We start from the raw sequence: 1,153,433 nt of genomic DNA on the forward strand, positions 1-1,153,433 counted from the left end.
TATCCTTGAAAGTCAGTCTTGATGACGAGCACAACCGAGGAAAAATGACTGTGCTGATGGTGCAAGTGATTCAGAATTAGGAGAAAATACATTTGTTTACAAGAAAAGCGAATGCAAAACGTGTTGCGAAATGTCCAATGTGCTGCTTTTTAATTTTGCAAAATTGTAATTTGTAATACTTATCCAGGTTTCCAGCATACAAATTTTTATTGACTTTGCCCGTAACTCAGGTAACATGTGAAATAAATTTTTCAAAATTGAAATAAACTGAAATACATTAAAAATAGGCTAACGAGTACCATGGCTCAGGAACATTTGAAAACATTTTGTTGATGTCTATTGAAAAAGATTTATTTAAAAAAAAATTTCGAATGCAAAAGTGATAGATACAGTAGCATCGAAAACTAGTACACTAAAACATCTGCTAATTTTGTAATATAGTATACGTTCTCCTTGAACTTCATATAATATTTTGAACAATTCAGAATAATATACTGATGAAAGAATATCAGGTTTTAATTGTCAATTGTTAATACTATTGATTTACTGTAGAAAGAAAACTGTGCAATTGATTTGTGACATTGAGATGCTGGTGGCCCTTGTGGGAGAAAACGCCCGCGCCCCTCTAACAATGCCTATCCGTCTCTGGTCCAAAGTCTGGATAAAGTGTGATGGAAATCGGCAAATATTCAAATATTGCATATGCAAGATTCTTGTTGGTCTTGGTCTGGCGAAAATCTTGCAGGTATGGTCTTGGTGTTGCTCGAATCTTGCAGGCATGGTCTTAGTCTTAGTCTTGGTCTTGCATCGGTACTTTTCTCACCACCAATCTGTTTGGCTGATACATATATACATATCATATTTTGGCTGATATATATATACATATATACCGTTCTCTCAAGTGGTACGTTTTGTCGCCTGACATTATTTGATGGCTGATTGGAAGACTCTTCGCAAGTAGCCCTCCAGACAAGTGGTACGTTTTGTCGCTTGTCATTATTTAGAGTGTTTTTAGAAAACCCTTCACTAGCAGCCCTCAGGGCAAGTGGTACGTTTTGTCGGTGGTACGTTTTGTCGCTAGTACGTTTTGTCGCGTATTCGACATAGACACCGAGTGGCAAGTTGTGCAAAAAGCAGGAGTTAATAGAAGAAAGCGTTTGGTTTGGTTTCTGATAACACGAAGGCACGTGAGCCTGTCAAAACTAGATCAACATTGGTGCAAGGAAAAAAGGTGAGTGATAAGCTAAAAGTAAACTAAAAAGCACAAACTAAAGCAGTTTTTGTTACAAGACTCGATCCGACCGTTACATGTGAAGAATTATCGAATTTTGTTAAAGACAGTGCTGATATAGACGTACAAAAATGTGTAAAATTAAAAACAAAATACAACAGCTACTCTTCCTTTTATGTTTCCGTCTTGTCAAATAATTTTGATGATATTTTGAATGCTAATGTATGGCCGGAAGGAGTACTTTTTACTGAATTCTATGGAAGACTCAGAGATGATATTGTGTGTGTAAATACTGTTTAAACTAAATAGAAACATAATGAGCAATCAATTAGATAAGTCAATTATATTGTTTTATCAAAATGTAAATGGTTTAAATAGTAAAGAATCAGACTTTATTGACGAAGTTAATTGCACTGATTATGACTTAATATGCATATCTGAGAGTTGGTTTAAACATGACAAAGTTCATTTTGAACAGCTTACTGAGCAATATAACGTTATACGTAAAGACAGAAACCTTCAACTGACAAATAAAAGTACAGGTGGAGGTTGTATTATGTTTGTAAATAAAAGATTAATGTATGACGTAGTACAGGTACCGTTTCCGAACCTAGATGTGATTATTATAAAGTTATATATACCCAATAATCCCCCAATATTAATAGGTTTGCATTATCTTCCACCTAATTTGCCACCCAAAGAATTTGTAAATTATTGTGATTGGCTGAATAAGTTATTAATTGAAAAAAGTTTGAAAATGTTGCTTCTTGGAGATTTCAATTCTGCAGGTATTGATTGGCATAATGGAATCGTAAAAACAAAGCATTCTTATTTAAAAACAAAAGCTGAGAAGATGTTAGAGTTAGCGTCTATATTTAGCTTAAAGCAGTATAATCAACCATACGACTCTCAGTTGCCGTATAATATATTGGATCTTGTTCTAACTGATATTACTGAATGCTCAATATGGTTTGATGTGAGTCCATTAGTCAAGGTAGATAGGTTTCACCCACCTTTTGTATTCGAATGGCAGGTTGACGAAAAGTTAAATTTCTTAAATGCAGATACAGCTCAAGCTCAAGGTGAGTTATATGACTATGTAAGAGCTGACTTTTATCAATTATACGAGGACATTAAAAATGAGATGAAAGTAGATAGGTTTTCAGGAAATGTAAATAACAGTACGGTATTATTGCAAGATTGGAAAATATATTGAAAGCAAATGTACCGAGAAAGCATATTATACAAAAGAAGAAATACAAAGCTCCTTGGATTACTAAAGAGTTAAAAGCATTAATTAATAAAAAAACAAAATATTTTGTAAAATTTAAGAAAACTGGTAATTAGGTCATTTATGAAAAATTTTCGGTTTTAAGAAAAAATGTCAAAATAATGTACAATAAACTTAAAAAATGTTATTTTGAGCAATTGGAGAATAGTATTTGTACCAACAAAGTGTATTTTTGGAATAACTTTAAAAAGTCTCAAGACAAAAGTGTACCAAATAGAATTTTGTTTAATGGTACCACCATTACAGGGACAAAGCAAATTGCTGAAGTTTTTAAAGATGTATTTTACAATAACTTTAATTTAAAAGTTAATACCCTAGATTGTGCTGTAGTTAGTAATCTAAACAGCAATAATATAACGATTCCAGTAATATGTGAAAATGATGTTACTGAAGTAATAGGCAAACTTCGGCCATTAGCATCTTCAGGACCTGGGAGCTTTCCAAATTATATCCTTAAAGCATGTTCGAAAGAAATAGCCCCAGTCTTGTCAAAAATATACAATACCTCATTAAGAACAGGGTCATTCCCATCTAAATGGAAACATGTACATGTGGTACCGGTTTACAAGAATAATGACAAGTTAAATCCGAACAACTACAGGCCGATAACCTTATTGAACATATTTTCTAAAATTTTTGAAACCATCATTCACAAACACTTGTTTTTTAATGTAAAAAATATATTGCAAAAATCACAGCATGGCTTTTATAAAGGGAAATCAGTTGTAACCAATCTCTGTGAAATAACGGATTTTATCTACTATGCAATGAAAAGTAGATCACAAACTGATGTCATATACATTGACATGAGTAAAGCTTTTGATTCAGTTGACCATAGATTGCTGTTAAAAAAAAACTGTCAAATACAGGTGTAACACCCTTGTACCTAAAATTTTTTGAAAGCTATTTGACTGGTAGAACATACCAAATTAAAATTGGAAATGTCATGTCAGATTCAGCCAGTATTAGTAACGGTGTTCCTCAAGGTTCTCCTCTGGGCCCATTACTTTTCTCTATTTTTATTAATGACTTACCAACAGTTTTAAATCATTCAAAGGTTTTACTTCATGCTGATGACATTAAGCTTTTTAGTGTAGTAAATAATATTGAGGACAACGATAGGCTACAAGATGACTTAAATAGAATCATTATGTGGTGCAAGGATAACGGTATGAGTATAAATTGTCTGAAAACTAAGTGCATGACCTACAGTAACAAATCGCAATACTATGTAAGTCAATACGAAATACAAGGTACTGTAATACAGAAAGTTGACACAATAAAGTATTTAGGTGTAACATTTGACAGGTCACTAAGCTTTGGTGATCATATACAAAATGTATGTAATGAAGCAAGAAAAATAATTGATTACCTGTTTAATCAATGGCCTGCTTTCTGTCAATCAAATACATATGTACTCTTATATAAATTACTGGTAAGGTCGAAACTAGAATATGCATCAGTGACTTGGAATAGCCTAACAAAAACTCTCGTAAACAAACTCGAGATGGTGCAAAAGTGTTTTATTAGAATACTTTGTTTTAAGTTAGGACTTGATTATTATTCTAGCACGTATGAACATTGGATAACGTATTTTAATTTGGAACGACTGGCTGACAGGAGAAAATTGATTGAATCTGTATTTGTAGGAAAGTTACTTGACAACCAATATACCTCAGACTATATTTTTAAAAATGTTGATTTTAAAGTTCCAACATATGGTACAAGGGCAAAAATTTTATTGCAACCGCATAGTAGAAAACATATTTTAATCTGTAGGATTTTAGAAAGCTATAATGAATGCATATCTTAAAATATGACTTTATTTTAGAATTTTAAATATAACTTAGTAGTTTTTATTTTTATTTTATTTTATTTTTTACTTTTAATTTTTGACACTTCTTTGTTTTAATAATTGACGTACACTACACTGTCAATGTTTTTATTATTAATAATTTATGATATAGATGTAATCATAATTTTATCACTAGTACTATATATTCATTGCTAAAATAATGTCGAATAAGACAAAGTGCTGTATTTTTGCTGTATTTTAGCTGTTCTCAGCACGTAAAATAAAGTTTATTATTATTATTATTATTATTATTATTATTATTATTATTATTATAGTATATTATATTATTATCTACTAGTAGTTGTAGTAGTAGCAGTAGTAGTAGTAGTAATAGGAATTGTAGCATTAGTTGTAGTAGTAGTAATTGTAGCATTAATAGTAGTAGTAGTAGTAGTAGTAGTAGTAGTAGTAGTGATAGTAGTAGTAGTCTGTAAAGGGTAGTAGTCTGTAGTAGTATGTTTTATTTTTATTTTTAATCCTTTTATCCTTTAATTTTTAAATGTCTATAATGTGCAGTGGCATATTTAGGTTGTGGCTTCCGGGCTTAAGCCCCCCCCCCCCGAAATCTTACTTAGTATAGTAAAGTAAATGAAATATCTTGCAGAATTTTCACATTTCCAGGCAAAGCCCCCCCGAAAGTTAGCAAAGCCCCTCCCGAAACAAAATCGTAAATACGACATTATTAATGTGTCATCAATAAATTGATCACATCGGACCCTAGACAAGATTAGATTCTGTCGTTCCAATATAATTTCAAAACTAAAGGAGTTATCACTAAAGAACATTGTGTGAACAGAGTGCACATTTCAATACATATGTATGGTACCACCTTAATTTCGTGGCATGGATGGGGCCACGGTGGCTCAGTGGTAGAACGTTCACCTCTGGTGCTTGGGGTCCTGGGTTGAAAACCTGCTCCCGCCAAATGAACTTTGTGGTGGACAAACACCGTATGCGTGGGTTTTCTCGGGGATCTCCCGTTTCCTCCCACTTTCTTAATTCCACCATTTCATTCATCTCTCTCATAATCACCGTCTCCTTTAGCCTAACCGGCAAAATCGTGGGACCTAAAACTCAAAAATTTCATTTCATTTTCGTGGCATGGAGTCCTCTTGAGTACGTTGATCGAACTTTCGTTCGGGATAGACATGACAAAGGTTATAGGCGTAACCTGTAATTTGGGCATTATAGTGGAGCATTTGTACAAGAAGTGATACCTTTGTGTGAGTGTGTGTGTGTGTTATTCGTTTCATTATTGTTTTCTCTTCTCACATGCAACGTATGGATGTGTGAATTATAACACGTTTAGTGGCACGTGACATGGGATTGCAACATTGAGATGGCATTGCTCGTTCGTTCATTCACATGTTAAAGCGACGTTCATCTGAGCAATTTGTTTATAAGTGGCAAGTCGTTAACGGTGACGGATCTGTTGGTAACGATTCTCGGTCTAACAGCAAAATGTCTTTCTTTTTCACCCCAAACAGTTAATTAACTTTCGCCGATTATGGCGCCATATAATGCATCGACGGAAAAGTGTTGATGAAACCTTACATAGTTTTGGGCGTAGAATCCAAATCTGCAATCAAAAATTGGGGTTTCCATTTGAAATTTCAAAGTTGACCCCACCCCAGCCCCCAGGGGGTGGGTCTAGAGGGTCGAGTTTGGTTTCATCAGATAGTTTTTTTTTTTAATATTACTAAACACGTGTTTTTTGGTTTTTCGATTCGAAGTTAAGTTCTCGATTTATTCCACCGTGTCCAGACTTTTGATTCACTCTGTATATATATATATATATATATATATATATGTGTGTGTGTGTGTGTGTGTGTGTGTGTGTGTGTGTTAAACATCTATTATTATTTATGTCTTCTACGACAGAGACACAAATCCTCCCAACAAGGGTTGAATGAACTTGAGTTTGGTGACCTGCGTTCTACATAAGCAGACTGCTCCACTCAAACTACTAGAGCTCCTCTGTGGCTAAGCGGTTAGCGTATGCGCCTTTGGCGTGGGAGACCCGGGTTCGATTCCCGGCGGGTGCTCATGTGGTTCGGATTCCACGTTAATCAGTAGGTCCACATCTGATATAGCCTCGCTGCTGAAAGGGACGCTAAACTAAAATCAACTCAACTCAACTCAAACTACTAGTAATGGTGTAACAAATATCGAATTGAAAACACTGATGTTGCTTTAGCAGTTTGCTCATAAAAATCTCTGGCTCTAGCATGAGCAAATTGATTCAGTAGCTTTTCTCAGACGAGCACAATTCTAAAGGAGCATGGTATAGACGATTCCCCAATGCACTATCTCGGCTTCAAGAAGCTGGATTACAGGACCACGAAATCCGTTCCGGATCAAACATGGATGACAAATGCAATATTTAATAAGAACAACATTTCATAATGCACAGTTAAATAACATGTATAAATATTTATTATTAACTGTAATTAAATCAACATGTTACGTAAAAATGAAAGTTTTATTTATGTGACCTAAGAAAGTAATTTGCAAACACACTACCAAACTATTTATAAACTCGAATCAACTCCTGTATACGTATATAGAATGAAACAAACAACTTGTGACTTAACCAGATCCATGAAACGAACTTTGTATCATAATTTGTTTTACTTATTCTGTATTGTACTTTATACTGAAAGCAAATCTTGCATTTTTAATTGACAAGTTAGCACTTCTTTCAGAAGAAATATTAATTTTTGGTTATATATTTCACATTCATCTAGTGCTTTGCTCTCAACTTATATTTCATTAAGTTTCACTGCTAGTTTCAGAAAAGTCCTACGATACTAGTAGTGAAACTTACTAAAATGTTGATGGAGCGCAAAGAATTAGATAAGTGCAAAATAGATTTTAAAAAGATTATATTGCTGAAGATAAGGATACAATGATTTTTTTAAAACTCATACCTGATATATATATATATATATATATATATATATATATATATATATATATATATATATATATATATATATATATCCGGTATATACAGTGGCGGATCTAGGATATGATCAAGGGAGGGGCTAAACCATAGTTTGCCGTTTTATCCAGTGTAAAGCAGGATTGAAGCCCATTTTATCCAGTGTAAACCTGAGCGTCAAGGGGAGGCTATAGCCCCTATAGCCCCTCCCTTGGATATCCCACTTGATGTCGTCTCTGCGATTCCCAATTCTCATTTAAAGATAGTAGGTATGTGAATAACGGTCTCGGAGAAACCGCCGTTCTATAATTAAGACCATAAAGAACTTTATTAAATCCTAATTCTACAATTATCACTTCTTTTAGCAGCAAATATCTTTCGGACATTTATTTGATGTTTATTTAATGAAAGAATAGTCTCCCACGAGATTAGAGTCAAACAAAAACTATATTTTCAAATTCAATACGAAACGAGAGACTGACATTTCTCCTTTCGGTTCGGAGACGAGACGAAAAGTTTCCCCAGTCTCTATACAATTCTATATCGCACCCAAATATTAGATCTCGAGAGAGTATTTATCAACGTTTAAAGATACACAATTCATTACACAATACACTTCAATAATAAATATGGTTTAAATGTTGTTATATCACAGCCTTCATTGACCTCCCGTAACCAGGAAGGATTCTGAAAAGTTCTAGATGAAATTAAGAAGAAAATCAGGACATAAATTTTGTACATACATTCACAAAATGAGACTAGAAAAATCGAGACGAGATGAGAAAAGCTTTCTAGAATGGAGACGAGAAAGAATTCTTACAGTCAGAACATGAAATGAAAATTTGACAAAATTTACGAGATTAGACAAGAAAATCTTATTTCATATCTCGTCTCATGTGCAATAGCATATAAGAACTGCGGTAATATTATGCGTGGGGAATACCGAGCAGAAGCTTACTTCAGAAATAGAAAACATTTGTCTCATGAGAAGACGATTTTAGAAAAATTGATTTCTGATCTATTTTTTCGCTTAATAAACTTAAATTAGGTGAAAACTTGTGAGTCTTTATTGTATAATATTGCTAGTCTATAGGGTTAAAATTTACAGGTGCCGGTACGCTGGATCTCAGGTTTATGATGGTTAAAAAGTTGCATACCTTTCAGGGTATTACTATTATTAACAATTATAATGTCCAGCACCATATCACTGCAGTCTTGATAACTAAAAACTTTTACGTATAAACATGATTTAAAAATGTCTTATTCTTTCATCTTAATTTTATAATACATTAAACGTAATGATAATCAATATTTCTTTGTGATTTATTTCTTGCTTTTTCTCTTTCTATACACGGGAGAAAGTAAGCTGCTATTGCATGTTTTCGAAGTTTCACAAATACTGAATTTCATTAACAACACACGTACAGTACATTGTTCACATAATGTTCTTCAGCGTACTAGTCATGCTACCGAAATGTTCTACAAACCTCTACTGAATTAATGGGTAAACTTTGCGAAAAAGATCTAAAGGATATTTTCACTTAATTCTCTTCTTAATAATGAATAAAAACAATTAATTGGATACATTAAAATAGGATCTGAACAAAGGCTTCTCTGGGAGAAAGTACAGAGATGGAGTCCCAACAGATTTTTTTGTACTGACTTTCAGTTTAGTCGAACTTCAATGACAGAAAAATTTGTTGTTATTATTGCGTTGTGGGAGGTCAGTCTTTTCAGAAAAAAAGTCTGGTTGGTTCAGAGCCTTTACGGTTTATAATACCGTACAAAAAAGGAATGAAGAAAAAGAGATTCACAAGGACGTGGCAGCGAGCGAGAGACATATAGAGCCCAAATATTTCTAGTCTCTGAATGCAATTAACTAACTTCAAGAAGGAATAAATATTCACAACTCTTTCTCTAGAGAGATAAAAAGGAAAAGGAAAACAATAAAAACTTTGATTTTCAATAAAACTATATATTTACTATTTGGTATTTTTGAAGCTTCTCGTCAACTCCGTTTTTAAGACAGGAGAAACAAATATTCCGTTACCATTTAAAAGGTGCCGGTGGGCCGTACCGCTGCGTACCACCAGAAATAAAACACTATATACTCTATATACTGTATGTATATAAACTATATGTTCGTTTCCTGTAAAACCTTCAATATCTTTTGATAAACCAGGTTAAGGAGCAATGGAAGGGGAAATACCGAGTAGTCCTTGTGTGGTAACTAACGGCGGTATTCATCACGATGTCTTGCTATTTACCAAGGACGGTAGAAGATTTTAACGAATATAAATTTTAAAGTATGAAAAGAAATTCAAGAATTGAGATGAAAAGGGATCAAGTGCCACTCTATGAAAATTTAGTATATAGTGAGAAAGCAAATTCACAAAACAAGTCAGTTCATGAATTATCACAAATTCTAATACAAATAATTAAAACAGATACTATCAGAATACAACTTCGGAAATACTGACAACCCTACCCGCTTGTCTAGTAGCTATCGCGTGTGACTGGTTCACATGATCCCGCGTTTGATTCCCGATGGAAAAGCACAAAGAATTAATTTCACAATTATTCATTTTCATGAAGTACCTATCTCCTTTAGCATAGAAGGTATAATCGTGGGACGGTAAACAAAACAAAAACATACTAATAACTAGTTCAATGAAGACGAATTTCCAGTCAAAGGTCAAAAAAGAAAAAGTATGTCGTCAGCAAGGAGGTAGGATTTCACAATTGCAACTGAGCACAAAAGAGCAAGATATTCAAACAATAGAAAAAGATAGAGAAGACCAAAGGAGTCTAAGATTCTGAATATAAAAGATTCTGATTCGGAAGATATAGATGAAGATCTTTCATATGACGATAATAAAATGGATAATACTAACTGGAAATTTATGAATTTTTTGTAACGATTTTGAAAGAGACAGAGAGTCGTCGTATTTTAGTTCTAAGTAGCTTTTAATGTATTAATAGTTTTGTGCTTTGAAACAATGTGCACTCATGTCCAAAATGATTGTCGCATATCAATAACTGTCCTCATGCAAGAATATAATTTGATAATGGTTTTGCTTGGTACTTTTAATTCTTATACTATGTGTATAATAGGGAAATGTATATTTGTGATAAATTTCATGGGAAAAGAATTATAAATACGAAAATTAGAGTGAGTAAAACAAAATGTTGCTAAATGGACAAGAAAGTTTTATTTTCGTTTTTATTGTCCTTATTTATTGCTCTTTTGACATGAAATTTGCCACATGCATGTCTTTGCCGATTATACGCAACATTATAAGAAATACAGGACGAATTCGTTATCAAATTATATTCCTACAACAACATATTTATAGATATGCCACAATAATTTTGGACATGAGTGTACATTAGATATTGATATATTACACTAGTTAACAAAGGTTTTGTTACATAAAAGGAAATACCTGTTCTTAAAGGAACTTTTTGTGCTGAATTCGAATATGCACTCGGTTTTTCTCCATCACGTACGATTTTCCCGTAACAGAGGGTTTTTCGGGAAAATCCCTCAAAAATTTCCCTTTTCGTTTATTTTACACCCCAAGATCTTGTCCCCTTGCATATACTAACATAGAAATTATACCTAAGTATACTTTGATTTCTATTTAACAAACCCTCCAAGTTTCGTAATAATCGCTTTATTCTTTCTAGAGAAATAAATATGTTTGTATGTATACTGTGTGTACTGTTTATTGCACCTTATAGTAATGCTTTCAGATCTCTTAAGTTGAGGTAAAACGTTTTGCTTTATTACCACAAACACATATATAAAATATAATACAATATAATTTACAAGTGTGACAATTTACAATAAACAATAATACAAATGTACCAAAAGGTCATGAAAAGACAATCAAAACTATCACAATATATGAAACTTCCATTGGGTTACAAAAACGTACACTACTTCCTTCTTTTGTAAGAAATGTTGCATTCTCTAACAAGACCCCAACAATAGTCCCCCATCATTGAAGGATCCCATCGTCCCTGGTACCTTTTCTCCAATGCCATTATATCTTGGTGGAATCTTTCCTCCTGTTCGTCGCTGAGACTCCCACCTAGGTTAGCAGGAAAGAAGCTGAGGTGGGAGTGCAAAAAGTGGATTTTTAAAGACATCCTACAACCCAACTCTTTGTATTTCTGTATCATGTCCTGTACGATTTCTGTGTAACTCTCAGCTTTGTTATTGCCCAGAAAGTTGCGCACAACACACTTAAATGCTGTCCAGGCAGCTAGCTCAGCACTGTTTAACTTGCTGTCAAAGCTATCATCAAGCATTAATTTCCTAATTTGGGGACCAATAAACACTCTCGCTGAAATCTTAGCATCACTCAGGTTAGGGAACTTATGTCGCAAATACTTGAAACCTTCACCAGATGTGTCCATGGCTTTGACAAAGTTTTTCATAAGTCCTAACTTGATATGAAGTGGCGGTAGTAATATCTTATTAGGATCTACCAAAGGAGCGTATTTGACGTTGCATTCTCCAGGTACGTAATTCACTCTAGGTTCCCATTCCTTCACTTCATAATGTTTGTCATCAGCTCGGCTATCCCATAAACATAAAAAAAACATTGGTACTTCGTGTAACCGCACTGCAGTCCTAATAAAATACCAACTACCTTGAGATCACAACATATTTGCCAACAATGGTCCTTGTAATTTATAAGATTTAGCAAAGTTGACATGGTGTCATAGGATTCCTTAATCTTCACTGAGTGCGCAAGTGGTATAGAAGGTTTTTTATTTCCATTATGTAAAAGGACAGCTTTAAGGCTGACCTTTGACGCGTCGATAAATAACCTCCATTCTTCTGGAACGTAAGGAATTCCTAGCTCCGCCATCAACCCATTTATATCCGTACATACGCACACATTATCTTGCATTGAGAAATAGCTTGAAAATTGAACATGCCTTTTCCTGTACACTGATATGTTCGTTTCTGCATCCAATAAGTTCCACTGCTGGAGCCTTGATCCCAGAAGTTCCGCCTCTTGTTTTGTCAGGTGCAAATCACGGACTAGGTCATTAAGTTCACATTACCGGATGAAATGTGGCTCGCGAACACAGTCAGGGATGAACGTTGGATCCTTGGATGTACATGTTGATGTCGATGGTTCATCAAGGTCATGATCATCATCAGAGTCTTTTTGGCCATATCTCTTCCCAGTTGGTAGGGGGCTCGGGAAGTGGAAGTTCATCCCCGTGCGGAATAGGTCTAATTGCGGATTTAACGTTGGGATAACTTATTGTGTATTTGCTTTTTTTAGAATGTCCCTTAACTACTGTGAGACAAAAATAACAATCATCCAGATGGTTGGTGGGTTCTCTCCACACCATTGGTACAGCAAATTTCATGAACCTCCGTTTCCCTTTGGCCCATGCAAGTAAAGTGACGTAGCACGACGCACAAATTATGTTGGGTGCCCAAGTTTTGTCCTGATCTCCCACACGACATCCGAAATATATATAATATGCTAGTTTCACCGATGGCGTAATGGATCTACACTGTCCTTTAACTACAAACTGGCCACACACATAAAAAAACTATTTGGTGAGTTAACACACGAACGCCGTCCTCTTGACGCCATTGTACTGATCACAAACTAAACTTCTGGTCTTAGTTGGGTATAATGCCGTTAAGATCAAACATGAAAGCACTCTTAGCAGCAAAGACAACTTTGAAAGTGAAGTAGTGTTAAACCACACGTCAATATAAAAATGTACAAAACTCCCTCACCAGGTGTCAAGAACACAAGAAAGAAAGAAATGCTCGGGGGGAGGGGGGAAACGATACCGTAGTGGAAAATTCAGACTGCATTAGTTCATTGTTGTCAACAATGAGTCTCTATTCCATTCTTTCTTTCTTTTGCATTCTGTTACATTTGATAACAAATATTGATAACCATTTCATGAACAAAACGAAAAACCTTGGAGAATTGTATATATATGTATGAAGATATACATATACTGTACGTTTAAAAAAATATACGTTGGAAGTACATTCTATTTTTATACACGTAAATATTCATTTTTATGTCTGTGTTTGTAGTAATAAAGCAAATCGTTTTTACCCCAACTCAGGAGATCTGAAAGCATTACTATCAGGTGCAATAAACAGTGCACACAGTATACATACAAATATATTTATTTCTCTAGAAAGAACAAAGCGATTTTTACGAAACTTTTAGGTTTTATTAAATATAAATCAAGGTATACTTAGGTATAATTTCTATGTTACTATATGTAAGGGGACAGGAGCTAGGGGAATAAAATATCTGAAAAAGGGAAATTTTTGAGGGAATTTCCCGAAAATCCCTCTGTTACGGGAAAACTGTACGTGATGGAGAAAAACCGAGTGCATATTCGAATTCAGCGCAAAAAGTTCCTTTAAGATCAGGTGATTTTTCTCATGTAACAAACAAAAAGTTTAAATTTGTTAACTAGTGTTACCAACTGGTGTTCGCAATATTAGCCGCACATGCGGGTTATTGCACACAACACAATACCTTTTCCATTATTGTTTTTGTCCTAACGTAATTAGGAATTTCTCACTGATCATACAAACAAGTGAGATCTTAAAATATGTTACCGAATTTTGAACTTCACAAACTTTGTGTTATTCTTAGCTGCACGTCATTCACTCACATTCGTCAATTTTGTTCTCTACCAACTTGGGTAACATTACTAATCTCAAGCAATTTATATATAGAATGAAACACATACTCGAAAGTAATACAGTAACATAGGTACTGTTTTTAGTTCAATGTTATCGCCGTCTCGTATCTGCATTTAGACCTTCATATAAGGTACAGCCCGAATAAAACAAGACGGTTCCGGTATTCAAGATTTAAAATAAGAAAACCAGGACGCCACTGAAAATGCAGTCAAATCGCAGAATGATACAATAAAACCCGCACCCTGATCTATTTCCTTTATAGAATATAGGTAAACTTAGTTGGAATTTCACAGTGCGGCTACAACAAAACCAATTAAAAACTGGATTCCGTTTCTACCACCTATTATTCTTCATACAGTCTTTGCATGAGCTCGCCTACTAACAGAAAACGCAGATGTGAAATATCAGATTATTAGGATGGAACATCTGCTTAGTGCACACTAATGTTAAAATAAAACAAACTATAGATACTATTCAAAACTTATGCGACACTTTATTAGAGATATTCCCAATTTAAAACAGCATCACCGTGGTCATTAAACAAAACAGACAAAAAGGACATGCATATACGGTAACATCACAGCCACCTTTAAAACATATTACAGCCATAGCCACCAAATTCAAGCAATTCAAAACATTTGATCAAATATACTACATTCATTACTGATTTTGATTAGTTATGAATGTAGTATATTTGATTAGATAACATTTCCATGAATTATATTAATGTTTACATTTATCATTAATGATTCTGTGAATTTCATTATCATGTAATTTGAGATGTTAACGGACATACTAAGATCAAGATAGAAGATTATTCGGAAAACCTAAAACTTATTACTTAGACAGACATTGTACGTATATTGATGCGTTATCAACAAATTTTACAAGTAAAAGTTAGCTTGACTATTAAATGTTATCTATAACCAACTATAATCAGTGCAGGGGAAGATGTAACTGAAATTACCTTTTAAACTTATTAAAGTTTCAAAAATTATCTTCATTCATTACAACATAATATCATACTGTGCAGTAACTTCTATTATTCATTCAACTATTACGTAGTCAGAATTATATTTTATATTTGATTAAATAAACTGCGCAAAAGTTTATAAGGGTTTAATTTAAAGTAATTCGATCTTATTTCTCTTGACATCAAAATAGTTAATATTTTTTAAAAAAGAAACTTTTAAAATATTTTAAAGTCTAGAATGTATTAGCTTTACATCTTTTCATAATAAACTTTGTGAATATTATAGGAAAAGAAAATTACATGTCAAGTATATATAGCTACTTCAAGAGTTGTCAAATTACACAGCTGTGAATGGCTTTAATTTATATATAATAATTACAAATGCGTCTGTGATGGATTTAATCATAACAGCTTATCAGCAGAACCGAAGAGTTTCTGACAACAGAAAATTTTATTTTTTTCGACCTTCAAAGAGTTGGTTACGATAACAAGCAATAACGAACAACAAGCAATCAATCATAATTACATAAACAACTAGATCAAGTACAACATAAAAGACTGAGTCATATAAAAGAATTTTTATTTAATTTATATAACAAGCTAATAGCTCTGGCTTTTTATCTTCTGAACAATTGAACCTTTTCAAGTTCTTGAAATTTTGTGTTTCTGTAGGCTGATCCTTAAAATCTTTCAGCAGTGTACAATTTCTCAGTACTTTCCGAACAATGTACGAGCCAAGATAAGAAAGGAGATATATATGTGATTGTTTTTTTTTTTGTTTGTTTTTTACAGCACGATTCAGAGGATATTTTATAATTATGAAATCTAGTTCAATCAACCTATCTTATTGATTGTTAGTACGCTCCTGTTGGTGAATTTGTGTACCTAACTGAAAATGTCTGTCCTTTATATCCAACCCTTGTACCTCTGGAGATCAGTTATAATTTCTCTTAAAATTATATATAGCTGAATAGGATAAAAATAACTCAGCTGAATAATTATTTGTGGCATCGCGCACTGCAAATCTTGGATTAATTTTAGATTTCTGCATCATTTTGTATGATCTTGTCCACTTCCCAGACTCAAAACCCTATTTAATTATGTGTGGCGAGTTTCAATTAACCCATTAGCCGGAGGTGAATGTTGATAGGTGGTGTGATACTTGTTATTCAAACGATCTTATTCAAACGATGTTACTTCACTTCATGGACGTAAACTGTAGCCCGTTGGCTGTAATAATTATTAAAGGGTGTGGGAAATTATGCAGATAACGTTCGTGTAGCACTTCAATTATTTCACTGATATTAACTTTTCACAGTGTACAAAATTACACAAATAGTATAAACGTCGATGATGGATAGGACGTAATAATAAACTTTGAGCTCTGGAAGCTTTTCCAACAAATCCATACATCATCTCTCATGTAGGTAATTTACAATAAGATGACACTCATCGACGGCAATAGCGCGGTTTTGAGATTTAGTACGCGCGCATTAAATACAGTACAATTCCTAATTAGCGTTACAAAATCTTGTTTCATTCCTTTCCAAGAGAGTCATTCTATTTCAATTCAATCAATGATGAAAAATTCATGATCTCAGATTTTGATATTTTTTTGTATATTGAAAGACATGTTTGAGAATAGTTATTTCCCAAAATAAAACTTTTCCAGCCCTTATAGTTAATTAGTGATTAATTACGCAAGTAGCTTCAAGGTCACGATTCAAACAGCTGTTTTTGCATTTTATTGTTTATTTCAATAACCATAAGAGCTATGAAGCTAAAAATTTTCATCCTCATGTAATTTTGCCTATATATTTCAAATCTGCAATCAAAACTAATGAATATTGTATAGGTGTAGTTATAGCAGCATTTAGGCCTCAAGTTCAGGCCCCGGAATGAAAATGTGGTGAAAGTTGTACATGTCTGAAATTTTAGCACAAGGTGAAGAAATACCTTTATTTTGTGTGAACCAAATTTGGTTTTGGGTATTTGAACCTAAGCGCCAAAATAAAACTTCTAATATGTAGTAAAATTTTCAGTAGTAATGAATCTGCATGGGATTAATACATTCTTCAAATGGCTATTTCAGGTTAATGATCCATGGAAATGACCATTTGAAATATGACAGTGTAGCTGTACATGAATTCTTAGCAGTATTTTTGGCAAACTTAAAAACGGAGCTACCATTCCTCAAACATGTCATATATTTCAGTGATGGCTCTGGGGTTCAATATAAAAATTATAAAAATTTCAAGAACATTCGTATGCACAAATCAGATTTTGGTCTTATATGTGAGTGGCATTTCTTTGCCACTTCACATGTTAAAAATGTTTGCAATGGCATAAGTGGAACGACAAAGCGAATCAGTTACTCGTGCGAGTTTACAGAGTACAACTGTGAACTAAATATTAAATGCCCAGCAATTTCATAAAGGGGCTATGAACAATATCACATCCATTAGATATTTTTTGTATCAAATGAAGATGTTCAGCAGCATCGCACGACTCAAGAAAATAGGTTCATCCCTGTGAAAACAATATCTGGAACAAGAAATAATTATGCTTTCATGCCTGATAGTGAAATAAGTTTAAAAATTGGACTAATTTCCTCTACATTAATGGAAAAGATACATAGATTTCCTCTACATCATACATGGCGTTGATACAAAAGCACAAACAGAAGACACCAGAAGTAAAAATCTTGGATCCAGGAAAATTTATAGTTTGTGTCTATCACTGCAAATGGTGGATTGGGATGGTCCTGGAATATTCTGAGGGATATCAGGACTACAACACAAAGTTCTTACACCCTGCAGGGCCCGATTCTACTTTTCACGGGTCTCGAACCGACGATATCGTATGGATGCCAGCTGGTCACATTCTTATTGATGCAATAGATCACATTTCTATCACGGCTAGTGGAAGATCACATAGTGTGTCACATTAGACTGTTAATAAATTAACGATTTATTCAAGAATTTCAGTAAACATTGATACATTGCACAATACTTATTTTAGTAGATAAGGCAACTATTATTTTTTGCTATAATTGCAGACAGGGACACCCAAAGAAAATTTTCTAGGGGGAACCATTCCATGGTTGCTACATTGCGCCTATTGACTTATGGCTATTGAAATAAACAATAAAATGCAAAAACAGCTGTGACCTTAAAGCTAATTGCGTAATTAATTACTAGTTACCTACGAAGGCTGGAAAAGTTTTATTTTGGGAAATAACTATTCTCAAATATGTCTTTCAATGTACAAAAAATTATCAAAATCTGAAACCATGAAATTTTAAAATGCTTATACTTTGGTCGATTTGAGATAGAATGGCCCAATAGAAAAGCGAAGAACAATACTTGAGGCATTTCTTCAAACCGAAATGGGTTGGTTATGTATTCTTTTGGTTAGGTTTGCAGTTAAAGATTTGGAATAACATTTACCAACTGTTTTACAATGATATTTTTACATACAATACTTTTTGTCTACTATTTGAATGCGTTCATCTGATTTCACCGATTTCAATGCCCTATTCAAATTTACAATAATCATCCGTCTTTTGTTTTCTGCCACAATATCAGTTTCATTTCAACCAATTTTTGTGAAAAATAAAATAAAAGCTACACTCTTCGGAGGGATTATTCGACTTTTCGCAATCTACTTCTCCTAACTTCGGTTGCGAGGCTAATTTTGTTGTCATGGAGAAATATTTATAGCCGTATTCAATTCACTGGAAATTGGTACGACACTATTTGAATTCTCTTCTCGGATTGAGTTAGTTGTGTGTTTCGGACAGTACTGACATCTACATCCTTCTCTACCACTGGAATAATTCAAATTTACATAATTTCTCCTGCGCAAATTCCTCCAGTTTAAATTTCGGGAATTTTCTGATTGTCTACCAGTTCTATTTATGTTAGGATTGTTACTGTATTACTATTACTTCCATCTTGTGGAGTTTGCACTGCAATATAGGAAGTCAGTTTATTCTTCCGTTGATTGAACACTGTCCTGATATTAGGGTGACATTTGAATGAAGTGTTGGCTTCACTCCTCATATCTGGATGTTAGTGACCGAGTCGTATCAACAACTCATTTACCGTATGGCAAGGCGATGACCGCAATATTCGAGATTCATCGACGGGTAAACAGATCAGAACAATATCCGTAACTTCCTCTTCGCTATAGTCAGCAATCATCGTGACCAGATTCGACGTGAAATCTGCCAACGACAAATGACGCTACTTGTCATATTGTTCCTGTAACAGTTGATGTTTTTGCGCCTTCTCCATTCTGAATGACAGATATTGTTGATGGAACAAATGTAGAAAATCTTAGTAGATACATATCAACGAAGCTCCATTTCTTACCCTCGAGACATTGTGTTAACAGCAACGACTTCTCGTTTCCCGTTAATTTAAAGAGAGCAGAATACTGTTCGAGATTATCAAGAAATGTCCGAGCAGCACCAGTAGATATTTGACCTTCATATTTAGCCAATTCTCGTAGAATTCAATTTACACTTGCAGTTTTCCCTAATGCCAACAATACCATTTTCTTTTGCTTGACATTTAAGACATACCCAATTCATTTCTTGCCTGTGTTCACAACATTCCGAGGTTCGCGATCACTTCATTCATTAGCTCATATCTGCATCCATACAGTACTTGAGCACTTTGGGAATCTATATTCCCAGCAACAACTTTTTAATTATTTGGTCATTTTATTTAACTAGGTACCCTAAATAAATTCTTCTCGGCCGTTGTCACTCGTTGTTACTTCTGTATCTCTAATTAGGGCTTCCTTATTCACGCTCAACTACAACGAGGATGCGAACTAGCGACTATTGTGCCATCTAGCGACATCTCTGGCTACTTCCCTAAATTCAAACCTTCACATAAGGTATGGTCCGAATACAAAAAGATGATTAAGGTATTCAAGATTTAGAATAAAAAATCCAGGATGCTGCTGGAAACGCAATCAGATGCCCTCCGAAGTAACGAACAGTTCTCGCAGAATATGATGAAACTGTCACTCTGATATACTTTATGGACTATATAATATATTAGTTGGAATTGAATAGTGCGGCTACAATAAAACCAATCTGAAACTGGATTCCGCTTCCATCTCCCATTACTCTTTATGTTTTTGCATGAGCCTTACATACTAACAAAATCCACTGTCCTGAAGGATCAGATTAATGGGATGGAACATCTACTCAATGTACACTAATTTTAAAATAAAACAGGCACTATTCAAATCTTGTGCAACACTTTATTAGAGATCTTTCCAGTTTAAAACAGCATCACCGTGATTATTAACCAAAATGGAAATCATGCAATATAAAAAGGATAGGACAATACGAAAACATCTTTAAAGCATATTACAGCTTTAGAACATGTTATAGCCATAGCCACCAACATCACCTAATTCAACAGAAAACATTGGGTCAAATATACCACACTCATTACTGATTTCAATTAGGTAACATTTCCACGAATAATGGTAATGTTTACATTCATTATTTTAAAAAATATATTTATTTCATAATCATTTGATAAGACATTGTACGTATATTGATGCTTGTTGTCAACAAATTTTACAAATAAAAGTTAGTTTGACTCTCAAATGTTACATATAATAAACTATAACCAGTGCAGGAAATAAATTGACTGAAATTCCCCTTTAAACTTATTACAGTTTCGATTGATTATCTTCATTCATTAAACTTCTGCAGTTTTTCACTAACCTCTGCTGTTGTACACTAGCTTCTGTTATTTTATTTAACTTTAACGAAATCAGAATTATATTTGATGTATGATTAAATAAACTACGCAAAAGTTTACAATAGTACTAATTTAAAATAATTCGATCTAATTTCTCTGAACATTATCAAAATAGTTAATATTACTTGAAAAACACAGAAAATTTTACAATATTTTAGTTTTGAGTGTATGAACTTTACATCTTGACATAAGTATCTTTCGTAAACATGACAAGAAAACAAAATTACATGTAAAGTATGTAACTGTTACAAGAGTTGTCAAGTTGCACAGCTGTAAATAGCTTTTATTTATTTATAATGACAAATGTGTTTGTGGTTGCTTGCTTAATTAATTTAGCACACACAATACTAATTTGTCCTCTATAACTTGATCAATACTCCACAGCGAGGTAAAATAGAGGGAAAGAAACAATTAGAGGAGCTCTGTGGAGGGCGAAAGTATGTAATATATAGTAAGGAGGAGAAATGGAATCCTGATATGAATTAGTTTAGACTTGTTTACATGCTCAACAGTCGATTTTTACGTGTGTTTAGTAGAATTGATTTAGGATATTAAACAATACGTGACTGAATATTATTATGATTTGAAAAGACCCTAATAATATGTAATGTTTACTTGTAGAGGAGCGTTTAATGTAAATGATACATGATATTCAAGAGAAGTGATAAAATAAGCCGCGAGTTAAGAGATTTACAAAGATGTGTGATTCATGATTTATAGTGGTAAAGTGTAATGATTATTATGCTTTAATATCTGCTATTAACCGTATTAAACTAGGAATGGAATATTGCAAGCGATAAACATTTTAACACTGCAATAGGCTACACTAAGGGCTGGATTAACCTATCTGGAGGCCCGGGGCTAGAAAAAATATGTGGCCCCTGCTGACTTCACCTAATACATTTCCGTGAAAGTACAGTAGGAAAGTTAAGGGAATATGTTTAATGTTTTTAATATTTTATTTCATGATGATGATTGTATCTTCATTATTCTTTCTAGATAGCCAGTTGAGATTTTTATTAGAGTGGAGGCCTCTGTCCACTTGAAGGCCCGGGGCTATACCCCCTTAATCCGGCCCTGGCTACACCTTCTACTTTATTTGTGTGTATCTTTGCAGGATTATAGCGATAGAGTTATTAAACATCATTTTTATCATTTCCTTTCCTCCATTTCATTATTGTACATTTACTTTATTTTATTACTTGCACAAACAAATCCTCTTCGTTTCACAGAACTAAAGAAATATCTTAAACGATCAGTTTAAAATTTTAAAAGCAACACTTTAAAAGTGTTTCTTCAAGTTTTCCTCATTTAAATATATCAATATAAATACGCTATTAACATTTTATGTTTTAAAAATTATAGATTAAAGAACTTACATGATAATTAACAAAAACAACCGTCTATGAAAATAATAAATTAGGAAGTCACAAAACCGCCCCAAAGTATTTTTCATTTTAAGAACCAAAAAAAATATATTGAAATAATACAAACATTTCTTGAATTTTTTAAGTTTTTTAAAAATATGTCGATCTACACTCTATTTCATTTGGTTAATAAAAATAAAGCTTTCCATTATTATTATTGTAACAATAATTTTAATCTCCCTCTTCAACGAAGGGACTTAATTCAGTGTCTGCACTGTATTTATCAACATATAGAAAGAACGAACCAGGTCTACTTCTGGCCACTGAGTGTCCGGAATCATCGTCAGAATCTTCCTGGCAGATGAAACCGAATATCACACCAGAATTATCAAACTTGTTTTTAACACCAAATAACTCTTTAATTATATCTTCACACTGTCTTCGAGAAGGAAAAGTTACTGACTGCCCTGCACTTGAGAGTAGTCCTTGAAATGATTCTGGCTCATCTTCTTTTTCAACTTCTTCTATGCCTAAAGAACGTTCAATACTAGATATATCTACCGTCAAGTCTTCATATTTTGTTATGTTGATTGACGAAGATGAATCTTGAGGTGAAATTCCTGACTCACAAAGTTCTTTTGATACGTTTGAACATTTATTTCTCATTGTATTTCCTAGAGATGATCCTGAAGAACACTCTGAATCGGCTCCTAATATAATCTCTGTGGAGGAGTTTTCAGGTAACATAGATGCTAATGCTCTGCAACTATGATGTTCTTCTGTAGAATTAGTTTTCCTTTGTAAAACTGTAGCGGAAATATAATCACCAATAGGTGTTTCAGAAGATTTTGTATGAAATGGAGTATTGGGTTCTTGATAGTGAATTGGGGTATCTGTGGTTTCGAATGTTTTTGTGTCTGAAACTGGAATGGTAACGCTATTCAGCCAAGTTTGATTAACTGCATAATCTGTTTCACTAGTTTCGTAGGAATAATCGGGAAACAATGTTGATGATATAAGAGTGTCCAGATTTGAAAGTGTATCCTCGTAATCAGAGTTTATGTTATGAATATCAAATTTATTTGGCAGAAATATGAATTCTTTTGACTCCTGGGAGAAACTTTCCTCGTGTAAGCTTTTATGAGATGGACCATCACCAACAACTACAAAAAAGTGAATATTATCTCTTTCAATGGCCGGATAACGACGTTGATCCTTAACTGGAGAAGAAGGTGTGGTCAATGAGATTTCTTCATCAATTGCTAGTAGAGATCCATATGCTTCTTTTGTATTTCGAAAAGGATAAGAATACACATCCAAACCTTTTGATGTTAATGACTTATCAGGGGTAAAATAGAAGTCATCGCTTTCAACTCTTGGTTTTGACTGACTCGTTTCTATCGGATTTTGCAGTGTTATCGGTTGAACTAAATGTTGTTTCAATTTCTCAAATTCTAGCTGAGTTATTGGTTTTTCAGTGGATAAAGAGTGATTCAAAGAAAGTTTAGTTGAAGAATTATAAACATATGTTTCTGTACTATTTGTTACATGTTGTAATTCACTTTGTCTGTTTACTTCTGTTGCATTAGAATCGTTTAATTTTTCTTGCAATACTTTATTATATGCCAACTCAAATGTTGTAGGCATTAAGGAAGATTCGGTAACGTGCTCTGTGGAAGATTTTGTAACTGGTTCAATTGTAAATGTATCTATTGTTTGCATAGTGGCAGTATTATGATTCCGTTTTCCATCAGTAGAGTACTGAGTTAAATCTACAGTGGAAAATTTTGATGAGATATATTCCTTGATGTTGAGTTTAGTTGAAGTTTGAAGATATGGCACTTCAGTTGGAAATATTTCGTAGTCAAGAAGGGCTTTTCCAGGTTTTATGGTTACAGGATAAGACAGTGACTCAGGAACAAATTTTGTAGATAACTTATGCCTGTTTTGTGATACAATCGAGACTGGCGAAGCAGTACCTATTGAGGCTAAGAACTTTGAGTTTTCTTCATTTTCACATCTTGTTCTATTACTTTCTGTACACCTATTTTCCGTGTCTACTTCTGAACTAACCTCTAAAGAAAATGAAAGTTCTCTGTCTCCATACGTGTGTGGTAATTGAGTTCGTGGCGAATTAGTACGTGAGATCTTCACATTTTCTTGGTTTTCACATCCTGTTCTATTATTTTCTGTACATCTATTTTCCGTGTCTACTTCTAAACTATCCTCTAAAGAAAATGAAAGTTCTCTGTTTCCATATGTGTGTGGCGAGGTAGTATGTGAGATCTTCACATTTTCTTGGTTTTCACATCCTGTTCTATTACTTTCTGTACATCTATTTTCCGTGTCTACTTCTAAACTATCCTCTAAAGAAATTGAAAATTCTCTGTCTCCATGTGTGTGTGGCGAATGAGTACGTGGCGAAGTAATACCTGAGATCACATTTTCTTGGTTTTCACATCTTGTTCCATTACTTTCTGTACATATATTTTCCGCGTCTGTTTCTGAACTATGTTTTAAGGATATTGCAAATTTTCTATCTGCATATGTATCGTTAATATCAAAATGAAATATACCATGCTTGGGTTTAAAGACATTTTGATTTGTTGGTGAATGAGTGTTATCTACTGATTGAGAAAAGGATGCAATACTTTGTGCTCTGTGTAGAATTTCAGTGGTGCTACGTCTGTATTCTTTTTCAGAACTTTCCTCTATACTGTCACTTTCTTCGCTTTTCATTCCAGATCTGAGTTTAAACATTACATTAGTTTTTCTTGGTTTCCCTACAATTCCCATAATATTTTCAGTGTTGTGAGAGTTATCTACTGATTGAGAAAAGTCTGCTATACCTTTTGCTCTGTGTAGAATTTCCGTGGAGCTACGTCTGTATTCTTTTTCAGAACTGTCTTCTATACTGTCACTTTCTTCGCTTTGCATTCCAGATCTGAGTTTAAACATTACATTAGTTTTTCTTGGTTTCCCTACAATCCCCATAACATTTTCAGTGGTGGAAGCGTTTGGTTGCAAATGGTCACTCAAATGCTTCTCTTTGACCATATTAAGCATGTCTTCTGTTTCACTGAAACTAAATGACTTCAATGTGCTTTCCGTATCATAACTTCTTGCATCATATCCATTTTCACTTACTACTCTAGGTCTATAAGATTCCGTTGTGTGTGTGGCACGTTTATCATAGTATGTTGTGCTTTTCTGATCCATCACTTCATCCTTTCTTAGTGTAGTACTTACCGTGGGACCAGTGTTTCTGTCTTGAAGACCCACAAATACATAATCATTATAAAATATTAGTAATGATTCTGTAGTAGAACTTGTGGTTTGCAACTTCGTAACTGGTTTTGTTGCGTGACTATTTAATTCTGTGCGTAAAAAATTACCTTCAGGTACTACTTTTTCATGAGTTGTGTTTTCTTCTGCATCTTCTGGTTTGGTGGATATATATTCTACTTGAGTTGAACTCATAGTGTATGGTGTATCTTTAGGATTAAAATTAATTTTCTTTGTTGTCCTTAAGACACTATCATTCGAAATATTCTTCTTCATGTTTTCAAGTTTCATTATTACACCTTTGTCCTGAATAGGAAATAACACATAGTCCTCGTAGAATGAGAATGTATCTAAAGCTGGAGTCTCTGTTACTATGTTACTTTTACTCCTAATTTCTGGATCATTCGAATAAATTGTTGTAATTCCGAAGTCTGTTTGTTCGGTACCTTCGTTCACATTCCTTGTTATTCTCGGAGTTATAGAATGATTTTTTCTCTCTTTACTACTATTTGTAGTTTCACTTCTCTTTACTGTGGCTGTTATATTTCCATCCTCGAAATATTCAAAATTATCGTTACTGAAACTAGTTGTTCTTGTTTGTTCTTCCATCTTTACTGTTACGCTATCCGCTTGTTTCGCCTTGTTAACTTCTAACATACATTTCTTCATATTAGCAGTTTCCTTATCCTCTGTTTGTGAATTGGAGAGGATACCCGTGTTTTGATCAAAAGCTTCAATTATATAACTAGTGTCTTCTATATTCGTATCATCACTTGACTTCTCAGAAGATGGATTGATCTCTTCTGAAATTCTAATATTCCGCATTAGCGTCTTTTCCAATGGTTCAGTCTTGTTTTCTAATTCTTCTGGTTCTGACTGAAATGCGGTATATGCCTTTACTTCTCCAGGATTTTCGTGTAAATTTCCAGTGTCACCCAACACATTAGGAGAAGTCTGTTTTGAATTAATGTCAAATGATGTCGAACAGTTCTGTGTTTTGTTTGATTTCTCATTGGGACTCGTTGCCTTACTTTCCGTTACACCTAATTGATAAGGTTCTTGTTCACAAATAACTTCGTGATTTTCTGGTTTTTCTCTTGATGGATATGAACAGTCACCAGAGCCAATACTTCTAACATTTGGGTCTATCTGTGTTTTGTTACAGGATCTTGGTTCAAAATTTTGTGGTTTAGAGCCTAGAATGTTTTCTTGTACAACTGAGTTGGAATTATTTTGTTTCAACTTCTGAATTTCAGTCTTTAATTCCAGTGTAATATTACCTTTTCCTACTTTGGATAAAGGCTGTGTTCTAAGAATAGACAGCATTTGTGCCATGAAGTCCCCCATGGATTGAATAGTTTCTTTTATGGAATTCCACGTTCCCAAAACTGTAGCCTTGTTGCTTACATGAACTTGTCCACTTATATTTGCCCCATCTTCTGGTTGCTGGCAGTTAGTGTCTTTCTGCTCAAACCCATGATAGTTAGCAGTTAAGTTGGAATTCATATGCACTAGATCAGGTCCATTAATACTTCGTCCATTAGTAACCTGAAAAGACGGAAAGAAAATATGTTTTAGCATTACAAACAAAAATCGTAACATAAGCAAAAACTGAAACAAATAAATTCTACGATGTTATTAGCGTTTGTCGGGACTTTTTCCAAGGAGGATATTCGAGGCGTGTTCGGAAAGTAAGTATCATTTTGAAAAGAAAATTACTAAAAAAGGTTTGTTCCAGCCAAATGTATTTTTACATAAAAGAGCTCACCTTAGTCTATTTTCGACATAGTTTTCACCAATGTTCAAACACTTCTCAGAACGAGTGACCAACTTCTCCAAACCTCCCTCAACAACACACTCCGCCAGTGTCCGGCAAGTCATCCACTATGACAAATGTATGAACGTTGGTGGAAACTATGTCGAAAAAATAGTTTAAGGTGTTCTCTTTCATATAAGAAATAAATTTGACTTGAACAAACCTGTTTTAGTATTTTTAAACGGTACTTACTTTCCGAACATGCCTCGTATATATTAACTAGTAAATCTAATTGAACGGAACAAAAGTATACGGGTGGGTGTAAATTATCATGCGTTATTTTTGAGAAAAATGATTTTTGTAAAGCTAAACTTTGATACAATAAAATAACCACGTCAATTATTAAGATGAAGCTGATACTGAAGTGTACTCTCATTAAACTTTTGATAGATTGAATTGGAATTTAGCGTCCTTTTTACAACCGAGGCTATATGAGAGATTGACATGTGCGTTAATCATATAGCCACGAAGAAGCTCATCAAAGCTTCTTTTCATTATGACACAAGCACTATGATAGTATAGTGTGTTTAATTAGATAATTTAATATAACCCCCAAAAAATTAGGGTTAACCTTTAAACTATAGATTGTTTAACTAAAATATACTATCCAAACTAGGGGTGGTCAATTCAGGAAATTTTAATTTCTGGAGTCCAGAAAGTAAAATCGGAAAATTTCCGGAAATTTAGAAAATTCCGGATTTCGGAAAAAAATCCGGGATTTAGAAAGTTCCGGAAGAAAAATTCCGGATTTCGGAAAAATTGCGAAATTTTTCCGAAATCCCGATTTTTCCGAAATTCAGAAAGTGAAATTTCCGATTCCGGCAAATACATTTTTCAGAATCCGAATCCTGGAAAATTTTGGCCATCCCTAATTCAAACATAAGATATGCATGAAGCAATAGATCACATCGAGCTAAACAAAATGACGTTTGAGGGTAAATTCTTATGCGTAATTTTCGAGAAAATCCATTTTTATGCACTAAAAGGTATGTGATTCGTTGCCACTAACGATTGACAGTTCTTTATTCTGCTTGGAATAAATTATTTATCTATTTAAGGTTAAAAAAAATACGTATCAGATTGCATCTTTGTTGTTTGTCTTCACCTAATGGCAATGTGCAGGAAGAAGCGATAAAATCGACTAAAATTTACAATCCATTTGTTAAAGCGGGTATGCAACACGCAACTTTAATGTTAGACGTGATTTTTTTTTTAAATTAAGAAACAAGAAACTAAAAATGAATAGTATCAAAACACAACTTTCAAAAAACTAATTTTCTACAAATTTATACAATGTTTGGAGAAGAAAAGTTTGAAATGATTGAGAATGGTCATAATGTTAATGAGGCAATGGATTATTTTCATCCTAAAGTAAATCACATTTTTGATAGTGCCGGTTTGACAATGAAATAATTACGATAATTAAAACAAATACATCAAAAGAGAATTAAATATTCAGAATAATGTTTATACAATTCGGAAAACAATCTAAGAAAGTAATAAGCGAAAATACATAAACAGGCCTGCAACCAGAGGGGGCTAGGGGGCCCGGCCCCAGCGAAAGTTTTCGTGACCTCTCCAGTCCTCAACATAAAATGCTGTTATTAATACAAAATTACATATTTGTAAGATAATTTTTAATGATTTGCCCCCCCCCCCCGACATATTCATGGTCCTCCAAACCTCAGTGGCTGGTTCCGGGCCTCTATATAAATAATACAGATCAAGGGTTGAAGTCAAATATAAAATGTTTTTGGAATTTGTTAACTATTAAAAACGTAAATACTAATATTAATAATAATAGAATAAATGACATATGGAGAAAATGTATTAGATATAAATAATTCAATTGCGCATGGCTTTCCTGAGTTCTTTAAATCAGTTTATGAAAATTCAGATTGTTGTAAATTAATAAAGGAAGGGCTGCAAATATGGAAAAATGAGGGTAATATGGAAACGTAACGTATGTTGACCGGAGAGAGCTTTACCCTAGCGGCGATTGCCGTAAAGAATCACCGTCGTTCCCATTGGTCATGGCACTACGTTATGAAGCAGTTGGCCAGTGTAGTTAATGGTAGTGCGTCGATTGTTGTACACGCATTTACGTGAAGTTTTTGGAGATAAGTGTGTAGTATTATTGAGTCTAACGTATCATAGATGTAGTGTAATACATATCAGAGTATTGTGAAAGGAAGTTATTGGTGGATTTCATTCAATCACAAGCAAACGTGTTTTTAACTTAACTCGTACAATCCAGTTTGGCTACATGCGGGTAATTTGGAAACATGTAGGTCAGAAAAATGTGTAAACGTTTCCACATTTCCCTCACCCTAATGTCCATTACGTTGTTTTATTATTAGTAAATAATTTATTGAAGATAACACTCCTTTGAATCATACAAGTACAAGGTGGCCCAAAAGTAGATATACACCCCTGCATTGGTCTAGTTTATGGGTTTATTTGCTTTGGCTGTTCCGAGCTTAAGATATAAGCAAAAAGACATTAAAAACAAATTACCTGATGGATAACAATAAGAAATAAAATGAGTTGATCTGTATGGTACTGTATACCTACTTTTGGGCCACCCTGTATATATTAGCCATAACAGCACAAGATGTGTTAGGCATGTGCCATTTTAGGTGTCCCAGCTACTTTTTAGGTACCCGACACTTGGCACATATGATATTAATGTGCTAAGGATGTACTTCAGCTACCTACAGTTTTAGGTACTTGTTACACCTAATTGATATTTGCAAGTATGTACCACAAATATAGCATTTATATACCTGGCTCAATTTCGCACTCTAACAGTAATTTGTTTTTATGTCGTCACTTGGGACATATATCTGTCATGTTCATAGGTACGTCCTTCAGTACATACTGTTTGAGATATTTTAACAGCACAAGATGTGCTAGGCATGCGCCATTTAGGTGTTCTAAATTCATCTCCTGGATTTGTTGCTTCCTTTTCTAAGCAATTGTGTACTAGAAGCTCAATGGTAGAGCGTTCACTTCTGGAGCATCGGGTCCCGGGTTCAAACTCTGCTCCCGCCAAGTTAGCTTTGTGGTGGACAAACACCATGTGCGTGGGTTTACTCGGGGTTCTCCCGTTTCCTCCCACTTTCTTCATTCCACCATTTCATCCATTACTCATCATCACCGTCTCCTTTAGCCTAACCGGCATAACCGTGGGACGTAAAACTCAAAGATTTCATTTTCCATTTACTAAATCGCTTTTTAAAAAAACTTCTCGTTATCTGTTACCGTTTTCGTTCTATAGCGATAAACGTTGAAACCGGAGGTGACTAATTTGAACTTCCGCTTGAATAAAGAGTTAACGCATGATACAAAAAAACATATCTCGATATATCTTACTGTTTTATTGATACCTGTCGGAAGACGGATGGACGAACAAAGCCTTTCTATAGGGGTCTAAGACTTCTGATAATTATGCATAGCATAGTTTGGAAGTCTAAAACTGAATGTAAGCTAGAACATATTTTTGTCTACTACCGTAGTCAAAATATTCACTGTAACCTTTAAATATTCACTGTAAACTAAAGGAGTATTCTATCATATATTAAACTGAATATTAATGTTTACATCAAGTGATTTATTTACTGTCTGACAGCTTCTGAATCGTCATTACATTGTACGTAGATTTCGTATATTTATTTGTAAAGTTTTCCAATTATCTTTTGTTTAACTGAGAATGTATGGCATTTCAGAGTCCTTCAGAAATAACTATACATAGCAGTTCTTCCGCATGTTTTCCTGTAGTCAGCATAAAGTGAGCAGGTAGACAAAGCTGCAGTAGATAAGAAACATATACCATGACTAATTCCTGGAGTTTAGATAAGTCAGCAATCATGATGAGTGAGCGAATGAAGAAACAGTGTTATCAATTTAACAATAACTACTCAATATGAAAAAAATAAAATTTAAAAGAAAAAAGTATAGAGATGTGTATAAAGTAACCTTCATTTCTTGATAGCCAAAATAGACATCTTGAAGCTTCGTCTCCTTTTTTGATATTCTACGTGGTCTCTTTGTTCCTTAATTCTAACCCTGCTGGTGGAATTAGACTTGCTGCCGGTGAGCCCCTAAATTTTTGAATAATTCTAATTTCTCCTTCCGCAATGAATTACAGTAAAACCTGCCTTCAACGGACCATTTATTAAACGGAAAACTGTCTTAAAGGGAAATATTTCATAGTCCCATGGATTTTGGAGTAAAAGACATGTAAAAGTCCCTTCATTAAGCGGAAACTGTGTTATGCGGACAACGGAAAGCAAAATAAACCTTTAACGGAAAATTCTGAGTTTCAGACTACATCGTTTAGAAAATTTTTAAACATCCTGTGAGAGGGTAAACATATACTATCTGCGATAAATACTTCGTTCTTTTGTTAAATTTTTATGGGCAGTGTTGACCTTCGTCAATCACTACTCATATTCAGCTCCCACAATTTTTCGCTAGTCCTACGTAGCATGTCAGCTGTCAGTCTTCTTTGTAGGCGTACTTCTGTTTCGCTTGTGTACAGGGACGGCGTTAAGGGTGGGCGAGGGTGGGCGACCGCCCACCCGATGGATGACCTCGCCCACCCATCCGCCCACCCCAACAGAAGTAGAATAATGAAGATGACCAGTGCCGGATTTAGGTTTGATGGGGCCTTAAGCTATTGAAAATAATGGGACTCTTTGCATTTCTAGCTTTCTTTTTCAGCGACAAAATTTCGCCCTTTTTTGTTTGAATATATGCTATATGGTAATTTATTGACCTAATACATATCTAAATACGTTTTCGTATATACATTTCGTTAACTTAACTTACTGTTTTGAAGACATTACAGAAAAACTGTAAAATTTGTAAAATTAGCGATAGTTTAATTTGGTCCCAATAAAGCCCTTTGCCCATCTTCTCTGTTTTCTTTTTGCACCAGCTATGATCAACGCTCCACGCCATGCTTCTACAATATGTGGAGCCGCATCATTTCTCATTTCAAGTTGTTTCTATTCAGTTGGGTAAAGTTTGAAATGTTTCTAGGGATCCGATGTAAGTAAATACAGTCTGAATATCATCCAGGGTTAGTAATTACTGCCTGAAGCTCAACTAAACGTGTGAGCTTTTTCCAGGTCAGGTTACTAGAGTAACTCAAAATGGAATGCAAGCAACCCTCGAAGATTACACAAGGTATAATAAACTTAGACACAAATTCGCTGGAAGCAGAGGCGAATCTAGAAGGTTAAAACTGGAGGAGGGGCAACTAAAACCCAGATTATGATAGATATATAGTGAGTTTACTATAAACTTTCAAAATATGTAAGTAATGGCTTCAATTATTTTTGTCATTCAAAAAACTGGGGGCTTGGACCTCTCCGGCCCCTGGTTAAATACGTCTCTGGCTGAAAATCATAAAAATATCGTTGAAGAAACTAACTGTTGCAATAAAATTATTATGAGACCTATAAATGTAGGCAGCATTTTTTTACTGCGACGTGAAAAGATGTTGGTATTATTCTTCGCCTTGCTATGCAGTAACTAGTGCCGATAATCTAATGCAATCAGCCTGCTGCATACTAATTTACACAAGGTAGATTCGGGCAGTTCTGAACGTAACAATACATAAAATACTGTTAATATATACAAACGAACGACTCATATGCCTAGAACGAAAGGATGAAATCACTATGATTCGTGCTCCTTTTCTTTCCTTTAGTCAGGGGCTGATCCATTCTGAATGTTTGGGGGGGGGGGCAATCGTTCGAAGTCAATAGGTTTTATTTTACGTTTATAATACAAAGATGAAAATTCTTAGGATAGGTTTTATTTTTAAAATAAAAAATATTCAATTCCGGGGGCGATTGCCCCCTGGACCCGCCCCTGCCTTTAGTGATCCATTATTGCACTCTATAGATCACTATATGAGCTCTTCCGTGACTAAGCGGTTAGCGTACGCACCTTTGGCGTGGGAGGCCCAGGTTTGATTTCCGGCGGGAGCTCATGTGGTTTGGATTCCACGTTAATCAGTAGATCCCGTCTCATATAGCCTCGCTGCTGAAAGGGATGTTAAACTTAAAATCAACTCAACTCTATAGATCACTATGAAAATTAGTGCCAAGTTCTGAAAGTTATGAAAATATTTCTGCACACTACTTTTCATACTTACGTATAGCAAAATATCTATAATTTCGCGATAAAAGATTATTGCCGCTTAGGGCTGTAATTCCTTTATATTTTACTATTATTTCGCAAGCTTGTCGTTTCATGCTTTCTTCTTATGCATCCACTGTTACCAGACTCAATTTCTTGTCGAATTCCAAATAGTACGTGAAAGGGTAGCACTAGAGTTCTATCCCCATACAAGATACTGTATCACTTATGCTGTGAAGTCTTATCAAAGTAGCTAAGTGTTACGGCTGTAAAACAGGGTTCTCATTACAAATGGGGCTCTGAAACAAGATCCCCATTACAAGCGGAGCTGGAAACGAGGGTTCTATATTATAAGCGGGGCTGGGCAACATAAATCCCATTGCAGGTGGGTTGGAAAACAGGGCCCTATTACTTGCTTCATGAGAGCTTAATAGATAACACTACAGAACAACGTTATTGTCAGGGGCGGGTCCAGGACGGACTTCTGGGGTGGGGGCGGTAGGTCGTAATACTGCTACTTAGATCTACTTTGAAGAGCTCTCGAATGGGTTCTATTTATATATAAAATAAGAAAGTTTCCTCTTCTGGGGGGGGGGCGATTGCCCCCTGGATCCTTCCCTGGTATTTGTATGTGCATTTTATCTTATTTGCTTTTTCTTATAATTTGGAAATGACATTACATCCATTTTTTGTTTAAATTTTTTGGGGCCCCCAAGAGAGCGGGGCCCTAAGTTATAGCTTGTTTAGCTTATACGTAAATCCTGAAGGTGACATCCTGTACTTCAAAAGCAATAGGTATTACTTTCGATTGTAATGTAATAGGTTCTAGGACTCTGTTTAACTCTGCAATGAACAATGATTTTGAGACAGATACTTGTAATATAATATGACTAAAGTCGTGATTAATGAATTAAAGTTTAGCAACACACAATCATGCTATTGAAACGCCAGTGTTTGTATGTGCTGCACTGAAAAAATAGGAAGTGCTTTTTAAAAAGCGGACTAAATAATGGACAGGACTGGCCAGTATTGTCTATTGTCTCATTTCAGAAAGAGAGGGAGGAGAGTAGTGCTTTGTGTCGGTGCTATAGCTTCTTATAAAAGGTTTACAACTTGCAATTGTTTACAGCAATGTACCGCATGTCTTACCCGTGTTGCATTATACAGATTTGTAAAAACCCTTATTATATAGCATTTTTGAGTTGATTTCTGTTGCGTTCAGAAGTCTCTGCGGTCGGTGCTTGTTCAGCTAATAGCCTATGTCGAAAATCTTATCAGCGATCTCTTCTCAGGTTCAGTGTCTTCCTCGTGTTCAAAGAAGCGCGATTTTCAATCCGTTGACGTTAGTGATAATCCTTCTTCAATAGAGAGAAAAAAAAATTACAAATACATATGACAGGATTCGCAATTTGAAATGTTCGATTTCGAAGAAAGTGAAAATGAACTAGATGCTGGAAAGAGCGAAGACGACAGCATTGCTTCTGAAGATACTGATTTATATCTTTTGTCTCTTGCTTTTTTGTAATAAATCCTTCAAAGATAAAAATGTTTGCAGTAGCCTATTTTATCCTTGTTTTACTTTACCTACTTATTGAGTATCTTATGTTATTAACGAAAAGTAGAGTATTATCTGATAGTCTGTGTTGTTTGAACCTTCTTTTATTTCTATGCATTCACGTGCATTCTTGGAGGGAGAGGAGGTAAAGCTGTCTTGAACTTCATAGAGGTAGTGTGTCTGCCACGCGGAATTCGGTAGGTCGAGCATATAGCAACGAACTTCCGCAGCCCATCCTACTACCTGCATTTCTTTAGTCCCACCAACCGAATGCCGGAATTGTACCTTCTATAAGGCCAAGACAACTGTTTTCCACATCCTTGTTCCTCCCCTATTTCGGTCTGAGCCTTAGCTAACTAAAGAGTACAAAAATTGAAATTTAATCATTGTCAAAAAATGTCTACATTGCCCAGTTCTCATTTTCATTGTCCGCCCACCCCATCAAGCGTTCCTGGCGCCGTCCCTGCTTGTGTAGCAACTAGCGACAGCCAACAAAAATGAGAAGAAAACTGACAAAACAAAGTTCTGGAAAAAAGGAATTGAGGTAAAGCAGAAGTTATATATCTCCATCACGTGTCGTGAAACCAAGGAGGAAAGAGTTCAGAGGACTTTCAAAATTCCAGAGAAAGCTTTTCTGTGTCCTGAAGTATACCGCAGCCAAGTAGTAGCAATGTATGCAAAAAATCCTGCTTGACTATTGGGAAAAATAAAGGAAAGTGTGCACAACATATTTTGTGTTTATTTTAAGTTTTTTTTGGGTATTATTTCGTAGAAGGAAAAAGTACTGTAATTGAACAAGTTGCGTACATCAATATATTTTCTCACTATGTCCGTTATAAGCATATATATTTTTTTTAACGGAAAGGTCTATCTCCATTAAGCGGAAACCTGTCTTTAACGGAAATTTTTGCGAGTCCATCTCGATTCCGCTGAAGATAGGTTTCACTGTACTAACTCCTTCCTTCTTTGGAAGCTATCTTCTGCAGAGCCGCAACAATCGGCAGTGCAACGCACCTGGGACCGTCGGACGAAGGAGCCTCTGCACCCATCTTCTGATGTTTATATTACATATAATTGAATACTTAGATAATGCTGTTATCTATCATTTTAAGTTGGTGAGTTAATTACATACTATAAAATTTTTGGGTCAGTAGCAAAGTTGTTTTGATCTCCCCCTCCCTGTTGTTTAAATGCAAGTAATGCTATGAAAGTAAAAATCATTTAAATACTCAATACTTAAAACAGTTCACATTCTACAGTATGCAATATCTTACTGACAGACTCTTTAGTCTGGGACCCTTGAATTCAAAATAGCAAAAAGGTCAGTGTAACACTGAGTCGATGGCGAAACTAACCAGCAGATATTATTATGATAACTGTCAAACTATGATCTGTCTTCGTTGAAATCGAAACGGCCTCTAAAAGAAAAGGCCAGTCATTGCTGCAGCAATGAACTCCGAGGAGAAAGGGCTCCGCACAACCAACCGGAGTACCATATAAATCAATTTAAGGGAACCTATTGTTATGGCTTCTAGAAATGGAATCAAGCCTCAATTGTTATATCTTTTCATAGTAACTTTATGCCTGGAGGCCACATACTCTTCTGCACCGGGGCCCCGAAGAGATTTTTTACGGCACTGATTTGCAAAATTAATAATAGAACATCCATTCTAATTAAATATTTAGGTAGTAGAGGAAAGGGGGACAAGAGTACGCAAATTTCAATTAAACTTATATATTTTAGTAAAAATTAGTTACAACGGAAAACTTTTACATAGAACACAAAACTTGAACCCTCCTTTACGAAATGTGAACTCAACTTTTATATACCTCTGTCCTTGGAGGAACTATAATTCGTAAAATGAAATCATTCAAATTCGTACTCTTTCCCCTATATGTGAAGCAAGAGTACGAAATCAAAGGGGCAAGAGTACGCACCCAACGGAGCATTAACAATTATCACAGATGAAGGTGCCTACTCCTTCATATGATATGCATTGTTCATGCCACCATTCATGGCATCTTGCGCACTTGATCCAGTCTTCTATTGGTGGATCACTGTAGATGATATTGCATAATTGACATTCGTACACTACTTCCTCACTGACCTGTGGAGTTACCTTCGGTTGTAGCTTTCTTGGTACAAGTTGATGTTTGCCTTTGCTCTTTGGAGGGCGCCGTTTCAGAAGTAAGTTTTGCTTGAAAGGAGGATGTCAGAATCTCTGATTGACCTCGAGAAGATCAAGATTTTTGGTTGTGGGCTTGGTGGCAGTCGGAGGAGGACTGACAACCACCAAAGAAGGGCATGATGTGGACGGGCCACATGGGCCCCTGCTTACCTCCAGTGAAGATCCAGTTTTACTGGTTGGAGGTTTGGTAACAGATGGAGGACGACTAGCAACTGGCAAAGGAGTGTTTGATCTAGATGCGCCGCGTGTGCTCCTTTCTACTTCCAGTGAATCATCCGATGAACGATTTTGGGCTATATTCAGGTCTGCTGCTTGATTTGTTGCTCCAGGAATGCTTTTATGTTCAAAGCTGGCTTCTGTATTTAAGTCTACCACATCCACAGTAGAAGGAAGAAAATCTTCTTCAGTAAACACATCTGGATTCAGTGGGACAACTCCAGATTCTTGAAGGCTGGATACCGATGGTTGCAGCTTTGTAGCAAGCCTCAGTAAACAAACTCGCAACTTGGAATTGGGCGGGATGGATGATTGATTCCTCATCCATTTATCACATACTGTTGAATACCAGGATTTCAGCGGGTCAAAATAGGAGCGATCTGATGGTTTCAAATTATGGCTGGTATGAGGTGGTAAACTCAACATAACTATCCCATTTTGCCTGCAGAAATCAATCGCCTTGATCGAAAAGTGAGAGGTCTGATTGTCAACAAGTAACAATACCTTTTTCGAGGCCGAATTTGATCGCACATGTTGGTGTAAATAATATAACAATTCTACGAAAATTTGAGAGTTGATGAATCAGGATCAGATATCATTCCACAGAACGCGGCTGCGATCCATCGAGTAATTCTTGTTTCATTCGTTTTCTGGGAAATATTTGGGGAATAAAGGAACCAGATGCACTCACCAGGAAACAGCTGATATGTTAACTCCAAAATCACTAGATACAGTTTTATTCACAACTAATTTTTAGTCGACTTTTGGAACTTTATGAGGAACCGTATCTATGCCAGTTTCGTACATGTTCTAGATATCCCGTGGAGGAAAGCCGTTTCTCTTACAAGATCTTTTAGACAATTAAAAAAGCGTTCAACTTGTGACTTGCTAAAACCACGAGCTCTTCCCAGACCAGTCTTTGAGGGCTGACGCAAAGCAATAGTTATATGTCTGTCCAATCTCTTCCAGCCATTCGATTCACATGGCTGAAGGATATGGGGCAACTAGTTACGTTCAGGAAAAAATGTATGCCATTCTTCTTAGATCTTTTAAAGTTAAGCCATAGAAGAATTGTGATATATTCCACTAATTCGATCTTCATTTCTTCGGTAAATAGGCCTACTGGCTTTATTGTGCCTAAAGATGTTGCAGATTCTCATTTAAAAAAGGAAAGAAAAATCCTTAATTCTCCTCATATCAGTAATGGGAATTCATAGGATACAAAAAAAAATATTTAGACCTTTATAAAAACATATTTCCAAATTCAGCATATTCACTCAGTTACAGAATGCTTGTCACGTACGAGGGTAACTTGAAAACTTCTCGACCTATCCTTGATGAAGCTACATATTGTCAAATGTTAGGTTAGGTTAGGTTCATATATCTTAATACGATCCCATATCAATCATTGGACTAATACCGCCTTATGCAGAGTCATTTTGACGTATGATCAGCGTCATACTAAAGGCCTGACTACTACAGGAAACATATGGTAGTCGAACTTTTTAGTATGGCATTAATCACCGTCAGAACGACTCTGCATAAGGCCTATTGAAAATTATTACTTAAGACTACTGACATTTAAGATAAAAGAGGACAAAGTGTAGCATTTCTGAATCCTGAATAAAGTAAACAAGCGTAACGTTATGCAATAACTGCAGATTTAACTAACTCACACGTTTATCTGTTTCGAAAACTCAAACACCACCTTAGATACCGTTATGTAAGGAGTGGAATTTAGAAAAACAATTTATCCCCGTACATAAGAAAATATCAGGATTCTTCAGAATTTTTAACGTTAGAGGCTACATATGGGAACCAGTATTCGTAAAGTTTGCCGTCACTCTCTATTACAATGGAATCTACATTCTTTTTTGATTGTTAGATCTAAATCAAATTTGATTCTTTTTCATAGAACAGAAGGGGCAAGACTACGCACGCGTACCCTTGTCCCGTAGGTATCTGCGTACCCTTGCCCCCTCACTACACAATTGACTTTCCCGTGATGTTGTACAGCCAACTGTTGGAAGAAAGGCAATTTACTCCATCCTGTCAAACAATGGATATGTTAGAAACTAACGACTTATAGTACTTTGAAATCGTTATAAAATTGTGTAAGTTATTCATTAACGACTTATGTCCCAATATTATATCAAACTATTAGAAAAACATTAATTACCTAGATAGCTTGTAGTTTGCCGCAGCACAGTCAAACTTGTTTAGGTTCTAGACGTCATTAACATCAAACTCCACGTGACGCATTATTGCCATACGCGAATATATTCACCTGATTTTAGGGAATCGTATCCTTGCCCCCACATACTCTTGCCCCCCTCTACTCTATCTAAATCAGCTTTGAATGATTAATTTTCCTGGTCTTACAGCTAGCGCACGTGTCTTTATGTATGAGATCCTGGGATCTGAGATCAATTCCTAATGGAAAATCATCGAACAGATCACAGTCATTCAGATTCCACTTTACATTGTAATTCTCATCTTATACAGCCTTGCTGCTGACAAAGGATGTCAATATAAATCTATCAATCGCACAAACTTTAAAATAGAACTAGTTCAAAAGGGTTACGAAGGTATACATCCTCCAAAGGTATACATCCAAAGAAACCCATCACATTAAAAAAAAAAAAAAAAAGTTTACGCGTACAATTCTATAAAATGTTAAACTTTTCGCATAATAAACACTCACTCGCTTAAAAACATACACAGACAAAATTAAAATATTCAGCGGGTAATGCAACACTTCTTCTTTTAAGCAATTTTCCCAGTTAGCTAGGGTCGACTCTTCGGATCAATGTCCTCTATCTGTCTTGTGTCATATCCGCTGTGACACCACACTGCACCATATCGTTCTTCCCACTTCTTCTTTGGCCGACCTTGGGCTCGTTTCACACTCACTTCTCTAGCATGTACTCGGTGAGCTACGTATTCCAAAGGTCTTTTTCTTACTTACCTAAACCCTCTCAGTCTACTTTCTTGCAGTTTTTCTACTACTGGTCTCACCTTTACTATTCTCCAAGTCACTTCAGTCTTAATTTTGTTCTTCCGCGTCACTCCACACATCCATCGCAACATCTTCATCTCTGCAACATGCAACTTCTGTTCCCCTCTCTTCTTTCTCGTCCAACATTCCGCTCTGTACAATAAGGCAGAGCTCACTACTGTTTCGTAAACTTTTCCTTTAAGACATATTGGTACTCTACGGTCACACAACACTCCTGCCGCTTCTCATCCATTCGTTCAACCGCAGCTAATTCTGGTATTTACATCTTCTATTCCTGCATTTCCCTGCAGAATTGATCCCAAGTACTTGAATTTCTTCGTCCTTACCTACTCTTTCTCGTCAGATTGTATTCTTGTATTCTCTATTACCTCTTTCCTGAAAGGACAATGTAAATATTCTGTCTTACAAGTTCAACTAACTCTGAGCCCTTTGCTCTCCAATGCTCCTCTCCAGGCATTTAATTTCTCTTGCAGAGCTGCCTTGGTCTCACTCACTAACACGATGTCATCCGCAAATAGCATATTCCAAGATACTCTTGAATATCCTTTGTAAGTTCGTCCATCACAATTGCAAAAAGGGATGGGCTAAGACTAGATCCCTGATGAAATCCCACTTGAACTGCGAACTCTTTTCTTATTCTGCACATGCTCTTCACTCCTGTTCTACATCCATTATACATATCTTGAATTACACAGATGTATGGGTTCGGAACACACTTCTTCTTCAGTGTGCATCAAATAAAATTCCGTGGCACTGTATCATACTCTTTCTCTACGTCGATGAAAACCATAGGTCCTTCGGGTATTCTCTTTACTTTTCCATTAGTATCCTAAATGCAAATATTGCAACCGTTGTCGATTGCCCAGGCATGAAACCAAATTGGTTCTCTGTAATTTCGGTCTCTTCTCTTAATCTTGCTTCTATCACTCTTTCCCAGAGCTTCATTGCATGGCTCGTAAGTTTTATTCCTTGTAGTTGCCACATTCTAGCACATCTTTGTTTCTAAAAAGTGACACAATGTTGTTGCTTCTCCGTTCGTTTGTCATATTTCCCGTTTCTAATATCGTATTAAAAAGTCGAGTAAACCACTACACTCCTTCTTTACAGAAACTATTTCATGCTTCAATAGGGAGATTATCGGGTAATGGAGCTTTAGCACTTTTCAACTTTTTCATGGCATTTTCTACGTCTCCCATGGTCAGAGCAGTGTTCGTACGTTTCTTTAAGAAAATTTCCCTCAACTGACTCAAAATTTTCCCTTTTCTTATCAATTTTTCCCTAATTTGTTGAGTGTCCAGTTCCTATGACAGAATTATGTAGTAAAATTAATTTAGCTATATTAAAGGAAGTGTAAGCCACATTTGTTTTATTCATTTGCTTTTTGCTTCTATTTTTCGTTTGCTTTTCATTCACTTTTGTTTCACAAAAATATACACCCAAATACACCAGCCAGCAAAATGAAATGAAATGAAATATTTCAGTTTAACGTTCCACGATTATGCCTTTAGGCTAAGGGAGACGATGATTAAGGCAAGTGAATGATGGGAGAATGAGAAAGCGGAAGGAAATGAGAGTACCTCGAGAAAATCCACGGATACGATTTTGTTTACCACAAGCTTACTTGGCTGGGAATCTAATCAGGGACCCCACACACCAGAGGTAAGCGCTCTACCACTGAGCCACCGTGACCCCTATCCAACCAACAATGGTTGCAAATTATGCTACTTTCAGGACAAAAAAGCTATTGCTATTGTATTGGTTTATTTCTGAAGAACAGAGAAAAATTTAAGCATTGATATTAGTCAATTAGTCGGCAAGAGAATTTCCCTGGATTTTTCACGTTTTATTCCCATTTTGCTAAATTTGTCTATGAAATTTCCCTCAAGCTACGAACACCGGGTCAGAGGCCGAACTAGTATCTGATTCGTGGATAGATTTTCGCACGTTTCTCTTGAGTTTTCTTCATTGAGAAGTTTCTGGAAATATTCCTTCCATCTCTTCTTTATTTTCTTCTCACTTGTCAGAACCTCGTTTCTTGAAATATCAGCATAGCACATTGTAAACTGACGCAGGGGCGGTTCCAGGGGGGCGATCGGGGCGATCGCCCCCTCCCCAGAAGGGGAAAGTTTCTTGTTTTATATATGCAAATAAAATCCATCCCAGAGTTTGAAACCCTTAAAAGTAGCATTATGACAACCCACCGCCCCCCCCATAAGTCGGTCCTGGATCCGCCCCTGAACTGACGATATGTTGTTGCAAGTTGAAACTAGTTCGTTCAATCTAGGATACAGGAAAACAGACCTGTGTTAACATTCGCTCTATAGGACCCATACACGGTCCACGGTTTGTGCAGACAGTTTGACCGTGTATGCTGCTGTATGAACTGTTTGCGCAAATGTTTGTGCAAACATTTTCCACATCGAACTCGTCCGAAAATTGTTTACACAAACATATTGTTTGCGCAATCACATGGACCGTGTATGGGCATGTTTGTGCAAACACGAGATTTATTTCCGAGTAGGAGGCCTAGTATACAAACGCTTATTTCTTGTGTTGTGGCGTCAATGGATAGGATTCAAGAATTCTGGAGAGAGAATTTATTGAACTTTATCGAAATTTACCTGAACTGTGGAAGGTAAAGAGTGAAGATTATGTAAACAGGAATCTGAAAATTGCGGCCTTACGTTTCTATAATAATTTATCCAAGTGTCTGGAGTGCAATGGCTGTTTCAAATTTAAGTCCTCGTACGTATTTCCGCACACAAAATAACGCAAACTGGCGAACAACCACTGATCGGGAGATATCGCATCTTTCATATTTGTATCCTGTTTTCTTTTTCTTTTTTTTTTTTTTTTAATGAGGCGTAACCATTTCCAATATTTCACCAAATATAGTTGAATCCATTCGTAAATAAGTCCGTAGTTGAACTTATCTCAAGCTCGGCTATTAAATTTTGATGGCTAAACTAGACCGTTTCTTGAATCACCGCTTCATCTACCCCCTCTTCTTCCTTTTTGGTTTCGCGGGTCTTTCCCCTTCCAAAGCACAAGCAATTACTATCGCTAAACAAGCTGCTTCAGTGGATATGTTTATGCGATCAAACTCAAAATTGAGCTGAAATTTGTGCAAATAGTTGAATCGTGTATGGTCGAGTGTTTGCGCAAACACAGTGTTTGCACGAACCGTGGATCGTCTATGGGCCCTGAACACTCTCGATCTTGGTCGGTCATTGTGTGTGGTTTACGAGTTTTTTGTAGAAGATAACCGGGTGGTTTAAACTGGCAAGCAATTTTTCCAGGGGCGTCATTTAGGGGGGGGATTTGCCCCCCCCCCCCCGAGTTTGAGATTTATATAGATTTTATCAATAGAGTAGTAGTAAATGAGTGAAAAACGCGAAATTTTACTTATATCGAGGGGTTTTGCCCCCCCAAGCAAAATCTGAAATGACGCTCCTGATTTTTTCTATTTAATTCTTTCTAAGAGAGAAAGTTAAAATATGTTACTTAAACCATAGCTATATTATAATATAGTATTAGCATTTAATAAAAAAAAAAATGTCCAAGGGTGAGACACTATCAACCGAAGTAGACCATAATGCTTTTGAGTTAGTTTCATTTGAAAGTCCAGTTGAACAAACTGGCTCGCTTCAGAGTAAATCCTTACGTGCAGTTAACAAGAAAATATAAAAACTAATGTTTATGGCGCTAAAAGATAAGACTTCGTAGCCAACAAACAAGTGAGTTTCAGTAGCCAACAAACGAGTTTCATTTCACAATGTAAAACTGCGGTAGATTTCATAGGCGCCGATCACGTGGGTACTCCGGGGATCAAGCACCCATTGGAGGTATTTAATGAGTGCTGAACCCATTGAATGTTTGAGTTCGAATTAACTTCGAAATTACACTTTCATGCGGTGAATAATAGAAACAAACTATAGTACATGTGTTAATAGATTAATTTTAGATAGGATGCATATGAATAATCATTTATCAATATCTATTTTAGAATCTTTAGGTCTACGGCATATCGAGGATCGAGCGATATAACACTATAATAATAATAATAATAATAATAATAATAATAATAATAATAATAATAATAATAATAATAATAATAATAATAATAATAATAATAATAATTTTCCCGGTGGGAGCTCATGTGGTTCGGATTCCACGTTAATCAGTAGGTCCACGTCTCATATAGCCTCGCTGCTGAACGGGACGTAAAACTCAAAGTCAACTCAACTCAATAATAATAATAATAATAATTATAATAATAATCTGTGAGTGCAATTTTGGATAATTATTTCTTTAAAGTACTTGATGTTTGATGTTGTTTAATTTATATTTTTAAGAATGTAAAATGCTTTACGTAAATTTGCAAGACAATTGAATCATTTTCCATCTTCACCCAAATTATCTTCAAATGTTCTATAAAGGTTTAACTGTAATTATTAGTATTTTAATAATTTCTGTCTCCTTGTTTTGACCAATATTGCTTAACAAATTTGAAATTCACAAACAGAATGTTAATGTTTAGGAACTTTGTTCAATATAAAATTTAGGAAATAGTGTTAAAACTAAATTAAAATTTTTGCCTTCGCAATTTAAAAATAATTTCATGCTTCATTTTATTTCAGTAAGTCTTGCTAATCTTTGTCGCATCTCAGGAAGAATTTGGGAACCATTGGTCAATTGGATATACTAAAAGAAAAACGAAAAAAGGAAGAGAAAGAAAAAATGACATTAGTGTCGAATCCTGAGCACCCATTGAGAAACTTTAAAATCGGTGCCTATGGTAGACTTCTAAACTATGCAAATTCAATACTCAAACTGGAGGTAGTACATCAATAACTACTGGTTGTAATAGAGAATAGATATTAATTCCTATATTTTTCATAAAATAGATCCATATTGCCTTCTAACTCTTGTTCTATTGGTCATTTTCCACTTGCACCAGATGATTTGTTTTGTAAACCAGAGACACAAGGCTTTCTCGTGGCTATATTGCTAGGATATGCGTTTTCTGTATGGGCTAATATCTGAAAGAATGTAAGATCTAACTTAGTTGCAAATACTTTGAACGCTCTCTAGTGGCTTTCAGATTGCTACATTGGTGCATCTCCAAAGTTCGTGATCAAGACTCTGGACTAGCTGCGAATATGAATACTGATGAGAAAAATTAAAATATTTTAGTTTAAGTCCCATAATTATTCCTTTTGGGTTAAGGAGGACGGCTGATTAAGGCAAGAGTATAATGATGGAAGAATAGGTAAAATGAGAATGTGGAAGGAAACGGGAGTATCTCGAGAAAACCCACAAACACGATGTTGTCCACCACATACTTGGCCGGGGATCGAACCAGGGACCCCACGCCCGAGAGATAAGCGCTCTACCATTAAGCGACCGTACCTCATGCTAATGGAAAGTGATATGTGTGTATTAGCTGTGCCACAATTCAGTCGAGCGATTTTGCGAAGGGTGCCAGGAAAGAATGCCAATATACATTTCTTTTTTTAAATAATAAAGACTTCTTACTTTATTGTAGAGGATATAGTATTAAACTAGTTATACCGCAAGTGATCTCTGAAATGAAAAGTAACTCTCAAACTTAAAAAAGGATAGCAACCCTTATGTCTAACTAGCATTTATCATGTAGATTCTAATACACGTTCAATCTAATTTCCAGTCAAATATACACCAAATTCCGAGAATAGCTAATGTCTTTTGTCAAGGGCGCCGATTTCTCTGTAACTTTATGGGGGGGGGGCATTCAGATGTGGGTTTGCATATTCATTAAAATATACATAGCTATAACAATAAAAAATACATATTCATACAAATACATGGGGTCCCCTCGGACCCCAGGATCATCGCCCTTGTCTTTCGTTGACCGAAGGCTTGTCAGTAAAAGTTGCTATACTAACACCTTTGTATACGCGACAAAGCACGTGAGGTGTAGTTTCTGAAGATTAGATTCCAATGTGGTCCAGTGGAACATAGACTATGGCTACCCCAGTGGTGCCCCCCCCTTATGTGTATGACGCACCCCCCCCCAATTGTCTATCCGTAGGTGTTCTTCCATGAAAAAATCTTCTTTTCGAATAATTTACCCCCCCTCATCAAACATATTTATATAGATTTTAACCCCCCCAAATATTTCAATGACGCAGTTTGCGTCATAGCCCCCCTTGTGGGCACCCCTGGCTACCCAAGGTCCGTCAACCCTCCTGTTCCTTCCCTCTTCTGTAAAAACGCGGAACAGTAGGGTCGACGGACCTTGATGGCTACCACCCGTGCTTCTGGTGCACGTCATTTTAAATTCAATTTTCAGCGGAGACACTGAATTTTCGATCTTGACCTAATTTCATGAGTTAATTGGAAACTACTTAAATTTAGAAGTAGTGAGCGCGTAGAATTCCAGATATTTTTTTTTTTTTTTATTTTAGAGAAAAAGATTTTACGATTTTCAGGTGGGGGAGGGAGATATGTAATATCGAGAAATTACAGTAACAAACTAGCATATGTCTCATATAGTAACGTAAAATATTTTAATTGAAAACTAGTGCAGTTTCATTAAATATAATTGCAACCAAAGGCGTGTAGTGAGGAAAGTTACACTGGTAAACATTACAGTTTTATCGAATGAAACTAAGGAAATAAAGGCTATCTAATGTATTAACTGTTTATACAACAATTAATACATTACGAAAGTGTTCTTTTAGTTTCAAGCGATATATTTTGTTTTTATCGCTTCCTTTGATTGCTCCACACATACAAAAATATATTAAAATTCCTAGTGGAAGCTCCTATGGTTCGGATTCCATGCTAAGTTGTAGTTTGTCGTCTTATATAGCATGAGTGCTAAATAGGATGCTAAACTAAAATCCAATTAACTAAATATCATTACTCGCATTTTTGTTGCCTTTTAATTATTTTATTATTGTATTGTATTTGCACTTCTCAATAATAGGCCTACCACATCCTTTTTTTTAACTACGTTAAAAAATCCTTGCAGGACATATCGAAACACAGCCATTTGGAATCCTGCTTTTGTTCTATTAATTTACAGTAGCTTCTGTTCCTGACATTAGTCTATCACAATCGATTGAAAGTGCTATATGATCGAGATGATGTTGACAGACGAAGACCAAGATGTTTAAATCGAATTATTCTTAAACATAAGCTTGGAGTGCCGGAAATGAACACGTAATTTGTTGCATTTTGTCTCTAAATACTAAATTCCAATGTTGGGTTACGTTGTTAACAGTGTATGAGAAATCAGTTCCCCTATTTTTTTTAATTATTGCACGTACCTATAAAAGAATACGCTTTAGGGGGGAAATAAGAATGTATATAACATAAAATGTGTCAGAAGAACAAAGCTTATGGGTAAAACATAAAATCTAACATCCGTATGACATGTCTAGAAAGCCAGAAGTAAGATCAGTGCGAGTTACTGTGTTGACAACACACCATCAAACTAACAGTTAATTGTCAAACCATAGCAAAGATTTAAGATTATTTTCTTTAGATTTCTAGAATATTTCCAGCAACTTTATGAGCACATTTTAAACTGCATAGCTGCTGAAATGACTTTTTCAAACGAAATAAAGTATAAGGTAGGTGCAGTTAAATACGCCATGTTAAGGATGTTGTATTTTTTATGGCCTTAATTTTCATGTGACACAAAGAACAAGACATAGTAGCCTTTTCCGCGTGTAGAAAAAAAGTGGCAATGATGCGACTCACTTCTATTTTGTACCCAACGTAAAAGACAAGAGTGTTACAAAGTGGCGTATTTAACAACACGTGCAGATAATTATGCCAAGTCTAGGATACTAATAGAAACCTGTAATAAATATTGCAACTGCTTACATCGTCTGTATTATACGAACTCAAATATTACTACACACCATGGCTGAAGCAAAAAATAGAATAACCAAAGTGCAAGATGAAAGATAAAATGTAAAAACGATAATCTCCAAAGTTGAAATGTAATTTCAAGCTGAAAAGTTTTAGTCCATAAGAAGATAAATAAACAGTGTTACTGTACTGTGACTTAAAAAGAAAGAAAGAAAAACATACATCGATATTACATGGAACATGTGGTACAAATGAAAACATTTTTGTCTCCTCCAGTCACTCTTGCACAAGCCCTGGCGTATTTCGCTGGACCATGCTTGGTATTGATTTAGTAGCCATGGAATTAGGGATGGGCACGAGTCGAGCTAAAACTCGACTCGACTCGAATTCTACTCGAGTTCTGAGCCGAGTCACTGTTTAGAAGTCGAGTTTCGAGTCGAGTCGAGTTTGATAAATGGTTCGCTCGTTCAGTGACACTTCTCGTCTCGTCTCTGTCTCTCGATAACAAGACGACAATAGATTTTTATAACGAGGCGGCCTCAAATGTCGTGAGCACCAATATAAATATGTACTTTATTTCTTACCATCAAAGCTGAGGCCTGCACTGTCCAATTTTTGGGCCCAAAGATAAGTCCAATCCACGTAGTGATGTCAACCGGCTCGATTCAACTCAGCTCGGTTCGGCTCGGTGGGGTGAGTAATAAGCTCGGTTCGGTTCACCTCGGGTGAGCCATCGGTTCAAGCCAGCTCCGTTGGGTAAGATGTTGGCTCGGCTCACTTACCGGTTCAGCTCGATAGTGAATGAGCTGTGAGCCTAGCCGCTAGAGCCGTTGACAACCCTAAATCCGGACCGAGCAGTTTTGAACATGTTTGGCCAGCACCCTTAACTTAGAACTTTTAACAATTTTTGCTCGAGCCCGAATACTTTCTCCTCTGGAACTCGAACCCAGAATGTCGTGACCGATGTCCTGAAGACTTCTCGATGACCGAGATTGACAACTTGTTTCTAGTATTCAGATACAAACCTGTTATCTTTCATGGTTATACACGGTGTTGTTATAATAATAATAATAATAATAAAAGTTGCAGTAGTAATATCACTGATAATTATATTGACTGTGTACTAGGTAGGATATTTGAAGACAGTACTTGCAACTATACACAGGGTTTACCTCGAATTGTCTCGATTTGACTCGACTCGAAACTCGACCCGAATTGGAGTCGAGTTCGAGAAAATTTTTCCAGCCGAGTTCTCGAGCCAAGCTCAAAAATGTCTGTATTGAGTCGACTCAAAGAAAACTCGCTCGAACTCGCTCGTGCTCATACCTACAAGGAATTACAAATACTGAAATTACACTTAGAAAACAAAGTGTTCCTAGACGGACACGAAATAAGGGGTACATTGCTGTAAACAATCGGCTATGTTCTGAGTTAGCACGGTACTAATAACGGATTCTTACCTCTATTGAAGTAATAACACCCTTCCACGAAACCTTCTCGAACAACACTGCACGGCGTGGCGGTCTAAGCGCTGTTTACCGGAGTATTCGTCATATCGGATTTGTCCAAGACCGTGGTACATATTGGAGGCATATTTTAGCGGATTTCGTCGGAAACGTACCAGAACTGAATACTTGGCGTATTTAGCTGCACTGGTGTATATACCTGCAGTTACCTTATATGTTATATCACTATACTTCCTTTGTGTATGCTGTGTGTGTGTAAGACCTACATGTGCAAATAGAAGTGTATAGAAAAAAACAACAACTTTTTATTCAAACTATCTCCCTAGCAGCACAGACAGTAGACCCAACAGTAGGGAAACGAAAGGATAGCCAACTGCCAACATTGGCTCAGCGTTTCCATTGGCTCCTTTACCGAGTATTTGCCAACCAATTCAACTGATAATGTAGCCTATACGAAAGAAATAAAATTGCGATTGAGACTAGGGGGGGGGAAATGTTGGATAAATGGCATCAAATTGTTGGTTAGCGAAAGTACACTTAAAATTACGCTTGTTGGACATGGTTTTCAACTTCATATTTGCAATTTTCAAACGTACCGACCATTTGCCAACATAGAGCCTACCATATGTTTGTGCTAGCGCTCATGTAATAAAAAAAATAGTCAACAATAATTTCTTCTACTTACTTGATCTGCGCTCATTACAAGAGCTATAATAGTCCAGAGACAAATATCCATTCCGTCCATAGGAGATGCTGCAAAGTGAATCTACATAGATACTAAGGAAAGTGTGTACACCTATTTTCAATATTCAAGGATTCAACTAAAAATCATGGAACAAAAGACTGTATATCCATACAACGTTATCATCAATAAACATAAACTTTTCTTCTTGTATCATGCAAACCGACACTTCTTATGAAAACTCAACGGAGATACGATGCACAAACATGGCTACAACTTTGGCCTTGCATTGTCTAAAACTTAACAACATAAGGTACTATTTAGTTCCAGAGCGTGACCTAAGACAAATGATCTCTCTCAAAATTTTGAAGGCTATATGACTCATTTTTGTTTTGGACAAATGATATTGTAATCTGAGGCAATATTCTTAGTAAAAAGAAGTTTATTTATTTTTACTGTACATTTCTTCAGACTTCTACGTTATCTCCAATTTAAAATGTTTACATATTATTTTTATTATTATTATTATTTATTATTATTATTAATAATAATAATTCAATAATAGATAATTGACTATACTATTCCTTAATCCTCTAATTCATGAGTCTGAAAGTTCAGATGTACTAACAAAATTCCATATTTACTTTTTTAAATTTTTCACTTCTTTTTTTTTCCTCTCAGTACCTCAAACGGCATGGTCGAGCGATCTAGGCTGGCGATTGCAAGAATTGTCTGACTTGAGTTCGAATCCCGATCACACAGTGGTGTTCGTAACAGGAATTCGAGGTTTAAACCCTCCTTGTACAAGACATGGGAAAACAAACATTTCTCAATATATATATATATATATATATATATATATATATATATATATATATATACAAGGGCGGATCCAGGATTGTCTGAGGGGGTGCACCAATAACTACCAAAATAACCAAACACTGTAATTCTTCAAAGTGACATTGGACAATATTCTTTTCCCCTGACAACACTGATGCATAGAACGGAGGAGAGTATTTTAAAGAAGGTCGTAAGTGATATGCACGAAAAAAGTTTTTCTCTCCTCCTGGCTTCTGTTTTCTTCCCTACTTGACAAATGCTATATTGTTTTGCTTGGTGAATCCTTTTCCTTCAATCTTTTGGAAACCCTTTTCCTTAATCTTTTGCAAAGCTCTGTTTTCTTTTAAGCTCCAAACGGAAACATGATGGCAGAATGTTTCGGAAAATGTTGATGTTTTCACTGCTAGCTTCTCATTTTAGATAGCATATATTTACAAAGAAGAGGGGTTTCCCCCGCACCCCCCTAAATCCGGCCCGGCCCTATATATATAATGAGAAATGTATGTTTCCCAATTTTAACAAGCAGTTCAAGTATTCTATCTCATACCTTTTCAAGACAGGCGTTGTATAGATATAGATATAGATAGATAAGTAAATAGATATATAGGTATATCGTAATCGAGTGATGCAAACCTCAAGAATATTATTATTTTTAAAAAACATTACATATTTCGTCAAAAGTAGTTCGTTAGATTCGTAAAATACCATGAGTGACTGGGCTCCCGTATTTTTATTAATATTATCACTAACGTCTTGTTAACCATGAACCTCATTCCGTACCAGTCTTTTCAAAAATTGCGCAGCATAGCGCAAAAAAAAAAAAATTAAAAATTCGATAATAACTGCTATGCCTATCATGGCAAACTAAAATGCTGACCATATCTGCTATGCGCAGATTTGATGTTACGTTGATGCAAATCGTTACGGGATAAGGACCCTATCTGACAACGATACGTTCATGTCTACAGGGTGCGCATTACAGGGGAGAGGAAGATTTTTTCCCTTTCAAACACATTTTGATTCTCCCGAAATACACATCCGCGAAACCAAGATGTTATAAAATAGGATGCTTTTTTTTTTTTTTTTTTTTTGTATGAATAGAACAAAAGGTTAAATTCACTGCTCAATTTTTCTGGTATCATATCACATAAGATTAACCAGTCTGCAATTCTTGCCATTAAACTTCAATTAATGCATAAATTAAAACATACCGGTATTTAATTCTGAAACTAGGTAGCCAATTGCTCCCTGCTACCCGTGTTGTGCATAGTCCCCGAAACAAAATCCTAAATACGCTATTTAAGTAACTTCAGCACCAAAGTAAAATTATAAACTTTTAAATACGATGAGGCTTGAACTGTACTTGATTGAAAAAGATGTTTTTGTGCAATTTGTACGAAAGCACTTTGAGAATGGATTTAAGAAATTGTCCAAATATATAAAATATTTCCTTGCTCCGATGACATTATTTAGCTAGATAAAAGATCTTTAGTATGATAAAGGATTTGGTTAAGTTGAACTAACCACGTAATATGCAATTAAATATTTCATCCCCCTCCAAATGAAAATCCTGCGTACGCCAGTGCCAGGAACTAACATACAATTTGTTATGAAGGATCGTGTTCTCAGCAAGAGAATAAAAAAATGCGAAGAAAGCGGAATTAAAACTCAGCTTATACTACATCAGCAAGTGTAAGTGCACGCTATGCAGCAACAACTCATAATGTAACACGGTGTTTCCTTTCCTTTGTGAGTTCCGGGTGCTTACTCCCCGGTTTTCACACAAGTTCAACGGCATGTCTAATGGAGCGAAGACAGTGTGTGGCGCCCTCTTTGTGGGAACCATGATTATTTTACAGGTAATGTGATATCTCTTTTTCTATTATTGGTATTATTATTGAATATCTCTCATGCCACTGTAGGTTCTTCTTTTGTCTTAGTCACCTTGAAATTATGGCTGACCGAACACCGGAGCTAGAGGTCTGCAAGGAATGGAATATTCAGTCCCACCTGGATCGAACCCTCACAATGGTCCCAAAATTTGGTTAATTTACTGCAATTAGTATAATGTTTAGAATTCTCACTCAGTATTTGTCTATATCTCAACTAATTTATGAGGAAGTCTGAGAAAGTACCCTCCCAACCCAAAAGTGAACTTGTTATTTAGTCTTCAAATTATACGGAGTTACGGAAATCATAAATAGGCCTATGTGAAAGTTAAGGAGAGAACTCCTTATGTTTGAAACTTTGAAAACGTAGCTATTGATAACTGAAAGAAGTGCTTTCATTTATAAAAACCAAGAGACTCTCCTTTTTACAATTTAGCCCTAGAAATTGATTTAGCGGCTTGGGTCTTTCATACACGAAGTCCCAAGTTCGATTCCGGTTGGGAGAATATGGAACGTACTTCAGTTTCAGATCCCACTTTAAACCTGAGGGACCTTATGCAGAGTCCTTTTGAAGTATGATTAGCGTCATACTAAAGGTCTGACTACTGCAGGAAATATGTTAGTTGAATTCTTTAGTATGACACTAATCACGCTTCAGAACGACTCTGTATAAAGCGCTAGGTGACTCATCCTATACCAGTTTGCGTCAACACAATGCAAAATGTGCGTTTTAGTTCGAGATACTCGGTATAGCACTTACAGTTAGCTTGTTTGAGCGACAAAATTTAGCAATGACTAATAGTGAATGAGGCCTTAGGTCTCATTCAATGTAGGTTCGCTTTTACAATGAGGGTAAATACAAATTAAGGAATTAATATTATTCTTTTCATTTTTAGACTCCACCATTTCTGTTAATCTTGCAAAGCTTATCTTCCTCCCTATCCCAACTTTACTCTTGGAACCTAAGCAACATAAAATTAAGTTTTAAAAAATGAACATTGGTCACTAATTTCCACAATATTATGCAAATCAATTGTTTTTTTAAAAAAAACAGATGATCTTAATTGATATTTCTTTATATGAGTAGGAACAACTACTTATCAATTTAACGAGTTAAAACTAGGGGGTAAAAGTGACGGGGAACGCGGGGGAACGCCGTCTCCGCACTTGCAGAAAATATCCGTGGCGTCCCCCCACTTTCTGAAAAAATACAATGGGCAAACGTATAGTGACGTCATGCGTCCCCCTACCTTTTCAGGACCCTGGTTAAAACACGCCAAGAATCTGGATTGGCAACAAGTTGCCGGCGACCGCGGCGCCGGTCTGTTGGTGATGATCTATTAGGGCAAACTTCATACTACCTGAGGAATAGTAGAACGGTAATGTGCAGTGAACTAAGCAGACAGTGATTGTTTAAAATGGATTACCTCTCTTATTTCCAAAGAAGACAAATTGTTGGCACTCAGTAATGTGGTGCTAATGTGACGAAAATGGCAACTATGTTGAGTGTATCGGGAGGGACAGTGTCAAAGATGATCACGGCGAAAGAGGAACGGTGGCATGAAGAAACCCTCGGTCATTCACTAACGTCATGTGACTGCGGTCCAAGTGACGAAAAAACTCAAAACACCACTTCTCATAACTTGTATCTATAATCACAGTTCACCGCGAATTAAACGACATGGACATACAGGGTCAGGTTGCATAGGGGAAACCGCTGACAAAGACCACAACGCTTTAACACATGCTAATAGGCTAATACCACGAACACACTATATGAATGACTGGAAATGTGTGATATGGTCGGTTAAGCCACCGTTCGTATTTCAAACTACGTGGCGTGTTTGTGTGTGGTGAACTCCGAAAAACCGTTTTCCAGGTTTTCAGTGACTTCTGAAAAGACGCTCACTGTCCGTGATTACGTCGCCATTTTAGAGGATCATGTGTATCTTACGGTTGAGATATACTTTCCCGCCAATGACGCCATATTCCAAGATGATAATGCGACCATTCACACAGCTATAGCTGTTGGAGCGTGATTTAATGAACAACGGGATGAAAATTGCCCGTCCAATCTCCGAGTTTCAACATCTGTGATCCCCTTTAAAGACACGAATTTGGTGCATATTCCCGTCTTCAATCTCTCGCACGGAATTGAGTGATGCACTACACGCTTAATGATTATATATTCCGCTTACTACCATTCATGCGTTACTACCAAAATATGCGTTGTAACTTGAGATCATCGATATAATACTTTGCTCCAGCTTTTGCGTAGTGGACCGCAAATTTTGCAAAAATAAACGGAATGACTCCGTATGACTTCAAAGCGACAAATGGTCTTACGAGATATTAACCTGGTAAGTTGCACTTTTTAAAGTGTTTCCACTAATTTGACAAGTATCTGTATTTAAAAAACTCACTTCATATTAAGAAGACTATCAACTACAATGGGAAGCCTTTTTTTTTTTTAGTATTAATAACAATGCGCATTTTTATTACTTTAGAATAGGTTTCTCTGTTTCACATAGACTACATATAACACTTTATTTTTTATTTTATAAATGAAATAAAGTAGGGGAGAGGGGGGTACATTTGAACAGGGGGTACCTTTGAACATTTAAGATAACAGGCTGGAAATAATAGCATATCTGGTGGTTTGAAAATTTTTAGTTTGGCAAAACTGCGTTGCGTGACGGTCAACTGTTATCTGCCATTTTAGTGTAACTGTTGATGAACAGCAGTACTTTGTTACATTTCTGGGGTGGAAAGTTGGAATTTTTGTGAAGTTTTGTAAGATTTTTGACAGAAGCCTGTGTTTTGATATTATCTGTCATTCATTGCAGAAGCAAGTACATTAATTTAGTTGTCTAATGTTGCCCTTTGTACTTCACAATAGTTTGTACTATTTGGGTATTACCAAATTCTGCTTGGTCATGCCGGTTGGGGCAGTTTTGAACAAAAATTAGGGGGCACATTTGAACACTGTTCTACCTCTACTTTTCTGAAACTTATAAGTACCAGCAATGCTTGTGTTCTCAGACAAGGAAGACAAATGTTCAGTGCCAACTGCTGATATTGTGTGTAGACTTTCTAATCCTTGTCTGTAGTTTTCGATTACTTTTAAACTCTCACCCGCTTCACTCGGGAGTTGAGTATGACCTTGAAGTTGAATTGGATTAAAACTGTCACTATTCATCTTAGTGACCCCAAAAACTATGATTTCAACTAAATTCAGATGTGTTCCCGAAGGGGAGGCAAATTATTTAGAGCACAGAGGCGCACAATACACAAATACGGGCCTGCATATAAGTTTCAGCTATTGTTACTATTATTATTATTTCCTTACCATACGCGATTGGTTAATTCTTGTGCCTTAAACCGTTAATGCTGCTTTGTTACATTAGCCTTGTTGTTCGTAAACGAATTCATCCTGAAAATAACGATTATTGTAGTAAAATAATGGTTTGTTCAAAACTGCCCCACGTATGTTCAAATCTACCCCATGCTTGTTTCAATCTACCCCCCAAGGGGGTACATTTGAACGACACCCCCCGCGCCCTTGCATAGAATGACAAGATCAAACAAAGTACTCTATTTTATGGCAAATATAATGTATATTATATTTAGCTTTTACTACAGTTCTATAAGAAAACTTACTGTGTGTTTGGAAGCAAAAACGAATATTCGAAAACAGATGTTCAAATGTACCCCCCTCTCCCCTATTAATAATTTGGGCATTTAGAACTTCGTGGTTTTTTTTTTTTTTTCAACCAATGATGAAACAGAGAGGCACTTTAAAATTTTATTGTTTCTTTTCATATTTACCTAAAGAGACATAATTTTAGAATTTGATATATCACATACTCATATATTAGGGGATTGTGTAGACTGTAATTCTACCACACCTATATCACCGCGGCGCCCGGTGAAATTACATGGATTGTATTTAAGGCTAGGTCTAGCGATAGTCGAAATCTTGAGCAGTCTTGTGCAGTATAAATCTACGTTGATGCCAAACAGTAGCGTCTTCTCTGGGTGTGCAAGTCGTGTGTTAACGCCCAACGAAAAATGAAGAAAAGAGAATTTTAATTTAATTAAACGGATCGTCAGAACTTGGGATTTTTTATTTTCAACGAGACAGAATCATCTGTTGAAGTGCAAAAGAACAGAGAAGTGCTGTGCGGTCTCCGTCATGTTTTGAGGAGGCAACTCTGGGAGTACGTCGTTGGCAACGCTATGGCTGAATTTTCACTGCTTTAGAAGACTTCTATTGTGCACGCGCTTCGTGTTTCTCACCTCGTGCTTGTGTGATCCAAGGCGTTGGTTAGGAAATCAACGTCTTGAGTTTTCTGCTTCTCTCAAGCGTTGCCATGTCTGTAGATTTATTTGTGGATGTACCGATATTTTATAGCAATACGAAAAACACTTTTGGGGGAGAGGGGGTATGATCTACGCACTTTTTTTTATTGCTAAACATATCATTCAATTCAAAAGTTAATGGCGCAATCGAGTTCTTCCTAAAATACGTGTAAAGAGTACAGTGTAAAGAAATATCATTTTTTCTCGATTCAAGTTGTGTTGGAAGTGTCAGTTGATAAAAAATAAATAAATAAATAAATAAATAAACTGGACGTTAAGCTACAGAACGGTTTTCCATTCTGCCTTTTTATTTCCCTAATTTTCATTTACTTTGTCGTTAGTGGGTCACCCTCAAGACTTACGGTTTCGGGCCTCTATTACTGTTTCTAAAGCAGTAATCCAGAGGTTGCTACACAAAGAAAGACGACTTGGGCTGAAATTCACGTAATTGTAAGTAAATAATTGCTTGTTTTTTATTTTCAGTTTCATATTTTGAGGGTATATTTACTTATACTATAATTATTATAATTAAATGTATTCCTTACGTAATAGCATCCTCCTTGATTGCTCTTTATAATTTACAGACTAAATTGTTAGAAATAAATTTCTATTTATATGTTGGCGTAAATAGGACATTATGCAGCGACGATCATAGTTCCTTACTTTCGAAAATTGCGAGAACTTCCAGGTACAGACTATATTCAAGAAATCGATGGGTGGGCAAAGTATAGTCACTATTAAATACTCGTATGCTGAATGTGAATGCCACTAAAATAGTTATGCGTAAATTGAGGTAAATTTATCACAATATTTTTTATCGGTAAAACAATGTGGGTGAGCCCATCTTTGCTCCTGGGAAGAGGGGTTCCCCTTCTAGTATCGCCTATGGTTGTAAGGGTTAATATATTTTTCCTTTCTTGCCAACGCCCTAATATCCACGTCAGGAGACGCTACTGATGCCAAATAGTTTCGGATTTGGTCGCAAAAATAAATTTGGAAGATGACTGCAAACAGCAGAAAGAATATACCTTGGCTGCAGGAATTCCATAAAATAAATATAATAGGTGTAAAAAAAAAAATATGTACTTCAATATGTTTACGGAATGGTATTTTCCTCAATTCAATTAGGACATCAATGATTTCATAGTGGTTCACTGCCCCCCCTCCCCCAAATCTTCATAACTGAACATACATTTGTACACTTTCTCAATAAAACTATACTTTTTTCAACAAGGAAATGATTGGTAAAGTATAAAGATTTGATCTTACACTTCATCTGTTCGATATTTTTTTCTGAAAATATAGGTGAAGGTATTTTTCAGTAACGACTTTCTCAGGTGCGCCTGTTCAATACTACATAGATGTAATGGCTTGTAGTACTGTGCACCTCCCAATAAAAATTTCTGTGTGCGAGCCTGCACAGCGATGATTTTAGGTGTTGGCCTGGAAAAATCTAAACAAAAGACGGCCCTACCACATTTCCTTGAGGCATGAAACGTTTGAATTAGAACTTACCATACAAATGAATCGGTCGTGACAAGAATGTAGTCATACAATCTACTTGGGCTCTGGTCATGATCTCATCTCATTGAGAGGGGGGAAAGGATGTCTAGCCGCAGCTACTTGGCCCAGCGTGAGTTATAGTGTAAGCGTAGTGTACTGACTCTAGGATAATCGATAGCTGTGGCGTGTGGTGCTGTTGCCGATTGAGGAAAAGATCATGAATAGTAACACCCTTCGACATTGTCAAATAAAAGGTAATATTAGCATGCGTTTAATATATAGTCTATGCATCGGGGCTTAAAAAACGAGTTCTAAGGACAAACCATGTAACAATTTGGCATCCAATATTTTTTTGAATATTTACCCATCACTGATCACAAAACTGCCGGATGCCAGAAAAAAATACCTCACGAGAGGGGAGAGGGAGAGGAGAAAGCCGAAATTTTAGCCCTTTCTATTAAGGGAGACCGGGGCTGGTTGTCACAACAGCAATTATTCAGTTCATAGATGGCGCATAAATTTGTGTCTCCTTTCGGTGACGTGTTATTCTTACTTAGTTCTAGCAGGAAGACCCAGAAGTATTTGTGTGAGGAGAAAAAAAAAGTGTTTAGGAATGTTCAAGTAATTTTTGTGGTTTAGTTAATAGATATATATATAGTTAATAGATTATATGAAAGTATTATATAGGCTACTCGAATGACATTAAGTAAAACAGATAATAATTGTAATAATTATCTTAGAACTATTAATGTTCATGCTCTTCATTAAGAAACTTATTGACAGAATAAAAACATCATTTAATAGAATTTTTCTTACTGCAGCCTTGAACTTATTAATATCTTTGATTAGTTTAGCACTTTGAGGTAGATTACGGTTACAATTTAATGGATGAGCAGAAGAAAGTTTTCCAACAAGTTTCCAGTCTACATTCGAGACATTATAAACTACATTCTTTGGGTTGTTCCAGTCATTCATTTCTTACGGAATTATTTTCTAGAGTAATACCAGCCATGCCAAAAAAAAAAAAAAAGTTTACAACGAAAAAAAAAAAGATTCTAAAAATAATGTTATCAGTTCTCTTTCACACACCCAGCTAAATATATTACCATTACCGTGTATCTATTCTTGAAACAATATCATATATACCTATTCCGACTTATATCAATACAATACGAGGACTATCAATCATATTCATATACAAAGCTTTCGGTTAACAAAAACTCAAAATTCGATACATCACATAGGAATAAAACTATATAATAAACTTCCAAATTCTGTTAAGGAAATATCAAGGTCACAGTTTAAAAAATAGGTGAAAGTATTGTTACATAATCATCTGTTCTATAACATAGACAATTACCTTCAAACAGACATTTCTGTGCAAGTCAAAAATTACAAATTAATTGGTATCGAGCAAGATATTATAAACGGTGATTAATATTTAAAAATTATTCAAGCTCTTATTATAGTATAATTGCTATTATATTAGTTCTCTTTTGAGTATATAGTACTACGTAAAGTGTGTGTGTTTTAATTGAATTTTCTGGTGAAGCCATGAACTGATAAATCCTAAGGCGGAAAAATAAATAAATAAATAAAAAGTAAGTAAATAAACATGTATGTTTTCTTTAGCTCGATCCCAGCTCGCGCCAAGTGAACTTTGCGGTGGACAAACACCATATAAATGGGTTTTTTCGGGGTTCTCCCGTTTCCTCCCACTTTCTTCATTCCACCATTTCCTTCATTTCTCATCATCACCATCTTCTTTAGCCTAGTCAGCATAATCGTGGACGTAAAACTTAAATACTTCATTTCATTTCATTTTCTTTAGTCTTTGTATTATGACTAGCTATTTAGCCTTTGTATTGCACATTTTTGCACATTTCTTGATTTTCTTTTACGTACATTACACAGTCTACATATGTAAAGCAATGTCTAGTATGTAGAGTTAGTACACCTAATTTCAAAGCTCCTGAACACTTCCTCAATGCACCTACTAAACCCTGAAAACCAAACAAGCATTATTCAACTAGCTCTATTCGTCCTCAATATGAACAATTTGAGTTCAGAGAAAACACTATCAACAAATGCACAGCCATGAGAACACGCGTAGCCAGTTCCTATTCCAACCTTTATGGGGGACTAGAACAACTTCTTGGCTCTGCATCTCTAAAACTTTTCCTATCTACTGTAAAATTCATAGCTGACTGCTTTATAATCTGAGTCAATGGACAGCCTATATTGGAATAATTCCACCATGTGTAAAGAGTGATTCCTAAATTAAACTATTAACCACACGCTATACTCATTGTAGTTGTGAATATTAAACTTCAAAACGAACGCCTCGAAACTGATGTCCACACCAAAAAATGACAATATTTACACTTCAAAATCTTCCTTACGATGTAGGCTGACCAGATATCTCGGATATACCGGAACATCTTCGCTAATTGTTTCAGTGTCCGATGAACATTTTTCGGAGAGTTTCCTGGTATCTATATGGGTAGCGTAAGCGTCTTCGACGCGGGAGATCCAGGTTCGATTACCGGCGGAAGCTCATGTAGTTCAGATCCCACGTTAAGGTATAGGTCCTCGTCTCATATCGCCTCGTTGTAGAAACGGACGCTAAACCCCAATCTAAATATCAAAGAACACTTTTCGGGACATCCAAATGTTCCACTTTTTAAAAATGATCATATTGCTTTAAAAAAAAAAAAAAAAAAAAAGTATTTTTACGTGCCAACTTGGTTTTAGTTTGAAGCTGCCCACTAAAACTAGACGGATGTCTCTGCTTCCTGTTCCTCAAAATGTTCTAAGTTATTTGATTGAAATTCTACTTTCTCTTAGTACAGAAATGGCCAGCCATTGTGAATGATTTTTTCTCCTACCCAACTTACGGCTAATTTTTATTTATTTTTTATTTATTATTTTATTTATTTATTTATTTTTTGACCAACTTGGACTGTACAACAGAACTAAAAGCCAACTGTAAGTAGAATATTTATTGATCAAAGTTTCCAGTTTAATTGAAAATCTGATAAGCAAGAAAACAAATGTCTTCATCACCGCTGATATTGAAGAATAAGAAATTTTCATCACAAGAACTGTTTTGAAGCTTTTTGAAGACGGACGTGTTTTTCCCAGCAGACAGAGGTTTCCTGATGTTACCGTAAAATGTTTCAAAAAAATCATCGAAAAAAGTTCTTTTTATTTAAATAGTGCCCCCTCAAAAAATATATATAACAGGTTCTACTTACAATATGTTTTCTTACATGTGGGAATCTTTTACATTTAAACACACGGACTCAGGCCGCAACCCATCCGAAATGTGTTAAAGACCGCTCATTCTCTCTTTGATAATTATGTTATTACATTTAAAAAAAAATGGTGTTGTCATGGAATGCTATCCAAGCATCTATTTACCTATTTTCTGATTATAAATCTATAATAGGTGTAAATGAAAATGTGTTTCCGGAAATGTCCCGTTTATTAGATGAGGTGTCCCGGTTTTTCAATTTGAGGACCTGGTCGGGCTGTATATACGACGCTTCTCATCTTAATCCTATACGCATCTATTCCACTACACTCCAAGAAAATTAACTCAAGACCCTAAGGTCAACAATTATCTATCAAGGATATTCCCCAACCTTATATTATATAGAATTGACTACACACTGGTCGTCTCCCATTTGGTCTTGGATGGAATCACGTAGAGCCTGTTTATTCTATCTGTGCACTCGGAAACTATGCGAACTATATTTCGGCCCCACTCCCGCCGCCCTCTGGCGGACGAAACCCTCCCTTTGCTTAGGGAAAAGAAGTGAATGACCTCACCTGTGTTGCCAATTTGTCATTCAGTCGTTTGCTCTTGACGAGTGAAGATCGTTGGTTACTTAGAATGGCTAACAAGACAGTACAGAGCGAAGTCCATGAAATAATTCATTGTGGCAACGCTTCCGCATCCAACAATTGAAAGATCTCGTCCGCAACAACTTGTCCCTCCTTTTTCGAGGGGGGTACGGAAAATCACATATCGATAGTAGCGCCAGCAAGGGTACAATTGAACTAGAAAGGCTCTAGTTTACTCAGATGCAACAGTACTACAAGTCGTAGCACATATAGTAGTTATTTTTCGAACGCTGAATAGAAAGCAAACACCGCTTCTCGCTTTTACCATTCCTGTTCTATGGAGATTACTATTAAAATAGGAAGTGGTTAATTTCTAAGACTTGAGGTTTCAATTGAAGGTCAAAAGAGATGAAAGGTAAACTTGAGACGTTTCAGAGCTACTGGATTGGAGGAAACTGCTTTCATCTTTTTTTTTTTTTTTTTTTTTTAACTGTTTTTGATCTACGTAGATCAATATTTATTGAAAACAGAAATTACAGTTGATTTGAACCATTTTCGGTTTTAGTAGAGAGTTAATAATAGACGTTAAATATGTTCTTACGAAGTAGAAAACCGGATCTCACTACATATTACCGTTTTCGATTTATAGTGATCAATGATTACACTGGAAATGGTTTATTTAAACCACTTCCGGTTTGAGTAAATTGTTTTAATAATAGTCAATGCCTAACTCTTGACACTATATTTTGACCAAATTTGGTGATAACCCAAGAAGTGGTTCTTTAGGTTTTTTTTTTTTTTCACACACGGGGACACATGCATGAGTTTTGGTAAACCAAACTAGTTATTAAAAAAAAAAGGAAAACTTGGTTTTGCCACCCTTGCATACAATTAATTCACTCTAACCAGACATCATACTGTGTGATTTCTGTGATGTATAATATAAAACGAAAAGAAACCTATCCATCCAGACAACAAAACAAATAGGCAAATAAGGCACATTTAGACTTTGTTTGGTTCTGTATTTGTCAGTCTCAGAGGTGAAAGCCGTTCGAAGGAGAATCCGTCAGCTTCAAGCAACAAACGATGTAGAAAATGAATCGGAAACATATGTTCGATATTGAGGTTTCAAAGATCATTATCTTTGCTCTATGAAATATTTTGTGGAACGTGAGTCACAGGAGGTTCCACCCAAAAAGCAAATTCAGCCTAGTTGCCGTCGTAAAGTTGCAGGAACTCAGTAGGGAAGTGGGGGTAGGGGTGGGAAGGAAGACTGCTCAAGGCGTAAATGATTATGAAAATGGAGGTGATAGCCACGAGTTTCGCTCCTGAAATTGCCACAATGCATTCTTCCCCAAAATGTCAAAATGTCGCCCGTAGGTATGAAAGTGGTCTTTTGATTCTTTCCCTGCAGTAGTGATTACCTCATTAGGGAAGTAATTACTACAATTAATCTAAGTCATTAAGTTTAAAATTGAGATACCCATCTGCTTTGTATTGCTCTTGGCATTCGTATACAAAATTGCAAGTTTCTAAATGCAGTATTTTGTAAGATATTTATGAATTAAATTTTACATGTTACCTTATGGAGATTCTGAAGCATCTGATGATGGGTAGACATCCTCTTAAAAAGTAGTTTTCCTCACATTTAATGAGCATATGAGTGTAGACATGTCATTATTTTGTAATCAATAACTTCGGGGCCTCCCTACAGCAGAGCATTACCAAAATAAATTTTATGCGCCCTTTCACAAGCTTGACGTGCGTCTTAATTTTGCGGAATTAAATCGTAAAATATGTCAAAAATGCAAGACTTGGTTTTCTATCTTCAACTTATAAAATCTGCACAACTCAGCTTAAAAAATATTATTTAAAGAAGGAAATTACAACTGTCAGCTATTAAATTATGTAGCAAAAACATAGTTGCAAATGACTAGTATTCCAAGTAGCGAGAACTTACTTATGAGCGTCAGGAATTTAACCCAGTATGCAGTGGCGTACCTATAAGTTTGGGGCCCTCCCGCAGGTGGGGCCATTTCTTTACGTCCCATTTCAGATTTTGGGGGCCCTGGTGGCTGCGGGGTCTGCGTGGCCTTTATTTACGTCCCTGCCAGTATGCAGCCGGAAGAATGACGCCCGAGCTACTTATTTGGATAACGACAGCATATAGTTGTATTTACTCATAGGGGAGACCGGGGATGATTGAAACACTTTTTACATTTATTCACATAACTTTTACAATATTTATCTGAAATTCACAAAAATGCACCAAATGAAAGCTTGAAATCTCATCTAGTATTACGTAGAGTTTTATTCTTTTATCGGTTTACATTACGGAGTAACACACAATTTTAGTCCGGTCTGCGAGTGTTGCAAGCAACCCCGTGCATGGGGCAGGTTAAAACACATCGTGGGGTTGATTGAAACAAAGGGAATATATTATTCCACTTTGTACTTTATACTTTATAAAATGTGATTGTCTATCATATAATGTAAATTCTACACGTTTTCACAAAGTGTGAAGCAGATCAAAACATTTTTCACAGCCATACAGAAAATGTGTTTATGATAATGATAAAACATAGCACTGCAATACAACATATAATTAAATTACTTGTTATGCAATTACGCAAAAACTGCATCTCTAATCATTGTCGGAATTGCAGGGTATACGAAAGAAACTGCTCCATCAGTGCACATTTCGAGAGCTCAAAGGTGGCATGATATACATTTGACCTATTTTTCCCTAAGTTTGCTGTTAGAATATGTATCACAACAAAAAAGTCAAAAATATTCAACTTCTGAACTGGAACTGGGCAGAGTGAAAGATAAGAGTATAGTAACTCCTGCTTTGCAAAAATCAATTACTGGAATTAAAAATGAGATTGAAGGTTGTCCAACAAAACAAGAACAGGGTGTTCAATGGAACATCTTGTGTGCTCACCCAAAAATCTGTTTTTCAACCAACCCCTTGCTGTCCGTCATGATAAGGATGCAAATACTTTCACACACAATCCAGTAAATAAGAATGTAAGCAATGCAAATTGTACACGATACTTCAAATCACCTGCTGGAAGCTATTTACATTTCCATAAATTTGTTGTTCTAAAGTAATAAGAGAAAAACAAAATGTCTTAAAAGTTACTCACCACCTTCGAAAACAGATTTTTCAAGATAAACTGTGAACGATGACTGCGATCTCCATGAAACTCTAATACAATGAGGACAGTTGATTAATGCTGCCGCGCGAGGAAGATAGAGTTGCTAGGCCCCTTCCTTCATAATTTTTCACTACTGTTTCAACCAAGACGGTGTTTCAAATAGCCCCAGTCTCCCCTAATTAACATAATGTACAAGAAACATATTAATTTATTAGCTGACTACCAGGCCGAAAAAAGCGAGCGTACGCATTTTTCCTTACGTGAACTCAAAAAGAAAGTGCCGTTAGACAGGTTAATAGCGTGAATTTACGAACTTGGCGTTTGAATAATATATACTGCAATATGTTACAGCATTCCATTACTTAGTTTTCTTTTCTTTTATACTTTTTACTTGCCACATTATTTTTTAGTGACATAGCGATTCTTAATCCCATTAGAATAACGTTAGCCTCTTTATTTTAATAATAGTGAGCACCAATCCTGTTCAAAATGGCCAGTTCTGGCCTTCATGTAAGCCCGAAGTCTCTGAGGCCAGTCATAGATCATAGCACGCACGGTCTCTAGAGGAAATTCCGCCACTGCCTTCACAAGAGAACGTTTGAGACTCGCAAGGTTTAAATGCTTCTTCCTACGGACCACAACCTGTAGTCCAATGGGCTAAGGTCGGGGATGCTGGAGGACGAATCATTCGGAGCAATAAAACTAGACACATTTCTCTCAAGTCACCCTTATGTGGTGTTGGCATTATGGGCCAATGTAGGTCCTGCTGGTAGCTTCATGACTCAATGTTGCACAGGTGCGGGTCAAAGGTTTCACAAGTGTCTCTAACACTGTCGCTTAATACACTTTCGCAAATGTTTTCTCACCATGTTCACAGAAATGGAGACCATCGTGGGACACTTCCCACCAAACCATCACTCAGGCAGGATGACGACACTGAGGATCCGTGGCGTGCTATCACAGGCTTTCTGGAATGATGAGGCACAAAGATGGTCGTTTTGGCAATATTGTCTCTTCAAACGTGAAGATTTTGTTGTACGAGAAAAGAATCATTCTGTGGCCACCATTTGTGTAACGCTGAAGGAGTCATTTAGCTTTTTGCTCTCGCCGGGCCTTCAGCTGCGGAATAGGGAAGTGACCGCTACTTCACCGATAGGCTCTGAGTCCTAGGTCATTTCTGAGCACACGTGACATCATTTTCGACACATTCAGCTCGCAAACCATCACTGTTTCCTCACAGGATTTCGTCGAATCCGCGTCACCACAGCTTTCACAAGGTTGTGGCTTCTCGCGCTACGAGGTTTACTTTTCCTGGGTCGGTCCTCAATCACCTCATTTTCACTGTATTGGTTTATGGTCCGATGCACGAACATCCTGCTGATCTTCAACATTCTCATAATTTTCAAACTGTCTAATGGTGATTTGCCAACTATTTACAATGCAATTAGTGCCACACGGTTCTCGTATACACCCCATTTCATTCAACTCGCAGTGCAATTTACCTTTCCGCTACTGTAGCCAAACACACAAGTTGTTGTTTCCTTAAACATTGCCAGCTTACCTAGACAACCAGTGTTCCCACCCCTAAGCCGATATATATAACTATTATTATAATACAGGGGCTTGCGTTAAGAGTTTACTAACTTTTGTATTTCCTAAACTCGTGACTAGGTAGCAACACATAATGAAGAATCGTTACTGTATTGAAATTTGTAAAACAATTATGTTATATTATTACTGAACAACGAACTTTCTTAAGAACTCATGCCATTTTTTTTAAAAGTAAAGCTTGCTGTTTCTCAATAAAACGTGTTTATCTTTCATTATAATTGAATATATATGTATTATAATTGTAAATATATTAGTTGTAAACGTTTTTTTTCTTTATTTATTTTTAGGTTTTAAGGTCATGTGAAGCCCGGGATAAATGGAAAGAATATAGATCGGAAGAAAGCATGGAGAATCCCTCAGTAGTATCACCAGGTGGAATGTACGGATCACTAATCAAGAAAACTCTCGTGAGCTTTATAATGAATATGGTGAAATCTTTATCTAGTGGAGATCTTTTCAGTTCTTGTGACGGAATGGAGGATCATTATGAAGAACAACAAGACGACGAGGACAGTGCGTGGGAAAGATTTGAAAACGAAAACAATTTGAAATTTCAGTAATTTATTTGTACTTGTAATATAGAAATAAAATGTCTTTTTTAAGAAATAAAATTATATCATTCTACCCCCGATCTTCATATCAATAATACTTTTAAAGCATATGTTTAAGATAACATCAATATAGGCTCTAATAGATATATTCTCTTTAACACATGCTTCTGTTCTACCCCGTCTGACATACTGCAGATAATCACCTAACACACAACTAACAACAGCCAGAAGTTGTATATGCATCTACAATGTTATCACCTCACACATCTTACGTGTAGCAAACTACAGATGTTTTAGATACGTATAGGTTTTAGAATACAATTTTAATAACACATTAATATCAAGCAAATTATTTAAATAATTTACACACAATCACGTGGGTTATAATTTCTCCGATTTTTCCCAAATTTCATCATCTTTTTCAAGTTCCTCGATTTAGCAGTAGTAGTAGTAACAGCAGTAGAAATAGAAACAATAATAGTAGCAGCAGCAGCAATAGAAGTAATAATAGTAGCTGTAGCTGTTGTTGCTCATTTTGCATTCTTTAATACATTTACATGATATGGGACATGTCAAAATTCATATAGGTTATACATGAATAAATATATAAAAGTTCTACAGCATTCCTGAATTTATACTACCTTTTACATTAATACTTGTTCGCACGATTATTTTCTTTCCTTTATTAAAACTAATTAGAAACGTTTTTCTTCCCAATATTTCTTACATATTTTTGTCTTAAACTGGTCCTCTCCTTTAGTTTTTAAGATTGTTAGACAGTATGTAGTGTAATAGTTTACCAGGAGACATTACTCTATCTGACAAATAGTTGTTCGGGAGTGGCTAAGTGAAAATTATTCTTAAATTTTGTCATGATTGTGATTAGTTGGCTCTTTATTCATCTCAATGTGAATTGTAAACAATGATTTCGTCAATACAAAAATATTGCACAGGAACATTTTCAAGATTACTATAAATTAGTAATGAAATATTAAAACAAAAATAAACTTTTAGCTGCTTAATAAATTACTATTGACTTTTAGTAGAGGTAAATTTTAATTTCTTCAATTAAACTTTACGTGAAATATTTATTTTGCTATCAATAAGCATTGGAAAGTTCGTTACTGATTTCTCTATGTCTATATGTGTGTCTGTTAATTGCGAATTTTTCAATTTTGAGCCCTCTATTCGATAGAGCATTAAAATCTATCTGTGAAAGTGATGGAATTTTTCGCGTCCCTCTTACCGTTCCCGAGATTTGTTCAAAATAGTTTCGATTTTGGAAGATTTAAGAAGCTATATCTCGGAAACCGTAAGTCGTAGAGAGATGATATTTTGCGAATTTTCCCATTTTTAGCCCTCCATTTTGAGCATGTGTCTTTGTAAAAAAACGTCGTAGAACGTTTTAACAGGTTTCCTCCTACTTATAAACTAAACACTGTCTCATCACTCCCGACTACACAGTTCCAGAAGTCTTGTAGCTTGTTGAGGTGCGTCCTTGCAAACTCTAAGCAAGCATGTATATGTGCATTTGTTAGTTTGACCTGCAAAGCAGAACAAATAATATGAGTACAGTTACATGCCTCTGCACTGCATTCCAGATCTAAAGTTATTTTCAGGTTTGTTGCAGTAGTGTACGGGTTTGCTGTGTTAGCTTCAATAATCAAAACATTTTCGTCTTCCGTTATCACTTGCGGTCTACTCAGTTTTGCTTTAGTTCGTAATCCCTGTTCCTTTTATGATTCGAATCGTTCAATTCAATATCTTACTGTTTTAATATTCAGGTTCATGGCTCAAGCAACTTACTTTTGGGGCATTCCAACTTCCCATATGCGATTATTCTTCCTCTAGTTATAAGAGACAAGTAGCCTACCATCTTTGGTTTGTTTTTTATAAAAGCAATTTGCCGTAGACAACAAACAGTTCTTTTTAAGTTCGTTCTGGCAATGCTCTTGGAGTATTCTCAACTGGTTACTTATAAATTTTAAATGTAATGTTATTTATGAAAATCATAATATTTTTCTTCAATAAAAATAAAATCTGATCAAAGCAATCATATTATATAGATAATATGTCTGACGAAGGAAGTGATATATTTCCGAAACTGTAATACAGAATAATAATGTGTTTGTTTTGATTAGACTTTATTTTTATTTGATCTATACCTAGTTCCAAAACAAAAACGAGGAGCGTTCAGATTATTTTTCTCTGAAATAACGATGCACACAATAAATTTCATTTTCATGTTATGTTTTATGATGAATCTATGCGGAGAGAGAGAAAGAGTATTTTCAATTATACATAACTTAAAAGTTTTTGGATAGAAGTTTTGCTGACCTTATTAAGTATAAATTGCTATTATTAAATACTCCTTACCCTTCTTCTGATAAGCTCTCCAATTTGTACAGAATGTGTTACACTTCTTTCAGAAACAGAGATAATGCATCTTTTTCTAATTTAGAAGAAATTGTCAAATTGAAATGACAAGAGAATGCATAATGTGGGTATTGCGTAATAGTAATTGTGATAGTAAATACAAAATTATATAAATCAATTGGCTAATCTATATTAGTCTCATAAATACGAAGCGCGACTAGATGAAATGTTAACATCTACGCTTTAAAATCTGGAAATCCCGGATTCGGATCCGCGGACACATCCTGACTAAAGTTTATCCCACGTGAAGATTTACTAAAAACATTAAAGATCCTATCTTAACCATATACAGATGGTTATCAAAAAATGCAAAAACACCTATAATTTGAAACACTCAAACATTGTGAGAGTTTGTAACATTGAGTATGCGTGTGCAGTGCTTAGCCGTTATTCTTGGTGTCTTAGTTGATCTATCGTCTGTAGTACTTCAGGAGGGGGAGTAGAATGGAAAGTTTTTTTTTTTTTTTTTTTTTTTTTTTAAGTGGGTAGACGTGGTGAAGCAAAATGGGAGACCTTTATGAGTTTCAAAGAGCCCAAATTGTGGATGCACGACTAGTTCGCACGAAAATACCTAAGGTGGCCAGTGTGTTGGGTAAGTTGTGAAGAACAGTGTTAAAGGTGACGACGCATGGCACAACAACATCGGCGAAGAGTAATAATGGTGATAAGAGAAATTCAATGACTGCGATCGACGAAAGTCAAAGAAGACTGTCACCAAGAATCGAAGAGTGAATGCGCCAAAAGCGACTGTGAAACTCAAACAGCATCTTGATCAGTTTACTGCAACAAGCACATGAACGGCATACAATTTAAACATCAACGGTGGATTATAATTCCCAAACCGCTGATTCTCATTAACAACGTTTCAGGACGAATAAAATAGTGCCAAGAACATGCAAAGTACAGCGATGATTGGAAACGCGTAATATGATCCGATGAGCCCTCTTCCATCTTATTTTTTGACAACAAACCATGGCCGACAAGCAAAGAAATTTATGGTCCGAATTGTCTTCTTCGTACCGTAAAAGATGGTGACGGCTATGTGATGCAGTGACCGCAATTTCCTGTTATTCCGTTAATCCTGTAAATACACTCACAGGACACAGTACTCCCAGTGACTATGTGAACATTTTAGCCTACAATATTTATACAGGGTGTTATAAAAATGTGTCATAATATTTTGAGAACAGATTCCTCACATCAAAATAAGAAAAAAAATGTTCAAAAGTTGATAGTTTCTGAGTTATAGGGTGCCGAAAACGTGAAAACATGAACTTTAAAGGTCTATAATTCCACTACTATAGGACTGATCGTAGTCGGGTCAAGACATCACTGAGGAACTAGTGGAACTAATATGAGAACTATGCAAATATCCATCGTTCAGAACCTCCGGTATTTGAACAATCATTTTTAGAGAGGCTGTTTGGGAGTACTTGATCACTCTCCACTTACATCTCTAAAAAAATGATATGCAAGTACTGGAGCATTCTTAAACATGGATATTTGGATAGTTCTCATACCAGTTCCTCAGTAATATCTTGATCCAACTACGACACGTCTTATAGTACTGGAGCTATGACCTTTTAAAGTTCGCTTGTTTCACGTTTTTGGCACCCTATAATTCCGAAACTATCCACTTTTGAGGACAGGTCCATATGAACTTTTTTCTTATTTTGATATGAGAAATCTGTCCCCATAATATTGTGACACATTTTTATAACTTCCTGTATAATTCAGATATGCTTTTATTGCAATACAATACATACAGTTTTTAAAGTGATATGCAATACAATACATAAGTTTTTATAAGTGTACCTTATGTAAGGGTACATCGAAAGTTAATAAGGTCTTTGGACAAATATTTTACTTTATTACAGTTACAATTTAAATCATAGTATCAAGCCATGATTAACTTACGCTTTATGATGACGAACAGCACTTCTTTGAGGAACAATTGGAGGTGATATCTTCATCATAAGTTGATATAATATTTTGATGTTATTTTCTGTGTCAAACATTTGATCAAGAAAAGCCATTGCGTGGCATTTACGAAGTCCCTACACAATGATACAAGCACGATTTTCTTGAGTCCCATATGTGAAGCTATTTTTAAAGTAAATATTTAAAAAAAAAAAAAAAAGTTTTAGTTTATTTATAAATTGTTCCAAAATATATCCAGTTCTGAAACCGTCATTTGGCTAAACTGTAGATTTAGTATATACAGTAAAACCTGCCTTCAACGGACCCTTTATTAAACGGAAAACTGTCTTAAACGGAAATATTTCACGGTCCCATGAATTTTGGAGTACAAAACGTGTAAAAGTCCCTTCATTAAGCGGAAACTGTATTATGCGGACAACGGAAAGAAAGAAAAAAAAAACTTGAACTTAAAATTCTGAGTTCCGGACTACAGCGTTTAGAAAATGTTTAGACATTCTGTGAGGGGGTAAATATGTATACATTATATGTCTGCGATAAATTCTTCGTTCTTTTGTTAAATCTTTTTGGGCATTGTTGACCTTCCCCAACCACTACTCATATTCATCCCCACAATTTTTCTTTAATCCCCCTCACCTTAATCAAGAATCATACGGAAAGGAGAAGACGAGGTGAAAGAAGAGGAATACGGTACCGAGTTCGAAGAAAAGTGTAGAAAAGAGACGTATCAAGATGCTCTCAGACGTTTAAAGGAACTACAACAGTTTGCCTTACGAAAAAATGACTCTGATTTACTTAGTGCAATTTCTCAGGCTAAAATGTGTGCGAAAGTAGAGCAGCCAAGCAGCAATGTATACAGAAAACTCTGTTTGACTATTGGAAAAAATAAAGAAAGCATGTGCAAAGCATATTTTGTATTAAGTTTAAACATTTTTGTGTATTAATTCGTAGAAGAAAGAAATGCTGTAATTGAAAAAGGTACGTAGAACATTTTCTCAGTATGTCCATTATAAGCATCTATTTAAAAAAAAAAAAAAAAGGAAACGTCTACCTCCATTAAGCGGAAACCTGACTTAAACGGAAATTTTGGCCAGTCCCGCTCAATTCCGCTAAAGACAGGTTTCACTGTATATAAAAAAGTATTTGAGTCAGATATAAAGACAATCCGAGCTGGAACCGATTTCCAATCTAACGCAGTCTTTCCTTTCTGCTAGTAAGAATTCAAGCGTTACACTCAAATATTTTATAGGTGCAAAATATTGGTAGCATATGGTTATATAGAAAGATAAATACATATTTATCTGTAATTTTATACAAGTTATTTGGCTATGAATTTTCCTCCCAAGCACACCAGACAAAAAATCATTCCCTACTCTAGAACTAATATTGTTCCATTTTTATCATTATAGATGGCGTCTGACTAGTAGCACCTGACTGAATGGCTCAAAACCGCTAACGCATAAGCACTGCAATTACCTGAAGTGAATATTAGTCCAGTAAAGATAGCCCATTTTTCTGCCAAGAAAGGAACAAATTAGTAACAAGCTGAAAATTGGTATGGAAGTAGGGGGATGTGTCAGGAATAACATACTAAAAGTCCCCTAAAATCCGTCTGTAGCTTTTCCCGCAATTTTGAAAAATGTCCGCCCTCTTTAGACGACGTAAAGGAATTTATGGAAATCGTCACCCTTTATGTTTATTCCTCTAGCCACCGCTCTAATTATCACAAAGCCATGAATCATATATGGTTGGAAAGCTTGAAAGACAGAAAATCTAAGTAAATAACATATATGCCCATCGTGCTAAATTTCTAGAAGAAGAGGAAGAAGAAAACAGCTTTTTTATTTAAAAAAGATATATTTTCAGAAATCATGAGAAGTTTGCAACACTGACAGTTATTACACACCAACGAAACACCACCAACAGATGTCCTTGATATTTATCTCAATCATAGCCAACAATGAAACAAGTCGGTGCAATACAAGCCGACAAAAAAATATAACTTATATTAATTTCTGACCTCTTTGTACAAAAGTGCATAAGGTGACATACACTTTCACGGTTCTAGTCACCTTCTTTTATCACATAGGACGATTTGTGGAAGAAGCGCAAAACTCAAAATTTCGGGACAAAACGTGATTTTCGCAATAAATTCTTTAAAACTTGCAACACTGACAATTATCGCATGTTAACAAAACTCAGTTACCGTTTTCACTATCATCATTATTAATTTACTCTTAAAATGGCCAACGTTTTTCCCAATGGACTAAGCTTTTATGATACATAGTTTTACATCACTTAAATATAGCACAAAAATCATTTATTGACAGCATTAGAAAGTAGCAGAAATTGGTAGTCTCCTATTCATAGGAAAATCGTAATTCACACACTTAAAATCACTCTCAACTACAATAGTCATTTGAATGTAATTTTTTTTTAAAATGTCTTGTTTATAACTAGAATGCAATTTTCCTCCCAGTATTCTTCAAATCAACTTAATATTTACATTACACGTTAGTATGCACTTTAATAACATTCGAACTTATTTTATTAGAAATCGATGAGGTTATCATTACCTCGTTCATCTCTATGGTCTTCATCATTGGGTTTTGCATTCATGCATCAAATTCCTCGACATTGACATAAATTAGAGCACACAATTCCTGCTTTTCGACAAACGTACATGCTTTCACAGCCCTTTTTACAGTTACAGGATATTACACGAAGCGGGTTCCTTGGCCATTCTTGCTGGTACGAGAATACCTCCTAATGTTGTCCATTCATATTCAGTCATTCGCAAATCATTTCCACGGTACAATTGAACCTGATGATATGGTGTTTCGCAGCATCACTGGTGGGTGGCAATTTTGCCAATTGTATTTCGTTCTGAATGGGGAGCGACTTACTGCAAGGATGTATGAATGATACTGGAATTCATCCAGTAAGGTTACTATTGCTGGAGAATCGTAGTTTGTTAGTAGAACTATTGTACCAGCTTCATAGTTTGTACACTAGCAATACCATGGTTCAAGTGATCGGCATAAATCTTCCCGTTTTTGAAGTAATCAGAATGGCTTTTTCTTTCCCTGTCGATACAAAACACATGATGTGTTGCATCTAGTTAAAGCATGGTAGCTGAGCAAACCAGTTAGTATATATGCCTGTGTATCTTACAACTTCTTAGTACTAAATTCCTTACTCACGTCTTGTAGACGTCCAAGCTTTCGAAATGTGATGTCGTACTGATTATTACCTTGTTCAAGCAAAATGATTAAAATGTCAACATCCTCGCGTCAACATCATTTCAACATTATCGCGACGTGCTTAAAGGATTTAAACACTTGGATACAGCAGTTTTAGCTATAAGTGCGTCAGCATCACTTCTTGCTTGCTGGATTTGAATTCCAGCTTGTGTCAAATGAACTATCAACTCACGGGCGAAATAATCCTTATTTTTGAAATTACCTAAGAATTTATCTTTTTTTGTTAATAATGTGGTTTCATTTGTGAATAGCACCAAAGCTGATTGAACCTTTGACTCACGTTGCTCCCACTCAGCGGCTTTTGTACAGTTTTCAGTGCAATATCCATAAAAAAATAATTGTTGCTTTCGTTCCTGAGTTTTGAGTACATAGGACACATACGAGTTGTGCACGTCAAGGTATGTTCCATATTGTGGCCAAACAACATGATGTAGAAGCCAGCCTCCATCTATAACGTACACAGTGTTTTCAAATTGAGTTTTAAAATTTGTCCGATATTCAAACATGTCGTACAAAGCGGACTTTTTCGTTTTTCTCATGGACATTTCTGTGAAGAGAGAAAGTGAATAGGATGCAAGCTCGTAAGCAAAACACTGCTGGAGTTCTTTTTCGGACTTCTACTCATATGATTCAGTTGAAGTATGGTGTTTACAGCCAGTGGCTCATCACGGATACGCATCTTTTTTTGTTTCACATTTCCAAAAATCCGTCCAAACATTCCTTCAATACTAGCCAATCCGATTTCCTTAGATTTATCAGTTGACCATTTCATTACCTACCATGCCAGTGTTTAGGGACGCGAGCTCCGGATATGAAGGGAATGGAGAATGCTGGCAAAACCAACGCAAGAATTTCTTTAGATGTAATATATCACGCGATTGACTGCTTTGGTACAGGTCCACATGCCGACCAATGTGAAGTTCATGCCTATCTTTGGTTCATAATTTTTCAAGACATTCTCGTAAGTGGCACGCTGCTGGCATACTTGGCACACACTTAGATATTATCTTTTCAGTCATGCCTCTCCTATGGGTCAGTCCACCACTGCTCTTAATTACTCTCGCTAAAACCTGCTCAATCGTCATATCAGACCATGTGCCACTCCAAAATATATCTTTTCTACGAATAGTGAAGTAAACGTCTCCTGTAAATAGCTGGAACTCATGAAGATCCATTTCATCCTCCAACCGCGACATTTCTTGTAAGTACAGATGTGCGTACTTGGCATACAAAAGATGCTCAGCTGCATAGAAGTATGGTAACATTTCTCACATGCAGTGAAGATGAAGATTCAACTCCCCAGTTCTTTCGAACTAAAAGACGCATAATTTCTACAAGCTGAAAGTACAGAGCGAATAACTTAGAGATACGGCTTGTTTCTGCAGCTGCGTCAATGAATAACTTCAGGTCATTTGCAATCTTGATTAACTATGTTTGAATGTTGAACCACTACATCAGTATCGATACATTCTTCAGTCATCAGAGGAATACAAACATCTCGCAATTGACGCTCAAACTCCTCAGTGGCGTCTGATTCATTAAATAAACAGTATATATTGCAATTGCAAACTGTGTTTTAAAAAATTAGCTCGCAAAGCACGAGCAATAAGAATGGCATGGCTTTATCTGTGGCATGGAGTTACTAGCATACACACAAGGCCAAAGTTCTTCAATGCCACTACCTTTCATTATATATGCAACTGTTTCCATAAATGACATTATAGTGTGGAAAACCCCCAAGTCTAACAATCACTGACGGTAATTCACCAGAACTTCTACATGCTGCTACAATGTCACATGCTTTAGAGTACAAAGGTTGATCCAACGTAACTAAGCACGCTTTTTTGCTTCTTTTCTGCACATTCTTTGCTGGCAAACATAAGCGCCGAGTATACAGCATCCATGCTTATTGGCTGAAGATTGATGAAAGGTTGAATTACTACTTAATATGTTTGGCACTTATGGTTGTTGCTTGTCACCAGCTGCATAAATCCATTCCAATTCGGGCAAGTTGGTGTCTTCAACCACTTAAGAATCATCCATGCTACGTCGTACAGAAGGTGGATTTTAGTTTGGATATTCAGAACACGAAGGTATCTTATATCTTCAATAATTAAATCAGAAGGACCATTACCTTTGCGTGAGTACGTTAAAAGTGGTATATTCCATTCATTCTTTGACAGTGTACGTTTTTTTGAGCCCAGGTATTGCTCAATGATATGCGAGCGACTGAATATGAATGGACAACATTAGGAGGTATTTTCGTACCAGCAAGAATGACCAAGGAACCCGCTCCGTGTAATATCCTGTAACTGTAAAAAGGGCTGTGAAAGCATGTACGGTTGTCGGAAAGCAGGAATTGTGTGCTCTAATTTATGTCAGTGTCGAGGAATTTGATGCATGAATGCAAAACCAAATGATGAAGACCATAGAGATGAACGAGATAATGATAATCTCATCGATTTCTAATAAAATAAGTTCGAATGTTCTTAAAGAGCATACTAACGTATAATGTAAATATTAAGTTGATTTGAAGAATACTAGGAGGAAAAATGCATTCTAGTTATAAACAAGACATTTTTAGAAAAATACATTCAAATGACTATTGTAGTTGAGAGTTATTTTTAGTGTGTGAATTACGATTTTCCTATGAATAGGAGACTACCAATTTCTGCTACTTTCTAATGCTGTCAATAAATGATTTTTGTGCTATATTTAAGTGATGTAAAACTATGTATCATAAAAGCTACTCCATTGGGAAAAACATTGGCCATTTTAAAAGTAAATTAATAATGATGATAGTGAAAACGGTAACTGAGTTTTGTTAACATGCGATAATTGTCAGTGTTGCAAGTTTTAAAGAATTTATTGCGAAAATCACGTTTTGTCCCGAAATTTTGAGTTTTGCGCTTCTTCCACAAATTGGGTTTGATTAGTATAAGTGTTACCTCGTTCGAATTTATGTTTCTTAAGATTTCCAATGATATATAACTCTTGGTCCTATGTGATAAAAGAAGGTAACTAGAACCGTGAAAGTGTGTCACCTTATGCACTTTTGTACAAAGAGGTCAGAAAGTAACATAAGTTATATTTTTTTCTCGGCTTGTATTGCACCGATTTGTGTCATTGTTGGCTATGATTGAGATAAATATCAAGGACATCTGTTGGTGGTGTTTCGTTGGTGTGTAATAACTGTCAGTGTTGCAAACTTCTCATGATTTCTGAAAATATATCTTTTTTAAATAAAAAAAAAGCTGTTTTCTTCTTCCTCTTCTTCTAGAAATTTAGCACGATGGGCATATATGTTATTTACTTAGATTTTCTGTCTATCAAGCTTTCCAACCATATATGATACATGGCTTTGTGATAATTAGAACGGTGGCTAGAGGAATAAACATAAAGGGTGACGATTTCCATAAATTCCTTGTCGTCATCTAAAGATGGCGGACATTTTTCAAAATTGCGGGAAAAGCTACAGTGGGATTTTAGGGGACTTTTAGTGTGTTATTTCTGACACATCCCGCTACTTCCATACCAATTTTCAGCTTGTTACTAATTTGTTCCTTTCTCAATCCTATCTTTACTGGACTATATGTCAGTCACCTGAATCGAAAGAATTTCTCAAAATTGAGTTGAGTTGATTTTAGTTTAGCGTCCCTTTCAGCAGCGAGGCTATATGAGACGTGGACCTACTGATTAACATGGAATCCGAACCATATGAGCTCCCGCCGGGAATCGAACCCGGATCTCGCAATTTCTCAAAATTGAAATAGTAACATATGTTTTTGGTTTAATTAATGACAAGCGCTTTATATTACGCACTAGTTACGACGAGGAAGATATTCAGAGATTTAATATGACGTTGGTTGGTTAATCAATAATGTATCTTTTCATATCTTTATGAATGTACTTTCGCAGATTAGTGTGATAAGATACTAATTACTTCAAGGGTTTAATGTATTCAGTAAGGTAAATCATGTTAAACAATAACACAGTAAATTCCATTTCAACATCTTTTATTATTTGTTCTTTCATATATCTACACTCTAATATGAGAAACACATCCATGAACACACTAAAGGTAGCGTTATTGATTTATATAGCAACGTTATATCACATTAATCTTTTTCTTGTACCTGATGTACAGCAGTTTTCATCAGTTAAATTAATACAATATATTACTATTACAAGACGAGTCAAAGCAAAGATATGACAGAATGGCAAAAAGAAGCTATTGTGTGGTCGTGCCAATGGGCACATAGTAAATATTGTTGCCCAATTTAGTGGTATCAAGGCAGATAGTCCAACGTTCTACAAGGAATGATCTAACTAGTCGAGAACGCGAAACGGTGTCAGAACTCTGATCGCTAAAATATCCTAACTTAAATAAACAGCAGACTAGTTTCATGTCTGATCAACGAAATCGTTTTCATTCTCGACAAGAATTTCTACAGTAGAACAGTGGAGGAATCCCAACAAATTTACGAAAAAATATTATCAAGGAAACTAAATGCAGTGAAGATTTGAAGCACTATATAAACGATCCCTTCTCACTACAACATGTAAAGCTACACAGAACGCAGTCTTTAATAGGCTCAGAACGCAGACACTGAACCGTACTCGACTCGAAATACGTAGTATAGTTTAATGAGTCTTGTTTCTGTCTGCAACTAGGCCCTAAGGTTTAGAGGTAAGGGAGAGGTTTAGCAAGTTTTCAGCCCCAGTCCTCTATTAGGAATGAAGAATAGCTTTGAAAAGATTATTACATGACTGACATTTCTGTTTAAATTGTTGATGTGATTTGAAAACACAAAATTGTTGATATGATTTGGAAACAACACGAACACATATGACGTAAGCTTATTTTATTAGTTGATTCTCACTTTCCTTTAATTTATGACTTTTTATTGTAATTATATTGAAAAATCTTGCAATTTCAACTTTCTCAGGAGTCATATCTAAGTCTTTCTAGAATCACATAATTCAGTTATATTTCTTCTTTCTGTATGTCTCTCTCTTTAAAACTTTGATATAAGCTTTTGAATTACATAATTTTATTTACTGGTGAATCTTCTTTGAATACTTAAAAACCTGAGAACATGACTATATATTCTATGCATAAACAGAACATGGATTGGGTTACGCACGATATGAAACGAGATAATTTTCGTGAGGGGATTCGAGAATAGAACTCTTCCAACAGAAAGAGACTCTTTCGAGACGAGACAGCTTCAATTAGTGGCTCGTGTACATCCCTAAATATGGCTTAACTTGTAAAATATCTTTATTATTATTATTATTATTATTATTATTATTATTATTATTATTATTATTTGCTTTTACTCAGTAGGGGTCATGTAACATTGTTAAATCCAGTAATCTAGATACATGGTTCCGGCTTGTCTGTAACCCAACAATGTAAGACGTCGAGTGCACCGTAAGTTCAATAACGTATTTCACCCCCAGTATGGGAATGTAGTTTACCATGGAGGAAGGTTCTATAATAGTATAAGGATGTTTTCAAGCCATGACTTGGGTCTATTCATACAGGTAAATGTAACCATGAGCCAGCATGCTTATTTGGACATGTTCAATGTTCAGGTGTTGTTATTATTCCAATATCTTCATGATAAAATGCAGTGGACACTTCCATCTTCTAACAAGGAACCGCAGATATCTATCAGAGCCCGATGTTCACGAAACTTTGTATATAGAGAGAGTGGCTCGGGAAACTCGCACAGCCAAAATTGTAGTTGCAGTGTCCAAGAGGTTGGGACACTAGGGCTCGAGAAAGGTCAAGAGTGGAACGTCAGTACATTAAGGACATGGTGAGAATATGCACGTTTTTCTTTAAAACTGGTCATTGTAACGACACGAAATGAGCATACGAGATGGATACGAGATGGTAGAAGTGATAAAAAATATCCGCCATCTTGAAAGAGGCCATGTTGAAGCTGGTGCGATTGGTGTAAATGAGAAGAGGGTCATACGATGCATCAATTTGAACGTAAATAGACTCAAACACCTGTTGATGAAGTCTGTTGTGGGATTGCATTATTGCTGTGCTTCTGGTAGACTGGTTTAGGTACAAGATGAGCAAAATGTATCTCATGATACTCGAGTAGATGGTGAGTATGGAGCGCTATCAGTGGGATCTGTGTAACTAGAAAAACATAGCAAAATATAGTTGTAACACTACTTGATTTGTGTTAGAAACAACATATAATTGGTGTGTATGGTCTTTTCGTGTAGAACAATTCTATTCTGATATCTATTTGAATTAATGGAAATATAATAAATAGCAGGGAGTAATCTACACCCCCAACACCCCTTAACACCCCTCCAAATTTCTTTACACACACCCCTGGATGGAAAAGGAATACTCCCCCAAATCCAATTGTATCAACCAGTATCATATAGGTTATTTATTACATCAAGTTAAAAAAGGTTTAGCGTTTAGGAAAGAAGGCAATATTCTTATTTATTTATTTCACTTCAAAATACGAAGCGACCTCGTTCTCATGTACGACTTCGAGAATCACATGAACTCATTGTTTCGGGCGGTGTTTCGATCGAAACAATTGACAAAACAGACCCGCTCATACCTACTCTCCTGGGCTCCGTGGTCGTTTCCGAGAAAAGAGATTGATGGACAGATGCAGATGACTGAAATTGGCAACGTCTTGAGCGGTCGTTCACCTACCTCCTCCTCAATAAGGAAAAGTGTGACAATATAGTTATAAGCCTATACCAGATTCAGTTGATAAGTGCTACTCTGCAACAGCTCGCAACCAGAGGGGAGCTAGGGAGGGCCTGGACCTCCCTTAATTTTTCACGTCTCCTTCAGACCTCAATACAAAATGCACAATTTAGATATTTGTAAGAGCATTTTTAATGACTTGGCCCCTCCTAACATATTCTTGTCCCCCCAAAGCTCTGTGGCTGGTTTCGCTGCTCTGCAAGTGGTGTATCAACGGACGGACGTTAGAAGGGTGTAGTCAAAACGTTTTTAGAAATGAAAAGATCGATCGAAGTAAGAATTATATATATTTTAGACTGAGTCTAGTGTTATGCAGGAAAGCATTTGGCGCTAGCTTAATTTTTTGTAAAGTATATTTTTTATTCATGTAAATTCATTGAGTGGAACAGGACTCATTGCGCGTCACTTTTTTAACTAAAATTTACTTTTTTTTTTTTTAAGTTGGTCACTAAAAGTTACTTTTTTCAAATTTGTCACTAAAAGTTACATTTTTGAGAGGTAAAGTGACTTTTTGGTGTGATTTATGTTTTGCATTGGCAGTTTTCTAAGAAAAATATAAAAACAAATGGAAAAAGGCAGAAACTTGTTACTCATTACTCTTCTGAAAGCTTCAGTACTTGTTGCCACATGTGAAACAGTCAGCTTTATTCTCACTTCAGCTTTTATTCTTTCTAAAGCACAGTGGATGGTTGGTGGATGCTTAAGCTCTCAAGGTGGGGTTGAGAACCCTTCTGTATCTATTCTTTCTTCTATTATAACAGTCGTTTAGTTTTCTCTCGTAATAGTTAACGTTGTATGTGTGTGTTTGTGCATGAGTGGTTCATCATGTTCGTCTTGTGTTATGCTCCTTGTATGTTCTTCTTAAGAGTAGGTGGTGAATTTGAATATTTCACGTTTTTGAGAACTCTTAATGCGAAGTTACGAGGGTCATTCGGAAAGTAAAGAATGTTTTGCGCTAGCGTGTGCGCGTGTTCCCCCACCCCCGCTGCCGCTGGGTTATTGACCTTGGCATGCTTTAGCCTCAGTCTGGCACCAGCTGCGATCCGCTACGGTCCGTTATTGCTTCGCTGTGCGACTGTAAAATGTGCGATACAATTACTGATCCCGCCAAGTGTGAGGTTCGTAGTGTGATAAGATTTTTGAATGCAAGAAAAGTGCGTCCGATAGAAATTTATAGACAAATCACTGAGGTGTATGGAAATGTAATGAATGAAGCATCAGTTCGTAAGTGGTGCATTATGTTTAATGACGGACGGACGAATGTGCACGATGAGGAACGCTCGGGCCGGCCTTCTGTTGTGACTGACGAACTCAAAGGAAGAATTGAGCGGAAAATTCAAGAGGATAGGCGATTCACTATTGATGGGCTGCACGAATTCTTTCCTGAAATTTCAAGAACTTAAGGAAGCTGTTAGTGATTGGTTCAACAGTTTGGCGGCAACTGTGTATGCCGAAGGCATAGAAAAACTTGTACCACGGTATGACAAGTGTTTACATTTACACGGTGACTATGTCGAAAAGTAACTTAAGTATCACATAGTATGTAACACAAATTTCGCCTTTGTATATCAGTTATTAAAGTGTTTATACAAAAACGTTCTTTACTTTCCGAATGACCCTCGTAAATATAATGTCTGGGATGAAGAAATTCGGAAATAGGCCAGAACTGGTTCCACTTACTCAGAAGCTTTTTACCTCTCCTAAGTCTGCTTACCGTAACTACAAAGCTTATTTTGAAAACCTAAGAAAGGAGGAATCTCAAAAAGAAGAAGTAAAGAAGAAAATGAAATGAAATCATTGAGTTTTACGTCGAACGGTTATGCCGGTTAGGCTAAAGGAGACGGTGATGATGAGTAATGAATGAAATGGTGGGATGAAGAAAGTGAGAGGAAACGGGAGAACCCCGAGAAAACCCACGCACACGGTGTTTGTCCACCACAAAGTTCACTTGGCGGGGGCTGGGATCGAACCCGCAACCCCAAGCACCAGAGGTGAACGCTCTACCACTGAGCCACCGCGGCCCATAAGAAGTAAAGAAGAAACAAAGCAACAAAGAGAAAGGCGATGGAGAAATTGATAAAGGTAAAAAGGGGCATAATGAGATTTTGGTCATTTTTTCGTGTGCTTTTGGCCATTTTTTGGTCACTTTCAAATATTTACAAGAGACCAGACCACTATAAGCCCAGGTATTATTAAAATTAGGGTATATTAAAGAAGGCAAAACAGAAAGATACAAAATATTTGTAAATTGAAAAACTGGAAAAGAACTAAATCGATGAATAATTTTCTTATGAAAGATATTCAGAGCCAATAACGTAGCCAGTAAGGGGCAGAAACGGAGATTAAGAGATCAAATAATATTACAACAATTAACGTTAACAACAGGTTTAGAATATTAAAATAATGAAATTGGAACTATGTACAGCATAAATTACTAAACGAATGTGATTTCAGCATGAAACGAGGGATTTTTCCCAAGTAATATTTTGCCCCACTCCACTAAAACTTGCTGGGGGTGAATAAATTGAAATAATAGCAGAATTTTGCAAAATAATTACAATAATTCGTATGTAATCAATTCATGTGTAATTACTGGGTAAAATAGTGGAGGTTAATTCCTAATACAGTGAAGCCTCTCTTAGCGAGCATCTCTCAATAGTGGACATCTTTATAAGAGGACAAACTTTCTTATTCTTCCATTCCATAAATATGTGTGTTGTGGTGTTATGAGAGAGAACTCTTCCATTTAGGGACACCTCTCATTTACCGACAAATAATCGTGTTCCACCGATGTCCGTTTTGAGAGGTTTCACTGTATTACTGCTCAAATGTGCGAACTTACTTTACTGAACCTAGCTGATATTATTATTATTATTATTATTATTATTATTATTATTATTAGTAGTAGTAGTAGTAGTAGTAGTAGTAGTAGTAGTAGTAGTAGTAGTAGTAGTAGTAGTAGTAGTAGTAGTAGTAGTAGTAGTAGTAGTAGTAGTAGTAGTAGTAGTAGTAGTAGTAGTAGTAGTAGTAGTAGTAGTAGTAGTAGTAGTGGTGGTGGTGGTGGTGGTGGTGGTGGTGGTGGTGGTGGTGGTGGTGGTGCAATAGTTGCGTAACAAAATATACTGTTTTCTTGTTTGAGTTTGTTTAAAAATTATATCACTATTCTGAGAGCACACCCCCTTTTATTTTCAACACACCCCCAAGTAAAAATTTCTGGCGTACTTACTGATAAATAGTTACTAGTATATACCAACCATGGCATTATTATGCACATCGAACACGTCTTATCAGCCCACCCATGCCAATTACATGTTGTCTCTTACACAAATCACGTAGGGCTAAAATTCTATTTTGCTCTACCTGCTCCAGTGTCATGAGATACATTTTGCTCATCTTGTACCTAAACCAGTCTACCAGAAGCACAGCGATAATGCAATCCCACTACAGACTTCATCAACAGGTGTTTGAGTCTATTTAAGTTCAAATTGATGCATCGTATGACCCTCTTCTCATTTACACCAATCGCACCAGCTTCAACATGGCCTCTTTCAAGATGGCGGATATTTTTTATCACTTTTAACAGATCATATCTACCATCTCGTATCCATCTCGTATGCTCATTTCGTGTCGTTACAATGACCAGTTTTAAAGAAAAACGTGCATATTCTCACCATGTCCTTAATGTACTGACGTTCCACTCTTGACCTTTCTCGAGCCCTAGTGTCCCAACCTCTTGGACACTGCAACTACAATTTTGGCTGTGCGAGTTTCCCGAGTCACTCTCTATATGTACAAAGTTTCATGAGCATCGGGCTCTGATAGATATCTGCGGTTCCTTGTAAGATGATAACCGCTGTGTACGCATTGCTCAAAGTATTTGTATATAGTCTAAGAAATACCTGGACCCTGTTGCACCTCGTCTGGCCTGAAAAATCCCAAGATTTGAATCCAGCTGAAAATCTATATTTGGAGCAGTGTGTGAAACGTAGAAATGGATATCTTCGTACTTTGTTGAAATTACGTGATCTAATAAGCGAGTGGATTCTCATCGATATAGCATACCTACAATAAATCGTAGAGTCACTTCCAAACAGAATCTGGGCGGTTGTCTAGACTTGAGACGGTGTTCTACCAAGTATTAGATAACATCTATCGAGAGTAACTAATTTTTTTTATCTGCTGTGCTTAAATTTCCATGCATACGTACTGTATATCTTAAACTTCTTCACAATCGTTGTTTGTTTTTGAATTGTTAACTATTTCCCGAAAAACTTTAACTTTATTCGTCACTCCCTGAATTGTATCAAATTTTATATCTGTGAATTGTGAATCATAAAACATCCGTATACTAATTTCATAGTTTTATATTCGCCAGAACTTCTACATAAATAAATTTTGTCTCTTCATGGCTAACAACTCAAAAGAAAGAGACTGTTTATATATCCATGTATCTATATCCATTTATATCCGGGAAATTCTTCTCCCTAGAATTTCCAAAATTAGTGCCACGAACTAGATATACGTATTTTGCGTAGAAAAAAAAAGTTTGTATTTTAATTTTTAAACTTCTTGAAAGTGATGTTTGTTTCCTCTGTACTGAAAAATATCTATATATCAAGCTTTTTGCTTATATTGTAGCTTTCTTGAGCCTACAGTGATTAACCTGGAGGAAAAATCGTGTGTTTTGTTCCACAATAAATTGCATGGATTTTAATTGCTTGTAATTAAAAACTACAAAATTCACATTAAATAAAACGGCCTTAACAAAATAATTTGTAATATGATATGTATCTTATAGGAAACAGCACACTCCTTAAATTTAGGAAAGTTAGGCATACAACACGAAACTAAGTTAGTTATGTTTCACCTATATATCCAACACATTAGGCTCAACAGTCTAATGAGGAAGATATGGTTTTGGTTAGTGCAATTTTGGAAATAGCTAAAAGGAACAGGATTAGGAATTTTGTGGCTCCAAAAGACAACAATGCACAGATTTAGAACAATTCGTACTTTAAAATATAATAAAGACCATTTGAAGATGTTTATTTCAATGTAAATGTTTATTTCAACTTAAATGTTTATTTCAACTTCTCCAGATAAGTATTCTTGAAAATTCAGTTTAACCTATGCTCCTTGAAAATGAAGTTTGTGAGCTTTCTTAAACGTAACTTATATTAACTTACAGTTATAAGTTACAGTAAAATAACTGTAAACTTTAACTTCTGTTGTACTTCGATACAACTGTTAATTACAATAGTAAATGTAACTTACAGCTGTTTCGAAAAAATTCGTAGATGAAAAAATACCAATGGTCTAGTAGCTAGCGCGTGCATTTTCGGGGTACATACTGGGGTCCCGGATTCGATTCCCGTAGAAGAGCCTTGAAATGTGATCAAATTACGGTGATTTGGACTCCACGATAAATTGTACGTCCACGTCTTATATAGTCTCAGTGATCGAAAGGAACGCTATCTTTAACCTATCAACCATTTAAGAAGAAAGTGTTTAATAGCATATACAATCTAACGTGAGATTATATTAAAATTTATTGGTAAATAGTATATACTACACAAAATGACATAAAACTTGTCAAAATAGAAACACACGAGACCAATACAAAAATATAGAGATCAAGATTTCTAGAAATTTCCATGTTGAAGATACAATCATGCTGAACCTCTAATGATAATGAGTTAATTTACTATTCACAATATACAGTGGCGTATCGAAGGGGGTTGTAAACCCTCCGATTGAGTTTTTCATATTATTAAAATGAAAAGAATTTCAATTTAAATCTTGGAAATGAAACAGTCTCTGTATGTAAAGAAGATTCAAACCATACGTATGACGATATCGCTTTCAATTGTTTAGAAGACGTGGCTGACTACCGTATATATTTATCCAGGAATGATAAGGAGACGAAGGGATTATTTATTGAAAGTAAAAATAATATAACGTCGTTTCTACCGATTTGAGTGCTTATCTATCATGCAAACCTAACCGAAGCTTAAATAAAATGTATAAACGATTGCTTGAAGCATCATCCCATAATTGCATTGGATGGGAGACCCGGATGAGATACCTGATAGTAATACATACATGCATCTTCAGGGTTTTCCAGAGGAAGATATTGTGTCGCACATTGCATCCTAAGTGGTGGGGGACGAGGTGTTAAATATACAAATACTTTATTATTTTTAAGTAAACAAGGAAAACTACAATTAGACTTACTCATTCCAGTGAAATGGCCAAATAATCGACAGACGGAACACCGGGATCTTGTGTCGGCAATTTGAATACGAAGGGGGGTGAAGGGACGTATATCAGCATATTCTATGAACAGACTACTTTTTGAATAACATCGTTCTTGAAAGTTTTTCGCCATTTATCACTCATGGTTTTATCTAACCACAACACTAAATAAAGTACATTATGAGCTCTTTCGCTAAATACTTTATTAAGCAGCGAGGGAAAGATATAAGAAAAATTAAAGAACAAAGAGAAAGGCGAAAAGCGTCAAGATAAGCGTCATGTTGGAATGAAGATTACATGTTCATTTTTCTTCTATCCAATGAAGCATATTAGCGTAGGTGTTCATAAAGTAGATTTTTAAACATTGTGACTATTTTCACCATTTTCTGGTAAGTAATTATTGTACAGCGTGGTCCGGAAGTGTGCGTAACCTCCCCCCTTTAGTTTCAACAGTGTAATGTTAGTTATGGTAGAATGTCTGTACACAGTTACCTTGAAGTCTTAAGAGTCAAAAACATCGGTATGACCACCATCCATGTCGTAATCTCGGGTGAAAAACAATTATCTAAATCAGACGTTTCCTGGCCGCTGGATTGGAAGAGGTTGTGCATCTTCACCAGCTCCCTTTACCTGGCCTCAAAGAAGTCCCGATCTGACGACACCAGACAATGCTCTCTGGGCTTTCATAAAGCAACAAGTAAGAAACACTCGATATCATACAACACAGGAATTACGAGCAGTTGTGGAACACGCCTTCACCCTCGTGACTCCGAAGTATCTCCGCAAAACATCTGCGAGAACTTAGCGCAGAATTCAGCTGTGTTACGACATGGATGGTGGTCATACCGATGTTTATGACTCTTAAGACTTCAAGGTAACTGTGTACAGACATTCTACCATAACTAACATTATACTGTTGAAACTAAAGGGGGGTACGCCCACTTCCGGACCGGCCTGTACATGTACATTACGTTTAAGAATTTAATTAACAAACTCGTGAAGATGATTCAATATATCAAACAAAAGAAAAATGTTCTAATAAACATGGATCGAAAAAACGCGTCTTTTCAGTTATAAACCGTCGAGAATGCAGAACGTCACGTTTTAAAACGTCCTGACTTCAAACTTATGGGACCTGTCGCAGGCGGCTTAAGGGATTACATAGGAACCAATATGCGCTCTATTTAAACATCCACTTTTTTTTTTCTTTCTTTTTTTTAATCATCCTCGTGTACCGACGAACCCACTTGTAAAAAGGAAGTTGGTGTATGAGGATATAGTATTAATTATGAATTTAGCATTCCTTTCGCTGGTTACCGGAGGATTAGTGAGAGCCAAGTCTCTTTTTAATTCTTTCAACCGCTTGCGATAAGTCCAATAGTTTCATATAACTCTGAAAGGAGACGTTTCATGACCAATGTTTATTATAACTTCTTTCATTCATTTGACATTAGGAATCACCTCCCAGAATTTCGTCACTGAATTTCTGAACAAACTGTATATATGTGTGTTCAGGTGGTATAATTTTCTATTGAAAATAAAAAAAAATAAAAAAAAAACTTTCCTTAAAGTAGTTAAATTTATCCAAATTAATTCATCATAAGAGAGCTTAAATACAAATTTAGCGTCGGTAAACCACTTCTGATATTTTCATTCTTACAGCATACATTGCAAACCATCGCCATCATAAGTATTTTACAATCACTGGGAGGAAACTGAGAAGTTTCCATACATTATTATCCTCGGCCAAGCTCTTCGTTTTGACGTAACAATTATCTGGTTCAGTACTTGCGTCAATTCTAGCCTCTTCCCACTTTTCCCTTCCATCGTACCTCCTATGACGTCCGTCATTATACAGTTCCCTCTCAGCTAATTCCCAACCAATTTCTTTTTTATTTTAATTGTAAACATTCTGAGCTCAAACTATTACATAGATACAAACCTGTTGTTCAGACTTTAAATTTCATTTAGAAAAACTGCCAAGTACTTTAGATGTGTAAAAAGTTAAATTTTGATTTTGTATAATACGCACTTATGTATTACAAAAGAAATAATTTACATATTCTTCTTATTTTTATATATGTGAGACTGAAATTATTTCGTCGTCTTTAATAAGTTTTTGGTGTATTTTTCTACCATACATCTAAAAGTCAAAATCAAGCCACCTATCTACATTTCAGTTATTGGGTTATTCTTTCATATATAGAAACATTTTTTTCACACAGCAAAAATATCCAAGCACTAAATTAAACCAACACTGGATTAATTAATTGTGCTTACGCTAATCATTCAACCCTATTAAATAAATAAATGTATTATTCTTGTTATAAACTGAGTGTATTCCAAGTTATGTAACCATATTGGTTCAGAGTTACCAAACAGTACGTAGCTTAGAATATAGAAATAGCAAATTCTTAAAAATAAATACACTGCTGAACAAGACTGCACTTATTTAATATAAAAACACATTTACACGTGACGTTTCGATCTTCTAGCTCATCCTCATCAGATCCTCATCAGACGTACACTGAGTGATACAAAAAACTACTCAAATATATATACACAATTCATCTCCCTATCTGCTCTCTCATTGGCTCGTTCAAACAGCCAATCAGAAGCGTGGAAATCTATCTGAACTGACCAATGGGAAAACATATCATTTTACCAGGAAGAAACAACAAGGAGCAAGCAGGCATTGAATACATTAATTCACATACATTTTCCTGTATTTATCAATAATATTTCTCCATTCTTTATTAATGCTGATACCTTTGGTCCAGTTCATTAAGTTTACATCCCCTTCCTTTTCTATCCACCAGGCCTCTTTCCACTTTCTCGGCCACAACCTTTTTTCCCGTTCCAGCACAATAACTTCTTCCCAGTTCACATCATGTCCTTTTTCTTTTACATGTTTAAAGATTGCGTCAATTTCTCTGCCATATTTCACATTAATTTTATGTTGTTTAATTCTTTCTTTCAATAATTTCCCCGTCTCCCCAATATATTTCATATCACAATCCTTACAATTTATACAATAAATGACACCTTTCTGATCTCTTTTTTCTTTAATCCTCCCTTTGCTTTTGACTATGTCCAACAACGTTCTGCTACCTTTTCTATACATCTTGACCTCTTGCTTTCTTAACATCTTTTTTAAAATCTCGGTATCTTCTCCTAGCCCTACAATGCCTTTCCATACCCCCTCTTTGTCCTCCCCACTTTTACCTTTTCCAGAGACCACAGATGCTTTAACGATATCCCTTTTACTATAACCATTCTCATACAGCTGTTCTTTAAAGATTTCCACATTCTCTTCTACATTTTTGTTACAAATTTTGGTAATTCTTTCTAACATATTTCTTATGAAATTAACTTATGTGCTTCTATCTACATTACTTTTCTTATTACAATAAATACCAGCATTACATTCTTATTGATACCATTGAGTCTTAATGCTCTTCCCTTCCTTACTCATTAAAATGTCAAGATAACATAATACACCTCCCTGCTCTGTCTCTAGTTCTAATTCTATTCCCTTCTCCTTATCTTCAATACTACCAACGAACTCTATCAACTCTTCTTTCGATCCTTCCCATATTCCAAAACAATCATCAACGTATCTACATAAAAATTGAATCTTTTCTTTCCCCTTTTCTACTACATCCTTCTCCCACACATTCATAATGATATCAGACAATACCGGAATTATCTTGGATCCTATACTTAAACCATCCTTAATCTTATATATGTCATTCTTAACTTTACAAAAACCAAACTCCCATATTAAGTTGAGGGCTTTCCTAACTTTCTCCCATTTCCAGCCTTTAACACATTCTTCCCCCATAACTCTCTTAATCGTATCAAGTATAGCACTTCTCTTTAGACTAGGGAACATGGCTTTAACATCTAAACTAAACAAAATACAATCATTATTAATTATAGCATTAGTGGTGTAGTTTATTACTTCTCTATAGTCTTTAACTGCCAAAGTCTTTTGTCTCTCTCTTACCCACTCTAACACTGGTTTCAATTCACTTTCTAGCGGTTCCAAATAATTATCCCTACAGTCCATAACTGGCCTAAGCTTTATTTCCTTTTTGTGTATTTTTGGAAAACCCTTTAACACCGGCACTCTTCCATCTTTATTCATCCATTTCTTAAGTCCCTTTCTTTTACATTCTTCTTTTAGTTCTTCTTTCTTCTTGTCAACTAATTCATATTGTCCATCCACCAAATCCTTCACCTTGTCCTCATACCACTCTTTATTCATTACCACTGTCTCCCCTCCTTTGTCAGCTCTCTCTAACACTATGTCCTTCCTTTTCCTAAAGCTATCATATCCTCTTCTTTCTTCTTTTGTCGAATTCGAAGATCTTCTGTGAATTTCTTTCTTTACCAAAACCATTGCCTTCCTTCTTAACCTATCTCTATCCTCTTCTTCTTTAACTTCGTTCAACGCTTCTTCTATAGATTAGACTATGTCATCGACCCTGCTTGTTCCGTCTTTCACTTTAAATTTAAAACCCAATGAAAGAAAAGACTTCTCTTCTTCTGACACTTGGACTTCATGAAAGATTTGATTTTTATGTAGATACGTTGATGATTGTTTTGGGATATGGGAAGGATCGAAAGAAGAGTTGATAGAGTTCGTTGGTAGTATTGAAGATAAGGAGAAGGGAATAGAATTGGAACTAGAGACAAAGCAGGGAGGTGTATTATGTTATCTTGACATTTTAATGAGTAAGGAAGGGAAGAGTATTAAGACTCAATGGTATCAAAAAGAATGTAATGCTGGTATTTATTGTAATAAGAAAAGTAATGTAGATAGAAGCACATAAGTTAATTTCATAAGAAATATGTTAGAAAGAATTACCAAAATTTGTAACAAAAATGTAGAAGAGAATGTGGAAATCTTTAAAGAACAGCTGTATGAGAATGGTTATAGTAAAAGGGATATCGTTAAAGCATCTGTGGTCTCTGGAAAAGGTAAAAGTGGGGAGGACAAAGAGGGGGTATGGAAAGGCATTGTAGGGCTAGGAGAAGATACCGAGATTTTAAAAAAGATGTTAAGAAAGCAAGAGGTCAAGGTGTATAGAAAAGGTAGCAGAACGTTGTTGGACATGGTCAAAAGCAAAGGGAGGATTAAAGAAAAAAAGAGATCAGAAAGTTGTCATTTATTGTATAAATTGTAAGGATTGTGATATGAAATATATTGGGGAGACGGGGAAATTATTGAAAGAAAGAATTAAACAACATAAAAGTGATGTGAAATATGACAGAGAAACTAACGCAATCTTTAAACATGTAAAAGAAAAAGGACATGATGTGAACTGGGAAGAAGTTATTGTGCTGGAACGGGAAAAAAGGTTGTGGCCGAGAAAGTGGAAAGAGGCCTGGTGGATAGAAAAGGAAGGGGATGTAAACTTAATGAACTGGACCAAAGGTATCAGCATTAATAAAGAATGGAGAAATATTATTGATAAATACAGGAAAATGTATGTGAATTAATGTATTCAATGCCTGCTTGCTCCTTGTTGTTTCCTTCTGATAGAATGTTATGTTTTCCCATTGGTCAGTTCAGATAGATTTCCACGCTTCTGATTGGCTGTTTGAACGGGCCAATGAGAGAACAGATAGGGAGATGAATTGTGTATATATACTTGAGTAGTTTTTTGTATCACTCAGTGTACGTCTGATGAGGATCTTGGCTAGAAGATCGAAACGTCACGTATAAATGTGTTTTTATATTAAATAAGTGCAGTCTTGTTCAGCAGTGTGTTTATTTTTCTGATTTTATTCGCAAGATGTATGACTATGATTGTGTATCAGCAAATTATTCATACTCACAGAAAACATACCAGTATCCTTTTATCAATGTCAAAGCAATATGAACCATGGACCTATTATTTAAGGTGGAATCTGACTCACTATAATACATTCAAAAACGCTCTCCCACTGGGCATCGTACCGAGACCACATGCACCAAACGTACGAACGTTAGAGCTCTTAACAAATTTAGAATTAAATTTTCTTTGGCGTATTCTCAGAACAAAGAAAAAAATTGTATTCAAGATATATTAAGACCAAAACTACATGAAAAATCCACTAAAAAAAGAAGAATATAAAGCTAATTGTACGGGGAATTGGTTCCTAACCAAATTGTAAGTGAAATTTGCCTTTACAAAATAAAGGAAAACGTTACTTTCTAAATCGATAAATAAAGAATGAAGAAGAAAATTTTTTAAATGTCTTACTTTGATTTTGTTTAATAATCATTTCATAGACCCTATTACATGTACATTTGAACAAAATGGTATAGAATTCGTCAATGTTTAAAACAGATTTAATAATTAGAAAAGACAATGCTTCTTCTGAACAACTTGTAAGAGGCATAAAATCATTTTTACACTCTACACAATAATTATATAATGAACTTTATCACTCACTATTTCAATTACTATACAGTATATATATGTACACTTCTCCAAGATATAATTGCGTGTCCGAAATTTTCTAAGCCCCTTAAAATTGTAGATTTGGCAACAATGTGATCGCAGTTATAGAAGGGGAAGTCATAAAAAAAAAAAAGAGTTGGGAAGCCTTCCCAACACACCTTCTTGTTTGCTGTTCGAAATACTTAGATCCTTTTCCATTACTTAATGTAATGTTAGTTTCAGACCAAAATAGTACCTTGACAAATACAGAAAACTTTGTTTAGTTAAAACATCCAAGCTTTTGAAAAAAAAAAAAAAAAAAAAAAAAAAAAAAAAAAAAAAAAAAAAAGAGTTCCATCTGTATCAATACTAAAAGACAGTTCAACAGCGTGTTTCGACAGTCGTACGTGTTTCTTTCTTTCTTTCTATTGGAATTCAAATTTTTTGAACCTGGTTTGAATCCCACTGAGTGCTTTTGTTATTTCTTTTTTTTTTTTTTTCAATAAAACGTTTCTGCTGTTCTTGCTTTACATTTTCTAATTTTATGATTCATTTCCTTCTTTCTTTCTTTAGGAGAAGTAATTCTTTTGATTTGCTAAGTGATTACAATTTGTATCCGAGAATTTTCCAAACACCAAGGAAATGAATAATCTGAGCATTTTTTTCTATTTTTTCTTTCATTTCTTTGAAGAGTACATGGATACTACTAAATTGTTACTAAAATGAGCGTTTATTCTTTCCAGATTAATTTCTATTCAGAGTGAAATAATAAAGAAGTCAACAAATATGAATTGCTGTAGGGTTTATTTAAAAAGAAGAAAGAGAATAGGACGAGAACCAGAACCATGCTAGATGGGGGCGAGCAGGGCGGTCGCCCCGGGCGTTGATAGCAAGAGGGCGCTGAATGAGCAAGAAAAAAGAAAAAGTGTTGGATATGAGTAAACGACGCGTCGCCCCGAAAAATGTTTTGGCGCCCTATTAAATATTGTTATCGGTTTGCAAATAAATAGATTTGTAAAAATTGTCTTGCTCGCTCCGCTCACAATCCAAACATTTCAATATCAGTTACAACAAGTTTTTACTCTTATTTAAAGAAAATTGTTATATATGATTTGTTAATGACAATATGATATACAAAGTGCCGAGTTATGACTTATAGTGTACGCATGAGCGTTTTCAACATCAGAAACGATTAAAGTAAGAAATATGGGCTAGGCGTTTTGATGCTGGAGTTTGCTTTGTTAATCACTCTTTTCTACTCTACTTTTGCTTTTCTACGCAATCGGATTAATCATGACGGTGAGAATGAAAGTGTGAAATGGGACAAGTGAAGAAACACACGAAAGCAGCTGTTTGCACTGGAATATTAAAAATGAAAGTTAACAAGGGGAATAATAACATTTTCAAAATTCAAGTAATTGTAGAATAGGAGCTTAAGGGGTCAGAACTTAACCCAACAAATTTTGTCTTTTTCAAAGACTGACCACTATCAGTGTTATGTTTTTATTCCATTGACATATGAAAGGCTTCCAATTTGAATGAATTTATTGGGATCATTTCTCCATCAACTACTTGTACCTCCAGGATATTTTTTGTGCGTACGTATGTGTTAGCGTAGTTTTAATATGTTAATTAATAACAAGTAACCTTAAATTCACAACTTTCATTCCTTAAGAAATTAAGTAATTTCTATAATTCCAAACATATATAGCAGCCAAAATATATTTTGGATTTAAATCCAAACATTAAACATATCCTTCACCTCTATCGATCAATATTGAGAAATTCGCAAAGAAGACTCCTTCTGAATTTCCGTCACATTTCACAAAATATTTTTACCATAAAAAAATTGAAATTAAAATGCTATTTGTGTGGTCACAGAGAGAATAAAATTTCAAAAGTATATAATTATTACTTAAAATTAATGTCGTCACTCATTTCAAACATTTTAAAAACATATAGTTTCTAATGTATTGAAATTTCATTTTTTATGGATATTATGCAATGTTGTAAATAGATGTAAATTTCCATAACTGTTCTCCAAGTGGATTTGTTTACAACGAAAGGTAGTTCTGTCAATTTTAACAAAATAAATCCAAAATAAGCCTCTTGAAAACAGCTCTTATTTGTAAAAGAATACATAATGAACACTTTTGACTGTTGCAATGATCTGTCCAAGCAGCTTGATAAAAATTCAGAATAGCGTAATAAAAGCTGCTTCTCTTGTATGTTATATATATATAAAAAAAAAAAAAAAAAAAAAAAAAAAGCTTGGTAAGGAGGCGCCGAATTCTACTTCATCTCAGGCGCCGAAATCTCTAGCTACGGCTCTGACGAGAAGTTCCTTTCTTTTAAGGTTAGGTCCTTTTGGGCCAAATAAACAATACAATGTGATTATAAAAGCAGTAATAGTGGTAATGGAAATAAATAATCGACTTTTAGAAATCCATTATACGTGTAAAATTAAAGACTTTCAAGTTTCATTAGTACTATTAACTGAAAACTTAGTTGATTGTTCAGTTCATTTTTGCTTTCCCTTTTAATGAACAAATTGATTCCGCTGCGTGTTGTGAAACAACAGTAGATTTTGATACTATGAGTTTTAATATTAACCGTAAGTGGTAGAGCTATAGCCTCCGATTGGAACAGAGGGATAAAGTCGGCGATGGAACCTATTCTTCACACGCTAAATTCATAGAATTTTCTCTGTCTATTACAGTTTTTGATCTAAGAGGATCAGAATCAAAACTGGAAGGTATATAGATTTCTAGTTTCCAATTTTTCTATAAAGATGAGGACGGAAATAGAAAATATTTATACGATATCCACTTTGATTTAGTTTGAATTTATCTCAGACATTGTATAAGCTAGCGAATATTATTTAACATATCCCAAGTACTACATTGTAATGTTATGGAGTGGATCTTATTATTATCATTATTATTACTGTCTGTGCTAAATATTTAGCGAAATATCACTGTAATTGATATGTATTGTTCAAGCCAGCACAAAAATATTCATGATGGATACAGAATTCCCATTGATATCACTGACCCTACAATTTACTTTTGCCCCAAGCCCCATACATCGACAGAATATCCCTGTAAATAGGCATGTCCAAGGAACAGTGGGCAAAAAACCGAGCAGTTATTGAGTACTTCTATACGAAGAATATGACCCCAAAAATCCATTTTGATGTGTCAATAGTTGAGGAACCGTGCAACTTCTAATACTAGTGTGAGAAATTGAGATGCGGATTTTCAAAAGTATCAGACGTTCATTGATAATGAACTTTGTTACGGTGCACCCTTCAGCGATATTGACTCAGAAAACATTGATGTCATCCACAAAATGGTGTTGAAGAATCGAAGGCATTTGGTATATTATCAAAATTATTGGCATTCCGTATAAGAGGTTACCCTCTGGAGAAGTGCTGGACACAAAAATCTGCGGCAGAGCATGAGAAAAACATTGGCCAGACCTGTTCCCAAATCTGAATGCTGAACAATATAGGCAGCGAGTTCATTGTTCTTTCCAGATATACTTCTTTCCCTTTTCCCTCAGTTGTTGAAACATCGCCCTTGGTTGGAGCTAAGATATATCGAATAGTTTCAATATGTGGTCCCAATTCATTTTGATTTCTTCCCGAACAAACTTTTCTACAAGGAAACTCACTTGTAATTAAGTGCTCACTTGTAAACACATATTTATCTTTATAGAGAGATTATAATACATAATTCAGGATGCAATTGGTGAAATTCGTAATTTAGGATACACTTAATCCATCACTTTGAACCTGAGAGAAAACGGATTTGAAAGCAATAGAAAACACGCCTTATATCTACTCTAAAAATACTCATATGAGATTGTTTGGTGTAAAGTGACGCCCAGTATTTTATGGAACTCGGAAAGCATTTTCATGACAGACTCTGTAGCAAATGGTGGTAACTGGAGTATACTATTGAGATCTACTCAGGACTTACAAAAAAAAATAAAATAAAATAAAATAAAATAAAAAAAAATAAATAAATAAATAAATAAATAAATAAATCTGTATTTACATCCAAGTTTACGAAAATCATATGGATCGATGTAAGAAGTGATTTCCTCTAAAAACGAATCATATTGGGATATACCCGTATAGAAATGGTTTCACGCCTGTACGACTTCTTGTTTTTGGATAGATTAGGAAGTTGTCAATTACCTCCGCGTACACCTAATAATACACATATTATAAAATTGTACAGTAAGAGTAACTGAAAAGTTACAAATAATAATAATAATAATAATAATAATAATAATAATAATAATAATAATAATAATAATAATAATAATAATAATAATAATAATAATAGGATCGAGTGGGATTCGAACCTGCTTCAAAAGTCGTGAATCCCTACCAAAAAGAAACACGTAAACACACACATGGCTATCGAAACCAGTACAGAGCTATCCTACAGTTGTACGCATAGATAATAAACTTCTTAACAACTATGCTTGTTTTTCCTATTGAATTTTGTGGTCGAAAAGCGTGTGTGTTTTACCTACAACCAAGTTTTCTGTAATTGCCAAGGTACTATTTTGTTCTAGAAGTATCATTACATTAAGGCACAAACAAACAAAAAATAAATAAATAAATAAATAAATAAATAAATAGAAATGGAGTATTTCAAACACTGAATTGTGAGCTGTGTTCAGCAGTCTCGTTATTTTTCCTATCACTTCCCCTTTTACTATTTCGAATGCGTTGTTGCAAAACCTAGAATTTCAAGGGACTTAGAAAAATTCAGGCATAGAATTATATATTGGACAAGTGTACATTCTGAAAGTATTTGAGAACAAGATCCTGAGACGAATATTCGGACCCAAGGGGAACAGGAATGGGAAATGGCGGAAACTTCATAACGAGAAACTAAATAATTTATATCGGTTACCAAACATTATTAGGGTCATTAAGGCTAGGAGACTCAGGCAGGCATGTCATGTAGTTAGAATGGAAGAAAGTAGTAACGCTTTCAAAGTTTTAACTGGAAGTCCAATCGGAAAACGACCACTAGGAAGACACAGGCGTAAAAGGGAGGTCAATATTAAGATGTATCTCGTAAGGAATACAAAGTAGAAATTGGATCCAGTTGGCTAAGAACAGAAGTCAATGGAGAGCTTTTATGAACGCGGTATTGAACCTCCGGCTTCTAGGCCATAGAGTTAGTTAATTATATACGCACAGTATGTTTGTAGTTACTAGCTAAAAAATACAAAAAGTAATTTAATCTAATCATTTTTCAAAATTACACACAGCAGCTTAGAAAATAGTCTACTGTATAAAGCATTTTATTTTATAGTAGTTTGCGAACTAAGTTGACAAAGAAACTCTTTTTAGCATTGTATGGTCAAGTAGTTTATTATTTAATATTACACCTACTGTATATAGGTAAGTGACTATTCATATGCAGATTTTCGATTATACATAATAGATCAATTATATTCTCCAGGCGTAGAATAGTTGTAAGTATCGCCATCTCTTTTAAGATTATCCAATTGAACCCATGTAGTTTTACGTACTCTGGAAAATAAAAATAAAAACGAAGACTACAAACAAAACAGAACGATAAGATCTGGGAAGCGGAAGCTTTCAGACGGAAAGCGTATCTCTGATATTCTACTAACCGAAAATCTTCACTCACAACAAAGGAAATAGTGCTGACACGCATTTCCATGTATTATCATATACAACATTTTAAACCTAGGATAAGCACTTGTTTTTATCTAATTCTGTTCTAGAGTGTCTGGGCATACATCAGTGCCGTCTCCTGACTTGAAATTTAGGGCGTTGATAAGGAAAGAAAAATGTCAATCTTCACAACCACTAAACAAAAATTTCCTCAGTTCAGACTGTAAATCAATAAAAATAAATCAAAGAGGATGTTACGACGTAAGCAATACATTTTATTAAAATAATTATGTAGTGAAATATAACTCTTCAAAATTTCAAACGAAAAATCAACAATGGAATGTGTTTATTTACACTTACTTGAATTCGAACTACAGTCGTCTTTCTGTACAAACCTCTGGGTTACTGCTTCACAAAATTTGGATTTATCTCCCTCAAAATTTGGAGAAAAGTTCTTTCTTGATGTAAATAAGGCTTAAACTAGTCATTCTGAGTCGAGTTTGAGTAATGTGACATAATCTATGGATTCTCTACAACGACGAGAATGACCTCTTGGCGTACGACGTTATAGAGGGTAATGCTTCAGTCAGCGTGGTTCATTTCGACGGTACTTTGCAACTACCTCGTATTAAAGAAAAAAAAACTTTTATAGGAGAAAAAAAAACGTTTGAAAAAGTTGGAGATTAATTAAGTCAGCGACTTATCTGATGGAAAATCAATTTGTTAATCGTAATTGACTTCTCCATCAAAAAAGTCCCTGACTAACTAATTTCCAACTTTTTAAAACTTTTTCTTCTTCTGTAAAGTTGTGTTTTGGTTTTAAGATACAAGGTAGCTGCAAGGTACCGTCGATTTGTATATTTCCGTGAATCCACTCACCAGATTTATATCCATCAAGTAATTAATAATCTGAATTGGCGTTTCATCTGATCCTTCATTTGAAACGGACCTCATGTACACTTCATTTCGAAATTTTAATAAAGCAAAGAGACTTGCAGTTTTTTATTTTTTTTTTCTTTTCTTAAACAAATCATGAGGGATGTTTCCTTTTTTGCTGAAGTACTTAAGTTTGGATAAGTTTAGGAAACCCAAATATTGCAATTTTGCAAATGATGCCAGCCTGATTGTTATCTGAGTACTAATATTGAAAATGATTTCGAAGTACAGTTTCCAACAATGGTCTTTCTCTGATTTATCATTTAATTTTCTCTCTCTCTCTCTTTTTTTAAATCTAAATCACCTCTTTGTTCCCAACAACTCAATCAATAGAGAACCGTAATATTTCAATACCTCCTTCCATTTTGCAGATGGTTTTGAAAAATTCAGTACATTTATTACTGCAATACAAAATATCAACTTTTCTAGATTGAAGTATATTGAATAATACATCTGAGAAGACTAGTAAGTTTGTCAAAACTTTTATTAAAATATATTTTTCGAGTCTCCTCAGAAAGTTAGCAAGTTCTCAATTTGTCACTGCAGTCAGTCTCCAATTTCACTAACATATTTTTCTTTCTTTTTTACTTTTCTTTCTTTTCTTTTTTTTTTTTTTTTTTTAAATCTTGTTTTCACTACCTGCATGGATAAATTTCGAGGTAAAATTCCATCGAGTAAAACGTAATTGGCGGTAGCTTTGGTGACATGAACGCAGACAGCTCACGTATCCTCTTTGGAGAATTTAATAATAAAAAAACTGAGATTTAAGACTACAAAAAAGTGTTTTAAGCTCCTTGTTGTATTCTACGGACAGTTGTAAGAGTAAATCTATTACACGAACATAGCATTGCGTAGAGTTTAATGATCCTTTTCCAGTACTTTATTTTGAAGTCTATCGAAATGGTCGCTTATCACCAAAGACCCGTCGTATCTCTGAGCAAACTAGCTTGTCCCAACATTTGTATGTATTTATTACTTCACTAATATGGTTAAGAAAAGCTGCTGCAGTTTTATTGGCACTCATGTCATGAAATCCAAGAAATTGTTTCACGATTTTTCCCGTCGCCGAAAAATAACGTAAAACAGTCGAATTTGAGGTTTGTTGCCAAATAGCAGACTGCATTAAAAGCAACTCATTTCAGGTTTTGCTAAGGGAGGGGGAGAGGGGGGAAAGATTGTCCGTCGACATAAGAATTTCACAATTTTTATTAATAATTAATTTATTAAAAAAAAAAAAAAATAAATGAGTTACTCAAGCTCAGAAGGAAAAGTGTCCTCTGCCCTCCCTAAATGACGCTCCACGCTCCTGGGCACTAACCAACCTCTTTAATCTTCTTTACTTTTTCATTCAACTCAATTTTACCAATCATTGAGGATCCAGAAGAACGTCGATTCTTGTTCGAGTTGTAATAAATGTATTAAAATTAAAAAAAAAATAAAAATAAAATAAAATAAATAAATTTAGAAAATTGAAAGACGCATTTCAGTATCTCCATGCTTCTACACTGCAGTATTAAGATGGTTCAAATCCTCGTATCCTTCATGATTCCAAACGTTTTATTTATTTCCAGTTGAAAATAACAAACATATCCAACAGTAAAATTCTTTCACTACGCTGCACCCGTAAAACCGAAATGTCGTATAGCTCCATTGGAAAATGTCTTTCAAAACCAGCTTCACTTTTTCCATTCCCTTATATGACATTGTGAGATTAATATTTGCTTTCTCTCAGTATATGAAGTAAGGAAAGGAACTTTTTAATAGATTTTGAATTATACCTTTTATAAAAATCGAAAGCGCCACTACAATTGTAAATACAAAAGATGGAAGGGAGCCACAGAACATGTCAAGTCATTGAGATTGAAAACAATGGCTTGGGTCGCATAAGCACGAGGTGAAAAATATGAAGCGCATGTGCAGTGTGTCTTGTAACGTAGTGAGAATGGAACCAAAGCATTGCCAACGATGTGTTTCTCTATCTACCTCATTGTAAGATTAACTGCCACGTCGCAGCGCTTCACTCGAAAGGGGGGGGGGGGGAAATCTAGTTCTGACAATCCATTCAATTAAAAGTACTTTATTTTTCTTTGGGTGCTGACACACGACTTGCATATCCAGCGAAGACGCCACTGTTATATATGTTGTATACATAAAAGTAAAATGTATAATAAGGTATATTATTGAATTTACAGTAATCTAAATGCAATAGTTGTATATATATATATATATATATATATATATATATATATATATATATATATATATATATTTATATATATATATTTATATATATATATATTTATATATATATATTTATATATATATATTTATATATATATATATTTATATATATATTTCAAATTGACATGTCCAATCTTATTGAATGACGGTGAGCGGATGTAATAAATGAATGAATATTTTTCTCCTCTTCAATCATTCGTTTTTCTTCTTCATTTATTATTTCATTCTTCCTTTACCGTGTCTTTCCTTATCTTATCCTTCTACTTGTTTAAGGATTTCCTACAGGTCGTTAATTCTATTTGTATTCCTGTTTCTTTCTTTGGGATTCTATCATCTTCTATCCGTTTTAGTGTACGAACCACCTCAATCTCATTATTTCAATTCTTTCTTTTATATGATTTTGTCCTTTCTTGTTTTCCTCCTTATACTCCGCAAAATTTTTATTCTTCTCGCTTTTATACTGTTTTACTTCCTCTTTATCATTACTGATGTATAAGACACATGGTATGTCTTATACATTACCTTCTTAACTTCCCTCGGTAAATCTTTATTTTAGATGAGAAATTTAATTTGCTGGTAGAATGATGCCTTTTTTTTCTATTCTGTTCGTTCGTTCCCTATATAGTCTTCTGTCTGTTATTTCTGCTCCTAGGTACTCGTAGTTGTCCATTTCTTTTCTTGTTTTTTACATATTTATTTTTCCTTACTATTTGTGGTACCTATTTTCTTGTTAAACTCTAAAGATTTATTTCCTAAGTTTTAACTCGTATTTCCGTGTACTTGTTTCCTATGATCCAATTGTGTTATATTTTATTTTTATTCTCCCCAAATTGTATAATGTCTTACCCGCTGGTAATTGCTAACGTGTAAGCATTCCGTGCACGTGGTCGCTGGTTCGATTCCCGGTAGAAGCATTAAAATTCGAACGCATTACAATGGTTCCCTCGGTTCTGAAAACGGACTTTAAACTTTACCAAGCAAACTAGCATACAACAGATCATACGAACTCTGTAAATCATCATATCTGTTAATCCTTTCACTTGTCAACTCACTTCCCCTTTTTCCTTTCTCTATTGAACTCAATACTATTGTGGATCTTACATTCCGTCTTTTCACTTTCAAAGGATTTTATTCCTTCAGTATATTCCTGTCTTTTAATTTGTGTATTTCCCTTCTAGTGCTACTTTCCTGACTTCTTTTCATTATTTTGTTCTTGACACCTCACCAAAGAGGCTTTTCAATACCTATGACTAGTATTGTTATGTCTTTGTCAAATTTTCATTCTTTTATATTATTTGTCTCATTGTAGATTGATATTATCTCTATAGTGAACTTTCTTTTCCTGAATCCATGCTGTTCTTCATTCAATTATTATTCCAATTTTCCATTTATTCTGCTCAGTATTCTTACGAATAATTTTCTTGGCAAGCTTGTTAGTACTAATTTCTGTAGTTATTATATTTTCTACGGTTTCTCCTTCTTTATCCAGTTTATTTGTGCTTCCCTATCTTTCCACACTTGTTTGCACAATTTTTTCATTCATTGTATTTGTTGACGGTCTTACAGCTTCTATGTTCATTTTATTAGGTCCAGCTGATTGACATATTTTCATTTCCTTTATTGGACTTTCTATTTCTTCTTTTATCGTTTATCTTTGCGTGCTTTTTGTTGCGCGTAGTTCCAACAACTACTTACTTCGGGCACAAATACCATTTTAAAATAGTTGCCACCTTTTCATACAGATTCGGTGTTGAAAAGGGACGTTAATCAATCAACCAATCCCATTTTATCTTGTCATTTGTTTCATTGTGTTCCTCTCCAATTCTGCCATAGACCTCCTTCGTGGGTAAGCGGTTAGGGGGAGTTCATGTGGTTCGGATTCCACGTTAATCAGTAGGTCCACGTCTCATATAGCCTCTCTGCTGAAAGGGACGCTAAACTCAATGGCAACCAATTCTGTCATTACCAATTCCAACTTCGGATGTGAAAACACAAAGATAGGAGTAAAATATGAATTCCCCCATAAAATGATTTCAGAGGAATCATCAATCTATTCTACATCAAGAAATGGGCAGACAAGAGTACCTCCATCATGCTAGGATGCCGTAGGCCAACCACTTGCACGGATGAATTTAAACAAATTGAAGAAACAATCATAAAGAAGAACCCGGGCTGATCACAAGATATTGGCTTTTGGACCGAAATAGACTCGCATTCTGGAGTGTCAGGACACTAAGAAAGAAAAAAATCCACCAACTTCTGAAAATCATGGAAAATTACAATGTGCATATAAGAAATAAGTGCAATTTGTTGCTGTAGATTTCGTGAAACGCAAATCTAATGATTTACCCTGACGCATTCAGAGAGACTACAAACATCAAGGTTTCTTTTCTTCTTCTTGAATACACAAAGAATAAACTTTCACAATAATATCCTGAATCAGACCATTTTAAAACTAAGATAAGAAATATAACGATTGTACAATGTTATGCATAAAAGAGTCAAATGTAAAAGATAAACAATAATTTTATCCAGTATTAGCACAAGTGATTGTTCTTTGTATGGGAAGAACAACATTTATAGAAAATATTTGAAAAAAATATATACAAGCTTTATCTGGTTTCAAGAAACTTTATGCAAGTTCGATTTTATTGGAATTACCGAAAATCTCATAAAATTGTTCTTAAACAATTTTTTCATAATGCCAAAACCCGAGTCAAATCGTTTTCACGCAAATAAATATTTTTTTTTTCCAAGTTGAGATAAAAATTAAATCTTTCGATTATTCTATTCTATAATTCTATAAATTTCGGTTGCAATAGAGGGAATAAGGACACAGAGAGACGGACGCTTTTTGTAAACCAAAAACTGTTTCTCGCTATTGCTTACGATTATAACGATATGGATGAGTTACGTAATTTTGTCACTTTCATTGTCAACAAAAGTGCAATGTTCCAGAAGACACTTTTTTGGTTCCAAACAATACATCTGCCAGGTTAAAAAAAAAAAAAGAAAAAAAAGCATAGGCAGACTTATGTTTATTTTCGTCTAACTACGTTTCCTTTCCTTTCCATTTTTTTTAAATATTTTATTTCCATGCTCTTTATAGCTCCTTCTTTCGGAAATTTAGTTAAAAACCTCAATTCTCCCTTTCCTTATAATATTTACAGGTCAACGCGAATTGCAACCACTGTAAGTTCTACATGTAGTACTTATCTTTTGAACCTACCGGAAACAAATGATGCCACAAAGTGCCGGCGGAAATACGTCATACTTCACCCATCCATAGGAACCAATATTGAAACCAAAGTTCTACTCATGTTTACTACTTCCGGTTTTAGTAACAGAATAAGAACTGAGATGAAACTTATTCTTGGGTTGCTGAGTCAAAAAAAAAAAAAAAAATCTTGCCATCTTTTACCATTTCCGGTCTATGAAAATCAGAATTAAAACTGGAAGCGGTAGCAAAATTCTACCACTTCCAGCTGCGGTAGAGAAATGAACTCGTAGATGGCATAATTAATTATTGAGCATATGTAACATATTGCAGCAATAATAATAGTCTACTGACTCACTTGTAATGCTCCTTCAATACGTATTGTTTAGCCTATATTTCAATTGAACTATCGAAGGGCAAAGGGCTTAAATTATTTTCCTACGTAGATCTTTGTACAATTGTTACAACTAACAATGGTACATAGCACAGAATTTTTAATTATTATGAGTCTTTATATAAGGAATTCACGATTTTTTTTAAATTGCCAATTAAGAGTTTATTTTTAACCTTTTAATTCTTGAGTAAACTCAATAATTTTTATGCTTTTTTAAAAGTCAATGCGATCATTGTTGCAGAAATCTTCATTATGTCCATCAACCGATAAGCGCTTCATCAAATAGTATCCCAGTTTTTTGAATATTTCCCTTTTCTGTGTTTCACGAAGGGTTCTTTATTCACATATAATACGCTTCCAATACGTTCATTGCTATACTAGAGGAGGCCCGATGTAAAATTTCTACATTTCGTATTTAATTTCTAGTGATTTGAACATATTTAGACAACTTTAATACAGTTTCTTCGGGAACAGGTCAAAACTCGCACAGCCCCACACTCAAGAAATGTCCGCCCACACAAACGGTCATAACCCCCACACAAACGGACAAATCTCCAAAATGCACGAACGGTCGTAACTCCCACAGCCAAAACCCCCACACTAGTAATCAGTCATAACCTCCACTGAAATGATCCTGGTTGCATGTCTTGCCCTTGTACTTTTTAATAACATTTTTATTCCACTTAAACTGTTGTTGCAACTATTCTTCTTGCACTGTTTTCTAATTACAGAAACACTAAAGTGGGCGTCATAAAGAGCCGCAACAAAGACGTACAATCACGATCATTTCAGAGTGTGGGGGATTTGTCCGATTGTGTGGGGTTTTTGTCCATTTGTGTGGCAGTTGTGACAATTTCTGCATGTGGGAGTTTTGACCATTTGTGTGGGAGTGTTGTCCATTTATGTGGGGATTATGACCGTTGCTATGTGTGGCTGTTTTGTCCATTTGTGTGGGAGTTATGACCGATTGTGTGGGCGTTTTGACATTTCTTGAGTGTGGGAGTTTTGGCTGTGGGGGTTTTGACCGTTTGTGCTTTTGGGAAATTTGTCCATTTCTGTGGGAGTTATGACCGATTGTGTGTGCGTTTTGACATTTCTTGAGTGTGGGGGTTTTGACCTAGACCCGTTTCTTCATCCTCACATGATTCTCTAATATATTCCTTCAATCTGGTGTCAATATTTCTTTAAATCATTCCTATGTATATAGCAAAAATGAAATGAAATCTTTCAATTTTACGTCCCATGGTTATGCCGGTTAGGCTAAAAAAGACGGTGATGACGGAAATGAATAAAATGGTGGAATGAAAAAAGTGGGACGAAACGGCAGAACCCCGAGAAAACCCGCAAGCACGATGTTTGTCCACCACAAAGTCTACACGGCGCGAGCTGGGATCAAACCAGGGACCCCACGCACCGGAGGTGAACGCTCTACCACTGAGCCACCCCTTATGTATATAGCATCACACGAGCAAACGGATTTCCAGGTAGGAACACTCGGTCGGAAAGGTGTAACAGCTTTGTCAGACCAGCCATCTTGAGTGAGGTTTTCCTGGGGTATCCTCATTCACACCAAGCAAATGCTGGGATAGTACTAAACATAATGGTCCCAGGCCACTTCTTTGTTTCTCATTAATTTCTTTCTTCCCAGTTCCCCGGTTAGTGTAATCGACGAGGGACGTCATACCTCATACGTAAGAGGCTAACATGGCAGATGCTGAAAGCGCAGAAATCTAATTCCTAATCCTACAAACAGCCTGGTAAATACTATTTAACGTACGTATGTTCATGAAATAGCTTTGTAATGGTTTACTTATCTTTCCATATTAGTGAAAGGCTTAAAATTGAGGTTGTGTAATTTTAATATTTTTCTTAATTTGTAAGAAATGCTTGGAAATAACGGAAAGAAGAGTCACGGAGAGAGGAGGTAATTCCCATTTTCTTTATTTACTTCACTTTTCCACCAACTAAACTGTTATAAGCTTTATGACGCCAAGTTTTCATTATGGAAGGACTGCACCCATTTTAGTAATTCTACTAAAATCTTCCTCCAAATTTTTCTTCTTTGCTATCTCTTACGGTTTCAGTTCTATAAAGATCAATATTGCAGCTGAGAGTTGTCACTTCCAATTGCAATATGAATTTAAATAGGGGATGAAACCTATCAATGTGGTACTATATTCATAACAGTAATAGATAAGTTATTCTCGTTATATTCATCACTTCTGGTTTGAATAAAGGAATAAATGTATAGTTGAAACTTACTCATGGAATGCTACATCTATAGAACCTATCCATACGTACTCAATCTATATCAAAACATTGATTCTCGATATCTGTTACCGTTCTTTTTGCTATGACGATCAATGTTAAAACAGGAAATAGTAGATTGAGAATAGAGGGATCCACTTTCGTTTTGAATAGAGGGATACATAGATCAAGGTGACACTTATTCTTGAGACATTAAATCTATATCAAAAAATCGTTTCCCGCTATTTCTTGCAATTTTCACTCTATGGAGATCAAATTGAAACCGTAAGTGGTAGTAGATGTCTACCACTTTCTGTTGTAATAGAGAAATAACGTCATAGATGGTACTTACTCTTGCAATACTCAATCCATATCAAGAACTGGTTCACGCTATATATTATCGTTTTCTTCAAAATGGCGATGAGTGTTAAAACCGGAAATAGTAGATTTTCACCCCTTCTGGTTTGTATAGAGGGATAAAGATAAGAAACAAAACTTATCCTTGGAACGCTGAACCCACATCAAAAAGTAATCTCTCGCTATATTTTACCATTCTTTATTATTATTATTATTATTATTATTATTATTATTATTATTATTATTATTATTATTATTATTATTATTACGAGTTCAATCCTGAAACCAGAATTTGTAGTAAATTTCTACCACTTCCGGCATGAAAAGTGAGTTAAGGGATAAAATAGAATCTATTCTTGGGACGTCGAATCGATTGCAAAACATTTCTTCTCGATATCTACCTGTCGACAGGCAGATGACACAGACCAAGACGACACTTATTCTTGAGACGTTGAATCTGTATTAAAATGCCGTTTTCCAATATCAAGAACTGGTTCTCGCTATATATTGTTCTTTCATTATGGCAATCAGTGTTAAAACCGGAAATCGCAGATTTTCACAACTTCTGGTTTTCATAGAGGTATAAAGTTAAGAGATGAAACTTATCCTTGGGACGCTAAATCCATGTTAAAAAGGTTTTTTTTTCGCTTTTTTTATTTTTTTTTTAAATACCATTTCAAGTTTAATGCTGAAACCAAAATTTGTAATATTTTCCATAAGTAGAAGCTTTGCTTTGTTATAATTAAATATAAACTAATTATTTGCTGAGCAAAACTATATATTTCCATTAAAATTCAACACGTGTTACAGTTTCGCCAACTAACTCTTTGGCTTCATCAAGCACTATGTGATACAGGATAACTGTACAATCGCATATGTACACAGGTATATACGATTGTACAATTATCCTGTATCACATAGTGTCTGATGAAGCCAAAGAGTTAGTTGGCGAAACTGTAACACGTGTTGAATTTTAAAGAAAATATATAGTTTTGCTCAGCAAATAATTAGTTTATACAGAATTTGTAGTAAATTTCTATCACTTTCGGTTTGAAAAGAGGGTTTAGGGATGAAATAAAATATATTCTTGGGACGCTGAATCGATTGCAAAAAACATTTCCCGATATCTCTTACAGTTTTTGTTCTGACACCTGTCAACAGACAGATGAATAGACATGACCATTCTATAGGAGTTCCCATGTTCATGCTTAGACTAGTTCGGAAGTCTAAACTAACATCTACTTTAACTTTTAAAATTCTGTACCTTTATGCGGTAGTATTACATCAACAAAAATGAGTGTTTTTTTTGTCTATTTTACTGCAAGTTGCATAGCTTTGAATAATCATGTATTATCAGAGGTTCTGCTCTATGACAGGTTTATAATCCTAACATAGCTAAGCGAGAGCGGGTCACTGAGCCAGTAGAGCAGCGTTTCCCAACCGGTGTGCCGCGGCACACTGGGGTGCGGCGAAGAAATCGAAGCAAAATTACTAATTCTATAGCATTCAAATTGCAACACAGGGAAAAATGTATATTTGTATTTCACATTACTATGAACCTCTACTATGAATCTACAATTTTAAGTTTCATACTGTTACTTTTCTGTACATTTTTAATGTTGAAAAAAGTAGTTGTTATCATTCTTATGACCAGTGTTGCTTCTTTATTGTTCTTTATTGTTGACCATTGTTGCAGACTATTTCGTAACTTGAAATTTTAAAATATCAGTCAATCCTTTCGACAAAGCAAACGTGTATACAAATTACATACATTTGTGTTTTGAAAGAACAAGTGATTTGTTTATTCGTTCGTTATTTAGTGATCTACCTTCTTAGTGAAAGGTTGGATACAGCTTTCGAAAAAGAAAGTGTATTTTCTAAAAATGTGAGTCCTATAATTCATTGAAATTGTCTTCTGGTTTTAAATTAGAACGAAAAATAAGCATAATGATTTACCATTCGGGGAAACCAGTGATCAAGCTTTCTTCTTTGTGAGAAGATCAGTGATCATAGAAAAAAATATCCGGTATTTTATATTTAAAATAATAATAATAATAATAATAATAATAATAATAATAATAATAATAATAATAATAATAATAATAATAATAATAATAATAATATCTATATGGGTGTGCCGGGAGAATTTAAGTTACACCTGAACTGTGCTAGGTAGGATGACCAGTTCTTTCCCATGTTTCTTTTAGAAATGGAAAACTGAAAATTTTGAGTATTTGAGTGATGATTATTTCATATTTAAGATTAAGAATATGAAATGAGTAACAGTCACTTGCACATCAATTAGTATTCCCCGATAAAAAGATGTTACGAGAGAAACAGAGGCTGTTTTTAATAGAACACTTTTTATGGCATAATAAGCGATCATTTTTCTAAAGCTTAATTATATAAAAAGTTATAAACTACATAAATGAAGGTCTGAATAAGCATAAAATAATAGATGTTCAGTGCTCCAAGCACTTCAAGAGTTGAGGCACTGTGCACGGGCATAAGTGATCATTAATTTCAAGACTGAAAGTGTAAGATTGGACTGGGAAAAGACTAGCTAGTGTAGTAGTTAGGGGATCTGCTAAGTAAATACGAAAACCGGATTCGATTCTCAAACCAATTGCACTTTCCTTTCTTTGAATGTCGCTACTATACTCAACTCGATTATAAGAATAAATTCACAGTAAGAGATTTGTTTTGCTTTTTAAAGAAAGAAAATATATACTTTCGTTAATTTAAACTTAGATCTTCAATTTGGAAAATCAGCTGTCAGTTCAATTTGTAATTTATTTATTTATTTATTTTATTTAATATTCAGTTAGCCTCTGTGGCTAAAATCTCGTATATTTTCTGATTACATTGTAGTCTGGTCTACACAAAGATGTCCACGTGTTATTATACTAACATAACGTGGTAAGTAGTTCGTACAGAAAAAAGCATTGACTTTTCAATGAAAGTAATCCTAGAATCTCTGGTCTATTCTCGATTTAACAGTTTATTAAAAAAAAAAAAGCAAAAAAAAAAAAAACACACACACACAAAGGCGGAATTAGTAATACTGATGTGCAAATGGGTTGGTAAATAAATTTTAAGGAGCGCAATGTTGAAATAAAGGGAAAAAAGAAACTAGTACATTTCTCCTTCAGTTATGCGCACAACTAATAACTTCATACACACTCCTATATAGCTCTTCTTAAAATAAGATTCCAGTGTAAATATATCAACAGAATGTTTATTTGAATATTTCTATTAACTTTATGAGTGTAGGCATTATATATGCAAAAGAGTTTCTTCTTTCTCTTCGCATTTTTCCACTTATATGGTATCGATGTTTCTGATAACATTTCCTCATAAAGCACTGTTTCGAAATTCTTTCTCTGTTAGACCTTTCTCCTTGAAGTAATTCTTAACCATGGGTTGATTAAGTCATCAATACCGTATGGAATAGGTTTTCCAGCTAGTACTTACAGTAACATGCGACAAAAATAAAATGTAAAATTTGATATGAAGAATAACGGTGTTGTGTTTGGATCGAACAGGTAGTAAGTGCTGTTTAAAAGTAAAAGTAAAAGTAAAAAAAAAAAAAAAAAATCAAGGATGATGATTTCCTCGATGATAAATAATATGCCTTCTCCCCTTAGTTTTTTCTACATGTTTCTTCAAGAAGAAAGCAATGTCTTCTTTTAAAGTGGCACATTTCTTCTCGAAAAACCAATATCTTCTCCTACACTGAACGGCTTTTATGTGCAAATTCGTGACCTCTTAATTTTTTCACCCGGTTTGTGAAAGATGTTTCTCTATATGGCAGTCTTTATACAAATTTTTGTTGCTAACTATTGTAAATATTTCAACTACTTTTTCTCGATCCTCCCTAAGTTTAATTTACCCACAGCACTAGAAATTTAGTTGCTTTGACAATTAGACTTTTATTCTTATATTGTAAATAGGTTAGTTACGTTTGAATTTCGAGAATGATGGAAGTCGAACGAAGGGTGCAATTTAAAAAATAAAAGTCAGTGAAATGGACTAAGTCAATCTATATTTCAAACTAGCAAATGTTTCCCGTGTATTACTACGGGAAATATTATGTGTTGTTCCTTCTGCATCTTTCATATAGAATTCGTCTGAACTCCATGTCTCACAAATTCTGAAGCCTCGTATCTTAGTGAACCATTCCACCCCTTTTATTTTCCACTCTAGATCAAACATCTAAAAACACTGAAACATGCATTCAATTATATTAAATGCACTGCAATAAGTCTAAACACCGAATTTCATGTCTCAAGCCTTAAGAGATTCCGAGATATGCACATCTTACTGTAACAATTGCAACTCCTGTCCTCTTCCTACCAACCTCTTTTCCTTTCTATAACAAATGTCAAAAAACGCTGAAACATGCGCTTAATTATTTTCAATAAAAAGTATAAATGTCAAATTTTATGTCCTGAACCTTAAGAGATTCCGAGATACTGTCATCTTGTTTAATAATTGCAAATTTCATTCCCTCCCTTCCATGTCGAATTTCCAAAAATTCTTACTTAATAATATCCTGTATCACGAACTACCTTCTAAATTTCAAGTTTCTAACCTATTCAGTTTGACCTAGGCGTTGATCAGCCAATAAGAATGTCTTCTTTTATATATAGACATAAACATCGATAAACCATAAGGAGGTTTTCAATTGATCAATGTTTATCTTCGTGAGAACTTTATAATAAATTAACTTATAATTTAACGATGTAAGTTAAATTGTTGTTACAAAATTATGTTCTACAGCAGTAATTTCTAACTGGGTGCTCAATGACTCACAGTTTGCTGCTCATATTCTCAGTAAACCACACAGAAAGAGAAAGAAGAAGACCGCAAACCTACCGTTGATAAAAAAGACCGTGAAGGCAGGTATATTAGTGCTTAGTTGAAGGTTTTGCAAAGGTCAAGTAGCATAAAAAGTAGTTAAGTCTTCTGCCCACGAAATGGTGTTAGTGCCCCGAATTTCAGGGTATAAGTCATGGCGAGTCAGACCTAACGTCCTTTGAGAATTGACAATTTAAGCTAGTATATACGCCAAAGGTATTGGTATTCTTATAATCAGATGTAAGATATTGCGCCGTGAATATGAGTGAACTTTCCGCAAAACTGCGCTACATTTTACAATTTTATTTCAATAAAGGTGCAAATGCTGTGCTGGTCCGTGAAGAAATTTGTGCTGTTTATGGTCAAGATACGTTAGCAAAGCAACTCAACTTAAATACAGCGAAAACAACTATAATGAATTTCAATAAAGGAAAACTAAATTCTCTAAATATACATCAAATACGCATAGACGGGGAACTCATGCAGGTACCTAACGCTTGTAGATTTTTAGGGTTAAAAATAGACTCTAAGTTAACATGGGATGAACATGAGAATGATTTGTTGAGGAAACTAAGCTCAAGAATCTATCTTATACGTAAACTTAGTAAGATTCTAACTACGGAGACATTGAAAACAACTTATTTCGGCTTGATCCAGTCAATTCTATCGTATGGAATCCTTTTCTGGGGTAATACCTGTCATACGACAAAAGTATTTACAATGCAGAAGAAAGTGTTACGAATAATGTTATCAGTTCCGTTTAACACACCAAGTAGACCACTGTTTCAAAAACTTAAAATATTACCATTGCTGTGTGTATACATTCTCGAAACATCATCATTCATACATATGAATAAAAGAAACTTCCAACTCAATTCGGATCTACACCAATACAACACAAGAACAACCAACCATATTCATATACAAAATTTCCGTCTAACAAAAACTCAAAATTCGCTACACCACATAGGAATAAAACTTTATAATAAATTGCCAGACTGTATCAAACAAATGCCACTTGCAGTTTAAAAGACACCTCAAGTTGTTGTCATTTAAACATCTTTTCTATGGCTTAGATGAATATCTTCAGTTAAGATTTATTTGAATTTTGAAATATATAAAACAAGGTACAATGTATATTTTTCAAAATACACTTTTAGTTTAGTTTTATTGTTACGTATATATTTTGTATTATTATTATATATATTATTTTCTATTATTATATATTATTTCTCTAATATTTGTATTATTAATTGTAAGAATGTATCTCTTGACGAAGCCATGAACGCAGAGTTCTTACGGCTGAAAATGAAATAAATAAATAAATAAATAAATAAATAAATAAATAAACGCAAAAGCAACACTCACAAGGTGATTCGGTCGCTTTTATTTGGAGATTTCGATGTCCAAGGTGCTCCTTGCAATGGGCGACCAAAAACAGCAAAAATGGATGATATTCTGGCAAAAGTCGAGCAAGACTGGATGTAAGTAGCCATGACATTGCCAATGACCTAAACATCCATCACCAAATACTGCTAAACCACTTGGAGAAAGCTAACCACAAAAAGAAATTTGTCACTTGGATGCCTCATAATCTGACTCAGAAACATTTATTCACTCCAATTTCTATCTGCAAATTTTCTACTGAAACGAACTCGAGTTATTTCTGAAGCAGTTGATCATGAGCGATGAAAAGCGGATAACCTACGAGAATAATGTGCGAGAAGGTCGTGGTTGAAGCGAGGTTAAAGCCGATACTGACAACCAGGAAGGTTATGCTGTGCATTTGATGGGATTAGAAGGGTATTGTGCATCACGAGCTGGTATTGCCGGGCAAAACGATAGATTTAAACTTGTACTATCAACGATTTAGCATCTAGCAATTGAAAAGAAGCTGCTGAAACTGCTCAACAGAAAGGGTGTCATGTATCATGATAACGCCAGACCGCATACATCTTTAATGACCCGTCAGATATTGCAAGAACTTGAGTATGATATTTAATACATTCACCGTATAGCTGGACATGCCACCGTCAGACTATTATTTATTTCGGTCTCTGCAGAACTCCCTGGATGGTGTTAAGTTAGTTTCAAAAGAGAGTGTTAAACCATAATAACAATAAATGTATTCTTAGCTTTGGCTTCCAAAGACTCAATATTTTTCAGGTAACTTGGCACACTACTAGTCGATTCATATCAACACATGCTTTACGTCATTCCACCTTTTTAATTCTCTTTGCTTCTTTTAGCAACCTGTTCTCTCTGCGCTGGCTCTGATAGCAAAAGGACGCTCCTACGTCACACATCAGTCAGTCGGAGGAAATGACTGTTTTGAAACAGAACAAACAGTCTTTAATCAGATCTATGTTTCTTTAAAAAGAAATAAGTATGTAATACAAGGCTAAAGAATATTTGTTGTATAGTATATTGTATATGTAACAAAAAAATTCAAATATACATTTTTCTAAAAATAATAAGAATAAAATAAAGAAATAAATTAAAAAATATATTCAAAATGCCTATGATTTTCTTTCAAAAACCTAGTAAAAACAAGAAGAAAAGACAAAGAAAATCTACCTTTGATATGAAATTATTTTAGGAATAAGTTTCACCTTATACATTGTATTTCATCGGGTAACGAAAACTACTAGAGAGACGAAAGAAAGAAAGGAGGAGGACTTGGAAGTGAAATGCTATGAAGATTGAAACTGAATAGTATTCATCTGAATTTTAACATTGATGGAAACAAGCACACCAGAGATGGCAATTTTGTAATTAGGGCTTACACGGGCTCGTGTGAACTCAAACTTACTTTGTTGAATTAGGCTATCTCTAGCTCGATCTCGCGCTCATTGAACTCGCACTCGCTAAAGGCTCACGGTCGCTATTCTTGATGGAGCTTACATTCATTCCTGGTTGTGCTCATGATTCATATTAGAGCTTGGGCTTTGGCTCGCTATCAATTTATAGGACTCACGCTCACTAACCTCAATTAGGCTTACGATTACTTAGGCGAGATAGCCCTTTTGGATTCAGGCTCCAGCTCGCTATTAACTTATGCAGATCACGATGTCGGACGTAATGAAAGACGGTTAAAGATATGATTTTTCAATGTATTTTGTTTCAAGACAAGATTTTTCAATGTATTTTGTTTGAAGACAAGATTTTTCAATGTATTTTGATTGAACACAATTTTTCAATGTATTTTTCAATGTATCTTGTTTATATGAAAGACAATTATATAACAAATGAAAGTAGTGTCGAATAATGGATTTTTCATTCTTTTGTTGCTGTCGTCTTTTTAGAATCACATCCAAGAACTATGAGTAGAAAATACGAAGGTGAATATGTTTCCTATATACAGGCTGCGGGAAATAACACCACTAAACTTTGGGAGATGACTCCTTGTATGAAACAAAAGAAAAAAGTTCTAATTAACATAGGTCGAGAAACGTCTCCTTTGAGAATTATAAACCATCGGAAAAACGAAAATTTACTTTTTAACGCAGTTTAGCTTGAAAACTATGGGGCCTATTGCAAGCAGATCAAGGAATTACACAAGAAGTAATATGCGCTCTATGTTTCTACGTTTTAGGATCTTCCGGTAACAGCGCAACAAATTGTACAGTGGAAGTTAGGGTACGGCGATGCACTTCTAAGCAGTAATCGAGCATTCGTTTCGCCGGTACCGAAGGATTTTAAAACATAGGTAATTCGATAGGATGCATACTAGTTCCTGTGTAATTCGTTGACCTGTTTGCGATAGGCCCCATAGGGTTCATGCTAGAGCTTTATATATATATATAAAAGGATTTTTCGCTGCTTCTTTATTTTTTTTTTTTTTTATTTATTTATAATGTTTACAGGTGGTTTTTCGACTTGCGTCAATCAGAACTTTTTCTTTTATTTAATATAAGAAGTCAACTCCCGGACTTTGGTGGTATTATTTTCACGCACCCTGTATATATAAGAAAATTATCCTTGGCTCTGACTTGCTACAAAGCTATAAGCATTAAGCAAAATTATTGAAAGAAACCTTCAATGAAGTGCCATCCAAATAAAGTTGAGTTTCTCTTTTGAATACGTATTTAAGATCTAACTGGTTTCATACTAACTTTGCTATCTTAAGTAACTTAAACTAGAAATACAAATCACTGAATAAAGCAACGTTTATTTAAAAATAATAAATGTGTAACAGATTGGCCAACTAACTGAACATATTGGCTTCATTAGACACTTACATTTTACTTTTACTTTACTTTTACATTTCACATGATTTTCCTCAAATCATTCAAGTTAAATTTTTACAATACATATTACTAAAACCATTTAGTAAGCTATTGGTTGCTAAAGAGATTTTTCTGTCTCTCTAAACTGGAGTCCCCTCCCACCAAAATTAAGTTCATACTGGTTTAAGTTCAGCTAAACAGAAAGATTTTTTATCTGATGAAAGAATGAAAAAAAAAGAACTACAGACTTCTTGTCGTGAACACTTTGCCAAAAATGATTTATTAGAACAAGAAAAAAGAATGTACACAAATTATGGGAAATTGTTCCGTCATAAGTAATTTACATTAAAACTAACATTGAATTACTTAACACACCATCAACCCATAAATACGATACCAGGCGTAAGAATAAAATTCCCAGCAGACAGCATCGCACAAAGTTATACGAAAGGAAGCCAACTTTTATGGATACCATATCATAGAGGGTGTTTCAAACAACACCGACAACGTTTGGGAGGTGATTCCTGACACGAAGATAAGACAAAAAGTATAGACCAACCTGTGTGCATAAATGCTTCCTTTCGGAGTTATAGGCTTCAAAATATGAAAAAATGAACTTCAAGGGCCCACAGCTCCAAAACTATGGGACCTATCTTAGGCGGGTCAAGACTTCACTTAGGAACTAGTACGTACCCTATCCAAATATCTAAGTTTCAGAATCCTGTGGTACTTCCGCAACAATTTTTATAGCGGTAGTTGCTGAGTACTTCAAATTAAATGCCAGTCGCCGAACTTCCTCTATAAAAAAAAAAAAAAAAAAAAAAAGTTGCAAAAGTACTGCGGGATTCTGAAATTGGATATTTGGATAGGATACATACTAGTTCCTAAGTGAAGTCTTGACCCGACTAAGGTAGGTCCCATAGTTTTGGAGCTAAGGGCCCTTAAAGCTCTTTTTTTTTTTCATATTTTCGGCAGCCATCCAAATAACTCCGAAACGAAGCATTTCTGCACCCAGATTGGTCTACACTTTTTGTCTTATTTTGGTGTTAGGAATCACCTCTCAAACCTTGTCGGTGTTGTTTTGAAACACCCTGTATAATAAACTTCCTTAGTATATTCGAATGACTGAACAAAGAGAAGAATTCAAGAATTACTGAAAACCTATCTATTACAGCACTGCTTTTATTCTGTAAATGTATACCTAGGTGTGTAAATGAATTTGATTACTGATAGTATTAAAAGTGTCTATTTTTTTTTCTTTCTTTCACCGTAGATGTAGCCTAGTATTTTAATGTAATCAGTATGTATATCTTACAACTATGTATGCTTATGTATCTTTATGCCTTGACGAGTCTATTCATACGCAAGAATTCGTGCAAATGTATGATTACAAAGACGAAATAAAATGCAATGAAATGAAATTTAAGTGATTGATTGATTGGTTTTATGCAACACCGAGGTTATGAACGTAGGAATCTACTATTACAAATTATTAACGTGCGCTCCGAACGACGTCATGTGTAGATCATCAGACCCTCATGCTCTGTAAGGTTAACTTGTGTAGAGTTGGCTGTTTTCCACAACAGGGCCTCACATCCAAGCCAGCTGCATTATGGGACCACACAATAGGTTCCGGCATTATAGTCACTAAGAAGTTCCATGTGTACACTACGTGAACGAGTTTGGTTATATGGTGATTTTTTTCAAGTAATACTAAAACCCGAACTTAGACTTCTATCACTTCCGGATTTAATAGCGGGATGAATAATTTTTTGGGACGCTTAATTAATTATAGATAAAGGATTCTCGCTACATATTACTGTTTTGCCTATAGCAATCAACGTTAAAACTAGAAGTGGTTGATTTCCATCACTTCCGGTTTGAATAGAGGGATAAGAAACAAGATAATACCTATTCTCAGAACGGTAAATCGATATATATATATATATATATATATATATATATATATATATATTTTGTCTATCGGACGGAAGGACACACAGACAAAAAGGCTAAATATGTTAAGAAGTTTTGGTTTGTGAACCAAACCCTTTACACATATATACGGAAACCTCTTTTTTCGTGATATAACGCAGAAACATATTTTTATTCGAAGTTTCTTAGTGAACGATAAGTATCTTGGATAATGTTGCAGATTAAATTTTCAGTTGCTTGTTCCGTAACCCTCTACAGACTCTTAGCTAGAATGCAATGAGTATTTATTGGTAAATATAGAGTATTTACCACGCATCTCAAGTCATGTGATTTACTTATACGGTTTCAGTGTTTTCCTAATCAGGAAGAATCGGGCAACATTAATGTTTGGGGACTTTTGGAAAACATTTTTTTTTTCTTATTGGAAACTTGTGGTTTTATTTCCTCATAGGAAAGTTCACAACCTCGGCGTTACTGGTTACTGGCAAATCATATTTTTTCTAAGGAGTTTAGCTAATATGTGGTAAGAGATAATGATATCCTAGAAGTTTGTTAAATTTCATCAGAAGAAATAGAGTTTCTAACGAGGAGTAGTGTCACAGTGTAACAGCGTAGTTTGCCTAAAAATAATTTATTTTCACTTGAGCGTTCTATTCTTCTGAGATATTAGTATTTTGCATTCTAGTCGTCCTAACCCTCTAAACTCAACACTACTGCGGGTAGTCTATCCAGCAAGGATAGTATCCATAATTAAAGTTTGTTAATTTTTCACCAGAAAGAATACATTGTTTTTAACGAAGACCAGCGAACACAATGTAACAACGTGAAGGAGCTAGGTTGAAAAGCATTTAGTTTCATTTTGGCGTTGCATTCCACGGAGAGATTAGTATTTTGCATTCTAAGCATTATACTAATCCGCTAATCTCAGCAGTACTGTGGGTAGTCTGTCAAACAAGAATGATATCGATAACTAATCCCATAAGAATACATGGGGGACCGATTTTTTGATTGGCCCTATCATTGATCATTTTCATCGACGATCTCAATTTCTAACTTTCGACTCTCTACATCCTGGTCAAAATTGATGGTGATCGATCGAGTGGTTCTTAATTTTTTTAATCTCCTGGACGAAGCGAAGGATACACAGAGTAAATATGTAAAGGACTTTTGGTAAACCAGACTCCTTAAAAATTCCTGAGGATTAACGCTGCACAATTTTATTAGGGTTGCCAGGTTGAACTGATGGCAACTCTGAAGACCAGTGGCGTTTGTGTAATTGGGAACATAAATTTGAAACTCAAATTTTTTGCATGTTTACTGGTATATTGCTATGTTATCTCTAACATTTATAACCACAATTCCTAATACTATCATTACTACTAACCAAACGTATAGGTGTACATAACTAAATGAAAACGAATTAATGACTATAGACGCCTACCTCACTATTCACATTATTTCGGAGCTTCTCACTGCTTCAAGAAGCCAATTTTTTCAGTATCGTTATGTAGAAATGTTCACACCATTTTTAAGTTCATCTGTACACAAATTGCGGCCACTGCAAATTTTCCTGTTTCTATTATCTGACTGTAAAACTTTCATGACACTAAACACCCGTTCGACATGTACATATTACTGACTGATGTAGCAAGAATATATTGCATTATTTTAAACAGATTTTTTGCACCTGCTTCCTTGAAAAACTTACTCCATAATTTACAATTATTATCAATAATTTTATTATTTCTATCACAGATATTGATGTTACAGATTTCAAAATAGAAAACCCATTGTACAGTCCATTCCAACTGAAACTTTAGTCTCATCCTACTTTTCTCACATCATTAAATATTGTTGCTGAGCGATAATACACACGCAACAATGAAAACAAATTAAATTAAGAAGTTGGCCTTTTGTTGCAATACAACTATGATTCTTATAAATAACTAATAACTCGTAAGTAAAACATAATACAGGATCTACACAAAAGGTATCCAGAGTTTCATGCACTCATCATACATCTCACATGAGAAACAATGGATTATGATACTAATGTAATGAAATGATATTTGCTTTTTTTTTTTTTTTATTATTATCTAGTAGATTTTGATAGTGCATGCTTGGTGGCTCTGCATGTGTTCAACCGAAATTCTATCTTTTGTCATGTTCGTGCGAACATATCTGGTGGGATCGAAGCGAGCGTGTTTGTTATCTGCTGTTCAAGGGATTAAAATCTTATGGTTTTGGAGCATACAACAGATTTTACATGTTCGCAAAGGAAAAAAATCCAAAGGGGGCAGGTCAGGACCACGAGGAGGCCAAGCAATTGGTCGTCCTCTGGTGATCTATCTGCCAAGATACGCCCGGCCTTCAAGATGACTTTCCTTTCAAGACCCTCCCTTTTTTTTCAAAATGTTTCACCACTTACAAATACTTTTATCTGTTGGTAGGGATCCCCTATAATCGCGACAAAAGCTACATTGTATAGTGATCACTAATTTCGCTTCAATTAACCAAATAATGTATTGTGGTTTCTTGATTGAATTTGCACTGCCCGGTCGACATCGTGACGCCAAATACCTTATCTTTTCAGGGGAGTTTCTTCACAACTTGCAGAAAGAAAAATGCATTACCACACAAGACAAAAGACAAGAGTTTAGAATCTCGTACTTCTTATATAAAGATCCTGTATTAAAAGCCATAGATAGCATTGATAGTTTGTTATAAGTAATTTAACATTTAAGCCCGTAGATTCGGTTTCCTTGCCAGTAGAATGTATTTCGAACCCGGACACTCCAGGCAGCGCCCGGAAATTTGTCGATCCCAAATTCAATTAGAATACTTCCAGAGGGAAGAGGAATCTGAAAATACGTTCAGTTTAGCGATTTAGAACTTACTGAAGCTGTAGAAGTAATTCACCTATAGATTACACATTCTATAGCATCTATCAGTAAATATTTAATGGTAAATTTTGGACAGTTACCTAAAGACTAGTAGCATACTTGCTATCCGATTACAAAAATAAATAATAAAAAATCCAAGAGTGACGTGCATCTTCTCCGTCGTTGTACTACCTAGTTAAACTCTGCAGGTTATTACAGAGCACAAGCATTTTTTTTCCTACATCAACATCAAGGAAACTTGTGTCTGATAAGAAAACAGTAGCTTTAATTTCAAAAGCTCTTTACTCACACCCATACGAAACACATTTTGGTATCAGATCTACCAAGAAACCCTTTAAAAGAATAAAGAATCTACGCGTACGTCTATGTTTGCTGGAAATCCATGTAAAAACCGGGCATAGAACATCTGAAATGAGGGGCAGGTGTTTAAATTATTAAAGAACATGGCTGTGCATTTTTACACTAGAATCTAAATTGTCAAATCACTGCTTTAACTATAAGGTCACTCTGAGCGAATTAAGACGTTACAAAGAGAGAAAAAATCATTGTATACATGTTTTCAATTACACGAGTTAAGAAATACAAAAATTGAGAATAAAGGAATAAATAACAGGTTTGATTTTAGACTTACTTCCTAAAATGGAGGCGAATACTGATTCTAATACGTTTTCTGATGAAGTATCTAATTAAATAGCATGGGGTTAATGTGATTTTATGTGTATTTGCTAATTATGCTATTTAATACACATAATTAAATAACAGGTACTCATCTTGCATCCAAAAAATGATTAATTCTTCTTTATATGATTTTAGTCTTCTCTGAGGCCTTTCTTACAAGTAAGGGACCATATGGTTGTCGCGCAAATCAGATGCAGACACACGCCATCTGATTGAGCATGAAAAGATATGGAGAACACAGAAATTTAAGGTGCTAAGGGCCATAGGGAGCGGAGCGAGGAAAGAGGAAACATTGAATGTCGGCAAAATTCAAGAAAGTCAGGAATGACGGGAAAAGTTAATTTCGTGCAAACAGGGAAAGAAAGTCAACCAAAAGAAAAAAACTAAACATAACAAGGGCATCAAGGACGAAGAAAGATCATAATCAGGGCTGCCATCCGGACCGCAGTGTTGCCAGCGCTGCATAACATTGATATGGAAGATATAGCACAGTATAGCAATTCATGCACAAGGAAAAATATTAGTAACACAAAAGACAATTGAAAAGACTCTGTACACGTGCGTAAAAAGGTTTAACGTAGACGTGAGTGAATATTACACCGGCGTGAATACAAATGGAGGAAAATAGAGAACAGTACGCACCATTTGTAGTTTAATTGCAGTTGACGTGAAGATCACGAATGAATGCGTGGTCAACACACAAACATTTCTCGCAGTGAGCACAGCGGATGAAAGCAAGCTGGTCACACGCGTCTCTGCAGCATTCCTCTGTGAGTCCTTTTTCAAAGCAATATGCGGAAGGTATTTCAAACTGTCCAGGATGTTCATTGGAGTAACCACATTTGAAAAACGCAAAGCGTATCATCTTTTGGAATCGCCTAGAGGAAAACTGGTAATGAACAAATGACTGAAGGCGGAGAAATCCTTCACCACCAACCATGCAAACCACCATGGGTTCATCCAGCCCAGGGACCTTCAGATCAAAACCTGCCTTCGGGCAGAACACCGATCATCATCATCATAATGAAACAATGCTCCCAAACACTTGCACCCCCTTCACTTTCATGTCTATATTTGTCCTCCCTCATGTTCATTATTCACTCACGACTATCGTTAAACCTTTTTACGCACGTGTACAGTGTCTTTTCAATTGTCTTTTGTGTTACTAATATTTTTCCTTGTGCATGAATTGCTATACTGTGCTATACCTTCCATATCAATGTTATGCAGCGCTGGCAACACTGCGGTCCAGATGGCAACCCTGATTATGATCTTTCTTCGTCCTTGATGCCCTTGTTATGTTTAGTTTCGTTCTTTTTGGTTGACTTTCTTTTTTCCCTGTTTGCAAGAAATTAACTTTTCCCGTCATTCCTGACTTTCTTGAATTTTGCCGACATTCAATGTTTCCTCTTTCCTCGCTCCGCTCCCTATGGCCCTTAGCACCTTAAATTTCTGTGTTCTCCATATCTTTTAATGCTCAATCAGATGGTGTATGTCTGCATCTGATTTGCGCGACAACCATATGGTCCCTTACTTGTTAGTACCTCTACTACTCTTTCTTTTTGCTTGTTATTAAGGAATCAGACAGCGCCAAAATCAGATAATGAAAAATCAATTACTTTTTTAAAATATATATTAGACGAGTACCCATTAATTAATTAATTAAAGATATACATCCTGTAGCGTCCATTAGCAAATATACACAAAATCATCAATTTGTTCGCCTAGTAATGTTTCTTTCAATTGTTCCTCTAATATTTGCATGGGACACTCAGCCAGATGGTACAGATAGTTAGTTATAAGTAATTTAATATTGAAGCCCGTAGACTTATTTCCTTGCCCTGTAAAATGGATTTCGAACTCGGGCACTCTAGGCAGCGACCGGAGATCCGGCAACTCTAAATTCTACTAGAATACTTCCAAAGGGAAGAGAAATCTGAAAATAGCTTCAGTTTAGCAATTTTATGGAATTATTGAAGAAAGGACAGGGCTATACAGTGGCTTAAGTATTTTTTCACAACACGATGTTCGCATTATCTTTTTGAGTCTCAACTGTGGCAAAAGTGAATAAAGTAATTACATAAGAACACTTTAACCTTATCGTATTTAATTTGATACTGGTCAGATGACACATTACCAGTTTAGCAGTTAATAGAAACCATTGACAAATTGTCGACGAAGATCGAAACTGCTAGAAAGAACTATAGCAACAATTAACAATTATCGACAATACAATTAGCGCTAAAGAAAATAGATTTGTTAACTGACCATTAAGGAAACAATATTATTTTCTATTTAAAAAAAATCATCGTTACCATATTATCAACTCAAAGAAGAAAGAGGAATAATCTACGGAAACAAGAAGGATCATTGGTATTTCTCTCACTACGAATCTTCAACCAAGACGCAAAAATCAACCTTTAACGACGACAATTCTAGGCCATAGGCCATAAAAGGATCGATAATTGGAAAAATCCCCAGGCATAGTATTAAAGGAAGGTTAAATAAAGGATAAGGACTCTATCTCCTTTAATTTAAATGTTAAATCCAATTATAAAGTACTTTTATTCTTTTATAATTACGCAGTTTCCTGGGTATTTATTTTCCTCTGTGTAGCTATATACGTATACATATTCACTTTCTTTTTCCTTTTTCTAGTATTTTCTAGTCAGTTTGTTTTTCTTTATATTTATTTATTTATTGCCCAACTTGACGCTGATAACTACACTAATTAACACATGGGTTATGGAACCCGGAGGTTCAATGCCACGTTCACAAAAGCTCTCTATTGACTTTTGTTCTTAGCCAAATGGATCCAATTTTTACTTTGTATTCCTATTTTTGCGAGATCCATCTTAATATTCTCCTCCCATCTGTGGGCGCTTTCCGATTGGATTTCCAGTTAAAACTTTCAAAGCGTTTCTACTTTCTTCTATTTTGACTACATGACCTGCCCACCTGAGCCTCCTGGATTTGATGATTCTAACAATGTAAATTATGTAGTTATGTAGTTCCTCGTTATGAAGTTTCTGCCATTCTCCATTCCCGTTCCTCTTGAGTCTGAATATTCATCTTAGCATCCTGTACTCAAATAGTTTAACTCTATGTTCTTCCCTCAAAGTAAGGGACCATATTTCGCAACCATACAAAACAACAGGCATAACTACACTACACTATTACTGACAATTTTTATAAGCAGTTTCAGAATCAAATAACCTTGTGTTGTACTGGAAATTTCAGTAAATAAATACATAATCATATTAGGAAAATGATACACAAAAATAATTTGGATATCGGTTACCCACATAGAAAGACTGCTCTATTGAAGACGGTGGATTTTGAAACGAAAATTTAAATAAGGGAGGTTATACTATGTTATGACTAGAAAACCCTTCAACTGTGAGAAAAATTTCTTTTGTTCTAAATATTTCCCGGACAACCCAAGCACTGAAACGTAGGAGCTACTTATGACGCCCTCATAATGATGAAACGGATTCATAGCTACACCACTGGTCAAACGATGCTACATGGACAAAGCTGGAGTCTTATACCACCGTCTTTCCTAGATATAATGGTTAATACGATTTTCCTGCGTGCTGCTTACATGTGGTTATGTAGAAGATTGAAGAGAACAAACTAGACAGAGTGAAAGAGCAGCGAGGATGTGCTAAAAGATGTAGGTAAAAACCGAAGTGTATTGTACTTGATAGGGAAGAGAAAAGCTAATATGATCGGCTCTCTAATAAGACACAACCGCTTCATATATATTATGAAAGGACGTGTAGAGGTAGACCAAGACTTCCATACATCAAGAACGTGTGGATTGATGTCCTCTGCACATCGGCTACTGTGACGCCTACAGCGATAAGAGCTTTCATGTAGAGATGGTAATGATCTCTACTTCACATATTAACTTACACTTTACGCTAAAATAGTTAAAACTACCACTTTAAAACAATTTGCGACTTATAAACCATTATTTCCACAGTTGACTTATAAACCGTTATTTCCACAGAAATAGCAAATTGTTGTAACGTAATTCTTAAAAATAAAAACTCGGCTATTAGCTACTTCCTTGTTTTACATAAATTTACATTTGATAATAATGTTTGTTCTCGTCACTTACATTTTGGAAGAGTTGCACCTAAAGCAATCTGCTCTACAAACTTAATCTCATATCATTATCATCATTATCATCATAGGTATTCTGCCCTTATTGGCAGGTCATTTGCCGCAGCTGAGAAGCTTCCATGCTTCACGGTCCACGGGTAACCTCTTCGTCTTCACGAATAATCTTTCTGTTTTATATCGTCCATTAATTATAGCCCCCTTCGCCCCTCCTCTCTTTCCTGCCACCATTCTCTCTAGCACGTCGCTCATGATAAAATTTCTTTTTACGCAATGTTCCAATCAGTTTCTCTTTCTCTATCAATAATATCTAAACGTGTTCTTTTCTCCCTCATAATTTTTAACATCCTCTCATTCGTTTTCGCTCAACCCACGTAATTCTCTTAGAGGACCAGAAAAGCGTATTTCCAGAATGTGATTTTGAGATAACTTATATAAAAATTTCCTGAATTACGTTCTTTTCTTCATCCAAAATCTTAATAAAACGAAACTGGCCAAAGCTCTAAACATGTATTAATAACTCGTATGTAATAGTTGCAGCAATGTAAAATGGTCTTTATTAAACAAGTAGATAATGCTTAGTGCGCTTTAATGCTTTGGTCAGTGTTGCTACGTTAATACTGTCCAATAGTCCCACATCGAAAACATTCTTTGAATTCTTGTTCCAGATTAGCTTTAGTTAAATATTTATCAGGCAAAATATATTAGTGTACTTGTTTGTCAGTGCAACGTTATTGAAAAATAAGCAAAGTGGACCAAACTTAAATACGTCGTTTATTTCCCTTTTTACTTGATATTTTGTTTTCGTTTACTTCTGAAAGCACTGTTCGGAGACGATTTTTGCAAGAAAAAATCTTGGATGTCTTCTTGCATTCATTTTCCTAGTTTTATTCTCCTTCATATCAATATCAATACGTGAGAATTCAGTTCGTAGTCCTGAAAATTTGCTACCAATAATCACATAGTAAGTGCGTAAAAGATAAAATCACAGACGTACTAACCAAAGTGGAGTTACACTTTTCCGATCCTGAAGATTTTCCTACTAATGAGTTAGCGTATACACTTTCTAACAAATGAGAAAAGAAAAAATAAACTTGTGACAATAATAAAAATATAACGATTTATAAAACACACTACAAATTAGGGTTCTTATTATACATTGGAAGTTAGCCTTCTACTCAAATATACTCTATGCAATCGTATATTTTACGCTTGTATGACAGCAAATCAAACTCACAAAAGGAAAATGGATAAACTCAATCTAATATTGCAACTCTAGAGACTAAGCACTGAGCAAAAGACAGTATTTCATTGAAGTGAATAATATGTCTAGCGCAACTCTCGAACTACTGCTACTTTACTATAATAATACTGATTTTTAAAAATCTACACAGTTGTAAATGCCAGTTGTCGTTCTTACAGGAAATAAGATTATAATCTTCAAAATATATTTAATCCTAAATTATTGCTTAAAAAGTTGACCTAAAATATTCACAAATAAAACAGGAGGATTGACTACTGAGAATAGAGTTTTAAAATCTATTCTAAAATGAAATGAAATGAAATTTTTGAGTTTTACGTCCCACGGTTATACCGGTTAGGCTAAAGGAGACGGAAAATCTATTCTAGCTACATAGACCAGAGTACTAATAAATGTAACAAAAAGCTTACCAGTTGATTCTTTCTTCAGAAACTACTACATATTTGATTCTCAACATGTATTGTATTTTGTCTTCTAGGTGAAAACTGGTCACTCAAAAAAAAAAAAAAAAAAAAAAGTGTTCGAAAAGAGGGGAAGTCGCCCTTCTCCTCCCTGCCCTGGATCCAGCTCAACTATTAAAAATATATATATTATTTTCCTTTAGCTGGATCGAACATAAATCCAGACTGCTCAATACATAACAAAAGGGTAAGGAGTATGAATTACTTTTACTGCGTTATCATAATTTCTTTTATCCGGTATATGCAACAACGATTTATCAGATAGCAATTAATTTCGCACCATTATAGAGCTACTTGAGTTCGCAAATATCAGAATCTTGAAAAGTACACTCTAAGAAAACTTGATATATTTTATTGAGAATATCATGACTGGTAAATAAAAATTATCGACACAGAAGTAATATTTAATCATAAAATGGAACGGTAACTCATATTCAAGATACCATAGGTCTTGTATCCCGAATTGATTTACAATAGTATCATAAATCTACCAAGCCGTGACTGATGGCGTAGTCCTGTAATCCAGCTCTTGGAGGCGAGAATGTGTGGTGGGGAACGACCTATACAGGATGCAAAAAAAAAGTAGGTATACAGTCCCGTACTGATCAACTAATTGCTTTTTATGGGCTATCATTTCTTATTGTTATTCATCAGGTAGACTTAGTTTCTTTATTATTTGTTCGTAATGTGTTTTTATTTCAGAAGAGCCGAAGCAAATAAACACATAAACTAGAATGTTATACTTGACCAATGCACGGGTGTATACCTACTTTTGGGCCACCCTGTATTGTGAGGGTTGATGTCACGTAGGCCTAATGCTCTACGCATCCGCAAACAACGCTGGCACGTAAAACACGCACTGAATCTATATGAAATAACAGGAACAGTTAATATACAATACATACAGCTAATATATATTATGCGCTTTTTTCTTACTTAGTATCGAACGCTCTAGTAAGCAAAGTATTTATTATTATTATTACAGACTTAATTACGGTTCATTTTAGATCAAATCTCACGTTAAAATTTCGTAAATTTATTTCAACATGTACAGGTTGTGTTTGCAATAACCTTAAAACTGACATTCTATTTCCATATCAGGGGTACCGTATGATTGACAGCACATGAAATACATTTATTAGAAATTCTGCTTTAAAAAAAGAATATTTTTATGAGCCTTTAATTGAAAATTTGATACCGAATTTGATCCGCTTCTTTACTCCTCTCTCTAACAAAAGTGTTTCACCATTTTGGTACTATAGCATACTCTGAAAACGACTGCCTTCATTAATAAGGAAGAATAGCCTATACGACGCATATGATAGACAAAACAACAACGAATTTCAATGTATCGGAATCTAATACTTTTACAAATACATTGTACTGATATACTATATCCGTACATACACCTCTTTATACCACAAGCAATTCAACCAATAAGGCACAGATTTCATAATCACATGATTCCACGAGAAATTTTTACATTTGGAGTTAAATATTACAGGCTATTAGTGTACTTCTCTAGAGAAGAAACCTATTTTGTTTCTTAAAAACAGGGCGGCGGAACTATCTCACAACTGCTCTCTCCTATTTCTCCGAAGCTGAGTGTACGTAATGGTAAGGAATGCATCAATATGATTGGCATTTATGTAGCATGATTGCATAATAAGGTATAAGCAAATATGCTGTGTAGATAGGTGTCGCAATAGAATCAAAAGATTCAAGATTCAAAAGGTTCATCCTTTGTCTGTGTTCAATGCTAGATCTATTTGTGATCTATTGCACCTTATTAGATTGAAGGAGGAATCATTTACTGCTACGCTAGTGAATTACATACATATAAAATATATGTAGATTATAATTATAAATTCACTGACAGTAAAGATTAATGTATACTCTATAAATCCACGGCGATTTATAACGCGTGTAGAATTCTTGATTGAATAATAATAATAATAATAATAAAGCTATTGATTCAAAATGTTCTATGCAGATCGAATAGGTATTAAACACAGTAAGGAGGAAAAAAATCCGTGACAAAAAATATAACAAAATTTTTATATTCTGTTTTATTAAAACAAAAAACGCGGATTTTCGCTGTTTATTTGTTTATTTTTTCCACGAAATGAAATTGCAACATTAACGCGAACAAAGGGCTCGCTTCTTGGACGACCACATGACTCTAGTAGTGGTAATGTTTTATGCACTTCACGTGCACACATGGTAAGCGTAGCAGATGAGTGGGAGTGGTGAATAAATAAAATGAAAGTAATGTTGAGCAATTAATGTTTCTAAACGAAAAGAAGAGGACTTATAGCATTTGCAACATCCTGACAATGATTTTTTTCAGAAATATGTAGTTGCGAAAAGGATCTGATGAGGATAGCTGACAACGAGAGAGTGGGCCCGTGGTGAATACGTGAGTCAGGAGGTTTGTCATAGCTTTTTGTTAAAAGTCTTCCGATATATTCAATGCAGGTGTTTTAATAGGTTTTTTTTATATAGGTTTATCATTTCGTATTATTAAATGGAAAACTAAAGTCAGTGCCAGCTGATATTTGTGATCGTTTTAATAGGTTTGTTTTCGTGATAATATTCGAGAATAATAGAAATGCAAAAAACAAGAAAGTATATGTGTACCTACTGTAATTATTAGTTGCATAGTTTCCTATGTCTGCAGGGACGGATAAAAAATAACCTTGCACATTATATGTAATATATTGCCGGGGGAAAGTTAGGATAATTTACAGACAAGATACTTGTTATCTGCCATAGCTATACAATACTATATGAAATCACAAAAGATCCGTCCTGAGATAGGATCGATCGTATAATAGGAAAATACTTGTACATTGCATTTTTTTTAAAAATATTTAATAGTGCAAGTAATTATTTTTCAGTATAAGAAAATCTAGTATCGGTTCACTATAATCCATATTATTGTTATTTATGGTAATATTACTGCTGATGAGTTCCTCTTACAAAATTCCGTTCTTTTACCTTTCATGTTCTTTCATATAAGAATAAAACATGGGATGAGTAATTCAGCAAACGAATGACTACAGTATAAATGACCATCACAAACAGCAACTAATGTTCTTGTTCTGTATGAACTGCGTCAGTCCCAGTCAAAAGTACTATTAAATTGTATAAGCTTTGTCTGGTAAGTACCTTTTACCTTTGCAGATGCAAAAGAAGTGCCGAGGATTGTCTCCTTCGGGATTAAGGTCAACAGAAGAAATGTCACTGATTCCTTCACTCTGGTGACTGGCTCCTTGTTCAATCCCAGGCTATGGGTATATGTGGTGGACAACATTGTAGTCTTGGGTTTTTTGAAGTTTTTCCGTTTCATCCCGCATTCTCATTCCATCAATTATTTCGTGATCATTTACTTTCATTAATCGAGTTTTCCCGCATGACTACGTAGATAGTATACGCACTTTTTGCGTTCGAGAGCTGGGTTCGATTCCTAATCCCACGTTAGTTACCCCTCATATAGCCTGCTAAACGGGCACCAAATTCAAATCAGTCAAATCCAAAACTTCATTAATTATCTGTTTACTTTGGCCTGAAGAGCATAGTAGTGATATGTTAAATTGAAAATTTATTTAAAAAGAAAATTAAGGTACGAAATGCTTATTACGCTCAATAGATTTTTCAAATTATCTGTTAAGGGATCCCTCTGGTTCGGATTCCACGTTAAGCTGTAGGTCCACCTCTCATATAACCTTGATGCTGAAAAAAACACTGACTTGAATTCAGCGTCCTTTCCAGGATCGAGGCTATGTGAGACGTGGACCTGAACTCCCGTAAATTGAATCCAGGTCTCCCACGCAAACGGCACGTTCGTTAAGCTCTTATCCACGAGAGAGCTCAACGCTAAACTAATCAAACCAAGCAATCTCTTATGTTGAGTATTGTTAAACTGCACGTGTTAAAGCTCTATATAGCTATAAAACTCTTGTTTTAACTGCTGTGTTAATAACAAAACCAGTTTTCATCCAATGCACATTAGTGTCAGATGACGCATTTTTTTTTTTTTTTATTAGTAGCTACATTGCAAAATGTCTATTCCAATTATTTATATGAAATTGAAGCTTTTCTAAATGACTATGGAATACGGAATTGAAGAATGCCCTTTTTCGCATTATTTGTACTGATCGTGAAGGTGTGTGAAATACTGACAAGTATGACACACACATTTCAGCTCTATGATACAGCATAGGCCAAGTTTTGAAACAAAGGCCGTAGAGTTTGATTTGACCTGTTAATAGTTCTTATTTTATTGTACACTGAATTGCATTCAGTGTGAATACACACGCAAAGCCTAAAAATCCGCGAAAATAGAAAATTTCGGAATCGTTCCCTTCAAATTGGTTATCTCCACTAGGAGAATAGCAATATTGAACCCATACTAGGGGATGATTAATTAGAGTGAATTTTGACAGGTCAATTAAATCGGTTAGAAACCAAAAGTGTTCTTAAACCAAGAAAAACATAGCGCCGTGTACACATCCTAACTAACTTTACTGTTTGAATACAAAAATTCAAAAAGTAAAAGAAGAAAAACTCGAATATTATCAGTATTAACGGAAATTTCGCACGTAACTTCTTTCGATTGCTCTTTTCGGGTTTATCGACATACGGTAATTGAGATCTGACGAGTTCGAATTTCTCTAATCCTGAAACAGTCATCAACTTTCACTTTGCTTTTGTTGTTTTTTTCTTACTTGTTTTTGGAAATTTTCTCTGTATTAGCATGCTCTTAATAGTAGCTATGAAGCCCAGTTAAGACATCAGAATGTGCTCTTATTAATCCAACATAAATATTAGGTGCATTCATTAGTTCGGTTGAATTGAAATTTAGCGTTCCTCTCGGCACTGACGTTATATGAGATAGTCTTCAGTTTAAGGTGGAATTCGGACCACCATAATCCGTTCAAATTTCGAGGCTCCGGGAATCGAATCCCGGACTACGTACACCAGAGGCGCATGTCCTAGCCACTAGACCAAGACTTAACTTCTTATCCAGTTTCATTGAGTAATTACCATGACTGTATGAGTTCTGATTTTTCGTGATACATGTTCATGATATAGTAGGTTAATAACTAAGTAAGAGGTAGACTGATTGGATACGAATATGTCTAAAGACCTAAACACCAATCGTGGTGAAAATCTGATATGACTGAATATTTCAGTTTTATTAAGATGTGCTTTCAGAAACTCAATATCTTAGAATTAGACTTTTGAGTTGTAAGTTAGGGCAGTATTGGTGTGCCCAAAATGCTCCTAAAATCATCATATAGTTACGAAATACAGATATAATAATAACATTAAATCATTTTTTATTATTACTTTTAGAGTGAGGTAAATGATCAAATTAGAAAAAAATAAAATATGATTCTAAGGAAATGGTTTATTTTAGATATAATGACTTGTTTCAAAGAAATTTATGTAATAGATGGAATTTTTATCAGGCTGAAAACAAACCATTTCTGCTTTATATACTTGTAGCGACCAGGAATAGTGTATATACTGACGAACGTTTATTGCTGTGGCGATGAACTGTGGGTTTTCACTTAGTAGTCGACGGGAAGGTTCTAGAATGCTGGTCTGTACATATAGGTGAAGATGGCTTAGTAGACAGGTTGGTTTCTTTCTTTATCAAAGCTCAATGCTCAATCGACACAGTAATGCCGCGCGAGCGATAGCGGGTTAGTAGCCAAGTTGATTACTTTCGTTATTACAATTCAATGGATGTGAACCAGTGTTCTAGAAGCCTGCCGTAGTCGGCAGGCGTAAGTTCTACGTATATTGCAAACTTACTTTTTATCATCTGAGTAGAGCCTATATTTGCTTACTATTAAGTAGATTTGTTCTACTTTCTTTTAAGTTACAGCTTTTTTTCTTTACAAAAGAAAAAGAAATATTTCCGTCTTTGAGACAGTGACAAGGTAGGCCAACGGAAAACGAATTTTTCTATATTATATGTTTTGTTCATATTTTCTATTGTAGCATTACAACAAAAGAAAGTAAACTGCATCTATTGATTCATTCTTCAGATATAGAACGCATAAAAGATCTGTCGTAAGTAGAGCTATGAGGTTTTTCTTACAGTGCTCGATCGTAAAGACGTTTCCCATAATGACAATTGGAAAGTTGCTTTGCTTTCTTCTTCAGATTGTGAAAGTGCTTGAAATATAAATTTTGTATAATATACTTTTTTAGAGTATGTACTAAGAAGTATATTTATTTTTGTTACGTAGTTTCTGAATTAGTCTTTCATTTGAGCACGTAGAATGAAAATCATTACTGAGTACTCTACTGCCAATGCTTGTTGTGGACCATTTACCTATCGTAGGTACTATGTGGAGCCAGTAATAGTGGTTTGTGAACCGTTCAAAGTTTACATACTATTGACTGTTGTTACTTTCACATTCATGTTCTGCTGTTTCATATTTGTGACATTAAGTATCTTAGCTCGGTGCTTTTACAAATATCTAAAGACAATTGGAGGTTTAGTTTTAATCGAACTTAAAAATAGGATAACAGAACAAAGCTATCACAACAAAATGCACCAATATGAAGTAATGAATCTATGCAAGAGAAACACTCTGATGATTCATAAAGGAGCTGCAAAAAAGGGATGAGCGAATTCTGTCTGTACAGGATCAAATTAAGCAACCACAAAATGAGTGAACATCCTAAACCTAACCAAACTATACAATTTAGGAATGACACATCAACAAATCTGAGTTTGAACAGCAGGAATCAAGTACGCTACGTACGCAATAGATGTAAAAGCTGCTTCAAACCAAGGCACGAAATAATACAAATGTGTTCAGCCATCGAAAAGCAATGCCACCGTTTGATGTTAAATAACCTACACTTGTTCCACTATAGTATCAGTGGACAAGTTGCATTTTCAGTTTAAGGAATTACCGTGGACCTATAGTACAATAAATGGTTAGTTTCCTGAATGCTCAGGAAAAGGTCACTGTTACTTCGAACAAGGTTCTTATGATGCAGACAGGTAACGCCTCTAGTATTACAGAGAGTCTGTTATTAACGGCAGATTTTGATTTGTCATCCATGAATGAAGAAACAACTTAGTTACAGAGCAGAACTAGGGATGGTGGAGGCTTACTAAACTGTTATTAATTACTTTACTCTGGTTTCCAGTGACTAAATTAACCAAAGAAACAACGAAACCAAAAGAAAAGTTCAGGTTCACTTAAACCGAAGAATAATTCAAGATCCGAGTGTGGCAAGAATCATGATAAAGGAGCAAACGTTCTTGCAAGAAACGAGAGCGATGAAGCAGTTGAAATAATGGAAGGCGACGTGAAAGGCAACACAGAAGATGACAGCATGAAGAGATCTATTTGGAGGAGATTATGAAAAAAAAAAAAAAAAAAAAAAAGTAACAGGAGGAATGAAACACAATCAAAGAGGACTCTCATAGTTCCTATTGTTTAGTAGATGAACCACATAAAGAGAGAACAAGCTAGCAAAATCAAAAGCAAAAATGGTCAAACATTAAAAAAAAAAAAAAAAAAAAAAAGTGAACAAAGAATGCGACAAAGGGATAACAGGAGTGCTAATGTAGTGGCAGCAGTAAAAGCTCCGAGGCAATAAGGTGCGCTCTTTGGAAAAACGGAACAAATTCGAAAGTACATAGTGTAACATCAAAGAAAAATTACAGATGTAATTTCTTTATCAAGAGGTCTACGAGGAATACATATTCCTCGGAGAGAATTGATGTTGGGTATTGTAATAAGCTTGTAGTCCTGGCTACAAGTAGACGGAAAATACAAATATTAATAGATGTCGTCTCAGTTTTGACCTCCAAAGGCCGTTTAAATGCGCGCTGCACCAATTAAGGAGTCAGTCCTGGCAGTTACAGAAATAAAGAAAGCTTTCTGTTGTGGATCACCATTTTACACAAGAAATCATTCTTTTCTCTCAACAAAACTGTTTAGGTTCCAATTTAGTGAAAATTAACGGCAATTGATGCATTCGGTTACGCGGCTATTGTCGAATTCGGAGAGACATCTAGCATATGTCAGTAGAAATTATGTGACGTATCCTGTTAAAATGAAATCCCCACGGATATGCCGTGTAGGCTAAAGGATATGATAATGATTGGAATCAATGAAATAGTGGAATGAGGTAAGTGGGAGGGAACGGAAGAACTCATGCACGCGGTGTTTGTCAACCAATTGGCGCAAGCCGGAATAGAACCAGGATTCTCACACACCATAGGTGAACGCTCTACCACTGAGCCACCACGGCTTCAACGTACCTTTTTAAGTGATATGCATATCAGTCGCGATCGATTCGTAATTGTAAGGATATAAAGCTCTGAATTTGGGTCCATCTTTTTTATGCATGCTGTATAGTCTTGCTTAAAAAAAAAAAAAAAAAATTAATTTCAGAGTGTAATCACATTTATCTTAATGTTACAAGGACTTAATGGAATCTTCAATGGTCGTTCATATTGGTACATTGCTTGGAGGAACAAATCTATAGAAAGTGTATAGCTGAAAGAATAAGTTCATATAACTATTGCTTTCTTCTTCTTCATGGCGTATTGGTCAAGACGACACGTACGGTATCCATGAAAGGGAAGTCGCTAGAGAGAAACAAAACTAGAAAGAGGTCGTTGAGCGTTGCAAAATGTAAAAGTCTTTAACGACTGACATGTTTGATAATTATTTATGTTACAGATAAATGTAGTTGCTTAATATCTAATTTTTCTAGTCATGATCTCAATTAAGAAAAAAGTAAAAAGGAAAAAAAATACACACAAGCGCACAGATTCTATTAATCTCTTCTTTAGACATGAATTTTATCGTGCTAGGGCTAAAGCGTGTAAGTAAAAAATTGTACTGTTTTTCTATCTAGTGGAATATTTAACAACATTTTTTAAACTGGAAATATTCATTCCCAACTTCATTGTTTGCTTGTTATTGTTGTTATGGCACGGTGGCTAAGTAGTAGAGCCCTTACCTCTGGTGCGTGGCGTACCTGATTCGATACCCGGCCAAATAAGTGTGTGGTCTACTACATCGTGTCCGTGGGTTTTCTCGGGTACTCCAGTTTCCTCCCACATTCTCATTCTACGAATTCTTCTGTCATTCACTTGTCTTAATCATCTCTCCCGTAGGCTAAAGGATGTAAGTGGAACGTTTTCATTTTCAGATATCTTCATTCTAGATGGTAACTATGGTTGCTAAAAATTCACTAAATTGAATCGTGGAGTTTCTGTACTATAGTTAGTTTCATTTCGTGCCCTCAGAAAACAAAGTTAGATAAAGATAATGAAAAAGTGAAGAGATCAAATTTACTGAATGTTATGACCAGAAATAGTATCAACTGTAGAGCAATTGGATAAGAATGCGATTGTATGAACTGGGATAAAAGGGGCGCGTATTCATGACTTCTTTCAAATGCATCATGTCTTTCAACGGTAGTATAGTTTTAAAGGGATAAAGGCTTTATTTCTGGTCTTATCTTCTGAAATGAAACCCTACGCATAGTACTATACTTACGTACGTGTTTTGTATCCTTAACAGTGTGACTGTATTAAGAAAATAGATAATTTCGTTTCATTTCATTTCTTGTTATTATCATGCTTCATCTGAAAAGTTCTTCGTTGTTTGTGTGTTCAACTCAGTTTTTGTTCCTTTCTTCCTTATACCCGACTTCTAAGGTTTTGTGTACGATTTATTATTTTCCTTTAGTACGCATTTTTCTATATAGTACAATATTACAGTAACTTTTTTGTTCCTTTGTTTGCTAGGTTAGTGTGTTCTACTTTTTAATCTCGAACTTGAGAAGACAACCTTAATTACAATTATTAATAGGAACTTTTGATTAGTGCTTTTGTCTTTTGATAAAACAAAGAAAACTAACTACAAGAAGTTTGTCCATAATGATGGAAGTTATTTCCTTTCCACCCGCGTCCTAACTCTTGTAGAGCGATAGTTACGTAGATAGCCTAGTTATTTTTATCAGCCGTCTTCTCTGTATGTAAGCTATCTGCGCATGATCGCATGATGTACTGACAAAATCTTGGATAATGACAAGCTTAAGCGATGCCTGTATTACAACTTTCCGATTTAATACTAAAATTGTTATTCATTTGGTAATTTTTATTTCCTCTCTTTTCTCTTTGATGCGAAATCCCTTTTCTTTGCTTTCAAAAATGTTGGGCAGTTGCGACAACCTTTCTTATAAATATCATTTCCTTAGACTGACTGATATGGATTGTTTGAAAATATAGTTTCCAATGAATATTTCATAAACGACGAAGCTTTTCTATTATTATTCTGTGTTCAGTTCCATGAAGAAAACGACCTTTAACTGAAAAAGCAAAGAAGGTTGGTAGCAATATGCTTAACTTTGTACTCTTGGTCCTCTTCTTTTGCGTTTATATTGATGTTTTAAGTCGCGCGGGAGTCATGTTCGCAGCCGTTTCTTACCTCTTGCAGACTGGAATTCCTAGTTAACATTCCTCATTAACAGTTTTTGGCTGCCCTGTAAAGAAAATGAGCCAAAATTATTCCCGGATCAAAGTAGTTTCACAACACTTATTACAGTGTTACTACTCGGAATGGAAGTGCTAAAAACGTAACAAAGTTTTCTGTGAAACTAGTTCCATCCGGGACTTATTTGGGCTCATTTTCTTTACAGGACACAAAAACAGTTCAGTGTTACGGGAGTTTGGTGTAAACCAAGGACCGACAATCGTTATTCATGTTGGAAATCATCAATTGAGAGCCAAGCAGCCTTCTAACTTGGGAGTTCATCAACGTCGTCCATTCGCATGGATGTCATCCATTGTCAGCTTTTGAGTAATGTCAAGATTGAGTTCGGTAATCTCTTATTGTTACTTTCTACAAGGAAGTTCTTGTAGGCGTAAGAACTTTGTAATCAGCAGTTTTAGCAACCTCTAGTATCTTTACTCCTTGCTTCGTCACAGTCTCACACACGATGCTTTTAAGTTTGCTTTTGATTAGATCAGGTGCTTTCTCAATGAAATTGAACTTATTGGCCCCTCAGAATCATGCTACTTCGAGACATTGTCCGCTACGTTCATTTACTTGTTTGCCATCGCCACGATGAGAAAATATTGGCTTTCGAAAGTAAGTACTTTGACAGCAAACATTAGCAGCTCAGTTGGAAGCTTAGCTGTTTTGGGTTGAATCAACTACACGAAGAAATGCGGACTTTGTCAGTGTCATTTTGGGTGATTGACCACTTCCATTAGGAATGAAAACCTAGGAATTCTAGCCTACAAGAGGTAAGAAACTGTTGCGAACAAGACTCTCAACGAGTTGAACATAAACTAGAAAAAAGGACCAAGGATGGAAAGGTAAGTACATTGTTATATATTAAGATGAACTGTATAGCATCTATCATTAATTATACGATTAGTAGCGTTTTACCAGTTGTTGTGTCGCGTAAACAAATATCGTTCGAGGGAAATTCAGGCAGATTAGTCTTCTTAAAATAAAAAGTTTTCTTTGGTGTGCAGCCACTCATTATAGAAGGATACAATCTGTCACATATTATTGTGGGTATGGCTAAATTGAGAGTTACTGTGTGTAATGATAACCAGCATTTCATAACTACTCTTGCTGATTTTGATGTTCTTTGAAAAACAAGGCTAAGTTGAATTTAAAAAAAACAAACAAAAAAAAAAAAAACTTTCGATGACGAAGGCGATATGATTGGTTGCCGAAACCATTCTAGGAAAATAACAGTCTTATTAGGTTTTTCAGGGCACATAATAGGTGAACATTAGTTAATCTTAACAAAATGTGCTAGATTGTATCTTTATTGAAGTAAAATATTTTAATCGATCCTTTGTACATTTTTAAATACTGGTACCTCCAATATTGTTATTTCTAGTCTGTCAGTGGTTTTCCGTTCGTGTTGATGGCAGAAATGTTTCGTAAATTAAGTGATGTGATTTTTTTTTTTTATTACAGAATACACTTTATTTCCATAATGGCTTCTTTCCCTGTATCCTTGTTCCTATTCTCGTAGTTTTTGTCTTCACTAAAGATACTATAGAATTACCGAAAACTGTTACCTATTCTATTTTCATTCCTCCTGCTATTTTTTCTTTCTTTTTCTTTTTTTAAACGTATATATTATGTTCTTTACATGCTCCTTTCAAGTCTCCTAGCATCATGGTAATTTTCAGTTCAGAGCATATAAAAAGAGCTGGAGACAATACATACCAATCCTTCTACCGCTCTGTTGACTCTTTTTCACATTATTTCCTGAATAGATATTGACTAATCTTGTGATGTGCAAAACCCTTCTTTTTTAATTACATTCATTTTTTCCTATTATTTGTTGTTTATTCAAACTTCTACAAGTTCAATAAGTAAATAAATAAAAAATAAACGAACAGTCATAATGTAATATGATGTGATTGTCTAGAGCAGTGTTCCTCATACTGCATCTGAGTATGACAGTGGACTTCGCAGTATGTCCTGGTTCTTAGATTGAAGTTCAGTCCAAGAAAAAACAGAAAAAGTAAAATTTAAGGTTATTCATTACGTCCAAATAGTTTGTGTCTAAAACGGTAGATGGCGCCACCGTCACCAATGTTAACATATGCAACTAATAAAATTAAAACAATCAAAAATAAAATGAACAATTCAAAAATTAGGCAAAAACGGATATAATCTGGTTAATGGACGTTACAAAATCTAGGGAATGGTACGTGTCGATTTCCCTTATTGTTATTAGTTTCATTGTTAGAGGCCACCATTGTTAAGTAAACAATCAACTTTATCTGCCGTACTTTTTACCAGAAACTGACCAAACTTTACACACCCATTTAAGATTGAAATATCTAGGGAATGGTACGTGTCGATTTCACATATTGTTGTTAGTTTCATTGTTGAAGACCACCATTGTTAAATAAACAATCAACTTTATGTGCCACACTTTCTAAAATAAACTGACCAAACTTGGCTCACCCATCCGATTAGCACAGATACATCTAGCGAATGGTACCTGTCGAATGTTCGACAGGTTTCATTGTTCGAGGAAACCATTGTTAAACAAACAATTGCTGGATTTTTCCATTGTTAAATAAACAATTAACTTTATCTGCCATACTTTATACTACAAACTAACCAAACTTGGCATACTCATTTACAATTGAGACATCTATGGAACCGTACGTGTCTATTTCACTTATTGTTGTTAGTTTCATTGTTAGAGGACATCATTGTTAAATAAAGAATCAACTTTATCTGCCACACTTTCTACCAGAAACCGACAAAACCTTGCACACTCATTTAAGATTGAAATATCTAGGGAAAGATATGTGTCGGTTTCTCATATTGTTGTTAGTTTCATTGTTCAAGACCATCATTGTTAAATACTCAAGCGTTGGATTTCTACATTGTTAAATAAACGATCATCTTCATCTGCCATACTTTCTAACACAAACTGACCAAACTTGGCGCACCCATCGGATTACCACAGAGATATATACTGAATGGTACCAATCAATTACTCATATTGTTGTTAGCTTCATTCTTCGAGGCCACCATTGTTAAACAATCGTTGAATTTCTCCATTATTAAATAAACAATCAACTTTATCTGCCATACTTTCTACCACAAACTGACCAAACTTGCACAATCATTTACGATTGAGATGTCGATGGAACGGTACGTGCCGATTTCACTTATTGTTGTTAGTTTCATTCTTAGAGGCCACCATTTTTAAAAAACAATCAACTTTATCTGCCACACTTTCTACCAGAAACTGACCAAACTTTGCACACGCATTTAAGATTGAAGTATCTAGGGAATGGTACGTGTCGATTTCACATATTGTTGTTCTTTCATTGTTAGATGCCACCATTGTTAAATAAACAATCAAGTTTTTCTGCCACACTTTCTACCACAAACTAACAAAAATTTGCAGAATCATTTAAGATTAAGATATCTATGGAATGGTATGGGTCGATTTCACATATTGTTGTTTGTTTCTCTGTTAAAGGCCACCATTGTTAAGCAAACAATCAACATTAATGGCCATACGTTCTACCAGAAACTGACCAAACTTTGCACACCCATTTAAAGTTGAAATATCTACGGAATGCTATGTGTCGATTTCACATATTGTTGTTAGTTTCATTGTTGTAAGACACTATTGTTAAATACATAATCGTTGGATTTCTTCATTATTAAACAACAATCAACTTTATCTGCCATATTTTCTACCACAAACTAACCAAACTTGCACAATCATTTACGATTGAGATGTCGATGGAACGGTACGTGCCGATTTCACTTATTGTTGTTACTTTCATTCTTAGAGGCCACCATTTTTAAAAAACAATCAACTTTGTCTGCCACACGTTCTACCAGAAACTATCCAAACTTTGCACACGCATTTAAGATTGAAATATTTAGGGAATGGTACGTGTCAATTTCACATATTGTTCTTTCATTGTTAGATGCCACCATTGTTAAATAAACAATCAAGTTTTTCTGCCACACTTTCTTCCACAAACTAACCAAACTTGCACAATCATTTACGATTGAGATATCTATGGAATGGTATGGGTCGATTTCACATATTGTTGTTAGTTTCATTGTTAGAGGACACAATTTTAAGTAAAGAATCAACTTTTTCTGCCGTACTTTCTACCACAAACTGACCAAACTTTATACATCCATTTAAGATTGAGATATCTAAAGAATAGTACGTGTCGATTCCACATATTCTTGTTAGTTTCATTACTGAAGGCCTACATTGTTAAGTAAACAGTCAACTTTATCTAACACACTTTCTAACACAAACTGATAAAACTTGGCACACCCATCGGATTACCACAGAGATATCTACTGAATGGTACCAATCGATTTCACATGTTGTTAGTTTCACTGTTCGAGGCCACCATTTTAAAACAATCGTTGGATTTCTCCATTATTAAATAAACTATCAACTTTATCTGCCATACTTTATACTACAAACTAACCAAACGTGGCATACTTATTTTCGATTGAGATATCTATGGAATGGTACGTGTCGATTTCATTTATTGTTGTTAGTTTTATTGTTAGAGACCGCCATTTTTAAATAAACAATCAACTATATCTGCCATACTTTCTACCAGAAACTGACCAAATTTTGCATACCCCTTGAAAGTTGAAATATCTACGGAATGCTATGTGTCGATTTCACATGTTGTTAGGTTCATGATTGATGGCCACCATTTTTAAATACAGAATCGTTGGATTTCTCCAGTGTTAAGTATACAGTCAACTTTTGTCTGCCATATTTTCTACCAGAAACTAACCAAACGTGGCACACTCATTTACGATTGAGATATCAATGGAATGGTTCGTGCCGATTTCACATATTGTTGTTAGTTTCATTGTTGAAGGCCACCGTTGTTAAGTAAACAATCAACTTTATCTTTCGTACTTTCTACGAGAAAATGAAGAAACTTTGCACACCCATTTAAGATTGCAGTATCTAGGGAATGGTACGTGTGGATTCCACATATTGTTGTTAGTTTCATTGTTGAAGGCCACTATTCTTAAATAAACAATCAACTTTATCTGCCATACTTTCTAAAAAAACTGACCAAATTTGGCACACCCATCGGATTTGCACAGAGATATCTACTAGTCGATTTCACATATTGTTTTTAGTTTCATTGTTCGAAGCCACCAATATTAAATAAACAATCGTTGGATTTCCCCATGGTTAAATAAACAATCAACTTTATCTGCCACACTTTCAACCACAAACTAACCAAACTTGGCACACTCATTTAGGATTGAGATATCTCTGGAATGGTACGTGTCGATTTCATTTATTGTTGTTAGTTTCATTGTTAGAGACCAGGTTTGTTAAATGAACAATCAACTATATGTGCCATACTTTCTACCAGAAATTGGCCAAATCTTGCACACACATTTAAGATTGAAATATCTAGGGAAACATATGTGTCGATTTCTCATATTGTTGTTAGTTTCATTGTAAAGATCACCATTGTTAAATAAACATTCGTTGGATTTCTCCATTGTTAAATAAACGATCAACTTTATCTGCCATACTTCTACCACAAACTAAGCAAACTTTGCACACTCATGAACGATTGAGATATCTATGGAATGGTATGTGTCGATTTCACATATTGTTGTTCTTTCATTGTTGAAGGCCACCATTGTTAAATAAACAATCGTTGAATTTGTAAATTGTTACCTAAACAATCAACTTTATCTTACACTCTTTCTACCACAACTAACCAAATTTGGCGCACTCATTTACAATTGAGACATCTATGGAACAGTACGTGTCGATTTCACTTATTGTTGTTAATTTCATTGTTAGAGGCCACCATTATTAAATAAAGAATCAACTTTATATGCCATACTTTCTAGCAGAAACTGACCAAACCTTACACACTCATTTAAGATTGAAATATCTAGGGAAAGATATGTGTCGATTTCTCATATTGTTGTTAGCTTCATTGTTGAAGACCACCATTGTTAAATACACAATCCTTGGATTTCTACATTGTGAAATAAACGATCAACTTTATCTGCCATACTTTCTACCACAGACTAACCAAACTTTGCACACCCATTTAAGATTGAAATATGTAGGAAATAGTACGTGTTGATTTCACATATTGTTCTTAGTTTCATTGTTGGAGGCCACCATTGTTAAAGAATCAACTTTATTTGCTATATTTTGTACCAGAAACTGACCAAACTTGGCACACCAATCGGATTACCACTGAGATATCTAGGGAATGGTACTTGTCGATTTCACATATTATTGTTAGTTTTATCGTTTAAGGCCACAATTGTTCAATAAATAATTGTTGGATTTCTCCATTGTTAAATAAACAATCAACTTTATCTGCCATACTTTTTACCACAGATTAACCAAACTTAGCACACTCCTTTACGATTTACATATCTATGAAATGGTACTTGTCGATTTCACTTGTTGTTGTTAGTTGCATTGTTAGAGGCCACCATTGTTAAATAAACAATAAACTTTATCTGTCATACTTTCTACCAGAAACTGACCAAACTTTGCGTACCTATGTAAGATTGAAATATCTATCCTATGGTTCATGTCGATTTCACATATTGTTTTAATTACGTTGTTGGAGACTACCATTGTTAAATAAACGATTCACTTTATTTTCCATACTTTTTACCACAAGCTGACCAAACTTGTCATATTTACAATTCAGATATCTAGAGTGGTACATGTCGATTTCTCATATTGTTGTTAGTTTCATTGTTGGAGGCCTCCATTTTTAAATAAACAGTAAACTATTTTCCATACTTGCTACCAGAAACTAAGCAAACTTTGCTTACCTATTTACGATTGAAATATCTATGGAATGATACATGTCGATTATCAAGGGCTAACAAGCTCTAGCCAAATTGTGTGTAATACATCAGTATGCGTTGGGATCAAACGATAATTATTCGTGATCAAACGAGCTGGACAAATTCCGATTGAATTTGTTTTCATGGTGGCTGTGGTGGAGGGGCTAACAGGTCATCGGTAAATGTTATTGTTCGGAAAATGGAATAGTAAATAAATATATATATATATATATATATATATATATATATATATATATATATATTCATTCAGAACTTTGTTGCGCCAGAACTTGTTTATAGCCAGTGTGAACTAGTGTGCCTCCAGATTTTTTTTTGTCTCAGGTGGAGCGGGATGGCCCCCTACAGCGTTCCTAGAATTACACTCTAAAAGCCCACAGTGTTCCTAGAATTGCACTCTAAAAGCCCCTCCCATACAACTGACCTGTGCTTCCCAGCAGACACCTCACATTTGAACTCTGTTGAGATTCTATGTAAGTTTGTCGGCTGTACGTACAAATTCAGAGAATAAACATGTATTAGGGAATGAGAAGTTCTCGAAATAAATTTGCAAGCTGAATATTTTTTCGCGACATAAGTGAAGAGTAATTATATACCCTTGAAGAGTACCCTGAAGACTAGAAAGCTCTAAGCAAAATAATCATTGAATAAATAGCAATGTAATCACAGTAATGTGTATATATGGCATGTTGTATTTCTACCAGATTGTCAGAGCACTAATTATCTCATTTTTTGATGTGAGCGATCTCGCTATCGAATTTCCAGAAGAACATTAAAAAAAAGTTGTATTTAGGTCTATTCCATTTTAAACAAACGAAATACGTTGCGTAAAGAATTTTCCATGTTAAAATATTTGATGGGTAGAATAGTTTGTGTGGGATTTGATTGTTATTGCATGTATCTATTGCATGCTGAATGGGTAGCTGGGAAAGGAGCCAGGATATTCATTCTGACGGTTGCAAGCCCATGAAAATACAGAGCAACAGTTACTCCAAGGGAGTAGATAATAGATAAAAATTCTTAAACCAACCGTGGGGGAGAGAGCCGAAAATTTGGGCCAGAATCACCTGTATACAGCTCTCATTGTTGAGACACTAAAATTTTTCAATTACTCGTATACGGAAGATAAACATTACGAAACTATTTTTATTTATTTATTTATTTACTTATTCCTCTGGGAGTAGTCTATCTCAGAAAATTACGATTAGCATAATTCTATGTTTCAGGAGTGCGCTTCGAACCCACCCCCCAGAGGCGGTTTTTTGGGCGGGCGAACTATACCTTGTCCGCAGGTCCACACATTAATTAAAGTATATGTAACACACATGTACGTGTGTGTATATATATATATATATATATATATATATATATATATATATATATATATATATATATATGTGTGTGTGTATGTATATGTATGCTAAATGTAAAATATTTTTGAACCAATGTTTCCAATCCAAATAATAGAGCCCCACGGCTCCAACTCGCCAAGGGCTCCATAAGAACAAATTCCGCCTGTCACCTTCTACACATCAGTGGCTATGCCCATAGTATATTCTATGATAACAATTGACTGAATGTGCTTTTCAAGTTTCACTTTCTTGGAAAGAGAATGCGTAAGACTCTCTTAGTGTTCCAACGAGACGGGACTCGACTCTTTGAAGCGAGACACGATACAATACGAAACTTTTTGTGAAATGTCTCGTCTCGTGTCTCGAAAAATACAAACACAGTTTCTGAATTTGCTTAAAAATTTATTAACCCGGAATAAATTATTTGCCTTCGAAATGTATACCATCTTTTATTATTTCAAATGATCCAAATGATTCAATGTTTCAAATCCTACAAAGAACAGGGAATACCTAAAGAATTTTTTAAAAATGATTCTTACAAACAGCTTTCACTTCCATTTTTCAATCGATTCAAGTTTAATTATTTTGTGATAGTGCTCTAGATTCAAATACAAATGTAAAGCGTTCATTGAGATCAGTGTTTCAGAAGATTTTATTCCGGGGGCTGGTGGAGATATCTACGTATAAAAATCCTGTTATAGAAGTACAAGTAGAAGTGGCAATTTTATCAGTAACTAACTATTGTTTCATCGTCTTTCTCGTTCCGAACCAAGACAGAAACGTGTCAGCCTTTCTCGATACTGAGTTTTGAAAAGATGCTGATTTGACAACAAAATTTATCTTTTTTATTGTTTTATGATGTTATTCGAAGCTAAACCATTTTTTAAATGGGAAAGTTACATAGGCCTCCTTATTTGTTGAAGTGGCGCCAGGGGTTCTGAATAAAGGATATCAGAATAAATGGGGAAATCTTGCCTTTCGACTGTACTGACGGTATTGACAAATGTTCCTATCGAAGTAATTACTGGTTCAGTCGAATCTAAGCAGCCGTTGCTGGAAGATTGCAGTCGTGTTGTGTGTTGTGCTACCAAACAAAACTTGGTTAAAAGTTGTAATTTTAACCACTTGGTATAACAGTTCTTTTTGTGGGCCTCAGCCTTTCTGGTGTTGCCACGAGACGAGACAGAACCATTCGATATGAGACGAGACGACACAGCCAGAAATATCGTCTTGTCTCGTGGCAACACTAGACTCTCTAGATATGTCAGTAAAAGGAATAACAACGTTCCTCACGGAGCACGTGTTAGCTCTCAGCCTCTTTCTTTCACTGATGTTTGTTTACATAGTAGATGAATATATAGAGAGTAACAAAAGGATGAGATATGCAGATTCTCCTGAAACCACATTAAAATTGTAGCAGTATTTGGAGCTTGTTATAAATGGATGTACCGGGGAACTAAAATAATTCTTGGAATTGATCATACAGTATTGATATATATAAAAAAAAAACATGGAAACAAGTAAAGACAAAGAACTGAAATCGTGAATTTGTTTTCAAAATACAGAAATCTCAAAAGAATATCTGTTTAGCCGACTTTAATTGTAAACGAATTTTGAATAAATTTGCATTCCCTGAATTCTTATACATAAAAAATAGATTTTTTTTTTTTTTTTTTAGCGTACGAATGAGAGGCTTTAGGAAATTAGGCCAAGATAATTAAAATGATACTGTCCTTTACAAAATTTAAGGGGAAGACCATGATCGAAAAAGCATCAGTCAAACTATAAAGGTCAATGGTAGCTTTTGTCATTTCTTAGACCACTATATGCACCTTATTGCGAAAAATTTATTCGTATTATAAAACCGCTATCGTTCAATAAATGTCAAATTTAATAGATCTTAAAGATGAAATTGTCATTACCTCTGTCGCATAATATATTCTAGCTTTGGGACCTATGTCATTATATGACTTTCACGATAAGTGACAAGAAGAATATAAATCCCAAGTTCAAAACGTAAGAAAGAAACCGGCTGTTCGCCCTTCAAATTATGAAAAATGTACCAAAATGGTTGAAATTATGATTTTGTATTTCTTTACGAGAGAGAAGAATAAAAATAAAAATTGAAGCAATTGTGTATGTATAAGGCCACTATCTTCTTCAAGTTACTAAACTAACTTCAAGTGTTTCAACCATTTTTGACACATATCTCGAAAACTTTTAGTGATATTAGAGGCAAGAATACGTGGTTGATAATGAACTTTTTAATTATGTCACAATACTTTTGAACTTTACCTTATGAGAAATGGCATATTCCAAAAATAATTCAGTACCACCCTAACCTGAATTTTACCAGAAGATTAGCGAAAGTGATACGGTGTGCGTCGTCCAGAGTTTAATTCCCGGTGTGGCACTCAAACATTGCTGTGTTGACCAAACATCGAGAGAAAAGTTGGGAAACTAAAAGATAGCGGACTTCAATCTAGAAAGCCGGCTACGTTGGGTGTAGTTGTGCTGACCACTAACATAAGCCCGCTGCAGACTCAGATCACAAGGGACTGTTGCGCCAGGAGTTTATATATATGTATATATTGGTGTTATTATTTTACATTACCTCTCAGTAGCGTAAGTAAGGACGAATGGGCCTCCCCGCAAAAATGTTAAACGGACCCCCTCTATCCACATCCATGAGTCACGTAAAATTTACAGAGAACAGTTTTGACTTTCTATGTTCTATCAGTGAGTCACAACTTGCTCATATGCAAAAAAAAATGCACATTATTATTATTATTATTATTATTATTATTATTATTATTATTATTATTATTATTATTATTATATTGTGCTATAGTTTTCGTCTATTCTGCTGTACCAACCTCGAGAGTCTACGACATCCGACATTTTTAATGAGATGTAGTCGCCCCACTTTTTGTTGTTTGGTTCGATGCTGGTTTCACTGTCCTTTTCCCATCTTTGAAATACATAAGCACTGCAGATCGCGAAAACTCGACAAGTCGCGCTGTTTCCGAAATGAAGCTCCCAGCCATTTAGTCACCCTGATATATCGTCGTCCTTCCCCATTCAAGGCACAAGCACCACACTGACTAATCGAGTGTGATTCTTGTCGTGTTTGGCGCGCGGTTGTGATATGCCTTGTAGCTCTTATCTCAGCCCGATGATTTCGTTCAAAAAGTAGCGAGTGGTCATAATGTTTTCGCTGGTCAGTATGTTTTGTTGGCATTTAATTTACTAAATAATCGCTCAGGTGTTACCGTCTTCATAGGTAAAAATGATATATAGTTGAAACATCACATAATTTTTAACATCCTAACATTATAAAGTTTAACTTCGAAACTGAAATGGGCCTCTTTCTGTTCTGGGCCTCTCAATGTTGCGGGCCCTGCAGGCCCTTTAGTTGCGCCACAGCATTCTCTCTACTCAGAAGGATAGGGACAAATAGAAAAATCAAAATTCATTCTGTCCATTTTTCAAGCATCATACACTTCATGAAAAAAAAAAAAATCATATAATACTGATATGTAAGAAAATATTGGTATTGTTTGTTTTCTGTATACAAAGAACCATTTAGGTTTTTTATCTCATATACTGGTAATAATCGAAAAAAAAAAAGAAAAGAGCTTCATGTGATAAACGGACGAAAGAAAATTTGTCAACGCGATGCGAATGACGCTCTTTGCAACCTAATTCACGTTTTTCGTACAAAAACTCTATTCCTACCTGCAAAAAGAAAAGATTTCTGTTACCCGTCAATGGTTGAGATTTTGCCCTGCGGCTGAACAACACGGCTTGCTGACTGACTGCAGGTGCACGAAGGAAAAAAAAAAACTGTTGGATTCCTCTCCCCGCCCACTTCAATTGTGGATATCCTGGACACATTTAAACTGAGCGGTACGATCTTTCAGTTCTTCCCAGTAGAGGTACCAGCAGTGATTGCTAAATGAAAAAGTGAGCATCTGGTGGCGAAAAGGCGAAGTGCTTGGACAAGGGGGTGGGCACAGTAACCTTAAGTAAATTGTATGACGCACTCAGAATCAGAAGTCGTTAATTCAAGTTTTGGAAGAAATATTGTTAAGTGCACGATAAATATCCTGGGATACAGATCTACACCAGTTAAACGAATCAGACGAGGTTAAGTCGTTTAGGTGACTTGGGAACGGAGTGTGAGTTTCGGAAGAGAAGTTGTTAGGTCCATATTTGGGGGCAGATGTTGTTAAGTCAAATTCGTCCCGTGTCTACTCTACGATCGGCGCTTCTGCTTTTCAGAGGGCTTGATGCATAGTGAAAAGATGGCTGACGCCGAGAAAGATTCGAGTGACGATGTCACAAGTCAATGTTTATTTGAAGGTAATGGCTCTGAATATACCGCTTCTTGTGACTTCATATATGTAAGGGAGTTAGGAGTAACAAGTAGCAGCGACAGCACCTTCTGCATCAGCTACAAATGTAGATCCAGGGGAACAAACTTATGGAAACTATTCCGACACCACGGCCTGCCTGGACTGCATCTGTGTTTTGGCTGCATCTTGCTGGCTGATATATGGTTGACCAGGTCCGTTTTCAGCGTATTTATTTACTTACCAATTCCAGGACATTCTTTCATGCCCATTGACAGAAATTTTTGGCGTTTTGAAAAGGAGAAGCGATCAAACGATCAAGTCCTCGTTCCTTCCACATGGGTTAAACTGATCAGACAAACTCTACGCAAAAATCCTATTGAGGTTGTATATGTCAAACAATTACTTACTGATAATGAGGAACATGATGGTACTCTAGTTTTTGACGTCTTTGATTTCAAAGCGACCCTTAGTGGCATTCTTATGCAAAGTGTTCCTGACTTGACAGATTCGTGGTGTATGTTTGAAAAGAGGGTGTGTACCAGAAGTTCGTCACACAATATCTTCAACTCTTTTTCGCCCACAGTCGTTTTTGAAACACGGGGTGTAATTGCAAGCCTTGCTAAATCCATATGACGGTGGTCCACAAACCTCAGATCAGTTGCAGCTGGTTAAGAAAGAGAAATGTGATTATGTACACCTGCTGCTGGAACATGTATTTCTGCCAGAAGGGACTACATTTTACAACACAATGGTGTCTAGTAGTGATGTGTATGATGATGTAAAGTGAATGTAGAAGTGGGTTGTTAGAAATAAAGTTCGTAGCTATGTTTCGTATTCCTTATCTATTCTTTATTGAGGCATCTATGTTAACAATGATGGTCAGAAGTTGTTAACTACACTGACTTACCAACTTTTCACTCGTTTTATAAGAAAAGTTGTTAAGTCAAGGTTTCAAATTTTATTGAAAAACGTTCTGCTTACCTTATACGCATCTGGTATTGTAACACAACGTCACACCTATCAAAACGAACCAGCATACGAAATGTCAGTTCATTGTATTAATATCTTGGTATTTCAACACATTTCTATAAACTTTAAAGCGCGCTCCTGTAAAATCTAGCAATAATGACTTAGCAAGTTCTGATTCTGAGTGCGTCATATCATATGCTATAACTGAGACTGTAACCCGTATAACACACATGATAAGATCTAAAACTTTCAGGAACTTGATAAGGTGGTTAGGCAACCAACATGCCCCTTGCGATGTCTAATGTTGTAAAACTTACACTTCTTGGCCACCAATGTAATGATAGTTCTAAAACCAATAAAGATAGCCAACCCCGTACTGAACATGCGTCTCATTAATAGTAAATTTCGTGAAGGTTCTTTTTAAGTGTAGAATCCACTATAGGAAAACGTAAAAAATAATAAGTCAGAAAAGCGAAAATTTCCGTTCCCCCTCGAAAGAAGCGTTTCTTTGTATACGGGAAAACCTCCTTTTGAGAGCAACTGCTCTTTTGTGTCTCAAACACGTATAGATTGTACAAGTGTAAAATCCCATATATGGATTTATTTTATAAAATATTGTTGTTTTTCAATTACTAAAAAAGAAATTAGTATGAATTTTCTTATATTAATACCAATATAAAGAATGTGTCTCTCTTAATTAATTGTAAGAATTTATATCTTGACAAAGCCATAAACGCAGAGCTCTTACGGCGGAAAATGAAATAAATAAATAAAGGGAATTATAATATATATATATATATATATATATATATATATATATATATATATATATATATATATATATATAACAATTATTATACAGGGTGTTAATGAACTATACCGACAAACTGTACATCGAAATAAGAGAAAAAGTTCATATGGACTTACGGCGAAAAGTGCATAGTTTCAGAGCTAGGGCGTCCAAAATCGCAAAAAAGCTATATTTTAACAGGCTCTATTTCGAATTCCAGAAGCTGTCGATGGTGATCCTTACCAGCATAAAGGAACCCACGCATACACAATCCAAAAGTGCATATTTAATCGATTTTCAATAAGTGTACAGGGTGTAATTCTTAGGTATGCCTTCAATAGAGTTTTCAGATATACCCTGATTTCAAGGAGGGTCCAAAGTAGGCAGGAGTTAAGCCTTGAGAACAATAAACATCCAGTGCTTTGGAGGGAAGTCGGAAGTGTTAGAAACCGGCAGTTCTGTTTTTTTTTGTTCGGAATAACGTGTGATGCGATGTATTTCGTCACGATATATTTCACGTTTTCTTCACTTCTGAGCGTGAAAGAAAACAGCGCAGCATTTGTTTTCCCGAGTATGAGAGATTGTGCTGCTGACGATCCTTAACACTTCCGGCAGCGCGCCAAAGGATTCCGTGTTCACTATCAACGCTTATCGGCTGCCTACTTTGGACCAATCATAAAATCAGAGCATATCTCAAAATTCGGTTGATGGCATGTCTAGGTATTTCACCCTGTATGTAATAATCTGTACACCCACTGAAAATTAATGAAATATACATTTTTGGATTGCGTATGCATGACTTCCTTTACGCTGAGAAGGACTACTATCCACAGTTTCTAGAATTCGAAATAGGACCTCTTGAAATTTGGCTTTTTCGAGATTTTGGACAGCCCTAGCTCTGAAACTATGCATTTTCCCCCACAAATCCATATGAACTTTTTCTCTTATTTTGATGTAAGGAACCACCTTTTGCAGTTTGTCGGTATAGTTCATCAACACCCTATATATATATATACATACGGGTATGTGTGTTTTTTTAATTGCCTTTGAAGGCGATAAACTTAGGGTAGTCCGTAGAATTTGTTAAGATTCGATTGATTTGATTTACAGTTTAGAGTTTCTTTCAGCAGTGAGGCTATATGAGACGTGGACCTACAGCTTAACGTGGTATCCAAACCACATATGCTCCCGCCGGCAATCGAACCAGGGTCTCCCACGCCGAAGACACGTACGCAAGTCAATAGTCATAAGGGAGCTTATCTTCCTAGTGTCATACGCAGAATTTTGTCACGGGAAGGAGAGGTTCATGGTCCCAAGCTTACATCATTTCAGGTGCTTGCATGCATATCATAATGTATATATATATGTATATTGACATAATATCTTGCTCAGAGGGGATTAAATCCAGAAATACACTGCTTGTGTACGTTACTGCATCTGCCATTTGCATTTGTCGTCCATTTTGTTAAGCCTATAATAAAAACCTCTGAACTGCATTGCATGATACAAATAAATCCATGTCATTTTATCGTATTTAGATAATGGTTGATAAACAGATGCATGAGAGCGTGCCTGTTCTATTCATATTTTATCGTAGTTATTTCTTTGAACGGGTTTCAATTTCTTATCGGTCAAGCGTCTTTATTATCTGTGAGGAAACTATTGTTCCTACTAAAATCATTGGCTGCTTCTGTTTCCAAAGTTGTTTACTTTTCTACCGGAAGTTCAAGTCATATTACTCACCTTTATTATGGATCACATTCACCAGTGAGGTATGAAATTTAACGCTCCATTCTGGAAGGAATGAATCATTGTTGACCAAGCAAACAGCAGGACTTCCTAGGGGGAAAAATTAACGGTAGAGTTCTGTCAGTCGTATATATATTTTAGTATTACCTTGTGTTTCACATACCTTGTGTCTAAGGCACAGCTTTCGCAGAAAGAAAAATGAACAGTTTTGTGAAAGAACTTCGAACGAGTATTTAGCTACTATTGGCTCAAATTTTTTCTGTAGTTTTATGTGTATAATATTCATATTTATGTGATTTTCTTTTTCGTTGTGCAGTATAAGCTGGCATTTTAAATATATGTTTTATTTACTTATTTATTTATTGCTATTTTATTTTGCTACAACTGCTGTTCCTTAATGATTACATAGATCCGTGTTCAAAATATCCATGGCCCGCCCATCTGTCTTTGAAAAGTCCAAGCTGTAATACGCAGCGACAGTAAATCAAAAGAAAAGTGACTGTAATAAATATTTCATCGAAACTTCAGCAAATTTGACCCAGACATAGGACAAGAAAATGAGATGATTAAGTCTTTGTTAAAATGTATCCACTGTTCAGTGTATTACAATATTATAAACTGTATGTCTTGTTTCGCTCATGAGGGTGTTTAGTTTAAGCCAAAATACTAAATTGTCCCCTATACGAATATGAGAATACGACTTGTTTAAAGGAGGAAGTGAGTAGCTAAATATTTGAACAAGGCTGTACGTAGTAAACCAAGTGAAAATGTCTGTGTTTACGAGGTGCGTATCAGAAATACGTCCCGTTTTCCCATAATTCCCATAGTTTTCAGTTGTCGAGTTAGATATATCCGTCTGTTTTGAAAATAATTCCCATCCACTTCTACACACCATTGCAATATTTATATCTCACTATCAAAAGCGTCTTAGAAGGCTGGCTGTGAAGTATGTTTTAGACACTGAAAAATGTCTCTTCACAGAGCGCTTTGGAACAGAAATGAATCCTTCAGTTTTGATTAGATTTGGATAGTTCTTGGGAACAGAACGGATTAGGAATCATTTCGATGTTCTTATTATGTAAATGACTTTCTTGTTATCCAGAAGACTATCATCTCCTCTTCACCCAGCTGTCGAGGCACCTAACGTGAACCAACCTTGAAAACTACATGTGGTCTGTCAGAACTCTTTCCACGATGCAATGAGAGAATCTTGTAAAGTTACACATATCCTCAACGGTTAGCCTTGTGTCCTCCATGACCAGGGCGTCAACAGGAGCAATGTTTTGTGAGATGCTTGCTGTCTGTCCGAAACCTTCAGTTGACCTCTGCCCCCATCCACTTCCGCACAGTGGAGTCAGCAAAGACAGTGTCTTCACTAAGGTCCTTCAAATGGCAATAAATATCGATACAGTTTTCATATCGAAACAAAATCTTTATTGGTCACCTCTATGGTGAATCCGTTATTTGAGGTCAGTCTCAAGAAGAGTTTCTTTCATGGATGAATATATTAAAGCGAACACAATTAGAGGGCTGAAATTTTGCCCAGTTATACCTTAAAGTTTGAAGTTCAATCTTCTCCAATTTCACTAAAATGCTCTCACGCTTTTTTTACATATATCAAAGTGACACGTACTTTTGGTACGCATCTCGCGATAAATTTAAAGATACTAGGTAGAATAAACAAGACAACATTAGTACTCTGGACAAATATAGAAGTTTGTAGTTTGTAATAAATGTCAGTTCCATTTACAGGGGTTAAAATTCTGTTTTATACCTTATGAATACCCTCAAACATTAATATGTGTAGAGCAAATGTTACCATATAATTTTAGTAACAAATTAGGTAACTGGCTAAGTGCCGAAACATATATTTATTAGTAACACGAATAAATGTGGCTGAAAAGTTAAATAATAAGAATTCTCTGACATTTTGTGCTGGCATTTCTTACTATTTACAAAGTATGTTGCACCCAAGTCAGAAAGTACCTTTGAAATGTGGCCTGTAACCACTCTTTTGAACATAAGCTTGTTATTCAGTTTAATCTACGAAGCTTCATGTAGTTATATACTCTGATTTCATAATTTAAATTATTTCCACGAAATCTGAATATCTTTATTCAGTAAAGATTAACGACAGAAATTGACACTTAACAAATTAGACAATTAAACAGTGACTGTGTCTTATTAAAATTGTATAAGGTTTCGACAAATAATTGTGTCCTCCTCATAGGTCGGAGTTAGTTACTGAAATAGCTTCTCACCTTACAAAATATATGTCATCGTGTAATAATGTTCAAATTCAGGACAGTTGAAAGATGAAATCAATCACATTTAAAAAGAACTACTGTTATTCAAAATTCGTGATGTGTAATGAGGATATACATACAGTAGTAGCTATGTATTTTCATATTTAAAAACAGAGTGCCGATAGTTTTTACATAAAAAATAACAGAATTGTAACTTATTGGAAAGCAATTTTATGGTGTATTGTGAGACTACGAGAGGAACAATAATCGATTTCGATAAATTTACAGATAACGTAACAAACAGTCAGGAACATGAATTATTTAATAATTCTTTTAAATGTTTAATATGCTGCTAAAGAGAGATTTGATTTGATTTTGAGTTTAGCGTCCCTTTCAGCAGCAAGGCTATAGGTTATAACCCTATATATGTAGGGGTGGTCCTTATTTTTCGACTTCCGAGGTTTGTAATCTCACTCCCTAAGATGGTTTCATATCAGACTAAAGTAATTCATGAGACAAATTCACTCAATTGAATAATATTAAATGATACTTCAATTGACCTCAAGTTTTCAGTACATTTACAATATATACAATATACGGTTCAGAGCTGCTAGAGGCAGTGACACCATATCGTGGATAGGGGAAAGAAAGAGCGGGTATATAGTACAATCATGGAGTCTATCTTGGATTCAAGTCTAAAATTTTTAACAGGAAAGAGTCATGTGACTTGTTTTGGAGTTTTTTTTTTTTTTTTTTTTTCATAAACACACGTTTGACGTTTCCAGCTCATCTCTAATCATTTTACAGATATTACCTTCATAATATTTGTTTATTAACTTGCAATTGTCTTTCCGAACTAAGTACATTTGCCACATATTGTATATTATAAATGCATTCAAAACATGAGGTCACTTAGGGCACTGTTTAATATTATTCAATTGAACTTTTTTTTTATCGTGGGCTACTTCGATCTAATTGGAACCATTTTAAGAGACGAGACTTTAAAAACAAAAGAAAGAAAGAAAGAAACTCTGAAGTTGAAATTTAAGGACCACATTAATATAAGTCGCAGCATACTTCAAGAACTTTAAGGAAGTCCTCGTTTTCCATAAGTGATTGATATAATCCTGTAGCTGTTGTGAACCTGCAAGTACACAAGATAAGTTATATATTTTGTAATAACAGAAAAGTTTTCGTTAAGTCACTCTGACCTACAGACGAAACTACAGAACAGTTTTAAGTAGACACTCTTAATATGGATTAATCGTATTGTATTCATGACGAGATTTATTTAACTTACTAAGCCTTCCCTTGATTATGCTACATGTAATTCCAAAATATGTAGTAGTATAAAAGAGAGATTTTAATACAGTGAGATTTTACTATATTTACCTCACTTTTACTCTCAGTTTAAACAATCGCTTACCGCAATGCGTTATACTCATTTGACAATTTTTCCTGTCGTTATATATATTAATTTTAGACAATAGTGATGTTCTTAGTATAGAGTGAATATAGAATTTACATATTAATTCCATCTGAGCAGTAAATCTGCAAAAGTAGTTTTTTTTTCTTTCTTAAAATACGAAATCGTACAATACTATCATATAAACTCACTTCCTTTCCAAATTTGTTCATGTTACTGTTGATGTAAGCTTTTGTTTGTCAATATATTTTTAAAAAATCGAAAATTTTGATACAAATTCTATTGTTTGCTTAATGCGTAAGGTTTTTCCGTGTTACTCTATTCTAGACTATTCCGTCAATTCTTCTCTACTCACTTTTATGTATCTTCTTTATTCAAAATCGCATAATTACGAAACATTGACTTCTTAATTGTTTTCATATAATGAGAACAGTAATGTGAACTCATTCTTATGGAAACCGTTTGTAAAAGAGAATACACATAATAAATGAATAGACTAAAGTGATTATGCCGACTCGAAGTTGTGGATATTTTAAGACTAGCTGCTTTCGAAATCTTTTAATTCAATAAAATTATTGGCTTGGTGGCCCCGCACATTAGGTAAATGAATTAAAACTTTTCTTTGGGAGAACACTCAGATTTTCTCTGAGCCACCCACCTATTTATTAAAATTGAATTTTGAAAATTGAGGAGCTTGTTTCCAAAAGATAATATTTCCTTTTTAGAAAATTTTTCAGGAAAAAGGAATGAATAAGGTGCTGCTTTTTCTTGTACAGAAATTCAACTCGAGAGAAAGTTTTTATTATTATTATTATTATTATGATTATGATTATTATGATTATTATTATTATTATTATTATTATTATTATTATTATTATTATTATTATTATTTGTTTCTTTATTTTATTCACATTTGAAATATGAAAGTAGAAATTTAAAAATTTATGGATATATATTCTGGGTTGATTAGTGTGTCTTGCACATTAAGATACAAAACAAGAAGGATATAGTACGCTTTTGAATGAAAATCGAAGAAAATAAGGTCTTATTTAATTTTATTATTTCCTTGTTAAACAAACTACTGAAGCTTAAAGATTTAATACAATTAAGTGTAAACTCAAAGGGTCGTCAGTTGTATTTTTCTGCTTGTACAGCGTGAATTTCATACGTGAATAGGACCCCTAGTCCTTGCATATAAAGATGTGTGCTAAAATTCTAACGTTTGGCTTTCTCAGAATGTACACAGCTTCTTTTAACAAGGCTTATTCTGACGTTTTGTTGTATATATTTGGTTGATCTCTAGCACTGGTTAGTTCCCAACACTTCCTGTGAAGTTCGCCTACTTCATCTTCTCCAAGTATTCTTGCTTTACAAGATGATTTTTTTACTATACTGTCTTTCTGGCTTCCCACAATGTCCTTTTAGCAATGATTTTCCTCCAAAGTTTAGGATTTGCATATCTTTCGTGAATGTTCTGATAATGTTTCGGTGCAAAGGTCCCATTTTTTACTTCTGATCCATCATATATTCATAGTGAAAAATGTACAAGTTCATAAGACGAATTTCCAACAGTATTAACTTGTAAATTAGAATGTTTGATGCAAACTAGTGAGTTAAGCGTACTTAAACACTTGTCACTTCCACAGTTGGCGTCTATAATGAACGTAATAAATACATTTCTGTAGCGTATATGGTGATGCCGAATGCATACATGAACATTTTAAATATGATTTACAATTAAATAATTATGCTTTAAGGTGATTTTTCTTCAAACAAGCAACAAGCTCTCTGGGGAGGTAATATCTTGGACAAAAGATTGCAGATATACTAAAATATAAAGGTATATATGCATTATGAAACGAAATATAGATTTGGTATTATTTGAGGGCAATTACATTTGTGGATTTGGAACAAATTTGTATTTAATACTGTTTTCTTATAGGTTTCGGCACATTTTGACACAAAATTAACATCAAAATTAAATATAGGCCTAATTACTATCAAATTATCTAAAACCAACAAAATTCTCAATATCCGAGGAAAAAATAGTGAATATGAAACCTTTGGGAAACAAGTCTGTTAATTTTCATAGTGTCTTGAAGTAATGATCTCAGATGTCAAAAAGATTTATATTTGTTTGCTTTGATTCCGTCTCCAAATTAGAATAGAATACTTCACAAATAAAGGTAGGTGACTTTTTTTATATACAGAACTGAACATTTTTGAGAAATTATTAATTCGTGGTCATTTGAAAGGAAAATGTGACCTAGAAAGCAATGGAAGAATATTTAAGCATTTTCCTGTTCCTTTTAGTTTCACTGCTGAAGGTTTTCATTTATAGTGAAAAAAATAATTAATGACCTTGGCCGTATTTGCCTTTTTCCTTCCTTCTCAAAATGTGTAATTAGGATGATGGATCAAAACTACGTTTTTGACCCACTGGCAAGCTTCTTGTTAGGATGCTGGATTAGTAGTTCGCTTACTTTCTCTAGCTGCCTCGTATGAATACAGAATTGTTCCTTCAGTAAAACTGAAGGACGTCTCCTCATTTCATAGACTTCTATTGCTATATGCCGGCTCGTTGATGAAGTTACGTCGGTAAAAATGTAAATTGTATTCGGTAAAAAAATGTATTGCCATAGATGCTACAAATTAAGAGAAGGAAGCTTCAAAAATCTGTACATAAGAATTAATACGCTAGGTAAGCTTTATTTATTTTTACCGTAGCTTGTAGTGATAAATTTAAACGTTTACCTATGTGACTTCCCTCACGAGCCGCCACTACCATAAGGGTAATGCATTACTGAGCTAGGCCCCTCTTATCACGAATGTTCAAAATAAAGCATTAGAATTTGTTTGTTTTTTTTTTTAATATAAGCATTAAATTTATTATATTATAAGCACTCTTTTCGTTTTTTTAAATTTCCTTGTAAACTTCGAAGGATCTACAACGATAACGCAGGAACGAGAAGGTTCTGTTTGTTCTCTGACGTCATCGTACTACTGATGACACTAGCGCCCCGCGCTATGTTGCATGGGAACAAAGGATGTAACCTCTCTTCATGAAAAATGTGTTGTGCGTATGTTTCATGAATCATGAATCGTACGGTATTTCTATCGTAAATTTTACGTATGTATATAATTACTTATAATTCACTTTACAAATGGCAGTGTAGCATTTCATAGAAGTTCTTACGGTTTTCACTCGTTTTTCCTGTGTGTGTGTTATGAACCAATTACGTATTGACGTGCTAGCACTAGTCAAGATTATGATACGCCCTCACCTGTGTTGCAGATTTATTTAATGTTAATTTTAATTCGTTTACTGTGAGTGACGTCACATTAGAGAGCATGTGCAGTTGTCATCTTTTCGAGTACTGGTATTTTAGCTAAGATCCATTTTGCTGTTTCCGCTGGTAGGCCTACATAATTTTCAGTGTTTCTCTTAACAAACAGACAGGATATTTATCTTCGTCGGTATTTTGTAATGGGGATATAATATGTAAACTGAGGGTCAAGAGTTGCATCCTTGTCAAAATTAATTGGCACTTCATTTTGATATAGGCCTACCAGTGACGACTCAACTTTATTCTTTCGGGGAAGTTAGTGGAGGGGCAGGAAAGTTCTGGGGGCAGTTATTTTTTTTAGTATACCGGAAAGGATAGTTTTATATTGAGCTATATCAATATGCACCATATCCGGGGGGGAGGGGGAGATCTTGCACTAGAGGGAGCGCTGGTCCCCTCGGCATCAAAAGAGGCCTACTCTATGAAGACTATTATTCTAGTTTAAAAAGATTGTTAGCTTTTTTTCTTCTAAAAAGTATGCCTTTAGATTTTTGTCAATAGTAAGTGCACATTAATATACTGAGTATGTTAAAATGTTATTCAAATATTTAAAAATATAGACTTTGTCCTGCTGGTCTAGTGGCTAGCGCGTATGCCTTAGGCGCACGAGATTCCGGGTTCGATTCCTGGTGAGAGGGCCTTGAACACATTACGGTGGTTCGGATTCTACAGTCTGCAAGTCCACATCTCATATAACCTCGGTGCTGAAAAGGGATGATAGACTTCAAAGAACAACTAAAACATCTAGATTAGTGGGGTTAAGAAAGACCATTGACTATAGACAGACTGCTATTATGATCCTTAATTATTACTAAGGAATTACTATTATATAATAATTGCTTAATTGTTACTCTAGTAATTATATAAGATGTTGAATACCAGTTATCCTTGCGAAAATCATCGGTACGGTGATCTCGAGGCAATAAATTAAATCATATGCAAGCTTTTGTTCTCTAATATAAAGAGTCTTCCCATGTCACACAGTGTATAAAACATTAACGTGAAAGCGTTATCGAGTACTGAAAGGAAATAAAATATTTCAGTTTAATGTTCTACGATTATGTCCTTTAGGCTAAGGGAGGCTATGATTAATGCAAGTAATTGATAGTGGAAGAATTGGTGGAATGAGAAAGTGGGAGGAAACGGGAACACCCGAGAAAACACACGATGTCAAACATAAACTTACTTCGGCAGGGATCAAACCAGGGACCCCATACAAGCTTTGGGCACCAGAGATAAGAGCTGTACCGCCAAGCCACCGTACCCCCTATTAGTTTCTGGTATATTACCATGACTTTTTTTCTGTTCTTAATAATTTATTGGTTCAAAAATAAATTGGCATTTATTCCGAAGTTGGGCGTCCGCTTTCACCACGTTTTTTCGCTGTTATCTCCTTTGCACACTTTCTGCAATTTGTTATTAGGTTCATTAAACCATGCTCTTCACAAACTTTTAAAAGATTTTGCTCATTATTAACGTATTGCTTCAGAAATGTTAAAACTGTTAGTTCATTGCCCTTGTACATTCGCCATGTTGATAACATAAATGCTCGTTTCTTTTCCACAATGCAACTGTTCGGTTACCTTGCGTCAAGTAGTTCCCTCCGCTCGCCACATAGTCCCATGTTTATAGCCGCTTACATATAACAAATAAACAGATTTTTCGAGACTCTTATATATTATGAAGCACACAAACGATCAAATTATCCATACCTTTCCTGTAAATTTTAAAAATTTTGCCCAAAAATTAGTAAAGTGGCCCAACACGGTTATAGAGAACAAATGCCGAAATTGTACCTTTGGGTGAGGCAGAGTAATATTGTGATACGGCTGTCTGTAATTATACGTAGACGTTTAGTTGCGGGTTACAAATTTTGATAGTCTTTGAGTAAAAAAAAGATAAGAAAAACTAGTATGATTTTCGTGTAACCTAATGGTAAAAGGTATGTGGCGAAATAAACGTTACATATTAAAGCTATGTAAATGATCAATATTTGAATAATCAACACCTATGCCAGAAATTACAAAGTAGATATAGCCTATTTAGAGTTCATGCAATTTACTGGCCAAAAACATATAAACAGCTATCGTTCCATATTCTAATCCAAGATTCAAATCCCAGATTTTTTCCTTCAAGTTTATATATATATATATATATACAGGATATTGGGAAAACCACAAGCGAAGCTCAGTTTTCTTCATTGATTTTCCTCCTTAACCTCTAAAGGTTGCTTTGAAGTACTATTTCGTGTTCATTTACAATATGATATAGTTTTGAACTACTGTGCTACCTCATTTATGCACTGATTTGTTCTGAATTCTATCTAGTCTTCGTACCGATTAGTGTGATAAATAAACCTTGGTTTGCAGCGTCCCGGTCGTTCTTCACTCGTTGGGTTTACAGAAACTTGTGCAATAACACCGAGACAAGATAATTCTAAGAGGATCACGGAATTTTCAGCAATAAGTAAGTGATTAGACATGTTAAAGTAAAAGCCATGTATTGCAACAGGCTAAATGGTACAAATCTTGAACTAAAATATCCTCATTCCTAAATTAGCTATAGATGTCTGTTGTAATCGTGCTTTTATTGTCTTCATTATGTATTGGTTATAATAGCATTACGTTCCCGTTTCGTTTAATTGTACACCATTAAATGTATAACAAACATAATTGTATACCCTCATTTTAGCTTTGGAACGTCTTGTACACAATAAAAGACAAATTCTAATATTTACTAAGTAATAAATATGCTTTGATCAGAATTTGTCTTTTATTGTAAACGTAATTGATATCTAGGGTTACATCAGTTACACCAATTTCATTCACAATTTCTAAGCTCTGTCTCCAGATTTTCCTCTTTTGATTTCATAGAAATAAATATTAAACAGGTACCAAATTACAGTTAGCCAGCTTAATAAATATCTTCTTCATATCTGTTCTATGTGTTTAAAAGATAGCTGGTGAGATTTTATTCTTTCAATTTAATAGAAACGTTTATTTGTCTCTGCTTTAATAGATGGGAGGTCGGGCACACTTTGGTTTTGTCTTGTTTGAATGTGTTCAACCCGAAGGTAGGTTCTAGCCCGCTTAGTCTAATGTAGCTAGATGGAGCAGTTAAGTCAATACAGTAGATGTAAAGTTTTTTTCGTGTAGATCCAGAAGGTAAATGGAAAGCAAATCCTCTTGACTCCACAATCCAGAAAGCTAACAGTACGGGACTGACAAGTCGCATTTTCATAACGTTTTGGTAGCCCTCCTTTTTTGTGTGTGTCGATTCAGGCGCCATCTGTGAAGACATTGTTTTCAATTCTGGGTCAAATCACTGTCACTTTTTCAGGAGAATCCAAATGTGCAATAAGAAATAGAGGATACCATTAAAAATTTTAAAAGTTACCTCCGTACCCCGAAGCAGGTCGGGATAGGAGTTGCATTTATTGGATAGCTTTCTCAAATTAACACATGCTTTTATGTATTTATTTATTTTATTTTATTTTATTTTATTTTATTTTGCTGATCTGTATATTTCGCGAGATATTGGACCGTTCCGGGACTTTTTCCGCACCTTGCATATAAGGACACTGTTCTACTTATACGTGTTTTATTTCTCTTCAGTCAGTTTAATACTTGCAATATTACGTTTGCTAAACTACTCTATATGTAACCTAAGGTAAAAAGTTTCATTTTATACTTGTGTATGCTGAATAAAATTAAAAACTAAATCATTAAAATACAACGTAGTTTTACGTAATAGTGTTAAATCTGTATCTTCATCTAGGGACACCTTAATGTCGCTTGTCTTTCAAGTAGTATAATACATAGAGTTTATTTTTATCTATGAAGTTACGTTGTAACTGATCTTAAATTGTTTTTCATCTTTGAAATATTTTGGTATAGTTCCGAAACGCTTTTGGTCATTCTGTAATATGTAGTCTGCCAACTGTGTTGGTAGTAGTTGATAAAATAATAGTTCTGTCTCTTTATATGGTAAATGAATCCACTCTATAGAAAAATATACATTCGTGGAATTGTGTAAGAAAGGACAAAATTGAAAACATTTCTGAGAATAACTAAATATTAAAAAAAAATAAAGGAGTGTTTGTTTTCATTTATTTATTTAAATATTTCATCCATTTTACCCACCACATAAACTAAGAAATTAACTATCGTCCGCATACCTAAAATTCCTACACTGGTAAACAAATCACATAACAAGCATATCAGCCTCTTTTTTTCTGAATCGTACAATTTTACATTTCGGCTCTGTTGTACGTTTGAATAACAAAAATTAAAGTCCGAGATGTGTGTCATGATATTGCCTATAAACTCGGAGATAAATTTCGTGCTTTTTACATCTATGTTGGCAAATTTCGTGGGCTGCTATCAAAAGTGGTGTCATGAGACTGCTGTCAAAAAAAGGTTCTCACTTGATATCAGAGAGAAATATAGTAATGTAAGACTTAAATTTAAGCATACCATTAGAAACTTAGTAATTCGTATATATCAGACATATAAAGACGATTGCTGTCGTTTGCATCCTTGCACACTTATGTTTAATGTTGCTTTTAAAATTCTTTTCCTTCCATCTGTATATAGATAATCTGCTCTGTATGCTTCCAGTTAAATTTAAAAGAAAAGAAAAAAAGAAATTAGTTCTTCGCAACCCTAGCTACAGATAAGTGTTTGTATTTTAAATTTCTGCTTCTTTCCTTAGTTAAGTTCCATGAAAGACTGAATCCAGCTTGTTTCCTTGATCACATTCACAAAGTGTGCCTTCTCTAAAGAAAAACTTTTTTTTTGTTTTCACATATGTCTGTAGGTCAAATGCATTGTTTCATTTAATTAGCAGTGTAGCAGAACAAAAGTACGAGAGATTGCTAGTTGTTCGTTACCAGTTTCATTGATACAATAATTAGCTCAACGAATAATAAAATGAACAGAATCTTGGAAAAAAAAATATATTAATTCTAATTAATGTAATAACCTAATGCTTCTTAATATCCAGATTGCAAACGGATGGTTGGTTGTATTCGCTCAATATTAATACTATACTCACCATCCGACTATTCGAAATCTTAAATATTGTTTCAAGTTTAGGCAAAACTCATCGTCTGTTATTGAGGAAAATACGTTGGAGGGTAAGAATGTAAGTGTAATAACACGTATGTCTAGTTATCGTGCTGTAGTACATTTCAGCAAACTTGTACACTTAGACCTAGATGTGTTTTTTTTTACCTGTAATTACACCTACAATTTTCCTTATATGTATCACATGAATTCTTCATGAACATTAATCATTGTATTGTATGTTTTCTTGTTATTAGATGATTATAAAGCTTAACGTTTGCATCTCAAATCAATACTATTTAACAACTAAGAAAACTGATAACTGAAATTAGTGAACTGGTATTATATTGCTCTCAGTCCTTAATTTCTCATTAATTACACCATGTGCTCTGATGCTGATTGGACTCATAATATTGCCATTGTACTTCGAGATTTTGTCTAAGTAATTCTTATACCGAGACAGACAAAAGTGTTGATACACACTTCACATTGTAAGTAGCCAGGTTGAAGCTGCCAAAACACAACATGTTAAGGTGAGCGAGTTCGATCGTTTGAGATTACATTGTTTTAACCGGCCCTGTTTGTTTGTTTCAGATGGAGTGGAGCACAAAAATAAATAAGTATTGTGTGTCTGGAGAAGGCAGGTGAAACCACAAGTGAAGTATTCAGTCTCCTGCAGCCTTCGGATTTATTCTACCGAACCATAGAGAAACATCAGCAGGGCTACACTGGCGTGAATTGTCCACACACTATATGAACTTCACAAGTCGTTAGAAATGTGCGCGCCTGACTGCAATGAAATCCGGTGCGTAAGCAAATTTTCGTGGCGAAAGAAACGAGACTGCATCCATAGAGCATGCTCAGGATACTGTGTAAGAATCTAAGGATTTGGGTCTATAAACGCCACAAAGGAAAGCAATCTCTGCAGCTACAGCGAAATAGTCATAAAGTACAAGAGTCCTTGAGCTATAAGACAAAATGTATGCAATGTCGTCCAAGGAAAACTGCTACGATCGCTCTCCGAGTTGAGCGCAACGTCCTGCCACGTTGAGGTGTAGTGAACAATCTCATATCATGGGGCCACATGCTTCTACTTCCGAGAAACTGGTAGAAAAACGCGTGCTGTGGACTATCAGTCTCATATTGTGACATTTGTAGTTGAATAAGATTAAGCTTCGGTCCATAAAACAATCAGGCATGGTTCTAATAACATGTTCCCGGCGGACGAATGACCGGTTACCGGACCTGACCTCACTTTGTTGATGATCAGTGATGCGTTTACAGGTCTGCCTGTAACGGACGTTTTGAATAACGTTTACCTGCTGCGTGTACACTGGAGTCTCAGCTAATAAATCTCTATACATAGAACATACCTATGTTTGTATTTGCATATGCATACCCCTCATTGACATGTGTATCAAAACTTTTGTCTAGACTAGGTATATTTTATTTCATATAAACAATCTGCTTTTTCAGGGAAGAATATTTAAGAGTTATATATATAAAATAGCTTAAAATGAAGAAGAAAATTAAGTATAAGAAATGATTTAAATGTCGAAGTGGCGAAATTGTCTTGCTAAGCTATTTTCGTATTCTGTATTACAATTTCCCTTGTTTAAGTAATTTGAAAAAATACCTCTATATTCCTTCTTAGTGAAGCGTACAAAATAAAAGTATTGTGAATGAACTTGCGGAGTACAGTTTCAGCATGCAATAGAACTATATATATTGTATGTAAAAGGTGTTGTCAAAACTATTTAATGCTAATTTCATCAGTGATCCTTAAATTCACCGTTAAGTAATAGATGAATCTTGATTAATGATTAAAAAAAAAAAAAAAAAAAAAAAACATAAGTAACACCTGTACTAAGAATGTTTTGTAGCAGCCACTTGAGGACCTAATTGTTTACTGATTTCTCTGGAGAAAAGCGTCACATTTTTGTATTAAAATATTTTTTTTTTAATCTTTAATCTGTAGAATGTATAAATTAGTCACTCTCTCCCTTCATAACATAATGCTATATACATGCTCTCATTTGAAAATAAGATCGTTGTTCAGTGCTACTAGTAAGTTCTGTTTGTTTTTCAGTGTTGCCAAGTCAAATGGAAGCGTTGTTGAAAATATGCAGTTTTCTGAATAGCTAGTGTAAGGGCTATATACGAGGATCATTCAGAAAGTAATGCCTCCAAGCTCACTACTTGGCCAATAGTACTGCAAACGTTCTGCACTGTTTCTTATTGATGCACTGATGTTTAAGCTATAGAATATCACTAGTTTCACCTTCCTATCTCTTCTCGTTCCAGAGTAATGGAGCAATCCATGGCATCTAGTGGTGACGTCCGGCTGAAACAGCAGGCTGTCAGTGAATTTCTGATTGCGGAAGATTGTGCGCCCAGGAACATTCCTCGCCAGCGACGAGTTGTGGATACACTATTACGACCCAGAAATGAAGCATCAGTCGATGGAATACCACCACACATCTTCTCCGCCAAAAAATTCAAAGTTGTCCCATCTGCTGGCAAAGTGTTGTTGACATTCTGCTTCGTCCTGCCTATAGTTCGGATCTTGCGCCCTGGAACTTATGGGTTTTCACCAAACTTCTAAGGATCACCTTAACGCTACAGTTGTGACGCTTAGGTGGAAGCAGCAGTTCGGCAGTGGTGTCGCCAACAGCCACCACATTCTTCGCCGATGGCATGGAAAACCCTGTTTCGCTTTGGCGCAAGTGTGTTGCCCTTAATAAGGACTGTTGAAAAATGATGCCACCATTTGTAGCTGACATTGCAAGCTTTCCACTAATACCTGTCAAACACAAATAAAGGTACCACCTTGGAAGTATTACTTTCTGAATCACCCTCGTATATTTGTAATAAAGTCTGTAGTTTACTGTTAATAAAGTTGCTTAGAAAAAAGTCACACTCCTTCCCTAAATTCCCTTTTTTTGAAGTGTATAATAATAATAAGTAAAATAAAATATTTATCTGAGTAAATCTTTTTATTGGTTTACTTGAATTTTAACGTGAAACAAGATTTTTTGGTGGGGGAAATACTATATCAAGATATTTTTTTTAAAAAAAGGAATGTAACTAGGTGGAATCTCGTTTTTTGTCAAATTTTCGCTCCTCGGAAAAGGTAACATCTAAGAGTTGCCAAAAATTTGAGTGAAACAAGTAAAAAGAAGCTTTACTCAGGTATTTTTTTAAAATTTTATTTATTATTGTACATTAATATACAAGTACGTAAATAATAAAATGTTAATTGTTCAACTCTGAACTTCTGTGTTAGGATTAGTATTTATAGAGGTTTAAACAAACAGAAACAAGCATTGTCCTCCTTATAATCTTTATATATATTACTTTAGTCCAATGTTACACGGAGTCATTATTAAACAGGGCCATATTTCATAATGCTCTTTTGAACGACGCAAGTTTTTTTTTTATTATATATATATATATATATATATATATATATATATATATATATATATATATATATATTAGGAAGTGTCAATAGGTTTACTAATTCAAATCTGTATAAAGAATCAAGTGAAAGGCGTGAATAGCACGTATGTATGTATAGATGGGAAATACTGTCGAATCGAGCATTGACTTTTAATATGGCGATATCAACTATACATGCATTGAATAATGAGTCCATGGTGACTCAATGGTTTGGCGTTCATCTCTTGTGTAGATGCATGGCTGGATCCCAGCCCATGAGAGTTTGTGGTTGACAACTTTGTGACCATGGGCTTTCTCGTTTTCTCGTACGCTCTCATCTCAAATTCCTTTCATAATCATTCTTTTTCATTAATAATCGGTCTCCATTAACCAATAGTCCATAAGTGGGGAATGTAAAACTGAAAGATTTCACTTCTCATTTGCTTTAAAAAAATGAGTAGACGAATTTTTAGTACTAATATTTTTTAAAACTTTTTATTATCGTATTTTTTTGCGATGAAGAAATTTTATTAAAGTCATTGTGAGTGGACCTCGAACAACGCGGGCGTTCCTTAATAACCAATTAACAGCATTATACAAGATATTATATACGAGTTGTCTCACACGTGTTTAATTTTATCAACTTCAGCATGGGAATTTCGATCAACAGAGTACGTTTTATATCTTCCGAAAGTCTTCTGTGCATTTATTTCACGGCCAATAATTTATACATTGATGAAAAATTTGCTCACTCGGATTTAGTAAAGGCAAATGTGTGCATTAATTTGATTTTAAGAGTTTGCACATTGCTATGCATAGCTGATATTCAAGTAAGGGAGTTGTATATACTTTTTTAAAAAAGGTGGCATTTTGTAAGTCGAAAACCTTGAAAAACCTATTATAAATATTACGAAAAATTATCATTATTTTTCCGGTTTATCTTTATTTCTAAAAAGTCTCAGTTTCAAACTAAGCCTTCTACAAATATAGAAAAGGCTTTTACAGGACACAAACTTTGATCTTGTTGCCTTAAATTCCCACGCTAGAATGTATGAATTTAGAAGTGCGATAATACGTATATAGTTACTACAAATATTAATATAATTGCTTCTCTCCGTGGAAGAGCAAGAACAGCTTGACACCTATTCAGTCTCATGGTACTATGGTTCCACATACAAATTATCAAAATAATAGAAACAGCTGGGTTGAAAACAAGTTAGATGACTAGATCGCCAACGGTCAGGCAGTGATCAGCAGAAAATTCTCAGTGGTAGCTCCCCTCGAGCGTTAAAACGAACTTCACTCAGAACTGTAATGCAAGCAAGGAGGAATATAAGCAGCACTTCCCACTACCTGTTAGCTATAGTTCATGTTATTGATCAGATTGCATGCTTGAAATCGCTGATATGGACCATAACGCTTTAGCACAACACCAAATAGTACTGCAAAACATGAAGCATGTATGTTTGGATCAGCCAGCGTTCCTTGTATTCCAAATCATGGGCCGTATTTGTGTGTAGTAGACGCACAAAGAAGCATATGATCCGCAATGTCTGCCCAATTGTGAAACATAGGGGCGATTCTGTAATGCTGTGGGCCGCAGTATCCTGGTTTTCAGTGGGCTCTGTGCTTTTGCTTACCGGTCTCTTTACTGTCCGTGATTATGTAGCCATTTTAGGGGACCGTTTATATCCTATAGTCCAAATGTTGTTTCCAGGCAATAGCTCGAGATTCCAAAATGATAGTGGAACCATTCACACGGCTGGACCTGTTGCAGCGTGGTTTCAGGAGCATCAAGATGAAGTTGAACAACTTTCCTCGCCCGCCCAATCCCTGGCTCTGGACATCTGTGATCCATTTTGGAAAAACGAATCTGCTGCAGATTTCAGATTTCCTCTGTCATGGAATTGAATAATTCACTGCACGCAAAAAGGTGTAATGTTCCACTTGTTACTATTCATGACTTTTATGACGATATTCTACGTCGCATCAGAGCTGTTGTGAGGGCTAAAGATGGCCCAACGCTATACTAATTTGGTAACTTGTATTATTTTAATGCCCATTTGTACATTGAACAAAATGACGCGCAATTAGATGTGATGAACGTAAGAGAGGTGCCCGATTAAAACAGTCAGAAAAAATGGATTATTATACTATAAGAAAATCTTACTATTTTAGTGATAAAACAATATGTTACATCTGTATATTTATCCTGTGAAAAATTTTCCTAAAGAAAATCAAAACCAAGAACTATGTGATAGCCAAAATTAAATGCAGAGAACGTCTTCATGCGAAAACTGAGTATCAACACTGTCCAGCAAGTACTCATATACCGGTTACCAATAAATGGGACACACAATTTTTTTAGTGATATAACTGAAAAAATGAACATCACAAAATATAAAAGCAGAAAGTGTCGTGCTTACATTGTCAAATATGTCTTCACAGTTAGAAACAAGTGTGTTTGAATCATATTTTATTATACGAAAAAAAAGTCGTGCTAAAAAAAAGAGAGAATATATATATAAGGATTTCTTTTTATAAGCATATTTTATTAACAGTTACCTTTAATTACAAATATAGTAAATCATTTCAAATCCACTTCTCTACCCCCCCCCCCCCTTCTGCATCATCCGTTACCGTTTACTTTAGGTAGTTGTTTCAAGTTACTGTGCAGTGCTTCTTGATTTCGTCTCACAACATTATATGATGACGTTTCCTAAATATCTTCTTGTTCCTTGATGCCCAGTTAATGGTTGTTTTCTGCCCATCAATCATTATTTTTTCTTACAGTATATCTGGCTTAATGCCATTTCATGTCTTTCAACAGTAATATTTATCTGTTATCTGTCCAATCCATGGGATTCATTTCCTACCCTTACGGGCAATTCCCAATATATATCTCTCTCCATGTTTCGTTGTGTAGTGTGCAGACGGCAAATGTAAAAGTTTGTTAATGACCACGTTTTTAATCTGTCAAAACAGGCAAAATACCTTAATTGAAAATTTTACGCTTTAGACAAATTGTCATTTCACTTTTCAATGTAAAGCTGCTCCTTACGAATGCATTCCCGTCTAGTTTATAATGTCTGTTAATGTCGCCATTCATGAAAATTTTCTTTCCCATATAGACATAGCTGTTCTCTAAATCCATATATTTTCTTCTTCGATTCTTCATCCTTGCAAAATTGTTTCGTCTTTTCCGTATTCATTTTCAACCCGACTTCCTTGCTCCTCAAATTAAGCTCTCCTATCGTCTCATTCAGATCTATGTTATTGGCGAAGAAAATGGTGTCATTAGCGAAACTATTGTTCCGGTTGAGAGAACGAAATATTTATACACTTAAGTACGTTTGTAAAATTATATATATATTAAATACAGTATCACTGACGTGTACCCCTTCTTTATTCTTTTAGTCTTTGTACAGCCAAAAAGGATATATGCATTTGTTTATTTGCTTATTTAAGCTACTTCGACACTATTTGATTTAAGAACGTTAGTAACCGTCGAGGTTTTCACCGAATCGAAGGCTTTTTCGTAGTCAATAAACGCAGGACATAAGGTTAAATTCATATTCCCTCATATTCATAGATCTATTCCCTCACTACTTGAATATGAACTACTGTGCTGTAATCACTCCTGAATCAAGTCTCTTCTCTTGGTTGAATGAAATGTGGATGTTTTTCTAATCGGAGAGTCAATCTTGTATAAACAATTTGTAAATTGCAGAAGCTTTATAGGTCTATAATGCATAGTCTTCGTTGTTCCTTATGCAACAATATGATACTTCTCTACTTCTGGGGAACTCGACTACTTGGTAGACATTAAAAATAAAGTTGCGCTAGACTTTTTTTTCCCACTTTTTCGCCAGTTTCCTGTAGTATAACTCCATATCCGTGTTGCGTACCTTTTCTTGCAGCACTATTTCTGTATCTGTCTTCTTTTAATCCTCGATTTTTCCCTCCGGTTCTTCGCATAATATAATTTGCTGGAAATTACTATATTTCTTCAAAGTTTCTAGTGGTTGTGCCATTCTCTTTTTCTCAGCGTTACAATCTGCTTTTGTCCATTGCTTAGATTTAGCTTTGCGTTCTTAAGATCTGTTGTTTTCAGTTTGTTTTCTTACGAGGTTGTTGTAGAACTTCATTATATCTTCTAATGTACGTTTATATTGTCTTATAGTGATCCACATATTCTATTTTAGATGTCACATTGTCATTATTAATCTTCGTTTTTTTCGTCAGATGTTGTGTTTCTTCAGAGGTTCTCTTCATATTCTTTTGTATCGTAATATTTCTGATCTTCGCAGTTGTACTTTTTGGATTCTTTTTGTGATCTCCCTATTTGCGTCTGAAATGAATATATCCTCTTCTGAGTATGACAAAGCAGTTTTTCGGTTCCAGTTGAAATAGGTTACGCTTCTGTTAAAGAATCTTCCTTTATATGTTCCTGTTGCTTTTCAAGCTTTTTTCGCAGACTGATCTTGAGATGCGGTTTATTTATTACCATTCAGTGGTCACTTCCTGTGTTGAACCTGTTTAGAACATTGTAGTTTTCAATCACATATCTTCTGTTGGTCCTTCCACTTATATGTCCCCACGTTCAATTTCTGGAGGATTTTTCTTCACGGAAGAGTTTATAACGTACATTTCGGCTTCGGCGAATTCTACTAAGCATTTCCCTTTTCGTCCTATCCGAACGTTAAATTTCCTATTAATTTTTTCTGTGTCCCGTTTTGGCGAATATATATTTCGTGGAATTATTCTGCTTTCTCTTTTGAATGATTTGTTGTGGTAGGATACAGTTGAATCAGTCTCCAAGACGTTGCTCTTCAAATTTTTGTTAAGAAATCCAGCACTGGTCTTGCTATATTCTGATCATCTGTAATAGAATCAGTGTCCACTCTTTAATTCGATTAGTTCTCCTTTTCTTCTTACTTGACTTAATTCGGTTGTCTCTCAGTTAATCTTTTGTAATTTTTCCAACTCATGGGATTTTGCTTCTGATGAGGCTGAGTGAGATCTCATATGTAGCAGTGGTCAGTTTTGGATATCAAACTACTCCATGACTCTGGTATTCTTAGTATGACTTCATAGGATTCCGAACAGTGTCTTGCCGAGGCACGGTTCGAATTGAGAAGAGCCTTGGCGTATTGTGTCATCTAATGATTGGTGAAAGAAGTTCGAGGTATTTGGCCAAAATTACCGAGCTGATCAAGCTTGTCCACTCTCCTGTCATTAACGAAACCTGGGAGTTTTAGCGTGCAAAGAAACTTTCGTGTCTCCGAGGTACGTACGGGAAGAGCATTAAGTGGCAAGTCCACACACCGTCGACTGATTCTTAGTGTGCAGGTTTCCGTCCAGGTAGATACCAGACAATTTGCAAACCATTATCATTAGTTGTTCAGGACCCAGATCTCGTGTCTTCACTTCTCTTTCCACTTGACTGATTCGACAACACTGAAAAACAGTTTAAGATAGGGTGTCTGAAGTACTGTTTTGAATGTAGCTAAGTTATGTGTACCTAGATATATTACAGATTGAGAGTTAAAAAATATAATTTTAATGTAAGAAGTGAAGTCTTTGTCATTTTGTGCACAAATGAGTACCAAATAATGTTTTTAGGTCAGTCACTTGAGGCAAAATATTTTGATCACTTTATTAGTGATCAAATATATTTTGCCTCAAGTGATTGACCTAAAACGTGATTTTTGACACTCACTTGTGCACAAGCTGACAGAGACATCTCTTCTTACATTAAAATTGTATTTTTTAACTCTAAATCTGTAATATATATCTTAGATCAGATGAAATAATTTTAGGAATAAAAAACTAACTTCCAGGATATGTAACAAGATACGTGTTTCTCGAAGAATCTCACATTTTCCTCTCAGGAGAAGATCATAGCGCAGTGAATCAAGTTATTCGGAATTAAAAGAATTCGAGCTCTATTGCAGGAATCTTAACACAGGAGAGTATCACTCTGTTAATGAAAATTAATAATGTTTGTTTAATTAAGAAGAAACATGTCTTCAATTCTTTTGATAAAACTATTATCAAAGGTCCCGCATGTTAGTACACGTATTAATATTCTGTGCGGGAAAAAAAGTGCATTTACATGAAGCGATTTAAGAAGAAAAAGTTACACGCTTTTAAGCGCTCGATTTTCAAAAGAAATATGATGACCTGCTGCAAGTGGGTCATCAACAAAATATAGTCTAAACAATATAATACATCCTATTATTTTTGTTAATGATGTTTTAAGCTGTATTTAACTGGTGCATAAACACATGACACGTCATTATGTAATAATTGGTGAAGCAGGCAATATTATTTAGTTCTCAGTTTGTCTGCTCTGCTGTGATTAGTATGGCTCAATAGAGTGGATACATCTTACGTAAAATAATGTAAATCGTAGTATGTATTAACTGATCGTTATGTGTACTTGCTAGGGGAAGGATTTTTTTAATATTAAGTGGAAAGAGAATTTTCTTCTCCGCACGCATCTTTTTTTTTTTTTTTTCTGTTCTTAGTACATGAATTGTAAAATACTAAAATTAATATTACAGAAGTGATAACCAATTCTTATGCTTGTGTTTAATAGCTCGATGTTCCTCACTTACTCCTTGTAGGCTAATAAAGTAGATGAGTTTTTGATAAAGTATTATCTGCAAATTAAGGAAAATGGAAAAATTTCATAAAACCTATGTACATATGTTAATGCATCATTAATTTCCTCCAATGGATTCACTCTCACTGGCAAGTAGATTAAAACTAGGTGAACGGAAATAATCTCCGTTGAGCAAAACCTGCGTGTCAATTGGCGGACGTCGTTTCGCACTAGTCACCGAGATAAAGTGATCTGACTTCCTTGTGCATCAGACACTTTCATTTCACACATTCTTGTTTAGTACGTGGCACTAACCATCCATATTGTGAAGATTATATCGTTCCATTGAGTATTCGACACACTCTTGTAGAATGTTCCGAATACCCAGAGAACGTTTGATACTGCCCAAAATCAGGTTTGAGAGATAATGCGGTTTTTGCTGATAATATTCTCACCATCATTCGTATGATCGGAATAAACTTAGCTAACATACTCTGAGGTTTTTCATTGTGGACTTTTCCTGTCATGGTTTACTATTTTTTGCTATTAGTTTTCAAAATCATTGTCATGTTACATATTATATATTTTGTTCTTTATTCTTTTAGCTTTTTGTGAACCCTGTTTTTTAATAATTTGCTTTGTGTTCGCTGGTATTTTTATTAAACTTCTAGTTTAACTACATTTTTTAAAAAGAAGTTTTATGGAATTTTAATATGCAGCATTTGTCAGCCGTTGGCCATATCGTAACGGGGACAAATAGCTTATTCATAAGATAAATGACCCGGTTTCAATTCGAGCCTTTTCAATTCCATGTTCGTTTTGCTAGCATTTTATTGAGTATTTTTATATTGTGCGATTATATTTACATATTTTTGTAACCTATGTTTTCTTTTCAGAAATCGTACTTTGCACCATGAGTCGGACACAGACTACGCAGTCTATTGAAACGAGAGCTGAATTGAATAATGACAGGTTCAGAAATGACCTTGTCATTAAAGAAGAGCCTCCTGATCATATTGAAGATACACACCCAAACACTTTGCTGGACTATGAAGGTAATAGTGAAGTTAATTGTGACACAGGTCGATATTCTGAAGAAACTCATTCTTCAGTTGGAAACCCCAGGCGTGCTGCGGAAAGGATGGACAGATATGCCGCAGAATCCGGTGGTGCGCTTGACAAAGACATTGTTTCTATAAAGATTGAGGATGAAAATCGACCGACATTTGACCCTGGAAACGGAGTATCTGACTTCATACCTTATGATGCTGTTGGAGAAAGTCATTCCGCAGAACAAGATCCATTACAAGGTGCAGGTGACAATTTCGGAAGTGAGCAACAGTTCTCAAGCGGTAGTGCTCAACATAACTTGGCGGAAGTAGCAGTAACTGCAACACAAGAAAGGTAAGTTATCTTATGTGTGTAAACAGTTCATATTTGCGATGTGCATATCAGAACCTAAATAGTTTAACCCTTTGCTAACCATACTTTAGAATATGAGTAGCGTTCGTTCATTGATGTATAAAATTATGCCATTTTGGTATGTAGTCAGAAACTCCTCCACATTATATGATTTTGTTTTCATACAAATTAGAAAGACGTAGATTTACAGCTTAAAGTGAGATCAGAACCGCGTGCGATACCACTGGGAATGAAACATATAAAACATATAGCCACGAGGAGCTTCCAGAATGCATACTGAGTAACGAAGTATTTTTCTGTAAGCTTGATTACCCGGATGTTGTTCCAAAATTCATAACTAAATAGCAATAGATATATTATTTCAGTACCCATACAAAGTTAGTGAGGGAAATAGGAAAACTTTCTGTTTCTATTATAAATTATGCAGTACTGATGCCTGATGTATGTATTGATACAGAGATGGTTATCAAAATAATAGAAACAACTAGGACAACCTCTCGGGTTAATATGGCGTTGGACCATCTTCCGCCCTCAGGACAGCTCTGATGCGAAGTGGTCTTAGAAATCGTGAGTGGTAGCAAGCAAGTGGAATATTACACCATTCCGTATACAGTGGATCATTCAGTTCCATGAGGGAAGTGGAGGCGGAAATCTGGGCCAGATTCGTGTCCAGAACGGACGACATGTTTACTTATGTTCAGGTCTGGGGATCGGGTGAACCAGGGAATTATTCAGCTTCATCTCGATGGTCCTCAAAGCACGCTGTAACAGCTCTAGCTGTGTAAATAGGTGCATTACGTATTATCCTGGAATATGACGTCATTTCCCTGAAACCACATAATCACGTAAAATGGCGACATAATCACGGACAGTGACATGACCGGTAAGCGTCAACACAGAACGCTCTGAAAATCAGAATATTTCTGCTCACAGCATCACAGAGCCGCCACCATGTTCCACGGTTAAGCGGAGACACTGTGGAAAATACGCTTCTGTGGATGTCTGTAATACATACAAGTGATTTGAAATAAGGTGAATGATGATTTATCCGACATATCGCACGTTTCCAATCATCAGTAGTTCATGTATACGCACCTTTCCATTGGTGTCATGCTAAAGCGTTATGGTAACCTACCAGCGGTTTCGCCTGTGCAACTGACCTCATGAGTCCATGTCATGTAACCCGCTGCGAACTGTGATTGTCGACATAGGACTTCAGTCCTTCCGTCACTTGCATCGTGCCTTCATGATAATTATGAGTGACAATCTGACTAATACTCGGCTATCACTTAGGGTTTCTTTCACATTTCCTTTCCGCTGCTATCAGGAACACTTTGGTTTTGCCGTGAGTTTTGTAAGCCATCACCTTGGACACTCCCTCGTGACACACCCAACACACTTGGCACTTCGTCACATTCGCACCACATAAGCGAGCGTCTAGTGTCAATTACAGAAGAGTCGCCGATTTTACACTATCATTATTTTTTTTAGTTAATTCACTCTGTCGTGCTACTGCTTCTCACGTAGTACGGAGTTTGCTCTAACCGTTGCCATCCTAGACATCTGACGTGTTTTTGATTTCAGTTGTTTCTATTACTTCGACAACTATCTATAGGTTACCGGTGAAACACTTTTGACCGTGCTCACTTTTTAAGGTGAACCAACTTTCAGATGTATACTTCATTCTGTATGCTTGACATTTGAAAATAAAAGTATAAAATAGTTTCTCTTATTTTTGTAGTTCCCATCATATAAAAATATACTAATGCGAATCATGTAATGTGTATTTAAAGCAGATGATTTTATTTGAGTTTTAATAATTAAATTTAATGCGTTTTTGCCCCTACACACATACACTCTTTCTTTCGTACACTTTCATTATGTATTTTTCAATAAAGGTGTGTCTCTTTCTCAAAGGCCGTATTAGTAGATCACCAACCAATCCTATGGATTAAGTCTTGCGATATACATACGGCTAATTAGTAATACCATTCTCAGTTTCCATATCATAGTAATAACGTAATAATACCACAAATGATTCCTAAATTTTTGTGAATAGTTATTTCGTATTTTTATATGATTTTTATTTTTCATGCAAACGATCCGCATTCGATTTCTGATGGGAACTTATGTATTTGAATCCGTATTAAGCTGTAGGTTCACGTGTCACATAGCCTCAGTGTTGAATGGTACGCTAAACTCAAAATCAGCGTACCAGTCAGTATGCATTTTGGTTTCAAAGGAAGAAATAGGGACTATATTGAACAGAAACCTTTCTAATTTGTATGAAACAGCCATATAGCGAATGCTTTGAATTCTTTTGTAATACATCGGTTCTAAAACTAATTTATTCATCTGTTCTACCGTTTGTGAGAATGAACAACTATATTTCGTACCTTTTTTAATTATTTAGGCTCTGATTGAGTAATTTGAAGATTTTGTAGCATGCTGTAACTTTAAGAATTGATGTCTATGTTCAGTGAATATAAATAAATTAGTTAAGAACCATTACAGAATACTTAACTTATAATTGAAGGATCAAGGGTAAAATTTACTAAAGTATTATAAATCGCTATCTCTGTTTTGAGAGCGATAAATGAAAATATCTATAATTAAATGTTGTCAGGAAAATTAGTACACTTCTCTGATAGAAACTTAATCCATGATACTCATCACTCTCAAAACTCATAACGTTCTTTGATACTCGAGCACTTGGTAGTTTTCCATTAATTAAAGAAAACATAACAGTTAAATATAGTAGTGGTGTGCGGTTTGATAGCAGTGAGGGAAAACAGTGAAAGTGCAAAAGTATACGACATTTTTTTCAAAGCCGAAAGTTGTTGAACCAACTTTCAACGTGAATTCCATTTTCTTTTTCCCTCAACCTGAATTCGTAAAATTTGTGTTTCGGAACTAAACAATTCGTCTTTGAGTGGTGATGTCAGTTCCCCAATGGGTGCGAATATTGAAGAATCCTTTTCACATTTGTCTCCAAATTAGAGTATTATTACTTTGAATGGTGGATATCATTTTCTGTACGATATACTGTACTAGACTCCCAATCTGTAGTAGTATTCGAGCTATTTTGCACCATCTTGCTTAGCGCCGGTGTATAATCGTAAAACGTTAAACTCAAAGAGGAAAGCTATTACGAAATCGATTTATTTCCTTAACTCCGAAACGAAATCATTTTATACCCATATCTATATATTTTCGTTCTTCGTTTAAAACTCTTTTCACTTTGAAAATATAATCCAATAACATCCATTCAACAAGAATCATTCAATAACATCCTTTGGTGGACCTTTTATCTTTATATCCCTTGTAACTTTTAAACTAACTGACAAAAACTCTGAAATTTTATACCGTGCAGGTACCGGCAGAGAGACATTGTTTGGTATACCGCGTGATACTAGAAGGTTAACAGTGTTGCCAACTCAAAATATAAAGTTGTATTTTTTCATATGCCATTACGACAGGTTATTACATGTTTCAAATCTACATATACAATGAAAACTTTCTCTACAACATTTGTTACTCAGTGTTTCAAACTGAAGGACGTTAAGGACATCGAACATCATCATCGAAAAACAACAAAATTTTGGAGAGTTCTACAACATTGATAACACGAGTGAGACTGGCAGAGTAATGCACATCCAAAGTACCGTAATGTCGAATTCTACTGTCATCATATAATGCATTTCTAGCAATTAGAAACAAAGGTACAAGATTTTTTTTCAAAGGACCTTATTTTGAAAAAGTGTTCAGATAAATATCACGTCCAGTTATGCGCATAGTTTTCAATAGACCTAAAGATTATAAGGCCATTTACAGCAATTTGATATCTCAAACCATTTGGGAGATATAAAGATGATAAAAATTGATATACTTCTTAAATTGGCGTATTTGTGAGGAGTTTTTAAAATATTTTTTAATTTACTTTGCCTCTATAACATTACTTTCTGCTAGGTGTAATTACAAGCTTCCGGAATTACATAATTTTAAGCAGTGTTGCTACAAACTTTTAAATGATCTTTGTCATATCTCCAGGACGGTTTGAGTTATGAAATTGCTATAAAGAACATTGTGATCTTCACATCTTTGAATACCACCTACAAAATTGGATTAGGTACTTATCTAAGCAGTTTTTCAAAATAAGAGCTTTTGAAAAAAAAAAAAAACAGTTTTTTAATTCCTTGTAATTTGTTCATTTTTATTCTACACCAGTCATATCATGATTACAGTATTAGGCACTAAAGTACTTTGGAAGTGCATTGCCTAACTGTCCGACACGCATTATTACTGTTGTAGAGATCAAAATTTGGATGTTCGTTGTGCTATAGCATCCTTTGTTTGCAACACTGAAAGATAAATGTAACATAATAAGTTTTCTTGAAAGACACAGGTATAATACTCTGATGTAGTGCCATTAAAAAAATAAAATCATTATCTTAGGCTGTCAACATTGTTTACCTTGTGGTAGAATAGTGTGCGCCTGTGAATGCCCCCTCGCTGATATATGCATGTTACAAAATTCCATCGTTTTATCTCCATTAGTTTAAAAGCTACAAAGGCGCATCACGATAAATGATCTATTCAGTATATGAAAAATTCAAGTAATAAATGGATTTTCCCACTACCTAAATTTTACTGTAGGTGGAATTTCAGTAAATTTCAAAGAGTGAATAAACTGTATGACTGAGCTGAGAATTGGAATCGGGTTTTTGGCGTCCATGTTCTGGTCTGTAAAGGACTAGGTACTAGCAAAATAAGATATTAGATCAACATTTACATACGAAATCGGAAAATTTACTTATCCTCTCTGCATTTTATTCCACTATCCAAAAAAGATCCGAAAACGAGAACAATGTGGGGTGATGGTTGAAAAATTTGAGAATATAGATCGAGTGAAGGATTTAGGAAAGATCATAAGGGTAGATGGAGGTTGTGATATCAGATTTTAAGTTGAGAAAACTAACAATTTTCGTGATGTATTATACAGCATGTTTTAATACTAATGTTGGTTTCTTTACACTAGAATATGACTTAATAAAGAATAATATTGAGGTAACATAATGGTTCCTTCAAACATAATGGCAATTTACAAGTTAAATGTGCAGTAGTTTCTGGCGCAATACATCGACGTTAATGTCTGAGAGACGTCTATTTTAAGCTATTAGCTACCAAAACGTAGCACATAAACCTTGATCTGTATTGCCAAATTCTAAATCGTTTGGAGCAGACTATGAATAATAAAGGTTTCTTCAACCATGTTATGATGCGAAGTAGTTCTAGCTTTGTAGGGTGCATTACGTATTATCCTGGAATATGACGTCATTTCCCAAAAACCATATAATCACGTAAAGTGGCGAGCTGGCGACAATCACGAACAGTGACGAGACCGGTAAGCGTCAGCACAAGACGCACTGAAAAATCAGAATATTGCTGCTCACAGCATCACAGAGCCGCCACCATGTTCCATGGTTGGGCGGAGACACAGTGGGAAATACGCTTCTTTGGACGTCTGCCATACATACAAGTGGTTTGAAATAAGGTGAATGATGACTCTTCCGACATATCGCACGTTTCCAGTCATCAGTAGTTCATGTATACTCACAGTTCCATTGGCATCGTGCTGAAGCGTTATGGTACCGTATCAACGGTTTCGCCTGTGCAACCCGATCCTATATATCAATGTCATGTTGTAGCCAATGGAACTGTGAGTATACATAACTAATAAGCTATGGGAGTTAGTAAATTCTTCTGCGTGTTATTGCGCACAATATTTGCACTGTTCTCCTCCATGTGCGCTGCCTTCTTCTGTCTGTCCATGTTGAATTTATGCAAGTGAATTAACCCTATTTGTTTTTTTCGAAGCAAAACGTCCATGTGCATCAAATTCTACGTTTCTTGTCCAATAGATCAAAATTAAAACGTTATTATAGTAAAACTTCTTCACGAAATTGGGATGAAATTTCTGAAATGCGATATCAGGGGAAAAAAAGAGTATTCCAATTTTAGTTACAACAATGCAAATCCCTTGTCACTCTATCCTTTGATAAATTCTCATTTGATGAATGCTGTCTTATCTCACTTATGAATACATTTTTTTTTTTTAATTAAAATTTCAATTTGTTTTCATTTAGTTAGAAGTTTTGCTGAATTTAATTCCTTCAACTTCAAGAATTTCAGTTTCGTTACCCTTTCAATCTATCTTTTGAGAAACCACCTCCTTCTTCTTAGGACAACCATTTCTTTATTTTGTGTAAAAAGTTTGTATGCTGAATTTTATATCTTATGTTCAGCAGCTCCTGGATATTCTTTAAAAGATACAACTCTTTCACTTCTAAAATTCCCTCTTATCCCTGCCTATCTTGTAAAAGAATTCAAAGTTGAGGTTTTTACGTACGAAGTTTCGGTATTGATGAATTAGTCACTTTAGCGAGTTTATTCGTATGACACGTTTTTCGCTTAATACGAGTGAAGCTATATTCTTGAAAGAAAATCAAGAAAAAAGGTAAAGCTTGCAATGATACATATAACCAATGTAACTAGTGAATCCATTTTTTGTGGAAAGTCTCTGCTGTGTCGTGGTAGGGATATATAGCCTCGCCGCTAATTTTCCCTTTAAATCGGAAGCGGTCAACGAATCAATCGCTGCTATGTTTACCTAGAGTGAAGGAAGCAATTGGGGCCTTGATAGTGGAGACATGAGTAGTTTTCTGCATTACCGGTCATGGCTGCCAGAACAGAGGAATAGTAGGTGTATGTGTCAGTTTATATCTCGTTTTGTTTTTAAGTGATATTGAATAAGATTGAACAGTGATTGTGAGAGACGAACCTTGTCATTTGAACGGAAAATGGGAACACCTAAAATAATCACCATACAAAGCAAAGTATTTCTTTCCGATACTAGAGGAAACTAAATTCTGTAGAGAAAAAAAGAAAACTAGGGCTCAGATTATCATTACCTCAAACAAAGGGAAGAACAACATATACTGTTACAAAAATTGGTATATTGCGAATATGCAGGATTGAGCAAAAGGATTGTAACCAAGCAAGCAGTGGTCGCAAGAAGACCATATTATTTGATTATTATGAGCTCTGTCCCTTACGTTCCATATATTTTAGTTATAGCTGTGCCTTGTATATGTAGAAACTTACTGTAGATGTATTATTATTAAATAATAATAATAATAATATAATAATTAAAGAAGCAGCAGTTTATTTTCCCGGATATTAATCCACTACTTGTAAATTTGAACTTATCAAGCAGTTCTAGTATTATAAGAAATAGGTACGTATAATTTTTAAAACATTTACTGAAAGATATTGTAAATTAAAATTTGAGTTAGTAATAGTTTCAGATTATTATATCTCATTAACCATAATTAGTACTGTCATCTTTCTAGTCTCATAATGAAAGGCTTGATGAAGATATATTTTACCATTAGTTTTACGTAATAGGTGGTTTGTTTTTGTCATCAAAGAAATTTTCTTTAAAATTTTAAAAATTAGTGTTACTTTTCTCAAAAACTACGCATGAGAATTTACACTCAAGAATATTATTTTCAGCTCAGTGAGATATAGCGATTGATATAGGTCTAATCTATGTACTTTCTTAAGTAATACAATTCTAGAATTCATATTGGAAGCAACTGAGGCTAACTCTTAATTGTGTCTTACAAGGCTGTGCTGTAAAATGGTCTTACCTTTTTCTCTATACTTTTTTATTTACATTGTTAATCCAAGTAAACATTGCTATGAACAAACGTAAAGTTTTCTTTTTCCACAGTTCACTCTTAAGATATAATAAATATTGTTATAATATTTAGTGCAGAGTGTAGCAAATCGTAAAGGTTTACTACTAACCTTGGCCAATTCCTGATACTGAGTTATGCAAATTAAACAAAACTGACCTTGATTAGTGGCTGTATGTAACACTTAATTTAACGATGTAATTAGCGGGCACCTTGAGGTTCATGGTCTCAGGTGGTTATGGGGTAAACACAGTTGCCATTAGCTTTATATAAAATTAAATAAAGAAATAATTACCATGGAAAATTAGCTACAGTGTCTGATATAGTCGTAGGCAGTTTTGGAGTTCATCGTCCCTTTCAGAGAAGACATGGGCATTGAACATTAAATCCAAACTACTTCAGCTCCTACCGGTAAATTATATATGGTCGTGCAAAGCACATTTCACATATTTCTCTTTTCTTTCTTGAGTCATCAATTAAACTCTTAGTACAGTTTGACTTAGTTTTGAGCATAGATTCGTAGAAGGCCTTTCATATTCGACAGTTTACACATCTTGTATGTTCTAGAAGTTGCTTAAATTCAAGTATTGTACTCGAATTTTTGTTAATCAGGATCTCGTCATGTTTTTATTGTATCGACTCTCCTGTGTGCTGAGTCAGGGATGGTCCCATGCCTGATTACTTGTCTTAGTCTTGAGATAAATCTAAGGAAATTCAAGTTCTCTTGACTAACCCTATGGCAAAGAAATCTTTTATATACTCCCAACATTTGGGGATCTTTAGGAAGTGACTTTCAACATCAAATGTCCATGAATTACCGACAAAACTGGGCCAGCCGAAATGCTTAGTTCATGAGCAGTCTTATATACTTTTACGTGACGATCTCTGATCAGATCTTCGTCTTAACTCAAATTCTTCAGGATTTTTCGTCAGATTCTATGTGGAAAATATTGCGAACGATGCTTCAAAACCTTCACTTTAAGTATGTTGTTGTGAGTGTTAAAAGGAAGAGTGAATTATTCAAAATCTTCACATCTAACTTTGAAAACTGAGTTTTATGTTTAAAACATCGTCTTGGTAAAATTTTATCACAGAAAATTGTCTGAAAAATGAATTTAAAAGTAGGGATAGAAGCCAGGATTACTGTGCGGTTTTCTCATCACTGCCTCCTTTTGAAATGCAGATACAGATCTTCGTAAAGCTATTCATTGGGGAAAATGTTTGAACAGCTACTTAATGTTCCATCCCTTTGACAGAAGTAATATAGGACAGCGTGTGAACGAACATGTATTTCTGGTTCTAGTCGGAAGAATAGTTTCCTGTAGAGAGATGTAAAGTTTTTCTTATTGGCCGTGACCGACGCTTGTGACGGTATTTGAGTCATAAATAGTTTTATTCATATAATAAAAACAAAGCGATTTTCTACCACTCATTTTTTTTTTTTTTTTTTTTTTTTTTTTTTTTTTTTAATAAGTTTGTCCAATGAAAAGATCCTGTGTGCTATGTTGTGAAATCGAAGAGGATTTGTATCAATTTAAACCCCGTATAAGGTGATAATTAGAAGCTATTTATATTGTGATCTAGATAAGCAGTTTTGTTATCTTGATGAAAACAAACCTATCAGGTTATAACTTCTTTCTTCCACATGGGTAATGTACTTCACTCTTGATTAAAAAAAGAAAAAAACTGCATAGAAGTTTTGCTGCAATCCTGATTCTAATCTGACTTGATCTGTAGTGAACTTTAGTTTTTTTCCTAAATCTTTGAGAACGCTATTTTGCCGATGGTGTATCAGTTGGAAGTGCTATATTCCAGCATATGAGAAACGCAACAAGATTATTTTCTTACATGATCCAAGTGATTTATGTTGGCAAACACGAAGACGTTATCGAGAAATAAGCAAAGGTAAGTTTGCTTTACCTAAGCTTGTTTCTTTGAAGCAAGAAAAATGAATACACGTAGATTTGGTGTGCACTTTGTATTTGAATATGTACTATTCCCTGCAAACTAATTTAAATTTTATCCTCATAACTAAATTTGAAAGTTTGCCCTAGTTCTTGTTATAACAATGAAGTGTGGTATTTCCAGCTCACAGCTCCAGCGCATAGATGTACATTCAGTTAGGATCACTAGTAGCAAAGGCACGTGCGTTAACTATGTAGCTATAAAAGGCACCAAATTTTTATTGTCATTTCGTAAACATGTTCTTCTACGTATACATTTCTGTACTCCATTATTTGGACTTAAACAAATCGGGTGTAGCAACCATTTTTCTTTCCTCACGGTCGCAGTATATATCGAGAAATCGTAGAGCTAATTTTTTGCTCACAATTACGCATGCATAAAGCTGATTATCCTTCAGAGTAGATTCTTAGTTTCTGACATCTTTGTACCTAGTTAATATTGGTGTTGCTGTTGTTGACAGGTTCATATTGTTATTTTAAGCGTATTGTGTTGATGAATGTTCCCGCTTGTTTGGATGCAACTCGACCAAAGTGATCAATAAGTTTTATTATAGGCCATAACCTGGATCTTTTTTTTATTTAGGCAATGTAGAGAAACATGTTTAAATTTAAGTCCTTAGGCATCTATGCAGGTAGATTTAAAATTAAATTAGTCTTTTCTGTCTTCAGTTCCATACCCAAATTCGTAAATATTTAGTAGATGTGAGTGGACAGCTTTGTTTAAACAATACAAAGAGGAATAAAGATCTTATATTTTGCTGGCTATTTGCTATATGTATGATGAATCCGTACCACACTGTCTCGAATACTAGCCACTGTTGTCCAACAACGAGATAATCGCAGAGCACAAATGTTGCAGTGTTAACTGACTTTCCACAGTTTCGTGTTGCAATCTATTATTTGATATACTGTATTATTACGTCCTTGGAACTTTTAAACTAATAGTTACAAAACGCTGAGATTTTGTACCATCCGAATATCGAGAGGAGGGACATTGTTTGATCTACTCTACAATACTACCAGACTAACAGTGTTTTCCAACCCAGTATTTTTTTAAAATAGCATTACATCAGATTGTTGTATATTTTAAATCTTTATGTAAAATGAAAATTTACAATTTCACACTTATTAGACAGTGTTACAAACTGAGGACGCTACAGCATCACAAACATCGAAAAAAAAAAAAAAAAAAAAAAAAACACGGAGGATTCTTCAACAGTAAATATGAAATTAACGCCGGCAAGGTAACACACGCCCAAAGTATCTTAATGTCAAATATTACGATCATCATAACGACATATTTCGAGTGAGTAGAAGCAATGTTACAAAGAATTGAAAATGTGGCCTTTTTGAAAGGGCTTCATTTCGAGAAAGTGTTTTGGTTAAGTATCACAACCAATTATGTAGATGGTTTTCAATGCCATTATTTACAGCAATTTGATATTGCTTAAAGGGCGTATTTCTGGAAACTTCTTAAAACACTTTTTGGTTTACTTTGCTTCTATAATGTTACAATACTTCTTAGCAGGGTTGGGTGGTTGTTTAAACCACAGCTTTTTTTGTTTGTTTGTTTTTTTTTTTTTTTTTTTTTTTTCAAAACAACTGGTTTAAACCAAAAAACGAAAAATGTTCGTAAAAGTGTAATTGTTCTTAAAATCTTGATGAACACACATTTGTGGGTTATCACGTTTCACTCCCGTATATTATTCTTATTATATTCAGACCTAAATTCCCCATTCATTACTCAAAGAGATTATACTGCATAAGTAACTTTTTTTTATCAGTTTATGAATGTTTCTTCCGTGATTTTTTTTTTATAGTTTGTTATTATTGTTATGCAATGGCAATTAGAGGAAAATTCTAAATATTGTATCGTTTTAATAATGTTTACTATTGTTAAAATACATCGAAATTCCGTACTTTAGAAGGGGGGTTATACAAACCCCACGAGAGTCATTTAGTGGAATCAGAAGTACCTTTGGTATCTATTTATGTATAAATGGGTCAGAGTCAAAGTGGACTCAAGTAATTCATATCTTTATTCACTTTATATATATATATATATATATATATATATATATATATATATATATATATATTGATATGCAAATTAAGTCCTTGTATTTCTTTAATTTGGACTAATAAAAATCATAGTGAACTAACTTGGACTAAATTAGTTCTTCTATACTAAGCAGTATACTTCGAAATTGTCCATAAGTAATTTTTTATAATGGTTTCACTTGTGCATTGTTTATCTTTTTGTCCTTCTGAAATGACTCGTGACAATTATATCAACAAGTATGTAAAGATCAGTACAACGTATTTTTATCAGGAGTCCTTCGTGAGTGAGTCGCCAGACGTATCGCATTTGTGGCCAATTAATCCCGGTTTCGAGTTCAAATAGAATACAGTTTCTCTAGGATGTAAGCCGAGAAGCGGTTTGGATTCCGCTTTAAGCTTATGTGACCCCTTCCAGCATAACCCGGTTGTTGCATAGTAACACCAAGGCGAAAGAAACTTATTTCTGCCCATATGTGATATAAATACATAAAGCAAATTATTTAAACCAAAAAACCGGGTTTAAACAAAACAAAAAAAAAAAAAAAACGATGTTTGTTTTTTTCATTAAAAACCATAGTGTTTTGCCAACCCTGCTTCTTAGTAGGTGTAATTACAAGTTCTCGGAATTACATAGTTCTAAGCAGTGTTTCAAACTTTACCAGTATTTATCATAGCTCAAGAATGGTTTGAGGTATCAAGTTGCTGTAAACGGCTTTATGATCTTTACATCAATTGAAAGTCTTTTATGCAATTGAATGAGATACTTATCTAAACAGTTTTTCGAAATAGTTTCTTTTTTTAATGCCAATTTTTCAATCTTTTGTATCTTTGTTCCTATTCATTCTAAATCAATCATATCATGATCATTATGTTAGACACTAAAGTACTTTAGATATACATTGCCATGTTCATCTCACTTGCGTTATTACTGCTTTAGAGACCACCAAAATGTACATGTTTGTGACACTGTAGCGTCCTTAGTTTGCCATACTGCATAGCAAATCTAAGATTGTAAGTTTTCATTCAACATGTTATTTGAAACATGCAATAACCTGATACAGTGCCATTTGAAAAAGCATAACTTTGTTATATTGACAACACTATTAGTCTGTTGATATCACAGAGTATGTCAAAGTACGAAAGGAGGGTGTAAAAGAAGCCAGTGCAACGTAGTTACGAGGGCGATTGTCATGCCAAGATAACCAGACCCTACATTTCTCACAGATCCAATACGATAGACTATATTAAGAACTAAGAAAATGCGAATAAATCAGGGAATTTCGAAAGATGTGTACAGATGAAAATTTTTACTCTTAAAATGTGGACTTGTCTCACATAAATGCTGATGTAGGGTAGGGTTAGCGACCAACTTGTCTCACGAGTTTTTCTTTCAACTTGATAGCTATCATATGACTTTGATATCAGTTGTGCCTAAGCTGACTTTAACCTTTATTTTTCATACTGTTTCGTCCCTTCCTTGTTTGAAGATGCTTTAGTGACGACATAGTATCATTGTATCCATTTCGATTATGTTTTTAGTTAATTAACGTGAAATGTATTATAGACAAAATATATTAAATCCTCAGGGATTCGTAGAATAATATAAAAAGTCTTTTCATGAATATGCGATAAGCGTGGCTCAAAATATGCACACAACATTAAAAAAAAAAAAAAAAAAAAAAAAAATGAACAGTACATGTGCCATTAGCCTTGCATTGAAAATATTGATTTTATCTATTTTGAAAAAATAATAAGCAGCAAATCCAGAAAAAAATTAGAATCTGATGCTGTAAGCAAAACAGCCCAAGTTGAGACTTTTGGCAAATAGTATATGTCTAGGCATGTGAGTAAAACATAGAAAATTGCATCGTGTACACTTTGTCTACCACGAGCGGGATTTGTAAGTCATCGCTTTAATTACTCTCATTATTTTCAGATTTCTAATATGCTTTTCACTGTACGAATATCATATCACGTAATAACTATATATCACATGCTGTCTGTTAGAACTGAAATCTGATCTCTATTGATTATTTCACTCTAATGAATATAATGAAAGAAACATGCATCTGAATGCTATGCATTCTAGCTTTGAAAATATGTATAACTTCATAAAAGTCAAATCTGATCAAGGCAAACCTTATTATAAATTTGTGTTACAGTCTCAGCAATATATTCCTGCCTTCGTCAGTCACATCAACATTAGGGAAGTATGTCTGTATGACATGAAATAAACTGGGAACGTGTAAGAGGGGAAAAAAGAAAGTGGGAAGAAGCGCAGTGTATAAGAAAGGAAGAGAGATTAATGAATTGGACTAGTGGACTAAGTATACATGATTTGTAAAACAAAGGTATTAGGTCAGATAGGAAAGAAATAAGACAAATGACACAGCATGCAGTGTAGTATGTATAAGGTATCTGTACATAATTAAAACTTGAGATGTAAGAAAGTAAAAGTTTCGATGTAATTAAAAGTGGAGATCTATACCTAATTAAAAATTCAGAACTGCAAAAATGAAAGTAGGAATCTTATTGATTAGAAGTGAAGTTAAAAGTTTAAATTGCTGAAGTTATAACATAGATTATTATTAGTATGTGTTTGCTTTTGTCAATTTTATTTTCACTTAACGTGAATGTAAAGGCTCGTCTATCGCCAACAGATGTCAGCACATATTCCGTATCTTCCCAGTGTTATTTTGTAAGGAGCGACAATATTTACAATAATTGTACTTTTTGATTATTTGGTTTTATTCATTGTACAAAGCACTTAATTTTAATCGGAAATGCTTCCAATAATAAAACACTCTCTACGTTGAAAAATACAAAATATCACAAAAGCGCACGGATTCTCTAAATGTTGACTCAAGTTGTTGTTGAACGAAATTTGCATATTCATTTCTTAGAGTTGATTCAATGAGATATGTGCTGCCATCTGTTGGTGAATATAGTGCTCCTTTAAACTCGCTTTAAGTAATATGCTTCTCGTATTTTTTAAAGCTGAACATGTTTTGAACCGACTATGCAATACGTTTAAAGTAGTTGTGACCCACAATTTATTGTACAAATTTTGAACTACGTGCATGTAGAAGCTTGTCCTATCTAAATGTTCAGCGTTAATGCTTTTGGTGTAAGAGACTTACAATTCGATTTATGCTGAGGGTATATGCGGTTTGTATTCCATATTTAACTCCAAACAAGTCCTAAAGAAAGTATTAGGTTAGGCTGCAGTTAAGATATATATAAAGAGATAGAAATAAAGCACGTTTTAAGTTAATTTTATAAAATGGCTCTCAAAATTAATGTGAAGATTATAACCGGTTTTAACGGCGTTCAGTACCTCATCGTCCTTACTATTTAGTCCAGTGATTTATATGGGAATTATTTTTCTTCCTCTTGTGGAATTAACTAATTGCTTTCTTCGAAATGAATTTGTATTATATGCAAGGCTTACACTGACCTGAAAGTCAGGGAAATTAGAATGGCTGAGGGAAAGGTTTCAAAATATACCGAGAGTCTGGGGAATCTTTTATATTTCACAGAAGAGTCAGGCTTTTAGCTACCCTTAGAAGATATGGAGGGCACTTTAAAGAATGAAAACAGATTCAAACAGAAGAAAATAAGGAAGAGGCTGAAAAGAAAAATACTTTTAGAAATAAAGAAGCTTGACGTGTGCCAAAAGGTGCTAAAACCTAAAGCTTTGAAAGAACTAGAATAAATTCAATAAAAAAATTCAAATACTACAGAAGATTAGGTTTATTGGTTGTAGATAATCAAAGACATGAGCCAAAGTATGTTTACTTGTTTATGAATTATTCAGAATACCAAGATATTAAAGATGTCATTAGTTTATAATTATTGTTAGTACTAGTGTGTTACTGTATTCCAAATACTTGAAGTTTGATTTGTGGTAAGCACAAGGAGTGGTCAGATCAATCCCGAGATTTTTGGTTGAAAAAAACATTACGAATTTTTACTCATTAACTCTCTGCTACAGTTGCATATTTATCCCTACATTTGACTAGTGCTTGGAAGGCGTCGCAGAGTGGTCGGAATGACGAGAAAATGCGACGAAACTATTTGCGGGCGTATTCAAAGCACGTTTCTGTCGATATGGTAATTTTTGAAGACACATTAAGCTATTTTCGATTCTTCTGCTGTAATGTAAATAATAATTTACCGTTTAAGGTCAGTGATGCGGGTTGCCTATGTAGGTGGCGAGAAAAAGTCGACATTTTCAAAATCAGGTTTACAAATACCATCTTGGGTCATTATAAAAAATAATTTAGAACTTGTGATAATGTTATTCTTATTAAAATTACAGAGTAAAGATCTCACTATAAACAAAATAAACATGTTTTTGGAAAGTAACGAAAAATTACATATAAACATGTAATTTAACCAAAAATCAATCCGTGTAAGAAATGTTTACAGAAACAAAACTATCTCGCAACATGCATATTTGAAAGCAAAACAGTGGAGTTTGTCCAATCAAATACAATAAAAGTCACAAAATTCGTTTGTGAAATTAATCACTTTCAAAAGCCTTTGGTGTCCGTACATTGGCGATGGATATTTAAAAGTTGTAACATTTCGTTCGGCATATTATGATTTGGGACATACTGGGTCTGAACGATGACAAAAAATGTGTAGCAAGTCTAGGTTTACATCTTTCCTAGAGTTTTTCTGGCACCATTTCTCATTATACCTGCGGAAGTCTGTTTCGAGACTTCTGAGCTTCCTCACTTAGCATCTCTATTGGAAGAGGAGCTATGGGTATAGTAAATCCTCCAGCGATTTACAATGTGCGCGAAGACTTGTCTAGGTGGCAAGATGATACGACACAACGGGACTAGCAGTCAGTCTCAGTGAGCATTGAGCGCGCATCCAGACCCACTCGCTTCGTTTGCCAAGTAGAGGTAGTAGCAGCTAATGCTAATAAAAATCATTAATTGAGAAACCACAGAAAATATTAAAATGAAAATGAAACGTTGGACTTGCTAGGAAAATTTTAAAAGTCTACAAATATATATAGCAAAGCATTGATTTTGAATATAGTGTTGTAAAAATGGCCCCATGTGCATACCAAATGCATTAGAGGCCTGCTATTGGCCTTAAGTTTTACTATTATTCTGATCAACAATAGCAATATTTAGCATTTCATAACTATCAACATACTTAAGAGTAACAGATCTGTCATACTACCACACACGAAAAGCATTTTTACAAGAACAGGCAATTATCCATTTTCGACATGTGTTTTCTCATGAACGAATGATGCCAGGATGAAAAACAGATCTGTTCTATGTAGAGTGGACATTCCCGTACTAAAAGACTACAGACGTTCGTTCCAGAGTTCATTTTTGGAGTTTTGTCCAGCTTCTTTGCTATTTCGACCACTGTGCGTCGAGATTCCAAGGTACCCTCGCCATTTTTACGAAAGATTTGTCCGTATCTTTGAATTGAACCATGCTCTCATTCACTAAAAACCTCATCACCATGCACTGTTCTATGTACACATTCACACTGTTGTCTGTCACGCCATCTTGAATAACGGTCTCTGGACTGGCGCGTGAAGTGAGTGTGTCCTGCCAATAACGACACAGTTGATATTTCCTACTGCATGCATCCTGGGATTAGATTTTTAAACCTGTAATAAAGAGAAAAGAACTCAGATTTACAGTAAGAAAGTAAGCTTATACTATATTCCAAAAGCAAAGAGGAGAGCGTTGGACGGCTGTGAGAATAGTAGAGGCCGATTGATTTTTAGACTTCCAAACTATGCTATGCATAAATGCCGGAAGTCTACTGAACGGTTATGTCCGTCCATTTGTCGACATATCAGAGAAAAGACGGTTTTATTTTTTTTCATTCGATTCTACCTGTAATAAAGTAAGTTCCATCTTAAAAGTAAGTTCCATCTCCTCCGTTAACCCTCTATTCAAACCAGAAATTGTAGAAATCATTTCCTGTTTCAGCATGTATCTCCATAGAATAAAAACGAACAAGCTGTTTTTGTGCTGTCGATTCAGCGTCTCAAGAGAACAGATCACTCACAACAGTCTACCAAACGTAGAAGTGATTGAAATTTACGAGTACTTCCGGTTTCAATACCGATTTTCGTAGAGCAAAAACTGTAAATATCGAGAAGCTGTTTTTGCTGTCGATTTAGTCTCAAGAATAGGTTCCATCTCCGCTAACTCTCCATTCAAACCAAAGTGGTACAAATCAACCATTTCCGGTTTCAGTGTTTATAGTTATTGAACAAAAACGGGTTCAGATAGCGAAAGTAGTTTTGCAATCGATTCAGCATCTCCAGACAACATAATCACTCACAACATTGTGCGAAAACCGGAAGTAATTGATATTTACTGTTATAGCCGGTTTCAATATTTATTAAGATAGATCGATTTTTGAAAATAAAGATTTAGCGTCCGAAGATGAGTTTTGACTGAGATTTTTATTTATTTGTTTAAACCGTAAGTGGTAAAAATCTACGATTCCCTGCTACGACGCATAATAAATAAAAAAAATGAAAATAAGTAGTTACAAGCAGTTTAAATATATGTATTCAATACCACAGGAATATGTTTTCCCTCTGATAGACATCAATTAGCATTTATAGGTTTAGTATGTACCTCCATAGATTAAAAACAGTAGGCGATAACAATAATAGCTTTCTGAAATTTTAGTACTGAATTCGCATAGATTGAAAGTCTGCCATAGATCCACACTCATTTGTTTGTTTTTCTAAACTTAATCATAAATCATATTGTTTGCGGGTCAGAGAAAATTTACTTCATGAAATTTCAGGAAAATCAAAATCGAATTTCAGTGTGAACCCGAACTTGTACTTATAAATTTGTATTACTTAAATTTCATCAAACACCATGCTCGTGGGTTTTCTCTGGATTCTCCCGTTTCCTCCCACTTTCTTCATTCCACCATTTCATTCATTTCTCGTAATCACCGTCTCCTTTAGCCTAACCGGCATAACCGTGGGACGTAAAACTCAAAGATTTCATTTCATTTTAAATTTCATCATTATATATTAAAATAAAATAATAACGATATTTAATTTACATGATATGGAACATTTCAATTGATTTCAAGAAGAAATCAAATCGTTAAAATTCCGTTATTTTCAAAGAAAACAGGAAAGTAGTTCTTCATGTAAATAAATCGGCTAAAAAACTAAGATGCAGCACAGGTATTCAACACCGTTAGAGCCTCCGCAGACTACGCGACTTCGTGTGTCTAAGACGCGCGACAATTTTTTTTTTTTTTTTTTTCTGCCGCATGCTTGTCGCGGGGTATTGAATTCCCATTTGTTACAATGGATGTGTCGCGGGACCTTCCCACACTACGCGACAAGCGTAACACTGTCGCAGGCTTGTCTCGGGAACCTTCACATACTACGCTACTTCGTGTATCGAAGTCGCGCGACAGCGCGAATTTATCTTTTCAGCAACCAAATATTCATTCTGAAAGATGAGCTCAATAGAAGCTTTTGATAGACATGCTTTCATTGCAGAAATTCAATCACAACCTAGTATACGGAACTCCAGCAGTGATTTCTATAACAACAGAATTGAAAAGGCGAAAGCATGGGGAAAAGTGTGATGTACATTCCATAGTAGATTCATGGATATGCCATCGAAAGAGAAGAATCGTATCGGTAGCACACTGGATGTTGCCATTTTGTTCTTTCTTGGTACCGAAGTTTCCAAAATTCGGTATCAAGCCAATGTTTGGTGGGAATTGCGACATAAAACTACAGTGTTTATCGCTTCACTTTACTATTTCAAATTGACTGTAAAAAATAGCACAAATAACTAGATACTCCCAAATATATTTTACACATTCACAAACTGCGATCCCCCAGGCCAAAATGTAATTTTATAATATTTCGTTATTTTTTATATGTTCTGTGTATTTAATATGTATACTGTACGGAAACATGAAAAATAATGTTTTGTAAGCACTTACGCTGCCTCGTGGCACTCCATAATGAAATTTATAAGGAGAGGCCGCGAGGCATGAATGTAATATCTCATGTAGTCAGTAGCGGATTTAGCAATATACTGACTAGGCTCCGGATTTAGTCCTCGGTTCAAGGGGGACCACCAACTCCAGGCTACTGCATTGTTCCTTTGTTCTGGCTTAAAAAAAAAAAAAAAAAAATGTCACATTCCCGCGACACGTGAAGTAAGATCTAGCGTCTGTCGCGTAGCGGGTGTGTCGAATATCAGCGACTCGACAACACAGTCTTTCGCGCGTCTTCGACACACGAAGTTGCGTAGCCTGCGAAGGGCCTTAATGCGATTGTATCTTCTAAGGATGTGCTTAATACTGTTCCTTTAGGCCCTATTAGTAACCCGTTGGTGACTTATAGCAGTAACAAATTCTGGAGAGATGTAATGGGCTCAAGCATACCAAAATTAACATTTAAAAAAAAAAGTTTTTGCTCAGTTTTCATTACAACTACTCTTAAATCAGTACTATTTTTCTTTCAACAATATTATCGTATGTTAATTATTTGGATCGAAATCCGGACGCTGATTTTTTTGACGGGGGGTGCGCCAATAACTACCAGCACATGTGAATTAAATTTGAATTTTTTTTAATGCCTTTAGGCGTCTCTGGCGTGAATGAGGAATTGCTCTAGAAATCCTAAGTGTCTGCTCTCGGTAAATTCTTTTCTTTCAACCTTCAGCAAATTGACAAACTATTGCTTTTGTAGAACTCCGTTTACTTTTAAGGCCCAAACGAAAACATGATAGCAGAAAGTGTTGCTATTTTCACTGCTAACTTCTCACTATAGATAGTGTGTACTTACAAAGAAGGAGGGGTGTACGTGCACCGATGCCTCCTCTCCCTAAGTCCGGCCTTGTTGACATACTAGGGCCATTGCAAAAGTAATGGCAAGTATTTTTCTCGAAAATGGTATCGAATAAAAACATTTTGAAATATGCAAATGGAAGGTTAGTTCATATGTAAACATTACATGTAGGAAGATGAATGAACACACATACTCACATACTACCAGAAAGATATAGCACGAGAAAATTTTTTTGTCGCTTCAAACGTGTTTTACTGTCAGTTGCAACAATACACAATAATACCTTACAAACTACGCTCATTCCATGGCATCAAGAGTCTCTCTAAGAATCTACAAGATGGTAGGTCATCATGACTCAGTAACATTATGTGGCGCTAGATGGTAGTCCTTTTCAGGAGAAAGAAGCGTCAAGAGAGATCACAGTGTGAGTTGAGCGGTCATTCAGGATGGATGTTACCCAACTGGAGCAACGCTCTTACGTGAAGATTGCAGTTCTTCGTGGAAGGAATATGCGCGACAATGCTACGAGGAGCTTGTGGAAGCGTTAGAAAATGCTGCTCGACCGTTCAGAACTGTTGCTCGGTGATTAGATGCACTCGGGCGTGACAGAGCTGCAACGGCCAACATGTACCGATCCGGGCGGCCAGCTAGTATGCGTACGAACTGTGCTCGTACCCTGATCACCCAATGCATGGAGAACGACAGAAGATGGATGCTGCAGGAATTACATCGCCATACTGGTATTGAGAAGATAACAATCTACAGAATTTTACGCGACGAGCTACACATGCTGCAAAGTGGGTGCTGAAAAGTGGACACATTACGAAACTTGTGGTGTGCATCTAGTGCGTTACGAGGAGGGAGACTATGCTTGCGAGAATCGGCGCCGTAGATGAATTTTGGGCTACGGCCTATGAACCAGAACTGAAACACCAGTCCGCAGAATAACGTCGTCCAGATTCACCACGCAGGCAGAAATTTCATCGCAGTTCCTCTTCTGTCAAGTTACTGGTCATTATAGTCTATGACATCAGAGGAGAGATTATGTGCCATTTTGTCTCACATGGACAAACTGTTAATGCACTGTACTACTGTCGCACTTGCCTGCAGCGGTACCTACGACGGGCTGTTCGGGAGAGACGTCGTGAACGTCTACACGATGCATTAATTCTTCATGACAACGCGATAGCCCATGTGGCAGCTTGTGTGCGGAATTGGCTCGCGCGATGGCGATGAGAAGTACTTGAAGCATCTACCATATTCGCCACTTATCACTTTGCGATTATGACTTCATACCGAAACTGGAAGAGCTATGCATGCTTTCGAACGCGTGAAGACATTGCTACAGCAGTGACACGTGAGATCCGAAGATTCGCTCATGGTGAGACCACAGGTTCTTTGGCAGTGTGTGATGGATTCTTTGGGAGACTACTTCGAGGGACTCTTAAGATGTCACAGATACGTGTTCCTGCCCTGTATTATTGTGTACTGTTGCAATTGACGTTTGGAACTTTTTTTTTTTTTTTTGGTCTTTTTTCTCGTGCTACATCTTTATGGTGGTGTGTGTGTTCATCCATCTCTCTACATGTAATATTTACATATGAACTAACCTTCCATTTGCATATTCCAGAAATTTTTTATTCATTACCATTTTCGAGAAAAAATAGTTGCCATGACTTGCAATCACCTATACGTAGCTCAGAAAATAATCATATCTAGTATGGGGGCTAATATCTATACTTATAACTACCTTAATCATTAAGTTCAGATTAGTACAGATAAGTGACCTAGTTGGAATTGATTTAATTTTATTAAATAAAACTCGAGACCTTAGATTTTATTAATTATTCAAAAACTGGTGCTGTGGCCCTTTGGCTATCATTTTGACAAATGTCTAAACACACCTAAAATGAATTAGAGATTTTTGATGGAAGAAAAGATTGGCAATTTTGAGTCAAACATAAGCAGTGTGTTATTTGGTTACGAGCTAGCTCTGTACTCACTAAAATTCCTTCGGCTAAGATGATGGAGTAGATCTTGCCTCTTCTATGGACACACGTACACTCTCTCGAATTCTCTCAAATAATTTACCTACCGTCTCTTCCTAGTATTTGTAGGCGTCATTTTTACTCTTCCGCTTTCCTTAACAGTGCAAGAATTTAATAATGATTGCTCGGAGTAGAAAGTATTTACGATTTAAATCAACACATTGCTACATAACAGGTTTTGTTTCTTATAGAAGGAATGTTCTGTTTGCACATAATTTTAAGTTGCTACATGACTTCCTTAATTAATCTAGAGATATGTAAATGACCTACCAGCACCAGTCTGGAAGTTGAATTTTATTTCCATTTAAAGTATGGATAATTTTCAAAGTAGTGAGATAATAGTTAATTAAATATCTTTTCCCTTTCACCAATTGATTTCTGTCATATTACAATATTGAAGAAAATTACGTGGCATTAAATCCATTATTCGATATAAAGAAAGCAAAACCTTATATTTTGTTATGTATTCCAAGATATATGTGTCTCGGAAATTAATAATAGTATGATAGGTAATCTCATATCCATGAATATTTTAGATTTATTGGCTCTTGAATGTTTTCGTGAATGATTGTCACTTGAAATAGAAGAATAGACGTATATATATTCATGTATGTATTTATTTTCAATTAGTAGTTACAGCGTGCTATATCTTGCTTTATTGCACTTGCAATTTCAGATTGCCAATCCGTGAAGGCAATTCGTCCTCCGTGGATCAATCATGTACTTTGGTGACTGAACGAAGCTGTAGAGAGATGCAGACACATGATAATACAACTAGTTCAGGTGTTAATGAAGGTAATGTCAAAACTTCAGTTACGGAGTTCAAGTGTCCCATCTGTGAAAGAATTTGTGCCAGTAAGAGTTCTCTGCAAAAGCATGTGAAAACTCATAATGCTAAGGGACTAAAATGTCTTGAATGTGAGACAACTTTCCGATCCATATTTCAATTGTCTAGTCATGTGATTTTGCATACGGGCATTAAACCCTTCATTTGTAGTGTGTGTTCTAAACTATTTCGTATGGAGAAGTTTTTAAAGAAGCATTTTCGACAGAACCATCCAAATTACCCATGCATGTGGAAGTATCATTTAATTGAACCTCCATGTGCATCTTCGAGACCTTCTATGTGTCCTCTTTGTGGAAGTGCATTTAAAAGTGATGTGATTTTGACTATGCATAAAGAATTCAGCCATGGAAACTTACGGCAAATAATCGGAGCAAAATATCACGCTGAAATGCTGAAAAAACTTCTCGAAAATTCTGGTATGAGTAAGTGTGTGCTGGACGAGTGGCCAGAACTGGACGAACTACCGGACGACGTTGCCAGTATAACCCTGCGTGAGAGACATTCAAAGAAGGCTCAGAGCAGTGAATCTGTGGTAATAGGTAAAGATTCTGTTCCAGAAACAGAAGCGGTGCCATCAAGTGGAGTCCAAGGAAAGAGTGTTGAACTTCTATCATTAGTCGATAATAGTTCTCCGCTCCAATTGTATCAGCCGTATGAACCATCTAAAAATAATGATAGACATTCAGAAAGTATTAGTAACACAAAAGATGGTACCATTAATATAATGGGCAGTGAAAGCATAATTAACAGTGTAGACAATATGAAAACTTTGCAGGGTCCGTGTAAGAAAGACATGCATAATGTTTGTAATAGTTCTCCACTCCAATTCTACCAGCAGTCTGAGTTACCTAAAGACAATGATAAACATTCAGCAGAAAGTATTAGTGACATAAAAGATGATACCATTAATGCAGTGGACAATGAAAGCACAATTAAGAGCATAGACAATAAGAAGACTTTGCAGGACCCGTTTAAGAAAGACATACACATTGTTGATAATAGTTCTCCGCTCCAATTCTATCAGCCATATGAATTATCTAAAGATGATAGACATTCAGAAAGTATTAGTAATATAAAATATGATACGAGTAATATACTGGACAATGAAAGCACAATTAACAGTGTAGACAATAGAAAAACTTTGCAGGATCCGTGTAAGAAAGACATACACGTTGAGGTGATAGTGGCTAAAGGTGAAACTGAAAAGAACGTTCCTGCAGTTACAGGACATGATACAATGTTGCGTAGCACAGAGTCTCAGAATATCCATAATTTAACTGAAGAAATACAGAAGACTGAAAAGATCAAGGAACGAGAACATAATATAAATGTTAATAATAAAAATGTAGCATTCCCGGACAGTATGTCTATTATACCTGTGATCGACCTGGAGGATTCACCTCATGTAGTTCCTAGTTCGCATATCCCAGCATCCAATTTAGAGTTTGTTGGGCAAACCAACACTTTCGAAGGTTATGAGTCTCAGTACAAGAAGATGCCTGATTCGGATAGGGTAAATGAATCAGTAAAATCCCTCGATCAAAACACAACACAATTCAAGCGATCCATTGAAACTGTTAATATAGAAGACAAATGTCCTACTATTAATCCTAAGCCCATTTACTCAATAGATAATTTACCTCCTCTTCGTAGGATTGTGAAAGAACCTCCTCAGTATTTACCAAATAACACATTCCAAAACAGGCAGCAAACACTACATATGTTGACGGACAGATTACCACAAACCTCTTTAAACGCAATATCTGCAGATACTCAAAGAAACCAAAATGTAGTTACAAATTACATGCAAAATAAAAAATTAGAAAAGACACGGGAAAATACAATTAGTACAGGTTTAAATAAAGCACAGGCTTCAGTGAGTAGTCGAGTACCGCCAATTAATCCTCCACCACTGATAATTAAACAGTCTAATTATGTGCCGAGAACCGAACTAATGGCTGCTGGGAAACGTGTCATGAGTCCAGAAGGAAACCTACCGCTTCCTGTAGAGCGTGTAAAACAGACAGGAAGAATTCCGGTGATTCACACTGACACTAACGTGGTCAGTCCTAATTTCTCTAGTAAAAATATCAGGTCTGGGTCTGTACCCTTTCACGAGCCAGTGTTTAATCAGCAAGGATTTGCAAGTAGTCGAGTTCCTGTACAGTTACCAAAGAGCTCAGGAAAACAACATAATTTAAAAGTGAAAAATGTACCTGCGATAAAGCAAAATAAAAATCCAAAGCACTCCATATCTACTTCAAATTATAGTGTAAATTCGTCAGTTGTTGAAAATGTAAACATAAATCTCAGTGATTCTAATGCAGAAATTACGGTCATAGAAGATTCTATTGATAACACAGCTAGGGCAAAAGGATTATCTGAGCAAACAGCCAGAAAGAATAAACCTGGTCAGTCATTTCTTTCACGAATTCAGACCCTTATTAACAATTACGATATATCCCAATCGAAGAACTTAGAAAAGCGTTCCAAGATCGTGTCAGAAACATCAAATCGCCAACCTGTACTAATAGCACAACCGCCTGTGGATCTATCCAGTGTAAAGAGTGTGGTCGCAACACATATAAAAGATCCCCAACTTCGAACTGTAAATAAGTTATTACTAGATAAAAATACTTTGGAAATAATTCCGATCACGAATGCAGTTCCGAATGTTGGAAGTAATTCTAATTCTAGTTCTTTGTTAAAAGTAAAAAATTCTTGCATTGGGCAGAATTTATGTCCGGAAAAGAACATGAGTGGTAGAAACGAAAGTCTTAAGAACTCTGTGAACAGAGGTTTAATTGCTAGTAATACCATTATTAACTCTAGTACTTGTAGTACTTCATTAGAAAATGGGATGTGTAAAATTAATGACAAATTTGAAAGCAGAAATAGATCCGCTAACCAGTTACAAAACAAGGAGAGCCACGATAATGGAGGTTTAATAGGATGTACAACATGCTACCCTATTTCTACGGGAGCAGAAAGAAATCATGATACGTTACAGAAGAAATCGTCAAGCTTAAATTCGACATTAAGAATGATACTTACACAGGAGCCAAGTCGAAACATAGGATTCTTACCGAATCTTTCACAGGAATTAAACGAGAAAAATCAGCTTAAAGTAGGAAATGAGTCAAATATTCATTCGAAACAAACTGTTAGACAACCTGCTGATCAAGTAGTTCAGACTGTTGGTGATGCATGTAAGAGAAGCACAAATAGTAATGAAATAAATGCTGCTTGTAGTGGGTTTGTTCTAAGTAAAAATTCTGCTACATCTGCAGATCCGATTTCTAAGAAGTTTCAGGTTTTTTATCCAGAGCGAAAATTAAGTAACAAAGAGGTTGTTATTGTTGCAGAACGTGATTCAAGCGGGAGAATCAACAAAATGGTATTGAAACAAATACCAAATACAAGTAATCCAAAGAATGTCCAAGAAACAAATGTGGCGAATTCGCAAGAATTAACGATAGGAAGTGTGTTTAGTTTAACTGATGATACTAATGAGATTGTTACTGAATTGAAGAAAAATAAAAGTTTCGGCAACTTATACTCCGAAGATTCTGAAGTGGAAATAAGTAAGCAAGTAGAAATGCCAGCTCTATCGAAAGTAGTTAATTCAAATGTTGAAGCGCAATCTAATAGAACATCGAGTGAAGAGTCTCAAATTAAACCAAATCCCAAATCTCCTAAATCGATTGAAAAAACGTCCAGCCAGAAGACGACCTCAGAAGTGTATCCTGAAGCTCAGTCTGATAGAAAATCGAGTGAAGACGCTCAGCTTAATCCAACTCCTAAATTAATTGAAAAAGAATCCAGCCTGAAGACTACATCAGGAGTATATCCGGAGCCGTTACGTGATGAGGTATCTTTGGAAAACGCACAAAAATCTGCATCTGTAAAGAACGTTCAAGTAATAACAAATGAATTGGACAAAACTCAAACAGTAGAGGAATCGAAAGAACGATTTTCTATACTTGACAAGAAAAGCTATGAGAAAATGCTTGCTAAATGTAATTTAAAAACGGCTCGTAAAAATATAGATACGAAAATAGTTCATGATATCTGCAACGATTCTGAAACAAGATCAATTGAATTGAAAAGATTTGGCAAGGTATATTCAAATATCTGTCAAAGTAAAAAAAGTGAAGCAATAAACCGTCCAAGTAAGCCGAAGAAATATGGTACCAGCTATGGAAAATACTTAGTGAATAAGCAAGTGATAAAGGGTTCGGATGTGTATGTAGATGATGAGGATGATGCTTTTGTTCTAGTGTGGAGTGACTCTGATAAAGTTGCTACTGTGTATCCGAAAGTATTACCTGATAAAAATGATGCAAAATCAGTAAGTAATGCTGTTAACATTAAAAAGAAGTCACTTGTGGCATCTAATAGTAATGAAAATTCTGCGTCAAGTGTTAAAAGTGTAAACACTGAACAACTCTCTCTCATGAAAAGTGTGACAGTTACATCAAATAAATCTCAAGTAAAAGAATTGAGGACATTCAGAAAGCAAAAATCAAGTGCTGTTGCTGTTTGTCCTTCAAACGAACCTGTTCAAAATGTTGCAAAAGGACATGAAACGGAGAACCAGTTAACTGAAACCAGCAAACCAACAATTGATAGTTCTACCATTGAATCAGAGAATAAGTACCCAACTCAGAATACGCCCAAAACCCAAAACTTAACAGTATCGAAAATTCATAATAAAAGCGAACGATTTGCTAGTACAATTCAAACAGCATGGGAAACTTACAGTAAGAGCGAAAGATCTGTTAGCACAGCTCCTCAAATTCAGCCTCAGCGATCGTCAATGGTTTTAAGGAAAGTCCATAGAGTTGAATCTGTTGACACGTTGCCTCGAATGCAGTTACGAAAAATTAAAAAGCGAAAACCATGTGATTGTGCTATTGGATCGGATGATCATACACATTATCACTTTGACGAGGACGATTTTCTAGATGAAAGCACTGAACATTTTGAAACTCAAGTTCCACATAAGACAAATGAAGATATAGGGAGTGCCGCAAGCCAGCCCATTACGAAGAAATTCAAGTTAAATATTGCTGAATCAACTGAGCCAAATATTGCTGAATCAAGTAAACCACTAAAGAAGGTTGAAGTTGATACAGAAATACCAACACAGGGATTTGAGGAAAAAGTGAGAGAAACAGATGCCCATTCTGATAATGCTGAAGTACCCAAGTTGCTAACAGAAAATTGTAGACAGAGTGCTAGAATTAGACAGCAGTCCCAGAAAAATCTGTTCAGTAATTTTAGTAACGATTTCGTTTACAACATACATGGAAACGAGTATTTCGTGCTGAATTCTTCAGCAAATCAGTCTGATAAAAACAACAGACGAAAGGCACATGTGTGTAAGTTATGCGGGAAGGTGTTTACCCAATTGAAACGCCTCCAATATCATGTGAGGGAACATGTGAAGACGATAGAAGTGCCGTTGAAAAAGGAAAGGGGACAGTGGGCCAAACAACCTTTTAAATGCACTGTATGTGGTGCAGTTCTCTCGTCATTGTGGAATTTACAAAGACATTCCAAGTTGCACAATAGAGGCCGTGATAATACTGAAAATAAAGAGGGCAATACTGAAATACAGAAGTTGAACAAATCACCGTGGGTACGGCGACCTTTTAAGTGTAAAGTATGTAATAAAGTTCTTCCATCATTACCAGCTCTGGCAAGTCACTCAAGATTACAGCATGGCAGGAAAGCCAAACGCTTCAGAAGTCTTCCCAGTGCCAACCAGAATATAGAAGAATCAGTACATTCTAAGAAAATATGCTTGAGAGAAGAAACTACTGCATTGAACAAATCGTCTCCTAGAAAGGAAACTGGAAAAATAGAAGATCGTAAGAAGGTATCCCCTGAATCACACAAAGCGAAAGAAGCCAAGGTTAAAGGATGGTGGGGTCATCAACCCTGCATATGCAAAATTTGTAATCTTGTTCTTCCGTCATTCCCTGCCCTAGGAAGACATGCGAAAGAACATAGTAAAAGAAAATCCGCTGGTGGTCGTGATCAAAAGAACAATGCATCTGTAAAAGGTGCAGAAGGAAAGGAAGCCAGTCCATATAAGAGAAAGGCGTGGGACAAAACATTATGGGTGCAGCAACCGTTTAAATGTAAAAAATGCAATGTCGTCCTTCCATCACTACCAGCTTTAGGAAGGCATTCAAAGAAACATAGGACTGGACAGATAATGAAAGCTAACAGTACTAAAACAAAGCAAATTCCTGGGTACCAGAAGATACCATGGGACAGATCGTTATGGACTAAGCGATCCTTTAAATGTAAAGTATGTGGTCTTGTTGTTCCTTCATTACCAGCACTTGCCACGCATTCAAAGCAACACCGTAAGAACCACTCGAAATCCGGCGCTAGTAACGTGAAAGAGACAAGATTAAACAAAGCAAAAGATAAGAATAAAATTACCCGTGAAAATCATCCTCCGGAAGTGATCAGACCTAAAGGTTGGTGGGTGAAACAGCCTTTCAAATGTAGAACCTGTGGTCTTGTTCTTCCAACGTTGTCGGCTCTGGGTTCACATTGTAAACTTAAGCATACTATGCCCAAGACAAATTCTAAAAAAGAAGAGGTAGAGCAAAGTGCGGACGTTATGCCACAACTATCATCTGGTAGTGAAACTAAAAACTCATGCTATAAGTGTGAAGTATGTGGCCAAAGTTTCGAGTCCTCTGTATCATTGGAAGTACACTTTGAAACCCACAAGGAAGAGAAGTGTATTTTGTGTGAATTCTGTGGTCAGACGTTTAATTCGGATTTAAGTCTTGATGACCACTTAAACGATCTTCATTTCGATCTACTACAGAAACATAAAGAGGATTCAGCAAGTGAAGACTTGGTTCCGGTTTATACTTGTTGCATGTCGAACATGATAATAGTACAGATACAATATCCTAATCCATGTACTGATATATGGGCTAGGAAAAAAATATATTACCTACGGAAAGCAGTACGGAGGGGAACTGGAATCTCTGCCTCCACTAAAAAGAACTTTGTGTGTTCCGTTTGTAGAAAATCGTATTTCACGAAATTATCTCTTAATATTCACGAACGAACTCATACGAAGACGACTATAGTTGTTAATGGTTTGTGTGGTGAACAATTTGATAATGAAAAAAGTATGATTCGTCATTTAAAGTTTCATGCTGATGTGGAAACCAATATGTGCAGAATATGTGGACAGATCTGTTCTACAAACGACGAACTGTTGTCTCATCAATGTTCCAAACACGATGCTGGAACGAGAAGTGAGTTCTCTTTCAACAATTCCTTCTCACTTCACTCCTATAAACTGTATGAAGAATCTCGTTTATTGCTCGAAAATTACCAGGAGTGTTTAAAATTAAATAGCAACAAGACGGAGTTGTATAGTTGTGCATTATGTAACGTTTCGTTTGTAAGTAATGCTGAACTTACAGAACATAGCGCGATTCATGCAAACAAAACTGTGTATACATGCAATCTATGCGAAAAATTATTCAGTGACAGATATTCGTTATTATATCACTCATATAATCACATTTCAGGTGAAACTCAGACTTTTTCATGTGTTATGTGTCATATGCCGTTTGATACACAACATGGTTTGAAAATACATGTGAAAAGTCATATTGACAGTAAGATGTATTCTTGCAATATTTGTAATGATTTATTTTGGAGTACTGAGGCTCTTAAAAATCATCAGAAGCTTGGTTTATGCTATAATAATAATGTCCAGTATGAGTATGCTGAGACAAAAGGTAGTACAGTTGAGTGTGTTTCCGACACAGGAAGGTCAAACGACACTGATTGTGGTGTGTGTAACAAACAGTTTGCTCATAATGATGAATTGTTCAGCCATTTGAAATCACATGTCATGTAGTTGTGACCGCTGGAACCGAATAAAATAACTTGTTATTGTAAGTTTCTGTTGATGAAAACAGTAGTGGTATTCTGTGCAGCCACATTTCAAGAAGCATTTTTTTTTTAACTTGTATTTGTAAATATGTTATATAAGTATGTTGTAACAGTCGATGAAGTATTGTAAATTACTCTTTATACCTGATTATTGTTACTAGTTGTAGTTTCAGTCTGAAGTAATGATAACGGATGCTTAATTTCTATGTTCCTGTGTCTTTTCCCGATTTATGTGTGTAAAATAAGTTTCCGAACAGTCTTGAGACTGTTAAGACTGAAAATTAAGAATTTATTTTTGTATTTTGAAAATTTTCTTACAATTCTGTAATGCTAGCGTGTAGTTCACTGAAGAAAAATAATTGATATCAAAATAAAGTCATTTTACGGTTAAGCAGATTCTTTTTTATTTTATTTACATATAATTGTTAGTAAAAATATATATACTGACCTGTAATTCAGGATTCCTATAGACATAATTGTCAAGCAATGAGAGAGAGAAAGAGATCACCAGAGAGACTTCAGGAAATAGGTTGCAAGCCACGGAAATAGGATAAATTTTCCACAATAGAGGAAAGTCCTAGAAACTCTTTTAAGAAGGTAGCAAGTGATCCGTATACGCAATGCAAATGACTTTCTTGCAAGATTGTAACTATTGAATGTCAGCCCATTCTGCAGAGATATTACACATTAAGGTTAATGGCCTCATACCCATTTGATGATTCAGGAAAGTTGTTGTTATGAGTGAAAACAAACCTATTAAAGATCAAAAAATTCAGTATCACTTACAATGTTGTGATCAAACCAGAAAATCTCATTGCTAGCGAAACATTATATTTGCAGCTACACGTTTAGTGAAATAAATTGGAACAGACCAATGAAAAACAATAACTGAAATTTGTATGTGTACATGTATCAAAATTTCAACAAAGTAGCCTTTTAAAATTCAAAATAGAGGTTCCAATCTGATTCAGTATGTACTCCATGTAGAACAAGAGAGACTAGATGAATTTTGCATCATGGTGATGGACGCATGCATGCATATATATATATATATATATATATATATATATATATATATATATATATAATATAAAACATTTCTTTCTGCAGTTCGGGCACTGCAGGAGTTCAACAAGTGTTTCAAGGTTGTGACCAAGTAAGATTTGACTATATGCTTGTAGCAGGTTACTTGGTGGCAAAAATACAAATTTCTGAAGCCTAATGAAGATTGAGTGTATCATTCTAACATGAAAATGCAACTGTTAAAGGACGTTTTTCAAGTAATAAATCACTACTGCTAGAAAATATGCACGAATGTCATCATGATTGGATAGGAAGAAACGATATATTGAATATGCATATGTCGGTGGTTTGTGTGAAATTTAAGAAACATTACCAAGAATTCCTGCAACAGCAGAAAAAAAAATATAAACGCGACAGGTAATAACTGAGAAGAGAAAGTAGAACGTAAAACTGAAAGACTAGTAGCAAATATGTTTGAAAGAGGAAATGCGAAAAGCAGCTTGCTATTAACTTGAAAGTAAATGAGATCAAGAAAGTGACGAGTCATTACCTTAAATACCAGAGAAGATTTTGAAAACGGTACTAATTATTATTTAATTTTATTAGACTTAGAATTGAACCGAAAGCGCTAAAGCTTAAAAGTATTACAAGATTATTTTATAAAATAATTAAATTAATTTCCACTTTTAGCTGAAATACTTTTGTTATTTCTACATTTTGGGAAGACATTTATTATATGTTGAAATGCTTCTTATCTAACTAATTTAGAGAAAGAGCGTTGCCATTATACACGTCCACGCGAGAGTATGTATTAAAATAAGGAAAAAGTACATTAAAAGTACTTAAAGGAAGAAGGACGATTATTATCCCAGAAGAATTTCCAATAGAAAAATTTCCAAAATTTCAATGGCAAAACATTGAAACCTGTAGGAAACCTATAACTACTTGTAGTGCTAGTAAGGACATAGTGGAGCTGATTCTGTACGTAGTTTCTTATCTGATTTTTAGATTTTTTTCTTTGGTTACAATTGATTTGAAAATTTGCTTTCAAATATAGAAATGTCGATGAAACTTCGAGTTTACCTTGTACCTAGAATTTTTGTTATTTACTAATACTGCTTCAGTGTTCTGACATTATTTTCGGTGACCTCTAAAAGTGGCTAAACTGTACCCATTGTTAAGGTTCCTCTGTACCTGTGTAACCCTTCTAAGAGAAATAGATAACATCACTCCTCGAAACTATAGTAAAATTTTTGCTTTTTGGAAAAACATGTGCTCTACAGTTAATAATGTATATAACTAGTCAGATTTTTATCCTTCCTGTAAATAAGATGTAACGAAATTCCAAGTAACTCATGATTACTTTCCACTACATAAATGAAATAGGCTAGAAAAATCTTGTAACATTTTCTAAGAAGCCTATTTCGTTTATGTAGTGGAAAGTAATCAACAGTTGGAATTCCATTACAACTTTATTCACAAGCAGGATAATGATCTAAGTCTAGTGATATATGTACACTCATGTCCAAAATTATTGTCGCATGTCTATAAATATGTTGTAGAAATATAATTTGATAACGAATTTGCCCGGTATTTCTTATAATGTTGGTACGTGTACAGTCAGCAAAGACATGTATGTGGCAAATTTCATGTCAACAGAGCAGTAAATAAGAACAATAAAACTTAATTGTCAATTTAGCAACATTTTGTTTCACTCATTCTAATTTTTGTATTTATAATTATTTTCCTATGAAATTTACCACAAATATGCATTTCCCGATTATACAGATAGTATCAGTATTAAAAGTACACTGCAAAATATTATCAAATTATATTCTTACAAGAAGGCAATTATAGATATGCGACAATCTTTTGGACATGAGTGTACATTATGAACTGCACAACACAAGTTTTTCCAAAAAGCATTTTGAGGAGTGAGGTTAACTCGATGTACTATTTTCTCAGGAGAGCTCTAAAGGGAGGAACCTTATCAATTCGTCTAGTTTAGCAATTTTTGGACGTCCCCGAAGAAAGTGTCAGAGAACTCTGAAACCGTATGAAGAAATCACAAAAATTCGAGGTACAAGGCAAAAATATTCTTATTGGAATTATGTATTCTATAGCGTCTATCAGTAAATATGTTAACATATGTACCGGGAAACTGCTGCACAGGATCATTCTATTCAAATTATTAGGAATACTAGCTGAACCTGCGCTCTCTACACAGCGCATCATTAACATGTGAGCAGAATGATCTTGTCATTTCTCACAACATCTGTATATGTCCCTTTAGAGACAAGTAAAGTCTTGATAAAAATCTCCAAGGTATCATCAACTTTTTTCTATTAATTTTTTTCAATATCTCTCACCGTTTGCAAGATTTGACCCTACTTCCGGTTGGAGTTTCTAATTCATGTATGATCATTGTTTTCTTTCTTCTTACATGCAATATGAATAAGCAAATAGATTACACACATAATTAATTATAATGTCAGTGATATATGGTGTTCATTGCGCAAAACACTCCAAACAATAAAGATTCATTTTAGATAGGAGAAATTGTTATCCTTCGTTTTTCATTATCATTTGGCCATGAAACAAACGCAGAGAGATATACTAACCCCGTATACAAATGTGCGGTGTTGGAATGTATAACTCGTAGGATATAATGCTTTGCTTTCTAAAATTTCAGTACTTGCAGTGTATCCCTAAAAAAGTAATAAAGAAATAGTGGCCATTAAAAAAAAAATATATTGAATTAGAACTGAACAATCTACACAAAATTTGCAATCGATCAGTGAAATCGGCATTTTTTGTAGAGCTTGTGGTTCCCGAGATATTGTCAAAAGAATTGCCCACAAACGTATAAACATAGCATTTTAATATATAGATTTTAATTTTCGTTTTTAATTGTACGTCCCATTTCAATACTAAGCGGAAATGCACTTACTCTTCAACGTAGAGTGCGAACCCCATACATTTCCATCGGGAGACCCCCGGGTGTTTCTAATGGAAATAATTTCTAAGGCCTGTGACAGACATCTTGGCATTTCAGCTAAACGAATAAAACGCAAGCTCTGGTGTGACGTTGCCAAATGGTAAAGGGGTGTGGCTATGGATAAGCAGACAAACTACAGCGCGATCAGATGACAGGGGTTAGACGTGGATGTGTGCAAAATAAACGTGGCAATACCGATGGCGTCTCATTTGCTAGCAGCATTTAAAGGGAACTTGGAGCGCCGCCTTCAAATGCCAAGATGTTTGTCACGCCGTTTAGTTTAAGTGTTGTTGAAACGCTGCGGTACCTGTGGCTTGTTTCTTCTTTCTGTCATGTGAAGGAGTATTTTGAGTGTAAGATACGTGAGTATGCTAATTCTGTTGTAAATAAAGAGCACGTTACACTAGGCGTAATGAACTCAACAACATATTACTAGGAAAAGAAATAGAAAGGTGTCTTATTAATGCCTCGAGTGTCAAATGATCACACTACTAAAGTAGAATTGTTAAATGCTGCTTCAAAATCCTATGTGACCGATCAATACACTGAATATCAGGTATCATTTATTTCTGTGAATTCCAGTGACTTCTAAAATACTAGGTACCATAATCATATTTTTTTCCCGTTAATTCAGGTTCCGCCAAGTTTTTATTTTTCGGTATCAAATGTGAACAGAAGTTCTATTGATGCTTGTATATATGTATATATCAAATACCAAGGTATCGAAGGGCTGAAGCCGAACAGTCGGCGATTTGCAGTTGCAGAATATATGATTAGCATATATAAGTTGATGCTGTTGGTTTTCATGACAGAAGTAGTACCATCTGGGATACCCTATTAGTTACCCATCACTGGACAGGCTATACTGGAAAGATGCCGCATTGGACAGGTGGACTTTGCAAGATCCTATAGTGTATTTAGTGCCTAGAAGTATGTCTTATTATTAAGTAAAATCATGTTTGCAATAGCTAAAGTAATCTTTTGCATAAGTACAATGTCTGCAAGAAGTTTGAGGGTCTTCGCTACATTTCCCATTACTTTTTTTTTTTTTAAGACAATAACGAATATCGAACCTGTAGAAAGTAAGATAGGTTAAAAAAAAAAGTTTGTTATAATTGACGGGTGTAAATTTTTCCATTACATGAAAATTCTTGTCTTCATTTATTCATTTTGAAAATAATGGGCTAAATTTCCATGTTCATGTTGTTTCTTGTAGACGGGTGGTGCGAAGCATAGTGAGCACTTAAAGATATACATTTCCAGAAATAAACATCTGTATTGTGTCTTTGTACTTGCAATTGAAGAGTCATGGGGGAAAGGGGTGATGCTCATTTTTACTAATTTTCAGGAAACTATTTTTAAAGTTCAAAACATTTTCTTTCCTAAACTAATCGTGGAAAATGCTTCAAAGTTGGTTTACAAGTTCGTTATTATGTTGGAAGTGAATATTATATTATCTTGCAAAATCTTATGCTCAACGTTATTATTGTAAAGAAAATAGTTGAGTTGGTTTTAAGTTTAACGTCCCGTTCAGCAGCGAGGCTATATGAGACGTGGACCTATTGATTAACGTGGAATCCGAACCACATGAGCTCTCGCCGGGAATCGAACCCGGGTCTCCCACGCAATAGGCACGTATGCTAACCGCTTAGTTGTAAAGAAAAGAATACAAAAAATCCGGCATGAGGATGGTTTGTACTGCGGAAAAAGGGTCTATTGCAGGCAAAACGATGGAAAAAAGAGAGAATTGTTTTTCAAATTACCGTATTTACTCGCCTAATTTTCGCACTTTTTTTAAGAGAAAAAAGTTGTTTTGAAACAAGGTTGCGTAAATTATGCGGGGAAAAAATTAGCCACATCAGTGAACATCATCTAATTTTTTCCCCAGTCAAAATAACACGAAAATACCTGTACACATTTCCTTTGTAGCAAGAATTGATAACAAACAACTAATTCTAAATTTGTAGGAAAATAACATTAAAAAATTGATTAAGAAGTCGTGTGGTTTCTTACCTTATAAATCACTACTGTCAAATCCTCGCGTGCGCAAATTACGCGAGGAAAATAAAATATACAGAAAATGCCCTTCAAAATTGTGCTGCGAAAATTATGCGAGGGCGAAAATTACGCGCGTATGTACGGTATAAACAATATTATTAAAAATAAATTGTTTTCCTCCTTTGTCGTTTTTATTCTCTTTTACTCCGCTAATTCTTTGGTAGTTCCATATAGAAGGTTTGAGCATCTGGGCTGCATAAAACCTTCAAAGCTTGCATATCTGGCCATTTTTCTTCCGAGACAGGCTACTTCCCTTTAAAATAAAGGAAAAAATCTTGTAGATCACACCAATAATTATCATGTTGATCATATCATCCTATTCAAACTGTTCTCAACCGATTTCTAGTATTTTACTGTAGAACGAAAATTTTGGAAATGTACTTTTATCCTCAAATAAGTATCAAGTATGGAAGAGTGAAGCAAAGAGAACAAGTGGGGTACAAAGTTCCATTGACTTTGTTGACCTGATAGTCAACGTCGTATAGACGACTATCTAACATTGCTTACGGAAAGGTGCAGTTGCTTAAGCAAGTTGGACGACATTAGAATGTTAAAAATCAGGTTCTGGGGCAAGAGTGAAAAATTTTAACTCATTTAGTATATAATAATTCATTGTATATACCTATATTGACGCATGTCCGTGACAGAACAAGATGGCATGAAAATCTAATTGTCCAAAAATGGAATCCCCCCTTTTTTCCACTGTAAGTGATGACGATACCCCCTCCTTTCATTTTACAAGGATTTTTTTAAACGGCTATAGCAGACTACCGTAAACCTTTTCTCCCTTTTGATATATTGAATGAAACTACTCAGGATGCTCTACGAGATGGCATGAAAATCTAAATTTTGCCCAAAAGTGGTTATCTCCCCCCTTTTTTTTCCCTGGACTCTTCAATTATATTCGTAATATCGTAACTACATATGAAAGAGCTATCTTTCCTTCTGCAAGAAAGAAATGTTAACGTCGTTCTCAACTGTAACGTCAGTATACAATATGTTCATTATTATGGTCAAATCTATTTTGGGGGGAGGGGGTAATAACTTAAAAAACAACTACTTCAATTCGTATTTAAAAAGACAAGAACATCTTAATCTTAACATCCTTGTATTAAATTACAACGGGCATTGTTTCAAGACTTATCTCGCCCTTTTCTCAGTGTGTCTTATTTTGCTGCGCTGCTAAGCGTACATGATGAAGTGATTTTGACCTTTTGAAGATCCTTTTATGTGTATAAAATAATTTTAAAAATGGAAATCTATACCATTTAATTTCACACTTTTAAGATAGGGCAAAAATGCTCAAATATTTTCCTTGAAAATCGATACTAAGTAAATTCCAGGGTTCCTACAAACTAGAAAGTCAGGGAAAATTCGATTTTTTTTTTTTTTTTTGAATTATTTTGCTTCGATAAATGGAGGTCAAATTTGGACGCATTACGTAACTAGTCCTAACGAAAAATATATAGAAGAATTGTCAGACTAGTTCTAAAAGGAATTTTCCCTTTGCCACTGAGAAAATTGTTACAAATTTCCATGGATGGTCCAAACAATTTAAACTTCCTTTCTCTTCCCCAGGACTATGTATCGGATACCGGTATGTCAAGGGGAGACGATAAATTTCGGTACATGCTGCTTGCGTGTGATCTATGATGCGATGAAACCTGGTGTTCAATCGGTGAACCAGAATATTTGTATCCTACTACGTTAATTACACTACCCGTTCAATGACACCAGCTCGTCAGAAAATTTAGCTGAGATTACAGGATGCACAGAATTTCCTGTAAAATTCTGTGGCGTGTGCTGGTTGAAGAATACCACTTGTTTTCCAAATGCATTGGGAAATCTGCCAGCATGAAACTTGTAGAAACCGTGAAGAAGACAGGAAGCGATCCACTTATCAAGTGGAAACTGCCTTCCTGCAAGCTATTTAGCCAGCCCTTCCAGCGTAAGTTTCAGACTTCAAGCGCAATGGTCCATTTGTCTCCAATGCTTTTACTTTACAAGGGAAACTTTTACGAGATCTCATGCTTCGATGTGTGAAATCAGAAGTGCTGAAGTGTACAGATACAGGGCTATTAAGTGTTGATGTGACAAAAGCAGAAAATCTTAATGTGAGTAATATCTAATGTGTTGCCAAACTTTTTTTTTTTTTTTTCAAATGGAAACAGAGGCCAGGGAACAACTGAAACTGGAATATTTACATGGCTGCGGCTGCATGTTAATTTCCCTGATTGCCAAACGTCAATAGCTAAATTTTTAAAGTACAAGTCATTTAAATATATGTCTTCCGTTAGATCCTCAGGTAATTCAGGATTCTTCTCATGTTAATCAAAAAAGATTATTTCGTCCAATAAACGAACTTCATATGTTTAACATAGTAGATGTGTTTGCTAAAAACAACTAGGCAAGAATACATCTCATTTTCCAGCCCAGGTGAATTAGGAATTTGTGCTGCTTACAGCAAGTTTCGTACTGACACTGAAGAATACAAACATTTGTGGAAGGTGGGAGGGCTTTCCATCAATAAATCACTCCTAATGGAAAATGTGCAAGAAAAGACTATTGTAGCACAAAGACATATTCATAAGTATATACAGGAGGCAGGAGGTAATGAACACGTGGAAATCATCAGAAGAATGATGCTTTACGTGAAAAGCTTCAGGAGACGCTACGAAAAGTACTTCCATTAGCAGAAGGAAGAAAAGTGTGCACAAGAAAAAGAAAGCCGAGAAGAGAATGTTGGATGTACAGCTGAGAAACTTCCAGCAACAGGAGCTAGCCATTGATACCAAACTCAACGAGACCAAAAAGAAAAGGGCTCCTTTGAATTAAATTTTAGTAACTCGCTGGGAGGAAGGTTAGTGTTTGATCACGATTTTGCGTAAATCTAGTTTTTAAATGAGTGGGATGAGATCAGATAATGTTTATTTAAAATAAAAATTAAAAAAAATGTTTAACGTTCAAGTAACTTCAAAGAAAGTGCAACATTCCTATGGAACTCAATGTAATGACAGATACCAAAGAGGCTTCCCCAGTCATATGCATGTACACCTTGTCTCAAAAAGGTTGAGCGCATTCTTTATTGGTGTTTTGAGGCAAAAATTTTCAAAGTCCAGCTTCGGGTATCTTCGGGAAAAAGTAAGCCAGGTTCGAACCTCCAAGCCAGCCTTTGCAAAAGGGAAAAAGTTTGCAGATGTGTTTTTCTTCTTTTAAATATAATAAGACTTGTTGCCAAGTGTTTAAAAAAGCAACATTGATTGAAATACTAAATGATACAATATTTCGAAACGTTTTTATTAATGTGAGCACATGCTTGTTTGTCATTTAGCTCTCTATACGTAATGGAACATTTAAATACGTTAAAGAATCTTTCCATATGTAAAAGAATGCTCAAAATTAAGAAATAGAACATAATTATCGCCTGAGTACTAAAATAAAAGTCAAAGTAGAACAGAAACTGCGTTTGTAATGGATATGAATGTCATAATCATCTTGAGATCCGTTATACGTTGCTAGAAGCTTAGTTCTAGAAGTCCTTGTGTTAGCTCATTGGTAAGCTGTCGGATTTCAAATCATATGGTTGAGAGTTCGATTCTCGTCTGGGCCAATATTTTTTTTTAAAATTATATTTTCCGCAATGCATGAAAAATTATATAAAATAATTACATTAAAATACATAAGTTGTTTATATATAACATAATAATTGCAGAACATAGTAATTATTATGTTTAAAATATAACATCTGAGATAATTTTCACAGTAGGTCGGTATTATATATGAGGATGTAAATACAAGTTAAGAAACTCGTTCAATAGCAATAAATAAATCATGTAGTGTATTTATTTGCAGCTATTTGTCATATAGAGAGTAATTCTCAACATTCATAATACAGAATGTCATTTATGTTCTTGAAAAGTTATTCGATGCATAAACAGAGGGTATAAACAGAGAATCCAAAGTCGGAACGCTCGCAAAAAAATTCATGAACCCCAATGGTCACGTGAGCAGACTGAAATTGTGCTTATGAAGCATGCCACAGCAGAAAGTTTTTACATAGATTTTCAATTCAATTCCTGATATATGCTTTTGCAATGTGGAAGTGGTGATGCCTTGAGTCGCCCTCTCTCGCTCGCTCGCTCGCTCACTCTCTATTTATACAGAATATAAAAGTGGATTTATGTGTGTGTTTCAACATAATTCTAATATATCTAGAGCAATTTTAACTATATTTCTTACAGTCTGGAAAAAGAGTACTGTCGGGATACATATCAAAAATGCTAGAAACGGGTCGATATTAGTATCGAATCCATAGTTTCGTGGTCGCTTAGGTGAATAGCTCTACTTTCAATTCAAGTCCAATTAAGCTCCCATTAGCACCCAGGGTGGTTACGTAGCGACATAAAGATATCGAAATCAACCGATATTAGAATCGAATCGTAAGTTTTCAGCGCCGCTAACAGTGTAGCATTTCCCATTAGTCCACATTAGTCCCATTGCCTAGAGGGCAACATATTTGCAGAGTGCAAATTTTAAAACTTGAATAATATTTTAATTTTTTCCGTATGAAAAAGTTAAAAATCATGGGCAAATATACTATTTCACGAACAATCCTCTTTTACTATTCTAATATGTTTAATAATTGCGTAAGAAATGTAATAGTAATTCAGAACATGTTTCACAGTTGTTATTTTTTGTTACATAGTTGTAGCTATAGCATGTAGTGAGTGGAATTTAACTGTAATAAATTCAGTAATTAACCATATTCGAATTAAGTTTTATTTTTAAGTTCGGAATGAAGGGGCGGAGAAATATGTAGTTATTGGCGGCACCGAGCTTTTCTACATTTTACTTTCAAGATCTCCATTTTTCTTTTGTCATTTGTTCCTAATAAAAAAAGTTCAGTCACTTTTGGATTGTCATAGGATAGTAGGAGTTGGATTTTGGGATGCAGCCTGTGAGATTCTAGAGGAGCTAACTGCTTGAAAAAATATTTTTGAATCATCTGTAACATATGAAATAAGGATATGTATCATAAAAAATTGAAAGTAACTATGTCTGCGTAATCATCACGGTCAAATTGCAAAGTCAAATGAATTGACGTTTGGTATATAATCAGGCTCCAATCCCAACTGGGAAGTTATCATACGCGTGTCACTTTCATTATAATACATATCCTTAGGGGGAGTAGAAGTCCGAATTTTTGCGAAAAATTTAGTATCTCACAAGCCGTTCAACTGAGAGCTGAAATTCAGCATACAACTCTTTATTAAAAATAAAGAGAATATGCCCTGGCATTTTTTAAAATTGTCTTTTATGAGCGGGGGGACGGGGGTGCCTTTTCTATATAGTGGAAATTAATAGTGGGTTGATTAGTAAAAATAATCGAAAACGATTGATATTAGTTGAGAAAAAAAATTGAGTAATGCAAACTAAAGTTCTTTTTGAATTTTATACCCACTGCTTTCTATTTATAATTGCTGAAGCTGGTGTTTAATATATGGAGCGTTCCGAGCATAAGGCAATCAAGCCATAAAGTTAGAGAAAATGGCCATAAAATTTGTATTCTAAACGTAATTACATGGGCATTTTCAATTTTTTTTTTTTTTTTTTTTTTTTACGTTGGTCTACTTTTCCTTGATTCGAAACTTTTAAATTTCACCCTATTTTCTACTGAATGTGTCTGTAAGGCAACAAAGAAATAATTACATATGATAAATTTAAATTCATTTTAATTCAGAAAATGAGAAACACTTTGCCATTATATATCGTAAAGGTCAGACCCACCAGTATTGTAACAAAGAGGTGCTTGAGCCAATGACGGTAGAAATTCAAACTCCGATAAGTGATAATTTCACAGTCTTGTTTTATTACAAGTGTAATCTCTTTAGTCAATGGAGAGGAGGACGTGGGTCATCGGTCAGAGTTGATGTCGATGGGTTTTGGTGGGTCGGAGTTGGTCGCAATGGTTCAGAGTGGTTCATAGTTGGTGGTGGGTCAGAGTGGATCACGATGGTTGATGGGTCAGAGTGGGCCAATGGGTCATTTGGGTGGTGGGTGATAGTGGGTCATGGTGGGTCGTGGATCAAATTTTCATTGACCCACACCATCTCTGGTTAAAATTGTACTAAAGATAAGAGGCACCGAAGATGCATGTCGGCTATTATGCTCAAATTTTGCGCATGGATAGTACTCCACCAGAAAGCAATAAATCTGAAACGGTTCACGGTATCACCTCCTAGAACTCGAGATGTAGGGGTTTGTCTGATTGGCTAAATTAAGACGTCAATGATTTATCCTTCAACAACCAAGCTTTTTATGATCGTTTCCGTGGGGAAGTCAGAAGAACACGTGCCTAGTAATCGTAATATTGATAGTTCGCGTCCACCCCGGCGTATTTGTTTTGTGTTTTTTTGATTCACCTAAATATAAACAAATCACACATACAGGCATTTTAACATATTTTGGGAGAGTAATTTTTGTGGTTCGTTGGCGTTTCATCGCGTCTCTGCCGCTGGTAGTAAAGTTTTCAAAATTGAACTTGGGCCATCACGGATCGTCCCTGCGGGGCCACCAATTTCTGGCGAGAGGTTAATAGTTGACCATCTGTAGTCCACCGACGCTTACAGCTTAGGGTAATGAATGATGTCCTTGCCTTGTAGACTTCATGACTACCGACGTCGGCAGTCAACTAGCTTTTAGTATTCCTTTATTAACCATCTATCGTTCATGTTTGTACACGGTGTTGTCATAATAATAATAATAATAATAATAATAATAATAATAATAATAATAATAATAATAATAATAATAATAATAATAATAATAATAATAATAGTTTATTATTATTATTATTATTATTATTATTATTATTATTATTATTATTATTATTATTATTATTATTATTATTATTATTATTATTATTATTTGTAGTAACAGTAGTATAATTGATGATAGAATAATTATTGTCTATGTATTGTCTAGGTAGGACTACACACAGGATTTGGGTCGTTTTGGTTCGACTTGACTCTAATCCGAGTCGAGTTGGAAGATATTTTTCGCGCCGAGTCCAAGAGTAGACCTCAAAGATGTCTGTTTCGAGTCGAGTCGAGTTTCAAAGAAAAGTCGTTCGTGCCCATCCCTACTAATGAGAGCTTAATCGGAGTTAAGCGAAATTGAAAGTCTCACTATTTATCTAAGCGACCCCGAAAACTATGAATCTAATATCGATCATTTTCTAGCAATCTTTTATATGTATCCCCCTCCCATTCACCATAGGTAACCCGACAGCACTCTTTTTGAAACTATAAGAAATGTGGTTAAAATTACTCTACGCCAGTGGTTCTCAATCTAATTCCTATCACGATCCCCTTTTATCACACGCTCTTGCCAGCGACCCTTTTATAATTTGTTTTATAATAAGCTTGTGTGGGATTTTTAACATACCTATTTCTATAATAGTAGAATCCATTTTTTTGTTTATAGTGAACAGTGCCATGGAAAATCATTGCCCGGGGCGAGAGTATAGTACGATGTCACCGTATATATGAGTGACGTCGACAGACTAGCTACGAAGCGCCACCATGGTTGGCACGAAGCTCAATAACATTTTCAAAATAAACCCTACCTTTCCTTAATTTTGAGCACATTTTATTACGTTTTCCTTCTATTTTACACATGTGCACATGCACTTTCCTAACATGAGTAACACACCTCCTCCGAAATATGTGGCCCCTTTTTTAGGCGTCCGGCACTGACAGTGGATACAGTAACTGTAATATCTATATTCCCAACGACGAAGGTGCTGGTTCAAGATGGATGTTAAACTCCTTCATTGAAGAGGCCATTAACGTATCCGATCTAAGCCCACAACTTCTTGACCAAATAATAGAATGATCATGCGACAAGTCTTTGCAACTGGTTTTCTGTAACGAAGACTTGGACAAGTTCTGCCTGATGAGGAGAGAAGAATATCCTGGTCTGGTGATTGCTGCTTTAAAAGTAATAATTCCATTTGCTATATCGTACTTGTGCGAAAGTGTGTTTTTTTTTATGGTAAACATTAAAACAAAGATAAGAAATCGCTTATCAGTAGAAAATGGCTTGATAATGTTCGTCATGAAGATTGAACCGGGCATTGCTGCACTAGTGAAATTACACCATGCTTAGGTATCTCATTAGGTTTTAATTTTAATTGTATTTCAATGTGCAGGTTTTGTTTCATGTGTATTTTTCTAGTATTTCTATATACAGTTCTCATTAGTTTTATATCATACCTCTTTGATTTAAATTCATTTTTAAACAACTCTACTAACTAACTAACTCTATGGCCTATGGAACCCGGAGGTTCAATGCCGCGTTCACAAAAGCTCTACACTGACTTCTATCCTTAGCCAATTGGATCCAGTTTCTAATTTGTATTCTTATCTCAGCGAGATCCATCTTAATATTCTACTCCCATCTGCGCCTAGGTCTTCCTAATGGTCGTTTTCCGTTTGGTCTTCCTGTCAAGACTTTGAAAGCGTTTCTACTTTCTTCCATTCTAGCTACATGACCTGCCCACCTAAGCCTCCTAGACTTGACGACCCTAACAATGTTGGGTAACCGTATAAATTATGTAGTTCCTCGTTATGAAGTTTCCGCCATTCCCCATTCCCGTTCCTCTTGGGTCCGAATATTCGTCTAAGGATCTTGTTCTCAAATACTTTCAGTCTATGTTCTTCCCTCAGAGTAAGTGACCATGTTTCGCAACCATACAGAACAACAGGCATGATTATCGTTTTGTATATTTTAAGCTTCAAATTTCTCGACAGAATTCGCGACGACAAGAGACTTTGAACCGAATAGTAACACGAATTCTACACCCTTTGAAAATGTTCAGTAGACTTATTTTTTATTGTTCTTTACAGTGTGTATAAAAAATAAAAGTATGCCTATCAGAACAAAATTAAAAATAATATTTAAAAATAATTTCTGGTATTAGATTCTAACTATATTTATCTCTTCCGCCTATCTTCGCGATCCCCTAGGGGCCGCGACTCCCAGGTTGAGAAACCCTGCTCTAGGCACACATGAGTTATGATGGAACATACATACATACACTTTTATATGTATAAATGCAGATAAGAGAGAGTTGAGAGAGAGCGATTAAGGAATTACCGCTCTCAATCTCTTCACTTTACTTTTGCGATTCGTGAAAATCTTACGTGACAGTTTGGGGCTAGCTAGTTTTTTTGTCTTGAACCACGATCCGATTTTCGATATGCTCGACCTAAATGCTGTAATGCGAATATTGAGAAGTTATCTGCGATGAAAGTAGCTGCAAATAAATACATTACATAACTTATTTATTGCTATTACAGGATTTTTTAAATTTGTATTCAATATTCACACATAACACACCGACGTTCTGTGAATACCTCAGATGTTATATTTTAAAGATAAGAATTACTTATGTCGTGAAATGATATGAATATATATATTCAACTCATATATACAACGGATGGTATGAAAATATATATACAACTGATGAATTGTAATGTAACTATTTTACATAATTTTCATGCATTGAGGAAAGTAGAATATCATAAAAGAATCTCACCTGAACGGGTATCGAACTCACGATTTAAACACTCGGTGGTGTACCACTGAGCTAACATGACCGCTTTTCGGAATCTGCTTCTGAAATATAACTGAGCTCATACGTAAATGCTCTTTTCCGTATGGAAATCACAATGACGAAACGAGAGTGTGAATACATAGTCTCGAAATATTGTATCATTAAGTATTTCAATCAATGTTACTTTTTTCTACTCTTAATACCATTTCAACATGTCTTATTATATTTAACAGAAGGAAAAACATATCTGTACATCTTTTCCCGATTACTAAGGTTGGCTTTGGAGGTTCGAACCAGCAGCTTTAGTTTACTGTTTTCCGAAGATACCCGAAGTTGGACTTCGAAAGTGTTCGTCTCAAAACAGCTATCATCATATCGCTCAATCTGTTTGGTATATGGTATATGTTTTTATACGTGTAAAGTCAGTATAACAATTCATTCTTTAAACAGCTTTTCGTATGTATTAATATTTCTTTATAAAAACTGTTTTTAATGTTATTATTACGGCGCACCATTTTCAGATTTCTTTCGCGAGTCGTTGATCAAGTCGTTCGCCACCAGCGTTGCCAAACTCACAGCTCGGAATTATTCCAAAACCTGATCGAACTTATGCTAGATTCGGTCAAATTATGCTAGATCCTCATAATTACTAATTCAGGAGTTTTAAAGAAAGGAAGTTGAGATACGATAACGTAACTTAAAATACACAGAGAGCAAGAATGCATGGATAGAACTCAATACTTCACGCACCAAAATTTTAACTCAACTAAATTACTGCAGTCGTTGTCAGACTCAATGGCGTATATATCGTATAAATGAATGCAAAGTTTTTGTTTACATATTTTGAAAGAAAATTACTTCGCAGCATAAGCGGAGTTGGGAATCGTCTGCTGGGGGGGGGGGGGCAGATTTTTGGTCGGTCTCGGAGCTGTCATTTCAGGAATAAATATGATCATGAAGTCAGAAATAAAGATGGTGAAGTTGCCAAAAAGTTGGGGGGAGAATGGCCCCCATAGCTCCGCCCATGCCTCGGAGTTAAAGGATTAGAAAACCCTGGGTGGAGCCACAAAAAAAAGCCCAAAGCCGTTCCGAACTTACTTCGGAAAATAAGACTGCCTGTATGGTTTACCGAGTGTATGAATCAATGGAAGAGGATACATTTCTGCCGTTCTTTTTCTTCCCACGACCAACTTCTTTCTCATCTCCAGGTTTTACGGCTTTTTGATAACTTGCTGAAATTGTGCTAGATTTGGGCAGGATGCTAAAAGCAAGATGCTAGATGCTAGAGACATGCAAATTATGCTAGATCTAGCATCATTATGCTAGATCTGGCAACGCTGTTCCCCACAATAGGCGTGTCGTGCAAGTAACCAATCACACGCCAGGTACTAGCTTTTACCTATTGCTTCCTTCTCACAGCTCAGAACATTGGTAACTATGGATAGACGTACAGCAGTAATTACTTTATGGGAGTTGGAAGGTTATTCTGCAACTGCAGCTAGCAGGCGAGTAGGTGTCCCGGCCTCTACAGGAAGGCGATGGATTCGGAAATATGGTGCTACAGGTCAGACTGGTAATTTACGATCTCCTGGTCGTCCGCATGTGTCAACCGAAGCCCAAGATGCGAGATTAGTAAACGAAGCCCGGTTAGACCCACTAAGGACGTCTGGACAGCTAAGGGAAGCTTCTCTCTTTCCTGGTAATAAGCATACAGCTCTGCGAAGGCTTCGTCATGCTGGGTTACGTGGCCGTGTTGCTGCCGTGAAGGAAAAACTCTCAGACGACCACAAAATTTACCGTCTCGCGTTTGCACAGGCGAATGTGGGTCTCAATTGGGAAAACGTAGTTTTCTCAGATGAATCCATATTCACAACATCAAAGGAGGGACGCCGTTTTGTGTATCGTCCGAGAGGTACCCGATATGACCATGGATATGTGGCTGCTTGCAATCGCAGTGGCCATGTATCTATTTTATGTTGGGGTTGGATTTCCAGTCGCGGAGCAGGACAGCTTCATAGAATTGAAGGACATCTGGACAATGCTCAGTACTTAGACATTATCAGTAATATCATGGTGCCATCTGTACGAGTATTTCAGCCTGATGGTGTAATTCAGTTCCAGCAATACCAGTCGCCAATACATACTTCCCGTGTGGTTCATGAATGGTTCGCAGGGCACCCTGAGATTGATTTAATCGACTGGCCGCCTCGTGGAGCAGACCTCAATCTCATGGAAAATATGTGGGCAGAAGTGAAGCGTACTCTAAGGGAACGTTGGCCTGAGGCAGATCCACCAAGAACTCAGGATGACCTGTGGCATCTTGTTTCCGAAGCATGGCTGGAGGTAGGGGAAGGAGATAGATTTGTCACCCATGTAATAGATTCCATGCCCAGAAGAATGGAGCGTGTAATAAATTCAGAAGGGTCTTGGACACAATATTAATGTCCCCGCCTTAACTCCCGAAAAAAGCCCTTTTCAGGGCTACCTAAACGCCTCTGAAAATATTTCTAGAAGTAAACCACTTCTTGTATCCGATTTCTGTGCAATCCTACTAACAAAAGAATGATAATTAGCTGTAGGCTTTGAACTCAAGACCTCTTCAGTGGCAAGTCCGTACTCTACCAGTGAACTAACATGAACACGCAAACCCAACCTGAAGAAACACGACTTTCAATTTCTGGTATTCGATGACAACGATGCTCATATACTTTGCAAATGTTGTATTCAACTTGGGATATTCCGCAACACACACACACACATAAACAAAGCGAAAGAGAGAGAGAGAGAGAGAGAGATGAATACACAAAAGCATATTCAACGTATTCGAATGAGACTCTAAGTAACGACATTCCGTTCTAAAGAGAATTTGTGTTTCTTCCCGTGACGTTAAGGGGATCGGGAAAAGTTATGTGTCTTGAAGCAGGATACGACTTTGGATACTCTGTTTATACACTTTCTATATCCGTAGGAATATACTGTATTTCACGAATATAAATAACATACTGTAATGAGAATATTGAGAAGTTAAATCTGTATGACAAATAGCTGCAAATAAATACACTACATAACTTATTTATTGCTATTAAACGATTTTCCTAACTTGTATTTAACATTCTCATATATAATACCGACCTACTGTGAAAATTATCTCAGATGTTATATTTTAAACATAATACTTACTATGTTCTGCAATTATTATGTTATATATAAACAACTTATGTATTTTAATGTAATTATTTTATATAATTTTTCATGCATTGCGGAAAATATAATTTTAAAAAAAAATATTGGCCCAGACGAGAATCGAACTCTCAACCATATGATTTGAAATCCGACAGCTTACCAATGAGCTAACACAAGGACTTCTAGAACTAAGCTTCTAGCAACGTATAACGGATCTCAAGATGATTATGACATTCATATCCATTACAAACGCAGTTTCTGTTCTACTTTGACTTTTATTTTAGTACTCAGGCGATAATTATGTTCTATTTCTTAATTTTGAGCATTCTTTTACATATGGAAAGATTCTTTAACGTATTTAAATGTTCCATTACGTATAGAGAGCTAAATGACAAACAAGCATGTGCTCACATTAATAAAAACGTTTCGAAATATTGTATCATTTAGTATTTCAATCAATGTTGCTTTTTTAAACACTTGGTAACAAGTCTTATTATATTTAAAAGAAGAAAAACACATCTGCAAACTTTTACCCTTTTGCAAAGGCTGGCTTGGAGGTTCGAACCTGGCTTACTTTTTCCCGAACATACCCGAAGCTGGACTTTGAAAATTTTTGCCTCAAAACACCAATAAAGAATGCGCTCAACCTTTTTGAGACAAGGTGTACATTTCCGAACTTAAACTACCTATGTACTGTTCTGAGGTCAAATCCCAACCACTTAACAACTCAATTTCGCTTGAAGTGGCACTTACCATTTTCTTCCCTAAGCGGCTCAATTATAGTTTATTTATTTTTATATCAAATATACTGTTAATTTCCATTTCTATATGAAAATTTGTCATATTTGGCCTATTTTGTATAGAGATATGTAATTTTGTTTTTAAACTGTTGTTAAATCGTTTCTTTAAAAAAATAGTGACAATATATATGAAAATAGAAACAAAGTCAGTATAAAAAACTTGGTAAATAAAAATGGTCAGATTGGTGAGGAAAGGTAGATAATTGGTGAGGAAAGGTGTAGGAGATGTAAAGGCTGCTTTGACAAGAACTTTATATGGTCATGGAATTCTTATGGTCTTTTTTTTTTTTTTTTTTTTTTTTTTTTTAACATCAGAACTTTGTAGAAAAGTATTTCACAAATGTTTGATGTACTGGAAAATATTCTCCAGTTATACTGGTAAATGTCTAAATTGTAGCGAGTCCAGTCTTACACAGGATTAAGTATGGTGCTAGACATTTGTGTTAGAAATTAGGTGAAAAAAGGACTCGTCGATCCATATTACATATATCCAATTATATATATCAGCGGTCCATTTTGCTTATTCTTGACACCATTTTCTTCACGCAGAAACGTTGTTGGCGATGATCAGCAGTTTGGAAATTGCAATCAAACCATTTATGTTCATGTTATGGAACTCTCAGTGGACTGTAATAATCGTAATAGGATGTTTCAGGTGCTAATTGAATTCTGCAGTCACTTTTGCCGCATTCCTTAATGACAATTGTCTTCAGTGCTCGGCGAGCCTGTTACTGATGCTTCTCATCCATTCATTATTACTCTTTGCCGATACTGTCTTTGCCATGAGTTCTGTAGATCGTTCTCACTTGGGACACTGTTCCTCGTGATACTTAGTACATTGGCTATCTTAGATGAACTTACGCCAAATAACCACACATCTATAATTTGATATCTTTGAAACTGAGACAATTTTGTATCAGCACCGTCTACCTGCTGCAACATAGCCTACATTGTACTACTTATGTACTATAGATTATCACTTCACACATCTTGTGCGAAGTGATAAGGAATAGAAAGATCAGTTTAGAGATTAAATTCATTTGATGATATTGTGTTTCATTTTTTACACATTTCAACTGGGGTCCAGAAATAATGCAATTGGAAATCGATGTATCATTTGGTCGGTCATAGTCCTTCGAGCATGTTCAATTTAGTGTCTTTCTAGTAACATTAGTTTCGATGACAAATCTGGTATTAGTTCTAGCGTTAGATGTAAAGTCTTTGAAATATTTAGGATAGCAGTACTCGAGTCCGTTCTCTTTCTCTCTCTCTTTCTTTCTCGCAGATTTAAAAACTCTAGTCTGCATATTCGCAGTCTGTCTTGTTCACAATCTTACATATAGGGTGCTTCAAAAAGGACTTTACAACTTTGTAAATTCGTATAAAATTATTTAAACTAATTACAGAGCTAGTTTTGGTATCATTAGTAGAGTAAATGAGACAGAACTTTGTCAACAAAATCAATCTGGCTTGTGTTAAGAAAACGTTTGCATCTCAAATCGCACACAGCAACAATCTATGTCGCAGTGTAAAATGTTAAGCCTGACATGCTGCGGATTTGATAGGAAATAGACTTCCAGGTAGATGTCTGCAAAATAACCAAAGGAAATCGCATCAAACCTAACTAAAATTTAAGGTAAAAATATGATCTATTTTGTTACAAAATTACGCGAAAATCAGTACTACAAGTAATCTGAACAAATTTAAATAAATCTACAAAATTGTAAATTGCTTTATGAAGCACCTTGTACAAAATAATGTATGTTTGTCTGCTATACAAATCAACATCGTTGAACTATTGCTTAAAATGTATTCTTCTAAGGGGGAGAGGGAGAAGTTGAAGGGAAGAATATTGAACTAGTTCCGTAAAATCATGCTCATCTTTGAAAAATACTTTTAAAGTCACTGTTGTAATTATAAACTACATGCATTCTCAACTTACCACTTACTTGAAATTCCTCACTTCCTTCTACAGCGATTTGTACTAGTGCGGGTTAAGAAAGAAGCTCTTGGAGAATTCGAGGTTTTATATTAAAAGCACTAAGAAAATACATATCGGTATGTAGCTATTGCCTGATGGGAATTTCAGAAGAGTATCAACGTAAAAAAGCTTGTGATCTTACCTGTAAGTTTGTAATTACAACATTTCTTTACAAGTGTTTTTAAGCAGTGAGCACAATTCTACATACATATGTTGTTACAAAAGAAATGCTAGTGCAAAGTATTTGCAGTTGCAGATCGTTCGTGAGAAGAACTGTTCGAGTATAAAGAACTTATATTAACAAGAGTTTTAAAACAATCATTTTCCAACTGGACATACGAAACAAAAAAAGGGTAAAATGAAATGCTGAGAAGTTCCCAAAGCTACTGACTGAAACAATGATTCCTGAAATAGTTCACTGCAATTAAAGTGCATTTGGACACAGTAAGCTTCTTTTTCAAATTAGGTTTCTTATATTTGATAGATCACAAAAATATAGAAAGTACTTATTCAGGAGATGAAACACTATTCCTTTTCTTCTTTTTTTTCATACTTTTGTATTGTAAAACAGTCGTTTCGATCTCTGTTATTATTTTTCTTTCTCCACAAACATTTCTTCAAAGAACATTTTGAAAATTTATGCTAACTTAACGCCATGTTTCTACAAGCAATATATATGTTACCGTTGAAAGACATCAAAGAACAATAGATGCAGTCTTCTACTTAGTGTTGTACAGTAAATAAATAAATAAATAAATAAATAAATAAATAAACGTATACTAGCAGAATAACTACCAATTCAATCAAACTAGTAACGAATGATAGACTTTTTAGTGCCTTAAAAAATTGTTTTTTTAAGATTTCCCCGAAAACTACGTTCAGTGGTAGAGCGCTAACCTCTAGTGCGTAGGTTCCCAGGTTCGATCCCAGCCCCCCCCCTCCTTCTCCGACAAATGGACAAACATCGTATTCATGGGTTTTCTCGGGATTCTCTCGTTTCCGCCGACTTCCATCATTTCACTATTATAGTCTATCGTATCATTATCGTTGCTCTTAACTTTGGTATATGAACATGGAACGTTAAAAAAAAAAAAAAAAAAAACCCTTAAGCATGTCTAAGAGTTAGTGATAATTTTGGGCTCAGTAACCATATTGTGCACTGTCATCCTGCCATCTTGGTAGTGTCAGAATTGAGAGCTTGATTAGTATATATTTCAGTATCAGTTTCATCTTAATACGTGGCATGGTTATCGTACAGCAGCGTTTTGTAGGTTTACAGAAATTGTAGAGCTTCGTAATTTAGAGCAAACTTGAGAGTTTTTAGAAGTCTTTCAGACAGTAACCAGTTTTCTTTAAACGCATTTCCTTCTCTGTTTGTGCAGTAGCGTGAGCCTTACGATAATCATTTAATTCACAAAAATATTTTTCCAACATATAAAAATAATAATAAACTTCCTCTTTATGAGGTTAGGGGAGAGAGAAATATTCTTTAGCTGTTAATAATCAGAATTTCAAACAACTTGATATTTTCGCAGTAACCTCTATGAATTCGTAATTTAAAAAAAAAAAAAAAAAAAAAAAAAAAAAAAAAAAACTGGCGAGTAAGGAATAATGCAAAGTCTCACCTGAGAACGAAACTGATTTGTTACTTATATGATGAAATCAAAACCACATAAAGTAATATCGAACGAGGGGAGCTACGATAATTTATAGTACACATTCAAGATTCTAAAGCTGGCATTCCATAGGTGCTGTGGAATACTACTTCTAATATACAGTATACTGACCGATCATTGAAGTATGATCATCAATTTCAATAGTAGATTTGATTTTGTCGCCACGTGAGTTTCTAGATGATTCAGCCCACAACCCAGTAATATATACCTACGAGCCTAGGTAGTCAATTAAAAATTAGAATTCGCGCGAAATGGGTAAACGTTAATATTTATCAGTATTTAGATCACGTCGTGGTGGTGCTTCGTCGTGCAAACGCTACACTGGTGTGGCATTCAAGAGCAGCCTAATGCAATTGTATCAAAACTTACAGATTATTATCAGTTTATTGGAAACACCTGCAAGAAGTGCAACTTAACGTATTAATGTAACTTCTGACTACCTTTTGCTCTCAGAATATCTCTGGTGCGACATGGAGTGGAGTCATGGAGGTCGTGAATGGTAGGAAATAGAATATTACATCATTCCGCTTGCAGGGCATCTCTCAGTTCCGTGAGAGAGGATGGAGAAGGAAATCGGTAGCGGATTCGTATCTCCTAAATCGACCACGGATGTTCAATTATGTTCAAGTCCGGAGAGTGATCAGGCCAGGGGAGGTGATCAATTTCATCCCGATGTTTCTCAACTGCAACAACTCCTGTTGTCTGAATAAGCTCATTTCATCCCGAAATATGGTGTCACTGTCTAGAACAATATCTGAACCATATGCACATAGTCTCCGAAAATGGCGATATAATTACCGACAGTGACGGGACCGGCTAGCAACAACACCGGCCCCAATGAAATATATATATATATATTTCCAACCCCAGCATTATAGAGCTGCCAACACACACAAACTTGCTCCGTAATTTGAAATAAGATGAATAATGACTTATTCAGTCGTATCATATGCATCTAGTCATAGCGGTTCGCAGCACCATTCTCATCGTGCTAAAGCGGTATGTTCCCTTATCAGCGATTTTGCCCGGGTAACTCGATCCGTATGTCCATTGATCCATGTCATGTAATTCGTGGCGAAGTGTGATTGTCAACACATACTGAGGGAAGTGCTGCTTGAATCCCTCCGCCACATGCACCGCAGTCGCAATACAGTTCTGGGTAACAATCCGCTTTTAATTATCAGTAGGAACTAATGATTTTCTTCCAACCACTGTTCCTCTTCGCCGATGTTTTGCTGTAAGTTTTGCAGTCCGTTATCAGCTTGAACACTGTCCCGTGCAACACCCAACACGCTTGTCACTTTCGTCTCGCCTCCATCACATAACGACATAACAGAACACCAACAATTTGCCCTCTTTGGAAATCAGAGAAATGCCCATTTTACACAATCACCGTCTCAGTTCACTGCACACTACTGTTCTAACGTTTCCTACGTAGTACAGAGTTTGCCCTAACACGCATCACCAAGAGTCTGTGAGAAATAAAGACTGAATTCTGCTTTGTGTTGTGTTGTGTTGTGCGTGTGTGTTTGTATTTGTTTGTTCATTTGTTTTTGTTTTATGAGCTTTGTTGGAATTTATGATGTCCGTTTTGATGTCCGGTGGGAAACGGGCCTCAGCAACACAGCATAGAGATGGACTAAGATTACGCGTTGAATGTCACAAACGCAGCATGCGTCCAGCAAATAAGCTGGAGTACCCAGACGGTCAAGAGGCAGTGGAATGTTGAACAACGTCGTATGAAAGTGCGCCGGAGAGAATACACAGTTAAGATTGATTTTTTTCTTTTTTTCGAATTCGAACTTGACGTTCTGCACACCTAGCCGCAGAAAATACTTATTAACATTTCATTTGAGCCAGAAATGAATGAGCGTACCATTCTCCGTTGATTTATCAAATGTCGACACATCATTGCAAAATGAGTCACATGTTAGCATTTCGTTCGTGCCATTGCAGACAAGCTAAGCACACGCCACATCATTGTCGTTCGGCGGGTCTGTGAAATATGTAAGGGGCAAAATTTTACTCATAAATTCCACATGAGTTAACACCGACCAATAAGAATCGTCGTCGGGAGATATGCATCGAATTGTTATCGGTACTTCAAATTAAAACTGGATCTGGTATGTCAATTCGTAAACGGTCAGGACAATGATTGGATGGTAATTAACTTCCAGGATGGTTTCTCAAACCACCTCAATCCATGGAAGATGGTCTATAATGGGATTGATCTTTTTCAGGCGAAGTGAAATCATAACTGCTGATCGTTATAGTGCTGAACTAAATGGAATGCACCACAAATTTGTCTGCAAGCATCCAGCAGTGGTCAACAAGCATGTCGCTAAAGGACGGTGCAAACTCTCCATGAGTTACAGTAATAAATTATTTCTTACCACCGTATTCTGCTGGCGTATCTCCCTCCAACTACCACCCCTTCCGGCATCTCGATTACTTCTTCGAAGAGAAGAGCTTTCCTGATGATTGAGCAGTGCAACATGCAGCTGAGGATTTCTTAATATTGCAGCTTCAGACTTCTTTCGTCACGAAACCCAATCATTGACTGAGCGATGACATAAATGTGTTCTTGCAGACGATGATTATTTTGATTAACCATGTATTGTACTTTCCCGTTCGTTGGCCTTAGGATGATCACACACATTTCACTCTCTTTTATTTTATTCTTATCAACATAATAAAAATATTAATATAATTACAAAAATATCTCCGAAATATTAATAGGAATTCTGAAACGAGAAACACTGTTCCACCGATTATAATTAGGCTACCTTTAAAATCCTCTTTTAAAATGTGTGAAATAATAGTTCTTTTGAAAGACACACTATTAAATTTTGGAAATAGTTGTACTTTAAAAAAATGAACATTCTTTCGTACAGAAGGCCAAGATCCCAATATCTGGGTATAATTCAGTAAACAAGTGTATTCCACGTTCTTTTGAGATCTTTTTCTAGAAGTTTGTGTACAAGGATGTCCAAAACAACTCGAAAATCCATCTCTAGTGTTGAAACATGGGCTGTCTGTCGTCCCCATACATCTTGGACTGTGAAATTGGCTTCAAAAGGACGAAGAATATCTTCTTCTGTCCTCCTTCAATTTGTACATTTTTTCGAATAGAATCAGTGCAAGACCTATACTATTTTGTACGAATTAAACAAGAATTATGTGCCGTTTCACACCCAGTGACTAACCCACGTACCTTCTGTGCATGAGATCCAGTGATCGATTCTAGGTGGAAATGTTTCTCTGGGACACAAATCAGAGTAGTGGTTTGGATTTCACTTTAAGCTATAGGTCTTTCCTTATATCTAGATTGATAGATTATAGTGTTTAATAGGAACGTTAGTAGCGAGGCTGTTTGTCTCAGCCGCGTTTTCTCATTAGTACCTGGTAAAGTAAGGGCACATCAGTTTTACAAATATAGACATAGGTTGTACTTAGTTTAGTTTAGGATGCTTGAAATATACTGATCTTATGTATTCACTTACTATAGTCTAGCCCAAAAATTATACCATGATTCAACTATCCTGTCCACCTGAACGTATTTATTCACTTCAAAATAATATAAATTCTATCTCTTCTCTCAGATCAATTCGATAATTAATGTCAGCCATAATACAGTACATTCACATATATTCAAATTGTCTACGAAGGATTCAGCGAATCAAGATTACACTAGTCAACAAGATTTTGGCACAGAAATGAAAATATCTGATTCTATTAGAACTTTTCACGTAGAATTCGAATCTGCAATCGGTTTTTCTCCATCACCCTCAGTTTCCCTGTGACAGGGATTCTCGGGAAATCCCCCCCCCCCCTTTTTTTTTTTTTTTTTTTTTTTTTTTTTACAATTTCTGTACCTGTAGCTCGGGTACCCTTAGGTATATAAACACACAAATTGTATTCTGGAGAAATAAACGTATTTATATAAAAATGTGCTGTGTACTGTTTATTTTACCATATTCATTAGTGCAGATAAAATCACATATAACTTTCACGAAAATTACAATATAAGGACGGTTTATACCTCATTGGAGTTCCAATAAAACATATTTTCAATGATGTGTACACCATGTCGCCATTTTTGTATGAGGGAATTTCTAGAGGGATTCTATTGGAAGTTCCCTCCAAAAGGTAGTTTATAAGATCTTTTTGTCTCAACTTGCTATTTGTATATAGTGATACAGAAACAAGAACTGCACTAAAACATAGTTTTATGTCTACTTAATAAATAATGTTAATTTCATGTGAATCGCATTATCTGTCTAGAGATATAAACTATTGTGCCTATTTATAGGTAATAAAGAATATACTATGCAAGACTTTTCCCAAACACAAAAACCTAACGTTGACGTATTATTGTTGGCACATAGATGGATACTCAAATACAAGCACAAATACACGCATGCTTTCTGTGAAAAATAAGTCACTTTTTAATATTTTGATCTGGCAACAATGCGTAAAAAAATTGATGACTTACGTAGCCTGATGACTGTTAGTAGAATTAAGTGACGGTCCAAGCTGGACGTGTTTTAGATGTGGCCGCGTGTAAGTTGAAGTGTTTGTGCATTGTGGAGTTCGAATAGATTGTGTTGTGTGGTGATGCACTGAGTTAGGTTACGTTTGTGCTGCTTTATGATTGATGGTGTGTAGATTGGTGTTGTGGAGTTCGAATAGATTGTGTTGTGTGGTGATGCACTGAGTTAGATTACGTTTGTGCTGCTTCATGATTGATGGTGTGTAGATTGGTGTGTGTGTGTGTATGTGATACCTTACAGGATACAAGATGCCGAGGAAGTGTGTAAATCACCCGGACAATTTCTGTTATGTATGTGGGGAGCTGACATTTAAATCGCAACGTCGATGTTTTACCCTACTTGTGAGGAAGTGTTATCAGTTATATTTTGGTTGCTGTGTAGGAGACCAAGATAAGAATTGGGCTTCTCACTACATTTGTTGTACTTGCGTGAAACGTTTGACTGAGTGGGCAAATGGTGAACGAAACATGAACTTCGCAGTACTGATGATACGGAGGAAACCAAAAGATCATTCTTCAGACTGCTACTTTTGTGTGACACAGATAAAAGAAATAACCAGTAAATCTAAGCACACAGTACAGTACCCTAATTTGCCATCAGCAATTAGGCCAGTTCCACACAGTGCAGAATTACCTGTACCAGTACCTCCTGCTCATCTTACGGTAAATGAGGATTACGTACTTGAGGCAACTACTGAAGTTCCAAATGAAGAAGATGATCCTACTTATGTAGGAAGCACATCTACATTGGATCCCCATCTGATAACTCAGGGTGAACTAAATGACCTCGTACGGGATTTAAAACTCTTCAAGATACAGGCAGAACTTCTTGCTTCTAGACTTAAAACCTGGAATCTGCTCTATCGTGATACTAAAGTGTGTATTTTTCGAAACCGTCATACAGAGTTTCAAAACTACTATTCTCAAGACATGATTTAGTGTATTGTAATAATGTCTGTGCTGTGATGGATACACTCGGACATGCACATATAAGTACATAGTGAAGATTGTTTATTGACTCTTCCAAAACTAGTTTGAAGGCTGTCCTTTTGCACAATGGCAATAAATTTCCTTCAGTGCCTTTGTCTTATGCAACTAATATGAAGGAAACCTATGAAAACATCAAAATAGTGTTAGAAAGACTTCAGTATGAAAAATACAAGTGGACCGTTTGCTGTGATTTAAAAGTTATTTTTTGTTAATGGGTTTGCAGCTTGGTTATACGAAATATTGTTGTTTCCTCTGCGAATGGGACAGCAGGAACAAAACGAAACATTACATCAAGAAGGAATGGCCAAAGCGTGTATTAACTCCTGGACAGAAGAATGTTGCTTATTTCTCACTGGGAGCCCTGATAAGATAATTCTACCTCCTCTTCACATAAAGTTGGGGCTCTTCAAAAACTTTGTTAAGGCAGTGGACAAAAGTAATGCAGGATTGTGTTACCTCAAGGAAAAATTTCCTCGGGTTAGTGACGCTAAAATCAAGGAAGGGATTTTTATAGGCCTCCAAATAAGATGTTTGATTCGTGACCAAAAATATGAGGATCTCTTAACTCCGGTTGAGAAAACAGTTTGGTGTTCATTTAAATGTTTAACAGAGAATTTTTTAGGAAACCAGAAAGCCCCAAATTACCGTGAAATTGTGAGTGATTCCCTGTAATCATTCAAAGAAATGGGTTGCAACATGTTCCTTAAAGTTCACTTTCTAGACTCCCACCTGGATTTCTTTCCTGAAAACTTTGGTGCTGTTAGTGATGAACATGGGTAACGTTTTCATCAGGACATTTCCTTCATGGAGAAGAGAGACCAGAGACAGTGGAGTTCACAAATGCTAGCTGATTACTGTTGGACACTCAAAAAAGATGTTCCAGAAGCCAAATACAGAAGAAAGTCGACAACTAAAACATTTTAGTTAAGGTAAGTAAGTGTTCATTTATTAAGAATATACCACTAACTACTTTTGTATTATTTATTAAGTAGACATAAAATTATGTTTCAGTGCAGTTCCTGTTTCTATATCACTATATACAAATAGCAAGTTAAGACAAAAAAAACCTTATAAACTACTTTTTGGAGGGAATTTCCAACAAAATCCCTCTAGAGATTACCTCATACAAAAGATGATGACATGGTGTATACATCATTGAAAATATGTTTTATTTCAAATCCAATGAGGTATAAACTGTGCTTATATTGTAATTTTCGTGGAAGTTATATGTGATTTAGCTGCACTAATGAATATGGTAAAATGAGCAGTACACATAGCATATTTTTATCTAAATATGTTTATTTCTCTAGAAAGAATAATGCGATTCTTATGAAACTTAGAGGGCTTACTAAGTATAAATCAAGCTAACATACAATATAATTTGTGTGTTTATATACCTAAGGGTACCCGAGATACAGGTATGAAAATGAAAAAAAAATGAAATTTGAGGAGAAATTTCCTGAAAATCCCTGTCACGTTAAAACTGAGGGTGAAGAAGAAAAACTGATTGCAGATTCGAATTCTACGTGAAAAGTTCTATTAGAATCAGGTATTTTCTTGCGTGTGCCAGAGAAAAAGTATTTTTTGTCGACTAGTGTTTTTATCGCAATTAACGCTCTCGTACACATTCACTAATGATACAAATATAACCACAAATCCTAAGCAACATACACTAAGTATCCTTTTAAGTACATCTATCTTTTTAACATCGGTTTTCACAGTATATTTCCTGATAACAGCCAATCTCACGTATATGTCTAATATACAGTATAAAGTACTTTCCACCTCCACATACTAGGACTCACATAGCTACAATGTTAAAAAGAGATATTGAACTCAGTTACCCTTTTACTGCAAACTCCTCTTAATACTCTGAACTATATACAAAATAGTCCAAAAATTCGCCTGAGCTTCGGATAAAGTTACCTCTTGTATATTAGATTATCCCACTTTGGGCAGAACTCGTTCATACGACAAAAGACTTATATATCAGTCATGAAAATTAGAAAACCATCTTTACCGTTTAAGCAACTAATTAAGCTTTCTTAAATCATACTTACAGGTAAGGGTAAAATTTAATAGCTGGTTGTTATTATTATTATTATTATTATTATTATTATTATTATTATTATTATTATTATTATTATTATTATTATATTTAAACACGGCTGACATCTTAAGAAACCATACTTTAATTTTTAAATGCATAATGTAGATAGTGTATTGTATTCTTCTTTCTTCTACTTTCAGAGTACCTTTCTTGGAGGGCAGTGTGCGATTGATTGAAACGCCAATTACCACCACGCATAAGAAAGTAATGAGAGTACAGAAAGTGAAAAAACCTCAGTCATCTTCTCAAAGTCATAACAAAACGGGGATCATTAATTTGAGTGATTTGATGCACTGTCGTGAGTGCAACAAGTACTTTATGAATCGAGCAAATTATTTAAAGCATATATCTACTCATACTGGAACAAAAATATTCAAATGTTGTGAGTGTGCGAAATTATGCACAACTCGTCATCATTTACTAGATCACTTGTTGTTGCATATAGGAGAAAAACCCCACTTTTGTGCAGTATGTGGACAATCTTTCTCGGTGGAAAGATACCTACGAAAACACTTCCGATTGAAGCATAAGGAGCAGCCTTTCTTGGAAAATTACCGACTGTTAGAAACTTCATGCGGGGAACCACGCGAAAGATTCTGTTGTAGTGTCTGTGGAAGTACTTTTAAGCTACAAATGACTTTAAGTTTACATGAAGATTTCTGTCATGGACAATTTTTTCAAAACAAAGATTGTGAAAATTATCGTTCCAAACTAGAGATGTTGATGCAAAAGTGTGGAATAGGTAGGCAAAATTCCGTTATAATGTCTGATTTTAAAAGAAATCATAATACGGTGACGGTGTGTGCAAAACCCGCTGATTCGACAGAGACAACACAAAGTGCATCGTCAGAAGACAGTAAAACAACTGATGAATGTAAGGTGCTTGATGACAAATCAAATCCTAACAAAAGCTCGAAAAAGTACAGTATTCTAGATCCACTTAAAAAGGCTAAACAAAGTCAGCCTATTGTGGAAGTAAGTAAAACTATACCAAGGACTAGTACACCAGTGTGGAAAGATGTGCCTAAAAATGTAGAACCGGTATTCACGGAGTGTTCAGAAAAAATGCGTTATTTTCAAATGCTAAATCTAGCAAGTAAAGAAGTGCTTTTGCTAGAAGGTCAGCATTTAAAGGCTAAAGATTTACGAAAGTTTAAGAAACAGAAACCGTGCTTTTGTGAACATGGTGACAGTGGTGGACATTCCCATTGTCTTGGCTCCGGATACAGAGCCAGCACTCTTGGGAAAGGGATTATCGTGAAAAACAGAGAGACTAGTAATTTGGATGCAAGTAAAAAGCGAAAACCGGAATTCCAGTCTGGTCCGTCAGAAGTTAAAAGGATGAAGAAGAAAACCTGCACCTGCAAAACTAGTCTTAAAGAAAATCAACTTTGTTCTACGGAACTATCTGAAGTTAAAGTTGAGACTACTGAATCAGATGTTAAGGAAGAGACGCATTTAGAAACATGTGAATTACATCCAAATTATTGTAAAAAGACTAACCCAAAGAAAGTAAAAAGAGAATTTGTCTGCAAAATATGCGGAGCGAAGTTTTCTATTCAGCAATATTTAGCTCAGCATTGTAAAGTACATCAGCAAAAAGTTGTTAGTAGTACGCAAATTTCACCTAAAAAAGAATTAAATAATTTAGATGTTGCCCCTCCTAAACAAGAATCACCAGTAAGTAAAAAGGAGGTAAGTCCAGATGGTCAAAATAGCAGAATTTATAAGTGCAATTTCTGTAAAGAGGTGTGCTTTACGAAAGCTGACTATGCTTCTCATATGAAACAGTGTCTTCGTGATTGCTTTCGAACTGACTTATCTGTGCCTATTTCCCCCAAGATGAAAGATTCTTCAAAACTATTTAATTGCAAAGTTTGTGGATTGAGATTTTCTCTTCAACAACATTTAGCAAGTCATTCGAAACTGCATCAAATCAGAAAACCTTTATTCTGTAAAATATGTAGCAAATTATTCACACAAAAAAGTAGTTTAGATAAGCATATGCAGAGCCACAATAAATATTTTAAGTGTGATGCATGTAGTGATATATTTGGTACAAAGACACAGTATGATTTTCATAGGAATCAATGTAATCTTCGTAAGGAAACAGATACGTCAGGTATTGAAGGTTCTAAAGAATATGTGTGTAAAGTATGTAATATTAGATTACCCACTGCTCAACATCTTGCATCACATTGCAAAATGCATCTTCGGACTAAAATCATGATTTGTGAATTATGTGGAAAAGACTTTCAGTGGAAAGCTGAACTTAACATACACGTTAAGCTCTTTCATTCTGATTGTAAAACAGAGTTACTTAAATGTAAAACGAAAGTAGTTAAAGAGATACATCACTTGCCTTCGATATCTGAAGCTAAACAGGAAACGTCCTCAGATATTCCCTGTCAAAGTGCAGAAGTATCTACTTCAACAAGTGAAACCTATGGAGAAGAAGTATGTAATAGAAGTGTAGCAACGCAATCGAATGTAACAAATGAAAAATCAAAAGAAAATGAAATAATTCCAGAATCTACAATGAATGAATCTATTGTAAGTGAACCAGGTACATCTGGACAAGAAAGACCAAGAAGTGATCATATTCTAGAGTCGATACCGAAAGAAAGTTATCAGGAAGTACAGACTGAAGTTGCTGAAAACAAATCCCCAGTCAAATGCATTGATGAAGATTCCATGGCATGTAGAAGTAGTGAAGAAACACAAAACGTTGAAAACACTCAAGATTCCATCTCAGATACAAGTGTTGAAAAATTAGGAGTAGAGGTGTTACCAGCAGATGAAGGTATTTACGAATGCACACCTACGACGCTTGAAGATGTAGGTGAAGATGAAAACCTGGAAAAATCTTACCACAGTGAACCTAATACCAAACAAGTCAATTCAAATTTTATTGAGCAAGAGGAACCTCGAGCTTCTCACCAAGAAAGCAATGAAACCAAAGATATATCCTCTAATAAACCAAAATCTAATGAAAGTTTGTTTAAATTGGATGAAGTAACACTGAACGGAGATTTCTGTTTAAATGTGTCTTTAGAATCTGACGAAGCAATTGTTCTAAAACATATATCAGAAACATACCAGGAATATGTAGAAAGCAATATGAATCCCAATTTCAAGTTTGGCACCCATTTGTGTTTCTCATGCAATAGATATTTTCCTTCCTATGAAAAACTCAAGAATCATGAATTTTCTGAAAACAAAATCGAATCTTATCTTTGTGATATGTGTGGAGAAGAATTCCAACATCCTTTGATATTTGTTTTTCATTTATATCAGCATTCGAAATTGGAACTTTCTGAAGTAGATGAGTTTTTCAAAAACTTACTTGAGACCCATGCAAATGCCACTATTGAGAATAAATATGTCTGTTTTATGTCCAATATGACGTTGCTTCAGAAGAAATACCCACAAACACTAAATGTTTGGACAAAACAAAAATTGTATCATCTTCGCGAGTTTATGCTTGGATGCTCAATGCCAAAGAAATCAATGGAAATTAACACGAAACCCAAAAGCAAAAATGTCTATTCATGTTCGGTATGTGGAAAATCATTTTTCACAAAGTTTTCATTGTGCATGCATTCACGATTGCATAAGAGAACTATGATCTGTATTCAAGGTATTTGCGGTAAAAAGTTTACGAGCGAGAAACAAATCATCAATCACTTACTTAAACACAATGAAAAGGAATCAAAATTGTGTAAAGTCTGTGGAAAATTTTGTGCCACAGAAAACGATATGTTAGTTCACGTTATGTCAAAGCATAATATTAAAAAGACTCCATATAATAGAACAACTTCGGCCAAACTACACTGTTACAAACTGTATGAGGAAGCGTGTGCTTTAAGAAGAAATTATACAGAGTGTTTATCGTATTATAATAAACCAGATTACTGTTGCGAAATGTGTGGTTTGCGCTGCTTCAACCAAGGAGAACTTATAGAACATAGTGTGTGTCATGTAAACTCAAAAATAATTACCTGTGATGTGTGTGGACTGATATTCAGTGACCATTACCATTTTCTAAAGCATTCTATGAATCATCGTGCTACAGATCCTCAGGTGTATGTGTGTGCTGTATGCAAAACATCATATGATGACCCAGAAGATCTTAAACTACATGCTGGAAGCCATATAGATGATAGGGTGTTTTCGTGTGTTAAATGTGGCGAATTATTTTGGGGACAGAACTCTTTAAGAATCCACAAGTGTTCTACTGAAGAAGTCTCTGCATATCAAAATGAAAAGTGTGCGAATAAAGCTAAAACCACTAATAATTATTTGACCAAACATCATGGTTTTGTTACTGGAAGTGACCAGAAGAAATTTAGTTGTGAAATATGCAGCCAAAATTTTGAGGTTGAAAAACAGCTGTTAGAACACTCACTATTTCATTTAGTGTAAGTCTCATTGATTGCTTTAAAAAAAGAAGAAGAAAATGATACAAATTCTTTGTATTCAAAAGTAATAAAATTATATCATATAAATTTTGAACACAGAATAAGAAAATAATCTTTCCTTCTAAAAAAATTGTTTAACTGTTTGTCGAGTTATTTGGAAAGTACGGTAAAGAAAAAGAAAAGTTTCCTTCGTTAGGTTTATGATAACATTAAATCACACAAACAAGGTAGCAATAGCAGAAATTAATACGAACTTAAAAAGCCATGGTATGTCTCAGTCTTCACCTTTTACTGTAGAAAGATCTACCAAATATTAAGATATCTTAAGCTTTTAATTGTTCCATAAAAAATCTATGACATTTGTGTAATCTGTTTCCAGTATAGATGCAAAACGTAAATAAATGATTATGTTAAGAGTAATAGAAAGAAACTGTTTAATCAAACGATACAAAGTATATGTATCCGCTACGTGTATTTTTGGAGATAGATTAGTATTATTACATGATGACTTAAATAAACTTCAGCAAAAATTACAGTTGACTATTGCCATTGCAAACTATTTGTTTGTACTAGTATTGTAAAGCAAAGCACTCATATCAAAAATTATAGGCAAAATATGAAAATGAAAAAAAAGAAAAAAACAAGGTCCTTCTATAAAAACTGCTTTCGATGCCTGTAGTTCGTTATTAGGTAATTTATTGAATGAGACAGTCATGATTTTAAGTGATCCTTATTTGAGTAATGTGTGCATACTTGTTTTCATAAATGTCATTTTCATTCAAATCTTTTCAAGTCTATAATTGGAAAGAAATTGGATTTATTCTTGAATATGTTTTGCTACTCGTATTCTCGAAGCGTGAAAATCTAAGTGAGATATCACAATGAATATACAATGTAAAAATAAATAAAGAAAATAAATAGTATATGCTAAAATTAATTGTGGAGTATTATGGTTTATAGTAATGCTTTGATAATAATAGCTAAGAGTTTCACTGCACATCTGTATTGTTGGATAAAAATAAAGTTTCCTAGCATGTAATTTTCTGTGATAAAATACTGAGTTTCTTTTAAGATGATCAATTTATCAGCACAAGTGTCTCTTGTAGTGTTGCAATTCGTGATAATGATACCTACGTATCTGTCAAGGCTCAATTTATTTGTAACATGCGTGTTGTATAAGCATTTAAATGTTTTCAGAATATGTTAGTTAGCTCAGTTATTATGTATAATTCTTAAAGTAAAGATGGTGGATTTGTTCTTTCTTAGAATGTATTAAGAGCAACTAGAATTTATATACTTCCAGTGCCTCAGAAAACATTCCGTTTGCTCTTAATTATTTTTGTGTGTTCTAATGTATGTGCTTATTTTGCATAAAGTTAAACATAATTACTTCTAAGTTGTACTTTCATGTCCATCGTAATTAGTACTTAAAAAGAGTATGTTCTATTTTTCTATTACAGTAATGAATTAGTATCTGTAAGTTACATATTTTGTGCCATAGCACTTTTTTTTTTTTCTCATTAAATTTTTCGTTAATTTTTATAGTTACTGAGGAATCTATACTCCTTTTCATTTAATGAGTGAATTGTATATATATATTTTTCTGTTACAAACATAGGGACCAGAAGTCAAACATGTTGCGCCACTTTTGGCACAGTCGGCATTTCAAGTATGTTATTGCTTTTAGTCCCGCAACAGTTAACTGGAATGTTGTTTTATTTTCCTGCTGTTCATTTTGTTACATGTATTTTTTCTACCTGCTATAGAGTATTGATTGTTTTAGTACTTTTATTGCTGTTGCGAATATTAAAATACATATACGGAATTAAGAATATTGTTGTGTTTTAAAAGTGCCTTACAATTTTTGATCCACCCGCGGGTACAACTTGGCGGCTTCTTTACAAATAGACAAATACGATCTTTCTCTCACGTTTGCGACTTTGTGTGCTTACGGTAGTACAAAATATTCACTGTAAGATCAGGAATACCGAAGTTACCAACAAGTGATCACAATGCCGTCATCTCTTCAGTTTTAAACATTATCGCATTATACAAAAGTGAGTTATGTTTCACAGTGTGAAAGAATGGTAGACTTCTAAACTATGCGAATTCAATACTCAGACTTAAAGATAGAACCTGTTGCTCCTGAATCCATATCTAAAAGCCACTACTCGCTATCGCTTGCTATTTTTGCTCTATGGAGATTAATATTTGAAATCGAAATTTCTAATTGGTTTCTATCACTTCCGAGTGCTATGGAGAAATAAAATCAGAGATGAAATATATTCCTGGGGTACCGAATCCATATCAAAAATTGCTTGTCACTATATATTTCTCTTTCATCCATTATGCAATCAGTGTTGAACCGAAAATCGAAAATTTTCACCATTTCCGGTTTGAACAGATAGATAAAAGTTGAGGCAAAATTAATTCTTGAGACGCGGAATCTGTACAAAAAAAAAAAAAAAAAAAAAAAAAATCGATATCTTACTGTTTTTGGTCTATGAAAACAAGTTTTGAAACCGGAAATACGAGTAAATTTCAACACTTCCGATTTTGGTAGAGAGCTGCAGATAGTCATATGTTGCCTTGAGACGCTGTATTGTTTGCAACAAGCCGCTTCTCGCTATCTGTTACCGTTTTTATTCTGTGACGAAAATGTTTAAAACCGGAAATGATTAATTTCTACCACTTCCAGTTTGAATAGAGGATTAACAAAGGGAATAGAGCTTACTGTTAGGATGATGAATCGACTACAAAAAACTGCTTCTTGATATCTTTCACCGTTTTCACTCTGTGGAAATCAATATTGAAACCGGAAGTAATAGAAAATTTGAACTACTTCCGGTTTCAGTAGTGTGTTGCGGGTAGTCGTGATATGTTGCCTTGAGACCTAAATTGTTCAAAAAAAAGTTTTCCGCTATCACCGTTTTCGTTCTACTGCGAAAAACGTTGCAACCGGAAATCGCTAATTTGAACCACTTGCGATTTATCAGACGAGATAGAACCTATTCTTGGAACGCCGAATCGATTGCAAAATAACACTTTCTTATATCTCTTACCGTTTTTGCTCTGATACCTATCGACAGTAGAAATGCGCACGAGACAAGATTTGTGGCTGTCTCGTCTCGTCTCGAAAATGTGGTGTAAAAGTGATGTCTCGACTCGAAAAATGTATATTTTTCTACTGGAAGAGCCGTGTCTCGACTCGAATTTTGTCAGGAAAATCCGGTCTCGACTTGTCTCGTGCGCATCCCTAAACAGATGGACATAGCCGTTCTGTACGATTTCCGACACTTATGCGTAGCATAGTTTGGAAGTCGAATAGATTAGATGATTGACGAAGAAAAAGTTGATTCCTTTTTGGCGACATGATTCAAGTAAAGTTTGTCGGACTATCAGCCAGGTGGAATTATTGATTTCCGACATTTCGAGTGCAGATATTACTTACAGGATTATTATGAAGAGACCACGTGGTAATGGTGTGTAGATTTTTGTCCCTAAGAGGGAAGGTTTCTTAAAAAAGAGAAGTATTACTTTATCCAATATTTTCTTTGTTTTGAGTGATTTTGCGTAGTGTGCGAAGCAGATGATCATTTTATACTGTGCACGGAAAGGGATGCAAAATTCTCAGCTGTTTTCATGGTATGTCTTGTGCCCAGCATGTGTTTTAATTTTGCGTTTTTGAGTAATTTTTCTAAGTGTGAGTGAGTCAACTACCTTGAGGAGAGTGGGATTTTGATTTATTTATTTTAGTAGAGGTTCGAAGATTAATCCTGGTTATTTGTTATAGATAAAACCTTAGCAAAAGCTTAAAAATTTGTTATGTTGGATATTTTGTCAACTGCCTTTAGGAGAAATGGGATTTTTTTTATTATTTATTTATTTTAATATGGGTTCGAAGGTTAACCCTGGTTATTTGTTGTCTGGATAAAACATTAACAAAAGCTTAAAAATGCGTTATGTGGATTTTTTGTGTGTATGTTTTAATTTGTTAGTGATGTTTGGTATGTGTTCTTCTTTGTGAGGTTATTTTTATGTTTTGTATCGGTTTTGTTGGCTTCTGTGTTCTTTGTTCTTTTTTGTTTGTTTGATAATAGAAATTCTTCTGTAGACATGATATAACGCTATGATAATCTGTAGTTTTCAATTATTCTGGGGTGTAGTGATGTTTAAGGAAGGACGAGAGTTGTATTTTATGTGCGTACTTTGTATTTAGTCCTTTGATCTTCCCCTTTATTGGTGGTACACCAGCAGCGAATACGATCCTTAACCAGTGCCTCAATGTTCTAATTTCTCATAAATTGACGCATATAGAGAAGTGTAGATCTTACTATTGTTTTATATGTGTGTATTTTATTTTTGATGGTGAGGATTGTATTTGACTTAATTCATTGATTTTTTAGATGAATATCTTTGCCCTTTTTGATAGTTAGAGTATGTTGTTTGTTACGCTTCGTCCCTCGTAAGCCAGTCAAGTCCCACCAGCCCTCAGAAGTAAACGTCACATTTGGGTGAATCGAGTTGCTGCTCGAGACATATGTGACAGACTAGTACTAAGTGTGCTTAATATGTCAGGGAAGTTTTAGGTGCAAAGCTCAAATGGTTTAGGAGATACAGTCACTAGAAGGTCACATGGAGATACATGTTATAGTCGTAATACGTAGTCCAAAAGATAAGAGAAGTCTTATACCTATTATTTCTTCTAAACTAGATTATGTTTATGTTTCCAGCATATTTAAGTGATGAAACAAAAGAGAAAGTTGTTTGTTTTGTAAATCCGAGGTGGTTTCCTTATTGCATAGAAAAGTTATCAGTTACTACAATCAAAATACAGTTCAGAAAAGAGTGCATGCCTCGCACAAATACTCTGCTCATAGTGAGCACACCTGACAAACGCAACAAAGTCGCACTTGAAACATTTGTCGTCCACAATTCCGTCAAAGCAGTAATCGTAAGCAACGATCCAACTTTTAGGCTTCTCATTCAAGTATCCAGCTCTATGGAAAGCGAATCGAATAATGTTGCGAGAACGAGGAGCACTCAACTGGTAAATTGTGAACAACTCAAGTTGTATGAACCTGTCATGATTCCAAATATTCACTTTATTTCCTGTTATTGCTGTATCAGTGATGAAACGAACAAACGCTTTGTATGGGCGGAAGAAGTAAATATCCAGAGGCTGAATCATGCCGCTACATCCACCAGATCAACCGTTTGATCAATGCAAAGCCTTCTGGCACACACTGTGACGAAAGACTGTCGTCTTTTTTGCAGACCGTGAATCAAGTAATAGGAAGACTTTCTTCCTATCACGTGGAATGCTTTTCCACATGACGTTCAAATAGAAAGTATTAAGATCCTGCTTGTTCATGTTTGATGTTTTACCAGCAAATGAGATTAAAATTATATTAGCCGGGTTGGCTGGCTTTACTGCAGGGAACTTACCGTTTGTTCAACTACCAGAACATACATGGGACGCAGAATTTCTCCTTCCATGGACACAACCGGCATTGTCATGTAGGATGTGCATCATGTTCCACTTACATATCCCACTGTTGTTCTGATCTTCACTGATCCTTTCTCCCTCAACGTCCGGTACCAATGCAATTCCTTCTCGAAGTGACTTTGATCCGCATTGAAGACATTGGCAGCTAGAATGTGTTCAGTGATAATATCACGTACTGAAATAGACTATAACATGTACCTCCATGTGACCTAGGGCTGTATCTCCTAAAACCTTTGAGCTTTGCACCTAAAACTTCCCTGACATATTTAGCACACTTAGTAGTACTCTATCACATATGTCTCGGGCAGCAACTCGATTCACCTAAACGTGACATTTACTTGTCAGTGAGTTCATCTTCGTGACGCTTGACTCCGAATTGGTCTGTAGGACGGCAGAGTAGAATTGCGTAACAATGGCGTCTTTAATTGAGGGCCGCCATCGGAGATATTCCGAAAATCTTCCAGAATGTAAACATAGAGCATGGGCACCAATTTTTCTCTAGCCCGTTGAATATATGAATTTCGTTGTGCACTTTGGTGCAAATAACGTTACAGGAAGAAGCCGGTTCGTTCCAAAGATCAGGGCTAAAGTAAGTAATATTTGGCTTGCAATTTCAGGTGGCATGATAGTGTAGGGGTAACGTAATGGCCTTATGAATAATACAGCTATCTAACATGGGTTCAAGTCCTGTTCCCGCCAGAGTTAATTTTTTTTACAAAGTGATTGTGACGAATCGACTTATCATACTGGACAAGCAATACGCAAGAATTTGGAAGCAAACACCTGTATCATGATAGAAACGATTTACGAATATTGGTTGAGAAAGGGCAAGGGAATTACCAGGACATTCCAAATACATCATTGATCTGCAGTATACACTTTTCGTGTTATCGTTCTCAGAAAGAAACACTACACCATTTGTTAAACAAAGTTTAGCTACAGCAATCGGTGGTGTAGTGGTAGCGTGCTAGACTTCCAAATGGAAAATCTTGGTTCGATTTCCCATCAGGTAGTATAATTTTTTCGCATAAAGTAATGGCTGCAAACAGAGATTTATCTTCTGATGGAGAACTTACAAAGCATCACTGGCGATAATTCGAGTCTCAGTGTGTGTGCTCTACATCATACACTACAATGATAAGTATATTTCATATTTATATTCGCCTCCCCCTCTCTCTCTTGACATTTTCCTATCTTGTCTTTGCATCTTTCACTTCTCTCCCTCTCTCTCTTTCACACACACACACACACACTTCATGTTCCCAAGTTAAAACGGAGCAAGAGCGCGAATACCTGGTCTGGGGAATCTAATTAACTGGGAACTTCGGCGTCGCGTTTTTCGTGCTCTAGGGATAACATCCCCAGTCCTGATCATCCCTGACAGAAACACTGTTTAAACGCAAGGGAATAAGTAAAATATCTTTTTTATCCTCTGGGTTACCGAGTCTGGGTCGAATTACCGGGTCACTACGGATCCGAATTCTCGATCCAGTGGTGATCTATAACCTAACCAACATCATCCGACTGACACGATGATCCGTTTGAGCTCTTAGCGTGTTCATTCTATCTGTGCAAATTACGTTATATCCGGAAGAGATTAAATCAATGCTGGATGTTCGGAACGGATACATCTTTGGAAAAGACTAGAAAATGGTAACCTCTTTGGTTATTTGAAAACAAAATTTTATTTATACTAGTTCGACGAAAATTTGTTTCCAACCTATAATTCAATGTGTTTACAGTGTGCACGTTGAAATTTGAAACGTGCTACATCTATGAGGAACATAAACTTTTTCTTTCGAACATTTGTAACTTTTCATTATGATACAGTTTGGACTTTTAATATAGAATATTTCTGATAGAAATTTAGCAATAAAATAGCATTCTTAAATTTTCTTATTCCTTCTTTCTTTTCTTTTCGTTACGTTTTTTGTTTAGTTTTCATTAGTAGTCTGAAATGGAGGATATGACCAACGCTATCTACTGGGTATATTAGAATGTATTTTGGATCTATACGTCCAATGAACGCTACCGAATTTGCAATTGAACCACGCGGAAACAAAGCATGTGTGTTAAACTTTTGTCAATATCCTAGATGTGTCTCGGAGATATACAGTTCTACTGGAAATTGAGTTGTTATCCATTATGAAAGTGACATAATGAATGTTTAAAGCATCCTCTATATATTCGAATAGTTCTGAAAAAATATCTATAATAAAAACAAACATTATTTCTATATTACTGTTGGATTTCTGGAAACGGAACTTTATAATGTTAGATTCTTTTCTTACTACGTTTGAATTCCACAGTTTTATCTGTTCTCCCTTTTCTTTTTCTTCTTTTCCTCTCTTCTCTCTCTTTCTGGCTCATTTCTGAATCTGTGTAATAGACATCCATTGGTTTCAACTTTTCATTGTGTGTGTTTCAGTTTCTCCCTACATCAACTTATGAATCTTGTTTCGTCTCGGTTTTGTTATTTTATCGAAACCAATACATGTGTAGTTTGAAATTAGAATTGCGCTCATGTTTTTAGCTAATTTTAGTATGGAGGAGAGAGAGGGGGTCTCTTTACCTGACACGATTATGAGATAAGGTGTATATTGAGTGGCCTAACTGCACGGCGTTAGCTGTCGCAATTTTTTTGATGTGGAGTGTACTACAAATGAATACCCATATTATAAATACACAAACGATGTTTAAAACAAAGTATATATGGTTACCTTACATGAACTAGTTTGGTTAAAAATAAGAAAAAATAATGGCTGATTGTCTCACGGAGTATCATTCATAGTACACAGTGAAACATACATAAGACTGTAACATATCTAAACTTTTTGATACAAATTTTACATTTTTAAATACATTTTGTATTAACCCCTTGCACTGAAGCCTAGTTCGTCATGGCCTCCCGGTGCCAAATCGCACAATGACGGGCTACACTCGTCATAAAATTTAAACTATTGTAACATCACGTATAATTACTATAATGATGTTTTGAAAGTTATACCTAGGTATAATGAGAAACCATCTATAATATACTTTTATAACTTATACTTCAATTATTAGAATTCAGAAAATAAACCGTAGTGGAAGGGGTTAATAACCTAGATAATAATAGGAAAACGAACCAATGCGCATAATATAAGATAATCACTTAAGAAATAAATTCCTTACAAACTAACAAAGGTCAATGAATCCAAACGATATGGGAAATTGGATGTGACGTGCCAGTCTTTTTGTCTTCATTGGAAGATATTTGGGCAGTATTGTTAAATGTCTGGTGATGGAATTACAGCTGTGTCTGGTACCTCAGGCCTCACGAAACCGCTGGTTTTAACACTTTTCCTAAGGAATGACACTTCATATTCTTTTGTGTTGTTTCCTTCAGTTAAGCACAAACGTAGAATTTCAGCAACATAAAATACACTTTTAGGAAAATTAACAAGAATAAATTCACCAACAGAAGGCTCATTTTCTACGTTATCGAGATCATCGCAATAATCAGTGTCCGATTCAATACCATCATCACTTGAAGAACTGTTATCCCATTCAGAAGCACTTATTTGAAATAACTGTTTTTTCGATTTTCCATACTGTTTCCATTATTTTTGATTTTTCTGATGTTCATCGATGCGAGCTTTTTGCGGTGTGTATATTAGAACAAAACTTCTGTCCTTTTGGCCAGTTTCAGTTTCATTCTTTCGATCATTAACATTAGGATACCTACAAAAATCAGGTGGGGAAACAAAATTTTCAGGCTTTTCTCCTTGACATAGAGTTGAAGTACTAGGCGAACTGATACACGTGTTCTCATCGTTACTATTTTCTAATTCTGGCGTCGATGACCTTAAATTCTGTAGTCAGTGATATACGGATACCATCAGCACACACATTATCAATAGAGATGTTGGTTGCAAATCTGTACTTGCTTGGAGACGGTACAAAATCTGATTCACTTTTTAAAAAAGTTTATGAAATGGATAAATTCCTGTATTTGCGAATCCGGCCATAATGATTTTTTGGAGTGAGTGCTTCTCCTACACACTGCTACCTGGTAAATTGTCATGGGAATGCCCGAATTATGAATCATCCAAGAGTCCACCGCAGAATTATAATACGTCTTGAACGGACCATACACAGCCACGTCCATTGGTTGTAATGTGTGACTACTGTGAGGAAGTAAGGTAAGTATGGTGACACCTGAATTTCTGGCAAGATCCAAAACTTCTAGAGAAACATGATCTCTGATTATCATAGATCAGCAATGTTTGTGTATCTTTTGAACTGTGAGGATGTGTAATGAAGTGGTCAAGTACTTTCGGGAATATTTCCATTGACATCCAGCCAGGAGTAGCCAGCCTCGAAGTACCCGGGGGTGCATCATTTAACATGTGTTTTGAAATGTCTACGCGGGAAAATCATGACTGGGGGAAGAAATGCCCCACTTGCTGAGACGATTGCGAGTACTGTTACCAGTTCACCTCTTTCTGCACTAGTACATTTATTCAGTTGTTTCTCACCTCTTTGTGCAATTATTTTTCGAAACTTCTGGACGGTTGATACACCTGTTTCAACTAGATTAAATATTCTTGACGCATTTCCTAAATCAGGATGGCGCTTATAAATTGTTTACAGATTTTGAAAGAACTCATTGACCTTCTTCTCTGTAAACGATGTAACCCTTGAAAACATACAGGATTCCGGTTGTCGAATACTTAGCAAAGGATTTCTATGAAAGAAATCTCTCATCCATTCCAAGTTAGCATGCTTTGAATTCTTCCACGAGTCTGGAACTGCTATATCATTTCTTACTGCCATTTCGAAAGCCAATTCCCGCAAACCACGGGCAGTAACTACGTAACACATTTTACTACATTGTATGACATATGCTGCGAGAGTCTTCTGTTATTCATTAGAAATTATTGAAATGTTTTGTAGGTAGAGTTAATAATAGACGAGGAATCTAGCCCTTCACCTATTTATTATAAAAATACAAAATAGTCTTTCTGTTTACAAAGGTCTTATAACAGAATCTCTTTTATGACCAAGGTTGAAGGATATATAATTTCATAGGGAACCCCTTCGCTCATAGCAGCCTCGTGAGGTATGGTTGTGTTGAGGAATCCGCTTCTGAGCAGCCTCCAGGGATGTTAGGATAGGTAGAGCCCCTTAGTCCAAAGCGACTTCGAGAGCTGTAGTGGGTTGGCAATCAGTGGTCAACTGATGCCTCCTTCCTCTGTGGTTCCTCTTGTATGGGCCCTCTTCGGGTGACTCGTCTTCTTTCGTATCTTCCTGTTCTGTGTATCGTCTGCTTGTGTGTAAACGTTAGCATGTGTAGTTCATAAACATGTGCTCATGTTGTGATGTGGAGATCCTTACAACATTCTTCATATTTCGTAATTGGATTCCATCCTGGCGTTTGGATTCAGTTTTTTATTCTTCACATATCGAAATAAGATTTGATACAGAAGGTTCTTCTATTTATCAGCTTCTCGGACATAGTAGTTATCAAATCATATGGTGGATTATCAAATCAATTGCTTCTTTCATGTCTTCTTTGGCTGTTTTACCTATCTTTCTAGGGATCCCACGTGGCCTCACCATGATAAATCTGCAAATATAAGAACAAGAAATAACAATAAGTAAAAGTTAAGCTTTTTTAAAATTTCAAACATGTTTACACAGCTTTAAGGTCAAGTGTGTTCTATTAAATAATTATTTTGATTTATATATCTCAATTGTTAAATACCTAAATAAAACCGTTCCATAATATGTTTACTTTATCACAATCTGAATCATTAATTTCGGGCGAACGCCCGAATTTGTGGTTACAACCATTTGTAAATTTCATGGTCTACAGTGAACGTTTAATTTAGCACTTTTTCATGGATACTTTACCGAGATTACATAGATTCAACCTACATATTCACTGAAAGTGAAAAGCTGCGTATTACGTCATTGCTGAATTCAAAATCTTGCTTTCACAAAATATTTAATTTTCAGATAAAAACAATTGTAGCAACGATAAATGTATAGCATAAACTAGCCAACGTTATTATAACAAGTAAAAATTGTCTGCAAGCGAAAAAGTGGTAGCGTTTCACTGTGTACCATTAATTCTGTCTCAGTGTGCACCACAGGATATGGAATCGAAAAATTGCTATCACCTCCTTTGCATTTTAATAGAACCCAATGATTACATCATATTTATCACATAACTTAATGACAAATATACAGACTTCAAAATACTTATTGTTAACAATAAATTAATAAACATTATGCACTGCAAAAAATTGTAAAAATAGTAACTACGAGCAGGCCGCCAACAAATCAGCACAATGGCTCCAACGTTCCTGAAATACTATGAATGTCATCTAGCGAGAAAAAAAATGAAATAGTTCCAATGTTTCACTGTGTACTACCCTCCCATATATATTTTTTCTTCACTTACTCTATAACATTTCATTTGTGTATGTAATTGGCGATTAATTCATTTCGAAAATTCGTTTTAGCGAATTGATTATAATCACGTAAATAGGAGTTGCTATTTGCTGCTGATATGGAACATTGACCGGAGTTAAAGTAAGTACATGCAAGTATTTATGACTGGTTATAGCCTGCATTTATTCCTGCATAAGACAATTATGCATTAGCTATTAAGAATTAATGTTATCTGAAGCGTTCATTAGAATTAATATGCATTAACATTCATGTTATGGCAGTGAATAATATAGACATACTCGTTTTCCAACATAATTTCAAGGAGTAAGAAATAAGTATTTCGACCATAGTATAGATTAGTTTAAATTACAGTGCGACAAATGCTCGCCAGCTTGTCATAGGGGATGAACCTCTGAATTGGTTTATCATGGTGTATATCGGTCACGAAAGTCATGAAAAAGTCACAAAATCAGAAAACGGTCATGAAAGTCAAGAAAAAGTCACGAAATTTAACTTTTGGGTCACGACATTTTTTTCTGTACAAATTCAAGTATAAACTGGAAAATTTTGTTCTATAAAACGTCGAAATTTATCACCAAAAATGTCTATGGTCTGCTTTAGACGCAAGCAAATCGCATGCATGAAAATTCGGCCCAATTCGCACCCAAATCGCTCTTGAGAATGTTACTAAATTTTATGGTTTGGGAAAGAAAAAGTCACGAAATTTCATTTTGTAATTTTAGTAGAACCTTGTTTATTCAAAATTCTCTTGTTCTAAGATTAAAAAAAAAAAAAAAAAAAAAAAAACTTATCAATTATGATTTTGAGGTTTGTTTTACCAAATTACACGTATTTACATAGATAATATCACTTAAATGTAAACTCGTTGTTCATCGATTCATAGGGCCTTTTTTTAAAAAAAATGTATTTCAGACCAAATGTCCAACGTAATCGTATACCTGCATATGCTGTGTAATAGTATAGGTTAATTATGGTACATACATAACATTACTGAACATGCATAAAGATGTAAAACAAGTATTATTTTAGTTTGTAGAACAATAAACAATTACAAAGACTGAAATGCTAATTATAGCGGAGCATTTCATGTTTTAGAGCGATTGTTCTATCTAGATTTATGCCGAGGTATTTTGCCATTTGAGTTTGGAAGATGTATGCATTTTCCAGCATTATCAATTTATCCAGGCTTTTGATTGTTCCTTTCCTTGTTGGGTAAAAGAATAGGATTTGAGTTTTCAGGGTCGATGTCGAACCTCTATTTGTTGGACCATTGTTTGAAATTGTTTATTTCCTTTCTCAAATTTGGTGAGAATGTACGCCGTTCTCCAGGTTGTTGAGCAGTATGTAGTGATCCCCATAGAGCACGTTGCATGTGGTGTTTTTTGTGAGATGGTTATTATTTACATATAGTATATGCAATAATGGCGCAATTCTTGACTCCTGGGGACCTCTTTCTCCAGTTTTCCTTTGTGCCACACTGAATCCAAGAGACATTTTAGGTTCATAGAAAGTGCCCTCCTTTCTGTTTTGCAAGTATGGCTTATTTCATGTCATTTATTAGTCTGACTAGTTGGTCTAGTGTACTGAGCCCTGGGTGGAAGCCTGTTTGGTTTTCTGTGATTTGTTAACTCTGAAGTATTCTATTACTTCGTTCACTATTACAATTACGAAAGTATTCGTTTACTATTACTTTCTCCATTTATTTAGAGAAAGTGTTTGTCAGTGAAATTGGCCTTTAGTTTTTGATTTGTTTCTGTCTTTCTTTGGTTTGGGATTGTCTGTTAGGGACATGGCTATGAAGGGAGGCCTGTGATATGCTAAGGAAAATGTTGGTTTCTGATTGGCTATTGTTGTGGTCCTGAGAAGGTCTTTGTCGAACACGTATTTTTGAGAAGGGCCGATTAAATGAGACTAAGTTCAAATTCATTGTTTCTATAGAGATTTTTTTTCCCACGTAAGATGGTTATGTCTTCGCTTATTATTCTGTCTCAAAAATTGCTGCGCCTGGCTACTATGGTAGTATCTGTAAAATTGACACTATGTTCACCTTCTATGCTATGTTCTGTTAATCCTGAATCCTGATTCTTCCGGTTGTTGAAGTCTTGCTGTAGCTGTTGTGTTCTTTGCATTGCTATTCTGTAGTACATCCACTTAGTCCTGTGTATAATTTATCACATTCACATGGAATATGACACACTCCTGGAATGTGCAGGTACAGTTGTCCTTCACTGATGTAAGTAACGATCTAAAGCTTTCTGGAGGTTTGTGAATAACTTTATCCCGTGCCTAAAGGATCCTGCTGAGTTTTCCAGAAATGTAACCAATGAAAGGTAATACAGTAGTGGAGAGATGGTTCTTCCCATTCTTTACTTTTTGATATCTTTATATTGGGAAATAATGGTATCTTTTTAGGGCCCTATTGATGTTTGTAAGATTGTAGTCAAGTTCTTGTATCGTCAAGTGGCTGTAACTCAATTCTTCTTGTAAGTATTCTTGGTCACTCACAGAATTTGCTCTGTGATGTCAGGGTGTTGATCACAGTGAAACATTATGGCTTATGACGACAGTTATTGGCAGTGAGTTACCATGGATGATTCACTTCTACTTTGTCATAATAATCACGAAAATTGTCAACTTCGTTTTTCGTAAAAGCATATAACTACGTAAATAGTGAATACGGGGAAGACCAATACCAATTGGAGATTATGGGCGGAATTCAGAGAGAATTCGTTAATCGAAGTTTAGTCACAGACTAGTTAGTGAGCATACTATAATAACTCTTTACTAAGGAAGGTGCACTTTTTGATATTCAGAGTCTACTTTGAGTACAACTAAAATGATGATTTGGGTATAATTAACTTATATATCCCCAATGCATCAGTGAGTAAAATAAATGTGGCAACTACGGAAAAGTAGATGAGCACATGCGTAGTCTGTATAAATGAAATGCATGAAATACGAAATACGAAATGTTGTGTCGCACGCTAAACCGTGGGTAAAAGATTAGTCTCTGCTTTAGATTAATTAATCACATGTGATTAACTTCGTCCAATACTACGTCTTAATCAGAGACTCTGAATACAATTTTGATAACCATCCGTTAGTCCAACCCGTAGTATGGTGTTAATCAGACGTCAAAATGAGTCTGCATAAGACCCCATGTGTCTATTAATAAGTCTCAGAAAATCTTCGCCAAAGCCATCTTGTAGTAAGTGACCACGAAATAAAAAAAAAAAAAAAAAATTACTTGTACCCAAAGGCTCGTCAACAAGCGCACCGTTTATTCAACATAGACAGACGCTTCATCTGAACTAGCAGTTCAAGATTGCTTTGTCTCATAGACATTTTATATTAATATATGACATCTTGGAATTCGTCGTAATATTTAGAAAAGGCTTTGATAAGTTTAGAAAATTATTGAATAGATGAATTAACAGCATCTGGTGTTTACCAAGAGAATTATTATTATGTCGAATTCTACATTGGTGTGACTACAAAAAATGTACCAGTGAGGATTATGGAACACTCCAGAGACGTAAGAGAGAATGATTCAACAGCATCAAGCCTGTGCAAACATCTCCATGCTTCTAGACGTAAAATTAAGGAAGTAATAGTTATTTATTAAACCTCTTCGTTCATAGAGAGGAATGTATACTGTAAAGTTTACTGTCTTTTAGGGTAGAGCTAAAAGATGATACATGGGAGTTTGGACTTCCCCATCACCTTTCATTGTAAAAGTTTCCTCTTGAATACAAAATATTACAAATAAGTACAAGTACCTCTATTTGGAGATTTGTTGGTGAAGTTAAAGGAGCCCAACGACCACTCGTTCTTAGTGTGTTGGATAGGTGCTTCTCAATGATCGTGCATCTTAGAATTCTCAATGATTGAGCGTGTTAGAGAATTTTGTAGTTAAGTGTCTCTCAATAACCGAGCATCGTAGAGAGGGGGTTAAGGTGCTTTCAATGACCAGGCGTTTGAGAGAGTTGGTGGTTTGATCAACCGGGCGAAATTAATGTCTTCTATGGTGTCCAGTCTCCTTTTGTGCAGATTTTTTTTTTTTTTTTTGTGCTGACTGCTTGAATCTGCATCACTTGCCATGTAAAATTTCATTAATTATTATTTCATTATAGTTATAAATTAATGGAGTCAGTAATATTTCTACATTATTACTATATTTCAAAAAAAAAAAAAAAAAAAAAAAAATTGGCAAAGGTGAAGACTGGCTCGAGTTCGACCTTTCAAGTACGTCGAATTCATGTGCATTTATTACTATGATTTTATTTTTTAAATAGTTCTCTCTCTCTCTCTCTCTCTCTCTCTCTTAGTTTTTCATTATGTTGTCTCACTTACTTTTCTCCTACCTTTGTTTATGTTTTTCTGTACTCTTTTCTTCTCTGTTTTAAAGCAGGAGAGAGAAAAACAAAATTTTTACTTTTCTCTTCACTGTAAGGGAGAAAGCTCTTTCTCTCTTAAAAAAAAGTTTTCTTGCGTCCTTTCTCATTTTACTTTCTTCGTCCCTTTTTCTCTTCCTTCGCTTTCTTCCTTCTCTCCGTCTCTACTACTCTCCTCCCTATTTTTCGTCATCTCAAGAAAGAAGAGTCAGCAGAAGAGAAAATTGGAAGAAATGCTAAGTGAAGGAAGAAGAAGAAGAGAATAGAAAAGAGGAGGTAGAAGGGAGAAAAGAAATAAAAATACGACGCATTTCGGGTCAAATCTAATATCAATCTCCTTCCATGTTGACTCTGGAATTATTACTTGAAGAATTAATATTTTTCTGATCAGAGTATGAACTTCTTTATTAAAATTGAATTAATTCGTAACAGTTTCTATAACGTAACATTATCTTCCTCAGACGTTAATTGCCATATTTCATATGCCAATTAACATCTGAAGAAGATAACGTTACGTTATGGAAACTGTTACGAATTAATTCGATTTTAAGAGAGAAGTACATACTCTGGTCAGAAAAATATTAATTATTTAAGTAATATTAATGTTTATGCGTCAATAAATTTCTATAAAGCATTTTTTTTTTTCATTTTCTGCTTAAAGGCAGGCAAGTAATCCAGGCATGTCATCAGTGCCCACAAGGAAGGGATCATGATGCAAAGTTAGTTATTGAATTTTTTAGATAGAGGTAGGCAAAAAATGCGACATGTAAAATAAAAATGTTTTTTTTTTAAACGTGTATATTCTATACAACGACATAATTTTTAATTAAAGCTATACCTTAAGAAGAAGAGGATACGGGAGATCATTGAGCAAATTTAAAATTAGACGTTGTGTTTGTGGAAAGACTTAATTTAGGAATGTCCCTCGAATATAAAACTACCACTATTTCTCAGAAAGTTACAAAGTCTTTTCATACACGTTCTGGGACAGACGTAAATAGCAAAACTAACACTTTTATTTTAAGGACGTTTATTGCATAAAGTGAGAGAGGGAAAATAAAAACAGAAGGTACCAAGAATTCTCTTTTACATTCTAGATTTTGTTTCTTAAAAATCTGCCAAACAGATATATAGTTGTTTGTGATCATGAATATAAACAAACAACTTTGTTGTCGTAAATCCACAATTATTCTCCTACTTTCTCCACCTGACTTTTGGTGCAATCTCCAATGTTCTCTGTGGGTGTTTCTGGTGAATTCTTCCTGGTTCCAGTTTTCTGTGGCTGGAGATGCAGCTGTTTTTGAACCTGGAGCAGCTCAATCTCTCGCTCTACCAGCTGCTTGCGAACAATAGTTGTTTCTGCTTGCGCCGTTTCCAAAGAAGCTCTCAGCAGCTTCTCTGTCGAACTTTTAGCTTTCATGATGCGAGACAAGTATTCGTTTGTTCGTTGAGAGCAGTCAAGGTCTAACTCATATTTCTCGATCATCTTCTCGCATTTTTGCCAAAAACAGTGACGTTGATACCACAGCCATACCACCAAAAGAAACAAAACAATTATGATTTCATCTTTGATTGTAAGATGTATCCAGAAAGACGTAATAAAGTCCCTGATATCGTTGAGGGAAATCTCTGTGAAATAAATATCATTAATTTATATATTATTTATTTATCATGCTTGGTGCACAAAATTGACTAGTTAATCAGAATCATCAGCGCTAGCTGCTTTTATTGTATAAGAGAGGATCAAATGAAACCCGTTCGACAGCCCTGGTAGAAACAGTTGATGACATACGATTGTATTGTTGTAGTGGTGTGTAGTGGCATGTATACTTGTGGTGTTAGTGTAATAATCAATCTGAAACGTTTTCTGTCTTTGTAGGAATAAGGTTTGAACCATGGCATTCACCATCCCAAATCCGTCCAAGTCTGATGAGCGAGAGTCATCGATTGGGCACGAATGTTTCGCACAAATGGTACAACAAGCTATCTTCTCCATCCCGGCCGGGTGCATGTTGTTCCACAGATCACAACTGTACTGTAATGGATGAGTGTGTTCAGAACAATAGACGTGCGAGTATTCGAGCGAGTCACCGAACTGAATAACAGCACAAACAATAGTTAAGAGCCTGAGGTGCTTATAGATGCTTACAGAGAGATAAAAACGAGAGTGTATGTGCGTATCTCCCCAATATTTGATATCACACAGAGGGGATTGATTTCCTTTTGAGGATTGTGGCATGACTCATTATGCTACCACTTTGAACCGAGTTCCAAATACACCAGTATGGAGTTGAAGCACCTGTCGTGACAACACTGCAAAAAGTTCAAGTCTCAGGTGTCAGCTAGCAAACTCAAAGTATCAATATTTTTGACTGTAGAGGACCATGAGTTAATCAGGAGAGTTAATCACGCTACTGTATTACATTTACTGTCTTCAGGGGGCCATCAAATGCAAACATCTGGGATGTTAACACCAGGAATTATCGTGTTACACAAAAACGCCTGCCTAATCTTGCTGGATAGTTGTAGGATTTGTTCCGATGGTTCGAATGGGAGATGCTGTGACATCCACTGTATAGCCTGAACCTGTCACTTTGTGATATTTATGTCTTGTGTACTGAAGAAGACACTAAAGGGTCGTCGTTTCCACAATGATGCTTCGATTCAGAATGTAGTCAATGAATGGTTCGCCCAACAACCGACTGGTTTCTACCTAGGCGAAATTCATCGGCTAGTGGGACAAGTGCCTGGATGCCTGCGGGGACTTTTGAATTGCAAATACCACGACATAGTCATCATGTATGCATGTTTCTCCTGTACACCTACTGATAATGGATATATGGGCTCCGAATGAGTTTCATTTGGTCTCTCCTTAAAATAAAATACGAAGGCTTTTCGGAACTGTTATTTCTGCTTTTGCAAAAGAAAGAAAAAGAACTAAAATTTCGTAACAAAAGAAATAGCAACTAAATATACATTTTGTTAAACAGAATTCGAAAATACTAAAAGAAATTTTCTGATTTCTACAAAAATTTCAAATGTTAATATTTATACCTATTTAAAATTTCAACTTAATTTCTGGTCGTCACGTACATGTCTAAAAGTTGAATTTTTTCTTCCCGTTTTACTAGCGTTTGTTCTACGTAGTAGGTACTCGACTGGGATACTGGACTGTTTGTAATTTCCATGTCTACCCCACTCTCACTGATACCCTCGAAGATAACTGTGGATATTACAACCACCATGATGCAAGGGAGGACACACATTAACATGTTACCTTTCCGCCCTTTTTCACGTTGAAACGTAATGTCTAACAAGAGGCACTTTAAGTTTGTGGCTTATTTGTATTTTTTTAGTGCGACTGATATAATTATGCTGTTATTACATTTATAAATCATTACTTATTAGTTTCTATATATTTTCATTTATATTGATTTTGAGGGAAAAGTCATGTGACAAATTCATGACTCTTATGATAGAAAACTCAAGTACTGATGAAGAACATACATCATACAACCAACTATTAGGCCTGTAATAAAAGACATTTCTACGTAATGTTTAGATTCACTGCAGCCACTTTTGTATTTTAGTTTAAGCTACAAACCACACCCGATTTTTGTTACTGAATAATTAAGATCTTAGGATAAAGTTCTAAAGAAGATGGATTATCTTATTTAAATCTGATGTTCTGAACACCTCTCCACTTTTTCTTCATCGTTTCTGCTACTTTATTAATCTTGAGGCTGCGGTAGCTCAGTGTTCACTTCTACTCTGTGGGGCTGAGGTTCGATCCCAGCTTGCGCTAAGTGAGCTTTGTGGTAGACAAACACCATATACATGGATATTTTCGGGTTTTTCTGTTTCTTCCCGCTTTTTTAGTGACATTAATTCTCATCGTATCCTTTACCCTACACGACGTAAGCCTGAGACGTAAAACTAAAATACTTTATTTCATTTCATTGTTAAATCCTCCTTCTCTTTCTCTCTGACGCACAATGTTTACCCTTTCCCTCGTTGAACTTGTAACTGGAAACAAGTAACAGTTGGAATTTGGCAACAGTTTCTTGGTGTGTAGTGTTTCTTATTTTTTTATTTTTATTTATTTATTTATTTATTTATTTATTTTAGGAAAATAACTGCAGAAAGTACACATTCCACCCAGGGCTGGATTAACCCATCTGGAGACCCGGGGCTAGAAGAAAATATATTGCCCTGCTGACTTTACCTAATGCATTTCTGTTTAAAAAAAAAATAGGAAAGTTAAGGGAATGTGTTTAATATTTTTCGTCATATTTTATTTCATGGTGATGTTGTATCTTCGTGGTTCTTTTTAGATAGCCAGTTGAGATTTTGAACAGAGTGGAGGCTCTTGTCCACCTGGAGGCCCAGGGCTAACCCCCCCCCAAGCCCTTTCCTTAATCCGGCCCTAATTCCACCGCTGTGCTTTCTGCAGCGATGAAGAAAGATGAAGGCTTAAAATACCCCACACAAATTTCGATACAAGGGGAAATATTGCTTTAAATTCTCCATTAAGTTTGTTTCTAACACTATTCCAAAAGTGTTATGTGCTATTACTATGTGGAATGTTACTGTTTCGTAAAAATCGTCATTTACTGTTGACGTTGAAATTGTTCAGATGTCATTATATTTAGAAACAGGAGGAATAATGGATTAAAATTACTGCATTTTTGTAATATCTAATAGCTCAACGTCTCTCATCATAATGTCTTCAAAATTAAAAGGGTTTTCCTGACAAACTCTATTTAAAGTCGACATACATTATTTTGAAAATGTTGAATATCTCGAGTCGCGAGGCTTATTGACAGTAGAGAAATCTTCTACAATACACCAATATACGTATGTTCTAAAAGCAAGCAATATCTGTACGTAACACAAAAATCTGAGAATCTTCAATCTACATCTATTTAAATTGAGCAATATAAGCAACACAAAATCAACAAATTATATGGGCCTATCTACGAGAATCAAATGGAATCAAGGTCCACGAGTTTTCTTTTGTACTTGCTGGTATTTATATTTGAGTAAATTTTAAGAATAAAAAAAAGCAGAAAAGCTACTTGTTTTGGCATTTCTTTTACATTGGACCTTATGCAGGGACGTTCTGACGCGTGATTAGTGCCATACTAAAGAGTTCGACTAACATGTTTCCTGCAGTAGTCAGGCCTTTAGTATGTTGCTAATCATGCGTCAAAACGACTCTGTATAAGGTCCATTCAGCCTGTGCATTCAGCTTATCGGAACCAAAAGATTTGATCCAGAAAGGAACGAATCCTTGTTTGGGGGAATCAAATTGGAAAACTAAAGAACTCGGAGTCATCCAACATTGCGAAACTAAGGCTAGTTTTAGACGGAAGTATTTATTGTAGCATTTCTCGTAGCAGATGTGCTGCCAAAAATGTCATATAATATTCTATGGCATCAAAAGTATATGGTGCTTTTAAACGGTAGCATTTTGATAAGCATCTGTCGTGACGTAGCAAACAAATCACTGGAGAAGAGCGCAATTATGGCTCCGAAATTAAGCGTGAGGTTACTAAAGCTATAGTAATTGTAACAACAGTTCTCGCCGGTCATATTAAAAAACGAAAATCACAAAGAAGTATGTGGGCAAAGAGTATCCTTACTCCAACTCATTTTTCTTTACTACAATTCAATTTCCCACACAAAACAAAGAGCACGGATATTTGGCACAAAATCTTTCGCTTCTTTTTAATACACCACGGCGCTGCAATCGGACCAGAAATGCTGGGGAAAATGCTACGAAATAGAGCAGGTTCTATCGACAAGAAATGCCATAGGATATGCCATGGCATGGGAAATGCTATAGCATTTGCTACTTTACACGGTAGGATATCGATGATACGATTTTTGCTACGATAAATGCTTCCGTCTAAAACTAACCTAAAGGATTTGATCCGAAGAAACGAATCCATGTTTAGAATGGGTTGAAATGAATGGATTCCGTGAAAAGAACCAAACTACCCATCACTTCTCAACTGTTCAGTTAATGCTCTTATTTACTAGAATTACGTAGAAGGGGATTACCATTGCTGTAATAACTTAATAACTCCGTAAAGTGGCATCATCACATTGCATAATGATTGTATAACAAAAAAATCAAATGTTTTACTTTGGAGCTAGCGTAAATATCAAAGATTTTATAGTTTTCTAAATCCATTAGTAGATCAGTAAGTTAAAAAATCACTATGATTGGCAACATAGGACCTATGTATCAGTAATATTAGTGTGGACGTCATAAACTGGTAATTCATTCAAGGTGTATTCATAAACTACATTTGTTGCTTGAGAAGACCCACGCACATGGTGATTGTCCACTACAAAGCTCACTTGGCGCAAGCTGGGATCGAACCAAGACCCCATGCACCAGAGGTGAACGCTCTACCACTGATTCACCGCGGCCTCCTTTTCGAAAAAGGTTTATCACTTCATATCCTTTCATCCAAACAAGATCCACTACTGCTTATCTTAGACGGGAACTACCGCGTAATTCGAGCAACGTTATTGACTTGGGAAGGAACAATGAAGTTTCAATTGTATGCCTCGTTCCACACTCAACAGGTAAATTGTGCTTTTTACTGGATAATGCATTTTATGTTCCCTTCAACACATTCTATGCTCAATCTATCCAGAATTGGGTGAATGAACAATTTTGCGATCCGCCATGATTAGTGACGGCCCGTCCTAGATTGCTAATCAGGCATACTACGTGCAGCCACCGTGGATACTGTAGTAAATGGGTTTTGGAAGATCGGAATAATGCCCTTCAAGCCCAGTGTCTTTACAGAGACAAGCTTCATTGCACACACACACTGACCAAGCCTTGAACTGAAGAAGGACCTAAACCACTGATGAGCCTAGATCTAGCACAATTAGTTAGACAATTTCAGCAACTATTGTCAGTCCACATCATACCAGAGCAATTTCCGTGGTGAAAGCATCGACATCTGTTTGCCGAGGATCTGCTATTTTGGTTACCAACTCCCCAATAAACATAAACTTGAAGCAGCCATTGCTAAAAAGAACATCATCTTATATGCAAAGAACATATACTGCAATCGAAGCCTTCATACAGTAAAAAGAAGAAAGACATAAGAAGCAAAGGAAAACCTGTAGAAACTTCAAGTGAAAGTAGCTCCAGCAATAAAATTGACTATGTATCCACAGATAATGACGATACTGACAGTGTCCCATGTCTGGCAAACTATACTCGTCAGATGAACATGGTGATAAATGGATGCGCTGACCAGTTGTTTCCTATGGTTCCATGAACTTTGCTATTTCTCAACCAGTTCAAAAAATATGTTTGTGACTTTTGCTTTGATGTTTCAATTGTTCAGTAGGTCGTAAGTAGTATTGTATTTGCGTATTACTTATATGCTTTTCGTATATTTTAATATTGCTTTTCCCTTAAAAAGTCGCACTATTTCGAAACGCATTGATAAAAGTTGGATTACAAATGGAATTAGAAAATCCAGTACCAATTTGATAAGATTTAATAAGATTCTTAAATCTGGTAACTTTAAATCTGATGATTTAAAGAAATATATACAACTGTATAGGAAAACCTATAAGAAGGTCATAAGGGCAGCAAAATTAATGCGAAACAATAGCTTGATTTTAAATGCCCGAAATAAGACTAAAACAATGTGGCAAATAATCAGTAAAACTCTTGGCACAAACAGGCCTAAGAGTGTAGAATATCTTAAACTAACTGGTAAAATTATAAACAATCCACAGCAAATTGCAGATATATTTAACGATCATTTTGTGAATTCAGCTGATCAAACGAATAATACTGATCACTCAAAAATAATACAGAAACTCATAAATCAAGGAGAAATAAACACAAAGTCTATGTTCTTATATCCAGTTTCTGTAGATGAGATAATAGGAATAATTAAATCCTTATCAAACACCAGTTCTTCAGGTATGGATGAAGTCCCTTCCATTGTAATTAAAAAATGTGCGAAACATATCACACATCAACTTTGTTGCCTTACAAATTTCTCGTTAGAAAACGATATATTTCCCACACTAGTTAAAAATGCTAAGGTTCTTCCAACTTTTATAAAGGGTGATGAAAATGTCATGACAAATTATCGACCTATTTCAGTGTTATCGATATTTTAAAAAATATTTGAGTCAGTAATGGCAAAACGTCTTAGCAATTTTTTAATAAATCATAATATTATCTCGACTTTTCAACACGTATTTCAGAAGAATAAAGGTACGGATACCGCTTTATTTGGTTTTCTTACAGATGTCCTGAAATCACTCGATAATAAGAATTATGTTATAGGTTTGTTCATCGATCTGTCAAAGGCATTTGACAAAATTGATCACAATATTATGCTAAATAAATTGTCTCAATATGTCATACGTGGCGTAGCAAACCAGTGGTTTTCATCCTACCTAACAAATAGATGCCAAACTGTTCAAATAACAAAAGTTGAATCGATCCTGCACTTTCTTCTTGAAAGAAACAAAAATTACCAGAGGTGTCCCTCAGGGCTCTATTTTAGGCCCTACTCTATTCATAATTACATAAATGATCTGATAAAAACTTTACACCCCACAAAATGCATGTTATATGCTGATGATATAAATATAGTTATTACTGAACAAGACCCAAATTTAGTGTTGGTAAAGACAAAAAAGGTTATAAGCAAAATAGTTACTTGGTAGAATGCAAATAACCTTCTCCTAAATACAGATAAAACAGTCGCAATAAACTTTCGTTTTCCAGGAAATAATCCATCCTTCCCTTCGCTAAACATTAATGGAAATCAAATTGAGTATTCTAATGTATCAAAATTACTTGGTGTTTACATCGATGATGATTTGTCTTGGCAAACCCATGTTAAAACATTAAATAAAAAATTGACTACTTTATGTTTTGCGTTCTTTAGGTTACGTGATACAGTTTCACGAAATAGCTTATTATCGATATACTATGCAAAAGTTCAATCACTCCTCAGTTTTGGAATTATTTTTGGGGGGTCATCCGAATGCAGTCAAGAAACATTTCGGATACAAAAGAAAATACTACGAATAATATTCAGACTAAATAAAAGCACATCATGTAAACAAATATTTAGATCACAAAAAATTTAACCCTTCCAAGCCTATACAAATCTATACACTTCGTGAAACAAAACAAACAGATGTTTGTACAAACAAGAGATATTCATGCATACAACACGCGGCAGTTAAACGACATTTACGTAGTACAACAAAATTACTCCAAGTACCAAAAAATGTTTATTTAAATTGTACGAGACTTTATAATATGTTACCATCACATTATAAAGAGGTAAATTTTAATACTCAAAACAAAATTCGTACTCTGTTACTTTCTAAAGCATATTATTCAGTTCAGAAATTTGCAAATGATAACGATGTATGAATATGATGTAATGATGTAACAAATTTAACATGTGATGTTTGTTACAATTTTGTACTTCAAATGGTGTAATAAGCTGTAATTACAATTTGCATTTATATACCGTACTTGACAACTGTAGAACTTATAGGAGATACTCTCCATATTGTGTCAAAACAGGGAAAATAAATAAATAAATAAATAAATATTACAAATATTAGATGATTGCAGCTGAAATTATATCACCGTTCATTTTAGTGAATATTGTGACATTGACGGCATCGAAAGACAAATCTAATTAATTTGTAATTAATGTATTTAATTACAAATCTAAATAGTTAGTAACCTTTTCATCCCCTTCGAGCCCGTTTAGCATGTTCCTGGCAGAAAATGAATAGATAAATATTTCAAGAAATAAAAATTGTGACTCAACGACTTCAAAAATGTTGAGAAGCGAGATGTTTCATAAACTGTTTTAAATGATTTTTTTAAAAGTTTCACTCTACGAAATAAAGGACGACCCGCTCGGGAGAGTAATACTCCCGCAAGTACGTTTTTCCGTGCGCTACTCTAGCCAGCTGTTTTACACGCTATCCTAGCCAGTTGTTTTAAGTTGGTCACAAAATTTATATCATGAAGTACAAGGGGAACAAAACGAGCCCTATATCATGGAGTACAAGGGCATAAGTACTACAACTACTTATCTGCACAAAAGTAAATAAATCACTTTTTTAAGTATTATTTTCATATTATTTTAATTTAATAAGTGTTATAAAAACGTAAAAAAAGGTTTAAGAAAAACTTTCCTCGGGCCGGTTTTGAACTCACGCCAAAAGAGTATTTCATTACTAGCATATAGCACTAGCCCACTCGGCCACGAAGGCCGACAGCAGTAAGTGTTTGATTTCTGCTATTTTAAGGTAACGTGGTAAGAAGTAGATAACGCCAACCAATCAGAACTGTGTTTCTCGTTTCTACTTCCGGGAGTATTACTCTCCCAAGCTAGTCCTAATAAAAGTCGTTCATTATTTCTATTTTCAAGATTAAAAAAAAAGGCAGAGGGGAAAAATGTTATTCCTGTCAGGGATGAAAAACTTTCTTGTCAAGCGGGATATTTTTTATGAGGGAGAAATCCTTAGCATCCCTCCGTCAATTAACGCACTGCATAAACCTTAAATTACATTTAAATTACCGTATTTACTACGTATAAGACACATCCCCATTCTCTGCATTCATTTTTGATTGAAAATATTTTCGCTGAATATTATAAATGTATAGTGATGTTTTAACCCTTTAGGGAAAAAATGAAATGAAATCTTCAAGTTTTACGTTCCACGGTTTTCCCGACTAGGCTAAAGGAGACGATAATGATGAGAAATGAAGGAAATGGTGGAATGAAGAAAGGAGAAAAAACGAGAGACCCCGAGAAAACCTACGCACATGGTGTTTGTCCACCACAAAGTTCACTTGGCTCGAGCTGGGATCGAACCAAGGGTTCTATGCACCAGAGGTGAACACTGTACACTGAGCCATCGCGCACCCCCCCTCCTCTTTAGGGAAGGGTATCAGTCTTCAGAGAGGAAAACAAAATGGACGCCCTCTGAGCCATCCAAGCCTATGATTGAACATTGAATGACTTCTTCTGTCCGTCCAGATGTGTTTATATGCCACACCCTCCTGAACGGATCGATCGGCTGAGTTTATATGTACACCTTGTCTCAAAAAGGTTGAGCGCATTCTTTATTGGTGTTTTGAGGCAAAAATTTTCTAAGTCCAGCTTCGGGTATCTTCGGGAAAAAGTAAGCCAGGTTCGAACCTCCAAGCCAGCCTTTGCAATCGGGAAAAAGTTTGCAGATGTGTTTTTCTTCTTTTAAATATAATAAGACTTGTTACCAAGTGTTTAAAAAAGCAACATTGATTGAAATACTTAATGATACAATATTTCGAAACCTTTTTTTTCAATCTCAGCACATGCTTGTTTGTCATTTAGCTCTCCATACGTAATGGAACATTTAAATACGTTAACGAATCTTTCCATATGTAAAAGAATGCTCAAAGTTAAGAAATAGAACATAATTATCGCCTGAGTACTAAAATAAAAGTCAAAGTAGAACAGAAACAGCGTTTGTAATGGATATGAATGTCATAATTATCTTGAGATCCGTTATACATCGCTAGAAGGTTGTGTTAGCTCATTGGTAAGCTGTCGGGTTTCAAATCATAAGGTTGAGGGTTCGAATCCCGTCTAGGCTAATCCTTTTTTTAAAATTATATTTTCCGCAATGCATGAAAAATTATATAAAATAATTACATTAGAATACATAAGTTGTGTATATATAACATAATCATTGCACAACATAGTAATTATTATGTTTAAAATATAACATCTGAGATAATTTTCACAGTAGGTCGGTATTATATATGAGGATGTAAATACAAGTTAGGAAAATCATTTAATAGCAATAAATAAGTTATGTAGTGTATTTATTTGCATCTATTTGTCATACAGATGTATGACAAATATTCTCATGAATGATATCAATATTCTCATTACAGCATGTCATTTACATTCGTGAAATACAATATATTCCTACGGATATAGAAAGTGTATAAACAGAGTATCCAAAGTCGTATCCTGCTTCAAGACACATAACTTTTCCCGATCCCCTTAACGTCACGGGAAGAAACACAAATTCTCTTTAGAACGGAATGTCGTTACTTAGAGTCTCATTCGAATACGTTGAATATGCTTTTGTATATTCATCTCTCTCTCTCTCTCTCTCTTTCGCTTTGTTTATGTGTGTGTGTGTGTGTGTGTTGCGGAATATCCCAAGTTGAATACAACATTTGCCAAGTATATCAGCATCATATGGGTGATATCAATAAAACGGAGAAGTTACTCATTACGCCCAATTTTAAAGTAGTTACTCGCATTGGTATCAATAAAAAGAGAACTGAGCACTAGTCGCCTCGGCTGACCTCGGAGAAGCCCCGCCCTTTTGAAGTAACCACACCTCTATTCTCGAGCCGAGTAACTACTCCGCGTTTGATATCAATAAAAATCAAAGACTCCTCTGTGATGCTAGTAACTTCTCCAAATTTGTGGAGCAAGCTAAATAGGTGACTCCGTGCGAAATATGGCAGAGTGTATGATTGTTTTACTACGTAGAAAAACTTATAAACTGCATAGAAATGTTGGAAATGGAGATTACAAAAAGCATTATAAGTTTATGAAAGAAAATGTAGTGATTAGCACAACTTTTAAAGGAGAATCAACCGAAATTCGGGGTGATGGACTACGTAATGATGAAAAGATGCGGGTTTTCTTCAAGGGCGCCGATCCTGAGGGGGCCCGGGCTCCCCAAAACTCATGTGGGCTCCCTATTGTATTTATGAATATACAATATTTGACATAATTAGAGTGCAATTTGTCTTAAAATCCTGATATATATACCTTCTGCATCTGAATGCCCTCCCCCCCAAATTTACAGAGAAATCGGTGCCCTGGGTTTTCTTGCGTTACGTGAGTGATCTGGGATTCCAGGTCGGAATGTCAGGGGATTCTGGTATGGCTCAAAGTACTGTCTATGACTACCTGAAAATGGATTGTTTCCGGAAGTGTGCGTAATATACAAACAGGAAAGGCAGAGTGGCAAGAACAATATACATTTCCGGGTGCTATCGGAGCACTTGACTATACACAAGTGGCATTAAAGAAACCTAGTATTTTGAAGAGTAATACGTTAATAGGAAGAGCTATTTCGTGGCTAAGCGGTTAGCGTACATGCCTTTGGCATAGGAGACCCGCGTTCGATTCCCGGCAGGAGCTCATGTGGTTTGGATTCCACGTTAATCAGTGGGTTCTGTCTCATATAGGCACGCTACTGAAAAGGACGTTAAACTAATAATCAACTCAACTCAACGTTGATAGAAAGGGTGTATAAGGGTGTATACATGAGAATGTATTTAGTTTATGTCAAGGCGAAAGGGGACACGTATGGTGTGGAAAACGCAATCAGATGGACGTGATTTATGACGTGGGTGGCTGGACTTTTTAAAAAAGAAAACAAAGGAGCCAAGTGTCTGATTTCGTTCTTAAAGCCAAACAATCTACAAAGACCTTGGATAACACGTGATATGCGCTTGTCGTGTTAATCTTGATATTGCTGGATTCCAATCAACATCCATCAGCTCAAATAGGTTCATTCCCATGGTTTTAGTATTACTTTCTTCTTTCCCGTTTTTTTTTTTTAAATTGTTTTCTTCTTTTTTATTTTTCTTTTATTCTCGCTCGAATATTAAAGATTCTCTTTTGAATTTGTGTCTCAGTCGTAGATGTATTTGATATTTCGGTGCATTTCACTGTAATTACATTCAAAGCTTCGGCTTTCCTTCGTTTACTTTCTGGTAGCTGTGACTTTGAAAGTACCACTGGAAACTCTTTTACAATATCCACAAATGCACTTTGATTGAAGCTATCGTTGCTACTTGCCCCTTCCATGGCTTTTAAGATACTACGCCATATATTAAAAACAACGAAATGACTGCGCGATGAATGGGAGAAATGAGTAATCACTTCTTTTATTGATACGACTCAGTGCTACGTGCAGAGGAAGCGCGAGTAAACGTTCATAAATCTGGAGCAGACTAGACCTGAGTAGTGGCTTGTTTTATTGATACGAAATTGAGGGAGGAGATTACTCCAGCTGTAGTTACTCCGATTCTCGAGCAGGACTTCTCAGGAGTAGTTACTTATTTTTATTGATATCACCCATTGTCATCGAATACCAGAAATTGAAAATCGTGTTTCTTCAGATTGGGTTTGCGTGTTCATGTTAGCTCACTGGTAGAGTACGGACTTGCCAATAAAGAGGTCTTGAGTTCAAAGCCTACAGCTAATTATCATTCTTTTGTTGGTAGGATTGCACAGAAATCGGATACAAGGAGTGGTTTACTTCTAGAAATATTTTCAGAAGCGTTTAAGTAGCCCTGAAAAGGGCTGTTTTCGGGAGTTAAGGCGGGGACATTAATATTGTGTCCAAGACCCTTCTGAATTTATTACACGCTCCATTCTTCTGGGCATGGAATCTATTACATGGGTGACAAATCTATCTCCTTCCCCTACCTCCAGCCATGCTTCGGAAACAAGATGCCACAGGTCATCCTGAGTTCTTGGTGGATCTGCCTCAGGCCAACTTTCCCTTAGAGTACGCTTCACTTCTGCCCACATATTTTGCATGAGATTGAGGTCTGCTCCACGAGCGGCCAGTCGATTAAATCAATCTCAGGGTGCCCTGCGAACCATTCCTGAATCACACGGGAAGTATGTATTGGCGACTGGTATTGCTGGAACTGAATTACACCATCAGGCTGAAATACTCGTACAGATAGCACCATGATATTACTGATAATGTCTAAGTACTGAGCATTGTCCAGATGTCCTTCAATTCTATGAAGCTGTCCTGCTCCGCGACTAGAAATCCAACCCCAACATAAAATAGATACATGGCCACTGCGATTGCAAGCAGCCACATATCCATGGTCATATCGGGTGCCTCTCGGACGATACACAAAACGGCGTCCCTCCTTTGATGTTGTGAATATGGACTCATCTGAGAAAACTACGTTTTCCCAATTGAGACCCACATTCGCCTGTGCAAACGCGAGACGGTAAATTTTGTGGTCGCCTGAGAGTTTTTCCTACACGGCAGCAACACGGCCACGTAACCCAGCATGAAGAAGCCTTCGCAGAGCTGTATGCTTACTACCAGGAAAGAGAGAAACTTCCCTTAGCTGTCTAGACGTCCTTAGTGGGTCTAACCGGGCTTCGTTTACTAATCTCGCATCTTGGGCTTCGGTTGACACATGCGGACGACCAGGAGATCGTAAATTATCAGTCTGACCTGTAGCACCATATTTCCGAATCCATCGCCTTCCTGTAGAGGCCGGGACACCTACTCGCTTGCTAGCTGCAGTTGCAGAATAACCTTCCAACTCCATAAAGTAATTACTGCTGTACGTCTATCCATAGTTACCAATGTTCTGAGCTGTGAGAAGGAAGCAATAGGTAAAAGCTAGTACCTGACGTGTGATTGGTTACTTGCACGACACGCCTATTGTGGGGAATAGCGTTGCCAGATCTAGCATAATGATGCTAGATCTAGCATAATTTGCATGTCTCTAGCATCTAGCATTTTGCTTTTAGCATCCTGCCCAAATCTAGCACAATTTCAGCAAGTTTATCGAAAAGCCGTAAAACCTGGAGATGAGAAAGAAGTTGGTCGTGGGAAGAAAAAGAACGGCAGAAATGTATCCTCTTCCATTGATTCATACAGTCGGTAAACCATACAGGCAGTCTTATTTTTCGAAGTAAGTTCGAAACGTCTTTGGGCTTTTTTGTGGCTCCACCCAGGGTTTTCTAATCCTTTAACTCCGACGCGTGGGCGGAGCTATGGGGGCCATTCTCCCCCCAACTTTTTGACAACTTCATCTTTATTTCTGACTTCATGATCATATTTATTCCTGAAATGACAGCTCCGAGACCGACCAAAAATCTGCCCCCCCCCCCAGCAGACGATTCCCAACTCCGCTTATGCTGCGAAGTAATTTTCTTTCAAAATATGTAAACAAAAACTTTGCATTCATTTATACGACATATACGCCATTGAATCTGGCAACGACTGCATTAATTTAGTTGAGTTAAAATTTTGGTGCGTGAAGTATTGAGTTCTATCCATGCATTCTTGCTCTCTGTGTATTTTAAGTTACGTTATCGTATCTCAACTTCGTTTTTTCAAACTCCTGAATTAGTAATTATGAGGATCTAGCATAATTTGACCGAATCTAGCATAAGTTCGATCAGGTTTTGGAATAATTCCGAGCTGTGAGTCTGGCAACGCTGGTGGGGAACGACTTGGTCAACGACTCGCGAAAGAAATCTGAAAATGGTGCGCCGTAATAATAATATTAAAAACAGTTTTTATAAAGAAATATTAATACATACGAAAAGCTGTTTAAAGAATGAATTGTTATACTGACTTTACACGTATAAAAACATATACCATATACCAAACAGATTGAGCAATATGATGATAGCTGTTTTGAGACAAACACTTTCGAAGTCCAACTTCGGGTATCTTCGGAAAACAGTAAACTAAAGCTGCTGGTTCGAACCTCCAAAGCCAACCTTAGTAATCGGGAAACGATGTACAGATATGTTTTTCCTTCTGTTAAATATAATAAAACATGTTGAAATGGTATTAAGTGTAGAAAAAAGTAACATTGAAATACTTAATGATACAATATTTCGAGACTATGTATTCACACTCTCGTTTCGTCATTGTGATTTCCATACGGAAAAGAGCATTTACGTATGAGCTCAGTTATATTTCAGAAGCAGCTTCCGAAAAGCGGTCCTGTTAGCTCAGTGGTACACCACCGAGCGCTAAAATCGTGAGTTCGATACCCGTTCAGGTGAAATTCTTTTATGATATTCTACTTTCCTCAATGCATGAAAATTATGTAAAATAGTTACATTACAATTCGTCAGTTGTATATATCAGTTGAATATATATATTCATATCATCAGTTGTATATATCAGTTGAATATATATATTCATATCATTTCACGACATAAGTAATTCTTATCTTTAAAATATAACATCTGAGGTATTGACAGAACGTCGGTGTGTTATGTGTGAATATTGAATACAAATTTAAAAAATCGTGTAATAGCAATAAATAAGTTATGTAATGTATTTATTTGCAGCTACTTTCATCGCAGATAACTTCTCAATATTCGCATTACAGCATTTAGGTAGAGCATATCGAAAATCGGATCGTGGTCCAAGACAAAAAACTAGCTAGCCCCAAACTGTCACGCAAGAAATTCGCGAATCGCAAAAGTAAAGCGGCAATTCCTTAATCGCTCTCTCTCATATCTCTCTTATCTGCATTTATACACATAAAAGTGTATGTATGTATGTTCCAACATAACTCATGTATGCCTAGAGCAGGGTATCTCAACCTGGGAGTCGCGGCCCCTAGGGAATCGCGAAGATAGGCGGAAGAGATAAATGTAGTTAGAATCTAATACCAGAAATTATTTTTAAATATTATTTTTAAATATTATTTTTAATTTTGTTCTGATAAGCATACTTTTATTTTTTATACACACTGTAAAGAACAATAAAAAATAAGTCTACTGAACATTTTCAAAGGGTGTAGAATTCGTGTTACTATTCGGTTCAAAGTCTCTTGTCGTCGCGAATTCTGTCGAGAAATTTGAAGCTTAAAATATACAAAACGATAATCATGCCTGTTGTTCTGTATGGTTGCGAAACATGGTCGCTTACTCTGAGGGAAGAACATAGACTGAAAGTATTTGAGAACAAGATCCTTAGACGAATATTCGGACCCAAGAGGAACGGGAATGGGGAATGGCGGAAACTTCATAACGAGGAACTACATAATTTATACGGTTTACCCAACATTGTCAAGTCTAGAAGGCTTAGGTGGGCAGGTCATGTAGCTAGAATGGAAGAAAGTAGAAACGCTTTCAAAATCTTGACTGGAAGACCAATCGGAAAACGACCATTAGGAAGACCTAGGCGCAGATGGGAGGACAATATTAAGATGGATCTCGCTGAGATAAGAATACAAAGTAGAAACTGGATCCAATTGGCTAAGGATAGAAGTCAGTGCAGAGCTTTTGTGAACGCGGCATTGAACCTCCGGGTTCCATAGGCCATAGAGTTAGTTAGTTAGTAGAGTTGTTTAAAAATGAATTTAAATCAAAGAGGTATGATATAAAACTAATGAGAACTGTATATAGAAATACTAGAAAAATACACATGCAACAAAACCTGCACATTGAAATACAATTAAAATTAAAACCTAATGAGATACCTAAGCATGGTGTAATTTCACTAGTGCAGCAATGTCCGGTTCAATCTTCATGACGAACATTATCAAACCATTTTCAACTGATAAGCGATTTCTTATCTTTGTTTTAATGTTTACCATAAAAAAACACACTTTCACACAAGTGCGATATAGCAAATGGAATTATTACTTTTAAAGCAGCAATCCCCAGACCAGGATATTCTTCTCTCCTCATCAGGCAGAACTTGTCCAAGTCTTCGTTACAAAAAAGTCCAAGTCCTCGTTACAGTTGCAAAGACTTGTCGCATGATCATTCTATTATTTGGTCAAGAAGTTGTGGGCTTAGATCGGATACGTTAATGGCCTCTTCAATGAAGGAGTTTAACATCCATCTTGAACCAGCACCTTCGACATTGGGAATATAGATATTACAGTTACTGTATCCACTGTCAGTGCCGGGCGCCGAAAAAAGGGGCCACACATTTCGGAGGAAGTGTGTTACTCATGTTAGGAAAGTACATGTGCACATGTGTAAAATAGAAGGAAAAACGTAATAAAATGTGCTCAAAATTAAGGAAAGGTAGGGTTTATTTTGAAAATGTTATTGAGCTTCGTGCCAACCATGGTGGCGCTTCGTAGCTAGTCTGTCGACGTCACTCATATATACGGTGACATCGTACTATACTCTCGCCCCGGGCACTGATTTTCCATGGCACTGTTCACTATAAACAAAAAAATGGATTCTACCATTATAGAAATAGGTAAAACAAATTATAAAAGGGTCGCTGGCAAGAGCGTGTGATAAAAGGGGATCGTGATAGGAATTAGATTGAGAACCACTGGTCTAGAGTAATTTTAACCACATTTCTTATAGTTTCAAAAAGATTGCTGTCGGGTTACCTATGGTGAATGGGAGGGGGATACATATAAAAGATTGCTAGAAAATGATCGATATTAGATTCATAGTTTTCGGGGTCGCTTAGATAAATAGTGAGACTTTCAATTTCGCTTAACTCCGATTAAGCTCTCATTAGTAGGGATGGGCACGAACGACTTTCCTTTGAAACTCGACTCGACTCGAAACAGACATCTTTGAGGTCTACTCTTGGACTCGGCGCGAAAAATATCTTCCAACTCGACTCGGATTAGAGTCAAGTCGAACCAAAACGAGCCAAATCCTGTGTGTAGTCCTACCTAGACAATACATAGACAATAATTATTCTATCATCAATTATACTACTATTACTACAAATAATAATAATAATAATAATAATAATAATAATAATAATAATAATAATAATAATAATAATAATTATTATTATTATTATTATTATTATTATTATTATTATTATTATTATTATTATTATTATTATTATTATTATTATTATTATTAGACAACACCGTGTACAAACATGAACAATAGATGGTTAGTAAAGGAATACTAAAAGCTAGTTGACTGCCGACGTCGGTAGTCATGAACTCTACAAGGCAAAGACATCGTTCATTACTCTAAGCTGTAAGCGTCGGTGGACTACAGATGGTCAACTATTGACCTCTCGCCAGAAATTGGTGGCCCCGCAGCGACGATCCGTGGTGGCCCAAGTTCCATTTTGAAAACTTTACCACCAGCAGCAGAGACGCGATGAAACGCCAACGAACCACAAAATTACTCTCCCGAAATATGTCAAAATGCCTATATGTGTGTTTTGTTTATATTTAGCTGAATCAAAAAAACACAAAACAAATACCCGGGGTGGACGCAAACTATCAATATTACGATTACTAGGCACGTGTTCTCCTGACTTCCCCACGGAAACGATCATAAAAAGCTTGGTTGTTGAAGGATAAATCATTGACGTCTTAATTTAGCCAATCAGACAAACCCCTACATCTCGAGTTCTAGAAGGTGATACCGTGAACCGTTTCAGATTTATTGCTTCCTGGTGGAGTACTATCCATGAGCAAAATTTGAGCATAATAGCCGACATACATCTTCGGTCCCTCTTATCTTTAGTACAATTTTAACCAGAGATGGTGTGGGTCAATGAAAATTTGATCCACGACCCACCATGACCCACTATCACCCACCACCCAAATGCCCCATTGGCCCACTCTGACCCATCAACCATCGTGATCCACTCTGACCCACCACCAACTATGAACCACTCTGAACCATTGCGACCAACTCCGAACCACCAAAACCCATCGACATCAACTCTGACCGATGGCCCACGTCCTCTTCTCCATTGACTAAAGAGGTTACACTTGTAATAAAACAAGACTGTGAAATTATCACTTATCGGAGTTTCAATTTCTACCGTCAATGGCTCAAGCACCTCTCTGTTACAATACTGGTGGGTCTGACCTTTACGATATATAATGGCAAAGTGTTTCTCATCTTCCAAATTAAAATGAATTTAAATTTATCATATATATATATTTCTTTGTTGCCTTACAGACACATTTCAGTAGAAAATAGGGTGAAATTTGAAAGTTTCAAATCAAGGAAAAGTAGACCAACGTAAAAAAAAAAAAAGAGAGAGAGAGAGAGAGAGAAACTAATTTTCTATATAATTAAGCATGCCGTACTAATTGAAAATGCCAATGTAATTAAGTTTAGAATACAAATTTTATGGCCATTTTTCTCTAACTTTATGGCACCAGCTTCAGCAATTATAAATAGAAAGCAGTGGGTATAAAATTCAAAAAGAACTTTAGTTTGCATTACTCAATTTGTTTCTCAACTAATATCAATCGTTTTCGATTATTTTTACAAATCAACCCACTACCAATTTCCAATATATAGAAAATGCACCCCCGTCCCCCCGCTCATAAAAGATAATTTTAAAAAATGCCAGGACATATTTTCTTTATTTTTAATAAAGAGTTATATGTTGAATTTCAGCTCTCAGTTGAACGGCTTGTAAGATACTAAATTTTTCGCAAAAATTCGGACTTCTACTCCCCCTAAGGATATGTATTATAATGAAAGTGACACGCGTATGGTAACTTCCCAGTTGGGAATGGAGCCTGATTATATACCAAACGTCAATTCATTTGACTTTGCAATTTGACCGTGATGATTACGCAGACATAGTTACTTTCAATTTTTTATGATACATATCCTTATTTCATATGTTACAGATGATTCAAAAATATTTTTTCAAGCAGTTAGCTCCTCTAGAATCTCACAGGCTGCATCCCAAAATCCAACTCCTACTATCCTATGACAATCCAAAAGTGACTGAACTTTTTTTTATTAGAAACAAATGACAAAAGAAAAATGGAGATCTTGAAAGTAAAATGTAGAAAAGCTCGGTGCCCCCAATAACTACATATTTCTCCACCCCTTCATCCCGAACTTAAAAATAAAACTTAATTCGAATATGGTTAATTAGTGAATTTATTACAGTTAAATTCCACTCACTACATGCTACAGCTACAACTATGTAACAAAAAATAACAACTGTGAAACATGTTCTGAATTACTATTAGATTTCTTATGCTATTATTAAACATATTAAAATAGTAAAAGAGGATTGTTCGTGAAATAGTATATTTGCTCTTGATTTATAACTTTTTCATACGGAAAAATTAAAATATTATTCAAGTTTTAAACTTTGCACTCTGCAAATATGTTGCCCTCTAGGCAATGGGACTAATGTGAAATGTGGACTAATGTGGACTAATGGGAAATGCTGCACTGTTAGCGGCGCTGAAAACTTACGATTCGATTCTAATATCGAATGATTTCGATATCTTTATGTCGCTACGTAACCACCCTGGGTGCTAATGGAAGCTTAATTGGACTTGAATTGAAAGTAGAACTATTCACCTAAGCGACCACGAAACTATAGATTCGATACTAATATCGACCCGTTTCTAGCATTTTTGATATGTATCCCGAAAGTACTCTTTTTCCAGACTGTAAGAAATATAGTTAAAATTGCTCTAGATATATCAGAATTATGTTGAAATACACACATAAATCCACTTTTATATTCTGTATAAATAGAGAGTGAGCGAGCGAGCGAGCGAGAGAGGGCGACTCAAGGCATAACCACCTCCACATTGCAAAAGCATATATCAGGAATTGAATTGAAAATCTATGTAAAGACTTTCTGCTGTGGCATGCTTCATAAGGACAATTCCAGTCTGCTCACGTGACCTTTGGGGTTCATGAATTTTTTTGCGAGCGTTCCGACTTTGGATTCTCTGTTTATACCTTCTGTTTATGCATCCAATAACTTTTCAAAAACATAAATGACATTCTGTATTATGAATGTTGAGAATTACCCTCTATATGACAAATAGCTGCAAATAAATACACTACATGATTTATTTATTGCTATTGAACGAGTTTCTTAACTTGTATTTACATCCTCATATATAATACCGACCTACTGTGAAAATTATCTCAGATGTTATATTTTAAACATAATAATTACTATGTTGTGCAATGATTATGTTATATATACACAACTTATGTATTCTAATGTAATTATTTTATATAATTTTTCATGCATTGCGGAAAATATAATTTTAAAAAAAGGATTAGCCTAGACGGGATTCGAACCCTCAACCATATGATTTGAAACCCGACAGCTTACCAATGAGCTAACACAACCTTCTAGCGATGTATAACGGATCTCAAGATAATTATGACATTCATATCCATTACAAACGCCGTTTCTGTTCTACTTTGACTTTTATTTTAGTACTCAGGTGATAATTATGTTCTATTTCTTAACTTTGAGCATTCTTTTGCATATGGAAAGATTCGTTAACGTATTTAAATGTTCCATTACGTATGGAGAGCTAAATGACAAACAAGCATGTGCTGAGATTGAAAAAAAAGGTTTCGAAATATTGTATCATTAAGTATTTCAATCAATGTTGCTTTTTTTTAACACTTGGTAACAAGTCTTATTATATTTAAAAGAAGAAAAACACATCTGCAAACTTTTTCCCGATTGCAAAGGCTGGCTTGGAGGTTCGAACCTGGCTTACTTTTTCCCGAAGATACCCGAAGCTGGACTTAGAAAATTATTGCCTCAAAACACCAGTAAAGAATGCGCTCAACCTTTTTGAGACAAGGTGTACCTATGTCACGCTCCTCTAAAGGGTTAATAAGGAATCAATGTTATTTGAAATTGTCTATTGGTATTTACCGAGTCACTAAACTATACGTAACTGAAATGAGCACAGACTAGAGAAAACTTATAAAACTGAAAAAGCCAAAGGAGACACATGTCATTTTTTTTTCAGAGATAAAGAAGCGTCATACACTTGGTGATTCTATATAGCTTAAATTTAGGGTAAAAACATTTTCGTTTTCTATAAATGTATTCATGCACATAAAGTCGTAATAACTGAAACTCATCATAAACAACAGATACTTACTGTCGAGACTGTTAATGAAAGACGCCATTGGCAAACAACGGTAGCTAGTCAGGAAATGAATATTTATCTAGTGTTTTTTACATCGTTAATTTCATATTTGAGAGCATTTTGCAAATATGCATTATTACTCAACAAAGCTACGCGAATTACATGGTAACATTTTCCACTGTCTTCTCAAGCTTTGTTGTATTAGTTGTTTAGTATATGTATTTATAGTTCCTATTTTTTTTAATATTCTGTTATTATGAATTTAGTCTGAGTTGATAGATTAACATAGAAGAGAAGCGCTGTGGCTCAGTGGTAGAAAGTTCACCTTTCGTAGAGTCCCTGATTCGATTCCTGTTATATTAATTTCGGGTGGGCAACATAGTAATGCCTATGTTTATTTCTTATTTTCGGGTGCTCTATTTTTATGAACATTCAATCATTAAATATTCGTTTGAATTTATGATTTTTTAAAAAAAAACTACAGTGTATAACTGGAGAGTTGAATTGAATCTTTCATTCTACAAATTTACGTGGATGGGGACAGAGTGCGTATCCTATTCCGAAGGATAGCTTGTTCAAACCCAAGCCGCAATATCATTAAAAAAACAGATTCGAGTACAGATATTGTCTCAAGAAAAGTAAGAATTATTCAAAAGTCCTAGAATTCCAATTCTAGTAGTGAACAGAATCCCGAAAAAGATATTGAATAGTGTTAACACCCGCTGCGAGATCATATGTACTTGTAACTTTATGATCTTGGATATTTACTTTAATTAATTCATCAATTTTTCTGTAATCGATTAACTTAAATTCATCATTTTCCCTGGTAGTATTTCTAGTTCCCTCCAGATATTGTATGCAGGCGATTAAATGAATCAAGTCTAAAATTACTTACGGTATATGTAAGAAATAAATAATAAATTAACATCATATATGTTGTTAATTAGTAGTGTTGTGTTGTTTAACCAACTTACATGAAACTTAATGTATTTTAAACGCAAGAAGAACAAGAATTATGTCAACCCTCTCATCTCAAAACCTGCTTTTATTTTCTTTGTTTGGAGAGGTGAAATTCCTTTTATTCTTACTATTTTTAGTAAATTATATATCAACTTTGATGTATCTAACAATACAAAATACGCTACTTCTTGCACTTTCTATATATTTAACTATTCTGTGTAAACATTTTCAATCTTTCATCTCTTAAAGCTCCTACAATTTTGAAACAGACAGCAGTTGCCCCTCCCCCGATTTTCGAAAGATGTTCAGTATTTGGAATTAATGTCAAATGGATGTTCGGGGGGAAATGGCCCCGAACTCTGGGCCTCATGCAGAGTCGTTCTGACGCATGATTAGTGCAATACTAAAGAGTTCGACTAACATGTTTCCTGCAGTAGTCAGACTTTAGTATGGTGTTAATCATACTTCAAAAACGACTCCGCTTAAGACGGACTAATTTGTTCTCATATACTAATATAATATTTAATATATGCATATTCAACACTATAATACTATAGTTTACTACTGTAGTTAAATAACGATACGTGCGTAAATAATAAATGTATTATGTTGTGTGCAGCGATGCAACTAGGCTAGTTCTCGCCCGGGGCAAGAATTCGCCTTAGCGCCCCTCTTCCTGACCGACCAAACCAACACTCCCCAATTACACTTGATATTGTCATCACACAGTAATTCTCCTATTTCATTTTTCTTCAAGTGGTAAAGCTTGATATCAAAATTGCAGTACATAATATAATATTTAGAATAAAATGAAAACACCAAATTAATTAGTATTTGATTGACAAGTAATCTGAGAGTCGCATGCTTGACATATTCTTATAGTCTTATCATAATACCTGCAAATCACAATGTTTTTGGAATTATATCGGGATGTGTATATGTGTAGAATGAATCAACAGTCTGTTGCTTTAGAATAGAATAGTTAATTATGACAAACAGTCAAGTTGTTGTCTCGAGTACTCTGACATTTTGCAAATCTTAAATCGACGTAAGTAAATAAAAAACACAAAAAGCTGGAACTAAAATTTAACTTTGCGGGCTCTTTTTGGCTCCAAAGGTTTTAACAATATCCTCAAAGATAGCTTTAAAGCTAACTTATGCCATCTGGATATGAACCTAAGGTTGGTGAGTCATTGTTGTCCTGTTAAGTTTCGGAGATACTTTTTATGATTTTTAGTTCGCTAAAACTGCTTTTCTTGTCTTATAGTAAAAATATTTGCCCGGTTTTGCGTCACAATACGGCGCCCGGGGCACGCCCCCTTAGTTACGTCGCTGAATGTGTGTATCAAAATGTGTAATGAGAGATGAGAGGCCGTAAACCAATCAGATTCTAACGCCTGCAGACGAAATCCTCACCTAGCTGAATATTAGTGTACAATATAAAATAAAAATATTTTGTTATATTTTTTCTGCTTTTATTCCAATATCCGATTAATTGTTAGAATAATTATTAGTTATCCAAATAATTGTTTGGATAGTTATTCTTTATTCGAATTATTGTTAGAATATTATTACTTGTTGGAATAACTATTAATTATCCAATTAATTATTAGTTACCACAATAACTGTTCGAATACTTATTCGTTATTCGAATAATTTTTCGAATATTATTCGTTATTCGAATTACTGTTCGAATTATTTTATTAGTTCTCCAAATAATTATTAGAATAGTTATTCGTTATTCGAATTACTGTTTGAATTATTTTATTAGTTATCCGAATAATTGTTCGAATAATTATTCGTTATTCGAATAATTTTTCAAATTTTATTCGTTATTCGAATTATTGTTTGAATTATTATTAGTTATCCGAATCATTGTTCTTCAAATAATTATTAGTGATCCGAATAATTGTTCTACTTGAATAATGAATTAAGCACGTGTGAATCCTACTTTAAGCAATATTTTTCACTTTCATACAGCTTGTGATAAAAAGAGATGTTCAGATCCGATTAATCAGTCAACAATCATAACTGGAATCATTGAATTTGATAATAATTCACTCCAGTCAATTATTTTCTTACATATTTAATGATTTGAAAACTCATGTCTTCACTTTCAAGTACTAAACAGAAAAGCTATCTTTCCCATCAAGCATCTTTTAAATTCTAAAATATTTTATTCTGGATAACTAAGGAAGATCAGCTCTTCTAAATATGTTTTTCTCCGAAACACTTGTTTTATGCTAGCTTCAGCTATACGATATTGTTCTCACAAATAAAAGGCAGATTTTTATTATTATTTTTTCCCTTTCTCACAGCAGTTAAATAGAGAGGCCAATCACCTGTGCAATTAATCAACAGGTCTACCGCGAATGTGTCTGTTTTTGTGGTAGACAGTTGGTTCAACAACCCTTATCAATTATTGAGATGTTAATTAAAAAAAAAAAAAAAATAGGTAACAGACTCCGAACCAAAGTATGTGCGTATTGTTTGATTTTCCATGTCAGGAAGTTCGTGAACAATTCTTCAGGTGGTGGGTTTAGATAAACAAAACCATGCATGCTGAAGAGTGACAATTAAAAATTGATTCTCTTTCTAGCTTTCATTTTACTGGAGACTATATAAGCTTAAGGCAGACTTTAAGTTATCACCAGTTTTACCAACGAAAACCCTGAAGCGAGCCAAGGAATAAGAAGGAATGTCTTCTATTAGAAATATAATTTTTGTCATCTGCAGTTTGATGCAGGTACGTAATGGACTTTTGCTTATTTGTTAAGTGTCTATGAAATCTCGTTCCATTATTATTGGGGGACTTAAACAGTGTTTCTTCCAGACATACCTTTGGGGGCACTGCACTCTCCCTCAGAGCTCTGAGAGTGCGACCCGAGGAGACAAAAATACGTCTATAATATAATAATAAATGGAATAGTACCGCGTGAAAATAATCTCTCTCTCTCCGGAACATTCTTTTTCTTAAAGAAACACTGGACTTAAAGTATCCGAAGTGCGTCAAAATAAATAGGGTAATTATAGGAAAAGGTGCAAATGCTACTTCTAATGCTTTGATAGACCGTGAAAATCCCAGCGTTCACGGTGGCTCAGTGGTAGAACTCTGACCTCTGGTGCTAGGAATTCATGGTTCAACCTCAGGGCATGTGAGTTTGTGGTGTCTCGTTTCCTCCCACCTTTTTATTCCACCAATTATTTTATAACCATTCACTTCTATTAATCATCCATCTTCTATTAATCTTTCACCCGCAGGACATAAATGAGCTCCCTCGTGAGTTTATGGATAGCGTACTCAAAAGACACGGGTTCGATTCCCGTACATTAAGCTGTAGGCCCACGTCTCATATACTCTCGTTGTTGAAAGAGACGCTAAACTTAAACGAAGATTTCATTTGATTTTCTTATAGGTTTAATGCAGTGGATTTCATTTTTTTTTTTTTTAAGGAGAAAATTTCAGTACATGAGGATTAAGTTAAAATAGTACCGGTACTGCAAAAATACTGGCAACCACGTCGAGCACGACCTGGGAAATGTCTCGGGGAAAATTTCATAACACCGGGGCATAATTTCAACCGGACCACCCTCTGAAATCAACACTGGTTAAATGTACGCAATCATTGGGTTTACTCCGCCCTCAGAACGTAAATTAGGTACCGTGTACTGGAAGTGAGTGGCCAAAAGTTTCCAGTTTTGGTATCTATCGCATGGATCACGGAGGTTCAGTGGTAGGGCGCTCACCTCTGGTACGTAGAGTCCCTGGTTCGATCCCAGCTCCACCAAGTCCTTTGTGGTGAACAAACATCGTGTGCATAGGTTCTCTCGGCATTCTCCTGTTTCTTCCCACTTTCTTCATTTTTCATCATTCTTATGCATCTCATTATCATCTTTCTCCCTTACCCTGGGTGTGTAATCATGGGATGTTAAACTTTAAATAAGGTATTGCTTTCTTTCATCAAGGCAAGTAAATTGATGTATGGGGTAGGTTGAGGCTTAGTGGTAGAGGATCGGCGGTTCATCCCTGGGCCATGCGAGTTTATGTGCAGTGTTTTTTTTAAATAGGTTTTCCCGTTTCCTACTACATTCTCATTCTACTAATTTTGTCTTAATCATTTATATGCATTAATCATCTGTCTCCTTTGCTATTGAGTCGGGTAATGTGTAAAGTATTGAACTATTGTGTCTTCAAAAAGTAGGGGAATGTTCCATTCATTGTTCTTTCTAACAGGCAAATATGCTTACGGGCAGGGCCGAAACCAGCCACAGAGCTTTCGGGGGAGGAGGGCATGAATATGTTTGGGAGAGTCAAGTGATCAAACATTCTCTTACAAATACGTATCTAAATTGTGTTTTTTGTATTAATAATAGCATTTTGTATTGATTTCTGGAAGGGCCACGAAAAATTTAGGGGGGCAAGGCTCCCCTAGCCCCTCTGGTTGCGGGCCTGCTTCCGGGGATAGCCAACGACCCTTCAGAGCTAAGTTAAATTGTTATTACATGCCAGTTGTGTGGGGAACGACCTTTAGCACGGTGTCCCAGTGCAGTTTTCCGACATTTTGATATTTCCACCCGGACATAATTTGCTGGATGAAAACCTAGCTTCACCGCTTGGTTGGAAAATACGCCTAGAATTCTGCTGGAGTCTTATGTTCAACATCGATATTACGATATTTTATCAAAAACGACTGTTTCTATGGAAAAAGTACATAAAATGTTTCAAACATATTTTTCCAAAAATGAAGAATTATTAGATTTCTCACTATTATTATTATTATTATTATTATTATTATTATTATTATTATTATTATTATTATTATGTATTTTTCCTATTGACAGGTCCTGTGACTGTTTTTTTTTTTCCTGTTCTTTGTTTCTTTCTTTTTAAATTTTAGGTTTGGGCCTGCAAATGTTTCTTCCACGTTTCTCGATTTTCAGTCTCCCCTTTTAGCTCCAATATTTTCTTCTGTTTTTCAAATAATCGATCAGTTATGTTTTTCTTCTTCCTATTCTTTGCATTCCTTCCTTGTAAAGCCGTATGAAGAAGATAATTTCTTCGCAAGATGTGTCCAAACCAGTCAGCCTTCCTATGAAGAATGCTAGCTAGAAGCGTCCTCTTCTTTCTTATCCGTTTCAAAACATCCTCTTTTGTTACTCTCTCTCTCTGTCCATTCTATGTTCTCCATCTTCCTCCAACATCACATTTCGAAGATCTCTAAATATTTCTTTAACTTCCGTAGTGTCCAAGTCTCTGAACCATACAGTTCAATACTACATATGCAACACTTTACCAATTTCTTCGTTAGTCCAATTTTAAGCCTTCTAGTTAAGATTGACCTTTTCCTGACTATCGCAAATTTCGACCTGATTTCTTTGGTACAGTAAACATCTCTCGTGAAAATACTTCGCACATAGTTGAAACTATCGGCCTCCTCAAGTTTTCTTTCTTTCTACTCTGGTCCGTTTTCACTTCGTGTAACTATTTTTTTCAGGGTACTTCTATTACAAACAAAGTTTACGGGACAACAACGATATAGGAAAAAGTTGAAGTTCCGGAAAAGTTTCATCACTATCTAATACCCCTAACATTGCCCTTTGGAAGAGGGAGTACAGATGAAAACCAAAGAGAACACTGGGAATTAATTTGCTCGTTTTTTTCATAGACACGCGGGGAAAAAAAGTTTCATAAATGTTTTAAAAATGTTTATGATGATGATGATGATGATGATGATGATTATTATTATTATTATTATTATTATTATTATTATTATTATTATTATTATTATTATTATTATTAATATTATTAAGCGCGAATATGAAATGAAACAGTGATGAATGAAAAATTGATAATTAGGCCTAATATGTGGCATCTCAATTTTTATAAATGTCCATATCTGGTTGAGTGGCTAATGCACATGGTTTCTGTGACCGATCTACGTTGTGGATACTTGTCTGGAGAGAAAACTCAAGTAATGTTTTGGATCTCACTCTACACAGTAAGTTCTGTCTCGTGCAGCGATAGTGATGGAAAGAGACGTTAAACTCTTATCAGCAAACTGATTCACACTGAAAAAAAAAAAAATCGTTGTGTTATTTCAACGACACGCCTATGTGTTAACATGATTGTGTTAAAATATAACACAAACCTGTGGTTAGAACAATTCACTTTCATTTGGAGTTGTGTATCAAATGCCGGTAGTTGAAATGACACACTGCATGTGTGGTAAATTAACATAAATGTAGAATCTTGTGTGTTGTTTTCTGTGTAATTGCCAAATATGTTGGGTATCTAATTATAAAGGCTTATGAATTGAAGCTATAAACACAGTAGAAAGAAATACTTAAACAAATCCAGGTATATGCAAAATTTCAACATGCAAACCGCGCGATGTGTTTTTAATTGTTTTAAATAATGTTTCTGAAAAAATAGGCCTATGTCAACAGCGAGAAACAACATCGTATTAATGTGTCTGTGTTCTATATGTGTCATCGTATTAATGTGTAGGTGGAGGTGGCTGAAACTGCACAGTTGCCAACTATATGTATTACGATTACCGCACACTGCTCATTCCTCTATAACAGATGAAACTCCAGAAATATCGGCTTTGTAACCTAAGTTTCCGATCCTCCCTCGTATTGGCCTACAAAAAGATTTAGGGTAACATTGTTTCGGCTCGGCAGCATTTATGGGGATGCGCACGAGACGAGACATATATTGAATCTAGTATCGTCTCGAAAATAAGATTAAATGTTTTGAGGAGTTCGAGGCGAGAATTTTTTCTCCTCGAAACAACAACTCAGTTTTATAAATTACTTCGAAAGAAGTATACACGAATCATCTGTTCCATCGCTGTTAGGGAACGACCTATACTGTGAGAGTTGATCTTGCGTTATGGTCTGTGGATCCGCCAACTGCACTAGACTCAATCTACGGTCGTGGTTCGGAGCCCAAGTTAATAGTAGGTCCTCTTCTTTATTGTTGTTACATAAAGATGTAAAACGAAAGCTCACAATACTTCGGAGTGCACTTTGAACAATGGATCTCGTCATGGTGATATTGAAAAAAGACGTTAACAACTTGGGTTGACGAACCAATCCATTTTTTTTTAGATCCCGGCTTAAGCATATAGTTTTACTCCAAGTATGTGTGTGTGTGTGTGTATGAGGTACTTTAGTCCTCAGTAACTATCGGGCTGATATAAACTAAATTTGATGGGCAAGTAACCTATCGTATAACGACTTTTATTCCCAACCTTTTTTGACTGATAAACATTATTGTACACCTATGACATCACGACATCTTGTTTGAGTTCTAATAAACACTGTAAATCATATAAGGCAGTAACATACGTAGAGTTTCATCAAAGAGATTTAAGCTCTCAATCTGATATCTTTTCAGGACACCCATATATATTAAAATTGCATTATATATATAAAGGTAACCAAGAAAGTTCTGTTGCTTTATGGGGAGTCTGTGTTCAGTTGGCCCTCACACCGTGGGATGAATGTGAATGGAGATAAGGCGAAGGTCAGCTGTTAGTGTGAGTATATCCAACATACTATTTGATTGTGGCAGTTCAGTTACACCATGAACTTGGCTAAGGACAGAGTGAACATGGGACCTCCACAGAGTGTCATAAGGGCGTGTATGCTGTACGAGTTCAAACTGAGGTCAAACGCCGCTACTCGCTGCAGCGATGCGGAAGATATGCCAGGCCTTTGGTGAGGGTGTCGTGACTAGGCGGACAGTACAGCGGTGGTTTAACAAGTTTAAGGACGGCGACGAAACACTCGAAGATGCACCATGAGCCGGAAGACCAACACATGTAGAAAATAAAGATCTTCAGGCAGCAATTGAGGCGAACAATGGTCAGACATGTGAGGAACTGGGATTACAATTCATTGTGAGTGGAGAAACCATTAGGCAGCACCTTCATCAACTTGGGAAGCACTACAAGTTGGGTCGATGGGTCCCACATTATTTGACTCCAGGCCAGAAGCAGACACATGTGTTTCTTTGTTGTCTCGTCTGAGGAAGGAGTCATTTCTGGACAGGGTGTTGACATGTGATGAGAAGTGGGTCCTGTACGAAGTTCCACAGCGCCGTCATCATTGGTTAGCATTCCATGAACCGGTTCCAAAACAGCAGAAACCAGCACTGCACCAGAAGAAAGTTCTTCTGTGTGTTTCGTGGACGGATCACGCCATCGTGCATCGGGAACTGCTACCAGTTTTCAAAGCATCCATGCAACTGTGCACTGTCAGCAGTTAAGCAGTGTTCAAGGAAACTCAAAACTCTGGAGCCAGTATTTCTGAATCGCAATGGGTCCGGTACTAAGGAACCGCCTCCCAAAGTTTTTCGGTGGAGTTACCTACCACTTTCTCTCTCTCTCTCTCTCTCTCTCTCTCTCTATATATATATATATATATATATATATATATATATATATATATATAGAGAGAGAGAGAGAGAGAGAGAGACTATTTTACCATAACATCTTGCTCAAGGTAGTAATCCCCCAAAACAACCTTGCGTACGCCACTGATAATATAGTAAGACTATACGTTTCTATAAAGTAGTGACTTGTAATACTTTTTATTGTTGCTGTCGTTGGAAATGTCAACTGGTACAGTCTGTCTCAAAATTGATTGTAACTAATTTCGTCATTATATTCTGGTTTCGTAATACATCCTAGGTGATTGCGCGATACAGCGGTTAGGAAAAATTAGGATACACTGGTCAAAGCAATGAAGAGTGCTATATTTGATGGCCGAGAATGTGGGAACCGGTTCTTCTGGTACATGTTACTTAATTTCACAGTAACCACATGCCGGATCTGAACGAAATTTGGTGGGAAAGTAGCCCATTGTTTAAGCACTGTAAGGAATAAAATTCGCTATATTTGGTGACCGAGTTCGGTCAGGGATAGCCTCGGCTTGTATGTGGCTTCATTTCTACGTAACTACTGGACAGATCTGAAAGAAATTTGGTGAGCAAGTAGCCCAGTAACAGAGGCTGCGTTGCACAGCATTGCACGCCTGGAGGTTCTGAATTCGGTTCACCGACTGTGTTCCGATTGTTCAAACAAGTTTGACCTCTATGAAACAAAAATAAAATGAAGTCAAATTTGACGTCGTATGATTATAGTAAGGGAGATGGATGATTAATTGAAGTAAATGACTATGGAAAAATTGGTGGAATGGGGATATGGGAGAACTCCGAGAAAAAAACATGCACATGATAGCATCCACCACAAACTCACTTGATCTGCGATACAACTCAGAAATCCCGTGTGCCAAAGATAAGTGTTCTATCATTGAACTGCCATGAATTTTTAAAGTTCATGTATTTGATATGAAGGACACACGCGACATCTTTAAATTTCTCTCTCTCTTCACTTCTAAACTAGACATTTTCAGACTTTTATTCTGAAGCTTTTTTTTTTTTTTTTAAAAAAAAGTCTGATACTTGGTTTCTTTGTTAAATTCATAGCAGGGCGCAAAATTTCAGTCAGACGTAGTTGTCAATCTAAAAATGATGGTCACCAATATCTCTCACCCCACACACATCAACTTATGAGAGGTCCCCCCACCCCACACACGGCCTTTGATTTGACAAAGAAAGAGATTACATCAGGGCATAAAATATCAAAACCAATTAATTAGATTTAGGATAATCAATTTTGAATTGGACAATTCAAATACATGTTAAAAATACCTTACCTTTTCCAACCATTTTGAGGACGTTGTGACGATTTCACATTCCGTTTATTTTCTCTTCTCAGTGACAATTATTTTCGTGCAAAACAGAAACTGCGCAGCCCTCTGAGTTTAGGCAGAAACCATTTCGATTGAACACTGGTCACCAGCTCTAAATTTCTAGTCGCCATTGGCGACCTGGCGACCGGAAATGTTGCGCCCAGTTCATAGTTTTAGTATATCTACACGTTAAATTGCACAAAATTATTTCCATTCAATATTATATATGCGTCTGTTCAGCAGCATTGTTTCCTTCTCATTGGCACTGGCAACTTCATGGACTTGGAAAACTTAAGAAAAATACTATCAAATAAACTTTAGAAACTATATGCAATATTTTAAAAGTTTGAAAATCGAAATAGAGTTCTGTAAGTCATTAGAATTAATCCTTAAGGGATGATTTCAGCTTTGACTCTGTAAAAGTAGTTATATCAATATCTTCTTGGGCTTCGCAAAATGGCTTGATTTAAGCAGAATGAATCGCCACTTTGTACAAATGAATCTGAAACCAATTCGAGAAGTTTGGAAGTTATGAGGTTTCGATTTTTGTTCGGATTTCCAGTTCTCATACCAAGTTCAATTCCCAATAAAAGATGCTAATACTTATCAGTGGCAATACACCTATCGTTTTAATTTTCCTTTCTTCCTTTGTGTGACGTGTTTCATTCCATGGAAGTTAGCAATCTTGTTTTGGGTTGACTAGCTGTTGCTGCAGCTTTTAACATTTGTACATTTTCTAAACCCTTCAATAGATGATGATAAACTTCATCCAACAATGCATCAATGATACGTTCCATCTTCTTCCAGATCGTCTTAGGAGCGTCATTTAGAAGAAGAAGCAGCTCATGGTCTAGTAATGCCCCTGATTTGACACAAGAGTGGACTATTTATTTTGAAACGCTCTTGCGATTTTTAAACCAATACATTTTTAAAAAGTTTGAAATTTCGTACAATGCAAATATTGACAGGGGACCTTGTTTGACATGCTCTGCAATACCATCAATTAACGGTATTTAGGGATACAAGATTTGTGGCTGTCTCGTCTCGAAAATATGATGTAAAAGTGATGTCTCGACTCGAAAAATGTATATCTTTCTATTGGAAGAGCCGTGTCTCGACTCGAATTTTGTCAGGAAAATCCTGTCTCGATTCGTCTCGTGCGCATCCCTAACTGTGTTGCCAATCCAATATACATTTACATATTTCAAATAGCACTATTTCAGATATTTCAAATCCACATATTAAACGAAAACTTACAAGACCATATAGTTCAGTGCAATCAGAGTAGAAAAGGGCAAAACCTGGACATTCACAGAAACAAGCCGAAACCTTTTCTAAAATGATCATGATACTCTATACCAGCGTTTCCCAACCGGTGTGCCGTCTGCCGTGAATGGGCCGCTGGTGTGCCGCGATGAAATCGAAACAAAATTATTAATTCTATAGTATCAAATTACAAAACGTAGGGGAAAATGTATAGAATTGCACATTACTATGAACCTCTACTAGAAATTTACAATTTTAAGTTTCATACCGTGTTACTTTTCTGTACATTTCTAATGTTGAAAAAAGTATTTGATATTGTTATGACCATTATTGCTTCTTTATTGTTGCAGACTACTTCGTAACTTGAAAATTTAAAATATCATTCAACTCTTTCGACAAATTACCTACATTTGTGTTTTAAAAGTAAAAGAGATTTGTTTGTTCGTTCGTTATTTAGTGATCTTCCTTCTTAGTAAAAGGTTGGATACAGTTTTCGAAAAAGAAAGCGTATTTTTAAAAACCTGACTCTAAATTTCATTGCAATTGTTTTCCGTTTTTAAATTAGAATGAAAAATAAGCATAGTGATTTACCACGGGGAAAACCCAGTAATCGAGCTTTCTTCTCTGTGCGAAGGAGATCAGTAATCAGAAAAAAATACTGCTATTTTTTATATTTACATATATTTTTCTAATAATATCTATAAGTGTGCCGCGAGAATCCAAGTTACACTCGTAGTGTGGCGCAAGTTAAAAAGGTTGGGAAACGCTGCTCTATACAGTAACTCAGAGAAAGTCCAAAAAAAATCCCGGTCGGGTTTGGTCACTATGGCCGCCATATTCGATAGGCTATTTCCAATACCAAAAGTTTTCGAGGAGAAGACCTAGCATTCATTTTAACTGACTATAATACAGGTTGAAAACACCGCAAAGGTAAGAAGCATACCTCGATGAAAAGATATTTAATTAGTTGTTCTTATTGTGTAAAAATTTTGGAAATTTACATTTTTCCGAAAGGGGAAAAAGGAAAATTCTACAAAATTTCCCCGAACAGAAGTGAAAAATTGAGTTTTGAGATTTTTATTACAACATTGCAGGGAGAAGAAACAAGAAAACAATCCAAAACCTTTTCTAAAATGATCATGATAGTCTATTCAGTAACTCAGAGAAAGTCCAAAAAATCCCGCGTCGGGTTTGGTCATTATGGCCGGCATATTGGGTAGGCTATTTCCAATGCCAAAGTTTTCGTGAAAACCATAGCATACACTTTAACTGACTATAATACATCTTGTAAACATAGTAGAGACATAAACCATACCTCGTTAAAAAGATAATTAATTAGTAGTTCTTATTCTGTGAAAGTTGAAGAAATTAACATTTTCCCAAAAGGAAAATTCTACAAAATTTCTCAGAACAAAAGTGAAAAATTGAGTTTTTGGATTTTTATTACAACATTGTACGGAGAAGAAACATGAAACATGTACAAATTTGTTTGCTACACCTTTGTTAGTAACACATTAAAAATACATAATATCTCCTAAAAGCTGAGATTTTGAAGATTCATATAATGCATTAAATTATTTCTTGATCCATATTGTGAGATATTCACCTCTGCATCCACAAGTTTTAAGTGAAGTTATCAGTGGGTAGGTCTTTGCAGAGACTTCAATAACCTCTACAAACTTAAATATTAGCTGGTTTGGCGAAATGAAGAACAGGAAACCCGATAATTTCATGGAAATTTTAATATGTACGTATATAGTCCTTGCATGTAGGAATAGTCGGAAGAAATTAACATGTATCCGCAAGCAATGGTTAACCCTTAAAGGATCCTGGCTTTTTGGGCTATTTTTTAGACTTTCAGTCAAGCAGCTACTGTATCGTCACTATTTATCCTAGGATCATGGTTCATACCTCATTCTCTTCAGAATAGAGCTGGCTTTCAAATGGTACCACTTGCATGCTCATACCATATACCAGAAGCGGGAAAAAATGTCAAAGTGAAAATTTCGGAGGGAAATTTTTTTTCTCGAACTTTGGCCCCCCCCCTGGACCCCCCTGTGTGATCGTAGTCATCTAAAAAAAATCTGATAAATAGTACTTGGTATACTGAATGTGTGTGCCAAATTTCAAGTTTCTATCTTGAATAGTAAGGGCGGGAGAATTTTTATCAAAAATTCCCACAATGCCCCAAATTACCACAAAACACTATGATCTCAGGGAAAAAAATTCCTGAGACATCCCTAATTACCCTAGGACTATAATCCGCCAATCATTCTCTTCAGAATAGAACTGTCTTTCAGGCGGTACCATTCACATGTCTCCATCATGTATCTAAGGCGGGAAATTCCTGAAAAAGGGATTTTTGGGGGCAAAATTTCCCTTTTTTCAACTTTTGTCCCTCTGGACTCCCCCTGTTTTTACGCAGAAATCGAAAAAAAACTTCTGGTAAATATTAATAGGTGGACTGAATGTTTGTGCAAAATTTCAATCTTCTACGTGAAAAAATAGGCCCGCCAGAAAAATTTCCCTACCATGCCCCACTTTTACCCTATACAGAAGTATATTTGGATAAAAATTCACTGAGACGGCCCTAATTACCCTAGAATAATAATTCTACCGTCGTTCTCTTCAGAATGGAACTGCCTTTCAGACGGTATGACTCACGTGGTCCTATCATGTATGCAAGGCGGGAAAATGACGAAAAACGGGATTTTGGAGGTAAAAAAATTCCTTTTTTACCCCTTTGCCCCTCTGATCCCCCCCTGTTTTAGCACTGACATCGGAACAAAAAATCTGGTAAATACTACTCGGTGGACTGAATGTTTGTGCAAAATTTCAATCTTCTACGTGGAAAAATAAGCCCGCCAAAAAATATTGAACATAGGGTTAGAAAATGAGAAAAGAAATTTTTGATTTATGACGTCATCACCTCCTATGTCTGGACGCAGGACGGTCTGAAACCATACGTAATGTCTTCTACAAGGCCTCTGGACTTGGAAAACAAAAGAAACCAGGACGAAAAAGCTCAAATAGAAGAGAAATAACGCAATGTACCATGAAAAACGCGTATGGTACAAATTGTACCATAGGATCCCCAAAGGGTTAATTCTTCTTTAGTCAGAAAGTCAATCCAATTCCGAGGTTGAGAATTTTTCTAGTGGTTGTAATATTGATTAAATTTTTAAATAGCGCATACTTATTCATCCACTTAGTCATCATCATCCTATGGAAGGCAATGGCAAACCACCATGGGTTTACTTTGCCCTAGGAACCTTCGGGTCAAAGACCTGCATTCAAGCAGAACACTACATCATCATTATCATCAATTCAGCTAATAATCCTGTAAAACTAGAGTATATTTTACTAAAACAAGAACTCCTGAAGTTTGTAAAACAAAGCTACTTCATAGTTAGACAAAGTGAAAAGTTTTGGTGCGGAATTTAGAGTGACCTGACTGAACAGACTTTGATGAGAGCTATGAAAAGTAATGGCAGCCTCACGTGGGGACGAGGAATTTTGCTTCAACTATTACTACATGAGTTCATTCCATGCATGCATATCCAAGAATAGTGGACGCTGTGGAGAAATCCACTGCTGTTCCCCCGCCTCCTCAAAACAACATGTTGACTTGCGAGAGTTTCGTCAAACTCGTGACGCCGAGGATATGTCTGTTTCATCAACCGGCTCCGAGAACATAAACCATTCGAGAGATCATCCCAACTTACATCAATATCTACTGATTTGCTAGCAGATGAAAATGTAAATTGTGATAAAGCATTAGAAGTTAGACTTGTTGTGATGAAGAAGATTGAGAAATTCAGTGAAATTTATCTGAAACGCAAGTCAAGGTGAAGTCCTTGGGCAGCTTAACAAGATCAGTAACTATGCGTAATGAAGCAATGTGTGTAAACCCAAACAAGCTTCTGTACTCAATGGTATGCACAGTTAGCTCTGAAGAACAGTTGTCTGAGATCTTCAAATATGAACTATCTGCTTATCCTCTCTCCTTATTTTATGAAGGAGGTCTAATGAAAAAAGGTACAAAATCATCGACAATATCCATTTTGTCCTGGATACACGAAGACCCAGAAAATAACAAGTGGTGCTGCAGAACAGTTTATCCTACATAGTTGATGGTGGGCATCTTTTGCATCGTGTTGTATTGCAGTGTCCACGTCGTTCAAAGAAATGTGTCAGCAATATGCTACATGCGTTGTTACACATTAAGGAAAAAGTCTTGTCGTTTTTGATGGAAATAACGAAGGTATAATGAGGAGCATCTGCGACGTGCAGGAAAGACTTGCCACGTAGACATAGAAGATAATATTACTGTTATTAAAGGACAGACTGAATTTCTCCTATATCACAGCAACAAAATGAGATTCAACCATCTTTGAAGTAAGCATCTCCACAAATCAGGATACAAGGTACTCCAGGCCAAGGTAGATGTTGATATGCTGATTGCAACCATGGCTACTATAGAGGCCAAGAAAGGCCTTAGTTATTTTGATTGGTGAAGATAAAGATTTATTAGTTCTTCTAGTTGCCCTTGCTCCACCAGACACATCTTTAAAAATGATGATGCCAGTCCAGTGAAGATTTGCCCAGACAGGATTCACCATATTGGAACTATTCAAGATGATATAGGTAATGTGAAGGACTTCCTTCTAATTGTACACGGCTTCACAGGATGCGATTCAGTTTCGTCAATTGATCGAAAAGGCAAAATCTATGCTTACAAAAAGTTAAGAGTAATAAGGTACCTAGAGAGAAACTAAGTATTTTCAATAATTCTCGAGTGTCAGCTTAAACTGTGACTTAAGCTGGTGAACCTTTCTTTCAGTCACTGTATGAGTCAAAGGATATCGGGAACTTGGACTTTTATGTCACCAACTATATGATAAGACAATTGGGAAACAGCCTACACATTTGCAGTTTAACTTAGCTGTACTTCCTCCTACAACAGGACCCGCTCGTGATCATTCACTCCGAGTCTTTTGTCAAGTGCAGCAATGGCGTGGTGTTAACATGGACACTTTACGCTAGGGTTTGAAGATAGTCAATGTCAAGATATGGACTTACTACATGTTCCTTACACCGACGACTGTGAATGAAGTTCTGAGTGCTGCAGAGGTACGTTAAAATGCTTAATCATGTATATGTATACTCATGTCCAAAATTATTGTCGCATATCCATAACTGTCTTCTTGTAAGAATATAATTTGATAATGTTTTTACAGGGTACTTTTAATATTGATACTATGTGTATAATCGGGAAATGTATATTTGTGGTAAATTTCATAGGAAAAAAATTATAAATGCGAAAACTATGAGTAAAATAAAATGTTGCTAAATGGACAAGAAAAAAATATTTTCGTTTTATTGTTCTTATTTACTGCTCTTTTGACATGAAATTTGCCACATACATGTCTTTGTCGATTATACGCATACTAACATTTTATGAAGTACCGGGCGAATTCGTTATCAAATTATATTCCTAGAACAACATATTTATAGATATGCGACAATAATTTTGGACATGAATGTACTTCGTATGGCATGGATGTACCAACTGAAACATAGAAGATGAAGTGGAAATGGATGGAGATTTGCTAGTTCCCGAAAAGGATATCGAAGAAGAGACATTCCAAGATGCCAAATATCCTCATCTGGAATAAATTTAAGTAAACGTAAATTACTTTCAAATCAAAGTTTGAAACCTTTACATAATAAAAAATTACTTTTTATGCCTTTTCCTACCTCAAACATCACGAATTTTTATACGTTACTAAACATGATTTTTTTCAACAATTTTGTACACACGTCAAATTCTACCGACTAATTTGCTAAGAATAAAGATTTTTTTCAAAAACCCCTCAAATTATTGTATTCTTCCCTTTTTCCCTTTCCCAAAACAGTCAACATCGGTTTTTGTAAAATATATTGCAGCTTTCTCAAATGCCTATCCATTGATAACTTCAGTCAAAACTTGTGGATGCACAGGTGAAAATTTTACAATATTTGGACAAGAGGGGAATTTAACGTGAATCTAAATTTAAAATCCCAGCTTTAGAAGGCAATTCTGTTGTGTATTTTTAATTTTTTACTGAGAAAGATTTAGCCAACAATTTGCACATATTTTATGTTTCTTCTCCCTACAATATTGTATTATAATAAGGATCAAAAAACAAAAATTTTCACTTCTGTTTTGAGAAAGTTTGTAGAATTTCCCTTTTCCCTCTAGGGAAAGTGAAAATTTCCTCAATTTTCATCTAATAAGAACAAGTTAAATATCTTTTCAATGAGGTATAGTTTATATCTCTGCTGTGTTTACAACCTCTATTATAGTCAATGAGTGAATGCTAGGTCTCCTCGAAAACTTTTGGCATTGGAAATTGGCCATCCAATATGCCGGCCATAGTGATCAAACCCGATGCGGGATTTTTTTTTGACTTTTTCTGAGTTTCTGAATAGAGTATCATGATCACTTTAGAAAAGGTCTCGGGTTGTTTTTATGTTTCTTCTCCCTGCAATGTTGTAATAAAAATCCAAAAACTCATTTTTTCACTTCTGTTCGGAGTAATTTTGTAGAATTTCCCTTTTTTGTTCCCTTTCGGGAAAATGTAAATTTCCAAAATTTTTACACAATAAGAACAACTAATTAAATATCTTTTCAATGAGGTATGATTATCATTGTACTGTATAGAGTATCATGATCATTTTAGAAAAGCTTTCGGCTTTTTTTTGATATCCGGGTTCAGACCTAATTGCACTGTACTAATACTTACTATCCAGTGTTCGAAACTAAGGACGTTCAATGTCACACACATCCAAATTCTGAAGGCCTCTATAACAGTAATAACAAGTGAGACGGACGAGGCAAAGCATTTCCAAAGTACATCAGCGTCGTATAACTTACTGTGGTCATTACATGGCGTATTTTGAAAAACTGCTTACATAAATATCAGAACCATCACGTGGATGTTTTTCACAAGCAGTAAAAATCATAATTTCTGTAGAATTATTTGATATGAATAATCTCAAACAGTCCCGGAGATATGAAAAACATGGGTAGAGATTGCCCTACTGCTTAAAATGAAATAGTTTGTGAGAAACGCTAAATATTATTGTTGCTTTGTTTCGCTTCTATAACATTATAACAACGGTTTTGTTATGCAGTTTTCAAATGCAGAAAAATACAGAAGCTTACAAAAATTGATGTCGAAGTAGCACCTCTGTCTTTTAAGGTTAGTTATACTAACTTTTAAATTAAATCTCAAAGTTCTGCAATTTTAAAGTTAGTAAAGGTACACAAAAAGCAATTTGAGATTTATATATACACCAATAAATCAGTAATACATACAAAGCTTGAATGACTTTTTTCTTTTCAATTTAGATATTTTCCGTCCAAGTATTAATCTTCTTTTTACCTTAACTTACTTTTAAGAATTCCGTTTCGTATTGAAACAATTAACATCATCCCATTTTTCTTTCAGTTTCATGATACATTTTCAGTATTCCCATTTATCAGAGGCAGATATACCAATATTGACATATCACCAATTAGACACAAATACTGGAAAGTCACCACTGTTCCTTTCCCTCGCCTGTCCGAAATTTGAGTAAGAATTGGGATGAAATATTTATTATTGCTATTGAGGCTCTACCTAAAACTATATGACTATCACGGAGAGGAGAGAATTAAACAGGAGAGGAGGAAAAATTACGCATATAGCGTGATCTGTCGTCGAATTCACAGCAACATGATTTACAACTGTGCGCCTTCGTACTGAAATACACTTAACAAAATAAATAATTTAGTTAAAAACTTACTTTGATAAACGTTTCAGGAAACAGCTGCTTTTGAACTGCAAGATAATTTGAAATTAATACATGAAAATTATATACTACTATATTTATTTATTTATTTTACAGATTCACAGCAGTATTCAAGCAGAAGCTGGTTTGAGAAACTACGATATTTCAAATGCCAAAAACCGTAGAATGATCGAAAAATCAATATCTGCACCATCAAATGATCGCAACAACAATATATTAGAAGATCTTCCTCAAGGTATTGTTCTGCCAACTTACAATCCCAATATTGTAACATTACCATTCCAGTTCAACAGACCGTGGAGACCATGGTTTACAAATACTGGAAATAAACGAGCCACTGAAACCAATAATCCAACTTCAACAGAAAATCAATTTATAGGAGCAGCTCAGAATATAGCCCATCATTTTGCTCAGGCTATTGAGCAATTTCCTCAGCTAATTCCACCGCTCCCATCATTCCAGGGCCAAAGAAATCCTATTGGAGACTTCTTTCAAGCTATGAACAGAGTTCCAGCTACTTTCTTGCAATTCTTCACTCCTACACCACGATCTACAAATTCTCACTAAAATTAGTTTTCATTGTATGGGAACGATTACGTAGTTCAGTATGGTAGTTGTAATAGACAACGTACATTATGCATTAATGAATCTTTTTTTTAATGTTTTAATATATATATTTTTATTATTGTGATAATAAAAAGGTATTGTGATAAAAGGGATATTTCATTTCTGTTTTTGCTATATTTCTATTTATTTTATAAACCTAACAAAGTAAGTAAGTTATTACAAAATAAATAGAAATATTATTTAAAAAGTAGTAAACAAGAAACATAGACAGCATGATAAGACATCAATTACCGTTGAGTTCATTTTTCTAGTCGCTGCCTTTACCTAGATTTTTGAGTAATTCAAATTCTGGTTACACTGTAATTTCTATGGATGGCAACACTGAAAATTCTTCCGATTCGTATTTTCGGGTGTAGAATAACATTATCTATTATTGTGGTAAGTTACATTTTATTACCTCTTTCTACTTACGAAAAACGGGCAAAAGAAAAAAATATTAGTTCTTCAGAAATATTTAGTAGTCTGCAGCTTTAAATTACCTGAATTCATTAAAATGATTTATGTGCTATAGACGTAGTTGGGCTTATCGCAAACACCAACAAAGGATACGCAGCTCCGTACCGCTGAAAAACGTCATTACAAGTGGTTCTCGATACACGTATATTCCCAATGGGAAATAAACTCAGGTCCCCGCACGAAAAGCAAGAAAAAGCACTCAAGTTTAAAATGGCATACTATTAGATACAAAGATTGTTTCGTTGGTTCGGAATTTAACGCCCCTATCAGTGCCGAGTCCATATGAGACGAGGATCTACAGCTTAACGTGGGATCCGAACCTCACTAGCTTCCGCTGTGAATCGAACCCGGGTCTCCCGTGTTGAAGACGAGTGGGTATTAGATTTAAAGATCAATAAAATAGCCTGTATCAACAGAATAACTAAAAATCTGAATCTGAACTGATGGGAACTCGAACGTCTATGTCCCGCTCCTATCGTTGCTTTATCAATTAAGTTGTTAGTGATGTGATTAGTTTTTCTGTTCTCTACTTCTAAAATTTCAAGTAAATGGAAGCTGTGCGAGTAATAGCAACCCATTCTCCAAGCGAGAAAGGAATGAGCAATGAAAACCCCTAAAACAGATGACTAACAAATCAAGATGTCCGAAACATCTCCCAGATACCCTCAAAATGATTACTATATCACTACTCATATAACTTCCATTTACTCTGCTTAACTTCAAGTGTTGTTCCATCATTTTTCTGCGCTTACTGCAGAGTGGCCATTGAAGACAACTATGATATTTAAGTTTCTTGGAATCATATAATATAAACTCCCGATTCATGTACGAGTACATTATTTTGTTCCAAATAGTCAAGGCTAAATATATTTGTATATACGAGCTTTAGGGAGACCATATGAGTATTATTAGGGGCAGGAGTTTTTCGCAAGTTGCGAAATCGCGAAAGTTTTCCGACAAAGGTGAGAGTTGATTTTTCAACGAACTACATCAGATCGAGTAAGGAAATAGGTAATTTTGAAGTCGCGACACAATGCGATAACTTAACATTTTGAGCGAAATATGCCACAAAAGGCGACAAATTGCAAAATTATTAAAACGTCAACTTCAGTTGTTAAAATACGAAAATAAAAAGTACAATTTTTCAAGCAACGTTTTCCTTTTGCAATTGGCAACGATGATTACTACTAACTTTCGTTTCAAGTTCATAGCTGGTAGTTGTGGAGCATTCAGCGTCGTTTCGAAACAGCAGAATTCTCATTCAGTGCTTTTGTCGAATACGTACGCTGAAAGAGTTTATAATTTAAAAAATGGCGAATAAAAAGGAGACGGTACAAGATCGCGCAAATAAATTTGCCAGTGAAGGCTTGTACGTAAGTGATATCCAAATGTTAATGTGTAAATTTTGTAATTCACGCATTGAGAAAATGAAATGAAATTTTTAAGTTTTACGTTCCACTGTTATGCCGGCTAGGATAAAGGAGACTGTGATGATGAGAAATGAAGAAAGTGGAAGGAAACGGAAAAACCCCGAGGAAACGCACACACACGGTGTTTGTTCATCACAAAGTTCACTTGGCACGAACTGGGATCGAACCAGGAACCCCATGCACCAGAGGTGAACGTTCTACCACTGAAACATCGGGGCTCCTAATTCACGCGTTGAATGAAGAAAGAAAGATACACGAATGGAGAAAAGCATATAAAGTCGGCAGCACATAAACGTAACAGAGACAAAGTTGAATATGGACCAAACAGTACGAAGTGACAAAATTACATTGGAAGGTTTTGCAAATGCGCAAAAGAAGGCAAAGTGAAAAAGATTACTTAGCGACAAAATGAGAAAGTTTATATCTCAAAATGCGACAAAATACGAAATTTTTATTTTCAAATGCGAAATGTTTAGTTTCAAATTGCGAAAAACTCCTGTCCCTAAGTATTGTGTAACTTACTTTTTGATTCTTTTACTTAATAGAACTTCTTCAAAATACATTGGTTCATTTAACAACAACGATTTATACTATTTTCGTCAATTGTATTTATTTTTCGTCCAGAACAGCAGCTTTTCTCCTTGTTTCAGCTATCTTTTCTTTTTCCATCTGTAATCTAAAAACAACTTATGCTTTTGAAAGATATCATGTGTCTTGCAAGGCAGTGCTTTTGTTTACAACTACCACGTCAAGCAAATTGAAACATTCTTCTGTGTTTACGAAATTATTCTTCATTTTTTTTTTTTATGTATTCCGGGCGGGAGCTCATGTGGTTCGGATTCCACGTTAATCAGTAGGCCCCGTCTCATATAGCCTCGCTGCTGAAAGGAACGTTAAACTCAACTCATTTTCTTATGCAGTTCACCTTGTGCCATTTGACTTTCATATCTTTTTTCAAATTTGCTGGTTTCTATAAAACGTGTCCCCATAGCTACATGAGATGATAAGTGATGGCTCTGAATGGCAAATTTTACAGCAGGACTATAGTAGTCGCACGGAGTTGTGAAGCTTAACCTTGATCTACTGATTTTAGCACCCAATAGAACGCGATAGTGTGTGCCAGTCGTCAACCTCATTTATGAAATTTTGCCAGCCTCGTTTCTCGCGCTATATGGAAATCATCTCCTGGAGGTACAGTATTGTCGGGTTGCCGCTAAGTTTCGTTTTGTTTATTTTTATTATTGTCGATGTTTCATATTTTTGCTATTATTATTATTATTATTACCGTTTAATTCGAATAATTGTTAGTGTTTGTATGATAGTTCTTTAAGTGCTGTTTCTCTGTCGCTCGTTCGCCATGTCTTTTAAGTTTGACAACATTGTTGGTGCACTTCTGTTGCTCATGTTTTTTCAAGTGTGCGTTCGAAGGCAAATCTACGAGCTGTGCCGAGTTCTTCCGATGCATCACACATGAGGCAAAGTAGTTCTATGATTGGTGTAGAGCCCAGGCTCCACGATTCCTTGCGGTCACTATGAGCCAACGCAAATGCTCTTTCTTTTCGGTTAATTTATGGGAAGACCAGAAGAACGTAAGGTAAATAAGTAATAAAAAGCATGCTTTACGAAATACACTTTTCTTTATGTACTGTAACAAACTTCTATTAAGTGTAAAAATACATAAGGCTTTTACAAATTTTCACCATACATTTAAAGAACAGATTAGAGCTCGAAGTGCGAAAACTTATTATCATGATACATGAAAAATAGGAAAGCAACGTTTCCTTCAGGTTCTCCCCACAGAAAACACTCGGAGAGATAATCTTTAAAAGATATTTTGTCATATATGTTTTTAATTTCAGTAAACAATGAAATATAACAAAATATATTTGTATCTTTCTACATGGAACATCATTAGGATATTCATGGTACTCTTTTGTGAACTGAGTATTCGAAAGTATATATATATATTCTGATTATATGTTTTTTATAAATTTGTTAACCAGACCACAAGAAATAACCTACATAGAACAGGAGCCCAAAATATATATATATATACTAACTCTCTTAGTTATTATTTAAAATATGTATGAAAATACATATTTTCATTGTAGTTATTCTTCACAAAATATAACAAATATTATTTTCAATAAAGAGATTTAAAAATACTGTTCTAAGTACAGACACCAAATAGTAAAACTGGTTTGAATATAAAATAATTTTCACATTACACACACTCAGAATAATTTTAATTTACCTTGAGTGCACAAAACATTAAAAAAAAGTAATAACAATGGATTTTTTTATTAAACAGAATATCAAATATATAATTATTTATCAATATCCAACCTCTACATCAGTTACAATTTCATTTGAATTTGTACATATTGTTCTAAAAACGATTACACTACTTACAGGGTTTAATTTTAAACATGGTCAGCTTTATGCTCAACTCTTCAAAATAAAATTTTAAATCGGATTACGATCAACAGTGTTTATTTAATGCATATCAACAGTATGTCTAATTGCGAAGTTTCTAAGTTATTTTGAAAATAGTACATGATGCTTTCTTCAAAGTTCTTTCATACTACCAGCACAATACAAATTAAGATATAAATACATCGAATTTGTATTTAATGAATTTCTTATACAAAATAATACCATCTCACTCATTATGTTTTAAATATTTTTTTTTATTTTATCTTCCGTTCTTTACAATAAAATGCCGATTTATAAACATAAGTCAAATTGAAAATTGTTGTTACAGAAGTAACAAATTTCAACACAGCAGACATTTGCAAATTTTTAAAAATCGAAAAGATTTTGTAATATTTTAGAAGTTTATTTGACAAAATTATTTCTGTTTGGTATTTAGACATTTTTGTTATGTCATTTTTCTCTTTTGTTGAAAATAAACTTCAGGAAAGTATGAAAGTTCTACCAGTTAAGTTTTAAAAAAACGTATCACAGCTATCAACACAAGGTGCATTAACAATGCTGATAATACGCAAACATCCTATTTATTGAAAAACTTAACATAACACAAATTTGTATATGCTTGAGGTTAAAAAGACATTAGTTAATTAATACGCTTCCTGTGCATGGTAATGTTGAAATTTTGTCGTCTAAGATAGAAAGATACAATGAAATCTTGTCTTCGTTATATGAACTGAGGACACAATAAGAGTAATAGAGTTTACATCATTACACTTCCGTACGTGAGTAAATGTAATTTCTTCAATTGTCAATTTTGATCACAAAAACATCATACGATGAACCTATTTTAAAGGCTTTGAGGAGAGAAATAGGCAATGGAATTTAAAACTGTACTATAAAAGTTGTTGGAATCCAAATGAGTATTGACGAAATTGGCAATTAGATATGCTTGATAATCGATCTTTGTTTTGTCCTTCTAAAACATCAAGGTTATGAAGGATAGATCATTCTATTTACGTGAGCTTAGAAGCACACCGCAATGAAACTCAAAGGTCTCCGCATAACTGTGATAGTTGTCTAAACAAAGATTCGTTGAGATGATGGTTCTGAACTATGACTTTCTCTGTTTCAGGACGGCGCAATTGGCTTAATAGGTGCAAGAAATGACAGTGATTGATGAATGGATCATTTCTTTTTACATCCTTTGTCAACTGTGAATATATATATATATATATGACGAGATGTGCAGTTTAAAGTAGGATCTGAACCACCGCTGAGAATCGAATCTTAAACCTCTTGCACCAAAAGCAGGGGCGCTACTCTTTGATTAGCGAGAGGCTACCACGCGTTGTCCCAGGTTCGATTTCCAGTAAGAACATTTGCTTCGGATACAAAACCAAGTAGTGGTTCGGACCCCCACTTTAAACAACAGGTCCTATCTCATTTAACCTCACTGATATAAGGACAAGGATATAACCTAATCAACCAATTAATTTTTAAGGAGTGGTAAAAATGAACCACTTCCGGTTTTATCATAGATCACTATAGAACAAAAACAATAATAGATAGCGGGAAGCCTTTTTTTTTTTAATCGATTAAGCGTTCCAAGAATATATTCCATCTCCACTTTAATCTCTCTAATAAAACCGGAGAAGTGTGAATCTACCACATCCGGCTTCAATATTAATTGAGAAAATATCACCCTATTAGTAAAATACTCAGCTGGCACACTAAAGTTTTTGAGTGGGGAATGGAGGGTGATGGGAAATGCATTTTTGAGAAGAAACTTGAGGCGGCATGCAATTGAAGTTTGTATTGCCACCCCCGGTCTCCTCGCAAAGTACAACATAGGTTTTCCCATTAAGAGTGATAGACAAGGAGAAAAGCGCAGAATTGTTGACGGGGTACTTCCATTGTTGAGCCGTTAAAAAAAATAACGTTTTGTACATTGAAAAACCAAACTCCTTCACGTGGTATACACTACGATACTGCTATTTGTTTTATATGTTATGATCGTGCAACAACCGACTCTCCATTCCTCTTCCCAAAATTTTTAAAGCTATTTCATTCTATCTTCGTGATTAAAGCCGACATTTTTAGCTGAAATATTAAAAACAAATGACATTTATTCACATACAGAGGATATATTGAGGTACGACGGACTTATAGTTCCTGTTAAGCTGATCGCCTCTATCTGGAAAAATGTAAATAAAGGTAGGTGTTATTATTATTCCTTAAGTCGGATAAAAGTATGGAACTGAAAATGGTTACAGACAGACTGCTTGTGTAAGATTCTTAAGAAAGACCATCCATTATTTTCTTTAAAAGATCAAACACTAAAAATCAAAATATCTGAAAGATGCATTTCACATTACAATACTTATCATTTTACGAAGCTTTCCGCTATTGTTTCTTACTAATGCTGCAAATCAATTGCCATTACCATTCTGAAAACCTGAATTATTTACTGAATATGTCCGACAGACGCAGAAATAAAATAATATCTGTTACAGACAGTACTGGTATCAGGTAAAATCATACTGATAATTGCTGTCAAATCATCTCAACGAATTGAATGCTCTTATCATTATTCTAAATCCGAATTACTATTAGATTTTAGTATTTGCAACAAAGCTACATGGAGTTAGTTGCCGGAAATTCCACCAATTTCATTAATATCTATACTAGTTCTACAACAATTAGAGTGCAGTAGCAATTATCAGCTTATACATGATTCATCGAGCGTAAGTAAAAATAAAACGTAAACCCCAATCTGCTTATCCTTCGAATTTCCTACATACTTCTGCGAAGAACGTTAAATTTCAGGCTTACGGGCTTACTTTTTTACGTTGCTACACTGCGTTACCAACAATACAAGTATGCTAATTCATTAATTATTGGATTCATATAACAGTTAAGATGTGTTGCTTTCACAGTGTGACATAACAGTCATATTCCTTCTTTGACACATGAAACAATTAATTACACTGGGGCATCAATATTTTACCGCCTGAAGCACCTTTTCTTCACTTTTCTTTCTAGTTTAGGACTCTGGAAAAAAAAATGCAGTAAAATTAATACATTTAAAGTTCTGTGTTGAAATTAAATTTTTTACACTACATTGGAAACGTGCAATCATTATTCGAATTTATGTACTTGTTACATTATATTTTCACATGCTCAGAGGCAAACACTTATAAACTACACTAAATTTGCAACATTTATATTATTGAAATCAATGTAAATAAGAATTTCCATAAATTTTATTTATTTATGAATAAAGAGTTTCATTGATTCTATTAACTGGTAGGGAAAACTATTTATCAGATAGTGTTACGTATTTACAGTGAATGATCTGCAATGGTTTCTTCTAATTTGATTAGATCACGTTGGTTCACACAGATACGAGAATCTGTCTTTATTTTTATTTATTTATTTTTTTAATACTTGTATTAAAACAATCTTACGATACAGGGTGTTCCAAAATGATCTTTCTAAATCTGATCGCGTTTAAATCCGAAAAGGAGATTGATAGAAAGGTGCGGTTTGCGGCATAACATTCACATACACCTGACGTTATACTAGCCGTTTAACAGAGTTCAATGTTTGTGCTATCTGTAGCACGCAGAATATCTAAGCGATATTCCAGTTCTGCCTACATCCGGTCTAGCATGTTCTCCATAACCTGTTAAAGTGATGCGCCGATGCGAGTAGGCAGTTCTTGCAGGTCCTCCACTGGGGTCTTGTAGAGCACATCCTTCACAAAGCCTCCAAGAAAAAAAAAGTGGGGTGATGTCCGAAGTCCTTGGGGGTCAGGCAATGCGTTCTCCTTGACCAATCCAACAACCTGGAAATGTGCCGTCCAAAGCCTTCCTAACGATCGCGACCAAGTGAGGAGGAGCACCGTCCTGCTGCAGCAAGATTAGGTTCCAGGTGTTCGACCTGTGGAAATGCAAACTTTTCCAACATCTCCAGATAAACAGTCGCGGTGACTGACGTCTCTGCAAAGGAAAAAGATCTCCACACAAGGTCATGAAGCAGACCACACTACACGTTTAACTTTGGGACGGTCGCGCACCATTTCTCGGGTTACGTGGGAGTTTTCCGAGCCCCATATCCGCACATTGTGTCAGTTTACCATTCCGAACACATAAAAGCACACTTCGTTCGAGAATATCACCTTTTCAGGAAGTCTGGGTTCTCGTCGATGCGATTCAGAATCTCAATCGTAAATGCTTTGTGCTTTAGCCTGTCATGAGGTTGAAGCTTTTGCAGCAGCTGCAAGTTGTAGGCATGCCGCTTCAGTCGCATATGTAGCACCCTGTGCACCATGGTAGGTGGTAGCTGTAACTGTCAAGACGCTTGACGACTGATTTGGCTGGGCTCCGGACAAATGTCTCTTGTACCCGTTCCATATCTGTCTCACTCGTGCTCGGACGTCCAGAATTCGTCTTCCTCTTCCGGTTTTCTTGAACCTCGTATACCACTGCCGGATGGTCGGACGTGATTGGGTGTGTGTCTATAATACGTCCGGAAGTTCCATTGGACATGGGTGGCAGATTTGGTCTCTATCCACCATTCCATACACTGTGCCATCTTTTAGGGGTGGCCATTTTCGTCAATGCCTCACCTGCAACGACCCCCCCTCCAAAAAAAAAAAAAAAGTTAGATGTGTTGGTAAAGATCAAAACTTTACGTGTATGTTAACATTATGCCGCATCCTTTTTCTGACTTATACGCAATCAAAGTTGGAGAGGTCCTTTTGGAACACCTGGCAACACATCCACAAGTGAAATTTCACTTTATTCATAGCTTCCTGTATCCTGAAAATTTATGCAACAGGATATTCATTGAAAATTCTAAATTAGTGTACTCTTTTGGAAATACAAACCTGTGAAGGAGAATCGTATGCTTTGTCTTCCGGTAAGTCCTTTCCATTACTAAATGGTTCATTATCTGAAAAGCAATTGAAAAATACATGACATTTTAGCATTATGTAACTCATTTTCTAATACACTTAACTGTTATCACAGCTCCCATAATACGTAGTAAATGAATGTGAATGAAATGACTGATTGTATAATCAAGTGAGACCAAAAGTATGTACCGATGAAACATATACTATTCGTTTTGCAAAGTCCATTAGATGCGACCAAGGTTTGAACCGTAAACCTATACACAGAAGTGGCAATTTATTTTTATGTAGTTCTGTTATACGATATTTTGCAAACCTGATGTTACCATTACAAAAATCTAATCCTAAAACATATATCAAGCGATCTGTTCCTCTTCGAAAAATGTGAAAGCGATTCCAAAATTGTGTAGGATGTTGAGCGTGCATCCATAACATATGCTGCATTCATGTCGGAGACTTCTACTCTCAGGGACGTGCGGGGACCAACTAGTTACCCAAGCAGGGTGTTTTATTTTTCATTATTTATATTTGATAATACTTATATTATTTACTACCAAAAAATACATTAGTACCAATACTTTAACAAAACATTAACAAAGACTTCTGTTTTACTTTCCTGGGAGTTCAACATCGGAAATTGTTTCTTCCATTTCTTGACAACGGTTTCTAAGAGATTTCACGTATATTGTGTTTCCGTTATCTTTCTTTAAGCAATATCTAATGAAGAATTCTGTAGGACATTGAACAAAACATCAGTGATAAAAATATTGTGAAAAGCTGCAAGAAGAAATCAAAACTCAAAGTTCTCTAAATTCGATAAATTGTCTTAAATAATGGAAAGAGTATCCTGTTGCTTTTCTAACAAATCGTAACGAATAATTTCATCTTGTTGGGCAAACATTCGGTAATTGTCGACCTAGAAATTGAAGAAATTTTGCGTGCGTTACTTATTTGGAGAAAAATGTTGCAAATCCACTAAGAAAAAAAAAGATACAGCATCAAGCATACTTGGAGCACTTTGGAATAGTGCTAAATGGGTCAATCCATCTGAAGTGATCCAAAGATGGGAATGGTTGCTCGACCATCTCCGAAAATTATAGAAATTGGAGTGTGATGAACCTTGTGTATGAGAAGGTCAATAACATCATTCACGTTGTCGTACGTACAAGTGTTCCTTAATGGCGGCCATCTTTGTTGTCGGTGGAGTGCTTTTTTTTTTTTTTCATTTGCAAGCGTTTACAAAAACTACAGTTGCTTAGGACGTACGTATCAGACGAACTCCAAACAAAAAAGAATTTTTAGAGGAGAGACTGAGGTACACGGAGAACTTTACTTTTGCTTCTAAATAAATATGCAGGGTTGCAAACCAATGCATGAAATCACCTGAAAAAGTACAGAAAATTACACTTTTAAAGGGTCTGTAATTTGGAATGACATAAAGTGTGTGTGTGTGTGGGGGGGGGTTCATAAGTTTTGTGCTGAATACTATTTTATGTAAATAGTCTGCAGAAATATCCACAGCTATGATACTACTGGCACCATAGATTTATGGGGGTCTGAAAGTTGAATTTTGTGATTTTGATGCCATGTTTGGGGCGTAATATCTCAGGAGGGCAAAGTTCTAAAAATTGCTGCTTAGGCCACAAAGTAATTATGTATGTGAATAAACTATTGCAAAAAATTCATGACTGATATTACATGGAGAAAAAAGTGAGAACATGGTAAAAACGCGAAGAAAGCACGCGTGTGACGATGGTCGCAGCCCGGAAAAATTTAAATGTTTTGATATGTTTCATGCTAGATCTCAAAAGCTACGCATGGTTCAGCAATTAGGCCCATTTTTGTTTGTGTTCAGTTGTGCAAATGTTGCGAGTGGCGTTTATTCCATCTTTCTAGCTCCATGTTCATTGCCACGTTTATATGGCAGGAGGTTAGCTCCCCCTTGCACCCACGACACCCATCGTCGAATTCTACCGCGGTGTTAATGCACTTAATGTATCAGCAAAGTATCATTTAAATCCAATCCCAGTTACGAAAGTTAACGTGTTCACAAGGTAGCGTTACACCTATCTATCCTATCCTGCTGAAAATGGTGTATTTGTGAAAAATATTTAAAATGATTGTTGTTTCCCTTCTCTTCTATAGCATTACAGCAATAGCTTTTAGTAGCTGTAATTACATCAAGTTCTCGCAATTACCCGATTTAATCAGTGTTGCAAACTTCAGCAATGTTCAATGTTCATCATATCTCCGGAACGGTTTGAGATATCGAAGTGCTGTAAACGGTAAAATAATTCACACAACAATTACAACCACACAAAGCAAGTAGATATGATACTTATCTCAGCATTTTTTCGAAATAAATGCTTTCAAAAAAATATTAGAATTTTCAAGCCCTGGTAACTTTGTTCCTATTCATTCGAAAAAAGTCATACCATCACCATGGAAACCAACACTAAGTGCTTTCTATGTGCATCTCCGTTGTGCTGTACTTGCGTTAGAGGTTTCCGATGCTTGTGATACTATAACATCCTTAGTTTGCAAAAGTGAATAATAAAAGTAGTATTTTAAGTTTACGTTCGACACGTTGATTTGAAATATGTAATAATCTGACCTAGTGCCATTTGAAAAAAATATAACTTTATATTGGAAATGAAATGAAATGAAATCTTTGAGTTTTACGTCCCACGGTTATGTGGGTTAGGCTACAGGAGACGGTGATTATGAGAAATGAATGAAATGGTGGAATGAAGAAAGTGGTAGGAAACGGGAGAACCCCGAGAAATCCCACGAGCACGGTGTTTGTCCACCACAAAGTCCACACGGCGCGGGCTGGGATCGAACCAGGGACCCCAAGCGCCGGAGGTGAACACTCTACCACTGAGCCATCGCGCCCCCCTTAACTTTATATTGGATTGGCAACGCTGTTCGTTGAGTCTTTCTGTTTAATACATACAAAGATGTTCTTCTCCTTATAGTTGCTTCGTGCAAAGTTTCGCTTTCCTCTCTCTTTTGGTTTGTCTGTTATAGCCCACTCTGTAGACGTGGTAATGATCATGGAGCTAGAAAGATGGCACAAACTCCACTCGCAAGCTTTTACACAACTGAACACAAACAAAAGCGGGCCTAATTGCTGCACCATGCATAGTTTTTGAGATCTAGCATGAAACATATCAAAACCTTTAAATTTTTCCGAGCTACGACCATCGTCACGCAGGTGCTTTTATCGCGTTTTTACCATGTTCTCACTTTTTTCTCCATGTAATATCACTCATGATTTTTTTGAAATAGTTTATTCACATACAGAATTGCTTTGTAGCCTAAGCAGCAATTTTGAGCACTTTGCCCTCCTGAGACATTACGACCCAAACATGGCACCAAATCACAAACTCCAACTTTCAGACCCCCATAAATCTACGGTGCCAGTAGTATTATAGCTGTGGATATTTTTGCAGACCCTTTACATAAAATAGTATTCAGCACAAAACTTATGAACTCCCCCCCCCCTCCACTTTATGCCATTTCAAATTACAGCCCCTTTAAAAGTGTAATTTTCTGTACTTTTTCAAGTGATTTCATGTATTGGTTTGCAACCCTGCATATTTATTTAGAAGCAAGAGTATATGTTCTCCATGTATTTCAGTCTCTCCTCTAAACATTCGTTTTTGTTTGGAGTTCGTCTGATACGTACGTCCTGAGCAAATGTAGTTTTCGTAAACGCCTGCAAATGCAAAAAATGGCACTCCATCGACAACAAAGATGACCGCCATTCAGGAACACTTGTACATATGACAACATGAATGATGTTATTGATCATTCTCACACACAAGGTTCATCACACTCATAGTTTTATAATTTTCGGAGATTGTTGAGCAACCACCTCTGGACCCTTCATATGGATTGACCCAAATGTAAACAATGCGCATAGCAGTGAACCTGTAGAAAGCTTGTAGAAAAGACGTCTTAATATTAGCTTGTATATCGTGTAGTGAAGCGGTTATCGCTGCACTCCCATCGTTGCTCTGAGCAACGAATTTTATACATATTATCTCTCTCTATATATATATACACATCGCAATGTGAAGTACTCAATTTGCCTTATAATAAGATTAGAAAGTGCTCTCGCTGATTTGTCCTCATTTACATCTTGGAAGCACTCAAATCTTTCTACCACCATACGGTCAACCATAGCGATATACAAGCGACAATTGTGGACTTACTCACGACGTCAGTTGTATAATAATAATAATAATAATAATAATAATAATAATAATAATAATAATAATAATAATAATAATAATAATAATAATATTATTATTATTATTTTTCTAATTGTTGTTCACTTCCCTTCAAGTGGATAGGTAACACATCCAAATAAATAATTTTGAATTCGATTTTATACACCTTTGAATACCGTGGAACTCATACTGGGCAGTGTAGTCTAAAAGCTCTACACTAAATAATTACCGCTGCTGCTGGATATTTTCGTCTCATCGTTCCCTCTAAACGGAAGTTTCAGTTTCGCAAGTACACAAACGCATGTCTTTCCAAAATGTCTCCATTCGACTTTATTTTTTCATTATGTTGAATAATGCTTTGTCACGTTAAGTCACTTAGTTCACTTTCAATACGCATAACGCATAGTTTCAAAAGTCGTGAAAGCGAGAGAAGCATCAATATGTGCAATAGTAACATGATCCAGTATTGCGTTAGTTGAATTATTTAGCTTGCTATATCCTGTAATTATCCAAGTGGAGTTTCTGTCACTGTTATACCTAATACTTCCAGTAAGCCAATTATGTCTTTCGTAATTGGTATTTTGAAAACGATCATTCTTTTATTTCTGGATTAAATTGGTCTTCCGTTAGAAATAATTTTCTTCTTTTCTTCGATTATTCTTCAGGAAAACAATATTTCAAACAAATCAGTTATGGTTATCGTCACTAGACAGAGACAAAATATGAAATTTCATATTTAAACCAAGCCTTATAGGACAATAGGAACAAGGATCTTAATGTTTTATGTTACGTTGAATTGGAATAGCGTATTTAAAATTGTCATATTTCTTAATATTTTGGCAAAATGACCATATTCAGTAAAAATCTTCATATTTATTCATATTCTGTAAGTATCGTATACCTAAACTGATCTCTAACGTTGAATCCAATGGCCTTACATCATCTTCAAGGATAAGCACATTTTTCTCTCCCCATTTGTTTGTTTGTTTATTGAAGTTTAGCGGCCCTTTTCAGCACAGGTTATATACGATGTGGACCTATAATTTAAGGTAGAACTGAACCACCGCAACACATTTAATGCTCTCCTGCTGGGAATCGAATCGTAACTTTCTGTACCGAAGATTCGCGCTCTAACTCTAGATCAGCGGAGAGGGGTCCTCTTCCCCAAGCTGAAGGAGATATCTCACTCGTAAAGTAAAATTGACAGCGATGGACCAAAATCCACCATTCAGTTATATCTACTGGTGGAGGGAACTCCTTTATCGAGTGAGAGATCAGCATTTTCAGTGTTGACGCCGGAACGCTTTAAAGCAATATTTACATCCCTTTTGGTGTCACCAGGCGTCCTGACACTGCAAAGTAGCGAATCCCACGATATGGCCAGAACGTATCAGACCCCAAACAATGACCTGGGAACCTCTTTGAAACCAACCAGGAGTTACAATCCCAACCCTGCTTATTTGAGACTAGGACTGATCAGGTATCCTACTGTTTGCATTACTTGTTCAGGCTCCTTTTATTCGTGTGCCACAGAGATACTGTACACGTATAATTTCGCTTTTACCGCAGCAATAACAAGTGCTTCTGAATTACCTTAATTACTGTGAAACTCGGCGATGTGGATTCTTGGAAGACCCACTAGACTGCTTCCTATCGATATTTTTGTGCGATCTTCTACGTGCTCGTCTAATAAAGTCCTCTTTAGTTTGAGATTTTCGACAAGATTAAAATGCTGAACATACTCGAAGGACGTCTGCCTCGAAACTTCTACAGGAATTCGTTTTGGCACGTCAATTATGTTTTTCAAGATGTATGAACAATAAACATTATCTGCTTCAGAGTAAACCGAAACATTTTTCATCCATAAATATATGCTATTCTATGTGTACGCACACATATACTAACGCTAATGAACAACAATTGTAGTGTGTACACAGTGACAGAAATAAAATAATCTGGACTTCTACTCCGTGTGACAATAATTAGGTATTACATATAGAAATATTTCATTTCTCACACATTGAACGTATTCCTATTCAAATTTCGTTGAAATATCTTCCTTCTGTTAACATTATATATATAAAGAATAATTTGTTTGAACTTTTCCGCTGAAATTCGAAATTATTACTTCGGTAGTAAATTCTGTTTTGCATATAACCTAAAGAAAAAATAATTTTGCACTAACTGCGCAATAATTTAACATCTTTATTAACTACATTAACTAAATCTTATAAACTTTTTCTTTTTTAAATAATGGTGTCAGTTACAATAGTATTACACTCATTTAGATGCTATGGCCTGCTTATGGAAAGAAAATTAAGACTTACCTAAAGAAACTGCAATTTGTTTGCTTACAGTTTCGTACTCATCAGTTGATGAGAGTGGATCGTCAAAATCAAATAAAAGCATTTCACTCGCTTGCGCCGAGCAAGAAATCGCATTATCAACAGAATTCTGTTCGCACCTTCTATATTCAGCAGTAATAATACAACTGTCACTCGACACGCTTCCTTTTTGGGATTTATCATCATCCTCATCACTGCTCAATATTCGTTTGGCACTCTTCACATAATCATTTTCATAAAGATTAGTTTTCCTTTGTGACAATGACCTTGAAAATGTTTCGTTTGTTTTTTGACGAACATCTCTCTTGTCTTCAAGATCACTTACTGCACACACAGTTGGGGTATTTGCTAATTTGATGTGTGATGTTCTGTTTACACTATCACTCACATTATCACTCCTATCACAAACAGGAGAAGAACTATGAACAGACTCGGTCACTTCATTCGGATAAACAAAACGTTTCTGATCTTTTTTCAACCAAGCTTTTATACTTGAATTTTCATATTTGTTCATCGAAAGTTTAGATGCTGTGCTTCTTGACACAGTATTGACTACTGGAGAAATGGACTTCAAAGGAGAACTTGACCCTTGATTCGAATTATAGGAAGGTATACTTGAATATTCAACATCATCTTGTGTTGAATTTGTTGAATGGGGCTCCAAATCATCTTTATTTTCTTTCTGGTTCGTAACTGAGGTATTCACACAGGCTGCTTCACTGAAAATACGAAAATGTTTAAAAATGATCTCATAGATGCTATAATAAAATTTTGATTATTCTCTTTCTAATGTAGATACATGTAACTAGAGACAGTGGCATCAACTACAACAAGTATTGGTCAGTAAAACAACTATTTTCGGAGCTTTTACATTTTTCGATCAAGTGTCCCTCTGGGACCGCTCGCGCCAAAGGCAAGAGTGTTAGCGACTACAATACACGGCTCTTCTTCTTCTACAACAAATAATAATAATAATAATAATAATAATAATAATAATAATAATAATAATAATAATAATAATAATAATAATAATAATAATAATAATAATAATAGAGCACATAAAAAAGTAATCTTGAGATATTCTTGGTGATATGTCCTTTTGTAAAACCGCAGCAACAGTCGTTATCCCTTATTCATTTCATTTGCCGGTAACTTGGAAACAAACAAAAATTATTAGTGCAGTATGCCAAAGCTAAAGGAAACAACGATAAGAAGTAAATGATGAGGAAGCAATTAGATAAAATTAAATAAAATCTTTCAGTTTAATGCCCCACGATTATCCTCTTTAGGCTAAGGGAGACGATGATTAAGGCAAGTGAATGATGATGGAAGAATTGGTGGAATTATAATATGGGAGGAAACGGAGTATCCCGAAAAAAAAAAAACTCAAGTACACGATGTTATCCACCACAAAACTTATTTGGCCGGGGATCAAACCAGAGACTCCATTTTACCAACTGCTTCTAATATAAAATGTACTATTAACTGCACTGTTTCACTTTTCCCTGACACCTTCCTCAGCACAAACAACAACTCACAGCCCATTTCGCTTGTTACTATGATGATGGAAGTTAATGTAAATTTCTTGCACTGGAATCCTCTTCTTTTGAAAGTATAATTGTGGCGAGAAACTTATGTAGAAGACTTTTATGAAGATTTAAATTTAATTTTGTGTTAGTTTATGGTGTGTATAGTTTGCTTACTTCTAAGTAGCACTTTGTAAAGAAACTGTTATGATCTTTTAAACGTATGTTAAACTTAAATATACGTTAAACTTTAGTTACACATTTCTTTAACTTGTGGTAGTACAGGGTTCCCACAGAAAAGTGAAGATCCTTTTCCCTGACTTTCCCTGACATTCCCTGACTCAAATTCTTGTTTTCCCTGACTTGAATTCTTCAATATCAATGGGAAGATATGTGGTAAGTCCTATCATACAATTTTTTTAACGCCCTCCTCCATCCCCATAGCCGTCCATCACACTCCTTTAATTACCATTTATGTATTTATTATATTAAACAATTTAGACAAAATTTAATATTTAAGTATATAACAATATTATATATGTATGAAACAATACCACATACCTTGACATTGGAAATTAGTTATTTTTTGGCTTGACAAAACAACAAAATATACAGTCAAGAAAATCCTAACAGTGACACGTCTGAGATATGTATTACACACATTTTAAACAGAACAATGTTTTGCTTTCAGTTCTTGAATTTGTTGTACGAGAGCGTCCTGTTCTTGTTTATAACATAATTCCAATTGTTTCTTCTTTGCTTCTAATTTCTTCACTTCAGCACATACTTTTCTTTTTTCAGCTTTGACTTTACTTTCCTCTGCACTCTGGATTCGTTTCTGCTGAAGGTATTTATCATAGCGTCTCCGAGCTAAACGAACTGAAAGAAGCATTCTTCGATCAGTGGGAACAGATTCTGCACCTCCACAGTACATAACTGCGTCATGCACCCGCCTCTGTGCAACTAGAGAGTTTTCTATTTGGTTTTCTACAATAAGTGTCTTATTGACTGAGAACCCGCCCTCCACTGAAGCATTGCCGTGGGATAAAATTAAACATATTTTCACAATATGCCACAAATCAGCATACTCTTGTTTCTTGGACAATACCTTTTCAAAGAAGTCATCTCACCTAGTGCTGCACATTTTCTCTTCATATTCTCTGAAGTCAACTGCAAGGTATCCTTGGATTTCATTACAGAAAGACAAACTGACTCTTTGCTTTCTCAGCTATAGAATCAGATATCCTGTTATGCTCATGTAGTTTGTAGAATGCATTTCATCCTAGTCTGAGCACGTTCTGGATAGTTCTTCTGTAGACTGGGATACAAAGCTGACAGAGCACGTACCAGTTTGTACTTCAGAGGGCTCCTTTCCACAATCTTCTTGATTGTACACAGCAAAAAGTTTCGACACTCAAGCCTGAAAGATAGTTTATCTTTATCTGATGCATTAAGCTCTTTCAGTAGTTTCTCTATCTTAAAACCAATGTCTACCTTTCTTACTTCCAACAAGTTTTCATTGGATGTCAAATCTAATGCAAGAAGCTTCACTGCACTGTCAGCAAGTTTCATACTGCTTTGTTTGACACAACGAGTCATTAGATTCCTTAAAAGATTTAGAAGTTCTGAGTACAGGAAACAAACAAATGGCTCAGGACTCTGGAATTTTCTTAAAGGTGGTTCACACTCTGCTGAGACAGTCTTGAACAAACATAATTTACACTTCATGAAAGCATCACTTGTACCTTCCACAACAATTTTAAATGGTTTACTCTTGATCTCTTTATTTGTTCGTAAGTAAAGCACGTTCCACACACGCTACGTTCTCTACCCATCTTATTGCACAGTGTTTTAAAGGAAACATCTTGCTACCAGTGGAAGCAGTGTAATCTGCACGACAAGCTGGAGAATCACAAAACACACAGTATATGTCACGAAGAAAACTGTGCAAGTCCCATCCAGCAGACTGAATACCACATTTGATTGAACCATTGATAACATGTAAACCACACACACACACCAGTTTTTTTTTTTTTTTTTTTTTTTTTTTTTTTTATCTATCTATCTATCTGGGAAATCTTCATTCAGTTTTTCTTTCAAGTTCTTCAGGAAGAAATGATTAACATTGGGCCCATCCATTATTGACACCTGCAGCAAGTTGTTTGGCGGAAGAGGACACAGTCCGCTGAGAAAAGATTGCAGTAGATCTGATCATGTTGCATGTTCTAAAAACGCACTATTGTAATACTGATTTGCCACTATTTGTACACACACACACACATACATACATAGACTACCTTATTCCCTCAGTATGAAATAGCAACACTGTACTATCACTATTATCACTGGGAATAATGTATCATTGCCTTTCTCTTTACATGTCCACATTTACATACAGTACTCCGTCCTTGCACATTTACGTTCCCTGACTTTCCATGATATTTTACACGAAATGCATAATTTCCATGACTTTCCCTGACATGTTTCCATTTCCCTGACTTTCCATGACTTTCCCTGATTTTCCAGAATGTGGGAACCCTGTAGTATGTTCAAAACATATAAATGTTTACACTATACAGTAAATATTTAGCCAACTTATTAAAATAATAATTACAACTGTGACTTGAAAACATCAGTAAGTTTAAAAAATCAATGTAATAAAATTTATAATATAAATCATGTGTTGTTTTGCTGGACAAACTCAATAGTGGTCTTCATTTCATTATAATCTATATATATAAAAGAGAACGTACAAAATTTTGTCCGCTCATCACGCTAATACGGCTGAACCAATTTCTTTCATTTTTGGGGGGTTATTAGGATTTGGACCCTAGATGGTTTTTATCATATCACTTTAATTTTTAATTACCAGTGTCTTGAGATAATTGACCATTCAGGTGTCCATAACGTACAAATCCTTTGTTATTAGTTCATCATAGGTAAAAATAAACGTATTTATATGCAACCCGCATGACCGTGTCACTCGGCGGGTTAACATAAATGACAGGCGATATACAGCGGAAAATAGCTTGAATCTTCTGTTTAAAATTTTTTAATTGATTTGCTTATTTTTACAGACACTTTTACAATATGCCAGCACCGGGATGACCGCAGCGAAGCGGGGCGGGTTAACATAAATGACAGGCGATATAATGTTAAGATTTACTGCAATCTTCTATGGTTTTTATCATATCACTTGAAAGCGAAAAAGTAAAAATTATCTAAGTAACAAAGTTTATTGCGTTCCGGGGTGACCGCAGCGAAGCGGGGTGAACGCTGCTAGTATATACATACATATCAGAAATCTGAGTCGTTTTTCTGTACGAATTTGCACTGAGGTAATATGTTCACAGTTCACAGTTTTTAACATCTTGCAATATGCTAATATGTTGCGGTGGAACACATTAACACTCGTTTGCGTTAGAGTTTTTAAGACTTGAAAACAAAGTACACAATTTTAATTTGATTAGTTGCCTAGAAGCAGTGTAGAAAAAAAAAAAAGTCACAATCTGCTGAGGAATAATCACGAAAGGATTTTATATACCAGTTACCAGTGATGGGAAAAGAAGTAGTAAGATTGATCAACTACGATTACATTACATTAATTATATAACTACCCAAATAAATAAATAAAAAATGTAATTATGCATCTGACTTGTGTATTGTATCACGTTCACTTTCCCTGGATTGAGGTGTGTCCAAATGCATTGCAAGTTTAACCAGTCAGAAGTCTGTTTGGGCTCCCACAGAAGTGCGTCTGGCAACCCACAAAACATTCGCACACTCCACTATCATGTGGGAACGCTGAACTCAAAAGGTAAATTTTGAATAATTCTGCGCAACGACCGAAAAAAGAATTTGGAAAGGTTGTTATGTCTACTTTTGGGTTCCTATCAAACGTTATCTGTACCATTTCACTTTCTGTCGACCTTTTCTTTGTAATCATTACAAATCCTTGTTTACTGAATCTACCCTTGTACCACTTCTGTTCAAACGTCTCTAGATTTCCCAAAATTACTTGGTTTTCTCTGTATTTGTTTGAATTTTTTTTTAAAAAAAGGGATTTTGATTGTTATTAATTTAATTGGTATTTTAAGAAAATATAAAAAAATAAAAAAATAATGTGTTCAATTATGTTAATTTCTTTGGTTATTATACTGCATGTTCACCTCTCTTGGCATTACATTAAATGTATTAAATCTGACATTTTTTTTTAACCATAAAAATCAAAGCAATCATCACCACAAATGTTTACTTAAAATTTTACAAATCAACTTTGCCACTACATTGTCACCTATACTTATTTTCATTACGAATTATTATGCATTAACAACAAGCTTTCAGCATATATTTGCAATGCTGGGAATTAGACATCCTGCTCTTTAAATTTAGTGTGCTGCACATATCTTTTAAACAAATTATATTTTCTCATTACGAATTTATTAGTCATCAAGCAGGAATATTCAACTGCTCCACAAACATCCACTACATGTCAGCACACATCAACATCATATTCTAACACTAACTTAACCTACACAGAAGTACATACATAAACAAAACAAAAAAATCGCATTATATATCAACACATATTAGCTGGTGAGGACGTCTCGAAAAAAGTGAACGGGCATATTTACTCTGTCCTAGCTTCTATTACTTTCTCTAATTTAGCTTTTAAAATTCTTTTTAAGGTAAACAGCAAAACTTTGATAATAATAATAATAATAATAATAATAATAATAATAATAATAATAATAATAATAACAACAACAACAACAAAAAGAATGAATATCAGAGATGGGATGCGAGCCCCGTACCATCAGTGAACTCGTGCAAATGTACACACAACTATATATCTTTCCATTTCTTTCGATAATGTATAAAAACAATAAAAATGAAAGAAAATGAACTATACGTTCAGAACACGTTACTACCGAATTTTCATTTTAATGTACAGTATGTATGATTACGGTACTACATGGTTAATTTGGTACGTATTTTTTTTTTTTTTTTTTTTTTTTTTTTTAAAGTTATGCAAACCTAAAGTGTGGTATAGGAATTTTCTATATGGATTTATTTACCCTCTACATCGCATATTGAGACGAAAGATACTACTAAATTCGTACATGATACGTAGTTTTGGAAAGAGGAGCTGTTTGTTTACATGCGCATGCCTGGAAAAGCAGCTCTATAGGGAACAAAGAAATTACTCATACATATTGCAAATTGATGCCATCGCTAACATTTTCACTACTTACTCGTAAACTGTCACCCAAATTGTAATATGGAAGGAAATCACTTTTGATCACTAACCTGACTTGTGCATCTTCAAAACATTCAACATACTTACAGTACTATCTCCAGATTATAGAGGGGGATTTCGAGACTAATCACACCAAAAGAAAGGTCTGGCTTCAATTCTTCCCGCTTGACATCGAACCTGGACAATAGGACGACAGGGCCTCACAGAGTTTCAGCAAGCGTACATAAAGTCAAGGTATCGACTTCCACCATATTTCTGATGTGATTACTTATTTTGCCAATTTGCTGGTCCGCAAATATTCTCGGCTCTCAAAAATTGCGCTGTTGGGATCCAGCGACAGCACCAAACAGAATTTTAATACTCCATGTTGTACATAGTATTGAGGCACACTATTCCAATTTTGTCCCTTTTTCGTTCCGTCACTCGGCTTTTTATGCTTTTTTTTTTATAACTAATTTCAACGTTCACCACTTTGGCTCCTTTTCTAAACTAGTCTTTCCACTTAAATAATCCAAAAACTTTCATATTTTGCCGAAAAAGATTCATAACGATAAAACTATGTCATCTACTATGGATGCTGCTTCACAAGACATCTTGCTCACAAAAAAGATTACGGGGATTGGCTGATAAATCTCGACAGCAATAAGATGAGCAAATCATGATTTAAGATGAAAAGTACCGACCAATTAACTTTTGACACCTGATAACTCTTCTTTTACGTCAGATGATGCATGAAGAAGAAAGCAATGTTCGATCTAAAGGAATGTTTGAAAACTAATGTTAAAGATGGCCGAAAATATAGAATTTAGAAATTACTAAAATTTACGAAGAAAATTATAAAATTCTTATAGATGACATCTAACTGCAAAAATTCGATAGGAAAATGTTCTGAAGACATTAAAAATACGGAAATACGATTTTTTTTCACGAGAAAATCATAAAACACAGGAAAACATACAAAAATGACACAAAATTAATATACTACAATTCACAATCTAATCTAACCTAACCAAGATACACCTATTTTTTTTTCTTACACTAAATACGACCAAATCAAAAATTTCACCAGAAAATACACTTCTACCTACAGTCCTAATTTCTATGGTGATCCAAATTTTACCGCAACATGATACCTGACATGTCGGGAGGTATCAATTACATACTAGACAAAGGCATCCACCATTCTCAGGAGATGCTTTGCTTGTGTAATGGTCCGTAAAGGGAATCCTTGGTCATGTCTTCTTTACAGAAAGTAAAATAATGGATATGGACTGTTAGTACGTCAAAGTGCGAAATAATAATAATAATAATAATAATAATAAAAAGCAGCAGCATGGGCAAACGGAATACCACGTCCTTGTCTTGCATCGTAACAACTGTTTTCATTTGTTGCAAAGAATCCGCTTCACGCTACGTTACCTTGGGTATAAAACCTTTCGACACAAATAAAGCCATTTCCTGTTGGGTAGGCAGTTTGAGTACAACAGAGATATGTACTACGCAGTGTATAAATTCTTGACATCAGCATCACAATTCCATCTGTGAAGTGTTCAAATATTGACATAATGCCGGAAGCATTGTTTGAATACAGAAAGAACCTCCTGACTATTGTAGATGAAGAGCTTATTTATTAACATTATATATGCGTTAACATGTATTTTCAATGCATCAATCCAATAAATACAAAAATAAATAAATAAATAAAAATAATAATAATAATAATAACGCAAACATATGCAGGATATGTATATAGGTGAAAAAGAAATCCCAAAGCGGGAATGTAAAACAAATTACTTCTGTTAAAACAGGAAATAGTAAGAACATCTATTTCTTAGTACAAGAGGAATACAACACTGAAAAGGTACACTGACGAAAGATATTATACTTAAGCAGGGTACTTCTTTAATGCTGTGCGATAATATTTTCACATTTTCTGATAACTATTTTTATATATAAGTAAGCATATTTATTCCAGCGACACGTAACAATATATATGTAAATATACTATATATACTACTAAAACTTCTAACCTTTTAAGCGAAACTTCTGCAATAGACAATCGTTCCTTCATGAAGCACTGTAAGCTACCAATCATACAATCCCAGCTTCTATAGTGATTCACCTAATAACAGAAAGAAAGAAATATTTCACTCATTTCTCCACTTCATGCCATAGCTGAACCTTTATATATTAATTACCTGACAAAGATATACATATTTTGCTATTTTTAAAATTTATCACATAAACAATACTGTATTAACGAACACAATAAAAATAAGAACACTTGTACAACCATGTTCAAAATTTTGCACTTTCCTAATGTATTATAGGAATCCTAACTAGAGGTCTACACTCGGGTCTACAAAGCATATATAACTTCGGGCCTGGGCCATAAATTTTTAAATATACAACTATATTTCTCGGGCCTTTTCGGGCCTAACTTTGTAAATATACTGTACAACAATATATATTGCACCGTTCTTTCTGGAGAACTTTTAAAGCACAACTCCAAAATTAAACCTCTAATTGCTGTCAATAAAAATACAATTTTGCGTTAATTATTAAGTTTCTGTAATTCGGGCTTATTTTGGGCTCATTTGATTATCACGCGAGTTCGGGCCGGGCTCGGCCCTAAATGCTAAAACATATTTCGGACTCGGGTCGGGCTTCACATTATAAATTCACGGGCCAAAAATTCCGGCCCGTGCAGACCTCTAATCCTAACCTAATGGAAGGAAACGTGATTTAAGAAATCAATATTTTGGCATGAGAAACGATAAAACTTTACTTAGGTATAAAATGTTTATATACAAGGGTGATTCAGAAAGTAATGCCTGTAAGAACACTACTTGGCCAATAGTACTGCGAACATTTTGAACTATTTATCATTAATGCACGGATGTTTAAGCTATAAAATGACACTTGTTTCACCTTACTATCTCTTTTCGTTCCAGAGTAATGGAGCAATTTATGGTATCCAGTGGTGATACAGCGGACTGTCATTGAATTTCTGATTGCGGGAGTTTGTGCACCCAGGAACATTTATCGCCGGTGACGAGTCGTGGATAAACGAAGTATCAGACGATGAAGTAACGCCACACCTCCTCTCACAAAAAACTTGTCCCATCTGCTGGCAAAGTGTTGTTGACATTCTGCCTCATCCTGCCCATAGTTGGGATCTTGCGCCCTGTGACTTTTGGCTCTTCCCCAAACTTAAAAATCACTTTAAGGGCGAAAGCTACGATTATGACACGAAGATGGAAGCAGCAGTTCGGCAATCGCCAGCAGCCACCATAATTCTTCGCTGACGACATGAAAAACCATGCTTCGCGTTAGCGCAAGTGTGCTGCCCGTAATGGGGACTATGTTGAAAAATAAAATTATTTGTTTATTGCAAGTTTTTCACTGATGCCTACTATACCGGTGCTATCTGTCAAACACAAATAAAGGTATCACTTTGGAGGCATTACTTTTTGAAGCACTCTCGTATATGGACATATGAGTCCCGTATGAAAATGGTAAAAGACGAACATGTTTTCAATTCTGCTTACTAATCAAATTAGAATTTTCTACTGTGTTTTTTTTTTTCAAACTTGAGTTTCGCTCTTTAAAAAGAGAGAGAGAGAGAAAAAGAACATGTCCACTTATTATGTTTAATATTCACATGCAACATTATCTATATAAAATTGTACCCGGAGCTGGATTAACCCACCTGGAGGCGAGGGGCTAGAAAAAATATGTGGCCCTGCTGACTTCACTTCATATATTTCTGTGAAAATACAGCCGGAAAGTTAAGGGAATATGTTTCATATTTTTGGTCATATTTTATTTTATGATGATGACTGTGCCTTCATGATTCTTTTTAGATAGCCTGTTCAGATTTTAATCAGAGTAGAGGTCCCTAAGCTCCCTCCTAATCCGGCCCAGATTGTACCTGATGTGACAACAGAATAAACGAAATTACTTAAAGGAAGTAAGGAATTGTATGTGTAGTGTGTGGTTGGGGAGGGGTCACAGGAGAGACAATTAATGCTGAAGTAAATTTAAAAAGTAGGTCTAAATATTCCCGTAAATTGCAATGGAAACGTTAGATCAATAAGGTTAACTAATAATCTGTGTAAGACGTATTGTAACTGTCCGGATCTATGTGCTTCTTTTCAAACTATATTTCACTAAATTCCTCTATTTTATTTCTAAGAATTTACACAAATATATAGTGGTGTCCCGAAATAAGAGAGAACGCAAGCAGAATAGCATTTATGATGCACAAAGAAATGAAAAATAACTTGACAGGCTAGAAACAACAACAACAATATATATACATATATATATATTACAGAAAAATACTGAATTAAAACTAATAGTAGCGTATGGATCAAACGAGGATGACACAAGAGAAATTGATTAACTTTTTGACTTGTAACAAAGAATTATACATTACCAAAACATGAAGTATTCATTCTTGGGGATTTAAATGGAAAAATGGGGAATAAGAACGAGGAATTAAAGCACGTAATAAGTAAGAAACTTTGTAAGATAACTGCACAAGAATCTTGAATTCTGCTTAGTAAATAACATGGTAGTGGCAAATACAAAACCGGAGGACCTAATCAAGGAACAAAATCTGTAGAGGAAAGTCGCAATGACAAGGACAACAGATATTACAATATTTATTTAACAAGAATGTTACTAATAATCCAAAAAATGGAACAAAAGATTGCGATCTTGGCCAATAATTAGTTTTTAGATCAGAGCTCACTAAATTTTTGAACGGCCCTTAAATCGAGTTTTCGTATTTTCTACGGAATAAGCACATCATACTGAATAGTTTGGGATTGGCTACGGATTGGATGTACTTCTCCAGATATAAGGCGTATAGGACATTTTTGACTGAAATATATTGCATCTTGGTTCAGGTGTCACAAAATTTTTGAACGGCTCCTAAATGGATTTTCGTATTTTCTACGGAATAAGAATATAAGGCGTAGAAGAAAATTTTTGATTGAAATATATTGGATCTTTTGATCCAAAAATAGTAATTTACAAATTTTAATCTAGTTCCGAAATGAGAGAAATCTAATTGTGAAAGAAATAAATGGAATGCCTACTTATTTGATCACGTCTGCAATTATTTTCCTGTACAGTTTAAACCGCTTATTCTGTGGCTTTGTTCACCAGGTTAAATCACTCACACGAAGATCGAATCACTTAACAAACAGTTTCTGTACTTTCAGTTGAAGGTTACATACTCAGTAATTCCTTAAATCATTAATAATAATTTAATTTTTACTTAGATGTTTAAAGTTGAATAAATAAGTTACATAATAAAAATAGGAAGCAGTACTAAAAGAAATGAAATGAAATCTTTGAGTTTTACGTCTCACTTTTACGCCGGCTAGGCTAAAGGGGACGGTGATGATGAGAAATGAATGAAATGGTGGAATGAAGAAATTAGGAGGAAACGGGAGAACTCCGAGAAAACCCCCACACACGGTGTTTGTGCACCACCAAGTTCACTTGGCACGAGCTGGGATCGAACCAATGACCTCATGCACCAGACCCTCTACCACTGAGCCAGCGCGCCCCAGTACTACAAGAGAGACACACATTGTTAGTGTATAGAGAAGAATCGTTAATCCGCAGCTGTTCCATTAAAAATTCGACGGAAAAAACAGCTACATATACAATCGGTTTATCAAGAAGTATTTTGAATTTTAGAACTCTTGCACTAAAAATCAACAATGTCTTTATAAGGTGATTTATCTTCATGTAAGTGACTTAACTAGGGATACAAGTGAGTTCCACTTATCTCTTTAACAAGAGATATTACAGAGTTAAAAGAGATTCAGAAATAGGGAGTGATCGTCAGTTAGTAGTTTAGAAAAATGTGACTAGACAGACAAGGATAAGAAAACAACAGACCCCCCCCCCCCGAAAAATAGAGCAAATAAATTAAATGAAACCAAAACTGAGAGAAGAATCAACCAAATGATTAAAGAAAATAGAAGAAGATCTAATGTCATACTATGTGTAGACGGGTTATGCAAGGAATTCAAAAATACAGGGTGTTTGAGAAAGAACTCCCTAGTTTTAAGTATAAATTTTATTGGGAAATGAATGAAAACTTTCATCAATGAGTACATATCATGAAAGAGTATTCCTTCAAGTTTTGTTTAATGTTGGTAGACTTAAACGTGGGATCCATTTGTGGTCCTGCACATGTCGAGACGATATTCCACTTCTCGCCCAGGCCCGTGCTGGCCCACTGGGACATGTCCCGGTGTGCCCTCCGAAACATCACAGTATAAGTAAAGGTACAAGTTTTTAGTAATAAATTCTTACAGTTTTATTGGTAAAGAACCCGTGAAAGGTGCAGTGCGTCCTTTTCATTAGGCGCCCTTGCGAGTCCACATCAAAGATCAACGATTTTATTTACTCTTCTGTATACCACAGTCCTGTACAATAAATACATACAGTTACTATTTTTAAAGAACCCGTGAAAGGTGCAGTACGCCTTTTACGTAAGGTGCCCTACGAAACATCACATTATAGATAAGTGGTTTTAGTTATCCTGTGTACCAGCTTTATATAATAAATTCAAATAGTGATTGCTAATAAAGAAGCTGTGAAGAATACAAGGCGCCCTTTACAATTCATACTATGGGGAGAGAACAGGTAAAGAGTATATTCACTTACAAAAATATTATAAAGTTGTGTAGCTATAAAATGAATAGTAGATACATGAAGATACATCAAGAACAGTTCGGATAGTCAAACGTACGAGCATTCATGAAATACTACACTGACACTAGTCTCTAATTTACGATTTTTACGTCATCAAAGCTTTCAGTCTTAATATGCATTCATATATACGAGGATATTGATTGTTCCTGTGTGTTTTAAATCAGTGTTAGGATAATCAGTACCTATTGTATTTCTAAAATATAGCCATATTAATTTCCGTAAAATGTGGTCTTCCTGTCACCACGGCACGGCGCGTCCTCAGGTTGTGGGTCGAGAAGAAGTCCTCGGGGATATAGACGTTAGCTGAGAATATACTGAATAAGCAGTCGCGGAAAGACAAGGGGTGATCCTCCAGCTTGGGGATTTGGTGTGGGGCTAACAACTCATCCTGTAAAAAAAAAAAAAAAAAAAAAAAGGCCTGTTCAGATATATTCGCAGAATCCTCGGATCAGAACTGATTACTTGGCACGAACTCAGCAAAGTAAAATCGACGTGAGAATTGGAACATGGAAGATAATAAGTCTCTATCGGGCAGGCGCGTTAAAATGTGTAACGAATGAGTTTAGAAATAGAAAATGGACCTTGTGGGATATCAGGAAGTTAGATGAGAAGGAAATGGAGGAGTCAAGTTGGGAAATTTTACGTTCTTTTACGGGAAACGAATTAAAAATTACCAACTAGGATCAGGGCTTTTTTTCCCAAACGAATACGTAATATTAGCAATTACATGGGTTGAATTTGTTAATGATAGATTTTCTTTTACTTCTCTTAAGGGTCGGTGGTGTAATATGATTGTTTTAAATGTACATGCCCCAACCGAAAATAAGGATGACAATAAAATAAAGTTTTTTCGAAAGAATAGAATGGGTGTTTGATCATCTGCAATACCATATGAAAATTCTGTTAGGCGGTTTCAATGCGAGTGTAGGACGAGAGGGTATTTTCAAACCGATTATAGGGAATAAATGTCTGCATAAGGAAGGTTGTGACTATGGCGTTAGACTCGTGAACATTGCAACATCCAGAAACCTTATTGTGATGCTTACAAAATTCCCACATCGCGACGTTCATAAATATACTTGGACCTCACCAGACGGAAAAACACATAATCAAATCAATCACGTTTTAGTAGATAGAAGAAAAAAGTCTATCAGAATTGATGTTCGGTCGTTCAGAGGAGTTGATTATGATAATAAGAGAGAGACTATCGTTGAATAAAGGAAACATTCAATATCTGAAAACGAAGCGGTTTAATTTAAAGAAATTAGAGGAGAGTCAGGTAAGAGAGGAATACCAAGTTTCGAATAGATTCTCGGTTTTACAAGGTTCGGAGCGCACTAGTGTTCAGGATACTGGGTTGAAATTAGAGAAAACATTAAGATTTCAGCAAAAGAAATATTGGGACACGCAGAAATACGTAGGAACAAAGCATGGTTTAACCAGGAATGCACTAAAGTAGCAGAGAAGAGAAAACAGAAGAAACAGAGTTGGCTTCAAAATCCGAACGAAATAACTACATAAAATTTCACTGTCATCTGGCGGAAAAATTCCAAAACTTTTAGAAAAAAGAAACGCGATTTTTGAAAGCTAAAATTAATTAACTTGAAGATTCCGGAAATATATAAATGCATCAGCGGACTTAAGAAAGGCTATCAATTTCGTGCTTATACGAGCTCGTACTCATATATTAAAAAAAGCTAAAGAAACAATTCTCACTGATCAGGATAGCATCTTAAATAGATGGAAAGATTTCTTTGACGATTTTCTTAACACATAGCCAAAAATTAATGTGCGTGGAGAAAGTGAAATACATACAGCATATCCGTATATTCCAGAACCTAACCAGACAGAAATAGAAATCGCTATTAAAAATTAAAGAAACACATATCTCCGGGTGTAGACGAAATTCTGGTTGACTTAATTTTAGCTGGGGGGGGGGGGGATTGTGGAGCAAGATACACAAACTCATTCTCCTTATCTGGAACAAGGAGGAATTACCACAAGAGTGAAAAGAATCAATTATTGTTCCAGTTGAAAAGAAAAGCAACAAGACTGATTATTGTTGAGGCATTTCTCTTCTGTCAATATGCAATAAATTTTCTTAAACATTCTATTAGCAAGATTGACTCCATACGCAGATGAAATTATTGGAGATTATCAGAGCGGACGTAGTTAAAATCGATCAACTATCGACCAGATATTTACTATTCAACTAATACTTGAAAACAAATGGGAATACAGTATTCTGGCACATCAATTATTGACTTTAGACTAGGGTAGGAGGGAAACATTGTACAACATGCTTACAGAATTTGCAATACCGAAAAAGGTAGATTAATTAAGATATGTTTAAATGAATCCCAAAGTAAGGTTCTAGAAGAGAAATTTTTGTTCACGAGGTTTCATGTTGAGAATGGCCTGAAAGAAGGAGATGTGTTGCCGCCAATATTATTTAACTTTGTTCTGGAGAACACTATAAGGAAAATCAAAGACAGGAATCAGGTCCTAGAGCTGAATTGTATTTACCAGGTTATGACGTATGCTTATGATGTAAATTTAATAGGGGATTATAGAACAATAGAAAGGAATGCAGAAATCTTACTTAACGCTTGCAGAGATATGGGCTTAAAAGTAAAGGCAGAGAAGACTTAATAAATTGAAGTTTGTCGGGATCTAATACTGCATTTTATGGATGCGTTAAAATACCAAATAATATTTTCTTTCGACAAAGTGGATACTTTCAAATATCTAGAATTATTATTAACAGACCAAAACCATAATCACAAAAAAATTGATGTCAACTGAAAGCAGGGATTTCGTGTTATTATTCAGCTAAAAATCTTTTGTTGTCGCTAATTCTGTTGAGGAATTTGTTGAGGAAATATAAAACGATAATCATGCCTGTTGTGCTGTATGGTTGCGAAACATTGTCACTGTCTCTGAGTTAAAATCGCAGACTGATAGTATTTGAAAACAAGATTCTTAAACCAATATTCGAACTCCAAGAAGAACGGGAATGGGGAATGGCGGAAACACCATAACGGTGAACTATAATTTTATACCGTTTATAAAAACATTGTTAGGGTCATCAAGTCTAGGAGGCTCAAATGGGCAGGTTATGTAGCCAGAATGGAAGAAATTAGAAACGCTTTCAAAGTTCGAACTGGAAATCCAAATAGGAAAACGAAAATTACTAAGACCGAGGCGCAGATGGGAGGACAATATTAAAATGGTTCTCGCAGAGATTGAAATATAAAGTAGGAACTGGGTCCAGTAGGCTAAGGACGGAAATCAATGGAGAATTTTGTAAATGCGGCACTGACCTCCAGTGTCCATAGGCCATAGAGCTATATGAAGTTGTTAATACATTTAGCTTCTTTTTATTTGACAGAAATGTTACTACAGGAACTAAAAAGTTTTTCTCTAGTAAAGAGAATTTCGATTCAAGGTTTCCACAAATTAGATATTTACGTTAATACTAAAACAAATTTGATGGTGATTTTGATATAGAAAGGCATCTATACTTTCTTTCAAAGTATATATATATATATATATATATATATATATATATATATTCAAAGTATATATTCCCGTTTGTACTGGCGCCCTTTTAGTAGACTTGTCCACCGTCCTCATTAGTGTCCCAGCACGGCCCTGTTCTCGCCACGTATTCACCAACATTTCAGGTGTAACTGTCCCAACCGCCGCGACGATTCTTTCCTATAAATGATGGATGTCTCTGATCTTTTCACTGTACACAAGATTTTTTATGTGGACCCAAAAGAAAAAGTCCAGTGGGGTTAAGTCTGGGCTTCGTGGTGGCCAAGGTATTGGGCCAGCCCTGCCTATCTACCTTCCTGGAAAGCGAGTGTCAAGAGCCGCACGCACATGTTTACTGTAATGAGGTGGGGCGCCATCTAGTTGGAAAAACACAAGCCCCTTTTCCGCCTCAATATCGTCCATCATCAATTCTGTGTAGGAAGTCAGCAGCAAACTCATACCTTTCGATTTTATCAGTAGGTTTAATTTCATGTAACAGTTGCAATTTGTAGGCGCGCAACTTAAGTATTTTACGCACAACATCATACTCAGTACCTTTAGGCACTCCTAATTGTAGACTACGTCTGGCCAATGACTTCTTCGGGCTCCGAACACAAGAAACACGGATCTGTTCAACATCTTCAGAAGTTCTCGGTCTACCTGGTGATTTTGCTTTTAAAACACTACTGGTTTCCTTGAAAGACTAACCAATGACGGATAGTTTTTGCTGTAGGTGGTTCACCACCATACTGACGCCTAAAATTACGTTGCACTGTTATAACTGACTCAGTTTTCACAAGCCAAATAACACACTGCGCTTTCTGTTGCGGAGTACACATTGTTGCTGAGTTGCTCTGCACTGCACGCCTGCCTGCACTGAACAGAGGAAAAAAACAGCACTGGTGCGGTCTCAAGGTCAAGCAGACCTGCCAACTGCAGGGGAGCCAAAACTTGGAGAGTTGATGAATCAAACACCACAAACTAGAATAGCGTATGTCACTTTGTATAGATTCTAGGACACATTAAAACTAGGGAGTTCTTTTTCAAACACACTGTATATTACTAAAAACGCACAAGAATGTGCGAAATATCGAAAATTGCCAATATGAAAAAAAAAAAAAAAAACACGATGGTAAACACAAGAACTGATATTAGGAAAGAAATATTTAACAACAAATGAACTGGAATCAATTGAAAAGTCTAGACAACGAAGGGTCATAAATAAGAGAAAGTTTTAAAGGTCAGAAATAAATTCTGGAAAAAATGGAGAAAGTATGAAGAAAATAGCAAACAAAATCAGAAATTATTTTATAAAGTCTTTGAGACTACCAGGGGAGGCAAGCCATCCCATTAAAATTTACAAAAGGAAAAAGATGGAATATTGACAATGAAACCAACTGAAATCATGAAAGAATGGAAGTAATACTTCGAAGATTCCCTTAACGAAGAATCTCAACAGAAAAGTAGTGCAAAAGAAAGAAGAAAATAAATAAATATCTAGAAATGGAACAAGATATAATGACACAGATTAAATAGAAATGAAAGAATTAATAAAGGCATTGAAGAAAATAAAACTACGACATAGTGTAATAACATCCGAAATGATAGATTCATAAGCAATGCTGAAGGAGAATCCTTAATGAAGCTCTTGAATAAAATATGGACTCCATCCCAAAAGAATGGAAAATGTAAGTAATATAAAATGTAAGTAATAACACTAATTTTAGAGAAAAATGAGACAATTGAGAATGTGAAAATCGAGCGGCACATCATCACTACGTGTTCCACGAAAGATATATATTTCAGAATTTTAGAAACTAGGCTTGTGAAAACTGTAGATACGTAACAGGAAGAAAATCAAGCAGGTTTTAGACCAAAGAAAAATGGAAACTGTACAAGAGCATACCTTTACTCTTAAACAAATTATCAATAAAGCCACTGAACATAATAAGACATTACATTTATGTTTTTTGAATCTGCAGAAGGCTTATGATAATTATGGGAAATTTTAGAGAAAAGAAGTGTATATACGAATCTTAAGAAAGCCATGCAAAGTTGGTATTAATCGAGTCGTAACAACTGGCAATTGCACGTTATAAAACTTGAAATCGAAGCTGCAGTAAAACAAATAGGCACACTATCCTCTTATCTGCTCGTAAGAGTGATAAACCAAAGCAGTTTCATCAAGGAATTTGGAATAAGAAAGTGGTCAAATTAACTGTTATTGTATATCCGCTATTATATTAATAGATAGCACACAGACACGTTTATAACACAGCTTAAGTAAGGAGCTATAAAAGAATATGGTAGTATGTATGTATATGACAAAAGAGTACGAAAGACAAAGTAAAAATTAAGTTAGACAATTAAATCTTGGAACAGGTGAAACAATTACAGGAGAGTCATTCCACGTCAAGTCACCTAGAGCACTGTGCTTTAATGTCTCAGATTCTCTTCAGAAATTTTTCATACATATATACCAATGAAATTATGCTATATTAATTTTTTACAATTTTTTGGATGAGAAATGAGCCGGGGAGAACTTTTTGAAAAATGTGAACTTGGCACCAATTTCACTTTCCGGCACTCACCATTATGGAACTAAAATTACCATAAATTCCTTATTTTTGAAGTTATTGGGCTCATTCAGGTGTCAAATGAAAGCTTAATTTTTGCTCTTTCAGCAGATTCTAAGAAATCTTGCAAACGGTTCCACTGTCAAACATTAATGGGCATACAAAGCAAATTTTAGGGTTTTCTACAAATTGTGCCATTGCTCAAAAGTTACAACTATGAAACTTTTGAAACTTGTTTAATAAAATCATCTTAGCACGTACATGATATGGTTAAAAAATAACAAGGATGCTTTTGGTAATTTTGTAATAATAATAATAATAATAATCAGTGGCGTATTTACGATTTTGTTTCGGGAGGGGCTTTGCTAACTTTCGGGGGGGCTTTGCCTGGAAATGTGAAAATTCTGCAAGATATTTCATTTACTTTACTATACTAAGTAAGATTTCGGGGGGGCTTAAGCCCGGAAGCCACCCCCCTAAATACGACACTGATAATAATAATAATAATAATAATAATAATAATAATAATAATAATAATAATAATAATAATAATTATTATTATTATTATTATTATTATTATTATTATTATTTTACTTATACGGAAATATACAGTTTTAAGTTTTGTTACCAATTGTGTCATTGCTCGTGAATTACAACTATGAAACTTTTGAAACTCTTTGTATAGAATTATCTTAGCACATAAATGATACTGTTAAAATTAAAAATGGTGCTTTCGGTATTTTTGTAATTATTATTTTTGTACGTCAGAGTGTAATTCATGAATCGCTCTGGGCCTTCTATATTCTACTGGCCAGAAAATGAAGACTTTTGTTGGGTACCTTTCGAAAATATCATCTGGGAAGTTCCTGTTCCATCTCTTACAAGCCAATCAGCCCTGACTTACGCAACTGAAAGCAAAATTAAAAGAAGACATCATATCGTCAATGAAAAGAATGAGCTGAGATATTTAGGACACAACACTTTGTACATAAATCTATGTAATTCTGAGAAGTATTACTGGTATGTATGTTTATTGTTGTCATCTATGTATATTAGTCTATTATTTCTTATTTCTGTTGATAGGGTTTGTTATAAACACTCAACCTCTTACAGTGCTAGGCCTATATTTTCCATTCTTAAAACCGCAAAATTATTACAAAAAAGGTATCCCTTTTAGTTATTTAATCATACCTAGTAAATGCAAACTAACCCTATAAAAAGTTACAAAAGTTTGATAGTTGTAAGCGATGGTACAATTAAAAAAAAAGTTGAAAGTCATAGTTAAAGTAGAAAAATATAATATTATGGTAACACCAAAACTACACATTATACCAGTTTTATTTTTAAGCATACCTAATATTTACTAAGATGATTATTTAAAAAACAGTTTTAAAGTGTGACAGTAGTCACTTCAGAGTAGGGATGGCCAAAAATGTCCGGAAGCGGAAATTTCACTTTCCGGAATCTTTCCGAATTACTAATTTTTTTTTTCGAAATAAGAATTTTTCCGAATTCCGAAACTTTTCCGATTTTACTTTCCGGAATCCGGAAAGTAAAATTCCGGAATTGGCCATCACTACTTCAGAGGAAAGGTATAATCTGTTAACAACGGTAAAATTGTATATTTCTGTACATTTAAAACACAAACAACAATAATAATAATAATTGCAAAAATACTAAAAGCACCCTTTTTAGTTTTTAATCACATCATGTATGTGATAAAATGATCCTACAGAAAGAAGCTTTAAAAGTGTCACAGTTGTAACTTATGAGCAATGGCACAATTTGTAACAAAACTTAAAACTGTATATTTCCGTTCATTAAAAAAGTATGTGCTAAGATGACTCTATTAAAATAGTTTTAAACTTTCATAGTTGTAACTTACGAGCAATGACATAATTTGTAACAAAACTTAAAACTGTATATTTCCTTACTTAAAAAATTATAATTACAAAAATACAAAAAACACCCTCTTTATTTTTAACCATACCATGAACGTATTAAGATGAATGTACAAAAAAAGTTTCAAAAGTTTCATAGTTGTAACTTTTGAGCAATGGCACAATTTGTAAAAAAACCTAAAATTTGCTTTGTATGTCCATTAATGTTTGACAGTGGAACCGTTTGCAAGATTTCTTAGAATCTGCTGAAAGAGCAAAAATTAAGCTTTCATTTGACACCTGGATGAGCCCAATAACTTCAAAAATAAGGAATTTATGGTAATTTTAGTTCCATAATGGTGAGTGCCGGAAAGTGAAATTGGTGCCAAATTCACATTTTTCAAAAAATTCTCCCCGGCCCATTTCTCATCCAAAAAATCGTAAAAAATTAATTTAGCATAATTTCATTGGTATATATGTATGAAAAAAATTTGAAGAGAATCTGAGACATTGAAGCACGGTCATGTTTTAAAATTAGGTGATTTGACATGGAATGACCCAGGAAAACTTAAGCTTAAATTAAAGATAAAACGCCAAAAACAAAAAGGCTGTATAAAATGATAAACCAAAGATTTATCGGGAAAAAGAAAACAGCTACGAAGGCAAAATTAACTGTATATAATTCAATTTAGATACGAACCTATTCATGTTTGGATAACGCTGTTAGTTATTATATAGCTATCGTATATGCAAGCTGATACATTTCTTACAGACTGTGCCGACTCATTTAAGTGAAACCAGTTCCACAATATTTAGTCTATTCGAAAACTGAGAACCACTTATTTCATAGTTTGTACTTGAAAAAAGTGACAGCTTTATACAAGAACATCATAGTACCTCGGTATTAGAACTTCGATTATCCAAGTCACGGATTTTTCATGATTTGCAAGCCAATGAACTGTCGAGGAATTGGACTGTAGGAATATGGACACATTCGATTCATTTAGTGGAATAAATGAAGCTCTACAAAAATAAGTGTAAATTTGTACTTCTTTTAACTCTTTTGCTGAACTAAAGAAACAACAGAACTTATCGTTTTATGCTACCAAATCATTTATTTTCCGTTTTATTTCATCAACTACATATTTCTTATTGTTTTGTATTTAAAAAAAAAAAGTAAAAACAGGCTTAATATTGAAACTTTTTGCTTTATCATACAAATTGTATTGGAGGGAGAATTTAAAATTTGAAAGATAATTTACTTCGTTTATTGAAGTAATAGTTCAAATTTCAATGCCCTCCCACATGGAATCGAACCCGGGACCATATGCACCAATACTGTTCATTAGTACATATGCCGTATACTTGCTACTTGGTTATTTGAAAGATTTTGTAATTTAAAACATCTTCGCAACTGATTAGACATCAAAACAAGACTAACTTTCTTATCAATTATGATTAGATTACCGAAAATAATACATATTCTAATACTTACAGAATTTCGAACCCATTTAGACAGTGACTCCGTATACTGTGGCCTGTGGCAAAAACGACCGTCTACAAGCAGTATGGCACCCCAATCGTTTTTATGACGAATACATCGACCAAGTGCTTGGTTAAGCGCTCTGGAGAAGAAATAAAAAAAAAAAAAATTAAAAACTATACTGGGTATTACAATAATACGATCGTGTATGATCTTAACAGTCAAAGTTACATAATTAAGTTTACTTTATTTCATAAGAAAAATTTAGTTACAGTATTTTGATATATTTGTTAGACGTAGTTACACTGTCGCGATGTAATTAAGGAAGGGTTTGAGGTTCGAGTTTAGTAAATATAGAATTATCAATCTTAAATCAATAAAGATTATATATGTATGTTTATATTAAAATATATTCGTATGGTTGATAACAAAACAAAACTGCAAAAATGCGTGGTCAAAATCGACAATATAAATTGCCAAATTCTCAAACTACCAGTTTTGACAAGAAGCAGTATGAAATAATATATGTAAATATACTTACACACTAAATATGTATAAGGTCGAATGGTTCGTCGACGGAATGTAGGGAGGAGAGATTTCCAGTCGTGTATTATTGTCAGCCATTTTGAACGTTATACTGTATTATTATAAACATGTATAGTCCGATGAAATTTTCTAGTGAAGGAATTCTTAATTTTGGAACAACTACTGACTATTTACTTTTATAAAACATGGAGTACAATGCAAAAAGATATGGGACTCAGGAAAATATTTGCTAAAGCGGTTTTTCTCGATATATCGTAGTAGAAAGGTAACCAAGAAAGTTCTGCCACTTTTTGTGGAGGTCTGAGTTCCATTGGCCCTCACATTGTGAGTTGAATGTGAATGGAGATAAGGCAAAGATCAATTGTTGGTGTGGGCATATCCAACATACTACCTGGTTGTGCCAGTTTAGTTACACCGTGAACTTCGTAAGGGCAGAATGAACATGGGACTTCTACAGAGCGTCATAAGAACGTGTATGCTGTACGAGTTCAAACTGGGGTCATACGCCACTGCAGCGGGGCGGAAGATATGCCAGGTCTTTGGTGAGGGTGTCGTGACTACGCAGACAATGCAGCGGTGGTTTAATAAGTTTAGGGACGGTGACGAAACACTCGAAGACGCAACACGTACTGGAAGACCAACACATGAACAAAATGAAGATCTTCCGGCAGTAATTGAGACGAACAGTGGCCAGACATATGAGGAACTGGGACTACAATTCAGTGTTAGTGGAGAAACCATTCGGCAGCACCTCCACCAACTTGGGAAGCACTACAAGTTGGGTTTGATGGGTCTTACATGATTTGACTCCGGGCCAGAAGACAATGAGAGCAGATACCTATGTTTCTTTGCTGTTTCGTCTGAGGAAGGAGCCACTTCTGGACAGGATGTTGACATGTGATAAGAAGTGGGTCCTGTACGAAGTTGCACAGCGCCGTCATCATTGGTTAGCATCCCATGAACCGGTTCCAAAATATCCAAAACCAGCACTGCACCAGAAGAAGGTCCACCTGAGTGTTTGGTGGACTGCTAGCGGCATCGTGTATCGTGAGCTGCTACCAGCTGGTCACAGCATCGATGCAACTGTGTACTGTCAGCAGTTGAGCCGTGTTCAAGAAAAACTCAGAACTCTGGAGCCAGCACTTCTGAATCGCAAAGGAGTCCTCCTCTTACAGAACAACGCTAAGCCCCACGTAGCTAGGATGACCCGGGACATCATTCTACGCCTTGGATGGGAAACACTATTGCATCTGCCATATTCCCCGGACATTGCACCGTCAGATTATCACCTGTTCCATTTCTTGGACAATCACCTTGGAAGACGCCAGTTCAAATCCCTGGTAGAGGTGCAAAATGCACTTCATACCTTCTTCGTTTCACGGTCCACCAAGTTCTACCGCGATGGAATCCATGGCTTTCTAGAATGTTGATAGAAGGTCGTCGATGCTAATGAGAACTATTTTCGATCTCCCAGGTACGTCTTAGGCGACATATTGATGTTCGAAAGTGTTGGATGAAAAGCGACAGAACTTTCTTGGTTACCTTTATACTAAATGTCTTATAATATAGAGAAAGTATTCAAGAGATGAGTTTAAAAGTCACTCCAAATACAGTTCATTCTACTTCTTTTTTCAAATTAAATATGAAACTAAAAACACATTTTTGAGAATGTATCTACCGTTTTAGAACTTAAAAAGTAGTATCCAAGTGGTGAATATTTACTTCTGTAACTAAGAAATACTGTAACATATCCGAAAAATATTGTAACATATCCCAAACTTTAAATATTCTACTACTAAATGCATGTTTTTGCTTGGTAGGAAATACAATACATGGAATATACATAAAATATACAGAGCAGAATGGGAGGGAATCAACTCTCTATTAAAAATTAAGCTGCATGTGCTCTTTCACGCTTATGATGGTTTCGAGCTGTCGTCCTGAAGTACGCCTTTGCTTCATTAGCGTATGGTGTTGGGTGCTAGCTTTACGATTTCGTCACGAAATTGAACAGGTACACGCTCAGTATTTGTGGATAAATTAATTAAGCACAATTGCAGAAACAGTCAATGAGAGTAAACCCCGAAGCAGGAAGGAATACCTTTAGCTAATCAGGAAGCTGTAAATATGCACTTCTATACAATAACCATATAAAGCACTCTTTCACTATCTTTATTGCGATGTTCATGCCTTTGAAATTACATATGTTTCTTCAACTGTAATGGATTTATACGGTCCGTTACAACGGGTGGAGATAGTGGCAACAGAAATGAAATGAAATCTTTGAGTTTTACGTCTCACGGTTATGCCGGTTAGGCTAAAGGAGACGGTGATGATGAGTAATGAATAAAATGGTGGAATGAAGAATGGAAGGAAACGGGAGGACCCCGAGAAAACCCACGCACACGGTTTGTCCACCACAAAGTTTACTTGGCCGGGACTGGGATCGAACCCAGAACCCCAAGCACCAGAGGTGAGATAGTGGCAACAGACTACAGGCACTTCATTGTTGCGTTTACAAGACTTGGCTAATTCATCCTTCATTTCATCAAGAGTTGGTTTTGTGCAATAAGCAAACCCAAACACGACTTCATCTGTTGACAGGATATTGCTGAGATCAGGCCAATCTTCATACCAAGCAAGTATTATCTCCCATACTCAAACCAATGATTACAGTTTTCTGTCGATAGTCCCTGGCAGTAATGTATGTTCCACGGACGAAAATTCTTTTCCCCTCAGAACAGTTCGGATTATGTGTCAGGTTAAACCACTTTCGCGAGATGCCTGTCTGTGATTTCCAAGGACTTCGCGTGAACATTTTTCAAACCAAACCACTTGTACGTTTCCCAAAGGACGCCGCGTCTTCCAATATCTACTACAGAATCTCTGCTCATTAGCTTCAAAACGTAATTCCTTATGGTTTTCGCATCTACCGAGGCAGAGTTCCCATACCTTGTATCGGGATTCCAGCTAAGTCCATTCACGCAAGGTTATCATTGGATCACGCTTCGCTACTGATACCAATGACATTAATGAGATATCATTTAATAAACTCTACCATTAAGATTTTTTTTTTTAAATTTCGTTAGAATTTATTACTGGTTTAAGGAGTTCCAAACAATTTTCAATAGGGAGTTAATTCCCACCTACCCTGTATACCATCTGACATCTGATTCGGGAACCTGTTGACACCATTCGCATTTATTGTTTATCAAGATTCCATGCACCTAGTTTTGTCTCTATAGCAACAATGAGACAATATGAGACACGGACCTACTTGTTAAGATGGAATCACCAAGCATTGAACGTATTATAATGTTTTGAGTTCCATCTTAAACTTAAGTTTATATCTTCTATAGCCTCGGCGCTGAAAAGAATGCTAAATTTGAACAAATAAATGGTAATAATAAAGACGATTTCACTCACCTGTAAGCTTGAATTTGATACCACTGAGATCCTGGCAGCAATCCTCTTGACACGTTAGCTGAATTATACTCCCGTTTGAGATTTACTTGCAAATCTTTCACATTTGGGAATGGAATTCCTACCTACAATAAGTCATAAAACGATTTTCATAAATCAACTGGCAGGCATAAGCAAATAAAAATGATAGATGCTTACATGGTTGTTTAGAACATGCACATATTTGAACACGAGTAACTTGGAAAGTGGATAGTGTTTGAACCTTTAGTATGGGAAAGCTGGGTTACCCTTTAAGCTAGCATCTAACACAAGAATATTACTTCCAGGTAAAGTCCTACAATTAACACCATATTGTTACTTTGATCTAAATGCATTAATGTATTATTAAAGATATTATTCATATTTCTCTTCGAATGTCGCTGTTATTGGTCTATTTATTAATACATGCCTCTTACTGCTTTTGTGGATTTCAGTTACAACAAATATATTTGTCTACGGGCGAGACTTCTTCCTGTTGAAAAAAAAAAAAAAAAAAAAAATCCTTTTATTTTCAAACTGATAGATGCAAATTTTGAGAGGGAATTTTGGTTTAATATGATATGCCTATCAGATTTCCGAACAAACTTTACGAAGAGCAGAAGAGAAGTGGTCGGAATTATGGAGGCAAATCTCATTTTTTCGTTTAAAAACAAATGACTCTTTTCTCTTTTCTTGTTTCCACGTCCCATCTCTTCCTCCCCACCAACGGCTTCTTAAACAGGCATAGTACACACCTTCTATGAATCTTCTATCTATTCTACTTCTTGTTTTGTGTCTAGACCAATTAGAGAATGAGCTACTGAATATTCTATAAAAGTAACTCTATGGAAACTGCAATTCTTTTAAAAAATTGCATCAGTGATACAGTTTTCACCTATTGTGCGTGGGGGTTCCTAATTTGACTGCAACTCGTGTCTAGTGAGCTGTGTAGTGGACTAACACGATGTGCGTAGGTTTTCTCGTAGTTCTTCCGTTTCTTCTCACTTTCTTCATTCCACAGCTTCATTCATTATCATCATCACAGTCCTCTTAGCCTCGGTGCGTAATCATGAGACGTAAAAATGGGATTTCGAAAGGTTGCTCAGTATCTAGGTCCTTACTTTGCGGAACGAGTTTGGTTTCATAAATATCATTTTCCTTAAATAGTATATTCGTATTCATGGGCATCGCAGAAGGGGGCAAGTACCTCGCCTAAGTTCTCGCATTCAATTCTAAGTACATTTATATTAGACTTATTTATAAAGACTTATCAGAATCAATTGACAGACCTTTACTAATTTTATTATTATTATTATTATTTTTTCTAAAATATTCAACTCTTCAACGCTACTTATGTTTTAGGTATGTGTAATGAAGGGGAGGTATGAATACTTTAACTGTAAAGAGGTTCAATGCTTTTTTAAATAAATATAACAAAGACATCAACCCTGTTTTCTTTATCGATTAATATTATTATTATTTAGTATTCTGTCACTTGAGGGGATGCAGTGATTCAGTGGTAGAGCGTTCACCTCTGGTGTGTGGGGTCTCTGGTTCCATCTCAGATCGCGCATCCGTGGACAAACACAGCATCCGTGCGTTTTCTCGGAGTTCTTCAATTTCGTTCACTTTGTCATTCCATCATTTCATTAATTCTCATCAGCAACTTCAGCCTACAAGACATAACCATGGGACCTATATCTGAAAGTTTTCATATTCATTAGGTCACTCAAAAGCAGTCTTGGTAAAGATAATTTAGGCTTTAAGTACACTTGTTGAAATTATTATTTATGAAAACAAGAATGAGCTGTAGAATAGAAGCGAAGGTTCAAATGCATGTAGCGGGTGGAAAGAAGAGGAAGCAGTCAGAGGTTAAAGTAAAGCAAGTAGGGTGACAGGAGTTTAGATAGTAGACAGCGTTGTCAGGTATTTCTTTTCCCTTCTCAAGTTCATCAATTGTTAAAACTATGCAGGTTTCTAACGTTATTTCCTCAAGTCCTTGGTCCCTTTTTCCAGTGTTTTCTTTTCTTAAATTCTAGGCGGACATTCCCTTCGCTATTTGTTGTTCAGTGAGAAACACCTGAAAATGATACAAAGGTAACACACGAACGGACGCTTTGGAATTTTCTCTAGTTTTTTCTCTTCTCTGCACTTTGACAAGGAAGCATTCATGGTTCGAAAGAGCTCGTTTTCCTTGTGCTTTCATTCACGTAACGTAATTTGTGCACAGAGAAATTTTTAAATTACATAAAGTCTTTTTCTTCTGTGCTTTAATTCCTGAAGGCTTTCAACGCTCATGGGTTTTCTTTAGTCAACGTGAAAATAGAAGAGAACATTCTTTTTTTGAAAAATATCTATTTAGATTATTAAGTATATTCGATTACTTATCTTACAAAGTTCCCTCAATAAGAAACCGCTCTTCCCCACATTTACATTCGACAGAAGACATATTTATGAGTGTTCAAAGCTTTTGGTGAACTGAAGCAAACAACAGAAGTAGGAAACAAAAAAGAAACTATTTTTTTGATTAACATACAGTTATTGAACTAGTATAAATGGATATTCATAAAAAAAAAAAAAAAAAAAAAAAAAAAAAAAAAAAAATGTCAAAGAAAATTCCCCGGTAAATAACCTAAAATCCCTAATCTTAAAATCTGTTTCTCATTAGCAGAACAACAATAAATGATAGTGAAGGAATAGATAAAAAAAAGAAAAGGAAAACTCTTCAGCAAAATCATAGATCCCTACAGAACTACAATCAGCTGGGACCAAGCATGCAAGTTTTTACAACTGAAGTGACCTATTGTGTCCTACTTAGCAACAGAAGAACAGAGCAAACAGGGTTACTCGTAAAGCTTGCTTCACAAGAAGGTCTGTAATAAAATTATTTAAAAAATTAGAAGTTATACTCGTAATCGAGTGAAAACACAATCTTCTTTAGAGATATTATCAAGTTATTTGTAAAATGCTTTTTGAAAAATGTTTTGTCTTAGACGAAAGTGCATCCTTCCTCGCAGCTGGATATCCAAGTAACATTTAATATTGATTTACGAAACTTCTCTGATTAAAGAAGAAAAAAAAAAAAAAAAGTGGTTACATGCTAGAATTATCTTTTTAATACTCGTTATCATCATCAAAAATCACAAATCATTTTGGTAACTTAAAGACAACAAAGTGTGTGCATTTCCTGTTCTAAACTTCCTTAGTTGGAACTTTGGTTCCCTTCTACAATTGTAATATCAAAAGTATGATTTATCAACTCCAAAGTTTCGCTGGTAAGCGTCAAACACTGAAGACGAAAAAGAAGGAAAAGCTGAAAGATACCTGAAAAATAAATTCACGAATTGCATCCGTCAAATTCATAAAGAAAATTCCAAGTTATAAAATCATACATTTAAAATAATAACGACCCATTAACTACGACTTCCTAGCAAATAGTTAAGTATGTACAGTATAGTTCTATCATTTCTTCTAGTTTCACTGTGCGGATATAGATGATGAGATGAGATTGTATCTAATCCACCCATTTCGACGGATTCTTTCTAATCCGTCTATCCATTTGTTCCAATGAAAGAAGATTGAAGAACCTTACATCTACTCTTATGTAACTTGACTGTAACTTATACTTCTGTGAATTTGACAAAACTATCACATGCATTTAATTGTTACTTATACTTTCTCTTTTTGTATTTATTACGGTGGATGCTTCACTACGAAACTTTGGAGTTTGAATATGAAACATTTCACAAAATATTCAGGTAAGTAACAGTAAGTGCCAGACAAGTAACAGTTATGACTGCTCGAATTCTCTCTTGAACACTTATAATATCTGAGATGCTTTCTGTCAGAGCTAAAACCTCTCAATAGCTGTTTTACTGATAAGTCTTAGGCGCTTGATGGAGAAAGGAAGTATGTTCATTTACTATATATGTTTCTATCTGTATTACATTAATAACACTGAATTAAACGTGGTCTACGAAAACATTTTTTTAACTTACCGTAATGACAGCTCTAGCATTGTCATCGGCAAAATCCACTCCTTCACTAACTTTGCCCCGACAAACTGCGAGCAACAAAGCTCCTGTTTGACCAGAGTTTAGGTCTCCACTTGCAGCATCATTATTGTGCTGATAGAATTCTCGCAACACTTGCTCAAAATCATAGGAAGTCTTCGGCTCACATATTACTATCTTGATTTTCCGTAGTTCCTGCCATAATCCTACACATAACCACCTATCAAAGAAAAAGGATGAAAAATCTGCATTTATGCTTTAGGTAAAAACGCTACTTATACTGTATTCTTTAGTATTTTTAGTATACGTATTATTAGTAAAGTGAAATCTGTCTATGCTGGCCACCATCGATTCTATTGGAAAGTGGCCGACTTTCACAAAATAAATGTATTATGAAGCGAAAATTATATAGATCATAATAAGCACTTCTAATGCAGTTACTGATTGTTATCTATGTATTAGTTTCTATTTTATTAATAGTATATAGGAATAATTAATTATTTCTGCAATACAAACACATAGTATGTACCGTATTGGCCCGAATATAAGCCACATATTTTATATTCTCAGGATGCGTCTTACATTCGTGATCTTACACAAAGTATGACATTTCGTCATATCGCATACTATGATAAATAAGCTGATTTCCCATTTGGAAATATTGATAATGCAACAATAGCATTGTAGAAACCAGGGCTGGCTGGTTTAAACCAGCTGATTTTTCCGAAAACCAAGAAACTAAAAATGTTCGTAAAAGTGTAAGTGTTCGTAAAATCTTGATGAACATACATTTATGGGTTATCACGTTTCACTCCCGTATATTATTCGTATTATATTCAGACTTACATTTTCCCATTCATTACTCAGAGAGATTATACTACAAAAGCAACTCTTGTTTTTCTTATGCTTACCGTATGAATGTTTCTTTTGTGATTTTCTTATAGTTTGTTGCTATTGTTATGTAATTGCAATCAAAGAAAATTCTAAATATTGTTCCGTTTTAATAATGTTTACTATTGATAAAATACATCGAAATACCGTACGTTTTTGGACGGGGGTCATGCAAACCCCACGAGGGGCACTTATTGAAATCAGAAGTATCTTTGGTATCTATTTATGTATAAATGGATCAAAGCCAAAGTAGACTCAAATAATTCGTATCTTTATTCACTTTTCTTACTGATATGCAAATTAAGTCGCTGTATTTCTTTAACTTGCACTAATAAAAATCGTAGTGAACTAACTTGGACTAAATTAGTCCTTCTGTACTCTGCAATATTTCGAAATTGTCCATGTGTAATTCTGTAAAATGGTTTCACTTGTGCAATTGTTTATCTTTATGTCCTTCTGAAATGACTGTTGACAATTATATTAACAACTATGTAAAGATCAGTACAACGTATTTTTATCAAGAGTCCTTCGTGAGTGAGTCGGCAGACATATCACATTTGTATCCAATTAGTCCCGGTTTCGAGTTCAAATGGAGGACAATTTCTCTCGGGTGTAAGCCGAGAAGCGGTTTGGATTCCGCTTTAAGCTTATGTGATTTCTTCTAGCATAACCCAGTTGTTACATAATAACACCAAGGCGAAACAAACTTATTCTGTTCATATGTGATATAAACAAATAGAGTAAATTATTAAAAAAAAAAAGAGGGGGGGTTAATAAAAAAACTCTGGTAGAAACTGGTTGGATTGTAGATATCGTAATGTTATCCAACAACAACAGCATTATCAAGATTGTCGGCATTCTTGATAATGTCTTTGATTTTACTATTAAGATTGTGTTCGTTGTTCTCTAAAATTATATACATACTTGACCACTTAAAGTGACCCTTCCTTTTAATTTCCAAACTAATTGACAGAAATAGCTGAAATTTTGTACCAAGCAAATATCAGAAGGGGGTAAAAAGTTTGACATACTTGTCGATACCCCAAGATTAACAGTGTTGCCATCCCAATATAAAGTTTTTTATTTCAAATAGCACTACGTCGGGTTATTACATATTTCAAATGTATACATAAAACGACACATTAAAATACTACACTGTTATTTGCGTCACAATTAACACACTGGCCATCTTAGGTAAAGTTGACCTAAGTAACCACGCATTAAAAAAAATGGTCCCTTTGGTTTCTGATTTTGCATCACCCCTGTCTGCCTGTTTCAACACACTCTTCCGTTCTACCCTGCTTAACGTATTACAGACGATCACCTAACATACTGGTAACAACAGCCAAGAGCTGAACACACATACACAATATTACCATCTCATATATCTTATCGTGTTGCAAACTGTGTTTCCATTATTTTAATATCCATCTGTATGTTATGTAATCTTGTATAATACGAATAATGTATATCAATATAATTCAGATACCAATACATTTCCGCTACTTTGAGGTATGTTGAGGTGAAATAATTGCTTGCATTATGTGCACAATAATATGAGTATTCTTTAGAAATGTACCTGTCTTTCAAGGTTTCCAGCATTTTATAAGACGGAAGAAAACAAAGAACACCTCGGGGAACTATATGACATATGTTCAGAAGTACACGACCCAATTCATCTTGGAAGGTAAATGACTCTGCATTCTTGAATTCCGCATTCAAATTGATGTTGTTAGGACCACAAGCCAAGGTACCAACCCAGACCTATAAGAAGACAAATTATAATATTATCGTTAGAAGAGTTAAATTATATTAACATAGCATTATCGGTGTCAACAAGAAGATAAATGCGGGGTCAAGTTCTATACTTGTATTATAATGACAACTCAATATCTAAAATGAAAAATTAAATTTTAATTATAACATTCATTGTGCTTTGGAAACTAAGGATATACAAAATTAAAATTCACGAATGAATGGTAATTTCAGCCTATATTTCATTAGCCGAACTATGTACAATCATCATGTTAGTGTCATAATGGAGATCTTATGGGTATATTTTAATATAATTTTGATCTCAGTAAGTAGCATGGTTTTTGTACAGCACGAATTTTTAGGCTTACAAAGAAATTGGTTTATCTCCATTTTCTAGGAAACTTAAACACTTATGCGTATCATTTTCTGAAACTTAATATCAATCTATAATAAGTTATCTGTATTTAGTTATCGACTGCTCTCGGAAAACAATAATTTCACGACATATCGATTAGTTAAAATTATTTACATCAACTCTATAATTAGATTTTCTGTTTCTTTTCACAATAATTGTATTACTAATTATTTCGAGTATATTTAGTAGTACTCAATGAAATTTACCTGATTTTTCGTAATTACGTGGTTAGCCTCTAATTGTATAGGGAAGGACACTCCAAGTTCTGACTGAAAGGATGTAATTGGAGCAAGAGTACCAGACGTCAGAACAATGGTGCGTGCTTCATCACGTAATGCAGAGAACACAACGGCTGGGTTAAGGCACCAGAAATGGAGTGCAAATGTAAGCCTAACGTGAATTTTATAATCCTTATTCAACCAAGTATCACCGTCAACCTGAAATAAAACGAAAATTAACTAAAATGTTTTTCTTAAGCTATTTCTATTTGGGAAGGGAAAGAAGAAATTACAATAGAGCTTTAGAACTAATATGCAATACACTGTTATCCAGTAAAATATACGCAAGTCTAGTTTAAACCTGATCAGACTTTTTTATGGGACTAACAAACAATTTTGTAAGAACTTAAATATATACTTCACACACTATAATTCCACTTAAAAGAACAAAATAGAATTCAAAATTTTTAAGAGAATTATAGATTACGCTCGTTTTACACAAAATCGAACTTGTACTACTGTATCAGTTCCAAAACTCCACGTCAAAATAGGTACACTTCATTTGCGTTTTAGTAGAATTCTATTTCTTTCTTTGATATAGTTATTTATATTGTATAAAATAACACGAATAGTTATAGATGTATAGAATAACAAGTACGGTATTCGAAGTAACGTATACAAATGCCTTAGAAACACACACACACAAACGAAAATACAGTCACGAATTACGTAACTACACTCAAGAACAAACCACAAAACAATTTCAAACAGCTCACAAAATATAAATAGTGGAATGAATAAAGTGGGAGGAAACGGGAGAACCCCGAGAAAACCCACGCACATGGTGTTTGTCCACCACAAAGTTCACTTGGCGGGAGCGGGGTTTGAACCCGGGACCCCATGCACCAGAGGTGAACGCTCTACCACTGAGCCACCGTATATATATTAAAGATATTTAAGTTAGAGCTTTGAGACTTGTTTTATTCGGTTCAGAAGGCTTTGAAGATTTCAAAACGACTACATTCAAAACATCCAAAATTTTCGTCATAAGATCGGTTTGTTCGGGCAGGGTCACATATAGTATTGTTTTTTAGGCCACTGGCACTCAATCAAATATGTATAATGTTCCATTATACTACTTATTACTGTTGAGCTTGTATTTACATGTCTTTCTCTTCATTTTAGGTGATTGAAACGGATCTAAGGATGACATCTAAGAAAACTAATTTTAATGAAAGGTGACTTGATGCAAAACAGTATCCCCAGTTTGTTGGATGGATGAGAAGACGACCTGACGAGTACCATGGTTATTGTACGGTGTGTAAGAAGTATTTCAGCCTTGGTAATATGGGACGCCAAGCAGTACTGTCACATGCGAGGGGAAAAATTCATGCAAGTTTGACCAAAAATGTACACTCTTACTCATCTTTGAAGATTTTTTTTTTATTATCACAATATTGCGAGCGATGATTATATTCAATGAGAAAAAGCGGAAAGGCTATTACTCACCGCGAAAAATTTTGCGGTGAGTAATAGCCTTTCCGCTTTTTCTCAACTTTTTTATTACTTCTGATGAATCTGGTGTAAAAGGAACACAACATGAAGATCCCAATCTGGAAGAAAAATCAGATTTATCACAAAGTATAAAATGCCGTAGTAGAGTAGATGTAAAAGAGCATTCACTGTCCAAAAGTGCTTCATCTAGCCAATCAGAAGTGCAGTTACTAGAGACATTTTGTACTAAAGATAGTGTTACAACAGCCGAGATTTTGTGGGCACTGAAGGTTGTTGATAGCAAGCTGTCATTACACTCGTGTGCAGATTTAGAACAAACATTTCGTTTAATGTTTCTAGACAGTGCAGTTGCTTCCAAATTCCAGATGACCTCTACAAAATGTTCTTATGTCATAAATCACGGACTTGCACCGTATTTTGATAATGCACCTAAGGACAGGTTAAATGAATGTGATAATTTCGTTTTGTTTGTTTTGATGGATCGTTGAATAAAATTGTGCAACAGGGTCAAATGGACCTCTGTGTGAGGTTTTTTGATGTCAATACTAATAGAGTGTGTTAGCAAGATTTTAAGTTTTTTTTTTTTCTTTCTTTCTTCTGAAATTCTTCTGGATTGCTTTCCTGAAGGAATACGTCCACTGCCATTAAGGAACAACCTACAGGTTTCAATGGATGGACCAAATGTGAACCTAAGTTTCTTAAATAAATTTGAAGAAAAAATGAAGGGTGGGGAGATGGATGAAATCCTGAGGGGAAACAATTAGTGAACATTGGCGTTTGTGGACTTCTTGTTATTAATGGAGCAATAAAAAATGGACTGGAAGTGGTTCAGTGGAATCTTCATAGTTTTTTGCGTGATACCTTCTAAATTTTTAATGACTCACCTGCTCGTCGTGCAAAGTTCATTGCATTAACAGGGAAAAGTGTATTTCCTATCAAGCATTGTACTACTAGATGGCTGGAGAATGTAACTTCTGTTGACAGGGCCTTACTGCTTTTTGATGAGGTGAAAAAAGTTTATGGATAGTGAAAAATCTACACATACCAGACCATTTCATAAGATTTTGGAACAAACGAAAGATGTGTTTCTAAAACCCAAACTTTCGTTTTTCAAAAGGTTATCAGCTGATTGTAAACCATTTTTGAAGAAATATCAGACGCCAGAGCCGTTGTCACCCTACTTATTTTCTGACTTTAGTAAGAAATCTAATAGAGCGAGTTGTTAAGCCAACAAAAATGCAAGTAACCGTAAATAAGTTGGTTGCTATTGACCTGGATAATGTTTACAATTTACGTCCCTTAAAGGATATTGATATTAGGTTTCAGACAAAGAAACTTCTTCCAGGAGTAAATTCATCTGAAGTGTATGTCAAAAAATTCCAACAAGAATGCCAAAAAATTGTAACACAAATGATTAAGAAGATTCTTGAGAGGAGCCCTCTAAAATATAAAGCTGTTCAGGCATTGTCATCATTGGACCCTTGTGTTATCGCCAAGCAGGCTGAACAGGGAAAACTAAGATTCGGAATGTTGCTGTAAGTTCTATATGAAAAAATCGTATTACTGACGGTGTTGCAGAGAAGGCAAAGGTTCAGTATGCTTTGCTTTGTGATGAAGCTGCTTCAAACTTGCAAGGAAACTTTAGTGGATTTTTGGATAATGCTACTTCTAAGAGGCTAGACGATTTCTATTTATCCCTTTTGTTTGACAGAAAGGCATATGGAGATTTATGGAAAATTGTAAAGCGGTGCCTAATATTTTCCCACTCTAATGCAAGTGTAGAAAGTGGCTTCTCTGTTAACAAAGCACTACTGGCTGAAAATCTTCATGAGAAAAGCCTCATTGCACAGAGAAGAGTGTATGACTCTATTTTGGGAAAATACAGAAGGTGTCAATAATACAGCAATGATCTTATATGTGAGGGGAGCGAAGAATATCTTGAAGATGCCAGGAGAACTCGTACAGAAGAGGACAAAAAAAGAGTTGAAAAGAAGAAACTGACAGAAGAAATAAAAAAAATAACAGGAGAGAAGGAAAATACTGAAGCTTGAAGAAATGCTGGAAGAAGAAGCAATAGCAAAAATTGAAATTTCTGAATAGAAGAAGAAAACTTGATGTGACTCAAAATGGACATTGAAGTGTTTTGCTCATATGAGCCATAAAAATATGATACGTATTTCATTGTTACACTTGTACATTTTATAAGTATTCAAGGAACAGTATAAACTGAAGCTTATTATTAGTCATTACACTAAAATGTTTAGTGATATTACACCATCAAGATATTTTGAGCAGTTATTTCGTATTGTAGTGATAAATGAAGATTTGTATTTGCTTCTACATCTACCTTTTCAGCTTTGTTTATTGTAAATTTAATGTGGGTTTTAGAAAATACTGTACAAGGGAAATTGATTTGAAAATTTCTGCGTGAATCCTGTATATATATATTTGTGTGTGTGCATTGAGAAGAGTGGCTTCTGATTATCTGCTCCCTTCCGATTAAAATATTGCTTTTCTTTCCAATTAAAATATCCCTAATTAGGAAAATTAATACTACAGATATATTATTTTAAAAAGAAGCTTAGAGTACGGGGAGGGAAATTTCCATAGTTTCCTTTTTTGTCAAACTTATTTCTGAATCAATGATAAATATATGGGACTTACCTGTTCCGGCTTACGTTTTACAGCTTTCTTCATCAATGCTATTTTATAATCATCTCTGTACATTCCGTTATTTTTTGTCATAAATTCCAGGACGACCTGTAAACCCTCCAGAACGAATCGTGTTTTTGACGTCACAGATTCTACTTCTCTTTCTCTATCTTTCTGTTGTTCAGACATGACAGCTGCTATGCATTTCTACAATAGCACAAGTTAGAAAAATAGTTATGAAATACAAACATACACTACTTATCAAAAAATAATTGGAAGCCTATCCTGATCATGTTCTTGGGATATCTCTGTAACTTCAGTAACCCGCGGACTTACTACCTCCTATGATCACAAAGTCCCTCTATGAATTTCCAATAATGGACATTTCCACTATTTATTATTATTATTATTATTATTATTATTATTATTATTATTATTATTATTATTATTATTATTATTATTACTAAGATACTTTAAAGTTAGATGATTACGAAAACTCTTCATTTCGCTCATGCGCTGATTCTAACTAGTCAAAATTTGCGACAGAATTTCAGTTTGTTATTCGTGCGTTTAAACTAATGGCTGCTATGTTTGTTCGTTATCTGTCGGTTTAGGAGAAACTGACAACCCCCCGCTCAGTAAGAACATGGTTTAGGGAAAGTTATGACGTATGTTTTTCAAGTGCATACGATGTTGCCAATAAAACAAAGAATAAAAAAGTAATAGAATTTAAGGCTTCTTTAAAAAGTAAACTATTTATCTATATATTTATTACCAATTCATGATTATACAACAAAGTATTACTGAAATGTTACTCAGTAATAGTCCAGTCAAACTACATCAAAAACAGGCCAAACCTAGACAATAAAAAGATGGGACCTTCTGGAATTTGTTTGTGATCTCTTCCTCATTAGCCTCCAGAATATTCAAAAAAAAATCCAGTTGCGGGTTTTCCGCCATTTTGAATAAATAGTCTGCCATCTTGGATTTCTCACATGCACTTAGTTTATGTCACATAACTTTTAAACTAATTAACGTAGAAGGACCATTCTCTCTTTATTATACTTCTAATATTATAGGCAATGTAACATGTTATTATCACTTTTCTCCGAGCAACCATTTTTGCATAACTTTAGGATAAAGTGAATAATTGGGATCTGTATTAGGGGATATAATTTTTTCATTGCCTCATACAACTTAACAGAGTAGATTATGAAAAAAGTGCTCGAATAAAAGTAGTTGGAAATTTTATAAGCTTTAAAACGATGTATATATTGTCACTATAAACAATGTCAGAGATGCTCAATGAAGCTTCAAACGTCATCGAACTGCGCACAATTTCTTTTGAAACATATGAATGAATCATTTAACATGAAGAAAAAGTGATTTGGTAGACTATTTAGTGATTTGAAACGACTTTTCATTGCAATTTCCGGTTAAGTATCAACATGTTTGGAAGTCAGGCTAATTTAATAAATAGTTCGTAAACAGTGGCGTCGGCAGGAGGGTGAGCAAGAACTCTGAAAGTAGACTTTCCGACTATCTTTCTGTATGTAAGCCTAAATGTCCATTGAAATTAGTTTTGAGATAAACATTTCAAAAAGATGAAATCTACTGAAATATGTTTTACTAATGTTGTTATCCTGCAAAAAAATCTAGTTGCGGGTTTTCTACCTTTTTGAATAAATAGCCCTAGCCCAGGGCAATTACGAAAAAAAAAAAATCGATCAATCTTAAAGATTTTTTTTTTTAAAAAAAGATTAAACCTGTTAGAATATGTTATATGTATTGATATTATACTAAACGAGTCCCAAAACTCTAGTTGTTGGTTTTCCATATTTTTTTGCTACCAATTATATGAGCAATATGTACGGTTTATCACAAAATGTTATTGTAAATAAATTATTGTATTTGATGGTTATGATGGTCGACCTAGCGTAAAGGATATAAAACAGTGGACATGAAGAAAGATATCATGAATACGCGTAATCGTGGAGGATAACATACACGTTGTTCGTTTATCTCAACAGGAATTTCTTTCTAACACAAAGAACAAATCCGAATTGATATCACTTCCGACGAAATATCTTGAGAAATCTGGTTGTACCGTACGTCAATTACCTGGAGCTGCACAGACATTAGTTGTATTTATCGCAACGAATCTTGCAAAATCTGGCACGTCAGTAACAGTGAGAGAAGATTTACTTATTTGTACTAATGGTAGCACTCGCAACGACTGAGACTTACATGTTTATTCCTGACTCGAAGCCACCAGATAGGATATACATTAGTACCAATCTTCAGAGAGCATAGGGCGATATGGTGAACTACATTTTATTTCTGCATGCCTTCACTGGTTGTGATACAACTTCTGCTCCACACAGTAAAGGGAAGAAAGTTGCGTACTGGGAAAAAATGAGAAACTGCGTCAAGATATGGATGTTTTCAACAACCCAAGATCATCTGCTGATGATGTGGCAGCTGCTGGAGAAAAAAAATGTTCTTGGCGTTTTATAGATGTGCAGAGAAAGAAAATCTGGATTGTACAAGATTCTGCATGTACAGAAAGATTGTATCCAAACAACGCATTAGTGACACTTTCAATTTATCTCCAACAACAGCTGCTGCAAATCACCATATTTTCCATGTGTTCTATCAAGTTCGGCAGTGGAAAAATCTGAACTGCCAGGCGAACTGCAGAAACAATCGTGGGTGAAAAAGAAGAGAGCTAGATTGTACATCATTTTGTGGGCAGAGTAGAAGACACGGATGCCACTTTAATTGAAGATGCAGACGAAGGAAGTGATGATGAAGCTGTCACCAAACCCAACTTCTTTGAGAAGGAAGTTAACGAAAACTGTGGACATTCAACTGCAAAACGCCATCGAGAAAAGTAAGTCTCAAAGTACACTGGTATATTTAGAACTTTTGTCTAAGTTCATTTATCGTCGCAAGGGTTTTTACTTTGCCATATACACTGATCACCAGTTGAATTAGAGACAGCAGAAAAGATGGAGAAACCGCCCTGCAGATGCTCCACCAGTACATGTGAATGAAATGTATCGCGAGGGTACTGCTGCCGTGTACTTCCTCTCTCAGTAACCGTATAAGTGCAGTGTGTGATTGACAAGACGAAGGACCTGAGTGCACTTGACCGTGGTCAAATCGTAGGGGTCATACGACTGGGTGGCTCGATTTTGGAAGTGGCTGCGGCACTCGGATATTCAAAGGTAACTGTGTCAAGGGTGTATCGTGAGTACCTGGCTTTCGGTAAAACCGCACCCACACGAGCAAACTGCCGCGATCATTGCCGTATCGACGACAGGGGTAGACGCTAAGTGGCCCGCATCGCAACGCTGATAGATGGGCCACAGTGCTTGAAATTGCGAAGAGGTTCAAAGCAAGACAACAACGCCGTGCCAGCAGCCACACAATTAACAACCACCTGCTCGCCACGGGGTACAGAAGCCATCGACCCACGCGAGTATCCCTTCTAACAGCACAACACAAGAAACAACGTCTAGCATGGGCAAAGAAACACTGCCTCTGGACCGTGGAAATGTGGAAAAAGGTTTCCTGGACAGTTTCACATTGGAACATACCGACGAACCGGCAAGGGTGCGTCGCCAACCGCAAGAGGAAATGGAACCATCGTGACAGCAGGGAACTGTGCAGGTCGATGGTGGTGGTATTCTCATCTGAGGCATGTTTACGTGGAGTGAAATGTTTCCCCTAACACGTGTAACACATTCCTTCACAGGTAAACGCTACCGCGATATTCTGAAAGACCATGTCATGTCATTTGCTCGGCTGCCAGATCCGGGTGGTGATTTCATCTTGCAGAAGGACAATGCGCCGGCCCACCGCTCTAGGATTGCAGCAAACTGGTATGATGAGCACTCCTCTGATCTAGCAACACGGTCATCGGACCTCAATCCGATCTAACACATCTGGGACGCCATGGAACGATGCCTCTGGCTGTGGACCCTCTTCCAACTAACCTGCAAGCTCTGTGGGAGACTTTGCAGCAGATATGGATTGATTCCACAACACTTCGGTGCCTCGTGGAGTCCATGCCGCGGCGGATAGCCTCCGTTATCAAAGCGAAAGGGGGTGTTACACGCTATTAGATAGGTGTCTATAATTCAACTAGTGATCAGTGTATATTGTCTTCCTTTTTATAAGTACAATACTTTTTAGTTTAGCAGTTTAATAGATGTGCAGTAGAATCTAAACACAATTATTAAAGCTAGAGCATATAGTGAAGTAGTGAAAATCATGAAACAGGATATGATGGTATTTGCTGTAAATCAGGGTGGAAAAAAAATCATGATTTTTTTCAAAAAAATAATTTTTGTTGATTTTTTTTTATTTAAATCGATTTTTTTTATTTAAATCAAATCTTTTTCTTCGTATAATACAAGTCGCGAACTGAAGAAAAAACATTAGGGATTAGTATTAAATGTTAATTATGTCATTTAAAAAACATTAGGAATTAGTATTAAATGTTAATTATGTCATTTAAGTGAAAGTATTGGATTTTAATTTTGAATTAATTCCCAATCGTTAACCTATTTCAATCCCAAACAATGTTTCTTAAGCATTAAGGAAAAAGTACAGCAATGTATATCAACATGACACTTTTCTTTTCACGAAAGTTACTGATATTTGGCAGGGGCATATTTTTAAACAATTGGAACTAGCTAGCGGCACGAAATACATATAAAGTACATAAATTTCGCCTAAAATTAACCAACTCACTCTATGACCTATGGAACCCGGAGGTTCAATGCCATGTTCACAAAAGCTCTCCACTAACTTCTATCCTTAGTCAACTGGATCCAGTTTTTACTTTGTAGTCCTATTTTTGCGAGATGCAACTTAATATTGTCCTCACATCTGCGCCTAGGCCTTCCTAATGGTCGTTTTCCGATTGGAGTTCCAGTTAAAACTTTGAAAGCGTTCCTACTTTCTTCCATTCTCGCTACATGTCCTGCCCACCTGAGCTTCCAAGATTTGATGACCCTAACAATATTTGGTGAATGGTATAAATTATGCAGTTCCTCATCATGAAGTTTTCGCCATTCCTCATTTCCGTTCCTTTTGGTTCCGAACATTCGTTTCAGGATTTTATTCTCAATTACTTTCAGTCTGCGTTCTTCCCTCAGCACAAGCGACCATGTTTCACAACCATACAGCATAACTGGCATAATTATCGTTTTATATATTTTAAAGCTTCAAATTCCTCGACATAATTTGCGACGATAAGAGATTTTGAACTGAATAATAACACGAATTCCCTGCAGGAATTCCAAAATAAAAAAAATAAGGATGATCAGTTCCAGAAGAAGAAACACTTGTGATTGTTAAAAATATACTTTATGTGACGTGAAAAACAGTTCAAATGCGAGTTGTCCATGCATTTAAGACATCTATACATAGCAGGCATGTTTTTATACTTTTCTGTTGGCTATTTTATTTCCTCTGACAATTTTTCCTGCACAGGCGCGGCAAATTTTCTGCGATCACATCGCAGACCGCGGCATGTTCTGCAATGGGGTCAAGTATCCACTTTATCAAAAGTATTATTCGATATTTTAACGCATCCAAAATTTGTCGTATTACGATCCCGAGGAACGTCTATGTATTTAGTACATAAATTTCACCCAAAATTTTAAAATCTATTTTTTTTTTTTTGTTTCGGAGAGGGGATCGGACCCCTCTAAATACGCCCCTATTATCTGGAAACAAACAAATAGACGTGGACACAAAAGAGTTTTCATCTTAAATATCCATGGCGATTTCCCCGTTGGAATAGAAATTTTAAAACCCTGTGTTACAAAGAGAAGAAAGCAGGGTTCACCCGTAACCCGTTCAAACGGGATTTTCCCTGATTTCAATAGATTTCATCTTTTTTTTTGAAACATTTATCTCAAAACTAATTTCAATGGACATTTAGGCTTACATGTAGAATGATAGTACGAAAGTCTACTTTCAGAGTTCTTGCGCACCCTCCTGCCGACGCCACTGTTTACGAACTATTTATTAAACTAGCCTGACTTCCAAACCTGTTGATACTTACCGGAAATTGCAATGAAAAGTAGTCTCAAATCACTAAATAGTCTCTCTTTTTCTTCATGTTAAATGATTCATTCATATGTTTCAAAAGAAATTGTGCGCAGTTCGATGACGTTTGAAGCTTCAGTGACAATATATACATCGTTTTAAAGCTTATAAAATTTCCAACAACTTTTATTCGAGCACTTTTTTCATTATCTACTCTGTTAAGTTGTATGAGGCAATGAAAAAATTATATCCCCTAATACAGATCCCAATTTTTCACTTTATCCTAAAGTTATGCAAAAATGGTTGCTCGGAGAAAAGTGATAATAACATGTTACATTGCCTATAATATTAGAAGTATAATAAAGAAAGAATGATCCTTCTACGTTAATTAGTTTAAAAGTTATGTGACATAAACTAAGTGCATGTGAGAAATCCAAGATGGCAGACTATTTATTCAAAATGGCGGAAAACCCGCAACTGGATTTTTTTAGGGGGATTTTCTGGAAGCTAATGAGGAAGAGATCATGAACAAATTCCAGAAGGTCCCATCTTTTTATTCTAAATGTCTATCTCAACCCTTATTTTGACTGCACTATAATGTCGATGTACTGAATTCACAAAATTACTTACTAGTGTTACTTTCCTTAGCAGTACATCACGATCACCATGAACATACGTAATCATTCAAGTTTTGCAGTTCTTTTAAAAGCCGTAACGTATGGTACACATATAAGCACACGAAGGCAGATGTCATAGTCAGGGTGTCTACTAAAATTCCAAAATGAAATTTCGTGACTTTTTCGTGACCTTTTCTTTACCAAATCATAAAATATCCTAATATTTTCAAGAGCGAATTTGGGTGCGAATTAGGCCGAATTTTCATCCATGCAATAGAAACGTACTTTGCTTGCGATTTGGTAGCGTCTAAAGACGACCATAGACATTTTTGGTGATGAACTTTGACTTTTTATAGAACAAAATTTTCCAACCTGTACTTACATTTGAACAGTTAAAAAAAAATCGTGACCCAAAAGCTAAATTTCCTGACTTTTTCGTGACTTTCATGACCATTTTCTGATTTCGTGACTTTTTCGTGACATTCGTGACCGATAGACACCTTGCATAGTAATTTCATTTAGTACCTTTACGTAAACGGCAATTTGTTTCTGCAGTCTGAGTAAACGCACTAACTAATGTTCTCATGTTTGAGTCACCAACTCCTTACCAAAAAATCTAATTTGAAGGGTAAGGGGGAAAAAACAAAGAATGTCCATGTGCGTGCTTTTTCGGGTGCTTTGACCTATCTGTTGGTGACCCTTGGTACTATTTGACTGTATATGCCATGCATGCGTAAATGTTGAAATATCCATGTAAAAAGGGGCAAAAAATTTGACTAATCCTACTCTTTTTACGCTGTTTTCAATATTAAAACGCCGTTTTCTCGAAAATGAAATTTTGTGACATTCCTTCTTTTTTTCCCTTCTCATTCATTTATAAAGAAAATATCCTCGATATAAAACCACAGTGATTTCATAATAGAGTACTAATTTTTGGTGTGCAAGTTTGTCGTGGAACACATTCAAGGGGGAGCCCGAGGAACTTTATCCAGAAGAAAACATTTCCCCAAGTAAAAATTATCTGAATTCCCTACTGAATAGGATGCCCAAAATTAAGACGATAATTATGTTCATAGGCTTTCTTAGAATTCTCCAGTACTAATTATCGAATATCTTTACACATTTAACACTACTTATTTCATCATATTTTCTTTCGCGCTTACTGTCGTCTTCTTTAGTCAATAGAACATACTCGTAAATTGTTTATATTAGTTCATGAAGTGTAAGTAATTGATGTAGCTGAAAGAGTTCCGAACGTAATAGTCCATGTTAAAATTTACAAATCGACTGAAGTACTTACAACACATGAGTTAACATTTAAATCAACAAATGAATCTAGATTGAAAATGAACATAAAATTAGAAAATTTGAGAAAAAAACAAAGAAAGTATTCAATGAAGGTAAATGCTAAAATGAAAAAAAAAAAATGATTGAAGAGAATAGAAAGCTGTAGCAATGACAGAAGTTAAAAGGGTAGAAATAAAATATGTGATAGAGTTGAATTTGAATAGCTAGACAGTATTGTTAGTCACGACTAATGCAAATGGAAAATAAAGCAAAAATATGTATGGGAAAATAAATATTTACGAAGAAAAGCGTATTTGTTGAAGACTAAATACACAACTAAGAGAACGAACTCGGAGAAACTTGGACATTACGAAAAAGCTAATATTTAAATAAATAAATAAAACAGTTACGGACTTGCGAAATGAGTATATGGATTAAAATTGAGATAATTAGTTGAATCGAATGGCAAATCAATGAGTCGAATCAAATATTACGACTAGTAAGAGAGCAAGAACCAGATTCTTAAAAATAGAAACTGGTCAGGACATTGAAAAAAAAAGTACCTGATAGAAGATACGATGGAAGGACAACAGAAAGAACGCCAATTGATGAACGCTATGACCATAGATAACTCCCAAGCTAACATGAAATGTTTAACTGAGGGCTAGTTTGGTTTATTGAAGCTTCATAATTTGCAAAATACAGGTGTGACAAAATACAGGTACATATGCAGGAACTTATTTCGGGAGGGCTGCAGAGTGTCTGTAGAGCTTCTTGAATGGTATTAAGATAGTTTCAAAAAGACACCTGTGAAAATTATTATTATTATTATTATTATTATTATTATTATTATTATTATTATTATTATTATTATTATTTTAAATCAGAAGTTGCAGATCTACAGCGATGGAATTATGATGTTGCTGGAAAAATGGCAGAGTGTCATCGAACAAAATGGTGCATATGTTGATTCATGTTATTTTCAAATCAAAATAAATATATTCTCAATTTTGACTTCCAAAGGTTCAATAATTTCAGTCAACCTGATATTTCGGCTTTTCTTTAATGGGTATTCTTGCTTGTTTTCATGAGTACAAATACTACGGGAGTTAGAAAAGTTTCCGGCTTAGCACAGTAAATGAATCATAGTATGTTATGTTACTATATTTTACTGGATATTTTGCAAAAATTCGTAAATGTATTTCAAATACTCTTCTGTTGTTGTAGGTTTGAAGTGACTATGGCGGAGCACAGTGTGACTTTTAACAAATATGAGAAGAGAGTAGTCATCAAATACTTCTTCTCAAAGAATATGGGAGCAAAGGAAATTTTTGATGAATTGAAACAATGGCCAATGGCTCTCCTTCATATAATACAGTGAAATCGTTGGTAGCAGAGTTCAGAAGGGGAGAAGAACACCGAAGATGAGAACTGGTGTGGAAGACCGAAAAGAGTAATAACAGTGGAAACTGTGGATCGTACGCACATGATCCTTACAAACAGGCGAACTGGTCTATCATGTATTACAGAGACCTTAGGGATCAGTGTGGAGCGTATGCATTAATCATGCAAGAACAACTTGGTACGGAAAAATTGTCGGCAAAGTGGGTAGAGAAACTCCTTACAGCTCCTTGCCACAAACAAGCCATCGTAATGCACAAACTGTGAGCTGAAGTTTGATATCATTGACCATCCCCCTATTGTCCAGATCTGGCCCACTCAGACTATTACATTTTCCCAAAACTTAAGACGCACCTGAAAGGAATTTAGAAACACTAATGAAGTCATAGCTGCAGCAGAGGCATGGTTTGCAGCACAAGACAAAACGTTTCATTATCATGGGTAGAATTGATGCAAGAACGTTGTATTAAGTGTGTCAACCTACAAGACAACTACGTTGAATAAAATGCTATGACTGTGTACCTGTGTATCATGTTCCTTCGAGGCCAGAAACTTATCTAACCCACCTTGTATTTCTTAAACGTTCTAAAAGGAATTCTGAATCCAAACTTTAGCTGTAAAACGGTGAAAATTCTTCAGGGTTGCTAGTACCTGGATTGAACAAATATTAAGATATACAGGTTAATTGCATTGCATCACTACATTTCTAACTCATTTTCTCTCATTTATTTCTGAATGGAAATATAACAAATAATATAGAAAATAACTTACACATAAGTTTGGGATATTAAGGCCACTAAGTTCGAAATTCGCTATCAGATCTGTACCTGATAAAATGTAGCTTTGTACATCGGAATTACTTCTATAGTTTCTAACTTGTTCCTTGTATCGATCAATCCAGTCTGATAACAATGACAGCAAGCGAGCCTGAAAATAAATAAAAATATGTAAATCACACTTCATTTCATACTAAACTGATAAATAGTGAAAAATGTGTCAGGATGCCTAATAATTTAATCCACTGTCCACTTGTAAATTTAAACAACACAAAATACTACAGGCAGGTCCTATCAACTCAAGTATGGGGTTATCTTGATAGTCTCAGATGTCACTGAATTAGCATATGGGTAAAAGCAAACAATTCAGGACATTGAAGGGCAAAAACCATAATGCTTCCACCATGACATGCTATACATCAATAGAAAGAGAATGAAGTGTAGTTACATGGTTTGCAGAGTTTGTTATGAAATTGTTGTTTATTGTAAAGTAATCAGCTTCTTTGTAACAGAAAGTGTATTAATGTGCTGTTGTGAAATGAAAGGGAAGTGAATAGTTTAGTTATTGTTTTACTGAGCATCTTTGCAATACTTTCACCATTCTTCATAGAAATGTTGTCTATGGAACGTTACCTTCCAGGCCAAAACAGAAATTTTCAGCTCTATGTGTTTAGGAATCGCTAGTAGCAGTGAAATCGAGAAGACCCGTGGTGTTATGTTACGTACGTCACGGAAAAGGGGGTTAAGTTTATCCTGTACAATGAAAAGCGCGTGGACAACTTTCATTCGTTAAATTATTCAAATAGATCATACCATCTAACAGTAGGAATTTACCGCAAACGTTTGTGACATCTGGTTAGCCAATAAAGTACGTGACCAACGAACTGAATGCGTGACGTACGTAACATAACGTTATTTCTTACGTACGTCACGGCAAATAATGTCTAGTCATGCCTGATACTAGCCTTCTTTAGCAGTGGAAACAATATATATTAATTGTTGGTACAAACAATATTGTTAGTACAAATGACAGCACTTCATCGACTGCTGCGTGTTCATTAGAGACAGGATTGTCTTAGCGTTGATTTCAGTTACGGTGTGTGTTGAAACTGCACCATTGTCATTTCTTTTCTGCAACTTCCATATATAAATATGGCGCCAGTTAGCCCCAGAAGTCCACAACGGAAAACGCTAGAGAAGTTAAGTGAAGAAGAAAAAGCAGTTAATCGTGAGAAAGGAAAGCATAGAATGCAGCACTACCGAAAGACAATGTCAGCATCGAAGGCAAAAAGTGCGTCGACAGACAAAAATACGGATGCAGAAGTCCGCAACGAAAGGAACCGAGAAGAATATGTCCTATCTGGATCTATTATGGGCTATCAGAATGCTGCATCCTTAACATAGCCCTAGAAGATAACTCAGAGTGGTTAAAAAATAGTGAAGCAGTTTGGCGTAGCACAAAGGAAAACACAACAATATAAAAGCATCGTACTAAGAAGCAACACAAAAGCAACCGTAATTAATTTCTACAAGAGTGACAATATATTCCGAATGCTCCCTCGGAAAAGGATACCGTTTTCATGTACAGCAATGATGGGAAAAAAGAAAGATGCAAAAGAGACTCATGATGTTTTACATCAGCGAGACACATAAGCTCTTCATTACCGAATTTGCAAAAGTATACCTATGAGTTAAACTAGTTTCACTGTGAGAAACTGTGAGAACATTCAAAAAATGATTGGCGCCAAAGTGAAATGGAACGAGCTACCAATGACAAAGAACGTGCTTGTTGAGGGAAGTGTATGCGATACAGAGACTGAGATATGTATAAAAGCTACTAAATGAAATTGTACCAACAGAGTTAAACTTTCACGAAAGCTATCATGGAAGATGGGCATATGATGGAGTTGGGGCAAAGATGAAAAGAGAAGTTTGGTTCCGTGTTCTTCAAGGTAAAATAATAATGAAAAACGCTAGTGATTTCCATTCCGTCGCTCTCAAAAATATCCAGCAAATTGAATACCTTTTTATATTGCATCAAGACACAGCCAACTACGACTTTCCCTTTGTTATACACTTCATGGACGTGAACTTACAGCAACTAAAAACAATCAAGTCCGCAAGATACGTTGTTCCTGCTAAAAGGTTTGTTGCTGTGATATATGAAACACAAGTCCCGATCTTGAAAAACTCGTACCAATTGCACATTGCAATTTATAGCACCAGTTGAAGTGATACATATTCAGATCGAGATGAACCTGAGAAAAATATTTCGCAAAGTGTCAGAGACAAATTGCTTCCCTCCCAAAATGTTGGCATCAAAATCGGAAGTTATGTTGCAGTGGTGTATGTAGTCGGACCGAGACATAAAATATGTGGGACACGTAACTGCTGTCGAAAGTGATGGAATGCACCGAGTAAAATACATGCGTGAAAGTGATCAGGAAAAAGACGCATTCTTTTGTCATCCACGTGTAGATGACTTTGATTCTGTGGAACGAAATCGCATCCAGAAAGTTCTTCCAAAACCCCGTGAGAAACGAGATCGCTACACCTTTGCCCACGAGTACCTGAAGGACTTGAACATTACTAATTAAAATGCACACTGTACATTTGTATGCACATTTTTATATTTTTCACACTATGTTGAATTTTGCGATGTCTGCTACTTCCAAACGACTGTGCGTTATCATCAACATATATCAGTAACTTATATTTGTTCTATGGCTTTCCAATCGATCTCTCTTCGAGACTTTCAATTTTGAGTCTCCACTCCAAAATTGTTTCTTCTAGTCAAAGTGCACGTTGTTACGTACGTCACGAAATATGTGCGTACGTCACACGCTAGTTATGATTTTTTTTGCTAAGATACCGATGCATAGAAAACTCCGGTTACAATATAGAAATAGCATACTAGTAGTTACCTATACACGCAATTTTCTTCGAGCATACACATGCAACAGCAGAGCAGAATTTATCGTTTTCTTTTCGATGTCTGACTTCAATGTCCATTTCATTGTGCGTACGTCACGACGTTTTGCACATTTATGTAATTTGTTTTTGGTAATTGATTGATGTGTATTTTATACTACCTTAAAGCTGCATTTCCTATCTGTCCAATAAAACAAGAAGTAAAGCGATATCTTCATTATGAAGGCCGCTACACTCAAAGGAAGTCAGAAAATGAAGTCAACATGTTACGTACGTCACGTTGCTTTCACCCATATCTTAAAATTCAGGACGAGGATAGATTAAAAAATAAAATAAAATAAATAAATAAGTAAATAAAGCGATACAAACTGTCAAAGATGGTGGTCTGAGCCCCATTTTTCATGTGCGATTTTTGGGGAAGTATTAAAATACTCTATCTCCAGAACGGCTAAAGATATTTTGTCGCTTTTAGAAATTATTATCTTTAAAATAAAATAAAAAGCGATAAAATATCTTTAACCGTTCTGGAGATAGAGTATTTTAATACTTCGCCAAAAATCGCACATGAAAAATGGGACACAATGCACCATGTTATTATTTTTTTTTAAAAAAAACTATGCTATGTCGGAAATCTTACAGAGCGGCTACGTCCGTCTGTCTGTCTGTCGACAGGTAGCAAAAATGGTGAGAGATATCAAGAAGCGGTTTTCTGCAATCAGTTTATCGTTCCAAGAATAGGTTCCATCTCCTTCGTAACCTGTTAATCAAACCTGAAGTGGCGTGGGATCCCTGGCTCGATTTCCGCCCAAGTAAGTTTGTGGTGACAACATCGTGACCGTAGATTTGCTCGGAGTACTCCGTTTCCTCCCACATGCTTATTCCACCAATTCCTTCATCATTTGTCTCTCTTAGCCTAAAGGGCATAATCGTGGAACGTTAAACTGAAAGATTTTATCTCATTTCCATTTTAAACCTGAAGTAGTTGAAATTAGCAATTTCCGGCTTCAATGTTTTTCACCATGGAACATAAATGTTAATAAACAGCGACAAGCGGTTTTGTGCAATCGATCCAGCATCTCAAGGAAATATACTGTCGCCATCTGCAATACTCTGCCAAAACCGGAAGAAGTTGAAATTCGTTACTAGTTCCGGTTTCAATACTGATTTCCATAGAGCAAAAACAAAATATAGCGAGAAGCTGTCTTTTTTTTTTTTTTTTTTGCAATCGTTTCAGCGTCCCAAGAATATATTTCATACCCCACACTAACCCTCTATTCAAACCGGAAGTGGTAGAAATCAATCATTTCCGGTTTTAATGTTTATTGCCATAAAAGAAGACCAGCGACAAGCTTTTTTTGCGCAATCGATTCACGGTCTTAAGAGAACATATCATCACTATCTGCAACATTCTACCGAAACCGTAAATGGTTAAAATTTATTAGTACTTCCGGTTTCAATACTGATTTCTATCTAGCGAAACGATATATGGTATCAACAAATCATTTCATGGAATCGATTCAGTGTCCCAAGAAAATGTCCCATCTCCTCGGCCGACTTCATTCAAATCAGAAGTAGCAGAAATCAACCATTTCCAGTTTTAACGTTCATCGCTTTAGAAGAGAAACGGTAATAGATACCGACAAGTGTTTTTTGCAATCGGTTCAGTGTCTCACGAGAACATACCATCAAAGCCTGCAACATTATCGAAATCAGAAGTCTTGGAATTTACTAATTCTTTCAGTGTTTCAATTCTTATTTCCACACAGCAAAACGGCAAGGAATATCAGAAAATGGTTTCTAATATCGATTCAGCGCCCCAAGAATGAGTTTTGTGTCGATTTTTATCTATCTGTTGAAAGCGGAAATAGTGAAAATTTATGTTTATTCGATTACAACACTGATCACGTAATGGATAAAACGGAAACAGTTAACGACTAGCAGACTGTGATATGGATTCTGTACCAAGAATATGTTCCATATCTGGTTTTATTCTTTTTATTGCAACCAGAAAAACAGATATCAATTACCACTTCCGGTTTTAATGGTAATCCCCGTAGAGCAAAAACAGAGGAAATAGAGAGTAATGGCTTTTTGATATGGATTCAGCGTTCGCGGAACAGAATCTCTCTCTGATTTTATTATTCTATTGCAACCAGGAGTTATAGATAAATTACTTCAGGTTTGAGTCTTGAATTCACATAGTGTGGAAGTCCACCGTAGTTTAACACTGTGAAACGAATCTCATTTGTTTGTCTCAGAAACATTAATTCCAAACATTCTGAGAATTATACAGGAGTATCTTGTAAGGGTATCTCTAAAGATATCTTGGAAGGGGAACACGCTAATTTGGTTCTGGAATATTTTATAACAGTTTTGTAAAAAAATCCACACTCGGACCAATGTGCTCAATGTAATGGGATAAAAGCTATAAATTAAACAAAGTAGGAACTGCTGAAATGTTTTTATTCTTCTGGATTTTATTTAGATAGAACCTTCCATATCATTAAAAGTCTCATGGAATAATGTGGAACCATCCAGATTATTCCAGGATGCAACAGAGCCTTCTAGAACACTCTGGAACCATCGAGATTATTCCAGAACGTAAGACAACCTTCTAAAACATTTTGAAACCATCCAGATAATTCCAGAATGTTACAGTATCATCTAGAACAATCTAGAACCATTCAGCTTATTCCTGAATGTAACAAAACCTTCTAGAGCATTTTGGAATCCTCCAGATGATTCAATGCGCTTGGTAGCATATAAAAGGAAGGATACATGAATTCGCTGTTCAATTATCAACAGGCAAACAAAGAAAGGAGTTCACCAAATTTATGATCCAACAGTACCTTTTGTGAAGATCTTGCTGATTGATTGAGTTCTATGGTATTTTGTGGAAAAGAGTTTAAAATGTCTTCTAACTGGAGGCACAGAAGAGTGAAATTTGTTGACTATTTGCATATTTATGAAAGTGTGATATATAAAATTATCTAAAAACATACTTTCCTCAGGTTGGAAATAAGAATGCTTACTCAAGAATCTGTTTCAAAGTCAAGATGTTTCCAGTGATGACTTTTCGGGTTCTAATTGCTTTCACAGAATATCAACAATGACACTAAATGAACAAGAAGACTTCCATGGTGTGGATGATGAAGATTTTGTATCTGCAGAAAAGGAATTACATTCCCTGAATCAGTGAACTACAGAGGTTGGTGTCTGTCCTGTTAAGAAATCATAGTCAGTGAAGTCAAGTCGTAAACTGTATGCATCAAGCAAGCACAGCGAAATTACTGCAGCTGTGGGTGAGTACACCAAATCGAAACTGACCGAAATTTTGAGAGTAGAAATTCCACTTTCAGAAAAAAAAAAAAAAATAACCAAAAGAAGATTATGCAATGTTGGGAATTTATATCAAACATCAATTCAGCTCTGTATCGTTTGAATCCTTCAATGAAAATATACAAGTTCTAACAATTATCCCGTGTCCCTTTCGAAGGCAGAGATTTTGCACATTTCATCTGCAACAAAGTACATGTGGACAAACAAGAAATGTGAGGTGTGCAAAAGGAGTATTTGGAAACTCAGATCCCTATTATAGCCATCCTGTGAATGAAGCACATGTATGAATTGCAGTCATTTTATCTGGAAGGTAAGTGGGACTGTTCTCGCCAGAGTACAAATAAAGAAGACACTATAACAGCTGCAGGAGAAAAAATAGTGGCAGTGAAAAGATGCATGACCCGCAGTATTAAAGAAACTTTCGTCTACATGGCCCGCAGTATTAAAGAAACTTTCGTCATACATAAGAAGGAACATTCAGTATTTTACATTGGAAGATCAAAATTCTATGCACTACGACCTAAGTGGGTGGTTCCACGCTCATCTACAGATTGTATCGTGTCAATTTTAAACTCTGCGTGGTTATTTTGACGAATTTACTTGAAGGCGTGACATATAACACTTTGGTTGGATATGTGAAGTAGTTTGTAGTCTGTGATGCACAACGAAAAACCTGCTTGTTTTAAGAATGTGGTGACTGCTTTGGAAAGGAAGGATTCCACCTTACAGACATTTGTCTGAAAAACATAGCAGATGATTTTTCTGAGGTTACAAATGCAATATGGGAGGAAATAAACTCAAGACAATTGTTACCCATTCATATCTTCAGTAACGAACTTGGGAAATTCACAGTGAACGCAATAACAGACCGACATCTGAAGAAACTAGAACAACACATTGCAGAAATGAAGGGACGTGTAGAGGCTGAACAACTAGTATGTTTAGTGTTTCAGTGTGATCTTGCTGAGCACTGGTCTGTGATTCTGCCATAAGAAGTATCACTGAGTAGTAACCAAGCTTTAATTTATACAGGAGTTACATATTTTCAAAACAAGACCATAAGTATTGGAGTCATAAGTGATGATAGAGACTCGCCGCATGCATTCTTGGCAATACTCAAAATTCTTTAACAGTTGCAATCACAGGCAGAAATGATCATTATTTCTGATGATGTCCCTAACCACTTCAAAAATCATTACCAACTATTTGAATTGACGAAGTCGCTTGTATCAATGGAATGGGTATACAGTGCTGCTTATCATGAGAAGGGACCTTGCGATGATACAGGGAGCCTGCTGAGAAGGACGTTACAAAACATAATCTTTCCAGCCGAAGTACAGCCACAATCCAGAATGCCGAGGATTTTATAATAGTGGTGAAGTCATATACACACCACAGCCCTTAGCGGAAGTTGAAGAATTCCGCCACCAGAAAACATAAGAATGGTCCAACTAAACTACTCCTGTGAAAAGAAATAGAAATAACATATTTGGATTCTCAGTGATGTGTGAAAATATATCGCACGAAATTTAACCCTTTTACTGCGAAATTTGACTTTAGCTGAATTGACAGTTTTAACCTTTGGCTGCGAAATTTGACATTAGCCCACAAAGTCTATTTTTTTTATATCTCGATGCGATATTCGACTTCAGTCACTCATTGTACACAGAACATTTGATAGCGATAATACGTTGCATTGTGCAGTAAAATACGAATGATTACGAAAGCCTTGCTTCATTCTGTTGAGGAGTGTCAGGGACTTGACGCTAAAAAATAAGAGCAGAAAGTTTGTCAATTTGAAATATTCACAACTTTATTATTATTATTATTATTATTATTATTATATATCATTTATTGGGCAACAAAAAGGACTGAAATTCGAAATCTTATGTCATTTATACAATTTATATATTTCAACTATAGAGTTTTAGCTAACATGACCAGAATTTGTGCTTTTAAAAACGGGACCTACATGAATCGCAGAGGTAGGGTAAACCTCTAATTTTCAAATGCATTTTGAGCGCCAGCAGTGGTTTCAAGGTACAAAATACGAGGGCTATCCAGAAAGTAGATTACGTTTTGGAATAAAAAATCAACAAAGTATAGGAAACAAATTTTATTATATACAGATGAAAGCCACACACAAATACTACTTTTCGACATAGTCACCATTCAAATTAAGGCATTTATCGTAGCGATGTACGAGCTTGGAAATTCCTTCGTCGAAAAATTCGGCCGCCTGCGACTTCAACCACTTCGTTACCTCTTCTTGCAGCTGTTCGTCGTCATCAAAACGCTGCATAGCCAGCCACTTCTTCATTGCTGGGAATAGGTGGAAGTCGCTCGGTGCCAGGTCGGGACTGTACGGCGGATGAGGAAACAACTCCCACTGAAAAGATTCAAGAACTTCACGCGTGACATTTGCCGTGTGGGGCCGGGCGTTGTCGTGAATCAACAAGATCTTAGAGCTCAACATTCCTTTGCGCTTGTTTTGAATTGCTCTTCTGAGGTTTTGCAGAGTTTGGCAATACCTTTGAGCTTTTATTGTAGTGCCTCTTTCCAGGAAGTCCACCAAAATCACACCTTTTCTGTCCCAAAAAACAGTCGCCATCATCTTCCTTGCCGACACTGTTTGCATGCATTTCTTGGGTTTTTGGGGAGAACCTGTGTGCCCCCACTGCATTGATTGCAATTTCGTTTCACAGTTCACGTGTTTCACCCATGTTTCGTCACCAGTAACGATGCGATCGAGTAAAGAGTCACCATCCTTATTGTAGGCGTCCAAAAAGTGCAACGCTGCAACCATTCGCTGATTTTTGTGGTCCTCTGTCAAGATTTTTGGAATCCATCTTGCACAAAACTTGTGGTAACCAAGCTTTTCGCTGATGATTTCGTGCAACAAACTTCGCGAAATTTGTGGAAAACTCAAAGAAAGTTCCGTTATTGTGAACTTTCGATTTTCACGGACTTTAACATCGACTTTTTCGACAAGTTCGGCAGTCACTTTGCTGGGTCTCCCACTTCGATCTTCGTCGTGAACATTGGTTCGGCCATTTTTAAATCTTATGACCCACTGTCGCACTCCACCTTCAGTGATAATGTTGTCCCCATACACTTCACACAGCTGCCGATAGATTTCTATCGGTTTACAGTTTTTTGCTGTCAGAAACCTTATTACTGCACGCACCTCGCAGCTCGCGGGATTTTCAATTAACGCAGACATTTCAAACCGTCACAGTATCTTAACGGAGCACAGCACGAACCTCTCACTAGCACGGCTAGATGCCGACTGAGCTGCGCAACGCTCTGACCCCAAGATGGCCGCGCTAGCCCCGCCCCTAGCGGACACAGACGAAAACGTAATCTACTTTCTGGATAGCCCTCGTACACAAGTAACTCATTCAAAAGTTCCATGGACTCTTGAGAATTCAAAAGTTCCATGGACTCTTGAGAATTCAAAAGTTCCAGACATGACCTAAAAATTCTTAGTGGATGTTGGTACCAAAAATAACTCTATACACTATCATTTTAACAAAATAGTGTAGAATTTACTCCGGAATTTTACAATTTGAATAACAACTACCAGACACTTCGTTCATTTTTACTTAAAACTGAGACATTTATGCGCACCGTATGAAAATCAGAAAAACAGGACAATAGTTGAAAAGAACGGGACTGTTCCGGCTAAAAAGGACAGCTGGTTACCTTTGCACTTTGTGCATTTTCATTTTTTGCTATATAACTCGCTTTTTTCAGGAATAATCCGAAAATTTAATTCCGCAGCGAAAGGATTATTTCATTTGTCCAACCAAGATCTCAGAAACGGAAGGAGAATATTCAAATTCACAACCTATAAAGAAGGATGTTTGTGACCTATGTGTATGACTGTGACTGGTGGCTTGCACAGGTTATAGAGACCAGTTGTGAGTTAGATTAAATCGTCGTGAATTTCATGCTATCACATGGACCGGCTGCTAGATGTAAATTTTCACCTGCAAGACAGCAACACCACCATCAATATTCACTTCCAATTCGTGATGTTTTAAAGATTGTGGGTACCCTAGTTTCTATTGGTTCAACAAGAAGATATCACTCAATATCAAAGGACAAAACTGATGCAACTGAACACATTTTTAGTTCATTGAATTGGTAATTTCAGTTCTAAGCAAACTGCACACAAATGGTATGTTTTGGAATCCGTAATATGTTTTAGAACTTACACATGTATTTTGAAAGCGTCAATATGTTTGAAAGCTGTGTCTGTTAGTAAGCTTCAATATGTTTGAAAGTTGTGTCAATTATTTATCTTAATGCAGAATTAAAATGTCGTATCAAATAAGACTAAATTTTGATTTTCGCGAGATTAATATGAGATTGTGGTAACAGAAACTGGTTTAATGTATGGCAAAATTTTCAGTTGTTTATAAATCTTGATCAACTCAAAAGTGGAAGCTATCCTTTTCAGGGAATGTAGTATTGTATGGTACTGATAAACAGAGATAAATAGAGAGCGAGAAAGATAGAAAAGGCATTGTTTAACATATATATATCTGTATGTATTTTTAAAAAATTAAGAAGGTTACAACACGTGAACTTGGAAGATATTTCCAAACGGAGGATGTAATTTTAGTAAGTAAATTATCATTTTAGAAATGAAACGAAACGCAACAAAATATCTTGAACTGTTCTAGAGACAAAGCACTTTAATATTTTGGCGAAATTCGTACGTGAGAAATGGTACCCGAGACTACCTTTGAATGACTGTATTTTTTTTTTATTTTAATATTTATTTTTTAGAAAACAAAAAAATGCGGTTTCTTACTTTGTTCTGCATTGTAACAACTGTTAAATTCAGCAACATCTGAGACTACCAAGGTAAGATTTTATTTTTTTTTTTAATTTGTCTCAATTGACCTTTGTTTACAAATCTTCGTACTACTCCAAAATACAGTAGCTAGAAATTCACAATTTCGCTGCAAATAAATATGTACACGAGTTTTCACTTTATTATTATTATTATTATTATTATTATTATTATTATTATTATATTATTATTATTATTATTATTATTATTATTATTATTATTATTATTATTATTATTATTATTATTATTATTATTATTATTATTTGCTAGAGCGAACAAATAAAAGTAGAAGCTTATGTGAACAATGCTATATTAATTGTGAATTCTGAGTTCGTAATGTGTAATTTGAATGTTCCTACATAGATTATATAACAATCAACTGTTACGATATATTGCTTTGATAAAGTTTAGTAAAAAATTAATCTAATTTCATAACAATAATTTTATGTATCGCCCTTCTTTGACCAGTGTGAATAAGAAAAAATAATAATAATAATCTCTAAGAAAATTCTCCGAACGGAAGACTTACACTAACCAAATATGCTTTAGCTACTATTAAGTAAAACTTTTAAATATCTCTCGAATCCCTTAAGAACTATATTAATTTAACTTTTTCTGGCAAAAAGAAAAAAATCCAATCTTTTACTGTATGTTTTAATTGTCTGAATGTAGAGTAGTACATATTTAAATTATTTCTTCATGAAGCTTTACCAATGTACAGCGCGGTCCGGAAGTGGGCATACCCCTAATTGGTGTTTTCTGACGGTTTAGGTTTTACCCACATTTGTTTGGTAACATTCCTTGGCATTGTCTGGTAGAAAATGGTATCAAAGATACTGTTGTGATGCAGCAAGATAGAGCACCAGCCCATTACGCGATTCACGTGCACAATTACCTGAATCAGACGTTTCCTGGCCGCTTGATTGGAAGAGGATGTGCATCTTCACCATCTCCCTTTGCTTTGCCTTCAAGAAGTCCCGATCTGACGACACCCGACCATGCGCTCTGGGGTTTCATAAAGCAACAGTAAGAAACACTCGTTATCGCACAACGCAGGAATTACGAGCAACTGTAGAATACACCTTCACCCTTGCGACTCCGGAGTATCTCCGCAAAACATCTGCGAGAACTTGGCGCAGAATTCAGCTGTGTTACGACATGGATGGTGATCATACCGATATTTATGACTCTTAAGACTTCAAGGTAACTGTGTACAGACATTCTACAATAATTAACACTATACTGTTGAAACTAAAGGGGGGTACGCCCACTTCCGGACCAACCTGTACAGAACAAATGGTAAAAAAGAAGTACAGATTTTCATCACGAATTATTTCGGGCCTTTAAGGAACCGTTAATTTAATAAAAAATGAGTAATGAAACAATTTCTTGTACTACATAATTAGGTACATAATATGCACTTCAATAAATATAAAAAATGCACGAAATTTCTTACTTTGCGTCATTCATTTACACAGTTACATTTTAAACGTTGCACAGCATAATAATACAAGATTTTCAGGGCACAGAAATAATCAAGAATTTCCGCATTCTTAATATTAAGTACAAGAGGTTTACTAAACTACGTTAGCGGCACTGTTGTACCATACTTCTAAAGACTAACAAAAAATATATACTTACAATGTCAATGGACAGCTACTTTAAGGTTAAAAGAAAAACGGAAAGTTACTGCAGTTACCAAGTAACTCGGGATAAAGATATAAGATCTGAATTTCACATACGAATTAACTAAAGAAATATTAAAAATTTACGTTTTCTTTAGAACAAAATAAAACTCACGTATCTTTAAAAAGTACTAACTTTTATCCTAGGTATGAATATATTCAAGAGAGTTATAAATCTCTTTATTCTTTTGAACCTTATGTATTAAAATATTTTCCAAACATGTAAGCAGAAACGTTTTAAGAAAAGCGTACATTTTTTGAACACGATCACCCATGATCAACAGAATATATGTATTTGTATGGATTCAGTTTATGACCATAATAGTAAATTACTAATACTGTTTTAGTAATGCAACACTTTCATAAAACTTGTGAGGTCACGAGGGAAAGGTCTGTACCCTCCTTGCTCCAATAACTATGAAGCAAAAAAAAATCAATTAACCTTAATTAAGTTTATTCTAGTACACCAGTTAGAAAAAAAAAAGTTACAAATATGTCAATTAAAAAGGAATCAATAACTTCATAAACAATAGGGATTGTATAAATCGTTTTTAGCCTGCTACTAACAGGAATGCTGTTATGTTCTGTTTAGTGAGGTAGCTAATGAAGAACCTGTAAAAGTGGCACGGAAGGACAGTGCGATATTGTTAATTGATATTGTGCCCCTTTCCTCCTAATAAAAAGTTCCGATTTTTATGTATAAAATTGTACATGAATATACATACCAATACGTCACACTCCCGGATTTAGAAGTTAACTCGGAAGCCCATCGCATTGCAAACCTGCACGATTTTACATCTTTATTTTTTCACCCATTCATTGCCTGTTTATTTTTCTACTTAGTCTACAAAATGACCGTATTTATTATGTCCAATACTATTTTAATTATGATAATTCTACTACCAGTAACACACAAATACTTAATTCATTTCACTATACAAACTTCGCCCTCGTGTTTCTCCATACCATTTCGCTATGAACTTGGACCTCCACACCATGTGCTACCATTTTCTCACAGTCTTCCTTAGCTTCCTTGATATCATCTTGGGTAATTGTCAAACTCGCAGCTTCCCGACACACATCCTCAATATTATGAGCTTCATCAAGAATTACAATTTGTCCTTGAAGATCTAATCTAAACTGCACATATAAACAGAATTACATACATAATGTTAAAATTAGACTCATATATTAGAAAATGCCTAACTATAACAAGAATTATACTAAGATAATCAGGAACTACTTCACTAGGATTTTCTGTTCTGTCACTTAGTTCATGAGGTGTCTTGCCCTGAATATCTGTGTAGTTATTTCTGTACTAACCATGCTTATTAATAATTGTACTATTAGGTTATTGAAATATCACATTTCTCTAATAAAGTAAAACAGTAATTAGGAAGTAAATTTTGTATTGCTGGACTGTGACATATATATCATCACACGAAACTAAAGAATGGATCTCAGCATTTTAGAAAAGGGAAGACAAAATTCTTACCATGTATATGCACAATAATGTCTATTTTTCTATACAGAAGATGTCAACAAAAACTGCTGAAACTCTTCAAAATGGCACTTCCCTTTTTGTGTCTTGATTTCACATCTACTACGATATATATACAAAATTCTTAATATATATAAGAAGAATTAATAACAGGCTAAGGGAGATAGCGATGATGGTAATGAACGAAAATGGTGGAGTGAAGAGAGTGTGAGAAACCCAGAAAACTCATGCACAGGATCCACCACGAAGTTTACTTGAAGCGATCGAACCAGGGACCCTACATACTAGATGTGAGCACTCCATCACTGAAATATCTTAGACTTCTCCTTCTTCTTCTATTATTATTATTATTATTATTATTATTATTATTATTATTATTATTATTATTAATGACATGTGCATTTTGAATATCCATTTCATACAACTATTAGGCGCACGCCACTTCTTCCATTACTAACTTTACCATTTTATCATAGATACATCAACAACTCCTGACCTTATTAATTCTATTGTTTTATCTCTCTCTCTCTCTCTCTCTCTCTATATATATATATATATATATATATATATATATATATATATATATATATTAAAAGAAAGACAGGAACTTCGTCAACTCTACTAACTGGCTACTCAAAAGAGTACCTTATTAAGTGGTAGGTGCAGAAGACTCGGGTTCATTAACGAGAGAGAGTGTATGCGATTCGAAATCATATTAAACTGTAGGTAACAGTCGCATATAACCTTACTGCTCAAAAGAGATTAAATTCTAAATAAATAAAAAATAATAATAATAAAAATAAAGAAATATTAACTGGTAACATTTTTCGCTGTCAGGGATATTTTTCAATAATTCTTAATCTAGATGTATTTTAATCTTTAAACCGTTACTCTAATTTACGATGGAGGAGAAAAACCTTATCAATACTCACTCTTATTTATTTATATTTTGAAGAATTGAATACACATTTAAAACAATCTTATCTCATTATATCCTGTTTATGTAAGTAAGATAATTTCCATTAGAGTTTGATCTTGTAGATAGCATGAGGTTGTTACGAAGGTTTTGTGTGTGTGGGGGTGGGGTGGGGGTGGGGGTGGAGAGTAACAAATGAGGATTTTAAAGCTGCAATGTAAAACTTATTGTAATCCAGATGAGTGCTGTTTTATGAAACTGACAGCTAGTTTGTTAGTGTTACTTATTATTGTAATTTTCAAGTCCATGTTGAAAAATAGGTAGGCTGGGCAAACGTCCAAAGGTGTATGCGGCAGAAGAGTGCCTCGACGTAGTTAAGAACTCGTGCCAAACCAGCTTTTAAAGTCTCAAAAGCGACGATTTGAGTTTGAGTTCAGGATCCCTTTCAGCAACGAGGTTATATAAGACGTGAACCAACAGCTTAACATGGGATTAGAATCACATGACCTCCAGCTGGAAATCAAACCTGGGTCTCCCACACCCAAGGTGGGTACGCTAATTGCTTGGTCAGGAGAGCTCTAGCCTCGAAAAGGAGAAAAAGACATAAAAATGAATAATAATATGAAATTATCTTTAGAAATCTAATTACGCCAAATACGAGGCTCTGAATATTAAATCCAACTTATGCAGTATCAGAATTCAATTAACTAAAGAGACATATCGTTTTCACAATAGGCAAACGAGCCTCCAGGGGATGGTAAATAAATGATCACGTAATCACTACATTATTAAATAATGTAATTATTCTTACAAAGGCATTCCATATTTAAACCAAACCGATCTTTCTTTGCCGTTTAAATGCATACCGCTCAAGAACTTGATTTTTTTTTTCTTGGAACATCATCATCTTCAATAGAAATCCCTATGTAGTGGTCCAATGATGAATCTACGAGCTGATTTCTAAATGGTGTCGTTATTAGATTCATTGTGCTGCAAGACCATTCAACGATAGTCATTGACAAAGGTTAATCTTTTGACACATATGCTTTCCGGTCAGTCATAACTAGAGCTGCATTCAGAATATATTTTAATGTTGACACACTGCCACTAACAATTTTTACCAAGAATTCGAAGGATTTTGCATCTGCTTATAAATATCTTCCTCTATATCATAAAAACTGACACAAAATTCTGACATCTCATTTTTTATCAGCTGAATAGATCCTTTTTTTTTTATTACACCGATCATAATAAATTTAATAATTTTCTGGGTGGTAAACCTCGAAGTTTGGTGGATAATACTCCCCTGGTCAAACCACTGAAAGAAATATGGGTAAGAAAATGAAACAAGTAAGCGTTGGCAGTATACATGTAATCACGGATCTCCGAGTAGTATACCTGTCACCACTGTCTTTTATCAACGTCAGGTTACATGTGAATTCTTTCTCCTCTGCGCAGTTTACCGAAAAGGGAAGTAAGAAACTAGACTATGACGTTACAGAGAATCTAGTTGGACATGAAATGAAGTAAAATGTCTAGTTTTAAGTTCCATGCGTATGATCTGTAGGCTAAAAGGGAGGAAGATCAATGAAAGTGAATGGTTATGAAAAAAATTAGTCGAATGTGAATGTGAAAGGAAACAAGATAACTTCGAGAAAACCTACGGACATGATATTGCCTACCACAAATTCACATGGAGTGGGATTGAATCAGGGATCTCTCGCACCAGAGGTGAGCGCTCTACCGCTGAGTCAACGGGATCCCAGCAATCAGACGGAAATAACTGATATAAGAAATATAGTGAAGTAACTTTGTCATCTTTTTTCAATACCAGCGCGTTTAACGAAAACATAAGAACATTAATTCCAAGTCTACGTAACTTTTTTAAACGTTACACTTACAAATTATTTACATTTATAGATTAAATGTTTTACAATCACGATATAATTATCTAAAATTGCTACTCTGTCGCCTAACTGAGAGCATTAAGACGAGTAAGGATGACAATTTCCTTGGACAGAGCCTACCTAAAATATTAACCAAACACAGCTTCTTATAGTACGATGACACTTCCCTGTGATTATCCAGAGAAAGCTTGCAGTGTAATGCAATTTGGCTTCAAAAGATTACTTTTTCCTCTCAAAATTAAAATTTCATATAAGATCTAAAGATGATTAAGAAGAAACAAGGAGCGGGATATGACTCTTCTCGGAACACGAGAGTTTAATAGAATTATGATCATGAAAAGAACGGGGCGAGGAGACTGAATAGTGAAACATATGTGACTGGTCTGACGAATTACTGGGTAATGTAGTGATTCAAGATGAGAACGGTAAATTAAGATCCCAGTTATGATTTTTTGGTTCAATAAGTTATTTTACTCTTTGAACTTCATCTAACATACGCCTACGGAAATATGTTGCATTAAAAAAATATCAGTTCCTTTCTTATTTCTTGTCTAAACACTATACTTATTTGAGTAAGTGAATTGTGCGCTGCTCTCATCCATTCAAAATAAGTACACTGCTCACAGTTGCTGGGAAAGCAACAAATATTGACAAATAGCTTTTATTCTCACGGATTCATATCTTTGTATTATTATAAATATACCAATAGAGGACAAAGTAAGCCTTTAGGTCCATTTCAGAAGCAAGCAAGTAAGCTGTGTGAAATTGCTATCAGGCAAAGATTGCGACACTAAATGAGGTGGTATTTAAAAGAGACAAATACAGTAGAGATCGTTGGCCGTGCATTCTGTCATGTGTTTGCTGGAAAGATTTGAAAATTGGTCGTTTAACGTGCCACGGTTATGCTCTTTAGACTAGTGTGTGTTCTCCCACTGGAATCGAACCTGTGACCGTGTACTCCAAAAGTACATACGCTAGCCACTAGATTTGCAGGGAGGGGGCTAATAGTTTACTGGAGGATGGCAGGAAGGGCTCATCTGAGTGATTATGATAGTAAGAGAGCTATTGATCAGCTTGAAACAGATCAAAATGTTATCAGAAGCTGCATGTGTGATACACGTATCAAAGAATACGATTTCCCAACTTCAGAATGCCATTGCCACAAGAGAAACAGCTGTGCGATATGGAAGGTGCAGAATAGTTCAACACGATCGTTACATAGCACAGGTGAAGAAAGAAAGAAAAAAAATCGATCTGTCACTCTGGCCAAAATTGCTCACTCATTTACCGGTCTTTCTGGTGTCTTGGTTTTCCCCATAACCATTTCGTCACGACTGATTAAGTGCTGGATTACAGTCCGGAGGCCACTGAAGTGTGTTTCATTATTTCCCGCGCATCGTTGTGCCAGATTATAGTGGTGTAGGGTAGAAAGTGACCAGAACCAAGGAAGATGGCCCATGTGATGTTTTCAGATGAATTACGGTTCTATGGACAAGTGATGTTGGACATTGCATGGTACAGCAAGAACAAGGAGCATGATATTACCCACAGCATATCCATGAATTTGACAGATATGGGGATCGTGGCGTTATAGTATAAGCAAACTTAATAAAAAATGGAAGAACATCACTGCACATTTTCGACGCAGGATCCTTTACTAGAGGTAGGTACTCAGCTCTACCGAGATCCTGAAAGGATAAGTTTCTCTTTTCTGCGGTACACTGGATCCCGATTTTGTTTATATGGTTGACAACACGTGCCCACACAGAACTGACCAAGTTTCAGAAACACTGGAGAGTAAGGACATCAACTATGGGTTGAAAAACATACTCTTCAGATCTAAATCCTATCGAACGTATTTAGGATTCTCTCGGAAATACAAAGCAATCTACCATCCCGAACTCCCTAGACTCTCAAAGCTACCCTTAAGGAAGAACGGCACAACATACCCTACACTCTCATGAATACTGTCATCGACAGCATGCCAAAAAGATGTGCAGGATGGTATGCTGTCTGAGTGGTCATTGGCCTTAGCGATTTGATCAGAACTTCTTGCACTTCATGTCTCTCTCCATGTTGCTCTGCATCGCCTTTTAGGTTTACCACGTTCCGTTTCCTTGTATGACCATGAATCCTAGCCTCCTTTGACAATGCAGCTGGACTATCTATACTCGTATATTAGTCACTTGATGTATCTGGATCATGTTCCCAAAAGTTATAAGTCAATGTGTGTTTGTTCTCTAGATATTGTTTTAAGCAGTATAGTTATCTGATTTGTTAAAAAAAAAAAACACGTAAGTGCGTTCAACGAAAATCAGAAACCGAAAAATTAACATTTATACGTGATAAAATAGATAATTTCTAACGTAATGATGTCCATATGCAATACTATTTTGATGTCCATATGCAATCAATTCAATATAAAATTTCCATAAAGTTTTCACATAAAACTGAACAAGTAAATTCATAAGCGTTTAAGTATATGTTCTTAGCTATCTTAAGTATTTTGTAAAAGAAATTTTATTGAGAACATTGTAACTCTTATAAGTGTGATACAGAAATACGTAATACTTTATGCTTCTTAAACTAAAATGTTACAAGATCATGAAGTTATCATGCATTTAGTATGGTTTAGGATGCACAGAACAAAGACCTACCTAACGATGTTAGTCAATATACAACATCTTATAGCAGGATAATTCTTCTTTTTATACAACTGCCCAAAGAAAGACTGGAGTGAACTGCACACACGATTTGAATCCTAAGATTACTTTTCATTCTCACTGAAATTATCGCTGAAAGTGCAAACTTTTCCAGCACTTCAGACATTCAGGCAATGCCACGATCCCGAAAAAAGCACACTTACGAAGATATATTTTAGAACTTGTATCACTTGCATGAACGACGTCAAATGCACATTGTAATATCTGGAGAATATTTTGAATTGTGGTGAAGTAGCTTTCCCGGAGCAGTAACATATATTTTTTTCATTTTTTTTTTTTTTTTTATTTTAGCAATATTTACAAAATTTTACTTACCAGGCTTCTTTAAGACAGAGTTTAGTATTGTCTTTCTTTTTCAGGTAGAACACAAGAACGGGCGATTACTAAACGAAATCCATCCTTTTTTGTTATGAAAATACGGAGAGTACTTGTTCCCTTTCAAATAAAAAAGACTAAAGAAAGAACGACAATAAGAAAGGAACGAATATTCCTTTAGAAAGGAACTTTTCAGCAGTGTTTATATCTCTTGCATTAAGAAGATTATCTAAACCAGTCATTACCAGGGAAATACAATGTGATGTCACAGTTTTGCTGTTCCCCTTCCCGATAAACCACACAGAGAGGGGAAGTATCTAACATGTAATCTGACGTTTATAAAAGACAATGGTGACAGGCAAAAAAAAAAAAAAAAAAAAAAAAAAAAAATCGGACATCGACAGCTTACTTAATGATTTCGCAGGGATACTACACATGGATCCATGACTACGTGTACACTGCCAACACTTGCGTATTCTATTTTCCTTTGCTCATTGTATTTCTGCTTTTCCGAGATTATAAAAGCATGTTTCTATACCATACATCAGTCATTTGCAAATGATTGATCTAAATCAATCAATGATTGAGAGAAAATAATTAAAAATAATTAACATACCACCAATACTTACACTTTCTCTTATAAGAGGATCAACCAAGTAATTATAAGGACAGAATACAATGTCAGCATCTGACACAAGTTGCCTCGTTACGAAGTAAGGACAGGAACGAACTCGTTTGCCAACTTTCACTAGGTCTTCAATATCCCACGGAGGATATAAACCTTCCGCTTTCAAGCAATCATGGTTTTCCAATCGATGTACATTTGTGTAATATCTACATCCAATTCCCTAATGAAAAGAAATTGCAATTAATAATATTAATAACGTAAATAAATTTCACTAAATATACCGCTATACCAACCTTTGAATCGTGCCTCTACATGGCATAATGATTAGTTTTCTTCTCTTTCATGCAAGAGACCCGGAATCCATCTCGAGTGGAAACACATTATTCAGACCCACATTAAACTATACTTCGTTCACATCGTTTTAAACAGGAATTTACACTAAAGCAATTTTATTTGTACTATTACATCCATACTAACAAATTAAAAAAAAAAAAACTGTTATATTATTCTATACAGACAGAAGTGATATTTAGGATATCACTGCCCAAGGATTCTAATAAAAATCAGAATAGAGCAATGTACCATCGCAGTAGGTTGTTGTAATACTATCTGTAATGATTGTCGAAAGACAAATATAAAATCAACGATTGCCTGACATTCAATAAAACGATGTACGATTGTCTCTGGAATTTTACATAGCTTGCAGTATGGGTCGGGCTGAACATTAATGTGATAAAGTCTCTCTTGTAGAAGGAGAATATCATGTATTAGAATATACCACACAGTTTGGACTGGTAAAACCAGGGCATGCAAGTTGCGCCAGATATGTCTCCAATTTTAGTTAGGAGATGACAGATTGTCTGTGAAATATGATGTTTCTCCTCTTCTTGGAAACATCGATGCAGAGCCTAATCTGGAAAGTTCTCGGGTGCATATAGGCCATGAGTATATTCAGAGTTCGCACGTATTTTGTATAAGCCGTAAACCTGGTGGATTATTGACGTTAAAGGTCACATTCCATTGCCGATACCACTGTGCCCTCAGGGAGTCCTGTAGATACTAGTGTTTATAACCAATATGTAGAAAGAAAGTACAACATTTGGTCTGTATATTTATTAGATTTAAACCACCTTCAGATCGGGCGAGATATAATGTTTCTCTTGCGATACGAAGTAGAACCCAGACCATATAAACCATCCGAAGAGGGACTGTACTTTTGACAATGATAAGAGATAAGAGATAAATATGGTAAGAGATAAATATGAGCTGCATACCAGAGCTTCGCCGACATGTACTAAATACGCGGTATAAGATCTTAATCACGTCCTTTCATTGTCGCATCACATTGTAAACTGTGCCATATAGCATCATAACGAGCAGTATCATATTTAGTAAAACAATGCTCAACACTTTGAGTTGATCCACTGTGGCTATAGGATGTTTTATCTAACATTCAAGTAAAGGTGGCCAATCGCCAAAAACAATCATTTTTAGTTTGGTATAAATTTACCTGCATGCCACTAACCCGGCAATATTGGTCCAAAATTTGCAGCAGGGTAGTGGATTGCAGATGTCACATAAAAACTCACTGACACACCATTTGCGTAAGCTTGAACGTTAAGTTGGTGAAATAAAGACGTACTATCGTGATTAACAATCAGACGATATAAAAGAGGATCCAGATTTGATGTAAAGAGGAGCGCTGATAGCGAACATCCCTGTCTCAACCCTCGACGATGCGATAAAAGAGGAAAGGCAAAGCCTTTAACATAAATCGTTGCCGTCGCCGTAGAGTAAAGAGAGTGCATAAGATCAAGAAATCCTGGCGGAAAACTATAACATTTCATAGTCTGCAATAAATACGCATGGCCGACAGTGTCAAAAGCACATTGAAAGTTCAAGGATAATACTACAGCTTTCTGTTGAGATACTTGAAAGTAGTTTATACGATCACGCAAAGTCAAAAGCATTGAACACACTTTTTGTCGTGTGAAAGACATCTTGATGAGGGCTAAAGATAAGAGAGGGCAAATTATTAATTCTGGAGGCCATGATTAAAGAAAAAGTTTAAGATCATTATTAGAAAGTGTGAGGAGTTACGCTGTAAAATAATATTTTTATCTTTAGGCTATAGCATTTTGAAAGTAATAAAAGTTACGTTACACTTATTATATAATGCCAAGTATTGCTGTAAAATCTTACATTTAGACTATTTTGTGGATACTAAAAAGTTATGTTGTACAATTTTAAAATTATCTTTTTTTTTTTTTTTTTTTTTTTTTTTTTTTTTTTTTTTTTTTTTTTTTTGCAATATTTAGTAAAAAAGAAAATACGTTGTAAATTTCAACAAGTGCTTTACAAAAAAATCGGTGGAATCAACTTCAGCCTTTTTTCTTAATGAAATGATGACTTAGCTTAGAGTACAACGAGTTTTTAGTTTCCCGATCTTTGCAATTTACAAAACCAATTATTGAACCATACTGATAGATGAGAGCAATTATTGTCTTAGAAATTAATTCTAAACTGTCAGATAACACAGATAAAAGAATGTCTGCACTAACCTGAAGTGGATCTAAAACTTCACGACAAAACTCTGTTTTCGTCTTTCCTGGTGGTATATGAGCTATACATGTTCGTTCTCTGCTACCCAGGACACACATGCTATGAACAAAATCTTTTATTAATAACATGAACAACATAAATATTTGTTATTAATAACATAAACAACAGAAATATTTGAACTTCCAATTTATATAGTATCATGTAGAAAATATAAACAAAGTAATATCAAAACGTTTCATTAACTGTGCTATTATATTCATGTGCGAAAAAGTATAAGACTCTGCTTCAGAAAAAGTTATTCACGATCTTGGCGGTTGAGATTTGAGTGCATGTTTTATCTGACAGAAGACGCTATTGACTGAAGATAAATTTAGTATATCTGGCTAAATGTTTCACTTAAGAGTAGAGATACAACATTGACATTGCAGGACTTCGGCTCCAAATACACTTTCTCCAACGGTTTTTCTTGTTCTCTAAGTTTTATTAACTCTTCAGAATGGATGTACATCTGATTCTTTCCCATTTTCATAATAAAACAGCCAAGTTTGGAATAACTGTATAACAAATATGTATATCACAAATCGCTTCAAAACGAATATGTATATTACAAATCGCTTCAAAATTATCTATATCATATTATTGGCTGAGTTTTTAATTGTCAAAACATATTTCATAAAACAGAACAATCATCATCACCATCAGCAAATTATATGATTATTTATAAACTAATACCCACAACACATCCCTCTTTAAGCTAAAATATGAGTGACTAATGATTGACAGATCTGCAGTTTGCACGCAAAATTATGTGTTTCAGCATCTTTGTGTTTCATCATTGCAAGTATTTACCTGATTAGAAGTGGTGAGTCAGTGCAAAATGGAATGCGTCGAGTAAAGAACCACTATTAATACTTGCTTAGAAAAGAAATAACTCCAACCGAAACTCAAAATAATATGTCTGAAACTTTAGGAGAATCCGCTATATCTTACACCGTAAAAATAGGGTGCCGAAAATTTTAATATTGGAGTACTTGCTGTAAAGATTAACATAGCGATAGCACTCCCAAAACTATCATAGCAGAAGTAAACTTCAATAAAGTGCATGACATAGTGATAAGAGATCGACGAATGACCATTATGATTTAGCACAGAAAACATGCTTATCAAATTTAGAAGAAAAATAAATAAATAAATAAATGCAAGATGGGTACTCCGAATGTTCATCCTCTCACAAAAACCCAGTGTGTTGTAATTTATAAGGCAATGGAAACAAACAGAAACTTCCCAGTAGATGTGTAACGACAGATCAACTACGGTGATTACAGACCTATGTTTCTCAATATATGAATGGAGAAATTTCACACTATTCTGCTGGGTTGGGCTCTTTGTGGCTTTTTGAAATGGTAAATTTCGCATTTTGGCGCATATTAAAATAATTCACATTTGACATTTGCGTATTGCTTAGTAATATAATTGTAAAGATTGTTTTACAACTAAACAGCCAATGCAAACCTCGTTCAACCATACCATTACGCAACTACACTGTTGCTCCTCACCCAAAACCAAACCGAATCTAAACCTCAGTTTGGTATTGTTACTGCACCTTAACTTTATTCATGATATCATATTAAGTTCCCTTTAACTCTAACTTCACTCTTCCTGAAATTCACGCATGTTTAGTTATCCGTCCCTCATTCTCATTAGCCGTAAACATCAATATGTATCACTGCACTTCAGCCTCACTCAAATTCAATGTAATTCTATAACGCGTTGAGCTTCGTGAGATTTGAACTTTAATTTTCTTCATTACTCTCTTCTTAACCATCAGATTATGTATGTACTTTATGCACGACTGACCTCGGGTTCAATCCACGAAGATATTGTTAATATCAAATAAACCTCAGCAGAGTCTGGATCTCAACTTATGCATTCCGTTTCGTCTCATATAGCGTCTTCTCTGAAAGGAATCAATCATTAAAAACAATTACTGTTTGACAACATTACAACCTCATTGCCAACACTTATCGTTTCCCTGATTCTGTACCTCAACACTCAGCTTTTCAACTTTATTCACCCTTAATATCAAACCATATAAAATCCTGTACCTTAACCTCACTGGTTCAACTTTATTTATCTCTAATTCTAATTCAACACTAACTCTAATTCACACTTATTTTGTTTGTGATGAGTTTGGTAGCTGCAAGCTGTGTTTTATGAGACTACCCATCTCCATTCGATTGCAATGTTCATGAAAATAAATTAGTATCAAGTTTAATTAACGTTAGTCCATACATTAATGATAACAGGAATCAAAAATATTATATACAGGGTGGTAGGTAACTCCACCGACAAACTTTGGGAGGTGATTCCTTATATGAAATGAAAGAAAAAAGTTCTAATAAACATGGGACGAAAAACTTCTTCTTTCAGAGTTATGAGCCGCCGAAAATTCGAAAGTTCACGTTTCGAAACTCTCTGCCTTAGAAATTACAGGACCGATGCCAAGCGGTTTAAGGAATTACAAAGGAACTAGTATGCGCTCTATCTAAATATCCATGTTCTACCTGGTCCGGCGAAACGAACTGTAAAAAGGAAGTTGAGGTATAGGGATACTCCTTTAAGTACTAATGGCGCGTTCGATTCGCCGATAACGGAGGATGTTAAAACATGGATATTTAGATAGATCGCATACTAGTTCCTGTGTAATTCCTTAAACCGCTTGGGATAAGTCCTATAGTTTCTAAGGCAGGGCGTTTCGAAACGTGATTTTTCGAATTTTCGGCGGTTCATAACTCTGAAAAGAGACGTTTTTCGACTTATGTTTATCAGAACTTTTTTCTTTCATTTCATATAAGGAATCGCCTCCCAAAGTTTGTCGGTGGAGTTACCTACCAGCCTGTATGTATATATATCTATATATATATATGTATACTATGTGATCAAAAGTATCCGGACACCTGGCTGAAAATGACTTACAAGTTCGTGGCGCCCTCCATCGGTACTGCTGGAATTCAATATGGTGTTGGCCCACCCTTAGCCTTGATGACAGCTTCCACTCTCGCAAGCATACTTTCAATCAGGTGCTGGAAGGTTTCTTGGGGAACGGCAGCCTATTCTTCACGGAGTGCTAAACTGAGGAGAGGTATCGATGTAGGTCGGTGAGGTCTGGCGCGAAGTCGGAGTTCCAAAACATCCCAAAGTGTTCTATAGGATTCAAGTCAGGACTCTGTGCAGGCCAGTCCATTACAGGAATGTTATGGTCGAGTAACCACTCCGCCACAGGCCGTGCAGTATGAACAGGTGCTCGATCGTGTTGAAAGATGCAATCGCCATCCCCGAATTGCTCTTCAACTGTAGAAAACAAGAAGGTGCTTAAAACATCAATGTAGGCCTGCGCTGTGAGGGTGCCACGCAAAACAACAAGGGGTGCAAACCCCCTCCAGGAAAAATACGACCATACCATAACACCACCACCTCCGAATTTTACTGTTGGCACTACACACGCTGACAGATGACGTTCACCGGGCATTCGTCATACCCACACCCTGCCATCGGATAGCCACATTGTGTACTGTGATTCGTCACTCCACACAATGTTTTTCCACTGTTCAATCGTCCAATGTTTACGCTCCTTACACCAAGTAAGACGTTTTTGGCATTTACCTGCGTGATGTGTGGCTTATGAGCAGCCGCTCGACCATGAAATCCAAGTTTTCTCACCTCATGCCTAACTGTCATAGTACTTTGATCCTGATGCAGTTTGGAATTCCTGATGGCATGGATAGATAGATGTATGCCTATTACACTTTACGACCCTCTTCAACTGTCGGCGGTCAGTCAGTCAACAGACAGGTCAGCCTGCACGCTTTTGTGCTGTACGTGTCCCTTCACATTTCCACTTCACTATCACATCAGACACAGTGGACCTAGGGATATTTAGGTGTGTGGAAATCTCGCGTACATACTTCTGACACACGTGACACCCAATCACCTAACCAGTTTCAAAGTTCGTGAGTTCCGCGGAGCGCCCCATTCTGCTTTCTCACGATGTCTAATGACTACTGAGGTCGCTGATAATGAGTACCTGACAGTAGGTGGCAGCACAATGCACCTAATATGAAAACGTATGTTTTTTTTGGGGGGGGGTGTCCGGATATTTTTGATCATATAGAGTATATATATATATATATATATATATATATATATATATATTAGAAGTCCAATAGGTCAACAACAGAGTTTCTTTAAAAAATATCAACCACTGCTTCTCCCTACTCTACCTAGGCGATTTGCATGAAAATAGGCAATGTAGTGCAAACATTCTAATTTTTTCTCATGTACAGTCGGAAACAATATTGAGTATAGGTTGGAGGTATAAGAAATGATAACTTTAACCTATACTTAATATTGTTTCGGACTGTACTATTAGAACTATCACCATCAATAGGATGTTTTAATTTTTTACATGTCCCAGAGATAGAACTGCTAAGCAATAACCTAATAAATTATGAATGCGGGAATTTTTCAGAAAATTCAAAAAATATCTCATCATTATTTCTCTTTTGTATGTTATGTCCAAGCGTAACACACATTAAAAAACAGTCCACTTAGCCACAGTTTAAATGAGATACAAATCATATTTCTACTTTAACGGATGGGCTGCCTTCGTAAAATATTACGAGTTTGCGATTTTGTCAGAAGAAGAAATTCCTACAAAAAGTTGAAATGTTAAATACATTAATCTATCAAACCAATAGCGGTTAAGTTGCGAAAATTTACATGAGCACTTATTTCAACATGCTGGTTACAATCAGTATGGAAGTTTCAATTGGGCCAGAGATGCACTGGCCCAATTCACTGCAACGCACTGGTTTCCTGTTGGGAAATAGTTCATTATAGAAAAACGCAATAAAAACTTATCCGGAATCATTTTACTCTTACTCACTCACTCACAACTCTCGCAAGATTGCCTTCTAGTCTAAGAATGGGTCTTTGTGATCTATGTTTTTCAACTATTGAAGACAAAAACCGAATATGCACCTATGCCCGGAAGATTGGGAAAAAAAAAATGAATAACTGAAAGTGATTTCATGTGCATACCATCTTTCGTTTCACTCTGTCAGGCATATTACTATTTAAAAATTAATTAATTAAAATGAAAATAATAAAATTAAAGAATGCATTTCTTCTTATCATTAAAATCCATGAGTAGCGGATGAACTGTACCTATATTCCAATTTTGTCAGCTATGAAACAAAAAATTCCACAAACCATCAAAAGAATGATTAACTATTATCCTACTCTGAGAAGGAAATTTAAAGGATCAAGGAAATATTGATTTTCAACTAACTTCAGATTCATATAAGATTTTAGCATTACGTTAGCAATCTCGTTTAAATAAATCCTAAATCTACTGAACCAAAACTAACGGAAGTCGCAGTTGAGGACTCGTAGAAACTACAACATTAAAAGTTATCTTTAGTTTATTCAATTTTAAACTAAAATGACGAAAAAAAAAATTATCTTGTGTTGGCCCTTAAGTTTTCATATTTTTCTCTGTATTTTAAGTCTAATTACGTACCAGCCTTCCTTTTTCATTTCTTGGAACGAGAAAGAGATAACATCCCATATTTTGCTTCAAAAAACTAAAAGAAAGATGTTTCCCTAAAAAATGTTGACATGAATACAGCTCTAAAATGCAAGGGAATTCCATCCCTTGACATGCCAAGAATTTCACAATCTTTCACAATATTTCTTTATCCTCATTCCTTCTAAGAATTCGTCTTGGTGTCTCAAGAATTTGCCTAACGTCTTAAAGATATAAAACAAAATCGAATTCCAACCTCAAGGCAACCTCTTGTACAAAGGAAAATAGTTTTCCACCTTATTGTTTTTGGATACCGTTAGTGGCATCCATTTTGCTAGGTAGACTCAATTAGATGACACATTTTCATCTTGCTAAACTGAGACGCTTACTACAATTAACAACAAAGAATTTTATAAAATTCTCTTATTACTAGTATCAGCAAATAAGGACTAACTTTTATGTTCGTATAATTTATTTACTTACATTCAATATATAAATACTTTATTATTATATGTTTCATAAAAATTAAGAATGAAAAAAATGAAGTACACATGATTGTCTGTATGTATGTTAGAGAAAAGGGAAAGAAAGAAAAAGAAAAAATGTTCCAATGCTGAAATCACAGTAAAAGGATATTAGATAGCATGTTTTTAAAAGATGAACGCGTAAGAAAGCCAAGTTAACAAAGCAATATTATTCATAAAGATAAATTCTTTAGTATTTTCATATGCGTTCCTTAAAACGATAATGATGATTTGGCAATGAGTAGCTTTATATATTGAAAGCTTATGAATAAAATAATTAATTTAAAAAAAAAAACTTAACATGAAGTTCTCCTTTTTTTATCTACTTATAACCAACCCTTAACTCGAATTTCTCGATGAAGTAAACCGTGCTTCACGAATATGATTTTCTTTTTTCTTTTCTTTTTTTTTTGAATGAAAGGAACAAAAAGAACGAATACTTTATTTCGTGAACATTCTTATATTTTTCATTCGTAAATTAGGTAGAGTGTCACCTTTCTGAGACTGAGTTTCTTTTCCTGAAAATTCTCAGGAGTCAACGCAGTTTTTGTAATCTTATGGTGAAACCATTGTTTAACGAAATCAAATGGTGGTGTAATTTTTTGTTGCAGATAGATTTCCAAAAATATATATGCATGTATATATGTATGTGTGTGTGTGTATAAAAAACTTCTTTGTTTCACTGTCCATGAGCGCCTATGGCCAGCCACATGACTTTTAGCTGGATTAAGTGCAATCAACACATCAGTTCCCATTATCAATATTTCTGGCTTTCTAAAACGGACTTCAGGAGGCATGGTGGTTCAGTGGTAGAGCGCTTATCTCTGGTGCGTAGGGCCCTTGGTTCGATCCCTGGCCAAGCAAGTTTATGGTGGACATCATGTCCGTGGGTTTTCTCGGGATACTCCCGTTTCCTTCCACATTCTCATTTCACCAGTTATTCCATCATCATTCACTTGCATAATCAGTTGTCTCCATTAGCCTAAAGGGCATAATCCTGGGACATTACACTGAAAGATTTCATTTCATTTCATTTTTCTCTAAAACGGACTTCCATAATTCCAGTTCAACAGGGTGTCTACTAAAATTCTAACCTGAAATTTCGTGACTTTTTTTTTTTTATTACCAAACCATAAAATTTCGAAAAATACTTCAGAGTGACTTTGGATACAGAATAGGCCGAATTTTCATGCATGTGATAGAAGAATGCTTTGCCTACGATTTGGTAGCGTCTAAAGCCGACCGCATACATTTTTGGTGGTGAATTTTGATGTTTTACAGAGCAAAATTTTCCAGTTTTTACTTATATTTGTACAGATAAAAAAAAAAATCGTGACCCAAAAGCTAAATTTCTTGACTGTCATGACAATTTTCTAATTTTGTGACTCTTTCGGGATTTTCGTGACCGATAGACACTCTGTTCCAGCATCTCTCCAGTTTCTCATTATTCTGCGTCAACAGTGAAACTTATACCCTTAATATTTCTGCTAGGTTTTACATAATAAAGTGTTGTTCGGTCCGATTCGGTTTTCCTTTAGGGAATACTTAAACAAGAAGGAAAACAAACCTGATGCTATTAAGCCGGAATTGAAAGCAGCATATAAATACTGTATATCAGCTCAACTCGTATTTGTATTAAGTTGGTAAATACTGAATGTTTGATTTCCCGTGTGCTCATGTTTTACATTCTAAAATGCCACAACTATTTGAATTTCAAAAAACACAAAAGTCGAACACGGTAGATGGCTTAAACTAATCGATTTCATACAGAGAACAAAACAGATATTCTACTACATGTATTTAATAATACAAGAAAGAAAAAAAGGGGCCGCCGTGGCTCAATGTTAGAGCGTTCACCTCAGATGCGTGGAGTCTCTTGTTCGATCCCATGTCGAGCCAAGTAGGCTTTGTAGTGGCCAAATACCATGTGCGCGGTTTTTTCGATGTTCTCCCGTTTCATCCCACTTTCTTAAGCCCATCGTTTCGTTCATTATCATTACCACCTTCTCCCTTTGCTTCGGAGCGTAATAGCGGGGCATTGAACTAAATAACTTTAAAAAAGTCACGTAAGAGACAAACAATACTTTCAGACAATTATATTGTATCTGTCTTCAAACGTGAGTTTCTTGGACTCTCCACAAGACTTAGAAGGACTATGGAAACCTCTTATAGTTGGTAATCATGGAAGATAGCAATGAATCTTTCATGTTGCCAAATACAAGTATGAACGATAGTGTTATGAAGAGTTTTCTCTCTCTCTCTCTCTCTCTCTCTCTCTCTCTCTATATATATATATATATATATATATGTGTGTGTGTGTAATAACTCAATATGATATGAACAAAATTAATACTATCATCACTGAGGACAGTGCGACAGAAACCTTTATAATATTCTACTATCTTACACAATATAAATAAATAAATACGTATCACGTAAACTCACTTTGTATCTTTGTAGACAGTCTTTTTCATCTCGCTGATCGCTTGACTGATCTGTTTGTGCGTTCTTCCACAGTAATAGATTTTTGGAAGCCTGTCAAACAAAGAAAATTTAAAAACTAAGTAGACGAAATAAGTCCAGAAAACTTACACACACTTATCCTTCGGTTTATGGACCTCCACTTAGCAGATACCAGAAGCAACATAAATAATCTGGAGCAGCCGATTCAGTTAGGTCTTTACCTTCAAACGATGTAAAACTACGCTCAGAAATTCTATAATTCTACTTACAGATTTCTGTAATTTCTAAATATTATTTACATTTCCAAACTTTCGACTCCCTCCTGCAGTCTTGATCACAGAGTCTTGCGAGGAAGAAGAAAAATAAAAGCATCAAGGAATAAAATGGCGTTCCAACACCACTCTTTCCTTGTTAAGTCCGTTCTATTTTATTGCTTGCTGCTTTATTTTCATTTTCCTGTTTTTATCCTCCGTGATCAAGACTCCAGGGGAGAGTCGAAAACTCGAAAGTACAAATAATATTCAGGAATTACAAAAAAAAATCTGTAAATAGAATGATAGAAACGTTAAATTCACTGTTTTAAAGTGTATATATATATATCTTTACAGTGTGCGTTTTACTCTTATCAAATTGGATAATGTGCTTGATTAAAAGTACAATACTTACTATTCCTTTTGCTTCTGTGATGTAAATATGGATACTAGTCATTGCAGGCTTAGTATCGGAACTTACGGATAATTGGTAACATTGGACTGCTGTGCCCTTTTCTATCCGCTTAAACGAGGGATGAGTGTATACAATAATTATAAATCAATTATCCTTTTCTTCTTTTTCTTAAATCAGATCATTCGTAACTCCATACCGAATAGACGAAGCTGATCGGTAAGTATTCTTGCTTTGCAATTGGAAGATTCCGGGTTCTCCAAGGTTTTCCTCAACTTTCACCATGCAAATTCTGAGACAGCATATTTAAATATAAATCCTGGTTGATTTTCTTCTACAATTTCTTCTCGTGTTTCACTGTTAATCGATATGCAAAATATATTCAGAGCTATACAGAGAACTGAGTTAGTAGACTGCAGATAAAAAACATCTCAATATATCAAAATAAAGAATCTAAGAACATAATGTATAATCGTTGTTGAATCACTGACTACATTTTTTATTGTTTTAAATTTTAGGAAAAGAACCAGATTGGGCACATACGTTCAAGAAACTGAAAACACAACTGTCAAAATAAAATTTCAAATCATGAAAAGGTAGTATTTAGGGTAATTATTAGATTTTACCAAAGAACTTTAAGTCATTGTGACACTAATATCATCATCATTAAGAGACATGATTCTATTGCTCTCTCTTGGTGTTGTGTCTGAGTATGAATAAGCATCCTCCTGTATAGATATACATGGAATAACATCTTCAATAGATCACCTCAATATACAGGGTGTGTCAAAAGCCTTTAGGACCCTTTCAGTTTGAAAACTGAGAGCAAGATGTGAAATCTGTTAATGAGTGACGGTAGTAGAGGAGGGCCGCAACTAAGAATACATGGCAATCATGGCCGTTGTATTGAAACCCGCCATTTTCAATGCAAGTTCGAGAATTCACATGGGAAGGGGGCATGTAGCGTATCATATAACGTAATCGTGAATTCAGGAATCCAAAGGTGTTTAATTATTTCTTTCATATTCTGTATGATTTGCATGTTATGGATACTGAAAGTTTAAAAACCACCTACCAATGGTACGCTACAACACATGTTCTATGTGATGGCGATCCTCCAAATGCACAACCGTAGTTGTGTATCTAATTCGACTGTATATCCGGGAGGATATTCGGTGAAATGTGGGCACACTCGTGCTGAATGCTTTCCTGCAGGTGCCTTATATCGCGGGTTTCTCAATATACACGGTCTGCTTCACGTGGCTCTACAGATAGAAATTAAGATACTGTAGTGACTCACCTCTGACGCGTTGAGTCCCTGGTTCGATCCCAGCTCCCACCAAGTAGGCTTTGTGATGCACAAAGAGCGTGTGCATGGCTTTTCTAGGGATTCTCCCGTTTCCTCTTATTTTCGCTATTATACCATTATCATTCATCTCATCACCGTCTCCCTTAGTCTCGTGCATAATCATGGTACACTAAAATAAAAAAAAAAAAAAAATCAAGTAGCGTGAGATCAGGTGATTTGAGGGCCAGTTCACAGGTTCCAAGGTTAGGATTTTCCCAGCCCAAAAATATCGTAATTTTGGGAGAGGGTAAACCCAAAAATACCCACGACTGAAATGATAACCTTAATGTACCTTAATTACAATCGTGTTTCTTAATATGTGCTAGCTTCAAAATTAGTTTAAAATATATATTTATCAAGAATGATCTCCAGAGCAAAATACCATTAAAAAAAAAAAAAGTTTGGGAATCATGCACAACGAACTTTGTTCGCGCTCGATCAAATTCGCTATAACATTATTCAGTTGTAATTTGGAACAAAAAGCAACGCGATTACATTCCCTTTGTTTCTGTAGTAGATACTGGCATACTATTACAAACAAATAAAGTATTTCTCTCTATTTGTAGGTTAATTACAAACCGAAAACGCCTGACTTCGGAAAGTAAATTACCAAAGACTTACCTCTATTTTCTCAGCATTTAAAAAAAAATATCGTACGAATGGTTTTGAAGAAAAATCGGGGATATTTGGAGTTTTGAACGATCTGGGAAGGGGAAATGGTGTCAATCCGGGATTGTCCCGGCTAAATCGGGACAAGTGGAAGCCCCATTCATGTATTACACCACACAATTAGCTTTCCTGAACTATGTTCTTTACTCGGATTAATCCAGTTCGGTTTATTGTCACATCAGTACTGATAATTATGCCAACAGAAATAAGCCTCGTCGCTAACAACGTGTTCTTCGTAGCCTACGTGGTTCCTACTTGTCGACGAGAGTCATCTTTATTTAGTTTATGCTGCAGTAGTCGCTGATGTTCTCGCCTTAGGTGCGACTGGTCCGGTTCAAATCCCAGGGAATGTAAAACCTATTTTCAGGCCAGACATCCTGAGTAATGTTTTCCCTGGGTTTTCCTCATCCACACCAGGTAAACACCAGGATGGTACCTGATATATAAAGGTCCCAGGTTGTGTCTTTCTTTCCCCACTTCCCACAATAGTGTATTCGCAAGGTGACATGATTCCTCATACATGACGGGCTAAAACGACCATTGATGGCGCAAGCCGAGAAATATAATCCTAATTCATAGTTTGAGTTGCATGTGCAGTTTATAAGGATGCCAGCGATTGGTATGCAATATCCGGACAAGAAAGGACTGTCTGATACTATTTTCCAGTGAGAAACGACGAATAGTGTGTTTCGAACTTTTCACAAACGATGCTAGATGCGTCGTTTTCGTCTTCGCATTGGTGAGTCTTTGGTCGTCCACTACATGCTCCATCTTCCACAATGCTAGTTTCTCGAAATTTAGCGACTATGTACGCGGTCATGTACTGCGATACTGGACGTCCGTCTGTTGTAGTCCTCTCCAATGTTTCTAGAACTACGTTCCCCGGATATTAGGACGATTTCAATATTATGCTCCTTTGTCAAAGGCATCCTAAATCACCTGCAACAATAAGAGATTATGTCAGTAACAATGAAGCTTTTCAAACTTTCAGTACTCATAATGTGCAAACCATACAAGATATGAAAGAAACAGTTATACCTTTGGATTCATGAGCTCACGTCGTTGTAATTTAATATACGGTACGACATGTACCCTTTCCCATTTGAAATTTCAAACTTGCATTCAAGATGCCGGCCACAGTCACCTATAAGTTGCGCTTCCCCTATACTATTGTCTCTCATTAACAGATTTCATATTTCCTATCAGGTTTAAAATGAAGATGTTCAAAGACTTTCGACTCACTCTGTTTTGAAATTGTCAAGTAACTCTCAGTACAAACACTCTTGAAGTCCCAACCTGTATTACTGCTTGCTTGGTTGTTTTTCAGCACTGAGGCTACGCAAGATGTGAAATTACAGCTTAACATGAAGTCTAAACCACACGAGTGTCCCCCGGGAATCGGACCTGGGTATCCCATGTCAAAGACGCGTATGTTAATCATATGACCACGATAGAAACTTGTCTTATTGTATACATTAGGATGAATATATCTGTATTCACTAGTATAATGAAGATATTTTAGGAATAATCTGAACGTTTGAAGAAGTTACGGGGAATATAATCCAATTGAATACCTAGTACATGTAATGACTAAGAAATTCAAAAAAAGAAATTTTGATAACATGAATTTCTTTTAAATGACATACTTATTATATGTTCTGTATATTGTCAATGCTCAAAGGAAGGGAAAAAATGTGACTGGTACACAATACTGTATATCAAAAAGGCAGACAATAAGGAAAACATTTCAGCATTCAGAGTAGATCAGAAAATGGGAGAATAATATCACGAAAATTGCCATTCTGTGGGAAAAACACTGTTGTGACAATTATTATTTTCCTCATTGTAACTGAAAAAAATCTTGAGGAACGCATAACGTACTTTCTTTCAGAAGTAGGATGACGCGTTTCACTGGGCTCTTCTTTATTTCAATCACTGCTTCAAAATAATTTGAAAATGCACAAGTGGAATGAGGAAATGTTGGAAAAGGAAAGAGCTATATTGGTTGTACGTTATAGAAGGAGGCGGAAGTGGTCCGACATTTGAAAACAAATTTATTCTGAGGAATGTGATAATGGTGAAAATAAAACCAGAGAGAAAACGGTAGTCATCCTACATGATACCGAAAAGTATAGTGGATAATACAATACATGAAAACTTGTCAATTTTAGGAAAATAACCCGCATGAAACGACAGAGAACTTATACACTGAAGATATGCATTTGAATGTAAATGCATTGTTTGACATACAAAACCTAAGAGAACGTTGTAAGAGACTGTTAGAAATAGCTTCTATGGATTGTATACAATACAAATTAAATTTAACGAGATACATTAACAAGTAAATTATATTCGATTTTACATTGAAATAGTTCCTTACTTTGGTTTATTTCGTTTATTAGTATTTGAGCACTGGCACGCACCATCCTCAGTGACATTCTTCATAGGAGATATGGGCACTCGATCTTCACACTGCTCACTCATTTTCGGCTGTAAAAATCAAAATGTTATATATAAACATTGCTGAATACAATAAGAAAGAAAAAAAAATTCTAAAATTGAATGTCATAAAACTTAACTTTATGAACTACGGTGTGTTGCTTTTATTTACATAAAGCACACACAAAAGAATGATGAAACTGTATTATGTAACATCTTACCGTACATGGCACACCATACACCATCAGCAGGCGAAGATGTAAAAGTCTGTCATAAGTTAAATACAATCTTTCAATCTATGCACCTTAGGTCAAAGAAATATATTACAAGGTAGTCGAATTCATTCCAGACTCGGTGTAGTACATACATTATAATAGCCGAATGCGTTATCTGAATACGAATTCCTGGATAGATGTCGGCAATCGTGGTACGTTGACTCCATATTTAACGCATCCCACGAAAAATAAATTCCTTTGTGTGTAATCTGTCGAATATGATGGCCAAGGGAGAAATAGTTGTCCCCATTTACAGCAATTCCAATGGACGGGATTGAGAACCACTTGTACATTCTTGGGAAAATAGAGATAGAATACAATCGTCATAATCGATACTCAACAGAAGTAACAATCAGCTTTCTAACATAAACAGAAATAAGTCGTCAGTCTCAGTTGTTTCAGTGAAGAAAAATGGATCATACATTCTCTCGTGAGAAATACACGGAAAAATGTTGAATTTTGGAGAATCACACTAGTGGTCTATTTGTGCATGTGGTTGCTTGGTTTCATAGATACGGACATGTGTCTGTTTACCTTACCATTAATCTAGAATATGATTTCATCGGAGAAGCTAAGTTTTTCTATGCCAACAACAGTCCTTCATTTTCAGTTGCACTGCCTTGCAAAAGTCACGACTTCATCATTTGTCTGCTGGTGCAAGAGCTCGCATCAATCATATCTTGCACGTAAAGGCGCCACGCGAGGGAAGTTATATCGGTAACAATTAAAGTTTTTTTTTTCGCCTGAAACTAACAGGAAAAAACTTTCTTAGAGTACTAATTGTTGTATACAATAATTGATACGTTAGATAGCCTTTATTCCCTCAGTTTCAAGTGGTAAAACTTAACTTTTACTAGCGTGATTTTCCTCACGAGCTGCCTTGGTTTGTACAGATTAAATACCTTTCACACCATTATGTTTGGCATCCAAATTCTGTTTCTTCTAGCCACTGATCTGCATGGACTTCTTTGAAACGTCTCACAAACTCTTTCACAACACATAAGCTCGACTACAATTTTTGGCTTTATGCAAGCACTCAGTTTCCATAAACTGTCGGTAAAACCGAGTTACGCTACTCTTATGTGGTATGTCTTTTTTAAGCCATGCATGAAATACATATTGCAATGTAACCACAGATTTGGACACACAAAAGAACACATAAAAACCTTCTCTTGCTATGATACCATCTTGGAAACTGGTCCTGTGAACTGATGATAGCACATGAGAAACCTGGACAGTCACCGCTGATGACAATGTGAGTTGTGCCAGTGTAAGATAAGAAATATATTTATTGCAAATGTTTTTATCAACTGATGTCTTGAAATACATTCAAATACATCTTAAAATAATAATAAATATAATTACGGTTAATTGTGAAACACAGGTATCGAAAGTCTCTTTTCTACCATGGTGTAAGCATCAGGTTCTTTAAATTCATTAGAAAAAAAAAAACACTAAAACAAAACTTTTTTTTTTATTTACCTACAACTGAAATCACAAAAATGATTAACATAAAGAAACTGACAAGTAAATTAATTATCTTTGAGCAATTTAATGGCTTTTTACAATCAGCTAAACCTTTTCTATTTCAAGTCAAGGGAGGACCCAGAACTTTCTTCAGCAGGTGGGAGGGGAGGGGGCGCAGATTCTGAAAACACCGTGTGCGTGGGTTTTCTCGAGATTCTCCCGTTCCCTCCCACTTTCACCATTCCACCATTATTATCCACCGTATTATTACTGTCTCCCTTAACCTCGAGACATAATCGTGAAACATCTATTGCAATTAAGAAATATATATTTCTCACATCGCACATACATTGATTTAATACTGTCGAAAACATAAAATGCCTTTCTTTGCTTTCAAAATCGCTTTTTACGGACGACTTGATTTCGCTCTAATCTTCAAATCTTCGGCCTTGTAACTCGTTTTTTTTTAGATTGCAAAAAAGAAAATAGTCGCTCGGGTTCAGGTCTGCGCTGTAGGCTGGGTGGTCTCTCTGTAAAACCTGTACCTTTTAAAGCCTGAATAGAAACTTCTGCTGTGTAAATGCTGAGTTATCCACATCGCTACTGTAAGACTGCTTCTTAAATCTAAACCAATACATCTGTGTAATAATAACCATTCATTGTAGTCCTCTTTGCAGATAATCGATCAACAAAATATCTTGGTTGTTCCAATAATAATTATTATTATTATATTTAAAAAATAAATAAAATGTCGCCATAAGCTTCGAAGTTGACTATTAAACCTTGAATTTCTTCGCCGGTCTTTCTTTTTAATCCATTGCATAGACTCCTGTTTTGACTCCGCAACATATGGATGAATCTAAATCTCATCTACAATTACGATTCGGGCGTAAATTTTGTCGAGATTGTCTCCGGATAATTAAAAAAAAAAAAAAAAAAGAAGAAAAAAAAATTGACCATGGTATACGAAGGCCAGACAGAATTTCTTAGATTTGATGACATGTTTTCAAAAATTTCTTTATTTTTGCGATTTTCTTCATTGCGAATTTCTTTATTTATTCTTTAGCAATTTTCCTTTCTTCACGAGGCCTTTTATCACGGCGCAGTGCTCAAAATTGCGAAAATTTTCGGATTCCCTGACATGGCGATGTTTGTCTTTCACCAAATAGCGTAATAAAATTATTATTGAAGTAAGGTGATACTTATACTACTAAAAGAATGCCACAATTATGCTTCATTAATGATTACAAGAGTCATTTCTATAAAGGTAACCAAGAAAGTTTTGCCGCTTTTTGTGGAGGTCTTTGTTCAATTGGCCATCACATCATCAGTCGAATGCGAATGAAGATAACGCGAAGGTCAGTTGTTGGTGTGGGTATATCCAACATACTACTTGGTTATGGCAGTTCAGTTACACCATGAACTTCCGCAAGGACAGAATGAAACATGGAACCTCTACTGAGCGTCATAAGGATGTGTATGCTGTACGAGTTCAAATTTGGGTCAAACACCGCTAGAGAGGGGCGGAAGATATGCCAGGCCTTTGGTGAGGGTGTCGTGACTACGCAGACAGTGCAGTGGTAATTTAACAAGTTTAAGGATGGTGAAGAAACACTCGAAGACGCACCACGTGTCGGAAGACCAACACATACAAAATGATGATCTTCAGGCAGCAATTAAGTTGACTTGATTTCAAGTTTAACGTCCCTTTCAGTAGCAAAGCTATATGAGACGGACTTACTCATTAACGTGGAATCCGTATACATTAACTCCAGCCGGGAATCGAATCCGGGTCTCCCACGCCAAAGGCGGGCGCATACGCTAACCGCTTAGCTACGAATGAGCTCCAGGCAGCAATTGAGGCGAATAGTGGCCAGACATGTGAAGAACTGGGACTACAATTCAGTGTGAGTGGAGAAACCATTCGGCAGCATTTCCATCAACTTGGGAAGCACTACAAGTTGGATCGATGGATCCCACATGATTTGATTCTGGGCCAGAAGGCAACGCGAATAGACACGAGTGTTTCTTTGCTGCCTCGTCTAAGGAAGGAGCCATTTCTGGACAGGGTGTTGACATGTAATGAAAAGTGGGTTCTGTACGAAGCTCCACGGCGCCGTCACCATTGGCTAGCATCCCATGAACCAGTTCCAAAACGGCGGAAACCAGAACTTTACCAGAAGAAGGTCCTCCTGTGTTTGGTGGAGTGCTCGCGGCATCGTGTATCGGGAACTGCTACCAGCTGGTCAGAGCAACAATGTAACTGTGTACTGACAGCAGTTGAGCCGTGTTCAAGAACTCAAAACTCTAGAACCAGCACTTCTGAATTGCAAAGGAATCCTCCTGTTACAGGACAAAGCTAAGTCCCACGTGGTTAGGATAACCCGGGACACCATTCTACACCTTGGGTGGGAAACATTATTGCATCCGCCATACTCCCCTGACATTGCAGCGTTCGATTATCACCTGTTCCATTCCTTGGACAATCGCCTTAGAGGACGCCAGTTCAAATCCCTAGTAGAGGTACAAAATGAACTTGAAATCCTCTTCGCTTCACGGCCCACCAAGTTCTACCGCGATGGAATCCATGGCCTTCCAGATCGTTGGCAGAAGGTCTCGATGCTGATGAGGACTATTTTTGATCTTCCAGGTACCTCTTAGGTGACAAGGTGGTAGGTGAAAAAGCGACAGATCTTTTGGTTACCTTTATAAATATCTCAGGCAGCAAACTTATCAGCCATCCTTCATGTTTATATATAATTTAACATATGTGTATGTGTTGCGAGAGTTTTTCTTTATGCTGTTAAGTGTAACTTGGGATAATATCAACGTTTAAGTTCCGGTATTCCAAAAATTTCATATTTTTACATAAGAATAAATCAATTTGTCCTTTTTATATGTTATCGTTTATCAAGACATGTGTAGTTTGGTTATACTCTGAAAGAAAAAAAATGAATACTACGTAGTATATGGATTGTAGCTTTTCAACGTTCCAAAACTGAAGTTAACAAACAGAGTGTAATGTTTTTATGTGAGTATCTTTAATGTAACACTCTGCTAAAAAATTGATCAATCTGCTCTCTGCTCTATTATACACAAATACTATTATGCACAACACAATTCTGCTATTGCTGGCAACGTGGAAGAAGACAGACCTGTAATCTCATTATTAATTGTGCCCCTCAGATTAGCACCAACTGCTGCAGAAAACAATTTTTTGTGAATGAAGCAAATTATAATGTAAGAGTAAGGAACTAACCCTTGCAAAGTACCAGTTTAGTGAAGGAAATTCTTGGAAACAGAAATGTCGCCAAGAATTTTGAAAGGAGATTACTGAAAATTTTTCATAATTTACTGTATTATAACCTCCGTTCTACAGCTTGTATAAAATTTATACAAATACTATACAAGTCTGAGGAGGTTTATGTTCTTTTGGTGGTGGGGTGATGGAGTGAATCATCACAGAAAAAAAGTCTCGGATCATTTCTATAATTTTTTGCACAAGTTAGACATTCGAACTCTCTTCTTGAAGAAAAAAATCGGAGGCGTGCGAAATATTATCCGCTGTAACTTGGAGATATTAACTTGTTTGCAATAAAAATTGATTTATTGGTCCAATGAAATGACAGAAAAAAATACTGTTGCCGGCATATCTCGTTGAAGTATACAAAAGAAAAGCCATTTTTTCCCTTAGAAGAGGACGTATCCTCGCTTCTTTCTGAATCCGCCACTGTTTTACATTGTCATCAAGTATACCAACATGTCCACAATTTCAAGTGAATAGGACAATAGTGTGTGAGTGAAAATTTTTATTTAAAAAATTAATACGAAATCGACACATACGGATCTTTATCTCAATGCAAGCAACTGTCATCACAAGTCACAACGTCAGTGCTAAAACCTTGGCCCACAGGGCAGTTTCTGTAAGTGACCAAAAAAGTTTACAAGAAGAACTCAATCATCTTCTTTTGACGCTATAAGAGAATGGCTACAGTCTTACAGATATCAAGATGGCAATAGGAAGGGTCGTTACTTCCCAACACAAAGTGATTAAAAAAAAAGTCAAGCATGAGAATTATTTCTCTACTAGCGTATTGCCTCTTATCGGTCACACCTCTAGCAAACTCAGCAGAATACTTGCTAGACATGGTATAATAGTTATTCCCAAACCTCCAGCCAACATCAGATCGTTACTCAAGCCAGTGAAAGACAACCTTTTCCTGCACACTCCTGGAGTATATCGTATACCATGTGAATGTGGCTGATCATACATAGGGCAAACTGGACGTACCATACAACAACGATTCAAAGAATACAATAGCTATATAAGACATCAGCAACCTGAAAAGTCAGGAGTAGCTGAACATAACTTAGAGCTGGGACACAGAATCGATTTTACAAATACCAATGTAGTAGCCAAGTTCAGTAATTTTTAAGACAGAATAATAAAGCCATAGCCATCTCACGTGAAAGGAATAGACTTAATATAAAGAATGGATTTCAACTACGTCCTATTTGGTCGGTCCTTTTCAGGAACAAAAAACAGGCGTTTAACAAAATCCTCTCTCATAGCCACAACAACTGCCAATTAGGAGCCAGTATTTTCCTCAGCCAATCACAGGTTCCCATTTATAGCTCCGTTCCTAAATAGTCACCATATATATATGCCCACATATCTCCGGTCTCTTCATCAGAATCTTTGAAGATGAATGCAATGTCTGCATTCGAAACGTTGAATGTCAATATCTTCACCTGGCTGATAGCCCGAGAAAACTTACTAAAATCACGTCGCCAGGAAAAATTCAATTCTCTCTTTTTATTACAAAATTTTGTCTACGATCAAACCAGATTATTAAAAACCTTTTCAATAAATATATTACAAAAATAATCGCACTACATCACTAAATTTTTGGGAAAATTTTTCTCAGATAGATATATGGTACTTATGTAGTTGTTTAAAAAGAAATTCGACACAGGATCCATCATGGTATGAAGTTTCAAAATGGTGCATTTCAAGTTAGTCGCAAAAGTTAGCATGCATCTTATCAGGTTTTCCTCTCAATCAACAACTGGGAACATGGTGGGTCAGTAGTAGAGCGTTCATCTCTGGTGCGAGGGGTTTCTGGTAAGATTTCAGGTTATCTCAGTTTTATAGTTAACAATGTCGTTGGTTTTTTCGTGGTTCTCGTTTCCTCCCACTAATTGTTTAACAATCATTCACTTCTATTAATTATTCGTCTCCTTGGCCTGAAGGGGAATAACCGTGGAAGGTTCAGTTAGAAATTTCATTTCCTTTAATTTCTTTCAACCATTATAAACAAATAACGAAATTATCCGATACAGTGCAGATGAATTTTGTTTTACGTTCAAAGTGAACACTTTTCCCTTTCCTCTCGACATTTCACTATAAAGAATCTGTACGTTTGATTGATTATTGAAGCTAAACATCCCTTTCCAGCACTGAGGCTAAATGAAATGTCGACCTACAGTATAAGGCAGAGTCGGAATCGTCATAATGTGTTCAAATATTCCCCCGCCGGGAATCGAACCCGACACCTCGTAGACCAAAGACGCATGCACTAGCCACTAGATCAGCAGGGAGGGAAGAAATCTGTGCGAATACCATTCTATGATACTCATACTGCAATTGCTTCACAGCATTCACAACTCTCTTAACTTTATCGAACCGCAGCGGACTCACAACTTGACAAGGAATCCTTCCCAACTGTAAAATTAAGTTTAGAATCTGAAATATAGATTTAGTAGCCCTTTTAAAGACAAACTTTCATCTAAGTTGTAGCCTTTAATAGCATAAACAACAAAATTATGGTGCAATAAAGATTTGATATTCGTAAAACCAGACAACACCAAAATTTGTCAATAAACTCTCTTTAAATTCACGTAAGCAATCTTTCAGAAATTTTAGTAATACAATGCATACTACATAATCAATCCATAAACATGATCACAAATGTGAGGTACTGCATGTTGCCAACTCGCTGGAAACTTATTTAGCCTCAAAGAGCACTCACTACTTCAAGTTACAGTATTACTCATATTATAAAAGCAATCTGGGAATCAGGTGAATAACTGTATAGGTAGACTATATAAAATTACTATTATTATTATTATTATTATTATTATTATTATTATTATTATTATTATTATTATTATTATTATTATTATTATTATTATTATTTCTATCAAAGAAATAAGTATTATTTACTCTAAGCTGGTTTCTGCACGCGCATCATAATAAATTTGAAGGGGCTTCCTTTGATTTGTTAGCTAGTGCATCGCTGTTTGTTGTTTAATACCTTGTTGTGAATTACAGAACCCCTCATTTTATTAGAGGAGGAGGTGCAAATATCGGCTATGGTGTAAATACTGTCAATCCTTATTAAAGCTGTGTTAGGTGCTGCACTCTTGTGAGAATGCGACAAGTTATTGGTACAAGGCCACTCAGGTAGAGGATCCAGTTGTGAGTGAAACAGCCTCGTGTAGAACAGATAGTGCGTTTTTGTTGTTTCTTGAGGGGACGAAAACTTTCGCAGGTATGTTTGTTTCATATTTTTACTTGGAAATGAGTGTATGGGGCGTCCTTTTCTGAGTGTGTCTGTTGAGTTCAAATATTAGAATTGTTGGTATTGTGTATGTTAGGTGCAGATAACACCAACAATGGTATATGGAGTATAAAATTCACATGTGGCGTGGTGGTGTAAATATGGGCTACCGTGCCTGGTGCAAATATTGGCTACCAGCCCATTTTTGCACCATGTTGATCCAAGCTTCTAATTAGTCTTTACGACTTATTTTACAGCATGCCAAGGAGCAAGCAGCGATATGTGCCACAGAATAAACGGAAACAATGGAATAAAGAAGACATGGCGAAAGCAATTGCTGCTGTCAGAGAAAAGAAAATGGGGACACTAAAAGCTGCACAAGTGTTTAACGTTCCTCCGACAACTTTACAATCTCTTAGCAAGGACACATCTCTCTCTCCTGAAGTAGCAGCGTCGAAACCACTCGGAAGACGGACTGTCTTAGGGGCGCAGCTTGAGAAGATGTTGGTGGAATATTTACTCTTTATGGAGTCTCATTTCTTTGGTTTCACGGTGACAGATTTGAGACGTCTTGCATATCAATTAGCAGTATTAAATGGTTTGCCTCATCCTTTCACATCAGAAGAAGCCGGTAGAGCATGGGCAGATTTATTTCTAAATCGACATAAAGAAGTTCTGTCTGTTCGCAAACCCACCGGGACCTCTTACGCGAGGGCTGTGGGATTTACTAAAGACAATGTAGAAAAATTCTTTGATATTTTGGAAGCAGCATATGCGGAACATCACTACGCGCCTGACCGTGTCTTCAACGTAGACGAGACAGCCTTACTGTCGTGCAGAGCAAGATACCAAGTGTCATTGCGAGGAAAGGAAAGAAACAGATAGGAACGCTAACATCAGCCGAAAGAGGAGCAACTATGACGGTGGTAGTTTGTATGAACGCTCAAGGAGAGTTTATCCCACCTATGTTCATATTTCCCAGGAAAAACATGACGGACCAACTTATGAAATGTAAACCAATCGGTTCTATTGGTAGAGCTCATCCGTCAGGGTGGATTCAATCACACCTCTTTGTAGAATGGCTACAGCACTTCATTGAGAAGACTCATCCGACAAAAGAATCACCAGTGTTGCTGATACTGGATGGCCATTACACTCATGTTAGAAGTCTGGCCGTTATTGACCTAGCGCGGGAAAACCACATCCAAATCATATCATTGCCTCCCCATTGTACTCACAAGTTACAACCGTTGGACAAAACTTTCATGGGTCCTCTCAAGCATCATTACAGTAATGAGACCAGATCTGCCCTTCTTCATTCCAATGGTCCTCTTAGTCCTTATGACATCATGGAGCCTTTCGGAAGAGCCTATTTGAAAGTGCAGAGAGCAGACATAGCAATAAATGGTTTTCGTGTTACAGGAATCATGCCGTTTGACAGGAGCATCTTCACTGACGACGATTTTGTTGTTGTGGAAACTGATGCAGGGACAACAAGCAGCGTGCCATCTACAGAAAGTCAATCCTCTTCACCAAGCAGTACTTCAGATTTACAGTCTCAAGCAGGTCCATCACAGCTTGTCAGTCCATTTCATATTGCACCTCCTCCCACCATCAAGAAGAAGACAAGCCAAAGAGGTCGCAAGAGTAGCGTGCCTCACTCATAACTGGATCCCCCTATAGGCAGTCCCTGTATGAACCCACAACATCAACTACAAAACACGCAAAGAAAAGCAAGGAAACAGAAATGATAGGCTCTGCAACGAAGCAATCAACTCCTGCTAGAAGATTGAACTATGGGGAATCATCCACAAAGTCTGAAGCAACTTTCTTCGACGACAGTGATAGTGACGTGAAGTTAGATCTACCTGTTGGCGTGCAGAAACCTACAGATGAAGATGTGTCATGCATTTTCTGTCGCAGCAACTTTTCAGCGGATACACACGGGGAACTCTGGGTTCAGTGCATAAAGTGTCACATGTGGGCACATAATGAATGCGCAGGTGCTGAATACGACGAGTATGTGTGTGACTATTGTCACTAAGTGTATAGACTTATACTTGGTAATATTGTGATATTCTGTACCACATTTTTTTCATATTAGTATCTTTTTGTACTGGTAGCCCATATTTGCACCACCATTTCTTGAAACGTGATTTCGTAGAGTGTCAGAAAAATATAAATGTACAATACTAGTGATTTGTTATTTTCAGTTTTCTTTATATCATGTGTAGGAAATGTCTCATAGTCTTTATTGCAGTAATTAAATTTGCTCGACTTCCATGTATCTACGAATTATTTGCAATCAAAAAGTGGTAGCCCATATTTGCACCTTTTCCTCTAGTACCGAAGGCAGTGGCGTTCCTAGAATTTTATTTCGGGGGGACTATGCACAACATGTGAATAAGCACTTACATTTTTCCCTTTGGGTACCGACAAATTTTAATGAAGTTCTGCATATAACAAATTTATTTGGGAGGGGGGCTTGAGCCCGATAGACACCGCCCTAAATACGCCACTGACCGACGATGTGAAGGGTAGGTTTTACTAACTCGTTAACTATCTCTATGACCTATGGAACCCGAAGGTTCAATGTCAACATTTACAAAAGCTCTCTATCGACTTCTGTATTTAGCCAACTGGATCCAGTTTCTGCGAGATCCATCTTAATATTTTCCTCTCATCTGCGCCGAGGTCTTCCTAATGGTTTTTCCCCTATTGAGTTTCAAGTTAAAATTTTGAAAGCGTTATTACTTTCTTGCATTCTGACTATATAACCTGTTCATCTGAGCCTCCTAAACTTAATGACTCTAACAATAACGGTATAAATTATGTAGTTCGTCGTTATGTTTCGGAACTCTACATCGTAAAATGCAAAATACAAATAACAACAATATACTTGTGGAAACTGGAAATGTAGAAAACCTACCTTATTAATTCTTGATTTCAACCTATTTTTTTCGGGACTTTGGAAGTCATCCATATCATCCATCTCCACTGGTATAAAACCACCGGCTGAAAAGTAGAACATAGTCTAAGTTTTATATTGACGTAATAACATATTTAACTGATTCTATATTGTTAGCATGTCTTCATTCTGTGTTTTTGTTGTCTCATCCAATTTCCTCTAGGTTCACAAGTATAAGAAAAATATGAATATAAAGTTACTTAGATAATAATAATAATAATAATAATAATAATAATAAAAGTAAGTAGTAGTATATATTACATTAATGAGATACACTATACAATTGTTCAAAAGAACGTGCTTAAAAACAGGAATAAATTAAGTTTCTTTCATACGAGGTGTGGCTAAAAAAAACAACAGGATTAGCAACCCCGTCAGCAGTATACGTGGAGCAGTGGGGAGGGGGAGAGTGAACGGGCGCAGAGCAATCTTGAACCTTCGAGAAGAGAATGATATACTTGAGTTACCGCTTTCAGTCGGATTTAATCTGTGAGCAGTGATTGAAGACAGGTGTGCAATCGTGTTGCCGGAAGAATTGCAAATGTGAAAATAAGCAGCGCATTAACATGAATTCCTTGTGAAATTAAAGAAATCACCTAAAGTTCATTCAACGAACCTTCTGATCCTGATGTAAACATTGCAGAATTGTATTACTCCGCCAGTCATCGGATGATTGGCTATCGGTCAGCGCTTCTTTCGAGAAGCACGTGCTTGTACCCTGTCGATGTTTTACTTATTCCCCGCATGTGACCATATTGTTAACTGTGATTCGCGCTAAAGTTGGGTCAAAACCACTTTTAATGCATGTGTATTCTCTTTTATTGCATTAATTCAATTTAGTTCTTAGACAAAGTGTTGTTTCTGTTGTCTAATTCTAAGGAATTATGGTAATGAGCCTTATAAGCAAGGACTATTTTCTTCTGCCGCATGGGTGTTCTAAGGCTCTCTAACCAATAAAATCAAACAATCACCACGTGTATTTGTTTACATGAGGTACTGAACGTTCCTTGAATAAACTTTAGTGAGTGTGTGAAACTGTTGCAGGATATGTTTGGCGTTAATACGATATCACGTACGCGAGTGTTTGGGTGGCAAAAATGCTTCAGCGAGGAACGCGAGAACATCAATGATGATGAAAGAGCGGGTCGTCATGTCACAGTAATGATAGAGGAAAATGTGGCAAGTGATTGACGTTGTCCGGAAAGACCGCAAGCTCAGCATTCGAATGATTGCAGACATGGTGGGCATCGATAAAGAATCTGTTCGTGGAGTTCTGCACAACCATTTGATCACGAGCAAAGTTTGCGCTAAAATAGTACATTGCTGGTGACAAAGAGTGGGACTGCCTTCCAGAGACTAAATCCTGAAAGTTGAATCTAGATCGTTACGTCTTCCAGATCTCCTTTCAAGGAAAATCTATTTTCTCTCCATTCTGTTACAAAGCAATATGCATATTCTCTGATAGAAACAGACCATCTGGACATTGCCTCCATGTAATATTCTGGTGGCATCTAGAAAACAATCATGAAATGCGACAAAAAAGATGATGATAAAAGTAAAAGCTGACATACTACATGATACGAGATTAAAGCGTGTGGAGAATACACCGTCAACATAATAGTAACAGAAACAAACGGAATTAATTATGCGCTCTTGGTATAGAGAATAACGTAATGTTTTCGCGCTAATGTTTATTTTTAACGTGGATTCGAATCCTGGCTAGGCAAGTTTTCTTTTTTTAAATAAAAAATCTGACAGAAAAAAAGACGACAAAGAGCATTTATGTTTGAAAGAAAGGAATTTATAAATATAAAGCTACGTAATACAGTACATTCAAACATATGTATTAAACAAAATTATAACTCCTCCTCTTGTAGTTAAAGTTTATCCCAGCATAGGAGATCCATATTTGATTCCCGGTGTGAGCTCATGTTGTTCGGATTTCACATTAAACAATATGTCCAAATCTTATATAAACTCGGTGTTCAAAGAGACGCTAAACCCCAATATAGCACAGTCTAACGTTTACTCTTGAACAGAAAGCAATGTGGAAAGATGTTTATCCTAGAAACTAAATTTTTAGTAATCCGCATTAGCAGGGGCTTCATTTCTGGAGGACAGGCAGGCAATTACCTCCCCTCTGTTTGAGACGTATATACATTTTAATCAATATCATAATAAACGCTAATACAGGGTTCCTACTGACCTGGAGAAATCTATTTTCCTGACTTTTCCCTGACCTTTGACAGGAAATTCCCTCACTTCCACGACAGGTGTCGGATGACGTTGACATATAAATAAGGAATAAATAACGGTGAATATTTATATATGAGAACATTTATTTTATAAATAAATAGTAATCAATTGCTCATACGTACATTCCACTTACCTCCCATAAAAATCTGAGCAACGTCCCATATTGTGATCATTTATGGTTGGCTAAGGTGAAATTGTGTACAATGAATGTTAGAAAAACTATATTTTATAAATTTCCCTGACTTTCCCTGATTTCCAGTTTTTCCTCCCTGAGTTTCCCTAACCTGCACCATTCTCCTTGAGTTTTCCCTGGCAAGTAGGAACCCTGTAATATGCTAATGAAATCGTGAAACTATGTATATCGGATAGTATGGTCACTCTCCCCAGCTGAAATCTGAAATTACTACTGCGAGCAATAAAACTATATATTGTTAGGGTATTTATTAAGGAGTGTGATTTACCAAACTCCATTATATATCGTCCGTTCGGGGATACAAAATATTTTCCAGAACTACGAGTATTTATGGATAACCAAATTTGGTCACAATGTGAAGGGCTGAAGTCAGAAATTAGGTTTGAAATGAAATGAAATCTTTGAGTTTTACGTCCCACGGTTATGCCGGTTAGGCTAAAGGAGACGGTGATGATGAGAAATGAATGAAATGGTAGAATGAAGAAAGCGGCAGGAAACGGGAGAAAACCCACGAGTACAGTGTCTGTCCACCACAAAGTCCACACGGCGTGAGCTGGGATCGAACCAGGAACCCCAAGCACCGGAGGTGAACGCTCTACTACTGAGCCACCGCGCCCCCCAGAAATTAGTTTGTTGATGGAGGTGATTCGCCCACTGGAAGTGGCAGAAATCAAGCAACTCCGGTTTTTATGTTGATTACAATAGAAAAAAAAAACTGTAACAGAATACAGTTTATATCTATCCCTAACTTTTTACAAAAATCGGAAGTGATCGATATCCACAACTTCGATCCAATATCGATCTACATAAAGTAAAGACGAGAAAGATAGAGATAATTTTTATTGGGAAAGGATGTAGCGTTGTAAGAATAGGTATAATCTACTATCTTAACTCTCTATTGAAACCAGAAGTGGTAGAAATCAAACACTTCCGGTTTTAGTGTTGATCTACATAAAGTAAAAACCGTAGTAGATAGTAAGAATTAGGATTAGGATTTAGATTTATGGGCTTTCGGCATCTAAGGCCATTTAACCCGTCACGTATGAGGGATGACGTCCCTCGGCGAGCACACTACCCGAGGAAAGGAAAGGAAGAAAGGATTGGGGAAGGTACGAAGTGGCCTGGGACCTATAAGTTACGTACTATCCCGGCATTTGCCTGGGAATGAGGAAAACCCAGGAAAACCTCATTCAAGATGGTTGACCTGAAAAACTTTTAACATTTTTTCGACCGAGTGCTCGCACCAGGAATCGAACCAGGGACCGCTCGCACCAAAGGCGTAGTAGATAGTAAAAAGCGGTCTTTTGCAATCAATTAGGAGTCTCAAGAATATATTCCATCTTTACTGTAATCTTGCTAATAAAATCGAAAGTAGTACAAATAAACCACTTCCGGTTTTAACGTTAATCGCCATAGAGTAAAATCGGTAATATATAGTAAGATGCTGTTTTCTGCAATCAATTAAGCGTCTCAAATATATCCTATTTCTACTTTAATTCCCCTACTAAAAATATATTACCACATCCAGTTTCAATATTGAGAAAATATCACGGCATATAAACGGAACTCCTTTACGTGGTATACACGTGACACTGTTACTTGTTCTTGAATGAAAACATTTGAACTTTCATACATAAGTACGTTCTCCAATCAAGCTAAAAGAATGTAGCTGTAGAAATTCGTATGAATTTAGAACAGAAAAAATATCGAATGATATCTTGCACCAAAAGTGCGAGCGGTCCCGGGTTCGATTCCCGGTGGGGTCACTCGGTCGAAAAAGTGTAAAACGCTTTTTCAGGCCAGCCACCCTGAATGAGGTTTTCCTGGGTTTTCCTCATTCACACCAGGCAAATGCCGGGGTGGTACCTAACTTATAGGTCCCAGGCCGCTTCCTTCCTTCCCCAATCCTTTTTTCCTTCCCTTTCCCCGGATTGTGTGCTCGCCGAGGGACGTCATCCCTCAAAAACGTGAAGGGCTAAATGGCCTTAGATGTCGAAATCGCAGAAATCTAAATCTCATCCATCCCATCTTGCACCAAAAATACGGAATTCACCGTAAGTCCAATAAACTGACATTATTACAACGTGACATTAATGACAACGTGACATTATGACATTAATAATAATCTTTTCTTCTGGCTAAAACAAAATTTTTGGGCAAGCCCTTTCTCTGAGTGTTGTATTACATCTTATTTGACTGAATTGATGTTACATTGAAAGAGATGTTATTTCAATAAATGACACTAGTATTCTGGTGAAGAGCAAAAGCCACACTTTCTCATTTCCCTAACGGAAACATGCTCATTAGTTTGAATTTCACAATAATCAATTTATTGCTTCATTTATCGAATGAATCTGATATTTTTCAGAATGTGAACAAGTCAGAAAACTTTACCTTCGTAGCCTTGAGAGCCGCGGTGCAAGCTGCTTGGATCCCCTCTGTCGTCTCAAAATGCTTGCCTTTCATCGGGCGTTTCAGGCGAGGAAACAAAAAGAAGTCCGGGGGCCACATCTGGGCTGTAGGGCGGTTGCGGAAGCGTTGGGCTGCCGGCCTTGATCAGGTAGCTGTTCACAAGAAAGGCGGTGTGAGCCGGGGCGTTGTCGTGGTGCAGCTTCCAGTCGGCTCCGATGTCTGGTCGGACCTGATTGACCCTTCGTTTGAGTCTCTTGAGCACTTCCACGTAAAACTTGGCGTTGACGGTTTGTCCAGGAGGAACAAATTCATGGTGGACGATGCCTTTGATGTCAAAAAAGACAATGAGCATCGTTTTCACTTTGGATTTGCTCATTCTTCCCTTTTTTGGGCGAGGAGACGCCGGCGTGTGCCACTCAGAAGATTGCCTCTTTGTCTCGGGATCATACTCAAAGATCCATGATTCGTCACCTGTGATTACGTTATTCAAAAATTGGGGGTCACTTTCACACATGTTCAAATTTTCTTGGCACAATTCCACTCGCCGCAATTTCCGGTCGTCAGTGAGCACTTTTGGGACAATCTTCGCGCATACCTTGCGCATGTTCAAATGCTCCGTCACAATTTCATGAACCACAGTTTCTGGTAAATTTAACATCTGGGCAATTAAACGAATACTTAGTCGACGGTCTGAGTTCAAAACTTCGCGCACACGAGTCACATTGTCGGTGTTTGTCGAAGTCGAAGGTCTTCCAGCACGGTCTTCATCGGCGACCTCTTCCCGGCCCTCCGAAAAGGCCTTGTGCCACCGAAACACACCACTTGCTTCTGCATCATCTGGGTAAGCCTGCTCGATCATATCAAACGTCTCTGTCGCAGATTTACCGAGTTTAACACAGAATTTAATCGCGTACCTCTGCTCTAACGAACGCTGCATTTTCGGCTTGCACCACTCACAGAAACACGTTGCGCGAAAAAGCCTGTTCTGACTCTCCGAGTGCTCGGAGACAACTGACCAGCCGCTCGTTCGTTAGCGAGGAACGCCCTCTACCGGATCCAGTCGGTGCGCACACGCTCCGAAGTACAGTCATAGCGGAATAAAATTAGTCCTATTACTTCCCGGACAAACCCTGTACATTCGGTAGGTCCATTATATACGTATTCGATCGTGCTTTATTGTGCTGAATTGATTGGAAGGAGTCACTATTGAAAGGAGTTCTATTCTAGCAAGAGACTCAGCAGGCCTATTAGGATAACAACAATTGGAAATGTTGATGATATAACAATTGTAGCAATGTCATCAACTAGTACAGAAATAAAAAGAAAAGGTTATTATTTTAAAACATCTCAGAGATTGCCGCAAAGATAAACTAGTTCTATCAGGAAACAAAATACAACTTAAGTTCTAAAACTATACAACAAAAAATAGTAAGTATCCAGTGGAAACACTTCAGTTCCTGGTATTGGAAGAACCACTTCCCTTTCAAATACTAAGAAACAGTATAAAACTCTGGCAAAAGACAATGAGAAAAGAAATATATATAAGAAATACTACGTAAATTACCAAACATATAGACCCTATAAATAACTAGAATACATAATCAAAATCAAATATTAGGAAGAATAGGCGAACGTGCAGAAAGTGAAAAAAATTTAAGACGACATACTAACAATAGAAGCACGAAAACACATAAAAGAACTAACCAAGGGAAGTCCGGAACACTTCTCCGAACACAGCCCATTCAAGCAGCATCTCACAAGAATGCGAATAACACAAGATGATACATGCGAATCGGCCAAATACAGAACATGCTATACGGAAATACGAAGGTCATTTAACTCGAAGTGGCAACATAGTTGTGAAATGGAATGTAGTGAATCACTCACCTCAAGAAGCTTACAGTCCTTCGATGTAGTCTCCGCCAGTCTGTTGAACCCTTCGCCAGATGTCTGGTAACCGTTGAATATCTGTCAAAGCCCCACGTTGTGAGAGGGTGTTGACAGTACGCCCTAAGGTATGAACAATGCTGGGAATGTCTCTGAAACGTTTGCCCCTGAGAGATTCCTTCATTTTTGGGAAAAGATCAAAATCGCAGGGGCTCATATCCGGGAAGTAAGGCGGGTGCTCCAGTACCTCCCAACTCCACCGTCGTAACAGAGTCTATACTGGATGTGCTGTACGGCATCTGGCATTGTCGTGTAGGAGAATTGGTCCAGACTCCAGGAGGTATGGACGTTTGCGCCGCAATGCTTATCCAGGGTGTCTACTAAAATTCCAAAATGAAATTTCGTGACTTTTTCGTGACCTTTTCTTTACCAAATCATAAGATTTCCTAACATTTTCAAGAGCGAATTTGAGTGCGAATTAGGCCGAATTTTTATTCATGTTACAAAACGTACTTTTCTTGAGATTTGATAGCGTCTAAAGCAGGTCATAGACATTTTTGATGGTGAATTTTGACGTTTTATATGGTGAATTTTGACGTTTTATATTTAAATAGGACAAAATTTTCCAATCTGTACTTACATTTGCACAGTTAAAAAAAAAAAAATCGTGACCCAAAAGCTAAATTTCGTGACTTTTTCGTGACTTTCATGACCGTTTTCTGATTTCGTGACTTTCGTGACCGATAGACACCCTGTTGTCGCAAATGGTGACTGAGGTTTGAAGCATAGTATGCAGCATTGACGGTAACGCCCGGTGGAACTCGATGTGACAGGATAATGCTTTTGTGGTCATATGACATTATCATCATCACCTTCACGTTTGCAGGCTCTTGCCTAAGCTTTTTTGGTCGTGGAGATTCTGGGTGGCGCCATTCACTCGACTGACGTTCCAATTCAGGCTCGTAGAATCTTCCCCACATTTCGTCACTTGCAATAATGCGGTGCAAGAAGTCATCACCTTCTTCATTGTAACGTTGAAGGTGTAGGCGCGCACATTCGCACCTATGCTACTTTTGAACCTCGGTCAGAGCATGTGGTATCCATCTGGCTGCAATTTTCTGCATGACAAGATCTTGTGTTAGCATGCGGAACACTGATCCGGAAGAAATGTTCAGCTACTGAGCCAATTCACTACAAGTCCAGCGCCGATCACTGTCAAGCAGTGTCCGTAGTTTTGCAAGATGAATTTCGCCCGTAACCGTTCGCATATGCCCTCCACCGTGCATTTTGTTTCTTGACTGTCTTCCCGCCTGAAATGCTGCAACCCATCTCGCCACTGCCCGATACGGTAGAGCAGCTTCACCACAGGCTTCTACTAATCCTCTGTGAATCGTCCTAGCATTTTTCCCTCGTGCCACGCTGTTCTGCACGCGTGAACATTGCGTTAGGGCGGTATTTTACACAACAATCAGTTTAACAATGTCTACTCGTCACACACACCGTAATATGGGACCGCAGCAGCGTTGAACTGTCTCGTACACATCTACGGAACACATCACGTTGGTCATTTGCAGGGGTGTAGCCAGGGGGGGGGGCATCGGGGCCTGGCCCCCCCAAATGACCATCATAGTAAAATTACCTCGCTTCATTCATTTAAAAGTAACAAAGTTTATTGACAATTAATAATTTATGGTAAAATAGTATGGAGAAATATTGTTTTTCCATACCGATCGAAAAATAGTATAGTATCTCTTCCTTATACCGATCGAAAAATAGGATTTTTTTTTTTTTTTTTTTTTTTTGTGACAGCAGATTACACTATTTACTGCGATTTATATTTGACAGTTTGAAGACAAACATTTTAACAATGTACTACAAATACAGCCATAAAACAAAGGTACTAAAGTGATTTGTAAGTACAGTATATTTTTATATGCTTTTATTCAATTTTGATTTCATTCGCTCTCTCTTTTATTTCTACTCAGTGTAAGAAAATAATTATGTTTTTTTACTCTCGAATAATAAATAAATATTTTTGTCAGGAAACCGTAAAGACATTAAGTGAAATTTCAAAGAAAATCAATCTTGTGTAGATAGGTTCTATATACAAGGTCTTAAATTTAAATATAAAGGTAACCAAGAAAAATTTTGTTGCTTTTTCACCCACCACCTTCGAACATTGATATGTCACCTAACCTGGAAGATCAAAAATAGTCCCCATCAGCATCGACGACCTTCTGAAAACGTTCTGGAAGGCCATGGAATCCATCGCGGTAGAACTTGGTGGGCCGTGAAACGAAGAAAGTATCAGGTGCATTTTGAACTTTTACTAGGGATTTGAACTGACGTCCTCTAAGGTGATTGTCCAAAGAATGGAACAGGTGATGATCGGACGGTGCAATACCCGGGGAATATAGTGGTTGCAATGTTGTTTCCCATCCAAGGCGAAAAATGGTGTCCTGAGTCATCCTAGCCACGTGGGACTTAGCATTGTCCCGTAAACGAGGACCCATTTGCAATTCAGAAGTGATGGCTCCAGAGTTTTGAGGTTTTGTTGAGCACAGCTCAACTGCTGACACTTCACAGTTGCACTGATACTCTGACCAGCTGGTAGCAGTTCCCGATGCACGATGCACCAAACACACAGAAGGACCTTCTTCTGGTACAATGCTGGTTTTGGCTGTTTTGAAATCGGTTCATGGGATGCTAACCAATGATGACGGCACGGTGGAGCTTCGTATAGGACACACTTTTTACCACATGTCAACGCCCTGTCCGGAAATGGCTCCGAAACAGTAAATAAACACAGGCGACTGCCGCGTTGCCTTCTGGCCTGGAGTCAAAATATGAGAGACCCATCGACCCAACTTGTAGTGCTTCACAAGTTGATGGATGTGCTGCCGAATGGTTTCTCCACACACTGAATTGTAGTCCCAGTTCCTCTTTGTACATGTGTTGGTCTTCTGGCACGTGGTGTTTCCGGGTGTTTCGTCATCGTCCTTAAACTTGTTAAAAAATCGCTGCAATGTCCGCGTCGTCACGACACCCTCACCAAAGGTCTGACATATCTTCTGTCCCGCTACAGCGGCGTTTGACCTCCATTTGAACTCGTTCAGCATACACGCTCTTATGTCGCTCTGTGGATGTCCCATGTTCCATCTGTCTTACGCAAGTTCGCAGTGTGTCTGAATTGCCACAACCAGGTAGTATGTTGGATATACCCACACCAACAACTGACGTTCGCCTTATCTCCACTCGCATTCAACTCAAGGTGTGAGGTCCAATTGAACACAGACCTCCACGAAAAGGACAGAACTTTCTTGGTTACCTTTATAGTTATGCACAAAAGTATAGTGTTTGGTCCCGGGCAGTAGTTCTTGATTAAGCATAATAAAAACTATCTTGAATATAATTTATGGATAATAATAATAATAATAATAATAATAATAATAATACTAATAATAAGCTAAAATAGTGTTTTTAGTTTTCCAGAAGGAAACCAAAATTTTCCTTTCTTTCACGCCTAAAATACGACGCCCCCCCTACACAAACCTGCTGGCTACACCCCTGGTCATTTGTCTCCTGCTCACACGACACTCCAATTGTAGCAGTGTTGCCAATTCGAGTTAAATGACCCTCGTACAACAACCAAATAACAAACAACAATATAAAAAAATAAAGACATAGGCTGAAACGTGGGAACATCCATAACATAATTACGGACAAAATTAAATTCCATGACTTTCAAAATTACCAAAACATGTTATACAAAATGTATTCGATAAATGGAATGAAGGAACAGACTGAATAGAAGACAAAGAAAAGACTAAAGTACCGGGAGCATAATAATAATAATAATAATAATAATAATAATAATAATAATAATAATAATAATAATAATAATAATAATAATAATAACTCAACACGAAATGGAAACCATATATGTAACTCAAATGTAAAACAAAAAATATATCTGTATATGTATTTTCGTTTATAGGTAGAGTACCTTTTTATGAATTTTTGTAAATATACTACGGTAGTCCCAGAAGTATCCAACTACTTGGTTGCTGAAAACTACTATGGTCGAAAATACCGACCTTATAAAGTTTAACTTTGAAGTTTGAAAACGCTACGTTGTTTAGTATTTGTTTGGCAGCCATCAATAATGAACGCTCTGAGTAAATTTGTAAACAAGGAAAAATGAGTAAATTTGTAAACAAGGAAAAAAAAAAGATCCTCATTATGTCATACAGTACTTTCATTTGGAAAGTCTCAGTCCAGCCAATATCAAAGCAGAGCTAGATTCTATTTTGAGGGAGTATGCTCCTTCGTTTACAATAGTAGCTACATATTGGGTGGTAGAGTTTAAACGAGTCATACAAGCTGAAAAGACGAACACCGCAGCGGAAGAGGGAATGAAGTGACCGCGCCAAATATGAAGAAATTCCACAAATTGGTATTGGATGACCGTCGACTGAAAGAGCGTGAGCTAGCAGATATGATAAGCATTTAAAAAAATGCTGTACGTCGCATATTTAAAATGTGGATATGAGAAAGCTGAGGCGAGACGGGCCATGTTTACTCGTGAGGATGTTTCGATCGAGTGTTTTGCGATGTTTCGCAGCAATAAATCCAAGGTTGTGCATCGATTCATAACCATGGATGAAACATAGGTCCATCACTTCACCCTGAAACGAAGAAACAAGTCAAAACAATGAACTGGAAGGGGAGAATCAGATCCAAAGAAGGTGACGACAGTTCCATCTACTGGCAAAATCATGGCATTATCATTATTATTATGCCTATTATTTCCTTTTGGGTGTGCGTGGGTTGTTTCATTGATATCTTCAAACTGGAAAACCAATCAACGGCGAGTATTATGCAAGCTTATTGCAGGGTTTGAGTGATGAAATTACGAAAAAATGACCACATTTGGCGAAAAAGAAACTGTTGTATCATGAAGACAATGCACGAGTTCACACATCAGTTATCGCGATGACCAAAATCAATGAGTTACAAGTTCAAATTGTTTCCTCATGCACTCTCTTCTCCAGAGTTAGCTCCATCGGTTTAATCTCTTTCCAACTATGAAATAATCCTCTGTGTTTAAAATAAATAAATAAATAAATAAAAAAAAGTGGAGTCGGTTGATGGCTATTTTGAGGAGCTCGAAGATTCACACTATAAACAGGGCATCGAAGCTATTAAAAATATCTGGGAAAACTATATCGAGCTAAAAGAATACTATGTTGAAAATTTAATATAGTTTCTCCCAAACTTTTTGTGTTTTCTTTGTTTGGTCGGGTAGTTTTGGGACTAACCTCGTGCATATATACTGTAATATATGTATTTAAAAAAAGGTTAACTTGCCTTACAAAGAGGCCGAAAGGTCACAAAAGCTGAGAAAAAGGCATTGATGACCTTTTCACAATCGAAACAAACTGCTGAACTTATTTATATTTCAATCAAATTTCACTGTTCTAGTGCTTACCACTTCTGCGTACTACGAAAATGAAATTTAAACATGAATTTTCCCAAAGTCTATATAATTATATATTACATAAAAAATTAAAATATAAATAAGACTACGATAAAAGGGTAAAACATATCACACCAATAGAAAAAAAAAGTTTCAGGTTATTGTCATTTCTCATCATAAAGAAAACCGATACTGGTATTGAAGGATAACCAAACTGGAACACAACCCATTCTAATCATAAAATAGTTGTCAGATTTTTTGTTTCTTGTTCACATTACTTGTATTAGTATTCATATTAATAAACATCATCAGCGCGTCTGTATCCAAACATCATCAGCGCGTCTGTATCCAACAGAACTCTCCATTTTCCTTTAAATTATACATTCTAAAATTATATGGAACTGACAAGCCAAGTGAATAATTATGCATTCAATCTGGTGTGTATATTTGTCCATTAAATGCCTTAGTTACTGAATAGATCAGCTTTCGATATTTATAAGGAACTACTTTTAAATGTCAAAACATTTCCATTCGATACGATACGAAAGACATGAAATACGAATATGTATTATTATTGATTTAAAAAAAAAAAAAAAGGACTTCTACCCTTTGCCGCAATGTCAACATTCAATGTGGTCGAAAATACGAATATTTTATTCGAAAAGCAAAACAAAATTGTTATCGTCTTCCTGTTCAAATATAAAACCTCATTTTTGTTGTAGAGGGACCAATCATAAAGCTACGACATAATGAATCATTTTGATGAGACGAAAGCTTTTGCATTTCTATTGTAGCTTGAAAAATAGGAACCTCAGGGCACTAGTGGTTTTAATTCCTCTTATATTTGCGTAAGTTCAAAGGAAAACCAAGAAATTAAAACCGCTATCATAACAAAATTCTTCGGAGTAGTTCTTCCGACTGAACAGACTCTGCTGCCTCAACTTTCATCATTAGAGTTACAAAGAAAACCATAAAAAAAAAAAAAAAACTTTTTCGTTAAACCACTATTCATATTCAACCTGCTTAGGTCGCAAAGTCACGTATGCATAAATCAGTACTTTTAAAGCCTATTTACCAACAAAGCGCACTGTCAAGAAGACATCCAACAAGATGAAATTTTATGTACTATAATAACGACAAAAAAAGTTTAGACGGATCCTTCTTTTTTCCTCTCTCTTAATATGTAAAACCTTTGCTTCCTGCGGCCAAGCAGTGCATGCACTCTGGTGGAGGAGTTTCTTCTGAAAATGAGTATTTAAATGACGCTCGTCAAAGTTCCAGTACGCAGTAAGAAAATTCTCAGGGCAAATAAGGCTCCACTTTGATCTCTAACTGACAAAGAATTCTACGTAAACCTCATTATCTCGCCGCACAACTCGGGTAAATGATATTTTCGTCTCAAAGGCAAATTCTTGATGACTATCAAAGAAATTTTCAAGAGTCGAGGGGGTTTGGGGGGAAACAGGGACTGAAAAAGGAAGCAAGAAAACGACTAGTTCATTTTTCCTTTGCTTCTTTCTCTCTTCTATTTTATTTTATTTTTAAAAGAGAAAACTAAATAACCGAATCCTAGTAAAACAGATGAGAAAAAGAAGAAGAGAGAGAGAAGCTACACGATCAAGACAATTTTCTTTCCGTTTTCAAACTTGAACGATATTCCACACACACACACACACACACACACACACAAATAAAAACTTTTCCCTTGTTTTTTATTATTTTTTTATTTCTTCCTCTGTCTCTCTCTCTCTATCTGCGTTATAGTTTCTCGTTTTGTGACAAGTGAGCAGTATAGCCTAACAGAAAACTCATTTTGCCGCCATTTTCTTTGTCTTTCATTGCAGATATTTTCCTTTTCTGCTATTGGTTACGTCCTTGTGGGTCCAGAAAATGACACACACACACACACACACATTACCATATATATATACGCATAGTAGGTATATATACGAGACAGAGAGAGTAAGAACTTGCCCCATTCCACTACTGTCTAGTGTTTCTAATGTAATTTAGAGATGAACGATCCAAAATGCATGCAAGTTCAAAGCTACTCTCTGTATAGTATCACCGAGAAAGAGAGAGGGAGCACTTTGCAATAGAGCCTCATCAAAGCTTGGGAACAAGCCGCTACATTAATCCCTATGTCCAGAATACCGATTCTCCCCTTTTCGTCTCTTTTCGCAGCCCCACCCTCCATTTTGCAGTTTTTCTTCCCTCAGTTGTTTTTTTTTTTTTTTTTTTTTTTTTTTTTTTTTTTTTTTTTTTTTTTACTTTTCGTGCCACACAGAGCATGGGGAGGGGAAAACCCCTTTTAACTTACATCCGGGGCTTCATTGAAATTCTCCTCTTCAGCAAAATCCTCGGGGCGAGTACCACATCAAACAATCCAGGGTGATGTCTTCTTGGAGCTCAATATCCTGCTTTAACCAAACAAAAGTCCCCACTGAGAGGACAACCCGACCACAATGTGCTGTAACGCTGGCCGCTGACTAACAAACCACGCAGGTAAACACACACACAGGCTTAACCACAACTCGTCATAACCAACATTACTGCCAAAACGGGTGCATATGTGATCGAAAAATCTTTATGTAACATAGCTAACGAATTAATCCCTCCCCAAGAAAAAAAAATACAATAAACGTCGACTGACTCGTAACAGAACCAAAATTATGTTTATAAAATGGAGCTTTGAAGTAATAATGTTTTCATTTGCCGTAGTTCCAAACAGACAACAAATACATACACAAACAACACACATTCATATCCTAGCTTGTATAATGTCTCCTTCTGATAAGTATGAAAGATGGTGTATTTCAGAGGACATACATTAGAGAGGGTTTGGGGAATCTGTTTTTTTTTTTTTTTTTTTTTTTTTTTTTTTTTTTTTTTTTTTTTAAAGTTGAGAAGAATTCAAAATTGCCAAATCAAGTACAATGGGTAATTTGATATTAAAAAACTAATAATAATTTCGAAAATTCTCGACAAACCTGCTCATCATCTTTAACAGACAACTTCCAATGAAACTCTCACAATAACTTGGGTTTCTGATTCAGTCAGAAATAAATTCTAGCACAAAGTTATAACTTCTTGTGTATTCTGTGGACCAATTTCCACTATAGTCAATTTGAAATCTGTCACTGATTGTAGAAATTAATATACAAAATAATCGCCGGAATGGCATCGAATGAATCTAGAATATCGAATGTGTTTGAATTTTATCATAGGCACCAGCAAATATTTTTTTTTTCTAAATGTAATAGGTGAAACAAACGTTTTAACAAGTTAGTAATAATGTACTACTTCAATTTTATTTGGTAATTATACCATGGATAAATTAATGTAAATATTCTCATACGCCAGCAATCTGCAGCAAAATCATCATCAGTTACATACATTTCCATTTATTAATAATTTCGGAACGGAAAAGCCAGTTCATGAAAATTCTAGTAACTTACAGATTTAAAAAGAAAAATCCTCGCCCTCGTAATACTTGTGAATGTGTGACAAATTGTAACGAGCAGTCACGTGTACGTTACGTGAAGGAGTTTGGTTTGTACGGCATGATATTTTCTCTATTATTGAATCCAGAATTGGTAATAGACTGCTATCACTTCCGGTTTTAGTAGAGAAATTAGTGATGAAATATATATAGATTATTGGGACACCTAATTAATTAACCACTTCTCGCTATCTATTACCGTTTTTACTCTATAGCGATCAACGTTAAAATCGGAAGTGGTGATTTCTGCCACTTCCGGTTTAAATAGAAGGTTAAGAGAGAACATGATATTTATTCTTGGAAGACTAAAACACGATTCTCTCTATTAATACCGTTTTTGCTCTATGTAGAGCAACATTAAAACCGGAAATTGTAGTGGGTTTCCGGTTTTAGTATGGAGTTAAGGATGGAGATGAAATGTATTCCTGAGATACTTAATCGATTGCAGGAAACCCCTTTTCGCTATCTATTACAGATATTGTTATACAGTTAAAACGTTAAAACCGTTAGATAACCTGAAAACTTCCACTATTTTACCAATCGATTTTATAACACTAAATTATTTACTGATTGTCATGGAACTCTTATGTAATCAAGATTATGGTGTTTCAATTATACCTTTGATATTTCAGGACCTACACGGACCTTGGACTTATATCTGCGCTTCATAATATTCTAATTCACCTCATAAGAGGGTTCAAGAAGATGGTTGTTATCTATTTATTGAAAGAAGAGTTTTCAAGATGATGATCTTCAGCTACTGAAGGGACGACATCGGGAGACAAACTTCTAGTGGTGCTTTATTTTTGTGCAAGATCCCACATTACATGTACTCAATCCAGTTCAACCTTTTGTTTATACTTTTTGTTCTTGCTAATCCTGGTAAATCCATTGAGATGTATCTTTGTGATGAATATGTATGCTAGGATATGTATAAATAGTATAATTGCTCGGAAGATACTAAAGATGATTAAAGAACATCAAAAATCTTAAGAAAAATAGCAATGGCTCCCACTAGCTCATTAAGGATGCTCAAAAAATCATTTGTTTGACTGGTCGGAAGTCTCTTGGCCATATCAACTGAATACGGGTGATTTATTAATAAATAAATAACACATTGTCTTTCAGTATCTCTCTTTCCAAAGGAAGTATGTTCGAAACGGACCATGATAAACTAAAAGTTACAAATGAAAACCTTACACATTTGTAAATGTAAATTTTTAACAAACAAAAACAAAGAAACGTATTTACGTAATAAAAATGTAATAGAAACATAAAGATAACATAAAACGTCCACAGGCAAACGGATATTTTGCTTCCACATATTTTAAGCACAGATATTTCTATTATACGTATATATTAAAAGCGAAAAAATAACTATAACCTAAGTTTAAGCAATGATCTAAACAAAATATAAGCCAACTTTTCCCACCTTTGGTATGGAAGGACTGGGTTCGCTCTCTGGTTGGAGCTAATGTGGTTTAGATACCACGATGTAGACTCATTGTTCATCCAGCCATGGTGTTGAAAAACTGTTTAGTCTTCGAACAAACAAACGTAAGTTTTTTTTCTTCACTTTCATATCAATTTGCTGCTAGCAATAATAACCGTATTATTATTATTATTATTATTATTATTATTATTATTATTATTATTATTATTATTATTATTATTATTATTATTATTATTATTATTATTATTATGTGTCCTGCAGACATGTCCGAACAGCTGCTTGTGTGGCATCTCGGAGTGCGGCCTCTATATTAAGATGAGTACTGCATGATTGTTGAACACTATGTACAACATGTTCTGGATGTACACTAGGCTCCATGTTGGGATCACCACAATCATCTTCACAGTTTTCGTATACCAACTTTGGACTATATTTGTGAATTACTACCGGGTGTTGTTAAATGCGTTTCCACCGATTTAATATCTAACCTTCTGTTTCTCGCTAAAATCTTAAGTTATCTAAGCTTCAATCTTTGTAATATAAATTTACTATATATGAAATTCGAGAATATACCTTCACTGGTGCTGGGAATTCTGGTGGGTGTTGATGGGCTTTCTCTCTCAGCAAACCTCTTTTCCGGAGTAGCATCTTGAACAATATGATTTTGTGGTAAATCTGAGGAGAAAAAAAAAAAAAAGAAAAATTAATAATATATAATTTCATAGTATAAATTTAAAATACAGTAACAACCCTGACATAAGTAAACAGATACCTGAAAAATGATTCTGTGACCATTACTGGTACCAACGCACAGAAGGAAATATTCCTGATGCTGGAGTTGGTACTTGCTGGGGCTGTTTTAGCAGAACGTAAATCTTCAACACAATGTGAAGTATCAAGTACATCATTGCTGGATACTATTCATCACAAAGTATCTCAATCAGTTGCTGCTTGTTTGCGTGTCTGATCGGGTCACGGAAGAGTTTGGACTCCATTTTGTTTCTTCAAGCGAGTAGTCAACTTTGTCCGTATGGAAAACCTTTATCTATGAATTGTGTGGTGTCCAGCGACAGCATGTCTGATTCAATGAAGGATAGTATCCCTTCTACAATATTTTGCAGCATTAGTATGCCCATCGCAAAAAACAGGTCACCACGACCACCTTTCGAAATTGAATCATTACTCATACGCCGCTAAAATTCAAAGCACAATGATTTAATTGTAGTAAGCCATAATCTATCGACTGCCTCCACACTCACGTCGACCGATGCCCAAAAATTGATCAAATCTGCCTTCATCATAAAATGTAATATTCTCTCAAAACATATGTAACTGGTGTTGCATTGGATGCACACGTTGGTGATTTTACCTCCGCGTCATTTGTATTTTGTAAGCAGAGCGTTCTTTACAGCGTATCATCAGAACATTCTCACGATATAGAAATATGATGGTCTGTTTATGGTGCTCTTCACATCTGAACTTTTCACGCATGGCATTGATTCCGCTAGACCCACCTTGAGTTTACGTATGCATTTCTTTCCTTTTCGTGAACTGTACTGTAATCCTGCCATCAGATGCTAACGGTACACGCAACACAGCACTGACGGTATACTGACTTCTACCACATTCCCAATTTCCAAGTACGCGACCTCAGGTAAATTCCTTCAGTTTTCTACAGCCCAAGGTACGTCTGCGCGTCACTTGTGTTGCATGTGCATACAATCACCTATGTATGTCATACTCATCGGCTATTAGCATTTACTCGTTGTTTTCACTTAAGGGTGTCTATTTACTTATATTAAGATAATGTATATAAGAATCTATACATCCTATTAAGCATATACACATATTATTCTTTAACATTTTAGTTACACTTTTTTACTTTACTAAATTCAGTGTACAGGTAACAAAGGCTATTTTCGATAGATGTACGGTATCGGTTTTAATGTTTAAACCATTAGTATGCATCTAACGCAACTGACTAATATCGTTTGATTTATGGTTGATTTTACACCTTAAAATATAAATTTGTTTCTCAATGATGATGGATGCCACGCTCCTGAATAACTATAAATTCATTCTGTACCTTCCGTTAATCTATGTAGTTTGCTGCAATTACACTACCTTTATCATTATTACACGCACCGTTTCATGTCATTCACCTTTGAAATGCAATCAATGTTAATTAATTAAGAGTTATTTTCGTGACTTCTAGACAGATATGGTTAACAATAGTTTCACTGGATTCCGCGTTTTCAAATTAGTATAGAAAGTACAATTAGAAATTTATAATGGGATGGGAACTTCTACCATTAGTACCGGTATGTGCAGTGAGCATGAGGATAAACTATATAAAATATGGGTTAAAGACAACAGCAATGATATTAGCAAGGGTGATATTATTCAGTATTCTGAATTTGGGAGCTCCTGGGACTAATAATTATTTTTAAAGTTTGGAGCTGGTTTCTTGATCTTCAGCTTCCTCTTTTAAGTTCTAATATTTTCCTCTATTTTTAAAAAACATCGATCAGTTGTTTTCTACCTCTTCCTACTCCTTGCTTTCCTTCCATCTTTCCTTCTATAGCAGCATAAAGAAGACAATTTCTTCGCAAAATGTGTCTAATCTATTTGCACTTCCTATCAAGGATCATTTCTCTCCTATCCATTTTAAAATATCTTCGTTTTTATTATCTCTGTTCATTTTATCTCCTTCTTCTTCCTCCTCCTCCACTCTTTAAATATTTCTTCTCTAACTCCCGCAATGTCCAAGTTTCTGAACTATACAGTCCAATACTCCGAACATAGGACCTGAAAGAATGCTGCATTGTATACCAAATTCTTATATTGGTAATATGGTTACAAGGGCCTTAGTGTTGTGTTTACTGACTGACTATTCCGTACCACATATCATTGCCTTTTAAAATAGAAAAGTACTCACTTTTGTTCACACAAGCTTCACATCAGCCTAAATTGTGTGATATCAAAAATGTAATCATCTGTTGCTTTCATTTACTTTTTTTCAAACTTCACAAATGTCTTTATTTAGTTTATATTATTATTATTGTAGTTGCAACCCATTGGATTACTGACAGCCCTCTAAGAAGTTGCTTGGTAATGACACCAATCGACCTGATTTAACCTTACACAAGAAGTCATACCTCGTGGTGCTCAGTCCAGTTTCGTTTACGTCTTTGAACCATATCACAGTATTGTAAAACCGCGAATATTGTGAAAGAACCATTAGAAATAATCAGAGGTGTTTAAGAGTGTGTAGGAGAAAAAATGGCAAAAATTTGCAGGAAGGGTCAGCGAAAATCCAATGACGATAAGTTAAGTAAGACATTGGCAATACTTAAGAGAAAAGAAACTGCTCCAGGTATTAGCTTAAGAAAACATTGTCTTATTGCGAATGTGATAGAAGATAAGAGAGTGAGGGGAAACAAAGAGATTAAGGAAGGACTGCAAACACTTAGCATTGTTAAGAATGGAAAGTTAAACACACGGATTGAGCAGGTCTGAGTATACAGAATACAGAATCGTCTACAGAAACAACCGAAACACAAAGTATTTCTGACTTGTATGGAACGAACTAAAAGTGTGAATATCTTCTTTTTCTTTTCAATTACGGTGGTTAATACACAGGATACCAGAATCTGTGCAATTCGTTAGTCGAAATGTACTTGTTTTTCTGATTCTGATCTGATCTGATGAAAAACCCAGCAACTTGATTCTCAATAAACGAAGGCTTTTAATCCTAATTCTGCTTTCTTGACAAGTTCTCATCAGCCTCACAAATTTGAGAGTTTGCTAAATTTGACGTTACTAATATGTTCCTTAATTCTGGTGGAGATATTTACCTTTTAGTCATTCGAATGTATAACCCTTGACACTGAGCTGAGTTTAATCTTTGATCGTCATTTAAAACTTATCTATAACCTAAAGTATTGTTTACTCAGAGCTCTTGATTTTTTTACACTGAAATTGGGATATCGATCATGTTCCTTTATATTTATATCGTAGTCTAATTGGATTCAAGTTAATATAGTAGTGCTGCTTCTTCGTTTTATCACTCGTCTCTGTTGAAACAACTGGACACTACATCATCTGGAAATCCTGTTATCTACCGATGCATATTGCACTAGTTTTATTGTTAACCTGTACATATTACAGAAACCAGCTAACCAGACTTGACCTACCGTTAGTTACGCCATTCATGTACCCTCTGACCAATCCTGCAGTTATTTTCCTTCGTAGTGGCCGCTATTACGAACGAAATGATTCACTTCTCGAGCTACCTACTATAACAGTCTGTCAACTACCTAAGTAGTTTGCCTGGCTTCATCTTTATTTGGAGCATGTTTGTGCTATTGTCCTGGCAGCTAATTCCACCACGACTCAATATTTGGTTGTTTTCCCACGCCGAACAGTTCACAACGCTCAGAATATCAAGTTTTTTTTTTTTTTTTTTTTTTTTATCATTACCTTGATTTTAATGTGTTCTATAAAGAGGGTTCCAAAAATAAAAGTTCTATTGGGTGTATTTTCGTAACTAACGAGGACAGTTTCGAATTCAGTCTGCATCACTTGTGCATAGTGTCTACTGCTGTATTAACAGCAGTAAAGCTTGCTCACCTTAATCATGCACTGGTATTTGAGCCGAGGCTCTTTTGCACACTGACTCGTGGTGTGTTTTAACCCTGCAGAATGTCTTTAACAATCACGCCTTGGTTACATACATTTTGGTGAGATGTCATCGTGTATCAACAAGGCTGTGTGGTTATTGTGTGCTGAATGTTCGATTATGTCTGCTTTCAGGAATTGACTGTGCTCATACTACAGCCGAACAAGATGCTTTGGCAGGTTTTTGCTTTGGAGTATTCGTTACCAAGCTCGTGCTGATATTGCATCTAAGAGAAACGTTCACACTGGTAAGGAGATTGGAACTTGGTAAACATAGTGGTCTTGATGAGCCTGCATATTAGACACTTATTTCTCCTATTCCTATTTACTCTGAAGAATAAGTCTTCTATATTCCCAGTAGTCTATAATCCATTCAAGTATTCACCGCCACACGCTCGTAGAATATCCCAAACTTCCAATGAAGTTTTGAGAACTTTTTTTACTTTCCAATGAATTGGTTCGTGTTTTGGGGGATAACGCTACTCGAAGTTCTCAACTGCTCGATTTGTCATGTTGTTCTAATGCTTTCACTTCTTGAAGTTTATTTAGTTTTATTTATTTATTTATTAGTTTAGTCAATGCTGTTTCATTCTATCTAAATTGTATTTAGTTTTATCTTTTCCTAATTAATTTCGGACTAAACTTTAGATCCCTGAGTTTATTTTGATTTTAGCCTTATTTTGTCTCTTACTTTCATCTCAGCTTTATAAAACAAACAAACGTACGCTTACGTTTTAATTCTACCGTAACATTTTACATTGGGTAGGCCTATGTCTCTAAATATTACGTACTCTGGCGTCATCGTAACGGTGAAATATAGCCTCATCGCTTGCGTCTCCATGAAACTTCCACGGATCGATGATGAGTTAAAAAAAAAAAAAAAGTTTTGTAAGATCCTGTTTAATATTCCTTGGAAGTTATAGAGCTGAAAGAAAAACTCTTTTCAAGCTGTTCGTGTTAGAAGTAGAGATGCAATGGTTCGAAGAAAGAAGAAGAAGAAGAAAAGACGTCCTGTATTTACAGCGGAGAACTATGGTAACTTATTGTACTTCATTAAGTATCATAATGAATTCGAAAGCAAATATAATTGCGGGAAGTTTACTTGGACAAATTCTTAATAACAAATAAAATAAGGCTGTTGTAAGAAACACTGGAATGTTATTAAGATATCCATCTGATATACCGCTTCGAGAAGCATTTTTATTACATGTAAATATAGGACTACTAAATAATTATTTACAGTATAATATTTCTTATTATATTAATAAACACAAACGTTCAAATTTCTGACTAAACTCCTTATGCTTATACACATCTTGTTGATTCATTACGCCTGCATTTCATCCGACTTTTTCTCTTCTAACATTAACGTTTCAAACATAATTACACTTTCATTTTTCTCTTCTCGTACATTTAGCTACTGGTCTTGCCACGTGCATTTTCCATGGAAGGAAAGAGGAAATTTTATACGTTAAGTTTTTTTTTTTTTTTAAATAACTAACTAAAAAAAAAAAGAAAATTACGTTTAATACTATGAAGCCTTCAACGACGATTTTCTCCCACTCTTTTTTTTAAAAGAAAAAAAAGTTAGAGATGCGAATCCTAAGCCTGCATGGACATTAATTGTTCCAATTACGACCATACACACGCAACTTTGAGTTTTAAAATTATGGCCTGTCGAGTCGAGACATGCTAGCTGGAAAAGCAAGGCTTTTTACCATGCAAAAACCACTCAACATAAATCAACGCAAAGTGGCTTTCTCTTTGAAAGCTTCCCAGTAGCACACACACACACACATATATACATACATAGTATCGTATAGAAAAACGGTACCCTCTTGGTTAAAAGTAACAGAACAGCAATTACCAGGATGGTTCAGCTCGCGAATCTGTTCACTCTACAATTTCATCTCCTACGAACAATCCGTAAATCTGTTCCATCTTTTTCAATGACTCTTGTGTCTACCTTCAGCAGCTTTTAGTATTTTTTAAAAGGTATTTTAAAAATCAGGGTATTGAATTCATCTACTGGTTTGCAACAAATTGCATTCATGTTCCATAAGCTAAGCAACATTTTTTCGAAAAATACGGCGCGTTTAATATATAAAATACTGAAATATACACGTATGTATATACTTTACTATTTGGTATAAAGATCATTCGTATATACAAGCAAAATATACAGTTCTATTTTGCAGGTCAATTTTTTCTTCTTTTTAAATTTTACATTTAAAGGCCGTATATTTAGGAGAGAAGCAAAGAAAAAAAGAAAAAATAAGGTAGAATTAAACCGATTTTGATTACAATTAATACAAGAAAACATATTTTTACTAAAATGTATTTATTAGTATATTGAACTTAGTTCCACATAGCTTCATTGCAATTTTAAAACAAAACATAAAACAGGATGAATATAAAGATGATTCTATTCTTTTAAGAAAAACTATTTTTATACATTTCTTAAATATTTTCATACTTATAAAATAACTTAAATTTAGAAAAAATAATACTCTTAACTCTGCAAAAGAATTTTAAGGAAGAGAATAGGTCAATCTCATCAACTGAACTTTTTCCTTTTTGAAAGGACAGTCACTGGTGCTTTTAATTCTGACTGTAATCCAGTTGCTTTATCCTTTTCTGAACATTCTGGCTCCTGACTCCTATAAACTGTAGAACTCAGAGTACTTTATATTATTTGACGTATACATGAATTACCGTTTACACAGTTCTTGTATATGTTCTTGTAATTTCTCTCTTCTTCTTTTTTCTGATAGTTTCGGCCATTTTCGAAGAAAATAAAAGGCTACATATCCATTCAGATGTATAAGTACGAACATGACATTATCACCAGATTAGTAACAGTGGTTTCTTGTTTGAAGCTATTTTCTCTGTAGCTGTAACTCCAAATATGAGCAACAGTATACGATACAAGCATCTGCTAATCTATAATGGCTGAGAAGGTCTCATCCGAAGAAGCTAACCCAAGTGAGGTCTCACACTGGGATGCTACCAAATATAGTAAATTCTCACTACTTTTATATATATACAGTATAACCTCGTTAACACGAACTCGCTTAAGCAGAACACTCGGTTAGGACGAACGAAATTTCGGTCCCGGCATCGCTGTACGTTATCTTATAGGAAGTTTTATCGGTTAACACGAATTTCGGTTAGCACGAATTACGAACTAATTTTTAGTCCCTTGAGTCAGTAAAGGTTTTGATTTAACACGAACTTTGAATCCTTTTTTTTTTTTTTCAGATCATTTTTCTTATTTCAGATTTCACTCCAGATCAGTTTTGTCCTACAGTATTTATACAGACGAAAATTGCCTTGTAAATAAGAGAAAAACCAGAAACAGGTATCTTTCCTCTCTTATGAGGTGTTGATTCTGTCCTCCGTCAAGAGGTTAACATGCAGGTGCTCGGCAGACGAGCTGCCGACAGCTCGAGACAAAACATCTCTCCCTTGTAACTCCAAATTGGTGACAGCAGTCATAAATACCTTTCCGTTACTATAGCACGGCCAACAAGAGATGGTCTCTGACGTTTCTTACCACATGCGGTGGGACATTGCAGCCCCTACTTTGATACCAGTGTTACCAACCACGATCACTCTGTCTTATACCATTAATTAAATTGCCACTACAGTTACACCGAAAAAAAACCTTGACACGCGAGTAGTGGCAATGCCACTGCGAGCTGTCAGAGACGTTCTCTTACTGGACGCACTATAGCGGTACTCACCCTGCTAGCGGAGTTATCAATTTTATAACTTGACCTGGATTTTCTGCGTGGAAACTTTTTCTTAATCTTCGAAGATAGGATAATAAACTTACTGTAGTGTTTTCACTTTTCAGAGGATGGTACCGAGACCGAAACTAGTCTCGATCTCGATCTTAACTCGAATTTGAGACCGAGGAGTGCTTTTCGAAATCAAGACGAGACCGAAACTCTGTCTCGTCTCGATACAATTCTGTGGATGGTATCAAGACAGAGAATAGTCTTGGTCTCGTCTCGAATTTTGAACCGAGACGAGACCGAGACTACTCAGTCTCGTCTCGATACCATCTCTAGTGTTTTCTATGACATACATAATATACTGTAGTGGTATGCATAGTCTGTATACTGTAGTGCGTATGTATGGAGAAAATGTATTCGAATAATAAAATTTGGGTCCCCGGTTAACACGAATTCTTTTAACACGAACTCCTGATTTTTCAGTCCCTTGGAATTCGTGTTAATGAGGGTTTACTGTAGTTATTTTCTAAACATTCAGTGTTATAAATAGAAATATATATTTACATTCTATCCTCTTAGGTTCCTCCTGCATACGCCGCTGAGAACGAGTATGTATGCAACAGAATGGGAAACATACGCATACCGCATTTTCTATCCTTACTTCCCTGATTGAGAAGTTTCTAGGTCAATGGACTGGCCATGGTATTCCAACATTACTTCTCCCGTTACAAGGGCCACGAAGAAGTCTTGATTCTATTCTCACCACATCGGATGTGGAAAATTATCAATAGATAAGCATCCGCGCGTTGATTCGCCAAAAACGAAATAGCGTATAATGTTGGAAGTGGCAAAGGTTTGTATGAGGAACTTGATGATAGAGTCGACAGCCAATTTTTGATTCCCCACTTTCATAGATTTTCTTGAAAGCTTCGAAAGCAAGGCAACTCTTTAAGCACATGGGACACGAAATTCAAAACCTGTGATTCAGAAGTCAGATCCATGACACACAAGACCCGTTCTGATGTAGACAGACACGTGATTCGGAGGCGACGAAACATGGTCATATACATGAAGAGTATGTATGAGTCTGTTAATGTAATTCTAAGAAACAAGATTATCTTCTCTGTCTCTCTTTTTACTGAACCTATAATCTTCTTTAGTATTTTGTTTATGCATGTCAAAACATTGCACCGAAACATAATTGCAAGATCTATTAGAGTATAAGCGCGCGAGAAACACATACAAGAAAGCCCGTCTTTCTTACGAGCGATGGTCAAAGGTTTAATCGAGCAAGCTTGTACAAATTGTGTAGAGTATATAAGAGATGTCACTCAGACCAGTGTTTTGTAAAGTATTTTTTGTATAGTCTCTGACCAGTGTATAGTGTAAAAGAATAGTGTATAGTCTGTATTATTTTTCAGTACGGGAAGACGAATAAACACGAGATTACGTTTGAAATACTTAAGAAATGTCACACCGGGAATCAAACAACTGTACATTCAACCTCGAGTAGTGAGCACATTTATCCACTATAAAATTCTGCACTAATGATGCACAGCTAATATTTTAGCTGCTGCTGGGCGCCAGGTGTCGGGGTTACCGGGTCTGAGAAGCGAGATTCAAACCCGGGTGACCACGATAAAAGTTGTGATACAAGTGATCCAGTGATCTAAGCCATCACTGCAATATAGTACCGGTAGTGTAATCTAAAGAAAACGTGCATTTTCAAGTTTTTTTTTTCTGAAAATAAATTACGTAAAACACATTCATTTTTACTGGCAACTTCGTATACTGTACTGGAACTATTACTGTGTAAACCAGGGGTGCCCACAAGGGGGGGTTATGACGCAAAGTGCGTCATTGAAATATTGGGGGGGTGAAAATCTATATAAATATGTTTGATGCGGGGGTAAAATTAATCGAAAAGAAGATTTTTTTCATGGAAGAACACCTACGGATAGACAATTGGGGGGGGGGGTGCGTCATGGACATAAGGGGGGGTGGGCACCACTGGTGTAAACTGTGTATACTGTGTAAAACACTACACATTTTCGCAAGTCTTCAAGGAAGTCAGTCTACCCACAATACGAATATTATCTAAACAACATACAAAACAAAAGGAACAGCCTGATATACATTTTCTATACATATTATATAAAAGTCTAACATAAGGTGGAGGCAAATGTGGAGAATATGAGTCATTTCAGAGTCTAAAAACATTGAAAGTAACATTTTCAATCAAAATTTATTCTATTTTTTAAGAGAGTTATAGTTTGGTATCTGTTGAAAAACAATTACAATCCAAAATAATTAATTTTCAATTATATATTTGCAATGTAAAATATAAAATATTTATTTTGTTCAATTATATTACTGGATCTTGAAGAACTATTGTGTTAACATAGTACATATAAGATTAAGTTTAATCACTATTATCTGTGTAAAAAAAAAAAAAAAAAAAAAATCACGTCTGTGCCAAGTCAAACAAATTAATGTCTAACATAAAATTAGTTATATGATTCATAAAATTACCAAAACATAAAGAAAATATAAGCATGGCATAAAAGTTGATTACAAATTCAGCATGATCTATTAATTAAAACAATAATACAAATACTGAGAAACAATACAGTGTATGAAAAATGTATTTATTTTTTTCATGACGCGTATTTTAATAACAATAGTGGGAAATTATATAGGTAACCGCTATTTTTTTTTAGATACAAATTGTTGACACACATATGGCATTTCGAACTTGTAATTTTAACTAATCATTATAATGTTTCGAATGTGTTATTTTAAAGACCAACTGCCGGGAGTTATTGATCTTTGCGGAACACTCACAGTGCAATTTGCTGTTTTCACTCTGCCACGAGTTCAAACACGGTGCTGAGAAATTTTACGTCTATGGATCGCCTCGGGCTGTATACACTTTACAGGAAGGATTATACACCACGTGCTTTTAATACACACATACAGAAATAGTTACAAAATGTGTTAAACAAAATGAAATCTTATTCCGAGATATGATAATCCATGACGAATAATTATTTTTCACTCGCTAGCATCTCAGCTGAATTTATTTCATTCATTTGCACAGTATATAATTAACAATATGTTCTGAGTACAACACAAATTCAGGAAATATATTTACTGTTATTATTACGTAACTACGAGACATTAAAAACGTTTGCAATAAAGTTGAGCTGAATGTTCCACAGTATAAGTAAATATTTTAAACAAACAAACAAAAAAAGAAAAAAGAAAGAAAAAGAGAGAATAAAAGTAATTAGAAGAGTAAGACATAACGCGGAACTTCACTTGATGTAACCTACCACACGTCACCGAATTTAGTGCGGCAAATTAAATCGCGACGTCTAAAGTAGGTTTTCTCAATGTGTCGAGAAATTTTAGAATCTAAAAATTAATTTGTCATCCAGACGGCCTATACGCCTGGACTTTATATTTTATGCTTAGCATGATGTCCTTTAATAACAAATTAAAATCAATTTTGAGACAGACTGTGCCAGACAACAGTAGCATCAATGCTCAATACTACTTGCCAATGCTTAGATAATACTATATGGGAACTTACAATCTTTTACTATTATAATTTATATGATCATCATATTTTAAATAGCCTTACAGTATTATAACTTATATTATATATATATTGTGTCGCGATACCGTGAGCGTTCTATAAAGTGTGTTCCCAGTCAAAACATGCGCTTGGGCATAGGGTTGCCCACAACACAAAATTTTCGTGACGAGACACCATTAATAGAGAAAGACACACTTTCTTATTTACAAATTATATTTCTGGGCGTATGGCAATTACGGCCATTTTACCCCGTCATGTATGAGGGATGCCGTTCCTCGGCGATCACACTATGCGGGAACTGGAGAAGGAAGGAAGTGACCAGGGATCCGTTATGTTAGGTACTATCTAGTCATTTGCCTAGTGAGAGTGAAGAAAACCAAGGAAAAATATCCCTCAGGATGGCTGGAAATGCTTTTATACCTTTCCGACCGAGTGTCTTCACTGGAAATCGAACACGGAACAGCTTGGGTACCAAAGGAGAGTGCGTTAGTTATGCGGGGCCACTACGCTTAGGAGACGAGACGTTACTTTCATGGCACTTTTTCAAGACAAGATATCACAAATTGTTGTATTGCAGGCAGCCCTACCACTACAATGGGAAGTTACACTCAGAATACAGTATTAGAAAGCACGTGGAAAAGGATACCGGGAAAGGCTGAGAAAGAGAGACAGAAGTCAACTACGAACTACGTTTGGATCTCAAAGTAAATAGTAGTAGTACTTAAAGAATTTAATTAATTTAGCACAAACTAACACTCGGGACAAAACAAAAACAAAAAATAGATTGATGAACTTGAGTTAATGTACACTCATGTCCAAAATAATTGTCGCATGTCTATAAATATATTGTTGTAGGAATATAATTTGATAACGAATTCGCCGGGTATTTCTTATAATGTTGATATCTGTATAATCGGCAAAGACATGTATGTGGCAAATTTCATGTCAAAAGAGCAGTAAAGAACAATAAAACGAAAATAAAACTTTCTTTAGTGATGAGCGCAAGAGTCTTGCACAAGTACCGGCTCAGTGGCAGAGCGTTCACCTGTGGCGCATGGTGTCCCTAGTTAGATCCCAGCTTGCGCCAGGTGAACTAGATATTTCATTTCATTTCAAAAACTAAACAGAAATGAAGTGTTCAACATCGGTAATTCCGTACACCATAGGTGCCGACTATATGGGTATGGCTTTGGCTGTTGCCTCCAAGGCTCAAGCATTCGTTGGAAATTTTTAAGGTGCGCTCATAAAATTAATATCGAAATAATATTATCATGGCATTTGAAAGAAACTTAGTGCATGTGACCGCAAGCTTAATTTCATGGCCCGATGCTTATACGTTGAATAATGGTCTATCAATATAACTTTTAGCCTTCTTAGGTATACGGCACATCGAGGATTGAGGATATAACATTATACAACAAGAAATAATCCATATTCACAAATGAGAGTGATTTTGTACAGTTATTTTACATACTGTTTGATGCCGTTATTTTGTATTTCTAATATAGGTCAAAAGTATTTATAAAAATTGAGTTTACATAAAAGACATAGACAGTTGAATAGTTTTCAGTTTTCACTCAAGTTGTTCTAAAATATTAAGAGGTTTGATTATAATCATTATTATTTTAATTTTTTCTCTCTCTCTTTTTGGCCAATATTGCTAAACATATCATCATCATCCTCATCATCATAGCTATTCCGCCATTATTGGCAGGTCATTTGCTACAATTGAGAAGCTTCGATGTACGGTGGTCCTCAGCTAGTCTCGTCGTCTTGACGCAGCAATTTTCTGTTTTAATATCTTCCTTCAACTGCAGTCTCTTTCGTCCTCTCTATCTCTTTCCTTCCACCATACCCTCTAGCACGTCCCTCATAATGGAGTTCCTCCTCAGTCAATGTCCCAATCAGTTCCTCTTCCTTATCTTAATTACATCTAAAATTTTTCTTTTCTACCCTGCTGCTACTATTTCTTATACCTTATTCGTTTTCTGTTCAACCCAGCTAATTCTCTCCTTTTTTCTCCATGTCCACGTTCCGAAAGCCTTCAATTTTCTTTTCGATTGTTTTTACATAATGTCCATGTTTCTGCCCCATAGAATACATATTGGAATCAGTAAAACAAAATCTCAATATTTAATTGGAAGTTTGTTCACTACAGTGATTAGCTAATCGTGGTTGAAAAGAAAAGAAGTCGGACGGACGCCTTTATATTGTAACAATAATTTTGCAATCCATGGTATTTCAGTAATCTGTGCGGTCTTGATTTTCTTTCATGTGTCTCAGAGTAGCCTCCCCACTTTGGGAACCAGTGGAGTATTGGCTCTATTAAATAATATAAAAAAGATTACGAAACGTTGTGATTTATCTTATAAGTAGTGAAGCGTGGGCACCCACTGAAAAAAATAATAATAAAGGTCATCGCATATGTTGTATACTATCATCATACTTACACGAAGGTAAACTATATTACATTTAGAAACATACATTGAATTTCCGTTACTGTTGTAGAATTTATTAATCCTTAGACATACAGTATATCCAGAGAAAATTTACCTATGAAAAGCATAAGATTTCTTAAAATCAAGACTTGCGAGCAAGACCAAGACCAAGACCAAGACCACCCGGGTCTTAGTCTTGGTCTTGCATTTGCTCATCACTAACTTTCTTGTCCATTTCGCATCATTTTGTTTTACTCATTCTAATTTTCGTATTTATAATTCTTTTCCTATGTAATTTACCACAAATATACATATCCCGATTATACACTAGTATCAGTATTAAAAGTACCCTGCAAAATCATCAAATTATATTCTTACAAGAAGACAGTTAGGCCTATAGATATGCGACAATCATTTTGGACATGAGTGTACGTACAGCTATGTTACTCAATGGAAAACCCGGCACAATATTTCCCCGTGAGGTAAAGTTAAGATTAAAAAGTAAATAAATTGTTTTCGTGCAATCATCTATATTTCTCATAGGAGAAGCTTGACTTTATGGACCTGAAGATTAATGTATTCTATCAGCACTAAGATTTAGAAAAGTCTTGGTTTGTAGTTTACGTACAACATGACATTCTCATTTGAATTACTTTCCCACAAAACTACCCGAAATAATTGTACTTATTTGTATGATTTATAGAACTTGTTCTATTTAACGTTTCACTGTTTATTTATTTATTTATTTATTTTTATTTTATTATTATTATTTTTTTTTGCCTTATGCGACAAACAATCATCTCAAATACGTGACAGGAATTTGTCTCGTCTCGTCTCGAATATCATAAAACCCATTTCGTCTCTAATAACCAATCTCGTTTTCGAGACGATACAACAAGAAATTTGAAAGATGTCACATCCTGTGTGTAGCCTGTGGTCGAAGTGAGACGGTATGCAATACCTACCGACTCTGGTTTTTCATTGATAAAGGCATACCGCGTCTGGTTTTTTAGTGATCAACACATACCGTCACTGGAGAGTATATGCTAAATACCTGTAATAAATCCACTTTTAGACACAGTATTTGACAAGTGGCTTTGCACTTAAAAAGATTTTATTTCTTATGTTGAAAGAATTTCTAAGTTGACAGCACCGACATTTTTGTTATCTTTTACCTACCTTTTGTTTTTAAAATGAGGTATCTTCAAAGTAGTTCATCTAGTTTATATTTTGATGTGCAATATTGAATTGTTTCTTTGCTTATGTGTGCATGTATTCTTGCCTTAATGCATATGTAGACCTATGTCATGTTTTAAGCATGGACGGATGTAGGGGTTTTCTGCTGTGGGGGACAATCTTCCGGGGCGTTTGGAATACCCCTCAGTCGAGTGGGGTCCGGGACTTTTCCCCACAGAAAACTGTTAATATAAAAACTCAGTTTTTGAACATTTTTTGTATAATTCTCTATAATACAACATACGGGGATTTTCTTTTTCAGAAAGTTGTTGGCAGGGATCAAAGTTTCTCCATGCCCCTTCCCCTCTCCCTAACTAAAGATAAGCTCTTCAATGGTTTTGTCTTTATGTAAATAGAAATGCAATCTTTTAGGCAACATACCCTTATTGTATTTTAACCTTTAGATAGCCGGTATGTCGAGTCAAAATCGTAATAAAACATACCGCCTCTGCTTTTTTCCCACTTAGAACACTGTGTGTATCCCTACTGAACGGGAAGTTAAAACCAACATATTTAGAACAATGATCAGAAATATTTAGAACAATGATTCTCATTTTGCATAAAATGAGACTAAGCACCTAATGCAGGGTTACAGTCTACTTAACAAACTTCGTCACGTAATTCTTTTATAGGAAATAATAAACGTGAATACGTATATACAAAATTTCATTTATAAGCACCATGTCTTCAACTGTAAGTAGTCATAGATTTGTCTATGCATGATTACTTTTACCCTTAACTAAAGGAATGAACTTCTTATCCAGTTCGATCCACTGAAGCTAATTCAGTAACTTTGCCTGTTTTCTTCAATTTTATGTTATCACTAACTTAATTTGTTAAAGTTTATCGCTGAATACTTGTACAGCATGAAACTTACCTTTATCACTGCAATCCGGAAGTAAACCGATCCAAGGGCGAAAGCGATCCAAAATGTGTTAATGATGCACCCCGAAAACACTGATGGTTTTACATTATTATATTCTAAATGTACTAATACGCTATAGTGCAAAAGTGTATTATTATTATTATTATTAACTGCTCGTTAATATTTTGACAAAGTTTGAAAACGGGCTATAAAATTAAACCGAGTATTGAAAATATTAAACTATTACGATAACCAATAGTTATTTTCCATTCGACCTTTCACAGTAAAAATCGATATGAAAATGAATAATTCACAACAGAGTTGAACCAATTAACATTGATTTTCTTAACGTGACTCTCTTAGCCAAGATGTTAATATCATAACAACAATAATAGTTTTATTATTTGTGCATATTAAACACACTTTAAACTATCATTAACAGTGTAACGTTCAACTTCCCTTGTGAGATTAGAAGCTTGTCCAGTATGCAATGAACAAAGCAAAGAATGTAGCTGGACACCATTTATGGCACATACAAGGCGTAAACAAAGTTTGCTGAGGCATGCAAAAGGCATCCCTGACCTGCAGCAAGATGCCATCACTTTACATTCCACACCAGTTTTTTCTTTTCACAGAAGACATACCAATCTTGCTAACCCAAACCACTGAGAAACCTCATTGTACTAAATCGTGCAATATGCAAAACAGTAGCGAGGAAAAAATTAAATAAATAAGTAAATAAAATAGTTTTGCTAACTAAAGAGTTTTTTTTTTTCCTTTAAATGTGTGATTCAACGTTCCCACAGAAAACTTAGCTTTTGTATGCTACTATGTATTAATTCTTGAAGGTGATGACTGAAAATTATCACTTATAAAATGTTGCTATCTAAGATGACTAATGATTTCAAGAAGTACGTTATTGAACTGGACCAAAAGTAGCATTATAATAAGTGAGATGCATTTCTTAATATGAAAAAAAGAAACTTCGAAGGAAGTAGTAGATTTCTAAAATTTTCGGTTTTAATAGACGGATAATGGTGGAAATGGAACGCTGATTTCATTTCGAAAAATTGTTTCTAGCTTTGTATTTAAAGTCATGTAGAAATAAAGAGGACGCTGAGTCCATGCGGAAACAACTACTCGCTGTTGTTTTCCCTGTACAGATATCAGTCTTGAAACCGAAAATCGTAATGGCTTCCAGTAAGAATAGAAGGGTAGAGTTGGGGATAAAATCTATTCTTGGAACGCCGATTTCATGCTAGAAAATTATTTCTCGCTATCTCTTATCCTTTCTGCTATACGAAAATCAATATTGATACTAGAAAAGGCAGTAGACTTCTACCACTTCTGATTTCGATAGAGAGACTAGGATGAATCAAATCTATTCTTGAAATAATGAATATATATCAAAACAAGTGGGTTGCGTTTCACTATGACAGACTTCCAAACTATGCGAATTTAATACTGAAAGTGGAAGTTGCTGTAAATTTCTACCACTTTTGATTGAAGTAAAGATTATGGGCCTTATGCTGACGCATGATTAGTGACATACTAAAGAGTTCAACTAACATATGTTTCCTGCAGTAGTCACGCCTTTAGTATGATGCTAATCTTACGTCAAAACGATTCTGCATAAGGTGGTATATCTTTACTTGAGATGACGAATCGATCCAAAAAGAAGAAAAAAATAGCTTGTCTGTATTACCAGTTTTGTTTTATGGCGATCAAGGTTGAAACCGGAAATGGATAATTTGTAGAACCTCCGGTCTGGATAGAAGGTTAACGGATGAGATGGAATATCTTCTTGGCATACGGAATCGCTTCTCGATGTCTGTTACCGTTTTTGATTCGATATCTGTCGACAGAGCGATATGATCGTCCTATACAACTTCCGATACTTATGCATAGTAGGCTGGGAGAGCTCCATCATGGCTATATGGTTAGAGTGCGCAACTTGAATTTGATTTCTGGTAGGAGCTCAAGTGGTTCGAATTTCACGTTAAGCTGTAGGTCCGCGTTTCATATAGCCTCGGTGCTGAAAGGGACACTAAACTCAATCCAACCCATCAACAAGCTAGTTTGAAGTCTAAAACAGCATATCGGTGTATTACCGTTTCTGGTCTTCTCTGGTTATCAATTTTGAAATCGAAAATAGTTGATTTCTACCACTTCCGGATTGAGTAAAGGATTAAGAAAGGGGGTGAAACCTAGTATTCTTGGAATACCGAACCACATCAGAAAAAATCAGCATATCTCTTACAATTTTGGCTATGATACCTGTCGTCAGACAGATCGACAGACATGGCCATTCTGCAAGACTTTCCATACTGATGCATAGCATAGTTTGAAATGCAAACCAATACGTTAATCCTCGTATATATTTGTTTTCGTGTATATACGAGTATATACTTGGCATCACCAAATATTCTTCCACTAATATGTAAGATTTTTTTAAAAGCAGCCTTTGTACTTTTTCTGATTCATCGGAACCAATCAGAAATAATCACTACAGAAAATTGGCACAGGGATTGTTTTTGTAAACATTCTTAATGAGCCAGACTCTTTTGCATTTGCAATATCTTGAAAAAGGAAATTATTAAATGTCAATTGTAAATTACATTAACAAAATGAAATATTTAGTTTAACATCCTAGGATTAACTTCTAAACGAGATCAACAAGAAATGCAAGTGAATGATAATGAAAGAATTGATGTAGTTGTCCACCATCAGATCTTGCCTGTGATCGAACCTAAGACCCTCTGCATCAGATGTAAGCGTTTTATCACTCCAATATTTCATTATAGGTTAATTGTTAGATATTAAAAATTTTAAAATCAGCAGAGTTCGATCATTTGATACTCTTACGAAGAGGGCAGTACTAAAGAACTAACCATCATGTCACTACTAAAAAGTCCCCAAGCTTAGATAAATTTTAACTGATCTTCTTATACTAATTTCAGGAAGCTAAATCCATTGAAAAAAACATTTTTATACTCGTACATGTCCATGGGGTCAGGAGTAAAATGACTTCAAATTTGGGATCTTTAAAATATCGCTTATGCCAATAGTAAAAGTGTATACGTTTGGATACATTTCTAATTGCACTTTTTGTACTACTTGGAGACGCTGAATCCAATCAAACTATTTTAAAATCCATCCATGAGTTCCCTAAAAAAGTGATCTCAAATTTGGTATATAAATATACAGAGTGTTAATGAACTATACCGCTAAACTGTAAGAGGTGATTCCTTACATCAAAATAAGAGAAAAAGTTCATATGGACCTGAGGGAAAAGTGCATAGTTTCAAAGCTAGGGTTGTCCGAAGTCGCGAAAAGCCAAATTTCAGTAGGCCCTATTTCGAATTCCAGAAACTGTGGATAGTAGACCTTCTCAGCGTAAAGGAAGTCACGTATACGCAATCCAAAAATGCATATTTCATGAATTTTCAGTGGGTGTACAGAGTACTACATACAGGGTGAAATTCCCAGACATGCCATCAACCGAATTTTGAGATATGCTCTGATTTTATGATTGGTTCAAAGTAGGCAAACGATAAACCTTGATAGCAGTGAACTCAGAATCCTTTGGCGTGATGTCGAACGTGTTAAAGATCGTCAGCAGCACGGTTTCTAGTACTCGGGAAAATGTGTGCTGCAATGTTTTATAAGTGAAGAAAACGTGAAATATACAATGACGAAATACATCGCATCACACATTATTCCGAGCACACACACATACACACACAAAAAAATGTAGCTGCCGGTTCCTAACACTTCCGACTTCCCTCCGAAGCATTGGATATCCATTGTTGTCAAGGCTTACCTTCTGCCTACTTTGGACCCTCCTTGAAATCAGGGTACATCTGAAAATTCTATTGAGAGCATATCTGAGAATTATACCCTGTTTGGAATACCCTGTATATCTATTAAAAATTGATGAAATATGCTTTTTTGAATTGTGTATGCGTGGCTTCCTTTACGCTGATAAGGACCACCATCCACAGTTTCTGGAATTCGAAATAGGGCCTGTTGAAATTTGGCTTTTTCGCGATTTTGGACAGCCCTAGCTCTGAAACTATGCACTTTTCGCCATAGGTCTATATTAACTCTTTCTCTTATTTTGACGTGAGGAATCACCTCTTACAGTTTGTCGGTATAGTTCATTAACACCCTGTATATAAATATTTCAAGTTTGAGATTACGATATCTTTTTAGGGTCTTATGGATGGATATGTTTTAAAATAGTTTTGGATTCAGGATACTCAAATTAGTATAAAAAGGCAATTAGAAATGTATCAATGTGTGAGCACTTTTTTACTAGTGGTATGATCATTAGTTATTTGACATTTATCATAAAGCTCCTATCTCCCACGTAGTAATACAAATGCAAACACACGAAACGAAAAGCACGCCATTTAATTAATATGCATGACTGTTCCAATCTGTCTAATATAGTGTTAATATCGGTGATGAATCGCGTACAGGAAGTGCTACTAATACAGTATTTTAAGTGTTACAGACCGTGTTGCTTTATTCAATATCCTATTCACAATCACAACAGCGTGTGAAAGTACTATCAATAATCTATTACGGGCACCAATTAGCAAAGTAAATTGTTTTCACAAACATAAAACTGTGCACAGAGCATTTCCCCCTGCGGCCAGTCCAATTGTAACAGCAAATTACAAAAGGAAAAAGCGTAATCGATACTACGCTGGCTTTCAATTCAATACAATCCTATGAAGAGTGACATACTCAATGGAAAGCAAATATGAAAAACAAGTGATATTTCGAATTATCAGAAGAAGTGTTTCCTCAAACTACACTTGCTTGAGGATCTATTTTATCCAGCAAAACAATTTTCATCATCCTGTGTACTCTGCCACCACTCGCAAATCACTTACTGCAAATTAACGAAATTCCATGCATCAGCTACCCGTTATTCTCCCCATCACAATTTTAGAAATTATCCTTTAATACTGCCCATTAATTGCAATGTTTCTATTCTTCTTCCATATTCTTCTACTATACCTTCACTATACTATCACCTTGCTAAATTATACTCTAACCATATAAGGAAACTACTGAATAGTCCTAAATGTGAAAACTATTTAAAATCGCCATAATATTTTCATGTGTTGAGCTACAAATGACTTCACCGGTATATGATTTGAGTGACTGGGCTTTTGTGTCTCATATCCTTATGTAACAACGAGGTTATGAACAACGTGACCTACTTTATTAAAGTAGGCTCTGAACCACGACAGGGCTTCACCCAGTGTAGTTGGCGGATGCACAAATCATCTTGCAAGATAAAATAAACTTCCGTAGTATAGGGCGTCCTCCCACCCTCAAGTACGCATTATCTCGATTCCAAGAAAGCAGAATAAGAAAACCACAACAGCGGTTCCAGTGTATATGATTTTAGAAAAGACCTTGCTAAAATTGAATATTTTAATGAATCGACAAAATACTAAATTAATATTTTAAAGAATTAACAGAAAATTAATACAAATAAATTTTAAAAACATTGAAAAACAATGATGTGAAATTTACTATCCATCAACACTTTTACTAATCTCACTTAATCTTTCACTTGATTTAAATTTCTTTTTATTTTGCTATTTAGAGAAATTTCTTTTAATTCTTAGATAAGTTGCTGGCACAATATTGCGTCGATGATTTCTGTATCTAATATACAAGTGCACTGAGGCTGTAGACTATATAAAACAGTGCACCTACTCGTATATCTTAACGCAGGATCCAGACATGAGCTTCCACGGAGAATCGAAAACTAGTTTCCCCATGCCAAAGCCGCACACGACAACCATATAGCCACGAAAGAGCTTGTATAAAACGCGGATACAAGCTATCGAAAAATAAGTACTTTTTTATGTACGCACGTGTTTCAAAACACCTGAATAGCACGAAGAAATTTTACTAGGATTGAGGAACAGGTAACCGAGAGTTGTTTCATCAGCTGAGATTTAATTTTCATAACACAAGTTCTTGCCAGTACACTCACTCATTATGCGGTCATTTAATCAAGGGGTTTGTGAGCGTAACGACACGGAAGTGGGACACGAACTTGAGAAAATGAACAATCAAACAAAAAGGAACAATTAGACAACGAAATCAAAATTTATGACGTATGTTATAGATTTCCAAGAAGTTATATGAAAAACCATTTTCCATTGAATACCATCTGCGTGATAAAAGATAGTTATTCAATACGAATCACTCTTTTAAGTTAAGATATTGAAAAGTTATTTACATATAAAACTAACAAAGCACGAAATTACGGGATACGTTCAACCACAACCGTATATCTGTAAACAGGTAGGTTTCGAGATATTACTTGTATTTTACAGAACATCACACAAACACCATAATCAGGATTGGAACTTTTGTGATGGTGTCCTATTCTCTTTCGATGACAGCTCCTCAAGGCATAATTGAAATCAATCACAATCTTTTACCTTGCAAAGTGATTTTCATTTTTCCTTAATCAATGTAGCTTATTGTATTCTACTTTTGTCGTAAGTGACTAAGTACTAATGTCTTTGCATCCCGCCCTTACAGTACGGAAGGAGAATGACATCACTTTAGTCATCTTTCAAGGTTTTGATAATCCCAGTCTTTGTTAACGAAGTAACCGTGGAAAGTGGATGTACCCGAATGTAAAGCACGAAGATTGATTGAGGCTATCGCATATAAAGTGTTAACATGAGTCAAAATCGAGTATCAGTGAAGGTGCCAACAATAATCAATTCGTGAACATGGAAACAAGTCACAAAGTCAATATGCCCAGAACGACTTTTCGAATTGAATAAACTGCTGTTGCAGAATGTAGTCATGCAACACTGTCTTCATCTCTTCATTCACGAACTTGAACGCACGGTCAAGTTGCTATAATGTATTTATAGTTGAGCAGGCAGTTATTTGAGGTATATATCTGACTGGAGAGTCCGATTTACAAATACCCTCTCCTCTTACAGTTGACATTAAATTGGTGTCGTATTTGCAGCTATTATCCTCAGAATTAGATTATTCACCTTCTGTTAGCTCAAGTCTGGAGACGGAATTGCTCAAGTTGTCAACAATATTTTTGCATGTAGAACCTCTGGGGACGTTTCAACATTTTGGAGTTCCTGAATTAAATTCGTTCCTAAAGAAACGTTAGTTAGAATAAATGTCTTCAAGACTTCGGACTAGAGACAAAGCAACACATGATATTCCGAGGCATCTCCTTGTCACCGAGATCAATGACAATTTTCGGCAAAGTCTTGGCTTGGGATGGGTGAATAGTCATACTGGAACAAACAGTAATCGGTATCTGTCGTCAAGAGTGTTTTACCACTTTCGTTCCATGTTTTAGATATTGGAAGGATCACTATGGAGTTATTAGGGAGCCGAAGTCGTGTAGTTTGGGAGGTTAACCTGGGCCAGTTGGCATTACTCTTCTTACTTAAGGGGGCGCGGTGGCTCAGTGGTAGAGCGTTCACCTCCGGTGCTTGGGGTCCCTGGTTCGATCCCAGCTCGTGCAGTGTGGACTTTGTGGTGGACAAACACCGTGCTCATAGGTTTTCTCGGAGTTCTCCCGTTTTCTCCATTTTTTTCCATTACACCATTTCACTCATCTCTCATCATCACCGTTTCCTTTAGCCTAAGCGGCATAGCGGTGGGACGTAAAATTCAAAGATTTCATTTCATTTCCTTCTTACTTAAATTTGGGCTGAAAGGTCATCGGTCATGGAAAGAAGGTCTCATTTGCCCTATTCCTAAATCCGGAAACAGGAATGAGATAGAGAACTTCAGACCCGTAGCCATCCTATCTCCCTTTGGCAAAGTTCTTGAAACCATATTATACAACAGAATTTTAAACCATGTAAAGCCTGTCATATCTGAACATCAACACGGATTTTTAAGGAATAAATCCACAACAACCAATCTAGCAATAGTAACGGAATACATAGCAAGAGAATTAGACAAATGCGGTCAAGTGGGCGTCATTTATACGGATTTCAGTAAGGCTTTCGACAGAGTTGACCATGACATGCTACTACAGAAATTGGTATCTTTCAATTTTTCTAAACGAGCAATAGAGTACTTCGCTTCCTACTTGTGCAATCGAAAGCAAGCTGTCTCTTGTAAGGGATATATAAGGATAAATCAAAAAGTAAGGTGAAATTGCCTGTCAAACCCATAGTATTGTGTGTAGCTAATTAATTCTTTTCCATGTTACAGGTAATCTGGTAATAGAAGTGTGACGGCTTGTACAACATTCTATGTTCACCCGTCTGGTGCTGAGAGCAACTCAAAGATGGCGCAACGACTGGAACATTACACCAAGGAGGAAGTGCGCGGTGTCATTCGTTTTTTTCTGGGCTAAGGGAACAAAACCATGTGATATTCATCGAGAATTGGTGCAGGTCTACGGAGATAGTGTTATGTCGCTGAAACAAGTGTACGTGTGGTGTAACGCATTTGCAAGTGGTAGGAGTACTGTCACAGATGATGGCAGAAGTGGCAGACCATCAACTTCCATCACCGACACGAATGTGGCTGTCATCGATGCCATGATTCGTGAAGACAGAAGAGTGCGGTTGCAGGACATTGCCAATGAATTGAATATCTCTTATGGTTCCGTAAGCGGTATCGTCCATGACGAACTGGGCTTCACAAAAGTGTGTGCACGCTGGGTACCCAAGCTTCTGAGTAACGAACACAAAAACCAGCGAATGGCCATTTCCCTGAGCCACGTCACATGTTATACCGACGAAGGAAATTCATTCCTTCATCGCATCATAACGGGCGATGAAACTCCGATACCTCTATGGACACCTGAATCCAAACGTCAGAGCATGACATGGAAACATCCATCGTCACCACAGGCCAAGAAATGCAAGACAATAGCATCTGCCCAGAAAACAATGGCTACTGTCTTTTGGGACCGTCTCGGTGTTATTCATGTTGAATTTCTGAAAAGGGTACGACCATTAATGCAGACACCTACTGCCAAACCCTGGACGGGCTGAAAGCAGCCATACGGCAGAAACGGCGGGGGGCACTCCGAGAGGGCGTGTTGTTACTGCATGATAACGCACGTCCACATACAGCCGAACGGACCCGTACACACCTCCGCGGGTTCAAGTGGGAAATTCTCGATCACCCTCCGTATAGCCCTGATTTAGCCCCGTCGGATTACCATTTGTTCGGCCCCCTGAAGCAACATCTCCGTGGACAGCGTTTCCAGATACTGACAGAGGCACAACAGGCTACACGTACCTGGTTAGGAAATCTGGAACCACATTTCTTTGAACAGGGCATGGATGATTTGGTGCCATGTTGAATAAATGTTTAGACAACTACGGTCCCTTCTTCGAATAATAGTGTGATACCATACTTCAAACATAGTAAAGCTTCATCGACGTATCTCTGTACGCTTTTCTGTAAATCAACAATTCACCTTACTTTTTGATTCACCCTTGTATTACCACGAAATGTATCATATTATCAGGTGTTCCTCAAGGATCCCATTTAGGTCCGCTATCATTTCTTCTTTTCAACCTATATTAAAAACTCTCACTTTCTGTTGTTTGCCGATGATCTCAAATTATATTCTAAAATAAGCATAATGGATGACTGCACACAACTCGAGCAGGATTTACAGGATGTTGGGCAATGGTGAGATGAAAACAAACTTTCATTGAATATTTCTAAATGCAAGTCTTTATCGTTCTCAAGGAAAGAAAATCTCATCAATTATCCGTATATAATTAATGGCATATCTCTGTGTAAACCAAATTCAGTTAAAGATTTAGGAGTAATTTTTGATTCAAAATTGACCTCCTCTCATAACATCGATGCAATCTCTAACGCTGCATTCGGAAACCCCGGTTTTATCTATAGAATGGATAAAGAGTTTAGAAAAGAGTCAACATTCATTAAACTTTATAATTTGTACGTAAGGTCCCGATTAGAATATGCTTGCGTTATTTGGACACCGAATGTAAATAAATGCTTACAAGCAATAGAAAACATACAATTTAAATTTCTAAAAATGCTTACGTACAAGAAAACAGCTTTCTATCCCAAACAGATTCCCTACGTAGACTTAGTAAGGAGTTTGAATTTCCTAACGTTGACGAATTGACGAAAGATGTTTGATTTACTATTTTTATATAAAGCATTAAATAATAAAATTGACTGTCCAGAGCTACTCACGAAAGTATATCTGAGCGTTCCAACAGGCAGAACAAGACCAGGGAATACTGGTAGCCCTATATTTTTCTGCGAAAGGGCACGAACAAATATTCTCAGTATATCTCCGCTGTGGAGAATGTGTTACTCCTACAATGAATTAAGTCATAAAACTAATGTTTTAGATATATTCAGTATGTCAGAATATGTATTTAGAAACAGGATTATTACCGAGTACCTGACACTTGAAGTGAATTGATTAATTGTACAGATAAATGTATATATATGTATCTGTATGTATTATACGACACTATAACTAGGCATTAAGCCTGTTGTGTTGTTTTTCTAAATAAATAAATAAACAATTCGACTTTTCGCCAACAACATTGATTTATAATCCACAGTTCGTGGAACAATAGTTCTTACTACTAATAGACGAATGTAAGATTTGAATCCGAGATTTCAGCAATTTTGATATCATAATGATAAATGCTAACTTTTACTTGTTCTACCAAGTACACAAAACACAAATTTATACCAATTACGGACAGTAATGAGAATGAGATATCTACACAGAGTTCACTAAAATCACACGACACGTTCCGTTTTATCACTCGTGTAGTTTCACACTCTGTCACTATTATGACAATTGTGCGAACCGATTGATCGTACTGGGATTTCGAATGTTTTCACGAAAAGTATAAGGAAAAATTAAGTGAAATGAATTCTTTGAGTTTTATGTCCCATGGTTATGCCGGCTAGGTTAAAGGAGACGGTGATGATGAGAAATGATTGAAATGGTGGAATGAAGAAAGTGGGAGGAAACGGAAGAACCCCGAGGAAACCTACGTACATGGTGTTTGTCCACGACAAAGTTCACTTGGCGCGAGCTGGGATCGAACCAGGGACCCCCAGCAACAGAGGTGAACGCTCTACCACTGAGCCACCGCGGCCCAAAGTATGACAAGGAGTTGACAGGTATTTCTAGTTCACCGAAATCTGCGGGGTGCATGCATTAACCTCACCACCTGAACATTCCTTTTAACCTCTGCTTCATGTCTTTTCTACCCCAAATATATCCTTTGTTTCCGCCAAAGAACCAGAAAGAAAACAAAGTCAGGTGACAGTCAAATCATAGTAAAATCTGAGAGGTTTACAGAGAGTACATTGCAGTATAACATTTACTTGCGTTGGACAGAAGCATTTTTCGAACGCTACTTATTATAAAGAAATTAATTCCAATTTATTACGGCAACATACAGCTAGCGGCGTAGTAAATTCTTACGATGACCTTGGCGAGAAATGATCACGGATCGCTGGACAATTAAAGTTTGTAACGCCTCCGATTTTTTCAAATAGATAATAATAATAATAATAATAATAATAATAATAATAATAATAATAATAATAATAATAATAATAATAATAATAATAATAATAAATTGTCCAAATCAATTAATCTCAACGATGTTATTAGTGCTAAATAAATGAAAGATTTGTTTGCTTTCATTATTGCAATGTTAAAGTAACTGCCTGTCGCCTATGTTAGTGGTCCAATATCACAAGAACAGACCCTAGATGATAAATTTGTTTCAAACCACCACTATGTAATGTTTTACGTTAACAAATCCGAATTCATAATTGTTTGTATTTACATTGAATCGATGAGTCTTTATAAAATCAGTGTCAAATTGTATTTAGGTTCTTTGGCTTTGTGAGGCCTCTAAAAGCGTGAGGTCTGGGTTACCACCAACGCTTGCGACGCCACTGACACAACAAATGCATCATAACTATTAAATAAGGGTCTAAAAATAAGAATAATAAATTCTTTTTATTATTTTCAAATGGTCATGCCATGTTGTTTAATATTAGAAAAAAGCACAAGTTTTTATTTAAGGAAGATAAGATACCGTGTACAAATAATATGTATTATCTACTATTGATACTGTCTCTTCTTCTACATTACTTTCAGGTTTTGTCTCTAGTACGTTTAGTTTCCTTATGCTTTAAGCCGTTGGCAACTGCATAATAATCACCGTCTGCTACCATATAAACAAGTGAGACTAGCGACCTCACGAAAAGGGAGCCAGCGCTTGGTCGCACTGTACTCATAACGGAGTTGGCCTGTGGTCTCGAATTATTGACATTCCTTATTTGTATCTGAATTAGGGATGGCCAAATTCAGAATTTTTACTTTGCAGAATCCCTAAAGTAAAATAAAAAATACCAGAATTCAGAAAAATCCTAATTTCGGAAAATTACCGAAATTCGGAATAATCCTGATTTCGGAATTTCCGGAATTCGGAAAATTCCGGTTTTTCTGAATTCCAAATTTTCCCGAATTCAGGAAAGTGAAATTTCCGATTCCGGAAAATGAATTTTCCCGAATCCGGACTCTGGAAAATCTTGGCCATCCCTAATGTGAATGAAATATAAAGGTAAAAAAATCTTTCCTTACTTAGCCATATTCTTACGATTAATAATAATAATAATAATAATAATAATAATAATAATAATAATAATAATAATAATAATAATAATAATAATAATAATAATAATAATGTTGTTTTGCAACTCTGCACTTTAGTTGACACCGAAAGTAATGAAATTACTTCTAATTCATTGTCGAAGGTTCTTGAATACGCGTAAGTGATCAATCTACTTTTTTCAGAGGAAGATCCTGGCTACACACCTATGGATGATAATGTGTTAAAATAAGTTTAACAATTGTAATCATGCCTCTTTGCTGAAACTTCTTTCAGTGCTTCTGTAGGCCTGTAGATATTTTCAAAGTTTTTATTCTTTCAAAAAGCACAACTAAAAATCATTGTCTGAGAAGAAAACAGTTCGCATTTACACAAATTACAATCTAAATTGTTGGTTGCCATGGTATCATCTCCATTTAAGTCTCATAAGGTGGTTGTTGTTATTTAAATTGATATACGATTGTTGCCATAGTTACCATGAACAAGCGTAAGTAAGAACGTGGGAGAAACAAAATCATATTTATACATATATAAAAAGGAGACAGAGAAAGATTGGTATGTTTAAGAACTTCAGATTTTGAAGACAGAAAAGTTACGTAACAAAATAATTATTTTACTGATGGGATATACTATTAATCCACAGAAGGTTGTAGTATTGTTTCTATAAACAATAAAAATACATGCTTAATTATAATAATTATCGTCATTGCCATTATCGTAAAATAGTTTGACGCGCACGATAAGATTCAATTAAATTTTTTTTTAATATCATCAATGAATTAGAGCAATCGTAGTGTAATCAGTAAGGGATCTACCCGCCAACTAGGCGGCTCGGGTTTGATCCCGGTGGGGGAGAAACATTTTGTCGTTCTACCCTCTGACGTTCACCAAGGCTGTTTAAAATGGTATCTGAGACCACCTGGGAAAGTAAGGGGGCTAGAACGTGGTGCTGACTACATCACATCCATGAGTGTCCCCCCAAAATGATTTCATTAGTTTAACGTCCCAAGATTATGGCCTCAGCTAAAGAAGATAGATGATTAATAAAAGGGAGTGAAAGTGTGTGCAATTTTTGTGCTCTCCCACCGGGAATCGAACCCAAGGCCATGAACACCAAACGCACATGTGGTTTTCAGTTCTAGACCATTACTTCTCAACTCTCTCTGTCTGATGACACTTTACTGGACGTCCAGAACATATCCAGTTGCTTGATATTTTTATTATAAAAATAATAATAATCTATTATAATAATGAAACTAATTAGTTTTTATAATGACTGTATAGCACTGAGTATTATTGCTACCGTTGGAGGTGTTGACTGGTACAGCCTGTCTCGACTTTAAATGATTATTATTAAATCCTTCACGATTTTTAAATTCAAAAATTCTGCGACACATCAGTGTCGCGAAACATCGGTTGAGAACCACTGCACTAGACTAGCGGTGTGGCATGAGTGCCCAAGTCAAATAAGTTTGGAACCTTTACATCCACACAAACACACAGCGCTTAGGCCTCCATGGAGTGTCCAGAAAACTAGACGAAATTTATTATTATTAATTTTCTATCAATAGTAAAATCCTTCATTTCTATTTTGTTTTCCTTCCGCCATACCCTAAGAATAATAGTCTAACTGTTTTTCGATCTACATCCTAACAAATTCCTCCTCCTGATTTTTGTTTTAAACGGTATATCTCTTCCCCACTTTTTCCAATATTTCTGCATTACATTTTTCTGGTTAGTTTAATCTCGTCCCTTTTTCCACAAATTTACTCGAAAGTTTAGCCATTTTTCATCGTTAAACGTAGTATCTATGTTTCTGAGCCGTTCAGTAGACTACTCCATACCAAGCATTTGGCAAATCTAAATGAAATTTCACGATCAACGTTTATGCTCTTTAACTAAAAGAAAAGAATGATAAGTGTTGACCACGAGACGAGAAGTATCTTTTTAAATTCTCGACGAAACGAGAAAAAAGAGAATTCTTGTTTAGTTTTTAAGACAAGAATTAAAACAAGACGAGAAATTTCACGTGACTCGAAGACAATATTAAAATGAAATTATATCTTCCAAGTTTTATGTCCCACGGTTATGCCCTATAGGCTAAAGGAGAAGGTGATAATGGGAAATTAGTGAAATGGTGGAGTAAAGAAAGTGGAAGGAACCTCGAGGAAACCCACGCACACGGTGTTTGTCCACCACAAAGTTCATTTGGCGCGAGCTGGGATCAAACAGGGACTCCAAGCACCAGGGGTCAACGCTCTACCTGAACCACCGCGGCCCCATAGGAATATTAGTTCACCCAAATCTTAGATTTCAAACATTGTTTCAGTGATACATGTTTCATAGTATATCTATCTATTAAAATGCTACAACAGCAATTAAAAGCGCCTGAGCTCCAACCTATAACTTTAGCTTTCAAATCTTTCATTTATGGTTATGTGTGATTTCACGTTTAACAGAGACAAACATTTTAAGTATTTGTACTTTAAATAGTCTAAATTAGTTAACTATATCTTTTTCATAAAGTTTATGATATAAAATTATTCTTCAAAGCCATTGTATTTTAATAATCCTTCTCTAAAATCAATGCATGTGAATTGTGCTTCCATCTTCCGAGTTCTTTTAAACTATATTTTGAGGACGTTTATATGTTTGTGGTCAATCGTTTTGACAATGAGTTCTCGGAAACTACAGCCTCTAGAAATATGACGTTTTCACTGATCGATTGGAAATTTTGCGTAGTTTGTCAAGTTCTAATTGAATATTTTTTCAAAAAAACATGGTCATTATTTCTGTATTACATTTTTTTAGGGTACACTGGAAGCGCTGAAATAAAAAAAACTAAAGCATCATATCCTATGCGCTATACATTCCAACACCACATTGTTGTACATTGGGATTGTATATGTCTCAGGCGTTTGTTTCATAGCCAAATAATAATGTAAAAGGAAAGATAACCATTTCTCCAGTCTAAGAAAAATCTTTTATTTTTTGAGTGTTTTGCCCAATGAACACCATATATAACTGACATTATTATTAATTGTATATGTAATGTATTTGCTTATTACATACTGTATGCAAGAAGAAAGAAAACACTGGTCATACATGAATTAGAAACTTCAATCGGAAGTAGGCTCAAATCTTGCAAACGGTGCGAGATATTGAGAAAAATTAATCAAAAAAAATCTCCCCTTTATGATACCTCTTGCCGATTTTTTTTTTTTTTTTTATCAGGATGTCTTTCACTTGTGTCTGTAAAGGTACATGTACATATGTTGTGAGGAATGAGAAGGAGATTTCTGCTCATATGCGAATGATGCGCTGTGTAGAGAGCGCAGGTTCAGCTAGTCTTTATATTAAAATGTTAGGTTTATATGTTTGTAGTCAAGAAAAGTTTGTGTGTTCGTAGCCAATCCTTTCAACAACGAGTTCTCGGGAACTATAGGCTCTAGAAAGATGCCGTGTTTACTGATCAATTGCAAATTTTATGTAGATTGTTCAGTTCTGATTGATTTTTTTTTAAACATGGGCGTTATTTGTTACATTTTTAGGGATATACTGGAAGTGTCGATTTTTTAAAAGCATCTTATCCTGTGAGTTATACACTCCAGTACCACATTTGTACACATGGGTTGCATATCTCTCAGGCGTCAGCATCATGGTCAACTAATAATGAAAAACGAAGGATAACCATTTCTCATACATGAATTAGAAACTCCAACCGGAAGTACACTCAAATCTTCCAAATGTTGCGATATTGAAAAAAAATAATCGAAAAAATCTCCTCTTTATGGTACCTCTTGCCGATTTTTACCAAGACGTCTTTCATTTGTGTCTGTAAAGGGACATGTACAGATGTTGTAGGGAATTCATTCTCATATATGCAGGTTCAGTTAATAAATTAAGAAAATGAGTATACGAACACAATAAAGAGCATTTATCAACGTTCATAGATGTACACAGTCATTACACAATATAGACTACTATAATAAATATAGTTTTAATTTTGTTATACCATACCCTACGGATGAATTATTTATAACTTCTAGATAAAATTAAGAAAAAAATAGGGCACAAATTTTGTACATAAATTTACAAAACGGAATGTTAAAAGGTTTTTCAAGAATTGAGACGAGACTTAAAAGAATTATTAGAGAGACGAGAGTGAAAAGAATTGTTAGGAGACGAGACAAGACTTCTAAAAAACTGACGAGACGAGAAAACCTTACTTTTTCGTCTCGTGGATGGATGATTAATGAAAGTGAATGACCATGAAAGAACTGGTGGAATGATACTCTGAGGAAGGGGGAGGGAATCCCAAGAAAACCCACGGACATGATATTGTGCACGGTAATGTTCTACGGCTTACGATCAAGCCAGGGACTCCCTGCTCAGATATTGGCCTACTACCACTGAGCCAACTGCCCCTAACATTACGAAATTAAATATTCATGTGTGATTAGTACAGAGTCACACAAGTACATTTATATTTGGCATCTGCACTAGATATGAAGAACTGCATAGTGTATTAAACTTACTTAAAAAAAAAATAGATGTGGTAAAAATATTCCAAGTCTGGATTCCACCAAATCCGTTCCTAATAGAAGAAGACACAGGTAACTTATTAGTTATATTTGAGCATCTATACATTTATTTAAGCCGAATTTAATTGATGTCAGATTAAGAAGCGTATTTTCTTCTTAATAAATCTATCAAATCCCCGAGGTACAGATGGTGTGTTTACAACTGATACATACAAAAGTCATGGGAGAAGCATATAAAACGCCAAGCAGGACATAATACAATTCTTAAAATACGTGAAGGACATTTTCATAGAAACAAAAATAATAACAATATATTACAATAATTATTTTCTTTACTGTATGTTCATTTCTTATTTCAAAACAACTTCAATGTCTATTTATTAAAAAAATAATAAACCACGTTGTAACTAAAATTTAAGATAATTTCGAGCACGGTACTTCAATAAGAGCACTGATATGATAAAATACCCGCGGCATACTAACTCATCATTGCACTTTTTCTTCTAATTCTCATTCGTCCATGATCACTGCTGAGTGACACTATTTTCATGTGGCTCCCAGTATTTTCTTCTATAGTTTACGTGGAATTCAAATTATTAAAAGATTATATATCAAAGGGAATGAATGCGCTATGTATCAATTCTTCCCAAATCTTACTGCACAAATTTGGTAAACATCTAATAACCTGGGACTGTGGTGGCTCTGTGGTAACCTCTGGTGCGTGAAGTCCCTGATTCGATCCTATAGCTCGTGTCAAGTGAGCTAATAACTCCATATGTGTTTTTCTTTCTTGTTCTCACGTTTCCACCTAATTCTTCATTTCACCATTTCATTGTGGAGTACATAAAAATATAGGTTACATGTATAAATCCTGTAGTTTTTGGACTTAACGTATAGCAAACATATAACTGAAAAATACATTTTATATGTACTTTCCGTTCAAGTGTTCCAAATAAACATACTTTCCGTACGAACGAAAGAACTATGAATAGGTATAGGCGGTAAGAATCTCACATACAGATGGACGTATGTAACACATAGCTGATGTATGTAGCATACATGCATAAGACTATTAATCATACATCCTGCAACGGCATGAGTAACATCTAAGTGGGAAAAGTATATGTAGCCTATGGATAACGTATGCCCCGTAGTGATTTCCGTAGTAAACGTAAGAATTCCGTATATTTGTAGAATATACTGCTGTAAGAATAACGGATTTTTCTCAGTGCATCATCACCGTCTTCCTTAGCCTCGGTGCATAATCGTGGGATGGGCGACGTGAATATTCGTTTCAATAATATTCAAAAAATTACCCGATCATTCGAACAAATTGTTATAATAAGTATTCGGATATTGAATTTGTTCGAATCTAAATAATAATCTTATCTATCAGTGTTTGAAAATGTCATTATTTGAACTTGAAAAGCACTATTAAGTGCTGTAAGCACTCTATGCTTCTTCGTAGTAAAGTCTAACTACAGTTTCCTTTCCTTTACACCAGACTTGATCAAACTGAAAGTTCTTGTGTTCTATAATATGCATGTATCAGAAAATATAGTAATTCCTTTGTAAGTAGGGGATGAAATTGAATAAGTGGTCATGGCTGCTATCCTCAATATATGCAACAAAAATTCCAAACAAATTGAAGGCACATATACACACACCACCCATATCTGATTGTATTATTATTTCCTGCATGATCTTTCTTTCTTTGTTTCGTAGTGTCAAAAGTTGAATTATAATTGAATTTAAAAATAATAAATGTGAAAGAAAAGGGGACTGACTATATTGATCTGTTCTGCTTTGATTTACCTCCATCTCAAACAAAACTATACCTAATTCTCCTGCTCCCTTCATGAAATCACAGTCTTGCAAGTATTTAATCAATTAACTGCTATCAGATTCCGCCCCCCACGAGGAGATGAAATTGCGAGCTGAGCTATATAATTCACGAATTCCCTCGCACAGAAACCGTGATGCGTTGTTCACAACTGCTACGTCAACTATGGCAAATGGGTCTGAGCACACAGTCAATAGGAGAGAGTAGGAGGAATGGAATGAGAGATGCATGATAGGCATCCGGCAGGGTCGGATTGTTTACGGAGCGACGAGCTGATGAGGTAATTACGATGACGCGCTACATGGGACAATGTTATCCTCTTTCCCCATACGAGAAAGGGTCTCACGGGTCTCTCAAGTGGCCTCAATAGAACAAAGCTTTGCCGATCCGCCATTTTATTTTGCATCCCCCAGGCAGGAGACAATAGATGCTGTCCGGCTAATGATGAGTCAGCCGATTATTGCCCGGATATTTCACACTCCCCACACGAACCCAACACATTTCTGCTTTCCACTGTTGCCTAGCAACCGTCTGCTCTTTCATTGGATGCTCCCCGCTTTCCGCTCAGCTGCGTTCATGTCAGGCATTGGTCGGTATTCACGCCGTTCCCGCCCCTTTTTGTGTATTTCATCTCCTCGGGGTCAATAGGGACAAGATGGCCGCAGCCTCAGGCATTGACCTCATCTTGATAAACATATAGCATCCGCAATAACACAAGACACTGCCACATTTGCCGACCAACAACCGCTCGCAACAAATACTACCGAGACAGACAGATCTTTTGTTGTTAGACCAACCGTTTCTTCCGCCTAAGGATACACACAACCTGACAATAAAAAAGTCGCTGCTATTTTCTGTCAACTCCAAATTTCCATTACGTAACTTTATGAAATTCTCCTAAAATACCTTCGAAAGTTGAAATATGTAGCATTTATTTGTCATTAAAATACATTTAAAGATACTCAACACTCCATACGTAAAGAAGCACACATATTACACATTCACACTTATCATCTTCTTTAATGTACCAGTAAAGAAAATACAGCAAGCATTGAATATAAAAGTAAATAAATCTTGATTACTTAACCCTAAGAATGTAACAAATACAGAAACGAATATATAGTTTCAATAAGTTTAATTCACCCTAGAACAATTACATTAATATAATCTCTGATATATACATACATTAATATATATATATATATATTAATCTGAAAGAAGGATCAAGTGAAATATCTAAGCTGATACCTCATCACCCCACAGAAAATGACCAATATCCAATTTACGAAAAATAATAAGTTTGATGGTATCAGCAAGTAGGGAGCCAATTAGCCTATTGGTTTTAGTGTTCCTCAAGTTCAGAAACTTGCGAAAGAAAATTAGGATAAAATTATAATGGAACTTGAATGTGATTCTGTATAATCAATATTTCTGCTCATTTTTCATTTTTGTTACGCACATTTTAATGTGTAGCATATTTTACATAATCTGTTACATTCATATTATAACTTCTTTACGAAGACAGATCTAGAGGCAAATCACATTAATGCGACGCAAGTAATTATCTGCTGACGTAATAAATAAATAAATAAATAAATAAATAAATAAATAAAGTAAAAAATAAACACATTTTCAAACTAGTCTGACTTTAACTCAAATAAATATGACATTCTCCACCACGCAAAGAAGGTGTAGATAAGTGAACGGTTCTTCCCTTGTACTTGGCTTCTAATGCTGCGGCCACCCACTTGACCCGGGTTCTTCCAGTGTTTCTCCCAATCTCACAAATGAAGGGTGAAATAATACTATATAGCATCTGGATGACTTCTTTCCATGTTAAATTAATTATTATCCAATATAACTTGATGCAACATTTGTATCTGGAACTTATACAAAATAAATACCCTCATGCACAAGGCTTCAATAAAATATCACAATACGATTGACATGTGAGAATAGTTTTAATACATAGGAAAACATTTTAAAAGTAATGTTTTCTACAGTCAACAGTTTCCTTGATTGGATTAATGCACTAGAGTTTAGCTCCCTTTATAACCTACAGCAACAAACATACGTGAGACAGTGCATATGGCTTAAAATGGAATCTGGAACACAACTCGGGTTTAGAAAAATATACTCCAATCGAAAATCGAACTCAGGTCTATCTGCATTCTCAGATTTGAGTTTAACATCACTTTCCAGTCCAAAATTATATGAGACGTCAACCCACAGTTTAGTCTAATGTAGTGTACGGACATGAAGTACCATACACAACCTTAATAAAACCTGACGAACAGATATAAGAACATTTTATACATAATGTTAGTAAAATTCTCTAAGAAAATGTGAAATGGGAATTTATTTATTTGAGGTTTGCAAATTTTGATACATGATACAATTTCATTTCATTTATTTATTTATTTATTCTATTTCAAGCCTGCCTGAAATTCGTTAAAAAAACTGAACTTTCAAGAACAATGCGTTACCGGTATTTATCAAAACATTTTGCATAATAGTTAAACAAATAAAGAAAATATAACCGTAAAAGTAATCTGTGGATTTTATCATATTTTTCTTTCTTACGTTATTATTAGGTATGATTTAAGGTTCAATGCAACTATTTCGGAGATACAGCAAACTACTTATAGTGAATCTAAACTAAGAAGTATGGTAAGGACGGGGCAGATGGACGGTGGGGGCAGACGGACAGGAGTTAAGAAATATAGTAATAGGAAATATGCTAACCTGGCAACAGTGAGTTGAGTCGTGTGTGGTGTTTGGTTATAGTTCGTGCTTCACATCGCAGTAGTAGAATTCACTGAATATCGTATGTGTACAACACTATTGCGAAGAAATCGGCAACAATTGCACAGAAGTAAGTGTCCCAAAACGTGATTTCTAAAAACTCAACTTCAAAAATTAAATATTTGACAAGGAAGGAAAATTGCTAAACATTCGCGGGAAGAGCAGCAGACAATAGATGGATAGTCACACGCATCACTAGAGTAAATGAATGTTGTGTGCCATCTATTGAGTAGGGTCACAAATATTTGAAACCAATGTGTGTGCGGGGCAGACGGACACGCAATTAGCGGGGCAAACGGACAGTGACATAAATGGTTAGTATGAAGTAGAAAAACAATATTTCTGTGTATGTATATTACTTAAGAAGTTTGTTATTAGTACTACCATTTCTTCCAAAGATGGTACGTTATCGATCTCGCACAATACACAGATGCAAATAGGAAAATGAGTCCATAGCCGCTGCTGTTAGAGCCGTACATGAAGACAAGATGCCTCTATCAACTGTATCGACAACTTTCAATGTCCCTCGTAATACACTACGACGACGCGTTATGTCATCGCACAGAATCCGAAAGTTTGGAAATCATACAACATTCTCAGCATAGAGAAAATGAATTAGAAAGCATCTACTTGCCTTGGATGAAATGGGATTTGAGTTAACTCTACGCGAATTACAAAGTTGTCGTACAACTTTGCTGTTGAGGACAAATACAAACACATATTCAATAATAATGCAAAAATGGCTGGTAAAGATTGGGAGCATGGTTTCGTACAACGTCACAAAGCACTTAGTGCGCGTGTAGCGCAATCATTGTCCTATGCTGCAGCTAGAAGTTTAACTCGTTCAAACGATATCTCGAGGGAGAAGATTGGGTAATGTGTATAGGTTGTTTTTTCTGGTTCCATGTATAATGTGATCCAAATGGTCGTGATGCACACTTTGTACGCATTCATTGTAACAGTGTTAGTAGTTTATAAACTGTAACTGTAACTGTCCGTTTGCCCCACCCCATGGGGCATATGGACATCTTGCACCCTTGTATACTAATTGTTCAATATATCATTGACTAATTGACAAACTGATTTCTTTGTTATACTTTTACTTTGTACAAAGCTTACTGGTTTGTAAGAAATATCTTGAGTTCTCTTCGATCATTCGTATTCATACAAGCAACAGAAAATTGCTTAGCATGTCCGTTTGCCCCGTCTTTACCATACAGTAAACTTCCGACTATTCAGCCTAATGTGGCGCACGGACAGATTGGATAGGCGTAAGTTCTATAATTTTCATTTCTTGCCTCATCTATACTCTTAAAAGAAATACTATTTATACTAACACCTGATCTCACTCATACTTTGTGACCTCTCAGGCCTGTACTTTATATAAATATTATGTACTGTGCTGTATGTTTAGGAACTTATCACAGGAGAAACACGTTCAGGAATAAAAGTAATATTATACACATTTTAAGATAAATTTAAAATGATGATCTCTAACTTAATTACAGGGAACATAAAATGATGTACACTGTACAAGCATACAACAAAACATTAAAGTAGAAGTAGACCTAATTCTTTAAAAAACGATTTGACTTTATTTACTTATCTGACCTGAATTGATAAACAATTACACAAATATGAAATAATAGACCTAAGAAAAAAAGTAAAGAGTTAGTTTTTAGTGCTTGAAAGGATCTTGACAGGTGACTACTTCTCCTAGTCAAAGTCATGTTTTAATGTAGGTATTAAAAGTCGAGTCAATTAGGGCTTATTGAAAATAAATTCCTCGCTTTATTACGTTTTTTTTTTCTTGAACTAGGACGGATAATTACGAGTCGGATTTTCTTGAGTTTACTGTATAGGCCTACTTAATAATAAAAGTGAAATATTTCAGTTTAACGTTCCACGATTATGCCTTTTAGACTAAGGGAGATGGATGATTAAGGTAAGTAAATGATGATGGATGAATTGATGGAATGAAAATGTGGGAGGAAACGGGAATACCCAAGAAAAGCCATGGACACGAAGTTGTAAATTACAAACTTCCTTGGTCAGGGATCGAACCAGAAACTCCGCGCACCAGAGGTAAGTGCTCTACTACTGTCACCATGTCCATATAATTAATAATAATAATAATAATAATAAAAAACTAGATAATTTTTAAAGTATACATTTAACAACATCGGCTTTATAATTTTAATTTCGGAAATGTCACTATAGGGCTATATTCGTGCTTTATTTTTTAGATCTTTTAAAAACAAACATCATAGTATTACATAAAATAAAAGTAGCCAAAAGCTTATAAATTTAGGACAAAGTGATAAATTAGTTCATAGCATTTCTTTATGGTTTGTAAACAAGACTCTACAAGCACATTAAAATGCTTTCTTCACTCACACGAGTACAATTTAAAGAAACACCATTACATACAAGAATTAGATTGTAAAATAACTATCATCATAGGCAGGGTCGAACCCACGAGAAAATCCACCGAATCCGGACCCCTCATCCCCCCCCCAAAAAAAAAAAACTTCGTAACTTTACTAACAAGAATACAACATGAAAGTAGTCACATGTTAACCAAAAAGAGTTTTATTAAAAACTAATAATAATTTGTGTAGAAAGTAGGTTGCCTTACTTTTTTACAACGGAATAATTTCGTTAATAAAAATTAAATAATAATCACATACAAATAACAATATAAAAAAAACAACTAAGTGAAGATTTTACTATTTGTCTTGATTGGCATTCGTGTGTCTGTCCTTTTGTTCCGCGATAACTCACGTAAAATTTATCCGATTTTGTTGAAACTTGGTATGTGTCTTCCTTTCATTTGCAGAAACAACCTGCTGCCTGGAGTTGCAATTTATCAAAAATAAGAGGGTAAAAGGTGGTGCAATCCACCTCATGCTCTAAGTTTAAATATGTGCATGGAAACAATTTACAAATATAAACCACGTAAAACATAACCGATCATGACAAATGACATGTATATTTTCCTTATGGCATTGTGAATGTCCTCACGGCTTGAGCATAAAATCTGCCAAGAATGAAAGGGTGAATCTCAACCTCCTCAAGTTTAAAAAATGTGATCCATGATAACTTTCGGTTAAAAAAAAAATCGACTTTGGCGTAATGTGCCATACATTTTCTTTGAGGCTTCCTAATTATTCCTTATACAGGAAGATGCAACAGTAAAGAAAAAAAGTATTGGATTTAACCTTCTTTTCTTCTCCCACCTGACTTCTTTTCGAATTCCACGATAAATTTTCTAAAATTCATTCCATTTAATACAATACATTTTATTTGACTCTTTCTCCGTAAACCTCGGTGACTAGGATTAAAATCAGTCAAGAATGAGCGGGGGGTTGAATTCAGCCCCCTCATCCGGCATGGATTATCTTCGCACTAATTTAAAAAAAAAATGTTTCTCGATAATTTTCGTTATAACTGTTCCATTTTGGTGTAATATGTACATTTTCCTTAAGGTTTCACAATCATTCACTGTACACGGAGCTGAAATCTGTAAAGAGTATGTACTGTTACTACTCTCTCCCTGATTTCTTTTAATAGTTACACGATAACATACAAAACACATTCGGTTTTATACAATATTGTGTACATTTTCTTTGACTCTTTCCCGTAATTCTGTGTGTTAGGGATTAAAATGTCAAGAGTGAGAGGTAAATTTACCCTTTAATGTGGCATTACTACCCAACCCCACAGGATAAAATATATGATCCATTATATCTTTCCCAAAAATATTTTCATGGAATATAATTATATTTTTGATGCTTCACAATTATTCCCTTCACTTGGATTTAAAATGAATGGAGAACGACACAGTCAATATTTCTCTCCCCAAAAATTACAAAATATATGTCCAATGATAACTTTCGTAAATATTATTCGATTTTAAGACAATATGATGCATGTATTTCCGAGATTTTGGCATAATTCCCACTCTTGTAGTTGAAACTAAATATCAGGACTCAATGGAAGTCCCTACTCCGAAAAATCTTTATTTTACGTCTCACGTTTACGCCGTGTAAGCTATAGATAGTCATGGTAAGAAATGAATGAAATGATAAGGTGAAGAATTGGAAGGAAACGGGAAAACCCAGAGAAAACCCAAGCACACAGTGTTTGTCCACCGCAAAGCCCACTTGGCGCGAGCTAGGATCGAACAGGGACCCCACTCACCACATGTAAACGGTCTACCACTGAGTCACCGCCCCCCTCCCGAAGATTTAAAAAAATCAAAATTCTATAATACTTTTCGGAAAAAAAATACAATTTAGTCGAATATAGTGTATTATTTTTTGATGATTTGCAATCTTTTGAGCCAATAATGAGGAAGCGAGTACTCTCCAATTTTATGTATTTTTCTGAACATTTATTAAACATACTCAGTTTATATATATATATATATATATATATATATATATATATATATATATATATATATATATATATATATATATATATAACAATTTGTTGTGTTTTGTTCGAAGATTAGAGATTTAATGCTACAGTTTAGTGAGAGGAAGGATCACTTGCTTCAGCAATGCAAACCATTACTAGTTTTTTTTTTTTTAATGAAACATACGTACATAACTATAAAATGTATAAAAAACATAAGAAACGATATAAAACTTTTGTAGTCGTTTATCAATAGTACGAGAAGTAATAATTTTTCAAGTTAAATGAGAACGAACTGATATAGCTGAAGAATTTGCAACAGAATGTAAATCAGTATTTATAAAAACACAAAAATCAAAGGTAATTGAACCGTACTGGAACAAAACTAAAAGCAACTCATGCTTTGCTTATATACATACGTACATACATATATATATATATATACAGCGTGATTCAAAATGATGTGAACGATACGTTCTGTAAGTGATAATACTCTATCAACAATGAAATCTCTATGGAAATACTTTCAATATTATCCTCAAGTTTTGTTTGGAACGAGCGTAGTAGTTTAAAATTTATCCGCTAGATGGCAGAGTGCTTAGTTCCAAGATGGCTGCCTGTGGTGCATAGAGAGCATTTTGCGTTTTACAGTTTCACGTTTATCTGTCTGTTGTTAGTGTTCAATGCGAGTTTCGCACATAATTTCATAAAGATCCAAAATCAAAGAACTCCATACTAAGTGATATGACATATTCAACAGAACGAGATGCATTTGTAAAGAAAAATCGCCCGGTAGGCCGTCCACTTCTGAGGCAGATGTCGAAAGGGTTCGAACCAGTTTTCAACGCAGCCCACAAAAGTCAACAAGGAGAGTTAACAAAGAGCTTCAAATGCCTCAAACAACTGTTTGGCGTGTAGTGCGTAAACATTTAAAGATGTATCCGTATCGAGTGCAGTTGTTACAACACTTAACACCTAATGATCACACGTGTCACAAGACTTTTTGTGAGTTATTTCAAGAGTTGTGCAGTGTTGATGATGATTTTGTTGGGCAAACTTTGTTTCAGTGATGAGGATACGTTCCATGTGACAGGAAGAGTGAATAAACAAAATGTTCACATTTGGGGAACTGAGAAGCCTCACCAAAATCTGTGAACTTGTGCGTGATTCACCGAAGACGAATGTGTTTTGTGCAATTTCATCTTCAAAAGTTTATAGTCCGTACTTCTTTCACGAAGGAACTATGACTGGACAAACATTTCTACAAATACTTACTACGTGGCTTATGCCACAGCTCGAACATGACAGTGCAAACTTCATCTATCAATTGGATGGAGCTCCATGTCACTTGCATCACAATGTCAGAAATTTCCTCAACAACAGACTGCCACACCGGGCGGTTAAGTAAAAATGATCATCAGCTTCTACGTTGGCCACCAAGATCACCGGACTTAACTCCTGCGATTTTTTCTGTGGAGACATCTATAAGACATTGTCTACAAACCCCCTCTATCCCAAGATATGAATGAACTGAAAGAGCGCATAACTGCTGCAGTACAAACTGTTGATGCAAACATATTGAAACGGGTCTGGGCGGAATTGGAATGCCGAATAGATGTATGCAGGGTAACAAACGGGGTCCATATAGAACATTTGTGATGCATTTAACTGTAAGATTTGAAGCTATTTGGATGATTAATAAAAAAAGTTATAAGGAGCTGTAGTCGTTCACATCATTTTGAATCACGCTGCATATATATATATATAAACATGAAAGTGACTACGTTTGTGACTTAATAACTCTTGAATCACAGGACAGATCTCGATCAAATTTTCAAAATAGATGATTCGGGCTTGGAATGGTTTTTATCATTTCACTTTGATGGTGCAATTTACGGGAGGAAAAGATATTTAAAAATGATCGAAATTGACTGATATTAGTGTGGAAGTGAGATGAACAGTGACACTTCTGATGTCATTTAAATCCAAATTCAGCCCCCATTAGTACTCCTAAGAGGGGGATGGGTACATGTAAAAATAAATGAAAATGGCCTATATTGATGTCGAATTCGAAAGTTTTTGGAGTCCCTAAGTTCATTGGTGTCAGTTTTGGTATCCTTTATATCCAAAATGAAACGTATTCTCCAGTGCGAAGAACGGGCATTGTTCAATATATTACAAAGTGTAAGAGAAAAATCCGCAATTTTACCCTTCTCCCACCCCAATCACTTCTCATCTTCATGTCGATGGGGATTGAACCTAGATTTAAACGACAATAGGAATGTCACTATTTATTTCAGCGTTCCTCAGAACTATGGATTGGACACTAATATATGTTATATTGAATTATTTTTACATATCACAACTTCTCTCCTTATCTCATTGCCACAAATTGTCAGTATATCGTAAGATACTTGGGAGACATAAGTTTAATTATTATTTTAATTGGTTAGTGATTACTGCGTGATCAGGTTAACATAAACGAACATTCGCTTTTATAGCCTATATATTTTTCTTTCTATTGAAGACGAAGAACATATACAATTTGATAGTCAAGAATCAAACTTCTTTATATTTAGAAGCTAACACATTTGTTGGTCATATATAATGCAGCCAGAATACGTATTAAAATGCATACTATGCATAAAAGAATTTTCTCTTATGTTGACAGTGATGTAGCTATGACTTACCACAATTTTACAAACAAAATATCTTCAGTTACAATAATTACAATTTTTTAAAGATTTTTATATAATACAGTAAATTAAAAAAAATACAAATACACATTTATCTGAGTATTTGAACATACAATCTAATATAAGAATTCTAACTATTGAGTACTTTATATCTATAGATGTAGCCTATGCAAAACTTTTTGTTAATAAACAGTTTAAACCAAACCATTAAATATAGAGGGTGGACATTTTTTTTTTTTGTAACTTCTAAACTAATATATACAAAAAGGCTGAAATTTCGTATCATACAAATATCGGTAGGGGGACATTATCTGACATACTTTATATCATACGATTAAAAGTGTTGTCAACCCAACATAAAGTTGTATTTTCTCAAATAGCACTACGACAGATTATTACATATTTCAAATCTACATGTAAAATGAAGACATACAATACCACATTTGAAAAACAGTCTTGCAAACTAAGGGTGCTGCAGTATCACAGACATCCATATTTTGGCCTCTACAGCAGTAGTAACGCAAATCAGAAACTAAGCAAAGCACATCCAAAGTACTTTAATGTCTAATAGTGTGTTCATGATATGACGTATTACGAATGAATACGAATAAACGAAGTTACAAGGGATTGAAAATCTGAGAATTTTCGAAAGTCTTTATTTCGAAAATCTGTTTAGATAAGCACCTCATCCAATTGCATAGATGGTTTTAAATAAATTTGAAGATCACAATGCCATTTACAGCAATTTGATATACCAAACCGTTCTGGAGATATAATAAAAAATGCTGTTGAAGTTTGCAGTACTACTTAAAATTATGTAATTCCGACCACCTATTGTAATATACTACCGAACAGAAGTAAATCGAAATGTATTTTAAGTTCCCACAAATTCTTCATTTTAAACAATATATCAAAATTTATCATTTTTTATATCTCCCGAATGGTTTGAGAGATTTCACATTGCTCTAAATGACATTATGATCTTTATGTTTATTGGAAACCATGTACGTAGTTCTATGTGATACTTATCTAAACTCTTTTTCGAAATAAAGTTCTTTGAAAAAAGTCAAATTTTCAATTCCTTGTAACTTTGTTGCTACCTATTTTAAATACCTATGTTACACGATGACCATATTGTTCGACGTTAAGATACTTTGGATGTGCATTACTCCGTCTGTCTCACTAGCGTTATTACTGTCGTAGAGTCCTTCATTTTTTTATAATACGGTAACATCCTTAGTTTGGGGCCGCGGTGGCTCAGTGGTAGAGCGTTCACCTCTGGTGCTAGGGGTCCCGGGTTCGAACCCAGCCCCCGCCAAGTGAACTTTGTGGTGGACAAACACCGTGTGCGTGGGTTTTCTCGGGGTTCTCCCGTTTCCTCCCACTTTCTTCATTCCACCATTTCATTCATTACTCATCATCACCGTCTCCTTTACTGTGGGACGTAAAACTGTGGGACGTAAAACTTAAAGATTTCATTTCATTTCATTTTCATCCTTAGTTTGCAACATTGAATAACAAGTGTGATATTGTATATTTTCGTTTTAATATGCAATAACCTGACGAAGCGCCATTTGAAAAAAATAAAATTTAATGGTTAAGTTACGCGCGGCAACTTGTGATTCGAATCAATCACAAGTTGCCGCGCGCTGGGTCGCTGACTCCTCTCAAGCTCCACAAGCTCAAATGCGGAATTCAGCCTCCGTCATCCAGTTTTAAGGGCTGGATGCCGGAGAGCTGATTCCTGATTGGCTGTGGGCGTGAAAGGAATCGAGCGCCAGCTCGCGACAACCCGTCTGCTTTATTATTTTCAGAGTACACATGTTTGATTTGATACAAGAAATTATTGAACAAAATATGAGCGATTGGGTACAAAAAAAGGAACTCGACAAACTTGTCGAGAAAGACAGTACATAACAGCTATGTTGTCAGTGTATACCAAAGGTATATGCTCTGCATGGAGAACAATGGCGATGGCTGCTGCGATGAACTCCATCACGAAGATCGGGTACGGGTGTGGAACTTCCACTGCGAAGACGGGTTGTCCTTGGTCATCTGTGATGGCAATGGAGGTCGGTGTAGCATCAGCAAACAATTGGATGTGAGGCGTCTTGTCTTCCCATATGCGGCGAGGACGTGAGGTAGCGGCGGTGACTGCTTGCTTCACAAACTGCGTTGGTCCATGCTGGAGAATGGCGTGGGCGACTGGAAACGAGAGGGATGTAACGGGGGTGACCCATGTTACATACCCGGCGAGAACCTGGCGAGCATGCCGGGACACTGCGATGAGAGACCACGGCACTGTTTTCACAATCCTGAGGTATCTGGGGTCTACACTGAGAGAGTTGTTGACAAGATCCACTTGGATTCCCAGGAATGGAAGTTGCTTGACTGGGTGAAGAATAGATTTCTTGACGTTGATGCACCATGGTAAGGATTGGATAATGTCCACGGCGTGCCGGAGGTGATCAGGAGCACCAATGAGAAGCACATCATCGTAATATAAAAGGAACTTTACCGTAGGAGGTAAATGCTGCGTCAATTCACGATATGTAAAGATTTGCATGAACAATGGGCTGAGAGACCAGCCCATTGGCAAACGCACAAAACGATAAAACTGCCCTTGAAGACGCACTCCGAAGTATTGTCGTGTGGCTGGGTGAAGCGTAATGTGATAGAAACCTTGACTCAAGTCCAGTTTCATCAGGAAGTCCTGTGGCGAGGCAAGCGCAGCGATGTCGGAGACAGTGGGTAGCGTGACATGGCTGGACTGCCGATAAAGTTTCGTCCATGAAGAGCAGTCATATATCACACGAACATCATCTGATCCCTTGGGCACACAGAAAAGAGGAAAAGAATTTTTCACTAGAGATCGAGGCACACATTCGAGAATTTTTGCACTAACGAGAGCACTCACTACCGCCGAATAGGCGGGATCAGTACGACGCAACTCACACACTGCACCTTTAGGGGGAGTATGATTCACTTGGGGAACACAGCAATAGCTTCCCGGAGTGGGAAACACTGGAGCACTAGGTATAACACGACGTGTTAAGTAGGAGGCCATATTTGTTTCGGGTTGTTGATCATCTGAGGTTTGCGAGGAAGTTTCCGAACGATCATCGTCAGGCTTGCGTAGCAGCACTGTTAACTTCGTGATACCACAGAGTATGCCAAACAATGTCCCCTGCCAATATTTGCATGGTACAAAATTTCAGCGTCGGAGGGAGTTTATGTGGTTCGGATTCCACATTAATCAGTAGGTCCCGTCTCATATAGCGTCGCTGCTGAAAGGACGTTAAACTCAAAATTAACAACTCAAAATTTCAGCGTTTTTTGTTCATTGCTTTAAAATTACAAGACCTATCAAGTAATAGTGTTGCCCACGAGACTAGATAAGGCAACGTTAAATCTTGTCTCATGAGTAGAGACCGGATGTTAGGCAAAATGCCTATTCTTTAATATTAAAGATATGGTCAAAAATAACGTTTTAAAGTTTATATGGGGGGCTATAGTTTCGATTTAAGCCAATTTTATTTTGCCTATTTCGACCTTTAGTGCCTAATATTGTCTATTCTATGCGTTTTCTTCAAAATAAGCCTTCATTGGGAAAATATATAATTTACGTAACATAATACACACATATTTACTTATATATGTGTTTGTAAACACAAGCTCGTGGTACGTTACAATATATATATATACAGGATGAACTTCAGAGATGTTCACATACTTCGGGAGGTGATCCGTGACATGAAAAGAAGATAAAAGTCCTCTTGAATTTCACGAATCATCATCTAAAGTATGTGCGCACCTTTATGTCCCTTTCCAATTGTCAATATTTGATTTCGATTCCAATTTAGCACCCCTGTCACTCGAACACGACGCAGAATTCGACAACATGCAACAGCACTTTTTGTCTTCTTTTCATGTCACGAATCACCTCTCAAAGTACGTGCACATCTTTCAGATTCACCCAGTATGTGCAATGCATAACATGCCTCGTTTTTGTATATACAGTAAAAGAAGATATTATTTAACAAACAAGTATGTTTCTATATTCTTTGAGCATTATCTATGACTTGAATCTATCTTTTAATGATATTGAGTATTTATCTTCATTATTTCGAGTTACATTTTAGGGCCTATTTTACTGCCTATTTTTTAAATTTTAAGTGCTTATTTGCCTGCCTATTTTCGAGGTTTTTAGTGCCTAAACATCCGGTCTCTACTCATGAGTAACGCTTTGACGTCACGAAGCTCTAACTTCCATTATTATTAAATTATTATTATTATTATTATTATTATTATTATTATTATTATTATTATTATTATTATTATTATTATTATTATTATTATGAATTAAGCAATATTTTAAATTTAAACCAGAAAAACAAATCACAGTAATCCGGGAAGAGTATTAGATTTGTTGCTGACAAATATAGATAACAGTTTTATGCATTTTGACATTCCACCACTGACTAAAGTCGATCGCTTCCGTTCTCCATTTATGTTTGAGTGGAAAATTAGACAGTGGAAAATATGGTCCCGTTCCTCAGTACGACACATATAATTCCAAACAAGCAAATTTCCTATATATTTACAAAGGCATTAGGGAAATTAACGCAATAAATTATTGCAGTAACAGTGTCAATGAAGCTATTGAACATTTATATAATTTAATTTATTCTATATTAAACGAACATGTACCTAAGAAGTCAATTGGTTGTAAACAAAAATATAAGGATCCATGAATGACACGAGAATTGAAAGCACTAATAAATAAATAAAGAAAAAACTGAATATTTTGTTACAGCCAAAAGAACAAATGATGATGTATAGTATCAGACATAATCAGATCTAAGGAATATTGTAAAAAAGAAATACACTGAAGTAAGGAAATCTTATTCTTCAAGCTTAGAAAATAGTATTTATAAGAACAGCTCATATTTTTGGAACACTTTCAAAAAGTCTGACTATAAACAAGTACCAAAGTAAATAAATTATAATGGTATGCTAATCCAAGACATTGTCGAAATTGCTGAAGCATTTAAGAGTGTATTTTATGAAGCTTTTAACTTAGACTTAGGTCAAGAGGTATTTTCTGAGAATATCGTTGATAATAGTGCCCTAATCGGAATTCCTACCGTTACCGAATTAGATGTAATGGAAGCAAATAGAATAAACTCATTAAACCGAACACTAATCCAGATCCAGATTATATTCCTTATTATGTAATAAGAGCTTGTGCAACTGAACTTTCAACTAGTTTGGCAAATACATTTAACGTTTCATTACGTACAGGTATAAGTATTATATCTTTCAATGCGGAAGGAAGTATATGTTGTTCCGATATATAAATCAGGTGATACAGAGAATGCTAGCAACTGCAGGCCAATAACTCTTGTCAATGCATTCTCGAAGATATTTGAACTAAATGTACATAAACACACATATTTTAATGTAAGAAATGTCTTAAATGAGTCTCAACATGATTTTCATAACGGAAGTCAATTGTAACAAATCTAATTAATTTTACAGACTTTACCTATCACGCACTGAAAAATAAATTGCAAGTCGACGAAATATACATAGATATTTCAAAAGCTTTTGATTCTGTCAGTCATACGTATCTCATTAGCAAGTTATCAAATATTGGTTTATCACCTTTATACATCCGCTGGTTTGAAAGCTATCTATCAAACATAACAAAGTTAGAATTGGACCTGTGCATTCAAGTGCAGGCTATGTAATAAATAGAAAAAACGGAATACCGCAAGGGCGCCGTTGGGTCCCCTCTTATTTTCTTTATTTTTAAATGATCTTGCATAAAAAAAATCAAATAATCTAAAATTCTGCTATATGTTGACGATAAGAAGTTGTTCAGATTAGTCAACAATGAGTTGGATAATTATTTACTGCAACAAGACTGAAATGCAGAAAACACGTAGTGTGGAAACTATTTTCTAAAAAATAATTATAAGAAAACAAAATTTACGACATACACCAATAAAACTCAATATTATGTCAGTAAATATGAGGTCAATGGTGTACAAATAGAGAAAGTAAGCATTATTAAAGACCCAGGTTTCACATTTGACGGCCAGTTAAAATTTTCTTACTACATAAATTGTATTGTACAATCCGCGGCAAAAAACCTGCAACATGAGCATATAAGTTTATTGTGAAATGACGAAGTCTTTTGCTCCAAAATAAGTGTGAACGAGAGGAGGCCGGGGTTTATCCTGGCATGATTCTTCCCACTTAGACGTTATGTTCATTCGCTGTGCTGTTAGGCGTAGTTTCACAATAAACTTACATCCTCATGTTGCAGGTTTTTTGCCGCGGATTGTACAAGGTGTAAGAAGGATAATTTTTAAACAGTGGCCTGTATTTCAAAAAGATAAAACATATGTATTTCTACACAAATTACTTGTAATACCAAGGTAATTTAGAACAGCATTTCTAAAACTTTGACAAACAAGATAGAATCTGTGCAAAAATGTTTTATTTGACTGCTATGTTTTAAGATGAAATTGAATTACTATTCACATAGCTATGAATATTGGAATGATTATTGGGGTTTGAAAAGTCTTATGAATAGAAGAAAAAATTTCGACAGAGTATGCATGCAAAAAAATACTAGATAATGTTTATATCAGTGAATATTGTTTACAAAACAGGTTTAAAGTACCCAACCATAGAATAAGAAATAGCACGATTTTAGTTCCTTTGAATTGGAAATGTGAAATTTTAAAAAGACCGACAGACTTTTTAAGCTCATTTTAGACTTACTGTCTTAAGCAAGTGAAAATGTTATGCGATCTGACTGATAGTTTTTAACCAATGACGTTCAGAAACATTAAGCCAAACTGTAATTTTAAGATTACTGTGGTTAGCTTGTGTTTAGATAGATGGAGAACTTGATAATTTTTACAGCGTTGACAAGAAATTATTTCTGCTTAACTGACTTTTATCTACATTGTGTTTTATATTAGTACTCTTCTTTACATTGTTTTATTAGTATTATTATTCCATCGCAATGTAATGCTCTGATACCACGTGCTGTATTTTTGCCAAAAGCGTTCGCAGCACTAAGATTATTATTATTATTATTATTATTATTATTATTATTATTTTCATTGTAATAGTAAGTCTATTTAGTCTATGCCAGACTAGGTATGCACATAGGCACGAGAACTGGCTGACACATGAGTTAAATATTATTGCTCAGAACATTTTACATGGATATGGACAATTATTATTCCAGCGTTCAAATTGCACATAGTAAAATATCCATTGCTTGAATTCGCCCTTATTATCCGAACACTATATCACGGTTTCTCAACCTGTGGTACGCGTACCACTGATGATAAACGAGCGGATGCTGGGTGATAAGTTTGACAATAGTGGTATATTAGTAGATAAGGTTGAGAGCCCAAGTCCTATATTACAACTTAAGAAGAAAAGAAAGAAAAAGAAAGTGTAAAAAAAAAAACGAAAAGGTATTTTCACATTTCGGAAGGATACTTCAGGCTTAATTTTTTATCCAAGAAAACACATTAAATGTTGCTTAAAACGATACTTCTTGTAAGTCTCTTTAACATGATTCGCAACAGATATTTCATTTCTTGTGAAAGCTTGTAAGTGCTAAAAATGCTATAATGATGAAAAACATAGGCACAGTTTTTAAGAGACAGTTTCAAGTTCCTCATGATACTAAGTCAATACACAAAAATGTCCTCCCACCGGGAATCAAACGTAAGGCATTCGAACCAAAGATGCACGCTAAGCATTTGGTTGCATGTGAGCATCAGCAACTTACTCATATTGTACAAATTTATCAAATCTCAATATTGTCGTGGAAGATTACCTAGTTGTAAGAAAAGTTTACTGAATAATGAATTAATGATAAACCCACGTACGAGGACTTTATGAAGTGGCTTATTCTCAACAATCCTTTCTTATGGACTGCATTAACTGCATTCCGTTTTTAATAGCACCTGACAAATCAGCTTTCAGGATGACAATAATAGCTTAAAACACAGAATTTTAAACACCGGTTCACATGTGTACATAATAGTTCCACATAGAAACACTGAAAAGCAAACCACGTTTCAAGTTGTTAAAACCGGTGTTTACACGAAACTTTTACGCATAAAAGGAATTCCTTCCTTCTTTCTTTTTTCTTTCTTTTCTTCTTTTTTTTAAGCAAACAATAGAGATAACAACTAGTTTACCTGGAAAACAGAAAATTGTTTTAGTTTTGGTTGAGTAAAAATGTTTTAAACAAACTAAAGCCCACTTTCTTTTATTTCCACTAGAACTGAAATGTTCAGAAGGTATACAACTGGCCAGTACTCAATGTCAACAAGATAAATTATCTTCGCAATACCTATATACATACAGATACAACCTTAGAAGAGCTGAATACGGAATAGACAAAAGAAAAGGACAGTAGGTTCTTCAATTTGTTTAGAAACCTTCATACGGAAGCTAACTGTTTAAGCTATAACTCAACACGAAACAAATGGATTTTTTTAATGGACTGACAAGAAAATAACAAAGAAAGAATATTTTGTAAATTTACAACTAAACATTCGCTACCCTCCATAGGAGACTAAGTCGTTTGTTAATAGTTGCTTTACTTGCTTAATGAACCATTTTTTTTTTAATGTTGTTAAAATATATTTGGAAAAAAAGTTAATATCTAAGGCTCTTCGTTAAAACTCGCCTATCTAGCTAGAACTACAAAATGTTATCAACACTCAGACTACCCCAGATTCTATTTATTATTGAGTTCTCTTGACTGTAACCTCTAAACTTTGAATAGACTACGGTAATCAAAATTTCCTCAAATCACAGATGATGTTTCCTGAATCCTTGGGAACTATATCAACAAAAACTAATTATACATTTGCGTCTTCGATTTCAAGGCACATTGATAGTTCAGAAAAAAATAAAAAAAGTTTTCTCGAGAATTTTAATAGAAAAATACCGCTTTCCTCTGTTAATGCTTACTAACTGAAACCAGAGCTGTTTCTACGCATTTTTAAAATTGGCAAAATAGTCTATTTCAGTTCGGAATATTTCAAGTTATACTTACTTACCTTACGGTATTAACATTAATTCATTTAGTACTAAGGCTTTTCGCTAAGCTTATCACAATTTGAATGAAAAACTCAAACAATGAAGATCATCAACAATATAAAAAGTAAGCTAGGCAGTATCTACAAAATGATATTAAATAAACTAATAACTATTTTTAAAATTTTTCTTATAGAACAGAAATTTGGATACGCAGCTTAAGACGCTATAATTGTTGGATACTCGAATTTATACAATAATTACACAAAACGTCTTAAAAACAATTTATTATTGTTTCATGTACTAGCATTCATTTTCTATATCTACCTAGTTCTATAATCTACAATTCTATTACACACACATTATATATATCTCTATGAAAGGTTGATTTGAATAAGGATTTATTTAGCATTTTCTTTAAAGTGCGTTATGTTGCACAAATGACTATGGTTCGAGAACACGATGAGACGAAAAGTAAACGAATACACCTCTTCTGTTAAATTTCAATTTACTACCTGAGTTCATATTCAAATCAACTCTTCATACATCATATGATTATAATAATACGTATATAAATCTATAAAATTTTGTTTGACGAATCTATGTCCTGTGTAGAAGTGTGTTGTATTAACTTGAAAATAAAGTCAATGTTTTGTTTGTTTTCTTTTGTTAGTTTGCCTCAGCATTTCAATATAAATTTTAATCAGCTTCCCCAAATCCTTTTCTGTCTGCTTTTTGTTAATACTACAGTTGTTGCGCCCAAATCTTAGGCAAACTATAGACTATATGTACTTAATTAAAATATCTTAACTGTTTACAATTGCTCTTTTTTTTCTTTTTTTTAATTCGCCCACCAAACCAACATGCGGACACACAAATATTAATACTTAGAAAAAAATAACATCTAAAGATGGTTACGGCGTATTTACTATTTTGAAATAAAAATGATTGATTTGAAACAATATAGTTCTTAAGTAAGAATTAAATCGGCAAGCTGTCTACATGCTAGCGACATTCTAGTGGAGTCAAATAGTGCAGGAAGCCTTATTAGCGTGACTGGTTATTATTAGGAATTATCGTGATGCACAGACTGAGACATTTCCCTTCCATAATTAGGATTTCCAATGTAAAATAGTACATTGTGAGTATATTTCTATATATAGACCACAAAGCGCATCAAATGAAGATGCGACATCTGATACGATACGACTCCTCTCATACAATCTAGAGTACACAATGACATTACCGCTATCTTGTTGTTTCATGAACCACACAAATGCATTAGTCAATCGAATCAAACACTTTTACTGTGTAAAACAGTATAGAAAACCATCAATCTATCAACACGCGTCATTTCAGACCTTTTCAATAATTATTAGAATATTATTAATGTAATTTCGTGTGATGCTTTTCGGTGTAAAATTACTTTACACTAACAACTAAGTAAAACTTCCTAGTATGAAATCCTAAGGCCTCATTATTGGTGCCAAAAATATTGTTTGTATCTAGACCAGTGGTAGTGGTTCCTAACCTTGTTTACCTGGTGCCCCCTTTCGTGAACTCTGCATACTTTATGCTATCCTACTTGGAGGTCACTGGTCTGACCTTTTTCTGCAATTTCACACTGAGAGAAATGCATACTCCAGTCGGCATGTAAATGCTGTTTTTACCAGGTTACGCGCGTCACCTCATTAAGTAATGTTGTTTCATCCGTAGTACTGTCTACACCACCGTCCAGCGAAAATTTTGTATTGTAGGACCACCATTTCAAATCTAGAATTAACGCCATACCCATTCCGACGGTGGTAACTTACGTATATAATGTTGTTACCACTTTCCTACGATTGTTCCCTCCTGCTTCTTTCTAAATCTGTGACTCCCTACCTTACGAGAGTAATAGTTTTTAACACGAAACCAATCATGTGAATAAAATTATCCAATCATAGCGAGTCTAGTTCGACGCCGAACTCCAGATTTGGCATGGTGTTCCCACTTGCTGTACTTTTATACATGAAATTACATTACTTAAGGAGCGCACCCGCGTAAATACGATGTATCCAAACGGAAATCCTAGTCCTTTTTTTCTCAGTGCATTACAGCATTGTATGCTCAAATCTTTAATAATAATAATAATAATAATAATAATAATAATAATAATAATAATAATAATAATAATAATAATAATAATAATAATAATAATAATAATAAAGATTCTCATGAATTTATTTCCAACAAAAATTCTGCATACCATTGTAGTGCATTAGACCCTATTATTATTATTATTATTATTATTTTTTACTAGCTTCGTTCTTAATGGAATCATACGATACTTAATTTAACAACTCTTTGTTACAATATTCGTAATATTTATAATTCGAATGTAATTTATTTCTGTTAAAGCTTGTGCCTCCTTGCTTTGAGGGAGGGGCTCACTCCTAAAGTTGAGAACGAGTGATCTAGAACCTACCTACTAAATTAATAGAATCACAAAAAAAAAAAAAAAAAATCGAAACGCATTTATTATATAACCAGAAAACTGATACTACTTGGAACATCATCTGGAATGCTTTTAATACAGTTGTTACGACATACTGACACTTCTTTGTAGTGCGCGCTTTAAACTGACTCATCAAGTTTAAGAAGGGAATAAGTCTTGGTCTTCATTTCCTTCTTAAAACTGACGATTCAATTGCAAGAAGCTACCATCAATGTGTAACTCCATTCCCTTTTAATAATTGTGATTCTGATTATTAATATTGAAGAAATATGCACATATCTTGCAATTTATAATCACTTACTATTAAAAATTCCTATAGATTACAGCTGGAAACTTGTTCATTTTTGAAATAAAAGTATTAGTAAGGCCCAGACCAAAAGTAAACTTTGTTTACATGTGACAATTGATAATTCATATATATTATGCTCCGCTTCCAAAGTTCGTTTCAACTTTTCTCTCTGTTTTATTTTTTTTCTACACACAGAAACAAAAACAGTGGAGGGAGAAAAAAAGCCTGTTTCATTATACTCCAACGAATTCTATGATGAGATCCTATATACGAAAGACAACTGCGGAATACAAGCAAAGCAAAATGAAAAGCAAACAATACTATATCTAAAAACAGAATAAAGCAGAACTCCCATCCCAAATTTCCTCCCTGCTCTCTTTTCCTCACACACGACCGCATACACGTACATAACACACATATATGCATACATACATACAATCTCTCTCTCTATGATATGCATCACGGCATATGGTAACGGCGCTGGATGGGCGAATCGTGTGGGACTCGCGGATGCAAATAAAGTGAGTTGGATTGATGCCTTGTCTTTTGCTTGTCATACAAATACGACCTAGCTAATTACATCAAGCAAGGATCGTACAGTACCGCTAATGGCACTGCAGGGTCGTATCCAATCGAGTTAAACTAAATCAGTCGCGCATAATGCTCACTCGTACTGCACGTTAATTAGTTCTCTGATGACGTGCGCTGTTGCCAGGTCTCTCTGTGGGCACTGGTGGAGGACATCTACAAAGGGACTAAACGCCACAGCCAATCAATTCCTGTCAAACTTTCACTAAAGGGAGCCTCGTTGTCAGCAGGTTGACTTGGATCAAAAGAATGAGAGAACGAGATGGGGGGAGAAAAATACAGAAATCTCTTCTCTCGGGTTCCATTATGGGGAAGTGGCTGATTTGTCTCTAATGAATTGCTGACAGAGCAACATTTTTAAAAATTAACGAAGGAAGAATAGAGGAAGGGGTACTAAAAATGCTTTTTTTTATCACAAGAATAAAAAACAAGCACGCTCTGAACTTCATTATAAAAAGATACACCCAACCAATGACTTTTAGGAGAGGAGAAATACGATTGGTTCACTTGGTTTTCTATACGTTTTTTCAAATAATTCCTCGCTCTATTTTCTATAAAAGAACCTTTCAAGCAAAACAAGGTAATTATTTATAAACAAAAATTAGTCAATAACTACAATTAAGAATCCATACTAACATACAGGGTGGTTCCCACAGTATTTCGCAAACTTTGTACTGTACTGACAGTTTAGAGACAGTCATATAAAATATTTCAACATGAGCCAGTGGCGTACGCAAAGCTAGGATTTCCAGGTTTAAATTTCCTTCATTCGACAAGATATTATGAAAAAATTAACATACACCATATTAAGATCTGCACACAAATCCTGAAGCGATATGAACTTGAAAGCTTGAACACCTCTCCCCGATTAAATTCTGCGTATCTTACTAACCTGAGCTATTTATGAAATCAATATTGCATGTTTGATAGCTGTAGCTTCGTCTTATCAAGTTTTAATAGAGCAAAGCACAGATTTTTAAACTGCAGAAACAGTTTTCTCAACCTAAGAACACATGAAAAAGTCGTAGCGGGTATGGGTTAACAATTGCAGGAGTGAGATTCTTGCTTTGCCACTGCGAAATCCCGAGATAGAACTCGGTAACACCAGCCATCCTGACTTAGGCTTTTCGTGCTTTTTTCATCCGGGGTAAATGTCGGAGCGGTATATTTAACTTCTGCTGACTTTCACATTGTTGTTGTTGTTAATTGTTACTGATTCAGGCATAAACTGGCTTCGCAAAAATACTACTTGAATGATTTATAAATAAAATATTTTAAATAGAGCACTCTTGTCTCATAAGTGTCTTGTTGAATAGGTTTTAATAGGCAGTGAAATAGTGTACTTGCAGACTTTTACTGTGACGTTCACTGCTTTCTGACTTGCAATTTACTAAATATGCATCTGTTCCGACAATGCAGTGCAGATTTCGTAACAAATCCCAAGTAAATACACATACAGACAAAACTATTCGTTGGCTGATTTTCAGTTTTAACTTTCTTTTTAGAAAAGAGGCTATTTTGAGATGTGGATTTTGCATTACGTTGGATCTGAACCTCCTGAGCTGATCTCGAATCTTGGTCTTCCGCGCCAATGACGCATAGGCTAACCATATAGTCACGAGGGTGCTCAAAGCTATTTGGGTATGCAAAATAAAAGGGTCGTGCATACAGTCGTAAATATTAAGCTGACAAAACCGATATGTGTATGGCAAGATCTGCAATCAGGAGTGCACATATCGAGCACCTAAGGTACTGTAGATCAAAACTTGAAGAAATTCTCTTGTATATTCTACTCTGTCTTCTATTGTTATTGTGCCATCGGGGTGTGAAGTACGATAAAAAATTATAGTGTCCTACATTTCACAAGTATCCATATATTTAAATAACCCTACAATATGACATGAATAATTTCTTTCAAAAATTTACAGATACATATGTTTACTGGAGGGGTGAGTATCGTTCCCATGATTTTCTCCAAAAATTGTCTCTAACGAATTTCTTCATATTTCATAAATACTTCTTACATATATTCTTTTCTTTTTCTCTTCAGATTTCCTCTTCTGCTTGCATTTAATTTCCACAAAGGAATTTAGTTTTTTCCGTATTCTCGTTTTCAGCCGATTTCGGTTCCAACCAGTTCCTTTCCAAAATTTGTTTTTTGGTTTCTCCTTTGGCATACGGATAACATTATGTTCCCATCGAGATTCCTTCTGCCTCTTTCTGTCAGATCATAGTTGAATATGCTGACCTTTTCACTTACGGCTGTATTTCCACAATTTATCACGTTTCTTTGAATGCGGTAGCATTCTCCACGATTTTGACCCTAATTCTGTCGATTCAGTAATGTGTGACGAGTGGGAAAGGAACAACCCCGTGAAAAACCACGGACGCGGACTGTGGACTACAAACTCACATGGGCTCGAATTAAACCAAGAACTCGTGCCAGAGGTGAGCGCCCTACCACTGAACCACTGTACTCCCTCTCAAAATTATTTCGAAACAGTTTAGAAAGCTGGTTTAGTTATAGAGCGAGATTTCTTCGGATAAATTTTCTCGAAAGCGTAAAAAAAAAAAAATACTGTTCTCATCTCATAAATAAATATTTCAGTTGTAACTCGACAGTATCCCATAAAATGAAAACAAGGAACATAAAGATGGTAGTTCGTACCCTTTATTAGACTTGAGTTTCTCTAGTTGAAAAGTAATTAACTTAGCCCAAGTAAAAACCAATGCAACATGCTCTTAAATTATGTCACAAATAAATGAGTTGTTTTGTACTCATTTTCGTGTATCAAACGAAGAACCTTAAAATCCAAGAGCGAACGTAACCAATCAGTGGTATAATAAATAAATAAATAAATAAGAAAGTTCAAACCCATGGTTAGTTTTTTTTTTTTTTAAATGCTTCATATTGGAACCATACACAGAAAGTCTTCTACAAATATTTCTGACAAAATGTTGATTATCTTCAAAGGACAATGTTGAAAAAAGGTCCCAACACGATTCATTCAGTTAAGTAGAACGCACACGCGCAGCAAGTTTTAGATAAATCTTGCAAGGGGCTACTCTTCTCGATTTCATTATTAAAAGAATCATTAAGCGCTGACGTGTACCTCATCTCGCACGCTCTTTCGTTAAGATATTATTAATTACTGCTATTCTCTCCCCTTTCATGAGTGCTCTTTTCACTAATAACCACTCCCTATGCGCAATTTTATAAGAATTCGATCCTAGTTTCTGACTAATTATATTCTACCTCTTCATATGTGAATTTCTCTCTCTCTCTCTCAGATATATATATAAATACGCACGCATGCAAAGTGATTTTAGAAAACATATCTAAATATTTAAAAGGGTTGGGCATTTAGAAAATGCAAGCTGTTGAGTGCATAGATAACTTAAAATGATTCAACAACAGTCTGTTATAAACGAACAAATATATATATATATAGCTCCACAATTCTGCATGGAGATAGATGACTTCATGATTGAGCGGCGTGTGGTCAGTTTTCCATCGGAAGTATCACATGAACAGTTTTTCTAGGGTGGCGTTCTCTGCTACCTTTAGCTTACGTATAAAATAGGGCGTAGACCATATAATTTTAAATTTCCACACTATCCTATGCAAAAATACGGTAAGTTCTGTAGAATGATTGTCCGTCCGTCTGTTGACAGTTTACAAAGGTGAAAGAAATATGTCAGGCTAGAAATGCTTACAAATCAGCACTAGCCGAGAAGAAACAAATTAATAAACTATGAAATCATACCTATGTAAATATACCGGTACATCGATAAGAGAAATATATTAAGTTCTACACCTATTGATTGTTTGGAAGAAGGATAATAAAAGAGCACGAGGAATAATCTTGCAAGTATTTATGTAATATAAGTTACATTTGTAGATTCTCAAGTCCATTTTTAATAATGTATAGTTACATATTAAGTACATGAAAAAATATACATATACATTTTAAACACTCATAGAAAAATTTATTTTCCTACCTACAAGGTGAAAGTTCTAGGAAAAGTAAGGCTTTAGTTCAATTTGAAAAATAAGTGTACTTTCTGATCAAACTGAATGTTCCAAATAGAGGTTAAAGTTTAAAATAGTGACTCTCAGCATTGATACATATCTGAATACGAGTCACGATTCCTTCTGTACTTCGCACCAAAGTGTCCAATGGGATTTGTCAACACCGATTGTAAAACCTATGTATCAAAACATTATATTGCTCTCTTGCAGTATTAACAAATAAAGTATTATCCATATGGACTATTTATTCATTCTTTGAGATCTGCGAATACATTTAGAGAGTACAACAGTATTCACGCTTGGTGTAGCTAAGGAAGAATCTTTTTCTTCAAGTCTGATTAAGGGAATAGAACCCAAAGCATTTGAGTTATTAAGTATCTAACAAACTGCTAAGAAAACACTTGTGTATTTGTCTATAATTACAGTCTACATGTTAATTACCACGTTAAACTCTCAATTCTCAATTGCATTTATTATATAAATTAATCATGCATGAGCTCCAATTACAGTGTTAATTACATATCTAAATAATCGCTTAATTATTGTCTGAACATATTCTCTAGTTCCAGCTTTGGTTGTCGCACAATTTTTTCAACAATTGAACGACAAATATACTTCAATTCTATCTAAGCAATTTTCGAAGTATATTTAAGTTACAACAAAATGATAGAACTTCAGGCAGGGCATTATTTAACATACGCATTGACTTTTATTAATATTTTTTTCTAACACTGAACTTCTCCAAACAGTACTTTTGTTGTTTAAAATTTGGGAATTTACGTATAAACTCTTTCCAATAAAGAATAAATTGTATTTCAATCCATTAATTTTCCATTTTGAGTAATTTAGCTACAGTTACTTGGAAAAACGAAGAAAAGTAATGACTTATTCATGAGGAACAAAATGTCGGTCTTCTTGGCGGTACTGAGGTCCTAGGAAAAAAGCGGGAAGCACTTTCGATTTGATCCTCGAGCTACCGATAGCAGGGAAAGATTTTTCTTCTTTATAATGACATGGGTCGGATAATTTTAAGCATAATGACTCATTATCAATTTTTGGAAGTTTATCCCTAGAGGTAAAAGAAGGATTACAACATATCAATGTAAAACATGACCAAAATAAATTGCTTTGGTGTTAATACTCTCTGTGTTATTCACATTCAAACTTGTGACAGTATTTATAACTAGGTAATGTGTAAGTTTATTGCAAATCATGAAAGTAACAGATCCTTACTTATATTTTTTTCGAAGTAAAGCCTTTCAAAAACATTCAGTTCTTCAAGTTCTAGTAAGTTCGTTCCTATTCATTCGAAACAAGTGATACAATGACCATGGTATCAAACGTTAAAGAACTTTCAATGTGCATTATCCTATCCATCTCCGTTGTGTTGTATGTGCGATAGAAACTTCCAAACTTTGGATGTTTGTGATATTATAATATCCTCAGTTTGCACTACTGAATAATAAATGTGGTATTTTAAGTTTTTGTTTGATATATTGATTTGAAAAATGTAATAACCTGGTGTAGTGTAGAGATGCGCACGAGACGAGTCGAGACAGGATTTTCGTGACAAAATTCGAGTCGAGACACGGCTATTCCAATAGTAAAATATACATTTTTCGAGTCGAGACATCACTTTTACAGCACATTTTCGAGACGAGACAGCCACAAATCTTGTTTCGTGCGCATCCCTAGTGTAGTGCCATTTAAAAAACCACTTTATGTTAGATTGGCAACACTGTTCATCCGGCGATGTTACAAATACCTAAGACGTTGTCCCCCTCCCGTAGTTTCTTCGTGAAAATTTCGCTTCTCTGTCGTTTACGATTTTTAAGATATTTACTACTATCATTATAAATAAACCACCCAGTATACAGTGGTGGGTGAACCATTTATTTTGAAATCACCTTGTAATTTTAAACTGATAAAAAATTGGATGAAATTTAGACTATAGTTAGGGGACGTCCTTGATATACTTCGCAATATCACCAAATTAAACTATTGTCAATCCAACATGGTTATATTTTTAAATGGCACAACGCTTTATTATATATTGAAAATCTATATACGAGGCGCATCCAGAAAGTAAGTTTCCAACGCGTCTCATAGCTAGGAAATGGTATGTTGCGCGAAGCTACTACGTGTACATGAGAGAGTAAGGTCCTAGCATAGCATATGCACTAGCGGAACTTCCCTAATGCTCTCAGTAGCGTCGTAGCAGTGGTTGAAGATGGACGTTCCTATTCCAGCTCCCGCCGCGTGTGAAATGCGAGCAGTGATAAAGTTTTTGAACGCACAGGGCATAGCACCAATCGAAATCCATCGTTAGCTGTGCCAGGTCCATGGGTCTAACGGCATGAGCAAGCAGTTCCTGCAGATTTTCCTCTCCTTATTGCACACCACTTAGTGCTCTCAAACGGGTCGGGTTGTCGGGTCAGGTTATCGGGTCGGGTCGGGTTCAGTTCACTTTGGTCAACTGAGTTTAGGTTGAGCTTAAACTCGGCTGGAGTCGAAAGCTGCTGTTTTTCACTAGCTGCCTAATTAAAAATAGCAATTTTCAATTGATTTTTTAGAAACCATAAATCTATTTTGAACACTTGCAGCTAGTGTTTTTATGGCAAATGCTTATTTTTGTACTTATATGTACTTTAATTTTTAAATATGGAAAATTGGTTTTACCAATCGGCTGTAATATTAATATCTACGCCAATATGGAGTCTGGATTTAGAACAAAACTAGAAGTTGTTTAAGCAACGCCAAAAGAGATATTGGATATGGACGACCAAGCTCAAGCAGGGCCGCGGTGGCTCAGTGGTAGAGAATTCATCTCTGGTGCTGGTGTCCATGGTTCGATCCCAGCTTGCGCTAAGTGGGCTTTGTGGTGGAAAAACGCCGTGTAGTGTTTTTTAGGGGTTCTCCTGTTTTTTCCCACTTTCTTCATTCCACCATTTAATTCATTTCTCATGGTCACCATCTCCCTTAGCCTCGGTGCAGAATCAAGGGACCTTAAACTGAATATTTCATTTTATTTCACCAAGCCCAAGAACATCGATACAAGAACAAGATAAAGATTGGATATGCACGACGAAGTGGGTAGTAATCTTGCTCTTGGCATTGTTTTGGTAATCACTAAATAGCGATGAGCATATTTTCTTGCTTTCCATGTAGTATGAAAGACTATAATCAAAATCACACTTGGTCTTCATTTGTACCGATGAGGCTAGTATTCTTGGCTCTTGTATAGCATGAAGACCACCAAGACTACGAAATGCAGGACTAAGACTTGACTGTGCAAGACAAAGAATAAGACGCAGTATTGATGACCAAGACCCAGGGTGCGAATTGTTTGGATTTTATTTATTGGGCTGAAAGTGATGAAATAAAATTAGTACTTTACAATTAATTATCATACTGTATTTTTAAATTTTAAACTACAAAATTCATATTATGTATCTTCTTACTTACAACTTTATATACTGTAAAATACGTTTTAATTACCGAGAAAGAAAAATCAAAGTGGCGCGGGTAACGGAACCATAAGAACCTATTTGGAATGAAAGTTGAAGGTTTGGAAAAAATCACAGGTGTTCTCCCGTTTCCTCAACCCTTATCATTGTAGTAAAACGATTTCCTTTTGTCTCCGCCAAGAGACTCTTGCTACTGCCTTCCGAGCAGGTGAGAACACTGACCTTGAAGAAAAATTTCGTCACATAGAACTAAAGCAAGAAAACAAATAATAAATTTCTCCCACATCGGACATTGGTATCAGTTATAAAATGAAATAACAAAACCTCAAAAGTGCCAAATATTCCCTAAGATGCATATACAAATCCCCCGCTTGATCTAGCTAGTGGTTAACGTGTAAGACTTCGGTACACGTGGTAAGGATTTAATTCCCAATGGGAGTGCATTTTGGCGTTCAGCCAGTGCCGTGACCGTAGTGCTCTCAAACGTGTCTTCAACCCGACCCGAACCGTTGAGAGCACTAACACCACTGTCACGGAGTGCCTGTTGATCAAGAAGTTTTGTGTTGAAGCAACTGACCCTAGAGCACAAAGCAAGGTGCACAGGGTCAGCATTGATATTTTTGCAACGATACAGCTGACGATGGATTTCAATCAGTGCTATGCCCTGTGCATTCAAAAACTTTATCACTGCTCGCACTTCACATGCGGCAGGAGCTGGAATAGGAACGCCAATCTTCAATCACTGCCACGACGCTGAGAGAATTAGGGAAGTTCTGCTGGCGCATGCGCCATGTTAGGACCTTACTCTCTCACACACGCAGTCGCTTCGCGCAACATAGCTATGGGACGCGTGGGAAACTTACTTTCTGGATGCGCCTCGTAAAAAGATGAAAACTTGCACATTTAAGTCTAGTATTGAGTTTTTCAAACTAGGGACGCTACAGTTAGAGGTCTGCATAGGCTCAGGCCTACAAAGCTTATATAATTTCGGGCTCGGGCCGTAAATTTTTAAATAAACAACCATATTTCTCGGGCCTTTTTGGGCCTCACCTTGTAAATATACTATACAACGATATATTTTGCACTGTTCTTTCTGGAGAGCTTCTAAAGCACAACTGCAAAATTAAACCTCTAATTGCTGTCAATAAAAACACAATTTTGCGTTAATTATTAATTTCTGTAATTCGGGCTTATTTAATTATCACGTGAGCTCGGGCCTAAATACTAAAACATATTTCGGACTCAGATCGGGCCTCACATTGTAAATTTACGGGCCGGGCCGGGCTAAAAACTTTGGCCCGTACAGATCTCTAGCTACACTATCATAAACTTCTACAAATACCCAATTTTTGGAGGTCTCTACAACTGTAACAACGAAAGTGAGATGGACGTGCCAGCGTACATCGGAAGTACTTTAGTTCGAATATTATTAACATAACATGATATATTTCCAACGTTTTCTTCAGAAATTTTATTTCGAATGCGTTAGTAAGTACCACGTCTAATGATAGTTTCAATAAATCTAAAGAGTATAATGTCGTTTACAGCAATTTGATACGAAAAACCATATACAAAGCATGGGAAGAGATTACTATACTGCTTAAAATGATATAGGAAATTATTTTTTTAAGAAGTGTTGCTTTCGTCTGCTGCTTATAACATTACAGCAATACTTTTTGATGGTTGTAATTACAAACTCCAGCAATTACGTAATTTTAAGCAGGGTTGCAAATTTTATACAAACGTTCATCGTACTTCCGGAATAAGTTGATATATCAAATTGTTCTAAACGGCACCACGACCTCTGAACTCACTGGAAATCACCTCTATGATTGGATGTGTTATTTATGTACTCACTTTTTCGAAACAGAACCTTTAAAAAAAAAAAGTAAAAAAATTTCAATTCATTGTGACTTTGTTTCTATTTGTAAGAAATATGTCATTTCTTGTTCATATGTGACACTAAGTTACTTCCAATAGACTACGAACTGATACGTCCATCTCACATGCGTTATTACGATTGTAGAGGTCTAAAAAAATGGGATTTTTTACAGATTTTGTGATTATAGTGTCCTTAGTTTGTAACACTGAATAATAAATGTGGTATTGTTAAGTTTCCGCTTGACATGCCGATTTGAAATCTAAAATAAAATAAAAAGTTTGTTTGTGTGTTTGTCTGTCTGTCTATGTGCGGCCTGGGGACCAGAGGAGTGGACCGAGAGTTACCAAATTTGGGTCACGCGTACCTTGCTCCAGGCCTCAGATAAAGACCAAGCGTTTTATTCAAAATTCGAACCAGGGTCTCAGGGGGGGGGGCGTTTACCGGGACATGTAAAAGTATAGAAAATGACCGATAGTGTCGAATTCATAGTTTTCGCGATCGCTGAGATCAATGATGAAACTCCGATCGCATTCACACCATTCGGTTGCGGGCCGGGGATCACCGGGGCGGATACAAAGACATGTAAAAATAATCCAAAATGACCGATATTAGTGTCAAATAAATAGTTATCGCAGTCGCTGAGATAAATGGTCATACTCCAATAGGCACTGACTTTCAAATACAGCCCCAATTGACTGGGGGCCAGAGGCGTTTTGTTTTTCAAAATTCGAACCAGGGGGTCTCAGGGGGCATTTACCGGGATATGTAAAAGTAGTAGAAAATGACCGATATTTTTTTCGTTATTCAGTTTATTTACATAGATATTTTATTTGACCCATGCGAAGAATGGGTATAGTCAGCTAGTATATAATAATCTGACGTTGGGCCATTTAAAAACAATATAACTTTATGTTGGGTTAGTAACATTGCTTATTGGATAGTATCATTGGAATGTGGAATATGTCAAACAATGTTCTCAGTAAATATTTTCAGTTGGCCTATAGAAAATTAATCGATGTAGTTTAAAAGTTACAAGGTCTGTTTTAAAATACATGTTCCACCCTATATACACACAGGATGCTTCAGAAAGAACTTTACAAGTTTGTAAATCATATAAATTTCCTTCAGACTACTTATACAGCTGGTTTTGGTGTCATTACGTAGATTAGATTTTTTTTTTTTAATTTATAGTTAATGACTTCCATTGGTGATTTTGTAGACATCCCATCTGAAGTCGATTTCCTGCTCAGCTTGCAACAACATATCAGGATTTCTTATATCTTACTGAACACTCGGTTTCAACAAAATACGCCGTTCATAATGGTAAGCCTACGGGGAGGATTTTTGTCATACGTGGTACGAAAATTCCGTTTAGCAACTTTCGCAGACTTCGGTACTTCAAATCAAAACACACAGCGAGCGCGCTCCGGACTAGTAAACGAAGCCTTTCTATCTTTTCCCACTTATATGGGGTCGACGTTTCTGATTTATTTTCTAAACCAGCGCTTCCCAACCTTTTTCAACTTGTGGCGCACTACAGATGTTACTTGGATTCTCGCGGCACACTTATAGATATTATTATTTGTAAATATAAAACACAGTGGTATTTTTTCTGTGATTATTGATCTCCTTCTCACAAACAAGAAAGCTCGATCACTGGTTTTACCCGTGGTAAATCATTATGCTTATTTTTCATTCTAATTAAAAAAAAAAAAAAAATTGCAATGAAATATTGGACTCAGGTTTTTAAAATACGCTTTCTTTTTAAAAACTGTATCCAACCTTGTACTAAGAAGGAAGATCACTAAATAACGAACGAACAAACAAATCTCTTTTACTTTTAAAACACAAATGTAGGTAATTTGTCGAAAGGATTGAATGATATTTTAAATTTTCAAGTTACGAAATAGTCTGCAACAATAAAGAAGCAATAATGGTCATAACAATGACAACAAATACTTTTTTCAACATTAGAAATGTACGGTATGACCCGGTATGAAGCTTAAAATTGTAGATTCATAGTAGAGGTTCATAGTAATGTGAAATACAAATACATTTTTTTCCTACGTTTTGCAATTTGATTGGTATAAAATTAATAATTTCGTTTCGATTCCTCGCGGCACACCAGCGGCCCATTCACGGCACACCAGTGTGCCGCGGCACACAGGTTCGGAAACGCTGTTCTAAGCAAAGCTCTGTCTCGAAGTTCTTTCCCTTTAGATCTTTCTCCCTGAAGTGATTTTCAACCATAACCATCCATTTCCTTCCTGGTCTCCCTCTACATCTCTTTCCATCTACTTTCATTGCCTTCACTCTACATTGTGTCTATGATTACAATTTATTAAAGACGTTAGTTATTTTTACAAGAAAATAGCAAAATATAAATTTTCCTCATGATAGAAGGCTTTGATTTCATATAATTGTGATAAATCTATTCCGAAAACCCGACATTTCCCTTTAGGTGCCTCTTTGGTTCTCAATAACACATACCAATCCACTATTGACTAGACACTATTTTGCTGGAGATGGCCGTGGAATCGACAACAAAGGGACCATGTGCACTTCAACATTTTCTAGCATATGGAAATAAAGCACCTCAATGGACTTTCAAAATGCAAGACCTCAGCTGCTAACTTTTTCGGAAATTAAATACTAGGGAAAACACGGAACTTAAGAAGTACTCCCTTTTCTGTTCTGTTGTTTCAAGCCCTGGGATAAGAAGTTCATAAATGTCACATCTACATAGTTATTTCGTTTGTTACGTCCTTTTGATTCTCATTATAATGGCGAAATAAAAGTAATATTCGGTTTATATATATATATATATATATATATATATATATATATATATATATATATATATATAACAATCCAGGTACTCTTTGGCTACAGTATGAGTTAGGAAATTATCACCTGTATCTATGTGATAAAAACATAGTAACTTAATTTCACTTAAGTTCACTTTGTGGGGTATGAAATGCTAATTCACGTTTTTTGATGGCACTGCGGATCCGGAACTAAATAAATAGCTTCATGTGCACATCCAAACCAGATACCACCTTAGGCAATCTGTAGAATGACAAAGATAATAAAAGCTTCCTCGTGGCTATGTGAATAGAGTGCGCGAGTTTGGCACGAAAGATACGGGTTTGATATGTCCATGTCTCATATAGCCTCCCTGCTGAAATAATGCTAAACTCAAAACAAACCAAAAATCAACGATGGTACTTTAAAAAATATATAATTACTTTTCCTTCAATTTGCTTTTCATTATCATGCATGTGGTTGTTATAAACAAAAATTGTTTCTTATTATTATTTCATAACCACGTAAAACAGTAAAATAAATTATTAATTTTCATTTCCATTCGTGTCAAAAATGCAATACAAAAATTATAAATTGCTATTCAAACTTAAATTTCCTAGGGGCCGCGGTGGCTCAGTGGTAGAGCGCTCACCTCTGGTGCTTGGGGTCCCAGGTTCGATCCCAGCCCCCGCCAAGTGAACTTTGTGGTGGACAAACACCGTGTGCATGGGTTTTCTCGGGGTTCTCCCGTTTCCTCCCATTTTCTTCATTCCACCATTTCATTCATTACTCATCATCACCGTCTCCTTTAGCCTAACCGGCATAACCGTGGGACATAAAACTCAAAGATTTCATTTCATTTAAATTTCTTAACTCAAAAAGAAATTTCTGGAATAATAATAATATAAAATGTCAGAGTTTACTTATGTACATAGCTCCTTTGCCTTATGAAGCAACTTTTGTTTTCTTTCTTACTTTTTTTTCTGAAATTCCCATTTTTTGTTAACGAAAGACGCTGATGCACAATAGAGCGAATATATTTAATCTGATTACGGGTAAAAGTGCACTTTTGTTGCATGCGCCTCTTTTGCATGTAAGCGCAAAAAATTATATAGATACTTATCAATTTAATGGGAATACATAGAGTCGTAAACACGTGAGATGTCTGCGTTGGCAAAGGTCAGGCGGCGACTGCAGCGCCGGAATGTTGGTGGTGGTGTTAGTGCAAACTCCGTGCTACGTGAGGAGCAGCAGAACAGCAGTGTGCAATCAAGGGGACGTGACAATGCAGAATTGACGACGTCACTGATTTCCAAAGAGGGAGCTTGTTGGTGCTCCGTTATGTGGTGTGAGAGCGAAGAAAGCGGCATGTGTGTTCGGTGTGTCGCGAGGGATAATGTCCAAGATAATGGCGGCCGAAGATCATACATATTTGCGATTGAATAAAGGCAACTAAGTTGTCATACGGTATTTTATGATATGTAGTCGTCACCAAGTATCGCAACTAATGTAACTAAGATGGGTGTGCATTATCTAACACAAAAGAGTTTATTGTTTTAATTGTGCAGGGTGTCTGGGTACTCGAAGTAATCACTTTGAAATGCTTCGTATACAATATGTTTAAAATCACGTACAAATGTGTCTGCATACATTTATGTACGCTAGTGTAGCGAAGATCTTTCTTAGGATTATATATATGAGGTACGTGCAATTTAATTTACAGGTCAAATTACACAGAAGCATGGATTTATTGTGCACAGTTACTTAATGGATATACTGTACTTCCTTTGGGTACAATAATTGAGGACAGAACAAGAAAATGAATATATCGAGTTGAATCTTAGGGAAGGGATTAATACGCAGGCCATGCTGTTGACTCAAAACCAAGTGATTTGAAGCAACACTTTTACATGATTTCAAACTACTCTTTTGTGTACGATTATACTACATTTTCCACCTTTTGGGATCATTATAGAAATTGTACATTTTACACCTTCTTAATGTAGAGTTCACAACCATAAATGACTTTCTGGTCATATGAAAAGCGGAGTTAACCCAAATGTTTCTTCATTTTTCAGAACACAAAAAACTCCTATATGGCCAAACCTGAAGAATAAGAGGTCTGTGGCAGCACTAGAATATCATCACAGATTAAGAAGGAGATAGTTTTTGTAGCAGTGTAAGGAAAACATTGTCACGGTGTAGTAGCAGATGATTTATCTTTGATCTTTGGCGAAATATGACTTTTTTTAAAAGGAACGACGCAATCATCTTACCTCCGATATACTTCATTTTTGTTCGAGTTCTTTATTTGTATAAAATTCACTTTGCTTCTCTATGTCCATCACAAGTCCCGCCTTATTACAGGGAAGTTGTAAAGCATCTTTTGGGATACCCTATACGTATAATGTTATGTCTGAAGGAAGTTAAATTTTTAAAAAATAAAGTGTTAAGAAAGACATGTAACATATCGTAGAAGTGTAATTACGTTGGAATACACAATTGATTTTTTTTCTTTCTTTCGTAATCGGAGGCAATGTAACTACAGCTTTTCTCAAACCCGGAAGAAATTGAAGAAGAAGATGTTAGCAGTTTTTTTTTTATCCTGTATGATAATAGAGAGATAATAAAGTATAAAAAAGCTATATACAATTTCATTTCGTATATTAGGATAAAATTTACTGTCTATATGGCGTCGTCAAATATACTTTTACTGTAAAACATACAAATTAAAACTTCTATATTACGATACAGAAGTTCTCTTAATATTGATTTATAAACTAAATTATGTTCTCCGCGGAGTACGGTATATTATTATTATTAAAAATAGCGAATAGAAACAATCCAGTGAAACAGAATACTTATGTTCCCTATTTTCTTTCCTAGATTACGTGTCCAAAGGCACCGATTGGTCATATGATCATATATGAGTATATATCGTACGTATATTCGAGACCTTGGAATGAACGAGATTTCAATGACATTCGTAACGTCCTTCCCGTTATTATTGCAAATTGCAGAAAAAAAAACATTTTTTTTTTAACGTAAATAAGATTAGACCTGGTAATGTATAGAATTACTCTTCAAGCTTCTTTTGATAGGTCATTGGAAAAAGGATAGCTAATACTTTACACTGCTAGAAATTTTACAGTACAAAATCCTTTTAATACTGTACACTATTAAAAAGCCTGCACATACAAGATATTAGTAGGTAAAACAGGTATTAGCAATAGCGCTACGTTGTTTCAAGCCATTTATTTTTATATGAATTATTTAAAATACCAACATATATTTTTCTCTATTCTACAAGACCTAAATTCATTTAATTACAGTTCACGAACGTCTATGAGCCCTGGTCTAGTGGCTAGCGTGTGCGCCTCTGGTGTACATGATTCCAGGTTCGATGTCCCATGGAAAAGCACGAAAAATATTTTACAATCATTCATTTTTATTAATCATCCGTGTCCTTTGAGTAAAGATCATAGGTATAGGACAAACTTTTTCTTTTCTTCTTCTTCTTCTTCTTCTTTTTTTTTTTTTAAAGCGTCTATGGACTATTACTGGCACATATGAACTGGATGATTCATGAGTAGTGTATAGGTTCCCAAACCCATTAGTTCTAGCTTTCAACATTGGAACGACTTTTTAATTTAGGTAGCTCTCCAATTATCTCACGATGCTGAACCAACACCGAAATGTGTCTCCCCTCTGGAAATCGAAGCTGGTACATACCACGTCCATGGAGCAAGGATGTGTGTCGTAACCACTTAGCTCGGGTGAATAGTTAATATTGTTAGTAATATATGAATACAACTCTTGATAAATTTCTCAAAAGCCTAAGAAAACACAAATACATAACGCAAAGAGATACTACGATACGGCTGTGGATGGAGATTATTACATGCTTACGAATCAAATCAATATGATATGGATGAAAAAAGTGGCGATTTCAATTTTTTCATGTAATTCTCATTTAGATTTTTTTATTGTTTACAATGAAATATTTGAACCATTACCTATTTACAATGAGATTAATTCATTATATTCATTTTAGAAGACATTTTGCGGAACAAGACAGCAGTATTTCCAGTTAAAATAACTTATTTTGCAACTCAGGTTCAAAAGCATTTCCTAACAGAAACCCAAATAACGGTATTTGCAGCTAAATTGGTTTATTTTTCATTATTTACACATTGACAGCTAATGAAAATAAACCATTACTGTCACAGAAGCTAAAAGATCATCAGTATTTTAATCAGTATTGTAATCAGTTGACATTTCATGATCAGTATTTTAATACTGTATAAACATGTTCTACGTATTATTGTAAGAATTGACTAAAATTTGTTTCTAATAACTGCTACCTGAAATTGTGTCTGCAAGTTTCCATACAAAGTTAATTTAAGGTTGAAGTTGTATTATACTTTCGCACCCTGGTTGTGTGATTAGTTGGAAAGTTGATATTCATTATGTCGGGAACATCAGGTTCGGTAAGTACATAATACTTTTCGGATGATTTTTGAAAATATTTGCAGTACGTAAAAACTTAGAAAAAAAATGATACTGCAAGGAATGTAAAGCCTAAATACCAAAGAGTGACAGGTCGATATATCGATCACCAGGGCTAAGTTTATAAAATATCTATTATGTGGAATTGCTGCTAATATATTTTCTTAATATTAAAACTTACTTGTTTACGTGTTCAAACTATGTGCCACAACTATTATAGACCTATGTCCCGGCATTTGTGTGCTTTTATTTTATTTTATTTTATTATTTTTTTTTGGTTAAGTAATACTGTTGAAATGTCAATACATTTTTATGCAAAATTATCTCTTTTATTTTCCTCAACTGAATGTCTTTATTACACCTGAGGCTTCAATGGCTCAGGACTAGGGATGGTCAAAATTTTCCGGAATTCCATATTTTTCCGAAATCGAAATCTTCTAAATTCCGGAGTTTTCCGAATTTCAGAATTTTTCCGAAATCGGAAATTTTCCGAATTCCGGAGCTTTTCCGATTTTACCTTCCGGATTCCGGAAAGTAAAAATTTCGGAATTGGCCATCCCTACTCCGGACAATCGGAAATGAGAAAAAGGGGTCAGCCAGGGTCTACGCTGAAAGTTCCATCTCGACATTCATTCAGTTAGACCGAAGAGAGACCTGAAAGACTGAAGTAAGGATGGATGGCAGTGCAATCAAATGATTTCCTTATACATGCTTTGCTTTTTACATTCAAATTTTTGTATTTACTTTCATGAGTTTATCACCTCTCTCCCATCTCCAGTTATACATAATTCGTTCTCCTTGAAAGCGAAACTCCTTAGCAATGACAGAATCTTGTTTTTCTGCACGGATTAGACATAGATGCGGTCACTGGATTTTTTTTTTTTTTAAGAACCTACTCCAGCAATTCGTATAAACTGGAAACGAAAAATGGAGTTTACTTCATTCAGTCCCATAGCTCGTAAGACTTTAGTACAAGATCGAGAGCAAAGTGAAAAACTTTGATCAGTATCCGAACGACCATTTTTTCTGAAGATATGTCTTTGAAAACTAACTGTAAACGCGTAGGAGAATCAGGAAAATCTTTTTTTTTTTTTTTTTTTTTTTTTTTTAAATGAAAGCGTTATTCTTGCAACGACCAGGGTCCAGATCGTCCAGATTATGTATACCAAGATTAACTACTGCATACAGCCTGCTTGAGAGAAATGAGAGAAACCCAAACTACTACTCAAGACAGAAAAGCGAAAGTATGGTATGTATATGCTGATGTCCTACATGTAAACAGGAATAAACTAGGGATGGCCACAAAGTTCCGGTTCCGGCGAAACCGGTTCTCGGAGATCCGGTTTTCAGAACTGATTCCAGACCTGGATCTGAAAATCCGGTTCCAAAACCGGATATTAGGAACCGGACCCAGACCTGGATCCGAAAGGCCCCCAAAGACCCGTAAAGGAGGAACAAAGTTCACCTTCAAAACACTGCAAAAAGGACCATGCGCTTGTGCCCTCCCCGCCAAGACCCGCTTGTGCCCCTAGAAAAAATTTTGGTACACCAGTGGGTGTTTAGCCAAATGAGTTGGCCAGTTTGCCTGTTTAGCCAATGAGTTTGCCAGTTACCCTGTTTATTTAGCCAAATGATACAAGCGGCCGCCGCCTGGGCGCCTGCCTGTCGCTTCCACCATTTCATCTAGCACACTGTTCACAGCGTGCCAGTAGCTCAGGTTTAGTGTAAAGATGGTCACAAAGTTTCGGTTCCAGCGGAACCGGTTCTTGGATAACTGGTTTTCAGAACCGGTTCCAGACCTGGATCCGAAAACCGGTTCCAGACCTAAATCCGAAGAACCGGTTCCAAACCTGGATCCGAAAATCCGGTTCCAGACCTGGATCCGAAAAACCGGTTCTGGAACCGGATCTTCTAGAACCGGATCCGTTCAGACCCGAAAACCGGTTCCACCAGGAACCGGTTCTGGCCATCTCTAGAATAAACATTGCAAACTTCCAAGCAAATTAAATCTTAAATTGCACGTGTTAACTGTGTTAAACTATCTAATTCCAATTTTTCTTATGTGTAAGCAACAGCTACTTGATTTCATCATGACAGTTAAGACGAGAGTTGTTTGAGTTGAGTTGATTTTAGTTTAGCGTCCCTTTCAGCAGCGAGGCTATATGAGACGTGGACCTACTGATTAACGAGGAATCCGAACCACATGAGCTCCCGCCGGGAATCGAACCCGGGTCTCCCACGCCAAAGGCGCGTACGCTAACCGCTTAGCCACGGAGGAGCTCCAGTTAAGACGAGAGTTCAACTCATGTGCTCAATACTACATATTATGATTCATAGAATAGAAGTTTAACAAAATTCCTTATACACATTTTAGTAATAGAAATTAAACTGAACTTCTAAATGTCCTAACACTATATTAAAATTATGAGCTTAAAGCGTAACTTTGAATACAGGGAATCAAAAATAATTTTGAAAATAAACGTTGGGTCTCATGAATGAACCATTTTATTCAATGACTTGTCATTTTTGTCTGGATTCCAGTTTACTGCCTCGATGGTAGCCCTTACTTGGCCACAATACTTCTTCTGAACATAAGTGTGGATTCCTCACTGGTAAACGCACTATGTTTAATTAAAAGGTTTTCCAATACCAGTTGGAAAGTTCATTTCATCTGATCTAGCAGAAAATTGTTAAGCTCGTAATTTACACTTGTGGGAGAAAAATTGTGCAAAATGACACACCAGTATCCAGAAGTGAAATATTTTTATGATAGAATACGAGGGTCACTCAGAAACTAAGACAGTTTAGTTATAGGCTTACAAAATGAAAAACGCAATTTTTATCCGAAGGAACAATTCTGTTATAGTCTATACCTGAAGTTATCCTCACTTCTCTACATAATCATCACCTTCATTTAAACATTTGTCGTAACTGTTCACGAGCTTAAGAATTGAAATGTTACATTGTTCTGCCGCCAGTTCACTAAGCCAGTATTACGGACAGCATTACCACAGTATGGTATTACCAACTTATTTGACCTCAAGGATTTATTTATTGAAAATCAATTAAACCACACTAAACAAAATAGCTACATTAAAGAACAAATTTCCAGAATATTGGTATATTAGCTGGTCATAAAGTGGTATACATCATAAACTGGTTGTCCGGAACAGAAATCTTAAACCTTTAATGTTATAAAGTGGGCCATCTTTGCTTCGATTTCACTGGGGCAACTTCCCCAACTTTGAAGCAAAGACGCCCCAGTCGATCAGCATATTAGCGTTTGTAAGATATTGAAGTTCTTAAGCAATTATGTTTTATTCGTATACTTCTAATTAACTACCGTCAAGAGCATCATTACGTTTCACTCTCTAAAATTATAGACACTGAAATAGGAAATGAAATGAAATCTTTAAGTTTTACGTTCCACCGTTATGCCGGTTAGGCTAAAGGAGACGGTGATGAAAAGAAATAAATGAAATGGTGGAATGAAGAAAGTGGGAGGAAACGGGAGAACCCCGAGAAAACCCACGAGCACAGTGTTTGTCCATTACAAAGTCCACACGGCGCGAGCTGGGATCGAACCAGGGACCCAAGCACCGGAGGTGAACGCTCTACCACAGCCACCGCGCCCCCGACACTAAAATAAGAGTAATTTAACTTTGTGAACAGGCCTGAAAAAAGCAGCTTCTTTTTCCGATGTAATTTCCACATACATTTACTCAAGACTATGTACCCTTTCACGTGCCCGACAAGTGCTGTGGCCACGAGTCAGAGGCCTTGAGTAATTCGAGCAGGGGCGTCTTCACTCTGTGGGGCATCTTTACCCAATATACTATATAGCTACATCACTTAAATCATTATCAATTTGCCCTTAATGGCTAGCGCACACGGATTTGGTCCCGGGGTCTCCGATTCGATTCTCAGTGGTTTAGACTCTACCTGAAATTAAAGGAGCACGTCTTATATAGCCTTCATGATGAAAAGGGAAGCCTAACTCTAATCAACCCATCATTTTCATATTTGGATATCTGTAAGAATAGGGTAGAATTCTGGAGTAAATCCTCAGCAAACTTCTCAGAGCATCTATAAAGACAACATAATCAATTGGACTACATAATTCTTAGTAATTATAAAATTTTGTTAATATCTTACGAATAAAATATACGGTATTTATTACTGTTTCAATCCAGTACTTTAAGTCTCTATACACTACATTTAAAAACCTGCAATTGATGTTTACAAATTTCTGTCTCCGGATAATACAGAACAAAGCATACTTCTTTTTGAGTATAAGCATGCAAGCTATTTAATATGTGAATTTGAAATAATCGCAATTGAAATCAATATTATCACTCATAATTGGAAAAAATAATGGAAATTTTAAGAAATTTAAATTTAAAATTAAAGAAAAAATATTTATTTCTTGAAACATAACACAACACGTGTTACACTCAATTACAGTGCTCATCTTTTATGATATATTCTCAATTTTATTTTTAAAGGTTATAAGACAAGCAACATAAATATCTATATTATTTGTCATTTATGTAAGTCTATTGTAGGTTGCACTCATCCTTGATGTTGGTGACTAGTTATTTGTCCTAGGTCTTGTACAATAAAAGGAATTAGTTTTCTATGCGTGATTTCTATTTGATACACTTATTTGGAAGCTCGAAAGCAGTTCGCTGTACTCAAATTTGTTATTAAGTAATTAACAAAAGAATATCATATATAATGTTCTTCTTTGATTAAGGTTTATAGTTTCGAAATTTCTGTTTAGTAAATAACAAATTTTAGTTCTTGGAAAACTGTATGTTTGCTTAACAGTACTTGACATAAGTTAAGCAAAATTAACTTCAAATTGATTAGAATTAAAATTAAATATGATAATTTTCACTATTGTGCAACAAGAACTGAATTGTAAAAGTTAATGGATAAAATTAAGGGCATGGGAAAATTAATTGCTTTTTAAGAAAGTCACTGTTTTAAAACGAAACTGATAATTAATAAATAAAATATGGTACAAAGTTGCAAGAAATAATTAAAATTATGTATTTTTAGTAGAATTATTTGAGTATCTGTTAGTTCTACAAGGAACACAATTTTTAGAATACCAAGGTATAAAACAGTATTTGCATTTCACGTGGTTTTCGAGAAAGAATAATTGTTACGAATTTTTAAAAGTATTATCAATTGAAAATTAAATAGTACAAAATTTAATTGATTAAAATTTATAAAATTAAAGAAACTGATTACTTTGATCACTTTTTTGTTTTCTTTTACGGATTAGTTACGTACATTGATCACAATATAACATAAATAATGCACCAAAACATTGTATGTCGGCTTACACGGAGAACACACAAAATCAATGTTTACTTTTTCTCTTTCTCAGTGATTATAGATCATGTTTCATGATTTTAATTCAAGTAACATTCCATATAGTTTATATTACACTATTATTATTCAATCAACTTTTAACGGTTTGATTTTTACGTCTTTTCCCAGCTTTTTCAAAATTTCTTTTTCTTTTTTAGTTTAGTGTATTTCCCCTATAACCATGTAATTATAACAAAAATTAGCATATATTAATGCCCAACAGTCTCAACTTTTAGCATTATGTTTATTTCTTTTTTATTGTAGAAAATTTGATTTAAAACATCCCAACACGTTTGATACTAAACTAACATTAAAGTAAGCTTGATTTTTCATCAAAACGACAGATATACAATTAACTAATTATTATTGATATAATGTATCGACATAAAAGGGAAAAAATTAATGCAGCTTTTACCATGTATAAACAAATACATTTTTTTTCAACTGTTTACTAGTAATACTGTGCATTGTAGAAGCGTGGGATCGTTTCTCTTCCATTTCATTAATTTCAACTTCGAACTATAGAGTAAGTCTAATCTCGAACAAAGTACATTACGTTTTGTAAAAATCGAATTACTTTTACGAAATTATCCCCAGACACATTTTTAAAAAAATGATGGTGGGGCACATAAATTCTGCGGTCTATCATTGGATTTAATTCCAAGTAGTGAAAATTATTGTGAAATCTCAAAAAACATTGCCACATTGAATCAAAACCGAACCATTTTCTAAAATCGTGGAACTAATTTTTTGAATGTCTATTTTGTGGATTTTTTTTTAACATAGTTTATACTGCAAACTTATTTTAGTATGCATATGCAAACTTGCAACATGATCTGAATTTGATCCTCTTTTACTCATTTGTTGTTCACGCTTTGCAACCACAAATGTACTTATTTTGGAAAATACATATCGAGTTTCATTAATACGGGATGTTTCACGATCACAGCAGTTATCATGAAACAAACAGACGAACAGACACAAATGCCGATCAAGTCGAATGGTAGAAATTCGCTTCAATAAATGTTTAAGGCCGTAAAGTCAATTTATTTGAATATTTCATATGTCTGACGAATGTTCTGCAGAGAATTTGATATAATTATTTTATTCTCTGCTTATAGCATCATAAGTCCGAGGAGGAGGTGATACTGTATATTAGAGAAAACGTCTTTAAAAATATAGGATAACTGGAAAAGATTTTGACTTTAATCACAGTTATCTCCCCCTCTCATCTACAATAATAATAATAATAATAATAATAATAATAATAATAATAATAATAATAATAATAATAATAATAATAATAATAATAATAATAATAATGCCAGGTCTTGACAGATATTACCCTCATTTATATTAAAATTAAATTAGTAAGTTTCTATTATTAAGCGTTTGTCCTAATATCAAAATACCAAATCTACATGAATAAGCGTTGTCTGAAGTAATTGGCTAACTAATGCCATTGGCATTTAAACAATGAAAGTCACATAATAAAACAAAAAAGCATTTAGTGAAGCTTTTGGAGGAAATCTTCAGAACTAAAGAATCAATCAATGAAATGTTCGAAACATAATAGAAACAAGAGAAGCCTTTAAAGACGAATGTTTCAAGATAAAATATAAGACAACTGAAGCCGTCAATCAACAGAGTTTGTTGCTCTTATACCTCTCAATTCTGTAAGCTTTCTCTCTCCGATTAAAGCCAGGAGAGCCTTGAAGGATGATATGCTTAGCAAAGTAACAGGGGGTAGTGGTAGAGCTGGAAGAACAATCAACGGCTTTCTTTTCGACACCCGGCTAGAGAATAAAGAACCGGAAAAGGAAAACAAACCATCGTGGTGATATGTAAAAAAGAAAAAGCAAGACAAAATTGGTGTTGAAGCGTCGGCCATATTGCCGTTACTTGCACACCTAGAGGTGTGAGCCAGCGTCACCATGGTTACCGTATGTCCCGTCCCGCCTCTGACTTGTCTCCATGGCGACATCACAAGTTTGGTATAATGGGGAGCCCTAATGGCCGCTCGAAGGCCCGGCCGAGCCTGGCTAATTGAACACTCAAGCCCCAGTCGATATCCACCTCACTTCCCCTCCCTCCCGTCGGATTCTGTTTTATCCCCCGCGGAAGGGCATCTACACACACATGCACTCACACATACATACTATCTGTCTGCCTTAAACCAAAGAACGAAAGCAGACAGGAAATGCCGTATACAATGGAAATTTTATAAATTTTAGTTTTAAAAAATGAGATGAAAATAAGCTAACTTGATCTTCTAAATATTTGTTCTTTCATGCTTTATTATAACAAAGAAAACATGATACAATGTTAACTATTACAGACGACGGGCTATTTGGATTTCTACAAGTTTCATACGTAAATCGTATAAAAAACAAACGTAGTTCGCTAAGTCCTCAATGACATTTATAAATTTTAAAACAATCATTTCTTGATGGTATTCATGAGAGCTCACTCTCTAGATGAAATTCAAGATACCATAAGAACAAGCACTGTTCCAACATAATATGTTGAAGTTCGTTTCATACCATTCCACTTCAGACACTATTAATTTCATTATTTCACCCTACTAAATATTTTTATCTCACCATTGATTGACAAAATTAATATGTCTGTCTGACACTGCTGTGTTACTGGAACAGGTCTCGTTTTTGCTATGTAATCTAGCGATTAGTTTAATGTTTACAAATACAAAAATCAATTTAGCGAAAATAATCATTAGAGTGAGTATGTTTCTGTTGACTTATCTGTTGTTAATTAAATGCGAACAAATATTTCAGACGTTAAGCCTTTAAGCTGGAAATTCCTATACTTCTCGAAACGGGATCTCAATACCTTATGTCTCACCTAAAATATTACATTTGAATCTCGTAATTTCTTTAAAATCTTTCCTCCTTCGAGAAAGAATTATCTTTTCTTTTTCTTTATTTATGTATTTCTGCCATGTACAGAAACCTTACATTCTAAAAATTTAAACTTTCAAAGAATGAGTGGAAAAAATAATACATTACAGGAAGATATTAAATTTTCCACACATCTCCGCTCTCGGTATAGAGGGCCTAAAATTTAGAAATGACTTATTTGTCCCTTTCAAGGGCTGTACATTAGGGATATGACTTTTTAACTTTTTACAAAATTTTAATTTTCCTGATACTGTATTTAATGAACTTTTGCCTATACGTTAGTTCTCTGGTGTTATTTTCGTTCGGGGTTGGAAAAACGTCCGCACCTAATCTATTTTCATATGCGAGTTAAGTGAAAAAAAAAAAAAAAGATATATGATTAGAATTTTTGATTCGCAAAACATGATAATGAAAAGAAGTCTGGCATTTAGGAAAGGTTTAATAGACATTGGTATAATATAAATTGTGGTAACGTAATCTATTTATCGTATATTTACAATCAAAATGTACTGATCTTTGTCTGCACATCAACCCATCACGCACGCAGAAATTCGAAGATTCCTATGTAAATAACACATTGTGTTTTGTTGTAAATTATAAGTAAGCAACATAGATACAAGTTATTTTCCACATTTTAATTTATATTATGCACATTAAACACTTTCGCAAATCAGTTTTATTGGTGTTACGATCTTAGTAGGTTGATTTGCCAGTGATAAAACTATAGTATTCTTTGCTTTTATATGTATTTGCAATAGTGTAGAAAAAGAAGGAATGAGGTACTTGAAAAAATCTCTCGCTAGTGTCTTCGATATTACAAAACGAAAATGAAACTGGCTTTGCAGTGAAGACAGAGAATTGTATAGAAAACAACTTGAATCTGGTGGCTGAGTCGGATAACTACCGAGAAAGTTGCCTCTATATCAACGATCCATCCTTCAAAAATGCAAAGTAGCTCAATTGGTCCATGTACAAGTCAAGTGCAACATGTGAGTATCACTGATACTGAAGAACGTAAGGTCAGCAGTGACTGAATTTTCGGAAGAGCCTCCCCCCATGAAACGTAAGTATCAAGAAACAAAATCTGCAGCCAAACTCGTTACTAAACTGTCTTTGTCTACAAGAAAAGCAGCGAAAGTTCTTCAGAACTTGGCTGAGGAAGAAATAAATGTACCCACACCTTCACAATCGGGGATTTTGCGTCGAGTGATCAAGGACGCTGAAACAATGAAGAACCGGCTTAAAGAAATTTTTGGTGAATAGGAATTGTGCTTGCATTTTGATGGGACCAGAATAGAAAGAAAAGATTATCAAGTGCAGAATTGTAAAAGAAGTCTTCGCCTTGGAATTTTGGTTTGTGAAAGCAGATCCGCCGAGAACATCTATATATTACTGCAAGCCTTGTTGGATGAGTATAATGCATGGAGGAACATTAAAATGACCATTTCTGACACCACAGCATTAAATATAGGGCGCAAAAGTGGTGTTGTTGTTAGACTCCAGAGACATTTTAAACAAATGGGTTTCGATGAGCCTCAGTTTATAGGATGTCATCACCATATTCTTGACCTGGTTCTGCGACACTGAATGGATTCAGTATTCCCAATAAAATCACGGTCATCCAGCTTCAACTATCAATTCATTGAAGATGTTTTGGCTGGGTATGAGGACTTACAAAAAAAAAAAAAAAATAAAAATAAAACCTATTCTGGCACAGGAAAGGAAAGGTACCGCCACGTGAAAACCCAGAATGGAGAAATGATTTTCGGTTTTTATATGAACTTCGTGAAGGATATAATTTCTGCCGCAAGGAGAATAAATGGCCTCAGTTGAACTGGCAGAAGCTACCTTCCTCAACAATGATAGATGGAAGTCACGTGCAATCTATGCATGGTTGCCTTTTTTCTCCTTCCAAAATGGAGAGATCAGCTACAACGTAATTGCGACTTCATCGCAACTAGATGGACAAAGGTATGGTTTTCAATTCAGCACTATACAGAGGACATATACAATGAATTGCATGCTGCTATCTCCGACCTAAAGTGTCCTAAAGCTTTAAAGTGTTTTTCTGCTCACTAGGTAAAAGAACGTTCTATGCTGGATGTACCTCGCTCAAATATAATGGCCGAGCGAGCTGTGAAAGTGAAAGAGCATCACAACACTTGCACAAGTGACAAATATCTCAACAGCAAGTTCATTAACAGTAATTCACAAATTTAAAATCATTTTACTAATGTACTGTATAGAATATTCAGTGCCAAATGCAGACTGTGTAAGTAAGCGAATTTTCTTTTAATGCTAAAACAGCATCAATGTAGGTGCGGGAGCTTTTTTTTACAATTAAACAAAATCAAAGACATTTTCGAGGTTTGCAGCCAAATGTTCATTGTTTGCCACCGCAGGCTTTTCAATTTGAAAAAAGTCATATACCTACTGTACATACATATGAACAACAGTTTAGCTAACTATTTTGTGTAATGTGTACCTACTAGGGATGGCCAGATCCGGTTCCTGGTGGAACCAGGTTTTGGATCCATGTCTGAAACCAGTTTTTCGGATCCAGGCAGTGATGTGCGCAAGAGTCTTGGTCTTGCACATTTTGCAAGAGTCTTGCACGAATACCGGTACTACTTGAATATTTTTAAAGAATGTAAAAAAGAAGGGGAAAATCATTATATCTTTTACTTGAATTTTTCGGCTTCAGTAAAAATCCCGCTGGAGTGAATGTGTTCCCAGTAGTTTATGCAATCCGTGTGAGTCTATTTGCCCATGTAGCATAAAACTACACTATGTCATTTTCTGAATTGGTTGTTCGCGTCTTCTGTAGATATTGCTTGTTTTCAAGCCACACAGGTGTCATCTTGCGTCATGGAACATTTTTTGGTGGACAAACATCGTGTGTGGGGTTTGCTCGCGGGTTTTCCGTTTCCTCTTACTTTCTTCATTCCCCATTTCAGTCATTTCTTATCATCACTGTCTCCCTCAGCCTTGGTGCATAATCGTTAGCCTTGGGACGTTAAACTACATACTTCATTTCATTTCAAAACATATTAGTGGTGTTTTTCTTCTAAAATTAAAGAGAAATGTACTATTGAACATCGGTAATTCTGTACACCAAAGGTGCTGACTACATGGGTATTGCCTTGGCTCCGAGACTCAAGCATCCGTTGGAAATTTTTAATGTGCTCATAAAATTAATATCGAAATAACATTTTCATGACATGGACAAAAACTTAGTGCATGTGACCGCAAGTTTGATTTCATGGGCGGATGCTTATACGTTGAATAATTGTTTATCAATATAACTTTTAGCCTCCTTAGGTATACGGCAATCGAGGATTGAGCGATATACCATTATACTACAACAATAAATCTATATTATAAAATTGAAAGTGACTATGTTTATGACTCCTAATCTCTTGAACCACCCGATCGATCTTGATCAAATTTTCAACATAGATGAAGTTCAGGTCTGGAACGATTTTTGTAATTTTACTTTGACGGTTCAACATAGGGGAGGGGGAGGAGGGAGATATATATACATACATATATATATATATATATATATATATATATATATATATATATATATATATATATATATATATATATATAAATAAAACTTATAACTCTTGAACCACCGGTCACATTTTCAACATAGATGAGGTTCAGACCTGAGATGGTTTCTGTCATATCACTTTGACGGTGCAGCTTAGGGAAGATGGAGGGAAAAATATTTTAAAATGATCGAAAATGACCGATATTAAAATGGAATCTATAGTTTTGGGAGTCGCTGAGATAAACAGTGACACTTCCGATGCTGTTTAATTCCAAACTCAATCCCGTAGCTTGGTGGAAGGGAGGGGAAATATAGAAAAATGATCGAAAATGACGAATGTTAGTGTCGAATCCATAGTTTTCGAGGTCGCTGAGCTGAATATTGACACTTCCGATACCATTTACTATCAAATTCAGCCCCGTAACCTTGGGAGGGAGGAGATACATGAAAATGATCAAAAATGACCAAATGTTAGTGTCGAATCCATAGTTTTCGGGGTCGCTAAGGTGAACAGTGATATTTCCGATCCCATTTAAATGCAAATTCAGCACTGCAACTTGGGGGAGGGAAGGAAGGAGATATAAAAATTATCGATAATTATCATTATTATCAATGTCGAATTCATGGTTTTCGAGGTCATTGAAATGAACAGTGACATTTCCGATTCCGTGCCTCGCAACACAGGGGAGGAGGAGATATATAAATTTATTGAAAATGACCGATATTAGTGCGGAATCCATAGTTTTCGTTGCCTCTGAGATGAGCAGTGACACTTCTGATGCCGCTTAAATCCAAATTCGGCCCCGCAACTTGGGGAATAGGAGGGAGAGAAATATACAAATCATCGAAAATGACCGATATCAGAAAGCGCTTTAGTAATAGTAAAAATTGGCTAACTAACGAAACATATTATCATTTTTTTAAATTTAACCCAACGAAGTGGGTAATTGTTGCTAGTAATCCATATTCACAAGTGAGAATGATTTTGTACAGTTATTTCAAATAACTTGGAGTTTGGTGTAGTTATTTTTTATTTCTAATATAGGTCAAACGTCACAAAAGAGAAACAGTTGAGTCGTTTTCAGTTTTTACTCAAATTATTTAAAATATTAAGAGGTTTGATTATAATAATAATTATTTTATTTTCTCTCTCTCTCTTTTTTGGTCAATATTGCTAAACATATCATCATCATCATCATAGCTATTCTGCCATTATTGCCGGGCTACTTGCTGCAACTAAGAAGCTTCGATGTACGGTAGTCCTCAGCTAGTCTCTTCTTCTTGACGTAGAAATTGTTTCTTTTAATACTTTCCTTCAACTAGTCTCCTTCACTCACTCCCTCTCTTTCCTTCCACCATACCCCCTAGCACGTCCCTCATAATACAGTTCCTCCTTAGCCAATATCCCAACCAGTTCCTCTTCTTCCTCTTAGCAAAATCTAAAACTATTTTTCTCCTACTCCTAATATTTCTTGCACCTTCTCAGTCATTTTCCGTTCAACACAGCTAATTCTCTCCTTTCTTCTCCATGCCCACGTTTCGAAAGCCAGCAATTTTTTCATCGCTTTTGCGTAACGTCCATGTTTCTGCCCCATAGAGTACATACTGGAACCAGTAAAACAATATCTCAATATTTAATTGGAACTTTGTTTAATACAAGGATTAGCTAATCATGGTTGAAAAGAAAAATCTGACGCCTTTAGAGTGTAAAAATAATTTTGTAATTCATGGCATTAATCTGTGCCGTGATTTTCTTCCATAAGTCTCAGGGGTAGCCTCCCCAGTTTGGGAACCAGCGGAGTGTTGGATCTGTTAAAAAATATAAAAAGATTACGAAATGTTGTGTTTATTTTATAAGTAGTGAAGCGTGGGCACCCATTAAAAAAATAAAGGTCATCACTTATATACCTGTAAATCGAAAAAAATGCAATAATGGTGGTTTGGTACTCAAAATACACCATCACCATACTTACAAGGAAGCTAAACTATATTACATTTGGAAACATGGTAGGTAGATTATATGAAATTATCAAGCGATACAAGGTTGAAGGCAGAATTCATTTTCTTCCCAGCATAGGATGTCCAAGGACATTTTCGAAGAGAGAGGATTTCGCAATAATCCGAAAGGTTAAAAAGGATCTGCGAACATGTGCCCCAGAAATCGCTGTCGAGGTAGAAGAAAAACTGAGAAGGACTAATTTTCACGGTTGTATAGCAAGAATACAGCCTTGCATCAAATAAATAAATAAAATAAATCAAATAAAGAAAGTAGCAGTTGCAAAAGAATACCAGTAGATGAACGCCAACTGGTGACACCAAGTGATTTTAGCGGATAAAAGCAGTGCGGATTCAATACAGTCTGTTCTGATGGGAAGAAAATGGCATGGAGAAGATCCAATGCAGAGTTGGAAGTACAAAATCTGAAGCAGTCATTGAAACACGGAGAAAAGACCTAACGACATGCGGCTGCAGGTCAGTTACTGGGGTGGGTGAGCTGGTTCATGGAATAGTCGATGGACAAACATCGACAAACCTTCAAATTCTCAAAGATAATTTGAAGAAGAGCGCATTAAAATGGGGATATTAACTACATTTAAATTCTAAGTAAGACAACAACCCCAAACACTCAGCTCATATTGTATAACTGGTTACTACAAAATTGCCCGAAGGTGCTCCATCCCCCTCCACAGTCCTCAGATATCAACCCTATGAACATTCGAGTGATAAATTAGAGAAAGAAGTTCTGAAGACATCCGTGACCTCAAAAGCGCACCTGAAGAAAGTGTTTCGAGAAGAATGGGCCAAAGACCACTGCCATATACACCTTCATCAAACTTGTGAACAGCATGGCAGACTACGAGCAGTTCTTGAACAGAAAGGACTGCCTACGAGGTCTGAGTTTGTTTTTGTCGAAAAACGTGATTTCTTTTACGATGTCCGAAAATTTTTGAAACAACCAAATTTGTATTATGATTGCTTCGAATTGGATACTCTGTAATATTATTTTGTTTTAAAAGTGCAGAACAGTTTGCCCCTTTGATGTAACAGAAAATGATTAACAGATTATGTACATTTGTGTTTCCTTTGGAATAAATTTCATATTTTGTACAGACACTAGCACCGAATAATTCTGCTAGTCACTGTACCTCTTAGTGCAAAATAATTTAATACCAAGAATAATATTTTAGGGCACTGCAATGAAGGTGCGGCATATAAACAAAGGATGAGATTATCACAACTGAAAATCGGGACAGGAGTTTTTAAATCGAAGACTGTCCAGGTTAAAACAAAACGTATAGTGACCCTAGTAATAGTAGCGGTGTCAATGACGAACAATAAATGAACAAACATCACGATAGCAAGATCTTGAGTATAATGGCAGGTTCAACTAACTATCCTCACTTGGTTAAGGTCTATATTCAGCATCGAGGCTATATAAGATGTAGGTCTAGTTTAAGGGGAATCCAAACCACAGTAATGCCTTCAAATTTCAAACCTCTTCCATCAAGAATCGTACCCGAGACCCCGTCACCAAGACAATGAGAAAGCGGGGAAGTCTCTTCGCACTTGGGTTGCGAGTGTTTGGGTACAATAGAATTTTAGAATATTCCGATCTAAAAATAAGTGCAACCTCTGCTCCCCCCCCCCCCCGCTCTACAGGGTGTTTTAAAACAACACCGACAACGTTTGGGAGGTGATTCCTGACATCGAGATAAAACAAAAAGTATAGACCAACCTGGGTGCACAAATGCTTTCTTATTTGCAGTTATAGGCTGCCGTAAACATGAAAAATGAACTTTAAAAGTCCATAGCTCCAAAACTATGGGAGCTTCCGTAGTCGGGTCAAGAGTTAACTTAGGAACTCGTATGTGCCCTATCGAAATATCCATGTTTCATAAAACTGCGGTACTTCCACAACAATTTTTATAGAGGTAATTGGTAAGTACTTCAAATTATATGCCTGTAGCTAAATTCCCTCTATAAAAATTGTTGCGTGAGTACCGCAGGATTCTGAAACATGGATTTTTGGATAGGGTACATATTAGTTCGTAAGTGAAATCTTGACCCGATTGCGTTAGGTCTCATAGTTTTGAAGCTATGGACTTTTAAAGTTCATTTTGTTATGTTTTCGGCAGCCTATAACTCCGAAAGGAAGCATTTGTGCACCCAGGTTAGTCTATACTTTTTGTCTTATCTTGGTGTCAGGAATCACCTCTCAAACGTTGTCGATGTTGTTTTTGAAACACCCTATATATTCAATATTACAGCCTCGAAATATATTGGCCAGATTACATTGGACAACAACATCTGGGATTCATGAAAGAGAAGTGGCTAAAAACAAAGGACGAACTGACAAAAGCTGTGAGAGTATAATCTTCTCAACCAACACATCATGACACCATAAATGTCAAAAAGGAAGTGGAAACGTATAGGATCTATAGCTTTGCGATCCACCGCTGGAGTTTACATAGTCCGATTAAATAAAGTAAGTAATTACTACTAGGCATAGGGTAACTCAGGCTAACCTCTTTTCAACAGCTCTCTGTATTCTTCTTACATTTTGAACTCAACCGAATTACAGTAATCATCTGCTTTAGCGAATAGGGATGCGCTCGAGTCGAGTCGAGACAGAATTTTCCTGACAAAATTCGAGTCGAGACACAGCTCTTCCAATAGAAAAATATATATTTTTCGAGTCGAGACATCACTTTTACAGCACATTTTCGAGGCGAGACAGTCTCAAATCTTGTCTCGTGCGCATCCCTATTAGCGAACTTTAAACTACGAATTTCCTAGTGGGAAATTCTCGCCACGATAAAAAAAAAAAAATTACTGTGTTGTCAATTTACCCACATTATTGCTAAATATAGTAATTTCCACCAACTAAACCTGTAAAAGCTCCCGCTAGCCGGATTGCTTAGCGCATTTGGCTCTGGATTCGATCCCGGCCAGGAAGAAATTTTACAGTATTGACCCGGCATTATCAAACAATTCAGGATCTTTCTAAATGAAGAAGAGGATTCTGATCTAGAAAATCAAAAACAGTGGAGCCTGATAACCGATTGGTCCAAATGACCAAGTTGAATATCTGTCATTTTGCTGGCCATAACCTATCATGGGTTGTAATACCAGGGAGTTTGTTTTAACAAAAGAGACACTGACCAAAGCTTAAAACTTTATTTTAAATTATAATTTGTAACTGTTTCGGATATCTAGCATATCCTTCTTCAGACACGATCGAAATTAATGAAAATACAGACATATATATAAATGTTGTCTGTATTTATATATGTGTCTGTATTTTCATTAATTTCGATCGTGTCTGAAGAAGGATATGCTAGATATCCGAAACAGTTACAAATTATAATTTAAAATAAAGTTTTAAGCTTTGGTCAGTGTCTCTTTTGTTAAAACAATTAATCCAAAGTCATGAATAGTCTTACTATCGCAGAGAGTTTGGTTTTAGGTTGGTAATTATTATGTAATAAAATGACAAAATGTCTAAATAATAATAATAATAATAATAATAATAATAATAATAATAATAATAATAATAATAATAATAATAATAGTAGTAGTAGTAGTATTGAGGACTTTTGATCTTTTGAGTTCATCAATACAGGAAAAAAGAACTTTCATGTCAACTTATTACTGTAATAAAAGACAGTTATTTTCCACGAATGATGTTGCTATAGAAACGTACACGTAAGCTAGATTATCATCATAACCAAGACAACGAAGACGTTGGTTTTCTTAAAGAGCAATAAGGTTTCTAAAAAGCAAAATAAAAAGATATTTGTTTTTATTTTTAGTTCCTGAAATGAGATCAGAAGAAAATACGAGGCACAGCCAGAAATTAACTTCCGTAAGTGCCCCAAGATGACATGAGTAATCAGAGCAGGACGCGCTTGCGTGGAGTCGAGGAAGAACACAAGCCATAACCTGGCACGAGAGGAGTTGTGTGGAGTCAGTAGTAGAGGAAGTATGCTATGGTAAACATGGCTGCGCCATACAGTCTCCTGCCGAACGCGAGGTACGTGCGTTAATCAGGCTTCTCCACGCTAAGAAGCTGTCGGTGTCAGAGATCCGCCGACAGTTGTGTGAAGTCTGCGGACGGGATATCACGAATGAGTGAACATATAATCAGAAGATGGTGCAGACAATTTACTGCAGGTTGCACAAATGAGCACGCAGACCACAGTGGCGCCGTAGTGGCAGACCACAGCTGGTTGGGAAATCTTTGGCCATCCTCCTACAGACCCGACTTCGCCCCAGGGCTTATAGGTTCCTCAGCCTGAAGCAATTTCTGGCCGGACAACGTTTCGACTGTGCAGCTGAATTACAGACGGCTGACATCCTGGTTTCAGTCCTTGACTGCAGAGTTTTTGATACAGGTATACCAAAGCTTGTGCCGTATTACGGCAAATGTCCTCAGAAGAATAAGGCATGTATTAAAGAATACGTTATGTATTACTAAAAATAATTTTCTTCTGATGTCCGTACAACCCATTGGAACTTACTTTCGCAATGTGCCTCGTACTATTTTATTACTGTCAAGTAGTCACTATTTATTCTCATTTATTATCTGAATTACTATGAGAAACTCGATGATATGTAAATGATTACTCAGATAAACTGTTTTTCGTAGTACCTTTTCTTTTTATGATTTCTTTCTCTGCACAGGAAAATTTCAACCAAAGTAAAGTCTGGTCAAATATAATTTTGTTTTAAGTATTAGGTTACTACACTGAGTTTGTTCATCGCATTATCATCATTATTATTACGAAGGGTATACTGAAAGTCGTGAGCAACAATGTTTTCACAACTGTAATCTTTAACTGTAAGTGAAATCAAGTAAATCATCTCAATCTACAGACAACCCAGGTTCGATTCCCGGCAGAAGCTCATGTGGTTCGGATTCCACGTTAATCAGTAGGTCCACGTCTTACATAGTCTTGCTGCTGAACGGGTCGTTAAACTCAAAATCAACTCAATCTACAGACAGAGGTGTCATTAAAAAAGAACAAGGGGGAGCCTTCCCCCAAAGTTACCAATTTCTTGACAAGGTGGGGACTTAAAATATCTAATTGGCAATTTGAAGAATGCAGTTTTGTTCAATTGACTTATTTGGTTTAACATTTTTTTAGGTACCAAGTTGATGTAAATTATTATCAGCTCTTTTATAGATTTGGCATAAATTTTGTGTAGTTTCCTATCTTGAAATAAATTGATATATTCGTTTAAAGTTTCTTTACTTGTTGCAAGTGATAACACTTCACTTTTGTTCATTTGATATTCCTAAACATTTTGAAGAATCCTTAATGAAAAATCGAGAAATTATACCACTGACAAAAGCAGAATAGAATTGGCATGCAAAGACAGACAAAAGGAGCGTATACAATGCAACAGGCAGTGACTGGTAAGTATAAACTTTTTACTATGTATAGTATATAAATTTGACAAATTTAAGAGTTTTTTCTAATAGTAAAATGTCAAAGGGAAGTAGATTTTGATACTAGGGTGAATATACTTTGTATTGTGTAACAGTGTATGCTTTGTGTATGAATAAACCTTTCGCTTTGAAACAAAAGGTGATCATATTATTTGGTCTAGGAATTAATTCGTGCGGTTGGTACGCACACATTGAAGCTGTAGTACAAACACAAAATACATAAATACCTTAAGAAAAATATTGTCCATCGCTAGCCACCACTTTCGCCCATCTGTCAGGCAATGTACGGATTCCGTGGCGAAAGAAGTCCTCATCCTTGGAAGCGATCCAGTCAGAGACCCATGTTTCGATATCTTCTGAAGAAGTAAACCGCTGTCCAATCAAATCGTTGTTCATGCAATCGAACAAGTAGTAGTCCGAAGGAGCAACGTCTGGTGAATACGGCGGGTGGGGTAAAACTTCCCATCCGACATTTTCTAAATAGGTTTTGACCGGTTTTGCGACATGTGGGCGAGCGTTATCATGTTGAACAATAAGTTTATCATGTCTGTTCTCCCATTCTGGTCGTGTTCTGGCCAGAGCTTGCTTCAAACGCATTAATTGTCGTCGATAACGTTCTCCATTCATAGTTTCACCCGGTTGCAGCAGCTCATATTACACCACACCTTTCATATCCCACCATATGCACAGCATAACCTTTGCACAGTGAATATCTCGTTTTGGTTGTGATGGACCTGGTTCATTTGGTTTCACCCAGGCCTTTTTTCGTTTAGGGTTCTCGTAATGGATCCACTTCTCATCACCCGTAATAATTCGATGCAGAAACCCCTTTCTGCTCTGTCGTTGAAGCAGCAATTCGCAAATGGTTTTTCGTCTTTCAACGTCTCTGTCTTTCAATTCATGTGGAACCCAATGTGACATCTTTTGAATCATTCCCATGGCTTTCAAGCGTTTGGAGACTGTTGTTTGATCAACGCCTAATGCTGCTGCAAGTTGTTCCTGCGTTTGACACGAATCCTGCTCGAGCAATGCTGTCAATTCTTCGTCTTGAAATTTTTTTGGCTGTCCAGCTAGCTCTTGGTCTGCCAAGCCGAAATCACCACTTCTAAACCGTGTAAACCACTTCTGACACGTTCGCTCAGCTAGAGCATGGTCACCATACACTTCCACCAAAATACGATGACTTTCAGTCGCACTTTTCTGCATGTTAAAGTAATGCAGCAGGACACCCCGCAAAAACACTTTATCAGGCACAAATTGCGCCATGTTCACTTAACTACAAACTGGTGTTGTTGACGCTTTAATCCACTGCCCTATACTACGAACGATACGCGATGACAGGGGTTTGCAACACATGTGTGGATACACGGAACTGTGGGACGCTCCGTTCGTTGCGCCATCTCTTGTCCACCCGCACGAATTAATTCCTAGACCAAATAATATAGAGGACAAGAATAGCTTATTCCAGTTCTGTTTTGCAGTAAGACTTTCTATTTACAGGGCTTTTCGAGTAGGGAGAACCTGAACAAAAGTGTGTTTTGGGAATAGTATCACCAGTGCCTTGCATAACGGGGGGCGAGCGGGGCAACAGCCGCGGGCACCGAAGAAAGGAGTCGCAAAATTGGTGAGGAAAAATGAAGAGAATGAAAGAAAAAGAGAGAAAGGAAAAATTACTTGGAATATTACTAGTATGTACTTAAATCCTCTTTCTGCTTTAGGAATTGGTCCTATAATGTTACTCATGTTAGGAAAACATATGTGCACATATACAGTATAAAATGGAAGGAAAAAAGTAATAAAAAGTGCTCACGCTTCGCGCCAACCATGGCGGCGCTTCGCGGCTGGTCTGTCGACCTCACTCACCTCACTCATATGTACGAGGTCGCTATCGTATACTCTCGCCCCGGGCGCTGATTTCCTACGATACAGCACTGGGGGGCATAGTAGGTTTCTGGGGATGTTGTTCGATGGAGGAAAGTTACAATGGATGGGGCAAGTCATTTTGTTGCTTCCGCTATGAACCTAAGTGCATGATTCCAAAAGTCAAATTTTGGGGGGCCAAACAATACGTCTACTGGGTGAAAGCATAGACCGGTGTGTGTGTTTCACTTCATTTTACAACGGTATGTTGTATAGTGTTGTACTGTTGTATTATTATTTACCTGTACCGGTATTAGAAAGACGATCAGAGGTGCGACAACGGAGCATATTTTGTAAAGAAGAAGAAAAAGGAGATTAAAAAGATTATCATTGCTCCTTAGTTACTGTAATTGGATAAATAAATAAGAGAGGTTGTTAAGTGATAGATAAATAAGTTTTCAGAAGAATTGATGTACAAAAAATTAACGGTTTGTAAATAAATAATATTTACGATTCAATGTTCTGTTATAGATATTGTGGCTCGAGAGATATTTATTAAGAACCAGTAGTGTTACAATTTTCATACAAATGTGTTGCCCTTTCTACCTTATTTTTAATCCCGTAGTTGCTTCTTTCGGAATGTAAAACAAAAATTGCAATTCTTCGTTTCTTTATAGTATTTATAAATCAAAGCATTATGTAAGCATTGTATGTTACTTGTGTAGCTCATGGGGGAGCAAGCGAGGCACGTGCCCCGGGTTTGTTATTGAAGGGGCGCCTAAAAGGGAGGTTATATAGGGTCTATTAGTACTCTATTTTTCTTGCCGGTATTTAATACTTTTCATCAGAGTGCGAAATTATGAAATCGAAGTGGGAGGAGACTGGAAGACAGAACAGAAAAAAAAAGCTCTGCGTATTTCTCGTGAGGATTGGCTGGCGGAGATTTCCTAAACTAGCCATAAGTTGTCAAATTAATATTTGTGCATCGTGAGAGATGATAATGATCCTGAGTTGAGGTGTGAAATTGGACTCGAAACCGGAGCTGTTCGTATTCGTCTCTCAGATGGCGCATGGAATGGGACGAATATAAAAATAAGGTTGCTGTAAAGTTTTCCGCTGGGTTGGTAAAATGAGGGTAAAATTTTCGAAACACTTGGTAATTTTTTTTATCAAGACTTGGCAATTTCAAGTTTCATCCCCCCCAATCCTGTAATGCTCGCTACACCGCTGTCTACAGCGTGCTGTGATTGAATTCCTTGTTAAAGAGGACCAATCTGCTTCTGAAATTCACCACAGCCTGCAGCGTGCCTATGGAGATGTGTGCATGAGTGTCAGAAGTATTAGGAGGTGGGTGAAACATTTTAAGGATGGAAATACGAATATCGAAGATAAGCCTCGCAGCGGGCGCCTTCGAACTGCCTTCACGGAACGCAAGGTAAGAGTTGATGAGCTGATTAGGGTAGATAGGCGTATCACTGTGAATGAAATCGCTACAAAACTTGGTAGACATAGTGCGGTGTAAGAAATGATTCATAGCTTAGGTTATCGGAAGGTTTGTGACAGTTGGGTCACACGGTTATTAACCGAGGACCACAAACGTCAGAGACCAACCACTGCCCAAACCCTTCTTCAGAGATTTCGACATGAAGTGATGACTTTTTGATGAGTATTGTGACTGGAGATGAAAGCTGGTTCCATCATTATGAACCTGAAACAAAACGACAGGTATGGAACGGCACTACTTGAATTCGCTACCGAAGAAGAAAGCGAAGACAGTGCAATCGGTAGAAAAAGTTATGGGTAGCATTTTCTGGGATGCACAGGGCTGCATTCTGGTTGACTTTCTTGAGCCTGGACAAACCATAAATTCTGCCCGCTACATCCAGACACTTTTCAAGCTCCGTCGTGCCTTGCGTGATAAATGTCCTGGGAAGATCATCCTTCAACAGGATACTATGCGTTCGCATACTGCACGTGCCACTATGGAGCAAATCGGGAGATTTGGATGAGAAACACTTCCACATCCTCCCTACAGCCCCGACATGGCACCCTCCGACTACCATCTTTCCGGTTTTGTGAAGAAATAGATACGAGGTCATTGCTACGAGACACTGGAGGATATTCGGCAAGCAGTGCGTGTCTACGGGCAGCTGGAACGGAATTCTATCGCAGGGGTATTTTCAAACTAGCAGAACGATGGGAAACATGTGAGTAAAAAAGCGGAGACTATGTGGAAAAGTGAAAGAAAGATCTGTAGATTAAGATGACATATTTAGTTTCACTTACAAATAAAGATTATGGTTGTGAAGAAATGTTGCTCACGACTTTCAGTATGTCCCTCGTATTATTATTATTTTCAGTTTCCAAATATTGGATAAATCTGTTGTAGTTATGATGACCCATACGTGAAAACATGATCGGCAAATATCCAATCATTGCAATTAACTTATCTATATTTCGAAGTAAAGGATGTTTTTTAACATTATCTTTAATATAGGCCTATATTAAAATAATAATAAATTTCCACAGAAAACTAATATTAGAAGATGATTTTTTAAAAACAAAATACAATTTCGAACAAAAGCGTAATCAAATTTTGTTCTGCAATGGTAGTAAATTAAATTTATATATATATATATATATATATATATATATATATATATATATATATATATATATATATATATATATATATATATATATATATATATATAAGACAACTTTCTCGTGATAAATTACAGTATTAACATTTACAAAACTTATATAAATAAATTCAAGAGTTGGTAAATATACGAGCTCATTTAATTAAATATCAATTTATTATTTTAGTAATAACATTTTGTTTGCTTCACCTACTTATAATTATTTTGTAAAATTTTCACACATAGAAATTCCAACAATTTCACAATACAACATTAAGAAAGGACACGAAATTGCTAACTAGGTTGTACTCGAGTGCTTTTAATAAACTTTCAAACCATGGTATGCATAAGTATCGGAACTGTATCGTCTATTTGTTAACAAGTATCAAAGGAAAAACGGTAGGAGATGTCGAGAAGTTTTTCATTCGAATCGATTGAGTGTTCCAAGAATAGGATTTATCTCATCCAGCAATCCTCTACTCAAACCGGAAGTAGTAGAAATTAACCATTTCCGGTTTCAACGTTGATCGCCATAGAACAAAAACGGTAACAGATAGCAACAAGTGTTTTCTTTTAATCCATTCAGCGTCTCAGGAAAAGAACTTCACTCTCATTTCTCTACTAAAACCGGAAGCAGCAGACATTTACTACTAAAGTTCATTCAACGAACCTTCTGATCCTGATGTAAACATTGTAGGATGGTATTACTCCGCCAATCATCGGATGATTGGCTATCGGTCACCGCTTCTTCCGAGAAGCACGTGCTTGTACCCTGTCGGCGTTTTGCATATTCCCCGCACGCAGCCATATTGTAAACTGTGATTCGCGCATAAGGTGGGCCAAACCCAGTTTCTACGCATGTGTATTCTCTTTTATTGCATTAATTGAATTTAGTTCTTAGATGGAGTGTTGTTTCTGTTATTTCACTGTAAGTATATTGTATTTCTGGTAATGAGCCTTATAAGCAACAAAAACATTAAAAAACAGCTTACTTGACAATGGACTATTTTCTTCTGCCGCATGGATGCGGCAAGGCTCTTTAACCAATAAAATGAAACAATCACTACGTGTACAGTTGTTTACATGAGGTACTGAACGTTCCTTGAATGAACTATACTTCTGATTTCAATACCAATCTCCACACAATCGTTTTCTTTTTCTTTTCTAATCGTTGAGTTTACTTTGAGTTTAACGTCCCTTTCAGCAGCGGGGCTATATGAGACGAGACCTACTGATTAATGCGGAATCCGATCACATGAGCTCCCGCCGGAAATCAAACCTGGGTCTCCCACGCCAAAGACGCATACCCTAACCGCTTACCCACGAAGGAGCTAGTTTTTTCTAATCGATTCAGCGTCTCAAGAAAAGTACTTCACCTGCATTTCTGTATTAATAACATAAATCCTCTTGTGGAAATAATATAAATTCACTACTACTTCCACTGATGTCCAAGTTTTTGTTTTTTTAAAAATCGGTTCAACAACTCAGGAAAATTATTTCTCCCGCACTTCTTTACTATAACCGGAAGAAGTAGAAATTTACTACTACTTCTGGTTTCGATATTGATCTCCATACAACAAAAACTGTAAGAGGGAAAAGTTTCTTTTTTATTTATTTATTTTTTAATCGATTCAGTGTCTCAACAATAGGTCCAATCTACTCCGTTAACAATCTAGTCAAACTAGAGGTTGAAAAAGCTAACCATTTCCGGTTTCAATGTTGATCGCCACAGAGCAGAAAGGAAAGAAATAGTGAAAAGCTGCCTTTTGGAATCTATTTAGCATCTTTAGAATATGTTTCCTTTTCTTCTTTAACTCTCCATTCAGACCGGAGGTAGTACAATTAACAATTTCCGATTTCAACACTCATCGCCATAATGCAAAAACAGTAATGATAGAGAGATTCAGCGTCATATAATAGGTTTTCTTATTTAACTCTTTATCGAAAGCGGAAGTAGTGGAAATTAACAATTTGCGCTTTTAACATTGATCGCCAAAGAATAAATACGTTACATATAGAACAAGAAGATTCTTGGAATCGATTCGGCGTCTGAAGAAAAGATATCTTCACACGAATCTCTCTCTAACAGAACTGGAAGTGGAAGAAATTAAATATTTCTGTTTTCAATATTGATTTGAAAATAGAAAATTAACATTATTTGTTTTAAACATCTACTTAAGTACAATCAATCTTCAATTGCTACAGCGAAAGGAAGATAGAGTGAATACTTCAATACTGGTAAAATATCATACTAAAATTATAAATAAATAGAGGGCACGGTGGCTCGTGGTACAGCGCTTACCTCTGATGCAGGGGTCCCTGGTTCGATTCCTGGCCAAGTAAATTTGTGGTGGACAACATCGTGTCCGTGGGTTTTCTCGCGGTACTCACGTTTCCTTCCACTTCCTCATTCCAATAATTCTTCCATCATCATTCATTTGCATTAATCACCGTTTCCCTTAGCCTAAACAAGGTATAATCGTGGGAGGTTAAATTGAAATATAAAAGTAGAAATGAACTCATCTATTTATATGTCATATTGTAGATTTGTTAACCTTGTTTAAACTTTTGTATCTGTCGCTGAGGAATTTCCAGTTAACTCAACGAATTGTTAAAATTTTTTAGTTAAAGGAAATTCTAGGTTGTTTCTAGAAGTTTTTAATTCTTTTTCATTAATCTTAATTCTTTTCCTTCAAAAATTAGTTTTGCGATTTCGAAGAAAGTTGTGTAATGTGTTCAGTGTTTCTTATGTAGCCCCTATATTAACGCATAAACAATTTAAGCGTAACATAAATGCTTGACATAGTGTTATGTCTACATATTCTACACCAAAGTTAATTTTCACTGAGTTTATACTTTAATACTATTGTAGTGTTTCTAGGGAAAATAGCAGACATTATATACAAAATATTTCATATATTTAAGTACATAACATTCAAACTTACATAAATTATGGAGCAGAGAATGTACTATCTAAAGGTGGCGCCTCTTTGACTTCATTATGCTTCATTACAATAAATAACAATAATCCACATTGTAATTCCACACATACACATTGCATACAGAATTCTTGTGATCTTTTGCTATACAAATTAACGCGTAATAGGTACATATATATCTTTAAAACAAACAGAATTTAAATCTCATAATTAACATTTCGTAATTAGCGAAGAAGGAGTAAATACATTAGAAGAGCGAAGTATATACATACCTTCCGCGGGAATTCCTAACGCCTCAAGCTTGTCTGCTCTTTCTATTTCCTCCAGCAGCCTTTCTGTAATTTAAAAACAAATAACAAAATTAACCACCAAAACACAGTTAAAAATTAGTGTATTTTGAAAATTATAGTAACACGAGTTAATCACATAAACATTTTTATGATGAGGAATAAAATAAATGAAGTCCTGTGTCGATTAAAAAAGAAAAAAAATATTGAATCTGAATAGAAGTAATAAGGAATGAAGACAAATGCTTAAATTCATTACTGTATGGATTCTGCTGAAATTATTGAGAGTTCAGTATGCCAAAATGCCATTAAAAGTGAAAAAAAATATTTACTACTGCATCATGTATGAAACCCCTGGAAACCGTTTTATCAATTTTTCTTACAAGCATCAAGAGAAAATTCCAATAACATTAAGTATGAACTCTTCCGGTATTTTTGCTTTCACATATCAGAAGCAGTTTTAAGCATTCACTGTATTTAAGAAAGGCAGGTAAAAGCAAAGTAAATTCAAATGCACTGGAGCTGGAACCAAAATAGAGTAGACGCCCTGTTATTCACATACATAGGCCTAATTAATCAAATTATGACACAGGGAATTTGCTTATTCCATATTAGTAATATTAAAAAAGATTTTCAAATACTAACAAAACAATCTGATGGTAATATTAGATCCCTGTACAGTAATATGTTACAAGTAAGATTTTTATTTTTGTGTATTATACGTTTCCAACTAGAATACCGTCGTAGGGTAAATTGTTGTAATGGTTTATGGAATGCTTGGTTTTGAGTTTAACGTCTCATTTTAGCACTGAGGCTATATGAGACGTTGAACTACAGCTTAACATGGGATCAAAAACCACATGGGTTCCCATCGGAAATCCAACCTTGGTCTCTCGCGACGAAGGTTATCACTAAATGTCAAACAGAAATGCGACATTAGTTAATTAAGCACGTAAACTGAAATATCGTAAAATGCCACTAATTTACATTTGCCACCTCTACAAGCAGTAGGATGTGTAAGTACTTCATAACATTTTGGATAAAGATTTACAAAAGGTACTTGATTAGTACATTAAAAATCTCAAATTTACACTACAGCCCTGTTACGATTTTAGAGAAAAATCGATTAAAAAAAACTCATAAGAGAGAAAAGTTATTTGCCTAGAATTAGGACTGGTAAAACAGAAGCATCAAAATTCTTCTCCTTCTATTGGAAAAGTGTAAACTTGGAGTATTCAACTATAATCTCATATTCATAAAAATTATATAAACATACGCTCACAAAGTTCACCATATTAATTTGTCTCGAAATTATTTATATTCGCGCTAAAAGATTAGGATCAGGAATTAGATTTCAGGGCTTTCGGCATCTATGGCCATGTTAGCTCGTCACATATGAAGGATGGCGTTCTTCGGCGATCACACTATCCGAGGAAAGGAAAGGAAGGGATTATATGTTAGGTATCATCCCGGCATTTCCCTGGTGTGAATGAGGAAAACTCACTCAGGATGGCTAGCCTGAACCACCAGGAATCGAACCCGGGACCGCTCGCATTGTCGCGCTAAAAAAAAAGCAAGAAAAATGTTATTTTCAAATAAAGGATCTGCTTCAACTAGCAAATGCTTCTATGGTTACACTTAGCAAACAGAATGTGCGTCTATAGATCGTAGACGTGTGTGTATGTGTATTCAAGTATTTGTATCGTATATGTATTTGTATTCGTTTTGACCCCTTCCTGAGACGTCACTTGCGACAATGTCGATTTTTCAAGTAGACCCTACACTCTAAGTAGATTTTTGGACATTGTTTAAATACTAGACTCTATTATACTTAATAAATGAAAAGTACTTATGTTTCAGCCGGGATTCATATTTAAGATCGTTCGGTTTTCATCTCTTAGAAGTAATGATTTCAATAGTCTCGCCGCATTTGAAAACGTCATGGATTCCAAACAAACATTTGTACCGTCAAGAATAATATGCAGAACGTTCCTTGAACTTCCTTGAACCCGAAGTTTCCTTGGGGTTAAAAACTACGTTTCAACATGTTAACTCCCAAAGACACTTCCCACCGGACTCCTACAAAAGAATAGTTATCTCTGAATGTTTCCAAGTGGAATATTTAAACGTGATCATTTTGGATATGCAACTAGGTTTTGTTATATATATAAGCAAGGAAGAGTTGTAACAAAAGAAAACAAAATCGCTTGAGAGTTTTTAAGTGAAATCAAATCGTGAACTTTTAAACTTGTTAAAAGTTCTTTTGAATTTGTTAAACAAATAAATACTTAGATACATAAAATTTATTGCACTCAAACGACGAACTCATAAATGATACAATTTTCGTTTCTATGGTCTTCGCTCTATTGGCAGTAAAGGTAGTACTGAGACGAGACCTTATAGTCTCAAGTAACGGTCTCGATCTCGGTCTTGTTTCGAGTCGAAAATTGACGTCTCGGTTTCGTCTTGATCAACAGATACTTGTCTCGATCTCGATGGTCAAGCCTCGATCTCGTCTCGAAATAAATTGACTGAAATTTAAAATGTATAAGTAGTATCACCTTACAGATTTTAGTTTATTTCTTTTTTTTTTTTTATTTTCTCATTTTATTCATGATTTGAAAATTATTGTAGACCACGTACCTTTTCATATCTAAGTGACCAATACTCGTGCTTTCTAAGCGTATGTTCATGATATTCAATCCTCAGTGAGTATAATCAATCCTTGGATAAAACCCGAATTGTGATTCAGATTACATTTCATCAATAGATATTCTCTTTTACAGCCTCATCACTAGCTATACAATTTAACTCAAGTAATCAACTCCAGTAATATAGTTTCTTTTCTTCCTGTTAAATTAGTGTTATGCAATCCCACATGGCAGATAACGAACTGAATCCGCAATTTCACTACAAATATTAGATTATATCTCCAACTGCAGTCCACGTAGAGATAAAGAGACAAGGAGAGAGAATGTAGCACTTTTATTGCTTACTAAAAATATTTCAAAAAGAGAAATATATTGTTTTTACATATTTGCAAAAGAAATATTAATATACTGTTTCAGCACTTTTTTAAACATGAAGTGTTGGTTGATAATAAATTCTCTGGTTTAATTTGATGCTGTTCATCTTTTCATTATTTTGCCCCATCCTATTCCGAAATTTCTGCCCCTATCTCCTTCAACCTCATTACTTTACACTCAGTTTCAAAGGAAAGTTGGAACCATTAATTAAATAAGCGGTAGTCATAAAACTACAAGAAATTTTAAACAGATCTTTTCCTTAATAACTCCCGAACCGTGTGATAAAATAATGTTGTCAGGTTTAAACGTTTTGTGTTTGGTTTACAAAATTCGGTTTAGAAATATGTTGACATGTTCTTTGAGTAATTAAAATGACTAAAAAGAGTATAAAATATATTGAATCCCAACTCGAAACGTCTGCTGTTCAAAACACTTTCGATATACCACGTGATCAGAGGAGTCATTTGTCTCAATTTCTGCTGTGTACACGCCTATGACTGCGGCCACCCAAGGGCAATTGTTCTATTAACTTACATGTAACTTAACAATGCAAGAATTTTGAGTAGAAGATAATTTCGGAACTTTCTTGTCAATATTTGAGACGAGACGAGACAGACACTTTCGAGACTGTACTTAATCTCGTCTGGATATCGGTGCCATTCCTAATTTTAACAATACATAACTAGTGTTGTAAATAGTTCGTAGAGATATTTTATTTGTCACTGATTAAGTCGAATATAGAAGCCTGCTACGCCCGCTTCAATATTAAAAGTGTTTATGGTCGATCTCTTTTAAGATATAACAAAAGGTGTATTTTGTAAGATATGCATTAAGAGTTATGAACAGAAACAGGAACTTTAGGTTGCTGTCTGTAAAAGAATTAGTAAATTCAAAACTAACTAACTTACTCTATTGCTAAAGAATCCTAAAGAAGCAATCATTCGACATTGGGCCCTATTTAGTTAATCTAACCAAGACTTGCTAACCACTTCCACAAGATCATCTTATTATCCCATTTTCTTGGTCTACCCAAAGGCCATTTTCTGTCTTTCAAGACTACAGTTCTTTTTACTCCATGCGGGTTCCAGGAAAGTCACGTGTCCCGCTCTCATAAATATATCGATCTTAATGTCCGAATGACATCCATGTTCTAAAGCTATTGTGAAATTCATCATCAACCTCTTCACGGATATGGCATCAAATGATGACACATATTTATCGGGAAAATAATCCGATTTTTTTTTTCGAAGAGTGCGAACTGAAGGTAAGTAAAAATAATATTCTGAAGCACTTGTTTTTACTTACCTTTAGTTCGCACTCTTTTTTGTGAAAAAAAAAAATTCGGATTATTTTCCCGATAAAATATGTGGCATCATTTGATGTCATATCTGTGAAGAGGTTAAATAGTTTTTTTCCAGTCATCTGTTTGTCTATGTCTGATCATTATATATATATATATATATATATATATATATATATATATATATATATATATATATATATATATATATATATATATATATATATATATATATATATATATATATATATATATATAAAGATTCATAGTATCGATCGTTCCCCATTAAACTATTTCGCCTCCAAGGGACGAGAGCTATAGATCAATTGCTTTAAGTTAGTCGAAGCTAAAAAGCAAAACAAAACTTCAAAGATATCTCATAAGCTCTCCAAATGCGTGTTCGCTTTTCATATCTGATGTTCCAGTTTAGTCAACTTTATATTGCTTCTAGGGATGCATACGAGACGAGTCGAGACAGGATTTTCCTGACAAAATTCGAGTCAAGACACAGCTCTTATAATAGAGAAATATACATTTTTCGAGTCGAGACATCACTTTTACAGCACATTTTCGAGACGAGACAGCCATAAATCTTGTCTCGTGCGCAACCCTAATTGCTTTGATAACTATTAAAACAAATCAATGAACATGTTTATATTATTCTTATTTTAAATATATTTTTCTTTCAGAATCTCTATATATTTATCCGTAGGAGAGAATATAATCAATCTCGTATCATAATCATTTAAAATTTATTTTTTTAAGCAGTACTACATCACTATTGGAGTATGTATTCCACCATTAGAAAAAAAAAAAACAACAAGAAACCATAACAGATAAAATCCGCTATTTAACAGTATACTTTTACGTACGGTGTAAACAAATAATTGAACAATTTGCTCCAGCAGAATAACAATAAAAATTCTCAATCATTAGCAACGTACGACATACTTTTTAGCGCCATAAAATTATTTTTTGTAGATTTTCTCTAAAAATACGCATGAGAATTTACTCTTAAGCATGACATATTGTTCAACTTGATGCCATCTATCAATTTATACATGTTCAATCGTTGTACAATGTTAAATAAAAGTTCAAATTTTAGTTAAATATTATTTTATCTACGGACCTACTTTTCCTTTTTACGATAATGAAAAGTTGCGAAATGTAAAATAAATCTACAAATACGACTAGGAGGATTGAAGAGTTCTTTTTTTTTTAATCACGAAATAACGCGATCATAGGCAATTTATCACAATAACACCGAATTTTAGCTAATACACGAATAATAAGATCGCAAAGTATCATTATTGCGTTAAAAATTTTAGTATCAAAAGCAAAAGCTCTCAGCAAAAATGTGAAAGTACGAACAATTTTTTGTCCTTCGAGAAGGGCGGACAGGTAAAGAAAGTGGATGTTCAGTATAAAGTGAAGCATATAAAATTATGATTACCTGAAGTTTTTCTTTTTTAAAGTGCAATTTATGGTTAAGAATGTTTCTTTGTAGAGTTGTTGATAGGGGAGGGAATATGTATACTTTTTATTTGTAATAAGTGAACTGAACAAATTATTAAATTCTATTCTGTGCAAGTGAGATTTCGGACGAGGCATATATATATATATATATATATATATATATATATATATATATATATATATATATATACATTTTTCTTTCCGAGTTCAAAGGAGAATCATGATGAAGTTCGTAGTCATTGGTCAGATACCTATGTTGATGCTTGGCAAAAATATGTCTTAAAGTATTTTTATTTTTATATGAGAGCCATGGAAAATCATTTCCTCGCAATAATAATAATAATAATAATAATAATAATAATAATAATAATAATAATAATAAACATTGAATTCGGGTAAAAATATAAAACCGAGAAAATAGAACGAAAAATTCATATCACTTGCTATTGAGTCAATCCATACGAAGTGGTCCAGAGGCGGTTGCTCGACCATCTCCGAAAATTCTAAAAAGTTTAGTGTGATGAAACTTGTGTATGAGAAACTCAATAACATCATTCACGTTGTCGTATGTACAAGTGTTCCTGAATGGCGGCTATCTTCGTTGTCGGTGGAGTGCCAATTTTTGCATCTGCAAGCGTTTACGAAAACTACAGTTGCTTAGGATGTAAGAATCAGACGAACACCAAACAAAACGAATGTTTATAGGGAAGACTGAGGTACACGGAATATAAACTTTTCCTTCTAAATAAATATGCAGGGTTGCAAATCAATACATGAAATCACCAGAAAAACTAGAGAAAATTACACAATGGCATAAAGTGGGTGGTTCATAAGTTTTGTGCTGAATACTATTGCATGTAAACACTCCGTAGAAATATCCACAGCTATGATACTACTGACACCGTAGATTTATGGGGGTCCGAAAGTTGAAGTTTGTGATTTTGATGCTATTTTTGGGGCGTAATATCTCAGGATGGCAAAGTGTTAAAAATTGCTGCTTATGCCACAAAGTAATTCTGTATGTGAATAAACTAATCCAAAAAAATCATGACTGATATTACATGGAGAAAAAAGTGAGGACATGGTAAAAACGCGAAAAAAAAAAACACACGTGACAGTGGTCGTAATCCGAAAAATTTTAATGATTGAGTATGTTTCATGCTAGATCTCAAAAACTAGGCATGGTTCAGCAATTAGGTTCGCTTTTGTTTGTGTTCAGTTGTGCAAACGTTTGCGAGTAGCCTGTGTTCTATCTTTCTAGCTCCATGATAATTGCCACGTCTATATGGTAAGGAGGTTAGCTCCATCTTGCACCCAGGACACACATCGTCGAACTGAACCGCAGTATTAACGCATTTAATATATCAGCAAAGTGCCATTTAAAATCCAATCAAGTTACGGGAGTTAATATGTTCACAAAGTTGCGTTATATATATATCTTAATGAACTCACAAAATAAACGGGCACTTCCGTTTGACGTGGAAATGCGAAATTTAGCATAATTGTAGCTTTCAAGTACCATCCCACAAGAAAATTGACAAAAGTTAAGATTTTTAATTTTTAGGGGGGCTAAACGGAAGATGAAGAAATTCTCTGTTATTTAAATTGCCAATACGATATGCCAATTTACACACAAGACATTTATATTTTTTTAAAATCTACCTGGACCCAGTGGACCCGCTCGTGAGTGAGTCACTGCAACTCAAATATATTGGCATCTAACATTAATTCTCCGTATTTTTGTTTTTAGCTTAAGATTCCATGTTTACGCTCTTAGGTTAAACGCGGGTTATGATGATAGTGAATAAAATGGCGCAACAAAGGAAGTGGGATAAACTAGAAATCCCCGGGGAAAAAAAAAACACCAAGGGCTACCTGCTGTGAACTTGAATTAAACCAATCCAAAATTTTCTGCACTCTTACATCTTAAAAAAGGAAAAGATACAAACTACCGAACTAAACTTTAGGTCTATTGCTATAGATTCCTTACACTACATAAATTATTTATGTTCTAGTTATTAAAGAAATATTTCTGAAATACAAACTAAATTATAAGGCTTCTTTCGAAAAACTTCGTTCGAAGGAAACTCACCCACAAAAGTATACTAACTACTATTTGTGGTTTATTTCATGAAAAATGACATGACGTTTAGGGTTATTAATTAAATTTGTTTACGAAATATGAACAAAATCTCATGTCACATTTGAGGAAATAGTAAACAAAAAAATCAGCAAGAATAAATTATGCCTTGTCTATATTGTCATGAGAAGTGATTTACAATATTATAAGATTATTAATGAATCATTTATTGTAAAATATGAAAAAAAAAATATTTTCTACACCTGAGTCGTCTTTTCAGAAAATCGTTCGAAATCACCCCTTGTGGATATTTTCAGGACAAATGAGTTATGTCATGTTGTCAGATTAGTAATGAAGTACGTATGTATGAAAAATGATCGAAATCGTCAGTCGCTTACGAGAAAATCGTTGGCCGAAAAAAAAAAAAAAAAACACTCCGAAGAATAAACTATCCCTTCTCGATTTTTTCCAGAGAAACTACTTATACCACAGTATAGGATTCTTAATGGTATATAAACAAAATCGCTAAGTCGTTTTCGAGTTTCGCCTTTCAGTAAACCACACTTATTTTTAGCAGAAGAAACATAATTCAAGGAAATACAGAAAAAACTAGAGAATCTTAGGGTATATAGAAACCTCCGTAGGTTTAAAATTTGGTGCAGATAGATTGAACTGTGCAACTTGTAGTCGAGTGTATATACATCGGGACAAAGAACAGACATTTAAAGTACAGTTTTTCGGCATGTAGGAGCTATGGGAAACATATAAATCTGTTGAGATCCTGAATTCGATTCGATTACCACACTTTCCTCTCCCGAATGGTCGCTCAAGTAATAAAAGATGTACGAGTCCACATTAAGCTTTCTCGTTACTGTGCGAATGGTAATCGTGTTCAAACTAATCCCCTGTGCAACACGACCCACGACCTTGACTGACAGATACATGGATAGGTATATATATATTGTACACTCTTTCTAGTTTCTAAAGTCATTATTGGAATTTCTTTATGAAAGGCATAAAAATATGTTCAAGCCATACTAAAATAATAATAATAATAATAATAATAATAATCAAAATTCACCTCCATCAGCAAATTACCTTTTCTACATTTCCCCCAGATAAATTACTGTTTTCGCACTATAGAATGACAAATTGATTTCTGAAGCTTGAAGAAAATAGTTAAACGTAATTTCGAGAAAATTATGATTTTAGACTTTTGGAAATTAATAAACTACTCTTTTATGCATAGAGAGAATATAAGAATCCCTCAGAAATATCTAGAATTCGAAAGTTTAAAAATTTTGTTCAGTTAGTGAAACGGTGTGGACGCTAGACCTACACACATAGATGGATGGGTGCTTCAAACTAGCTTTTTCAGCATGTAGACGTTAATCATTAAATATTCACGCTTTCAAAGCTAATGTCGTACGAAAGTAAACACAGAGGAAGTAGAATCATACTCTGTTCTCCGTTTTTGATAGGGATAAGTAACATTGAAGTATCAAACAGACATTCATTTCTTTCTTCTATCTTAACAAGGACACTCAAACTAAATATTACTTAATCTGTTACGTCACCTAAGATTTTCGAATTCATCAGCATTAACCTGTTTTTCATAAACTGTGTGTATGACCTCTGGCTTATTAAAATATTACGGTCAAAATAATGAAGTACTGTACATATTTTTAAATTTTTAAACCCTAATCAGTAGCCTAGTAGCTAGCTCACGCGTCTCTGGTGCACGAGGTCAAAGGTTTGTTTCTCGGTGGGACAGCATTACTGTAGGTCGACGTCTCATACAGCCTCGATCATAAAAAAAGGAGCTAAATACAACAAACAAAGAAAACTTATTTTCAATCAATTTTGAAGTTGTAAGGGATGCAATTATACTTTATGAATATCCTATATTTAGCCACATCTCGAATAATGCACAAACTCCAAAAGCACTGTTATCAATGTGCTAACAACAATGTCCGCATAGTTGCTCCTCCATATTAAATCCTTGTGCAAAATAAACTTTAAAAAATAACTCCCAAAATAAAATAAAAAAAAACAAATAAAAACATATTGTAAAAATTAGCTTACAGAAGCTTTATTTTTGCAATACCCCATATGGTAGTGTCGTCCCTATACCAACAACACCGCTTTTAGGATTTATGTTGAACTTTCAGGAAGACTTCCAGAAATAGTTACCTAACCTGTGTGTTTCAGGAATTTTCATTACGGGTGTCCTCGTTCGCAAATACGTAAACCAAAAACTAATTCAGACGTGACATCTATAGCTCTCGAAAGGATAGAGATTGACATTTCTCCTCGGAAATTTGTTTTGTAGTTCATAAAGGAAAATCGATTGAGGATACATCTGCTAAAAGAATTCGGGCCACAAAAAAGAAGAAAGATAAAAGATGTGGATTACAGTACTAAACTTTGAGTTTTGCGTCCCACGATTATGCCGGCTAGGCTAAAGGAGAACAGTACTATGCTATCCTGCTGTAATTTCTTATATTAAATCAAGTCTTGATACAGATATTAGATTACTGAACTATGTATTTATGAAATAATAACAAAATCGCCTAAATTATTTTTGAGGAATCTTCTAAAATCATCCAAGAATAAACCACCATTTGAGGACTTTTTTTTTTTTAAAAAAAAAAGATAAATAACTGCTGTTTGCATCGTAGGGTTGTTAATGAAACATATATTCAAGAAATATCAACAAAATTGCATGATACTTTTCACGAAAAATGTTCGAGAAGAACTTACCCTCAAGAGCCAATTACCCCTTTTGATTAAAACATACAGTAATTAATGAAATATTTATTTATGAAATATGAACAAAATTCGAAGTGTTTTCAAGAATTGATATTCTTTTATCTTTACATTAAATTTTCCATATTTTTTTCGGAGCAGGAAGATAATTCGATCCTCCAACATCCTACAGAATATAAAAAACCAAAATTCGAACAGTTTAAGAATTTGATATTCTTTTATCTTTACATTATATTTTCCATATTTTTTTCGAAGCAGGAAGATAATTCGATCCCCCAACATCCTACAGAATATAAAAACCAAAATTCAAAGTTTCCAAGAAACTGATATTCTATTATTTTCACATTAAACTATCCATAGTTTTTTGAAGCAGTAAGAAAATTCAATGCCTGAATATCCTGAAGAATATATATATATATATATATATATATAAAAGTTTAAAATTTGGGTCAGATACGTTGAACGGTATAGCTTCTACATGAAAAAAGTATGTGGTGTATGTATAAACGTAGGTTAACTGGTTAAATCATGTAGTTTTTGGACTTAACTACGATTAGATGTAAGATCCTGCAACAAACATATAACTGAAAACTATGTTTTATAACACTTCGTGTAAGTGTTCCATCTATATGTTCTTTCCGTATGAAAGAAAGAGCTGTACCGTCTATAAGCAGTAAGGATTTCATATACAGATGGACCTATATAACGTTCAGCTATAGTATATAACATACGTATACGTGTATGATACACGGAACACTATTAGATGTCAGACAACTTGCAGCGGCATGATGTAACATCTAAGCGGGTAAGAGGCAGTACGTGTGTTGCATATGGACAACTGTGCTCCGTAAAATTTCCGTAGTATTCATATGGATTCTGTATATTTGTACAGTATACCGCTGTCAGGATTAACGGATTTTCTCAGTGTAGGCAAGTATTGATACATATATCGGGACAGACATCCAAAAATAACTTTTTCGGCATGTAGAGGCTATCACATGAGTAAATCAGTTAAATCCTCATATTCGACTTTATATATATATATAAAGTCGAATATGAGGATTTAACTGATTTACTCATGTGATATATATATATATATCTGTTCTATCATTGCCAGAAAAGTGAAAAGCAAAAAAAAAAAAAAAAAAAAAAATGAAATTCTTGTTAAAACAATTGTCGAACAGAAGAATTCGCCATTGGGGAAATATTTTATTAAAGATGAGCCTATGAATCGCCGCACTAATTTAATACTGGAATATTATATTAGGTCATCACTGTATGTTTAAAATGTTTGGTAAAATACTTTTACCCGTACTTAGCACATTTAGATGGGTAATTGAGTTTTGGGTAGTTATGAATCTTGAGTCAAATATGTTCCCTATTTAATTTATATAGAAATTCAACATAAATTGCCGATGGAAAAATAAGGTTTTTTTTTCTTTTTTCTTGAGTTGTCCTTGTTAGTGTACTAGACCAATGACATGATTACCTAAATGTAATCTGCCACGTAGAAGGAAAATAAAAACGAACAATTTGCTAGCAAGTGTCCCATGAATGAGGGATAATCGTACGATGCCCGTAACGAAGTATCAATGTACAAGTATATGTAAAACAATAAGCCTTCGAAGTTGTAAGTGGTTTTGTTTGTTTTATTTAGAAGGTTTATAACTGGCGCAAAAACTGAAATCCTAATTATGCTATAAGCAGTACGTGAGAAAGGCGAACTATTCAATTCGACATTTAATACTATAGACTACCTCTTTTCTTAAGAGTATATGTTGTTTAGATCAATTTATATAGTCTCTTTAGTTCAACGATTACGAATTTCTATAAAACAACCTCATCCTAGCGTTATCATATTTTTGCCATAACAGTCCATATTATATATATATATATATATAAAGTTATCATATCCCAATGGACTGACTACGTATTAATTCTCAATAACAACGTATTGCTAATTAATGCTCCTCTGTACAGTGCACATGTATAGATGTTTGTGTACATGAGCTTGAGAGAAAATATGTTAAAATCCGAGCATATATATATGCAAAATGTTACACAAGAATGGAATTATATAGCTTTCGTGTAAGCGAGTAAAATTCAACATCTCTACAGACTTGTAAACGGTAAAGACTCACACATATCCACATATACAGAAATACCACACATTCTCTCCACATCTCTCTTTCTCTCTCTCACACACACATATATATATCAATGCATATGTACTATGTCAACTATCCAATCAGAGACCATAGATCGCTGTTCTGTGCTCTGATTGGTCACCGAGACATTTTCCATCCGGGCAGAGAGAGCGGTCGGTCCAGTGACCAAGAAAGAATCCCTCTCTCTCTCTCTCTTTCTCTCTTTGGGGAGGAAAAAAATCGTCGTGAGGATACTAATGATGCAACCGGGGGAAAGAGATAGTGTGGTGGGAAGGGAGATTCGAGTCAGGTTCAAAAAGCGTACTGACGACATAAACAGAAGGACAGATGAATAACCGACAAAGAAGCCGGTGGGCAAATTAATATAGGGATTCATGTTCGGGTCCCAGTTTGATCCTAGATAATCACTTGAAGGGGTTTTTTGGTTGGAGGTACGTCGGACACTGACGAACCAAATAATCCTCTTTCCCCTTCCCTATTCCTATTCCCTTCTGCATCCCTCCCTTTTCAACATTCAACCCACCTTACTTGTCTGCTAGAGCTCGTTTCACCACAAGCGGATGAGCTAATGAGAGCTCCTGGCTTGATGGGGTCTAAATCTACAAAACCACCCTTTCAGTGACTATCTTTACAGGGAAAAAATAATAAAAAAAGGGGGGAAAGACAGAACAGATAGACAGAACCAGGATGTTGTTCCAATAAATACTGCACGTCCACAGTCAGCGTTGTGGGTCTCTCTGACTCCCTGAAATGAATTGCTAGCTGCCTCTTCTTTTCGCTGATTTTAGCTCAAGACTTCGTGTGAGTGTGGGAAAAAGTTAGAAGCAGGAAAGGGAAGGGCGAGAAAGCTGTTACTATGGAAACGCTGGCTCGTGAGATTTCTCCAATTTCAGAAGAGAGACAGAAAATGAGAGAGAGATATGGTCGACGATTCAAGATGACGAGGTGGAGGCAAAGCTTTTCAAAAGTGTTGGAAATAACGAGCCAGTTGAGAGCAGCAGGGAGTGATTAAAAGGTCTAGCTAGGCCTTCAATAGTGTAAAGAGATGCAATCATGAGCTACTCTGGATTCAATCTAGTCAGGCGAGGACTTGCTAAGTGCCCAGTAATTAGAGACCATGAACAACCTTGAAACTTCTTACGCCACGCCTGACAACGCTCGCACATTTACCTGTCGAAGGTTCAATATTAACAAGTATCCTTGGCATGTTTATAAGAGATGTTGAGTGAGCAACAACATTTTCGCTATTCTTCTAAATATCGTTAACGAATTCTATTCTTCCTGGATTTCTGGATAAAAAGTCATCTACATTTTATCAAAGAAATTAATTATTTACATTCTTCTTTCATTTAATATTCATTTCCTCACATTGAAAAAGCTAATTTAGTTGGATTTTGCTTCGTCAATGCTACCTTTTCATTTCAAAATTCTCATTCAATCGTTTCTTAAAACAGCGAATTATTTACTTTCTGGATTATTGTTTTAACTCTGCCAAGTTGAAAGCTTCTTTCTCTCTAATCACACACGCTTTTACGCATATTCTTGCAAGAATACTAACTTTGTTTAAAATACCAGTAGAAAGTTTAATCAACACAATTTAACAGCCACGCGTTTTCTTAGTCTCTTCCTAAACATTTTATTAACTTCCCAAAGTGATATTAATATTCAGAATGATGGGGTGCCTTAACCCTTAACTAATGTGGTACGGGTCAGATCGCTGTAACGAGAAAGACTTTGCATGTATATTTTTCATTGGGGTACAGGTTAGTATATTTTCCTAAAATTTGTATTGTAATTTGCTATTGAATAAATACAAATGGCGCGAAAGGTGCGAATAAACATTAAAAAATGTTTTCACATTGTTCGACTTTTACATTTAGTATGTTTAGCTTTAAAAAATGTTTGGGTCATTTTGACCCTACCACACCAGTTGGGTAGCAGATACCCACCACACTAGTTAAGGGTTAATGTTATAATAAACTAACAAGGAGACTTACGGAAGTGTCACTCACCGATCTGAATGAAACTTTGCACACTTGTAGAACATCGAAAATAATCGACACGCATTTATTTTTGTTTCGGCAATGGTGAAGATTTAAGGGTAGAAACCACCCTTTGAACGTTAGCGGTGGTCTTCAAGCATACACAGAAAACAATCATTTAATATAGAAGAAAACATACTGCCAGGGGGCTTAGGACAGCTGGTTCAGAATATGACATCAAAATTACAAAATTCAAAATGACGAATCCAATATAGTGATAGTGATTACAATTACAAAATGACTTCTGGTTTGAAATTCTCTGTTGTTAGCCAAGAACAACTACAGTTGGCAGGGGTTACTACGAGAAGGTTGCAGACCGATTTGGAACCCCTTTATTTTAAGGAAATGCTTGATTAAAGTGAATCTCTGGACCTCTCTCTATTCAAGGTGCTTATGTATAGTGAGTCCATCGCCTCTCACTATGTCAGAACTTCATATATCCTCAATTGTTTAAATTACGAATTTATTGAGAAAACGCTTCACAGTAATGATATTTCGTAAAATAGTGTGTGATGCATAAACATTGTTTACACAAAGCTCACCTTATTAAAGCAATAACTTTGACAAATCGCAAAATGCAGCACAATCTTCTTCCAAATAACCGTTTTTGTATCACACGTATCTAATCAAATTTGCAAATCTGGGAGAAGAAAACTGATTATGAATTAGTGACTTCTATCTAAATTACATTATTACGGAGATGCAAATTTATGTTTTAGTTGTAGAGGATAATATCAGTAAAATGTCTCAAGAAGTTTTTCCACGGCCTAAATACGAATACATCAAGACACTGAATCCTACCAGTTGTTAGTGCAGAATGGTTTCTGTTTTGAGGTACTCTTTCGTTCGTAAAAGAGGTTGAAACGTTGGTGAATTGTGACCACTCCACGAATCTAATAACAAAATGGACTTTACATTAGACACTGGGAGAAAAACCTCTTGCAACCAGGATCTCACAAGACCTGATGTTAATTTTCCCGAATTTGATGCTTTCACAACGACATTTCCAGATAAAAAGAGAATGTTTTGGAATATAGGGTTAAATGTTTCATTCTTTTCCTGCAAAATAATTAAAAACGGTTATAACAACACCATTTTCAGAAATTAAAGGTTGTATGGTGTAGCTATGAGTCACAGATTTGTTGCTTGTGCCACACTTTCTACTGTTTGTGTCCCTGTAGACGCTATAGTGAGAAGTGCAGAGACTCACTTCAATCAAGCATCCTCTTAAAATAAGTACAGAAAGGAATTTCAAAATGGTCTGCAACCTCCTCGCTGTAATTGTTCTTGGCTAACTGCAGAGAATTTTAAACCAGAAGACATTTTGCAATTGTAATCACTATATTGAATCCGCCATTTTGAATTTTGTAATTTTGACGTCATATTCTGAATAAGCTGTCCTAACTCTTCCCTGGCAGTATATTTTCTTCCATATTAAATGGTTATTTTCTGTCTATGCTTGAAGACCATCCCTAACGTTCAAAGGGTGGTTTCCAACCTTAAATATTCACCATTGCCGAAAAAAAAAATGCGTGTCGATTATTTTTCGATGTTCTACAAGTGTGCAAAGTTTCATTGAAATCGGTGAGTGACACTTCCGTAAGTCTCCTTGTAAGTAGTCTGTTACATTCGTGCTATGCCACACTGTTTTTTCAAAATTAATTTCAGATTCATTGAATTTAATGCATTCGAAGATTTCAGTTGTATGAACACTGTATTTTGAAATTCCAAATATAAACAAATTACTAAAAAGTTTTCAATTTATACCAAACATTTTCGCACCCTCTTTTGTAGAGAAAATGAAACACACGAAATCTAGATTTCATGCTTTCAGTTTCTTTAGTGTTACTAGACAACTATTTTTTGATCATTAAGCAGGTACTGCCAATCGACTTAGTCTACAATGAACAAATTGTATTCATTTTTCCCCTGATAACTAGAGGAACTATTTACAATTTGTTTTCCTTCGTTTTCTCCAAATACTGTTAGTGTTTCCTTTGTAAGCCAATATGTTTCTTTAAAGATAAATACGAAATTCTCACAAAGATTTCAATGAAGCAAAGGAATATCCTGAAACTCTACTGCGCTCGTTTCTGATTTTCTATGGTCTGAAACATTTACAATGTCCGAGAAAAGTTATCATATCTGACGAATGATACATTGAAGTCGTTGACATCATACGTCCCGAAGATTTACTCTTCTAATCCAAATAAGTTTATTTCTTTTAAAAATATACTTATTTACAGATAAAGTAATTAAGCACATCACGAGACCAGAACTAGAACTATATATATATATATATATATATATATATATATATATATATATATATATATATATATAACCACGGCAATGAATGATATCAAGAATGGTTATTTACTACATCTATTATTATTATTATTATTATTATTATTATTATTATTATTATTATTATTATTACTGTTATTATTATTATTATTAAAACAAGCATTCATAGATTATTATTAACTCCTAACTTTTAAAAACATTGTTTCCGCCGTTTCTGATAGTGTTTGTTTGACATTAAGATTAAAGACAATAAGTTACCCAAATTAGGAAACAATAAATGATTCTCAAACACCAGTAGCTAAACTAATGGGGATAATAATAATAATAATAATAATAATACTACTACTACTACTACTACTACTACTACTACTACTACTACTACTACTACTACTACTACTACTAATAATAATAATAATAATAATAATAATAATAATAATAATAATAATAATAATTATTATTATTATTATTATTATTAAAAATTCCTGATTTGAAATATGCATTCTTCCGATTAAATAGGCATTAATGCAGGGATGCAAATAAGCAACAACATTTTACTCACCCAAGAAAAAGCTATTAGCCCACATCCCACAATAGAAATCATTTACTTACCTTCGGTATGATATTAAATACTCGCCCCGGGCGAGTGGTTATTTGCATCCCTGCATTAATGTGACACATTGAACAGCATCATTATTTTTTTTTACAACTAAAACTGTCGAAACTAGGAAGAGAAATAAGTAATATATCACATCGAACATAGCGAATTAACGGTAGGCCTACTATTCATTACAACACACTCATATTGTTATGCTGATTCCTCGTTTCATCCATAAATATTTAAATTGTTCAATACTGAAGTGTACCTTTATACAAATGTTGTCGCCTATATCGCCCTAAATACTTAACATTACTGTTGCTCTTAATCTGTTTTACGATATTCTATTTTTCAGATAATGCAGTCGTAGTTGCAACCAAATATGGTTATTAAAAAAAAAATGTACTGGTAATTTATACAAACAGAATATTTACATTTGTCAATGACTGATAGAAATTTATCTTTAGATGTAAGCACCCCTCGTTGTTCGATCTTATTCATTAGCTGGATAAAAGAGTAATCACCCGTAGTTGCCGATCTCTGATATGATAGAAAGAGAAGAAAAAAAGTTCTTACTCCATTCTCCGGTATATATAGGTCGCAGTGACTCAGTGGTAAAGCGTTCACCTCAGGTTCATGGAACCCTTGGTTCGATCCCAGCTCGCGTGAAGTGAGCTTTGCTGTGAACAAACACTGTGTGAGTAAGTTTTCTCGGGGTTCTCCCGTTTCCTCCCACCGTCTCCTTTAGCTAGCCAGCATAACCTTGGGACGTAAAGATTTTCCGATATTTATCCTCTGCTATTATACAAGCCGCACAACCATTATGTAATGGGGTTGTATAGACACGAGGTGTTATTAGAAACATGAGAAACGTGCACATAATTTCACATACATTTTTACACCCCTAAATCTGAACCCCGTACCGAAAATCGAAACAAAGAGACTTTGTACGGAAATAGATCTGGTGAAGATCTATCTGGGTACAATACTTGAAGATCATTCCTTTCTGTGAAAATATATAACAGACAGACAGACAGACACACACACACACACACACACATTATTTTATACATAAGTATAGATTAGTATTTAAGGCATACGCACATTGAGTACTGTGCTGTGCTGGGGACGAGCGGGGCGGCGGCCCCGGGTGCCGAAGTAAGGGGGCGCAAAATTCGGGAGGAAAAAGAAGGAAAGAAAAAAGAGGAAAAATTACTTGGAATATTTTAGATCAACAACAGTATTTTTTCAATCTAATATTTAATATGACCAGGGTCAGATTTATACTAGGAAAATTCATGTGAGCATATATAAAATGAAAAAAGTAATAACAGTGCTCAAAATCAAGCAAAAGCAGGGTTTATTTTTAATTTTTTTAATATGCTTCGCGGTTGATCTGTTGACCTCACTCATATGTACGGGGGCGCCGTCGTATACTCTCACCCCGGGCGCTGATTTTTCACGGCACGACACTGCGCACATTAACTATGTAAGTCTCATACATGTAACACAACACCATCCATACAACAGAGAAACTTATTGACTGCCCTACGTACTATCTGACCGTAAAATTTCCAAGGTTTTTCTTCTTTCTGATCTTATATAAAAGTGTCATCTGAATGTTACTGAAGTTCATTAACATAAAAGGTTGTACGGCTTTTTCTACCATAGATGTTTTTAGTTATATAGCTATTTAAATCATCCGGTAATTTCCGTTACGAAAGTCCTCTCCATCAAGCCAACATATTTCATTGATTTTTACTATAGTTGTGCATTCTCTCAACTTCATTTATTAAATTGCAAATTTCTCACCCTGAACAAACGAAAAACTGACTGACATTTTGTTCCAATCTTAATTGGTAATAAACACAGAGACCCTGTATTGCTTTCCTCCCCGGATGGATACAATACCCTGATTGATATCGATGTCGCATTCTTTATTATTATTCGAAATTAGTTAATCTTTCATATTTTAACGTATCAGGATGAATTAATGTGGTAGGTTTTCGTTTTCTTTCCCCTCCCTATACCGTGAATAGGCACACCATAATTAAAAGTTATGAAAACAAAAGAGCATTCTTTCTTTACAAGTTATTGAAATGGAAATGAGCGTCATTCGAAAATTCGATACAATCAGCTCCAATGTTTTATCTCAATCCGACTGGTTACTACACCTGAAAATACTAATCTTTTTTCGTACTTTTAAGGTCTGCTGTGTTTTGATCTAATTTTTAAAAAATCACGAAACTCCTTGACACATTTGTTGCAACGGCTTCTTCCAAAGTCATTTGTCGACATTACTTCAAACATGTATTAAAAGTTTTCAATATTTGTTTCAATGTTATATATATTCAGTAATTTTGTTTTAACTTAGTTCATACTCCAGGTATCGCTTCTGATGTTACTGCAGTCGCTAAGTATATAAGTTTTGGAACATCCTGCACAATATATACGAAAAGAATTAGATTTTCCTGATCTTGTTGCACGTTTCAACATTTTATTTATTAAACTATTGAAATTAAAGAAAAAAGTTGTAACAATTTCACTCTAAAGTTTTCTAACACTCAAATAAACAAATAAAATAAATGTTTAGTGTAAAAAACAAAAATGTGATCTCTGTTTCATTAGTGAACGTTACGAGTTTTTCTTTATAATCTCTCAACAATGGGAGAAAAAGTAACGGATATTTTTTATACGTTAGTATTATAAATGGAGAACAATTTGAATCAAATAGACTTTTTCCAACACATTCCTTTAAGTAATACCGAGCATCAAATATGTTTGGAGTGCGGAAAAGCATTTCCAACCAAAAAAGGGCTAAATATACACAGGGCAAGAAAACATGCTACACAGGAGCACCAAACAAATACCGAAGATTTTGTACAAGAACTCACAAGGTTAAAATCAAGCACGTGGGTGATAAAAAGAATCCCAAAAGGAGCGCGTAATGTTGTCGCAGGCAAACTGGCATCTAAAATAGATGATTGTATCAACAAGAATGATTTTTCCTCATGGAAAAACTTATTCACTTTCGCATTTTGTAATTTATGTCTCCCCAAAAATAGAAGCTCAGTGTCAGTAACAAAAATTATTAAACAAAATTTAAACGAAGTCACCTCTACAGACCCCTTGTCTCTTCCAGGGAAGAAAAATAAAAACACAGATGTAACGAATAGAATAATATCCAAAATATTTGAGTTCGATACAAGAGGGGCGCTAAGATTGTTAGCTTCAGACGATAGTTTAGCTCCTATAAACGAAGAAACGTACAGCATTCTCGAAACCAAACATCCCACTCCATCCAGGATGCTTGAAATGCCGGACCCTCCTGAAGAAATAGACTCATGCATAAATGTTAATTCTGAGATGGTTTTAAAGGCAATTCGTAGTTTCCCCAGTGGTTCTGCGTCAGGAATAGATGGACTGACACCACAACATCTAAAGGACTTAACTTCTAAATCCGCTGGTGATTCAGCATATATTTTACTTAATTCGATCACGAAACTGGTAAATCTAATTTTAAATGGAAAAGTGGATCAGGATGTATGCAAATTTCTTTTTGGAGCTAATTTGTGTGCACTAAGAAAAAAAGATGGTGGAATTAGGCCCATTGCAGTAGGATGTGTTCTCAGAAGATTGTCTTCTAAGTTAGCTGTATCATTAGTTTATAGCAAATGCAATATTCATTTACAACCTCATCAGCTCGGCTTCGCAACCAAAAAAGGAAATGAGGCAATCATACATGCTACTAGGACATATATCAAAACCAACGAAAGTACAAACAAGGTGATCTTAAAAATAGATTACAAAAACGCTTTTAACTCGGTCGAAAGGGATTCTATATTGAAAGAAGTGAAGATGGTTGTACCTGAATTATATCCATATTTGTGGGAAAGCTATGCTAATCCATCCCTATTATTTTATGGAGACAAAACAATTACGTCGCAGGTAGGATGTCAACAAGGTGATCCTACAGGTCCGATGATTTTTAGTTTGGCCATCCATCCAATAGTGCGCAGTTTTTCTTCAGAATTAAACTTGTTTTACCTAGATGATGGAACTTTGGGAGGTTCACCAGAAACAGTAATACAGGACCTAAATATTTTAATCAGTGAATCTGAAAAGATAGGTTTACAAGTAAATCCATGCAAGTGTGAATTATTTTTCGTATCGGGAAAAGTTGATCCTGTCACTGAAGCCAAGTTTCAGACATTGTTGCCTGGAATACGGACAATACAAACCCATGAGCTGTCATTACTAGAGACACCACTCCACGAGGATGGCTATGTTCAAAAATTTGAAGAACATTTAAATAGTATGAAAATAATAATGGACAAATTGAAACAGTTGCCTGCACATATAGCTTATTTTCTTCTAAAAAACTGTTTAGGCATTCCAAAACTGACATATTTTCTACGCACCACTCCAACGTGGACCATGCCATATGTTGTCCTTCAGCTAGACAACTTACTGAAAAGGGGTTTAGAATCAATTATTAATTATACATTAAACGAAAGTCAGTGGCGGCAAGCAAGTTTACCCATACGATTAGGTGGTTTAAGCATACGAAAAGTATCTGATTTGAGCTTTCCTGCTTTTTTGTCTTCGTGCCATGGAGCAGTTTCACTCGTCTCCAACATTTTACATAACACAGTTGATGAAGTGAAAATTGCCCATTTGACCGAGGCACTAGAGATATGGAAAGACACTTATAACGAAATCCCAGAGACAAAAGGAGTACAAAGGAAATGGGATGACATACTATTAAATCAGATAAGAGAAAGGGAAATAGTTTCAGAAAATCCTATTGATACTGCCCGTCTTAAAGCGCTTCACAAGAAAGAGTCCGGAGCATGGTTGCAAGCTACACCCTCAAAAAACATAGGAACATTTATGGAAAATAATATCTTTCAAATAAGTTTAGCCTTACGCCTTGGCATAAATATTTGTCATGAATTCACGTGTGTATGTCAAAATCAAATGGATGCTAAAGGTCTTCATGCATTGAGTTGCATTAGAAGCAGTGGGAGATTTTCACGCCACGGAGAATTAAACCAAATAGTAAAGCGAACTCTCGCCAGCATAGACATTCCTAGCATTTTGGAACCAACAGGAATGTTACGGGATGATGGCAAAAGACCAGACGGAACTACTTTAATTCCCTGGAAAAGAGGCCAAAGTCTAGTGTGGGATGTTACATGCGTAGACACTTTCGCACCCTCATACATAACATTAACCAGTGAGGAAGCAGGAAGTGCAGCCGAGGCAGCTAGTAAACGAAAGCATTCGAAATATTCAAAATTAAAAGATCATTTTTTCATTGCTTTTGCTGCTGAAACCATGGGTGTTTTTAGTAAAGAAACAAGTAAATTTTTGACAAATTTGGGGTCAGCTTTAATTAATAAATCAGGAGACCCTAGAAGCAAACATTTCTTGTTCCAACGGGTAAGCCTTGCCATTCAAAGAGGCAATGCAATAAGTGTTTTAAATTCATTCCCATTCACACACAAAATGGATGAAATTTTTTATTTAAAATAAATCCTAAAATATTTTGAAATAAAAAAAAAATTACCGTATTGTAAGTTTGGTTGAGAATTGTCAACAATTATACATGAGAAGCTCAGAATAGTACACGTGTACAAGATGTTCAACATGCACCGTTAGAAAATTAAATACACATTGTTTATAATAAAATAAATTGTTTACTATTTTCGTTATATTGTTATTGCTTTCATACATGAATTTCTTAAAAACGAAACTTATTGTAAATAAAATCTTACTGAGATATTGCTCTTGATTATACAATATTTTAAAAACAATGAGTTTATAAAGCAGCAAAACTACATAATAATTTTAATTTAATTAGTTAGTTATTTGTCTTGAACATTGATTTGAAAGTAATACTTGATTAACTTATTATCCTTGTTAAAATAGATTACTGAAAAATAAAATAAATAAATCTGATCAGTAGTGGACAGCATACAGCTACCATTCAATAACACTACCGCAGCACTGAAATTATCTTGTTCGCCATCTTAAAAACATTCCTGTCACTTTCAGAACGATGATCCTTCTATATTCTTCTGTTCGTATTTCTTCTTTAGATTGTTTACAAATCCGTATCATCGTAGTTCATTCAGTGGCATTGGACTAGATTCTAAAGAAAAGCGTCAGGAATAATGGAAAAAGAGGCTCCCGACAGAACACCTGCAGGTTAGAAGGGAAAACGTTTGAAGTTCAAGCTCTTGTTCATTTTATGCGAAGCAAAAGAGTCCCGACTACAGATTATATTTCATCACATTCTCTCTAGTGAACTCATGGACAAAATTGTCCTTTGTACTACAAACTGCCAAAACCACTGACAGACATTAGTACAGTTAGTGCCAGATTAAATGCCATTGCTGGGTAATGAAGTAGTTAAAAGACGCGTCAACATAAATCGTTAATACATTGTAAAAGTTCAACAGTGATTGTATTTGGTACATCTAGTGTCAAAGGAACATCTGAACTAAACTTCTGCTAAAGAATGCAATTGTAAGACTACATAATGCAACATAGTCTACACTTGCAATGCCACATTTTAATCTCAATAATTTTTCATGTAAAGGGTTTTCAAATACGAAATACATATTTGTCCATATCGATATCAAAATAACGTATATGCGAGTATTCTTTTTAATATCAATACTCGTGGTCCTGGTTTCGATTATTCATGAAAATGTTCCCCTCGGATACAAACCCGAGTGGAGGTTCGGATTCCACTATAAGCAGTATGTACCGTCTCTAGAGACCTGCACGGGCCGAATTTTTCGGCCCGAGCCCAATCCAGCCCGAATATACGTAGGCCCGGCCCAGCCCGGGCCCGAAAAGGTTTGGAGATTTTCAGCCCGAGCCCGGCCCGGCCCGGTAATTTTTCTAAAATTCTTGGCCCAAGCCCGGCCCGGGCCCGATAAATTTTCGAAGTTTTATTTTGTAACATTTTTCACGGGCACACTTCTTCAACGTTTGCCTTTATTCTAATTATCGTTTAACGAATGTCAATAATTATTAAAGAATTGCAATTAATCGGCCCCCGCCCGGCCCGACCTGAAGAGAAATCAGTGTCGGCTCGCCCAAGCCCGGCCCGGCCCAAAGAAATAATAGAGTCGGCCCGCCCAAGCCCGTCCCGCGGGCCGGGCCGGGCTTCGGGCCTTGAGCCAGGCCCGGCCCGTGCAGGTCTCTAACCGTCTCATATAGCCTTAATGCTGAAAGCTGTTTCTACAATCAAACAGAATACCCAAGAAATGGAATGAAATCTTTTAGGCTATGTTCTTTAACGTATGTGAATGAATAAGTGGAACAAATACGGCAGGAAAGCAAGAAAAACTTGAGAACCCCGCAAAAACTCATGGACACAATATGGTTTACAGTAAGTTTTAATAACCCTGGATCGCAATGGTCAATGTTATTGTATTTATATCAGAGGTAAGAACTTTTCATACTGAGTAAACTTGCTATTAGAATTTTAACTACGAAACACCAAAAAGAATTACTTTTCAAAATCAATACATAATAGAACAATTTTCTTTCAGATACCGTGTTTCTTGGATTATGGACAAAACATGAAGCACACACATTTTAAACATGAAGCATCTACCAAAGATCTTTTAGCAGACCAAGAAGAAGGTAGGAAAATAAAATAAAAACGGATATATGTATTTGAGGCATAGGTAGCAACTTCAGTTGATATGTTTTACATACAATAGGATCCCATGACGAGCACTTGTTTCTGCGGTGATTAACTTTGGCAAACTTCACCATAAAATAGACCTATAAAGAGGCCGCGGTGGCTTAGTGGTAGAGCTTCACCTCTGGGGCATGGGGTTCTTGCTTCGATCCCAGCTCGCGCAAAGTGAGTTTTGTGGTGGACAATCACCGTGTGTGTGTGTTTTCTCGGGGTTCTCCCATTTCCTCCTACTTTCTTCATTCCACCATTTCATTCATTTCTCATCATCACCGTCTCTTTTAGCCTAGCCGGCATAATCGTGGGATGTAAAATTTAGATTTCACTTCATTCAAAATACTTATAAATTCATTTCTGGTATAAACGCATGAGAATGACCAAAGCTTATTTTTACTCTCCCCCCCCCCACACACGGAAAATCTCAACAAAAGAATGTATGTGTATGATGCTATGTCAACAATAGGTGTAATAAAGGCCCTTGAAATATTAATCAGTTGTTTCGCCAAGATTATGTTTACACTATACGCGCTTCACGATTAACATCATGATCCATTATACGTAATTTCAGATTTGTAAGCTGAACACAGACGATAAAGTCTCTTAACATATTTCATTTAACGATCATCTGTCAAAGAAACTGTTATGATGAAATTATGATAACATTCCTTTTCCATGACTTCATGTACAGAGCGAATAAGCAACAATGGACGTTGTAATAGATAATAATAATAATAATAATAATAATAATAATAATAATAATAATAATAATAATAATAATAATAATAATAATAATAAGTGGCCCCGTGTAACGTAATCGCTAACATACTCGCCTTCGATGCGAGCGGTCCCGGGTTGGATTCCCGGTGGGGGAACTGGGTCCAAAAAGTGTAAACGTTTTTTCAGACCAGCCGCCCTGAATGATGTTTTGCTAGGTTTTCTTCATTCACACCAGGTAAATGCCGGGGTGGTTCCTAATTTATAGGCCCAGGCTGCTTCGTTCCTTCTCTTTCCACAGATAGCGAGCGGGGCTAAATGCCCTTAGATGCCGAACGCCCAGAAATCTAAATAATAATAATAATAATGAGCGAATTTCGTTTCCAGTGTGAAACTACGGTAGACTTCCAAACTGTGCGAATTCAATACTCGAACTTGCTATAACTACTACCTGCAATAGAGGAATAAGATCAAAGAAAATTCTGTTCCTCGGACGCTGAATCCATATCAGAAAGGCATTACTCGCTCTCTTATTGTTTTTGCTCTATTGGGATTAACACTAAAATCGGAAGTGGTAATTAATGTCCATCACTTCTGTTCACTTCTGGTTGCAATGAAAATAATAAAATCGGAAATGAAATATATTCTTGGTACTGAATCCATAAAAAAAAAAAAAAAAAAATGATCTGCTTATCAGCAACTACTTCCGTTTTCCCCACTATGTGATCAGTTATTATATCGAATAAACGTAGATTATCACCACTTCCGGTTTTAACACAAATAAAGTTGAGACAAAACTCATTCTTGGGATACTGAATCTATGTCGAAAACCGTTCACTATTTCTCTCTCTGTGTGTGTGTGTGTGTGTGTGGCAGGGTTTCTCAACCTGGGGGTCGCGAAGATAAGCGGAACAAATAAATATAATTAAAATCTAATACCAGAAAATATGTTTAAATACTAACTTATATTGAATTTTGTTCTGATAGAGATATTATTATTTTTTATTTTTATACATACTGTTCAGAACAGTAGGTCTACTAAACATTTTCAACATGTGCAGAGTTCTTTAAAAATCAATTTAAATGAAAGAGGTACGATATGAAATTAATGAAAACTGTATATTGAAATTCCAGAATACAAATGCAACAAAAAATGCATACTGAAATACAATTAAAATTGACATCTAATGAGATACCTGAGAAAGGTGTGATTTCACTAGTGCGGCAAAGTCCGGTTCGATCTTCGTGACGCACATTATCAAGTCATTTAAAATACTCAATAACATTTTTAAAAACTGTCCAGGCTTTTTAAAACCAAAATTAGAAATCACTTTTTTTTTATCATATGACCTAAAATTAAGGAAGTTATGTAGTTTTAAAATTTTCAAAAGAATCCATTCTGAAACAGTATCACGGATCGGATTCGATATTTGATATATGAATGAACTGACCAAATTTGGTTTTAATCCATTCGCTTTTAGGAAAGTTGCTGTATCCACTATATACAAGAAATGGATTCTACTATTATAGAAATAGATGGATATCGTGAGGTCTCCGCAATAGGTATATTAAAAACCCCACACAAGATTAATACAATCCAGACATTATAAGCAGTCACTGGCAAGAGTATGTAGGCCTAATAAAATGGGAGTCGTGATAGGAATTAGTTGAGAACCACTGCTCTATTGAAATAAACTGAAACCGAAAGTACTAGTAAATTTCAAGCACTTACGGTTTTGGTAGAATGCAGCGGATGGTGATAGTATGTTCTCTTGAGATGGTAAATCGACTGCTGAAATCCACTTGTCGCTATCTATTACTGTTCTTGTTCTATGGCACGCAATGTTGAAATCGAAAATGTTTGTTTCTACCATTTCCGGTTTGAATAGAGAGTCAACGGAAAAGTTGGATCTCATTCTTGACATGCTAAATCCAAATCGCTCCTTGATATGATTTACCGTTTTTGCTCTACGGAAATCAGTAATGAAAATAGAAGTACTAGTTCCAACCACTTCCGGTTTCAGTAGAATGTTGCAGGTGTAATTGTACGTTCCCTTGAGACGCTGAATCTTCTACAAAAAAAAAACTGCATGTTGCTATCTATTACTGCTATTTTCTATCGCGATAAACATTGAAACTGGAAATGGTTGATTTCTACTACTTCCAGTTGGAATAGAGGGTTAGCCTAGAATATGAAATGTGAATAAACCTAGTGTGGCTAGGCCGTTGGCGGTTTTGAGGAAACCGAATGAGATTAATACAGCTGTCACTGGCGAGTTTGGAGAAACTGACTGAAATCAGACAGCTGGACCGTTGCGATTTTGGGAAAACTGAATAAGAGCAGTGCGGCTAGGCTTTTGTTGATTTTGAGACAAAGGTCCCTGGTGGCTCAATGGTAGAGCGCTCACTTCAGGTGCGTGAGGTCTCTGGTTCGATCCCAGACCCCCAAGTGGGCTTTGTGGCGGACCAACACAATGTGCATGGGTTTTGTCGGAATTCTTTCGTATCCTCCAACTTTCGTCATCCCACCATTACCATCCATCTCATTATCACCGTCTTCCTTAGCCTCGGTGCATAACCATGACCGTTAAATTTATATTATCTATTATATATATATATATATATATATATATATATATATATATATATATATATATATATATATATATATATATATATATATATATATATATATATATATACGAACTCTGAATGAACTTTACCTCAAGTTCAGCTCAATCTTACAGGACATATTTCAACTCCCGAGTACAGTATCTGGAATCTTCATAATTCCTGACATTTGAAACCCAATTAATTTCCTAATTGACCCATGATACTAAAAGTAAACTTCAGTTAAACAGGATCACGTAACTTGATTTTCAACCATTTAAATTTTGGAATATATCTATTTGAGAACATTCAATTTGGAAAAAAAAATAATAACAAGAAATAACGTCCATTTCTATAAAGAAACTGCATGACCTGAATTACGCCTAGTAATCTAACACCGATGTACTATACCTTCGGATACAAAGACAACTACTATGTATTATATTAAAAAATAATAATAAAAAAAAGTACAGACGGAGAGGGTAGAAGAAGGGGGCGAAAAGGATATTACGAAAGAGAATTTTTTTTCGTTATCAACGAGGCGGAAGCACTAAAACAGTGCCGCTGTCAGATTTCTTCCCTCCCTAAGGAGGATCACGCACTGATCCGCACACAATTCTCCTGGGTTGGGATCAAGGCGGGTCCATTATTAATTGACCTGATCCCAACAGAATAGGGATTGCTAACGGTATGAAGGTCTCACCACCACCAAAGATGACGTCACGTTAACTATCCAATCCATCTCCGCCATATGCAAACAATTCACTTCCTGCAGCTTCAACATTTCACGCTCCAGCTTTTCAGGGAAAGATGTTTTATGAAATTCAGCATCCGAAAGTGGAAATTTTTAATATCAATAAAAAGTAATGTTACTTTTGAGGAAGTTAGTGAACATCCACATATTTCTTTTTAAAACACGATGAGTGTTTGCTTATGTATATTTAAGTGCTTCCACATTTTTTCCACTCTTACACAATTCGTAAAATCAAACACACACACATTATATATATATATATATATATATCCTTTTTCAAAAAGAATATACGTATTTCGAATGCATATATTTATTAAACTTTAACACATACGAATATGAAATTTTACACACATATTTACGAACCTCTCAAGTTCAAATTACAGATGTTCAATATGTCCTCCATCAGCGACACGAACAATATCACATCGATACTCAAATTCCCTCCATACTCGGGCAAGCATGTCCTGAGTCACTGATGTTATGGCAATACGGATCCGGTTCTTCAACTCTTCCAGGTTCTCTGCGAGTGGCGGTACATAAACGTTGTCTTTAACAAAACCCCACAGAAAGAAGTCACAGGGTTTAAATCCGGTGACCGTGGAGGCCAGCTGAGACATGCTAAGTCGCCAGTTCCTTGACGACCAATCCAACGATTCCGTAGAGTTTCATTCAGATATTCACACACTTGGTGACTTCAGTGAGGAGGCGCCCCGTCCAGTTGAAAAATGAAGTTGTCTTCGTGCAGCCTCGGAAACAACCAGTTTTGTAACATAGCGAGATACTGCTGACTGTTAACCGTGTTTCCATTAAAGAAGAATGAGCCGTAAACAGATGATCGGGATATCGCACAAAACACATTGACTTTGGACGAATCTCGTACATGATTTCTGCTACGGAGTAGCCATTTTAAACATATGACGGTTACAAGAAAAACAGAAGACAACTGACATCTAGCGGCTATTAATACAAACTAGACTATGCATTTGTTTCTCCAATAGCCGAGCCGAGGCGCAGCGATCGATAGTTTGGGCAAAATAATTCTTAGTAATACTATATTCTTTTTGAAACAGCAGGGTATATATATATATATATATATATATATATATATATATATATATATATATATATATATATATATATATATATATATATATATATATCGCAATTTGGATTTTTAAAGTGCTACAAAAACAAGATAAGTCTTGTATTCAAAAATAATTTGTAATCAGAAATACTGTTCTCCCTTTGATTAACGTGTATCGTTGAAAAGTCAACACTAATACTTATGTTGTAAATAAAATAGATAAGTGGAAAAGTTTGTGTTAAGTGTATACTTCATTAAGGATAAGCGTTGGAGTTCTTACATTGGAAACACGAATTTGGGATACGTGTACAGGTTGGAGTGGAAGTAGCCCGCACTAAGCCATAGCAGTGATAGAGCAGGAAACAAACTTCGTGACTGTTGACCCGGAAATAGTTAGATTTTTAATCGACCAAACCCTATGATCCGTACAGATTCGTGACTCGGAGATGACAAAACGTCATACACATGGGTCAATCCATCTGAAGTGGTCCAAAAATTGTGAAAATGGTTGCTCGACCACCTCCCAAAATTCTAAAAATTTGAGTGTGACCAATAGTGTGCATAAGAAGATCAATAACATCATTCACGTTGTCGTATGTACAATCCGCGGCAAAAAACCTGCAACATGAAGATGTAAGTTTATTGTGAAACTACGCCTAACAGCACAGGGAATGAACATAACGTCTAAGTGGAACGAATCACGCTAGGATAAACCTCGGCCTCCTCCCGTGCACACTTATTTTGGAGCAAAAGACTTCGTCATTTCACAATAAACTTATATGCTCATATTGCAGGTTTTTTGCCGCAGATTGTACAAGTGCTCCTGAATGGCGGCCATCTTTGTTGTTGGTGGAGTGCCAATTTTTGCATTTGCAAGCGTTTACGAAAACTACAGTTGCTCAGGATATAAGAATCAGACTAACACCAAACAAAAACGAATGTTTAAAGAAGAGACTGAGGTACACGGAGAATATAAACTTTTGCGTCTAAATAAATATGCAGGGTAGCAAACCAATACATGAAATCAGAAAAACTAGGAGAAAATTACACTTTTAAACGGGCAGTATTTTGGAATGGCATAAAGTGGGAGGTTCATAAGTTTTGTGCTGAATACTATTGCATGTAAAGATTTTGTAGAAATATCCACAGCTATGATACTACTGGCACCGTAGATTTATGGGGGTCCGAAAGTTGAAGTTTGTGATTTTGATGCCATGTTTGAGGCGTAATATCTCAGGAGGGCAAAGTGCTAAAAATTGCTGCTTATGCCACAAAGTAATTCTGTATGTGAATAAACTATTGAAAAAAAATCATGACTGATATTACATGGAGAAACAAGTGAGAACATGGTAAAAATGCGAAAAAAACACCTGCGTGACGATGGTCGTATCCCGGAAAAATTTAAACGTTTGAATATGTTTCATGCTAAATCCAAAAAACATTGTTATTGACCTGCTGCTATGCATGGTGCAGCAATTAGATCCGCTTTTGTTTGTGTTCAGTTGTGCAAAAGCTTGCGAGCGGCGTTTGTTCCATCTTTCTAGCTCCATGATCATTGCCACGTCTATATGGTAAGAGGGTTAGCTCCCCCTTGCACTCACGACACCTATTAGCGAACTGGACCGCGGTATTAAGGTACTTAATGTATCAGCAAAGTGATATTGAAATCCAATTCAAGTTACGGACGTTAATGTGTTCACAAAGTTGCATTATATCTAACTAAATATAAAACTACATGAACTGACATAAAATAAAAGGGTACTTCCGGTTGACGTGGAAAGGCGAAATTTAGCATGCTTGTAGCTTTCAAATACTAACCCACAGGAAAATTGCCAAAAGTTAATATTTTTAATTTTTAGGGGGTCTGAAGGGAGCATGAAGAAATTCTCTATGCTGTTTAAATGGGCACTTTCTTGGACTTATAATCTCATATTTTAGGTACTTGGAATTGGAATAAAAACTTGAAATTCGGTATGCTGTCCGATATAGCTATGAGGGGATCCATTCCGGTATGTTTTGTTGTGAGATATCCGAGCAACGACATCTGGGAATCCACAAACACGCTGTGGTGAGCTCAGACACCCGAAAATCGGTGCTTGTGAGACTTGGCGTCTCTATCTCTAAATTAGTGTTTTCACTTCCAGGGTTACGCCCTTTGGGTGTTACATGCTAAATGACTCCCGATTATGTTTCCTACTAATCTCCTGAGAATAAACAGGCCTAATGTATACCTCCTAGTACGTTTGTAAATGGCGGGTTTCCGTAAAATTATTATTATTAGTTGAAAATTTCAGTTTAACGTCCCACATTATGCCCTTTAGACTAAGTGAGACGATGATTAAGGCAAGTAAATGATGAGGGAAGAGTTGGTTTAATGAGAAAGTGGGAGGAAACGGGAGTGCCTCGAGAAAACCCATGGACACGATGTTGTCCATCACAAACTTACTTAGCCGAGGTTCGAACCAGGGACTCCATGCACCAAAGGTAAGCGTTCTACACTGACGATGAGCCACTGTACCTCTCGTTATTACTAGTTGAATCATTAGCTTTTAAAATTCTTTCTTAGCGAGCACCACGTAGAGATTAAGAACTATAGAGTCGAGCCAAATTTAATCTCACTCGTTTATGGAATCCCAAGATTTCGCTTTCGGATGATGAGTTTTAAAAGATAACATATAAAAACTGACAGGAAAATCTTCAACTGAATATATAACTATTTTTTCTTCAATTACATAACAAACCAAATACAAACTAGAAGTTATTATTATTCTTTTCTTGTTTGTTTGTTAATACTTTCAAAAACGATGTCTTGTGAATGATGTAATTTTTTTGAATATTTAAACAACAAAAACCTTTCAAGAATTTATTAACTTTAGTTAACATCCATGAGCAATCGACTTTCAAACTCTCGCTAATTTTCACACAAATTTCTTCTTCTATAATAGTGACGCTGTGTATACACACAGGTGGCAGAAAACACTTTCTCAAGTTTGCACGCAGGACACAAGCACTTCGAACCACCATCAAAACATTCCCTAAGGAGAACATATACTACAGCATTACATCGTTCAATAAGGAACTGGCTGGGTGCCTCTTAATTGCTTTAAAACTCCTAATTACTGTTGATGATGTTCAGGAAAACAAGCTAGTTTAGGCAAATGTGAAAGCTCAACATGTATGCAATTTCTCAGCTAAACAAGAAAACTTCCTCCTCGGGAGAACCAAAACAACAAAACTTTTAACACTTATTACATTAACAATCCTTTAGAAACAGAGAATTATTAGCTTTATAAAATATTTATGTATATTTGAAGCTCTTGCCAAAAATACCTAAACATTTATATTACAGGCTAATTTGAAAACAGTCACACAGGCACACATTCTTATCTCTTGACAAATATATCATTTAAACCTATAGGTTGAATATCACAATATATATATATTCATTATGATATAATTTATTTTTCTTTCTTTATAAACCTTTTCTGCAACAGAACCCTGAGTAACACAAATAGCGATATAATGGAGCGAGAAGCAAGTCCTATATGACAGTTAAATTACCTATAACAAATAGTTTCTTTAGCGTAATATGACATTTCCAGTACATGCAATGATATAGTAGTTTCTAGGTTACAAAAATATATTTTATATATTATTAATTAGCAGAAATTGCGTGAGTTTGGTGAGAGGAGGGTGGTTACAGAAGGAAGATTTCTTCCAGTGTCTTTCCCGTTGGAAGCGTTCCTAGCTACATTCCCTCTTTGCACAGCCATACTTAATCTCTGTATAAGAAAGGCTGAAGCTCGAGTGTCGCCTGTTTTGAGGGTTATTCGACGCCCAACTTCTTTAATAAAATTTAGTCCTTCATGTCCCCAGGACCCACAAGTTTCGATGGCGATGGTGATGAAATGGTATTTGTCCAGGAGGTTGTTATATTTTCGCCTCTTTTCAGATTCATATACAGTGAAACCTGTCTATGTTGGCCACCATCGGTTCCATCGAAAAGTAGCCAACTTAGAGACGTGGCCAACTTACAGAAAATAAGTGTGATTTGTGTATTTTTAGAATAAAATTTCTAGTATTACTTAATTGTAAAATTTTAATAAGCAGTGGCACGACAGCTACTTATAAATAATGTATATAGAGTAATCATAAAAATATAAGTACTAGAAAATATTACTATAGTATGCGAGAGCGCAGATTTCTCTGTAAATTTAGGGGGGGGGGGCATTCAGATGCAGAAGGTATATATATATGAAGATTTTAAGACAAATTGCACTCAAATTATACCAAATATTGTATACTGATAAATAAAATAGGGGCCACATGAGCTTTGGGGGGCCCCCTCGGTCCCCCCAGGATCGGCGCTCTTGATACACAGAGAAAAATCCGTTCTCCGGACAGCGGTATATTGTACAAATATATGGTATCCTCTTTCTTACTATAGAAATCAGTACGGAGCACACGTTATCCGCATGCTACATAGGCACTGCCCTTCGATGTTACATCATGCCGCTGAAGGATGTCTGACATCTAACAGTTTTCCGTATATCACATACATATACTTATGTTACCTTCGTCAGCTATATGTTATATACGTCCATTTGTATGTGAGATCCTGACCGCCTACATTGTTTCATACAGAAAGTACGTATAGATGGAACACTTATACAGAAAGTATTATAAAACATGCGTTTTCAGTTATACGTCTGCTGTACGTTAAGTCCAAAAACTACAGGAATTACGCATGTGACCTATCTTTTTAAGTACGCCACCTACAATTTTTTTTCTCAGTGTAGTATGTTTATTATTTATGCATACCTTTCTCTTTCTGAAAACTAGTCTGGTACATTAGATTATACGGATTGAAAACACAATAACACAAACAACCATGAAATAGAAGTGTATGTACGCAGTTTATTGAAAATGATATTATAGCACACTGAGTTATTGAGATTGAAAACAAGAAAAGCTAAGTTATAAATTGAGAAATTCATATGCAATTTATATGACTTCTTTTCAGTTGTTACTGAATGGTGGTTCATTCTAGGCATATTTGCTTTATTCTTTTTGCCAGATATGCACATTGTAATATTGTAGTTAACTACCTCTTGTTAATGACATAGAAGTGTTTCCTTCGGAGCAAAACATGTTTTGAGAAAATCTTGAGGGAATTCATATCTCAAAACCTCCGCTACTTTTTGACATGCAGTCAGGTGCCAATAAATGACAATTGAGCTTTAACCTTGAGAATTTTCCGGAATTACTAAAGCTTCCCACTGATGAAAGGAGCCGATATAGCTAATGGTTTTACCAAAACAGACAGGGTAAACAAATACGTACAACCATTTCCTGAATTCCTGTACGTGCTTTTTCTTATTCACATCTTCCTTCACCACCCTTTTATGAGGGTAGTATTCTGGCCATTGACCTCCAAGAACAAATCGTGCGAATCTATGCTTCTTTGTGTCCAGTCACAACACAGAACATCTGCTTCTCATATGGGAATTCGAAAGAGTTAAGAAAAATAACAAAACTGTATTTTTCGTGGCCAAGATACGCAGGTAAATTTATCATTATCATCATAGGGTAAACATTGCTTCAGTATGGCCAACTTCCAAGATAGACAGGTGGCCAACTTATAGAGTAGTAACTAATGAATGTCTTATGGCAAAATGCAGGTTCAAGACTAACTAGGCCAAGATAAGCAGGTGGCCAACTTAGAGAGGTGGCCAAGTTGACAGGTTCCACTGTATATATATATATACCGGGTGCGTCATTTATAATGTCAAACCTTGATGACGGAGAAACCAAAAGAGAGAGAGAAGCGAAACTTTGCACGAAGCAACTATACAAAGGGGCACATTGGTAGACGTATTATTTGACATCACCGGATGAACAGTGTTGCCAACCCAATATAAAGTTATGATTTTTTAAATGGAACGACCTAAATTGTATTTCATAATTGAATTCAACATTAAAAAGGAAGACGAAAGATATGCCACCCGCAGGTCAGTGTTGCAAACTTCTCGAGAAATAACGTTAAATATGTGTCACATTTAAACGTCTTTTGCACACACAGGGAGTGAGGTACACACTAGTTCTGCACAATAATTTAAATATTGGCCAGAACGGTTTAAATTGACACCAAGTTTAGATGAGAGTAGGAACATGCAGCATATATCGCCTTCCACGTATGCTAGCGCAATGAGTTTTGGTAATTGAAGTAATGATAGTGTACCTAGCGCAATGAGTTTTTGTAATTGAAATTATGAAGGAGTATGACGTATGTAATTGAAGTCGTGAAAGAGTATGATGTATGTAATTGAAGTAATGATAGTGTACCTAGCGCAATGAGTTTTTTCAATTGAAGTAATGACTGTAATTATTTTGGATTGATAACGCATGGCAGATGGTGCCGCTGGCGCCATTACTGTCTGACCGCAGCGCGACTTTCCTTTATACTTTTGCCGCCCGTCCGCTTTGTATATTACCGACTGCCGCGTTGCATTGAATGTTAGCTTTTTGCTGGCGCCATTACCGTCGCGAGTTTTTTGCCCGCCCGCTTTGTATATATGCCGCTTGGTAATCGTGGACACTAATGGTATTTTGGCACACTTGTATATTTATACAATATTGTGACTTAAGTAAGAAGAGAAAGTTTACATACCATTGATGACACGCCCGCTATTTTGCTGGATATTTCCTGGTTGTTTGCTGTAGCAGTTGTATATAATTTATGGCCATATCGCAGTGTTGTCTGTAATGAGAATAATTACAGTGATTTTTTTTTACCCTAAATAGGTAAAATTTCCTTTTTTAGGGATTTTTTTTTTGTAGTGTTGCAGCGAAAAAGGGTAACTAGATTTTCGATAATTTGTATGTAAGCTATTGAGTGTTTCCTTTTACGTACAGTGATTAGACTACGTATAGTTACCTATAATATATTTTTACGTAATGAGACCAAACCCTAATTATGAATTATACTTTTACTATCTATTAGATTAATTATGAATTTACCTTGCACTTTTTTATTTATATAATTGAAAATGGTCAATATTAATTAACCTATAATACTTACCATATGTATATACTTACGTATGAAGAATTGAGCTTTGCCACTTGTGGTTTTTGATGGATGGATTTGGTTTTCCAATATGGCGGCGTTGCGTGATTGTTGAACAGAGGTTCCTCCATAGTAGGAGTGTGAAATGGGAATACGCGCATTTTGCTTGCATTTCCGTATAGATTGATGCTAATTAAATTTGTGACGAATTTGGATGGGCGAAGTTGCATAGTTTATTACATTACTACAATATATGTTTAATTTATATTAAATTTTGTTTTATCGTGTGCTTAATTATTATAAAATTGAAATAATAATAGATAACGATACATTTTGATAAAGAAAGCGGAACCCCACAGTACTACGATATGTACAACTGTGCTGCCATCTATTGGCAATAATTACAACTCCATTTAACAGGCACGTTATATGGGAGACTGATACAGAATGAAGGGGGAGACTTAACGTGAATTACATGAGATTTAGATGTACAAGGAAGAGAACAGAATAAAATAAATAGAGAAAATATTATTGTTTATTGAATTGAAGCAACATTTAAGCGTAATATAGTAGTTTGCAATGAGGTTATTAAATTAGGTTTAACTGGATACGTATGTACTCTGTAGGGTTGTTTATTATTTATTTAGGATTTTTATTTAATAATATGGTTTGTAGAAGTATATTGAATTGGTATAAAAATAGAACAAACTTATACTTTATTTGTATAGATGCACCTATGTTTATACAAGGGTGCAGTTTTAGTATTGGTTTGCGTTAGCGTATTTGAATGTGCGGAACGCCACATGATGGATTTGGAGCGGGCGGAGTATTACAACATTGTATCTGTTGGAGGATTTTGGTACTACGGTTTTGCATTGATGAATATATATGTCGCATAGATTGACGAAATGCTGAAGATTGTTTTTATGCTAATTGGCACTACGATTTCCATTTGAAAGAATTAGATAAATAATAGCTTGAAAATATTTAAAATGGATTACGGTATGAAGCATAATATTTAACTATATTGTATTTGTTATAATTGAGAACCGGAAAATATATATGTAATTGCTACTATGGAATTAACAAGTACCAGAGATAAATGCATTAGCTACCATTTATTGTGTGTTGGATTATAAGAATATAGTACTTATAATGTTTGGTTTAAGTGCTGAGAAGTGTTATATGCTGATTGATTTTTCGTGGGGGAATTGATTTAATTTGAAGCAACAACAAATACATTTGACAAATATTTGATGTATTTGCAAGCATTGAAATGGGTATAAAATGTTTTATGTATGTAAAATATTTATTTTTGTAAAATAGAATTGTTATATATGAATGTAGGCCCCATAGCGTCTTATTACAGACCCTGCGATTTTTAGAAAAATTAACGAATACACAAAGACGTTACGGAATACATGCTTTATGTTACATATGGAAACACGACAAGGACTATTTGATAAATTTTGCTATTTAGGAAATAATATTTTACAGAAGAAGGTGTTTTGGATATATTCTACAAGAGAAACAACCAATGTGCTGTAATTGTATGACAGAATAGAACAATATGAGTACCAGTTTGAATATTATGTGCATTTAATTGGTATGGAATTAGTTGCAGTATTTTTTTTATTGAACCTAGGGTGATAATATAGAGCTAAAATTTTATAGGTATGGTTGCATGTCTTATTAAGATATATTTTTATAACTGTGCGTGTACTATACTTGTTTATTACAAAATTTGATACATTTTACTGAATTAAAATTGTGCCGCATATTTAGCAGGTATAAGGTTTCTTACCATGGTGTTGATTAAGATAATGGAAAGATTGTATTTTTTCGTATTTTTGGAATAATATTGTATACAAGAAGATGCTATTGGATATATTGTACAAGGAAAACAAATATTGTGCTGTAATTGTATGGCAAAATAGGACAATGTGCGTACCACTTTGAATATTATCCGCATTTAAATGGTATGGAATTAGTTGCAGTAATTTTTTATTGAACTTAGGCGATAATATAGAGCTAAAATCTTACAGGTAAGGTTTGGGCGTTTTACTAGGATATATTTTTTATAACTGTGCATATACTATACTTGTTTATTACAAATCTTTGATACATTTTACTGAATTAAAATTGTGCCGCATTTTCATCAGGTATAAGGTTTCTTACCATGGTGCTGATTAAGATAATGGAAAGCTCGCATTTTTTCGTATTTTTTTTTTTGGAATAATATTGTATACAAGAAGATGCTATGGGATATATTCTACAAGGAAAACAAATAATGTGCTGTAATTGTATGACAGAATAGAACAATATGAGTACCAGTTTGAATATTATGTGCATTTAATCGGTATGGAATTAGTTGCAGTATTTTTTATTGAACCTAGGGTGATAATATAGAGCTAAAATCTTACAGGTATGGGTGCGTGTCTTATTAAGATATATTTTTATAACTGTGCGTGTACTATACTTGTTTATTACAAAATTTGATACATTTTACTGAATTAAAATCGTGCCGCATATTTAGCAGGTATAAGGTTTCTTACCATGGTGTTGATTAAGATAATGGAAAGATTGTATTTTTTCGTATTTTTTGGAATAATATTGTATACAAGAAGATGCTATTGGATATATCGTACAAGGAAAACAAATAATGTGGTATAATTGTATGACAGAATACGACAATGTGCGTACCACTTTGAATATTATGTGTATTTAAGCGGTATGGAATTAGTTGCAGTAATTTTTATTGAGCCTAGGGTAATAATATAATATAGAGCTAAAATTTTACAGGTAAGGTTTGTATGGGTTATTAGGATATATTTTTTTATGGTTGTACATGTACTATACTTGATTATTACAAATCTTTGATACATTTTACTGAATTAAAAAAATGTGCCGCATTTTGGCAGATATAAGGTTTTTTTATCATTTGTATGGTTTAAACAAGAGAATACATAGAGACTTTAGTATTTATAATTTATGTAATACATTACTATATATTAATTATAGATATTATGTATGAAGTGTAATGATGAAGAGATCTACAACGAAATAATATCAGGATTAGAACTTGTTGAACTGGTGAATAGAAAATGGTCAGATATATCTATGTATATATTACATGTATTATACTTATTTGGAAACACATATCGAATTGATTTAAATAATGCTGGCGCGTGTATTACAACGTGAAAGTATATAAGATTTACATCTTTTTATTAGGATATATGTGTACATATTTTAGTTTAATAATAATAATACAAACTGAATTATTTTTAGTTTTTATATGTCAAAGAGAAGAACCTTACACATGCTTTAGTTGTGGAAAAACAGAAATGCACGATCGTAGGAAAACTTGCATCAGTATTTTGAATGGATTTACACAATATAGATTTTAATATTGGACATACTTGGAGATACTTAAAATATGAGATCTATGAGAACGTACCGCGAAAAAATATTGTAGACAGAACTATTTTTTACTTATTTAAAATTGCTGTATAGTTACAAGAGAGAATTTCTGATACTATTTTTTATTTTGCTTATGAATTACTAGATATAATATTTTAATTATTTGTGGTGAAACGATAGTAATAACGATTTTTTTATGTAAATATATGGAGCTATTTATTGTACAATATGAAATACATGGTTTGCAATATAGATACAATGCTTATTTTACTTACTTACAGAGAATATACATATGTATTTGGTTATAGTATTATGTTTATATAGAAATACTTTACACTACAAATAAGCATTTAATTGAACCACCACATTTTTTATTTGGATTTAAATGAACATCGAATGTCTATATAGGTGTACGGAATGTAAGAATTTTGCATTGATTTTTTTTTTTACAGACATTTGGTTTTAGCCATATTATTTTATATAAAAACTACGAGTTACTCATTATTTCTATTATATATTAAACTAAACTAAATTATCGGATATATATAATTACGGATCACAATTATGATATAAGAATTTGCGAAATTTATAAGATTTCGATAATAGCTGAAAATATTACAACTACTGGTGACAGTATTTTGTTTAATACACAATTATATATAGTGTACATGTAGCTGGCACACAATAACCGTAATATCTATGGATAATGAACTCTGGATATTTACAATGATATGATTCAGGCGATATTTTTTATTAACAACTATCAAATAATTGTTTAGATTTCAAAGCATCACATATTTCAGGCACATATATTTATGAAACTATAATTATGCTTTTAATTTGACTAATAATATAATGAAGAAACCTTGAAATTATTTGAAGATGTCTATTAAACTAATATAACTCATTATATATAGAAATTTTATTTACTCAAAGTTTTATTTGATTAGACATATTGAAGATTTAATACTGACGTGTTACTTGGGTAACATTGCTCATTATTTGAAACCACACTTAACATTAATAACTATGAACATGATGCAAACATTGATTTTACTGTGAAATTGTGTATATATATTATTTTCTGGGAGGCCTATTACAGTACAACAGGTGATTTTACAATAGTTATTATTTTATGAACAGACTAACCCCTATTTATACATTTTCTGTTTTTGTTAATATTACTTAAGCACTTTGACTTGTAAATACTTTGAGTACTGCCATGGGTTGTTTTTTGACACTTTTATACCTAGTTATGAGACATTGATAGCCAGTACCCACTACTGTTGCATTATATTTTAGTTTACTAAGTAGGGTAAATTTTGGAATTACATTAATTTGATTATGGTAAGTAGTGGAGAGTTTTCCTGAATGATGTTATGAACCTTTGAGGATTTATACCACATAGAATTGACTAGTTAAACTTATTTTACCCACATTTTACATAAAAAAATGTATTGAGATATATTTTACCAACATACAATAAACAGAACTAATGAAGGTTGATTATGACTACGAACAAATACCCTTTAGTTTCATGACAGTGTATTTCAGTACTTTTTGGTAAGGGCATTAAGTAAGAAATTAGACACAATAGCTCCTAATTGAAGAATGGAACACATGTTTGAATAGCGTCTTGCAGCGCAAGACATACTTTGGATACACTGTTTCAACAGTATATATTGTGGTGGTACAGAACATATTATGGATACACTGTTTATACAATTTATACCTTGGGTGGTACAGGACATATTATGGATATACTGTTTAAACAAATTATAGCGTTTGCAGCACAGAGCGTATTATTGATTTGATGTTTTATTACATTGCATATACCTATTGATACTTCTATTATATAGCCATGTTACAAACTAAAAACAACCAATTTTGTGCAACATGATATAAGGAAAGTATACTTAGTTAGACAAGAGATGCATTTAGACAGTACATGAATTTACTTTATATAGGAAATTGGGAACTGCCATGGTTGGTGGATATGGATATAGAGTTATGACTCATTTTAGTAATAAAGATTTGTTATATTTAATGTTGAATATAGTATTTGGTAGTACAGATGCATATATTGCTAAAGCACACAGAACTTTTTTATTGAATATATATATATATATATATATATATATATATATATATATGCATACATAGTTTGATCATATTTTAATTATTAAACTTTATATTTACAACAGAGAATGCATTACAGAATGTGCGAAAGATATATGAACACAACTTTAATTTATTATGATTAATAATAGTTTAAATTTATTTATTTGGTTGCATGAAATTAACATTAACAAATTTTTTATCGACAAACGTATATAGATGCACTTTTGAAAAACTAATTTCGTTTATTTATATAGGGAAATTTTATATATTTATGACTATTTGAAAAGTTTGATACTATACAGAGCAGAATAATTGATTATTGTAGGACAGTTATTGTTTGATATCTGAATAGTATACCAGCACAGAAGGAATAAATCACTTTTACAAAAATATTTACTTGCAGATAGCTTCATCAAGAATTAAAGATTGAATTTAATGTATCAGTACTAGAGTTGATCAATTAATAAAATTATTGAGTTTAGCGTTACAGGAACATGTTTAGGCGAAACGGAGGTGAATGATGATGGAATAAGTGTTGAAATGAAAAAAAATAATTAATCATAATATTGTCAGCTTCAAATTAACTTCGGAACTAACATTGAATTAGGGACCACATATGCAGCCGAATCGAGTGCTTACCAGCCAATTATAAGTAAGAATAGAGAGTTTCAACTGCTGAAAAGAATTCAGTGAGAAACTAGTGATAATAGTATTTATCATTTTTATTTGGATGGATATAAACTACATTGACGGTAATTTTAGATATTTCCCTCAAGATTTTGTTATTGTAATCAAAATGTTTTAACTATGGCGCATTTTTTGACGATACAGATTGTTTAAATATTATGAAAATAAGAAACTTTATGAAATACTACTAAACACAAAATGCAGTAGTATTAGTACAACCAGTGTTACTATTTACGGAATGTCATATTGCGAATATGTATACATGGAACCAGACATTGGAGAGAACACAGTAAGCTTGTACCATAACATGTACTTTGAACATTTTTTTTTGACAAACAAGCATTATTTTTTATACATTGTTTTTCCTAGAAAAATCCAAGAACATAGCTTCCTGGCAATGGTAAAGTTTTCATTTAGATACTGCTAAGTCATTTTATAAACTCTGTTGACGGCATAATTTTATTGGTTACTACCCATTAACTCTAACTTGTGAAAGAACTAATTGAACTGTCATTGAATGAAGTATAATTTCAATAACATAGGACATTTTAATAACTCAGCGTTTTGTATTATGATATTTGAACACTTTGTAGTTACCAGCATGCCTGTTCCCTGAAAACCTTTATTATACGTTTGAAGATTAGGTATGTGACGCATACAGTCCGAACTACTTTTGCAGGAAACAAGATATTGCAAATTCCTTTAGAACGATGTTTTATGAAGTGTCATTCTTTAACAGGAACTTTTCATGGAAGATACACATGTCTATAAATATGACATATTTATACTATTTTATGACATCACAATTGTTTTACAATTTATCATTTCATTGATACTGTATATGATGGAAACCTTATGTGTTTTCACTTATTAATGTGATATTGAACAGAATCAGTCATTTATAATTACTGTTACTAAATTTATTAGGCAGTGTAATTGTATAGCGGAAACTTATTCACTTTATATGATAGACTGAGCTGTGGAACTAATTATAATAATTGAACTTTAAACTTAGAATGATTGCGGTAGTATGATTATTATTTTAGACATATATAATACCCATTGAATTTATAGAAAGGTTTGTGGTTATAGCTTATTGAGGATGAAAACATTGCCACAATTACGAATTAATATATCAAGGATATTTAAACATCTTCATAAGTATGACAAGATTTATTAGTTTTACAATTATTAGCTGTGCACATTACTTGAATATTTATTCTTATTATACTTACCAGTATTGTATTACATATGCATGAGTACTTTTATAATCATTTAAAACGTTTTACTAGAATAACAACAGGTAAAATTGTATTTTGTTTGAAACAGTTATGATATTTGCTGCGATTGTTGGAAATGGTATGCCATATGTTTGCTTGCATTGACACAAATCATAAGGGTTAATACTAAAGAGATTATAATTATGTTAGATAACTCATGCGTTTAGTTGAAATGAAGACAAAGATTGACATAGTAGGAAACATTATATAACAATTACCAGATTGAAGTAGTTTATTTATATATTTAAAGATTGGGTAATATAATATTTATAAACATATTATTTAGATTTGTGTGGGGGGGGAGGCATTACACCTAATTATTGTTAGCTACTAAGTTTGCGATTGGTACTTTGATACATTTTGGCAGTTAAACTTAGGACTTGACATCACGAAAGATATAGTAGAGAATTTTATTATTGATAGATGCAGCACATTATAATTAACAATAAACATTGATATTTTATGAAATATGGAAAGTTAATTGACATGCTAATGTGTTTGGGTTATAATAAGAATTATTTGATTTATAATACTACAGAACAATATATGATTGATATATTAGTGTTATTCATTTTGCAATAGATATAGCATATCATAGCTAGTATCAATAACTATATTATTTGAAATATGACAAGTACACATTATAATTACTAATTTAACTTCTATAATAAGATATGGTTTATGAATTCTTACAGATTAATATATGATTACTACAGTACAATTATGTATTAACATTAATTATGAAGCATCGCAACAAATGACAAATATTATCATATTTGAATTTTTTAATTGTATGATTGGCAGATTGAAATGTTTAGCTACATAAAAGTTATTTGTATTACATATTAAATAAGAAGTAAACAATATTATACAAACTTAACACAAAAAATGTAAAAACTGAAAATGAAAAAGTGAAAACTAAAATTAAAACTGCAACTTGAAAACAAAAAATGTAGAACTGAAATAAAAATGCAGAAACAAAATTTAAAGTACAAGTAAAAAAAAAAACAAAAAAGTGTAAAGTGAAAATGAAAAAGTGCAGAAGTAAAATTAAAAAAGTGCAACTTGAAACCAAAAAATGTAATACTGAAAATGAAAAAGTGCAGAAGTAGAATTAAAAAAGTGCAACTTGAAACAAAGAAAAATGTAAAATTGAAAATGAAAAAACACAAACTAAAATTTAAAGTGCAACTGGAAATACAAAAAATGTAAACTGAAAATGAAAAAACACAAACTAAAATTAAAAGTGCAACTTGAAAACAAAAATACGTCAACTTGAAAATGAAAAACTGCAAACGAATATTTAAAAGTGCAGCGTGAAACAAAAAAAAAATGTAAAAGTGAAAATGAGAAACGCAAACTAAAATTACAAGTGCAACTTGAGAAAACAAAAATGTAGAATTGAAAATTTAAAAAAATGCAGAAATAAATTAAAACTTTGAAAATCAAAAATGTAAAATCGAAAATAAAAATTGAATCATTATTCAATATTGCAAGACGTGCATTTTGAATATTGTTTCAGTTTTTATTTCCGATTTTACATTTTTGATTTTCAAAGTTTTAATTTATTTCTGCATTTTTTTAAATTTTCAATTCTACATTTTTGTTTTCTCAAGTTGCACTTGTAATTTTAGTTTGCGTTTCTCATTTTCACTTTTACATTTTTTTTTTGTTTCACGCTGCACTTTTAAATATTCGTTTGCAGTTTTTCATTTTCAAGTTGACGTATTTTTGTTTTCAAGTTGCACTTTTAATTTTAGTTTGTGTTTTTTCATTTTCAGTTTACATTTTTTGTATTTCCAGTTGCACTTTAAATTTTAGTTTGTGTTTTTTCATTTTCAATTTTACATTTTTCTTTGTTTCAAGTTGCACTTTTTTAATTCTACTTCTGCACTTTTTCATTTTCAGTATTACATTTTTTGGTTTCAAGTTGCACTTTTTTAATTTTACTTCTGCACTTTTTCATTTTCACTTTACACTTTTTTTGTTTTTTTTTTACTTGTACTTTAAATTTTGTTTCTGCATTTTTATTTCAGTTCTACATTTTTTGTTTTCAAGTTGCAGTTTTAATTTTAGTTTGCACTTTTTCATTTTCAGTTTTTACATTTTTTGTGTTAAGTTTGTATAATATTGTTTACTTCTTATTTAATATGTAATACAAATAACTTTTATGTAGCTAAACATTTCAATCTGCCAATCATACAATTAAAAAATTCAAATATGATAATATTTGTCATTTGTTGCGATGCTTCATAATTAATGTTAATACATAATTGTACTGTAGTAATCATATATTAATCTGTAAGAATTCATAAACCATATCTTATTATAGAAGTTAAATTAGTAATTATAATGTGTACTTGTCATATTTCAAATAATATAGTTATTGATACTAGCTATGATATGCTATATCTATTGCAAAATGAATAACACTAATATATCAATCATATATTGTTCTGTAGTATTATAAATCAAATAATTCTTATTATAACCCAAACACATTAGCATGTCAATTAACTTTCCATATTTCATAAAATATCAATGTTTATTGTTAATTATAATGTGCTGCATCTATCAATAATAAAATTCTCTACTATATCTTTCGTGATGTCAAGTCCTAAGTTTAACTGCCAAAATGTATCAAAGTACCAATCGCAAACTTAGTAGCTAACAATAATTAGGTGTAATGCCTCCCCCACACACAAATCTAAATAATATGTTTATAAATATTATATTACCCAATCTTTAAATATATAAATAAACTACTTCAATCTGGTAATTGTTATATAATGTTTCCTACTATGTCAATCTTTGTCTTCATTTCAACTAAACGCATGAGTTATCTAACATAATTATAATCTCTTTAGTATTAACCCTTATGATTTGTGTCAATGCAAGCAAACATATGGCATACCATTTCCAACAATCGCAGCAAATATCATAACTGTTTCAAACAAAATACAATTTTACCTGTTGTTATTCTAGTAAAACGTTTTAAATGATTATAAAAGTACTCATGCATATGTAATACAATACTGGTAAGTATAATAAGAATAAATATTCAAGTAATGTGCACAGCTAATAATTGTAAAACTAATAAATCTTGTCATACTTATGAAGATGTTTAAATATCCTTGATATATTAATTCGTAATTGTGGCAATGTTTTCATCCTCAATAAGCTATAACCACAAACCTTTCTATAAATTCAATGGGTATTATATATGTCTAAAATAATAATCATACTACCGCAATCATTCTAAGTTTAAAGTTCAATTATTATAATTAGTTCCACAGCTCAGTCTATCATATAAAGTGAATAAGTTTCCGCTATACAATTACACTGCCTAATAAATTTAGTAACAGTAATTATAAATGACTGATTCTGTTCAATATCACATTAATAAGTGAAAACACATAAGGTTTCCATCATATACAGTATCAATGAAATGATAAATTGTAAAACAATTGTGATGTCATAAAATAGTATAAATATGTCATATTTATAGACATGTGTATCTTCCATGAAAAGTTCCTGTTAAAGAATGACACTTCATAAAACATCGTTCTAAAGGAATTTGCAATATCTTGTTTCCTGCAAAAGTAGTTCGGACTGTATGCGTCACATACCTAATCTTCAAACGTATAATAAAGGTTTTCAGGGAACAGGCATGCTGGTAACTACAAAGTGTTCAAATATCATAATACAAAACGCTGAGTTATTAAAATGTCCTATGTTATTGAAATTATACTTCATTCAATGACAGTTCAATTAGTTCTTTCACAAGTTAGAGTTAATGGGTAGTAACCAATAAAATTATGCCGTCAACAGAGTTTATAAAATGACTTAGCAGTATCTAAATGAAAACTTTACCATTGCCAGGAAGCTATGTTCTTGGATTTTTCTAGGAAAAACAATGTATAAAAAATAATGCTTGTTTGTCAAAAAAAAATGTTCAAAGTACATGTTATGGTACAAGCTTACTGTGTTCTCTCCAATGTCTGGTTCCATGTATACATATTCGCAATATGACATTCCGTAAATAGTAACACTGGTTGTACTAATACTACTGCATTTTGTGTTTAGTAGTATTTCATAAAGTTTCTTATTTTCATAATATTTAAACAATCTGTATCGTCAAAAAATGCGCCATAGTTAAAACATTTTGATTACAATAACAAAATCTTGAGGGAAATATCTAAAATTACCGTCAATGTAGTTTATATCCATCCAAATAAAAATGATAAATACTATTATCACTAGTTTCTCACTGAATTCTTTTCAGCAGTTGAAACTCTCTATTCTTACTTATAATTGGCTGGTAAGCACTCGATTCGGCTGCATATGTGGTCCCTAATTCAATGTTAGTTCCGAAGTTAATTTGAAGCTGACAATATTATGATTAATTATTTTTTTTTCATTTCAACACTTATTCCATCATCATTCACCTCCGTTTCGCCTAAACATGTTCCTGTAACGCTAAACTCAATAATTTTATTAATTGATCAACTCTAGTACTGATACATTAAATTCAATCTTTAATTCTTGATGAAGCTATCTGCAAGTAAATATTTTTGTAAAAGTGATTTATTCCTTCTGTGCTGGTATACTATTCAGATATCAAACAATAACTGTCCTACAATAATCAATTATTCTGCTCTGTATAGTATCAAACTTTTCAAATAGTCATAAATATATAAAATTTCCCTATATAAATAAACGAAATTAGTTTTTCAAAAGTGCATCTATATACGTTTGTCGATAAAAAATTTGTTAATGTTAATTTCATGCAACCAAATAAATAAATTTAAACTATTATTAATCATAATAAATTAAAGTTGTGTTCATATATCTTTCGCACATTCTGTAATGCATTCTCTGTTGTAAATATAAAGTTTAATAATTAAAATATGATCAAACTATGTATGCATATATATATATATATATATATATATATATATATATATATATATATATATATATTCAATAAAAAAGTTCTGTGTGCTTTAGCAATATATGCATCTGTACTACCAAATACTATATTCAACATTAAATATAACAAATCTTTATTACTAAAATGAGTCATAACTCTATATCCATATCCACCAACCATGGCAGTTCCCAATTTCCTATATAAAGTAAATTCATGTACTGTCTAAATGCATCTCTTGTCTAACTAAGTATACTTTCCTTATATCATGTTGCACAAAATTGGTTGTTTTTAGTTTGTAACATGGCTATATAATAGAAGTATCAATAGGTATATGCAATGTAATAAAACATCAAATCAATAATACGCTCTGTGCTGCAAACGCTATAATTTGTTTAAACAGTATATCCATAATATGTCCTGTACCACCCAAGGTATAAATTGTATAAACAGTGTATCCATAATATGTTCTGTACCACCACAATATATACTGTTGAAACAGTGTATCCAAAGTATGTCTTGCGCTGCAAGACGCTATTCAAACATGTGTTCCATTCTTCAATTAGGAGCTATTGTGTCTAATTTCTTACTTAATGCCCTTACCAAAAAGTACTGAAATACACTGTCATGAAACTAAAGGGTATTTGTTCGTAGTCATAATCAACCTTCATTAGTTCTGTTTATTGTATGTTGGTAAAATATATCTCAATACATTTTTTTATGTAAAATGTGGGTAAAATAAGTTTAACTAGTCAATTCTATGTGGTATAAATCCTCAAAGGTTCATAACATCATTCAGGAAAACTCTCCACTACTTACCATAATCAAATTAATGTAATTCCAAAATTTACCCTACTTAGTAAACTAAAATATAATGCAACAGTAGTGGGTACTGGCTATCAATGTCTCATAACTAGGTATAAAAGTGTCAAAAAACAACCCATGGCAGTACTCAAAGTATTTACAAGTCAAAGTGCTTAAGTAATATTAACAAAAACAGAAAATGTATAAATAGGGGTTAGTCTGTTCATAAAATAATAACTATTGTAAAATCACCTGTTGTACTGTAATAGGCCTCCCAGAAAATAATATATATACACAATTTCACAGTAAAATCAATGTTTGCATCATGTTCATAGTTATTAATGTTAAGTGTGGTTTCAAATAATGAGCAATGTTACCCAAGTAACACGTCAGTATTAAATCTTCAATATGTCTAATCAAATAAAACTTTGAGTAAATAAAATTTCTATATATAATGAGTTATATTAGTTTAATAGACATCTTCAAATAATTTCAAGGTTTCTTCATTATATTATTAGTCAAATTAAAAGCATAATTATAGTTTCATAAATATATGTGCCTGAAATATGTGATGCTTTGAAATCTAAACAATTATTTGATAGTTGTTAATAAAAAATATCGCCTGAATCATATCATTGTAAATATCCAGAGTTCATTATCCATAGATATTACGGTTATTGTGTGCCAGCTACATGTACACTATATATAATTGTGTATTAAACAAAATACTGTCACCAGTAGTTGTAATATTTTCAGCTATTATCGAAATCTTATAAATTTCGCAAATTCTTATATCATAATTGTGATCCGTAATTATATATATCCGATAATTTAGTTTAGTTTAATATATAATAGAAATAATGAGTAACTCGTAGTTTTTATATAAAATAATATGGCTAAAACCAAATGTCTGTAAAAAAAAAATCAATGCAAAATTCTTACATTCCGTACACCTATATAGACATTCGATGTTCATTTAAATCCAAATAAAAAATGTGGTGGTTCAATTAAATGCTTATTTGTAGTGTAAAGTATTTCTATATAAACATAATACTATAACCAAATACATATGTATATTCTCTGTAAGTAAGTAAAATAAGCATTGTATCTATATTGCAAACCATGTATTTCATATTGTACAATAAATAGCTCCATATATTTACATAAAAAAATCGTTATTACTATCGTTTCACCACAAATAATTAAAATATTATATCTAGTAATTCATAAGCAAAATAAAAAATAGTATCAGAAATTCTCTCTTGTAACTATACAGCAATTTTAAATAAGTAAAAAATAGTTCTGTCTACAATATTTTTTCGCGGTACGTTCTCATAGATCTCATATTTTAAGTATCTCCAAGTATGTCCAATATTAAAATCTATATTGTGTAAATCCATTCAAAATACTGATGCAAGTTTTCCTACGATCGTGCATTTCTGTTTTTCCACAACTAAAGCATGTGTAAGGTTCTTCTCTTTGACATATAAAAACTAAAAATAATTCAGTTTGTATTATTATTATTAAACTAAAATATGTACACATATATCCTAATAAAAAGATGTAAATCTTATATACTTTCACGTTGTAATACACGCGCCAGCATTATTTAAATCAATTCGATATGTGTTTCCAAATAAGTATAATACATGTAATATATACATAGATATATCTGACCATTTTCTATTCACCAGTTCAACAAGTTCTAATCCTGATATTATTTCGTTGTAGATCTCTTCATCATTACACTTCATACATAATATCTATAATTAATATATAGTAATGTATTACATAAATTATAAATACTAAAGTCTCTATGTATTCTCTTGTTTAAACCATACAAATGATAAAAAAACCTTATATCTGCCAAAATGCGGCACATTTTTTTAATTCAGTAAAATGTATCAAAGATTTGTAATAATCAAGTATAGTACATGTACAACCATAAAAAAATATATCCTAATAACCCATACAAACCTTACCTGTAAAATTTTAGCTCTATATTATATTATTACCCTAGGCTCAATAAAAATTACTGCAACTAATTCCATACCGCTTAAATACACATAATATTCAAAGTGGTACGCACATTGTCGTATTCTGTCATACAATTATACCACATTATTTGTTTTCCTTGTACGATATATCCAATAGCATCTTCTTGTATACAATATTATTCCAAAAAATACGAAAAAATACAATCTTTCCATTATCTTAATCAACACCATGGTAAGAAACCTTATACCTGCTAAATATGCGGCACGATTTTAATTCAGTAAAATGTATCAAATTTTGTAATAAACAAGTATAGTACACGCACAGTTATAAAAATATATCTTAATAAGACACGCACCCATACCTGTAAGATTTTAGCTCTATATTATCACCCTAGGTTCAATAAAAAATACTGCAACTAATTCCATACCGATTAAATGCACATAATATTCAAACTGGTACTCATATTGTTCTATTCTGTCATACAATTACAGCACATTATTTGTTTTCCTTGTAGAATATATCCCATAGCATCTTCTTGTATACAATATTATTCCAAAAAAAAAAAAATACGAAAAAATGCGAGCTTTCCATTATCTTAATCAGCACCATGGTAAGAAACCTTATACCTGATGAAAATGCGGCACAATTTTAATTCAGTAAAATGTATCAAAGATTTGTAATAAACAAGTATAGTATATGCACAGTTATAAAAAATATATCCTAGTAAAACGCCCAAACCTTACCTGTAAGATTTTAGCTCTATATTATCGCCTAAGTTCAATAAAAAATTACTGCAACTAATTCCATACCATTTAAATGCGGATAATATTCAAAGTGGTACGCACATTGTCCTATTTTGCCATACAATTACAGCACAATATTTGTTTTCCTTGTACAATATATCCAATAGCATCTTCTTGTATACAATATTATTCCAAAAATACGAAAAAATACAATCTTTCCATTATCTTAATCAACACCATGGTAAGAAACCTTATACCTGCTAAATATGCGGCACAATTTTAATTCAGTAAAATGTATCAAATTTTGTAATAAACAAGTATAGTACACGCACAGTTATAAAAATATATCTTAATAAGACATGCAACCATACCTATAAAATTTTAGCTCTATATTATCACCCTAGGTTCAATAAAAAAAATACTGCAACTAATTCCATACCAATTAAATGCACATAATATTCAAACTGGTACTCATATTGTTCTATTCTGTCATACAATTACAGCACATTGGTTGTTTCTCTTGTAGAATATATCCAAAACACCTTCTTCTGTAAAATATTATTTCCTAAATAGCAAAATTTATCAAATAGTCCTTGTCGTGTTTCCATATGTAACATAAAGCATGTATTCCGTAACGTCTTTGTGTATTCGTTAATTTTTCTAAAAATCACAGGGTCTGTAATAAGACGCTATGGGGCCTACATTCATATATAACAATTCTATTTTACAAAAATAAATATTTTACATACATAAAACATTTTATACCCATTTCAATGCTTGCAAATACATCAAATATTTGTCAAATGTATTTGTTGTTGCTTCAAATTAAATCAATTCCCCCACGAAAAATCAATCAGCATATAACACTTCTCAGCACTTAAACCAAACATTATAAGTACTATATTCTTATAATCCAACACACAATAAATGGTAGCTAATGCATTTATCTCTGGTACTTGTTAATTCCATAGTAGCAATTACATATATATTTTCCGGTTCTCAATTATAACAAATACAATATAGTTAAATATTATGCTTCATACCGTAATCCATTTTAAATATTTTCAAGCTATTATTTATCTAATTCTTTCAAATGGAAATCGTAGTGCCAATTAGCATAAAAACAATCTTCAGCATTTCGTCAATCTATGCGACATATATATTCATCAATGCAAAACCGTAGTACCAAAATCCTCCAACAGATACAATGTTGTAATACTCCGCCCGCTCCAAATCCATCATGTGGCGTTCCGCACATTCAAATACGCTAACGCAAACCAATACTAAAACTGCACCCTTGTATAAACATAGGTGCATCTATACAAATAAAGTATAAGTTTGTTCTATTTTTATACCAATTCAATATACTTCTACAAACCATATTATTAAATAAAAATCCTAAATAAATAATAAACAACCCTACAGAGTACATACGTATCCAGTTAAACCTAATTTAATAACCTCATTGCAAACTACTATATTACGCTTAAATGTTGCTTCAATTCAATAAACAATAATATTTTCTCTATTTATTTTATTCTGTTCTCTTCCTTGTACATCTAAATCTCATGTAATTCACGTTAAGTCTCCCCCTTCATTCTGTATCAGTCTCCCATATAACGTGCCTGTTAAATGGAGTTGTAATTATTGCCAATAGATGGCAGCACAGTTGTACATATCGTAGTACTGTGGGGTTCCGCTTTCTTTATCAAAATGTATCGTTATCTATTATTATTTCAATTTTATAATAATTAAGCACACGATAAAACAAAATTTAATATAAATTAAACATATATTGTAGTAATGTAATAAACTATGCAACTTCGCCCATCCAAATTCGTCACAAATTTAATTAGCATCAATCTATACGGAAATGCAAGCAAAATGCGCGTATTCCCATTTCACACTCCTACTATGGAGGAACCTCTGTTCAACAATCACGCAACGCCGCCATATTGGAAAACCAAATCCATCCATCAAAAACCACAAGTGGCAAAGCTCAATTCTTCATACGTAAGTATATACATATGGTAAGTATTATAGGTTAATTAATATTGACCATTTTCAATTATATAAATAAAAAAGTGCAAGGTAAATTCATAATTAATCTAATAGATAGTAAAAGTATAATTCATAATTAGGGTTTGGTCTCATTACGTAAAAATATATTATAGGTAACTATACGTAGTCTAATCACTGTACGTAAAAGGAAACACTCAATAGCTTACATACAAATTATCGAAAATCTAGTTACCCTTTTTCGCTGCAACACTACAAAAAAAAAAATCCCTAAAAAAGGAAATTTTACCTATTTAGGGTAAAAAAAAATCACTGTAATTATTCTCATTACAGACAACACTGCGATATGGCCATAAATTATATACAACTGCTACAGCAAACAACCAGGAAATATCCAGCAAAATAGCGGGCGTGTCATCAATGGTATGTAAACTTTCTCTTCTTACTTAAGTCACAATATTGTATAAATATACAAGTGTGCCAAAATACCATTAGTGTCCACGATTACCAAGCGGCATATATACAAAGCGGGCGGGCAAAAAACTCGCGACGGTAATGGCGCCAGCAAAAAGCTAACATTCAATGCAACGCGGCAGTCGGTAATATACAAAGCGGACGGGCGGCAAAAGTATAAAGGAAAGTCGCGCTGCGGTCAGACAGTAATGGCGCCAGCGGCACCATCTGCCATGCGTTATCAATCCAAAATAATTACAGTCATTACTTCAATTGAAAAAACTCATTGCGCTAGGTACACTATCATTACTTCAATTACATACATCATACTCTTTCACGACTTCAATTACATACGTCATACTCCTTCATAATTTCAATTACAAAAACTCATTGCGCTAGGTACACTATCATTACTTCAATTACCAAAACTCATTGCGCTAGCATACGTGGAAGGCGATATATGCTGCATGTTCCTACTGATGAGTTCGTTAAACAGTGCTGACATAACAGAAAAGACAAAAGTCGAGTTTGGATATTGTGCAATAACTCGAAAAAGGCCATAAGTACATTACGGTTTAAAATTTATAGGACAATTTGTTATGTCATAAGAAGCATCCTCACGTTTATTTGAAGTCGATAAGTCAAGTACTTACCGAGATATTCGGAATTTTGTAAAAGCTGAGACTTTTGCGCTGTAGAAGTTGGTAACGCTGTCTCAAATTCCCACTTTTTCCCTCAACGTTAGGAATTCGTAAAGAAGTGATCGAAACAAAATATAAACATTAATAAACACACACACGATGAAAATGAAACTTTTTCAGTACTTGAAATGACTAATTAAGCGTAATTTACTGGATATGAAAAAAAAAACGTAAGGAAGTAATAGGACTTCATATGACAAGATAATACAAAGACGTAGAAGACATGTTGGTACCTAGTAGCTACTTTCGCACGATGAAAATATTTATCCTCTTATAAGTTTGGGACACCAAAATCAAAACAATTCAATACTCGCACCCTAAACGATACGACAGGTCAAGCTGCTTTACTGTGACAAATCTGGATTGAGCTACGAAGGTATGTATCATATGTTTGAAAGATTTGCACATACTGATATGTGGGGTTACCAGACGTGTTCTTTTATGAGTACATGTACTGTTTTTCAAGGTATTCACTTTTCTACCCTCTCATTTTGAAGTGGAATATTCTTTTGTACTTTTTTTTTTTTTTTTTTTTAATAATGTGTGACTCCTCACATGCTGAATACTTTTTCCATGTATCTGTTAACAGGAATTGGTAACATGCTGGTAATGTACACAGTGAGTATTGGATTGTTTTGATATTGGTGTCCCAAACTTATAAGAGGATAAATATTTTCATCGTGCGAAAGTAGCTACTAGGTACCTACATGTCTTCTACGTCTTTGTATTATCTTGTCATATGAAGTCCTATTACTTCCTTACGTTTTTTTTTTTTCATATCCAGTAAATTACGCTTAATTAGTCATTTCAAGTACTGAAAAAAAAAGTTCTTTTTCATCGTTGTGTGTTTATTAATGTTTATATTTTCTTTCAACCACTTCTTTTCGAATTCCTCAACGTTGAGGGAAAAGTGGGAATTTGAGACAGCGTTACCAACTTCTACAGCGCAAAATTCTCAGCTTTTACAAAATTCCGAATATCTCGGTAAGTACTTGACTTATCGACTTCAAATAAACGTGAGGATGCTTCTTATGACATAACAAATTGTCCTATAAATTTTAAACCGTAATGTACTTATGGCCTTTTTCGAGTTATTGCACAATATCCAAACTCGACTTTTGTCTTTTCTGTTATGTCAACACTGTTTAACGAACTCATCTAAACTTGGTGTCAATTTAAACCGTTCTGGCCAATATTTAAATTATTGTGCAGAACTAGTGTGTACCTCACTCCCTGTGTGTGCAAAAGGCGTTTAAATGTGACACATATTTAACGTTATTTCTCGAGAAGTTTGCAACACTGACCTGCGGGTGGCATATCTTTCGTCTTCCTTTTTAATGTTGAATTCAATTATGAAATACAATTTAGGTCGTTCCATTTAAAAAATCATAACTTTATATTGGGTTGGCAACACTGTTCATCCGGTGATGTCAAATAATGTTGCCATGTCCAATGTGCCCCTTTGTATAGTTACTTCGTGCAAAGTTTCGCTTCTCTCTCTCTTTTGGTTTCTCCGTCATCAAGGTTTGACATTATAAATGACGCACCCGGTATATATATATATATATATATGTGTGTGTGTGTGTGTGTGTATGTGTGTGTAGGTTGAACGTTGACGATCACAAAACTTAAACCACCACTAGAAAATCACATGTCAAGGAAATGTCTCTTAATATTCTCAAAACATGTTTTTTGTCTACTACAAAACACTAATATCTATGTGCGGGAGGGCAATTACAGATTCCCGATAAGTTGAAAGTATACATATTGTTTACTGCAGTGCTATTCAACCTTTTATTCTCGTGTACCCTTAGACACGGTTCGTCATCCAATTGTGTACCCCTGAAGCTGTTCAAAAGAAATTAAATAGAAATTAATTTATTAAATTTAATACACATGTTCAGATATAATTATAAAAACTACAAACTACATGACGGAGGTATTTTTTGTTGAGTTTCCAAAACCGTGGGATTTATAGAGGTGTAAAAAATGGATTCATATGTGCGGAAAAACAAATTCTAAGACTGTATGCAATAAATGTTAACCGATTACTTGGAAATATTAGACGCGCGTGACGTCATCTCGAAAATTGTCCATTGGAAAGAAGAAAATTTCTCCACCTTTGATCATTCAATAAATAGTAAGGTAAGTGCAGGTAAATACGCCACGTTAAAGGTGTTGGATATTTTAAGACCTTAATTTTCAAGAAAAACAAAGAACAATACATGTTCGTTGCAGAGTACCGTAGCCTTTTTCGAGTGTAGAAAAAAAAAATGTATCAATGATGACACTCACTTCTGTTTTTGTTGATTTAGTAGCCATGAAATCACAATTACTGAAGTTACACTTACAAAACAAAGTGTTCCTAGACGGATACGAAATAAGGTGTACATTGCCGTAAACAATCGACAATGTTCTGGGTTAGCACGGTACTAATAATGGATTTTTACCCCTATTGAAATAATAATGTCCTTCCACGGAACCTTCCTGAAGTAAACAGAGCACGGCATAGCGGTCTCAGCGCTGTCTCCTGTAGTATTCGTCAAATTAGACTTGTTCAAGACCGTGACACATATTAGAGGCGCATTCTAGCGGATTTCGTCGGAAATGTCCCAGCACTGAACACTCGGCGTATTTGGCTGTACTGGCGTATATACCTGTAGTTACCTTATATTGGAAATATGCTTATTTTAGAATTGCGTACCCCCCAGAAACATCTTCGCGTACCTTCGGTTGAATAGCACTGGTTTACTGTATATTTCGTACTTATTTTAAAGGTGCACACATTACAGTAAATTATTTAAATGAACATGAATGCGAGAATAAATGAATAGAAACAGTGACCTTCAATTTGTATGTTTTACTCAGAGTTTGAATCAACAGAGAGAAGAGGGAGTTTCCCCGTCTTGTCAAGTAATTTCTCCGGCTCGTCAAAGAAAGATTTCTTCCTTCCCAGGGAAATAATTCCCCGATTTTATATACACCACTGTGTTAAAAAAATATTATATATATATATATATATATATATATATATATATATATATATATATATATATATATATATATATATATATATATATATATATATATATATAACTAGGGAAAGTCCCTGAATCTGACGGAACTCTATCCGCGAGTTCTTGCATCAGTAACTACCAAATATTTCAAAAACTTAGTGGCGGCCTCAAGTAACTTTCATGCGGCTCGAAATAACAATGGAAATGTATATGATTTCTTTTTTAATTTCGTGCGTAACAGAACAGTGTAGTTGGTGCTTGTAAAAATATTTTCTTTAACCTTTTAGTTAGAACGCACATTCTGCAAGGAAAGGCAGCTGGACTCGGCCGATTTGTAGAAAAATGCATATTTCAATCTATTTACTTTTAAATGTCCGTAGCTTCTACCCTAATTGGTCTAAGCAGCTGAAACTGCAATAGGATACCTAGAATAGAATAAAGATTTAGAAAATGTATGGCTTACGCAAATTCAGTACACCATTGCATCGGAAAGAGGCGGAGGGGCCGCGGTGGCTCAGTGGTAGAGCGTTCATCTCGGATGCATGGGGTCCTTGGTTTGATCCCAGCTCGCGCCAAGTGAGCTTTGTGGTGGACGAATATTGCGTGCATGGGTTTTCTCGGGGTTCTCATGTTCCCTCCAACTTTATTAATTTCACAATTTCATTCATTTCTCATCATCACTGTGTTCTTTAGCCTAACTGGCATAATCGTTGGACGTAAAACTTGAAAATCTCATTTTTCGGAAAGAGGGCGAGGGGTAAATGCGCTCATTACGACTCTTATTTTACACTGAATGTGCAAGTTTCGTAAGGCATATCGAAATTTATTAAAATTCGAAGTTCCTAATGAAGTCAATTTCAACAATCGTTGTACCCTTATTAAACTACTTTCCGGTTCTTACTTCACGAGTGCATTCTAATCACACCACAATTACAGACACGAGGCCTGCTGGCAAAGTTTTTGCAAATATTACTTAAAGTGGAGCTAGTGCTCCGATATTATAAAAGTATGCATGGGATATGAGATGTAGTAGATAGGCCCCGTTAAAGTCGCCGTAATATATTAATGGATTGATTCCATTAACGAACTCAGCCGAGATAATCGCTCTAGTTATCTACTGCAAAACACAGAATTAAAAATCTCTTACATATATATGGGACACGAGCAATAAACAGCTACCATTAAAAGTCAGCATTATCTGTTAACGGGTTTACATCATTAACGAATTTGGTTGGGATAATTGCTCTAGTTATCTGTTGTAACAAACAATTCAAAAGTTTGCTTATATGTATGTGATATGGGCTACAGACAGCTGGTTATCCGTTAATCCATTAACGGATTTACTCCATTAACGACCTTAGTCGAGATAACTACTCTAGCTATCTGCTGCAAAACATGCAAAAGTTTGCTTATATGTATATGATATGGGCTGCAGATAGCCACCGTTAAAATTCTCGTTATCCATTAATACTTTAACGGACTGACTTCAATAACAAACTTGGTCACAAATAGACAATTGCTCTAGCTACCTTGCAGAAAAACAAATTTAAAAAATCTCTTACATGTATGGGATCTGTTTTAAGTTAGCTACCATCAAAAATCGCCGTTATCCGTTAATCAATTTATTGCATTAACGAAATAGCCGAGTTAATCGCTCTAGATATCTAATGCAAAAAATAAATAAATAAATAAATAAATAAAAATTGCATCCATTCAAAAGTTATCATGCGGAGTAATGGACGGATTGTCGTACGCATTAACAACATAATATTATAAGTCTCAATACGTGATCCTAATAAAACCCAATATTTATTTTTTCTACCAGAGAATTCAAACCACACAAACGAACCTTTTGAAAAAACAACAATTAATACCAGCTAGAGATAAAATTATGAATAATCAAAAATAACGTGAAGGGAGAAAGTATTTATATGGGAATAAGATTTTGACCACAACAGTGTACTTTAAATGCTGAGATTTTAAATTCGATTTCCGTCAACGCAACCCTGTAACTATTCTTTGGTATTTGTTATAGTTTTTTTTTATTATTATTATTATTGGAGACATTCACCTCTCACGTGTCTAAGACTGAGTAAAGTAGTGACCAATATATTCATGAAAAAGTTGACAAGACACTGACTTATCAGGTATACAATTATGTGCTGAAGTTGACTGTTGATAATTCAACACTGCTAATAATGAGATGTTTTTAAGTTTGTGATTTGAAATCGTCTGAATTTTCTTTATTTGAGTTACATGTCAGTAACTCTACGAGAAAACTTGTAATATATTGTTAAAATATCCTAAGTAATATTTTATTAAAATTTAATCCATTATATGTTGTATATGTACTTTAAATAAATAGGGCTAATTACTTTGGATCAATAATAGAAGTTTCCGGTAATAAGTGTACATTTAAAAATACAAAATCATGAATTATACATTATGACATGACTAATTTATCATCTTGTATGAATTTTAGATAGTACTAAAACTGCAATGTATTATATTTATTCGTACAAATTACTAAATATTATATACTTATAGACAGTTAGTATACAAATCTTTCAAAAATAGACTACAACCAATGCAGAGATCATGTATTATAAACTGATTTCCTCACTTAATACACAACGATTGTGAACAATATAAGGAAATCAGGTGAACAGTTACTGTTTCATGTAGGCAGAATAATACATTGATCAGCCAACAACTAAGTCCTATTCTCTCGCCCGAATCTCCGTGAACACGCCTAATATTTCGCTTTGTGTGGAGCTCGTACGGAACAATATAGAATCCTTGTATTCCCTGCATGAAGGACAAAGCCCTAGGACAAAACAGTTATTATTGAAAGCCAAATCCTACACTCCGCTTAACACGTCAGTTCACATCACATCATAACGAGATTCAGCTGTCTGACCTTAAGTTGTTTATGTTTCTAAGGTTTTCAATTCTCGCATATTATCACAAAGTAACCGTATCTTATACAATATGCTGTACATGGTCTGGAATATATATATATATATATATATATATATATATATATATATATATATATATATATATATATATACCTGAGCCCTTCTAAAAATTGAATTTCCATAGCGCTCCTATTGTTCCCATTCCCCGCAGCAAAAAACGAAGAATTTGTAATAAAAGAAAAACAGTTTCCCCTACAAATCGTCTCTCTTTATTATATAGCATCTCATTTTTTCAGCCACATTCAGCGCAAGTTACGAAAAAATAGAGTAAAAAAGAAAAGATGTTGAGTATTTGAGGAATGTATAGTAAAATATTTCGTTCTATTTAAATTGAGTTTTCGAAAACTAATAATAACAATATCCAAACACATTCTTTCTCCATTAAAAAAAAAAATATATCAAATAAGGTCAATTGGTTCAACATAAATTATATATATATATATATATATATATATATATATATATATATATATATATATATATATATGAAAGCGTTTTTAAAACGCACTACATATTCTCAACGAAATACACTAAATGGAGCATACTTTATCATTTCTTGATGTTTCATTCAAGTTCTACAAAAATGAAAATAACATTACTGAAATTTAACAATGAAACTTCATAATGATTATGTTCTTCATCACTGTTAAACAGGGCACGGTGCCTCAGTGGTAGAGCGGTCAGCTCTGGTACAAGCGGTCCCTCGTTCAATCCAAGGTAATGCGAGTTTGTGGTGGACAACTTTGTGGATTTTTCTTCCACATTCTCATCCCACAATTTCATAATTATTCTTTTCCATTAATCATCCGTAATGGGAATAGGGTTTAATCGGGAGACGTAAGAATTGTATATAGGTTAGTAAGTTTCATTTCAATGTGACACTATGATAGACTTCCAATTAGGGATGCGCTCGAGTCGAGTCGAGACAGAATTTTCCTGACAAAATTCGAGTCGAGACACAGCTCTTCCAATAGAAAAACATATATTTTTCGAGTCGAGACATTACTTTTACAGTACATTTTCGAGACGAGACAGTCTCATATCTTGTCTCGTGCGCATCCCTACTTCCAATCTATACGAATTCAATATTCAAACTCAAAGTAGTACATCTATAATTATTGGTTGCAACTGAGTAATAAGATCAAAAATAGAACCTCTTTCTCGGACGCTAAATCCATATGAAAAGCCATAAAGCTTACTCGCCATCCCTTACTGTTTTCGTTCTAATGCGATAAATGTTGAACCCGAAAACTGCTAATTTGAATCACTTCCGGTTCGAATATAGGGTTAACGGAGAAGACGAAACATTCTTGAAAAGCTAAATCGATTGAAAAAAAACTCTCCTCCAAATCCTTTACAATTTTTGCTCTACGAATTGATTGAAACGGATTTGAAATGGAAAGTACTAATATATTTAAACTACTTCCGATTTTGGTATTGTGTTTCGGGTTGCAATGAAATATACCTTTGAGACACTGTGTCGGTTGCAGAAAACTGTTTGTCGCTATATATTACTGTTTCTCTTCTATGACGATAGATGTTAAAACTGGATATGCTTGATTTGAACCACTTCCGCTTTGAATAGAAGGTTTACGGAGAAGACGAAAAATATTCTTTAGAAACTGAATCGATTGCTTATTCTCATGACTTTCAATTTTTCGATGTTGATTTCCATTCCATATTGTTTCCCAGTGTCAACTATTTTGCCTTTATTTCCTGTAGTTTTTCTTCGGTTCTAGCAATAATAATAAATATCTAACCTTGTTAATGATCTGTCCTTCAATCTTGAAATCGTCTACAAATACATTCAAAAATAACTTCTGCCAGCAAAAACTAAATAGGTATACGGTTCTTAAGTAGTCGAACTGTTCGCGTGTCCATGGTTGGTTATCATTCCTGATTCGATGACGGGTATATTCCTGTTCTTTTTAGGCTACAAATCATTATTATGAGATGAAAAAATGTAATTTAATGTTTCATACCTAAATAATTTTATGGATGTCAGAAATCTTGAAAAAGAAAACCAATAGTTGGGCAAACGTACAATCCTTTTGTATTTCTATCCTACCCCTTTATCTAGCTTTAACATACTCACAATCACCTTTTATTTGTTTGTAAAAGGCCTCTTAAAATTATGTTATTTGTCTGTTTAGTTTTAGTTTTAATACGTTCACTACTACAGACGACTCAGCCATTCAATTGATTTTCAAAGATTTCTCAGACGATAGTGATCTAATAAAAGTTATAGTACCGGCCAAGAATAAACAACCAAAATCGCCAGTTAGTTTTAATGGCATTTTTGGTTGTTTATTCTTGTAACAATATACAGGGAAACATATATATTCAATTAATTATTTCGACAAATAATTTACTTCTGTATTCAATTCCATTTAATTTCAACGGTGACAAAGGACAATGTCCCTTTTCAAAACCGAGGTTACACGAACTATAATGGAACTACAATTAACACTGAGATTAAATTACAAGACGGAAGTACCATAATCTAACTTGTTCGCCCCTAAATCATGTGAAACTTGTTGTACAGAAACACATGATCAAAAGTTTTTTTTTCTAGTATTTCCATTTTATCACACTTTATCGTCATTTTCTTTAGGTTGCAGAGTATATTTCTCGAATATTAAAGATTTCATTTAATTAAATCTTAAGAACAGGCATGTTCTTGTTCCATCAACACTATGTCATAATAATTATTTTTTATTGCAAATGATATTAACGTTCCAATAGACATATATTTAAATAAAAACGGATAGGAAAATATAAATTTTCTTATGAATAATCCGATTTCCAAATCTAAACACTATTTATTTATTTATCAACAAAGTTCCAACGAAATCTGAATATTAGATTATTTAACATTGGAAGCGTTTACAATTTTGGGGGGACATGGGACAGCAATGTTTAAAAATGAAGTCAACCAGAACCTACACAAAAGTACTCGTTTGATGGGATTCTCACAGGATTTCACCTAAACATCAGCGATCCTGAATTAACTATTCAATTTCTCCCGCTGAAAATATGTTATTATCGGACCCAAATAAAAAGAATTGTATGATAATTTCTCAGCAATAAACTCTGTTTTGAAATCAATACCAAATTGTTACTTTAAAGGAATAAAATAGTATTAATTTATCATAATTAAGCATTAAGCTTCTCATTTACTATCAAAATTAAATGAAAATAGAACAGGACCTGTTACCCCATCTTAATCATACAATGTTTAAGTGACGTTATCATGAGTTAAAACTGTCTCGTACGAGAGTAAGCTTACATCTTACAACAAATCCCATTGGAAACTTTACGCAGCATTATACACGAGAACACTGAATAAACAGAACATGAGAAACAGTAATTTCTGGAGAAACATAATATGTTTTCTGTAATATTTATGTGTGGGGGAAGGAGGGAATGGTTGTGATCCTACCCTTGCGCAAAGTAATCTGAAACAACAATTTAATGATCTTTCTCTCTGAATCAGCAGATAAAACAAGCTAGACAAAATCAATAAAACCACAGACGCATCTCACTCACAAAAATAGTATCTCCGGATGTGTATGCACTGAAAATGAGTATGTATTATTCCAAGCAGCACTAATATAGTATAATCAATGTTACACATTTTACACGAAAGCATTCATTCACTGTATTGTGTTATTCATGCGCCTAGTAAACAACCTGATCTATAAACTATATTGTCTAATTTCGAATACACTATACAGAATAATTCTTCTGAAAAACGGAATAAGTTTCAAAGCGCCATATAAATTTTATATACTATATGAAAGAATGAAATGAAATCTTTACTTTAGTGTCCCATGGTTATGATCTTTACGCTAAAGGAGATGGACGATTGATATGAATGATTACGACAGAATAGAAAAATATGGAAGAAACCAAGAAAGCTCCAAGAAAATCCACGGACACAAAGTTGTTTTATATACAGGGATTGGACAAAAAAATCTAAAACGTTTGTAAAAGTGTGAAAATCATACCTAGTATGGTGTGGGCCCCCTTTTGCGTCCACAACAGCTTGGATCCGACGTGAATGGACGTATACAGCTTCTGAATCGTGTTGTATGGAATTTTGTACCATTGTTCCTCCAAAACATGCTCCAGTTCCTTAAGGGATGCTGGTGGAGGGTAATGAGACCGAACACGCCTTTCTAATTCAGACCACAATGACTCAATGATGTTCAGATCTGGTGCTTGTGGGACACAGGGGAGGTGTGATAGCTCCTGGTCATGCTCCTCAAACCATGATTTCACCGTTTTTGCAGCGTGACAAGGTGCCAAATCATGTTGGTAGATGTCATCACCATCAGGAAATAATATTTCTGCCATGGGTAAAACCTGGTCTTCCAAAATGGCCTCATACGCCTTAGCATTTATCATTCCATGCAGTGCTATGATGGGACCTACAGAAAACAACGATATCACTGCCCATACTGTAACAGAACCACCCCCATGCTTTACAGTTGGGAGCAGACAGTCTGTATCATAGGCCTGCGACGGTGTTCTCCATACGTAAACACGACCGGTTGTTGGAAACGAGGTGAAGGTAGATTCATCGGATCACATTACGTGTTTCCACTGCTCATGAGTCCACGCCTTGTGATTCTTGCACCACTGGATACGCCTCTTCGCATTTACTGCTGTGACCAGGGTTTTGGCGATAGCGGCCCTGCCATGAATTTTCATTTTATGAAGTTCCCGTCGCACTGTTTTCGATGAAACCGGGTTCTGTAGGCCGGAATTGAGTTCAGACGTAATTTTCATTGTAGTGTTCTTTTTAGGTGCTACAATCCGTTTTAATGCCCTCCGGTCCCTATCTGACAGGATTATCTTTCGACCACTGTTGTGCTTTGCAGACGTCGTTTGCTCATGAATTGTGTATGCTTTCGTGACATTGGACACAATGCCTTTCGATACCTCCCCAATGTTCGTCACTGTTGCCACTGAAGCTCCAACCAGACGGGCACCAAAGATCATGCCTCTTTGGAAGTCTGTCAGGTCGCCCATTTTACCGCACCACTTTCACACCACGACACTGACAGGTGAACTGGTTACTGTTGACGGAAGAGGAAGGTCCACATGACACATTGAAAACAAAAAACGATAAATGATCGGCAACCGCAACACGTGTTGTACAGTGGAGGGCCAAACTTACGTGTCCTGTATGAAGTGTTTTTAGATTATTTTTTTTTTTTGTCTAGCCCCTGTATATATTATATAGTTAGTTTTAACTTGTTAGGTATTCGGAAATCCGAATAGCAAATCTGAAGCAACACTTCAAAATAGGACTTGTACTGTACAGCCAATGAAATATTTCGGAACTGATTAGTAAAAAGTAAATAATAAAACTGTTTGTTACAATGAGTTTACCTCAATTCACACCTCAATCTTTACGTTCGACTTTTAGTGCAATATCGCACGATTTGGGAAGACTGGATGTAACAGCTTGTAAAGCATATCAAGAACTCTCTTTAAACTGGATTTAATTAGTAAAGATAAAAGAGGGACTTCGTAAAATTTAAAATGTGAATCTCGAAAATAGAAGAGCTTACCTCTACGTGAGTGTTTTAGCCTATCCCATTATGCAACCCAACATAAAAATATGCAGAATGGGTTGAATAAGTTTCAGGCATACTGCATCTACTCATCCACACACTTCATTAACATTAATCCAAACAATACCTGCAAAACGAGTTTCGTTCAAGTTTCATTTGGTATTCTACGCACATAGATAGTGAAGATCGAATTTTATTTTGAAAAGTGTAGCTTAACATTTCTCAATCATGGCTTTACAATAAAGCTGACAGATGATGAACGAAGACGGAACAATTAATGAAATAAGAAAAATGGGAGGCAACGCAAGAATCCTAAGAAAACTCTCAGACCACTAAGCTACGAACTAACATTGCCAGAGCCTGCGACCGAACCAGGCACAATAAGTCGAGAAACATTTGCAAGACATCATCATATGCCAACATACCAACATACAGAATGAACATTACAACTCTTGCTATGCTTAAGAACTATGGCCCTCCAGGCAGTTTTCAGTTGAACCAGTTTAGTCAGCATATCGGATCCCATTATTTTTATGTCTAGCTTTTTCAGACGGAGCTCCATGTATCTTAAGCATCATAATCATAACTGAAATTATTTTTACCAAACCCATTAACTTGGAATGTCCGAAGATGTCATATTACGTGTGAAAACGTTCTACAGAAATACCAGAAACTTCCAGAATACTGAGTACTTTATAAGAAACTGTGGATGCAATAAACAAGCGAAGATCAAGCGTACGATAAAACATACAAAAATATGAATGAAATTTTATTCAAAAAACAACACGAAGATTTCACCCAATATCTCATTTAAGGTTATCTTGAGTATTATTCAATTGAATATGAAGTAGATATAATGTCTATATTATTTTTCACTAGTTGTTGCGCCCAAGCCTTTGGTCCTCTGCACACTATAGATTAAAATCGTGCGTGTTCAGTTAAAAACTTTAATCATTTACTCGCCCTAATAAAAAAGAACAGTAAAGCATGTCCGTGTTAAGTGTAATTCATTTTCACACAATTAAACTGAAACAATAAGCGCTACAATACTTTTAAATCTGCAAGCTAGTGACATTTAGCGACATGGACAGGCAGGTATTAAATGTAGCAACATCTATTAGTCTGATTGTGTACTACTAGGAATTAACGTTACAGACTAACACTATTTGTATTATAAATAGGATATACTCAAATGATGCAGTTCTATTCCAGAAATATGAGATACTATTATAAAAGTACATGCAACACTATAGGCCTACATGTTAATTAATTAAACCACATTTTTATTAATATTAATATTATATATATATATATATATATATATATATATATATATATATATGTGTGTGTGTGTGTGTGAATGGTTGGGATCCGCGGTGGCTCAGTGGTAGAACGCTCACCTATGGTGCATGAACTCCCTAATTCGACTCCAACTTACGTCAAGTGAGGTTTGCAGTGGAGAAACATAGTGTGAATTTTCTCGGAGCTCTCTCATTTCTTCCCACTTTCTTTATTCCACCATTTAATTCATTATCATCATCACCGTCTTAAAATCGGGGGACTTAAAACTAGAAATTTCATGGAGAGTTGAGACCTTGAACGGACTGTTTAGATTTTCATGAAACTGAGGAGTGAAAGGTAAAATACAGTCAAGTTTGCATTTATAAAGTGCATATAATGAGCTTCAAATTGCCTTGTCTTTTTATATTACCAAGCAAAATTTTCTGAATATGTGAGACTTTAACACGTGATAAGCATGTCACAACATAAAGAACATAACAATTTCAGTCGCGGGTGAGAGGAGAAGGTTCATTTTAAGTCTCAACCTTCCAAGTAAACAAGTTTGATTGATTTATGTTTACGGTAACTTTTCAGCACCAAAGTTATATAAGACAAGTTTTACTGCTTAAATGGGATTCTAATCACTATTCGTGTTTGTAACCAAAAGAAGACTAGTACCGGGAATTGAACCTGAGATCACAAACACAGATAGTACGTGCATTAGCGAGTTGCAAATAAAAAGGTACTATAAACAATGTCGTTTATGAATGGCTGTAAAGGCATGATAAATATACTTTGTGGCTGGTAACAAAATTTATCTATTTTTATTCAGCAAGAAAGACGCAAGGGAGCATAATGATTTCAAAAGCCATTTAAAATTACTTTATACTTCTTGTTTGAACTTTTTGACCATTATTAGTTATATAAATCTGGTCAGTACAGAAGATTGTAATGGAGTATGGAATCACATAATGTGGAAGCAGTTATTGATTAAGAAAGGGATTCAAAGTTTCAAATGATTTAAAGATTTTCTACTATATTTATCAAGTTCTGTAAACGGACTGGGAGTTTTCAATTATATTTTACTGTGACGTTTACGTTCTAAAGATTGTATTATATACATAAAGGTTTATTTGACTCTCTCCATATTTCCAGGAAATTTGATAGTAATGAGTCAATGTACAGAGGCCATTAGTGCAGAACACAATGTTCGGAAACAACGCACTTTCCTACCATCTGACTAAAAAGGATCATTCACATCCTGAAGGGAGAAATAAGAATAGCAGAATATTTTAATTTTAAGTAGAAGAAAAATTTATACAAAGTTGTTAGTTGTTTTCAGTAGTATAAAATTGCTATTTTATACAACACTATAATGCATTAAGAAGGTAACTAGAATGTTTGAGATTCTGACAAACTGATATGGTTCTACAACAGAATTTTCATTAGCAAAACTCTTATTATAAAATGCAGAGCTAATAACGAAAATTCAGTTTTATTGCTTTGACAAAAATATTTCAAGATGTTACCCCCCAGAAAATAAACTGAAAATACCGTGCTCCAAATTCTAAAAATTGATTTCATGGATCTTGATGTATTGATAAATCTTACTAAGAATTTTCAGAATCAAAATATTACCTAATAGATCAATATTACAGCACATACAAATTGTTTTATTTTAGACTACTCGAAATAAAATAAGATTTCATTCATAAATTTGAAAGGTAAACTGGTCAATTGTATGAAGTATTTTTTTGCTTAAAATTTAAATGCATTGCCATTTTCAAGCTATTAACTTAGTAAATTATACTTTAATTTATACATGGTAATGACATTTCAGATGCAAAATTGACCGTTGCAAGATTACCAGTCATCAGAGGTAATTTGTGGAAGCAATCTAGTTATGATCCATATTTCAGTCGAAGGGACCTTCCATATCCCTTCAAAGGCACCTAGATGTGTTTTCCTAAACTTTCTCTACATTATGCAACTCAATAACACAATCACATACCATGTGATTGCCTATTAGAATGCCAACCCAAATTACAATATGAAACCAACTAAGAAGTTTTAGGACCAGTACCCCTAAATTTTAACGTTACGTGTTTCTCAAAGCCCTCCACCACTTTTTAAAATTGTACTGAATAATTTAAAGACGACATACAAAATACTACTAAATGAATTAAGAACTACTTTCGCATTTCTCTCATAGTCCAGAAATCTGGATGTGCACTTTATAATGTAACTAGCAGAATGCTCGATCTTCGTACAGGAAGAATACGTTTCATTTTGGACATAAAGAGCACTAAAACTGTCACTAATTAACTTAGGTATCCCCAAAACTATGAATTCGACACTAATATTGGTCATTTTCAACTATTTTTACATGTCACCATCCTCTTTAGGAGTACTAATGAGGGTGAACCTGTATTTAAACGCCATCGGAAGTGTCACTGTTCATTTCAGCGACCCCGAAAACTACGCATTCGACACTACTATCGGTCATTTTTTATCATTTTTATATCTCCCCCTCCCCTCTCCCCTATGTACTACCGTCAAAATGAAATTATAAAAACCATCCCAGGTCCAAATTTAATCGACATCGGTCGAGTGGTTCAAGAGTTATCAAGTTATAAACATAGTCACTTTCATTTTGCTACAATAGCAACAAAAGCGCCTGAGCTCCAACCTATAACTTTTGATTTCACACCTTTGATTTACGGTTATTTGTGATTTCACGTTTATAACAAAGACAAATATTTTAAAGTATGTGTAATTTAAATAAATTACTTGAAGAGATCTTTTCCATAAAGTTTATCCTTTTAAATTATTGTTCAAAGTATTTGCCTTTTAATAAGCCTTCTCCAAAATCAATGCAAGTGAATTGTCCTGCCATCTTTGGAGTTCTTTTAAACTATAAGTTTGTGGGCGTTTATATGTTTGTGGCAAATCCTTTCGACAGTGACATCTCGAAAACTACAGGCTCTAGAAAGATGACGTTTTTACTGATCGTTTGGAAATTTTGTGTAGATTGTCCAGTTCTAACTCAATATTTAAAAAAACATGGCCATTATTTATTTATGGAATTTTTTACGGGTACACTGGAAGTGTTGAAATTTAAAAAAAAAAAAAAACTAAAGCATCATATCCTATCTATTATACATTCCAACACCATATAATTGTATATAGGGGCTGCATATCTCTAAGGTATTTGTTTCATGGCCAAATTATAAGGAAAACGAAGGATAACCATTTCTCCAGTCTAAGTTGAATCTTTATCGTTTGCAGTGTTTTGCCCAATGAACATCATATATTACTGACATTATAATTGATTATATGTGTAATGTATTAGCTTGTTTTAAAATGTATAAAACGATAATCATGCCTGTTGTTCTGTATGGTTGCAAAATATGGTCTCTTACTCGGAACGAAGAACATAGATTGAAAGTATTTGAGAACAAGATCCTGAGACGAATATTCGGACCCAAGAGAAACGGGAATAGGAAATGGCGGAATCTTCATAACGAGGAACTACATAATGTATACGGTTTATCCAACATTGTTAAGGTCATCAAATCTAGGAGGCTCAGGTGGGCAGGTCATGTAGCCATGATGAAAGAAAAATGAAATGAAATCTTTGAGTTTTACGTCCCACGGTTATGCCGGTTAGGCTAAAGGAGACGGTGATGATGAGTAATGAATGAAATGGTGGAATGAAGAAAGTGGGAGGAAACGGGAGAACCCCGAGAAAACCCACGCACACGGTGTTTGTCCACCACAAAGTTCACTTGGCGGGGGCTGGGATCGAACCCGGGACCCCAAGCACCAGAGGTGAACGCTCTACCACTGAGCCGAAGATGAAAGAAAGAACGAACCCTTTCAAAATCTTAAATGGAAGACCAGACGGAAAACGACCATTAGGAAGACGTAGGCGCAGATAGGAGGACAATATTAAGATGGATCTCGCAGAAATAGGAATACAAAGTAGAAACTGGATCCAATTGGCTAAGGATAGAAGTCAGTGGAGAGCTTTTGTGAACGTGGTATTGAACCTACGGGTTCCATAGGCCATAGAGTTAGAAAGAAAACACAGATCATACATGAATTAAAAGCTCCAACCGGAAGTAGGCTCAAGTCTTGCAATCGGTACGAGATATTGAAAAAGTAATCGAAAAAATCTCCCCTTTACGGTATCACTTGCCGATTTTTACCAAGACTTCTTTCACTTGTGTCTGCAAAGGGACATGTACAGATGTGAGGAATAACAAGGAGATTCATGCTCATATATGAATGATGCGCTGTGTAAAAAGCGCAGGTTCAGCTAGTTGAGATTAAAAAAAAAAAAAAAGCATCACATCCTAAACATTATACATTCCAACAACATATTGTATATATATCTCAGACGTTTGTTTCATGGCCAAATAATAATGAAAAATGAAAGATGACAATTTCTTTCTCCAGTCTAAGATAAATATTTTTCGAGTGTTTTGCCTGTAATCTGACATTGATGAATATATATCTGACATTATGATTGTGTATGTAATGTATTTGTTTATTACATACCGCATGCAAGAAGAAAGAAAACACTGATCAAACATGAATTAGAAACTGCAACCGGAAGTAGGTTCAAATCTTGCAAACGGTCCGAAATATTGAGAAAAAATAATAGAAAAAATCTCTCCTTTATGTCTCTCCTTTATGATACCCCTTACTGTCCTTTTTTTTTTTTTTTTTTTAATCAAGACGTCTTTCACTTTGTCTGTAAAGGAACATGTACAGATGTTGTGAGGAATGAGGAGGAGATTTATGCTCATATGTGAATAATGCGCTGTGTAGAGAGCGCAGGGTCAGGTAGTATATTATGACTGTGTGTAATGAGTGTGTTACTCTTATCCAACAATATGCTATTTAACAGCGGATGAGAATTTACCCTCAAGCGTATTATCTTGTTCAGCTCGATCTAATCTATCGACTGATTAATGTCATATTTGAATAATATTTTAGTTAAACAGAAATTCAAATTCAAGAATTAATCAGAATGTTAAACTGTATCTCATTAATTATACTATGTATGGTATCTTTCTAGTATTATGATGAAGAGCTTAATTACGGTAAATTTTGTTATCAGTTTTACCTCCACAAGCGTTATAGTTCTCGTACAGCATCAAATTTTAGGTACAGAAGTTATTTTTTTCTTCAAGTCTTATTCCTGGACATTTTCCCCCCCGCTAAATCCTAATAATACTGTAGGCAGTCAAGCTACTGCGCTTTATAGAAATTCTTGAACACATATATAGCATTTATCTTAATTTTGTTGCTTAATTGGAATTTATTTTTGTGATACATGGTGAATATTCGTCATAAATTTAATAACTTTTCCATGAAACAACAACAATATTAGTATGAGATTAGTACACTCAGTATTTGATATTAATATGTTCCTGAAATCATTTATTTTTTTTATTCTTTTTCTGAAAGCAGCTTTCGATTTTAAATAAATAATTACTTTAATGATATAAACGATATATAAACATTTTGCATAGGTGCATCATTTTAAAAATAATTTTCAAATCTCCATGGCTATGGCAGTCGAAGTAATCTTGTCAAATTAGTAAACCAAATTTCCAACAAGAAAAGGGGGAACAATAATAATAAAACACACATTTTCAATGGAGTATTAATGTAACGTTATCAATGGACTACCTTACCGAATGACTTGTAAATAGGTACATAGTGCTAGGACACTTGAAATGAATATGGATTTCATGTCTCATTCACGTAACATAAGAGCAAGTACTGAAAATACTTGGACTAAGTTAAACAAATGAATAACTGCTAATGAAAGTAGAGAAAATAAAATTGGATCATAATGGCTTCATAGTCTCTACTTACTAATATGTTATTCTGTAAATCCACTATAAATCATTACAAAAGTGCATAATAAAGACCGGAAATGAAATGAAATTAAATCTTTAAGTTTTACATCCGACGGTTATGCCGGCTAGGCTAAAGGAGACGGTCATGATGAGAAATGAAAGAAATGGTGCAATAAAAAAAGATGGAGAAAACGGGAGAACCCCGAGGAAACCCACGTACACGGTGTTTGTCCACCATAATGTCCACTTAGCGCGAGCTGGGATCGAACCAGGGACCCCACGCACCAGAGGTGAACAATAAAGACCAGAGTACATCCAAGAACATCCATTCTGTTTGTGGTTGGATATGAAATGCACAGTCGGAGTAAAAATACATGCCTCCCTAATATTTTTATTTCTAAAGCTTCGGGACAGTTCGATTAATCTGATATTCAAAACACGTTACCACGAAAACTGAATTAAAATTAGCATATTTCAAAATTTTCAACAGGAGAAAATCAGGGTAGGAAAGCACTTTCACTGGTCATTGCACCAATTGGGAGATTATATATGGTTGTCCAACAGAAATCAAAAATTGATACGAATTTTTGTAAGAGTGCATAAAATCTGGAGAAAACAATATCTTTGAACATATTGCATATATCATTAAGTGAAACATATGTTAAGCGAAATTCGACTCTGCTCTTAAATTCAATTACTGGTAGTAAATAATGACATGCTTTAATGACACTGAAGGTACAGCTTAAATACTATAATAGTGTTTTAAAGACATACATATTTTACCTTTTTAAAAAAGAAATGAATTGTTTGACATGTTTGTTTAATATTTGAGTTTATAGTTTTTTTTTTTTTTTTAATGGAACATTTAGGAAATGTGTAGTGAATTTGTGAATGAATAACATTTTGTTACTACCCGTAACTTGTTGATTGTGTAGATAGCTTTCTTTATGAATTTGGAAACGGTTTGTTTTTGTAGATTGATGAATGAGACTGGACGCGAAGTTCACTGGATTTATTACTTATCCAGTGCAAAAGAGATAGATAGTAATTGAGATTGTTACTTTTTATAGGTTAAGTTTAAAGTTAGCGTTGCGGATTTGGTTGTTTATTTTTGAATGTTTTAAGGAGTTGATTTGTTAGCTACGGGTGACTATACTAGAGGCCGAATTGAATGAAACTAAAAAGATTTTCGTTTATAATATCACGGAAGAGGTAGTACTAAAACGTGGAAAAGAACTATCTGTGAGTTTCAAATTTAAAATTTTATCATGTCAGAAAAATGTTTGAGAGAAATATGTTTATTAGTATAAGTAATTACGAAGTTTTTATAGTTTGTTATAATTTGTTGCATACAGAGTTGTATATGACACGGAATTATATATAATGGAGACAAACAACATACAGTAATTCATGTAGACCTATGTAGATAATTTTTTCTTGTCTGGACAAATTAACAAGCGGATAAAAGAAACTACGAAATTTGCGTGTATAAAATAAACAAAAATTTTAATAAAATTAAAATATTGATTTTTAGTTTTACTTTTTTATGTTTAACGTCACGATGCAGATCCCGGATGTCAAATACTGTGAATCTTTAGTTAGTGATTACGTTTGAAACCTCAACTTTGAAGAGTTTGTAATAATCCTGCTGTGCTTGAGAAAATGTAAGTCAACAACAGTAAAAATAAAAGGCATTTATCTCGTATCACACTCTTTCAAACAGACGACAATGGATTTCCTTATGGATTCTGATTTCTAAATATTTTACTGCTGTTACGTACGCACATTGCAATTAGTAATCATAGATCGTAACCCGAACGACCAACACGTTATTAACGTGAAAACATATCAGTTGCCACAAATATAGCTTTACGGAAACAGTTCATAAATAGAGTGGAGAGTAGGATTGGTCAGCGAGATTGTGTGATATGACACTGTGCGGAGCTTCTTTCTTTGGGATTTTATGAAGTTGTATAGTATATACAAACCCATAATAATCCCTTAAAAAGGAGATTCGACAATTAGTAAGCGGTAATTATGTGAAAATGTACCCGCAAATTACGCACATATGTAAAGAAAGACTGTGTCAGTACAGTCATGGAGGCATTTATCAGATTGCATTTTATACTTAATACCAATGCATTTACTTTAAACTAAAAGTATCAGCATCTTAGTTTTGAACTAAATAATATATTTTATTAAAGAATTAAGTGTTACGTTCTTATTCCAATACCTAACGTAGGTCGAGTACAGTTATTTTATGCTTGATATTGAGACTAATAGTATTAATAGGATATAGTGTTACATATATTAATGATTTTGACAAAGATATTTATAATGAAATAAAAATTAAGATTTTGACATTCCTTTCGAGTTTCCTTTATTTAAGCTAACGTTACTGCCTTATTATCAGTCACAAATTTTATTGTAACCCTGATCAGAAAGGCAGTAAGTCTCTTTTGCAACGTCAGTTCAATTTAGGGTTGTCCTCGAAACGATTAAGAATATTTGTGACAAGACAGAACACTTCCAATAGAAACAGATATACTTTCCAAGATGAGACATCACTTTAACATCTTTTCGAGACGCGACAGCCTCAACTCTCGTCTCGAAAGAACTCTACTCTAAAAAAAAATATGGCTGGAAAATAAAAAATTTTACTTATTTAAATTTTTATTATAGGAATTTTATTAATTACCAGCAGACTACCCGTCCTTTGCACAGGGATACTGCGTTTCATTTTGGACATAAAGGGCTGATTTTGGATTTAAACTGTTCGTCTCAGCGACTTATGAATACCCAGTTCTCCTAAGTTGTGGGACTGAATTTGGATTTAAACGGATTGGAAATGTCACTGTTCATCTCAGCGACCCTGAAAACTATGGATCCGATACTAATTTCGGTCATTTTCGATCATTCCCCTCCCCTCCCCTAAGTTGTACCATCAAACTGAAATGATAAAAAACATCCCAGGTCCGAATCTCATCTATGTTGAAATTTGATCGCCATCGGTCGCGCGATTTAAGAGGTATGAAGTCATAGTCACTTTTATATATATATATATATATATATATATATATATATATATATATATATATATATATATATATATATATATATAACTAGATAAGATAGATATAGGTAAATTTGAAAACCGAATATGTCAGTTTCTTTTCTAACATCAGAGTTCTTGATTAATACTCTTTTTCCCAACTATGAAATGTTATGAAAATTACTGACATAATTTAACAATAATTTTATTAGAAATTAAAAGTTATCAAAATCTTAATATACAGTATATTATTATTATTTACGAGTATGTTTACGTTCAAATTATACGAGTGTGCATGGCATTTTTGATAAGATTTGTGTGCCACGAGGTTACATACTTGAATTATTAATTTATAGGTTGTCAATGGTAAAATGTCTTAAAAGTGACAAACTTATGTCGCAATATCTCCAAATTATATGTTGGTTCTTCAGGTATTATTTTCGTAGTTTCTTATTTATCTGTATTTAAAAAAAAAAAATGGAATTCTGAAAATTTTCTAGTATAAATGCGATGAAATTCTAGATATATCTTTCACTTTTGCATTTAACTGAAACATTAACATTTACAGCTACGATATATCCGCCTCCTTCCATCCTAGGAATTAAAAAAAAAAGTTTCCGATGAAGAAAATATAAATTATTTACACATTTACGCTCGGGAAGCAGCATTCGAGCTCGTATTTGTTTTATACTGTTTTCCTTTGAAAACGCATTTTGATGATTTTCAAGCTCAGAAAACCAGCCAGATGTCGAAACTAACACTCTGGCAGGGAAAATGCCGCAATAACGCACACTCACCACGTGACACAGCCCTCGCCTTGCAGTGTTTACTTAGGAGATGGCAAAATATCCCAGGGAAAGGGAAATGGAGAGACTTTCGCAGCAGAGAGACGAAAGAAGGGGGAGATGAATGATAGAAGGTTGGTTGGAGATGGAAAGGTGATGAGGATGCTGAAAACGATGGGAGGGCAAGGGGAGAGGGGGAGAACTTACAACACGGCTACTGCAGAAAAATCAATACAAAGCGCCATATCTATCTCCCCTTTTTATCTACCTTTTGCCACATTCGTCCAACATACTCGCCAAATACATAGCAATCTGTGTACATAAAAATACATCTTTTTTATCATTCGTTATTCTCCGCTTCAAAATATCCAGAGCATTCATTTTTTAGAAAAAATTAAAAAGAACGGACATTACAGTAAAAAAAATAATAATAATAATGACACTACTACAGTTGAGTCAGAGCTACATAAAATGAAAAATGGCAATTACTAACAAAAAGAAAGAACCCCAAATCAGCAACTTTAAATAAAGACAAAAATGTACAAAATGAAAAGCTCTAATATTTCGGCCATCTTCATTACAGATACATAGTTTATTTCTATTGATGTATATATTTCGTAACTTAAAGTTTTCTTTACATGGCCTGAAAAGTTTTTAGTGTAAAAATCATAACACATAATCTTGTTTCTTCTGTTATTTATAAATAATCGAGGGTTACTTCAGTCCATCATACTAAATTTCTCATCCAAGTAGGGATGCGCACGACACAAGATTTGAGGCTGTCTCGTCTCGAAAATGTGCTGTAAAAGTGATGTCTCGACCAGAGCCGTAGCTAGAGATTTCGGCGCCCGGGGCGAAGTAGAATTCGGCGCCCCCTACACTCACCAATAATTATATATATATATATATATATATATATATATATATATATATATATATATATATATATATATATATATATAAAGAAAAGCCGTTTTTGTTGTTATGATACGCTGAATTTTTATTAATCTTCTTGGAAAGGTATTGCCATTGCAAAAACCAAAAACGATCATTATATATCCTTTTTCAAATAAGAGCTGTTTTCAAGAGTCTTATTTTGGGCTTTTGGTTAAACTTGACAAAATTACCTTTGGTTGTCTACAAATTCACTGGGAGAACAGTTATGGAAAGTTACTACTATTTACAACGTTTCATACTATCGATAAGAAATGAAATTTCAATACATTAAAAACTATGTGCTTTTAAATTGTTCGAAAAGGGTGACAGTAATAATTGTAAACTTTTTAATTTTATTCTGTATGTGACCACATCAATAGCATTTTAATTTCGATCTTTTAACTGTAAAATATATTTTGTGAAATGTAATGGAAATTCAGAAGGAGCCTTCTTTATGAATTTTTAAATATTGATCGATGGAGCTGAAGAATATGTTCAATGTTTGTACTTAAAATCCAAAATATACTTTGGCTACTAAATGTCTGAAATTATAGTAATTACTTAATTTCTTAATGAATGAAAGTTCCGAATCTAAGGTACCGGTACTTATTATTAATTAACATATTAAAGTACTCTAACACGTACATATATAAAGAATGTGTGTACTTATGTTTTGTATGTATGTAGATAGATAAAAACATCACACAACTAGACACGTATGCTGCCGTCCTAAGCGAAAAGACCTTAGCTCCACATTTTTCGAAAATCAAGATATTGGTATGGGAATGTTCGTAGTACAATTCTGCATCTATCTAAAGTGAAATTGACGTGATTTGACCAATAGGTAGGGGGGTAATAACGTCATGAGTGCTTACCTTATGTTCAAAACTGTAACTGAAAGTAAGCAAAAAGACCTTAAGGGGCAATTCATAAGCAAATATATTTAACTGTATTACCACACAAATTTTAGATTGTGAATATATATTTAATAAAGTTTTACTGAAATACAACAAATTTGAACGTACAGCCTAAGCCAAAACACGATTTGCTTCTTTTCTCTAAAGTATGTGAAATGGAGTTAAGGCTTTTTCGCTTAGCACGCAGTATGCAGAAAATAATATGTTGGCGATACAAAAAGTTGATGAAAAATAACCCAAATAAATTCCTCCAAATTTGAAGCATTTGATATGTCAATGGAATTTAAAAATAAATCATTGGTAGTGATAAGTGTCTGAAAAAGTCGAACTTCGTTGTGCTAATTTCTGACCCCTTAAGCCCCTATCCTACAACTGTTTGAAGTTCGAAAATATTATTGTTCCCCTCGTTTACCTTTATTTTTAACATTCCCGCACAAACAGCAGCTTGAATGTGTCTCTTCACTCTTCTCACTTTCATACCTTCATTCTCACCGTCACACAATGGGGCCAGGCGTGACGTCATATTGTGTGGTGCTCTCGTTTTGTCAACTTAAGATCTCTCAGGCAATTCTTAGCAAAAACTCGAAAAATGAAGTAAAAGATTGACTCGACATAATTTGTTATAATGAAACCTTAATAGTGTACGCATAAGATAGTGTACAGGAAAAGAAGTTATAGCAGTTTACAATGAACTCATGGGACGCGTAAATTTGGTTATCCGCCGAAGCCGGAGAGGCGCTGCTTAGTGACAGAAGATAGGAAATTGACTTTGAATGCAACTATTCCTACATTGCGTGTAGATATTCAGTGGCTGGTAGGGATGCGCACGAGACGAGTCGAGACAGGATTTTCCTGGCAAAATTCGAGTCGAGACACGACTCTTCCAATAGAGAAATATACATTTTTCGAGTCGAGACATCGCTTTTACGGCACTTTTTCGAGTCGAGAAAGCGACAAATCTTGTCTCGTGCGCATCCCTAGTGGCTGGTAAACATGGTGGCACGGTCAACATGTATGTATCATTTTGTATATTTAGAATGTAGATGTGATGTGTACTCAATAATCATATTTGAAATGATGATAATATTTATCATATCCCTACGATAATCCCCTACTTAATATCATATTTGGAAAATGTTGTGGTACTGAAAGCATATAACTATGGTCAAGCGATAGAATGGCATTTTAGCAGAAAATATGGCATAATATGTCTGTAATTTTTTAATATGTCGTAGCGGAAACATTGTTCTTACTGTATGCAAAGAGAAAACCTGCACATATTTGCACTTTTGAGAAATATAGCGCATGGAAATGTTTAAGGAAAACCGCATTCTGGATGCAATGCTGCTTTTGAATTGAGCTGGAATGAATGTGAGAGCAAGTGTTAGGTTATTAGACGTGTGATCCCCATGCACGCAGTGACAAAGTTGAATATAGGTCGATTCTGGAATTTTGAACCCAGATCTCGTTGGGGGCTTCGCCCCCAGAACCCATCTTGTTTCTAACATCTAGCCATACTTCTCTGGCATTCACTAACAGAACTAAACTCTAGTCAAACGTATTTGATTAATGGTGGCGACATTTTGAAACACCAATGCTAAACCATCTATGGCCTATAAGGTAGAACCATATTAAAAATGGTGTTGATCTATTCACTATTGTGTTTTTTGTGATGCGTGCACAGAAGTGACATTGGAATCAACTGTAATGAACCTCCGCTTGCTCCAGCTAAGAGTGTTCCGATCAAGCTCTGAAATGAGCTCACGTAATACACGATGCAATATATGAAACAACTTGAACAGGTTACTGATACTTGAAAATCATAATGGGCCTTATTCAGAGTCGTTCTGACGTTTGATTAGTACCATACTCAAGAGTTCGACTAACATATGTTTCCTGCAGTAGTCAGGCTTTTAGTATGACGCTAATCATACGTGAAAACGACTCTGCATAAGGCGGCATATGTTTAATATATCTGATAATATATTTATATCGAGAACTTGCGATGAGATAATTTTTATGTATTGAAGCGCCCTTGCATCTTCATTGTCATAACGAATCCTCCACAACTTTGAAATAATTTTGAGAAGCAAGAACTTCTCTTCAATTTTATTACTCTTCAGTTGTAAATGAATAAGTACACTTTTTCCTTTCATGCGTAAGAATGTAAGCCAATCGTGAATTGCCAAATCAAAGCATATTACCCATGCGTTTGTTTATGCCAATCATATAATCTGTTATATAATTTAGGAGTGAATATAAGGAATATTTCCTTTTATGATGTAAAACTCTGTTTTTGATGAAATAATGTCGAAATAACATTATTGTAGCCACTGCACATACCGAAATAATTGGTTTTCTTTCAATTTTCTGCTTCATATTGCGAATTCTTATTTTTGCCAAGAATTCAGTGCTTTGGCCCCACTGTGCGTTGAGATTAATCCGATTGGGTAGAAAAACGTTTTGAACTAAGCAAACTCATTACTGTCAAAACACCGAACACGACTTCGCTCGTTTCTGATTTTGAAAATGCTCCTGCGCACACTATAAGTCATTACTCGGCAGTGGATTGCGAGCGAAGCGAGCAAGAAAATTTTTAAGAAATCTAAGTATTTCATTGATAACCGACAACAATATTGATCGAATAGGGCGCCAATACTCTCTGGGGGCGACTCGGCTTTTACTCATGTCCAACACCACTTTTTCTTTCTCCTTGCTCGTTCGGCGCCCCCTTGCATCAGCGCCCGGGGCGGGCGCCCCGCTGGCCCCCCCTTAGCTACGGCTCTGGTCTCGACTCGAAAAACGTATATTTTTTTATTGCAAGAGCTGTCTCTCGACTCGAATTTTCTCAGGAAAATTCTGTCTCGACTCGACTCGTGCGCATCCCTACATCCAAGCACAATTGGTTATTGGATTGTAATGAATTGTTTCCAACCTGACAGCCTTTTTCATTACCTTTCATTGGGAAATCAAAGCCTTTTCTTCAATGCTACATATACACTCAAAATCATTTCTTATTTTCACTCAAAATCATTTTTCTGTTATACATCTGTGGGAAGAAATTATCAATGGCAATCAGATATTAGTGGAAACCGGGGTATTCGCGAACACTGGGGTAATGCCGAACACTCAAGTTTACGCCCAGCCCAGGGAAGTTTGTTAGAAAACAGATGATTTTGCTGCACGGTAGCGGAGAAACCTGCAAAAGTGTAGCATAAATTTGGTGACAGTCAGCTGAATGGATTGCCAGGAATAAGACATTTTGTTGTTTTTGTCGATTCACTTATAACGTTGATTCAAGAATGTGGCCAAAATAAGTTGGCTCTTATCTTATCTATATTGTTAGATGTGAGGCTATATATTCCCCTATATTTGAGCATTATTTGTAATCTTACTAGCCTATATGCAGTCAACAATTAGTTTCAACTTTAACAATAAAATAGTGTCTCAGGGGAAAACGCCAAACAGAATGTTCGCCATTACTCCGGAGTGTTGGGAATTGCATCATGGTGTAAATTAAATTATAAAAAAAAAAAAAAAAAAAAAAATCTTTAAATTGAAAAGTAAGTAATAAGTTAACGAAATTGGTTTGGGAAATAGATCATATCTTGGTAATAAGCGTTATTAGCTTCATGAATTAGAGTAGTTCCCTATATTTATTATTTGCTATATTTATTACTTATGTCTGTAATTATAATTCTTATTAAAAATTTAAATATTAAATTACGGTATATTTTTAATGTATTTTTAATGCATTTCGCTTATTTCGTAAAGGAAAGTTTAAAGTAAACAGTATGTTCGGGATTACCCCGACCACTGGGGCAATCACGAACATAGGTACACTTTTAAAACATGTCACTGATTTGTTGAAAAATATTATTTTTGACTTTCCTCTGCACTTTGGTAAAGAGGAAAAACTCCAAGCTTTCTATACACAAAAATTCTTAATTTTATCTTGAAAAATGAAAGAGTTATTTATAATCAAAGCTTAAAAGTTCGTAAATACCCCGGTCTCCCCTAAATATACCTTTATCTTGATTCTTGAAAACACATCGAGCGGTGTAGATGACGGTTAGTGTTTTCGTTTCGTAATACGAAGTAGATTCTGCCACCTTTCGTAGCTACAAAATTGATTTATATTTTCATTGTTAACTTTTTTGAAATGTAGAAGACTTCAGTTTGTAACTGGAACTACGCTAATAAATCAGTAACAATAATAAACATATAAGTCTATAAAGCTGATATGTTCTAATGTAAAATCTCAAGATATTACATTTATGTAGCTGAGACTGAAAGAAGGTTTTAGCTTAGGTGTGAAACAATAAAAGAAAAAATCCTCGATAAATGAATAGTAACTCGAAAATTCTGTCAGATCCGCACTAAAAGTTAAGATAAAAAATCGAATTTACTTCAAATATAGGCTATATATTAGTGTGAAACTATTTTTAGTAGTATAAAAAGAGTGATCAAAACGTATTATCAATGTAGTTCCACAGCGCCACCCACCGAAGTTTTATCTATTTCAACTAGTAAACCCAGTAGCATGAACCTTTAAGACATGTCAGTTGGCTTCCAGAGGCAGAACAGTGAGGGCGTGTTAAGAGTGTGTCACAAATTATGGATTTTGAACTAAGCTTCAACATTGTTTTGCTTTAAGCTGCAAGAGTACCAAAGAAGCTCACGAAATGTTAAAATTAGTGTATGGCAATGAAGCTGTGACATTGAAGATTGTTTACAAATGATATGAGCAATGCAAAAGCGGCAATGAGTCCGTACAAAGCGAGTAACGATCTGGACGTCCGTTGCACATATGATTCGTTCAAACAGGTGAATGACTATTCGAGAGCTTTCCGACGAACAAAACATCTCGTAGGAGTCCGTGCAAAGCATTTTAATTTGATGTAAGCTTATTACTTTGTTCGTAGATGTTTCATCGTACTTCTTGATGACACCTCGATAATTTAGTGTATTGTGAGTATAACAATATTAGATGAAAAATTCCAACAGACAGGTGGAAATGATAACCAAGTAATCTTAGTCATCACGTTGACTACTAACACTATTACTAATGGTGTTGCTCACCAGACGAGAAATTTCTCTTGTCGTCGAGAAAACGAGACGATAAGCAACCTTTAAATCCGAGGCGAAAAGAGAAATTTTACAACTCCGTTGACAATAGTAGTTTATCCAAGTCTTAAATCTCAAACAATGTTTTAGCGCTACGTGATTCATAGTACAAGAATCATAAATTGGCAAAGTGATTTTACGTATCCAATGAAGAACATTTATCGTTTAAAGATACGCACGTCATTATACAATATTTTTCTATACTTCAAAAATCAATGTAGTTTAAATGTTATATCACATTTTTCACGGATCTGCCGTGACGCAGAAGGATTTTGATAACTTCTAGATGAAATTAAGGGGTATAAAGCAGAGCATACATGTTGTACATAAATTTATAAAACGAGAGAAGAAAATTTTTGCTACGAGTGAAGTTTTTTCGAGAATCGAGATGATATAATTCTTCGACAATCGAGACGAAACTACCACAAAATTTACGACCTCATCTCGTGGGTAACAACAATTACTTGAAATTTGGGAAGCTACTTGAATTAAGAATTAGGGAAGTATGAATCAAGTAAGCATGAAGGTATTACTATTTAATGCTATTTCATGCTTACTTGACTCGTACTTCCCTAATTCTTAATTCACGCAGCTTCCCAAATTTCCTTACAATTCTAACAGAGCACCACGAAATGCCCCTTATTGAAAGCACTTGAATAAAAAGAAAAACTTGATCTACACCTGTATTGTAATAACCTGTGTTAAAGATTCACTAATCAATCATTGCCTTCATCATCTACATGCTCAGGTCACATTATCTGTCTAATGAGTCAGGTCTTAACTATGCTGTCGAAACTTTAACACAGGTTACTAGAATATAGATGATTGCTTTGATCAATTGTATTTTTATTTCAGTTGTACGTGGCTCCAAAGCTAAAATGAAGAATAGTCAGGTGCAAATACTTATACACGTGTTTAGCATTAAAATAATAATCATAGGGTGAAAATTTTTAAGTGAATAATTAAAATAATTAATCAGAAACTGTAGCGCTAAAAATGCGAGAAGTCCTACTATTGAAAAGTTAAGTAACATTACGTCAGAAGGCTTTGCTTCAAATCTTATAGTGGCGTTTATACACCACAAACTTCCACAAACTATGTATGACATTGAGCACCAGTTTATAAGTATCTTAACTTGGTTCGTCTTGAAATAAAAGCATCTTCACATATCAAATCGAATGCGGCGAACTGAACAGTGACATTCTAAACCTTCCAAGATCCCTAGACCAAAAGTATTTAAAAATTGGAAAGGATATTTTTTTAATGCAGATTTCGAATAAAGAAAATAAGAACTATAGTTAGAAGCATTTTTTCCTAAAATGTTTCCTTTGTCCTGAAAATGACAAAAAAAAAATAAAATAAATAAATAAATAAATAAAATAAAATAAAATAAAATAAAATAAAAAAAATGGAAAAATCAGCTTAATATACAGGACGTCACTCTTCTAAAGTGGAGGGGCGTGATTTTGTGATAATATTAAAATCTCTGATAACTAAGACTTTTTTTTTTCAAAATAAATATGTCCCACGATTGTGTCCAAGGATAAGGAAAACGACGTAATGGTAGTGATTAATAATAATAATAATAATAATAACAATGAACGCCAAATGGTGAAATGAAGAAAGTGGGAGAAATCCAAAGAGAAACCACGCACATGATGCTTCTCCAGCACAAAGCCCACGGGCGTGATCTGGAATTGAACCAGACACTAAGTCCTTAATGCTTTAATAGGTGCTTAAATTTTCAACTGTTATAACAGACCAGAAATGGACCATTTAGACCGAAACTTTAGAATATGGTAGTTTTGATTCAGATTCGGAACTGTCACGAAAACAAAGTTGAATTGAGTTGATTTTGAGTTTAACGTCCTGTTCAGCAGCGAAGCTATATGAGACATGGACCTACTGATTAACGTGGAATCCGAACCACATGAGCTCCCGCCGGGAATCGAACCCGGGATGTCACGAAAACAAAGTAAAATTTTAAATTAATAATAATAACTAAAGCAAGCGTTACTGAAGCTTCTATTATTCGACTCGATTGGCGTTTGTATGTCTGACCGTCAGTCTGTTCCACGGTAACTCTCATAAACTTACACGATTTTGATGAAACTTGGGATGTTTCTTCCTTCAAGTTGCAGAAATACCCCTAATGTTTGGGATTGCAATCCATTACGTATAGGCTAAGGGGAGGAAGAAGGGAATATTTTTTTTTTAAGGTTTCCCAATTATTCTCTCTACAGGGAGTTAAAATCAACAAAAAATAAAACAGTGGATTTATCCTCTTAGCTAAACCCACCACCACCACTATTTCTTTTAGAGTTACACGGTATATTTTCTAAAATCATTCAGTTTTGATGCAATAAAATTGTACATTTTCTTTTACTCTTTTCCGTAATTCATGGGATATGGTGTATAGTTTTTGAGGCTTCACCATCTTTTCCACTACTTGGATTTAAAATTCATTCAGAATGAAAAAGTGTCCCCCCGCAAGGTTTTAAAAAATGTGTTCTACATGATAGCTTACGTAAATAATATTCGATTTTTACACAATATCATGTACGTGTTTATTGAGCTGTTGACATAATTCCCACATAATATGCCATTATATATCTGAAACAGAGAAAGAGAAAGTAAATACAGTCATCAGTTATACCATATATCAGAATCATGAGTAGTGATGTGGGTATTACAACCAATAGACTCTTGTTTCTATTACGGAATTCAGAATTAATTTAGATATAGGCTAGCATATCTGCCATCCGCTGGCCTTCGTAGATGAACAAACTTCTATGTTTGTGTTATTCCTACAAGAGATTAAAGGCTTAATTACATTTGTGTTTAAACTGAAACTGATTAACTATTCTAACTATTTTTATTAATATTATTTCTGTAAGTGGTTTTCTTTTTCTTTTCTTTAGCCTCTATTATTTCTTTCAACATTAATATGCATTTTACAAGGACGGAATCATACGACGTACTGTAACTTGAACTATTTTACTAAGTCTAGCAATTCTGCTACATGACATGACTACTTCTGACATGACTACTTATTTCAGTACAATGAAAGCAGATTAACATTCAGAATATGGCTCTTCGTGTTGGGCTCTGCCTGTTAGACATTTCTGCCAGTTCTTTGATTTCACGTCTTATCTCTACAGGAAAAGTAAGTAAGTCATTCCTATTTCCACTTTCTGCTGATTGGTGAAGCATCATAATTTCAGGAAGTGCGCCATGACCGAAACAGGTAGTAATCCGAAGTGACAGAGTTAACAGTATATGCTGGGTGTGGGGTGGCACTAATTCGATGCCATCAACTTGCTGACTTTTTTGTTTCTCTTTTCGAGTGGAGTGTGATTTAGAATTATCCAACTGCAGCAGGGCGAGCTGTTGGTTCACGAATGCAGGGCATTTTTGATAGTCGCTAATGCTATTCAGAATAAAGCTCGGCAATGATGGTACGACCGTTACAAATGAACTTAAAGTGAATTAACCCCTCATAGTTCCACCACACACAGAGCATGACTTTATGTTCGAAACAGTCCTATTTGACGACCGGTTCTTAAAGTTCGCCCTTACTGAACCACTGTTCTTGCACATTCGGATTCGATCCTGTTTTGTTGCAGGAAACGCACATCACGCGGATTTTGCAGCAGTTGTTGGTACACATCCACTCTCCTTTGGGCCCAAGCTGGGATCAATTCATGTGATAGTTAATGATGAGTTTCCCGAATTTGTGAAGGTGACGCAACTACAGTGGATTGAGACATGCCGCGTTGCTTAGACAATCGATGTGTGCTGGTGGATAGATTTTCCTCAATGGTGTGTCGTATGACCTCAGAATCTATTACTCTGGGTTGGTGGACTTTGGCCGATCTTCGACATTTTTACAACCTGCACCAAATTTCTGGAACCATCGAGTTACTATGTTATGGTCCACTGTACCTTCCCCTTTCGTGCGACAAATGTTTTGGGTTGCTGTCACAGTGTTATGCCCAAGTTCGAATTCATGCAGTAACAGTTTACGTATTAGTTGTTGTTGAACAGTCATTGTCAGTGCCACTAAAAATGACTGTAGACATTGACGGGAGACAATAACGGGCTGGTGACCTCCGTCTTAAATAGTTTGCATATCACACTATTCCTTGGACCAGTTTGACCTAGTACTTAAGGTCGATCAGGGCGTATGCATGCGTCTTATATTTAGTTCGTGGGGGGCACGGTCTCTGAGTGGTACAGCGCTTGCCTCAAGTGCATAGGGGTGACTTGTTCTATCCCCGGCCAAGTAAGTTTGTGGTGGACAACATCGCGTCCGCGGGTTTCCTCAGGGTACTCCCGTTTCCGCCTACACTCTCATTCCAGCATCATTCACTTGCCTTAACTATCTGCCTTCCTTAGGTTAAAGAGCATAATCGTCAGACGTTAAACTGGAAGATTTCATTTCATTTTGTTTTAGTTACGGAAATACTGCAAGACTTATGACTCCTCGTTGTATATAACTGTAACTTTTACTCTCGAATGACACTAGAAGTGAAGGAGTTCTTTGATCTGAAAAAGAAGAGAGAAAAAAACACGAACTCGAAATAGCAATAAATTTATATATTTCATGCCCTACATGTCCACAGTGACTTTTGGATACACGTAGGCCTAAATCTATCTGTCTGTTCACCTCAGTGATGTTTTCCTGTTTAGCCTATAATCTGCCGGCAATTTAAATTAATACATTTTGACTACACATCTACCGCCAAATCTTTCTGGACAAAGATATTTAATGTTTTAGGAATCATTCTTTTATTTATTTATTTATTTTTACTACAGATGCTAGATAAGACCATGTTGGCCGGAATAATTACACAGGGTGGATAATTTATCTTGATACGCCCTAGCTACTTTTAAACTAATGGACAAAATCGTTGAAATTTTGTACCATGCAAATATAAGCACGGAGACACTGTTTGATGCATTCTGTGAAACTACAAGGTTAACAGTGTTGCCAACCCAACGAAGTTGTATTTTTGCAAATGGCGCTACGTCAGGTTATTACACATTTCAAATCTATATTTGAAACTAAAACGTACAATGTGACACTTGCAAACTAGTGCAAAATAAGGACGCTACTATTTTGATGGTCTCTACGGCAGTAATAACATAAATGAGACAGAGCAGAGCAGAGCAGAACAGAACAATGTACATCCAAAGTATTTTACTCTCGGAATACTATGACTATGATATGACGGGTTTCAAATGAATATGAACGAAGTTACAAAAGATTAAAAATTAGACTTTTAATCAAAAGCTTTTATTTCGGAAACTGTTTAGATAAGTGTCTCATCCAAATGAATAGGGATCACAATGCTGTTTACAGCACTTTGATATCTCAAACTTTCTGATGATATAATAAAAGTGTTTAAGTTTGCAAAACTGTTTAAAATTATGTAATTCCGATAACTTATTGTAATTACACATATCAAGAAGTATTATTGTAATGTTATAAAAGCAAAGTACATCAAAAATTGCTTTAAAAAGTACCTACAAATACGGTACGTCGTTTCCTGCAATATATATCAAACTTTGCATTTATTATATCTTCCGAATAGTTTGAGATATCAAATTGCTGTAAAAAGCATTGTGATCTTTATGTCTATTTACAACCAACTGTGTAATTCGATGTGATAGTTACCTATACATATTTTCGAAATAAAGTAGCTTGAAAAAAAAAAAAAGTCAAATTTTATATTTCTTTTAACTTTGTTTCTACTTGTTCGAAATAAGTCATATGACGTAGTATTCGATATTAAGATACTTTGGATGTGAACTAACCCATTCGTCTGCGTTAATGCTCTTGTAGAATCATCCAAAATTTGGTTGTTATGATACAGTAGCGTCCTTAACCTGTAATACTGCATGACAAGTGCGATATTTTATGTTTACATGTAGATTTGAAATATGTAATATCTGACATGTTCTTTTTTGCAGTATATTTCCCCCTAGAAGTCTGTTTTCCAATTTTCCCCTCCTTTTATTTTCTATGTTATATTGGCTAACATTGATACCTATACGTATTTTAATGTACAAACAGACTGAGTTTAATTTCTCTCATAATTTGTGGTATAAATTTCTCTTTTCACTTGGAACTAAATGATTAACGTTCGGGAGGGAACCCCCAGGCCATTAAGTATTACTTACCTGTAATATTAGGCGAAACAAGAATAGGCAAATAGGAATTTCTGCTTCGCTTACTTCTAACATAGCAATATAAATTGCCTGCAGGGCAGTAAGCGAAACCGGAATGAATAGCGCCAATGAACACACTGCTATAGGCTTCACCGCTCAACGTATCCAGACCAAATTTAAACAAAGATTTTACAAGATTCTCTACAAAGTGGGATTTTGGATTTTCTTTGTATCCCTAATCATAAGAGTAAATTACGGGATGGTGTAAACCTCAAATTGTTGCTTCCTCCAAGACGGCTCGAACCAATTCATTTAGTTATATTTAATTAATTCACTCTTGAGAGTGGCTTTTCTTCTTTGATAATGTTCTCTAAAAGAGTTTTGTTAGGAAATAAAAATTAAAGGAAATGTGTTCTTTGGAGAATTTTGAAAAATAATAATAGTAACTAAAATGATTTTGGTGATATTGTTCATGTTTCATAAATGAATATTTTACTAAGAATTCTATAATATGGCATAAGTAATTTCTCATGAATAATTCCGAAAGGGAAAACCCCTGCTTAACTATGAGTTTCTGAGACAATTTTCTCAAAAACGACTGAGCCAAATATTTGCATATTTCGTAAACATTGTATTACAATAACTCTACAGTATATGATTTAATTTAAGAAACGGGAGCGAAAAAGTTTCGTGCGGCGGTCCATATCTTTCATTGTGATATATATTAAGCCCAGAAGATTTTTTTTTTTTTTTTTTTTTTTTTTTTTTTTTTACAATTAGAAACATTTCCTTAGATAAATAACTGCCAATAACACGAACTTTCCATTTTAGTATAAATGATTACAATGATTACCAGATGTATATATGGTTTAACACTTGAGAACAGAACCAGTTGCTTGCAAAATTGAGAAATCTCTTTACAATCTATATAGCAAAATACTAGGTTTTATGTTTGTGGTCAAGAAAAGTTTACATGTTTGTGTTTAATTCTTTTGACAATGATATCTCGGAAACCACAAGCTCTAGAAAGATGTCGTTTTCATTGATCGATTGAAAAGTTTGTGTAGATTGTTCAGCTATAATTGAATATATTTTTTAAAAAGCTGTTATTTCTTTATTACATTTTTTAAGGGTACACTGGAAGTACTGAAATTTTAAAAAGTAAAGCGAGTTATACATTCCAACACCATACATTTGGGTGTGGGGGTTCGTATATCTCTCCGGCGTTTGTTTAATGGCCAAATGATAATGAAAAACGAAGGGTGGCCATTTCTCCAGTCTAAAATGAATCTTTATTCTTTGGAGTGTTTTGCTCAGTAAACACCGAATATCACTGACTTATAATTAATTGTGTGTGTAATCTATTTGCTTACTGCATACTGCATGCAAAAAGAAAGAAAACACTGATCGTACATGAATTAGAAACTCCAATCGGAAGTAGGCTTAAATTTTGCAAACGGTGCGAGATGTTGACAAAGTCATCGAAAAAAATCCTCCCTTTATGGTACCCCTTGCAGATTTTTATCAAGAAGTATTTCACTTGTGTCTGTAAAGGGACATATACATATATTGTGAGGAATGAACAGTAGATTCATGCTTATATGTGAATGATGCGCTGTGTAGAGAGTGCAGGTTAAGTTAGTTTCTTTAATGAAATCTTTTGACCTTGAAAGCATTCAGTCAGTTTCCTAATAATCTACAGAAAACATGGCTTAATGTAAATTACTGAAACCTACTTACCCGGCTAATTCATTACATTTATTGACAAAACAAGTTTAGTCCTATAAGCGTATACATTCTATACAAACATAAATAACAACAATAATAATGAACTGATTCAGAGGTTTTATCCGAAAACACAAAGGAAGCTTAAGTAATACTACTTCTGTTGCTATACTTTCTTAGATAGTCAGAGACCAACCAAGCGAAGGCTTCTTACAATGTTACATTGAAAATATGAGAATGCTATTTTAATGTTATGAATATCAATTACACAATAGTCTCGTATAATGTGTTAAAAAGAAGTTTTAAATAAGTGTAAAACGTTTACATGAAGCATACACTGAAAATGCACTAATGTGCCTATGGTTTAAAAAATGGATACAATAATCCATTTAATTGCAATTTAAATTTTAACGATTTGAAACGATATATTCAATACTTTGTAGCTGTGAGAAGTTTAGTACAGTAGTCTGGTTAGATTCTCCTCAATTTATTATTTTGAAATATTCTTTGGGGGAATAGTAATTTTCTACATTTCTGTTACGAATAAAGATATATGATATTTAGCTGCATCTTTTTAACCTCCTACTTGACATTTTAAAGTTATATCATCTATTTTTACATCCAATGACTGGGTATATGGATTAATACAAACAGTAACCTAAAATTTATGAGAAACCGGGATGCCAAAAGGTAAAAGCACTAACCACTGGCTACGCTAAAGATCTAGTGAATTCTTCAATAATTAAATTGCTAACATGCTAGTTTTATGTATGCATAAAAACGCAACGTAATTCGGATGATCTTACATTTAACTGTAGGTCCATTGTCCATGTTTTACTACCTCAGTGCGTACACAAACGAAAGTACGAGGGCTCCTTTTCCACGTATCAGAACAGTCTAATTTACTATCATATATATATTTGTGAACCATTGCGTCACAGGATTTTATTTATGAGGAAGAGAAAAATGTCTTCTTGAGATATACAGGGTGATTTTTTTTAAACTCACTATTTCATTTGGGTCTAGAATTTCTAACAAAGTCCGATTTCCATGCAGTTTGTGGCAAATGATCACGGAAGAATGGGAGATTTATGGGATCATGTTTACTGGTTTAAATTCGTCCGGAGTAATATCGGCCACGCCTCAGGAAAAACAGCAAATATTCGCCAGTGTACCTTACAACTGGAATGAAGTGCGGTGCGATGTGAAGATTTGAATTATCTTCGTACATGGAAACCTCGCCAAGGTCAATAAGAATAAGAAATAGGAAACTGGGCCGTTCTATTGGGAGTTGCGCTGTACAATTCTGTGCTACTGTGTGAGTATAATTAGGAAACAGTGAGAATAGTGTACTCTTTGGAGCAACACGAGTTTATCGTTAAAAGTTTTTGGTAAACGGAATCTGTTGTTGCTTCGCGAAGGTAATTTAGAAACAAATTTGCCTCACGTTCTGCCTGAGATAGTAACATAATATACCTATGGTCGCTAGTGAATAAATTGGAAGAAACAGAATCGCTTCTGAGTGAGACAGGGAAGCATCGCATCCTGTAGTCAGCTCTTGGGGTAAATGTCATTTATTGACTCTTTAGGTCGCCCAAGATCTCTCCGTAGTTTGTCGCAAGAAATCGCCTGTAGCTATTCAACATGGGATTTTTGGGTGTTACCACTAACACTTAATTTGTATTTTCACTAATGGGTGTTACCGCTAACACTTAATTTGTATTCTGCAATTTCGCTTAAAAAATCCAAAACCTCGTTCCAATTGTAAGGTAGACTGGCGAATATTTGCTGTTTTTCTTGAGGCGTAGCCGTTATTACCCCGGATGAATTTTAACCAGTAAACATAGTCCCATAAATCACCCATCCTTACTTGATCATTTGCCACAAACCGCATGAAAATCGGGCCTCAGTTAGAAATTCTAGACCCAAATGAAATCCGTGAGTTTTAAAAGAATCACTCTATATATTCAGTATATCGCATATCGAATTCTACAAAACAATTTTATTTCTGTGTTTTAATTTACTGTTATAAAGATCATGTCAATAATAAGATATAATAATAAAGAATACAAATATATCTTTTCTTTTCTTTTTTCTCCATTCTCGAAAAAAGCTTCCTTTTACTTTGAGTGATGATAGGAAAAGAAGAAAAGTAAGGTAACAGTGAAAAATATCGAATTCGATATTTCAACGTATTTACACGTTTCATGCCCCTACATACTAAAAAGTTATTTTTCGATTTCTGTCCGTCTTGATGTACACTCGACTAGAGGAATAAATCGTTCAACATATAAGTTCATTGACAATTCTATAATACAGCATAATTTACTAGCCACGAAAAAGTGCACAAGGGGTATTATTGATATTCATAAATAAACATTTTTCTAACAACTCTAGAATATGGCACGAATAATTTCTCATCGTGGCACGAATAATAAAAATCGACAAAAGATAGTCTGCTATTTATGCTGAGTTTTCATCGATACAAAATTTTACGAAACCATTTATTATAATTATGTAAATAAAAGTTTCTGTAATAACTAGAACATATGATTAAATTCAAGAAGTGATCACGGGAAAGTTTGGTGCGATGGACCATACTTTTCATTAACAACGAGAGAGAGTGTGAGAGGACAACCATTCTGTTTACAAAGCACTGACGTAGTTTCTCAATCCATCGGAACGTTACATCTTTTGAAACATTTTGCGTTCAGTATTTGGAAGTTGTATACAGATTCCATTAATAAGCTTAAAGTATTCAATGCCTATATTAAAAGTCGGTTAAACTCGTAAATTGATATTTGTTCTATGCAAAGACACTGCAGAAGTTCGCATGAGAAAAATGTTGATGCAAAATCTCTGAATGTAAAGAAATGCGTGAAATATATCATGAACGATGCCTCGTGCCAGCTTGCATGCCTGTTCTTCGCACAGAGAGAGAAGGCTAATGCAAAACAATTCAAAGATCTGAAAGATATGCAACCTCGAGCACTGTAAAAGCAGTTGGGCTGCCTGCCTTACAGTCACTATAGTTCACTATGTATATATTTATTGTATAAATGTTGACTTTCCAATTTTTCCTGAAGTCAAAATCAAGAAAGGCTTCATATACGTTTAGATCTGAAGATCTATTTGTGTGCTACATTCGATGGCTCTAGGTGACTCCATTCTATGCTAAAATCTCATGACACACACATGTTCTTTCATATATTAATAAGGATAAGGATGTAATTGTCGGAATCAGAACGTGTTTTGCGAGTGTGGATTGATCTTGCATGATGGTTTGTTTATCCACAAAAACACATGATTCTGGCCCCGGTGGTCACGTTAATAGTAGGCCTTATCCTTCATAACCTCAGTATTGCGTAAGGATGTAAAACAAAATAATTCAACCTACACTTTAACGTGAGATCCAACCCGCATTATAGTATTATCACTAAAACCCAAAACGAGATACCGTAGTAACTTCAGTCACAACACAGAACTACGAAATTAAATCGAATTTAACAATTTACAATTTTCTGAGATTTTTTTAGAAATTAATATGTATAATAAATGCGTTCATATTCACAGTAAATTTGGAGTTTGGAATTTAAAACTCCTTTCATATAGTATGCGATTAAACACTCCAACTATCAGTCATTTTTCAGTTTAACATCCCGTGGTTATGCACCAAGGCTAAGGGAGACGATGATGATCAGATGTATGATAATGGTGGAAGAAAGATAGTGAGAGGAAGGGGAGAACCCGAAGAGAATCCACATAAACGGTGTTTGTCCATAAAGCCCACTTAGCCGAAGCTAAGATCGAACCAGTGCTCTACCACTGTGCCACCGCGGGCCCTAAAAGTCAAATACTGTTAATATGTTCAATTGAGTTTAATATTTTCTGCTGAGATATAGTGGTTGCAGGAACTCAATTGTTTCGCCAATGATTTACATTAATGTAATACGTTTCTACTATACGTTATCCTATGTCTATGTAATACGTTATCCTAGCGACCGTTTCATTGGATTTTCTGCCAGCATCAGCAGAAGATTTAACTATACTCTTAATGTATAAAAGTTACACTATTAATCCAAAAATGTATTGTTTTGCTTAAAGCTGGAACTCATTTATTTGTACTTTGGCTTTTTATTGATTATACTTCAAAGTCCATTCTCAGTAATGAAGCTACATGAACTACAGTTTTACCTCAAATCTGAACGATCTGCACTTTAACCGGGGTTCGAACCGGAATCTTACAAAAGGCAGAGCTAAACATCTATAAGGAAGTTTTACGTACTTTTGCGCTGTAGTCTTTCGCACTCCCCCCACCTCAATTGCAAATACGGAAGTTAATAACGAAAAAAATGAAAATAGCTATATTTTATTATAAAAAATAACATTATTAATAATTGGAACTAATTCATAGAGGAATGTTTTGTTGAGTTCGTCTTTATGAAGAAAATTTAAAATGTCTTTAACCCAAAACAGCCTTTGTTGAGTTTGCACATACTGCTCGGAACGCCTCAAATAAACCAACATATAGCATTAGAGACCACGCAATATACTACAATTTACTTCTCTTGGAAACAGTACGTACTGAAAGGGTAGCTGTGATGAGGAAGATCAAGATTAGTTTATCTCTCGAAATCCGTTTATTTCCATCTTAAAACCGTCGAATCCGACTCGAAAAAGTAAGTCCGACTGAATAGTAAGTAATCTTGAATTAAAATATACCTTCAGTAGCGCAAAATATCACGATTTTGTTTGCAGAATATCCTAAAAAAAAAAACAGTTTTCTTCTTAAAACAGATGAACAAAATCATATACTGAAAATTAGAAATATTTTTACACGTCTGAGAAATTATATGTGAATTCTATATATATATATATATATATATAGCGTTCCTTACAGCACCTAAGTTACATTAGATGTAGAAAACACTTTAATGTGAAATCAGAATTGCCGTAATGCAATAAAATGTTAAGGCTTTTACACCGGGAATTGAACCTGGGACACTGTGCACCAAAGGCGCGTGTGGTAGCCATTAGGATAGCAGGGAGGGCTTTATAAAGCAAATGACAATGTATTATACTACCTTTGACAGAAACGTGTCAAATGAGCCACGTTCTTGGTTTTTTTCTTAGAGTATGCTGTAACTATTTTATGTAGTACTAGACTTGTTTCGTACGATTCGTTGAGTTGATTTTGAGTTTAACGTCCCGTTCAGCAGCCAGGCTATGAGACGTGGACTTACTGATTAACGTGGAATCCGAACCACATGAGCTCCCGCCAGGAATCGAACCCGGGTCTTCCACGCCAAAAGGTGCGTACGCTAACCGCTTAGCCACGAAGGAGCTCTTCGTGTGATTCATTTACGCATTTCACATAGGTATAATTCAATGTTAGATTACTCGAATCACAAAAAAAAGGACAAAATAATACATTTTAGGCAGCAAAAGATAACCATATGGCGCATATTTATAACAAATGCACCATGAGTAGAAATGGAAATTAACCCAGAAACAAATCAATACGGCAGCGTCTTGCAATTTTTTGTATTCCCCTACTTTTCTACTTTGCATTACTATTCTTGAGTGTACAATGTTTCAGGGAAAGCTTTTAAGGATTTCCATTCTACAGAACGATGAACATCTACCATAAAGTGGCAAGTCAGGCAATAAAGTTCCCCCTCAGGGAGAAAAAAACTGGGTCTGATTGACATTTTGTATTGTTGAAAACGGAAGCGAATCGAATCACCTTACAACACTGTCAACGCACGTCCTTCGCAGCCAAGAGAAGGCTCTACTACCGTTCTTTCCTTTCCTTCTTCATCGCGTTGCCAATTTTGTGCTCCAGTTCACAACTCCTCCAAGTCCTCATACTTGAAACCCATTACGAGAGGTAGAAACAAAAGAAAAGAATATCTTGCAAGAAGGAATTATGTACCATATTTTTCCCTTTCCCCCTACTTCCTTAAGACTTCATGATTTCTCATTTACACTAATGGGGCTTTCTTAAATACAATACGTCAAAAGGGAGGTGGGACTTTTAAAAAAAAAGTATAAAAGAAGCACTGGGGAGGAGATGGAGGTGGGATTTTAAAGGTTAGAGTTGTTATAGAACTGTACCACACGCGGTAATCTTGCCACCACAGCCCAATGCCAATCTCACACCGTATTGGTTACTATGGTAACAAGAGCGCCATTTTTCTGTCTTACGATCTGCCGAACCTGCGCGGCGACACCGTTATATCTATCGGTGACAACAGAGACATCTATGCATGAATGATGGAAACTGACCTTACCTTTTTTATATTTAGCACGCACACACACACATAATTCTACTTCACAATCCTCACACACCATCCACACTCTGAACTGCTTCAATCCACGAACATCTTCGCCAGAACTATCTTTTTGCAAAGAGCGAAGCAGCACGTTATTATTACAGAAGTTCCTCCGAGAAGATTCAAATAGAATGCCAACGTAACGCCCTGAGATGCTGCAAATTCTCGAGAAAGTTATTGCAGGATCCAATATATAACTAACGTTACAGCTGCATTGAGAGGCGGAGCCTGCTGCAAGGCGGAAGCGAGGTAAAGACGAAGGATAGCAACATATGTCCACAATGGTGGCCCGCCAGACCCAATTACTCAAGAAACTACGTGCTATTGTACGCCTCATTTCCCTCTAGGTAGAATCAAAAGAGGACAGAAAGGATACAAGAATGGCATAACCCTCATCAAACAGGTCTTCCTACTTTTCATGATACATATAGCCCACCTTTAAACGTTATCTTCTTCATTCATTCACTTCGATTCACAAGCATGTTTTCCACAACTCCCTAGGGCAAAATTTGCAAGGAGTCCTGAACAAAGAACGCTTTTTGACTTTCGTGTTACGTTAATCTGAATTAAGTCAAGAAATTATGTATCAAAATCTTTCCAATCTTCATGAAAACCAGTACAACGATCGGTAGTAAGTAACCTCCATTTTAGAGTACACATGGACATTCATTCGTTATTCAAAAACTTCTGTAGAAGATATTTTTTATTCGAATTTTACTTATAAGACCTTCTGCCTCCATTCCACTTTCACATTCATAGAAGTGCAAAATTCCATTTTTATAGATTATCTTTAATTCTTTCGATAATAGTCTCGAAGATGGGATTTTGTTCCAAGCAGTAGCGCAACTAATCGTAGTTTTTTCTTGCTTGATACTAATATATCTCGAACAATTTTAGTCATTTAGAAAATAATCAATTATAAAATTCCTACAATACATTCAAATTAAAAAATATTTTTTCTCAGAATTCTACTCCTAAGAACTAAGGTATGTCAGTTTCATGAATTATGATTGTGAATATAGACTATAACATGTTACGTATGGATAGTTAGATATTTATTTATTTTGAGTTCATGCCCCACGCTTCTATCCTTTAGCCTACAGAAGACGTGAGAAACGATTACGAAAATGAAATTAATGGTGAAACGAAAATGAGAAACTAATGCCTGAGTGGGATGCAATCGTCAAACTGATCTTTAGACTGCTCGACAGTGCAACCCGACATATAGATAGTTAGTTATCTTCCGAGACATTCACATAATACCGTATCTGGTCGTTTTTGAATTTTGTTACAGTTCATGGTCAGCAAGCCTTTTATCTTTCCAATGAAGACTATTTTGACTCCATTTCCAGTTTTGCTCCTTAGGATATAAACCTCTGACTAGTATTAGTTTATATTGCACACTCCTGAGCCTAAAATCCCTTTATGGAAGTGTTTCCCTGTTAATATTTTAAACATTATCAACTTCAGTGTTAATTTTCTGCGGGTTCTCACAAAAAGAAAATCCAGAATGAACTATCATTAACCTTTTCAAACTATCCACTAAGCATACAGCAGACAACTTTTTCATTATTTTGACCACGCTAACAGTACCTGTTTTAACAAAAAGAAAACTAATAAGAAGTAGAGCTATTTGATTTGTAGGATTAAGATTAGGAAACTGATTTATGGGATTTCGGCATTTCGGTATCTATAGCCATGTTAGCCCATCACGTATAAGGGATGACATCCCTCGGCGATCCCACTATCCGAGAAAAGGGAAGGAAGCGGTCTGAGACTTATATGTTAGGTACCATCCCGACATTTGCCTGGTGTGAATGAGAAAAACTCAGGAAATCCTTACTCAGGATAGCTGAGAAAGCTTTTGCAATTTTTCGATTTAGTGTCCCAACCGGGAATTGAACCCGAGACTGCTAACACCAAAGATGAGAGCGTCAGCGACTACGCTACCCGGGGCCACGTTTGATTTCTAGGAAAGAGAAGGGTTAAAACTTCTAAAAATTTTCAAGCTCTCTTCAACAATAAATCTTTTCCGGATTTTCCATTAATCAGACACTACAAATAGGTATATACTATCATTTTTTTTTAATACGACAAGGACTTTACATTATCAAACAGTAGTATCAATTTCCATGAACATAATCGACAAGTTTATAGTTGTAGTTTGTAGTATCGTTAACTTGCTTTTCAGTTTAATTCGACTGTGAAAAAAAAAAAAAAAAAACTCCAGCTAATTTTTCAGAAGCACAGAGTATAAAAAGTCCAAAGCTGATTAATGTTAGATTTCCCCTAAAACGATAAGAAACTTATCCGTAATGAGAAGATAACGTATGCTTGGAAAACATTAACTATTGATTAAGTGTGACATTTGAATGTAGGTGGTATGCTACAACATAACCATGATTAGGCAAAGTTATCAAACTCTTAGACTCTTATTTCCAAAGCAGACACTGAAATTATAATCACAGTATTCGGTTGATATTTTCATAGTTTGTCGAGTGCAAGCAACAGTGTAGAACATCGTACTATATAGAAAATTACGTATATTAGTAATTTTTTCAAACAAATTTCTACGTTTTAATTAAATGATTATTGAAAATTAAACGAAAACAGACTTAAAAATATGATTAACGTGGAATTCAAACCACATGAGCTCCCGCCGGGAATCGAACCCGGGTCTCCCACGCCAAAGGCGCGTACGCTAACCGCTTAGCCACGAAGGAGCTCTCAATTACCTTGGTGTTTTTATTCATCATTATTCGAGTGTTCTCGTAATATTCCGCGTAGTTAATAAATTTATATGTAATTCATAATGATAACCTTACAAAAAAAAAAAAAAATGTTCAGAAAACAATACCATTACAATACACCCTCTGGAATATCTTCGACAGAGGTGAATTATATATCATATTTTTACTTATGAGCCCTCCCCGCGGCTCTAGTGGTTAGCGCATGTGCATGCTCCCGGGTTCAATTCCCGCTGAGAACGCACTAAATTTAAATTTCACACTCATTCATTTTCATTAATCATCCATTTCCTTTAGTCTAAAGTGCATGAGCATTGTTTAAATTTTAAAAAAATCATTTCGTTTAGTTATGGAAAAACCTCTAAAGCGCATAGTGGGGTTAAAAAAAAGTGTTCAAAAATAAATAACTTCGGAAAAATTTCAGCTGGTAACTTTAAAATTAGTATACTCGCTAGTCATATCCAGAGGGTCAATGGTTTAGTCGGCCACGACAATTTGATCATATTAAAAAGTTGAACAAATAAAACAATCGTGTGGAATGTAATGATCGACTTTTATTTCACAATGAACATTTTCCATATTGTCATAACGCCTTTAACATACAATATATTACAAATGAAAAACTTCCTGCCTAGCAAAATGTTTTCTTTGAAAAATGTTTGTGACAAAATAAATATTAAATAGTATACTTATGTTAAAACTTCTCTCCAATATTTTTACAACAATTAAATTGCATACATGTAGAAATGAAGCACAGATATTCACATACTTACTTCTTAGTTTAATGACCATTTCTACATCGATAAAAACAGTATTTAAAAATAATAAGGTAACGAAATATATTATGAAACGAAGCGATGTTACCAAAACTATTAATTATGAACATCTGAAACACTTACTACTAATTAATCTGTATAGGATCAAGCACAGCTTTACTCACTTCTTCAACATCATCTACCAAATATTAGGCGTATTCATCGTTATTTTCAACTAGTCCATTGTTATGTACACCCTAAAAAAGAATGATGCACAAGTATGCATCCCCACCTCCACTCGATTCTTACATAGTGAAAACGTGAACGGGCTAGTTCGTGTCTGCAGAATATTTCGGGCTCCTGATACACAATGTGCAAGTTTGAGCACATAATTACGGTATCCACTCATAGGGACGTGGTGGCTCAGTGATAGAGCGTTTACCTCTGGTATGTGGGGTCTCAAGGTTAGATCCCCGCCAAGTAAGTTTGTGGTGGACAACATCGTGTCCGTGGGTTTCTCGGGGTGCTCTCGTTTTCTCCCACATTATCATTTCATCAATTCTTCCATCATCATTCACTTAGCCTAAAGGGCATAATCATGGGACGTTAAACTTAAAGATTCCATTTTTTTTCTTTCTGCACTCCACGGTGATATTTAACCTTGAAATAAACGAGACACAAGGATGAACAAAAATTGTAGAATGAATGAAAATCCTGTAACTCATAAAATCAGTAATTTTACAATTCTGACTATTTTTTTTAATTTTTTAAAATTTTATTTCTAGTATCACAAGTAGACCAGACCAAAATATTCCGACCCGTACTCAACTCAAGAAAATAATAGAAAATTCAACATTTTTACATTAAGATTTATTAAATATTTATAATTCTGTATTTTTTTAGTACTGAAACGATACTCTACAGTCTTGCAATAAATATAGCCCTCTTTGACATTTTTTAAAAAGCTTTTGCCCCCTCCGCGGAGCGGTTCACAGGAAAATCGTCCTAATAAAACTTACTCCATCATAAATTTCTCCTCCTGACAAAAATGCACTATATTACGGAATTTTTTATTATATATACATTTACGAAAATTAAAAAAAAAAAACTACCCCTTTTCGATATTTCTTTAAAAAGTCTTACGAAATATTGTACGGTTGTTAGTGAAATGTTTACGTATGAAATATAAACGAAATCGCAAATTCCTTGAGAAAATCGCAAAATACTTATTGCACCCCAGAATAAGACTGTCGTAACTCAGAATAGGTTTTAAATTGTTATAAATTTTTAATATGTAATAATTGTAATTTGCGTGTATTTAAGAAATAAAATAACGTTATAATTCTCCAGAACAGAAAAGATAGGGGTCTAATACAGTTTCTTTAGACAATTTTTTTTTTTTTTTTTTGGATTATGTTTAAAATGGTTGTTTTAGAGTTACGATAGGCTCATTCTAGGGTTGTGATAGCCTATCCCTACCAGTGAACTACCTGATTTGGATTTTTTTTTTCAAGAGATTGTATTTACATCTATTGCAAGATTGTTAATGATGTATTTATTTACAAAAGTGAATAAAACCAATAGACACCTTTATAAGAAAATCGTTCGGGGAAAAAATGAACTAATTCTATTTGTTTTTCAAAAAGAAATTATTTATGTCAATTTGGAGTTTTTAATGAAGTATGAACGAAAATACCCAACTTATTCATCAGGAAATCGTCCCAGTAAAACTAACCTCGCTAGAACACTACTTCTGTTGCATTTTCCCAAAAGAAATTACCAGTAATGTATTGTACGGATCTTAATAAAATATTGATTTATCAAATATAAACAAAATTGCTAGAAAACTATTTTTAAATTATTTTTAGAAAGCTGCATTTTTTAATTATCATCCTTCTATAAGCTCTTTTACTTTATGGAGTACGGAGAAAGTTTAAACTCATTCGAAAATCTTAAGAAAAAATCAGTGTAAATTTAGTCTCCATACGTTGAACAATGTGATCTGTTTATATTTTGCGGACGAACGGTTTGAAAATACCTTTTTCCGCCATATAGGGACCATGACATGTCCAAATTTGTAGAAATTTTCAATTTTATTTTTTATTTGCAATTGTAAATTTTCTTATGGTTATATTGTCGCTCGAAATTAAAGTTAAAAGCTAGAAAACTTCCCTTCACTTGCACCGAATTGCGAAATTGTATATATTAATCAATTCACTTTAAAAAACTTCATCTTTCCTAATTTATTTATTTTAGCGAGAGAATCAGCACGAAATATGTAAACTTATTTTAGCGAGTAAAATATAGCCTACGAAACATTTAATTTTAGAATAAGCTGACAGCTGCAAATAGCTTATGACCTCCATCGAACAAGGATTTATCAATGATGAAAGAAGGGAGAAAAAATCTCTAGTGGGAACCAAATTGTAAAACATAATTATTCTCTGTTGTGTGTGGATGTTATGTCTACGAGGGGTAGTCGTAAAGTTTTAAATATGAAAAATAAAGTTAATTTAGTTTCTTTTGTAGATGCATGTCTGTAGTCCTGGTACACATTGAAATCGATGCGCCACAGTACCGTCGCATGCCGCTAGAGACAAAACAAAATGGCGCGCCCTATTGATAAAACGGGGTATCGTGCGGTAATTCATTTTCTGAATTTTAAGGGAAATAACGCTGCAACAATTTACATTGAGTTGGTGAAAGTGTATAGCAACAGTGCACCACCATATGACCCAGTAGTTAGTAGGCACAAAATAGGCACAGGTACTTCTAGTATGGTCAGACAAGTCTGAATGACGAAGAACGAAGTGGCGGATCACTTCTCTGTCAAGAAACAGGAGTTGCAAGAGAAGTGTAGGTCCTGGTGCTCGCAGACTGGCGTATCCAATCCAGGCGATAGTGCAAAAAGTGACAAGTCATGGATCAGTTTTCAACATCTTGCACATAACACAGGTCGCCACCGCTAGGTTTCGCGACTGTTCACACGCATTCAAAAAGACCTCCAAACTGAGGCAGCAGCAGAAATGTTGCAACTGTGTCAGGCCAATTCAGATTTTATTTTTAAACGCCTAAGTTTAAAACACCATGGACGATAGCTGGGTGTATCACTATGATCCCGAGACAAAGGAGAAAAGTAAGCAGTGGAAACATGGCAAAGATAAAACCACCGTCGAGCAAGTTGATGCTGAGTGTTTTCGGCGACTGCCATGGTGTGGTGCTAAAATAATATGCTCGTAAGTAGCAAACAATTACAGGAGCATACTACCGACATCTCCTGACGAGGTTACGGGATGCTACCAAGACGAAGCAACGAGGAAAGTTATCCAAGGGGTCTTTCTGCTTCGTACCAACGCCCCAGTTCATTCTGCACAGGACACACTTACACATGCTGCTCTTTGAACTATCAAATTTGCTTCATCCCTCATATTTTCCAGTCATGACATCCAGTGACTTTTTCCTTTTTGTGTGGTTGAAGAAACCAGTGGGAGGCAGGTATTTCAGAATCACGACGAGATATTTTTCGAGATGAAACGTTTCCTTACCAATCTAAATGAAATCTTCTACAACCAAAGTCTCCGCCAAGCCATCCGTCTTTGGGGAAAATGTGTCGCATTGAAGAGTGAATATGTAGAGAAGGACTAACTCCATCACCGTTTCATGATTGCAGCTTGATTTTTGTCGAGGTGATAATTAAAACCTTATGACTACACCCCGTCAGGTGAAAATCTCATGTGTTTTTGATTTTTTATTGGAAATAATTTCTGTCAGCTGTTAATACAGGGGAGAGGAAATGACGCTGTAACATGTTTTTAGAAACCATTCTTCAGAACCTTTACCTCGTTATGATGTTATACAATTTGCACACGAATAATGTAAAAACACGTTTAGTAGAAAAGATATGAGTTATACGTTTTCATTTCGTGAACAAACAAAACTAGAAAACATTATGCACTTTCCCTGCAGCAAGTAATTTTACACTATTATTATAATTTAACAACACCACAGAAAACAAAGTCCAAGATGAGACATACGCCAATCAATAGATCTTATAAAGTTGAAGAAAATTCTTCATTTTAGATTACAAACCATTTGTTTCCAACAACCTTCCTATCTTTCAATTTCTTCGTATCTTTACTTGTAACGGACTTCGCACATGGTCCATGACTTTTGATACATCCAGTATTTTATACATATAGGAAAAAATAAACGCTTTTCGCTTAAAATAATCGTTTTCATTCAATGGCGATAAACGTTGAAACCGGAAGTACCTACTTGGAACCATTTCAAATTTCAATTGATGGTTAATAGAAAAGATGGAAACTATTCTTGAGACGCTAAACCAAGTGCAGAAACCGCTTCTCGATATCTTTCAATTTTTTCTCAGTATTGAAACCGGAAATAGTACGAATTTAAATCACTTCTGGTTTGGGTAGAGTGTTCGGGATAGTCATGGTACGTTCCCCTGAGAAACTGAATCGTTTGCAAAAGACTGCTTTTCGTTATCTGTCCCCGTTTCGTTCTATGGCGATAATCACTAAAACGAGAAATGGCTAACATGAACCAGTTCCGGTATCAGTAGACGGTTAATGGATAAGAGGAAACCTATACTTGGAACGCTGAATCGATTGCTAAAAACTGTATCTCGACATTTCTTATCGGTTTTGCTCTACGGAAATCAGTATTGAAATAGGAAATAGTAGTAAATTACAACCACTTCCGGTTTTTGCAGAGGTCGAGTTGTGATGGTATGATCTCTCGACATTCTAAATCGATTTGCAGAAAACCGCTCCTTGTTATCCTTTACCATTTTTGTTATTTAAGCAATAAACACTTAAATCGGAAATTACTAATTTGAAAAACTTTTGTTTTGAATAGAAAGTTTAAGCAGGAGATGGAACCTATCCTTAGAATGCTGAATTTTGCACCAAAAAAAAAAAAAAAATCTGCATCTCGATATCTCTCACCGTTTTTTCTCTGGTACCTGTCGACAGATGGACGGACGGACAAAGCCATTCTCTAACACTTCCGACACTTATTCATAGTATAGTTCGGAAGTCTAACAAGATATTGGTAATTCCTTAAGAATAATACAATAGTTCTCTACGGAAATGCTTTTGAGTGAAAGTGAAAAATATTAAATTCTCATAAATTATTGCAACAAATTAGTTTCGTTTCACAATGTGAAACTACGGTAGCCTTCCGAACTATAGAATTGAATACTCAAACTGGAAGTAGTGCATCTATAGCTACTGGATGCGATAGATTAATAAGATCAAAGATAGAACTTTTTCCTCGCACGCTGAATCAATACCAAAAAGACATTACTAGTTATTTTTAACTGTTTTGGTTCTATGGGGATAGATGTTGAAACCTCGATATCTCTTACCGCTTTCGTTCTACGGAAATCAGTATGGAAACCGGAAGTAGCAACGACTTCCAGTTTTTGTAAAGTGTTGTGGATTGTGATGGTTTGTTTCATTGACACCCTGAATCGATTCAAAAAGTCGATTGTCAATATATAATACCATTTTGTTCTATGATGATACATGTTGAAACTGGGAATGGTTAATCTGAACTATTTCCGGTTTGAGCAGATGGCTAATGAAGAAGATCGAATTAATTCTTTGGAAGCTGAATCAACTGCACAAAACCACATCTCTGTATCTCTGGCCGTTTTTTTGCTGTATGAAAATCAGTATCGAAACCGGAAATGGCTAATTTGATGCATTGATTGGCTGATTTGATGATTTGAATAGAAGGTTAATGAAGAGCATATTTTGGGGACAATGAATCAATTCCAGAAAACTCAATCTCAATATCTTTTACTGTTTTTTCTCTGTTGAAATCAATATTTAAGCTGGAAGTATTAAATTTGAACCACTTCCGGTTTTGGTAGAGTGTTCGGAATAGACATGGTAAGTTGTCTTAAGACGCTGAATTGTTTAAAACAAACCGCTTCTTGCTATCTGATACCGTTTTCGTTTTATGGAGATAAAAGTTGAAGCCGGAAATGACTAATCTGAAAAATTAAATCTTTGAGTATTTCGTCCAACGGTTATGCCGGTTAGGCTTAAGGAGACGGCGATTACGAGAAATGGATGAAATGGTGGAATGAAGAAAGTGGGAGGAAAAGGGAGAACCCCGAGGAAACCCACGCACACGGTAATGACTAATTTGAACCAATTTTGGTTTAGGTAGAGAGTTAACGGAGAGCTGGGAGGATGGGACCTATGGGATTTTTATGACATATATTTTTAAACCGACTTCAAATAAAGAAATGGTTCTCAATTCAATTCGTTTATAGGCCTATATATGTTGTGAATATGTTCACCCATAACTTCGACATGTGTACTGATTGAACTTGTTTATTTGTTTGAAAGAGTATACTTTCCCGCTGGTCCCATATATATATGACTAGCAGCGTTCACCCCGCTTCGCTGCGGTCACCCCGGAACGCAATAAACTTTGTTACTTAGATAATTTTTACTTTTTCGCTTTCAAGTGATATGATAAAAACCATAGAAGATTGCAGTAAATGTTAACATTATATCGCCTGTCATTTATGTTAACCCGCCCCGCTTCGCTGCGGTCACCCCGGAAGTTTTCGCTTTCAAGTGATATGATAAAAACCATAGTAGATTGCAGTAAATGTTAACATTATATCGCCTGTCATTTATGTTAACCCGCCGAGTGACACGGTCATGCGGGTTGCATATAAATACGTTTATTTTTACCTATGATGAACTAACAAAGGATTTGTACGTTATGGACACTTGAATGGTCAATTATCTCAAGACACTGGTAATTAAAAATTAAAGTGATATGATAAAAACCATCTAGGGTCCAAATCCTAATAACCCCCCAAAAATAAAAGAAATTGGTTCAGCCGTATTAGCGTGATGAGGTAACAAAGGATTTGTGCGTTCTCTTTTATATATATAGATTTGATAGTAATTTTTGGAACTACCATGAAACCCTCAATAAATGTGCTGAAGTCACTAACATTTTTTTCAAAAAAGTTTTATAATTATTATCCTGGTATCATTTTATATGTCTAATTAAATATGAACACTTTTTTTTTTTTTTTACTTAAATATGAACACATGTCATATAAATGCATATTTGAACAGCATTGGAACGTATATATGGCTTAGATTTGATATAAATGCATATTTTTTGTTATATTTTAGACGAGTTTTACTTACCGCTTGGAAATATATTTGCCAGTATTAGTATCAAGGCAAGGGCTATTTCAAAGTCAGCAATATGCTGTAATCTATACTCGGAGCTTTAAAGATATTTATTCACGACAAAACTGTAAACTGTTTAATAATTCCTATTCTTAGAAGTTTTAGTTAGAAATACATTTATTTATCGTGGGTCATTCTGTTATACACATACACAGTGTTCATGTCATATGTACACAATATTTTGCCATTTTTAGGCATAAATGCATGTATATTTTCGAAGTTTATAAGTTATAGAAAACCGAGCCTAAAGTAATTAACATAATAATTTCTATTTTTTAAAGTTTATTTCCACTGTATAGTATAACCACTGAATTTTACGACTATTATAATTTTACCACTGAATTATGCGACTAAAAAGTTCTGTACTTTTACTTTCAGCTGTCCTCAGCATATTATTATTATTATTATTATTATTATTATTATTATTATTATTATTATTATTATTATTATTATTATTATGATAAAATTTTAACTGAATAGTTAGTTACTATTAAAATAGCATTTTAACCCATTTCAAAAACTGACTTTATTGTATTTGTCCTTTCTCATTACCATCTTTTAATTTACCATAGCGCCAAGTAGGTTATGTGGTGGACAACGACTATGTGGGGGGTTTCCTGGAGATTCTCCTGTTTCCTCCCACTTTCTTAATTCCACAATTTCATTCATTATCATCGTCACAAACTCCTTTAGGCTACACTGCATAACCATAGGACGAGAAACTAAGATATTACACTTTTATTTACCTGAAAAAACACGTTGTTCCTTAAACTTTGTAAGTTTTAAGTTAAATGTTCATTTTTATTGTAGTTTATGTCCTTCATGAAGCAATACAAATTTCCCTTTCCCAAAAATAAAAAAATAAAATCTGTTACTAAGAAGATTAATAAATATTTAAATGTGATTTGTTGCTTCTGAAATTTTGAATTTTGATTGATTTAACGAAAATAATCTTGTAAATATTAGTTTCTGTGAATAAAAGTAAATGATTTTGTGTTTCAAAAGAAAGGATAAATTATAAACATTAGTTTAGACCATCTTTCATTAAAAATGAACTGGATCTGTGTGATTGGTGATTGGAAGAGGGAGAAGAGGATCACTTACGTAAAATTGTGTAAGTCGCATTTTTAAAGAATTTTCTTGGCCGAAATTAAATCGGATTTATGGATCCCATCTATAGAAGGTACCTTAATGTAAGAAAAGTCTAACTGTGCAGTACGGTTAGGAAATGTTCTTAAGATAAAGAAAGGAAATAAATCTACGGCAAAACTCTGATTTCCAATTTTGCATTTATTTCTTCTTTCGATTATCAATCCAATTGCTCTTCTGTAAAAATCTTCAGCACTTATCTGGTTAATCATAGAAGAAACACGGACTCAAATTTTATTGATGCATTTGAAAGTAGTTTGTCTTCCAAATATGATACGAAAAATTTAAGTTTTAAGAAGAAATTCTATTTAGTACAACCTAAATTATTTTGTTGTCTATACCATATATTGACAATATATTCGGTTACTTCGACTTTTTCTGTGCACTTGGATAGTATGCTTCGTAAATAGCACGTAAAGCATTTAAGTACAAAATATTTAGCTGAAATTTATTATTTTTTTACCGCAAGAACAATTCCCGCAAGCAGTTTTACATGAAAATATCATCTTTCGCTCCATGAATTGTTTTAAATTAAATTTTAACATTGTATTTCATGTTTTACGGAGTATACATACAAGTCTTCATATTTAAACATAAACAAACTGAAGAAAGGAATTATATGAACACTACCCAACGCACCTACCATGGAACAGATTCAATGGGTGGAGTTCGTACGAAAGGTCAATGATTCTGTGAGATGTACACGTAATTTGAGCACCTAAATTTAAAATGTAGATCTTAGGTTTCTATACTACAGAAAAACTATAAACTGCAATACAACATATTTCTTCCGTGAGAAATTTTACAAATGGAAAAAGAATATGAAGTATGGAAAAATAGGATTTATTTCAGTTGGTGGAAATCTTGAAACACGTAAGATAATCGCAATGTTCTACTCCCCTTCCTTTCTTTCGGCAAAAAGAAACCGACGAAACTGCGAATACCAAATGTAATGTAAGATTTTTCCTTTGCCTTTCCCGAAAATCTACTACTGTATTGAAAAAGCTCTTGTAACTTAACAACAATAACAAACAGAGCTACCCAAAATTAACACACAAAGTTGGTCCCTGGTCTTCTGTTACCAATATCTCTGACCAAGGACATTTCGGCTTTTTAAGACAGAACGAACTGGTTGCTGACAGTGATGTGAGCTGTCACAGCAACATTTCAAGCTTAATGGTGTGTGTGGATGCGGATCTGATGCTTTTGTACAGCAAACAATTCTCAGCATGGTTGATAAAATTTCTTTCAATGGTACAAACGAAAACCCCCGCAGACAGACAGAAGCTACTTACAACAATTGGCAAAAATTTCCTCTCTCAATTTTTACCATTCGAACAGTACATTTTTGTTTTTGTGTTTGGGAGATCATTGTGCTTTTGCGAGATATTTCCTTTGAAAATCTGATTTGAAGGAACGAGCATATATATATATTTCTTTCTGTTTATCTTGAACGTTCTGCTTTCCCACTGAGATTTTCACAGGATTCGTTTCTTTCGCTCGTTTTTTTTTTTTTTTTTTTTTTTTTTTTGCGCTTTTTGTCATATTATATGAGAAGTGAATTGCAATAAAAGAAAGAGAAAGAAAACAAGAAGAAAATGGTGCAATGCTAAAGTAAAATGGTCACTATTTTATAAAAATCCTTTTGCTATCAGAGATTCGTATCTCTTTCTAGGGAATTCGGAATCCATACAGAGGTACTCAGGACTTCCTCCTCATGGGTAATTCTTAGCTCAAACGTCGGGGAGCATACACACACATAGAGGCGCCAGACATTGACAGCCAGTGATATTCTCGCTACAGTAGGCATAAGGCAAAGCCATACATTCGTGAGAAAGCTCATGCTGAATTGCTTCGATCTGTGTTTTCCCCCTTTGTCTTTCCTCCTTTTGGTACCGCCCACGAAAGAGAAAGAGAGGGCTTTTGAACTGAAGCTATATCAATGCGTTGAAATATCTATGTCCCACAGCGCACTAGAAACGCCCCCGGGCTGAAATCCACATTCGATTGAGAGTAGGACGTGGGGTGTGCGGGGGTCATCGAGCAGTGGAACGCCATCCATGGACCGCCTGGAAAGAACACAAGCTAAAAGAATCCTTTTGTCCGTTCGTTCGTTGACTAACAACAAAAACGCCGGTATCCCCACGGGGGTTCGTTGATGCCCCACTCCTTCCATTTTCATTACGTTCAGCAAAAGTAGAATGTATTTATGCTTTGAGTGTGTGTGTGTGTTTGAGATTTGGATCGCAGAGAGCCCGATTTTGTTTCGATCCCAGTTCGGCGTGGACAATCGTTCTTCTGTTCCACAAAGTAAGACCAATGAAAAACGGAATACGAGAAAAAAGGTGGGTAAGGTTTGTATAGCAATAGGTAGACAGGCAGGCACCTGGGCAGTGGAGCTTTCAGAGCTTACAAAACTTGGCCAGCGGCGACCTCTTGGTGAAGACAAGAAGAAACGGCCAATTTTCTTTCTACTTGCTCCCTCCGACTGATTTCTTTTATTCTCTTCCAAAACGGACTTCTTGAAGTGGAAGAATAAAAAAACTTCCACTTCTCTATATCCTGTCTGCTTAATCTTTCCCTTGGAACACAAATACCAGCCACGCTGCATCTCTGCTGCAGTAGCAACCAGCAGTACAATCTATAATCATACAAATGTGATTGCCGTCGTAAGAGTGGACAATACCAGACAAGGGCCAGCGTCCACTGTCGAGGAGATTAAGGACAATAATCCAAAGTATTAGGTGGTGAAGTTTATCCACCGCGCGTGTTACTAGAATAGTAGCTTTTTCTGGGAAGATCTATACTAATAGAACCTATAGAAAAATTGTCAGCTTTAAAACGTCAAGTTTTTACTGTATCATAATAAAATTGACTTTCATTCTACTCTTCCTTCAGAAGTTCAATCTTTATTTTTTTCCTCCTCAAGTTTCAGTTGAATATTCCTTCGTTTGCATGAATTTTATTTGATAGAATAAAATTGCTACAAAATGTGAAACTTCCGAATGCAAAACTGAAAATTAAGTTCTAAACATAAATTATCCTGTTAAAATCTACAAAGAAAACACTGTTTATACTAGTTAAAACTCTATTTGAAGTTTTAAAAAAGAACTTGTTTGCTTAAAGTGTGAATTTAATTCCAAAAGCTAGTGAGATTTTGCTGTTGTCAAAAGGCGACTTCCGTGTAAATTTGCACTTTCAGCAATTTAATTTAAATTACTGGAAGTACGAAGCAGAGTACTGCCAACTTTCAAAGAGCACAGAGAATAACCAAGGGCGCTGAAAACTCAAGCACCCTTTAAGTCTTTTAGATATTTTACAGATTATAATTATAAAACTATACTTTAATAGACACAACCCCAACACACATGCGTTTGTTACGAAACTGAAATGAAATAAACTTTTTAGTTTAACGTCCCACGATTACGCACCGAAGCTAAGGTTAGATAAGAAACGAAACGGGAGAATCCTAAGAAGAAAAAACACGGTGTTTCTCCATTACAAAGTCCACTTGGTGCTCTACCACTCAGCCACTGCAGCCCCTTTTTCACGAAACTGTTTGAGTATATACAGGGTACGTCAGAAAAATGTATACATACTTTGAACCGTCATAAAAACCGTATTTCCCGTGCTACAAAATTGAATTTCTAGAAGAAAGTAATGCTATCTTTCTTTAATAAATGGCAGCAGAATTGTCGCTCTAGCTACTCAACCCAGGTAGTGGCAAGGAAGTAACTGCAAGATGGCGGACGTACGTTTGAACTTTAAAGCGCGGAAGCAGGAAATTAAGTGGTACTGGAAGTTTGAGAATGTTGCTACGGTTCAAAGATGAGGTGTACAATCGTAAAAGATGTAACTTAGACACACTTTGAAATGAGATTCAAGTGGTGTGCGCAGAAATCCCACTGGACACGTTGGTACGATATACGGAATCAGTGGTGACTTGTACTCAGAAAGGTATTGGTGCTGAAGGCCGCCATTTTGAACAGTAATCACATTTGCGTAAGAAAGTGCATTTGTGCTTCAAATTGGACTTGTAAGCTTTCCATTTCCAGCAATTGAACCTTGTAGAACGGAACATAAATTTTCTATGACGATTTAAAGTGTGTATACATTTTTTGACGAACCCTGTATTTGAATTGGCTAAAGAAGCTTCTCAATGTTGCTTACATTGTCTCTGTGGTAGGAGTCCCCACTATGGGCAATGCATCCTCTCATTCAATCGTAGGTGATGAAAAGCGACCTTCAACAGATCGAAGCTGGTTACTTGAGGTTTCTTAAGAAAACTGTCTATCCTATAGCAGTGTGCATGATCCAGAGGAAAGTAGACACTAACGCTATATAAATTAAGCTGTTAAGTACATTAAACCATATGTATCAAAATTAATTTTCATTGTTTTCAAAATTACAAAAATGTTACAGCAAATGAAAAGTTAATACTAAAAACAGGACAAGTGCAAAAAACAATTCTTCAAGAAAAAAAGTTTAACATACTACCAAGAAACAATGCATCGTAAAAAAGAAATGTATAAACAATCTCAATGAAGCACTCTTCTTATAGGCGTTGTGTTGGACAGAGATGACAACTTCCAACAACAACAACAAGAACTTCGTACTTACAGATCCCGGATTAATGGAAATCAACGTAAAGATATTATTTTAAAGCTCAGTTAACTAAGGAAGTTTATTCTCATAAATAAAACTTACCATTTGTATGCTAAATCAATGCAATCAGGATCTTGTAACCAGGCACGCACGCAGATTTTTTGTCGAAAGGGGTCCAAATCTTTTGAGGGGGCTCAAATTTAAGACTAAATTTACAAATAAATCGGAATTTCGGATGGAGAATCCGGACCCCAAAACCCATCTCCTGCGTACGTCCTGGTTGCAACCCACATCCTTCAGATCCTACCTGTAAAATCTTCTCACTATATTCATAGTGTACTCAAAAACCTCTTTCCCCAGATATTCCCAACCAGAACTCTACATTGTGTAAAATAGTTGTTGTTCACACTAGCTTCTTACAGAAAACAAACTTAACTAATCTCATAGTTGGAGAACAAAATTAATAATTATATCTAACACATTATTTTTTTATATTTGAAAGAATTCTTGAAGACGTCAATTCGGTTATTAAAATTGAATTTATTAGCACGGATACAATGTATTGCACTCAAGTGACCGATTTGATTGATTAACAATAAGGACTACTAGTTCACTCAAAAGTGAAATACTCGTAAAAATCGAAAATCACCACTTACATATTTATGATTTACACTGCTGTCTTAGAACTTTACCAATCAAGTTGTAAAAATCATCATAATAGGTATTTTGCCATTATTGCAGATCACTTGAAACAACTGCGAAGCTTCCATGTTCCACAGTCTTCAGCTGACCTCTTCATCTTTCGTACGATTGTTTCTGTTTTAATGACTTCAATTGTAGCCTTCTTCGCCCTGTCCCTCTATTTCCTGTCATCATAGAGGGTGGGATGAAAAGTTCTCGGCCTGATAATGAAAGGCTGAGAATTTCAATTCAAAAATGATTTTATTTTTCGGCATAATCTCCCTTAACTTCAATACACTTGGTCCAGCGTTTCTCCAACATTAGTATTCCTTACCGGAAGTGAGAATCTGGAAGGTTGTGAAAATAGTCATCCACGACCCTCTCAACTTCTTCATTCGATGTACAGCGCTTCCCAGAAAGAAATTTCAAGTTTGGGAACAGACAGAAGTCCGATGGTGCCAAATTAGGAGAATATGGGGATGACCGAGCAAATCGTACTCCAAATTCCGCAGTTTTTCCATTGTCAACGCACCTTGTGCATAGGTGCGTTGTCCTGGTGAAATACGAATTTTTTCTTCTTCAAGCCAGGCATCTACTCGCGAATTTTGGCATCCAACTGGTCAAGAAGGTTGGAGTAATATTCGCCCGTAATTGTTCTCTTTTGCAAGGTAATCAATTAACAGGATCCCTTTCGCATCCCAAAACACACTGACCATGACCTTTCTTCGGCGCTGCACCACCCGCTTCCACACACTGCCTGGAATGCTGTTTCATTTCTGGCGTCTAGTGGTGAACCCATGTCTCATCCATTGTCACAAATCATCGCACAAAATCGGTCGGATCCTTTTTGAGTCGGTCCAAAGATCGCTGCGAAAATCGTTTTCGCATTTCCTTTTAGTCGGTAGTCAGCAAATGCGGCACCCATCTTGCGCAGAGCTTTCGCATCCCTAGTTGTTTGTGCAAGATGTTTCGCGCCCATTCCTCCGATATCCCTACACTTTCAGCTATTTCACTCACCTTCACTCGCCTGTCGTCCAACACGATACCATGCACTTTTTCGATTGTTTCCGGTGTGGTTGCGGTTTTCGGCTTTCTTTCACGTGGGTCATCTTCGAGGGATGTGCGACCTCGTTTAAATTCAGTTGCCCACTTTTTAACGGTTGACATGGAAGGAGCAGAGTCCCCGTAAACTTTTGTCAACTTCGGATGTATTTTCGTAGGGGTTAATCCATCCAAAACGAAAAGTTTGATTACTGCACGATATTCAAGTTTATCCATTTTCACAACTAACACGCAAGACGTCTGACTGCAACAATGTCTGCACACAAACTACTTGAGAGAACAAGTTGACACTTGTTATACGAACAACTGAAAAGCGCCCCCAGGCAAGAACAATAATTTTTTTTTGATTTGAGTGACATCTCTGGGTCAGGCCGAGAACTTTTTTGCCCCGACCTCGTATTCTCTCTCAGTCAATGGCCCACCAGTTTCTCTTGCTCTTTTCAATTACATATAAAACTTCTTTCATCCACCATTTCATTCGTTTTCCGCTGGATTCAGCTAATTTTCTCCACACCCACATTTCGAAAGCGTCCAGTCTCTTTTCATTGCTTTTGCTTAATGTCCATGTTTTGCTCCATACAGTACAAAATTCCACACGAAGCATTTCTAAATCTTTTTCTCAACTCTTTATTGAAGGACTCACAAAATAGCCTTTTCTTACTCTTAAGTGCTTCTTCCGCCATTCCTATTCTTGTTTTTATTGTACGTTCACACTTCATATCATCACTAATAATACTACTCAGATATCGAAAACTAGTAACAAGTTCTATTTTTCCCTCCTACTTCTATATTTGTCACCGATCGCTTCGCTTCAATCACCATGGCTTTGTCTTTCTAACGTTTATTTTCATCCAATATTCTTCACAGCTCTTCCTCAAGTTTTCTACCATCTTACTGATTTTCTTTTCAGACTCAGCAACAAGTGCCACATGATCTGTAAACCGCATACACTTAATCATTCTACCTCCTCCGAAATATGTCTTCATTATGTAGGATAGTTTTCACTCTCTTCTAGACATATACTACGTCGGCGAGGACATCCCTATCGAACTCCCTTCTGTCATTTCTTTCCCTATTCTAACATTTATTTGTTGATTCATATAGGCCTATTTGTCTTACGAGTCTTCCATCTTTCTATTCCAACCCAATTTACGTTAGAATTTCCAACAATTCCCAGCTCATCCGGTTAACAGCCTTTTTATAAATCAATAAATACAACATAAACCTCCTTCCCTTTTCATATAAACCTTTCATCGATTAGCCTTAATAATCCAATTGCATCTCTTGTGCCTTTACCTCTCCTGGGCCCGAGCTGTTCCTACGCAACTTCATTTGTTCTTACATATAACCTTCTGTTCAGTATTTGAAGCAAAATTTTTGCTTCATGTGACGCGAGGCTAATAGTTCTATAATCCTCACATCTCTCTGGGTTCGGTTTCTTAGCCAATGGTATTATGATCGTCTTCAGGGAATCTTTTGGGCAATCTCCTGTTTCATATATTTCATTGCAGAGTCGGAACAATTCTTTCTTGCCTTTATCTCCCATATTCTTAATGAGTTCGATAGGTATGTTATCTACCCCAGTTTCTTTCCATTTCTAATTTCAGATATAGCTTTTCAAATTAATTCTGAAGAATGTTAAATCCTTTACCATCCTCACATATTTAATTTTCTACTTCAACATCTACCCTAAGCAATTTATTCCTACTCTCTTTCACGTCCTCAATATATTATTTTCACTTTATTAAAGCTTCATTCTGTACATTGACTGCCTTTCCATTCTTATTTTCTATTGCCATCGTAATATCCCCTTGTTTCCTTTGGACTGTCATAGATTTCACTTCCCCGCACATTTCCTCATATTTTCCAACTCTTTTTAATTCTTCTATGACTTCACGTTTTATTTTGTAAAATTCTACGTTGGTGCAGAGAAAAAAGACTGAAATTCAATTCAAAAACTATTATAGTTTGAGATCAATATTAGTTAAGTAGACGAAGCAGAAGTTTCAGTTAGTACTAGAATTCCATTGTGTGAGACGTTTAGCAATTTGGGAATCGTTATTAACAGAACTCTTAGCTCGTCAGAGCACAAACACATTACAGCCTTAGAGAAATTAAGATTTGAGTTAGTACTATAAATAACATCAAATTCGTACCAAATTTAGGATTATTATTATCATCAAATACTAAGCTTATATATCGAAATCTGTATACTCTCTTGAATATCTTCTCTCTGGTTTAAATTTCTTGGTTTTTTTTTTTTTTTTTTTTTTTTTTTTTTTTTTTTTGTCGTGAAGTACATATATTTCGTTTTATCAGTGTTTGGTACAATTCGAATGAGTTATCTGCTTCTTCTTATTTAACAAACATGCTTTTTAATTCGTTTTCTGTTCTAGCTCTAATTACCAAGTCAGCAGCATATGCAAATATTTGGAATTAGTCTCGTAAACAGTTCCTAGTTTATCTATTTTCTTTACTGCTCTATGTAGGACCACATTAACTAGTGTCGTAGATAGAGCATCTTGTTTAATATCATCATTCTATATAAATTATTGTCCTGTTCGCTTTTCTATCTTCACCTTGGCACACTCTTCGTGTATTGTCATTGGTCAGTTCCTTAGTTTCTTAGTTCCTATGTGCTCTAGGCACGTTATTGACTTCCTTTTTTTACACTGTCGAATGCTTTCCTGCAGTCTACAAATAGTATATGCAATTCTGTTCTAGGGATGGTATCGACATGAAACGAGACAAGACAAAACTTCAGGCAGTCTCAAAATAAATTGCATGAAATTAAAAATGTGTAAGTATAATAGTTTTGCTGCTTGTCGTTAATTTTTTTGTTTTCCCACTTCATTCTTGAATGAAGAATTTGTAGATCGTGTATCTGTGTTCAGCTAAGTGACTAATATATTTTTTGTATATATGTGTGTTCGCGGATACAATCCTCAGCGGGTGCATCAGGCTTTCAATAAAAGCCGAATAATAATTCAGATGCCAATTTAAATAACAGATCTTGTCTCACATACTCTAGTAGTGGCTATACAACTAAACTTTGATCAACCAACTCCAGTACTGTAATTGATTTACTTTCTGTAGAATCAGTGTTATTCAATCTACATACCAGACAAGGCACTGAATTCGTAATTTCATTACAAATATTAGGATTATATTTCAAATTAGTTTGCGTCGAGACAGAGAAAGAATTTTTTGTAATACTTTTATTGGTTGGTAAAAGTTTTTTTTTTTTTTTTAAGTTACATATTTTTACTGTAAAATACTGGTTGATAGCTCTAACCAAATCTTTGTTTTAATTTTATGCTCTTTCTCTTATTATTAGGGATGCGCAGGATTTTTCTGACAAAATTCGAGTCGAGACACGGCTCTTCCAAGAGAAATATACATTTTTCGAGTCGAGACATCACTTTTACAGCACATTTTCGAGACGAGACAGCCATAAATCTTGTCTCGCGCGCAACCCTACTTATGGATAAGGTCTATAGCACGTTATCAGAGTTGCCATTCCTCTCTTTCTCCCGTGTATACGCCATCCTATGATTGCGACCATCTAAATGCAACTATTCCACTACCGTACATGTAACATAACAACAGAAGCATTGTGGGTAAAGATAATTTCAGTAACATTTTTTGTCACTGTTCGAGACGAGACCGCGACTTTAGACTCAGTTTCAGTATCATTTCCATTCTGTTCCGTGTTCATAGCTTTTTTCTACTGCCTATTTTATTGCGAACGGATGATTCGTTGTGCTTCTTTCATTCCAAAAATTCACTGGTGGTTTGGGAAACCGTCCTGGACGTTGATCACCACTGTCGTGACCATTTACGATTGTCATTGTAGATCCATTTTTCATCTGAAGTGACAATCGGATGCAGAAAATTTCTCCGATTATTTTTTACACTGAGAGAACTACACAATTCCAGGCGGCAACTACTGTTACCAATTACATAAAACCGCCGAACAACACCAGTCGCTATATATGTATGACTAACTCATTTGAAAGGACAAGGACACTTTTCCGAGGGCGTGCTTTCATGATATCCCTGAGGAACTCATCCGACACTGATATTGCTCGAAGCCCACCGTGGCTCATTTGCTGTGTCACCGGAACGAAATTTGACAAACTAATGATTAATTAATCTGAAAGGACAAGATTACTCTTCCGAGGGTGTGCTTTCATGATATCCCTGAAGAACTCATCCGACGATAATATTGGTCGAAGCCCACTGTGGATCATTTTGCTGTCACCGGAACGAAATTTGACAAACCAGTGGCGAATGGTGTGTTCATTCGCCATTCCTCGCCCCAAGCGTACTGCTATTGTGCTGCCAAAATGTCTTGAGCCGTGGCAAAAATGCGAACTAACGCTCACATCCTCACACACCCACGCGTTGAGCCAATAATGGTTCAGCTGTTGCTAAGCGAGAGAAAGCGAGTGGAATTCCTTCAGCCGATAGCAGCGCTTGTAACGGACGACTAGGGATCAAGTCAATGTGGCATATCTATAGTGTTTTTGCAGTTTGAGTCCATAAAGAAAAATCGCTCGCAACTGTGTATTTCATCATGGTACATTTTCATAGAACCCTATTCGAATCTGGGTACCTCAACCTGTTTGCTGAATATGTAAAGTTTGTGGCGTTAGACGCGTGATGTTAGTCGATTATGTGTGTGTGCTGAGGTGGGTTTCTCACCAGATGTCAGATCTAATACAGTATATACGACCCTAAGAAATTGGAATTACAGATATATTGGAAACAACTGGATAATACAGGAACACTTAGTTCAGCCAGCACAAAAGATAATGTACCTGAAAATTTCCAATACATGAATAGTTATCAAATAGTTTATGTTATGGTATATGGTACGAAATATATTAGTGTTTCGTTAAACATAACGAGATGTGAGAACAAAATCATTCAGTTAAACATGACTGAGATGTGAGAATATTTTAAATTAGTGAAGTCTCAGGATTGCACAAAGGATAGTAAAAATTAATCAAAAGATCATCTGGTATATAGTGAATAAATTATATGAAGGTAACCTACTTATTTATTATTGAAAAGACACCAAAAATAACAAAATTTGATCCATACTACGTATATTCAAAATAAAATCACTTCACTAACAAGAAAAATGTAAATATGAAATTATACCCCTAATGACCACCCACGCCTCGAAATGGCATCGCCATGCGCTTTACGAGTTGATTTAAAAGATTCACTCCTCATTATGAACAATGCGGGCTTGGTAGAGGCTGGTCAATTGCAACCCATCTCCCTAACGAATACCAAGCATGCTAGAGGGTCTGGCAATATATCTAGCCCAGTTCATGCAATGGATATTTTTATATTTTAAGAAATTCATTCACCAGGTTAGTTCGATACGTACATGTATTATCGCCCATGAAGATGAAGTAGGAGCAAACTGGCCCCCTGAAAAGTCGACTACTGGAGTACCTCCCCTTTGTGTTTACATTACTTCCAGTAGTATTCCCCAAAACCAAACTGATCCCTATCCACAATGTTCAATGGATTAAATCGTTTTCCTGGTTTTCCTACACGAATGTCCAGCAGGAATCATTTTGAAACTAAATCTGAACTCATCTGTGAATAGCAAATTCCTCTATTGATTTAGAATTCAATTTCGATTTGAGCTGACTCAACAGTCCCTTCTGTGCATTCGATCCAATGGGACTGGACGTCTAACATAGTGCCTTGAGCAGTCTCATAGTTCTAAGGCCAGCTGGCTTGTAGGTATAGTCCGGTTTCGTCGTGCACCTAACGCAATATTACTCCTGCTGTGGAATAATTATTTGTCATTCTACTCATCTGGCTTTCAGACGCACAATCCCGAAACGCTGAAGATGTAATTTAATTACATTACAAATAAATGCCTCTTTCCTCATTTATTAGAAAAAGCCTTTTTTTTTTTTTTTTTTTTTCAAAATTGGCAATGTAAAAACTGGAGTTATAAAGGGTGTTAATGAATCATACCGACAAATTGTACGAGATGATTCCTCACATCAAAATAAGAGGAAAAGTTCAAATGGACCTATGGCCAAAAGTGCATAGTTTCAGAGCTAGGGCTATCCAAAATCGCGAAAAAACTAAATTTCAACAGGCCCTATTTCGAATTCCAAAAACTGTGGATGGTGGTCCTTATTAGCATAAAGGAAGTCATGCATACACAATCAAAAAGTGCATATTTCATCAACTTTTAATAGGTGTAGAGGGTATTCCCTACAGAGTGTAGTTCTCAGATATGCTCTCAATAGAGTTTTCAGATATATTCTGATTTCAAGGAGGGTCCAAAGTAGGCAAGAGGTAAGCCTTGACAACAATGAACATCCAATGCTTCGGAGGGAAGTCGGAAGTGTTAGGAACCAGAAGCTCCATGTTCTTAGTGTTGAGAATAACGTGATGCGATGTATTTCGTTATGGTATATTTCACGTTTTCTTCACTTATAAGCGTGAAAGAAAACATCGAGAGACGTGTACGAGAGACCGTCCTGCTGACGATCCTTAGCACTTCCAACATCGTGCCAAAGGATTTCGTGTTCACTGCTATCAAGTCTTATCGTTTGCCTACTTTGTATCAATCATAAAGCCAGAGCATATTTCAAAATTCGATTGATGCCATGTCTGGGAATTTCACCCTGCAAGGAATACTCTATACACCCATTGAACGTTAATGAAATGTAGAATTTTGGACTGCGTATGCATGAGTTCCTTTACGCAGATAAGGACCAGGGTCCACAGTTTCTCGAATTCGAAATAGAGCCTCTTGAAATTTAGCTTTTTCGCGAGTTTGGACAACCGTAGCTCTGAAACTATGCAATTTTTCCCACAGGTCCATATGAACTTTTTTTCTTATTTTGATGTGAGAAATCACCTCTTACAGTTTGTCGGTTTAGTTCATTAACACCCTATATATATATATAAGCAGTCATAATGTCAGGAAAATCATTTTTGATGCAGCGTATCAAATTAAGTCTTGAAAATACCTTCAATATGTACCCAAAACTGGTCTACGTTTCCGACAAATTTTAAGAAGATTAGGATTACGCACGAGACGAGACAAGACATAATTATCACGATGAGATTCGAGATGAACCAGGGCTCTTTCACGTACATTTTTCGAGACAAGACAGCCTCAAATCGTCTCGTACGCATATCCAAATGTTATATAAAGTGTTTTCATTTCTCGTGTTCTCTTGGAGCTGTAGTAATACTAAAACAGTTAAAACGTACACGATATAAATATAATAATACTGTAAAATTTACCACCTCTGATTTTTTATTATTATTTGACCGAATATCTGTCAAACAACATGGATATACATAATTATTATTTAGTACATTTTGTTTGACTTCCCTTTTCAAGACTAACACTACATAGGATCACATATTTATGTAGGATTTAAACAGATTTATCCACTTGAACTCGAGTTATTAATACTAAATACAACAATATTAACCATTTAGTAACGAGCAGCTTACTCAATAGGGCCAACACCAATGATCTTCCTGATTTAGTTTGTATGCTATATTAAAAATACTAAATCATGTTTCAACTAGTTACGAGTGCTCGATATGTCCTCCTATTGTCACACTGCACACATCTACACGGTAATCCAACTTTATCTGCACACGTCGAAACATATCCTGGTCAACTTGCAGCTCGAAACTGATTCTTCGGGTGAAGATTAGCTGACAAGGGTACACATAAACTTCATCTTTGACGAAACATGAGTCACGAGTCACAAGATCACGTGACCAGAGGCCACCTAATAAAAACTGATAGTCGCCTGAGAACTCGCCAATCCAACGCTGTGGTAATTGGTGACTAAGGTAATGATGCACTGCAAGATCGACACGTGGCGGAGCGCCGTTGTGATGGAATAAAAGCTCATGTTTATCTTCTAGTAACTGCGATATCAACTATTCTGACGAAATATCCAGGTAAGTTATGTCTGTAACAGTCATTTCCGCAAAGAAAGGCCCGTACACTTTATAATATAATACAGTACACAACACAATGAGTTAGAGTGAATCCCGCTCACGTTCTACTAGTGCGTGAAGATTCTCCATTCCCTACTCTTGCATGTTTTGCCTGTTCACGCTTCTGCTCAAAAGAAAAGCAGTCCCGTGACTAAAAATCAATTTATCAAACTTAGCTTTGCTTGCCTGGAATTTAGTATAGAACACCTGACGTAGATGGTTGTCTCCGTGGGACAAAACTTGATGCATCTATAAATGGTAAGCCTTCATGTCCAAACGTTTCCGCACTACTTTCCACAGTGTCCGCTGTGATACATGAAATTCTCTACCTCTCGTTGCAGTCGATATTTCAAGGCACATTACGCACTCGACGATTTCGTTGGAAACAGATGGCGCCATGTGGATTTCTTCTTATATAGAGATACCCAGTTTATGTAAATCTGGAATACGAATAATGTTTTGTCTTTTTACTTCGCTCCTTCTTATGAAATCGTGCAATGAAGAAACGATTACTGATCTTGTAAGGAACTCGACAAATAATATGCACGCTCCACTCTCGTCGCCGCCACTTCTCACAAGTGTCACCCGTCGGTCAAACTGGTGTACTAAAGTCTCCCACGATATCTGAAACAAAACTTGTGGTTTTTCTTTCCATGCTTTATGTTTTGATTTTCCTCGTCTTATATTTTTAACACATTATGCAAAGAAATCAAGGCTATCATTTGTGCTAGCCCTGTATAAGTCGGAAAGATCCAGGTTCGATTCCCGGATTAAGTATTCATTGATTGCACCCTCCAAGTAAAAATAAACATTAAACTCCAACAAACAATGAATTTGGCCTATTATATAAGCTTGGCAGCTTAGTATCGAACTAATAATGCACTGTAAATTTTTACTATATTACTCTAGTACCATTTGATGTGTAACAACTGCGTTTCTCTGAGGCCTTTTTGTTACATTACTTGAGCATTTCTTTTGGCACTTTCTCAATATATATTAGCCTTAAAATTACCTCAAGCTTTTATTTACTAATAAGCCACGCTGGTAATAAAATTTAAAAAAAAAAAAAAAACGATATGCACATCAATAGTTTAATACTAATATGATATATCAAGAGTCAAACTGGGGCATTTGAAATTGAGATCAAAACTGAAATAACACTACTTTGCTCCTGTGTTCTGATAGCCTACATATCTATAAAAATATTAAAATGTTATATTAAGAAACGAAAATTTTTAGTGCTGCATACACCCTTAATAAATGAAAAATTTAGCAATAATGTTTTCATTTTTTCGTACATGTGGAGGTGGCTCACTCTGCCTCTAAATCCTATAGTATTACATCATTCCAGAGAAGGACGATATCACAATTATTTTAAAATCATTATTCTATTCATTCAGGCTCATATATAATTTACCCAAATATACAACAGGGTTATTTATTCAATTTATATAATCTATAATTATGTATTTAAAAAAAAATATAATGTTTTCATACATGCGAAAAATTCCGAAAAGACATCAGTATCGGAATGTTAATAGAGGTTTAAATATATTAAAGTTCTCATATTGAGTTATTACGCACTGTTGGGATTTAAACAAAGCACACGAATAAAAACAAAAAGGAGAAAAATGAAATCAATAAACGCAGCTTTCCTGTGCCCACACTGCTGAAATTTGCACCCAAACAGGGAGCATTTTCATTACAAAAGAAAAATACTGGAACAATTAGAAATGGGATGAATTTCATCCGGTTCACAGATCATCGAATTGGAAAAAAAAAATTAGTAATTATCAGTAAAAGTGTAATATGATTGTCAATAATGGAATACTGAAAAATAAATAACGAGAAAACCTATTTCATGGTGAGAAAAAACATACAAACGAGTGCATCAACTCACAGTTTGAAAAAAATAAAATAAAAACATTGTAAAAATATTTTACACGAATAATCACAAAAACAACAAGCTTTACGCAACTATATATTTGTAAAATGACAAAATGGAATTAATTTTCAGTTAGCATCCATCGGTTCTACAAGTTCCACAAGCAAACAAAAAAGTAAATGATGAAAGAATTGATAGAATTAAGATAATAGACACAACGGAAGAATTCCGAGTAAAACCATGTTGTCCACTGCAAGCTCATATATGGCATAGGATCGTAAATGGGGCTCTCCCTCCTCAAAAATCTTTGTTTAACGTCCCACATTTATGCCGCGTGGGCTAAAGACGACGATGATGATGAGAAATGAATGAAAAGGTGGAAGAGAGTGGGAGAAAAGGAGAGAACCCCGAGGAAACCCACGCACACACTATTTGCCCGCCACAAAACCCACTTGGTGTGAACTGGGATCGAACTAGAACCTCACGCAGCAGAGATGTATCACTCCACAGAAGAGTCACGTGTTCCACAGTGCCAGATGGGTACATGAAGCAGTAAAGTGAATACTTTTGCACTTCCCTTAAGTCATTTTTACTTCTGAACCATTTGACTAATTTAAGAACATGTAATTTGCTTTCGTTGAGAGAATATAATTCTCTGCGAAGTATTAAGAACACTCTCAAATTAATCGTTCCTGACGTAGGAACACATAGGGATGAATCATGGCTCATGCATCGTTGTCCCTAATCTTACTTTCAACTAACCTAACTATCTCATACAGTTATCCCAGGTAACTGATAAGATCTGTGTCATTTTAGGCAAAATCAGAATCATTTCGCCTTAAACGGAGGACAATCATTTAAAAAATCGAGAGAAATTACAATCTTCTCGAAATTAAATTTTTCTTCGTATTCCAAAAACTTTTAATTGACATTTTAGCCAATCAGGAACATGTTTTTTTTTTTCTAAACAAGAACGTCCGAAATATAAGAAATATTGTCCTCTCCTATATAAAAATGCTGAAACTTAGCATTTGGTGCTGTTAATTGCACTATAATTACAGATGAGAAATAAAGAAGATTTAACTTTGATAAAGAAAACGCTTAATGCCTTTCTTAATTCCTTTTAGTTTAGCTGATAAAGGTTACAGAAAATCCCGTCACCCAACTAGTAAAAGTGCCCAGGCTTGGATACATTTCTAATTGCGTTTTTTATACTAATTTCAGTTAAATCCAATGGAACTATTTTAAAAGTAATCATCCATTGGTTAACGCTAAAAATGGAAAAATGGCTTCGAAGTTAGGATATACATCTTTGCTGTATTGATCATAAAGAAGAAATTCATTAAATATGTCGTACTACAAATCATATACATACTTATTCCTAATATATATATCGTACTATCACTTAATTATATGACACTTTTTCTTAATAAAGTATAAAAACTAATACAAAAAGTGCAATTAGAAATGTAACAAAGCCTGGGCACTTTTACGATTGGCATAAGCGACACTTCAAAGGTCCCAACTTTGAGATCATTTTCTCGTGTGCCCATGAATTTAAAAATAGTTCTATTGGACTCAACAACCTCGAATTAGTATTAAAAAGTGCAATTGGGAACGATTCAAGCCTGGGCACTTTGCTCGTGACCTCAGACACGGATAAGTTTGAAAATAGTTCATTTGAATTCAGTGTCCTCAAATTAGTATAGAAAGTGCAATCAGGAATTTACCCAAGTATGGGCACTTTTTACTAGCGGCATGACTGGATGTTCTTTCTACAAAATCATTAATAACAACCTGGTGTAAGAATATAATTGTTAATATTAATTTTACCGTTGTAACAAATGGACATTCCACAGAAATACTTCGTAATAGACAATAACATTTTAATACATCATTTACAAATATGATTTAATATATACCTGGTATATTTCTTGATATATGATTTAGCTACGTAAATATACCAAACGTAACTTCTCCAAAACAGACGGTAACTAACTTTACAATCAACATTCTGAAGTCACAGTATATAATAAACAATCCTCTCAAAGCTAGCGTCTCATTCAAAAGCATTTCCCATCAACAAATCACCCCCTTCAATAAAGATGTTACAAAAATATAAAAACTTTGTCGAAAACATGCTAGAAGCAGATAACGATATGCTTACACTCAACCCAACCTAACCAGTAACAATATCATACGCAACCTAACCTAATAAGACGCCATAATTCTTCCTTAATCGACACAAGGCAACTTGTCTGCACTTTCCAGCGATATACGATACTTTCTTTTACAAGGGTGCATGATTTGGCTACCATGCCTCAAGCGATACAGGAACTCTCCACCATTACAGGCAATACAGGATTCTCGATCATCCATCACACATCAAGTGACATTGGAAACATCTACCACACCCTCTATTACAGGATACCCCTTTCGACACTTGTATCCACCGCTCTTTACTGAACTTTCACAGTTTCCACATACTGCACTCAGTTTGTAAGCATGTAAATCTGTTTACAATCTTATGAGTACCACATGTAATAAGAACATTAAAAACTTTTTCTGTCTCTAGAAGTGACCTCTGATGATCATCCCCAACGTTATTCTGAATAGCTCGGTTATTTAGGTAGGATTCTTTCCATTCTTCAGCCTTGATTTCGGAATGTTTTTGCCAATATCTTTCTAGCTTATTGTTATCTCTAGCTTCCTTTTTTCCTTCTCATCGTTAAAAGTCACTTTCGCCATCTGTCTGTAAGGGGCATAAATGCTTTGAATGCGATTTCGCCCATCTGTGGATATTAAATATATTTTATTCTAACAAATGGACATTTCATAGAAACACATTCGTATTAATGGGCAATAACATTTTAATATATCCCTTCCAAATGGTATAAGATTCAATTCAAACATGCTTTAATATATACATGAGTATACTTCTTGATATAGATAACCAAGAAAAGTTCTAAAGCTTTTGTGGAGGTCTCTGTTTCATTGGCCCTCACACCGTGAGTTGAACGCAAATGGAGATAAGGCGAAGGTCAGTTGTTGGTGTGGGTATATCCAGGACAGAGTGAACATAAAACACCTCCATAGAGCGTCATAAGGGCGTGTATACTGTAGAGTCAATCAATTCTAAGTGATCAACCATGTGCCGCTCGACTATCTCAAAAAAAAAAAAAACTATTATTTTTTTCATAAATATTTATCCTATATCAGGGTACTTGAGTATCTCAGCATGTATTTGTCCTAGCAAATTGCTGGGCGTCTCCAACTTGTGCACAACTAAAACTTGGATCTCTTAACATTTTTGCCTAAAACCACTTGAAAGGGGTAAAATCAGGATCTACAGTAGCAACGTTTTTGGACATTGAAGACATGTTTGAGAAGAGGAAACAACTGACGTAGAGGTCTGAATGTGTGTGTGCATGGAGTAGGGGGTCATAAGTGTATACACAAAAATTTGCAGATCTGTAGCTGCTCATAAAGGCCTGAAAAAAAAATCGTAAAATTGGAGAATTATGCCAGTTAAGCATATTTCACTGTCCAATATTTCCAATGGGCCTGCAAAAAAATCTGAAACTTTGGGAATAGTTACTTCTTTAGTATACCATAACACGCACAACAGCACGTTTTATGTTTTTGAGTAGAACGGGGTCAAAGTATTAAGGAATGACGTCATACTCTAGGAGATGTTTTGTTCATAAATGTATCTGAAAATTCGTTGATGTGAAGTAATGAAGTAGGATGAATGGTTAGTCCAGTCAAGGCTCTCAAGCTCATCTCTTTCTTCTAGTTGTGACTCACTGTCTTATCACACCCACAGCAGCACTAGTGAAGAAAACCACTATCAGCAGAATGCGAGAAAAATCAAAATGCACTCTTTTTAAAGAGTCCGTAACTACTCATTGCTGTTTCCTATATCAATGATATTCAATCGTGATTATTCTTGTTTTAACTGTCAACTCGCGCAGGAGACTGCTGTCCTTTCGTTTGATCTGTATTACCCAGTCAGTGAACGCTCACTCACTGTAGACACTGACTAAGGAATATAGATCAAACGAAAGGACAACAGTCTCCTGCGTAAGTTAACAGTTAAAACAAGAATAAACAGAATTGAACATCATTGATATAGCAAGCAGCAAGGGAAATGAGTACTTACGGACTTTTTGCCAAGTGTGCATCTTGACTTTCCGCGCATTCTGCTGATAGCGGCATTTTTCGCAAGTCCTCCTGTGGGTGTGATAAGATAAGTGAGTCACAACTAGAGGAAAGAAACGAGCTTGAGAGCCTTCACTGGACTTCCTGTTGAATTTGTGAACAAAACACCTCCTAGAGTATAACCATTGCTTAATACTTTGACCCCCTTCTGCTCAAAAACACAAAACGTGCTGTTGTGTGTGTTATGGTATACTAAAGGAGTAACTATTTCCAAAGTTTGATTCTTTTATCCAGGTCCATTGGAGATATTCGACAGTGAAATATGCCGACCTGGCATAATTCCCCAACATTACGATCTTTTCCAGGCCTTTGGGAGCAACTACAGATCTGCAAATTTTTGTGTATACATTTATAACTCCGTACTACATGCACATACAAATTCAGACGTCTACGTCTGTTGTTTCCTCTTCCCAAACATGTCTTCAATGTCCAAAAATGTTGCTACTATAGGCCCTGATTTCACCCTTTTCAAGTGGTTTTAGGCAAAAATGTTAAGAGATCAAAGTTTTAGCTCTGTACAAGTTAGAGACGCCTAGCAATTTTCAATTTGCTAGGACAAATACATGCTGAGATATTCAAAACAACGTAAAGGCCTGAAATCGAGAAAACGAAAAATGGCGGCAGCCACTGCGTCGCCATTGGATGTTGTAAAAAAAAATAATTAAATATGGTTTTGAAGCACTCTCATATCGACTTAACATTTCAGAACAAATTAGTTTTTTTTTTTTTTTAATGTCGAGTGGATTGACCCTGTACGAGTTCAAACTGGGGTCAAACGTCGCTGCAGCGGGACGAAGATATGCCAGGCCTTTGGTGAGAGTGTCGTGACTACATGGTATTTTAACAAGTTTAAGGACGACGACCAAACACTCGAAGACGCAGCACGCGCCGGAAGATTAACACATTTACAAAATGAAGATCTTCAGGCAGCAATTGAGGCAAACAGTGGCCAGGCATGTGAGGAACTGGGACTACAATTCAGTGTGAGTGGAGAAACCATTCGGCATTATTTCCATCAACTTGGAAAGCACTACAAGTTGGGTCGATGGGTCTCACATGATTTGACTGCGGGCCAGAAGGCAACGCGAGCAGACACATGTGTTTCTTTGCTGTCTCGTCTGAGGAGGGAGCCATTTCTGGACAGGGTGTTGACATCTGATTAGAAGTTTGTCCTGTACGAAGCTCCACGGCGACGTCATCATTGGTTAGCATCCCATGAACCGGTTCCATACAGCCGAAACCAGCACTGCACCAAAAGAAGTCCTCCTGTGTGTTTCGTGGACTCATACAACTGCGTACTGTCAGCAGTTGAGCCGTGTTCCAGAAACACTTCTGAATCGCAAAGGGGTCCTCCTGTTATAGGACAATGCTCCCCACGTGGCTAGGATGACCCGGGACACCATTCTACGCCTTGGATAGGAAACAATATTGCATCTTTCATACTCCCCGGACATTGCACTGTCCGATTATCACCTGTTTCATTCCTTGGACAATCACCTTAGAGGACGTCAGTTCAAATCCCTAGAGTACGTCAGTTCAAATCCCTAGTAGAGGTGCAAAATGCGCTTGATGACTTCTTTGCTTCACGGTCCACCAAGTTCTACCGCGATAGAATCCATGGTCTTCCAGAACATTGGCAGAAGGTCGTCGATGCTGATGGGGACTATTTTTGATCTTCCAGGTATGTTTTAGGTGACATATCGATGTTCGAAGGTGATGGGTGAAAAAGCGACAGAACTTTCTTGCTTACCTTTATACCTATGTAAATATACCAAACGTAACTTCCCCAAAACAGACAGTATTGTCCGTTCACTCTAGGATGGAAAATTGTTTATAAGCAACAATTGTAGTGCGAGCGTCAAGACCTTGCTTCTCGCCCCTACATGGTTAATTCATGTTTGCCAGGCATATGAATCGACGAACCGAATGTACCTACTTCTGCACATGTCATGAACCAATTATTATTACTACATAAATTGCTGCTTTTGAGATGACTGAGACATTACCGTTATGACAAATCGATTTAGTTATTATGTAATACAATCTTATATACAATGTACACTGAATTTTGTACAAGTGTTCTTGTTTGAAAGTATGCGAAAGCCTTGTACGCCTGGCAATATTGGGAAGTTGCAGTTTGTGTTGTAAAAAATAAACAGAGAGAACAAAGACTGTTAGGTTCGCTGGACAGCATTGTTTTCCTGATACGGCGACAGAAACGTATTGTTCTGATTGTAAACAGGGTCTGGGAATTTCGATGCGAGTATAGATGGAAATATTCTCGCCACATATTGCCTGTTGGTGAAGGTTTGCAATGTTGCAAACTGCCAAGTCTAGAATTTCATACTAATTAAACAAGTTTTGAGAAGGATTAGTATGATGCAATAATTATAAATACTAACAACCATAGACTTGAGAAGAATTAGTATGATGCAATAATTATAATTACTAACAACCATAGACTTAAACTATTAGGAAATAAAGCATGCTACAAAAAGAATACGAGGGTTGGGGCAAAAGTCATGACTACTATTTTTTTTCTTGAACATACCATTCCGGTGGGAAAATATGACATATACAGACGAAAGGACAAAGTATTAACTACATGTGTGGACAATGAATAGCACTGAAATATCGTAACACACTAATTTATTACGGTAGTATACAGGGCAATATGGCCTTCACGGTGCAAAAGAATGATAACACAGTACGCATACAGTTGACATGACAAACCTGGGCCTAAAAACCCTCAACGTAATCCCCTGCTACTTGCACACTCTGCCAACGATGTGGGAGGCGCTGAATACCATCCGCCTCAGCATTTGCCGCACCATGTGCGAATCGGGTCACCTGTTCGAGCACAGCATTAGCAATGTCCTCGCATGTTGCAAACCGCCTACCACGTAATGGTTCCTAAATCTTTCGAATGAGATCAAAGTCACAGGGCAAAATGTCAGGAGAGTACGGTGGGTGCTCTATTTCTTCCCATCCCCAACGTCGCAGTGGCTTCCCTACAATCCTGCTTTATGTGGTTTTGCATTGTCGTGCACGATTATTGCATTGCTCACACGATCCGGACGTTTCTCCCGAACGCCACGTCGTACCTGTCGCACCAGGAAGTCCCTGTAGTACTGTGCGATCATTGTTTTGCCATGTGGAGCAAACTGGCAAACAATGACACCCCTGACGTCATACGCGACGATCACCATCAATTTGACTGGGAAAGGATTCTGTCGGAACTTCTGTCTCCTTGGTGATCCAGCATTTTGCCACTCCGCGGACTGACGTTTTGAGTTCTGGTTCGTATGCTCTAGCCCAAAATTCATCGATGGCGATTATTCGTGACGAGAATTGATCGCCGTCATGTTGTCAACGTGCAAGGTGGTCGGAGCATATTGCATAGCGCATCCAACTTCGAACTTCTGTCAGTGCATGCGGTACCCACCGCGATACGATTTTGCGTAGTTGCAGCTCATTACGCAATATCATGTCGACGTTGTGTTTCTCGATGCCACTTGCCTCCGCCAAATCCAGTAGCGTCCACCGTCTGTCTTCATCCAGGAGCTGCTCGATGACAACACGTGCCACGTCGGGCCGCACACTGACAGGTCGTCCCGAACGTTGCTCATCACTGGTTGACACACGTCCTTGCTGCAACTTTCCTATCCACCGTGCTACTGTCCGGCATGGTAGGGCATTGTTCCCAAGGGCTTCCACTAATTCACTGTGACATTCTATAGCATTTCTCCCTCGGAGAACGGCTATTTTGATGTAAGCGCGCTGCTCAACACGGGTTACTTCCATCTCGCACGACACTCTCCAACTGACTGATTTCACAGCCCTCGCTGTATACTACCAGCTATCACAGAGCCATCTGTTGGTCTGCATACACACTATGCCTACAGAACTTCCACACGACACATAGAAGTTTGTGATCCGCTCACATATCTGCAAGAAAAAATATAGTTGCCATGACTTTTGCCCCAACCCTCGTATAATACACGTTGAATTACGTGTTCAAAGTACAGTAAAATCGAATTTTAACATGTAAACATTCTAAAGCAGTACACATTTGTCCTGTTTGGGTGCCCGTACCAGACACAGTCCAACCAGAGCGGCCTTCTGGGGGAGCGGTTGGTTGTAATGCTGCTGCTTAGAGCTAGTTTTCAGAGCTTCAAACTCTAGGATGGGATTTATTTATATATAAAATAAAGTTTCCACTTCTGGTGGAGCAATCGTCCCGATCGCCCCCTGGATCCGCCCCTGTGTCCAACACAAAAAGGCATTAAAATAGGTAGATCAAGCGTGGTCATGAACCCGACTCTGGCTGGTATTCCTTATTAAGGGTTTCCTCAGTCCCACGAGGTAAATGCCTAGATGGTAGCTTCTGTAAGGCCAGAATTGACCCGAACATTGAGGCTCCAGAATTGGCGGGAGATATATTCCGCCAGAATATTATGTTGCCAACACTTTCGCAAATACTGAGGTGGTGGGTTGCGATATCCTTTTTTCGTTTTATGGCTCCTTAATTTCGTTATGAAATAAATGTAGAAGTGCTTCTTCCATTCTCTTTCTTTCTTTTTCCTCATCTTGCTCATCCTCGCTCTCTTTTCCCCACCTTAACATCCGAATACTATCCTCCTGTAAGACTTTCTCTCCACGGCGCAAGGTTTAAAGAGACCAACCTGTTATAGTTAACTATTAGCCGAACTGTACCAATAAATTCACATTAGAGACAGCGCCGTAACTTAGATTTTTTTCTGGGAGGGCAAGCATTAATACGTGTATTTCGGCCTCCTAGAAAAAGTTGTTTTTCTAATTCTTGGGCCCCCTCTTTCTATCACTCTCTTACTCTTTATGAGCCCCCCGGAACCTGTGAGCCATCCCGCACGGCAAAGTCTACGGGGCCGTTAGGCTACTTAAGCTCCTGAGCGCGTTCCATACATGACAAATTAATTAAGGGGACAATATTGACACGAATAAATGTTATTTCTAGCGACCCTAATAGTTGATATTTTTTACTGAAATGGGCCAACGACTCATTTTTGTTTTATTTGCCTTTTGTGTGCTGCTTTGTTTATGCAATGTAGTGAACATGTTTGTTGCTTCATTTATAATTTCATGTTCGTATTGTATACGAATTAAGAACATTTTGTCTCCAAATGGGCCCCCTTCGAACGGCGGGGAGTCTCCCTGGGGGGAGACACTTCCCTCCCCTGCCCCCACAAGTTACAGCCCTGATTAGAGAAGAAGTAAACCGTTTCGAAATTTACGCAACTTGCAAATACAAAACCCTACTAGTGCTAAAGTTGATGAGTTAGGGCTACTGTTACCATTGCGTTAAGGAGAAAGAAGGGGAAGGACTGCTAAGATTCGCTAGCCAGGTTTTGTGTCAAAACACAGCGCCAAGCTATAGTAAACAGACAATAACTAACCTTATAATCAACTACATTCCGAGGTCACATAATACAAACCATACTCTGAAAACTAATATGTCTTTTAAAATAACTTCCCAATAATAGAAAGTATGTTACAAACGACGTGGAAAGATTCCATCATTATGAAAATACTGTCAAATTCATTGGGATGTATCCATTTAATTTCTGTTGTTTATGAAAAGTTGGCCTGATCTACAACATATTCCAAATTTAGGCTTGACTTCATTTGATTGCACTCAGTCAATATTTCATAAACTGTTGGCTTATCAGTTGCTTGGTAATAGGGATGGGCAGAGCGAGTTCGAGTGAGTTTTCATTGAAACTCGACTCGAAACAGACACCTTCAGCTCGACTCGAGAACTCGGTTCGAAAAATTTCCTCCAACTCGAATCGAATTTGACTCGAGTTTCGAGTCGAGTCGAGCCAAAACGAGTTAAATCGAGCCAGATGCTGTGTATAGTTTCAAGTACTTTCTTCAAGTATCCTACATAGACAATATAATTATTATCAGTGATACTACTACTACTATATTATTATTGTTATAACTACACCGTGTATAAACATGAAAGATGAGTGGTTTGTATCTGAATACTAAAAACTAGTTGACTGCTGACCACAGTAGTCGTGAAGTCTAACATAAAAGCCAAGGACATCGTTCACGAGGTTCTGGGTTTGAGTTCCGGAGGAGCAAGTATCCGGGCTCGAACCAAAAATCGTTAAAAGTTAGAGGGCGCCGGCCACATGTTGAAAACTGCTTGGTCCAGGTTTAGGGTCCTCAACGGTTCGAGCGGATCGGCTTACAGCTCATTCCCTATCGAGCCGAGCCAACAGCTCACCCACCCAAAACCGACATGAGCCGAAACAAACCGAACTGATGGCTCACCCCAAACGAGCCGACTCGAGATGATAGCTCACCTGAGTCGAGTCGGTGCCTCATCTCAACCAAGCCGGCTCGAGCTGTTCGCTCAGTTGAACCGAGCTAAGCCGGTTAACATCCCTACATGGGTTGGGCTTCTGCTTCGACTCAAAACTTTCACCGTGCAGGTCTCAGCCTTGGTGGTGAGGCTGTCTCGTTATAAAGATCCATTGTAGTCTTGTTAATCGAGACGAGGCGATATGCAAGCAGTCTCACACCTGGTGAGCAACACTAAAAATATTCCACATTACTGCTTACATTTCTCATAGCTTTTGCTTTCCAGTCTAATCAGGCAATGATTTCAAAACGAGTTAAAACGAGCTAAACGAGCGAGCCATTTTTCAAACTCGACTCGAAACTCGACCTCAAAACAGTGACTCGGATCGGAACTCGGCTCGAGAAAATTACCTTTGACTCGACTCGAATTCGCTTCGAGTTTCGAGTCGAGTCGAGTTTTAGTTCGACTCGTGCCCATCCCTACTTGGTAATTTATGAAAGGTAAATAGGCTATTGAATTTGGTTTAACTTCAACATTACTGCTGAGTAGTTTATTAAACCCTGTTCAACTGTATGATTTCCAAAGTTGCAATGACGACTTAGAACCCAAACTAATTTTTTCCGTTAATATTCCGAAAACAAGCTAAATCAATCAGATCTTAGGAGGCTTAATCTTCTTACCTGTAATATGTTCTGGTAAAGGTAAATGATGAACTACCATGTTTCTTTTCTTATCATCACTAAATACAGGTTTCAGAGGACGCGAGTCTGATACTTTCTGAATTATAATGCCATTAACACGGTTAAATGTTCTTGCTCCACTGTCTCTTCATTCCTATCGATGTTATCAAAGGCAACGATAATCGCCCCCCCCCCCTGGATGAATACTGCTAGGCAGAAAAATTTGATTGTCTTGAATTGTTGCATACATAATGAAGTGTCTATTTCAAGTAGTTTCGAGTAGCTACAACCATGATTCATTCGATTCAAAAGTAAAATTAGTTCAACATTACCAGTTAAGGCTTTTATCGTCATAGACAGCCAAACATGTTTAGGAGTTAAACCATGAAAAACTGCACAAATTGCATAAACTCCATATACACTCAACAACAGCCCACAGTGTGCGAGTGTTTATGGAAACATTCCGCCTCACTACTCATTGTTTACATTGAATTGCAGTGCTGTCGCGCGCACCTTTGAACATTAATATTTTGATCTTTCCGGCTGCATTATTGTTAGAATGTTCACAAATACATCAAACGAAAGCAAATTAATTTATCTTTTCTTTTGCCCGAAGTATTTTTTCATAAAATCTTTTGTTCTCACGATTAGTATAGATTAAATGAAATTAAAGCGCTTCGAAATTCATATCATCAAAGATACGGCAAAAATGATAAGAACAATACTTGTAAATATAATGAGCTATCGTTTGAAAAAAAAATGTTAAAATCCGACAATTAGGAGCCGAGATATTGCCAGTTTTATAAATCGACTCGGGCGCCATCTTGAAAAGCCACCGTTCCGAGACGGCCATCATGGGTTTTCGTAGTTCTCATGCACCAATACAATAGTGGTTTGAAGGAAATCTGGTACCCCCAAAGTATACTCACCTTACCTATACTGGCTCATAGACTATTGATAAAACTAGTCACATTTAAAATTATAAAGAAGGAAGTCACTCGGTATATTCAGATCTCGCCCTTGTTACTTTATGTACTTACATATTTAGATACCACAGTTGCTTATTTTCATATGTAAACTTTTTTGCCTGATGTTTGTGTTTTGCTTTATTATTACCTATTTTAATCAGAAATAAATGAAAAAAAATATTTTTAAGCTTGTTATTCAAATTTAATTGGTGATCATATAATCTTATCCAATATCTGAATTTCCTTTCTTCGTTATATTAAGTCCAGATTTCTCCGTCTGTATGTGGAGAGCTTCAAAGATTTCTCTTTCTGTTAGTGACGGAAAACGGTGCAGAACTTTATCTTCAACACTGTGAATGGAATTTTGAAAATGCTAAGGAAAACTACATCTATAAAATTCTAATTACAATTCCAATTTTTTCGTTATATTTTGTTCTTTGTAGTTTTAAGTGTGTTGATATATATATATATATATATATAAACGAAACTGTAAACTAACTTTAATCAACAGTTCAGTAACGTCATGTCAGGTTTCGCCAATAAGGGGTGGACCAGACTGTCCACTTACATACGAGTTTCACGGTTATTAGTATATAATTTATTAATAACTATGTTTTTCAAACGCAACGAGGTAAATTATCCCTTACACTCCTCAAATGACGCTACTGCAATGGTTTAGTGCATTACCTATAGATTATTTCTGCTGTATGGGGAAATGTTATCTATTGAGATGCACTTAAAAATAATAATTTGTATTTATAAGGTAGTTAGTCGGTCACATCAAAGCTGTAGGTCTATTCTCCGGATTTATTTGCGTTAATTTTCTTTCAACTTAATAAGTTTTTCGTAGGTTTGACAGAAGATACACATTTCTAAGGATTTTTAGTGAATTGAAAATATAAGAAAAATAAAAACGTAAAATTTGCAATCTGTTGTTGCCAGAAGAAAATACAATCTTTGAATTACAGAAGATGATCATTTACAAATATTTGTTCTCAGGGACAATAGGGGTGAATGTTAAAAGTAAGATACAGATGTATTCAAACTATTTGAAATATTGTAGTATTTTGTCGTTCCCGAAAATAAGTTGTGGTTGTGTCAAAATTTTCCGTCATCTGATACTAAGGAACACAAGACTCTCACAATTCTGAATCTCGAAAATTATCTGTCTTGTAAATTGGTTTTGATATTTGCGAAAAATCTTTTAGTTCTGTCAGGGTGCTTTGTTGGCGTCTGAGATCATTTGTGATCAAGATCAATTTCATCCTTCTACGGTGTTTAGAAGGACGATAGATGTACCTAAGACATCGAATCTCGAGAATTGGCAACACTGTAAATTAATTTAAGGGTGTTCGAAGGAATTTGAAATTTAGTTAGTCTTGAAGATAATCTGTGCCAAATTTCCTCACTCCAAGATGTTTGAAAATATGAGAGCCTAAGTACACATACGATACCAAATTTATAACAAACTAAGGGCGCTACAGTATTACAAACAACAGTAAACATCCCAAGTTTGGAGTCTCTCTACAACGCTAATAACGCAAGTGAGACGAACATGTCAACGTACATCGGAAATACTTCCGTGTCGAATACTATGACCATGATATGACTTATTTTTAACATGCAAGAATACTGTAAAAAGGGACTGAAAACTTTACTTCCTTCAAAATAATTTATTTTGAAAAACTTCTTAGATACATATTACATCCAACTACATAGATGGTTTGCAATAAACGTAAAAATCATGCCATTTACAGCAATTTGATCTGAACCTCTTCCGGAGGGGAACAGGAATTTTGGGTGCGAGGACAACTTGGTGTAAGAAAATTTGGTGCACGGAATTTCTGGTGTATACATTCATGAATGAAATGTGTTAGTAGTACAATACCAGAAACAGAAGAAGAGAAGAAATACAAGAAAAGAGAGGTAAGAAGAATACGGATAAGAAATTACCTTTGCTTGTAAGATAAAGTAAATCCAAATTTCTGGTATCTAGTATTTAACATATTGATTTGAAATATGTAGCAACCTGACGAAGTACCATTTTAAAATATCTACTGTATTCTGGAACATATATTATATATATAGGGGACCATTTATCTTTAAGCGCCGTTATAACTTTTAAATTAACTGATAAAATTCCATGAAATTTTGTAAGATGCCAATATAGACAAGGGAACATTGTTTGACCTACTCTGCAATAGCAATTTCAACCAATGACTTACAATCTGGAAAAAATACTGTGGGATTAAGACAATAATACGAAGTGTGGGAAGGGGTTAACGTTAAATAACAGTTCCCAACAGATTAGACAACACTTTCATTGAATTGCATATCCTACAGAGAAAGGGGCTCAAATATTTCTCATAAACTTATTCTCATACGTAGAACGTACATTTTAATAAGACATTGTTCGTCGTTATATCTTTTACTCAGTTATTTATTTTCAAATATTTTCCATAAATATTATTCTTCTCGTGCGAAGAAAGAGCATTTCGATTAATTAAATGTATTTTTCAAGCTTACATCACAAATGGCCGACATATCATTATGCATTACAATATAGTACTTGTACATTTGTGTCATCTGCACGACAAAATATAAAATACTTGCATACTGCGTATCAGTGTCCCAATACGTTGTTTATTTTGGATCGTCTGTGGTGTAAGTCTCAACCTCTGAATGCTAATAGTTCAGTATTTCTTACTGTCGTTAATTTTAACGTCCCTTTCAACAACAAGGCTACATGAGACATGCACTTACAGCTTAACGTGGGATCCGAACCACACGACCTCCAACGGAAATCGAATCTGAGACTCCCATACTGAAGGCTGCACAAATAGAATTATCGGAAATTCCCTTCTCTTTTTCTTTAGTAACACACACACACACACACACACACACACACACACACACACCAAAAAAAAAAAAAAAAAAAAAACGCTAACCAGGCAACCACAATGAACTAGTGCTGTTAAAATTCGAATAATTTCACATTCGAATACTCAAACAATACTCTCCGAATAATTCTTAGTCTGAACAATTTTTTGATGTTCGGACGACAAACATTTTAAAACTGGGGAAAATAATTCGAGTAACGAATATTTGCATTATTATTCTAGTTTTATGCTCTTATGCCACATCGCGGTTATGAAGGACGGAGTCTACTATTAATTAATATGGACTTCATATCACGATCCGACCATGCATCCGCTGCAATTAGCAGGTGCACAGCTATCATGTAAGAGCAACCCTTTGTCGTTCCCCATCACACTATCTCGCATTTCGATAGAGTTGGATTACAGGACCAATCATAATTCAAATAAATTTAATAGCAGGAAGTCTAAACAAAATAGTGAACATGAATATTTTGTCACCTAAACCGTTGCCGATGCTTGAAAATCTTTCTAGACTTAATCTATGAAATCATCTATCTAATATAAATAAAATAAAGAGTTTGTGTGTCTGCATGTGTATGTGTCTGTGTCCGGCTTGGGGACCAGACAATGGACCGAGAGCTACAAATTTTGGTCACGGGTACCTTAGTCCAGGCGCCAGCCCAAGATGAAGCGTTTTTTTTAAATTCCAACTAGGGGGCTCTCAGGGGGGATCGTTTGTCGGGACATGTAAAAGTAGTAGAAAATGACCGATATTAGTGTTAAACTCATAGTTTTCGCGCTCACTGAGATCAATGGTGAAACTCCGGTCGCATTAACTTCCAAATTCATTCCATTCGGTTGTGGGCCGGGGGTTACCTGGGGGATATTGAGACATGTAAAAATAATCCAAAATGACTGATATTGGTGTCAAATCCATAGTTTTCGCAATCACTGAGATGATTGGAGATACTCCCACACGCGTTGACGTCGAAGTACAGCTCCCATGCGCAGAATGGGTATTTTCAGCTAGTATTTTATGTTAGATATTTATTTTTTCTCTATTTTTCCATAGTTTATTAGACAGGAGGTCATTTCATGTTTTTCTTGGGGATGGAGGCAAAGGATTCTTCATCGACATAACCAAACTTTCGTTTTTTATTAGTATACTTTTATATTATTGATTAAAATATAAAAATATATCTTAAACTCATAGGGAAGGGGCACTTCTAACAGCCTGCTCCCTTAGGCTAGGGACCTTCACAAAATTTAATCGCATATGATACCGTTTTATTTTATTTTCGACTCGAGGGGGCATAGGATTTCAAGTATGTATATGTATAATGAACCATTGCGCCTGTGAGGTAGGCAACCCCAACGTTTCTCCTGTCGTCCAAGAACTTTGAATTCTTTTGCATTGACCTTATTTTTCCCGTGCAAAGAACAAGCATGGCAGGTGGCTCGAGTTGAGTTGATTTTGAGTTTAACGTCCCGTTCAGCAGCGAGGCTATATGAGACGTGGACCTACTGATTAACGTGGAATCCGAACCACATGAGCTCCCGCCGGGAATCGAACCCGGGTCTCCCGCGTCAGGGAGGTGGCTCGAAAATTGATAGGGTCCGTCGTTATTTCACACATTTCTTTGGTTTCAAAGATTTTACATAAACGTTATTCTTCGCGTGCGTAGAACGGGCACTTACACTATAGTCTATTATCTTATGACAACCATCAGTTATTCTGTATTTAAAGGTGTCAGAAGTGAATGATTATTGTGAATGGAAGAAAAATGTACAGAAAGCTTTTAACAGAGATAAAAAAAAAAGGTCAGATCTAGGAAAATGTACACTGCTACAAACTACTAGAAGAAACTTAAGGCAACCGACAAGAATAAATATATCTTCTTCTGTCTTAATCAACTAAAACAAATATGAAAATAAAACCGAAACGAAAGCAATGAAACAAATCGACTGCAAAGAAGAGTATTTTCTCTTCAACGCACAAATCTTTCTAAAGAACGATAACAGATGGCAGGGCAGTGCAGAAAAGTTCGTGGACGGCTGTTCTCGATACACATACAGTCGCTTGCCTGACCTTTCTTTTCCTTCCTGTGCTTCTACCTTCTGACAGAGAAAACTTCGTGGATGCACCACATGTTTGCTTTTTAGTAAAATCATCTTTAACACTGCAAAAGTTAATTGACGAATAGAGTCAATTGGACTAATTACTTATATACTAACCAATACCATAAATTTAAGTTTAGCAATTCTTTACAAAATTTTTCACCTCTTTTCAATTTATCAGTGTATCTTTTTTTCCCTTGTGATGTTTTGACGCCCGTTGAAAAAGTAATATATATATACTGCACATACAAAACGCGCATAGGTGGATGGTTCTCATTTCGTACAACAAGGAAGTCTGGTTTCCAATTCACCCAGACTAGTGCCATTGAATATAGGCCGTGGCCGACCACTTAAAAAAAGTAAATAAATAAAAAATCTCCGGATTCAATATAATTGTTTCTACTTAAAAATGTAATTGTTTCTACTCTAAATTGCTTTACACCTGTTTGAAATTTCATTAATAAAATAATATTCTATTATTCCTACGAGATGTCATTTTTGCTAATGAACGTCCAATTTATTTCACTCTAACACATTTGCATGTTCTTTCAAGAACACCATGTATTAAGTTGCTAATCACAGATTTTACAGTATACTAAGACGACTCCAGCCTAGGGCGTTTATTTATTTATTTAACGTTTAAATAAGTATGTAGGAGTGACTAACACAGCACACACGGAAGAATTCCGTCAAAGCCTACAGACGCGATGTTGTTCACTATCAGCAATATTTTAGCGGAAATAATGGAAGGAAAGAAAAACAGGGTGAAATGTTATATTTAAGCAGAGTGGGTTGATTTAGGCACACATTACAGGAAATAGAAGTTTATCTAAATGCTCTGGATTGCTTATACATAAGAGTCGAGCGTTATACAAAAGCTTTTGACTGTCTGTTTTAGTGCAACATCATGACTAATAATCAGTGATAGACGGTCATTGTCTACAAAACTGTATATAGGAATACCCTGCATATTACCGTTAATTGGTTCCGAGAAATGTATGCATTATGCAAAAACGCGTTGTTTGGTGTCTATTTACATGGGTTTAAGGGAACTTGTTTATCACAAAAACTTACGATAATAAACGAGTTTAAAATGTTTTTTAAAAACATTTTTATAAGCTAAATGACACAGAAAATCCTTTTAAGCATATAAGATTGAAAAAAAAAATATTATTTCCTAATTGTAAGTGAAGGCGTCTTCCTGTTTGCTCTACAGCCCTACTGGAAATTAATATCAGTATATCCCTCACCATAGATATAGATGAAACAGGAATTCCTGTTTGGCCAATTCTTGTTTTACCTAATATTCTAAAAGGGGATACTTATTGTTATAGATATTAGTCTATTTAAATTTTTTCCCATTTTCTGCTATGAATGGCTAAATACATGGCGTACGCAGAATACTCGGACCTAATACTGTCGACAATTAGCGTGATTACCCCTAACAATCAAAACAAACGTCCGGAACTGTTCAACACATCACGCTAAGAACGCAAGACCGCATTTAACGACCCGTCAGAAATTGCGAAAACTTGACTGGGATGTTTTAATGCACTCACTGTACCGTGTGGATTTGGCATTGTTACACTATATTGTTTCCGTCTCTAAGGCCTGTGAAAACCGATTGTCACAATTTTTTGTCCAGAAACCACAGAAGTTCTACAGCGATCGGATTATAGTGTTGCTGGAGAAGTTCCAGACCATCGAACAAAATGGTGCATCATATGTGGTTTTATAATGTTATTTTCAAATCGCAATAAATGTATTCTGAATTTTGATCTCTAAAATCTCAATACTTTTTAAACAACCTGATATAATAAAAAAATCTCCAGCTTTCACTTCTTAAATGGAAAAACCACCACGTATTTGCATTTATTCAAAAACTTCAGAAAAACAAACTGATTTAGGAAAATAATTAAATTACACTTGATAAGATTAGTGATTTTTAACTTGATGCTACGTGACGTCATAGCCTGCTATTCCCATTCTCGGTAAAGCACATAGAGAGAACAAGGAACAAACACATAGCCTGTTATTTCCATTCTGGGTAAAGCACATAGAGAGAACAAGGAACAAACACAAAAAATGACTTCGTTAAAAGGCAGCACTGACATGCGAAAACGAATCACTGACATGTCATCTGCGGTTGTTTTGCAGATATATTACTTATGGATGCATGACTACGTGTACTCTACCAACAATTATTTATTCCATTATCCTACCTTGTCCCCTAATCTGCTTTGCCCTACTTGTTGTTTCTAAGATCGCAAAAGCTTATTTGCATGTCACACATCGCCAGTTGAAAATGACAAGATAAGATGAATGATTTTCCTCTTCTATATGAAGAAAATAACTTTGTTGTGCGTGTTCTCTTTCTTTATAAACAAACCAAAGAATAATGCATTTTATCACGATCTTCTTATAATAATGTATTCCAAAAGTGCAAAGATCCTCCAAATTTCACGAACATCCCTTGTACATAAAAACAAACCTGAGAGATGGATTGGACTGAAATGTCTCGTAAATATATATATATATATATATATATATATATATATATATATATATAGTTCCAAAAATTTGTTCAGAAACATCTCCCAATACCAATCTCCCAAACCATTCTTGATAAGTCGCTAATTAATCTGTAAACGCTTAAACTATGTCTGAAAAATAACCTTCAACACTTAGGAAAAATAAAAACATACAAAACATTACTTTTAAATTAAGTAGGCGCGCACGCAGAATGTTTTGTTGAGGTTTCCAAGCTTTGGGAAGGGGTGTACAATACTACAAGCCAGTACGTCTATGTATTATTCTGCACCCGATAAGTAATCGTAAAATACTTCTACAAGTATTATATTTTTAAGAAAATATGATAGAACTAGATTGTTTTTATAAGCGAAAGAGTACAGATGAAGTGTATAATCAAATCTTCATGCTACATCAATCATTTCCCTGTAAATGTTCCTTACAGTATTGTGCGCGCTAAAATTTCTTTAACATTTCAGCAACTTTAAATTACATAATTTTATTAAGTGTACAAATGTATATTAAGAGCTCCTTCGTGGCTAAACGGTTAGCGTAAGCATCTTTGGCGTGAGAGGCCCGTGTTCGACTCCCGGTGGGAGCTTATGTGGTTCGGATTCCACGTTAATCAGTAGCCCCGTCTCATATAGCCTTGCTGCTGAAATGGACGTTAAAATCAACTCAACAAATGTATGTTAAGTTAGAAAGTTTTTTGGGGGAGATTCCGAATGCGATGGACCCCTGTGGATGTGCCCCTGCTTTTAAGTAGCATGGTTTTTTACAGAACTCATCATCAATTAATGACAGCGATAAACCTCGTGTTGTATGCAACAAGAATCGGAGCATCCAGGGAACAACTACCTATGGAAATGGGAAATTCAAGACTTCTCAGAAAATTTCCAAGGAAAATTATTTTCTAAACCTTATTAACATGGTCTGTGTAACTAACAACTGCAATTAACTAACTGTTAGTTGTTGTAGACTTACTTTCACCGAAACAAGAATTTAAGGGACTTTTAGTACTCTCTACATATTTAACGCACAAACATCACAAAAAATACTACTTTAAAGTTGCTGAAATGTTAAAGAAATTTTAGCGCGCACAATACTGTAAGGAACATTTACATTTTCTGAGATCTTCCTCAATAACATAACCACATATATTTATAGATATACTATCATACTAAGATCTACAGTGAGAAAAATCCGTTACCTGCACTGCTAAGGATGGGCACGAGTAGAGCTAAAACTCGACTCGACTCGAATTCAAGTCGAGTTTCGAGCCGAGTCAAAGGTAATTTTCTCGAGTCGAGTTCCGAGCCGAGACACTGTTTTTGAGGTCGAGTTTCGAGTCGAGTCGGGTTTGATATATGGCTCACTCGTTCAGCTCGTTTTAGTTCGTTTTGAAATCATGGCTTGACTAGACTGGAAAGCAAAAGCCATGAGAAATATAAGCAGTAATGTGGAATACTTTTATTGTTGCTCACGAAAGGGGACACTGCTCGCATTTCGTCTCGTCTCGATAACGTGAAAATAGATTTTTATAACGAGACAACCTCAAATGTCATGAGCACTAATATAAGTATATACTGCAACTCTTACCATCAAGACTGAGATCTGTTCTGTCGAGTTTTTGAGCACAAGCAGAAGTCAATCCCGGGGCAGTGATGTCTATTGGCTCGGCTCGGCACAACTGAGCGAACAGGTCGAGCCGGCTGGGTTGTGATGAAACATCGGCTCGGGTCAACTGAGCCGATAGCTTGAGCCGGCTCGACTGAAACGAGTTTTTGGATTGGTTCGACTCGGCTCACGTGAGCCAATGACTCGAGCCGCCTTGGTATAAGAGAGCCATAAGCTCGGTTCGGTTTGGCTCAACGGAGCCGAGGTCTCGAGCCGGCTCTGTTAAGTGAGCTGTTGGCTCGGCTCATTTCTCGGTTCGGCTCGATAGTGAATGAGCTAAGCAGAGCAGCTCGAGCTGTTGACAACCCTAAATCCGGGCCGAGCATTTCTGAACATGTTTCACCCGCGCCTTATAACTTTTAACAATACTTGCCTTCCCGGAGCTCAAACCCAAAACCTCGTGAATGATGTTCTTGCCTCTTGAAGACTTCTCGACGACTGAAGTCGACAGTCAACCAATAAACAATATATTTTTTAGTATTCAGATATGTTTATACATGTTGTTGTTTTAATATTATTATTATTATTTGTAAAATATTGACATTATGTACAAAAAACTTGTTTAAAAAAGTTTCAGAGCGTGTTGGTAAAAAGGAGATAGAAAGAAATATTACTTTGTAAATCAAGACGGCAAACAATTGTTCACCCACAGAGGCAGGCCCGTGCTGGCCCACCGGGACACCGGGACGTGTCCCGGTGCGCCCTTCGAAATATCACCCTATAAATAACGATACAAGTTTTTAGTAATAAATTCTTACAGTTTTATTGGTAAAGAACCCGTGAAAGGTGCAGTGCGCCCTTTACATTAGGCGCCCTTCCGAGACCACATCAAAGATGAACGACTTTATTTACTCTTCTGTATAGCACAGTTCTGTATAATAAATACACACAGTTACTGTTGGCGAAGAACCCGTGAAAGGTACAGTACGCCCTTTACATAAGGCGCCCTACGAAACATCACATTATAGATAATGGTTTTAGTTATCCTGTATACCAGCTTTGTTTAATAAATTCAAATACTGACTGGTAGTACAGAACATGTGAAGAATACAAGGCGCCCTTTACATAAGATGCCCTGCGAAATATCACATTATTTTTTTTAAAAAAAATGTATTCTTCTGTATTTCAGTTTTGTATTATAAATTCATACAGTTGCAATTGGCAGAGAACAGGTAAAGAGTATAATCACTTACATAAATATTATAAAGTTATATAGCTATAAATGTGATACATCAAGTTCGGATGTTCGGATAGTCAAACGTACGATGCATTTGTGTAATGCTATACTGACACTAGTCTCTAATTTACGATTTTTACGGCATCGAATATGCATCCATATATACGAGCATATTGATTGTTCCTGTGTGTTTTAAATCAGTGTTCGGGTAACCAGTACCTGTTGTATTTCTGAAATATAGCTGTATTAATTTCCGTAAAATGTGGTCTTCCTGTCACCACGGCACGGCGCGTCCTCAGGTTGTGGATCGAGGAGAAGGCCTCTGGGATATAGAGGTTAGCTACGAATATACTGCGTAAGCAGTCGCGGACAGACAAGGGGTGATAATCCAGCTTGAGAATTTGGTGTGAGGCTAACAACCTCATCTGTAAAAAAAGGATTGTTTAAATAAGTTCGCAGAATCCTCGGATCAGAACTGGTAACTTGGCACGAATTCCGCAAAGTAAAATCGACATAAGATTTGGAACATGAAATGTAAGAAGTCTCTATAAGGCAGGCTCGTTAAAATTTGTAAAAAAATGAGTTTAGAAATAGAGGTTGGACCTAGTGGGATATCAGGAAGTTAGATGAGAAGGAAATGGAGGAGTCAAGTCGGGAAATTTTACGTTGTTTTACGGGGAACAAATTAAAAAATACCAAATAGAAACAGGGCTTTCCGTTCACAAACGAATGCGTAATATCAGCAATTACATAGGTTGAATTTGTTAATGATATATTTTCTTTTACTTCTCTTAAGGGTCGGTGGTGTAATATTATTTTAAATGCACATGCTCCAACAGAAAATAAGGATGGCGATTAAGTTTTTACGAAAGAATAGAACGGGTATTTGATCATCTCCCGCAATACCATATGAAAATTCTGTTAGGCGGTTTCAATGCGAAGGTAGGACCAGAGGGTATTTTCAAACCAATTATAGGAAATAAATGTTTGCATAAGGAAGGTTGTGACAACGGCGTTAGACTTGTGAACTGTGCAATATCCAGAAACCTTATCGTAGAGACCTGCACGGGCCGGACTTGGGCGGGCCGACTCTGCAATTTCTTTGGGCCGGGCCGGGCTTGGGCGGGCCGACACAGTAATTTCTTTGGGCCGGGCCGGGCTTGGGCTGGCTGACTCTTCAGGTCGGGCCGGGCTGGGGCCGATCAATTGCAATTCTTAAATAATTATTGACTTTCGTTAAACGATAATTGGAATAAAGCCAAACGTTGAAGAAGTGTGTCCGTGAAAAATGTTACAAAGAATGCAATAGCTATTTACAGTTTGTGTTGCTTAGCGACTCCATTTTCACTATAGAGGATTGCAGGCATTATGCGGTAAATTAAGCTCTGACCTTGACCTTCACTGAACTCAAAATATAACAAGAAGGGGTGGGAATGTTTTCCCTGTCGCTAAACAATATTGCCATCTTCACTTTATGCTAAAAATCAATTAAGTTAGATTTTTGTTGCTGGGAATGGAGTTTTTGTTCTCTCGACGACAGGCAAAGTTGTAGGAGGCAATAGTACCATTCGGGAGGCAAGCGTCAGGTTGTGAACCAGAGTTTAGAAAATGTTTCTGAGGGTTAGGTCAAATTTAGTACTAAATTTTGAGAAAGATTGGGGCTCGAGCTAATTTTATAAAAAAAATTATCGGGCCGGGGTCGGGCCGAAAACTTTTCAAAGTTATCGGGCCCGGGCCGGGCTTGGGCCAAGAATTTTAAAAACTTATCGGGCCGGGCCGGGCTCGGGCCGAAGATCTCCAAAACTTTTCGGGCCCGGGCTGGGCCGGGCCTAGGTATGTTCGGGCTGGATTGGGCTCGGGCCGAAAAATTCGGCCCGTGCAGGTCTCTACCTTATCGTGAAGATTACAAAATTCCAACATAGCGAAATTCATAAATATACTTGGTCTTCATCAGATGGAAAAACACATATTCAAACTCATCATGTTTTAGTAGACAGAAAAGAACAGTCTAGCACATCTGATGTTCCTTCGTTTAGAGGAGTTGATTATGATAGTAAGAGAGAGACTATCGTTGAATGAAGGAAATATTCAATATTTGAAAACGAAGCGGTTTGATTTTTTTTTTAAATAGAGGAGAGTCAGGTGAGAGGGGAGCCAGATTGAAGTGTCGAATAGATTTTCGGCTTTAGAAGGTTTGGAGTGCACTAGTGTTCACGATACTTGGTTGAAATTAGAGATAACATTAAAATTTCAGCAAAAGAAATATTGGAGCATGCAGAAATAGGAACAAAGCATGGTTCAACCAGGAATGTACTAAAGTAGCAGAGAAGAGATAACAGAAGAAACAGAGTTGGCTACAAAATCCGAGCAAAATAACCACATAAAATTTCATTGTCATCTGGCGGAAAACTTCCAAAACTTTTAGAACAAAGAAACGCGACTTTTAAAAGTTAAAATTAATTAACTTGAAGATAATAGTGAAAACAAAAACACTCGGGACATGTATAAATGCATCAACGAATTTAAGAAAGGCTATCAACTTCGGGCTTATATATTAAAGAAACCTAAAGGAACAGTTCTCACTGATACAGATAGCATCTTAAATAGATGAAAGATTTCTTTGACGATTTGCTTAACACATAGCCAAAAACTAATGCGCGTGGAGAAAGTGAAATGCGTGCAGCATAACCGTATATTCCAGAACCTAACCAGACAGAAATAGAAATCGCTATTTGAAAAGAAATAAACACACCTCTCCGGGTGTAGACGAAATTCTGGTTGACTTAATTTTAGCTGGAGGGGAAAAATTGTAGAGCAAGATACACAAACTCATTCTCATTATCTGGAACAAGGAGGAATTACCACAAGATTGAAGAGAATCAATCATTGTTCCAGTTCAGAAGAAAAGCAACAAAACAGATTTAATAGTTATCGAGGCATTTCTCTTCTGTTAACATCCAACGGATTTAAGTAAAATCGATCAACTATCGACCAGATATTTACCATTCGACTAATACTTGAAAAGAAATGAGAGAATACAACATCCTGGCACATCAATTATTGACTTTAGACTCTGGTAGAAGGGAAACATTGTACAACATGCTTACAGAATTTGCAATACCGTAAAAGATAGATTAATTAAGATATGTTTAAATGAATCCCAAAGTAAGGTTCGAGTAGAGAAATTTTTGTTCACAAGCTTTCACTTTGAGAATGACCTGAAACAAGGAAATGCGTTGTCGTCATTATTAGTTAACTTTGTTCTGGAGAACACGATAAGGAAAATCAAAGACAGCAATCAGGTCCTAGAGCTGAATTATATTTGCCAGGTTATGGCGTATGCTGATGATGTAAATTTAATAAGTAATGACAGAATAATAGAAAGGAATGCAGAAATCTTAATTAACGCTTGCGGGGATATAGGCTTAAAAGTAAATGCAGAGAAAACTGAATAAACGGAAGTTTGTTGGGATCGTAATACTGCATTTTATTGATGCGTTAAAATACCAAATAATATTTACTTTCGACACAGTGGATACTTTCAAATATCTAGGAAAATTATTAACAGACCAAAACCACAATCACTAAAAAATTTGATGTTAACTGAAAGCAGGAATTTCGTGCTATTATTCAGTTAAAATCTTTTGTTGTCGCTAACTCTGTTGAGGAATTTGTAGCTCAAAATATAAATCGATAATCATACCTGTTGTGCTGTATGATTGCGGAACATGGTAACTGACTGAGGGAAAATCGCAGACTGAAAGTATTTGAAAACAAGATTCTTAAACCAATATTCAAACTCCAAAATGAACGGGAATGGTGAAAGGAGGAAACTTCATAAGGAGGAACTGCATAACATTGTTACCAAACATTGTTAGGGTCATCAAGTCTAGGAGGCTCAAATGGTCATTTTATGTAGCCAGAATGGAAGAAATTAACTTTTCTTCTAGTTACGCTTTCGAAGTTGTAACTAGAAGTCCAAATAGGAAAATGACCGTTAGGAAGACCGTGGCGCAGATGGGAGGACAATATTAAAATGGTTCTCGCAGAGAGTGAAATATAAAATAGAAACTGGGTTCAGTTTTCTAAGGACAGAAATCAATGCAGAGCTTTTGTAAACGCGGCAATGAGCCTCCTGCGTCCCTAGGCGTGCTATATTAAGTTGTTGATACGTTTAGCTTCTTTTTATTTGACAAAAATGTTATTACAGGCACTAAAAAGTTTTTCTGTAGTAAAGAGGATTTCGATTCGAGGTTAGCTATTTACGTTAATACTAAAACACATTTGGTGGTGATTTTGATATAAAATGGCACCCATACTTTCTTTCAAAGTCTCTCTCTCTCTCTCTCTCTCTCTCTCTCTCTATATATATATATATATATATTCCCGTTTGTATAGGCGCCCTTTTAGTAGACATGTCCACCGCCCTCATTAGTATCCCAGCACGGCCCTGCACAGAGGTGATATATCGAATACATCTGCTCGTCTTTTGTGCATATCCCCCCAAAAATACTCCGACATATTTATGACAAGTCAAGTTTTCATTGACCCACGCCAACTCTGATAAGCACCCGACAGTTGTCAATAGAAGCTTATAAATTTATGCTAGAGGATATTACTTGTACTTTCTACTACACACAAATTAATTCTAACGCAGTTTCTTGTGATTATCTCCATAGTATAAAATACAAATGACGATGTAAAGGCTTACAACTATCAGCTTCTTGAAGGGAAACGGGAGTTTTCTTGCCAGGAAAGGGCCTGTGACACATTCATAAGGTGTCTGGGCCACAACAACCGATTTTCATGGAACTTGGTAGATTAATAGAACACCTTACAAAATTAATGTAATTAGCAGGAATTTATCGAAAAAGTTGTAGTTTCTGAGATATAGTCAATTCATTAAAGATGACATTTGTCGTGATATCTCGAGAACGGATCCACCGAGATCAAGCAAACTTTGCAAGCCATAGTAGATACATAATAGCTTTAAAACGAACTTAAAACGAATTGTCTGCACCTGCGCAGAATGCGCAAATAATTGTGCGCATGCGCATATCTCAAAAACGTGAAGACTGCGATATATTTTCCTCTTGCTTAGTTTGAAATATATGACGAGTATAACATAATGCAAGAAAAAAAAAAACTAGACTCAAAGCTGAGCGTTTTCAAGCAATTGAGGTGAGAAGATGTTGGGGTGGTCTGCCCCCGGACACCCGCGTCTAGTTACGCACTCTGTCTGGCTTCTCAGTCATATATTTCCATTACATCTGTGAAGAATTCATATAGTTAAAGTTAATAGTCGCCATATTCGGGTCGTAGTGATATCAAGTACTGTAAGTCATCAATGTTGCACAACAGTAACACAGTATTAAGAGAGCGTAAGGGTAAACTATCAGGTCTTATGTCGCGATCTATTGGAACACGTCAGTGTGATGCAGGCATCTATGCTTCAAACAAACTTGCAAAATCATAGACCATAGGTACATTTCGGTTTTCTACAAAAAAACGGCCCGGTTTTCACCGAAACCGGTTTCATTTCATCCAAAACCGGTTCGTTTTCTCCAACACCGGTTTTTCGCCTTTCTCAAAAAACCGGTTCGGTTTCACACCAAAATTGATTTCTATGAAAACTTTTGGAAAACAAAACTATTTCTGTGAAACGGAATCGATTTTCGGAGGACAACGGATACTATTTTGGTCAGAAATAGAACCAATTTTGAAAACAAATCGGAACCGGATTTGAAGAAAACCGAAACCGGATCCGGTGAAAAAACGAACCTGCTTTGTAGAAAACAGATAACCGGTTTCGGTGAAAACCGAACCGATTTCAGTTAAGAACGGTTTCAGCGAAAACTCGGATTTTTGAAACTTTTCAAAACCCGGTTTCGGTTTCCCTAAAAACCGAAAACCGGAAAACCTATTTTTGTGCCTACCACTAGTTTCAATAGATCGCGACTATAGGCCTCATAGTTTATCCTTACGTTCTCTTAATACTGTGTTACTGTTGTGCAACATTGATGACTTACAGTACTTGATACGAGGACATACTTAAAATCAATTTAACACTTACATTTTTTCAAAGTATTCACCATTACACTGTACACACTTTTGCATCCTCGAAAACCACTTTTAGAAGCAGTGTTGCCAGTCTTTTCTTCAAGTGTTGAAAGTTTATTTTCGTAAGCCACTACAGCTTCTTCATGGCTGCAAAATCTCTTCCCACGCATGCGATCTTTGATCCTGGGGAACAGAAAAAAATCACACGGGGCCAGGTCAGGATTATACGACGGATGAGTCATAAGTTTGACCTCCGTAGATTCTAACTACTGAATTGTGATGTTGGCCGTGTGTCGGAGGACGCGTTGTCGTGATGAAGCAGGATCCTACGCAATCCAGTTCTTGGACGCTTCTGGAACACTTTTGTTAGGCAAACAGCAGTAACAGTCCTTTGTTCTTCAAGTGGAACAGTTGCAACATGGCCAGATTTGGAGAAGAAAGTTGCGACCAATTTTCTTCCCCACACTTCGCGGTCGCTTCACTTTCGTGGGTGGATTTTCGTCTGGATCCCTGGCGTTTATTTTCAGGGTCAAATTGATAGATCCAAGTCTCATCACCAGTAACAATGTCAGAGACGCGTCAAGAATTGCCTCCATCAAATCTTGCAAGCATTTCTTCATACCATTCCACACGCATGCGCTTCTGCTGTTCAGTCAAAGTGTGAGGCACCCAACGAGATGAAACCTTCCTGAGCCGAAGATGATCATGAAGAATTTTTGTTACTGCTGGCAATCCAACGTTCACTGTAGATTCAATGTCCTGAAAGTTGTTCGAGGATTTTCTCGAATCATTTGTTCCACAGCGGCAATGTTTTCATCTGACACAGCTGTTGCAGGACGTCCAGCGATGTCCGGCCTCTTCTGAATTCACCAAACCACCGAAAAATTATAGCACGGGAAGGAGCAAGGTTCCGAAATGCCCCCTGCAAACGGTCAAGGCTTTATGTCTCGTTCAAACCACTTTTGAAATCGTAAAGGATCATTGCCCGAAAATGTTCCCTTTCGAGCTCCATTCTAGACAGCCGAACAGTGACGACGCCAGAGGGGGGGGCAAGGGGGGCGAGCGCCCCCCTAGTATCTACTTCTGCCCCCTGACTGCCACCTAGACTGCCCCCCCCCAGACTCCTACAATCTTTAAACATTCTACATGTAGTATTTTATATGAGTATCATAACCAATCTCATTGTCAAATTGTAGTCTACTTTCCATGCATTTACTATGTGGCAGATTAGTCTTCAAGCTCTCTTCTTTGAGCATCTGGGTATGCACGCATATTTCTGTTTTCTAATTTGGCGCCTTTTGAGGTAAATTTTAGTTATACTTCTTTCTTATGATTTTTAATTATTGTGCCTAGCCAACAATACTAGATTAGGCCGATTTGTTTTCTTCTCATTGGATCAACTTTGATTGGAAACAAAAGAAAGGTAAAACCAGTTACGTAACTTGTTTGTATTTTTCCAGGTTTGAAGTTTTCAGTTTCATATTTTGTTTTAAAGGTTCTATAATTATTTTTAGTGAAACATTATTCTCGGCTTTCAATATTCAGAAGATGTGCTTATAACAGCTTAGTATGCAACTATTAGGGCTTAATTTTTGAAGGGGATAAAAAGAGTTGTGTTTTCCCTTCCTGCAAATGATAATAATAAATTTATGGAATTAAATTGATTCTCATTAAAACGTATTGTCAGAATGCTGATCTTTCGATAGTAATTGGTACATACCAATGCTCCCTTACTTATTTTGTTTCAAAGTACTGACGTGACGTGTACAATATTGACTAGGAACTGCTGAAAAACTCGTAGCCCAACCCAGAAGGAGTGCATGGTGAAGTTTTACTTCTTTTACACTTCCTCCGAGAGTCAATATACTACCTTGTACAGTGCTCCAGTTTTTGCAGAAAAGTTAAAAAATCTGAAGATTTCCTCGCACCACTGTTCGTAGCACTACCCCTATCAGATCTAAAATGGCGTCCTTTCAAGTGTTATTTAAGTTTGGGAAATAAGTACACGTAATAGTTAGACGAAGCTAAATCTGCGGAATAAGAATGATGATCTAAACATTGAAATCCTAGATTATGCAATGTCAGTTGTGTTCGCATGGGCTTGATGGACAGATATATTCTCCTGAAGGAACAGAATTCCTTTCTTTTAATTTTCCGTGGCATTAAACTTTGAATTTTTCTTTCAGTTTTGTAAGTAATGTAGAGACTCTGGATTAAATATCTGACCGTTGCGGAGGTAGTCTATGAGTACGACTCCATACTTATCCCAGAAGAATGTTGCAAACAGTTTCTCAACCTACTTCTGTGTCTTGAACTTCTTGGGGCGAGGGAGAAATGAGTGCTACTACTCCATTGACTGCTGTTTCGATTCAGGATCATAGTGGTAGAACCATATTTTGTCCATGGTTACTATTCGTGAGCGAAATTGATCAGCATTAGGGTCAAATTGGAAGAAGACTTCTCTTAATGCCGTCACTCTTTTATTCTCCCGACAGATATTTTGGGAACCTATTATGTCGAGAACTTGAGTATACCCAAGCCATTCTGAATTATACTACCGACAAGTTCCAAAGAAATGCCAGAATCACTGTCACAAATTTTGATGAGAAGGTAAAAACTGAGAAAGCGGGGTGCAGCCAGACCTCAGACTATAATAGGTATATCGTGAGTTTACTATGCACTTTAAGAACTATAATAGCTTAAATTATTTTTGTTACTCAAAAACTGGGGTGGTCTAGGCCCACCGGCCCCGGGCTATATTCACCACTGGCTGAAATGCTGTAATTTTCAAGAATAATGTAACACCATGACTTCGAGAAGAGTCATTGCTTTTAATCATCCTGGATGTAAAGCATAATTTGTTGAGAAATCGCCACGTTTATACTAAGCCACTTATTTCTTCACCACTGTATATAACGGAGGAGAGTCCCATGGTGTTTCACTGATTTCCTAATTAATTTACTTCGGTGACTTTCCTTGGTGGAACAAAAATGTTTTAACAGTTAGGATCTGGATGTTCATGAAATTCGCTGTTTGAGCAAACATAATCACTTCAGATGCCTGAGAAACAATAAGAATTTCATTATTAATATGAAAATTTGAATTTGTACATACAGGGATATGTTTTCCTAAATTACGGTTTAATTTTTTCTACCTAGTACCTACACTCCTTCTGGATTGGACTACGACATTTTCAACAGCTCCTCGTAAATTCTCTCTCTCTCTCTCTCTCTCTTTCTCTCTCTCTCTCTCTCTCTCTCTCTCTCTCTCTCTCTCTATATATATATATATATATATATATATATAGAGAGAGAGAGAGAGAGAGAGAGAGAGAGAGAGAGAGATAAATAGCATATAATTACTAGACGAATGTGTTACTTATAGCATACGCGAAAGTAATTCATGTTTAGGCTTCAAAAGTTTCATTGAAAAATATTTCATGTGCAAACGTTACTTATTTGTTATTTACAAATTTTATTGAAATAACTTTGCTTTATAATCATATAGGTCTAATGTAAAAACAGCAACGAAATACACAATGTAATGTAAAATAATTCAAACGTGATAAATATGTCATTTTTGGTAAGGCAAATAGCCGCCCCCCCGAAAATGTATCTGCCCCTCCTTTGCCCCCCTAAGAACTTAAAGCTGGCGTCGTCACTGCAGCCGAATACTGCTCACACCAACAAACAAGTGAAGGCGATACGGCCACGCCGATAAGCGAGGCGAGTTGAAACTTGCTTCACTTCTTCGCTCTGGATACCACTACCGAACGCAATTGCTGGAATTCATTACTGTGTCACAACAATGCGTATCTCAAAACTTTTGTAGTGACCCTCGTATCACTACGAGCCAAATATGGCGACTATTAACTTAACTATATGACTTCTACACAGGTATAATGGAAATGTATGACTGAGAAGCCAGACAGAGTGCGTAACTAGAGGCGGGTGTCCGGGGGCAGACCACCTCAACATCTCACCTCAATTGTTTGAAAACGCTCACCTTTGAGTCTACTTTTTTTTTCTTGCATTATGTTATACTCGTCATATATTTCAAACTAAGCAAGAGAAAAATATATCACAGTCTTCACGTTTTCGAGATATGCGCATGCGCACATTTGCGCATTCTGCGCAGTTCTGTGCAGGAGCAGACAATTCGTTTTAATTTCGTTTTAAAGTTATCATGTATCTGCTATGGCTTGCAAAGTTTGCTTGATCTCGGTGGATCCGTTCTCGAGATATCACGACAAATGCCATCTTTAATGAATCGACTGTATCTCAGAAACTACAACTTTTTCGACAAATTCCTGCTAATTACATTAATTTTGTAAGGTGTCCTATTAGTCTACCAAGTTTCATCAAAATCGGTTGTTGTGGCCCAGGCACCTTATGGATGGGTCACAGGCCCTTTTCAAGTTTACTTCTCACTCTAACTATTAAACTTAAAAGAAGAAATGACTTTTCTTTTTGCTATTTCCCTTTCTGTATTATAACACACACACACACACAAACAAACAAACATAAAGCATTAAACTATTTATTGGGAAGGAAAAAACAATTTAGGAATCAAAGAATGATCACTCTATAGGAACAAAAAATAAAATCGCCGATGTAGGTTCCAGTTCCAAAAAATGATTTGTGCTTTAGTAGTTTGAAGGACCGCTAGAAAACTGTTCAAAAATAACAAAAACTTCAAGGCAACGATAATAATGTTTGTGACACCTGTACTGAAAATTGACTCTTAGATTTAAAGAGGAATCATTATTTAAAATTTATTTACAATTTTATTTAGAAACTAGAACTTCACTTAGTCACTCCTCACCTCTCCAAGAACTAAAGTTGTATTTAATGAGCGAGCACAGGCCGAACGAGTGTTATATTCTAGGAAAAAGTAATTCTTACTCCATTCTCAACCTATATTAAACAATTTAAAAACTGTAACAGTAAAGAAAGAATGTATTATGTATTAAAAATCTTAGGCTATCGTGCTAGGTTCACAACATATTTAAAAGCGGCAGTTCATTTCCTCAATTTTGCGAATAAACGTCACAATAGGATCTTCAAACACAATATTCGAAGTTCGTAGAAAGTGTGCCTGAAAGGGGTACGTGATATAAACATTTTTCATAAAGTAATACCTAATGTTTTCTTTCTTGAAGTGATCAACGAAGAAACTCAGGAAAGGTGGTTAGGCAACCCACAAGACATAACTGTTAAGCCGGGTTGCATAATCACAGTCAAATTTTAAAAGCATTTCTACGTCCCACGTTATGCCGTGTAGGATAAAGGAGACGGTGATGATCAAAATCTTTCAGTTTAACGTTCCACGATTATGCCTGTTAGGCTAAGGAAGACAGATGATTAAGGCAAATGAATGATGATGTGATAATTGGTGGAATAACAATACGGGAGGAAACAGGAATACCTTAAGAAACCCAGACACAATGCTGCCCACCACAAATTTACTTGGCCGGAATCGAATCAGGGACTCTACGCACAAGAGGACAGCACTCTACAACTGAGCCACAGTGCTCCCTCAAGATGGCGATGATGAGAATAAATGAAATTGTGGAATGATGAGAGGGGAGGAAACGGGAGAATTACAAGAAATCCACTATATGTGTTCGTACATCACAAAGCCCACTGGGTGCGAGCTGGGATCGAACCACGGACCTCACGAACCAGAGATAAACGCTGTAGCATTGGACTGTCGTTCCCCACAGAACATAAATTAGGTAATGTCAGTTAAAAGAAAACAACCCTAGATCGAACCTAGAACTTACAAGTACCGTAAATTCTAAAGTATCTTTAGATGTAAAAACTACTACAGAAAAGCAAATATGAGGTCCATATAAAGAAATCATTAAAAAAAAGTTCTCGTTATTTCCCTCTTCACGCAAAAATTAAGAAAAAATCACCCCAATGAAACAGGTCTTTTCTTATCTCTAGTTATAATAAAATTCCTTCCCAGTACGCAATAGACAAGCACAGCAAAGAGATTACATACATTCAAGATGGGTTAAAAAGAACTCTCCTACTTGGGTCGCAAAAAAAAAAAAAAAAAAAAAAAATCAAAACCAAAGAAGATAAGGCTATTGTTTTTCTTTTTCTTCTTTCATTTTATTTTTCTGGAAACTATACAGAACTCTGTTTTAAATCCAAGTGAACAAAACATCATTCAAATGGTGGCAGCCGTTACTGATACAAAGTGGATGCGAAATGCATGCTGCACTGGTATCAGTGACCCGTGATGTTTTAAAATTTGAAAAATTTAAAATTAAAAGTTTCTCAGAAACAAAGGCAAGGTGTTATCCCGATCACAACATTGACAGCTGTAAACGGCACATAAACAGCTGTTCAACGACACACTACTCTTGTATACGTTCCTCATCCAAACCAGTGACTACCAAATCGGAAAGTTTCACCGCACCATGGGACTCTCCCAGTGTTTCTTCTATACCTGTTTTTTTTGGGGGGCACTGCCCCCTCCGGAGCTCTGAGAGTGCCTCCTGGAGCAGACCAAAATAATACGTCTATAATATAGTAATAAATAGAATAGTATCAGTAGTGCCTCCCCGGAATACTAAGTGTCCCCCCCCCCCCGGAACACTGTTTTTAAAAGAAACACTGAACTCTCCAATTTGGGAGTAGAAGCACCGGGAATCAAACAAGCATCTTACCCTCAAAAGGCATATAATAATAAGCCCATGGACATGAGAAAGCTCTAGAATTTATGGTGAACTTTTGCGCTAGGCCGAATAGTATGAGAGTAGTGGTAAACGGCAAAATAACGCTAAAACCCTTTAACTCCAAGAGATTGTTTTTTGTAAAATTTCGTATTATCTTCAGCCTGGAGTTCATGGAAAACACTTGTATAAATTCAAGACAAAAAAGATGAATTTGGGCACTACCCTGCAAATCTCGCAACCCCGGTCCTAGACAAAGATATCAACATACTTCCAGTTTCCACGAAGTTATTATACAAGGAATAAGTAAGGTGCAGGATATATTACTCGCAGTTCCTGATTCCTAGCGCTACCGAGGGACTAATTACCAAGGTTCTGGAAGGAAAAGATGAAGAAACGGCGGTAAATAGTAGCTTGGAAGGGTATAGATTGATAAAACCTAAAAAGCAGCACATCTAGATTCTAGCATCTGGCAAAACTGCGGAGAACGAGTTTAAGTCAAACAACGATGTGAAAAAAAAAAAAAACTACTGCTGGTAATTCAATCAGCACAAGAGAAGAAGATATACATGGAAATCACCCATAGACGGCGGAAGATATCAGATAGACTATGTTATGATTCAGGACAGGTATCGGAATAGCTTAAAGAACGCGATGACCCTTCCCGGGGCTGATATTTTCTCTGATCATAATCTTGTGCTGGCCGAAGTAGATATTCAACTGAAAAATGTAGGCAGAAGAAAAGTAGATAACAAAGTGTTGAATACTGAAAAGTTGAAAAATGAGGAAATAAGAAATCTTTTCGTTAAAAAATTCGAAGAAAAATGTTCAAACGAGGAAAGAATAGGTGCAGGTAGTAACGCACGGTGGGAACATATTAAACGTTGCTTACAGCAGGCTGCAGAAGAAGCAGTAGGTTACCGCGAATACAAAACTGCTAAGAAACCATGGGTTACAGAGCAGGTGTTGCAGAAAATGAGGGAGAGGAAGATGTGAAAACAGGTTGATACAGAAGAGGGCCGAAAGATGTACAGAAAGTTAAATAATGAATTACGAAGAGAAACAGACAGAGCGAGGGAAGAGTTTTACAAAAGAAAATGCGAGGACATAGAAGAATTAGAGAGAGTTGGGAAGTATGAGGAAATGTACAAGGAGGTGAAATCTATGGAATTTCGGAGGAAACAAGGGGGTATTATGATGGCAGTAGAAAATAAGAATGGGAAGGTAGTCAGCGAGAGAAATGAGGTCATAGGAAGGTGGAAAGAATACGTTGAAGAATTATATGAGAGTAGGGATAGACCATGTAGCCTAAATGTTGAAGTAGAAAATGAAGTAGGCGAGGATGATAAAGGATTTAGTACTCTTAGGGATGAGTTTGAAAAGGCTATATCCGAGATTAGGAATGGAAAGGTAACCGGAATAGATAACATACCAATCGAATTCACTAAAAATATAGGAGACAAGGGAAAGAAATAATTGTTCCGACTATGCAATGAAATATATGAAACAGGAGAATGGCCAAAAGACTTTCTGAAAACGATCATGATACCGATGGCTAAGAAATCGAACCCAAAGAGATGTGAGAATTATAGAACTATTAGTCTCATATCTCATGCAGCTAAAATTCTGCTCCGAATACTGAACAGAAGGTTATATGAAAGAACAAATAAAGAAGTTGAGGAGGAGCAGTTCGGGTTCAGAAGAGGCAAAGGCACAAGAGATGCAATTGGATTATTAAGGGCGATCGGTGAAAGATTTATAGAAAAAGGGAAAGAGGTGTATGTTATATTTATTGATCTAGGAAAGGCTTTTGACCGCGTGAATTGGGAATTGTTGTTGGGAGTTCTAACGAAGATAGGGTTGGAATGGAACGAAGATGGAATTTTAGCACTTACGAGATTAAATTGTATTTTGAAAAAGGTAAGTGAAATTTTAAATGAATGTATGTAAACAGTATTGAACAATTATAAATTGTAACATATAAATGTACTGTACAGTGCATACTTAAGTGTATGGCTACTATTTACTCACTCTGTAGATTACTGATGTTAATTTGTTTACTTTTAGCCTATTCTGTTTGTAGAAGTACGCTTCGACACTGGAACTTTTGAAGTCTCGGATTGAAATTATATCTCACAAGGACGTATGTGAACCGTCACAGCTAGGTACCCTGACTAATTGTGAGTTGCTAATCATCGTGGTGATAGTCACTCGGTGCGGAAATGCCTTGTTTACCCACTACGTATAATACATATAACAAGCAGTGACCGAGTGAGACTATGCTGAATTATACCTCAAAAACGCCAGAAAAAGGCAGATAATGAAAAATATATGTAGGTAAGCTGATACCTACGGGAGAGGGACACCTGACCAAGAACACGGCATAGTATCACACAAGAAGTGCTGGCATCCCAACACAAACTTATACTTTTTCAAATAGAATGTATACATTTTATGACATTAAAACAATTAGCTTAAAACATGAACAATATAAGCAAATGTTGGGTTATCAGTGTTGCCAAATAAGAGATATGAGGCTCTAAAGTTGCGAATTTATAGTCCTTACAGAGAAACGAACAAATGTACAACAACAGGCTACAGAGGGAAGAAATGTACAATAAGAAGTAAACTACAGCATGCACAGCATCCAGTGACTAAAGGGCATGATACAGGATTCACAAAAAAAAAGGGCACATGTCAGAGTAGCCTTAGAAAGAAGAAGTACCGTGTGACATAATGTGTAAATGGGAACAGCAAGGCTTCCTGTAGCGCTGCAATTTCATTGGCGTTTGTGCGGAATCGGTATCTTAAACCGTTCCCGAGAGCTATAAAACGAACTGTCTTGAGGTTCCAACACTGCATAAAAACCTGCACGCCTTCCAAACCACAGAACGATGGCATAGTGCCTGAAATGCGTACTGAAAAGCTGTGGCACGAAAGGTAACAAATCTGTGACAAGAAAGTACGTCAGAATCGACTCAAAGTGTCAGTCGAGAGTTTATGAAACGTTAGCATGCGAGACAAAGATGAAGACATAACACACTGCATTCAGGATACCAGTAATATACAGGCACAAAATATTTTAACGTAATATACCAATACATAAAACAGAAAATCCTTAGAAAGTATGGCAAAATACGTACATTTCTCGCCCTAGCCGCACACTTGATGACATATCAAACCCGTTAGTCACTGTATGCTTTGCATGCTGTGGTTTACTCCCCACTGTACATTTGAACCTTCTGCAGTTTTGTTGTTGAACATTTGTTCGTTTCCTGTACAGACCACATAATTTTTCAACTTTAGAGCCTCATATTTCTTATTTGGCAACACTGATAACCCAATTTTTGCTTATTTCCTTTTGCGTTTTATGACAATTGTTTTAATGACATAAAATGGTATACGTTCTATTTGAAAAACTACAAGTTTGTGTTGGGATGGCAATATTGCTTGTGTGACACTACTGCTGTGTTCTTAGTCACGTGTCCCCCTCCCGTAGGTATCAGGTTATCTGCATACATTTTTCATTTCCTGCTTTTCTCCGGAATTTTTGGGGTATAATTCGGTACAGCCTCACCTGGTTACTGCTTGGAATATGTATTGCACGTAGCGGGTAAACAAGGTATTTCCGCACCGAGTGACTATCTCCACGATGATTAGTGTTCCACAATTAGCCAGGATACCAATTTCCATAAATATCTAGCTGTCATGATTCGCATACGTTCCTTGTCAGATATATTACTTACTGCTTCACAAAAATTTTATGTGCTTCAAAAATTTTAAGAAGCTATTTCATGCGTTATAAATGCTTTAAGAAAGTATAATGTCACTTTAAGCAGCTATATTAAGCGTTTAAGCATTTTTAAAAGCCTAAAAATCAAAATATTATAATTTGTAGTTTGTACTTATTAGAATGGTTTTCCTTCATACTTCTTTAAATATTAAGTTACACTAGTTGTAAGCACACGTCGTTGACGGATCTTAATTAATTCAGAATCTGAATAAAAAGAACAAACCCCGTCGTTGCCGACTCTTAATTTACAACATCGATTAAAAGAGAGGGAAAATGTTTTTACTCCATTCCCCGGTGTTTATCTTCTGCTGTTAAAGAAGCTCGCAAAACTATGACGTAATGAGTACGCATACACCCAAGGTGTTCTTAGAAACAATTAGGAACGTGCATACGTTTTCGCATACAATTGCATCATCCGAAAATCGAAAAATGGGTTTTGAGTTTCGTACAGAACAAGATCTGGTGAAGATTATATCTACGTACCAAATTTTATGGCTCTAGGTCACTCCTTACTATGTGAAAATCTGACGACACACTCATATATAAGTATAGATATGTAATAGCCAAAAATGTACCATTGATTTTTGGTCCTATATATTTGAAAAATACATGATTAAATTTAAAAAAATATATAAAATACCTTAACCAACTTCACACACGTAGTGTAGTGGTAAACAATGTTTAAAATGTTTACAGACAGTATAATGTATATACAGGAAGAGTTCCGAAACATTGCAGTGCAGCCCCAAAGCTGTTATGCAACCATAATCACACTAAAGAATTTATGGTTGCTTATAAGGATGTTACTTTGCCGTAATTAACCTAACATCTGTTGACATGTTTAATACTCTAGCTCAAATCCTAAAGAAACTTATAAGGAATCACCGGAAAGGTATACTCCTCCAAAGAAAAAAAAAAAAAAAAGAATCGTCAAAATCTGTGCACCTATATCGAAGTTATGCGTGAACATACACAGAACATAAATATAAACGGGATGAATTGCGAACCACCACCTTTTCTTGAAGTTTGTTTAAAAAAAAAATCGTAGGAACATAGCAACAAACATCTATATAACTGTAGCATTTTCTACTGTGACAATAAATTTAACTGATTTCACAACTTACGATACTCTTCAGTAAAATAAGGACCTAATTCTATAAAAAGAAATATACAGTTTCTTTATAAAACTCTTTTATATTATTGTTCCACACCATCCTTTCTAAACTTCCCCAAGAGAACATCTTGCGGTTACCCAATTACGCATTGTTTCAGAAATCAAAAAACTGACTCACACCACATACACTACGGGCGAGGGAGAATAAGACTACACACAGAAAGCATCAAAATCAGAACATATATTCCTCTCTTTTCTGTTATATTAAATCTTGTATACTTGACCACATTTCTCACTGCAATCTTCCCCTCTGTGCTCTCAAGAACAATATAGGTCTATTTAAAAATTCAGGTTTAGTGTGATACAAAGAAAACGGATACAAATCACAGTGTGTTAACAACTGATCTCTTAAGAAGTCTTCCCCGTGGAACAATTTCCAGTGCCTTCATCAGAAAAGAGAAAAAAGCGAAAAGAGAAAAAAAGCGTATTTCTTTTTGATACTCCCTAATACTGCTTCTGGCGCCTTCAAACGCCAACTAATAGTACTTTTCTGACACATGCCGTATCAAGAAAAGACTGCGAGATGAGTGACCCTTAATGAATTGCGTTCTTCGCTTCTCTTCTCGGGATATACAAAAGCGGTTCCACACTCCATGCTGCAAAGAACAACGTCCAAGGTGTTTGAAGGGTAATTTCAAAACAGCCTGAACAAAGAAATCCTTGATTGGGGTTTCAAGAGGGACGCCGTCAAATGGGTGAAAAAGTGGGGAAAAGAAGAAACGGGAAAATGAGGTCAATGAAAACTCTTTTACATGTATATGAAAGGAATACTAAATACTAAAAAATGTCATCGTAAGAAGTGAAAAAGATATTGAGTAACACAGAGCTGCTTTTGAAACAAAAAAGAAAAAAGAAAGAAAGAAAAGAAAAGATGTCAGCATTGATTCACAATATAGAACTATTAATCAGGCACGAAAGTTACATGATTTCCGATAAAGAACTTTACAAATAACACTAGGAGGGAAAGTGAATTTAAAGAACTTGATTGCTTTTACAATGCATTTATCATGCTACATTGCCGATTGTCTGCTTGTTACACTAAAATCTTACAAATTAAATTGCACGCACTTCCAAACTAACCAGAGCTGTGAAATTTTGTGCACATAAGTAACAATGAAGATAATATAATATTGTTATATAATGTTTGCTATATGTTTTTGTCTTACAGTAAAATTAACAGAATTAATTATTTACAAATAATTATCTAGTGCCTGCTGCTTATACAACCCAGACCCTCACAGAAGTTTGGTCGGTTGCACACGACTAGTAGTAAATAATTGATTGCAGAATATTGATATGAAGACTAAAAGAATGAATAATATCCGTAAAAAAAAAAAAAAAAACTCACAACAATGCACTAAAAGGAGAAAATAATAAAATGCATTAAAAACGACAAAACGTTTTATTTTCAAGCGAAGAAAGGAGAGAATAGTGCGTGGTGAAAAATCGAATTCGAGATTTTAATGTTTCGTAGACCATAGATACCGAAAATGTTAGTTTTCGACATCTGTTCGTCCTGATGTAAAATCCCCTAGAGACCATACCATTTACTGAACTAAATTTTAAACTTACGACATTTATGTAGTTCTCCAGAATTTTTAATCAAGTTTTCTTCCTATCCCTAAAAATAAGAGTAACTGACGGATGAAAATAAAAAAATGATGTTTTCTCAAAAACAACTCAAATGATTTTAAGTTTTCATAAATCGATATTTCACTACTCAGAATATAATATACTGTAAATCGTTCTCTCGAGAAAAAAAAATCAGGAATAGTAGTTTGATTTGGAGTGATTTTTTGTTTTTTGATAACTTTCTCAAAAACGATTTCGCCGATTTTGGTCATATTTCAAAAATAAATATTTCATTAATAACCTGACAATATAGCATAACTCGTTCCTCCTGAAAAATTTACAAGTAGTTTAATCTTAGGGTGATTTTTTCGGACGATTTTCTGAAAAACAAATCAAGCGATTGTGTTCATATTTAATTAACAAACATTCCACTGATAACCTAATAGTATGGAGTTAGTATGGAGTAACTCAATTGCCCTGAAAAATCTACGAAGGGTAGTTTATTCTTGGGGTTGTTTTTTTTTTTTTTCGGACGATCTTCTCAAAAACAACTCAGACGATTTTCTTAACATTTTTTATAAATATATATTCCATTAAAGACCTGCTAGTATGACACCTCATCTAGCCTGAAAAATCTACGGGAAATAGTTTATTCTTGGGGGGGGGGTTCGGACTATCTCAGAAACGTTTAGACGATTTTGTTCACATTTCATTAATAGTCCTACAATGCTGCATAAATAACAAATGAGACTATCCATAAGCTGTAGTTTATTCTAGGGGGAGGTTTTTTTTTTGACAGTTTTGTGGAATACGACTGATTTTATATATATTTTCTAAGCAAATATTTCGTTAGTAATTCTAAAATATGGCATAAGTAATTTCTTTTTGAAAAATGTAAAGGATTACTTTACTTTTAAGTATGAGTTTTCTTCGGGTGAAGTTTATCGGAAACGTTTTTTTAAATTTTGTTCGTATCTAAAATGAAAACTTTCATTATAATTGCAGCACAACATGATTTAGTTTATCGAATTGGAGGGAGAAAGTTTAGTATGGTGGCCCATACTTTTTTTTTTTTTTTTGTGGGGTAAAATGAAGAAGAAAGTAAGATCAAAAGCATTAGCGCGACCCTTCAACCTCATGGAAAGCACCAATGTTTCTGATCTTACTCTTTTTTTCTTCATTTTACCCCAAAAATAAAAAAGTACGGGCTATCACACTAAACTTTCTCGTCCGATATTCAGTCCTGGTTCATTCATTTTGCCCCACAAAAAACTTCTGTAGTGCATTTTATGAAAGTAGTGCTTTTTAAAGATCTTTTTTTCTGTATTTGCGTATTTATTTGATTAGTTTGCTTTTTGCTATTTATGACATTGTTAAAACTGACAATAAGAAAAATATTGTAACGTTACACAAATAATACAAAAATTTAAAAAGGGTTCGCACTTGGGGGGAGAAAACTTACTTTCAGTGCTGTGGGAAGTAGTTAGTATTGTACTGCCATATGACATTAATAATAATAATTTTTTGCTGCGTTCAACGATGTGTTAGCAAGGTCCTTGCCTGTATTGAAATTGCATTGATGCTCGTTTTATTGTATATAGAATGGTTGCGCGTGATTGAAGTTCGATTCCCGGTACAATACAGAATTTTAGTGTTAACTCAGCTTCAGAGGCTATATGAAGGGGATTTGAACTAAAAGATAATGAATTCTTGTTAAAATAAAGAAAGAAAAGAAAAGAAAAAGAAATACAACAATAGAATTCCGATATGCTGACCCAAATCGCCTAACTAGAAGTCGCTCGATTTCTTTATTTTTCAGTTTAATCTCCCATGATTATGAACCGACGCTACGTGAGATAGTGATAATGAGTGAAACAGTGAAATGGAGAAAGTGGAAGGAAATGGGAGAATCCCGAGAAAGCCCACGCAAATGGCATTTGTGTACCAAAAGTCCACTTGGTGCGAGATGGAATTGAACAAGGGATCCCACTAGAAGTGAGCGCTCTACGACTGAGTTACTGCGGCACCGTGCAAGGAGTTCAGTTTAGGAGTAATTAAATGTTTGTAATACTTTCAAAATATCTAATTACGTTTTGTCCCCTATCACATATCTTTCAAAAACAAAATGAAATGAAATCTTTCAGTTTTACGTTTCACGATTATGTCAGTTAGGGTAAAGACGGTGATGATGAGAAATGAGTGGAATGACTAAAGTGGGAGGAAACAGGAGAACCCACAGAAAAACCCACACGCACGGTGTTTGTCCACCAAAAAGTAAACTTGGCGCCGGCTGGGATCGAACCAGGGTACCAACGTACCAGAGGTGAACGCTCTACCACTGAGCCACCGTTACATGATCTTTCAGTCGTATGGGCTAAAATTAAATACAAATTTAAAAATTCGAGCCCAATTTTTAAAGAAATGATTGATAATAATACATAAATCATAACAGTTTAACATGTACTCAGCACTCGTAAGTCAATTTAGAAAAAAAACTATAAACACACACCAACAGCATACGTCTGCACAAGAAAGAAAGAGAAAAAAAAAACAATTTCGCTTCATAATCCTCTCTTGTTGAGGTTTACAATTCAACAACCAATTTATATGACATCACAAGGGAATCTTAAATAAAGCCTCCACTTCATTTTGAAGGATGTTCCTACTTCCTCAACCCCCCTCTTGTTCACTTTAGAAGCTGTCAGTTCCCAGTCATCGCTGAACTTCCCTCAGTCTCTATCGACCACTTTGTCTCTTCCTATCATCAAGAGAGTTGCCCTTACAACTGGGACGCCAGATCTCGTACCTATTGTGTGGAAATCCTACTTGAACTTATCAATTCCCCCCAGTTTAAATTACTGTAATTCAATACTCCAAAACTCCCAGCAAGCTTTATAGATGTGGCTCCAAGGATGGTTTTTGGTCTGACAGGATAGTTTGTCGACATCTGCTGAGGACGATGATCTACTGTAAAAGAGTTCCCCTTATATTTCTGAATACTGTCATTACTTTAAATCAGCCCCATGGCGGGCTTTCATCTCACATCCCAGCAGGAGAGAAGAAAGTCTTGAAACTTTTGTGGCAATGAACATGGAACTTGCAAGTTTCCGTACGTAATTTTTAAAAGGTTTATCAGTTCTTAAAGAAACTCTGAAGTGAATGTCAGTTACACAAAGGTGAACGAAAAGAAAATTTCTAATTACAAATAAATATATAAGTAATACAGTATGATTCAATTGGCAGGAATAACTTGTTTATCTTTCCAAACTTCCTACGTATATAGTAAATTGAGTGTCTGGAACACTAAGCTACTATCTGAACTGTTACGTTCATTTCGTTGTCTTATTCTGTTAGAATATTCTACTAAGCCTTGTTATAAAATTTCTATTAAGCAGGAATTTGAGCAATTAAAACATTGCTTTTGGTTTAAAATCATAAAAAGCTCTCGTTTCGGCTAAATTATTTGGATGGCTACCTTTAGCGTGCGTCATCCTGGGATCAATTCCTACGTGAAATTAAGAATCTGTTTGGCAAAACAGGATACAATTGAAAATATGCAACTCAACTTTAAAGATGCCAAATACGCGCGCCATCTTTGTTTCTTAGTTCATTAATTTATCATGGAATTACTTCTCTCTTTCTTTTCTCAAATTAGCTGCAATTTTAATTATTTTATTGACTTTTCCTTAAAATCTACTTAAATATCCTTCATTCTTGAAAATTAAATTCTGTTATATATATATATATATATATATATATATATATATATATATATATATATATATATATATATATAACTGTATTTATTCATCAAATTAGAGTAATGTTAAATTTACATATAATGCTAATTCATTTTAAAAAAACAAGGTACATTTATCTAAACTGAAAGAAGAAATCCGGAATATCACATAATTAAATTCCACTTTATTTTAAAGATAACAGAAAAGAAATTCCTCATATAAATCAATATGCTTTTTTTTAAAAAAAAAAAAAAACTTTAAATTAATTTTTACCAAGTCAAACTTGAAAAAATAAACATAAAAACTTATTCTTTGTATGCTTTATAAAACATGGCTCTAATGCAGCGTTTCTCAACCGCTGTGTCGAAACATATTGGTGTGTCGCGAAATTTTTAATCTCTTCTACGATCTTCCGCAAAGAAATTATCTTGAGAAGAAAATAAAAATTTATCGCCAACAGACTTGATTTCACACCTGTCTTCCAAGTTTACAGCTGGACAGCTTCCTTTTAACGCTGTTCATTTTTTTTGGAAAGAAACACTGGACACAGGAAAGTAATTTAAATAACACGAGTCTTGGTGTTTTTTCTCCCGATTAAAGTCACAATAATTATACAATTGTCGGGGACACATATCTGACTAGCTTTAAATTTGATGTCTTTTTATATCAGCGATGATAATATTTCTTTCTCATATTCCTACTTAAGAGTCATAAATGTCTTTTATGTTAATATGTTTCTATTTAAGTATTACGTAATTTGCTTGTAAGATTTATATATCATAGTCATTCCATAATAAAAGAAAATGTATTGTATGTATTTTTGTGTGTTTGCTTTTTCGCATCTAGGAAAAAAAATCATCACATGCAGGGGTGTCGCGAAAGTTTGAAACGTACTTTGGTGTGTTTCAAGGGGGGGGGTGAGAAACGCTGCTCTAATGTACCGTACAAGCGATCAAAGAAAACCGAAAATAAACTTTCGAAACTTTTCCAACTGATTGCCTACCACTTACAAATTCACTTCTGCATACAGAGCGAGGAAGACTTCCTTCTTACTCTTTTAAAGTGGTGACAGAAGTAAGAGGTAGAATACAATATTTTCACTATTACTGTGAAAGTGTCTTATTTCCAACGTTTACTGAACATATATTAGCAAACTGTGGTTTTAATGTTCCACGTCCATACCTTTGAGGCTAAAGGTGCCAATGGTAAGTAAAACCGAGTAAAACAGCATTTTAAAAAACAATACAAATAGTGAAATAAAAAGTGTGCCTGGAGGGGGAAAAAAACTTATAAAACCCACGCATACGAAGCTCTCGACCACAAAATCCATACAGTTAGACCCAGGATTGAAGCAGGAATTTGAAATCACTCTTTATTTCTTAAAATACATATGCACTCTTCTCGAGATACTGACTGCATGGCTTATGCCACAACTGAAACATACCAATGCCAACTTTACCTACCGGTCGGATTGAGCCAGATGTCACTAACAACATGATGTAAGAATCTTTCTTACCGACAGATTGTCACATACGGATTGGGCGTCCAGCTAATAATGATAATCATCATCTAAGGTGGCCTCAATGGTCAGGAGATCCTTCACCATATTTATTTATTTTCTCTGTGGTGATGTCAGACTAGAACACTCTACAAACTAGGAATGCGCAGGAGACAAGATTTGAGGCTGTCTAGTCTCAAAAATGTGCTGAAAAAGTCATGTCTCGACTCGAAAAATGTATACTTCTCTATTGGAAGAGATGTACTTCGAATTTTGTCAGAAAAGTTCTGTCTCATCTCGTCTCGTGCGCAACCATCACTTCAAAAAGATTAGCGTGAATTTAAAGGTCGTACTCTCATTGTGGAGTAACCATTGGTAAGGGTATGCTGAAACATGTCTGGCTGCAGTTGGATTATCGGGTTGAAATGAAGCCTATGACAACTAATGAAAGGAGCTTAACCGGTCATTTTTTAAATTTCCAGCCTAAGCCTAGTCATTTGCACCTGAACAGTTACATCTTAATTTTGACAATTTATGAAATATATAATAACTTAATATAATTCAAATCACTTTTAAATGCGCTGCATTCTCATTCGCTAACAACCCAAAAGAGAGGAAGAAAATATAAACTCTACTTATAAGTTGTTTCTTGTGAAATCCAGAAGGGAGAACACAAAATTCGAAAGAGAGACCAAAAAAACAAAAAAATAAAGAAAGAAAAAAAAACGGTTAAAGCTGAATTGAGAGAGCTGAACATTTATACACAAAGCTTTTATTTAAAGAATATAATCTTTCTTAAACGATTTTTATGTCATTCCCATTCACTGCAAGTGCAAAAGATAATAAAACTAATGACATTTAAGGAAAACTAGTGTATTGGTACAGACCGTGCGGAATAACCGAGATTTCTCTCTTTCAGCAGGTGTGCTAATAGTGTCATTCTATCTAACATGCATACATACTAAACAAAGAGGAAAAAACTGGAAAATAAAAGCTCGGCAATGTCTACAGGGGCTTCTGGAATTATCCACACGGCCACCAACAAAACATTGTCTGTAGCCATAGATGTGGCATTCTGGACAAGGACATAAATTCAATCCCTTTGCAGTGGTCTCCAGCCGACATTCCTGTGAGGAACACTGCACTCAGCAAGTTCTCTTTTTTTAGTAGACACAAGATGAATGATCCTACCTCATGGGTGACACCAAGCAACAAGAATACGAACAGCTTCAGATTTCAGGTTGCCCAATTACAAGAGGAACTGCAAACCACCGTCATTATTAAACAGCATTCCTCGACTTTCTTTTTTACTTTGATATAACGTCGTCTTTCTCTTTCCTCTCACCACATAGCTCTGGCTTTTGCAACGTTTAAAAAGAAGAAGCCACGCATCACAATTCCAAGACAGAGAAAATACGTGCACAAAAAATACAATTAATATGTACAGAGTAGCACTACAGAGAAAGAATCTGCTCCACAGCATAAAGCGGCAAACAAGCCTCAAAACAAAGATGAATGCGGAAACAATAATAAGGATTTTACGAGTCCACAATAAAGTGTGGATCAGGGAAATTATAGTGATGGAAATCAATACTTTTTTTTGAATCATATGAAATTACATTAAAACTTCGTGATTTTCATTACGTTTAATTACATATCATATTGTTATTAAGTTTACTGAATAATATTACTACATATGCATGTATGTGGCAGCACTAAAGAACTTATAATGAAGAATACTCTGATTGATTATACTAGTTGTCAACCTAATTAACTTTATGTTTTATCCTATTTGTAATGTCGTTTATAAATAAATCAAGTTGTCTGTCAGAATTATATATTTGAATAAATTCAAACGCACAATTCGTCGAAAGCTTATCCAAATCGAACAATTATTAAACTAATAGCGTAAACGAATAATTGTTCAATAATAGATAGTCAAATAATGGGAGGAAAATTATTAGAATGGTTTTGCCAGTTCAAAAGTAAAGTTAATGCGCATGTATGTACTTTTTCAGTTTAAAAGTAATAAGATTCTTTTATTTAAACACTCTATATAAAAGACGTCCTGAGTAAGCAATTAACAGACTAATTGATCAACGCCCAGGTCAAACCGCTTAAGCTAGAAATTTGAAATTGGGACAGTGCATAGGATTTGTAACGTGAGGTACCACTAATGAAGGAATTTTGGAAATTCGACGAGAAAGGATGTAATAGGGGTAGCAATTATTACATTAAAATGTCCATATCCTGAAGGTTAGAGACATGAAATGTAGTATATGGACTTCTTATTTAAAATAATTAGACACGTGTTTCAGTGATTTTTGCTATCTGTCCTAGAAGTAAAGATGTGGAAAGGAAGAGGGATGGAAGTTGCAATTATTATAATACATTTACATCCCAAAATACTTTAATATTTGATCTAAAACGGAAGAAAAGGGGGTATAGGTACTACCCTAAGATGCCCATAAGAGAGATTTGAATTTTGTGCGAGATTATGAGTAGAAAGGGGAACGCAAAATATTGCCCAGAGTAACACGTGGACGAGTTTGCTATTTAAAGAATATAATTATCCCAAACAACTTTAATGTCATTTAATGTCACTTTTATCCCTGTAAGTACCTGGCAGTTAAAGGAGACTATATATTGTTAACCACGAGGAATAAGCGGAATTCCTCTCTTTGACTCATTTTAGAAATCAATCATTCTTCCTACACAGCAACATCAAGTTTCGATTATCGAAAAGAGAAACGTTATACAATGCTTACTTCTAGAGCGAAGGATCCCTATTTCGATTCCAGGCCATGTGTAGCTGTTTGGACAACACTGTATCCGTAAGTTTTCTTGGGTTTCTTTCAATATCCACAAACTTTCTCATTTTAACAATCCCTTCATCATAATCCCTTTATGAAACTTTCTTATCGTTAAATGGTTAGTGTACGCGTCACTGATGCGGGAGAGCCGGGTTTCATTCCCGGGTGAAGCTCTTGTGGTTCAGATCCCACGTTAAGCTGTATGGTCCATGTCTTATATATCGGTGCTGAAAAGAATGCTAAACTCAAAATTAACCACTTATTTACACCCATCATCTGCCTCATTTAGCAATATATATGGTTTCACATTAACCTGGATATTTCATCTCAATACTTAATCTAATATGGTCGCTTTAAGTCTCTTGTTCCTTACACATGTTTCTGAATGTAAAAATTCTTACCAGAAGCGAAATCAGAACGTCAATTAGTTTCTATATAATATGAAAAAGCTTCAAAGCCTAGCAAAACGGCAATTTCAAGTCTGCATATTGCTGACCTCTGTTGGCATCAGAGGGACAAACTATATGAAGTTAAACTTACTATTTAACTTAATTTCATTCGAAAAATATTGTTATGGACAATAGGAGAGCATCAGTTCCTTGTCTATCTCGTACAAACTTTTAAAAAAGGCATATTTTCCCGCAGAATTTACATTATAGTGTTTACCTATGGCCAACTCACTCCATTTTTTTTGCATATTATTAAATAAGTTAACCACATTTTCCGTAGTCTATAACCGTTTTGACACACCGCCTATACATATATCATTGTGTAGAAGGGTTAGCATCTCTTTATCAGTGATACATTTACGCTTACGGTGGTATTTCATTCTTTATTGATGCTAAATGTGCATTAGCTTTAATTTAGTATGACATACACCAGAATAACTAAACGAAAATATTGAATATCATTATATGAAAGTAGATAGGCCTATATTAAGATCTGAACACAATTTAAGGTTAAACACCATTCTTTGAACCAATGACCTTGATTTATCACTATTCTAATTATTGAATTATTACCCTTTGTATACCTTGCCTTTTGACCCTTACCGTACAAGAGTGTTCTTATTTGTTACTCAAAGGACCAGCGGCGCAAATCTGTCTTCAACATTGGGGGGGGGGGAGTTACTTTTTTTTTTTTTTTTTTTTGGTTAAGCGATGCTCAAAATATTTATGAAGTTGAAAAACAATCCTGTGAAGGATCACGAAGCAGAGTTGTCTTCAACATTGGGAGGCAGGCAGATTTGAGGCTTATTGTGGGGGACATCAATTTCATCTCACTTTCCTTTGTAGCAATCGGACACAAATCATTACATTTTTTCCCCAAAAAGCACATTTCAAATCGGATTATTGGGGGGACAGTTCCCCCAGTTCCAAGATTGGAGTGAAAATGTCCCCCATCCCCCCGCGTTTTGCGCCAGTGCAAAGGACTTACGATCAACTGCGTTCGATGTCCCTATGATGCAGATTAGTTTAACAGTGAAGTAATTTTGATCCTGTTCAAATAAAGTGGCTCGTCAAAGTGCAACTAGTGATTCAGCTACAATGGTAGAAGATTTACGTAGTGGGATTACGTCAAGCTTTTATCACGAGCAATAGAACATCGAGCATCTAGTCTGTACAATTTCAAGCTATAAATGCAGTTGCAAAGAAAGCATAAAACATGAATGCTGACGATATAATGAACAGCGACAATTACACAACTTGCAGTTAACGCGACGCATAAATAGACCTACTAACTTAAACTTTTATGCGTGATTATGACTCGCATTTTATATAGATATAGTAAAGATGAGAACTCTTAATAGTTCATACGTTCAAAACGACATACATGTTACACGTATTTTCATGAAATGACTACGCAATGATTATGGGGTATTGAAATTTGAAGAACTTGGAAGGTCTGACAAGTCAGTCCTCCTACTTCACTTGATGGCTACATTAACGTGACATTAAAAAAAAAAAAATCAAATATAGAATCCTGGATGCACTACGGTTTGATAAGCTAAAGACAATAGTATAATTACAATGTGATTATCACTTTAATGGCACTTTCCGTTTACTTGTCATAATAATTTTCTAACAAAGTCGTCCTTCTAAACCTAATTTCTAATCCTAATCCTAATCCCCCCCCAAAAAAAATGATTAAAACTAAAATTCAATTACCGCAATATTTAAGTTTCAAATTCACTACTTCATCTCCGTTGATTCAACAATGTGTTTTTGTTTATTAACTTTGCAATAGATGGATAAAGTGAGACCAATAAGTCATCCTTATTGACTAAGCTCCATAGGTATATCTCTACACATTGTCATGAATAACTGGTTACATAACGTAAACGTTTTCTGAATATATTCAAATTGGCCATATCTTTATTATATATTATGTTTTATAGGGTCTATATAATGTATACTGTCTAACTTTCCCTTTATTAATTAAATATATACGATTCGTTCTTCACTATAGAAATACTTACATTACATTATTGCAGAAGAAGAAATACTGGTCCTTCCCCACGAATGCTGCATGAAATATCTCTACATTTTGTTTTGGAAAGGTGGCAAAAAGCATGAAGTGTCAGTACATTTGCTTTGGAAAGTAGGCAACAATAAACAGTACACAATTAAATATGCAGAACTTTCAACAGTAATGCAAGTGGGTGTGAAAAACTATACCTTATGAAGATGTGTCATAATTTTATTGCTATTATGAACGTTGAATTTATTTCTCTTCTATCAGTTGCAAAGATCATGTTCGTCTTTGAAAATATAGTACTTCGTCACGCTACTAGAATATATAATACTTAAATGATACAAATCTTTACTACTGATAAACTAATGTTATCTGTATACAGCTTCTCGCAAATAAAGGAGTAACCTAGAACCACCAAATTTGGTACACTGTTAGATCTTTACCCTCCTCAGGCCTGAAGGCGAATTTTTGTAGCTAGAACTACCGTTTACTATGAATTTATTGCTCAACACTGATGCTAGGAAACCTCCCCAGGTATTTCACACGGATGTCACTTACTTCTATCAACCTTCTAATAAATGTTATTAATACTTTGTCTTTCAAAAGAAATTAACAAACACATATATAATTAAGAACTTACCTCGACTGTGAGTTCTGCATTTTCGATTACGTGCTGCAACATACAAATATTTTGCTGAATTTTTCCGAGTTGCCTGCGATTCGCTCAACATTAGTTGAGATGCCATTCGGACCTGGGGAGGTTTCTTATCATCAGTGTTGAGCAATGATTTCATAGGCAACGGTAGCTCCAGCTACCAAAATTTGCGTTCAGGTCTGAGGAGGTTACAAGATCTAATTCTGAACGAAGCCATTTTTTCGAATTTCGGCACGAGAGGAAAATCACGCGGGATAAAAATGTATGCACAACGGGGAATTATAAATACCCCAGGCGCTGGATATTGTCAAATTCACACTTTTTAGGGTCGCTAAGATTAATAATAGCTCTATTGACGCCATTCAATTTCAACTTTCGCTGTCATGTCGTGTAGGGTTGGAGGCATGAAAAATAACCTCTTCAAAATGACTGATATTAGTGTTAAATTCATAGTTTTCGTGATCGCTGAGACGAATAATAACGCTCCCGACGCCGTTCAAGTAGAACTTTAGTCATCATCTTCACAGGGTGTTGGGGCACTTTAAAAAATATTATGACCAAAATGACAGATATTAGTGTCAAATTCACAGAGTCACCGAGGTGAACAGTAACACTTCCAACGCTATTCACTTCGAAATTTAGCCCCTATTGTCGTAGAGGATTGCGGCGATGTAAAAAGTAATGTTAAAAATGACCATTATTAGTATCATATTCATACTTTTTGGAATAGCTGAGAGGAATAGTAACATTTTTGACGCCGTTCAAGTCCAACGTTAGTCTCCATCGTCATAGGGTTTGCGGGGATGTGAAAAATAACATGTTCAGAATGGCCGATATCAGTGTTAAATTCATAGTTTTCAGGATAACTGACATGAACAGTAACACTCTCGACCACGCCCAAGTCGAATTTTAGCCCTCACCATCATCCGGGGTTTCAAAAATAAAATTTCCAAATAGCCTATATTACTGTCAAATTTATAGTTTTAGGGGTGAATAGTAACACTTCCGACGCCGTTCAAGTCCAACCTCAGTCCCCATCATCATTAAAAAATTACATATCCAAAATGACATATAGTATCGAGTCCATAAGTTTCGGAATCGCTAAGCTGATTGGTCACAGTCTCGATGACATTTGAGCCCAAGTTTAAGCAAAAGGGACGTGACAGCCAGTCCAATTCCGAAGGCTTTGCTATTCGTTATTTATTTATTTATTACACTCATATTGACGGGCAACGCCAATGGCATAACTCTACCTTATTTATTTATTTCAATAACATTGACAGAAGCAACGCCAACGGTGTTGCTCTTTGTTATTTATATATTTCACTGATACTGATGGGGAAACGCCAAAGGCAGTACTCTTCCTTATTTATTTATCTCTGATTTCTTTACCTTCAAATATGATATTACATAAACCTTATCCTCCCAGTCCGAATAATAGGTAATTAAGTTAGTAACAATAAGGTCACTTAAAATCCCATTACTACCACATTTTTAACACATTACGACAAAATAGTTAACATTACTGGTACTCTATGCAATTCGAAAGTAAATAATGACATGTAAAGAGTAGAGAATTATTTTGCAATTGGTTGGTTTACTTATATGTTAATATTATAGCCGGAGCTTTTTACAATAGCATCCTGCATAATCCACATATAACATTATTCTCTTTTTACTTACCTATACTACTTAAGGGGCACGGTGGCTTGGTAATAGAGTACTCACTTCTGATGTGACGGATCTATGGTTTGATACGAGGTCACGAAAGACTGTAGTGGACAACAATATTAGCATCGTGTCCGTATGTTTTCTAGGGATTATTCCGTTTTCTCCCACAATCTCATTGCACTAATTCTTGCGTAAGTAGTTATTCAGTCCCATTAATCATCGTCATAGTCATTAATCATTATCTCTCCCTTACCCAAAGGGAACAACTGTGGTACAAGTATGTTAAAGGTTTCATTCCATTTCGTTTTTACTTATTTTCACCTTAGGTTCAATAGTGATATTTTCAACAAGATTACGAATGAGAAGTCGGCCGGAAATGCCAAGGTGTCACTTTTGATGGGACGCGAAAACGTACGGTATCCTCATTATTGACTACCTTCCAACTGGCAGAATCATCATAAGAAAGTATTACGCTAAACCAACCAACTAACTGAAGAAATAATATGAGAAAAGGTCGGGGTAATTTTAAAAGGAAGGCATCAATCAAGACCTTATACATGTATCATTGCAAGGGTAGAAATCAATGAATTGGAATTTGACCCATTGTCACGTCCATCTCATTCACCTGATTTGACTTATGGTGTATCTCTGGCCAAAGTTGAAAAAAATCCTCGATAGGCCCTATTATTATCAGATGAAAAATTTAACTCAGTTGAGAAGTATGTTGAAGGTCTGAAAGAATCTGACCTCCCCGATTATAAAATGCTTTAGAACAATATTGGGAGTAAAGACATCAATGGGAAGGGAGATTAAGTTGAAAAATTACACGATACCCCATGTTTTGTGCTTCATTCCGAGAATCTTTCAAATGATATTATTATTATTATTATTATTATTTATTATTATTATTATTATTATTATTATTATTATTATTATTATTATTATTATTATTATTATTATTATTATTAATTAAAAGAAAATCCTATTGAGGAACACTACATATTTTTACAGCCTATATAGTATTACTTATAATGAATTCAACAAAACAAACTATTCCTCCCTTCTATTACGCACTTCAGGATCAAAGGAATTTTGCATCATTACACACACAAATTAGCAACACCTTCTGACACACACGCAAAAATGTAATTGATATTTTCTATTTCGAGCTGCTTGTTGTGTCGTGTGTTGGATAAACAGAGTAGCGATTAGCCCAATTCTAGATTGAAATGGCGAAATCAATACGTTTCAGTAAACACAACAATAATTAATTCATATGAGTAAACACCGGTTGCTGTGAAATGTAATCACAGTGCCGATTAGCATGTGTTGTATATCTATGCAATATTGGCACGTTGAGCACATACACACTCACACACACAAGTGCAATGCATTACTGTGCACACGTTTTTAGTCTAGTAAATGTGAAGTATATTATTAGATAAACTCAAAGAAAACTACTTTATGTGTGAGTACCAGAAAAATACCATAATAGGAATAAAACCTACTTTCTTCTTAGATATTCTTTCTAAAATTACTGAAATGTGAGTACATAAATAAAATACAACTTCTATTATCACACGTAATGGAACGGGCGTAAAAAGTAACTCAGTAAAAATACATCAGTACAGAGCAGCCCATAAGAAGAGAATAATGGGGCAAAACTTCTTTATAATAATAATATAAAGACCAAAAACGAGCTTTTATATTATTATTATTATTATTATTATTACAGTAGAGTTCCGCAAACTACACGTCATGTAAAGTGAGAGGATGACGAATGACGAGTTACCAAAAATGTCGAGCTTTATGGATTTAAGGGTGGGTTATGAACAACACTCATTTTATGCAAATACTCTAATGTGAAAGTTTAGCTTACAATAGCTAACAACCATAAACCTTGAAACATGCCTGCTACCAGCTAGCAACAATAGAAAGGAATGTAAGTGGTGATTGACAATAGCCACCTGATTTTCATCAGCCACTTCGTTACTGAGAGGGTAAACCGGGTAGATTGAAATTTTCGTCAAAAGAAAGGGACAAAAATTGAAAGAACTGACCGTAGTAAATCTCTGAACAGGCCAGGAAAACATGTGGACATCCATACGCATAAATGTGTACCTTGATTACTGTGATTTTACTAAACTAAACTAAACCTATACCGTTTGGACCGTATAGGCTATGTTACAAATTATTACAGTCTAGCTTTTAATAGACCACTACATTACAGTATTACTACATTACAGATATTTTGCTTGACTAGCAGAAATCATAATGCTATATAAAAAAAAAGAAAGTGATTATCGAGGTATAGGGAATGTCACGGTATCGGGAAACAAGTCTGCAGAATTCTACTGTACTACGAGAATCTCTATCTCGTAATTCTAGCTACTAGCTGAAATGCTCCTCCACGGGAGAATGCACTATATAAAAAGTATTTGAACTCCTCCACGCCTTAAGTTGTTCATTTGAATGAAAATGTAAAGACAAAAATCCGTAGTGTCATCGCTTTCTTACGCCCACCCATAATCTCTTCTCACTCTCATGCTGATGGAAGCTGAAACTGCATTTAAACGGCATCGGGAGCAGCGATCCCGAAAACTACGGATTGGACAATATTGGTCGTTTTCGATTATTTTTATATGCAATCCACTTTCCACCCCACCCCTCACTCCTATGCTGATGAGGATTGAATCTAGACTTAAACAGCATCATGACCGTCACTATTCGTCTCAGCGGTTTTCGTGGACACTAATATCGGAAGTTTCCGATTATTTTTGTAACTTTCACCCTCACTGCCATCCCGAAAATTCTCAATGTAGTATAATATAACTTTGGAAGGTCTAAGGTTGATAATCATGTCAAGTATTACTTTGTGGGTCGGATTCCATGTTAAGCTGTAGGTCCACGTCTCTATAGCCTCTCTGCTAAAGGGACGCTACACCAAAATCAAATCAAAACTTAATATGCTAATACTTGCTGTGACAGTTTCTGACTTCATCAGAATTAAATGGTTATGCTGGGGCTGGAAACTGGCCGTGTCCAAAAGATACAAGTGCGCATTCGAAGTACGATTATTTCCGGACACCTAGTGTGCGAGGATGTACACTACGTTAGTATACTTGTGTACTTAACATGGCGGCTTCTCGTAAAATGACCTAATAAAATTTTAAAAGACATATTCTTAATATTTTTCTTGAGGGGAATTTGTTTGAGAGATGACCTAATAATAATATAGTGTTAAATATACAAATTAGTGATTTTACAAGTGGAAAATAAAATTGTTACACAAATAACAACCGTATTTACGTTATGTTCTCTGAGTATGCAATGGAATTTAAAATAGTGTAGGGAAAGCAACCAGTTTCTTTAATAATGTTATAAAGACATTTGTGCTTAAATATTACATGGTTTATGTAGCTTAACTGAAATAATTAGACTATCGGTAATGCAGCTATTTGCACGTAAATGACAAATTTTAATAACATATGAATTATAATGTTAAGCTTAAGCATAGAATAATGAATACCTAGATTATTCTTTTCTCTATAGCTACAGCTACAACTGCAAATGTTAATTCGTAGATAGATAGGCCTAATTTTCTAGTTTTGATTTTAAACAAATTCCTTTCAAAGCTACGTATTTCCTTGCACTTGTGAGAGACCCTAATATGCCAATTACCGTCCACTTGGCATTTTTGACAGCTGCCCAAACGTGAAATACAGATCAAAAACTTCTTTCCACACATTTATCACAGATTTCACAAATTATTCTTGTTAAGCCTTTACTTTGGCCATTTCATTATTTTTTTCGATTCTTCGATTCAGTGATTTGATTTTTCCGTTCCGGTTTTGAGAACTTACCTGTATATATAGGTTAGTAGCTAGGATGATTCCTTTCTATACCAAAGTTTAATATTTGATTCGCATAGTATTACCGAGCGAGCGTTAGCGAGTGAAAGCGGGTTAGAGCCTCGCAGGGCATATTGTTTTCTGTCTTCGTTACGAATCGGTTCATTGAATGAGATAGCCAAAGTAAAGACTTGCCTTCCTCTTAATTCATACAATCACATTACTGTACCCACTATGAAACGATTATGAAAAATAATTAATTCCGTATAGTTTAACAATGGGGCCACTACATAACATACATACTGTATTTTTTTTTTAATAAAACCGTATGTTAATTTTCATAAATTTTTTATGGTTACACTTGGACAAGGAGATTTGTTTTGTAACTGAGTAACCATTTTCGCAGCGGTAAGCATGTAGGAAAGACAGCGGCTGTATAACGAGAAAGACATAGGGCGCCGAAAGCGTAGTGAAGTGCATGCAAATGTTGAAGTGTATACATTGTACAGGACTACATTTAAGAAGGCTTATAAGATAGTAATCTTACATTTTTTGGTATTTTTACCATATTACTTTAATTAGGAATCCATCTTGAGTATATGTGATTCTTATAAATTGGTATTTCATAGTGACTCAATAGCTTTTTCTTGTAAATTTTGATCCTCATGTTGTTTAACTCCACCACTTTGTCTTCCTTTGTCATCCTTATAAGTGTTAACTTTGGATGTAAATTAAGAATATGGAGACATTTTTTCGAAGATTTACGGGTAAAATCTAAAGATTCACAAAGAAAGAGTAACATCTAAGGAACTCCATTATTAGCGCATTATGGTAGAAATAGTTCAATCAGTATGCCTGTACTGAAGCGATATAGTAGAACTACAACTATGGTATCATTGTTGTGTAATCTATCGTACAGGAAATAATTATGCCCAATATGAACTCTCTTCCAAAGTAGTTTTGACCCACATTATTGCAAATAGCGCTCCTCTCAGTACCTTCGGTGTCCTAACGCTCTTGCAAGTTGCCCACTTTCGCTTGAAATAAAATTTCTAAGCTATTACGCAACAGTGTTGTCAGAGCCTTAACCACCTGTGCTATAGTGACCAGCACGTAGCACGGCAGCTCAAGGTCACTGAAAAAGTAGACGAATTCCGAACAGCGATCCTACCGTCAATCAGCTTTCCAATAACCGGCAGTGCTGAAAGCCCTGCGCAATTATTCAAACATCCAATAACAACAAGTACAGTCAATCACAGAAGGATTAATAACAGACAAAAAAGAATCTTTAAAGTAGAAATAATAAAATTAAATTAATAATGACATGTGTGCTTGTATTTCTGTCTTAATATTTATTTTGAGAGCGAAGTGCATCATTTCATTCAAAATTATGGCATTTATATTTTATAACCAATTTTTATATTAATCCAGGAAAATGAGCGCATAAGCGTATATTTAAGTTTTATTACAACTATCCGGAAAAATAACACGATTTTAAATAAATAATGTTTATCTTTAGTTTAACATGAACAATAGCACCAACTTGTCGTAAAGAACATCTTCTTTGGGCACAAAATAATGAAAATTTCACGTCCCTACATTAATCAATACTGTGTAACATGAAAACATAATTCCAGTATGTGAACGGCAATATTTTTTCGTATTTACTAGAGTATTGTGGTTGTTTTATACACATATGCATACTTCATAACTCTGAGACATTGCAAGGTACAGTTCGCAGCAAAAAACCTGCAACATGAGCATGTAAGTTTATTGTGAACCTACGCCTAACAGCCCAGAAAATCAACATAACGTCAGTGGCACGAACCACGTCAGGAGAAACTTCAGCGTCCTCCGCTGCACACTTATTTTGGAACAAAAGACTGCGTCGTTTCACAATAAACTTACATGCTCATGTTGCAGGTTTTCTTGCTGCGGACTGTACATTGTGCAGTGTAAAATAGCTAACTACCCTGCCAACCTTGCAACAGAATAATGTAGAAGCTCGCCTCGGCCAGCACATCGTGACCTTGAGCAGCCATGTTACGTGCCGGTAACTATATTCTTCTTCCGGGGGATTAATAAATATTCCCTCGCGCAAGCACGCCTAATAAAATAGAATATCGCCAATAGTTTAGTGGTTTTATGCTGTTACGAGTTGATTGATTAACCGAGGGTTACCATTCCTTGATGCCGAGACTACATGAGACGGGACCTAGTGCTTAAAGAAAGATCAGCACCAAAACTCGGATTTTTTCGACACTGATGAACAGTTGCTGAACCGTACAAGCGGACCACAGTTGATTAACCAAACATTACGGCGAACATTAACCAAACACTACGGCACAGCGTACAAAACTGTGGAACAGCCTCTGGTACCGGGTTACTTGTCCACCAAATATGGTTTAGATCCAGCAGGTTATTAAGTATTCTCCCTTTCGGCAGGTCCTGGGACTACCTAGGTAATGATTTTTTTTTTTCAATTTTAGATTTGGGCTAGGAAATGTTTCTTCCTCTTTTAACTCCCAATATTTTCTCCTATCTTTCAAATCATCCATCAGATGTGTTCTTCTCCTTCCTATTCTTCGCTTCCCTTCCATCTTTCCTTCTATGGCGGTGTGAAGAAGACAATTTCTTCGCAAAATTTGTCCAATCCAATTGGCCTTTCTACGAAGGATGGTGGCCAGAAGTGCCCTCTTCTCTTCTACCCGTTTTAAAATATCTTCGTTTGTTGCTCTTTCTGTCCATTTTATCTTCTCCATTTTCCTCTAACACCACATTTCGAAGCTCTAAGAATATTTCTTCTCTAACTTCCGTAATGTCCAAGTCTCTGAACCATACAGTCCAATGCTCTATATACAGCACCTGACCAACTTCTTCTTAAGTCCAATATTGAGCCTGCTAGTTAAGAGTGATCTTCTTTTGTTGAATGTTTCTTTAGCTATGGCAATTCTTGACCTGATCTCTTTGGTGCAGTAAGCGTCTCTCGTCAAAATACTTCCCAGATATTTGAAAATATCGACCTCTTCAAGTTATTTTTGTTCTACTCTGATCCGTAAGGGCGTGTTTCCACGGGATATTCTCATGACTTTCGACTTTTCAATGTTAATTTTCATTCCATACAGTTTTCCAGTGTCAACTATTTTGTCAATCACCTCCTGTAGTCCTCCTTCAGTTTTAGCTATTATAACCGTATCATCTGAATACATGATCTTGTTATTGATCTGCCCTCCAATCTTGAATTCTCCAATTCCCAGTAGTTACCGACACATAAAGTCTCTCTCTCACTCTCTCTCTCTCTCTCTCACTCTCTCTCTCTCTGGAGTGAAACAATAAGTTGCCGTATGGTTACGATGGGAGCTAATAACTGAATGTCTACACTGTAACGTCTATTGCTGATGAGTTGGGACGAAAATATTAATTTAAAATAATCCACGCCAGCACAATACACAAAAATGAGAACCACATCATTAGTTGTACTACATTGTGGAGTCTATTACGACTTCACATCATTTTCATGTCTATCAAGAAAGAGATATCAATTAATAGCAAGAATATTTACCAAACAAAAAAAAAAATATATATAAAAGAAATAATTATATGAGTTAGAAATTCGATACGATTATTATAAATATAATAAGGTACTTACTTTTTTCCGCTCGCTGCCAGGCTAAACTAGAACACAACAAGGCCAAACTTTTCCCAGAGCCTGTTGGACTTTCAAGAAGGCAATTTTGAGCGCGTCGAATTCCTCGGATAACCTAAGGGAAAGAAACCCAGAACTTCTTTTACAATTCTATGAAGATGTACTTCATAGAATCAGCCGAAAAATACTAAATATCTCACAACAACATAACCAATTGCACAAATAACTATAGGCCTATATATTGTGATCTTAGAATTTACTATTTACTCAATTAAGAATTTTATACAGTTTCACTTATAAATTATCATTAACGACAGTGTATATACGAGAAGCAGATAGTTCATTGGTAGAACGTCCATTTAGTACGAACATTCCCTAGTTCGATCCGAGGTCATGGAACTTTGTGGAGAACAATATACGGGACTATCACGTTTCTTGCACTCTTTTCATTGCACCAAATCTTCCAGAATTCTTTCATTGTTTAGCATAGATGCTTTCGACACGGAAGACCGGGATTCGACTCCCATTAGGAGTTTATGTGGTTTAGATTCCATGTCAATATGAGGATCAATGTCTCACATAGCCTTAATGCTGAAATGGGACGTTAAATTCCAAACACCCAAACAATTCTTCCACTATTATTTACTTGGCAATATCCATTTCTTAGCCTATAGCATACGAGGGAGGACCCACAAGAGACCGGATTGAAACCGCGTGGCCGTTCCATAGAGACCTTCCCAAATCAGTTGCCCAAGGACGTCTGCGTATTAGGTTAACATTTTAACGTAGTGTTACTTTTCTCAACTGTTCTTATTTGCCGTCTGCAAAATCGTTATGGCAGGTTTTAAGGAACAAAGTAGGCATCTGGTATGGTCCCGTGTGCGCTGATAGCTTCCCCGTGTTTGATTTCAAACTCATGTTTGGGGTGCTCCACTTTTTTAAAGAAAACAAATTGGTTACATGACTTGGATGTGGTCGGTAAGGCCGCCATCTTGGACCCCAATATGGCCGTAAGGCGACTACATCCATTTATGCTTATACGATAATATCTCAACACAAAATTAAGACACAAATTTCATTCTGGTGCGAAATTAAAGATAGTCCATGTTTGAAGTGATCTGAGTTAATACCGTTTCCTTATGTTGTCAATACTTTTTTTTAAATATGGCGACTATTGTCCTAAAAATAAATAGTTTCTCAGTTTTACTAAATTCGTTTCACAGCGGATTACTATGAAACTGTCAGAGATACGGGAAAACACCTAGAAGTAAACGTTATTAAGTAGAATCTCACCTTTGAAATCGTACCTTTATTATTCCTGAATCTTAAAAACCATTGGAAGGGAGCAAGACCATTTTATGTTGTGCAAGGTGTTGGATTTTAAGAAGTAAGATCGCGCCAAAGTGGCATGCCCAAATACTCTTACAAATAAAGAAAAAAAAATGGAAAGCTACCTAGTGTTGTATTACTTTATTTTGGGAACCTTCAACTCCTAGCGGAAATAGAATTTGGACATTTATTTACAATGACGTCATCAATATGGCGGCCAGGCGGGAGCGTGCTCTCATCTCGTGCACACTGAAAGGTTCCCTCTGTTTGACTTCTGATTTATGATGGGGATGGTTCACTTCTTTAATAAAAGATGGCTCGTATATGGTCTGTAAAGCCCTAATCTTGGATTCCAATATGACTGCTTTCTCGTCCTGTATATTTGGCATTTATGTGCACTTTGTCGCAAAATTTCACGTCTGACGAAAATTTTTCATCTGAACAAAATTGAAGGAAACTAGGTCTACACAAATGTCCTCCGATTTCGAGATCGAAACAATGTTTGTAAACTGAAACTGAAATACTTATTTATTTTTTCCTTGCGTCTTCCACTCTCTTCAGTGAGAGATTTGACAGTTTGCAATTAAAACGATGAAAATATGAAACTCCGAGTCTATGTGGCAATCAAACAAATGTTTGTTTAAACACTACAAGAACTAAGAAGTACTGTATGTTACATGATGTGGCCAAAACACAAAAGTACATCACATATAAAAAATAAATGTCGAACGTTATTTGTGAAAATTCTGGCACGAAAAAAACACCTTTTTAATTACAGTAGGTACACTCATGTCCAAAATTATTGTCTCATATCTATAACTGTTTTCTTGTAAGAATATAATTTGATAATGATTTTGCAGGATACTTTTAATACTGACACTATGTGTATAATCGGGAAATGTATATTTGTGGTAAATTTCATAGGAAAAAAATTATAAATACGAAAATTATAATGAATAAAATAAAATGTTGCTAAATGACACGAAAGTTTTATTTTCGTTTTATTGTTCTTATTTACTGCTCTTTTGACATGGAATTTGCCATATACATGGAATGAAATTAAATGAAATCTTTAAGTTTAACGTCCCACGGTTATGCCTGTTAGGCTAAAAGAGACGGTGATAATGAGAAATGAGTGAAATGGTGGAATGAAGAAAGTGGGAGGAAACGGGAGAACCCCGAGGAAACCCGCGAGCACGGTGCTTGTCCTACCACACACATGACTTTGCCGATTATATACATACTAACATTATATGAAATACCGGGCGAATTCGTTATCAAATTATATTCCTACAACAACATATTTATAGATATGCGACAATAATTTTGGACATGAGTGTACAAGATAATAATTTGAGAACCCGATATGGGTATAGACTTTCTCTAAAGTACTTTCGCTTGAGCGTAGCCGGCCGGCGATGGTCTGGTGGCAGTGTTTCCTCCTCGCTGATCTTGGTTATTATGAGTTTGCTCTACTCTGTTATATATATATATATATTGGTTGTACGGGTGCTAATAAAGAATGCACTGTTTTGCTTTTCGTGTCTATTATTCAACGGTGAAGAATCGAAAAAAATCAGACATAACAGATATTTAACCCCCACATTATCTAGTTTTTGTTTTTTTGTTTTTTGTAACGTGGGCTCATAGGGGGGTCATTTTGTGCCACCTGTTAAGATTAAATATATATCGCAAAAGAAACAAATTAGAAACTCTCACAAAAATCTACCGTGACTAAAGTGAACAGTACACAGGATGAGACTAACAGCTATTTATTATACCGCCGTCTACAAGTAACACTTCTAAATGTCAGTCACATTACCTATAGAAGGAATACCTACCTATCATTACCTACGTCTTTCCGCTTACCAACTTAAAATAGCAAATTTATGGGACACAGCAGGGTGTCTATTAAATTCCAAAATGAAATTTCGTGACTTTTTCGTGACCTTTTCTTTACCAAACCATAAAATTTCGTAACATTCTCGAGAGAGAATTTGGGTGCGAATTAAGCCGAACTTTCATGCATGCGATAGAAGCGTGCTTGCGATTTGGTAGCGTCTAAAGCAGACCGCAGACAATTTTGGTGGTGAATTTTAACGTTTTTTTTTTTTTAAAAAGCCAGTATTTACTTATATTTGCACAGATAAAAAAATCGTGACCCAAAAGCTAAATTTCTTAACTTTTTCTTGACGTTCATGACCGTTTTGATTTCGTGACTTTTTTATGACTCGTGATTGATAGGCACACTACACATTGGTGTCAAACTCTCACAAAAGAAATCTAGAGTGACTGAAGTGAACAGTACACGGGATAAGACTAACCGCCAAATTCAGAGAAGGCGGGATGCAGCTAATTTATTATGACACTTCTAAATATCAGTCAGATCTCCTACCAACGGGGTTACTTTGTGCCCACCAACTAAAAGTAGCACATTTATGAGACACACTAATGTTAAATTTGCAACACCGTAAGGTATACGCTTTAGATATATAATCATACTGTAGTGGACACAAAGTACGGGAGAACACCGAGAAAACCAATGGGCACAAGACTGTCCACCACAAACTTACTTGACTTGGGAACGAAACAAGAACTGCTAGCATTAGAGGTGAGTACTTTCCACTTAGCCACCGCACTCAACGATAAATTCCAATGTATTTGTTGACAAGCAGACTACAGAAAATGATACATTAATAGGTTTATTTGTTTTATTTCAACGATTTCAAGTTTTTTTGTTATATTATTGAAGTTAATGAAATGTTGAAGTCAGACTTGTATAATATGTGTTCCGATACATATATTTTGAGGGAAAATTTCATAAATTACGTTACAATTAGATATGACATTAATTGATATATGATTACATTCATAATTATGAGCTCCATCCAAGGTAACAGGTAAAATTAATGCAGTACGGAATTCTATAAAATTGTACCACGAGAAAAGATTTAAGAAAAATAGTAAATCTAAAAGAAAACCAAATACTCAGATTACCGTTAAATATTGTTTTTAAGTTCATTCACCTCTATTACAGAAATTCTACAAGTGAACATATCGCGATCACTGAAAAATATTGCGATCGCGGTTGCAATTACTTACAGGGCAATAATTTAGGTGAAGTAGTGCTGATCCAGCATTATGAGGCAATTGACGATCTGTTCAAATTAGGCAGTCGCAAAGTTCAGTCTAGAGAGCCAGAAATAACTGCCATGGGAGCAGATCTGCCGACCACTCATTCTAGCCGAATGAACTGTAACTGCAAGGGAAGTTTGTTTAGTTCTAACGCGTTTGGGTAAACAAGAAGGTAACTTTACGTTTTAATATCTTGAAATTCATTATTCCATGCGTTTAATCCTGTAGCTGTATTGATTCAGTTACGTGTTTCACCTGTACGTACTTCAAGTGTATTGTTATAATAGTATTCAGATTGTCTTCTTAAAGCTACAAGATAAAAAGGAAAAAGAAAACAATTAACATATTAACAGTTAATTTTGTTTGGCATGTGATCAACTTTTTCATTCTGCAAGTAAACACAAGGAACATTTATGTATTATGTGTGTATGTGTGTAAAGAGAGCATCAGCCATGTGAGGGAAAGCTCGGAGGACAACACGGAGTGAGACAGTTCCCTAGTCTCTCAATAGATGGCTTACCTTGTCCATCATCGCAATCTGTGAAGGGTACGCTTTAACAGGAAACTCCACACGGACGCCTCCAATTGTGTAACTGCGGGCTGTCATTGTCTTGGTATATTTAAGACCTGTTAAGAAAAATAAGCAAGTTATAAGTTAAGAACAGATTAATTAACAATGTATCTTTTTTATTCTTTATATATATTCTTTTTTATTATTTATTCTTTATATAAAAATGATTCGAGTGGAGAATCGAATCTCGAGCTAAAACTAACCAGACAGCTTCTGTCAGTTAATTTTGTAGAGGTAATACATCGAATTACGAATATTTTGAATACTATCGGTACTTACAATGTTTCTCGTTTTACTATGTAGTACTTATAAATTTTACAATAAACAACTTAAAGCATTAAACGCTATTGTCAAATAAATAAATAAATAAATAAATAAAATATAATCAGTAGACTTGCAGAGAGACGGCCTCCACTCTCAATATCCTTGTTCGAAATACACATAAAATGGGAATAATAATAATCATAATTGTATGATGAAGTTTAGTGATAGTACTACATTTTCCACTTATTTATGTATCGTATATGAGTATTGTCTTATTCTCTATTAGCAGAAGTGCCCGCTCTTCTCACGGAAAAATAATGTTTATGCAAAATCTTTGAAAGCAAAAAATGCGTGAAATACATAAAGACGAGCAATTCCTTTGGTATTGCTACTGTCGATTCCCGGGCCATATGGTATGCTCATTCTTCACACGGGAAGAGTTCAAAAGATATGAAAGATAAACAACCTAGATCATAGAGAAAAATGTTGGGTTGCCTACCTCACATGCTCTATGGTTCACTGTACATACAAGGGCTGCGGGAAACGTCATTGCAAACTATCATTTACAGTGGGGTTAGTTTTCCTCTATTATAAAATTCGGAAAAATTGATCTTTTTATGTTTACATTAGGGCTATATCAGATTGTCTGTTTAAGCCTATTCGTTTATTTTTCATAGTAATTTCAAGAAGTTACTTTTTTGTGTGTGTGTTTGTGTGTGAGAGAGAGAGAAATCGAAATTTCTCGTGAACCGTTTCGGGCAATAATTTTTTTATGATTTGAAATGTAGTTTTACACCGAAACAATGAATCGAACGACTTCATTTGGCTTTTAGGGATGAAGCACTATCCAAAGGACTGTGTTCAATTTGTTCTCCCAATTCCAGTGTGGTTTACATTTCTCAGTGATCAATTCCGTACGTTCGTCTTGTCAATTACGTTGATGCTGTGCGTGAGATGATCGAGATCGAGAGAGTTCGAAGTGTGACACATCGTGAGATTCAAACTTTATATATAGACTATATGAAAATAATGCATACGATTTTGCATGGTTACTTGAACGTACGGAAACTTTCAAGCTGTTAGATCCTACAAATTTGATCGAAGCTCAAAAATAGGCTCAGGTCAATTGGTATAAAAAAAAAACTAAAAAGTTAACAGAAGTAAGTCAAATTTAGTGTACTACAAAATTACAGAGGATGAAAATTGGATCTAGTCATATGAACCCGAAACTCAACACCAATTCACTGTTTGGTCATGTTAAAATGGAGTTGGGAAAAAAATGTTCGTTCATGGAGTGCTGCTAAGCAAATGATTGCTTGTTTCTTCAGTTACTCCGGACATGTGGAAACCCTAGCTGTAAAAAATTAAAAGATTGTAAATTCTGAGTGATAGATATTTTCTTTGCCAGAGGTCGTCAACGAATTGCGCAAAACAAACCCAAATCTTCGCACTATTCTTCACCACCACAACGCCAGTTCCCACTCAGCACACCAGTTTGATTTCTTCCGGTAAAAGTGTCTAATTAATGACTCATTGTCCATACTCATCTGATTTAACAAATAATGACTTCTTTTCGTTCCCACACATGAAAATAAAATGCATGGTGAGCGATTTGTGTCGTCTGAGGCCGATGTTGGCTCATTCCAAAGAGCAGTTTCTGAGTTACTTCTTCGAGCAGCACTGATAAACAAATCAAAGCTGTCTACTTCTCTAAATTCTTTAGTAGTGAAATACTAGCATCATTCTAACGAGGAAACCGATTCAAGTGTGACACCAAATTGTGGACAAGTTTATGCACAAACGAAGTGTTTTTGTGTACAATTAAACCCATTAGAGGGGAAAATCCTCGATCTCAACCGTTCCGGAGATATAGAGGAATAAGGGGAGGGCTATTGCTCTGATATTTTGCGAATTTTTTAATATGTAGCGATAGCACACGTAAAAGAGACATTTAAAAATGAAGAATTCCTTCATCCACGAAACTTTAGTAACACGTCGTCTTAAACATGAGGGATAAAAACCTGAGTCCATAAAAATTCTAGGGGAAGAAGGTTTTCAAGTGGAAGGCGAAATTAACGAACTTCCATTGTTGCCTGAAATAGGCGTGTAAGGTGTCTGTGCATAGGTTTTTTGGTACGCTGAAATGAAAAAGAGCATCGTCAGGTCAAATAGGATGAAACATATTATATATACAGTGGCGTATTTAGGGCTTAAGCCCCCCCCGAAATCTTGCTTAGTATAGTAAAGTAAATGAAATATCTTGCAGAATTTTTCACATTTCCAGGCAAAGCCCCCCCTGAAAGTTAGCAAAGCCCCTCCCGAAACAAAATCGTAAATACGCCACTGTATATATATATATACAGTGGCGGATCCAGGATTTGATCAAGGGAGGGGCTAAACCATAATTTACCTTTTTATCAAGTGTAAAGCAGAATTGAAGTCCATTTTATCCAGTGTAAACCTGAGCGTCAGGGGGGGGGCTATAGTCCCGTAGCCCCCCTTGGATCCGCCCGTGTATATATACATATATATACATGATGGCTGTCCGAACTTTCCATTGATCTAGTGTTTAAAATTGTATCGTTTCACAAGGTATGTTCTTACGTACGACAGTATGAAGAACTACTTCACTTTGTGACGTGAGTATTGTTTACATGCAACAATTTTATGCGATATACAGTACATCAGGCGTACAGGTTTTCATTTTTTAAGTGGAAGACAGTACTTTTGTTCACTGATTCATACTTTGTTTTAATATATGTCACACAACCCGGGGGGGATTCAGGACCGACTTCTGGGGTGGGCAGCAGGTTGTCATACTGATATTTTTAAGGGCTCCAAACTTTGGGGTAGGTTTTATTTATATATATAAAATTTAAAAGTTTCCTCCTCTGGGGGGGGGCAATCGCCCCGATCGCCCCCCCCCCCGGATCCGCCTTACACACAACTACACACGGTCGTACTTACGTTTGCAACAATATATGTTTATGTTTCATATAATTTGATTTGCTTTTCTTTAGCGCTTTTGCACAGAATATAACCCTGTATATTTCTTCAAATAATAGCGTCTCTGATTATTTGGCAATATAATACATTTTCATATCACTTCTCATTTTCTACGAACTAAAGACATAATATATTAGCAAGTAATATGCAATTTTCTTCTTCGTGTCAATGGCGTTTATTATTCCTCATGGCCTCTTCTTTTTCCAGCCCCGGTAAAAGCTACGCCACTCACCTCAACATTGAACAGCACTTTTATTCGATCTGGTGCATCTTTCTTAACGTTTAAATGTAATTTTCAAACTATTTACTCGCAACACAACCGAAAATCCACAAAATATCACGGCACCAGCTTTCCCCTTATCCCTCTGTATCTCCGGACCGGTTGAGATTGAGGGTTTTTCCCTCTACTGGAATTCATTGTTCACAAAAACACTTTGATTGCGCATAAATTCGTCCACACTTTCGTGTCACACTTGAATCGGTTTGTTTGTAAGTAGTAGTTTCCAGAAATTAATCCGGCAGCCTTCGTATACCCTCCCGATTTCTCCTCCAATAGTTTCGTGCGCGATTAGATCTGGTAAAGATATGGTAATAGGGAAATTTCCCTCAAACTACGAACACTGCTGTCGATTGGTGTCTCATCGATTCAAGCCCGTTCTGCCTAAAGATCTCCAGCACTTTCTAGGAAATATTTTCAATATTATCTTTCGAGACTTTTTTTTTATTAATACAGCTCCGACCTGCATGCCTCCTAGTATGTTTTCATGCAGATCAGAAACCATATTTTTAATAGTTGTAATTTATTTAGTAATTCTAACAGATTCTGTAAGAATTCAAGTTTCATAATAAATTTTGGATGTTTTTCTACTCTTTCTTCCCGGTTAAACTACTTGGATACAGTTATGTTATTAGCACTATTATGCACATGTACTTTTGTAAAGATGAATGTGATATTTTAAATACCTGAAGAGAAATTGAAAATTTATTGACTCAAATTGCAAGAAAGCCGTTTCAACATTGCAACTGAAACGAACACAAAACAAACTTACTTCGGTCTAATACCCAGTCATTTCACAACAAAATTTGATTCGGATTTCCAGTAGTTTATTCCCAGCATGTGCGGCCCAAATGATTGTCGCATATCTATAACTCTTCTTGTAAGAATATAATTTGATAATGATTTTGCAGGGTACTTTTAATACTGATATTATGTGCATATTTGTGGCAAATTTCACAGGAAAAGAATTATAAATACGAAAATTAGAATGAGTAAAACAAAACGTTGCTAAATAGACAAGAAAATTTTATTTTCGTTTTATTGTTCTTATTTACTGTTCTTTTCACATGAAATTTGCCACATACATGTCTTTGCCGATTATACACATACTAACATTATAAGAAATAAAGAGCAAATTCGATATCAAATTATATTCCTACAACAACATATTTATAGACATGCGACAATAATTTTGGACATGAGTGTACATAGTACTTAGAAGAAGCCACAGTTTACATCCTCAAGACATGTTTGGTCATGTATTAAACAAACAATACAAAAGGTGACCCTTGAAAAAGAACCTTTGTTTCCTAGATCAACATTCCTTTCTCGGCATCACCTTATCAGGTGATTTTGTTTTCTATAAATGATGCTATACTGCATGTAATAATACCATATACACTTATATTGTCAATGTAAATAGCAGCAATACAAAATATCACATATCGTCAATGTAACCAATCTGACAAAGAAGTTGTTTAATCAGAAAAGTAAATTTTTAATCAGTTTACTTTTTAAATTTAGATTTCTAGTAGTTTGAATCAAATCTAAAAGATGTTATTCAAAAGGTCAGACGCCAACATTACAAAGTACAATATATTAGTTATCTTATTTTCTACACTAATCTTACTTTCTTTTAAAAAAAAAATTGAAATATTTTTGCCAACTGTGATACGATTTTCAATTTGGAGAGCGAAATTGCAATTATTAGTTAGCAATTAGCAATTATTAGCACTTTGTACTGTATTCTACAACTGTGAGGAAATTCTAAGTTTCTGGATAGGAAATGGTAGATCGAGTCCTTAATGAAGTACGGTCATCATTATTCTCATTCCATAATCATTCATTTTATAGATCACTATGTGAATATAAAATCTTAACCTGTTCATGCCTAAGATATGAAATCAAACCCGTACTAGTGAATAATGATTAAAAAACTGAATACTTATAAATTTAACATGTTACTAACAACCAACCGTAAAGACTACGCAATGAGACCTCCGATCGTTACTGAATATCTTTCTCTTTTCTAGAGAAATATGGAACCATTATGACAACGCTGAAGCAAGAACAACTAATGTTGTCGAAGAGTGGCACTCTAAATTAAACAGAAAGCTTAAAAAAAATCCAATATTTTTATTCGTGCAGCTTATACAACAGGAGTAGAGTGAAAATGAAGTTTTCATGTTAATGCTGGAAGTAGGAAATAAGCCAAGGAAACGAAGTTTAAAAGCAGATAAATATAAGAAAGTTCAACAGACCAAATCACTAAGAAGCGGGCTTGAATCGGGTGTAATCGACTTTGTGGCGTACGTGGACGCGGTTGCGAATTGTTTACATTTAGAACAGTGATGGTGAGGTCTGATGTTGAATTGTATTGGTTACATTAACGATATATGATATTATTGCTGCTATTTAGATTGACAACATACAATTATGACAATATTACATAATATTAGTAGATATACATTGAGTGCTCACTGAATTGCGACCACCTCTCTACCTAGAGAAAGAGGCCAGAAGCCGAGGTGATTACACGACCCACTGGCAGTATTGTAGAGAAAGAACACACTCGAGGCTACATTTTGGCAGATAGCACACTGTTATAATGGGAGGTGGGCAAAAATTATCCGCATTCCAGTAGGACATGATTGTTGGTATCCGAGCAATAGATGTCTCAATAACCCAGACAGCAACACTTGTCGGATGCACCCGTTCCTGTGTAGTGAAGGAGTACAAGGAGTGGGAAGAAAATGGAGTAACGGTCTCCATGAGACGGAACTGCAGGGGTGTACGCAAGTTCAAAACGTGGGTCGAGAGTCGCGTCAAATAGCTCGTGAATGCCAAACGAACCGTTAGTGTCCGGGAATTACGCGACTAATACAATAGTGGATGCACAACACCCATATCTCACGCAACTATACGGCGTACACTAACACGCACGAAGTTCCACAGTGGACGATCCACTAGTCACCCACTCCTTACGACTCGTCGCGCTTGGCCACATGAACGCTAATTGGACTGTGAATGACTGGAAAAGGCTATGTTGGTCCGATAAATCATGGTTTGTGCTACTCCTCTCAGACAGCCGTGCACGTGTGTGACGCCAACAGCACAAAGCTATGGACCCCTCGTGCATAGTACGTACTGTACAGAAGGCTGGGAACGGCCGTATGGTTTGGGGATGTTTCTCTTGGTATGGACTGGAACAGTTGGTCTGCATGAACCACAGTGAGACAACCGTTGTGTACCTGCAGTGTTAGATGATTACGTAAACCCTACAACGCAACACTTCTACCCACACGAAGAAGGCTTTTTCCAGTACGACAATGCACGGTTCCACCAAGTCAGTACTGGCTTGGCTTAAGGAACATTCCACGGAGCTACAGCATATGAATTGGCCCCCAAACTCATCGGATCTTCATCCTATAGCACATTTACGAGATGATGTAGAACGAGCTCTTCGCACCATGACTCCTGCACCGACATCTGTGGGCTCATTGTAGGATGCCATCAGGAATATATGGTGTCAGATCCCGATGGAAACTTAAAAGCAACTACTAGAATCCATGCCACGCCGTGTCCAGGTCGTTCTCGGAGAAAAAAGTGGACCAACAAAGTATTAGGTAAGTGGTCACAATTCAGTGTGCACTCAGTGTAGTATAGAAGACGAAGACTCTTTGTTAAGGTCCGCCTTGTGCATTGTTTGTCTAATATATGACCAAACATGTGTTAAGGATGTAAACTGTGGCACCTTCTAAGTACTGTGCACATGCTGGAAATAAACTACTGGAAATCCGAATGAAATTTTGCTGTAAAATGAAGATATTAGACCGATGTAGGTATGTTTTGTGTTCGTTTCAGTTGCAATGCCAAACGGCTTTCTTACTATTGAGTCAATAAATTTTCCATTTCTCTATAGGTGTTTAAAAATCTCACACATTTTACAAAAGTATGTGTGAATAATATTGCTAATAACGGAACTGTATCCTAGTCAATTTTCCGGAAAGAACAAGTAGAAAAACATCCAAAATTTATTATGAAATTTGATTCCTCTTACAGAATGTTACAATTACTAAACAGCTTATTACAGCCATTAAGGGGTCCCGATCTGCATGAAAACACGCTAGGAGCCATGCAGTTTGGAGCTGCATATCTATGCAAAAAAAAAAAAAAAAAAGTTTTAAAAAAAATCCCTCTCTCGGAAGATTAGGAAGAACAGAATTCTCGTTCTGCTTAAAGATAAAATCATTGGAAATATTTTTTACAAAGTGCTGGTGCCTTTTAGCCACAACGGGAAGACATCGTATCATTTTTGGACATATTTTTCTCGTTAACCACTATTGCAGAATTTACCGCTTCTCTAATTATTAATATATTAGGGCAGTAAACCACATCTGCGTTCACACTACACATTAAGATAAATCACTATATAGAATGCTTTCTAAAAGTGCTGGAGAGGTTTGAGAAAAGCATTCTGGTCTCATCTTAAACGAAGTGAAAATCCCAATCTATACCTCCTCGTGGGAGAATGCGGGCACGTCTTAGGTGGCTAACGTAGGTGGGAACCGACTGAGTCCCGGGATAAGGAGTCAGCCTGTACTAAGTGCCAACGGCCTTCTCGGAGGGCGGATGAGCGGGTGGAGGTCGGGGCACCTTCTTCTCCTCAGGAGAGCAAACTGTCCTAAAAGACATGAACCACAAGATGGTCAACAGCATGGATATGTGGAAAGAAAATGGGAATACTCTACCACATTATCTTTTTTCCCAGGAAGGACGAAGGATGAGAATAAATATGATGATGGTTCTTCCTGAAGTAAAACATTCCGGAGGTAAAATAGTCCCACGTTTGGACCTCTGGGTAGGGACTACTCCGATAAGAATCATAAGAGGAGAAAATAACTTTCATTTCAGTATAGGAGCCTGGAATGTACAAATTCTACAACGTGACAGGAAACTGAAAATTTAAAAGTGAAAATGGATAATGTCAAGTGAACATAGTGGGCTTGAGTGAAGTGAGATGGTCAGGAAAAGATGAGATAGTATCGGGAAATCACACAATATTCTATTCGGGTGGCGCTAAGGCCAAGAATGGGGTTGCAAAAGCAATGAAGGACGAAACAGCAAGAAGTGTAACCAAAGTGGAATGCTGCAATGACCGCTTTATGTTTGTGAAACTAGTGGATATTGTAATAATACAAGTTTATATGCCAACAACCGACCATGATGACAATGAAGCAGAAGTGAGATTAGTGACATATTGCATCAGGAGAAAAGGAGTAAAGTCAACGCCATAGTAATGGGGGACTTCAACAGCGTAGTAGCAGAAGGAGCTGCGAATAAGGTGGTGAGACCATTTGGAATAGGTAGAAGAAACGAGCGGAGCCAAATGCTTATCGACTTCTGTACGCAACATGATATGGTGGTGACGAATACATGGTTTAAGAAAAAACAAGCTGTACACGTGGAAAAGTACAAAAGATAAGAAACGCTACCAAATCCATTACATTCTTGTCAAGCAACGTTGAAGCATAGTGTACGAGACGTGGAGATACCACCGGGAGCAGACATTGATTCGTATCACAATCTCCTAGAGGCGAAAATGCAAACCTGGTTAAAGTTGATCAAGAAAAATGGAACTTGGAGCGACTAAGAACTATGGACAGTGACGTGAAAGGAGATATTAAAGAAAAATTCCGTACAATGGGTGATACGGTAGGCAATGTAGAAAATAGTTGGGGAAAGGTTAAACATTCCACTTGACACACCCCACAATAACATTGGCAGGATGGGAAGAGCACCAAGAAAACCATGGATAACTGCAGCAATGTCTACGAAAATGGAGGATCGCAGAAGGGCGAAAACCACGGACGTCAAAGAATACAGAAAGCTGAATAATGAATTGAGAGGAAAGACAGACAAAGCCAAATAAAAGTACACGGAACAGATACGTGTGAGAAAATAATGGGAATTCGACGGCGCGCCAGATATGATTCGATGTATCAGAAAGCACAAGAATTAGGAGAGAAAAGTAAGGAAAGTATAAGCACGTTTGGAATCGAACATCAAATGTAATGTAGTCATTGATAATCAAAAAATCTTTAGAATTTGGGAAGAATTCATAAAAAAAAAAAATCTGTATGATCAGAAGAACCGTCCGAAAGATACTGCAATCGAAGCAAAGGAAGAGGTGGCTGATGATGAAAAAGAACCCGGTATCTTGAAAAGTGAAGTAGCACAAGGCATCAAAAATATACGAAGGAGAAAGGCCACTGGAGACGACGACATACCAGCAGATTTGCTCAAACCACTAGAAGACCATGCAATGAAAGTACTGACTTTACTCATTAACAAGATCTACCTGAGTGGAGAATGACTAAAGGATTTTCTTGATGTTACAATGATTGCATTATCCAAGAAAACGCAAGCAAAGAAGTGCAGCGTTCACAGGACCATTAGCCTTATTTCCCACACCGGAAAGATTATTGCGCGCGTACCGAACAGGCGGCTGGAAAGTAAGATAGAAGATCAATTTGGATTTCGGATAAGGCACCAGAGATGCTAATGGGTTGATGAAAATTATATCAGAATGAGTTCTTGAGGTAAAGGAAGAGTTGTGCTTGTGCTCCACCGACTGGCAAAAAACTTTCGACTGTATCAATTGGACGGAAGTTCTGAAAATACTTTTAAAAAGTTGGTGTCAACTGGAGAGACCGACGACTCATTCGCAACCTCTACATAGAACAATGAGTGAAATTGCGCTTGAACGAAGGAGAAACCAATAATGTGGAGATTGGAACAGCAGTCAGACGATGTAATATTTTGCCCCAATTGTTCAACATCTACAATGAATGTTTAATGAAGGAAGCATTAATGGAAACTGGGGATTTCAAGATTAGATAGCAGATCATTAACAAGATCAGGTATGCGGATGATACGATTACTATAGGTAGAATCGAAAAACTACAGGAGATGTTTGACAAAATAGTTGACACTGGGAAACTATATTGAATGGAATTCAACATCAAAAAATCGAAAGTCATGAGAATACCTCTGGAATAGCGCCCTTACGAATCAGAGTAGAACAAAGAGAACTTGAAGAGGCCGATCTTTCCAGTATCTGGGAAGAATTTAGACAAAAGACGCTTACTGTGTCTGAGAATCGGTCGAGGGCTTCGGTACGCGGCACCAGGTGACAGTGAGGACCTTAACTTCAAAACAAGGCCTCGCTCAGTTCGCTGAGGGCAGTGCCCAGAGTGAAATTTCAGCAACCTAGGTGAAAAATTTCAAAATATCTATTTAACGATAACTTCTGGTGAGCGGTACATTTAGCTTCTAGGATGTCTAAAGCTCAAGGAAACAATTTAGTTCACCGAATCCCCACCAGATGGAGTTCTAGGAGCACGCCAAACATGCACTATCATGTTCGCACTTCAGGCATCTGCAACCGCGTATAATTAGAACAACAAGTTCGCTTGATCTGTGTCCTTCGTCTGTTGAGTGTGAAAGACTGAAGCAGTTGTGTGAATTTGTAATACTTACTTAGCTTGTCGGCCCGTTAAAGTCCGTCAAAAAGGTGCATTTTGTATGCAACGTAATAAGTCATAAGGGGTATTTTGCGAAGGGATTAGTTTTTTAATTTATCCGAATTCAGCGGTGTGTTTGTGCTCATATTATAGCTAGGACATTTGTGATTCTATATATCGAAAGAGATCTTGCGAATGTTTGCGAACTTTTTTTGTTTTCGTTTGTTACTTCAGAATGACACTTCTGATTTACCGAGGGAAACTGTTTGAAATATGGGTTCAAAGTCCAAAGGAGGCAAAGTTTGACAATTTGATTTGTCATGTCTTGCAAGAAATAGGTGATAAAGTGGATATTGCAAGTGATAATATTTATCTAAACACTACAATAAGAATTTTTGTCAGCAAATCAAATGGGAGGTCGAAGACATAGACAACGTTTTCTTCATTGCCATTCCCATTGACTTGATGGGTACGTCACTACTTCCGATAACATTGTTAACAATGTTCCTAGCATTTCACGAAAGTCCACGGTAGGACCTGGTCGTAAAAGGAAACCATTTCCTAAGGCTAAGACGATGAAAGTAAAACATCTTCTACAGTCATCCACTGAAGAACTTAGTCCGCTATTGTAGTACAATTAAGAAAAGAAGGCAAACGGGATCCTACGGCTGTTGTCAAAGAACTCACCCCTGCATCTCCGAATAGGGGAACAACAATTAAGAAAGCTCGAATATCATTGCTTCAGAAATCAGCTTCATTAACACCAGAAAAAGCACTCACCTTAATAGTGGACAGAATTTATATACTCTTCAATATCGACGAATTCGCGAGCAAGCCGAAAAGATGGGTTTTAAATTATATCCTCCCTATCATAGAGTTAAGGAGTCGAAGTAGTTGTGCTATCCAGAAGGCATTATTACTACAGAAATTTCGGCGGAAGTATCTCTGCAGTCGCTCATCAATCACACGGTTTCTTGTTTGTGTCAAACTGAAGAAGTCAGTGAGAAATTACATTAATCTACAATTTCTACTTTTCAGTTGATCACCCCGTGGGGATGTGACGGATCGACCAGAGTCAATACACACAGAAGTTCTCTGAAGAACAAGGCTGTTTGGCGTTCCTATGGTTCCCTTGCAAATGTGTGGTGCAAACGACTCTGACACGATCATCTGGCAAAATCCTGCCGCGTCTACTAAGTACTGCCGCCCTATTAAATTTATTTTTGCACACGAATCGGTTAACTTAGTTATTACAGAAGTTGAAGAGATCAAACAGCAAACAGATACACTGATCGATATTAAAATCACTCTTAATTGTTCGGAAGTGACTGTAAAGATAGTTTTGGTTTTCTGCGTTGTAGATGGAAAAGTGTGTAATGTTGTATTCGCTTGCTCTTCCACTCAAACGTGTTATCTAAGTGGGGCAAAACCCAATGAAATGAATGAGTTGGATGTGATCACAAGAAATGAAGTACGAACCAAATTCCTTTCGTTTGATATATCACCTTTTCATGCTTGGATTAGAGCCTTTGAAAAATTCTCCATTTATCTTACTGGCTAGACATTAAAACGTGGCAAGCCATTAGTTCTGAAAATAAGAACAAAATTGCCATGAAGAAGGAAGAAGTTTAGGAGAAGCTACGAAAGGAACTAGGCCTTTCAGTTGATATGCCTGAGCAACAAAGTGGCAATACAAACGATGGTAACACTGCTAGAATATTTTTTAGGAATGCCGAGCTTCGAGCAGGCTGCAAAAATCACTGGAGTGAATGTTGAGTTTATCAAACGTTTAGACACTATCCAGGAGTGCATAAATTGTGATGACAGGAAAATTAATTTTGACAAATTTCAACGATTCGCTGAAGACACCTTGGACCTATAACTCTAATACTACAACTGGTATCCAATCCCTGTGAGCCTGCATAAAATTTTATTTCACGTACGAGAGATACCTGCGACATGTATATTGCCTATGGGGCAATTATCAGAAGAGGCCCAAGAAACCAGAAATAAAGACAGTAGAAGGTTTAGAGAAAGATTTACGCGAAAACTTCTAGAGTGGACACAAACACGGACTTACTTAATCGGTTCCTTTTCACCTCAGATCCATGTAAGTATAGTAATTCTACGAAGTTCCCCACATGCAAATCACAGAAAGATGAGCCAAGATATACAAGAGTTGTTAGAAATTGAGAATACACTTCCAGAAGGAGGCAATTCCATCAACTACAATTCTGAAGACAGATCAGATGAGGAAAGTGACCAGTAATTCTGAATAATGTTGTAAGAACCTCCTTTCATCAGTTAGGTATTTTTGTTACTTTTGTATTTTGTACTTGATTTTGTTTTCAATAATTTTTTATGATCGAATTACTTTAAGGTCCCACAAACGTATAATTCACTACCATTTTCAATATACGTATGTAATTAGCATATTACATTCTTCATTTTGTATTAAACTGCAAATCTCTTTCCAATGCTTATTTTAGTGTCAAAACTACCATATTTAAAAAACTGGAAAGTCGAATAGCCTGTTTTTTTACTAAAATTGAATTTTTTCACCTGGATTGCTGAAATTTAACACTGTGCAGTGGTTGAGATGCTATCGCTCATGTTGTTTATACTGAAACGTCGTTTCGAGAATTTGTATATGGTAGATTTGGTGACAATGAAGCGCACTTTAGAACAGGGCACGTTGTAAAATTTTGAGTTAAATTGAAAGAGAAAACTTTACGGAGACTAACCTTGCTACTGGAGGCTTACGGCGAGAAAATGATGTCCCGCACGCAAGTTTACACTTGGCACACGGCGTTCAAGGACGGAAGGAAGGTGGTCGAGGACGAATAACGCTTATAGAGGCCGTCCACATCAAAAACGGAGAAAAATGTGACCCGTGTAAAAGCTTATTTAGCTGTGAAACTTCTCTCGTTCGTGTGATAACCGGAAATGAAACCTGTCTATTCGAGTACATCCCGAAAGCAAGAAACTAAGTTCAGAGTGGCACACCCCGTATCTCCTCGTCAAAAGAATGCCCAAATATCAAATCAAAGGTGAAGACAATGCTCATTGTTTTTTTCGACGCAAAGGTTGTCGTGCACAAAGAGTTTGTACCTGCTGGGATCACCGTGTAAAGGTCTGCACGGGCCGGAAGTTTAGCCCGGTTCCGGCCCGTGAATTTATAATGTGAGGCCCGACCCGAGTCCGAAATATGTTTTACCCTTTAGGCCCAAGACGATGAGATAAATGAGTCCCAAATAAGCTAAATTCCAGAAACTTAATAATTAACGCAAAATTGTTAAACAAAAATATAAACTGGCAGCCAATGTTTTATTTAACAAACCAAAGAAACAAACTACCTTCATTTTAATTTCAGACATGCAAACATACGTTTCGGAAAAGAAACAAACACATGTGAAGCAGTATAGAATAATAAAACTGCTCATGGAACGATATATTTTTAAAATTAAATGTTTTGCAGGTTTTACAAAGTATCGGGGATGATATCGCAGATTTTCCAGTGTGGCTGTCTACAGACGAAACCACATATTCGTGTAGTCGATATATCGCTAATGTGGTCATTGGAAAGCTCAGTCAAAGGGTGAGCCAAGAACACTACAATTGATTTATACGAAAGCTTTGGAACAAATAAATCATTCAAATGTAGCAAGAGCAGTTCGTGATGCATCACGTAAATACGATTTTCGATGGTACTCTCATTTGCAGTCTCTCTCTCTCTCTCTCTCCTTAATAAAATTATCTTATTGTCTCGATTTCAAAAATAATTTTAAAGAATGTAATTCCTGATTTGCGGGCCTTTAATTTTCAAGACAATTAACACATTTTCTCGATAAAAAAAAATAAAAAACTGTGAGTCCCCATTTACTTTTTCCTGGCAAAAGTAACACATTTTCAGAACTTAAGTTATTTGGCCCAACTTCTTTTACGAATATTCTATCTTAATTCGTGTATGTCTTATTTTCAGAAATTTTATGGAAGACTGGAGATATAAAAGTTTCTAATCTTCCTCACATATTCAGCACCTTATATGCTTACAGCAGGAAAAGCATTACAAGTGTTCTATCCAGAGTTGACCCATGTAACGTAAGGTGTGCATGGTCTTCATAGAGGTGTGGAAGAAATTCATGCACAGTTTCTAGATGTAAATAATGTGATCTCTGCTGTGAAAAAAAGGCATTTCTGAAAGCACCTTATACAGTGAGGATTTTCAAAGCAATATTTCCCAACACACTCCTGCCCCCTGAACCGATATAAACAAGGTGAGGCACATGGATTCAGGTGTCACTGTATTATAGTAGGACGTTGAACAGGCAAGTAGTTTTTTTCCAATCATTGTTTCAAAGAACGACGCTACATGAACTACATATATACTTTTGTAACAATGGTAGAATACTGTCGGTGTTAATGCATACGTATTTTATATTTCAGGTACTGCTCGAACTAGATCCAAAGGAAGCAAAGTGCATTTCAGAAGCGCTAGATGCATACCAGGAAGAAACTGCACAAAGTCAATTGGCTTTTATAAATGCACATTTTACATCCCTCCCTTTGATTGTGACGCAACTGGAGACAGAAGGAATGTCTTTGTGTACAGCACTCACTCTTTGGAAAAAATTCAATAAAGAAATTGTGTCAGTTCCAACACCAGTGGAGAAAATTGTTGCAGAAGAAGTAGACAAAGTGGCTTCCAAGAACCCAGGTGTAAATTTTATGTGCAAAGTGAAATCTGTGCTACAAGATGAATCAAGAGAACTATTACGAGATCTCACGCCAGAGGACATAGCTGCATTTACATATTGTCCAGTGACAAGTTGTAATGTGGAACGTACCTTTTCATCATACAAGGACATACTACCGGATAAACTAAAAAAAATTACACTAACAAATTTGGAGAGATATGTTGTAGTGCACTGCAATTTACTTAAATTCAAAACTAGTTAACGGTTTTTATAAGATTGTGTTTAACAACTAAAGATTGTGAATTTGATTCAAGATTCTGCAACCTAACTTCACATGGAAGCTATTGTTACTTCATCCTTATTTTCAATTGTGTAGTAGTTTGAAAAATACAGATATTTCAAGTAATTCTTTTGTGCACATATATTTCCTTTAGTGTATGTTTTGCATATTAGTGTGCATATTTTCCACATTTTTAGTGCATATTGATCCTCACTCTAATGATAATCATACTTTTAATGTGAGCGCCTCAAGTTACAAATTTAGGTGCGCTCTAGAAGTTCTCCAGAAAGAATGGTCCGAAAAGCCCCGAGAAATATGATTGTATATTTAAAAATTTACGGCCCGAGCCCGAAGTGATCTATGCTTTGTCAATTCAAGAGGTTCACGCTGCCACGTGAATTCAAGAGAATGGACCCTATATATATATATATAATGTTCGCCAAATCTTTGAAACTTTTTTACCTAGAACCTTGCAATTTTGTATAAATGTTTCCTATTCTCCTAGGATCCTGGGATGCAAATAACGCAAAGTTTTGGAAATTGCATATCCTTATAGTCCAGTCAAGATAAGGATTGACCTTGAACAAATTGCAATAGAAATTAAACATGTGCCAAAATGATGCTGGGCACATTCTAAGCAAACCTGAAAAAGTCCTCAAGAATATTCAATCTGGTAGGTCATTAAATCCAATATGGCCGCCGTTCGTGGCCATTTATGACAGATATAATAATAGAGTAATTATGTGAATTTGTAACAAAATTACAGGTTCAACATCCCTGATAAAAGTTGTTCACCATTATATGTGATTTCGAATGAGGCATTGAACATACCTATAATATACAGGGTGTCTCAAAAGTCCCCTGATATAAGGTCACTCTGTTATTATCAGAGTTACAACAAAATGTATGAGAATAAACCGTCTCCAAGTATGATGTTTTCAATCTAAAGTGAAGGAATTTTTAAATCGGGCGAGCCGTTCGTCCTGTACACTCTTTATGCTCCCAATGTAAATGAAAATGCAACGTTCCCATTTACCGGGAGGTGCATAAATTTTGTAAGAGTATGATAATGAGGGCATGTTTGAAATGGGAGTGACCATCGTCATGTTAGCGTAAAAGACAGTAACTTCATTCACTTATATTGTGGGTCCCGATCAATGCCAAGTTGCATTTTCATTTAACATTGGACGTATAAAGAGTGTATAGTCCAAACGGCTCGTCCGATTTAAAAAATTTCATCACTTTAGATTGAAAATATATTTGAAGACGATTTTCCCTCTTACATTTTGTTGTAATTCTGATAATAGTGTTACCCTATGTCAAGTGAACTTTTGAGACACCCTGTACTTCATTCATTATCTACACAGAGTAGGCCCTTTCTGCTTCTTGTAAGGGTAAATGTAACTCTGTGGTTATTTTTTTTTTTCAAATGATTGAATACTGAACTGTAACATGATTTTAATTTTATCTCAGAAGGAATGCCAAGGAATTCAGAAAGCGAGTGAATTATGTGCAGCTGCACTGACAGCCAAACCAGGAAGAAAATTCATCAAGAATGCCCAAGGAAGCATGTGAATTTCAGTCAAATCAAGAAGGAGACGCAATCTAGAATACCGTCCGATGAAGAGAGATCTGCAAGTATTCTGCGTTCAAATCCACCAGCATTTCATTTTGCTCTTAGCTGTTTGTTTCGTGGTGAGCCTGATAGATATGACGGCAAGCGGAAGAGTTACTGTCTAATTCCACTAAAAGCTAATAATTTTCAAGAAACAACAGAATGCAATGATGATTGTCATGACTGTAAAAGTTGTACTGAATATGCCAGAGATTTGTTTGCGAAAGACGCACTGTACCACACTACTTGCAGCGTAAATTTTAGAACAGGAAAGAAGGTTCCAGGAAAGACTGGGAAGCGGATGTCATCAGGTGAATACGAACCGAAGAAAATGGCAGGCCGATGCAGACTGAAAGAAATAACGCTTTCTTGCGAGTGGTTGATTATTTGGGGATGAACGATGATAGCAGGTTACCATATGTGATTTATTAAAGGTTATGGAACAGAAGCTATGCTATTCGAAAGAGCAAACGAACTCTGTCAGATACATGAAAGCTAAACTATTGGAATTATTTGCAGAAAGAATTACTACAAATGAAATAAGTGGTGAAGTAGAGTTGTTACTTTCAAAGAGACATCTGCTAGAACCCTTCAAGACGTTTGTGAGGAGAACATCAGAAAAGATACTGCACCTCAGAATATGAAACGAAATACCAGTGACGGTACAGGGTGTCCAATAGAAAGCGGAAACCAAAAACGTGGTGCATCTGCAAGCCAGAACCAACCTGTAGTGGAGTTTGCATCAGTTTTGGTCGAGCTAACTGAATTATACACTGACCCAAGGAAGCTATTTTGGCTTCAGTGTGTGCAACTGTAGAGATCTCCATTAGAAATACTCTTAACACCTCAGGAAAAATGACAAAGCACTTTCAAGATTGTACCCGTCAGTGGAAGTGTAGTACTATTTTAATGTTTCCATGGACTTTTTGCACTAAGCTCAACTGACCTCCACAGTACTTTTTCTGATGCTCTTCTCACAAAAGTCTTGAAGGATTCTAGCAGATGTCTCTTTGAAAGTAACAACTCTACTTCACCATTTATTTGTTATAGTAATTCCTTCCGCAAATAATTCCAATTGTTTAGCTTTCATGTATCTGACACAGTACTTTGTTCTTCTGAATAGCACAGCTCCTGTTCCATAACCTTTAATAAATCACATATGGTAACCTGCTATCATTGTTCATCCCCAAATACTCAACCACTCGCAAGAAAGCATTATTTCTTTCAGTCTGCATCGGCCTGTCATTTTCTTCGGTTCGTATTCACCTGATGACATCCGCTTCCTAGTCTTTTCTGGAATCTCCTTTCCTGTTCTAAAATTTACACTACAAGTAGTGTGGTACAGTGCGTCTTCCGCAAACAAATCTCTGGCATATTCAATACAACTTTTACAGTCATGACATAATCATTATTGCATTCTACTGTTTCTTGAAAATTATTAGCTATTAGTAGAATTAGACAGTGATTCTTCCACTTACCGTCATATCTATCAGGCTCACCACGAAACAAACAGCTAAGGGAAAACTGAAATGCTGGCGAATTTGAACGCAGAACACTTGCAGGTGTCTCTTCATCGGACGGTATTCTAGATTGTGTATCCTTCTTGATTTGACTGAAATTCACATACTTCCTTGGGCATTCTTGATGAATTTTCTTCCTGGTTTGGCTGTCAGTGCAGCTGCACATAATTCATTCGCTTTCTGAATTCCTTGGCATTCCTTCCTGAGCCCTGCACGGGCCAGGCGCGCCCGGTTCGGCCCGGAATGTGCCCGACCCTGCCCGTTTGAAACTGGACCGGGCCCTAACCGGGCCGAACCGGACACTCTGAAAGACGGATCGGAAACTAATGTTAGCCTACGCTAATAGTAATGTGTTTGGGAAACTGACTCTTTATTCAAGACTGCAAAGTACTGTAATACTACTACTATTACTACTACTTCTACTATTACTATTACGACCACTGCTAATACTACTACAACTGCTACGACTTCGCGTCAGAGTTGACATGTCTGGTGGTACCGAATTTACCATCTAATTACAGAGAAAAAAGGAGAAATACTAGTTACTATAGCCAGTCTGGGTAGAACGTGAACCGATGCTTGATCTACGAGGGACAACGGTGGCTCATTAGGAAAAGCACTCACATCTGGTGCTAGAGGTCGGATCAATCCCTGCTCGTGCTATGTGAGCTTTGTGGTGGACAAACACCGTGTGCGTGGGAGTTTCCGGGGTGGTCCCGCTTCCTCCCACTATTTTCATTCCACCAATTCATCCCATCATCATCCATACGCCTTGAGCCGTAGTTACCTAAAGAACATATGATAAAGTCAAGTACTTGACCTACTAAGAATTTGGTACGCTGATATTAGTCCACGGAGGCCAAAACCGTGAACTGGCGTGCTCATAAGATCAGCGCAATTTGTAGTAATGTTCAATTAGCAAGGGAAATATCAAATGGTGTTACCTGTTCCTGTATTGTTTATAGTATGATACTACAAATATAACAAAATATAATGATCAAATAAATCACCAAGACGCCAGGGTCGATTAGGTGTTCTTGGAACGGTGGCTTATTTGTTGAGCGTTTACCTCTGGTGCATGGGGTCCCTGGTTCGATCCCAGCTCTCGCCAAGTGAACTTTGTGGTGGACAAACACCACGTGGGAGGGGAGTTCTCGGCGTTTTCCCGTTTTCTCCCACTTTATTCATTCACCATTTCTACTTTAGCCTAGCCCGCATAAACTGTCGGACGTAAAACTCAAAAAATTTCATTTTCGTTGGTTTGTTTTCGTATTACTAGTAATAGCAGTAGTGGTATTCGCTGTCGTATTAGTATAGTAATGAGTAGTGGTAGTGGTAATAGTAGTAGCAGTGGCAGCAAAAGTAGAATTAGTACTAGCATTCGTAATCGTAATAGTATTAGCAGTAGTAGTTGTAGTATTAGTATCACATATGGTGTAGCAGTTTTACATATATTCTCTTGTTACTCGTAATGCACTAATGAGTGTAGTATATGACTTTTACGATCATGAGCTGTATTATTGTACCTAGGTGTAATAAACATGGCTGGACAGAGCATAACACAGACAGACAGAATAGGGATATAGAAAACAAACCTTGAGTAACCTTTCACACGATTTTCCCATTCCCGAAGGACAAATAGACATTGTAATATTATGACGACACATTTCTCATTTTCCATTGCATATTGGAGGATTGACTTATCAGACTTGGTTGTTCTCAGGCCAGTTACGCCCGGCCCGTTTAGAACCTGGCTCGTTTGTGCCCGGCCCGTTTTCCGCCCGGCTCGAGATTCGGGCCGGGCCATCTTCGGGCCTGAGTTTGCAGGACTCTGATTCCTTCTGAGATAGAATTAAAATCATCAGTTACAGTTCAGAATTCAACCATTTGAAAACAATAACCACAAACAGAGTTACATTTACACTTACAAGAAGCACAAAGGGCCTACTATGTATAGATAATGAATGAAGTACAGGGTGTCTCAAAAGTCCCCTTCATATAGGGTAGCACTTATCAGAGTTACAACAAAATGTAAGAGGGAAAATCGTCTCCAAATATGTTTTCAATCTAAAGTGAAGGATTTTTTTTTTAAATCGGACGAGCCGTTTGGGCTATACTCTCTTAATACGCCCAATGTTAAATGAAAATGCAACGTTGACATTTAGCGAGACCCACAATGTAAGTGAATGAAGTTACGGTCTTTTACGCTAAAGTGTCAATGGTCAACCCCCATTTCAAACATGTCCCCATTCATCATCTATCTATTAAAATGCTACAATAGCAACTAAAAGCGCCTAAGCTCCAACCTATAACTTTAGCTTTCAAATCTTTCATTTACGGTTATGTGTAATTTCACGTTTAACAGAGACAAACATTTTAAGTATTTGTAATTTAAATAGTCAAAATTAGTTATCTATATCTTTTTCATAAAGTTTATGGTATAAAATTGTCTAAAGCCTTTGTATTTTATTAGCCTTCTCTAAAATCAATGCATGTGAATTGTGCTTCCATCTTCCGAGTTTTTTAAACTATATGTTGAGGACGTTTATATGTTTATGGTCAATCCTTTCGACAATGAGATCTCCGAAACAACAGACTCTAGAAAGATGACGTTTTCACTGGTCGATTGGAAATTTTTGCATAGATTGTCCAGTTCTAATTGAATATTTAAGAAAAACATTGCCATTATTTCTTTATTACATTTTTAGGGCACACTGGAAGCGTTGAAATGAAAAAAAAACTAAAGCATCATATCCTATGCGTTATACATTCCAACACCACATTGTTCTATATTGGGGTTGTATATGTCTCAGGCGTTTCATGGCCAAATAATAATGAAAAAAGGAAGGATAACCAATTCTCGAGTCTAAGATAAATCTTTTATTTTTTGAGTGTTTTGCCCAGTGAACACCATATATAACTGACATTATAATTAATTGTATATGTAATGTATTTGCTTATTACGTACTACATGCAAGAAGAAAGAAAACACTGGTCATACATGAATTAGAAACTCCAACCGGAAATAGGCTCAAATCTTGCAAACGGTACGACATATTGAAAAAGTAATCGAAAAAATCTCCCCTTTACGGTATCTCTTGGCGATTTTTACCAAGACTTCTTTCACCTGTGTCTGCAAAGGGACATGTACAGATGTGAGGAATAACAAGGAGATTCATGCTCATATATGAATGATGCGCTGTGTAAAGAGCGCAGGTTCAGCTAGTACTCTTACAAAAGTTATGCACCTCCCGGTAAATGGGAACGTTGCATTTTCATTTAACATTGGGAGCATAGAGAGTGTACAGGACGAACGGCTCGCCCGATTTTAAAAATTCCTTCACTTTAGATTGAAAACATCATACTTGCAGACGGTTTATTCTCTTACATTTTGTTGTAACTCTGATAACAGCAGAGTGGCCTTATATCAGGGGACTTTTCAGACACCCTGTAATATATTAAACTTTTATCAGGGATGTTGAGCCTGTAATTTTGTTGCAAAGTCATAATTACTCCGTTTGTTACTATGTCTATCGTAAATGACCACTAACGGCGGCCATATTGGATTTAACGACCTTCCAGATTGAATATTCTTGAGGACTTTTTCAGGTTTGCTTAGAATGTGCTCAGCATCATTTTGGCGCATGTTTCATTTCTATTGCAATTTGTTCAAGGTAAAGTGTATTTTTGCATACGTTGACTGGACTATTAGGGGAATGAGGGCTTAAATAGTTTATTGGCATGTTTGAACTATTCACTTGTATTCAATGTCGAAGACGAAAAGGAATGAACGCGGGGAGAGGAAAAGATGAAAAACATTATATCTGAGGTAACGTGCGGGGGTAGGCATTAGTATAATATACTGTAAAATAGGTATGCTACATCATACAATTTCATCTTCGTCGATATGCTGCTGTACATATATTCCTTCTTGATAAAGATGAACTCTCTTTTGTCTTTTCAACAAAGAAAATGCGTCATTAGAACAGAGTATCAGTGACAGATTTCAAACACAGACTGCTCTATCAAAGAATAATTAAAGGGGGATCACAGGCTAACACGATGTCTTGTGCAAACAGCACTAATGCCTTCCTGTCTTGAGCGAATGAACTTCTGGAAACGCTGCTTGATGACCACTGTACACACACTCTACCAAGTGGCTTGTAATTAATGAGGAATCTCTAGTCAGCTGAGAATCTACCTCATTTCCCTTGCTGATGTTAAGTCTACTCAGCACCAACTTGAGTGCACAAAAAGTCGATCAACAAACGACGCTCTACATATTTCCTTCAGCACACACACACACATACATAAGAGACATCTAGACGAGTTCAAACGTCTTTAATAGCCACTAACTTTTCATCTTGCAAAAGCTTTCAATTATGCATAATTGGCAAATCCTTTCCTACTGAGGATGAAAGGACGACGTCACTAAGTAAAATTTAAAATTCTCACTATTCTCCAATTTCATGTGAAGATTTTTACACTCTTGTTTCTTGATCTGCTCATACAAAGCAAAATTTTATTTTAAAATCTAGCATTAATGATATAAATTAAGTATTAACTCTGGTCAACTTGAAGTGGAAAAAAATAGGCTACATGTAAACGGTAGAAAAAGAATTCTGAGAATGAACACTATATAAGAAAAAAAAGGAATCAATCACAGAAGTCAAACTTTCAATAAACTCAACTACTCCAAATAAACAAAATTAACTACTAACTCTATACCTTACGGGGCCACGGTGGCTTAGTGGTAGAACGTTCACCTATGGTGCGTGTGGTCACTGGTTCGATCCCAGCTCGCGCCAAGCGTTTTGTGGTGGACGAACACCGTGTGAGTGAGTTTTCTTGTTTCCTCACACTTTCATTTCACCATTTCTCATTATCTTCGTATTCTTTAGCCTACGCAACATAATCATGGGACGCAGAACTGAAATATGTCATTTCTATACCTTAGGAAAATATTTCATCGTCTCCAAAACGAGCCATGACAAAGGCAGTAATACAGATGTATGGTATAAGCAAAGGGGATTCCCCCTCATCCCCCTTGTAATTCTCACACTGTCCACAGATATAGACACGAAGCGTCAAGAACATTTTTTACACGACTGCGGTAACAATAACATAACTCATGATATCAATATATTTACGGAGTAGGTTACGTTCTATTGCTAGTTAACACGGAACATTGAAAGGTTTTACAACTGATTTGAACATTTTTATTGATTTATGCATTATAAACATATGGTGAATTAATATTTTACTTGTAGTTATAAATGGCTACTTTATGGGTTAAAGCAAAAAACAAAATAAAAAATGACCCAAGCGCGAATCGTGCACGGGACCCTTTGCACGTGAGCCGTAGATGCTTCTCACTCTACCACGCCGTCACTTGGTAACTTTACGCGTCGTATCATATATGCGGCGAGTCGGGAACTTTAAGACGCTTTTTCTCTGCTATTTTTAGGTATTGCGCTCTCCCACTTTGTAATATGAACACTTTAAATGTGCACTACTACCTCGTGAAAGATGGTCCCCGACGTTCATTTACCAAAGTCTGCTTTCTTCTTGTTAGAGAAAAATATGCCGTCGTGACTTTACCCGCGGTACGTGCTCGTTTAACTTTCGAAGGTGGAGTTTCATTTTGAAAACACCATACTGTCAACTGCTGTTTTGTTCCGGGCCATAGTTCTAAATTCATGTTTCGTCATCTGTGGCGATATTATAAATGTCTTTACTTTGCCCCTGCGAAAATCTTTTAAACATACAGCGGCACCACTCCACGCGAAAATCTTTTTGCTCCTGGCCAGCGACTGCAATGCTTGGATAAGAGTAGGTTGCAGTTGATCCAATCTTCAGGTAGAGATGCAAGGGCTCGGAAAAAACCGGCTTTTTTGAAAAAAAAAAACTCGGTTTTTTCTGCTTCGCTTTTCTGCTTGGGAAATTTTGGGCTTTTTTGAAAATTTTGCTTTAAACTGATAAAGCAGACTTTGTTTTGCTTCTCTACAACAAAAAACTCATTTAAATAGTGGTTGATGCAGATAATAATATGAAACCTGCAAAATAAACCATGAATTTCAAAAAGATTTTTTAAAATTCTTAACATATTTACATTATGAATTCGAAAGGATTAACCAATATATGTAATATTTTAACCTCTTATATACAATAAGTACGTTAAAAAATGATACACAAATAACTAGCAAAATTGTATGTAGTATTTTTACTTCAAAATATCACACACCCTCTTTTTGAAACAAAATAAAGGAAAACCTGAGAGAAATCTGCACATCAAGAGCTTCGTTTCGGGTGGTTCTGTACATTCTTGAAATTTTTCACTTAAGTTTTAACTTTCATATACATTGTATGAATATTTCGAACAAATTTTTCACTGATTGATCACATACGTAATAACATGTTACCACCTATCAGGTGCTTCGGATCTGCAAATTCGGTAAAGCTTCAAATTCTGTAATGCACTGACTGCTCCTTAAGCTTGTTCGGTATCGGGAAAGTATCGAATTTTCTGTTCATGGATCATATACGTAATACACGGTTCATCTGAGCGTATGGTTTCCTAGGCTGTAGAATATATAACCATTATCACTGTTTACCCAATGCTGAAGGTTTCTGAATTTTTAACAAAAAAAAAATCAACATATAGTTACGAAACTTTTTTTATATATAAAAACTATGGAATGCATTCCAAAAAAGTGGAAGAATCAATCACTGTCCCAATTAACAAGAAAGACGACAAAATTGATTGTAATAATTATCGAGGCATTTTTCTTAACATTCTATTAATAAGATTGACCCCATACGCAGATGAAATTATTGGAGATTATCAGTGTGAATTTAGTCGAAATCGACCAATTTTTACCATTCGACAAATACTCGAAAAGAAATGGGCATATATTACCCAGTACACCAACTGTTCATTGATTTTAGAAAGGCTTACAACTCAGTAAGGAGGGAAACATTGTACAACATTCTTACAGAATTTGGAATACCGAAAAAGCTAGATTTATTAAGTGTTTAAATGAATTCCAGAGTAAAGTCCGAGTAGAAAAATGCGAGCTTCCACGTCGAGATTGGCCTGAAACAAGGATATGCGTTATTGCCGTTATTATTTAGGTTTGTTCCGGAGTACGCTATAAGAAAAATCAAAGATAGGAACCAGGACCTAGAGTTGAATGGTATTGATGATGTAAATCTGATAGAACGATCGAAAGAAATGCAGAGGCCTTATTAAACACTTGCAGGGACATGAGTAAATGCAGAGAAATCTAAATACATGGAAGTTCACAAGGATTGTAATACGGCAAATAATGAATGCGATAAAATAGGGTACAGCGGGGTAATTTGAATAATTTCAGACATTTTCTCATATATCTCAGAAACTGTAATTGGTATCCAAATACAAAATTGTGAACAAAAACTTCGAACTTTACTATTACTTAACAATTTTTCTTAAGAGAGTATCTGAGATATATATTGTAAAATTTGGGTGTTCAATTTCCCCGCTGAAATTTCGAAAAACATAAATGCGAGGGGCAATTTGAATGAGTTGGGTAATATGAATAACCAACAAAATAAGCAAGTCTTATAGAAATAATGTATAAACTATTTAATAGTTAGATTGCAAATTCTACGGTAGTTGAAATATGTTAATTTTGAATGAAAAGAAGTACGTAGATTGTAAATATGCATCACCTGTAGCTATCTTTTTTAATGTAGGCCTACACTAAAAAAATTGTTAGGAACACTGTCCAAGGCAAAGAGCCGTAATTCATTCTAAGGTTAATTCATTTTCCATCGTTCGTATTTAACGACAACGACAACAGATAAACTGTTTTCGACCTTCTGCACTGACACAGACTTCGTGGAACCATGCGTTACACTGCTGGCAACGAATCCAGTTTCCCTTTCTAGCAAAACGTTCTGAATAGTAATTAAGAAGGCAAAAACAGCAATTCCATGTTTGTCTTTCATTGCCTGCAGCCATCTTTAGACTTAGACCTACATTTTCGTCACTGGAAGGGGTAGAGGATATCTGTTTCTTTCGAGCTTTCATTTGTTTTGTTTTTTCTTGTCAGATTCTGTATTAGCACTCTTCTTTCTTCTAGTGTCGTTGGATTTTGTTGTACACGATGCTTGCGTCTTTCCCCGGAGTTGTTTTATTCTCATTCCCCGAATATTTTCAGAAATTGAGTGGCATGGTTTTCCTGTGACAGGACGTCTTTCTGCACATTTTTTTTTCTGGGCTGAGAAGCACTTGTTGTATGGATTCATCTATACGCTTCGTTGGGACAAAGTTTTGAGAGCCATGACCGGAAGAAGAAGGCGCGTTGTTAAGATCTTCTTCCCAAGAAGACTGCTCCTCAAAATGTGTAACAAAGCCATACGTTCACGAAGGGGCGAATCGAAATTCGTCAATAGCTTGTGGACTAAAGGGGTATACACCGATACATGAAAACCCATTAACTATCAGTCCAACAGAAGCTGTCCGCTTCCAGGCTTCAGTGAACAAAATGCAGAACTGAGATTAACTAATCACTGAGCTCGGGTTTTGGAGAATCCAGATAGTTGCCTCTTGGTGGTAATTGGCTTTAAGGGCCTTAAAATCAGAGCGATCGAGTGGTTGTAATACGTGTGTTGTGTGTGGAGGTAGGTAAAGCATCTCGATATCATGACTTTGGCAGAACTCTAAGGACAAAAGTTGAGAGTGAGATTTTGGGTTTTAAAGTCCAGATTTTGGCGTACCCCTTTGAATATTACTACAGGAGGTATAAAAGACCCTCTGGCATTGCAGCATGCTATCACCGTCATATTATCCCCGCACTTAACAGATGTTAAACCAACTCTTTTCTACCCTTTTCTGCAAGGGTCTGTTATCTAGAGGAAGTCTAGTTTCGTGCATATTATAAATACAGTTAGGATGGTTTATGGAGATCATACTCGTTCATTAATATTCCCAGTAAGTCAAAATAAGAATTTAGTTTCCTTGTTAACACCAAAAGCCCTCGCTCTTGACAAACAAATATAAAATAGTAGGCCTATAGTTCTAATTCACTGGTATTCAAATTGCCCCGCAGTTGACGAATATTCAATTCAGAACGTGGTATGAAAACTGCTCATTAGTTGACGCCAGCTTACAGTATATCAATGCCCCACATGCTACTAATACGATTATAATCCAGAGCGGTTTCATTTTATCCAGTTAATAATAAGGAAAGCTTAAGGAAACAACGTTGAAAATTATAACTACCTAAAAATACACATATTCGTACTTACCTTGCAGCAAGCAAAAAATTGTGTAAGCCTTCAGAACCGAAGGAATATTTTGTATTTCTGAGAGCGACTTCTGCAAATCACCACCTACAAATCCACCGCAGGTTCAGTAACATAGCGAGCCGCGTTTTTACTCCGGCTGGCAAAATGCTTAACATTATTCAAATTCCCCGCCTATTCGAATTACCCCACTGTACTCTATCAATTACTAATAATACTTTCGACGCAGTGGATACTTTCAAATATCTTGGATCAGTATTACCAGACCAAAATCATACCCACAAAGAAATTAAACGTCGACTAAAATTAGGAAATTCTTGTTATTATTCAATTCAAAATATTTTGTCGTCGCGAATTCTGTCAAGGAATTTAAAGCTTAAAATATATAAAATAATAATCATGCCTGTTATGCTTTATGGTTGTGAAACATGGTCGCTTACGCTGAGGGAAGAACGCAGACTGAAATTATTTAAGAATAAAATTCTGAAAAATAAACACACTGCTGAACAAGACTGCACTTATTTAATATAAAAACACATTTACACGTGACGTTTCGATCTTCTAGCCAAGATCCTCATCAGACGTACACTCTTGGCTAGAAGATCGAAACGTCACGTGTAAATGTGTTTTTATATTAAATAAGTGCAGTCTTGTTCAGCAGTGTGCTTATTTTTCTGATTTTATTCGCAAGACGTTGACTATGAGTGTGTGTCAATAAAATTCTGAGACGAATATTTGGACCCAAGAGGAACGGGACTGGAGAATGGCGGAAACTTCATAAGGAGGAACTACATAATTTATACGGTTTACCAAACATCGCTAGAGTCATCAAGTCTAGGAGGCTGAGATGAGCAGGTCATGTAGCCAGAATGAAAGAAAGTAGGAACACTTTCAAAGTTTTAACTGGAAATCCAATCGGGAAACGTCCATTAGGAAAACCTAGGCCCAGATGGGAGAACAATATTAAGATGGATCTAGCAGAAATAGGAATACAGAGTAGAAGCTGGATTGGATTGGATAACGACAGAAGTCAATGGAGAGCTTTTGTGGCCATAGAGAAAGAGAGAGTGAAAATACATTTAAGTTAAGCACAACAAACATGAGTGAGTGGTTAGCTTTCGAGCTTCTATCGTGACGTCCGGGATTCAACCCCGCATTCGAACATTTTGACAAAAGTTTTTCGTAATTCCATCTGTGAATGTAGAGATAGTGCGTGTACTGTGAGTCCTGGTCGACTTCCTTTCTAATCGTTTTTAAATCTTTGTTATTATTAATTACCAGCAGTGATGGGTTTGCGAAGAGGGTTAGGGTGGGGATGTCTTTCGGATTGAAGCCTCTACCCCGAAATTACGGAATTTCTAAAACAAACTAAATATTAGTTTTGCCTTTACTCATAAACTTCAAGCTGTCCTCAAATAAAAAGTAGGAATTTTTAGAAAAACTAAGCATTAATAATTAAAGCCCCTCCGAAAATACTTTTCTAAATCCGCCACTGATTATCAGTATAAAATGGTCTTCAAGGTTGTATCTGGAAGATTATAGCTGAATATACAAACGAAACGAAATATTTGTTATGCCCGTACTCATAAACTTAAGCTCCTCTTAAATAAAAGTTAGGAATTTTTAGAAAAACTAAACATTATTCAGAAAAACCCCTTCCAAATATTTTTCTAAATCCGATACTGATTATTTCTATCAAATGGTATGCAAGATTGTGTCCGGAAGATTATTGTTAAATCATTGCACAGCTACAGTATAACGGAAATGTGGAAGTACGCTCTGACAGATATATTGAAAAACGTACGCTGTGATGGATATATTGAAAAACATAAGTTTAATTATGTGCTAGAAGCTGGAGTACTAAGCTCTATGAAGTGAAACACGGATGACTAAAGAGAAATGATCTAGAGAAGAAAAAAATGTCGATAACTCGGAAGTTAAAATAAAGTTAAATAGCTTCTAAAATTGCCCTCAAATACTACGTACTTTATGTTTACTTTAATTCATAAACCATGTGCTCCATCCATTATGATGGTGATTTCCACAGCGAAATATGGCATTCAGGTCATGGAATCTTATTTAACTTTAGAGTATACTATAAGAAAGCTATTTAAACAGAAAAATCATGAAAATGAAAAAAGCCAAAATTTCCAAAATTCTCGTTTTTTTCCCAAAAAAGCCGGCTTTTTATGTGCAAAAAACCATCGATTCAAAAAAGCCGGCTTTTTTGCATCTCTATCTTCAGGGTTAACTGAATTTCCTCGTGTGTGATATGGCGATCCTCTTTCACAAGGTTTCTTAGTGGTGAGATATTTTCATTTGTAACTGCGGTGCTAGGTCGCCCAGAGCGAGGCTCATCTGTCAGACCGTTTGCCGTGTGCACCAACGAAGTTTAAACGAACGTTCACTTAAACGCGTTCAACACTAAACTTCCAAGTTTAAACGTAGTTCCCGGACTTTCGTTGCACCATTGAAAATCGAAGTTCAGTAAACCTCGTTTAAGTAAACTTCGGTCAATTTGTAAAATCGACTCTGATTGGTTGTAATCTTTTGTCTCTAACCTTCGTTTAACAAAGTAACAAATGAAGAAAACATACCGCGTGACAGATTTTTCGACTTTCGAGATTGTGTGCATCTCAACTGAATACGTCAAAGAATAGACTAATAAATTATACCTGTAATAAAATAAGCGAGTAATACTTGGTGTTGCAATATTGGTAGTAGATTTTAGATTAGGTTGTAGCGTGTAGTTTTACTGTACGAATCCATAGTATAAGTAGTAGTACTAGTAGTAGTAGGAAAGGGTTAGAGGTCCCGCAGGGGTTTGTTGGGTTCTGTTCTCGGTGCAGTTTTTCTATACAGATACACAGATTGCAAAATGTATAGGGAAATATGGGCAAGTCTTTAATTTTCCTATTTTATGTTGAGAACAGAACCCAACTAACCCCTGCGGGGCTTCTGACTCGTTTCTACTACTACTTATACTATGGATACGTATAGTAAAACTGCACGTTGTTCTCGACATAAAATGGACAAATTATAGACGTTTGTAATTTTTTCCATATATTTTACAATCTGTGGATCCGTAGCCACTATAGTAAAACTGCACCATAAAGATTACACTAAACTTATAACAAATATAATGTGGATCTATAATAGGTGATTTCATTAATTGACCGGGAGGAACTTCTCCGCGAGAACCATGAAATTCCCTCGTGAACATTTATCCTATCATCCTCAATGTGGATTCCTAGTACATTTCATCCCCAGTATATTAAAATTCGCCACTAGAAAATAAAAAAATGAAAAAAAAAATACTCTGGAATCCACTGATGAGAAAATTGATTCAACAGTTATTCATATTTCATCGTGAAAACGTTATTCTTATGCCTTCTACATCCTTTTCCCTGTTGGCGTTTGCCTACAATTCCTAGTTAGCGTAGGTAAAGTTGAGGAGCGCTACCATTTATTCTTTCCATTTATGATCTAACAACTTCTGCATTTTTAGTTTCTCACCTGTCCATCAGCTACGCACACGTTTATAATATGCTTGCAAACTTATATGTTATAAATACAATAAGTGCAAAAACCAAGCACGAATCTGTGCTAAATGGCGAAAACAACCTAAGTTTGTATCTATTCCGATTCGAAGCAGGGGACAATTTGAGGGATCGCTCGTGATTTTGTCCGCGAAAGCAGGCACATTAGCGATAGTGGTGTGTGCATAAGAAAAGACCACTGTGGAAAATATCACCCTCCTGTTTTGCGGTGCAATTTCTCAAAATACATTCGTTACACATGTAAGTAATCTGTGATTATAGAAAAGCGTTAAAATGTAGTGTTCATAATTATGCAGCAAAACTAGCTTGTAGTGATCACCTACTACAGATTGGTAGGTATTTTTTGTACTAATTTGTTCATTACTCGAGCAGACGGCTCTACCAAATTTTGACGCTTTTTTACATTTTCAGGTTAGATTAGAGCTTTCTTTTAGCAGAGCATGCACTAAATGAAGAGCTCCATTACTACTTGGGAATTGACTAGGATGGCTCAGTAACGTATAAATAAAGTGTGGAAGTATAGCAAAAAAACTACTGTGTATAAAACACAAACCAAGTTATGCTAGGTGGCCACTAAAAAGCAAGAAATGCTATCTAACCGTGTTAGAGTAGGAGCGCAGTAGGGAGGCCCGAGCGGGTGCGTCCATAGTGAGCAGGCGCGTCAGCGACGGGGTATACACATAAACGAGGACAGTGGAAGAGCACACTTACACATACAATAATTTCTTTATCACTAATAATTAACTTCAATATGCTGTGATAGATGGTAATTACTTATATACACACTTTCATTCCTTCATGAAAAATATTTCACGTCGTTTTTACCTATAAATGTTCTATTTGGTGGAACTGTCTGCTGGAGTGAACCCTTAATTTGCTTACACGTATACCTACTATCGCAAATTTGCCTGTTCACTATGTACGCACCTCGAATATAGCCCAGCAGCTTCACCTTGGCGTAAACCGTAATAGGTTCAAAAATAGCTTGTAGTGAGTAGCTTGCGAAGTTTGGTGCGTGGTTTTGAGACGTGTAGCTTTCACTATAGTAGCTAAGTTTTTATGTGTCTTATACAATTGTACGCACTTGGCTGATAACACAGTGGTGCCCCCCCCCTCATGTTCCTGACGCACCCCCCCTCAATTGTCTATCCGTAGGTGTTCTTCCATGGGGAAAAAAAATCTTTTCGATTAATTTTTACACCCTCTCAAACAATTTATATAGATTTTTAACCCCCCCCCCAAATATTTCAATGACGCAGTTTGCGTCATAGCCTCCCCTTGGGGGCACCCCTGGATAACACTCTACGAATAACCGGATAAGTTTTATGCTGTTTGTATGGAATTTTGACAAGAAAATACTGTATTTATAGACATAACTTGTATGCCCTCCTAACGTTAACCTTTACTGGAAAATTGTTTAGAAAATACATTGTCGAAAATGCTGAGCTGATTTTGTCAAAAAAAAAAAAAAACGCACAATACCGTAGTTTATTTCTAGTGGGTTCTCTATTGTAAAGCTACAGCCTCGCAGGTTTTCTAGCTACATATCCTCCTTATTTCATTTTGCTAGTTAACAGATTTTACCTGAAAATTAAAAAAGAATTGTATTCCTAAAACTTCAGAACACTTATTTCATTTTATTGATATACATTCTATCTAGGAAAAAATAATGAAACCACGAGCAGAAAATTTCTCCGATCACGAGAATTCTGATTTCATTAGTGGAAAAATACAAAGACTATTGAATGTAAACAGACTGACTTGGATCAACGAAGTTTAAACCCCCAAATTCGGCCGTTCTAACTAAAACCAAGTTCATCCACCATTTGACCGAGACTTATCTTTGAACGTTGTTGGTGCAACAGTCATTTTCAATGAACTTGGCTATGATCCTCGTTCAACAGTTGAACTTCGTTGGTGCACACGGCCGTTTCAACTCCACAAACCAGTTAAAAACGGATGCGCATGAGGGAGAAGAATCCCCGAAACACTTTTCTGGACGATCATGGCACTGTTCTTGCGTTAAACTGAACTCAAAATCCTAAAAGATCATTGCACGAAAATCGTCGTTCGAACTCCATTGTTGCCAACTGACAGGCTCAAACTAACTTACAATTCCAACCCTCTAATCTTCAAACAAACCTTCAGCGTTGCAGTTACACATTTCACCACTAGAGGGCATACGCTTTTAAACTGATGCGTTACGGTATGGGAACGCTATTTAAATTGAAGTATTCAAAAAATTCCGGCATACCCTTGGTAGATACCAAGTATTGCATATCTCGGAGCATCTACCTTGTTCACCATTTTAGATGCATCATATTAGATTTAACGTAAATTCATCAAATATGAATAGGGACTGTGATATAAGCATCTGATATGAAATTTTTCTCAAAAACTCACTGTCGCAATTGTACTTACCATGCTTTTAAGTTGTTGCTTGTAAACGGGTTAAAAAAAAAAAGAAAGAAAAAAGAGCAAGCAGAAACGTACAAACGACAGAGGGAAACTGAAATATATCTTGTTTTTGGTTGTGGCCTTGTTCATTGCAACGTATTTGTGCTGGCCAGTCAACACGAATATACTCTAGGAGTGGTTTATGCATTTGAATGAAAAACACGCATAAGATATCACATGAATATCACAATAACATGACGGAAACAGACATTTGCACAACAAAACATTCCTCTAGTAAGCTATGTGGTCTCCCCGAACGGCTACACTTGCTGTATCTTTGTTTGGCATTGACTGGATCAGGTAGTCGATGATAACCTGTAGGACATTTCCACACTTATCCAGTAGGACTATTTCCAACTGTTACAGAGTTTCAGTAGTAATACTTCTCCTAAATGTATCTCACAAGTGATCAATGGAATTTAGATCTGGAAATAGCGTTGGCCATATCATCTGTTCGATACCCTCTGCCTCCAGTATCATATATATCACACGTGCTCGATGAGATTGGCATCAACATCCATAAAAATGAAATGATTGCTTATTTCTCCAGCCATAAGGACAAAGTGAGGCCTGAGGATCTCACCTCTGTACAGCTGAGCAGGCAAAGTACCTTTCTGGATGATCTGCAGTGTTATGCGTACCATAACACTGTCCATACCATTATCCTACCATATCCATATTGTGATACTTCCTGCACATGGGATGTGTAATTTCGAGATCCACGTTCCCTCCAGGTAAGAATGCGTCAATTGTGTGGTCGTAAGTTCAAACCCGACTAGTCCGAGAACAAAACAGTGCTCCACTCAACACGTCCAACTCACGATGTTTAGCGGGTCAGTTTTTGCATGCCCTATGCTGTTGAACAGTCCAAAAAATATCATTGGACTTCGTGAATAAAGAGCTCTCCGTAGCCGATTGCGCAGCGTTTAGGTTGACATCCTATTGTCAGTACAAGCCCATACTGCAAGTCAGTTCCACTTTTTGTCTGTTTCTACAAGCCGGTAACACCAAGTAACAATCTTCTCTCGCTGACCTTGTCTGTGGATGACCTCTTCCTGGCCTCCGAATTATTGTTTCCGTGTGTTGAAAGCATGTGCAGAGTCTGGAAATGATATTTCGAAATACGCCGAGGGCTTCAGCTACACCACGTCGTGTCTGCCTGGCTTCCATCCATGCCACAGATTTCGCTAAATCGTGTTGTGCTGCTTACACACGAGCAGCCCATCTCCTCTCACTGCTCGTCAAAGAGGCACTACTAGCATTCCTAAGTGGCCTGATAAGTTTGTCTTCTAGCAAGTTGTGGCTCGTGTCATGTAACGTCACATCTTCATTCGTGAGGACCACTAATCACAAAAGGATTGCTGTGATCAAGGAAACAACTCCCACAATCAAATATATCGGATGTTTTAGTATCCCTCCGTCCTTTTTGCGTTTTCTTGCTTGCTCCTCTGTTTTGACCAGTGTACTGTATATGTTACACATTAGGCCTATGTCGAATTTCAGGAAGTTTCCACTATAATATTGCCCCTCCCCCCAAAGTTCATGTGTTCCCTATTGTATTTATGAATATACAATATTTGGCATAATTTGAATGCAATTTGTCTTAAAATCCTCATATATATATACTTTCTGCATCTGAATGGGCCCCAAATTTACGAAGAAATCAGCGCCCTTGCTCCAAGCAACACTTATTCGTAAGGTCCTTCCAAATTTTCTTGAATTCTTTTGACTGAACAATTTCAAATGATAATGCGATCTTTTACTAAGTCGAAAACACTAGAGTGAATGTAGGAGCGTCCATTTTTCCTGTAAAGCTGTATTTTGTGCCCTATCATCCCTGTAGCAGTTCCAGTATGTAAAAATAAATGGCAACAATACTTCTTCGAAAATATCCCTGTCGATATTTTGAATTGGATTCGTGGAGTTCGTAGAAATATGATACAATTTTGAAACAAAACTCTCCCCGACAAAAAGTTATGCATAAGACAAGTGAACTATTAGTTACGTGCAGCCACTTGACTTCGCTGTAAGTAGTATCGATATAATATATAAATAGTATATACAGACAGATTGATTTAAGTAGTAATTTCTTTTGGCAAAATGCTGAACTAACAAATAGATTCAATAATGAAGTACATACAAACAATACAATCATTTTCATTAACTATATGCGAACAGAAAAGAAAGATTTTAGTAATTTCGTGGAGCTTTCTTTAGTTTTATTTTGTTTAACGATAATGATTGTGTAACTCGACTGCATTATCAGATAAAAGTGATAAACGTATTAACTGATGGGATGCTTGCTTAAATGTATTAACTTATAGAATCTTCGTATAACAAGCCTGAAAACTTGCTTGCTTTAAAGTTAAACAATTATATCCAGCAATATGAACAATATTTGCCTGGTTTACTATGTTTAATCGCCAACAAAAGGCATCGGCGAAAGAGTTAGAATGTGGCCTTTGACTCTGGTGGAAGCAAATTCTTTATCAAGAAGTTTCAAGATAAACGTTACTATTTGTAGCTTTGCATTCGTTGAAGGATTCGACTCTTTCAAGTCGGGTTTCTCAACCTGGGATCGGGACACCTACAGGGCTCGCGAGAATACATGGGAGTTGCGAAGCTGAAAAAGATTAATGTAATTAGCACCTAGTAGCGACAAAATATATGTTTAAACATTATTTATATTAAATAAAATTTTAAACAAATAGAGAATTGTTGAGGAATAAAGCTGGTGAGAAACTACATACTGAAATACAAGAAAAATAAAACTTACAATGAGCGATGAGCAGCAATAATTAAAAACTTATTACAAGCCGAAAATTACTTATGGGGATCATAGGAAAGAATATATGAAAAAAGGAGCTCGTGATGTGAAATAGGTTGAGAAAACCTGCTTTGAGGAATCAGGGATGCTACTGGTTGGAGAAGAATCGGCACATTAAAATCAGGTACGTTCTGCAAAGATGTGTATCGGATAGTAGAAGATAAGAATTCAAGATACATATGGCAAATAAATATTTAACCAGTCAATTTTAAGATAAAATAGCTGAAATGCTCTTTCTCCACAGGGGGGAGAATAGGTTTGCGGAAAATATTTCAACTATCTTCCCCACTATTCTGTATGGCCGCAAAGGAGGTATTTTAATACAAGAACTTCCATTGACCAAATCTTTCATTGCTGCTGCAGTTTGAATGTGTTTAAAAGTAAAAAAGAAAAGTGGTCGCTATGGAAAGCAAACAATTAATCCACTGTCGCTAAATTTTAGTCCATATACCAAAAATAATCAAAATCGATGCAAAACTCTAGGAGTAGTTAGTTCGCTGTAAAACACCGATGGTTTCAATTTTATTTATAATAATACTTTTAAGTACTGTTGAATAGAATTCCTGCAATATTACCGAGCAAGACTCAAGGATTCTTCTTTTGCATTAACACGTTACCTCGAATACTACTCCAAGTTAAGATCGAAAGTGTTAGTTATTTCATTATGGTGTTAATTATTTCATTATTGTGTCTCACTTCATTATGGTGTTAATTATTTCATTATTGTGTCTCACCTTCTTAACAAATGTCGTGTTTCTTAGTTTTATTTTATTCATATCAGAATTGTTAATTATGGCCATACAGTTTAATGAGAATTTATAATCTTAAATTGTTTCTGTGTATTCTTAATTAGGCTCTTTATTCTTATTTTTCAGTGGCAAACGTTGGTAAGCTATATATTGGATAAAAACACGAGTTAACAGAAAAACAAACGTCACCATCACGTTAACTCCAGTCCTCTCCAATTACTATAAGAACACTTCACACTTGAATTTGTCCTATCAACACACACATTAGTCCTTTTGAAAAATTTCACATGGCCTGGGAACGATGTTGAAGTAGCTCGAATGACATACTGATCAAGTCCTCTTAAGTTTGGTGTGTACTAAAGTAATTTGTAACATACATATGTGATCAAAAGTATCCGGACACCTGGCTGAAAATGACTTACAAGTTCGTGGCACCCTCCATCGGTACTGCTGGAATTCAATATGGTGTTGGCCCACCCTTAGCCTTGATGACAGCTTCCACTTTTGCAGCATACTTTCAATCAGGTGCTGAAAGGTTTCTTGGGGAATGGCAGCCCATTCTTCACGGAGTGCTGAACTGAGGAGAGGTATCGATGTAAGTCGGTGAGGCCTAGCACGAAGTCGGCGTTCCAAAACATTCCAAAGGTGTTCTATAGGATTCAAGTCAGGTCTCTGTGCAGGTCAGTCCATTACAGGGATGTTATGGTCCTGTAACCACTCAGCCACAGGCCGTGCAGTATGAACAGGTGCTCGATCGTGTTGAAAGATGCAATCGCCATCCCCGAATTGTTTTTTAATAGTGGGAAGTAAGGTGCTTAAAACATCAGTGTAGGCCTGCGCTGTGAGTGTGCTACGCAAAACAACAAGGGGAGCAAGCCCCCTCCAAGAAAAACACGACCACACCAAAACACCACCACCTCCGAATTTTACTGTTGGCACTAGGGATGGCCAGAACCGGTTCCTGGTGGAACCCGTTTTCGGGTCTAAACGGATCTGGTTTTAGAAGATCCGGTTCCGGAACCGGTTTTTCGAATACAGGTCTGGAACCAGTTCTTCGGGCCAGGTCTGGAACCGGTTCTTCGGATTCAGGTTTGAAACCAGTTCCCAAGATCCGGTTCTGGAACCGAATTTTCGGATCCACGTCTGGAACCGGTTCCGAAACCGGATCTCCAAGAATCGTTCCGCTGGAACCGAAACTTTGTGACCATCCCTACGCTAAACCCGAGCTGCTGGCAGGCGCCCAGGCGGCGGCCGCTTGTCTAATTTGGCTAAATAAACTGGGTAACTGGCAAACTCATTGGCTAAACAGGCAAACTGGCCAACTCATTTGGCTAAACACCCACTGGTGGACCAAAATTTTTTTCTGGGGCACAAGCGGGTCTGGGCGGGGAGGGCACAAGAGCATTTTTTTTGCAGTGTTTTGAAGGTGAACTTTGTGCCTCATTTACGGGTGTTTGGGGACTTTCGGATCCAGGTCTGGAACCGGTTCCTAAGATCCGGTTCTGGAACCGGGTTTTCAGATCCAGATCTGGAACCGGTTCCTGAGATCCGGTTCTGGAACCGGGTTTTCGGATCCAGGTCCGGAACCGGTTCTGAAAACCGGATCTCCGAGAACCGGTTCCGCCGGAACCGGAACTTTGTGGCCATCCCTAGTTGACACTACACACGCTGACAGATGACGTTCACCGGGCATTCCCCATACCCACACCCTGCCATCGGATCGCCATATTGTGTAGCGTGATTCGTCACTCCCCAATTCCACTGTTCAATCGTTCAATGTTGACGTTCCTTACACCAAGCGATGCGTCGTTTGGCATTTACCTGCGTGATGTGTGGCTTATGAGCAACCGCTCGACCATGGAATCCAACTTTTCTCACCTCACGCCTAACTGTCATAGTACTTGGAGTGGATCATGATGCAATTTGAAATTTCTGTGTGATGGTCTGGATAGATGCACTTTACAACCCTCTTCAACTGTCGGCGATCTCTTGTCAGTCAACAGACGAGGTCGCTCTGTACGCTTTTGTGCTGTACGTGTCACTTCACGTTTTCACTTCACTATCATATCAGACACAGTGGACCTAGGGATGTTTAGGAGTGTGGAAATCTCGCGTACACACTTCTGACAGAGACACCCAATCACCTGACCACGTTCGAAGTCCGCGCATTCTGCTTTCTCACGATGTCTAATGACTACTGAGGTCGCTGATAATGAGTACCTGGCAGTAGGTGACAGCACAATGCACCTAATATGAAAAAAGCTGTTTTTGAGGGTGTCCGGATACTTTTGATCACATAGTGTACAATAGCTTGAAAACAATTAAGTATATAGTTAAAACTCTTGCATTTGTTGCCTTCGGGGGAAAAATATTCGAAAGTTTGATATTAAGCGCCCCTAATCCTAGTGTTGCCACGAGACGAGACATTTCTAGTGTCTCGTCTCGTTTACGAGACGAGACGGGACGTCTCGTGAAATGTCTCGTCTCGTGTCGTGTTTCGAAAATGAAAACGCTGGCGGGAATGGCCAAGATTGAAATTGCCAGTGGTCATATAGATTGCAAAAGGAAAATCCTCTTTGTGAGAAAACATGTTGAAAAACCTTCATAGAAAAGTGTCCCCTGCCTATTGAATGAAACAATCGTGATACATGAGCTTCCAGGAATATCATCCTTAATGTCTTGTCCCCAATTCCCCTTGCTGTAAACTGAGGAATTCTCATTTATTTATTTCTGGCTGAAATGATGACAAACAAAATCAAAGACAGGGAAGATTTTTACAAGGTCAAGAAATCGAACTACCACCAACATCTATTCAATTTGAAAACTGGGTAAGGTCTACACTCATTACAGGCTGTAGTTGACAGTTCTGGCTGAGATGGCGGAAGAGAACAGAACAGACTACACTTGTCTTTATTCTCTGGTGGCGGTATTCTTTTTGCTATATGAACCGAAAACGGCAATTAAAGTGTCATCCTACGACTAAAATTTTGTCTTCTCTCTCTCTCTCTCACACACACACACACCCACACATACTCATAAAAACATACTTTTACCATTTTACCAATCGCTCGCTTATTATACAGCAGTCATGTTGTAAAATTCACCTCTTCGTTTGGAAGGCGGGCGAAGGACAAAGAAAGCAAAGATATTATCGACGAACCCTTCAAATTGTTTGCTTTCAGCAAATTTATGATACTAACAATAACACTTTAGGTGAAGAGGTTTTACAGGGGGACCTTCGTTTTTGTTACGCGGAAATGTTTGATCTGACCAGAGTGCGAAATTGCCCTCTGTTTCCATGTTGAGAGGAGTGGAATACTTCCCTTTCCTAGTGAATATTCATTAGAGCCTGAATTATCTTCAGAAATTCTTTCTTACAGGCATATAAAACCTCTCGAACTTGATAAGTTTAAAGAACATTTGGTATAATATTCATGGAACTCCGTTGAAAGCAGATCATGAGAATGATCAAAATTCGAACATTGGAGAACATAATTAAAAGAAAAGAAATAGGGTACCCAAATCATATTTTTAAACCTGCTATAAAATGTATATCCTATATTTTTACTAATTATTTACTCCCATGAAAGTATCCTGGAGAGGATATTCTCTCCAATTTTTTCAGACTGAAATCCTTTTATCCCGTACGATTTTCTTCCTGACACTATACGAAAAAACAAATGTTGTTAAAATCCATACACATGACCCTTCCAGGACTCAACCCGGGGCCTTCAAGCCATGGTCTATCGCCGCAGACCGCTCGGCTTGGTATGAAGATGTACGTTGTATGATTGGCCAAAATGGCCAACCAAAAATCAACTTTTTTTTTTGGCCACTAGCTAATCTGGCTGTACTGTCATGAGTTTGTTACACAAACGGGGCAACCACCACATAGTAGCACACACACCCCGGTTATGAGAACAGATTTGAACCATGGAGGTGAAGACTGGCCCCAAGCATTCTTTCGTCCGATGTGTCGTTCAGCTCCCATTATTATGGCACTTTAAGTAGAGCTTACTGTGAAGTAACATATAAAATTTCAATCAAATACTTTCCATTACTCAATAAAATTATTTGGTTCCGAGCTTTTTTTTTAAATAATAATTGCAACAAATCTAAACATGCTAAAATGGAAAGTAGTTTTTAGATTGTTATGGGTTAACACTGTGAAACCTAAAGGCTGGAATATATGAAATCAAAGGGTACACACATATCTATCTATCTATTTATCTATATATCTTTTCATCTCTCTGTCTCTCTCTCTCTCTCTGTATATATATATATATATATATATATATATATATATATATATATATATATATATATATATATATATATATATATATATATATATGGTGGGCCATTTTAATTAATCCACGGAAATATCTGAAAAATGATAAAACATAGAAGAAATGTTTCAAGTACACGTTATATATTGCTAAGGGGGAAACCCAATTCCGCCAAAAGTACCCCTCCCCGCCCCCCCTAAATGGGGGTGACGGGGGTAACTTTGAAATGTCAAATGGGAACATGGGTCGAATAATACCTCGTTCGAAAGGTCTTGGAAAACTGAGTAACGCTGTACCAAAAGATGTTCCATATTGTGCACCGGTTTCAAAATGGCCGCCATAATATGGTTCGGAAACTAAAGTACCCATAGTGTGAAAACCATGGAAGGTAAATGAATGGAACAAAATTGAAATACGTAAATATCATAGGGCATATCGAACGGTGTGGTCCCTGTGATCCCAGTGGCCTCCCTAAAGGGGTCTTGGGGGCTAACTTCAAAATTTCAAATAGTAACATGAGTCGAGTGGTATCTCGTTCGATAAATCTTGCAAAATCTAACATATTGCAGGAGAAAACGATTGATGTGAAATGGCAGTGTTCTCAAAAGGCCGCCGAAACATAGTATCCGTGTCAGAGAAAAGGTTTAGTACCCGTAGTATTAAAGCGATTGGAGATAAATCAACAAAAGAAAAACTGGAGTAGCTAACTGACGTAAGGCACATCGAGAGGTGTTGTCGCGGTGACTCCAAGGGCCAACTGAAAGGTATCCGGGGCCAACTTGAAAATTTCAAATAGCAGCTTGAAGCGAGTAACATCACGTTACATAGACAAATGAATATCAAACAGCTTCTGTAAGAAAATTTTCGACATGATACACCGTTTTCAAAATGATCGCAAAGACATGGTGACTGTGTCTAAGAAAACGTCTAGTGCCCATAGTATGAATACGGTTAGACATAAATGAAAATAACGAAAATTAAATAGGAAAACCACGGAGGCGTTCCAAGGCTCGAGAAAAATACAACAGAGACAAAAATATTAGAGTAAAATTGCCATAATGTATAGAGAGAAATCCAAGTCCTGCAAAATAATCTCTCCCTACGTTCTGTATGTGAGTGGGGTGGAAAGTAAAGTGAAAGTTCAAACGAGAACTCTACTTTAATTCGTAAATTAAGGCTAACCTTACAAATAGGTATGGTGTGGTTGAAACATTTGTTTGTAAGGATGACGCTATAGTGACTAAAAAAAGAGAAACTTTTATGCAATGCGTGCTGGTTATTCAGAAAGCATTTCGGGGATATACGTACACACCGTTTCGTCCCTCAAGCTCACAATATGACATGAATGCTAATAGTTAATCAATATGTAACTGTGGCCATCAGCGTTAACTTAGTGCACCAATTCTCTATGCATGAAGTCTGCCGTCCAAACAGCATTGGGTAGGTCAAGCGTACGCCCGAACCGTTGTCCGGTCGGACATTGAAATTTTGAAGTTAGCCCACAAGACCACTTTAGGGAGGCCACTGGGATCACAGGGATTACATCATTCGATATGCCCTATGATATTTACGTATTTCAATTTTGTTCCATTCATTTACCTTCCATGGTTTTCGTACTACGGGTACTGGAGTTTCCGAACCATATCATGGCGGCCATTTTGAAACTGGTGCACAATATGAAACATCTTTTGGTACAAAGTTACTTAGTTTTCGAAGGCCTTTCGAACGAGGTATTACTAGACCCATGTTCCCATTTGATATTTCAAAGTTACCCCCCGTTACCCCCATTTGGGGGGGGCAGGGAGGGGTACTTTTGGCGGAATTGGTTTTCCCCCTTAGCAATATATAACGTGTACTTCAAAAATTTCTGCTATGTTTTATCATTTTTCAGACACTATAAAGCAAGTGGGCTGATAGTATACGATAGTGTCGGGGATGGTGACACCTTTACAACAAACTTTACGACAACTTGGAGAAAACACACACATTCGAAAAATGAAATGAAATGAAATCTTTGAGTTTTACGTCCCACGATTATGCCGGTTAGGCTAAAGGAGACAGTGATGATGAATAATGAATGAAATGGTAGAATGAAGAAAGTGCTAGGAAACGGGAGAACCCTGAGAAAACCCACGCACATGGTGTTTGTCCACCACAAAGTTCACTTGGCGGGACTGGGATCGAACCCGAGACCCCAAGCACCGGAGGTGAACGCTCTACCACTGAGCCACTGCGGTCCCCACACACATTCAATATTTGTCCATCACAAAGCTCACATGGCACTAACCGAGATCGAACCGACTACCACATACACTAGAGGTGAAGGCTTCACGGTGTAGCTGCCGTGACATTTCTTGTCTTGTGTGTTCTGGGTAATACTTGTAACTTAGTTGTATCTTGATTAGCATGGTGCAGCCTGCTACATTTTACTTTCGTTCCCACGGTATGCTGCTATATTTTTTACGAGACAAACGAGACGAGACGGGATAGAACCTCTCGAAACGAGACGGGACGAGCACATTTTTTCAAGACGAGACATGCTTTGTCTCGTCTCGTGGCAACACTACCTACTCCCATTTGATGAATTTACGTTGAATGAAATATGGCACATAAAATCGCAGACTAGGGTATTTGCTATGCACCAGAGGTACAGTATTTAGTAAACAGATAGAAAACATATGGCTGCATTCTTCTTCTGCCGAATTTGTGAACACTAGGAATGGTCCACACTTTTGAATCACCTCCTGCAGCGAAGTTTAGAACCTGATTTAAATGTGCGCTTCCGACGGTTCATCTGAGGATCAGAATAGAGTATTACCCATGTAACATTAGATGTAACATACAAAAGTGTCCTTTGTAAATTAGGTATAGCTGTACAAAAGGCACGTGCACATCTGTACTAATACAAAAAAGACTTTTTCAACAACGTTCAGGGACATCCCTTTGTGATTATCTTCGTAAAATTTGCGGATCCCAACGCAAAAAAAAGTAAATGTCATTGTTAATGCAAATCACTACGGAATAGGGCCTCAGAAGCAGATCTTTCACACATGAAATTATTCATTAGCAACTGATAAATATTGAACAGCATCTTTTCATACGTGTTGTAGTGTCCGCTGTTACTGTGCTATATACGAGTGGTTACATTACACGAGTCTAAAATTTAGAAAACCTCTATTTAGAAGAGAGGTATTTTAAGGTTACTATGCAGAGCTGTCGACCATTAAATTCAGTACGTAGTATACATGTTTCTTAAAATAAAATAATAATAATAAAAAGAAACATTAGCATTATTTGTAGACAGGAATCATAGTCGTTTATGAAAAGCGACGAAATAAGAATTGGTAATGCAAAAGATGTGATCTGAGTACTACTAAAGACCATTATATACAGTAAACTCAATATGTATGAATAATGCCACCTATTCAGTTGTAAATATGATATTCATTGCTTTATATCAAATATTGTGGGAAGTTAAAACTCTATTGTTATGGCACTAAGCTAGATCAAGATAAAGACGGCTAAGGTTTTAATACGGAAATTGGGGGCCGGGAGTAACATCTTAAGAGCGACACTTCCTTCACCTGAGTTTAATCTTCTCCCGGATCCCATCCATCTTCCTGTAACGAGCTGGAAAAACAAACTGACGTCACGTCTCCATTTTTGCCCTTTCTCCCACCCGAATGCTCGCTTTCCCAGGGTGGCACGTGACACCCTATACTAGCACGCACATCACGCGAAGTCCCCAACACAAGTTTCCATAACCGGCACTTAAAGCCTTTATTGCTAGAATGAAGAATTCAAAGGAAGAAATAAAGAACACCATTTCAAAAAACAAAAGTTTTAGGTTTGTTGTAATTAAAATTTAACATCCAAGACATTTATAGCACCAAATGCAAAAATGTTCTAAGGCTATCGTAATTTGCTTGCAATATAGATTAACCCTATCAAATATTTCAGGTCAACGTATTCATAATGAAATGAATGTATGTTAAACTGCATTTTATGAACACATATGATAAAATATATATAATACAATAAGATAAAATAGCAACACCAGTTCGATAAATAGACTCAGAATGCATGTATGTGGGCCGCATTCCACCCACACACACTGTATGAAAAAGTCCCTGCACTTTGGGAACGTGAAAATATGATGCAATTTCGGCACGCCGAATGCTTTCACTTTTATTCTTTTAACACGCTGAACATATATGATACAGCCCTTCCCCCTCCACCCCTTCCCCGCATCTATACTAGTTTGGGCGTGAATTTGTGGTGCACTAGCCCCATGTTTGATTCCAGGTAGGAGAGCACAGAAATGTAATTTCACAATCATTCATTTTCATTAATCATCAGTTCCTTTTAGCCTAAAGAGCATAACCGCGGAACATTAAGCTATAAAACACTTCATTTTTACGTACCCGCACAGATTTTTACAAATTTGTTGAGAAACTGGAAAACAATGAACTGACAACTCTCAAGAAAACAACGCAGCGTACTACGTTCAACATAGTTTCTCATCCTAATATGAAATTTCCTTCAAAAACACACACACTCAAATTTGGAGTCACCAAGAATACCAGATTATTTTTATGTAGGGATGGCCACAAAGTTCCAGTTCCAACAGAACCGGTTCCAGACCTGGATCCGAAAAACCCGGTTCCGGAACCGGTTCTAGACCTGGATCCGAAAACCCGTTCCAGGACCGGATTTTAGGAACCGGTTCCAAACCTGGATCTGAAAACCCGGTTCCGGAACCAGACCTTAGGAACCGGCTCCAGACGTGGATACAAAAGCTCCCCAAAGACCCGCAAAGGAGGCACAAAGTTCACCTTCAAAACACAGCAAAGAGGACCATGTGCTTGTGCCCTCCCCGCCCAAACCCGCTTGTTTCCTCAGAATTTTTTGGTCCACCAGTGTTTACCCGAATGAGTTTGCCAGTTGCAACTGACATTTTTGGGCCACTTGCTTGTTTTGATGTTTAAATAATGCTTTTTCATTTATATATTGTTTTATATCCGTATATTGGTATTTATTTATTTATTTTAATGTATTATTGTTATTAGGTTAAGAAATCTAGATCTGGACATTGGGTGATTAATTATTATTAATAAGAATTGTATGTAATTTTAATCTATCTATTAAAATGCTACAGTAACCTTAGCTTTCAAACCTTTGATTTACGGTTATTTGTGATTTCACGTTTATAACAGACAAATATTTTTAAAACAGTGTACTTTAAATAAATTGCTTAAAGGGGGCGGATCCACTACGTAGTTTGTATCAGTGTCAAGAGAGGTCACCTGCGTAGGTCGCTTCTATCGCCTGTAGTGAACTCAGTTGGTTCTTGCATCTCAAAGTGTTTCCATCTCAACATACGGAACAGGCCAGTTTTTTTTTTTTTTTTTCACTTTGTAGATTTTTTCAGATTTATTAACATCGGCGTTATCGACTTTTTCCCCTGTCTTTCGTCGATGACATTTCCAAGTGGCGTCTGTTCATTTTTTTAAATTTATTGTAAAAAATTCGCTTTTAAGTGAAAGGATTTCATGATATTGGTTTTCTGCTCGATTCTAGGCAATAGGTTAAGGAATATGTTTTCAGTGTTTTCGCGTTATTTATTGTTCTAATGGAAATGTTGCACATATTTTATGTTGATCGCTTCGTTCAGCACTAAAGAATGTTCATTTATGTCATAGCCTACTGTTAAAAATTGTACATTTGTCGCATGCTTACAACGGTGCCAGGAACGTAGCTAGGAGAGAACAGGGGGCCCACGGACTCCCAAAAAGTTGGCTTAGCCCTCCAAATATTTATTTAAAATTATTTATATGGAGCCCATTTGCTAATATGGCTTCCCAAAATCAGAACTCTAACTACGTTCCTGAACGGTATCAAAAATCAGAATTTCTAATGTACACTCATGTCCAAAATTATTGTCGCATGTCTATAAATATGTTGTTCTAGGAATAAAATTTGATAACAAATCCGTCCAGTATTTCTTACAATGTTAGTATGTGTATATGTGGCAAATTTCATGTCAAAAGAGCAGTAAATAGGAACAGTAAAACGAAAATAAAATTGCCTTGTCCATTTAGCAACATTTTATTTTACTCATTATAATTCTCATATTTATAATTCTTTTCCTATGAAATTTACCACAAACATACATTTCCCGATTATACACATAGTATCAGTATTTAAAGCAACCTGCAAAATCATTATCAAATTATATTCTTACAAGAAGGTATTTATAGATATGCGACAATAATTTTGGACATGAGGGTACATAGACCCCCTTTGCTTGGCACAAGGATATAAAGCAGTTCTAGAGATGTTAATTTGATACTATTCAAGGTAACAGTCTACTAGAGATTAATTTGATTTTAAGGTCTTCTACTTGGTCTAGTATCTAACACACTTGCCTTCGGAGCTCGCTATCCAGGGTTCAATTCCGGTAAGAGATAGGGTACAGTAGAACAAAAAAATGTTCAGATACCGCTAAAGGCAGTAGATCTCCTGCAGCCACCATAGAATAAGAGTAAAGCGTTAAAATTTAAAAATACTGATTTTCTTGATTTTTAATTTAAAAAAGATTATCCCAACTGGTCACTAACTGCCTTGTAGAATCTTATGCCTTAGCCACTAAGCTTATTTCTGAGCACGAGCGCACCCACGGGTTACTCCGCTTACACCAGACCCTCAAAAACAATAACTCAAAAGATTCCGTACACTTCCGTAATAAAACCACACTTCCTTAGCAGATAAATTGTTGGTGTATTCTCATAATTTGATTTTACATTTCATCTGTACTATAAATCCTAATCTTTTTTTTAAAAAAATAATCTAATTCTATCATAGGGAAGTTTGATAAAATTTTAAATATGTATAGTTTTTTCAAGTGCAGAATCGTTTCAATATTATATACAAGCACTGTCTTGTAGTACTGGACACCTCAATACAAAAAATTCTGGCTGCGCGTCTGTGTCCGAGTAAGTCTGAAGATAAATATTTTTTAGATGTATAAAGTACTATTTATAAATGAATTCAGGGAAAGGGTTTTTCTCCTCCCCCTTTCCTACCACACAACAGTGTATCTAAGTCAGTGTTGGGTAAGTTACTTGTAAAAATGTAACGCGTTACAAGTTACTTTACTTTCTCTTAAAATGTAACGCGTTAGTAACGCGTTACTTGCCTCAAAAAAGTAACTGTTACTTTACTTCGAAAGTAACGCGTTACTAACGCGTTACTTTTAGGTCCGAAACTCTGAATATATGGAAAAAATCTTATTACTTCAGTTTTCCGTACTGCTATTACTACCGCTATTATTATTATTATTATTATTATTATTATTATTATTATTATTATTATTATTATTATTATTATTATTGCACGTTCTGAATCGATTTATGTAGATGCAAGGACAAATTTTTACTTGACAACTATATGAACATTTTAATGTAATGCAACATTGACTAAAATGCCATACTGCGTTACTCATAGGGATGGGTACGAGTGAATTCGAGCAAGTTTTCTTTGAAACTCGATTCGACTAGAAACAGACATCTTTGAGCTCGACCCGAGAACTCGGCTTGAAAAATTTCCTCCGACTCGACTCGAATTCGGGTCGAGTTTCGAGTCGAGTCGAGTCAAATCTGGTGTATAGTTTCGAGTACTCTCTTCAAGTATCTTACATAGACAATATAATTATTATCAATGGTACTACTACTACTACAACTTCTTCTTCTTCTTCTATTATTATTATTATTATTATTATTATTATTATTATTATTATTATTATTATAACAATGTGTATAAACATGAAAGATAGGCGGTTTATATATGAATACTTAAAAAGTAGTTGATTGCCAACCTCGGCAGTCGTGAAGTCTAGGAGTAAAGGATATTGTTCACGAGCTTCTGAATTTGGGTTGAGGGCCTAGGTTGGGTATTCGGGCTCGAGCCAAACGTTGTTAAAAGTTATAGAGCACTGGCCAAATATCTTCAAAAGTGCTCGGCCCGGGTTTAGAATTGTCAACGACTCGAGCAGATCGGCTCACAGCTCATTCACTATCGACTCAAACCGAGAAGTGAGCTGAGCCAACAACTCACCCAACCGAGTCCGCTAGAGCCCTTCGCTCAGTTGAGTCGAACCGCAGATGGCTTATCCCAACCACGCCAGCTCGAGCCGATGGTTCACCCCAAGCGAGCCGGCTCGAGCCATCGGCTTACTTAAGGCGAGCCGAGCTAAGCTTGTTATGAAAAATCTCTTGTAGTTTCGCTATCGAGACGAGACGAGATGCGAGCAGTGTCCCCTCTCGTGAGCAACACTAAAAGTATTCCATATTACTGCTTAGCTTACATTTCTCATTGTTTTCGCTTTCCAGTGCAATCAGCCCATGATTTCAAAACGAGTTAAAACGAGCGAGCCACTTATCAAAACTTGACTCGACGCCAAAAACAGTGAATCGGTTCAGAACTCGACCCGAGAATATTACTTTTGACTCGACTCGAAACTCGACTTGGATTCGAGTCAAGTTTTAGCTTGACTCGTGCCCACCCCTATGCGTTAGAAAAAATGCTTGCTTATTATTATTCTGCTAAACTAATTATGTAATAATAACAATGTTGCTAAGTAAAATTGAAAATACAGAATATAAAGAAACATTACACTACAACTGACGAAATGAGAACACGTGAACTGGGGGTGAATCAAAATCGCCAAAAACTCAAAATCGATTCATGCTTTTTAAAGCTAGTCGTTCCAAACTCTATAATCAACGGGATTTTAGGATATGCAAACTGATCTAAAAGAACCCTAATATTACATACCATCAACATTACATGAATAAAGTAGGCCTGGTAATCAGAACACCGTTTATTCATATTAAACCCTTACTGAATGTCGTTCATTATGGCACCCTAATTGTTGATAAATATTTCCCGCCGGGGCACCACTTTACTTTTAAATTCTGTTCAGCAGTGGCGTACTTACGATTTTGTTTCAGTGGGGCTTTGCCTGAAAATGTGAAAATTCTGCAAGATATTTTATATACTTTACTATAGTAAGTAAGATTTCGGGGGGGGCTTAAGCCCGGAAGCCCCACCTCTAAATACGCCACTGCTGTTCACCATCATCTTCAGCTTTAAGAAAAAGTATTGTTTCAAATGTTCGAACGATAAAATATTTTTTTCTCCATCTTTATAAAAACAACACCATTCAAAGTAAAATAGACTACCAGTACCATTGCACTTGTAGTTCACTCACTGAATGTATTGACTTGGAGCTGTCAAAATCTAAGACAAAATCTTCCAGATGCTTGCAATCAGTACACGTGATTTCCCTGAGGCTGTCCTCATTTTCCAAAAGCAGCAAGTGGCACTATATTTTGTTATGTAAATAAACGAATCAAATTGTATCTATGAATGTATTTGCAAGCCTACCAACATAAAGTTCGTAAGGCGAAACGGGAAAATGCACATCGAGATTTCCCGTTCCGCCTTGCATTAAGATGAAAAGTGATAACAGGTTTTACATGCTAATTTCATTGCTAGAGGTCATAAGGCGAAACGGGAAAAGGCGAACAGTGCAGGAATTGTCGGTCACTGACATCGTTCATGCTCCATTGTTCCATTCTGAGAAATTCACTTACAGGAAAGAAACGTTTGTTTCCGAAAAAAAATATACATATATTGTAGTTACTCATCCGAAATGTAACGCGAAAAAGTAACGCAAACTAGGTACGTTACTTAAAAATTTGTAACGCGTTACCGTTACAGTTACTTTGGAAAAAATGTAACGCGTTACTAGGAAACGTTACTTAAAAAGTAACGCGTTACAAGTAACGTGTTACTTGCGTTACGTTACTTCCCAAGACTGATCTAAGTAGCAATTTGTACCAACTAGAGATCACCAGTGTAAGAATATAAAAATAGTTTGTGCTGGCAGGGTCAGAAACAAGAGAATGTCATTCTCCCCCACCTATCCCAGTTGGGTTGGAGACCGAGGTGTTTGGAATCTTGGCTAAGATAATTTCCGCTAGTCTAAATTGTGAATCAGCTAGTACAAAAAATGTACTGGAAAAGGAAAAGGTATTGTGGTTATAAAATTTCATCCCTTCACTTCAGCTGTTGCTTTTGGCAATGAGATAATATCGAGTTCGCAGAAGGAAGTCTGCAAATGGGAACAGCTCTTCGATCTTCTCTTCCGTGGTCAATAAACCCCACCCCCATTTGCAGTGACCTTCACGAAAGAATATTTCTGCTTCAGAAGAAAATTATTGGTTGCTTTGTCCATTCATCTGTGAAAGCTTTCAGGAATGTTTCGGAGCTCATTTGGGTGTTTCATATGAACATATTTCGCGAAAAATTCACACAGCCAGGAGTGGAAGCGGAAACTATTGAAAGCCCTGTTGGCGGTAGGTGTTCCCAATCTCCACAGAATGTATACTAACAAAAATTATATTACTTGTGCTCATAAAAGAATGCCAAGTTGAACTTTTGATTTTATGTTTAGCGTCCCTTTGAGCAGCGAGGCTAAATGAGACGTAGATATACAACTCCTGAAATCCGAAGATTATCGTTCAATGTACTCCCACCGGGAATCGAACATGGGATCCCGTTCACATCGCACATAATAGCCATTAGACCCCAAATAGAACGTGGATAGCAAACAAAACGATTCATTTCCTGTCTTCACAATGATTAGTAGGGTGAAATAACAACTTACAAACATTATTTTAAAAAGAATGTGGTTAGTTGAATATATAGATAAAATATTCGTCGGCTTCACCCCTAGATCTCCCAGTTTGCTCGGTTTACGGCCTCTCAGTTCATGAATCTAGAACCATATTTAATTTCATTTGGGGCTTCGCCCTCAGCCTCCCTTATCCCTTCTGATCGGCCAACGGCCTTGCATCTGATAAACTTGCAAGCACACTGAATTTTATTTCAGATCCGGAAATTCGCTCCGTGTACGGCCTCGCATCTCATTAGGCGTTTACTCGACCTCATAATCCTGCAAGCATATTAAATTTCAGTTGTAGTTGCCAAAGGATTAGCTCCAACCCAGGTTTGCAGGTTGAGTACGTGGGGGCTTCGCCCTCAGATCCAGGGGCGTAAATAAGGGCCCCGTAGACCCTGCATTGCGGGCGGTCTCAAGCCATTAGGGGCCCCCAAATCACGAAGTGGGAAGTAGGGAAGGGGGCCCACTCCACCCTGTCTGCGGGAGGGCCCCCCAAGCCTTTAGTTACGCCACTGCTCAGATCCCCTACATTTGCTCTGCCTATGGTGCTTCATATCATACAACTGCACATTTCCCGAATTTTTGTTCAAATTCCAAGTTTCATGTCTCTAACATGCCGGGGTTCCGAGATTTGAGCATCTTTTCTTCCCGTCTCTTTTCTTTCCTTCTAGGATATACATAAAAACGCTTAATAAGTATCTAATAATCTCCATTGAAAAGTCTAAATACCACATTCCATGTTTCTAACCTTCAAAGATTCCAAGATATCGACATCTTATTATAAGAATTACAATGTAGCTCTTTTCTTCTACTTTCACTAAAATATCAAAAAATGCTGAAACATGTATTAATTTATTTTAAATGGGAAATCCCAATACCAAATTTCAAGTCTCTAACCCGGAGTGAACATCTTATTATAGTAATTGTATTCCACGTCCATTTTTCTTGCCGCCCTTTTTCTTCCTTCTGGGCTATATTTTTTTTAAAAAAAGCACTGAAATACGTACTACATTATTTTAAATGAGAAGTTCAAATACGAAATTCTATGTTTCTAACCCTCAGAGTTTCCGAAATATTGGCAAGATACGAATTGAAGCTCCCATTCGATTTTCCTTTTCTCCCCTTCCTATTTTCCTTTCCCTTCCGCCATTTTCCTTTTCTTCCCTCCTCTCCGCCCCATCTAAACATCACAAAACGCTAAAAACATGTCAAATGATTTTCAATGAGAAATGCAAATATCAAATTTAAAGTATCTAACGTCACGAGATTCGGTAATATTTCCATTTTATTAAAATATTTCCCACACCATTTCCCCTCTTTCCCTGTCGCACTTCCAAAAATCATTGCTTAGTGGTACTCTACGTTACAAATCCTATATATTGTCCTTTTTTTTTTTTTTTTTGACTTCTGTATGGTTTAGTTTTTATTTCCTTCCTATATAAGTCACTAAATTTGTTCACCACTCCAGAAGCTGCATTGTATCCATGCCCATAAGTTCTTTTGCTCCACCCTCCGTCCACGTATACAGTTATCCATGGTATACCATCTGGATCTACATGGCCATTTTCAATCGCTAATCTTCTTTCTTCCTCTCCAGCTTTTTTCATCTGACTCCAAAGAGAATCTGTCCACACCTACAAAAGATATACATTGGTTTAGAAAACATGACATATCGTTATTTTGTTCTAATTTTGATTCATTACAAATCTCATTGCCCATTTACTTTCTACTTTGAGTGATGTCAATAACGAACAAGATAAATTTCCCTAGTCATCAAGAATGTGACTCAGTTTCTCTATGATTGTGCAGAAACTATACGGATAAATAGTTATTTTTTGTCTCTGTATGCTTTGTCTGGTATGTATTGTAAAGACTAGCAACGTTCAGAAAATATCAGTTTGAATTTTACTTTGTATAAAATGTGATAGCGACTGAGGCTTCACCTCTTGACTCCCACATATGCTCACTCTTCGATCTCGCATCTAATAAATATACAATCATCAATGTTTGGTTAGCCTACGGCCCCGCACCTTATGTCCCTGCAAGAGTGCTGAATTACAGTCGAAATACCAACGGTTTCTAAAACTATTTCCTTGTGGCCAAATAGCGTTCTCGCTTGCTGTGTGGGAAATTCGGGTAATATTTCGTGAAAGATCAATGGTTTAGATTTCACGTTAATTCAGATTAAAGTCTCGTATGGCTCCGGTGCGCAACCATCTCATCACACACACCATAAAGTATTCTTGACAACATCAACATGAAAATTCCACTAGAGCAGCAAAACAAGTGTGATCCACAATTCGTTATATGGCGGTTTACGTAGGTTGAGGATCATAACGAGACTATGCTTGGGTCGCAGAGTGGTGCAAACTCCGAAAACGTAATCAAAAACCCCTAAATCGAAGTTTCAACTTTGATACGTCTCCAAATAGATGGGTTAGATTATTATTTTAACCATTAGGAACCCGGTTTTGTGAGTCAGATGCATATACTGACTATATATATATATATATATATATATATATATATATATATATATATATATATATATATATATATATATATATATATATATATATATATATATATATTATCTAAGCGCCGAACTCCTCACATCAAGGTCTCGCTCGCTCAATTTCCTTGTGATTAAAGTTATTTTATCATTTTCTCCAATGGAGTAAGCGACTGAAAATAAGTAGAGTTTAACTATGTACGTTAATTGTAATAAAATTTGCTTGTTAATATATTATTGAACCATTTATAACAGTGGTGTCCAATTATAATGAGCCTGAGGGCCATAGCCGTCTTTACTAGTAAGGTGGCGGGTCACAATTATTATTATTATTATTATTATTATTATTATTATTATTATTATTATTATTATTATTATTATTATTATTATTATTATGTGTTTGTGAAAGGAAGTGGTGTATTTCTGGCTCCTTATGGCTTCTAGGCAGAGTTCGAGGAAGAAAGGGTCTCCTTTTCTAAGCTAGACCAGATGTATTGGTTATTGAAGTAATCATCCCTTTCATCAACGATATTTTCCCTGTAGTTACATTACCAACTGCAGTGTTGCTGTGGATGTCCGCGCCTTTTTGTTGTACAGAAGCGCTAAATGGATGCCTTATTCAGAAAGAAGTGTGGAAACATTAAAAGAATGAATAAATATAAATGAAAATATTATCAGTAATAACAATTGTAAATCGTGAGAGCTTTCTGGGTCGCAGAAAATGGTTTGGCGGGCCGCCATTTGGACAGCTCTGATTTATAACATATTTTTTCCATTATTTTCAGTTGAAATTGCAAAATTAAAAGTATGCTGAGTTCAAAATCTCACTACACCCCACCCTTCAACAGCTGCTCATGTTGACCCCATTTTGTTTAACCCAAATTTATCCCGCATTCGCATTTAGATATGAAATTTATGCACCGATCCTGAAGGAGACGTTGATGATAATGAATGAAATGGTTGAATGAAGAAAGTGGAGGAAAGAAAAGGATCCCCAAGTAAACGCACACAATGATATCTGTCCGTTTGGCGCGAGATGGGATCAAATCAGGAAACCCACGTACCAGGTGAAAGCTCTACCATCCACCACGACTCAAATATTCGCAGTTAGGCGGCGAATTCATGCTTTCTTTCACACTCCCCCGTTCAATATGAAGTAGTAATGAATTTACTTGTCATTAATTTATTTACAATTCAAAATTAGCCGCTTCGGAGACCCATCAATATATTTCTTCTTATGAGATCGCGGTAGTTCAGTGGTGGAGCGCTCACCTATAGCGGAGGGCGTCCCTGCTTCGATCTCGGTCCCACCAATGTGGACTTTATGGTGGACAAACACCGCGTAAGTGTTTCCCTTAGATTTCTCTAATTTCCTTCCACTTCCTTCATTCCACCATTATCGCTTATTTCATCATTACAGCCTTCCTTAGTCGCGGTGCATAAAAAAAAAAAAAAAAAAAAAAGATTTCCTCGAAAGCAAAAGTAATTTATTGCAAATTCGTCATATTTGATCGCTATCAAAGCTGAAATCACCGATTTATGTTCTTAAGTTTTTCGAATTTTCCACATTTTTGGCAATTGAAACTATTACATTGCCCTTGTAACCAGGTCAGCAACTAGAAGGGGGCAAGGGGCCAGACCTCCCTAAATTTTTCATGGCTCGCAGATCTCAATGCATCATATACTATATTAACACAAAAAATCATGAATTTATATATTTGTAACAATTATTTTATGACTTGGGCCCCCCTAACATGTTTATGGCACCCCCAGATTTCTATGGCTGGTTGCGGGCCTGTTTGTAACTAAGATTACTTTCATAGCGCAAGTTCTATTGTGATAAAATCTTCTATACAGAATTATATCAATGCAACTATTATATTAGCCACTTGTGATATTGTTGATAAGTAGGAAAGTCTATTTTTCAGTTTTTTTTTTTTTTTTTTTTTTCTGGAAAGATCAAACGGATTTGTCAATTATTACTTACAGGTTCCAGATCTTGTTCAATCTTGTTGAATAGTTTGAAGTTCATACATGGGATATCCATAATACTGAGGAATTCTTCTAGATGAGAATACCCACTTCCAATAGAAACAGTGCCCCAAACAGCTGCAGTATTGATTACAGATCTTTTAGACTGTTGTTCCTCCTCCGTAGAGTGACATACTTCGCGTTTGCACACGCGGCACTTGAAATAGAGGTAAGACACTAGTCCTGAACGTCTCTCTCTATGAAAATCCATTTTTCCTAAGACACATATCTTTGTTGTTTTCTTGGAGCTTTATGGACCACTTGAGAATGTGTCCCAAATTTACAATTCGATAGCCATTTGGAAAGTCATTGCGACTAACAATTTCTGTTTCGGGCTCCACTACAAGAGATGGTAGAGACTCAGTGTCAGAGCTGAAATGACATAAAATAATAATAATAATAATAATAATAATAATAATATAAAGAATTTATAGAAATGAAAATGAAATTTATAGAAATTTGGTGCTTATATGTTGAACGGTATGGTATCCACGAGAGTGTGAATAGGGTGAATAATTGAAGGACAGATGGTGAAAAATTACTTTTTTCCTGTATGTAGGGCTACGAAATGTGTTTATCTTTTTAAAAATTCGAATTAGATTTTCTTCTCTATGACTATTATATTATCTCCTATTGTCGCTCGAAAATTAAACCAAAAAAGTAACTTTTACTTGAAGTTCAAATGTGAAACTGGTTTTGTTCTTTCGTTTGCAATTCAGATAGATTAAAACAGTTCAATTTTAGACTCGGTTTCATGACTTTTCGGGGAATAACCAAGAGTAGAAAATCATGTGGAGCAAAAGCCACTACGAAAAAAAAAAAAAAAAAAAAAACTCCACGTTGCGGGCGAAAATCATGCTGCCGGAAGTTTTGATGTACACAAACAACTGAATGAAAAAATGAAATGAAATCTTTGAGTTTTACGTCCCACGGTTATGCCGGTTAGGCTAAAGGTGACGGTGATGATGAGAGATGAGTGAAATGGTGGAATGAAGAAAGTGGGAGGAAACGGGAGAACCCCGAGAAAACCCACGAGCACGGTGTTTGTCCACCACAAAGTTCCCTTGGCGGGGGCACCAGAGGTGAACGCTCTACCACTGAGCCACCGCGCCCCCTACCAACAACTGAATGTTGTTGTAGGAGGCTGAGTCCCCTTCAAGTGTGTGAGTTGACCAAGTAGTTCTAAAAATTACTTAGTAGGAATAATCTGTAAATTAAGTATGATTTTTTAAATGCTTTCCACTAATAAATTACGTATAGATTTAAAGTTTGAATTTCAAACCTTTTTTTTTAAAAAGTAACATTTCGATACATAAAGAAAATATTTATTGTTGAAATTAAATAAGAGAAATAAATCGCATGAAAAAAAAAAACTTTTAAGTATAAGTTAGTGAACAACGTGTATATATATGTCGCTGGTCTAGTGGCTAGCACGTGCGCTTCTGTGCAAGGGGTCCTGGGTTCGAGTCCCGAAGGGAGAGCATAGAACGATTGTGGTTCGGATTCCATGTTAACTAGTAGGACCATGTTTCATGTAGCCTCGCTGCTGACAAGGGACGCTGAACTAATATATATTTATGATCGGAGAGAAAAGTGAAATTTGCCATTGCTTCATAAAAAAGTAATTTAAACAAGAATACTTATGATATCTACTGATCCTAATTTCGATTTTTGCAAACTTGTCAAGATCAACGGGTTATCAGTGGTCGATTTGGAGGAAATACGGAGAACGTCGTTCTCCATTTACCAGAAAATCGAATATCCGTTCCCCTACTTTATTTCGTTCTCGGACGCGTTATCCCGAAATCTTAGATAATAATTTTGTTATTCAATCTATTAAAGCATTTTATATTAATACCTAGAGAGTGTTCCCCCACTTCTTTAAAGCCAAATCGACTACTGCAGGTCGTAAGATATGCAAGGATCGTAAAAATAGTGACTTTTTGTTTAATGTGGCATATTGTTCCAAGCCCTTCATATATAACATTGCGCATAATACTATTATTATATGTATCGCTGTATAAAATTAAACACGCAAATGTTTCAGTAATTGTATTTTAAAAAAATAATACACCTAGCAATATTATAATAATCCACTAAAAGATTAGTGAAACATGGAAGGGTACAGGGAAAGAACATGGTAAGTAAATTTTTTTCTTCAATTTTGAGATTGCACCCAACCGTAAAAGTATGCATTGCACAAGATGTTTTGGACTACTCAAAGTAGTAAAAAAAAATTGATCATTCCTCTGTAAATTGGATGTTAAAAGCAGCTATTTGCGTAAAGAACACGCTCAGTCAGAATACAAAAATAGTTTTGGAGTAAAATCCACAAAACTGGATTTACAATGTTCTTTCCCTGTATACATTTAGATAGAATGATAACAATTTTATAAAAGAATCATTTTATGTTGGTTCAAAGTAATTAATAATCAGGATGGAAAGTAAAATAAATCTCACCTTTCTTTATGATCTGATTCATCCCTTGCAATTGGAACCTCCATAGAACTTTCACTTGTTTCTTCCAAAGATACACAAACAGAAGTGTCACACTTGGAGCTATCTTCTATTTAACGCTTTTTTATCCAAGATAAACGAATAGCCTTAGAAAACTTATTTCTCTTCCTACTTCTGGAAGGACATCGCCGCGTACGACCCATTTCTAAAATACTAGCTGAATAAAATTGTGCGTTGGTAACTCTGTCAAGACTTATCCAGACTGCAAGAAGTTCCGAAAAAAAACGTCGCCTAAAGTGGGAGGCGCCACCTCACAAACCAAGAAGGTGGCATTTTACATATTACGAAATTGTTTCATGTCTTCTTTTGAAATGCATATGTCTATATCCAAAACTGTGGTACCAATCAAAAGACAAATATATAGGGATTTGCCTGATATGCAATATATAGGAATAAATAAAGTATTTTTCACAAAAATAGTGCTCAAAACTGAAAGTTTGTTCCTCATACGGAATTCAGTAGTATCAGCAATGCACTTTTCCATTTTCAATTAATAATAATTTAACATCTGTCACGATATTTACGTGTATTATTATTTTATGTCAATGAGAAATGTGTAAAGAATCATATACTTTTTTAAAAAAATGTTTCTGACAATTGATAACAGAGAAAGACATGTAATAAAAATACATAATTAATAATTAATTATGCAGCAATTAATTATCTAATTTTGTATAAAATCACTTTTAATCATAAATATAGTCAATGTAATCGTGTTTTCATGCAGACAGAACATGATTAATGCATTAATATTAGTAAATCTCAAAATGGCAAATGTCTCCTTAAAGAAATATTTTTCACAAAGTTTATCCTTTTAAATTATTGTTCGAAGGCCTTTGCCTTTAATAAGCCTTCTCCGAAATAAATGCAAATGAATTGTGCTGCCATCTTTGGAGCTCTTTTAAACTACGTTAATATGTTTGTGCCCAATCCTTTCGACAATGAGATCTCGGAAACTACAGGCTGTAGAAAGATGACGTTTTCACTGATCGATTGCAAATTTCGTGTAGATTGTCCAGTTTTATTGAATATTTAAGAAACATGGGCACTATTTCTTTATTACATTTTTACGGGTACATTGGAAGTGTTGAAATTAAAAAAAACTAAAGCGTCACATCCTAAGCATTATACATTCCAACACCACACTGTTGTATATAGGGGTTGTATATGTCTCAGGCATTTGTTTCATGGCCAAATAATAATGGAAAAGGAAGGATAACCATTTCTCCAGTCTAAGATGAACCTTTTTTTGGGAGTGTTTTGCCCAATGAACACCGTATATAACTGACATTATAATTAATTGTGTATGTAATGTATTTGCTTATTACATACTGCATGCAAGAAGAAAGAAAACACTGGTCATACATGAATTAGAAACTCCAACCGGAAGCAGGCTCAAATCTTGCAAATGGTGCGAGATATTGAGAAAAAATAATCGAAAAAAGTGTCCCCTTTATGATACCCCTTGGCTTCTTTTTTAATCAATCAGTCTTTCACTTGTGTCTGTAAAGGGACATATACAGATGTTGTAAGGAATGATAAGGAGATTTATGCTCATATGCGAATGATGTGCTGTGTAGAGAGTTCAGTTAACTGCTGTATTTATTATGTATATTTATATTATTTCTACATTCAGCTATTACATAAAAATACCTCTAGTAAAAAGAATAGTTAGGTAGCAACTCTGTTTCAGAGAACAAGAGTCAGTTTCAAAACATTCAGAGAAAGCTCTTGGTGGGAGAACCCTCCGCCCCACCGCTCGTTTTTTTTTTTTTTTTTGTATGTAGCTTATGATACGATAGCTTTTCTATATAAACGGAAGGTTTTTACAAGGAAGATATCAGTTGACCGTCAGTGTTGGGGGAGATTTCGAACAGTCTCCAAGATGTAGTCCAAAGGACAGCTTCGGCTCAGTGAGCCAAGCAGGAGTACGGAGGTCTTGCATGGACTGTTTAGGTTCTCCGAGTCTTGAAAAAGGGTTCCTCGGTAGAAGGCATGAGCTATATTAGGTTCTACCTTCTAGTATATTTCATTTTAAAGGGACTTCTTTCTTGGACTAAAATGAGGTCCTGTGAGAAAAAGGGATACAGAAAAGTAATTATTGTACTAATTCAAGAAATAGACTTTTTGCTAAAGAATTAGGCCCTGTAGAATAGGGACAGGATTTGATCCTTGAAATGCTACATACCATATTTAGGTGGATATGACATTTACACCCTCCATTCCAAAAGAAACCGAACGTTTTAAAAAAACAAAAAAGCAATGTATATTTTGGAACAAATTATTTTTATTAATCAATGTATTCCCCTTCTGCATCGATACACATATTTGCAAGCTCCAACAACTTGTCAAACGACTTCTCCATGTCCTTTATTGGAATGATCTTTAGGACGGTGGTCGTCGCCTTCTCAATGGCATCAATCGATGCGTGCCACTTTCCTTTTATCGCCAAATGCAGTTTCGGGAATAGATAGAAATCGCACGGAGCGAGATCTGGTGAATAGGGCGAATGATGCAACCGAATAATGTGATTTTTGACCAAAAATTCAGTTACAAGTCGCGAACGATGTGATGGTGCATTATCGTCCAAAAGAGTCCAACTGCCGATTTCGCGATATTCGGGCCGAATACGACGAATTCTTGCCAGCAAACGCTTCATGACGCCCAAGTAAAACTCTCCAGTGACTGTCTGGCCGGGCTGAACAAATTCTTTGTGGATAATTCCTTTTGAATCGTAAAACCAAATCAGCATCACCTTAACTTTTGACTTCACCAAGCGACTTTTTTTGGGTGTTCCTTCATCCGGCGCTCTCCATTCAGCACTTTGCCGCTTTGTTTCGGGCTCATATTCAAAACACCACGTCTCGTCACCAGCTACAATCGATTTCAATAAGTTTCGATCCTGCCGAGCACTTTTAACGATGTCTTTGCAATGTGCAATTCGATCAACTTTTTGGTCTTCGGTGAGTTTGTGTGATACAAACCGCGAATTAACCTTCTTAAGGCCCAAAACTTCGGTCAAAATGCGGTATGCGGTTGTTTGAGGAATGCCTAATTCCATTTCAATAACTTTCACCGACGATTTTTTGTTATGTTTGATGAATTCACGCACTTTTTCGATGTTTTCTTCCGATAATCCGGTTCTGGGACGGCCTGATCTTTCGTCATCATCCAGTGTCTCTCTACCCGATTTGAATCGCCTGAACCACTCGTAAACTTGCGTACGGGATAGACACTCATCACCATATGCATTTTGTAGCATTTGGTGCGTTTCACTAAAAGTTTTACCCAGTTTAACACAAAACTCAATTGCAGCTCGTTGTTTGAAACTCATTTTCCGACCGATGTACACAACACACTGACAGTTGAAACGCAATAACTTTGTTGCCGTGCATCCAAATGTCATGACATTTATACCAGTTGTCAATGAGGGACTACGCCATCTACCGGTAAAATATTACACCAGATGGCACTAGTGGTACTATTTGTTTTCAAAAGTTCGGTTTCTTTTGGAATGGAGTGTGTAGACTAGGAATTCCCTGATATTAGGATTTTAGAGTACGTATTAAAATCTGAAACTGTATACGCCTTTGGTCGGTTATAAAGTAATTTGTCCTTCTTGCAGGACACGGTAGTTTTTTATGAATACTCTGAACTCAGATTCTTGGGTTCGATCCCTCGATGTAGACTCGTGAGAGGCTACTGATCGAGTTTCTAGATTTTTAAAATCACATCTCCTATTTCAGGGAGTATGGTCCTTATCAATCTTGACCTTCCAGATCTATTTAAGGATCTTTCGCTACTATAAGGCGAACTCATTCTCCTTTCCTACCTATCCTTATAGTAAGTATTTAGATAGATATCCTTTTAGTGCATCTTCTATTTAAGCGAGTACACAAAATAAGATGTTAGGCCAGGGCTTTTGATGTAGTGAGTCAAAGCCCTTTATAAGTTAAAGTAGACAGAAAGAGGACGTTTTTAATTAGGGCTAACCCTTCTGTCTGCCATAGGCACATAATTAGAGAAAGCTTAATAGAGATTACTAAAGCTAGAGAAAAATTAAAGAATTAGAGAAGAGAATATCCAGCAGGTATATCTCGTGCACTTTTAAAGAAAGCTTTTTTTTTTAAATAATTTATCAATCTCTTTCTAATAAACTTTTAATAGAGGAACTCAAGTGTTATGATATCATATGTAGATCAGATCGTGAGTTATAAACCTGTTTATTAAGTTAAATAGGGGCCGCGGTGGCTCAGTGGTAGAGCGTTCACCTCCGGTGCTTGGGGTCCCTGGTTCAATCCCAGTTCGCGCTGTGTGGACTTAGTGGTGGACAAACACCGTGCTCGTGGGTTTTCTCAGGGTTCATCCGTTTCCTCCCACTTGCTTCATTCCACCATTTCACTCATCTCTCATCATCACCGTCTCCTTTAGCATAACCGGCATAACCGTACGACGTAAAACAAAGATTTCATTTCATTTCATTTGTTAATTACTCTAGACATTATTTATTTTAAGATACGATCCTGAATATAATTTATTATATTCTATTTTTCTTTTTAAGTTTGTCGAAAATTTGTCCTAGAGACACGAATGGTCATAGCTCACAGTCTGATGGATTTCAGTATTGCATACATAAAAGTATTTTTTTTCGACAAACACAGTTTGCCTGTTTAGCTAATGAGTTTGCCCGTTACCCAGCTTGTTTAGCCAAATAAGACAAACGGCTGCCGCCTGGGCGACTGCCTGTCCCTTCCAACAATTTCATCTAGCACACTGTTCACAGCCTGCCAGCAGCTCGGGTTTAGCGTAGGGATAGCCACAATGTTCCGGTTCCGTCGGAACCGGTTCTTGGAGATCCGGTTTTCACAACCGCTTCGTCCTGAATCCGAAAAACCAGGTTCCGGAACCGGATCTTAGGAACCGGTTCCAGACCTCGATCCGAAAACTCAGTTCCAAAATAATCTTGGGAACCGGTTCCAGACCTAGATCTGAAAACCTGGTTCCAGACCTGGATCCGAAAACACGGTTTCAGAACCGAAAACCAGTTCTACCAGGAACCAGTTCCGGCCATCCCTATAAGAGAAACGGCCACTGAGAATACTGTAGATTATTTAAAGAACAATATCCTCACCAAAATCAATAACATTATCATGGATATGTTAGAATGGATTGAGCAAATCATGAAAAAATGGTGCGAACGTACTTCCAACATCTGAAGTGCTGGCAATTAAATTCCCCAGAGATACTTCAGACATAGAACTGTATTTTCGTAAATTCTATCAAACAATATCGTGTAATTTCTTTTCAGATTTATGTCCTACATGTATATTCAGCACGCCGATGGGGCTGAATCGGAGAGAGCGAATACCAAACACGAATGTGCAAACTATTTGGTAACCTTCTGAAATCCTAAGTTCAATTTAAATTGCATTTCTTACATTTTTAACCTTTCAAAGTAACCTTCCTGTGCTCATCTGCTATCAAAGCAGAAAAGACATGGATTCAGATTCCCAAGTAACCCATCCATGCCGTTTTTCCTCTACTGAAACCAAAAATCTAGAGAAGAACTATATCTGGTTTCAATAGTAAAATCCCGCAGACCAAAACAGGTAAGATATTGTGTGAAACGTTATTGTTTTCATTTTCTGCAATATTGTGTATTTGATAGTGAGGGAAAAAAATGCGCATGATTAGAAAATATAGTAGCTTAGGATCTCGTGAACACAACAGAAAAGACAACTTTCGGGGAAGTGTATCAACACTGCCACTCAAAATGAAATGGTGTTGTTGCATACACCAAGGCTACAATAATGCCAGTATTTCATTACACACACAATGCCTACTATTATTAAAAGCTAGAGGAACAATGAACTAATTATATACGAAACTGGTAAATTACTAAGTACAAGAGCAACAATGTTTATTAACTTCAGAATTTTCACTCATACATCCTAATCTGAACTTTGGAGGCCTCTCAAGCTCTTTAATCATTTTTCTATTTTAAATCCAAGTAAATAGCAAATTACGAGCGCTGATGTGGTTATACTTCAGTGGTAGAGCGTTCATTAATGGTGCATGGGGTCCCGGGTTCAAACCCTGCTCCCGCCAAGTGAACTTTGTGGTGGACAAACACCGTGTGCGTGGGTCTCCTCGGGGTTTTCCCGTTTCCTCCCACTTTCATTCCACCATGTTATTCATTTCTCATCACCGTATCATTTAGCCTAAACGGCATAAGTGTGGGACGTAAAACTCAAAAAATTCATTTAATTTCGTTGTTATATCAATGGCGTACCCAACCAGCGCCGTAACAATGGGCGGTGCAAGCGGTGCAACGCATCGTCCCCCCATCGAACCTGTAATTACTCAGAGGCTACTGATTTTATTATTAATCTCTTATGTGCAAGAGAAAAATCATTGTTAATTTTAATAATAATGTTTTCTGTTTTGGGGGCTCCCAAGCCTAGAGGCCTCGCTGAACATATTTAGTCTAGGAATTAATTCGTGCGGGTGGACAAGAGATGGCGCAACGAACGGAGCGTCCCACAGTTCCGTGTATCCACACATGTGTTGCAAACCCCTGTCATCGCGTATCGTTCGTAGTATAGGGCAGTGGATTAAAGCGTCAACAACACCAGTTTGTAGTTAAGTGAACATGGCGCAATTTGTGCCTGATAAAGTGTTTTTGCGGGGTGTCCTGCTGCATTACTTTAACATGCAGAAAAGTGCGACTGAAAGTCATCGTATTTTGGTGGAAGTGTATGGTGACCATGCTCTAGCTGAGCGAACGTGTCAGAAGTGGTTTGCACGGTTTAGAAGTGGTGATTTCGGCTTGGCAGACCAAGAGCGAGCTGGACAGCCAAAAAAATTTCAAGACGAAGAATTGACAGCATTGCTCGAGCAGGATTCGTGTCAAATGCAGGAACAACTTGCAGCAGCATTAGGCGTTAATCAAACAACAGTCTCCAAACGCTTGAAAGCCATGGGAATGATTCAAAAGATGTCACATTGGGTTCCACATGAATTGAAAGACAGAGACGTTGAAAGACGAAAAACCATTTGCGAATTGCTGCTTCAACGACAAAGCAGAAAGGGGTTTCTGCATCGAATTATTACGGGTGATGAGAAGTGGATCCATTACGAGAACCCTAAACGAAAAAAGGCCTGCGTGAAACCAGGTGAACCAGGTCCATCACAACCAAAACGAGATATTCACTGTGCAAAGGTTATGCTGTGCATATGGTGGGATATGAAAGGTGTGGTGTACTATGAGCTGCTGCAACCGGGTGAAACTATGAATGGAGAACGTTATCGACGACAATTAATGCGTTTGAAGCAAGCTCTGGCCAGAACACGACCAGAATGGGAGAACAGACATGATAAACTTATTGTTCAACATGATAACTTTCGCCCACATGTCGCAAAACCGGTCAAAACCTATTTAGAAAATGTCGGATGGGAAGTTTTACCCCACCCGCCGTATTCACCAGACGTTGCTCCTTCGGACTACTACTTGTTCGATTGCATGAACAACGATTTGATTGGACAGCGGTTTACTTCTTCAGAAGATATCGAAACATGGGTCTCTGACTGGATCGCTTCCAAGGATGACTTCTTTCGCCACGGAATCCGTACATTGCCTGACAGATGGGCGAAACTGTTGGCTAGCGATGGACAATATTTTTCTTAAGGTATTTATGTATTTTGTGTTTGTACTACAGCTTCAATGTGTGCGTACCAACCGCACGAATTAATTCCTAGACCAAATATTTATTACTCAGTACTGAATACTTGTATTGTTATTCACTTCTTATGTATGGGAAAAAATCATTGTCAATATTAAAATTGCCAGGAATTTTAGTAACATTTTTTGGGGGAGCCCCCAAGCTTATAGGGCCATTTCTTATGTATGAGAAATAATGATTGTTGTGAAATTCTAGATTACTAGTAACTTTCGTTTTTCTTTTTTTTTTTTTTTTCGTTCTTACAGTTCCCAAACCCGGGGGGCCCCGCTAAACCCATTTATTACTCCGTACTGATTACTTATATTCTGTTATTTATTTCTTATGTGGAAGAAGTTATCATGAATTTATTTTTGAAGATGTTCGAAAATTCTAATTTTTTTTCAATAATCATAGATACAACAACGGACATAACAAAAACTGATCGGGTTAGTGTCATTCATCGTTACGTTCTTGAGAAATATGAAGCGACATTGGAAATTAAAGAAAGTTTCGTAGGATTTTATGCATTAGGTAAGCATGGTGCCGAGAACTATAAACATCTTAATCAACAACCAAATCCACATACAAGGGTGCAGAGGGCAGGTATATGATGGAGCATCAGTGATGAGCGGAGTTTATAGTGGTTTACAAGCAAGAATTAGTAATACTACTCTAAACGCTCCGTACATTCATTGCTGTGCGCATAATCTGAAACTTGTGATTGTCGATGCCGCAAAAGTCTCCACATACGTTTACAACTTTTTTGGGATGTTTTTCACGGAATTTTCCTTTTTTTTTTCTTTTTCGTTCTAGTGCTCCTAGATGGTCACTTTTAGCTCTTGGTGATGAAATGACTTCAAAATTAAAGAAGGAAACTCAAAAAAAAAAAAATGTATAACTAGGTGGGAAACAAAACATACTGCTGTTAGCAGCATGAAAGAGAGAATTACTGATGTTCAAAAGCTCCTTACTGCGATTTGTCTGACAAGTAAGAAACCAGATGAGTTGGGAGTAGCTGAGGCATTCAAGAAGATAGCGACATTTGAATTTGTGTTGATGCTAGTCATTTGGGAAAAGATCCTAATGTCCATGTAACTAACTTCGAAAAGTTTGCAGTCTTCTGATATTGATCTGCAACTAGCAGAGAAAAATCTGAAGAAATCACTTCAGCAAATGAAAGATCTTCGAGGAAAGTATGACGAACTTGTAAAATCCACAAAAGACCTGTGTTCGAAATTGAGTATTTCAGAAACATTTCAAAAGAAACACAAAAGGTTTGCAAAGAAATATTTTGATGAACTGGCTACGGTTAGTAGACTACATGTATCGGAAGATACATTTCGTCTCACTGTATTTTATCCTATTCTGGATTGTATTGTGTCACAAGTTAGTACTTTTTTCCACGGAATGACTAAAGTGCTCAATAGCTTTTCTTTTCTCACTCCAGTAACAATGTTGTCTGCATCTGTGGAAGACGTTCAGAAATCTGGATATGACTTTGCTACAAAGTACAGTAGTGATGTAAGCTCAGATTTTCCACAGCAAATACTGGTATTCAAGAGATTATAATAGGGCAGAAATTGGTAACCATCGAACAATTCGGAAATACCTTTATTCTTAGTGGAAAATAGGTATTCTAATCTTTTCCTGGTGTACTTACTGCATATGTATTTTTTTCTAACAATATCGGTAAGTGTGGCTTCTGTTAAACGCTCGTTCTCGAAATTAAAGCGTATAAAGAACTACTTGAGAAGCAGTACCTCACAACAAAAGTCAAAGGCCCATATGTTGCTATATTAAACGTAAAACGAATACAAACTTACAATATAGACAAGATTGTTTCAGATTTAGTCCAGGCATTTTGTACCTAAAATACCTTGAAGTTGGGAAAAAAATCCCATAAAGCTGGATTTTTCGGAATAATATCCATCCTCTGTTAATGTACTTTGACATATCAAAAGTCCCCTACTCTCCGACGCGTGCTTTCTCTTAAAATGGCGGAAAAATATGGCAACCATGAAATTTCAACTTTACGACTTTGGACGATAATAATTTCCTTCTTCACGACATTTTGGATACGTATCAAGTATATATGCAGACAGGAAAGACTGAAATTAAAGTTCTATGATAATTATTTTGTCAAACTTCAGTTTCGGCAGGTTTAAATTTGTTATATGTACAAAAGAATTAAATCAAATATATATATATACATATTTCATGTTTGGGGGCAATTATATTAGAATGAAGTCAGAAGTAAAGAAATGAAAGTTGTAGATAATTTTATAAGCTTCTATAAAGCTGAATAAAGCTCCTGTAAGTGTGTTCAAACCAGAACCAAAGAAATTGTATTGTGGTTAGACCAACCACTCTATATCAAAACTCTAGAGACTGTCGAATCATCAGGACGCGACAATGATCTTGGAAATGTTGTAGTTAGATTAGGTGGAGTTGAGTTGATTTTAGTTTAGCGTCCCGTTATATATGAGACGTGGACCTACTGATTAACGTGGAATCCGAACCACATGAGCTCCCGCCGGGAATAGATTAGGTGGATTTCACAGTATGATGGCATACCTTGGAGCAATAGATCATACGATGTTAGGAAGTGGCCTGGAAGATTTGTGGATTACGGTTTATGCACCAAATTCCGTTGTGCACACAATGGATGGTCGTGCATTTCACAAGCAGAGAGAACTCACATTCGAACGTTTATTGCTCTGATGAAAACATATGTGGACAGCTTTCAGCCAAATAGATGAAAGTATTGTCAACAACCTAAGAACTAAACTTTCACTCTTTGTGAACGATCTCGCAAGAACAGAGAAAAGTTTGCTTAGAAGCAATGAAATGACTTCGTTCCAAGAAGTAATAGCTGCTTCATATATGAAGGCTGAAGAAGTTGGACGCATAGGCAGATTGTGGTTGCAGTATATTGAGCAAGTAAAAGTAATGTTACTGTTTATAAGATCTGAAAAGACTGGAGACTGGTAATTGCATTTACTTGCTACTAAGCTCATGCTGCCTTACTTGCATGAGCGGGTCCATAAATTGTGCCAAGTGTGCATATTTATATGTCCAGCAAATGAAGGACATAAAAGTCAAGAATGGATCGAATTGAATACGAGAAATTGATATGTGGTTTCTTTACAATCCGCAGAAATGACTTTTTAGAGTGGAGTGTGGACTGATATGGTAATTGAGCAGTCTTATGCGTCCAATAAAGATATTAGGAGGATTAACATAGGACAGAGGTATTACAGAGAGTACTCTGGCACGGTGGATACAGACGACGACAGTTTGTCTGGATGTACGTGAAGAAGTTGAAAAGTTCTGTGATATATATTCCTCTTCGACAGAACCTGTTAAACTTCGCGAGTCTCGACAAAGTCGTGATAGATAGGATATTAAACACCTTTCAACAATGGATTGATGCTCGTTCACCACTTGCAGCACAAGATGACCCTGAAGACCTCATATGTGTAGTTACTGATCTTGAATCAAATGAAGCAACAAACTGTGACCGAACAAAGGAAGTAAGAACAGCATAATGAATAAGATGTGTCGCAAGAATTTTGGTGATTTAAAGTTGCTGCGAAAAGATCGTGTCACTCCAATTTTGGCATCGAGAAATACCATTAAAGTTGCTGAAGAGGTGCTGGAGACCAACCCTCTTCAGTTATTTAGTCACATAGTCTGCGTTTTGAAATCTCAAGAAGCTGATCTTTCAAAGTATTTGTTGTATGAATTAGCACCTTTTCCGCCAGCTCTCTTGGATGAATTCTCAATGAGAAAAACACAAAAGTCAAAGTTGTTCGACGTAATTGAAGCAATCGTGCCCTGTGTAGACTGTCCTACTAACTCGAAGTTTGTCGTTGATAGTGAATTTTTACTGCATCGTGTGGTTTGGCCTTCAACAATATCAGCAGCTGCTCATGGTGGAAAGACTACAAGGTGGTTGCATGCGCATGTCGCCTGGAGCGCTGTCGCGGCTGTGACGTCATCTGGTTTGCAAGAGACAACGGGAAACGGCGCGGCTTTAAATAACAAGTGGAAATTCTTTGTTACTTTGTTCTTTTAAATGATATCGAGAATGCCTAACTGTGCAGTGCACGGCTGTAGTAATTATTACAGAAAAACTAAGGGAACTAATATAAAATACTTGAGATTTTCTCAAAAAGAGGGGGAATGTCTCCACAAATGGATTTTAGCTTGCAGGCGACAGGACAAAATAAACCTAAAATATGGTAAGTTTTACATAAAAATAATAAATAAATGCAATGTTAAATGAAATTATAAAAAAGCGATTTCATTATGTAGTTTCTTTTTAGTATTAATAGTATGTAATAATACTATATAAGGCTACAGTAGCTTGTGTTGATTCTGCATACAAAAATCCAATAGTACGATTTAAAAAGACGAACTTTGAGGCAAGACCCGGATTCAAAATCATGAGGGAGGGGAACCGACAGAGGTGATCTTTTCTATCATCATTTCCTTCTACATAAGATATTGAGATAAACTTTTCCCCACAGAGGCAGGCATGTAACTCGAGAAAGGAGGCACTATGATCTTAGGAGACTTACCTCCCTCGAGTTACGCAAATGGAGAGCATTGAACGCGTTAAAGTAGTTCATGTCCCATTTCATTCTGGAGGTCTGCATTCCCTGTAGCCTCGGTGCTAAAACGGGACGTTGCACTTCAAATCAACTAACGAATGGAAGGTTCGTAATAACGATTAACAGATTAACGGTTACAAAGATATATAACAATGTATTAGATCAAGAGAATAAAGTATCCACCTACCATGTGAGGGCGACATTGTCAGGACATTTTTACATTCAGATTTTGAAATTTTTGTTCATTTTAATCATAACTTTGGATACATATTTAGGAGTTCTCTCCAGAATTACAAAACTAAGAATGACTGCAGTAAATTTAAAAATATGGTAGATTCTCAACCAATCAAGGAAGCACTGTGGCTCAGTGGCAGAAGGCTCACCTCTGGTGTAACGGGTACTGGTACGCTTCTCGGTCAAGTGAGTTTCTGGTGGACAACATCGTGTCCGTGAGTTTCTCGGGGTACTCCCGCATTCTCATTCCACCAAATTCCACATAATCATTCACTTGCATTTATCTTTTGTCTTCTTTATTCCACGGGACTGAAAAGAGAAAACTTATCAAGAAAATTATGTAATTTTATGGTTTATATGTTTTCTAGTTTAGCTGTAACACCCCTACATCGTCTTCACCTACGCCTACTACTTTGTTTCCTGCTTGAAATAGTCATGTTGCAATTTCTTTGTTTGAGGTGCTTTGTATATACATATTTATTTCTATATATTTTTAGAAAACAATAGTATATGTAACGTTTTATTTCGTCCAAATGTTTAATAATAGAGTTTGTTATGGCGTAAATTTTGACACTAATATTCAGAGAACTGTCAGTTTCACCAAACCTTTTGTTCAGATACAAATTCTATAAATAAGCAATCAGCGATTTCAAATAAGATGATTTGTTTATAAATCAAAAATAAAAACGATGTTTAAAATATTAAATAGTGCGTCCCTGCTCAATAAAGTTTTTAACCTCCCCTGAGATTCTGACGAAACTTACATGGGAGCAACCTCTTAAAAAAATTAAAATAAAATAAAACTGTCCAAGCATAAGGAAAATATACGTACGTGCATTTCTGTTTACGAAAACCATGAATTCTCCCTTGAGATATTCTCAAAATTTATATGGGGTCATCAGTAAAGAATTCTCTTTCAAGCAAAATAATAATAATAGTAAATCAAAACCGATCAATGTGTTACGAAAATATACTTGAGCATACATAAATATATAATAATGAAATGCATTAACGACACACTGTGTTATAGATTATTCAGGCTTATACATACTCGAGTGTATTACTTCAGATGTTTAAAAAAGAAAAGAAAAAAAGAAAGAAAAGAAAAGAAAGAAAAAGCAAAAAAAAATGTAGTGAGTAATATTGGCTTGTTCAAGCTTCAAAGTTGTTTAATATGAACTGATATTGTTGTTTCTTTTCCTATTGTAAATATCTTCCTTCGAATTCACTTAGCTTAACCATTGATTACATTACGTTTATATAATTATTGTTTGTACTAAAGTTTTACTTCGTTGAAGATCACTATAAATAGAAGAGAAGTTTGCGTGTAAGATACCAGCGAGCAAGCGCTTGTTGAAAGTTCATCTGACTCTCGCTGGCCACGTCTGAGACCAAGATGACGTCATGCGCCAGAGCGACAAGAATGTATAACTCGACAAGTTTCAAACCAAGATGCGCAGATCGCTACGGAGCACTTCGTATTCCGCCATCCTCCCCACTACTCTTCCATCCACTGGTCTGGCTTTGAAAGTTCCAGTGATACTAACTCAGCAAACTTATGTTACAACAAATATCACCTGCTAAAATAAATATTACCATGTAGCGTTAGAGTACCGACTCGTAATTCTCATATCAGTGGTCCATTTCATTTAATCCCGCTTTTGAAAATGCGTTGCGGTGGTAGCTCTTCGTATTCTACGGTAGTATATTCACGTATGTTCGTTATTAAGCTTTATAACGAAGAGAAACCAAAAGGCGAATGACTTAATTTTCTAGATGCCACATTAAAGACTGACCTGACAGCCGAGCCTACTAGAACATTACGATACTGAACCAGGGGCGAATACAGAACGGGGGCGCATCTTTCTGAAAGGGAAATATTTTTGTCTTACTTCAATGAGACGAGTTGACAAAAGTATATTTGTCAATATAAGACAACAAATAAGCTGCTTTCGTCTATTGTTAGTACAAAGTATGTCTCAAGTGTTATAATATTTAACATTTTGCGCCCCCATCCTTCTCAGTAAGAATGAATAATTATTCTCCTTCCAAGGCTGAAGATACTTGTGCAAAAAAAAAAAAAAAAAAAAAAAAACTATAACAATGATAACTAGTAGAGAAAACTTTGTTCAACGATTTATTTTATTTCAGCTAGTTTCTCTTCCAGAAGTGCTTATCAAAATATTTGGCACAGTTACAATTAAAATATTTGATTTAATCATCACCCTAGGTATACGATCGAGACATAATTTTTACGAAAAGATTCGAGATGATACAAAATTCTTGCAATAGAAACATACATTTTTCGAGACGAGATATCACTTTTACAAAATAGTTTCGAGTCGAGACAACTTCAAAATTTGTGTCGTGCGCATCACTAATCAATTCAGTAAAAATATAAATTTAAGTTTATTATTCTATAAAGCAGGGTGTTCACGGTGGATAAATGTGTAAGCTCGTCGTCTTGTAATCAAGGCATCCCAGGTTCGATGGGGATACGAGTGGTTCGGATCTCACTTTAAACTGTAGACCTCGTCTTTAAGACGTCATTTTCATCTCATGGAAGGCAATAGCAAACCACCATGGGTTAACCTTTCACAGGGAGCTGCTGCAGGTCAAAGACCTGCCTTCAGGCAGAACACGTCATCATAATCATCATTCTGTATAGGCCTATATAAAGATGTTTCCTTCTAACCATAGCTCTGTAATAATAAAATGGAGTGAAATATTCAGTTTAACATCCCACGATTATGCATCGAGGCTAAGGGGGACGGTGTGATGAGGAATGAGTGAAATGGTGGAATGAAGAAAGTGAGAGTAAACAGAACCCCGAGAAAACCCACGCACACGGTGTTTGTCCACCACAAAGCCCACTTGGCGCGAACTGGGATCGAACCAGGGACCCCACGCACCAAAGGTGAACGCTTTACCACTGAGCCACCACGGCCCCTTGTAGCTCTGTCATAATTGGGAATGTTTCAAGTCCGAATCTTACTTTTTTTTTAGTAGGAAAGCAACCTCATGGTAGAGGTCTGCACGAGCTCAGGCCTAGGGCCGGGCTTGGCCCGTAAATTTGTAAATAAACAATCATATTTCTCGGGACCTTTTCGGGCATAATACAACGATATTTTCTGAAGAACTTTTAACGCACACCTAAATTTGTAACTTGAGACGCCTACACTTAAAAATCACTGTGCAATTGTGAGAAAAGTTGTGTAATAGAGAAAAAAAAAGAAACTAAAAGTAACAGAAATAAATATGCTTACCTGGTCTGAGGGAAAATACTGCTTCTTACACTGAATTACCTGTAAAGGAACCAGAGCGTTGGGAACAACCTGTCTTGGTTTTTTCTTCAAGACAATGTCAGTTTATAGGGCCTATTATATGAGAATTTATATAATGACTTTTTTAAAAATAGAATTCATATAAATGTCAAGGATAACCTTTATTTCCTTGTTGTCTCTGAATCATGAAAGCTTTTAAACTGCAAAATTAAACATGTAATTGTTGCAAATAAAAAATACAATTTTGCCCTAATTGTTAAGTTTTTGTAATTCGGGCTTATTTCGGGCTCATTTGATTATCACATGGGATCGGGCTCAAATGCTAAAACATATCTCTCTCTGGTCGAGCCTCATATTATTAATTCACGGGCCGGGCCCGTGCAGACTACCTCATGGATACACTGTAAGCAGTGACGCTTTCCAACGAGGCGATCCCTTCACGCCTTCTGAAGGGAAAATTTCTCTTTTTGTTATAATTTTTTCATTGGTACGAACCGGCAAGAGAATTTTTCCAATTTATTAAACCAATAATTTGCGACAATACGGTGCGGCAATGCGACTGAAGACGGCGGCATTCTTTCCATAATCTCACCATATACACAAAATACAAAAGTAACGAACTCTTCATTTCTCCCCCAACAATCCTTCCGCGACCTGCCTTCAGGATGTCATTGCCGAATAGTCTATATCTTTGAAACAGAAATGGACCAGTTGGTAATACATTGGGCGGCATTGTCACAGAAAAAAAAATCCAGCGTGTAGATGAACTGATAATTAGACTTGGTGAAACCGATTCAGACTCAGATTCATCGGCCGATACAGACTCAGATGAGTGGGAGAGTGAAACTGAAGGAGAAATGGAAAACATTTAGAAGGTGAGTTCTGTTCTATCGTTTATTTATTTTTCATTAAAATTAATTTCGAACTTTTCCAACGGTTTTAATTCATATATTACGTTGGTAAGAAATACTTAATTATTTCCCCTAATCGTACTTAATTCTTTTAATATTCAAAGAGAAAATATTAAAATGCATTAACAATTTAAAACAGTCAATATACAGCATTTACACTCAAATGTCGTAGAAAATCCTCAGACCATTCCGCTCCCTGCAGATTGCAACACTGCAAAACATCATTGTCGCGGAGAAGGGAGTGGGGAAATGTAGGATTAGGTGCGCAACAGCTAGGCTGCAGCGTTCTGTTTACAAACTTGTTCACTTATAGCACTGCATTGCATCCACCTTGTAGTCTTTCCACCATGTGCTAAACTATTAGAATGTGGTTCCTTTGCCGGTACCAGAAAATACATAATATTCATTACAAATATTGGTAATTCATACTAAGTATTGATACCAGTACCCTCATTTTAATATCAACATTTGTAAACTGTATAAAGTTTTGTGTAGAAAGTGAAATGTATAAATACTGAAGGAAAATATTGCACAGAAACGTTATATTTGTATGTTGAACATACTTTTTTGTATGTTGTGCAAAGTAACCCCAACTATGGTCATACTGAATGTTTACTAATGAACTTGCACGAACGTATTTTACATATATCTAGCTATTATATGTTTAAAATATAGTGTTCTAAATCACTACGTTTGTAAGTTACATGCGATTTTCTTTAAAATTCTTTAAATCGTGTGCAAAGTATGGTATTCACTTTACGGTATGGGTTGAAATGCAGTTTGAATACAGCATAGAATTTGTATCAGACACGGTTTTTAAAAAGCCGAATTAATCGCGTCCTTGGAGCGCGCGCAAAGGTTCTATGTCCAATTTTTGAAATTTTACAGGAGAGCAAAAATAATGGCCACAGGATATAGAAGGACATATGGGATAGGACAATATTTCATCCATTATTTCTTGTAAACAATAACGATTTCGTGTGCTTTCTTATCACATGTGAAAGAGCTCATCATGCGCCATCTATAAATATAAAAATCTCAATTTCGAAAAATGTTGGACATAGAACCTTTGCGCTCTAAGGACGCGTAATGTTTCTTTATGCGTTAAAAATACCTTGAAATAAGGTGAAAAGTAATAAACTGTAGTTATGAGATTAAAACTAACCATATAGCTTGTTACTGAAACCGACTTTTTTTTTTTTTTTTTTTTTTTTTTTTGCTACGTGACATTGAATTTCCCACCCCGTCGTAAACTATGCGACGTTTTCGAAATATTAATAAGTTATGTTTATAAAATTAGCTTTGATCAAATCTGTAATCAAATTCTAATGTTACAAATATAAGGAAATAATTTTCTTACGGGAAAAGTCTTCTACAGGCAATGACATGAGTAATCAAGAGTTACAACAGATTATGGGAAAGGCTAGGATGCTATTTACTCATATCAAGAAAATTTAAGAACTTCAGAATTTTGTCAACTATCAGAATTTTAATTTTCAGTCAATACGTTACCATATAGGTTCTATCGATTCAGAAACCTCTCTCAAACAAAAGCTTTCGCATTAAACTCAGAAACAATTACTAAATTGAATACGAACTGTTTTGTTTCGCAGCTACGGTGTTAGACTAAAAGCCAGTAAATGAAACCATTCGCAGTTTTCGAATAGGCCATAAAAGATCCTAAAAACGTCTCTGATAAAATAATTGAGAAATACGAAGTAATATACACACTTAGGTAGAGTGGCCTGCCACCATCTTTAAGTGTCTAATGAATTAGAAAACGCCACGGGCACAGCCGGCACGAGTCTCTCTAATCCCATTACAAACACTTTTACCCAACACCGTCACACACTCAACACCACTTCCCGTAGACACGCTAGTAATGTAACATGATTAAGTAAAAACAAGATGGTGACATGGAAACACATTTGATTCTCTTCTTTGGACGCAGATTCAACTAAACTCCATTTTCTAGCACTACTATTTTCATTTCCTGTTATATATACAGAAGAAGAAACAAGAGCGCAACACTGGAAAATAGTGCAATTTTCACATGAGTAAAGTTGTTTACTCTCTTTTTCCACAGTCTATAAATGGTTGGCCCGATACTAATCTTATCAACCAATATACAACGAAATATTTATTTGCATAAAATGAATTATATTGGTTGGCAAAATCGAATATTTTCCAGCGTTACTCAATAAGCACAAAAAAGTCCTGGGTTTAACTCCCGTCCCGCTTCGATAATACGATCTGTCATTTCACTATTTATTCATTTCATCGTTTCCTCTGATTCTGGACTGCAAAAAAATGTCTGAATTTACTCGACAATTTTCTGGACGTATACATATCTCAAAATAATAATAATAATAATAATAATAATAATAATAATAATAATAATAATAATAATAATAATAATAATAATAATAAATAATAATAATAATAATAATAATGGAAAAAACCATCATAGCCAATTGACGTTTTTTTTCCGTGGTATATGCTTACAGGATGCGCACGATAAACTAGCGTATCCTTATATCACGTGCTTCTTATTAACTCTGAAGAATTGTTTCTAATGTTATGATTTCATATATTTATTTATTTATTTATATTATTGTTATTTTTTAAGATGCTTACAACAAACATCACGTCGAAGGAATATTAAGTTAGAGCAATAGTATTTTATTGACAGCGTGCAGGGAAAGGAAATGAAATTGCGGACTTAAAATAACATCCTTTTATGTACATATTAAACACAAAGGCAGTTGCCCCTCCTTTTTTGACGTGACGCCCTAATTTATAGTTTCATTTGGAAATGTAAACAGGGTGTCCACACAATTTGGAGAAAAATCTCTGACTTTTCCCTTACTTTCCATGACGAAAGTTCCAGATTTCCCTGACCCCCCTGGATAACTTTAAAATATAGAAAAAAGAAAGAAACCCCATCCTCCAGATTCAACATAGTTGACCTTGTTCTCTTCCGCTTCTGTTTCTTTCTTTCAATTTTCTTTCCAAAGGAATGTAAATTTACAAATATGTGCATTAGGGCGATATTGATTAAGCCTACATATTACACAAAATGTAAAGTTACAAACGAAAATGCGCAGTATACAGAGTACTTAAGTTATGGAAAAAATACACATTATAACACCAATTACACAGCATTATATTATTGCCTATAGTAATAAACAGTTCATACATGATTTTACTGATTATTAAAAAAAAAAAATATGTAACATATTTTTGCTGGTGCAGTTGTTAAATGCAACCCATTTAGAAATTTGTTTTCATCCTATCTCGCATAGTTTTCTTCTCATTAATCTAAATATCCTTCTTGTTGCCTCTGCAGTTTACTTTTCTTCTCTTCTTCCTCCAGCTCCTTTAGTTGTTGCTGAATCTTCCGTTTCTCCCTCCTCTTCTCGTCTCAGCATTTATTTCTCTTTTCCAAATACACCTGATATTGTCTCATTGAACTTCTCACTGAATTTATTGATGATCCACCTATTCTATCACAGAATCATACATGATCCGTTGAGCCACCAGAGATTCTTCTTGTAAGTTCTCAACAATGAGAATTTTATTTATTGTGAAAACACTTTCAAAAAATGCGTTTCCGTGAAAGAAGATAAAACACAATTTCCTAACTGACCATAAGTCAACGAAGTTCTTCCCATTTCCTAAGACTAAGTAAAAACTCATCAAGTCCAATACCATCTCTGTCATTGGCTATGAATTCATTCGAGTGTTCCTTAAATTCTTCAGTCTGAGCTTTCATTATGAGCTGGAAATACTATTTCTTCGCGTTCTCAGCCACTTGTCCAGATATCCTCTTGACACCATGCAATTCTTCTAGAACAGCGTCTACCCTTTTGAGCAAATATGCCAGGATGCAGTTAGATGTGTTTCTCGCAGAAAATTAGTTTCAACAACTATATCAGAGAGCACTGACTCCCTCAATATCATCATTAAGAACACCATATTTTACATCCAGTAACAGTAAAGAAATCAACCCTATTTCATAAATTCAGTAATTGAATAATGGACCTAAATCGATTTTTCACTGACTTTCCTTGACCAATCTGCCATTTCCCTGACTTCACCTGATACATTTTTACTTATCTGACTTTCACTTATTTTCCAGAATGTGGACACCCTGGTAATGGTTTTGTATGTATTACTGTTTCATAGAAAGAAATGGTGCTATATGATATTTGCCGTTGCGTGAGTAAGTATTGGTTCCCGTGGAGTTAAGAAAGCTACAGGAATTGCGTTTTAATTGCAATTAAAAGCAATTAATATTGCAATTGCATATTTCTTTAAATGTCATAGCATATGCTTGCATTACTTACTATATTTCATTTTCTAAGAGTAAAAACATTCATTTAATGGCATGTGTGGAATTAAAAGTATAAGTTGTTCATTAATTCCCAGTTTCAATATAACTTCTGCAAAACAAGCGTCATTATTCATTACTATGATTAATATTATCCCTTCTATTTATTTGTTCTGCAAATTTATTAAATAATTTGATCACACAACTTTCCAGACAGAATTTTAAGATGTTCATGAGCAAGAACTGAAATCTCTTCTTATACTTTCGTTGTTTTAGGAGTATAAAGGACTAGTACCTACCTGTATTGCTCTTATGAATTTACTTAATAAAATAGAAATACGATATACGGTATTTTAAGTGAAAAAGGATAGTATCCTATTAGTTATACAACCTTTCATCGGTGTTAGGAACAACCAGGAAATCTAACACTGATATACAATTGTTCAGATCATGTTTTGCCCCCCCCCACTTTTAACTTCCAACCGCCGCCACTGCACAAAGGTGTATGATTGTGATCACACCAGCCAAGACAAAGCATAAGATACGTAAGGATCGCACATTTCCAAACATCGTTACGAACCCCGTCACCGGAGATACGAACCTTGCTGGATCTCTGTAGTTTCATGGATAGTGTGTGGCACAGAATTACGCAGCAAACTGAAAAGATGAAGATAGACCCAAAGATCTCCACCGAAACCCTCTCCAGTGGCGCATAGTGACCTGAGAAGTGACTACAACACTGTCGGGAACGTCGATCGGTTTTTCGACTCCTACTCGAACACAACTCACTTCGCAACATCGAAACCAACGTATCCGTGACCTAGAGAGCCAAACGGATCTCTACATATCCACATCAACCCTGGTATTTACCGGTCAAGTTGGACCTCATCTGAAATCCCCCAGGGGACCCTGGGGCAACACTTTTTCACTCAAATACCTGTTCGCTGAATTTTCCATCTATTCAACCGTTTCCGAACAGATGACCCGGGGTGAGACTTTATAAACGCCCTATATATATATATATATATATATATATATATATATATATATATATATATATATATATATATACACGAGCAACACCTTCGACGGTGTCCTTGCAAATTCCCAATATAGCTGACAATGCATGCTTGTTCATGCCTAAACTTGGAATAGCTTGACGAGCCCAAACTATGGATTCTACATTAATCTCAGTCATTTGTGAATTTTATTTTTCACCCCATGTCGATGGGGCTGAACCTGGACTTTAACGCTATCTGGATTGTAACTACTGATCTCACAGACATCGAGAACTATGGATTCGACACTAATATCAGTCATGTCGATTATTTTTACATGTCAACCCCTTCAGACCATCCGAGCTAATGGATTTTATACGTAGACTTAAATGGAATAGGGAGTGTCGGCAATCAACTAAGGGACTTCAAAAACTGGATTCGATACCAATATCGGTCGTTTTTGACTACTTTCTTTCATGTCACAATTTCCCTCCCCTCATTACATGTACGAATGGAAGCTTAACATGAACTTAAACGGCATCGGAAGAGTTGCTGTTCGTCTCAGTGACTCCAAAGACTATGGACTCTACACTAATATTCGTCGTTTTCGATAGTTTTACGTTATTTTCTTCCACTTTCCCTAGGTATGCTAGAGGGTCTTATCTATTGGAGGCTGAACTTAAATGGTCATCGGAACTGCTACCAATCAACTTAGGGTCTACGAAGGTATTCCCCACTAATATCGGTCATTTTCTATTACTTTTACATGAGGGGGTACGGTGGCCCAGTGGTAGAGCGCTTACCTTAGGTGCTTGGGTCCATGGTTCGATGCTCGGCCGGTTTGTTGGACAATACCGTGTCTGTGCGTTTTCATGGATAATCCCGTTTCCTCTCACATTCTCATTCCACCAATTCTTCCATCACCATTCACTGGCCTTACTCATCTGTAGTGTTGCCACGAGACGAGACGAGACTTCAGGCTGTCTCGTCTCGTCTCGTGCAAAGCATGTCTCGTCTCGTGTCTCGTCTCGAAAAATGTGTTCGTCCCGTCTCGTGTCTCGTCTCGAGAGGTTCTGTTCCGTCTCGTCTCGTCTGTCTCGTTTTGTCTCGTCTTGTCTCGTAAAAAATATAGCAGCATACCATGGGAACGAAAGTTAAATGTAACAGGCTGCACCATGCTAATTAAGATACAACTAAGTTACAAGTATTAACCAGAACACAAAGACAAGAAATGTCACGGTAACTACACCGTGAAGCCTTCACCTCTGGTGTATGTGGTAGTCGGTTCGATCTCGGTTAGTGCCATGTGAGCTTTGTGGTGGACAAACATCTAATGTGTGTGGGGGCCGCGGTAGCTCAGTGGTAGAGCGTTCATCTCTGGTGCTTGGGGTCTCGGGTTCGATCTCAGCCCCTGCCAAGTGAACTTTGTGGTGGACAAACAGTGCGTTGGTTTTCTCGGGGTTCTCCCGTTTCCTCCCACTTTCTTCATTCCACCATTTCATTCATTACTCATCATCACCATCTCCTTTAGCCTAACCGGCATAACCGTGGGACCTAAAACTCAAAGATTTCATTTCATTTCATTTCATTTCATTTTTCGAATGTGTGTGTTTTCTCGAAGTTGTCTAGTATCCTACCACTTTCTTCATTCCACTAATTTTCCCATCATCATCCATTCGGGGTGGGCCAAAGTTGCCTAAAGGTCTTAAAAATAAATTCAAATAAGCTCACAAGGCAAGGACAAATAGTTTACAAGATAATATATCTCTGCTGTTAGTTGTCTGAGGCTTCTCGACCCTGCCTTTTTTTTTTTTTTTTTTTTTTTTTTTTTTTTTTTTTTTTTTACTTTCTGAAACATTGAAATTTGTTTCACCAGTTTCAATACACGAATATACAGTAAATTGCTCATAGGTACGTCGAACATGAAGACACTAATGTCAAATAATGTTTACACGACAAGCAAAGTTCGATGTAAAGGTGTCACCATCCACGACACTATCGTATACTATCAGCCCACTTGCTTTATGGTGTCTGTATATTATATATATATATATATATATATATATATATATATATATATATATATATATATAGAGAGAGAGAGAGAGAGAGAGAGAGAGAGAGAGAGAGAGATGGAAAGATATATAGATAAATAGAGAGATAGATATGTGTGTACACTTTGATTTCATATATTCCAGCCTTTAGGTTTCCATACCAATCCAAAAACTACTTTTCATTTTAGCATGTTTAGATTTGTTGCAATTATTTTTTTTTTTTAAAAAAAAGCTCGGAACCAAATAATTTTATTGAGTAATGGAAAGTATTTGATTGAAATTTTATATGTTACTGCACAGTAAGCTCTACTTAAAGTGCCATAGTAATGGGAGCTGAACGACACATCGGACCAAAGAATGCTTGGGGCCAGTCTTCACCTCCATGGTACAAATCTGTTCCCATAACCGCGGGGTGTGTGCCACTATATGGTGGTTGCCCCATTTGTGTAACAAACTCATGACAGTACACCCAGATTAGCTAGTGTTCTAAAAAAAAGTTGATTTTTGGGTGGCCATTTTGGATTAAAGTTTCTTATATTGTCGTGATCTATTCGCAATCATACAACGTACATCTTCATACCAAGTTGAGCGGTCTGCGGCGATAGACCATCGGCTCCGGGTTCCGGGTTGAGTCCCGGAAGGGTCATGTGTATGGATTTTAACAGCATTTGTTTTTCCGTATTGTGTCAGGGGGCGAAATCGTACGGGATAAAAGGATTTCAGTCTGAAAAAAATGGAGAGAATATCCTCCCCAGGATACTTTCATGGGAGTAAGGAATTAGTAAAAATATAGGATATACATTTTATAGCAGGTTTAAAATTATGGTTTGGGTATCCTATTTCTTTTCTGTTAATTATGTTCTTCAATGTTCGAATTTTGATCATTCTCATGATATTTTCTGCTTTCTATGGAGTTCCATGAATATTATACCAAATGTTCTTTACTCTGTAAGAAACCATTTCTGAAGATAATTTAGGTCCTAATGAATATTATTCACTAGGAAAGGGAAGTATTCCCCTCCTCTCAACATGAAGGCAGAGCAAGGTCCGTCGACCCTACTGTTCCGCGCTTTTACAGGTCCCTTCATAACTCGCTGTTTCTGCGTAGCCACTTTCTCCAGCTGTAGTGTAACGACACCGTGATGAAGCAGGGACAAATATCGTGTGGTAAGCCTGGGACAAATATCGTGTGGTAAGCCTATGTTCCGCCTTAGCGATTTGCAAAGGAAAACAAATTTTTAAATGCAATAAAAGTAAAGACTACATACAGATACAATATGTACTCACTATAGCATTGAGTATCACTTGAAGAACAGCTTTGCATCCACTGTCTTAAAGAACATTCCTCCTGCGCAGTTCCTGTGTTTTTCTACTCAAAAACCGAATTCCGAAGTATGTCTTAGCCTTGTCGAATAGTTTCAAGATCGAAGTGTCTTTCTTAGGACATAAAACGGTCAGCCAATCACATTCTTTTTCTTTTTTTCGGTTCACAGTTTTTTGTGAAATATTCGAAATATAACTTCATACTATTTTATTGCTTCCATCCACCTGGAAGAAGGTGAAACGAGACCACCACATAGCCTCATATTGCCACCATTGAACTTCGAAAGAATCGCAACTATCTTGAATCCTGAGACTTCAACTTTCGATATGATTTCGAAGAGTAATTTTTACTTTTCATAGTCTTATCGAAATCATAATACACTGGCTGTTTCCACACATCTATTAAGCCTCGAATCATTGGCACCTGTACATTTCTATGTGGTCCTAAAAATAAATAAACGTTTTGGTCATAGCATACACGCCTATTAACATTCAATTCATCAAATATAAGCACTGAAAATTTTTCCACACTCTTTAAGTAGCGTCCTTGCTAAGTCAAACTTTTCAAAACTGGGGTAGGACCCGGGAAAAAACGGTAATTTTTGCATACAACGTCGAAATGTCGACACATTGGGTACGGGGATTCGAACTTGTAACCACAGATGATTGTATAATTTATCAATGAGGCGTGTTGTGTTAATGCACGAATGATATCTCAATCAATCCATCTTAGTTTTTTCTTGCCATTCATTAGCATATTTACTTGGTCCTGTATAAAACTTTTTCGTAATATATCCACCACCGGTTATTACCCACTTTATTGAAACGATCACAATATTATATTTTAGAACTGGCCTTTGAAATTAATTCTTTATTATATTTGCTTTCCAATTCTTTTAACTTCGTTTGTAAACATATTATTTTGGCTTTGTACATACTGTTAGACTTCAGTTTTCCGTTCTCTTTACGCAAAAAGGAGAGCTCTTCCTTTGGTTTATGCCCCTCACTCTCCACAAAACAAACGAAAAATAACATAAACAAAGAGTTAATTTTTATTTCAGTTTCAATAGTTATTTCATCTGGCTGCACCCCAATGTCTGATTTGTTTTTTCTTTAAACACCTAACTTCCGTACATTTAATTCTTTCAGTATTTACATCAACACGGTTCCGTATAGTAAAGGTAAGTTTAGTGAAGGCACGTCTTGTTTAAACTTTTTCTTGGGTGGAATATTTAGAAGCTCACATTTTAAATTATGTCCATAAGCTTCGGGAATAAAATGATCGGAATAGACGCTGGCGTTTTCAACTTTAAAGATGTCTTTCCGACAGCATTTCTTTTGCCAAACTTTCCGCAAAGGAACCGAGGGAAATACATGATAAATAACTTTGGAACCCGTAGTATTTCTACTATAATTGCGACAAGAACTTAGTGTAGAATTCGACATGCTTATAGGCTAACACGACCACTACAGTAATTAATGTTTTCTTAATACAGGAAAGCAAGAATCACTCACTTTCCTGCAAAAATCAAAGAAACAAACAAGGGTGAATGACAAGGACCTTGGGCGAAAGCTGTTTCTGCTCCCGCCGTGACGTCACAATTTTACTGCATCTTCGGTTTTCAAAGAAGGGTAGTTATGACGCGACCTTAAAAGAGGAAAGGAACAGTAGGGTCGACGAACCTTGGAAGCAGAGGGCAATTTCGCACACTGGTCAGATCAAACATTTCCGCGTAACAAAACGAAGGTCCCCCTGTAAAACCTCTTCATTTAAAGTGTTATTGTTAGTATCATAAATTTGCTGAAAGCAAACGATTTGAAGGGTTCGTCGATTTATCTGCTTTTTTTGTCCTGCGCCCGCCTTCCAAACGAAGAGGTGAATTTTACAACATGACTGCGGTATAATAAGCGAGCGATTGGTAAAATGGTAAAAGTGTATTTTTATGTGTATGTGTGTGTGTGAGAGAGAGAGAGAGAGAACGAGAGGGAAGACAAAATTTTAGTTGCAAGATGACATACTTCAATTGCCGTTTTCGGTTAATTTCGATTCATATAGCAAAAAGAATACCGCCACCAGAGAATCCGCCATCTCAACCAGAACTTTCAACTACAGCCTGTAATGAGTGTAGACCTTATCCAGTTTTCAAATTGAATAGATGGGGTGGTAGTTCGGTTTCTTGACCTTGTAAAAATCTTCCCTGTCTTTGATTTTGTTTGTCATCATTCCAGCCAGAAATGAAAAAAAAATGAGAATTCCTCAGTTTACAGCAAGGGGAATTGGGGACAAGACATTAAGGATGATATTCCTGGAAGCTCATGTATCACGATTGATTCATTCAATAGACAGAGGACACTTTTCTATGAAGGCTTTTCAACATGTTTTCTCACAAAGGGGATTTTCCTTTTGCAATCTATATGACCACTGGCAATTTCAATCTTGGCCATTCCCGCCAGCGTTTTCATTTTCGAGACACGAGACGAGACGAGACATTTCACGAGACATCTGTCTCGTCTCGTGTCTCGTCTAAAAGGGTTCCGTCTCGTCTCGTGTCTCGTCTCGTTTACGAGACGAGACGAGACGGGACACGAGAAATGTCTCGTCTCGTGGCAACACTACTCATCTGTCTCCCTTAACCTAACGGACATTATCGTGTGACGTGAAACTGAAATATTTCATTTTTATTTTTGCATGTCACGATTTCACTCTCGTCCAAGGTGCTAATGGGGGCTGAATTTGAACTTAAATGGCATCTAAAGTGTCACTCTTTATCTAAGCGATTTCGAAAACTATGGGTTCGACACACATCGCTCTTTTTTTTTTGTTCCTGCCCATTTCTGCCCCTCCCACTTCCCCTAGGAGGGTTAAGGGGGTCTTCCCGCCACAGGGAAATGAACTTGGACTTAAAGGACATGGAAACTGCCACCAATTAATTTAGCGACGCCTAAAACTAATGATTTGACGGTAATGTCTGTCGATTTCGATATTTTTATGACAGAATTCCACCCTCAGCTGCAAATGGAAGCTTAAAGGGGACTTAAACGGCATCGACAGTGTCAGTGTGTATCTAAGCAACCTCGAAACTATGGATTCAACACTTATATCGGTCGCTTTCAATCATTTTTGTCTCTCCTCCCCTCCCACTAGGAGTGCTAGTAGGCCTTACTCTAACAGTGAGCAGACTTTGAACTTAAAGGGTAATAAAATTATTAGGAATCAATTAGAGACAACGAAAAATATGGATTCGACACTAAATCGGTTATTTTCAATTATTTCTGTCACGATCTTCTCCCTTCACTAGTGGGGTTGGATTTTAATTTAAACGGCATCGGAAATGTCAATGTTCCTCTCAGCAACTCCGAAAAATAAGGATTCGACACTAATATCAGCCGTATATATCATTTCTCTTACTCCCCCAAGCTCTGCTACACGCATGGGGCTGAATTCAAACTTAAAGGACATGAGAACTTTCATCCATCTGCTTGTGGACACCAAAAACTATGGATTTGATTATACTTGTTAATATCGTCGTTTTCGATTATTTTTGTTTCCCCCTCCCACTGGCCCTAGGCGTGCTAGGGCTCTTATCGCGGCAGTACTCTTTCCCAGACTGTAAGTAATACGTGTACCAACTTTGGTTAAATGAAATCATTAAGTTTTACGTCCCACGGTTACGCGGTTAGGGTAAAGGAGACGGTGATGATGAGAGATGAATGAAATGGTGGAATGAAGAACGTGGGAAGAAACGGGAGAACCCCGGGAAAATCCACGAGCACGGTGTTTGTCCACCACAAAGTCCACACGCCGCGAGCTGGGATCGAACCAGGGACCCCAAGCACTGGGGGTGAACGCTCTATCACTGAGCCACCGCGCTCCCTCAACTTTGGTTAAAATTGCTCCATGTGTTCCATATTATGTTGGAATTATAACATATATACATTTTTATATATACTCGTATAAAGATAAGAAAGAGAGCGACCAAAGCCACGCCACTTCCATATAAAAAAAATAATTTCTGAATATTTAACTGAAAACCTATGGAAAGAAGTTCTGCCTGCCTTACTAAAGCACAATTTGGTCTCTTAAAGTTGCTTGTCGTGATCCTGAACTAGCTGTGAACATGGTTTTGGGAATAGTGAACTTGATGTCTGGAACCACAATCCGATTTTATATATTCTTTGCTCAGCCACTGCTTGTTCTTTTTACGGCTCTGACTAAATTTCAAGAATGTAAATCTCTTATCGTAATGAGAATTAATCTCCGTATGACAAACAGTTGCAGACAAATACACTTATTTATTCCTATTACCGATTTTCTTAATTTGTGTTTAACATTCACATACAATATATCGCCGTTTTGTCAACACCCACCACATTTCAGTGTTATATTTTAAACAATAATTACTTATATTCTGGAAGCGATTGTATGAATACAACTGATACCGTATATACAACTTGTTATTTTACATAATTATTCATGTATTGAATACGTATATCATTACATACCAAAAAGTTTGATCAAACGGGAATCGAACACACGACCTTACGATCAGAAGTCCTGCGCTTTACAACTGAGCTAACATGAACACTCCTGCCGAGCTCCTAAAGAAATATATCTAAATTTCCAAGACAATGACATTCATTTTCATTGCAAATCCTGTTTTTCTCTCCTTTGTCTTTTTCATTCTACTATGGACAATGTTCGCTGTCTTTGCTTTCACTGGAAATGTTCTCTTACAAACGTGAGAAAGCCAACGTGTGTTTACATGTATACATAGTTTTGAATTCTGTATCATTACGTATTTCAATGAATCTTACTTTTTTCTACACCTAATAACATTTAGAAAAGTCTTACTACACTTAAAAGAAGAAAAATCCATCTTCACATTTTTTCCCGATTGCGAAGGATAGTTTTTGGGGACCGAACTTGGCATCCTTGGTTTACTGTTTCCGAAAATTAAAAAAAAAAAAAAAAAAAAAAAAAAATCTTGGAATAGGGCGTATATACACCTCCTACAGCCGTAATCTCACTCAGTGTGATTTTTTTTCCCTCCAACACTGAAAAAGAAACTACTTCGCTTCGGCTGGTTTAAACAAAAAAAAAAAAAAAAAAAAAAAACGAAAAATGCTTTAAATCGTATGAACTTCATGGTGACATTCCCACATAACATACCATCTGCATTAGTTTCATCTCCCTTTTACCTTTTAATCAAGGCGTCCCATGTTTAATTCTCGGTCGAACCACAATCCTTCTTTCAAGTGTAAACCAAGTAGCGATTCGGATGTTACTTTAAGCGAAGGTCTTCTTCTTACCTCGGCATTACATAAGAATTAAGCCTAAACACACGAAACGAAATCAAATTGTATGCCCGAATGGGCTTTTGTTTTATAAAGAAGCCACGGTTGCATAAATATATTGATAGAAATTAGTAAAATTTATCGATTGCCTATGTAGCTTCAAACATTAGCTTTGATTGGACTTTCAGTTTTAATTTAATTGAATGATATCTACATACTAAATTTGCAATTTGATACCTCAATTTTAGCATACTGATTATGACACGTTGATTATGACCATAAACTTTTAGGCCTACATGCTAAGCAATAGGGAGGCTTTTCCGTTACTGCTTAGCACTGACACAGGATTTTCTCAATGTCTAAGGCTGGAGTTTCCCGATTTATATATAATTCTGTATAATGGTTTCATTTGTGTAACTGTGTATCTTTTTGTCCTTCTGAAATGACTCTTGACAATTAACTCTCTATGGCCTATGGAACCCGAAGGTTCAATGCCGCGTTCACAAAAGCTCTCCACTGACTTCTATCCTTAGCTAACTGCATCCGATTTCTACTTTGTATTCCTATCTCTGCGAGGTCCATCTTAATATTGTCCTCCCATCTGCGCCTAGGTCTTCCTAATGGTCGTTTTCCGATTGGTTTCCCAGTCAAGACTTTGAAAGCGTTTCTACTTTTTTCCATTCTAGCTACATGACCTGTCCACCTAAGCCTCCTAGACTTGACGACCCTAACAATGTTGGGTAAACCGTATAAATTATGTAGTTCCTCGTTATGAAGTTTGCGCCATACCCCATTCCCGTTTCTCTTGGGCCCGAATATTCGTCTCAGGATCTTGTTCTCAAATACTTTCAGTCTATGTTCTTCCCTCAGAGTAAGCGACCATGTTTCGCAGCCATACAAAACAACAGGCATGATTATCGTTTTGTATATTTTAAGCTTCAAATTCCTCGACAGAATTCGCGACGACAAGAGATTTTGAACCAAATAGTAACACGAATTCTCTGCTTTTAGTCGACATTTAATTTCTTCGTGGATATGATTTTCCTCTGTTAATATTGATCCTAGATATTTGAAGCTATCCACTTTATCAAAAGTATTATTTAATATTTTAACGCATCTATAATTTGCTGTATTACGGTCCCGACACACTTCCGTGTATTTAGTTTTCTCTGCATTTACTTCTAAACCCATGTCCCTGCAAGCTTTTAATAAGATCTCTGCATTTCTTTCTATTGTTCTCCTATCATCCCCTATTAAATTTACATCATCAGCATATGCCATAACTTGGTGAATACCGTTCAACTCTAGGCCCTGGTTGCTTCTTATCAAATATGTCAAGATCAGTACAACGAATTTTTATCAAGACTCCTTCGTGACTGAGTCGGCAGACGTATCGCATTTGTGACCAGTAGTCCTGGTTTTGAGTCCAAATGCAGAATAATTTATCTCGAATGTAAGCGGAGAAGCGGTTTGGATTCCGCTTTACGCTTATGTGACTCCTTCCAGCACAACCTCGTTGCTGCATAATAACACCAAGGCGAAACAACTTGTTTCTGTCCATATGTAATATAAATACATAGATCAAATTATTTAAACTAAAAAAACCTGGTTTAAAACCAGGGTGGATTGATTTAAATCAGTCTGATTTAAATCACGATTTAAATCAAGATTTAAATCACTTGATTTTTTTAAATAAAAATCGCTGATTTAAATCAAAATTCCGAAATAAAATAATTTAAAGTGAAAATAAGTAAAATCCCGTTTCTGTTCTGGTATTTCGGTTACGGAAGTTAATAATCATAATATTTGGTCTAGGAATTAATTCGTGCGGTTTTACAAAAGATGGCGTAACTAGCTTATTGTCCCATAGTTTCGTTGATCCAAACATGCGTTGAAAACTACTGTCATTGAGCATCTTGTTTAGTATATGTCAGTTGCTTGAAGCGGAAACAACAACATTTTTTCTTCAACTGAAAATGGCGCATTTTGTGCCTGATAAAGTATTTTTGCGGGGAGTTATTCTTCATTGCTTTAACATGAAGAAAAGTGCTATCGAAGTCATCATATTTTAGTGGAAGTGTTTCGTGACCATGCTCTAGCTGAGCGAACGTGTCAGAAGTGGTTTGCACGGTTTAAAGGTGGTGATTTCAGCTTGGAAGACCAAAAGCAATTTGGACAGCCAAAAGAATTTGAAGATGAAGAATTGAGAGCATTGCTTGATCAGGATTCGTGTCAAACGCAGGACGAACTTGCAGAAGCATTTGGAGTTGAGCAAACAACAGTTTCCAAACGTCTCAAAGCCATAGGAATGATTCAAAAGATGTCTTATTGGGTTTCACATGAATTGAAAAGAAAGACGTTGAAAGAAGAAAAACCGTTTGCGAATTGCTGACAGAAAAGGAAGTGATTTTTGCATCGAATTGTAACTGGTGATGAGAAATGGATTCATTACGAGAATCCTAAACGAAAAAAGGCCTGGGTGAAGCAAGGTGAACCAGGTCCTTCACAACCGAAACGAGATATTCATTGTGCAAAGGTTATGCTGTATATATGGTGGGATTTGAAACGTGTGGTGTACTATGAACTTCTGAAACTTGGTGAAACTATTAATGGACACCGCTATCGACAACAATTAATGCGTTTGAAGCAAGCTCTGGCCTGAAAACGACCAGAATGGAATAACAGGCATAATAAACTTATTTATCAAGATGATAACGCTCGACCACATGTCGCAAAACCGGTCAAAACCTATTTGGAAAATGTCGGATGGAAAGTGTTACTCCACCCGCGATATTCACCAGACACTGCTCCGTCTGACTACTACTTGATCGATTGCATGAATAACGATTTGATTGGACAGCGGTTCACTTCTTCAGAAAATATCGAAAAATGGGTCTTTGATTAGATTGCGTCAAAAGATGAGGAATTCTTTCGACACGGAATCCGTAAATTGCCTGAAAGATGGGAGAAAGTAGTGGCTACCGATGGACAATATTTTTGTTAACGTATTCATTTACTTTGTTTTTGAAATAAAGCTTCAATTTTTATTAAAAACCGCACGAATTAATTCCTAGACCAAATACAATGAGACTCAAATGTACAGTATGTACAGCATAGTATGAAAACAAGTGTCGTGCACTGGATGATTTGGGAAAATCCCGTTTTGAACGGGTAACGAAGCAATGCTGCTTTCTTCTCTTCGTAACAATGGGTTTGGGTTTTCAAATCATTAACTATTCCAACGGGGAAATCACCATCGGCATTTAAGACGAAAATTCTTTCGTGTGCGCGTCTGCTTGTTTGTTCCCGGATAATAGGGCATATATAGAGAGGTCCTATCCCCTCTCAGATTTTTTTTAAATATTTATAACTTTAGGCGAAATTTATGTATTTCCTGCCTCAAGCTAGTTCCAATTTTTTAAAAATATGCCCCTACCAAATATCAGTAACTTTTGTGAAAAAAAGTGACATTTTGATAAATGTTGCTATACTTTTTCCTTAATGCTTAACCTTTTAAATTATATTACCTGTTTTTATTCTATTAAAATCGAATCTTCATTATTCGATTAAAAAAGTACCAATAAACCTCTTTACTTCGTTTTTTTTTTTTTTTTTTTTTTTAAGACTGAAGGCATTGTAGAACATGTTACATATGCTTTCACGCCTTTCTGCGTCGAGAATAGTGTGTGATGACATCATAAATTTAAAAAGATATTTTTGTTATGCCTATTATTATTATTATTATTATTTTGGCAGGCTTACATTTTGCATTCAAAAGACTGAAATTTTGCACACTCGTTCAGTGCATCCCTTGGTATTTTTTTTTTTTTTTTTTAGATGTTTTCAGATCTCTGCGTGAAAACGGGGGTCCAGAAAGGAAAATGTAAAAAAAAAAGATATTTTTAACAAAATAGCTTTTTCCACGATTCAGATAGAGATATATGAATGGTACCGTTTGAAAGGCTGTTCTATTCTGAAGAGAATGACGTACGAACCATGATTCTAGGATAAATAGGGATGTTTCAGGAAACTGTTACCTGAGATACTGTTTTATAAGGGAATCTGGGGTATTTGGGGGATATTATTTTTCGCGGGCTTACTTTTGCACCTAGAAGATTCAAATTTTTCAGATTTACTTTTGCACCTAGAAGATTGAAATTTTGCAGATTTATTTAATGTACCCCTTCGTATTTTTCAGTGTTTCAGATCTTTACCTTAAAACACGGGGTTGGTCCAGAGGGGTAGAAAGTAAAAAAGGTTATTTTTAACAGAAAATCCCTTTTTTCGTGATTTTTCCGCCCCAGATACACGATGGAGACATTTGAATGATACGATTTGAAAATCTTTTTTTATTCTGAAGAGAATAATATACAAATGACGACCCTAGGATAAATAGAGATATATGAGGAAATTTTTATATTACATGCGGGTTATCTGGGGCATTGCGGGCATGTTCTTAGCTCATTGTTAAATATTTCCCCGCCCTTACTATTCAAAAAAGCTTGAAATTTTACACACACATTTAGTACACCCCTTAGTATTTCTCAGTTGATTTTGAGATATGTGCGTTAACACAAGGAGTCAAAATTTGAAAAAAAAAAATCAGAAAAATTCCATTTTCTCTCAAAACTTCCCGCATCAGGGACATGATAGAGAAATGCGAATGTTACCGTTTCAAAGGCTGTTCTATTCTGAAGAGAATGAGGTATGAACCGTGATCCTAGGATAAATAGGGATGACGATATAGCTGCTTGACTGAATTTTCCTTTTAAAAAAAAGCCATAATTTAAAAGGGTTAAGAAACATTGTTTGGGATTAACAGAGGTTAACAACTGGGGATTAATTCAAAATTCAACCCTAATACTTTCACTTAAATGGCATAATTAGCATTTCATACTAATTCCTAATGCTTTTTCTTCAGTTCGCGACTTGTAATTTACGAGAAGAAAGATTTGATTTAAATCAAAAAAATCGATTTAAATAAAAAAAATCAACAAAAATGATTTTTTTGTAAAAATAATGATTTTTTTCCACCCTGTTTAAAACCCCCCTCCAAAAAAGGGTTTAAACCAAAAAAATTTTTTTTCAATAAAAACCATGGTTTTTGCCAACCCTCTTTCGCCATCACTTGGATAGCTCTATGGTGATGTTACAGATGTGTAAGGCGATCCTGAAAGAAAAAAAATGGCTGACGTCACACGCATGAAGGTTGGGAGGAACATTGTGATAAGTGCATTGAGGCGAGTCGAGAATACTTCGAAAAAGATCGTGTTAACAATGAACTAAAGTAATAAACAATTGGAAAGAAAATTAGTCTATCTTCCTAGAATAGCTCTCATATACTGGAAACATATTTAAGAACACTCACTAGGAACTCACAGATCTGGCTGGTATAAAGGTAACCAAGAACATTCTATCGTTTTTTGTGGAGGTCTGTGTTCAACTGGCCCTCACACCGTGAGTTGAATGCGAACGGATATAAGGCGAAGGTCAGTTGTTAGTGTGGGTATATCCAACATAGTACCTAGTTGTGGCAGTTCAGTTACACCGTGAACTTGCGTAAGGACAGAGTGAACATGGACCTCCATAGAGCGTCATAAGGGCGTGTATACTGTACGAGTTTAAACTGGGACCAAACACTGCTTGAGAAGGGTGGAAGATATGCCAGGCCTTTGGGAGGGTGTCGTGATTACGCGGGCAGTACAGCGGTGGTTTAACAAGTTTGACGGTGGGGTCATTCCATATCAATTCATCTCACATCTCAGATTTTAATGAAATTTGGTACATAGATGCCCTCTAGATATACTAAGAAAAATACCAAATTTCAACTTTATATATCGAGCGGTATTGAAGATAGGGCTATGTAAATTTAGAAAAACTGCCCAAAATAGCATGTTCAATGTATTTTGAAATTGAAATTGCAGATCTCCTAATTGAGCTAGCGAGCTGTTGAGGTGTCATTTTACAGCATTTTCCAAGCCCTTTCCTGTGGTATACAACAGCATATAGGCTAATACAAATGTTTGTTTTCAAAATCAAAAGCAAAATTTTACTTCAAAACTTTTCAAAAAGTACATATTTTAAAATTAATTCCATGAATAGATAGTAGTGTTGTAAAGTACCTGACAAAATATGAATTTAGGATGGTAATGGGTTCATTGTTTTAAAAAAATCAAAATTAATACCTATTTTTAAAGAATACCCTGTATGCAAGGTAATAACACACGAATACTAAATTTTACACTTCTGTAAAAATAAAAATGAACACTAATCTGAAGAAAGAGTACAGATGATATCAAATATAACTTTCCAATAAGTAATAGGATATGTTTATCACCTGAAATTTAAAAAGGGACACATTTGTTCGGCATACATCACTTTCAAGGCGAACATAACTTCTTTCATCGGGAGTTACAAGATTCAATTTGTCAGAACATCCACCAGGGCTGGATTAACCCATTTGGAGGCCCGGGGCTATAAAAAGAAAAAAATGTGGCCCCTGCTGACTTCCCCGAATACATTTCTGTGAACGTACAGTAGGAAGTTTATGGGAATATGTTTCATACTTTTGGTCATATTTTATTTTATGATTATGATCGTATCTTCGTGATTCTTTTTAGATAGACAGTTGAGATTTTGATCAGAGTGGAGGCCACTGTTAACCTGGAGGCCCGAGGCTATAATCCGCCTAAGCCTCTCTTAATCCGGCCCTGACGTCCATTACAGACGTCCACACAACATCAGCGTTTCTTGGATATGAGAATGATAAAAATGGTCATGTGGATGAAGAAAAGTTATTTTTACTTCATCAAGTTCTTCATTTTTCTGTAAAACATACCCGAACCACCAATTTCCTTCATAGACAGCGGTGACATAGTCTGATATTTCTTCTACCGTAATTCAAGTTTATTTGGAGATATTAACACCTCCTTCTTCCAACCCTGCAAACCATTTGAAAAGTGTTTCACCAATAATGTTAATGTAGTTTTCGGAATGAATGCATGACATTATTGTGTTCCATTGATAGTCAATGCTTGATCGAACCGACTTTCCAGGAGCCGAGGGGGACTCAAGACTCTTATCGGTATGGGATTCGTCTACTATTAACAGGATGACAACAGTGACTGCTGTACCAGTTATCCACAGTTCTAGGTGAATTATAGATTATGCGTTTCTCACTTATAACTGAACATCAAAGACGGGTAAAGCTTTTGCACGTATTTAATATATTAATAAAGTTATTTGGCAATTGTTTCGTTCACTTTCTGCCAACTTCGTCAGAAGAGTGTTACCACCGACTTCTCGCCCTGATTTATTATAACGTGTTTTGTTTCAGTGAAAGTTTAAATAAATTTAGACAAGCTAACAGTATATTATCTCAATAACAAATATTTATCCAGCAAATCATTTCAAAAATTACGCCCAGTATTATTTCCCATTTATGCATTACATATTACAATGAAACATGATAGCTGAGTTCTATGCCAACGATTTTTAACGATTGATGAAAAATACTACTATATATATGTAATGAACTGCATTAAATCCATAAACTGTTGATACTAGAACAAAACTAGATGCCTTGCAGAATGTGCTAAATCTAAAAACGGTACAAAAACAATGAATACATGTTAAGCGTTGATGTGAGTGTACCCAACCACTACCATCTTCCACTGCACACTGTTTACCTCTTCTTGCCAACCTTCAAATGCGAAACTAGTTGCAACTAAAGAAAGAAATTCCCAACAATGCATATTCAAAGTAACATAAATTTTTTTAAAAAAAAGCACAAGGTAGGTACTAATTATGTAGGTACATATCAAACTGTTCAAACATTTAAACGCGACGATATCACAAACAACAGGCAACATCGATTCAAACATGAACAAAGGAATTACAGAAAATTCCTCCTTCCCTTAAAACGAAAATTTTTCAAAAACGCTGGAACACGTGTTCACTTATTTAGTTTATATACCGAGTTTCATCTTACAAACTTGAGGGGTTCCTCACTTTTTTATGTTTGTTTGTTTGTTACATAAAGTTTAAATACCTTCTACAACCTTCCCCAAATATGTGCCCCTTAGTCAAAGTAACATGATAAAAAACCAGCTCAAGGTAGGTATGTTCAGAAATTCATTTCGAACCGTTTCCCCATGATGCGATCAGAAATAATAGACAACATTGCTTTCAAATTAGAGAAAATGCTCCCCTTCCCCTTAACTCTCCATAGCGTGGTCAATTGTAACATCAAGGCATCGCGCGGAGTCTCACTCCGCAATATTTATTTATAGGCCTATATCTTAATTTTAATGTGTATTTTGTTTTTAAGCGATATTAAGCTGTTTCATATATTCTTTGCAACGTTTTTGACAATTGCGCATGTACATCTTACAGCACAAACTCTTTTAACAGTTCTAAGAAAACTAAAATTTCTCTATCCGCGGTGTGTGCGACGGCGGGTTAAAACGGTAATTCTCAACAACGCTGGGACGAGGGTCCATTTATTTTTAATGGAGAATTTATATACCAAGTTTCATCTTCCTAACTTGACAGGATCATGACATACTCAATTTTTTGGGCAGATTTAGACCCTCCACTCCCCCCTGTCTCTCAGATTACGCATTTTATTCAAAGTAACATGAATAAAAACTCAGTTCGAGCTACATGATATGCATCCAAAAATTCATTCCAAAAGGTTCAGTCATGCTCCCATAATGCGATCACAAACAAAATTGGTCATGCAAGATTCCCGAGCCATTTTTTTTTTTTTTTTTTTTTTTTTTTTAATGATATTCTCTTCTGGGAATAAATACACATCTTAAACCAATTCTGAAACTAGGCATGTACTAAAAAGAACGATTAAAGAAAGTAATATAATCATATAAGTTTATTATGCCAATCCAAGTTTTAAAGTGTTTTTTTTCCCCCTTTTTTTTAGGTGGTTTTGCAATGTATTATTGTAGGTTTAACAACAACAAAAACTAGAGGGGGGGGAGGGGACAATTCCAACAACTCTGCAAGATGTGGTTTCAGGACTTCTCGGGTCTCTTTATCAATGTATCTTCTACCTTAATATTGTCCACTAAAGCATGGTAATAGGTTCTGTCCATTTGTAAACCCTCAAGCTCACGTAGGAAAATTTTGTAAAAGCAATTTATTTTGTATTACATTTAACTAATTTATTTATCTTTAGCCGCAAACACTGTATCACATGGTTAAATATCTCAGTTATTTTGAAATTGCACATGAAATATCGAAATGAAAATAAAATCTTTCAGTTTAACGTCCCACAACTACGCCGTTTTTAAGCTAAGGGAGACGCAGGTGAATGATGACGGAGGATTTGGTGGATGATAAAGTGGGAGGAAACAGAGTACCGCGAGAAAACCCATGGACACGATGTTGATCACCACAAACTTACTTGGCCGGGGATCGAACAAGGGTCTCCACGAACCAGAGGTAAGCCCTCTACCACTGAGCCTCCGTGTCCCCTTGAAATAGATTCGATCCCAGCATCCTGTCAAGTGGGATTTGTGGTGAATAAACACCATGTGCGAGGGTTCTCTAGTTTTCTCCTATTTTCATCATTTCACGATCATTATCATCATCACCGACTCCCTTAGCCTCAGTGCATAATCATGGACGTTAAAACTATTAAAAAAAAACTTTGGACACTTCATGATTACTGGAAATTCAGAATAGAATAATAAACTACCTTGAGATATGAAAATAACATTCCTGGTTTATAACTACTTTCCACGTGATCTAGTGTTTACACCATTAACCATTCCCCTATCACCTCCCCCCCCCCCCAAAAAAAAATATGGATTGAACTACTCTTTTTTCTTATTTACAAATTCTTTATACTGAAGAATGGGTATTTACGGATAGACAGAATCTATAACCCTGTATTAGTGAGTAATATAACCGTACAAGATATGCTGAGAAAGTAAGCAGAGAAGTCTTGAAACAATGGGTTGTGTACGTTATGATTCTTATGTGTAAGCTTTTTTTTCTTCAATATTGTCTAATCTTGTCTTCCTGTTTATGTCTCCAGGTCATACATGCTCAAATTCGTGTGAAAGGACCTCAATAATTGAGCGACTTGTCCTTATGAGCGTGAGTTCTAACGCGGACAGTGATTCACAACCCAAGACGAATGACATTCGTGAGAGCGAGCTCAAGCGCGACTGAGCGTGAGCGAAAACTAAATCGGCCATCATACTAACGATGGTAAGACTGAGCCCCATATGAACCCCGACTGCAAAATAGCTATTTTTGCAAATGATAGCATTATGAAAACTATCAACGAATCAACTTCTGCATAGCAATAAGTTTTCTAGGGAAAAACACAGAAATTGAGTAGATCTGAGCACGTCTCGCACATGCTGGATACATGTTTTACTGCTGAATGACCTAACAGCAAGTTGATCGTTATGATTTATCTTAAGTATTCCGTAAGATTCATATACATTAATGGCAAGTATTTTTAAAGGATTCAATTTTTTCAATTAGAATTTTCCTTTCCCATCAGTTATTTCCACGTCCTGCTATTCTACACTCTCAATTCAAACTGTGAATAGCTTTTGTCTTGTTCGTTTAACGTTTCATGATTATGCACTACCAGGCTACGGAAGAGAATGATGATAATGAATGAAATGGTGGAATAAACTAAGTGGGAGGAAACGGGAGAACTTTAAGGAAATCTGTGCATGTGTTTGTCTACTACAAAGACCAATTAGTGTGGTCTGGAATCGAACTAGGGACTCCTACACACCAGAGGTGAGCGCTCTACCACTTAAGCCACTGCGGCTCCATTACGGATTTTTAAACAAGCTTGTAATGACAATCCTACTCTGCAAAAGAACAACACCATCCTTAATTTATTTATCACCGATGATAACAGTACCCATTAAATACATGAAAAATACCACTTTTTCTCCCTGCTTCTCTAGAAAGAGCCAAGTTCAATTAATCTTTTAATACGCCATTCTTGAGTCAGCATACACTACACAATAAAATAATTATTTATCTTCACTCCAAACAATATTAACTAACACTTCGCACACAGAATATATATATATATATATATATAGATAGATAGATATAGATATATATATATATATATATATATATATATATATATATATATATATATATATATATATATATAGCAGGGTTGGCTGGTTTAAACCAAGGTGGTTTAAACCATGGTTTAAACCAAGGTTTAAACCAGCTGGTTTTTTCAAAAAAAACCAACTGGTTTAAACCAAAAAAAAAAAAAAAATGTTCGTAAAAGTGTAAGTGTTTGTAAAATCTTGATGAACACACATTTGTTGGTTATCACGTTTCACTCCCGTATATTATTCGTATTCAGACCTAAATTCCCCATTCATTACTCAAAAAGATTATACTACAAAAGCAACTTTTTATTACAAGTTTATAAATGTTTATTTTGTGATTTTTTTGTAGTTGTTATTATTGTTATGTAATTGCAATCGAAGAAAAATTCTAAATATTGTTTCGTTTCAATGTTTACTATTGATAAAATACATCGAAAATGCCGTACTTTTTGTGTGGGTATGGGGGAGTCATACAGACCCCACGAGAGGCATTTAGTGAAATAAGTATCTTTGGTATCTATTTATGTATAAATGAGTCTGAGCCAAAGTGGACTCAAATAATTCTTATCTTTATTCCCTTTTCTTATTGATATGCAGATTAAGTCGGTGTATTTCTTTAATTTGGACGAATAAAAGTCGTTGTTAAATAACTTGAACTAGATTAGTTCTTCTGTACTCCGTCGTACTTTGAAATTGTTCATATGTAATTAATTCTGTGTAATGGTTTCACTTGTGCAACTGTTTATCTTTTTGTCCTTCTGAAATGACTCTTGACAGTTATATTAAGAAGCATGTAAAGATCAGTACACCGTATTTTTTTTTTATCAGGATTCCTTCGTGAGTGAGTCGGCAGACGTATCGCATTTGTGGCCAATTAGTCCTGGTTCTGAGTTCAAATGGAGGACAATTTCTCTCGGATGTAACTCGAGAAGCGGTTTTTATTCCGCTTTAAGCTTATGTGACCCCTTCCAGCATAACCCGGTTGTTGCATAATAACATCAAGACGAAACAAACTTATTTCTGTCCATATATGATATGAATATATAGAGCAAATCATTTAAACCATAAAAACCTGGTTTAAACCAAAAAAACCTGGTTTAAACCAAAAAAACCGGGTTTTTTGGTTTTTTTAATAAAAACCATGGTTTTTGCCAACCCTGATATATAGATAGATAGATAGATAGATAGATAGATAGATAGATATAGATATATATAACGTCCAAAAATTATAGATCGAAAGTCAGAGTATTTCTTACGTCACGACACAGACAGCAAACGAATTAGACAACGAACCCGCACTGATATCATATTATTAAATTGCATTATACAAGAATACTGTGAAGACTTTGCATTAAATAATGATTTAAGCCTTGTGGCCCTGATAAAGGATGGCTAAACAGTGCATTTGAAATGTCGATAGAAAAGACAAATACAGCTGGCAGGAACATTATCCGGGTTAGTAGATAATTAATAATATTGAATAAATAACATGCAAGCTATAGTAACGCCTTTAGATTATGTTCCGAAGATAGAAAACGAATAATACATGCGAAGAAATTATGATGACAGAATTAGTGGAATGAAGATTGCAGGAGAACGCAGAATCCCAAAGAAAATCTACGGACATATTGTTTCACAAGCCTAATTCTACTTGAATCGAACCGGACCCTTCGAACCAGAAATTCAACCTAAATTAGTGAGCCATCATAACCCCAATATGAAAGTAAATACAGATTATATAAAAAAAGAGAACCAATTTATCTTACGCTGAGCACTCTTGTACAGTACACCTCTGCATTAAAATACTCTATATGCATTTACAAGCTTTTCATCAAAGGGACCCAAAAAAAGATTGGAAAAAGAAAGTAAGAAACACCTATAATTTTAACGAATGACTTGCAACCCATGTTCGTGACAGATAATTTCGAAATTGTTCTTTTTTTAATATTAACTACATGTTCTACAAAATATGTGCAGGACAAGAAAATTTTGTAAATTATACAGAATAGAAAGAACAAATACATTTGTGAACTTTTTAATAAGATTTCCAATAGCATTTCCCATCTAACCTATTGAAAAAATGACTTTGTTTTTGGGATGATATGAGAACGATAAGCTTTACTCAAATTTGCGTTATCTTACAAAATGACTGGAATATAAGCGAGAAAGTAAAATATACTATCACTCAAATATAAAAAACGAAGAAAAGTTTTAATCAATAAGCGTTGAACTTTAATGTCAGGTTTACACGTGAAAAAAACTTTAGAAGTTCAAATCAGTACTAATTAAGTATTCTTGATGCGTATTACATTTTTTACATGACGACTAAACAAGTACTTCAACATAAGGTCTCGTCACTAGAAGTGTATTGTTATGGGTTCAAGCTCTGAAAAGTTATGTACTAGACATCGTGAAAGATGTTTTAATGATACTTAAATTTTCTTACTTTATTACACTTCTGAACTATTTAATGTATAATCTACCACGAGACACGGAGGTTCAAGCGCTCACCGTTGGTGTGACGGGTACCTGGTTTGTTCCCAGGTCATTTGAAATTGTGCGCGGACAACTTTGTATTCATTAGTTACCTCGTGGTTCTCCCGTTTCCTCCCACATTCACATTTCATTAATTATTCCATAATCATTCATTCCTCACACATCTGCTTCAATTACAGAGCATAAGCACCTAAATCAGGAAGAGAGAGGGGGGCTTTTTTTTAAAAAATATATATGGATTTTGTGTCCAAGCGTTCTATCTTAAATCTTATTCATCTACTACTTCCGGTTTCAATTGGATCACAGTTTGAAAGTCTGTCGTCGAAGTTTCACAATGTGAAAGGAAATTTTATTACTTGTAACGTTTATCGTTAGTTTCTGCGGTAAAACCAACGTAATTTTAAAGAAATAATAGCACTAAAAATAAATAAAAATATTTTTCATTGTTATAACATATATCATCTTGTGTCATATATTTATTTAAGTAAGAATCTTGTGTAATATCTATATCACATACCACACAAGATTCTCACTTAAATTAAGCTAGTACATTCTGTGTCGATATCCTTAACATTGTCATCGCTTTACATCTAAATATCAAGTTCTATGTTTAGAAACTATTACTGATCATACAATACTAAGCCATTCAACTCTGATAATAACCAGCTGCACTATATTACAACAAGATATCTATAACAATACAGGCATACATCACTACACCAAACAAACAAACAAAAAAAAGAAAAAAAAAGGATTATCATATCATCCGGGTAGATAACGATTAAATACAAGTGTACGAATATTTAAAAAAATTATAGGAGAAATGTGTTCGAATGGCATTCAGTACCTCCCCTAAATCCATCGATGGCTCTGGAGTCGGCACTGTGACTTATAGTGAGCCGTTGTTAATGACCTCGTTTATGTGCACACCCACCATCGCTGACGCGCCTTCTCCATACGGACGCATCTCCAGATTACCGCTCGGACCTTCCTACTGCGCTGACTCGGTTACATAACATTCGTGCTTTTTAGTAGCCACATGGCAAAGTTGCTTCCTGTTTTATGACCCCCGTATGTCCACGCTGTATTTATACTCATCACAATTACAAATAACGAACTGTGATCACTACCAAGTGAGCTAGAGTCACTACCAAGTGATTTGGGGGAGAAACTAAATAATATCCAAGTGTTCTTCCAGAAAGAAAAATGTTGCCTAGCCATATATTGTATGGATACGATATGCATGGAAGGTAAGTATTACGAAAAATTTTAGAGAACGAAAATCAACACCCGCTACGTTGCAATCTTCCATAACAAGGATCAAAGCTGATTAGTTCGTTTGGAGTTTAACGTCCTTTCAAACAACGAGGGGAAGGTATAAGATGTGGATCTACACTTTAAACATGGAACCACAAGAGTAAGCAGAAAGAATTGAACTCAGGTCTTCCGTGTCAAAGATATACACGCTAACAACATAGACGCGAGGAAGCTGATTTTCGACTTCCTTTTGTTTGACTGTGACTTACATATAAGTGTACAAAGTTTGAACCAGTACGGTACCGAAAAATTATGTGAAACGTAACTGTAATTAACACATGACATTACTGACACAAAGTAAGAGCTCATGCTTTAGCATGGAACTGATAGTGATCACATGAAATAATGTACAGGAAGTCGATCGAGAAAACGTACAAAAGCAAGCACGGAAAAAAAAAAATTAGAGTACATCGAATATGAACAGCATTCGCCTAAATGCCCTAACCCTCTGTGCTACTCGCTTGCCTTCGCACACTCACGCTCCTACACCCTCAGCTGTGAATCATGTTACAAATTCCCTCACCCAAGCAATCTAGTGAAAAAGGATTACAGTTTTTTAAGCAGTTAGATTCAAAATCTACCAGAAAATACAAGAGTTAGATAAACAAGTGTACCTTAAATAAAACTGACATATTTTATGGCCAACCCAGCGCATTCGGCGCTCTAACCCTCTATGCAGCGTCTCAATGGGACACGAAGCAAATCCCTTTTGTGCAAGGAAGTTAGTAAAAGTAGGTATATTGTTTTTTAAAATTTGAATCGATTTTTGCTGCATACCATACTGATCATGTTTTCCTAAATTAAACGCTTAACTCATAAAATACTATTTTTCAAGATGTTGATTTTATCCAAACGACAGTGTACAAGTAATAAGTACCTGCTGTATATTTATTCTAGGCTCTACCTACTTCCAATATGCATCGTCAATACCGTTAGTCTGCTACAAGGCACATAAATATAAGTCATACGTAATTACTGGTTTCCCCTCTTTCGGGTATTTTTAAGTACAAGGTAAAATTTGGTACGTGGTAATTCAATTTTTGTTAGAATTCTGTGTTCGTTTATTATAATCGGAATACATAATAATGTGTTAGTAATATTTAACGCAAATATGAATTAAAATTAAACCAATACTGCACTAATGACACAAAGAAAGGAGAAATATGATGACCACAACTTCCATAGCATAATCTTTCGTAAATAAATATCAGACACCACGATATTATTAAAAAGAACTCCAACTACAGAAAGACTTTTTTTTTTTTTTTTTTAAGATTGACTTTTAGAAGCAAACGTAATCAATGGTCATTAGACAACAGTACTTAAAATAATTTTTCTTTAAACTTAATTTTCGAAATCAAATTACCGGTTGGGAAAACCAACTGTTTAACCAATATGTCAGTCACGTTCATGAGCGCGTTAAGAAAAAGTATCTTAAGGATCACCCAAAGTTCAATTAAAATTAGAAAATAATGTTTGATTTACATTAAAAATATTCAGTGTTTAAAAATTTCATTTGGTATATAGTATACATGAAGCTGCATCAGTTCCCGAAGGAGCAGGACGCTAATAGTTTTAGGGATTATTCATTGAGTATGTACGAACTTACAAAGGGGGTAACAAAGCGACTTTTATTTACTTATCGACTGATACGAAAATAAAAAAGAACGTACCTGTACTTTATAACTGCATGTGTAGTGCCCTTGTACTTTATCTATGACTATGTGTGTGTGTGTGTGTGTGTGTGTGGCGGGGGAGGGGAATTTAACACATATCGCATGTCTTGTGTACATGGATACTTGCACTACGTAGAAAATTTATGGTATTTCATGTAGAAGTGGTAATAGAACACAGAAGAAACGCAGATCAGGGGGTTCTCATGTATACTATTACCAAAATTTGAATTAGGTAGCCTGCAAATTATGTTTTAAACAACGTTCTTGAGGTAATGTATACACCCCTTGCACTTCTACAGGTAACTACTGACACGTTATTTTTAAAGTTGCAGGTAAATAAAGCTAAACTTATAATCATCTGAATATGAAAATAGACTACCATTGCTATATTTCGAATTTACATGCATGTCGCTACATGTCTGAAACTTTATAATCATGGATGTACACAAAATCTTAAATAGGTTTTAATTCGCAATCGCGGTAAAAAAAAATGCAAAAGACATGTGTATCTCGAAACATCCATATGCACAATCCACAAGAAACTGAATTCCACAATGCACGGAAGATTTCCCACACAAACACAGATTATCAATTTCTTCTACATTCATACAAAACAAATGTAAATAATTTGTTTACTTACATATGCACTGCTATTCAACAAATATAGATAATTGTATCTCATAGATTAACCACTCAAGAAGTAAATTTATGGAGAATGGATCAATACACTATATGCTAATATCTGTATACTCTTTTTAATATCTTGCACTATATTACTTTTTATTTACGTTAATCACCTTACCGCCAGATGATAACACCCGCCAGATGTGCTCAAGTCGAAACGTCATTTCCGTCTGCTGCAATTCGCTTCTATGAAAATTATGCATGTTCAAAATTACTTTAAAGCGCTAGAATAACACACATTTATAAATCACGATCTATTTTATTATTATTATTATTATTCCCTTAGTTATCTGCTCTCCGTTGTAATATTGAATAGGTAAACTGATATAGGATAAACGTGTGCAAATACAATATAGATAGGATCGTGGAATATATCTTTGTAACTTAAAAAAAAAAAAAAAAAAAAATGAACGTCTACGGTTCTCGAAAAATGAAATGAAATTTTGAGTTTTACGTCCCACGGTTATGCCGGTTAGACTAAAGGAGACGGTGATAATGAGTAATGAATGAAATGGTGGAATGAAGAAAGTGGGAGGAAACGGGAGAACCCCGAGAAAACCCACGCACACGGTGTTTGTCTACCACAAAGTTCACTTGGCGGGAGCAGGGTTTGAACCCGAGACCCCTAGCACCAGAGGTGAACGCTCTACCATTGAGCCACCGCGGCCCCCTACGGTTCTCAAGTTGGAAATGGAAGACTCACCTTGAATTTGAGGCTTGGGGGCATGGTGGCTCAATGGTAGAGCGCTTACCTCGCCTGTGTGGGTCCCTGGTTCGATTCCGTGTGAAATACGTTTCTTATGGACAACATAGTTAGTGTCCATGGGTTTTCTTGGGTCACTCCCATTTCCTCCCACATTTAATTCCACCAATTCTTTCATTATTATTCGCTTCCCTTAACTATCTGTCTCCCTTAGCCTTAAGGGCATATTCGTGTGACGTTAAACTAAAAGATTTCATTTCATTTTTCTATTTCAAGGCGTTAAGTCATGTTCGGACCACACTACAAACTATAGATTTATGTCTCATATAGTTATTGAACTGTAACTATTTTATGGACTGAAAATATAAACGCTATTCATCGGTATCTGATGATCTGAAAGCTTTTAAACTTACAATTTAACAGAAAAGATTAACTTTATGTATAACGAAAAAAAAAATCATGGTAGCAAGGGAGGAACAAGTAAAACAAAACAAACTCAACGTCTACAATGTAAACAAAGAAGTATTTCCAGAACAGTAAAACTGATCTACGATCTTTTGTAGATAATCGTCTACGTGCGCTCGCTACGGATGATTGTAGTAAATTATCATCCAACAGGAACATAATTCGAAATTTTACAACATGAGTTATAAAAGTGTAATATAATATAATATATTACCTCTCCGTTTTTTAGGTGCGTTGAATTCCTTGTTCGATCGCCAGCCAAGTAAATTTGTGGCGAACAACATCGTGTCCTTGGGTTTTACTGATCCAGTTGAATTGACTAAATTTGAAAGTGTACAATCCCGACTTTAAATTAGAGATTGAAGTTGTTTTGCACCACCAATGAGGTAATGTTACAAGCTATTTTCTAGTGCTGCTATTCATATTCTAGTAGTAGGTCTAGTATTCTAGTAAAAATATTTCCAGTTCGCAGAACCATTTGTTATAACCAGACACAACAGTAAATTTTACCCAGTTATACCCAGGAATAGTACATTTTAGTTTAACTATTCTGTGTTTTTAGAAATTCTTACAGCTACAGGGTTAAAAGTATGACCTTTCAGAACAAGGTATAAGTGTTTATTTCTTAATATCAAATGCTCAGATATCAAGAAGGAGAGCTGGGATCACATGAATATAATGGTGACTCATGGGCGGCGAATAGGAAGGGGGGCAAAGGGGGCAGTTGCCCCTCCCCTACTTTTTTGAGTGACCCATTGATGTATAGTATAGTTTCATTTGGAAATGTAAAGTTATTGTATTTATTATTGGTTCATAGAAAAGAATGATGCCATATATTGCCGTTGCGTGAGACGTATTGGTTATTTCTTTCTGATGGTGTTAAGAAAGCTACAGAATGTTTTAATTGCCACGGAGAGTGGTCCAAGATTTAACCTATTGGAGAGCAATAATTTCAGCGTACATTCATTTCTTCGTACAATGGTAGTCAGCCGCTTTGAAACTAATTGAGATAACACTTCGAAAAAAAAAAGTCTTTCACAAGTTATTCTTTAATTGCATAAAAATTGACAGTTCCTAAAATGAATTTTCTTTTTTCTAATAGCAAGGAATATTGACAAAAAACAGAGTAATAAGAAACAACTTCTTCCTTTTCCATTGTTTTACAATGTAATATACGAGTGAAGTGGTGTGTTTAGGGGTGTACTAGTGTATATGTAATTAAATTTAGTGAATTCAACATAATTCTAGGTTTCAGAATTATTTTGTATAACTGGAGTGTGGAGTGTTTCTAAGTATTGTTGAGTTTAGATGTATTCCAAGAAAGTGAAAACTGCACCTAATGGCAGCGAACATGTTTCGGAAGCTGCAAAAGTATTTTTTATAAATATCGTAACATTGCTCATAGTATTTACTGTCTTTCTAAGAGTAATAACATACATTTAATAGCATGTGTGGAATTAAAAATATATGTTTTCATTAATCCCCGGTTTCAATGTAACTTTTGCAAAATAAGCCTCATTATCCCTTCTATTTATTTATTTTTAAATTTTTTTTATTAAATAATCTGATCACACAATTTTAGACAGAATCTTAAGATGTTCATGAGCAAAGAATCAAATCTCTTCTTACACCTTCGTTGTTTAAGAGTACAAAGAGCTAGTACCTACTTCCGTTGCTCTTGTCAATTTACTTAATAAAGTATGAAATACAATATACGGTATTTTAACTGAAAAAGATAATATCTTATTAGTTATATAACCTTTCGTCAAACAAAGGGTTAGCATCAACCAGGTAAACTAACATTGATATATATAAATATTCAGATCATGTCTACCCCCCCCCACTTTTAACATCCAAACGCCGCCACTGATGGTGAGGGTTATTTATATTTGAAACACCTACCATTATCAACAATTGTTGATCCATTGCTGGATTAAGGTCTTTTTAATACTTTTTGACAACAATCTATCTTGGAAAATTTGTTCCCTTGATATTCGTAGTGTTACCTAATTTCGTCACATCTTGTATTAGGATGTTGACTAGGTCTCTATTTCTCACTTGTAGTATCCAGTAAAAAAAAAAAAAAATAGTTGAGAATGCTCGAAGAGCATTGCGAGAACGAACTTAAAAAGAATGGAGGTATGGAGCGGGAAGGATAACTGTCATTGTTCCTAGATGTAAAAGTAAATTTTTTTATCCGCACCATCTTCTCTTTCTCGCAAAAATTAGCAAAATATAATCTCTCTATGACTTGCAGTTCTCGAGATATGTCTGCTTAAATATCTAAAAATTCGAACATTTTTTGGCCAATAACTGGGGAACGGTGGCTAAGTTGGCCAGTACACAGTGGCCACCGGTTACTATTTGGTACCAAAATGTTCACCATCTTCTTAGGCACTGTGCGAATTATATATTGGGGCATTTATATTGGGGGGGGGGATAAAAATAGGCCAACAGGACGTAGAATCTGAAGGTGCAATAATTCAAAATGAGACAATAATACTTACACCCTACATACACACATAAATATGATATGACATCTGTAATAAATCAAAGATTTATTACTTCAATAAATCTACCGACAATAACTAATATATACACTATCTACCAAAAAGTCACCGATCAGTCTGCTAGGACATCGCCATAAGGACTTCAAGAGCAATCTGCACGACGCCAGTCATTTGTTTCGGTGCAGAAGGCATTATCAGTGATGGTGCGCCAGGCGAGGAGTCAGTTTGATTGAGAATGGTGCATAGACAAGAACTTAGTGAGTTCGATAGGGGAGTTATCATCGGCTGTCATATTATGGGTTTGTCGAGTTGTGTCATGAGTGTTCAATTACGCCACCCAAAATCAATGGTGGGTGATGTAATCCTGAAATGGAAACGTCACCCCTAAACGACCCGGACGACCCAAGAAATTGACGGACAAAGACCGGAGAGTCCTGAAACGAATGATATCCAGCAAACGCCGTCCAACTGCATCTGCCAACTAGGTGAGGCAAGTGCGTCTCTTTATATGGTTTTCTGGGTCTAGGAAAATTCGGTGTAAGAAAATTCGGTATAAGAAAACTCGGTGTAGGAAAATTCGGTGTACGGAAAACTCGGTGTGGGGAAATTTTGGTGCACGGTAGATTTGGTGTAATACATATTGAATATTACCACTTACGATAATTTACGACATTTCATATTGTGGAAACGAAAACCATATAATGTAACGAAAAAAATGTTATTACCTATTTCAAGAAAAGCAAATTTATTTTTCTGCCTTGAGTCCAATACCTCTTTCATGTCTTTTGCTGGATGTTACTATAAACTACTTTTCATCACACAATGAAGCTGACATTTTTGTCAGAAATAAAACAATTACAAGTTCAGGGAATAGTTATAGAAACAACTAAAAACACCTTTCCTATATAGTACATCATGGAACATATACAAGGTGATTCTTTTAAAACTCATGGATTTCATTTGGGTCTAGAATTTCTAACTGAAGTCCGATTTTCATGCGGTTTATGGCAAATGATCAAGGAACGTTGGAAGATTTATGGAACTATGCTTACTGGTTTAAATTTATTTGAGGTAATATCGGCCACGCCTCTAGAAAAGCAGCAAATATTCGCCACTGTACCGAATTGGAATTAGGTGAGGTGCGGTGTGGAGATTTGAGTTTCTTCGTTAGATGGCAACCTCGTGACGGTCAATAAGAAACAAGAAACTGGGCTGTTGTATTGAGAATTATGCTGTGCTACTGTACCAATATGATCAGGACACAGTTACAATAATGTACTCTTTGGAACAACGTGATTTTATCGTTAAAAAGATTTTGGAGACCGGGATCTGTTGTTGCTACGCAAAGGGCAGTTACACGCAACTTTGCCTCACGTTCTGCCCCAAACAGGAATATAATATGGTCGCTAGTGAATAAATTGCAGGAAACAGGATCGCTTCTGAGTAAGGCAGGGAAGCATCGGACCCCGCTGGCGGATGTTGTGGAAGATGTTAGTTACCGACTCTTTTAAGTCACCCAAGAAATCCTTCTGTCGTTTGTAGCGAGAAATCGGCTATTCAACATGTTATTTATATGTGTTACCACTAACACTTAATTTTGGGAGGCGTGGTGGCTCAATGGTAGAGCGTTCACCCCCGATGCTTGGGATCCCTGGTTCGATCCCAGTTCGCGCCGTGTGGACTTTGTGGTGGACACACACCGTGCTCTTGGGTTTTCTCGGGGTTCTCCCGTTTCCTCCCACTTTCTTCATTCCATCATTTCACTCAATTCTCATCATCACCGTCTCCTTTAGCCTAACCGGCATATCCGTGGGACGTAAAACTTAAAGATTTCATTTCATTTAACTAACACTTTATTTGTATTCTTCAATTTCGCTTCAAATATCCAATATCTCATTCGAACTGTAACGTACAATGGCGAATATTTGCTGTTTTTCTTACGGACTGCTCGATATTACCCCAGATGAATTTAAACCGGTAAACATAGTCCAATAAATCTCCAATCCTTCCTTGATGATTTGCAACAAACCGCATGAAAACCGGACTTCAGTTAGAAATTCTAGAGCCAAATGAATCCGTGAGTTTTGAACATCTGCATATACATATGTAAGATGCAAAAAATATATTGATCAAAAAAGTCTCAGTGGAAAGGGCAATATAAAGCAGGATGGTTTTATCAGATAACAGTTGTACAAATAGTTGAATTTTCCTCCAATCAGACACTTTAGTTTGTTTGCCTTAAGTTAAGGTAAACAAGTACTGCAACCCTATTGACTCCTTATTGACTTCTCCTTCAATCAGGCGTAGATACTTTAGTTGAGGCATTTATTTTTACACCTTTGAGTAACATAAATAAGCTATGTCGTTTTTGAAGAATTTAGATTTAAATATTTATTTATAAAATAGACATAAAATTGTCAGAATATTATTGAAAAATCTACAATTTTTAACTTAACCCGTCTAGTAACCTACTTTTTTTTTTTTTTTTTTTTTTTTTTTTTTAAAGTAGAAAATTCTAGGAGACATCTTCCAAAACAGCATAAAATCTTAAGTTTTAAATAAAATGTTAATTGGTATCGATGGTCGCTTCGCTAAGTCACAAGAACGGACACCAAAAAAAAAAAAAAAAATCTCGTCATGTAAGGGACATGAAATGTTAAAATCCGTCGAAATCTAGAATTCAAATTATTTCACGATCACAATTTTTCAAAATTTTGTATAGTAGACAGTAAAAGTACGTTCTACACAAAGTTTGAACTTAAAACTAATACGCTCATTTATCCTCAAAATTGAGTTTTTAATAAATCCTACGGTCTACTACAACGAATCTTTCTTTACACCGAACATTCCCTACACCGAATTTTCCTGCTCCCATGGTTTTCTACTTTGTTATCGTAGTACATCCAGTGGTGCTATTCAGCCGGTTCGCGCGAATTCGCAAAACCGTTTGTTATACTCAGACATAAACACACATACACAAGACCTAGCCAAGAGTGAAAGAAAGAAGCCAAACAAATTTGTGAAAACACCTCTTTATCTCCCCGCTCGCTTGCGTTGTTGTGGAAGCAATCAACTTTGAATTATTTCAATTCAATGGGCAGACAGAAATTTGAATACGAATTCCGGAATTTCGTCCGGAATATTGAGACTTGTGAGTGTAATGAATGTCATACTATGTAATGCTTATTACGTGTGCTTCCTATTTGTTTTTGTGTGATTCCGATATCTTCATCAGTTCGGGAGATATGTACCTTCGAAGCAATGTGTACGAAATATTGGTCTTTTCATTGATATCTCGAACGATTGCTTGTCATGATCCATACTGTCATTTCTCAAAACATGGCCCATTCCCATAGATATAGATATACACGAGGCGTATTCCAAAAGTCTATTTGATGATTTAAAAAAAAAACAGATGCACGTGCGGAACGGTATTTATTGCCAGAAATAGGTGCCTACGGAAGGTTCTACTTCACTTTTCCACACAATCACCATGCCGTCCCAAACACTCTTCGTAACGCTGTATCATCTTCCGCAAACCGTGTGAATAGAAGTTTGTCGCCTGGGATAGGAACCAGTTGGCAACGGCAGTCTTGAGATTCTCGTCGTTTTGAAACCGTTGTCCTCCAAGCCACCCTTTCAAATGCAAGAAGAAGTAATCGTTGGGGGCAAGGTCGGGACTGTATAGAATGTGATATCAAACAGGTCCTAACAAAAATCTTGAATCTTTTTCTCGACGACGGCAGTGGTATGAGGACGCACATTGTCGTGAACGCGGATGATTCCGACGACAGTTTCCCGCGGCGTTGATTTTGAATCGCACTTCGCACTTTGGTGAGCGTATCGCAGTACACGTCAGCGTAACTGTTGTTCCACGTTCAAAGAAATCAACCAATAGGACGCCCTTGTCTTCCCAAAAGACGGTAGCCATCAGTTTGCGACTCGAGTGCGGGGATTGCTTAAACCTGTTTGGTTTGGGGAACCTGAATGGCGCCACTGCATGGACTGTTTGGATTCGGCGTTGGTGTACGAGATCTACGTCTCATCGCCCGTCACAGTGTGGCAAAACAAATCTGGCGTTGATAGCGATCTCCCTGTTGTCGATAACGATCCAAAAACTGTCGGGCACTGCACATTCGTTGCTCTTTGTGCTGGTCCATTAGCATTTTCGGTATTCACCTTGCACTCAACTTGTGATATCCAAGCGTTTCTGTGAAAGTCCTGTAGATGATGGTTCGCGCAATGTGGGAAAAGTCATGAGCCAGAGCACTGATCGTGAATAGCCGATCACTTCGCAGTTTTTGGTTCGCTTGTTCTACGAGGTCGTCCGTCTGAACACTAGGCCTGCCACTCCGGTCTTCATCGTGCACGTTGATGCCACCATTTTGAAACCCGCGACACTATTTGTGAAGCTTTCCTGCACTTATTACTGTAGGTTCATACACTAAGCACACTTCCCGATGGATATCAGCAGCAGAAGTTCCTTTTGCAAACAAAAATCTTATCACACCGCGCACTTCACAACTAGCGGGAGGAACAATTCTCACGGCCATTGCGATCTGCCTTCCACGACTGCCAAACTCCTACTGACTCAAGACAACCACCGAGTGGTTTCGTCAATAGTCTTCATTGACGTTGCATACTTGAAATTGTGTTCCAGTCTATCCCTGTTTCATTATACGTCAATGGCCCTTACTTTTGGAATACGCTTCGTGTATATATATATATATATATATATATATATATATATATATATATATATATATATATAGAGAGAGAGAGAGAGAGAGAGAGAGAGAGAGAGAGAGAGAGAGACAGACAGACAGACAGAGACGGTTGTTAAAAAATTAGAACAGCACCACTGAGTGCATCATAGCAGATAAGAAGTCACTTCACTTTCTTTCTTTTTTTTTTAATTAGATATCAGTAGACATCACTCTTTAATTTGTGATAAGTTTCATCCTTTTAACTGTTATGACATGTACCATTAATAATGGTTTTGTCTCAACGTGCCTCACTATCCCCTATAGTAAAACATGGAAAAGGTAGTGTCACTGTGTGAGGATGTTTTACAGTGATGATTTAGTTCTAATCAACAGAATATTGGAGAAAAACGTGCATCAGAACATTTAAGTGAGGCACGCAATTCCATTCGTAACATGGATTTTGGGCCGTAACAACAGGATAACGACCCCAAACATTCTTCCAAGTTATGCAGTAATTATCTGCAAAACAAAGAAGAGGCTAACATCATCACAAAATGGAATAGCCGCCAAAGTTTCAGGATTTGTCACCCATCGGATTTTTTGTGGTGTGAACTTCCCATAACAGTCCGTGAACACACGCCAATGAATACTGAAAATCTTTGGGAGGATTTTCAAGGTTGTTGGAGTCGCATAGCTTTGCAAAAGTTTCATAAATTGATCAAATAAATGCTTGCGATTTGTAAAGCTCTGTCTAAACTAACAAATGCTAATGGTAATGCTAACAAATGATAAGATTTGTTATTTCTGGCTAAGGATCGACACTTCGAAAAAGTAAACTTCCTCAATAAATTTGTCTCAATGGAAATAGAACAGTGTATTTTCTTTTCCTTATGTGATCAATGATGATTATTTTGCAAAACAAGATAAACAAGTAGGTGTTTTTATGGATACTGTGCATTTTGTTTGGAAAATTCTGAAAAATCAGTAGTTTGCTCAGACTTTTGACAATGAATGAACCTAGGCATATTTTTTAAAAAATTAAAAGCTGGCAATTTCAAATCGAATTATACAGCGGTTTCTAACAAGCTGTAGAAGGGAAGCTATAAGTTAGGACGTTATGAAAAAACTTTCAACGTAAGTGACCTCCTTCCAAAATTCCTGGCACCCCTCCTGCTTCAGCAGGAACATATAGCTAAAAGCACTTTCTGCAAGAATCGTATCACATTTTCATCCGGTGGTTGCTCTATAGTATGTGGAAACTGAAAATGGTTTATTTCAACCACTTCCAGTGGATGAATCATCAGCACCAACTCAATTCCTAACTTGGAGGCGCGGTAGCTCAGTGGTAGAGCGTTTACCTCCGGTGCTTGGGGTCCCTGGTTCAATCCCAGCTCGTGCCTTGTGGACTTTGTGGTGGACAAACACCGTGCTTGTGGGTTTTCTCGGTTATCTCCCGTTTCCTCCCACTTTCTTCATTCCACCATTTCACTCATTTCTCATTATCACCGTCTCCTTTAGCCTAACCGGCATAACCGTGGGACGTAAAACTTAAAGATTTCATTTCATTTTTCAATTCCTAACTTCTTCTCTCTCTACATCCTGGCCAAAGTTGATGGTGATGCATAAAATATTCTTGAGATTTTGTGTCTCCCGGGTGGACATGACAATCGGAGTAAATACGTATATAAAGGGGTTTTAGTAAACCAACTTCTTGAAAATGGGTAAGAAACTTTAGAAGTGCTTCATTATACAAGGTCTGTTTCCAAAAATCGTAGCATTTTTTTTAATTAAGTTCTGCTCCCTAATATAGTGGTTAGAGAGTGTGCCTATGACACGTGTTGTCCTGTTTTGATTCCCTGTGGAAGGGCATCAAACACTATAGAGTTCAGAATATTATTTTGAAGCTTCTCCAATTTAGGTATCCATACTTGAATTCATGAATTATAATTTCTTTCTTCAGGAAATGCACTACTACTAGTCTTATAAAAATGTTTCGTGTGGGTAGAATTGCATTCGTTGGTGCAGATTCATTTTAGGAGGGTGTAAACATATTGTGACATGTCGTACAAACGTAATGCCGTAAAAACAACATTACGAAAAACACGAACCAACCTCTGCTAGGTGGTCACTAGAAAGCATGAATGGTATCTAAACCGAATTAGTCCATGGCGAAGGTGGTAAACCTGCGAAGTAGCGCGGGAGTGCGTCATAGGTAGCAGACGCATCCGCGATGGTAAGCGAAATTAGTGGAACTGGGAACACAGCGTTCTTCATTAATAGATGCCTTACGTGTCAGGTAGTTTTATCATAACGGATCATGAATTAAACAGTGATTTTAAACTTTTTTTAATGTATAGCACACTTTAACGTACGTCCACGATATCACGACACTCTTGTTTGATTTTTTTTTTTAATAATCGCTCTATAAATTATAATAGTATAACCCTGTAAGTTTAGTATAAGTCTATAAGTTTCTGTAAGGTACTAACCCTAGGTAGTACAATCTGCCGAAAAATTGATTTTAACTAGTATTAAATACTTCCTTATTTTTAAATTCTAAACTTTCACGACAAATTCTATGGGACTACCGGACAAACAATATGTCGCGACGCAATGTTGGAAACTACACTTAACACACTGCATTGACATACGAATTCAGTTCATCACGACTTCCTTATGGAATTATTGCGTTCATAAAAGCATGTAAAGTTTTAAACATTGTTAGTTATGTCAGAGGTAAGATATAGGACAGCTAGGTTTCAACTCTCAGTTCTTCAAGTTTATTTCTTTAGTTTACTTATCTTGGAACATTCCATATTTGGATCGTGTTAGTAATCCATATTAGGAAAAATTACCATTTTATATATTTATCTTGCTACGTACATGAGTGTGAAATTTCCGCAAACTTAGTTTCCATGTCCTTAAAGAACAGGATATCAAGTTCTGTTCTTTAGATTGAATCTTTTGTGCATGAGATGCCCCAGCTCTCAGTGTATAACTGTCAGGTCTATCGTTATTTGATATCTAACAGTTAAACCTAGAACATGTGCAAAAAGTATTGTTATTTTCATAATCACATGTAAGATGATGAAGCATTCGATAAAGGCGCAAACGCTAAGCAGACCCGTGAAAAAAAATGCTGTTTATGGGCAAGATGTATTATCAAAAGCAATATTCAAAAGGTGTACAGTCATTTTCGTTCTGGAAATTTCGATGTTGAAGATGCTCCTCACAGTTGGCGACTAATCACATCAAAAAATTAATGATATTCTGGCAAAAGTCGAGCCAAACCGACATGTAAGCAATCATGGCATTGTCAATGATCTAAACAGCCATCATCAAACACAATTAAATGTATGTGGAAAAAGCTAGCAAAAGAAAAAAAAACTCGACGTTTAGATGTAACATGACCTGACTCAAAAGCGTTTATAAAATCGAATTTCTATCTGCAAATCTCTACTGAACTGTAACGAACTCGAGCATTTTTGAAGCGATTAATCACAAATGATTAAAACTGCATGACGTACGATAACAATATGCCGAAAAGAGAGTGGTGGAAGCGAGTAACTTCATAGTCTATGACAAAGCCCACATTGACGCCCAGACAGATTATACTGTTCGTTTAGTAGGATTAGAACAGTATCGTATATCACAATCTGCTGCTTCCAGGCAGAACCATGTACTCAGACCTGTACTATCGACAATTAGTGCGAGTGCCCCTACCAAGTCAAAAGAAACGATCAGAACTGACACCAATCTGTAATGACCCGTCAGAAGTTGGAAGATTTTCATTTTGATGTTTTAATGCATCCATTGTGTAACCCAGACCTGACACCGTTAGACTACAATTTGTTTCCATTTCTGCAGAATTCACTGACTGGTGTTAAGTAAGTGTGAAAACCATTCGCCACAATTTTTTTGTCAACCTCATAAGAAACCTCATAATCATAAGAAACCACAGAAATTCCACAGCGACGGGATTATAGTGTTGCAGGGTAAACGACAGAAGACCACGAACAAAATGATTCACACAGTTACTTAATGTTATTCTCAAATCACAACAATGTATTCATTGAAATACTTGAGAAAATTTAAGTGTATAAAAGTACATGTTTCACAATGAAAACTACTTAAGTACAATAAGTAGACTACAAGAAATTTTATAATGACATTCTTCTGTTATGGAACTATGACCTTAAATTTTTCAATATCTTCAAAATATATGTTCATAGAAATCGACATTAAAACAAAATAAGCTAAACACAGAAAAAAAAATAGATATTCAACATTGAATGAATAAAGAAAAATAAAGATCGGAGTTAATGTGGGTGCAGCTAGATCCACTATACCCACTATTCGGCCGCCTATAGTCCATCGAAAATCGACCCTAGGTATACCGTGCCAATGGCGAATGCGCTAACCATATAGCCAGGATGGAATTCAGCTAACGGGTTATATATTATTTGATAGCGTATGTTTAATTTCCCATCACCTTATGTCTGGCATTTTAGACTGAATTTTTCACTAAGGGCCACGGTGGCTCAGTGGTAGAGCGGTCACCTCTGGTGCTTGGGGCCCCGAGTTCGATCCCAGCCCCCGCCAAGTGAACTTTGTGCTGGACAAACACCGTGGGTTTCCTTGGGGTTCTCCCGTTTCCTCCCACTTTCTTCATTCCACCATTTCATTCATTACTCATCATCACCGTCTCCTTTAGCCTCACCGGCATATCCGTGGGACGTAAAACTCAAAGATTTCATTTCATTCTCAATTTTTCACTACATCTTAAGTCGCAGTAGGTTCCTAAATGTTTCACTCCCTACCAGGAATATTATCCTAGACCACAGAAATCATTAGACTACCAGCTCAACAAAAGCTTACAACCACAAAATATCATGTTTAGGAATAAAACCGGTTTTACAAAGTTTACAATTTGGATATTTTGCATATTACCAAAGATTATATCTCATCAAAGAAAAGTGATGCAAACGTAATTTGCTCATATTGTAAAGAAAAATGGCTTTCATACTCGTAGTACAAATCATTGTTAATTGTGTATAACAAACCACGGGTAAATAATGGAGGGGGGCTATTATCGTGTTATTCATTGACTTGGAAACCACTAAGTTACTGTCAAATGGGGTAAACACGGTCAGAAAATTAGATGAATAGAATTATCATTCATTATTTTTAAATAACGCTTAGACATCAATTAACATTTGTTTTCAGCTACAATTTATCTTTCAATGTTTCAACAGACATTTCAATAGAATAGTACTTTCTATGCATCAAGTGTAAAATTATTGTGTGTCTTGATAGAAATGGCCAAACAAACTTGAACAATAAATACCATCATAACAGCTGGATAGTCACATCTCGCAATGTGGATTTTTTTATAGTTAAAAATAAATCGATGGTTATAAAGGATAAAAGCTCTTGCCGTAGATAAAAACAAATGCTAATCGGTTGGTCGTTTTTCCTTTGTCCACTAGCTTTACCAGCACCGATCGATGGATGTGTTGTGCCCTTAAGGTTGGACTATGTCCTCGTGCCCTCTGGGGGACAATAATGTATGCTAATAGCGAGCGATTTCCTTTTTGCCCTATCTTTCTATCCCCCATGGTTATCGAAACGTACAAGAAAAATGGACCAGAATCGAAAATAGTATGATTTTCCGCTGTTATTTCTCCTTCCCATTTAATATGCCGTTGTTCATCTCCATCCCTCGCCTCGAGGACATTTCTGGAATTTTGTGTGTGTGTATGCATGCATGTATGTTTTTTTTTTCTTTCTTTCTTTGCAAGCCACCAACAATGTATTCAAGAAAAAATGAAAAGACAAGACAAATGACAACTGACCTTTGTCGTGCTGGAAATTCCAAAATGTCACATTTCCCCAAATTGTTAGGGTGGATAGAGAGGGGACACTGGAGAGTAAGGGAGATATAGGCCTATAATCGTTCGGTGGACATTTATGCCGCAAGAATTACAATAGGCTTTCGCAAAGATTACATCTCCGATTCTGTTGTGAATCACTATTTGTGTCCCATAACACCAGCATGAGTTAAGCTCTAGACTGAATTCGATGTATTATTTAAGGTTACAAGCATATTTCTGCTCAATTGTCGCCATCTTAATTCTTTCCTTAATAGTTAGAGGTTAAAAACTTGTTTAGGTTTATGGTTACCATTTTACACTTTCTAACATTATCACAATTAGAAATTTAACACAATGCTAAAGCACTTTAACTATTCTTAGCAACATCGAATGAACATAACAGGCATTTTATACTTTCTAACATTATCAAAAAATTACAAATTTAACACAATGCTAAATCATTCAAACCGTTCTTAACAATGAACAACAAGAATAAGTATATGATGATTTCGAGATTTTTGCTGCATAATATTATATATATAGTTGTACTTTAAGTCCAAAAACTACAAGATTTACGCATGTAACCTACCTTGTTGAAGAATAATTTATTTAGAAATCAACAATTAAAAATTATAACAGAAACAATAATGTGATTAAATACTTCAATTTGGATTTTTTTAATACAACAAATTCTTTTAAAATTCAAAGTTTAAATTAACAAATAACTTCTCTCTGAATTCACATTTATTTTAAATTGCAAAGATAATGGCAAAATGTATATATTAAATTCACATCCTAGAAAACGCTTTTGTGAAATGCTTCAATTTCAAATTTTTCATTTGTTGATTTTAGTTCAACTTGATTTGCTCATCACAGAATTACAGTAGACATTAACTCCTCAGCTAAGCATCTGTCACTTATTATGTACTTATAAATGACTATATAATATGTACTTTATGTACTTTTCGTCCGGTTGTTCTGTCACCAAGAATGCATCGTCTTACGTTTGAAATGCTTTCACATATTTACATTACTTTGAAGGTGTATTTCAACGTTCTCAACCATTCGACTTATCTGACAGTTTCAAAACTCCCATATCCACCTTTATAAGCCCTTAAGAAATGAAATAGTTAATGAGTTATTCTGTGAGATCATAATTGATAACACTAACTTCCTGATTGACTTAAGCATCACAAATATTTACACCTCCGTGCAACTGGAGAATATTGACGTAGATATGTTAGACTGAATATTTGGAAATTTTAAATGCGTAACGGATAAAGTAATTTATAATCGTTTACCTGGCAGCTTCAATTTCTTAATAACCATGGAAATGTTTAAACAACAAGGAATGCAATAATAAATGAAATGTTAGTTACACAATTCAGAGAATAGCACAAAACAATGCAATGTGTACGAAGAATAGAACCATGTACGTCAGCATGCAGTAGTGTACAAATAGACAGGGTGTGAAATCTGGGCTAGAGGGATTAGAGGAATTTCCCCACTTCATGTTTTTGAACCCCCTCCCCTTAGCACTGAAAGTTTACTTCGGATTCATCATCATCATCATAGGTGTTCTGCCCTTATTGGCAGATCACCTGCCGCAGCTCCATGCTCCACGGTCCACGGCTAACCTCTTCAACTTCACGTATGATCTTTCTGTTTTTCCTATGTATATCGTCCATTAATTGTAGTCTCCTTCGCCATCTCCCTCTCTTTCCTGCCACCATACCCTCTAGCACGTCCCTCATGAAACAATTTCTTCTCAGGCAATGTTCCAACCAGTTTCTCTTCCTCTTCTCAGTAATATCTAGAAGTGTTCTTTTCTCACCCACCATTCCTAACACCTTCTCATTCGTTTTCCGCTCGACCCAAGTAATTCTTTCAATTCTTCACCATACCCACATTTCGAAGGCTGCCAGTCGTTTTTCATCACTTTTACCTAATATCCATGTTTCCGCTCCATACAGTACAACACTACATACTAAGCGTTTTATAAGTCTTTTTCTCAACTCTTTATTCAAGGTCCCACAAAACAGACTTTTCTTTTTCACGTTCCCACTTCATGTCATTACTAAAATTACTACTCGGATATCGGAAACTATTCACTTGTTCTATTTTCTATCCTCCCACTTTTTTATTTGACACAGACCGCTTCGTACCAATCACCATGGCTTTTGTCTTTCTAACATTTATTTTCATCCCATATTCTTTAAAGCTCTTCTTCAAGTTTTCTAACATCCTATTGGTTTCCTTTTCAGATTCTGGAACAAGCGCCATATCGTTTGCAAATCTTATACAAAGTAACACTATTATCAAGAGTTTGCAAATTGATTACGGTAATTCATATGTAACTAACATGTGCTTTCTATCATAATTACAAAAACCTCTCAGACTGTGAATAACATGCTAAATGCAAAATGTTTAAAAGTTACAGATTTCATAAACATCGTTTAGATATTCTTAATCGTTATTACAAACGCAGGACGCCTTAGTCTGTCAGTCACGCTAATTTTCAATCATTCATATGGTAGTCAAACTAACAGTTGTTGTTCGCTGCGCTTCCTCTTACATCATGCCAAGTGATGTCGCTAGCTTGGAGCCAATTTGCAAACTGCGCGGTGGCTCAGTGGTAGATCGTTCACCTCCGGTTCTTGGGGTCCCTGGTTCGATCCCCGCTAGCGCCGTGTGGACTTTGTGGTGGACAAACACCGTGCTCGTGGGTTTTCTCGGGGTTCTCCCATTTCTTCCCACTTTCTTCATTCCAACATTTTTCGTTCATTTCTCATAATCACCGTCTCCTTTAGCCTAACCGGCATAACCGTGAGACGTAAAACAAAGGTTTTTTTTCCAATTTGCAAACAAAGCAGTGTTCCTAATCTTACTTAAGAGTAGTTTAGTAATTATGAATGTTCCAATATGTGAACTCACTATATCGAAATATTAGAGTGCAAAGACTTTCTTTTACCAGTTACATGTCTACCCCCCCCCCCCCTCCTTCTACTTCGACTGTTATGATTTTGCATAATTGAAAACAAGATATCTTTTAAGTGGAAGATTGCTAATACGGGAATAAGTGACATTAAATTTGCTCAAGATAATACGAAAACACTATAACTTAGACATATATATGACACAAAATTTGAGCATGATAAATGAGTGTCTTAGGGAAGCACCTCCTCCACCCCTTTTTTCTTCCATCCTAATTCAACTTGTAAAAACACTGAAACACATGTCTTAATTACTTTAGGCGTAAACTCCAAATAGATATTACATTTCATGTTTATAACGTTAAGAGATTCCGAGATATGTCCATCTTATTATAATTGTAATCCCAACCCTCCTTCATCCCTGCCCACTGTAATTTTTTTTTCATAGGTCGAAGATCAAAAACGCTGAAACACGTGTCTCATTATTTTAAACGAAAACTTCAATATCCAACTTCACGCACTAATCTTAAGAGATTCCGAGTTATGAACTTTTTATAATAATAATAATAATAATAATAATAATAATAATAATAATAATAATAATAATAATAATCGTAATCCCACCCCTTTTCTATCCACTCTCCTTACTTCTTTCCTATAGATCAAATATTTAAAAAGCGCTGAAAGACGTGTCTAATTATGTTAAATGAGAAATTCATACATCGAATTTTATGCCTGTAACTAGTGGCGTATTTAGGGGGGGGGGCTTCCGGGCTTAAGCTCCTCCCCGAAATCTTACTTATTATAGTAAAGTATATGAAATATCTTGCACAATTTTCACATTTTCAGGCAAAGCCCCCCGAAAGTAAGCAAAGCCCCCCGAAGCAAAATCGTAAATACGCCACTGTCTGTAACATTGAGAGATTTCGAGATATGGGCATCTTATTATAATAGTTATAATCCCCATCTATTTTCCTTGTTGCTCCCTTTCTTCCCTTGTAGATTAAATATCAAAAAACGCTGAAGCACATTTACAATTGCTTTAAACGAGAAGTTCATATATCGAATTTCGTGTTTTCAACCTTCAGAGATCTTAAAGTTATGGACATTTTAATATAATTGCCAACCCTTTTTCCTCATTTCCAATTCTCGTCAAATTTCCAAAAATCCTTCCCTGATTGTAATTTACGTCTCAAATTGTATTCACAGGTAAAAATTCCAAATTTCTAGCGTAATAGATTGGCTTGTGCGTTGATCAGTCACTTGCCCAGGACTTCTTGAAGCTCTAAAACTCTGAGATCTTGCCAATTGATGAACTAAAGATTTCATACTTTTGTCTACCCTAAAAGTGAATACTTCAATTCTCTCACTATCTTTTATTTTTCCACTCACTGCAGAGGCAACAAGGCATCTTCTGAAAAAGACATTTTCAGGAAACATAAAACATCCTTCCATCAGTCTAATACTTCCGGTAAACACACATGAACGAAAATAATAAAAAAGGAAGGGGAGAAAGAGAATGAGATAAAGAAGGGTGTGGGGAAAACGGTAGAAAACGTACTGAAGCATATAGAAAATAAATCAATTTTTGTAGCTACCACCCCTGACTTCTTGTGTGTGAGCGAGTGAGGAAAGGGGACCCCTGCCTCGAAGTTTATGGTTTGTGATTGTTCAGCCGAGGACAATCTAGTTCCACGGCCGAAGGAAGCATCACAAGTATAAATGAGCTGTAATTCACCAGAATATCAGGGGCTAATGATTTGGAAAATTTGTCACTAATAAATTTCTATCCCTCGTTCGGTCCTTGTAACAAATCTTAGAACGTTACATACTTACATACATTCAGTATATACATGTACGCGTTTAAAAGAAAGAAAAAAAAACTGTTAAATTGCGTTATTTCGCATGAGACGGATGGTCACCCACGGCTGAAACAGGGATGATAGAAACGGTTCATACAACAAATGAATTCCATAACAAAGGGTATGTTACTGATGGTGATGTCGTTTTGTGCAAACTGGTGGCATTCAGGCGTCTCCAACTATAAAAGATCAACTGTGTAGAAAACTACGTATCTTTTCCCTTTCTATCACCATTTCAGTAGCCCCCAACGTTATGCCTAGTTAATAGTCAGACTATAATATTAAATATGTTGTAAAGAATACTGAGTACGAATACTAAGTTGAATCAATTTTCGTATTTATTTAAAGGATCTCCTTTCTAAAGTTAATTTGTATAAGTAGTCTGTACGTCACTGTTACGCTTATGTGTTCGTTGAAGTTAAGCATCCTTTTTCGGTACCGAGGTTATTTGAGACATGGACCCACAGTTAGTGATGAGCGCAAGAGTCTTGGTCTTGCAGTTTTTGCAAGAGTCTTGCATGCAAGACCAAGACCAAGACCAAGACCAAGACCAGGAATCCCGATGCAAGACCAAGACCAAGACCAAGGGGTGCAAGACCAAGACCAAGACCAAGACCATACTTGCAAGACCAAGACCAAGACCAAGACTCTTGCGCAAGAGTCTTGCACAAGTATGGTACTACTTGATTTTTTATAGAATGTAAAAAGGAAGGGGAAAAATCATTACATCTTTCACGTGAACTTGTAGGCTTCAGTAAAAATACCGCCGGAGTGAATGAGTTCCCAGTAGTTTATGCAATCCATGTGAGTCGATCTGCTCCTGTAACATATAGCTACAGTATGTCGTTTTTTGAATCGGTTGTTCACAAGACGACCGACAGCATAATTCTATGAATTGTTACAAGCTATAATAACTTCAGTGTCTGATTTACTTTGGTCATCATTTGATCATTCACGACGGCCCATGATTGGATTTTGGGAAATCATACGAAGAATAGTTGTGTCCATAAGAAGTGGATAAGCAAAAATAAACTAGAGCATGTTATGGACACGGTAGCTCAGTGGCAGAGCGTTCACCTCTGGTACATAGGGCCCTGGTTCGATCGCAGCTTGTGAGCTTCTTTGGTGAACAAACACTCTGTGCGTGGGTTTTCCCGTTTCCTCGTACTTTCTTCATTCCACCATTTCTCATCATCACTGTTTCCCTTAGCCTCAGTGTAATAATCGTGGGACGTTAAAGTAGATATTTCATTTCATTTCAAAACATATTAGTGGTGTTCTTCTTCCAAAACTAAAGAAATGTAGGATTGAACATCGGCAATTCCGTACACCATAGGTGCCGATTACATGGGTATGGCCTTGGCTCTGAGGTTCAAGCATCCATTGGAAATTTTTAATGTGTACTTATAAAATTAATATTGAAATAACATTTTCATGACATTGACAAAAACTTAGAGCATGTGACCTCAGTTTGATTTCATAGGTAGATGCTTATACGTTGAATAATTGTTATCAATATAATATATAGCCCCCTTAGGTATACCTCATAGCTAGGATTCAACGATATAACGTTATACAACAATAAATAATCTATATTCACAACTGAGAGTGATTTCGTACTTATTTCAAATAACTTGAAGTTTGATGCCGTTATTATGTATTTCTAACGTAGGTCAAAAGTATTTATATAAATTGAGTTTACACAAAAGACATAAAAAATTGAGTCGTTTTCAGTTTTCACTCAAATTATTCTAAAATATTGGGGCCGCGGTGGCTCAGTGGTAGAGCGTTCAGCTCTGGTGTTTGGGGTCCCGCGTTCGATCCCAGCCCCCGCCAAGTGAACTTTGTGGTGGACAAACACCGTGTGCGTGGGTTTCCTCGGGGTTCTCCCGTTTCTTCCCACTTTCTTCTTTCCACCATTTTCATTCACTTTTCATCATCACCGTCTCCTTTAGCCTAGTCGGCATAATCGTGGGACGTAAAACTCACAAATTTCATTTCATTTCATATTCTAAAATATTAAGAGGTTTAATTATTATTATTTTAATTTTTTCTCTCTTTTTTTGGTCAATATTGCAAAACATATTATCATCGTCATAATAATAGCTATTCTGCCATTATTGGCAGGTCACTTGCTGCAGCTGAGAAGCTTCGATGACTGTGGTCCTCAGCTAGTCTCTTCGTCTTAACGTAGCAATTTTCTGTCTTAATATCTTCCTTCAACTACAATCTCCTTCGCCCCTCCCTCTAGCACGTCCCTCATAATACAGTTCCTCCTCAGCCAATGTCCTCCTCTTAATTATATCTAAAATTCTTCTTTTCTCCCCGACTGCTACTATTTCTAACACCTCATTCGTTTTCCGTTCAACCCAGCTGATTCTCTCCTTTTTTCTCCATGCCCACATTTCGAAAGTCTAATTGTTTCATCATTTTTGCGTAATGTCCTTGTTTCTGCCCCATACAGTACATATTAGAATCAGTAAAACAAAATTTCAATATTTAATTGGGAGTTTGTTCAATACAAAGATGAGCTAATCGTGGTTGAAAAGAAAAAAAAAATCTGACGCCTTTAGAGTGTAAAAATAATTTTGCAATTTATGGTATTTCAGTAATCTGTGCCGTCTTGATTTTCTTTCATGCGTCTCACTGTCAGGGATAGCCTCCCCAGTTTGGGAACCAGTGGAGTATTGGATCTATTAAAACATAGAAATATTACGAAATGTTGTGATTTTTCTTATAAGTGGTGAAGCGTGATCACCCATTGAAAAAAAAAATTAAAGGTCATCGCCTATGTTGTACAGTATCATCACACTTACACGAAGGTAAAATATATTACATTTAGAAACATACATTGTATTTCCCTCACTATTGACGCAATGCAGGATTTATTATCCCTTATATCCAGAGTAAAATTTACTTATGAAAATCATAGATTTCTTAAAACTAGGAATGCAATGGATGTACCCGATTCCAATGAAATGAGCTGAGCGAGCTTAAACTACGTAATCATTCCTGGCCATTATGCAATAATAAATGTCATTTTTAATTGTTGACAAAAAAATCGCGTGAAAACTTTTTCCCCATGTTAAGTCTATGCAAGCGTTTTTCGGTGATTATTCCTCGATGGTACATCGGATTTTTGATTTCGACCTATGTTGACACTCAACACGACATACTCTATCAGCGTGCTAAGTTTTCTTGAGATCGGCCAAACGGTCTAGGAGGAAGCGTTTTTCGGTCATTACTCCTCGATGGTACATCGGATTTTTGATTTCGACCTATGTTGTCACTCAGCACGACATACTCAATCAGCGTGCTAAGTTTGGTTGAGATCGGCCAAACGGTCTAGGAGGAGTTCGCGGACAACCAAACGGCTAACCCGAGTATAAGAGCTTCGCTTCGCTCAGCTCAATCAAAACTTGCAAGACTCTTGCAAGCAAGACCAAGACTGGATGTGCAAGACCAAGACCAAGACCAAGACTAGGTGTGCAAGACCAAGACCAAGACCAAGACCGAGGGTTCCAGTGCAAGACCAAGACCAAGACCGCATGTGCAAGACCAAGACCAAGACCGCATGTGCAAGACCAAGACCAAGACCAAGACCACCCGGGTCTTGGTCTTGGTCTTGCATTTGCTCATCACTACCCACAGTTTAAGACCGACCGCACATTAACTGAAGGAAAGTCAGTCAAGCCGAGGCAGAGAGAGGCAAAAGAGGATACGGAGAGAGAGAACTCTTAAGTGCATTGATTGATATTTGAATCACAACCTCGAAGAGGTCTTTGTCAAGTATGTGCTCGAATGAATATGCAGTATGAGCCTATGTTACATTGCTTATAGTACTGTACCTCAGATCGGCTGTCCTCCCCTGCTATCAACGTGCGGTTGGACTGTGGTAGAATCCAAACCGTAATGTTATCAAATTTATTAATTTTTTCCTTTAAGACATCATACTATGTTGAAGGACAAAATGCGAGCTAGAACATCATGTGGATGTATTTGATCGTTTAGATTTTGTGATTAGGTTACGTACTTCACCTTTTCGAAATGTACCAGTACTTTGCGGAACATGTTGGAAGCAATTCCAATCATGATCTGTACAGACATGGTCATACTTATTTGTCCTGTGCTACTTTTAAATTCGAAAAGACTGTAATTAATAGAATTAACTTCCTTGCTATAAGACTTCATTCTGAAATAGTTTTCATATACCAGACTGTTTATGATAATATTAAGATTCTAATTATATCACTTCTGGCATTTATCTTAGTACTTAAATGATGTCCCACCGATTTCACAAGATCAATAGGGCTATTATCACAAGTATTTACGAGAACAGTACATGATGTTTCAGATTTCGATTCCTTTTCTTCTTCAACATGGTACACATGCACATCACACTGTTCGGGCTAATAGTATCAGAATTATTCATTCAGTTTCCCAAGTTCTCTTTGCTCACCGATCTATTAATATTTATTACTCGGAGTTACTACGACCATTTTCTCGACGGTGTGCTCCTAAAACACACATGCTGTCTGGATAACATATGGTTCTGTATTTTGAAAAGACCCAGTTTCACCTACAGTGTCACAAAATACGAATAGTGTATTTTTCCTACCTTCCTTATCCACAGCCGAGTCATTAACAAGCATTTCCATATGTAGATAATCACATGTGAATGAAGTTTCCTTAAAGCTGTTACAGGAATTCTGGCAAAGAGTCTTCACTAATTATACTGCTATTATTATTACTGTATTATTAACATATACTGAATCAGTAAAAAAAAACTGAGGCACAAGTTAAGTTTAGACATTTTGCAAAATTTACAGGTAAAATTCAATGTTCTGCAAGGAAAGACATATTTATGGGGAATAAACTTCTGTAGGTGGCAGAATTAAATATTAAGTACATATATTTTATGTTCACAAGAAATACTATGTAGTAGGGATTCCGTCAGACCCCCAATGGAGAAATGTCACTCCTCTAAACTTCCAGTAACCCCTCCAACTTCTGCCGTGATCCGAGCCTGAATAGGGAATTTTTGACAATTATTTCATGTTTTGTACGAAGAAGTCCTAGTTGAATATAGAACCCTCAAGCGATTGAAAGAACTTTCTTCAAGGGATTTCTAATTGAAACTTTCCTGTGAAGAATATAAATGCATTATATTTCCTAATTTGTCAAAATATGCAACAAAACATGTGCTTCTTCCAATCGGTACCGCTTCAGTGAAGAGATTATCTTCAACAATGTATAAAATTTTAACTTCAGAACGGTGCCGGCTCATTCCAGAACACGTTAACAATTTGATGAAGGTGTCCTTGGAAGGACCTTATTTACCTGATGTTTGAAGTGAAAATAAAAATGTTGAGACTGATTTTGAAAATCTTATAAGTTGTGCATACGAGGAATGACTAAGAAGTCCTACACGAGTGGCATCGGTTCAGTTGCGCCATGAGTGAATCAAAATAAATGAATTTGTGTTTCAAAGAACATTAAAGAACTTGAAACAGTGATTTTTCAATCTTTGTAAGACTGCGCCGTAGTTCACATGTATGCTTGTAAATACAATATATTTCCAATATATATATATATATATATATATATATATATATATATATATTTTTTTTTTTCGTGATTAACACAAGAAACATTTAACTTGACTATAAAACGAATCCGCATATGGCATGTATAGGTTATAAAGTGGTGATACAATGTGTGAAAATGTGAAGAAGCCTAATGACGGTTCAGAGGAGAGTTTGTCAAAATATGCATACGGTAGTCATCAAGACTATGAATACATTCGTGAATATATGAGTCACATTGGTTAAAAAAAAAAAAAAGTACAAAATTACATTGGCTATAAATTTAAACAAATTAAGTTACCTACAATATTGCGATAAAGGTACAATATCTTCAATTAGCAATAAATGTTCTATTGTGCTGCCAAAATGTCTTGAGCCGTGGCAAAAATGCGAACTAAAGCTCACACCCTCACCCACCCACGCGTTGAGCCAATAAGGGTTCAGCTGTTGCTAAGCGAGAGAAAGCGAGTGGAATTCCTTCAGCCGATAGCAGCGCTTGCAACGGAAGGCTAGGTATCAAGTCAATGTGGTATCTTTATAGTATATCATATTGTTATTTTAGCACTTCAGATATCAGATTGAGTTCATCTAACCTGTGACGCCGGATTCAAAATATGGTTACATTGCTCTTTATTGAAGGAATTGAAAAGGGCTATTTTGGATTAATGTGCAATCACAGGACGGTTTTCTCCTTTAGCTTATCATGAGCTGGTAACAGAGAACGGAACTACGCAAAACCTCGAAGGTGATTGTAGTTGTTTTACTGCGCAAAAAATTCATAGGATGTTTACTTATGCTTGGTTACTAACAGGATGAACAATTACGATTTTGTCAACGTGACCCCGCATTTGCGGAAATTTTGGTTAATAGTTAAGAATCTCTGGATAAGTCATAGATAGATGTGGATAATTCTGGAAATCCTGTTATTGAAATCTTCCGGCGGTAACAGTCACGCCATCCACGTGTGTGCTGGATCACACCATAATTTTGGGTGCGGTTACTTGCTAATAGCCAATCAGAATGCAAAGAGCAACAAGTTTCCATATTTGTGAATCTGACGACCAGGATGTGATGACTGATGTGAGGTTTGGGAGTGGCCCTTGCAAAATAATAAAAAGGGACCTCAAGGTCTAGATTGTTGTTATTCAGGCGGCAACGACGTAGTGACTAGGAGTATAGGAACTCAGACCTTCGGGACACCAAGTTGCAGGGTGTAACAAGACTTCTATTCAAGGTATGTACATGCACAATTGCTATTTTGAGTTCAAGTAATAGTATGTCAGTCAGCACTGCAAAATGATTCATCAGTCGATAGTAAAACTCTCACGACTAAGACTAAAAGTCGCATACTCGTAATTCATCTTCCATCTCCAATAACTAAAATATTTCAATACCTAGCCTGTTAATCGAACTAAATTAAGGTATCAATCTATCAAATGAACTATCAGATATTCCATTACTTTTGTTGAATCACTAAATTAAATATTGTTGTATATTACCATTTTAGTTATGTAATAAACTTACCTTTTACAAATAATGTTGTCATTCCCCTAGATTAAACCACTTTTCCCATGAAAATCATGGTGTAATTTAAGTATATTTCTTTGTGACATCCGCTACAGAATTAGCGTGAGCAGATCTCTACATTATGGTGGAATAAAACTAGCTAAATAATAAAAAAAGAGACTGCACATCGTCACAAATGGGGGCTCGTCCAAAGCCTTTTTTTTTCTTTCTGTTTCATTTTTCGGGACGAAAAATTTTGTGGTGCTGCTATGACATCTTTCCTTTTCTATTCTATGTCTTATGTTATGTTTTGATATTATGTTCATAGTGCATGTTAATTTAAGTGAATTATGTAAGTTGTCGCATTACTGCAATTGTGTTATTGTGATTATAATGGCAATTAGTAATCTGATTATATTGCTTATAGTGAAATACCTCCCCCCATTATTTTTTTTCGATTAGTGAGAACAAAAATTAATAAGTAATTCGAAATGTCTTTCCATTGGTTCCCCTTTTTCAAACCTAAGAAATCTCCGCCGAAGTATCATGCCTGGTATATTACAAAATCAGGAGAGGCAAATTGCAAATATTGTAGGAAATCTCTCGCTCAGAAAACTGCGCTCACGAAGACTTTGCGTTCCGAGTTATGTCCCATGGCAAAAGAAGCAACCGATTTGCCAGTGCAGCAGGCTAGTTTGCCAGTAGCTAGTTCGCCTACTTCTCTTGAACCGCGAATAAATCATCCACAGCAGTATAGTTTACCAGATCCTGTGGATAAGCAACCGATAACGAAAACGCAACGTTATGAGGAAAATCTGGCTAAGTTTGAAGAAACTTGTAATAAAATGTCATCCTTGACTCCTTTGGACAGTACACAATATAAACCGGTGGTCGCGAAACGGACAATTTTTCTTAAGCCAGAACAACTGACTAACCCTTCTAATGAAGATGCAGTTAGTTCTTCCGAAGAATCCCCTGGTATTATGACGAGTGACTTTCAGTTCGATCCTAAGTTAGCGTCAACACCTTTAAAGAAAGAAGAACAGCGGCAAGTAGTTGCTTCAGAAGCAGTCAAAGATGAAGTTTATTTTCCATTTGACATACCGCCTCATGTGGGCGACCCCTTGAAAAGTAAACTCCCAGAAAATTCACCACCTGAATCAAGTAAATATGATTCAGAAGACGAAATTAAACAATTGGCAAAGAAGGAGCTCTATCAGGAAAAGACTGCACGTGACGTACTAACACCAAGTCCCTTCTCATATGACTCAGGTGAAGAACTCAAAGAGTTTATAAGTGAAGAACCTTGTATTGAAAATCTAAGTTTTCTTAAATATCCGCAAATTGCTTCTCACCCTCCTCAAGTGAAATATTCCCCCACTGCCGATAACGCACTTGCACTTTTGTTATATAATAATATTAGGCAAGAAATTTTAGATAATCAAGAAGTGAAGACTCCCTCAGAAGATTCATTACCCTTGGACGAGAATAAGGCAATAAATGTTAATTTACTCCCTCCGAAAGGACCCCAAATAGAAAATAGACAAGATCCTAATGAATCAAGTGCACAGGAAGAAACTGACGACCGAGTAGCCAGTTTACCGGTATTGAAATTGCCGAAATTTAAAGGAAGCCCTAAAGAATCTGTTACCAGATTCCTTGATGAATATCAGATCATATCTCGTGCCCTCAATTGGCTCGACCAGGAGCAATGTATATATCTAGCGGCCTGTCTCGAAAATTCGGCCCTTGATTGGTTCATATGTCATAAGGATGCCATCCAACAGTTGCAGTTTCGAGAATTAAAGCAAATGATTTCTCGAGCATTTCCTGACGATTTATATAAAGGACAGCTTGAACAAAAATTAAAGAGAAAACGACTCCCTCCTCGTTTCCCACCTGATAACTTCGCATATACTTTAATACGAGACTGGAAGTTCGTAAGACCTGAAATGGGAGAGAGAGAATTGTTACGCCTATTGTATAAAGCGTTGCCTTCAAATTATGTCCAGGCCTTAGTATTAAAGGAAGTATCGACAATAGATCAAGCTATTCATGTGTTGCGTTTATTGTATTTAGCTGACATTTATACTGAATCTCATCGGGAAATGAAGAGAAAATGTAGAGAATTAAGACCACATCATGTAAAACCTTATATGGGTGCTAAAAACAATTCGTTTGTTAAAAGAATGTGGACATGTAGACGTGAAATCGGGAGAGATGGTAGGCCAATTGAAGTGAAAAGAGCTCGAACGAATTTGTGTGATCACAGATTGCCCACGATACCAATTCGTATTTTTAATAAAAAGGTAGATGCCTTATTAGACAGTGGTTCCCAAATTTCGGTTTTAGCTGAAGAAATGATCCCTCAAAATTTTCCAATTGCTAAGCGAATGCGTGCCACTATTCGTTTGCGCACATTAGGGGATAAGTTAACTGAACCACTCCCAGTGGTTCGGTTAAGTTTCCAAGTTGGAACTTATGGTCGAAGATCGCGTCGTTTATGGTTAAATGTGGCATTAGTTAAACAGTCTCAATTAGACGAGAAAATGGTTCTAGGAATAGATTTCATTCAGCGTTACACATACGGTATAGGGTTACAGTCTATAACTATTAATGGCAATCAAAGACATCCTAACATGAAGTTTTATGTTCAGTATTTGCCAAGTCGTAAGGAGCAAACAGTACTTAATTTATCGCATGTTCAGTTTTACAACAAAAATGGTAACCCTAGGACGAATAGAAACGTTAGCTCAACATCAGTATCACCTACGAACATTGACGTGCCTCAAAGTAGTTTAGAACTTCATGATTCAATCTCCCTTTCTGAAGACGCACATTGTGATTCCCAACCTGAGGACGAATGTCCTATATTGAAAATCAACTGTATTGAGCAGCAAACATCTCGTAACTTGATCACAACTGCCGAGCGCATGCAAATACCTGCTGGGAAAGTTGGTTTAGTGCAAGTTAAGCCATGTTATCCTATAACTGGAGATCATTATGTTGAACCGAATGATGTTTTGCATCGAACTTACTCATGTTTAATACCACCTACAATGTATGTAGAAGAAAATGGGTATGCTAAACTGCCTGTGTTTAATTTGAGTAAGCGGGACGTGACTATTCCAGATGCTCAAATCATAGGACATTTGGAGAAATGTATTCCTACACCAGAGATAAGAGTGAACACGGTTAAAGCCAGCCCACTCTCCGCTGAGAAAGTCGAAAATTCGAAATCTAAATTACAATACGATGTTGGCAAAGAAATTGACATTTCCCCTGACCTTTCGTCTGAAGATCGAAAAAGGGTAGTAGATCTATTGAATGAATTTCAAGATATTATTGCGTGGACAATAAATGATATAACTGTAACACACGAATATGAGCATAGCATAGAATTAATTTCAAACATTCCTGTATCTTCACCACCCTACAGAGAGACTTTAGAGACAAAAAGAGCCATGAAAGAAGAGATTGACAATTTGCTTAAACAAAACATCATCTCTAGTTGTCGGTCTTCATACGCATCACCAGTTATTTTAGTTAAGAAGAGAGATAATTCTAAGAAACTCATAGTGGACTATAGAAAATTGAACTCCGTCATATCTCCTGACAGTTACGCTCTTCCATCACTCAACGACCTAATAGATTTATTCACAAATATTCAATTCATAAGTTCAATAGACCTCAGATCTGGGTTTCTACAAATTCCCTTAAAGGAAGAGGATAAATTAAAAACTGCATTCATTTGTAGTGCCGGTTTGTTTAATTTTAATGTTGTCCCAAAAGGTCTCTCCACTTCCTCCGTAGCATTTCAAAGAATGATCGACAAAGTGTTTGCAGGGTTAAAATTCAATATTATGGCATGCTTCGTGGATGACTTGATTGTCTTTGGAAAATCTATAGACGAAAAGTTAGATAGACTTCGGAAAGTATTCACTCGTTTGCGAGAAGCCAATCTAAAAATAAATCCCTCAAAATCTCACTTTATGTATGCTGAACTACCAATCTTAGGATTCGTCGTAGGACGCGAAGGGGTTAAGATAGATCCTAAACGAGTCGAGGCTATCACTAACTTTCCCGAACCAAAAACAGTTCGTGATGTACGCAGTTTCGTTGGATTGGCTAGTTATAATCGAAGATTTATTAAAAACTTTTCAGTTATCGCGAAGCCCTTAATAGATTTGACTAAGCCTGATGTAATCTTTCAATTTGGAGATAAAGAACGTCAAGCCTTTAATATTTTAAAGGAGAAGCTCGTTACTGCCCCAGTATTAGCCATCTTTGATCCTGAAGCAGATGCTACCGAATTGTATGTAGATGCTTGTGAATACGGAATTGGCGCCGTATTAATGCAAATCAAGAATGGAGAGAAGAAACCGATTGCTTATTATAGCAGAAAAATCTCAGACCATGAAGCTAAGTCCTTAACGATCCCAGAAAAAGAGACAATGGCTTTGGTACAGGCCGTGTTACACTTCCACGAATATCTAATAAGAGTGCCTCACTTCACTGCATTTACTGATAGTTGTTGTGTTTGCTATTTAAGGAACATGAAAAATCTAAAAGGCAAATATCTTCTTTGGTTAATCAGGTTGCAATCTTATAACTTCTCGATTAAAGCGATAAGAGGTAACCCCTCTAATCGACATTCGGACTGCATGTCCAGATATCCGACGCAAACCCTAAGTGTGGAAGAAAACGCCAATCGCGACGAAGGGCTGTGTATAAACATGATGAAAATTGACGCGACTGATGTAATCAAGGCACAGAAAGAAGACGAATATTTTGGTAGAATTCGTGATTTAGTAAGGTCTGATCCTACTAATAATGAGGCTCGTCCTTATGTATTAGTAGATGAGGTGTTATATCGTAAGTCTAATAATGATTTAAAACAATGTGTTCCTCGAAGTCTGGTTCCTGAGGTGCTATATGCTACACATACTTCATGTCTAGAAAGCGGACATCTTGGAGAGAGCAAAGTGTTTTCTCGTGTAAATGAGCGATTTTATTGGCCTCGAATGGGATTTGATATCAAACAGTATATTAAGACATGTCGCGAATGTCAAGAACGTAAAGACTCAACCACTACACCATTAGGGTTGCATGAACCAATTAAACCACTAGCTCCTTTCCATACCTTAAATTTGGAAGTATTTGGCCCACTGCCCCCCTCTAATGGTTATAAGTATGTCATCACCGCTGTAGATATGTTCTCAAACTATGTAGTGGCACGACCATTAAGAACAATAACAGCCAAGAATGTTGCAAAGTTTTTATTGGAGGATATTATTTGTTATTTTGGTCCACCCCGCCATATATTGTCAGACCTTGGTTCTAAATTCCACACACAAGTAACTAGCGAAATTATGACTGTACTCGGTATACATCAAAAGTTTAGTATTAATTACCATCATAGAATAAATTCACGAATGGAGAAATATGATCAAGCTTTGGTAAAGTATTTGAAGAAATATGTGTCAACTTCTCAGAAAGATTGGTCTCTATTTGTTAGAACTGCTTGTTACTCTTATAATACTATAAAACACAAACACCATCCTTGTTCTCCTTTTGAATTGGTGTTTGGTAGAAAGGCTGAATTAGGACTCGAACTCGAGACTCCATGCCGAACCCCGTATGGAAAACTCGTGAAAAAGAATCTTGATCGTATAAAGAAAATTAGCACAAAGGCCTAACTAGTCAGCAGTACAAACAAAAAGCCAAAATTGATAAGCGTAGGAAAGCCCATATGTAAAAAGAAAATGATTAGACCTCATTACAAATTTGGTAACTAAGCCGGGGTTATTTCCAAAATGTATGCAACGTGCATCATTAAGAAAGTTAATGTTGAACGAACGAAGTTATGTTGTCCAAGTTCTCTATTTTCAACCTGATCGAATTGTTCGATCATTTCATAGTTAAAAAAAAAGTTATCGCGATAGGCGTAGGAACTTCTAACGTGAATTCAATGTTGATGCAGGCTTTCTGAAAGAAATGTTATATTAATACCTAAATAAATAATTAAGTAAGTAAATGGGTACCCAATCAAATATTTATATGTATAGAAGGAATACATAGAGAAAAGAGTAGTTTAGAGAAGTACAAGATGGTTTTAAATCCATGCATGGTCGGAAACCCTGCTATAAAAAAAAGGAGAAAAGAGAATAAGAAGAAAATATAAATATACAACTAAGGAAACAACTTAATTCCTTGCGTAGGTATTATATTCCTGGTGTTGACAGACAGACCGATGGCCAGACAGACAGACAGACAAACAAAAAGAAAAACACCAAGAGAAAGAAAAGAGAGAAGTGGTTAGAAAAACAAAAGTTATTTTTATTTGCTAAAGGTAAAACTTCCGTTAGAAGAATTGAGAATCGCATTAATGAGAATATAATTACAAAGAGAGAATAATAAAAAAAAAACAGGATACGCCTTTGTATTTTGTAGGTAAAGATAGGCTCTTGCCTTCGCAGCCTCATTTGAGCTTAGTGAACCACTTGCCTTGATTGACAAGATGAAAAAAAAATGTCATGAAAGTTTTTCGAATTATTTTTGCAGTTCAAGGAGTATGTAACAAACTAGATTTAATATGAGTGAAAACGATAAATATTAGAAGGTTTGGACCCCGCGCGTTGGAAAATATCTTACTCTTAAGCCAGGTCGTGTATAAATAAAGTTGATTGACTAAAGTTGAATGGATCTGCTAAGGTTAAGTAGGTTTACGTGTTCTTTCTGGTGTTCCCTTGGAACTCAATAATGTGAAATACAGTCAACCCAAATTAAAATCAATCGACAGAGTGTACTGATAAATCATGGAGGACAATGATTGTATAATAATAGAGGCCGTGGTATAGAAGGTCATTATAATAATAGAGGCCAGCCGTGATAGACAGATTAACAATAAGGATAGAACTCTCAAAATGTAAGACCTATAGATAAAACTCAAAAATAAGCGAGCATTGGTATTTTTTTAAATCTTATTCATTGTATTTCTTTCAACTTTATTTTCTTTTCTTTTACTGTTTAAATTTCTGCGCAGGTAATTAGTAGTTAGAAGAGATAGCTAAGGAAATAAAACTATATAAAAGGGACTGATATAATAATTTATATTCCCTTATATCATAAGATAACCAATCATGAATCACTGTGTGCTTCGTCCTCGTATAGCAGAAAGGTGTACGTTTCCATATTTCTATTAGTATTAGTTTACTCTAAAGCATTAGATAATGAAGCAGTGAGAACGATGAAATTGTCATTTGAAAACAGAAACAGAGAAGAAAAGAACACGAGCAACAATAATTTTAATTTTGTATAATCATGTTTTGCTTCCTTTTACAGATAATGCCTCTATAAATTGTCATCGGTCGTAAGTAAGTATGTCTTGCTTTGTTTGTATTAATGCAATGCAGCATTATAGTATATTCTACAAAAAGGTATTATAGTTACATACATCATTGTATTACAGATACTGCAGATGGATGACAATTCACAATTCACCGTTTGTTTGAGCACTATAGGTAACCCCGAAATACCTGTATACCCCTCCCTCTTTATTTTTTTGGATTGGCATGAATGTAGGTATAGTACTCTGTTACGAAGCAAGGACGCCTTCTTCCCCTTTATTTTTTTATTTCCGGTTTATTTCCGGCTTGATCCAGCAACGTTCTGTACTTTTTGTTAAAGGTCTCTTTCTCTAAGCAAGTATATTTCATACTTGTTTAAAAAAAATAAAAAAAAATAAAAAAAATATATTGTGATATACTTCATAATTGTTAAATCAAACATTGTTCTTTTTTTTTTCAACGATCTCACTTCATAACAGTATTATCTGTTATTATGTAATAGTGTTTTCTTGAGTATTTTCTGTATTCCGGAAGTAAGTTATCTACTTCCTTACTCAACTGTTATCAGCACACACTCTCAGCACAACAATCTTTATCTACAATTTGCATGCAATAAAGCGCAATACTTTAAAAAGAAGAAGGTTCTAAATTATAAAATCACCATTATTACTAATTGAGATAAATGCTCTACTATTGGAATTAGGTTAAGTTGAATGGCAGCAGCCTTACTCAGAAAGTTTTCATGCAATAATAATAATAATAATAATAATAATAATAATAATAATAATAATAATAATAATAATAATAATAATAATAATAATAATAATAATAATAATAATAATAAAATGGTAACTAAATTGTACCGTACATTAAAACAAATGAATACTCATGAGCATTCTATAATCTGGAAACAATAATAAGATTAATAATTAATTAACATTCATTAATAGGCATGGTTCATTCATCATTGCTAATTACACGGCAGTAGTCACTATAAATACCTTTTATTTTCTCAAGGGTGCATATTATGAAAATGTATTCACCTTCAGACCATTTATATTCATGGTTTGGAATGATCCTATTCTGATGGGATCTCTATTTCAGCAGTACAGGAACTGCTTTCCACCTTACTCACACCAAATAGCAAATTATACTGCAAGGAAAATTAATAACATTAAATGAATTCTAAAGTTATTTAATCAAAGCTGAAAATTTAAAGAATTTAGGATGCCCTCGGATAGGAAGCCTTCCGTTCTCGAGTGAGCACGGAATTGCCTTTGATATTGTGTTACAAAATGGAGGCTGATCCTTGTTCGCCCACTGCTCCATTTCGAACTCTGTTTAGACGTTTGTCTTTAATCATGACCTTTAAATTGTTATCTAATTGTCACCATTAAATTAGCTAAAAAAAAATATTATTGTTCCATTGGCTAATAAGGAATATGTGTTCCACAGTAGCCTTTCCCAAGAAGGCTTTCTGCGTACGAGTGCTCTTACTCTGACCGCTTTAGGTTGGATGAAGCGTCAGTCCAAAGAGTGATTTCCATTTCGTAGACAGTTTGACTCTTACCTGTGCTGACTATCTGAATATATCAAATGTTATTGAGTTATGCGCCTTACTACTCCTTATTAAGGTACTATTATGAACGTTATATTGCTTTGATTACAGATGAGCTTTGATTACAGATGATAATGTAGTTATGGTGATATTATTAGTACATAATTATATGTGTTGCGCAGGTTATGTTTCAGGCTAATGTTGATTATCTTGTATTATTGATTAATATTGATTAATTACTGTTGTTTTATCATTAGAATTGTAGAAGTAACGTTATATAATTGCTAGATTTATTTGAATATGTATATGTATTAGTTATTTAGTTAACTTGTTAGATTATTATATATTTTTTTGCACATTGTCAATATATATATTTTGCACAAGATGCTATTAGCTTATGATGATTTTAAGCAAAGACCGAGTCATTATCATTCCTTATGTGTAATATATATATAGTGTTGACTTCGTTCCCATATTTTATATAAGAACACTATGTTTACTATCTATATAGTACACATATAGATATAACTCCCTTGAGTGCACTACTAATTAAAAAAAAACTAAAACAAAATAAAACAAAAACACTCAACAAAACCTTGCACATGAAACATGCATAAAACCTTTGCGTTGCATCTGTTATATAACTGATAATAAACTATATTGTGATAATAAGAAAAGTGAAAAGGAAATCAAGCAAGTTATGTCAATACTACATATTACACTACTACATGCATTACATGTCATTACTCATGCTACATTCCCTCTAATTACTAATTCTACATATACTTCAGACTCCATGCATTCAAGTCTTGTTCCAATGTGTAGGTGTTAATTGGTGAAATTCTTCAGTCCTCTCACATCCACTTGCTGAGAGCATGCGAGGTGAATTAACAACATTCCCCCAGGGACACCCCTGCCTAACGGAGTTTAATTAAAATCACGCTAGAGTCAGGGTTGCCCCTAACGGAAGTTATTAGTAATCAACATAGTGCCATCAACCCCATTGCAGACTGTAAGGGTCCATCCACACACCAGACAGGGCGTTACATCATGCAAACATCTATGGTATAGTTTAACTTTCTGCTACCGGCGTCCCCAAATAATTGGCGTAAATTTTCCTAAATTGTTCCGGAAGTATTTTGAGCGGCCAGTGAGTGTCCTCTTAAATGTCATTGAATGTTGATGAGTGCCTTCTTCCTCTTCAACGTGCATTCTAACCTTATATTCTAAGTTCTTACTCATTATTGTTCTTATCTTAATAATTATGGTGGACAACACCGTGTGTTTTCTCGAGATTTTCCCGTTTCTTCCCACGTCCTTCATTTCATCATTTCATTCATTACTCATCGCCACCGTCTCCATTAGCCTAACAGGCATAATCATGGAACGTAATTCAAGAAATTCAATTCATTTTCATTACCTAATAAATTTTATCGCACTAATTTATGTGGTACAACATGGTATTTAACAAAGAAAATAAAATAATTTTGTAATAATCTAGTTCCTTTCTATACAGATAAAAGCTTGTTTTGCCACAGGTTGTAAGTACAATCAAGTTATTTAAAATGTATTCTCGTTTCTAGCCGACGACAGACCCCTATTATCTCTTAATACGAATTCTATTATTAAAAGACACAGGTAGACTCTTGATTAGTTAAATAGACAAATAACACCATAAATAATTAATCATATGAACAGGGGTTTGCCTAATATCAATTGTGTGGATTCCTTTTATCTATTTACTATTTTTAAAAGAAATATAAATAAAAAAAGAGAGAGAAAGAAAGTATATGCAAACATTTGCATGCAAACATTTTATACTCTTCAACTTCACTATTACTTAATCTTATATAACAAATCATTACGTAAAGTTGGAAGCCCGGAAGACTTTATCATCACAAAATTCCAACGACTCGCTATCAGCAGAACAAGGACACACATATGAATGAACAGACAAATGCATTATTATGTGGTTACGCATGCACTTTAGATTATACTACCAACGTTTTCATACTTATATATATATATATATAAAAAGAAAACAAGGGGTGAACAAGAATATAAAAGAGCAATACAAGAATATAGAATAAACTATTTATCCTTCCATACTATCTATCCATTCTATTAATTGTGTTGTGTTGTTATAGAAGTTATTATTAAGTATTAATGTATTAAAATTCGTTAATGGTGATTAATATTTATTGTTATGTATTAATGATTTGGATTTGTTAATTAGAGTTTATTTAGTCATTATTTAGAGCTAATAAGATTATGAATTAACATATTTTAAATTGTCTTTTCATGAGTAACTCTTGACTACGGCTTGAGAGGCGCCTCGTTCAAAATTAACGGCCAGCACTGGAAGGGGATACTTCTAAAATTGGTTAAGTCTTCAGGCATTTGGAACAGCTATTGGACGGACAAGTGAATGACTGTGATCTTTACAAGGATAGTCCACCCTTCAAAAATAGTATTCCTGGAGCACCTGCAGTATCACTAATGTATTATTCGTGGTGGTCTATATGATGTCTGGTAGGACTAAGGAAAAGACATTCGAAAATGCCTATTTACTTACATGGTTAACGAAACTTTCCTTTTCTTGTTCTCACTTTATTACTTTCGTTTTTATACTAATTCTACAACATTTTTTTTTACACTTAATCGTTCACTAAATAACTGCACTAAATTGCACTAAATACACTGTACACTGTACACCACCTACTTGTCATACCTTTTGAATTCCTAGGACTGAATATTGAAGAACAATAGTATACTTCGATACGAATCGTTTCCGGACAACGCCCGAACGGATTTCCACTAATAAATCGCAGCCACCAATCGAATAACAGAAAACATATTTTCAACCCATATTAGGTGTTATGGGTTCGCTTGCTAACATTAGTAAGAAATAAACGTTCCATCCCCACATTTTTTTTACTAGTATATCGATATCGCACATAAACAGCTTGAAGAATATAATTTGTATAATTATGTAATACCCTATCTTGGTATAAAACTCATACTTACAGATGGAAATATTGCTGCAACTTTCTTCGTTGCATTCATACAAGTTCCTGCAATAGCATTTTAATGCGTAAGCAGGAAACCCCTATCAAGCATTGTGGTTATCCACGGCGTAGCTCATAATACTTGTTATCTAATATTTCCTCTGATGTAACTCGTCTATGCATGAAATTGTATTTTTTTTTTATTCTAAGTATCTGTTCAATTGTCGTGATGTTAGTGAAATAGCCCCCTGGAAACGTTGATTCCATGTTGATTCAAAATTATATTAAGGATACGATTTAGTTCCTGAATACAAGTACTCTGAGGTTCGATTCCCCTTCGTCACAAGATCGACAAGCTAAAATCCTCTCTCCTCGTTCCATTGCCTACTTAAAGTACAGAATAGGAAAAAGGAGAGACGATTGCCCTTCATACTGAGAGTTACAAACCCGATTATTGCCCCCCTGCCCCCCCCAAAAAAAAACAAGGTTATGGATATTCGCCTGTGGCCATACTCCTTAATGCCGGCAAGAAATAAATAATATGTAAATGATTCCACTTCTCTAATTGACTAAATTCGGTATATTTGATACCTCACCTACGACCAGGCGGAAGTAAAACCACCAAGTGTGGAGTTTTCAAATCTAACAGGTATTGGTTCAATTCTCCGAAGTCCCCGAATAATAAACAACAATCTTTTTCCTTCCTCGCTCCTTTTTAATACACTTGTAACCTCTTAAAATGCACAGAAAGAGGAGAAAGGAAAGAGAAGAACTCACTCTTTATATTGGGTATAAAAGGAGAGTAATCATAACTAAATAGGGTCTCATGCCATGTAGACTCAAGGCGTACCAAAGGGCCAACTTCATTTTAAGTCTTTGTGTTTTGTCTGTTTTGTTAATTTTTCAAAATTGAAATATAAATTGTACTTCAAATCTATTGCCATAGCCTCCTTGACTCTACATGTTAAATCAATAATAATAACTCTCTCACGTCCCTCATGGACAACTCAAGTCTGTAAAATTCTTATTGCTATCTACTAATTGACTTTTAAATTTATATTCCTGGTTCTTTACCTTCAATTGGACTATATGTTAATATTCATTCATTCCTGTAAGCAACTGAATAAGGTTAATTGCCTTGTAATGCAAAACAAACTCATTATTTTGTTATAGCTTGTAATGTTATTTAAATTGCTAAAGTTATCGATCTAATAGTCATTAATCTCTAATCGATACTTGATCAATGCCTTCATAATCATGATATTGGTACGACCATGAAAATATATGAAAACAACGGAATAATATTAAACTAAAATTAAGTAACTGTAAAGAGAAATGTTAATTCATCTTTAATTGGGTATCATTCAAACCTAATGAGACCCTATTTCGTTTAAATTGAACTAACATACATCTCACTAAGTTATACGTATTTCACCTATATAAAACCGTATACAGACTTAACAGTTCTAACAGAACTAAGTTTGAATCTAAGATAGCGTTATAACTGTATCGTTAGGACGATAATCCTGACAGTTCCTTGTTATTACTATTTAGTCTAAATTATTAATTATCGTTACTTTTGCCCTATGCCCTCTCCATGCACAGAACAGTTCAACTACAATGTTAATGTTTATCGATTCACTGATTATTCTCAATTCAGTTGTAATGAATTTTGAAAGACATGGAACCTGTTAACTATACTGACCTTCTAGGGCATTAATAGATTATTGTACTATTCACTTTTGCTAATGACGCATGATTCAAAATATTATTGATTTTCAATATATGTAGTATTTCAGTTACGTGATTTCTTGCTAGGTTGCGTATTCGACCAATTATTAATCTTATTAACGTATAATGTGGTAATTTCATTCAATAACTTATATGCATGTAGCAAGCAAGTTATAACTGTTCTTTTGTTTTATTTTTTTTTAACCTTAATGTAATAAGTCAGTGCCATTCAGTCACAGTAGCATGTTCAAATTATTATCAACTCTTCATTATCTATGTAGTATTTTGCTCAGGACATTAATTACAGTTGTAGAAATTCCAAATGTTTTCAACACAATGTTCCAAAAGTTGTTAACCTTTACTCTTAATATCGTACTTCCTTAACTTAATACAGCAGCACTATGTTATAATAATGTGCCACTTCAATATGCTATGTTATGCCAATTTCTATGATTATTCACTTGATTGATGTTTTTCTACTTAAGTATCCGTCTGTTGAGGAGACGGAAAATATCATTATATTGCAAATGTTCTTTATCTTATTGTATAGAAAAGGTGAATTACGACTATGACGACATCAAACTCATCTTAGTCAACTCATATTATGTGCATGACATACAATTCGCATATTTTGTAAAATCTTCATTTAATACGAGGGTCATTCGAAAAGTATGGTTACTTCAGCCCGCTTTAGCGCTCGCTTCTTGATGATTTTCGAGGACGAAAATTATGAAGCAGTGGGAATGTGACGCCGGATTCAAAATATGGTTACATTGCTCTTTATTGAAGGAATTGAAAAGGGCTATTTTGGATTAATGTGCAATCACAGGACGGTTTTCTCCTTTAGCTTATCATGAGCTGGTAACAGAGAACGGAACTACGCAAAACCTCGAAGGTGATTGTAGTTGTTTTACTGCGCAAAAAATTCATAGGATGTTTACTTATGCTTGGTTACTAACAGGATGAACAATTACGATTTTGTCAACGTGACCCCGCATTTGCGGAAATTTTGGTTAATAGTTAAGAATCTCTGGATAAGTCATAGATAGATGTGGATAATTCTGGAAATCCTGTTATTGAAATCTTCCGGCGGTAACAGTCACGCCATCCACGTGTGTGCTGGATCACACCATAATTTTGGGTGCGGTTACTTGCTAATAGCCAATCAGAATGCAAAGAGCAACAAGTTTCCATATTTGTGAATCTGACGACCAGGATGTGATGACTGATGTGAGGTTTGGGAGTGGCCCTTGCAAAATAATAAAAAGGGACCTCAAGGTCTAGATTGTTGTTATTCAGGCGGCAACGACGTAGTGACTAGGAGTATAGGAACTCAGACCTTCGGGACACCAAGTTGCAGGGTGTAACAAGACTTCTATTCAAGGTATGTACATGCACAATTGCTATTTTGAGTTCAAGTAATAGTATGTCAGTCAGCACTGCAAAATGATTCATCAGTCGATAGTAAAACTCTCACGACTAAGACTAAAAGTCGCATACTCGTAATTCATCTTCCATCTCCAATAACTAAAATATTTCAATACCTAGCCTGTTAATCGAACTAAATTAAGGTATCAATCTATCAAATGAACTATCAGATATTCCATTACTTTTGTTGAATCACTAAATTAAATATTGTTGTATATTACCATTTTAGTTATGTAATAAACTTACCTTTTACAAATAATGTACCTAACCTAACCACTGACTAATCTCAGTCGTGAAAAAAATTTCATTTTAGGTAGAGCAAATAGAAATCTAAGAACGACAAGAGAAATGATAGTCATCCGACGTTTATTTGTCCATGTATACATGAATCAAGAAACCTACGAAGGATTTTAGTTCAACATCAGTCAAGTAAATTAATTCGTTAATATTATAACTTACCTTGATTGTAATGGATATTCACGCAAAATAAATAAATAAAAAGCGAAAAGAAGGTCAATTCAACATTTTTTACTTTGTTGAAGTTAGGATTGCAGTGGAAAGGTGTCATCTTCTGTGTTATTGCTCTAGCACCCACGCCTCCCTTAAATTTTTGAACACCCCTTAATTAGGGATGCGCTCGAGTCGAGTCGAGACAGAATTTTCCAGACAAAATTCGAGTCAATACACAGCTCTTCCAATAAAAAAATATATATTTTTCGAGTCGAGACATCACTTTTACAGCACATTTTCGAGACGAGACAGTCTCAAATCTTGCCTCGTGCGCATCCCTACCCTTAATTTTGTAATCCTGGCGGAAACCCTGCTAAGTAGCTATATAGTATAGCACTTACTTATATGTACTCACTTATTTTAATCGTCGTATAACACTTGTAATATATATTTTGTTTGCAAGTGTAGAATTTCTACTGCAAAATCATTGCAAGTGCTATACGACGGTTAAAACAAGTGAGTACATATAAAGATGACTGTACTAAACACTATTTTCCGCCTGCAGAGTATGTCTGCACAGTCTACAAAGGCTGTATTTTATGTTTACAAGAGTAGCGTTACTAGTGTGGAACCATTACAAGTGCTATAGGAACTCTATCACTGCTGCGAAAACACGTGTTTTCACTATTCTTGCTTACGTGCATACACACCGTCGCTGATGTCCCTGCTTTCTTCAGGCATACTTCACTTGGATTTAAAATCAATAGAGAATAAAAGAGTGAACCTGTTCCTCACCACGCTTAAAAAAAAAAAAAAAAAAAAAAAAAAAAAAAAAAAAAAAAAAAAAAAACTGATATTCTTCACAATATTATTTATGTATTTATTGAGGTTTCTACGTAATTCCCACTATTACAGTTGAAGTCAATCAAATATCAGGACTCACGCACCCACCCACCTTTCCCAAAGATTTAAATAAAAGTTTTATGATAACTTTCGTAAAAATTTCAATTTTGTCGAATATAGTCTAACTTTCTGTGAAAGTTTTCAATAATCTCCATTGCTTTCAGTTGTAATGGGTCAGTAATGAGGGAGCATTTTGTGTCCAATTTTATATAACATAGCTTCCTGAATATTTGTTAAAAACATTCAGAGCTTCCTAGAACACACTAGTGTGTGTGTTTGTCGGAGATTAGAGAATTATTCCTATAGTTTGGGGTTGAAATTCGTGAGAGTTGCTTTGCTCACTTCAACAATACACTACATCACTCGCATACAGAATCTGATTATTTCATTCTTCATGTCTACGTGAAACAGTAAAATGAATTAAATATGTTCCATTTCTCTTGGTACGGAAAATGTTATATAAAAATTGTAAAAAGCGATGCAAACTTGAACGTGTTTTACAAATTGCTACGCAAACCTTAAAATTCCCATCCATTTCATAGTACCTTTTCCACATGTTTCTAGAATTACTTAAAAAAAAAAAAAAAAAAGTGGAATTAATTATTCAGATTCGCTAATTTTAAACTATTCAATGGTATAATACTTGGAGGAAAGGTTTCCTTCGCTGCCAGTTCTATAAAAAAGAGAGGAGTAGCCACAGTTTCATTTCCACCTAAGTACGAGAGTATGTGATTTAGAAATCAGAGGTAGATCTCCTGTAATAGAAATTGTCATACGTAAATTATAGATTGGTTTGATACTACAGACTCATTCACGCACCCACACACCCACACACACAAATGTCTCTTTTTCACAAGACTTACATTGCTATGCTTTCTTGTACTAGTGAATTCTGTGGGAATTGTTTCCTCTTACGGGTATCTCAATCCATAAAACCCATCATTCATTACTATTTAATCTAAATGTTAATCCATAACCTAGAATATTTATAAATTCCTTCCGAATTTTGGATTTTTTTTTTAAATTCTAGATTTTCCGAAATCTGGATTTTATCCAAAACCCAGACTTTCTGAAATCTGGAATTCTCTGATTTTACTATCCGGACTCCGGATAACAAAAATCCGGATTTGGCCATCCCTGGTATGTAGATATATACACCTACGTAAATATATAGTATAATTGCGGGTGAGACGGTCACTCAGGGAAGATGACTAATTGCTTTAATTTAAACAGTAGTAGTTCGATTTGTGTGTTACTTGGTAGGCGGAAAGCTTTTGATACAATAGTCACTTGTTGGGCACAAGCAGTGCTGTCTAAAAATACGCAACATTTTCAGCGTTGTTTTTTCTCTTTAAAGTTGTCAATTATTTTGTAGCTGGAGAGAGAAGTATACCTAAGTGTGACGTTTTGTGAGGCAGTAATAGAAAATCCGTTTTTTGAAGTATGAAGACATTATATTTTATACATACTATGTAATATTTTTTAATTCTTTACCGCTTTTGTTATGTATTATGATGTTACCTTTACATTTGGGAGAGATGGCTTATAATTTTCCGGGAGACTTAGCTAATATATTTTCAAGACATATATTTTGACATCTATTAAATGTATAGGGTGGTCTAAAATATACTTACCAAAATTTAAAAAAAAATCCATAATGACTATGCAGAAAATAGTCATGGCATCGTGGTGAGTACTTGTAGAAATTTAATTTGCGGTTGTGTTTGAAGGAGTTTCCTTTATAAGAAAATGCTTTGATTTCGCAAAATTGAACACATTCTGGTGAAGTGCTAAGATTAAGCAGGACCTATCTCACAAGAGTATATATATATATATATATAAAAAACGTATTATATATTCGCTGTGGGATATAAAAGAGTCTAAATCTAATTTGTAGTTAATGCTGTGTGAATGATGTGAATTGAAGTACAATTTAGCAAACTTACAGAATAAGCAAGGCTAATACCTAAAATATGGTGTAATGTTGACCACATTCTAAGAAAAGGACTAAGTGGAAATTGGTTCGTGTAAATGGAAGTAATAGAAACGGAATATTTATACAATATACACAAGAAATAAATGCGGTTGTCGAAATCACGAAGTTGAAGAACTACTGTCATTGTCCATTGTTCTTAAGATATTCCATATAACAGACCACTGCAGCATCATTGTCATTATAAGTAACCTGCCACGAGAAGTAGGCCACTTACTACAAATTAAAAATTAAAAAAAATAATTTATACAGTTCTTCTTTTTGATATTCGTTTTGTTCGCTCAAGTAGTTTCCTTAACTGTAAACATACGTAGTTCTATTCTCCCAATTTCTCTTCGACTTCTATGACATTACTCAGAGCACAATTTATTTTGAAATAGAAGTGTAATCAGTGTCTGTTCCGTTTTTCAATTTCAATAAATACTTCTCTTACTTTCCGAGTCTTCACTGTTTGCCTTTCCCCAGTTTGCCTTATGATTCTTATCCAAGGAAACGTCAATCAAAATTTGGTACTTAATCATTTGCTATAAGGCAAAACGGGAATCCCGTTTCGCCTTAAAACAATTTTCATATATTGGTAGCCCTGCTTGCTTCGAATCTGCTGTCACTCTCTTAAATTCACGTTGTTATTTTTCATTTCTCTTTATCGGGTTTATTTTTTTTCTTTCGTTGTGTATGAAAATATTAGAATTACTTTTAATACTATCCATCTTATATGTACTTTATTTCTTTTAACCTCATCGTTTGTTCTGTCCACAGAAATGGAATTGCAACTCCTCGAAAACAACTGGACTCGGATCAGGAGTGCAGAAAAGTTTGAACAGTGAAAAAGATCCTCGCCGACGCTCACTACTTATGTGTAAAGAAAATTAAAATAATAGTTCTCATAATCGTTTCATTTATTGCGCAATGAAAACATTTTTGTAGAAACTCTGACTCACAAAACTTCCCAACCATCAACATATCTGAACCCAATGTTCATTAATGTGCAAAAAATTTCAAGCAAAAAAAGTGTACGACTATACTTAAGTAGGGGATAAAACAAAGAATAAACTCTTACACAACATAAAGGGAAGATAGTTTTATTTGGTAAAGTTAAAGAGAAACAAGAAACTTACAATAGCCATATATACAGGGGTAGCCGTAGGAGCAATGGGGAACTGGCCTTCCAAACCATATCCTGCCAAATGGAGTTCGCTTGTTATATGTTTATTGAACTTGTTTAACACTTACAGCCAGGGACGTGAGCATGAATTCATTGCGGGGAGATGATGTCCACATTTAATATGAGGACAAATTGTATTAAAATTTGTAATACCGCCCCTAAAATTTGATAAAATTTACAGAAAAGTTGGAATTTCGGAGAGGGGTTTCGGACCCCCAGGATCTAGCCCCCGTCTACAGCAAATAAAAGTGTTTGTAATATAAAATTATATATATATATATATATATATATATATATATATATATATATATATATATATATATATATATATATATATATATTAAATGGAACCATTTTGATAATGAAGGGCGCAGGACCACAAATCGAGTAAAGGGTTAACACTCGAAGTTAAATAGAAGTGCTGGAAATCCACACCTCAATATTGTAAAGTCTGTCCCATATAGGTTGTAGGTAGAGCAAGGTAATAATATGAATGCCCGGAATCGACTCCCACTACCGGCTTTTATTATAAAATTCCCTAAATAACAGTATTTACAGAAATTATTCAACGCTATTCTCCTCTAAATTTGTTAGGTTAGAAATAGGTTGTCCTTGACCGTGAGGTCGCGGACAGGATCTTCACACAGCCCCGTGGCAGGCTAAGCAGAGTGGCGAAGGAATCCCCAGAGCTCCGTGGCAAGCAGTGAGGAGGTCAGTAGTCACAGACAGAGTAGGCGTGGGTCAATAAAATCTTGACCCACGACCCACCGTGACTCACTCTGACCCACCACCCACCGTGATCCACTCTGACCCACCACCCACCATGACCCACTCCGACCCACCACCCACTATGAACCACTCTCACTCACTGTGACCTACTCTGATCCACCAAAATCCATCGTTGTCAACTCTGACACATGATCCACGCACTCCTCTCCACTGACCAAAGAGGTTTCACTTGTAATTAAACCAGGTTGTGAAGTTATCACTAATCGGAGTTTGAATTTCTACAGTCAATCGCTCAAGCACTACTCTCTTGCAATAACAGTGGATCTGACCTTTAAGATATAAAATGGTAAAGTGTTTGTCATGGGACAAATTACGATTAATTTAAATTAAATTATCATAGTATAATTATTTCCTTGTTCAGTAATAGATACTTTTCAGTGGAAAAAAGGGTGAAATTTGAAAGTCACAAATTGGAAATCAAAGTAAATAGACCAATGTAAAGGGGGGAAAAATGTAAAATTTTCCATATAATTATGCATACAGTCCAAACTTAAAATTTTCATGTAATTAAGCTTACAGTACAAATTTCATATCTATTTTTCTCACAATTTTATGGGTTGATTGCCCTCTGCTGTAAGCGCTCCATATAATAAACATAAGCTTCAGCAATTATTATAGTAGCGTGCAATGGTTATATGAAGCGAAAAACTGTATTTTTTTTGTTTCTGATTTTTTTCTCAACTAATATCGATCGTTTTCGATTATTTTTACAAACCAAGCCACTACCAATTTTTCCATATATTGAAAGTGCCAACCCCAATAAAGGAGAATTTTTTTTAATAATCCTAGAACACGCTCTGTTTATTTTTAATAAAGAGTTAATATACTGCATTTCAGCTGAGTAAGTTTAGCAGCTTGCGAGATACTAATTTTTTTTCCGCAAAAATTTGGATCCCCACTACCCCCTTAATATATGTATTATAATGAAAGCGATATGATAACATTCCAGTTTGGATTAAGGCCTAACTATATACCAAAAGTCATTTCATTTGACTTTGCAATTTGGCTGTGATGATCAGGCACACATAGTTACTTTCAATTTTTTATATAATAATTTATATATTATAGTGATTCAAAAATATTTTTTTCCAGTAGTTAGCTCCTCTAAAAGCTCTCAGACTGTTTGCCTCGAAAGCAAAGTAGTGTTATAAGTCCTATTGTTATTATTTCAAGTACAAATATCAATATCCAAAAGTGCCAGAAGTTCTTTTTTCACTTAGATATACTCATCTCATGTAAGAAGACAGAAACAAATGGAAAAAGGAAGGGAAATGGAGGCCTTGAAAGTGAAACGTAGACAAATTCACCAGTGTTCAGAAGATACTGTCTACAATGCAGTGAGCAGAGTGGATCGGAAGGTCGAGTGAGTCGATGGGTCGCAGTGGGTCACGGTGGTGATGGATCGTAGTGGGTCATGGTGGGTGGTGGGTCGCAGTGGGTCAAGGTGGGTGGTGGGTCGTAGTGGATCATGGTGAGTAGTGGGTCACAGTAGGTCACGGTAGGTAGTGGGTCGCATGCTGTTGACACACGACCCACTGACCCACTCAGAAAACTTGACTCACCGACCCACTCCATCTCTGGTTACAGAGCCCCGTAGCAGGCTAAACCAGGAGAAAGGAAAAGCCAAGTGCACCGCAGCAGACTAGAGGCTTGGGGTTAGGTTACTCCTAATGTTCAGTGGCATCAGTAGGAGGGATACCAGAGAAATGGTACTGGTCCGCTGGTTGCTGCTGAATTTATAGGTCTCCAGGTGGCGGTGGCGCTGCTGCTCCGATGTCATCGTCTACTTCGTAGGAGGAGCCAGAAGTTCGTCGTCTGCTGGTTGTAGTGAATCCATGTGGTGCGCAGTATCCCGACGCAAAACCATGTGGTGGTGTTTGTAAACATATGCGTAAAGTGTTGTTTGTATACAATACCACGTGGGATATTACAATACATATAGGTTAATTGAGTTACTGAAGCAGGAGCAATCAGAAAATGAAGCTTCGATGGCCATGCTTTTAGCAGGACATGTTGCAAGACACCAGAAATATAAGTGGAGACAATTAAACATTCGCCTGCGTACTTTGAAATGTAGACTGAATGATAAACAGATTTACCTAATGCAGTACTTACGCGTGTTAGATGCTGTTGCTCATTGTATACATATATAAATAGCTTGTTATATATATGTTTTGTACTTCTTATAGTTACTGTACATATTTTGTTATATGAATAAACGAATCGAATTGTATCTATGAATGTATTTGCAAGCCTACCAAAATAAAGTTCGTAAGGCGAAACGGGAAAATGCACATCGAGATTTCCCGTTCCGCCTTACATCAAGATGGGAAGTGATAAAGCAGGTTTTACATGCAAATTTTATTCCTAGAAGTCATAAGGCGAAACGGGAAAAGACGAACAGTGCAGGAATCCTTACTCTCTGACTATTTGTAATACTTGCTCATATTTTCCTTTGCATGACCAGTTAAATTTCTCTTTTCTTCTTCACATCCATATCGAGTCAATTTTATTCCTTGTTTCTGTCAGGAACCTTGAAAGATTAGGGATGGCAGGACTTTCCTCTTTTAAGTGGAAAGAGTTAATGAAAGAATGAATTAGGATTAGACAAGAACAAGAATTATTCTCATATACAAGAACAAAACATTATCCTTCCCCACTTGTCTAGTGGCTTGCACGGGTCTTTGGTTCACAGAGTCTAGGGTTTAGATACTAGTGTTACTCATGAGACGAGATGAGACGAGAAATTTCGCGAGTCCTGTAAACACCACTAGTCCATTCAAGTAACAGATTTCAAACAGCTTTAGTGTTGCAAACTATTTTTATTGTTTAACAGCTATAAATAGATAAAATGGTTATGAGAGAGCAAATATCAATGTTTATATATACGCAAGTCATTACACAATGTAATCCAGTTACGAATGCGGTTGAAATGTATATCTTGCAATTTTACATACAGGTCTTGCAAAAATAGATTAAAACCATACTCTATTTCCTATATTATCGAATTGAGCGTTAACGAAACTTCTACCATTCGACTACTTGGCAATTATATACTTTCCGTCATTCGTCAGTCTATTACACGATAACTCACGTAAAAATTACCCCATTTTAACAAAACTTAGTACGCGCCTTCCTTTTATATGCAAAAATAACCCTATTGTTTTGGGTCGCAATCCATCGAGTATAAGGGGCTAAAAAGGGATAAAATTCATTCAATATTGCAACTTTACACACGATACATGCAATACAATTTTTATCACATAAAAATCATTTGATTATGAAAAATGAAGTGCTTATTTTTTTTATGGTATTGTAAATGTGCTCCCAAGTTTCAACTCCTCAATTTCAAAATTATTATAATTTTCGTTTAAAATGTTCGTAATCTTCAGCAGTGTTCCTTCCAGGCATGTTTTTGAGGGGGCATTGCCCCCCGGAGCTCTGAGAGTGCCCCCGGACGAGACCTAAATAATACGTCTATAATATAATAAAAAACTAGTACCAGCAGTGCCCCCCCCCCCCCCCCGAAATACTACGTGTGTTCCCCGGAACACTTTTTCTGAAAGAACCAGTGATCATCAGTGCTTGGGGTTAAAGTCGTTAAGAATGAGCAGTGAGGATGGATTACTTTCCCTCCTTCAATTTAGGAAATACTCTCTATGATAATTTTCGTTATAATTGTTCAATTTTGATGTAATATGTCGTACATTTTCATTAAGAATTTATTATCATTCACTCTTTACGGAGCTGAAATTAGTAAAGAATACCCCCTTCCGTTTTTTTAAAAAAGATTTTTACGATAACTTACATAAAACTCATCCGGTTTTGATTCAATATTATGAATATTTTATTGACACTTTCCGTAATTCAGAGTACTTGAGATTAAAATTAGTAAAGAATGAAAGTTTAATTTAGCCCCTTATATGAGATGCATTACTTCTGCCTAAGATTTAAAAAAAATATGATATAAGATATCTTCCTTTAAAAAAATGAGATTTTCATAGGATATCATGTATATTTGTTAAGATCTCACAATCACTTCCACTACTTGGATTTAAAATCAATAGAGAACGAGAAAGTGAACTTCCACACACTCCCTAGGTTAGAAAAAATATTTCTACAATAACTCCCGTAAATATTATTCGATTTTAACACAATATAATGTATGTGTTTATTGAAGTTTCCACATAATTCCCCACTCTTAAAGCTGAAGTCAATCAAATATCAGAGCACACTTACACTCCCTATTCGAAAAGTTAAATAAAAATTCTATGATAACTTTTGTAGAAGATACAATTTAGTTTTATTCTGAGAATTTCCAAATGTCTGATTTGCATGCAACTGAAGCTCGAAAATAATGTGGAACCTCATTATTCCCAATTTAATATAGCATATTTTCCTGAATATTTATTTAAAACATTCAGATTTTTATGGAACATCGTGTGTGTGTGTGTGTGTGTCTTTCTGTGTGCATTGTAGAATATTAGAGACCTACTCCTATAGTCTGAGGTTGAAACTAGTGAGAGGAAGAATTATTAGTGTTTAACTGTAATATTTTCCTAACATAAGTCATCATACTGTATGTATCGATAGGTCACATTTTAACTGAACAAGCTTAACCCTTTTAGGATTTCCACTTTTTGAGGTAAATTTTAGACTTTCATTTAAACAATACTGCTTCCTTACTATTTATCGTAGAATCATGGTTCATTCCTCTTTTTTATTTTTTTTTCAGGATAGAGCATACTTTCCACCGGTACTACTCGCTTCTCTGCATTATATACCAGAAACTTGAAAATCGGGTAAAACCGGAAGATTTTTCGAAAAATATTTTTTTTTTCGAAATTTTTACGCCCCTCTGGCCCGAGCCTGGGTTCACGTAGGGATCTGATTATTTTTTTTTTAAAAAAGTAATACGTTGTTATGTACATAATACGTGTGCAAAATTTCAATCTTGTATCTGAAAAAAAGGGCTGAAATTTAGGCCTTAAAAGTCTGAATTGAGGCCCCATACACATATAGTACATATACACATGAGCCCAACCTAGAAAGTTTTTTTTCGGGAGTCCCTGAAAGGGTTCTATCTTTAGCAATTCTATACAGGTGTAAAAATTTCTCGGTTTGTTTATTTAAAACAGTTTTCAAAAAACGTAGCTAGAGGAAGTAATTTAACTTAGTATCTCTACAACGTTACTGTTTTATCGTATGTTTGATTCAGGTACACATGAAATTTTCCCATCATGAGATTTTTAGGGAATTAGTTGAATTAAAAGGTTGCGAACTCTGGTCTAGGAAGCCTAAAATAGTTTGTCTCTGAGTGGATAAGTTGACCACGAATCACCTAGTTGAACATGTGTAATTTGATCGATCATATCTTTTCGTGAGTACGCGAAAATCACAGAACCCAAGAATATTTATATTCGCATCAATATCTGGATTTATTTGGATTATCTGCAATACAAACACGAATTTAGATATTATTCATCATACAACACAGCAAGGAAATATTTCATAGCTTAAAGAAATTTCATTGTAGTACTGTATTTGGGTGAAAAAGAAAGAAAGAAAGAAAGAAACTGGAAACATGCAGAAACCACTTAAAATAACACTGTTGTGTCTGTACCGGCGAGGGAAAAAGAGTGTTCCTTCACTCTTATCCTGTCAACGAATTCTCGGATTGGAAAGGAAGATTTGCCACCCGGGACAGCTGGAGGCTTCCACAGGAAGCTCTATGATGGTACCGTCGCTGATCGAAGCAAATAGCAAGCAGCTTCTCGGCCGTGCAAGACACTACCAACCTTTCTCCTCACGTGAATGTCATCACAGACATACACACACACACACACACACAAATACATACATATCTACCACCAACCAACATGGTTAAAAAAAAATAGACTAACATAGAATAATGCGCCCCTAACAGTTCTAACGGGGGCAATCAGTCTTACTTAAGAGGGTACACAAAATAACTTCGCTGTCACTAACTCGGAAAATAACCACAATTTACTCTCGGTGATGTTTTGTGGAGATGACAGGTTTGGAGAAAAAATGGAAAAGAGAGAAAAGAAAAGGAAAGAAAAGATAAAACAACGAAAAATAATTTCAGTTTTTGGTCATTTTTGTCTTGGGACTTCAGTTTTCCGCATAGTAAGTCATTTTTCATTTGTGTTTCTCATATTTGTTCTTTTTTTCTTGTCTGTAATAGCAACATTTTGACGTTCTGTTGTTCCAACAGCGTTGAAATACATATGTTCTTTCTTTCTTATCATTTCTCTTCTACTTCAAAGGCATTCCAAAAATAATAATAATAATAATTTTTTTCATACTTCTATCTACTCTGTAGTACAAATGAAACAATTGAACTTCTAGTTCAACGTTTCATTAGCCTCCTTAGAGGCTAGCTAGAAAGCGATAAACCCAGGCGAATAATAAAGGAAAAATTGTGGAATCAGAATGTGGGAGAAACGGAAAAGCAATGAGAAAATACACCGACACGATGTTGAAAAATGAAATGAAATCTTTAACATTGCACAGTTATAGCCTTTAGGCTGAAAGAAGATATGGATGATTAATGGAAATGAATTATTATGTAATAATCAGTAAAATGAAAACGTGGGAGGAAGTGGGAGAACCTAGAGAAAATCCACAACACGATGTTGTCCACCACAAACTCACATGATCCCAGATCGAACCAGGGACTCCTCTTACCGGAGGTAAACGGTTTGCCACTGAACCACCTTGTCACCTATCTGTATTATAAAATCAAGATGCCTCAGTCTGTGAGTGACACTCCTAATAGTTCAGTCAGGGTAATACGATGTCGCTAGGTTCCTCCTTGCAGACTAGTCAAAGGATTTGGGGGAACAACTATTAAACGTTAAAAAAAATCAATTTGTTTAATTTCGAATTACATGTATTGTGATCTGTCATCGAACTCATAATCACACAGAGAGGTTAATTGCTAGGCACGGTTCACAAGAAAGGCTCATCGCTAGGCACTGTTCATAAGAAAGGCCAGTCGCTAGGCTATCCTTACTTTTTAAAATTTTACTAAATATCTTAAAGAGAATGTAAAAGATCGAAAATTTAAAAATTGAGCCACGAAATATCTATAAAATGCTATTACATCAACTAATAACTGTTCCCAAACCTTTCCTTGTAAACAGAAAATTTGCGTTTATGGTTTATGAGTCATAATTTATACACTATACGAAACATAGCCTCTTAAAGATATTATCTCGCTCACTTTTCAAATTTGTTTTATTTTTAATTATCTTTAAAAAAAAAAGTTGGGGTGAGCTTTGCGAAGAGCCTTTACTATATTCTACTATTCGATATATACAGTATATATGAGGAGGCCAATGACAAAACCAGTTAAATCTACTTTAAAAAAAAATGAAATAGTGGTTACTGTGGATACCTTAGTTGGAAAGCTTTTTTTTTTTTTTTAATAGTGTTTAGTGAAAAATGCCAGTTTAACTAGTTGAAAATTGACATGTACCAAGTTCCAAAACTTGTTAAATTCATCATGGCTACAGATGCAAAACCCGTTGAATCCATCTTCCATATTCAGTTTCATAAACTGTCAAAGCCCAAACCATCAACTAACGTCATGAGAAAAGCAGAATCAAACCCGGTTAATTCTATATTTCAAACAATTTGAGTTTTTATACTGCATAGGATTAGTTTAGTAGTCTCAATATCTATTGCAACTCTTGGTAAATCATTCGAAATTTCATTTGGCAAAATTTGCAGTGTGTGCTTTCGTTTTTTTAATTTTTTTTTTATTTTTGGACTGAGAATTGAGACACTAGACGTCTTAACATAACTGTTCGTAACTTGTTTCTCTGTTAATCGGCTTTTCTTACACAAATGAACGCAAACTCGAAAGAAAACAATACTGTAGGCAGCGGTGATCATAATTTTGTTGTTCAGACAATACCCGTGCTTAGAAAACTTGTACGACACCCGGAAAACTGGAAACGAAATGTACCCAAAAAGGCCAGGTAAGGGGACTATCCCATGGTTTGAAGTCGTTTGTGTTATTTTCCAGTGTTACTCTTTATTTTAAACAGAACATTGTTGGTTGAGGTTCTTCACTAAATAGTCTTTTCACCTTGAAGAGAATCTCTTGCTTAAAAAGGCTCTTGTCAATAAATGTTCAGCGTCCTGATAGTACAACATCTTCAAAGATTTTGCCACGTATTTACCACTTCTGATTCTCTTTCTGCCAGCTTTGCTCAAACTAAAAATTTGCATATTTTGATTTTGCTACGTATACTTCAAATTTATATATTGGGGTAATTGACAAATTGATATCCACCCTAAGTTAGTCCATAATAGTTTACAAACACTTCCAAAATAATCTTTCAGTTTAGAAATGTATCTGGAGAGGTGTTGTAGTTACGAAGAGTGTGACCATCGCACCGCTGTATGAAACACTCTTCCCTCAAACCATTCGATTTTCTGGAAAGGGAATATTCATTATTTTCGGTAAAACACACTAAATTGTGAGGACCGATCTTAACGGAGCTAGTTACTGTTGTTAAAATTTGTCTTTTGTCTGTTTTACCATAATTAGAATTGTTTTTATAATATTTTCGATAGATCGTGTTTAATGATTTTTATTATATTACAGTATTGCCACAATCCATTTGTTCTTCGACGGCTGTGATGGTCAAAATAAAAACACTACAGTCTTGTTCATGGTTTTTGAATAAAGCACCTCCACATGTAAAAACTGTTGTTTTGTATTTTCCAGTAGTGGGACACTCATTTACCCGTCCAGATCGTGTGTTTTGCAATATTGAACGGGAAATCAAAAGCAATTCCGTTATAGAAAAGCCTGAAAATATGAAGAAGTAATTGAAAAGTTCAGTACTGTTGTAAATTTAGAAAAAGATTGTGAGAATATGGACGGGAAACATGCCTGTGACGAAATCTTGAATAAACCTGGTAATTGTCACTTTCAATTCTAAGAATCTTGCAAAATTATTCTGCAAAAAACAATAGCTTTATAACAGTTCTGGTCCAAGGAGAATCATTCTTTTCAGTTTCCAGAGAGACATATTGAAACCAATTAGCAAGTGAGAAAAGACAATAAGAAATGTCCAAATCGACACGGCTACGAGAGTACATTATGTCAAAGAACAGAAACTGTATGATATTAGGCGGCTTTTGTTGTTACATTTTGGTGAAAATTGGGAAAGCAACCCAAAGCTTACGTTTTACAAATAGTTTTTTTTTTTTTTTTTCAGAAATACGAAACCGAGGAAATAGTGCTGCACCACAGGACGACGACGATATGGATTTCCGTTTAGTAATTAGATGATGATGCACGAGAGCTTATAACTCAATTTTTTTCTCATTTGGATCACTTGTTTTCAATTCAGAACAAAATTAATGCAGTCTTTATGTATTAATAATCATTTGCACCAATCTGTACAATTAATAATACGTATAATTGATAACACATTTTTTAATATTTTAGTAGACATAATACTGATTTCTGACTCTGATTCTCTTGCTTTTAACGGGTTTTGTATGTTGAGCCTCAACAGAAATGGCCGCTCATCCAGATGCAAAAGGTGTTATTTTGATTTACACACGCAAAACCTGTTAAATCCAAACTATTTTCTTTAATAACTCAATTCAGAGACTAATGTGATTATACAGCTTTCGACATACCAACATTCACATTATTCCTTCTTTTTTTTAAAAAAAAATTCTAATGTTATTTTACAATTATGATGTGTTTAAACAGTTTTTCTCGATTTTCCACAAATTTTAAAATGTGGATTTAACGTGTTTTGCCATTCGCCTACTCATACATACGAGTCTTGAAATTACAGTTGCTCCGAAGGCCTCGGATTTGCTTTGTACATGTGATACTTCTCTGCTAAACATAGGAGTATTTTTGGTTGCATAAGCATTTCCTACTAAGGACAACTTTCGGCCAATCGGTGATTAACGACGGGTTTGCACATTATACCGTTCGAAATAGTTTACAAATAAATTTCAGAATTGGGTATTTTTTTTTAAGGAAATGTACAGTTTTCTTCCCCTTCAACTCCACAAACATACGTACTTTTGGTACCACATTAACCTTTTTGACTTATTAATGTCCAATTATGGACCTTCGTTGAGTTGAGTTCATTTTTAGTTTAGCGTCCCTTTCAGCAACGAGGCTATATAAGACGTGGACCTACTGATTAATGTGGAAGCCGAACCACATAAGCTCCCGCCGGGAATCGAACCAGGGTCTTCCCCGCCAAAGGTGCGTACGCTAACCGCTTAGCCACGGAGGAGGTCTATGGACCTTTGTGTTCCTTTTTTTTCTGTTAATTGTATATATAATAAAATCACACTTCATTGCATCTACTTCCCGTAATGTTTCAATGGCTAATGGCACTTTCACATGTTCATAAGTTGCTTCAAGCTTTCGAAATGCTGATAATATTGTAATAAATACGAGAGTTGAGGAAATGCTCGTATACGAGGTGTTCAAAAGAAGATCAAACTTTTGAAATAGACCATCAATCGCCAAAGGGAGTGCGCAGCGGCTACTGCGTGCACCTAGCAGCGGTTTTAGAGAACAAACTTCCTTCTGTCTTAATTCGTTTTGACCGTTAGACACCAAGCTACAACTGCTGAAGTTAGCAAATGCATAAGCAGTTCGTCGGATTAGTGACAAAGAGACAATAAAGGAGCTTGAAGAAGAATGCGCGTGTGTGAAATTTTGCTACAAACTTGACAAAACTTCTCAGATACATTTCAGTTTTTTAAACTTCATTTAGGGTCTCTTCGTCCGGAAAAAGCACTCGTGAATAAGTCAAACATAAAGGTTATTATTATTATTATTATTATTATTATTATTATTATTATTATTATTATTATTATTGGAAAGGCCATCATGATTTTCTACCACGTGTCAGATGGTAAACACACAGTTGTACTAGGACATTTAGCGCATTTGAGGAATGTGCGCAGGAAAAGCCCTGAATAGTGCAAAAACTAGATTTGGATAATGCACCATGCCAATGCGCCGGCTCAAACGTCACGCATCAGCCGCAGTTATCTGGCAATACACAGATTCCCATTGTTTCTCATCCACCCTATTCTCTGGATCTAGCTCTAGCACACTATTTCCTGTTTCGCAAACTTAAAATCACTTGAAAGGATGTCGTTTCCAAATCATACAGGAGATTCAGCACAATGCGACAAGAGACCTACGCGCTAACTCAGAGAGTGCGTTCTAGGAGGCTTTCCAAAAATGGAAGAAAAGTTGGGAACGATGTATTGCCTAGAGAGGACTACTTTGACGGTGACATTGCTTAAAATGTTGTAATATAAGTAATACGGATTTTATTGTAAAAGTTCGGTTTGTTTTGGACATACCTTGTATGATATATATATATATATCCACAGAAAAGTTCAAGTCTAAAGATTCATAGTCAATAGTTCAAAGTGATTTGTACCAATATGTTCAATGTCTAATAGATAACATTGTAACCAAGAATGAGTCTCTCAGAAACGAAAAGTATGGAGAAAGAAACATACTTTAACAAGACTTTTACAAGTAATATGTGTGTCATCGTTATACAGGTATGTGTGCTACCGAAAGAAACCAGACAACAGTATATCTCTATCTCTATCTATCTATCTACCTTTATATATATATATATATATATATATATATATATATATATATACCTGTATTTCAAACATCAATTATTATTAGTAGGAGGCTTAAGTTCATGACCTAAAATATATAGATATATGGCATAAAATGCCCTTAAAAACATAAAAAAGAATATCTAAAAATTGTGAGAGTGACGATCAAATTTATAATTGTAATTTTAGGAGATTCCAACAAATATACCAAATGATGAGCATCATGTCCGTGATAGAAGAAAAAATAAGATATCTTCTTCAGTTTAAAAATATATATTTGATTTTACATGAAAATAACGGAATAAAATACAGTATAAACAAGATAATTTAAAGATTAAGAAAAATACAGCAAATTATTCAGCATAAAATGCATTTATTTCCACATCTCGGCCTACTACTATGTAGAATGGCGTGTTTCCAAGTTCTGCAAAGATAAAGAAAAATGCTTCCATGTAAATCGTGTAATTATTGTTTAGAATGAAGAAATTATACATAAAAAAATCGGAAAGGGAAAATCAGGGACACATTCATTGAGGGGGACTTCCTAGACACGATACGCTAAGATACAGACTGTCGAAAAAGTAACAAATTTAAACGTCAGGAATGATTTTAAAATGTTGCACATATAAATTAATTTTGGAAATATTTAATAAAAATGAAATCTCCAAGTTTTTCCATTTACCTTACATATGGTTGCCATTCACCACCATTGTCTTGACACCATAGATACAAAGACTAATTAGTGTCTGTAAGTTCAGATTTTCTCTCTTTTGATTGTAAATTATCGTTTTATGAGAAAATGTGTTTACCTTGGTGCAAAGTCTCAAACATATTGCCAAGATTTTTAAAAAAATGACAAGAAATAACAAAACAAATTACGGAAACATACCAAAAATGACGAAAAAGTCGTCAAAACTTAGGAAAAATGACCTAAATTCTGAAAATATGGCTGAAAATTGGCAAAATATGCAATAGTACGTATACATAAACTACTCAAGCCTTCATTAGGACTTTAACTGATATCTTCCGCAGCAAGGACGTTAGTTCGTTCAATTGGAGTTTAGCTTTCCTTTCAGCATCGAGGCTATATGAAATGTGAATTTTTAGTTTAACATGGATCCGAACCACATGAGCTATGAAAATCAAATCCGGGTTTTCCCGCGCCGAAGACACACGTGCGCTAACCACATAGCTCATTGCAGCTTGCAAAACAGAAACGTGAACACTTTAATCAATAAGATATGAACGAGCTCGTTTCAAAATTTAAATAAGCTGTATGAGAAAACCGTTTTTCGCTGGAAGTTAATTTTGCTCATCGTCAATTAATTTTTGTTTTATTCTAGCCAACGGGTATCCAACCCGAAGTCCGCAAGTTCAACGCTTCAGGAGAGTTTATGTAGGACGAGTTAAAGACCTCAACTGGACAGATGTAACTTGAATTTAAATATTTCTTGCATGATGAATAGAACGGACTATTATTTGTTGTAATATCATGTTAAAATGACACAAGTTCGAATCCATTTTATGCAACAGTTACAATGGTTGAACAATTAGACCCAATGGAGTGCAGTACTACGGAAACCATTTATAAATCTTTTTGCAACCCACTGACTGCAAAAGGTGCACAATCATTTTTGTTCCAGTCGTTTGGTCAGAAATTTATGTTGTTTCGGTATTTGCTATATAAGAAAAAACAACCATAGACTAAACTTCGGACTAATTATTGAAATATCGTACATGAAACGATCAAAGTAATAGTGATTTTTAAAGTAATGGTTTATCCTATGTTTGAGAAACCTAGGTCATAAAGTAATATTCAATTGCTTCTTTTTGATCATTGATAACATATTTTCGTCCATAAATACAAAAAATTCATCAGTGTTAGCTCTTGTCATATTATTATAATAAAAACTTCGAAATTCATGGCTCGTTGGCAGAGTTCTCACCTCTGGTGTGAGACATTCCTGGTTCGATCCCAGGGTACGTGAAGTTTTGGTGGACAACACCACGTCCCTGGGTTTTATCAAAGTTCTTCAGTTTCCTCCACATTTTCATTGAATCTATTCTACTATCATTATTAATTTTCATTAATTGTTCGGATTCTTTAACCTACACTGCATAACTGTGTGACGTTAAATTAAAGTTAAAAAAAATAAATAAGAAAATTAAGTTGGAAAATAGCTATTCCATCAAATTCTTCTATTTCCATCAAATGTTGAAATCTGCAAACTATACACTTTTCTTTTAAGCATTTTTAGATTTCAATTTCAAGAAGTAGTGTTTAGTGTTAGTGTATGTATTTCAGGGTTTTAAAATAACCTAAATTTTTACATACCTAAAAGCTACAAAAGAGAGATTTCAAAATGTGAGCTATGAAATCATTGAAATATTCTCAAATTGTCGAACGCATGGTTTGGAATTGTAGCTTTAATAGGGAATACTAAATGATCGAGACTTTGAAAGAAAGAGACAATAAAATCATAGGACAAAGGGATTTGTTACAAGAAGTTTGGCTTCTGGGAACCCAACAAAATATCAGATAGACATACACAGTATGTAAGCAGTGATTGAGTGATACATGTGGGTGCGACACATGTAACGCTATTTGTTTGGACAATATCTTGTGTGGAGTGGGTAGCGTTGTTGCCCATTATAAGACAAAGGGAGAAGAGAATGGAAGTCAAACAGAAGTAGCGTCCAGGAGTCACGGGAGATGTCAGGGCGATTACTCGGCTCGTTAATCCACGCGAAGATTCTCCCACAGCAATCGATGTGGGACTGCGCTTCAGCAAGCGTGAAGTGAGTAATTCCTTGGGTTTGGCCATGACGCTCATCCATCACATGGTTGGGAAGGGAGAAAAGCTGGACGATCAGTCCCTGGGACAATGGCCATCTGTTTCGCACAGCGAGGGGGAAGATTTTCGGTCGAGAGGTCAGGAGCTCGATACTTCTTTTGATAGTTATACTCGGAGTTCATATAAAATCATTTTCTTCTTCTTCTTCGTTAACAACCAAAGTTACTAACACTATATCACATATGGAAAATTTTCTTCCTTTCTTTTGGATTCAGCCAAAGAACACAAATTTCATAATAAGGTAGTGGTTGACTGTGGTTGCTGTGAATATAGTTAGATATCAATTTATGTAATTATATCTATATAGTGTAGCTGTATAGTCAGGCAGGCCTATACTTGTATATTTTGATAGTCAGGCCTTATTTTGATAGTTTAGCTGTATAGTCAGGCCTTTAAACGTTTCCTCATCTTGTTCATTTTATTAACACAAAATGGAAAGTAAGACATTTTAGAAATTTTCGTCCCCTCGTCCCCTCGTCCCCTCTTTGAATGCTCATTTCAGAGCAAGTATAATGATAAAAACACATGAGATACTCTATTTTTGGTGTAAACTTTGAACCTCTTATCCCTTTACGATACTTTCTTTATTCAAAGAAATATGATAAAAGCCTAACTCCAAGGAGGTAATAAAAATATCCCAAAATGCATTTCGAACGGTTAAACTCTTTTCCCTTGATACGATCACAAGCAACAGACAATTTCACTTTCAGTGGTCCCTTACAAGTATGCAACTACAACCTCCAAGTAAATTTGGTTGCATACCTCCCAGGCTTAGATTTATTAAGTTTTTGGTGCTTAAATAGTTTTTGTTCCCCCAGGAGTGTTTTATTCTCATGGTACCTTCAAATTGTAAATCAATGTGCACCAACTTTGGTTAAAATTGGCCCAGCTGTTTCAGAGTTACGCTGGAATATACACACATAGGCATTGTCAATGCTTTTTAATAATTTCCTTGTAACTTCGATGATCTTTGCTTCTTCTTCCTCATTTTTTTTGGAAAACATCATTGGTAAATAACTTAAGAAGAACGAAGAATATTAAAATTATATAGAAAGTAGGCCAGGTATTATCTACTACAGGGTCTCTGAACCCGGGGGTTGCGACCCCTAGGGGAGTCGCGAGGGGGGTTCATGGGGATCGCGAAGATAAGCGAAAGAGAGAAATATAATTAGAATACCGGAAAATATTTTAAAATATTATTTTGAATTTTGTTCAGATAGTATATTTTTTATACATACTGTTAAGAATAGTAAAAAATAAGTCTACTAAATATTTTCAATAGGTGCAGAGTTGTTTAAAAATCAATTTAAATGAAAGAGGTACGATATGAAACTAATGATAACTGCATATTGAAATACCAGAAAAATACAAATGCAACAAAACATGCCTGTGGCAATATCCGGTTCAATCTTCTTGACGCACATTATCAAGTCATTTTCAACTGATAAGCGATTTCTTGTCTTTGTTTTAATGCTTGCTATGAAAGAAAAAAACACTTTCGCACAGATATGATGTATCAAATGGAATAGTTACTTTTAAAGCAGCAGTTACCAGGCCAGGATATTCTTCTCTCCTCTTCAGCCAGAACTTGTCCAAGTTTTCATTACAGAAAACCAGTTGCAAGGACTTGTCGGTTTTAATCCATTCGCTTTTAGGGAAGTTACTGTATCCACTATATACATGAAATGGATTCTACTATTATAGAAAGAGATGGATATTGTCAGATTTCCACAACTGGTATATTAAAACTCCCGCACAAGCTTATCATAAACCTGAAATTGTTAGGGGGTCGCTGGCATGATATGATAAAATGGGGTCGTGATACAAATTAGGTTGGGAACCACTGATCTACTAAATGCTATTAAATGAACTAATAATTCCTTCAAAACTCTTCATATAGTGCTAAAATTAAGTGACCGAAGTTATAACGTCAGGAACTACCAACTCAAATTTCTGGTCTATAAAAAATGGTTTGGTAATAATCATTTATTATTTAGCACGAGTTTGCAGATAGTATGTGCCTTACTTTCTAATTTTTGATGATCTTCTTTTACCTTACGTGTTAGTGAATATTTTCTTTAAATTATTCACTATTTTTATTATTTTTTAATGAAGAGGTTTTTTGAATGAACAAATTAGTGGGAAGGTTTTGAAAATTCCCACCTACTATTACATATAAAAACTAAAGCCATTACTTTATCAATTCATTTTTCAAGTCAAACCGAAACAGCTGTATTCATAAGCTTCAAAATTTGAACAGTATACTTATTTTACGACATAGGCAAGGAACGAAAAAGTATTCTTTCTTTAAGAGAATGTGGAACAAAGGCGCTGAAAAGGACTTAATCCAATAGAATGCTCAATCTTATGTGTCTCGGAAGTTGGAGCCATCAAATCAGATACACAAATTTCTAATTAAAAACAAGCAAAATCATGTTTGAACGTGTTCTGCAACGTGTTCTGAAATGTAGGTCAAATTAGCATTAGAATGCATAAAATGATACGAAATTTGTAATTTAATGTCCTATGTTTCTGACTCTTAGACTGAAGCAGACGCATGATTACTGGAAGTGAATTATTTTGAAGTAATTGTTGGAATGAGAATGTGGGAAGAATCGGGATAACTTTATATACACGAATATGATGTGGTCCACCACAAACTCACTTGGTCTGGGATCGAATCAGTAACCTCTTGCATCAACCACTTTTTTTCTATTTCTTTAAAAATCGCTCCAACCGGAACATTTGTCTGTTTGATTGTCTAATTCATCTTTCTTTCTTTTTTAAAAATGCTTTTTAATGTTTAACACGACAAGGACAAGAACACAGAAACTTTGAGGGCAGTTAAAAAATCCCATATTCTTCAGTAGGACTCGAACTCACGATGGATTGTGCCTCATGATCCGAAGCTGAACGCTCGAGACCACTTCTTCTACCATTGAGACATCGTGTTCCGCAGCTAAAATTCAAGGTATAAATTGCGGTGTATAAGTAGTAGTAATCATTAAAACTAGAGACAAGTGTGTTTTAAGTGGTTTTTTTTTTCGGAATTCAATTAAAATAGCAACTGTAATATAAAGCTTAGCCAGTGCTTTCGACAGATCCCATTGAAGACTGAAGCACCTCCAAATTAAAGTAAATATCACTCCAAAGAAAACACTAGTAAGCACCTGTAATAAATGTGATTCGTGCCATATTTTAAGTTTATATTCATATATATATATATATATATATATTTATTTATTTATTTATTTATTTATATTCATATATATTTATATAAAGGTATTGCCAAAGGAAAAACTAGAAAACATTCTGAATTTTAAGCTGATGATAGTGATATATTTTACTATAACAGCAATCCTGCGACGAGGACCACCAAATTATATAACGACGAAATCCCACTGTTCATATAAATTTTTATATAGCAATTACTAGGCTACTAATTCATCTAAAACCATTTCGTACACTGCATCAAGATATTATCTTTTATTATATCGTGTAACAAATTGAACATTTATACACCTTAAAAGTTGTGCATGTAGTTTACACAAGATAGTTCTTCTATTATGATATTATTTATTTTACGTTGCTGTGACAACGAATCTCTATTTTAGCACAAAACAGTAACGTATATCAACAACAAAAACAATTACATTTATACGTGTATATTCTTTTCTCTATATATTTCTTCTTCCTTTTCTTAAATAGCTTGTGCATCAATTTGAAGTACATTCTGCCCAAAGATGTTAAAGTACAAGTAGAAAAATACACGTATCGTTATATTACTTCAGGAAAGTTAGTTAAAAGACCGATTTAAAAAAGCCATTTCCTAGTCTTATTTTCTTTCAAGTTACAGAAAATATTGAATGACGTTCGTAAGTCCTAAAGTACAGAAGCTCTAAAAAACTCAATTAAAAGTCTTAAATTGAAGGTCTTCTATAGTTTATGATTTGTTCAACTAGATGTTTTTTTTAGGAGTTCTACATATCGTCAAGAATTGGCTTTTTGCCTTTCGAAACTTGTGTATGTTCTTATTTAAAAGGATTTCTGCATTTTAGAATTTGTGCAACTAAATGATGTTTATTGTTTCAACAGTCTTGAAACTTCTACATATTCTTAAGAATCGCCTTCTGTCTTTTAGTAATTTTGAATTTTAGAACTTGTGTATCTAAATGATTTTTAGAAATACTGAATGTTTTTAAGCATTGTCTTCTAGTCTTTTAGAATGTCAATTCTAAGACTTTTGCATTTTAGGATTCGTGCATCTAAATTATTTTTTGGACTTGCGCGAATTGCTAAAAAAAAAAAAAAAAATGACACCTTGTCTTTTAGGATCTGTATTTCACAATCTATCGGCGGATTTCCCTTTTCCTCTTCACCTAAAACCAGATCTGGCATCAACTCAAAGATCCTATGCATGCATATATAACAAGATAGAATGTACAGTAACTATTAACTCTTTGAAGCACGGTGGTACTTATATTATACCACCTTTTACATAACGGTTGCGAAACTCCGTGCCGCAAAGAATTAAAGATCATGTTAGTTGAATGAAACTATAGGTTAGAAATCAGATGTTTACTATAGAATATATGTGATCGTTTCACAAAATCCTTCACAAAAAGATCTTTTATTGCACATGTTACTGTATACTGACTAGCAATGAGAAGAACAAGAAAAATGTGAACAAGAGAAATGATCAAAAATGTGAATTTAAAGGAGCAATTCGACTTAGAAATGCATTTTTAATAAATTATTTCCATTTGTAGAACTGAAAATTCTAAAAAGAATGGTGTTTGTTTGATCGCGATACGCTCAGTTGTTAGCAAGTAACAGAGGAAAATAGATTTTGTGATGACGTCATCCATGGGCAAGCTGCGAGAGCAGGCTTCCATATACACAGTGGCAAGCATTTAGTTTGTGTGTGTTGCGGTGGCACGTTCTGAAGTGCGATTTCATTTTCCAGAACTGATTGCAAAGACTTCGAAATGTTATCTGCATGTAAATAATAAATTCTGATGGTGAGCTGACAAAAGTTTTTAATATTATAAAACGTAGTTTCTCCTACAAAGTATAAGCTCAGCGTTTAACAAAATGAACTAAAAGTTTCGAAACCAATATCATTTAAATAGATGGCAGACGAGATTGCTACAACACCTAAGTACATTTTGTTTAATCTAGATTCCGATTACCAAACATAAGTTTGTATGTTCATTTTCACATTTTGTTGCAATTTGTAATGATTAGCCTATAATTTTGCGCTTCAAGGTATGTACAGGAGCGCGACATACGTGGCAAGAAAGAAATAACATATGTAAAGTTTGACAGAATACGAAAAATACTTTAACAGTTAAATTTGTTTTATTCGCATCGCTCTGCACAGAACAATCCTCGTCACCCATTTCATCATCATTGTTATTTGATACAGAAAAATTAAACGATGAATCAATGTCCTGAGGAGCACTGTCATCGTCACTGATTCCTTCTACAAGCCGGTATAGTTCACCTCCGCAATTCACATTATAAGTAGTTATATTTACATTTATTTCTCAAACAATCATGAGTGATACCGTCACTATTACCCTCTAATGCCTCGTCTTGACTATAACCGGCAATCACGTCTTGTACGATTTTTTTTACGTTGGTAACTGGACATACATCGGCCCTTGTTCAATGGCTTGAATGTTAAACCTTTCAATAACATACTTGGAAGAGCATTCTTTCTCAGTTTGCATATAAATGATTCTCCTGGCATTAGTTTTTCCTTCAGTAAACATAACTGCTCGAAGTCGGAATGTTCAAAATGTTTGCAACAAACACGTGTATTTTTATTTGGCACAAAAATGTTTCCTATTGATTTTCTTAAGCCATCGATCTGATGATTTCTACGACTTGGAAACGTAAAAAAAGGTCCTTTATGTTCCTCAGCTTCAATCGTATGAGAATTACAACCGAAAACATAGCACGCGTTAGGCATTTCTACCTTACTTCACAGACATAGCACGCACTGTACTGTACTAATACGTATTTTCTACTTCGCACAGCACTGCATAATAAATTCTCTATATTTTTTTTTGTGCTACTGCTGAAGGAAAAACAACTAACAAAATCGTCCCTCAAGAATTCAACACAAACCAAGACTGGTAACGAACCCAAAACAATCTATTAAATCCACTGCAGTATTAAAAGTTTATCAGCTGCGTGCAAGGGAATGGTTCCTGACTCACTTTGAGTTCCTCGCTAGCACTCAGCATTTCCAATTCATCAAAAGCAAATGCCTACAGAAGCTAAACAAGACGACCTATCAAGATTTAATATTATTCTTATTATTTTATATTATAATAAAATAATATTATTTTTATTATTTTTAATTATAGTCTCTTATTATTCTTTTACTCTTTCTATTGCAACAAACTTGTTTTTAACTCGAACTGCTCTTTAATTTTGAATACTCCTGTACTTGTATATGTTAATACAGATCAGGGTAATTGATTTGAATAAATGAGAGACGTTAGCTAAGTGAGCTTCACATTGTAAATGATTATTGATTAACTTATACTTATTTTGGAAGCAAAACTAAAATATACCATGCATGAGAGAAATCAGTGCAATACGATCAATTGATTTTATTTTTAATCTAATTATAATGACAGGACAGGAATTCTACAAAATAGAACTTTTCTGGGGACAAGCTGAGTGATTCCTTCCTAATTTCAAAGATAATTAGTGCATTCGATAAGAAATATTGAGCTCTCACTAATGTCATAAACATGTATCTTAAGGCAAAAGAATAACAGGAGAAGAAAGAAGAAAAACATTTATTAAAAAAAAAAAAACCTCTCCATATAGCATAGCATACGTTCATTTTAATTAAATTTACAAATGACCAACAGAACGGCTTAAGAGACGTAGGCTTGTTGAGAATAACTGAAAAAGTCAATGACTAAACCTGTGAAACGTATACAGTTATCATTATCATTGAGTGCCAGTTGAATGTAAAACGAAGTAAACAAATCATCCGATTTCTTGTACCGTACACTTAGCTTGTTCTAACCAAACTCAACTCTTAGTAAAATCTAAGATAAAATATCATTGACATACTCTTCTCTTTCAGTTCTAATCTCTAAAATACCCTACATTCTAGTAACTTGTGTTCACACAGGTAAAAACATGTTTGTTTTCAATGTCAGTTAGACCAGTTGCTCTTTACTCAAGAAATCAGATGCCAACAAGTATAGCTGATTTTCAAAGTAGTCATTTGGATTTAGGATACCATATCAATGCATTATATTCTTCTTTAAAATGAAAACATTCCATTTTAACGTCTCACGACCCTTTAGGCTAAGGGAGACGGTGATTGAGGCAAGTGAATGATGATCGAAGAATTAGTGGAATGAAAATATGGGAGGAAACGGGAGTGTCCCGAGAAAACCTACGGATTCGATGTTATCCACAAGGGCGCTGATCTTGGGGGCCGGGGGAGTTGCCCCCAAAGCTCATGTGGGCCCCCTATTGTATTTATGAATATACAATATTTGGCATAATTTGAATGCAATTTGTCTTAAAATCCTCATATATATACCTTCTGCATCTGAATGGGCCCCCCCAAATTTACAGAGAAATCGGCGCCCTTGGTTGTCACCACAAGCTTACTTGGCTGGAGAACGAACCAGGAACCCCAATCACTAGATATAAGCGTTCTACCATTAAGCCACGGCGTCCCTTATTACATTCATTCATTCATTCATTTTCGTCTTTATGATCATGCATATTGCACGAATTCATGCGTATGAATAAGACTCGTCAGGATATAAAAATACATAAACATACATAGTTCTAACATATACATACGAAGTAATTAAAATACTACGCTACGTCTACTATATAAAAGAAACAAAAAAAATATACATTTTAAATACTACCAATAATCAAATTCATTTACAAATACATTTTAAATACTACCAATTCCTAGAAATTCATTCACGGAATAAAAGCAGTGCTGTAATAGGTAGGTTTTCAGTAATCGTTTAAATTTTCCTCTTTGTTCTGTCTTTCGAAGATATAGAGGCAGCTTATTATATAGTATGTTACCCATATATGTTGGATTTCTTTCGTATAATTTAGTGCCGTGCTCTTTGCTGGGGATTTTATCCTTACGCCTGGTATCGTATTTATGGGTTTCTGGTGCGTTAAATACCTCAATGTTGGTTTTAACAAACAGTAACATACGAAATACGTATAGCGAGGGTAAAGGCAATATTTCAAGTTCCTTAAATATTGGCCTACACGAGTCGTTTATTTCGGTCCCAGCCACAGTTCTTAAAACCCTTTTTTGAATAACCAACAACGTATTATTTTTTGGGGGAGTTTCCCCAGAAGATTATACCATATGAAAGTAAAGACTGAAAGAGTTCGATATATAAGTTACGAATCGTATCTAGTTTTAAAATATGTTTGATTGATTTTAATGCAAAGAGCATTTTATTGATCTTTTGTGCTAGTGAAAATATGTGTGTTATTCACAGGAAAGATTGTGGTTAATTTTAGTTTGTTTTGGGCAAACCAGTGTTCTAAACTACGGGTTAAAAAAGCTCTCTTACTTTTCGTCTGCTTTGAGCTGAAATAGATGTAAACTTCACTTTTCTTCCTTCTACACATTATATAACTTGAAAAACAAGTTAACTGTTGACCGGCTAATCGTTCATATTGGACGGGCCATTTTGTGATACATTTTTATTTTAAAGCAATAATCAGTGATATAGTCGACCTTGGCTTGATTAAGCTGCGACTCTAAAACTTTATTCCTCGAAGGAGGATCAAGACAAGACAAACTACGGGTTGTCTTGTCAATTTTATCACAAGTAATATCATGACTTGCACCTGTTATAGTTAGACTCGTGTCATCAGCGTGCATAGTTCTATTTGCTAATGTTACGTCATTTGGCAAATCATTTACATATAGTAGAAATAGTGTGGGTCCTAATATCGATCCCTAAGGAACACCGGAAGAAATCGTTTTAAATTTAGATTTATGAGTTGCTGATTCAGCTGTATTGGAAACCTATTATATGTGGGTGGAGCGGTGGATCAGCGCTAATTTCTGATGAATAGGGTCCCTGATTCCATCCCAGCTCTCACCAGGAGGGCTTTGTGGTGGACAAACACTGTGTATGTGAGTTTTCCCTCCGTTTTCCTACTTTCGTAATTTCACCATTAACATCCATCTCACCATCATCATTTCCCTCAGCGTCGGTACATAATCGTGGGACGTTAAACTAAAAAAATATATATGTAAATTTTGGTTTGTCACTTAGCTTGGTTACTTGCTCGTGTCATTGAAAATAAAAAAAAAAACACAGCAAGTTCTTAATCAAGATGCTGGGCTAAGAGATTTGAACCTAGATCCTTTCGATACGAAGAGTAGCTTCGGTCAGTTGGTAAGATAAGAAGAAAATAATATATCTATTTTTCTTAAAATGCATTAAGTAAGGAAAGAATATGTTAAAGAATATGGAGTAGGTAATTAATTTACATCGTTACTCTGCGTTAAATAGCACATTAAAGATTAGAAACAACGTACCCTGTAGAGCAACAAATATAACGCTAAAGCGTTAGTAACAGCAATATCTTAGCAGTTGAGAGAGTTCCTGCAGTAGAAAGAAGACTTCGTTTCGTTTAAGTAGGTTTTTGTTGACCTAAAAGACAAACAAGATGCTTTCCAATGCATCTTTAACTGATTTCCTTGGTACTTTTTTTTTTATCCGAAAAGTAATCGTCTGGATGCATCTTCTTACAGAGAAAGAGGTAGTATAAGAGAAGAAGGTATAGTACTAAAAAATGACAGAAAGAAAAAGAGAAAGGACCTTTCTTCCGAAGAAGACAAGTAAAGTAATTTTGAGCATCTAGAGAGCTTCAGACAGAAGACGGAAGGAAGCTGCTTCTTCAGGAAGAAGTCTTTAAATCACGACGCCATATTGGTTTCTGAGTTGCCAAAAGGAGAGAAAGGAGGTAAAAGAGGGGAAAGGAGGCGGTTAGAGACAGAGTAAAATTTCCTGGCGAGTAATTTGCAAAAAGCCGCCTTGGTGACTTCACAGAGAGAGAAAGAGGGAGGAAGGTTGGCGCGGGGAACTTTGTGTAAATTCTGGAGGAAATTTGGTTTCCACTGCAAGACGACACAAAGAAGTTTCCTCAACACAATTAACGGTAGCAATTTCTCAAAATGAACTTCTTCCTTTTATGCTAGTCAGAAAATCTCCCTCTTTCTCCCCCTACTTTCTCTCTCTACTGTATCACTTTCTTCTTTCTTTTGTCTTTCCCTCTTTTTTTAGTTATTTCTCTTTTCATATTTATTTTGTTCTTTTGAAAATATTTTAATACCTTTCATTTCTCTATATCTTTTCATCTTTTTGTATTATGTGATCATATAGATTTCATTAATTGATTTGATGTTGTTTCTACCAGCACTGTATTTAAAACAGAACCTGTAAAGGTAACAAAATGGGGAATATAAATTAAATATTTGTATTGTACTAATTCTTACTAAATCCAGCTTCAGTAGAGTAATAAAGCTAGAATAGAATCTATTCTTTTTATTCGGAATCCATACCAGAAAATACGTTTCGCCTTCTATTCCCGTTTTTGCCCTATGAGAACCGGAAATGGTATTCGATTTCTTCCACTTTTAGTTGCAAAGAGAAAAAAAAAAAATCGGAAATAGAATCTACTCTTGCGGTATACAGAGAATGAAAACTTGACTAATGACCCATTGACCTACCACTGACCGTGACACAAGACCCACTGGACCTACGACCCACCGTCACTAACTCTGACTCACAACCCAACATGACCCACCATCCACCGTGACGCACTCTGCCTCAACAAAATCCATAGTCATCAACTCTGACCCATGATCCACGCCCTCTTCTCCACTGACTAAAGAGTTCACACTTGTAATAGAACAAGGCTGTGAAATTATCACTAATCGGAGTTTGAATTTCTACTCAAGCACCGCTCTCTTAAAATACCAGTGGATCTGACCTTTACGATATAAAATAGGGCCATATTACGATGAATTTCAATTTAATTATCATACATAATTATTTCCTTGTTGAATTGCAGATATTCTTCAGTGGAAAATGGGATGAAATTTAGAAGTCTCAAATCAAGGTAAAGTAGGCCAACGCAAAAAAAAAAAAAAAAAAAAGGAAAAAAGAAAAACCTCATGACCACTTACCCACTTCATCTCTGGTACTGGGTTCATTTTAAAAAAAATGGTTCTTGCTATCTATTACCGTTTTACACTATGGCGAGCAGTGATTAAAACATAAGCCGTAGATTTCCATAACTTCCATTTTGAATAGTGGGAGAAATGTAGGCAAGAAAGTTATTCTTAGGACGCTCAATTCATATCAAGAAGTCATTTCTTGCTATCGCTCTCTGTTTTGGGGATTCAGACCGGAAATGGCTAATTTCTACCACTTCCGCTTTAAATAGATCGTTAATGAAGAAGATAAAACCTGTTGTTCAAAAGCTGAATCATTTCCAAGAAACCGTTTATAACTACCATTTACCGTATTTGCTCTATAAGATCAATAGAGAAATGTTAATAAAGATAATATCTTTACTTGAAGTGTTGTATCTTTTTCTAAAACCAATTGTCCCTATCTTTTACTATTTTTGTTGTATGGCTATCAATGTTGGAAACCGGAAATTATTAACTTCTACCACTTCTGATGTGTATAGAGGATTAGCGGAGAAGATGGATCCTGTTCTTGAGACTGAATCGATTTTTAAAAAAACTGTTTCTCGATATCTCATTCCGTTTCTGCTCTAATACCTATCGACAGACAGGCAGACGGACATACCCGTTCTATTATTAGACTTCCTATACTTATACATAGCATAATTTGGAAGTCTCGAAAATAGGAATAATCAAGAAAAAGCAGCATATTCATTAACATTAACACTAGAAAAAGTTCTACTAGATTGCTATATAGAATCACTATACAGTTTTCTTTCCAGCCTACGGAAGAGGATTTCCAAAATGCTACGCCACAAACTTGTTAAAACAATTAACACTCTTTCCGCCCTTTCAGAATCTCCCAATTTAGGTCTGTGGGTGACGTCATACGATCTGCGTCCAACTTCTTCCGAACGAAAACCGAAGTGTTTTCAAGGAATCTGTCCTCTAATAATCTAGGTTACTCGCATTGTGTAAGTGAAATGTTATTTTGTTGTTTTTATTATTATTTGCTAAGTTATATTATTTTTGAGTGTGAAGTTCAACGAACACACAAATCATACATATGCAGTGGCGTATTTACGATTTTGTTTCGGGTGGGGGTGGGGGCTTAGCTAACTTTGTTCCTGGAAATGTGAAAATTCTGCAAGATATTTCATTTACTTTATTATACTAAATACAATTTCGGAGGGCTTAAGCCCAGAACCCCCCTTAAAAACGCCACTAATCATATGTAAATTTTGCTTTTGTAATATGATGGTCTTTACAGACCCAAATACAAGTATTGGGGTTCCCGGTATGTTTGGCAACCTTTCTGTTCCCTCCTAAACAGGTTATCACATTTTTTATAATTTGAGTCTCTTGAGTAACAATATATATATATATATATATATATATATATATATATATATATATATATATATATATATATATATATCAAAAGTATGCTTTAGAATTTCGTAATATACTTTATACACTGATAGGTTAAGGGGCAAACATCTAGTACTCTTAGAAATCGTACTGGTGAATCATCATTATACACAATGATCCAATGTTATAGTGTACGTATCATTTAGTGTAATGTTATTGCTGTAACAACATTAAACGAAGTAGTGATACTATTAACTTTATAATTTGCTTAGTACGGTACTTAGTTTTCCTATGTATACGCCATTTCAAAACATAAAGTGCGCTTTAAATATCTTCCCTTGAAGGAAATTACCCTCTCATTGAGAAGATAACTTTTTTTCTTCTTCGAATTTTCGTATTTCATTTGATGTTAAGAAAATGTTGCTAGATGAGTTTTCTGAATACCTCCTAGTACCGAATGTCTAGTCCTAGTAGTCCTAGTAGTTTCCAAATGTCTCATGTTTCAAAATTAAATTTATATCATGGTATTAATGAGTATTTAATCTAGATAGAATATAAAAGCAGTTTTACATTCTAACGGTACTAACAGAAAGTAGTTTTCTCTGTTTATAGTTCACATTGAAATATAAATATAAAATTATCTGGACACACCCAATTCCATATACAGAATATAACCCAAGAATATATGGTTATTCACATTTTAGGGTGAATATAATGTTTCTAAATGCATTACGAAAAGGTAGCGACATATGCTACAAAGCGGTAAGAGTAGTCGGGACAAAAATTTCCTAACGTGTGACTACTTCCCACATGCAGAGCACCAATTGAATTGAGCGATTGCCTCAATAAGATTCGTCTTATATGGTAACATTGTACAGTGAATTTGTCAGTTCATTCATTCCGAACTTCTACTATACTCTGTTCAAAATAAGAAACGAATTAACATTTAGATAAAGATTAGTACCCTGTTGCTACATAATGAATTATCCCGTTGAAGTGTCCCCTATAACTCTTTTCCATTAGAGAGGGTAAAGTTATAGAGGACGCCTTAGCGGAATACTCATGATGTGGTAACAGAGTAACACGTTTTGCCCTAATGTCAATTCGTCTCTTATTTTGAACAAAGAATATATGCAGTCAGTTAGCCAGCCAACTTGCGATTTAAGTGAAAAACCCATGAAAGCAGGTAAGGGAGAATTACTTGAAAAAAAAATTGGATTATCCATGGAGGTATAATATTATCCGAAGAATTTTTTTCCCCGTCTGCAGGAACTGGACAAATTTTAACATCATGTATGATAATAATGAGATAAATCTATACTTGAAGTCACATTTTATCACCTCTAACATTCAGGAGATTATATGTCAAAGGCATATTACATTGATATACTAAAATAGTAGTATCTTCTATATAAATAAAAATAAAAGTGATTATGTTTGTGATTTAATAAGTCTTGAACCACCTGACCGATTTCGATCGAATTTCCCACATAGATGAGGTCTGGGATAATTTTTATCATCTCGTTTTGATGGTGTAACTTGAAGGAGGTCGATGAGGAGATATATAAAAATGATCGAAAATGACTGATACTAGTTTTGAATCCATAGTTTTCGGGGTCACTGAGATGAACAGAAACACTTCCGATGCCGTTTAAATTCAAAATCAGCCCCGTAACTTAGGAAGGGAGTGAGAGAGATGTATAAAATGATTGAAAATGACCGATATTAATGTTAAATACATTATTGGGGGTCCCTAAATTGATTGGTGCAGTTCTGTTGTAACGGGTGTTCTGCTAGTTTAAAGTAAATAAAATTACATCTTGGAGTGTCCATTATTTTTTATTCCGTTAACTGTGTACCATAATTGCGAAAAGTGTCTATACGGATGAATGGTGGTGTAATAGTAGGATTCTAGTATTATTGAATTGATTTTTAAAAAATCAGGGTTGCGCCAGATTTTAAGCACGTTGAATAACACATAAAAAAGTTAAACAACTAAAACCTATTTCACTTTTGAATTCAGCACATCAAAATCTATACTAGAAACCTTATTTACACTGGAAATATTAACTATGCGGCACGAACATAAATTTTGAAGATTGTACTGTTAAGTGTACCTAAGTTGGACAATTTTAATTCTGTACGAATTGTTTAAATTATATAAATGTCCATCTTAAGGAGGAACATCTAAATAACACTGTTTCTACATGTTTCCTCAGATATGTGACCATGTTATGAAAATGGTAAACACTTAGTCACGTAATAGATTCTACGTCCTTGGTTCGATCTCAGACCATGTGAGTTCGTACAGAACATCATTATGTTCATGAGTTTTCTTGGAGTTCTCCCTTTTCCTTCTACATTCTGATTCCACTACTTTAATAGTCTTTTACTATCATTAATTATCTTTCTCCTTCATCCTGAAGGGCATAATTGTCGGACGTAAAAGATCTTATTTCATTTTTGTAATATGTATTACTGTATCTACATTTAAAAGGTACGATTCCGGCATCTTTTTAGCGAGTTCGGTGCTTCAGTGATAGAGCGCACACCTCTGGTACAGGAGTCCCTGATTCTATTCCAGGCCATATGAGTTTGTAGTGGATAGCATCAGGTCCGTAAGTTTTCTCGGGTTTTTCCTTTTTCCACCAGTTTTCATAATCATTCACTTACATTAACTATCCTTCTCCATTAATGCACAGGCATGAATATTGAGTGTCAAATTACAGATTAATTTTATTATTTAAACTTTTTTTCAGTATTCACTTTAGAATTTAAGAATATATATTCTGTATGCAGACACTGTTCAGTAGTACCGACAATGAGAAGCAAACCCAAGTTCTCTGGTTACAAGGTAACGCACTCTGGCTACTGAGCTACTCATTTTATTGGTAACGACTTTACGTGTAAGACATTAGTGGAAGAGTACAGTATAAGTGATTTACAGATATGTCTTCACGGAATTCTATCTAACGAAGCGGAATGCTGGTTCTAGCATTATCCTCTTTCCCCGCTCGCTGCTCTTAACTCACCCTTCCATCTGAACTTCAGAAGACGTTCGTGGGTAGCGCGTAGAATTCCAGGATGGACATTTTCACTGGTGGAGAAGAACCGTTGTCACCTCCTAGTAGATTTCATGACTTCAAAGTGATATATTAACATGGCAGGATTGTTTGTCTTCGAGGGAAGAAGCATTTACCCATGTAAGGATTCTAAAGTAGGCCGTAACAGGAGGAGGTTTCTCCTGTGCTCTGATAACGCTGGAAGGAGGGGATGGGATGGGGCAGCCGGCCCTGGCACGGCTCTGATGCGAACTGTAAATTAAATCAGTATTCCGGCGGGAAGAGACCACATGTTTTCCGGATTCGCGTGTCTTTCCTCTATTAATGACTGACTAAAACCTCTGGCGAGCTTCTTCATCGAAGAGATAATGCCAACGTTAGCTTCCACCGATGCATTATGAGCCTTTCTGGTATCTACTACAGTATGCTCTCCTATTTTTTCTTCGTTTTATTTTTTTAAGTTCTCTTTCCATTTTCCACAAAACAAAGCTTGCAAATGAGGCGTGAGTCTATTATTTAACTTCAAGATTTTCAACTTTGTATTTTAGGATATTAATTATAGATATACCTATGTACGAATCCAATTTCTCGTACAGAAGTGGGATTCAAACTTATACAGAACAAACACCAACCCATCATCATTCAATTATCTACAAAGTTGCAAATACTTCAAGATAGTCTTCAATCCCCCCCCCCCCGAAAAATACTCGTATCAAAGAAAGCATAAGTATACAATACTGATGTCCAGATTCAGACCATTTTCTCCATTATAGGAAGATCGTCACATCATTTCCCATGCTTCTTCTAATCTGGAAAGTTGAAGCTCTTGTCCAAATCTAATAACAATAAACGAAATCTAAGTATAACATTTTTAAGCCTTTCAGCGCTGAAGTAATATATATACCGGGTGCACCATTTATAATGTCCCACCTGTAAAACATAGGAACCAAGAGAGGGAGAGAAGCGAAACTTTGCACAAAGCAACTATAGGGAGGGGGGCGTTTATCCATGTGTTGGGTAACATCACCAGATGAACAGTGTTGCCAACCCAATATAAAGTTATGTTTTTTTTAATAGAAGGACCTAAATTTAATTTCATAATTCGAATCAGCAATAAAATCAAAGACGAAAGAGATGTCGCTCGCAGATCACTGCTGCGTACTTTTTGAGAAATAACGTTAAACATGTGTCAAATTTAAGTGCCTTTAACACACACACAAGGAATGTAGTAGTAACTATTTGTGCATATTAAATTAAATACTGGGAAGAACTCTTTAAGACGACTTCAAGTTTAGAATGATCAGTTAAACAGTGTTGCCACAACAGAGGAGAGAAAAGTTGAGTTTAGAAATAGTGCAATAGCTTGGAAAAGGTTCCTAGTACAGTATGCTTTAAAATTCATAGACCAAATCAGTATGTCATAAAGAGCATTGTCACGTTTATTTCAGATTGATAAGTCAAGTAGTTACTACCGAGATATTCGGTACTTTGTACAAGCTGAGAATTTTGTGCTGTACAAGATGGTAACGCTGTTTCAAAATTCCCTGTTTTCCCTCTGAATTGAAGAAATATTAAAGTAGTAATCTATGACAGAAGTTATATACTCTGACATGCCGAACTAAAGCAAACCATTTAAAATAAGGAAACCTTTTTTATTATTTTTTTTTTGTTTCATGAAATTTCTAATGTATGCTACGAACAATTGTTCCTTGATCATCATAAACATAATTTTTTTTTAATTTAGTGTGTTTCTCCTGAATATAAGTTAGAAAAGACAATAAAACTTTTCTGATATTAATAGTTGCCAAATTGTAATTGAAAATACATAGGCTAAGTTCTGTTAACTGGTATCAAAATTTAGATCGTCCAATATTTATACGTACTGTCCAATTTTAGGATTTACATACACAACTTATTTTGTTTTTCATTCACCACGAAATTAACTCCAAATAATTTAGAAATTGTTTTTTTAAGAAGCGAGTTGCATTTATGGATTCATAGGTGCAGATTCCCTTATGAGAACTCAAACGTTATGAGTAAAAGTATGGCACGTAGATATGTATGCCATAAAAGCTATAATGGAACAAATACCAAACAACTTATGTTAGGCGGCCATTAAAAATAACAAATGTATCTGATCGGTCAAGAAACGGAGAACCTGGTGAGTCCATTAACGGGTTCATCCGTAATGAGCTGGCGAGTAAACGAGTACAGTGTTAAAAAAAAAAAAAAAAAAAACATGATCAAACCTGTGCTGGATGGCGACAAAAGGCAATAAAGTATTTAACCAAGCCAGGACAAGAGAAACTATTGGAAACTCGAGGTGTCTATAGGAACCAGGCGCGTTAGCAAAAGTGCGTATGCTTGTTAACAAAATAGTGTAAGCATACTGTGTGAAAGAATATTTTATAGTCCTTCTGCAAATTATATGTGACATCGTATTCCTTAGCGCAGCTTCAGTTACTGTATAACGTCCCACGGATATGCCATTTAGGTTAAGGGGTACAATGATTAAGGCAAGTGACTGATGATGGAAGAATTTGTGGGATGAGAATGTGAGAGAAAGCGAGAGTACCCGGCAACCCCATGGACACGATGTTAACCACCACAAACTAACTGGACTGGAAATCGTATCAGGGACCCCATGCACCAGAGGTAAGCGCTCTACCGCTGAGCCACCGTGCCCTCGCAGCTTAACTTTAAGAAGAAATACCCACACAATTTTCCTATTATAATTCAATCAAAATCTTTGGCTTTTTGTACAATGCTTCACAATAATTGAATACAAATTTATGATACACTGCAAAATGATGTCTAAAAAGGCAATTATTCTCGGAAAAATACGTACAAACTTCTGCATGGTAGTCACTAGAAACTAACAGTTCATTAATTTGATCAGAACGAACTTGGAAAATCACACGGGCTTATGTCCGTATGGAGTAGGCATGTCAGCAACTGTGTGTATGCGCGTAAAGGAAGACAAGGGCGAGAAACGAGCACCAACCTGTGCTACGTGGTCATTATGATGTAACATATTCGTGCAGTTCAGCATAAGCAAACGTGGGACTGTGTCCGTAGAAAACAAACACGTCAGTACGTGAAAGTGAAATTGAAATGCTTAGTTTCGCTTTGCAGTAACGCAAACCATTACAAAATGATAGCGTCCAGGTATAAGTATGAGGGTCATTTCAAAAGTCCTGCACACAGTCCATGCACGACCGATTGAGTAGTTTGATTAAGTTTACTTTTAGGTTAGTTTTGGTCCAGAGTTTGGGCTTGGCTTGACGATTGTTTCTGTGTTTGCTGGTTTGCATAGCTGTGTTGTGAGAAATTCAGTTGTGAACTCGACTTAGGTTGGGTTACACATGTTGACAAGCATTCCTGTATCAAAATCGAAACTATGTGGAAAGAATCCAACTGAAATTTACAATGCTTTGCGAAAGGTTTTTGGAAATAGTGTAGTGGTTCATAGGACTGTATTACGGTGCTCAGCTCGTTTCCGTGAAGATCATGCAAGCACTGCGGACAACCCAGGAAATATAAGACCATCAACTGCAACAGACTAGACCTCTGAGATTATTGTGAATGACATTTTGAGAGAGGATCGACAAAAACATGTACGAAAACTGCATATGAGGCCAAAATGTCTGTCACTTCAGTTAGAGAATCATTGCTGAGAAGCTGGAGCTGAAGATGAGATGGGTTTTGCACGATCTGAGTGAAGAGCAGAAAGCACGTCGTAAAAGAATCGCAGATGAAATGCTTCAAAGTAACCAAACTTAAGGAGATCAGTTTTTACGAAGGACTGTTTAAATTAATGAAATCTGGATACGAAATTTTGAACCAGAACTGAAGTCTCAGTCGTCACAAAGACTGCAGTTTTGTTTTTTCCATTGCAGTTTTTATGCATACATCCGGACACCGTATTTACAAGCAAATCCTAGAAGAATTTTAATTTTTCAACAATTGATTATAATGGTTCCCTTGAAATTTAACTATGGCATTTGATATATTTTCATGTCGCCCAGCACAAATCATTTAGATAGGAATTTGTGAAAGAAATGTAATTTTTGAACAGTTATTTTGAGTCGTGCGGCAAAAGTATACCTGCACCACTAGCGGATCCAAAAGGATCGTTGGGGGGGGGGGGAGGGGGAAGGATCGCTTCCTAGAAGATGAGCGTAGCCTCAAGGTGACCACAATTTTACTTTGCAAGAATCGGACGTATATGAATGCGGGACTGGACGGGGGGACCTGATTCCCAGATTCCATTTTGGAACCCAAATTTGTAAGTTTTGTTTCTTTTTTAATAAAAGTATATTCTTTCTGTAGATTTAAATTAAATACGCACTTTCGTTTCGGAGACATGGCGGTGTCATGATTTACTAGTCACCGCCATATATCAGATGCGCTGTCTAGCACAGTACTTGCACAAAAGAAAATACTATATTGACGATGACATTCATTTTAACGAAAGAGGAAATAATTTGCTCTAATCATTTATATTTTGAATAACAATTGCGGGAAAGCAGTTGAAAAAAAAAAAAAAAGACAGACTCAGTCTACACAAAAATATATAACAAAATTAAACATGCATAAAGAATAATAGAAAATATCAATAAATAAGAAAAGACATTATGATATTTCTATGTACATTTTTGGTAGCTTAAAAATAATAGAATAATTAATTATAAAGTGATGTTTAATAGTATTATATATGGCACACAGTGTTCCAAATGGTCCAAAATATAGGGGAGCAATCTTTACATATTGCTTTCATTTCTGTTTATATCATATATAATTCAGCAAATTGAAAATTGAAAAGAAAAAATATAATACTCAAACTGAACTCCAAGGATGTTTAGTGGCTCCGGGATTATTCCGTGGTAGTGATTGCCCGAACATGGATTTCCTGGCTTTTCCCCAAAATAAGAATGTTATGGTTTTTGCCTTAAAAGGAATGGCCTGCTCACTCAAGGGCAGAAATCAAGTACAAGAGAATGAAATGGATACACTTCCTAATACATAATACTAATCCTCACTGCATTTAAACCTTGTACTGTACTACTAACAGTAACCCAGAGCGAGGGTTTGAAGTTAAACTACAACAGTAATGAATTATGAATATAAATCCCATATAAAGACGTATAATATATTACAATACTCCTTAACCATATAAATCACTACGAAGGTAAATGCACAATTTATTCAATAAAAAAAAACTGCAAATAATGTAATAACAAAAATATCAATACTAAACTTACTCTTACACGAGCTCAACAGAAATTTTGTCGGATCTAGAACGAAATGTGTATAAAATTTACATGAATTAAAATTATATAGAATCACAATATAAGCCATTATAATGTATAACTAGTTAAAAAAAAAAAAAAAAAAAAACCTGAAAGATTAGCAAAGTCTACAACAAAATGAACGAAAGATCAGAAATGTAAAACTAAAATTCCATTCATTACTGCACATGAACAACATTTCCTAAACATACCAACTGGCGATATTATTTGACAATATCAGATTTTTAAAAATAAATTAAAATTAAAATTTAAAAAATTATCTCCTTTAAACGAAATTACCAATGGAGAATAAAGTACGTATAACTTGTTTTTCTTTCATCTCATATATAATATGGACCCCGTTTGGTCTAATGGCTAACAAGCTTGCCTTTGGTGCGCGTGATCCCGGGTTCGATTCCCGGTGTGAGCACAGTTGAACGAAAAACGTAGTTTGGATTCCACTATAATCAGTAGGTCCACGTCTCCTTAGCTGTTCTGGCACAAACGTGAGACGTTAAACAAACAAATATCATATGTATAATATATAACTGTTTATTAAAAATATAATATAGCTTATATGCCGGTACACATTTTTTTACGATTGTAGTTGTACCTTTTTGTTTCAGTTAAAGATTAAAAAAAGCAATTTCAAAAACTTTTTCGAGTTCGTTCATCTTTCTTGATTTTGTTTGCGATTCAGATACATCCAAGGAGTTCTACTTTAGACTCAGATTCATGACTTTTGGGGAATCCCCACAAGTTAAAAATAATTACGGGCTAAAACCGCGACGGGCGAAAACCACACAAGGGCCTTGCAGTTCATCTTTGTGAAAGTTACAGCACAAACTCAAAGCTACGTCCTTTCTTGTCCAGGCAAATCTGTCGATGACACAATCGTAATCTACGTTTGTCTCGGTGCATATATAATAGTGCCAGGTCACAAGTCGATCTGCACCCATCTGGGACGTAGCCATGTCTTCAACCTTTTTAGTGTTGAAATGTTCTTTCGGCTGACGCTCTGTATAGAGTATTTTGTCCGAATACACCTCTTTTGCAGTGGTATAATTGGATATGTAAGGAAAAAAGCATTAGGCCAAACTAGGAATAGGCTGTTGGAAATTGGCTCTATTAGGTAATTTGTTAAATGCAGTTGTTAGAAACATAGTATAATTATAGCTATCCTTACAACAACAATCAAGTTATATTATACTAGCCTTCGCCTAGGTAGGGCTTTGCCCCCAGACCTCCAATTTGCTCTGCATATGGCCTCGCGCAGTATAGCAAATGCTCCTACGTGCTATTGTGGCACAATATTTCGCGTTCTTCCTTCTGTGTCTCTCATATAGAATTGGATTGAACTAAAACTCTGTCACGAAATTCAAACACCTCCAAAGGCATTTTAATGAACCACCCCACCTCTTTTTTCTTCCCTACTACGTTAAGTGGCAAAAAACGCACAAATACATGTTTAGTTATTTTAAACGAAAAATTAAACTACCAACTTTCATGTCTCGAGCCGTAAGGGATCCAGAGATATGGGCATGTTATAATAATAATAATAATAATAATAATAATAATAATAATAATAATAATAATAATAATAATAATAATAATAATTTCCACCCCTTTTCTTTCCTTCTAGGTAAAATATCAAAAACAATGAAATACATATTAAATTATTTTGAGTGAGAAGTCCATACACCAAATTTCATGTTTCAAACCTTCAAAGATTCTTATAATAATTGCAATTCCCGCGCTCTTTTCTTTCCACCTCTTTTTTCCCCATTTTACTAAAGTATCAACAAACATGGAAACGCGTGTCAAATTATTTAAAATATGAAATTCAAATATCATATTTCAAGTCTCATCCTTAAGGAATTCGAAGAGATGGCCTCCCCTTCCTTTGTTCATATTTTCAAGAAATCCTTCATTAGTGATATCCTAAGTCACAAATCTTATCTTCTATCCGAATTCCAACTTTCTAGCTTAAGCGGTTTGGTCTGTGCGATCAGTTTTCACCCAGAACTTCGTATTTTATATTCCAGCTTGTGTTATTTCCCAAGAAAAGACGAAATACCATTAAAAGTCACAATGAATCCTTGGTTCTTTCCTAATGTCCTGTTTGAACTCCAAAAGTCAGGGCTCTCTTTGTTGATCTAATAGCTAGCGAACGTATCTTTGATCTTTGATGCATGAGGTTCTGTGGTTTGATTCCCTGTGAACGAGCATCGAACGTACTACAGTGGTTCAGATACAACTTTAAACTCTAGTTCTCGTTCTGTAAAGCATCCCATTTGACGAACGACGTAAATACATATCAACCAATAAACCAACCGAAAAGTCTCAGATTCAGAGAGCTTTTCGGTAAGAAGCGCTGAAAATTCTATATTTATCTTTATTCCAGGTAAAGGTACTTGAAGTTTCGGGACCCGAATTCCATTTCCATTTCCTTTTTCTAGGACACAATTTTACAATATATCTTTTTAGTTCAAAGAGTGAGCCGTCTTACCCTCCTTCCTACAGCTGTTCGTTCAACGAATGAATCATATTCTCGCTCCTTTGGGGCTCATGGTAACCGCCTCAAGGAACTAGGGACAGAAGTATTTACAATTCAAGTATATGTGTATTGAGTACTATTAAGTACCACACATTTTGATTAGACTCTGATAGGCTTGTCACACAGATTGAATCGGTCGGGTAAAGACCATATTTGTATTTTCCAACAATAAATGCTGGAAGTAAAAACCTTTTTTGGGGGGTTGCCCCCTCCGCCCCCCGCTTGGATCCGCGAGTGACCTGCACTAGAAACATTCCTAAATATGTGCTTAAAACATTATGTCAAGCTTCACATGAAAGACAGTAGTACGTTTCAAATTTATTCGATGAATTGTCACTACACATTCAATATATGAGCTGACAAATACGAAATACAGAAGATAACGTGCAGTTTGACAAGCTGGCGGCAAAGTAGAAATGTGAAAAATATAAATGGTAAATATAATTGTGTATTTCCAAAATAAAGCCTATTTCATTGGTGCATATAGGCTACAACTCATACACCTAACCTTGGCAGAGATTTATAATATGATAGCAAAATAATAATAAATAAATAAAAATACTCAGTTAGTGCCAATGACTTTAAAATTTTAAGTTCCTAAGTGAGAGTTCACCTGTACTAAGTATACCACACAAAGAAATTTGTTTCGTGACCTATTGGGTAATGTGAGAGACTTGGGGGACCATTCCGATATGGATTGCGTCAACGCAAAGCAATTTATTTACCATTTTGTTAGCGATCATCGGCATAGCAGTTATAATGATCGCATTATAATATAATGCTTCTTGCATTTCTTGTATGTAGAATTTTTTGAACATTGCTTCCGAACGATCCCCTTAGACGTGTGTTAGCAAGCGAAGGAAGTGAGTAATTTTCTTGGTTACACCCACTTGGCTACTCCCACCAGCTACCACGCAGACGAAGAAATTGTATTGTATCATTTTGTTGAAATGTGAATTCGTATTACTAACTCAAGAACCATTTATATTCACAACATTAAGTTTAATTAGTCCGTTCAAGAACTCAAATAAATTTCATTTCATTGTATGTCCATTCATTAATGTTTTATTTCGTTTTAATCATTTCTTCACGATTTCTCTAACGCTCAGGAAAAACAAGGAATTTGAGACAGCGTTACCAATCTAGTACAACACAAAATTCTCAGCTTTTACAAAGTACCGAATATCTCGGTAAGTACGTACTTGACTTATCAATCTCAAATAAACGTAACAATGCTCCTTATGACATACTGATTTGCTCTATGAATTTTAAACCATACTGTACTAGGGGCCTTTTCCAAGTTATTGCACTATTTCCAAACTTAACTTTTCTCTCCTCTGTTGCGGCAACACTGTTTAACTGATCCTTCTAAACTTGAAGTCATCTTAAAGAGTTCTTCCCAATAATTAATTTAATGTGCACAAATAATTAATACTTCATTCCTTGTGTGTGTTAAAGGTGTAAAAACGGTGTAATAAAGGTGTAAAAAAGGTGTTTAAATTTGACACATGTTTAACGTTATTTCTCAAAAAGTATGCATCACTGATCTGCGAGCGACATCTCTTTCGTCTTCGTTTTCATTGCTGATTAATAATTATGAAATTAAATTGAGGTCATACCATTTAAAGAAAAAAACAACTTTATATTGGGTTGGCAACACTGTTCATCTGGTGATGTTACCCAACACATGGACAGATACTCCCTTCCTATAGTTACTTTGTGCAAAGTTTCGCTTGTCTCCCTCTCTTGGTTCCTCTGTTATAAAGGTGGGACATTATAAATGTTGCACCCGATATATATATATATATATATATATATATATATATATATATATATATATATATATATATATATATATATATATATATATATATATATATATATATATATATATATTGACAAAGAGAGGTGCTCTTATCTTTCATCAAAAGCATATTTACATAGTATTTTCTAGTGATACGATTATGCTAATTAGCTTAATTTCTCGTTTTCTTTGTTACTAAAAAGTTCATGTTATAAAGACACTTTTCTGGCTTTCAACTTGCCAAATCTCTTATTATTACGTACATTCGTATTCATTTCACTGAGTATGTCATTTTCAATGGCCACCTAAGCTAGTCCATTTAATTGTTCTTGACTTACAGTTGATCTCAAATAGTTCTTTATTAATTTTACCTGAACTTGTTTAGTAGACAACAAATGACAAAAGTGTGTGCCTTAATCAATATTTGTCTTCTATACAGTAGCGAGACTTCAAAATCAGGTCCCCCCTGCAAAATTCTTTTCAGGGTACTTAGGTCTATAAAACAATTCAGTCCTTTTATGTCTCTTTCTAACATAGACGTTCGAAATTAGGCAATGAGTAATACAATGTAAACCCAAACAGTGGTGCACTCAAGATTTCTATTTTGGGTCCGAAGATTTTTCGGTCTAGCCTACAAAATGAAAATAACTTTGTATATTTGTCCCCTAAAATTGCGCTAATTTTCTTAAAAATTAAAAGTTCTGGGGATCCAGACTCTCGGATTACCTCCATCGGCGCATCCCTGAACACAAGTAACTAATAATCAAAACTTTACTTTGCATTATTACTATTACCAAATGTTTAAAAGTATCGCTCCATCTAAATTTAATACGAGAGAATAGATAGACCATGATTGTTACACTGTCATAATACAACGATCATATGTATAGGCTGCTGTGATTGACAGTGAGCACTGAGATTTCTAAAAGAAAAAAAAAAGAAAGATAAAAGAAAACATCTTAATTATAATCCTAATGACCTTTCGATTTTGATTACAGTTACCCTTTCGAGTTATATAATAATATACTGCGTGAAAACTAATTGTCTAATTTGAAATACAATAAATTTAACATAAGATCCGTAACCGAAAAGGCCTTACCAATTCCATTTTAATTTAACAATTAAATTACTGCCGTCAAGTAAAATAAAATTTCAAAAATTTGTAGACTTGCTAATTCTTCGTTAAGAATAACTTGTATTGACAATTCCCACTTCAACATCTATATGATTATCACTTTCGAAATTTTGTCCAGAAGTTGAAAGAAACTTTTTTTTTTTTTTTTTTTTTAGAGCCTTCGCTTGCCTCTTATCATCCTTCAAGTTTCGTAGCTTTCTTTTTAAATAAAATGCTCATTTCATTTTTTATCGTTGGCCATCATTATTAAATGAAAAACAAAGTACTATTAGAAAGTTAAAACAAATTTTGAAACACACCATTATAAATAATAAAAAAAAGAAACGACTCAGGATAGAAACGAAAATGTTAACAAATAACATATGGACTAACAGAAGTTGGCAAAGTGAGAATTAAGCAGTGCGCAGCGATTGTGACTCACTGATATTAGGAACTTAAGTTAAAATTTCCCTCAGAAATGATCAAAAATTCCGTTTGTACCGCCCGTCATTTCTTCACTGAGTAAAATGTGCTGTACAGCGGTATATTGTACAAATATACGGAATCCTCTTGCTTACTACAGAAATCAGTATGGAGCATACGTTATCCGTATGCTACATAGGCACTGTCCTTAGATGTTATATTATGCCGTTGCCCTGGCATCTAGCAGTTTTCCGTACATGCATATACTTATGTTACACTCCTCAGCTATATGTTATATACGTCCATTTGTATGTAAGATCCTGACCGCCTATATTGTTTCATAAGGAAAGTACATATAGATGGAACACTAATACGGAAAGTATTATAAAACATGCGTTTTCAGTTATACGTTTGCTGTACGTTAAGTCCAAAAACTACAGGAATTACGCATGTAACCTGTCTTTATAAGTACGCCACCTACAATTGTTTTCTCAGTGTTAGTATTCGCCGCCCCTTCCCTGGACCAATGGGCAACAAAGGCCTAGTCGCTTGAACTTCGATAATGTTCACTTCATTTACACTAATCTTTCTCAACCCTTCACTGTGATCATTGAACCGAAGCACTGTGTGGGGACCAGTGGCGTATATACGATTTTGTTTCGGGAGGGCTTTGCTAACTTTCGGGGCGGGCTTTGGCTGGAAATGTGAAAATTCTGCAAGATATTTCGTTTACTTTACTATACTAAGTAAGATTTCGGATGGGGTGCTTAAGCCCGGAAGCCAACCCCCTAAATACGCCACTGGGGGACACTGTTTTTGACAAGACAGAGTGCCCCTCAAGACATTTCTTTCTACTGTGATAATGTAACCCAATCAATAAGAACGACTTACTTTTGTTTGTTGATCCATTCCCATTTCCAAGACGTATTTGGCAATGATTTTGTATAGCAAGATCGCGGAAGAGTTGTTGGGTGGGGAATGAAGTGTCAGTTGTATTTGTATTTTGTGCATATTATAGTGAATTGTGGAAAGCATGCCGCTGTCTTTAGTTGAACTGTCGTAGTGTTTAATATAACATTTACTAAAACTAAAATTCTTTACATTTTATCTCTTATTCGTAAAACCTTCCTGTTTCGCTCTTTTTTAAAAAAAAAAAAAAATCCTCTATCTTTCAGCATCGAGAAAAATTTTTCTCAAACTATCATCACTTGTGAATGTGGCATTTGCACCAATTGATGTACGAGTCCATTTCAATTGCAAAGGGCTGTTTCACAGCCAACCACGCAAAGATTCAACTTTATTGACCTTTTGATATATTTTATCCGTATCTCAGTCTGTACAATATTTATATGAAGCTATTTGGAAAACTTTTCATCATAACATTTTCTCTAATAAATATTCACATTTAAAACACAAAATTCATTTTGCAGTTTGGCGCCCTCTTCGCCTGGCGCCTTCTGCGAGCGCTTAGTCCGCAGAATTCAAGATCCGACCCTGCGCACTGATTGATTGCCAACTCGAAAAAAATCGTTATGTACCATCTAAATTCTCTTCCACATCACAAATCGTAACTTTGACCCACCTACGTCATAGTCCTGTATCCTTTTCCAGTTTGGCTAAAATATTATTTTCGATATTTCTAAAGTCGGTCAACTGCTCTCCTTTCGTCTTTTAATGAGGACGATCAGGTTTATTTCGATCGAAGGGATCCTATTTCTACCATCTCTTTCAACTGTGAAGTCACTCAAAGACTGTTAGGTATCCATACAGTGGCTGTTAATAGGTTTGTGAAGAATTCTCTTCCGTGTTAAAAGACAGAAGACAAGGTTTCAAGAAATTAATAGATGAGAAAGGAAGAATACTAAACATGAAAGGATTCCCGAAAATCCACAAAAGATGTTATGCGAAGGATGATGGACCATTATAAACATTTAAAAAAAAAGAAGAAGAAGAAGAAGAAGATGAATAGTTTAAATAAGAAATATCACAGAAGTAATAGAAGCTGGTGAAAAAAGTGACAGATTAGGAGGTATAGAAGAGTTTAATAGAATTACTAATATCGAGTAACATAATAGAAGAAGGCGATAATGTTCAGTGTACAGGATATCCGAGAGGTCCCCTTAGCCCTATCACAGGAAGCAATGTTCGTGTAATTTTAATTTATTTATTTAGTATAGTTGAGTAGTTACATACAGGATGGCCATTAATTACGTATATGATGTTTGACTGACGGTAGTATTTGTAATTTTGGACAAAAAAGTTTTGATATGGTAACACTGCGTAGCCTGAGATTGGGGATAATGATCATTGCACTTAGAACAGTTAGTGTAAACCAGACAAGATGGCGGAAGAGTTGTCACCGGAACAGCGTGTGCGTTTATATTCTGGAACAAGCAATTACGCGAATTTGAGACAGAGGATGACAGCCCTGACTTTTGACACCGTCTGAATTTTTCTTATTTAGGTGTTTTAAAGGACAAATTGTATCAACATCACATACGCAATTTGGTTAAATTTCAGGAAGCTATCACAGAAAAGTTTTACAGGATACCAGTACGAGTCTGTCAAGCTGTTTGTGACAACGTTTCTCTTTGTCTCCAGGCATGTATCGATTTGTATGATGCATTGGTGGACTATGCCATTGCGAACAGATAGTAAAATTCTTAGGAAAGAATTGAGAGCAATGCGTTTATGTTCAAGTTATATTGCTAGTTTCTTTAGCACAGCCTTGGAAACATAATATACATAATTATAGGCCACTCTATATACGAACTCTGTATTTAGTGGATCTGAATGTGCTCCATCGTGCAATACTCGCAGTCTTTGAAACATCCTATACATAATTATAGGCCACTCTGTATACGAACTCTGTATTCAGTGGATCTGAATATGCTCCATCAGATAATTATAGGCCACTCTGTATACGAACTCTGTATTCAGTGGATCTGAATGTGCTCCATCGTGAAATACTCACAGTCTTTGAAACATCCTATACATAATTATAGGCCACTCTGTATACGAACTCTGTATTCAATGGATCTGAATGTGCTCCATCGTGCAATACTCACAGTCTTTGAAATATCCTATACATAATTATAGGCCACTCTGTATACGAACTCTGTATTCAGTGGATCTGAATGTGCTCCATCGTGAAATACTCACAGTCTTTGAAACATGCTATACATAATTATAGGCCACTCTGTATACGAACTCTGTATTCAATGGATCTGAATGTGCTCCATCGTGCAATACTCACAGTCTTTGAAATATCCTATACATAATTATATGCCACTCTGTATACGAACTCTGTATTCAGTGGATCTGAATGTGCTCCATCGTGCAATACTCACAGTCTTTGAAACATCCTATACATAATTATAGGCCACTCTGTATACGAACTCTGCATTCAATGGATCTGAATGTGCTCCATCGTGCAATACTCACAGTCTTTGAAATATCCTATACATAATTATATGCCACTCTGTATACGAACTCTGTATTCAGTGGATCTGAATGTGCTCCATCGTGCAATACTCACAGATGCATGTGTCTCCATGTCTTCCTTGAAAGGTCTCCTCCACATTTGCGAGCAATACTTCATCTGTCCTGTCCGGATGATTAAGAATGTATGTCTTGATTACTCTCTGGCTTTCCAGGATTTCTGGGGGCCATTTCAATGAGGATTGGAAATGTTGGAGGATCAATATAATGGCCTGGAAAGAATTTATTAAGGATATCACGTAAATGAAGAGCAGTACTGTTCTACTGTACCCACGCACCATCCACGATTCTCTTCTTTGTGACCTTGAAAACAGTGTTACCAACACCACAACTGAAATTATACTGACGTTGTTCTCTATGATACTCAAACCCAGGGGTGTGGGGACACTTCGGACATTCTGTAGATGCGATGGCAATGCTTTTGTGCAATAAAGCAGATTACATATTTAAAATAATGAAATAAGAAATGAGTGACAAGTAGAGTGGAGGAAACAGAAAGTGATGGAAGTCCTGAAATTGATATGGGAAGACAATCTGTACTATACAAAAATAGAGCTTATATATAGCGAGGAAGATAGAGGAAAGCGCACAGAATAATTCTACATTTTGTTGACTAAAATAGATACAACACTTAAAAATTGAAGAAAGAGAAGAGGGAAGAAAGGAGAAGTGGAGGAAAAAGAAAGAGAGAGAGAAATTGTATGAAACAGAATGCTTTGGACTAAGAAGAGAAACAAAGACTGTTTATAAGGAAATGGAAAGGGACACATTGAATAAAGAAAGATGGAGAGGAAAATATAATGATTTGGACCATGCAGAGAGCTTTATGATTCACAGTCTATATAATGAAATATTAAAATAAATAAAAAGAACAATATGGGAAACTCAGCAGTGAGATGAGCAAAAGTTACAAGGCATCTAGAATAAAATATTAGAGGGGTATATTTTTATTCCATTTCTCCTATGTGGATACGCCTTTGATGTTTGTTATTCATATTGAATATACAATACATAAAACCCTCATTAAAATAGTAAATCTCCGAAAGGCAAAGATCGAACGTATCAGGGGCGTCATTTAAGGGGGCAGGGAGGGGCATTTGCCCCCCCTTAGTTTCATATATATATTTTATATATATATTTTATATATATTTTATCAACAGAATAGTAGTAACTCAGTGAAAAACGCAAAATTTTACTACTATCAAGGGGTCTTGGCCCCCCCCAAGCAAAATCTGAAATGACGCTCCTGGAACGAATCGAGTATTTTTTATTTTATTTTATTTTTTTTAAAGAATTTCCTCGAATTTGATATGAAATACACTCGGGGGCAACTCGAGCAAGGCTTACTCTCTGTATATATATCGATATGCTAAAGTTGGCATCTATTATGGGAAGAGGGGGGGCATGGGCAGAATGCCCACCTCTAGTGTTAGGCAGTGGCGGCTCGTAGAATTTAAAAGTGGCGGGGCACATCCAAAATACCTACATACTAGGGCGTCATATATATATATATATATATCAATAATAATCTACTATAGTAAAATACTAATTAAAAATTTTAATTATGTCGGTGGATAGTCTTGCCTCCCGCCCCCCTACCATAATCTGAAATAATTTACTGCTACCCACTAGGATAACATTAGGAGTGACCATTCTTTTGAATCCTGCCATCGTTGAAGATCAGTAGCGTGATATTCAGGGACGTACTTAACATTTTTGCCACCTTCGAGCCATTGTAAAAATGCCGTCCCGTCAATAACAATAAATTAAATACCAGTATAGCAAGGGCGCCCATGTTGTGGTTTCCAAGGGGGGGCAAGTATAAGCGACGTTTCAAAAATAGTTTAAAATTTTGCTGTAACTAATGTAACAATTCTATTGGATTTTCGATATTCTGAAGTACAATTTCCTCTTGGGGGCGAGCGCCCCACCCTACCCCCCCCTGATGGGCGCCCTTGCAGTATAGAAATTCTGAGACAGTTGCTGATTATGAAACCAAGTTCATGAGATCAGCCAAGTTCAAGAATAATAATACAACATTGAAACATTCAAATTTCTTGCGTTGGCGGCTCGGTTGATGTTTGAAAACTGTAGGTAATTCTGGAAGTTTATCAACAATGGAAATGTTTTAAAATTACAATAAAAGAATAAGGTGTCAACAATACGAGAGGGGAAATAATTGATGTAAATTAATAATTAGAATGTTAATTACTTACTTCTTGCCAAGCAGATTTTTTTTTTACAAATGCAATAATCCCGTGTCATATCACCATAACTATGCATAATAAATAAATACATGAAATTTCCAAAGTTGGTATTAAAAAAATGATCTCAGAAAACTCGCCGTCCCAGGCCATGACCCATGTTGGCCCATGTGTAAAAACGTCCCTGATTGATATTTTGGGTAACGAATTATTTGTTTTCAACAACAATTTGTTTCAACTACTATATGTCCATTTCCTTCAATTATGTGTGGTTTCTTAATTACTTTTCTGGGAAACATTATATATTTAAATACGTAAAGTGTAGCTCACTATTTGAAAATACGATTGCAGATGCCGATTGGTAACTTATGCGTGTAAATTTTAGGTCAATGTATTGTAAATTAACTGCACCATGGTGGCAACCCTTGTCATTCGCTACACCCGGAAAGGCCAAGCATAAACCTTTTCCATCCCCAAATTGTGAAAATGGCTTGACCCTCCTTCCCCCTCTTACGTTCCACTCTGTACAGAGTTGAGTTTCCTTGTCGCGACCTCCTTACCGCTGTATGTTCCATAAGACAGAACACAGCGCCTCATGCGACAGGTCTCAACATTACTGTGCCCATTTTCAATGGACATAGCCATAAGATCCCCTGCCACCTCTTATGATAGGGCTACTGTCAAAGCATAGAGATTGTAAGTCCGCAGCCAAAAAACAACCGTCGCTGTGTTGCCAAGTTTCGTCTATCCTACGAGAGCGCATAACCACAGCCTCCTTCACTCGCAAATACGGCTGTGGCGGAACAAAACCAAACATTACAAAAGAAAAAAAAGGGAGAGAGAGAAAGAAAAAAGTTTCTGTTAATGTATTAGTACTGATTTAATAATTGCAGTTCTATTTAGATCGTGAATGGCAGGGCACGTGACCGGGTGCCCCTTAAACAGATCCGCCGCTGGTGTTAGGTGAGTTCCTGGTTCGATCTATGCCAAGTGGGTTTGTCATAGCTAACATCGTATTCATGAGTTTTCTCGGGTTCTCGTTTCCTCCCCCATTATCATGCCATCGATTAATTCATGATCCTTTAGTATCACTAATCATCCGTGTTGTTTAGCCTAAAGGACATGAAAGTGGGATGTTAAGACTCCATTTTATTTCATATTCTTGAAAGACTGCGAATGTTACAAAAGCTTCTCTAATGTTATACAATACTACCAAACGTATAGCCATAAGCTTAAGTCGCTCATTGATTTGTGTGGAAGAAATGAATTTTCGGTTATAATCTCTCCGTGGTTCAATCAATTTCGGACTTCATTTTGTAGAAATCTTTCCTCCAAAGATCTTGACCCTCATTCGAAATTTTGTCAGAGTTCGATAAGAAATTAAAAAGTAGAAGCGTCAGAAATATGTTGAAATTCCGGGTACAATAGGGCGCTGCTAAATTATTAGACCGATCCTAGACATGGGCAATGGAGATGGCAGCCAAGCAGAAGTTCAGTGCTGTGAGCACTTCAACAAAGCCTTGTGTCGCATATTCACTCGTACAAACCCTCTCTAATGTTTCGATTGAGACACACGGTTAATGCGTTCATGCCACGTTGTCTCTGTGTATTCTCTCTTGCCCACTCTGCATTGGCTTGACTTTCTTGTATGTGATCAATGTGTAGCCGACCTAATGGAGTTACTCTGTTTTCACACTGGATCTTATAAAACAAATCTTATCTTGTCTAAATATTCGATCTAAAGCCAAGTTCTTGCCTATACCCAACATAATTATTAGGTGCCATTAAACAAATAGACTAGGAGTAGGATGGCCAGTTCCCCTCTGTCAGTTCAAAAGACTATACAGAAAATTGAATTAGATATGTGGAATGTAGGGACTGATTTACAACTGGCATTAGGGATGATTGTATAACATGATATGGAGTGTTCAAAGCACGGGAAGCAAATTCAATTAGTAAAGTTGTAAGAACAAGAGAAATAAAGTTTTTAAGGTACACCTTGTCTCAAAAAGGTTGAGCGCATTCTTTATTGCTGTTTCGAGGCAAAGATTTTCTAAGTCCAACTTCGGGTATCTTCGGGAAAAAGTAAACCAGGTTCGAACCTCGAAGCCAACCTTTGCAATCGGGAAAAATCTTGCAGATGTGTTTTTCTTCTTTTAAATATAATAAGACTTGTTACCAATTATATGTAAAAAGCAACATTGATTGAAATACTTAATCATACAATATTTCGAAACTTTGTATTATGTCAGCACATGCTTGTTTGTCATTTTGCTCTCCATACTTAATGGAACATTTAGATACGTAAACGAATCTTTCCATATGTAAAAGAATGGTGAAAGTTGAGATATAGAACATTATTCTCTCCTGAGTACTAAAATAAAAGTTAAAGAAGAACAAAAACAGCATTTGCAGTGGATATGAATGTAATTATTATCTTAAATACCCCTATATACCGCCAGAACTACTTTTCGAAAAGCGTTTGTGTTAGCTCAGTGGTACGCCGTTGGATTTCAAATCGTAAGGTTGAGGGTTCGATTCCCATGTGGGCCAATGCTTTTTTTTATGAAATTCTATTTTCCGCAATGCATGAAAAATTATATGTGAATGTTAAATACAAATTAAGAAAATAATAACATCGCAATAAATAAATTATGTAGTGTATTTATTTGCAGGTATTTGTCACATAGAGGTTACTTCTCAACTTTTGTATTATAGCATGTCATTGATATTCTTGAAAAATTATCCGAGGCATAAAAAGAGGGTATAAACAGAGAATCCAAAGTCGGAACGCTCGCAAGAAATTCATGAACCCCAAAGGTCACGTGAGCAGACTGGAATTGTCCTTATGAAGCAGAAGGTCTTTACATAGATTTTCAATACCTGAGATATGCTTTTGCAATGTGGAAGTTGTGATGCCTTTGGTCGCTCTCTCTCACTTTCTCGCTCGCTCACTCTGTATTTCTATATATGAAAGTGGATGTATGTGTGTTTTTCGACATAATTCTGATGTCTAGAGCAATTTTAACCATATTTCTTACAATCTGGAAAAGAATACTGTCGGGATACATATTAAAAATGCTAGAAAAGGATCGATATTAGTATCGAATCCATAGTTTCGTGGTCGCTTAGGTAAACAGTTCTACTTTCAATTCAAGTCCAATTAAGCTCCCATTAGCATCCAGGGTGGTTACATAGCGACAAAAAAATATCGAAATCAACCGATATTAGAGTCGAAGGGTAAGTTTTCAGTGCCGCATTTCCCATTAGTCCAACTAGGCCAGTGCCTAGAGGGCAACATATTTGAAGAGCGCAAAGTTTAAAATTTTAATTTTTTTCGTATGAAAAAGTTTTAAAAATCGAGAGCAAATATACTATTTCATGAGCAATCCTCTTTTACTATTCTAATATATTTAATGATAGCGTAAGAAATCTGAAAAAAATTCAGAACATATTTCCCATTTATTTTTTGTTACGTAGTTGTAACTGTAGCATATAGTGAGTGGTATTTAACTGCAATAAATTCACTAATTAAGCATATTCGAATTAAGTTTTATTTGTAAGTTAGGGATCAAGGGGCGGAGAAATATGTAGTTATTGGGGGCGCCGAGAGCAAAAGTGCGTAGGGACGCCGAGCTTCTAAATGCAGCACTGTTCGCTAAATTAATTGGTAGAAATTTTAATGCGATTTAAGACCAAATTTAGTCCTAGCGGTGGCGGTATCCGTTTGCTGTCCTAGGAGGAATGAAAGAGGCTGACATCAAAATTATAAAAAAAGACCTACATTAGTGTCGAATCTATAATTTTGGGGGTCTCTTAGATAAAGAGTGGCACTTCAGAAGCCATGTAAGTTAAGCCCTCATTAACACAATGAAGGAGTTTGTGAAATTTGCGACATGTAGAAATAATTGAAAATGACCAATGTTAGTATACAGTACAACCCATATCTTTCGTGGCCGCCAAGTTCATTGGGAGCAGTTCTGATGACCTTTAAGTTTAAGTTCAACTTCCAGTAGGAGTGAGATCCCCCAGCACATCTAATAAGGAGAGTTGAGTTGTTGAGTTGATTTTAGTTTAGTGTCCCGTTCAGCAGCGAGGCTATATGAGACGTGGACCTACTGATTAACGTGGAATCTGAACCACATGAGCTCCCGCCGGGAATCGAACCCGAGTCTCGTCTTTTAAATGAAACAAGACATGTTAAAATCAAAGATGGAGTGGGTCAGTGGGTCGGTTGGTAAGTGGGTGAAATGGGTCAAGATTTGTGAGTGGGTCAGTGGATCGTGGGTCAAAAGGACGTGACCTACTGCGAAACACCACTCACCGTGACTCACACGGGCGCACCGGGTGGCCACCCTTTTAGTCCAAAAATATTTCGTCCAAAGAGCATTTCGTCCAGAGACATTTAATCCAAAGACATTTGGTCCAAAAGACAATTCGTCCAAATGACATTTCGTCCAAAAGACAATTGGTCTAAAGGACATTTCGTCCAAAGGAGAATTGGTTCAAATTGCATTTCGTCCAAAATACAATTGGTCCAAAGGACATTTCGTCCAAAAGATAATTGGTCCAAAGGACATTTCGTCCAGGGATGTTTAGTTCAAAGCACATTTCGTCCAAAAAACATTTGGTCCGGTAACGCTTTGGGGTCAAGGGTTTTTTTCTATTAGAAGAGTAAAAGTGATTCATATAACATTATGACTCAGTAGCTTCTTATTTCTAAAGGAAATTTGAAATAGAGATTTATTCCGCAATTTTCATTTCGATAGAACAAATAATGCTGAGATATTCAGAAAAACGTAAACGCCTGAAAACAATATGGCCGAACAGCAGGAGTGAGGGAAAGGTTGCAGTGTGAAGTATGTTGCTGTAATAACTGCTAACATGACATCTAAAATTTTCATGTTGTGAATGAATAGTTCTAAAATAAGTATCGGTAACTAAATTTAATGGAGTTTAAATTTGAGTAAGCTAAATATTAGTTATTCAAACCCTTGTGTTAGAAAAGTGAAAAATTATGTGTCAAGTATCTTTGAAGAAATACTGAGAATAGAAAAATACACATGTGTGAAATATATTCTTACATGAAAGACCTTACTTTACATAGGGTCTCTAAAATGTCTACCCACAATTTCATTTGGTTTGGTCCACTACTTCCTGCGCTATTACGGTAATATTTACTTTTTTTTCGGAGGAGGCCTAGGCCCCAACAGTGTTTTCCGCACAAATTAAAACACGTTTCGTTTATGGTTTTGCGAATTGTCCCTATACGAGGTTTCGTTGCAATTCTCCATACTCTTTAAGAACCTCTGACGTATAATTATTTGCACTTTTGACATTTCGTAATCAACAGTTTAAAAGGTCCGTGATATACGCAACCGTTTTTTTTTTTTTTTTTTTTTTTTTTTTAAGGAAAATACGAAACCCAATTACCTTAATTTAAGTCTACAATATCTGTTCACAGTTTCATTCAACTCTGTACACTTCTTCTTGCCTTTTAGGCCTCAAATTTCAAAATTTTGGGTGGGGGATTTTGTCCTTAAAACCGTTTTTCCTCAGAAAATAAACTCGCATTCGTTTATTTTTTTGCGTAATGTCGTTCCAATGTGTCGTTCCAATTCTTCATGTCCTTTAAGCACTTCTGACATACTGTTATTCGCACTTTTGATATTTCACGATCAAAGTTTTGTAGGGGTCTGTGTCCCACCCAAACCTTTTTCTTTTTTCAGGAAAATACGAAACCAGTATTCCCTTATTTTATGTCTACAATATCTCTGCACAATTTCATTCACTTTGGTTCATTTCTTGTGACCTTTCGGGCCTCAAGTTTCAAACTTTTGGATGGGGGCTTTTGCCCCCTAAAACCGTTCTTCCACAGAAAATAAAAAACGTATTTATTTATTTTTTGCGTATTGTCCCTATTCAAACTTTCGTTGCAATTCTTCATGTTCTTTACACACATCTGACATACAATTATAAGTACTTTTGATATTTCGTGATCAAAGGTTTGGAGGGGTCTGTGCCCCACGTAACCATTTTTTCCAGGAAAATACGAAACACGTATTCCCTCATTTTATGTCTGCAATATCTGTGCACAATTTCGTTCACTTCGGTCCACTTCTTCTTGCCTTTCGGGCGTCAACTTTCAAAATTTTGAGTAGGGGTTTTTGCCCACCCCTAAAACCATTTTTCCGCAGAAAAACACGTATTCGTTTATTTTATGTGTAGTATCTACCTGCCTATTTTTTTCAAAATTGGAGTGTTAAACTTGGGAGGTATTACTTGTGAGTCATAATGTTATATGCATCACTTTTACTCTTCTAAGAGAAGCAAACCCTTGACCCCCAAGCGTTACCGGACTAAATGTTCTTTGGACGAAATGTGCTTTGAACTAAACATCCCTGGACGAAATGTCCCTTGGATCAATTGTCTTTTGGACGAAATGTCCTTTGAACCAAATATCTTTTGGACGAAATGTCCTTTGGACCAATTGTGTTTTGGACGAAATGTCCTTTGGACCAATTGTCTTTTGGACCAATTGTGTTTTGGACGAAATGTCCTTTGGACCGATTATCTTTTGGACGAAATGTCCTTTGGACGAAATGTCTTTTGGGCGAAATGTTCTTTGAACCAATTGTGTTTTGGACGAAATGTCCTTTGGACCAAATGTCTTTTGGACCAAATGTCCTTTGGATCAATTGTCTTTTGGACGAAATGTCCTTTGGACCAATTGTCTTTTGGACAAAATGTTCTTTCGACAAATTGACCTTTGGACCAAATGTCCCTGGACCAAATGTGTTTGGACTAAATGTCTCTGGACGAAAATCCTTTGGACGAAATATCTTTGGACGAAACGACCCCCAACTACCCACCGCCCCATTCTGTTCAGCGCATTGTAGACAGCATCTTCTGAACACTGGTGAGCTTGTCTACATTTTACTTTCAAGATCTCCATTTTTCTTCTTTTTTCATTTGTTTCTAATGAAAAAAGCTCAGGCATTTTTGGATTTTGATATTTGCAATTGTAAGAGTGGCAATAGCAATAGGAGTTCAATTTTGAGATACAGCTTGTGAGCTTTTAGAGGAGCTAACTGCTGGAGAAAAAAATTGAATCACCTGTAATATATGAATTATTATACCTAGTATAAAAAACTGAAAGTAACTATGTCTGCGTGATTATCACGGTCAAATTGCAAAGTCAAATGAAACGACATTTGGTATATAATCAGGCCCCAATCCCAACTGGGAAGTTATCATACGCGTATCACTTTCATTATAACACATATACTTAGTAGGGAGTAGGTGTCCGAATTTTTGCGAGAAACTGAGTATCTTACAAGCCGTTCAACTTAAAGAGCTGAAATTCAGTATATAACTCTTTAATAAAAATAAACAGAACGTGTCCTGGCATTTTTAAAAATGTGTTTTATGAGCGAAGGGGGGGGGATTTTCTATATATTGGAAATTGGTAGTGGGTTGATTTGTTGTAAAAATTATCGAAAACGATTGATATTAGTTGAGGAACTAATTGAGGAATGAAAACTACAGTCCTTTGCATTTTATACCCACTGCTTTCTAATATAATAATTGCTGAAGCTGGTGTTTAATATATGGATCGTTCAGAGCATAAGGCAATCAAACCATAAAGTTGTGAGAAAAATTGACATAACATTTGTATTCCAAGCCTAATTTCATGGGCATTTTAAATTAGTACGGCATGCTTAATTATATGGAAAACTAGTTTTTCTTTCTTTTTTTCTTACGTTGGTCTATTTTATCTTGATTTGATACTTTCAAATTTCATCCTGTTTTCTACTGAAATGTATATGTAAGCCAAAAAAGAAATAATTATATATGATAAATTTAAATTCATCTTAATTTGAAAGATGAGAAACACTTTACCATTGTATATCGTAAAGGTCAGATCCACCGGTATTGTAACAGAGCGGTGCTTGAGCGATTGACGGTAGGAATTCAAACTCCGATAAGTGAAAATTTCACAGTCTTGTTTTATTTCAAGTGTAACCTCTTTAGTCAATGGGGAGAAGGACGTGGATCATGGGTCAGAGTTGATTACGTTGGTGGGTCGGAGTTGGTCACAATGGTTCAGAGTGGTTCATAGTTGGTGGTGGGTCCATTCTGTATTCTACCATTAATTTCATAATTCGAAATCACCCTGTCCTTTAGCTTAAAGACACAATCGTGGAACGTAGAATTTAATATTAGTGATGTAATAAGCCCATAATGGGTCGCTTCTTGTTTTACCTTGGTGCATTATACTTTTGCAATGGTAAGACAAGTTTTTACCTCTTCTGGGTAGTTTCACAGTTTCACATTTGTAGAGGTGGTCACGGAGTTTTCAATGAAGGATTTATTACCATCTTGAACGCTCGCTATTTTGCACAAGTTAGCATAAAGACTCGAGACTCCTACCATTAAAAAAAAAAAATTAGTAATACTCTTAAATGACATACTACTTGATTCCCCTTGCCATTTTCAAATTTTGAGTTGCACCCCTCCTGAGACCCTCCGGGGAACCTTGGGGCAAATCTTTTTCCTCGACACGGGGTACCTTTCAAATTAAAAAATACATGTTTTCCGGTGTTAACATCTGTTTCATCGTTTCAGACTTTTATTAGTGTCAACGGGCTTCATGGATACCATGCTTCTTTATTCTCTTAGTTTTCAGATACAAGCCCCCATGCCGTAAGCGTCAGTGGACCACCGATGCGCAACTGGCGGCCTTTCGCCAAAAGTTGGATCCCGCAGCTACGATCCGTGGTGGCCCCACTTCGGTTTTAAAAATTATACCACCAGCGACAGAGACTCGACGAAACGCCAACGAACCACAAAATTCCTCCCCCAAAATATGTTAAATCGCCCATATGGTTGATTTGTTTATATTCAGGTGAGTGCAAAAAACAATAGGGGAAAAAGCAAGTATCCCAAGGTGGGCGCGAACCTTCAACCTTAAGTTTACTTGCCGCATATTCTTCTGACTTCGCCACGGAAACGATGAAGAAAATCTCGCTTGTAGAAGAATAAATTGTTGAGGTCTTAATTTAGCCAATCAAACAAATCCCTCTATCTTGAGTTCTGTGAGATGGTACTGTGAACCGTTTCGAGATTTATTGCTTTCTGGTGGGGTACTATCTATGTGCAAAATTTGAGAAAATCGCCGACGCGCACCTTCGGAAACTCTCCTCTTGAGTGCAATGTTGACCAGAGATGGTGTGGGTCAATGAAGCCTTGATCCACAACATACTGACCCAGCACACATCGTGACCCACAATGACTCAACACCCAACGTGAACCATTCACCCACCATGACCCACTCTGAACAAACCACCAACTATAAAAAAAACTCTGAACCATTGTGACGAACTCCGACCCACTAAAATGCATCGTCATTAAATTTGATCCATTATCCACACCATCCTCTTTACTGACTTAAGAGGTTATATTTGTACTAAACCAATTTTTTCCAGTAGTTAGCTCCTCTAAAAACTCATAGCTTGCATCTCAAAAGCCAAGTAGTAAATCCTATTGCCATTGTTACAACTGGAAATATCAAAATCTGAAAGAGCCTGAACTTCTTTCTTCATTATAACCAAATGAAAAAAAGAAGAAAAATAGAGATCTTGAAAGTAAAACGTAGACAAACTTGCCAGTGTTCAGAAAATGCTATCTAGAAGGCACTGAGCAGAATGGGTTGGTGGGTCAATGGGTTAGTGTGAGTCACAGTGATGGTGTTTCGCAGTGTGTCACACCTTGTTGATCTACGATCCACTGACCCACTCACAAATCTTGACCTATTTGACCCACCGACCAACTCAATCTCTGATTTTACATTTAGTATATCATTTAAAAGACGAAACATACATCTACACATTTTTTTCTCGATTGCGAATAGCCTTGATAAAAATATACGAGTTGAGATGGTAATTTCTTCTTAAGGTGAGAAATTGATATGATTAAAGAGCCCATCTTGAAGTGGTTACAAACTACATTCCAAAGTTATTAGAAACGCTTTCGCGACCCCAGAAAACTATTACTTCGACAAATATTTAAGTAAGTTTTTACATTTTATTAATCATATCTCCAAGCCCCTCATCCTGTGAAGATGGGGATGACTTTGGATATAACGCCATTGAGTGCCTCACTACTCATCTCAACGATCCAGAAAACAATGGATAACACTCTACAATCAGTCATTTTACACTATTTTTACATGTCACTCCTCCCAACTTCCATCCCTTGAGGTATCTGAATTCCACAATATTTTTTTTCTAAGATTGAAAGTAATATGTCTCCCATGTTAGGTAAAAGTTGCTCCAGACATTCCGGAGTTTCGCTGGAATATACACGTATACATACATCAAAACATTTGGAGCTGTGTGAGCAATGCTTTCGATGTTGCTCCTGTAAATTTAAAATCCAGGTGGCATAGTCGCTCATACCAAAACGTGGCATTCAATATCATTGTGTTTGTAATAGTGTCACGAACTCAAACTATGGATTTGACACTAGAGATATTTTATTTTTCATCTTTTATCGTCCGCCATAATAATGAGTGTTGAATCGATTGAATTGATTTTGAGTTTAACGTCCCGTCAGTAGTGAGGCTATATGAGACGTAGACCTACTAATTAACGTAGAATACGAACTACATGAGCTCTCGCTGGGGGCCGAATGTGGGTCTCCCACACCAAAAGCGTGTGCGCTATACGCTTAACCACAAAGGAGCTTTACGATGAGAGTTAAATTTGGACTGTAAGTTGCTTTCGGAGTTGTAATTATTAATTTCTGCAACAACGAGAACTATGGATTCGACACTAATATCGATCGTTTTTACTTTATATATATGCTGGGGCTTTTTTACCGATTCACTGAACTACGTACTGTGGCATCATTAACAACATTCTATAAAACTCTTATAGCACCCAAGATCGAATACTGCTCTCCCATTTGGGCCATGGCCGCACCTACACATCTCTCTAGACTTGAGTCTGTTCTCAATTTCTTTGTTGCAATAGTACGTTCTCGTGTTCCCGCACTTCGAATATTACCTAAGGAGGAAATTTTGCGATATCTTAATATCCAGACGCCCGAAGTACGCAGAAATAACTCTGATTTGAAATTTCTTCATAAGATTGTAAATGGGAACCTAAGATCAGAAACCCTAATTCAACAACTATCATTGCATGTCCCTTCCCGTAAAACCCGGAATACCCACCTATTCCATCTTGCACGCCCTAGGTTGACAATTATACAGAGGTCTCTTTTTCACCGAGTACCCAACTATTATAATAATCTAACTAGTGAGGTGGACATTTTTTCGAGCTACCCGGTATTTGAAAGAGCAATAAAACGTGTGCTGGCTAAATAATATTACTTGTGCACTCTTTGTTAATACTGTTGATATTACTGTTGTTGTTTATTTTTTAATTCTTTTCTTTTTTTCCCGCTTGTTGATATTTCCCTGTGTAAAATGGCACAATTATGCTGTATCTGGGAATTTGTTCAATAAATATATATATATATATATATATATATATATATATATATATATATATATATATATATATATATATATATATATATATATATATATATATATATATATATATATATATATATATATATATATATATATATATATATATATATATGAGGCGGAGAGAAAGGGACCACATCCATATACAAAAGCCTTGCAGATTATTGAACTGAAATCCTTTGGAAAGAAATCCTATTCTAAATAAATCTCTTAGACATGACTTCATGTTCGTAAATTTCCTGTTTACATGGTTTGGGGATCGGGAGTTTTGTGTCTGTAACGAAGATTGGAGTTTGTATAATAATTTCTGTTTATACCCGAATAGTCTCTTTACCTTTCAGAAAGCGTAAATCACTTGCCGTAAAGAGAAAATTCAGAAGTAACTTCCGATGACAAATAGCTGCTAATAAATACACTACATAATTTATTCATTGCGATGATATTATTTTCTTAATTTGTATTTAACATTCACATATATCATAGAATACCAACGTACTGTGAACACCTGTTATAATTTAAACATAATAATCACTATGTTCTGCAATGATTATATGTTATATATATATATATATATATATATATATATATATATATATATATATATATATATATATATATATATATATATATATATATACAACTGACGTATTTTAATGTAATTATTTTATATAATTTTTCATGCATTGCAGAAAATAGAATTTCATAAAAAGAAGCATTGGCCTACATGGGAATCGAACCCTCAGCCTTACGACTTATCACCCAACGGCGTACCACTGAGCTAGCACAAGCGCTTTTCGAAAAATAGTTCTAGCGGTATATACTTGTATTTAAGATAATAATTACATTCATATCCACTGCAAACGCTGTTTTTGTTCTACTTTGACTTTTATTTTAGTACTCAGGAGAGAATAATGTTCTATATCTCAACTTTCACCATTCTTTTACATATGGAAAGATTCGTTTACGTATCTAAATGTTTCATTAAGTATGGAGAGCAAAATGACAAACAAGCATGTGCTGACATAATACAAAGTTTCGAAATATTGTATGATTAAGTATTTCAATCAATGTTGCTTTTTACATATAATTGGTAACAAGTCTTATTATATTTAAAAGAAGAAAAACACATCTGCAAGATTTTTCCCGATTGCAAAGGTTGGCTTCGAGGTTCGAACCTGGCTTACTTTTTCCCGAAGATACCCGAAGTTTGACTTAGAAAATTTTTGCCTCGAAACAGCAATAAAGAATGCGCTCAACCTTTTTGAGACAAGGTGTACATTTAAATACATGGAGAAGTTAACACTATTTTTTTAAAACATTATAAGAATTATGTGTATTTACAATAAACATGGATCTTTTAAGCCCCGAAAGGAGCTTCAGATAGGGATCCTAAAGATGAAATATGTCCAAAAGTGGATTTGACCTCCTTATGCACTGATCGCGTCATATTCTCTCATTACTGATAGGTCATGTGCACAAATTGAGAAGCTTCTACGTACTACGGTTCTCTCATATTTTTATGATTAAAAAACTGAAATCTTCTTCTTCTTATATTTCTTTCATCTTCCAGCGTACCTTCTATCACATCTTAAATACCATCCTAAGCAATTTTTCTCTCTTTCTCATGTTTTACAGTATTGTTCGCCAATCATTTACTTTTATTAGACTTTTTCAGTTTTTTTTCTATTCACCTAATTTTATTTGTTTTTCTCCATACCATATTTCGAAACCCTCCAGTCAGTTTTCGTCACTCTTTTGTAATATCCAGTTCTGCCTCATAAAGAGAATAATGCTTTACTCGAAATATTTAATGTGTCTCTTGAAAGTTTCCTTCAACTTGAAACTCCTGTATGTTACTTAAACCTGCTTAACTGAAAGGTAGATACGGTTTCATACTACAAAGACTTAAATCGATCTTTAAATTCGAAGTGAGCTAGTTTGCAAGAACTTAACTTATACTTTCCCCGAATAAGCAAGTAACATTCAACGCGGGAGATCCAGGTTCAATTATCGACTGGAGCTCATGTATTTCGGATATTACGTTAAGCTGTAAGTCCACATCTCATTAGGATTAGGAATTGGATTTCTGGGCTTTCGGCATCTATGGCCATGCTATCCCGTCACGTGTGAGGGATGACGTCCCTAGGCGATCACACAATCCGGGGAAAAGAAAGGAAGCGGCTTGCGACCTGTATGTTAGGCATCATCCCGGCATTTGGCTGGTGTGAATGAGTAAAACCCAGTTAAACCTCACTCAGGATGGCTGGTCTGGAAAATCTTTTACACTTTTTCGACCGAGTGTCCCCACCAGGAATCGAACCTGGGATCGCTCGCACCAAAGACGAGAGTGTCAGCGATTACGCTGAGCGGGGCTACTCCACGTCTCATATAGTCTCGCTGCTGAAGGACGCTAAACTCAAAATCCAAATCGTGGAAAATTGCAAATGTCCTGAAACGATATGAGTTTTGAATGTTTGTACCCCTTTTGAGGAAATTTTGTGTAGCCTACTGGACGAAAGAATATAATTTAGGAAATTGTTTTCCAAAGAGACATGAAAAAAAATCGAGAGCCTCTGGCTTAAAATATTGAGTCTAAAAGAGCATTCAGCTGTAATGAAAAGGCCTCTAAGAGAATACGAATGAGATAACTTATCTTGATTGAAGAGATCGAATGCTGTTACAAATTTATGTACCGTATGTGCAACATATAACACATAAGAGATAAGGAGACAGAATTGCAATTGTAATTATTTTTCACCCCTCCCCCCATGCAAGAGCAAAAGTAGTGACTTCATGGAGACGGGGGAGGTGAGATCATCAACTGAGACGAAGCTGAGAAACCAGGCGTAAATGCCAGCCTGATCTTTGATAAAAACAAGACAGGGAACGAATATGCTGGTGTGAAGGCCCAGAGAAGGGAGATCACTCAACTGAAATACTACGAGTCTTAGAGAGAAAAGAGAAGAAAAGAGAGCGCAGAATAAGACAGACAGCATGATATAGCGGGAACTCGTTGAACCAAAGATTTAGAGGGTGACAAACTTTTCTCTCCCTCTTTCTGTTTCCATATCAGTCGGTGTAATTAGGCGTGAGAAAATTTTGAATATGTCACAGCCATTCATGATGTTTCCCTACTCAAGCGTGTATCTACAGTATATACATATACACATATTCTTAACTCTAAAATTGAAACATGTGTATCAAGGGTGTAAAATGAAAGGAAAAGTAATACTTTCGCTAGTCAATGAGTGAAAAAAGAAGGATAGACTTGTGCTTCGTTTAATTCAATTTAGAGCTGAAAATATTTATGCTGTCGCGAAGTGAAGTGGAGTTGATTTGTTCTCTCTCTCTCTCTCTCTCTCTCTCTCTCTCTCTCTTTCTTTTCAGTTTGTTTCGAAGTCTTGTTTTTAAAAAAAAACTCCCTTGCACATTAACTTTAAAGCGTCAAGACTTCGAAACAAACTGAAAAGAAAAAGAGATAAAAGCCGCTCAAATATTTGCTGCCTTGTTGCTTATGGAGGTTTTCACACTTGGCAAATGAACACCGGTGCGGAGAATAGCCTCAAGGTAGGGTCGGGTTTGCTACTGGGTTCGTGTGATCATTAACCATGCCAGTAATGAATTCTCTATTGTTTCCTACAAGAATCTTCATATTAAAATTACTGGTTGAGAGAGATCGGCATGTGGCATACCGTGAGGTTTAGCTATCCTTGTATGTTGACATGAAAACAATACATACGATTTTGCATGGTCTCCTTGAACGTATCTTAACTTTCAAGCTGTTGGATCCTAAACAACTTGAGCGAAGCTCGAAAACAGGGTCGTAGGCTCAAAAAATTCAACCGAGGTAAGTCAAATTTAGCGTACTACATCTTCAGCGATCGAAACTTGAATCTATTCATATGAATCGGAATCTAAACAGCAATCCACTGTTTTGGTGCTTCAAAGTGATTGAAACCACCAAAAGTTGTTCGTTTGAGGAATGCTACCAAGAAAATGATTGCCTGTTTTTCGTTGTATCATACATGTAGCAAATATACTTTTAGAAGATCGAAGAACTTAAATACTGAGAGGTATACAATAATTTGTTTGCCAGACGTTTGCTAGATGTCATCTTTGAATTGTGTAAAACAGGTCCAAATAATCGCATCAATCTTCAGCACGACAACGTCAATTCCCTTTAGCACACCAAGTTGTTGATTTTTTGTCCTAAAAGTGTCTAACTAATTACTCTTTGTCCGTACTCACCTGATTTATCACCTAATGACTTCTTTTTGTTCCCACACGCGAAAAATGAGAGGCCCGGTATCCGGATTGTGTTGACTGAAGTAGCTATTAATGCACTTCGAACAAATCTTTGCAAGTAAACACACAATACTAGCAGCTCTGGGTGCTCTCTACTGTGGACACGTGCTGTTTTCTGGTGTTTGAAATCGTTACCATGAACATGAAAGAAATATTTGAAGCAGATTTAACATTTAAAATGTAGTTTTCAAAGGTGGTGTTACTAACAGAAGTGAAAGTGAACATTCTAGTGCAATTGGCAACACTGATTAGGCCAGCAAGAGTGGTGACAAAGGACATCCAAATAACTTAGATAGATGATTATCTTCACGGGATCAAGGGACAGTGGGGCACGGTGCGACAAAGGAACAATGTGCAAGGCATAGAATAGCACTTCTACCATCCTTCTACATCGGCTACAGTGGTAATAAAGAACACCGAAATACCTTAGATAATTGAACCGAGTTGATTTTCAGTTTCGCATAACCTTCAGCAGCAAAGCTATAAGACACGTGGACCTACAGATTAACGTGAAATCCGATCGACATGACTCCCCTCCAGAAATCGAACCCGGGTCTTCCATGCGAAAGGCGCGTATGCTAACCACTTAGCCACGAGGGAGATCTACCTTAGATAATTAGTTACTCTTCAGGAGACTAGAGAAACTGAAGATCGGAACCGCAAAGGGATAACGGACAAGTAGTTATATGTCCGAACGTCTTCATGTTGGGACTAAACCTATTGAAATGTAAAATTTCTCGATTTTCTTGGGACTTTAAAGGAATTTAATATTTCTTCACTCTGTTGTCAGTGAAAAGTAACAAGATTTCTGATAATGTTGGTAATTGGAGTCCAATTGCATTGCATGTAGGATAATTGGATGCTGTAACTGCAATTACTAATTGCAAATTAGCCATACACACTCATCGCGGATCAAACCATTGGACTATTTTAATTACACCCTTATAATAGATGAAAGTATATAGAGTTTTATTTATTGATCCCTTTAATTACTTTGATTGAAAGGAAATATTTTATTAACTCACTATATATTTACACTGAATGGAGACATTATTTATTAACCCTACGTGCACCAAGGGGTTGCGCGTAACATCGTGCACCAAGGGAGGGTTAAAAAATGTCCACCACATAAATAGTAATTATCTATTCCAGAAAATGTAATTTTGTACTGTATTTTGTACTAAACGTAAACTAAGACAACTAAAGGCCACGAACAGAACTATTATTATGTATGTTAACATTTTTATTTGTTATTCTCATAAAGCAAAGAAATGCTATTAGCATATTTTCCTAATTACAAGAATAAGGATATGGTAGTACAAACATAAGTTATTTTCATTGTTGAAAGCTAGAGAGTAAACGTTATTTTATTATATTACCTGCCATAAATCACTTGTCGGTTACTTTGAATCAACATATTGCATTTATAAGCGAGACATATGTTGTTTTTTTTCACTATGTTTTCCACAAACAAAGGCTTCATATTTTGCGCATACAATTGTTATTTTTGCAAATTTCTTCAATTTAATGCTTTTCGATTTTTCTTCTCTGCAACAAAGAACTCATCTTCCTCTTCGTGTCTTTGGTTCTTTCAGTGCCATAACACTTTCGTGACTGTGTATCCAAACAAAACATATTCTATTGCTGCAACAACGTGATTCTGGAGACCAATTGGATCCTTAGCTCTTTCCTGCACAGTTTCTTTGATAAGTTTCGTGCCAAATTGTTGGAGAAAACTATACCGTTTCTTAGACCTTTTTTATGCCACTCTGGATTAGTCAACACGTAAATAGTATATGAATTGATACAAATGATATCCAACAACGAAAGAAACACAGATAATGGCGATCTTTGGGTTTTCTTTTGATGGTATACTTCCTGGCCATTTGGTCAATGGAGTCGCTCCGTCTTTGGTCGAGTTATAGAACAGTGTAATATCGGACTTATTTTTTATGACTTTCATCGCATTTTGTATCCGCATGCTGTGTCGAGACCATGACTAGTACTTTCTTCGGTTTTTCCCGAACAATGTACGACACAATTGACTGGTGGATTACCAGAAGCAGGATCCGTAAATGCAAATATGTTGGAGTGTAATTCTCTGCCTTTAGTGAACTTCAGTTCTTCTGGAATGTGCTTCCTATTGCACTACATCGTTCCAACTAGAGTAAAATTATAGTCTCTGTACAATTCTTTGGCAAGCACTACAGATGTATAATACCTGCCAGTTCTCACATTACGTCCTGTATTTACAATAGGAGCAACAAGTCGTTTCACTATTTCTTGATTGGGGGGTTGATCCTTCTTTTTTTGCCGACATAAACTTACATATTGAGGACATAGCAGACGCTGTTCACAGTCTGCTAATATTCTTATCAATATCCCGTACTTTTTGGGCTCAAATTGTTGTCTTATTTACACCCATCAAAACCAAAATTCCAATCAAAAGCCCTAGAGCTAGCGCAGAACAGGGTTTAGTATCAGAATTTTAAAGTTACCTTGATATAGCTTCTTGTACATTATGGTGACACGCTGCACCAAGGGTGGGTACTTTATGTCCACCACGAAAACTTTTTTTAAAAAGTAGGTTAATTTTCAGAAATTGAAAACACTGAAAAGCAGAAAGTACAGTTTACATTAGTCTTTACACAAAACCTAGGTTATGGTGTGATACTAACAACATATCCATAAAAATTGTCATTTTTGGAAAGGGTGGACATTTTTTAGCACCCCTTGGTGCACGTAGGGTTAAGTATGTATTTACTTTGCAAACCTATTCATTTTAATATCTGTACAGACTCAATTGCATTTTCCTTCCGTTCTTTATGTAAGAAGTACTTGTGCAGACGGTAGCTAAGCGTGCTGAGGCACTGAGTCTTCCCAAAGAACTTGTGAAACTTGAAGATCAAGGGATCGGGTCTTTTTCTCTCCTCCTTATCAGCGATGTCTTACAGTAGGTACAAGTTGAGGGTCTTGGGTTGGATTCCTGCTGAGTTAAGTAAGGACATTTTTATCATATGGAATATTGATACTTCCGATGTACAATAACATGAAAAATATTCAATTTCTCTCGATCATAGGGTTGAAACGACGTTCTTTAGTGCACGCGCTACAGAAAGGTGAAATACCAACAACATGTCTGCAAAATGAAGTCAGCTGTGTCAACCTTGATTCGTACTGTCTACGAACGTAACGTGTTTCACGAACAATTGATTAATACATAAGGTGCATTCTTAGTACGGATAAAAAATATGACTAATCAAAAACAAACGTTATTGTTTCCTAGCGATTGTGGAATCGTTCATAATTTTCTTCTTCTTCTTCTTCTACTACTACTACTGATAGAAATAATAATAATAATAATAATAATAATAATAATAATAATAATAATAATAATAATAATAATAATAATAATAATAATAATAATAATAATAATAATAATAATAATATTTTCATTCGCCATTTCCAATACGTTCTATATATCCATTCAATCAAAATTTGTAAATCGGAACATTCCTTATATTCGTATGTATTTTTGCTTAAAATATCAGTATAATGCATAAATAATCCTAATTCTTTTACCCAAAGAAAGGGCGTTACTATGTATCGTGATGAAGACAACAAATCCTAGGTATTTTATTATGAACACGACTATAACCTTTCTATCATCATCAGTGTTCTGCCACATTCATTTCTATTCTCAGCCTTAGTTTTTGTTAAGGCTCAGAATTTTCAATCTACATATCATCTAAGAGCTGTCGCCTTCTTTCCCTCTTTCTCCTTCTAGAAACTAATCCTTCCAGAGTATCTCTTATAAGACAATTCATCCTTGGACAGTATCCTAACCAATTTCTTTTCCTTTTTGCTATCAACTTCAATTCTTCTTCTTTCTTCATTCCGTCTCCTCAGAACTTTTTTATTTCTTATTTTCTTTTTCCAGCTGATTTTTCCATCCTTCTTCATATCTACATCTCGAACCTTAATATAATTGATATCATTATAATTATAGTAAAAACATGTGTGAAAGTTCAGTGATGTGAGTATGACTGTCCAGCTCTACATTATAACATTAGATGGAAGACTCAGAGCCCGTTCTTACAGGCACTATTTCCAGAGTTGGCATTTATTAAATATGGTATCACGTGATAACTGTTTGTATGAATATTTTCCTTTTATTTCGTTAATGATCATAATTCCGTTTACAATAGTAAAAGGACACGTTTGGTGCGAGACTTGTTTCCCCTATTAGTTCTCGCCCTGACCCGAAACAAGATTCAAAACGGGTCTGTCTGGCTCGTATATCATACAATATTTACAACTTACGGATAAGTCACCTTTATTGTTCCGTTTGTTAATACATAGCCACCCCTGAAAACTAATATTTCGATTCTATAAGGGTTGCTAGGGTTGCTTAATAATATTGATGACCCATGTAATTTTCTTGGGTTCTTCAATTTCCTCTACCTCTCTTCCAGAGAGAGCGAGTAAAAGTTGAGAATCTCAACGTGAAAGACATTGGATTCTTTTTTCTGGCAGCCGTTCTTTTCGAAAAGACAGCAGCTGCCAATTACTGACTGAATGGCGAATGATCAGTTTATTTGTTGATGGTTGTCTCAAACTGTTCATCCATACGTTACGCCATAGCAGAGATCTATTGTTTCTTACTTCTGGAAATTTCGTACCCCTTCTCATTATCACATTACTAAATATTTTTAAAGATTCATTTCGGACAATTGTTTACGAAAAGGCGAAATAGATATGGAAATTCTTCACAGAGCTGGAAGCATAACTCTTCGTTTTACAGTGGTGGATATTAATATTCGTAATAGTAAAGAAAATAAAGTTACCTTCATTGCAGTGAGTATACGAGGGTGGATCAATAAATCGGCCTGATGCCCTTAGGAGTAAGATCCAGCCTCGGATATTTAGTATGTTGTTTTGTAGTCTTTAGTAGGATTAGACTCCTACACGTAAAATCTCAAATATCTAACTAATTTTCTCTTCTAATTAAAAGTATATGAATGAACCGTTTTGTGTCATTTGCTGAAAATGGAGCCTTCTGAGTACCCTGCAGTGATAAAGTTCTTATTGTAAAAACAACGAAACACAAAGCAAATCCATGAGGAATTGGTGAATACGTTCTATAATTCTTTCCCATCATATTCAACTTTAAAAAGATGCTGTCAGGAATTTGAGCTTGGCAGATAGTTCTGTTTTGGCGCACCAAGTGACGGTGGCTCATACACAGTGATGAGTGAAGAAAACGTAAACAAGATCCATGATATCGTTATGGCTGATCAAAGAATGACTATACGCAAAATCGTAGAGGAGACTAATGTATCATATGGTAGAGTGTAGTCAATATTGGTTGATATTCTTTACATGAAAAAATTATCTTCTCGATGGGTGCCAAGAATGTTCTCCAAAGATCAGAAGAGGCAGCGAGTGGCAAGTTCCAAGAACTTTTGGCCAGGATAAAGCGTAATCCAGGAAAATTTTACAAGCAATATGTAACGATGGATGATACTTGGGTCCATCATTTCGATTCGGAGATGAAACAGCAATCTATGGAGTGGAAACACCATGGTTCCAAATGCACCCGTAAATTCCGCTTTGTACCCAGCGCCGGGAAGATAATGGCATCTGTCTTATGGGATGCTAAAGAAATTTTATTCATTGACTATTAGCCACGTTGATAGGCCATCACAGGTGACTATTACGCCAACTTCATCCGAAGCTTGCGCGAAACCATAAAGCAGAAACTAAGAGGAAAGTTGTCAGGCAAAGACCTCTTCCATCAAGACAATGGTGCGGTCCACAAGTCAACAGTTGCAATGGCAGTCATTCATGATTCTGGCTTCGAATTGATCGAGCACCTACCCTATTCACCAAACTTGGCCTCGAGTGATTTTAACCTATTTCCAAATTTGAAGGAGCAACTGCAGGGAAAGAGATTTGACAGTGATAACGATGTCATGTGTGTGGTAGAGGAGTATTTTGGTAGTCTCGACGAAAGTTTTTTTTTTTTTTTTTTTTTTTTTTTTTTAAGAGTACGCAAATGTTGGAACATCGATTGGCCAAGTGTATTGAGGTCCAGAGAGACTACGTTGAGAAATAGAAAAGCAATGAAAATCATATCTCTTTTCTTTCTACTCTAGGCCGAAACTTTATTAATCCTCCCTCGTACTTTATGTAAAACTAGCAGAATATTCATTCTTCGCACGCGGAGAATACGTTTAATTTTGGACATAAAGGGCACCAAAACTGTCACTAATTAACTTAGGGTTCCCAAAAACTATAAATTCGACACTAATATCGGTTATTTTCAATTATTTTATGTTACCATACCTCCTTAGGAGTACTAATGGAGGCTGAATTTGGATTTAAACGGGATAGGAAATGTCACTGTTCATCTCATCGACTCGGAAAACTATGGATTCGACACTACTATTGGTCATTTAGACCATATATATATATATATATATATATATATATATATCCCTCCCCTAAGTTGCACCAATGAATAGTTTGACTTTTAAATTTCTAATTACATGCTTATTTGTGTTTATTTCAGTATCACTCATTATTCTAGAGATTTTAAACCGAGAAGTCCTATAAGTATTTGTTTTGAAACCAAAAGCAAAAAAAAGCAAAAAAAAGCAATATAACAATGAACAAATATTTTAACACCAGTGCATATAGCATTAAATTTGAAATTTACATGTGTAATAAATATTGCAAAATTAATTATTTCATCATATTTTCAGTTTAAAAAATGAATTTAAAAAAACATTAGAGAGCAAATTTCGATCTATTGCTCTTCATATTTCACAAGTTCTTTAGGAAGAGTCAGTGCCTTAGCACGCTCAGCCACCGTCGGCACAAGTATTCGCTGCAGCTAGTATATACGGAGGGAAAATGTAATTCCCTCTCTGTAGATTTCCGGAAATTGTAATGAATCTGCGCTCACTTTTCTGGACTTAGTCTCTGAAAGGTTTTCTAGGTTTTTCTGAACAGAAGTGTACAATCGAAGAACGTACGGGATGTTCACTCAGATGCTTCAAACAATCGAAAAGAAAATATATTATCGGATTGATCTTGCGTAAGAAGTGGACGAACAAAACATCCGAATCTATACCTAAGACGGTGTGTCAACTTTCTCCAATATTATTTAATTTATTTATCAATGACGTAGTTGACCCATTAAAGGAAATCGATAACCATTGCTCCTCTCATGCACTTCAATCACCAATTCCAGCATTGTTGTACGCTGACGACAATCACGTCACAAACAGCAATAGGATTACAGAAAGTATTAAATGTATTAGAAGTGTACTGCACAGACTGGAACTCTAAAGCGAATGTGAACTAAACCATGGTATTCGTATTAAGTAAAGGATACAAACTGGCGAAATCTGAGAGATGGGCATGTCAGAGGAAGGATTTAGAAACAGTTAAAACCTTTAAATACCTAGGAGTGAACATATCTTACAATGGAAGTTGGGTCGACCACTAGAGAAAAGTGGCAGCTATCGCAGAAAAAAAAAAAAAAAAAAGAGCACTTTTCGCAACACGCAAAACTGAACAGGCAAAACCAGTGGTCGAAGTGAGATGGTATGCGGTGGTATGCCATACCGCCTCTGGTTTTTCAGTGATCAAGACATACCGTCACTGGAGTGTAGATGCTAAATGTCTTTAATTAATCCATTTTATACACAGTAATTAACGAATAGCTTAGCACGTAAAAAGATTTTATTTCTTATGTAGAAATAATTTCTAAGTTGACAACACCAACATTTTTTGTTATCTTTTCCTTATCTTCAAAGAAGTTAATCTAGTTTATATTTTGATGTCCTATATTGATTTGTTTTTTTCTTATGTATGTGTGTGTCTTCTTGTCTTAATGCATATAAATATCTGTTTTGAACATGGGCGGATTTAGGGGTTGCCTGCTGTGGGAGGTGGATCTTCCGAGAATTTAGAATATTCCTCAGTCGAGTGGAGGGTCCGACAGTTTTCCCGCAGGAAATTGTTAAGATAAAAACTCGATTTTTGAGCATTTTCGTGCATAATTCTCTCTAATACAACATAAGGGGATTTTTTTTTTTTTCAGAAAGTTGTTGGCTTAGGATCAAAGTCTCTCCATGTCTTCCTCCCCCTCCTCATAACTACAGAGAAGCTCTCCATGATTTTCAGTGATTTTAGACAACATACCCTCACTGTATTTCAACATTTAGATAGCCGGTATGTCGAGTCAAAATCGTAATAAAAGATACCGCCGCCTGTGCTTTTTTTTTTCACTTCGAACACTGGGCAAAACAACGTTCTACTGAAATTGGCTACGTGCACATTTAATACATTACTGCAACCCATTCTCGCAAACTTCACAGTTTGTACGAATGTGAAGTCTGTGGTGCAAACTGTGCTGATAACGTAATTAATAAAACAAGAAAGAAGCTTATAAAACAAATACTGAAGCTCGGCACCTAATACTGCTCGAAGGAGGTATCCCGTTAGCTCAGTCACAAAAGTACGGGAGCTAAAGTAGTGACTAAATCTGTGCAAAACCAAAAACAGGAAAAAAATTCAAAAACAGATGCATTGTTTATCGATTGAGATAAAGAAACAGTAACTCGTGGATGGTGTGAGTACTTAGACTTTTGCAAGAGGTAAATATGATCAACTTGCTAGAGAAAAGACACAGGTAAAAATATTAAACTAAAAGTAATATTAGATATAATTAAAATTTTGAAAGCCGATTGCAAAATTAAACTACGTAGAACTTTGACAACTACGTAAAATTTACCACAAATGATGGAGGAGAAAAAATATCTGGGATTGGGGACAGAAGCAATATTCCGAATTAGAGATATACAAGCAAAAATATCAAATCGGAAATTACTTACATAGTCTGTGTGGAGAAATCAAAAATGAAATACAAGTTCTAATCGAATTTAAGGTACTACATGAAAAACGCAATAGGTGGTGGGAGGGGGTAGGGTTCATGACAGAAATACAGAATTAACCGGAATTCTAAATACAAGCCACAAACAAAAGCTATCAGAGCTTGCGAAATTTCTACAGTCCTTCTACCTTCTATAGGAAGAAGCTTTAAAAGATATTGAGAACAACAATGCACCCTCTACCATAAGAAATAAAGAAGGAAGGAAGGGAAAAGGTTTTTGTTATGAATCTATTGCTTTATTCATTCGTATTCATTTGCATTCATTGTAGTGTATATTCACATTAACAGTATGTCACGAAGTTGTAGAATCGTGTTATGGGTCTCAGGCTTTCGATGCTAATAAATAAATTATTAATAAAAAAAAAGCTATTATATTTTTTTTTATTCAGTGCACAGAAATTGTTAATTGTTTGACTGAAATTTTACACACTTATTTTATCCCGAGGTTATATGGAACTCGAGATGATATCCCGCTGCCTAAAGTGAGATCCCAACGATCTCTCAGGTTTGTATAGGAAACAAGCATCCTTACTGGAGAACGAACCCGGAATTAAGCGCATAGAAAGTTCGCGCGACACCCGTTTGGCCACAAAGATGCAGTGTGCTTTTGAACGATAGTGAAAAAAGAGAAAGAAAGAAAAAAAGCAGGAAATCTAAGATTGTTGAGGACATTGAGTCTAACGGAAGTATTTTTGTACACACACGTTTACGGGTTTCTGGAAAAATGTTCTCAAATGTGAGATATAAATCACAAATTTGAGGTAATTTTTCTCGTAACTCCATGGACGGATAGATTTGAAAATAGGGTCATTGGATTCAGTCCTCAAATTAGTATAAACCACCAATTAGAAATTTATCCAAAGATAGGCATTTATTATTAGTGGCATAATCTTTATATTATAAGTTCTTTTCTTTTACGAATTTTATAAAATAAAAACAAAAAAGTACCATGATTTGTATCTCTCTTTCTTTCTTTCAGGTTTTATTCTGTATATTCTTTTGACTGAAAGAATAAATAAGTTCTAGGACAATTGAATTCTTGTTGTAACACATACAACATGCTATAATTTTTGTTTTCTTCTTGTCTTTCTAATTTACTTTTCTTTTTGGTCAATAGAAGAAATAAGATCCTAATAAAACTAAACAAATAAAAAAAAGAAACATTGGTTAGGAGCTAGAAGAATCGGAAAATGATTTTGATGACAATTCAAAAAGCCCCATAAATTCAAATTCAGATTCAATTTAATATCGATCAGGCACAGCTTAACGGCTACGATTATTAATTATATAATTTGTTTCAGGTTCGAATTCCACGGTCGGTCATCTTGACTTAAGAACAGTCCTACCAGACCAATGCAAATATGGTAGCTTTTAATACATCCCATAGGATTTGTTCAACTTCCTTCAAAAATCTGCTTCTCATCTTCTAAAGTTAGTGTTCCTAGTTTAAAATAGTTTTCCTACTATATTGCGTGGAGCATTGTAAATTAAATTAAAACCAAGGAAACGATATGCTCAGAATAAATTTTTAAAAAATCGTTAAATTAGAATTGCTCAAACGATCATGCTCTGTACACTGAACATACATGCTTCCTTGCGCATTATGTCAACTGTAGCAAATAATCTAAAAAGTCACCTACACTATATGGGATGTATTAAAAGTCACCTACGCTTTTAATACATCCCATAGGATTTGTTCAACTTCCTTCAAAAATCTGCTTCTCATCTTCTAAAGTTAGTGTTCCTAGTTTAAAATAGTTTTCCTACTATATTGCGTGGAGCATTGTAAATTAAATTAAAACCAAGGAAACGATATGCTCAGAATAAATTTTTAAAAAATCGTTAAATTAGAATTGCTCAAACGATCATGCTCTGTACACTGAACATACATGCTTCCTTGCGCATTATGTCAACTGTAGCAAATAATCTAAAAAGTCACCTACACTATTGGAATGTATAATGAATATATCTAAAGCAATGTATCTCAAGCACCAGGCTACCTTCAGGCATAGAATTCTCTTGGAATTTGTCATTTTAAGTTTATAAGTATTTTACACAATGAACCATACATAGTTACTCAGTTACGGGGCGATTCTAAAATGTAAATACAGCATTGTATGCTGGAAATGACTACATGGATTTGAATTTAGTTTGCTGTATAACCATTAGCGAGACATATGACCATCAAGGCGACGATTTTCAATCCAACTATTTTTCTTTTTTTCACGTGGGAAGGAGTCTGTGATTTCTCGTTTGAGGTTAGAAACTCAATAAATCGAATTCGCCATCGGCTTTTACCTAACTTCATTCTTTATTCTTGTAAGAATCACATATTACCGTGGGAGATCACAATGTTAAGGTCTTCGACTTTTTTTTCCGTTGTAAATGAAAAGCAATCACTAATGTGCCCCCTCCCCTGCTTGCACACATATGCGTTTGATACTCCAACCGCTGCTTTCACAGACTACCAAACTGAGTTGTTGAGTTGATTTTGAGTTTAACGTCCTTAATCATACTGTAAACACACAGACATATTCTTTTCAAACTCACATTTGTGCAAGAATAGATTTATCGTGATTTTCCAAGTTAGTCTGTGATATTTTGGAGGGCGATATATTTTCAACCCCCCTCCCAGAAAAAAAACGAGGCGCAATATCATACGATGCAGACATTTTAGTTGGAACTAAATATATTCTAAAAGATAGAAGTGCTGAATTATTTGGAGAAAACAAGAAGTTATACCTTAATATGAACAATAGTGTTGCCCGCGGTACGAGAAGAAACGAAAAATAATGTTTTCTCGTCAAACATTTCTCGTCTCATTTTTAAATTTATGTATAAATTTTATGGCCTGATTTTTTTAAAAAATTAATTTCATCTAGAAGTTGTCAGAAACTTTCCGTGTCACGAGAGGTCAACGAAGAATATGACATAACACTTACACCATCTTTATAATTGGAGTATATTCCATAGTCACTTGCTTTGTGTTCATACAACCGCTGTCAATATACATAGTTTTTATACTATGAATCACGAAACACTAAAACAGTGTTTGCGATCTAATAAGACTTGATTGAACAAGTGTTGCCCACGAAACGCGTAAAATTTCTTGTCTCGTCTTGAATTTAAAAATTTATTTCTCGTCTCGAATTGTCGTCTCGTGGGCAACACTAATGTACGTTAATGAAAATTTATTTCTCGTCTCGAACTGTCTCGTAGGCAACACTAATGAACGTTAATGAAAATGTATTTCTCGTCTCGAATTGTCGTCTCGTAGGCAACACTAATGAACGTTAATGAAAATTTATTTCTCGTCTCGAATTGTCGTCTTGTAGGCAACACTAATGAACGTTAATAAAAATTTATTTCTCGTCTCGAATTGTCGTCTCGTAGGCAATACTAATGAATGTTAATGAAAATTTGCTCTTATTTCGAAACCAGATAATTAATTTCAAATAAGTTGTGAAAGAAGCATAAAAATTAATCTAGTGAAACCACATTAATTACAGTCTTCCCTCTCCTTCCGAGATACCTAACAAATTTTCTAAATTATCCTGACAATCTTCTCACTAAAACCAATATCTACTTCTAAACATTCTTAATGATTTTGAACTTCAATTCACCCCCTCTCTTTTCCTTTCAAGATAGCCTTAAATAAAAATGTTTTTGCATAAATTTTACATATTCTTTATACAAAAATTTCTGAAGCGTGATTGAATTTCATAAAGGTATCCAAAATTTCTGACTGTTATTAATTTAAATGTTTTCCATTTACCCCCCTTAAAATTTCAATCATGGACTTGAAATCATGATCCCTTGTGGTCACTCCTCTCAATTATCGTCTAAGGGACGCGGGGGTCCAGTGGTAGATAGCTAATCTCTGATGCATGAGGTCCCTGGTTTGATTAACGGCCAAGTACTGTTTCCTTCCACATTCCCATTCCACCGATTCTTCCATCATTATTCGCTTGACTTAATCATCCGTCTTCCTTAGCCTAACAGGCAATAATCGTAGGACGTTAAACTGAAAGATTTCATTTTTGCAATTAGCACTTAATGTAGCCATTCTCCTATACATTCGTTCTCCTAGCTCTAATCCCATATGCTCATTGAATAGATTAAATTGTTTAACCTATTCATTTAATATGTAGTTAAGTTTAAATATTGTTGCTAATAAGCGTTGAAATGTTAATTTCTCTTAACAAAATATTAAGTAGTACAATATGTATGCCTCACTGTTAGGGATATATGTATCATTGTTAAGAGAAATCAAAGTACAATAAATATAATCTATTGCTATTCATACATAGTAGGCTATGTTGGGAGTTCTAAAAATGGCGTCCCGTCCACGAACAACAGAGCGCTATTCTTCAGGTCAAAATAAAGCGAAAGTCCTATATAATGGCATACTCTCCAGCAGAGCTGGATTTAGGTTTGGTGGGGCCCTAAGCTACTGAAGGTATTGGGGCCCTTTATGTGTCCACATAAACGTAGGCACTCGATATACAGAAATGAAGAAATTAATGATATTTTAGGAAGGGCTAGCAGAAGGGGTCCCTTACTTATATCATAAGGGTCTACATAACACGAAGCACTGTTGTTATGTGTAGATTTTATTTTATTTATTGTTTTTTCTTAAATTTTGGAAATTTACATTCAATTATTGAAGCCCCCAAGAGAGGGGACCCTAAGCTATAGCTTGTTTGGCTTATACGTAAATCCGGCATTGCCCTCCAGGATCTCCTTCAGCCAATATAGAGAATCAAAATTTCACTATGTGGCAACGTCACAGATTAACTTGGAACAATTAGCATTGCTCTACTTGAACCCATCAAGAGTTACAACGAGTTTCATGCTAATAGTGGTACTAGTGTCAATGTCTATTGACTTTAACTTACATCTGGAAAGAATCGATGTAACTATTTGATAGATCTTGTCTGTGATTCGCGTCTCCATACAAAGATCCAAATGGTAAACAATTATATATATATATATATTTCGCTTAATTTTGACTTGTAGAATAGTTCTCTGTAGTCCGTGGGCACCATTTTTAGAACATATGATATAAATAAATACATTACCTATACTAGCATAACAAAAGCTATAAACTAAATCAAACTGGCAAATAACGACATATTTTTAAAGACATAAAAGTTAGTTTTTCTAGACTCTTTCGAAAACTACACATGTGAATTCACACAAAGCATGTTGTCTTGTTTAGATCGATATTGTCTATTGGTTGATATAATATTTCTTATCTTAACAAAAAACAAATTAAAGTTTTAAGAGTTAATCACAATTTTGGGCTATATCTTATTCATTATACTGTATACTAGTCATCAATGCTGTTCTAGTGGCTTGAGCACGTGGATTTCAAGCCGATGGTCCCGCATTGGATTCTCGGTGGAAGGGCATTGAAATTTGAACTCATTACGATGGTTCGGATTTCACATTAAGTTGTACGTCCACGTCCCATTTAGCCTTGGTACTGAAAAATGAAATCTTTTGAGATTGAAGTCCCACGATTATGCCTGTTAGGCTGAGAGACGACGGTTAAAGCAAGTGAATGATGATGGAAGAATTAATGGAATGATGAAGTCGAAGGAAACGGGAGTGCTTCGAGAAAACTCACGAGTATGATGTTGCCTACCACAAACTTACTTACCGGGGATCGAACCAGGGACCCCACACACCAGAGGTAAGCGCTCTACCGCTGAGCCACCGTGTCCCCTTTGGTGTTGAAAAGAAACGGTAAAACATTATCAAACCAACGTATTGTATACTGTCGTATTGCTTGTGTCGTAATGACAGCTTAATTAACGTATACTTCAGTATTAATTAATCTTAATAGAAGGCGCGATTATTGTACAGTATTTCTCAATTTTCCCGAAAAATATTCATGAAAATTTCGGTTCAACCATATCATTTTGTACAGCTCAATGAGATATATATCTCTCAGTTTTGGACATTTTTAAACACTAATAATATTGTGGAAATTAAAGATATATTAAGTTTTTATTTTACAATCGTTAGTGAAATAAATTTATTAATATATTGTTAGCAAAAATAAATAAATATAGTGAGTGTCATCGTTCATTCACATGATATTGCACTGACTGGATAGAGCATCGTGATTATAAAACTCCGCAATAGATGGCAGGACAGGTTCAACCTGTTCACAGGTAAAACTCCAGATGCTTACTGTTCGTTCTCACACAAACGACTTGAACATTGCGTGGAACAGTAATTTTCTCTGTCTTTAAAGCAATCAACATTTCTGTATCCATTGACAAGTTTGTTCAAATTTTTAAAAAATATTTGCTTTTGGATTATTTTTTTCATTATAATAAATAGAATCGATATACCCAGGTTTTATTATTAAGTTTTATCGATTATATCGATTATTAAGTTTTTGTCTTGCGTCCTTAATTAACACCGAGGGTTTGAAGTATTGGACCTGAATGTGTTCCTTCGTGACTAAGCGATTAGCGTCAGATACCCGGGTTCGATTCCTGGCAGAGAACATGCGGTTCGGATCCTACGTTAAGCTATAGGTCCACGTCTGATATAGCTTCACTGTTGAAAGGGGGGTCTCTATACTCAAAATCAAATAAAATGAAGAATAGGATCTACTTTAACGTGAGTTCCTATCCAAGAGTAGGGCTCATATTCAGTGCAGTTGGCGGATACATAGACGTAAGATCATCATACGAGACTACCCTTCATAGGCCGTTCCGTACCACAATATTTTTCCTCGAAGAGAGATTAACTACAGGACCACGCCATTGGCCTTTGCGATTAAGATTATACTTCTCTTAAAAAAAAAAAAAAAAAAAAAAAAAAAAAAAAAAAAAAATCAGTGGAAAATAGTAAATATTTTCGACAGATAATTATGTAATCTGTTCTGTATGAAAAATGTTAATCGAAATATGATTTTAAGATTTCTCAATATATGTGATTATGTCCTTCCAGTGGTTGAAGAGAGACATCGGGTTTACTGTGAAACAAGAATTGAAGCTGTCTTGTCTCGCAAAGGTATCATGAGAGTGATGTCTCGCCTCCGAGAGTGTATCTGTTTCTATTATAAAAGCTCACTCTTGTCCCAGATATCGTCACGAAAATTCTGTCTTGTATCGTCTCATGGGCCTTTGCGGGCAATACTAGTGTAAGTCAGACAATTGCACTGTTACATCATAATGGTTATGATTTTTTAAAGTTGGAAGCTATCTCTGGAAAGTAGCTTTCAGGCATAGGCGATCACAGGATTTTGAAGAGGGAGATTTACGAAACTTGCCTTCAGATTAATACCTTTGAGCTTGTTTCAGATTCTATATCAAATGTCTCATAATACCTACTCTTACTGCTGAAATTTACGATATAATTAACGAATATTTTAGTTTGGTCAGAGAGTCACATATTTTTATGTAGCCTACGATAGTCGTTGCCAGAAAAAAGGTTTATGTGTTTATGATAGTATATGATCATCTTGAATCATTTAATAACGCAATAAAATGACTTGGTAATTGATGTTTATAGTTCATGTAATTTTAACAAGATCTAGAAAGTGCTGGGAGTTTACTAAGTTAATTTTAGGTTATAAACTGAACAAGGAATATATAATTATAATCAATAACTTAATAATGATTATTAAATCAATCAGCTATGATATATCGATTTACACATTTTGTTTCAATACATTGTTCCATTGTTATTTCTGAAATTATCGTTTCTACATGCAACACAATTATTATTATTGTGAAATTTTCATGACAGCGGGAAATTCATAATGCTGCGCAGAGAGCCATTTTCAAAAGTGCATTTAATTTAAAAGCGTTACGGAGCACACATGCAATATACACAGCGAAATACCTGCAAGTGACAATGCATCCGTTCACTCACTCGCTCTTCGTCCTCTCTCCTTCTCTCCCTTCCACTTCAATAAACTTTTCTGTAAGACTGTGCATAACGGAATAACAACAACAAAAACACTCTCAAATATACTTTATGTACCGCTTTTAAATTGAATGCACTGTATAAAAGGTCACTTTTATTATGTGATGCAATTTACATTGTGGACAATGACTTTAAGTGATTTTTAGGTAGATCAACTGAAACATATCCGGAACCAAAGCGACCATCTATCTAGTAAAATGCTACAATAGCAATTAAGAGCGCCTGAGCTCCAATCTATAACTTATGCTTCCAAATCTTTCATTTACGGTTATTTGTGATTTCACGTTTAACAGAGACAACATTTTAAGTATTTGTACTTTAAATAGTGTAAATTAGTTAACTATATCTTTTTCATAAAGTTTATGATATAAAATTATTGTTCAAAGCCTTTGTATTTTAATAAGCCTTCTCTAAAATCAATGCACGTGAATTGTGCTGCCATCTTCCGAGTTCTTTTAAACTATATCCTGTGAAAGTTTATATGTTTGTGGTCAATCCTTTCAACAATGAGATCTCGGAAACCACAGGCTCTAGAAAGATGACGTTTTCACTGATCGATTGCAAATTTCATGTAGATTGTCCAGTTCTAATTGCATATTTAAAAAAACATGGCCACTATTTCTTTATTACATTTTTACGGGTACATTAAAAATGTTGACATTAAAAAACTAAAGCATCACATCCTACGCATTATACATTGCAACACCACATTGCTGTATATAGGGGTTGTATATATCTCAGGCGTTTGTTTCATGGCCAAATAATAATAATGGAAAAGGAAGGATAACCATTTCTCCAATCTAAGATGAGCCTTTATTTTTGGAGTGTTTAGCCCGGTGAACACCATATATAACTGCCATTATAATTAATTGTGTATGTAATGTATTTGCTTATTACATACTGCATGCAAGAAGAAAGAAAACACTGGTCATACATGAATTATAAACTCCAATCGGAAGTAGGCTCAAATCTTGCAAACGGTGCAAGATATTGAGAAAAAATAACCGAAAAAACTCTCCCCTTTATGATACCCCTTGGCTTTTTTTTTTTAATCAATACGTCTTTCACTTGTGTCTGTAAAGGGACATGTACAGATGTTGTGAGGAATAAGAAGGAGATTTATGCTCATATGCGAATGATGCACTGTGTAGAGAGGGCAGGTTCAGCTAGTTTATTTAGTAAAATTACGTTGACTTAATTTACAACTTATACAGGCAGATTCGCACCTACGTCTGTGCTATAATTTACTATTTAACACATATTTTTACTTTCTAACAAAGTTAGTGCTGTGGTCGACTTTGCCCAGTGTTTCCAACTTTTATTTAATAACTCATAAATGTTTAAGAAGAAGAGATGACAATTTGAGAGTCAAAGTATTGTTTATACGTTGTCCAATGTGAAAACTCAATTGAACTTCGTGTGTCGATCTGCTAGAGTGCAAATTGTTATCTAGAGCCTAGAAGGATTGTGACACATAGACTCATTCTTCTATAGACTTTTCTCCTTTACTGTATGCATACAAACATTCTTTTCCTCCTTTTCCACTTGTTCTTTCTCCATTTTATATTTTCTTTTATAATCCTTTCGTTTTCTCCGAACTATCTGGTTCAACATGTTCTCTTTGGTTTCACGAACACTCATCTGAGTTTAATTCATTTTCCTAATTTTGATCTATTCCATTATTCTTAACTTTTCTGATTATATCATTTCTCTAATTTTATTCCATACCTATTTAATCATTCTTACCAGGGTGCGAAATTCTAGAGATGATGAGGGGGTGAATTCCCTCCATTTAATATATTTCGAAGAAAATTCTCCCTCTCTAAAAATTTGGTGGGGGTAAATGAAATGATACTATTGTCAGAAACTAGCAAATTAATTACAGCAATTCATATATATGGCTAATCAATATACACTTCACGTGTAGTCCTAATTAATGGGTGAACTAATGGCTAATGATATCCCTAATTTTACATAGTTTTCAAACTTTAGTAATTATGGATATTCAATATGTGAACTCTCCTTGTTGAAACATACCAGTGAGATTTTTTTTTCTTATTACACTTCTGTCTGCCCCCATTTTGACTGTTATGATTTCGCACTCTGGTTCTTACTATTTATAATTCTTACAATTTACTTTTTTATATATACAAATGTCAATCTTTATAACAAACTTAGTGTTATTGGTGGCTTGATCTATGGGTGCACCATACGTTTCTATGAGCAATTTGCGGTTTTGAAGAGAGGAAGAATAAACCATTTATGGCCCATCTCCAGCTATATAATTAGGCTACAGTAATAGTATCAGGGACTTCGGTATATACTAACTTCGAATTACTAAATTTAAGAAATTTCAATCACGTCTTCCTTAAAGATTTTCATTTATAAACTATAACACACGGGGAAGAGGAACAAAAATAAACCAAAACAGTTATAGCCTATATTTCTAAATCTTTATTAAAAAGATTATTTTTTCAGTCGCTGAGGAAGGTAATTTCTAATAGCTAACACTCGCCGCTCCGCTACGTGTGCTGCCTGCTTGCGTACCAAGGATCTTATAAAATAGAGGATCTGCCCTTACAACAAAATCTTGAAGCCATACGTCACAGTTTCGCCACCCCTACTCTGCCCACTCCGCCCAATAGGATCGCAATGTTTTGAGCCAACAATCATGGCGGAAACGAAAGTAGCAAATCAGATTATGGCGGAAACGAGAGTAGCCAATCAGACGTGCCGATGCTCGGTTGTTTTTTGGCTTCATTGAGTTGATAGGATGAAGATACATATGGGCAGATCCTCTATTTTATAACGTCCTTGTTGCGTACCTACTCAGCTGAAAGGAGGAATTACTTCCAGACTCATGCAATTGCATTTAACAATAAGGATTATGACGATTCGATTGCAACTTAAAAACTGTATTGTTTCAATTTAAGTATTTGAAAATGCATGATGATGATGATTATTATTATTGAGCATTCTGCTTGTTGGCAGGTGCCGGGACTAATGAGTTTATTTTATTTTTTTAAAATTATTTTTGATTCGGCTTGGAAATGTTTCTTCCACGTTTCTCAATTTACAGCTTCGTCTTTTAACTCCCAATATTTTCTTCTATGTTTCAAGTCATTGATCAGTTGTGTTATTCTTTTTCTTACTCGTCGCTTTTCTTCCATCTTTCCTTCTATGGCGGTATGAAGAAGGCAATTTCTTCGGAAGATATGTACGATTCAATTGGCATTCCTACGATGGATGCTGGCTAAAAGCGTCCTCTTGTCTCCTACCCATTTTAAAACATTTTTGTTACTCTCTCCCTCTATTTCATCTTCTCTATCTTCCGACACATTTCGAAACTCTCTAAATATTTCTTCTCTAACTTCAAAAATGTCCAAGTTTATGAAGCATGCAGTTCAATGCTCCATATACAGCACTTGACCAGCTTCTCCCTTATTTCAAGCCTACTTCTTAAGAGTGATCTTTTCTTGTTGAATACCTCTTTGACTATCGCTATTTTTGGTCTGATATCTTTGATAAAGTAACCAACTCTCGTCAAAATACTTCTTAGATAGAACTACTTGAAATTATCGACCTCTTTAAGTTCTTTTTGTTCTAGTCTGACCCGTAAGGAAGCGTTTCCGCGGGATATTGTCATGATTTTCGACTTTTTGATGTTGATTTCCATTCCATATTTTTTCCCAGTGTCAACTATTTTGTCTATCATCTCCTGTAGATTCCAGCTATAATAACTGTATCATCTGCATGCCTGACCTTGTTAATGATCTTCCTTTCAATCTTGAAATCTCCAACTCTCATTAATGCTTCCTTCATTAAATATTCACTATAAATCTTGAATGATTGGGGTGACATACTACATCCTTCTGTGACTCCTCTTCCAATCTAAACACTATTGATTTTTTCTTCATTCAAGAGCAACATCAACTCGTTGTTCTATGTATAGGTTGCGAATGAGTCGTCAATCTCTCCAGTTGACTTGGATTTCTTTAAATATTTTCAGAAGTTTGGTCGAAAGCTTGTCCGCAGTCGATGAAACACAAATGCAGTTCTTCCTTTCGTCAAGAATTCGTTCTGATATAATTCTGGTCAACCCAAAAGCATTCTTTGGTATCTTTTTCTTTCCGAAATTCAAATTGGTCTTCCTCCAACGTCTCTTTTACCTTACTTTTCAGCTACCTGTTCAGTATGCGCGTAATTATCTTTCCAGTGTGAGAAATAAGGCTAATAGTTCTGTGATCATTGCTGGCTTTTTCTTATATAATGCAACAGTCATAAATCATGAAAATCTTTTGGCTATTCTTCACTCAGGTAAATAATAAGTAAAGCCAGTACTTCCATTGCAGTGTCTCCTAATCTCTTGAGCAAATCTGCTGGTATGTCGTCTTCTCCAGTAGCCTTTTTCCTTTGCGTGTTATTGATAGCTTGTGCTACTTCACTGGATCCTCTTTCTCTGCTTCGATCGCAATATATTTGGGGCCCTTCCTCTGGTCGTACAGATCATTTATGCGTTCCTCCCAGATTCTAAGGATTCTTTGATGGTCAGTGACTACATGACCTTCTTGATCCTCGATTCCAAACATGTGTTTACTTTTGTTAGCTTTCCCTCATAATTCTTGTGGTTTCTGATACATCAGGTCATATCTGCCACACCATTGAAATTCCATTCCACTATCTGTTAAATGCACTTCTCTTTGACTTTGTCGGTCTCTCTTCTCAATTCATTATTCAGCCTTCTGTATTTTTTTATGTCCGTTGTTTTCGCCCTTCTGCATTCTTCCATCTTCTTAAGAATCGCTTCAGTTACCCATGGTTTTTCAGGTGCACTTTCCTTCCTGCCAATGTTGTTGTGGAGTGTCAAATAGAATCTATTTAACTTGTACCTCGCCTGTACAGCGAACCGAAGGGGAAACAACAAGTCAAAGATTTGCGAATTCTGCTATAAGTGCCAATATATATAAAATATCAACCTACATATCAATATATTGATAGATCTTTGTTGAGTGAAATAGAAGACTGACATATATAGTCCGTATATGTTTCTTTCCAGGACTTCTTGTTCATTTCGACGCTGAATACTTCTATGAGGCTCGTGTGCAGATAATCGTGCATCCACACAAAACATACATATCGCTTGTATTTTCTTATACAGTGAAACCTCCATTAAGAGGCACTTTTTAATAGACGACACTTACATAATACGATTAAACTTTTTGGTCCCGGCAAAATATGTTTTATTATAGGAAAGAACCCTTCTTATTACGGACACTCCCAGATACGAACACGGTTAGTATTCTTTTGCGCCAAATGTTTTAGCACTCTTCACAACGGACAGGAATATTTTCTGCAATTTAAAAATAAATTTTTAATTTATCCCTTCACAACTGATCCAGAAGTTGTCGAGCTGTAATTATCATATTACTAAAACTTTTTTAAAAAATGAAATATGAACCAAATTGTAATTTGTGTTTTCAGAAAACTTCAAAGAAAATTCACCCCAAGAGTAATCTATTTCCTTATGCGCTTTTATTCAGGAAAGACTTTTACATTTTACTGTATCTGAATATGCAAAAACTCACAATTAAATGGAGTTCATTTCTTAAACGATACCACTCACGAAATTTTCTTACCCTCTAAAAGTTTTTTTGTGATTCCATTATCCTTTCAACGAAGCATCAAATTACATTCTTTATTAACATTTTCAATAAGGCTCCACAATAGGGAGTCCTATGGATTCACCAGAGCTTCCGATTCTGTTTTGCGTAAATTTCTGAGAAATAAAAATTCACTTCCACCACTGTAACTTTAACCCATCCACATGGATTCAGATTCCATTTTCGACTGTACTATTTTATTTTAACTGAAAGTGGTGGAAATCTTCTATCACTTCCTTTTGCAATATTGATTTCCATAGAGCAAAAACGGTAGAAGGAACGGCAGAAAGGGAGAAGAAACGGTTTTGTTGATAATGTTTCGTTATCTCAAGAATAGGTATCTATCGTTTTTGACCTTATAACTGTCGAATAAGACTTCCTGTACTTAGCCCTCTGTAAAAGCACAGTTTCAAAGTACAATTGAAGACCTGAATTGCAGAACATTCCAAGTTCACTGGAGTATTTTTGTGATTTTAGAAGAAAGACAAGAATATTATACCTGTCATGCTATTCTGTTTAGCTGAATTTTTCTTTTTTGTATTTTTTAAAAAAAGGTTTTGATTTGGATTTACGTATTATGCAAGTGAATAGACCTTAAAACAAAGATAAAAAACAAAAAGCGCAAAATACGAAGAAACAGAGTGATGGGTTGTTATGCAATTCAGTCTTCAATTATCAGCCTAGTTTTTAAAGAAACTTGATTCATCTATAGCTCCTCTACATATTATCTTGTCTGTTCGTGTGTCTGTCCGGAAGACAAAAGATTTTAACAACTACTTTCTGGATCACCATAGCTTTGATCAAGATGAAGAGGGTAAAAAATTAGGTATCATATTCGTTGATGTAAGTAATTCATCCATCGCAAATGATAGTAATCTACTATTTCCGGTTTTAACGCTGATGCTTACAGAGGAAAAACGGTGATAGAGAACGAGAAGCGATTTTCTGGAATAGATTAAGCATCCCAAGATTTTTTAAAAATCTCCATTCTTAACGCTCTAGCGAAATTAGAGGCCTGCACGGGCTAGGGCCTACAAAGCATATATTACTTCGGGCCAGGGCCGGGCTCGGGCCGTAAATTTTTAAATATACAACCATATTTCTCGGGCCTTTTCGGGCCTAACTTTGTAAATATACTGTACAACTATATTTATGGGACCATTCTTTCTGGAGAACTTTTAAAGCACAACTGCAAAATTAAATCTCTAATTACTGTAAATAAAAATACAATTTTGCGTTAATTTTATGTTTTCTATAATTCGGGCTTATTTCGGACTCATTTGATTATCAGGGGCCGCGGTGGCTCAGTGGTAGAGCGTTCACCTCTGGTGCTTGGGGTCGCGGGTTCGATCCCAGCCCCCGCCAAGTGAACTTTGTGGTGGACAAACATCATGTGCGTGGGTTTTCTCGGGGTTCTCCCGTTTCCTCCCACTTTCTTCATTCCACCATTTCATTCATTACTCATCATCACCGTCTCCTTTAGCCTAACCGGCATAACCGTGGGACGTAAAAGTCAAAGATTTCATTTCATTTTTCATTTGATTATCACACGAGCTCGGTCCGGGTTCGAGCCTAAATGCTAAAACATATTTCGGACTCGGGTAGGGCCTCACATTGTAAATTCATGGGCCGGGCCGGGCTCAGGCTAAAAATCCCGTGCAGACCTCTGACCGAAATCAAAGTGTTAGAAATCTATTACAACTTCCGGTTGCAATTTGTCATTCTAAGAGTACGTACCATCTTCTCTCTTTACCATCTATTCAAATCAGAAGTGACAGGACATAACCACTTTTGGTTATATAATTTAGATCGCTGTTACAGTAGAAACGGTAAGTAGACAGCAAGACGCGGTATTCCATAATCAATTAAGCTTCCCGAGGGTATATCTATTCCACCTTCACACTAATCTCCTACTTAAACTGCGGAAGTGAAATAATTCTACTACTACTTCTGGTTTCAATACTAATTTGAGTAAGTCTCACCCCATACAAAGCAAATTTCCTTCCATTAAGACTTCAGCAAATGAATGCAAGCAAGCTTTTTTACTCTAAGGTTTAAATTAATTTAATAGAACAAGCGCTATTACTGTTGTTGTCGCCATTCTTGTGCTTTAATAATATAGAATATATTTTGATACTCTTTAGTTCTTTGTACCTCACTCTATTGCTTCTTTATGTAATCCATGTAGAACTGAATCCAGATGTAGTACAAATCATTATTCCCCACCGGCTACACTGAGAGAAATGCATACTCCAGTCGGCATGTAAATGCTGTTTTTACCAGGTTACGCGCGTCACCTCATTAAGTAATGTTGTTTCATCCGTAGTACTGTCTACACCACCGTCCAGCGAAAATTTTGTATTGTAGGACCACCATTTCAAATCTAGAATTAACGCCATACCCATTCCGACGGTGGTAACTTACGTATATAATGTTGTTACCACCTTCCTACGATTGTTCCCTCCTGCTTCTTTCTAAATCTGTGACTCCCTACCTTACGAGAGTAATAGTTTTTAACACGAAACCAATCATGTGAATAAAATTATCCAATCACAGCGAGTCTAGTTCGACGCCGAACTCCAGACTTGGCATGGTGTTCCCACTTGCTGTACTTTTATACATGAAATTACATTACTTAAGGAGCGCACCCGCGTAAATACGTTGTATCCACACGGAAATCCTAGTCCTTTTTTTCTCAGTGTACTAATGTTTTTTTTATTTGGGTGACACCGTAGCTCAGTGATAGAGTGTTTACCTCTAATGTATGGGATTCCTGGTTCGATTCCCGGCCAAATAAATTTCTGGTGGACGACATCGTGTCCTAAGTTTTCTCGGGGTGCTCTCTTTTCCTCCCACATTATCGTTCCACCAATTCTTCCTTCATCATTCACTTGCCTCAATCATCTTCTCCCTTGGCCTAACTTGCATAATTTTGGGACGTTAAACTGAAAGATTATAGTGCTTTATTTACTTAAGTGCATAGAATGCCTACCAATAAGAAATCTCCAGTATTATTAGCACACTGAGAAAAATCCGTTCTCCGGACAGCGGTATATTGTACAAATATACGGAATCCTCTTGTTTACTACAGAAATTAGTACGGAGCATACGTTATCCGTATGCTACATAGGCACTGCCCTTAGATGTTACATCAAACCGTTGCAGGGTGTCTGATATTTAACAATACATAGTATGTATGTTACCTTCGTCATCTATATGCTATATCCGTCCATTTGAATGTGAGATTCTGACCGCCTATATTGTTTCATACGGAAAGTATGTACAGATGGAACACTTATACGGAAAGCATTATAAAAATATGCGTTTTCAGTTATACGCTTGCTGTACGTTAAGTCCAAAAAACTACAGGATTTACAAATGTAACATACGATTTTACGTACGCCTCATACATTTTTTCTCAGTGCGTTTAAGGAAAAAAAAACTCTGTCCAAAGATGTAACATATACCAATCAATAGACCTTATTAATCTGAACAAAAAGATAACAGTGAGTAGGAAACCTCAGGTGTTATTTTCAAGAAAAGCTAGAATATATATATATATAATGTTGTGACCAGAACTATAGCACTTATTGATGGAAAACTGTCACTGAACCAGATTGACCTTCTCTTTACGACACTACAAGATAACAGTTCATAGAATAGTTAATGAGATGTAGTCTAAAATTACAGTTAACTGTTAAATTTTTAAATTTATGTTTAACTAAAAGATTGTCCAAAGAGAAGAGTGTTCATCAGTTGATAGGTCACATCGAGCTGAAATAACTAGGATGCTTGAGAGTCAGGCCCGCAACCAGAAGGGGGCTAAGGGGGTCTGGCCCCCCAAACATTTTTCATGGTCCCTCCAGACCTTAACACAAAATACTATTATTAATACAAAACATACAATTTAGCTGTTGGTAAGAGAATGTTTAATGACTTGCCCTCCCCTAACATATTCATGCTCCCTCCCCCAAACCTCTGTCGCTGGTTGGTTGCAGGCCTGTTGAGAATCGAATAATCCAAATTAAATTCTTGCATACTTCGGACAGACCTTCAACAGAAAATGATCTAAATTTGTAAAATGTAAAGAAACATTTTTTTTAATAAAACAAATTCAATGAAAGAAAGAACACTGTCCATAAAACGTTACAGTAGAAATATACTGGGTATTTCAGATAAAGTGTGCAGTGCTTATAAATGACTTACGTTTGAAAAAAAAAAAAAAAACAGAAAGGAGATAGGAAGAGTCAGAGAGAATGGATAGCTCTGGTTAATCCACCGCTACCCCCTATCGTGGGGTCCAGATCTGAAAATTTTAAATAATACAGAATGTAATTTCATACTTCATCGAAATGATGGTGGAAAAACAAACAAGTTTTAGAAGGAAAAGTTTTTCGCGTGGGGGACTGTTTACGAAATGGCCTCCATTTGATTGTGAGTTTTTTGCACATTCAGGTAAAATGTCCAATTGCTATAAATCACTAATAAAGGCTGGAGATAAAAGAATGTGAGTTGGGAAATTTCAAAATGTGCATCGAGCGCCCTGCTTAGTGTTTACTCTATAGGGTCTCACGGGGGATATCCGAAAGTTTTAAACAGTATTATATGTAATTTGATACATCATTGAAAGGATCTTGGAAAAACAAACAACTTTTTACAGGAAAAAGTTTTTCGTGTGTGGAACTATTTACAAAATATTCACCATTGAATTGTAAATTCTGGCACTGCCAGATAAAACTCACTTGTGTATACAGCATATACTAGTCAATGATATAGCAACATACTAATAAAAAAATGTTGACCTCTATTTACAGATCTAGTATTGGGAGAGATTCTTACTTTCTTTCTTCCATGAAAATGCTTAAATGATGCTCCTGAACAGCATTTGCGCTCCTCAGTGTTAAAGAAAGGTGGTACTGAAAGTAGACTTTAATTATCTAGTAGATACATTTGATTGATTCCTGCACTGTTCGCCTTATGGCCTCTAGCATATAAAACCTGTTATCACTTTTCATCTTAATGCAAGGCGGAACTGGAAATCTCGATATGCATTTTCCCCTTTCGCCTTACGAAGCTTTATGTTGGTAGCCTTGCAAATACATTCATACGTACAATTTGATTTGTTTATTTATAATATGACAAAATAAGCACGGTTACTACAAGAAGTACAGAACATCTATACAAGATGTTATTTATCTTCCATATGTATATAATATGAGCAACATCATCTAAGTACTGCAATAGAGAAATCTGTTTACTACTCAGTCTACATTTCAAAGTACGCAGGCGAATCTTTAATTGCAGCGAAGTAAGAAGAAAGACCTTATGCTTAATTTGTACTTTTATTTAATTAAGAAGGAAGACCTCAGGTTTAACTTGTACGTTTATTTAAGCAAGAAGTAAGACCCAGGCTCAATTTTTACTTTTATTTAAGCAAGAACAAAGACCTCAGGCTTAACTTATGCGTTTATTTAAGGAAGAAGAAAAATCTAAGGCCTAGTTTGTACGTTTCTTTAAGTAAGAAGTAAGACCTCAGGCTTAACTTGTAACTTTATTTAAGTAAGTAGGAAGACCTCATTCTCAACTTGTACGTTTATTTAAGTAAGAAGGAAAACCTCAGGCTTAACTTCTACGCTTATTCAAGCAAAAAGGAAGATCTCAGGATTAATTTGTACTTTTATTTAAGTAAGAAAGAAGACCTCAAGCTTAACTTTAATTTATTTAAGCAAGAAAGAGGCGTCAGGCTTAATTTAGTACACTTATTTAACATGTAATTAATCAATATAACGAACTGCTAATAGCGCGCACTGCTGTATCTCCGGCTACGACTGTTGGCACTCGAAAGTTGAAGAGAGAAATATAATTTTTCATTCGTTTAAAAGCAATGCTGTGGTAGGAGACGTCTTTTATTTATTTATTTATTTAAAGTATTTTACCTAGGGATAGTGAAGGAGATAATTCAACTCTGAACAAACCTTCAGAAAATACTTACTACCTGCGCATGGATCTTAAATAGCAAGTGAAAAACGTTTTTTTTTTTTTTTTTTTTTAATCAACTTAAAACCTGGACAGTGCAGCACCACACAAGAGAAAACAAATGGGCGCAGTAAATTGCCATTTAATGGGACATTATAAATTCGCCACCCTTTTTCTATACAAAGAGAAGTTAACATCATCACAATGACAATAGTAGTTCCCTCCCGTATGGCTGTCATCTCTTCGTTAACTGCTATAGTCAGCAACGCTTCAAGGAATCAGTGATGGATTGAAGAATTGTTCCAGGAGTAGAGACCTGGCCACAATGAGCAAAGCGTGACGCTGTTTCCGGACATCTTTTTCTTCAAGAAAAGAGCGAAAAAAAAAAAAAGCTGACAAATTTATGTGTCCGGAGGAAGGGCAGTCTTGATATCATCACGTATCTATTCTTTTTTTCTTCTTTCTTACCTCTTATAAGCGCCTTGTGTTTTCGTAGTTCTGTGCTATTCCCTTCTTGTTAGCCACTTCTTTATTATTCCTTTCTTCCCATTTCTTTTTCCATCTCTCTCTCTCTCTTTCTCTTTTGCATAAAGATTCTCTTCCTTTTTTCTTCCCGTATCCCTCCTTCCCATTTATTTCCGTATCTCCTGTTGTTGGGATCTCCCGGTAAAAAATATTGCTAACGGTGTAAAGGTCGGCAGATGTGGGTGTAAAACTCGTATATTGCACTGAAGCCATTTTTAACGCTCGTAAATGTCTTTTCTTTGCTTGCTTCTTCTTGTCTCCTTTTCTTCGCGATTTTTTAATAACTTCTTTTTCTTGCTGTAGCCACACTATTGAGAGAAATTTAATTTTTTAAAAAAAATAATAAAAAGACAGAAAAAGTGTTTTCGTTGACAATAGAAAATGACACGTTCTCATAGAATAAAGAATTTTAAATGTCTCGTAACGCAGGAAGGGTGCGACACTTGTATAGACTACTACAATTATTACTATTATTTTTTTTAAAGAAGTAGAGAACCGGAAAAAAGAAAAAAAGGATTAAAGAATATGGTTAAAAATGAAATTCGAAAAGTTTAGCTTGATGTCTCCATGCTTTGCCTAGAAGGTAGATATGGTTACACACCGGATAATTGGTGGAACAAGAATTAGAAATTGGAGAATACTGAGAAAACTTACTTATATCCCACATAACCTATGAGCAAACCTGCAACTCTTCGCGCCAAACATGGGCACTCTACCATTTAGCAACTGTGCTCCTCGTTTTCCCATAAATATTTTAATAGGTCTAATATTCTCAGTGAAAAATAACTCTGGAGACATTTCGGATACATCATTATACCACTATATATTACAAAAGTTTAATGAAAATGATTGTATATTGGATAATAGGTCTGTAGGAATCAGCACTTGATTATAACTTACAGCTCAGTAAGCTGTTATTTGGGTAAGGTGAAATTTTGCTTGCTGAGTGCTTTCATTCTATTAATGAAGTATGGCGATGGCCGGTAGAAGTTTGGTTTTCCATTTTTTATTTAAAAAAAAAGAAAAAAAATCTTATGTCTACTGGATTGTAGTACATCGAAGAACACCGCGCCATGCAAGGCTGGAAAGAATCGCACATCATATATATGTGGTTCGGCCTGGTTTTATCCGGTGCCATACAGTCACGTTCGATTTAAATGTTGAAGTCAAATTTCAATACTGAATAAGAGTCAGTTTTTCCCAATTGTATAATTAATTTAATTTCGCTTACTTTTGTTGTTCCTGCTTTGTAGGGTAATGAAATGTCCACTACTTGTCTAAGATTGAACGAAGCAGCACTTTTAAACTTCTTTAATGTAGCATTTATGAAGTACATTTGTACCTATTCGAATAATAATTAACATATCTGTAATATGTAAAAATAAGATATACAGTAGAAGTAGTTGATATGATATTTCTATAAATTTCAAATTGGTTGGAAATTAAATGAAATGATATTTCTAGTTTAGCATTTAACGATTATGCCCTGTAGGCTATAAGAAGTCGTATCGTAAATGAATGATACAATTTAAGAATTAGTGTAATTACGTTAGTGGGAAAAAAAGAGTGAACTCAGAGAAAAGCCATGGATAAATATTATTCACTACCTGATAATCTGTTAATAGCCAGAATTGGTTAAGAAACTCTTTGCGCCAGAAGTGACCACTATACTAATTAATTTACTTCGCCTTTAATTGGTTAATAGAGTGTCTGCGTTACTGTATAACACAGAGATTATGAATATTAGAACTTTCTATGAAAGTGATGTTGAAATTAATACTCGAGTTTCCATTCGAGATATTGTATTTGTACTAAGATTTGAATTTACAAAGGCAAGTAAAGAATGTGAAAGATATAGTATTCATGAGTCCACCGGCAGGACCACCCACAGATTTCATGGAACCACAGGCAAATTTCATGGGCTTCACTGTTGCCAACTCCGTTTTGTAACAATGAATACGGTGTGAATATGCAAAAATAGAAAATTCCTGCATTATCAATGGATTAAACTTTATTCTTGTCATCAAAGGGTGTTTAGAAATACGTAGTTAAAGCCATATTGTTAAAATATTCTAATTTTATTTAGTTTAATCTTTAATCCAGGCATGTACAAGTTGGAACAAGGAGTGGGCTAACCACAGAGGACTTACTGGTGTCGAGGGCAGTACGAGACAATGTACAACATTTTTCACAAGAATCGAATAGCCATATTCAACTTATGAAATCGGTCGTCGTACACTAATACCACAGGAACATAAAAACTGTTATAACAGTAATCAAAATATTTACTTAGCCTACTAAAGAAAAGCAGAAAAATCTACTATTTACCATTTTAGTAGAACATTTGACCAGTCTGCCAATGTTCGGGGTACACTCTACATTGAATGCTCCAACGCAGAGGATAGTTTCAAGGCAGACATCAGTTATCCAAGGAAAACTTTCAGCTCATTTTAAGAAATTACGTAAGAAATTCATTTTCAATAACGAATTAGGCGGGCTGGATGAAAGGGCTCAGTGGGCCGGTGGCAGCCCTAGGGCTGGCTGTTGCACATGGCTGCTTTAAACTCTAGAAATTATATTATTATTTTGTCGCTATCAGAAATTTCAAATTTGAAAAATTCACAATTGAATGAAGAAAACTGTAATAAGACATTTTTCTCGGGCCTTTCTAAGGTTCAGGTTCCTCGACATCGGTCTAGCGTTACCTCCATTTATGGGCGGCCCTGATATCTGAGGGCACTTAAATGTGTTTCCCCTAGTAGCCTTTTGCTTGTCTAATAACATCTATTCTGTATAGACTCTATATTAAACAAAATCGAGTTACTGAGCCTTGTTATTTTGGAATTGTTAGAAGAATAGTCGACAGGGCCCTATTAATCTATCTGAAGGCCTGGGACTAAAGAAAAATATGTGACCCCTCCTGACTTCCCTAATAATACATTTCTGTGGAAGTATACGCGCAGTAGGAAAGTTAAGGGAATATGTTTCATATATTTGGTCATATTTTACCTTATGATGAATATATTTTTATGATTCTTTTTAGGTAGCCAGTTGAGATTTTTATCAGGATGGAGGCCCCTGTTCGCCTGAAGGCTCGGGGCTACTGCCCCCTAAGCCCCCCTTAGTCCGGCCCTGATAGTCGGTAAGCTATAATTGATCAAATGAATAAACACGGTCCGTTCAAATTTCACTTTAAGCAGAATTCAAATAAGAAACACCTGCAATTTTTCAATTAAAAATAACTGTTTACTTCAAAAGAGTACTAAATGCATAGTGCATTACACAACATAACTCATTCAGTTTCAACGGTACTAAATACTTTTTCTGGAAAACAACGAACGGAAAACACGTTTCCTGCTTAAATATTTATTTTCCTTTTCATTATATTTTGCTTCCCTCCACCCTCTTAAATCCCATACCACCTAGTTTTTCCTGTGCTTTTTTTAACTATTTGAATGATAAAAGAAACAAAAAAAAAATGTATTACTTTGAAAGTCAATTAATCCTCCGGAACTTTTTTCATTCTTTTAAGTTCGAAGGGTGCTAAGCTTAATCATGATTAGATTATGCCAACTGTTTATCTCGTTTATTCGTGAGTGCTATTAAACCTGTAGTTTAGTTTTCAACAGGAGCCACCAGTATGCAAAATAGTCTTCTTTGTTCATTAGGATGCGCGAAAAAAAAAGAAAGAGAGAAAAAAACAGATGTCAATGATAACGTCCATTTGCAGGTGTGATCGTGAACTGCGACTGCAACGACAACTCCGGCGGCTTTTGTAATTAAACATTAATGTCCGACTACTGAAAGAAGGAAAAAGATTGTGATATATATAAACAAAGCAAAATTAAGGCTATCTTTAGTACATCATCCGAGATGGCCTTTAGTGGTTATGTATGCGTCCATTCGCATTTATTTTGTCCCATCATTCCCTCTGACTTCTTGTATGTGTGTGTGTTTTTTTAATATACTGTTTAACATATGTGATGATCAACACATTTAAACCTACGTACATATACTGCATATAGAAAACTGGTTTGTCTTCCTGCTATTGGAATCTTCTCAGACGAAATGTCTAACTGTGACATGTTTCCTGTCACTTCACACGTGTGAGAAAATAGAAATTTTGTAATTTTAAATAAGCTTTTTTCTTTTTTTGTTTTAATTATATGCATAGACTCGCACTTTCAGGCTAAAGCATACTTAATGCAATTCATGTAACACCATACCCGCATTTACGTTTTCCGCCGGATGATTCTTCGACTTTATTTGTTCGTTGATTACGATCATTTCAACGTTTGCTTGTGGATGAAAAAAAGGCTAAATTTAGAATTTTTTTTGGCTATAATTTATTTTCGAACAACGTAACACACTACATACTTGTTTGAAGGGGGCACGGTGGCTCAGTGGTAAAGCGCTTACCTCTGATGCATGGGGCTCCTGGTTCAATCCCTGCCCAAGTAAGTTTATGGTGGATAACATCGTGTCCGTGGGTTTCCTTCCTTCCACATTCTCATTTCACCATTTCTTCCATCATCATTCATTTGCATAATCATTCGTCTCCCTTAGCCTAAAGGGCATATTGATGATACGTTACACTGAAAGATTTCATTTCATTTTTTCACGCACTTGTTTAATATTCGTCCACTGATCCATAATTGCTGAAAAAAAATGGCTATATTGTGAAATTAATATGATCAACGTTACTCGTACGTATATGACCAATGTGCAAAGAAATAGTAACTTCATATGTATGCTATTTGTTACTCGTAAGTTCCGAGAGTTCCGTAGTGGTTTTGCGATTAGCGTACGGCATTTCGGCGCTGGAGGTTTGGGCTCGATCCCTGGAAGGAACTTATGTGATTCAGATTTCACATTTAAGTTGTAGCAGGTCAATGATTCCTATAGTCTTGCAGTGGAAAAAGGATCGTTAAGTTCTAACCTTATTGTAAATTTCGGGAATTTGAATATTCTGCTTTGGATTGCTCAAGAGACGAGTCGTAATTTTCGTGACAAGATACAGAATGGGATTGAGTTCTTCTAATAGAAACAGATATGCTTCCCGAGACTGGACATCAGTTTGAAGTCATCTTTTTGAAAAGAGAAAGTCTCAACTCATCCCTCATAGAGAATCCTTCTGTTCAAACCGATTGTTATTATAGATAGGGATGCGCACAGACAAGATTTGAGGGTGTCTCGTCTCGAAAACGTGCTGTAAAAGCGATGATTCGACTCGAAAAATGTATATTTCTCTATTGGAAGAGCTGTGTCTCGACTCGAATTTTGTCAGGAAAATTCTGTCTCGACTCGTCTCGTGCGCATCCCTAATTATAGACTTGGCTAGGAGTAAAAGTGAGAAGGAACGCAGGGGAACGTCGTTCCCCTATTTCCAAAAATATATGGAGTTCCTCCACTTCCTAATAAATTACAATGGACAAGGAGGGATTGCGGACAGCGTGATGTCATGTGTCCCCCTACCTTTCCATGTCCACCCCTGAAGTTGACACGTCTTGTTTCATGATTGATTTCGTTGTTTGAAGTTTAACGTTCTTTTTCTGCACCAAGGCTATATGAGATGGGAGCCACTTTTTAAGATGGAATTAAAGCCACTAACTAGTAGGGTTAATTTTCGAAGTAAGTATCTCCATCAGGAATTAAACCCTAAACTACAGACAGCACACGGGAGCAGATTCTAATGTTTTGTGGTTCTGCAATTATGGAATAGTTCAGTAATTCTATCAAGTTTTTCTGTTGGTATTGTTTCTGTTCTTCTATCTAATGAACACACGCTCCTGATTGTCTTCATCAGTGGTTCCACTATATTTTGTATCCTATATTAAGCTTTTTCTCAGATTTTACCAGTATCACTGTTCAGATTAAATATTTTTATTTAACATTTACTTGCAATATATTCTCCCAACCTCTAAAAAAATCAAATGCTTTTCGAGCATTTGGTACAGTTAATGTATGGTACTGTGTATGATAAATGATTGGGTGGGATGTGGATAATGCCAGATTGTTCCATTCCGATTTATTAAATTACCTCGTTCGCCATTGAAACTTTTAGCATAATTCTAATGACTATGCATTATTTAAATTTTATAAAAAGGTTAAGGTGTCTTTTCTCCTATTAATAATTTTCCGCGTATCCTTGAACGCTCAGACGCATACGCCTAGGAGTATGTCTGCGTAACCTAGATTGCCCACATAACGCAGAGGCTTCCATTGGACGTCCAATGATTGTCAGCCCCGGGATATTAAGATGTTCATAATACATCCCATGTTTGTTGGTGAATGCCTCATGTATATCCTGTGGAAATTCAGATGTTTGCTTATGTTCTGGAAACGGGACTTCCTACAGGATTCCTGTATGATAGATCTGGGCTCTTTGCGAGATAAACACAGGACGACTTCTCGACATCCACATAGTGCCTCGTGACAGTAAAATTATATAAATTTCATTACTCCTTTTATTCACTATGTTCCTATGTATACAATTTGGAACCGAGTACAATAATTAACATACAAGTTTTATCATACCGCTTGCAATCAGTTGTGTTAGGGAAACTGATATATGAATCCATGTAAATAACTAAGTTCTTTAAAGTCAAAGCTTGCCTCATCCGAAATTAAAATGAGATGTATATGAACTCATTGTCTTTCAATCTTTTATCCACTAACATGTTCGAATTGATTAAGGGTTATAACCTTACTAGGTGAAATGCCCGTTCTTAGTACGGGAAGAATAGGTTTATGGGAAGTATTTGTATCCCCTCTTATAATATTTATTTCAATTAGAGTATAATGATAAAAATAAAAAGATAGACTACTTTTGGCATAAATATTGAAACACTCTATCCACACAGAATACACCTTTAATCAAATTGATATGATTTTAAAAGGCAGCTTGAAGTGGAGACTATCTTGCAAAAGTCATTTCAAACAGGTCAAACGTTTCCACGATCCCAAAAACTATTAATTCGACCCAAAGATATGTAATTTTTGTTTACTTTTCAATTCCCACCATCTTGTGCTGACGGAGATGAACTTGGACTTAAATGGCATAGAGAGCATCACTATTCATCTTAGCACCCCGAAAACTATGGATTGCACACTAATATCAGTCATTTTGCGTTATTTTCACATGTCACTCCTTCCAACTCCCACCCCTTGAGATGTGTCTTACTCTCACAACATTTTTTTTTTAGGTTGAAAGTTATATGTCTACTAAGTTTGGTTAAAATTTTTCCATACGTAAGGGAGTTACGTTGAAAAATACATTCATATACATAGATGTACGAGCAACAAATTGGGTGTTGCTCCTATAAATTCCGAATTCAGCTAACATGATCATTCATGCCCAAACTTGAGATTAAATCTCATCACTATTGTAACCTAACAGTTTGACGAACTCAAACTGTGGATTCGAAACTAATCTAAGTCATTTGAGACATTTTGTTTTTCATTGCTTCTTATCATCAGTGCCAATGGGGGCTGCACTTGGATTTTAACGCTATCTGTAGTGTAATTATTAATCTCAACAACACCGAGAACTATGAATTCGACACTAACATCGGTTGTTTTCGAATATTTTTATACATCAAACTCTTACCACCACCTTAGGAGTGTTAATGGGGATTAAATGTAAACTTAAATGGTATAGAGAGTGTCACTCAACTTAGAGAACCTGGAAACTATAGATTCGATATTAATATCGGTTATTTTTGATTATTTTTTCATGTCACCATCCCTTCCCTCCGTGGTACGAATGGGGACTGAATTTAGATTTAAACGACACCAGGAGTGTCGCTATTCATCTCAGCGACCCGAAAACTATAGATCGACACTAATATCGGTCGATTTTTATATTCTTTATGTCTGCCCCTCTCCTTCTCCTTAGGTGTGCTAGGGAATCTTACCATTACTGGAGGCTGAACTTAAACTTAAAGGTCATCGAAACTACCACCAATCTACTTAGGAATCCCGAAAACTATGGATTCGACACTAATTACGTGTTTACATGACACAATTTCACAATCTCCTTGGTGCTAATGGGAGCTGAACTTGAACTTAAATGGCATTTAGAATGTCACTCTTTATCTAAGCAGCCCCGAAAACTATGGATCAACACTAATATCAATTGTTTTTTAAAATCATTTTTATGTTTGCTCCTCCCACTCTCCTAGGAGTGCTAAGGGACTCTTGCCCCCACTGGAGGCAAAACTTCGACTTAACTGGTATTAGGACTGTCACCAAATAACTTAGCGACGCTAAAAACTAATGGTTTCACACTAATATCGGTATTTTCTATAGTATTACAAGTTACCCTTTTTAACTCCTGGATGCTAATAGGGGCTTAAATCGGACTTGAACTGCATCAGAAGTGTCATTATTTATCTAAGCGACCCCGCAAACTATGGATTCAACACTAATATTAGTCATTTTCAACAATTTTATGTCTCTCCCTTTCCTCCCTCCAGTACTACTAAAGGGTCTTACCACAAGTGGAAGCTGACTTTGGACTTAAAGGGCATCTAAATTGTCACCAATCAGGTCATGGATACCGAAAACTTTGGATTCGATAGTAATATCGATCAATTTCGATCATGTACATGTAGCATTCTAGAGAGCATTTGTATCATGTACATACAGTATATACAGGGTGTTAATGAACTATACCGACAAACTGTAAGAGGCGATTCCCCACATCAAAATAAGAGAAAAAGAACATATGGTCCTATGGCGAAAACTGCATAGTTTCATAGCTAGGGCTGTACAAAATCGTGTAAAAGCCAAATTTCAATAGGCCTTATTTCGAATTCCAAAAACTGTGGATGGTGGTTCTTATCAGCGTAAAGGAAGCCACGCATATACAATCTAAAAGTGCATATTTCAACAACTGTAATAGGTGTAGAGAGTATTCCCTACAGGGTGTAATTCTCAGATATGTTTTCAATAGAGTTTTCTGGTATACCCTGATTTCAAGAAAGGTCCAAAGTTGGCAAAAGGTAAACCTTGACAGCAATAGACATCCAATGCTTTGGAGGGAAGACAGAAGTGTTAGAAACCGTCAGCTCCATGTTTCTTTGTGTTCGGAATAACGTGTGATGATATGTATTTCGTCACGGTATATTTCACATTTTCTTCACTTACAAGCGTGAAAGAAAACATCGCACCATGTGTTTTCCCGAGTACGAGAGACCGTGCTGTTGATGATCCTTAACACTTCCGACATCGCGCCAAAGGATTCCGTGTTCGCTGCTATCAAGGCTTATCGTTTGTCTACTTTGAACCAATCATAAATTCAAGCATATCTCAAAATTCGGTTGATGGCATGTCTTGGAATTTCACCTTGCAGGGAATAATCTGTAAACCCATTGAACATTAATGAAATATACATTTTGGATTGCGTATGACTGACTTCTTTTACGCTGATAAGAACCACCATCCACAGTCTCTCGAATTCGAAATAGGGCCTCTTGAAATTTGGCTTTTTTTTCTTTTTTCTTTCTTTCTTTCTTTTTTTTTTGCGATTTTTGATAGCCCCAGCTCTGAAACTATGCACTTTTCGTCGTAGTCCATATGAACTTTTTCTCTTATTTGGATTATTATTTTGATGTGAGGAATCACCCCTTAAAGTTTGTTGGTATAAAAAATGAAATGAAATCTTTAAGTTTTACGTCCCACGGTTATGCCGGTTAGGCTAAAGGAGACGGTGATGATGAGAGATGAGTGAAATGGTGGAATGAAGAAAGTGGGAGGAAACGGGAGAACCCCGAGAAAACCCACGAGCACGGTGTTTGTCCAGCACAAAGTTCACTTGGCGGGGGCTGGGATCGAACCCGGGACCCCAAGCACCAGAGGTGAACGCTCTACCACTGAGCCACCGCGCCCCCTGTTTGTTGGTATAGTTTAGTTCATTAACACCCTGTATATATATATCTTCCCCTCCCCCTCCGCTTATTGTCTTACCACGAAGTTTAGTTAACATTGCTCCGTGGTACACCTTTACTCACACACATACACATTTATATATATATATATATATATATATATATATATATATATATATATATAAAGATTTCCGAAGTATTCGAGAAATGGCTTTGTAACACACATTGTTTACATTGCAGGAAACCCTCGTTCCTTTAACTGTGTGTAGAAGATAAGTTTTGTATTAACCCTGAATACTTATGAATCTACAATGTGTACAATACTACAATGTGTACAATACATCTTGTAGAGAGCATTTGAACGCATTTCCATCGTTAGAATCCCATCTTCAATTGTACTTGTATGTCCACGTCTCACAAATCCTCGGTGCTGAAAGGACGCTAAGCTTCAACAAACAAACAAACAAAATACATTGAATCTATGTCTTATGATCTGAACTTCCTAATTTTTGGTTATATCACAGAAGATTATGTGTGGTTATACGGAGTAAATGTGAATAAAATCAAATGCAAACACAATATTTTATGAAATGAAATGAAATCTTTAAGTTTTACGTCCCACGATTATGCCGGTTAGGTTAAAGGAGACGGCGATGATGAGAGATGAGTGAAATGGTGGAATGAAGAAAGTGGGAGGAAACGGGAGAACCCCGAGAAAACCCACGAGCACGGTGTTTGTCCACCACAAAGTCCAAACGGCGCGAGCTGGGATCGAGCCAGGGACCCCAAGCACCGGAGGTGAACGCTCTACCACTGAGCCACAATATTTTATTAGAACACTGGAAGTACATTATAAAATAGACTGGAGACATGTCGTTTTCATCTGGGAAGTATGCCATGATAAGTTTACAAAGTTGTAAAGCACGCGATATTCAACGTTTCTTAATTACAAATAGCACATCCAATAACACTGTTATTTTCTAGAATATCCTATCCTGTATTCTAAAGTGTTATATCCAGTGACGTTATTTCAGTTTTTAATTGGAGGGAAGGAAGGCAAGATTTCCCAATCTAACAGAGTTTCACATTTTTCATTAGTATATTACACTAATGATTAAAACCTATTTACGGCTTAAACACAAGGGGAGCTAATGTGCCCTGTCCTCCCCAAATGATGCAGTATATCTCGTTGTTTAAATACCGTCCGTTGTTCTTCAGTTTAAGAAACACGAAATTCGCTCTAATCTTACTTTGAATATCTGTTTGTTAAGTTGTGTATACAGTACAAATCTTTGGATGCTACTTTCCTTGAAATTTGAGTTTCAATGTTTTTGTAAAGTCTAGGAATTGTGAAAGCCAGCATTTTACATTTTAGACATAAAAGGAAAAGAAAAGAAAAAAATGGTCAAGGAAAACAGTTCGTAACTACCTTTGTATTGCAAAAACAACGCATTTAAGAATTTATCACTTCTAATGCATTGTGAATTTTAAAAATTACCTTTTAAATATAATCAGCTCTGAAAGCAATTTGAACTAACTTTGTAGTAATTTAATGGTGTTGGAGTTAACAGCTAAGTTCATATTAACTGTAATTTACGAAATGTTGTAAATTGCTATATTGCCGGTCTTAATTTATAGATAATAACGTTTATTTGCGCGAAATTCCACGTGATGCATACCCAATGTAATAGACACACTTTGCATTTTGTGATTCGACATACTTTTTAAAGCTACAGGAATAATTCCCAAGGTGAAGGTTCCCGCCACAGTGCGTCAAACATCTGTTTCTGATTCATTTATACATGCATGAATAAAAGAAGCAGGTGCTCCAACAGAATAAAGAATTCTCTTAGATGCTCTTAGTTGGTGATTATTTGTGCAGGAATTCGTGATTTCCTGGTTCTTCATTTATTATACAGAGCATTCATTAAAAATGAGAAGAAAGTAACTTTTCGTTAGCCTATCGAGTATAGCAAGCACCATTTAGGGTGAGTGGCTATCCAAGTTTGAAATGCGTTACTCATACAATAATCCTTTAAAATGTGTATGATTTGTCACGCGGCGCAATTCCTCACATTAATTAAATTCTTGTTATAATTTTATGTACGTTTTTTTCTGTCCCGGTGGAAGAGCAAGAAAATGTAATGACTTTTTTTTAAAAAAAAGTTTTAGGTCCTACGGATTTCCTCTTTGAGGTAAAGAAGACGGATGTTTAATATAAGTGAATAATTACGAAATTAATTTATGGGGCTTTCCGAGCTCGGACCGGAGATCGAAGCCAGGACTACGCGCATGCGCTATCCACTACACCAGCGGAGAGAACTCCGGGTGAGAGAGGATTTCAAAATTTGAACGCATTATGGTAGTTCGGATTCCACTTTAAACTATATATTCGCGTCTCATATAGATTCGGTCCTTGAAGGGGTGCTAAACTTCAATAAACAAAGAAACAAACAAAAATCCCTACCACACTCGACAAAGCTATTTGAGCACAAATACCATGGAGACAAGTGTTATATGTAAAGTATATCTTCAACAGTGAGGGACCCCTCTTGAAGGAAGTCTCATCGGAAAATTAAAATTTTTAGATAAGCTAAGGTTTTTTCTTTTAGCTTTCGTAGCGATAAATTTTAACTTTAACCAATAATGACTGCCCTCAAGAGCCGCCATTGATCTTAAATAAACCTCCCTTAGGATAAAATGGACGTCAAATCCACGAAATGGGCTGATCACAAAAAAAGTTGACGTAGTAAGAATGCCCTTTTTCTGTTGGCAGGCCATTATGGAAAATCTACACTCCCCCCCCCCCCCCCAATGCACATGAACAAACTGGTGGTAAGGATTGCATCTCTCAAATGTAAGGTAGTAAACAAGCATCTTTGAGAACACATAAATTTAAGTGTATAGTAAACACACAAATTTCTATCATTTTTAGGAACATTGATACCTGATAATTTTATAAATCAGGAGGTAAGAAAATTGACCATAATATTGGTTATTACTTTTATATCAGTAAGGAATACAAAAGTATGAAGTATAGGACAAAGAGAATTACCATATGGCAAAGAATCATCAATAATGGTGTTTTAATTTTCTTTTTTTGTTTCTTCTTCTTCTTCTTCTTCTTCTTTTTTTCAGAACAATGATTGAGAAAAGAAGAAAATAGTTATTTCTATAATTTAAATCTTAAAAGTCACATATCAAAGCTAGAGGTACACTGCTAAAAAATAATTTCTTAAATTTGAGAAACTGTTTCCAATCTGTGAACCGAGACAATATTTTCTTAGAAATGAGATTTGACCATTCTCATTCATAAGAAAAGTAATAGTATATTTTCTCGTTCCGCTTTATACAACCTCATCTACTTTTCTTCATTTCTCATTAATGTGAGTTTCAAACTCTTGTTTCTAAGAAAAGATATTCTCGGTGCATAGATAAGAAACATTTTCCCAGATTTAAGAAAGTATTTTTAACAGTGTAACATCTTGTAGTAAATTTAATAATTAAGTATCACATATAGCTACGTATAACAAAATCCAGACTTCTAAATTAAATGGATCACATCCCTTCTACGTGAAACGTATCTCAAAGTTCTACTCGAGTAATCTTTAAGAGAGAGAGAGAGACCTTCTTAATAAACCAAAATCACGGCAGAAGAGTAATATAAATCAAGATTTTAGAGTTGTAACTATTGCACACTAAAAGATCGGAGTTTTGTTTCTACGGCGTTGAACTTACAGGGTGCCTAAATCATGGATCTAAAAACTGAAAGAAGCTACGGTTTTAATAACTACATCCGTAGATGAGTATACAGGACTATTTGAGAGAACTGTCTGTCCTATTATACGACAAACAGATGAAACTCTCACTCAATCGTTTTTCCCCGAAGTCATAAACTTACCTAATATCATTAACTAGTTACTAAAAACATGCGGATAAGATTCTACCATGCAGGGAATTCTGATCTTAATTAAACAAAAACTTTTTTAGAAGCAGATTAGGGCCTAAATGTTAATTCACTGACAATAGTTTGAATGATATTTTCATTGAACGATTGGTCATCAGTACGCAATATGCAAGGGCCCTATAACTGCTCCCTTGATGAGTGCTCATATTTTAGTAATCTGATACACAAAATCGGGTGCTAAACAAATCAATGTGCGTATGATGTATTTCCTTTAGATTAGACAACCCAACAAACACCAATGTAAAATGGGTTGCTTATCAACCCGGGTTTCAACATTCTCCAAAGATGATGTAAAAGGCTCTCAGAAACAAGGTAGTTGACTACTGTAAATACAGTATTACAAACAACTCATTTTCTATAATCACAACGTATAATGTGCAGAACATAGATTTAAAACAATGATGTTAGAAAATATGGGATAAAATACACTAAAATGACATAATAATATTGACTGGAGCAAAGAAAGCCGTAGCAAGTATTGCAGTTCAAGGAAAATACAACAGTTGATTAATTTTAGTTTCCTAACTAATGTTATTAGTAAAGATTTAAATGTAAACAAGAAATAAAAACAAGTAAAGAATAATAATAATATAAAAACATATGCAGTAAGGGCATGGGCGCCCGAAGGGGAGGGCAGGGTGGACACGGGACTCCCTCTGACTCAAGAAAATGTATTAAATACTTTAAGATTTTCTTAATACAAATACAACAATATCAAAGGTAATATAGCAACCAGAGAGATGAGCCTCCCTAGAAAATTTTCTTCGGGCGCTCATGAGTAAGGGTATATTATGGTTTATTAAATATAGAATTACGTACAAGAAAACTCATCCAATGTTTCATGTGACGTATTATCGTGTATCTAATATAAATAAAATAAAGAGTTTGTTTGTGTGTTTGTCTCTCTGTCTGTGTGCGGCCTGGGGACCAGACGAGTAGACCGAGAGTTACCAAATTTTGGTCAGGGGTACCTTGACCTCAGATCAAGACGAAGCCTTTTTTTTAAAAAAAATCGAACCAGGGAGGTCTCAGGGGGGCGTTTACCGGGGCATGCGAAAGTAATAGAAAATGACCGATATTAGTGTCGAATTCATAGTTCTCGCTGAAATCAATGGAGAAACTCCGATCGCATTAACTTCCAAATTCACGCTATTCGGCTCCGGGTCGGAGGTCACCGGCGGGGGGGGGGGAGGTGATATACCAAGATATATAAAATTAATCCAAAATGACCGATGTTAGTGTCAAATTCATGGTTTTCGCGGTCGCTGAAATCAATGGTGACACTTTCATTAGCGATGACTTGCAAATTTAGTTACAATTGTATGGGGGCCGGGAGTCAACGGAGGGGGGGATCGAGACATGCAAATATAGCCCAAAATGACCGATATTAGTATAAATCCATAATTTTGGGCAGTCGCTGAGATCAATGGTGATACTCCCACAGGCGTTCACTTCCAAATACAGCTCCCGTGTGAAGCATGGGTATATTCAACTAGTGGATAATATTAGTGGTAATTAAAGAAACTGTAAGGGCATTGCTTCGGAAGAAATTTTATTGTAAGAAACGTTTTAGTCGTTACGATTGAAGGAAAATGATGGTAAGATATTGCAAGTAAATAATGAGGTTAAAGAAGGGAAAGGAAGGTACAAAAGAAGGTTGACTTAATGAAATATAACTGAGAAGTGGTGAAGAATATAAATAAAGGTAATACGTTTCAGAAGTAAGTCCATACATAATTAAATAGATGGTAATTGTGTATTGTTTCCGAAGTTGATTTAATTTATCATTACAATATGTAGTGCGGTGTTTCCGTCAATAGATATCGGTACTCTAGTCATTGCAACAGGCGACGTGTGACATATGATAGGGAAACAAAATGAACGTTTGACATTTGAGAAACGGAAGTCCAATTCAAAATGATATTTTAAGTTGGAAAATATTGCTCAGGTTGAACATCTTTAGAGTTTTACCTTTGGGAGACCTTGAAGGCAGGGCCGGATTAAGGAAGGGGCTTAGGAGGGCTATAGCCCAGGGCCTCCAGATGGACAGGGACCTCCACTCTGATCAAAATCACAACTGGCTATCTAAAAAGAATCACAAAGATATAATGCCATCATAAAATAAAATATAGCCAAAAATATAAAACATATTCCCTTAAGTTTCCTACTGTACTTTCACAGAAATGAAATGTATTAGATGAAGTCAGCAGGGGCCACATATTTTTTCTAGCCCCGGGAATCCAGATGGTTTAATCCAACCCTGCTTGAAGGATGTTCTGTATCGCAGGAAACCAGTTATGTGTTATTTTAAAACCCAGGCCAGTGAAAATTTCTATATAGGAACAACAGATAGCAGGACTGCTCTTGTAAATGCTGTCAGAAAATTGATACACTCACAAAACTATTTTCGTGAAGGATTACAGAAAATATCATATGTCATCTGCTGTTTGCTGTAAATACTGCGTGAATTTTTCCTCAACGCAAAAAGTAACATGTAATGCAAATTTTCACTGCCACTAGTAAAAAATTAACAGTTAATACAAATTATCGCTGTCACTAGTGCAAATGGAGCTGTTTTAATACCATTTTTTTTCAATGTTCAATGGCTTGGACATATGAGAAGAATGTTGGATGAAGCCATGCCGAAACAGATTTTGAGAGAAAGATGCAGAACGGAATGGTTGAAAGATGTGAACGAAGATCCGGGAAATATGCAGATAAAGCGCAAAAGAAGGATAATAATGGGTATTATAGATGATGGCTAGTAGTAGGAAGCCAAAGCTTATTCTAAACTGTTGCGTCGAGTGGTAGACAGATAGGTAATTTGTTAATGAGTCTAGGACGATGCGGACGAAGGTGAAACCCATTCATAATCGTCACACAGGAGATGCAAGAAAACAACAGTGAAACCGCAGATAGACGATTACTCGTATTAAAAAAGAGTACGCTAGTATAAACAAAATAACGTAAATTGATTATTTTATATATGGTTTGCTGGAAACAAAAGAGGTAGGGAAGGAGAATCTCCGCATTACGCAGATACACACTTTTCGAAAGAAACCGAAAATATTCTTATCTAAAACGAAGAGTCTGCAACTCTATTTCACTGAGTGGACCCTTTCGAAAAACTAGAATCGACAACAAGAAATAAACATTGAATTTGCATGGAGATTTAAATTTGAGGAATAATGACTGCGAAATGTAAATCAACTTCAGATATAAACAATAATAGAGTATCATATATTAGCATTGTTTTTGTACTTTACGGCACAATTAAATCAAATGCCTCTGCATATTTTCTGTTATGTTTAAAACTGACATTATTTGAAACTTTGAGGCCATTTTTATGAGACGTTTCTCTTATGTTTAAATACATCATTACTGTTAACTTCGAGGGCTATCAGACAGATAGAAAGATGTTTGTTTCTATTTTATATTGGAATTCAGCATTCCTTTTCAGCACCAAGGCTACACGAGACGTGGACCTATAGTTAAATGGTAATCTGAACCACCGTACTGTATTCAAATTTGTAAAAGTCATTTACCCGTATCCCGTTCAGCAAAGATGCGCACTCTAGCCACTAGACCAGCATCTAATGTTTTGTATGCTACTTAGTTAATTAGATTTGAGTTTAGCGTCCTTTGAGCAGTGACGCTATATGAAACATGTATCTATAGCTTAGCTTGGGATCCAAACAACACAAGCTCCCCCTGCGAATCGAACCCCGGTCTCTCGGCCCACAGGCGCGTACGCTAACCACTCTTGTCACGAGGGAATCGGTTTTATATTTTGCATAGAAAGTTTTCCATATGACATTTCCTCCTTTCTACTATGGTTGTAATGAAATAATTTGATGGAGCACGGTGGCTCAGTGGAAGAGCGCTTACATCTGGTGCGTGCGGTCCCTGGTTCGACTTCCGACCAAGTAAATTTGTGGTGGACAATATCGTGTCCGTGCGTTATCTCGGGGAACTCGCGTTCCCTCCCACCGTGGGACGTTAAACTGAAATATTTCATGAAATAATTTGAACAAAATATTCGGAAAACAAAATGACAATAAAAACCAGTTGGACTTGTGAGCGATTATTCAGCTTTTCTTCGTATGTATTCAAGAATTTTTATCATATTCACACGTACAGTGTATTTTCTAACGACAGATAATAATTGTATTTAACTGTCTATACAAAACTCATCATCACTGCAACCTAAAACGAAATTTTTTTCATGCCTAGTTAGCAGCACCAGAAGCTGTTAAATTAGAAAAAAATATATATATACAAACAGCAAATAAAAGTACTACTGTTAAAATATATGAGTCAGTAACAAGCAACAACAACAAATGAGGGACTCTATTTTCATGGCCGGAAGTTGAAACAACGTTTCGCACCGGGAAACGGTGTTAAAACGTAATCCAAGATCTATTTTCTGTCGCCGAGGGGGCGGTGCCGTTTCGCACCTCGTCACTCAACCTGTGAGCGGATGATGGTATCGTCTCTTCCCAACGCTTCATTATCTCATTGCTCTGTTCGTTTGTGTGTGTCTGTGTGTGCGTGTAAAGAGATGGGAGGACGCATTCTTATCACGTTATCATCACCGTTTTTAATTCTTCTCTCTTCACATATAACGCTGGTGTTCTTACGATAACTCGTTTCCAACATGCAATATTATATAACATATTATAAAAGCGTCTTTAGATTTAATATTTTTTAAAAATAGTCTATTATATATATAATAAAGTACTTTGTGTCCATGACCTTTGCATATACGCAGTAGAAATTGGACTACACTTTTTCTACTGTATACATTTCTATTGTTGTTACGAAAATCTATTTTTAATTTCATAAGAATAAAACGTTAAGAATATGAAAATTTAAGAAGTACAGTCTGCAGTTTATTCCTTTTATAAGTCAAATTCTGTTAATACCTTTTCTAGATATTACTGGTATAAGTAGTATGCGCGATTTCGATTTCAGTAGTAGTTTCGATTTCAGTAGAAAGATATTAGACTGGAGATGAAATATTATCTTGGGACGCTTAATTGACAGTAGCAATACGCTCCTTTCTATCTATCACTATTTTCCTTCTATAACGATCACCGTTAAAACCGGAAATGATTGATTTTCTTTCACTTCCGGTTTAAATAGAGAGAGTAGAGTAAAGATGGAAAATATTCTTGAGACACCTAATTTGATGTTGATCCATTAATTAGTTCTTGAGATATTTTTGTTCTCGGACTGATGTATGGGACGAACACATGGACAGGGTAGACATATAAAGTAGTTTTAGTAAACCAAACTCCTTTAAAATATATATCAATTATTGTTGGAAATGAAAATTAAATTTTATATCTCCATAAAAATTTTCTTCGAAAACTACTCATGAGAATGCACCTTCAAGCATATCTTTTATTTGTTAGACGTTATCTATCGATTCATATAAGTCTCAAGTTTGGACGACATTATCCCTATGAAGCCCTAGGGAGTCGCAGGAGGGCTTCATAGGGATCGCGAAGATAAGCGGAAGAGATAAATATAATTAGAATCTAATACCGGAAAATATTTTTAAAATTATTTTGACGTTTGTTCTGATAGGTGTATTTTTTTTTTTATACATACTGTTAAGAGCAACAACAACAAAAAAGACCTACTGAACATTTTCAACAGATGGAAAGTTGTTTAAAAATCAATTTAAATGAAAGAAGTAGGATATCAAACTAATGACAACAATACATATTGAAATGCCAGAAAAATACAAATGCAACAAAACCTGCATATTGAAATACAATTAAAATTGAAAGCTAATGAGATAGCTGAGCATGGAGTGATTTCACTAGTGCGGCAATGTCCGGTTCAATCTTCGTGACGCACATTATCAAGTCATTTAAAATACTCAATAACTTTTTTTAAACAACTGTCCTAGTATTTTTAAACCAAAATTTGAAATCACTTTATTTTTTTTATCATATGACCCAATATTAAGGGAGTTATAAAGTTTTAAAATTTTTAAACGGCCTCCATTTTAAAACAGTATGAAGGATCGGATTCGATATTTGTAATATAAATGAACTGACCAAATTTGGTTTTAATCTATTCACTTTTAGGGAAGTTACTATATCCACTATATACAAGAAATGGGTCTACTATTATAGAAATAAACGGATATCGTGAGATCTCCACAATAGGTATATTAAAAATCCCACACAAGTTTATTACAAACCAGAAATTATAAGGGGTCGCTGGCAAGAGGATGTGATAAAATGGGGGTCGTGATAGGAGTTAGGTTGAGAACCACTGAGTTGTACTATGCGTGTGTGTAAATTCAAGCTACGTATATGTTATCAAAAATTATGTCACTTACAATTCATATCAGGAAAGGAAAAATCGTCTTTATGTGTATCTTCCGCTTACCAAGAGAACAGAATACAGTTTCGGTATCTGAGAAAGAGAAAACAAAGATTTTTAAATTGCTAGTAACTTTTTCCTGCATATTTTAAAATTACTATTGGAATTTTAAAATGTATAAAGCAGAAATGTTTATTTTCATTTTCGAGTACAAACTTGCCTAGCAAAACAATTACATTCTGACAAATTTATCTGCAGCCGCACTACTGTGTATTTCAGATGTAAAGCATCACGGGCAATAGCCAATGGTGCGCGATATTCCGCGCGGTGTTGCCGGATCATGGACTCCCCTTTCTCTTCTCGCTCTTTCTCCAGTTGAGGTTAAGACACATACATTTGCAACATTATTCGCAATGTAAATATACTATTCCAGCAAACTCAAGAATTTTGACTGTGCATCCTAGAAGTATATATAGCAATTAAATTACTTACCTATTAACTTTTCCAGTGGATATGCTAAACACTCGTCTTCAACACTACTTTCACTATGTCAGTAATATTTCGTCATTGTCTGAATCTGAGTCTTATAAATTTATTATCATGGGCTAAAAAAATATAAACACAAAAAATAATTCTTCGAGACTGATTTCGTAGCACTTTATTTTTTATTTTTATTTATTTATTTTTTTTAAGAAGGCTCAGCACTTGTACTCGGTTTGCTTAAAAACATTGTCAACTATAATTTTGGAGAAGAAACGAACTACAACGAAAGAAAGTAACCCAGACACTAATGAATTCTGTTTATGCTAGAAGAGAACTTACGTTCCAACACAACTAACACCTTTGTTTTCTTCTCAGTTTTCATAACAAATAACTTTCTTGGGCTTGGTCTAAGTCACACAAAAACAATCCGTCTGATTCCTTAATGATCGAGTTTGTTTTGGGTTACGATAATTTACGAGACCATTCAGACGCCTGGTGCTTTTGAATCCCTGCTGGAGGAGAAAAGAGGGAATAAGTGGTCGCATATATGTAAGGTAGTGAAACGTGAAGAAAAAAAAACATACTGCGTTTTTTCTGTCGAGTAAGGAAAAATTTATCCCGAAGTAGATTTCAAAACAATATTACGAACTTCCCATACTTTGTTCTTACGATGTTAGGCATATTATATATATATAAATGAATCAGATTCCAAAGGCGTGTAGCCACGGGGGAAAAGGGGGCCCTGTCTTTCCAAACTATTTCCAACTCCAAAATGAGGTTCGTGGTATGTGTTTAATAAACTTATTTAATAGTTAATGCAAATGAGGGACGTTTATAATAAAATATGATTTTTTTTAAAAAAAATCAAACATCATCAATGCGGTTTCTGTACCTAATTAAAACAACTAAAATTAACCATATGCTTTATATTCTCATTTCCCTAACTGAGAGCACACCGTATGAACTCTATTAGATTATTGCATAATAATATCTGAGTTGATATTTTTTCGAGTTTTTTTCCTTTACTGTTTTAACCCATATAAATACAAAGTCAGATAAACAGACTGCTATAAACAGCATTTGTTTTCTTATGAATAGGTTATTGATTCATCTACAATCCGGTTTTCAACTCAGTACTGTCAACATCCGTCTTTTGATAAGGTAGCATCGTGAAAATATAACATGTGTATAGTATGTATGGTGAGTTAAAATGCTTTCATATTCTGAAAGAGATCATTTGTTCTCTTTTAAATGTGTAAAAAGCTTTCCTCCCCCTGAAAGTAATGTTCCCCTAGAACAACTTGCTGGTTACACCCATGATTATTCTGTAATAAAAGTTGAGTTCTATTTCCAAATTGAAGAAAAATCCACTGGAAATTAGACGCGGGACTCATCGCTCGTTTTACTAATTGTTTTATATGGATACCTTTAAAAGCGTGTATCATAACAACCAGTTGACATAAAAAGATGTAGTTTTCACGTATGTGTTCGTAATTCTTTTCTCTACTTCGTAAAGTGAGCAGTTGATGTGCTAATACAATATTTCTAATAAGCGCCTCTGGTATTGTCAAGATTCGCAGAAGCGCGAGAAGTCAGCGTGCGGACTGCTTGTCGCGAATTGTCAACACCGCTCAAAGCCAATTGGACGCCGCGTGAAGCCAACTCAAGGCCATGCCGCTTATCATCTGAAATCTGTTATAATGTGAAAAATCGCATAAAAAGCAATCACTATTTAGAACTGATTCTGCTAATGTTCGCATGATTCCAGTGACAATTCGAGTCCTTCTTTAACACTTTTATACGCACAGAGTGCTATCCGCCCATTGTAAAATGATCCGTGAGCCCAATATGATACTGAGGAGTGTGTCATTTACCTGTACATGTTGTAAGAACCAATTTCGCAAAATCATCTGAAACCGCTCTCACGCATGCCACAAGAAGTTTACCATATCTTACACAATGCTATTTGATGATCGAGGATATTGTCACATATTTCATAAGAAAATAAAGAATTTCTGACTGACAATGTTTTACGGTAAAACTTGAGAGTTACTGATTTTTGTAGTTCTTTATTGTCTAGTCTTACGTAATGACACTCAAGGATTACTGATTTTGTCACATCTTTCACAATCTCTCTCTCGACAATTGTCATGTCTAGCACAATAACACTTGAGAATTACTTGTTTTGTCATACATGTGATGAAATAGTAATGAGTTTCTGATTTTGTCATATTTTTAACGATGAGATTCGAAAATTACTAATTTTGTCATAGTTTATACAAGAACACTTACTGAGTTTATCAAGGATTTCACAATAATAATAATAATAATAATAATAATAATAATAATAATAATAATAATAATAATAATAATAATAATAATAATATGCCTAATAATAAAAGTATTTTGTCGCATATTTCACTGTGACTTTCGAGAGTTACTAATTTTATCATATTTTACTGACTTTGTCGCATATTTCTCAATAAAGATTTTTTTTTTTTGGCACATGTTTCATAATGACTCTCAAGAATTACTGATTTTGACAAATCTTACACAGTAATACTTAAGAATTATTGATTTTATAATCTTAAACATGAGACTCGAATGAAGTCTGTATTTTTTTTCTTTAGATCGATATATTGTATGAAGGGTCAAGTAGTGTATTTTGATTATTCAATATAACATAATCCATTTTTTTTTTTGAGACGCACCTTAAATGTTTATAATAGTTCGGTTAAGTGATTAGGTGAGATAACCTATTTATATTAATTGGCCAATTATCTATCTTCTAAAACTAACACTTTCCGTACATCATCAAGTACATATACATACATATATAAAAAGATCTTCAAACACCCTTACTTCCTCTTCTGACAATTTATTGTTTTTTCTTTGTGTTTTTCTTTCTTATACATAAACCTTGCTCAAGATAAGATTTTACAGATTAGGAAAAAAAAAAGATGAGAGAAGAAAGAGGAAAGATTTTCATCATGGTGGGTCAACAAGTGTTAAGTTTATAAGCTGTATACAATCTGATATGATAGAGGACTTGTCTGTAAATCTCTTCTACAGCAATAGATAGAAAACGCCAATTGGTCTATATGGCTTTGAGGATGAAGAGTGCAAAACAACAACGATAATAATACAACAGAAAAAAAAGGTAAAGCTGTAAACTAACGAATGACGAGGCAAAGACGAGAAAAAACACGTTTTTTCCCCTTGTTCTTCCATTATTAAAAAAAAATCAACGTGGCTTATTGTTTCCTTAAAAACCACCCTCTGCACCATCTCATCGCAGAATAGGTTAAAGAAATGAAATAAAAAGAAAAGAAACGATAGTTTAATGAAGTCTGTTGGAACTCGTCTTCTGAAAATAATGAGAGAACAAGAGCGGGCAAACAGCAATAAAAGTGTCACAGCAAGCAATATAACGAGGGCTGTGGGTACAGGCTGTTGGTGCTATCTACCTGATCACGTCTTTAGTGCAAGGTGAAGAAGTAGTTAACCAGAATTCAAATACAATGGTAGTAAAACAATTCTTCATAGTACAAGGAGTTTTATAACGGACAATATATATATCCAAGTCTACACAAGATAACCAACAACAGTATAAGAGAGAGAGAAAAAAAACTTTCTTTCGATGAATATCCATCTTCCTGTTTGACTAGCTGTTCACCGTTCCAAAACGGCCCTCACAGAAGCGGAGAGAATGCGAAAGGTGAGATGAAATAGCAATCAAAGCGGGGAAAAGAAGAAGAGGAGTCATGCATATTCGCCACAGGCTCATGCAATATGATTACGTCTTTATTTTTTTGATGAACGATATATTTTATATCTCACAGTTATTTCAGCAGGCATTTCATGGTCAAATCCAAACACTGAAACTTTAATTTTAATTTGATTTACTTCCTATTGTAAGAGGCATGGTTTAGCAAAGGCATAGTAATTAGTGCTTGTATTTTTGAAACATGAGATTCCTCGTTCGATTCTCGGTTAGAGCTCGTTCGAAGCTATATCTCATGGACTCAGCACCCTGAACAATTAGATATAGTTAAGTTCCAGACCAGAAAGCTAGAAAGACTCAAAGAAACCTATTTGCTGACAATTTATCAACGAACAAAGAGCTGCGTGACCGCCTACAGTTTTCTGAGCAGTAACACTTGAAAATTCACATACCAAAAAGTCAAAGTATCTTCTATTCGAGGAATATTAATATATGTTTACGAGTGAACAGCTGTAAAGTAACAACAATAATACTCAGATTTTTTATAAGCTGTATCCCTACTTTTTGCTGTAGGGAACTGCATTTGTTACATTCATCATTCTCTGGGAAGATTTTTAATACAGTCAAATCAAAAATGTCATTTCGACCGGTCGTCTGAAGCTAAATGAAATTGTTACATTTGCATTCCCTGGGAAGGTTTTCTGTACAGTCGAAATAATAACTACAAACAACACCTTCTGCATTGCTCCTATCAATTCCTTGGGTCAGCTGGTATGCCCGTTCTTGCTTAAAACTTAGGCTTAAATCTCATCCAAACGGTTGCCAATCAGCTTAACGATTCCGAAAACTATGGATCCGACACTAATTACGACCATTTTGGGCTATTTTTACATGTCATCCCCTTCCGTCATCTAGAGTTATTAGGAATGTATTACCCCTCAGTACGGCTTCGAAAGTATCACTATTCATCTCAGCTATCAAGAAAACTATGGATTTGACGCTAATATAGGTTATAATTGATTATTTAAAACCAGTGGCAGCTAGTGACTAAATCCAACGTGACTCGCGCAGCGCACAATAAAGTGACCATTTTCCTTGAAGCTTCCAAGGATTTTAATTTTTTGACGGATTGCATAACTAATAGGATATTGTCGTGTCTTACTGGGTTAGGTTACACAAAGGTCCTGTGACACATCCATAGAGTGTCTGGGCCACAACAACCGATTTTAATGAAACTTGGTAGACTAATAGGACATCTTGCAAAACTAATGTAACTAGCAGGAATTTGTCGAAAAAGCTGTAGTTTCTGAGACACAGTCGATTAATTGAAGATGACATTTGTAGTGGTATCTCGGGAACGGCTCCAGCGAGATCAAGCAAACTTTGCAAGCCATAGTAGATACATGATAGCTTTAAAACGAAATTAAAACGAGTTTCCTGCACCTGCGCAGAACTGCTCATAATGCGCAAATAATTGTGCGCATGCGCATATCTCGAAAATGTGAAGACTGTGATATATTTTTCCCTTGCTTAGTTTGAACTACTATGCTTGATGAGTATAGCATAATGCAAGAAAAAAACTAGACTCAAAGGTGAGCGTTTTCAAGCAACTGAGGTGAGATGTTGGAGGTGGTCTGCCTCCGGATACCCCCTCTAGTTACAGCACTCTGTCTGGCTTCTCAGTCATACATTTCAATTGCACCTCTGTAAAAGTCATATAGTTAACGTTAATGGTCGCCATATTCGGGTCGTAGTGATATAAAGTACTGTTAAGTCCTCAAAGCTGCACAACAGTAACATTATTAAGAGAGCGTAAGGATAAACTATGAGGCCTATAGTCGCGATCTATTGGAACTAGCGGTAGGCACAAAACCCGGTTTTTCGGTTTTCGTTTTTAGGAACGAAACCGGGTTTTGAAAAGTTTTTTAAAGAACGATTTTTACTGAAACGGGTTTTAACCTAAATCGGTTCGGTTTTCAGCGAAACCGGTCATACGTTTTCTCCAAAGCAGGTTCGGTTTTAGACCGGTTTCGGTTTTCTTCAAACCCGATTCGTTTTCTTTCAAAATTGGTTCTATTTCTGACCAGAATAGTGTTCCGTTGTTCTCCGGAAATCGAATCCGTTTCCACAGAAATAGTTTTATGCTTTCCAAAAGTTTTCACAGAAACTAGTTTTGGTGAAAAACCGAACCGGTTTTGGGAGAAAACCGAAACCTGTTTCGGTGAAAATACCGAACTGATTTTGGAGAAAACGAACCCGGTTTCGGCGAAAAAACAAACCGGATTTGTAGAAAACGAAACCGGTTTCGGTGAAAAACCGAACCGGTTTTTGGAGAAAACCAAAATGTTGGTTTTCAGATTTCGTTTTTTCTAGAAACCGGTTTCCGGTTTTTATAAAAAACGGTTTTGCCCATCCCTAATTGGAACCAGGCTATACTTTTTGTGACGATACTGTTTCACGCGACGAGATGAGACAACCCCAAAGGTCTCGTCTCATGGCCACACTAACTATATATAGGTAACCTTATGGCCTATGGTTTTGCAAGTTTCTTTGAAGCATAAATGCCTGCATCACACTGACGTGTTCCAATAGACCGCGACAATAGGCCTGATAGTTTATCCTTACGCTCTCTTAATACTATGTTACTGTTGTGCAACATTGATGACTTACACTACTTGATATCACTACGACCCGAATATGGCGACTATTAACGTTAACTATATCACTTCTACACAGGTGTAATGGAAATGTATGACTGAGAAGCCAGACACAGTACCGTAACTAGATGGAGGTATCCGGGGGCAGACCACCCCCAACATCTCACCTCAGTTGCTTGAGGGGGGCGCGGTGGCTCAGTGGTAGAGCGTTCACCTCCGGTGCTTGGGGTCCCTGGTTCGATCCCAGCTCGCGCCGTGTGAACTTTGTGGTGCACAAACACCGTGCTCGTGGGTTTTCTCGGGGTTCTCCCGTTTCCTCCCACTTTCTTCATTCCACCATTTCACTCATCTCTCATTATCACCGTCTCCTTTAGCCTAACCGGCATAACCGTGGGACGTTAAACTTAAAGATTTCATTATTTTTTCAGTTGCTTGAAAACGCTCACCTTTGAGTCTAGTTTTTTTCTTGCATTATGTTATACTCATCATGTAGTTCAAACTAAGCAAGAGAAAAATATATCGCAGTCTTCACGTTTTCGAGATATGCGCATGCGCACAATTATTTGCGCATTATGAGCAGTTCTGCGCAGGTGCAGACAATTCGTTTTAATTTCGTTTTAAAGCTATCATGTATCTACTATGGCTTGCAAAGTTTGCTTGATCTCGGTGGAGCCATTCCAAAGATATCACGACAAATGTCATCTTTAATGAATCGACTGTATCTCAGAGACTACAGCTTTTTCGACAATTTCCTGCTAGTTAGGTTAGTTTTGCAAGATGTCCTATTAGTCTACCAAGTTTAATCAAAATCGGTTGTTGTGGCCCAGATACCTTATGAATGTGTCACAGGCCCTTTAATGTAGAAATTCAAGTGCTTTCACTTTGATACCTTACTGTTGCCATAAAATGTATTCCCTGTGTATTTTGTTAGCAGCCTATCATTCGAGAGCTTATGTTCTGCACGTTGTAGTACATTATAGGAAATATCTCTGCCTTTTCGTCTATTTTCATGACTGAGATAATAATATGCCAAAACATGGTTTTAGTGAGATGATACACTGAGAAAAAAAAATGTAGGTGGCATACTTAAAAACGTAGGTTACATTCGTAATTCCTGTAGTTTCTGGACTTAACGTACAACCGTATATAACATCCTGCAGCAAACGTATAGCTGAAGAAGTATGTATTATACAAACTGTCTGCATAAGTGCAATGACGTCATTCGTATGACGTCATCTTCAGTAACAAGTATATACGGAGGTGATATCTAGCTTTGTGACGTCAAGATCGTATGTAGCATGTGGGTTAATAATGACGACACACACTGACTATCAGGACGGAGCATAATTTCAAGAAGTATGTAATATACGTTCTGTACGTGTGTTTCTTGCGTTCAACCCCGAGACAGCATCTATATTGTACTTGTGTCCCGTACGTACGACTAGATACAGTATACGTATTGTACGTATGTATTATACAGATTTTCCTTATGTCGCACACAGCTTGTCCCGATACAGCATACAGAATATCCGTATGCACCATACAGAGTGCACATATGTAACTTACAGACTGTCTGCATGCAGCATATAGATTATACGTATGTCGCGTACAGGTTGGCCATATGTAATGTATGTATTGGATGTATGTAGCTTATAGATTGTCCATGTGAAATATACGGATTTTACCTGTATCGCATACGTATTGTCTTGTTGTAATATATGGATTGGACATATTCAGGATCTAGATTGTACGTATAGTGCACCATTATTGAAATGCTGCAACATACTGAGAAATGCATGATACATTCTTACTGTAATGTTGTCACATATTGTTTTTCTCTGTATGGAGACAAAAATAGCTTAAAATATGGTTGATCTCCATTGTGCCAATAATAATAAAATTAACAATGCTGCACTTTTCAAATCTTAGTTTAAAGCAGTGAAACTGTCCAAAGTAAGTTTGGGCTTCCTGCTAATTCGTTAGAAAGCTACTGCAAAGCCAAGTGTTGAAAAGTGACACAAGCGTTAATTTTAAAATTATGGGCACAAAGAAGGTTAAGGGGCCGCGGTGGCTCAGTGGTAGAGCGTTCACCTCTGGTGCTAGGGGTCTCGGGTTCAAACCCTGCTCCCGCCAAGTGAACTTTGTGGTGGACAAACACCGTGTGCGTGGGTTTTCTCGGGGCTCTCCCGTTTCCTCCCACTTTCTTCATTCCACCATTTCATTCATCTCTCATTATCACCGTCTCCTTTAGCCTAACCGGCATAACCGTGGGACGTAAAACTCAACAACAACAAAGAAGGTTAACCATATGTTAAACTATTTTCGTTTTCATACAGAGTAAATCAATATGTGATATATTACTGTAAGAATTTATCATATGGTTTGCAGTTAGTTGCAGCACTTCAATAATAATGCAAAATGCACAGTCATATACAATCCTATATTCAAACTCAAACAAGATTTACGTGTAATCATTTATTAAGCTGTTATCATCCATTGCTTGTACGATATAAAGATTATTTTACCTCATTCTTTTCCTTAATAGTATCTTCTTCTAAAGTGCAGTTGTTACCACAAGAGGCCTGAATAGAATTTTCCAGAAATAACTTCTGTGTACATTTTAATTAACAGGTTTTTTAATGTCGCAATAATTAAAAGTATGCTGACAGCCGAAAACGTGTTCGCTCACAAGATGATTCCTACTCAGTACTCGCCATTAAAAATGAAACACCAAGAAGGAGACTGGGTAGCTGCACCAAAGTTCCCAGCAGATACCTAATAGTAAGTGCAGAATATTCTTAAACGTCCGCTGTATTCGCTGTGTGACAACGTGGTGACCGCGGAGGCGTTGTGCAGCCATCGACTAAACATATTTATTCTTCCCTGCTCTAGACATTCTGCAAATTAGGACTTTCCTGGATGCATCCTTCTTAGTGCAACATTTTAAGCAACGAGCAATTTAACAGTCTCATACATTGCTTAAAGAAAGAGCAATGATTCTCAGAATTACTCGGAAGATATATATACACAATAATTTAAAACAGTTATTTCAAACTTTGCAATTCAAAGCACGAAAAGAACTATAGATAAAGGAACACTGATTTTAGCCAAATAGTAATTAGTAAACTCAATCACACTCAGTACCATTAGTTGCTTGGTGTTATCCGTAAGTCAGAGATCACGGTATCTCATTTCGTGTAGATTTTTGCATTTGTTTAATGCTAAAAATGTATTTTATCGCTAATTGAACCCAGTACCATATATATACCGATAGGACCTACCTTAGTCACAAGGTGACATGAGTGATACACTAAACTATTCGATTAACACCTGCGGCCTTGTCAACACTAGATAAAGTTACAAAGTGATCAAGTAAATACGGAACATAGTTCATACAAAGTATAGCGATGTATGAAGTCTCCGTTTCATATGACTTGGATAAAGGATACATCTGAAATAGCAACAAAGAAATATATAATGTTTTCTCTGGATAATTTGGATTAGTCCAGAATTCGAACACGTATACGTTGGTAAGTCCAACTTTTTTTTTCTTTCTTTCTTCGGATTCCCAATAAAACAACACCTTCGCTAGACATGTTCAGTATACACATTGCCTTACATACAGAACAATACATTAGTTATTAATGCATGTCCGAAATAATAGTGCTTCGTATAGAATTTTACTTCATCCAATCGTAATAGCACAAAGATAAAAAATATTGCGAGGGATAATGTTCTTATTACAGAGAAAAAGAGTTGAAATGACTTAACACTAACAAACATTTTCTTTAAACAGAGATAATATTTTATTCTAATTTATGGGAGAAAGAAATAATTTGTAGTACAGTATCTTTATTAGGGTTATATATTCGTACAAAAGAATGTAAATACAATTGGGTCTGTCTTCAGAAAGGACGTACTTTTAGCCACAACCTACACTGCTTCTTTTCACTGTCTTCCAAGCAGAATCCTGGTTTTGTTTTGATGCACGAAATACCTGAAACAAAAATCAGAAAATATTTAAAATATTAAATTCAGTGTGCTTAACTTGGTTGTACTTAACAATACAAAGTATCTTAACATTTTTTAGATTAAATGGACAAAATCTATTCGGTCAGGTATGGACTTTTGGGTTGCACGTAGAAAAACTATGAAGTGTTTATTGATGCTGAACAACTCAAAATGTATTACTATTCAAAAGTAAGTGGGTACCCCAATGGTGTTTGGGGTACCATGGGGTACCTAATGTCTGTATTTTTTTTTTAGATATGTGGAAATGTATGTCTCTAAAATGTAAGGAACTGACATTTGTTTACCTAAAACCTCAATTCGGTAAGCCTTAGGGATATTGAGATATGGGAAAATAAAGAGCGACACCATAGAAGTGTGGGGTTTGCGTACTAGGTGGTGCAGTTTCGGAAATGTAATTACGAGGGCTTACAACACCTCAAAAGTAGTTTCAATTAAATACACTACACACGCGCCCTCATGGGGGTTTTCGGGTACCATGATATTCGCAGAACTCTCATTTCTAAATATTCTAAAATATGTCTTAATAACGTTTTAAAGAACGTTAGAGGTGTGTGTTTACCGAAACCGCAAGTCGGTACGCCTAACAGTTACCGAAATATGGTGAAATAAAATGCGACACCATAGGTACGTGGAGCTTGCATATTAGACAGTACAATTTAGAAAATTAATTAAAATATGACTATCAAGATATTGTCAAATAAAGGGAGGATTCATATAGTTATGGGGTTTTCGTGTTAGGTGGTAAAATTTCCGAAACCGGTCATGGAAAGTTAATAAGCATTAGTAGCAATTTCATCTTAAAATAATTAGGTATTTCCATGGAGTTTAAGAACATCATGGGGTCTAACAAGATTAAATTTTAAAAGCTTTGTAAAATATATTTTGACATTTGTAAAGAGTATTAGAAATATGTATTTACCTAAAACTTCCAGCTAGTACATCTAGCAGCTACAGAGACACCATACAATAAAAGCGTATTAGATCTTGAAATTTCAGAAAAAATTATTGATCCTAACAAAAGTTAAATATTATGGTACTTATATGGGTTAAGTGAGTACCTCAGACTCGTCAGTACAATTTCGATCGAAAGATTAATTCAGCTCTAAATTTCCTTTGGACAATTCCAAGCGTTTATCGGGCTCTGAAATAAAGTGAACATTTTTCGTCAATATCTAATATAGCAAGCGAGATATAAGGAATTATGCATTTTATGACGTCGTAAAAATAGAGACCCACATGGATTTGTACTTTTGAGTATTTGCTGTAAGAAGAAAAAATTTCAGAAAACAACCGTATATACCTTAATAGACAATTAAATGGGCGGGGGCACGGTGGCTTAGTGGTAGAGTGCTTACTTCTGGTGTATTGGGTTCTTGGTTCGATCCACGGTCAAGTCAGTTTGTAGTGCACATCGTATTCGTGGGTTTTCTCGGGGTACTCTCTTTCCTCCCACCTTTGCATTCCATCAATTCTGTCAACAACATTCACTTGCTTTAATCATAATCTCCCTGAGACTAAAATGCATAAACATGGGTCGCTACACTGAAATATTTCCTTTTATTTAATTTTAAAATTAAATAGGGAGTTAAGTATGATCTTATCTCTACGGGTTAAGTAAATACTCCAATATTTTCTGCTAAAAAGATTAGTTAAATACCCTATCACTAAGCTACTGTGTCCCCGCCCACTGAATTGTCTATTAAGGTATATACAGTAGTTTTCTGATTTTTTTTTCTTATAGGAAAGACCCAAAAGTACAAATCCGTAAAGATCTCTATTTTTACGTCATGAAATATATAATTCCTTATATCTTGGTTACTATCTTAGATATTGACAGCGAATTTTCATTCTTTTGCACAGCTCGATGAACCCTTGGAATTGCCTGAAGAAAACCTAGGACTGAACTAATCTTTCGATCGAAATTGTACTGAGGTACTCATTTAACCCATAGAAGTACCATCTTATTTAATTTTGTTGCGACCAATAATTGTTTCCGAAATTTCAAGATCTCGTACGCTTTTATTTCACAGTGTTTCTCCAGATGTTAGATGTACTAGCTGGAAGTTTTGGGTAAACATATTTCAAATACTGTTTACAAATGTCAGATTATATTTTCAAAAGCTTTTAAAATTTAATTTTGGTAGACTCCATGATGTTCTAACACTCCATGAAGATATTTAATTACTTTAAGATGAAAATGCTACTGGTGTTTATTAACTTTCCATGACCGATTTCGGAAATTTTAGCATCTAACACGAAAACCCCTTAACTGTGTTGGTCCTCCCTTTATTTGACAACATCTTGATAGCCGTTAGTCATATTTTAATTCAATTTCCGAATTGTAGCGTCAAGTATGCAAGCCCCACATACCTATAGTTTATTTTCCCATACCTCGGTATCCATAAGGCTTATCGAGTTGCAGTTTTCAGTAAAAAAAAAAAAAAAAAAACAGTTCTTTACATTTTAGAGACATGTATTTCCATATATCTAAAATGCAGAAATTAAGTACCGCATTGGAACCCCATTGGAGTACTCACTTACTTTTGCATAGCAGGGTAAAAACGCCAGTGGTTCTCACTTTACGGTTGAAAACACTATTTTGTCTCTTCTCTGAGCATCGTGAATCTGTCGGAGCTGTACCATAGTTGGAAAGACTCACTGATCCTTCCTATAATGACCATGTAGTTAGAATTAAAAAAAGGAGTAGCCGTTGGAGGATAAAACAATATTTTAAAATTCTTGCAGCAGTAGTCGTCACCTTAAAATCAAAATGTTCCAGTAGTAGTCAGGATTTTCTACCAGTGTTCGTCACTCAAATAACTTGACATAATTTATTCAAAAACGCACTGTGTATCAGTTTAGGGTTAAGAATACAATATAAAGTAGTAAGTTTAATAACTTTGCATCACTTTTAGCACTCAAGAAATAAAACAAACACGTTTTTACATACTGTTTAAAGCAATTTCAGAGAGAAAAATGTTAACTGAATTCAAAAGTTAACTGTATATCACTTCCACGTTAAGAGTACAATATTAAATACTATGTTTAATAACTATACGTCACTTTAAACTCTCAAGAATGAAAATAAACGTTTGTACATACATTTTAAAAACAATCTGAGAAACAAAATAAGTTAACTGAATTCAAAATTTAATTGTACATCACCTTAAGCTTGAGAATACACTATAAAATACAGAGATTAATAAAAAATGAAATCTTTAAGTTTAACGTCCCACGGTTATGCCGGTTAGGCTAAAGGAGACGGTGATAATGAGAAATGAGTGAAATGGTGGAATGAAGAAAGTGGGAGGAAACGGGAGAACCCCGAGAAAACCCACGAGCACGGTGTTTGTCCAATACAAAGTCCACACGGCGCGAGTTGGGATCGAACCAGGAACCCCAAGCACTGGAGGTGAACGCTCTACCACTGAGCCACCGCGCCCCCCTGAGATTAATAACAATGCATTACTGAAGAATGAAAACAAAAATGTTTTAGCTACCTATATTGTATTTACATGTTCCCGGTATTTCTCATTAACTTTTTTTTTTATACCTCATGATCAAGTATAGGGATGCGCAAGGGAAAAGATTTGAGATTGTCTCCTCTCGAAAAGGTGCCGCGAAAGTTATGTCTCGTCTCGAAAACTGGATCCGTTTCTATTGGAAGAGCTCTATCTCGTCTCGAATTTCGTAACAAAAATTCTGTCTCGTCTTGTCTCGTGCGCATCCCTAATCAGGTCCATAGCCAAAAACTTCATTTCGGAGGAGGTTCGATAGGGCTTTGGGATATCCGAATTTAGATATAGATAATCGATATCGACAAACTATCGAAACTTGTTCGAAATATCGAAAAATACAGCAATATCGAAATATAAACAATATCAAAAATCGAAAATATAGAAATATGAAAGAGATCAAAAATATGGATATATCGATCAAAAATGGATATATGATCTTGGAATACGATTTGGTGGAATAATGAGGGAGAAAAATAATCATTGATTAAATATTAAATTGAAAAGAAATAAGAGCCTGACGCTCAAATACTTATCTATCTGGCACCCATCTTGATCCCCATAAAATATCATGAAGTGCTTGATTGATTCTAAACCCAATAATAGTAATAGTAATTTAACAATAAACACAGAATATATAATTTACGCACCTTGAAATGTAGAAATTAATGATTGTAATCCCCAGCTTTCCAATAGACGTTTGATTTCTCCAAATGAAGATTCGGATATCTTGTTTCTTCTCAAGCAATAATGGGTTACAATAATCAGTTGCAGTCCAAAGCCAAGTCACTAAGTTAAGCATGAAAATAAAGAATTCATTAGTTAGATGCATACAAAATCCTACGCATGTAAATCCGAATCTACTTGTATTAAATTGTAAATTTAAACAAACTAAATTATACTACTTTGGAAAGCGTCTCCAAATATAATGTTTTCATTCTAAAGTGAAGGAATTTTTAAAATCGGATGACCCGTTTGCGCTGTACACTCTCTATGCGCCCAATGTGAAATGAAAATGCAACATTGCCATTTACCTGGACCCACAACATAAGTGAGTGAAGTTACTGTCTTTTACGCTAACATGTCGATGGCCAGCCCCCGTTTCAAACAGTAACTTCATTCACTTATGTTGTGGGTCCAGGTAAATAACAACGTTGCATTTTCATTTAAAATTGGGTGCATAAAGAGTATACAGCACAAACATCTCGTCCGATTTTTTAAAAAGGTGTTCACTTTAGATTGAAAACGTCATATTTCGAGATGTTTTTCCTCTTACATTTTGTTGTAACTCTGATAATAACAGTTACCCTATGTCAGGGAACGTTTGAGACATCCTGTATACATCATAAGAAGTTCCTTTCTAAATTCTACACGGCTGTGGTTTCATTGAATGTGAGGTGGATGATACACATTAGGCCTTTTGGGAGTACGTCACACGGACGACCGTAATTTTGTGTTCAAAATTTTTATGAACTGATGGGATATGTGATACATATTGCCACGGGCTAGAATTTTCTCAGTATGTCAAATATGCAATCAGATTTCATGCAGCTTAATTTGGTGAAAAGCTATTGCCAATTGAACGTTACATTTACCTCTTTCTTGCAGATGTTAAACCATGCCGTTAGCACGTGAGGAATGGATCGAAATAATCAAACTGTGGGGCGGGAGGAGTATATGTGCAGTGGTTGCCGATTGCAGAGTCATCCACAATGTGACTCTGTGTCACATGTTTCAGTGTCACAGTAATTAACTAAATTTGAGAAGACGGGCACATTCGTGAACATACATCGTAGTGGTTCAAACTCGCGGAACCTTTTTTCTTCCCCATTTTGAACTGGTACATGAAAATGCGATTTTCTTCATGCTTGCCTGCGCCGATTTTGAAAATTCCTTCACTAATCGATTTCTCTCGACGAGTACTACAAGAATCAGTTAAAATCTCGCAGTCGTCTTTTCTTCCCCATTTTGAACCGGTACATGAAAATATGATTTTCTGCATGTTTACCTGCGCCGATTTTGAAAATTCTTTCAGTTATTTATTTCTGTCGTCGAGTACTATAAGAATCAGTTAAAATCTCGCGGGCCCTTTTTTCTTCCCCAAGCCAATATTTTTGTATATTTTGAATGTATTCAAGTATGGAACAAAAGTATTATATAATTCCCTTAGTAGGCTTCTAAACTTAATATTTTTCAACTTAAATTTTATTTATTTTAATTATTTATTTTCTTGTGACTCAATATTTAATTGCAATCGTTCATTGGGGAGATGAGTGGCCATTCTCAAATATATAAATATAGTATTCTTAAAATTTATGTGTTCTCGTACTATTAGTTTCTTCCACTAGACCTGGAAATTGCAAAATTAATATCTGGAAAACCTGGAAAATTCAGGGAAATTGAGTTCCATATTTATGTAGGGAGAACTGTACAAAAGGGTGTTTTGGGAATGGTATAACAATAGGTTTCTGGGAGTGTTCGAAATGAAATCTTTAAGTTTTACGTCCCACTATTATGCTGGCTAGGCTAAAGATAACTGGGTGTTGTTCGGTGGGGGTCAATGTTGCCAATTTTGGGTAAAGTCGCTAAATAAGGGGAATTCGACCTCAACGATAGCGTAGGTTGACCATAAAATTTTCAGTTAAAAACGGGACAGGTTCTTGCAACCCTAGACTTTTAGATCTACCTTTGTTCTTATCAGTGCCTTGATATCAGATTTCCTCCTCTCTCTCTTTGTTACAGAGCGGGTACTTATGAAAAAGGAAAGACACGTTGAAATTTGTTCAACACACAACCAACTGCTAAAACCTCTGCTGCCTTTCGAGCAGTACTGCGAACTATAGAGTATGTTTAATATAGGGAATTTCAGTTCAATTTTTGCCTCTTTGTTATTATTAATTATTAATACTTTTAAAAGGAGTAAAGGTACTGGGTTTGTTATTTACTTCTTTCATTTACATAAAACGGGATGAATACTACTTTTTTCCATCTACTGACGGGACGGCCGGGACACGCCCCTAAAACGGGACTGTCCCGGTCAAAACAGGACGTATGGTCGCCCTACGATAGCGACAAAAAATATTTTTTCCGATTGGAGACTTTTTTGGGTGATTTTTAAATGACGATTTACCTACTTACACATTTAGCGACTTTTTGCTGCAAACAAAATGTTCATCTGTAGAGAAGCATTATTAGTTCAAAACAGTTTTTACGTTCTTTTTTCTGTTTGTTTGTCTTAATCAGCGCAACTGATGAAGAGTTTGGAAATACAGCGTACTCACTGCCCCAAAATCCTGCATTGCTATGTTACCCTTGCCCTCTAACGAAGAACAACTACAAACTTGATGTCCTTTAGTTCGCAGAGTTTCCGTTGAGAGACGCACGTAATACATCATTACCGATAGCAACAAGATTAGCTATAGATGCGTGAATAAAGGCGAAGAAGATGTTTGTTATATTTGTCCTTTGGGGTCTTTTAATTATTCTGCACTTTTTCTTTTACAAAAAAATTGCTTAACGTAAGTACTGTAGTGTTAATTATTTCGGAACTATTTTAACCACAATATGAACAAAAGTACCCGAAACAACCTGAAATGATCCCTGAATTAAAGGATTGGTTGCGCCCTGTTTACAAAGATGTGAGTAGAACCAGCGACGCAAATCTGTCTTCAACATTTGGGGGGGGGGGGTAAGACCGTTACCATACTTTTTTTTTGGCGATGTCCGAAATATTTATGAAGTTGAAAAACAATGTTGTGGAGGATCAGAGTTGTCTTCAGCGTTGGGAGGCTGCAGATTTGAGGCTTATTCTGGGGGACATCTATTTTATCTCACGTTCCTTTGTAGCAATAGGACAAAAATAATCAAATTTCTCCCAAAAAACACATTTCAAATCGGATTATTGGAGAGAAGTCCCCCTCAGTTCCAGGATTGAATGGGACATGTATCCGTCATCCCCCCCCAGGGATTTGCACCAGTGAGTAGAACATATTGTTTAGTTTACATCTACAACTTTAAAGCAATGCTTATAGACAATGAATTTCTCGATTATTTTTTATAGCGACTTTTCACCCAAAATTGGAGTCGTCACCTCTCGTTTCGTAAACTTATTGCCAACATTTTGGAAACTGGTTGCGAAGAGAGCTACAATGGATGAGTCGAGTTATTTCGTCGCTTCCGCTGTGAACCTAAGTACAAGATTCCAAAGAGATTAAGAAAAAATGAAATGAAACCTTTGAATGGTGGAGTAAAGAAAGTGGAAGGAAACGGGAGAACCCCGAGGAAACCCACGCACACGGTGTTTGTCCATCACAAAGTTCATTTGACGGGGGCTGGGATCGAACCCGGGACTCCAAGTACCGGAGGTGAACGCTCTACCACTGAGTCACCGCAGCTCTAAGAGATTAAGAGTCACAAACACAGCCACTTTCAATTTTGTAATATATATAGGTCTATATATTGCATCACTGACTGATAACTAAAATCCTTGGATTGTATATATAAAAGTCGCCCCCTGCCCGTAAAAAGCTTCATTCGAACTCGGAATCGAACAATTGCATCTGTAAAACAGTGCTGAGTTGATTTTAACGTTCCTTTCAGCAGCAAGGGTGTATGAGACGTGGACCTACAGATTAACGTGGAATCCGAACCACATAAGCTCCGGCCGGGAATCGAAAAAAATTAAATGAAATCTTTGAGTTTTATGTCCCACGGTTATGCCGGTTAGGCTAATGGAGACGGTGATGAGTAATGAATTAAATGGTGGAATGAAGAAAGTGGGAGGAAACGGGAGAACCCCGAGAAAACCCACGTACACGGTGTTTGTCCACCACAAGGTTCACTTGGCGGGGCTGGGATCGAACCCGGGACCCCAAGCACCAGAGTGAACCTTCTACCACTGAGCCACCGCGGCCCCCGGCCGGGAATCGAACCCGGGTGTCCCACGCCAAAGGCGTGTTCACTAACCACTTAGCCACGAGGGAGCTCATCTGTAAGGCAGTGTAAGCAAACAAAAAAAACGCACACTGTATGTTTGCGCAACTGAGGATCAAAACATTCTCAATGGAGTATGAGAAATAGTTAACGTCAATCAAAGTGTGCTTTTGCTTATTCATTACTTCGTTAATACTTAATTCCTTCTAGAAATAGTGAAACTATACTATGAAGAAACACTAATAAACTAATAACATTACGTTGTATTTCTTACCACACCACAAATGTAATATACCATTTTTACCACCCATAGAATTTGAACCTAGTACTATACTGCATTAGTCACTCCGTAACGAAAGCAGAAATTCAAACACCTGGCACTCGTAGCTGTTGAAGCTGTGTTGTAGCTACCTGTATATCACGCGGCCTGCGTTGGTATTCCTCAACATAAATACCTCACAGCCCAAAGTCAGGAAACATCACAGACAGAAGACAGGGGCACAAGCTACACAGCAGCAGTGCCTGACACTTCACGAACTCAAACCCGCCAACACTCAACTCAACATGACCTTCAATTACGTTCTAGAAACCAAACCAATGCTAAGGCACAAACTTACTAACTTCCTATATGAAAACACAAGAAAAAAAATCTAACTTTTTTGGTTCCAAAGTGATGACATAACAATAATACTAAAAAGGTTTTAATTTTCAGTAACCCAAACATTAATTAACTAGGGAACATAACAAAGCAAAAATAAATAAAAATAAAAATAAATTAAATTAAAAAATAAAAATCTGACAAGTAAACTCTCCCTGACTACTTTTTTTTAAATTTTAGTGAGGCTGTAAAATATGTCAATATCTTCCTAAAATATATATATTTCAATGTAAACAAGTTCTTTAAACAAAAGAAAGCTTTGTAGTAGAGCGCTTACCTCTGACGCGTTAGGTCCCTGGTTCGATTCCTGCTCCCGACAAATAGGCTTTTGGTGAACACTGTAGGTGTGGTTATTCTTAAGACTTTACAGTTTCCTTACATTTTCTTGATTCCACCATTATCATGTATCTTATCGTCACCTTCTCTCTTACATTGATGTACAATAATGGGGCGTTAAACTAAAAGAAAAAAAATCTTGCAAATATCCTAGTAAAAATGAGTTTTCTAGACTACACAAGTGGCCCCGCGTAGGGTAGTCGCTAGCGCTCTCGCCTTCGGTGTGAACGGTCCCGGGTTCGATCCCGGGGGAGAACTCGGTCGAAAAAGTATCTAAAGATTTTAAGTCCAGCCATCCTGAATGAGGTTTCCTTGGGTTTTCCTCATTCACAGCAGGCAAATGCCAGAGTGGTACCTAACATATAGGTCCCAGGCCGTTTTCTTCCTTCCCCAATCCTTTCTTCCCTTCCTTTCCCCGGATAGTGTACTCACCGAGGAAAGTCATTCCTCATATGTGACGGAATAACAAGGCCATTGATGTCGAAAGCCCAGAAATCTAAATCCTAAATCTTCACTACACAAGGAAATTTTCGCGCTGAAAACGGTTTATTAGCAATTATGTTAAGCAGTCCTGTAGTAAATCTGCACCAAGTAATAAATCGTCACATTTTAAACGGAATGAATAAACACATAACATTCATTTTGCTACCTTGAAACGTAAAATGTTTCAAAACATTAATATTCAAAGATTTCTCAAAATTCAGATTCACCCATTCCATTCTCCTCAATCATTAACGAGTTACAATAGTAAGAATTGTCATAAACTACATTACTTAGTTAGTAGTATATTAAAGCAAGTTACACTAAAAGAATATATAATTAATGGAATATTTAACTAAAGTAATAGTTAACTATTGTACTTACCCAGGCTTTTGTTTCCTTCCTCTCTTCTTTTCCGTTTGTAAACAACCTCGTTTCGCAAGCAAAAGGCGGTAGCTCAATGACGTCAGCCATGGCGAAAGAAAGAGTGTCTATAGGCGGTCAGGATCTCACACACAGATGGACGTATATAATATATAGCTGACGTATGAAACATACGTATACGTATGTAATATACAGAAGATTGTTAGATGTCAGATATCCTGCAGCAGCATAATGTAACATCTAAGCGGGTAAAAGGCAATACCTGTGTAGCATATGGATAAAGTATGCTCCGTACATATTTCCTTAGTAAACATAACGAATCCTTGTATTTGTACAATATACCGCTGTCCGGATAATGGATTTTTCTCAGTGTACTTTACTAAATTCTTTCTCATATTTCAATGTCGTTTCTAGTTAAAAAAAAATCTTATACAGGATGTCTCAAATGTCCCCTGACACATGGCAACTCTGTTATTATCAGAAATGAAATGAAATCTTTTAAGTTTTTACATCCCACGCATATGCTGGCTAGGCTAAAGAGACGGCTGTGATAATAAATGAATGAAATGGTGGAATGAAGAAAGTGAGAGGAAACGGGAAAATCCCGTGAAAACCCACGCACACTGTGTTCGTCCACCACAAAGTTCACTTTTCACGTGCTGGGATCGAATCGAGGATCCCATACTTATTATTATCAGAGTTACAACAAAATGTAAGAGAGAAAACCGTCTCCAAATATGATGTTTCCAATCTAAAGTTAAGGAATTTTTTAAATCGGGCGAGCTGTTTGGGCTGAACACGCTTTATGAGCTCAATGTTAAATGAAAATGCAACGTTATCATTTACCTGGACCCACGTAAGTGAATGAAGTAACTATCTTTTACGCTAACGTGTCGATAGCCAGCCTTCATTTCAACCATGGTCTATTCAGTTTCTGTTGTGGGTCAGAGTGAACGGAAACGTTGCATTTTCATTTAACATCGGACGCATAAAGAGCGTACAACCCAAACGACTCTTCCGATTAAAAAAAATCCTTCACTTTGGAGACGGTTTTCAATCTTACATTTTGTTGTAACTCTGATAATAACATAGTTACACTATGTCCGGAGACTTTTGTGACACATTGTATTTGAAACATTTTAAAAGTAAATAAATATTCTACTTATTAAGGTATCTATTAAACCATCAACCAATCTATCTAGGAGATAAAGAGCACACTTACACATTCTTCCGTCCCAAAAAAATATAGATGGTCTTTCTATTAGCGAAATGGAAGAGAAGGGAGAGAGAGAGAGAGAGAGGACAGTAGCGGCATCTCAAAAATTTTGCCACGGGGAGCAAGATCGTCCACCGACATAAGAGTTGTACGTTCTTTTTATTAGTATATTAGTTTACAATTTATTATAAAGCATGTGTTTCTCAAACTGAAGGGAAGGGTGTAATTTGTAGCAGTGTCATTTCAGATTTTGCTCGTGGTCGGAGCAAGACGCTTGGAAATAAGTAGACTTTCACGTTTTTTTTAATTAGTATAATATTATCCTATTAATTAAAGTACAAGGGTGAATCAAAAAGTAAGGTGAATTGTTGATTTACAGAAAAGCGTACAGAGATACGTCGATGAAGCTTTACTATGTTTGAAGTATGGTATCACACTATTATTCGAAGAAGGAACCGTAGTTGTCTAAACATTTATTCCAACATGGCACCAAATCATACATGCCCTGTTCAAAGAAATGTGGTTCCAGATTTCCTAACCAGGTACGTGTAGCCTGTTGTGCCTCTGTCAGTGTTTAGAAACGCTGCCCACGGAGATGTTGCTTCAGGGGACCGAACAAATGGTAATCCAACGGGGCTAAATCAGGGCTATACGGAGGGTGATCGAGAATTTCCCACTTGAACCCGCGGAGGTGTGTACGGGTCCGTTCGGCTGTATGTGGACGTGCGTTATCATGCAGTAACAACACGCCCTCTCGGAGTGCCCCCCGCCGTTTCTGCCATATGGCTGCTTTCAGCCTGTTCAAGGTTTGGCAGTAGGTGTCTGCATTAATGGTCGTACCCTTTTCCAGAAATTCAACATGAATAACACCGAGACGGTCCCAAAAGACAGTAGCCATTGTTTTCTGGGCAGATGCTATTGTCTTGCATTTCTTGGCCTGTGGTGACGATGGATGTTTCCATGTCATGCTCTGACGTTTGGATTCAGGTGTCCATAGAGGTATCGGAGTTTCATCGCCCGTTATGATGCGATGAAGGGAAATGTCCATTCGCTGGTTTTTGTGTTCGTTACTCAGAAGCTTGGGTACCCAGCGCGCACACACTTTTGTGAAGCCCAGTTGGTCATGGACGATACCGCTTACGGAACCGTAAGAGAGATTCAATTCATTGGCAATGTCCTGCAACCGCACTCTTCTGTCTTCACGAATCATGACATCGACGACAGCCACATTCGTGTCGGTGATGGACGTTGATGGTCTGCCACTTCTGCCATCATCTGTGACAGTACTCCTACCACTTGCACACGTACACTTGTTTCAGCGACATAACACCATCTCCGTTGACCTGCACCAATTCTCGATGAATATCACATGGTTTTGTTTCCTTGGCCCAGAAAAAACGAATGACACCGCGCACTTTCTCCTTGGCGTAATGTTCCAGTCGTTGCGCCATCTTTGAGTTGCTTTCAGCACCAGACGAGTGGACATAGAATGTTGTACAAGCCGTCACACTTCCAATAACAGATTACCTGCAACATGGAAAAGAATTAATTAGCTACACACAATACTATGGGTTTGACAGGCAATTTCACCTTACTTTTTGATTTATCCTTGTATATATATATATATATATACAGTGGCGGATCCAGGATATGATCGAGGGAGGGGCTAAACCATAATTTGCCGTTTTATCCAGTGTAAAGCAGAATTGAAGCCCATTTTATCCAGTGTAAACCTGAGCGTCAAGGGGGGGGCTATAGCCCCGTAGCCCCCCTTAGATCCGCCCATATATATATATATATATATATATATATATATATATATATATATATATATATATATATATATATATATATATAAATTTACAGGGAAATTGGCATGGATACTTTAAATCCATTTTAAGTAATAAGTCCTGTTTCAAATATCATCGATGCTGAGACGGGATGCCAAATTCTAAACAACCACTTATTCGATCCGGGAAGGCACTATTAGACATAGGCCTTGGATGCATTTGTTCCACTTTCTGTTTCAATGTCGTAGTTATTTTTGCGTCTTGAGCGTTAATATTTCATGTTAATTGACTTTAGAGACCAAATGTGATGATTTGTTAAATAATTAAAATTAACGACGAAATAAATGAACTTGAAGAGGAAATGACACCTGAAGATTTCAAGGTCGAAGGACATATGCTTTTAAGAATTTGTTTTTGAACAGAAGGAACTGTCAGCAGGAAAATTTTTACAATGTTCTCATCGTTGATCCCATTCTAATTACTACGCACAAACTCAGTTGGCTGAGTAGGAGCGCTCATCTCTGGTTTAAAGAATCTCTGTTTCAATACGAGGCCACAAGGGTACCCATAGGTAGGTTTTAGGGCTCAGGTTGCACCCATGAGACTATTTAGAGAGATCAATCTTCATTGAAAATGATTCAATCAAGCTGAGGATTGGTAAATTTGGGGGAAGAAAGTTGTATTTGGAGGGAAGAATGGTAAATTTGAACTGCAGAATACTAAATTTGGAGGCGAAAAGAATGATAAATGTAGTGGGAGAATAGTAAATTTGAAGAAAAATCTTTAATTTGGGGAACAATGATAAATTTATGAGGAGAATGGTGAATTTGGGGAAGAATTGTAAATTGAGGAAGAATGGTAAATTTGGGAGGAAATGATAAATTTAGGGGAGAATGGTAAAATTGGAGAAAAATCTTAAATTTGGGGAACAATGATAAATTTGGGTAGAAGGAAAGAATCGTAAATTTGGGGATGAATGACAAATTTAGGGGAGAATGGTAAATTTGGAGAAAAATCTTAAATTTGGGGAAGAATGATAAATTTGGGTGGAAGAAAAGAATCGTACGTTTGGGGGAAAAACGACAAATTTAGGGTGAATGGTAAATTTGGAGAAAAATCTTAAATTTGGGGAAGAATGATAAATTTGGGTGCAACAAAAATAGGTTAATCTGGCTAAGAATGATAAATTTAGAGGATAATGGTAAATTTGGAGAAATATCTTAAATTTGGGAAAGAATGATAAATTTGGGAAAATAACGATAAATGTAGGGGGAGGATGGTAAATTTGGAGAAAATCTCAAATTTGGGGAAGAATGATAAATTTAAGGAAGAATGATGAACTTGGAAAAGAATAGTAAATTTGGGGAAAAATAGTAAATTTTGGGGAAAGAATTATCAATTTGCGGGGAGAATGGTATATATGGGAGAAGAATGGAAAATTTGAGGTATTGTAAATTTTGGGCGGTTGTGTCCAAATATTTGGTGCGATGGGCACCCCTGCCAGGCTATATGAGTTTCTGTTACATAGCACCATATCCGTGGGTGTTCTCCTATTTCTTCCCACATTTTCATTCTACCAATTCTTTAATAATTATTGACAATGCGGTGCCTGGAAAATCAGCGTTCGTAGCGAGAGAAAGACAGCGCCTTCGTACATATGAATGAGATCGACATACTAGCCGCAAAGCACCACCATGGTTGGTACGAAGAGTAAGGAAATTGTCAAAACTAAATCCTGCTTTCCCTCGATTTTGATAGCTTTTTATTACTTTTTCCCTTCCATTTTATATATATCTTTTCTTTTTTCCTCCCGAATTTTGCGCCCCCTTACTTCGGCACCCGGGGCCGTCGCCCTGCTTGTCCCTCTTCCACGGCTCGGCACTGATTATTGACACCCTAATAAGACATTATTATTTATTTAAACCGTTCTTGATTTGGTGTGTAACATAACTGAATTTCAAAACCCTTGACACATCATAGAACTAACAGAGTAAGTAAAAATTTTGGAGCATTTTGAGTCACACACTTAATATGAGATACAGGTAAGCCTATTTGAATTCCTGAATGTAACGTCATATGCGATTGAAGAAACATTTACAAGGAACGAAACCAGGTAATTTCCTATAGCTACCGAGAACGTATTTTAAAATTACTTGCGAATGACCTTTAATAACCATTGTACAGTGGAAGCGCAATCAAGAATCATTATTATTTCACGTAATAAAAACACCTCCGTCAAAAGAGCTACATACAAACAGGGATTTTTTTTTTTTTTTAAGTAGTCTATAGTTAGGGAAGTGAGAAACAACGTTCCACTCAAATTTATGAGTTCAAAATCGTCGTATTATGAGGCAAACCATCCGTTGTCTGGGATCTATCTACTGAACCATACACATACATACACACACACACACTATATATATATATACACTCAAACATGGATATATCGTATAGATATACAAATACATATACACGTATCTCTACGAATGTACGCACACAGGAAGCACAGTACTGTCACCTGTCTGTTAAACCGGTTTTAGGTGCTAGAATGCCGGATGTGGAGGCAAATGTTTCTCTCCAAAAACGAGTTTTATATTTCTTTAGAAAACTAGAGAAAATAAAAATAAAAAATATAAAAAAATGGGGGGAAAGGGTATTACAATCTTAAAAAGAAAAGCAACGGCTGGATGAAATTTAGGAGAGCAATTAAAAAGCGCGGTTTTGTCATAAACACGATAATGGCGGCAGATTAAGGGTACAATGACGCTTTGTCAATTGAAGACTGCAGAACACAACAATAGAATCTTTGGCCTTTTATTCCCTTTTTTTTACCTTCTTCCTTTTGTATAAAGACAAAACTTTAAAAAAAGAAAGAAAAAAGAAAGCTAAATTTCATGACTGATAAAAAAAAAAGTACTTCAATACTTCTATTCATTTATTTTGGAAACACTAAATTTTCAAACAATAGCATTATTTTTGTTATCGTCCGACAGAGAAAAAGGAATATGTATCCATAGAGATAATACTGCACATACGCTATATATGCTATTCATTGACGTAGGTACAGTATTGTAGCAAGTTTATTAAACCTAATTTCTTTGAATAATAATCGCTTTGTTATAAAGACATTATATGTGCACTATAATCATGTTACCCAATGCTATTATTTCCGATATGTAACTTAGATGATGAACAAATATGCAATTTGAAAATAGAGTTGTCTGATTCCCCTGCACCAATTATATGATACAAGATTTGAGAACGTCTCGTCTCGGAAAAGTCAATATTCGTATGATTCTGTTAATGTCTCGTCTCGTCTCGTATTTCGCTATGAAAATTATGTCTCGTCTCATTAATTTATTCTTCAGGTAAAGTAGATGTTGTTCAGAGCTACGCAAGGGCTGTTATATGATCTTAACCATATATAGTTACTTTTTTATATTTTTCTCGATTTGTTAGTTGTTCATATACCTAAGTTCAGAGGGCTCATTTGAAGAGAAAGAGGGCAATTGCTCCCCTGAGTTTCAGAAATCCATGCTTTTAATCGATTATATACTAATTTACAAACAAAGAAGATGAAGATCTTATGTCGATGGAGCATCTTGCCTCGTCCTCCATCCTGGGATAATCTGTAATAACGCTACTGGTTCAGTTCCTAGTATTAGCAAATACATAGTGTACGTATTATCCAGAGATGGCGTGGGTCAATGAAAACTTGACCCATGACCCAATGACTCACCATGACCTACGACCCATCATGACCCATTGTGAGAAATTTTGACCCACCACCCACTATGACTCATTCTGATCCACCAAAATCCATCGTCATCAACTCTGACTCATGATCCACGCCGTCCTCTCCACTGACTAAAGAGTGTATACTTCTAATAAAAAAAACAAGGCTGTGAAATAATCACTAATCGGAGTTTGAATTTCTACGGTCAATCGCTCTGTTACAAAATCGGTGAATCTGACCTTTACGATATAAAATGGTAAAATGTTCGTCATGGACCAAATTACGATGAATTTCAATTTATTTTCATATATAATTATTTTCTTGTTGAATTACAGACCCTTTTCAGTGGAAAATAGGATGAAGTTTGAAAGTCTCAAATCAAAGTAAAGTAGGCCAAGGTAAGAAAATGTAAAATTCAACTTTGTCTCGAAAGTCAAGTACTAAGTCTTATTGTTATTATCACAATTACGAATATCAATATCCAAAAGTGCCTGAAGTTCGTTTTTTACCTAGATGTACTCATCTCAGGTATCAAAATAGAAACAAATGAAAAGGGAAGAAAAATGGAGGCCTAGATAGCAAAACATAGACAAATTTACGAGTGTTCAGAAGATGCTGACTACAATGCACTGAAGAGTGGGTGAGTGGGCCCTAGTGGGTCAGTCGGTCACGTTATATTGACCCACGACCCACTGACCTATTTACAAATCTTGACCCTGTTGTCCCACAATCCGCTGACCCACTCCTCTGGTATCATCGTTCCGCCGTAGTCAATATTTTTCGTCCATAAAGTCTTATTTAAAATTTTTTGTTCTGTATATCCAGCCCTTCAAAACCAATATGATAAAATATTAAATATTTCAGTCTTGGGCAGGCTTTCGAAACCTATTTCAAATCAAGCCCCTCTCTCTCACGCATACTTTTATTACATCGTCTTGCCAGCGACGGCCATAAGTAATTCCCGGCCATAAGTATTGATTTTTTACTGCTTATCATTTACAATTATATACAGCAAGTGGTTCTCAACGTGGACTCAGGAAAGAAATAGATTTCCTCAATTTTACCTAAAAGCATTCACGATCATACTATCCAAAGAGTGATTAGACTTCGCAGTTATGTTTCAACTCGGTCGGTTGGCATTGCAATCTTGGTTGAACTTCTGTCATATCCATTGAAAATGGATTGAACATTCAAGTTGGTACTCTAACGGCACAAAGGTCTTGAAATCTATTTTCCATGTCTTCTTTGAGCCGTTAGAGATTAAAACAAAATAACTTGTAGATCTCTTTCTTGAAGTTCCCCTTCGTTTTCAATAGATTGAAGACTAGGAAATTGATAGAACTCCCAATGAGGACGTTATTTGTAAGAAGATCCAGTTTAGCGATAAATGGATGGACGATTCCCTTAACCTTAACGAAATTCATTCTGTCTCCTTGTAACTTTGTGTTGACTTCATTGAATTTATCGAACACATCAGAGAGATAGCTAGGCCATATTAACACATCGAAGTTTAAATGCATCATTTTGGTATGGACAATTGTCTGAAGAAGATCAACTACTGTTTCAGAAAGTACCTAAACACGTCGCACTTTCCTTCGCAGCTACCTCATTCATAGAAGAAAACATTCAAAATTTTTTTCTTGGCAGTTTACAAGAAAACTATAGTTCAAAGAATGGGAATTGATCTTGTGAACACCGTTTATAACGTAACTCAAAGACTAGTGCAACCTGCCACTCAAATTTTTAGCAACGATATGCTGTTGATGAATGGCACAATGGATATGAGGTTCTTTTTATATGAGCTATGAATCTGTGATATCGTCCAACCAAGGGCGCCCATGTTGTGGTTTCCAAGGGGGGGCAAGTATAAGCGACGTTTCAAATATAGTTTCAAATTTTGCTGTAACTAATGTAAAAACCCTATTGTGTTTTCGATATTTCCGAGTACAATTTCCTCTAAGGGGGGCGAGCGCCCCACCTTGCCCCCCTGATTGGCGCCCTTGCGTCCAAGCATGAATGAGCTCCATCTGTTGCACAGGCTACAATTTTTGCTAAAGGAGTACTTTTCTCGTTAAAAAAAAAAAAAAAATCTTTCATCTTATATATTGAAAAGAATCTCATTTCATTGGTCAAGTTTTCCGCGAATAACAGTTCCTCCACAACCCTATCATTTTGATTAATGAAACGGACGTAAGCCACGGCAATATTTCGTTATCATAAACTGTTCACTCGTCAATCTGTAGATCTTGTATATTTTTCAACATGCTGATAGTCTCTCTTCAACATCAGTAGTAATTCCATTAATTCTTCTTGAAACATTATTATTACTGAAGGGAATGGATTGGATACAGGCACTCGAGCCGGAACGTAACATATTAACTATCTCTCTAACGGCAGGTAATATCAGTGTCTTTCGTTAGTGTGAAGTTGCCCACATTTTACTATTAACAAAGACACTTTATAGCATGCATGTCCAAGTTGGAACAGGGGGTGGGCCAATCGCAAAGTACTTACTGGTATCGAGGGCGGCACATATTCAATGGAGAAACCCGTTCATCCTACACTAACATCACAGGGACACACAATCTATTGTAACTGTAACCAACATATTTACTTACTAAAGAAAAACATAAAAATCTATTTATTTACTATTTTAATGGAAAACTTGATCCTTTATATTTTGGACTTGTCTCTCAATGTTCGGTGGTACACAGAATGTTCCAATGTAGAGAATATTTTTAAGGTGGGCATCAGTTATCCTGAAAAAAAAAAAAAAAAGCTCAGTTCAGGTTAAGAGATTACGTAAGAAATACATTTTCAATAATTGGTCAGGCTAGCCCAAGGACCGGCTATTGCACATAGCTGGTTTATAGGAATAAAAGAGTTCGTTTTTGGCGTCCTTTGAAGATTTTTCAAACAGCTTCTCTACAGTGTTTCAGTTATCATATCTTGACTTTTGATTTTTGAAGAACGAAGTAGGTTTGTTGACTGTCTCTGGTTGAATTTTTAACAGATAATCTTTGAATCATGAAGGCTTCAAAACTTTACTTAAAAATATTTCACAAAGAAGCCAGAAGGGAACGAATTCAAATTTCAAGGAATAAGTGGAATACTGACGGCACTTCTTCAGTTCAGACATGTTAACGAGCCTTCTTCAAAATGTTCGATGTTCACTGATTGCACAAGCACCCACTTAACACACCAAAAGTTAAATCGATTGTGAATCAACTGTAAGTTGCTTACATTAAGAGATTAATAGAATTCTATGGAACACAACGCGAAAGCGAGAGTGATTTCAGATTCAATAATACTGTTGGTTTGTTGACTTCGTAGCACACCGTTTTACTACCTACCAACTTTCGGCTTCCTCTAAGTACAGGAAGGCACATTATTTCCATTATCATTAAAATACGGCAACAGCAACACAAATTGCTCATTATTGAAAAGTGATAACCGTGTTTTCAACATCCCTCAGAATTGAATCATTGAATCTTTAGCTGATGTTTGGAAATTTTTGATAATTTGTAAAATATGTAATGACTTTCGTCCAATAATAAGAAACAGTCGAACAGCTCATGAAATCTGAAATGCTTCCTTAGTCTATGGTCCTTTTGGAAACAAAAACGCTTCATCTAATTTATTTTAGCTTTTCCTTCTAACTACTTAGTGCAGAGGGATGTCAATGCTGTATAACAGATCCTTACGAAAGCCAAAACCAAACTTCAAATACATGAAAGGGGTGACTTGAGACTATGGCTACCGAAGGTGGAACTAGATATTGTTAAAGTGTCATCAGCCCACCAAGCTTAAAGCAGTCATTAATAACCGTGAAAGAATGCTAACATTCCGGAAAAGTAATTTTACTGTAATTTGTTATATCTTTAGTTCGTAATTTTACAGGAAGTAAGTAATTTTACATTATATTTCTTTTCAATAGTTCACCTTCTGGACAGTAAACAGTCAATGGTGTATTTTATTTGTTGTTGTTACAGTGATGTCAACCTGGAACTTTGTAAAATCCTATCTCGAAAGACAGAAATTCCCATTTTGTTCTTAAATTTGCCATGAGCTTTACTAATTACAAAATTTCCAAAATTTATAAATTTTAAAATTTAAACTACTATGTTATCTACATTTTTTTCAATATTCGAGTGAATTATTCGTAAACTTTGATTTTCTAAATTCCTAATAAGTATTATCCTTAATTAAAAGAAGATATTGTAATTATCGATGAAAGTAAGTACATTTTGTTGTCAGAATTTAGTATTTTCATCACGCTTTTGTGTCATAATGTTATATTGAACGTAATGAAATTAGACAAACTTCATTCTTCAGTTATTGCGTGTGGCAGTTTTTCGTGTGCTAATTTACTTTCTTCCGTTTTTTTTTTTTTTTTTTTTTTTTTTTTTTTTTTTTTTTTTTTTTAACTTCAGAGTACAATATTTATGTTCCTTGCTGCTTGCTTTCGAGATTCACAAGTCTTCCATTTAACTTTCATTCTAACATGCATTTTCAAATTACAAAATTCGGCAATTCACACTGATTTCACTTTTACTCAAGCATCATCAGCCTATTTCCCTCTCATAGAGAATTTTGTTGCCGTTGATGAAATAAACATACGATAAATCATATTGCCAATTTTGACGTAAATTTCCTTTATCCCTATTTGAAAAAATAACGTAAAAAATCCCACAAAATAGGATTTTTCCCTGTGATTTGCATCACTGCATCGTTAAGAAAACAGTCTATAGGCTACAATACGAATTGTATTATACTTCTTAAACATTGTAAGCTCTTTTACTGGCTCTATCAGAACAGTAGCTAATTGTTCAAGCTATTGTATTACACAACAAGGACTTTATACTATTTGTATTACTATAAGTTTCTATTAAGACATTTTCAACTTTATACTTGCTTTTTACTTTTTGAAGGAGTGAACAAAGCTTTTGCCTTCAGATTATATCTGACTGTTATTGGTATTTTTTTTTAAATTGAGGTTTTTCACGGATTTCATTTGGGTCTAGAATTTCTAACTGAAGTCCGATTTTTATGCGGTTTGTGGCAAATGATCAAGTAAGAATGGGAGATTTATGGGACAATGTTTGCTGATTTAAGTTCATCCGGAATAATATCGGCCACTCCTCAAGAAAAACAGCAAATATTCGCCAGTGTACCTTACAATTGGAATGAGGTACAGTGCGAAGTGGAGATTTGAGTTGTCTTCGTTAGATGACAACCTCTCCAAGATAAATAAGAAACATGAAATTGGGCCGTTGTATTGGGAATTGTGCTGTACACTGTGTCAGTATGATCAGGACACAGTGAGAATATTGTACTATTTGGAGCAAGCGGGTGTTGTCAAAGATGTTGGTTATCGACTCCTTAGGTCTTCCAAGAAATCTCAGTCGTTTGTCGCAAGAAACTGGCAATAGCTATTCAACATGTGATTTACGAGTGTTACCACTAACACTTATTTTGTATTTTCATTAACATTTAATTTGTATTATGCATTTTAGCGTCAAAAATCCAAACCCTCACTCCAATTGTAAGGTACACTGGCGAATATTTGCTGTTTTTCTTGAGACGTGGTCGATATTGTCCCGGATGAATTTAAACAAGTAAACATAGTCCCATAAATCTCCCATCTTTCCTTGATCATTTGCCACAAACGGCATGAAAATCGGACTTCAGTTAGAAATTATAGACCCAAGTGAAATCCGTGATTTTTTTTAAATCACCCTGTATGTTCTTTGATGAAATATTTAACATGCAAAAGTTGTGAACGGCAGTTTGTGCTTCTTCAGTCAGCCACTTAGCAAAATTTAAATGTTTGCTACATTTAATCTATAATATCTGAGTTTTATATGTATCAATTTTGTAATGAGAAATAGACCTATATCTAATCGACATAAAAGTTTGATTATTGTAACTTTTATCGGTCAAAGAAACTCTCGTTGGTTCCTTTCTTTTGGAAAGTGAGAAGAGCAAGAGTATGTTGAAATAATAAATAAATAAATAAAAAGAACTTTTTCGGAAGAAAATGTAAGGGGCTAATGTAAGATTGCTAATGTAAGACAACTTATAAAAACATTTTTTTTTTTTTTTTTTACACTTTGGGTGGATTGGGTTAAGATGATGGAGGAAAGGGATACCTTTTAGAGCAATCGCATTCAAACAAGGGGCGCAAGGCTTGCAAAGGTTGAGAACTGGTAGTACACAGAAGCCTTATATAGCAATAGAAATAGCAGTGTGACAATAAGTGTGTAAATAAAAATATGTCTATCAAAATAATCTTTAACATACATACATATTTGTACATTTTTCCCCCTTTAAAGTCTAAACTGCCACCATTTCTAGACTCAACACTTTCGGTGTTTTCGTGCTGTCGTGAAGGTCTGGAAAATTTTAACATCGTTTTTCTTTTATTAAGATACTGGTTCCCATGCAGTATGTAACGACACACTGGTCCGTAGGGTGTGTCGCAAAATTTTAGAATTTAAAAAGCATTTAATAATTAGTTCAAACCAATTTTCGAATAGGCTGTACCAGTCAACGCCTTCAGCGGCAGTAACAATATTCAGTACTACGAGAGTCATTATTTAAAATATTATACACTCTATATAATTATATACATACACTGACGCAACACTCAGATAAGTCATTCACTGGTTATTAAATTATAGTTTTAATAGTAACATTGAAATTACCCGGAAACAAATTCATTTTATATGAAGACAGGGTACGGGCCTACTCAAAAATTTTGAAAAATATATAAACGCTAAAAGATATAACAAAGAGTAAATATATTTTCCACTATATATTAATGGTAGATAATTATTTAACAAATAACATCAACCACTACTGTAAAAGTAATTTCCTACTGTCATTAATCAATCAAATGTGTATATGTATTCATAAACGGGGGAGCGGGCCTACCCAAAATTAAAATCCTAAAGCCGCTCCTGGAAGACAGAGAAGAATGTTTTGATGTCAGAGGTAAATTAGTTCTGTACTACGTTGAATGCTTTATCTCGTGGCTAAAATTGCATTATTAATATTCAAGCAGATTATTATAGGTTAATAAGATTGATAGTTGTAACATTTTTACTTTAATTTACGTCTAATGTTCATAATTTAACACTTTAACCGAAACATGGGTCTCTGAGACCCAGTGGTAAATTTTAAAATACAATGATGGCAACCCTGGTTGCTCGTGAAGGTTTAAATTTATTTGGCCCTTTTATTATAAAAGACCTTAAATACATTTCAAAGTAAATATAATACAAAATTGATTTATGGGTCTCTGAGACCTTGTGTTTCTCATAACGTTTCTGAAACTCATGTTTCGGTTTTAATGACTCATTTGTATGTGATGACTGAACGTACTATGAAATTTCAGGGACACGGTTAATTTACGCGAACAGACTAAATTTATTAATTTCCTGGTAAAGAAAATGTGTCAATCGTTGACACGTATTTATGTTCGTAATAAACTGCATAAAAAGATTGGAATTAGCAATAATACCTTTCCCTCCATGTTTGAATTAGTCTTGCTTTTGAAGTTTTGTTACATTTCCAAGACTGACTTTGTTGAAATGATTGTTCTTCGCACGGAAAGAATAGGTTTATATAAAAAAAAATGTCTGAAATGTCCCCCTTCCCCTTAGGATGCGTATTTGAATGAAAACAAAATAATAAAAACCCAGCTCGACGGAAGTGTTAAGTTTCTTCAAAAATTCAATTCAAATGGCGCAGCAGTGATTCTTTGCCAAACATTTATCTTTTTCCCATTCAGAATATGAATTTCAATCAAAGTGTAATGGCCATGATAAAAGCCCAGCTACACTTAAGTGCTAACTACAGTATATTCTAAAAGTCATTTTAAATATTCAAAATTTTCCTGACTTTCACCATTTTTTGAATAGAAAGTGGAAAATTAAAATATTATAGCTAGATATCAGAGTTGGCGTGGGTCAATGAAAACTTGACCCACGACCCACTGACCCACCACCCACCGTGACCCACTACCCACAATGAACCACTCATCCATTTTGACCTACTCTGACTCACCAAAATCCATCGTCATCAACTCTGAACACGATCCACGTCCTCTTCTGAACTGACTAAAAAGTTTACACTTGTAATAAAACAAGACTGTGAAATTGTCACTAATCGGAGTTTGAATTTCTAGTCTATCGCTCAAGCACCACTCTGTTACAATAACAGTGGATCTGACCTTTACGATATAAAATGGTAAAGTGTTTGTCAGTGAGGAAATTGAAACAGTTCGAGGTGGGGGAAATTAGTGTGTGCCTAAAATATACTTGTACTAAGAGAGTATTCTTTCAAGTGTTAATTTCTGAACGCATTCCACAAGAAACTTCTATTCGCAGGAAAATACCCCTGTACAATATGGAAAAGGTTATGGTTTCTCAGTTCACAGTATTTTTCTCACAAAAGACTTGAAAAATCAGTTGTTCATAGGGTATAAAGGTGCTCGAGTACCCTCTGTGAGAGCATCTCCATAAAGTATGCTCATAATTGTAATTTGTGTAATCACTAAAACACCACGTTAAATTTAAGTTACAAATATGCATAATTTCAATTATTATGAATATTTATTCAAAGTAGTTTACCTAAAGCAAAGAAGAGACTTACTAAAAAGTAGGTAAAAAGTTGAATAACACAAATCAGCCATTAGTAGTACAAGTATACATTTTCCGTAATTCGTAATTTTCCATCTTAAGACAAATCTGAAATCGGATTTATTTCCTGTTGGTAACTTTTTGGCGGTAAATCATCCGCAGTGGAAAGATGTCCATCCTTCAGCCAAGAAATAAACTACCTCGTCTACTTTGAGCTTGTCTAGTGGTGGGCCATTAACATTGATGAGCAACAAGTTAGACAATGTTTGAGTACTTAGTGTATTTCTAATATTAGTCATCTGTAAATTCATAAGGGAAAATCCCTGTTCGCACTCTGTCGTGGAAATTGATAATATTTCTACCCGATTTCTGCAACTTCTCATCGACAATCTACTTGTTAGACTTAAGTCTGATAACGATTTTTCTTGGTCAGGTTTGAAATACTCAGAAAGAAGTATCATCTCTCTATCACCATACAACATCTTTTCCATATCGACCATTTCAGTTGGCAATGTTGACCCATGTAGAACAGAAACTTCATCTACCACGCCTTTGATAGGGAATCTTGTGAATAAATTATCAATTAAAGCTTGATAAACTGATGATTTCTTATTCGTTTTTAAATTTAATTTTTGTAATTACACATGAAGGTTTGATACCATTACCAAGTTCCCTCCCCCGTCTAGAAAGCGAAAGGGAACGAGGTTCCTGGAAGTTTTCAGAGTTGAATGGGAATTTCCCTCTTTCTTCAACTTCAATTACCACACTGCTGTTTGCCATGTGCCAAATTACGGCGAATTTCAATTAAATTATCATAGTATAATTATTCCCTTGTTGAATTATCAATATTTTCAGTGGAAAAAAGGATGAAATTTCAAAGTTCTAAATCAAAGTAAGTAGACCAACGTAAAAGGAGAAAAAGTGTAAAATTTTCCATACAATTATGCATACAATCCAAACTTCAAATTTCCGTGTAATTAAGCTTACAGTACAAATTTTATGCCTATTTTTCTCACAACTTTATGGGTTGATTGCCCTGTGCTGTAAGCGCTCCATATAATAAATATAAGCTTCAGCAATTATTATAGCAGAAAGCAATGGATATATGAAGCCAAGCACTGTATTTTTTGTTTCTATTTTTTTTAATAACATCGATCGTTTTCGATCATTTTTACAAACCAACTCACTACCAATTTTCCATATATAGAAAGTCCCCCCCCCCACATAAAGGAGAATTTTAAAAAATGCTAGGGCACACACTGTTTATTTTCAATAAAGAGTTAATACACTGAATTTCATCTCCGTAAGTTTAACGGCTTGGGAGATACTCATTTTTTCCCGCAAAAATTCGGACCCTCACTACCTCCTTAGGATATTATGCATTATAATAAAAGCAATATAACATCCCAATTTGGATTAAGGCCTAACTATATACCAAAAGTAATTTAATTTGACTTTGCAATTTGACCGTGATGATCAGGCACACATAGTTACATTCAATTTTTTATATAATAATTTATATATTACAGTGATTCAAAAATGTATTTTTTCCAGTAGTTAGCTCTAAAAACTCACAGGTCTCGAAAGCCAAGTAGTAGTGTAAGTCCTATTGCTAATATTACTATTAAAAATATCAATATCCAAAAGTGCCTGAGGTTCTTTCTTCACTTGGTTAGATATACTCACCTCAGGTAAGTAGACAGAAACAAGTGGAAAAGAAAGGGAAATGAAGGTCTTGAAAGTAAAACGGAGACAAATTTACCAGTCCTCAGAAGATACTGTCTAGAATGCAGGGAGCAGAGAGGGTCGGTAGATCATACTGAGTCGGTGGGTCGCAGTGGGTCATGGTGGGTGGTGGGTCGCAGTGGGTCACGGTGGGTGGTGGGTCACAGTGGGTCATGGTGGGTGGTGGGTCGCAGTGGGTCATGGTGGGTGGTGGGTCACAGTGGGTCACGGTGGGTGGTGGGTCACAGTGGGTCATGGTGGGTGGTGGGTCGCAGTGGGTCATGGTGGGTGGTGGGTCACAGTGGGTGGTGGGTCACAGTGGGTCACATGCTGTTGACCCACGACCCACTGACCCACCCAGAAAACTTTACTCACTTGACCCACTGACCCACTCCATCTGTGCTAGATATAAGTAGAATTTTCTAGGATGCTGGGACACATGTCCACTTATTTAAAATAATGAGTTTATATACGTTTAACTTTCCTGAACATGAAGGACTCGTAAGATACTACTTTTGGCATACATTTTAAGGTCCCCTCCTCTTCCACTTAGGATACACATTTCAATGAAAAATAATATGAGTTCCAAAAAATATTCGAGATAAGTCTTAAATATGTTCGAAAAAAAAATCATTTGAAATGGTTCAATCGTTTTCCAACAAGATGAGACAGACAACGCCGATTTGAATGTTGAGAAAAAACAATATATGAAAATTGTCCCATTCTCTCCTCCTAATAAACTAACTCTATGGCCTATTTAACCCGAGGGTTCAGTGCCACGTTCACAAAATCTCTCCACTGACTTTTGTTCTTAGCCAATTGAATCCAGTTTCTACTTTGTACTCCTATTTCTGTGAGATCCATCTTAATATTGTCCTCCCATCTGCGCTTAGGTTTTCCTAATGGATGTTTTCCGATTGGATGTCCAGTCAAAACTTTGAAAACGTTCCTACATTCTTCTATTCTGGCTACATGACCTGCCCATCTGAGCCTACTAGACTTAATACCTTAATAATGTTTGGTAAATGATATAAATTATGCAATTCTTTGTTATGAAATCTCCTCCATTCTCCATTCCCGTTCCTCTTGGGTCCGAATATGCACTTTAGGATTTTATTCTCAAATATTTTCAGTTTGCTTTGTTTCCTCAGAATAAGCGACCATGTTTTGCAACCATATAGCACAACAGACATGATTATTGTTTTATATATTGAAGCTTTACATTCCTCGACAGAATTCGCGACGACAAGAGATATTGAACTGAATAATAACACGGACTCCCTTTTTCAGAAGTGGAATTTTCGAACACGCTGTCCAATTATAAAATTATTTTTTTAAATGAAAATTTCATAGACCAAGTTTTTATCTTTCTAACTTGAGAGTCTCCTAGAAACTCTACTTTTGTCGTCAACTTTGAACAATCTCTCTACGCCCCTTAGATACTTATTTTAATGAAATTGACAATAGTAATCAAGTTCAAGGTAGAAAGTTACTAAATTATATTCGAAAATTCATTTCAAACGATTCAGTAGTTTCCCCGTGTTGCGAACACAAACAAGATCACTACCACTTTTTATATTATATAGATTTGTTATACAGAAGAGTTATATAGCAGTCAATAAGAAACATACAGATATTGTTAAACTTCTAAAATCTGAAGTCAATAGTGTGAAATCCGCCATATTGCTATGCAAAATTATACATTATTGCGAATTTCAATCAAGATTAACTAATAATATAAACGATAACAAATAAAATAACGAACACTGTAAGATGACTGTAGAAACATGGACGTTACAAAGTATCAGAAACGGAACATAGCCCTAAAAGTATGAGAGATTTTTGCTGGAAGTACAGCAGAGGTGCTTTCTCCACATAGGTCACTTGGACATTGCCCTAATCCCAAGCGGGCACGATCGAATTATTAAATAATAATGTCTCAATATAGTTCCTATGTTTCCGCATGTAGTATTTGAAAAATGAGTATAATCTGTCTAACCTATCAGGGACATAACAATTACAACAACAATGAAATGAATTATCTCCCTGTTTAAACACAGTGAATTAAGAGACAAGTGCGAATTAAACACTGCATTGCGACATATTAGAAGGTGGCTTAAACAAGTGATTTTCGTTTTACATCTTAGCGCTACAGTAGATTGCCAAATTTAGATATTCTAGATATCCAGTATTAAAACCCAATTTGATATATGAACAACTTCCTGTTCAATAACGGGGAGATGGAACTAGATGTGGCACTTGAGACTGCAGGAGGAAAATATCCCCTGAATTTGGGTGTAGTGATAAAGTGATAAAGAAAAAAGTGAAAAATCTCCTTAGGGTGAAGGAACACTGGGACGACACCAATAACGACATCGACCGATGTGTCTGGCTCGAGGTCCGGCTTGTGTCTGGAAACGAACGACACCGGCAGCGACAACAACACATGTCCGAACTGTGTGTAGCTGACTGTGTCTGGCGTCGTGCCGTTGGTAGTGTGCATTGTCCCATTTGCGAACATGTTACAACTTGTCGCTCTGCAGTCTGGTCTAGCATTCTGTCGGGCGCGGGTGGCAAGATCCAGCCTCGACTGTCGCCCTGCAAACTTTTCTGGCCGTTGTCGCTGTCGCTGTAGTGTGCGTCACTTCAATTGAATGCAATGTTCTAAAGGTCGTTCCGTCTGTCGTTGTCGGTGCCGCTGTCAGTATCGTTGTTGATGTCATTCCAGTGTGCCTTCGTCCTTAAATCGGGCAGTCTTTTCCTCTTCTCGTTTCCCCAAGCAAAATTGAAATTACGCTACTGCATGAAATCTATTCTCCGGATGCTGAATCCATATGAATAGAACTAGGTCTAAAGCATTGTATACAAATATAAATAGATTTAAATTCTACCTTAGACCACAGATGAGTTCAGAAATATCAAATTACAATCTAGAAAGCCAGAAATAATAGTGCATATGAAACTTGCTCTATTGCAAAGAACGTGCTATGCCCGTCGTTCGTCCTACTGGATATGAAATCCACGAAGGCACACTGGAATGGCATAGTCAGTCACTCGTCCAGTAAGTGTTAACATTAAATCTGAATTACATATACTATATTGCAAATCGAGCTCGGGCCTCCCGGATACAGGTGCAAGCAGAAGGATTTTGTAGTCGAAGTAAGAAATGATAAAACATGGAAGACACAAAATAGATTCTTGTTTCGATTTGGAAAACATATTCCGAGATAAAATTTTTATTTCATTTTATTTTTAAGCAAGCTTCCTTGGCTGTCAATCAGAGGATATATTTTTCGTCTTACTAGAGGGAGGAGGGGGAAGGAGAGACAGAGATGTGATGTGAGTGCGAAAGGTAGTCAGCAGGTTCACACACCGTGTCTTCGAGATGCGAAGATATGCCCCTTCTGATCGGTGGCAGTCGGCGCCAAGCCCAGTGGGAAATCAACCACCTGACCCAACATCACGTGACCTCTGTTGGGTAGTCCCTTAATTTTTTTTTTGTTTCCTATAAAAGGATGAGCAGTATACAAGAGAACTACACCAACAACAAAAAAATACTTTGGCGAAGGATTTTTGTATTTTTTTTTTCTATTACGTCTTTTCCATGTTCGCTTTGTCACAGGCGATCCATCACACGGAGTTCCACAACAGGCGTGCAAACGAATTGTCTTTAACTTCGTGACTGTTGTCGACTATGGGAAGGCAGGTGTCATATTGTCTGTTATCTGCTATTTCCTTCAGTCTTTCCTACCCCCCCCCCATCTACTTATTTTTTTAAAAAGGAGAGGGATCTAGAAGGTTCTTTACTGCGTGTTACCCAAGAAGAATTTCTCTCACCCCTTGCGTAAATCTCATGCTTTAATTAAAGGTGGTTCCCGTTGGTAAAAACAAACAGAATTACATGCAAACTTTTTTTCTCTTTTCTTTTTGGGAAATTTTACTGCATATTGTATGTGAAGGAAAGGACTACTTACTAATAGAGACGACTGACTCACGGCAGCGAGTATTTCGTGCTAGGAAAACGTGTCGTGGTCATGTACTATGCTAACATTTTCTTGTTTAATAGTAATGTATTGTTTGTTTATTAGATATGGTCAATAAACGAGTTGCCAACCAAAGCACAACTAAAAAGGAACTTTATAAAATATTATCGTAATTTTCTTTCGTTCTTTTCTTTTCTTTTTTTTAATGATACAATTAATAATTACAAAACCTAAGTGATGTACCTTAGCTTTTGTTTGCTATTGGTGTCCAAATTAGCTTGCCTTACAAAGAAAATATTAAATAAACATTCCTAACTATGTTTTAGTTCAACTTAAAAAAAAAAAAAAACTTTCGGACTAGGAAAAGAGAAGAAAATATGGTAATCGTGAAAAAAAAGCGAATTCGAGATGTTAACCGATTTACGTGTTTCACAGCCCATACATACAGAAAAAGTGGTTTTTCGACATCTGTCTGTCCAATTGTCCTGATATACATTTGCCTAGAGGCCATACCATATAAATATTAAGACCAAATTTTAAGCTTACGGGTTTTTATGATTCACCAGAGGATTTTTTTTTCAATTTTTCCTACCGCTTGAAAAAAGGGTAGTTTACTACGGGGTGAAAATCAAAATTTGCGATTTTCTAAAACAAAACAAATTTTTGATTTTGTATATACAGTATTTCAAAAATCAATTTTTAATAACAATCTCATACAAGTTATATGAGTTATTTCTCTGAACAAAAATCGAGAAGGGAGAGTTTACTCTTGAGGGTGAGGTGTTTCAGACTTTTTTTAAAAATCGACTCAGGTGATTTTGTCAATGTTTCATAAATAAATGTTCCATCAATAACCTCACAATGTGGTATAACTCATTAATCCTGAAAATATGTACTAGGCCTACGGGTTATTTATTCTTGGAATGTTATTTTTGGATGCTTTTCTTTAAAAGAAAAAAAAAAAAAAAAAAAAAAACTACTCAGGTAATTTTGTGCATATATCAAAAATAGGTTGTAAATATTTCATTAATAACTGTATAATGTTGCATAAATTACTTTTGGGATTAGTTTTTTTTTTTTTTTTTTTTTACAGTTTTAAGAAATATTACTTCTGCCATTTTATTTTATATTCAAATATTTCGTTAATAACTCTGATATATGTCACAAGTCTTTTTTTTTAAATGGAGTATCTACAAAAGGTGGTTTACTTTTGGGGATGAGTTTTGTTTGGGCGAAATTTTCCGAAAGTATCTTATAATTTTGTTCGTATTGATAAGAAAATGTTTTATTATTAACTGCAGTACAACAGGATTTATTTTAAGAAATTAGAGCGAGAAAGTATAGTGTGGTGCCCTGTACTTTCTGTTTTTTCAATACAAGTATCTTTTTCTCAATGTCAGCACGTTTTTGCACTTTATCGAACTTTTTTCTTCTTTTTTTGTGGTGGACAAACACCGTATGCATGGGTTTTCTCGGGGTTCTCCCATTTTCTCCTACTTTCTTCATTCTACCATTGCATTCATTTCTCATCATCACCATCTCTTTTAGGCTAGCCGACATAACCGTTGGACGTAAAACTTAAAGATTTTTCTTCTTTATCGCCTTTTACGCGTATTTTTGTAATAATTAAACAAGGATCAACGTACTATGTAACATCATATTACTTTTGCTTCTGTATAATCTCAATAGACCATTCAGTGTTGATTTCGCAACAGGAAGTGGGGGATCTAATGCTATATGGGAGATATTCATAACCTTCTTTTTTATAGTTCAGCCAAAGAAATTTGGTTCTGCTTCAGTTATAAGATAAAAATGGGAGGAATTTTACACTTGCTTTGTGGGAGGTGGGGAATTTTCACCTTCTAACATGTCTGGATAAAACACTGCGTGAGGCGAAAGCAATTGAATCGGAAATAGAGGGAGGAAGCAACATCAAAAATCTGACCAATTATGGCTATCACCCGGTATTCTTCAGTTCTTTTCTACATTCAAATATTTACTTAGTGTTTGGAGATGTAGTCTCACTGAGTGTTAAATATTATCTGCTTTAATATTTTTTGACTACGTTATTATTATTATTATTATTAATAATAATAATAATAATAATAATAATAATAATAATAATAATAATAACAATAATAGCCTGACCATTTTTACTCATCAACATCTGCATCAACAAAATTCATGAAAGTAAACTATAAACAGGGGGGCAATGGCCTCCACTGGTACCCACTGCGAGGATTACTAAACCGAAAACTTCATCTGTTCCAAAGAAGGTATGGCCAAGCCACTTAGTTTCCCAAATAACCTTTTATGCCCTACGTTAGATAGGCAAAAAAGCTTTAAAAAACTTATTACCTATACGTTAACATGATAATCAATTTGAAAGTTTGACATAATATCTTATAAATGTAGACATCTAGACCAGGTGAAAACACTGGCTTAGGGTTGGGACTTGTGCGTATTTTGAGATCAATAGGACATATCACCTCCATCAACGAACTCCGCGGTTTCTCCTTGACCCTGGCCAAAAATAATGGTGCTCCAAGTAGTTCTTGGAGTCATGTGTCTCTACGACGGACACACAACAGATAAAGTATATCTATCTATCTATCTATCTATCTATCTATCTATCTATCTATCTATCTATCTATCTATCTATATATATATATATATATATATATATATATATATATATATATATATATATATATATATATATATGTGTGTGTGTGTGTGTGTGTGAGTGTGTGTGTAATAGAGTTTTAGGTAAACTAAATTTCTTAAAAATTAGTTGCAGTACTAATGAAAAGGAAACAGACATTTAGTTGTCTCGGGAATTGTAGCGTGGTAAAACCATCTTGGAGGCAAGGTAATGTGGAATAGAACTTCTCACGTACAAAATTATCATGTATTATGATCTATGCACCTGCAAGCTACACCGGACTCAAGTTCTAAGTGGTTTATACCCAACGTAAATAGTAGATCTCGCTCTTCATATTCTAGGTGTTGTATCAGGATTTCAAGCAAAGTCAATTAATTTATTGACATTAAGAAATGTTGTATCAATAGCTCAGAAAACGTATCAACGTGTATATGATGTTTTAAAAAGATAATTAAATTTCTTGAACTCCGTAAGCTGAAGAAAGGAAAACCGTTTTTGACTTATCGCTAACACACATCTTAAGATAATACATTTTTGAAGAACCTTTCCACTTCCGGTTACAGGAAGAGTTCATTAAAAGTATTCAGCATTTTTTAAAGTATATATATTTGTTCTTAAAAAAAACTACGAAAGTAAAAAAAAAAAAAATCACTTATAGAGTTGCCTGTAACTGAAATTTTGTTGATGGCATTCGCTTTCTAGGAAGCAAGTATTACATGAAAATTGTTTTCGCTGTCAGTTTTACTGATTTATAGATATTACTCTGGACTCTTCAGGTGTTTCTTTATATATATATATATATATATATATATATATATATATATATATATATATATATATATATATATATATATATATATATATATATATATATATATATATATATATATATATATATGTGTGTGTGTGTGTGTGTATTATTGTTATAGAACATACTCACACACACATTGAAAACTACGAGAATTCTGATTTATGTTCGCGATGATTTATAAAGGCGCTAAAGTCTTTGAATGTAATAATAATAATACTTTGATATCTCTTCCGTCGGTCGAGGAAAGCTGTTAGCGCGAACTATTTACTCAGATGTAACCAGTAGAAGTTTGTTTCATAATACTATTAACGTTTATTTAATATTAATTTATTATATTAAATATTTAAAATTCAAAGTATATACATATATATATTATACGAGGGCCTACTGAAAATTAGTAGCCCAACCCAGAAGGAGTTAGGCAAAATGATGAAATTTTACAGTTTTAAAGAAAATAACTCTATGTACAAATACAACGTTTTCATATTAATAATACAAATCTTATTGTGTTTTTCAGTCGCCTGAAGTGATTATGTGTGCCCAATTAGCAAAGTTTACGAAAATCAAGATCAGAGCTGTCATCAAATTTTTGCTCCATCAAGGAGAGTCACCGAAGCAAATTCATGAGAAAATCAGTGAAACATTATGGGACTCTACTTCGTCATATTCAGTGGTGAAGAAGTGGGTGGCACAGATCAAAAGTAGCAATTTCTCAACAGTTGAATTCTCTCCACATACAGAAAGATCAAAAACTGTGATTGTCTCTGGAATAGGGGGTGAATTTCATGATATTATTCTTGAAAATCACAGAATCTAAACAAAAAGTGTGACATAGACTGCAGACATTTCTCGGGAACGCGTCGGTAGCAAAGTTCATAATGACTTGGACATGTGCAAGCTCTCGGCGTAATGGGTTCCCAAAAATCTGTCAGCATATCAAAAGCGCGAAAGATTGAGGGAATCAAGGGAAGTCATCTCCCATGTTGACCTCAATGCCGACCAATTTCTTTCACGAATAGTAGCCATGAACGAAACATGGTTCTACCACAGCGAGCCTGAAACGAAAGAACAATCAATGGAATATCGGCAATCAGGTTTCCCTCGCCCCAAGAAGTTCAAGAGACAGAAGTCAAGTCGGCTGGAAAAGCATTTAAAGCATTCTTTTCTAGGATAAGGATGGAGTCGTACTCGAGACTACCTGCCCAAGAATCAGATATTTAATGCAGAGTTTTATTCTGCATTACTCAAAACTTTGAAAGGCAAATTGAAAACACGATGCCGCGAAAAATTGAATAAAAGGTACGGTCCACCGTACTAAACTTTCTCGCCCCAATTCATTAAAATATATTATGTTGTGCTGTAGTTCTTAATGAAATACAATTGGGAAATACGAATAAAATTATAAGATATTTTCGAAAATTTCCGTCTAAAGAAAACCCTCAAAATTAAATAATTGTAGGTTTTTCCATGATAAAATGACTTACGCAATATGTTAAGTTATTAATGGAATATTTGTATATAAAATAATAAAATGACTGAAGTCATATTTTACAAAGCTGTCAAAAAAAAAAAAAAAAAAAAACTCATCCCAAACATAAACTATATCTTGTGGATATTTTCATGGAAGTTATTTATGCAACACGATAGGTTCTTATTGAAATATTTATTTATGATATATGACCAAAATATCCTGAGTCGTTTCCAAGAAAGTAGTCTGGAAAGAATATCATCCCAAGAATAAACTACCCCTTGCAAATTTATTCGTAAGGAACAATTTAGGTAATACGGTGTATTATAGAGTTATTAGTGAAATATTTATTAATATAAAAAATCTCCTAATCTTTTTTGAAAAATCAATCAAAAATCTCATCCCTAAGAATAAACTACCCCTCGTCCATTTTTCTCAGGACAAATGAGGTTTGCCATATTGTCAGGTCAGTAATAAGAAGTTTATTTATGAAATATGAACAAAATAATCTGAGTCGTTTTACAGAAAATTGTCCAAAAAAACTCACCCCAAGAATAAACTACCCCTTGTAGATCTTTAAAGACAAATGAGTTATACCATATTGCCAAATTATTTGAGACATTTATTTATGTCATGAACAAGATCGTGTGACTCCGTTCTCGATTTTTACTAGATAAATTACTTATATCTCAGTATGAGGTTGTTATTGAGAAATATATTTCGAAGTACAAACTAAATCATTTGAGCCGTTCTCGAGAAAATTGCATTTTATTTTCACGTTTCAGTAACCTACTCTTTTTTAGGAGTAGAAAGAAAATTCAAAAATCTGTATGGGGAATCACACAATAAATCTTAATTTTAAAATTTGGTCTGAACGGTATGGTCTCTAGGCGAGTGTACTTCAGGACAGACAGACAGACAGATGTGGAAAAATAACTTTTTCAGTAACTATGGGGTCATGAAATGTATTAATCCGTCGAAATGTCGAAATCGATTTTTTTTTTCAGATCACCATTTTTTCTTCTCTCCTTTCGTCGCTCAAAAGTAAAAAGAAAGGAATTCAGTTCCTTCAGGACAATGCCTCTGTCCATCGAACACTACAAACCAACTTACATTTCACGATCTATGGTGTCCATGTCTAAATTATCCTCCTTATTCTCCAGATACTCTTCGTCAGACTATTACTTATTCCCTAAACTTAAAGAACACTTGAAAGGATGTCATTTTGGATCTGGTAAAGGAGTGATTAGTGGTACGGAAGAGAGACGCGAGGAACAGTCTTCAGATTGGAACACATTGGAAGGAAGTGTATTGAACTTCAGGAGGAGTATGTAGAATGGCTGTAACATTTCATCTGCACGTGTACTCCTTCTGGGTTGAGATATGAACTTTTAAGCAGTTTCTCGTGTATATACTCCAACTAAACAAACTGAAAATTAACAACAGAACACCCATACGTATGAGTCAATTTACATGTTTTGCAAAAAAAAAAAAAAAAAAAAATTGATTTACACCTTCGCCTACATCTGGCAACACTGTGTGGTTCCTAGTGTACTTCAATCGTTGCTTCCTAGTTTTAAAATATATGCATGAACAAACCTTCATTTTGGTATAACCGTTATTTGTGTATTGCTTCAGGTTCAAAAGTTCTACTATTCCAAACTCCGGGTTGCATTGTATATTGGACACCCTATATATATGGACCCGAGAGCATGAAAAGTTTCCTCCAACTTGAATATCTATTTTGTTGACAGTACAGGTACTTTTATGATATGATATTTAGATTTAAATATCGATCAATCAATATTGTCTAATATCGAAATCAAAATCCTATAAACACTAGATATTGTCACTATTTTGGTATTTTTATATATCGGTCATTTTTTGATAGTTAAATTTGCATATCCTACAGTCATATATATATAGTCGGATAAATACCGAAAAATCACTTTTTCAGTATCTATGGGTCATAAAACGTGTAAATCTGTTGAATTCTCGAAATTGCTTTTTTCTTCGACTTTCACGGTCACCATATTATCTCCTGTCCTTTCGTCGCTCAAAAGTACAAAGTAGTTCTGTAAATATAAAAAGTTTCTATAACATACGGTTAAAGGTACAAATTTTGGATTAATTTTCATTTTCAAGAACAAAAGTATTAAACAAAATCTTAGTTTAGGGAGGAGAATTAGCGCATTTATGATGAGACCATCTTTGGCAAACTATACATTGCAAGAAGTCTCCCTTTTCTGTGCTTAGTGACCATCATTTACAACATTAAACACATTTATCATCATCAACATCAGTAACACCACGTAAATTGACACTTCAGTTCAGCTCATGTGTTAGTGAGATTTATAGAAGCTTCCACTGCCAAGAATGGTAAAGAATTTTATAATTTTGTAGAACGTGGATAAAGAATAAAGATTTGGAATTTCCTTTGAGGTACGGTAATTATTCTTTCCATATTACATAGAGTCTCGAAATGACTTTCGCTTAACAGTCATTACTAGGGCTCGGAAGTTGAGGAAAAATCCTCTTTTTTACGAGTGCCCGAACACGAGGCTTAACATAATATATGTTTATTTTGGGTCATTGTAGGCCAGAAAATGGTGAATTTTATTTGTCCTTTTTTGCCTTTTTCGGTGTTTTTTTTGTTTATTGGTCTTTTTTAAGCTTTTCATATGTCTTAACGTCTTTTTTTGCACTTCATCTTTTGGCAATAAATTTACTGGCCATTAACTCGAATCACCACCATCTCTTAAATATCTTTTCTTTAGTAAAGAAAATTCGAAAAGATAAGACATTCTTCAACGACTGGACTGATAAGACCAAATCTGCAACAATCACAAGTCAGATAAGGAGACGTAACAATGTTATCCAGCAAGGGGGAGTGAGAATGGGGAAGTTTTCTTATTTTAGTTTGTACTTCAGTTTGTGGAAGAAGGACAGAGCCACCAGAAGCTTGTGTTTCTTGAGCATTATATTCATTAAATATGTAATTCTAATTAAATCAGATCTTATTTTTAAGTCCTTTTTTCCGGTTTTTAGGTTTTTTTTTTTTTTTAGATATTTTAGGTCTATTTATAGATCCTTTTTAGGCAATTTTTAGGTCTTCAACTTCCGAGTTCTAGTCATTACTCTGCAATCGCTAATATACTACTACCTGTTCGTCAATTTCCTATAAATTATTTGAACCCTATATATATCAGTGTTAAATGGTCGTTCTTTATCTTCGTTATCTGTGCTTATACACACTCTTGTACGATAGTAATAAGAATTGATGCATAAGAGTGCGTCAAACCTTTAACGAAATATGCGTTCTATTTGTAGATAAAAATCATATTCACATCATTTATTATTACAAGTAAAAGACACATGCTTCTTATATTATTTTCTTTCTTTAATCACTTTTTTTAGTAGGGTAGCTGGATTAGCAAATAGTTTATTTATTTTCGAATACAAATTATTTTATATTTAATTTAGAAAAAAAACATAAAAATAAAAGTGGTCAATGATGAATAATGTGATTCTTCAACTTTTAAGAACTATAACTTAGTGGCCACTTTACTCCCCAAAAAACTGGAGATTACCTTCTCAAGGACAAACGATCGTTACTTGTTTTTGTTCTATACCAATAACGGACGCAGAATTTTGGTAATGTGTATTCAGGTTAGAGACAGAGTAAAAGAAAAATACTAACATTTACGTAATTAATACATTTAACTCACATAATTAAAGAAAAATGCATGCATGGATATATGCACCTGTAAATTATGGATATATTCAAAGGAAATATTTGAGAAAATCTAACTGTAGAAGAGAGTACATGCTTCATAATGTGAACTACTTAAGTACAGCAAGTACAAGAGATTTTATATAATGACTTTTTTCTGTTGAATAGAAGCACGATCTTAAATTCTTCTATGGCATCTTTAAAATTTATGTTCTTAGAAATTGACTTCTTAAGAGAAAATAACATGACGGAGCAACATAAGGCAAACACAGAAAAGAATAGTTATTCAAAACTGAATGAATAAATACTGCATTTAAACTATAGTATGAACGGCTCGGGCAAAAATAAGGATAAATGCGACTTCCGATGAAATTGAGTTATTACGTAGAACCGCAGAAAGAAAAAGAGTATGCAGGTAGTTATAATTTTGGAAATGTACCTGCAGATGTCACGGGTAGCTTGTTGGGTAGGCCTATCTGTCATTGCATTGAATAGCATGGGAATATTGAATCTTCTCCCCAAGTTTACTCGAATGTTAGAAAATGTGACATACTATTATGTTTTCGCTATCCGCTCATATAGCGTCTGAAGGTCAATATGTACTCTTTCTAGTTGCAGCTCATGTGATTCGGATTCCACGTTAATCAGTAGGTCCAGGTCCCATATAGCCTCGCTACTGAACGGAACGTTAAACTCAAAATGAACTCAACTCTTTCTAGTTGTAGCAAGATAAAAAAGATTAGAGAAGGTACAGTTGAGTCATTAGTCCGAAATATACCCACAACCTTGCAGGCAAAACACTTTGACCAGTTTTGCAAGAGTGGCTATAGCACTTAGTACAAAATAGACAGTATAGATAAGTATCACATTACATCAACAAGTCTTGGTTTAATCAGTGCATTTAATGAAAAGTTGTGATAGTTAAATGTGTTTTCTCAAACTGCGTATTTTTGCTTACTTTCAGCAGATATATTTCTACTCAGATATATTTAAAAGACTAATCAGTAATATATTCGGATGTAGCTCAAAATGCAAAATCAGATGCCTGTATGTATACCAGAACTTTGCGTATAGTGAAGTTGAGTAGTCTCTCTTTTAGAGGCCAAAGAAAACATTGAACCGATATTTCTCACATAACAATCCAACTCCTTATAGAAATTTCTCCCCAAAATTCATTGGATTTGGAGATAGTTGAGCTAGGACTTGTGGTCAACTTGATATGGAATCGGTTCTGTAATACATTTATCCTGGCATATGTAAAATATAACATTTTCTAAGTAGAATTCGAATCTTTTTCGTTTAATACTGTTGATACATACATTAGAAGCTTTAATAGCCTCCATATGCAATTTGATCAATGTGGTATATAAAGCAGAATTGGGAGTAAAACGTAGCATCAAGACCTTGCACCTATTCTGACTGCAAATGGATCTTTTTTACAATCATTAAATAAATGTAGTTCTTAATCGACATACATTTTTAAACACTGATATATAGTTTGTTTTCTAGTCACCAGGTCTGACACATGTATGCCTGCAGTTGATGGTAAATTCCATTGCAGTTACTAATATAAAAAGGTTGATATAAATTGATTAAGTCTTGAAAGTCATTGATGAACAGATTAAGCAAATAGACTGTCAAGATTTGATTCTTGATATGTTACTGCAAACTATATCATTTTAGTTTAGAATGCAATTGCAGTGCATATGCAATTGATTGCTTATATATATGATGCGTACAACTTGCTGCGATCAGTTCGTCGATGACAGAAATTTGTCACAGTAGCAAATGTTTCCCATTTGCAAAATTCATTCTCATGTCTATCCTAAAGTTCCTCTAAAATTGAAATGTATTCATCTTTTGTATGTTGAAAATAAAACATAGTATGTACACTTCATTTACTGTACTATGTTGAACTATTAAATCAATCATTTTTTTTTTTTTGCATGACTCTCTCACAGAACATAAATTCGAAGACATCAAATATCCATTTGTGAATAATTTTTAGGAAAAATCCATTGACTCTCTTTAATTTGTAAATATGACACAAATCTTTTGTATTAGTAAGAAGAATATAAGTATATACATTTCTTATACTCACAGTTACACCATATAAATTCATATGAGCTTAACATGTTTCGAAAAAAAAAAGAAAAACAGACAAATACCGTAAATTGGAATATAACAATAAATCGTCATGTAGTACTATACATAAATGTATATATATATATATCTATCTATCTATCTATCTATCTATCTATCTATCTATCTATATATATATATATATATATATATATATATATATATATATATATATATATATATATATATATATATATATATATCTGTGTGTGTGTGTGTATATGTGTGAGGTATGAAGTATGTACTTGAACAAGAAATATTCATGAGAGAATGGAAGCACGTGAAAGCCCCTATTGGCTAAAATTTACTTTTGCGCAACTTGTCATCATCGGGGATAGATTCGTTTTCTCTACTACTGCTATTACATCATTACCAAAGCTTTGCTTTGCACTTCTAATGAGACAAATTCAAGAGATGTTCTTTCTAAGAAAGAAAAAGAAAGACATACGCACGCCTCTGTAGGCACCGTCAGCCAGCAAGTAGTTGTTGATTTTATTTATTTCAATCTAACAGCTATTTATTATAGCTTGAAATATTAGCCTGTCTAGTCATCATCGTTCAAATTAAAAGTGTTTATCAAATGGAAGTTGGGAATAAAATTATAAAGAAAAAAAGTATGCTACGCACTCAGAACATCGCTAGAACCTTGAGGATAAAATTAATGTAATATGTTTACCAAATGTGTAATAGGTCACATTAGAGGAAGGTATAAAGTGTTTTATATAGGCGGGCGTCTGTTTTGTCAAAAGGGGATAGAGGGAGAGGAGAATATTGTCCACTTTATCATATCTCGTGTCCTCCTATTCTATTCTGTTTTAGAATAAACTTTCACTGTGTCTTCTTCTTTTCTTCTTCTTCTTCTTCTTTTCTTCTTCTTCTTCTTCATCATCATCATGACCCGCCTCCACACATACTGTACTCACACATGCACACATATCATCACTTAAAACACTCAACACTCATTTAGTCAGTGTTGCTCACTGTGAACTTAAAAATACACTTTACGTTGTACGTTTATATTGCTCACTCTCTCGCTGTCTCTGTATCAGTATGTAATTTTTAGACTTGCAAACTATAGTATACATAAGTATTGGAAATCTTATATAGCAATTCCGTTCATTTGAGGCATCAGAGCAAAATCAATAAGAAATACTTTATAGAAGTGGATTCCTTCTTCGCCCGTATCCCTCTATTACTTTGGGATCTCTGAAGTTTGGAAGAGTATCAAATAGAGCTCGGGTTTCTGTGTTCTAAAATCTTTGACAATATGTGTGCATTTATGGTCTAAACCAGTGCTAGTTAACCTTTTTTTCTTGCTTACCCCTAGACACGGTTGGCCATCCAATTGTGTACTCCTAAAACTGTTTTAAAAAATTAAATCGAAAATGTACTTTTTAAACTAAATACACATGTTCTGTTGATTAAAAAGGGGGACAAATTGAGACCCAATAAAAGGACAATCAGTGTGCCAATTAAAAGACTATTTACAGGAGAATAAACTGCACATCCGACAAAATTAACATGGGAAATTTCAAAATTTTCTTCAACTATGATCATTCAAAAATATTGGAAATATGCTTATTTTAGGATTACGTGCCCTCAGAAACATCTTCGCGTACCCCCGGTTGAATAGCACTGGTCTAAACATAGGACAATATGATCAAAACTATGACTTAAAAATCCTCACAACTTCACACCGCTGGAGCCCTTGAATTTAGGTATCCCGATACTATACTTAGTTATACCAGGTTCTCTCTATCACACACATACACACTACACACAAAGCTCCAATGAATATCAAATAGTTCCTACTTTGTATATGCGAAAATATTCTTACACTCTGTGTCAATGGCGGCGATTGGACGTTAAAAGTGGAGAGGGGGAAAGCATGATCAGAATATTTGTATATCAATGTCAGTTTTTCTGGTTGTTTCTAACACTTCTTTTGACGAAGGGTTATATAACTAATAGGGTACTACCTTTTCTCAGGTAAAATACCGTATATCGTATTTCATATTTTATTAAGTAAATTGACAAGATCATCGCAAGTAGGTACTAGCCCTTTGTACTCTTAAACAACGAAAGTGTAAGAATAGTTTAATTTCTTGCTTATGGACATCTTAAAATTCTGACTGGAAAATTGTATGATCCGATTATTTAATAACAAATTTGCAAAACAAATAAATAGAAAGGATAATATTAAACATAGTAATGAATAATGATGATAGTTCTGTAGAAGTTATATTGAACCTGGGATTAATTAACAATTTACAATTTTAATTCCACACATGTCATTATTCATGTATGTTATTACTCTTAGAAAATGACAGACAGTAAATACTACAAGCATATGCTACGATATTTAGAAAAATACGCAATTGCAATATTAATTGTTTTGAATTGCAATTAAAACACAATTTCTATAGCTTTCTTAACTTCACTGGAAGACAGATAACCAATGCGCACATACGCAACGGCAAATATTATATGGCACCATTTTTTCTATGAACCAGTAATACATACAAAAACTGTACATTTCGAAATGAAACTATACTATATATTAAGGGGGCACTTCAAAAAAATAGGGGGCCCCCTAATCGCCGCCCCTGCTCTGTGTTAGAAAAAACTTCTTATTATAATTACCAGTGATGGTTTCAGTGAGTGTCCCGAAAAAAAAAATCCACCGGGGCCACATTTCCGACCGTCTTCAATGTGGATAACCAGTATTTTCGAACTACTACTTCAATCTCTGGAGTTATTTAAAATCTCCCCCGGATGTGGCTGGATGTATTTTCCACCAATATGTAACCTGAACTTCAGGCATTACTGAAGGGGAGGAGGGAGAAAGAAAGAGAGACTAAAGTGTCGATTACTGATTTCAAAATGGTTACTATTTCTGGTTCAAAACCGTTACCTCTCATATTGTATACTTCTTCAAATCCCTCAATGCAATATTTCTATGAAAGGAAGGTCCAAATAACCTCATTGACAATACTGGCAAATATATTTTTGAGTAATAAGTGAACTTCGCCTAAAATGTGACCAAAAATATGATTTTATATCACTTCCAGCTCAAATAGCTCAAATATATTTCAAATATGTATTTATATTACTAATAATAATCTATTGCCTTGTTTATAAGAGTGAGGTATATCAGACACGCAACAAATACCAGGATAAAAATATGACATGTCATAGAAATTCTGTCATATTTCCATGGTGTGAAATGAATCTTACTCGTTAGAATTGCTGAGATGAAATATTCTGAATTCTTAGCTAGCATTGTTTTATCTCATCCTGGTGACCTATCTGGTTTAGAAACAAAGAAAAAACACAAAAATATACCAAGTAGATATTTTTGGTGCACATTATGTATAGGGGAAGTCAGTTTAATATGAGCAGTCCAAAATATGAGTAGGACGAAGCTTAAACTCACACAGCGCACACACACCTTGTGCAAGAGGGAAACAATGAAGTTGGTAGCATAGTTTGGAGTTTCATGAATTTGCAGAGAGGAGCCCAAGTTCGTTCGCTGCAGTTATTGTGAATGCAGGTACCTAGAATAAAAACATGAAGTTTTTTTTGAGCTATAGTTAAATCAGGGTCATGGATAATAAGCTAAAACTTGGTATCCATGCGTTGTATATAATTTGTCACTGGATTTATAATCAGCTCTGTCTAGAAACGTAACCCCAGTCTTCTGTTCACTTCTTCCCTATAAACGGAGCTGCCAACTACAACATGTTAAAATATCATTAGCAGTCGGTGAAATATGAGCTTTTGAATTCAGTTTAATATGGGCACACACGTTTTCTGAAAGTAGTGAGAGAAATGGACGTGAGGAGCTTTTGCAGATGTTAAGTGAAGTAAACAGTTCGTAATTACATAACTTATAGTAACATGGATGATATAAATTCTACAATGTTTAAGTTCATAACAGCAGGCATTTACCATATTAGAATTGGCTGAAATGATCACGAAAGCATGGAATACTAATGTTACTGTTGGAATTGCTTTGAGTGCGTTTAAAGCAATCGGACTCTGGCCAGTAGATGTACATGGATTTCCTGGTTACGCTTATGTTGCAGAGAATTATTCTCCCGATGTTTCTCAAGACACTTGAAGGTCATCTGCTGGTAATATTGACGCAACAAGCTTTTCTACACTACGTAATTTCGCTGTGGTGCACACATCACCAACCAATACATCTACAGAACCGGAACTAGTCTGTTTCGCAAACACTGAACCTCAACCTGGACCATCAAGCGCCTCAGGAAACACTATCAAGCAGGTTCCTGAAACACAGCGGAAAATTGTTAAATCACTTTTTTCTCTGCCTACTACTCAGAGCCAAAGCAACAAAAACAAAGACATAGAGGAAAAGCACGAGAACTTATATCAAGGCAACGGATAACACAAGTTCAGTCCAAAGGCACTTCAAAAGGAAGACTTTCTATAAAGGTGAACAAGCAGACATCCATAAATAAATCTAAAACACAAGTGGATAATAATAGTTCTATTTAAGAAAACGCTATAAATGCTACGCCACTGAAGAGGACAGGCTCATCCACACAGTGTGAGGAGAATGATAGTATTTGCCATATTTGTGCAAGAAAGTTTAGTGAAGATGAAGACTCCAACGGAGAAGAAAGGATCAACTGTGATATGTGCCAAGACTGGTATCATGTCGTTTGTGTGAACGTTCAGTGCCGCGAGTTCTTTCTTTGTGATTATTGTAGCAGATTTAGTGCCTAGTTATTTAAGTCAAACCAATAGACAGGACTCCTGAAATGAACTATGTTTTACGTGTAGTGCAACTATCTTTTGCTTGTTATTGTAATAATTTACGTTTTATTTCTTCTTTTGTACATTTTTTGTATCTGCTTTGTATTTTATGTGAAAATATTAAAACAGAAATGCTGCTCCTATTTGCTCTATGAAGTGCTCATATTACCCTTGTACTACGGAAAATATGAGTACTGCCCACCTACCTTACTAACCTGTTTATTACTCACGAACAAAAGTATGCATAACCTTGTACTTTGTAGCGTTTGTAGACGAAAGATCAAGTTTTCTTTTCGTGAGACTTTTTACCTTCTGTAATACGTCGTTTTTCAGATATATTAGTATTATCATTAACTATGCTCATATTCAACTGAATTCTCCTGTACAATACTAATGGTAGTAGTTTTACATACAGAATAAAATTCAATTAAAAATCACATCCGTACACATTTGACTTTAATAAGCATTTAACTTGGTAGGACTAACATTACATTAATAATAATAATAATAAAAAGTACGTTGTATTACAAGTTGGGCAATAAATATTAAAAGAAGCAACTACTAGTAACATGATAATACGCGGAAGTAAATTCAACCTTTTCATTTCCCGTCGTTAAGATTTATTTTCCTTAATAAACTTTGAATGGCGGTAATATTGTAAATTAAGAAGCTATACATTTTTTTAATTAAAATAATACAATTTATTTGTTACTAGAGAATCGTCCGTGAGCCAATGTGATTATGCCAGATTTAATGTATTTCTACATCAGATTATAAGGTTAAAATTGTTTAACTTACACTGAAGAATCAGATTCGAACTATTGTCTCTCCTTTTTCCTCCTCCTTTATCCCAGTTGAGCTACAGCATAGTAGAGCGCTGTTTATTCGGATTGATTTCCGAAAATAAATAACTTTTAAAAATATGGGTAAACATTACAATACACGCTCCAGCTGCTCATCGATAAGTAGGACCACTTTAAAAGGGTATAGTAAGGGTAGAGTAGAGTAAGATACGGATAAGTAGGGTAGAGGTAGGAACGGGTTAGCTTAATTTAACCCAATTTTAATTTAGGGAAATTTTAACCCAATTTTATAAAATAAATAGAGTGTGATTTCTTGTTTCTGAGTGACTATACCAGTTTAAGCGGGCATTGTAAAGTTAATCCAAATTTACTGCAAAAAAATGTGAAATCGTCGAGAATACTATATAATAATTTATCAATATAATGTTACTGTGGATAGTGTATAGCGGTGCAAGTATGTGTGCTAGCCAGTAAGCTTATCAGACGTCTGTCTACATATCGTACAACTGATTTTTTTGTTTGTTTTGTTTTATATCGCTGTGTATTTTGTATGGTTTGTAAAATTACATGTGTATTATAGTACAATACTTTTCTACGGCACAGTGATATTTTTACTTTTTTTTTACTGTAGTATAGCGTACAATTGTCTCTTTAAAAACTTTTTTTTGGCCCTTTTTCTGATTATACGGATATTTTATTATACGGATCAAGTCCGATCCCAATTGGTCTGAATAATTGACACTCTATTGCATGTGGGAGAGTCTCTTTTACCAAAGACAAGCGATAAAGCAGTCTAAGTCGAAGGATACAGTTTTTTCATTGCTCACCTCTCTTTTCTATATTCGCCTCCCCTCTTCTAAATTGTAGTTCTAATACTGTACTCACAGAATTAAAAAGAAATTAGCCCACCAATATCAATATAGGTTCGTCGAGAATTCAGTAGAGATATGTCCTTCCGTCACGAAAACAAGATGGCGGACGTTTAATTAAACTGATATTACGCTGTATTACGGGCTTTTTTAGTGCCGCGGTGTTGCCAAATTATGCCCTAAAGGGTTGAAATTCCCTATATTTTGTATATTTATAGTGTAAATTACGCAACATTGTAAGATATAATTTAATTAAATTTTGAGGGTCTCACTTTTTAGCCACTGGGTAACGAGTCAAGATGGGCTTACGATAGTTTTTTATATGGTTAGAGGGACTTTTTACCTGTTTGTGGATCGATAATGACGCAATATTACCCATAATTCACCTGATTTTCCATTAAACAAACACAATTTATTTTTTATTACTCTACAAAAACCCCTATTCATTTTTTTATTAGGCATTAGAAACCCCTATTCATTTTTTATTAGTCCACAGAAAGCCCTGTTCATTTTTTATCAGTCCGCAGAAAGCCCTGTTCATTTTTTTATCAGTCCGCAGAAAGCCCTGTTCATTTTTTAACAGTGCTTTGAAGCACTGTTTGTTTTTTATTTACCTTATGACGCGTGTAAGATGGTTCCGTTGGCGCCCGTACTGTTTGACCGTAGTGCAAGTTTCCTTTATACTTTCCCCGCCCGTTCACTTTGTATATTACCGACTGCCGCGTTGTATTGAACGTTAGTTTTTTGCTGGCGCCATTACCGTCGCGAGTTTTAGCCCCGCCCGCTTTGTATATATGCCGTTTGGTAGCCGTGGCCGCTAATGGTTTTTTGACGTAGCACTTTGATGACACATGAACTGCACAGATCGTGGTCTTATGATTCCGGAGTTTTTTTTTTAATTTTTAATTATTTGTAGAATGAACTTGATTTTTCCGAACAACTTAGAATTATTTATTGTTATAATAACATTTTCATATATTATAGTAACTTTTAGTTTTCTTTGCGGAAAGAAAATTAAAGACAAACCAGCTATGCATCTTTTTATGTGTTAATACTTTCGAAGATAGATTTCTCTTTGCGTATAAGGAGGTGCTGACATCATGTGGCAGAATTTTGTATTACAATGACTTGGAGAACTTGATAGCATATATGACCTGTTTGAAATGAACCCTTAGCGATGGGTTTTTGGTGTGATTGTAGCGGAATATTCGTTGTTACTGGAAATTTGGAACTCAATCTTGAAAGCATATGGAACATATTTATTTTTAAAATGTCATTTACCTCTAAATGAAATACAGCTTGTTGAAATATTATTTTTGATGCTTGTGTCTATTTTGATGTACACAAGAACTATAAAGTATTTTGAAATGAGGACGGTTAATGAGTTATAAATGTAGACAATATCTGATTAACAACGACAGCTGTTGTAATAAAAACATGCTTTGATTTCTAGTGCTATTTTTTGAACCTCTATGGGACTTTCTCCTATAGATGATATTATCTGCAGTGATGGCCCAATGAGTGATATTATCTAAAGAACCACTTTATGGCGACTCTTTAGATATTTTAAGATTTACTTATGTGAAGATATTTATGTCTGTAAGGCGCCTCTAATTGTGTACTAATAGACGATTTGAAAGGAAGGGCCACTAAAGGTTACTTTGATGGAATGCTAGTTAAGGAAAGAAAGTGCTATGTATATTGGGGTCATTATTTACAGAGGTTATTGCCATGTAATCAGTAAACGGTTTCCACAATTTTCTCTTTTAAGTGCAATCTTATTTTGGAATAACATGCTGGCTAGAAATAAAATAAATAAATTGGTTAACTGTTTGCTTAACCCAAAAACTAGGACAAGGCAGGAGACTGACCCCTCATTTATTATATCTGATGAAAATGCATGAGGAAATCAGATTTTATCTTTTTTTTTTTAAATAAGCATACCGGTAGAAAGCTGAAAGATATTTTGTAACTAATCATAGATAGGAGAAGGGAGGGCAGGTAAATGAACTTATGCTTTGATGGAATTGAAGGACTTTATAAATACATGACCGACCATAGCCGTTTTATTATTTGGGTAGTACTGCGCTTGGTATAGAGAAGATTTATTGTGTGGTCGTATTAGAATTTATTGGTGTACTAGTTTGGTGTTTGATTTCTGCAGATAGGTGTATTGACATTGAAGATTGTTTCAGCGCTTATGCAGAATTAAGGTAAGAAAACTTTAGATAATTTTATACATAGAAAATATAGAATTAAATATTGCAAAGATTGATTGATTCATGAAATTGATATTTCGTTTTAAACTTTGTTTTATTGAAAGAGATTTGTTTCACTATGTTGATTGTACTTGAGTTTATAGACCTGTTTAGCACCGATTTTTTTTTTTTTTTAAATGAAACGAACAAACTAATAAACAATGGAAAGCAGAGTTGAATACTGCTTTGTAGGAATAAAAGAATTAATTGCCGAAGGCACATACGCTAAAAAGTTTAGCAGTAAAGAAGCTCTATTATTATTATTATTATTATTATTATTATTATTATTATTATTATTATTATTATTATTATTATTATTATTATTATTGAGTTGGAATTTTGCGCATCTTGAGCTCGATTTCAAACTTTGTTTTTTCTATTTCATTATTATGCAGTACAGAATTAGAATCAAAGCTGTAGGAAACGTTATTTGTTGAAGTGATTTATTGGAGTTTAGTAGTGTGAAATGCGTATTTATCACATTGATGTTTAAGGTTTTCTAACTAGGAATCAATTTGAGATTATATATAAAGAGAGAGAATCCTTCGTTTTGCGAAAAAAGGATTAATTGCAAGAACATTAACTTATTTGGTTGTTTTTCAGTCCCTTTTATCATCATTACGTTTGTTTTCCTTATTTGTAATATGCCCATTAAATTGTGATGTCAAGTTTAGTGAATTACATTTAGGATATTTCCTTATAGTCATCGAATACTAAACTTTTTATTGTTGATTTCACATACCGATAGTATTTTTATTATAACTTTGTATAAAGTATTGACTTTATATGAAATGGGGCATTGCCAATGTTACAGGAATTGCTGCGTGACAGAATAATTAAGTTTAAAGGGTTTGAATTATAAAATTTTGTGAGTATTCACCGAGTTGGTAGCAGTAAAAATAAAGAGTGTCCAGCTGGGGGACAAATCATGAGATGAAATTGTAGAATAATTTCCATTAACATTTAGATGCTTTACGCTCCATAATGAGTGGAGTCTACGCTTATTGACCGTATTGTTATTTTTTATATTAGCCTTGTATTTGAATTTTATTTTCCACTTAGATCTTTAGGATTATGGCTCATCGAAAATGTACTTTTTCAATTTTACGGTTATTGAGTAAAATTACGTTTAAAGTCCAAGATAATACATAGAGTTCATTTAGAACTGTGGCTATATGAGACATAGCTTAGCATTGCTTCCCCATTGGTGGGTCTCCCACAACTAGGACGTGTACGGTAATTGATTAGTAAGGAACAAGCTTTATCAGCTAGGCTATAGGAGACACGGACCTATATTTTATTATATTCCTGAACCACAGGAAGTAACATGGGGGACCTCCACCGTGCTAAAACCGTATATGATACTCCGAGAAAACTTTAATACTTTACAGATGCTATTTCTTTTGGACGCATATAAAATTAAATTTTATGGGGAGGAGCTTAAATGAAAGTAGAAATTGCGTAGAACGAAATAGCAGATTTAATTTATTAGATATAGAAAATTTAGAGTGAAGCAAAGCGAATAGATTTATAACTGATGAAATAGCGTAATACAGTTAATATTGACACTTAAGGACATTGGATAGAGTGTATGAACTAAGTTATTAGTTTTAATGGGTGGCGAAACATAAGTTTCAAAGTTATGGCTATTTGAGACATGAACCTCCAACGGTGTAATTATATGAGGCATATATTATTGAATTAGTAGCGCCGCTTTGTTTGGTTTGAGATTCTAAAGACTGTTAGTATTTTTAAAAACGGACGGAACACATGGGTTTTAAAGTTTTGGAGAACAAATTTAAAGAATTCTCTCACTTTGTTTACTGCATTATATTGTTTTAAGTCATTTGAGGAAAAACTTGCAGTTATAATGATTTGAGGAATAATTCCGACTTTTTGCAATTATAGTTGCTAAGTTATGAAGGAAATGGTGGTTATTTTGATCCATTAAAATAGATAGAACCTCGAAAAAATCTATGGACATTGATATAATGCCCTAACTTGCCTTTGAAGTAAGCACTCTATCACTGATTTCCCCACAATTAAAGAAATATAGGAAATATTTTGGTATTAGGACAATTGATTAATAGTAAGACTATATAAAAGGAATAGCTGTATTGATTTGCTATTTAGATTAATTACAATGTATTTTAGTTTGTAGATTACATTTTATTAAGAAATAATGATGATTACAGGGTCCGTAGACACAATTTTAGATACAACGAGCTATAGTACTTTTGAATTTTGCTTGTAGCGTACTATTTGAGTTTATTGAAACTAGTATTTCCCAAAACTAAATTTGATTTGTACCTGATCGAGTTTCAATATTATTGGAAACATAATTTTATATTAGAATTATCAAATTAGCTATTAGCTCCGTATTTGTGTAAATAAGTTGAACAGTATACATAAATTGTGTTTTTCGCAGCCTTGTTTACAGTAATATTTGAATATTAGCGTACCCGACTTGTTTTATATCTATTTCCGTTTGATAATACAAATGAGAAAATGTTTAGATGGACAAAATTTTTAAATGACAATTAACAAATAGATTCTTTAGCTTCCTTAAAATATTTGATGCCGTCGAGAAATGTTATAGCACTCCTCAATACTTGTAAGGTTGATTAGTGAGATCTTTAGGACAATACTCATATAGAATTGGAATTGAAAATTTTAGATTTTCTAGGCTACCTTGGATAATGACTTATTTGAGGACATGTCGTAACTTGTATATTTTGACATTTAAAATGCTTAGCGTACAGCAGGTTTAACTATATAGGGAAGAAATACATATACTTTAGGGAACGATACCAAACATATTTAATAGAAAAGTGCCTGAAATGTTATGTAGTCTAGATAAGCACTTATGTACCGCTGAGTTGCATACAGCCAGCGATACTACCATATTTCAATTTATTCTTTGAAGTTTACTATTATAATAAGATGTCATATTTTAGTTTAGCGTCCCACAATTATGACTCTCGAAAAATACTCACCAATTTTCTTTCAAATGTACGCCAAAGGCGGGGGTGGGGTGCCACCGCAATTTATATAAGATTTAAAATTGTTATGACCGGACATGGACACTAAGATTGGGGCAGAGGGAATTTTGTATGTACTTGTTAAAGAATCAGTATCTTTCAGTTTATGGTGATTATGAGAAAATGAAAAAATGAAATGAAAGTTTTGAGTCCCACGGTTATGCCGGTTAGGCTAAAGGAGACGGTGATTATTTTTTTGGTTCGTTTCTTATTTTTATATTCTCCTAATAAATTAGTCGGAGCAAATTGTATTTTCGAACTTGCAAAATAAATCGTTTGCTGTGCAAACTCGTTGTTAAAAATAAGGTGTTTGAACTAAATATGGGAGCTAAAATAAACTCTTAAAAGTATATAGGAAGTGGGAGGAAACCCATGGACACGATGTTTGTCCACCACAATTTATATAAAAAAAATAAATCCAAACAATGTTTGTCATGAAAATGTTGAAATATTTGGTGTGAACCCGGGACCCCAGACACCGTAGGTGAATGCTCTACCACTTTTAAACTTCCTGACTTATTTCCTACTTTAACCACTTTTCAAATTACTAGGCACGACAGGGACACGAACACAGAAACATTGAGGACAGTTAAAATTCCACCCTTGTTACTACAGAGGGACACGAACCCCCAATTGGCTTTACCTCACAATTATCAGCCTAACGCCTCAGACCGTTCGGCTACACCCACCGGCTTACTGAACCATTGCGGTCCCTTATGAGAAATGATTTTTATATTGATTTGCTTTACAAAGAAAGTTGTTGAAAAAGTATATAAAAAGTGGAAGGAAACCCACGATTACGATGATTGTTCACTACGATTTATACAAAACACTTGTTTTTTGTCATGAGAACGCTACAGGGAGCCAAGAATTCATAGCAGCGCCCCACAATTTTACTATTGAGTATGGCATACATTAGAGTTAAATGGACGCAATTTTAACTATAAGTAGGATATGCATTAATTAGAAGATTTCAATATAATCAGAGGAGGAAAAACTGTACGCTGTTAATATTCGTGAAAGTATGAAGAGTAGTCAATATGAATAATAGAAGCAGAAACATTTGTTTCAATTCAATGTGAATACTATTGTTCAAGACACTGAGACATGCGAAACTAAGAAAAAACCGATTCATTATTTGTCCAACTTATATTTGCAGATAGGGCAAAGTTATTGACATTGTCACAAAATATAGCTGATACATTGTAAAGACTCATTTTCATGCTAACAATAATAATTATTAAATTTAGGCATCCCATTTTTCTTATAAATAGTCACTAATTTAGTTCAATGTAGAATGGTTACCCTGGGACCCTACATTAGATAAATGCTTACCCAATGAGAGTCTACGTATATGGAAACTTAATGTATATGTAACAGAAAGTATCTAATTTAAAGTAAATCTGTATTAGTTGAGGCCGTTACATATGTATTTACCTTGGGTTCTTAAGTAACTAAGTTTTGAAGTACAGATACTTTATATATGTAAAAACACATGATCGTTGAAACTACATGAACTCGTATTATTACTACAACTATTGCTACTCCCACTACCACTACTACTACTACTACTATCGCTACTACCGACTACTAGTATTACCACTGTCCCCGCCGCTAGTGCCACTAGTATTCTACCAGTACTACCCCCTAGTACTAGTATTACTACTATTGCTACTCCCGCTACTACTACTATTACTACTACCGACTACTAGTACTGGTATCATTACTGCTGCTAATACTCTATCAGCACTACCACTACTAATACTATCGACTACTAGTATTACCACCACTACTAATACTATCGACTACTAGTATTACCACTGTTAGCCGCTACTGCTATTAGTATTCTACCACTACTACTACTACTAGTAGTAGTATTATCACTGCCACAATTAATACTGCTACTAATACTCTATTAGTACTACCGCTGCTACTACTACTACTACTATTATCGCTACCTCCGCTACTACTACTATTACTACTGCTACTATCGCTACTTCCGCTACTACTACTACTACTATTACTACTACTATTGGTTGCATGTGAACTATCGAATATCGATTACTACTTGTTGCTTTGCTGCTACTTTTTGTTCCGCTTGTAATCTAACCTTCTTTCTTTTACTACCATGTAAACTTTTCCATGTATACCTCTTTTTTTCTTTCTTTGCCTGTATGCCCTTTTTTTCTTTCTTTGCCTGTATGCCCTTTTTTTCTAATCAAAGTTTCTTTTCTTTGTGTTTCTCTCTAACTATTTTTACCTATTTGCTCTATGCAGAATGCTATTAGATTTCTATTTCACCTTTTGTACTATTTGTACCTATTTCTATTTTACTCCTTTGTTGATTGGCTTCTAAATTCCCCGTTTCTTTCCTTGGTTTATGTCTATTGAATATTTCTCTTTTTAGGTATGTCTATCTCTTTTTTTATAGAATAATATGATGAAGTAGGTAAATTAAGTAAAGTACCATTAACAAGCCATCTCTTACAGATTAGTATCTTCTCTTGCTTGAGTCTGACGTCTTTTTATGTAACCTATGCTATTCCAACTTATTGTGTGCTACCCTAATTTTGATGGGCTTCCAATTTTACATAAATTACATCCTGATCCGCTCTTTCTTTGGTTTTCCCTACTATGGTTTAGCTAACATATTCTTCATTTTGCCCACTCACCTTTACTTGTTATGTAATATATCTGTCCTTTGTTTCATGGTATGGATTGATAAATATTTTCTTTTTGTTGTTGTACTACATGATTTTTTCTTTTACTTTGCTGCCGCTACTTTTATTCCTGCTGTTATTGTACTGAACTAAATTTAATTTATTGTATTTGTGCTTTGCCTCATTCGTCAATTGCCAATGACTTACAATAAAGACCAATACGGCCATGATCTGAATAATTTGTTTTGAATTATTTTAAACTTTAAGATCTTGTCCGCAACCAAGCTTTAACTAACTCTATGGTCTATGGAACCCGGAGGTTCACAGAAGCTCTCCACTGACTTTTATTCTTGCATCATTTTTTTTACTTTGTATTCCAATCTCTGCGAGACCCATCCCTCCCAGCTGTGCCTAGGTCTTCCTAATGGTTGTTTTGCCGAATGGTCTTCCAGTCAAGAGTTTGAAAGCATTTTTTCATTTTAGATACATGATTTGCCCTCCTAGACTTGATGATCCTAACAATGTTGGGTAAAAACTGTATAAATTATGTAGTTCCGCCATTCCCCATTCCCGAGGACTGAATATTCGTCTTAGGATCTTGTTTTCAAATACTTTTTAGTTTATGTTTTTCCCTCAGAGTAAGTGACAGTGTTTTGCAGCCATACAAAACAACAACTAAGCTTTAAATGTTTCCTAAACTCTAAACTTAAACTCATGTCTTGCTTTTACTTGCTAACTAATTAGTTCGCTAGTTCTTAATGCTAAACCAGTATGATGCTTTTAAGTATTGCATACTCAAGTTTATGTCCCTATCCTGAACTAAGCTTAAGCTATTTGAAAGTTTTCTGTCTCCCTGTTTGCTATTATATGTCTGTTACCAATTCTATTATTAGATGTCTCTTAGAATTTCCAATTGTGCTCCTCTTTGTAGATGATTTTAAGAGTGGTGTATGGGTTCCTTATTGTGCTAGCATTATATATTTTTTAAAATTGGTTGCTTGGTATTCTATTGTGTTTAGTATTTTCCTTGCTTGGTTTTTTCTGCTATTTGGTGCTAGCACTACTAGTAGAATTTCTTAACCTGCTTGAGTACTATTCTATTGTGTTTAGTATTTTTTCTTGCTTGGCTTCTACTGCTATTTAGTATTATTAGCACTACTACTGGTATTCTATTATATCTTCTTTAATCTAACCCAAACTATTTGACATTAGCTATCATATGTCTTTTATCTTTCTGTATATAGCAGAAGCTTTCTGTTTGTGTATAATCCAAATTTGTTGTTTTGTCATTATGCATGTTTTCTTCTTATGCTTGCCTTTGTTTTTTCTTTGTATTGTTTTTTTTGTACTCTGTTTTCGTAGACGTTTTTTATAAATGTTTCCTTTAAGTTTCTCATAACTTATCAAAACGCCATTGACATTTCTTGTATACCTTTTCTTGAACAAAATTCACCTCTTCCTAGTATCTTATAGTACTGATATTTGAAATTTTAATTCTAACAGAACCAAATGATTTATACATATTTCAGAAATATATATCTTTAGATACACTCAATATCATGTTCTTATATCTTATATTAGGCATACCATATATTATACTAACATATTAGATATAGATATATCTCTAATGTAAATATAAATATATAGTTATAGATAGATATAGTTATAGATATATCTCTATTGTAAATATAGATATATAGTTATAGGTATAGATATATCGGTATTGTAAATATAGATATAGTTATGGGTAGTTATAGATATAGTTAAAGATATAGTTATAGATATAGATAGATATAGATATAGTTATAGATACATATAGATATAGATAGATATAGATATATCTCTAATGTAAATATAAATATATATCGATAGATATACTTATAGAAATAGATATATATAAATATAGTTATATATATAGCTATATATAGATATATCTCTAATGTAAATATAGCTATATAATTATAGATAGATATAGTTATAGATATAGATAGATATAGATATATAGTGAGGTATAAGGTTTTATACTACAACATATGCTTTAACACATGTTATGTTATATTTTAGGTTACCCTTTTGTGGCAATACCATTATTACTGGTGTACTACTAAAAGTATCGAGAAGTACCAACCAAAGTACCAAAGGAGCAAGATATTTTCTGCTACCAAAGGTATTTTTTATTCCTTTGTACTTAAATAGACCAATTATGTTGGTGCAAGAATATTATTGAAATAGTAAAATAAAATTTTTTGTAAGTTCACACTGTAAGTGTTCGAGTAATTTATTACGAGCTTTTTAATATTTCGCAGCATAGCTGCTCTTACGACTTTCTCTAAGAAAGGAGATTATAAAAATAAGATACGAACCAATAAAAATAAAAAGCAATCAAATTAAAGTTAACAAAGAGTTTGCACAGCAAACGAGAAAATAAATAATCGCAGCGTAGCTGCTCTTACGACTTTCTATTTTTAAAAACGAGCTTAGTATTTTCGAAATTATTTGTAGGTTCACACTACAAGTGTTCTGAGATTTCATAGAAATCGAACCAATAAAAAAAAGTTGAATTTGCCACGCAAATGAACCAATAAAATAAAATAACACGAACGAATAAAATAATCACACTGTAAGTGTTCTTAGGAGTATGCTTTAGCATACGATCCAATAAAAAATAAGAAGTGAATCATAAAAAATGATTAGGAAAATAAATTACAAGTGTTACTTAGTAATGTTTCATTGTTTCAGGGCAGGCAGTTAATTGGAGTAAAAGTTGCAGCTGAATTCAGAATTCCAAAGTATTAAAGTTCACAGAAGTAAAGTAAGTATCATTGACAATATTTAATAGTTTATGCTTAAGAAATTTTTTTCTAAGTTCACAGCGTAGCTGCTCTTACGACTTTCTAATTTTAAAAACGAGTGTTATTTTAAATAACACGAACGAATAAAATAATCACCGAGTAGCTGCTTTGAGCTTGTGTAGCATGCAGATTACTTTGAAAGAATTATTTTGCATTATTTCATTTGTCATGGCGTGCATTATTTTGTAACATGCAGATTACTTTGAAAGAATTATTTTGCATTACTTATTTCTTTGAGAGCGTGCATTTGTTTGCACAACATAAAGTTTATAACATGTTTCCATTTACAACATACATTTTTTTTGTTAACAACTAATACATTTTTTCTTGCATACATATTTTTGAATTTATTTTTTTGTTCACATGAAAGTTTTTTAGCATGCAGTTTTGTTAACACCACTTAAAATTTTTTAGCATGCAGTTTGTTAACACCACTTAAAAATTTTTGTAGCATGCAACATAGTTAAATTTTTACAAATTAATTTCTACAGTTTAGTAATATACATTTTCAAATTTTTTATACTGAAATATAATTTCATGTAAAGTAATATTGTCTTTCTTTGTTATTACAGCATTCAAGTGTTTCATCCTCAAGTGTGAATTTATCACTTCTCATATTTTATTTGACATCTAAGAATATTTAGATAAGGATTTCCTGTCTTTCCAGCGGCGGTAAGTGTTCATATACATTTTTTTTAAACTTTAAAACTTGTTAATAAATAGAAATAAAAATAATTGTTACTTACATAAATGAATTAATAAAAACAATATTTTAATCTAATGAAACTATAATATAAAGAGTATATAAGAAGATTAATCACACACAAAAAAAATAACATAATTTTGAAGAATTGAATATTACAATTAACAAACTTTCATTAGTAGTGCATTATAAAAAATAGTTACAATAAATCAAAATTTACAAATTGAATAATAGAAAGTCACAAAATATTTATTAAATATATTAGTTTTCTTTGTTGATGCATTTCATTGAATACTGTAGAACAGTTATCATATTAATTATTTTATTTGTTCTTATTTTGTTTGTTAATTTAATATGCTTTCTCTAACTATACGTATTTTAAATTTAGTAATTGATCTTTTAAATAATGATGCTTTTCCTAATATGATTTAATTATTTTAATTTTTGCTAATCCTATTTAATAAATTTTCTCTGTTGATTGGTGTTTAACTATGATTTGTAAGTAATCGAACTTTCATTTTAACCATACGTAATTTTTCTTAACTATAATTTGTAACAATTAATTATTTGAATGCTATTTTGAATAGAACTGCATTATCTTTAAAATCTGCTGTTTCTATGCTGTTGTTTGTTTAATAATTGGTTTAATTAAATATGGGTTTCCTAACCTATGTGGATTAATTCAGTATATTCTTTAAATCTCTGCTATATTGTTTGTCTGATAAAGTTCTGATGCTTTGGGTCATAAACTATTCTAAACCTTTTTTCTAACCTTGTTTCTTAATTGATTTTTGCTAAATTATTTCTTATTTGATGTGTTTTGTTTACTATGTTATTTTTATTAATTTGTGTTTCTGTTTATTACTACTTGGATTTTTTTATTGCCAATGTTATTTTGAAATGATTTTTATTCATTGGAATGTTCACATCAGATATGTTCATTTTTTCAAATATGAAAATATTATTGCCCGTAAAATTAAATATTCGGAAACATTCGGTTAAGTTCGGGAAACTTCGAGAACGTCACATAACTTTAAATAATACATGTTTGTAAAATAACATTATTACTTTAGAAAATATTTTATGTCGTCTGGGTACGAGATTACAAACGAAAATATTTGGGTACGAGACTTTAAAGTAAGTGTATTTGGGTACGAGATTACAAACTGAGCACGATTGGGTACGAGACTTTAAAGTAAGTGTATCTGGGTACGAGATTACAAACTAAATGCATTTGGGTACGAGATTACATTTCCGAAAGTATAAATACGGCTCAGCAAGCCGCGGCGGTTCACTATAGAAGAAGAAGGACTGGTGCAGTGAAGACGTTCCTGTTTGTACGTTGTGGGTTGCAATTGCAAAACAGTTAGATAAATATTACAGGATTTTGTCATTTAGTGTTCTTGGAAACTTTGAGTGGATTTGCTGGTTCTGTAAAGTGAAAAACTTACGAAGTTATAGTTATCAGGATCTGTCGCTAAACATTTAATTATATTTTCAATAAACAGTGTTAATATAGGATTGGTATTTTTCGGCAATCTTCGGAAAAATTCGTTAATGTTCGGAAAATTTCGTTAATGTTCGGAAAACTTCGTGTATATAAGACAGGCAAAATTGAGCGGTCAGTCAGTAGTGAAGAATTATTGAAATTGTGAAGACATTCCTGATTTATACTACGGGGTGCAATTAGTTATCGGAAAGTGTTGTTAGCTGATAAAATTAAACAGTATCTTCGAAGAAATTACTTGGTAAATTATAAGTTGGTTATTGTCAGAAAAGTTCGCATAAAATTTTGGGAATAATCCATATCTGCGTGTATATAAGAAGCTCAAAATTGTTAATTGATTATTCTACATGAAGCAGTTCTACTGTGCGAACCTGTGTAAGTGAGCTTTTGGCCATAATAGTGGTTGGAAAATATACAAATTTGATCTTACGTGGAAACATAGTTCAGTTTGTTTTTGTACTCCAAGGTGTAAATATCGTATTTAGGAAATTACGTCAATTAAAGTTTACATATAAAAGTAAATTAAAATATCTAAGTAATATAAATTAGTGTATAATAATAAGGTGAAATAACTAATTAATTGTTTGTTTAAATTAGATTCAACAATGGCATCTGTTAGATCGTACGAAGGCACCAACACAATTAAAGCCGTGTTGCAGATGTTGGAATCTCGTGGATACAACGATGCAGGAGAGATTTTCTTTACGTGGGAGGTGGTGACACAATGTCATGCATTAGGAACCCGTATATATAACAAACAGTATGCGCGTTTAATACGTGCATTATTGGAACATTTTGGGCATGACCCACTTGTTATTTTGACAAGTTGTAAGTCCGCAAAGGATATTGTTGATTTATATCGTGTGGGCTTCTTCCGTCAAAATAACATGCGGGATTTAGCGCGTAAAAAATTTAGGGAATTTGTGTCTGCAGGAAAGACTACGGGCTTAACTGCTGATGATTCCGACGAGTTATTGGGTGTTCTTCCAGGGGCTAGTACGAGTTCTGCACCAGAACATAGTACATGTTCTACATTGGAACCTACATTGTATGGTGCAGGCAAACGGGATTATTTTCGCATTGTTAATAGTAAAACTAAGCACTATCCTTACTTTGGTCTGCGTGGAAAGGAAGTTACTGTTGAGCGTATGCGCACTACTGGAATCGAAGACCCGCAAACATATATTCGCTCATTATTTGAATTTGTACAAGAACATACGCTAAATGACGTCGATGATGATATGTACATCGGTATTACTATTGAAAGTTCTGCGTCAAAATTAAACAAACCGGTGTACATGACATGGCGTCCTAAAAAGGAATTGAACCCTGATGTATTATTCCGTACCATTGAAAACGTGCTTAATAGTAATGAACATTTTCTTTTTGGGAAAAAGGTGGATTTTAAGATCCATATTGTTAATCCACGCAAGGGAAGGGGTCGAACCCGTGGATCGGCCAAATATGAGGATTATGCAACGCTTTTGGAAAAGTGTACCATCCCTATGGAAAGAAATGTCTATTGTCTTCCTAAGGCTATCATCCTCGGGAAGGGTAGGGCTGATCAGCGTCGTAACTACGTGTACGAGCTAAAGAATCATCCTGAGCGATTGTTGAAGCAGGCCAAGGATTTGTGCGATGATGCTGATGTTACCATTGAGCATCAAAATGGGTGCACTATTACTGATGCGAAAAAATTCCGAAACAAACTAACCCCCGAATATCAAATTGTTATTTATGAGAAAAACAAAATGACTCGGGAGTATAATATAATATATCCGGGAATTCATGCAAACAAACAAATATTAATTTTGTACACAGAAGGGCATTATGAGCTGATTACCAATATTACTACACTTTTGGACAAGTACAATTATTGTCACTATTGTCTGCAAGGATATAATAATGTACAATATCATAGGTGTGTATATAAGTGTCCTGCGTGTGAAAAATATCATGAGCCTTGTAATAACGATATTAAACGCGAGTGTAATGATTGTTTACGACTGTTTCCTTCGCATGAGTGTTTTGCCAATCATAAAAATGTAATTGCACGTGGCAAGACAATGTGTGAATTAAAGAAAGTTTGTCCCGATTGTGGTGATATGTTCGATATGCGAAATAGGAAGTCTGAACACAAATGTGGTGAACATTTCTGCAAAGCATGCTACATGCATGTGGATGGTGACCATATTTGTTTTGTTCAGGCTGCCAAAGTTGAGCATGTCGATACCTTCTTGTACATTGTGTTTGACGTGGAGACGATGTTATTACCCAAAAATGAACGGGGAGAACGAGAACATTGCGTGAATTTTGTAAATTGTATTAATATTTGCCATAAATGCAAAGACACAAAGTTGGATGATCCCTGCTTTGTGTGTGGAGATAAAAATGGATCCCGTAAGTTTGATTTCCAGGATATTGACGGATTTATTAGTCACGTGCTAATAAGTCGGCCAATGTTCAAAAAGATCATAGTACTTTCACATAATGGAAGTAACTATGACATGCAGTTCTGTGCAAGAACCTTAATAGAAAAACATGATCTTGTACCTGATGTAATAATGACGGGCCAAAAAATTGTAGAAATGAGACTTGGAAATAAAATCTATTTCCGTGACACATATTTGTATATGGGAGTCAAATTGTCCCGGCTCCCTGAAGCATTAGGTTTATCTGGCAATTTGCGAAAGGGATATTTCCCATATTTATTTAACACATCCGAAAATCAAAATTATGTAGGCAAAATTCCGTCTTTAGAGTATTTTGATGCAGACAGTCTCAGCCCGAAAGAACGGGGACAATTAATCGCCTGGCACCAAAAACGTGCTTTAAGCGGCGAGGAGTATGATCTCCAATACGAGATGATGGAATACTGTAGGAATGACGTTAAGATTCTTGCAGAAGCTGTGATTAAGTTTTCGAACTTAATCGAGGAAAAAACGAATGGTATCCAGTGTTTTATTTCCTCCCCTACAATTGCAAGTTTGGCAATTTTAACTTATCGGTCCTTATATTTACCAAATGAGGTCATTCCAATTATTCCGCCTTATGGGTTCGATCATCGTGATCGGCAAAGTCTAAAAGCTTTGTATTGGTTACGGTATTTAGAACGTACCAAAGGTAATAAAATTGAACATTCAGGGAATGGATTGGAAAGGCGTATTGGTAAATATAAAGTCGATGGGTATGATAGTAAAACAAATACAGTTTATGAGTTTCATGGATGTTTTTTCCACGGGTGTAAGCGTTGTTTTACAGCATTGCGCCACGTCAGTCTCGATTCTGCCTCTAAGGATAGTACATCCCTACAAGATCGCTTCGAAAAGACCATCATAAAAGCTAATTACCTCAAGAAACGAGGTGTTAATCTCGTTGAAATGTGGGAATGTGATTGGGACCACATGGTGAAAAATGACAAGAGTTTGCAAGAGTTTATTAAAACTCAGTGTAAAGATCTTGTTGATCACCTTGTACCCAAGGACGGTTTTCATGGTGGTCGGACCGAGTGTTTCAATGCGTTGTACGAATGTACTTCCGATGAGTTCATTGCATATTATGATGTAACATCATTGTATCCTTGGGTAATGGCACGTAAACCAATGCCCGTAGGTAAACCAAAAATATACAAGGGGCCGGACTTCCCAGATGTGGGAAGTATCAATGGGTTAGTAAAATGCACCATTTTGCCCCCAAAAGATTTGTATTTTCCGGTGCTCCCATATACGTGTAACGGTCGACTTATGTTTGGCTTATGTCGCACGTGTATGGAAGAAGGTATCAATGATTGCACGCATTGCGACGCCGGGCGTGCCTTAACAGACACGTATTGTACCCCAGAACTTCATAAAGCGTTAAAGGCCGGATATAAAATTCTGCAAATTATTGAAGTATGGGAATTCGAACTGTTCGGTTCTGAGGATCGTAATTCGCGTAGTTTGTTCCGCAACTACGTGAATTCCTTCCTCCAAATGAAGCAGGAGGCTTCAGGTTTTCCTGCATCATGTCAAACCAAAGGAGACAAAGAAAAATACGTAGCAGATTATTATGCCCATGAAGGCATAGAGTTAATGGAGGATAATATTGAATTGAACCCGGGTCTGAGGTATATCTCCAAGATATTCCTCAATTCGCTTTATGGGAAATGGGGACAAAGAACGGACTTGTCGCAATCCGTAATTGTTGACACACCAGAAAAATTTTTGCATTATCTATGGGCACCGCAATACGAGGTACAAAGCGTATTACCCGTTGGAGATAAACATCTTATTCTTACTTTTCATAATACGGAAAATAAGAATAAGCCCTGGAAATTTTCAAACGTTGTTCTTGCGGCGTTCATTACGTCATGGGCGCGGTTAAAACTGTATGACTTGATGACAAGTGTATGTCGCGATAAGGTGTTGTATTGTGATACTGATAGCATCATGTTTGTACAACGCCGTAATGAGAAATCTCCGCTTACATTAGGGCCCTACTTGGGTGAACTAACCGACGAAGTAAAAGAGGGGTGGGAAATAGACAAATTTATAGGTCTGGGGCCAAAAAATTATGCGTATAGGTTAAAAGAAATTGGGACGGGAAAATTTGATTATGTGTATAAAATTCGGGGTATCACTTTGGATTATAGAACGCGTGAAGAAATAAATTTTGAGCATTTTTACAACCTGGTTCGTGGAAAAATTGAAAGGAAAACAATAAACATCCCAGGTAGGATTATCCGTAAGCGCGGATTTGTCATCGTTTCGCGTCCTGAAACAAAGACCCATCAAATGGTATCCAACAAGCGACGACGATTAAATCCTGACAGCACGACTGACTACAGGACATTACCCTTTGGGTACCGTGCCTAATGGTTGGCAAATGTGTGAATGTGTGAATGCATGAATGTAATGTAAAAATATATATATTTTGTTAATAAAATTGAACAAACTGTAAATAAATGAATAAATGGTAAAAATATAAATAGTGGTATGAATGAATGAAAAGGAAACACGTAACAATTATACACTCTATCATGTTATTCCCGGGTATGCTATATTATCAAATTCTTTAAATATTTTACAGCCTCTCATGCCCTAAATAATTTATATTGTAAATAATATTTTTCATATTGTAAATAATATTTTAAATTATGTATATTGTATTTAAGACATAATGTGTATATTATTGTAAATAGTTTTTATATATTATAAATTGTTCATATGTTACAAATAGATTTTTTCATATAGTAAATTTGTAAATACATTTTTTCATATTGTAAATAGTTTTTATATATTGTAAATAGATTTTTTTTCATATAGCGTAAATACCATTTGTCAAAGCTTAAATTATTTTGTTAATCAAGTACAATCAATAGAACACTGTATGTATCATTATATTAATCAACTGTTATATATTTTACAATTTTTATTTTTATTATATACATTCGTTTTTTATTTTTATTATATACATTCAATTTTTAATTTTTATTATATATTTTACATTTTCATTTTATTATATTTACATTTTTTTATTATATATAATATTTTGTCATTATTTTTACAATAAATTTTTTAAAACTTACATCCATGCCTTTAATTTCTACGTCCTATACAAATAGAAAGGTACCTAATACAAATAGTATGTGTATTCTGTATAAGATAAAGGAAGAATACATATGCTTCATATACCATTATATAAACTTATTTACGTACATTATACTAAAGTATGTGTATTCTGTATAAGATAAAGGAAGAATACATATGCTTCATATACTATTATATAAACTTATTTACGTACATTATACTAAAGTATGTGTATTCTGTATAAGATAAAGAAAGAATACATATACTTCATATGCATAAAAATAAAGTATAGATAAAGGCACAATATTTATACTTTTCATAAAATTACAATATCAAATTCATATATTCACTCAATTAATTATTATTTTATTAAGTTTAATAATAACATGAATCAAAAGTCAACCGAGGTTATAAATATATCCTAAAACATGAAATTACAAAATGCGGTATCGCAATATTTGCTTGTTCGCTCAACAAGTTCTTCTACGTCATCATCAATAAAGCAGTGGCAGCAACCAGAAAATAAACAGCAAAATAGCGGGCGTGTCATCAAAGGTAAGTAAACTTTCTCTTCTTACTTAAGTTAAAATATTAAATAAACATATAAAGTGTGCCAAAATACCATTAGCGGCCACGGCTACCGAGCGGCGGATATACAAAGCGGGCGGCGCAACGGTAATGGCGCCAGCGAAAAACTAACGTTCAATACAACGCGGCAGTCGGTAATATACAAAGTAGACGGGCGGGAAAAGTATAAAGGAAACTTGCACTACGGTCAAACAGTACGGGCGCCAACGGAACCATCTTACACGCGTCATAAGGTAAATAAAAAACAAACAGTGCTTCAAAGCACTGTTAAAAAATGAACAGGGCTTTCTGCGGACTGATAAAAAAATGAACAGGGCTTTCTGCGGACTGATAAAAAATGAACAGGGCTTTCTGTGGACTAATAAAAAATGAATAGGGGTTTCTAATGCCTAATAAAAAAATGAATAGGGGTTTTTGTAGAGTAATAAAAAATAAATTGTGTTTGTTTAATGGAAAATCAGGTGAATTATGGGTAATATTGCGTCATTATCGATCCACAAACAGGTAAAAAGTCCCTCTAACCATATAAAAAACTATCGTAAGCCCATCTTGACTCGTTACCCAGTGGCTAAAAAGTGAGACCCTCAAAATTTAATTAAATTATATCTTACAATGTTGCGTAATTTACACTATAAATATACAAAATATAGGGAATTTCAACCCTTTAGGGCATAATTTGGCAACACCGCGGCACTAAAAAAGCCCGTAATACAGCGTAATATCAGTTTAATTAAACGTCCGCCATCTTGTTTTCGTGACGGAAGGACATATCTCTACTGAATTCATCTAGAAGCTATAGTCTCCGAAAATATTTATTTTTCCTTCTACTTAAGTAACGTATCTATGAAAGTGTCTCGATGGTGTCTATCTACATCCATGCAACGTCACTGAGAAAAATTAATAAATAAATTTGGGAGGTTCTTGAGTAAGGTATTACTTTTTTAAAATGAGAAAATGGAAAATACATGCATTATAGTGAAGAAAAAAAATAATAAATAAATAAAAGAACTCCAGTTATTCAATCCTTTTACACAAAATCAAACTAATTATCCAATAGTTTTACTAACCAATAAAGGGTATTAGTTGGTATTTTATACATTTTTCGTTAAATCAATACCAGCACATACTATATAGCTTATCTAGTGTCAAATTTAACCGATTATTTTTAAACGGCAGAAAATAAAACATTTGTCTATGCTACGTTAGCCCTGCTTAGTGCCTAAATTTGACCATTAGGGCTACCAAAGTAACAGCATTACAGTAGGACCGAATTTAAAATCCGAGTTCGCTTGACGCCAAGTTGATTTGGAATTTAAAACCAAGTATGATAATTATGATTTATCTTCATTATACCGTTTATTACTTTAGTAACAAGTTAATCAGCATCAAATCAAAGTATGCGCTAAAATGCTTCTATATGATAGAGCACAGTAAAAACTAATTTAAATATTTTCCAGAAGAGATGACCGAGAAAGAATGCTACTTATACGATTGAGATAGTAGTAAACAATAGCTATATATATATATATATATATATATATATATATATATATATATATATATATATATATATATATATATATATATATATTCGCCTTTCTTCATAAAATCTTACGCTTTTATAAATTGGCAAAATCGAACAAAACAAATGCAATTCTTCCTTGACCGTTAAAATGATCTTTTTGAACCACAATATATGATCTTGCAAAATTTAACCTCTAAGAGAGAAAATTTAGTCAAAAGTTCTCTTTACCAGCTCTCTGAAAACTTTGGATCATAGAACTTAAAAATTTGTACAAATGCTCTGTGAAATCCTAGATTTTGTGTCAGACAAGGTTGTGGGAGGTCATTTGAAAGTATTTATGCGTATTTACAAACACTTGTAAAATTTAGTTCTATTCAAAAGATTAAACTTTATCTCTGGCAGTGCAAATGTGGTTTGATGATGCGATCGCACTTTTCTGATATCGTCGAGATCATTTTGTCTTATTTTCCCATGTCCGACTTGTAAGTCCAATTTTTAAAGGCCAATAAAGGATGTAAGCCCATTAATGCCAAATTAAATGGGTATTTTTGGTTTCTCTGTTTCTTTCAAGCCCATTACTATAATGTTCTTAGTAAGGTTATGAGAGTAGGGACATTGAACTCTTATCAGTTCAGTTTGCATAAACTAGGAAGACATCCGCATATCACAGCAGTGACACTGAAAATATTTTGCGATCCCTGTTTCTACGTTTCCCGTATTGAAATCATGCCAATAAATGACAGATTTGTGCTCTATGAACCAAAAGGATACGATGTCAAACTATATGGCTTTATGTCCAATAATTGACAAAAAGGTCGAGTATGTACTGTGTATATTCGACTTTTTGCTCAATTAATATATATCAACCAATCGACTCAACTGACAACGATCTTAGAGTTAATCGAAATTGCCAAATTAATGATCTGTATAATTCTGTTCCTGGGATTGCGATTACGACAACCTTTCAAGATAAATGGAAGGTAGATGATCTATTTTATTATTTATTAATTATTAGCTATAATTTATTAATTATTACAATAATAAAAGATAATTATTGCGTATATAGTGCAAATTTTATAACAATGAAAAAAATGAAATTCAGATTTTGTAGTTCCTAACTAACTAACCCGATGGCTTATAGAATCCTAAGGCTCAATACTCAGTCAGAGAAAGTCTTCATTGACTTCTGTCCTTGGCCAGCTGAATTCAGCCTCTACATTGTATTCCTATTTCTGCGAGATTTATCTTAAGACTTTATGACTCCTTATACATTTAAATATGTGGACATAAAATAATTATTCTATGAAATCACAGAATAAACTTTAATGAAATTTTCACAAAACATTAAGTACTATTTGTTTGTTTACAGTTTAATGTTTCTTTCTAGCATTGAGACTTTAAACCATGGCTTCACAGTTTTGACGTAGAATCAAAGTACATACAAACCGAAAATTCGATCCAGGTCTACCGCAATTGAAATATTCATTAAAAAAATAAACATACAAGTCTTTAACATCTTGTTTACAAGTCTGACTTATAACACTGTAATATTAATACTACGTCCGATACTCCACACAATAATTCTTAAACGAAACATAATATTGTTAAATTCTTTTTCTCGTAACAGATAGCAATTATTAAAATTAACTAACTCTATAGCTTATGGAACCGGAGGTTCAATGCCGCATTCACAAAAGCTCTCCACTGACTTCTATCCTTAGCCAACTGGATCTAGTTTCTACTTTGTATTCCTATCTCTGCGAGATCCATCTTAATATTGTCCTCCCGTCTGCGCCTAGGTCTTCCTAATGGTAGTTTTTCCAATTGGTCTTCCGTCAAGACTTTGAAAGCGTTTCTGCTTTCTTCCATCCTAGCTATATGACCTGCCCACCTGACCTAAGCCTCCTCGATTGGTGACCTTAACAATGTTTGGTAAACCGTATAAATTATGGAGTTCCTCGTTATGAAGTTTCCGCCATTCCCCATTCCCGTTCCTCTTGGGTCCGAATATTCGTCTTAGGATCTTGTTCTCAAATACTTCCAGTTTAAGTTCTTCTCTCAGAGTAAGCGACCATATTTCGCAACCATATAGAACAACAGGCATGATTATCATTTTATATATTTTAAGCTTCAAATTCCTCGACAGAATTCGCGACGACAAGAGATTTTGAACTGAATAATAACACGAATTCCCTGCTTTTAGTCGACATTTATTTTCTTCGTGAATATGATTTTCGTCTGTTAATATTGATCCTAGATATTTGAAAGTATCCACTTTATCAAAAGTATTATTTAAACGCATCCATAATTTACCGTATTACGGTCCCGACACACTTCCATGTATTTAGTTTTCTCTGCATTTACTTCTAAACCAATGTCCCTGCAAGCGTTTAATAAGATCTCTGCATTTCTTTCTATTGTTCTCATATCATCTCCTATTAAATTTACATCATCAACATATGCCATAACCTGGTGAATACCGTTCAACTCTAGGCCCTGGTTGCTATCTTTGATTTTCCTTATAGCGTATTCCAGCACAAAGTTGGATAATAATGGCGACAACGCATCTCCTTGTTTCAGGCCATTTTCGATGTGAAAGCTCGAGGACAAATATTTTCCTACCCGGACTTTACTTTGGGGATAGCAATTGTTAACGGAGTTAATCCATTAAAATTTTAAGGGGTAACGGCTAGAGCGAATATCTCAGCCGAGCTCGTCAATTTAGTCAATCCGTGAAGCTCTTAACGAGTGACAGCAATTTACGTCCGTCCATCACTGCACACGTTGAACGAAAGTGATTTTTAAAATTCTTTTTTCCGCAACACATAGCTATTGTTAATGATGTAAATCCATTAACATCTTATCGGATGATAGCTAGAGCGATTATCTCGGCCAAGTTCGTAATTGAAGTCAACCCGTTAATGCCTTTAACGGTAATAGTAACTTTAACAATATTCATCCATATTCCATTTTCTAGTACTGAAGCAAGATAGTAGAAAATACCTCGTCATTAGATGATAGAAAATATTCTTCAGGGGTTGACATCTACCGGACAAAATTGAAACTTCTAGTGCGTGTTTTTTTTTTCCTGTCCATTAGAGCTTATTTCAATAACTTTATCCCAATAATCATTTTAGTATTGTTTTTTCTTTCTTGCAAGTATTATACATTAGGAATCCTCAAGCAAAGAGTTAACAAATGTTTCGTTCAGTATATGTACATATTTTGTGTATTGCAGAAATATATTGTCCCTGCAACTAAACTTTGGGTTTTGTATAATTCTCAAACACATTTTAAATGTATGCACTGTGCATTAATTTTATCAAACTGATGGACGAGACGTGACGTACAATAAATTCTGTTTCCAGTTTCAGCTTCCGAAACTGTTATTCATAATTTCTGTAAAATATTTTCAAATGTGGAGTCAGTACAAATGGGTTGGTTTGGATTGATCTAGTTTGCGATCCTCTAGACCAGAAATTCACATTGTTCTAGTTGTTCTAGAAAAACTAGCTGTACTTATTATCTTTGTACACTAATGAAAGGATGTCTAAGTACATCCTGTGGGTAGTATTCACAGAATGTGTGAAAAATGAATGGTTTCTGCTGCTGCCACAGGATGTAATGGAGTTTCCACATAGCAGAGATACATAAGCTCTAATGAGAACCAGGGGCGGATCCAGGGGGTGGCGATCGCCTCCCCCAGAAGAGGAAACTTTTTTTTATTTTATATATAAATAAAACCCATCTCCGAGATTGACGCTCTCAAAAGTAGCTCTAAGTACCAGTATTACAACCGACCGCCCCCCCCCAAAAGTCCATCCTGGATCCGCCCCTGGTGAGAACCTGATTATTACAGTTTAATGTCATTGTTCATTGGTTATTAGCTTCCAAGCCAAGTTCTTTATTATTTTATCCAAGTATATTTAGTTTGTAAATAAGTATAGTAGGCCGAGGCCCTGCAGTTTATTTTTACTCGAATGAAATTTATGTACTTTGTAAAAAAATCGTAATTTTGTGTTTTGAAAATGAAATGTAATGTTTTTTATTCTTTATTAATTTACTGTTTACATGACTATATTGTAACTACTAAATACATTCGAAAAAATAAGAATAACATAATATAGCAACATATAATAACAAGAAATAATATTCGCAACATATAATAATACTTCCGTCCTGCTGGCAGGAGGTTACTATCTTACTAGTAGTCTACAACACCGCCATACTGGGAGAACAAGTACTTGATATTTAGTCTTTAAGACATATTTCAGTCAGTCATACAGTTATTAATTACTTTCAAAATCTTATTATTTTCCTACATTAAGTCCTGAAAATATTGGTGGAAATATTTTACAATTACTTATTGTCTTTTGGAGCCGAGGTGACTCAGTAGTAAAGCGTTCACCTCTGGTGAATGGGGTCCTTGGTTCGATTTTAGCTCGCGCCAAGTGAACTTTGTGGTGAACAAATACCGTATACATGGGCTTACTCGGGGTTCTCCTGTTTCCTCTCACTTTATACATTCCATCATTTCATTCATTTCTCATAATCACCGTCTCATTTAGCCTAGCCGGCAAAGCGTGGGACGTAAAACTGAAAGATTTCATTTCATTTTATTTGTCTTTTCGGCTCCAGAATAATACCTATTGAATATTACATACACATAGTGACTGGTAGTATTGGACCCCCTTCCAAAACAAAACTTTCTTTCTGCGCTCCTGGTGTAGAAGATTTTCGATTTGCGACAATCGATCTTCCAGTAGTGTGATGAAACACAACAATATAACTAACTAGTGTCATTGGGTATGAGTTGGCTACACAACACACTCACACACTTCATACCGCAGCAGTAGTAGTAGATGCTAAATAAACGCAGAGAATCCGGTTGTATGCCCGAGGCTTATGTTGAAGTGGAGACCACTTACTAGTTCGCTTCGTCATATATGTTTAGGTTTCCTTTGTAGTTTGCCGACAGTCAGGCGGCTCAGGTGAGAGTTTCTAACAGGACTACATAATCCATTCTGTGGAAGTCGGCATATATAGAACGCCCTGTTGAAAAGACAAAGAGAAGAAAAAAAGAAGTTATTTTGCGTCTATGCTCTTGTAGTTTCGCAGTTTTTACATAAAGTAAATAAATTTTGTTTGTCTCCTTATATATATGACGTCACAGGTAGACCGCCATTTGTCCTGTCTCTCTTCGAATAGTTAGTATGTAACGTTTTGGAAGAAAAAAAATCCAAGGAGAAATACAATAATTGGTATAAAATTCACTCAAGCATGACTCTTTTCAGTAGCACAGAGGTATTAGCACATTAAAACAGGTTTTTTAAAAATTTCTTTTAACATAAAGCTGGTCTTATATAGTAAAAACTGGATTCCTTGAATTGAATGAGTAGGTGAAAAATAAAATGTACTCGAAGCTCTTTAAGACTTATGATAGATAATAAATTATTATTATTTGCGGTTAAGTAAGACTAACTACAATACAACATGCTTCTAAGACTACAAGTAATTTTTATGAAGTCTTTTCAATAGAAGGAGCGACTGTCTTACAAAAATTTCTCTTCTCCAAGGCAAGAGAAAAAAATTAATAATACTAATAATAATGATAAAAAAATCACGTAACATATGTACTTTTCTATTTTTTAAAGTGAACAATTAGCAAGAAATTACACTTTCTATCGTGTAACATAAAGTGGTTCGAAACGCACTTAAAAGAAAGAAGAAAAGAAGCTTAAGAACGTGTCTTGATTAAGCTGATACTCAACTATACAACTATTTCTAGTATAATTCGTAGCGATTTTTTGGTGATATTTTTATGTCGGCGTCCTATAAGTTCTATGTCAGTTAATGGTCGGCTTACTAACTTACTCAATGGCCTAATTGTACCCGGAGGTTCAAAAATGTCGCATTGACAAGAGCTCTTCACTGAACTTCTCTGTCCTTAGCCAACTGAATCCAGTTTGTGCTTTGTATTCCTATTTCTACGAGACTCTTAATATTATCCTCTCATCTGCGCCTAGATATTCCTAATGGTCTTTTTATTTCGATTGGGTTTGCAAAATTTTGAAAGTGTTTCTGTTTTCTTCAATTCTGGGTACATGACCTGCCCACCTGAGAATGTTCGGCTATGGCTATTGTAAATTGCAAAAACTAAAATTGAACGTTGACCCTATGTAATTTAAAGTGCATGTCACTTAACCAACAATTTATCGTCATTTATTCAACAGTTTCAACCTTGTACTGCCAAAGTACAACTTTATTGTTGTCGTAGGCTCTAAGTTGCCAGTTGAGTTCGTTGGCAAATGCTCGGCAAAGGAGTCAATTGTAATGTAAGGACACGTACGCAGTTGGCTAGCCTATCGTTTTCCCACTGTTGAGCCTAATGTTTATGATGCTAGGGTTCAGATCTGTTGGATAAAGCTTAAAATTGTAGAATCAGGTGATCGTGATATTAAAGTTTATTTCTTATATTAGAGTCACGCAAAATATAAAATAATACTTTCGACAAAGAGGATACTTTCAAATATCTAGGATTAATATTAACAGATCAAAACTATACCCACCAAGAAATTAAGTGTAGACTGAAAGCAAGAAATTCGTGTTATTATTCAGTTCAAAATCTTTTGTTGCGAATTTTGTTGAGGAATTTGAAGCTTGAAATATATAAAACGATAAGCATGGCTGTTGTTCTATATGGTTGTGGAACATGGTCGCTTACTCTGAGGGAAGAACGCAGACAAAATATTTGAGAATTAAATCCTGAGACGCATATTCGGATCCAAGAGAAATAGGAATAGGGAATGGTGGAAACTTCATAATAAGGAACTGGATAATTTATATTGTTTACGAAACATTGTTAGGACCTTCAAGTCTAGGAGCCTCAGTTGGGAAGATCATTGTCTCAATTGAGTTGCCAAGATGGGAGGAAGTAGGAACGCTTTCAAAGTTTTAACTGGAAATTCAATCGGAAAACGACCATTAGGAAGACCTAGGCGCAGATTGGAGGACAATATTAAGATGAATCTCGTAGAAATACGAATACGACGTAGAACCCAGCCAGAAGTCAATGGACAGTTTTTATGAACGCGGCATTGAACCTCCGGGTTCCATAGGCCATAGAGTTAGTTTAGTTAGAATCACACAAGTAGTACTCATAATATTGTGATGTTAGTACGTCCGTTACTAGCGATACTCTGAATTTGAACGGACAAGAGCATTTATTTTTTGATTTTTTTTTGGCAATAGATGGCTAGAGCAATCCTTTTGGCCGTGTTTATTAATTGAATCAATTCGTTAATGTCTTACGTTTGACCGTAACTGCAACTTACGTTTGTCCGTTAGTGTACACTATAAGTATTGAGCATAAGTGAATTTTTAAATCTAGCTTTTTTTTTTTTTTTTTTTTTTTGCAGTAGTTAGCTAGAGCAGTAATCTCGACGGAGTTCGTTAACGGAGTCAACCTGTTAACATTTTAACGGATAATGGAGACTTACGTTCGTCTTCACTATCTCTTCCGAGAACTCTTGAAAGAAAGTCAATTTTTAAATTATCTTTTCTTCCTGAAAAGTAGCAGAAACTACTAATCTCGCCGTTAGATGACAGCAAATCGTCCTTCAGCTGCTTACATGTACCGGTCGAAATTGAAACTTTTGGTGTGTGATCCTTTCTACTGTCTACCAGAGTGTATTGATTTATTGTAAGTCCTAATGTGGAATGTCAAGTGGACAACATCAAGCACTTATGACATTCGTTGCAATTTGATCCAGACAAGGTTTTGATGGTACTGCTAATAATTTCTGGAATGATTCATACCTCAAAATCATTGGTTTAAAGCTTAAGTTAATATATAAAGCATTTATTATTATTATTATTATTATTATTATTATTATTATTATTATTATTATTATTATTATTATTATTATTATTATTATTATTATTATTATTATTATTATTATTATTATTGAAGCAGCAGAGTAGCTTCGTGGGGCGAGCACTCATCTCTGCTGCGTACGTCTCTAATTCAATCCCGATGAATTTGAGGTGGACAACACCGTATTCATAGATTTTCTAGGAGTTCTCACAAAATTAAGTTTTTCAATTAGTATGTAGTATATGTGTGTGTATTGTTATTGTTATTATTATGGAATTGATGTCTACTTGGTACAGCACTGCCACCTCACTTTTTCTGGTTCGTTTCCGGTTTTGAGAGTTTGAGGAAGACAACACCATAATAAAGAATTCTACTGAAAATGGTATGAATGAGGTAAAAGTTTAGGTTATTGGTGTTGAAATAATAACCAAATAGGACTGTTCTGATCTGAGCAATTTCCAAAAGATTTAGTACACACTCAAAAAAAAAAAAAAATAAACCGTGGAATTACAGCAAAATATTATGAATTAATCCTAATAACAAGTTGGATTAAATATAAAAACACTATAGTATATTTTCCCGTCAAGTGAACTTTGTGGTGGACAAACACCGTGTGTGGGGGTTTTCTCGGGGTTCTCCCGTTTCCTCCCACTTTCTTCATTCCACCATTTCATTCATTTCTCATAATCACCGTCTCCTTTAGCCTGACCGGCATAGACGTGGGACGTAAAACTCAAAAATTTCATTTCATTTCACTATAGTGTATTTATTAGTATAAAATATGAATCATAATAATATTAGCAGGCGCGGATCCAAGGGGGGGGGCTATAATCTGCTTTACACTAGATAAATCTGCAAATTATGGTTTAGCCCCTCCCTTGATCATAGCCTGGATCCGCCACTGAATATTAGTATGAAGCATATTTATACTACATTGAAGTTGCACAAAATGCCCTTTTCGTATAATCTGAGGAAATCTCGGTCCCATTCGATTCGAACTAACAAGACTAATGTATTCTGAAGTTACTAAGTACCGGTATCAGTAATATTTTTCAAGGAGTTTGGTTTACCAAAAATGCGTCTCCTGAACCTATGTTTGTCCGTCCAGGAGACAAAAAACTCTGAGGATTTCTTGACCAAATTTGATGAAAACATAAAAGGTCAAGGAACTGAGCTCTCGTTTGGAGCCGATTCTTAAACCAAAAGTATAGTAGAAATTAACCATTGCCCGTTTTAACGTCGAGATATGGGATTTTCTGCAATAGATTAAGCGTCTCAAGAATGCATTATATCTCTATCATTAACTCATTATTAAAACCGGAAGTGAGAAATCAACCACTCACGTTTTTAACGTGGATCGTTATAGAGTGAAAACGGTAACAGATACCAAGAAGCGATTTTCTGCAGTCGATTAAGCGTCTCAAAAGAACATTTCGATTTCAAGCTTAAGTTTCTACTAAAACTGGAAATGATAGATATATACTACAATACTACACTTTGGAGTAATGGAAACACACTATAACTTCAGTTTCAATATTGGTTTACATAGAACAAAAAACGACATGAGAGCGTGAAGTGGTTTAATTTTTTTTGGAATCAACGTAGTTGTTGTAGGAGTAGATGACATCTTCCTCTCTTAACCCTTTATTCAAACCGGAAGCGACAGAATTCAACCACTTCTCGTTTTTAACATTGATCGCTGTAGAGTGAAAACGGTAATAGATAGCGAAAAGCGGTTTTCTGTAACCAATTATCCCTCTTTAGTCTAATATCTCTACTAAAACCGGAAGTAATAGCAGTCTAATAACTCTTCCGGTTTCAATATTAACTGAAAAAATATCTCGGCATACCAACCAAACTTCTTCACGTAATGGACATGTGACAATGCTACTTCTTACATCTAGCCTGTCGTGTTATTTAGTGTATCTTATTTTGCTCTTGTATACTAGACTGTATATATGTGTAGGCTATATCATATATGTAACTTTAGAAGGAAAAAGTCTCATCAAAATACTCGATCTATATCTTAGTGGAATCCACTCTATCACTAGTACTCTGCAGATCCAACATGTTATGGACATCTTTCCAGTTATTATCTTGTTCCATGATAGTGGTTCACATTCCTATTTTTTTTTCGGAATTCCTTCCTTCTTTCTCAGTTGACTTGGCAACAATGTGCGGTATCTCTGTCATCTTTTGTGTCACTGGTTTTATATCAAAGTATATATGTGTGGTGGTGGTTTTAACTGAGAATTGGCAACGTAGCTACCAACTTGACTGCTCTCAGAAGGAACGCGAGCGAGCATTGTTTCAGTGGGAGATATTATCTGTCGCTTGGATACAGGAATCTACCAAATACCGATCTGTCCACTTGCTGCCTTGTTGCTTGTTCGTTCTCGTTTCCTTTTCGGTTACCGTGTTCTTTTCTTATTCAAACTCTCTTCACATGCTTCTCCCCCCTTTTTTTTGTTCTTTCTTTATTACCGCTTGGAAAATGCACAAAGACATGCACAGTATACCTACACGTGTCGACTTCACATACAGTACAAAATACAAGGAAAAAAATAAATTCAAAGCTACGAAATTTTTATACGTTACACACACACACACACACACACACACACCCAAAAAAAAAAAAAAATAAATCCAATGAGACGTTGACAACTTGGCAAATCAAAATAAATATAGTTAAATGAATAATTTCAGTTTCTGCTTCTGGTATTGTTTGTTTCCGGTAGGTTCGAAACAAATATATGCCTCGCATAACTTGAAATAGTTACCCAACGTCATTAGCGTCCATGAATAAGCGTAACCTTATAGTAAAAGAGAGAATTATACAGTATAATGGTGTACGCAGAATTTCATCAAGGTGGGCCGAGAGGAGTCAAGCATTCGATTTTATATCCTTTCACGGCAAAAGTTCATTTTTTTGTATATATGAGACAGATTGAGGGGTTTTTACCAGACGCATACCCAGAAATTTTTGTTGCAGGGGTCCAAGCCTTTGGGGGGGGGAGGGGTTCAAATATTACAAGCTACTAGGTGTATGTAGTAGTATTGAACGGGTATTATTCTGCATCCTAAAAGACGATAAGTAATTATAAAATACTTCAACCTAAATTTTCAGGGAAAAAATGATAGAACTAGAATGCTTTTATAAGAGAAAGAGCACAGTTGAAGTGTAAGATCAAATTTTAATATTACATCAATCATTTCTCTGTTAAACAATTGTAGTTCTACTGAAAAAGTATACAAATGTATGTTGAGTTACGAACTTTTTCGTGGGGGTCCAGACCCGATGGATCCTCCAGTGGGTACGCCCCTGGGTTTTACTATACCCCAACCCGTAATTTTAAAATTAAGTTTCACGATAACTTGCGTGAAAATAACACGATTTTTATGGAACATAATGGATTTAGAATATTATTTGAAGCTTTTCTGCTTGGGATTTAAATCAGTTAAGAATGGGTTGAATTGCCAGTCTCACATACAAAAATATGTTTCACGGTAACTTCTGAAAAAAAAATAATAATAATAGTAATAGTAATAATAATAATAATAATAATAATAATAATAATAATAATAATAATAATAATAATAATAATAATAATAATAATAATAATATCTCTGCAATTTGTCATATACTATTTCTGAGGCTTCATAATCATCACTATTGCTTAGGTTTAAAATCAGTCACAAAGTGGAATTAATCTCCCCATTTTTTTTTTTTTTAATAAAAGCTTCCGCGATATATCGTAAAGAATATTCAACTTTTAAGGTGTTTCCTTTACTAAAAGGTTTTTATACTGCATATTTTTACTGTCTATTCGTTTGTCCGTCTGTCCGGGCGACAAAAGATCTGAAGAACTAATAGATGGATTACCATTAATTTTGGTCAGGATGAAGCGGGTAAAAAATTGGGATTCGATTTCGGCGATGGAGGTGATTTTCAAACCGGAAGTGATATAAATCAACCATTTCCTGTTTTAACGTTCATAATTATAGAGCAAAAAACAGTAATAAATAGCGAGAAGCGGTTTCCTGAAATCGATTAAGCGTCCTTTAACTCCATCCTTAACTCTCTACTAAAACCGGAGGTGATAGAAATACAATACAATTTCAGATTTGAATGTTGATGTACATAGAGCACAAGCCTAAGTATAGCAAGAAGAGTTTCTTTTAGGATTGATTTAACGTTCTAAGAATAGGTACTATTTTCTCTCTTAACCCTCTACTTAAACGGGAAGAAGCAGAAAACAACCACTTCCGTTTTAACATTTGATCACTATAGAGTTAAAACGGTAACAGCGAAAATCTTTTTCTGCAATCGCAATTAAGCGTCCCAAGAATGTGTTCCATCTACATTCTAATCTCTTTACTAAAACCGGAAGGGGTAGAAATCTACTACTACTTCCGGTTTCAATATTTTTAATTGACAAGATATCATGCTATACAAACCAAATTGCTTTACATGGTTTATACATGACACTGCTACTTATACAAACGTGTGCATATGTTTTGTAGATAGATAGATACAATTGGATTTTGATACAGTATAGTATGTAATTCTATTTTAGTCTTTCTTACAATTCCTGTTTGAATGTTGAAAACAGTCATCCAACTTTTGTTAAATGAGAATTTTGATTTTGGTTGAATATGACGCATGTTCTTCTCAGAATTCCCGCTTCTCTTCACTGTTTGGATTTGAAACGAGTAAAATAATAAAGGAATAAATTTACATACCCGCTTTCCAATTTAAAAATTGGGTTTGAAAAATTTTCTAATAAAAATGGACAATTGTCTTTTTTGTTCAAAATTACAAACTTCCTGCAATTGTTTGGGTTGAGATTACTCAAAGGAAAGGAGTAACTTCATTCGACTTATAAAATATTTTAACCATATCGTGTTTCTTTTTTAATATCCAATTTTTGTAAAATTGCGTATACAGAACAGGCTTCGCAATGATGTTCTTTTTTTTATGGTTGCCATTACTCAAGGACAAGTTGACAAATTCATTCCAACTTTAAATTCATGTTTTAGGGTACTTCCGTTAATAATAATTAATAATAATAATAATAATAATAATAATAATAATAATAATAATAATAATAATAATAATAATAATAATAATAATAATAATAATAATAAAAGCTAAATTCAGAACTTGAAAACGATAAATACAAATTATACTGCACTGTAAAAACTGTATAGTTGGAATAACCCAGAATTATGGGTTGAAAAAGTGACAACCACGCCGTATTGTCTTAGAAATCAGAAAATATGGTTATAATAACAATACGAGAAGTCAAAACTAGTAAAAAATAAAAACCTCTGGCATGACCTGGATTCGAACTCACACCGCGCGGCTGTTAAGCGCGTGCGTTATCCACCAGACCAACCGGAATCTTAGTTTAGGCTGTGTGATAACAAGAATTACAGCATACTTTGGAAGCAATTGTTTAGTCACTGAATTTAAAACAAGTCAATTAAAAAAACTAAACCAAACCAAACATCACCCGGAATATTGAATCAATGCCATTAAAAGCTAGTTTAGTATAGCAGCTATTTATCAATGTTAACGTATGTTTTGAGAGAAATTTTCTTCACTCTTGGCGAAGTGCACTGCAGTTCACTCAGTACACTTCGCCAAGAGTGAAGACAATTTCTCTCAAAACATACGTTAACATTGATAAATAGCTGCTATACTAAACTAGCATTTAATGGCATTGATTCAATATTCCGGGTGATGTTTGGTTTGGTTTAGTTTTTTTAATTGACTTGTTTGAAATTCAAAGTGACTAAACAATTGCTTCCAAAGTATGCTGTAATTCTTGTTATCACACAGCCTAAACTAAGATTCCGGTTGGTCTGCTGGATAACGCACGCGCTTAACAGCCGCGCGGTGTGAGTTCGAATCCAGGTCATGCCAGAGGTTTTTATTTTTTACTAGTTTTGACTTCTCGTATTGTTATTATAACCATATTTTCTGATTTCTAAGACAATACGGCGTGGTTGTCACTTTTTCAACCCATAATTCTGGGTTATTCCAACTATACAGTTTTTACAGTGTGGGATCTAGAAATAAGAACTGATGTAACAGTAACTTCAAACAGATCAGAAATTAGTATCATACTTAAAACGGACCAAGGAGTAACTCTCATAGATGTAGCAGTACTCCGATTCACAATTACGTACAACATTTGGTATGAAAATTTGGCATGGCTACTCTCTAATGAAGGATGTTCCAAACAAGTGAGTTTTGTTTCCCAATGTGAAAACTATAGTCAGCTCTTAAACTGTGCGAATTCAATAATGAAGCCGGAAGTAGTAGACATGACTTCCGGTTGCAATAGAGGGGAAAGGCCAGAGATGGAACATGTTCTTGTTATAAGCATCAGAAATAGTTTCTTGCTATCTCTCACAATTACTACTATACTAACGTCAATTACGCGCTTCGCTGACTTAAAATAAGAAATATTATTAATATCTATGTTCCGTTAGTGAATCACTTTTTTTTTTTTTTTACTATTACTGAAGCGCTCTCTGATATAGGTCAATTTCGTTCAATTTTATATATATCCTCTTTCCTTGCCCCCAAGTTACTGGGCCGAATCTTGATTTAAATGGCACTGACTTGATTTACTTGCACCGTCAAAGTGAAATGATATATATATATATATATATATATATATATATATATATATATATATATATATATATATATATATATATAAAAGAGAACGCACAAAATCCTTTGTCCGCTCATCACGCTAATACGGCTGAACCGATTTCTTTCATTTTTGGGGGGTTGTTAGGATTTGGACCCTAGATGGTTTTTATCATATCACTTTAATTTTCAATTACCAGTGTCTTGAGAAATTGACCAATCAGGTGTCAATACGTACAAAAAATCCTTTGTCCGCTCATCACGCTAATACGGCTGAACCGATTTCTTTCATTTTTGGGGGGTTGTTAGGATGTGGACCCTAGATGATTTTTATCATATCACTTTAATTTTCAATTACCAGTGTCTTGAGATAATTGATCATTCAGGTGTCCATACGTAGAAATCCTTTGTTATTAGTTCATCATAGGTATAAAAATAAACGTATTTATATGCAACCCGCATGACCCTGTGACTCGGCGGGTTAACATAACTAACAGGCGCTATAAATCACTTGAAAGCGAAAAAGTAAAAATTATCTAAGTAACAAAGTTTATTGCGTTCCGGGGTGACCGCAGCGAAGCGGGGTGAACGCTGCTAGTATATATATATATATATATATATATATATATATATATATATATATATATATATATATATATATATATATATATATAACATTCCAGGCCCGAACTTCATCTATGTTGAAAATTTGATCGAGATCGGTCGGGTGGTTCAAGAGTTATTAACACACAAGAGTTGTTAAGTCACGAACAGAGTCACTTTCATTTTATTTACATAGATTGGAATCAATATGTCTATGAATATGCCTAATATTAATAATAATAAAACCTCGTTTCATCTTTCACCAAAGGCCAAACCAAACTTTAAACATTTACAGGTATCCTTGCATTCTGCAAAAATAATAATTTTACATATTGTGATAGTATAAGTACTTGAATGGTAGATATTGTAAGAACGAAATGTATAAAATGTGCTGTAGTTTTTCTTCTTAACATTTTTTTTTTTTTTTTTTTGGAAATTATGTAAAATATATATTATACTTTCTGAAAATAAATTTCTATAGATTAAAAAAGACAGGTGTTGAGACGAAGTAACCATCCAAACAATGCTCTAAAAGACCTCGTAGAACCTATATAAAAGGTATTCTTAATGTTTACGACATTATTTCGTCGAAACATTTAGAAAGTTAATGAATTCAAACCACGCATGGAATGCATCAAATACCATTCAATTCTCCTACGCTAAGGTAATCAAAAAAAAGGTTTAAAATTGGCAACGTGGTTGTGGCCATGAGAGCAGAGGTGATTTTTCTTGTTGCGATCGGAAGATCTGTCGAGACCAGATCGAGTTGATGTATCTTCACACGAGTTTCTCGAATAACAGGGGGTCTTCTCGGCTGACAGGGCCGCTTGTCTTTTGTCCGCGTGACTTTTACATGAAAAGGTACAACAGTCTTCCGACACCAATTAAATGTTCACCCGCCTTTCGATCAGTCAGATCCGAATTTGTTACTTGGGCTATCAACCAGGGTACAATAGGAATGTAAGCACTCAAGAGATGACTATCCGTCGTGTCGGTTTGGTCATATACCAAAACAAAAACAAAAAAGTACCACAAAGGAGTGTCATATGTATCAGAATGACATGTTATTGCCTATCTCTCATGAAGAAGTCTCTGGAATGCAGTTGCTCTACAGATAAAGATGCTCTTCTTATGTATAGGGAGTCCATATATGAAATTAAGATGAAAATAGTATCTTATGCCTTATGTCTTCATAACATTATTCACGTTTGAAAATATTGGTGCTGCTTTTGATTCGAGTTCACTGAATGATTGGTCAGGCCCGTATCCAGGGGGGTCTAGAGGGGAGCCCTAAAATTTTCACGGTAAGCTTGCAAATGAACTATAATAGGCTGGATCGGGCTCCCTTTAACTTCAGCAAGCCCGCCCTACATTTTTGGGCTGGCTACCGGCCTGTGATTGGTCCTGTCAAATTCTGTTAAACGTCAACAAAACAAGTACTTAACTCATAATTTGGTTTTAACAAACCCGAAGTTTATCGTCGCAGAAGCAATAGCCGATAAGTGTGTCGTATTGTGTGTCAATCTTGAATATACAGTAAACTTTTGACTATCCGGGCTTCGTACTATCCTGTCTAGTTAAAATAAAAATCTCGCTAATAAAATGAGGAATATTTTTCGAACGATCTACTCGACTTGGAATAAAAACGCGACTTCTGCCAAGGACTTATTCAAGCATTAAAAACTGGTAGTTTTGACTCTTGTCTTGGGCCTACCTTTTCTCATTTATGTAATCTCATTTGCCAATGAAAAGTAAAGTAAGCTGAAATGAATTTTTGTAAAAAAAAAATAATCTTATATTTTCCGTTAATGCTTCGTTTATTTAAAAATGGCATGCATTCATGATCCGGCATCATTTTATACGGATTTTGTGTGTCCATAATTTTATGTGTCCGGCACTGAATATTATCCACGAGATGAGGTGGGAAATAAAGTTTTCTGGTGTCGCGTAGTCTCGTAACTTTATGCATTTAATTTCTGAAATTAATGTAAACAGTAGGCATGTTAGAGTAGTGCATTTGAGGAGCTTATTTTCAAAAGCAAATATTTCCATCTCTCTCATTTTTTCTTCCTTTCTTTTTCTTTTTCTTTTCTTTTCTTTTCTTTCTTTCTTTCTTTTTCTTTCTTTATTTCTTTTTTTTTGCTATACTGATCTTTAACAGTTTCTAATCCTATGGGATGAACTCTGTCAGGTTACGCGATAGGGTGTATGCAAACGTTAACGTTTTTGGTAGGAATCACAAGTTTGTAAAGTTAGTTGTGTCTATAAATGTATCCACTTTATTCACTCGTACATACTTCTACTGTAAAATTAGCAATTGTGGAACATTTCATACCAAAAATTAAGAAATGATTCAAGGTCAATTTTGCAAAATAACATGAAATGGAAATGTTCCCTTTTGAAAATAGACCCCTCATTTACTAATAGCAGGAGAGAAAAATTCTATATAAGGATAACTGTTGAGGTTTAAGGAAGATATACATCACCCGGGTTCCTTAATATTCATAACCAAACGAACATAACAGTTGTTAACAGTACAGAACTAGTGATCAGTAATTTAAAAAAGGAAACTGTTTAGGGTATGTATAGGTCCTATATAAAATGTAACAAAGATAACTGCGCACAAATAATTAGACAAAAGTGTTCTAATGAAAAAATCATTTTCAGAGTAGCCTGTCTTAAAATTTCCTTGGGGGAAGAGGCGCCGTGGCTCTGTGGTACAGCGCTTTCCTCTGATAGTCAGATCCCTGTTTTGATCTCCGGCCAAGTAAGCTTGTAGTGGACAAGATCGTCTCAGTGGGTTTTCTGGGACACTTCCGTTTTCTCCCACCTTCTTATTCCACCAAATTCCTCCATCATCACTCACTTGCCGTAATCATTGATAATGCTCTTGGTTTCAAGGGCGTAATCGTGGGACTTTAAACTGTAATATTTCATTTAAATTTCCTTTTAAAAAATTAGATAAAAAAGTAAATATGACAAAAAATGTAATTATACTAATTTCGGAAGTTCAGAAAAGACTTTGAAACCTTACTACAGAATCATATGAGCAACATAACAGAAATGATATAAAATATTTCTGGTCATTTTTCAGCATATACGAAAAAAAGCAAGAATATGTCAACTCCTTACATTGCCACTGAAATAGCTGATGAATACGTAGTGCAATTGTAAGGTATTTATAAAAATACAAACATCAGTGGCGATTGAAATTGAGAGAATGAAACTTAAACAACCCTTATACTTGAACCATTCTCAAAAAGAAAGTTGTTATTAAAATTAGTTGTAAAATTTCTCGCCTCGTTCACAACACTACTTTCCAATATAGTCAGAGAATTCGAATGTGATGCTGAAATAATACATTTCCTTCAGATGCCGAGAAATCTAAATTAGGCAAAATAGGAAATGGGGCCTAAAAGGAGTCATGGGAACTTTTTTTTTTGTACTATTTGGTCTAGGAATTAATTCGTGCGGTTGGTACGCACACATTGAAGCTGTAGTACAAACACAAAATACATAAATACCTTAAGAAAAATATTGTCCATCGCTAGCCACCACTTTCGCCCATCTGTCAGGCAATGTGCGGATTCCGTGGCGAAAGAAGTCCTCATCCTTGGAAGCGATCCAGTCAGAGACCCATGTTTCGATATCTTCTCAAGAAGTAAACCGCTGTCCAATCAAATCGTTGTTCATGCAATCGAACAAGTAGTAGTCCGAAGGAGCAACGTCTGGTGAATACGGCGGGTGGGGTAAAACTTCCCATCCGACATTTTCTAAATAGGTTTTGACCGGTTTTGCGACATGTGGGCGAGCGTTATCATGTTGAACAATAAGTTTATCATGTCTGTTCTCCCATTCTGGTCGTGTTCTGGCCAGAGCTTGCTTCAAACGCATTAATTGTCGTCGATAACGTTCTCCATTCATAGTTTCACCCGGTTGCAGTAGCTCATAGTACACCACACCTTTCATATCCCACCATATGCACAGCATAACCTTTGCACAGTGAATATCTCGTTTTGGTTGTGATGGACCTGGTTCACCTGGTTTCACCCAGGCCTTTTTTCGTTTAGGGTTCTCGTAATGGATCCACTTCTCATCACCCGTAATAATTCGATGCAGAAACCCCTTTCTGCTCTGTCGTTGAAGCAGCAATTCGCAAATGGTTTTTCGTCTTTCAACGTCTCTGTCTTTCAATTCATGTGGAACCCAATGTGACATCTTTTGAATCATTTCCATGGCTTTCAAGCGTTTGGAGACTGTTGTTTGATCAACGCCTAATGCTGCTGCAAGTTGTTCCTGCGTTTGACACGAATCCTGCTCGAGCAATGCTGTCAATTCTTCGTCTTGAAATTTTTTTGGCTGTCCAGCTCGCTCTTGGTCTGCCAAGCCGAAATCACCACTTCTAAACCGTGCAAACCACTTCTGACACGTTCGCTCAGCTAGAGCATGGTCACCATACACTTCCACCAAAATACGATGACTTTCAGTCGCACTTTTCTGCATGTTAAAGTAATGCAGCAGGACACCCCGCAAAAACACTTTATCAGGCACAAATTGCGCCATGTTCACTTAACTACAAACTGGTGTTGTTGACGCTTTAATCCACTGCCCTATACTACGAACGATACGCGATGACAGGGGTTTGCAACACATGTGTGGATACACGGAACTGTGGGACGCTCCGTTCGTTGCGCCATCTCTTGTCCACCCGCACGAATTAATTCCTAGACCAAATACAATACTTGATAACTCAGAGTAGCCCAATGACCCTTGAAGCATCTTTCCTTAATTATCTCCTGATACGTCTCTGTGGAAAACAATATCTGATTTTAAATTTACTCTATGGTTCTAACTTTCAATCTCGCTTCCATCCCTTTCCCTACTATGTACAGCCTTGATTAGAACGTGTTATATCTTTGTGTGTTATACAATTTTGTACAAAATGTATTTGTTAATTGGTAACAATATTTCAATTATTTTCTTCATAACTTCCCGTTGTGGACACTTGTATTCTATGCAATTGAATATATTTTCAATGCAATGAATATTCAATTTAAGATCTCTCCAACTCCTCTTCACAATCTTGGTAATTCTGTTTTCTCGTTCCTAGTATACTGCTCTTCTTGACTTCATTCTACTAGTTTTAGCATGAGGAAGTTCTTGAAATTGTGTAAGTCATTTCTTGCATCTTGCTCTCCAGTCAGATTTTTCAACCAACTATACTAATTTCTTGTTATAAATATTTCATACCTGCTGCCATTTCTGTGACTATAATTTCATATTCAAGAATATATGTCATACCTGTTATTTTGTTGATTCATGTACCTAGGTAATTCTTCTCCTGTCTCTTGCGGATAATTTCTAGTATGTTGCAATTTTCCAAGCTTCGTTGTGTAGTCTGCACGCTGCATATGGTGTAAATATAAGATCAATTTATTCTTTAGTATGTTCGGTGTCGAGTATATTTCATGAAGTTAGCTGTTGTGTAACTTTTTTCACGTACCTGTCTCTTCACCTTGCTCCACCATCAATCATTGATTCTTTGCACTATTGTGTATACCGCTCACACAAATCCTTCAGCATCACAAAATAATTATTCTGTTTAATACCGTTCGTCAATTACGACATGACGGAAAGACACCTGAAAACTTTGAAATGAATTTTGGAGTACATACATACCTAGAGCTAGATTTCAATCATTACTTCGATTAAAGGGTGTGCTCTAAGGGATATAAGGTTTGGAATTAATACGAAAAAATAGAAAATCTCAAGAGACCTTCAAATTAGGAATTTGAGAAACTATTGAGGTATTCTCAAATTCTATATAAATTCTTCATTACATTACAAATAAGTGAACATGTGACTCATTTTCCAAAATTTAGGTTTTAGATGGAGAAGGAAGAATTGCTATATATATATTTTACTCGCCAGATTGGAACCGGTGTTGTCTGTTGTTTTCCACTGTATCACAGAAAATTGCTTACCGGTTTGAAATGCATTTTGAAACATAGTTATTACCAAACTCAAAGGTTCTTTTTTATCATGTTACTTTGATTAACGGGCGTATCCTAAGGAGATAGAAGAGTTCAACTTCAAATGATTTCTATAAACTTATTCTGCCCGCGCGAAGAATGGACAAATCCATTAGTTCAAAATATACGTAATTATACGAAAGGAGATCATAGAATTTATTACTTAAAGGTATCAATTAAACTCAATTTCACTACAATCAGAAGTATGATGTTATAAATTTAATAGAAATATTACGCCGTTGATGAAAGAACAATTCTTGGTTAACAATTGAAATATCTTTATTTCAAGGCAAATATGACCAACAATTGTTGTAATGAAACAATATGCTAATTAAATTTATACTGATACCTCAGGAAGAGTGGAGACTGTCAAAATGTGGCATGCATTTTCTCTTGATGCAAAATTGTTTAGGAGAAATTGAAACACATGAGATTTGTTTCTTTCGGCGGAGGAGAATAACTATATTATGGAACTATGGTATTATAAAATTATATGTACTCCATAAGAATTAATCGCGTACCTTTGGGAGTAAGCGTGCTCCAGGTTACCACTGATTTAGAGTACTATGATGTAGTGTGTAAAGTAACTACTTACCATCCGAACGACACGGCTTCGATTCTCATTGGAAACAGTTTATTTCTTTTCCTATCTTTGTTTCCAAACTTCTCAAGCAATTGTTCACCCAGCCCCTGTTAACCTGATGGCTAAGATGCGGACGATGGTGACGAATACAAGGACCTGAGTACGTATTTGTGTAACTGCCGAACTCAAGTAAGTGTATCAGTGAGTGAGTACCGGTCCTGAATGGGGAATACTTTTTACAATGACACTATGAGATTTGTTAGTTAAATTGCAACAATACACTGGCAAACATTTTTATGCCTTCGTCGTTAAAACCACTAATGAGCATTATCATATCATCTGACATTTCCATATTTATGATTATTATCTTAATATCATTCACGTTTTGAGTTATATCTATTGGTACGTAATGTAAGAATTCTGTACTGACATTAAGTTTGTCAGATATTCTTAGTAATTTTACTGTGAATTTACTTTATTTTTGTCAGTGTATCTTAGCTATTTAGAAAAGAGCTATGATAGGATAGTCGGTAAAGCATACATGCCATCTGGGTACCGTGGCTTTGAACCTCAGTGGGTGTGATAATTTCTATCGTTCCAATGTGGCTCTGAGGTTTGGTACAACCTCTTAAAAATGAGTACCTGGTAAACATGGGGAAGTAAAGAAGGCCAGAACGTGGTGTGGACTACCGGAGTCATCTCCATGGGTCCCGAAGGCAAGAAAGTGTGAAGTTTTTCTTTCCATACATAACCTTTGGACCTTCATGGTCTTCCCTGAATAAAACCGACTTTTCCTTTACTTTAATTTTACTTTATTTAGATTATTCATTGTCAGTTAGATAGAAAATAATTAAAACTGATTATCCCAATAATTTTTGCTGTTTTTTGTTTTGTTCTTAGATGGATTGATTTCTAACGACTTCAAAGAAATAGCTATTAGAAGTGGTTTTGTGTGTACTAAACAGCGTTGATTGTTGTTTCGAATACTTGATTACACAGTAGCTTATCATAGTACCTATAGTAGCTATATCATAATAGCTTATCGCTTTACTCATATATTGAATTCAAATATTTCTTCTCTTCATATACAGAATCAATTATTGCCTAATTTGAACTGGCAACCCTGATGTGCCGCGCCGCGGCGCTGTGGCTAGCTCGTCCGTCACACGGAGATGCTTTGACTTCCCGTCCGTGCCGCAAATCGTTCCATTAAAAGCCGTTATGATAATCCGGGCGGGCGAGGGCTCTATGAATAATGCATCGCATTTTCTGGCTGTGTTCAGCTGAGACGCACGGCAGCCTTGATGGAGAACGACTTATTTGATCTTCGGTTCCTCCGGGTCACACTGACGTCAGCGGAACTCTCACCCACAGCCACCCACACCTCCCTTTTTACTATGCCCCTACTACACAGGTGGGTTTTAAAGAATATATAGAAGCTGATGGTTTTGCAAAACTTATCCACTTAAAATAAGATGTAAGGGAAAAAAAGGAAATTTAGCCGTTAATATTTGGATGATGTACTCTACTACTGAAGATAACAAAAATCAAATATTCAAAGTGTTTTTCCCAGAAAACATTTAATAGTTGAGAATGAAAAAAAAAAAAAAAAACGCTTATTTGTATTCGGCTACTAAACGAATTGTTTATTTACTACGCTTACCTTTGGCATGTGCATGGTTTCAGTTAAGAGTTGAGGCTTTCTCGTCTCTACTCGTGAATGTGATGTCTCGGAAAGTGTAACTGTTTCTACTGGAAGAACTCTGTCTCGTCTCGTAACTCGCAAAAAAAAAAAAAAAAAAAAAAAAAAAAACTCATCCTGTTCACGGGTAACCCTAGTTTCGGCTCGGCTCCGATTCAGTTCGCTACTTCTTTCTTTTGAGTAGCTCCCCAATTATCTTCACGACACTGGGTGGTCGCCACAATGCCAACATACTTTGATTAGTACGAACGGTCACGTGTCTTTCGTTGATTACGTTGATCTAAGGAGAAGCGGCATTTCAGCTGTAGCCAACACTGAACTTCAATTAATAGCGAGACAATACATAGCTTAGTGGTTTTTGAGTTTTAGAATTAGGATTAGGAATTTTATTTCTGAACTTTAGGCATTTATGAACATGTTAACCCGTCATATATGAGGGATGAAGTCCCTCGGCGATCACACTATTCGAGGAAAGAGAAGAAAGGAAGGATTGGGAAAGGAAGGAAGTAGCCTGGGATCTATATGTAAAGTACCTTCCCGGCATTTGTCTGATGTGATTTAGGAAAACCCAGGAAAACCTCACTCAGGATTTCTGGCCTGAAAAAAGCTTTTATACTTTTTCAACCGAATGTCTCCATCTGATTTTGAGTTTAACGTCTCTTTTCAGCAGCGAGGCTACATGAGACGGAGACCTACAGCTTAACACGGGATTCGAACCATATGAGTTCCGGCCGGGTATCGAATCCAGGTCTTCCATGACAAAAGTGTGGACGCTAACCGCTTGGCTATGAGGGAGCTCTATAACTTAGTAGAAAATAAACATGACAAATATATGTTATGTAATCTTTCTCAAAGATGTAAACATGTCCAGAAAGAAGGTTCTCTCAGTTTTAGAAGGGTCAAATAAATATAAATTACACATGTATGCTTCTCTCATTGACTATGGATGGGAGTATTAAAATGAAATTAACAGACCTTTTTAAAATTGGCTGGAATCCATTCAGAAAGAACAACTTCTAAAGTTAAATTTCGATGTTCTGACACGGAAAATTTTCAACATCTGTATTCTGTTGGTTTTGTCATTGAATCGGAGACCTAGATACTAAAAAGTCAGACTTACGTCATATGTCATGTGCAGACATCGCAACAAACTTTAGACAAATACATGTTAGGAATTGCCTGAAAAAGTAATGAGTCACCTGAATTTGAAAAAATGAAATTATTATGTTAATTAAAATAAGGGTATTGAAGCATGACATATTACAAGAAAAAATATATGATTGTTTGACAAAATCACTCTATGATTGATAGGAAGATGCAAGACTCGTAATTAATTTTACGTGAAACTTTTCTTATAAAAGCTAGTAGAATGAAGACAAGAAGAACTGCTCGGTAAACATGGAAAACAATAAGATAGGTGGTTGTGAAAAGGAGTTGAATAAATGTTTCTCTCTGTTTGAATGTCAAAGATTATTTTATTGTTTTGTTTTGATTTTTTCATCCCTTTTAGCATCAATGCCTACGTAACATGGACTTGCATCTCCAAAATACATGAGCTCCCACCACAAACCCGGGTTTCCCACCCTGAAGCCGTTTAGCCACGAGCATGCTCAAGTTTCCAAATTTTGCGTAATTTGTCAGTTCTCGTTCAATTTTTTGCTTGTAAAACAATTTTTTGTTATTCTATTCAAAGTTTCAGGGATCATTTTCAGCCCATATGATTAATGCTGCCAATAGAGCATTCCTGAGGTTAATAATCTCGTGTTAGGCAACCAGTAGGAGAGCTATGTATAGCTGGTTGATGGACACAGCAGGTTTTTGCTTTGATCTCAGTGACAAAGCGAACGATACTGCATTCTGGCAATTTCAAAGACCTGTAGAGTCGTAGTGAGACGTACTCGGATATTTCCATTTGACATCATCTATCACTTCGCAAAGTTTGCCACAAACGCATCCCAACATCTATGTATTAAAATGCTGCGTTTACTTGTTTGTCTATAGCAATTCACTCCCTTTGAGAGCCCTCTCGTCCTTCACTTGTATTTCTAAAGGGACGTATATAGAGATATACTGAGGAAGTGGGAAGAAGTCAGCTAGTTTATGAATTAAAATGTTTTGTTTATAACCCACTGGAAAGTGAACCCGGGTCTCCGAAGCTGAAGCCATGAGCGGTAAACATTTAGCAACGACGGTGCTCAAGTTTTATTATTGCGGTTGATGACAATTACGAATATGATTGTTAGGCCTATCTATATATTAAAATGCTACGTTTATATTATAATATTTTTATGGTCAACTCCTTTTGGCAATGAGATGAGCATGATGTTGAAATATTGTGAGTGCGAAGTTAAATGACAGTGTAACGAGACGTGAGCGTGAGTTTGAGTATAGACCAAAGTGGACACGTCTGGACACAGCATTATTAACTCTCAGGCATGGTCGCTCTCAGGAAGGTGAAGGAGGATGGAAGGGGAGGGCGGCAGTTGCCCCCCCCCCTGAATTTTTGAAATTGATAATAGTATTTAAACCTATGGTATTTAAAATATTTATACTATATACTACAATACTATAGTATATTTGCTGTAGTTAATAAAATTATAAAATATTTGTAAATAATGTTTTCTTGTTTCCTTTTTACACAGAATGCTATGAGTACGCGTGCATCAAAATATGTGTGAATTTGAGAATCCGTTTCTGTGTCAATCTACTCATCTTTGGGAAAAGTCCTGTCTGCATCCCTGCTCTCAGGTACTTTCGGTGGTACCCCCCTGATTCGAGGTGAAAATTCTGTCCTTTTTGAAGGCATGGAGGCTCAGTGGTAGAGCGCTTACCTCTGATGCATGGGGTCCCTGGTTCCATCCTCGGCAAAGTAAGTTTGTGGTGTGCACATCGTGCTTGTGGGTTTTTCTCGGACTACTTCCGTTTTCTCCCTCTTTCTCATTCTACCAATTCTTCCATCATCATTCACATGCTTTAATCATACTTCCCCTTAACCTAACAGGCATAATTGTGAGACTTCAAAGTCAAAGATTTCATTTCATTTCTATCTGCACATGTGTTCTTGAGTTCTAATACCAGTAAGAATATTTGCTTCCATTAAAATTCTGGGTAGTGATTTGGGTTTGGTTCAAGTTTTAAACAGTAATTTTCGTCTCATAGGTTCATATGAAGTATCACTTTGAATGTTGCTTCATAGTAATTCGTAAGTGTGAAGAACCGTGAAACAGTCCGTGAACAGTTCTAGACTGCGCGGGAGAAAGAGTATAAGTAAAAAAAAAAAAAAAAAAAAAAAAAAAAAAACAGGTTTTGAAGAGGCTATTTTTAAATTTAACCAGGCATAAGTATGAATCACTTATACTAACAGTACCAAGACGCGATTATTCAACTCACATTTAGAATTGACTTATACCAAGTTAACCGGAGGTGAAGCATGACACACACAAATATCCAATTTTGACTTATCTCATTTTGGCCAATTTCTGAATTATACTACAGTATTTCTCTCGCCTAGTCTAGAATTGTGGGTGTAAATTTTTGTGTAACATCCAAGACGAAAAGGGACTTTTAACTGAATGCAATCTATTTTTAAGTAGTTATTTTGTTTCGAAAAAGATGAACTCTAATATTTAAACTATAACTTAAGATACTGAGACATGAGTCTTGTTAACTGATAAATTATTTTGTATATTTCGATTAGTAAGGGTCAATTAACAACGCACTGCGGGCCAAGACAAAATAAATATCATACTTGGTTGGCATTTTCCATTTTCTACACTCTTTCCGTATTCATTAGTTAAATTTGTGAAAGTCACACATTTTCTGAATTTTTGTTCTATTACGAATATCCTGTTTCTTGTTTCAAAAAATGAAATCTTTGAGTTTTACGTCCCACGATTGTTTCTTGTTCCATGTGTCTAGAGCAATTAGAGACCGAATCATAAACATTTGTAAGTGTAACCATATGAAATTTATTTTTTTTTAGGTCGGTATTAATGCCGCTACCCTGCAGAATGAACGTGATATATTTGTTTCGTTGTTAGATATCCGAATAAATATAAAAACACAGTTATGCAGATTTTGTAGAGGTCCAAGCAAACTTCGTCCTCTACTACAAGCTGGGCTCCCGCCGTTCGTAACAAAAAGGTTAAACAAACTTCTTTCATAGTTAAAAATAATCTTGATTCAGGTATACTATGATAGTCACCTGTACTTTTCTTTTTACATGTGTAGTTAAAATTCAGTATTTGCGGTTTTTTTTTTTTTTTTTTTTGCGGGCACCCATTTGACCATCACTATAATTTAGATCATCCTATGGATATGCAGAAAAGGAACATATAACAAGTAGGTTAGAAATTTTAGGTTTTGTGTTACTGAATCCAAATTCTCAGAAAAAGAAAAATGTCTCAACCCCTGAAAATAGAAACAAAAGAAAGAGCAAAATAAACTGTAAACAAAAAAGGAAATTGTCATTTTTAAGACACTTGATAAGACAAAATACAGAAAGAAATATATATAAATCTGTGACTCAACCTTCAAAGGAAATGTCAGGCTGAAATCGGGCGTGTCGTAATGGCTTCTTGTGTTTTTATTATGGCCTCAACCTCGTTCTATTTAAACAATAACCTTTACGCGGTGCGTTAGTTGATAGGGGCACTTAATCTTAAAACCGTGACGTGGAGTTTCGCTTCTTTGGCCATTGGAGTCATGAAGCTCTCGCATCTTTTATGTTTGTCTATGTTCAGTGGCCCGTTGCAATCCATCTGAGTGTTCTGTAACCGCCTTCTATTCAAAACAGTTAACAGCAAATCAACAAAACACTACGAATTCTTTCGGAAGATGTGAAAGATTCTTCGTATGTTGTCGGGTTAATATGACATAGGACATTAAAGAATACTTATTAAAATAGAAGAACGTCGTAGTTTGTGTGTTACTCTAGTTCATAATAGCTTACAGTAGTCCAAATAGGTGTCCCTACATACGCTGTCTTCCTGACGCCAATAGATAGTATGCAGGGAGCTGGGGGTTTGAAAGAACAAATTAGTTTATAATCAATGCAATTCTTGAAGAAGGAAAAAATTCAAAGATAAGACTTTCCCCTGGAAAGAAAGATATATGTTCTAGCAGCACACTTGATGGGCCCAACGCATGGATGTCCATTTTGGAATGGGCCCGCTCGGGATCGTGCTCATTAATTTCAATTAAAAATTTTTAAAGTTTACCGTCCCACGATTATGCCCTTTAGGCTAAGGGAGATGATAATTAAAGCAAGTGAATGATGATGGAAGAATTAGTGCAATGAGAATGTGGGAGAAAATCCACGGACACGATGTTGTCTATCACAAACAGGGACCCCACACACCAGAGGGGGCAAAATAAACGCTCTACCACTGAGCCATCGTTCGTCCCTTGATTTCAATTGGGCTCCCGTGCACGAACTTTGGTGGTCTTGTACACACTCGGGCTTGGGCTCACTCACCTGAAGCAATTATTGCAGTGCTGGCGATTTGGGACATCATTGGCTCAAAGTAGGCAAACGGTCGGCGTGGTTAGGAATTGATAAATAACTAAATAAAACACAATAAAAAATAAATTGAAAAGTACATTCACCCGAAGTACTTTAAATGTATATTGACCAATGAATAATTTGTCATAATTTATCCAACAGAACCGATAGCACTCCCAATCATAAAGTTTGCTTCTTCCGTTAAGGATTACGTTATCAACTGAATTGGCTGGCAAATGTTTGGCAAAGCGTCCAATTAAAACCTACGGGCCAATGCTGACAATTGGATAAGATATAACTTCCCATTGTAGGGCCCTACTATCAGTAATGTTAGGGTGAACAGTTTCATCTGATTTTCGGCGTGAGCTCCTCCGTGACTAAGCGGTTAGCGTACCTGCCTCTGGCGTGGGAGGCCCGGGTTAGATTCCCGGTGGGAGCTCATGTGGTTCGGATTCCACGGTAATCAGTAGGTCCCGTCTCATATAGCCTAGCTGCTGAAAAGGGACGATAAACTCAAATTCAAAATCAAATCCGATTTTCGGCGAAGCTAATGAAATAAAATAATATCTCTCATGTGTATAGTTTAACATCAGATCGTAGATACATTCTACAACAAAAAGAAAGGGGACATCTCAATATTATTTGTATTTATGAAAACATTCAAAGATGATCGATAAATCTTATTGAGCTGAATAAAATGATAATAAGTGAATGTAAATCTTCATGCGTAATTTTCGAGAAAATCTGTTTTTTTCGTACACCTAAAAATTGATACTGTGCGATAACCGCGCCACCTCGGTTAAGATGAAGGTAATACTGAAGTATACTCATCAAAATATTCATTATGTCACTAGCAAGACAACTGCATACAATATAGCTAAATAATATGCTTAAGGGTCAATTTTGGTAAATAGTTTTCGAGAAAATAGCAATAAACTAATTTTTATGGAGCTAAAAAATGTAATTCGTTGCCTATAATTGCTAGTACCAATAATATATATATATATATATATATATATATATATATATATATATATCAGGTGTTCTAAAATGGCGCCCACTAACAACAAAACGCCATTCTATAGTCAAAATAAAGCGAAAAGGCTATACCCTCCGAGACCTCCTTCAGCCACTATGGGGAATTTAAAAATTTCATTATGTGCCAACGTCATTGATTAAATTTGGAAACATTAGAATTGTTTTACGAATCCATCAAGCAGTTACATCGATGTTAAACCAGTAGGTGGTGCTAGTGTCAAAGTCTAATGACTTAATTTGTCATCTGTAAATAATCAACGTAACTATTTGTTGGATTGGTAAATTTCATTTATGTTCTTTATCTGCTACCTTGCCACATAGTTCAATTCCCGTCTTCAGACCAGAACCCGGAAAGTACACAATTATGTATATATTTTCACTTGATTTTGAATTGAATAAGAGTGTTCTGTAGTGCGTGGACGCTACTTTTAGAACGCCCAATATATATATATTCACTTAAGTAGCAGATTGTCTCTATCGCTGTCTTCTCTTCACATATTTCTATCAGTGACACATATGCTCCTAATAGTGTCCGCACCTTCTACTTGGAGGGGACCCGCTGTGGCTCAGAGGTAGAGCGTTCACCTTTGGTGCATGGGGTTTTTGGTTCGATCCCAGCTCACGCCAAGTTTTCTTTGTAGTGGACAAACACCGTGTGCGTGGGTTTTCTCGGGGTTCTTCCGTTTCCTCCCAGTTTCTTCATTCCACCATTTCATTCATTTCTCATTATCACCACCTTCTTTAGCCTAGTCGGCATAATCGTGGCAGAATCCTTATTCTTATGTTTTTTTTATGGGGCTCAGTGGTTCGGCGATAGAGCACTTACCTCTTGTGTGTGGTGTCCCTGGTTCGATCTCCGGTCAAACAAGTTTGTGGGGAACAACATCGTGCTCTGCGGGTTTTCTCGGCGTACTCCCGTTTCCTTCCACTTTCTCATTCTACTAATTCTTCCATCAATCATTCACTTGCGTTAATAATCATCTCCCTTAACCTAAAAGTCATAATCGTCTCCCTTAACCTAACAGTCATAATCGTCTCCCTTAGCCTAAAAGTCATAATCGTCTCCCTTAGCCTAACAGCCATAATCGTCTCCCTTAACCTAACAGCCATAATCGTTTCCCTTAGCCTAAAAGTCACAATCGTCTCCCTTAACCTGTCATAATCGCTCCCTTAGCATAACAGTCATAATAGTCTCCCTTAGCCTAAAAGTCATAATCGTCTTCCTTAGCCTAACAGTCATAATCTTCTCCCTTAACCTAACAGTCATAATCGCCTCCCTTAGCCTAAGTCATAATCGTCTCCCTTAACCTAACAGCCATAATCGTCTCCCTTAGCCTAAAAGTCACAATCGTCTCCCTTAACCTGTCATAATCGCTCCCTTAGCATAACAGTCATAATCGTCTCCCTTAGCCTAAAAGTCATAATCGTCTCCCTTAGCCTAACAGCCATAATCGTCTCCCTTAACCTAACAGCCATAATCGTCTCCCTTAGCCTAAAAGTCATAATCGTCTCCGTTAACCTGTCATAATCGCTCCCTTAGCATAACAGTCATAATCGTCACCCTTAGCCTAACAGTCATAATCATGGGACATTAAACTGAAAGATTTCATTTCATTTTCTTAAGTTTTTATGTTGGTTTATGGTGCTTCGATTCACTGTTTCCTCATTATCGTGATAATATCATTATTCATATATGTAAATCACTTTAAACAGTACATTGAACCGTGTTTACCATTTTTTAATTGTACAAAAAATCAAGATGATGCTCTCGTCACATCATAATATTTTTGAACTCTTCTCCGTTTCAGCATCCTTGACATACTCGTATAAAGCTTTCTTTCTTTCTTTTTCTTTAACTGTACACATTAATTGATAATGTCGCATTTAGTTGACATGGTTAAAACATTGTGTAAAGACATTTGAATATCTAAATAGGCACTTGTTATATGTGTCTTCCTGTTTTGTGGATTTTTTAGGAATATTTACTTTTTTCAAACACTTTGCTATCATTATATGTCTGAAACAAAAACAAAATAAAAATAAAAACTACTTTTGAATGACAGTAATGCCAAGGTTATAATTATATCATATATATTTTTTTCCTCAATAAGAGATTTTTACACATAGTCTTTTGTGTGTATACAGTATATATATATTCTTCCTTGATAATTAATTCTATGATAACCGAGACCTTGAGTATTAAATATGACACATAATAGTTGACGCGTGGGATCTAAGACCTGGTGTGTAACATTGATATGAGTATTTTACCTTCACGCTTCTTTTAAGACTAAAAGATGTATTAATACATAAAGTGCAACCGTAAAAGACGCGAATTTCTCACATTGTTACTGCAATGTGCATAGTTAAACGCCTATGCTTTTTCTTTATAACAGACTATTCTCTTTTCCTTTTATTTCTTCCTGGACGTTTATAATTGGTACTTTTTTTTTTCCAACCTTGAATTTTTGCTAGAGAAGTTTTCTTTTAAGTTGATTTAAGCTAAAGTATGTACTTGGTTTTCTTCTTTTTCTTTTTATACTTCAACAATGATATATCTTTTCAACATTTTCAGACATATATTTTATACTTGATTTTGTGAGATAATTGTTTGATTTTTTTATTTTATTTTTACTTCCTGATTTAGGAATGTCAAAAATAAAACAGACAATATTTTTTTTCAGTGTTAATTAAAAAGATTTTTCTTCTTCTTTTCCTTTTTTTTACTATTCTTCTTTTTCTATTCTGCCTTTCCAGCAGAGTTTCAAACATTTGGCTCAGTGATCATAGTTCTTTATTATTCAAAATACTAAATAAGAAGTCAGTAGATAATTAATACCGGTAAAGACTTTTGAACCATAGAAAATTGAAATGGAAAACTTTAAATGCCTTAATATGTAACCATATTTTCAAATTGCATTATGGATACTTCTATGTAATATGCTTGTTCTCTCTAGGCTTGTATCCAAAACCCGAAAACAGAGCGGAGAGGTTGAGATGAATTTTCTTCTTTGAGAGAGGGGGCTAACTTGAGTTCAACTTACTTTCATATTTTCTTATTTTTGGATCAAAAGGTCCAATATATATTTCATTTAATAATATATTTTTTTTTACGCCTTATATCTGGAGAACTACATATAGTGTAGTCAAACCCAAACTATCACTTAACTCAGTATGATGTACTAATTCAGTTAAAAAAAAAAAACTCTATTTAGGGATCGTTCAAAAATTTTATGGCCCTTGATCCAATATGTTGCAAAAAGTCCAATATGTTTCAATCAAAAATTTTCTTGTACGCCTTATGTCTGGAGAACTACATATAGTGTAGGCAAAACCAAACTATCACTTCACTCAGTATGAAGTGCTTAATCTGTTTTTTAAAAAATGTTTTTCCTTTTTCGTTTTCGAAAAATTTATTTTTCGAATAAGTATTTTTCGAAAAAATGTGGCCATCCTTAATCTGTATAGGTTCTGAATGTGGACAATACCAGCATGGTTTGCCTAGCTGCAGAAAATAAAACCATCTGATTCTACGGAAAGAAAGAAAGGGACGGAGAGAGAGAGAGAGAGAGAAGGAAATACCAGAGTGGCCAGATTAGAACAATAAATTTCTGGAAACAAAAAATGACCAAATCCATTAATGATCCAAGAAATTGTTGTCAAGCAACAAAAGCAGAAACCTCGATGACAACACAGCGGTCAAGATTTTTTTTTTTTTTTAAACTGTCGTCTTCTGAGGGAGAAACAATCGCCCGGAAATACCAAATTTTATTACGTACTCTATTCCACTTACAACTAAACCAGAACTTTTTTATTTCGTTTGTGATAAAATAAACTAGGAGAGTTTATTGACTGCTGATTTTTTTAAACATACATTTGTCTAAAGAAATAACAGGATGTTTTATGAATAGGCCAGCGTTTCCCAACCTTTTTCAACTTACGGCACACTACGGGTGTTACTTGGATTCTCGCGGCACACTTATAGATATTATTATTTGTAAATATAAAACACAGAAGTATTCTGTCTGTGATTATTGATCTCCTCACAGAGAAGAAATCCTTTTTCCCCGTGAAAAATCATTATGCTCATTTTTCATTCTAATTTAAAAATAGAAAACAATTGCAATGAAATATTGGACTCAGGTTTTTAAAAATACGCTTTCTTTTTTAAACCGGTATCCAACCTTTTACGAAGAAGGAAGATCACTAAATAACCAACGAACAAACAAATCTCTTTTATTTTAAAACACAAATGTAGGTAACTTATCGAAAGGGTTGAATGATATTTCAAATTTTCAAGTTACGAAATACTCTGCAATAATAAAGAAGCAATAATGGTCATAACAATGATAACAAATACTTTTTTGAACTTTACAAATGTATAGAACAGTAACACGGTATGAAACTTAAAATTGTAGATTCATAGTACAGGTTCATAATAATGTGAAATACAAATATACATTTTCCCTACGTTTTGCAACTTGATTGCTATAAAATTAATAATTTTATTTCGATTCCTCGCGGCACACCAGCGACCCATTCACGGCACACCAGTGTGCCGCGGCACACCGGTTGGGAAACGCTGGAATAGGCTGATAGCAGTTAAAGAGGAGAGGTTAACCTCTCCTGGACAACCTAGATACTTGCCTGCTTTAATCTTATTGAAAAATATGCACTGGTATAATTACAGTTTATTGTCTATCTTTAAAAAAATGAAAAAGTTTCGGTTCTAGCCGTAATGCACTTTATTTTCACATGCGTTTTCACATGCACTTTATTTTCACTTTATTTTCACGAATATTATTCAGAGTTCCCTCGTGGCTATACAGTTAGCGTATGTGTTTTCGGTGTGGTAGACCCGGGTTTAATTCCCGGTGGGAGTTTGTTTTTCGGATTCCACGTTAACTTGTAGATTCACGTTTCACACACAGCCTCGATGCTAAACTCCATCTCACGCAAACAACCAAAAATTTTGATTGTTATTTTTACAAGTAGCACGCGCGAACCGTGAGCGGGAGTAGGGAGTAGTATCATTGAGTGTAAAAAAAAATGAACTAAACAATAATTCAAATGTTCTTCAGTAGCACATATAAAGGTAATGTCAATGGTTAAACTTAATTTTATCATCTGATGAAAAATATATAATCAAAATGAATGAACCAGAAGAAGAAGAAAAGACTCCTATATTGTCCGTATTCATAAAATGAAATGAAATCTTTCAGTTTATCTTTGGTTTATGTTCTTTAGGTTAAGAGAGACGGGTGATGATGGAATAATCGGTGGAATGAGAGTATGAGAGGAAACAGGAATAGCCCGAAAAAAAACCCACGGACTCGATGTTCTCCACCACAAGTTTACTTGACCGGGAATCGAATCAGGGACTTCACATACCAGAGATAAGCGCTCTACCACTAAGCCACCGCAGCCCCTCCTATGTTCATTATTATGATAGTTTCATCTCTTTGACTATCGATGTCAGTTTGATTAAAAAGCAAATATTTAAAAGCTGATCGTAATTTTATGTTATTTCTGATTAACGGTTATATTTTTTCTATGTGTACTGTCCACTTATAAGAGCGATAATGAGACGCTCAATATACGTATGTATATTTTATTATGAGTATCAGCTAGTATTATCAACGGCTCGAGCGGATCGGCTCACGACTTACTCACCACCGAGTTGAGCCGAGAAGTGAGCCGAGCCAACACCTCATTCAGCCGAGGCGGCTCGAGCCTTCGACTCAGTTGGGCTGAACCGAGCCGGCTCGTGCCTTCGACTCAGTTGGGCTGAACCGAGCCGAGCCGGCTCGAGACGATGGCTCATGTCAACCGAGCCAAGCGGAATCGAGTCGGTGGCTCATCGCAACCGAGCCGAGCCGGTTGACATCACTAGTATCAGCTTAATAAGCTGCGCGGTTCTCGTATAGCATCAATATTTCTGTCAAAAAAAAAAAAAAAAAAAATGTCGATTTTTCCGAAACTTACTAACGAGGATTCACCCTGAAATGTCGTTTTGTCCAGCTTAAAAGATCAATCAATTGATATACATGTTAAACTAGGGTACGAAACGGAAACCAAAAAGCCATAACATTAAATCAAGATCACTCATCATGTAATTACCAAGAATAGAAGTATGTCCCAGAAATATATAGTGAAGGTTTTTAAATTCAAACAAACAGCAGTGACCAAGCAAAAATTACAGTCAGGTAATCGAAATCATTTGTTCCGAAACAAAGATAACACCCAAATTGTTGAGACATCTTTTAATCTTTCTTTTCGTTGAAAGTAGTTTATAAAGTCTACTGGTTGTTGTCTACGATCAGGAGTGGCGAGAAATGTTGGGCCATCTCAATCTCTAAAGTAAAACTTATGATGTAGGAGTTTCTTAGGCACTAATAATTTGGTGAAAAGTAATTGTAAATAGTATGCTTTAAGACGGTGCATCATTACTATTTGCCCACGACGTCTTCCTAAAGCAAGATCTTAGCAAGTTTACCATCAGAAAAAAATATAATAGAAGAGAATCTGTATTTCTAAAATCTCAAATAATCTATCTTATGAAGCCAATCCTAATTATACAATTGAAACATGTTAGTCTGTCACACTAGCCTGGAATGTTTTACATCCTTGCTTAAGAGATATGCAGTGTTGGTTGCAGAAAGACAAGGGGTACAATGAGATTTTTACAGCCAACATCAAACGCTTCGATAATTGGTACGTTGGTGGAATTTCAGTTTAACATCTCTTTTCAGCAACGAGGCTACATAAGACAAGGACCTATACCGAATCCCAACCATACGAACTTCCATCGGGATTCAAACTCTGGTCTCGCGATAACTATATAACCATGAGGAAGCTTTAAACATTTCAGTGCCTCACGCTAATTCCTAATAGTATACAGTCAAGCAAACAGATGTCGCTACGTGCATTATTACATGCCTACCTGATACTAACAATGTCGTTATCTTCGGATGGATTATTGTGTATCGCTAAATCCAGCGGCATATTTACGATTTTGTTTTTTTTTTGGGGGGGGGGGCTTTGTTAACTTTAGTAAACGTGAAAATTCTGCAAAGTATTTCATTTACTTTAATATAGTAAATAAAATTTCGGGGGGGCTTAAGTCAGGAACCCTCCCTTAAATACGCCACTGGCTAAATCCTTGAATAATTACATTAGAAAATAGTTTGGAGTTTTGGGGTGATTGGTGGACATTTTTTAAAAAGAGAAAATTTTTATATCGATTTCACAGAAGTGAATATAGTTCGTCTCGCGTTTATACATGCTATGTGCTTACAGTTCTTATGTATCTATTTATTAAAGAATTTTTGTTGAACAGTGCACGCAATGTCTTGGTGTTGTTTTTGACGGTCAACTGCACTTGAATCCCCCACGTCGACCAAATAACAAAATACAGGTATTAAGCCGTCGGCTTTATTAACATTATAAAAAAATAGAGTTTCAAAATAAGTCGTACATTGAAAATATTATGTTGGAACATCTCAAGGCAAAATTAAAGTATTCATTAACAGTGTAGATTCTACACACCCAAGAAGTATTAATACCTTAAATGAATCCTAAAGAAATTCGTCAGATTTCTAACATAGGCGAAATACATTTATATCCAAAACTTAATCCCATTCCAACCTATTAGTTAACTATAAAATGCCATCATTAAAAAGACTGCAGAATAATCAACGACATTCTACCGTATTCATTCATAATTATATATATATATATATATATATATATATATATATATATATATATATATATATATATATATGATAGCCTGAAACTCCTTGACGAAATTAAAGTTAACAACACGTCATCGAAAACAAAAATAAAATCATTGCCCATACTCCAAAGAAACCAGAAGGAATTACAACATTCAACATTCTCCAATATGGTGATTTGCACTTCCTTCAACAGCATTGCAATATGTTTGGTTTGTTTGAGTTTAACGTTCCACGATTATACCTGGGCAGCTAAGGACGACGTGGACCTACTGATTATAGTGGAATCCGAACCACTTTTTCTTTTCGTTCAACTGTACCCCACCGGGAATCGAACTCGGGAACTTGCAATATGTAGTTCTACTAGTTCTGTTGTTGACATAACTTATGAGTTCGAAAGAAAATTAACTATGTAATGAGTTAGGACACTGTGGCCTGGTGTGACACCTGCACCTGTAGTGTATCATTTACAGCACACTAGTGTCACACTGTAGTGTGTAATTTTATTAAATAAATAAATATTATTTATGGTACACCAAGTTCACCTGTGATTCATTAAGGATTTTAAAAAGTATGAAACCGCAACTTCATGTAACGTGTATGGGAAAATGAAAAAAAAAAAAATGCATTGCACGTATCCTACTAACCATCTATGCATGTACCGCTGTATTTCTAAGTATTTTGCTTTACCACATACGCTTGCTTGGAACTGTTGCTATACCACGGGTATTTCCAAAAGTTCAAAAACGCGCTTATGCTTTAGCAAAACTTGTTCTGGGCATAATAACACACAAAATGAAGTCCTACAAAGCATTCAATATTGAAAAGCAAGAGACTGCTACATAAATTAAGCAAAGATACACGATAACATAGTAGATATTTATTTTTGTTGGCTTTTCACATAGTTTCACTCTTAGCTGGTTTGATTTTTGTATATAAAATACTGTAGTATTAAACAACCATAAAGGTAAAATAAAGTATTTAAACTGAACATGAAAGAGTATGAAGGGAAGAATATCTTTCGGCATGTGTGTAATGCATGACTGTGGTCCTTACACTTTGTGTTGTTTATTAACTGCTTTGGCCGCTATCCCCGCAAACAGACCACAATTCCACAGTCGCTGCAAGAATTTCTCTGCGAAGTATGTTTACTCAACTCAAAAATACTTGAAAACTATCCCTTCTAGGCATAACTATAGGAAGATCATCGTCCATAAATTTGTTACGTTCAGCAAGTGTAACATTGATTTATGCACAATAAATGAACAAATTTATTATTATTATTTACTTATTTTGTATGAACCAAACTTTCTTACTAATATGAAATATATGAGAGACAAAGGAACTGCAAAAAAGAAAAGACGGCAGAAGAAGAAAATCAAACTTTGAACCCAAACACATGAGTAGAACTAATGTTTCTTCAACTTTCAATGCCCTCAATAGTTCCCTCTCAAAATCTGCCATGTTTAATCTATTATCGTAAACAATTGAACGATATCTAATTTTCATATTTTGGAGCTTTCATTATTTTCCCCTGAACATTTCTGATATATGCATACCAGTAGTTGTACGTACGAGGGTAAGTCAATAAGTATTTGCAATCAATTTTATTATTTACTAGCTAAAATACCCGTTCTTCGCATGGGGGGCTGTATTTGGAAGTGAACGCCTGTGGGTGTATCACCATTCATCTCAGCGACCACGAAAATAATGGATTTGACACTAATATCGGTCATTTTGGATTGTTTTTACCTGTCTTGGTACCTCTCCACGCAAGTGACCCCCGACCCGCAGCAGAATGGGGTGAATTTGGAAGTTAAGGTTGGTTTAAAGAGACAAGTTTTGCCAATAGATGTCATTACAGTCTTCGTATCTCGCTCATGTATTTTTTTTACCTTTCACGAAAATACACGATTTCCCTTACAAATTTCAACCTACAAACTTCAAATTTTTAGAGAAGAAACTTCATAACCTATTGAAGGCAACAATCCGTGCCATTTTTTATTTAGAATTTTATTAATTGTTGAAATGGTTTCATTGTTGAGATGGATGTCCAAACCTTTAACAATGGAACTGTTTCAACAATGAAGAAAATTCTAAATGAAAAATCGGCACGGATTGTTGCCTTCGATAGGTTATGAAGTTCCTTCTCTAAAAATTTGAAGTCTCCAGGTTGAAATTTGTAAGAGAAATTGTTAATTTTCGTAAAAGGTTAAAAAAAATGAGAGATACGAAGACCGTAGTGACATCTATCGACAGAACTTGTCCCTTTACACCAACCTCAATGCCATCAGAGTTTCACCATTGATTTCAGCGACCGCAAAAACTATGAATTCGACACTAATATCGGCCATTTTCTACTACGTTTTCATGTCGGCAACCCCTCTGGTTCGAATTAAAAAAAAAAAAGAACTTCGTCTTGTTTGGGTACCCGTGATCCAAATTTGGTAAGTTTCGGTTCACTCGTCGGGTCCCCAGGCCACACAAAGGCAGACAGACAGGCACACAGACAAACAAACTCTTTATTTTATTTATATTAGATTAGATTACCACAAGAGTACAATGTTTTTACTTATATCATTTTTTAACATAGTTACCCTGCTTTTTTTAATGTCCTCGCATTGTGCTGAAAGTCTTCAATAAATTTCCGCTGCGGCTACAACTTAAGACCACAAAAAGCGGATGACAGAATGCTGATCTTCTTTGGTGACCATAGAGAGTGGTGGGACTACCTTTACTTCTCAACAGCGCAAAGCGGACTGACGTAATAAGGCTGCAACCTACCATAGGCGAAGCCAACAGTGACACCTAAAGTCTGGTGAGCACACAATGTCGTAGAGGCAACCTGAAAAGAAATAGAAAATATTGCAGTTATTTATTGACTTGCCCTCGTATTATCACCGGGGCCAGTGACATGGTGCTCTGTTGAAGATGAGATAATGTGGTGGAGAATGATGTGATGGTGGAGAGATATTGTGACCATTGATCCTGCTATTATGCTCTGCACAAGGTGACCAGACGTCCCATTTTAGCAGGGACAGTCTCTTATTTTCAACCATTGTCCCGTATTTTTCTGATTCTCAAACGGGACGCCTAAATGTCCCGTTTTTAAGCAAAAATGACCCAGGTGTCACGTAATTATTATTCAAAATATAAATGGTCAATGCTAATTCTACACTCTTCTGTACCAACACTCATTAGGAAGATTCAGCCGTGCCTAGAACTTCTGAATATTCAAATGAAAATTGAGTGTTCTGTGGTTCAAGTGGGAATTGAGTGGGAATTCTGAGTGTTGAAGTAGTTTTTGGAAAGTATTTTTGGATAGTACTTAAGTTAGAAACGCTGTGTTATCATTCTTACTTGTGTATTTTGTAAATTGAAAACACTGTTGAGTCCCAAAATACAGTCTGGAAGTTACATATTTACCTCCTCCCGCGTCGCCGATTCGTATGTGTCCCGTTTTTGAAAGTAAAAATTCTGGTCACCTTGGCTCTGCATCCGCCAACTGCACTGGACTCAAGACCTTGTCGAGGTTCTGAGTTCAGGTTAATGGTAGATTCCGACCTTCATAATAAACTGTGTGCTCCATAACGACGCGGAACACAAAACCTCAAGTTCAACACTATTTGTGTTCTTGTTATGCTCAGACAGATAATATCTAATTATAAATATATACTTTACATGTGCAAAGTGTAATGTATGGTTGTGAAACATGGTCACTTACTCTGAGAGAAAAGAACGTAGACTGAAAGTATTTGAGAACAAGATCCTGAGACGAATGTTCGGACCCAAGAAGAATGGGAATAAGGAATGACGGAAACTTCATAACGAGGAATTACATAATTTATACGTTTTACCAAACATTGATAGGGTCATCAAATCTAAGAGACTCAGATGAATAGGTCATGTAGCCAGAATGGAAGAAAGCAGGAACGCTTTCAAAGCTTTAACTAGAAGTCCAATCGGAAAACGACCATTAGGAAGACCTAGGCACAAATGGAATGACATTATTAGGATGGATGTCGCAGAAACAGAAATACAAAGTAGAAACTGGATCCAGTTGGCTAAGGACAAAAGTCAATGTAGAGGTTTTGTGAGCGTGGCATTGAATCTCCTGGCTCCATAGGCCATTGAGTTAGTCAGGACAACATTGGTCGCGACCTTTAGTAAATCTGTTTTTTTTTTTTCCTATTGTTCTCTAATAGAAGCCTCGAAGTATATTGACTTGGATAGTGCCTCAAATTGGTAGCAACCCGTTTATCATAATTTAATCGCAGGTTCAATTACTGCAGTGGAGCAGATACAAAAAAATGAGTTTATGCATGTTGATAGATAACACTGATAAACCTTGGCTCATCACACGTTGGGTGTCTGCACCTACAAAACTCCGTACATTTTATTTAGATTTTAGTTTCGGCACGTAATTTGCAAATGCAACAGTAATTAGAATAATGTCTACGCTCTCTCTCTTTCTTTCTCTCTCTCTCTCTCTCCGTTCTGTCTCTTTTTTTTTATCAATTTATTGCTTGATTTCAAAAAAAAAAAAAAAAATCACTTCAGAATAAAGTTGGTCAACCATGTTCGCTAACAGCATCGACTATCCTCCTCCATTACATTTGTGGTGTTTGAGGTTATCATTTGACTCTTAATTCATTTTTTCTTTTAATTCTTTTTTTTTTTTAGTTTGAATTGATTGTAACGTTCAGAACGATTCCAATGATCATTTCTACTCACACCATTAAAAGTGAGTTTTTAGGGGAAGAGGGAAATAATTCGGCAAGTTCCTGCCATATATTGAACGTATAGGAAAACCAGGTTTGTTAGGTAGAATGAGAGCATTTTGCAGAAACGATCTGGTTTCTCTTCTTGATTAGATCACACAATTTGTAATGGAAATGTCGCCGTTCTATCTGAGTAGAATATTAAAAGTGTTTTGGTGCTTGTCTCCGTGGCTAAAAGCACGGTTTGGGGGAAAGGGTCAAATTGATTATCCAATGTCCGATCAGGGCTTCTAGTGATAATGAATCGGAAGTTGGCGTGTGAGTTAAGTTAGCGGGTGTTTAGGGGAGGAAGAGGGAAAAACCAAGCTTGTAGAAATAACATATATATACCATATGTATGTATGGTGTTAGCTAGATAACTTAGTAACACAGAGCCCCATGTTGTTGACTTTATTTTATAAACCTGATCGTTTCTATGTGTGTGTGTGTGTGTGTGTGTGTGTGTGTGTGTGTGTCAAAGGTGGGGCAAGTGTGGCACGTCCAACACCTGCTTAATCTACCTGGATAAGTTCGTTATATATAAAAAATATTTATAAATGAACGAGCTGAAGAATATACATACTTCCTATGCTTTCTTCTGTCACATATGATATATTTCATGAAATCATCGGTTGATCTAAACTAAAAATTATGTATTTCTAATGTAAATGCAATCCAGGAGACAGAACGAATGAGAAGAAAACTTGAACAAAGTAGATATCTAACTTATAAGGGTGCGTGTGTATGTGTGTAGGAGTGTCGGGAAGAGTTTCTACTCGAATTTCATATTTTAATAAATAATTCAAGTTAACCCCCTCTTCGTTATTTTTAAGGTTGAAGGCAGATAGATAGATACCATTTTATTATTTATTTTCTTATTTATATATTTATGTATTCAACACGCTTGTCATCAACTTTTACGCATCGCGATTGCCATTGTATGCAACCTTTCTTTCTTTCTTTCTTCTCTCTGTTGCTGTTCATTATTTGTTCTACCAGAGAATGGATTAGAGCGTAAAGAAAAATAAAAAAAAGCGTAAAAATCTAACGTAAAATTGATATAAAACAGTATAGCTCTCAGAAATTTCAAAGACGACACGTTGGAGAGCGTGAGCTTTGAAATGAAGTACATTCATTGAATGTGTGAATTTTTAAAATACGTACATAACTGTAGTATTTTTACAAGGTTTCATTAAATTTTGGTTGTAGGGCTAGAAATGACATTTTCGATCTTGGATAGTTATAATGAGAGAGAAGAATGAAGAATTAATTCAGTTACAATTATCTTGTTGACTACATGCAAATAAATAACTGTAAGCTAATGTAGATTTCAGTGGCGGCTCTTGAGGAAAGTGATACCGATAATAATTAAACTTTTATCACTTCAAACTACAGCAAGAAAACTTACTTGATGCACTAATTCCCATATATTCAGAATTAAAACATAAGGTAAGTTTCCTTCCCATAGTTTTAAGCGATGGAGGAAGTTGGGGAAACCTATACTTTCCCTTTGTACGCGATTCCTTTAACAACTGGTAACATTTCTATAAGCAATTCTTCCCAGTGTGAATATATTATCGGAGAGTACTTTCTGTGAGCATAAATACAGGGTGCGGCACGTAAAACCGGCCCGTAAACTGAACACATAAAATTAAATGTAATGTATTGAATATGATTAACTACAACACATAAATGAAATGTAATGTATTGAATATGACTACTCACCTTCACAGCAGCCTTTACAGCAGGTGCTGAAAGTGTCCTCCGCCCACTTCAACACACATGTGAGCACGATTGAGGAGATTCATATATACCCTTGTCAGTTCTTGTGTTGTAATGCTATTGGTGACATCCTGGATCCTGGTCTTGAGTTCTTCAATTGTGTGTGGATTTGTTTCGTATACTCTTCCCTTTAACAGTCCCCATAAGTAAAAGTCACACGTGGACAAGTCTGGTGACCGAGGAGGCCACAAGCCTTTGCTGATTGTCCTCTCTGGTGTAAACATCTCATGCACAAGGGACAATGATGCAGCTGATGTGTGGCATGTTGCACCGTCCTGCTGAAAGTAACATAACTGACGCTCCTCTTCGGTCAAGTGTGTATAAAACTCCTCCAGGATTTCCATATACACGTCACTGTTCACTGTCGTCTCAAAGAATATGGGCCCAATAACGCGTGTGGCGGAAATGGCACACCAAACACCAATCTTCTCATCATGCAAGGGTACCTGGTGGATTGCGTGTGGATTTTCTGTCGACCAATACCGGTTGTTTTGGGAATTTACGTACCCAGACAGGTGGAACCACGCCTCGTCACTCATGATGAGCATTAGTGGATCCAAGAAACCACTGGCAACATTGCTCAACAGCCATGAACAGAAATGCACCCTCTTCTGCAGGTCAGGCTCCTTCAGTTCTTGCACAACACTTATTCGGTACGGTTTTAACTTCTGTCCCCTTAAAACACGTCTGCAACTTCTCTCACTCGCATGAACCTGTTGACTCAATCTCCTGGTTGACTTTCGAGGACTTCTTGTCATTATCTCCTCCACCTGCATCTTTAATTCAGGTGTGCAGACAGATGGTCGTCTGTTCCTGGGAGCATTTTGAACCGGTCCTGTACGCCGCCATTTTTCAATCAATTCCTGAATGGTGATTTTTGCTGGCACAGAACGTCCTGGAAATTTCTCCCGAAACAAATTCTTTGTTTTCACAAAAGATCCAGTGAGAATGAACCCTTCAACAATGGCAACACGCTCGGGTATCGAATACGGCATTATCACACACTGACACTCACCCGGCTTAACACAACGAGGCCTTTTTCTCAACTGGTTTCGACAAGTTTCACTGGCTGCGGCTGCACGTGACTGCTGCAGGTCACGTAAGTTGACCCGACCTCGACACGCCATCTCTTGGTAGGAAGGTAGATTATTTAAGTGTTGCCAAAAACACAATATACCAGAATATTACGACGGGCCGGTTTTACGTGCCGCACCCTGTATTTCGAAAGTCACAAAGTATAAACTTGATGTGTTTTTTTTTCCTGTATCCATCATGTGTAGACTTTATATGTGTGTGCTTCTTTGTTTATTTAAGTGCATTTGCTCGTATGTAATATTAAAATTGAATGATTTTTAATACACAATTAGTCTACACTAGGGGATGATTTATGTTATTTCTTTCTAAACTTAAGAATTATTGAACGAAGACTATGGTAACAAAGTACAAAAGGGTATCTGAAAAAAACTACAAAAGGGTAGGCCAATGAAAAAAAATACTACTGAACTGAAATATAATTTTTACAACGAAAAAAGATGACGTGTCTAGGTTGGGTTTCATCATTTCAAAAGATACATCCTCAGGCCGGCAGCCAGCCCAAAAATGTAGGGGAGACGGTAGAAATTAGGGGCCTCGACTCAACCATATTATACTTATCACCATATTATAGTTCATTTGCAAGCCTACCGTCAAAAATTTAGGTGGGGGGCAGGAAAAATTTAGGGGCACCCGGCCCCCTAGACCTTCTGGATACAGGCCTGGACATGCTGACTTCTTGTTTCATAGTACTCAGAATACAAATGTAGTTTAGAGCAACAGCATTCAACTCTGAAAACGTAGCAGTGTTTTACAAAAATGTCAAGGTAAAGTTGAAAAAAATATGGCATTAAATTACAAGGCATCTTCTACATGGGCGAATCTTGTGTTTCTACTGTGTCAAAACCTCCTCGCACCTCATTGTAGCCAGAGATCTATCCTTCGGCCTTCTGAAAAAAAAAAAAAAAATGAAAAGTGTGCTAACATTATATCATTAATAATCCTGGTCGTTCGATTTCAATCTGAAAACTGCCTAAACTGTTCAAGGAGTACCGCAACATCAAAAAATGCAGAAAAAGGCTTCTGAGCATCTGGAATCTTCCTCTTTAATAATACAAAGTTTAACAAAGATAACTTCGTCCCTTCAATAGCAACGTGTAAACCTGCAGAATCTTTACCTGACTAGCAGCGTAGTTACTCTAAAACAGAAGTTGAACTAACTGCTGCCAGGATATCTAAAAGAATATCAACAATGAACTCAACCTGGGGGCAGTGATATTTTGGAGTTACACCTACAAGGATTCACATTGAAACCTATACTTTTACCTTTTCCAATTCGGCCATTGTCATATGAAGCTGTTAAACATTCCAAAAGGAAAACCTTAAAATCAAAGATTCTGACAATATTTCCTTGTTAAAAAAAAAAAAAAAAAAAAAAAAAGAGAGAGAGAGACAGAAAGAGAGAAAGGGCTTGTGTTAAAAAAGGGGAAACAAATTCCGGGGAAGATGATCAAGAAGTTATCAGCGCTCAAACACACATACGCGTATTACTGCCCAGTTTTCGGAAGAAAATTGATTCTCCATCCACAGATATAATTAGGTGTTGTGCGTGCAAACAGTGGTTTCATGAGGAATGTATCAAATTATAAAAGTGTTAGTCCTTTCATTCGTGAATTTTGTAGTGATGAATGAAATTAGTAAGGTGTGAATGATTAGTTACAACGATTCGGAACACTTTTCAATTTTCTCCCTCCATTTTTTTTTTTTTTTTTTTTACATATTATTATTATACTAGCCTTCAGCTAGCCAAGGACTTTTTCACCAGACTTCCCACTTTAACTTTGCCTACGGCCTTACCCCTTATATTTCAGCCTTCGCATCCGTTCTTCGAACGTTAAGAATACGTTTATGGCATTATTCTTTGAGCACAATTTAAAATTCTTCTAACGCTAGAATACACATTTCGGTCAAAGTGAAATCATAGAAACTCATGTAGGCCCAAGTGTTCAAAAATTGATCTCAAATGGTTCTTTCGTTTTCTCGTGATGATGAGACTGGCAACCTTGAAGTCGTTTTATATATTGCGAGTAAAAATAGAAACTGCCCTCCTTTCTCGTTAAAAGCGGATTTCCAGAAATGCTGTGGCGTATGTTCACTTATTTTAAATAAGGAGTTTATATATCGTAAACTGGGGTATTCTTTGGCCCTTTAAAGGCAACTTTAGCACAAAGGAAGAGAAAGATTTGCTTTCTTTCTACATGGTTATTATAGTTTCTATCAGTAAGAAAAGTTGTGGATCGAAGTATTACAACATTGAGAAGACATGAATATTGGCGCTAGAGATTTGTTTCCAGAACGTAGGAAGCAAAATGCTAGCAATTGTTAGCAAGTAAAACATTTATCATATTTCAAGTTCCACAACTTTCGTTCGTTGCATTAAAGTGGCATATCCTGAATGCACAAGTAAGTAGAATATAAAAACATGTTCATTAGTGAATATTAATAAGCTAACGACTTAAACATTTGTTCAATTACACACAAACTATTGAGCGTTTAATTTCGTGGAGTGACATTGGCCCATATTTTCTGTGTTGGTAATGACCAAATATTAAAGATGAAATGGTGTATAAATGGTGCGATGTAATAAGGAAGATTAACCCCCACTAGCTTCTAAAACAGGATATTATGCAATGCCTAAATTGCAAGAATTTTCTTCCTAAAACTGAGCTGTATTGTATCAGTAAAGAACTCTACCGCAATGAAGAATATGGTGCTCTTTATTTTCGGATGTTATGTATTCATCCACTTAGACAGATTTTCATTTAACGATATTTTTGTTTGCCTCTAAATTGAATAAAGTGATTTTACCCCTATGTTTGTAATATCGGTATTTTAAGTTAAATATTCAGAAATTTGTAACGTTCTTTTATTCTATAGATGTTTCGTATTCACCCAAGTAGAATACAAATATTTTCCTTGAACGATATTTCTCGTTCTATTGAAATTGAGTAAAAACATTGATAATTTCACCAATGTGTTTATACCCTGTTCTTCTTTTCTGCTTCTTAAATACAGTGCTACAATAATACTTTCATGTATTAATTAGTCATTTTGACAAATGGGCTAAAGTTACCCCAATCACAAAAAATCTTGTATGGCATCAAAGAATTGGAACTATAATCAGATCATTCTTGGTCACACTGAGTGTTTACTGCTTTCAAAAGAAAGCCAAAGCATTGCTTTTTAACAAGGAGAAATGTCATTCTAATCTCAGGAGATATTAGAATGGGAATTTTGAAAATTAAAAAAAGAAAAATGGGTCAAAGTATACCCAGTTTACGGTACCAAGTTTCTTATCCCTAACATGTATTTAATCTTAAGAGATTTGGAGGTATGGTCATTTTATTATAACAATTGCAACTTCCACCCTTTTCTCTTCCTGCATTTTCTTCTAAGGAAAACTTAAAAAAAAAAAAAAAACGCTAAACGTATCTTTAATTACTTTAAATTAAAAGCTTAAGTACCAATTTTCATTTCTCTAACCTGAAACTGTTTCAAGAAATTGTAATCTTATTACAATTTTAACTCTGATCCTTTTTTCTTCTTGCCTTTCTTCGTCCTTTGAAGAGAAAATACCGAGAGACGGTGAAACAAATTATTATTATTATTAAATTTTAACTATTTCAAATGAAAAGTTTAAATACCCAATTTCATGTCTCTAACCTTAAAGGATTTCAAGATATGGTCATCCTATTGTAACAATTGTAACCTCACCTTTTTCTTCCTTTTCGGGGGCAAATATCTACAAACTATGAAACACGTGTCTAATGTTTTAAATGGGAAGTATATGTACCAAATTCCTTATTTCTATCCTTTGGAGATTCCGATATGTGAACATTTTAGGTTAATAATTGCCACCATCATTTCTCTCCCTTACTCTTTGAATTTCCAAAAATCCTTCCTTAGTGGTACCTTAGGTCAAAAATCCTATACACTGTCCAAATTTCAAGTTTCTAGCTTGAGCGGTTTGGCCTGGGAGTTTAGGGCTCTTTATATGAAAGATTGTGCATTATATATCACATCAGGATTAGCCAATTCGTTTTTCGTTAAAATTATTGTTTGGGAACGAAGAACAAGGGTACCAGTTTTATTTTAAATTTAGAAGAATAATTTGAATATATATTACAAGAAGAATAATCCTTTTCAGGTTTGTATTTTCAAATTACAAACATTATGTTAACCTAGCTTCTTTTTTTCTTATCTGCATCGTTGAGATCTCTAAGTATAACCTTTGTGTTTATCAGCTCTTTTGTGGATTAAAGATTCTTGATATAGATCTATTTGTATTTTTAGATTTCAACATTATGTTATTTACGGTATATGTAAGAGAAGCTTGAATATTGTATCAATTTGCCCTAGTATAGACATCATCTTGACCCAGTATGAGAGATAAGATGGTATTCTTAGCCTAATCATTATTACGAAATATTCCTCAGAAACCACTGAGGAAACATCAACGTTACTTTATTCGTTTGTATTAGCTGCGACCTCCAAGAATAGTACTTTCATCACATGATAAATCAGAAAACTGTATTATTTTGCCCCATCTTCGTCTACTTGCTAATTTTACGTTTCAAGACTATGATTAAGTCCAGAATGCACGAAAGAAATCAGATCATAAATTGCAAGTAAATGTTGATGAAATGTAAGCATTGTTCTGTGTTTGATTCCGGGTGGGTGGTTGTCCTTGTTAACTTAGCGGCAGCGCGATACGAAATTATGTACTGACTACACATGTCTTAGCCAAAATTCCTTCTGCTTAGTTATAGTCTTTAGCAAAGTGTTCTCTAAATCATAATAAAAAGAAGTTGATAAAAGCTCTCATTGCTGGAGAAAGTGAGAGCTTTTATTAAAAAAAAAAAGCTCTTAGTTCCATGCTAGAAAACAATATAAATAAACTGCTAGATGATAAATTTATCACCAAAATCATAATAATTAAATCTGATCCTATGGAGATGGGGACGAGTATACATATATATCCAAAGATATCTACCAATAGACAGTTCTCATAAACTGAAGTAAATGATATAAGGCGAATGATTGTGACTAAATCTTTAGATTGGACTTCTTCCTTAAGAGAATCCATGAGTTGTATTAACTGTTCCTACTTAGTTGAATGGTAGAAAATGTTAATCCAACAACCAATGATGAAATGGGTTATGAATTTTGTCCAGATCAGTCAACTAGGTCTGGGTCTCGCTTCTCAGACAGACCAAACGACTCTGGAAACATGAGAAATGTGAGCTCTTTAGCATTACTTTAGAAAATTATGATGGATTAGTTATGTTCACTATTCGAGCACGAATATTAAAATGTTTAACTGCTAGTGTAACATTGTTAATCAAGGTTTATTTATGAAATGCTTTTAATAATGTATAATTCTATTTATTCGTATTCCATACTGAAAAATAATAGTGGCTTTAAATACAGGATATACAAAAATTATTTTACAAAATTGTTTGGGTTTTGCAGCATCTTTTATATTTTACACATCAACTTTTACAGGCTGATTGATTTTCAGGATTCTCAAAATTATGTAGATTTTTATTTCTGTGAATCTCACACCGTTAGACCTTATAGTAATCTTTCAATGCATTGCTTTCGCACACACATACATACACAAGAGAGAAAGAAAATTATAGATGTGGTAATGTGGTGTGTGTGTGTGTATGTGTGTGTGTGTGTGTATGTGTGTGTGTGTGTGTATGTGTGTCTGAGAGAGAGAAGAGAGAATCGTGTTCGGGGGAGCACCCACGGGGGTCCAACGAAGCCAGATATCCCCACAAAACTTCGTAACTCAACACACATTCATACATTTTCTCAATAAAACTATACTTGTTTAACAGGGAAATAAATGATATATCATGAAAATTTGACCTTACCCCCCTTTATACCCTTTCTCTTATAAAAACAATCTAGTTCTATCTTTTTTTCTGAAAATCTAGGTGGAAGTATTTCACAATTACTTTTGGTGCTTTTCTGGTACAGAATAATACCCGTTCAATACTGCATAGGCGCAATGGTTGTAGTATTGCCCCCCCTTAAGGTTGGACCCCTCCCAACAAATATTTCTGGGTGAGCGCCTGATGGTGTTGGGCTAAGCCTGCCATACGTTCCGTAAAAAACGGCACAGTCCCGATTTTGGACCCAAGTGTCCCGCGTCCCCGTCAGTTTAGTTGGGACAGGTAATTGTCCCGTATTTTAGTCACGTCCAATTTCTGCTCTCAATATCAGCTTATCGATATCAATATCAACAAGATGTAACGTTCAGTGTTTAAGAAAATAAAATTATATTTCGTACAATATATGAATAAAATTTCATGTATTAATATTCTTTGTGTGAAACCCCATTACCATCATCATCATCATCATCATCATTTTTTTGGTAAGGACTACAATTAATTTTCTTGAGTCATTCTAGAATGGGCACTATTGTGTCTATGTAGGACACTGTAAGTGAATGATTTTCTTTCGTCAGCTGAATTCTTAAATAACACTAGCTGAACCTGCGCTCTCTACACAACGCATCATTCACATATGAGCATGAATCTCCTTGTTATTCCTCACATTTTCTTTACATGTCTCTTTACAGACACAAGTGAAAGACGTCTTGATAAAAATTGGCAAGAAATACCATAAAGGGGAGATTTTTTTGATTACTTTTTCAATGTCTCGCACCGTTTGCAAGATTTGAGCCTACTTCCGGTTGGAGTTAGTAATTCATGTATGATCAGTGTTTTCTTTCTTCTTGCATGTTACAACGACTCACCAAAGGTAGTCATCAACCTGGTTCGGCTAATAATATAAGTAGATCTTGAGTGGTAGTATTTGTTTACACATTAAAATATCTTCTGTGATTACATTTACTAGTATTCTCACCTTTTATATTGAAATTACAAAACGATGATACGTTTTAAACAATTTTATTCGTTGATTCTCTTTGAACGAATATGTACATAGACTGTATTGCAATCGTACATGTTTGTTAGGTATCTATCAACAACTACATAGCAACTAACTATATTATAATGTATGTTTCTTATATATTTTGAAAACATTCTTCTTTTGTTATTTTTAAATTAACATTATATTTGGTATAGTGCTTATGTAGAAGCACTTTCTGCCCAAAAATACAAGTAATTATCAATTTATACAAAGTATCTCGTTATATAAAATGTCGCCCGACAATGGGACTGAATATAAAAGTTGCAAGGGAGCTTGGTTTTTATATTTAAGAACCACTGGTCCGTTTATAAGAACAATATTCCATAATTACGTCCTTTACATTTTGATCGACCCTCGCATATATATAACATTATTTATTTTCATTCATATAAATATATTTATAATAAATCTTTCATTTCATTATCATTTATCTTTTATTACATTAATATATATATTTTATTATTAAAACGTCGTCGCTTATTTATATAATTAACGAAGGGTACGAATTCAAAATAGTAAGAAGCAATTACATTTTAAAACATGAGTCACCATGATCAAGGGCGCATTATATAGTAACTACTTTAGATGATATTCTACAGTATGCATTGTATCAATTAAGCGTCAGAATATAGAAGAATCTTATTCAAGTAACATATAAGATGGTGCATGAAGACAGTCGTCGAATAATTAGCTTAATAGAATGAATCATATACTTAACATAATCTTTGACAATTAAGTTTCAACACAAATCAAATATACTATAAATAACCTTTGCTTTTAATGAATCGAACTATAATTCTTCATATTAACGAGAAAGAATTAAAATCATTTGAAAATTATCATTTGTTGAAACAAATGTGATAAAATATTTATGAGTCCATTAACTAATCCTATCAAGTATAGTGCTTGTATATCGAAGTCATAAGAATTGTTTTCATTATTGATATTAACACATAAACTTAAAAATAAATGTTCACAAGAATCTATAGCTGGTATGGGTTTAACCCTTACTTCATTAACTAGAGCCAGTTTAAATTTGTACTAGCATATGATTCTAATAAAGTACATTGTACGGCACAATCATGATTAGGTTCCGTACTATTTTGTACATGTATTGCGTCGTGATTCTGATTTTGATACGAAGTGCCATCTCTTAACACCCGATTACGTCTATCCACGTAGTTTACTGTATTCCTGGAATTTCGCCATGTATTTCGTCTATTTCTGAACCTATTTTGGGTATATGGTCTTACATAAGGATTGCCACGACTAATTAGGTTAGGCGGATTCCCTACATAGCTCTGCCTATTTTGCTCGTTCTGATTGCTTGAATTTACTCGGTTTCGGTTGTGTTCCGTATCGTTCACACTACGGATATTTAGATTCCGAACAGGTACAAAATGATCTGAATTATTTTTACTTTTGCCTATTCCTGCTTGTTGATTCAGAGCATGGTATTGAGTTTCATAACATTGAACAAGCATTAATAAATGGTTAAAACTCATACACTGGGTAGAAAACAGGATCTGTTGTAACTTAAACGGTAACAAATTTCGAATTGATGCTATGATTCTAGATTCCGATTGCAATGGATTTACGACTTTTAATTCGTTGTATGTATTTACAACAAACTCGACAACAGATTTGTGCAAACGAGGATTGAAATGTTGGTTTCTAATTGTGGCATCTCTATTTGCAAGCAAAAAGTCATTTTCGTAATTTGCGATTAGCGCTGCTTTGAATTCCTCATACGTACTAACGTGATCTCGTACTGCTTTAAACCATAAAGAACATGGTGGGAGTAATAAATGAGGGATTAGTTTCATATATTGTGATCTATCTATACACATTATATTGCACTCGTCCTGAAATTTTTCTAGGAAAGAAGTAGCATTCTCATTACATTTACCACTGAACTTACTCATAGCACGTATTTCACTCATCTTTACGCTTAACTTTACCTTCCTTTTATCATTCCGTGTTCTTGTTGAGTGACAATTCCTACCTATGGCGTGGTGTGTAGTTGCACCATCTCTTTTCCGCCCATCTGTACTCCTCGGATGAATTTCTTCCAAAATAATGTCCTCATCAGATACGGGTGAAGGCGAAGTCATCTCTTGTGAACAAGGGAATTCTACACGATCATTATCCATGTTGTTGTGGTATGTGTTGTCCTTGATCTGTAGTGTCCTGATTTTCTCTTGTAAGGTAGCTATCAACTGTGTATTCATACGTATCTGGTTGGAGTTATCCGTGACCTGAATCTTTTGTTGCTGTACCGAAGATTCTATTACTTCCAAATCCCTTTTTACACCACTGACTTCTTGGATTAGATGGTTTTGATTATCCTGGCAATCCTCAGATATTCTTTTTAATTTTTCATGAAACTGCGAAGTGATGTCATTCATTGCCTGGATAATAAATTGTTTCGTCTCATCTGACTTCTGCTCCAATCGTCTGTTGGATTCCTCGGACTTCTGCTCCATCGTCTGCTTTAATTCTTCATATTGTCTGTTGGATTCCTCGGACTTCTGCTCCATCGTCTGTTTTAATTCCTGCTTCATGGCTTCCATATCGTCTTTTCGGCTTTGTTCTTGCCGCTGTAAGACTAATAAAATTCGGTCTTCTAATGTCATTCCTGGTGCTACACTTCGTTCACCGTTATCACTATCACTGGTTCCTTTCTCCATTGCTTCACCGTTCATTTTTCTTGTGATTATTCTACCACTTCTAAGTCTTGTCAAGTTTGTAGTCATTAACCTTATTACAGAAGTAAATTCACCCTTACTTTACTTCGGGATATGAATTTACAAGAATCCCGGGTGAGGTAAACCAAAATTTTTACAACGACTCACCAAAGGTAGTCATCAACCTGGTTCGGCTAATAATATAAGTAGATCTTGAGTGGTAGTATTTGTTTACACATTAAAATATCTTCCGTGATTACATTTACTAGTATTCTCACCTTTTATATTGAAATTACAAAACGATGATACGTTTTAAACAATTTTATTCGTTGATTCTCTTTGAACGAATATGTACATAGACTGTATTGCAATCGTACATGTTTGTTAGGTATCTATCAACAACTACATAGCAACTAACTATATTATAATGTATGTTTCTTATATATTTTGAAAACATTCTTCTTTTGTTATTTTTAAATTAACATTATATTTGGTATAGTGCTTATGTAGAAGCACTTTCTGCCCAAAAATACAAGTAATTATCAATTTATACAAAGTATCCCGTTATAATGTAGTATGTAATAAGCAAATACATTACACACATAATTAATTATAATGTCAGTGATATATGGTGTTCATTGGGCAAAACCTCCAAATAATAAAGATTCAACTTAGAGTGGAGAAATGGGTATCCTTCGTTTTTTACAGTATTATCATTTGGTCATGAAACAAACGCCAGAGAGGAATGCAACCGCCGTATACAATTTTGTGGTGTTGGAATGTATAATGCGTAGGACATTATGCTTTAGTTTTTTTTCTAATTTCAACACTTCCAGTGTGCCCGTAAAAAATGTAATAAAGAAATAATGGCCATGTTTTTTAAATATTCAATTAGAACTGGACAATCTACATAAAATTTGCAATCGATCAGGGAAAACCTCATCTTTTTAGAGCCTGTACCTTCCGAGATCTCATTGTCGAAAGGATTGGCCACAAACATATAAACGTCCACAAATGTATAGTTTAAAAGAACTCCAAAGATAGCAGGACAATTCATTTGCATTGATTTTGGAAAAGGCTTATTAAAATACAAAGGCTTTGAACAATAATTAAAAAAAAAATAAACTTTGTATAAAAAGGTCTATTTAAATTACACTAGTTAACAAAGGCTTTGTTACATAAAAGGAAATACCTGTTCTTAAAGGAACTTTTTGCGCTGAATTCGAATATGCACTCGGTTTTTCTCCATCACGTACGATTTTCCCGTAACAGAGGGATTTTCGGGAAAATCCCTCAAAAATTTTCCTTTTCGTTTATTTTACACCCCAAGATCTTGTCCCCTTGCATATACTAACATAGAAATTATACCTAAGTATACTTTGATTCATATTTAACAAACCCTCCAAGTTTCGTAATAATCGCTTTATTCTTTCTAGAGAAATAAATATGTTTGTATGTATACTGTGTGTACTGTTTATTGCACCTTATAGTAATGCTTTCAGATCTCTTAAGTTGAGGTAAAACGTTTTGCTTTATTACCACAAACACATATATAAAATATAATACAATATAATTTACAAGAGTGACAATTTACAATAAACAATAATACAAATGTACCAAAAGGTCATGAAAAGACAATCAAAACTATCACAATATATGAAACTTCCATTGGGTTAGAAAAACGTACTACTTCCTTCTTTTGTAAGAAATGTTGCATTCTCTAACAAGACCCCAACAATAGTCCCCCATCATTGAAGGATCCCATCGTCCCTGGTACCTTTTCTCCATTGCCATTATATCTTGGTGGAATCTTTCCCCCTGTTCGTCGCTGAGAGCACCTAGGTGGGAGTGCAAAAAGTGGATTTTTAAAGACATCCTACAAACCAACTCTTTGTATTTCTGTATCATGTCCTGTACGATTTCTGTGTAACTCTCAGCTTTGTTATTGCCCAGAAAGTTGCGCACAACACACTTAAATGCTGTCCAGGCAGCTAGCTCAGCACTGTTTAACTTGCTGTCAAAGCTATCATCAAGCATTAATTTCCTAATTTGGGGACCAATAACCACTCCCGCTGAAATCTTAGCATCACTCAGGTTAGGGAACTTATCTCGCAAATACTTGAAACCTTCACCAGATGTGTCCATGGCTTTGACAAAGTTTTTCATAAGTCCTAACTTGATATGAAGTGGCGGTAGTAATATCTTATTAGGATCTACCAAAGGAGCGTATTTGACGTTGCATTCTCCAGGTACGTAATTCACTCTAGGTTCCCATTCCTTCTCTTCATAATGTTTGTCATCAGCTCGGCTATCCCATAAACATATAAAACATTGGTACTTCGTGTAACCGCACTGCAGTCCTAATAAAATACCAACTACCTTGAGATCACAACATATTCGCCAACAATGGTCCTTGTAATTTATAAGATTTAGCAAAGTTGACATGGTGTCATAGGATTCCTTAACCTTCACTGAGTGCGCAAGTGTATAGAAGGTTTTTTATTTCCATTATGTAAAAGGACAGCTTTAAGGCTGACCTTTAACGCGTCGATAAATAACCTCCATTCTTCTGGAACGTAAGGAATTCCTAGCTCCGCCATCAACCCATTTATATCCGTACATACGCACACATTATCTTGCATTGAGATATAGCTTGAAAATTGAACATGCCTTTTCCTGTACACTGATATGTTCGTTTCTGCATCCAATAAGTTCCACTGCTGGAGCCTTGATCCCAGAAGTTCCGCCTCTTGTTTTGTCAGGTGCAAATCACGGACTAGGTCATTAAGTTCACATTGCCGGATGAAATGTGGCTCGCGAACATAGTCAGGGATGAACGTTGGATCCTTGGATGTACATGTTGATGTCGATGGTTCATCAAGGTCATGATCATCATCAGAGTCTTTTGGCCATATCTCTTCCCAGTTGGTAGGGGGCTCGGGAAGTGGAAGTTCTTTTGCATTCTGTTACATTTGATAACAAATATTGATAACCATTTCATGAACAAAACGAAAAAACTTGGAGAATTGTATATATATGTATTAAGATATACATATACTGTACGTTTAAAATAATATACGTTGGAATTACATTCTATTTTTATACACGTTTCTAATTTACATAGAGCAATACAAGTGTGTTGTTGACTATTGTAAATATTCATTTTTATGTCTGTGTTTGTAGTAATAAAGCAAATCGTTTTTACCCCAACTCAGGAGATCTGAAAGCATTACTATCAGGTGCAATAAACAGTGCACACAGTATACATACAAATATATTTATTTCTCTAGAAAGAACAAAGCGATTTTTACGAAACTTTTAGGCTTTATTAAATATAAATCAAGGTATACTTAGGTATAATTTCTATGTTACTATATGTAAGGGGACAGGAGCTAGGGGAATAAAATATCTGAAAAAGGGAAATTTTTGAGGGAATTTCCCGAAAATCCCTCTGTTACGGGAAAACTGTACGTGATGGAGAGAAACCGAGTGCATATTCGAATTCAGCGCAAAAAGTGCCTTTAAGATCAGGTGATTTTTCTCATGTAACAAACAAAAAGTTTAAATTTGTTAACTAGTGTTATTTATTTAAAGTACACATACTTTGAAATATTTGTCTTTGTTAAGCATGAAATCACAAATAACCGTAAATCAAAGGTTTCATATCCGAAGTTATAGCTTGGAGCTCAGGCGCTTTTGTTGCTATTGTAGCATTTTAATAGATAGAATACTTGGGTATCATTTTCAGATAAAATATTTCATGTAAATGAAAAACACTCCAGAAGTATAAAGTTTCCTGAGAACAGATTGCGCTACAGATTGTTCGTTACTTCTTTGTATCCATTTCAAATAATGCAGTGAAAATGTTTCCAAAAAATGCATTGCATTGTAAAGTTCGGTATCGGGGGAGAGGAGATCAAAGGCGTCCCGTATTCTCATGAAAAAAATATGGCAGGCTTATGTTGGACACTCTACTCTCAACGTGTATGACGATGTCTCGTCGACACTGTCTCATTCTGAATCATGGATCTGTTGTTCCTGTAACTTACGGGTCACGAGTCACAAATCATGCTTTAAATACTTAATACATTTATATATCAAATGCTGCTGTGTTCCCGTATGTACGTCTTGAATAATTTGATATTTTTGAAACAAGTGAGGCTTATACACGTAAAAATTCGATAAATGTTATTGAAACTACTTGGTCATCTTATTTATTTCTTATTATTTAAACAAAAAATTGAGTGCTATAATGAAAAAAAGAATTATTTTCATTCATCGAGTGCAAAAAATTTAAGCTCTCTCTTGGTCTCATTATCTAAAATAGGGAATTATTTTCAAGGACATCAAAGAATCATTAAAAAAAGAAAAGAAGTACACGAAAGCCAACTCGCTGCCAGAGTGCTTTCATACATATATATTCCTGCGCTGTGTTAACTATTACACATGAATGTCCATCACAGAACCTGATATAGATCACGCTTATATAAACAAACACAATGGAAAGGAAGGCAAGTGTAATTGTATATTTAAAACCATCATAAACATCAGTGGAATGATAATGCTTACTCAACGCGACATTTCTTTCCTTTCGCTTTTTTAAAAGCTTATTTATTGTCAATTCGATACCTGTGAGCCATCTATTATAGGTAACTGGTAATATTTGTTTTATTATGTTCAAGGTTGTTGCGTTTTAACACGCCCCGCCCACATCCGGAGAGATCCGCCCCTCTCGTCACCCCGTGTGCCAAGTGCGACACCGGATGATTGTCGCTTGTTGTCCTATTTGGAGACACGCAAACTAAACTTTGGTAATGCGCTTTTGATCTTTTTTTTTTTTTTTTTTTTTTTTTTTAAAAAGTAGTTGTTTATTTCGTTTGTTTGTTACGGAAGAGACAAAATTGCTGTGTTTCCTTTCGACCGTTAAATTGATGTCTGACAATAGAAGTTGGATTATACGACTATTTTAAGGTCCCTTTTTATTATTGCTTTTCCAAGAAATTACTTATTGCGTGAATTACCCAATTGACTAACGAACTTCTACGGAACGAGATATATAAACCTTATGCTAATGCTTACGTTTATAAATGGTAGTTCTGACAGGCTCGGCGATAGGAAACGAAGGAAGATCCCGAGAGTTTCGGAAACCCGTAAAGGTGTGATGTCAGTATCAATTCGGGAATGAAAATGAAATGAAATCTTTTAGTTTAACGTCCTACGATTACGCCTGTTAGGCTAAGGGAGATGGATAATTAAACCAAGTGAATGATGATGGAACAATTGGTGGAATGAGAATAGTGGAGGAAATGGTAGTACCCCGAGAAAACCCACGGACACGATGTTGTCCACCGCAAACTTACTTGGCCGTGGATCGAATCAGAGACCCCACACACCAGAGGTAAGCACTCTACCACTGAGCTACCTAGCCCCCTAGTATCTATTCAGAATGTAAAATTGAAAGTATTATCGAGTTCATATAATTCTGCCCAGGGACCTCATTTCGTCTTGATATTATTATTATTATCATTACTACTACTACTACTACTACTACTACTACTACTACTACTACTACTACTACTACTACTACTACTACTACTACTACTACTACTACTACTACTACTAATAATAATAATAATAATAATAATAATAATAATAATAAAATAATAACGTCCATGAATATGTGCTGTAGATTAAATGACGCGGATGTTTGCTTAATGAGTTGAGAGAGAGAGAGAGAGAGAGAGACAAGCGATTGCTGTTTGCATGGTGTTATTTTTTTATTTTTTCATTCCTGTTCGGAGAAGACATCTCTTTGGCTACAGTGTTAGCTATTTGTGAAGTAAAATTTTCTTGAGGGGTTGTAGACTGTATATTACTGATAGCTACGGAAAGATGTGTAATGAGATGATTGTTGGTGGCATAAACACAAGAATAACTTGGTATAGCGTTGATCTTCCGTCCCTAAGCGTTCATAGTGTTAATCTTCTGCTCTAATAGCTCATGTACTTTTGGATGTGCCAGATCACCAGATGAGTGCAGTTTGAGATAGAATATACTGTAGGTAGGCGAAGTTGTTGGAGGTACGGTATAAGAGTTGGGAAATACGCACAACGATAAATTTCTTCAGTGAAGTTATCAAGAGCATGGGAATAGGCCGGACGCAAGACATGTTGTTCTGGAACATTAAATTTAACGTAGAAATTAGGTGATGCGGCTTATCAACCGAGATCATTATAGCTGATGGGTGGGTGCACAAAGATCTTTTAAATAAGCACAAGAAGTTTGGGGTTGAGTTTCTACACGATGATTTTAAGGTCTCATAGTGTTTAAATGACCATGAATATTACATGTAAGTTGGGTAGCGGTGGCTTAGCGCTAGAACGTGAACCCTTGCACATAGATACCTGGTTCTATCCTAGCTCGCTCCAAGTGACCTTTGTAAGTTTACTGGCGTTCTTCCGTTTCCTTGCGTTTTCTTTATTCTATAATTTCATTGATTATTGTCATCACTTATCCTCGCAGAATAATTTTGCGAGGTTAAACTAAAAGTAATATTATGTTGTTGTTTGTCGAAGGTTAGTGTTTCTTGTCAACACCTCGTTCATATCAAATGTAGGTCTACAGGTGAAATCCAAACCATAATGCGTTCAGTGCTCGCCCTCCTGAAATCCAACAGGGACTACGTGTACCAACGGCTAGCCACTAGACCAGCGGGGGAAACTTGCAACGAATATTAGTTTTTTGTAGTTGGTTGGATAGTTTGAAGTTTAGTGCTCTTTCACCACCGAGGCTAAATGAAATGCGAACGTATAGTTCAACAGATGATCCCAACTACATGAGCTTCTACTGGAAATTGAATCATGCTACTTAGGTAGTGAAGTGAAACTGATACTGAAATATGTAGTACTCTTATATTAAGCTTTTTATTAGTGACACTAACAAGATGACAATATATTTTCTATTATATAGTTAATGACATATAATATACCGGTAAATTTAATTTTAACTCTTCTGCTTTAATTCCTGTTTGATTATAGTCTATTATTGTGCAAAGATGACACGTATCAAGCGATAGATGACATCGATTTGAACAGAACGACATACAGGTATTTGAAGGTCAATTCCAATGAATAGTTTTTGAGAAAATCGTTTAAAAAGTAATTTATTTTATGCTAATTTTTATTATGTTAGAATGTATGTCACTTACTCCCAATACAGTAGGACGTCGATAATCCGAACGCGGTCCCGAGTTTTTTTTTTTAACATTTTATTTTAGCGTTAGCGATAAACCAACAATAGAGTTGTTCGTCCGAGTTGTGTGATGTCAGTGTCTTTACAAAAGCTCATACATATGTAATTGTCATACATATTTTTATTTTCTCTTAGGCTTATACAAGTTAAGTTTTAAGTGTGAGTTAAAATTGTAATTTAGAGCTGTAAGAACTGTAATTTAGTGTACGAGAGGGTTCTTCAGAAACATTAAATGTAAATAGCCTTACGTACGGTATTGTAATTATAGTATATATAACAATAACCGCTATATCGATAAAAGAGCATGCTGTACAGTATATTTAAGCTTAAATGGCATTTTCTTGGTCATTTTCGACTATCCGAACAATTTGAAAATCCGAACTACTTGTTGTCCCAAATAGTTCGGATTTTCGACTTCCTACTGTAATAATTAGCTACTTTAAATCTGCTAGAATAGATTGTTCATTTGTGTACTGTATAGACACAAATATGAAAATAAAACGCTTTTACTAGAAGAATTATCTATTGTTATTTGTTCTTTTAACGATAACACACATAATCCTAATAGTTACACATAAATTACTTGCAAATATAACATTGACAAACCTAAAATAAGGCATAAATAATTTCCATTTCTTGAAAAAAAAAATGAATGGGTAGCGTATTTATAGGTTACTTTTATTCGGTTTTTCTAAAAATCCCTTAAAGCGATATATTTCATTAAAACAATACCAACAGCCCTACAACATACGGTACGAGAAGGGCTAGTTTGCCAGTTAGGGTGATTTTTATTTCTTTCGAGTTACAATAACAGCAATACGTTTTGTGGCTGTGAAAAACTGAATGTTTTATTGTATCCACATGGCAAAAAAGAAAAAAAATAGGGCCATCTGTTTGTTGCTCGTTGGTTTGTACACAGCTCTAGAAGCTACAAATTTCAATAACTTGATACCCCAAAAATAATAAAAGGACTCGTTTCCTGGAGGGGAAAAATGAATATTACTATTTTCTCAGCAACGGCTCTAATATTTTTATAAACTTAAGTCCTGTATATAACTTATAATTGAATATTCCATTAACTTTTACTTTAGTAAGAATAAAATTTACCACTATCTACTAAATCTACCAAGAGGGATAACTTCGTCTACCAAGAGAGGGACCTGTCTTGTTCTGTATCACTGTCTTTAACTATCATAATCTAACCTAACACGCCGTTATTTGAATACTTTTTTTTAAAAAAAATTATATAGTGTTGTTAATAATTTTAATTGTTTCGCAAGATATACACGTTACTCTGATTTTCTCAACTCTGTTTATATACTCCTTAATAGTACAAAAATATATTCCATAATAATAAAAAAGTACGTAACAGGGGTAGCTGAGTTACACTATAACATATTTCTTAATTCTAAAACAGGGGTCTCCAAACTACGGCCCGCGAGCACCATTAATCCGGCTCTCTGTAGTTTATTTTGATTAAATTTACAAAGTCATTCGTACAGAATAACAATAAGATGTTTTTATATGACCAACGAAGAAACACAATAACTGATATACATAATGAAATCGAACCATTTTAACTGTAATTATAAATATGATATTTATCCTAAAACTTACAATAAATGGCATACGTACATGGGTAATTTACATAATGAAATTAAACATTACAATTATGATTAATGAGATTGGTGTATCTGTAACTTTCCATTAACAATTGTTTGCGGTTGTGGATCAAGTTTATTAGTGGAAATTATTAGCAGTGAGTTCAAATGATCATCAATTAACTTTGATCTGCAAATTGTTGTATAGATCTATTTCATTTCGGAGAATATTTTTTTTTTTCACACAGATAAGTAGTTCTAAAAGTAAATAGAATGCCAGAAGAAAATTTATGGAACTGATTAAGTTTTGTGAGTGGAAGACTCTTACAAAAGTTCAGCATGATGAATTTAAATAATTTTCTTTTAAAATATTGCTACAATGGCAATTAATCATTTCCATTTGAAGTTTTGGGTCAAAGGCTTCTATGTCAATATTAAAAGGATTTTGAAAAATCTTAATATCGTTTCCAATTGAACAGCAGTTTGAAAAATGAAATTTAAAAATTATTTTTAAAACACCAAAAGCTTCAATTGCAATAGTCAGAGGACGATCCTTTTTATTCAAGAAAATTTCGATTATTGTTTGGAGCTGTAAAAATCGTGTTAGAACTTTTCCGCCGCTAAGCCAGGGTACTGTGACATAATATGGTAATTTGTGTATTTTCTCTAACCTCTTCAATAAACTCGCGACGTTGATAATAATTGATCGCATGTGATCTGATATAATCAACAGTTGACATAACTGGCTTTAAAATTTTGACATATTTAAGCATTTCCCCCCACAAAGACTGTTGATAAATGATGCAATGCACTCGTACGATTAATGATTTTGAAACACCGTCATCTTCTACGGCCTTTGATACGAGAGCAACGACATCTTTACTTTTCCCACACATGTTTTCGGGCCACCATCAGTACTGATACACTTTATTATCATTGTTATTATTTTCCATTGAAGATTGTTTCTCTGAATAGTCTTTTCAACTTTTTTAAACATATTTTCTCCAGTGGTCGTGCCTTGAATGTCAATGTCAAGAAGCTCTTCATACACTCCATAAGTTTTACCTGTCCCTTGAATAAAAAGTAACATATGAGCAGCATCTGAAACATTTGTTGACTTATCCAGGGCCAAAGAGAACCCCTCTAATTGTCGATTTTTGTCAGACAATTGAGTTAATATATTTTCCGTAATATCATCAACTCTTCGAATGACAGAGTTTGCTGATAAACTGATGTTTTTAAATAATACATATTTTTACTGGCTACATTTCTTCTGCTGCTGTAATCACCGTAATTCTTATTAATTAGTCGTCAGTAAATGATTGGCCATGTTTCACTATTGAATGAGCTACACGGAAACTATAGCAATCGCAAAGAGTCGTGAAGCTTAATCTCGATCTACGAATTGCAGCACCTAATATAAAGCAACCGTGTGTCCCGTCCCAGTCATCAACCTCCATCCATGACATGTTGCCAGTGTTGTCTCTCGCGCTATACGAAAACCATCTCCTGAGAGTACAGTGTTGTCGGATTGCCGCTAAGTTCCGTTTTGTTTATTTTTGTTGTTGTCGTTGTTTCATATTTTGCTATTATTATTGTTACACTTAACTTAAACAATTGTTGGTGCTCGTATTATGGTTATTTAAGTGCTGTTCTTTGTCGCTCGTTCGCCATGTGTTCTAAGTTCGGCAACATTGTTAATGTACTTCTGTTGTTTCACGTTTTCTAAAGTGTGTGTTCGGAAGATATCTCCACGAATCGTACAGGTTTCTTCCGATTCATCACACGTGAAGCAAAGCAGTTCTATGATTGGTAAAGGTCATGTTTCACAATTCTTCGCTGTCACTATAACACAAATTACTGCTTCTTGTTCAGCATTTACTTTCTTAAACAACAATTGGGGAGATCCAACCCGCTTTTCAAACGTTCATTTTTTCTAACTATAGGTTTCCTGTAAATTTGGAGTAATTTTAAGAATATTTAGTCTCATAATAACGTTTTATTATTGTATTCTTTGAGGACTCGTTTGTATATCCATATACAGAAGCGTAGAGATTAATCGTTCAATTTATTGAGATCATTTTTTAAAATTTAATGAGATTCTTTAGGGATGTATCATATTTCGAATTTTCCTCTTACACTCGAAAATAAGGGTAGTTTTCTAGAATAAAAATCGAAAACTCCGATTTGATTTACCGAAAAATAACAAAAACAATTGAAGTGGTTAGAGGATAAAGGTGGTATGTAAACAAATTGTACATTTCAGGAAAACTGATTTTTACAACTATGTCTGTTAACATACACCCTTCTTCGTTTCCAAGTCTCTTCACTGGGACGACGACTCACTAAATGATGTGTTATGTAGCATGACTAACACATAACACGTGCATGAACCACCAGAATTTAAGGTTTCGAAAAATGTAACATAACACCTTTATCCTCTAAGCGCTTCGATCATATTTGCATTTCATAAATAAATATTTCATTAAGAACTCCACGATGTAGTATAATTAATTTTTCTCACAATATTTCCGAAAGAGTAGCTTAGGGATGTTGGTATATTTTCTACCGTCGATTTTCTCGAAAATGGCTCTAATTATTTCCTTAGTATTTTACGAATAAATATTTTGTTGTCGAATTTATATGAAACGTTTCTTCCAGAAGTACACATTAAATGTAGTGTAACAATTGGTTGAATTTTCTTCCGACCAGTCTTTTCGGAAACGTCTATCATAATTCTCTACCAATTTCATAAATAGTATTTCAGAAAGTACTTTACAGTGTGATATGATTTGATTTGTTTTAAGAAGTGCGAACGAGTAAGTTTGGGTGTTGCGGTTCGTATGATTTATTACATTGCTAATAATGATATTTAAGGGTTACATAATTCAATCAACTTCTAATACTAATAAAACATAACATGAACTCTAAATTAATTATCTTGACAAGTTAAATTATTTGATTACAACTTCTTTGAGAAATAAAATATCGAACATTTTCCACTAATTAAAATGGCATGCAATTTATCAGTGCCAGAATTGACCTCGAAACCACATTTAACAAGCATCAATGTACACTTTGGAATTTATATGACTCCACACGATGCAAGTTGTACTTCCTTTCAAAAGTGCAGTTTGCAATACCAACAGGAATCAAATAGCTTTTTACAAGTCGTTTCTAGTTTACATTATAAACATAAATAGTTTACTCGATCACATGAGTTTTGTAAAATCAAGTTAGCTACGCATACTTATCAGTAATAATTGGTTTATGAAATAAATGGATAAATTAATATGTTTTGTACGGAACAGACTATTAAACTAAATTTGTGAAACGTACACTAGGAGAAAATCAAGTGCATTTAGGAGGAAAATCCATAGATTCTGGCTACATGTGACTTTCCTAGTGCTGCTTCTTCCACGGCGGGCGGTAGGAGAACTGCAATCTTAGAAAATCCGTGTTGTGGTTCAGATTTTCTGGACCGCAATGTCTGTACACAACCAATTAATGTTTTTCCAAAGTACATAACCTTGATTTTCTGTATCCTGCACGTGCCGACAGAGGATATATATGATTTCCGTCTATTTGCGGGTGTACAGATTAGTCCTGGATAAGCAACAAACCTGTACATAGCCTGGTAGAGAAAATCTTGTGTGTGATACACAGGATCCTGCCAAATTTCACCTCTACGGATTTTCTGGACTAAAAATTAGTGTTTGGTGTTAAATCAAGTTCGTAGCTAGAACATTACGAGGGAGGTTAGGTATATTTATCTTTAGGAAAGGTACTAATTTAAATTCATCTTATATTCATAGTTTCTTAGTACAGGGTGAGACAATAGTCAAGCACCATAGTTTTATTTTTGAAATGGCTTGAGTAAAGATGACAAAACTATTAAAATGGATAATCATGGTGGGAGTGCACAAGGTGGCACTATTTTGCATCATTGCTTCCATATTGAAATCCGCCATTTTAAATTCAGGTCCAATATTTCAGATGGGAAGAGGGCATGCTGCACATGATTTTAGGCTAGAGTTTCTTCAGAAATAAGAGTGTAAAATAATGTGTTGTATGGCCCTCTTCCCATTTGAAATATTAAAACTGAATTCAAAATGGCGGATTTCAATATGGCCGTCATCATGCCAAATTTTCAGCATCTGGTGCGCCTTCACCACGGTTACCCGCAAGCAAAGTTTTGTGATATTTCCTCAAGCTGTTTCAAAAATACAGAGTGGTGCTGAACTTTTGTCTCATCCTGTACATATTTGCTATTATTACGAAATGCAGTTTTCCTTAATGAACTATGGTGAAACGAAAACGTTTGAAATGCGTTGAACAGTTTGCAAAGTTTAATGTGATTTTAATAGCTTCCGAAAATTGCAAAATTAACTTCAAAATAAATTAATTCTATCAAGTGAATATCAAGTTTGGCTGCCTGCTATCTGGAGACAAAGCTATCTGGAGCTTTCATGAAAATAAATAAAAAAGAAAATACCATAAAAGTCAGATTAGCATAATAAATTAAATGCTGCATCAGAATAAAACACCTGAATTTCTGAAAAAAAAAAAACTTCCTCCAGCGATGTAAATAATCATAGCCAAATCAGTTAAGGACAGAAATCCTCACGTTAACTGAATGTCCAAATTATTATTATTATTATTATTATTATTATTATTATTATTATTATTATTATTATTATTATTAATAATAATAATAATAATAATAATAATAATAATAATAATAATAATTATTATTATTATTATTATTATTATTATTATTATTATTATTATTATTATTATTATTATTATTATTATTATAAACTTACCTTCTCTCAGAGAGAAACAATAGTTCGAAAATAGTAGAATTTTAAAATTTCTTTCTCTATTCTGCTCGACAACGAAACTGAAACTTTATTTCTTTTATTTTTCTTTTTTTTTCGTGCAACAAAATAAGCTTTAAAATATTTATTGACTAATTATTTTTTTGATCATTTGCTTGTATTCATTTATCAAAACAAACAACTGAAAGTTTTCAGGTGAACTAAAAGTGGTCGCAATGGATACCCTAGCGTCGTTTCAGGTCTCGCTAGAAGAGGAGAAGGGGCAAGATACTCAAGAACATAATTTGACTCGATTTTCAGTTTAGCGTTCTTTTCAACAGCGAGACTATATGAGACATGTACCTACAGTTCAACGTGGGATCCAAAGTGCATGAGCTCACGCCGGAAATCGAACCTGGGTCTACCACGCCAAAATCTCCACCGACATAAGATTTTAACGTTCAGACTACTATATTGCCCCCGTGCCCTCCCCAAATATGCCCCTGCCTTTAGCTACTAGCTTCTGTTGAATATCAATTTATACTAAGGTAGCACGTGTTGTCTTTGATATTTAAGAACTATCTTGCTTTGGGATGAAATGTGCCAAACAGCGGGGAAAATAAATCACTCTATTATATGAAAGTTATTTGACTGATCTTATTTGTGATCGAATCACATGAAAATTGATGAATCAATTGAAATGATTTTTTTTTGGATATAATTATCACTTATCTTCATTTGGTCAAACCTGATATAGTAGAACTATACAGTACAACTAATAAAGTAATACACTAAAGAAGACCTGTTAATCAACTCCACTATTTAAAAAAATGCTGTAGATGATATAGAACCAATATATTCATTCAATGATTCTAATAGAAAATCATCTGATACTAATACATCATTTTCCCAGCAGAAAGCATAACCTCCTACACGACACTCAATTTGCTGGAAAGGAAATACCACTTAAAGAATAAATTTGCCCTCTACGAAGAAAGAGTAGCTTCGTCCGGTACATTTAATGATCCTACGAAAGTTTTTGATATCTCCACTTCAATCATTAAGCCTTGATATCTTTACAATGGATAAGTTCTGATATCTATATGTCACTGATTTTAGCCCTGATATCTATCTATACATGGAGATACTGTCAATGTATAAGTTTTGATATCTATACGTCAATAAATTTACGGAATGTGTTACTTTTTAAATTTCATCCATTTTTGGAGGATTGTCATTAGAAAAAATCATGGGCATGATACTGATGATGTTGTAAAATAATTTACACGATATTGTTCGTTTAAATTTTAATTCTTAAAACTTTAATTAAA

General features: G+C 35.5%; 7 protein-coding genes and 1 long non-coding RNA gene across 23 annotated transcripts; 4 read left to right on the top strand and 4 right to left on the bottom strand.

Annotated features, from left to right (window-relative positions):
• Window positions 1-22,336: 22,336 nt before the first annotated feature.
• On the bottom strand, window positions 22,337-130,865 carry LOC145691813 (uncharacterized). The gene is made up of 2 exons (XM_081767125.1): window positions 130,738-130,865; window positions 22,337-27,004 (listed from the first exon to the last, which is right to left on the bottom strand). The coding sequence occupies exon 2, from the start codon at window positions 26,960-26,962 to the stop codon at window positions 22,403-22,405; it is 4,560 nt and encodes a 1,519-aa protein (XP_081623251.1). The 5' UTR covers window positions 26,963-27,004; window positions 130,738-130,865; the 3' UTR covers window positions 22,337-22,402.
• LOC145691811 (uncharacterized) lies at window positions 53,014-68,213 on the top strand. Of its 6 annotated transcripts, none has more exons than XM_081767123.1 (2): window positions 53,014-53,117; window positions 67,921-68,213. In XM_081767123.1, exons 1-2 carry the CDS (start codon window positions 53,055-53,057, stop codon window positions 68,191-68,193), a joined length of 336 nt encoding a protein of 111 aa, XP_081623249.1. In that variant the 5' UTR covers window positions 53,014-53,054; the 3' UTR covers window positions 68,194-68,213. The 6 variants fall into 6 exon arrangements, 2 of the variants coding, with proteins under 2 accessions (XP_081623249.1, XP_081623250.1); XM_081767124.1 differs by lacking the exon at window positions 53,014-53,117 and adding an exon at window positions 54,534-55,507; XR_014132554.1 differs by lacking the exon at window positions 53,014-53,117 and adding an exon at window positions 55,870-55,995.
• On the bottom strand, window positions 92,267-93,241 carry LOC145692259 (uncharacterized). The gene has a single exon (XM_081767556.1). The coding sequence runs from the start codon at window positions 93,239-93,241 to the stop codon at window positions 92,267-92,269; it is 975 nt and encodes a 324-aa protein (XP_081623682.1).
• A 1,322-nt stretch (window positions 130,866-132,187) lies between the features above and the next one.
• On the top strand, window positions 132,188-212,847 carry LOC145693150 (uncharacterized). 6 transcript variants are annotated; one of them, XM_081768890.1, is made up of 4 exons: window positions 132,887-133,219; window positions 136,303-136,435; window positions 180,465-180,972; window positions 204,339-212,847. In XM_081768890.1, the coding sequence occupies exons 3-4, from the start codon at window positions 180,482-180,484 to the stop codon at window positions 212,419-212,421; spliced, it is 8,574 nt and encodes a 2,857-aa protein (XP_081625016.1). In that variant the 5' UTR covers window positions 132,887-133,219; window positions 136,303-136,435; window positions 180,465-180,481; the 3' UTR covers window positions 212,422-212,847. The 6 variants fall into 6 exon arrangements, with proteins under 6 accessions (XP_081625019.1, XP_081625016.1, XP_081625018.1 ...); XM_081768893.1 differs by lacking the exons at window positions 132,887-133,219; window positions 136,303-136,435 and adding an exon at window positions 132,188-132,405; XM_081768892.1 differs by lacking the exon at window positions 136,303-136,435 and having other exon boundaries at window positions 132,887-133,266.
• Window positions 204,341-249,701, top strand: LOC145693152 (uncharacterized). Of its 2 annotated transcripts, none has more exons than XM_081768894.1 (2): window positions 204,341-204,457; window positions 243,587-249,701. In XM_081768894.1, exon 2 carries the CDS (start codon window positions 243,654-243,656, stop codon window positions 247,869-247,871), a length of 4,218 nt encoding a protein of 1,405 aa, XP_081625020.1. In that variant the 5' UTR covers window positions 204,341-204,457; window positions 243,587-243,653; the 3' UTR covers window positions 247,872-249,701. The 2 variants fall into 2 exon arrangements, with proteins under 2 accessions (XP_081625020.1, XP_081625022.1); XM_081768896.1 differs by lacking the exon at window positions 204,341-204,457 and adding an exon at window positions 216,692-216,839.
• A 15,550-nt stretch (window positions 249,702-265,251) lies between these two features.
• LOC145693154 (uncharacterized) lies at window positions 265,252-288,092 on the bottom strand. The gene is made up of 2 exons (XM_081768897.1): window positions 287,943-288,092; window positions 265,252-265,861 (listed from the first exon to the last, which is right to left on the bottom strand). Exons 1-2 carry the CDS (start codon window positions 287,968-287,970, stop codon window positions 265,419-265,421), a joined length of 471 nt encoding a protein of 156 aa, XP_081625023.1. The 5' UTR covers window positions 287,971-288,092; the 3' UTR covers window positions 265,252-265,418.
• Window positions 288,093-311,888: 23,796 nt separating this feature from the next.
• LOC145693155 (Fanconi anemia group J protein homolog) lies at window positions 311,889-844,621 on the bottom strand. 5 transcript variants are annotated; one of them, XM_081768898.1, is made up of 22 exons: window positions 844,516-844,621; window positions 736,117-736,223; window positions 731,136-731,247; window positions 540,064-540,126; window positions 438,896-438,997; window positions 421,102-421,187; window positions 409,809-409,918; window positions 404,731-404,820; window positions 396,174-396,273; window positions 393,614-393,832; window positions 386,589-386,762; window positions 372,799-372,954; window positions 362,669-362,863; window positions 358,478-358,708; window positions 357,681-357,865; window positions 355,196-355,430; window positions 351,183-351,304; window positions 347,223-347,352; window positions 333,018-333,109; window positions 324,184-324,920; window positions 317,595-317,659; window positions 311,889-315,754 (listed from the first exon to the last, which is right to left on the bottom strand). In XM_081768898.1, the coding sequence occupies exons 1-22, from the start codon at window positions 844,598-844,600 to the stop codon at window positions 315,707-315,709; spliced, it is 3,444 nt and encodes a 1,147-aa protein (XP_081625024.1). In that variant the 5' UTR covers window positions 844,601-844,621; the 3' UTR covers window positions 311,889-315,706. The 5 variants fall into 5 exon arrangements, 4 of the variants coding, with proteins under 4 accessions (XP_081625024.1, XP_081625026.1, XP_081625025.1 ...); XM_081768900.1 differs by having other exon boundaries at window positions 844,511-844,546; XM_081768899.1 differs by lacking the exon at window positions 844,516-844,621 and adding an exon at window positions 844,354-844,504.
• A 220,185-nt stretch (window positions 844,622-1,064,806) lies between these two features.
• On the top strand, window positions 1,064,807-1,074,195 carry LOC145691815 (uncharacterized). Its single transcript, XR_014132558.1, has 4 exons — window positions 1,064,807-1,064,936; window positions 1,072,747-1,072,849; window positions 1,073,422-1,073,494; window positions 1,074,107-1,074,195. It is a non-coding gene; the product is annotated as an uncharacterized LOC145691815 (long non-coding RNA).
• The last annotated feature ends 79,238 nt before the right edge of the window (window positions 1,074,196-1,153,433 follow it).

This window comes from Thermobia domestica, chromosome 8, assembly GCF_964235325.1.
Source record: "Thermobia domestica chromosome 8, izTheDome1.hap1.1, whole genome shotgun sequence".
In the NCBI taxonomy this organism is placed as follows: domain Eukaryota; kingdom Metazoa; phylum Arthropoda; class Insecta; order Zygentoma; family Lepismatidae; genus Thermobia; species Thermobia domestica.

Coding starts and splice junctions, on each gene's coding strand:
- LOC145693155 (XM_081768898.1), bottom strand. CDS start 844,600: ATGCATAATTTTCATAGAAGCGAATTGCAGCAGACGGAAATGACGTTT. Junction 386,763..393,613: donor ATCCTCTTATAAGAGAAAGT/GTAAGTATTGGT, acceptor TTATATGTGCAG/TTTAGATTAGATCTTCAAGG. Junction 317,660..324,183: donor ACAAATTGCAGTTTCTTTAG/GTAAGTCTTAAT, acceptor ATTGCTTTTCAG/ATAATGAACCATTTAGTAAT.
- LOC145692259 (XM_081767556.1), bottom strand. CDS start 93,241: ATGGTTTTGGTAAAGAAAGAAATTCACAGAAGATCTTCGAATTCGACA.
- LOC145693150 (XM_081768888.1), top strand. CDS start 132,990: ATGCACTTCACGTGCACACATG. Junction 133,012..180,464: donor GCACTTCACGTGCACACATG/GTAAGCGTAGCA, acceptor TTTTCTTTTCAG/AAATCGTACTTTGCACCATG. Junction 180,973..204,338: donor GTAACTGCAACACAAGAAAG/GTAAGTTATCTT, acceptor TTGCAATTTCAG/ATTGCCAATCCGTGAAGGCA.
- LOC145691811 (XM_081767123.1), top strand. CDS start 53,055: ATGTCTAATGGAGCGAAGACAGTGTGTGGCGCCCTCTTTGTGGGAACC. Junction 53,118..67,920: donor GAACCATGATTATTTTACAG/GTAATGTGATAT, acceptor ATTTATTTTTAG/GTTTTAAGGTCATGTGAAGC.
- LOC145693154 (XM_081768897.1), bottom strand. CDS start 287,970: ATGGCGTCTTTCATTAACAGTCTCGACA. Junction 265,862..287,942: donor TTTCATTAACAGTCTCGACA/GTAAGTATCTGT, acceptor TTTATTTCACAG/AGATTTCCCTCAACGATATC.
- LOC145693152 (XM_081768894.1), top strand. CDS start 243,654: ATGAGAGTACAGAAAGTGAAAAAACCTCAGTCATCTTCTCAAAGTCAT.
- LOC145691813 (XM_081767125.1), bottom strand. CDS start 26,962: ATGAATTCCAACTTAACTGCTAACTATCATGGGTTTGAGCAGAAAGAC.